Raw genomic sequence first — 1,153,433 nt, forward strand, 5'->3', positions numbered from 1 at the left:
CCAACACAGGGTTTCAAGTTTCCATTATTCCTAATTACTTCTTATGATGGTAATTCTTTGAAGATCTGGAACAGTTCCCATTTTATGTTGTCACCTACTTCATTTTCCATGCAGAGAAATGTCTCCAACTGCAGGCCACATTGTTCCCAAATGAGTGTCATCATGGGTGAATGATGGTATCAACACTCCTGTCCACACACCCATTATGGTCTGTTCTCACCATCTCTCTGCTCTTTGTCAGCCTTCATACCCAGGGCTTATTTGGAAGCTTGTGAGCACTAAGATTCTTGCAAGGATAGATTACCAGCCGTCACATAACCCACAGTTAGGAGGACCACATTTTTCTTACAGGTTCACACCCCTAGGAGGACTAGCTTCACTGCGTCTATGGAGGCCCTCCTCCCCACAGAATGTAAGATTAGAGAAAGAAAATGAATGACATCCTCAGGCCTCGCAACCTAATACCATCGGGGTCGAAAAAATCAAGAGTAGGCCAAGAGAGGCCGACAGGAGAGAAAAACAGATGTCTGCAAGTAAGTGGAAGCAGTGTCAGAGCTGTCAGACATGTGATTATCTTTTGAAAGATTGTCTAAGACTATCTGACATACAGAAGAAAGATTCTTGCATTAAGGGTTAGACTCCAACTATTACTTAGATTTTTCTTACATGGATTGTTGAGTAAGATCGTTTTTCCCGTTAGTGCATAAAAGAATCTTAACTTTAAGAGTAACAGTGCTGCTATTCAATAGCAGTAATTTTTACAACATGCAGACACTTTAGAGACTTGTTACATGTTACATCCAATTAACAATGAAAGCTTTATGTTTACCTGCTACAAGCAGGTTACTCCTTAGCTAAAAATAGAAACTACTTCACATGAAAGTATTTTCCTCATTTTAATAATAGTTGAAATAGCTGCACTTTACGTTTTATGTGATCATAATACCAAAGATGATATTCCTCATAACCAAATTGAAATCATTCCATAGAAATGTTACAATCTTTGTCTAAAATACTAAATTACATATTCAATGTGTATCTACAGAAAAGCATCGTACAGCAGTAACACACTGCATGTTTAGTACAACGCTGGGAGACTTTGCAGCTGATTAGTCACCATCAATTGAAATATTTTGTAACAAAATGTTTTGTCATGATTGTAGCTCATGCATTTTAGATAATGACTGAATTCTACCAAGACAAAATGTGTATATTTTTACATAACTAGGTTATAGAACACAGTAAACAACATTTTAGGAGTTCCTCTCACATTTCTATAATACTTACAGAGGCAGTGAAGGTTTCCCTAAATAAAGTTTAAATAATGACATTTAGAAGCACTAACACGGTCTACACCATCTTAGCTAACAATTTTTTCATCTACAGCTTACCAACTTTGAGTAACATTTGTTATATGTGGGACACAGTCTTCAAATATTCCACGAAAGGAAACTTTTTAGCCTTTACATTAATCATATTACTGGCCAGTTTAGACTATCACACTACTGTGGAGCACTTATGAAAAGACATACCACCAGAGCAATATTTAACTTCTACCGTCGAGGGAAGTTAAAACTATATGAACAGTTTGCACTATGTCCCACATGATGTGACATACAAATTATCAGTCTACATATGAAGCCATGTATGCATAATAGCACACTTCTTATGAAATACCTACTCAAGGGCATGAAGTAGCTGACGATCTGTAGGCAACGTAACTTATGAAGATTCTGTCCTTCCACTTCAGAACAACATTGTATTGTGCAAATCCCAACTAAACTACTAGTAACATCAACATACAGAGTCAAGAACTATCTAGCTGTTTTAACTTCTGCCAAAGATACAAAGACAATATACAGGTCTATCGATAATATATGAACCTGTGGCTGATGGTATAATATACATCCTTAATGCAAACAAAGAATGTCTTTTATATAGCTGGGTAAGAGTTTTTAGCAACTGAGGAATATCATTTTAAATATTTTCATATTATGGAACATGCAACCTAAATACTTGATGTTGCATTAAGAGTAGAATACATTTTCTACATCAGTGCTTTACAATTTCCTGTAGTTCATAAATCTCCACATACTGTAATGTCTATGTTGGAAGTACAAAATATGACATTGTGTCATTTAATTGAACTTCATGAAGCTCTGATTGTTGCATATATTTGAACCAGACATTTTACAATGCTTGCAAGAATTGACAGTAATGTAGGAGCTTCAGTAATGTGAATATGAAATACTTATGCTTCCTTTCAAAGGGACCAAATTTAAATGACTAATAGTTACAAATGTGAATTATGATACACTTGTGGAACACAAAATATTTTTAAGTGTGCTTCTGGATAGTAACACTCCAAGCACAGAAATTCTGATTTCTGTAGCTACTTTGACAAATGCAAATTTGTACTACTAATTCAACTTATCAGAATGTACACTTACATGAAATTTATTGTATTTTACACAAAATTTTAAATACATATCATACGACTGTAATAGAGTGTGAACAAGTCATATCAAAACAGTGAAGATGTCAACAGAAATGTTTAACTGAGGAAACTATGGCTTCTTGAGCTAATAATTCTTTCCTCAGCCAGATGAGAGTAGTGTGAGGTTACTTTATTATAACTGGTTTCAGTGATTTACCATCCTCACAGTACCAGTATTGTGTAAAAAACAAAATTGAAGAGAACTGAATAAAGAAGTGCACATATTCTTCACGTATATATGCCATAACGAGAAAAGCAGTGTACCAACCCTAACTTAAGTAAACACACAAAACTGGCATGTCATAAGCAACTCACTCGCTAAAGCTAATCAAGTCCAATATAATTACATCATGTCAAGGAACATAAATGTATTACTATGTCTTATTTATGAAGTCTAATATTATGAACAAATGGCCATCTGTGTATCAAACAATCTTAAACAACTGGCACCCCTAAGCTTATACATAATCACATTAAATTCCCAGACAACAAATATAATTAAGTGCTTTTTGATGTAACCATACATCAACCTTTTTATTAGTCTGCTTAGGACAAGAGGTGGGATGTCAACATTAACAGGCACTCAGTATTTCAGATCATATTATGAGTGCATCTAATATTCTATATGCACAGTTGTTCACTTCAAAGGAAACAATTCGCAACTGAATCACAGTAGTGTACACAAATATATATTTACAGGAAAATGTATCATAAAAAGCCCACAAATTTGTGGTGTAAGCTCTCGTAGAGAGATTAAAAAAGCACAGGAGTAACAATACATTCTTGTGTAGCTGCCCATGAAGATCAGAGCATATTTTCTGCTAAGTATGTCTATGTCTACGAACTACCATGTCATGTACTTAATATAACCTATTTAATAGTATGACAGGAACAAAAGTCATATCACATTACAATTATTTCTATGTTCTTAAAGCTTCAACAGCATGCAATAAAAACCTTGGATAATGGGAAGGCTAAAGGACACAAAGGAGGAGCGTAATACATTTGTTGCTGTAAGTCTTTATTTCAAAAGTATGTGACAGAATTCAAAGGAAAGTGAAGTGTGCTAAACTCTCACATTGGTAATCTAGTTTTCATAGGCCTGGATTTATTGTAGCTCAAGCAAACCTTGAAAATGTTATGGAAGGCCACAAACAAAGGGAAAACATTTGCTATTGGGTTTCTAATTGCTATTATTGCTTCTAATGAACAAACTTCGAATTATTTGGAACTGTTTTAAACACTGCAGTTTCTTTGAACTTCTGTTACTTTGCAAATGATGTTTTAAATGTCTGCTATTAAGAATTTTGAAAAGGTTTGAATTTATAATCAATGTTTGTTAGAAGCAGGTAAGTGCTCTCATTATGAAACACTGGATGAAAATAGTGTGTGTTCTTTGTGCATCTTTATCTGCACTGGCTGAAGACATGCACACCCTTTCTTAATACTTTTCTTCCTATGTTTAACCTCTGATTCAAGATCATACCTCTTATTGACTAAATTCTGACAACAGTTTAATTTCAGTATTTTGTAATTACTGACTACATTTTAAAAAGGAATTTTTCTGTTCACCCAGCAGGACACTGTCAGATAAGCAATATGAAACTGGTACTGCATGTCATGAAGTTAGTATTTTAGTAATATCAACGGAATAGTCTGATTTCTGATAATCATCTGCCTGCTATTGTGAATGGTGTTGAGCATAAATATATCATGTTTGCAGATGGCAGCAGTATTCTAGTGGAGTATCTGTTTTGAGGACGAGTGCCACATCTGAATTATAGCCTCCTTGAGCTGTACTGCTGGCACCCTGGGACTCAAAGGAGAGCAATGTGGAATCAAGTGATGGAGTCCAGTTCAGCAGGACAATGTAAGGTCCCATGTGAAGGTCATGTAACTTAAGGCGATAGAGTTAGACTGGAGTAGTATCCTTAGGAAATGAATGAAGGCCAAAACAGAAGATGTACGAACCCTATACTGGCGATCAGACGATTCAAAGGAGGAGAGACAGGATGGGTGGCCTTGCATGGCAGACAGACAGCATGTGTACCTGCTGAGGAGAAAGTTATGTGGGGACAGTTTTAGTTCAGCAGCTTCGGCATGCAGACATTTCAACAGGCTACCTTTTAAGGTGCCAGTGGCCAAAGGGATGCTACAATGGTGGATAGTAATGAGCTGGTGTAAGAGGGATGGATGTACATATGCATAAACGAAACACCCATAGTCCAGCCTGTTTTGACTTGGATGGAAGCACCTCTCTATGGAAGGTGAGAAAAATAGTGTGTGTGGGCACTAAGAAGTAATCTACCATCTTAATCACCCAATGGATGGCAATGACATGCTGATCAGAAAGGTATGTTTGGACTTTGGCCTTGGTCAGACCATCAAGCAGCGTAGTATAAGGACCACTGCAGAGGAGTTCAGAGTGCTATGGTTGGTTGGTTTAAAAGGTGGAACAGGAGCAAGCTCCAAGGTCATCGGTCCCTTGCTCCCAGTCGACAAATTACCGAAGGGAAAGAAAACAAAGAAGACATACAGCACAATAACAGGAGAAAGGAAGACCCAGAAGAATGACAGGAGAACAACAAACACTACAATGTACAGTACAGGACAAGAAAGCCACAGATACACACAACAGGGAGAAAAGATTAAAAACAAGAAAGCAGACTATCATGGCAGGCTGACCAAGAGAATAAGAGGAGAAGCTAGCCACTCTCCAACACATTAAAACCTCCACCCTACAAGCACTAGGGTGGAGGACACGCATGGACAAAGGACATGCACTAAAACTCAGATCAAATGATAAAACCCGCCCTCATGAATAAAACATAAAACTGAAGCTGCTGTTGAGACACTGTCACAAAACACTGAAGGTAAGGTGCTGGGAAAGTTAAAGGTCCGCCACAGAGCATCTAATGGTGGGCAGTCCAGCAAGAGGTGGACGACTGTCATTTGGGAGCCACAGCAACATTGACTTAGGTCCTTGCAATGGAGGAGGTAACCTTGTGTGAGCCACATATGGCCAATGCGGAGCTGACAAAGAAAAACTGATTCCTATGAGAAGCCTGCAGCAATGCCTTCCACAAATTCACAGTCTCCTTAATGACACGTACCTTGTTATGCATACTTTGATGCCACTCCATCTCCTGAAGCTGAAAAACCTTGTGGCGCAAGACAGAACGCGGGTCAGTTTCAGAAATGCCAATCTCCAGGAGTGGTTTCTGCGTGGCCTGTTTGGCCAGCCTGCCAGCAGGTTTGTTGCCTGGGATTCCGAAGTGTCCTGGGGTCCACACAAACACCACTGAACGACTGGACCATTCCAGGGCAGAGATGGACTCCTGGATGTTTGCTTCCAAAGGATGGCAAGGTTAGCACTGGTCCATAGTTCCTAAGCCGCTCAGGGAATCAAAACAGAGGAATGATTCACCAGAACAGGAACGGATGTATTGAAGTGCACAAGATATATAGCCAGAAGCTCTGCAGAGAACACACTGCAGCCAGCGGGAAAGGAATGCTGTTCGATATGACCTCTGTGGACGTAGGCGAAGCCAACGTTACCATCAGTCATTGAGCCATCAGTGTGAACAACTTGAGAGCCCCAGAACATGTCAAGAATCTAGATGAATTGACAGTGGAGAGGGGCTGGGTAACAGAGTCCTAAGGGCCATGCAAAAGGTCCAGACAAAGCTTCGGCCGAGGTGTACACTAGGGAGGTGTACATGAATGGACCTCAAGTAGAGGTGGTAAAGGGAAAGACTCCAGTTTGGAGAGAAGGGATCGCATGCGAACCACTATCATGAGCCATGACCTGTGCTGCCGGTGTGGGAGATGGACTGCCACGGGCGAGAAAAGGAGACACATTCAGATGCTCAGGTGAACTATGAATGTGTGCAACATAACTGGCAAGCAGCTGCGCATGTTGGATCCACAATGGAGGGACTCTGGCCACCACCAGGACACTGGTCACCAGGCACTTTCTAAAAGCTCCCATCACTAGGCCAACGCCACTGGTGCAATAGATCAAGTACACAATGCTGAGGGCGCACCAAACCATAAACTAGACTCCCTTAGTCAGGGTGGGATTGAACTAGGATTTCAGATGGACTTTAACATTTGTTGATGTGCTTTTAACTTCACGAGCAACAATTTACATACACAGGTATGTCTTTATAATTGTACTATTGTAAAATGTTCATCACAAAAGATGGAAACAAAGTAATACGGGTTACCCCTTCCGAACAGCATGACTTCAGCTCAGTGAGTAAAAAAAGTACACACACACTGACATTGTCAAATTGACATAAGAGAAATATATCTTGCCATAGAACAGATTCATTTGAGTCACTAACCCATGGTCATTATGCATTGTGAAACCTGATTGAAGTTCCCATGAACTAAATAAATTTTTTAAAAGAAATCATTCATACTACAGCTAAATTCCCAGCATACTGAAAGGAAAACTTATCTTTACATTGGAAAACAAATACATAATGTCTGCCTATCTCTCTTACATTATGCCTGGAAAGAAAAACTAACTACTAAATTGCAAAAAGAAAACTATCTTAAGCATGATTCATAGGTTTAATGAAAATTGTCTAATCAATATTATTTGATGACAGTATCTTCAATCTTCAGTTATCATGAAATTCCTTTAACAAATGATGATACATTCCTTTCACCTTTCCATTCTTCACATCCTTCAAAACCAAAGTTCCTGGCTAGGGTATTTTGGTAATCACAAATGGTCCTTGATACAATAATTGCCATTTTGTGTTCTTCATCTGTATAAGTGAAGCCTTAGGATGAGTTTTTACTAAAACTTGGTCTTTCACTTCATATGTTTTTATTTTTCCAAGTCGATTGTCAAAATATATTTTCCTTTTCCTTGCCTTGTCCATTATATTGAGTAAGGATTGTTTTACTTTATTTTGTAGGTCTATTTTGTTAATAGCTACTTTAGGAATTTGTTGAATCCAGTCATTCTGTTCCTGTTTTCCAAAGATCAGTTTGTATGGGGTGTATTCTGTCGTATGTGGCATGTTGTTTACAATTTGCTGAAAATCGTCAAGATAATTGATCCATTTGGGTTGCTGGTTGTGGCAATATGTTCTCATGAACCAGTTTAATTCACGAAAAATTCGTTCCACGGGATTCGCTGAAGGGTGGTACGCTGATGTTAGAATTTGTTTTATACCACAACTGGTTAATGTTTGCCTCCAACGAAATCCAGTTAACACTGACCCACTGTCAGAAAGAATAGCCTCTGGTTTGCCTACTTTGACTATATAATCCTTGACCAGCTTCTTGGCTATGGATGCACCAGTAGCTGATTTTAATGGATAAAGTTTGACATACTTAGTGAATATATCAAGAAAAGCTACAATATATTTGCATCCTCCCCTTGATGGTAGAGGACCACAGATGTCAACCAAAATGACTGGCAGCGGTTTAGTGGGTATAATAGGATGTAGGAAATCTTTCACACAAAAATTTCCTGGTTTGGCTAGCTGACAAATTTTACACTTCCTTCACCTCAAGACACAGAAGATTAACAGTGTTGTGTTTCTTTTGTGAACAGTGTTTAAATTCATTAAAAAATATTGATGTTTTAAATTTTTTTTCCGTTGTAATGCAATTAATTTTCTTTGCAAATGAGAAATACAAGGATGGTAAATCTACCCTGAGGTTTTCCTTGGTTTTCCTTTGTGGGGTTTGGCCGAATGGCTAGATTACCCATTTGAGACATACCAAGGCATGTGACAGAAGCTTTGAGTGAGGATGAAAAAGGTTTCTGATCACATCTCATGCCGTCCTTGACAAATGAATAAAAGCAAGCAAGTAAGCTATGCATATAAGCTGCATCAGGAATTTTCAAGCAGCACAGGCTTTATCAGCAGTATATGCACCCAAATCTATAATTTCCATTTTGATAGTCATTCACTAATACCAAAATATAAGAAATATAGTAGACATTAATACAGCATCATAAACAATCACCGATATAGTGTTGTGTGAAAGCTCGTGTTTGTTTTTGCCAAAAACGTTTGTCCACAAGAGGGGCATATATGGTGTATCATGCACTTGCTGTGACAGAGAGAGAGAGAGAGAGAGAGAGAGAGAGAGAGAGAGAGAGAGAGAGAGAGAGAGAGAGAGAGAGAGAGAGAGAGATATTGTTTATTACTCTGTGGCAGTCAGCACTCACATAATTATTCTTAGGATATAGAGCTTTTGTTCTGGTTAAGAGTAATTTTACAAGAAGAGAGCCATTCTTGTGAAGTAAAAATAGACGCCATTGTGAGATTTTGATTCACATTGTAAAATATATGTGTATATGGAAGGAAATCAGTTAATAGAACAATAAAATATTGTTCATTTCAAGAAGGTACATGTTATTCTACAACCAGCATACACTTCTATTGTGATTTAATAATAAATATCAGCTTGGGAACAGTTCCGACAGAAGTGTTCAGTTCTAGTGAAATAGTTTGATGCTTTCTTCGGAAAAGATCTGATTGCTATGCAACAGAACCCCGAAGAATATTTCTCCGTACTTTGGTTACCACTTTCAGCTCAACACGGTATCTGCAGCACTGGAGCAGATTTCTGCAGTAAACAAATTTTAATTTTTTTTCAAAGGAGCCTTTATAGGCTACTCCAAGAGCATTGGAATTTCCTGAACCATGCTAAAATGTGCACATTCGTATGTCCATATTCCCAGTGAAGTTAGTCAAGACCTTATATTACACTTTACAAAGTGGTTTTCAGGATGTAAATTTTCTTCGAGTACCCGTACTGTGTTATCTCACGTTTGGTTCCTTATTATGGCATAATGCCATATGTGCTAGAAGTTGAAAACGTGCACCTGAAATGCAGCGAACCACGTGTGGAATTAAACACTTAGTTTCAAATATATTGTCTGTCTCAGCAGAAAATATTAATAAAAGAAAATTTCTTTAGCAAACCGACTAAAATAGCTTCATTGTTCTGCAAGGCAATTAATGCTTGACTATCAAAGGTGAAAATAAAATAAAATCTGAAACTGGTAACATATTCAGCCTTCTGTAATTATGTGAATATTTTAATTCACTTGATAGCTCCCAGCCACAGAAATCTTTTGTTTTCATTTGACATGAGAGCAGTAAACGAAGAAGAAACACCAAAATCACTAAATATAAACATGGGTCATGTAGAGACTACCCAATTCCTCACTATAACTCAGCAGTTCAGTTCATGGAAAGCCCAGATCATATCTTCAAAATGTACATGACAGCTGCAGCTGTATGTGTAAAGTTTGATCTGCTCAGAAAGTGTGAGACCACAAGGGACGGGGACTGAATGGATAAGCAGCCCACCGAGGACAAGAAAGCGGATGGTGTCTTGGAATCATAAAAGCAAGCCTTGACGAACATACAGTACATCGGGAGGGTCCTGACAATGATCGTTGCTACCAAGGCCAGTTGGTGGCTGACAAATTACCATACTGGTCAACAAGGAGTCACCACCTATGTGAAGGAAGTATATGAGGCATTGTTTGTCAACCAGCAGGGGGGAGAATACACAATCACAAATGACAAAATCCACTGCATACATACTATAGGCCACTGGGCAAGCACTATACACATATTGACAGTGGTAGGAGTACAGGGACTCAGGAGTACCACTGGTAATGGCAGGGGTGGGGTTGCATCGTTCTGCTTATCTGCCAATGCAAGACAGGTTCAGCTCACTTCCAATGGGGACACACAGGTTAGGGGTTACAAGTGAGGCTTTTGTCAGGTTGGCAAGGTCTCCCCTCCTAGTTGCTTGCCCTGGACCATTTGACTTCTTCCCCTTGCCTGTCCAAAAGCAAGAAATCCTCAAGCACCCTGCCAACTTTCACATTGGGCCACATACCTAACTAGAAACTAGAGATCTGAGTATGAGGACACTAAGTGGAACAATGTTCTGGGAAGGCTAGGCACATTTGTGGGAGTTATGCACCCGAAATCCAAGCTAGCTTTGTCCCCTCACATGTCAGATGGAAGTGTGCAACCCTATGACGACTTTGAGACCCAGTGGGAGACATTCCTCAAGGCCTTCAAGGCCGAGTCGGTTAAGGGTCTTGACCCAGAGCTTGCAAAGCAATTGAGCCAGATAAGCACAATATCCAAGGATGCAGTCACCTCCATCAGGGAATATGCAAGCAACCCCTCAGTAGAAGCTCTGCAGAAATTCAAAGACGAAATCTTCGCAAAGGCTCGTGGTGAGATTGCAATGGCAGAGAAACCAACTCCACCAGTCATACCTCCATTGCCAATTCCTGAGGACGAAGGGATGTCTACAGACAGCCATACCATAATGCCGCACACGCCCAAGAGGAGGGCAGACGACGAAGCCAAGGCTTCAACTTTTAACTTTCAGCTACTGCCCACGGACTGCAGTTACGTGGCCTTTGCGTGGTGGGTATTTAGACAAATTTTCGTCAATGCTGTTTTGATGGTTAGTCCAGTATCTACCATCGCAGAGTAAAGGGGGGAGGAAACCTGAAGCCTATACAGGTAGGTGGACATTTCGTTCAAAGAACGTAAACGCGTCACACCACTCATTCTTTGATTCCTGACGTGCTCCCTACCTCACCTAGGTAAACTTTCCATGCAGAACCCTGCAGACAGCATCGGACACCCAATGGCGCAACGTATTCCACAGCACACTGCGATAAATTTTCGCACCTAGGGAAACGCGACATCACCACCGAACAACAGATGCCGTGCGCCCTGCTTGAACTCAACAGTGGAACCAAAAACTCCAAGGGCTGGACACCACGTGACCTGGCCTGTGGCAACTAGCCCAACACTTCACCAGGGAGAAAATGTACACCCCGACGCTTCAAGTGCCTGGCGGACCTGCATACTCAGTAGAAAAGAAAGCAGAACTAACGGCCCACACACTCGCAGTGTCATTCACACTGAACCTGGTACCATAAGATGCAGTATTCACACTTGCTACTGACCAGGAGGTTACACGCATTTTAGCCCAACCATCGCGCAATGACATTCGACATGCTAGTACAGCCGAAGTCTCCTGGGCTACAATGTATTCCGTTGCTAGGAAAGACCCTGGTCACGATGGCATTCAAAACCGTGTCGTCCAGGAGTTCACGGAAAAATCCACTGAATACCTAACACACATAACGAATGCCATACTAAAACACCAACACTTCTTTGCCTTTTGGAAGGTGGTCAAGGTCCTGATGTTCACGAAGCTGGGGAAAGACCACAGCCTCCCACAAAATTACCGACCCATCAGCCTTATGAGCTCACTCAGCAAGATTGTTGAGAATGTGAGTCTCAAACGCATCACTAGGCACTGCATAACAAATGACATTCTGAGACCGGAGCAATTCGGCTTCAGGAATCAGCACTCAACAACAACAACAACAACAACAACAACAACTCTTACAGGTCGATGAACATATAACATGGCTTCAACACAAACAAAGCAACAGGGGCGGTGTTCCTGGCCATCAAAAAGGCTTTCAACCGTCTATGGCAGAACGGCCTCACCCGCAAACTAAGCAACGCGGTATTCCCTGATGGGCTGGTGTGTGTCACACACTTACCTCACAGACATGGAAAACAACACAGCACGGTATACACGTGGGAATACCACAGGGAAGCATCCTAGGGCCCCTATTTTTTAACCTCTACATAAACCATCTCCCAACCACACACAACACTATGATGGCAATCTACATGGATGACAGACACAGCCATCCTGACAAACAGTTCTACCCTATGCTCAACAGGCATAGCACACTGAACAGAAGGGTGTCGAGGTCCATGTACATGACATGTATTCGACCCCTGATGACTTAAGCAGCTCCTGTTTGGGGATACACTGCGCCCACACACCTGGGCCGTTTGCAGCTCATACAAAATAAAGTACTCAAAGTCATAAGCAATGCTCCAAAATATATAAAAATCGCGGACCTTCACCGGGAATACCGACTTGAGACTCTCGCGGAGGTAATACGGAAACTCACCACAAGACCATACAGTAACTCCAGACATCTGCAAAACCCGTTTATTCTGAATCTGCACACGCACACGCACAGTGAGATGATCTATGGCCGATCTCCCACTACTATATAATGATCTTGATTGTTCCAATCCAGGAATGCAGTGGCTGCAGCAAACTGGGCTACATCGCCATCACTTGCCACAGTAATGATGCATGATACCCATACCAACAAAGCCAACCTTAATGTGAACTACTGCAGCCATTACTGCTCTTACTACCCATCCCACTGTCGCAGAGGTTTTCCCCACAGCAAAAGCATTGGCACTTTTTTCCCTCTGCTCTTCAAATTGCTAACCTCATTCGCAATTCATCCACTATCACCTGATGGACCGTGTTAATGCGTAGTCTTACCCAGATGCACAGATATCCCAGCCCAGTATCCTGTGATCCACCTATTAGATAACTAACATGTTGACGGAGGTGACCGTATAACTTTTGGTCTGGTCACCACGTTGGTGCGGGTCGTGAGGGGTACCATCTCTATAGTGTGCCCTGCGTGCGCCACGACTAAAGCCAGAACTGGCCACCGACGACTGCCAGTCGTGGCACACACTGCGACAGGCAACAGACTACAGCACATACCCACTCCAGCCATAGGAAACCAATTACAATAAATATTACAACTTTCCCACCGAAGACCAGTTCTTTTACCAATTCTGTCATGACATCCTAAACAGATCAGTCAGGACAAAATGCGACAAGAACATTAGACCCTTAAGGTAGTCACTGTAACCGTGGCCCAAAAGATGTTTTTCGTCACAGTTATTACCAGAGGGAGGCGAAGAACGTGATTAGTCAAGTTGGGGATTGTTTTATTTTGTTTTACAGTGCAAAAAACAACTGGGATCATACACACCCAAGTCAAAACTATAGAACACGAACACAGAAAGGAGGGAAATGACTATACGTCAGTCTCAATGGACAGACAGCTAGAAAAAGGCAAGTGGAAAAACGGTTAAAAAATCATTCAAAAATTGAGGTTCAAAACTAAAAATTAAATGGCCTCCACTATATTGTTTCAGTAGATAGAACGTAAAATACGGTCGACAGTCCGCATGTCATTCACTAAAACAGCTGATAAATCAGACGGCCAACACAAGCCGGAATGTAACTTGTTAAGGCAGACCGACATGACCAGGGTCCCACAGAAATTTGACATTGGCTCCACCAAGAATGAGCAAGTGAGCAAGTGAGCATTCCTCGACCCACTGCACTAAGGGATTTTTTTTTTTGTTTTAGGGCGCAAAACTTATGGTCATTAGCTCCCAGCCCGTGACTTAAGATAGTAAAAAACCGAAATTGAAAACCAGCAGCAATGGGAACAAAGTCATAAAATTGGAGAAACTAAAAATAGAAGGAATGCTTAAAAATCCACTACAGAAAGGGGGTGGTTGTCCCCAAAAAAAGCTTCAAATGACTGACGTCGTTTCACTGTCACTAATAAACTGGAGAACGCGGTCGGCTGAGCGCGTGTCATCTGCTAAAATCGACGATAGACCAGGCGATAGCTGTAGACGGGAGTGTAACGGATTAAAATAGGGGCATTCAATTAAAAGGTGTCTTACCGTCCACAGCTGAAAGCAGTGGGGACAGAGAGGGGGAGGATCGCCGCTTAAAAGATGTCGATGGCTAAAAAGACAGTGCCCTATCCGGAGTCTAGCTAAAATTAACTCCTCCCGACGACGCGTTCGAGAGGAAGAGGTCCAACCGCAAGGAAGGGCTTTCACTTCCCGCAATGTATTACGGGGAAGTGTTGAACAATGCGCATGCCATAAATGAGCAACTTTGCGACATAAACCGCTCCGTAGATCGGTGAAGGGAAGCGACTGAATAGCTGGCCGAGGAAGAGAGACTGCAGCCTTGGCCGCTATATCGGCCGCCTCATTCCCACAGATACCAACGTGTCCCGGGAGCCAGAGGAACGCCACCGAGACGCCCCCCAGGTGGAGCAAGCGCAGACAGTCCTGAATCCGGTGGACCAGAGGGTGCACAGGGTAAAGAGCTTGGAGACTGAGGAGAGAGCTGAGAGATTCTGAGCAGATAACGTACTGTATCCACTGATGGCGGCGGATGTAGTGGACAGCCTGGAGAACAGCGTAAAGCTCCGCAGTATAAACCGAACACTGGTCGGGAAGCCGAAAGCGATTTGGGGTGTCGCCAACAATATAGGCACTCCCTACACCTAACGATGTTTTCGAGCCGTCGGTGTAAATAAATGTGGCGTCCGTCATTTGTGCACATAGAGCAACAAATGCCCGACGATAAACAAGTGTAGGGGTACCATCCTTGGGAAATTGACAAAGGTCACGGAGCAGGCAGATCCGGGGACGGAGCCAAGGCGGTGCTGTACCCCAAGTTGTCAAGAAGGTTTTAGGGAAGCGGAAGGAAAGAGAATGGAGCAGTTGACGGAAGCGGACTCCCTGGGGTAGTAGGGAGGAGGAGCGGCCTGCATACCCTACATCAAAGGAGGCGTCGAAAAATATGTCATGGGCTGGATTAGCAGGCATGGAAGACAGATAGCTAGCATAACGACTCATGAGGACTGCTCGCCGATTGGACAGCGGAGGTTCAGCAGTCTCAGCGTAAAGCAGCATAAGGGCTAGTGTAAGAAGCTCCAGACACTAAACGTAATCCACGGTGGTGGATAGAGTCGAGACGCCGAAGAATAGACGGTCTAACAGGAGTAGACTATGCTTCCATAACCCAATTTCGAGCGCACTAAGGCGCGGTAGAGGCGGAGAAGGACCACTCGGTCCGCTCCCCAGGAGGTACCATTCAGGACACGGAGGGTGTTAAGCGATCGCAGACAGCGAGCCGAAAGATAGGAAACGTGGGAGGACCAGCACAGTTTTCTGTCAAACATAAGACCCAAGAATTTAGCGACGTCTGAAAACGGAAGGTTGACAGGACCTAGATGTAAGGAGGGCGGAAGAAACTCCTTACGTCGCCAAAAATTGACACAAACGGTCTTACTGGGTGAGAAACGGAAGCCGGTTTCGATGCTCCACGAGTGGAGGCGATCGAGACATCCTTGAAGACGTCGTTCAAGAAGGCTGGTCCGTTGAGAGATGTTGTAGATCGCCAAATCGTCCACAAAGAGGGAGCCCGAGACATCAGGAAGGAGACAATCCATAATTGGATTTATGGCGATGGCAAACAGTACAACACTCAGGACGGATCCCTGGGGTACCCCGTTTTCTTGGGAGAAGGTACGGGAGAGAGTAGTGTTCTCCCGCACCCTAGAAGTGCGCTCTGCCATAAATTCGCGAAGAAAAGGGGGCAGCCGGCCTCGAAAGCCCCAAGAGAACAGTGTGCGGAGGAAGCCTGTCCTCCAACAGGTATCGTATGCTCTCTCCAGATCGAAAAATATTGCTACCGTTTGGCGTTTCCGGAGAAAATTGTTCATGATATAAGTGGAGAGAGCGACAAGATGGTCAACTACAGAACGATGCTTCCGAAATCCGTATTGGGCTGGTGTTAAAAGACTGCGGGATTCCAGCCACAAAGCGAAACGGTAACTCACCATACGCTCCAAAACCTTACAGACACTACTCGTGAGAGAAATGTAGCGATAGCTAGAGGGGAGATGTTTGTCCTTTCCAGGTTTCGGAACGGGAACGACAACAGCTTCCCGCCACCGTCTGGGAAAGGTACTGTCTGTCCAAATTCGATTATAAAGGCGAAGGAGGTAATGCAGAATATGGGTTGATAAATGCAGCAACATTTGGACGTGGATACCATCCGGTCCTGGGGCGGAGGAGCGAGAAGAAGAGAGGGCATGTTGGAGTTCCCGCATGGAGAAAACAGTATTGTAGCTTTCGTGATTTTGAGAGGAGAAAGCAAGATGTCGGACTTCCGCTGCACGTTTCTTCGGGAGAAACGCTGGCGGGTAATTTGAAGAGCTCGAGATCTCAGCAAAGTGTTGACCCAATGAGTTAGAAATTGCGACGGGGTCCACTAAGGTATCATGCGCGACAGTGAGCCCAGAGACCAGGGAGAAACTAGGCGCGCCTGAGAACCGTCGAAGCCGACTCCAAACTTCCGAGGAGGGAGTGAAGGTGTTAAATGAGCTAATAAAGAATTTCCAGCTTGTCTTCTTGCTATCGCGGATGACAAGACGGCATCGCGCACGGAGCTGCTTATAGCAGATACAGTTGGCCAAAGTAGGATGGTGACGGAAAATGCGAAGAGCACGTCGCCGCTCACGTATTGCGTCACGGCATGCCTCGTTCCACCAAGGAACTGGGGGGCGCCGGGGCAATTCGGAGGTGCGTGGTATTGAACGTTCCGCAGCTGTAAGAATAACGTCGGTAATATGTGTGACCTCATCGTCGACGCTGGGAAAGCGCCGGTCATCGAATGTCGCTAGAGACGAAAAAAGTGTCCAATCGGCTTGGGCAAATTTCCAGCGTCGCGAGCGCATATATGGCAGTGGAGGCTGCAGTCTAAGGACACATGGAAAGTGGTCACTCGAGTGTGTATCATCAAGGGCGAACCATTCGAAGCGCCCAGCTAGCGGAACAGTACCGACCGCAAGGTCCAAATGAGATAAGTTTGTCGTGGAGGCAGACATAAATGTGGGGACCCCAGTGTTGAGGCAAACTAGATCCGCTTGGTGGAAGACGTCTAGCAAAAGAGAGCCACGTGGACAAGGATGTGGAGATCCCCAAAGCGGGTGGTGGGCATTGAAGTCCCCAACCAGCAAATAGGGGGGTGGAAGCTGACCAAGAAGATGAAGGAGATCAGCTCGTGCCATTGGGGTGGATGATGGAATGTATACAGTACAAAGAGAGAACGTGTATCCAGAAAGGGAAAGACGGACGGCGACAGCTTGGAAGGAAGTGTTTAAGGGGATTGGGTGATAATGGACAGTATCATGGAGAAGAATCAGGAGTCCTCCATGGGCTGGAGTGCCTTCAACAGAGGGGAGGTCATATCGGACGGACTGAAAATGGAGAACAAAGCGGTCATGGGGACGCAGCTTTGTTTCCTGAAGACAGAAGATGACCGGCGAGTAGGATCGTAAGACAACCGACAATTCATCCCGATTGGCTCGAATGCCGCGGATATTCCAGTGGATAATGGACATAGGGTGAACAGAAAATGGGGGAATGTGACCAAGGGTGCTGTCAACTCAACGACTGCTCAGAGCTTGCGACCGACAGCATGGAATGGCATTCAGCCGAAGGCAGAAGATCCTGATCCATAGGTTGGTCAGGAGCAGCTCCTGCCAACCAGGGATCGGCCGGTTGACCGGCCACCAGCAGTGCGTCTCGGCGACACAGAAGACGGCCGAGGGCGATTTCCGCCAGGTGGTGCTGTAGATGGGACACGCCTTGGCGGAGAAGGAGAGGAACTGGGTTTCTTTGTAGCCTTCTTGGAAGTATGATGTTTAGATGAAGGAGGAACCGATGGTTGTGAAGTTGCGGTACGTAAAAACTCTTCACGAGTATGCTCTTTTTTCGAAGACTTGGCGTCTAACTTTTGGGCTCGAGATTTAGCAGAACCTGACGAAGGGTGAGCCATAGAGTGGGCAGGCGAAAGTGGTGAGGTTGAACGGGCGATCTTTGCGCTGGCCGATCTGACGACCGTGGTACTAAAGGTGAGGTCGCAAGTCTGCGTGGCCTCCTCCTTTGTTGGCCGAGGAGAAGCAAGGACAGTGCTGTATTTTCCTGTCTGAGGCACGGTGGGCTATCGACTGGCGAATAATTTTCGAGCAGCAAAGGTCGACACCTTTTCCTTCACTCTGATTTTCTGGATGAGCTTTTCGTCCTTAAAAACGGGGCAATCTCGAGAGGAAGCAGGGTGGTCACCCATACAGTTGATGCAGCGATGGGATGGAGGTGAGCAAGCACCCTCATGGGCATCCTTGCCACACGTAACACATTTGGCCGGATTGGAACAGGACTGGGTGGTGTGATTGAACCGCTGACACCGATAGCAACGCATAGGGTTTGGGACGTAAGGGCGAACGGAAATTATCTCATAGCCTGCTTTGATTTTCGATGGGAGTTGAACTTTGTCAAATGTCAAGAAGACAGTGCGGGTTGGAATGATGTTCTTGTCAAGCCGTTTCATAACTCTATGAACAGCCGTTACACCCTGGTCAGACAGGTAGTGCTGAATTTCTTCGTCAGACAATCCATCAAGGGAGCGTGTATAAACGACTCCACGCGAGGAATTTAAGGTACGGTGCGGTTCCACCCGGACAGGGAAGGTGTGGAGCAGAGAAGTACGCAGCAATTTTTGTGCCTGGAGGGCACTGTGTGTTTCTAACAACAGGGTGGCATTCCGTAATCTGGAACAAGACTTTACAGGACCTGCAATTGCGTCGACACCTTTCTGAATAATGAAAGGGTTGACCGTGGGGAAGTCGTGACCTTCGTCAGACCGAGAAACAAGGAACTGTGGCAACGATGGAAGAATCGTCTGTGGCTGAGACTCAGTATACTTAAGTTTGTGAGCAGACATAGTGGAAGGTGAGGAAACCATTGTGGAAGAATCCCCATGATTACCGGCGTCTCCGATGGCGCGCTCCTCCCTTGTGGGGGCCCTCTCTGAGGGCACTCCCGCCTTAGGTGATTGTTCACACCTCAGGTCACACCTCCCGACAAACGGACGGAGGGACCAATCGGCACCTCTCCCTGGGCCTGGCCGTTACCAGGGGGTACGTACGTGTCCTACTTGTCTACCCGGGGCGGGGAATTACGCGTTACCCCGTCACCGGCTACGCACAAAAGGCAATGGTCGGCCTTCAGACACGCACAGGGAGGAAGAAAGAGAAAGGGAAAGGAAAGAAGAGAGGTCTCAAACGCCGCAGCGGAGAAAAGGGTAAAGAGAAGACATAAGGAAAAGAGAAGGACAAAGGAAGGAAGAAGACATAAAAGCAAGGAAGGTTAAGAATGCAGTACATTTACGAGCGTCCGTCTCCGGACGTACGCACAAACCATACTCCCAGATGGGGAGAAAGGGAAGGAAAGAGCCAGAGGTGAGGGGAGGAGGGGCGAAGATAGGGATGGAGAAGGATGCAGAAAGGGAATGTATGCAGCCCGGAAAGGAAGGAAGGCCACATTAGCTCGGGGTCCCGTGCTCGCTACGCACGTATCCACAAAAGAGTTGTGGACCCCCTGGGGGGGGCACTAAGGGATGGTCAGTGCTTCAAATGACTGATCAGTGCACAGAGACTTTGGAGGGCGTTGAGTGAGTCTGGTTGGTTTCAAAGAGGGGGAAGGGGCCAAACTACGAAGTCACCGGTCCCTTGTTCCTAATAAAACATTGTCAAGTGTGAGAATAAAACAGACTAGACAACACAAAACAGAAAGAAAAACCACAAGAATGATAGAAAAGCAACGAACACAAAGGAACAAAAGAGGACAAGAAAATAGATGCAAGAAACAGAAGAGAATAAAAGAAAGAAGCAGATTACAGTGGCTGGCCGACCACGAAAATAAAACGAATAGCTAGCCACCCTGTAACACATTGAAACCTTCACCCTAAAAGCACTATAGTGGAAGACAGGGACAAAGGACATCTGCAAAAACTTAGATGAAATGCTAAAACCCACCTTCATGAATAATACATAGAACTGTCAGCCAATGAGGTGTTGTCAGATAAAATGAGCAGCAACAAGCCTGGTAACCCAAGATTTCGTCGCTGGGCAGTCAAAGTGGGACAGTGAACCAGAATATGGGCCACTGTCAACCGGGCACTGCATTGACAGTGAAGTGGGTCTTCATAGTGCAGGAGATTTTTTTGTGGTTTTAGGGCGCAAAACTGATATGGTCATTAGCACCCTGTCTGTGACATAGGAAAAGGTAAAAAACGAAACTGGAAACCAGCAGAAATGGGAACAAAACTAAAAAAAAATTGGAGAAACTAAAAATATTAGGAAAGCTTAAAAAACCACTATAGAACAGGGTTGGTTCTCCTCAAAAAGAGCTTCAAATGACTAACATCTCATTGTCACTAATAAACTCGAGAACGCGATCGGCTGAGCGCGTGTCATCTGCTAAAATGGAAGATACACTCCTGGAAATGGAAAAAAGAACACATTGACACCGGTGTGTCAGACCCACCATACTTGCTCCGGACACTGCGAGAGGGCTGTACAAGCAATGATCACACGCACGGCACAGCGGACACACCAGGAACCGCGGTGTTGGCCGTCTAATGGCGCTAGCTGCGCAGCATTTGTGCACCGCCGCCGTCAGTGTCAGCCAGTTTGCCGTGGCATACGGAGCTCCATCGCAGTCTTTAACACTGGTAGCATGCCGCGACAGCGTGGACGTGAACCGTATGTGCAGTTGACGGACTTTGAGCGAGGGCGTATAGTGGGCATGTGGGAGGCCGGGTGGACGTACCGCCGAATTGCTCAACACGTGGGGCGTGACGTCTCCACAGTACATCGATGTTGTCGCCAGTGGTCGGCGGAAGGTGCACGTGCCCGTCGACCTGGGACCGGACCGCAGCGACGCACGGATGCACGCCAAGGCCGTAGGATCCTACGCAGTGCCGTAGGGGACCGCACCGCCACTTCCCAGCAAATTAGGGACACTGTTGCTCCTGGGGTATCGGCGAGGACCATTCGCAACCGTCTCCATGAAGCTGGGCTACGGTCCCGCACACCGTTAGGCCGTCTTCCGCTCACGCCCCAACATCGTGCAGCCCGCCTCCAGTGGTGTCGCGACAGGCGTGAATGGAGGGACGAATGGAGACGTGTCGTCTTCAGCGATGAGAGTCGCTTCTGCCTTGGTGCCAATGATGGTCGTATGCGTGTTTGGCGCCGTGCAGGTGAGCGCCACAATCAGGACTGCATACGACCGAGGCACACAGGGCCAACACCCGTCATCATGGTGTGGGGAGCGATCTCCTACACTGGCCGTACACCACTGGTGATCGTCGAGGGGACACTGAATAGTGCACGGTACATCCAAACCGTCATCGAACCCATCGTTCTACCATTCCTAGACCGGCAAGGGAACTTGCTGTTCCAACAGGACAATGCACGTCCGCATGTATCCCGTGCCACCCAACGTGCTCTAGAAGGTGTAAGTCAACTACCCTGGCCAGCAAGATCTCCGGATCTGTCCCCCATTGAGCATGTTTGGGACTGGACGAAGCGTCGTCTCACGCGGTCTGCACGTCCAGCACGAACGCTGGTCCAACTGAGGCGCCAGGTGGAAATGGCATGGCAAGCCATTCCACAGGACTACATCCAGCACCTCTACGATCGTCTCCATGGGAGAATAGCAGCCTGCATTGCTGCGAAAGGTGGATATACACTGTACTAGTGCCGACATTGTGCATGCTCTGTTGCCTGTGTCTATGTGCCTGTGGTTCTGTCAGTGTGATCATGTGATGTATCTGACCCCAGGAATGTGTCAATGAAGTTTCCCTTTCCTGGGACAATGAATTCACGGTGTTCTTATTTCAATTTCCAGGAGTGTATATCAGGCGACAGCTGTAACGGACGCGTAATGGAGTAAAATAGGGGCACTCAAGTAAAAGGTGTCTTACCGTCCACAGCTGAGAGCAGTGGGGTAGGATCACCGCTTAAAAGATGTCGAAGGCTAAAAAAGACAATGCCCTATCCGGAGTCTAGTTAAAATTACCTCCTCCCGACGACGCGTTCGAGAGAAAGGGGTCCAAGCACAGGGAAGAGCTTTCAAGTCCCGCAATTTATTATTGGGAAGTGTCAAGCAATGTGCGTGCCATAAAAGAGTAACACGACGACATAAAACACTCCATAGATCGGCGAAGAGAATCGTGCATACAGCTGGCCGAAGATGAGAGACTGCAGTCTTGGCCGCTATATTGGCCACCTCATTTCCGCAGATCCAGAGGATCCAGAGGAACACCACAGAGACGCCCCCAAGTGGAGCAAGTACAGGCAGTCCTGAATCCAGTGGACCAGAGGGTGGACAGGATACAGAGCTTGGAGACTGAGGAGAGAGGTGAGAGAATCTGAACAGATAACATACTGTATCCGCTGATGGCGACGGATGTATTGGACAGCCTGGAGAACAGTGTAAAGCTCCGCAGTATAAACCGAAGACTGGTCGGGAAGCCAAAATCGATTTGGGGTGTCGCCAACAATATAGGCACACTACACCTAACGATGTTATCGAGTCATCAGTGTAAATAAATGTGGCCTCCATTTGTGCACATAGAGCAGCAAATATCCAACGATGAACAAATGAAGGGGTAACATCCTTGTGAAATTGACAAAGGTCATGGAGCAGGCAGGTCCGGGGACAGACCCAAGGCGGTGCTGTACCCCAAGTTGTCAAGAAGGTTTTAGGAGAGCGGAAAGAAAGATTGTAGCTGTTGACTGAAGCAGACTCCCAGTGGTAGTAGAGAGGAAGGGCAGCCTGCATACCCCAAATCCAGGGAGGCATCGAAAAAAATGTCAAGGGCCGGATTAGCAGGCATGGAAGACAGATGGCTAGCATAACAACGCAGAAGGACAGCTCGCCAATTGGACAACGGAGGTTCAGCAGTCTCAGCATAAAGGCTTCCCACAGGGCTGGTGTAAAAAGCTCCAGACACTAAACAGTGGCGGAGAGAGTCGAGACGCTGAAGAATAGACGGCCGAACAGAGGAATAAACTATACTTCCATATTCCAAATTTCGAATGCACTAAGGCGCGATAGAGGCGGAGAAGGACCACTCGGTCTGCTCCCCAGGAGGTGCCATTCAGGACACCTAGGGTGTTGAGGGATCGCAGACAGCGAGCCGAAAGATAGGAAACGTGGGAGGACCAGCACAGTTTTCTGTCAAACATAAGACCCAAGAATTAAGCAACGTCCACGAATGGAAGGTTGACAGGGCCTAGATGTAAGGAAGGTGGAAGAAATTCCATATGACGCCAAAAATTTACACAAATTGTCTTGCTGGGAGGAAAGCGGAAGCCTGTTGCGATGCTCCAAGTGTGGAGGTGATCGAGACGTCCTTGAAGACGTCATTCAAGAAGGCTGGTCCTTGAGAGCAGTAGTAGATCACAAAATCGTCCACAAAGAGGGAGCCGAAGACATCAAGAAGGCGACAATCCATAATTGGATTTATGCAATGGCAAACAGTACAATACTTAGCAGAGAGCCCTGGGGTACCACGTTTTCTTGGGAGAAGGTACAGGGGAGAGTAGTGTTCACCCACTCTGCCATAAATTCACGAAGAAATAGGGGCAGCCGACCTCGAAAGCCCCAAGATAATGTGCCGAGGATGCCTGTCCTCCAACAGGTATGCTCTCTCCAGATAAAAAAATATCGTTATTGTTTGGCATTTCCGGAGAAAATTGTTCATGATATAAGTGGAGAGAGCAACAAGATGGTCAACTGCAGAACGATGCTTTCGGAAACCGCATTGGACAGGTGTTAAAAGACTGCGGGACTCCAGCCACAAAGCTAAATGGCAATTCTCCACACACTCCAAAACCTTACATACACTACTCGTGAGAGAAATGGGGCAATAGCTAGAGGGGCGATGTTTGTCCTTTCCAGGTTTTGGAACAGGAACGACGATAGCTTCCCGCCATCATCTGGGAAAAGTACTGTCAGTCCAAATTTGATTATAAATGCTAAGGAGGTAACGCAGATTATGGTATGATAAATGCAGCAACATTTGGACGTGAATACCTTCCAGTCCTGGGGTCGAAGAGCGAGAAGAGGAGTGCATTTTGGGCCCTTCCGCATGGAGAAAACAGTATTGTACCTTTCGCGATTTTGAGAGGAGAAAGCTAGAGGTTGCACTTCCGCTGCACGTTTCTTCGGGAGAAATGCTGGCGGGTAATTTGAAGCGCTCGAAATCTCAGCAAAGTGTTGACCCAATGAGTTAGAAATTGCGACAGGGTCCACTAATTTATCATGCGCGAAAGTGAGCCCAGAGACTGGGGAGAAACTAGGCGCGCCAGATATACGTCGAATCCTATTCCCAACTTCCGAGGAGGGAGTGAAGGTGTTAAATGAGCCAGTAAAGAAGCCCCAGCTGGCCTTCTTGCTATCGCGGATGACGCGATGGCATAGCGCACGGAACTGCTTATAGCGGATACAGTTGGCCAAAGTAAGATGGTGTCTGAAAACGCGAAGAGCACGTCGCCGCTCACGTACTGCGTTTCGACATGTCTCGTTCCACCAAGGAACTGGGGGGCGCCAGGGCAATTCGGAGGAGCGAGGTATTGAACGTTCCACAGCTGTAAGAATAACTTCTGTAATTTGTGTGACCTCATCGTCGACACTAGGAATGTGACAGTCATCAAATGTCGTTAGAGACGAAAAAAAGTGTCCAATCGGCTTGGACAAACTTCCAGCGTCTTGTGCATATATGGCAGTTGTGGCTGCAATAGAAGGACACATGGGAAGTGGTCCCTGGAGTGTGTATCAACTAGAGCGAACCATTCAAAGCACCGAGCTAGTGGAACAGTACCGACCGAAAGGTCCAAATGAGATAAATTTGTCGTGGAGGCAGACAAACGTCGGGACCCCTGTGTTGAGGCAAACTAAATCCGCTTGGTGGAAGACGTCTAGCAAGAGTGAGCCACGTGGACAAGGATGTGGAGATCCCCAAAGCAGGTGGTGGGCATTGAAGTCCCCAACCAGCAAATAGGGGGGTGGAAGCTGACCAAGAAGATGAAGGAGATCAGCTCGTGGTGTGGATGATGGAATGTATACAGTACAAAGAGAGAATGTGTATCCAGAAAGGGAAAGACGGACAGCGACAGCTTGGAAGGGTTTAAGGGGATTGGGTGATAATGGAGAGTATCATGAAGAAGAATCATGAGTCCTCCATGTGCTGGAGTGCCTTCAACAGAGGGGAGATCAAATCAGACTGGGGGAAAAAACAAAATGGAAGAATGTGACCAGGGTTGCCCTCGACTGCTCAGTGCTTGCAACCGATATCATGGAACAGCATTCAGCCAAAAGACAGAAGATCCTGATCCATAGGTTGTTCGGGAGCAGCTCCTGCCACCAGCGATCGGCCAGTTGATCAGTCACCAACAGTGCGCCTCGGTGACAGGTCGGCCGAGGGCCGTTACCGCTAGGTGGTGCTGTAGATGAGACATGCTGTGGCGGAGGAGGAGAGGAACTGGGTGGGTTTCTTATTAGCCTTTTTGGAAACAGAACGTTGAGATGAAGGAGGAACCGATGCTTGAGAATTCTGGTATGTAAAAAATCTTCACGAGTAGGCTCTTTTTTGGAACTCCAGCTGTCTGATTTTGGGGCTCAAGATTTAGCAGTACCCGATGAAGGGTGAGCCGTAGAGTGAGCAGGTGAGAGTGGGGAGGTTGTACAGGCGATCTTTGCACTGGCCGATCTGACGACCGTGGCACTAAAGTTGAGGTCGCAAGTCTGCGTGGCAGCCTTCTTTGTTGGCCAAGGAGAGGCAAGAACAGTGCTGTGTTTACCTGCGTGAGGCACAGTGGCCTTTCAACTGGCTAATAACTTTCGAGCAGCAAAGGTTGACACCTTTTCCTTCACTGATTTCCTGAATGAGCCGTTCATCTTTAAAAATGGGGCAATCTCGAGACGAAGCAGCGTGGTCACCCATACAGTTAATGAAACGAGGGGATGGAGGTCGACAAGCACCCTCATGGGCCTCCTTGCCACACAACGCATATGGCCGGATTGGAACAGGACTGGCTGGTATGATTGAACCGATGAACCAATGGGATGTAAGGGCGAATGGAAATTCTCATAGCCCGCTTTTATGTTCAATGAAAATTTAACTCTGTCAAATGTCAAGAAGACAGTTCGGATTGGAACGATGTTCATGTTAACCCTTGTCATGACTAACAGCCATGAGGCCCTGGTCAGACATGTAGTTTTGCATTTCCTCGTCAGACAATCCATTGAGGGAGTGGGTATAAACGACCTCACATGATGAATTTAAAGTGCAGTGTGCTTCCACCCGGACACAGAAGGTGTGTAGCAGTGAAGTAAGCAGCAATTTTTGTGCCTGAAGGGCACTGACTGTTTCTAACAACAAGGTGCATTTCGTAAACGGGAACAAGACTTTACAGGACCTGCAATTGCGTCTACACTTTTCTGAATAATGAAAGGGTTGACTATGGAGAAGTTGTGACCTTAGTCAGACTGAGAAACAGCAAGAAACTGTGGCAACGCTGGAAGAACTATCCATGGCTGAGACTCATTGAACTTACGCTTGTGAGCAGACATAGTGGAAGGTGAGGAAACCATTGCGGAAGAATCCCCATGATTACCGGTGTCTCCGATGGCGCGCTCCTCCCTTGTGGGGGCCCTCACTGAGGGCACTCCCGCCTTAGGTGATTGTTCACACCTCAGGTCACACCTCCCGAAAAACGGATGGAGGGACCAATTGGCACTTTCGGAAGTTATCAGCTCGGGTAGTCACCCCTCCCTGGGCCTGGCCGTTACCAGGGGGTACGTACGTGTCCTACCTGTCTACCTGGGGCATGGAATTATGCGTTACCCTATCACGAGCTACGCATGGGAATGTGTGAGTTGGCCTTCAGACACGCACAGGGAGGAAAAAAGAGAAAGGGAGGAACAAAGAAAAGGAAATGAAAGAAGAGGTCTCAAACACCACAGCAGATAAAAGGATAAAGAGAAGAGGTAAGGAAAAGAGAAGGACAAAGGACAAAGGACAAAGACTTACCAGCATAGAAAGCATAGAAAAGAGACCGATTTACAGTTTCGAGCGTCCATCTCCGGACGTAGGCCCAAAACATACTTCCAGATGGGGAGAAAGGGAAGGGAAGAGGTGGTGGTGAGGAGGTGAGGGGGATACAGGATGGGGAAGGATGCAGAAAAGGAAGGTATGCAGCCCGGAAAGGAAGGAGGGCCACACTAGCTCAGGGTCCCGTGCTCACTATGCACGTATCAACAAAGGAGTTGTGGACCCCCTGGTGGGGGTGCAGGAGGTAACCGTGGGTCGCCCAAGAGTGGCCAATGTGGAGCCGGCAGAGAACCACCGAGTCCCTATGGGAGGCTCCCATTGAGGTCTACCACACATTCGTGGTCCCCTTAACGGCTCACAGTTTGTTGTGCATATTAAGATTTTGCCATTCCGTCTCCAAAAGCCGAAAAACGTTGTGGCATAATAACATTAACAGGTCAGTTGCAGGGATGCCCATCTCCAGAAGCAGTTTGTGTAGCGTGTGTGACCAGCCTGTCAGCAACTTCATTTTCTGTGATTCCGATGTGCCCATGGGTCCATGCCAACACCACTGAATGACTGGACCGTTCCAGGACATAGATGGACTCCTGGATGGACACTACCAAAGGATGACAAGGGTAGCACTGGTCGATAGTTTACAAAGCTGCTCAAGGAGTCAGTACATAAATGAAAAAACTTCTCAGGGCGTGAACGGAGATACTGAAGTGCACGACAAATGGCCACCAGCTCTACAGTGAATACACTACAGCCATCAGGTAAGGAATGCTGTTCAATGTGGCCACTGAACGTAAGCAAAGCCAACGCGACCATCAGCCATCAAACCGTCAGTGTAAACAGCCATCAGAGCCACGGAACATGTCAGGAATCAAAAGGCAGTGACGGTGGAGAGCAACAGGGTTAACGGAGTCCTTAGGGCCACGTGAAAGGTCCAGACAAAGCTGTGGCCGAGGTGTACATGATGGAAGCGTACGTGAAAGGACCGCAAGTAGTTGTGTTAAAGGGAAGGACTCCAGTTCGCAGAGAAGGGATCCATGCGAACTCCCATCATTAGCCCTGAACTGGGCCGCCGATGCCAGAGATGGACTGCTGCAGGCGGGAGAGGGAGACTAATTCAGATGTTCAGGGGAACTACGAATGTTTACTCTGTAACTGGCGAGCAGATGTGCACATCGGCAATGGAGGGACCTCAGCTGTCACCAGTATGCTGGTCACTAGACTCACCCTAAAAGCTGTCACTAGTCTAACCCTGCAGTGGTGCACAGGGTCAAGTAAATGCAACGCTGAGGGTGCTACTGAACCATAAACCACACTCCCATATTCAATTCAGGATTGGACAAGCTGCAGCAGCTTAGAGCTATCTGCACCCCAATTGGTGTTGCTCAGGCAATGGAGGGCTTTGAGGTGCCGCCAGCACTTCTGCTTAAGCTGACGACAAGGGAGCCAAGTCAATAGAGCGTCGAAAACCAGACCTAAGAAGCGATATGTCTCCACTACAGTGAGTGGATCGTCATTAAGGTGCTAGAGCCCATGACTGTGCCTTGTGGATTGCTCCCTGTAGACGACTCTCAATAACACCAGTACTGATGGAGCAGTATGAAATGCACAAGTCTTCCGCATACAGAGAGGGTGAGATGGACGACCCTACAGCTGCTGCTGGACTGTTAATGGCCACTAAAAACAGAGAATACAGAGCCCTGTGGGACTCCACTCTGCTGGATATGGATCGAACTATGGGAGGCACCAACTTGTACACAGACAGTATGGAGTGACAGGAAGTTTTGAATAAGAATCGGGAGCAGGCCCCAGATACCCCACTCATACAATGTGGCTAGGATTTGATGTCACCAGGTAGTGTCGTGCTTTACCCAAGTGAAAAAAGACGGCAACCGGGTGTTGGTATCTGTAAAAGGCTGTTGGGATGGCAAACTCTTTTTTTTTTTTTTTTTTGGGTTTAAGGGCGCTCAACTGCTGAGGTCATTAGCGCCCAGTCACTGTTGTTAAAGCACATGGAATCTGGTAAAACTCAAGGGGATGGAGGGGACACAAGAAGGACCTGACAAAGATGCAGACAAAATAAGTAAAAAGATTAAATGTCTTTGGACAAGCCAGTTAAAGTTATAAAACGCAGAATACGAGCAGCTGCTCGAGCGTCATCAGCTAAAACATCCGGTAAAGTAGATGGCAGGGACAGGACAACACGAAATTGACTAAAACGGGGACACGACAATAAAACATGGCGCACTGTTAATACCTGACCACAAGGGCACTGCGGGGCTGGGTCACCGGAGAGCAGGTAGCGGTGGCTAAACCGGCAATGCCCAATCCGCAACCTGGTCAGAAGGACCTCCTCGCGCCGAGATGGTCGGGAGGATGTTGTCCAAGCAGTTGGTAGCGGTTTCACTGCCCGGAGCTTGTTTCCTTGGAGGGATGACCAAGCATCCCACCACAACGACACAAGCCTCTTACAGACAGCCCCACGAACGTCGGATGACGGGACACAATGGGAGGCTGGCCGAGGCAGGAGGACTGCAGCCTTGGCCGCAGCATCTGCAGCCTCATTCCCAGGCACTCCCACATGTCCGGGAACCCACAGAAAGCTGACAGAACCACCGTTATCAGCGAAATAGTGGAGGGACTGCTGTATCCGTTGAATCAAGGGATGGACCGGATAGGGAGCTCCAAGGCTCTGAAGAGCACTCAGTGAGTCAGAGCAGAGTACATATGATGAATGGTGGTGGCGGCGGGCATACTGAACGGCCTGATGGAGAGCAAAAAGCTCGGCCGTAAAGCTGGAACATTGGTCGAGGAGCCGGTATTTAAATGTGGCGGCCCCGACGACGAAGGCACAGCCGACACCATCGTCAGTTTTGGAGTCATCGGTGTAAATAAAGGTGTGACCGGCAAGTCGAGCACGAAGTTCGGCAAACCGTGAGCAATACATTGCAGCCGGAGTACCATCCTTCGGGAGTGAGCTGAGGTCGAGATAAATATGAACCGGGGCCTGGAGCCAAGGTGGTGTCGGGCTCTCACCCTCTCTGAAGGTGGTAGGGAGGGCAAAATCCAATTGTCGAAGCAGGCGACGGAAGCGGACTCCGGGGGGCAGCAGGGCAGACACATACAACCCGTACTGACGGTCGAGAGAATCGGCGAAGAAGGACTTGTAAGAGGGGTGGTCGGGCATAGACGACAGCCGGCAGGCATACCGACACAGCAGTACGTCGCGCCGGTAGGTCAATGGTAACTCGGCAGCTTCAGCATAATGACTCTCGACAGGACTAGTGTAGAAGGCTCCGGTCGCAAGACGTATCCCCCGATGGTGGATGGAGTTGAGCCGGCGTAAGAGGGACGGCCGAGCGGACGAGTAGACGAAGCTCCCATAATCCAGCTTTGATCGGACTATGGACCGATACAAGCGAAGCAGGACAGTGCGATCCACTCCCCAAGATGAACCGCTAAGAACTCTGAGGACATTAAGGGAACGTGTACAACGGGCCGCCAAATAAGAGACATGTGGAGACCAACACAGTTTCCTGTCCAACGTGAGCCCTAGAAACTTAGTTGTGTCCACGAATGGGAGAACAACGGGACCGAGATGTAAGGATGGCGGCAGGAACGCTTTATATCGCCAAAAGTTGATACAAACCGTCTTTTCTTCAGAGAACCGGAAGCCATTTGCCACACTCCATGAGTAGAGACTGTCTAGACAACGCTGAAGGCAGCGCTCCAGGAGGCATGTTCTCTGGGCACTGCAGTAGATCGCGAAGTCATCGACAAAGAGAGAGCCTGAGACATTAGATGGAATGCAATCCATAATTGGATTGATCGCGATGGCAAAAAGGGCTACGCTCAAGACGGAGCCCTGAGGCACTCCGTTCTCCTGGAGGAAGACGTCGGACAATACGGAGCCCACACGTACCCTAAACTTTCGATCCGTTAAAAAGGAATCAATAAAAAGGAATCAATAAAAAGGGGCAGGCGACCGCGTAGGCCCCACCTGTGCATAGTGCGGAGGATACCTCCTCTCCAACAGGTGTCATAAGCCTTCTCCAAGTCGAAGAACACGGCTACCGTTTGGCGCCTTCGCAAAAAGTTGTTCATGATGAATGTCGACAAGGTCACGAGGTGGTCAACAGCGGAGCGGCGGCGACGAAAGCCGCATTGGACATTAGTAAGTAGCCGTCGAGATTCAAGAATCCAGACTAACCGAGCATTAACCATGCGCTCCATCACCTTACAGACACAGCTTGTAAGAGAAATGGGGCGGTAACTAGAAGGAAGGTGTCTATCCTTCCCGGGTTTGGGTATAGGAACAACAACAACGGCGTCACGCCAACGCATGGGGACTTGACCTTCGGTCCAGACGCGATTGTAGGTACGGAGAAGGAAGCTTTTGCCCGCCGGAGAAAGGTGTGCCAGCATCTGAACGTGAATGTCATCCGGCCCCGGAGCAGAGGACCGGGACAGTGCAAGCGCACGTTCGAGTTCCCGCATAGTAAAGGGGGCATTATAGGTTTCCAGATTCAGCGAGTGGAAGGAAGGTCGCCGAGCCTCTTCTGCCTCTTTCCTGGGAAGGAAGGCAGGATGGTAATGGGCGGAGCTTGAAACCACCTCGAAAAAGCGGCCAAAGGCGTTGGAGACAGCCACCGGATCAACAAGGACCGCATTACCTGAGGTCAGGCCAGGTACCGAGGAGTGGGCCTTAATGCCCGACAGCCGGCGCAGGCTACCCCAAACGACGGAAGAGGGAGTAAAACTGTTAAAGGAGCTGGTGAAAGAGGCCCCAACAACCTTGTTTGCTGTCTTTGATGACTCTACGGCATTGCGCTCGGAGTCGTTTGTATTCAATACAATTCGCCAGCGTAGGATGGCGGCGAAAGGTGCGTAAAGCACGTCGTCGAGCACGGATAGCGTCCCTACAAGCCTCGTTCCACCAGGGGACGGAAACGCGACGTGAAGAAGTAGTACGAGGAATGGAACGTTCAGCAGCATGGATGATAACAGCCGTGAGGTATTCGACCTGACTGTCACAACTGGGAAAATCGTGGTCCGGAAAGGTCGCCAGGGAGGAGTAAAGTCCCCAGTCAGCTTTCAGTATGTTCCAGCTCGAAGGACGTAGGGATGGGGTGTGGTGCAGGAGACGAACGACACAGGGGAAGTGGTCGCTCGAATAGGTGTCAGAAAGGACATACCACTCGAACCGACGGGCAAGAGTGGTAGAACATATCGAGAGGTCCAAGTGGGAGTAGGTATGAGTGGAGTCCGAGAGGAAAGTCGGGGCGCCAGTATTGAGGCAGACAAGATTGAGATGGTTTAAGACATCTGCCAAGAGTGAGCCTCTTGGACAGGATGCAGGAGAGCCCCAAAGGGGATGATGGGCATTGAAGTCGCCAAACAATAAAAACGGCGGGGGAAGCTGAACGATCAGGTGCATCATGTCAGCCCGACTAACAGCAGACGACGGTGGAGTGTAGATGGTACAAACTGAAAAGGTAAAAGCAGAAAGAGTAATGCGGACAGCTATTGCTTTGAGTGGGGTGGTCAATGGGATGGGATGGTAATAGACGTCGTCCCGAATGAGCAACATGACCCCACCATGAGCTGGGACACCGTCCACAGGGGTGAGGTCATACCGCTCCGAGGTATAGTGGTTAAGGGCAATACGGTCAGTCGGGCGCAACTTGGTTTCCTGGAGTCCAAGGACGAGCGGACAGTGCAGGCGGAGGAGCAGTTGTAATTCCTCCCGATGAGATCGAATACCTCTTATGTTCCAATGAAACAACGCCATCGCTAGTCAAAAAGTCGGGGGAACGAGACGGGGGAAGGGCTGGTCACCTCGACGGCCGCGGAGGGCCAGGTTGCGATGGAACAACGCTACAACAGACGGGAGGCGGATCCGGTTCCATCGACTGGTCGCCAGCTGCGGCCGCTGTCCCTGGTGGTATAGGAGGGGCAGCATCATTTGCCGACGAAAGGCCAGCTGAGCGCCTGGCAGCAGAGCGTCCCGGCGAAACTGAGGACGGCCGGGAGCGGCGACTCACGGATGGAGCGTCAGTCGAAACGCGCCGGGGTGGAGAAGGGGATAGAGACTTCTTGGAGGCCTTCTTGGAAGGCCGAGGAGGCACAGGGATGGTGGGCTGGACCCGAAGAAGGTCCTCACACGCGGGGTCCGTTTTGGAATGCCGGACCTCGGAAGCCGGGGTCCGGAGCGTTTCCCCGATGGACGCCTGAGAAGAGGATCGCTTCTCAGGTGGCGTGTGGGGAGAAGGAGGAGGAGGAGGAAGGGTGGCCCCTGGGGCAGAGGGGGTGGGGGCCACGTGGGGGGAGGATTTGGAAGGGAGGGATTTGGGAGGCGGAGGCAGAGCCCCCTGATGGGCGGAGGCGGCGGAGGGGGACAGGAGAGGGGTGAGGATACCGCGGAAGGAGTGGACACAACTGAAGCAAACGAAGTGGTCAATGGCACGGGATGGAGGCGGTCGTACTTCTTCCTGGCCTCAGAATAAGACAGCCGATCCAAAGTTTTGATTTCTTGTATCTTCTTCTCCTTCTGATATGCGGGGCAGTCTGAGGATCTAGGCGAGTGGACGCCAGGACAATTAACGCACCGAGGTGGTGGGGTGCATGTATGTTCCTCACGAAGAGGACGTCCACAATCGCCACAGAGGGGCTCAGCCTCACACCGTGACGACATGTGCCCAAAGCGCAAACACCTAAAACAGCGCATAGGAGGTGGAACGTAGGGTCGCACGTCACACCGGTAGCACATTACCTTTACCTTCTCCGGGAGAACGTCCCCCTCGAAGGCAAGGATAAAGGCCCCAGTGTCGATGCGACGGTCTTTGGGGCCGCGCTGGACTCGCCGGACGAAATGCACGCCTCGGCGCTCCAGGTTGGCCCTGAGCTCATCAGATTGTAGCAGGAGGTCACGATGAAAAATAACCCCCTGCGTCCTATTGAGTGCAAGATGTGGGACAATGGAGACTGGGATGTCCCCTAGGCGGTCGCACGCCTGGAGCGCCGCCGACTGTGTGGCGGACGTGGTCTTGATAAGAACGGACCCTGAACGCATCTTGCTGAGAGCCTCGATTTCCCCGAAGATGTCCTCAATGTGCTGAACAAAAAACATGGGCTTGGAGGTGGCGAATGTCCCCCCATCGGTTCGAGAACAGACCAAATAGCGGTGGAAGTACTTCGCTCCAAGCCGGCGGGCCTGTCCCTCCTCCCATGGAGTGGCCAAGGAGGAAGGGGCAGGAGAACCAGAACTAGAAACGGTACCTTTTCTTTTGAAAGACTCGGCCGCAGAGCGACCCGATACGTGGTGACGTTTCATCTGCGAAACGTCCGCCCCGATACCACCCACTCCGACCAGGGGCTCTCCCCACGGGCGCCACCCAGCCGCAGCAAGGGCCACCTGGCAGGATGACCATTGCCGGGAGTCCTGATGCCCCAAGGAGACGGGCATCTACTCCTTGGCCGACGTGGGGAGGGTGCAGCTCAGGTATCGGCAGTACGATCCCTGTGTTGTCAGGGGGCTACAACCTAGAGGGTACATGACGACCCCACCACAACGGGCTGGCTACCGTGCTGGATTTCTGGTGCCATGGAAAGTCCATCATGATCGCTGGTGCAGATGGAGACGCACTATGGGCGTAACTGGGACAACCCAAAAGGCGTTTAGGCCCAATTTGAGTAATAGTGGGTATGGTTACAACGCCGGTGCAATGCTGAGTGCCAAGGTCTGAGTGCACTTAGGACCAGTGGTACACCACGTAAGGTGTCCTTCCCCAAAAGGCTCGTACTTCTGTAGAAATTTAGAAAAATGGAGGTCAAACCCCAAGGGGGACCATCACATGGAAGGCCGAAACGGTTGAAACTCCTTTTAGTCGCCTCGTACGACAGGCAGGAATACCTCGGGCCTATTCTTACCCCGGACCCGTAGGGGGGATGGCAAACTCGAGGGACACAAGATGATCAGTGGTAGAGTGACCCTGGCAGAAGCTGCGCTGAGATGGAGCCAGTAGCCACGTGACTGTAGGACAACTGCTGACACCATATGTTCCAGCAGCTTACAAAGATCATTGGTGAGGCTGATGGGCCAACAGCTATCCACATAAAGCCGATTTGTACTGGGTTTGAGCACCAGAATGAGGTGCTCTCCAGCCATTCCTATGGAAGGATGCCATTGCACCAGATCCAGTTGAGGAGATGTCACTTATAGATAGATGAGAGATGTTTAATCATCTAACTGTGGATCCAATCTGTTGCAGGAGCTGTCTCTGGGCAATGTGCAAGGGCACTGATGAGCTCCCACTGTTAATGGAGCTATACAGGGTTCACTGCGGCATGTAATGAATGAGAGGACGTTCCCTTCCAGCCACCGTTTGACAGTGCAAAAGGCTAGGGGGTCATTCTCCAACAGAGGCTCAGGCAAAGTACTCAGAATCGCATATGCGTCAGTAGATGATACGCCATGTATGGTAAGACCGGGAACACCGGTTGGGCTCAGTACCTTGCCCAGACTTGGCAAGGTGACATGACACCCACTGGTCGACACTTATTGCTACTAACACTCCTGCTTCCATCGTTCGGTAAGTTTCACCAACTGTGACATAATAGCATATAGAAACAGTGATCCAATACTGTAAACTGTTTTTATTCCAGTCTCTGATCACAAATGAATTCTTTTCTGTGGGAGACATGTCACGATGTATGAAAAGTCCCCTATTGGTCGAGTTCTTACGATCGGTGCGCGCCTACGTAAGATCCTAGTGGCCGACCCAACAGAGGGTGCTGTTCATTGATCTGTGTCTTTCAGCTGTCATATAGACATTTTATCTTTCATAAGCAATTTATAGGTTGCCACAGGCAATTTATTACACTATATTAATTGTTGACCATAAATTCACCATAAAAAAAGTCGGGCCTATACTCTTGATATATATTTCCTTTTGATAATTCTACGTAGGTAACTGCATCCATCTTTTAATGTATCACAATTGGTTTCTATGATAGTCATCAATTTTAATAAGTCTATTGTTCTTCTGTGACATTCCACGTCAATTCAACAAATGAAACCATCGTTTTCAACCTTACCCTTTTTGATTTAAATGAAATTAAGGATGCATATAGTACTCATAAATAGTACCACAAATTATTTTTTCACATTTTTCTCATAAAAAGCTACTGAATAATGGACTTGCAAAAACTGAAAAGGTGACAAATTTTTGACTCGCAAAACAATGTTTTCTTTATAACTCTTGTTCTAATTAAGCTAGAACAATAAAATTTACTTCATTGGAAAGCTCTTTTAAAGAGCTTTTATATGATACCAAACATCATTAGTTTAATATAAAGATACACATTGTTTATAAAAACAACATTGTTGAATTTATCGAATTTTGAAAAACTTTTTTACATCTACATATTCTGAAAGTTTCAACTTGGGAAGAGCATGGGATCACTATCAAAAGCAATTTTATGTTTACTACGATTCTCCAAAATCTCAGCCAGATAGGTGAATTTCTATTATTTTGCCACACATGAAAATATTACAGTGTTACATGGCACACAGATTGTACTTTTGAAACGAATAACTGCTTATTAAACTTTAGTGGTATCTATTAATAGCTGTAAAACCACAGGGAAAAAAAGGAAGCTATCTCATTTTAAAGATTATATATAAAATGATTCTTTGGTGTTACTATCTGCAATCTATTCAGTATTTTATTTTTGGTTAATATTGTCAGCAATTTTCACCTCTTGTTGAAAGTGACCCACACATTCTTTTGTTGTGAGGCAGCTGTAGTGAAATTATGTGATTAACTCTGAAATGTGTTTTGAATCTAGCTTGAAGGTACTTTTGTTCAAACCTCAGAAGAGTCTAAGTTTGTATGCTTACAACCAGTTAATGTTTGCATACTATTAACATAATGATTTTTTTTTACAGGAAGTGAAAGACTAGAGAAGTAATATTGTATAGGATTGAATATAGAAAGCTGGGGCATTCAACTTCAAAAACTTTTTAAATTAGTTTGTTCACTTGAGAAATATAAAATGCCTAAAATTTCAGCTTTGTGCTGTAATCGATTTAATGAAAATGGCCACAATAACTACAAGAAAAACTTACAGCCTGTTTCACAATGGATGAGAGCAAGAAAACCTCTCTTAACTTTAAATCAAAAAGTGTGACAACTGCCGTAAAAAAATTGCACAAGTAGAAATTTGTGATACATCTAGCACAGAAAATAATGATGATCTACTGTATTCTGTGGTGAAACAAGAAAGTGAAAAGGTTTTATGTGATAGTGACGTACAAGACATTGCAGCAAGTGAGGCCTTAGAAAGGTTGAATACTTCTTGGCAGTCTGTTGGTGAATCGCCAATTAAGAAGAAACTACTGTGTGAAGATAAATATTCTAAGGAAAAAACTAATTAAATTAACTTCAACAATTCAAACAAAGGTATTATTGCTTCCTTCCAAAAACGAAGATATACATGATCATGCAGAATCTGAGATGATCAGTCAGCTAAAAGATAAATTTCGTACATGTACATCTCGAAGTAAGCAGATGGAAATTCTTACCATTTTACCTAAAAGCTGGAATGTTAAGAAGCTTCAAGATGAAGCTAACATAACAAATTACATGGCTCGAAGAGTAAAAGATTTGGTGAAGGCCAATGGAATTTTGTCTTCACCAAACCCAAAACCTGGCAAGACTCTTGATCAAACAACTGATTTTGTTAAAAACTTTCGTCATTCTGATGAGATAAGTAGGGCAATGCTGGGGAAAAAAGATTTTGTGCTTGTGAGAGATAACAGAAAAACTGCAAGTACAAAAACGGCTAGTTTTAAATAATTTGAAAGAAATTTACACGAACTTAAATGACCATCCAGAGCTCCACATTGGATTTTCGAAGCATGCAGACCTACACCCCAAAAATTGTGTTTTAGCTGGAAGTAGTGGTACACACAGTATCTGCGTGTGTACTACCCACCAACACTTCAAACTGATGCTGACTGGATGTAACATTCCTCAGCTGACAAAGGATGAAGATAATACAATAAAAACTTACAAAGACTGCATTGCAAGAGTTTTATGTAATCCGTCATTACCTGCTTGTCATTTTGGTGAATGTAAGTTCTGTCCTGGCCCAGAAACATTTAAGACATATTTACAAGATTTGTTGAATACTAATGATATTGATAATATAACTTATCAGCAACGGGTTTCTGTTGATCACACATCTCTAGAAACAATCATAAAATCATCTGACAACTGATTGTTTTTTGATAAATTAAAATCGCTTACACAACATTCATTTTTTGCTAGTCAACAATCAACCTTTCAAAAAGAGACTGAGAAATGAACTTGAAGGCGAGGTCTTGGCAATCTGTGACTTTTCTGAGAATTACTCCTTTGTCATCCAGGATGAAGTTTGAGGCTATCACTGGACAAATATGCAAGCAACGATTCATACCATTGTTGCTTATTACAAGGATGAGAACAAACTTGAGCACACAGGTCTTTTAATCATATCAGAATGCCTAACAGGACGACACTGTTGCTGTGCATTTGTTCCAATCTTACTTGATGGACTTCCTGACTTAAATTCGGTAGAAAACCAAGAAAAATATATTATTTCTCTGGTGGAGCAGCAGCTCATTATAAAAATAGGAACAACTTTATCAACCTGTGCCATCATGAAGATTTCCAAACTGAAGCTGAATGGAATTTTTCAGCCACCTTGCATGGGAAGGGAGCTAGTGATGGTGTTGGTGGAGCAGTTAAATGACTTGCAGCTCGAGCAAGTCTGCAAAGGCCATGCAGTGATCAAATAATGACACCAAAACATCTTTATATGTTTGCCAAGGATAACATTGAAGGAATGAACTTCAAGTATGCTACTAAAGAAGATCACAAAAAATGAAGAAATGAAACTTATGGAGAAATTTGAGAAATGCTGCAAAATTGTAGGGACACAAAAACTTCATACTTTTATTCCTTTTGGCAAGGGCAAAATAATAACAAAAGTGTATTCAAACACTGATGATAGTAAAATTGAACTGGTGACAGTTTCTGACAGTGATACAATACTGTTCAAAGACATAAAAGGATATGTTGCTTGTGATTATAATGGACACTGGTGGTTAACCTGTGTACTTGAAAAGAATCAGGAGAAGGGTTAAATCAGTTAATTTCTTACATCCACATGGACCATCACCACCTTTTACATTTCCGAGTCATCCAGACATTCTTTCCATAAGCAGTAGGGAAGTAGTGGCAATTGTGAACCCTGAAACTGCTACAGGGCGAACATATAAGTTATCCAGTGCAGAAATGTTTATGTGCAGCAGATTGATTAGTTTGACGTGTGAAGAAGTGCACTAATAGGACGCCTATTTGTAAATAATAGCAATTACTAACTGAATTTAGGTCTGATCTCAGGTATTCATTTTTTTTCCTTTTTTTTATAAGTTTTCATTTTGTATTTATTAATTACAGAAGCATAAAACTTATGTTCTTTTGGCAATTATAAGTTATTTTTAATTTCCACATTTTACAACATGCAGCTGGTGAGAAGTAGGCCTAATATCTAAAATAAATTAGTTTTTAGGAATTTTTAAAGCACCACCACTAGTTTGGACAAGAAAAGAATAGAAGCTTTCGAAATGTGGTGCTACAGAAGAATGCTGAAGATAAGGTGGGTAGATCACGTAACTAATGAGGAGGTATTGAATAGGATTGGGGAGAAGAGAAGTTTGTGGCACAACTTGACAGGAAGAAGGGACTGGTTGGTACGACATGTTCTGAGGCATCAAGGGATCACAAATTTAGCATTGGAGGGCAGTGTGGAGGGTAAAAATCGTAGTGGGAGACCAAGAGATGAATACACTAAGCAGATTCAGAAGGATGTAGGTTGCAGTAGATACTGGGAGATGAAGCTTGCACAGGATAGAGTAGCATGGAGAGCTGCATCAAACCAGTCTCAGGACTGAAGACCACAACAACAACAACCAACAACAACAACAACCCTTAACGTGAAATTGCTTTTGATAGTGATCCCAGGCTCATCCCACGCTGAAACTTTCAGAATATGTAGATGTGAAGTGTATCTTTCACATATTTTTAGAGAATTTTAAAAATACAGTTTTTCCAAACTCGATAAATTCGACAATTTTTTAAACAATTTGTGTATATATATATATATATATATTAAACGAATGATGTTTGGTATCATAAATAAAAGCTCTTTAAAAGAGCTTTCCAATGAAGTAAATTTTATTGTTTTAGCCTAATTCGAACATGAGTTCGAAAGAAAACAACATTGTTCCGCGAGTCAAAAATTTGTTATCTTTTCAATTTTTGCCAGAAAAATATGAAAAAATTAATTTGAGTCATGATTTATGAATAACATATGCATACTTAATTTCAAAAAAATCTGAGAGGGTCAGGCTGTAGCACTTGTTGATTTGACATGGAACTGCCCTGTTATCAGATTATGTTTTTGCGTAAGTGATGACTACATATAAGCAAGGCCACAGTAGCGACACATAGGGAGGGTGTAGGCAAACAGGTTTCTGGATGCTACTGTAGTTCAGTAGCTAGTTGGCAATGATCACTATGGGGACGATATGGCCTATTCTACACCATATTTTAAATCTATGCGACGATGCTATGCTGATTATATTTAGATGTTTTGACAATGCCATTATGGTCATATCACTTTAGGACATGGTGTAAAAAAGGTACATTATACCATATTTTTTCTGTAAATGTCCCTGGTTGTATGATACTATATTGTGATACATATTGCTGTTTTATGTTAAAAGACACTGCTCACTAGATGTATATATTTATATATTTTAGATCTGAGGATGGTCTTACAGACAGAAACCGGTCATCATCTCAAGAATTCATTTGTGATCAGAGACTGGAACAAAAAAGCAGTTTGGTAAGTTGGCGAATGAGGGCACAGAGCCGTTTAAAGGCTATGAGGTGCTCCAGTAAAGGGTGCTGCTTATGCCACTGTAGAGCTCGCCAACTCTCTTCAATTGCTTCAGTGACTTCCAACACCCACCAAGGGACTGCCTTACACCTCTGGCACCCTGATCAGCTAGGAATCACGTTTTATGCCGCAGAGACAATTGTTGTAGTCACCTGTTGTACCATCACATCAATGTTACCGTGTGGGGGACATTCAGCTGTAACAGCAGAGGTGAATGTTTCCCAGTCTGCCTTGTCCAAAGCCCATCTGGGCAGGCATCTGTGGGCCTCGTGCTGGGGCAGTGACAGGAAGATGGGGCTGTGGTCACTACCACACAGGTTGTAATGTGCTCTCCAGTGGATAGATGGGGAAGTCCTGGACTGAAAATTGATAAATCAATGGCCGACTCACTACCTCGATCCACGCTGAAATGTGTTGCGGTTCCAGTATTTAAAGAGTTAGAGGTCTAATAGACAGTAATGTTTCAGCATCTCTGCCTCTGTCAGTAAGCACAGTGCCACCCCACAAGGGGTTATGGGCATCAAAATCTCCCGAAAATACGGAAGGTTTAGGGAGTTGATCAGTCAGTACAGCTAACACATTCATTCAGGGGTACTGCACCATGTGGAGGAAGATATACATTTTAGTCAGTTATTTCCTGCATTGTCATTCTGACAGCCACAGCATCAAGAGGGGTTTGAAGGTGCACAGGTTCACTACAGGCTGAGTTTAGAACATAAATGCAAACCCCACCTGACACTATTATAGTCGCTACAGTTCCTGAAATATCCCTTATTGCCACAGAGGGCAGGTGTCTGCATTGCTGGGAACCAGGTTTCCTGGAGGGCAATGCAGATAGCAGGAGTAAAGCTTAACAGTTGTTTTAGGTCAGCCTGTGGTGGAAAAAACTGCCGCAATTCCACTGGAGGATGACATCGTGAGACTGGGGAGGCATGGAACATTCAATGCGACAGTTTACGCCTCTGAGTCACCTGCTGCCACTGACTTATTGCCTGAGCAGTCTATATCCATTGTGTCAGAGTCCGGCGAGATCTAGGTACTCAGCAGATGCCAAAATTTCCACTCCATCCTCAAACACAGATCTTGTAGGTAGCAGTGGTGTGGGTGCCATCACAGTTTCCTTGGTCTTAGGGGGAGGGGGGTTTCTTTTCGGATTTCTCTCGCTGCTCCTTTGGTTTCCCTGATGGAGGACTTCACTGGCTCAGTCTCCGGGACTGGGGATGAGCGTGAAGCCCTAAGACCAGTTGCTTTTGGGTTCTTCAGCCACTGGTTTTTTAAAATGGTTTTAGGGCGCAAAACTGCTACAGTCATTAGCGCCCAGTCTGTGACTTAGGAAAAGGCAGAAATGGGGACGAAACTCAAAAAAAATTGGTGAAACTAAAAATAGAAGGAAAGATTAAAAAACCACTGTAGAACGAGGTTGGTTGTCCCCGAAAAGAGCTTCAAAAACTGACGTCATCTCACTGGCACTAATAAACTCGAGAACACCATCGGCTGAGCGCGTGTCATCTGCTAAAATGGAAGATATATCAGGTGACAGAGTGGGCGAGAATCACCACTTAAAAGATATCGATGGCTAAAAAGACAGTGCTCTATCCGGAGACTAGTTAAAAATACCTCCTCCTGACGACGCGTTCAAGAGGAAGGGAACCAAGCACAGGGAAGAGCTTTCACGTCCCGCAATTTATTATTGGCAACTGTTGACCAATGTGCGTGCCATAAAACAGTAACACGACGACATAAAACACTCCATAGATCAGTGAAGGGAATCATGCAAATAGCTGCCCGAAGAAGAGAGACTGCAGCCTTTGCCGCTATATCGGCCGCCTCATTTCTACAGATACCAACATATCCTGGGATCCAGAGGAACGCCACAGAGACGCCCCCCCCCCCCCCCAAGTGGAGCAAGTACAGGCAGTCCTGAATCCGGTGGACCAGAGGGTGGACAAGGTACAGAGCTTTGAGACTGACGATAGAGGTGAGAGAATCTGAACATATAACATACTGTATCCGCTGATGGCGACGGATGTATTGGACAGCCTGGAGAACAGTGTAAAGCTCCGCAGTATAAACTGAAGACTGGTCGGGAAGCCAAACTCGATTTGGGGTGTCGCCAACAATATAGGCACACTACACCTAACGATGTTATCGAGCCATCAGTGTAAATAAATGTGGCCTCCTTCATATGAGCACATAGCAGCAAATGCCCAACAATAAACAAGTGAAGGGGTACCATTCTTGGGAAATTGACAAAGGTCACGGAGCAGGCAGGTACGGGGACGGACCCAACGTGGTGCTGTACCCTAAGTTGTCAAGAAGGTTTTAGGAGAGTGGAAGGAAAGAGATTGGAGCTGTTGACTGAAGCGGACTCCCGGTGGTAGTAGGGAGGAAGGGCAGCCTGCATACCCTAAATCCAAGAAGGCATCAAAAAAAATGTCATTGGCCAGATTAGCAGGCAGGGAAGACAGACAGCTAGCATAACGACGCAGAAGGACAGCTTCCTGATTGGACAATGGAGGTTCAGCAGTCTCAGCATAAAGGCTTTCCACAGGGCTGGTGTAAAAAGCTATCCTTCCACAGTCCAAATTTCGAGTGCAGTAAAGCGTGATAGCGGCGGAGAAGGACCACTCGGTCTGCTCCCCAGGAGGTGCCATTCAGGACACCTAGGGTGTTGAGGGATCGCAGACAGCGAGCCGAAAGATAGGAAACGTGGGAGGACCAGCACAGTTTTCTGTCAAACATAAGACCCAAGAATTAAGCAACGTCCACGAATGGAAGGTTGACAGGGCCTAGATGTAAGGAAGGTGGAAGAAATTCCATATGACGCCAAAAATTTACACAAATTGTCTTGCTAGGAGGAAAGCGGAAGCCTGTTGCGATGCTCCAAGTGTGGAGGTGATCGAGACGTCCTTGAAGACGTCATTCAAGAGGCTGGTCCTTGAGAGCTGTAGTAGATCACAAAATCGTCCACAAAGAGGGAGCCGAAGACATCAAGAAGGCGACAATCCATAATTGGATTTATGCAATGGCAAACAGTACAATACTTAGCAGAGAGCCCTGGGGTACCACGTTTTCTTGGGAGAAGGTACAGGGGAGAGTAGTGTTCACCCGGTGTGGCATAAATTCATGAAGAAAACGGGGCAGCCGACATCGAAAGCCCCAAGAGAACAGTGTGCGGAGGATGCCTGTCCTCCAACAGGTATCATATGCTTTCTCCAGATCAAAAAATATTGCTACCGTTTGGCATTTCCGGAGAAAATTGTTCATGATATAAGTGGAGAGAGCAACAAGATGGTCAACTGCAGAACGATGCTTTCGGAAACCGCATTGGACAGGTGTTAAAAGACTGCGGGACTCCAGCCACAAAGCTAAATGGCAATTCTCCACACACTCCAAAACCTTACATACACTACTCGTGAGAGAAATGGGGCAATAGCTAGAGGGGCGATGTTTGTCCTTTCCAGGTTTTGGAACAGGAACGATGATAGCTTCCCGCCATCATCTGGGAAAAGTACTGTCAGTCCAAATTTGATTATAAATGCTAAGGAGGTAACGCAGATTATGGTATGATAAATGCAGCAACATTTGGACGTTAATACCTTCCAGTCCTGGGGTGGAAAAGCGAGAAGAGGAGTGCATGTTGGAGCTCCCGCACGGTGAAAACAGTATTGTACGTTTCGCGACTTTGAGAGGAGAAAGCTAGAGGTTGCACTTCCGCTGCACGTTTCTTCGAGAGAAATGCTGGTTGGTAATTTGAAGCGCTCGAAATCTCAGCAAAGTGTTGACCCAATGAGTTAGAAATTGCGACAGGGTCCACTAATTTATCAGGCGTGACAGTGAGCCCAGAGACCGAGGAGAAGCTAGGCGCGCCTGAGAACCGTCAAAGCCGACTCCAAACTTCCGAGGAGGGAGTGAAGGTGTTAAATGAGCTAATAAAGAATTTCCAGCTTGCCTTCTTGCTATCGCGGATGACAAGACGGCATCGCGCTCGGAACTGCTTATAGCGGATACAGTTGGCCAAAGTAGGATGGTGGCGGAAAACGCGGAGAGCACGTCGCCGCTCACGTATTGCGTCACGGCATGCCTCGTTCCACCAAGTAATTGGGGTGCCCCGGGGCAATTCGGAGGAGCGTGGTATTGAACGTTCCGCAGCTGTAAGAATAACGTCGGTAACGTGTGTGACCTCATCGTCGACGCTGGGAAAGTGACGGTCATCGAATGTCGCTAGAGACGAAAAAAGTGCCCAGTCGGCGTGGGCAAACTTCCAGCGTCTCGGGCGCATATATGGCAGTGGAGGCTGCAGTCTAAGGACACATGGAAAGTGGTCACTCGAGTGTGTATCATAAAGGGCGAACCATTCGAAGCGCCGAGCTTGCGGAACAGTACCGACCGCAAGGTCCAAATGAGATAAATTTGTCGTGGAGGCAGACAAACGTCGGGACCCCTGTGTTGAGGCAAACTAAATCCGCTTGGTGGAAGACGTCTAGCAAGAGTGAGCCACGTGGACAAGGATGTGGAGATCCCCAAAGCAGGTGGTGGGCATTGAAGTCCCCAACCAGCAAATAGGGGGGTGGAAGCTGACCAAGAAGATGAAGGAGATCAGCTCGTGGTGTGGATGATGGAATGTATACAGTACAAAGAGAGAATGTGTATCCAGAAAGGGAAAGACGGATGGCGACAGCTTGGAAGGAAGTGTTTAAGGGGATTGGGTGATAATGGAGAGTATCATGGAGAAGAATCATGAGTCCTCCATGGGCTGGAGTGCCTTAAACAGAGGGGAGATCATATCGGACGGACTGAAAATGGGGGAGAACAAAGCGGTCATGGGGACGCAGCTTTGTTTCCTGAAGACAGAAGATGACTGGCGAGTAGGATCGTAAGAGGATCGACAATTCATCCCGATTGGCTCGAATGCCGCGGATATTCCAGTGGATAATGGACATAGGGTGGACAGAAAATGGAGGAATGTGACCAAGGGTGCTGTCAACTCAACGACTGCTCAGAGCTTGCGACCGACACCTTGGAATGGCATTCAGCCGAAGGCAGAAGATCCTGATCCATAGGTTGGTCAGGAGCAGCTCCTGCCACCAGCGATCGGCCGGTTGATCGGCCGCCAGCAGTGCGCCTCGGCGACACAGAAGACGGCCGAGGGCGATTTCCGCCAGGTGGTGCTGTAGATGGGACACGCCTTGGCGGAGAAGGAGAGGAACTGGGTTTCTTTGTAGCCTTCTTGGAAGTATGATGTTTAGATGAAGGAGGAACCGATGGTTGTGAAGTTGCGGTACGTAAAAACTCTTCACGAGTATGCTCTTTTTTCGAAGACTTGGCGTCTGACTTTTGGGCTCGAGATTTAGCAGAACCCGACGAAGGGTGAGCCATAGAGTGGGCAGGCGAAAGTGGTGAGGTTGAACAGGCGATCTTTGCGCTGGCCGATCTGACGACCATGGTAGTAAAGGTGAGGTCGCAAGTCTGCGTGGCCTCCTCCTTTGTTGGCCGAGGAGAAGCAAGGACAGTGCTGTATTTTCCTGTCTGAGGCACGGTGGGCTGTCGACTGGCGAATAATTTTCGAGCAGCAAAGGTCGACACCTTTTCCTTCACTCGTATTTCCTGGATGAGCTTTTCGTCCCTAAAAACCGGGCAATCTCAAGAGGAAGCAGCGTGGTCACCCATACAGTTGATGCAGCGTGGGGATGGAGGTGGACAAGCACCCTCATGGGCATCCTTGCCACACGTGACATATTTGGCCGTATTGGAACAGGACTGGCTGGTGTGATTGAACCGCTGACACCGATAGCAACGCGTAGGGTTTGGGACGCAAGGGCGAACGGAAATTATCTCATAGCCTGCTTTGATTTTCGTTGGAAGTTGAACTGTGTCAAATGTCAAGAAGACAGTGCGGGTTGGAATAATGTTCGTGTCAACCCTTTTCATAACTACGTACAGGCGTTATGCCCTGGTCAGACAGGTAGTGCTCAATTTCTTCGTCAGACAATCCATCGAGGGAGCGTGTATAAACGACTCCACGCGAGGAATTTAAAGTGCGGTGCGCTTCAACCCAGACAGGGAAGGTGTGGAGCAGTGAAGTACGCAGCAATTTTTGTGCCTGGAGGGCACTGTTTCCAACAACAAGGTGCCATTCCGTAATCTAGAACAAGACTTTTCAGGACCTGCAATTGCGTCGACACCTTTCTGAATAATGAAAGGGTCGACCGTGGAGAAGTCGTGACCGTCGTCAGACCGAGAAACAACAAGGAACTGTGGCAACGATGGAAGAATCGTCTGTGGCTGAAACTCAGTAAACTTACGCTTGTGAGCAGATATAGTGGAAGGTGAGGAAACTATTGCGGAAGAATCCCCCATGATTACCGGCGTCTCCGATGGCGCGCTCCTCCCTTGTGGGGGCCCTCTCTGAGGGCACTCCCGCCTTAGGTGATTGTTCACACCTCAGGTCACACCTCCCGACAAACGGACGGAGGGACCAATCGGTACTTTCGAAAGGAATCAGCTCGGGTAATCACCCCTCCCTGGGCCTGGCCGTTACCAGGGGGTACGTACGTGTCCTACCTGTCTACCCAGGGCGGGAAATTACGCGTTACCCCGTCACCGGCTACGCATGGAAGTGCGTGGGTCGGCCTTCAGACACGTACAGTGAGGAAAGAAGAGAAAGGGAAAGGAAAGAAGGGAGGTCTCAAACGCCGCAGCTGAGAAAAGGGCAAGGAAGAGGAAAGGAAAAGAAAAGGACAGAGAAAGGACGAAGACTTGGAGGTGTAGAAAGCAAGGAAGTTGGAACAGTTTCGAGCGTCCGTCTCCGGACGTATGCACAAACCATACTCCCAGAAGGGGAGAAAGGGGAGCAAAGAGCCAGAGGTGAGGGGAGGAGGGGCGAAGATGCGGGATGGTGAAGGATGTGGAAAGGGAATGTATGCAGCCCGGAAAGAAAGGAAGGCCACATTAGCTCGGGGTCCCGTGCTCGCTATGCACGTATCCACAAAAAGAGTTGTGGACCCCCTGGGGGGGTGACGTAAGGGTGTTGTGGTGTGTGACGTCATTACGGCGCGGAGTTTGATTTGTGAGTGTGGCGTGTTTTAGATGTTGTCGTGTTGTGGTTTGTTGTGCCCTCTGGTGGTATGTTCAGGGTTTTCGTTTATTTGGTGTATTAGGCTCAGTTTGCTGTTGCTCAGTGGTGAGTGCTGCTTGCGTATTTTTGAAGCGGAATTTGTATCAGTGAGTAAACGGTTTTGTGGTTTTGTTTGAAGGTTAATGTAGTGTAGAGGCGCTGCTCCGTTGAGTCTTGCCGACTCAACGGAGCCTCTGAGAAAGTCCAGCGCAGTTCTGGACGAAACGTAAGGAGCAGTAAAGTTCTTGGACCACGACCTCACATCCCGGAAAGTATATCAACAGCCATGCGTGAGATTTGTTTTTTTTTTGTTTTAGGGCGCAAAACTTCTATGGTCATTAGCGCCCAGCCCGTGACTTAAGACAGTACAAAACCGAAATTGAAAACCTGCAGCAATGGGAACAAAGTCATAAAATTGGAGAAACTAAAAATAGAAGGAATGCTTAAAAATCCACTAAAGAAAGGGGGTGGTTGTCCCCAAAAAAAGCTTCAAATGACTGACGTCGTTTCACTGTCACTAATAAACTGGAGAACGCGGTCGGCTGAGCGCGTGTCATCTGCTAAAATCGACGATAGATCAGGCGATAGCTGTAGACGGGAGCGTAACGGATTAAAATAGGGGCATTCAATTAAAAGGTGTCTTACCGTCCACAGCTGAAAGCAGTGGGGACAGAGAGGGGGAGGATCGCCGCTTAAAAGATGTCGATGGCTAAAAAGACAGTGCCCTATCCGGAGTCTAGCTAAAATTAACTCCTCCCGACGACGCGTTCGGGAGGAAGAGGTCCAACCGCAAGGAAGGGCTTTCACTTCCCGCAATGTATTACGGGGAAGTGTTGACCAATGCGCATGCCATAAATGAGCAACTTTGCGACATAAACCGCTCCGTAGATCGGTGAAGGGAAGCGACTGAATAGCTGGCCGAGGAAGAGAGACTGCAGCCTTGGCCGCTATATCGGCCGCCTCATTCCCACAGATACCAACGTGTCCCGGGAGCCAGAGGAACGCCACCGAGACGCCCCCCAGGTGGAGCAAGCGCAGACAGTCCTGAATCCGGTGGACCAGAGTGTGCACAGGGTAAAGAGCTTGGAGACTGAGGAGAGAGCTGAGAGATTCTGAGCAGATAACGTATTGTATCCGCTGATGGCGGATGTAGTGGACAGCCTGGAGAACAGCGTAAAGCTCCGCAGTATAAACCGAACACTGGTCGGGAAGCCGAAAGCGATTTGGTTGGTTGGTTGGTTTGGTCGTTTGAGGTGAAAGGGACCAAACAGCAAGGTCATCAGTCCCTTGTTTCAAATAGACTCCATTCTGCTAACGGGACATCTCAGAAAAGGCAGAACAATAAAACGGAAAAAGGGGAAACGTAAAAGGGCAGTCACGTTGTCATTAGTAAAAACAAACGAGGGAAGTTGTCAAGAGAACGAACCCAACACTATGCTGAAGCAGCATAGGCAAGACCACCTGTGACTGAAAAGGGACAACCGCTATAATGCAGAAAGTACGTATGGGAATCGAAAAACTAACCAAGCCTTAAGAAGAAGGGGTGAAAACAGAGTAAAAGGGAAAGAAAAGAGGATTCCAGGCAGGGAGGTGAATCGGGAATCTCTGAACACCGCCTACAGTGGGAGACACCCAAACACTCACCGCCCTGCCCCAACACCAGAGCGAGATTAAAAACTTTAAAACTGAGAATAAAAACCACTCTCCCGGAGGAAACCTAGAACCAGAGAGACCATCCGGGAATCGTCAGCCAACATCAAAGGTAAAGTGTGGGGGAGTCTGTACTTCGCACGCAGAGCCAAAAGAAGGGGGCATTCAACCAAAATGTGGGCCACTGACTGGAAGGCTCCACAACCACATAGCGGGGGTGGCTCATCACACACAAGGAAACCATGGGTCAGCCTGGTATGGCCAATGCGGAGACGACACTGTTTTTTTTTTTTTTTTTTGTGGTTTTAGGGCGCAAAACTTCAATGGTCATTAGCGCCCAGCCCGTGACTTAAGACAGTAAAAAACCGAAATTTAAAACCAGCAGCAATGGGAACAAAGTCAGAAAATTGGAGAAACTAAAAATAGAAGACTGCTTAAAAATCCACTACAGAAAGGGGGTGGTTGTCCCCAAAAAAAGCTTCAAATGACTGACGTCATTGCACTGTCACTAATAAACTGTAGAACGCGGTCGGCGGAGCGCGTGTCATCTGCTAAAATCGACGATAGATCAGGCGATAGCTGTAGACGGGAGCGTAACGGATTAAAATAGGGGCATTCAATTAAAAGGTGTCTTACCGTCCACAGCTGAGAGCAGTGGGGACAGAGTGGGGGAGGATCGCCGCTTAAAAGATGTCGATGGCTAAAACGACAATGCCCTATCCGGAGTCTAGCTAAAATTACCTCCTCCCGACGACGCGTTCGGGAGGAAGAGGTCCAAGCGCAAGGAAGGGCTTTCACTTCCCGCAATTTAATACAGGGAAGTGCCGACCAATGGGCATGCCATAAATGAGCAACATGGCGACATAAATCGTTCCGAAGATCGGCGAAGGGAAGCGACTGAATAGCTGGCCGAGGAAGAGAGACTGCGGCCTTGGCCGCTATATCGGCCGCCTCATTCCCACAGATACCAGCGTGTCCCGGGAGCCAGAGGAACGCCACCGAGACGCCCCTCAGGTGGAGCAAGCGCAGACAGTCCTGAATCCGGTGGACCAGAGGGTGCACAGGGTAAAGAGCTTGGAGACTGAGGAGAGAGCTGAGAGAATCTGAGCAGATAACGTGCTGTATCCGCTGATGGCGGCGGATGTAGTGGACAGCCTGGAGAACAGCGTAAAGCTCCGCAGTATAAACCGAACACTGGTCGGGAAGCCGAAAGCGATTTGGGGTGTCGCCAACAATATAGGCACTCCCTACACCTAACGATGTTTTCGAGCCGTCGGTGTAAATAAATGTGGCGTCCGTCATTTCTGCACATAGAGCAGCAAATGCCCGACGATAAACAAGTGTAGGGGTACCATCCTTGGGAAATTGACAAAGGTCACGGAGCAGGCAGATCCGGGGACGGAGCCAAGGCGGTGCTGTACCCCAAGTTGTCAGGAAGGTTTTAGGAAAGCGGAAGGAAAGAGAATGGAGCAGTTGACGGAAGCGGACTCCCGGGGGTAGTAGGGAGGAGGGGCGGCCTGCATACCCTACATCAAAGGAGGCGTCGAAAAAAAGGTCGTGGGCTGGATTAGCAGGCATGGAAGACAGACGGCTAGCATAACGACTCAGGAGGACTGCTCGCCGATTGGACAGCGGAGGTTCAGCAGTCTCAGCATAAAGGCTTTCCACAGGGCTAGTGTAAAAAGCTCCAGACACTAAACGTAATCCACGGTGGTGGATAGAGTCGAGACGCCGAAGAATAGACGGCCGAGCAGAGGAGTAGACTATGCTTCCATAATCCAATTTCGAGCGCACTAAGGCGCGATAGAGGCGGAGAAGGACCACTCGGTCCGCTCCCCAGGAGGTACCATTCAGGACACGGAGGGTGTTAAGTGATCGCAGACAGCGAGCCGAAAGATAGGAAACGTGGGAGGACCAGCATAGTTTTCTGTCAAACATAAGACCCAAGAATTTAGCGACGTCTGAAAACGGAAGGTTGACAGGACCTAGATGTAAGGAGGGCGGAAGAAACTCCGTACGTCGCCAAAAATTGACACAAACGGTCTTACTGGGTGAAAAACGGAAGCCAGTTTCGATGCTCCACGAGTGGAGGCGATCGAGACATCCTTGAAGACGTCGTTCAAGAAGGCTGGTCCGTTGAGAGCTGTAGTAGATCGCAAAATCGTCCACAAAGAGGGAGCCCGAGACATCAGGAGGGAGACAATCCATAATTGGATTTATGGCGATGGCAAACAGTACAACACTCAGCACGGATCCCTGGGGTACCCCGTTTTCTTGGGAGAAAGTACGGGAGAGAGTAGTGTTCACCCGCACCCGAAAAGTGCGCTCTGCCATAAATTCGCGAAGAAAAAGGGGCAGCCGGCCTCGAAAGCCCCAAGAGAACAGTGTGCGGAGGATGCCTGTCCTCCAACAGGTATCGTATGCTCTCTCCAGATCAAAAAATATTGCTACCGTTTGGCGTTGCCGGAGAAAATTGTTCATGATATAAGTGGAGAGAGCGACATGATGGTCAACTGCAGAACGATGCTTCCGAAATCAGCATTGGGCTGGTGTTAAAAGACTGCGGGATTCTAGCCACCAAGCTAAACGGTAATTCACCATACGCTCCAAAACCTTACAGACACTACTCGTGAGAGAAATGGGGCGATAGCTAGAGGGGAGATGTTTGTCCTTTCCAGGTTTCGGAACAGGAACGACGATAGCTTCCCGCCACCGTCTGGGAAAGGTGCTGCCGGTCCAAATTCGATTATAAAGGCGAAGGAGGTAACGCAGACTATGGGTGGATAAATGCAGCAACATTTGGACATGGATACCATCCGGTCCTGGGGCGGAGGATCGAGAAGATGAGAGGGCATGTTGGAGTTCCCGCATGGAGAAAACAGTATTGTAGCTTTCGTGATTTTGGGAGGAGAAAGCAAGAGGTCGCACTTCCGCTGCACGTTTCTTCGGGAGAAACGCTGGCGGGTAATTTGAAGAGCTCGAAATCTCAGCAAAGTGCTGACCCAACGAGTTAGAAATTGCGACGGGGTCCACTATGGTATCATGCGCGACAGTGAGCCCAGAAACCGGGGAGAAACTAGGCGCGCCTGAGAACCGTCGAAGCCGACTCCAAACTTCCGAGGAGGGAGTGAAGGTGTTAAATGAGCTAATAAAGAATTTCCAGCTTGCCTTCTTGCTATCGCGGATGACGCGACGGCATCGCGCACGGAGCTGCTTATAGCGGATACAGTTGGCCAAAGTAGGATGGTGACGGAAAATGCGAAGAGCACGTCGCCGCTCACGTATTGCGTCACGGCATGCCTCGTTCCACCAAGGAACTGGGGGGCGCCGGGGCAATTCGGAGGTGCGTGGTATTGAACGTTCCGCGGCTGTAAGGATAACGTCGGTAATATGTGTGACCTCATCGTCGACGCTGGGAAAGCGACGGTCATCGAATGTCGCGAGAGACGAAAAAAGTGTCCAATCGGCTTGGGCAAACTTCCAGCGTCGCGGGCGCATATATGGCAGTTGAGGCTGCAGTCTGAGGACACATGGAAAGTGGTCACTCGAGTGTGTATCATCAAGGGCGAACCATTCGAAGCGTCGAGCTAGCGGAACAGTACCGACCGCAAGGTCCAAATGAGATAAGGTTGTCGTGGAGGCAGACAAAAATGTGGGGACCCCAGTGTTGAGGCAAACTAGATCCGCTTGGTGGAAGACGTCTAGCAATACGGAGCCACGTGGACAAGGGTGTGGAGATCCCCAAAGCGGGTGGTGGGCATTGAAGTCCCCAACCAGCAAATAGGGGGATGGAAGCTGACCAAGAAGATGAAGGAGATCAGCTCGTGCCATTGGTGTGGACGATGGAATGTATACAGTACAAAGAGAGAACGTGTATCCGGAAAGTGAAAGACGGACGGCGACAGCTTGGAAGGAAGTGTTTAAGGGGATTGGGTGATAATGGAGAGTATCACGGAGAAGAATCATGAGTCCTCCATGGGCTGGAGAGCCTTCAACAGAGGGGAGATCATATCGGACAGACTGAAAATGAGGGAGAACAAAGCGGTCATGGGGACGCAGCTTTGTTTCCTGAAGACAGAAGATGACCGGCGAGTAGGAGCGTAAGAGGACCGACAATTCATCCCGATTGGCTCGAATGCCGCGGATATTCCAGTGGATAATGGACATGGGGTGAAAAGAGAATGGAGGAATGTGACCAAAGTTGCTGTCAACTCAAAGACTGCTCGGAGCTAGCAACCGACAGCATGGAATGGCATTCAGCCGAAGGCAGAAGATCCTGATCCATAAATTGGTCAGGAGCAGTCCCTGCCACCAGCGATCGGCCGGTTGACCGGCCACCAGCAGTGCGCCTCGGCGACACAGAAGATGGCCGAGGGCGATTTCCGCCAGGTGGTGCTGTAGAGGGGGCACGCCTTGGCGGAGAAGGAGAGGAACTGGGTTTCTTTGTAGCCTTCTTGGAAGAATGTTGTTTAGAGGAAGGAGGAACCGATGGTTGTGAAGCTGCGGTCCGTAAAAACTCTTCACGAGTATGCTCTTTTTTCGAAGACTTGGCGTCCGACTTTTGAGCTCGAGATGTAGCAGAACCCGACGAAGGGTGAGCCATAGAGTGGGCAGGCGAAAGTGGTGAGGTTGAACGAGCGATCTGTGCGCTGGCCGATCTGACGACCGTGGTACTAAAGGTGAGGTCGCAAGTCTGCGTGGCCGCCTCCTTTGTTGGCCGAGGAGAAGCAAGGACAGTGCTGTATTTTCCTGTCTGAGGCACGGTGGGCTTGCGACTGGCGAATAATTTTCGAGCAGCAAAGGTCGACACCTTTTCCTTCACCCTTATTTCCTGGATGAGCTTCTCATCCTTAAAAACGGGGCAATCTCGAGAGGAAGCAGCGTGGTCACCCATACAGTTGATGCAGCGAGGGGATGGAGGTGGACAAGCACCCTCATGGGCATCCGTGCCACACGTAACACATTTGGCTGGATTGGAACAGGACTGGCTGGTGTGATTGAACCGCTGACATCGATAGCAACGCGTAGGGTTTGGGACGTAAGGGCGAACGGAAATTATCTCATAGCCTGCTTTGATTTTCGATGGGAGTTGAACTGTGTCAAATGTCAAGAAGACAGTGCGGGTTGGAATGATGTTCGTGTCAACCCGTTTCATTACTCTATGAACTGCCGTTACGCCCTGGTCAGACAGATAGTGCTGAATTTCTTCGTCAGACAATCCATCGAGGGAGCGTGTATAAACGACTCCACGCGAGGAATTCAAGGTACGGTGCGGTTCCACGCGGACAGGGAAGGTGTGGAGCAGAGAAGTACGCAGCAATTTTTGTGACTGGAGGGCACTGTGTGTTTCTAACAACAGGGTGCCATTCCGTAATCTGGAACAAGACTTTACAGGACCTGCTATTGCGTCGACTCCTTTCTGAATAATGAAAGGGTTGACCGTGGAGAAGTCGTGACCTTCATCAGACCGAGAAACAACAAGGAACTGTGGCAACGATGGAAGAATCGTCTGTGGCTGAGACTCAGTATGCTTACGTTTGTGACTAGACTTAGTGGAAGGTGAGGAAACCATTGCGGAAGAATCCCCCATGATTACCGGCGTCTCCGATGGCGCGCTCCTCCCTTGTGGGGGCCCTCTCTGAGGGCACTCCCGCCTTAGGTGATTGTTCACACCTCAGGTCACACCTCCCGACAAACGGACGGAGGGAGGGACCAATCGGCATTTTCGGAAGGTATCAGCTCGGGTAATCACCCCTCCCTGGGCCTGGCCGTTACCAGGGGGTACGTACGTGTCCTACCTGTCTACCCGGGGCGGGGAATTACGCGTTACCCCGTCACCGGCTACGCACGAAGGGCGTGGGTCGGCCTTCAGACACGCACAGGGAGGAAGAAAGAGAAAGGGAAGGGAAGGAAGAGAGGTCTCAAACGCCGCAGCGGAGAAAAGAGAAAGAGAAGAGGTAAGGAAAAGAGAAGGACAAAGGAAGGAAAAAGACAGAAGGACAAAGGAAGGAAGAAGACATAAAAGCAAGGAAGGCAAGAAATGCAGTACATTTACGAGCGTCCGTCTCCGGACGTAGGCACAAACCATACTCCCAGATGGGGAGAAAGAGAAGGAAAGAGCCACAGGTGAGGGGAGGAGGGGCGAAGATAGGGATGGGGAAGGATGCGGAATGGGAAGGTATGCAGCCCGGAAAGGAAGGAAGGCCACATTAGCTCGGGGTCCCGTGCTCGCTACGCACGTATCCACGAAAGAGTTGTGGACCCCCTGGGGGGACGACACAGTGTGGTCGAGTCCTTGCGGGAGAGGCGAAAGGAAGAACGCCATGGGCCTGGATTCACCTTAATGGCACGAAGTTTATTAGACAGTGGAGTAGCCTCCCAAGAACTGGCCCATGACTGTGCAAAGTGGGATTTGATGTGAAGCCGTAAATCCGCTGCAGGAGGGGTTACAGAAAACGGGGGGTAAGTAACTGCTCCCCCAGCCAAACGATCAGCGAGCTCATTACCCGGGATACCCACATGGCCCGGGACCCATAGGAAGTCAATGGAACAAGAAGCACGGTGAAGATCAGCGAGATGGTCATGGATGGCAGAGACCAAGGGATGGCGCGAAAAACACCGGTCAATAGCAAGAAGGCCACTCATCGAGTCCGTACATCACAAAACGCGGTTGTGTTGGGATTGTTTAATAAAGCTAAGGGCCCGGGAAATGGCCATCAATTCCGCAGTAAACACCCCACATGAGGGTGGCAGCAGATGATTTTCCGTTCCAACAAAGGACGTGAAGGCATACCCAACATGATCAGCAGATTTAGAGCCATCAGTGTAAAAAATAACAGCATCCCGAAACTCCCATAAAATTTGGCGGAAAAAGGAACGGAACACCAGCGGGGAGATGGAATCTTTCGGACCGCGGCGGAGATCCATCCGAATTCGAGGCCGACGAACTAACCAAGGAGGGGTGGAGGGGAGGGAGCGAGGAAGACAGGACAAAGAAGGAAGCCGAAAATCACGGTTAAGAGACGCAAGGCGCAGCCCAACCGGTAAACCCGCCTGAGGGCGGGAGTCAGGCGGACGACGTCCATGGTCTGGGAATAGGATAGAATAGGAAGGATGAGCGGGAGAAGAACGGATAGTAAGGGCATAAGACACCAGAAGCTGGGACCGCCGAACAGAAAGGGGGGGGATCCCAGCTTCAACCAGGAGACTATCAACAGGGCTAGTAGGGAAGGCACCGGTGGCCAAACGGATACCACGATGGTGGACTGGATCCAGCACGTACAGCGTGGAAGGAGCAGCTGAACCATAAACTTGACAACGATAGTCCAAATGTGACAGAACTAGAGCACGATAAAGACGGAGGAGGAGGGAACGGTCCGCACCCCAAGAGGAGTGGGCGCGGAAGCAAGGGACATTGAGTTTACGGAAACATCCTACCTTCCGAAGTCTGATATGCGGCAGCAAAGTGAGCTTCTTGTCGAAAAGAAGACCTAGGAAACGAAACTGTGGAACCACAGGCAATCTTTGTGCAGCGAGATAGAGCTCTGGATCAGGGTGGACCGTAGTACGGCGACAGAAGTGGACCACCCGCGATTTTAAAGGAGAGAATTGGAACCCGTGTGACAGGGTCCATGCAGAGGCACGCCGTATAGCCACCTGGAGCTGCCGTTCTGCAGATGGCATCGAGGAGGAACTAACCCAAATGCAGAAATCATCCACATACAGGGCAGGGGCGACCAAGGGACCAACAAGTCCACAAGTCCATCGATAGCAATGAGGAAAAGAAGGACACTCAAGACAGAACCCTGTGGGATGCCTGTCTCCAGGGTCCGTGGAGAACTAAAAGCAGTACCAACTCTAACTCTGAATGACCGTTGGATCAGGAACTGGCGGATAAAAATCGGGAGTGGGCCCCGAAGACCCCACTGATGAAGGGTTAGTAAGATGTGATGGCGCCAGGCCGTGTCATAGGCCTTGCGAAGGTCAAAAAACACTGCAACCAAATGGCGGCGCTGGGAAAAAGCCTGCCGAACTGCGGATTCCAAGCGAAGTAAATGATCGATTGGAGATCGTCCCTCTCTAAAGCCACACTGGTAAGGGGACAATAGATCCCGAGATTCGAGGACCCAAGTGAGCCGACGGGCTACCAGCCGTTCAAGTAACTTACAACCAACATTGGTCAAACTAATTGGCCGATAGCTGTCAACAGATAGGGGGTTCTTACCAGGCTTAAGGACAGGAACCACAATGCTATCCCTCCACTGAGAAGGGAAGTCACCCTGGAGCCAGATACGGTTAAACACCCGAAGAAGATGGTGCCGTTGTGGAGCACTGAGATGTTGAAGCAGCTGGTTATGAATGGAATCGGGGCCAGGGGCCGTATCATGAGAAGATAGGTTGGTTTGGGGGGGATTAAAGGGACCAGACTGCGACGGTCATCGGTCCCTTTTTCCAAAAAAAGTAAAACCATCCAAAGAGAATAAAAAAAACGAACAACAGGAAAGACGTCAGACGACACACGACAAGAAATACTCCTACAGAGATCAGACGAAACAAATTAAAATCACACAGAGTGTGACAGTGGTTGGCCGACCATAGAGATAAAAAGGAAAAGCCAACCACCGAGAACACATTAAAAACTCAGCGTAAAATCGTAGGCCAATGGCCAGAATCAACACAAAAGAACAGAACAAACACTCAGAGTAAATAATAAAAACCCCCTGCCCGAATAAAACGGAAAACTAAGTCAGCCATACCAGGGTCATCACATAAGAGGGCAGGGAGCGTATCAGGCAGCGCAAATGTCTGCCTGACCACAGCTAAAAGGGGGCAGGCCAACAAAATGTGGGCCACTGTCAAAGCCGCCCCGCAGCGACATGCAGGAGGGTCCTCCCGGCGCAGTAAATAACTGTGTGTCAGGTGGGAGTGGCCAATGCGGAGCCGACAAAGGACGACTGAGTCCCTGCGGTTGGCTCGCAGGGATGACCGCCACAAAGTCGTCGTCTCCTTGATGGCACGGAGTTTATTGGGCATGATCCGATTGCGCCATTCAGCGTCCCAAAGCGCAAAAACTTTTCGGCGGAGGACTGCCCGCAAATCAGTCTCTGGGAGGCCAACGTCCAGAGACTGTTTACTCGTGGCCTCTTTCGCCAGGCGGTCAATATGTTCATTGCCCGGGATACCGACATGACCGGGGGTCCACACAAAGACCACAGAGCGGCCGCAACGCGCAAGAGTATGCAGGGACTCATGGATAGCCATCACCAGACGAGAACGAGGAAAACACTGGTCGAGAGCTCGTAAACCGCTCAGGGAATCGCTACAGATAACGAAGGACTCACCTGAGCAGGAGCGGATATACTCTAGGGCTCGAAAGATGGCGACTAGCTCAGCAGTGTAAACGCTGCAGCCAGCCGCCAAGGACCGTTGTTCGGAATGGTCCCCTAGAGTTAGCGCATACCCAACACGACCAGCAACCATCGAACCGTCGGTGTAAACAATTCCAGAGCCCTGATACGTGGCCAGGATGGAATAAAAGCGGCGGCGGAAGGCCTCTGGAGGGACCGAGTCCTTCGAGCCCTGTGCCAAGTCGAGCCGAAGGCAAGGGCGAGGAACACACCACGGGGGTGTACGCAGAGGCGCCCGGAAAGGAGGTGGAACTGGGAAAAACCCAAGCCCGCAGAGAAGCTCCTTGATGCGTACGGCGATCGGACAACCCGACCGGGGCCGACGGTCTGGCAGATGGACGACCGACTGCGGGAACAGGACATGATAATTTGGATGCCCGGGCAAGCTAAAAACATGGGCAGCATAAGCGGCCAGCAAACGTTGGCGTCGGAACCGCAGTGGAGGTACACCTGCCTCCACTAGGACGCTGTCCACAGGGCTGGTGCGGAAAGCACCAGTGGCAAGGCGTATCCCGCTGTGGAGAATTGGGTCCAGCACCTGCAACGCAGATGGGGATGCTGAGCCATAAGCTAGGCACCCATAGTCCAGGCGAGACTGGATTAACGCCTGGTAAAGCCGCAACAGGGTAGATCGGTCGGCGCCCCAGCGGGTGTGGCTCAAACAACGCAGGGCGTTGAGATGCCGCCAACAAGCTTGTTTAAGCTGCCGGATATGAGGCAGCCAAGTCAACCGGGCATCAAAAAGGACACCCAAAAACCTGTGGGTCTCCACCACAGCAAGAAGTTCGTCGGCAAGATAAAGCCGCGGCTCAGGATGGACCGTTCGGCGCCGGCAGAAATGCATAACGCGGGTCTTGGCAGCCGAAAACTGAAAACCACGCGCTACAGCCCAAGACTGCGCCTTGCGGATTGCGCCCTGTAGCTGACGTTCAGCTGCTGCAATGCTAATAGAACTATAGTAAAGACAGAAGTCGTCAGCATACAGGGAAGCGGAGACAGAATTTCCTACTGCCGCAGCGAGACCGTTTATTGCAATTAAAAACAGGCAGACACTGAGGACAGAGCCCTGGGGTACCCCGTTCTCCTGGACGAGGGAGGAACTATACGAGGCCGCGACTTGCACGCGGAAGGTACGATACGACAGGAAATTGCGGATAAAGATCGGCAGAGGGCCCCGAAGACCCCATCCATGAAGCGTAGAAAGGATGTGATGACGCCATGTCGTATCGTACGCCTTCCGCATGTCGAAAAAGACAGCGACCAGGTGCTGACGGCGGGCAAAGGCTGTACGGATGGCCGACTCAAGGCTCACCAGATTGTCGGTGGCGGAGCGGCCTTTACGGAACCCACCCTGAGACGGAGCCAGAAGGCCCCGAGACTCCAGCACCCAATTTAAGCGCTGGCTCACCATCCGTTCAAGCAACTTGCAAAGAACGTTGGTGAGACTAATGGGACGGTAGCTGTCCACCTCCAGAGGGTTCTTTCCAGGTTTCAAAATGGGGATGACAATACTTTCCCGCCATTGCGACGGAAACTCACCCTCGACCCAGAGACGGTTGTAAAGGTCGAGAAGGCGTCGCTTGCAGTCCACTGAAAGGTGTTTCAGCATCTGACAGTGGATGCGATCTGGCCCGGGAGCGGTATCAGGGCAAGCGGCAAGGGCACTCAAATTCCCACTCACTGAATGGAGCGTTGTAGTGTTCAGAAGCGTTGGTGCGAAAAGAAAGGCTCCGACGTTCCATCCGCTCTTTAATGGAGCGGAAGGCCTGGGGGTAATTCGCAGAAGCGGAACAAATAGCAAAATGCTCTGCTAAGCGGTTTGCAATGACATCGGAGTCAGTACAAACTGCTCCATTCAGTGAGAGCGCAGGGACGCTGGCAGGGGTCCGATAGCCGAAGACCCGTCGAATCTTGGCCCAGACCTGCGATGGAGTGACATGGAGTCCAATGGTGGACACATACCGCTCCCAGCACTCCTTCTTGCCTTGGCGGATAAGGAGGCGGGCCCGCGCACGCAGCCATTTGAAGGCGATAAGGTGGTCCATGGAGGGATGTCGCTTGTGACGCTGGAGCGCCCGCCGGCGATCTTTAATCGCTTCAGCGATCTCAGGCGACCACCAAGGCACAGCCCTCCGCCGAGGGGACCCAGAAGATCGGGGAATGGCAGACTCGGCGGCAGTGACGATGCCGGCGGTGACCGATGTAACCACCGCATCAATGGCATCAGTTGAGAGAGACTCAATAGCGGCAGTGGAGGAGAACAAGTCCCAGTCAGCCTTATTCATAGCCCATCGGCTAGGGCGCCCAGAAGAGTGACGCTGTGGTAGTGACAGAAAAATCGGAAAGTGGTCACTACCACACAGGTCGTCATGCACATTCCAGTGGACAGATGGTAAGAGGCTAGGGCTACAGATTGAAAGGTCAATGGCGGAGTAGGTGCCATGCGCCACACTGAAGTGTGTGGAGGCACCATCATTCAAAATCGAGAGATCGAGCTGCGACAATAAATGCTCAACGGTGGCGCCTCGACCTGTTGCCACTGACCCACCCCACAGAGGGTTATGGGCGTTAAAGTCGCCCAGTAATAAGAAAGGTGGCGGCAATTGGGCTATCAGCGCAGCCAGGACATGCTGCGCGACATCACCCTCCGGTGGAAGGTAAAGACTGCAGACGGTAAGAGCCTGCGGCGTCCACACCCTAACAGCAACAGCCTCTAAAGCTGTTTGTAGAGGGACAGACTCGCTGTGAAGAGAGTTAAGGACATAGATGCAGACGCCACCAGACACCCTTTCATAAGCTGCTCGGTTCTTATAATAACCCCGATAGCCACGGAGGGCGGGGGTGCGCATTGCTGGAAACCAAGTTTCCTGCAGAGCAATGCAGAGGAAAGGGTGAAGGCTGATAAGTTGGCGGAGCTCAGCCAGATGGTGGAAGAAACCGCTGCAGTTCCACTGGAGGATGGTTTTGTCCATGGCTGAGAAAGGCGTGCCGGGACTGGGACGGCAGATTACACCGCTGGGTCACCTGCTGCCTCCGATTGAGCACCCGTGCTAGTGCTATTGCTATTCACGGCGTCTGAGGGACCGGCGAGATCGAGGTCCTCAGCGGACGCCAGAATCTCCACCTTGTCCTCAGACGCAAAGCTAGATGGTAGCGATGGGGTGGCTACCACCGCGCGTTCCTTGGGCTTAGAGCTGCTCTTCTTTGATTTCTCACGCTGCTCCTTGGGTTTAACTGGCTGGGAGGGCTTCACCGATTCAGTCTCCGGGACTGAGAAGGATCGGGAAGCCCTTCGACCTGCAGATTGTGGGCACTTACGCCACTGACGATCGTCAGCCTTCCCGCCGGTGGAAACCTGGGAAGGGAGGGACCCAAGGGACCCCTTGCGAGCGTGAGAAGCCGAAGAAGTTGGACACTTCTCCGGCTTAGAAGCGGGGACCGACGTCCCCGATGGGAGGGGATGGTGTTGCTCCTGAGGTAGGTGGCACAGGAGCAACCCGGTGGGTAGAGCCCCCCACTGGCAAGGGGGCAGGAGGAGTTGTACCACTCGTCGATCCGGCCGGAAGGCGCGAAACTGATGGGGCTAGCACAGGTGTTGTAGCAGCGGCATAGGAAGTTGTCATTCGCACTGGATGTAATCGGTCGTATTTCCGTTTGGCCTCAGTATAAGGCAGTCGGTCCAGGGTCTTATATTCCATGATTTTGCGCTCTTTCTGGAATATTCTGCAGTCTGGCGAGCAAGGTGAATGGTGCTCCCCGCAGTTGACGCAGATGGGAGGCGGGGCACATGGAGTATCGGGATGAGATGGGCGTCCGCAATCTCGACATGTGAGGCTGGAAGTGCAGCGGGAAGACATATGGCCGAACTTCCAGCACTTGAAGCACCGCATCGGGGGAGGGATATAGGGCTTGACGTCACATCGGTAGACCATCATCTTGACCTTTTCCGGTAATGTATCACCCTCGAAGGCCAAGATGAAGGCACCGGTAGCAACCTGATTGTCCCTCGGACCCCGATGAACGCGCCGGACGAAATGAACACCTTTACGTTCTAAGTTGGCGCGCAACTCGTCATCAGACTGCAAAAGGAGGTCCCTATGGAAAATAACACCCTGGACCATATTTAAACTCTTATGTGGAGTAATAGTAACGTTAATATCCCCCAACTTGTCACAAGCAAGTAACCTGCGTGACTGGGCGGAGGATGCCGTTTGTATCAGTACTGAGCCAGAGCGCATTTTAGACAAGCCCTCCACCTCCCCAAACTTGTCCTCTAAATGCTCGACGAAGAACTGAGGCTTTGTGGAGAGAAAAGACTCCCCATCAGCTCTCGTGCAAACTAAGAATCGGGGCGAATAACTGTTACCTCCATCCTGGGACTTACGCTCTTCCCACGGCGTGGCCAGGGAGGGGAACGTTTTCGGATCGTACTTCTGAGCATTAAATTGAGCCCGAGAACGCTTAGAGACTGCTGGCGGCTGGCCGCCAGCGAGAGATGATGTACCACGCTTCATTGCGGGTCATCTGCCCTGATGCCACCTACTCCGACCAAGGGCCCTCCCCACGGGCGCCACCCAGCCACAGCAAAGGCCACCTGGCAGGATGGCCGTTGCCGGGAGTCCTGATACCCCAGGAGGATAGGCATCTACTCCTTGGCATACGTGGGGAGTTAACGGCGCAGGCATCAGTAGAGCGATCCCTGTGTTGTCAGGGGGCTACAACCAAGAGGGTACATGGCGGCCCCACCACAACGGACTGGCTACCGTGCTGGATCTTAGGTGCAAAACTGTCCAAGGTCGTTGTCGCAGTTAAAAGAAACACTGCAGAGGGCAGCGTGGTAATCGCACCCAGGGACGTATCCCCGCCCTAAAGATCGAAAACGAGCGGGACACCATTGCAACGACGTGAAAGCCGGCTAAAGATCTAATTGCACAACGGATACAGTGCACCATGTAAGGCGCCCTTCCCCAATTGGCTCGCTCTTCGGAATAATTTAGAAAGATGGAGGTCAAACCCGAGAGGGGACCATCACATAAGGCCAAAACATGTGAGACTCCTTTTAGTCGCCTCTTACGACAGGCAGGAATACCGCGGGCCTATTCTAACCCCCGAACCCGTAGGGGGCAGAAGAAGATAGAGCAGAAAGAAATTCCCATTCAGTGAAAGGTTCGTTGTAAGATTCTGACTCACAAGTGGTGAAACATAAGGCGACAGCTTCAGCCTGCTGTTTTTGATGAAGGAAAGCAGCTGGATAGGAGGCCGACGCTGATGCCACTGCAAAATGGGTCGCAAGATGTTCTGCAAGAACTAATGGGTCCGTACAAATGCCATCTGGGAGGTGAAGGCCTGGGAGGGTGGACTGCCGATGGCAACCTTGGAGAGAGCGAAGTGTAGCCCATACCCGCGACAGAGGGACAGTGGAACCAAGGGAAGAAACGAATCGTTCCCAACATATCCGCTTGCTCTGTTTGATTAAATAACAGGCTTTAGCGCGAAGGCGCTTAAAGGTAGAAAGGCTGGCTACAGATGGGTGCCTCTTGAAGTGTTGCAAAGCTCGACGGCGATCACGGATGGCAATGGCCGTATTCCACCACGGGACTTGCCGACGACGAAATTGTCCAGATGAGCGCGGGACAGCAAGGGTAGCAGCGCGAACAATCGCGTCAGACACGTCACGTAGGACGTCATCAATACAACCCGACAAAGAGGGAGAAAACTCGACCTGTGCAGTGTATAGAGGCCAATCGGCGCGGTGGGAAGACCAACGAGGTAACCTGTCCATCGGGGAGCGGGAAGGGAGCGTGATAATCAACGGGAAATGGTCACTATCACAAAGGTCGTCGTGTGGCGACCAGTGTAATGAAGGGAGGAGAGAGGGAGAAGAAAGAGAAAGATCAATGGCAGAAAAGGTACGATGACCAGCACTGAAATGAGTAGGGGAGCCATCATTAAGAAGGCACAGGTCGTGGTCTGCAATAAATTGGTCGATAAGAAGACCTCGTCTAGATGGAAAGGCACTGCCCCACAAAGGATGATGAGCATCAAAATCCCCAAGGAGGAGGAAGGGAGGAGGAAGTTGCTGAAGAAGGGTGGTTAAGGCAGCAGGTGTAAAAGTCCTGTCAGGAGGGAGATAAAGATTGCATACTGTGACTGCAGAGTGTAAGTGAACCCTAACAGCAACCGCTTCCAATGTAGTTTGGAGAGGAATCTACGTGCTAGCAATGTCTGTACGGACCAACGTACAAACGCCACCAGAAGCCCGCAAGGGTCCGACCCGATTTCGACAGAAAACACGGAACCCACGGAGGGTCGGTGAGTGAGCATCAGTAAAATGAGATTCCTGGAGAACCACACAAGCTGCTGAGTAGGACGAAAGAAGGGATTTCAATTCCGGAAGGTGACGATAATAGCCATTACAATTCCATTGGAGAACCACAGAACGATGGTTTAAATGAGGGCTGAACACGCTAAATCCAGTCATACCGCCGGGTCCCCACCAGTCACCGACAAGGAGGGGGCGACATCCATAAAAGACAGGTCAGAATCCGGTTGCGAAGTTGGGGAAGGGACCTCCGGTGATACCAGAGGCTCTTTGTCCCGGGACTTAGGTTTCTTCTTTTCAGGCTGAGATCGATGAGGGCTGTGTGGCATAATGGAGCCAGCTGCAGCAAGATCAGGAACAGAAAGAGACCGGGCGACCTGGGGGCCGATAGACCGCGGCTCTCGCGGTCGCCGCGCTGCAGCAGACCTCTGACCTGGGAGGTGCCGGGAAGGGGCATCCCGGGAGAGGCGCCCTTGACCGGCAGACGCCGAAGGAGTGGGACACTTCTCCGGCTGGGGAGGGGGAGCAGCGCCCAGAGGAGAGGGTGTGGGAGCCGCAGGGGAGGGGGGAAGGAGAGGGGTCCGGGATGGGGGTAAGGAAGGGAGAGGAAGGGATGAAGATGTAACCAAGGCGTAACTAGATGTCATGGACACAGGGTGCAATCGTGCATATTTCTTACGGGCATCGGTGTAGCTTAAACGATCAAGGGACCTATACTCCTGTATCTTTTTTTCTTTCTTATAGACTGGGCAATCTGCTGAACGTGGAGAATGACTACCATGACAATTTACACATACAGGAGGGGGAACACAGGGACTCCCCTCATGGAGTGGACGTCCACAGTCACCACAGAGAGGGTCCTGGGAACAGCGAGAAGACATGTGGCCAAAACGCAAGCACTTAAAACACCGCATAGGATGTGGGATGTACGGCTTCACATCACAGCGATAGACCATAATCTTAACTTTCTCAGGAAGGGTATCCCCTTCAAAGGCCAGGATAAAGGCACCAGTATCAATACGATTATCCTTAGGACCCTTCTGAACACGCCGAACAAAGTGAACACCCCGCCGTCCGAGATTGTCCCGAAGTTCCTCATCAGTTTGAAGGATGAGGTCTCTGTGAAAAATCACACCTTGTACCATATTTAGAGACTGGTGAGGGGTAATGGACACGGGAATTGTGCCAAGATGGGTACAGGCACGAAGGGCCGCATATTGGGCAGCCGAAGCAGTTTTTATCAGCAACGAACCCGACCGCATCTTGCTCAGGGAGTCCACTTCGCCGAACTTGTCTTCAATGTGTTCCACAAAGAATAAAGGTTTGACACTAGTGAAAGTATCTCCATCAGTCCTAGTGCAAACTAGATAACGGGGGAAAGGTTTTGCCCCTAGACGACAGGCCCGACCCTCCTCCCAGGGGGTAGCCACGGAAGGGAAGGCCGAAGGAGCAAGAGAAGCAGCACTTGAAGAATCAGTACCACGCAGAGAGACGGCCGCAGAAGAGCGGCCAGAGTTTTGGACCCGTATGCGTTTCATCTGCATAGCGTCCGCCCTGATACCACCCACTCCGATCAGGGGCTCTCCTCACGGGCGCCACCCAGCCACAGCAAGGGCCGTCTGGCACGGCAGCCATTGCCGGGAGTTCCGATGCTCCAGGATGACGAGCAACCACTCCAAGGCATGCATGAGGAGGTCACAGCTCAGGTATCAGAAGTGTGATCCCTGTGTGTTCAGGGGGCTCAACCAAAAGGGTACATAGCGACCCCACCACACGGGCTGGCTACCGTGCTGGCTATGCACCCTAGCATCAGACAACGACGTAAAAGAAAAGGTGGAATGTACTAGGAGGGCGCACGTCGGAGACACTAGGTAAGGTGCTCTTCCCCAAATGGCTCACACTACGGAAGAGAAATTTTGGAATGGAGGTCAAACCCCAGAGGGGGACCAAGGAATGCCAAAAGGAGGAGATGAGTACGCAGCAAAGCCGGAGTGTAAAACCAACAAAACCAGGAGGATAGCGGGGGCCAACATAAGCAAGGACACCAAGAGAGGGAGAGGAGAGGGCGAGGGGAAAGGGGTATGGAGGGGAAGGGAAAGGAAATGCAGCCCGGGAGAGAAAGAAGGCTGCAATGGCTCGGGGCCCCGTGCTCGCCACGCACGTGTCCACAAAAGAGTTGTGGACCCCCTGGGGGGGAAAGCGATTTGGGGTGTCGCCAACAATATAGGCACTCCCTACACCTAACGATGATACGTGAGATTGTGCTTGTTACATATTATTTTTGTTATAGATCCCCACAGAGTTTTTGCGCGCACAAGACTGGTGTGAGTGAGAGGAGCGTTTTAGATTGGTATTCCTTTTGTCGTGAAGTGTGTTCGGAATTTATTAAGTACAGGGCTAAGTTGGGGGGGGGGGGCGGCATGGGGTTGTTGTGGACGTGGACGAGTCACAGTTTGGGAAAAGGAAGTTTGGGAGGGGGAAGTCTGTGGCTGGTCTTTGGGTGTGGGGGCTGTTCTGAGGGGGTGGGGGTTCCGAATGTGTTTTTAGGGTTGTGGAAGGGAGGTCCAAGGCTGAATTAGTGGGGTTAACTGAGGAATATATAGAGCTGGGGTCCACAGTAGTTTGATGCTTTTTCTTCTTATAGGGGGTTGGGTGAGAGGGGATTTAATCATTTAGTAGTGAACCATAGTTTAGAGTTTAAGAATTATGACTCAGGGGCTTGTACTAATACAATAGAGGGGATATGGGGGGCGGTTAAGTCAGTTCTTGGGAGGGGGAAGAGGCGCTCTTTCAACCTTCAGTCTCATTTAGATGAGTACTGTTGGCGGAAGAGTGTCCCAGAGGGCTATTGTATTGTTTGGGTTTTCTTAAAGGCTGTGGGTAAAATGTATAGGCCGAAAGTGGTTGGTTAGTGTGGTCTGGGTAGGTGGGTGGGTGGCTGTGGCTCAGGGTGGGGTGGGTGGTTTATTTTGTTGTATAGTATTTGTTAAGGTTGGGAGGGGGGGAGAAGGGAAGTGTTTTTGTTTGAGTTGTGGAGGATCTATTTTGTTGAAGTTTTTGTTGAGTTGTAGTGTGTGATTGAGATGTTTATGTTGCATTTGGTTTTTGTTTGTGGGTCTTTTATTTTGGGGTCGGGGGGGCGGGGGTTGAGGTGTGGGTGGGTTGGGTTTTTCTTCTTGTTTAGTATTTTTTCGTGTGTGATTGTGGTGGCCAATATAGTTTGTGGGGCTGGTACTTTGTGGTAAGTTCTCATTTTTTTGTTTTTGGCGTACCTGTTGTGTATTGGGGTATAGGGAAGTGTTCATTGAAACTTGTGGCTGTGAAGGTTGGTATTGGTATTTAGAGATGTTTTTGAGTTACATAGGTCAAGGGTAGTTTTTTTTTTGTGGTTTTAGGGCGCACAACTTCAATGGTCATTAGCGCCCTGACAACATTAAGAATGCACCGCGAGGCACAAGTTTAAAACAACAACTAAAAGGGAAAACACGATAAAAGACAGACTGACAGGCATAGGATTAAAAAACAGCATCATCAAACATCCTTAGAGAGGTTGGTCAAATTGATAAAACGAAGAACACGAGCAACTGCTCGTGGGTCATCCGCTAAAATGGCATCGAAAGTACTTGGCAGGTGAAGATCTAGACGCAGTGTGTTAAAATCTGGACAGGACATTAAAATGTGTCGAACCGTCAGCAAGTGCCCACATGGGCAGAACGGCGCCGGCGCAGCCGTCAGCAGATGGCGATGGCTGAACCGGCAGTGTCCAATTCTTAACCGGGCCAAAACTACTTCCTCCCACCGAGAAGGGCGTGAGGAGGACGTCCAAGCCACAGGAAGAGATTTTATGGCCCGAAGCTTATTGTCTGTAAGTGCAGCCCAATCGGCATGCCACAGCGATAAAATGCGCTGACAAATGACCCTGCTAAAATCGGACGAAGGGACACAACAAGAAGCTGTCCGAGGCTGGAGGACCGCAGCCTTGGCCGCGGCATCTGGAGCTTCGTTCCCAGGGTTACCGACATGGCCAGGAACCCACATAAAGCTAACCGGAGAACCGACGTCCACCAGCTGCTGAAGAGAGCGTTGGATCCGGTGTACAAAAGGGTGAACCGGGTACGGATCACTGAGGCTCTGGATGGCGCTCAGGGAGTCGGAGCAGATGACATAAGCAGAATGTCGGTGGCGGCAGATGTAAAGAACAGCCTGGTAGAGGGCAAAGAGCTCAGCTGTGAAGACCGAACAATGGCCATGGAGCCGGTATTTGAAACTTTGTGCCCCGACAATAAAGGAACACCCGACCCCGTCATTGGTCTTAGAGCCATCTGTATAAATGAAAGTCATGTTGATGAACTTCGAACGAAGTTCCAAAAAACGGGAGTGGTAGACCGAACTGGGGGTAACCTCTTTTGGGAGCGAGCTGAGGTCAAGGTGAACGCGGACCTGAGCCTGGAGCCATGGTGGCGTGTGGCTGTCGCCCACTCGAAAGGTTGCAGGGAGTGAAAAATTAAGGTGTTGAAGGAGGCGACGAAAGCGAACTCCAGGGGGTAGCAGGGCAGAGACATACAACCCGTATTGACGGTCGAGAGAGTCGTCAAAAAAGGAACGATAAGACGGATGGTCGGGCATTGACAGTAGCCGACAGGCATACCGACAAAGCAGTATATCGCGCCGGTAGGTGAGTGGCAATTCGCCAGCGTCAGCATGAAGACTCTCTACGGGACTAGTATAAAATGCTCCGATCGCAAACCCCGATGTTGTATGGAGCTGAGGCGGCGTAAGATGGATGGCCGTGCAGAGGAGTATACGAGGCTCCCATAATCCAGCTTGGAGCGGACGATCGACCGATATAGACGAAGTAGGACGGTTCGATCCGCTCCCCACGACATACCACTGAGAACACGGAGGACATTTAAAGAACGGGTACAACGGGCGGCCAAATATGACATGTGGAGACCAGTTAAGTTTCCTGTCAAAGGTAAGGCCTAAAAATTTGGTTGTCTCCACGATTGGGAGAGCAACGGGACCGAGTCGTAAGGACGGTGGGAGAAACTCTTTGTAGCGCCAGAAGTTAATACAGACCGTCTTCTCGGTAGAAAAACGGAAGCCATTGGCGACACTCCAGGAGTAAAGACGGTCAAGATAACGCTGAAGACAGCGCTCCAGGACACGTGTACACTGCGCGCTGCAATAGATGGTAAAATCGTCCACGAAAAGGGAGCCTGATACATCAGCTGGGAGGCAATCCATTATTGGATTGATCGCGATGGCGAAGAGAGCGACGCTCAAAACTGAGCCCTGTGGCACCCCATTCTCCTGGCGAAAGGTGTCTGACAGGACAGAACCCACACGTACCCTGAACTGTCGATCCATTAAAAAGGAACGAATAAAAAGAGGGAGGCGACCGCGAAGGCCCCATGTATGCATGGTGCGGAGAATGCCCGCCCTCCAACAGGTGTCGTAAGCCTTCTCCAAATCAAAGAACACAGCCGCGGTCGGGCGCTTCCGCAAGAAGTTATTCATAATGAAGGTCGACAAGGTAACCAGATGGTCAACAGCATAGCGGCGCCTACGAAATCCACATTGTACATTGGTAAGTAGGCGTCGAGACTCGAGCAGCCAAACCAATCGAGAGTTAACCATTCGCTCCATCACTTTACAGACACAGCTGGTAAGCGAGATAGGTCGATAACTGGAAGGCAAGTGCTTGTCCTTCCCCGGCTTAGGAATCGGGACAACAATAGACTCGCGCCAGCATGCGGGAACATGTCCCTCAATCCAGATGCGATTGTATGTACGAAGAAGAAAACCTTTACCCGCAGGAGAAAGGTTCTTCAGCATCTGAATATGAATAGAATCTGGCCCTGGAGCGGAGGACCGTGATCGGCCAAGTGCGTTTTCGAGTTCCCGCATGGTGAATGGGGCATTATAACTTTCACAATTCGAGGAGCGGAAGTTAGGTGGCCTAGCCTCCTCTGCCTGTTTGCGGGGGAGGAAGGCAGGGTGGTAATGAGCGGAGCTCGAAACCTCTGCGAAAAAGCGGCCGAAGGCATTGGAGACAGCCTCAGGGGCCACAAGGACGTCATTCGCGACCTTCAAGCCAGAAACTGGTGAGTGGACCTTAGTGCCATATAGCCGGCGCTGGCTACCCCAGACAACAGAAGGAGTAAAACTGTTGAAGGTGCTTGTGAAAGCAGCCCAGCTGGCTTTCTTGCTTTCTTTGATAATACGACGACACTGAGCACGTAATCGTTTATAATTGATACAATTCGCCACTGTAGGGTGGCGTTTAAAGGTGCGTAAAGCACGGCGACGAGCACGTAAAGCGTCTCTACATGCTGCGGTCCACCAGGGGACCGGTACGCGACGTGGAGAAGAAGTAGGGTGAGGGATGGAATATTCAGCAGCAGCGAGAATGACTTCCGTGAGGTGTGAGCTTGTGAAGGTTTCATCCTGAAAGGTCGCCCTGGAAGAGAAGAGCCCCCAGTCTGCCTCGGAGATGGTCCAATTAGAGGAGCACGGAGAGGGGGTATGCTGCAGGAGATGGATAACACACGGGAAGTGGTCGCTCGAATATGTATCAGAATGTGCATACCACTCAAACCGGCGTGCAAGTTGGGGAGTACATATAGAGAGGTCTAAATGGGAATAGGTGTGAGATGTGTCCGAAAGAAAGGTAGGGGCGCCAGTATTGAGGCAGACAAGATTGAGCTGGTTGAAAAGGTCTGCTATCAAGGAGCCCCTCGGGCAGGATGCTGGAGAGCCCCAAAGGGGATGGTGGGCATTGAAGTCTCCAGTTAACAAAAAGGGTCCAGGTAGCTGAGCAATAAGTTGCATCATGTCTGCCCTGGTAACGGCAGATGACGATGGAGTGTAAACGGTACAAAAGGAAAACGTAAAAGTGGGGAGAGTAATGCGGATGGCAACTGCCTGCATGCCAGTGTGCAACGTGATGGGATCGTAGTAAATATCATCCCGGACCAGCAACATAACCCCTCCATGAGCTGGGATACCTACCATAGGGGGTAGGTCAAAACGCACAGAGGTGTAGTGTGCCAAGGCAATTTGATCGCATGGGCGTAGCTTCGATTCCTGGAGGGCTACGACGAGGGGACGATGCAAGCGGAGCAGCAACTTCAAGTCCTCTCGGTTGGAGCAAATGCTGCGAATATTCCAGTGAATAAGTGCCATCGTAAGAAAAGGAAGATGAAAAAAGGGGGTCACCTCGAAGGCCGCTGAGGGCCTGGCTTCGAGCGAGCACTGCCGCCGCTATCAGTAGGCGGACAGTCATCGTCCATTGGGTCGATAGGTACATCGGCCATCTCGGGAGGATGGCCGGGAGGGGGAGCTTCCTCCGCCGGTGAACGGCCAGATGTTCGGCTACCAGCGGTGCGGCCAGGCGAAACAGATGACGGCCTGTGGCGGCAACCGCTGGGTGGCGCAGGAGAAGAAATGCGCCGTGGCGGAGAAGGAGAACTGTGCTTCCTATGAGCCTTTTTGGAAGGACGTTTGGTGGAAGTACCGGTCGAAGGCTGGGAGGTCGAGGTACGGAGGAAGTCTGCACGGGATGGTTCCTTCTTGAAGGCCCGTGCATCTGACTTCGGGGTCTTCGTCTTAGCAGAAGCTGATGAAGGGGCTGGCGTCTGTGGGGTGATAGGAGGAAGAGGAGACGTCGACCGCGCGATCTTAGCACTGGCCGAACGGACGACCGTGGTGCTGAAGGTCAGATCGCATGTCTGGGTTGCGACCTCCCTGGTAGTCTGAGGAGAGGCGAGGACAGTACTGTATTTCCCCGTTGGGAGCAGCGTGGGCTTCCTACTAGCCAAAAGCTTGCGAGCAGCCAAGGTGGACACTTTCTCTTTGACCCGAATTTCTTTGATACAGCGTTCTTCCTTATAGACAGGACAGTCGCGGGAGGATGCGGCATGGTCACCCTGACAGTTCACACAACGAGGAGACAGAGGTGGACAGTCACCCTCATGGGCATCCCTGCCACAAGTGACACATTTAGCCGCATTGGAACAAGACTGTCGAGTGTGATTGAAACGCTGGCACTGGTAGCAGCGCGTAGGTGTCGGGACATAGGGGCGAACAGAAATAACCTCGTAGCCCGCCTTGATGCGCGATGGCAGCTTAACACTATCGAAGGTCAAGAAAAGTGTCCGGGTGGGTACAAGGTCATTGTTGACCTTTTTCATGACCCTATGGACAGCCGTCACGCCCTGCTCAGCGAGGAAAGATTGAATCTCCTCGTTAGTCAATCCGTCGAGGGAGCTAGTATAGACTACACCACGAGACGAATTCGAAGTTCTGTGGGCCTCCACCCGGACAGGGAACGTTTTTTTTTTTTTTTTTTTTTTTTGTGGTTTTAGGGCGCAAAACTTCTATGGTCATTAGCGCCCAGCCCGTGACTGAAGACAGTAAAAAACCGAAATTTAAAACCAGCAGCAATGGGAACAAAGTCAGAAAATTGGAGAAACTAAAAATAGAAGACTGCTTAAAAATCCACTACAGAAAGGGGGTGATTGTCCCCAAAAAAAGCTTCAAATGACTGACGTCATTTCACTGTCACTAATAAACTGTAGAACGCGGTCGACGGAGCGCGTGTCATCTGCTAAAATCGACGATAGATCAGGCGATAGCTGTAGACGGGAGCGTAACGGATTAAAATAGGGGCATTCAATTAAAAGGTGTCTTACCGTCCACAGCTGAGAGCAGTGGGGACAGAGTGGGGGAGGATCGCCGCTTAAAAGATGTCGATGGCTAAAACGACAATGCCCTATCCGGAGTCTAGCTAAAATTACCTCCTCCCGACGACGCGTTCGGGAGGAAGAGGTCCAAGCGCAAGGAAGGGCTTTCACTTCCCGCAATTTATTACAGGGAAGTGCCGACCAATGGGCATGCCATAATTGAGCAACATGGCGACATAAATCGTTCCGAAGATCGGTGAAAGGAAGCGACTGAATAGCTGGCCGAGGAAGAGAGACTGCGGCCTTGGCCGCTATATCGGCCGCCTCATTCCCACAGATACCAGCGTGTCCCGGGAGCCAGAGGAACGCCACCGAGACGCCCCCCAGGTGGAGCAAGCGCAGACAGTCCTGAATCCGGTGGACCAGAGGGTGCACAGGGTAAAGAGCTTGGAGACTGAGGAGAGAGCTGAGAGAATCTGAGCAGATAACGTACTGTATCCGCTGATGGCGGCGGATGTAGTGGACAGCCTGGAGAACAGCGTAAAGCTCCGCAGTATAAACCGAACACTGGTCGGGAAGCCGAAAGCGATTTGGGGTGTCGCCAACAATATAGGCACTCCCTACACCTAACGATGTTTTCGAGCCGTCGGTGTAAATAAATGTGGCGTCCGTCATTTCTGCACATAGAGCAGCAAATGCCCGACGATAAACAAGTGTAGGGGTACCATCCTTGGGAAATTGACAAAGGTCACGGAGCAGGCAGATCCGGGGACGGAGCCAAGGCGGTGCTGTACCCCAAGTTGTCAGGAAGGTTTTAGGAAAGCGGAAGGAAAGAGAATGGAGCAGTTGACGGAAGCGGACTCCCGGGGGTAGTAGGGAGGAGGGGCGGCCTGCATACCCTACATCAAAGGAGGCGTCGAAAAAAAGGTCGTGGGCTGGATTAGCAGGCATGGAAGACAGACGGCTAGCATAACGACTCAGGAGGACTGCTCGCCGATTGGACAGCGGAGGTTCAGCAGTCTCAGCATAAAGGCTTTCCACAGGGCTAGTGTAAAAAGCTCCAGACACTAAACGTAATCCACGGTGGTGGATAGAGTCGAGACGCCGAAGAATAGACGGCCGAGCAGAGGAGTAGACTATGCTTCCATAATCCAATTTCGAGCGCACTAAGGCGCGATAGAGGCGGAGAAGGACCACACGGTCCGCTCCCCAGGAGGTACCATTCAGGACACGGAGGGTGTTAAGTGATCGCAGACAGCGAGCCGAAAGATAGGAAACGTGGGAGGACCAGCATAGTTTTCTGTCAAACATAAGACCCAAGAATTTAGCGACGTCTGAAAACGGAAGGTTGGCAGGACCTAGATGTAAGGAGGGCGGAAGAAACTCCGTACGTCGCCAAAAATTGACACAAACGGTCTTACTGGGTGAAAAACGGAAGCCAGTTTCGATGCTCCACGAGTGGAGGCGATCGAGACATCCTTGAAGACGTCGTTCAAGAAGGCTGGTCCGTTGAGAGCTGTAGTAGATCGCAAAATCGTCCACAAAGAGGGAGCCCGAGACATCAGGAGGGAGACAATCCATAATTGGATTTATGGCGATGGCAAACAGTACAACACTCAGCACGGATCCCTGGGGTACCCCGTTTTCTTGGGAGAAAGTACGGGAGAGAGTAGTGTTCACCCGCACCCGAAAAGTGCGCTCTGTCATAAATTCGCGAAGAAAAAGGGGCAGCCGGCCTCGAAAGCCCCAAGGGAACAGTGTGCGGAGGATGCCTGTCCTCCAACAGGTATCGTATGCTCTCTCCAGATCAAAAAATATTGCTACCGTTTGGCGTTGCCGGAGAAAATTGTTCATGATGTAAGTGGAGAGAGCGACAAGATGGTCAACTGCAGAACGATGCTTCCGAAATCCGCATTGGGCTGGTGTTAAAAGGCTGCGGGATTCCAGCCACCAAGCTAAACGGTAATTCACCATACGCTCCAAAACCTTACAGACACTACTCGTGAGAGAAATGGGGCGATAGCTAGAGGGGAGATGTTTGTCCTTTCCAGGTTTCGGAACGGGAACGACGATAGCTTCCCGCCACCGTCTGGGAAAGGTGCTGCCGGTCCAAATTCGATTATAAAGGCGAAGGAGGTAACGCAGACTATGGGTGGATAAATGCAGCAACATTTGGACATGGATACCATCCGGTCCTGGGGCGGAGGATCGAGAAGATGAGAGGGCATGTTGGAGTTCCCGCATGGAGAAAACAGTATTGTAGCTTTCGTGATTTTGGGAGGAGAAAGCAAGAGGTCGCACTTCCGCTGCACGTTTCTTCGGGAGAAACGCTGGCGGGTAATTTGAAGAGCTCGAAATCTCAGCAAAGTGCTGACCCAACGAGTTAGAAATTGCGACGGGGTCCACTAAGGTATCATGCGCGACAGTGAGCCCAGAAACCGGGGAGAAACTAGGCGCGCCTGAGAACCGTCGAAGCCGACTCCAAACTTCCGAGGAGGGAGTGAAGGTGTTAAATGAGCTAATAAAGAATTTCCAGCTTGCCTTCTTGCTATCGCGGATGACGCGACGGCATCGCGCACGGAGCTGCTTATAGCGGATACAGTTGGCCAAAGTAGGATGGTGACGGAAAATGCGAAGAGCACGTCGCCGCTCACGTATTGCGTCACGGCATGCCTCGTTCCACCAAGGAACTGGGGGGCGCCGGGGCAATTCGGAGGTGCGTGGTATTGAACGTTCCGCAGCTGTAAGAATAACGTCGGTAATATGTGTGACCTCATCGTCGACGCTGGGAAAGCGCCGGTCATCGAATGTCGCTAGAGACGAAAAAAGTGTCCAATCGGCTTGGGCAAATTTCCAGCGTCGCGAGCGCATATATGGCAGTGGAGGCTGCAGTCTAAGGACACATGGAAAGTGGTCACTCGAGTGTGTATCATCAAGGGCGAACCATTCGAAGCGCCCAGCTAGCGGAACAGTACCGACCGCAAGGTCCAAATGAGATAAGGTTGTCGTGGAGGCAGACAAAAATGTGGGGACCCCAGTGTTGAGGCAAACTAGATCCGCTTGGTGGAAGACGTCTAGCAATACGGAGCCACGTGGACAAGGGTGTGGAGATCCCCAAAGCGGGTGGTGGGCATTGAAGTCCCCAACCAGCAAATAGGGGGGTGGAAGCTGACCAAGAAGATGAAGGAGATCAGCTCGTGCCATTGGTGTGGACGATGGAATGTATACAGTACAAAGAGAGAACGTGTATCCGGAAAGTGAAAGACGGACGGCGACAGCTTGGAAGGAAGTGTTTAAGGGGATTGGGTGATAATGGAGAGTATCATGGAGAAGAATCATGAGTCCTCCATGGGCTGGAGAGCCTTCAACAGAGGGGAGATCATATCGGACAGACTGAAAATGAGGGAGAACAAAGCGGTCATGGGGACGCAGCTTTGTTTCCTGAAGACAGAAGATGACCGGCGAGTAGGAGCGTAAGAGGACCGACAATTCATCCCGATTGGCTCGAATGCCGCGGATATTCCAGTGGATAATGGACATGGGGTGAAAAGAGAATGGAGGAATGGGACCAAAGTTGCTGTCAACTCAAAGACTGCTCGGAGCTAGCAACCGACAGCATGGAATGGCATTCAGCCGAAGGCAGAAGATCCTGATCCATAAGTTGGTCAGGAGCAGTCCCTGCCACCAGCGATCGGCCGGTTGACCGGCCACCAGCAGTGCGCCTCGGCGACACAGAAGATGGCCGAGGGCGATTTCCGCCAGGTGGTGCTGTAGAGGGGGCACGCCTTGGCGGAGAAGGAGAGGAACTGGGTTTCTTTGTAGCCTTCTTGGAAGAATGTTGTTTAGAGGAAGGAGGAACCGATGGTTGTGAAGCTGCGGTTCGTAAAAACTCTTCACGAGTATGCTCTTTTTTCGAAGACTTTGCGTCCGACTTTTGGGCTCGAGATGTAGCAGAACCCGACGAAGGGTGAGCCATAGAGTGGGCAGGCGAAAGTGGTGAGGTTGAACGAGCGATCTTTGCGCTGGCCGATCTGACGACCGTGGTACTAAAGGTGAGGTCGCAAGTCTGCGTGGCCGCCTCCTTTGTTGGCCGAGGAGAAGCAAGGACAGTGCTGTATTTTCCTGTCTGAGGCACGGTGGGCTTGCGACTGGCGAATAATTTTCGAGCAGCAAAGGTCGACACCTTTTCCTTCACCCTTATTTCCTGGATGAGCTTCTCATCCTTAAAAACGGGGCAGTCTCGAGAGGAAGCAGCGTGGTCACCCATACAGTTGATGCAGCGAGGGGATGGAGCTGGACAAGCACCCTCATGGGCATCCGTGCCACACGTAACACATTTGGCTGGATTGGAACAGGACTGGCTGGTGTGATTGAACCGCTGACATCGATAGCAACGCGTAGGGTTTGGGACGTAAGGGCGAACGGAAATTATCTCATAGCCTGCTTTGATTTTCGATGGGAGTTGAACTGTGTCAAATGTCAAGAAGACAGTGCGGGTTGGAATGATGTTCGTGTCAACCCGTTTCATTACTCTATGAACTGCCGTTACGCCCTGGTCAGACAGATAGTGCTGAATTTCTTCGTCAGACAATCCATCGAGGGAGCGTGTATAAACGACTCCACGCGAGGAATTCAAGGTACGGTGCGGTTCCACCCGGACAGGGAAGGTGTGGAGCAGAGAAGTACGCAGCAATTTTTGTGACTGGAGGGCACTGTGCGTTTCTAACAACAGGGTGCCATTCCGTAATCTGGAACAAGACTTTACAGAACCTGCTATTGCGTCGACTCCTTTCTGAATAATGAAAGGGTTGACCGTGGAGAAGTCGTGACCTTCGTCAGACCGAGAAACAACAAGGAACTGTGGCAACGATGGAAGAATCGTCTGTGGCTGAGACTCAGTATGCTTACGTTTGTGACTAGACTTAGTGGAAGGTGAGGAAACCATTGCGGAAGAATCCCCCATGATTACCGGCGTCTCCGATGGCGCGCTCCTCCCTTGTGGGGGCCCTCTCTGAGGGCACTCCCGCCTTAGGTGATTGTTCACACCTCAGGTCACACCTCCCGACAAACGGACGGAGGGACCAATCGGCATTTTCGGAAGGTATCAGCTCGGGTAATCACCCCTCCCTGGGCCTGGCCGTTACCAGGGGGTACGCACGTGTCCTACCTGTCTACCCGGGGCGGGGAATTACGCGTTACCCCTTTACCGGCTACGCACGAAGGGCGTGGGTCGGCCTTCAGACACGCACAGGGAGGAAGAAAGAGAAAGGGAAGGGAAGGGAAGGAAGAGAGGTCTCAAACGCCGCAGCGGAGAAAAGAGAAAGAGAAGAGGTAAGGAAAAGAGAAGGACAAAGGAAGGAAAAAGACAGAAGGACAAAGGAAGGAAGAAGACAGAAGGACAAAGGAAGGAAGAAGACAGAAGGACAAAGGAAGGAAGAAGACAGAAGGACAAAGGAAGGAAGAAGACAGAGAAGGACAAAGGAAGGAAGAAGACAGAGAAGGACAAAGGAAGGAAGAAGACAGAAGGACAAAGGAAGGAAGAAGACAGAGAAGGACAAAGGAAGGAAGAAGACAGAAGGACAAAGGAAGGAAGAAGACAGAAGGACAAAGGAAGGAAGAAGACAGAGAAGGACAAAGGAAGGAAGAAGACATAAAAGCAAGGAAGGCAAGAAATGCAGTACATTTACGAGCGTCCGTCTCCGGACGTAGGCACAAACCAGACTCCCAGATGGGGAGAAAGAGAAGGAAAGAGCCAGAGGTGAGGGGAGGAGGGGCGAAGATAGGGATGGGGAAGGATGCGGAATGGGAAGGTATGCAGCCCGGAAAGGAAGGAAGGCCACATTAGCTCGGGGTCCCGTGCTCGCTACGCACGTATCCACAAAAGAGTTGTGGACCCCCTGGGGGGGACAGGGAACGTGTACAGGAGGGTGGCCCGAAGCAGTTTTTGTGCCTGAAAGGCGCTCTCAGTTTCTAGTAATAAGGTACCGTTACGCAACCTGGTACAAGATTTGACAGATCCGGCTATGGCATCTACGCCCTTCTGGATAACGAAAGGGTTGACAGAGGAAAAATCCTTTCCGTCCTCAGATCGAGAAACGACGAGGAACTGTGGGGCAGGCGGTAGTACTTTTGTCACTGGTGGCTGGTCACGTTTCCGTTTTTGGGCAGAAGTCGAAAGCGATGGAGTAGAATCCATTGCGGAGGAATCCCCCATGATTGCCAGCGTCTCTGATGGCGCGCTCCTTCCTTGTGGGGACCCTCTCAGAGGGCACTCCCGCCTTAGGTGAATGTTTACACCTCAGGTCACACCTCCCGAGAAACAGACGGAGGGACCAATCGGCATGGTCAGAAGGTATCAGCTCAGGCAATCACCCCTCCCCGGGCCTGGCCTTTACCAGGGGGTACGCGCGTGCCTTACATGTCTACCCAGGGCGGGGACTTACGCGTTACCCCGTCACCGGCTACGCGTGCGAACGCGTGGGTCGGCCTTCAGGCACGCACAGGGAGGAAGGAAGAAGAGGAAAAAGAAGAGAGAGAGGGAGAAAGAGGACAGACTGTCTCAAACGCCGAGGCGGAGACCAGAGAAGGCAAGGAGAAGAAGGCAATGAGGAGGCAAGGAGAAGAAGGCAATGAGGAGGCAAGGAGAAGAAGGCAAGGGAAAGATTAAGGGAGACAGTGAGGTGGAGAAGAGCAAAGAAAGGAACCAACCAAAGGAAGGAAGAAACGAGAAGTGAAAAACCAAAAAGACCACAATTATAGGTCGTGGAACCGTCCGTCTCCGGACGCAGGCGCTAACTACCCCCGTGAGGGGGATGGACTCCTTTTAGTCGCCTCTTACGACAGGCAGGAATACCTCGGGCCTATTCTAATTCCCGGACCCGCAGGGGGAGTCAAGGGTAATGGTCGATCCTAATTTATGCGATTGGGAGCTGCTGTTGAGCTATATAGTTGGAGGGAAGTGTTCAATCTCAATGTTTGGAGGAGTATGTTAGTTTTTGTAATGGGAGATGGGATCGGGAGGTGCTGTTAAGCTATATAGGTCAAGGCAAGTGTTCGATCCCAATTTATGGGATCGGGAGCTGGTGTAGATCTATATAGGTAAAGGGAAGTGTCCGATTCCAGATAATATTGTGTTTTGTTGTATTTGATGAGTGTTGTAATGTCGATTTTTTTCGTCGTTTTGTGTAGCTTTGAATGGGGGTGGGTGGCTAAATTTGTTTATATTTAGTTTCTCCCCACCCAAAAACCCCCTATTTCCCCACGCTTGTCCCGTTAGAGTCATTAGGCTTTTTGTGAATCTTCTGTTTTTTTCGATGTATTTTCGTCTTTATGATACGTATGCAACGATTTTATATCCGCCATATTGGAATTGTCGTTTATGGTCGTTTCCGCCATATTTGTAACGTCATGGGTCAAACCCGACGGGTGGGATCGGACGCTTCCGTATTTCCTTACTGACTGATGACTCACTTTCCTGCAACGCGATTTATAGTTGACTGAGGAGATACAAAACGGTAAAGCAAAGTAAGACATTGAAATAAACTTAATTCCACCGGTGAAGAGTGGCATTTTTCGTAGGGTAGGCTGACAATTATGAATTGCGAAAAAGGGAAATCTTAGAACAAATCTTGTAAAATAAACACCTGAAAAGTAACTTAGTAGAAATACTAGTACATAAATGCATTAAAATACTTAACAGCTACGCATTCATTAAAATGTAAGACCTAATAAAGCACCGTTACACCTTTTTATAAAATTGTTCTAACCACCTGTCCTTTTTCTGGGCATGAACACCGATGACACGAGCTATGAAATCCTGCTATTTGTTTAAGATTTTACAGTTCTCTCCATAGTCAAAATCAAAGTTTGATGGTGTCATTTGTGTTATGAAAGTAGGAAAGTAGGCCTTAACGCTTTTAACGTACTCTTCCTTCTTTTGCAAGAACCAACGACAGTAATTTCACACGTTTAGAGAACACATTTTAATCCGTTGTTTATAATGCATTTAAGGAGGTTCTGAGGATCTAGATGCTTATCCTCACTGCTGTAAATAAATGTAAGTTCTATTTTCAGTTTTTATTGTCAATAAAGGATATATTTTAAGTAGTTTTTCAACGTAACATAGAGAAATTGTTTGGCCTACTGTAACCTGAGAACTTTCTCATTTACAAGTTGTGTAAAATTGTTTCAGGGGAGTCCTGGAATCCTGTTTCCATGTGTACTGCTACTACTACCGTGTCAATTATTTCGAACACTAGCCTTCTCAATTTCTGAACACTTCTGTTTCGTTACAATTCATTTTTGCTACTCCTACTGAATTTGTAAGGCTCTTACCTTCCACAATGCATTTCAGAATAATTTCCTCACATCTTAAGTCTTTCACCAGCCTTAATGCAGTTTTCAATTTCAAGATTACAACGTCTTCTGTCCACAGTTTTACATTGTAAAATGTAATACAAGATACTTGTAATGCAGGGAGATCTAATTGTACAGCGCATGATCCCTCGCTTCTAAACTGATACTGTTATTACTCAGCTTAGCCGCGAGTCCATAGAGGGTGGTATATGTGACGTCCAGTGTAACTGGACAGAATTCCACCCAGAATTTCTTTATTAAAACTGGTAAAAATGTCTTCCTCACGTAAGAGGCACCTTACAACAGCTGCAGTAGAGAAAGATGTCTGGTCACCCAGAATACTATTTAGGCCAATTGCTCGATGTAAGAAATTACCCCACCCTTCATTTTGTATCATCATTAAATGCTGATCATGTCTATAGTGAATAATGGTTTGTATAGCATGTGAATGAAAATACCTTGTTTCACATGAATCTGGTGGTTTAAATCCTCATTCCCTCAGTAGTTAGCTTTTTTACTGGAACTGTTAAAACGCGTGAATCCTAGTTTGCCAGAAAATGTTTATTCGATTAATTTTTACAAGCACAGAGGAGGGTTCAACTGATGGGCGTAGCCGTGGATAGAGAGGGCACGAGGATACGCTTGTTTCACGATAGAATGGACAATTTTTCCGTTCCACTGCACTGCAGCCGCTGTATGTTTGCGATACTCTTGTTTTTATCAGTATTGTAACTGCTTAACACATGCAACGAAACAGTGGCTATGCCTTGTGCATCCCGCTTTTTTGATAAGTCATAAAATCTCGTTATCTCGTGATTCATTATGTGCAAAACGATAATTTACATTTGACTTCCAGTTGAGACATCCGTTGTTTCGTCGGCTTGTACACTTCCACTTAACCACCGTTTTGAATCTTACTCTTGTGTCTGGAATCATCTTACAAATGTTCGTTGATATTTTTTAGTGAAATGAGATGTCCTGTGGCCAGGGTAGCCTGGTTCAAGTGGACGCCACTTGGGGACTGGCGTGTCGAGGAGGATGCAATGAAGAAAATACCCAGTCCCCGAGTGGAGAAGATCACCGACCCAGCCGAGAATCGAACCCGAGCCCCTTTGCGCGGCATGCAGTCGCGCTGACCACTCAGCTATGGGGGCGGACAGATTTTTTAATAGACAAACTTCACGTCAGCTTTCGTTCTTTCACCAGGAGTTTATCTTCCGAAAAAAGACGAAAAAATGCGGGGTTTTCCACTGAAAAATTCTGTGGGTCTTGTGATGAAATAAACGCATGCATGGGAGTTTTAGTCGACAATATTGATTTAAATATTGATTTAAATATTAGACATCTTACCGTTTTCCCTTCGACAATAGTGTCAAGACATTATCGATGACATCTGACGTCACTGGACACACTGGAACATAACATCACTTGTCAGTCACTACCACGACTTACATTTTAACTACTTAATTCATATTAGAGGTTTCACCATAAGCATGCCCATGTTAATCTCCGATTTAATCTGTACTGCTCGAAGTCACTGTGGATTCGCTACAATTCAGGAAAGAGCTTAATTTATTCATCTCTAGTGACGCTCCTCAGATGACGTGTCCCACAAACATCTGCAATTTCTCCAGGAGCACCCACTAAAGACAAACTTGACAGTCGGTTGGCACAATCGCCCAACATCCCGACAAGGAAAGTTGGTCGGTCGAAACGCCTACACGTGTTCAATACGTCGCTTGGTCGGTGCGCGTGCAAACTGATTCACTCACATCTATTACCTTCGCCAACTCATCTTTCAACCTAATCTAGACCTCTAGCTATGCTACAGATCGATCTGAAGCCTTAACCATGATTTCATGGTGGGGGGGAGGGGGGGGGGCAGGGAGAGGGGGTCGCAATATCACAGTCTGCACTTCATACATGGTAACAATTTCGAAGGCAACAGTTGTCACCGAAACCACCAATCCCATCTATACTACAGACGCCAAAAGAGGCAGTTTGTCGCGAGCATAAATGTGAATTTAATGCTTCCAACAAATGAAGTAGGGGTGGCACGAGATAGACCATGGCCTGCACCCACTTCGTGGCGTTGGCTGCCTACACCCGAGTCATTGTCACAGTGAAGTCCGACCCCCTGCGCCGAGTCAAGCCCCCATAAACAATCAATCTTTGACGAATACTCAAACAATGGCAAGTTTGATAAACAAACCCGTACAGGAAAGAAGTTTGTCGGTTTAATTTCACTTTGAAGTATACACTGCTTGTATTTTGACACAGAAGCCACTAATGCAGATAAAGCAGTTCTGGCTTTCACTTCGAAGCCGTTTAGTGATGAGAAAACGGGCACGTATCGAGTTTAGGAGGACAAAACTTTCGAAAATATCTCACTTTTTGATCAGTTAGACTATGTTGATCTCTAAGATATTTATTTTCATCCTCGATAAAAACTTTATAATATATGGAGAAAAAATTTTCATGAAAAATTCTCATTTTTTGACCGGGCCATGAATGTTATTTGCAAACATCATTCGAGCTAAATCGTAGCACATTAAAGCCCTTGGATAAAATCTCATTCAGTTTACACTAAAATCAAATGACAGTGTATTTAAGTGTTAGTTCGGTGTCTCTTCTGTGCGTTTGTTCAAATTCTTAACTAGAATTTTCCCTGATTGGGCCGAATTTCGTATGACAAATTTGTTCGACGTTTGCCGTGATAGTGATTCAGCTATCGAATGGGCTTTCGGTCATGGTTTGCTGAAACGTGAGAGATTCTGTGAAGATGGACAATGCCTTGGCGGTGCGGATAAAATGTTCTTAGAACGCAAGCAATCTGACGACTGTCGTACTTTGCGCTGCTTTGTAAGACGCATTTGCAGGAAGAAGATTTCAATTAGCAAAGATTCTTTTCTTACGGGTAGTCATCTGTCTATCGAATGCATTATCAAAATGGCTTACTTCTGTAGCTTCGAACTCTATAAACAGGAATTTTTGATGCGTGAACTGAAATCTCGGCTAATATGGCTGTGGATTGGAAACAGTTCTGCAGACATTTGCCACGAGTATTTCGTGCGAGAACCGATGGTTTAGGCGGTCAAGGGCGTACAGTTGAGGTCGACGAAAGCTGTTTTGTCCGAAAATACTATCGAGGTGACAAGGTTAAGGAACAGTGGGTATTCGGCGGATACGACACCAAGACCAGAGAAAGCTTCCTCGTTCCTGTAGTTCGAAGAGATGCTGCAACTTCGCTGCCGATTCTACAATATGTGCGGCCTGGGACCACTATTGTTTCCGGTTTGTGGGGAGCGTTTACAGTCCAGAATCTAGGTTATCAGCATTTGACTTTATCATTCCATGCATTTTGTTGATCCAATTACTCACGCAATTACTAATCCTGTTGAAAGCGTACGGCAGAAAGCAAAACAGAAACAAGCGTATGTTTGGTACTCATCGCAATATTCTGTCCAACTATTTGGCCGAGTTTCTACGGCGGCAACGCTTTGGATCAAACCCATTTCACAATCTGATCACATCAGGTGCGTTTATCCGAATGCTGCGATTTAGCTTGCTGCAATTTAAGGAAATACGGAAGCGTCCGACCCATGATGTGCTTTGACCCATGACGTCACAAATATGGCGGAAACAAAAACAAACACACACTTTCCACAAGAAGCCTAATGAGACTAACGGGACAAGCGCGGGAAATGGGGTGTTTTGGGTTAGGGGGGGGGGGGCAAACTAAATATAAGCAAATTTAGACGCCTTGCGTAGCTACAACATGTAAGTGAAGACAGCCATGCATGAATACCCACCCACCTCCCCAGGGGTCGTAACCCCTGCAACCCATAGAAGATAAAGATGCTTCAGTAGCTGATTAGTGTTTTTTGTCTTTTTTTTTAAATCTCACGGGATAGAACGAACAGATCAGAAAGATAAATATAATAAACTAAAACAGAAATTGGAGGAAACAGGTAATTAAAATAAGTAATAAGCGTTTTTAAATTTAAAAAAATCTCACGAGATAGAACGAACAGATCAGAAAAGTAAATAAAATAAGATAAAACAGAACTGGAGACAGCCACACTCAAACCAAACTCCGCGCCGTCATGACGTCACACGACAACACCCTTACGTCACGGGTCAAAGCCGACGCGTGGGATCGGACGCTTCTGTCGACCCCAATTTAATGATCTTTACGCATTGTTGTATTTCGATTACATGAGAATGTTTTATTGTTTCAATCACATTGTTATGTTGTAGTGTTACATTTTGATTAAATGACAATATATTGCTTTACTGTTTCAAAACTGGTGACATATATCCTATTCGTGACCAGCATAGTCTAATTGACGATAATCCATAAAAAAAATCCAAGATTTCATGGGTGTCCCTCGATAAGGGTCGAAAAACGTTCTGGGAATGGCTTAAAATGGGAAAAAGATTTATCCACGAAACTCCCAGTATACATAAATGGTAGAAACGGTGAAAAAATTCTCTTCAGTTCTGCACCTCTAGGGGTACCGCACCACTGTCAAGTAACATGGTGATGAAATACATAGGGTGGAAACTTCAAAATTCTTAAGCGTCCGTATTATTGAGAATTTAAAATGGAAAACAGTTTGGGTCTCTTACAAAAAAACTTCGTTCAGCCACATTTGCACTTAGAATCGTAGCAAATTTTGGGGACAAATCAGTAAGTTGACATTTTGCTTATTTTCATTCAGTAATATAATATAGAAACACGTTCTGGGGTAACTCATCTTTAAGAAAGGTTTTCATTTCCCAAAAACGTGCTGTAAGAATAGTATGTGGCGCTCACCCGCGATCATCTTTTAGACATAGTTTAAGGAGCTGGGCACTAACTACTACAGAGTCTACTAATTCCTCATGAAGTTAATTACAATACCAAAAGAAAAATTGACGTTCAGTAATCAGCATTAAGGTTGTCTTTAGCACAGAAAGGGGGTACACAATGCTGCAACAAATTTTTGACCACTTACCCAGTGATGTAGACTGACAGCAAGGTAAACTTCGAAATAAATTTAAAAAGTTTCTCCTTGACAACTATTTCGTAGAAGAATGTGTGTTTGTGATGTGTAAAAGCTGATGGGTTGGAAATGCTAATTCAATCTTCATTTGGGGAAAGGGGGGGGGGGAGAACTATATGGTGATTCTTGTACAAATTTGCAATATGAATGTAAAATGAGTCATTCCACATGATTTATCGAGCAAAATGAACCATGGACGTTTAAAGTACTAACTCTCCGAAAGTAAATAATTTTCTTAATACCTGATTACACAACTTTCTTCGAATGGTATACGAAACTTAATAACTTCGTTAATGCTGCTTTGTCTTCACAGTGGAAGAGGCACACGGATGCGAAAATTTATCCCCATACTTCGTCCTCTTATGGCAGTTCCTTAAAATACAACATAAGAACATACAGTCCACATTGTCCATAGACGAACCGGAGAATTCTATTATTTCGTTGCGCTTCCACTTTTATGTTGTGGGTGGAATACATTCCCATCTTAATCTCTTCATGAAAGATGCGACAACACTCCCTTTTTGGTAATTAAGAGTGATACTTTCTTTTTACCTTCGTAGTTTCTATAGTTGTGGAAACTGACGACACGGTGGGATAAATTATATTAAAACTATTTTCACTGAACATGAGCGGCGAAAATTCGATAACTGCTGGCATCTTGTTAAACTTTTTGTCGAAAAGCTCTCGCAAACAGGATATATACTTGACAAGTTACACAGCACGGTAAAAATAGTTGCGTTTATTGATTTTAGTGAAATCTGTTTTATATCGTACGGGGGTGGGGGATCTTCACGCTACCCTAGCCCATTACTTCGCCATAAACAAACGTTCTAGCAGCCACGCAATAGCTATTTGTAGAAGCTATGACCGGCTCAACGCATTACGCACCATTATTTACTGGTAATTACGGGACATCCTTTGCGCTCGTCTTCCAACACCATTGCCAACTGTGGTTAATCTTTCCAGTAAGTATTCTATGCAATGAAAATTCTGCGACATATGACTAGAGAGCGCAACAACGAAGTTAAATGTCCCTAAGCAATTATTGCACAAACCGTCAAAAATCCCGAATTAACACTTACTTCAACAAGTTTCACTACTAAGAGAATGCCGAAGCAACTAACTTTTCACCTTTTTAAGTGAAAGTGAAAATTCTCTAAGGAGTTAAAGTAAACTAAAGTTCGCTAAACACAGCAAGCACTGACATCACGCATTAGCTTCTTCGTTGCCCGCCGATAAACAGGGAATACTCTTTAACAGCTGCGCTGTGAGGCGTATCAGCAAAGAATGATCCGTACTTACCGTGAACTACGCAGTCAGACAGCAAACAGCAAAGAGATACAGACCCAGGACACACTGCTCGTGGAATACGGACAACCGCCTTCGTAGCTAAAGTCCTCGTCTCCGTCGCCGAACTGGGGTCAAATAAAAAGATTCGCGGCAGGCGGCCGAACACCCAGAAACGGAACTCCCATCCAGAATACACACATTTTACCATAAACTCTTGGTACAACTGCTCACACTCTCCACGCAAACGAAAGCCTCGCACCGAAAGGTCGAACTGCGGCACTCGACACCGTGAGAGTTAATGGGGTACCGCCGCTTGCACGTCAGACACCACGCGAATCGACCCTAGCGCCTTCCGTACCAGCAATCGACATGGATCACATCTCCAAATCAGACAGATGTAGCAATCTACAAGTTAGTGGAGAACACAGTCTAACATAATATTAGACTGTGGTAGAGAACTCTAAGGGCAGACTTTCCAGTCATGATTGTCGATACCGGATGTATATTTTAATATGAAGAGTCTTGGTTTCGGGCACTGTGCAGCGTATTAAGTTATGGATGAGGGGTTAGCTGTAATAATTCGCTAGGCTATGGAAAATAGTTTCAGTTAACCTATGAAGGAAATTTAATCAACGCGATTTTCGCCTTTTGTAAGGAAGATGGCAGACTAGCGTCTACCGTAACGTTTCTTTCCTTATTGGGAGGTAAAACTGAGAGAAATATTCAGATCAATAAAAAATAATCTGCGCATGGTTATGAGTTTGCCACGGGAAAGATACTTTACAAATGCGATGCCACGATGTGGTTAGTAGCCGTACGCACATCTACGCATATATAATTAAACCTTTTAGCACACTGAACCGTTTCAATTTTTTTTAACCTTTAGGCCATCGCTGTTACTTTCTTTCGGCGTATTAGATCCTGGTTGTTACTGAGCACGATCGACCATCGCTGTTTGAAGCCTCGTTGACCGTAAAACACTACTGTGTATTCGACGTAAAAAGTTAGTATTCGATCGGACTTCGTAAAAATAGATCTTCAGGTCCGACATGTGGAGAAGAACATACTTAAACGGCACAACGCAATAAGCAGTCGTTCGTTTTGCTTTGAAGTAACGCGACCACAATGTCGTGACACATCTACCTGAAAAACATGAAATCATTAAACAAATTCAATATGGTAATACTAAAAGGTTCACTACAATAACTGCAACACCGATATTTATGAATGATACTCTTATTATTCCATAAAATATGTAATATAGGGATTTGGGCAATCGAGGCTTACTACAGCGGATGCCAAAACAGAAGTGAATCATAAGAAGAGAAGGTCTCCGTTTCTTTCGAAAAATTAAGGTAGTTTTTCGTACAGAGGTTTCCTTTTTACGTTTCGTACATATAGTCTTTGAATTTTTCATTGACTCACCCTGTATATATAATTAAACCTTTTAGCACACTGAACCATTACTATTTTTTTAACCTTCAGGCCATCGATGTTACATACTTTCGGTGTATTAGACCTTGGTTGTTACTGAACACCAGCGACCATCGCTGTTTGAAGGCTCGTTGACCGTAAAACACTACTGTGTATTCCACATAAAAACTAAATATTCGATCGGACTTCGTAAAAATAGATCTTCAGGCCCGACCTGTGGAGAATAATATGCTTAAACGGCACGTCGCGATAAGCAATCGTTCGTTTCGCATTCAAATAACGTGACCACAATTACGTGATACATCTATCTGGAAAATATAAAATCATTAAAGAAATTCAATATGATAGTGCTAAAAGGTTCACTGCAGACACAGACAGTTATGATTGATAACCTTATGTTCCACAAAAAATATATAACATACAGATTTCGGCAACCTACCTTTTAGTACATCGAATGTCAAAACAGAGGTGAATCATAGAAAGAGAAAGTCTCCGTTTCTTTCTAAAATCACTTGTTTCTTTCGAAAAATTAACGTAGGTTTTGCTACAGAGATTTCCTTTTTACGTTTCATACATACAGTTTTTGAATTTTTCATTAAAATCTGTTAGTTAATCATTGACATGGAGGTTTAACGATTTGAAAGTTTCTGCGTAAAGAAGGAGGGACTGAAACGTCTTTTTTTTAATTTACGCTTCACTAACCTCCTGAATTCTGCATGTTACCGTATAAGAGCACTTCACATCTAGCATTCGGCTGAAATTATTAAAATGGAGTTTCGGGTGGTTACTTGACTAGAGTACACGCAGATTCCTTCGTTCACACAATCTGAAAAGTTAACAAAACTTACTATTCTGCGCAAAACATTTGAGCGTTTAATGACTCATTCAGGAAGTCTGGAAATATTTTGACCTTAGTCTGGACAGATATTTTGGTTTTTTAACCAGTTTGGGTGCGTATTGAGGAAACCGGACTAAAAACACCAATCTGAATCCTCAGACTTCCTTATTTTCAATATTTTTAATTACACGACTTTCAGTAACTGGTACATTTATTTAACTTGGAAAACGCCACGGAGTAAGCGCTCAGTTTGTGAAAAGGCAAAGAATATTTTTAGTTGCAAGATAAGAAGAATTAATTTTTGAGTAGGTTTCCTTGGCGTTTTGTAATAGTACCTTGAAATTTAGAGTTCATTTGCGTTAAGGTGATGAATTTAAAGGTATTTTCTAGAACGACTTTTCTTTATGTTTCATTGTGATCGTATTATACAGTTTTGATTTCAGTTAGCACATTAGATACGTATGTTTTACGGAAGTGGCTTTAATAGTGAATAAGAAAATAGGAATGCAGGTAAGCTACTGTGAACATCACAGTGGCCGTTTTACCGTAGCCAAAACAGACACGAAGCCCAGACTTACTACCGTAGTACAAGTTTACATGCCAACTAGCTCCGGAGATGATGATGATGATGAGATTGAAGAAATGTATGATGAGATGAAAGAAATTATTCAGGTAGCTAAAGAAGACGAAAATTTAATTGTGACGGGGACTAGTTTTTGACAGTAGGTAAAGGAAGCGAAGAAAGAATAGATGGTGAATACGGACTGGGAGAAAGAGGAAGCTGGCTGGAAGAATTTTGCACAGAGCGTAACTTAATCATCGTTGACACTTGGTTTAAGAATCATAAAAGAAGGGCATATACGTGGAGACACCAGAAGGTTTCATGTTAATTATATAATCGTAAGACAGATATCTAGGGACCAAATATTAAATTGGAAGATTTTTCCAGGGGCAGATGTGGACTCGGGCATTTTATTGGTTATGAAATGTCGATTAAAACTGAAGAAATTTGAAGAAGATAAGAAATTAAGGTGATGGGACTGAATAACGTAAAGAAACAATAATTTTTTTTCTTGCTGATGTACAGATAATTATTCGACACTCATACCAAGATTAATTTGAAAAGGATTTAACACTGACGGACGAAAGAAGATTTACACTCTTCGTTTATTAGTTTTAGTAACAGTTACCATTCGTTGTTCTCATGTCCTGGTAATTAGACATATAAACGAAGTACTCGGTATTGTCAAGCAAAATTATGCCAAATAATGAAAGCAACTTCTGAAACAATATGAGTTTCTCATTTACCATACCATGGATCCCAGCTCCTGTAATTATTATTATTTTAATTTTGGATGGAGAATTTAGGTGCAGGCGACGATCTTCAAGACGGCGCTGCTCAACTATAGAGGTACGTGAATGTGTTTATCTCTTTCCCTTCGTGCCTAATTTCAGTATTTATGTCATATTTGCCACGACATTCAGAACCTGCAATCTTTCTTTTCATTTAATTACGAAGTCCGATCATATTCTTACTCAGGTGCATAAATGCATTTTAATTAAAAATACTTGCAAAACTATAGTTCTGTGTGGCGATTTAAATATTGACCTCTTAACACACAGCCACCAAAGAGAAAAATTCCTTAATATTATTCAAGAATATAACCTGTGCACTAAAGTAAACTCCCCTACACACGTAAGAAAAACTAGTGCTACACTTATAGATCCGATCTTTGTAAACACTGACAGGCACACCTCAGAAAACTTTAATACTGGCTACAGTGACCACAATGCACAGCGACTTGCCGTATGCGGAAGTGTTGATTTGTCTAGGAATGGAAGTGTTATCTACAAGAGAAAATTCAGCATGCAAAATACTGAGCACTTCAAACATATGCTAAGTACCCACTCGTGGAATAAAATCTACAACAGTTACAACACAGATGAAAAGCTGGATAATTTCATGGAAATTTACAGACATTGTTTCGAAATTGCATTTCCAAAAAAGAAAATAATTTGTAAAGGCCCCAGAAAACCCAAAACTTGGATTACATCAGGGATCAAAGAATCATGTAAAAGAAAAAGAGAACTTTTTGCACTATCAAAAACAGGTAGCAGCCCTGAATTTGCTCACTACTTCAAAAAATACAAGTTAACTCTGAGTCGTGTAATAAGGGAAGCAAAATTAAGAGAAAATGACAAACTTATTATGGAATCATCAAACAAAGCTAAGACAATGTGGAATACGGTACAGAGACTTACTGGAAAGGTGGAAACACACAAAAACATTGTATTGTCACAGGCGGGCAGCAAGATCACTGATCCAAAATTAATTGCTAACCACTTCAATTCTTACTACACCAATATTGCTCGTGAGTTAGCGATGGAACAAATGGGAAAAACATCAAATAAAATATTACAGGAAATTTCTGGAAATAGTGTAACAATACATCCATGTTCCTCTGACCAATAAGTAGGGAAGAACTGTTAAACAGCATAAAGTCATTATAAAATAAATATTCAGCCGGAGTCGACGATGTGCCATACTATATTATAAAAGTATCAGCTGAACAGATACTCGCACCACTGCTAGATATATGCAATTCTTCACTATCAAGTGGTATTTTCCCACAACAGTTAAAAACTGCAAAAGTTGTACCCCTTTACAAAAAGGGCGATCGGCAGCAGATGGTCAACTATAGGCCTGTGTCACTCCTATCAGGTTTTTCAAAAATCATTGAAAAACTAGTTCTGGTACAACTAATTGATTTCTTTAACAAAAACATATGATTTCAGGATGTCAGCATGGCTTCAGGCCTCAGTGCAGTACTGAAACAGCCACTTTTAGCCTCATAAATCGTATTTTAAATTCAGTGGATAATCACAAAAATGTTTCGGGGATTTTCCTGGATTTAACAAAAGCATTTGATCTAATAGACCACGAAATTCTCCAAAGAAAGTTAAAGTGGTATGGTGTAAGAGGCCTGCCACACGAGTGGCTGAAATCATACCTAGAAAATCGCTCTCAGATAACAGAGGTAAAACACATGGGAAAAAACGAACTCCAAGCTTATCAATCTAAACCTTCCACATTAACCCATGGTGTACCACAAGGCTCAATTTTAGGCACCCTTTCTCTTCCTAATTTTCATAAACGACTTCCCCCTACATGTTCAACACTCCGAACCAGTGCTATTTGCAGATGACACAAGCATATTAATTGAAGGTGAAAATGAACTGGCTCTAAGTTTAAATGCTAAAGTCACAAGTGAAAATGTCTCAGAGTGGTTTATGAGGAATAAATTACTGATAAACCCTCAAAAAACAGTCGTCTTACACTTCCATACACAACAAAATAAAAACCCATTAAAACCAAACATGTCAATGGAAAACCAAAGAATTAACAGTGTCACTGAAACAAAATTTCTTGGCTTCTACTTACAAGACAATCTTAAATGGAATTCCCACATCACTTCATTAAATTCTAAACTATCCAAAATGACTTATGCGATGAGGATTACATGGAACAACACAAGTCCTGAAACAGTTAGAGCAGTGTATTACGCTTGCATATACTCCCTATTGAGATATGGCATCATATTCTGGGGAAATTCTCCTCATAGCATAACCACATTCTGGAAACAAAAAAAGATTGTGAGGATAATCAAAAATGCCAACAGCGGAAAATCATGCAAACCATTCTTTAAAGAACTGGGGATTCTACCCCTACCATGTATCTATATACTAGAAGTTGTAATGTTCCTAAAAAAAGCATGCTAAAAAATGGAAATGCATTTATTCAAAATAAATCTGTACATGAACACCATACAAGGGCAAATAGTGACATACACAGACATAATTGTTATACCACACTGTGCAAAAAAGGTGTATATCACTCAGGTTCACATTTGTTTAATAATCTGCCAAGTAACCTAAAGGCCATAAACAAAATCCATAGCTTTAAAAAATCTGTAACATCATATCTTTTGGAAAACTGTTTCTACTCAGTAACACAGTATCTTGAAAAATAAGTTAATTTTGGTTGTAACAATATAAAAATGTAATGTAACAATATAGCAATATAAAAATGTAACAATTTATAAATGTAATGTATACAATCAATGTAACAGTATATTAATGTAATGTCATTTTGTCCAACATCTAAGGTATGGTATATGTACCACAAAGATTCAGGACGTAAATAAATGAAATAAAATAAATTAAAACCACAATTCTTTATACTCAGGCCACGGGAAATGATGGTACAGTACTCAGAATGTACGTGCCTCTATCCCGATCTTGCGTTCGCATACAACTGAGTATGTAACAACGTAACTATACTTGTGACCTATTTCCCTTACAGTATTAATTCTTATTTTGAAGCACTCACTCGCGAATGTACGTGCCCTTTTATTTTGTGTAGTCAGTCCGGTGTATTCATTAATAACATTACTTTTAACATTCAGTGGCTTAGTTTCCACAACTGGCCTTTGCCTATGTCGCAACGGCGCTTCGCGTGAAACATTTATTACGCGATATTCGTACTAACCCTTATTTCAAAATTATGACACCGGCTGACTACCTTTCTTACAATTTAACAGGGCGGTTACAATATGTTGTTAGGACCAGAGGTTGCTGAAAGCCTCAGAGGGAGCATCAGGCAACAGTTGACTAGAACAGGAGAAAGAACACAGTAGAAGACGAATGTGTAGCTTTAAGAGATGAAATAGTGAAAACAACAGAGGATCAAATAGTTAAAGACATAATGCCTAGTAGAAATCCTTGGATAACACGAGATTCAGTTTAATTGATGAAAGAGGAAATTTAAAAATGCAGCGAATGAAGCAGGCGAAAGGGAATGCAAACAGGAAGTGCGAAATGGCGAAGTAAGACTGGCTAGAGGACAAATGTAAGTTTCAAGGGAACTAGAACCAATCAGATAGGCCATTCCGGCATGCTGCTACTGGCTAAGGCGATTGACGTCCGCAGGTATACTGTACTACCGCTGCACTGATGCACATTATTAAGCATCGCTTAAATCTAAAATTATAATAAATGAACACCTCCATATCACAATAACAGCCATGTTGAAATATTTAAAATTAAGAGCTAGAGTTCACTGTAACACACTGTAATTCAGGAAGAACACGAAGCAACTCACTCAAGATTTTGCTTCATGGGGAATTTTATAAGTTCCCTGTTTCAGTTTGTGTGCACTTATGCCTTTTTCTAACGAAGGTTCTTGGTCTTACGTAGAGAGAAACCATTTTGCGATGAATTTCGGGAAACTTTGAAGATATTGTAGAAATTATCTTTTGCATCACTCCGTCACATATAGCAATATGTCGCCCATGAAAACTGCAAAATAACACTTGAAACTCCATTAATTTATTGAACCGATCAATTGAAGGAGAAGAGAGCCTATACCAGTCATTAATGGAGATGTAGTCTGAATCCGGAAGAAGTTTCTCTCAGAGTGAACCCAAGAAACCGACAAATGTAAGATCGAATCTGGCCTGGTCTGAAAAACTGTCTAATTTGTTGTTTTATTGCAGAAAAAAACTGATGATGAACTGTAAATAGCGGAAAGTATGAAGTCATCCAGATGAGTACAAAATGAAATCCTTCAAATTCCCGTTACACGATGTTGTTGTTGTCTTCAGTCCTGAGACTGGTTTGATGCAACTCTCCATGCTGCTCTATCCTGTGCAAGCTTCTTCATCTCCCAGTACTTACTGCAACCTACATCCTTCTGAATCTGCTTAGTGTATTCATCTCTTGGTTTCCCTCTACGATTTTTACCCTCCATGCTGCCCTCCAATGCTAAATTTGTGATCCCTTGATGCCTCAGAACATGTCCTACCAACCGGTCCCTTCTTCTTGTCAAGTTGTGCCACAAATTCCTCTTCTCCCAATTATATTCAATACCTCCTCATTAGTTATGTGAACTACCCATATAATCTTCAGCATTCTTCTGTAGCACCACATTTCGAAAGCTTCTACTCTCTTCTTGTCTAAACTATTTATCACCCATGTTTCACTTCCATACATGGCTACACTCCATACAAATACTTTCAGAAACGACTTCCTGACACTTAAATCTATACTCGATGTTAACAAATTTCTCTTCTTAGGGAAACGCTTTCCTTGCCATTGCCAGTCTACATTTTATATCCTCTCTACTTCGACCATCATCAGTTATTTTGCTCCCCAAATAGCAAAACTCCTTTACTACTTTAAGTGTCTCATTTCCTAATCTAATTCCCTCAGCATCACCCGATTTAATTCGACTACATTCCATTATCCTCGTTTTGCTTTTGTTGATGTGCATCTTATATCCTCCTTTCAAGACACTGTCCATTCCGTTCAACTGCTCTTCCAAGTCCTTTGCTGTCTCTGACAGAATTACAATGTCATCGGCGAACCTCAACGTTTTTATTTCTTCTCCATGGACTTTAATACCTACTCCGAATTTTTCTTTTGTTTCCTTTACTGCTTGCTCAATATACAGATTGAATAACATCGGGGACAGGCTACAACCCTGTCTCACTACCTTCCCAACCGCTGCTTCCCTTTCATGCCCCTCGACTCTTATAACTGCCATCTGCTTTCTGTACAAATTGTAAATAGCCTTTCGCTCCTTGTATTTTACCCCTGCCACCTTTAGAATTTGAAAGAGAGTATTCCAGTCAACATTGTCAAAAGCTTTCTCTAGGTCCACAAATGCTAGAAATGTAGGTTTGCCTTTCCTTAACCTATTTTCTAAGATAAGTCGTAGGGTCAGTATTGCCTCACGTGTTCCAAAATTTCTGCGGAATCCAAACTGATCTTCGCCGAGGTCGGCTTCTACCAGTTTTTCCATTCGTCTGTAAAGAATTCGCGTTAGTATTTTGCAGCTGTGGCTTATTAAACTGATAGTTCGGTGATTTTCACATCTGTCAACACCTGCTTTCTTTGGGATTGGAATTATTATATTCTTCTTGAAGTCTGAGGGTATTTCACCTCTCTCATACATTTTGCTCACCAGATGGTAGAGTTTTGTCAGGACTGGCTCTCCCAAGGCCGTCAGTAGTTCCAATGGAATGTTGTCTACTCCCGGGCCCTTGTTTCGACTCAGGTCTTTCAGTGCTCTGTCAAACTCTTCACGCAGTATCGTATCTCCCATTTCATCTTCATCTACATCCTCTTCCATTTCCATAATATTGTCCTCAAGTACATCGCCCTTGTATAGACCCTCTGTATACTCCTTCCACCTTTCTGCTTTCCCTTCTTTGCTTAGAACTGGGTTTCCATCTGAGTTCTTGATATTCATGCAAGTGGTTCTCTTTTCTCCAAAGGTCTCTTTAATTTTCCTGTAGGCAGTATCTCACAATCACTGCATTTTTATATTTTCTCCTTTCATCAATTAAATTCAATATTTCTTCTGTTACCCAAGAATTTCTACTAGCCCTCGTCTTTTTACCTACTTGATCCTCTGCTGCCTTCACTACTTCATCCCTCAGAGCTACCCATTCTTCCTCTACTGTATTTCTTTCCCCCATTCCTGTCAATTGTTCCCTTATGCTCTCCCTGAAACTCTGTACAACCTCTGGTTTAGTCAGTTTATCCAGGCCCCATCTCCTTAAATTCCCACCTTTTTGCAGTTTCTTCAGTTTTAATCTACAGGTCATAACCAATAGATTGTGGTCAGAGTCCACATCTGCCCCTGGAAATGCCTTACAATTTAAAACCTGGTTCCTAAATCTCTATCTTACCATTATACAGGGTTATTACAAATGATTGAAGCGATTTCACAGCTCTACAATAACTTTATTATTTGAGATATTTTCACAATGGTTTGCACACACATACAAAAACTCAAAAAGTTTTTTTAGGCATTCACAGATGTTCGATATGTGCCACTTTAGTGATTCGGCAGACATCAAGCCGATAATCAAGTTCCTCCCACACTCGGCGCAGCATGTCCCCATCAATGAGTTCGAAAGCATTGTTGATGCGAGCTCGCAGTTCTGGCATGTTTCTTGGTAGAGGAGGTTTAAACACTGAATCTTTCACATCACTATGCGTGAAACTTGCCCGCACGAGTTCAACCGTTTCTTCGCTCACTGCAGGCCGACCCGTTGATTTCCACTTACAGAGGCATCCAGAAGCTTCAAACTGCGCATACCATCGCCGAATGGAGTTATCAGTTTGTGGATCTTTGTTGAACTTCGTCCTCAAGTGTCGTTGCACTGTTATGACTGACTGATGTGAGTGCATTTCAAGCACGACATACGCTTTCTCGGCTCCTGTCACCATTTTGTCTCACTGCGCTCTCGAGCGCTCTGGCGGCAGAAACCTGAAGTGCGGCTTCAGCCGAACAAAACTTTATGAGTTTTTCTACGTATCTGTAATGTGTCGTGCCCATATGTCAATGAATGGAGCTACAGTGAATTTATGAAATCGCTTCAATCATTTGTAATAGCCCTGTATAAACTATCTGATACCTTTTAGTATCTCCAGGATTCTTCCATGTATACAACCTTCTTTTATGATTCTTGAACCAAGTGTTAGCTATGATTAAGCTCTGTGCAAAATTCTACCAGACGGCTTCCTCTTTCATTTCTTAGCTCCAGTCCATATTCACCTACTATGTTTCCTTCTCTCCCTTTTCCTACTCTCGAATTGCAGTCACCCATGACTATCAAATTTTCGTCTCCCTTCACTACCTGAATAATTTCTTTTATCTCATCATACATTTCATCAATTTCTTCATCATCTGCAGAGCTAGTTGGCATATAAACTTGTACTACTGTAGTAGGCATGGGCTTCGTGTCTATCTTGGCCACAGTAATGCGTTCACTACGCTGCTGGTAGTAGCTTACCCGCACTCCTATTTTTTTTATTCATTATTAAAACTACTCCTGCATTACCCCTATTTGATTTTGTATTTATAACCCTGTATTCACCTGACCAAAAGTCTTGTTCCTGCTGCCACCGAACTTCACTACTTCCCACTATATCTAACTTCAACCTATCCATCTCCCTTTTTAAATTTTCTAACCTACCTGCCCGATTAAGGGATCTGACATTCCACGCTCCGATCCCTAGAACGCCAGTTTTCTTTCTCCTGATAACGACGATCTCTTGAGAAGTCCCCGCCCGGAGATCCGAATGGGGGACTATTTTACCTCCGGAATATTTTACCCAAGAGGCCCCCATCATCATTTAACTATACAGTAAAGCTACATGCCCTCGGGAAAAATTACGGCTGTAGTTTCCCCTTGCTTTCAGCCGTTCGCGGTACCAGCACAGCAAGGCCGTTTTGGTTAGTGTTGCTAGGCCAGATCAGTCAATCATCCAGACTGTTGCCCCTGCAACTACTGAAAAGGCTGCTGCCCCTCTTCAGGAACCACACGTTTGTCTGGTCACTCAACAGATACCCCTCCGTTGTGGTTGCACCTACGGTACGGCCATCTGTTACGCTGAGGCACGCAAGCCTCCCCACCAACGGCAAGACCCATGGTTCATGGGGGTAGGCGTTACACGATAAATCACGCAAATCTAAAGGCTGTGAATTCAAGTAAATACTTAGGGACTACAATTATGAATAACTTAAATTGGGACGATCACATAGATAATGTTGTTGGGAAAGCAAACCAAAGACTGCAATGTATTGATAGAACTCTTAGAAAACGCAAGAGGTCTATTAAAGAGACTGCTTACACTACGCCTACCCGTCCTCTTCTGGAGTGTTGCTGTGTAGCGTGCGATCCGCATCAGACAGGATTGACGGAGGACTTCGAAAACGTTTGAAGAAAGGCAGTTCGTTTTGTGTTATCGCAAAATAGGGGAGAGAGTGCCATGCATATCATATGTGAACTGGGATGGCTATCACTAAAACAAAGGATTTTTTCATTGCAGTAGAATCTTCTCGTGAAATTTCCAACACTAACTTTTTCCACCGAATTGAAAAATATTTTTCTTGGCGCCCATCTACATAGTGAGAAATGAGAAGCGTAATAAAATAAGAGAAATCAGAGTTCGCACGGAAGTATTTACGCGCTCGTTTCTCCCGTGCTTTGTTTGAGAGTGGAATAATAGAGGAATAGCTTGAAGGTGATTGGATGTACTGTCAGCCACTTAACTGAGAAATCCAGTGTAGTCACGTAGATGTAAAATAAGCACGCCTCTTTACTTCCACAACATACATACTTCGAATACTTTGTTTGCAGGCCCTTCTTACTTCGTTCAAAAAATGGCTCTAAGCACTATGGGACTTAACATCTGAAGTCATCAGTCCCCTAGACTTCGAACTACTTAAACCTAACTAACCTAAGGACATCGCACACATCCATGCCCGAAGCAGGATTCGAACCTGCGACGTAGCAGCATCGCGGTTCCGACTGAAGCACCTAGAACCGTTCGGCGACAACGGCCGGTCCTTAACTCTTGTGTAGAAATGTGTGCAGTATACTGCTGCATCCATTTTCAATAAGCTACCACAAGACTTCAAAAATCTTAGCAGTAAACCACGCGCTTTCAAATCGAAACTGAAGAGTTTCCTCATGGGTCACTCACTCCTCCTATTCTGTCGAGGAGTTCCTTAAAAAATTAAGCTGCTTCTTATGTTATATTGCTCATTGTGTTTACTAAACTTATGGTTTGCTCTTTATTCGATTTAAAAACATTTTATTTTGTCTGTATTATTTTTGTGTTGTAGTTTCATGCACTGACGCGTTCCATTACCTTGGAGATTTGCTCGTCAATTTGGTCCTACGGAACTGGTCGTGTAAATAAAAATAAATAAAATAAGGGTCGAGCGACACGAAGGAGATGCAGTGGTTGGGAAGGGAGTGAGATAGGGCTGCAACCTATCCCCAATGTTATAAAATCTGTACATTGAACAAGCACTAAATGAAATCAAAGAAAAATATGGAGTAGGAATTAAAGGTCAGGGAGAAGCAATAAAAACTTTGAGATTTGCCAATGACATCGTAATTGTATCAGAGACAGCAAAGGACTTGGAAGAGCAGTTGAACGGAAAGAACAGTGTCTTGAAAGGGGGTTATAAAACGAACATCAACAAAAACAAAACATGGATGTGGGATGTAGTCGAATTAAATCAGGTGATGATAAGGGAATTAGATTAGAAAACGAGACATTCGACGTCATAGATAAGTTTTGCTGTTTGGGCGGCAAGAAACTGATGAGGGTGGAAGTAGGGAGGATATACATTGATCAGCCAGGACATTATCACCACCTACCTAACCACCGGTCTGTCCACTTTTGGCATGCATAACAGTGGTGATCCATCATGGCATGGAAGCAGTGAGGCCTAGGTAAGTCGCTGGAGGGAGATGGTACCACATCTGCACACACAGATCACCCAGTTCCCGTAAATATTGGGAAGTGGGGCAATGAGCTCTGACGACACATTCAAAGACATCTCAGATGTTTTCGATCTGGTTTAGATCTGGCGAGTTGGGGGGCCACCACATCAAATGGAACTCGCCGCTGTGTTCCTCGAAGCACTCCATCACACTCCTGGTTTTCTGAGATGGCGCATTACCTTGTTGAAAAGTGCCACTGCCATCAGGAAACATGATCGTCATGAATGGGTGTACGTGGTCTGCAACCAGTGTGTCATACTCCTTGGCCGTGCATGTGCTCCACTGGATCCGTGGATGCCCACGTGAATGATCCTCAGAGCGTAATGGAGCCGCCGACAGCTTGTATCCGTCCTGCTGTACAGGTGTCAAGGAGCCGTGCTCGTGGAAGACGACGAACTCGCGCCTTCCCATTGGCCCGATGAAGAAGGCGTTGGAATCCACGACAGCATGCAACTCTCTCCACTGCGGAAATGTCCGATGCCGATGGTCACGAGCCCATTTCAGTCGTAGTTGCCAACGTCGTGGCATTAATATTGGCACATGCGTGGGTCGTCAGCGTGGAGGGACACTGTTGGGAGTGTTCGATGCTCTGTGTGTTCAGACACACTTGTACTCTGCCCAGCATTAAAGACTTATGTTAGTTTAGCCACAGTTCGTCGCCTGTCCTGGTTTACCAGTCTGCCCAGCCTGCAATGTCCGAAATCTGTAATGAGGGATAGCCGCCCAATCCCAGAACGTCTGGACGAGGTTTCACCTTGGTTTCACCTCGTGCTAAAGACACTCACCACAGCACTCCTCGAACAGCCGACAAGTCGTGCAGTTTCCGAAATGCTCGTGTCAAATCTCTGGGCCATCACAACCTTCCCTCGATCAAACTCAGATAGACCGCGCGCCTTCCCCATTCTACACACGGTCAGGATACTTACTGATACGACATGCACCGTGCGTGTGTCTGACTGGCAGTCATTCCTTTCCAAGTGATGCTGCCGTAGCCTGGAAGGGTTTATACCGATAGTAGGCCGGTATTCATAATGTTGTGGCTGATCAGTGTAAAATGCAGATTGACAATGGGAAGAAAAGCATATCTGAAGAGAAATTTGTTAACATCTAATACAGATTTAAGTTTTAGGTAGTCTTTTTTGAAGGCATTTGTCTGGAGTGTGGCCATGTATGGAAGCGAAACATGGACAATGAACAGTTTACACAAGAAGAGAATAGAAGCTTTTGAAATGTGATTTTACAGAAGAACGTTGAAGATTCAATGGACAGATCACGTAACTAATCAAGAGGTGCCGAATAGAAATGGCAGACAAGAAATTAGAGACACAGCTTGACCAAAAGAGTGGATACGTTGATAGGATACATTCTTAGACATGAAGGGATCGCCAGTATAGTACTGCAGGGATGTGTGGGAGGTAAGTAAGCAGGTTCAGAAGGATGTAGGTTGCAGTTGTTATTAGGAGATGAAGAGGCTCGTACGGGATAGAGTAGCATGGAGGGCTGCATCAAACCAGTCTTCGGACTGAAGACCACAACAACAACAATATTTTACAAAACAAGATTTTGTTCTATTTCTATGCCAGAAGGTTGCAATCGTTATTATGCGATAGATGGCACGTGTGCGTGGAATTCTGTGACATCAGCCAGGCTGGAATCGCAGCGTTTAGGCGATCGCTGTTGCTACTATGCCGCCTCTGTTGCGGGGTCGCCATCTGTTGAAGTCATCATTGCTCAGCTGCTCTTCATTGGTTAGAACAGTCGCTCATCCGGCTTTGTATGCAGTTCACTTGTAGGCCTCTGATCGTGCATCAGTACATTTCAGTTTAGAATGTGTAGTACTAAAGGACTCACTGCCCTCCCCTTATTTCCACTCCCCAGTGATTTCAACAACCTTTACGCGGAAGTACTTTATTTCGTAGTACCTCACAAGTGCATAAATTGAAAAATGGATACATTACAAATTGTGTCTCTTGATGGTCGAGACATACGTCTGCTGGCTGCGATGTCTCCAGGCTACCTGAGGCATTTGCTCTCAATAGTTGTCTGGCAGTACGTGAGGGGAGAAAAGACCTGGAAAGTCCTGTTCCACACACATGATGTTACAATATTTCCTGACTGGGAGAGGATTATACTGGGCAGACTGACTGTCCAGTTCCCAAAATGCGGCTAGATGGCACTTAGGAGTGGCAACTGAGTTATGGAACACACCATATTCCGACTCTAAATTGAGTTTTCTCATTTCAGAAGATAAACTCGAATTTAACACATAACAAAGTGAGAACGTAAATTCCAAACAAGAAAAAAAAATTGACTAGAGACAATATCAAGGCATATAAAAATGAAATACTCTAAATGGCTCAAATGGCTCTGAGCACTTCTGAGGTCATCAGTCCCCTAGAACTTAGAACTAATTAAACCTAGCTAACCTAAGGACATCACATACATCCATGCCCGAGGCAGGATTCGAACCTGCGACCGTAGCAGTCGCGCGGTTCCAGAATGCAGCGCCTAGAACCGCTCGGCCACTGCGGCCGGCGAAATACTCTAAGAATTAGAATACACACACCAGCAAAATATTACTATCACACTTCATATGAAACATGAAGGGTACTAACGTGTAAGACATAAAAAACTATTAATATTAATGTCATATTGCATAAGAGACAGTAAAGGCACTAACATTTAAGACATAAAAGCGACAAAAGTATTACTTTCACACAGCACATGAAACTTAGGAAATCAATATTGACAACAGATTTTGCTATGATCTCCCCGTTAGCAGTTTTCACCACAACTACACGGACATACTTGTCAGGTCCAGGGAACAGCTGCTCGACGATACCCAACCCGGCCTCCATACCAAGGGAGCACATGATCGCCGATCTGGGGCTACCATGCTTCTTCCTATGTCGATCTACTGTGTTGCTGCAGCTGATGCAGGTACTCAGTGGCCCGGCTGATGCAGCTGCTGTACAAGTTGTCACCTGTGCAACCTGTTGACAGAAAACTCAAGGATACGTCATGAGAGAGAGAGAGCCCACAATGGCATTGAATTTAGGCATGCTTCTACCTATCAGTTCTTCAGATGTCTGTACTGTATTGCCAATGACACGCTTGAGATATGACTATACATTTGACTACTGCTTCCCACAATCGACCAACGTGAGGCGCACGAGGTGGAGTAAAATATTAAATGATACTGTCTGAGGTCGAAAAGTTCACTACACTTTCAACTGTAGCATTATCACAGAGAAAGCACCTACAAATGTGGTACCATTATCACTATACATGTGAGGTTTTCCTCTTTTCGCAATGAATCACGTGAGAGCAGCCAGAAATGATCTATTTACCAAGTCGCTAACTCTAGATGTGTGGCTTTGGTTCCCACGTAAATAAATAAAGCAATATAGGCTTTGGTAGTAATGTTACTCCGCCTTCCACCATGCTTCACTGTAACACGGCCTGCATAATCCACTCCACTGGAATGGACGAGACTGGTTTACTCTAGATGCTGGTGGGTGGCCCATAAGTTGAACTGCAGTCTGGGACTTTAAGGGTTTCAAACATTTCCCGATAACTCCTTTCACTGTGTTGCGAACGAGGGAATTCAAAACCTCCTACGCAACATAGAAAGCGAAAACTATGACACAGCATACAACAAATGTTCATATACATACACGATGATAATTTATGATGGTGTGATGTCGCTCATCATACGGTGCGTTGGCACTCATCAGCCTCCCTCCCGCTCATAAAATAGCTTCTGGATCAATTGATGGATGCAAATCTCTTAATTCGCTATTATGAGGAATAGAAGAACTGGCCTTCAACAATTCGATCTCACTATCTTAATCATCATGTTGAACTATGCCAAAGGCTCTTTGGATAGCGTTTTGGCATTATTGTGGGGTGAGTGGTCCAGTTATCCTCTCTGTTTGTTGCAGCCTTATATTGTTAACAAACCTTAGTGCATAAGCCAAAACCCTGTAGGTTTCCTTGAAAGAGGAATATTTACACGACAATTCAGCATCAAGCTTAATAACAGACATCAAAAAGAACTACACACACCTTTCTGTCGCATCTTCTATCACGCGTGAAGGACAAGTGCTGTAGTCCAGGTCACAGCAGAATAGCCATGATGGGACAGACCACCACTGCAAAAGTAAATCCATATGTGCAGCGCTGATGCCACGTGATAATCAATCAGCGGGATTGTCTTCTGATTTGACGTGTCTCCAGTTGGAAATAACTCAGTTCCTGGATTTCAGAGACTCTGGTAACAACGATGGTTTTCAAGTGACTGAGACGACGTTGCAGCCAGCTTCGAACTATTGCGGAGTCCGTCCAATGGATATCGCTACTGTTTACAATGTCTAAGGCACTGGCCAACTTATGAATGAGTCGAGCAAGAAGAGGAGCGTCTCATAATTCCAGTCACGGAAGAGATTGTTGTTTGACAGAGGCTAAACGAGATTCGGCCACAGCCAATGAAACTACAATCTTGTTGTTGGGAAGAACACATATGATGTATACACACGCATCATATGACAACTGTGAAACATCACAGAAACATGAAATTTCTAATTTAACGTATTGAGGACAGTGAATGACCTGCTTCCTAATAAAAATATCAGTTCGAGAAGGCAGTTACATATAAAGGACATTCCATTCATCAGCTAGGTTGGATAGAAGAACTTCATCCAAATCAAGGCTTAGTTGACACAAGCGCTGCAAGACAGCTTCATCTTGTGACTAATGGGCCCAAAAGGCCTTGTGAGTAAAAAATCAATGCTATTGTAGACAGGCGATCTTTGAGCACCGATGATTCTTCAGCTGCACGTGGAACTGACACGGATCAGAGCTGTGGTACCGTAAGATTCCCGATGTTTTTATTGCTTCTCCATCAATGAGATTACAATGCAAAGACGTTTCTGTGTGCTGCACTGGAGTTTGTTCCACAACCTTGTCGCTACTGGAGCTCCATTTACTCAGTGGTAACCATCCAGAAGCAGATAGCTGAGTCATCTGGGTTTGAAGTTCCTGAGTTTCCGCTTCCATTGCTGACTCGCCTAGGAAGTCGTCCACATAGAAACTAGACAACAAAGTTTACGCTGCCATTTTGATTTTCGAAGCCCAACTGTTGGAGACATCTAGTCGCAATAAAGGCAGCAGGAGCGGTTCTGTAAGTGGCTGTGGACAATCCATATTCTTGTATCAGCTCACACAGTGATTCTCACCACAGAATTCTCTGAAAGTTACTACTATCAGGATGGAAATACACTTGGTGATGCATGGCCTCATTAAATCAGCGAAATTTTATAATAATGGAAAATAAATCTGGTTAGATAGTGGGACCAGCCATCAAGATATCATTGAGACATCTCCATTAGAACTGGGAGCAGAGCCATCAAATACTAGCATCGATTTGGTAATGGCGCTGTATTCCTCGAAGACAACATGGCGTGGAAGGTAAAACCTTGAACCAACAATATCCTGATAATTAGAGACCTCCATGTGTCCTAGTCAATATAGTCACGCGTGAATGCAGCATATTCCACATTTAGATTCGGTTGCGTTTTAAATGTCCTCTCAGGATGCTTCAGTCCTCGACAGACCTGTTGCCGTGATTCGCCTAAGGGATCACAATCAGGTTTCTCTGGCTCCGAACCACAAACCTCCCACTTTCATCTTGAGTTGTGTGTCACTGAAAGTGAGCCTCACACATTTTGTCCTGCTCCAAAAACCTTTGCAGTTTGGCGCCTAAACTCTCACTTCTAACAAAGCACGATATCACAGTAGAAACAGGCGTGTTGCATGAAGTTGAAGGCATCCTACCAGACAAAATCCAGCTGTATTTAGTTTCAATCAGTGATGGATGATTTGCTTTCTCCGGGCTTACCCTGCACACAACATCAAAGTAAACTTCAGTACCAAGAATTTGTAACGCCGGAAATGCATATCCTCCTATTTCCTTCTATTGTACTATAAATTTGTTTTCCTTATTTTTGTTACCTGAATATATGACATTTCTGTGTCTTTCCATATTGTAATTGTTTGACTATTTGTATATATATATTTATGCATTTATGTCGATGTATAATTGGTTTGTTTCGTAAATATTATTTGTATTTTTACGCTGGGTCTTGCCTAGGGAAAACTACTATCGAACGATTACATCGATAGGTCGTGTGAAGAATCAAAGTGTGTAGGATCTTTGGTGGTGTTAACTCGGTCGCGTGGAGCTCGGGCAGAGAGGGAGTCTGGCTGGAGTAGGCAGTGGAGCAGGTGTGTTGTGTGAAGCTCCCGCGAGTTGCCGCGCTTTTGGGGTTTGGCAGCATATAATTGCGCTCGACTTGCGATGATAGTTTCTGACATGGTGTCGCGGACGGGAAGCATTAGCTGGCGCACATCAAGAGCCCGTTTCGTCTGGTGACGGTGTCGAGAATGAGGCGCGCCAACATCCAACTTCTGCAACAGCGACGGCCGAGAATGAGTGACTGTCGCCACCTCCTCGACCGACGGCTTCAATCCTTCAATCAACCAACGAGGAAGACTGGAAGCACGTAAAGGTTTAGAACTGTATGGCAGATCTCAGCTTTTCAAACTGTACCATTTTCGTAACTATAATTACAGCAACTTAGCGTGAACATTTGTTGCTCATTGTCCCAATTGCATTACCAAGCAAGATCCCTTCCTTTTCCGAAATGAACCCGAGTGTCGTTGAAATTCAAATATAATTCGATTTCACTGCTTTAATTTCAAAGTTCAGTTAAGGCATTCATAGCTGGCTACAATATTTAGATTACACAAGCACGAATTAAGAGTGCGAGTTTTGTTACCGTATTTTAGCTTACCTGTGACTGCAGCTCAGCGTGGTATGTACTTAATTTTACTATTGTTAATTGTTCAGAATCATTTAATTCAAGTTAAAAGTTAAATCTCTTATTTCTAAATTGCATAGATTCAAGTAGCTTTTGAAATGATTGTTGAGGTACTCCAAGACTAACCGTAGTTTACTGAATTTCGATGCGCTTCAGAAAGAAAGCTCACTATTAACTTCAGTCACTAAATTAACTTTCGATTTTCCGATTTTATTAATTCTTTTGCTAAATTAAGTCAGGGTGTAGCGAAATTTATTACTTCTGACAAACTTTCAGTTTTCACACTACACGTGTCAACCTTCAGTTGCCACGCTTCCAGTGCTAATTATATGTGTAATAATATTTCTTTTTCAGTTACTATAGTAATTGTCCTTAGGACTGGCGACCGTAATTTCCCCCTAATCTCAAATATCTAATTACCGCTAGTTATTTGTTAACGTAACGGCTGCACATTTACTTTCTTTATTAACTTTACCCCTTTTCAAAATTAATTTCCACCAGTTTCATTAGCATTTTTCCTTTCATTTAGATGTAACCCTTTCCTCCCTCTTTACCGACAGATTAACTTCGGTGACGATTGCTTTTCCCAAATTTCCATTAGGTACACGCGGTTTAATTTTTTTACTGTCATTAAGGTCGATAAGTGAGGGGGAGGTTACAAATTAAGTCTAATATGGCAAGTTTTTTGAACTCGATATCGGAAAGTGGTTTATGCAGGGTGGTCCCATGATCGTGACCAGGCGAAATATCTCACGAAATAAGCGTCAAAAGAAAAAACTACAAAGAACGAAACATGTCTAGCTTGAATGGGGAAACCAGATGGCGCTATGATTGGGCCGCTAGATGGCGCTGCCATAGGTCAAACGGGTATCAGTAGCTTTTTTAAAAAATAGGAACCCCCATTTTTTATTACATATTCGTGTAGTACGTCAAGAAATATGAATGTTTTAGTTGGACCACTTTTTTCGCTTTGTGATAGATGACGCTGTAATAGTCACAAATATATGGCTAACAATTTTAGACTTACAGTTGCTAACAGGTAGGTTTTTTAAATTAAAATACAGAACGTAGGTACGTTTGAACATTTTATTTCGGTTGTTCCAATGTGAACTTATCATTTCTGAGACCACATGCTATTACGGCGTGATTATCTGTAAATATCACATTAATGCAATACATTCTCAAAATGATGTCCGTCAACCTCAATGCATTTGGAAATACGTGTAACGACATTCCTCTCAACAGCGAGTATTTCTCCTTCCGTAGTGTTCGCACGTACATTGACAATGCGCTGACGCATGTTGTCATCCGTGATGTGAAAGGGCGAGCAATAGGACGCCTTCGCGCCCTGTATCCGCTGCTAAACCCGCAGTCGTCATTGCCACCGCAACACGGCATCACGCTTTAGGTAACATTGGTTCGCCCACTGTTAGGAACCGCAGGAATGACAAATTTTGTCTAAACTGCACCACCTCGAGCCAAGGATAGGCTCGTCTTTCCAGCGTCAACGTGTAACGACATTTCTCTCAACAGCGAGTAGTTGGCCTTCCGTAATGTTTGCACATGCATTGACAATGCGCTGACGCATGTTGCCAGGCGTTGTCGGTGGATCACTATAGCAAATATCCTTCAACTTTCCCCACAGAAAGAAATCCGGGGACGTGAGATCCAGTGAACGTGCGAGCCATGATATGGTGCTTCGACGACCAACCAACCTGTCATTAAAATACGTTCGTCATTCGGTACCGCTTCAACCGCACGCGAGCTATGTTTCGGACATCCATCATGTTGGAAGTACATCGCCATTCCGTTATGCAATTCAAATGGCTCTGAGCACTATGGGACTTAACTTCTTAGGTCATCAGTCCCCTGGAACTTAGAACTACTTAAACCTAACTAACCTAAGGACATCACACACATCCATGCCCGAGGGAGGATTCGAACCTGCGACCGTAGCGGTCGCGCGGTTCCAGACTGTAGCGCCTAGAACCGCTCGGCCACTCCGGCCGGCTGTTAAGCAGTGAAACATCTTGTAGTAACATCGGTAGAACATTACATAGGAAATCAGCATACATTGCACCACTTAGAATGTCATCGATAAAATTATCCTTCCTCCCATAGTGCCGCACCATTCATTAACCCGCCAGGGTTGCTGATGTTCCACTTGTCGCAGCCATCGTGGATTTTTCGTTGCCCAATAGTGCATATTTACGTTACCGCTGTTGGTGAATGACGCTTCGTCGCTAAATAGAACGCGTGGAAAAAATCTGTCATCGTCCCGTATTTTCTCTTGTGCCCAGTGGCAAAAGTGTACACGACGTTCAAAGTCGTTGCGATGCAGTTCCTGGTGCATAGAAATATGGTACGGGTGCAATCGATGTTGATGTAGCATTCTCAACACCGACGTTTTTGAGATTCCCGATTCTCGCGCAATTTGTCTGCTACTGAACTGATGTGCGGATTAGCCGTGACAGCAGTTAAAACACCTACTTCGGCATCATCATTTGTTGCAGCTCGTGGTTGACGTTTACCATGTGGCTGAACACTTCCTGTTTCCTTAACGTAACTATCCGGCGAACTGTTCGGACACTTGGATGATGTCCCGGATACCGAGTTGCATATACAGCACACGCCCGTTGGGCATTTAGGTCACAATAGCCATACATCAACATGATATCGACCTTTTCCGCAATTGGTAAACGGTCCATATTAACACGGGTACTGTATCACGAAGGAAATACCGTCCGCGCTGGCGGAATGTTACGTGACACCACGTACTTAGACGTTTGTGACTATTACAGCGCCATGTATCACAAAGCGAAAAAAGTGGTCCAACTAAAACATTCGTATTTCTTTACGTACTGTAACGTTCCCTGGCAAACTCACGCTATTAATGAACAAGAGTTTATTTGTACCATATACGCCGCTCTGCGCGAGTTGTATATACCGTAATTATTGAACAAGAAATATTATTGCATTTTGTGTAAAAGACATTTGTTATTATCGTAATATTTTTTGTAGTAGTATTCTCTCTGTATTTAGGATAGTAATTTTTCTATATTTTTTATGTGATTGTGAAATGTGTCAGTATCTGCGATAACAGAGATGTGAAAGTTAGCCAGAGGAGAATAATATTGTCAAATTTCAAAGAAATGTTAATAGTCAGCAGTAGTATAAAAGAAATATGTACAGCGTATTCTTGGGTCTTCTCTGTCTAGAGCTGAATGCGAGAGGAAGCTGTGTCGAAGCGATTTATGAATGGGTAGACTTCTTTTGTCTCTGTCTAGATTTAGCCGCCATTAGAGGAGGCGTTACAAATTAATGTGAATTGAATTATTGTTTGATCTAAATATATCAGAATTTATCAAAAGTGTGTATTATTAATGTAAATTAGCTTGCCCATATCATCTATAAAAATTTCTTTAAAGAATTTTCAGCATTTTTAGCGGTGTTGCTGGGCTGTGCCGCGACCGATCGATTTGCAGCGGCGGCACATTTGAAAAATTGTTCCGCTAAAGGAAAAATCGACCAAACCCGTAAATCGGGAACAGACAGATAAAAATTAACAGTGAATTAAGAAATTGTTCTTCTTTTACAGTGATCCTGAGACTGATGAATTTTTAAACTAATTATACGTTTGTGCATTCGTAGGCGGATAGTTAATGTTAGTTAACCTTGAAATTAAACAATTTTGGTTCTTTCAAATAACTTAAATGTATAGCGAAGTAGGTTTGATCAGTGATAATTAAATGTCGGCTTGGCAATAATTAACCATTTTCTGCTAATAGAGATAATCTTGTGCTCCATAGTTAACGCCGGGATAGAATTCAGTAAATATTTAACAGAAAAACCCACTGCATTTAGAAAATGTGTGCCAAGGCCGAATGATGTAAAGGATTTAAATTTCAACTAAATATTCTTAATCAGTTAATATGAGTTCACGTAATTTTTAAATGTACGTAATTCTTTTGAAAGTGAATTTTTTTATTACCACACGTAAATAAGAGAGAGGTTCTACCACACTGCATTTAGAAAATGTGTGCCAAGGCCGAATGATGTAAAGGATTTAAATTTCAACTAAATATTCTTAATCAGTTAATATGAGTTCACGTAATTTTTAAATGTACGTAATTCTTTTGAAAGTGAATTTTTTTATTACCACACGTAATTAAGAGAGAGGTTCTACAACAAAGTTCGTACGTACAGAAGAAAGTTAAAGAGAGGCAAATGAAGTAACTAAAAGCAATCATAATAAATAATAATTAATAATTATTCTTTAACGAATTTAATAGCAGTGATTTCGTTAAATTGGCGCCCAGCGTGGGGCTCGAATATGCAGTGGCCACTAAATACCCATGAGATAACTAGGGAATTATTATAGTCGAACTTTGTTGGAGAACAATTAATAATTTTTCCATGTATTGTATGTATTGCATAACCAATATTGTGTGGTAATACCTGTATATGATTTTTTGCATGAGAACACTATATACCCAGAGGCAAGCTGAAGAAGAGAGCTCATTATTTCGAAAAATTAATTACCTACCACAATATCAGGGGGCAGCTGCACCCAAGATAGATCACCAAAAGGTAAAGCTACAGTGTAGTTGTCCTGTGGGTAGTAAAGTAGCCTCAGTGCAGTGTTCTCGGATCATTAGTGGTGTGCTTGTTGTTAGTGCTTTGTTTTAAAATAACAGGACATTTGAGTAGTTAGTCACTGTAGTATATAATAAGTGTGTTTTAACAAATGACCATTTCTTGTGTGATTATGTCAGTGAAACCTGAGTGTTAGGATATTTAGTTCAGATTTTGTTTCTTTAGTTGACTATGGTTAGGTTGCGTAGTCAGAAAGATATCAACATGGATAATGAACAACAGTTAGTAAGTAGTGATACCGAGTTAGAAAGTGGGACACAAAGTAATGTTAGTGACGTAGTTCAGGAAGTACAATGTGAGAATCTGGGGGCAGAAGGGCAAGAAATGTTGCCAGTTGATAGCGGAAATACTGTGCCACACGCAAGCACTGGACACGGACCAGAGAGTGGTGAGGTGTCAGAAGTGCAATCATTAAGAGTTATGTTCGAGCGCATGCTCAATTTTCAAGCTGAATTTGTACGTGTGCAAGCAGAGCGTGAAAGAGAACGTGATGCTGAACAAGCAGAGCGTGACCAGAGATTGGTAGCTGAATTTGCACGTATGCAAGCACGCCTGCATGAGACAGACTTGCAGTTAATGCAATCTTTGGAAGCTATGCAAAGTGAGATAGTTAGTTTGAGACAAAACTATGAAACCATACCCAAAACGGTGCAAGAACTAAGCGAAAGAGTAGATAGTATCCAAGTGGCTAACGCCAGTATCGTAGATGAAATCAGTGTACTGACCAACAGGGTGGAACAATTAGAGATTGACACAAATCAAGTAATTGAGCACAAAGTGTCCGAACAAGTGCACAAAATGGAAAGCGAATTTTTAAAGGAAATAGACGAGAAAGTGCACGCCGCGATTGAAGCCAAAGATGTGGGCTCAAATGCGGAAGTGCAGAACCTGAAAAAGGTGGTACACACTGACATTCCGCTGTGGCAGCGGAATGTCAACAGTCGTCTTGCCGAAATAGAAATCAGCTTGCGGCATGACGACACACAGGTGTATGTCACGCCAGCCAGGTCCAACAATGACAGGCATATAAATACAGCAGTGAAAAATTGCGACTGCGAGACAGAATAGGCAACCAATGTAAGTGAAACAAATGAATGTCATTCCAAAATAGTCATTGAAGAAAGCCTGATTAGAAACCGACAGTTTCAGGTCTTTACAACGGAGAAGAAATCTGTTCACCCTGTAGTGTTTATCAAGGGATTTAGAAACATTTTGCCTAGCGTTTGGAGTCTTACACAGAAAATACAGTTCGTTATGTCTTACATACAAGGAGATGCTGCATTATGGGCAACCGAAGCAGCTGACAGTTGCGATACATATAAGCAATTTGAAAAGGCATTCTTGGCCAAATATTGGTCAACATGTATTCAGGAGAGATTACGGAAGGAGGTATATAATCCAGAGCCGTATTCTCCACGATTAGGCAATTTGCGAAAATATTTTGAGAAGTACATTAATAAGACCCGTTACTGGGACGAGAAGATTTCATCCCGGGATTTGATCAGACTTTTGAAATCACACTTGCCGATACACGTAAAGGAAAAACTTATACACGTGCCGGAGAATGACATGGAACATTTCTTGTCTGTTCTGGACTCAATTGACCTGATTCAGGAGGATGTTAAGGTAGCCTCTGAACAGGCTAGAAGTAACGGAAACGGTTACAGAAATGGTCGAAATAACACGCCTCCACCAAATAATGGAAACGGCGGAGGTAACAATAGGAGACAAGATTATGTACAAAACGGGAATAGAGGTAGAGACCGGAACGGCAATAGTCCGCCGGTGAATAATGACCGGAAAAGGAGGTCTGATGACCGATATGAAACAGGCCCACCAAGCAATAGTAGATGGAAAAATGCCAGGGGGCCGTGGAACACTAATACCTATAATGATGCAAACCGAACTTGACCACAGAACCAGAGGCACAGTACGCACCGGCCAAACAGTGATGGATATGACAATAACCGACCGCCACCACAAAATGCGCCAATTGCGCAACCGTGGCGGCCGACACAACACAACTTACACATAGTGGAGGTCAGTGACACAGAGCAGCCACGCCCATCCACCTGTAATAATTCAACAAACTAGATTCAGCCGAGATACGCTCTCCATCATCGGCTGAGGTTTGGAGTGAGAGCAGCCCGACACCGAACAAAACATTGGGAATCTGTATCCTCAGGTATAATGACGGGGTACAGATGGGACATGAATTGATAACTGAACCATCCACGTGCGTAAAGGAGCACAAAGACAAAGTACAAGCGATAATAGAGATCAAAATTAATAATATTGATGTGCAAGCGATCGTAGATACAGGTGCTACTGTCAGTGTCATGAGTATGGTCTTATTCAAAATACTGGGGAAAGAAAGGCGTATGCTGACTTTTCCTGTGAACAATTGTAAAGTCACTGGAGCCATAAGTGCACAGCGACAAATAATTAAACTCCAAGTGCGGGTAGAGTTGTATATAGGGGAAGAAGCCATAGCGTGCTCATTCCTGGTAGTAAAGGGTTTAAGGGTAGCCTGCATTCTGGGGGTAGATTTTTTGAGAGAAAAGGACGCAGTAATCGACCTTTCTCGGCGAAAATTAAGTTTGATGAACGCTGGTAGGAGGATAGAATTGTCCATGCTCAGATCTGAAGAGGTACCTGTGCCTAATTGTAATGCTATTAACATAAAGTGTAGGAATCAGTGGATACTACATTTAGACAATCATTGTCAAGGACAAAATCTCTATTATCCAGACGTACAAAGTGATCAATTATAAGCAAATGTGGACGCACTAGTGAACAAAGTATCACAGTCCGAAAATTTGAACTCAATGCAACAGCAGGATTTGGTACAGTTATTAACTAACTATGCAGATGTATTTTCAGAACGACCAGGAATTGTTAAGGGATATCAGTACAATATCGAGGTGAAGCCTCACAAAACCTACTGTCGAGCCTCATACTCCATTCCTTGGTCCAAGAAGGAAATAGTAGCTAAAGAAATAAGAAAACTGATCGAGTGGGGAATAATAGAACCGTCTTTGTCCCCTTATAGTAGTCCTTTGGTGGCGGTAGCAAAAGCAGACGGACAGGTACGGTTAGTATTAGATGCGAGAGACATAAACGAAATTATTGTACCTGTCAGGACTCATCCGGAAAACGTAGATGAGCAAATTCAAAAATTCCATGGAGTGCAATGTTTGACATCTATTGATATGAAAAGTTCATTCTGGCAAATCCTGCTCACACCCGAGTCGAGGAAATATACTGCATTTATGTTTGGGGGAAGGAGCTACCAATTTAGGGTACTACCTTTCGGCTTAAATGTAAGTGCAGGAGTTTTCATAACAGCCCTCGACGCGGTTTTAGGTCCGGATTTGCTGCAAAGGGTAACAGTGTATGTAGACGATCTGGTGATTGCTACTGCCACCTGGGAGGAGCACGTAGAACTACTGGGTAGAGTCTTAGAAAGGTTTAAGCAAGCGGGGGTAACAGCGAATCTTGAGAAATCCAAATTTGGACGTAATCAGATTAAATTTCTAGGTCACATAATAACACTACAAGGCATCAAACCTGACAGCAAAAAACTTGACGCAATTCGTGGGTTTCCTAGTCCGAGAACTAAGAGACAACTCAAAGCGTTTATAGGTCTTGCATCCTTTTTTAGACGGTTTGTTCCAAACCAATTAATGAATAACGAATCTTTATTGAGCCTGTTGCGTAAAAATGCGCACTGGGTGTGGACAGAAGAATGTCAACGCGCATTTGACGCTATCAAAAACGCCTTGGTGAATGCAAACATACTGCGACACCCAGACATGACAAAAGATTTTTGCATAGCGACAGATTCGTGTTCATACGGTCTGGGCGCTTGTTTATTTCAGTGGGACAGGAGCAACGACCCCACAACAATCAATGTAATCGGATTTGCCAGCCGCACACTAAACAGCTGTGAGAGAGCATATTCCGCTACCGAATTAGAGGCTCTTGCAGTGGTTTGGACGGTAAAGAAATTCAATTATTACATCTGTGGTAAAGAAGTCAAAGTATTCAGTGACCACCAGGCTCTGAGCTATTTAATGTCTTGCAAATTATACCATACCCGCTTGCTAAGATGGAGGTTAGCATTGCAGGAATATAAAATTAAGATTATGTACCTAAAAGGACAAGATAATGTTGTAGCTGACGCCTTGTCGAGGCTCCCACTAGGGCAATCCTCAATGTCAAAGATTTTGGAACAATCGGAGGAATATCGAATACTCTTAGTACAAGATAAGGTACATAGGAGGAACTTTTTACACATGTGTAAGAATATGTCTATATTGCAGGAAACTGATCCGATTTGGCGAGATATCATTAGCAAAATTAAAGAAGGAACCAATGTTAAAAGTGTTCAGAATTTCAAAATAGTAGATAATATTCTGTATTATAAAACAGGTGTGTCAAATGACCATGGAGTCGTGTGTATACCGCAACAGGCTATCCCAGCTGTAGTGTGGCACACGCATTTAGCATGGGGTCACGCTGGGATAGGCAAAACAATAAGGATTTTATCCAGATTCTGTTACTTTAAGGGAATAAGCCAGCAGACTCGCACCATTATCAGGACTTGTCCTCTGTGCCAAAAAGCTAAGTTTCAAAATAAGTCCACAAGGTTTGAACTGCATCCTATAGTGCCTCATCGGCCACTTCAGTTAGTATCTATAGACATAGCAGGACCCTATCCACGAGCCAGGGGTGGATTAAAGTACATTTTAGCGGTGTATGACCTTTTCTCTAAATACTTAAAAATATACTGCCTTAAATCAGCCACTGCTCGTGGAATAGTTAAATGGTTAGGGAAAGAATATTTTACAGAAGTGGGTAAGCCTGAAGCGATAATATCGGATAATGCTTCCTATTTTACAGGCCATACCTGGAAAAACTATTTACATGAACACGATATAAAGCACTTACTAATATCCCGTTTTCACCCACAAGCAAGTTTAGTAGAGAGAACATTTGGAGAGTTAAATAAATTTTTCAGGTTATACATTGCATATAAGCACACAAGATGACCAGATCTGATACCCAAGTTTTTGGAAATTCACAACGCAACCCCGCATGCTTCTACGGGGTATCCACCAAACGAGATTATAATGAATAATAACAGTGTTCTGAATGAGTGGCTGGCACCTTTGCCTAAGGTCCCAGTCATTCCTGAGCCTAAGGAAGAGAAGATAAGAAAAGCAGGGTGCAACCTTACCAGGTGCGCTCAGAAAAGGAAAGAAAAATATAATCGACATGTGACGAACAACCAAAAATTTAGTGTTGGGGACTTAGTACTCTTACGCAATCATCCTAAGTCCTCGGCATCCTTGAAACAGAATAGCAAGTGGCAATTGGTGTACAATGGACCTTTTAGAATAGTAAGTGTGCCACATGAGTGTAGCTATCTCTTAGCAGATCCCCACTCAGGGAGAGTACGGGGACTGTATCCGCGTAAGGATGTAAAAATATTCCTACAGTAAAAGACTAATAGTCCTATGTGGACACCATTCTTTTGTAAATGAATGAACATTAATGATATGTGATCTGTAGAGATAATGTACTAGTGTAGAAGTATTTAGTTATAAGAATATGATTGACTTTCTCTTTTGGTTATGAATATTTGTGTTATGTCTTCTTTTAATTAATGTTAGCTTAAACATGCTCTAAATGTCTGCACAGATAACCTGATTAGTGCAATTATTTATAGTGTTAAACTGTGACAGAGATCAGTCAGGAGGAACATTTTAGTAATGATTAGTTTGTGTACTGCATAATATTCTATATGTGTGTCAAACTTGAAATATTTCTTGTACAATCTTTTCTATTATATGTGTATATATGTATATATGTGTAGCTGTCAGATTGACAGATTCGAACCCAGAATAATATCAATAATATGAGGCCCTGAGAACTTTATTATCTAACCAATGTTATCAGAGAGAATAATGCACCCAGTAGTGACCCGAGGGCACCATGGGAGGCAAACTTATTGCAAATTTAAGTAGCGCAAAGTCACGCACAAAGAAGCTTCAATTGAAGCATGTGCAGATTCAATCAGTAAAAAAGGAGCTAGCCTGATACAGTCCAAGTCAATTTTAGCCTACAGAGACTACACTGTAGTTACGTAGGAACTTGCAAGTGAAGTAAGACATAATTTCAAAGGAGTTATTGAACAATACGCCTGAATCCGGCTGGAATGCACAAATAAAATCTACTCGAACACGAATATAGATGATTCTTGGGCAAACTAATACGAAATTTTAATATTTGTTACCATGTACGCAAATATCACACACCTTGGTAAAGAGTTACGAATGTGCTGTTACAAAAATTGCACAACGGACATTGTAAATAAAAATAAAGGAACTTAAACAAGTGCAGTATTGTGTGGTAGAGACAGACAGTGACTGTTAAACCTGCAGCAATACGTCACGAAGTTGTTGTGTATAAGTAATAAAAAAACTGTATCATCGCCGTGTGTGCAAGTGGACAAGGAACTAGCACGACACGAACAGTGAGCCGATAACGGACGGTGGACCAAGTTAGTGTCAAACTTTAATTCTTTGTGTGTCAAAGGACGCTAGGAAAGCGCATTGACTACAGAGATACATTTTGTCCTAAGGTGAAAACTTGCGTGTGACTAATGACAAGTCATGACATGGTGAAAAATATTGTGTGCCCATAAAACGTGTTACTGTGACAACGAAACATTGTGCAAACCAGACTAGTGAAGGCCTACTGAATAATAACTGCCAATAACTGTGTGCGTTTTTTCCCACAGCAGGAAAAATGCCCATAAGGATAGTACACTGTTTGTGAACTTGTTGCATGTTTGCTGGAGCACTGCAAGAAGACGTCACACGGGCGAGCTGATACACAACGCGCATCCGGCTGCATCAGCCATGCAGCGGCCGCAGCAGCCCGTAGCAGACCAGACAGCCACACGCCTCTCCGCGCCGTAGCTGTCAACACCGGGGGCGGTGACCTACACGGAGCCGACGCGCCGCGCCGAGCGCCGCTCAACAATCACTCCGCACCGCTCACCGACTACAGCATTATTGACTTTTTCCAAAATATTTACATAAACTGCATAACATGTCTATGACTCCATTTTGATAAACATTGAACATTTATTATGTATGTCCGTAAACTGATAAGAGAAAATGAACACTAACAAGTGCAAGAGATGAATTTGTAACACGGAGGTAGTGGAAACATTATGAAAAGTGATCCTGTGCTCAGTGATTTAAAATAAAAAAAAACTAAGTGATATATCCTAGGACAAGTGATCTTGCAGTATATCCCAAAAATTAATAATAACGAATTGTTAATCACACACAAAAAACTTTCGTTGACCTGTATGTTACTGTGATATTATGTAACCGTTGGTGACAAACTGCTAAATTAATTCAAATGAATGACTGTTAAAGAGACAATATTAATCATGAACCAACTGGGATGGCTGGGCTCCGGCACAGTTTTGCCCAGGTTTCCTGTCTGCCTTCGCCCAAATGGGGGAGCCATGAACGTATATAACCCTGGGACTAATTAAGAGAGCCATTCCATAAAAAATACAGAATTGTAAAGAACGTTACTGGCACCATTGTGTCAAAGTATAGAAACTCTTTGCCAAATGCTGCCAGGGGGCAATGTAACGTTCCCTGGCAAACTCACGCTATTAATGAACAAGAGTTTATTTGTACCATATACGCCGCTCTGCGCAAGTTGTATATACCGTAATTATTGAACAAGAAATATTATTGAATTTTGTGTAAAAGACATTTGTTATTATCGTAATATTTTTTGTAGTAGTATTCTCTCTGTATTTAGGATAGTAATTTTTCTATATTTTTTATGTGATTGTGAAATGTGTCAGTATCTGCGATAACAGAGATGTGAAATTTAGCCAGAGGAGAATAATATTGTCAAATTACAAAGAAATGTTAATAGTCAGCAGTAGTATAAAAGAAATATGTACAGCGTATTCTTGGGTCTTCTCTGTCTAGAGCTGAATGCGAGAGGAAGCTGTGTCGAAGCGATTTATGAATGGGTAGACTTCTTTTGTCTCTGTCTAGATTTAGCCGCCATTAGAGGAGGCGTTACAAATTAATGTGAATTGAATTATTGTTTGATCTAAATATATCAGAATTTATCAAAAGTGTGTATTATTAATGTAAATTAGCTTGCCCATATCATCTATAAAAATTTCTTTAAAGAATTTTCAGCATTTTTAGCGGTGTTGCTGGGCTGTGCCGCGACCGATCGATTTGCAGCGGCGGCACATTTGAAAAATTGTTCCGCTAAAGGAAAAATCGACCAAACCCGTAAATCGGGAACAGACAGATAAAAATTAACAGTGAATTAAGAAATTGTTCTTCTTTTACAGTGATCCTGAGACTGATGAATTTTTAAACTAATTATACGTTTGTGCATTCGTAGGCGGATAGTTAATGTTAGTTAACCTTGAAATTAAACAATTTTGGTTCTTTCAAATAACTTAAATGTATAGCGAAGTAGGTTTGATCAGTGATAATTAAATGTCGGCTTGGCAATAATTAACCATTTTCTGCTAATAGAGATAATCTTGTGCTCCATAGTTAACGCCGGGATAGAATTCAGTAAATATTTAACAGAAAAACCCACTGCATTTAGAAAATGTGTGCCAAGGCCGAATGATGTAAAGGATTTAAATTTCAACTAAATATTCTTAATCAGTTAATATGAGTTCACGTAATTTTTAAATGTACGTAATTCTTTTGAAAGTGAATTTTTTTATTACCACACGTAAATAAGAGAGAGGTTCTACCACACTGCATTTAGAAAATGTGTGCCAAGGCCGAATGATGTAAAGGATTTAAATTTCAACTAAATATTCTTAATCAGTTAATATGAGTTCACGTAATTTTTAAATGTACGTAATTCTTTTGAAAGTGAATTTTTTTATTACCACACGTAATTAAGAGAGAGGTTCTACAACAAAGTTCGTACTTACAGAAGAAAGTTAAAGAGAGGCAAATGAAGTAACTAAAAGCAATCATAATAAATAATAATTAATAATTATTCTTTAACGAAATTAATAGCAGTGATTTCGTTAAAGTACTACACGAATATGTAATATAAAAATGGGGGTTCCTATTTTAAAAAATCGCAGTTGATATCCGTTTGACCTATGGCAGCGCCATCTAGCAGGCCAACCATAGCGCCATCTGCTTTCCCTCATCAAGCTAGACGAGTTTCGTTCTTTCTAGTTTTTTCATTTGATGCTTATTTCGTGAGATACTTGGCCCGCTCACTATCAATGGACCACTCGGTATAGCTTGCCAGTAAGTCACTGGTGAATCTGTCCACAATAGCACAAGTAGTTCTAATTTGAAAATCACTAATCCTAGTCGACAGTTCAACGCTGGAAAGGCTCTGTTTACTCCATTTAGAGAAAACGACTGTTTATTTCGTGTTAATTTTAATTTATCTGCCATACCCCTAGATATAAAGGACAGTTGGCTCACACTATCTAGCAGCACCCTAGTGGGCTGCTGGTTACCCATGCTGTCCGTGGTGTTGGCAACAGCGGTTGCCAACGAAGCATTACAATTTATGTTAGATATGATGGACCAAGGAATGGCTTCCATATGCACCATTCTGTCTGTTCTATGAAGCCGCTGACTTTTGGGAAGTATGTTGTGCCTTCCCTTACAGTTCTTACGAGGAAAGATCTTGCACTTACTCGAGAAGTGACCAGTGCTAATTAACAAAAAACAAATCTTATCTCTTGTTACAAATGCCCGACGCTCACCGATATTTCGCGCTTGAAACGCCTTGCACCTGCTGATAGCATGTGATTCATTACAAAACTGACTTGCCCCAACAGCATCAGCACTAGCCAGATGTGCCTTCCTCACGTGCCTCGTTTGATTTGAGTTACCGGCAGTTTCTTGCGGATCTTTGAGATGATGACCCTGAGTCTGATCAAGAATCTGACACTTTGTTTCCATAAAAATTATCGGTTGATTCGATGTGGTGAAACTGGACACAGAAATCTTTGTCTCCCGCTGATGACGAGCTGTATGTCACAAACCGGTCAGAATTGCTTCCCAAAGTATGGCTTCGTGTAGTGGGACATCAGCTTTAAGAGCCTCTAAGGCCTTCAAATGGCTACTCACATGGTTAATTAATTGCTTATAATCGGTTTCTGTGCCATGGTTTACAGTGGGTAATGCGAACAAAGCATTTTCATGTCTGGCTTCAATTATGTTTGGGTAACTAGTTATCTGAATACACTGTAGCTGTTCGTTGCACATTTTTGACATGGTTTTCACATCTTCAGAAATACCATTTTTGACCTTGGTATGATGATCTGAAAATAACTCGCGGCCCGAAACAAGAATAAAAAAAGTAAACTTTGCAACTTTGGACTGGTGTTTCCGTTTTACTGATTAACAGTAGTTGCTGACCCATAACTATTTCAGAATGCCAGAAATTTGTAAATTTTGTCTGTGTTTAGCATGTTTAATTAAGTCCACCTTGAAATTGGACACCTTTTCCACTATGCCTACCAAGTCTGGCAAGCTTTCAGGTAATCTAGTCAGAGCATCAGCTTTAATGTTATCCTCGTCACTTTGAGAGGTGGCATGAGCCCCCTCTCATATTTCTATCTTACGATTCTCCTCTCTAATTGCATGTGGTGGAAAGTTGCTATTCCTTCACATGCGGACTTCCCACGCAGCGTCTCTCATCACCCGGGTGGTCCAGTGACAGGCGGGCTCTGTTTGACTTTGAAAGGGTAAGCCGACAGGTGTGAGGGAGTCGAGTGAATGCTTTCCAGACGCCGACATTGTCAAGAGGCATGCCCGCAGGGCCTGAGGTAGCGCCTGGGCTAGAGGTTCCGTTACTTCGCAGAAACTTAGCGAAAACACTTTCTGGCGGGCTACCAGCGAGGCGTGGGAATGACTTGTGTACCCAGGCAGCTGTGGCGGGAAAATTCCCGCGCTTTCTGCAAAGTAGTAACTGTGATTGGCTTGCTCAGGGCATAGCTCCGTGACGTAGCAAGTCAGCGCAGAAATTGGCGCCAAGAATCTCCATTGGTGGAATGGTAGCGTTCCGGCAATGGAGTGGAATTTTCCGCCGGTTTTCGAGTTGCTGATTGGAACGTTTAACCACGGCCACTGTCGTGGGGGCGGGAATGTTCTGTGTTCGGTTTTGTACGGGTGCTCTTGTGGGTAGTCGGCTCTCGCCTTTCGGTCGAGGACGTCGAAGCAACCAGCCAACGGCTCCGGTACGCCAGATCGTGTCCTGGCAGTCAAGAAGACAGTTTGGTAATGTATGTCCGCAGCACCGGCAGATAGGGATTTTCCTAGGTGATAATCAGAGCTCAGCAGAGCGCGCCTGTTCGTCTTTTTTCTAACTTTGTTCTGTCTTGGGTAGCAGCAATTAATGTTGGGTTGGCTATGTGTTTTCTCTAAGATTTGAGTTGCAAGGAATTGGCTGCACATACCACTTCGTCATAATCCTCACAATCTAGTTTAGGGACAACTTCACATTCACAGCGTTTGTTTGAGTATCCAATTTGAGCCAATTTGATGTATTGTAAATGTTTCATGTGTTTTTGTTTATTATTTTGTGTTTAGTCTTAATAAATCATATTGTTATTTTGGACAGAACTTTCATTCTGTTAATCGGTAGAGCAACCCCATCATTCCTCACTATGTTAATGAAACCTTCGTTTATTTAACTTATTTATCAAATTAAATTATTGCAGGTGCCAAACTCTCTTCTACTCCACTGGCAGGGTTGATTAGAGTCAGTTCGCGTATTTTTTTATCCTTGTGCAACAGCAAAAGTTGGAGTTAGAATAGGGGGGTGGGGGCTTAGAGCATCATGTACATATGTAGATTCTAGAAGAATTGAGTGTTAAATACACTGCTAGCCCCGGCACCTCGCAACTTGTGTGTAATGTTTCGAAGTTGTGTTCTTGCACTGATAATGTTCATTTGACGAAATATGGGTGTAACAATTTACAACCGAGTAGAAAGCGTAAAGCTTTGTGATCACAGTATATCTTTGCGTGTTTTCCATATATGTCATTATGAAATTTTTTGAAAGCCCAGACCATGTCCAGAGGCTCTAATTCTGTTGCTGAATATGACCTTTCACACTCTGTTAACATTCTGCAGGCAAAACCCATTGTATGTACCTCAGATGTTCCATTTTCGTCTATAGTTTGAAGGAAACATGATCGAAGACCCGAACATGCAATGCAAGAGTCTGTTCATGTCTGTATGGTGTAATATTTTTGAATGGACTAATGCGTGTTTACTTTTATTGACTGCTGCTTGACATTCCTATGTCCAATATCATGGCACATTCTTTCTTAAAATCTTTAGTAAATTATCATTGTTCAGCAGTCTTCTAAGGAATTAGGTGAGGCCAAGTAGAGCTTTTAGTTGTTTCTGTGTTCTTGATGGCGGAAAACTCTTAATGGCTTTTTTCTTATTTGGGTCCAGTACATTGTCGCTTGTTGGTATGATACGATCAAAAAATTTTAGCTGGTTTCTTCTGAACTCAGATTTCTTTAGTTTAACTGTGACTCCAAAGTGTACACATTGATGCAGTATCTTTTCTATTGACTGCAACTGCTTCTCATGTATAGATGTAGCTATTAAAAATCATCCACATAGAACATCACTTTGTCGAGCAATTCTGGTCCTAATACTGTGTCCAGTTCTGTAATAAAATCCCCGGCACTGACATTTCGCGCAAAAGAAAGTACACTGAACCGATAACTCCTGCCCCCAAGAAGGAAAACTGTGTAGTTTCTGGAATTCTCTGATAGTAGGATCTGTCAGTATGAAGCCCTCAGATCGATACTAGTTAAGTACCGACACAATTATTTTATTTATTTCTGATATGTCGATTACAAATCCTTGCTATTAGAGGACGACTTTCATTCATCAAAACACTGAGACTGTATATTGTTGATACACAGTAATTATTTCTGTAGTATGTGTACCCAGTGCCGGCCGAAGTGGCCGCGCGGTTCTGGCGCTGCAGTCTGGAACCGCGAGACCGCTACGGTCGCAGGTTCGAATCCTGCCTCGGGCATGGATGTGTGTGGTGTCCTTAGGTTAGTTAGGTTTAACTAGTTCTAAGTTCTAGGAGACTAATGACCTCAGCAGTTGAGTCCCATAGCGCTCAGAGCCATTTGAGCCATTTGTACGCAGTGACTCTGGCAGTATCTGCCATGCTGTGCTCTAGGTTTCAATAGATACACCACATGAAAGGTTATTAATACTGCTCCTATAATGCATTAAATCTAACCAGTTATGCAACTCACAGTTAAGCTTTTAATGATTAGGAATGTGCATTTCAGTACAACATTGCCTATATTCAATTTAAGCTGCGAATGCCACTTAGCACTTCATGATTTCACACAAATAGTTCCGAAAATCTTGCGGTTCTCACTGGCGAAGTGGGTATACGTTGGGTCTCGCTGATCTTATCAAAAAATTTCTTACCATAATGTTTACATGGCACTTGCGTTTAATAGGGAGGCTCCTTCCATTATTGCACTAATAGCCACGTGGACTAAATCCTGCACAGCCAGGTGTCCGGACACTTTCGATCACATATTGTATCAAATTAATTTACTAATTAATTAAATTGATTGAAAAAATGGCGATAGATGGCTCAGTTGTGTCACTTTCGGTATTCACGGGCTGCTTCAGGTTATTCAAATAGCTCCCCGTATCACTGTATCAATTTGATTGTGTAATTAATTTATTAATTACATAGATGTCACTCAGCTTTCCTTACCCAACTTCCCCTTCTGTAAATATTGATTGAGCTATTGTAGTATATGGAATATTGTTTAAACGCTTTAGACAAAATGTGGAATATTGCTTATTTAAAGAAATTAATGGGATACAAGGTGGTGTATGGACTACAGTTTATTTAAAAAAATTGTCAGGAACTCGATCGCAGTGTGAAGATATTTAAACAATTCCGGTGCCTTTTGCATTCCGATAACGAAAGGAAACGCGTAATTACACCGTGACAGATCGCTGAAACATACGTGAAGAACTTTCTGGCGTCTCGCCACCCCCGCAGGCCGCCCCAGCCGCGCACCCCGGGGACCGCGCCACACAGGCGACAGCCTGAGAAGCGGCGGCGGCGGCGGCGGCGGCGGCGGCGGCGGCGCTCGTGCGTGCTGTGGTGCTGAGGGCCGGCCACAGCCACCTCAGGTGGTCTGCACGCGTCACGCCACCTGCCGGTACCTGCGCACACGAGAGACGCCTCCCTTCCAGGGTGAATACCTGACAGGGAACCGATACAGAAATACTGCTCAATAAATATTCAATGCTCGATCACGTGATCGTGATGTAAGGGATACAAGGCAGATGCGGTAGCTGCTTCACACACACAAACTGACGGTGTCACAAAGCTAGTAGCAGGCTGACTCGAAATACGGTGTAAAAAAAGATCGTAGCGAGAAACAGATGTGCAGTTTGCTTCGCGGATGACAAAGGAACTAGCACGTGATATTTCATTCCGCCGTGGGATCTAAGCTGGCCTGCCTTCCTGGCGCAGTTTCGCGAACTGCTTCAGGAGTTATTTAGTGGAGAATATCACATGCTAAAGATTCCGCAAACGTTGCTTCAGAAGACGTACGACAGGAACTATAGGTTACATTGTTAGTATACGTATTTAAACAAGTAGCTTCATACACTTTAAAACCATTTGAAGTAAAAAAAGACCGACACAGCACAGTAGTTTGCGTGCATAAACAACTATGTTATGTTTTTGACGATAAATTTCATTAAATAATCCAAAACTATTATTATTGGCGCCCGGGTTCAAAAATGGTTCAAATGGCTCTGAGCGCTATGGGACTCAACTGCTGTGGTCATAAGTCCCCTACAACTTAGAACTACTTAAACCTAACTAACCTAAGGACATCACACACATCCATGCCCGAGGCAGGATTCGAACCTGCGACCGTAGCGGTCGTACGGTTCCAGACTGTAGCGCCTTTAACCGCTCGGCCACTCCGGCCGGACCGGGTTCCCGGGTTCGATTCCCGGCGGGGTCAGGGATTTTCTCTGCCTAGTGATGACTGGGTGTTGTGTGATTTCCTTAGGTTAGTTAGGATTAAGTAGTTCTAAGTTCTAGGGGACTGATGACCATAGATGTTAAGTCCCATAGTGCTCAGAGCCATTTTTTTTATTATTATCGGACGTCACAATTGGAAGCAATGATGTGTGAAATGATCGTTGGAATGTCAAATGTCGGTGTGAATTTATACCGTCGCCGGTATAGAGTTACGGACTGGGAATACATAAAATTAGAGACAAATACCACGAAAAGTGTACTGAGTAAAATCAATAAAATTGCGTGTTCTGAAGGAGGAGAGTAAACTGATGCTACGTACACACACCTTGATAGTCAAGAGAGGAGGCAGTCTACGTCAAATTGTCTTTGGCGAAAAATGTGCTTAATGATTCCATCGTTGACTAGAACCACTGAAAGAATTAAAGACAATGTGTTCATAAATTTTTACCCAAATTTCATGATTAAGTATTTATTATATTTATGATGGTAACGTTTCCTTTTTTCTTTTTGTTACTAGTCTACTAGGGAACCCATGAAGTTTCTGTAGCACTGTTTCTCATTCAACACTTCTGCGAGAAGGAGCGTCTTGTGAGCTACATTGTAAAAATTGGCTTCCCCCCTCCCCCGCCAGAGAAAAGAAACAGTGTGTTATGTCGCTGGTAGAAACTAAATCATCGAATACAGTGTAGCGAAAGTTTGTGTCCCGTTATAGAAAGAAATCACCTCAAGCAGCGGCAGACCATTTGTTTCGGGGGAGTCTATGCAGGCAGTTCAAACCGCATTCACGAGGTCTCCACAGAAATCGATTAGACAAGCTACGCGGCATCTTCGAGTAGTTCGCAAGCGTCTTAATTTCTATGCATACGAGGGCCAAATTTTTCGCGCGTTACAAGCAGATGATGGCCCAAAACATGAACGATTTGCAATGGATTGTCTGAACCGTTTGGATGACAGTGATTTTTTGAAGCGTGAGTGTTTTACCGATGAAGCTACATTTCATGTTTATGATAGAGCTAACCGACATAATGTCCGGATCTGGGGATCAGAAGATCCTCATATTATACGAGAACACATTCGGGACACCCGAAATGTTAATTTTTGGTATGGGTTAATGTGTGATCGAGTGACTGGCCCATTTTTCTTCCTTGAAATCAACATAAGTGCATATATGTACCTAGACTCGACGGTGAGTTAAGCAGTCCTCCATCTACAGGATATACAAGACACTATCATCTATGGTGATCCCCATCATTGGACTCTGGGTCCGGGGTTTTCTTAATAAAAGTTCCCCAGCAGGTGGACAGGCAGAGACAGCCCAGTTCCGTGGCCGCCGAGATCACCTGACATTACCCCCTTAGATTTCTTTCTTTGGGGATATGTGTACAAAAACAAGCTGTTCCTAAAACTGCTACAATGCAACACCGCATCAGAGAAGCCATTAGCACAATCACACCACACATATTGCAAAATGTGTGGCAAGAGATTGAATACTGGCTTGATATTTTGCTTGTTACCAGTAGTGCACATGGTGAAGTTATTTCAGTGTTTGAAGTCAATTACCTGTATTAAAATGTTTATGTAATGTTCGAAACTGAATGAGCAAAGGTCTAAGTGGTATAACAAATGTTTCATTTGTTGTATTCGATAAATACACTCCTGGAAATTGAAATAAGAACACCGTGAATTCATTGTCCCAGGAAGGGGAAACTTTATTGACACATTCCTGGGGTCAGATACATCACATGATCACACTGACAGAACCACAGGCACATAGACACAGGCAACAGAGCATGCACAATGTCGGCACTAGTACAGTGTATATCCACCTTTCGCAGCAATGCAGGCTGCTATTCTCCCATGGAGACGATCGTAGAGATGCTGGATGTAGTCCTGTGGAACGGCTTGCCATGCCATTTCCACCTGGCGCCTCAGTTGGACCAGCGTTCGTGCTGGACGTGCAGACCGCGTGAGACGACGCTTCATCCAGTCCCAAACATGGTCAATGGGGGACAGATCCGGAGATCTTGCTGGCCAGGGTAGTTGACTTACACCTTCTAGAGCATGTTGGGTGGCACGGGATACACGCGAACGTGCATTGTCCTGTTGGAACAGCAAGTTCCCTTGCCGGTCTAGGAATGGTAGAACGATGGGTTCGATGACGGTTTGGATGTACCGTGCACTATTCAGTGTCCCCTCGACGATCACCAGTGGTGTACGGCCAGTGTAGGAGATCGCTCCCCACACCATGATGCCGGGTGTTGGCCCTGTGTGCCTCGGTCGTATGCAGTCCTGATTGTGGCGCTCACCTGCACGGCGCCAAACACTCATACGACCATCATTGGCACCAAGGCAGAAGCGACTCTCATCGCTGAAGACGACACGTCTCCATTCGTCCCTCCATTCACGCCTGTCGCGACACCACTGGAGGCGGGCTGCACGATGTTGGGGCGTGAGCGGAAGACGGCCTAACGGTGTGCGGGACCGTAGCCCAGCTTCATGGAGACGGTTGCGAATGGTCCTCGCCGATACCCCAGGAGCAACAGTGTCCCTAATTTGCTGGGAAGTGGCGGTGCGGTCCCCTACGGCACTGCGTAGGATCGTACGGTCTTGGCGTGCATCCGTGCGTCGCTGCGGTCCGGTCCCAGGTCGACGGGCACGTGCACCTTCCGCCGACCACTGGCGACATCGATGTACTGTGGAGACCTCACGCCCCACGTGTTGAGCAATTCGGCGGTACGTCCACCCGGCCTCCCGCATGCCCACTATACGCCCTCGCTCAAAGTCCGTCAACTGCACATACGGTTCACGTCCACGCTGTCGCGGCATGCTACCAGTGTTAAAGACTGCGATGGAGCTCCGTATGCCACGGCAAACTGGCTGACACTGACGGCGGCGGTGCACAAATGCTGCGCAGCTAGCGCCATTCGACGGCCAACACCGCGGTTCCTGGTGTGTCCGCTGTGCCGTGCGTGTGATCATTGCTTGTACAGCCCTCTCGCAGTGACCGGAGCAAGTATGGTGGGTCTGACACACCGGTGTCAATGTGTTCTTTTTTCCATTTCCAGGAGTGTATTTACATTGCTTTGTTGTCAGGGCAAACGTTGATGGACATCCTGCATTTATCACAAGATGTCAAAAAAAGAAGTGGCATGATTACAACATTTTGCTGCACTTGAGCCCACTAAACAGAATGTGTGTGCTGAATAAGGAATAAAGTAAGCGTAGAGAGAGACAGCTTTAATTGTAGCTTGCAAGTCAGGGTAAATACTGGGTGGTTATAATTAAAATGCAATTACTTATGGAGTTCCAGTGCGGGCTGTAATTATCCTATGGCTACGAAACTTGGTAGATATGCTAGTGCGTTGATGCGAAACTGATTTACATCGGAAAATAGTTGCAGTTTTGTCCACCAGGTGCAAACCTGGTGCTGTAAACGGTTTGTATGACGGTATGACATCCACGCTGTCATCTGGAAAGCCACAGCGTGAGTGAACAGTGTGGCTATCGAGGGGAGAGAACGTGCACTGTTAGTGCAACTGTTTTATGCGAGCGGCAGCAAATTTCAGTGTTGCATTAAGAGAGCATCGCTAACGGAAAGGTCTGATGTCATTACATGGTATAATGAAGATGGTAATAAAATCCGAAAACACGGCTGTTTTTTATATGGCATCTGGAAGGAGAAGGCCTCCTATCGCAGTGGAAGTTACTGACGAGGCTGCTGTTGATGTAACTGACCACGGAGCATGTGCCCTTGGAAGTGCCAGTGCATGAGCAGCGCCACGAGAATCATCCATCCCATGGGCAACAGCACGGAAAGTTTTGCTATTTATTTTACACTCATACCCATACAGGATTCAGAAGGGGCAGCATCTGAAACCTCACGATGCACAGCAACTTTCTGATTTGTTCTTCTGTTTCTGGCACAGATTGAAGTTGGTGACATGTGGCCAGACAATATTCAATGGAATGACGAAGTATATTTTACATTACAGGGAGCAGTGAATAAACAGAACTGCCCAATTTGGGGTACTGTTAAACCGTCTGGTGTACACGAGGAGCCGCTGCACTCGTATGTGACTGTGTGGTGTGGATTCTTGATGCGTTCTTCTTTGAAGAAAATACAACAACGAGGCCTGTCGGGTCTACTGTGGCGCCTACACGTTATCGAGACCTGCTGGCAGAGCGTGTGATTCCTACTGTGGAAGAGCGCACCTTGTGTGGATACCACTGTTTCCGTGCAAGTTGGAGCAACACGTCATGTCGCTCCCCCACTGAAGGATCTGCTTAATGCAACATTCTACGAACGTGTTGTTTTCACAGGCTTTCCAGATGCATGGCCAGCAAGATCACCTGATTTGAATCCAGACGACTTTCGGCTCTGGGATTATCTAAGAAAACGCGCGCTTACCAGTGAAAAATTGGGTTTGTACCTAATATGAAGGCCTTTACACGGGGACATGTGGCTCGGACTCGACCAGAACTGCTGCAAGCCGGCCGGAGTGGCCGTGCGGTTCTGGGCGCTACAGTCTGGAACCGAGCGACCGCTACGGTCGCAGGTTCGAATCGTGCCTCAGGCATGGATGTGTGTGATGTCCTTAGGTTAGTTAGGTTGAAGTAGTTCTAAGTTCTAGGCGACTGATGACCTCAGCAGTTAAGTCGCATAGTGCTCAGAGCCATTTGAACCATTTTTCTGAACTGCTGCGAGCAGCTGTTGTTCAAGTTATATTGTGGATGCAGCCTCTCTTCGACGCCTCCAGTGCCCATATTGAACAAATTGTGTAAGCAGCACTTCATAATAAAATCAGCGTTATGCCTTCCTTACTTATTTGACCTTGTTTGCCCACATTCCGTTCCTAATCCACTACATTCCTATACGTATTTCTTGCAGATTTGCACCTATGGGCAAAACTCGAATTAATTCCTTTCCGGTGTAAACCGTTTCCGCATTGACGCATTAGATTATCTTCCAAATCCCACTGCCATATGATAATTACAGCCCACGCTGGACTTCTGTGAGCAGCTGCACTTTAATTATACCCATCCTATACCTGTCATGTTTTGTTTGTTGTCCTCTACAGTTCCTTATGTCCAATTCGTGTCTGTCAAGAAAGTGGAGTACCGCATGAGCCAGGTCCTCGCCACCACGTCGTGAATCGGGTGTAAATTCGACACTACGCTCTTCTGCTAATCACAGTTTTTTGCCATGACACCACAGACACCTTAAGTAATCATTGTATGCAGTATCAGGACTGGGGTCAACAATAGCAGTATAATACATATCTGCAAATAATTTCTGTCACTATTTCGTCAACTACCTTCTTCCCAACCATTCTGATTCATTCCTCGTATGTAGCAAAAGTCTAGTACGGCGTTTCCAGAATCCTTCTTTTGTGACAGATGACCGGCAAGAAATGGTCCAAATCCAGCAATAAGGTCCACACACATTAACAAGCTGCCATTATGAACATTTCTATGTTCTTCATCATGACGACAGAAAGACAGAATTCGAGTAGAAAGATTCTTAACAACAGTAGTAACTCCTTGTAACACATAAAGCCAGCACTGCACTTTATTTCCAGGTTGTGGGAACAATTTTCCATCTATCCTGGTCAGAGCAGAGCTTCTGTTCTTAAGACTAAGGACACAGTCTCGGTGTCCTGAACTGCTTTCACGAGTTGCAGTTACCTCCGGATGCTTCCTGTCCTAGCAATCACACAGGCCAGCCAAGTCTCTCGTACATGGTGCACACAACACTGTTCCCTGAATTTCTGAATACCCCTTCACTGTCATTAAGGTCGATAAGTGAGGGGGAGGTTACACCCTAAAGAATCTCCATCAATAATTCTATTGACTGCGAGTGTTCTCTGAATAAATTCACTAGTACAGCGTCTTGTGGTACCATCATTAAACTTACGTTTTTATTTTAACAAATCATTTTATTTATTTTGTTTTATCCCTTTCATTGCAATGCAGTTCCGGATTTTTCGGGTTTTTCCAAAAAGAAAAAGAAAGTTATCAGTGTAGTGAAATGTTCCTCGAGAATGATGGGCGGCCCATTTTCGATTCCTTATGGTGAAAGTGTTTTGTCTTCATCATTGGGGTAAGTGTTTCTTCCTGGTCTTCTACAATTTCAGTTGGAGAGAGCGCTTATTGTCTATCCGAATTCTTTGAGGATTTTATAAAAAAGTCAAGGCGAGAAAGTATCTTCGATGCTTATTTTCTTTTCCTTTTGCCGGAGATCGATACTGAGCCCCACTTAGTCGCTTTCTTCCGGTCATTTCTTCAGTGATTATCAAAATATTGCAAAGCAGCATCCAGTAAAGCTGCCGCACTGGCCAGTTGCCCAGTTTGCCCCACCCACCTCATCCCCTAAACACGAACGTGACTATGCGCACTCGCAAGTCGACGGTTGCCGGGTGGCTTAGAAGAAAGGGAGAGGATAGTAACCTGAACAAGCAGCCTCATTCTGCTGCAGCTGCTCACGAGCGGCGGGTATTCTGTTTCACTGGTAGCCACCCATTTTTCAATGCACGACAAATTCAGCAAGTTTCAAGTTTCGCTATTAGCAGCTGGACTGTCATTCGTCGTCTAAGGAAAGCAGAACTGAGAGCAAAAAACGCTGTCGTCAAAGAGACATTGTTTGCCACAGAGAAGCATGCCTACCTTTTGCTCCTGCTAATGACGACAGAGGTCTCCAGTTTCGGAGACGAGTGGTTGTCACTGGTAAAAAGGTTTCCTTCCAAAAGGTGCTGATAAGTATGATCCTATATATATATATATTGCAAGAGAAAAAAAATACGCATCATGAAGCAGCTATCGGATTGGGAAGGAAGTCGGCAGATGTGACGTACAAGTACAGAAAACTTGGATGATTTAATCAAGAGCTTCACGAACTGAGAAAGTCAGTAATGTGTTGGTCTACATCTGACCCTTATGCAATCAGTTGTTCTGCCTGACATTGATTGACAGAGTTTTTAGATGTCCTCCTGGGGGATATCGTATCAAATTCTGTCAAACTGGCACGTTAGATCGTCAAAATCTCGAGCTGGTTGTAGGGCACATCCTGTAATGCTCCAAACGTTCTCAATCAACGAGACATATGACGGCCTTGCTGGCCAATGCAAGGTTCGGACAGCAGGAAGGCAGGCGGTGGAAACTGTCGTCGTGTGCGGGCGGGCATTATCTTGCTGAAATGTCAACCCAGGGTGGCATCCCATGAAGGGCAACAAAACATGGCGTACAATATTGTCGACGTACCGCGGATGACAACCAAAGGGCTTCTGCTATGAAATGAAATGCCACCCAGACCTTCACTTCTGGTCGTACGGCGGGCGACAGTCAAGTCGGTATCCCACCACTGTCCAGGGCGTCGTCAGGTACGTCTTCGCTGTTCATTCGGGCCTGGAATCTCATTGACTGGAGTAGAATTGTCTTCAGTGAGGAGTCCCACTTCGAACTAAGTCCCGATGACCAGCGAAGACACGTCTGGAGACATCCTGGAGAGTGGTGGGATACCGACCTGTCCGCCAAAGTGGTGGCCTGGGATGACATTCCATTTCGTAGCAGGACCCCTTTCGTTGTCACCTGCGACACCCTTACAGCACAATGGCACATCGACTATATTCTATGACCCGTTCTTGTGCCCTTCGTGGGAAGTTATTCTGACCTTACATTTCAGCAATATGATGACCGCCTGCATGCAGATGGAGTCTCTGTTGCACGTATCGTGCTTGCCAAATCCTATCTGGGCCAGCATGATCGCCAGATCTCTCCCAAGGTCGGAAAGTTTGGAGTATTATGGGCAGGACCTTCCTACCAGCTAGGGATTTTGACGATCTGAAGCGCCAGTGGGAAAGAATTTGGCTCGACATTCCTCAGGAGGAGATCCAACAACTCTGTCGTTCCAACCCGAATAACTATTTGCATAACGGCCAGAGGTATACTAACGCGTTACTTACTTGCTCTTTCTCTCGAATAAATCACCCACTTTTTCTGAATTCGTAATTATTTGTTTGTCTGTACATGTTGTAACTCTATATTCATCACGTGAACTAAAAATGGCAGGGGCTCTCTCTCAGCCAATGGGAGCACAATAAAATGGCGGGAGCCCCAATAGACCAATGTGGATCAAGCACCTTTCCTCCTTATCATCTCTCATATCTAGCTCACCTGCCCATAGGCCTCTTCATTTGAGGTCTGAGCATCACGTGATAGAGGTGCAGGTTTGATATAAGCAACAGCAGATTATCAATAATAATTTTCTCTCTGTATGTACAGCTGAAATGCATGAGCCGAGTCAGTTGTCCTCTGCAGTGAACGGGTTCCTAAATTATAACATTATTCCGCAATTTTTCTTAACTTTCCCTATTTTTGGTATCTTCCCCAATGTTTACTTATTTTTCACACATTTTCGTAATTTTATCGGGTTTCCCATAATTATACACATTGTGTCCAACCACACAACATCCACCCCACTGTTCCGATGTCGCGTCAACGTTTTGATGCCCTCAAGCACTCACAGTGCTGCATGGGTCTAATTTATTTATCATTGCTAAGCAAGTACTCCATCACTAGTGTGTGTGTATACATGTGTGTCAGACGTCATATTGTATGTGTTAGAAACGAATGCATTGCAGAAATTATGTCATAGCAAATTCTATAAGCACTATCGATTTCTAACAAAAGATATATTATAAGAAATACTACACTGCGATAGGTGAAACCCTGCCAAACCACTATTACGTTACTAGATTGTGTGAAGTGATAATAAAATTACGATGCGTCGAATGTGAGATACTGTTTCAGATGCTGTACAGAGGTACAAAATACGCAACTAGAGATACGCCACAGCGAATATCAGTTCGCCTAGGGTAGACTACCCCTCGGACTCCAAACTGTGGATGCATAGCCGCAGAAACTGCTGCTTGGAATATTATCGCGACACGCCGAGCATTTGCTGAGAACGTTGGGGCACAGTCATTTCCAACCTGGTGGCTCACACCGATTTTGTATCAGTTCTGGCCGAGAAATCTCACGCCCGCTGTAGTAACAGTAAACAGATCCCAACATGTCGGTGGAAATTCAAAGAATGCTACAAATACACACCTGGGTTAGGAGGATCTCCTCCGCTGTTCTCACTGGATAATGGCGGTAGGGTATGGAACTCCGACTCGCGAATGAGAGAGCGCTACATGTCTGCCTAACACTACACCAGACCAAGTCCCCAGGTGTGGCGGAGAAAATTGCATTGTTTAAACAATATGTATGAGTATTCACCTCCGACGCAAGCGACCTAGTGGCTGGCACAAATAGCACTCAATCATTTGGGGAGGGGACAGTCCGCCACGGCAAACATGTCGTATTGCGCAGACGCCCTTGGACATAAATGTTGCTAACAAATTTAGCGCCAAGCACTCCCTTTCCCACCCCCTTTTCTCTAGACCAATCAGAATTTCCTCTCTCGTGCCTTTACCTTTCCTAAAGCCAAAATAATCGTCATCTAGCACATCCTCAGTTTTCTTTTCCATTCTTCTGTATATTATTGTTGTAAGCAACTTGGATGCCTGAGCTGTTAAGCTGATTATGTGGTAATTCTCGCACTTTTCAGCTCTTGCTGTATTCGGAATTGTGTGGATAATGCTTTCCGAAAGTCAGATGGTACATTCTACACACCAACGTGAATAGTTGCTTTGTTGCCACTTTGCCAATGATTTTAGAAATTCTGGTGGAAATTAATCTATCCCTTCTGCCTTATTTGATATTAAGTCCTCCAAAGCTCAGTTAAATTCTGATTCCAATACTTGATCCTCTATCTCTTCTAAATCGACTCCTGTTTCTTCTTCTGTCACATCAGACAAATCTTCCCCCTCATAGAGGCTTTCAATGTATTCTTTCCACCTATCCGTTGTCTCCTCTGCATTTAACAGTGGAATTCCCGTTGCACTCTTAATGTTATCACCCTTGCTTTTAATGTCGCCGAAGGTTGTTTTGACTTTCCTGTATGCTGAGTCTGTCATTCCAACTATCTTTTGCCGGCCGGGGTGGCCGAGCGGTTCTAGGCGCTACAGTCTGGAACCGCGCGACCGCTATGGTCGCAGGTTCGAATCCTGCCTCGGGCATGGATGTGGGTGATGTCCTTAGGTTACTTAGGTTTAAGTAGTTCTAAGTTCTAGGGGACTGATGACCTCAGAAGTTATGTCCCATAGTGCTCAGAGCCATTTGAACCACTTTGAACTATCATTTCTTTTTCGAGCTCTTCACATTTTTCCTGCAGCCATTTCGTTTTAGTTTCCCTACAATTCCTATTTGTTTCATTCCTCAGCGACTTGTATTTCCCTATTCCTGAGTTTCGTGGAACATTTTTGCACTGCCTCCTTTCATCGATCAATTGGAATATTTCTTCTGTTACCCATGGTTTCTTCGCGGTTACCTTCTTTGTACCTATGTTTTCCTTCCCAACTTCTGTGATGGCCCTTTTTAGAGATGTCCATTCCTCTTCAACTGTACTGCCTTCTGAGCTGTTCCTTATTGCTGTATCTGTAGCCTTAGAGAACTTCAACCGCATCTCGTCATTCCTTACTGCTTCCGTATCCCACTTCTTTGTGTATTGATTCTTCCTGACTATTGTCTTAAACTTCAGCCTACTCTTCATCACTACTATATTGTGATCTCAGTCTAAGTCTGCTGCTAGGTACGCCTTACAATCCGGTATCTGATTTCGGAATCTCTGTCTGACCAAGATGTATTCTAATGAAATGTTCCTGTATCACCCGACTTCTCCAAGCATGCCTCCTCCTCTAGTGATTCTTGAAGAGAGTACTCGCCATTACCAGCTGAAACTTGTTACAGAACTCAATTAGTCTTTCTCCTCTCTCATTTCTTGTCCCAAGCCCATATTCTCCTGTAACCTTTTCTTCTAGCCCTCCCCTACAACTGCATTCCAGTCTCCCATGACTGTTAGATTTTCATATCCCTTTACATACTGTATTACCCTTTCAATATCCTCATACACTTTCACTTTCTCTTCATTTTCAGCTTGCGACGTCGGCATATATGCCTGACCTGTCGTTTTCGATGGTGGTTTGCTGTCGATTCTGATAAGAACAACCCTATCACTGAACTGTTCACAGTAACACACTCTCTGCCCTACCTTCCTACTCTACTCCTTTAATACCATTCTCTGCTGCTGTAGATATTACCCTATACTCATCCGATCAGAAATCCTTGTCTTCTTTCCACTTCACTTCTCTGAACTCTACAATATCTAGATTGAGCCTTTGCATTTCCATTTTCAGATTTTCAAGTTTCCATACCACGTTCAAGCTTCTGACATCCCCCTTGGCAGTCCCACCACGAAGATCCGAATGGGGGACTATTCCGGAATCTTTTGCCAATGGAGAGATCATCATGACACTTCTTCAATTACAGGCCACATGTCTTGTGGATACATGTGACGTGTCTTTACTGCAGTAGTTTCTATTGCCTTCTGCATCCTCATGCCGTTGATCATTGCTGATTCTTCCGGCTTTAGAGGCAGTTTCCCACCCGTAGGATAAGAGAGTGCCCTGAACTTCTGTCCGCTCCTCCACCCTCTTTGACGAGGCTATTGGCATAATGAGGGGTGACTTCTTATGCCGGAAGTCTTCGGCCGCGAATGCTGATTACTAATCAAAATTTAAGCGGCGGTGGGATTCGAACCCAGGACCGAAGACATTTTGATTATGAATCAAAAACGGTACCCCTTTTTTTGTTCTCATTTTGTTCCATATTGTTCGTTGCATTTGTTCGGTGCTGATGTACCATGACACCCGTTCAAGTTCAGTGTCGAGCCGTTCACTCAGTTTTTAATACGGACGGCAGCTAACCCTCTAACCGAACACGCTGAGCTACCGTGCTGGCCCCTAGACTACGGGGTTTACCATGTAATGTAATTCGCGTAAATAACGGGCCACTGGTTTGCGTACAAGGTGGTGGCGCCCGATAGCTACCCAGATGCGTTCCATAGGAATACATCAGGCGAATTTGGTCACCGAGACATCAACGTAAGTTCATTATAGTCCTCCTCAGACCACTGTAGCGCGGTTCTACCTCCGACACGGACAGCTACAGAAAGATGACATCGCCGACGGGGATGACATTGAGCATGAAGGGATGGAAGTGGTTCGCAGCTGTCAGCGTGCCTTCGGTTACTACCACAGGTCCCATGCAAGCGCAGGAGAATGTCTCCCATAACATACTGCTCCCACCGGCCTGCGTCCGCGGCGCGCCGCACATTTCGCCTTGCCGTTCACCTCGATGACGGTGTTTGTGGAAATAACCATCGATCTAGTGTGGCACAAATACACTCCTGGAAATGGAAAAAAGAACACATTGACACCGGTGTGTCAGACCCACCATACTTGCTCCGGACACTGCGAGAGGGCTGTACAAGCAATGATCACACGCACGGCACAGCGGACACACCAGGAACCGCGGTGTTGGCCGTCGAATGGCGCTAGCTGCGCAGCATTTGTGCACCGCCGCCGTCAGTGTCAGCCAGTTTGCCGTGGCATACGGAGCTCCATCGCAGTCTTTAACACTGGTAGCATGCCGCGACAGCGTGGACGTGAACCGTATGTGCAGTTGACGGACTTTGAGCGAGGGCGTATAGTGGGCATGCGGGAGGCCGGGTGGACGTACCGCCGAATTGCTCAACACGTGGGGCGTGAGGTCTCCACAGTACATCGATGTCGCCAGTGGTCGGCGGAAGGTGCACGTGCCCGTCGACCTGGGACCGGACCGCAGCGACGCACGGATGCACGCCAAGACCGTACGATCCTACGCAGTGCCGTAGGGGACCGCACCGCCACTTCCCAGCAAATTAGGGACACTGTTGCTCCTGGGGTATCGGCGAGGACCATTCGCAACCGTCTCCATGAAGCTGGGCTACGGTCCCGCACACCGTTAGGCCGTCTTCCGCTCACGCCCCAACATCGTGCAGCCCGCCTCCAGTGGTGTCGCGACAGGCGTGAATGGAGGGACGAATGGAGACGTGTCGTCTTCAGCGATGAGAGTCGCTTCTGCCTTGGTGCCAATGATGGTCGTATGCGTGTTTGGCGCCGTGTAGGTGAGCGCCACAATCAGGACTGCATACGACCGAGGCACAGAGGGCCAACACCCGGCATCATGGTGTGGGGAGCGATCTCCTACACTGGCCGTACACCACTGGTGATCGTCGAGGGGACACTGAATAGTGCACGGTACATCCAAACCGTCATCGAACCCATCGTTCTACCATTCCTAGACCGGCAAGGGAACTTGCTGCTCCAACAGGACAATGCACGTCCGCATGTATCCCGTGCCACCCAACGTGCTCTAGAAGGTGTAAGTCAACTACCCTGGCCAACAAAATCTCCGGATCTGTCCCCCATTGAGCATGTTTGGGACTGGATGAAGCGTCGTCTCACGCGGTCTGCACGTCCAGCACGAACGCTGGTCCAACTGAGGCGCCAAGTGGAAATGGCATGGCAAGCCGTTCCACAGGACTACATCCAGCATCTCTACGATCGTCTCCATGGGAGAATAGCAGCCTGCATTGCTGCGAAAGGTGGATATACACTGTACTAGTGCCGACATTGTGCATGCTCTGTTGCCTGTGTCTATGTGCCTGTGGTTCTGTCAGTGTGATCATGTGATGTATCTGACCCCAGGAATGTGTCAATAAAGTTTCCCCTTCCTGGGACAATGAATTCACGGTGTTCTTATTTCAATTTCCAGGAGTATATGATTCACCTGAAGGACCGACACGTTCCATTGCTCGACGGTCGAATCCCGATCTGTCCTACTTTACAAAGCAGACAAGCCTCCGAAACCCACCTTCTGTGAAGCATTGTGCACGTCCTATCATTTTGTGCCTAGCGGTAGTTTCACTATCCTACCTCGTTCCGCAGATGCTCGCTATAGTAGCACCTGGACATTCGACCAGCTTCGCCGTTTTCCAGACACTCGTTCACAGCCTGTGTAAAATGATTGTCTGACCTTTGTCAAAGGCCCTTATTTCGATGGATTTCCCCATTTGCTGCCCATATCTTCGCTAGGGTGTTCTCCCGTCCGTGTCTGCTCCACTTAGGTACTTTTGTTACCATATCACATACCCACAAGGGCATTAGGCTGCATCCAAAGTCGCGGTGGTCATTGGTCGTAATGTTTTGGCTCTTCCTTGTATACTGAGAGGCCAGTGTCAAAATATCTGGAATAACGAACAGGAGCCGAGAAGAAGTTCGAGAAGTTACACCACTTATTGCCAGAACCGCCGGTTTATGAGCCAAAAATACCCTTTGAGAATGGGAAGAGTTACCGCAAAATATAATATACACATCAAAAAAAGTTTTTCATCACCTTGATTCCAAGAGGTCCGGAACCTGCACAGGAAATTGGAATAGATATCAATATAAACGTCATTTCCGCCCTTTTTATTGCTCACGAAGACCACACACTGGACGTTATACCACCACACAGCGAGACCTTCAGAGGTGGTGGTTCAGACTGCTATACACACCGGTAGCTCTAATACCCAGTAGCACGTCCTCTTGCATTGATGCATGCCTGTATTCGTCGTGGCATACTATGCACAAGTTCATCAAGGGACTGATGGTACAGATTGTCCCACTCCTCAATGGCGATTTGGCGTAGATCCCTCAGAGCGGTTGGTGGGTCACGTTGTCCATAAACAGCTCTTTTCAATCTATCCCAGGCATGTTAGATAGTCTTCATATCTGTAGAACATGCTGGCCACTCTAGTCGAGCGGTGTCGTTATCCTGAAGGAAGTCATTCACAAGATGTGCACGATGGGGGCGCGAATTGTCGTCCATGAAGACGAATGCCTCGCCAGTACGCTACCGATATGGTTGCACTGTCGGTCAGAGATTGGCATTCACGTATCATACAGCCATTACGGCGCCTTCCATGACCACCAGTGGCATACGTCGACCCCAAATAATGCCACCCCAAAAGAGCAGGGAACCTCCACTTTGCGGCACTCGCTGGACAGTGTGTCTAAGGCGTTCAGCCTGACCGGATTGCCTCCAAACACGTCTCCGATAATTGTCTGGTTGAAGGCATATGTGACACACATCAGTGAGGAGAACGTGATATCAATCCTGGGCGGTCCATTAAGCATGTTGTTGGGTCCATCTGTACTGCACTGCATGGTGTTGGGATTGCAAAGATGGACCTGGCCATGGACGTCGAGAGTGAAGTTGCGCATCTTGCAACCTATTGTGCACGGTTTGATTCGCAACACGACGTCCTGTGGGTGCATGAAAGGCATCATTCAACATGGTGTCGTTGCTGTCAGGGTTCATCCGAGCTATAATCCGTAGGTAGCGGTCATCCACTGCAGTGGTAGCCATTGGACGGCCTGAGTGAGGTATGTCATCGACAGTTCCTGTCACTCTGTATCTCCTCCATGTCCGAACCACATCGCTTTGGTTCACTCCATGACGTCTGGACACTTCGCTTGTTGAGAGCGCTTCCTGGCACAAAGCAACAATGCGGACCCGATAGAACCACGGTATTGGCCGTCTAGGCATGGTTGAACTACAGGCGACATGAGCCGTGTATCTCCTTCCTGGTGGAATGACTGGAACTGATCGGCTGTCGGACCCCCTCCATCTAATAGGCGCTGCTCATGCATGGTTGTTTACATCTTTGGGCGTGTTTATTGACATCTCTGAACAGTCAAAGGGACTGTGTCTGTGATACAGTACAGGAGTTCTGGGAACGGGGGTGATGCGAAACGATCTTTTTTTTTTAGTGTGTGTGTGTGTGTGTGTGTGTGTGTGTGTGTGTGTGTGTGTGTGAAATCTTATGCGACTTAACTGCTAAGGTCATCAGTCCCTAAGCTTACACACTACTTAACCTAAATTATCCTAAGGACAAACACACACACACCCATGCTCGAGGGAGGACTCGAACCTCCGCCGGAACCAGCCGCACAGTCCATGACTACAGCGCCAGACCGCTCGGCTAATCCCGAGCGGCAAACTTTTTTTGATGTGTCTACGTCATAAGTGAATGAAAGTAATCAAGGTAGGCTACTTTTCGTGTCGAACTAGCACTTACTTCAGATACTGTTCTGATAGTAAAAAGGCCAGCATTAAGTCTTTCAACAAGATCCACAACAGTTTACTATCTGAACATTTCAGTCTCACTGCCCATTCTGTGTAATTAAAACGTCAAGATTTGTTGAATTGTACGTTAAAAACTGTAAGAATCGAGTCTTATTGTGATTTAGTGTTTGTTTATTTTCTACAAGCCATGAACTTATGTCTTTAACTGCGCTATCTGAAACAGAGGCAGTGCTGCACGCATCCTTTATTAGTGTCATCAACAAAGAGAAATATTTTAGTAGGCATATCGTTTGTATAAATGACGAACAGGAGTGGCCCAAGCACTGATCTCTGGGGCACCCCCCTCCCCCCAACCCCAGTTTAACCTGCCCCACTTGGACCCCACATCACAGTCATTCTCAGTACTGTGGAGAATGACCTGTTACTGCCTGTTCTTAAAGTAAGAGGTCAGGCTATTGTGAGCTACTCCATATATTCCGTAATGGCCAAACTTTTGGAGCAATATTTTGTGATCAACACAATCAAATGCTTTAGTTAAATCAAAAAATGCGCGCAGCGTTTGAAACCTTTTGTTTAATCCACCCATTACCTCACAGAGAAAAGAGAAGTGGTTCGACAATTGTGAATGCTATATTCTAACAGCAAAGTGAACATTTAGCAGCAAATTATGTGAAATACTTCGTAATACTTTAGCAAGCGCAGATCGCATAGAAACAGGTCTAAGATTGAAACTTTCTGGCAGATTAAAACTGTGTGCCGGACCGAGACTCGAACTTGGGACCTTTGCCTTTCGTGGGCAAGTTCTCTACCATCTGAGCTACCTAAGCACGAATCACGCTCCGTCCTCACAGCTTCACTTCTGCCAGTACCTCGTCTCCTACCTTCCAAACTTTACAGAAGCTCTCCTGCGAACCTTGCAGAACTAGCACTCCTAAAAGAAAGACAGGACATGAGTCATGCTTGAGTAGCTCAGATGGTAGACCACTTGCCCGCGGAAGGCAAAGGTCCCAAGTTCGAGTCTCGGTCCGGCACACAGTTTTAATCTGCCAGGAAGTTTCATATCAGTGCGCACTCTGCTGCAGAGTGAAAATCTCATTCCAGGTCTAAGATTCTCTACATTATCTCTTTCTCCGTTCCTCCCTTTTTATAAAGCAGCTTTGCTACTTAGTACCTTAATCGCTCAGGAAACTTACCATTCCTCAATGAAAAGTTACAAAAATGGCTAAGTACAAGGTTAACGTGTGCAGCACAGTATTCTGCTAAATACTTTGTCATATCCATGAAAGTCCCAAGTCTTCAGTGATTTAATTATTGACTCAGTCTCCCATCGTCAGTATCATGGAGGAGTATTTCAGATATCAGTGTCGGAAAGCCATTTTCCAAAAGAGTTATATGATTCCCTGTGGAAATTAAGTTTTTATTTAATTCACCAGATATGTCCAGAAACTGATTGTTAAATACTGTATCTATATCTGTCTTATCAATAACAGAAACATTTTTTCTACGTACTGACTTCATATCTTCGACATTATGCTGCTGGCCACACGCTTCCTTCACGATTGACCATTTGGTTTTAATTTTTCCCTGTGAATTAGCAATTCTTTTTGCTTACCACATTCTGTTTGCCTTCCTAACAACATTTTTAAGTACCATTCAGTACTGCTTGTAATGGGATACTTAGCTCGTTTCTGATTACGTACAACATTTTGGTATAATTCCCACTTTATTTTACATGATATTCTTATCCTACTAGTCAGCAATCCAGGCTGCCTTTTACTGCTAGTGGCCTGTTTTCAACGTTCTAATGGAAAGCAACATTCAAAGAGCATGATAAATGTATTAAGGAAAGCATTGTATCTGTCCTGCAACTCTTGTTCCTTAATGATATTTAATATACACTCTACTGCCGTTGGATTAGTTTTTCTGTATGGTTTGGAATTATATACAACATTTGTCTGAGTACAAAAATTTGTGCATGATGGCCTGAAAGGTCATTCACCCTGACAGAATGCCCATCTAGTAACGATGAATGAATAAAAATATTATCTATGATTGTGCTACTGTCCACCCGCACCCTGGTTGGAAGAAATACAGTTTGCATGAGATCATATGAATGTAAGAGATCTTGCAACAACCTTTTTCTTGCACAATTACGTGCAAAATGAATACTGAAGTCACAACATAAACTAATTTTTGGTACCTCCTATAAAGTGGACCATGAAACCTCTCTAGCTTGAGCAGAAATATTACGAAGTCAGAGTTGGGGACCTATAAATAACTATAATTAAAAGTTAAGTTTCATTAAATTCAACTACTCCTCCACAACATTCAAATACCTGTTCAATATAGTGTTTCGATACATCTATGGACTCAAATGTTATACTACTTTTAAGGTACATGACCACTCCCCTACTCAACAAACAAATCCTTGAAAAACAGCCAGCTACTCTGTATCCTGGCAAAGAAAGCCTCTGAGTTGTCACACTATTTCAAAAATGGCTCTGAGCACTATGGGACTTAACATCTGAGGTCATCAGTCTCCTAGAACTTAGAACTACTTAAACCTAACTAACCTAAGGACATCACACACATCCATGCCCAAGGCAGGATTCGAACCTGTGACCGTAGCAGTTGCACGGTTCCGGACTGAAGCGCCTAGAACCGCTCGGCCACCAGCGGCCGGCGTCACACTATTTAAGTGGTGCTCTGATATACAATAATTTCAGAGTCGACATCCATAAGCATTTCACTAACTTTATCTCTAATACCTCATATATTTTCATAAAATATGCTAATTGCTTCACTACTTGGATAACTGACCTCCTTCGAAGGGGTAGTTTCTTTGTTAGAGAGACTTTCCTTATGCAGGGATACCTATCATTTAACTTTAAAACAGGTGCAGCTTTAACACCAACTACTGCAGGAGTTTTCTCACTAGTGATCCCACCACCGCCCACTACACTGTTACCTATAAGCTTTGCCAACCTCCCCTTCAAAATAAATGGTTCAAATGGCTCCAATCAGTATGGGACTTAACATCTGAGATCATCAGTCCCCTAGACTTAAAACTACTTAAACCTAACTAACCTAAGGACATCACACACATACATGCCCGAGGTAGGATTCGAACCTGCGACCGTAGCAGCAGCGCGGTACCGGATTGAAGCGCCTAGAACCGCTCGGCCACAACGGCCGGCAAGCTCCCGTTCCCATACCTATTGACGTGCAGTACACGCCTAGTAAAACCCGATCTATCGATAGGATCTACAGGCACCACTAGAACCTGAACCGTGCTCTCAACCACCAATGCCTTCTCGAGCCTCATGTTAACACGCCTGACAGCAACATTCTTTTCTAGCTCACCACCTGAATCATACTCCCTCTCCATATCAAGACTATCCCCAGCTCCACCCACGATTCACTACCCGATCTTCTTTCACAAAACTCTTCGTAACTCCCCTAAGTTGACAGTCAGTTGAGCCAACCCTGCACTAGGTTTCGCAATGCTGGTGATCTGGTAGTCACTCCCCAACACTTTCTGCTGGTCTACACCTCTGCCATGTGAACTCCCTAGTAGCAGAACCTCCTTCTATTTGAAACTGTGGCTGTCTTAGGGTTTTTAGCTACTGAGGTGTGCTGCATGTTTCCTACACCTATGGCTACAAGAGGTTCCTTCCTATTAAACTCCGACAGTTGGTCAAATCTATTGGTGATACGCAAAATACAGCTGTCTGAATATCTCTTCCTCCTAGCAGTCTTCTTACCGTCTGCGTTCCCACACCCCAGCACCCTTTCCCCTCCTCAACCTACCTCGTTTGCGATTTGTAACTGCACCTCAAGAACACAGACCTTTCGCTACTGCTCCTCTATTAACTTATTTCTGCTAAAAATTCTGCGTTTCCAGGAGAGGGTCTCGCTGGAATGCCCACTGGTTTCCCCAGTGTATCCCCCCCCCCCCACCCAATGAAAATACTTTAATTAGATCTCACACATTTTTTTTTTTTTTGTGGTTTTAGGGTGCACAACTGCAATGGTCATTAGCGCCCTGACTACTCTAAGAATGCACCGCGAGGCACAAGTTGACAACAACAACTAAAAGGGAAAACACGATAAAAGACAGACTGACAGGCATAGGATTAAAAAACAACATCATCAAATGTCCTTAGCGAGGTTTGTCAAATTGATAAAACAAAGAACACGAGCAGCTGCTCGTGGGTCATCCGCTAAAATGGCATCGAAAGTATTAGGCAGGTTAAGATCGAGGCGCAGTGTGTTAAGATCTGGACAGGACATTAAAATGTGTCTAACCGTCAGCAAGTGCCCACATGGGCAGAACGGCGCAGGCGCAGCTGTCAGCAGATGGCGATGGCTGAACCGGCAGTGTCCAATTCTTAACCGGGCCAAAACTACCTCCTCCCGCCGAGAAGGGCGTGAGGAGGACGTCCAAGCCACGGGAAGAGGTTTTAAGGCCCAAAGCTTGTTGTCTGTAAGTGCAGCCCAATCGGCATGCAACAGCGATAAAATGCGCCGACAAATAACCCTGCTACAATCGGATGAAGGGATACAACAAGAAGCTGTCCGAGGCTGGAGGACCGCAGCCTTGGCCGCGGCATCTGCAGCTTCGTTCCCAGGGATACCGACATGGCCAGGGACCCACATAAAGCTAACCGGAGAACCGACGTCCACCAGCTGCCGAAGAGAGCGTTGGATCCGGTGCACGAAAGGGTGAACCGGATACGGATCACTGAGGCTCTGGATGGCGCTCAGGGAATCGGAGCAGATGACATAAGCAGAATGTCGGTGGCGGCAGATGTAAAGAACAGCCTGGTAGAGGGCAAAGAGCTCAGCTGTGAAGACCGAACAATGGCCATGGAGCCGGTATGTGAAACTTTGTGCCCCGACAATAAAAGAACACCCGACCCCGTCATTGGTCTTAGAGCCATCTGTATAAATGAAGGTCATATTGATGAACTTCGAACGAAGTTCCAAAAAACGGGAATGGTAGACCGAACCGGGGGTAACCTCTTTTGGGAGCGAGCTGAGGTCAAGGTGAACACCGACCTGAGCCTGGAGCCAAGGTGGCGTGTGGCTCTCGCCCACTCGAAAGGTTGCAGGGAGTGAAAAATTAAGGTGTTGAAGGAGGCGACGAAAGCGAACTCCAGGGGGTAGCAGGGCAGAGACATACAACCCGTATTGACGGTCGAGAGAGTCGTCAAAAAAGGAACGATAAGACGGGTGGTCGGGCATTGACAGTAGCCGACAGGCATACCGACAAAGCAGTATATCTCACACCGTAACACAATACTTTCAAACCTACGAAAAATCTATATGTCTACGTTACCTAAGTTCAGTTACTAAAGTAGAACGATTTAAACAACAACAGTGATCTCGAATTTTGCTCTGTACTAAGAAAGAAAGTCCTTATATTACTAACACTAAACCACAATTAATACCACAATCAAGAAAACTTGACACAATTTCTTGTGTAAAACAAAAAATTGAAGCCTATACCGGAAATCTCAACGAAACTAAACACAATGAGCGAAAGTTTTTACATGAAGTATTTCACTAGAAAAATCAAGAAACACCACCTGAAAACTACCAAACTAAATTTAATAAATGACTACAACTCACAAACAACTTTATGAAACACAGGGAGCGGAAGATTCCGAAAGTTTATTCATCCGTTGTTTCTCCAGAAACAGCACTAGAAAAAATTGAAAAGTATTAAATTTAGTAACAGAATGTAGTACACAGATAGGTTTGTCAGTACTTTAGAACCACTACAGCTGCAACTGCACATCGCGAAGTGTAAACACTCTTTGCTCTGCAACGCCCTCACAGGGCGATCTCACAGGTCAAAAACACGTCATTAAGGTTGCAGTACCCATGGTCTAGGGGTAGCGTCTTTGATTCATAATCAAAACGTCTTTGGTCCTGGGTTCGATCCCCGCCACTGCCTAAATTTTGATAAATAATCAGCATTGGCGGCCGAAGACTTCCGGCATAAGAAGTCAGCCTCATTCTGCCAACGGCCTTGTCAGAGAGGGAGGAGGAGCGGATAGAGGTTCAGGGCACTCTCTTGTCCTAGGGGTGGGAAATTTCCCCTAAAGGCAGAAGAATCAGCAATGATCAACGACATGAGGATGCAGAAGGCAATGGAGACCACTGCATTAAAGACACGTAACGTGTATCCACAGGACATGTGCCCTGTAATTGAAGAAGTGTCACGTCTCTCCATTGGCAAAAGATTCCGGAATAGTCCCCCATTCAGATCTCTGGGAGGAGACTGCCAAGGGGGAGGTTACCATGAGAAAAAGATTGAATAATCAACGAAAGGATAACGTTCTACGAGTCGGGGCGTGGAATGTCAGAAGCTTGAACGTGATAGGGAAACTAGAAAATCTGAAAAGGGAAATGCAAAGGCTCAATCTAGATATAGTAGGGGTCAGTGAAGTGAAGTGGGAGGAAGACAAGGATTTCTGGTCAGATGAGTATCGGGTAATATCAACAGCAGCAGAAAATAGTATAACAGGTGTAGGATTCATTATGAATAGGAAGGTAGGGCAGAGGGTGTGTTACTGTGAATAGTTCAGTGACCGGGTTGTTCTAATCAGAATCGACAACAGAGCAACACCGACAACGATAGTTCAGGTATACATGCCGACGTCGCAACCTGAAGATGAACAGATAAAGTGTAAGAGGATATTGAAAGGGTAATGCAGTATGTAAAGGGGGATGAAAATCTAATAGTCATGGGCGACTGGAATGCAGTTGTAGGGGAAGAAGAAAAGGTTACAGGAGAATATGAGCTTGGGACAAGGAATGAAAGAGGAGAAAGACTAATTGAGTTCTGTAACAAGTTTCAGCTAGTAATTGCGAATACCCTGTTCAAGAATCACAAGAGGAGGAGGTATACTTGGAAAAGGCCGGGAAATACGGGAAGATTTCAATTAGATTACATCATGGTCAGACAGAGATTCCGAAATCAGATACTGGAATAGGAAGCTAGTTTACATTCAGAAGCAGATATATTAAGACTAAAGATAGAATAAGTAAAAAGTCCTAGTTGTAGCAAGTGCAAGTGTGAAAATTAGTCAAGAGTGAGAGTTATCAGTTGATTGTGAAGTATTAATAACAGTAATTCATAATAATTTCTCAGTAAAAATATTGTTACAACACTTTTAACAATATTTTTATTAATAATGTAAAAATAGTATCCATTACCAAATTCGTAATACCAGTTAGATATGGCAAACTATTGATGTGTATATGTACAGGAATAGTGAGTTTCGAGAAGATTGCAAAAAAATGCACTGTTTCTATATAGGCTCTCTATCGAATGCACTAGAAAGGAATGGAATCGACAACAAAGGTTCCACAGGCATAAATTGCCAGCTGATGTCATCACTGGAACCTCGCCCTTAAAATGTATGTAGTTAGGTACGTATTGGCTTGTCGATTTCACAGTAGGTATTTGTATGTGTGTATAATCAGTTGAAATAAAACTTTCTTATACTTTGCATGTGACTTGATTATTTTTAATTATGGTAAAAGTAAAAGTAGCTCAAGACATCTTTAGTACCCCCTCCATGAGGTTTTTCTGTATCCGGCACTGGTTAGGACTATTGGCATTTTTGAAAGTATCAGGAATCTGATATATTTAAAAAAGTATTGTTGTCGATCTTCAGCACATCTAAAAAGTATCGCCTTATCGACGAAAAGAATACCGACGTACGAGGCTATAAATATATCGACTGCACATTGTCTGCCGGTCTAGAGCTGTATCGGGGATGTCCACAAGCAGAATGACTCTGACAATGTCCTCGAAGCTTATGCAATAGCCAGCACCTGCCTAATGGCGAGACAAATCCTGAGGGTGGCATTCGCCTCTTGGAGGGAAGTAGGAAGGGAGCCTGTAGCAAGCAGTCACAAAGAAATTTCTGTGTCGCATCATCAATGTGAGGGTGCAAGGGTTACAGTAAACGGGCAGCGGTGCATCGGTTACAAACTACTGGACTCCCATACACCATACACCTTTATATTGTAACCCAGGTGATGGACGACTGGAACGGGCTGCAGAAAGCCTCCTTACCAACATACACCGTCTGTAGATACAATTGCTGCACAGCCATATATATTACCTTTATTTTGTAACCTAGATGAAAGACGACTGAAAGGGGCTGCAGAAAGCCTCCTTACCAACATACACCATCTGTAGATGTAATTCCTGCACAGTCGTATATATCACCTTTATTTTTCACCTAGGTGAAGGACGACTGGAAGGGGCTGCAGAAAGCCTCCTTACCAACATACATCATCTATAGATCTAATTCCTGCACAGCCGTATATATCACCTTTATTTTCTGACCTAAGTGAAGGATGACTGGAAGGGGCTGCAGAAAGCCTCCTTACCAACATACACCGTCTGTAGATACAATTGCTGCACAGCCATATATATTACCTTTATTTTGTAACCTAGATGAAAGACGACTGAAAGGGGCTGCAGAAAGCCTCCTTACCAACATACACCATCTGTAGATGTAATTCCTGCACAGTCGTATATATCACCTTTATTTTTCACCTAGGTGAAGGACGACTGGAAGGGGCTGCAGAAAGCCTCCTTACCAACATACATCATCTATAGATCTAATTCCTGCACAGCCGTATATATCACCTTTATTTTCTGACCTAAGTGAAGGATGACAAGAAGGGGCTGCAGAAAGCCTCCTTACCAACATACATCATCTATAGATGTAATTCCTGCACAGCCGTATATATCACCTTTATTTTCTGACCTAGGTGAAGGACGACTGGAAGGGGCTGCAGAAAGCCTCCTTACCAACATACATCATCTATAGATCTAATTCCTGCACAGCCGTATATATCACCTTTATTTTCTGACCTAAGTGAAGGATGACTGGAAGGGGCTGCAGAAAGCCTCCTTACCAACATACACCGTCTGTAGATACAATTGCTGCACAGCCATATATATTACCTTTATTTTGTAACCTAGATGAAAGACGACTGAAAGGGGCTGCAGAAAGCCTCCTTACCAACATACATCATCTATAGATGTAATTCCTGCACAGCCGTATATATCACCTTTATTTTCTGACCTAGGTGAATGACGACTGGAAGGGGCTCCAGAAAGTCTCCTTACCAACATACATCATCTATAGATGTAATTCCTGCACAGCCGTATATATCACCTTTATTTTCTGACCTAAGTGAAGGACGACTGGAAGGGGCTGCAGAAAGCCTCCTTACCAACATACATCATCTATAGATGTAATTCCTGCACAGCCGTATATATCACCTTTATTTTTGACCTAGGTGAAGGACGACTGGAAGGGGCTGCAGAAAGCCTCCTTACCAACATACATCATCTATAGATCTAATTCCTGCACAGCCGTATATATCACCTTTATTTTCTGACCTAAGTGAAGGACGACTGGAAGGGGCTGCAGAAAGCCTCCTTACCAACATACATCATCTATAGATGTAATTCCTGCACAGCCGTATATATCACCTTTATTTTCTGACCTAAGTGAAGGACGACTGGAAGGGGCTGCAGAATGCCTCCTTACCAACATACATCATCTATAGATGTAATTCCTGCACAGCCGTATATATCACCTTTATTTTCTGACCTAGGTGAAGGACGACTGGAAGGGGCTGCAGAAAGCCTCCTTACCAACATACATCATCTATAGATCTAATTCCTGCACAGCCGTATATATCACCTTTATTTTCTGACCTAAGTGAAGGATGACTGGAAGGGGCTGCAGAAAGCCTCCTTACCAACATACACCGTCTGTAGATACAATTGCTGCACAGCCATATATATTACCTTTATTTTGTAACCTAGATGAAAGACGACTGAAAGGGGCTGCAGAAAGCCTCCTTACCAACATACATCATCTATAGATGTAATTCCTGCACAGCCGTATATATCACCTTTATTTTCTGACCTAGGTGAATGACGACTGGAAGGGGCTCCAGAAAGTCTCCTTACCAACATACATCATCTATAGATGTAATTCCTGCACAGCCGTATATATCACCTTTATTTTCTGACCTAAGTGAAGGACGACTGGAAGGGGCTGCAGAAAGCCTCCTTACCAACATACATCATCTATAGATGTAATTCCTGCACAGCCGTATATATCACCTTTATTTTTGACCTAGGTGAAGGACGACTGGAAGGGGCTGCAGAAAGCCTCCTTACCAACATACATCATCTATAGATCTAATTCCTGCACAGCCGTATATATCACCTTTATTTTCTGACCTAAGTGAAGGACGACTGGAAGGGGCTGCAGAAAGCCTCCTTACCAACATACATCATCTATAGATGTAATTCCTGCACAGCCGTATATATCACCTTTATTTTCTGACCTAAGTGAAGGACGACTGGAAGGGGCTGCAGAAAGCCTCCTTACCAACATACATCATCTATAGATGTAATTCCTGCACAGCCGTATATATCACCTTTATTTTCTGACCTAAGTGAAGGACGACTGGAAGGGGCTGCAGAAAGCCTCCTTACCAACATACATCATCTATAGATGTAATTCCTGCACAGCCGTATATATCACCTTTATTTTCTGACCTAAGTGAAGGACGACTGGAAGGGGCTGCAGAATGCCTCCTTACCATCATAACGCCTGGCCAGACAGAATGCGGCCTGGCCGTCAGGCCTGTGGCCTTGAGCCGCAGCCGGCAGGCCGCACTGTTGAATCGCTCGTTACTGTACGGCGCCGGTCACACAGAGTGCGGCTCTGCCGCACCGGCCGCCGCCGGGTTGTCACAGGTTACAGATTCGCCGCAAGCCGGAGCGGCTGCCTGCCTCTGTTGGCGCACTCAACCGCTCTGCGGTCACACTGGAAGCAGCGGCTTGAGGCGGTTCTTGCCTTGCAGCTCGTAGTGCATGCATCATGGACACAGACAGACTTAGGCTAGGCGCGCACTGGCGATCTTCCGTCGCGCGATTTATTTGTCGCAATAATGAAACACAGTGGCTCGAATAGGAGCGCGCACGTGCGACAAAAAAGTAGCGGCGATTTAAAAGACGCAACCGGCCCTATTTCACGCGCGACGCGATTGTCGCAGGTGTGGAACGATTCTCAGGCACTGGCATGGGCCCGCGTGCACTAGCGACGCGATTTCTCAGTCAGTCCCTCTCGCTCTGTGTTACAGACAAGTTCAGTGCGCCAGCAGCATGTCTGATAACGGGAGTTGCGCTACGGATGATATTGTAAGTTGTGTTGTCGATTCCGAAAGACTAATTGCAGAAGTAGAAAAGCGACCAGCTCTCTACAACAGGAAATTAAAAGAATACAGTGACCGCAATTTGAAAGAGAAACTATGGGGAGAAGTATGCTGCAGCCTAATTCGGAACTGACTGAACTGCCTGGACCAGAAAAGACTAAACAAAGGTATTTCATGGTTCACTTATTTTATTCATTCATGTAGTTATCTGCATACCACACGCATCAGCTCTTATTCCTACAGGCTCACAGCCTTGCAGAAGGCATTCGTACGACTCGTCCTCAGTTCGTACACCGTCATTTCGTCTTACGAAATTATGCAGAATACATGCTTTTATGATTATGTTTTTGCAGTTTTCTCATGAAACAAGTTCGCCAGTTTCGACTTGCAGTAGTGATTTTCTTGATGTATCTGATCAGTAATGTAAAATGGCAACAGCAATTGTTGAATGATATGATTCTCTTGATGTATCTAATCAATAATGTAAAAGGGCAATAAAAACTGTTGAATGAAATAATGTGTGCTCACCTCAAAGTCACTGATAAGCGCTCCTCATGTGGTATACACTTCCTCCATGTCGTATCTTGTTTTGTTACATTCGGTCCTACTGTCTGAAGCAGTGTATCAAAACTATTCTTACTCATTCGATAGTATTGAAAGAATTTATTTTGGTGATTTTGTAACCCTTCGTGTAATTTGTAAAACTGCCCTTTAACTAGTCTTTGACTTACAATCGGATGCACCCAGTAACGACATTTGCGCTGTTTTCTCGCTCTTCTTCGTAGTAAAAGCGCCACCAAACAAGCTGTTTCGATGAAATCCATGCTGGTACTGAGAGTAGTTGCGATTTTCCTGCCGCTGTGTGTGCACCACAATGTACTTCCGCGACAGCGATTGTTAAGTCGCGCCGACTGAAAAATCGCCTGTGCGCGCCTAGCCTTACAGAGGAGGTGAGAGAATACAACTTTTTGTCTGATGCACGCGATCCTGATTTGGAGGTAGAATACTTTTGCCCTCGATATACTCTTCATAGAAAGCTGAATTCTCAGAAATAGTGTTGTCACTGTGACGTCCATAACTTCCAATATCAACTACGGTAAACACCGTAGTATGGATCAACGATCGCCAGGAGAACTAACTAAAAGAACTGTTCGTAACAGAAGAACTGGGGGCCACTATCCTTCGGGCATTTTAACCTGGATAAGCTTTCCGTCTATGCTTCCAAGGCAGTCCGGAAACACCCAAAGTTCTAGAAATCATCCTTCAGATTTCTTCCACATCTCTGTTGTAGGAGTATGTAAATACTTGGGCTGTAGAACAGTCCATATTGCCTGGCACACTTATTTCACAATATCTGAGACTGTTGAACGTCCTAACCGAAAAGAGAAAGCTATGGTCTGGTGACTGTCGCCTGTAATCAAGTATCTGGAAAAGATTAAAATCTGTTATGCCGCTAAAACGAATGGATAAGTTAACGACCAAAGATATGTTTGTTTAAATTCAATGACAATGGTATGAATACAATGAAACAAAACAACCTATTAAGTCCTCTCTAGCGGGACATACGGAACTAGATGTTACTATCGTTAGCTGTATTCGTAAACACTGCAAATAAATTTATCACTCGACTCGTAACTACGTTGTGGGATAGCACTTTCTTCCGCCGAACCTTTCATATGATACAGCAAAACTGATATGGAATAATTTATGTGACTTCTGTTTGAAGCACAAAGAGGCCGCAAACGGTAAAACTTACCTCAAACGAAAGGTTAGCCTGTGCCTTGTATCAATTGGCTTTCTCCAGTTCGTTGTGCACTTCTCGGTGCTACCTTTTTATCAGGCGATGCATTTCCTCGAAACATTCTCGCGACATACGAAAATATTTGAATAATCTATCTTCGTCATACTCTTAGATCAGTACATAGACGATTGTATTCTCCTAAGCACTCTCTCTCTCTTGCTATTAATGTCGTGCACCCAACATCTCCACTTCTTAGTGCCATTTCGTATCGCTAGTGCGAGCTACTCATTTCTGCAATAAAAAAAATAAAACTCGCACAAAGATAATGCGTCCCGTGTGAGGATTCCAAATCGTCTAACGCCAAGATAATCGCGCTATACGTGCAAACTTAATAATGGGGTTCGGCCCCTTCCACAGTGTAGCAGCTGACGCATCAAGAGTCGCTGCGGCCGGCCGTTGCCTGTGTGTCGTCCCTGGCCGCCGACGGGTCCGGCCCACCACTGCGCCGTCCGTCGCAGCGGCAGGCCGGATTCTGTCTGGCCAGGCCTATACACCAACTATAGATGTAATTCCTGCACAGCAGTATATATGAACTTTATTTTCGAACCTAGGTGGAGGATGACTGGAAGGGACTGCAGAAAGCCTCCTTACCAACATACATCATCTGTAGATGTAATTCCTGCACAGTCGTATATACCACCCTTACTTTATAACCTCATTGAAGGACGTCTGAAAAGGGATGCAGAAAATCTCCTTACCAACATACACCATCTATAGATGTAATACCTGCTCAGCCGCATATATCACCTTTAATTATTAACTTAGGTGGAAGACGACTATAAGGGGCCGCAAAAAGGCTCCTTACCAACATACACCATCTGTACAAATAATTCCTGCACAGTCGTATATATCACAATTACTTTCTGACCTAGGTGAAGAACGACTGGAAGAGGTTGCAGAAAGCCTCCTTACCAACATACAACATCTGTAGATGTAATTCCTGCACAGCGGTATATATCACCTTTATTTTCTGACCTAGGAGAAGGATGACTGCAAGCGGCTGCAGAAAGCCCCTTACTAACATACACCATTTGTAGATGTAATTCCTGCTCAGCCGCATATATCACCTTTAATTATTAACTTAGGTGGAAGACGGCAATCAGGGGCTGCAAATAGCCTCCTTACCAACATACACCATCTGTAGAAGTAATTCCTGCACAGCCATATATATCACCTTTATTCTCTAACCTAGGTGAAGGACGACTGGAAGGGGCTGCAGAGAGTCTCCTTACCAATATTCACCATCTGTAGATGTAATTCCTGCACAGCAGTATATATCACACTTATTTTCTAATTTAGGTGAAGGGGGACTGAAGGAGGGGTTGAGAGTACCTCCTTACCAACATTCACCATCTGTAAATGTAGTTCCTGCACAGCTGTATATATCACCTTTATTTTCTAACCTAGGGGAAGGATGACTGGAAGGGCTGCAGAAAGCCCCTTACCAACATACACCATCTGTATTGTTAATTCCTGCACAGCCGTATTTATAACCTATATTTTCTATACTAGGTGAAGGACGTCCAGAAGCGGCTGCAAAAAGCCTCCTTACCAACATACACTATTTGTAGATGTAATTCCTGTACAGTCGTATATATCCCCTTTATTTTCGAACCTAGATCAAGGACGACTAGAAGCGGCTCCAGAAAGCCTGCTTACACAACATACACCATCTGTAGATGTAATTCTTGCACAGTCGTATACATCACCTTTATTTTCAAACCTTGGTCAAGGACGACTGGAAGGGGCTACAGAAAGCCACCTTACCTATTTACACCATCTATAGATGTAATTCCTGCACAGCCGTATATATCACCTTTATTTTTTAACCTAGGTGTACGACTACTGGAAGTGTCTACAGAAAGCCTCCTTACCAACATACACCATCTGTATATGTACTTCCTGCACAGCCGTATGCATCACACTCTTTTCTAAAATAACTGAAGAATGACTGGAAAGGGCCGCATAAAGCCTCCTTACCAACAAACAACATCTGTAGTATTGAATGCCACACAGCCGTATATATCACCTTTATTTTCTGTAGTAGGTGAAGCACGACTGGAATGGGCTGCAGAAAGATACTTTACCAACATACACAATCTATAAATGTAATTCCTGCACAGCCTTATATATAACCTTTATTTTCTGACCTAGGTGAAGGACGACTGGAAGGGGCTGCAGAAAGCCCCTTAACTACGTACACCATCTGAAGACGTAATTCGTGCACAGCCGTATATATCATCTTCATTTTCTGACCTAGGTGAAGGATGACTGGAAGGGGCAGCAGAAAGCCACTTTCCTACATATACCATCTGCAGACGTAATCCCTGCACAGCTTTATATATCACTATTACGTTCTAACCTCGGTGAAGGACGACTGGAAGGGGCTGCAGAAAACCTCCTTACCAACACACATCATGTGTCGATGTAATTCCTGCACAGCCGTATATATCATCATCATTTTCTAACCTAGGTTAAAGACGACTAGAAGGTGCTGCAGAAAGACACTTACCAACAAACACCGCCTGTAGTATTGATTGCTGCACAGCCGTACATATCGCCTTTATGTTCTATACTAGGTGAAGGACGTGTGGAAGGAGCTGCAGGAAGCCTCCATACCAACATACACCATTCCTGCACAGTTGTATGTATCACCTTTATTTTCGAAACTAGGTGAAGGACGACTGGAAGGGGCTGCAAAAACGCCCTTCCCAACAAACATCATCTATAGATGTAATTCCTGCACAGCCGTATATATCACATTTAATAATTAACTTAGCAGGAAGACGACTTGAAGGGGCAGCAGAGAGCCGCTTTACCAATATACACCATCTCTAGATGTAATTCCTGCACCGCTGTATATATCAACATTATTCTCAAACCTAGATGAAGAACGACTGGAAGGGGCTGCATAAATCCTCCCTAACAACACACACCATCTGTAGAATTAATTAATGCACAGCCGTATATATCACCTTTATTTTCTAACCAAGGTGAAGTATTACTGGAAGGGGCTACAGAAAGCCTCGTTACCAACATATACCATCTGTAGATGTAATTCCTGCTCAGCCGTATAAATCACCTTTAATTATTATCTTAGGTGGAAGACGACTATAAGGGGCTGCACAAAGTCTCCCTACCAACATACATCATCTGTAGATATAATTCCTGCGCAGCTGTATATATCACCTTTATTTTCTAACCTAGGTAAGGACGACTGGAAGGGGCTTCAGAAACGCTCCTTAAAAACATACACCATCTGTAGATGTAATTCCTGCACAGCCGTATATAAAAACTTTGTTTTCTAACCTACATGAAGGACGACTGGGCGGGACTGGATAAAGCCTCCTTACCAACATACACCATCTGTAGAATTAATTCCTGCACAGCCGTATATATCACCTTTATTTTCTGACCTAGGTGAAGACGACTGGAAGGGGCTGCAGAAAGCCTCCTTACCAACATACACCATCTGTATATGTACTTCCTGCACAGCTATATATATCACCTTTATTTTCTGTAGTAGGTGAAGCACATCTGGAAGGGGCTGCAGAAAGGCTCCTTACTAACATACATCATCGGTAAATTTAATTCCTGCTCAGCCGTATATATCACCTTTATTTTCGAACCTAGGTGAAGGATGACTGGAAGGTGCTGCAGAAAGCCACCTTACCAACATACACCACCGTTAGATGTAATTCCTGCACAGCCGTATATCTCACCTTTATTTTTAAACCAACGTGAAGGACGACTGGAAGGGGCTGCACAAAGCCTCCTTATCAACATATATCATCTGTGGATATAATTCTTGCACAGCTGTATATGTCACCTTTATTTTCCAACCCAGGTAAGGACGACTGGAAGGGGCTTCAGAGAGTCTCCTCAGAAACATACACCATCTGTAGACGTAATGCCTGCACAGCCAAATATATCAACTTTATTTTCTAACCTAGGTGAAGGACGACTCGAAGGGGCTGGAGAAAGCCTCCTTACCAACATACACCATCTGTAGAATTAATTCCTGCACAGCCGTATATATCACCTTTATTTTCTGACCTAGGTGAAGATGACTGGAAGGCGTTACGGAAAGCCTCCATATCATCATACAACATCTGTAGATGGAATACCTGCACAGCTGTATGTATCATCTTTTTTTGTAACCTAGGTGAAGGACGACTGGTAGAGGCTGCCGAAAGCCCCCTTACCAACAAACACCATCTGTAGATGTAATTCCTGCACAGCTGTATATATCCCCTTTTTTTTCTATACTAGCTGAAGAACGACTGGGAGGGGCTGCATGAAGCCTCCTTACCAACATACACCTTCTGTAGATGTGATCCCTGCACAGCCGTATATATCACATTTATTTTCTAACCTAGGTGAAGGAAAACTGGAAGGGTCTGTGCAAAGCCTCTTTATGAACATACACCATCTGAAGATATAATTCTAGCACCACTGTATATATTACCTTTATTTTCTAACCCAGTGGATGGATGACTGAATGGGGCTGCAGAAAGCCTCCTCACCAATGTACAACATCTATAATGTAATTCCTGCACAGCCGTATATATCACCTTTAATTATTAACTTGGGTGGAAGACGACTGGAAGGGGCTGGACAATGCCTCCTTACCAACATACACCTTCTGTAGTTTTAAGTCCTGCACAGCAGTATATATCACCTTTATTTTCTGAGATAGTTGAAGGACGACCGGAAGGGGCTGCAGAAAGCCTCCTTACCAACATACATCATCTATAGATGTAATTCCTGCACAGCCGTATATATCACCTTTATTTTCTGACCTAGGTGAAGGACGACTGGATGGGGTTGCAGAAAGCCTCCTTACCAACATACACCTTCTGTAGATGTGATACCTGCACAGCCGTATATATCACATTTATTTTCTTACCTAGGTGAAGGAAAACTGGAAGGGTCTGTGCAAAGCCTCTTTATGAACATACACCATCTGTAGATATAATTCTAGCACCACTGTATATATTACCTTTATTTTCTAACCCAGTGGATGGATGACTGAATGGGGCTGCAGAAAGCCTCCTTACCAATGTACAACATCTATAATGTAATTCCTGCACAGCCGTATATATCACCTTTAATTATTAACTTGGGTGGAAGACGACTGGAAGGGGCTGGAGAATGCCTCCTTACCAACATACACCATCTGTAGATTTAAGTCCTGCACAGCCGTATATATCACCTTTATTTTCTGAGATAGTTGAAGGACGACTGGAAGGGGCTGCAGAAAGCCTCCTTACCAACATACATCATCTATAGATGTAATTCCTGCACAGCCATATATATCACCTTTATTTTGTAACCTAGGTGAACGACGACTGAAAGATGCTGCAGAAAACCTCCTTACTAACATACACCATCTGTAGATGTTATTCCTGCACAGCCGTATATATCACCTTTATTTTGTAACCCAGGTGATGGACGACTGGAAGGGGCTGCAGAGAGCCTCCTTACCAACATACACCATCTGTTGATGTAATTGCTGCACAGCCGTATATATCACCTTTATTTTGTAACCTAGATGAAAGACAACTGAAAGGGCCTGCAGAAAGCCTCCTTACCAACATACACCATCTGTAGATGTAATTCCTGCACAGTCGTATATATCACCTTTATTTTCTGACCTAGGTGAAGGACGACTGGATAGGGTTGCAGAAAGCCTCCTTACCAACATACACGATCATCTATAGATGTAATTCCTGCACAGCCATATATATCAACTTTATTTTCTGACCTAGGTGAAGGACGACTGGCAGGTGCTGCAGAAAGCCTCCTTACCAACACACATCATCTATAAATGTAATTCCTGCACAGCCATATATATCTCATTTATTTTCTAACGTAGGTGAAGGACGACTGGAAGGGGATGCAGTAAGCCTCCTTAGCAACATATACCATCTGTAGATGTAATTCCTGCACAGTCGTATATATCAACTTTATTTTGTAACCCAGGTGATGGACGACTGGAAGGTGCTGCAGAAAGCCTCCTTACCAACGTACACCATCTGTAGAAGTAATTCCTGCACAGCCGTATATATCACCTTTATTTTCTGACCGAGGTGAAGGACGACTGTATTTGGCTGCAGGAAGCCCTCTTACCTACATACATCATCTATAGGTGTAATTCCAGCACAGCGATATGTATCACCTATAATTATTAACATAGGTGGAAAAGGACTGGTAGTGGCTGCTGAAAGCCTCATTTCCAACATACATCTTATGTAGATGTGATTCCCGCACAGCCGTATATATAACCTTTAATTTCTAACCTAGTTGAAGGTCGACTGGAAGGGGCTGCAGAAAGCCTCCATACCAACATACACCATCTGTCAATGTAATTCCTGCACAGCTGTAAATATCACTTTTACTTTCTAACCTAGTTGACGGATGACTGGAAGGGGCTGCAGAAAGCCTCCTTCACAATATACACCATCTGTATATGTAATTACTGCACAGTTGTATATATCACTTTTACATTCGAACCTAGTTGACGGATGACTGGAAGGGGCTGCAGAAAGCCTCCTTACCTACATACACCATCTGTAGAAGTAATTCATGCACAGCCACATGTATCTCCTTTATTTTCAAAGCTAGCTGAAGGACAACTGTAAGGGGCTGCAGAAAGCCTCCTTGCCAACGTACATCTTCTATAGATGTCAATCCTGCACAGCCGTATATATCACCTTTATTTTCTAACCTTGGTGAAGGAAGACTGGAAGGGTCTGAAGATAGCCTCCTTCCAAACACTCACCATGTGTAGATGTAATTCCTGCACAGCCGTATATATCACCTTTATTTTCTAACCTAGGTGAACGACGACTGGAAGTGGCTACAGAAAGCCTACTTACCAACATACACTATCTGTAGATGTCATTGCTGCACAGCTGTATTTATCACCTTTATTTTCTAACCCAGGTGTAGGACGACTGGAAGGGGCTGCAGAAAGCCTCCTTACTAACGTACACCATCTGTAGATGTAATTCTTGCACAGTCGTATATATCAACTTTATTTTCTAACCTAGGTGAAGGACGACTGTAAGGGGCTCCAGAAAGTCTCCTTACCAACATATTCCATCTGCAGATGTAATTCCTGCACAGCCGTATATATCAAGTACTTTTCTATCCTAGGTGAAGGACGACTGGAAGGGGAAGCAGAATGCCTCCTTACCAACATACACCAACCGTAGATTTAATTCCTGCACAACCCTATATTACCTTTAATTTCTAACCTAGGTGTAGGATGACTGTAAGGGGCTGATGAAAGCCTCCTTTCCAACATACACCATCTGTAGAAGTAATTCCTGCACAGCCGAATATATCACCTTCATATCGAACCTAGGTCAAAGACGACTGGATGGGCTTCATAAAGCCTCCTTACCAACATACACCATATAGAGATGTAATTCCTGCACAGCAATATATATCACCTTTTTTCTTACCTAGGTGAAGGGCGACTGGAAGACGCTGCAGAAAGCCTCCTTACCAACATATATCATCTCTAGATGTAATTCCTGCACAGCTGTATATATCAACTTTTTTTTCTAACCCAGCTGAAGGACAACTGGAAGGGGCTGCAGAAAGCCTCCTTACCAACATACAACATTTATTGATGTAATTCCTGCACAGCCGTATATCTCACATTTATTTTTTAACCTAGGTGAAGGACGATTGGAAGGGGCTGCTGATAGCCACCTTACCAACATACACCATCTGTAAATGTAATACCTGCACAGCCGTATATATCACCTTTAATTATTAACTTAGGTGGAAGACAACTGGAAGGGGCTGCAGAAAGCCTCCTTACCACCATTCACCACCTGTAGATGTAGCTCCTGCACAGCCGTATATGTCACATTCATTTGCTAATGTAGGTGAAGGGGGACTGAAGGTGGAGTTGAGAGTACCTCCTTACCAACATTCACAATCTGTGAACGTAGTTCCTGCACAGCCGTATATATCACCTTTATTTTGTAACGTAGGTGATGTACGACTGGAAGGGGCTGCAGAAAGCCTCCTTAGCAACATACACCAACTGTAGTATTGATAGCCTCACAGCCGTATATATCACTTTTATTTTCTAACCTAGGTGGAGGATGACTGTAAGGGTCTGCAGAATGCCTCATTACCATTATACACTAATTGTAGATGTAATTCCTGCACAGCCGTATACATCACCGGTATTTTCTAAGCTAGGTAAGGGACAACGGGAGGGTGCTGCAGAAAGCCTCCTTACCAACATACACCAACCGTAGATGTAATTCCTGCATAGCCGTATATATCACCTTTATTTTCGAACCTAGTTAGAGGATGATTGGAAGGGACTGAAGAAAGCCTCCTTACCAACATACACCATCTGTAGATGTAATTCCTGCACAGATGTATGTCTGACCTACATTTTTTAACCTAGGTGAAGGACGACTGGAAGGGGTTGCAGAAAGCCCCCTTACCAACATACAACATCCCTAAATGTAATTCCTGCACAGCCGTATATATCACCTTTATATTTTAATGTAGGTTTCAGACAACTGCAAGAGGCTGCAGAAAGCCACCTTACCAACATACACCATCTGTAGATGTAATTCCTGCACAGCCGTATGTATCACCCTTTTTGCTAACCTAACTGAAGGACGACTGGAAGGGGCCGCAGAAAGCCTCCTTACCAACATACATCTTCTGTAGATGTGATTCCTGCACAGCCGTATATATAACTTTATTTTCTAACCTAGGTGAAGGACGACTGGAAGGGGGCTGCAGAAATCCTCCTTAACAACATACACCATCTGTAAAATTAATTCCTGCACAGCCATATATATCACCTTTATTTTCTGACCTAGTTAAAGGACAACTGGAAGAGGCTGCAGAAAGCCTCCTTAACAACATACATCATCTGTGGACATAAATCCTGCACAGCCATATATATCACCTATATTTTCTAACCTAGGTGATGGTCGACTGGTAGGGACTGCAGAAAGCCTCCTTACCAACATACAACATCTGTAGATGTAATTCCTGCACTGCCGTATATATCACCTCTATTTTCTCACGTAGGTGTAGGACGACTAGAATGGGCTGCAGAAAACCTCTTTTCCAACATACACCATCTGTAAATGTAATTCCTGCACAGCCGTATGTATCACCTTTTTTGCTAACCTAACTCAAGGACGACTGGAAGGGGCTGCAGAAAGTCTCCTTACCAACATACATCTTCTGTAGATGTGATTCCTGCACAGCCATATGTATCACCTTTGTTTTCTAACTTTGGTGAAAGACGACTGTAAGGGGCTGCAGAAAGCCCCTTGCCAACATATACCATCTGTAGATGTAATTCGTGCACAGCCGAATATATCACCTTTGTTTTCTAGCCTATGTAAAGGGCGAGTGAAGGGGCTGCAGAAAGCCTCCTTACCAACATACACCATCTGTAGATGTAATTCCTGCACAGCCGTATATATCACCTTTATTTTCTAACCTAGGTGAAGGACAACTGGAAAGGGCAGCAGAAAGCCTCCTTACCAACATACACCATCCGTAGATGTAATACCTGCACAGCCGTATATAGCACCTTTAATTATTAACTTAGGTGGAAGACGTCTGGAAGGGGCTGCAGAAAGCCTCCTTACCAACATTCACCATCGTTTTTTTTTTTTTTTTGTGGTTTAATTTCACAACTTCAATGGTTATTAACACCCTGACGACGTTAAGAATGCACCGCGAGGCACAAGTTTAAAACAACAACTGAAAGGGAAAACACGATAAAAGACAGACTGACAGGCATAGGATTAAAAAACAGCATCATCAAATGTCCTTAGTGAGGTTTGTCAAATTGATAAAACGAAGAACACGAGCAGCTGCTCGTGGGTCATCCGCTAAAACGGCATCTAAAGTACATGGCAAGTTAAGATCGAGACGCAGTGCGTTAAAATCCGGGCAGGACATTAAAATATGGCGGATCGTCAGCAATTGCCCACATGGACAGAACGGTGCCGGCGCAGCCGTCAGCAGATGGCGATGGCTGAACCGGCAGTGTCCAATTCTTAACCGGGCCAAAACTACCTCCTCCCGCCGAGAAGGGCGTGAGGAGGACGTCCAAGCCACGGGAAGAGGTTTCAAGGCCTGAAGCTTGTTGGCTGTAAGGGCAGCCCAATCGGCATGCCACAGCGATAAAATGCGCCAACAAATAACCCTGTTAAAATCTGACGAAGGGACACAACAAGAAGCTGTCCGAGGCTGGAGGACCGCAGCCTTGGCTGCGGCATCTGCAGCTTCGTTCCCAGGGATACCGACATGGCCAGGAACCCACATAAAGCTAACCAGAGAACCGACGTCCACCAGCTGCCAAAGAGAGTATTGGATCCGGTGCACGAAAGGGTGAACCGGATACGGATCACTGAGGCTCTGGATGGCGCTTAGGGAATCGGTGCAGATGACATAAGCAGAATGTCGGTGGCGGCAGATGTAAAGAACATACTGGTAGAGGGCAAAGAGCTCAGCTGTGAAGACCGAACAATGGCCATGGAGCCGGTATTTGAAACTTTGTGCCCCGACAATAAAAGAACACCCGACCCCGTCATTGGTCTTAGAGCCATCTGTATAAATGAAAGTCATATTGATGAACTTCGAACGAAGTTCCACAAAACGGGAGTGGTAGACCGAACCGGGGGTAACCTCTTTTGGGAGCGAGCTGAGGTCAAGGTGAACGCGGACCGGAGCCTGGAGCCAAGGTGGCGTGTGGCTCTCGCCCACTCGAAAGGTTGCAGGGAGTGAAAAATTAAGGTGTTGAAGGAGGCGACGAAAGCGAACTCCAGGGGGTAGCAGGGCAGAGACATACAACCCGTATTGACGGTCGAGAGAGTCGTCAAAAAATTAACGATAAGACGGATGGTCGGGCATTGACAGTAGCCGACAGGCATACCGACAAAGCAGTATATCGCGCCGGTAGGTGAGCGGCAATTCGCCAGCGTCAGCATGAAGACTCTCTATGAGACTAGTATAAAATGCTCCGATCGCAAGTCGTAAACCCCAATGTTGTATGGAGTTGAGGCGGCGTAAAATGGATGGCCGTGCAGAGGAGTATACGAAGCTCCCATAATCCAGCTTGGAGCGGACGATCGACCGATATAGACGAAGTAGGACGGTTCGATCCGCTCCCCACGACATACCACTGAGAACACGGAGGACATTTAAAGAACGGGTACAACGGGCGGCCAAATATGACACATGTGGAGACCAGCTAAGTTTCCTGTCAAATGTAAGGCCTAAAAATTTGGTTGTCTCCACGATTGGGAGAGCAACGGGACCGAGTCGTAAGGACGGTGGGAGAAACTCGTTGTAGCGCCAGCAGTTAATACAGACCGTCTTCTCGGCAGAAAAACGGAAGCCATTGGCGACACCCCAGGAGTAAGACGGTCAAGAGAACGCTGAAGACAGCGCTCCAGGACACGTGTACACTGCGCGCTGCAATAGATGGTAAAATCGTCCACGAAAAGGGAGCCTGATACATCAGCTGGGAGGCAATCCATTATTGGAATGATCGCGATGGCGAAGAGAGCGACGCTCAAAATTGAGCCCTGTGGCACCCCATTCTCCTGGCGAAAGGTGTCTGACAGGACAGAACCCACACGTACCCTGAACTGTCGATCCATTAAAAAAGAACGAATAAAAAGAGGGAGGCGACCGCGAAGGCCCCATGTATACGTGGTGCGGAGAATGCCCGCCCTCCAACAGGTGTCGTAAGCCTTTTCCAAATCAAAGAACACAGCCGCGGTCGGGCGCTTCCGCAAGAAGTTATTCATAATGAAGGTCGACAAGGTAACCAGATGGTCAACAGCAGAGCGGCGTCTACGAAATCCACATTGTACATTGGTAAGTACGCGTCGAGACTCGAGCAGCCAAACCAATCGAGAGTTAACCATTCGCTCCATCACTTTACAGACACAGCTGGTAAGCGAGATAGGTCGATAACTGGAAGGCAAGTGCTTGTCCTTTCCCGGCTTAGGAATCGGGACAACAATAGACTCGCGCCAGCATGCGGGAACAAGTCCCTCAATCCAGATGCGATTGTATGTACGAAGAAGAAAACCTTTACCCGCAGGAGAAAGGTTCTTCAGCATCTGAATATGAATAGAATCAGGCCCTGGAGCAGAGGACCGTGATCGGCCAAGTGCGTTTTCGAGTTCCCGCATGGTGAATGGGGCATTATAACTTTCACGATTCGAGAAGCGGAAGTTAGGTGGCCTAGCCTCCTCTGCCTGTTTGCGGGGGAGGAAGGCAGGGTGGTAATGAGCGGAGCTCGAAACCTCTGCGAAAAAGCGGCCGAAGCCATTGGAGACATCCTCAGGGGCCACAAGGACGTCATTCGCGACCGTCAAGCCAGAAACTGGTGAGTGGACCTTACTGCCAGATAGCCGGCGCAGGCTACCCCAGACAACAGAAGAAGGAGTAAAACTGTTGAAGGTGCTTGTGAAAGCAGCCCAGCTGACTTTCTTGCTTTCTTTAATAATACGACGACACTGAGCACGTAATCGTTTATAATTGATACATTTCGCCACTATAGGGTGGCGTTTAAAGGTGCGTAAAGCACGTCGACGAGCACGTAAAGCGTCTCTACATGCTGCGGTCCACCAGGGGACCGGTACGCGACGTGGAGAAGAAGTAGGGTGAGGGATGGAATATTCAGCAGCAGCGAGAATGACTTCCGTGAGGTGTGCGACCTGACGATCGCAGCTTGTGAAGGTTTGATCCTGAAAGGTCGCCCTGGAAGAGAAGAGCCCCCAGTCTGCCTTGGAGATGGTCCAACTAGAGGAGCACGGAGAGGGGGTATGCTGCAGGAGATGGATAACACACGGGAAGTGGTCGCTCGAATACGTATCAAAAGGGCATACCACTCAAACCGGCGTGCAAGTTGGGGAGTACATATAGAGAGGTCTAAATGGGAATAGGTGTGAGATGTGTCCGAAAGAAAAGTAGGGGCGCCAGTATTGAGGCAGACAAGATTGAGCTGGTTGAAAAGGTCTGCTAACAGGGAGCCCCTCGGGCAGGATGCTGGAGAGCCCCAAAGGGGATGGTGGGCATTGAAGTCTCCAGTTAACAAAAATGGTGCAGGTAGCTGAGCAATAAGTTGCATCATGTCTGCCCTGGTAACGGCAGATGACGATGGAGTGTAAACGGTACAAATGGAAAATGTAAAAGTGGGGAGAGTAATGCGGATGGCAACTGCCTGCAGGACGGTGTGCAACGTGATGGGATCGTAGTAAATATCATCCGGACCAGCAACATAACCCCTCCATAAGCTGGGATACCTACCACAGGGGTAGGTCAAAACGCACAGAGGTGTAGTGCGTGAAGGCAATTTGATCGCATGGGCGTAGCTTCGTTTCCTGGAGGGCTACGACAAGCGGACGGTGCAAGCGGAGCAGCAACTTCAAGTCCTCTCGGTTGGAGCGAATGCTGCGAATATTCCAGTGAATAAGTGCCATCGTAAGAAAAGGAAGATGAAAGAAGGGGTCACCTCGAAGGCCGCTGAGGGCCTGGCTTCGAGCGAGCACTGCCGCCGCTATCAGTAGGCGGACAGTCATCGTCCATTGGGTGTATAGGTTCATCGGCCATCTTGGGAGGATGGCCGGGATGGGGAGCTTCCTCCGCCGGTGAACGGCCAGATGTTCGGCTACCAGCGGTGCGGCCAGGCGAAACGGATGACGGCCTGGGACGGCAACCGCTGGGTGGCGCAGGAGAAGAAATGCGCCGTGGCGGAGAAGGAGAACTGTGCTTCCTATGAGCCTTCTTGGAAGGACGTTTGGTGGAAGTACCGGTCGAAGGCTGGGAGGTCGAGGTACGTAGGAAGTCTGCACGGGACGGTTCCTTCTTGAAGGCCCGTGCATCGGACTTCTGGGTCTTCGTCTTAGCAGAAGCTGATGAAGGGGCTGGTGTCTGTGGGGTGATGGGAGGAAGAGGAGACGTCGACCGCGCGATCTTAGCACTGGCCGAACGGACGACCGTGGTGCTGAAGGTCAGATCGCATGTCTGGGTTGCCACCTCCCGGGTAGTCTGAGGAGAGGCGAGGACAGTACTGTATTTCCCCGCTGGGAGCAGCGTGGGCTTCCTACTAGCCAATAGCTTGCGAGCAGCCGAGGTGGACACTTTCTCTTTGACCCGAATTTCTTGGATACAGCGTTCTTCCTTATAGACAGGACAGTCGCGGGAGGACGCGGCAAGGTCACCCTGACAGTTCACACAACGAGGAGACGGAGGTGGACAGTCACCCTCATGGGCATCCCTGCCACAAGTGACACATTTAACCGCATTGGAACAAGACTGTCGAGTGTGATTGAAACGCTGACACTGGTAGCAGCGCGTAGGTGTCGGGACATAGGGGCGAACAGAAATAACCTCGTAGCATTGGTGGCGCGCGTTGCGCACATTGTCGGAGAATCTATACAGCAGCAGCCAGCCGGAAGGATCCAATGCTGGGTCGTGAACAACTGTTAGCATGTGAACCATTCGATGACACATCATCGATACAGGCTTTCCGAGCTGAAAGCCCACTCGTGTACTCTCGACGACTCTACGACGCAAAGCTTTACGCCTCGCCTGGGCCAGTCAACACCGACCCTGGACTGTTGATGACTGGAAACGTGGTCCTGGTCGGACGAGTCTCGTTTCAAATTGCATTGAGCAGATGGACGAGTATTGGTATGGAGACAATCTCATGAATCGATGGACCCTCGACGTCAGCACGGGACTGTTCAATCTGGCGGACGTTCGGTAATGGTGTGGGGCGTGTGCAGTTGGAGTGATGTTGCCTGTCACAGTCGTGTCTACACATATCAGGGGTCTCACAAGTACATACGCATCCTGTCTCATCACCTGCATCCATTCGTGTCCATTGTGCATCCCGACCGACTTGGGCAATTCTAACAGGACAATGCGACACCCCACACGTCCAGAATTGCTACAGAGTGTCTCCAGGAACACTCTTCTGTGTTTAAATACTTATGCTGGCCAACAGATTCCCCAGACGTGAACATTATTGAGAATATCTGGGATGCCTTGCAACGTGCTGTTCAGAAGAGATCTGCACCCCGTGTAGTCTTACGGATTTATAGACAGCCCCGCAGCATTCATGATGTCTGTTCCCTACAGCACTACTTCAGATGTTAATCTAGTCCTTAACACGTCGTGTTGCGGCACTTCTGCATGTTCGCGGGGGCCCTACACGATATTGGACAGGTGTACCAGTTTCTTTGGCTCTTCAGTGTACGCCATACATGCTTAAATATCTCAGGAAAATACCTTCTCTCAGTCGCGAGTAGTTCCCACAATTACCCAGGAATTGTTTAATTATCCACTTCACAATAAATAAACGAACTAACTGGCAGTACAATACAACAGTAAATATGTAATGACTGCTCTATTGTTGTAGTACTGAAACAGTGGTACTATTATTATTATTTCTATTTTTCTCAGATCTTCGGTCTGGTTAAAAATGGAAAGTGACGCGGACCTTCATCAAGCGTGACTTCCTTGTAACTGTATGGTATATGTTACATTTCGGGTTATTGAACACGTATCAATAATTACGGATTTCTGTAGTTGTATATATACGTTTGGATGTAGCTGTATTGCGTTGATGTACTGGTGGATATTGTGTGGTATGACTCCTGCAGTTGATAGTATAATCGGTATAATGTCAACTTTATCCTGATGACACATGTCCTTGACTTCCTCAGCCAGTTGGATGTACACTCCTGGAAATTGAAATAAGAACACCGTGAATTCATTGTCCCAGGAAGGGGAAACTTTATTGACACATTCCTGGGGTCAGATACATCACATGATCACACTGACAGAACCACAGGCACATAGACACAGGCAACAGAGCATGCACAATGTCGGCACTAGTACAGTGTACAGTGTATATCCACCTTTCGCAGCAATGCAGGCTGCTATTCTCCCATGGAGACGATTGTAGAGCTGCTGGATGTAGTCCTGTGGAACGGCTTGCCATGCCATTTCCACCTGGCGCCTAAGTTGGACCAGCGTTCGTGCTGGACGTGCAGACCGCGTGAGACGACGCTTCATCCAGTCCCAAACATGCTCAATGGGGGACAGATCCGGAGATCTTGCTGGGCAGGGTAGTTGACTTACACCTTCTAGAGCACGTTGGGTGGCACGGGATACATGCGGACGTGCATTGTCCTGTTGGAACAGCAAGTTCCCTTGCCGGTCTAGGAATGGTAGAACGATGGGTTCGATGACGGTTTGGATGTACCGTGCACTATTCAGTGTCCCCTCGACGATCACCAGTGGTGTACGGCCAGTGTAGGAGATCGCTCCCCACACCATGATGCCGGGTGTTGGCCCTGTATGCCTCGGTCGTATGCAGTCCTGATTGTGGCGCTCACCTGCACGGCGCCAAACACGCATACGACCATCATTGGCACCAAGGCAGAAGCGACTCTCATCGCTGAAGACGACACGTCTCCATTCGTCCCTCCATTCACGCCTGTCGCGACACCACTGGAGGCGGGCTGCACGATGTTGGGGCGTGAGCGGAAGACGGCCTAACGGTGTGCGGGACCGTAGCCCAGCTTCATGGAGACGGTTGCGAATGGTCCTCGCCGATACCCCAGGAGCAACAGTGTCCCTAATTTGCTGGGAAGTGGCGGTGCGGTCCCCTACGGCACTGCGTAGGATCCTACGGTCTTGGCGTGCATCCGTGCGTCGCTGCGGTCCGGTCCCAGGTCGACGCCGCACGTGCACCTTCCGCCGACCACTGGCGACAACATCGATGTACTGTGGAGACCTCACGCCCCACGTGTTGAGCAATTCGGCGGTACGTCCACCCGGCCTCCCGCATGCCCACTATACGCCCTCGCTCAAAGTCCGTCAACTGCACATACGGTTCACGTCCACGCTGTCGTGGCATGCTACCAGTGTTAAAGACTGCGATGGAGCTCCGTATGCCACGGCAAACTGGCTGACACTGACGGCGGCGGTGCACAAATGCTGCGCAGCTAGCGCCATTCGACGGCCAACACCGCGGTTCCTGGTGTGTCAGCTGTGCCGTGCGTGTGATCATTGCTTGTACAGCCCTCTCGCAGTGTCCGGAGCAAGTATGGTGGGTCTGACACACCGGTGTCAATGTGTTCTTTTTTCCATTTCCAGGAGTGTATATATATGGTTAATTAAATTCCCTTCATAGTCCTTGGGGGCAGGTGGGGTGACGATGGCAACTGGGGGACCCCGTGTGGCAGAGTGCATCAGGCTTGCAGTGTCAAGGTAATGGTCCACATTCTGTACCTTGTGAGCCAATCGGGCCTGACCGACCGCCATGTCACCCTGTGCCAGTGGCGTCATCAGTAAGGAGGGGCATGTGGTCAGCATGGCACTCCCCCGGTCGTTGTCGGGTTTCTTGACTTTGGTAATCGGAAGAGCAGTTCCTCTGTTGGCCTCACGAGGTTGGTTCCACCCCGTAGCAATCCTCCCACTGAGGGAAAATCCCTGGCACTACCGGGAATCGAAGCCAGGTCCTCCAAGTGGGAGTCAGCCACGCTGGAAACTCAGCTAAAGTGCGGACGTCTCCCCTGTAATTCTTGATAAATTTCTTTCTTTTGACGCCAAACATTGTCAGTCTCAGATACATTAAGGATAGCAGTTTAGGAATGTTGCGCCCTGTGGGATAAATTTCTGCACACACCTGCGGGGAGTGCACGAATTCGCTTTGCTCGACATTAGTCCGTTGGTTGTGGCTCTCCCTTGTGGGAGCCTCGAGGAAACTCACGGGGTCTGAATAACACTCGTAGCGATCAGATTACCCAAGAGAGCAATCGGTCACAGAGCCAAAAGTATGAGTGAACTAAATGTGGAATCTGCACTGTGTGATGTCTTCTGTGCAGACATCAGTTCCTCAGGCGCTGCTGCAGGACTCACTGTTTGTTAGGCACTTGGCGCGCCTCCACGAAGCAGAAACCACACAGCAGGTTACCGGTACGTTTCACACTATTTACGAAAATTCATACACGGTTGCAATAAATGTAAGCCACTTGTTATCACTGGAGGCGAGTTCACTACAAGCGGGATGAACGGTTTTCTTAACTCATGTTTACTCAATGTGTGCCGAGCTGCCTTCAAGCTTTAAATCAGGGCTTCAAATTGTCGTTCACGAATACCAATTGTTTGAAACATTTACATCTGGTCATTCGAAATTCGTTCCCAAGAAGCAAAAATTACAGAGAAACTATTAAACGGCTTCTGGAAATGACAAGTCACTAACTTGCAATTCTGAGACATGTACTTGTGGGAAGCACTTGAACGAAATTACACTACTGGCCATTAAAATTGCTACGCCACGAAGATGACGTGCTACAGACGCGAAATTTAACCGACAGGAAGAAGATGGTGTGATATGCTTTTCAGAGCATTCAGACAACGCTGGCGCCGGTGGCGACACCTACAACGTGCTCACATGAGCTACGTTTCCAACTCACACACAAACAGCAGTTGACCGACGTTGTCTCGTGAAATGTTGTTGTGATGCCTCGTGTAAGGAGGAGAAATGCGTACCATCACGTTTCCAAATTTGATAAAGGTCGGATTGTAGCCTATCACGATTGCGGTTTATCGCATCGCGACCTTGCTGCTGGCTTTGGTCGAGGATCCAATGACTGTTAGCAGAATATGGAATAGGTGGGGTCAGGAGGGTAATGCGGAACGCCGTGCTGGCTCACAATGGCCTCGTATCACTAGCAGTCGACATGTCAGGCATCTTATCCGCACGGCTGTAACGGATCGTGCAGCCACGTCTCGATCGCTGAGTCAACAGATGGGGACGTTTGCAAGACAACAACCATCTGCACGAACAGTTCGACGACGTTTGCAGCAGCACGAACTATCAGCTCGGAGACCATGGCTCCAGTTACCCTTGACGCTGCATCACAGACAGGAGCGCCGCGATGCTGTATTCAACGATGAACCTGGGTGCACGAATGGAAAAATTTCATTTTTTCGGATGAATCCAAGTTCTGTTTACAGCATCATGATGGTCGCATCCGTGTTTGGCGACATCACGGTGAACGCACTTTGGAAGTGTGTATTCCTCATCGCCATACTGGTGTAACACCTGGCGTGATGGTATGGGGTGCCATTGGTAACACCTCTCGGTCACCTCTTGTTCGCATTGACGGGACTTTGAACAGTGAACGTTACATTTCAGATGTGTAACGACCCGTGGCTCTACCCTTCATTCGATCCCTGCGAAACCCTACATTTCAGCAGGATAATGCACGACCCCATGCAGCAGGTCCTGTACGGGCCTTTCTGGATACAGGAAATGTTCGACTGCTGCCCTGGCCAGCACAGCATCCGAATCTCTCACTAACTGAAAACGTGTGGTCAATGGTGGCCAAGCAACTGGCTCGTCACAATACGCCAGTCACTACTCTTGATGAACTTTGGTATCATGTTGAAGCTGCATGGGCAGCTGTACCTGTACACGCCATCCAAGCTCTGTTTGACTTAATGCCCAGGCGTATCGAGGCCGTTATTACGGCCAGAGGTGGTTGTTCTGGTTACTGTTTTCTCAGGATCTATGCACCCAAATTTCGTGAAAATGCAATCAAGTGTCAGTTCTAGTATAATATATTTGTCCAATGAATAACCGTTTATCATCTTTATTTCTTCTTGATGTAGCAGTTTTAATGGCCAGTAGTGTACTTCAAAGATATGTCAAGTTTTGGGAAATGTTTTCATAAACATGTATTTTAAAATAAGGAACAACTTCCTTGTAAACTACATTGGACAAAAGAAAATTTCAGTTTCAAAATAAATACAAGTTTCTGTGTAGTGGTGTGACTTTGCCTCACAAATTCCCCTCCTCCCTTTTCTGAGGTGGCTTTATTTTTTATTTTTTTATACCTCTTGCAACTGATCCCCTGGATGGTAGCACTGTTTTTGCTGAACAGAGTTTATAGGCTTTACACCGTCCAGGAACTGACAAGGAGAATAAAGTTGCCTGCACGAGATGTTCTGTATCTGACAGTATACGTATCCTCGCCACAATTTCCTACTGGAAGCGACGCCAGACCGGCTAGCGCCAGTGTCCGTGCGCAGCACTCAGTCTGTGACGTCATTATGCGGAGTCCGTGTCAGGCGGGTCTCCTGCGACCCTCCACTTGCCAGGCAGTTCCCCTGCGGAACACAGCTCTTACGGAGCGCTCCGCAAATTGCATCCCCCCCCCTCCCCCAGTCATTCCGTCACTGCTCTGCGTGCCGCCGGCACCGCCCCCCCCCCCCCCCCCTGCCGCTCACGGGGGTGCGTGCCCGTGTCCCGTTTCACACGAGCGACTTCCCGCTCAACATCGACTACTACTTGTCCGTTGGCGTCACGTATTCGAGAATACGTACAGTGGAAAAAATCGTACAGAAGACGTGGTAAGACTTTTAGGTTCGGCTGCTTTTGCCGTAAGAGTATTTTACAACTAAATGGGGTGTATTAAAAAAGCAGGTTACAGGTATTTTTCTTGCCCAGATATTAGGTTGTGTGTAAGTTTGTAGCGTTTTTGTTTCGCATTTTGGTATTCGGGTTGCTCCAAAGGAAGCAAGTGTTGACACATGTAAAAATTACCGAACTATCAGTTTAATAAGTCACAGCTGCAAAATACTAATGCGAATTCTTTACAGACGAATGGAAAAACTGGTAGAAGCCGACCTCGGGGAAGATCAGTTTGGATTCCGTAGAAATATTGGAACACGTGAGGCAATACTGACCTTACGACTTATCTTAGAAGAGAGATTAAGTAAAGGCAAACCTACGTTTCTAGCATTTGTAGACTTAGAGGAAGCTTTTGACGATGTTGACTGGAATAATGTCTTTCAAATTCTACAGGTGGCAGGGGTAAAATACAGGGAACGAAAGGCTGTTTACAATTTTTACACAAAGCAGATGGCAGTTATAAGAGTTGAGGGACATGAAAGGGAAGCAGTGGTTCGGAAGGGAGTGAGATAGGGTTGTAGCCTCTCCCCGATGCTATTCAATCTGTATATTGAGCAAGCAGTAAAGGAAACGAAAGAAAAGTTCGGAGTAGCTATTAAAATCCATGGAGAAGAAATAAAAACTTTCAGGTTCGCCGATACCATTGTAATTCTCTGAGAGACAGCAAAGGACTTGGAAGATCAGTCGAACGGAATGGACAGTGTCTTGAAAGGAGGATATAAGATGAACATCAACAAAAGCAAAACGAGGATAATGGAATGTAGTCGAATTAAGTCGGGTGATGCTGAGGGAATTAGATTAGGAAATTAGATACTTAAAGTAGTAAAGGAGTATTGCTATTTGGGGAGCAAAATAATTGATGATGGTCGAAGTAGAGAGGATATAAAATGTAGACTGGCAATGGCAACAAAAGCGTTTCTGAAGAAGTGAAATTTGTTAACATCGAGTATAGATTTAAGTGTCAGGGAGTCGTTTCTGAAAGTATTCGTATGGAATGTAGCCATGTATGGAAGTGAAACATGGACGATAAATAGTTTGGACAGGAAGAGAATAGAAGCTTTCGAAATGTGGTGGTACAGAAGAATGCTGAACATTAGATGGATAGATCACATAACTAATGAGGAGGCATTGAATAGAATTGGGGAGAAGACGAGTTTCTGGCACAATTTGACCAGAAGAAGGGAACGGTTGGTAGGACATGTTCTGAGGCATCAAGGGATCACCACTTTAGTACTGGAGGGCAGCGTGGAGGGTAAAAATGGTAGAGGGAGACCAAGAGATGAATACACTAAGCAGATTCAGAAGGATGTAGGCTGCAGTAGGTACTGGGAGACGAAGAAGCTTGCACAGAATAGAGTAGCATGGAAAGCTGCATCAAACCAGTCTCTGGGCTGAAGACCACAACAACAACAACAGGTTTATTTATCGTTTGTCATTTTTTATTTGTAGTCAGTTTGCGAGGAGATGGTAAGTGGAGCTGTGGGCACTAGAAAATGGAGTGCCTGCTGGAGAAATCGGAACATTTACGACGTATTCGCTTGTTTTTCAATAGCGGGGTGTCAGCAGCGGAGTCAGCCAGAAACATCTGCGCAGTGTAGGGGGGCAGAGCGCACAAAATGGTTTCCTCGTTTTAATATCGGTCAATCTCCACGTTCGGGAAAGCCTTGAGGACCTGATGAACATCGCTTAAACGCATTGTAATATTATTGGATTTCAGATACTTTGCATATGAGATATTTGCCATAAAAGAAATGGGACGCCAACGAGCTGTAGTTCGTAAAGATGCTAAGCATCACAGCGCGAGAGTGGAGAGACATAGTACTGTATAATGTGCGGCTACACCAAGACGCGCGTTGTAACATTGTGTGATGGCCTTATCATTTTAAATCATTCACTAAACGAACAGTCGCTCGGCAACAGCTACAGTTATCAAATAATGTTGCGAGAATGTAAAAGGTGAACGTCCTGTGACGTAACGTGTTTATTGTCGAAGCGCCGCCAGAGATGCAGTGAGTTAATGACTTTGTTCTTCTGTCCGTTTTTCGCGCCGCGGTTTTCACTTTTACACATTTTTTTGATGTACGAGATATTCTCGATGAACAGTTACACATTTTTCTCTTGTCTCGTAACTTGTGTCGGACGCGCATGTCATGGCGCCGTATTATTATTGTTAAAAATATATTATTTTAGTGTAAAGTAAAAGTGCAATACTGAAAGTGCAATACTGCATAGCAGTAGATTTATTGTGCGACGTGTGTGTGAAAATGTCAAAGGAATTATTTTCATTACGAGAAGAGAAGTGCCAGTCAAAACGGCATCCATGTTAAATCCTTCATTGGAGTGTAAGTTCATCTATTAATTGCCATAAATTCAGCGTTGAATGGAACTGGTGTATGGACTATTTATTTATTATAGAATCTATGTCTCACTCTTTCATGAATTTATTTAATTTTCTTTATGTTTCTGCCAAGTAGAGAGTTCACAGTCACGAATTCTTTCGTCGAAATCGGACGGAAGTTGCATGCGGCGAAATATTTTCTCCGCGCCATATTCTACTGGTAAATGCATGATAAACTACGGTCCCTTAGGAAATTCATGTTGAGCTATCCAAAAATATTTATATTTTGAACAGGCATTTACTCTCCTCTGCAATGCAACTTCCGACTGATCAGACGATCCGACAAAAAACAGCCGCACTCGGTCGGCGTTCGCACACCGCTGATTATAGCTATATGTTACAGCACAAAAGTGAACATATTGTTATAATTAGCGACTTCGAACGGGGACATTTATAACTGTATGTTTATGTATACACATTACGTAAACATATCGTTGTAGCGTCCAGCGTTAAAATATTTCAAATAAACGCTGTAACCCGCTGGGCGCAGATATTTAAATCATTGCACACCGCGCTCGGTAGCAATAAGCTGCGAAACATTTGAAAGAACAATCTATCTTTTGTTAAGAAATATTCTAGAGACTTCATTATCACTTGTACTTTTGGTCGCCGACATGTTACGACGTACTACATAGCATTGCTACAAGTTGTATTTTTATTTTGTGTATAAACATAAACGACGGTAACTCGGGTGAGGATACAATGTACTTACGCACACGCAAGGACATTTAATTTTAAGAAGGAACGGACTGACAGAGCAGCGATTATTCGACTGCACCATCCACAAAAGAAATATCAGATGTAAGTCAGGCATTTATTGTATATTTGTCAATGTCTAGTAGTTTAAAGCCAATTTGTTCAAAATATATTAATATTATACGATGCAGTAATTTTCTTCTTATTCTTTTCTTTCAAATGATGTTCAAATGATGTTCAAATTGTATATGAGCTTTGTTACAGGTTCGTTCTTTATCGCGGTGTCTCGATTGTATTCGGGAGACCACCAATGTGTTCAACTTCCGAACTGTTAATCTTTCTATTACGAAATTCCACTAATTTGCCTTCATTTCCATTTTTATATTCAAATAGGTCCCTTAGGTATTTTCATCGAAGATTCTGATTGCGCGAAGGCAATTCGGGTCAAAAGGTCAATTAAGAAAACCCCTTCGCGTAATCAATCCGTACGTCACCTGAACACAATCCAGAACCGACACATCGGTGATCAATTAATAATCTCTCTCTCTTTTTAAGTCGTACTAAAAAACGGCCACACAGGATAGCCGTAAGTACGCAATCTGGTGTTAGGTTGCATTTTGCCAGTAAATATTACCAACCGACAGTTACAGCATCACTATTATTATCTACTACTATTTCTTATACAGAATAAGCAAGTTCCTAACGCCAGAGCATTCAGTGATGAACTGTCATCATTCCATCATCGTGGAACATTTGCATGCAATGGGAAGGGTTTACAACTTGTGTGTACGGGTACGGCATGCTCTAAGCTGAAAAAACAAGAATCATCAGGTGGCCACATGTGCACCTCTGCTTTCTCGTGAATGGCACCGATCATTCCTATACTCTATCGTAACTGGTGACGAGGAATGGCGTCTCTTGCTAACATAAGGGAAAGAGAGGAGAGGCTGGGGCCAAATAAAGCAAGTCCCTCGTACAAAGACCTGCGTGCATCCACAAGAGGTAATGTTATGCATCTGGTGGAACAGCAGCTGTGTGCTGTACTAAGCACTGCTTCCCCGGAAAGTGGCCATCGCAGCTGACATTTACTGTCAACAACCGAGAGATCGGAGAACGAGACCGGAAAGATTGCGTTCAGCGATGCTGCTCCACAATAACGCCCGCCCGACAATAAACACTCTACAGGAGTTGCGCTGGGAAGTCACCTTATTCGCCTGATTTTGCGTCCTCAGCTTTTCACCATTTTCGATCTCTATCGAACAACTTACAAGGAACTTTCTTTCCGGATGAAATTGCGCTCCGATCGTGGCTTCGCCTTAAAACCACGCGATTTCTACAGTTCGGAATCGAGAAGCTTCCCCGGCGTTGACATTACATACATACATTCCTTGACAATTATTGATGCTTCTCGAGGGAACCAATTTTTTGCATAAGTTTAGGCTTACTTAACAGATAATTGTAAGATGACACACACAAAAATTCTTTGAAATTACACTGGACCACCAACAGGCCTTTCACTAATTCAAGGTTTAATCTATTCCACTCATCAGTCCACAATGTGGTAATTAGAGAAAATATTCCTTCGGAATTATGCCCTGAAATACTGAAAAAGTATTCAGCAAGTCTGAGTGACAGTCAACTGACTTACTTTCACAAAAAAATCTTTGCCCGTTTTTTTACTACAAGATAAAGTCCTAAATTATGGATGAAATAAAACCGTGACAGTTAATCTGTCGAGTTATTTCTTACCTTTATTGGCCACTGAGTCGTACGTTCCAGCTCCACATATCTTACATTCCGCTTCAAATTCATTTCTCCCATTTTGGAAAGCAGGATATTTGCAGGAAAGGACATCAGAAAATGTACACTTTCGTTTAGGCGTAGCCAAATATTATACGTAACTCAGTCAGTTAAAAATTACACTCACAAATCACACGTGCACTACAGGAAGCCAAGCGAAGATACGAAACGAAAATTTTAAATAATCGATATTTGCATTCGCTTGTAGGTCGATCAACGATAACATCGACGATCCTGGTGCCACCTACTAACACCGCCTTCGTGCGTGTTTATCACGAAGGCTGTGCCAAGAGTTAAAGTATTTAAGAAAAGAACAATAGAACGGGACGAGTTGTAAATTTAACTGTATTACGCTCAACTTTGCGAAAAAGCCGGACACTGTAAAAATCCGCCCGGACCCCGGACAAAGATCTAAAAAGGAGGACATGTCCGGATTAATCCGGACGTCTGGTCACCCGATGTGCGAACGTCGTCACTGACAGAAAATCTGCGATTGCTGCAAATCGGCCGCCGATTGTTCGCACATTGTCGTCTGCAGCCGAATCGCTGGCACAGTTCCACCACGGCTGGAATCCGCGTGCTCTCCAGACGTTTTGCCCACCAGAATCGTACTGCCCCGGAGTACTTTTCCAGCTGTCGTGCGACTACGCTCGCCCACCGGGGAGCACCTGTTACTTGTACCGCGGCAGAACTGCGTGTGCAGGAAACCTGTAACCTGAACCCTTCTCCTCACAACGTGCCGCCACTCTCGTTGCACAGCGCTCTTACAATGGGACCGCGCCAACTCGTCATCACCGATTTCGTCCGAATTTGTGGTATATGCAGAAATCGAGAGAAATGTCAGCTCCAGATGGCCAATTGCTGAGGGAAAGACAGCATTTTTGGCGTGGGTCGGGCGAAACGCGAGCCGTTACGTTAGTGCGGGCCCAGGCGGTGGCGGAACAGTGATCCCGAGATCGTGGGGACCGGTCCTTCTGCAGAATACCTGTTTATTTTTAATTTTTACGTTACTTACACTGCGAATGAACCGAAAAAAGAGCGTGCAAGCGGACGAGCCCCGTAGCCGTAACTAGTCACGTGCCTCCCCAACGGCCGATTTTATCTCCTTGGAGAAACTATTGCTCGCATACGGCAGCCGGGGGCTGCTCGCCGGTCAAAATGAAACAAACGGATTAGGAAGTCCTGTATGCTTTAACTACAGTCCCTTCTTAAAGAGTTATTTCCAGAGTCCTCGCCGACACTGCACGCGCAGCTCATCCGTGGAACTTGTTTCCAGTTCCAAATTTCCTTCTTTGTTTCTTCATGTGTTTTGTGAATATACACTACTGGCCATTAAAATTGCTACACCACGAAGATGAAGTGCTAAAGACGCGAAATTTAACCGACAGGAAGAAGATGCTGTGATATGAAAAAGATTAGCTTTTCAGAGCATTCACACAAGGCTGGCGCCGGTGGCGACACCTACAACGTGCTGACAAGAGCAAAGTTTCCAACCGATTTCTCATACACAAACAGCAGTTGACCGTCGTTGCCTGGTGAAACGTTGTTGTGATGCCTCGTGTAAGGAGGAGAAATACGTACCATCACGTTTCCGACATTGATAAAGGTCGGATTGTAGCCTATCGCTATTGCGGTTTATCGTATCGCAACATTCCTGCTCGCGTTGGCCGAGATCCAATGACTGTTAGCAGAATATGGAATCGGTGGGTTCAGGAAGGGTTGTGCGGAACGCCATGCTGGATACCAACGGGCTCGTATAACTAGCAGTCGAGAAGACAGACATCTTATCCGCACAGCTGTAACGGATCGTGCAGCCACGTCTCGATCCCTGAGTCAACAGATGGGGACGTTTGCAAGACAACAACCATCTGCACGAACAGTTTGACGACGTTTGCAGCAGGATGGACTATCAGCTCGGAGACCACGGCTGCGGTTACCCTTGGCGCTGCATCACGGACAGTAGCGCCTGCAATGGTGCACTCAACGACGAACCTGGGTCCATGAATGGCAAAACGTCATTTTTTCGGATGAATCGAGGTTCTGTTTAGAGCATCATGATGGTCGCATCCGTGTTTGGCGACATCGCGGTGAACGCACATTGGAAGCGTGTATTCGTCACCGCGATACTGGCGTATCATCCGGCGTGATGGTATGGGGTGCCACTGGTAACACATTTCGGTCACCTCTTGTTCGCATTGACGGCACTTTGAACAGGGGACGTTAAATTTCAGATGTTTCGACCCGTGGCTCTACCCTTCATTCGATCCCTGCGAAACCCTACGTTTCAGTAGGATAATGCACGACCGCATGTTGCAGGTCCTGTACAGGCCTTTCTGGATACAGAAAATGTTCGGCTGCTGCCCTGGCCAGCACATTCTCCAGATCTCTCACCAACTGAAAACGTCTGGTCAATGGTGGCCGAGCAACTGGCTCGTCACAATACGCCAGTCACTACTCTTGATGAACTGTGGTATCGTGTTGAAACTGCATGGGCAGCTGTACCTGTACACGCCATCGAAGCTCTAATTGACTCAATGCCCAGGCGTATCAAGGCCGTTATTACGGCTAGAGGTTGTTGTTCTGGGTACTGATTTCTCAGGATCTATGCACCCAAAATGTGTTATAAATGTAATCACATGTCAGTTTTAGTGTAGTACATTTGTCCAATGAATACCCGTTTATCATCTGCAGTTCTTCTTGGTGTAGCAATTTTAATGGCCAGTAGTGTAGTAATAAATAAAGTAAATGAACAATCATTTTGGTTTATTTGCAACGTAGGTAACGAAAAAATTAAAATTCAGAAGTGTCCACACAGGCACGTGATTCCGTGACCCTTCCGGCTGCACCAGCTGCTCCCTGCCACCTAAAGTGGCTGAGTCGCGCACAACTTCCCCCCCCCCCCCCTAAATTGTTGATCATCTGTGGCCCTCAGTTCTGCCACTCTCATATCTCGCCAAGCCCTGCATACACCTCAAGTCTGGACCAAATAAGTGATGACGAGCAGGCGCAATCCACTTGTTAACATTCAACAACATGTTTAACTTACTGTTTCACTGATTGATTTCGGTCCCGTCAGATTACGGAATGAAATCGGCTGTGCCCTTTCAAAGGAACCGTCCCGGCATTTGCCTGAAGCGATTTAGGGAAATCTCGAAAACCTAAATCAAAATGGCCGAAGGCAGGTTTAAACCGTTCTCCTCCCGAATGCGAATCCAGTGTGCTGACCAGTGCGCCATCTCGCTCGGTAACTTACTGTTTCGAGTTTCCTCGTGAAAGTCGGTAAGTTAACTTTGCATATTTTTGTTCACTGGTACGTTACGGTACATTACAGGGTCAGTGAAAAAGGACTTTACAATTCGTGGAGGTATGGTCCGTCTGTGCAACTAATTGAAGGCTATTTGTTTATTACCATGCGCGTTTCCCTTCTTTTATTTGCGAAGCATCTTCAATCTTCAGTGGCCTGTAATACATGTTTCTTTTTATACATACAATAAACGTATTATTATAATCTACCACATAATAAGTTTATTGTATGTATAAAAACAACCATGCATTACAGGCCACTGAAGATGATTCCCAAATAAAAGAAGAGAAATGAGTATGGCAATAAACAAACAGCCTTCAGTTTGTTTGCGTGGCCCTCCTCCGCTGCAAGTACAGAAATATTTCTTTTGTGTATAAAATCGCCTTTTCCTGCTGCCACTTAATTTATTTTTCCCAGACGCGTTTCGCCTTTTTCGTGTTCCAAAGCATCATCAGTGTGCTCATTTGCTCTGATCTGTGTTTTCTGTCAACTGGTCTGGGGGTCGCACTACCACTTTTTACCGACATATAAGCACAATTTTGAGTTTCGACATTTTTCACACTGTTCGCCATGTTTCAACCACTCGCTAACCGCGGTTAGCAAGTAAATCGGAAATAAAATGGTAGTGCGACCTCCAGACCTGTTGAGAGGAAACACAAACCATCCGACTGAGGATGCTTTAGAATAAGAAAAAGCCGAAACGTGTCTGAGAAAAATACACTCCTGGAAATTGAAATAAGAACACCGTGAATTCATTGTCCCAGGAAGGGGAAACTGACAGAACCACAGGCACATAGACACAGGCAACAGAGCATGCACAATGTCGGCACTAGTACAGTGTATATCCACCTTTCGCAGCAATGCAGGCTGCTATTCTCCCATGGAGACGATCGTAGAGATGCTGGATGTAGTCCTGTGGAACGGCTTGCCATGCCATTTCCACCTGGCGCCTCAGTTGGACCAGCGTTCGTGCTGGACGTGCAGACCGCGTGAGACGACGCTTCATCCAGTCCCAAACATGCTGAATGGGGGACAGATCCGGAGATCTTGCTGGGCAGGGTAGTTGACTTACACCTTCTAGAGCACGTTGGGTGGCACGGGATACATGCGGACGTGCATTGTCCTGTTGGAACAGCAAGTTCCCTTGCCGGTCTAGGAATGGTAGAACGATGGGTTCGATGACGGTTTGGATGTACCGTGCACTATTCAGTGTCCCCTCGACGATCACCAGTGGTGTACGGCCAGTGTAGGAGATCGCTCCCCACACCACGATGCCGGGTGTTGGCCCTATGTGCCTCGGTCGTATGCAGTCCTGATTGTGGCGCTCACCTGCACGGCGCCAAACACGCATACGACCATCATTGGCACCAAGGCAGAAGCGACTCTCATCGCTGAAGACGACACGTCTCCATTCGTCCCTCCATTCACGCCTGTCGCGACACCACTGGAGGCGGGCTGCACGATGTTGGGGCGTGAGCGGAAGACGGTCTAACGGTGTGCGGGACCGTAGCCCAGCTTCATGGAGACGGTTGCGAATGGTCCTCGCCGATACCCCAGGAGCAACAGTGTCCCTAATTTGCTGGGAAGTGGCGGTGCGGTCCCCTACGGCACTGCGTAGGATCCTACGGTCTTGGCGTGCATCCGTGCGTCGCTGCGGTCCGGTCCCAGGTCGACGGGCACGTGCACCTTCCGCCGACCACTGGCGACAACATCGATGTACTGTGGAGACCTCACGCCCCACGTGTTGAGCAATTCGGCGGTACGTCCACCCGGCCTCCCGCATGCCCACTATACGCCCTCGCTCAAAGTCCGTCAACTGCACATACGGTTCACGTCCACGCTGTCGCGGTATGCTACCAGTGTTAAAGACTGCGATGGAGCTCCGTATGCCACGGCAAACTGGCTGACACTGACGGCGGCGGTGCACAAATGCTGCGCAGCCAACACCGCGGTTCCTGGTGTGTCCGCTGTGCCGTGCGTGTGATCATTGCTTGTACAGCCCTCTCGCAGTGTCCGGAGCAAGTATGGTGGGTCTGACACACCGGTGTCAATGTGTTCTTTTTTCCATTTCCAGGAGAGTGGCAGCAGGAAAATGCAGTTCAATTTACAAAACAAGTATTTATGCCTTCAATTAGTGTATTTATAGCAATGAAGGGAAAGACGGAAAACAGAAAAAAATGAAGACTTTACAAATTTTGAATGGTATAGAATTTTACTGTGGTAACTTTCACAATGGGCAGACGTGTCGTTTTGTAGCAAACAACCTCAAGTTTGTTTGACGTAGTGCAGCAGTACCCCCTTCCGTCACCAGGAGCGCCAACGCATTGCACAATTAAAATGGCCACTTTCACTGGTGTGGAGCATGCTCTCTGAGTGTTTTGGTTTCGTGAAACAAAGTGTGCTACAACTGACAGCCGTCAATTTCGCACTGAATACGGTAAACAACCTCTAAGCAGACTTGGGCATACAATTTCGCCGAATCCACGTTGCCGTTGCTCGCACACTAGGCTCTCGCTAATCCGGCCTCTCAGGAACCCGGCGCACATCCAGAAACACATGCACAATGAATTATCGTGCGCAACAATGCTTAGTTAAACAATGCTTTATATACTGTATTTGAAATTGTAGCTTTCCTTACAGTTCGAAATAATGTCTTCTAAAAGGAAACATGTTATGCTAGAACTCAAGCAAAAACTAGAAATTTTAGACAAGTTAAATCGAGGTTCTTCGCAGAAAGCCACTGCTGCTGAGTTCAGTGTTGGACGAGCAACTATTCGTGACATCAAAAAGAAAGATGTCGTTCGACAGTACTCGACACAAGTGGATAGTGAGTTGGGAAATCGGAAGGTTATGCAAAAGAGTGAGACTGGATGTTGCTAGCTGTTTATAGACTGTTCGTACAACAACGCAGTAAAGGAATTCCAATCAGTGGCCTGATTATACAGGAAAAAACAGCTGCATTTAACAAACGACTCGGAGGTAGTAGCCGGCCGGTGTGGCCGAGCGGTTCTAGGCGTTTCAGTCTGGAACCGCGCGACCGCTACGGTCGCAGATTCGAATCCTGCCTCGGGTGTGGATGTGTGTGATGTCCTTAGGTTAGTTAGGTTTAAGTAGTTCTACGTTCTGGGAGACTGATGACCTCCGATGTTAAGTCTCATTGTGCTCACAGCCATTTCAACCATTTGGAGGTAGTAGCTCGTTTCCGGCGAGCGAAGGTTGGTTGTCAAACTGGAAAAAACGACACAGCATTCGGCAGCTAACTAACCTAAGGACATCACACACGTCCATGCCCGAGGCAGGATTCGAACCTGCGACCGTAGCGGTCGCGCGGTACCAGACTGTAGCGCCTAGAACCGCTCGGCCTCTCCGGCCGGCCTGCGCTCAGAAGAAAGCGTGGATGGACAGACAAATATTCTCTTGGTGGTTCCATGAAACGTTTGTACCAGCAGTGAGAAAAGAGGTAATTCCAAAATTCCCTTGTCTCTGGTCCGTGGGCTGAATTAGGCCTGTCACATCGGGTGGGAGAAAGAGTGCTTGTACATGTGTACCATCGGACACGGTTCTGAGCCACCCAGTCTGTGATCACAGCTGCTTTCTCCTAGGTGAATTGCCTACCCTTGGTGTCCTTTGTCGTTGCCCATCTTTGGATCTTCCGCCTTTAGGGATAATTTCTCAACCCAAGAACATAGGATGTCTTAATGTCCTAATCTCTAACCGCTCATCCGCCCTGCGAGGAGGACGTTGGCATGGAAGAAGGCGACTCCTTATCCAGTGAGTCACTCGGTTGCCAGAGCCTCGTCAATTTACAGCAGGCAAGGATGGCATTTCTCACCCCTTACACGCCATACCATCGGACTTTAGAGAAACATCTGAACGACGACTGGGAGCATTGTCAATTATAAGGATACCTTTCAGTGGAAGCTTTTTCTTCTTTACCTCTTTTCTCACTGCTGGTACAAACGTTTCGTGGAACCACCTAGAGAATATTTGTCTGTCCATCCACGCTTTCTTCTGAGCGCAGGCCGGCCGGAGTGGCCGAGCGGTTCTAGGCGCTACAGTCTGGTACCGCGCGACCGCTACGGTCGCAGGTTCGAATCCTGCATCGGGCACGGATGTGTGTGATGTCCTTAGGTTAGTTAGGTTTAAGTAGTTCTAAGTTTTAGGGGGCTGATGACCATAGTGCGGGCCCGATTCCCGGTAATACCTGGGCGGTTTCCCCCGGTGGGGGGACTGGAACAGAGGGTGTTACACCTCGAAATTCCGACTGAGGAGGTACTCGAGTCTGTAGCAGCGGCTCCAGACACAGGAAAGGCGACGAGGGCCGGGGAAGCGGTGTGCTCACCAGACGCCCTGCAGGCCGCATCTGATGACACGGCGCACGGTTGGGTCAGAGTGACCAGTCCAGGGCCAGAAGGCGGAACTTGGGCTTTACATTAATATTACGCATAGCCACTGAGGAGACAGTCATCAGACCAGTCTTTGGACTTAAGGGGAGTAGGGCGTCAAACGGGCCGACTTGGAGCAGGAGAGGTACCACAGGACATTTTAATTTCCACTGTCTACAGGGTGTTACAAAAAGGTACGGCCAAACTTTCAGGAAACATTCCTCACACACAAATAAAGAAACGCTTAATTTCCATGTTAGAGCTCATTTAGTTTGGGCCCCATGTTCTTCCACCTACGCTCAATGCAGCACGTTATCATGATTTCATACGGGATACTCTACCTGTGCTGCTAGAACATGTGCCTTTACAAGTACGACACAACGTGTGGTTCGTGCACGATGGAGCTCCTGCACATTTCAGTCGAAGTGTTCGTACGCTTCTCAGCAACAGATTCCGTGACCGATGGATTGGTAGAGGCGGACCAATTCCGTGGCCTCCACGCTCTACTGACCTCAACCCTCTTGACTTTCATTTATGGGGGCATTTGAAAGCTCTTGTCTACCCGGCCCCGGTACCAAATGTAGAGACTCTTCGTGCTCGTATTGTGGACGGCTGTGATACGATATGCCATTTCCCAGGGCTTCATCAGCGCATCAGGGATTTCTTGCGACGGAGGGTGGATGCATGTATCGTCGCTAACGGAGGACATTTAGAACATTTCCTGTAACAAAGTGTTTGAAGTCACGCTGGTAAGTTCCGTTGCTGTGTGTTTCCATTCCATGATTAATTTGATTTGAAGAGAAGTAATAAAATGAGCTCTAACATGGAAAGTAAGCGTTTCCGGACACATGTCCACATAACATATTTTCTTTCTTTGTGTGTGAGGAATGTTTCCTGAAAGTTTGGCCGTACCTTTTTGCAACACCCTGTATACTTTTACAAATAAATTAGTAAAAATTTATCAGCATGACCAGGAAGCAGTCGGGATTCATACTCATAGCACTGGAAGCTCAAAAACGTAACAAAACAAATTTTTATATGTGAAATTTCATCGCTTTTTCACTTACTATTGGCTACATTTGTTTGTTATAGGTACACTTTCCTTCATAAGTAAGAGAGATTCTTCAACGAATTTTGCACAGCATACAAACCATACAGATGTATGAAACTCTAGAATTTATTCAATTTACGAAAAAATGAATGAGCTGTTACATTTTAAACTTCGTGTTTAGAAAAAAAACTTAAATTTTATGGTTAGTTTTTAATAGATTTGGAAAATTCTAGTGTTTTGAATTAAGTATTTTGTCTTTAATAAGCATACCAAGTTTGAAAGCGCTAGGATATTTATTTTGGATGTTACATGTACCTAAGTACAGAAATTTGTGTATTGCGGAAAATGGCCGTTAAAGTTTCTGCTTGTATTTGGCATTCTTTTAGAACTGTCCAGCATCATAAGCAGATTCTTTTCCATTTTCTAAATCAGTTTTCTTCCTTTTCACACTCTTATGATGCACTCTTCCTGATTTTATTACCTCCAAAAATGATTTATCTGCTTTCACTACACGCTCTCTGTCTATGGCATACAAAGCTTTGGTCCGGTTCACTCCGGCCTTCATTCCCATTTTCTTCAAATGTTTAAATATGTGTGAAGTCTTATGGGGCTTAACTGCTAAGGTCATCAGTCCCTAAGCTAACACACTGCTTAACCTAAATTATCCTAAGGACAAACACACACACCCATGCTCGAGGGAGGACTCGAACCTCCCATTTTCTCTAAAACATATTTCCTGCTTTGCGCACCATCATTAAAACATGAAACTGCATTATAAACACAAATGGCAAGCGCATTTCTTCCCACAAAAATAGTTTTTGGCAATCTTTTCCCATAGACATTTGTTAGAACTTTCATTTGCGTTTTGGGTACCGCCACAAAGACATTTCTCCAGAGAAAGTATCGATATCAATAGTCCTTTCTTTCACGTATGACAATCTCTGGCGCAAATATAAACAATCGAATTCTACAGAGCGAAATACACTCACGTATGACATAAGAATGGTGTGGCGCTGCATCTTGGTACCAAATAATCTGCCTTATAATCTCGCAAATATACAGGGTGATTATAATTAAAGTTAAACTTTCAAAACGCTTTAGAAATAACACCACTTCTCAGAATGACGTCAAATTGCAACGGAATATTATCGGAGAAGGCGGAAAAGGTATGGCATAAGAAAAAGAGCAGTGATAAAGTTGGTGTAAACACGCCGGGTTCACGGCTTTTCCTCCTTTCGCGTCTGCGACGTTCGCCATAAATAAATCAAAGCAGGATCGCGCTCTGCTTGTACAGCTGCATTACAAGAATCATGATCAATTTGCTGCCCACGTCGCTCTGCATAACTTCAAGGCACTGAAGGGTTTGAAAGAAGGCGTTGATCGGATGACTGCCGTGGGTCTGGAGAAAAAGATTCGGAAATTCGAAAACACGGGTTCTTTTGGTGTGCAACCTGGTAGAGGGAGAAAACGAATTGATTCGGCGTCAGTGGAAGCAGTGGCCACAGCAATGTAAGAGAAGGCGAGTGGTGGTGTGCAAACGTGTGGGGCACGGAGAATTGCCCGAACATTGTACATACCCTTGAACACGCTGTGTAAAATCCTACGAAACATCCTCCTTTGCTATCCATTCAAAATTACCCATGAGCACGAGCAGCTTCCTGTTGACTTGCCAATAAGGGAGACATTTGCTTTAGAATTTCCTGCTCGCATGGAAGTGGACAACGATTGGCGTCGAAGATTTTGTGGATAGACGAAGCCCTCTCCCTTCTGACAGGATGTGTCAATACACAGAATTGTCCAATATGGGCAACGAAAAATACAACACGCAAATCAATCATCCTGAAAAGGTCACTGTGTGAAGCGGGTTTACGGCATCATTTAACATACGGCGATATTTTGTCGAAGAGACAGGTGCTTCCGGTCCTGTTACCTGTGCCGTCACTGGTAAGCACTACGACTGTCTTGTGCGCAACCACGTCATTCCAGCTCTCCAACAACGTGGATGTGATCATTTTTATGCAAGATGGCGCACTTCCGCAGATTGCAAATCTAGCTAAGCGGCGTCTGAATCGACATTTCTGAAATGCTAGAATTATCGGCCGCCATTTCCCTACAGCCTGACCGCCCCGATCACCTGGTCTTACTTAATCCGTGTGACTTCTGGCTGCGGGGCTGTCTGACAGGTGTTGTGCTCAGTGCTCCGACTGCAAACTTACCAGCTGTACTGAAGGCACGCGCAACACATTCTGAACGTGACCCAGGAAACATGCTGTTTCTCGACTTCAACTTGTTGCAGAAAACTGTGGGCAGCAAATTGAACATGTTTTGCGCCAGTCACACGGTAACTAATAATCCGATTTGATTTTGATTGATGTTTTTTATGCGGTTTTTGGCCTCAGGACAGCTAAAAACCGATTTTTCTCATCCGATGTGATTTGGTCCCATAGGAACTTACCACAAATTTCCAAATTTCTGTAAATACGAAAGGAAATCCCCCGACTGAATGGTGACTCATCATCACCCAGCCCAAACCGCCAATATTTGGAGAAGAAGTTGATCTTATACCGAAGACATCGTTGAAGAAGGGATTTTTCGGAATTCCACACATGAGGGGGCGAAATAGGGGATGGAAGCCTTCCTGACAACATATCGCTATTACGGCAATTTTGATGCTAGAACTACGCAAATTGGTATTTGGTTTCTCGTCCAGAAATAAAAAGACAGATGTTTCAACATTTTTCGAAATTCAACTCCCAAAAGAGTGAAACAGTGGGTGAATTTAAAAAAAATTAATAATTAAAGGACTAGTAAAACATTTTAAAGCTATGTCTATGCAACTTTGTATTTATCTTCTTGGTTGGAAATTAAAAAAAAAAATACTTGTTTCAGCAATTTTAAAGATTCAACTCATAAGTTTGGAAATAGGGGAAGAAAGTTTCCATGAAAATATTTGTTACATCAAAATATTTTTAAAGCCAAAGCTAGGAAAATTGGTATTTCATTTAGCTATTAGAAATTTGTGTTAGGAGATATTTTCCATGGGAATGTTACAACAAGGCAGGATTAATAAAAACCTCCCACTCCAGCTATCCGAATCGCTTTTTGTAGTGCTTAAATGGCAAAAGAAAGCCATAAGGTGCATAGCAGGACTTAACTCCTACAAATCACGAAGTGATTATTTTAAGAAACTAAATATAATGACAGTGTCCGGTCTGTATATTCACAACTCCCTTGTCTTCGTTAAAGAGAATCTGAGTAAATTTGACTTAAGGAAGGCATTTCATGACCGTAATATAAGAAGTGGACATACAATTAATATGCCATGTTAGGTTTGCAAAGACACACAACAGATACAAAAATCTTGGTCCTGTCTGCTTCAACAAATTACCTGAAAATGCCTACACAGCGCCAGTAAATAAATTTAAAACTAGTCTTTCAAGGTGGATCAAAAGTAAATTAATTTACTCAGCTCAAGAGTTCCTCGAGTATGTGACAAATTACCCACTTTCCTTATGAGAAAGAAGAATAAATTTAACTGCAAACTGTACATATGTCAAAATTTTTGCATGTGAGATCTGCCAGTTGTGCAAAACACCGTTTTTCTCAGTACCCAAACATGTTTCGGCACCATCAGTGGATTTTCGTTTTTATTTATTCCGCAATGTGAATATTTTTGGTAGGCCTAAATGATTATAAAATTATGTGCATTTCTAGTTCAAACAACACATCGTTTCTTTTTGTAAATACGTTTACATTTGGTGTGCATGAATTTTCTGGCCCACTTTTGTGTTAATTACTACTGGTTGCCTGTCATCTGCAAGCAAACAATGTTAATGAGAAAGTTTTTTGCTGGGAGTTAATCTATCTTTTAGAATGTAATTTAGTTTTTTCGCGCTTATTTTCGTATTTACTTACGTTTTCGTGTGGCAAGCACTTGCATTTTCCGCATCATGCTGAGATGTTGTCATGCATACGTAACTATTACAAGTATTTTCCACAAATAACGTAGTAAAACACTTTTTCACTACACAGTACTCCAGAACACAGTGTGATTGTGGTTTGTTGTGTGTCCCAGTCCAGTCCGTGTGCATTTGTTCACCAGAGAGTTCGGCGCCAAAATTGAATTTTGTTTGCATTTTATGTGTGTGTGTGTAGACTTTATCTGTTTTTATTTGTAAAGTTCCTTTAATGTGTTAAACGAATACACTACACTCTCCAATGGCACACTATTTAAGACCTGTTTTCCTTCTGCTATTGCCTTCTGTGCATTTAAGTTTTCCTCAATGGTCAGTTTGCTGTATTGGCTGTGGCTGGGTTTTTAGTATTCATAAGTCTGTTTCTATTTTGGTTGGGTGGTGCGATTGTTGACTATAAGGCGGTCAGCAAATGTGCTATGGGAGCTGTTGCTTTTATAAGCTCTCAGATGTTCCAAATATCTTGTTTTGAAGTTTCTGCATGTTTGTCCTACTTATACTGACTGGCAAGTGTTGCATGTGAGTTCATATATTCCTAATCTGTTAAATTTATCCATGGGCGTTTCTTGTGTTCTTATCTTGTTCTGTGTTGTGTTCTCTGTCCTGTATCCTATTTAGAGTCCCTGTTTCTTTAATATGTTACCTATTCTGTGAACGATCTTGTTATTGTAGGTGAGTATGTGCCGTTTCGTTTCGTATGTGTGTTGTTGCTCTGTTGTGTTTTGTGTGTGGTCATTGTTTGTGTTGTTCTGTGCTGGGTGAGGATTTGTGTGTGTGTGTGTGTGTTCATTTTTGTACTATTTGGGTATCTTTTGATTTAACTTGTCTACCATATTACGGTACAACCATTTTCTGCTATATTTGCTTTATTTTGTTTAGTTCTTGTGTGTAGTTCCGTTTCTTCATGGGTGTTCTGTTTAATCTGTGGAGCATGAATCTGAAGTTTGCATGCTTATGTGTCAATGGGTGGTTTGATAGGTTGTGAATGGTGGTATTTGTGGTTGTCAGTTTCCTGAATATTGTGAAGTTGTGTGTGTTGTTTGCTTTTTGTATGGTGTTGTTAGTTTCTGTTTCTATATAAAGTTAATTTTTTGTGTAAGTTGCTTATTTCATTGTGTAGCTGTTCTATGTGTGTATGTGGTTCATCAATCCGGCATATTATGTCCTTGACATAACGGTACCAGTATATAACCTGTAGTTCTTTGGTTTTATTATGTGTCTGAAGATCATGTTCTCCAGGTTGTTCATGAATATGTTAGCTAGGAGGCCCCTGATTGGTGATCCCATAGGCAGTTCTTCGTGTTGAGAGTAAAATTCTTTGTTGAATACAAAATAATTTTGTGATGCTATGGTCTTGAGTATGTTTGTTATTTCATTGATTTGTGTGTCTGGTATGTTTCCTTGTTGTTTTAATCTTTGTGTGATGATGTGATTGTTTCATTTCTTGGAATGCAAGTGTACATTGATGTGACGTCGAATGGTATGAGCGTTGCTGTGTCCAGTATGTGTGTGTTCTTGATTCTGTCTATTAACTCCTTTGAGTTTTGCAGATTCCTGTTGTTATCAAATGTGTACAGTTTTTTAAGTAGTGTGTGTGTGTGTTTGTGTGTGTGTGTTGGACTAGGTGGTAGGATGGAGCGTTTCGGAAGTTGATGGGATATTATCCTTGTGCACCTTTGGTATGGCATTTAGGGTTCTGTGTCATCCTCTTTACCTGGCGTTTTGAGAATGTATTATTGATGTTTTTCAGTGTCTGTTGAATGTTTTTCTGGTATCTTGCTGTTGGGGTCACTGATCAGTTTTATGATATTGTTGTCATTGAGAAAATCTAGTGTTTTCTCTATGTATTCCTTTTCATCCATGATTACAGTAATATTCCCTTTGTCTGCTCTTATTACTATGGCATTGTTCTGTTTTAATTTTTGTTTAAGTTTGCTGGCTGTGATTTCTGCTGATGTTTTATGATTAGAAATCATTGTGGATTTGTGTGTTCTGATTATCTGTGTTATTTCTGCAGCTACTAATTCTCTTGTCAAGTTTGCATTAAAATCTGGTGTCCTCAGTCTTTCTTGTTCCTGTAAAATGTCTTCTGATTCCGTTATGAGGTTTTCTATTGTTTTGTGTGATATGTTTGCATTAATGTTGTGTTTTGGCCCTTTTTCTAGTAGGCTCTTTTCTTGTATGGTAAGATTTATGTCAGTTAGGTTAACAATTCCGTCATGGAACTTATATTGTTGGTTGAGATTGTTTTTAGTGGGTGTGTTTGTGCTGTTGATTATTCTGTCGAGTTTTCTGTTTTTTTTTTCCTTGCATTACTTTCTGAATATATGCCTTTTCTCTCTCTGTTATTTCCTCAAAGTGGGCTGGTATTGTAAATTTGTTGGCCAAATCTAAATGTGTTTGGTAAAGTTCAGTGTTGAGCGACTGCTTTTTAGCATTTAATTCCCTAATTTCATGCGTTAGCCACAAAATCTCCACTTTTTTATACATTTTCTTTGGTGCAGATGACATGCTATTCACAGAGTTTTTGATATAATATGGAATTACATTATTAGCTAGGCAATTTTTATTAAACTGTATATTGAGTATTTGTTGTAGAGATTGCTGAGGAATGCCTGGCTGGACGATGAAATATCCATCATTTTGATTTGCAGCTCCTTGTATTGGCTGTGTTAGCAGTTAAAATTTTTGGATGTGAGGTCCGCCAGTTATGCGAAACACCACTTTTCTCAGTACCCAAACATGTTTCGGCACCACTATGCCATCATCAGTAGGTTTTTGTTTTTATTTATTCTGCAATGTGAACATTTTTGTTAAATGATTATAAAATTATGTGCATTTGTAGTTCAAACAACATATCGTTTCTTTTTGTAAATACCTTTACATTTGGTGTGCATGAATTTTCTGGATCACTTTTGGGTTAATTACTACAGGTAGCTTGTCATCTGCAACCAAACGATGTTGATGATAAAGTTTTTTGCTGGGAGTTAACCTATCTTTTAGAATGTAATTTAGTTTTTCGCGGACCTCGCATCCAAAAATTTTAACTGCAAGCACGGCCAATACAAGGAGCTGCAAATCAAAAAGATGGATATACATATGTCACACTGCGTAACTATTTTATTACTGTATCATGTAGTTATTGTTTATTATCTGTTTGATTTTGTATTTGTCATTCAATGAACAATGTACTAGGGTCACTCCAAAAGAAATGCACACTATTTTTTTTTATCCATCTTTTATTCTACATGTTTGAAAGTTTTACAGTGTGTAGATACATCCTTTAGGAACAATATTTTCATTTCTCCAAATAATTTCCATCCCTCTCAACTACCTTATGCCATCTTGGAACCAGCGCCTGTACACCCGCACAGTAAAATTCTGGACCAACCTGTTGGAGCCACTGTTTGGCAGCATGCACAAGGGAGTCATCATCTTCAAACGTTGTTCAACGAAGAGAGTTTTTCAGTTCTCCAGAGAGATGATAGTCACATGGAGCTATGTCAGGACTGTAAGGGGGTTGTTTCAGTGTTGTCCATCCGAGTTTTGTGATCGCTTCCATGGTTTTTTGACTGGCATGTGGCCTTGCATTGTCGTGCAACAGCAAAACATCCTCCTTTTGCCGATGTGGTCGAACACGACTCAGTCGAGCTTGAAGTTTCTTCAGTGTCGTCACATATGCATCAGAATTTATGGTGGTTCCACTTGGCATGATGTCCACAAGCAAAAGTCCTTCAGAATCGAAAAACACCGTAGCCATAGCTTTTCCAGCAGAAAGTGTGGTTTTGAATTTTTTTTCTTAGATGAATTTGCATGATGCCACTCCACTGATTGCCTCTTTGTCTCTGGTGAAAAATAATGGAGCCATGTTTCATCACCTGTCACAATTCTTCCAAGTAGTTCATCTCCACAATGTTCCAAAAGTTCGCTGCATACAGTTTTTCTTGTTTCTTTGTGAGCCACTGTCAACATCCTGGGAACCCACCTGGCACAAACCTTTTTTAACGCCAACAATTTCAGTATTCTGCAAACACTTCCTTCCCCTATCCCAACGTAGTGTGACAATTTGTTCACTGTGGTGTGTCTGTCAGCAGTCACCAATTCATTAACTCTCTGCACGTTGTCCAGAGTGTGTGCAGTACGAGGCCTGCCGCTGCGAGGACAATATTGCCGTGCCCGCTTTCATCACGTAACCTGCTTGCCCACTGACTAACTGTACTGCAATCGACAGCAGCATCTCCGTACACCTATTTCAACCTCTTGTGGATGTTTCCCATTGTTTCGTTTTCACAGCACAGGAATTCTATGACAGCACGTTGCTTCTGACGAACGTCAAGTGTAGCAGCCATCTTGAAGACATGCTGTGACAGCGCCACTCACGGGAACAGATTGAACTAAGTTTGAAAACAAGTGGGAAGGTTTGTATCTACACACTGTAAAACTTTCACACATGCAGAATGAAAACTGTTTTTTTTACAGAAATAGTGTGCATTTCTTTTGGAGTGACCCTTGTAGTTAATTTATCTTGTAACTGATCTGTTAGGAAAAACTTTTTGTTGTTATTGACATTTGCATAAATATGTATTGTATCCATCTTGGATTATTATATTGTAGTTGATGACATTTGTCCAAGTTTATATTATTATTATTACTATTATTATGTTAACACTGAAGGCACCAATTGCACGTAAATATTTTCAGAGGTGGAATAAAACACTTGTATTTTGTATTTGTATCTGGTGCCCTTACAACATAATGCGTGCAGGTTTCCATTATGGCAGTTACAGAGGTTATTAATGTACCGTGCTTCACATTTTCAATGGATTATCTCAGGCTTACATTAACCTGTGATCTACCAGTGTTAATCACTTAAATATGTTACCTAGATAAATGTAGTCCCAAAATTATATTACTCTGCATCAATTACTTTTTGGTGCTGCAATTTTTTTCCATCAGTGTACATCACAAAAAATATTTTCTTTCTGCCATTACAAACTTACATTTAAGTCATAATCTGTAAAAAATCTCAGGGAAGTACTGTAGGGATTTCTATCTTGTTTCCAGCAATAGGTAAAATGACTGACAAGAAAAGTTTGCGTGTATCACTCACAAATAGTTTGTGTAATTGCCTGAGCTAAGACGAAACGAATTCCCTCGCTGCTGTGAAATTAATACCATCCCCACAACAGGCGTAAGGCCACCCGACTACTGTGCTGACAGTCTACACCTACGACACGTACAGTATCCGTAACGTTTGAGAGTAAAGTAGTACTGGTAATTGACGCGGGAATGCACTTCAGTTCTTTCAGACGAGTTCCAGTACCTCATAAAATATTCACAGAACAATTCAATGTTTGTGTAAAAAATATAGTCCTATAGCCAGCTGTACCATTTTCTTCTCCAGGGACTTCCATCAGATCTTGCCACTAATCACAATAGGGACAAGAGCAGATGAAGTCAGTGCACGTGCAATTGCTCGTTGGCACGGCATGTTAAAATAACTCTAAAATTAATAAAATAAATGAGAAATTAAAATAGCAAATGCAAAATTACAAAAAATTTAAAATGTAACACGAAACCATTCTTAAAAGTGTTGGAATTCTCAGGAACGGTATATGTCAGTATCAGTATTGATAACGGGCAAAAACTATCAATTTTTTTACAGAGCTTTCAGTGGCCGAGTCCTACTGACACTAAATCTAGCCATCCAGACATTTTTCCCTAAATGGTTGGCCACCTGGAGCTCCTACTTGTGTCACTCTCATTTTTGGCAAAACCCAGGAGCACGTGCCATAAATCTGGATGAAGTCAGTGGTGACAAGTAGGCGCGGTCGCTCGTGAGCTCGGATGACTGGATGACAGCTGCTGGTACATCATTCCCTGCTGTTGCAACTCTGTGCCAAAGGTCATCGGTCACTATGTGTGGCAAGTTGTGGCTCGACAACCCGTAACTGGGTGTTTCCAGTGGGTGATGGATAAGGAGAACATCCTCTGTACAGAGGTGAGTCAGTTTGACCTGTGGGACAGTGTTGCAGAGAAGTCGAAAGAACTGAACTGGCAGGTGCGTGTAGATAGACATAAAGTTCCCCGAGAAAGCTGACTAACAAAGTTTCAAAAATGAGCTTTAAGTGACAGCTCTAGGAATACACTACAACCCCCTATGTCGCGCTGTGTCATTGGACTTGTAGGTACGAGAGACTAATTACAGTGCGTGCACACAGGCGTTTAAACAATTGTTCTTCCAGTGCACCAAATGGTACTGGAATGGACAGAAGCACATGCAGTATAAAATCAAAGTAAGGAGAAAATCAATATTACAAATATATCACTGCACATAAAAAAGAAAAACCACTGTGGCAACCAAATACATGGGGCTCACTATAGTGGCTTTTCTCTTTTCTTTTAACTGACAGGACGGTAACAGTAAAACTGGTGCCATATTTCCAAAAACGTGTTGTATATTCACTGAGCAAAATACCAACCAAAATACAAAATAGTCACGAGCAATGGCTGTACGAGTTTGGATATCCAGAAAAATTCAGTGTAATTCTGGGTTACCATCTTCAGTTTACAGTCTTAGTATGATGCACTCTTATTTGAAGACACCAAATCATCATCAAATATTGAACAATAGTGACGAGAATTTGCTCAGGTCATACGTGTTGCAGTGTGACGCGGTCTACAGCATAACAGTGTGCACTATTCTAAACGCATTTTCACGAATGCAATTACATCACCACTAGAACTGTGACTGAACTGTTCAGGTGTGAGTGGGAAATACGTGTAACTGTCTCACCTCTCATGTGTGCTGGTACTTCCAAAATAATACTGACCAATTCTGCATTCGTGTGTGCACAATATCTGTATCTGTTGTGTATGTTATTACTTAAATGCATTTTTTCCATTACAATAGAAGTTTTCATTTCATTCACTTAAAACATTGCCAATGATAGGGTTCTATCCTCTGTTTTGTGCTTACGTGGGGTACGACATGTATACTTACGGTTGACTAGAATTTTCCGCTTTGGCACCGGTACAGTACAAAAAAAAGTAAAAAATTAGGAGACCGTACAAAGAAACCCGACAAGGAAGACAACGATGTCCGGACAACCGGGCTTAATAACCCGGAGCTTGTTGCCGTGAAGGGAGGACCGGTGGTGATGCCGTAGTGAAACCACCTGCGCAGAGACGGCAATGCGGAGACGAGGGGAACGGAAGAACTGGCGGGCCGAGGTAAGAGGACTGCAGCCTCGGCAGCAGCGTCAGCGGCCTCGTTTCCCGTCAGCCCGACGTGACCGGGAACCCACGTATACGTGACGGTGGCTCCGTCAGGAGTGAGCGAGTGACAGCTTTCGTGGACCCGTTGCACTAAAGGATGGACAGTCTGCAGCACACAGAGGCTATGAAGGGCACTGAGAGACTCTGAGAAGATGACGCAGTCGGAAAGCCTCTGTCGCCAGATGTACTACGTTGTCTCATACGAGGCGGAGAGCTGTGCTGTAAATACTGAGCTGTGTTCCAGAAGCTGAAACCGAAAAATGTTGGTGCTAATGGGGAAGGCACACCTGACACCACGGTCACTCTAAGAGCAATCAGTGTACACTGAGGTACTAATCCGAAGTTCCGTGCAAAGGTCACGATACCGAATGCGATAGGGCGAGGCCGAAGTAGTGTCCTTACGAGGCAAACGAAGGTCGAGGTGAACATCGACTGCCACACGAAACCAAAGTGGTGATGGGTATGCATAAATGAGACACCCACAGTCTAGTTTCTAATGGACGAGGGACCGGTACACACGGAGGTGTTCCGATCTGCTCCCCGGGAAGTACCACAGAGGACACGTAGGACATTGAGAGACTGCAGTGGGCAGCCAGGAAAGACACGTGAAACGAACAAGAAAGTTTCCTATTGAGCACGAGTGCCAGGAATTTTGTAGTTTCGACAAACTGAAGAGAAACAGGTCTGAGGTGTGAAGACGATAGAAGAAACCAATTGCACCGGCAGAAATTCATACAAACTGTTGTGTCAGTGAAAAACGAAAGCCACTGTTGATGCTCCACGAGTAAAAACAATCGAGATATCACTGAAGGTGCCGCTCGAGGAGGCGAGCCCGTGGAGAACTGCAATAGATGGCAAAATCGTCAACAAGTAGGGAGCCAGAGGTGCAGGGCAGTAGACAGGCCATTGTAGGGTATATGGTGATAGCAAAGAGGATGACGCTCAGCACGGAACACTGAGGCACACCGTTTTCCTCGATAAAGTCGTCCGACGAGGCAGAACCCACACTTACTTTGAAAACTCAAACTTTTAAAAATTCCTGAAGCAAGTGGGGCATGCAATTACGGAAACCCCACATGTAGAGAGTGTGGAGAACATCGGTCCTCCAACAGGTGTGGTAGGCTTTCCCCAAATCGAAAAACATGGCCACAGTCTGGGATTTCCACAGAAAACTATTCACGACACAGGTGGACAAAGTGACGAGATGGTCAACTGCAGAATGGTGCACTCGAAAGCCACACAGTGCAGTGGTTAGTAAATTGCGAGACTGGAGCCACCGTACCAGCCGGACAGGAATCTTACACTCTGTCACCTTGCAAACCCTTGGTCCCAGAGAGCCATTGGAGGTTGGCCCACTCAACCGAAGAGGGAGTAGGACTGTTAAAAGAACTACCAAAGAAAATCCAGGCATGTTCCCTAAGGGAGGGGAAAACGCACAGCAAGAGGGTAGACATCCAGCATGGAAGGGAGAAGATGTTGCAAAGGCTGGGGCCACATGGTAGCCAAGCATGAACTCACCCAAGAGCAGCAAGCCCCATGCACGCACATGAGCATGTTCGTGTGTGTGTGTGTGTGTGTGTGTATGTGTGTGTGTGCGTGGAGGGGGGGGGTCATGTATAAATCACATTTGTATTCGTTGATGCAATGGCACAGGCTCCAGCAAGGTAGGTGATGTAATGAGAAAGTCCAGATAATACGCTCCAGTTAACCTTTGTGGTAGCACTTATGACCCTATTAATCTATCGCCAAGCACACCTGCCCATAACTTGATTGAGAATTGGTGCTGATGCCCTCTTTCCTGAATTGCTTGAGGATTCAAAAAATGGTTCAAATGGCTTTGAGCACTATGGGACTTAGCTTCTGAGGTCATCAGTCCCCTAGAACTACTTAAACCTAACTAACTGAAGGACATCACACATCCATGCCCGAGGCAGGATTCGAACCTGCAACCGTAGCAGTCGCGCGGCTCCAGACTGTAGCGGCTAGAGCCGCTCGGCCACTCCGGCTGGCGCTTGAGGATTCACGCCTGCCTATACATGCTGGTTATGGGAATTCACAACACCATCTCAAGTGAACCATGCCTCATCGGTAAATAAAATCTCTGATGTGAACAGTAGATCTGCGGCGCACTTCTGCAACAGCCACTGACAGAACCACCATCTGTCATGATGATCCTGTGGCCTTAGGGCCTGAATGTGCTGTACACGATATGGGTAAAGGAACTGTTCATGAAGTACTCCCCAGATAAGAGAATGAGACATGGCTTCTGCTGCAGCTAATCATGGCAACTAGGCCCAGGGGTTTCTTCCACCAAACATAGCACGAGCTCCTTCTTGTCAGGTATTCAGACTCTGTGGGGCCTTCCACCATCAGTCTTCTGAGGCGCAAGGATACCTGTGTCCCTCAGGCGCCGGAAAAGTCTGTCTAACAGCTTATTAGAAGCCATTTTGCACTTTAGATGCATTTCAGCATAGAGAGCAGGAGCTCACAGGCTATCTCCATTTGCTGCACAGTAGCAGAATATCGTATCGGCCACTTGACTCGTCGAGTAACAGGCTACCGTTGCTAACAAGTGGTGGAAGTGAGAAAATGTAAATGTACTATACCATTTGCACATACAAACAGTGCAATAACAGTAAATACATAAGTGAATCCGCATTCGGAAGAAGATAAAACACCGTGATACATACCCAGGGTTGACTGTAATGACAATAAGCACTCGAACATTATGAAAACTAATGCAGCCTACAATACAACTCTAACCACACAACTGGCTGCGGATCACTTAACGGTAAGACAACATAATACCATGCTGACACATTTGACAGGGCACCAATGCGATGACAGTGCTAATATCCACAACCGAGCATCGCGCAGCCATTCCTATAAACACGTCTATCTCAGAAAATATCATTTGCAGACCGGTGTTTATTGGACCTATTTTTCTTTTTTTGATGAGTACTACCACGTCTCAAAGTATCTGAAACTTTTTTGAACACGCTATATATATTTTGTAACAAACTTTTATCTGTGCAGCTTAGTAGTCCGGGTGTTAATCATTACAGTGTAGTACGCCAGAGTTTTTGTTAATTCCACTACAGATGTGCGAGAGGAAGTTTACCTCAGTGACAGAATTAAGCACAGCAATCTCATCTTTAGGAATACAGACTAACTGCGAAATTGCTTGGCTAGAATATCCAGATTTACAGATTTTGCTTTGTGTATTGTAAAACAACATTGGTGCACTTCATTGCATAGGTTTTATTTATTTTCTTTGCTAGGAAAAAACGAGTTTGTTAAATCTGCATTTTTATTTGGATTCCTACTCACTACATTTCAATTTCATTTTGTTTACAAATGAAAATGCCTAGGAAACAGTCAAGTCTTTCTGATTACACCAGAATGGCTAATAGACTGAAGTCTATGCCATCTGAAGAACCCAATAAAGATCACGACGCGAGACTCACTTCGGGTCGAGAACATCAGGCTTTGACTCGCTCTTTGGAAGCTCCTTTCAAGAAACATAACTCCGATCGGGAGTGTTGTGCATTATCTCGCACCTCTGACCTCTTCACTCACACAGGCTTTAAGTTACTCGTCCCCAACGTAACATCGTACAAACAGAAAATTTGACGGGAATCGGCACAAACGAGGGACTTCTTACACCAAAAATCCCACTTATTCTTATCAGTTTATCACTTCCCTTTAAATGGGTGCAATTCACGGTTATGCCAGACCACAAACAAAACACAACACCAGATGCTGCGTGATGCGGGTGTGGACCTTGGCGTCAGTCGCTTTTTGCATGGGCAGCTTTATATGGCTCTCTCCTGTGTTAGTGAAGCAAATAGTCTCTTTGTGCATGTCCCCAATCACACTGCTTCAAACACTGTATACAAAAAAGTCTTATAAGTAAAAAATATGTATGTGGGAAACACCAAGCTTGTCACCTATTCAAATAATGAAAACAAACAAAAAATATATATGTAATCAGTAAATAAGATACTTTGATTTCCACAGAGCAGTTATCAGTTTACAAGAGGGGACCCAGAAGAAACCAGATTGTTGTCACAAAAAATTTATTGATGAACCTTTTTACAAAATTACTTCAGTCACCTTCAAAATACTCTCCATTACATGCGATGCACTTGTCAAGTCTCTTTTCCCACTGTTGGAAGCATGTTTGGAACTCTTCAACTGTGAAATTGTCCAGTGCCCTTTGCGAAGTTGTTTTTACTTCATGGAAATAGGGAAAAGTCGCATGGGGCTAGGTCCGGCGAATACGGAGTGTGAGGAATGACAGACCACCTCTGAGATGCCAAATAGTGGGTCACTCGTAAGGCCGTGTGTGCTGGAGCATTGTCGTGATGCAGAAACCAGTCACCTGATCGCCAAAGTTCTGGGCATTTCCTCTGCACATCCTCTTGCAGACGCCTTAAAACATCCAAGTAAAAGTGCTGGTTAACACTCTGGCCAGGGGTTAAGAATTCCCGATGCACAATTCCACAAACACCAAAAAAGACAATGATCATCGTCTTCGCATTTGACCTCACTCGCCTTGCTTTTTTTGGTCTGGGGGAGTTGGGAGTCCTCCACTGGCTTGACGCTTGCTCGGTTTCTGGGTCATACCCGTAACACCAACTCTCATCCCCTGTAATGACTTTGTTCAATAAGTCCGGACCACATGCAATCTCCGCTTTCAAGTCCTGACACACATTCATGCGGATGGTTTTTTGCTCCTGTGTGATAAGGCACGGAATAAATTTAGCAGCAATGCGTCTCATGTGCAAATCCTCACTCAAAATTCGCTGACACAAGCTCCAACTGATTCCTGTCTCAGCTGAAATTTGGTCGATCGTTTGGTGACGATCGTCGTCGATCTTTTGGCGGACCTTTTCAATGTTCTCCTCATTTCGCGATGTTGAAGGGCGTCCAGAACAAGCTCGGTCTTCAACACACATCTCACCACGTTTAAAGCGCCCAAAGCACTCAAAAACCTGTGTGTGGCTCATAGCGTCGTCCTGGAAAGCTTCCTGAAGCATTTGGTGTGTCTCCGTTGCAGCTCTTTTAAGCAGGAAACAAAATTTCACACACACTCTTTGTTCTTTTAAAGTTGCCATAACGACTTCGCAGAGTTAACCCGCCAACAGTCAGAGAAACACAATACCACACTTGCACGTTCAGCTCTACACTGACACCGTCCACACAGCTGTTTCATGGAGGTCTGTACTAACGCCATCTAGTGTGAGAACCTTTACGTCTACGAGTGACAGCGAACTCTGAGTCCGGTTTCTTTTGGGTCCCCCCTCGTACATCAAGTATAATACTAACAAGTAATATCTTGGACCTCTTCCTAGATAAACTTCCCAGTACATTGACAACATTATGACTTTCCATCTAACATGAAACTGTCTTATGTCTTTCCATCTAACATTAAACTATCTTACTGGCAGATTTCAAGAGATCAATCAATAAAGAGAATCCAGAATGGAATGTATCAATATTATGACAATGACAGTCGCTACTCACCACATAGCAAAGATGCTGAGGAGCAGATAGGCACAGCAATAAGAATATTAGAAAGTGAGCTATGGGCCAACAAGGCCTTTGTCAGAGATAGAAAACACACAACTAATAAACACATGAACGTGACCGCAGTCTCTGGCTGTGGCCTCAGGTGCAAGTGAGCTGCATTTGTGTGTGTGTGTGTGTGTGTGTGTGTGTGTGTGTGTTCTACCTCCAACAAAGTCCTTGTTAACTGAAAGCTCATTTTCTGATAGCCTTTTGGCTGTGCCCACCTGCAGCTCAGTATCTCTGCTACATGGTGAAGAGTGACTATCTTCTTCATAATATTGCTACAATCAATGAAGAGGGTGTCAGCTGATTTCTGCACATCTCAGAACCAGTTTCAGAACACAAACTAAATTCAATTACTAACAAATTCACCTTCATTAACAGTTTTTCCATCATCAAATCTGTTGTAAATTGAACTATAGTAAGACACCACCTCTAAATCGTATGCTGCATCTCGACCTGAAATACGCTGCCCGACGACTGAAGTGAAGTGTCCAGAAGACGTGGCCAGATGACAGTGCAACACTAACACACACGCACCACTGGCCGTCACGTAAATAATTAGAGTCGCGATTCTTTGTGACACGCAGAATGGCCACCAGAGAGCGTTAATCTCGTTCGTGCTTCATGTTGTTATCGGCCCGGAAGGATGTATAAGGGGCACAAACAGTGTCAGAAGTCGAGTAATCTCTGCGGAGGACACAGATCCTGTGAGACAGCAATATCAGCACGTGACAAAGTTCGAAAGAAATTGCTGGCTGGCTAGTCGAGTCGTGCAGTACAGAGACTTGCCGGTCAGTCACGTGTGACAGTGGCCCGATGTCCAAGTGCGTGGGAACGTGAGGGCAGACGTACTAGACTAGTTTCTGGCCAACCACAACCAGGGTTGCCACAAGTTTCCCCAAGTGAAATTCCCCGATTTCCACACCAGTTTTAGCATTTTTCCCTGACAAATTATGAGATCTCAAGGGTAAGTTAAAACTTAAGTCGACAACCAGTCATTGCCACAGTGGTACAAGAAATAATAGTGTAAACGAGGAAATATCTAAAAAAGCTCGCAAGCAGATGGCGTTTCCCGATGTGAGCAAAAATCTTAATTACTGACATTAATATATTTTGTAATGAACTGATTTTAGATGGAGAAAGCAAGCCACATGGTATGTGTGTCTCATTAAGACCACAATATTAATTCATTTCAATGAAATGAAACACATTTGGTGACAAAAGTACGCATTTCCTCAGAGTCGCAAGACAGATTTAAAACAGGTTCACTGACTTAGGAAATAACCTCAGAAAAAAGTAGGCCTCTCAAAAGAAGTGTATAAGAAGGGAAGAATTGTGTAAATCAGCGCTGTAGGTGACAACCGATACAATGTCGGTTCTACTACGTTCGTTATTGTCAATTATTACCCACTGCATTATATCTATTATTTTACAGGTATTTCGAGAAATATACGAGTACGTGGCATACAAACCGACAGTGAGTGACAGTTTTCTTCTTCTCATTGTCCGTACTTTCTAATATATTACCTACTTTCGAAGTGCCAAAATGTACTAGAGTAAATAAAATGTCTATAAAACGTGACACTGTACAACGTGCTTACGGTGAGACAGCTGCAATTCCCGAAATCCGTGCCCAGTGGCCTCTGGCCTGCCGAGGAGCACCGCAGGCCCAGTCCACGGATAAGCCGTGAAAATTCGCCACGTTAAACCACACTCAAGCTGACCGGCCTGCGGGCAGATCGGTGAGAGTAGATCTGTGACGAGCAGGGCTCGCACACCAATGGGAGCCAGATCGGCGAGCCTCATCCGTTACAGGCACCTGCAGAAATCCACTCGTGTGGCCAGCTATTCACGAGCCGCAGACAGCGTGTCAACGAAATGAGACTGCGGCGATCGGTCCGCGCGACAGATAATTTGTTCAAATTACTCTGAGAATCGATAATGATGAGGATAGGTATCAACTCACCGTAACGACGATTGCCGAGCCACCGATAGGATGTATAAAAGACAATTGTCCTCTAACAACTAAATTTTCAACCGTAGCTTTTGTCAGAAAACTAGAGCACACACACACATGCATTCAAACGATCACACAGACACAAGTGCACACATGTTGTTGTTGTGGTCTTCAGTCGTGAGACTGGTTTGATGCAGCTCTCCGTGCTACTCTATCCTGTGCAAGCTTCTTCATCTTCCAGTACCTACTGCAACCTACATCCTCTATGATTTTTACCCTCCACGCTGCCCTCCAATGCTAAATTTGTGAACCCCTGATGTCTCAGAGCATGTCCTACCAACCGGTCCCTTCTTCTTGTCAAGTTGTGCCACAAACTCCTCTTCTCTCCAATCCTATTCAATACCTTCTCATAGGTTATGTGATCTACCCATCTAATCTTCAGCATTCTTCTGTAGCACCACATTTCGAAAGCTTCTATTCTCTTATTGTCCAAACTATTTATCGCCAATGGTTTCACTTCCACACATGGCTACACTACATACAAATACTTTCAGAAACGACTTCCTGACACTTAAATCTATACTCGATATTAACGAACTTCTCTTCTTCAGAAACGCTTTCCTTGCCATTGCCAGTCTACATTTTATATCCTATCTGCTTCGACCATCATCAGTTATTTTGCTCCCAAAAAAGCAAAACTCCTTACTACTTTAAGTGTCTCATTTTATAATCTAATTCCCTCAGCATCACCTGACTTAATTTGACTACATTCCATTATCCTTGTTTTGCTTTTGTTGATGTTCATCTTCTACCCTCCTTTCAAGACACTGTCCATTCCGTTCAATTGCTCTTCCAAGTCTTTTGCTGTTTCTGACAGAATTACAATGTCATCGACGAACCTCAAAGTTTTTATTTCTTCTCCATGGATTTTAATACCTAATCCGAACTTTTCTTTTGTTTCCTTTACTGCTTGCTCAATATACAGATTGAATAGCATCGGGGAGTGGCTACAACCCTGTCTCACTCCCTTCCCAACCACTGCTTCCCTTTCATGTCCCTTGGCTCTTATAACTGCCATCTGGTTTCTGTACAAATTGTAAATAGCCTTTCGCTCCCTGTATTTTACCCCTGCCACCTTCAGAATTTGAAAGGGAGTATTCCAGTCAACATTGTCAAAAGCTTTCTCTAAGTCTACAAATGCTAGAAACGTAGGTTTGCCTTACCTTAATATTTCTTCCAAGATAAGTCGTAGGGTCAGTATTGCTTCATGTGTTCCAACATTTCTACGGAATCCAAACTGATCTTCCCCGAGGTCCGCTTCTACCAGTTTTTCCATTCGTCTCTAAAGAATTCACGTTAGTATTTTGCAGCCGTGACTTATTAACGTGATAGTTCGGTAATTTCCACATCTGTCAACACCTGCTTTCTTTGGGATTGGAATTATTATATTCTTCTTGAAGTCTGAGGGTATTTCGCCTGTCTCATACATCTTGCTCACCAGATGGTAGAGTTTTGTCAGGACTGGCTCTCCCAAGGCTGTCAGTAGTTCTAATGGAATGTTGTCTACTGCGGGGGCCTCGTTTCGACACATGACCGCTGTCTAAGGCCACTGCATCTACAGTCTCTGAGAATCAGATCCGAACAAAGCACTCCTCACGCCTCCCGTCGGGAGCTGCTAGGCTGGTGACAAAAAGTAGTGGCAGCACTGGCTGCGAGCTGAGGGGAGTGGTAGGAAGGGGAGGCGAGGGAGTAGGGAAGAAGTGCACATACTCGGCCGCATCCAGCCATCGACGATGCGTGACACCTCAGCAAACAAACCATTTCATCTACTGAGACGAAAACGAGATTTTTCCAGTGTTTTTTTGTTCAGATTCCCCTGATGTGTTTGGAATTTCCCTGTTTTCCAGAACGTGTGGCAAATCTGACATCTGACTGCCACAAGTTAGGATCGTCCCATGCACCGAGCACACGCGGCCCCTCCTCAGCTGCGTCTGCCACCTGGGTCACTGGGGAACTGCTCTCCCGTGCACAGAATGCCGTTACACAAATTACAACAGTTGTACATAGAAGAAAATAATTTAACATAAACTTTGGTGACATATTCCAAACATGTAGCTGAAGAAAATAATCTTGTCTTTAATCCATCCTAAATTATAAACAGACAAGATATAATAGTCATATTAAGCAGCTGTGGTTATTCAAAGTAAATTTTACTTTAATGGTCTATAGTTCATCAGATAATGCTTCACATATTTTATTTAAGTTAAATAATCTTACACCACATTTACACTGAAATAATCCTTTATTTGTTCCTACTTCTAACATTAATATTTTTCACCTCTGGAAACGGAAATACTCTTTAGATGCACTACTTTAAAATCTTTGATCCAACCAATTTCACTTTACCACTTACTTATCTTCATACCCGACAGTGACTTAACAGCCAAAAACTGGTTTGTGTAACAAATAATAAATGCTGTACAGTATTACACTAGTGATGTGTGGTTCATTTGTAAAAGAGTCTGTCATGTATTTTAATCACAAAGTGGTTCCTCCAAATGAAATTTAATATTTAAAAATGGTATCTAGCAGTATCCTGATAAATATAATTAACACTTAAAATAACAAGGTAACAGTCCTCATTTATTATTGTTTCACAGGTTTATAAAAACAAAGAAGTTTTTAAATTCGACTTACTGCAAAAAAACATTGTCAGTGCTATTTACGAATTGCTACCTGATCTGTGTAGCCGTTTTATCGTTTAAAAAATTTGTTTCATTGTGAATCCATTATTGTTACAACAATAATCAAACATTATTGTAGATTATTACAGCAGGTATTCAAACAACATTACTGTTTCTTCTACACATTACCAAAATTATTTGTTATATTCCTTCAAAACAGTTTCCGCTTATGTTGACAAGTACTGAGATTTGTACTTTCCTGTAAATTTCACATCATTTTTATACATACAGATATATTGCTCTCAACGTCTCTCACTGTCACTGACGCTACTATCGCTGTCGCCTTCTTCGTCACTCTCCGAACGGTCGTCCACCGCTTCGTCTGCTTCGCCGGGCCCTACGTCCTCGAGTGGCTCGAAGTAGAAAGGCTGTGGCTCAGCGTGGATCGTGCCGCGGATTATGAGATTGGGCATCTGCTCGGTCAGCCCGTCTGTGGCTCTGGGGTCACCTCGGCACCCTTCGACACTCAGCTCCCTGTGACAGGAACAAGAGCACTGCTGTTACTGGGACAATGTGACCGACAAACTGAGATCCTTCTGTACTGTGAACGTTTGTACAACAGTATTAAGTATATCTCCACTTCTTAAAACCTCATCAAGTTTCGACACTGCCTTTTTACCAAGCAGCAAGCGTCTCCACAATATCGAGAAATGCTTGCTACTTGATAAAAAGTAAGACCTTGACAAGGTTTTAAGGTGTAGAGATATAATTTTAGGAACAAAGATCCATATTGTAAGGGCTACAGTCTTTCCAGTCGTTATATACATATGTGAGACCTGGACCATTACAAATGTGGAACGAACGGCGAAGAATAAACTCCTTTGAGTTGTGGTGTTGGAGGAAACTCCTTAGAGCCCCTTGGACTTCAAAGAGAATGAATAGGTTAATATTAGAGCAAATAAAACCAGAGCACTCCCTTGGAAGGTCTGATGCTACAAAAAAACCTGACCTACTTTGGAGACATCATGAGAAGATATGTTTCACTGCAAAAAACTCTAACAGTGAGGAAAGGCACTAGAAGAAGAGGACGTCAGAAGATGAAATGAATCAATCGCATCACAGAAGTAATCTGCTCCAACCTGGAAAGCCTACAGGAGAAAGTGCAGGACAAAAGAAATTGGCATACTTTGCTTCATGTGATCACAGAGAATTGGAACAGACTAGACAAATAGAAATAGAAAGAGAGAGGGAGAGAGAGATATTGTTACAAAATTCTAATAACGTACATGAAAATTCATATTTACTCAGAGAAAAAAAAATCTTTAGGAAAGTGAAAAAGGAGGTGTGGCAGGAGTGACCATGTACGGAGTGGGGGAGGGGGGGGGGGGGTGCCGGCATGGCGGGATGGGTAGGGACTGTGGTGGCGTAGGAGGGAAATTGATGGCATGGGGGAGCGGGGGGGGGGGGGGGGGGGTGGTATAGAGGTGCGGCGGCAATGATTTGCAAAGATATAAAGCTACTGGAATGTGTTGTTCTTATTTCACAATCCTTGGATTGTATAAATAACATGGGGAAAGTACTCAATTCTAGGAATTTTGGAGAACGTTCTCAAGTTCACACAAATAAACAAAGTGAGTATGTATTTCACCTGAGTGTGTTCTCAGCTTGAGTAAATGAGTGGGTAACCTTGCTCAACATGAAGAACATTCTCCGATTTCATACGAATAAACACAGTGAAGTTTCTCACGAGCAGAGAAAATTCTCCCCTTTTGATATGAGCTCTGTAACATACTTGAGGCAGATTAAATTCTGCAGACGTTAAGTCTTACCAAGTTTTTTTAGTAAATTTAATAAATTTATGTTGCTCGGAAGGGAAAAGAAAGATATACGTAGCCCGAAGACATGCTGAATAGAGTAACTGTGTAAGTTTATATGGGTTTAACAGTAAAAACATTATTAGGGTGGTGAACTTATTTCCCAAATATCATAAAGAAAAAATGAAAACATTTTTGTGCTATTTACGAGACCCAAGTTTTCCCGACTGGTGTATGGGAAGACCAGGTACAGACCAGACAAATATGTCACTGACCTTTTCAGATGTTCATCATATTTTCGCACAGCACAGACGTTCCAGTTTGCTATGCTAGAAGTAAGTAGGCAAATCATAAAAATTAAAAACAGGTTTATTACAAACCTAGTGAACTGTTTCTCATAACAAAACCACAAGATGACCACTTAAGTACTCGACGTGCCAACAGAATATTACGTGCCATTTAATCGAGATTGCCACGTGTCAGAAGACACTCGTATTGTTAAAATTTCATTCACATAATGCGTTCACCTAACATCAATAAAAAAAAGTTCCCTGCATGGCGAAAATTTGTCAAGATTATCAGAAAATGTATTTTCATAAACTGTCCGTAATCTTCTCAATAATCTGTTGCCGCACAAAAAAGTGAAAACAAAATGAAATTTTATGCAACTCTTCCCAAACATAGTGATGCTACAGTTCCACATTTGTACACCGAATAGTTTGCATATTTCAGCAAGCTGAACGAAATGCAAGATGAAGAGTACGTTCTGTGCCCGGTGCAGACGACACAATACAGAGAACAGATTCGAGCAGGTGGTGAGATAGTGAGAATGAACTCCCTCGTCAGAAAATATGCTCTGAACATTTTGTTCATACGATATAAAGAACTTCCTCAGAGCACGTTCTTTCACTCAGCAAATCTTCTCCAAAGAATATTCTCTTTTTTTATCCGTACGACCTCTTCAGTGTTTGCACCCTTATTCACTTCCTACAAAGCCGACAACTTATCCTCTCCACTCCAGAATCACCTCGAGACTTTCTTCCTTTCACTCCATTACAGGTAACTGAGTAGGCTTCCGCCCACACTGTCATCGACAGCCCGATTGCACCACATGGGCCACACCTCCAAAAGACTGTCGGAGTTGGTCCTTCACACTGTGTACGGCAAGAAGATTGGTGATGGGGAATGTGGAACAGGTAAAAAGAAGCAGATGCCATCCCCAGAGCCCAATGCTGACTTCTCGGTGGTTTTGTCCGGGCCAGGCAAGTCGCAGGAGGGACCGTCAGAGGAAGAAATACTTGAAGGAACTGCGAAAGAAATCAGCAGAACTACAGCATCAGCACACTTCAGGGAAGCAATGACACAAGAGTTTTAAGACTGTAGGTATAACACTGTATCAGTGTAAGATGGCGTCAGCTACTAATTCAGATGTTAAAAGCATCAGTGTGAAGGATGTTCTTGTATTAGTAAAGTCATTTAGTGGAGCTCCAAATTTAGGGATTTCACAGACAATGTGAATGCAGGATTTCAAGTAGTCCAATCAGATGACAAACCATTGCTACTTCACAATATAAGTCTAAAATTATGGCAAAAGCTACAGCAAAATTAACTGTCCGGGATAATTATAACTAGAATCGAGTGAATATAATCGGGGAAGAAAATTATACAGATAAGCGCAGCATAGGCTATTATGCTTGTAGGCCTGTCAGGCCAGACAACACACAGGGAAAGCAATTGCATCATCGGATAATTGGATAGATGAAGTTTAAAAATCATTCGGAGAGGCCGTCACCGGTGACACGGGCAGCACAACTGTGAGGTGCATCGAAACTGGTATGGATACTGGGACAGGATCGCTCCGTGCGGGGCCTAGCGAGTGATAGGATTTGGACAGCTGTATGAAGACACGCCGATTAAATTAGGTTAGGCGCCGCAGCAGAAGAGGCGTTGTGAGAGGAAAAAGCCCTACTCTCCGTGAAAGAAAAAGGATCTATTCCTGAGAGTGAAGGAAGTCTAAACCCTAAGTAACAGAAGGAAGATGATGACACTGAGTGCAGATGGGTCACATGGCTATTGACTGTGGAAAGTCAAAGAGGAACACGAGGGTAGACGGTGAAGGCAGAAGAAGCAAAAGGCTCTCAGAAATATTGTTACCACTGTGACAAACCAGGTGACACAAATGCAGACTTAAAAAGATAACTATTTGTGAAAAATGTAAAAGACTAGACCCCAATTCAATGAGAAATTAGGGGCTGTGCCCGCAAGTAAAATGGAAAACTAAGAGTGTGTTACACGAGGAATACACATCTTACTGTGACAAAATGCCCAAATGTTAAGAGTCACAGATTTTGAAGCAAGAAATGAAATTGCAGTGGAATATTGCTACAAATTAGGAACTCAGTTACAGTTATCAATAGATATCAGGGCACATATGAAGTCGGTTTGATAAGTCATGTAAAATAAGCGAGAAAAATGTTTGTTTCGTAAATAACTCAACTTATTTCTCAACATATTCTGCTTGGAAGGATATAAACTTGGTCCAGGGATCCACCAACTTTTTCATCCCACTGCAAAATACTTGTTGATTGCAACTATCACTTCCTCATTTGATGAAAATTTCTTCCCAGCAAGCCAAAGTGTCAAGTAAGGGAACAAGGTGAAGTCACTTGCGACTAAGTATGGTGAATAGGCTGGATGAGGAACCAATTCAAAGTCCAATTCATGCATTTTCACCATTGTTATCGCTGATGGGTGGGATGGTGCATTATCCTGGTGAAAGGACCCTTTTTTGTGGTTAAACTTGGGTCTTTTCTCCACCAACACAAGTTTCAGATGATGCAACAATGAAGCATAAACAGGTCCAGCTACGGCTGTGCCTTTTTCCAAGTAATCCTTGGGAATCCCAAGAAACAGTGACCATCACCTCACCATCTGACAAAATGGTCTTTGCATTCTTCAGTGGACTGTTACCACCCTTTTATCAACTGTTTTGTCTGCCATTTCGACTCTGGTGTGTAATGATGGATCCAGCTTTCATCAATAATCGCAAATCAGGAAAAGGTCTTTAAGATTGTGATTAAACATAGCCAGACACTGATTGTAATAATGTGCCAGACGTGCCTTCGGTCGACAGAGCAATTGCGGCACCAACCTCGCACGCAGCTTCTTCGTAGCAAATTCTCTGTACGGGATATTAGGCACTCACTCAGGTGAGATGCTTACAGTCTCAGCAATTTCCCAAATTTTTATTTGGCCATCTCACATTACTGTATCGTCAATGGTTTCCCCTTTGTGGTTAACTAAATCGGATGTCTGGTCGGGCAAGCACCAAAGACAAAGTGTGCTCCACGTTTAAATTCATTAAAGTGGTCTTTAATTATCGTGTGAACTTCATCCAATTCTGCTTTGATCTGTGCAGCTGTCCAACTCTTCAAATGAAAATGTTTAATAAAAGCACAAAACTCTGCGATTGAAAATGGAGAAAACAGTCAAGACACTGACCAATTGAGACAGCTGGCAAAACTAAACTGTAGACAGAACATTGCTAAAATTCTTTATTTGATCCTTGGAATAATCAACATGAAGCCGCAACAAAAATGTTCCATCCTGAATATTTACCAGACTTATCAAACAACCTTTGTATCGGTGTTATACAATGAGAGAGGCTCACAAAGGAAGCAGTAATTAGCAGGGAAGATTTCCTTATCCTGAAGCGTGTGATGCCAGGTACAATAGGTTAATTGGGAACCATCAATTTGTAATTACTAATAACAGGGAAATTGACAGTGAAGCACAAGTTCCATATCATAGGAACAGGAATGGATATTCCTTATGAAGCTCTAGTAAGGAGTGACTACCTGAAAAATCAAACAAAAAGTTATTATTAACTGTGGTGAGAGCACCATTAAAATACAGTTTGAAATATTCCACTACTGACAATAACCGAGGCTGAAGCAATGCCGCAAGTCATGCTGTAAAGAACGTGGAAATGAACAGGAAAAGTAGATGGCAAAAAGGATCTATGAATACGAGGGTAAGCTCCACATGACAGACATAAGATGAAAAAGTGTAAATCACAGAATGGTGAAGGAAAAAGTACAAAATGCAAATCAAAGGCAAGTTGTGAGACGACATGTTATGAGTTACCTATAAGGCAAACTAGTGGGGCATCAGAAAGTGATGTGAAAGTAGCTCATAGCAAAGAAAAACATAAGAACGTGTGTAGAAACAGGGTTGAATTCCAGTAATGAAAAAGAAAAGATTATTCCCAAACAAGAAGAAATGCCAAGTGTGCATATAGCCAAATTTATAGTAATAAAGAGCAAGGTAAATATATTTTCAGTGTACTAATTACAAGTGAGGCCAAGTGGAATCTGAGTACAGTGAAAGTTTTAGGTGAACTGATACACCAACATGAGCCACACAGGGAGCAATTAACGACACAAGCACAAAAGGAAATCTCACTGCACAAGTTAGAGAAATGATCTGAATGGTCAGTTGGATAAAGAAGACTGATATGAATTGTATGGCATATGGTGAGGTATTTTATCTAAAAGGTGACAATTTGGCATTCACAGAAATGGTAAGGCATGCATTCCCTATATTGCCAAAAAAAAAAAAAAAAAAAAAAAAAAAAAACAACAACAACAAAGGAAAGGTACATCCCTACAGAATACTGGAAGCACAAAAGGTGATATTAACGGAGCAAATTGAGAAAATGGTTAATGGGGATATAATCGTTCAGAGAACCAGAAAAGTACCCACGGACACCTGTGGGATAGGGAAATATAGAATGAAATCTCAGTGGGGGGAAGCCTTCCCCATCCCCAACATAAGTGAGATACTGGACAAACTGGGGAAAGCCAAGTATTTCTCCACTTTAAATTTGGCCATCATATATTATTAGATTTTAATAGATTCAGCAGATAGAGGAAAACACAGCATTTACTGCAAATTATCAGCACTATGAGTCCAAAAGGATGCCAATGGGGTAAAGAATGCATCAAGTATATTTCAAAGACTAGTGAATGTTGCTTTGGCAAGATTGTATGGGACAAAGTGTTTCAATGTACTCGGATGACGTAACTTGCTAAGGTAGTTCAGTAAAGGAATGTGATGAGAAGTTGCAGGAAAATATTGGATGGTTTAAGGGCACCTAGGTTAAAGTTACACCAGATTGTGTGAATTTCTGAGAAAGAGGTAATATTCTTAGGACACAAAATAACAAAGAAAGATGTGGAGCCAGGTGAGCATAATGTGAAGAGGTGGAGAACAGTTCTGAAATCCATGACAGGATTTAAAGGATATTTAGGGATGGCTGAATATTAAAACTGTGAATCCATCGTATAAATCGCTGAACTGGGAGATCTGCCACAAGCAGCATTTGAGGAACTGAGAGATTAGTAAATCCTCCCATACTGAGCTACCCTGATTTCAAGAAACCATAACACTGGTGCTACAGATACCAGTGCAGAACTGTTCGGAGCAGTTCTGTCACGAAGGGAGATAGATGCAGATTTGCCAGTCAACTGTGCTCCACAGTTGTTGGATAAGGCTGAAACTAAGGTAGAGTGCTTAGCAATTGTATGGCCACAAAACAGTGCAGACCACACATTTCGGAAGATTTTACCATAGTAACAGATCATGAGCCACTGACACGGACTTTTGGTGTCGAAGGTCTGTTGCCGAGATTACTGAAATGGTGGTTGGAACTAGAGGAATATTTTTATTACACTGTGTATAAACCCAGAAATCTTAATGCAAATGCTGATACATCAGTTGTGGCCAGTGGTATCTGAAGCTGGGTGTTGCACCAAAGTTTCAATGTTACATTTTTATACAAGATGGTTACAAGGAAGAAAATTCTTTTATCGGTGCCTCGCTTCTCAACATTTGTTACGATTTAAACATCCTGACAATTCCTGCTGTATGAATGCCAGAGAATTCAATTTTTTAAATCCAAGTTATGATCCTGAAAAAAGTGAGAAATATATCTGACAGAAAAATATCTGTAGCAAAGAGCATGCTATGATTTATCAACTATCTAGAAAAACTATTGAATGAGCTACAGTCCTAGTAGAACTGAAACACACTCATCATTTAATGGACTTGTCTTACTTGTATTGAATCTTTGCCATTCCATTTTCCACTGACAAACTCTTCAGTCACACACCAATTGCAGTCTGTAATCTGCATCGTGAGACCTCTTTCAGCGGAAAGCATCGCTGAGGCCGTCAACCGTTCCGAGTTATGTAAGAACAATTTTATTATTTTCAAAGTTGAAAAGCAGCCTTTCGGTTCGACCGATGTCAAGGGAATTGTGAGAATTACCTTCAACAGTTTGGACTACTTAGTGAACATCTTCCCTGGGTTGTTAGTTGTCAGACTCAACTAGACTAACTGCGCCAGATAATGATCTACATTCTTGTGCTAGGTAGATAAAAGATAGTTAACGATACAGTTTCAGCTTATCCAAAAATGATGACAATGAACACATTTCCTTTAAGGTATCTTTAGGATATCTTAAAAAGATACAAGGGGAACTTAACACGAAAAAACAATGAAGCAGCTACAAGATGATGTGAAAAAATACAATGATCTATAACATCAATCACGTTGCACACCACCTTTGCCTTTCTTTTCTACTCACATCAGGCTATTCCAACTTCCTTCTGTTCACTGATAAATCAGTAGATTCATTAGTAATCAATAGATTCATTGCCACTGGTGATACCAATTACTTCTCAAATCTCGATAACATTTATTTTAAATGTCAAAATGATCTTATGGGCCAGCACGCATTGATTCTCCGTACCGTAACTGACCAAACAGAACTCTGGTGAATGGCATAACTTAACTAGAAAATTCCAACCAATAACTGAAACGGGTACCGTGTGGCCTCCGCTACATAAGTTCTGAGAGTGCTCGCATTGGACAAATGAAACATGTAAAATAAATAAAAAATTACATGCAACTTGTGCCGGCTCTACAATTTTAATTCATAACAGTTTCTGTTCCCCTGCAGGCAAATGTCTGTGCTCACTGATAATTTAAGATATGATTGAAATGAACATTTTTATGACGAATAACCTGGCAAATTGTAGTTTCACTTCTTATAGAATCACCTTCGAGTATGTGATTTATACATTGTTGGAGTAATGAACAGTGTTTACGAATTGAGATCGAAAAATCCACTGGACAAGATCGAGGGAAATGCTTTCTCACTAAGTCACCGAGGATAGTGGTCCACTGCGCACTCTATGAAAAGAATGGACATATTCTCTGAAAACTCTAAATAAATAAATAAATCATACTGCAACTGACTGATGCTGCCTTGCTCATTATAAGATTAACTTCATCAGCATAGCAGTGTACACATTCTGCATTAGGACAATTTTTACACAACAGTTTGTACCCCACCCGAGGAAACAGCCATAACAGATGCCTCATCACAGGTCTGTGCAAGTAATTTTTGGTGAGTCTGATTTACTTTTTGCCTATTCAATTCTTCTAGCAAAGTCGCAGCGAACATCTGTGCACCGTGTTCACAAGGAGATAGGAAACTCTAGAACCTCTGGGTCTCAATACGTAATAGTATACAACAGCCATCTGAAATATGTTTGATCTGTTTGTTTCATCTGCTATAACAGCTAAAAATTATGATTCCTTATTTGCTTTGAAATTTCTTCTTGGTATACATCCAAAATAATTTGGAAAAGTTCACTTTGAATAGTTTTGAAGGTTCCTTTGAAAACAGCTGCCTTACCCAAATTATCTTTTAGTGCTGCATTCAATCCAGAAGTAAAATTCGTCAGGGTTTGATAACAATTCAGTTTCATCATGATCCCTTAAGGCCAATTCGAAGGAACCACAGAAATATATTTAGCCCAGACCTATTACACCCAACTTCTTCTACTACGCAAAATGACGGTGGAGGGAGGAGAAATAAACATACGGGGATGGTACTAAGATATCAGTCGTATCAGGACTTTGTGCAAAATAAGTTGTGACGAGGGATAATGTGCACGCAACTGGGACTCAAACCTGGGATCTCCCGCTTACTAGGTAGTCGCATTAACCACTGTGTGACCCGGACAGACCGTTTATCACAAATGCACAGACTATCTCAGCTGACCTGCACTCCTATCCACAGCCCCCACACGTGTCGTCCACACTAACTACGTTTAGATTCCTGCTGGAGATTGAATGTAAATGTGCACCTGCACTGAAGGTTGTGATTTCAGTGTGCATCACGGCAGATCGGTTATACAAATGTGTGACGTCTGTTCTTTCGGACACGTCATTCTAGGCAATTTTCCTTCTCGATGCACTACTCGGTTGTTCAGCTATTTTGTATTTGAGCAACTGAAGATTCGTGCTTTTACACTTTGTACTCAGATGGTTTACGTCTGTAACCCTCACTTTTGTCCACAAGTGTTCAACATCATACAGGCATGGGAAGCAAAATAATGCATTTTTAAATTCACAGCCACACAACCAATCACTATTTTTACAAATATTAATTTTCAACGCTGTCCTAAACTGTCAATGTCCAGTATCAATATTTTGCACGGTGTTTAAAACTGGTCACACTTTGCAAACTAGGAACTGTGTGACGAGCTAGTTCTCACTGTACAGAACGTATTATATGCAACAGCGCACAGAAAAATGCAGTATCGAGAACCGATACACTTGACCACCTCGAAACGCCGCAACGTATACACACGAGGTTCTCGGAGATAATATTTCTAAATGCGATAAATAAAAACATTAGGACTTCAGTAACAGCTACAACTGCAATATTCCAGCCATTTTTCCAAATGCCACTACATTAAATCTGCGCTCAATTTACAACTGAAAAACTATAAACTCCATATATGCTGATGAGAAAAAAATTTCTCCGAATTTCTACTTCAAAACTAATTTGTCAAAAAACAAAACCATCACAACCAATGTTAAAAGATCGGTACTCTTAACTTTGTGGATGGTGGAATGGCACACTCTAGTGGCCTCGATGACAAATGAATGAGAGAAAGCTGGCAGACACGTCATCCATAGAGTGGAGCCTTTTGATGGGACATTCGGAACTGTCTCAAGTAAGGGAATTTGTGTGCCGACTGCGTTACTCTCTGACGTCACTGGCACATGAACCACCTGTTGCCATGGATGGCCATCGACTCTACTCGTACCCACTCCGAGTACGGTGGTGTGCACTGTCTGCACAGAGTTGGAGTAAGAGAGAAAACTCCGAGTTTGCTTCGAGCCTTGCAGCATTTTCACGTCTGTTATCGAGGTGACAAGATGTCAGGTAATCGAAGACTGTATATTGTAACATGTATTACAGCACATATTAGGTTCCTAAACCAAATGATTACAAGAAAAGTGGACATATGAAGTGTAAAATTACTGGGAGTTGGGCAACATTGCAACAATAACATGCGTCCCCATTGTGATGCATTGAGCCGAATGTGGTCAGACGATGTAGAGGGCACGAAAGTACGAGACACAGAGTGGTTAGGGAAAATTAAGAACGTGTGAAGAAAATGAAATAGACACAGAGGAAAAGGTCGAACTAGTGTTAGGCAGCCATCAGAGGATGCACAGAAACTTAGGCCAAATAGAAAACTATAATTAGTGGAAAGGCATGAAAAGAGGAACACATTAGGAATTATTACAAATGTCAAAGAAATAAGTTCACACAGAGAAGAGGGTACATAAGTTATTAAGGATCCAGAAAACTGTGACGACAGCATTTCACTGACAAACAGTGTGCTCTAGAGAACTCTTAGGACACTGGTGGAATATTTATGACACTTCGTTAGAGAGGATCACTGTACTTGGAATATATGGGAACAGTATACTGTTTCTGTATTTAATATGCCTCACAGTAGCAAAGTATCAACGAAAATAATCAGTTTTTGAAACAAACAAGTAACTGGATAGAAAAAAAATTTATTCATCATGTGGTGGCAGGAGAAAACACGTGAAAAAGGTAATCAAGTTTGCAAGCTTTTGGAGCCATTTGCTCCTTCTCCTAGCAGAAGGGTCGAAGGGGAAGGGAGAGCAGTGAAGGAGGAGGACTGGTAAGGTTTAGGAAAAGGAGTAGAGTTTGGAGGAGTCACGCAGAACCTCTGGTCGGAGGAAGACTTACCGGACAGGACGAGACGGAAAGACTGACCGTTATAGACTGCAGTGGACAAGATTCAAAAATCTGAGAGCTTAAACACAGTAATACGAGAAACAGAGAATACTGCTGTAACATCGTGCACAAGCTAATAAATGCGGAAAGCTAAGTGCACTGTATGTGGCACAGGAGCGATGGGGATGGCAAAAAATAGAAGGTTAGAAAATGAAAGATGTGGAAAACTAATCTATCCAATTACTTATATTTTCACAGTAGCAATGGGTATACATTGTTGGCATAAATTTATGGGAGACAAGTACACATTCCAGGAGTCCTAAAGGCAGAGGAATGAACTGTTATGTTTATCAACCAACTAGAATGCTGCAAGCAGCACATCCAGTAGCACGAGAAACGATAAAAGTAATGAAGGAAACCAGTAAGGCTCACATGAAGAGTTGAAGAATCGAAGAATATTTAGGATGCTTCTTTTGTTTGACGAAACCGTAAGAAGGCGTCATTCTGAGAAGCTAGCTGCACAATTTCGTGGACCGTACAAAGTGATTGCAGATGACCTATCCGATGTGACAATTAAGATGTACAGAACTACGCAGATGGAAGTACGTGCGAAATCCCAAAATTAAACTTTTTCTGTGCTGTGTCTCAATGTCAAGTGTTCAGACTATTTTGTTCTGCTGAAGCTACCATAGCAGGGGTAGCTTATCTGGATATGTTACCAGAACGGCTCTTTCATCAGTTAAAAGGTGACCCCGAAAACTGTACTCGGCAACAACATCGGGCCCCTATCCGTCGGCACATTTTTGTACGAGCACAGTCGAACATCGAAGCCCTTGACTGCTGGACTGGTGCTAATAATCAATATGACGAGGACACTGTTCTGCTGGCCTCGACCCGTGTGATTTTTTTCCTTTGGGCTTTGTAAAAGATCTTGTCTGCTTTGCGCCACTATCTAATGATCTGCCAGAGTTGAGACACAGAACTGAAGGTGCTGTTGTTGCTTCCATTACTCTGGACTTATTACCCAAAGTGTGGGAAGAATTGTATTTTAGGTCGAACTGAGTATTTGTATAAAAAACTGTTATAATATACCACTGAAACGGGACATTCCTTTACAGACAGACTGTACTTTAACACGGACTTTATTATCTACATTGAGGACAGGAACTGATTAACATCAGCTACGTTGTGGGCGACACGTGCAGAGCAGTTGTGTAATGTTATTCGATACTATAACTGCAGTGACAGGATGCAGCGCACACACACTGAACATCACTTGCTTCATGACTCAAAGGACTATGGAGATGCATCAGGACCATTATTTCAATGACCTTCTGGATTTAAATTCTTTATGACAGGGTGTACATGTGGACAATTTAGGGGGAGGGGGGGGGGGGAATAAATAAATAAATGAATAAATAAATAAAAAGAAAAAACCATGTAGATTTTCTCCCGTTAAAAATACACTTTTCCTGGGCGAAAATTACCCAGAGAGAACATTACTCTGAGAGAAAGTACATTTTTCCTTGTTAAGTGCCAGTATATTTTTCTTCAGAGCTGTAAAACTTTTCAATTCTTTGACTGGTAAACGTTTTATACACCAGCACAGAACTTCTAGCACTTTAGGAAACAAAATCCAGCAAGAAAACAATGCGTTGTGGAAAGCTCTTTGCCGTGGGGCAACATAAACATTGTATATATTGGTATTACAAAAGTATAAATACGAATTCCAGCACATACAGCACAGTAGCTTTTGGAGCAGTGAAATTTAGACTGTGCTGCACAATGCACTTCTGTTAACCAATCATAGCTCATGTCACACAATCTAGACAGCCGACGACAGCAGATATTCGGAGCACGGTACGGAGAAGACGAGACAATTTACTGGTAAAATGAGCAGGAAAGAAGCAAACAAGTATTGCTACGATTGCGACATATCCCCCTACGTGTGATAAAACTTTGACCCTTTCATTGGAAATCCAATTATGTGTGAAATTGCCGAACTCATCCTTCAATTTTTTTTTTGTTTTTGTTTTTTTTTTTTTTTCGTTTTCTAAGGATCATCATACTTCTGCCATTGTTTTTGCATAATCTTTAATCTACAAAAGAACTGAAATAAATATGAAAAACTAACCTTGAAGCTTGGTCTCTTTTTAGCATGTGTTAAACACAAATGCACCATTAAAATTTTAAATAAAGTAAAGGCATAAATGGCTGGTCTTTTTTAAAGTGGCTGGCTCTCAAAATGTTTAAGTTTCGAATGACAGTGAAACACTTCACAATTTAATTAATTCATCGCATATTCTCACATGTAACATAATTCGTCTTGTGTAAAATGAAATTTACTTTGAAAGCAGTGCTTCTCAAATCACCATTCACAATATTTTCCCACAGCTTGTTAGAAATGTAAACACCTGTGATGTCACTCTCATCGAAAGCAATTTGTTCTTACAAAGTTTTCACAGTCTTAACTTTTGCTTTGGTGTTATTCTCTGGTTTATGTTTTACTGCTGCAGTATTATTCTGCAGGAGTGGGCATAAATAAAATTATTTGTTAGAATATGAGTTCTTATCAGTCAAAACTACAAAAACTGATCTGAAAATTAAAACAATGAAAAATTCCCAAAATTCTAACAAATTGCTGGACTTTTCCCAGATGAAAAAGTACCCCCATTTTTTCTAGATTTCCTGGCTGTGAGAACGAGCACATAACTCCACAGAATACAGACTGCCACGAAACTGTGATACCAAATAGGAGAACAGCAGCTGTTGTAATTCAGAGAAGTAGCACTGATTCTGACTGACATTTCTTCAAATGATCACTCTGTGTGCACGGACTGGAGGAGTACGTCATCAACACTTGCCACACTTTGGGACGGTACCGTATCTACAAACATCTACAGTGACATAAATGGTTGCACTAGTGCGTCATGTGCAATTTCCTATTCAGACATAAATCACAGCACCCTTTCAACAAATCTAAGCTTTCTGTGCACCTTTCCTACTAATGTTTTGCCTGATCACCATATTTCATATCACTTCTTACTATTACCCATTAATGCATATACAATGTGATACACTCAAGACGTTTGCTACTAATCTTATAAGCAGATACTACACAGCTCTCTCTCTCTCTCTCTCTCTCTCTCTCTCTCTCTCTCTCTCTCTCTCTCTCACACACACACACACACACACACACACACACACACACACACACACACACACAGTCATTATCTTACATTTATCATTATTTAACACAGATACAAAACTGCAAGAGAAGTTATTTATTTTTCCCACATGCTATCTGAGACAGAACACTGAGAAAGCCCGAGTGCTTCTATATTTTTGAACCCTTTGCCAAACAAATGTAAACTGCAGGAAAAGGATAGATTACTATTCACCATAAATATGACATGTTAACATCTCAATCTATCCCTATGCCACTCCCTGTCCCGGGCCATAGCTACAGGGATCGTATCACTGTGGAGACCCTGATGCAGGACCAGCCCAATCCACCTCCCAGCACTTCCAATACCAGTTCCGTCACAGCCTTGTCCTAGCCCATCAGAGGCCAGGCCATCCGAGAAAACAGCGACGTCATCTACCAGCTCTGCAATCACTGCACAGCTTTCTAAATCGGTAAGAGATGAACGGGCACCGCCAACCTGGGGGGGGGGGGGGGGGGGGTGAGGGGGGGGGGGGGGTGAGAGCAAGGTAGCACCACGTGGTACAACTTGCAGCTGAACATAACGTGCCGGATTTTGACGGCTGCTTCACTACTCGAGCCGTGTGGATCCTACCCTCCACCACCAGCTTTCCTGAACTGCAAAAATGAGCATTATACTTACAAGACATTCTCCACTCCCTCCCAAAATTATAGCTGCCTGAACATACAGTAACCTACTGTCGCTACACCCTCCATTTTACTGTTTCCATCCCCTCTGTCCTATCACCTCCTCCCTTTTCGTGTCCTCTCACCCTCACTGTGTGCCTCCCTCTGCCAATGCACCTGACCATCCTTTCCCCTCCCCTTTTCCTCTTTTTCACTCTTCCCCTTCCCTCCACTACCCAATACTGCACCTGGCAGTATTGCTGTACCTCCATCTAGTCCCTGCATGCCCCGCCCGTCTTCTTCTCTCCCCCCACCTGTTGTTGTGGTCTTCAGTCCTGAGACTGGTTTGATGCAGCTCTCCCTGCTACTCTATCCCGTGCAAGCTTCTTCATCTCCCAGTACCTACTGCAACCTACATCCTTCTGAATCTGCTTAGTGTATTCATCTCTTGGTCTCCCTCTACGATTTTTACCCTCCGCGCTGCCCTCCAACGCTAAATTTGTGATCCCTTGATGCCTCAGAACATGTCCTACCAACCGGTCCCTTCTTCTTGTCAAGTTGTGCCACAAACTCCTCTTCTCCCCAATTCTATTCAATATCTCCTCACTAGTTATGTGATCTATCCATATCATCTTCAGCATTCTTCTGTAGCACCACATTTCGAAAGTTTCTATTCTCTTCTTGTCCAAACTATTTATCGTCCATTTTTCACTTCCATACATGGCCACACTCCATACAAACAACTTCCTGACAAATATATACTCGATTTTAACAAATTTCTCTTCTTCAGAAACACTTTCCTTGCCATTGCCAGTCTACATTTTATATCCTCTCTACTTTGACCATCATCAGTTATTTTGCTCCCCAAATAGCAAAACTCATTTACTACTATAAATGTCTCATTTCCAAATCTAATTCCCTCAGCATCACCCGACTTAATTTGACTACATTCCATTACCTTCGTTTTGCTTTTGTTGATGTTCATCTTATATCCTCCTTTCAAGACACTGTCCATTCCGTTCAGCTGCTCTCCCAAGTCCTTTGCTGTCTCTGACAGAATTACAATGTCATTGGTGAACCTCAAAGTTTTTATTTCTTTTCCATGGATTCTAATACCTACTCCGAACGATTCTTTTGTTTCCTTTACTGCTTGCTCAATATACAGATTGAATAACATCGTGGAGAGGCCACAACCCTGTCTCACTCCCTTCCCAACCACTGCTTCCCTTTCATGCCCCTCGACTCTTATAACTGCCATCTGGTTCCTGTACAAATTGTAAATAGCCTTTCGCTCCCTGTATTTTACCCCTGCCACCTTCAGAATTTGAAAGAGACTATTCCAGTCAACATTGTCAAAAGCTTTCTCTAAGTCTACAAATGCTAGAAAGATAGGTTTCCCTTTCCTTAATCTTTCTTCTAAGATAAGTCGTAGGGTCAGTATTGCATCACGTGTTCCAACATTTCTACGGAATCCAAACTGATCTTCCCCGAGGTCGGCTTCTACCAGTTTTTCCATTCGTCTGTAAAGAATTCGTGTTAGTAGTTTGCAGCTGTGGCATATTAAATGGATAGGTCGGTAGTTCAAACAAATTTCGGGCTTGCAGCCGGTCGTCGTTCAATACTTCGCACGATATGTCAACTGGGTACCTGCCAGTGACCTTCAGCTGAGCTGTCGCAGACTGGCGAAAACGTCCTCCATTCCGCAATATATAGCGTACTATAACTATTCTGTGCATGCGTCGAAAACTTGATAGTTGAACCACACTGCCCGCCGGCAGCGCCCTCGCTGGTGGAATAGCGGAACTCAGTCGCCCTATGCGTTGCTGTTTGCCACGGCCGTCGACGCACTCAGTCGTCTTCGATTTGAGCAAATCATGGAGATTATGGGATTCCGTGCACTGTCCAGCTGGTAGCCACTGTCACAGTTTAACAGATTTTCCGCCAGTCGTATTTCTACGGATTCTTTAATAATGGAGTCCCAGAAAGACATTGCTGTGGACAAAATCATTGTTTTCTCATACTCCATTGAATGTCCAGTAGAAATACAATGTTCAGCAGAGGATTCTTGCTATTTTAAACGAAGTGTTGCCAACGAAAGGAAGAAAAGATAAAGATTGTTCTGGCATGTTCTCCTCTTTATTCTCTTCCTGCTTCTTAGTTTTAATTGTTAGTGACCTGTTAATCTGCCGGATAGAATACCCATTTTCGCTGAGTACAGTCTTTAGATGGGCGAGTTCTTGAGGTAAGCTATCTGGATCTGAGACAGTATGAGCTCTATGAACAAGTGTTTTAAGCAAATTCATGGTTTGTGATGGGTGACGGCAACTCGATGCTTGCAGGTACAAATCAGTATGAGTGGGTTTCCGGTAAACCGAATGCCCTAGCGAACCATCATTCTTCCTTCGACCAGGACATCCAAGAAAGGCAAACAACCATCTTTCTCTATTTCCATGGTGAACAGGATGTTGCTATGAATGGAGTTGAGGTGATGCAGAAACTCCATTAATTTATCTTCTCCATGAGGCCACACTATGAAAGTGTCATCTACATACCGCCAAAAAACTGTTGGCTTCAGGGCAGGTGATTCAAGCGCTCTCTCTTCAAAATCCTCCATAAAAAGGTTGGCCACCAAAGGAGACAGAAGGCTATCCATGGCGACACCGTCAGTCTGTTCAAAATATTCTTGATTAGACATAAAATAAGTTAAAATTCACATGATAGATCGGTAATTTTTACATCTGGCAACACCTGCTTTCTTTGGGATTGGAATTATTATATTCTTCTTGAAGCCTGAGGGTATTATGCCTGTCTCATACACTTTGCTCACCAGATGGTAGAGTTTTGTCAGGACTGGCTCTGCCAAGGCCATCAGCAGTTCTAATGGAATGCTGTCTACTCCCAGGGCCCTGTTTCGACTCAGGTCTTTCAGTGCTCTGTCAAACTCTTCACGCAGTATCGTATCTCCCATTTCATCTTCATCTACATCCTCTTCTATTTCCATAATATTGTCCTCAAGTACATCACCCTTGTATAGACTCTCTATATACTCCTTCCACCTTTCTGCTTTCCCTTCGTTGCTTAGAACTGGGTTTCCATCTGAGCTCTTGATATTCATACAAGTGGTTCTCTTTCCTCCAACGGTCTCTTTAATTTTCCTGTAGGCAGTATCTATCTTACCACTAGCAAGATAAGCCTCTACATCCTTACATTTGTCCTGTAGCCATCCCTACTTAGCCATTTTGCACTTCCTGTCGATCTCATTTTTGAGACGTTTATATTCCTTTTTGCCTGCTTCATTTACTGCATTTTTATCTTTTCTCCTTTCATCAATTAAATTCAATATTTCTTCTGTTACCCAAGGATTTCTACTAGCTGTTGTCTTTTTACCTACTTGGTCCTCTGCTGCCTTCACTACTTCATCCCTCAGAGCTACCCATTCTTCTTCTACTGTATTTCTTTCCCCCATTCCTGTCAATTGTTCCCTTACGCTCTCCCTGAAACTCCATACAACCTCTGGTTTAGTCAGTTTATCCAGGTCCCATTTCCTTAAATTCCCACCTTTTTGCTGTTTCTTCAGTTTTAATCTACAGTTCATAACCAACAGATTGTGGTCAGGGTCCACATTTGCCCCTGGTTCCTAAATCTCTGTCTTACCATTATATAATCTATCTGATACTTTTTAGTATCTTCAGGATTCTTCCATGTATACAACCTTCTTTCATGATTCTTGAACCAAGTGTTAGCTATGATTTAAGTTATGCTCTGTGCAAAATTCTACCAGACGGCTTCCTCTTTCATTCCTTACCCCCAATCCATATTCACCTACTATGTTTCCTTCTCTCCCTTTTCCTACTCTTGAATTCCAGTCACCCATGACTATTAAATTTTCGTCTCCCTTCACTACCTGAATAATTTCTTTTATCTCATCATACATTTCATCAATTTCTTCACCATATACAGATCTAGTTGGCATATAAACTTGTACTACTGTAGTAGGCGTGGGCTTCGTGTCTATCTTGGCCACAATAATGGGTTCACTATGCTGTTTGTAGTAGCTTACCCATACTCCTATTTTTTTATTCATTATTAAACTTACTCCTGCATTACCCCTATTTGATTTTGTATTTATAACCCTGTATTCACTTGACCAAAACTCTTGTCCCTCTTGCCACCGAACTTCACTAATTCCCACTATATCTAACTTTAACCTATCCATTTTCCTTTTTAAATTTTCTAACCTATCTGCCCGATTAAGGGATCTGACATTCCACGCTCCGATCCATAGAATGCCAGTTTTCTTTCTCCTGATAATGACATCCTCTTGAGTAGTTCCCGCCCGGAGATCCGAATGGGGGACTATTTTACCTCCGGAATATTTTACCCAAGAGGACGCCATCATCATTTAACCATACAGTAAAGCTGCATGCCCTCGGGAAAAATTACGGCTGTAGTTTCCCCTTGCTTTCAGCCGTTCGCAGTACCAGCACAGCAAGGCCGTTTTGGTTAGTGTTACAAGGCCAGATCAGTCAACCATCCAGACTGTTGCCCCTGCAACAACTGAAATGGCTGCTGCCCCTCTTCAGGAACCACACATTTGTCTGGCCTCTCAACAGATACCCCTCTGTTGTGGTTGCACCTACAGTATGACTATCTGTATCGCTGAGGCATTCAAGCCTCCCCACCAACGGCAAGGTCCATGGTTCAGATTGCTATTAATGTGACAGTTGTGTTCCAGTCAGACCTGCTGGTGGAAGCGGACATGTGTGCATGAGGTGTGCTGGCTTGTCTCAATGTGCTTCTCTCTCTCTCTCTCTCTCTCTCTCTCTCTCTCTCTCTCTCTCTCTCTCTCTGCAGAAGAAGGCTTTTGTCGAAAGCTATACTGTGTTACAGTGTTTCTGTCATGCGTTTCTGCTTCTCGATAGGTCACCTTTGTCGTGAGTAAGAATCTATCCTTTTCCTTATATTATTCGTATTCCAACCTGCAGTTTCCAAAGCTTGAGCCTGCAAAGTAATCATGCAGACACAGATCTTTCCTTACCTGAGACTGACGAGATTCTCCGGAAACTTATCAAAAGGCACTCCAGTAACATCCGAATAATCGAATGTCAGACAGCGCAAACCTGACAATTTGAGGATGCTGCTCACACCTGGCTGCAACTCTGTAAAATACGTGGTACCAAAATCCATGGTACCCATTCGCAACGTGTGAAGTCGCAGTAGCCCGACGAGGCAGGGGAATAGGCCTCCGCCGAGTCTGCTACAACCTGTCACATCTAGTCTGGAACAAACCACAAGTGCACTATCCTTTACACAGGAACAAGTTGGCAGAAATAAATATGATGAATTGTACTCCTAGCTGTCACCTTTGAGACAGAGCATTTTTCATGTAAATCAAAATTATTGTACATCGTCAAGTAAAATTGTTCCAAAATTAAACTTAAGTCTAAGGTGAGGGTGATAACAAATACACCTACAAAGTGGCATGACTGTCATAAAGGAAAAGTCACAAAAACAACACCTTACACAAGTTATGAAGCAAAGATTTGCTACACTGATGACGATACCCTACTCCTTGAGATAGTCTGAACATCAGGTTTATAATCAGTAATCCATTTTTAACACAATGGAAAAGAGCAAAATGCTACATTAGCCACTATCTCACAATGAGAAACTTCAGGGTTATGCACTGAGAAGAAAAAATTTCCTTGATTTCTTTAACAAAAACACACTTTTTGCCTAGAGAAAATACACTATTCCTTGGGTGAAAGTACATTTTTTCCATGTTAAGTGACAATATACTTTTCCACTGAGCTATAAAATTTATCAGTCCTGGGAACTGTAAAGGCTTTTACGCTCCAGTGTAGAGAAACCAACATTGTAATATTTCCTTACGTAACGAATGTAGGTAGAGGTTTCGCTAAGAATTTTGCACTGAAATGCCGATTCTCTGCATATACAAATGTTTACCGCATTTACCCGATTATAAGATGAGGCTTTTCCCAAACTCATCATTCCTAAACTGCAGGATCATTTCATCTCGTATTAACAGTCAACATTTTCACATTGTTTTGTAGAGCATATAGAGGTCATAATACATTTAGAGATGAAGTTTTGGCTCTGAGGTCACATGCAGGTCAGTTCTGAAGAATTTGGAAGGGCAGGGAAAGGGTGGAGGGAGGGATGACAGATGCCTTCTCAGGTCCCACCAAAACCTTTGAAATTGCAATGTATTCTGAATAAACAGGCAAATAATTGTGACAGCAAAGATATAAATTTCACAGCTGTACTGTCAGGATAATGATTAAAAACAGTGGTACCACAGAAAACTGGGTTATAAGCAAAATAGGTAGAAAAGAAAACAGTCCAAATATTAATGAAAACCATATCTTTTCCTTTATTTTAACTCCTTATCATAAAAACCTGAGTTACCTCGGTTTTATTATTCTGACAGATACTAAAAATCCACCGTGTACTTGGGCAGCTTATAAGTAGACCTGTGAAAAAGTGAAACTCCATTTATACCTGTTTCAGCACTGATAGTTAAGCGTCCAGCCACTATAGAGCATCTGGTACCACGTTTGCACCTGGCTGTCGTGGTATGTTTGAGGTGGTTGCCACTCGGTACCATCTTTACTGTGTGCAGCTTTAGATGCACGACAATTAAAGACGTGCTTTCCAGCCTTTTTCCTGTATTGTTGTTTAGGTTTACTACAGAGATCCTAAATTTGACATTGAATTTAGGCATGTTGTTGTTGTTGTTGTGGTATTGAGCCCGGAGACTGGTTTGATGCAGCTCTTCATGCTACTCTATCCTGTGCAAGCTTCTTCATCTCCCAGTACCTACTGCAGCCTACATCCTTCTGAATCTGCATAGTGTATTCATCTCTTGGTCTCCCTCTACGATTTTTACCCTCCACGCTGCCCTCCAATACTAAATTGGTGATCCTTTGATGCCTCCGAACATGTCCTACCAACGGATCCCTTCTTCTGGTCAAGTTGTGCCACAAATTCCTCTTCTCCCCAATTCTATTCAATACCTCCACATTAGTTATGTTATCTACCCATCTAATCCTCAGCATTCTTCTGTAGCACCACATTTCGAAAGCTTCTATTCCCTTCTTGTCCAAACAATGTATTGTCCATCTTGTACTTCCATACATGGCTACACTCCATACAAATACTTTCAGGAAATACTTCCTGATACTTAAACCTATACTTGATGTTAACAAATTTCTCTTCTTCAGAAACGGTTTTCTTGCCATTGCCAGTCTACATTTTATATCGTATCTGCTTCGACCATCATCAGTTATTTTGCTCCCAAAAAAGCAAAACTCCTTACTACTTTAAGTGTCTCATTTTATAATCTAATTCCCTCAGCATCACCTGACTTAATTTGACTACATTCCATTACCCTTGTTTTGCTTTTGTTGATGTTCATCTTCTACCCTCCTTTCAAGACACTGTCCATTCCGTTCAATTGCTCTTCCAAGTCCTTTGCTGTTTCTGACAGAATTACAATGTCATCGACGAACCTCAAAGTTTTTATTTCTTCTCCATGGATTTTAATACCTAATCCGAACTTTTCTTTTGTTTCCTTTACTGCTTGCTCAATATACAGATTGAATAGCATCGGGGAGTGGCTACAACCCTGTCTCACTCCCTTCCCAACCACTGCTTCCCTTTCATGTCCCTTGGCTCTTATAACTGCCATCTGGTTTCTGTACAAATTGTAAATAGCCTTTCGCTCCCTGTATTTTACCCCTGCCACCTTCAGAATTTGAAAGGGAGTATTCCAGTCAACATTGTCAAAAGCTTTCTCTAAGTCTACAAATGCTAGAAACGTAGGTTTGCCTTACCTTAATATTTCTTCTAAGATAAGTCGTAGGGTCAGTATTGCTTCATGTGTTCCAACATTTCTACGGAATCCAAACTGATCTTCCCCGAGGCCCGCTTCTACCAGTTTTTCCATTCGTCTCTAAAGAATTCACATTAGTATTTTGCAGCCGTGACTTATTAACATGATAGTTCGGTAATTTCCACATCTGTCAACACCTGCTTTCTTTGGGATTGGAATTATTATATTCTTCTTGAAGTCTGAGGGTATTTTGCCTGTCTCATACATCTTGCTCACCAGATGGTAGAGTTTTGTCAGGAATGGCTCTCCCAAGGCTGTCAGTAGTTCTAATGGAATGTTGTCTACTCCCGGTGCCTTGTTTCGACTCAGAACTTTCATTGCTCTGTCAAACTCTTCATGCGGTATCATATCTCCTATTTCATCTTCATCTACATTCTCTTCTATTTCTATAATATTGTCCTCAAGAACATCGCCCCTGTATAAACCCTCTACATACTCCTTCCACCTTTCTGCTTTCCCTTCTTTGCTTAGAACTGAGTTTTCATCTGAGCTCTTGATTTTCATACAAGTGGTTCTCTTTTCTCCAAAGATTTTCCTGTAGGCAGTATCTATCTTACTCCCCTTGAGATAAGCCTGTACATTCTTACATTTTTCCTCTAGCCATCCCTGCTTAGCCATTTTGCACTTCCTGTCAGTCTCATTTTTGAGATGTTTGTATTCCTTTTTGCCTGCTTCATTTACTGCAGCTTAGAAAGTGAAGAAGAATGTGGTGTTATTTCATTCGAGACCGAAAGTGACGACAGTTTGTCAGTCGAGTGCCAAGTACTTGCCGGTGGTACGAGATAAATACGTCCAATGTGCTCTGGCCAGCTTCTACGAGATTTCTGTTCACAGGAAACCGTTGTGAAATCCACACTTAGAATTGACAGCTGCACAGAAACCTAAACATGACTCCAAGTTTCAGATACATCAATCAAAGTCTAGTGCACGAGCATGCTCGGGATTTTACTATTGGTGATTTAAAAAATTTGTAACTTATAATTTTGAGCTCGTGGTTCATGGTGTGGGTTCCTGTAGTCATGTCCTAGTTCATGAACCACGGGCAATGTATGAGTGGCCAAGTAAGTGGTCCCGACAGTCGGGATACCAGTTACTTTGGAATAAGGCTGGGCATCTCGGACATATTCTGAGTCGTGGTCACCTTTGTGCTCATACGGCAAAGACTGCCAAATCCACCGGTTAGTCCCTCAGCCATTAGGGGTAAAACCCAATGGGACTCGGGGCAAGTAAGGCTAGCAACCTGCTTCCCTGGCACTTTAAATATGATGCTGGCAACAATCAGAGCAAAATGCCTCGGACCTTTGGAGGTGTCGGATTCCCACCTCTAACTGACAAACCAGGGACTCCTAAGATACGACTTGGCAAACAAATGGTAATGAGATGGGGTGCTATTAATATCAATGGGGGCTACTCTGGGAAGAAGGTAGAGCTGGCAGAGGCTGCAAGTAAGATGGGGCTGGACGTTTTAGCTGTTAGTGACATTCGGGTAAGGGGTGAGAAAGAAGAGGAAGTGGGAGAATACAAGGTCTACCTGTCAGGAGTCAAAGCAGGAATAGCACAATGGGGTGTAGGGCTTTACATCAGGAAAGAAATGGAACCCAGCGTAGTTGCAATAAGGTATGTAAACGAACGACTGATGTGGATAGATTTGACAGTGTCTAGCAAGAAAATTAGGATTGTGTCAGTATATTCGCATTGTGAAGGGACAGATCAAGATAAGATGGATAGTTTTTATGAGGCACTCAGTGATGTAGTTGTTAGAGTAAAGGACAAGGACAGTGTTCTGCTCATGGGTGATTTTAACGCCAGGATTGGAAATCGAACATAAGGGTATGAAAAGGTTATGGGTAAATTTGGAGAGGATATGGAGGCCAACAGGAACGGGAAACAACTCTTGGATTTCTGTGGCAGTATGGGCTTAGTAATCACAAACTCATTTTTTAAACATAAGAACATTCACCGGCATACTTGGGAAGGCAGGGGAACCAGATCTGTCATTGACTATATAATAACAGATCAGGAATTCAGGAAGGCTGTGAGGGACACACGTGTATTCAGGGGATGCTTTGATGACACTGATCATTACTTAATCTGCAGTGAAATTGGGATTGTGAGGCCAAAAGTGCAGGAGGTCAGGTCCATATGTAGGAGAATAAGAGTGGAGAAACTTCAGGATAAGGAAATCAGGCACAAGTACATAACAGCGATCTCAGAAAGGTACCAGTTAGTTGAATGTAGTCAATTACAGTCATTGGAAAAGGAATGGACAAGGTGCAGGGACACAGTACTAGAAGTGGCTAAAGAATGTCTTGGAACAGTAGTGTGTAAAAGTAGGATGAAGCAAACAGCTTGGTGGAATGATACAGTCAAGGCAGCCTGTAAAAGGAAAAAGAAGGCGTATCAAAAATGGCTACATACCAGAACCCAGGTAGACAGAGAAAGTTATGTTGAAGAAAGAAACAAAGCCAAACAGATAATTGCAGCATCCAAGAAGAAATCGTGGGAAGACTTTGGAAACAGGTTGGAGACTATGGGTCAAGCTGCTGGAAAACCATTCTGGAGTGTAATTAGCAGTCTTCGAAAGGGAGGTAAGAAGCAAATGACAAGTATTTTGGACAGGTCAGGAAAACTGCTGGTGAATCCTGTGGATGCCTTGGGCAGATGGAGGGAATATTTTGAAGAGTTGCTCAATGTAGGTGAAAATGCGATCAGTAATGTTTCAGATTTCGAGGTAGAATGGGATAGGAATGATGATGGAAATAGGATCACATTTGAGGAAGTGGAAAAAATGGTCAATAGATTGCAGTGCAATAAAGCGGCTGGGGTGGATGAAATTAAGTCAGAACTCATCAAATACAGTGGAATGTCAGGTCTTAAATGGCTACATAGGATAATTGAAATGGCCTGGAAGTCGGGACAGGTTCCATCAGACTGGACAAAAGCAGTAATCACACCAATCTTTAAACATGGAAACAGAAAAGATTGTAACAACTACAGAGTTATCTCTTTAATCAGCGTTGTGGGTAAAATCTTCTCAGGTATTGTTGAAAGGAAAGTGCGAGTATTAGTTGAGGACCAATTGGATGAAAATCAGTGTGGGTTTAGGCCTCTTAGAGGTTGTCAGGACCAGATCTTTAGCTTACAGCAAATAATGGAGAAGTGTTATGAGTGGAACAGGGAATTGTATCTATGCTTTATAGATCTAGAAAAGGCATATGACCGGGTTCCTAGGAGAAAGTTATTGTCTGTTCTACAAGATTATGGAATAGGAGGCAAACTTTTGCAAGCAATTAAAGGTCTTTACATGGATACTCAGGCAGCAGTTAGAGTTGATGGTAAATTGAGTTCATGGTTCAGAGTAGTTTCAGGGGTAAGACAAGGCTGCAACCTGTCTCCACTGTTGTTCATATTATTTATGGATCATATGTTGAAAACAATAGACTGGCTGGGTGAGATTAAGATATGTGAACACAAAATAAGCAGTCTTGCATATGCGGATGACTTAGTTGTGATGGCAGATTCGATTGAAAGTTTGCAAAGTAATATTTCAGAGCTAGATCAGAAATGTAAGGACTATGGTATGAAGATTACCATCTCCAAAACGAAAGTAATGTCAGTGGGAAAGAAATATAAACAGATTGAGTGCCAAATAGGAGGAACAAAGTTAGAACAGGTGGACGGTTTCAAGTACTGAGGATGCATATTCTCACAGGATGGCAACATAGTGAAAGAACTGGAAGCGAGGTGTAGCAATGCTAATGCAGTGAGCGCTCAGCTACGATCTACTCTCTTCTGCAAGAAGGAAGTCAGTACCAAGACTAAGTTATCTGTGCACCGTTCAATCTTTCGACCAACTTTGTTGTATGGGAGCGAAAGCTGGGTGGATTCAGGTTACCTTATCAACAAGGTTGAGGTTACGGATATGAAAGTAGCTAGGATGATTGCAGGTACTAGTAGATGGAAACAATGGCAGGAGGGTGTCGACAATGAGGAAATCAAAGAAAAACTGGGAATGAACTCTATAGATGTAGCAGTCAGGGCGAACAGGCTTAGATGGTGGGGTCATGTTACACGCATGGGAGAAGCAAGGTTACCCAAGAGACTCATGGATTCAGCAGTAGAGGGTAGGAGGAGTTGGGGCAGACCGAGGAGAAGGTACCTGGATTCGGTTAAGAATGATTTTGAAGTAATAGGTTTAACATCAGAAGAGGCACCAATGTTAGCACTGAATAGGGGATCATGGAGGAACTGTATAAGGGGGGCTATGCTCCAGACTGAACACTGAAAGGCATAATCAGTCTTAAATGATGATGATGATGATGATGGATTTTGAGCTCTAAAACCCATCTTTATATTTCAGTATGTAATGCCTTTCAGTATATAATGTTTTTCATTAATAAAAAATATCATTTTTGGAACATAATTTGGGGAAAAAAATTAAGGGGTTAATTCTCCTTGTATTATCAAAATGTAGACAGTCAAAACTGGAATTTTAGGCAGATACATAATGTCAATAAAACAGTTTGTTACTCTGATTAGTCAGGGTATGTTAAAATAAATGTATCTAAAGAAGCCTTTCGAATCGTCTTATACTTGGGTAAAAACGGTAGTAAACTTCATGCGTGTTTGACAATTGTTGCACTCTACCTCTGTGATATTGCAGTTTTAATGGCCAGCTGCATATTTTATTTAATGTCTCGACTTACAATTCTTTTTCAACACAATTTCACTCACAACATTTACGAGTAACTCACACGATTCTGTACTACTTCACCAGTTACGTTTTAATTATTCAGCAAAATACTCTGTCTGCACTACACTGCAAAGCCAGCAACATCACTTACATTTCAAGATGTTCCAGACGGTCGATCTCTGAGAAGGCGGCGGGCGACAGCTTCGTAGCGTGAGTGACGGAGAGCTGCCGCAAACTGGGACATCCGTGGCTGATGGCAATTACTGTGTTATCTTCCACACCGTATCCGTGTGGTAGATCCAGCACTTTCAGTTGTGGCAGTCCTCCATTCCTTAAAAATACAATCGAGTACATAGTTTATGTTGTGTCACATTATTTTGTCTTTATAATGGGGGGAAAAAAATAAGAAACAGCAACCTGACACATTCTGCTTACAATGACAGAACACACCCTGCTCACCAATTTTGATAACTTCAGGATGCTGATCAGTTGCCACAGCAAAGTAACTCTCATGAAAGGATAGGGTCACAACACTACATTTTTTGAAAACATCCACGTCAAATGACCCGAGGCTCTATCTGATTTGCACCAATTACAATTTTAGAACACTAAAAAATAGGGAAATTGTAACTATATTAATTTTCCAGGTATAAAAATTCTAATTTAAATTTGTTTCAGATATGTTCGACTGATCACAGACAGTGGGGACACGTGGATATCGAGGTGATCATTATATAGTATGGGAAAATAAAACTGGCCATAACACGAGATTAGAGCAACATAGGCAACGTCGATTTGAGCAATATTTCCTAGAGAACCACGGGTCAGAAATGCACCGTCGGGAAGCTCCCGCTGTAGAACAGCAGCCGGTCAGCTGCGAGGATGTGTCTAGTTGTGTAATTTTGTCAGAATCGGTGCCACTGAAGTTGTTAGAATAAAAGTTAATTCAGGTTATCTCTACATGTCAAAAAAACAAACATGTAGCCTATACCAGAATGAGATTTTCACTCTGCAGCGGAGTGTGCGCTGATATGAAACTTCCTGGCAGATTAAAACTGTGTGCCCGACCGAGACTCGAACTCGGGACCTTTGCCTTTCGTGGGCAAGTGCTCTTGTCATGTTTCATGTAGCCTATACATTTCAGTATTAACAACACTGAATCTTACAGTACCTCATGTCAACTATCTACATGCAGTCCTGTTTCTTCAGTACCAATTAGTATCTTATTATTGACATTACAGTACTATTAGCATAATTGGATTTAACAGTCTACCATTAAACAGTAAACATAACAGAAAATTCGTGTGTCAGGTAACTAGCCGTGGATATGTATTTAAAGTTTTACCAAGTTTGACAGACCAGCTGGTACTATCATCTGCAGCTAATTTAAGTAGTAACTGTGCTCTTTAGTGTAACAGGCAATTACGCTGCAGAAAGTTAGTTCAAGAGCACACACTTTTCAGTGCTCTCGTTACTGATCAGCTGTAGTTCCACAACGGTGCAGTTATGACCTACAGTTATTCAGAAAATGTTTGTCAATTCTGTGTCCTCTTCTGTGGTCTGAATCGATTAGTCAGGTTGTTTTTCTCTGTCTTACATATGACCAAACAACTCAGTCATTTACGTCATACAACTGAGTCTGTGAAAATAAAAGTTTCTTAAAATGTATACAGCTGTGGTATGTGTCACGCCAAAGTTTCACCCGTTACCACAGATGTGCCTTGAGATAAAGGCCTCACTGACTGTGGCCAACTGGTACGAGACCTGTGTTCATATTCTTAGGTTACTTTGATCCTCAGTCCAGATTTTGCTTTCTGTACGCTTTCTGTTTTTCAATGGCAACAAAGTGTTTTACAATTCCTATTGCAGTCTTCTAGGACTTGGAGAGGGGACTTAGTATACAAGTTTTTAATAATGAACCCACACCTCTTGAGATGTAAAATAAGTTTGAAGATTAGAAAACTTTCGAATTTTCCACTTCCCAGTATGCGCACCTATCGAGAAGAGTGTGCCGTTCTCACACGCTGTTGTAATTATGACATCACGTACTATTTTCCTCTGACTCCAACAATGGCTGCAAGAAACTGGTCAGTACGTTCACAACTACAGCGATCTGCGGTGCTTCACAGACCGGACAAACTCTCTACTTTGAAGAGAATGTCTTTCACCACATAGAATGGAACACTAAGATGAACATTCTAAACACTGACTGTATCGTGTGCTCCTACAGCACGCGAGTCGGAGCTCATTACCTCCACTGTGTGCGTGTCTGCACACAGTGAAGTGGTTGATATGAAAGTGATCCAACCTTCAAACTTATTTTACATCCAAATGGTAAATTTGCAGACATGGGTTCCTTATCAGATTTGTTCTGCCAAGTCACCTTCACAACCCTTAGGAACCTGTAACAGGAATTGTGAAAATCTTTCTTTAAGCGTTTTTTGGAAACATGAATATGAAAAACAAAAATTGTTACACACACACTCACTCACTCTCTCTCTCTCTCTCTCTCTCTCTCTCTCTCTCTCTCTCTCTCTCTCTCTCTCTCACTCTGTTGTGGTCTTTAGTCCAGAGACTGGTTCGATGCAGCTCTCCAGGCTACTCTATCCTGTGCAAGCTTCTTCATCTCCCAGTATCTCCTGCAACCTACACCCTTCTGAATCTGCTTATTGCATTCATCTCTTGGTCTTCCTCTACGATTTTTACCCTCCACACTGCCCTCCAATACTAAATTGGTGAACCCTTGATGCCTCAGTATATGCCCTACCAACAGATCCTTTCTTCTAGTCAAGTTGTGCCACAAATTTCTCTTCTCTCCAAATCTATTCAATACCTCCACATTTTCTACCCATCTAATCTTCAGCATTCTTCTGTAGCACCACATTTCGAAAGCTTCTATTCTCTTCTTGTCTAAACTATTTATCGTCCACGTTTCACTTACATACATGGCTACACTCCATACAAATACTTTCAGAAACGATTTCCTGACACTCAAATCTATACTTGATGTTAACAAATTTTTCTTCTTCAGAAACACTTTCCTTGCCATTGCCAGTCTACATTTTATATCCTCTCTACTTTGCCCATCATCTGTTAATTTGCTCCTAAAATAGCAAGACTCATTTACTACTTTAAGCATCTCATTTCCTAATCTAATTCCCCCAGCATCACTCAATTTAATTCGACTACATTCCATTATCCTTGTTTTGCTTTTGTTGATGTTCATCTTATATCCTCCTTTCAAGACACTGTCCATTCCGTTCAGCTGCTCTTCCAGGTCCTTTCCTGTCTCTGACAGAATTACAATGTCATCGGCAAACCTTAAAGTTTTTATTTCTTCTCCATGGATTTTAATTCCTACTCCAAATTTTTCTTTTGTTTCCTTTACTGCTTGCTCAATATACAGATTGAATAACATCGGGTAGAGGCTACAACCCTGTCTCACTCTCTTCCCAACCACTGCTTCCCTTTCATGTCCCTCGACTCTTATAACTGCCATCTGGTTTCTGTACAAATTACAAATAGTCTTTCGCTCCTTGTATTTTACCACTGCCACCTTCAGAATTTGAAAGAGAGTATTCCACTCAACATTGTCAAAAGCTTTCTCTAAGTCCACAAATGCTAGAAACGTAGGTTTGTCTTTCCTTAATCTAGCTTCTAAGATAAATCGTTGGGTCAGTATTGCCTCACATGCTCCAACATTTCTACGGAATCCAAACTGATCTTCACTGAGGCCAGCTTCTACCAGTTTTTCCATTTGTCTGTAAAGAGTTCACATTAGTATTTTGCAGCTGTGGCTTATTAAACTGATAGTTCGGTAATTTCCGACACACACACACACACACACACACACACACACACACACACTTTATTCCTTGACAACTGACTTATTTGTAATTTATGAAGACAGTAGTCTTGGTGATTGATTTTGTCATGTACCCTACTTACACAGATGGTGCGAGATGGATTCACGATGTGTGTCCAGCCTACACCATGTAGGCATATAGAGGGAAACATTCCACGTGGGAAAAATATATCTAAAAACAAAGATGATGAGACTTACCAAACAAAAGCGCTGGCAGGTCGATAGACACACAAACAAACACAAACTCACACAGAAAATTCGAGCTTTTGCAACCCCTGGCTGTTTCATCAGGAGAGAGGGAAGGAGAGGGAAATACGAAAGGATGTGGGTTTTAAGGGAGAGGGTAAGGAGTCATTCCAATCCCGGGAGCGGAAAGACTTACCTTAGGGGGGAAAAAGGACGGGTATACACTCGCACACACACACATATCCATCCACACATATACAGACACAAGCAGACAAATACAGAGGCAAAGAGTTTGGGCAGGAAGTGCAGAGGCAAAGATGATGTTGAATGACAGCTGAGGTATGAGTGGCGGCAACTTGAAATTAGTGGAGATTGAGTATAAGGAAGTGGCATCAATGGTTACAAGGATTGTGTCCGGGGGTAACGGATTGGGTAAGGATTCCAGGCGTTCGAGAAAGTAGTTGGTGTATTTGATGAAGGATGGGAGACTGCATGTAATGGGTTGAAGGTGTTGATCTACATAGGCAGAGATACGTTCTGTGGGGGCTTGGTAACCAGCTATAATGGGGCAGCCGGGATGATTGGGTTTGTGAATTTTAGGAAGAAGGTAGAAGGTAAGGGTGTGGGGTGTCGGTGGGGTCAGGAGGTTGATGGAGTCAGGTGAAAGGTTTTGTAGGGGGCCTAAGGTTCTGAGGATTCCTTGAAGCTCAGCCTGGACATCACGAATGGGATTACCTTGGCAAATTTTGTATGTGGTGTTGTCCGAAAGCTGACGCAGTCCCTCAGCCACATACTCCCGATGCTCAAGTAACACAGTCGTGGAACCCTTGTCCGCCGGATGAATGACGATGGATTGGTCAGCCTTCAGATCACGGATAGCCTGGGCTTCAGCAGTGGTGATGTTGGGAGTAGGATTGAGGTTTTCTAAGAAGGATTGAGAGGCAAGGCTGGAAGTCAGAAATTCCTGGAAGGTTAGGAGAGGGTGATTTTGAGGAAGAGGAGGTGGGTCCCGCTGTGACGGAGGACGGAACTGTTCCAGGCAGGGTTCAATTTGGATAGTGTCTTGGGGAGTTGGATCATTAGGAGTAGGATTAGGATCATTTTTCTTCATGGCAAAGTGATATTTCCAGCAGAGAGTACGGGTGTAGGACAGTAAATCTTTGACAAGGGCTGTTTGGTTAAATCTGGGAGTGGGGCTGAAGGTGAGGCCTTTGGATAGGACAGAGGTTTCGGATTGGGAGAGAGGTTTGGAGGAAAGGTTAACTACTGAATTGGGGTGTTGTGGTTCAGATTGTGTTGATTGGAATTTTGAGGTTTTGGAGGGAGTGGAGCTGGAAGTGGGAGATTGAGTAGATGGGAGAGACTGGGTTTGTGTGCAATGAGAGGAGGTTGAGGTTTGCTGGAAAGGTTGTGAAGGGTGAGTGAGTTGCCTTTCCGGAGGTGGGATACCAGGAGATTGGATAATTTTTTGAGGTGAAGGGTGGCATGCTGTTCTAATTTTCGGTTGGCGTGTAGGAGGATGCTCTGAGTAGCTGGTGTGGATGTGGGAGAGGAAAGATTGAGGACTTTTATTAAGGATAGGAGTTGACGAGCGTGTTCATTGGCTGAGTTGATGTGTAGGTGAAGGATTAGGTGGGTGAGAGCAATGGATTGTTCAGTTTGGAACTGGTATAGGCACTGATGGAAAGAAGCGTTGCAGCCAGAGATGGGAACTATAAGTTTGAGGCCTTTGGGGGTGATGCCAAATGTCAGACAAGCCTGAGAAAATAAAATATGGGAGTGTATCTGGCTAGGGCGAAGGCATGTTTGCGGAGGGAATGTAAATAAAACTTAATGGGGTCGTTGTGGAGGTGTTGTGAGGGTGACATGGTATTAGAAGGTGGAATGCATAACATGAGGCTGAAATAAAAATGAAAATAAATATAAAAATATATGGGGGGAGATAAAGGTGATCTCCATTTGCTTTCTAGCTCACCTTTATCCCCCCCTCCCCCCCATATATTTTCTAATTTCTTTTCATTTTCATTTCAGCCTCATGTTACACATTCCACCTTCTAGTACCATGTCACCCTCACAACACCTCCACAATGACGCCATTAAGTTTTATTTCCATTCCCTAGCCAGATTACACTCCCATATTTTATTTTCTCAGGCTTGTCTGACATTTGGCATCACCCCCAAAGGCCTCAAACTTAAAGTTCCCATCTCTGGCTGCAACCCTTCTTTCCATCAGTCCCTATAACAGTTCCAAACTGAACAATCCATTGCCCTCACTCACCTAATCCTTCACCTACACATCAACTCAGCCAATGAACACACCTGTCAACTCCTATCCTTAATAAAAGTCCTCAATCTTTCCTCTCCCACATCCACACCGGCTACTCAGAGCATCATCGTACAGGCCAACCGCAAATTAGAACAGCATGCCACCCTGCACCTAAAAAACTATCCAATCTCCTGGTTTCCCACCTCCGGAAAGGCAACTCACTCACCCTTCACAACCTTTCCAGCAAACCTCAACCTCCTCTCATTGCACACAAACCCAGTCTCTCCCATCTATTCAGTCTCCCACTTCCAGCTCCATTCCCTCCAAAACCTCAAAATTCCAATCAACACAATCTGAACCACAACACCCCAATTCAGTAGTTAACCTTTCCTCCAAACCTCTCTCCCAATCCGAAACCTCTGTCCTATCCAAAGGCCTCACCTTCAGCCCCACTCCCAGATTTAACCAAACAGCCCTCGTCAAAGATTTACTGTCCTACATTCGTACTCTCTGCTGGAAATATCACTTTGCCACGAAGAAAAATGATGCTAATCCTACTCCTAATGATCCAACTCCCCAAGAAACTATCCAAATTGAACCCTGCCTGGAACAGTTCCGTCCTCCGTCACAGTGGGACCCACCTCCTCTTCCTCAAAATCACCCTCTCCTAACCTTCCAGGAATTTCTGACTTCCAGCCTTGCCTCTCAATCCTTAGAAAACCTTAATCCTACTCCCAACATCACCACTGCTGAAGCCCAGGCTATCCATGATCTGAAGGTTGACCAATCCATCGTCATTCTTCCGGCGGACAAGGGTTCCACGACTGTGGTAATTGATCGTCAGGAGTATGTGGCTGAGGGACTGCATCAGCTTTCAGACAACACTACTTACAAAATTTGCCAAGGTAATCCCATTCCTGATGTCCAGGCGGAGCTTCAAGGAATCCTCAGAACCTTAGGCCCCCTACAAAACCTTTCACCTGATTCCATCAACCTCCTGACCCCACCAACACCCCGCACCCCAACCTTCTACCTTCTTCCAAAAATTCACAAACCCAATCATCCTGGCCGTCCCATTGTAGCTGGTTACCAAGCCCCCACAGGACGCATCTCTGCCTATGTAGATCAACACCTTCAACCCATTACATGCAGTCTCCCATTCTTCATCAAAGACACCAACCACTTTCTCGAACGCCTGGAATCCCTACCCAGTTTGTTACCCCCAGAAACCATCCTTGTAACCATTGATGCCACTTCCTTATACACAAATATTCTGCACGTCCAGGACCTCACTGCGATGGAGCACTTCCTTTCATGCTGATCACCTGCCACCCTACCTAAAACCTCTTTCCTCATTACCACGCCAGCTTCATCCTGACCCACAACTTCTTCACTTTCGAAGGCCAGACATACCAACAATTAAAGGGAACAGCCATGGGTACCAGGATGGCCCCCTCGTACGCCAACCTATTCATGGGTTGCTTAGAGGAAGCCTTCTTGGTTACCCAGGCCTGCCAACCCAAAGTTTGGTACAGATTTATTGATGACATCTTCATGATCTGCACTCACAGTGAAGAAGAACTCCAGAATTTCCTCTCCAACCTCAACTCCTTTGGCTCCATCAGATTCACTTGGTCCTACTCTAAATCCCATGCCACTTTCCTTGACGTTGACCTCCACCTGTCCAATGGCCAGCTTCACACGTCCGTCCACATCAAACCCACCAACAAGCAACATCTTAGCGCAGTGTTACACCGTCCGGGTTATCTGGATACTTCCTACTAACACCAACCTATCCGAACTCCGGAGATGGGAACTTGCTCTTCAATATATCCTCTCTTCCCGTTATCCTCCAGGCCTCAATCTCCGCTAATTTCAAGTTGCCGCCACTCATACCTCACCTGTCATTCAACAACGTCTTTGCCTCTGCACTTCTGCAAGTGTCTTTAAATATGTCTGCTTGTGTGGATGGATATGTGTGTGTGTGCGAGTGTATACCCGTCCTTTTTTCCCCCTAAGGTAAGTCTTTCTGCTCCCGGGACTGGAATGACTCCTTACCCTCTCCCTTAAAACCCACATCCTTTCGTCTTTCCCTCTCCTTCCCTCTTTCCTGATGAGGCAACAGTTTGTTGCGAAAGCTTGAATTTTGTGTGTATGTTTGTGTTCGTTTGTGTGTCTGTCGACCTGCCAGCACTTTCATTTGGTAAGTCACATCATCTTTGTTTTTAGGTATATTTTTCCTTCGTGGAATGTTTCCTTCTATTATAAAATATATACCTAAAAACAAAGATGATGTGACTTGCCAAATGAAAGTGCTGCAGGTCGACAGACACACAAACGAGCACAAACATACACACAAAATTCAAGCTTTCGCAACAAACTGCTGCCTCATCAGGAAAGAGGGAAGGAGAGGGAAAGACGAAAGGATGTGTGTTTTAAGGGAGAGGGTAAGGAGTCATTCCAGTCCCGGAAGCGGAAAGACTTACCTTAGGGGGGAAAAAGGACGGGAATACACTCGCGCACACACACATTTCCATCCACACATATACAGACACAAGGAGACATATTTAAAGACAAAGAGTTTGGGCAGAGATGTCAGTCGAGGCAGAAGTGCAGAGGCAAAGATGTTGTTGAATGACAGGTGAGGTATGAGTGGTGGCAACTTGAAATTAGCGGAGATTGAGGCCTGGTGGATAACGGGAAGAGCGGATATATTGAAGAGAAAGTTCCCATCTCCGGAGTTCTGATAGGTTGGTGTTAGTGGGAAGTATCCAGATAACCCGCACAGTGTAACACTGTGCCAAGATGTGCTGGCCGTGCACCAAGGCATGTTTAGCCACAGGGTGATCCTCATTACCAACAAACACTGTCTGCCTGTGTCCATTCATGCGAATGGACAGTTTGTTGCTGGTCATTCCCACATAGAATGCATCACAGTGTAGGCAGGTCAGTTGGTAAATCACGTGGGTGCTTTCACACATGGCTCTGCCTTTGATTGTGTACACCTTCCGGGTTACAGGACTGGAGTAGGTGGTGGTGGGAGGGTGCACAGGATAGGTTTTACACCGGGGGCGGTTACGAGGGTAGGAGCCAGAGGGTAGGGAAGGTGGTTTGGGGATCTCATAGGGATGAACTAAGAGGTTACGAAGGTTGGGTGGACGGCGGAAAGACACTCTTGGTGGCGTGGGGAGGATTTCATGAAGGATGGATCTCATTTCAGGGCAGGATTTGAGGAAGTCGTATCCCTGCTGGAGAGCAACATTCAGAATCTGATCCAGTCCCGGAAAGTATCCCATCACAAGTGGGGCACTTTTGTGGTTGTTCTGTGAGAGGTTCTGGGTTTGAGAGGATGAGGAAGTGGCTCTGGTTATTTGCTTCTGTACCAGGTCGGGAGGGTAGTTGCGGGATGCGAAAGTTGTTGTCAGGTTGTTGGTGTAATGCTTCAGGGATTCCAGACTGGAGCAGATTCGTTTGCCACGAAGACCCGGACGTGTGAAGCTGGCCATTGGACAGGTGAACGTCAACATCAAGGAAAGTGGCATGGAATTTGGAGTAGGACCAGGTGAATCTGATGGAACCAAAGGAGATGAGGTTGGAGAGGAAATTCTGGAGTTCTTCTTCACTGTGAGTCCAGATCATGAAGATGTCATCAATAAATCTGTACCAAACTTTGGGTTGGCAGGCCTGGGTAACCAAGAAGGCTTCCTCTAAGCGACCCATGAATAGGTTGGCGTACGAAGGGGCCATCCTGGTACCCATGGCTGTTCCTTTTAATTGTTGGTATGTCTGGCCTTCAAAAGTGAAGAAGTTGTGGGTCAGGATGAAGCTGGCTAAGGTAATGAGGAAAGAGGTTTTAGGTAGGGTGGCAGGTGATCGGCGTGAAAGGAAGTGCTCCATCGCAGCGAGGCCCTGGACGTGCGGGATATTTGTGTATAAGGAAGTGGCATCAATGGTTACAAGGATGGTTTCTGGGGGTAACAGATTGGGTAAGGATTCCAGGCGTTCGAGAAAGTGGTTGGTTTCTTTGATGAAGGATGGGAGACTGCATGTAATGGGTTGAAGGTGTTGATCTACGTAGGCAGAGATACGTTCTGTGGGGGCTTGGTAAGCAGCTACAATGGGGCGGCCGGGATGATTGGGTTTGTGAATTTTAGGAAGAAGGTAGAAGGTAGGGGTGGGGGGTGTCGGTGGGGTCAGGAGGTTGATGGAGTCAGGTGAAAGGTTTTGTAGGGGGCCTAAGGTTCTGAGAATTCCTTGAAGCTCTGCCTGGACATCAGGAATGGGATTACCTTGGCAAACTTTGTATGTGGTGTTGTCTGAAAGCTGACGCAGTCCCTCAGCCACATACTCCCGATGATCAAGTACCACAGTCGTGGAACCCTTGTCTGCCGGAAGAATGACGATGGACCGGTCAGCCTTCAGATCACGGATAGCCTGGGCTTCAGCAGTGGTAATGTTGGAAGTAGGATTAAGGTTTTTAAAGAAGGATTGAGAGGCAAGGCTGGAAGTCAGAAATTCCTGGAAGGTTTGGAGAGGGTGATTTTGAGGAAGAGGAGGTGGGTCCCACTGTGACGGAGGACGGAACTGTTCCAGGCAGGGTTCAATTTGGATAGTGTCTTGGGGAGCTGGATCATTAGGGGTAGGATTAGGATCATTTTACTTCGTGGCAAAGTGATACTTCCAGCAGAGAGTACGAGTGTAGGACAGTAAATCTTTGATGAGGGCTGTTTGGTTGAATCTGGGAGTGGGGCTGAAGGTGAGGCCTTTGGATAGGACAGAGGTTTCGGATTGGGAGAGAGGTTTGGAGGAAAGGTTAACTACTGAATTGGGGTGTTGTGGTACCAGATTGTGTTGATTGGAATTCTGAGGTTTTGGAGGGAGTAGAGCTGGAAGTGTGAGATTGAGTAGATGGAAGAGACTGGGTTTGTGTGCAATGAGAGGTGGTTGAGGTTTGCTGGAAAGGTTGTGAAGGGTGAGTGAGTTGCCTTTCTGGAGGTGGGAAACCAGGAGATTGGATAATTTTTTGAGGTGAAGGGTGGCATGCTGTTCTAATTTGCGGTTGGCCTGTACGATGATGCTCTGAGTAGCTGGTGTGGATGTGGGAGAGGAAAGATTGAGGACTTTTATTAAGGATAGGAGTTGACAGGTGTGTTCATTGGCTGAGTTGATGTGTAGGTGAAGGATTAGGTGGGTGAGAGCAATGGATTGTTCAGTTTGGAACTGATATAGGGACTGATGGAAAGAAGGGGTGCAGCCAGAGATGGGAACTTTAAGTTTGAGGTCTTTGGGGGTTATGCCAAATATATATATATATATATATATATAAAAACAAAAACAAAGATGATGTGACTTACCAAATGAAAGTGCTGGCAGGTCGACTGACACACAAACGAACACAAACATACACACAAAATTCAAGCTTTCGCAACAAACTGTTGCCTCATCAGGAAAGAGGGAAGGAGAGGGAAAGACGAGAGGATGTGGGTTTTAAGGGAGAGGGTAAGGAGTCATTCCAGTCCCGGGAGTGGAAAGACTTACCTTAGGGGGAAAAAAGGACGGGTATACACTCGCACACACACACATATCCATCCACACATATACAGACACAAACAGACATGTGTGTCTGTCGACCTGCCAGCACTTTCATTTGGTAAGTCACATCATCTTTGTTTTTAGGTATATTTTTCCTTCGTGTAATGTTTTATTCTATTATAACCATATCATATATATATATTATATATATATAGAGGGAAACATTCCACGTGGGAAAAATATATTTAAAAAGAAAGATGATGAGACTTACCCAACAAAAGCGCTGGCAGGTCGATAGACACACAAATAAACACAAACATACACACAAAACTCTAGCTTTCGCAACCAACGGTTGCCTCATCAGGAAACAGGGAAGGAGAGGGAAAGACGAAAGGATGTGGGTTTTAAGGGAGAGGGTAAGGAGTCATTCCAGTCCCGGGAGCGGAAAGACTTACCTTAGGGGGAAAAAAGGACGGGTACACACTCGCACACACACACACACACACACATATCCATCCACACATATACAGACACAATGTTTCCTTCCATTATAACTATATATATATATATATATATATGAATATAATAGAGGGAAACATTCCACGTGGGAAAAATATATTTAAAAAGAAAGATGATGAGACTTACCAAACAAAAGCGCTGGCAGGTCGATAGACACACAGACAAACACAAACATACACACAAAATCTAGCTTTCGCAACCAATGGTTGCCTCGTCAGGAAAGAGGGAAGGAGAGGGAAAGACACAAGGATTTGGGTTTTAAGGGAGAGGGTAAGGAGTCATTCCAATCCCGGGAGCGGAAAGACTTACCTTAGGGGGAAAAAAGGAGGGAAAAAAGGACAGGTATACACTCGCACACACACACATATCCATCCTCATATACACAGACACAAGCAGACATTTTGTCTGTGTCTGTGTATATGAGGATGGATATGTGTGTGTGTGCGAGTGTATACCTGTCCTTTTTTCCCTCCTTTTTTCCCCCTAAGGTAAGTCTTTCCGCTCCCGGGATTGGAATGACTCCTTACCCTCTCCCTTAAAACCCAAATCCTTGTGTCTTTCCCTCTCCTTCCCTCTTTCCTGACGAGGCAACCATTGGTTGCGAAAGCTAGATTTTGTGTGTATGTTTGTGTTTGTCTGTGTGTCTATCGACCTGCCAGCGCTTTTGTTTGGTAAGTCTCATCATCTTTCTTTTTAAATATATATATATATATATATATATATATATATATATATATATATATATATATATATATATATATATATATATATCTCTGATGATGTGACTTACCAAGAGAGGGTGCTGGCGGGTCGATGGTCATACAAACATACACGTGAGGTTCAGGCTTTCGCAACCATTGGTTGCTTCGTCGGGGGGGAGGGTGGGGAGTCGTTCCGGTCCCGGGAGCGGGGGGACTCTCCTTGGGGGGAGGAAGGGACGGTTGTGCACTCGCACACACACGCATGTCCATCCACACATATACAGACACAAATGTCTGGCTGTGTCTGTATATGTGTGGATGGAGGCAAGATAACTCTTTGCCTCTGTATATGTCTGCTTGTGTCTGTATATGTGTGGATGGATATGTGTGTGTGTGCGCGCGAGTGTATACCCTTCCTTTTTTCCCCCTAAGGTAAGTCTTTCCGCTCCTGTGATTGGAATGACTCCTTACCCTCTCCCTTAAAACCCAAATCCTTTCGTCTTTCCCTCTCCTTCCCTCTTTCCTGACGAGGCAACCGTTGGTTGCGAAATCTAGAATTTTGTGTGCAGTGTTTGTTTGTGTGTCTATCGACCCGCCAGCGCTTTTGTTTGGTAAGTCTCATCATCTTTCTTTATATATATATCTGGTGCAGTGAGTGGCTTCCTTTACTTCATAGTATTTACATTAGAATTGCCAGATCTGTGGCTGGTTGATTTGAAGCCACCGAATTTGTGAGTAACCCTGACAATTGAGAGACCTAACCCCTGCTGGCTCAGTACATGTTTTCAGTAACAAACTGCACACCATACTGTAGTTATGCAAGGGTAAGATGACCCCAATTTTAAGACGAACCCCCTTTTATTTGACTGGCTTCTTAAGAAAAATTAATTTTTAACATATTCTTGACCAATCAAAATTACAAACTGTTTTATTGACAAAGTATTTGCCTAAAGAGCTGTTATACCTGTTCTAAATTTATGCCTAATATTATACCTGTTCTAAATTTATGGCATTTTAATTGAATTAAATGTGAGTTCTTTGTGAAACATTGTAAATTAACTAAACAAACACTGTTTTTAGCGTTGTTTCACAATTTATTATTAATGTAATTGCACAATCTAGGTTTCAGGGGTTGTAAGTCCATTTTCAAGTACATTTATGATTCCCAATTCGATAAACACAATGACGAGGCAAAGATATCCTGGGGTTGTGATCTCATCTAAAAGAGGTGAATAATTGAGATCACAACCCCAGAACAGAAGCAAAACTTTGGGCCCCAGTTAATTGTAGTTAAAGATGTCTTAGGTGATGCATAACTTCAGTCTGGTCATTGTAGTATAATTGGGGAATGTGTAATAATGGATGTAATTTGTTAAAAAAATGGTCACCAATGTAAGTGTACATTAAGCTACAGATTGATACCTGAGAAGTTGAGATTATCTTTGCCTCGTCATCACATTTATCGATGCATTATCATCTCTGGGAATCAGCAATGTACTTGAAAATGGGCTTATAACTCGAAACCTAGGTTGTGCAATAACATTAGTAATAAATAGTGAAACAAGGCTAAAACAGTGTTTGCTTAGTTAATTTATGCCATTTATTGATTGTTTATTTTTCCTTGCATTATCAAGATGCAGTCAAACTAAAAGAAATGGTTTCCTTTAACTTGTGGTCTGTTTCCTTTTCTACATTTTTTGCTTACTAATCTGTCATCTGTGGTATCAGTACCTTTAATGATCATCGTGATAATCACTTGAGCACAACATTTATATCTTCATTGTCACAAATATTTCACTATTTCCTCCAAACATGTTGCAATTACTGATGTGATGACCTCAGGATACGGCTGTTTTCATCCAAATACGTGTAGGATTTTGCTTTTGTACAGGTGTGACAATTTTGCGGTGTCTCTCACTTCCAAACACATCGTCTGCTCACTGCTCTCTCATTAGCTACATAGAACCGACAGCTGACACATATCCTTTCACGTCCGTCATACATCACAGTGAACATCGATAACACTACAGTGGGAAACACACAACTACGCCACTGGCCCCTATGTAGACTAACTGTCTGCTGCAGAAATTAATACTACTGTTGTGTTTTTGTCCAGTTTTAAAGTCAATTCAGTTCTGAATACATATGCATTCAGGCAAACTGCAGTTTAAACATGGAAGATGTACAAAAAGAGACAGAGTATGTGGTGCAGGTTACCATGGTTGGCATATCCGGTATCTTATGTGACCTCAGTAAGGCATTTGTTATGGTAAACCATACACAGCTGCCCCTCAAATTAGCTTCTTATGGTGTCCGTGAAAAATCTTTAAATTAGTTCAAGTCATATCTCAAAAATAGGAAACAGAGGGTAGTTACACAACATACGGGCAAGAAAGCTTGCTCTAGTTGGAAGGAAATACATGCAGGTGTACCCCAGAGGTCCATACAAGGCCCATTACTATATAAATGACACACCAGGTAAGGTAACTTCAGATACGATTCTGTATGCAGATGACTCAACAGCAGTAGTCTGCTGTAAAAACACTGAAGAATTAGCACAGAAAACAAAACAGACTGATCATGTGGATTGCTTACTGAAGCAGTTAAATAGTTTTGTTTATGCAATGAGAGTTCTGAATAAAGTAACTGACTTAGCTGTTAGAAAAATTGTGTATCATGCATATTTTATATCAGTTGTAAGGTATGGCATAATTGTTTGGGGAGTTGAAAAGGAAGCCACCTAAGAGTGTTCAAGCTACAGAAAAAAAATTATCAGAGCTATGACTGGAACAAACCTTTATTTGCAAGCCTTGACTTTCTGACAATTCCTTCCATGTTTATATATGAAACACTTCTCTGAGTTAAAAAACCCACATCTTTTTGAGGGAAATTCATTTACACATACTTATCAAACAAGATTACATGTTACATTGCCACAGACTAACATTATTTGAAAATACTGCATATTACATGGCTTTGAAGCTTAGCAAATAAAATCCATTCAATGATGAAGGACTGTAAGCTAGAATCTACCTGTGCAAACATTGAAAATATTTAAAAAGCCAACCGCTACTACAGTGTGGATGATTTTATAAACAGGGACAAGTAGGAGATAATACATCTGTTTTGTTTTCCTGTTTTTTCTACATTATGTTCTATGTGTATGCTTATGTTCCCTTTTACTTGAGGTATATGTTCTTTTTAAATGTGTCGATACTTGTAAACTATCATATGAACTATGTATCTAAATATGCAGATGTAAACACATACACTACATTTATGGAAGTATGTGGTCTTTGAGGTATGTCCACATTTATAAACTACAGAAACAAACATGAAAAATACTTTAAAAGAATGATTTCAAACCACTGTGAAAATTTTAAGAAAAAGGAAGAAATCTAACATGTAATTAACTTTTTGTGCTGTAATGTGCTTCTGGGAGCATCCATATGCGTTATTTTAATGTATCTTGTTTTAGGTATCCTTAGGTAGGCACAGAATTATTCATTGATGAGTGACCAATATTTCAATCAAATGCCTGTATATAACATCATGTGACAATAAAGATGTTGTGTAGGCTGAAGAGTCAACACCATGTTACGAGAGGAGGCCAAAAGGCACGCATTTTAGCTCATGCAGGCTGGCGTAAGGAGGGAAGAACTATATTGGCGTGAGGTCTGGAACATGACAAGGAATTAGATTTCAGAAAGCAGACATAATTGGTTTGATACTTAACTTTAATCCATTAATGATGAACATCACTCTTGACGGTACACGATTCACAATATCATCAGTTCAGATTATAGTAACTGAAAATGGCACCTTGCTAGGTCATAGCAGGTCCGACGTATACTAACGGACTGCAGCCAATTTAAAGGCTACCACCTAGCAGGTGTGGTGTCTGGCGGTGACACCACAAAAGATTCTCTTCTGTTCTGTTCCCCTCCCCACACTCATCCTAGTTCCCTGCCAAGCTGTTCCCCCACTGAGCCTCGTATAGTGCTGCTCAAGACTGTGAAACGTGCACTACAATACCTTCAGAGTGCAAGTCAGATGTAACAACAATGACAACCACAACCGATACATAAATAAAGTTCACAGTCACGATTCGGTCCAATTCTTTAACTATTGCTCACCCCACGATCTACTGACGTCTGTCAGTACTATCTCCTGATGAGTCTCGCCACTGTAATTTACAGTCAACCTAATACGATTTATTTTGTTAATTAGAAATCTAATTCTGGATTAATTTTCCTGTCTTCTCATCTGAATGTCACCATGTTCTAAAGCTGACTGAAAGTTGGTAATGTTTTATCCATTGTTCTAATACACAAACAGCAACTGAATTTCTCACTTGCAATGCACTTGATAAATCCTTACAGTCTCTCATAATCAAATAAAATATTGATCTGGGGTCAGAATCGAGTAATGTTTTTTGAAGGACTACATTTCCGCTTTTGAATGTTACGTTTACTTAAAAATTAGTATTAATGTTTCTATCGGGAAACCTCGAGACTCTTTCGATGCAAATATCGTTTGCCCGGCCCTGCCCTTCTGAATTCTTCAAAATAAACCTGCATGTGACCTCAGCTAGCAAAGCTTCATCTGTAAATGTAGGATACCCTCTATATACTCTATTAAACAATGTTAAAATGTTAATCTCAGCAGCAATAGTTTAATCTGCCAATATAACTCGATCTCATATTTTCTGAATGGCAAATTTGGAAAAAAAAACCTCATCTTATAATCAGGTAAATACAGCAGTTACCTATTTGATGCGTCACTTACGTAAAAGCCAGAGCAGCTGTTCCGGGCGGTATTCGATCAGGGACGGACATCCTGAGTTCCTGCAAGTTCTTCAAGCTTCCGACGGTGGTGAACGCCTCTCTGGCCGAGTCGCGGACTATGTCATACTCGTAAAGTTCCAGACGTTCCAAGCTGTCGGCATATACCGGCAGCAATGGTACGACGCGCCTGTGTAACAACAGAAATGGGGCTCGTGAAAATTATTGGTCTTCTGTCACATTTGAGGAGACCACACAAACGGCATACACTATATTCCAATTCCAAATTAATGGTTCTTATTCTGCATTTGTAACATTTCTGTGTTTGACTGTCACCTTTACGTCACTTGCCACTGAAATATGACATCATTACTATTACCACCACATTAATTTGCATCGAAAGTATACCTGTGAGGGACAGATTGTGTTGCTATACGTTAGACATCGTGGTGAGCGTCAGGGCACTGGGTACTAGGCCTTCTGTTGGGTACAAAATAGTCTTTTCATTGGACAGCTTTTAATGCTACTAAGGCTTCAACATAAATAATAAAGCCTTTAAAAAGCGAGCATTCAATATTTATTATGTATATGCAACACCTGACAACTTTGTGCTGCCATCTGTCGACTGTTGCTGCAACTCGGTAATTTATTCTTGAGATTATATATATATAAAAACAAAGATGATGTGACTTACCAAAAGAAAGCGCTGGCAGGTCGATAGACACACAAACATACACACAAAATTCTACCCATCGCAACCAATGGCTGCGTCATCAGGAAAGAGGGAAGGAGAGGGAAAGACGAAAGGATGTGGGTTTTAAGGGAGAAGGTAAGGAGTCATTCCAATCCCGGGAGCAGAAAGACTTACCTTAGGGGGAAAAAAAGGACGGGCACACACACACACACACACACACACACACACACACACACATCCATCCACACATATACAGACACAAGCAGACATATTAAAAGGCAAAGAGTTTGGGCAGAGATGTTACCTACATGCGTGTGCGCGAGTGTATACCTGTCCTTTTTTCCCCCTAAGGTAAGTCTTTCTGCTCTCGGGATTGGAATGACTTCTTACCCTCTACCTTAAAACCCACATCCTTTCGCCTTTCCCTCTTTCCTGATGAAGCAACTGTTTGTTGCGAAAGCTTGAATTTTATGTGTATGTTTGTGTGTCTATCGACCTGCCAGCACTTTTGTTTGGTAAGTCTCATCATCTTTGTATATATATATATATATATATATATATATATATATTCCCACGTGGAATGTTTCCCTCTATTATATATATATATATATATATATATATATATAATAGAGGGAAACATTCCACTTGGGAAAAATATATCTAAAAAAAGATGATGAGACTTACCAAACAAAAGCCCTGACAGGTCGATAGACACACAAACAAACACAAACATACACACAAAATTGAAGCTTTCGCAACCAACAGTTGCCTCTGTCCTACACCCGTACTCTCTGCTGGAAATATCACTTTGCCACGAAGAAAAATTATCCTAATCCTACTCCTAATGATCCAACTCCCCAAGACACCATCCAAATAGAAACATGCCTGGAACAGTTCTGTCCTCCGTCACAGCGGGACCCACCTCCTCTTCCTCAAAATCACCCTCTCCAAACCTTCCAGGAATTTCTGACTTCCAGCCTTGCCTCTCAATCCTTCTTAAGAAACCTTAATCCTACTCCCAACATCACCACTGCTGAAGCCCAGGCTATCCGTGATCTGAAGGCTGACCAATCCATCGTCATTCTTCCGGTGGACAAGGGTTCCCCGACTGTGGTACTTGATCGTTGGGAGTATGTGGCTGAGGGACTGCGTCAGCTTCCAGACAACACTACTTACAAAGTTTGCCAAGGTAATCCCATTCCTGATGTCCAGGCAGAGCTTCAAGGAATCCTCAGAACCTTAGGCCCCCTACAAAACCTTTCACCTGACTCCATCAACCTCCTGACCCCACCAACACCCCGCACCCCTACCTTCTACCTTCTTCTTAAAATTCACAAACCCAATCATCCCGGCCGTCCCATTGTAGCTGGTTACCAAGCCCCCACAGAACGCATCTCTGCCTACGTAGATCAACACCTTCAACCCATTACATGCAGTCTCCCATCCTTCATCAAAGACACCAACCACTTTCTCGAATGCCTGGAATACCTACCCAGTTTGTTATCCCTGGAAACCATCCTTGTAACCATTGATGCCACTTCCTTATACACAAATATTCTGCATGTCCAGGGCCTCGCTGCGATGGAGCACTTCCTTTCACGCCAATCACCTGCCACCCTACCTAAAACCTCTTTCCTCATTACCTTAGCCAGCTTAATCCTGACCCACAACTTCTTCACTTTCGAAGGCCAGACATACCAACAATTAAAGGGAACAGCCATGGGTACCAGGATGGCCCCCTCATACGCCAACCTATTCATGGGTCGCTTAGAGGAAGCCTTCTTGGTTACCCAGGCCTGCCAACCCAAAGTTTGTTACAGATGTATTGATGACATTTTCATGATCTGGACTCACAGTGAAGAAGAACTCCAGAATTTCCTCTCCAACCTCAACTCCTTTGGCTCCATCAGATTCACTTGGTCCTACTCTAAATCCCATGCCACTTTCCTTGACGTTGACCTCCACCTGTCCAATGGCCAGCTTCACACGTCCGTCCACATCAAACCCACCAACAAGCAACAGTACCTCCATTATGACAGCTGCCACCCATTCCACATCAAACGGGCCCTTCCCTACAGCCTAGCTCTTCGTGGCAAACGAATCTGCTCCAGTCCGGAATCCTTGAACCATTACACCAACAACCTGAAAACAGCTTTCGCATCCCGTAACTACCCTCCCGACCTGGTACAGAAGCAAATAACCAGAGCCACTTCCTCATCTCCTCAAACTCGGAACCTTCCACAGAAGAACCCCAAAAGTGCCCCACTTGTGACAGGATACTTTCCGGGACTGGATCAGATTCTGAATGTGGCTCTCCAGCACGGATACGACTTCCTCACATCCCGCCCTGAAATGAGATCCATCCTTCATGAAATCCTCCCCACTCCACCAAAAGTGTTTTTCCGCCGTCCACCTAACCTTCGTAACCTCTTAGTTCATCCCTATGAAATCCCCAAACCACCTTCCCTACCCTCTGGCTCCTACCCTTGTAACCGCCCCCGGTGTAAAACCTGTCCCATGCACCCTCCCACCACCACCTATTCCAGTCCTGTAACCCGGAAGGTGTACACGATCAAAGGCAGAGCCACGTGTGAAAGCACCCACGTGATTTACCAACTGACCTGCCTACACTGTGAAGCGTTCTATGTGGGAATGACCAGCAACAAACTGTCCATTCGCATGAATGGACACAGGCAGACAGTGTTTGTTGGTAATGAGGATCACTGTGTGGCTAAACATGCCTTGGTGCACGGCCAGCACATCTTGGCACAGTGTTACACCGTCCGGGTTATCTGGATTCTTCCCACTAACACCAACCCGTCAGTACTCCGGAGATGGGAACTTGCCCTTCACCATATCCTCTCTTCTCGCTATCCGCCAGGCCTCAATCTCCATTGATTTCTAATTTCAATTTGCCGCCGCTCATACCTCACCTGTCTTTCAACATCATCTTTGCCTCTGTACTTCCGCCCCGACTGACATCCCTGCCCAAACTCTTTGCCTTTACATATGTCTGCTTGTGTCTGTGTATGTGCGAATGGATGTGTGTGTGTGTGTGTGTGTGTGTGTGTGTGCGCGCGCGAGTGTATGCCTGTCCTTTTTTCCCCCTAAGGTGGGTCTTTCCGCTCCCGGGATTGGAGTGGCTCCTTGCCCTCTCCCTTGGGACCCGAATCCTTTTGTCTTTCCCTCTCCTTCCCTCTTTCCTGACGGGGCGGCCGTTGGTTGCAAAGGCTGGAATTTTGTGTGTATGTTTGTGTGTCTGTCGACCTGCCGGCGCTTTTGTTTGGTAAGTCTCATCATCTTTCGTTTTGGATATATTTTTCCCACGTGGAATGTTTCTCTCTATTATATTCATATATATATATATATATATATATATATATATATATATATATATATATATATATATATATATATATATATATATATGAATATAATAGAGGGAAACATTCCACGAAGGAAAAATATACCTAAAAACAAAGATGATGTGACTTACCAAATGAAAGTGGTGGCAGGTCGACAGACACACAAACGAACACAAACATACACACAAAATTCAAGCTTTCGCAACAAACTGTTGCCTCATCAGGAAAGAGGGAAGGAGAGGGAAAGATGAAAGGATGTGGGTTTTAAGGGAGAGGGTAAGGAGTCATTCCAGTCTCGGGTCGGAAAGACTTACCTTAGGGGGAAAAAAGGACAGGTATACACTCGCACACACACACATACATGGATATGGACTCCTTACCCTCTCCCTTAAAACCCACATCCTTTCATCTTTCCCTCTCCTTCCCTCTTTCCTGATGAGGCAACAGTTTGTTGCGAAAGCTTGAACTTTGTGTGTATGTTTGTGTTCGTTTGTGTGTCTGTCGACCTGCCACCACTTTCATTTGGTAAGTCACATCATCTTTGTTTATATATATATATATATATATAAACAAAGATGATGTGACTTACCAAATGAAAGTGGTGGCAGGTCGACAGACACACAAACGAACACAAACATACACACAAAGTTCAAGCTTTCGCAACAAACTGTTGCCTCATCAGGAAAGAGGGAGCATTCCACGTAGGAAAAAATCTACTTAGAAGCAAGGATGATGTGACTTGCCAGATGAAAGTGCTGGCGGGTCGACGGACACACGAGCGAACACAAACATACACACGGGGTTTTCAAGCTTTCGCAACAGACTGTTGCCTCGTCGGGGGGGAGGCAGGGAGAGGGAGGGATGAAGGGATGTGGGTTTTTTGGGGGGGGGGGGTGTGAGGAGTCATTCTGGTCCCGGGAGCGGAAGGACTTACCTTGGGGGGAGGGAGGGACGGGTATACACTCGCACACGCGCGCATGCAGACGCGTATGCGGACGCAGGCAGACATATTTAAATATGTCTGCTTGTGTCTGTGTGTGTGTGGATGGATGTGTGTGTGTGTGTGGATGGATGTGTGTGTGTGTGTGTGTGTGCGAGTGTATACCTGTCCCTTTTTCCCCCTAAGGTAAGTCTTTCCGCTCCCGGGACTGGAATGACTCCTTACCCTCTTCCTTAAAACCCACATCATTTCGTCTTTCCCTCTCCTTCCCTCTTTCCTGATGAGGCAACAGTTTGTTGCGAAAGCTTGAAATTTGTGTGCATGTTTGTGTGTCTGTCGACCTGCCAGCTTTTTCATTTGGTAAGTCACATGATCTTTATAAATACACTCCTGGAAATGGAAAAAAGAACACATTGACACCGGTGTGTCAGACCCACCATACTTGCTCCGGACACTGCGAGAGGGCTGTACAAGCAATGATCACACGCACGGCACAGCGGACACACCAGGAACCGCGGTGTTGGCCGTCGAATGGCGCTAGCTGCGCAGCATTTGTGCACCGCCGCCGTCAGTGTCAGCCAGTTTGCCGTGGCATACGGAGCTCCATCGCAGTCTTTAACACTGGTAGCATGCCGCGACAGCGTGGACGTGAACCGTATGTGCAGTTGACGGACTTTGAGCGAGGGCGTATAGTGGGCATGCGGGAGGCCGGGTGGACATACCGCCGAATTGCTCAACACGTGGGGCGTGAGGTCTCCACAGTACATCGATGTTGTCACCAGTGGTCGGCGGAAGGTGCATGTGCCCGTCGACCTGGGACCGGACCGCAGCGACGCACGGATGCACGCCAAGACCGTAGGATCCTACGCAGTGCCGTAGGGGACCGCACCGCCACTTCCCAGCAAATTAGGGACACTGTTGCTCCTGGGGTATCGGCGAGGACCATTCGCAACCGTCTCCATGAAGCTGGGCTACGGTCCCGCACACCGTTAGGCCATCTTCCACTCACGCCCCAACATCGTGCAGCCCGCCTCCAGTGTTGTCGCGACAGGCGTGAATGGAGGGACGAATGGAGACGTGTCGTCTTCAGCGATGAGAGTCGCTTCTGCCTTGGTGCCAATGATGGCCGTATGCGTGTTTGGCGCCGTGCAGATGAGCGCCACAATCAGGACTGCATACGACCGAGCCACACAGGCCAACACCCGGCATCATGGTGTGGGGAGCGATCTCCTACACTGGCCGTACACCACTGGTGATCGTCGAGGGGACACTGAATAGTGCACGGTACATCCAAACCGTCATCGAACCCATCGTTCTACCATTCCTAGACCGGCAAGGGAACTTGCTGTTCCAACAGGACAATGCACGTCCGCATGTATCCCGTGCCACCCAATGTGCTCTAGAAGGTGTAAGTCAACTACCCTGGCCAGCAAGATCTCCGGATCTGTCCCCAATTAAGCATGTTTGGGACTGGATGAAGCGTCGTCTCACGCGGTCTGCACGTCCAGCACGAACGCTGGTCCAACTGAGGCGCCAGGTGGAAATGGCATGGCAAGCCGTTCCACAGGACTACATCCAGCATCTCTACGATCGTCTCCATGGGAGAATAGCAGCCTGCATTGCTGCGAAAGGTGGATATACACTGTACTAGTGCCGACATTGTGCATGCTCTGTTGCCTGTGTCTATGTGCCTGTGGTTCTGTCAGTGTGATCATGTGATGTATCTGACCCCAGGAATGTGTCAATAAAGTTTCCCCTTCCTGGGACAATGAATTCACGGTGTTCTTATTTCAATTTCCAGGAGTGTATATATATGAGAATATACTGCCAAAATAAAAATCTTCGTATAAAATATCTTTGTTAACAATACATACAGATCGGTCTAACATAGGTTTCCACAGCCGGTGTTAACCTCAGTTGAAACTTCGACACCGAGAGGCTCTGCTCGACAAGTAAACCTATTGTGTGACATTTCATTTTCAACTGTGGGAGGTATCTTTGGAGGTAAATCTATGATCAATAGCATGTCTTTCACCTAAAAAGTTTTAACTGAAGATTCATATACTTAGATATTCAAAAAGAAGGAGCAGATTTCAAAAATTAATTTCTGTACAAAAGTACAAGCACAATTCCAATGTTTCTGAACAGGAAAAGGTTTAGATTTCAATGTTCCAACAGTTATGCAATCATTCAATGGGAGCACAATTTCTTATATCAAAATGAAAATTCATTTCTGCCCATACACCATCGAACAGGTCACTATCGAATTCACACCTTCAACAATTTGACATCTTAGAGAGTAGTAGGCATATGTAGGATGAAAAAACTGTCTCGTGTAGACCGACAGACAAAAATTGCAGGGACATAATGTCTGGTGAACCGAGGAGGCTGCTGATAATGAAACCGATCATCCACTCCTCGTCCTCCAACCCGCATCCTAGAGTGGCGTTACTCAGTGACGTCGAACACGGTCAGAGAAGACGCACGTGCCACCTTACGGAAGGATGAGTTTATGTGAATCACTTTCAGGATGAGGAAACGGCCAGTTTTCTATCATATCTGGATACAAGATACCTGCAACAGTGTCCTCAATTACAAAGAGAAAGAGAGAAGACTTTCACTTTTGGTGAGTCTCATTTGTGCTGAGCTACTACCATAGGAGTTTTGCTCTCCCAAAATCTAAATGTAGCTTTCTGCCAATTAACTGTACCAGAAAGATGAAAAGTGGATTCATACAAAAAATATAATAGTTCAGAAAAAATGTGCACCTCCATTTCTTCTAGAATTCCTGTGCAAAATTCTTACCTTTTGGTGTGGTCATCAGATGCAATGCTTGCAACAACTCCAGTGTGTATGATTTCTGATGCAGTCAGTTTCCTAACTCACCATATCTCGAGTTGAAGGGTTTTAAGTTTATTGATCACTCGTGTCACGGATTTCCTAGGGCGCCTTTTGTAAGTTGCACAGATACCTTTGACATCTTCACTCTACGTGCGAGGATGACCCACACTTTTCCATTTGCAGATGCACCAATTTTCTGTGATTTTCAGTGGCACTCGTACATTTGTTTACTGGCAGGCAGCTCTCTGTCAAATTGTTATCAAAATACACATTTCACACTAACGGTGGACTCCGATTTTGTTAATTGCAGCACGCGAAACAAATGCCCCCGTGGTGTCTCCATTTTCCTACAAACGAGCAACAGCAGTACTGCACCTTTAATTGAACTTCTATGTCAACTGCTCAAAAGTTTCCACTTTTCTCTGTCTGGAGTTGCATTTCTATCCTTTATAGTATGTAAAAGATTAATCCCAGAAATATGCCACTCCTCTTTGAATAACCCTGTCTTTTGGCAAGTGTAGTCCTGTAAAATGACTGTCGTGTATGAGGCACGGACTGACAAGCCGCAGTGGAAGAGATGCTCCGCACTAGCTTCGAATACGAGTAGGTGCGCGGTCGAATGCCGGGCACTCGTCGACAGGCGGTACCGAGAGAATAACCTAGGCACGTAAAGCGCCAACCCAACTGATTTTTGTAGTTCAGTTAGGCCCTGATCAGTTTGTGAGTTCACCACTATCCAACTTTACAAATGTTAATCCGAGAATGCAGCATTTGCAGTGAACTTTGTGTTTCAGTGTGAAGTTCGTATCTCTGCCTCAAATCTGTTCCTCACTACAGGATAATAACCAATACCATGCTCCATTGCTGCTGCTGCTGCTGCTGCTGCTGCTGCTGCTCCTCCTCCTCCTCCTACTACTACCACTATTATTATACAGTTATATCACAACCATCGTCGTGTACCGGTATTTATCTAAATAATTTAATTACATTTTTGTGAGTTCAATGTGTCATTACAAGATATGAAATATGCATTTGTGCTGACATGAATTCATGAACAAAAGGTGTTTATGGTTTTCTCCCCCCCCCCCCCCCCCCCCCCGCTCTCTCTCTCTCTCTCTCTCTCTCTCTCTCTCTCTCTCTCGCCTAGGTGTGAGGTTTATTTTGTTCAGATACTGTTGCCCCATGTGTCAGCGTTATCAACCATCACTGCAAATACATGTGTTCACTGAACACTATCTACAGAAAATTCTATACTGTATTTTTTTTTAAATGTTGAGTGTGTATTCCACAGGGAGTTATTCTTGTGTGTGCATAACAATGAAACAATGACAGTCCAGGCCACAGTGGTTCCTGATAAGGGTTAATTGTGGACAACAGTTAATGTATCACAGGCAAAGGGACTCTGAAGTGTGTAACTGAACTGTAGTATACTGAATTTTTACATCCGAGTGCTGGGACCAGCTCTTGACATACAGTTAAATCCCTGCTTACACTTTTCAGTGGAATGACCCACACACACACACACACACACACACACACACACACACACACACACGCAAAGTGTAAGTTGCAGGAAAGTGCAAAATACAGGAAAGCATTGGAAACAAACCAAGTAAAAAATGAATAAATTTATCTTACTGTCATTCTCTTTATATTGTTCAAAATCAGAAATTATAACAATCTAAATTTTGCCTATTTAAAAAAAACTGAAATAATTGTTTTTGTTTCTTTCTAACAGCAATTTGTTGTACTCTTTTGTGAAACCGCATTAAAAGAGCATTTTAATTCTACTGTCAGACTTATTACTGGTAATCATTATAAACCTATGCTAAATAAAACTTGTAACACAATATTGATTGAAACACTAATGTTGGGAATCTTTAATAAATGGAGAACAACAGACGCAAAATCATACAGCTTGTTGTCGACAAGGAGATCACACGGTTCAGGAATATCCTGGGCGAGGAAGAGGACAGAAACTGCAACATTATGGAGCATCTCGAGGAGGAATATTTACATCTGACACTAAGTCGTACCGACATAAGACTGCATGCCTAGTACGGATTCATGTATTTTACACTGAAGTAACAATAATTCGTGAAAGCTTGTTATAGAGTGATGACTTGTTTGTATAAATGACTGAAATTAAATCAAAGCTGTAGTAATACAAGACAATGAGCAGAAGGAAGGCTGCTACTACAGTCACTACTGTCAGATCATGATCATCATTCGGGAAGTGCCTCAGCATACTTTCCCACCCTTCCAAACACTGCGTACCTATAAACAGGTGGCTGTGGCCAAACATGATGACAATGAAAATCTCACTTACTATGCTAACACTGTCTGACACGATTATTAACTTTGTGTATAGTCTCCATTTTCTGCTTTGTTCCGAGGTTGACTTTGAGTACGAATACAATGCACTTTTTGCAGATATCTGCATGAAAAACAAAGTCAAATGTTGTGATAATGTCAAAGAAAACTTAAAGGTGTGGGAAATGTCGTAACACGGAATCAGTGACGACAGGAAAGTACTGAATTGAGAGAATGTGACTCCTGATTGTAATGACAAAAATGAATATAAGGAGCAGGAAAACGTAAAACGTGAGAATGTAAAAACAGTGTTTTACTGTATTTATTTTCGGGAGTTTAGCATGACATTCACACGGTCACACTTTCATATGCGAGCTGCAGCAGAAAACCATTTTTGCCAAACGTTTCACAATAAATTTACATAGTACCAAAACATATGTTCCACTACAAGCTTGCACAGTAGCATGCACAGTCCCCTCACGTATGAGTTGCCAAGTTTCTCATACTGTTGCTACTGCACAGCAAAAAGTAGAAGAGAAGTAAATGATGACAGAATATTGCTGATGTAAATGGGAAAGTAATGGGCCCAGAATTGTACCCTGAGGGATAAACATTTCAAAAACTTCCTCTTCCACAGGCTGCGCATACGCAATCAATCGACAGTGGCATATGTTAAATTGTAAGTCCCCATTCTGAAATGACACATTCTACCCATTAATTTCACTACGAAGTCCCATCTACAGACTGTTGTTGTTGTTGTGGTCTTCAGTCCTGAGACTGGTTTGATGCAACTCTCCATGCTACTCTATCCTGTGCAAGCTTCTTCATCTCCCAGTACCTACTGCAACCTACATCCTTCTGAATCTGCTTAGTGTATTGATCTCTTGGTCTCCCTCTACGATTTTTACCCTCCACGCTGCCCTCCAATGCTAAATTTGTGATCCCTCGATGCCTCAGAACATGTCCTACCAACCGATCCCTTCTTCTAGTCAAGTTGTGCCACAAACTTCTCTTCTCCCCAATCCTATTCAATACCTCCTCATTAGTTACGTGATCTACCCACCTTATCTTCAGCATTCTTCTGTAGCACCACATTTCGAAAGCTTCTATTCTCTTCTTGTCCAAACTAGTTATCGTCCATGTCTCACTTCCATACATGGCTACACTCCATACAAATACTTTCAGAAACGACTTCCTGACACCTAAATCTATATTTGATGCTAACAAATTTCTCTTCTTGAGAAACGCTTTCCTTGCCATTGCCAGTCTACATTTTATATCCTCTCTACTTCGACCATCATCGGTTATTTTACTCCCTAAATAGCAAAACTCCTTTACTACTTTAAGTGTCTCATTTCCTAATCTAATTCCCTCAGCATCACCCGACTTAAATTGACTACATTCCATTATCCTCGTTTTGCTTTTGTTGATGTTCATCTTATATCCTCCTTTCAAGACACTGTCCATTCCGTTCAACTGCTCTTCCAAGTCCTTTGCTGTCTCTGACAGAATTACAATGTCATCGGCGAACCTCAAAGTTTTTACTTCTTCTCCATGAATTTTAATACCTACTCTGAATTTTTCTTTTGTTTCCTTTACTGCTTGCTCAATATACAGATTGAATTAACATCAGGGAGAGGCTACAACCCTGTCTCACTCCTTTCCCAACCACTGCTTCCCTTTCATGCCCCTCGACTCTTATAACTGCCATCTGGTTTCTGTACAAATTGTAAATAGCCTTTCGCTCCCTGTATTTTACCCCTGCCACCTTCAGAATTTGAAAGAGAGTATTCCAGTCAACATTGTCAAAAGCTTTCTCTAAGTCTACAAATGCTAGAAATGTAGGTTTGCCTTTTCTTAATCTTTCTTCCAAGATAAGTCGTAAGGTCAGTATTGCCTCACGTGTTCCAACATTTCTACGGAATCCAAACTGATCTTCCCCGAGGTCGGCTTCTATTAGTTTTTCCATTCATCTGTAAAGAATTCGCGTTAGTATTTTGCAGCTGTGACTTATTAAACTGATAGTTTGGTAACTTTCACATCTGTCAACACCTGCTTTCTTTGGGATTGGAATTATTATATTCTTCTTAAAGTCTGAGGGTATTTCGCCTGTCTCATACATCGTGCTCACCAGATGGTAGAGTTTTGTCATGACTGGCTCTCCTGAGGCCATCAGTAGTTCTAATGGAATGTTGTCTACTCCCGGGGCCTTGTTTTGACTCAGGTCTTTCAGTGCTCTGTCAAACTCTTCACGCAGTTTCTTATCTCCCATTTCATCTTCATCTACATCCTCTTCCATTTCCATAATATTGTCCTCAAGAACATCACCCTTGTATAAACCCTCTATATACTCCTTCCACCTTTCTGCTTTCCCTTCTTTGCTTAGAACTGGGTTGCCATCTGAGCTCTTGATATTCATACAAGTGGTTCTCTTCTCTCCAAAGGTCTCTTTAATTTTCCTGTATGCAGTATCTATCTTACCCCTAGTGAGACAAGCCTCTACATCCTTACATTTGTCCTCTAGCCATCCCTGCTTAGCCATTTTGCACTTCCTGTCAATTTCATTTTTGAGACGTTTATATTCCTTTTTGCCTGCTTCATTTACTGCATTTTTATATTTTCTCCTTTCATCAATTAAATTCAATATTTCTTCTGTTACCCAAGGATTTCTATTAGCCCGCGTCTTTTTACCTACAGACTAATGTGAAAAAAACTGAGAAACCCAAAATGTGCGAGTGAGACAGGTCTGCCGGGTACTACTGAATCACACAGAACTGAACTGGGCACAACTGTTAAATACAGCAGCACTATTAGCTACGAGTGAAAGTAATTACGTAATAAACGTGACAGAAGATGTTTGAAGACATAGATATGTTTACTGAACTAGACCTAGCTTAAAAGCACTGTAACAATAATTAGATGTCTTCTTAACATTTTGTATCTCGTGTCCCTATGCATATGTAAGGGTGAAATATGCCAAATGTCTTTTACGTAGTGTGAAAAATACTGAACATACGAGAACAGTATTTGTCAAGCAAAAGTTGGCTCGAGTAAAAGTTAGACATTCGTACGAGTACTCACCTCGTTCCACCCACCGACCACTTTATTCGTAAGCACTTTAGGGTGTTCTTCTTGGCATTCAGAAAGTACTTCAGATCGTCCGTATCGACAGACATACGTCCGAAGTCAATCTCGACCAGTCGGGGGCACCCGTCACCCAAAGGTCTCAGCACACAAGGGCGCAGGACGCAAGTCGTTCCCACGTATCTCTCTTGCAGACACAGCACACGGAGGTGCTGCAGACGCGACACTGCCTCTGAAAATTTCTCGGTCTTCAGCAGTTCGTCAGGTGCCATCAGCACGCGTATCCCGGAGCACTGCTCGACCAAGTTCTTCACCGTCTGCAACCGCACACTTCCTGTAGTACAGTAACACTTCAGAGCTAAGGAGTGGGATGCACTGAAACAAAAGAAGCACTATTAATGGTTGTTCAAACAGATGCTTTCTGCCTCTTCTGAAGCACCTGACCAATTTCCAGCAACAGAAGTTGCACGGCAGCTAAACAGATGGCCACAGAGGAAGTCAGTAACTGTGGTGAACGAGAGGAAAGCACCCGCATTGTCCACGCTCAACGAACTGTCAGCTAACAGAAGGCTGCTATTCACTACAAACAGGTGTCCTCCCTTCCGATGACTCCTGAGTCAGTTCGTACTGTCGATGCCACAGCTGCTCGCACCACCGTGTGCAGTTTTTGATCCCAGAAAACACTCTGACTGGCCTACATTTCAGAACAACTGAACTCTACTCTTCTTCCTTGTTGTTAATTGACTATGTGCCACCCCAGTAATCATACATACATTGAGACAAAGTAGTTACTGGGCAAAAGCTCAATGTATTAGAATGGAAATATATTAGTGGAATTTCCTCAGTTCAGAAGGAGTTTTCAGTAAAAAATGCTTACTACCCAAAAGGTTCATTTAGGTCCATTATAGTTTATTTAATGTTTTTTTTTTTTAGTTGTTTTAAGCTGTAATACGATACCAATGCAACATTTGACCAACATTATTTTAAGAAACAAACTATCACATACAAAAATGGCATTAAATGTGTGATTACATATGAGTTAATGTGTTAATGTTCAGCATGTGAAGAAGAAAATGTTTAGTAAAGGTTAGAAATTATGTTTGAAGTGTGCTGAAAGTCAATGACCATCCTATTTCTCAAACACTGGAGGAGTATTATTCGGATAACTTTTTTCCGTTTTAAGCAAAATGCAGTCTTTCATACGTCTCAGTGCTCACGATTAAATATCTCCCTGGATATCACAAGATATGTTTAATTCAGTTGACGAAAGGAGAAAATATAAAAATCCAGCAAATGAAGCAGTTGAAGGGGAGTACACACATATAAAAAATGAGATTAACAGAAAATCCAAAATGGTTAAGCAGGAATGGTTTGAAGACATAGGATACAGAAATATATATAACCCAGTGAAAGATAGATACCACCTGAAGGAAAGTTAGAGAGACATTTTCAGAAAAGGAAAGCATCTGTACAAATAACAAGAGGCCAGATGGAAAACCAGTCCTAAGCAAGAAGGGAAAGGTGACTGGTGGAGGGAGTATGCAAAAGGTGTACACAAGGGAAATGAACTTGAAGACAATATTATGGTAAAGCAAGAGGATACAGATGAAGACTAGAGATACGATACGATATGATACTGCGAGAGTCGAAACATGGCCCCTAGAATAGACAACATTCCCTCTGAACTAATGATATCCTGGTATGTAAGATATATGAGACAGGTAAAGTACCCTCAGACTTGAAGACGAATATCATAATTCCTATTCCAAAGAAATCAAATGCTGACAAGTCTGAATATTACCAAACTATCAGTTTCATAAGTTCTGGTTCCAAAATAATAGCACGAATTCTTTTCAGGTGAATCGAAAAACTGGTAGCACTCAATCTCGGGAACATATTTTTGGATTCCAGAGAAATGTAGGGACACCCGAGGCAACACTGACCCTATGACTTACCTTAGAAGATAGATTAAGGAAAGGCAAGCTTACACTTATAGATTTTGTAGGGTTGCAGACAGCTTTTGTTAATGTTAAGCGGGATACATTCTTTAGTTCTGAAGGTAGCATGTGCAATGTGTCAGGACCAAAAGGTTATATACAACTTGTACAGACACCAGGTGGCAGTTACGAGTTGAGGGGCATGAAAAGGAAGGGAGTGAGACAGGGTTTTAGCCTATCACCGTGTTATTCAGTCTCTACACTGAACAATCAGTAAACAAAACTACAGAAAAAATTGGAGTAGGAATTAAAATTCAGAGAGAAGAAATAAAAACTTTGAGGCTTGCCGACGACATTGTAATTCTGTCAGGCAACAAAGAACTTGGAAGAGCAGTTGAACCGAGTGGATAGTGTCTTATAAAGAGAAAATAGGATACAAAGTAAAACAAAGGTAATGGAATGTAGTCAAATTAAATCAGGGGATGCCGAGGGAATTAGATTCAGAAACGAGACACTAAAAGTAATAGATGAGTTTTGCTGATGAGGGCTTAACTAGAGAGGATATAAAATGTAGATTGGTAATAGCAGGAACAGAGTTTTTTAAGAAGAGAAATTTGTTGACATGAAACATGGATATAAGTGTCAGGAAGTTGAAATGTGGTGCTACAGAAGATTGCCGAAGATTAGATGGATAGATCATATAATTAATGAAAAGGTACTGAACAGAACTGGGGAAAAAAGAAATCTGTGGTGTAACTTGACTAAAAGAGCTCAATGGTTGACAGAACACATTCTGAAAAATCAAGCAATTACCTGTTTAGTACTGGAGGGAATTACTGGGGGTAAAATCATAATAAAATAAGAGAAAGCAGAGCTCATACAGAAAGATTTAGGTTTGTTATTCCTGCACGCTCTTCAAGACTGGAACGGTAGAGTGGTAGCTTAAGTCTAGTTCTATGAACTCTCTGCCAGGCACTTAATTGTGAATTGCAGAGCAATCATGTAGACGTCAAAGGAACATACAGGGTGTACATAAAGCCCAGGAATACTTTCAATGATTTATTGCGCAAGAACTAAACATTGCACAGATGTCATACATATTGCATTTTGAAGAGAAACTATGAACGTTTTTTGTACAAAAATTCGATGTGCAAACCATGAGTGGTAATCAAATTCTTGCAGTACCCGTTCCAGCACGGCACAGTCGACTGTGGCAGTCGCTTCCCGTATTCTCTCCCGGAGCTCTGCTACATCACGTGATAAAGGAGGTACATACACCAGGTCTTTAATGGTCCCCACAGAAAAAAAAAAAGTCATACGGAGTGCAATCTGGCGATCAGGGAGGCCATTTCGTGAGACAGCTGTTCTCCTCTGTAGCACGGCCGATCCGTCGATGCGACAGCTCCGTGTTCAGGTACCCATGAACTTCACGATGAAAATGGGTGGAGCCCCGTCCTGCTGAAAGATGAACGGAAAGTCCAACTGCATTCGAGGCATCAGCCATCGCTGCAACATGCCCAAGTAGGAATATCCAGTGACAGTGCTCTCGGCCGAGAAGAATCACCCGTACAGTTTTCGACACGACGAGGCACAAAAAACATTTACCTTTGGGGAATCACACTCAAATTCAATGCATTTGTGTGGATGCTTTGTAGCCCAGATTCGACAGTTACGCCTATTCACTTTCCCACCAGTGTGAAAAGTAGCTTCACCGCTACAAATTTTGTGATCAACAGTGCCATCCCCATTCTCATTCAGTTGTTGCAACTGTGAACAAAACTCAAAATGCTCGTCTCTGTTGTCGTCATTGAGCTTCTGCACTAACTCCAATTTGAACGGTTTCACAGACAGCTTCTGTCGCAGGACTTTCCACACTGTCATCGGAGCCATTTCGAGTTCACGGGATGCACGACGTACCAATTTCTTTGGACTGCTTACGAATGTCCCTCGTATGCACTCCACATTTACTTCACCCACACTGGGAAGTCCGCTCGTCTTGCCGGGCACAAGAAATCCATCGTAACGAATTTGTTGTGCCAGCGGTAAATAGCCTTCCTTGTCAGTGGCTTCTTACCGTACTCGGTTCTAAGCATCCGCCGCACCTGAAATCGACACATTTGCGACTAGTGCCAACTATCGGCAAATTACCCAACTATGCTGTGGCGGTATATGTGAAAAAAACTTTCATGTTTTCTCTTCAAAATTACATATGTATGATACCTGTACAATGTTTAGTTCTTGTGCAATAAATTATTTGAAGTGTTTTTGGGCTTTATGTACACCCTGTATATTGCAGTTATTTGGAAATGACGGAGCCTGCACAGGACAGAATACGTGTAGTGTGAAGAGCTGCGTCAAACCAGTCTTCAGACTGAAGACATATACAGCCATATCTCCTAATCTATCTGTGGTAGAATGATATTCAATGCTATATGTGGATACTGTCTGCAAAACATGTTGAAAATAGAGATAGTAGTGAAGAAGTAGTAAAGTAATGCCTGATGTGGATGTTTCACTGCATGAACAGTGAAAATGTGATAAGTGATGAAATTCTATTTGTGTGTGTGTTTGTGTGTGTGTGTGTGTGTGTGTGTGTGTGTGTGTGTGTGTGTAAGTATACAGTCTGGGTAATTTGTGTGCTGTGTGTTATGCAGCCTCAAGATGTGCACAATTTTGAACTGTAATACTTGTTTTATTACGTTAAATCTTTGACTTAGGATTATACCTCTCAATGAGTATATTATGACAGCATTTTCTTTTAAGGTCAGACAGTAATTATATGAAGTACCGAAAATCAATTGTTTGTTGCCCCTGTAGGCTGTTACGCAGCCAATCTGCAATGGGGACCAGTATCGTGTCAGCCATTTAGTGGTATGGATTTCAGCAGTTTGAATTGAAGCAAGCAAAAAACAATGCCACAGATATCTGTAATAAGCCAACCAGAAACTATGTTTCGTCCACAAAACAACACTGCAACCTATTTATACAGAAGCAATGCCAAGCTGGTTATTTCGGCTCCTAATACCCAACATGAGTATTTGCAAGCACAGGAAAAGTGATGGAAAGGTGAAGAGAAAGCTAACAGTCTGTGCAAACAAGACTTAGTAGCTGCCAGTTCACTGACCACCCCCCCCCCCCCTCCCCCCACCTGTTTTACTACTTTCCAACATGATAATGCCCAGGCACATGTAAGCAGTATTCACTTTCCATTGAGAGAAAGTCCTTCAATTTGCTAAAGAGCTGATTTGTTGACCCACAATTTCTTCACACATCCCTGTTCACGTTTTTCTGGACCGTGTTTCGATGAAGACGTGAAGTAAATCATTACTAACTGATTTTGATCACAGGTGGCAAATTTGTATGACTGTTTGCAAAATTGTCCCCTACAACATGGGCCTCCAAAGTGGGTCACAAATGTATGAAACTAGCAGAAGCTACTTATTAAGGTGATTTGAAAAATTTTCGGCCTAATCCTTATATCGCAGGTCTAGGTGCGCAATTTCTGCCCTCTCGAGATTGGTAAACTTAAGAAGTTCTGTGTGAAACTGCAAAGCAACTTAGTCCAGTAATTGGCTTTGTCTGAACTAGGTGCGGTAAGTGAATTCTCAGCAACACAGAAAGTAGGGTCTCGTGCAGCACTACAGTTATTTTGTTAAAGAAGGCTCGAAGCCCACAAAATTCATTCGAGTTTCACCAAAGTGTACAGTGACTCTCCTGCTGAATTTAAATGAGCCTGGGAGAGTCTCCGAGATAATCCAGTAGACGGACATCCGAAAACTGCAAATACACCAGAAACTGTTTAAGAATGGCACGATACGATCTCAGTAGACCGGCATATCGAGATGCATAAAATTGCAAAGTTGCAAGGATTTCAGAAGAACGTATCAGCTACATTTAGTCAGATGAATTCTGCATGAGAAAACTTTGCTGCAAGACTGTTGCTAAACCTGTTCACTGTGTATCAGAAATGAATTCACATGACAATTTCCGAACATTGTCAGCATGTCTTCATAAAATAATAATTAAGTGATTTTCTGTATTAGTGTGTGAAATGGATGAAACGTACCTTCACCACTGTTCAGCAGAATCAAAACAGCAAACAGAAACAACAGAAGGCAGTTCTTCAGCTCCAAAGAAGGGGAAGACGACGTCATCAACAGGACAGGGCACACAGCATCAGTTAATAAACTATTGTTGTAATGGAGTAATATTCTAACATTCTAACAGATCTGGAAACAAACATCTGAGAAAAGAGAGCCGATTTTCCTCAAGACATTGACACGTGCAATAAAGTATCTCAGCACTCGAAAATTGAGTGATCTGCACTATGGACTCTTGCAGTGTTCCCCAGAGTTGGCTCCCTCTGAACTCCATGTCTTCTCATAACATCAAGTTCTCTCTGCTCCTTAGTATCTTTTGCCCAACCGAGAAGCGAATGCAGCTGTGGATTAGTATTTTACATTAGTTCAAGAGGAACACTGTCATTCCACAGATGCCATACTGTCACTGAAACACTACTGGATAAAGTGTGTTTATCTCAAAGGAGATCACGTCGAAATACAAAAAGTTTTTGAAGATTAAATTCTCATTTTCACTAGCAGGCTGAGCACTTCTTTTGTTTTTTCGCAGAGGTGGTGGTGGTGGTGGTGGTGGTGGTGGATGTGGTGGTTGTGGTGCTGGTGGTGTGGGAGAATTTAGGCACAGTTCATGGCGTAATGTTTTGTACCCAGCTGTGTCGTACAGAGCAACTACTGACTCAGGAACTTAAATTCTCTGCCAATTGCCAATTTCAAAAGTGAATTGGTTTAAATCTCCACCAGCAGAAATTCTGAAGTATCCCATACTGAAACCATAACCATTGGAGAGAACTGTGTCCACTGCTCGTCTCTCTCTCTCCAGCTGACCAAATTATAAGCAGAAGATTATTGCTCTAATAAAGGCCTGGGCAAAGTTTTATATCCCCTAAGAAGTGAACGATTCCACCGTGTGACCATTGGTCAGCTTACTTGCTTGCACATATTTACAAGATGAAAGGGTAACTAGAGAGATAACCACCAATATAAGGTGAAGACTTTAATACAAAGAATGACAATATTTTGAAAAGGACGGATTGCTACTAACCGTACAGTGGAGATGGGTCGCAGGCAGGCACAACAGAAAGAATGCGAAACAAATAAGAAGCTGTCGATCAAGAGGCCTCCTCCTGTAGTACACCCACCCTCCCACACTCATCCGTCCCATGCACCCGCATGCAACTCACTCGCACGCGACCGCCGTCTCGAGCTGCTCGGGCCAGGGTGCGAGCTACTGCTGTGCGAGGTGGGGGAAAATGTGGGTGGTGGGAGTAAGGAGGAAGCTGGGGGCGGGAATGGGAAGGGATGGCAGGATAGGAGTGGGGGATAGTAGAGTGCTGCTTGTGGGAGCATAAGGGACAGAGTGGGTGTAGTAACCAAAACCAACTGCGGGAACACCTTCAGCTGCAGACTGGAGCCGCCAGGCGGGGAAGCCGCCGGCGGAGGAGCACGCGACACCAGGTAAATACGAGGATGAGTTGGACGACAGACCAACGACAACCGACCACGACCGACTGTGACCGACACGACAAGGAAGAGATAAACAATGGAGGCTTGTAGAAACCATGACACCAAACACCAACAGTAAATCCACTCAGAACCAGAGCCAGGCAAATGTCAACAACGAGCAACAACCAGAACGCAGTACCGCCGAGAGAGAAATGAAATCCAGAGTGAGTACCAGACTGGCTGGACTAGGGCAGAGCGGGTCCCTGTGTACGAAACCGGAGGGAGTGGCTATTGGCCGCTGTCTGCGGTGGTACCCTCGCTGCGCGAGAACCGCTGCGCGGAATAGCCGCCGCGGACACGGAGCCCTCTACGGGCTGACCACATCCATTTGTTCAGGCGCATGTTCGACTTCCGCAGCGGGAGGTACTAGAGTGGGGAGAGGGGAGGGCAACTAGGTGCAGTCGGCAGATTAGAGAAGGGGCAGGGGGTGGGAAAGGAGAGTGGAAAAGGAAGAAGTGCAGTGCTGAGGGGTAATGAGGAAGGGGACAGGCGGGTGAAGGACAATGGGCAATAACTAATGAAGCTTCAGCCTGGGAGGGTTGTTGGTACTCGGGATGTATTACAGGGAGAGTTACTACCTGCAAAATTCAGAGAAACTGGTACTGTTAGGAAGGACACGTTAGGAAAGATCCAGATGGCACAAGCAGTGAAGCAGTAATTAAAATGGAGAATGTCCTGAAGAGCAGCCTGCTCAGCAACTGTGGGGTCCAGCTGTTTCTCGGCCACAGTTTGCACACAGACAGCCTGACAGTTGTCGTGCCCACTTAGAAAGCAGCACAGTCGTTGCGGCTTAGCTTGTAAATCACACGATCGGTTTCACAGGTAGCCCTGCCTTCGATGGGATTAAGTATTGCTTGTGACCGGAATTTCATTTTCATTTCATTTATTATCATCCTTTGCATCATTTACATGATATGGGAAATGTCATAATACTGTCCAGGATATGCACGGCAGAATATTACAAATTTCTATCAAACACATAAAATTAACATTGTATAATATGTTGAAAATTAAAACATGCTCTTTTAACGTGTACCGTATGTGATGAATTTATATATATTTAGTACATTTTCGAAAACATATTACACATAATTTAGAGTTAAAAGAGTATAAAGGAGACATGGAATTGACAATGAGAACAACATGATATTGACAATACAACTATCAGTTAGTGACTTAAGGATTCAAAATATTCCTCTATGCTATAAAAACATTTATTTAGCAGATACTTTTTTAATTCTGACTTATATTTTCCTTCATCTTCTGTTCCCCTGATGCAGAGTGGCAGAGCATTATAGAGCACCCCCTGTTAACTTCCCAGAATTTCTTAAGCTCGAACCTTGCCTCACCGTAATTTATTCCACAGTGGCTCACATGTTTTTGAGTTTTTATTTCCCTTGTTCTTTCTACATGCAGATTCTTACAGATACGTGTATTATAGTCATGAAGATCTGAATTTACACGTAAACTACTTGAGTGTGTTCTTGTATGTAGTATGCTTTTTAATATGTGCAAAGATGGTACTGTAAGTATGTTTAGCTGCATGAACAAGGGATTGCAGTGTGTTTATGGAGAGCTGTGTGTAGTAATGCTAATGGCCCTTTTCTGTAATTTAAAAACCGCTCTCAAGCGATATTTAGTTGCACCCACAATGTTATTCCATAGCATATAACAGAATCGAAATACGCCGTGTACACTAATCTTGTAAACTCTGCACTGCAAACTCTGGAAATTATTCTCAGTGCAAAACATGCTGAACTGAGTTTGTTTCGATATGTATGTGACACGGGCTTTCCAGCTCAAGTGTTGATCAATGTACATGCCCAAAAATTTTGTACAGCAGACTTTCTCTCTTTCATGGTCACTCAATGATAAATGGAGATCATCCTTCTCATTTAATACAGTACTATATGTAATTTGTTTTATTTAAATTGAGTGTAAACTTATTACATAAAACCACTGTTGCACTCTCTTCACAACTTTTTCAGCTGTACTGAATAAGGATTTGCTGTCATCACTTATAATTATGCTTGTATCATCTGCAAATAACATAATTTTTTATCATCTGTTCGGCCTTTCAATGTCATTTATATAGATTAGGAATAATAGGGGGTCACTATCTTATGCGTATCCCCATTTTTGAATAATGGTTTAACCTTAGAAATTTTCAGCCTTTGGGGGAACTCACCTTCACTGAATGATAAATTGACAATATATATCAGTGGTTCCAAGATTTGTGAGCCGACTTTTTCATTATTGTCACTGACACTTCATCCAGTCCTGCAGACATTTTAGATTTCATACTGTTAATTACTTTCAATATTTCATATGTACAGGGTTATTACAAATGATTGAAGCAATTTCACAGCTCTACAATAACTTTATTATTTGAGATATTTTCAAAATGCTTTGCACACACATACAAAAACTCAAAACGTTTTCTTAGGCATTCACAAATGTTCGATATGTGCCCCTTTAGTGATTCGGCAGACATCAAGCCGATAATCAAGTTCCTCCCACACTCGGCTCAGCATGCCCCCATCAATGAGTTCGGAAGCATCGTTGATGCAAGCTCGCAGTTCTGGCACGTTTATTGGTAGAGGAGGTTTAAACACTGAATCTTTCACATAACCCCACATAAAGAAATCGCATGGGGTTAAGTCGGGAGAGCGTGGAGGCCATGACATGAAATGCTGATCATGATCTCCACCACGACCGATCCATTGGTTTTCCAATCTCCTGTTTAAGAAATGCCGAACATCATGATGGAAGTGCGGTGGAGCACCATCCTGTTGAAAGATGAAGTCGGCGCTGTCGGTCTCCAGTTGTGGCACGAGCCAATTTTCCGCGGGCTACGCGTGAAACTTGCCCGCACACGTTTCAAGTGCAAGTTTCACGCGTTCAACCGTTTCTTCACTCACTGCAGGCCGACCCGTTGATTTCCCCTTACAGAGGCATCCAGAATCTTTAAACTGCGCATACCATCGCCGGATGGAGTTAGCAGTTGGTGGATCTTTGTTGAACTTCGTCCTGAAGTGTCGTTGCACTGTTATGACTGACTGATGTGAGTGCATTTCAAACACGACACATGCTTTCTCGGCTCCTGTCGCCATTTTGTCTCACTGTGCTCTCGAGCGCTCTGACGGCAGAAACCTGAAGTGCGGCTTCAGCCGAACAAAACTTTATGAGTTTTTCTATGTATCTGCAGTGTGTCGTGACCATATGTCAATGAATGGAGCTACAGTGAATATATGAAACCGCTTCAATCATTTGTAATAGCCCTGTATTAGTGGGACTTATTATCATGCTACTGACTACTTTTGGTGCTGTTGTTTGGTAAGGCTCTTGCTTAATTTGTCAGGTACACTTAGAAAGTAGTTGTTAACGTAACTGGGCAGGACTTCCTTCTTTATTTCAATGTTATCACTAGATTTAAGTACAATATCCTGGTCTTTAGAGCTTTTTCCGATTTCTCTTTTAACAATTTCCCATGTGGTCCTTGATTTATTGTCTGACTTCCTTATTAGTCTATCATTACTTAATACTTTTGCTAGATTAATTATCCTTCTATATGCCTTTTTGTAGTTACTAACATATTTTTTTAAAAGTAGTGTCAGTATTGGTTTTCATTTCAGAGTTTAGTCTTTTCATAGTCTTGGAAGAGTTTTTAATGTCAGATGTGAACCAAGAATTTGTGTGTGTATGGCTAGATGAGTTGATTTTAACTAATCTTTTTGAAAAGCACATTTCAAATTTTGTCATGAAAAGAGAGTAGAATACACTGATGCAGCATCTGTATCAGTTTGTGACAGTACTTCTGCCCTAGATTGGTTAGTCAATGTGATACCAAACTGGTTGCAGTTTTCGGGAGAGAAAATTCTCTTATACATGTGATGTACTGTTTTTGTATGTATTGGAACTGTGAGCACTTTAATAATAATTGCATTATGATCAGATATTCCTAGGTCAATATTCAAAACTTCTGTATCTGGGCTTTTTATATTTGAAATTATATTATCTATGAAACTTTTTTGAAGTGTTTGTTACCCTCGTAGGACTGTTTATGTTAGAATATAGGTTGAAACTATGTAAAATATTGAGGAATTTAATTTTAAATGAACTACCTACCAACATATTGACATTAAAGTCCCCACATAGAATTACTGATGTCTTCTCATCATGTAAGACGCTCAGCAGTTCTTCAGTCTTATTTTTAAAAAATTCTGGGTCACCACATGGTGATCTATACACTGACATGACTGTTATTTTCCTATTTTTTACACTCATTTGCACTGCTGTTGCCTCAAAATGTTTTTCTATGCTCAAGAGTTCAGCTTCGGGCCTGTTTTTCACTTTAATATTTGATTTTACATAAATGCAGACACCCCCATTCTTGGCTTCCTTCCAAAAAAACTGATCAACCAAGGTATATGGGGAAATATTAATGTATTCTAATTCATCATTTTTGCACCAGTGCTCTTGATTACAAATACAATCAACACAATATTCACTGGCCTCAATCTAGAATTTTATTTTTGAGACACTGTATATTAAGGCTAAGTAATTTTAAGCTGCTGCAACTTGGTTGAGAGGACCTCTTCCTTGTATTGTCCAGTGGCAACAGTTTCTTCATATTGAGGCTGGGTACCAAAAATCCTTTAGGGACACAGGTTTCCTGCATCTTGTCTTTCTTTCTTCTGTATGTGTCGCAACTTTGATACGCTGGCCGTAAGCACATTTCTTGCTAGTGATGCTGCTGTATAGTCTGTAGCAGTTTCTGATACTGTTGGAGCTGTTGTGGAGGCTTTATTTGCCTCAGCTACTTTTGTGGCAAGTGAAGATTCTAGTGCTGGATATACTGCCAGTGAATTAGTTTCATTTTTATGTTAGAGAATTTCAGTTGCTGTGATGGGTGGTGGCAGTGGTATGGTATGGATATTCTTGTCTTCAACTGCTAACACTGCATTAAGTATTTCTCGACTAATGAATGCTTTTCCAAGTTTATTTCTGTGTAGCCCATGCCTGGTAAAATGACTTTTTTCTGAAGTGTGGCATTCGGGAAGCTTCGGCATATTTTTTCAAATTTTCTATTAGTGCTCTTGTGGGAAGTTTACCCTCATTCCTATAAACGTCATTAGCACCCCCAATTATTAAACAGTTTCTTCTGGGCTCCAAAAAATGCTCACAGTGTTTTAGAATTTCACTCAAGGGAGCGCCCGGTTTTGTCATTCCACTAACTTTAAACACAGTTTGCGTGTTACACATGATACCAGCTAAGCCCTCTCCACGACTGTCTGAGAGCATGTAAATATCTTCTTTGTTCTTCTTACTTGTGTTCGTCATGTTCTCACAATATGTATGTTCACTGCAAATTATAGTACCGGTACTTCCTCGCTCGTTATAACAAGACTTCGTACTCGACTGGTTTTTGAACTCTGCATTTGGTGAAAGTACTTTGTTTCTTTCGCTATTTTCACATCTTTTAGACTGATCACACGTTTTTTGCCACTGGTAGACTGAAGTTGATCTCGTTAAGGTTAACACGAGGGAACTTTTTAGGCCATGTGAAGTTATCATTTTGCCCATTTACAACAGTGTGACTGCACTCTGAATTGATTTCTATCACTTTTTCAAGCTTCTGTACGTACAGTTCGGCTAACATAAGATCGTATTTTAATGAAGCAGTCACACAGTCTTCTCGATATTCCTTTTGCAAACACAATACATCACGATAACTACAGTGCACATTTCCACAGTCGCAAGTCGCATTTCTTTCTTCTAAAGTATTTAAACATTGTCGACGGATCCATTTTTGGGACCGTGGGCATAATTTAACACCATTTCTCACCTTCTTACTACATTTTACACACACAGGATTTAAAAACTCTAATTTTCCGCAGATCTGTCGAGTAGTACGTCTATACGCGGCACCACCATCGTAGGTGGTGACGGAAGAATATACAGAACAGGTCTCGCATCTCGGTTTTTTTACACAGATACGAGCTAGAGGCGTAGGGTAGGGAGCAGAGGCCATCTAGGGTGGACAGCGGAATACCAGTGTGGGAGGGATAGTGGGCAAGACATTCCTCAGCTCAGGGCACAGCGAGAGGTAGCCGAAACCCTGGCAGAGAATGTGATTTAGTTGCTCCAGTAGTGGCCGGTACTAGAGATGGGGGATCCGCTCTTGAACTAATTCATAGAGTTGAATCTTTCAAAGGAGTGAACAATCAGTGATTCAGAAAAAAAGAACGGTAGCTCCAAACGTTTCCCATGGCAGAGAGAGAGAGAGAGAGAGAGAGAGAGAGAGACACGGAGCATATCAGCAGCGCCTCTGCTGGTCAGAGCACAGTGCACGCCACACAACACAGCCAGCGCCGGCCTCTGCCCTGCTTCTACCTTGGCTGCCTGCATTGTGCAGTGCCCCATTGGATTTTGTGTTTCACATATGCCGTGCCATCTCCGTGCGTCGTCTGCCGCATGCAGTGTCTGGCGCAGCTTAACTTCGCATCGCACTCTGTCGGCGATCGTTTCAGTCGCACGTCCTGCCCTCTGGGCAGTTGATGCGAGCAACAGGACAGAGAGCCACCTAGCGGATAACATAGGAACTACTTGCAACAACCTGCTCGCAAGGGAACGGACGATTTGTTTCGGAGCGGGTGAGTTCACCGCTCCCCCCACCCTCGGAACTCGCCCGCTCAACGCTCACCCCACTATCTCGACACTAGCCAGAGCGTTGAGCAAAGCAACTCAGGTGTCACTGTGGTCTCTGCGGTCTCAGCTCACGCAGTAATACAGCTCGCGGCTCGACCTGCTCGACTCAGCACCTCTGAATCGGAGTTCGTCCCTACTGGATATTGTTCTTCGTAGTAATACCGCTATGTATATTACATTATTATGTTATGTATACATCAATTGTTTTTATTTTATTTTTATTTGTTTAAACTGATTAGATTAGGTTCCTGATGACTCCTCTTACTATAGGATTTTTATTATGGACACTCGAATTTACGCTTTAATTACGAGCGAACCGATAAACGTATCGCAGAATGTGATACACCAATATTTTCCTTGTTTTATTCTGCGTAAGGCTATATGCAGCACTTTCGTTTTACAGTCAAATTTATATGTTTTTTTCTTATTCTGGTACGGATTTTGCGATTTTAGGCGTCTTCGGAAGGAAACGTTCACTTTAAAAATATATGGCTTGCGATGTATTTGTATGAGGTTAATGAAATTTTAATACATTATAGCCAAATATATTGTTAATGTAAATCTCAAGTTACAACATTTTCCGATCACCCAAAAAACCACGATAGCGCAAAATAAATCAATAATCAAAAACTTTGTCATATCGTGGAAATTTCAATAAACAATACAAAATTCTTACTCATTATCTGTGTTACTTCAAAATAGGATCAAATAAGATCAAAATACAGGTATAGTACTGGAATAAACCAAGTTTAAAGGGCAATGTGCCTTCCATTTATTTTCTATTGTAAATGAGTGGTGAGTCATGAAAAAGAGCTAATTCATTTCAGGGAGTGAACAGTTCTGATCCGATCTCTGAAAAGAACAGTTTTGCCCATCTCTAGCCGGTACCGAGTCATGAGAAGAACGGTCCTCTGCGGTCGGACAGTGGGACTCTGGAAGGTGGCGGGTGACCGGAGAAATAAGGTGCAGGATACCTGTTTCTGCACGAGGTCGGTCCGTGAAGGTGTCAGCAGGAGGCACTGCTCGTCACTACAGATGCGACGGCCGGGAGTGGCTAGGCTGTTCGAAGGGGCTTCTCAGTACGGAACGGGTGTCAGCTGTGCCTAAGTGGAGGTATCGCTCGTGGTCGGTAATTTCCGTGTGGACAGAGGTGCCGAAGTAGCAGCGCTCGAGGTGGAGGACAGTATCGAGGAAGGTGGCTTGTCGGGTTGAGGAGTACCAGATGAAAGTTGGTCAGGGTGACAGAAATGAGGTTGTAGATCTGGAATCTTTCAGGAGCAGCATTCAGTATTGGCTACGCTGTGGGCATCAGGATGGGAGGGGGCACCAATAGTGACGAGCAGGCACCGTGCAGTAAAGGAACTGTGGAGAGTCTGAGGAGAAAATGGTGGGTGTCTTTAAGATACGAGTGTAGGTTGCAAGTAATAGGCTGAGGGTGTCGGTCTACGACAGCAGAGATTCTCTCAGTGGGGGCACAGTAACAGAGAGAGAGAGAGAGAGAGAGAGAAAGAGAGAGAGAGAGAGAGAGAGACTCTGGGGAGAGGTTGTGCAAGATTTTAGGAGAGTCTGGAGACCCTGCTGGATTTCTAGAACAGGGTCAATGTGGCACCGTTTGTCGGTGGACAAATCAGGCAGCTGGTGGAGCCCTTCTGCCAGGTAATCCTTGCAGTTCAAAGCCACTGTCGTGGAGCCTTTGTCAGCAGGTAGGCTTGCAAGTTCAGGATCAGTTTTTACATGGTGGATTGAGGTCTTTCTCCAGATGGAAAGTTAGTTTACACATTGAGGGATTTGGGGAATGACGGTGAGGCGAGGTCCGAGCTTAAGGAATTCTGGAAAGTTAACAGCGGGTGAGTTGGGGGCAATGGGAGGGAACTGAGTCAGCCAGGTCCGACATTAGTCTTCGGTCGAGTCTGGTGGGTAGGGTCGGTAGCAAACAATTTTTTCCACTGCAGAGACCAGGAGAAGGAGAGAAGTTCCTTAAAAAGTCCAGCAGGACTGAACTTTGGAATCAGGCAAGAGGTAAGTCCTTTAGAAAGGACTGATACTTTCTGGGGCTAAGTCTTTCGGAGGAAAGATCACGACTGTGTTTCGGGTCTTTTTAGGTTCTGAATTCCGGACGGTGGTGGAAGGGAGTTTTTGAGGGTGGGGTAAAAGTAGAACATTAGCAAGGCAGGGTTTATCAGCTATGAGGCGATGTGTGGGAGGTTCGGAGGCTTTTGTAGAGGTGGTACAGAGTTGCCGAGCGTGCTGTCCGACATGACATTCTTCATTTTAATGACTGCTTCACAGCCTGTGCCACTTGGTTCCTTCCTACCACCACCAGCTTTTTCTGAACTGCACAGCTGGGAACTCTAGCAATATATCCTATGTTCTCGTAACTCTCCTCGCCACAACCTCTGTCGATAATTGTCTTTAACCCACCTATCCTATTCTCTGTCCCCACTCCAGCGCTACACAGCCTTCTATTCCACCAATGCACCCACAGTCTTTTTACTTCTCTCCTTTCCCGCACCCCCCTCTCCCCAACTCCACGCTCTCTGTCTAACCCCCCGGCTGCACCTAGCTGCCCTATCATCTCCCTTCCTCATTCCTATATGTTCCCACAAGCAGCACTTTAGTGTCCCCCACCTCTACGTGCTACCCCCCCCCCCCCCAGTCTTGCTACCCCCCCCCCCCCCCAGTCTCATCCTCACCCACTCTTCCCAGATTGTCTCTCCCATTACATGCAGTTGCTCACAATCTGGCCTCAGCAGCCTGAGACAGTGGGCATGTATGTGAGTTCCATTTGCGTGCGTGCGTGTGCGGTGTGTGTATGTGTGTGTTTGTGTGTGTGTGTGTGTGTGTGTGTGTGTGTGTGTGTGTAATCCAGGAGGAGGCCTTTCAGCCGTAAGTTTACTTGTTCAGCACTCTTTTTGTTTTATCTGAGACTCAGCATCTCCGTTATATGGTGAGTAGCAATCTATCCTTTGCATAATATTGTCATTACTCAATCCCAGATTTCCCATCGTTCAATATAAAGAATGTAACACTTACCGAATAGCCGAGCTTCTGGGCGGAGTGCAGGCGGAGATCTGCGAGTCTCCGGCATTTGTCGCAGAGCACGTCAATGACATGGGGGCTGACGGCGCACCACATGTGTACTTTACGCAGGTTTCGGGCACTGCGGAAGATACGTACTGCCTCCCGCTCGGTCCTGCCGCTCTTACAGTTCTCCGAGTTGCAGTGCCTCGAGACCCTGCGGAATAGCAATATGTCGACAGTTCACTCCTGAATAGTATCTCCGACTGGCAGGACAGAGAATTTGTCAACACACTGTGGCAGTCTATTTTAGCACCCACAATTGAAGTACTGTCCCGTGCGAAACCAAACAATAACAAACACAGGCACAAAAAGGGGGGGTGGGGTACATATCAGCACAAATGTTAACTTTCAGAACCAGTGGTTCTGATGTTGATGGGAAGGAAGGATCATTAAAAGTAGTAATTACACCTTTATAAGGCATCCATGGAGAAGAAATAAAAACTTTGAGGTTCCTGATGACATTGTAATTCTGTCAGAGACAGCAAAGGACTTGGAAGAGCAGTTGAACGGAATGGACAGTGTCTTGAAAGGATGGTACAAGATGAACATCAACAAAAGCAAAACGAGGATAATGGAATGTAGTCGAATTAAGTCGGGTGATGCTGAGGGAATTAGATTAGGAAATAAGACACTTAAAGTAGTAAAGGAGTTTTACTATTTGGGGAGCAAAATAACTGATGATGGTGGAAGTAGAGAGGATATAAAATGTAGACTGGCAATGGCAACGAAAGCGTTTCTGAAGAAGAAAAATTTGTTAACATCGAGTGTAGATTTAAGTGTCAGGAAGTCGTTTCTGAAAGTATTTGTATGGAGTGTAGCCATGTATAGAAGTGAAACATGGACAATAAATAGTTTGGACAAGAAGAGAATAGAAGCTTTCGAAATGTGGTGCTACAGAAGAATGCTGAAGATTAGATGGGTAGATCACATAAGTAATGAGGAGGTATTGAATAGAATTGGGGAGAAGAGGACCTTATGGCACAACTTGACTAGAAGAAGGGATCGGTTGGTAGGACATGTTCTGAGACATTGAGGGATCACCAATTTAGTATTGGAGGGCAGCATGGAGGGTAAAAATCGTAGAGGGAGACCATGAGATGAATACACTAAGCAGATTCAGAAGGATGTAGGCTGCAGTAGGTACTGGGAGATGAAGAAGCTTGCACAGGATAGAGTAGCATGGAGAGCTGCATGAAACCAGTCTCAGGACTGAAGACCACAACAACAACAAGGCATTTTATGAGGTCTGTATCTTGGCTGAGGGTCTCCCTGTGTATTTGTGAGGATTATTGTGGGCATCGGGTCCACGAAGTACAGAAACATGCGAACTACAAGTTATTAGCCATCACCACTTTATTTCTATGAAAACATTTATAATAACGTGCTTGCTACACTGACCTGTCATAACATGTGACCTCCTATCATGAACAAATATAGATTTGTCAATACTTCATTGTGAGTTCAGAAAGACACGATTCTGCATCAGAACCACGTGCATCGGAAACTGTTTTGCCTGTGGAGGCAGCAAGTGATGCGACACAACTCCTGTGCATGTGTGTGTGTGTGTGTGTGTGTGTGTGGGGGGGGGGGGGGGGGGGGAGGGGGGGGCTCCGATGTGAGAATAAAAGTGCTGAAAACCAAAGTGTAGGTTGAAACGACTGAAGGTTGTTACACAAGGAGACATTATAATCTCCATCATTCTTTCCGAGCCATTTTGGACACGGCATATTGAACTGAGTAGGTTTGACTTAACAAGTCTACGCAAGTTTTGTGAAGAAAATACACATTAATGCAATTGGTATCTCACAGGTTATCTGGTACAGATTAAAAATGTGGTGTAACAGTTGTTAATAGCAATGCTAAAACAGATGGATCAGAAGTCCAACAAGCACATAAAGGCACAACTGTCAAGAATAAAAGGTAAAGGAACGCTAAACCATATTAAATGTTGATACCACTTGAGATACTAAGACTTCCAAAATTACACTGTATAATGATAAGCATTTTAATGAATAGGAACACTAGTAGTAGTAGTAGTAGTAGTAGTAGTAGTAGTCGTCGTCGTCGTCATCTTAGTCAAACAAAAGAAGCAAGGGAGATTAGCATTTAACCTACTGTCGACAATGAGGTCACTAGAGATGGAGCTGAAATTCAAATACAGTTTTTATTTTCCTTTGTGCATAGCACAAATTTTTGGAGACTGTCGACTAAAGTTTTTACTTTCATTTTTGTACTTATTTTACAAGAACCTTCTACAAAGTCAATTATACGTAACAAGCATGAACAACATCATCAGCTACAAATTTTAGACTTTTATTTTTAAACAAAATTCTGACTTTATCTTATTTGTTTTTATTGACAATCACCTGTGATTATGCACGTCATGGGTATATCAGATGCAGAATCTGCCATTTGTCCACTGTGAACTAATTCCAGTGGTGATACAGTTGTCATGACAAGACAAAGATCATGTGTAGCAATAATTGTTTCTGTATATGTGTACTAAGAATAGACTAATTTCACTGTCAATTTAGCCATATTGTATCTGCTTTTTCTTATGTTGAAAAATTACATATATGAGACAGGTCAAATAAACTATAATAAAACACGATCTCTCTTTCGCATTATTGCTCTTAGAGTTAATGTGTATCACTGTTTCTTACTAACAATACATAAATGAATTTTATTTTAAAAAGTAAGTAGAGATGAGCCTTTCTACATAATTAATTATTCTGAGACTGTTTAATGAAAACGTGTTGGACTGTTATTGCAGTTTTATGTAATTTGGTATTTAAGTACTGTTGCTGCCGAGAAAGTTTCAGCAAGACCAAAATAAGCTTTTAATTTATTGTCATTTGTTATGTTTTCTTTTTTTCAGTTTGTGTGGTTTTGTTGCTCTGAATGAATTTTCAACCTCAAGCACAGTGTGTACCAATTCGAAATTCAATGGCAGATTAAAAGTGTGTGGCTGACCAAGACTCGAACCTGCCAGGAAGTTGCTTATCAGTGTACACTCCACAGTAGAGTCAAAATTCATTGCAGAAACTACGTTTTAGGCAACAGCTGAGCCATTTCTGGGTACGATCATTTCTTTAGGGAGTGTCGAGACTGCGAGGAATGTGACAGAACTTGTGTAAAGTTTGGAAGGTAGGAGATGAGGAACTGGTAGAAGTAAAGCTGTGAGCACAGGTCGTGAGTCGTGCTCGGATTGCTCAGTAGGCAGGACACTTGCCCGTGAAAGGTATTGTCCCACTCCGGCACACAGCTGTAACTTAACAGGGAGTTGCAGTAGTGTTATAGTTACATTATGTACACTACAACTGCAAACTACAGACTGATTCGAGTTGATTTGTATTTCATTTTGAGAGTGAACAATATACATAGTAACTTAAATGCTTTGAGTTACAATAGTAAATATGAGAATTGAGGAGGTTATCTGTATAAAAAACTGAATTCTCAACTACATTACAAGCATTTTAGACACGATGCATACAAGTGGCTAAGAGGTCTGTCAAGATCACAGTACAGGACTGTCGTCATTACCGGCCGATTGCAACACAAACTGTTAATGTTCTTTACTTTTGTTGTTGCAGTAAAAGTAGTACTATTTGGGTGCAACTGACACTTTGCAAAGTGGTCATACACTTTTTTGATTTCACCAAATGCTGTTTTTCAGGTACTACTGCTGCCGAGCGGGTGCTGTTCGACGTGCAACTGATTGGAAACAGATTTGCGCAGAAAAACGGAGTTACACTAATTCTGCTACACGGAAAGAGCAACTCGCACGAATATTCGAACTTAGGCTCGAGAGTTTACATCCTGAATTGACAATTAATGCTACACGGTGTCACTGTCCACTGCGCAAAGTGGTACCGAAATTTATAGATTCTAAGACTACATATTTTTTCTTGGATGTTAGGTTTTATACCTAATATCCTGGCAACTGTCACCTTTTTTGCAATCTCCTTTGCTCGGATTCACACAGTTGAAAATGTGAAGAGGTTACAATTACAGAAGCAGGACAACACAAAGAAATGTGTCGGTCGGTCGGTAAGGATCGAGGGACTCATGGCGATGTATCGGACTGGGGTTGCCACAAGTTTCCCTGAGTGAAATTCCCTGATATTTCCCTGATTTCCAGACAAGTTTTAGCATTTTCCCTGACAAATTTTGAGATTTCAAGGATGAAAATTAAGACGTAAGTTGAAAATCTGTCTTTGTAGCTACGGTACAAGAAACAATAGTGTAAACTAGGAAATATCTTTTAAAAAACCTTGCAAGCAGATGGCATTTCCTGATGTGAGCAAAAATCTTTAGTACTAACCTCAACATCTTTTGTAATGAACTGTTTTTAGATGGAGAAAGCAAGCCAAACGGTATGTGTGTTTCATTAAGACCACTGATATTAATTTATTTCAACAAAATGAAACATTTTTGGTGACAAAAATATGCATTTCCTTGGAGTTAGAAGAGATTTAAAATACCTTCACCAATTTCATAAATAACCTCAGAGAAAAGTAGGCCTCTTGAAAGAAGTGTGTAAGATGGGGATGAACTGTGTAAACCAGCACTGTCGGTGGCTGCCAATAAAAGGTTGGTTCTACTATGTTTGATATCGTGTTACATCTATTATTTTACGAGTATTATGTGACTTTTCTTTTGACAAATACATGAGTACATAGTGCACAAGCTGCCAGCAACCAACACAATTTTTCTGATATATAAACTACTTTTGAAGTGCCAAAATGTACTAGAACAAATAAAATGTCTATAAAATGCCGCACTGTGCAACGTACTTGTGGTGAGACAGTCACAATTCCTGAAATCCATTGCCCACAGCCTCTGGTCTGCTGAGGAGCACCGCAGACCTGGGTCCGAGGATAAACCGTGAAAATCTGCTGCATCGCACCACACACAAACAGATCCGGCCTGCAGGCAGATCAGTGGGACTAGATCAGACAGGCAGGGCCTGCACATTAGTGGAAACTGAGCACCAGGCCCGACACATTAGAGATACCCGCAGAAACAACCTGCAGTTTTAGGTCGTCGTGGAAATCCACTTGTGTGGCCAGCTATTCAGAGTCACAGACAGCACGTCGACGAAACGAGGCCACGGTGACCCATCTGTGCGAATACTCCGAGAATCGATAATAATGAGGATGGGTAGCGACTCACCGTAAAGATGATCGCGGAACCACAGACGGGCACGTAAAAAAGACAGTCACACTCTCACAACTAAATTTTTAGTCACAACCAAACAGGAGCACACAAGCATACACACAATCACTAACGCGCAACTCACGTACTCAGGGCTGCCGTCTCCGGCCACTGCATCTACAGTCTCTGAGAATCAGATCCGAACAAACCACTCCCCACGCCTCCACACCTCTCGTCAGCTCGGCAACTGCCAGGCTAGCGGCAAGAAGTGTCGGCAGCACCGACTGCGAACTGATGGGAACGCTAGGAAGGGGAGAAGAGAAGCAGCAGTAATGAGGGAGTAGGGAAGAGGCACACGTGCTCAGCTGCACCCAGCCAGCGACAATGCACGACATGTCAGTAAACAAACCATTTTGCATACTGAGACAAAAATGAGTATTACTAGTGTTTTTTCAAATTTCCCCAATTTCCCTGACGTGTTTAAAATTCCCCGATATTCCCCAATTTCCAGAGCCTGTGGCGACCTTGCAGACATTCTGTCACTTAGCTGAGAAATAATTTAAAGAGAGGTAAATGTCTACGGGTTGGGCAGCTACAAAATTCTAAGAGCATACGAGGACTCTCCCCACACCCATTTGTGGAGGCAGAAACTTCACTCCTATCCGATCCCCACCGACCACATAAAGGGCTGACCAAGTTACAGGGGAAGAAGACGACCTAGCCAGGACATTCAAAATAGCAAAAGTCATAAATCTATAAACGTAATGAACATCAGATGGGCTGCCGACAAGAAAATAAGGTGAGAGTAACAGTGACGTCGAGAGGTGGGTGGGCGCAGGCGAGTGTCGCTCGGGGCTCCGCGTGTGATGGGAGTCTCCCCTCCCACAGCTGCCCCTCTCCAGAGAGTCGAAGTCTTAAAGAGGGGAACAGCACCCACTATCTTGGGGGAAGCGTGAAAACCTATTAAGCAGATATTCTGTCAACAGCTAGCGTGAAGGGTAAGAAATACTGAAGGTCTTGGCTACAATGGAGTGTTACCCCTAAAACACAAAATAGGGTATAGCAGAAAAAAGGGCAAACCACACCTGAAATTGATTAAAACAGAGTAGGAGAGGAATGACCATGGCAGCTGATAGAGATCGTGGTGTTGACAATCCCACAGAACCAGCCAAACCATCCTGCACCATCCCAAAAGAAGTTCTAAACCACCGTACGCTGTCCACCAACATTAGAGGTGAACAATCCGGAAGACTGTGCTACGTAGGATAGGAGATTCATTACAGCAGTACAGCAGCAGTCTCCTCGATAGTGTAGAGTTTGTTAGAGGGGACAGTAGCTCACCAGAGGTTCTGTTTCTGAGTGAACAGAGGTCTGCAAATCTCCACACGCTACTGTCTACATGAATGTCGGGTGGGTAATCGCTTCTCCAGCCAAACAGGCAGCCAGTTCATTCCCTGGACTCGGGACCCAGAGACAGACAACTGAGCAGGCACTGCAACCGAGGTCACGGAGAAGATTGTAAACAGTAGGTGACAAAAGTAACATCGGTCAATAGTCCGGAGACTGCTCACTGGGTCACTACAAATTAAGATCTCATCAACAGAAGTCTGTTTTATAAAACTTAAAGCTCTGTTAATGACTATCAGCTCTGCAGATGTTGCTGGTAGCAATTCTCTTTTTTTTAAAAAAAAGGGTTAGCAGGAGGCGTAAAGCATATCCTGCCTTACTTGTGGTTTCAGAGCTACTAACATCCTGATACTCCTGATGAACTGACAAAAACAGACTCTGAAAGATAACAGGGATGATGCAGGTCGGTCTCAATTCGTGGTCTGGGTGCTAACGGAGTGGGCAGAACACGGTGTGCACATTCTAAGCAGGTTATGTGGGGGACCTCCAGGTGCATTTTGACTGTTAATCACCCCCGAGGGTGGGTGGATTGGTGCCCCTTATCCGAGAAGAATCCGATAAGTTGGACAATTAGGAAAACATTTGAGTGTGATTGCGTAAGTGAGCTGGAGTTGGTACTGTGAGAAACAGAGAGGTAAGTTCTCTGCTTCAGCAAAGACTTTAAGCAGAACTGACCTACTTATTGTAGTTCTTTCCTCAGTAGCATCATCACTCTTTTATCACTGAAGTTGAAAGTCCAAATGAGTGAGGGATGGTGTTTACTCAAAACTGTACATATAATCTAGATTGCATTAACACACATACATGCATTCTTCACTAAGTTCAACTGTTACGAACAGTGACCAGTTTATCAATTACAAAAACTTACTAGCCCACAGAACCAGATCGACATCTACAATAACAGTGGTGAAGTTAATTGTTTGACTGTGGTACAAAATACAGTCAGTATTTACACAAAAAAGTCACAGTTCCTTTTTAACACTACCCTGTAGTAATTTATTACAGAAATGATTACACTTCGGTAGTTCAATCCAGTCCATAACGAGCTTCAGTATGCAAAAATTGGTAGTTTTGATGACCATAACATTTCCTACCATTTTTCAATCACAACACAGTTTAGTAAAGATGTTCATTAATTTAGGCTACAGAAATCACTCAAAAATTATTAAGCATTCAAGTCTCGAGCTTTGCTGTTGACAGTGGACATATTTTTGCTTGCCGAACACACGTAGTAGTGGCACAAATTGACACTGTGAGTGCTCCCGACATAGGTCTTACTCGTGAGCTTTCAAATGACTGACTGCCAATTCTGGGTGATGTCTGACTCTTTGTAGACTGGCACAAGACCAAACTCCTATTTTGGAGGCTACATTGTGGTTTAAAAATGGCTAGGTTGGATTTTTCTGATTTTCTTATATTACAAGAACTAATATGATTTTGGCTCACAGAAAATGTTGTTGGTCAGAAATTCAGAAAAATACTTGGGTGCTATTACTTTCACACAATGTAGATCCCTTATTTACATGCATCAGTGCCCTACTGCAAATTAGGGTAAATTATATGAAATTATTAATTATTAAATCAATTAATCAATACTGCATATCATTTTATACACAAAAATAAGTATTCAAAAGTCATAATCTAACAGTAGCTATGATGAAATTTGCAATGGAAGATGGGGCTGCTGATGTATTTGAATGTCAACTGTCTTGTCACTCAGTTTCTGGTAATTTACAGTACTTTCCATAAAATTCAGAATGCTCAGCATTCTGTTGGTATGGGTCATTAAATTAAATTGTGCCGATTAGCTCACCAAGTTTCACACGTATCGAACTATGGTGTTAACCCCAATCGATTGTAATACTTAATCAACACCTTCCACAGGCAAACTGATGCCACCAATGCAATCAGCGTAGTGAGAAGAATAAACTAAACGACAAAGCTAAATGGAGAAAGCCCAGTTACACCTCTGGAAAAGCAATACATGTGCCATATATGACTTACAAAACAGTACTGGAAACATGGTAGAAAATTATAGGAAAGAAACAAGAAATTGCTATCAGCAGATATTCATAACTTAGCAGATGGGAGAGGAGAACCATGCTATATCACAGAGTGTCAAAGGAAGTAGTCTCAATGAAGTGGTCTCAATGAAGTAGTCTGATGATGATGATGATGATGATGATGATGATTGGTTTGTGGGGCAGTGCGTGGTCATCAGCAACCACACGAAGTCCCAATTTTTACACAACCCAATCTAGCCACAATCACAAATGATGATGATGATGATGATGAAGAAATTATGAGGACAACACAAACACCCAGACCCCGGGCTGAGAAAATCCCCAACCGGTCCGGGTGTCGAACCCGGGACACTGGAGCCCAGAGGCAGCATCGCCAGCCACTGTACGACGAGCTGTGGACTGGTGCCAGTGACTCGACTTATTCCACGATGACAGACTGGGTGCAGTCATTTCAAATTTGAAGGTACCCCTGAAGCATAAACCTGGTGACCACCATCCAGTTAGGTTGAAACTGTGGCCCAGTACGTACGGAGTTAGGCTGAATAGGACGATTCCCTCCCCCAGAGGTGTGGGCAAGGAAGTGGAGAGGTTTAAGCTTACGCGTGCGGGCTACTCTTTAGTTAACAAATATGGGACAGCTGTGTCAGCTTTTTATCAAAGAGGAGTCCCAAAAATTGAGACTGTGCAACAACGTCCCGGCACTGAGTACACAAGTCGAGTTCTGGGTCCAGACGGACTGCGGTATGACGACACAAATGCGTTTCTCACATTTTTGTCGAAGAGAATTGGAGGTCGCGGGAAAGGGTCCAAGTGGAGGCTCCGTGGATACACCTTGAAATTGGTGTTTGGTGAAGGCTACAGACTGGGAGCTGTTACAAATGCAAAAGTTGAAACAATGTAAGTGTGACGAGAGGTACGACAGGTTGTGAAATGCACGGAGCCCTGCCATTTTTTTGGACCTGTGCGCTCTGAGTGGTGTACCGACTGCAACACGAAAAAATCAGTGGAGTAAAAGCCGACAAATAAAAATCAGTAGGGCGTCTTGAAAGCCCCTGTCATTTAGGTTAAGTAAAATGTGATCATGCCGGGCAGTGTTGTATGCCTCGTGGAGATAAAAAAGGCTTCAATGAGATTTCACCGTTTAGAAACACCCCATCAGATTGCCGTTTCCAACCTAACCACACGGTTAATTGAGGATTGTTCCTCCTGGAAACTGGGGGACAAAAGGCCCAGTGATTCGAGAAACTAGAACAACCGTTGGGCTACCATCTTTTCGAGCAGTTTTCAGAGCACATTGATGAGGCTAATCGGTCAGTAGCTGTCAATGGATGTCTGGATTTTGCCTGGTTTAAGGATAGGGATACTATCTCGACCCTGTAAAGCAAAAATACTTACTGGCCAGGTTTGAGTAACATTCACATGTTGGATGATGAACTGAACCAGGGCCTGAGGCCACACTGTTTGATGCGTCAAGAGCCTGAAAGAGTTCCTGATCAGAGAAAAGTTCATTATATAATCAATCATGACTGGGGGGGGTGGGGAGTGGATAGGGAGGTGTCTTCAACATGTCTTATGTATTTTTTTAAAAAGAAAGAAAGAGAGTGAGATGGCGGGGGGGGGGGGGGGGGGGGGGGGGGGGGAGAGCTATATTGCTATGTTGTGGGATTCATATGAATGGTTCAAATCTTATCTTTGTAACAGGCACCAAATGGTAAAGATACAGGGAAAGTTTACTCATCAGAATACCAAAGAGTCGCATACAGTGTGCCACAAGACTCCCTGCTGGCACCACTGCTGTTCTTAATATTTATAAATGGCATGCCAAGCCATGTATCAGCAGCAGGTACAATATTGTTTGCTGATGACACCAATCTGTCTGTTAAAGCTACGAATGATGCTGGCCTTCGAGCAGACAGTCAGTAGCGCAGAAATATGAAACGTATTGTTTATGGATAACATTTTAATTGTGAATGACAAAGAAAGAGTTTCGGTAGACTTCAGACATAAAACAAACTAGGAGCCACATAACAACAGAACTTGGGCAGTGTAAGATAAAGAAAACCCGTGTCACTAAATTTTTAGGAGTACGGATAGATGAAAATGTAATGTGGGAAAACATACAGAAATGTTTCTCGCATTAAACATGTAACTACACCACTGGCCCTATCGCAGACTTTTATGCCGGAGCACAATAGGAACTGGTGTTGGGCAGAAACATTTAATCGGCAGAGACAGTCACCGATCTTCGGAATGTTCTGAAACTCCGTCAGGGAAAAATGAGGGCAAGAAAAAAATGAATGGGTACATTCTCACAAAGAGAAGTAAAGGGGTAGAAAAGAAAGGTAAAAATATGGCGTGTACCCTGGTTCACAAACAGAACAGGGTACAAGACTAACGAAGAAGTAAAAGCAGACAGTTTATTACTAGCACCTGTGCACCAAATTACACTATCCAACTTAGCTAACACACTCAATCTAACAAATATACCAAAATCAAATAGGTCTTAGCTCCTTTACAGGATTCTAAAAGTGGAACTCATTTTGAATACAAAAGCAGAATGATCTAAGTTGCGCCGACAGTGTGCTCACATCCAAAGTTCCCACGTCAGTTTTACAATGTTACAGCCAGCAGGTTACTTACCCGACATGGTATTCCTTGTCAGCCCACAACCTCAAATCTCGCGACAGCTTTCTCCAACGACGGCACACTTTCCGTACCACGTCCACTAGCTCAGTGAAAGACAAGTGAGAGAAGATCTTTATCAGTATCTCCTCGGGCAAGTCGTCAATGCTCGTACGCCACACTGCAGCGCCTTCTCCCGCGTGGCGCAGTCCACTGTGCTCAGACTCTGAAGCCATTTCACTGTCGAGCCTGCAGTCGGACCGCGGTGAGGTGGAAGGCGCCGGGGGAGGTGACGAGCTGTCGAGTGGACGTCTGTCAGATATGCTTGCAGACACTGCAAAAAAACATAAACAGCATTACAAACCCGCACTCACACTGATTTCAGCTACTTCCCACGGTGTTAATGGAACAAATACCAGCAACGACATGCCAACATTATTTGACAACTGTCTCTGAAATCATTTCTTATGGCTGAAACTATTTCAGGACAAGTTAACAGTGTGATATTGAGCCAACAGACTGCTCACGTCATTGATGTGATAGAGATACGTGCCTTAAGGAATAACTGACAGCTGACATAATAAAAAACAGAAACACTGCAATATAAATTCCGATGATGTCACAGGATCTCCATTGGCACTGACAGTCAGGAATGCTGTTCTTTTTAATGCCATCTGACGTAGGTGTACCGTAGGTCTGTAGAAAAGCGTAGCATTCCAAAATATTGGAAAAGGGCACAGGTCATCCCCGTTTTGAAGAAGGGACGTCGAACAGATGTGCAGAACTATAGACATATATCTCTAACATCCATCAGTTGTAGAATTTTGGAACATGTATTATGTTCGAGTATAATGACTTTTCTGGAGACTAGAAATCTACTCTGTAGGAATCAGCATGGGTTTCGAAAAAGACGATCGTGTCAAACCCAGCTCATGCTATTCGTCCACGAGGCTCGGAGGGCCACAGACACGGGTCCCCAGGTAGATGCCATGTTTCTTGACTTCCGCAAGGCGTTCGATACAGTTCCACACAGTCGGTTAATGAACAAAGTAAGGGCATATGGACTATCAGACCAATTGTCTGATTGGATTGAAGAGTTCCTAGATGGCAGAGCGCAGCATGTCATTCTCAATGGAGAGAAGTCTTCCGAAGTAAGAGTGATTTCAGGTGTGCCGCAATGGAGTGTCGTAGGACCGTTGCTATTCACAATATATATAAATGATCTTGTGGATAACATCGGAAGTTCACCGAGACTTTTTGCGGATGATGCTGTGGTACATCAAGAGGTTGTAACAATGGAAAATTGTACTGAAATGCAGGAGGATCTGCAACGAATTGACGCATGGTTCAGGGAATGGCGGCTGAATCTCAATTTAGACAAGTGTAATGTGCTGCGAATACATAGGAAGAAATATTCTTTATCATTTAGATACAATATAGCAGGTTGGCAACTGGAAGCAGTTAATTCCATAAATTTTCTGGGAAAAGGCATTAGCAGTGATCTAAAATGGAATGATCATATAAAATTAATCGTCGGTAAAGCAGATGCCAGACTGACATTCACAGGAAGAATTCTAAGGAAATGCAGTCCGAAAACAAAGGAAGTAGGTTATAGTACACTTGTTTGTCCACTGCTTGAATGCTGCTCAACGGTGTGGGATCCGAACCAGATAGGGTTGATAGAAGAGAGAGAGAAGATCCAACAGAAAGCAGCGCACTTCGTTACAGGATCATTTAGTGATTGCGGAAGCGTTACGGAGATGATAGATAAACTCCAGTGGAAGACTCTGCAAGAGAGACGCTCAGTAGCTCGATACGGGCTTTTGTTGAAGTTTTGAGAACATACCTTCATTGAGGAGTCAGCAGTATATTGCTCCCCCCCTATGTATATCTCGCGAAGAGACCGCGAGGAGAAAATCAGAGAGATTAGAGCCCACACAGAGGCATACCGACAATCTTTCTTTCCGCGAATACGAGACTGGAATAGAAGGGAGAACCGATAGAGGTGCTCAAGGTACCCTCCGCCACACACCATCAGGTGGCTTGCGGAGTATGGGTGTAGATGTAGATGTACTGAAAATCTGAAAATATAGCCACTGTAAGAAAATAGTGTCTTCACCAGTGACATAAATTTAACTCTGGAATGCACAATACAGTATACAAAAAGAAAGCCATCACATTCATTGGCTTTGTCAGTGCACAATCAGACTATATTATCTTCCAATCTAACTTAGGGCTCAGGTTACACTACTGGTCAGTCTGTTACTACAAATTTCATACCTAGACCTGGAAAAAGCCTTTGATTGTGTGAATGTTGACATCCTATTAGACAAGCTATGGAACATGGGCATTAGAGGCGTTGCCTATGACCTAATAAAGTGTTATATGAGCAATAGAAAACAGTTTGTTCTACTTAAAATGGAAAGTGGTGTCTACAAATCAGAGATCACGTGCATAAAATATGGCGTGCCCCAGGGCTCGGTGTTGGGCCCCTTTCTGTTCTTTATCTATGTAAATGATATTAAATACTGTACTATAAATTCAAAAATTGTTTTGTATGCCGATGACACATGCATTGTGTGTAAAAAGGTATCATGTAATGAACTAGAGGCCAAGTGTAATAATGTGACAAAAGAAATTGTTCAGTTTTTTAATGAAAGCCACTTAAATGTAAGCACCAGTAAAACATGTTTGATGGAGTTTAACAAAAGTAGTTTGAATAATGAAATTAAATTATACATTGTCAACGAATTCGTAAAGAAAGAGTCTAGTGCAAAATTCCTTGGCGTAACAATCCAAAGCAACCTGAAATGGGACACACATATTGACTCCCTAACAACTAAGTTGTCAAAAAATATATTTGCAATCAGTACTATTAGCAAGTTCTGTAGAGACACTATAGTCCTAAAGACTGCATACTGTGCTCTTTTCTCCTCTCGCTTGAACTACAGTATTGAAATTTGGGGGGGGGGGGGGGGCAACAACCAAACTCATTCTTCAAAAAAGGGGTGTGAGAATAATCTGTGGAGCAAAATATAGGGAATCTTGTCGCAACTTGTTTCCAAAAACAGAGGTGTTAAGTGTTGTAAACACATACATTCTAAAAGCCATATTGCTTCTGAAAAGACTGCACCCGAACACTTATTCAGATTTCCACCAGTACAATACTAGAAATAAAGAAAGTTTTTACATTGGCACCCACAGAACAGCACTTTACGAAAAGGGGCCTCAGTATGCAAGGTATAAAATTAGCTAATGCACTGCCTAGTGCAGTCATGGCTCTTCCTACAGTTAAATTGAAACACCAGCTTAAGAAATTTTTAGTAAAACACCCTTTCTACACATTAGAAGAGTACCATACTAACTTATATGAAGAACAACAAATGCTTTGTGAAATTATGTGAATAGAAATCAGTAAACATCTTACTGTAACTTTGTTGTAAATTAATGACGTATTCAGAAGAATGTGTCTTGTGTATTGTACAAATAACTTTAATCATTACTGTTTCTTTGTACATGTGCAGTGTACCATTCGAATAAAGCTATTATTATTTCTTTCCTTTCTCAGATGTTACGTCTGGTTAAAAATGGAAAGTGACATGGACCTCGATCAAGTGTGACTTCCTTTTAACTGTACGGTATATGTTACATTGCATTTAGGAACGTTCGGGTAATTGAACATGTATCAATAATTACAGATTTCTGTAGTTGTATATATAAGTTTGGATGTAGCTGTATTGTGTTGATGTACTGGTGGATATTGTGTTGTATGACTCCTGTAGTTGATAGTATAATTGGTATAATGTCAACTTTATCCTGATGCCACATGTCCTTGACTTCCTCAGCCAGTTGGATCTAATTTTCAATTTTTTCTCCTGTTTTCTTCTGTATATTTGTTGTATTGGGTATGGATATTTCGATTAGTTGTGTTAATTTCTTCTTTGTATTGGTGAGTATGATGTCAGGTTTGTTATGTGGTGTTGTTTTATCTGTTATAATCGTTCTGTTCCAGTATAATTTGTATTCATCATTCACCAGTACATTTTGTGGTGGATACTTGTATGTGGGAACGTGTTGTTTTATTAGTTTATGTTGTATGGCAAGTTGTTGATGTATTATTTTTGCTACATTGTCATGTCTTCTGGGGTATTTTGTATTTGCTAGTATTGTACATCCGCTTGTGATGTGATCTATTGTTTCTATTTGTTGTTTGCAAAGTCTGCATTTATCTGTTGTGGTATTGGGATCTTTAATAATATGCTTGCTGTAATATCTGGTGTTTATTGTTTGATCCTGTATTGCAATCATGAAGCCTTCCGTCTCACTGTATATATTGCCTTTTCTTAGTCATGTGTCGGATGCGTCTTGATCGATGTGTGGCTGTGTTAGATGATACGGGTGCTTGCCATGTAGTGTTTTCTTTTTCCAATTTACTTTCTTCATATCTGTTGATGTCATGTGATCTAAAGGGTTGTGGAAGTGGTTATGAAATTGAAATGGTGTAGCCGATGTATTTCTATGAGTGATTGCTTTGTATGTTTTGCTAGTTTCTGCTCGTTCTATAAATAATTTTCTTAAATTGTCTACCTATCCATAATGTAGGTTTTTTATGTCGATAAATCCCCTTCCTCCTTTCTTTCTGCTGAATGTGAATCTTTCTGTTGCTGAATGTATGTGATGTATTCTATATTTGTGGCATTGTGATCGTGTAAGTGTATTGAGTGCTTCTAGGTCTGTGTTACTCCATTTCACTACTCCAAATGAGTAGGTCAATATTGGTATAGCATAAGTATTTATAGCTTTTGTCTTGTTTCTTGCTGTCAATTCTGTTTTCAGTATTTTTGTTAGTCTTTTTCTATATTTTTCTTTTAGTTCTTCTTTAATATTTGTATTATCTATTCCTATTTTTTGCCTGTATCTTAGATATTTATAGGCATCTGTTTTTTCCATCGCTTCTATGCAGTCACTGTGGTTATCCAATAAGCAATCTTCTTGTTTAGTGTGTTTTCCCTTGACTATGCTATTTTTCTTACATTTATCTGTTCCGAAAGCCATATTTATATCATTGCTGAATACTTCTGTTATCTTTGGTTGAGTTGTTGATTTGTTGCTGCCAGTAGTTTTAGATCATCCATGTATAGCAAATGTGTGATTTTGTGTTGGTATGTTCTAGTAATATTATATCCATAATTTGTATTATTTACCATGTTGGATAGTGCGTTCAGAGCAAGGCAGAACCAGAAAGGACTTAATGCATCTCATGGTATATTCCACGCTTAACCTGTATTGGCTGTGATATGATATTATTATTATTGACTTTTTTTCCTCAGACTTAAGTCTGGTTAAAAATGGAACGTGACGCGGACCTCGGTCAAGCGTGACTTCCTTGTAACTGTATGGTATATGTTATATTGCATTTAGGAACTTTCGGGTAATTGAACAAGTATCAATAATTACAGATTCTTGTAATTGTATATATATGTTTGGATGTAGCTGTATTGCATTGATGTACTGGTGAATATTGTGAGGTATGACTCCTGTAGTTGATAGTATAATTGGGATAATGTCGACTTTATCCTGATGCCACATGTCCTTGACTTCCTCAGCCAGTTGGATGTATTTTTCAATTTTTTCCCCTGTTTTCTTCTGTATATTTGTTGTGTTGGGTATGGATATTTCAATTAGTTGTGTTAATTTCTTCTTTTTATTGGTGAGTATGATGTCAGGTTTGTTATGTGGTGTTGTTTTATCTGTTATAATCGTTCTGTTCCAGTATAATTTGTATTCATCATTCTCCAGTACATTTTGTGGTGTGTACTTGTATGTGGGAACGTGTTGTTTTATTAGTTTCTGTTTTATGGCAAGTTGTTGATGTATTATTTTTGCTACATTGTCATGTCTTCTGGGGTATTCTGTATTTGCTAGTATTGTACATCCGCTTGTGATGTGATCTACTGTTTCTATTTGTTGTTTGCAAAGTCTGCATTTATCTGTTGTGGTGTTGGGATCTTTAATAATATGCTTGCTGTAATATCTGGTGTTTATTGTTTGATCCTGTATTGCGATCATGAATCCTTCCGTCTCACTGTATATATTGCCTTTCCTTAGCCATGTGTTGGATGCGTCTTGATCGATGTGTGGCTGTGTCAGATGATACGGGTGCTTGCCGTGTAGTGTTTTCTTTTTCCAATTTACTTTCTTTGTATCTGTTGATATTATGTGATCTAAAGGGTTGTAGAAGTGGTTATGAAATTGCAATGGTGTAGCTGATGTATTTATATGAGTGATTGCTTTGTGTATTTTGCTAGTTTCTGCTCGTTCTAGAAAGAATTTTCTTAAATTGTCTACCTGTCCATAATGTAGGTTTTTTATATCTATAAATCCCCTTCCACCTTCCTTTCTGCTTAATGTGAATCTTTCTGTTGCTGAATGTATGTGATGTATTCTATATTTGTGGCATTGTGATCGTGTAAGTGTATTGAGTGCTTCTAGGTCTGTGTCACTCCATTTCACTACTCCAAATGAGTAGGTCAATACTGGTATAGCATAAGTATTTATAGCTTTTGTCTTGTTTCTTGCTGTCAATTCTGTTTTCAGTATTTTTGTTAGTCTTTGTCTATATTTTTCTTTTAGTTCTTCTTTAATATTTGTATTATCTATTCCTATTTTTTGTCTGTATCCTAGGTATTTATAGGCATCTGTTTTTTCCATCGCTTCTATGCAGTCGCTGTGGTTATCCAATATGTAATCTTCTTGTTTAGTGTGTTTGCCCTTGACTATGCTATTTTTCTTACATTTGTCTGTTCCAAAAGCCATATTTATATCATTGCTGAATACTTCTGTTATCTTTAGTAATTGGTTGAGTTGTTGATTTGTTGCTGCCAGTAGTTTTAGATCATCCATGTATAGCAAATGTGTGATTTTGTGTGGATATGTTCCAGTAATATTGTATCCATAATTTGTATTATTTAGCATGTTGGATAGTGGGTTCAGAGCAAGACAGAACCAGAAAGGACTTAATGAGTCTCCTTGGTATATTCCACGCTTAATCTGTATTGGCTGTGATGTGATGCTATCTGAATTTGTTTGGATATTAAGTGTGGTTTTCCAGTTTTTCATTACTGTGTTTAGAAAGTGTATCAATTTAGGATCTACTTTGTATATTTCCAAAATCTATAGTAACCATGAGTGGGGTACACTATCAAAGGCTTTTTGGTAATCAATGTATGCGTAGTGTAGGGACCTTTGTTTAGTTTTAGCTTGATATGTCACCTCCGTATCAATTATCAGTTGCTCTTTACATCCTCGTGCTCCTTTGCAGCAGCCTTTTTGTTCTTCATTTATAATTTTGTTCTGTGTTGTATGTGTCATTAATTTCTGTGTGATGACTGAAGTTAATATTTTGTATATTGTTGGTAGGCATGTTATGGGGCGATATTTAGCTGGGTTTGCTGTGTCTGCTTGATCTTTAGGTTTCAGATAGGTTATTCCATGTGCAAGTGTATCAGGGAATGTGTATGGGTCTGCAATGTAACTGTTAAATAACTTAGTTAGATGTGAATGTGTTGAGGTGAACTTCTTTAGCCAGTAATTTGCTATTTTATCATTTCCAGGGGCTTTCCAATTGTGTGTAGAATTAATTGCTCGGGTGACTTCATGTTGCAAAATTATCACTTCAGGCATTTGTGGTATCATCTTGTATGTGTCTGTTTCTGCTTGTATCCACTGTGCATGCCTGTTATGTTGTACCGGGTTTGACCATATGCTGCTCCAGAAGTGTTCCATGTCTGTTATGTTTGGTGGATTGTCTATTTTAATGTGTGTGTTATCCATTGTTTGGTAAAATCTCTTTTGGTTTGTGTTGAATGTTTGGTTTTGTTTCCTTCTATTTTCACTTTTTTTGTATCTTCTAAGTCGTTTGGCCAATGCTTGCAATTTCTGCTTTTTTTCATCTAATTGCTCTATTGCTTCTTGTTGTGAGATTTTACCTAACCTTTTTCGTTTTTTGTCTGATATTTCATTTCTTATAAATTGTGTTAGCTGTCCGATGTCTTTTCTCAGTTTTTCTATTCTGATCTGTAACCTGTGTTGCCATGCTGGTTTTGTGCGTTTCTTCTGTGTGTTGGTTTGTTCTGATCTCTGCCTAGTGTGTATATTTAGTGTAGTGAGTGCTCCTATATAAACCAGTAGTTGTAACTCTTCCATAGTTGTGTTTTCATTTATTTTGTTGTGTATGATTGTGTTGATAGTTTTTATTGTTGTTTCGACTTGGGGGTTATTTGGCGGTCTATGCAAGAATGGTCTAATGTCTGTATTTGTGTCTTTGTATTCTATATATGTCAGCTGAAATTTCTCTTCTATATCTAACACCTGTGTCTCTTCGTGTTCTATTTGTGCTTGTTCTGGTGGCTGTCTTAAGATTTCGTTTTCCTCTGATTGTTTAATTGATGCGTGTTGGGCTTTGTTTGTTTGCTCTGGGATGTTTGAGTCCATTACTGTGTTTTCTTCTTCTTCTGATTGCACATTATTTTGTTCCAGTATTTGTTGTACTTGTTGTTTGATGTTTTCTAATTCTGACTGGGGTATCCTGTTATTTTTGATTATTACACGGATCTGATCAGCTAGTCGTTGTTCTGTTAAAAATTTTAATTCCGGGTATCTGGTAATAAATGTTGTGTATACTTGTGATCTGTATCCAGTTGTGTTGGTTCCTAGGTTTGTTGCTTGGTAATAACAGAACATGAGGTGTCGATTTACTTCATCTGACCATCTCATCCTCTGTCTTTGTTTTCCTTCTAGGGTGGTTGCAGGAAGCATATCCTGCAAAACACCTCTATTCGGATTTAAATCATTTTCCATGTGGCTAGCAGTGTCGTTACCATTGTGGGCGGGCATAGGGTTCAAGCGTCGTCCCCGACCATGACGGCGCTTGTCCGAGGCTTCTTTAGTTCTGTCCTGAACCAAGTAATCACACTAAAAGGGGGGTTAGCCCTATTAGTGGTTTGTTCTTTTCGTCGCCTTTTACGACTGGCAGAACATACCGGAGGCCTATTCTTTTCCCGGGCCTCCACGGGGTTTATTATTATTATTATTATTATTATTATTATTATATTATACAGAATTTTCTGGCGAGACATTCGACAGGTTCGCTAACTCGGCTGAACAATCGGCTTCCGACATAACCCAGACCTCCGCTACATTACAGCACAGTTCGTCACGGCAACTTCGTCCATGAGATCATTGCTGCCAACGGATTGTCAACTCCACTGTTCCTACAATGCTTACGTGTCAAACGATTACGACCACTGACCACCGCGACATCAGATGCTGCCTGGTGGCGTTGTGGGCATACGATGTGGTAACAAAAGTATGTACGTGGGGCAGACATGTAGAGAAGATACGGGTTGCAAATGGTGAAAGCCAATGAGATAAGTGACTCTGACAAAGGGTAGATTACTACTACGCAGTGCCTGTGAAAGAGTATCTCGAAAATGGATAAGGCGACCAAATGTTTACACGCCACTGTCTCGAGCATCTAGAGAAAGAGGTAGAAGGGCAGTGAAACTAGCACTAGGCACTAAACGGTTGGACGTCCACGACTCTTCAGAGAACGTGGGCAAGATAGGTGGTGAGCTGTGGTGTCTCGGCCAAATGAGCACAATGTCGGTGCACACACAAGTGTTTCATCGTACATTATCGATCACGATGTTACACAGCAGACCACCCCTACGTGTTCGAACGTTAACCCGACAACATTGTCAATTACACTACTGGCCATTAAAATTGCTACACCAAGAAGAAATACATATGATAAACTGGTATTCATTGGACAAATATATTATACTAGAACTGAGATGTGATTACATTTTCACGCAATTTGGGTGCATAGATCCTGAGAAATCAATACCCAGAACAACCACTTCTGGCCGTAATAACGGCCTTGATACGCCTGGGCATTGAGTCAGAGCTTGGATGGGGTGTATAGGTACAGCTGCCCATGCAGCTTCAACACGATACAGTTCATCAAGAGTAGTGACTGGCATATTGTGATGAGCCACTTGCTCGGCCACCATTGACCTTAAAAATTGGCTCTGAGCACTATGGGACTTAACAGCTATGGTCATCAGTCCCCTCACCATTGACCAGACGTTTTCAATAGGTGAGAGATCTGGAGAATGTGCTGGCCAGGGCAGCAGTCGAACATTTTTTGTATCCAGAAAGGCCCGTACAGGACCTGCTACATGCGGTCGTGCATTATCCTGCTGAAATGTAGGGTTTCGCAGGGATCGAATGGACGGTAGAGGCACGGGTCGTAACACATCTAAAATATAACGTCCACTGTTCAAAGTGACAAGAGGTAACTGAGACGTGTAACCAAGAGCACCCCATACCATCACGCCGGGTGATACGCCAGTATGGCGATGACGAATACACGCTTCCAATGTGCGTTCACCGCAATGTCGCCAAACACGGATGCGACCATCATGATGCTGTAAACAGAACCTGGATCCATCCGAAAAAATGACGTTTTGCCATTCGTGCACCCAGGTTCTTCGTCGAGTACACCATCGCAGGCGCTCCTGTCTGTGATGCAACGTCAAGGGTAACCGCAGCCTTGGTCTCCGAGCTGATAGTCCATGCTGCTGCAAACGTCGTCAAACTGTTCGTGATACGGTTGTTGTCTTCCAAACTTCCCCAACTGTTGACTCAGGGATCGATACGTGACTGCACGATCCGTTACAGCCATGCGGATAAGATGCCTGTCATCTCGACTGCTAGTGATATGAGACCATTGGGATCCATCACGGCGTTCCGTATTACCCTCCTGAACCCACCGATCCCTTATTCTGCTAACAGTCATTGGATCTCGACCAATGCGAGCAGTAATGTCGCGATACGATAAACCGCAATCACGATGGGTTGCAATCCGACCTTTATCAACGTCGGAAACGTGATGGTACGCATTTCTCCTCCTTACACGAGGCATCACAACAACGTTTCACCAGGCGACGTCAGTCAACTGCTGTTTGTGTATGAGAAATTGGTTGGAAACTTTCATCATACCAGCTCGTTGTAGGTGTCGCCACCGGCGCCAACTTTGTGTGAATGCTCTGCAAAGCTAATCATTTGCATATGACAGCATCTACTTCCTGTCGATTAAATTTCGCGTCTGTAGCACGTCACCTTCGTGGTGTAGCAATTTTAATGGCCAGTAGTGCACATGTGCAGTGGCCGCGGGACCGTCGGGGTTCGACTGACGATCGATGAAACGTGTCAGCTCTTCGGGTGAATCACATTTTTGGTAAACAACGGTCATGTCCACAAATGCCGCCATCGAGGTGAACGGCGGCTCAGAATGTGCAGCGCACCACGGACGCGGGCTGGTAGGACCAGCGTTATGCTCTGGGAGACATTCTCCCGCATTTGCTCAGCACCTGTGGCAGTAATCAAAGGCACTCTGACAAATGCAAACCACCTGCATCCCTTCACGCTCCACGTCTTCCCCAATGGCGGTGTTATCTTTCTGCAGTATAGTTGTCCGCATCTCGGAGCCAGAACCGTGCAACAGTAATTTGAGGAGCATTATAGCTCACATTAATGTCTCGTTGACCAAATTCGCGTGATGGAAACGCTGTGTGTTTTGCCACTATGAGGCACCACCACCGCGCACACAAATCGGCAGCCCATTATTTGAGCGAATCACGTGACCTGTGCATAAACATCTAGAGCCACAAACCTACCAGTAAGCTGTCGGACCCTGACACGCAGAATCAGTGACGTATTGCATTCCACAGACAGACAAACACGCTATTAAGCAGGTGGTCACAATGTTCTGGCTCTACAGCTGCTAAGAGCTCGGTTCAGCTGCTTCGCGCATCTACCGGGTGATCAAAAAGTCAGTATAAATTTGAAAACTGAATAAATCATGGAATAATGTAGATAGAGAGGCACAAATTGACACACATGCTTGCAATGACATGGGGTTTTATTAGAACCAAAAAAATACAAAAGTTCAGAAAATGTCCGACAGACGGCGCAGGACAGAAAACGTCAGTGACTGCGTGTGACAATCGTGTATAAAAGGAGCTGGTATCAGAGAGAGAATCAGGTGCGCCAGCAGTCGCAGCATGTTGACGTTACCTGAAGAGGCGGTTTTAGTGAAGCTGTATTATCAGAATGGGGAATGTGCTAGTTCAGCGTTACTATCCTATCGCCATAGGAAGGGCATTCGAACGGGTACATGTTACCTGGCGATTTAGTGAAACGGAGGGCATTTGCGGTGTGGTCGTTTCAAAAGATAGCGGAAGATGACGATTGGTTGAGTAACGTGTTGTGGACCGACGAAGCTCATTTCACGCTCCGAGGGTCTGTCAATGCCCACAACGGCAGAATTTGGGCTACCGAAAATACTAGAACTGTCGTGGAAACTCCATTGCACGACGAGAAAGTCACGGTATGGGTTGGATTTACCACATCTGCCGTTGTCGGGCCTTTTTTCTTCGAGTAAATGCGTTGATTCTGGTTTTGTAACTGCTACCGTGTCGGGAGGTTCGCCGATATGTTACAGAATCGCATCATCCCCAGCCTGGCTGATACACACCTGCTGGAACGTACGGTGTTTATGCAGGATGGCGCTCCACCCCATATTGCTAGACGCTTGAAAGATATCTTGCGCTCGTTGTTTGGTGACGATCGTATGCTCAGCTGACACTTTTGTCATGCTTGGCCTCCCAGGTCCCCAGACCTCAGTCCGTGCGATTATTGGCTTTGGGGTTACCTGAAGTCGCAAGTGTATCGTGATCGACCGACATCTCTGGGGATGCTGAAAGACAGCATCCGACGCCAATGCCTCACCATAACTCCGGACATGCTCTACAGTGCTGTTCATAACATTATTCCTCGACTACAGCTATTGTTGAGGAATGATGGTGGACGTATTGAGCATTTCCTGTAAAGAACATCATCTTTGCTTTGTCTTACTTTGTTATGCTAATTATTGCTATTCTGATCAGATGAAGCGCCGTCTCTCGGACATTTTCTGAACTTAGCAGCTGTAGAGCCAGAACATTGTGACCACCTGCTTAATAGCGTGTTTGTCTGTCTGTGGAATGCAATACGTCACTGAGTCCGACAGCTTATGGGTAGGTTTGTGGCTCTAGATGTTTATGCACAGGTCACGTGATTCGCTCAAATAACGGGCTGCCGCTTTGTGTGCGCGGTGGTGGTGCCTCATAGTGGCAAAACACACAGCATTTCCATCACGCGAATTTGGTCAACGAGACATTAATGTGAGCTATAATGCTCCTCAAATTACTGTTGCACGGTTCTGGCTCCGAGATGCGGACAACTATACTGCAGAAAGATAACACCGCCATTGGGGAAGACGTGGAGCGTGAAGGGATGCAGGTGGTTTGCATTTGTCAGAGTGCCTTTGATTACTGCCACAGGTGCTGAGCAAATGCGGGAGAATGTCTCCCAGAGCATAACGCTGGTCCTACCAGCCCGCGTCCGTGGTGCGCTGCACATTCTGAGCCGCCGTTCACCTCGATGGCGGCATTTGTGGACATCACCGTTGTTTACCAAAAATGTGATTCACCCGAAGAGCTGACACGTTTCATCGATCGTCAGTCGAACTCCGACGGTCCCGCGGCCACTGCACATGTGCACTACTGGCCATTACAATTGCTACACCACGCAGATGACGTGCTACAGACGCGAAATTTAACCGACAGGAAGTAGATGCTGTCATATGCAAATGATTAGCTTTGCAGAGCATTCACACAAGGTTGGCGCCGGTGGCGACACCTACAACGAGCTGGTATGATGAAAGTTTCCAACCAATTCCTCATACACAAACAGCAGTTGACTGGCGTCGCCTGGTGAAACGTTGTTGTGATGCCTCGTGTAAGGAGGAGAAATGCGTACCATCACGTTTCCGACTTCGATAAAGGTCGGATTGCAACCCATCGTGATTGCGGTTTATCGTATCGCGACATTGCTGCTCGCATTGGTCGAGATCCAATGACTGTCACTCACAAAACAACTCATTTCAATACTTGAAAAATCTACTATGCTTGAAAACAGTTGAAGATGGGAGACTTCAGATCTACACTTAAAAAACTCTTATCCACTTGTTTATTGTGTTGGGTCCTGCAAAGAAAGTAATATGAAAAGTAATTCCAATGGAATTCACAAAGTGTCTGGTAGAACACACAACATAACTGATAAACTATGCAATGAAATATCATGTTTCTTTAACTCCCTAATGAAAATTCCAGCTGGCAAGTAGTTACAACTGAAGTTTTAAATCTGTGTACATGGGGAAACATTATTATGTGTATACTGTATGCAAGTGTAGTACAACAAATGTACTGTTAATTTTAAGATTAGAGCTCTTAGCTATTGTTATCTCTGCCCATTGTTATTTAAAAGTATAAATATTTGATCATTTATTGTATGTAATGATTTAAACATCATTTGACCAATGTCGTCTGTAATAATTTCAAGCCCTTGTTTGCTAACTTGGCACTGCACGAGCATGTAGAGGGGTAGCGTTTTTACTGAAATTTGCTCCTCTATTACTCTCAATGCAGTTGAGTCTCAGTGATAATTTTTTTGTGAGATATTCCCATGAGAATAAAAAATATTCTGTAAAATTTTCACTTGTTTTCATTCAGCCCCTTTTTAGATATTGACCTGCGAAAATTGACGTTAGAAGGGTTTTGGCCATTTTTGAAAAGCTCTAGAAAAAACTGGAGTGCATTCTCAGAACTGCAACTTTTACTGCAGGTAGTTATGTAAGTACACAACACAGAGATAACATATTATTAGTGAGTCTCTCTTCCTTCATGAAAATTGAAGGCCTTAAAAAGTGAAGATTGATAAATTTTTTCAGAGTCTTTACAGAAAGAGTTTGAGTGACTCTCTTGCATAATAGAAAAATTTAAAAAAAAAAATATGCCTGAAGTTCATTTCATGCTGAGCACACTGGTTCTTGAATTATTCTAATATCTTTTAAAATAACATGGCAATTAAACTTTCCGCAAACGTCGATTTCCACTAAAATTTGCCCAACTGCCAGAAAAAAAACTATGACCTATAAAAAATTTTATAACAGTGTATTGTGAATGTCTGTCTATAGGGAACTCATGATAAAAAAATCAAGAAAATCAAAAATGTTGAGCTACAAATTTTATTCACATTGGGTGATTTTAAATGGATTGACCCAGAAACGTACCTAATAATGCTTGCTGACTCCGTGTTCCCTGCCATTCGTGCATTATACGGTAATGATGAGTTTTATTTCCAACAATATGGCGCCCTGCCGCACTATCGTAGGGACGTACGAGCATACCTGGATCACAATGTGCCAGGCCAGTGGATAGGAGGCAGGGCACCAATCGAGTTTCCTGCACGCTCTCCAGACCTCACGCCGCTGGATTTCTTCTTAGGGGGCTCAGTAAAAGATGAGGTGTACAAACGTACACCACGTAACCCGGACACACTTTGGAATGAGACACAGGCGGTGTGCGCAGGAATCTCATTGGACACTTTGGTACGATGTACGGAATCAGTGGTGACTCGTACTCAGAAATGAATTGATGCTGAAGGCCACTAGTTTGAAAATTAATCACATTTGCACAGTACATTTATTTTTCCAATTGGACTTTAAGTTTTCCATTTCCAGAAATTTAACATTGTAGGACGGGAAACAAATTTTATATGACGCTTCAAAGTGTGTATACAGTTTTTTGACGCACCCTGTATAATGATTTCGATTTCACGATTCCCGAGGGTGCGTCACAGCTTGGACATAATAACAGAACTTAATCCTAGAACATTAAAGGGGGACGGTGACGAGGGGGGGGGGGGGGGGGGGGCACGACACTGACATTACTAAAACGTTCAAATGTGTGTGAAATCTTATGGGACTTAACTGCTAAGGTCATCAGTCCCTAAGCTTACACACTACTTAATCTAAATTATCCTAAGGACAAACACACACACGTCCATGCCCGAGGGAGGACTCGAACCTCCGCCGGGACCAGCCGCACAGTCCATGACTGTAGCGCCTAAGACCGCTCGACTGACATTACTACTAACTATCTTAAGTTTTACTATCCTTATTTTATTCGAAGGAACTCATAATTTATAGTTTACGCACTAATTAATTACAATTATAAGGTCTCCAACGGTTTGTTACATACAAGATAAGTACATAATGTCCTGTTTTACACCATATACTGACGATCGTACGGCTAATAGTGTTGACGGGAACCATGTTGGTGCCAACTACAATCGTAAATTCTAGAAGGGTTTAGTGATCTTGGGTTACATTACTGGGAGTGAAGCTGTGACTTTTGTATTTTTTGTTGTTACACGTACTTGACTGTTCTACGAATAGGTCGCGATTTGCAGGAGCGCGATTAAGCTCTTTTTGACTGTATTTTCCGAATTTCTCGCGATTTCCTGTACTGCTGTTAAGCTGGGGCATATGATCACAGCTTGAATCGACAGCAAAAATCTGGCTTTGGTGACAGACTGATCTGTAGCGTGAAGCCAGAGGCCTACGTACGGTTGGAATACAACAGTGTGGTTGTGACTTGGCGAAGCGAAATTTCGAAAAAGGAAACTCAACAATGGCCGTGAAATCTTACAAAACTGTCGGTGGAATTCAGGGAGGGCCGAACTAGAAAACGCTTCCTTGAGCCCACTGAATTTCGGATGAAGGAAATGTCGTTCAGAATAATAAAAGGAAAGATCCTCTCTGGAAGGATGATCGTAAGTGACTGCTTCAGTTAATACAACACACTAGTAGGCACTGTAGGTTTTCAGCAGGTCAGAGTGAACCATAGTCTGAACTTTACAGATACGAAAGAGCTTTCCGTCCACACACAGAACGTGGAGAGAATGAAGTGGGACTCCAGAGGTGCCATTCCACAAAACGGCAGAAAGACCAAATATTTCCAGGGTTACCTAGCTGAATGTATGTTCTGTCGAGTACATAACCAAAAATAAATATTACATCCATTTTTCGTTGAAGCGGGTAAAGTTTACCCTTCCAGCGGAATTAAGTTATAGTAAGTCTTTTGAAGAATGTTGTAAGCACAAGTCGCGACTACAATTCAGGTCCTTTTTGGGGTAACCGACGCCTTCAATTTTCTCGACATTACAGGTATGTTACGGCTGCATTTTGCTAGGTACTGTACGTTTTGTACAGTACATTGGAATATCCACTTTATTTGTGTTTCAGTCTTAACAATTTTTCCGTCGATTGTGAGTACGCGCGTCGAAAATGCGATGATATGACTGGCTGATTATATAACGTGTAATGTACTCTCATTCTGTGTTCTGATTGGCTGAAGCTATCACGTTCCTCTGCCCAGACTGTAGAACAAAGGCACACCGTGCAGCGCAATCTCGCTTTCACATTTTCCGAAGTTATTGCCCCACATAGACCAGATATGTAGTGCTGTATTTGGTGGACTTCGTATTTATACATGCTTATCACGCAAATACGCAGTTCCGGTGCTACAGTGCGTTATAGTTCTATCCAAGATAGTCCTGTTTTTCTATGTTTGTTGAGCTACAGTGCCTGAAAGTACGATACCGACAGACGAGATGTGTTCAAAAAGTAAGGCGACTTTATATTTTTATGAAAAAACATTTATTTATCCATCAATATTCATGCTGTCCCCTTCAGAGTAATCCCCTCAGATACAATACACTTGTGCCAACGCTTCTTCCAATCCTCGAAGCACTTCTCACAAGCACTTTTTGGTACAACCTTGAGTACTTCCAGCAATGCAGTTTTTATTTACTCTATCGTTGAAAATCTGTGTCCTTTTATAGGTCTCTTCAGTTTTGGGAACAGGAAAAATGTCGCAGGGAAACGTATCCGGTGAATATTGTGGCTGAGGAATGACTGTCGTGTTGTTTTTGGCCAAAAAATCTCCCACAAGCAACGGTCAGTGAGCAGGTGCATTACCGTGATGCAAAAGCGGTGAGTCGATTTTCTTCAATTCCGGACGTCTTCTGCCTATCGCTTCTCGCAAACCTCACATAACGTCAAGGTAATACTCATTGACCGTACGACCTTGAGGCCAAAATTCACGATGCACTACGCCACTGTGATTGAAAAAAAAAAAAAGTGAGCAGCAGAACTTTGACATTTGATCGGACTTGCCATGCTTTTTTCGGTCTTGGCTCTCCGGGATGCTTCCATTGGGACGACTGGGCTTTGGTTTCGACGTCACAACCGTAAACCCATGTTTCGTCACCAGGTATGGCCCATTTCAGCAAAGCAGGATCATCACTGTCGTAAGTCAAGAGCTCCTGAACGATGCCACAGTTCTACTGATCAAAATTGAGAAGTTTCGAAACAAACTTCGCTAAAACTTTTCTCATGCCAAAAAACAACTGCATGACACGAGCCGACCGATATGCCAACATACTCAGCAACTTCTCTTACGGTAATTCGACTATCTTCCAAACCAATTTTCTTTACAGCTTCGACGTTGTCAGCTGTTGTTGATGTGCTGAGGCGTCCAGAGCGAGGTTCGTCAGTGGCATCTCGGCTATCTTGGAAAAGCTTATACCACTTATAAACTTTTTTTTCACTTAGAGCAGACTCACCGTATGCCACTGTCAACATCCGAAGTTTTTTAGAGCACTTGATTCCATTTTTCATAAAAAATTGATGATGCAAATTCTTTGCTCAATTGTTTATAATAATCGAAAATCGTCGAGCACACTAAAACACGTCTAACCTTTCTATCTGTCAAAAACAAACTTGAAACTAAACATATGTTCGGAACATGTGTACCAACATAACAAAACAAAAAGATCGATAACCGGATGTACGTTGTCCGCGCAATTTTAAAAGTCACCTTACTTTTTGAACAGCCCTCGTATAAAATTCTACCATTTTGACAGTAATGAGAATAGCGACAAATGCAGACAAAGCCGTCATGGTATTGAAGTTGGTGCTATGTTTGAAGAAGAAGGAGAAGAAGAAGAAGAAGAAGAAAGAAAGAACAAAAAGGTCACTGGTCCAGGAAATGGCTTAAAATGAGAGATTTACACATCAAAATCTGCTAAACGGGCCTATTATTATCAGAACCCGATGATAAAATCAACTTTCTTCGAATGGGCAACAAAACTCTCAAAAACTCGTTACGGGCCGCGTAAAAGAGGAAATTCGTGTGTCACATTCGCTCTTATCTAGCCACACACATGCCAAACAAGCCCATACACGTGCCAAGAAAGATTGTCAATTTAACCTTACTTTAGAAGCAGACGCTTTTTGTGTATTCTGCATTTGGCACTTGCGGGAATGGCTAGAAGTGCAGATACAGTAATTGCAACAGGAATCTGGAACAATGTTAAAAGAACAAGACGCTGGTACAGGGAATGGTTAAAAATGAGAGAGGAATACACACACGAAAACCCGTAAACGACAGTGACCCATTAGTAACTTCGTCTTCACACTGAAAAAAAAAGAAAAAAAGAAAGCGCCAATTACTGTACGCGCAAAAATATTCCCTTCTACTTGGTCCTCTGACGCGGAAGAACCGAAGGACTTCGATTTACACTCCTGGAAATTGAAATAAGAACACCGTGAATTCATTGTCCCAGGAAGGGGAAACTTTATTGACACATTCCTGGGGTCAGATACATCACATGATCACACTGACAGAACCACAGGCACATAGACACAGGCAACAGAGCATGCACAATGTCGGCACTAGTACAGTGTATATCCACCTTTCGCAGCAATGCAGGCTGCTATTCTCCCATGGAGACGATCGTAGAGATGCTGGATGTAGTCCTGTGGAACGGCTTGCCATGCCATTTCCACCTGGCGCCTCAGTTGGACCAGCGTTCGTGCTGGACGTGCAGACTGCGTGAGACGACGCTTCATCCAGTCCCAAACATGCTCAATGGGGGACAGATCCGGAGATCTTGCTGGCCAGGGTAGTTGACTTACACCTTCTAGAGCACGTTGGGTGGCACGGGATACATGCGGACGTGCATTGTCCTGTTGGAACAGCAAGTTCCCTTGCCGGTCTAGGAATGGTAGAACGATGGGTTCGATGACGGTTTGGATGTACCGTGCACTATTCAGTGTCCCCTCGACGATCACCAGTGGTGTACGGCCAGTGTAGGAGATCGCTCCCCACACCATGATGCCGGGTGTTGGCCCTGTGTGCCTCGGTCGTATGCAGTCCTGATTGTGGCGCTCACCTGCACGGCGCCAAACACGCATACGACCATCATTGGCACCAAGGCAGAAGCGACTCTCATCGCTGAAGACGACACGTCTCCATTCGTCCCTCCATTCACGCCTGTCGCGACACCACTGGAGGCGGGCTGCACGATGTTGGGGCGTGAGCGGAAGACGGCCTAACGGTGTGCGGGACCGTAGCCCAGCTTCATGGAGACGGTTGCGAATGGTCCTCGCCGATACCCCAGGAGCAACAGTGTCCCTAATTTGCTGGGAAGTGGCGGTGCGGTCCCCTACGGCACTGCGTAGGATCCTACGGTCTTGGCGTGCATCCGTGCGTAGCTGCGGTCCGGTCCCAGGTCGACGGGCACGTGCACCTTCCGCCGACCACTGGCGACAACATCGATGTACTGTGGAGACCTCACTCCCCGCGTGTTGAGCAATTCGGCGGTACGTCCACCCGGCCTCCCGCATGCCCACTATACGCCCTCGCTCAAAGTCCGCCAACTGCACATACGGTTCACGTCCACGCTGTCGCGGCATGCTACCAGTGTTAAAGACTGCGATGGAGCTCCGTATGCCACGGCAAACCGGCTGACACTGACGGCGGCGGTGCACAAATGCTGCGCAGCTAGCGCCATTCGACGGCCAACACCGCGGTTCCTGGTGTGTCCGCTGTGCCGTGCGTGTGATCATTGCTTGTACAGCCCTCTCGCAGTGTCCGGAGCAAGTATGGTGGGTCTGACACACCGGTGTCAATGTGTTCTTTTTTCCATTTCCAGGAGTGTATTTTATGTCATTGCACTCACTCTCGTATGTTATACGTAAAACATCGATTTTGTTCATAAACCCTTCCTACCTAGTATAAGGCTGGGAAAGATGTGATACCTCTACCATTTTGATCATTGTCAGTGCTATTTTGTTTTTGTCTTTGATCGTATATTCCACAGTTGTGGAAACTCACAATACAGTGAGATAAATTGTAATAAAACAATTTTCAATAAACATGCGCTGCGTATCATCGACACAACCAAAGTCCGCCAACTTGTCAAGTTTTCCGCCAATCAGAATTTCTCGCACACACGTTAAGCACGATCTAAACTTGACAAACATGCCAAACATCACGGAACACGGCGAAATACACGCATCAAAAACAGTTTTGCATCACCTCGGTACCGAGCGTTCCGGACCTGTACAGAAAATTGGAACAGAGATCGACATAATCATCATTTCCGCCATTTTATTGCTCATGAAAGCCACACATTGCATGTTGTACCACCATACAGCGAGACCTTGCAGAGGTGGTAGTCCACATTGCTGTACACACCGGTATCTCTAATACCCAGTAGCACGTCCTCTTGCACTGATACATGCCTGTATTATACGTGGCATACAACGCACAAGTTCTCAAGGCACTGTTGATCCAGATTGTCCCAATCCTCAACGGCGATTCGGCGTAGATCCCTCAGAGTGGCTGGCGTGTCACGTCGTCCATTAACTGCCCTTTTCAATCTATCCCAGGCATGTTCGATATTGATGTCTGGAGAACATGCTGGCCACTCTAGTCAAGCGATGTCGTTATCCTAAAGGAAGTCATTCAGATGGGGGCGCGAATTGTCCTCCATGAAGACAAATGCATCGCGAATATGCTACCTATACGGTTGCACTATCGGTCGGAGGATGGCGTTCACGTATCGTACAGCCGTTATGGCGCCTTCCATGACCACCAGCGGCGTACGTCGGCCCCACATAATGACACCTAAAAACAGCAGGGAACCTCCACCTTGCTGCACTCGCTGGACAGTGTGTCCAAGGCGTTCAGCCTGACGGGGTTGCATCCAAACAAGTCTCCGACGATGGTCTGGTTGAAGGCGTATGCGACACTCACCGGTGGAGAGAACGTGATGCCAATCCTGTGCGGTCCATTCGGCATGTTGTTCGGCCCATCTGTACCGCGCTGCACGATGTCATGGTTGCAAAGATGTCGGGATGTCGGGAGTGAAGTTGCGCATCGTGCAGCCTATTGCGCGCAGTTTGAGTCATAAGACAACGTCCTGTGGCTGCACGAAAAGCATTACTCAACATGATGGCGTTGATGTCAGGGTTCCTCCGAGTCATAATCGGTAGGTAGCGGTCATCCACTGCAGTAGTAGCCCTCGGGCGGCCTGAGCGAGGCATGTCATCGACAGATCCTGTCTCTCTGTATTTCCTGCATGTCCGAACAACGTCGCTTTGGTTCACTCCGATACGCGTGGACACTTCCCTTGTTGAGAGCCCTTGCTGGGACATAGTAACAATGCGGGAGCAATCGAACCGCGGTATTGACCGTCTAGGCACGGTTGAACTACAGACAACACGAGCCGCGTACCTACTTCCTGGTGGAATGACTGGAACTAATTGGCTGTCGGACTCCCTCCGTCTAATAGGCGCTGCTCATGCAGTGCTGTTTACATCTTTAGGCGGGTTTAGTGACATCTCTTGGCTCGGAGCACTATGGGACTCAACATCTGAGGTCATAAGTCCCCTAGAACTTAGAACTAGTTAAACCTAACTAACCTAAGGACATCACAAACATCCATGCCCGAGGCAGGATTCGAACCTGCGACCGTAGCGGTCTTGCGGTTCCAGACTGCAGCGCCTTTAACCGCACGGCCACTGCGGCCGGCGTGACATCTCTGTTCAGTCAAAAATGGTTCAAACGGCTCTGAGCACTATGAGACTTAACATCTCAGGTCATCAGTCCCCTTGAACTACTTGAGCCTAACCAACCTAAGGACGTCACACACATCCACACCCGAGGCAGGATTCGAACCTGCGACTGTAGCGGTCGCGCGGTTTCAGACTGAAGCGCCTAGAACCATTCGGCCACAGTGGCCGGCTTATGTTCAGTCAAAGGGACTGTGTCTGTGATACAATATCCACAGTCAACTTCTATCTTCAGTAGTTTTGGGAACACAGTTACGTTTAACACAATGGTCGCTTCCGCGGGCCCTTACGTCAGCTTTCCGGCTTCCTCGCTCACTCTCAGGGCCTGCGTGGCTTCACTTACGCCGTGGTCACAGTGGCCCCGATGTCGGTGCATTCCGCCGACGACCGACATCAGCCGGAAACGGCCGATCTTTTCTAGTCAGTACGCCAACACGTGTGCGGCCACGGTGTCAGCGCCCGAGCGCACACACTTCGGATGACGTCGGTGAAATTCACGTGTTTTTTTTTCGGTCGTAATGGCCGCCACGACACGAAACGTGGACTGTAGGTAACTGGTGTTTAGTCAAAGGCTGAGTTTTGTTACATCCTGGGCATAAAAAATATCATCGGGATATAGCCGACCGTAACCCATGGAGTGAAATCACTGGTTTATTGGAAACCAAAAGTAGGCTAAATATAATTCGTTCCAGTGACAAGGGTGGTGTGCCTCATGCTTTAAGTTATTGTGGTGGATCTGTTTTGTTTATGGTAGGTGGATATTAGCTGTTTACAAATTATTATTACTGCTTTTTGGGCTATGGTAGGTGGATATTAGCTGTGTACAAATTATTATCACTGCTAAATAACGTGCTTTGCAAATGTGTGTACCTGTGTATTTCCACTTTTAGGATGTGTACACAGATAAGAAAAAAATTTCCCGATTTTTCCCTGGATTTCCCAGTTAAAGCACATTTTCCCACGTGAAAATTACGCTTGTTCCACGATAAGTGAAAGTATACTTTACCTCGGTGCTGTAAAAATATCAGTCCTTTGAATGGTAAAGGTTTTACCTCGGAGCTGAAAACTATCAGTCCTTTGAATGGTAAAGGTTTTATACACCAGCGTTGAACTCCCCGGGCCTACAGAGAAGGAAAATACTCGGCAAAATAAATTTTGGAAAGCTCTCTGATGTGCATCAACATTTACGCTCCATATTTTCTTATTCGAATTACGAAAGTATAGATTCGAATTCCACCAAATACAGTACGTTAGTTTTCGAAGTATTGAAATCGAGTTTGAAATGCGCGTTTGTTAGCCAATCGTAGCTCATGTCACGTGATCTCGCCAGCCAACGACAGTAGACATTCAGAGCATAGGACACGTGATGTAGACATCCAATAGCAACATCACTGTTAACTGGCGCGATCGCACAAATAGGAAAAGTTAATGTTTTAATTAATGTACAATCTGTAGCTACAAGAAAAGCTAAGCTTTCACATACGATACTGGTCTTTTTGCGTGTGTTACACTTTAAGATACATCACACAAATGTACCAGTAAAATTTTAAATAATGACAATGTCTGGTCTTCTGGACTCGAAGTTCTTCTAAGTGGCTGGTTCTCAATGCGTTAAGTTTTAAATAAGAGTTAAACGCTCGCTGATTTAAGCATTTCATTGCACATTTTCACGCGCAACATAATTCATCTTGCGTAAAAGCAAATTTACTTTTGAAATAAGGCGTTTCGAAGCACCATTCACAATATTCATTCACAATATTTTCGCCGGCCTGTGTGGCCGAGCGGTTCTAAGCGCTTCAGTCTGGAACTGTGCGACAGCTACGGTCGCAGGTTCGAATCCTGCCTCGGGCATGGAGGTGTGTGATGTCCTTAGGTTAGTTAGATTTAAGCAGTTCTAAGTTCTAGGGGACTGATGACCTCAGATGTTAAGTCCCATAGTGCTCAGAGCCATTTGAACCACAATATTTTCCCAGAGAGCGCCGGAGAACAGGCGTTACTGCTCGGGGGTAGCTATGAGGACGCAAGAAGCCCGTATGTTCGTGTATTTAAGAGATATTACACGACGACATAAAAGAAATAGAACATCGGAGGTTACTGGAGCATCGGAATTTCGTAAACCATTCTAAAATGCACAATTCAGCTTAAAGTGCACATTCGTATGTCCAGATTCACAATGAAGTAGAACGAACCTGATATTCAGGTTTTCGGGATGCAAATTTTCTTAGCGTACCAGTATCATGTTTGGTTCTTTATTATGGCATAATGCAATTTGCTTGAAGTACCAGTACTGTATTATCTTATGTTTGGTTCTTTGTTATGGCTTAATGTCATACGTGCCAGATGATGAAAATGTGCAGTGAACAGTTGATAAAAGCCAATAGTGTGGAATGAAACACTTCGTTTCCAATAAATTGACTGCTTCTGCGAAAAAGATTAATAAAAGCAGCATTTATTTAGCAAACCGACAAAAATAACTTCACTGTTCTGCAAGGCAATCAATGCCGGACTTCCAAAAACGTGGAAATACAGTAAAATCAGAAAACTGAAACAAACAACATATTTTAGCCTTCCGTGATTATGTGAGTGTATTTTAATTCACTTATCAGCTCCCAGCCACAGAAAACCGTTTTGTTTTCATTTGACGTTAGAACTGTAAAAGTCCGCCGCTCGTGGTCTCGCGGTAGCGTTCTCGCTTCCCGAGCACGGGGTCCCGGGTTCGATTCCCGGCGGGGTCAGGGATTTTCACCTGCCTCGAGATGACTGGGTGTTTGTGTTGTTCTCATCATTTCATCATCATCCAGGAAAGTGGCGAAATTGGACTGAGCAAAGACTGGGTAATTGTACGGGCGCTGATAACCACGCAGTTGAGCGCCCCACAAACCAAACATCATCATCATCAGAACTGTAAACGAGAAGAAAATAGCAAAATCGGTAACTGTAAACACGGCTCACGTGGAGACTAACCCAGTCCCCACGCGCGAATGTGGCAACTTGGGCGCGCCAGAAAAAAATTTCCGGGTAATATGTGGCTGCTTGTTACTGTTGCTGGCCGTTGTGACCGAGCGGTTCTAGGCGCTTCAGTCTGGAACCGCGCTGCTGCTACGGTCGCAGGTTCGAATCCTGCCTCGGGCATCGATGGGTGTGATGTCCTAAGGTTCGTTAGGTTTAAGTAGTTCTAAGTCTAGGGGACTGATGATCTCAGATGTTAAGTTCCACAGTGCTTAGAGCCCTTTGAACCATTTTGTTACTGTTGCTGATACAGCCAACAGCCACGCTTCAAGCAGGAAAAGGTACTGCTCATAGGCAACTCAACCGCGCATGCGCAGGTGCCCGCTGCCAACTGCTCAAACGAACTTAAACGTATACAATTGTGACGTCACGCTCATCGGCAGCAATTTATTGGTACGAAGTATTCCACAGTCTTCGTCCTAAACCCTCTGACCAATTTGCTGTTTATCAGTTCTTACCAGTTAAAATTACAAAAATTTAAAACTGAAGACTAAAATAATGAAAATTTCCCGGAATTCTAAAAATTTCCTCGGTTTTTGTCGGTTTTCGCCCGGATGAATAAATTCCAGAGTTTCTCCCGGATTTCTCGGAGCATATACACCCTGACTCCTCTGTGATTTAGGTGTTCAGAGTATTTTATATTCTAAGCTTTATGCGTGTCTTCCAAACGTATACTGAATGACTGTCATTTACGGTTAAGTGAAGTATGTCTGTACAACTTCAAATTAATTTAACAGAACAGATGACTGTCATTTACGGTTAAGTGAAGTATGTCTGTACAACTTCAAATTAATTTAACAGAACAGATTTCGAATAGGCCCCTTCCCGGAGAGGTGTGATTCGAGGTCTATTTAAAAAAAAAAAAAAAAAACGATAATCACATTAAAATGCAGTCGTGGCTCTAGTAAAACTAGACGTGACACATTGATGTTTGATATCTGGCGATTACATCTTTCCACTCATCAGGCTTATACTGCGTTTTGAAAAGTACAGTTTCAAAGTTTGTGTGTGATATGTTGGAGGCTATTTACGATGCCCTAAACACTAATTTAAAATCTAATATTTTCACTCTTACACCACACATTCCGCTACTACGAAATTTTTAATTTATTCTACGACGAATTTTGGAGTTGTGCTTCGTACAAATGCATCAAAAGATGCTGTAATATTGTTGATTTTCTTTATTAAAAGACATACTCAATCTATATAATACTCTCACCAGATATTTTGGTACTTCTTCCTCATATTCACTGGGCAAGTGTTAAAAGAGCATTGAAGGTAACTAGATTCTTATCTGAATATACTGACAGTACTGCATTTATTTTCACCATAAAGTGAGCTGCTGTGAAACCGCTAATCTACCTTTCATTAATTATTAATTCTTGTTGATTCACACTCAAATTTTGATCCATGCGCCATATAACAGAAACATCTACTTTCACCACGTAAATTATCCATATGTGCTCATAACCTCACTGGTAAACTTTTACACACCAAAGTCGCACATCCTGTCACTGTAGAATAATAAACTATACTCTGAACGTGTTTTGGAGAGATCCTGAGTGCGGTGTATCATTGAAACTACAATTAGCTTATCGATCAACCAAGAACATTTATAATAATAAATGCCTATCTCGCAAATCCAAAGTAAAACACTACCAAACAGTTATCCACCCTGACGGCGTATACGCCTCAGAAGGCTAGAATCTGAACAGGAAAGGCTTTGCAGATAAACTAGAGATTCAGGAGAGGAGGATACAGAGAAAAATTCTGGGACCGATCAGAACAGATGGTGAGTATAGAAGACAATCAAACCTGGAGCTGTAAAATCATACCTACCGAGAAAATCACAGATGTAGCCAGGAAGAGGCGCCTCACTTCCTACGGACATATCACAAGGATGGACCGAACGAGAGTGACCAGCTGACTTCTCAGCTACTGGGAGAGCCGAAACATCGTGGCACTGTGGCAGGAACAGTGACATTAGAAACCGAGCGCTTCTCAGAAGAACACTAAACAAAAGGTTTCAGGGCAGATCACCCCGTAAAAAGACCGGCGCCCTTTGGACAAAGGAGAGAAAGGAGAAACATAGCCACAGAATGCGGGATATGGCTACGAAGTCTTTCGCAACGTATTTCTTGAATAAAAGTCTCTCGGTATACACGCCGCGTCAGTTCAGGATAAAACTCCAAGCTTTCGACCACTACCTCCATGGTCGTCGTCAGGGCTAAAAATTACTGTCGTGAACTGTCTTTTTTTCTTTATTTTTTTTTATTGAATTTCGATTCCTCCCGAAGGGGGCGGGCTGGCAGCAGCGTGGTATGCCGCTCTTCAGCCTGCAGACTTTGTTAAAAGGATGAAGAGAATAAAAATCGTGGAACTTAAAACATAGAACAAAGGGATGATGATGCGTATAAAATACATACGAAGTAGACAGGTAAAATAATACACAGACAATTTAAAAAGACGGCAACAGTCTGGTTTCTGTTCGCTAAAGACATAAAACTCACACTCAGCGACAGCATGGATTCTGTTCGCAACACTAGAAAGATGAACAACACTGAACATTCACTGGAACACTGCACCAAGAAGTTGGCAAATGTGACATACCACAGCCGAGAGCAGGTGGGGGGAAACTGGACAGATGATGGGAAAATAAAAAATGGGCAGAAGGAAAGGAAAAGAGAAGGGGGGGAGGGGGGAAAGGAGCCAATGGAGGATGAGGACCCATATAAGGGTTGGGGGGTGCTGAGCAGACGCGACAGGGAGTGGGGAAAGTAGAGGATGGGAATACAAAAGTACTCAAGGGGGGGGGGGGAGAAGGGAGGTAGGGAGAGGTTTGGTGGGGAGAAAACGGGATGGAAGGGGGGGAAGAGGGATCCCAGGGAAAGGACGGAGGAAAGGAAGGGGGGGGGTGAGGACCAGAGTTGATAGGAGGGATAAATGGGGGGAGAGAGGGCATCATGCGGGAGGGGGAGTTGATGGAAGCCACCTTGGGAAAGGAGATGTAGGGTGTAGAGATGCAGGGTAGGGGGGACACAACAGTGAAGGCGTGGCAGGGGGTGGAGAGGGGAGACGAGAGGAGAGGAGCAACCAGGGGGTGAGGGGGAGCAAGGCGGCGGGAGGTGTAGAGTGTGCGGATATGTTCGAGGAACAGGAGCAGATGGGGGAAAGGAATGAGATCGTAGAGGATCCATGTGGGGGATGGGAGGCAGATACGGAAGGCGAGGCAGAGTGCATGATGCTCGAGGATCTGGAGGAACTCATCGAGTTTGGGGAGGGGGCGGGGAGCAGATATCCAGGCGGGACTGTCATAATAGAGGATGGGACGGCCAGAGAGGAGTTTGAGGAGTGGGAGGCGGTTGTGGGCTTTGGATTGGATGGAGCGGAGATGAGGGATCGAGGTGAGGTGACGGTCAATGGTGAGGCCGAGGTAGGTGACGGTGGGAGAGAGGTGGATGGGATGGGCACAGATGGTAAGGGAGAAGTCGAGGAGCCGGAAGAAGCGAGTGGTACGACCTACGAAACGTGAACTGTTTTTTTTTTTTTTTTTTCCTTTACTGTGTTTCAATTCCCCATCGGGGCGGGCTGGCAGCAGCATAGGCGCTGCTCTTCAGCCGAAAGACAGAACAAAATAGAAGACATTGAAAAACAGCAAAGGAGAGAATAAGGTGAACATAGATATAAAAAAGGGGGAACAGCATGGAAGACAAAACAAAACAAAACGGGGTGACTGTAAAATGGAGATAACAAAAAAACAGTTTAAAAGTAGCACATATAAAAAGCCACACACGGCGACGGTTAAAAGAACACAAGGCACAGTATGACTGGAGCATAAAAGTAGCGATGGATGGCATAGCACATAACGTAACACTGACGGCGAACGTCAAGGCAGGACACAATTAAAATCACATCTCTTGACGCACACGAGTAACAGCACTAAACACAACACTGATGTGGCACACTGATGATGAGCAATACAGAGGATCTGCCAGGCGCTAGGAGATGAGGGAGACCTGAAGAAGGGAGGGAGTGGAAGAGATGGGGGAGGTGATCAGGGGGCGCACGGGAGAGGGCCAGGTAGGGTGGGAAGGAGAGAGGCAGGTATGGGGTGCAGGGTCTCAGGGGAGGGGCGACGGAGGGAAATCCGCTCTGGGAGAAGAAGGAAAGAGGAAAGGGGGCCCTGGGGAGGGGGGGGGGAACAAGGCCAGGTTATAGTTGGAAGGAAGGGTAGATGTCACGGCGAAGTTCGTCATCCGGGAGGGGGAGGCGTTGGAAATTGCCCTGATGAAGGAGATGGAGGGTGTGGAGGTGGAGAGAGGGAGGGATACAGCGATAGAGGCGCGGCAACGGGCGGGGGGTGGAGAGGAAGGAGGAAACCAGAGGGTGGGGGGGATCAAGTCTGCGAACAATGTAAAGGATGCGGAGATGTTGGAGGAACAGGAGGAGGTGGGGGAAGGGGATCAGTTCATACAGGAGCCGTGTGGGGGAAGGAAGGCGGATACGGAAGGCAAGGCGGAGCGCATGGCGTTCAAGGATTTGGAGGGCCTTGTAAAAGCGGGTGGGGGCGGAAATCCAGGCAACGCTGGCATAACAGAGGATAGGACGGATGAGGGATTTGTAGGTATGGAGGATGGTAGAAGGATGCAATCCCCAGGTCCGGCCAGACAGGAGTTTCAGAAGGCGGAGGCGGGAATGGGCTTTCTGCTGGATGGTCAGGAGATGAGGGGTCCAGGTGAGGTGTCGGTCAAGGGTGAGGCCAAGGTATTTCAGGGTGGGGGTGAGTTGGATAGGACGACCATAAAGGGTGAGGTAGAAATCATGGAGGCGAAAGGAGCGAGTGGTGCGGCCTATGATGATTGCCTGGGTTTTGGAGGGGTTGAGACGGAGGAACCACTGGTTACACCAAGGGGTGAACTGGTTAAGGTGGGTTTGGAGGGTACGTTGAGACCGTTGAAGGGTAGGATAGAGAGCAAGGAAGGCGGTGTCATCAGCATACTGGAGAAGGTGGACTGGTGGGGGTGGCTTGGGCATATCAGCTGTATACAAGAGATAAAGGAGAGGGGAGAGGACTGAACCCTGGGGGACGCCAGCCGTGGGATAAAAGATACGGGAATTGGTGTTGTGGAGGGTGACATAGGAACGTGAACTGGCGAGGCTCCCACTTTTATATGCAAAGGATGGCTTCTGATTGGCTGGAATACGTCATAGCAACAGCGATATGGCGCGTAGTGGTGCCCTCTACTTCCATAGCTGTAGTTTCTGTCCCGCATCGCTTGCAGCGCCATCCCTTGAATCAGGAGGTAAAGTGCGGGAAGATTTCCTCTGCGATTTTTCTTTATCCAGTGCACTCTTCCAGCTGTTGCCGAGTGCGTAACCGTTGTCTCTGTTAAAGTTGTTATCGCTAAGTCTAATTTTGACTGCTTCCCGGATCACAGAGTCCCAGTAATTCGATGCGTGGGCTATTACTCTCGTTTCTTCAAATAAAATCTTATGCTTGTTAAGCAGGCTATGCTGAGCCACCGCAGATTTTTCCAAATACCTGTATTTCAGGTGGAGCTGGTGCTCGATGCAGCGTTCGGCAACGGCTCTTACCGACTCGCCCACGTAATTCTTGCCGCATTCGCAAGGAATACTATAAATTCCCGGCACCCTTAAGCCGAGACTATCTTTGACTAGTCTCAACATTTCCTTAATTTTCGTGGTCGGAAAACTGGTTTTATTCCTTGCCTCTTTAGGACTTTGCCTATCCTGCTTGTTGTAGCACCGCAAAATGGAAGCCGTGCTGTGTGTTGGTCCACTTCTTGTATATGGCCGGCATCATGTCTTACTTTCTTGGGCAATACTGATTTAACTTCACCGGCAGAATAACCATTCCTCTTAGTCGTCAAATGGTTAATCTCGGGACCGAGGCGGTCCTCGTCGGAAATAGTCCTGGCTGTGTGTGCTAAAGTATTCAGCGTAGCTCTCCTCTGAAACGGATGATGGAAGCTGTGGCTATGCAGGCACAAGTGTGTGTGCGTTGGCTTCCTGTACACAGAATGGCCCAGTCGTCCATCCGCTTTTCGCTCCACCAACACATCTAAAAAAGGTGACTTCCCTTCCTTCTCTAACTCCATTGTAAATTTTATGTTTGGATGTACACCATTCAAATGTTCGACGAACTGCTGCCGCGTGTCACTGCCAGATTACTGGGAAAACATCAAGTCCCTCTCCAGGCTGAAAAATTGAATGTCGCGGTCCTTGGCTGGCCCATTCGGAAGAAGAAGAAGAAACTACAGGGTGTCTCACGAAAGAAGTTCGGATTCGTAGTTCTCTGACACCAATACTTTGCGCATACTCCCTTACACTATGCGCCTGAGTGTAATTGTGTTCTGTTTACAGTTCTCCTGTACAGTTTCCATTTCGTACGGTATACACGAAGGATCAAAGAGTGTTTCTTGTGTTGAACTACGCAAAACAGAAACGTATGTGCAATATCGGCTCGAATTCATACGAAAATTTCCCAGTGTGCACGTTCCCAATGATGCGACGACACGCAGATTAGTGAAGAAATTTCAGGGCACTGGATCCGAATTACACAAACGAAGGCCTAGACAATCTGGTGTTTTAAGCGATGTCCGAGAAAATCTCGGCGCCGTTTGGCACTGCCGACTGGTTGTCAAGAACATCTGCTCACAGAGCTCAGCACAAGCCGAAATTGAAACCGTAGAAAACAACGGTAGTGGATCAACTCAGATACTGTTGCTCGGCGTCGTTACTGCAACTGGCTGCTACAGTCTGTGCACGATGGGGAACTTGATCCTGAGATGCTTTTTTTTCTGATTAAGCCTGGCTGCATTTATTGGTACATAAATTCTCAGAGCACTCGACATTGGAGCTCCCAAAATCCTCGTGAATTACATCAATAATCTCTGCATGATGTAAAAAGTGGAGTGCGGTGTGCAGTTAGTGCAATATTTTTCCACGAGGCAATACGTTCTGAAAGGCATGTAAACAATATATTACATCTTTTTTTTTCGAGAAGCAACACCTAATAAAAAGGTGTACGGTTACTTCACACAGGACAATGCGAGAACACACGTCGCTAAAGGTTCGACGACAGCAATACGAGATTTTAATTTCCACTGTCTATACTTTTACAAATAAATTCGTAAAACTTTGTCAGCATGAGAAGGAAGCATTCAGGATTCACACTCATAGCAGTGGATGTTCAAAAACATAACAAAATACGTTTTTTTACATCTGAAATTTCATCGTTTTTCCACTTACTATTGGCTGCATTTGTGCTACGGGTACACTTTTCTTCACGAGTAAGAGATATTCTTCGATGAATTTTGTACTGCTTATTAAACACAAAGTCCTTAATGCAAAACACTAGAATTTTCCAAATCTATTAAAAAACTGATAAAAACTGAAACAATTAACTACAAATTTTGAGTTTTTACTAAAGACGAAGTTTAAAATGTAACAGCCCATTCATTTTTTCATAAATTAGATGAATTACAGACTTTCAGATTAGATTAGATTAGAACAGTACTTGTTCCATAGGTCATGAATACGACACTTCGTAATGATGTGGAACGTGTCAGGTTAATAACAGGTGTCTATACAAGATATTACATTACACAAAATATTACATGACACTCAATATTTTTATTTTTTTGTGGGTGTTGGGGAAATTACCCACTTACTATATCCAAAAATTCATCTAATGAGTAGAAGGAGTTGCCATTAAGAAATTCTTTTAATTTGCTTTTAAATGCTATATATTGCTATCTGTCAGACTTTTGATGCTATTTTTACCCCCTTCTGAGCCAAAGTTAGATTTAACCTTGAGTAGTGATGATCATCCTTTCTCCTAGTGTAATAGCCATGTACACTGCTATTACTTTTTAATTCGTTCGGATTGTTAATACCAAATTTCATAAGTGTATATATATATATATATATATATATATATATATATATTTATTTATTTATTTATTTATTTATTGTGAGGCTACAGTGAAGATCTGTAGCTCTTTAAATAAGTGTCTGCAGGATGATCTTGGATGAGCTCCCGCAATTATTCTGATTGCACGCTTTTGTGCAATGAATACTCTTTTATTCAATGATGAGTTACCCCAAAATATGATGCCATACGAAAGCAGAGAATGAAAATAGGCGTGGTAAGCTAATTTAGTCAGATGTATATCTCCAAAATTTGCTGAACTCAAACGTTTCAGCAGATCCTCAGTGTATTTTTCCCAGTTCAACCCCTCATCAATGCATACACCTAGAAATTTTGAATATTCTACCTTAGCCACCGATTTCTTATCGAAGTCTATATTAATGGTGTCATTGCATGTAGTGTGTGGAACTGTATATACTGTGTTTTGTCAAAGTTTAAATGAGAGCCCATTTGCAGAGAACCATTTAATGATTTTCTGAAAAACATCGTTTACAATTTCACCAGTTAATTCTTGTCTGTTGGGTGTGATAGATATACTTGTATCATCGGCGAAAAGTATCATCTTTGCATCTTCGTGAATATAGAATGGCAAGTCATTAATATATATTAAGAACCTGTAAGAATGATTTGTATGCTGCGCAAAATTCATCGAAGAATCTCTCTTACTTTTGAAGAAAAGTGAACCTGCAAGAACAAATGCAGTAAGTGAAATAAATATGAAATTTTACATGCAAAAAGAAATTATTTTTTTATGTTTTTGAACTTGCACTGCTACGAGTGTGAATCGTGATTCCTTCCTGTTCATGCTGACAAAGTATTACGAATTTCTTTGTAAAAGTATAGACAGTGGTAACTGAAATGTGCTGCGATGCCTCTCCTGCTCCGGGTCGGTTGATCAGATGGCCACGTTGTCCGCGCAACTTAACTCGGGAGGTGACCGTGGTGGAGGGAAGGGGGGGGGGGGGGCCGTACGGCGGCTGCGTCCCTCCCGGGAGTCACTCGTGACACATCCCGTGCACACTTTCGTAATACATGCGTATAACGTGCTGGTTCCTTCTGACGCTAATTGATAGCGAGAGAAGTAAAATGGTGTCACAAAGTTACAGCGTTTTTAACTTTTCTGGCACGACGTGTTTCCCTTCATCTCATATTCGCAAATTTTGATTGGCAATTTCAATAACTGAAGAGAGAGTTACATTACTCGCCACATTCCTTTTCGTGGCGTGCGTTCGGCGTCTTTTTAATGGCAAACAGCGCTGCACTGGCCGTCTGCGAGCACGGAGGCGTCGCGGTGCCCATCCCATGCTACGGGCCCGACACACGCTGAGGCGGCAGAGACACTGGTGCAGGCGTGCGCATTCAAGTAGCCGCATATGTAAGCAGGCAGAATACGGCGCTGCGGCCGGCAACGCCTATGGAAGACGACAAGTGTCTGGCACAGTTGTTAGGTCGTTTACTGCTGCTACAGTGGCAGGCAGTCAAGATTTAAGTCAGTTTGAACGCGGTGTCACAGTCCCCGCACGAGAGATGGGACACAGCATCTTCGAGGTAGCGATGAGGTGGGGATCTTCCCTTACGATCATTTCACGAGAATACCGTGAATATCAGGTATCCGGTAAAACATCGCTGTGGCCAGAAGAAGGTCCTGCAAGAACGGGACCGACGACGGCTGAAGAGAATCGGCCAACGTGACAGAAGTGCGACCCTTCCACAGATTGCTGCAGGTTTCAGTGCTGGGCCATCAACAAGTGTCAGCGTGCGAACAATTCGTTCAACGAAACATCATCGATATGCGCTTCCGGAGCCCAAGTCCCACGCTCAGATCCTCGATGACTGCACGACACAAAGCTTCAGACCCGCCTGGGCCCATCGACATTCGACTGTTGATGACTGGAAACGTGTTGCCTGGTCAGAAGAGTCTCGTTTCAAATTGTATCCAGCAGATGGACGTGTACGGGTCTGGAGACAACCTCACGAATCCGTGGACCCTGCAGCAGGGGACTGTTCAAGCTGGTGGAGCCTCTGTTACTAGTGTGGGGCGCGTGCAGTTGGAGTGGCACGGGACCCCTGATACGTCTAGATACGACTCTGACAGGTGGCACGTACGTAAGCATCCTGTCTGATCAAATGGTTCAAATGGCTCTGAGCACTATGCGACCTAACTTCTGAGGTCATCAGTCGCCTAGAACTTAGAACTAATTAAACCTAACTAACCTAAGGACATCACATACAGCCATGCCCGAGGCAGGGTTCGAACCTGCGACCGTAGCGGTCGCTCGGCTCCAGACTGCAGCGCCTAGAACCGCACGGCCACTCCGGCCGGCCCTGTCTGATCACCTGCATCCGTTCGCGTCCATTGTGCATTCCGAAAAGGGCAATTACAGCAGAAGAATGGGACACCCCACACGCCCAGAATTGCTACAGAGCGACTCTAAGAACACGCTTCTTAGTTTAAAACACTTCTATTCTCTTCTTGTCGAAGTTAACCAAAGCGATGTTGTTCGGACATGCAGGAAATACAGAGAGACAGGAACTGTCGATGACATGCCTCGCTCAGGCCGCCCGAGGGCTACTACTGCAGTGGATGACCGCTACCTACCGATTATGACTCGGAGGAACCCTGACAGCAACGCCACCATGTTGAATAATGCTTTTCGTGCAGCCACAGGACGTTGTCTTATGACTCAAACTGCGCGCAATAGGCTGCACGATGCGCAACTTCACTCCCGACGTCCACGGTGAGATACATCTTTGCAACCACGACACGGTGCAGCGCGGTACAGATGGGCCCAACAACATGCCGAATGGACCGCTCAGGATTGGCATCACGTTCTCTCCACCGGTGAGTGTCGCATACGCCTTCAACCAGACCATCGTCGGAGACTTGTTTGGATGCAACCCCGTCAGGCTGAACGCCTTGGACACACTGTCCAGCGAGTGCAGCAAGGTGGAGGTTCCCTGCTGTTTTTAGGTGCCATTATGTGGGGCCAACGTACGCCGCTGGTGGTCATGGAAGGCGCCATAACGGCTGTACGATACGTGAACGCCATCCTCCGACCGATAGTGCAACCGTATAGGTAGCATATTCGCGATGCATTTGTCTTCATGGAGGACAATTCGCGCCCCCATCTGAATGACTTCCTTTAGGATAACGACATCGCTTGACTAGAGTGGCCTGCATGTTCTCCAGACATGAATATCGAACATGCCTGGGATAGATTGAAAAGGGCAGTTAATGGACGACATGACCCACCAACCACTGAGGAATCTACGCCGAATCGCCGTTGAGGAGTGGGACAATCTGGATCAACAGTGCCTTGGTGAACTTGTGGGTTGTATGCCACGTATAATACAGGCACGTATCAGTGCAAGAGGACGTGCTACTGGGTATTAGAGATACCGGTGTGTACAGCAATCTGCACCACCACCTCTGAAGGTCTCGCTGTATCGTGGTACAACGTGCAATGTGTATTCTTCATGAGCAGTAAAAATGGCGGAAATGATGTTTATGTTGATCTCTATTGTAATTTTCTGTACAGGTTCAGGATTTTCTGTACAGGTTCCGGAACTCTCGGAACCGAGGTGATGCAAGACTTTTTTTGATGTATGCATTATGTTAAAGTTATCGTGGTATTCTGCCAGTTAGATAATTTCATTGTTGTGTCTATGAAGTTTCGTTTACTTATTCCGGTTAGATCGAAGGCGGGTTTCATCTCTAGGCATAGTTGTTTATGACATGATCAAAATTGGTAAATGCGCAAACATGGTACCGGTACAAGAAACTACTAACGAAAATGTTGCCGATGTTAGCGATGTTGCAGTTGACTTGGTAGCAATTGAAACTGAGGCAAATACAGCAGTTGGCAATCTGCAGGGGGCGCCGAACAAAGCCCTGCGACCGCTGCAGAGCCTTTTGCAGCTTTGTTACACAGAATGGAGCACTTAATGAACGAACGCGATAAAGCGCTCATTGAGCTAATCGCAGAACGAAACAGGGAACGCGACGAGATGCAACAGACGAAAGAAAGATAACGCGATGAAGCACTGGCAGCGAAATTGGATGCTGGCTTCATAAGTATTACAAAACATGTCTCAGCAATGCAGAACGTCACTAAAGACCTGGTGCTCTGCCAAGTGCATAGAAAACCATTGAAGCGACGATAGAATCAGTCGAACCAGATCCACCTAAGAGCTAAAATAGCTGAGCGAAGCGAGACTACAAATAAAGAATTCCACGACTGGCTGAGAGGAAAAGCAAAATGACAGGTGACCGTATTAAATACGAAGTAAAGAGCGCGGTAGCCAGCGCTAGAGGCGAAGAATCCGCAGAATTAAATAAGACGATGAAAATAACAGCCACCGAGACAGAGCAGATGAAGCAGGTTGCGACGGACGAAATACCAAAATGGCGCGAAGAAATCGCGACACAAATCCAGAACGTTCGTCGCAAAAATCACGTAGTGTGCCGCAGCGTGATCGGGAAAATATACAGGGTGTTTCAAAAATGACTGGTATATTTGAAACGGCAATAAAAACTAAACGAGCAGCGATAGAAATACACCGTTTGTTGCAATATGCTTGGGACAACAGTACATTTTCAGGCTGACAAACTTTCGAAATTAGAGTAGTTACAATTTTCAACAACAGATAGCGTTGCAAGTGATGTGAAAGATATAGAAGACAACGCAGTCTGTGGGTGCGCCATTCTGTACGTCGTCTTTCTGCTGTAAGCGTGTGCTGTGCACAACGTGCAAGTGTGCTGTAGACAACATGGTTTATTCCTTAGAACAGAGGATTTTTCTGGTGTTGGAATTCCACCGCCTAGAACACAGTGTTGTTGCAACAAGACGAAGTTTTCAACGGAGGTTTAATGTAACCAAAGGACCGAAAAGCGATACAATGAAGGATCTGTTTGAAAAATTTCAACGGACTGGGAACGTAACGGATCAACGTGCTGGAAAGGTAGGGCGACCGCGTACGGCCACCACAGAGGGCAATGCGCAGCTAGTGCAGCAGGTGATCCGACAGCGGCCTCGGGTTTCCGTTCGCCGTGTTGCAGCTGCGGTCCAAATGACGCCAACGTCCACATATCGTCTCGTGCACCAGAGTTTACACCTCTATCCGTACAAAATTCAAATGCGGCAACCCCTCAGCGCCGCTACCATTGCTGCACGAGAGACATTCGCTAACGATATAGTGCACAGGATTGATGATGGCGATATGCACGTGGGCAGCATTTGGTTTACTGACGAAGCTTATTTTTACCTGCACGGCTTCGTCAATAAACAGAACTGGCGCATATGGGGAACCAAAAAGCCCCATGTTGCAGTCCCATCGTCCCTGCATCCTCAAAAGGTACTGGTCTGGGCCGCCATTTCTTCCAAAGGAATCATTGGCCCATTTTTCAGATCCGAAACGATTACTGCATCACGCTATCTGGACATTCTTCGTGAATTTGTGCCGGTACAGACTGCCTTAGACGACACTGCGAACACCTCGTGGTTTATGCAAGATGGTGCCCGGCCACATCGCACGGCCGACGTCTTTAATTTCCTGAATGAATATTTCGATGATCGTGTGATTGCTTTGGGCTATCTGTAACATACAGGAGGCGGCGTGGATTGGCCTCCCTATTCGCCAGACATGAACCCCTGTGACTTCTTTCTGTGGGGACACTTGAAAGACCAGGTGTACCGCCAGAATCCAGAAACAATAGAACAGCTGAGGCAGTACATCTCATCTGCATGTGAAGCCATTCCGCCAGACACGTTGTCAAAGGTTTCGGGTAATTTCATTCAGAGACTACGCCATATTATTGCTACGCATGGTGGATATGTGGAAAATATCGTACTATAGAGTTTCCCAGACCGCAGCGCCATCTGTTGTTGACAATTGTAACTACTGTAATTTCGAAAGTTTGTCTGCCTGAAAATGTACTGTTGTCCCAAGCATATTGCAACAAACGGTGTATTTCTATCGCTGCTCGTTTAGTTTGTATTGCCGTTTCAAATAAACCGGTCATTTTTGAAACACCCTGTAGGATCAGTTTATGAAGAGTATCAGACAGAGGAGCTCCACATAATACAATCGCCTACAGCGATTGGGAGACACAATGATGTGATGGGTATTTTAATGGAAGAGTTGTTGTGGTCTTCAGTCTTGAGACTGGTCTGATGCAGCTCTCCATGCTACTCTATCCTGTGCAAGCTTCTTCATCTCCCAGTACCTTCTACAACCTACATCCTTCTGAATCTGCGTAGTTTATTCATCTCTTGGTCTCCCTCTACGATTTTTTCCCTCCACGCTGCCCTCCAATGCTAAATTTGTGATCCCTTTATGCCTCAGAACATGTCCTCCCAACCGATCCCTTCTTCTCAAGTTGTGCCAAAAACTCCTCTTATCCCCAATTCTATTCAGTACCTCCTCATTACTTATGTGATCTACCCATCAATCTTCAGCATTCTTCTGTAGCACCACATTTCGAAAGCTTCTATTCTCTTCTTGTCCAAACTATTTTTCGTCCATGTTTCACTTCCATACATGGCTACACTCCATACAAATACTTTCAGAAACGACTTCCTGACACTTAAATCTATACTCGATGTAAACAAATTTCTCTTGTTCAGAAACGTTTTCCTTGCCATTGTCAGTCTACATTTTATATCCTCTCTACTTCGACCATCATCAGTTATTTTGCTCCCTAAACAGCAAAACTCCTTTACTTCTTTAAGTGTCTCATTTCCTAATCTAATTCCCTCAGCATCACCCGACTTAATTCGACTACATTCAATTAGCCTCGTTTTGCTTTTGTTGATGTTCATCTTATACCCTCTTTTCAAGAGACTGTCCATTCCGTTCAACTGTTCTTCCAAGTCCTTTGCTGTCTCTGACAGAATTACAATGTCATCGGCGAACCTTAAAGTTTTTATCTCTTCTCCATGGATTAAAATACCGGCAGTTCCAAGAAGCCAGTACACCCGGTTATATTTATCCCGTCGTTTAGGAACGTGCTACGTAAAACATGGAACGAACGCCAACGTATACAGTTCGTATCGTCGGGCAGAATACTAGAAAGTATACTGCTTTCAACTTGGCTGACATGTGTCACCAATTTACGGCTTTTCCCTTCGGCCTTAAGGTAAGCGCCGGAGTGTGTATCTCCGCCACGAACACGGGTCCCGGGGCCGGAATTGCTGGACTCTGTACGTGGACGACTTTCTAGTCGCGACGTCCACGTACGAAGGGCACCTCGATGTACTAGATATGGTGCTCCAGAAGTTCTCCGAGTTTGGTGTAACAGCAGACTTAGAGAAATCGAAGTTTGCTACAGATAAATTACAATTTCTTGGACGCATAGATTCTCCCACGGGCATATTACCTGCTCCAGAAAAGATCGATGCAATTCACAACTTTCCAGCACCTGCCACTAAAAAGCATCTGAAATCTTTCCATGAACTTGTATTCGTTTTATATCCTATCAATCGATGAATGATCCTGATCTTTTAAATCTACTGAAAAATGCCATTTCTTGGAATAGTATATGACAAATTAGCGACACTATTCAAAAACACAGAAGTAAAAAAATCAGCTTCAGCACCAACAACAACCTAAGTAGGAAGCTTATTCAAAATATAAAACCACCAGGTACAAGCCGGCCGGAGTGGCCGAGCGGTTCTAGGCGCTACTTTCTAGTATTCTGCGCGACGATACGAACTGTATACGTTGCCGTAAGTGACGTCCTTAGGTTAGTTAGGTTTAAGTAGTTCTAAGTTCTAGGGGACTGATGACCTCACAAGTTAGGTCCCATAGTACTCAGAGCCATTTGAACCATTTTTTGAACCAGATACAAGTCTTGATGCATCTGGCATTTACAAAATTACCTGCAGCCAATGTAACAGATATTATATCGGCCAAACAGGCAGAAACTTCAGAACCCGATTCAAAGGACATTTACATTGCTACAGACTTGATAAAAGTAACAAATCAGCAGTACCAACTCACATTAAAGACACAAGGGCCACCCTTTGAAAATCGAAGACACCCTCGAAATTGGATGGATATCATGGAAGAAATGGAAATTTTCATACAGAACACAAAGCAGGGAGATAACAGTCTTAATGAAATAACCGAATTCAAAAACTCCAAATTCTTCAACAGTCTTAAGCCAGTTTTAACTCAATAGATTCAAGATATGTCAATGTAAATAATTGACTACAAATCTATCAGTACCAAGAATATCTATGCAAAACCTAGATAGTCGTTACAGACTCACACAGTCCGGCATCTTGTGTTGTGTGTATAATATCGAAGCAATTTGTGCAGTGGCAATCTGCGACAAAATATAATGTGCAATAGTGTAATGTCAATCAACAGCTCCGCCATTACACCAGTGATGCAAGTGAAGCGGCATGATAATGAAATCGTAAGTGATCAACTGTCATATAAAAGCCTTTCACACTATTTTCGTAACACATAACTTATGCAAATATATCTGCATCCTTTACCGGCTGTGATATACATAATCAACCACAAGGAAGAAAACCAGCAGACGACATCAACGATTTCGATTTCTAGCCATACACTGCCCCCGTCCTTCCCCCCAAGTGCCACACCAGTAGCTACAGTAAAAAACAATGGACAAAGAGTTCTAGATTAATCTAGATTAAGACTATTTTTAAGTAACATTTCTCTATATGTATGTTTAAACGCCTGAAGATCAACAGAACATGTTCGAAACGCGTTGCATTATGTTAGATTAAGCATAAAATAAAAAGTGACTGGTAGCAGAAACTTGAAATAAATACACTACTGGCCATTAAAATTCCTACACCACGAAGATGACGTGCTACAGACGCGAAATTTAACCGACAGGAAGAAGATGCTGTGATATGCAAATGATTAGCTTTTCAGAGCATTCACACAAGGTTGGCGCTGGTGGAGACACCTACAACGTGCTGACATGAGGAAAGTTTCCAACCAATTTCTCATACACAAACAACAGCTGACCGGCGTTGCCTGGTGAAATGTTGTTGTGATGCCTCGTGTAAGGAGGAGAAATGCATACCATCACGTTTCGAACTTTGATAAAGGTCGGATTGTAGCCTATCGCGATTGCGGTTTATCGTATCACGACATTGCTGCTCGCGTTGGTCGAGATCCAATGACTGTTAGCAGAATATGGAATAGGTGGGTTCAGGAGGGTAATACGGAACGCCGTGCTGGATCCCAACGGCCTCGTATCACTAGCAGTCGAGATGACAGGCATCTTATCCACATGGCTGTAACGGATCGTGCAGCCACGTCTCGATCCCTGAGCCAACAGATGGAGACGTTTGCAAGACAACAACCATCTGCACGAACAGTTCGACGACATTTGCAGCAGCATGGACTATCAGCTCGGAGACCAAGGCTGCGGTTACCCTTGACGTTGCATCACAGACAGGAGCGCCTGCGATGGTGTACTCGACCACGAACCTGGGTGCACGAATGGCAAAACGTCATTTTTTCGGATGGATCCAGTTCTGTTTACAGCATCATGATGGTCGCATCCGTGTTTGGCAACATCGCGGTGAACGCACATTCGAAGCATGTATTCGTCATCGCCATACTGGTGTATCAGCCGACGTGATGGTATGGGGTGCCATTTGTTACACGTCTCGGTCACCTCTTGTTCGCATTGACGGCACTTTGAACAGTGGCCGTTACATTTGAGATGTGTTACGACCCGTGGCTGTACCCTTCATTCGATCTTTCCGAAACCCTACATTTCAGCAGGATAATGCACGACCGCATGTTGCAGGTCCTGTACGGGTCTTTCTGGATACAAAAAATATTCGACTGCTGCCCTGGCCAGCACATTCTGCAGATCTCTCACCAACTGGAAAGGTCTGGCCAATGGTGGCCGAGCAACTGGCTCGTCACAATATGCCAGTCACTACTCTTGATGAACTGTGGTATCGTGTTGAAGCTGCATGGGCAGCTCAACCTGTACGCGCCATCCAAGCTCTGTTTGACTCAATGCCCAGGCGTATCGAGGCCGTTATTACGGCCAGAGGTGGTTGTTCTGGGTACTGATTTCCCAGGATCAATGCACCCAAATTGTATAATATATCTGTCCAATGAATACCCGTTTATCATCTGCGTTTCTTCTTGGTGTAGCAATTTTAATGCCCAGTAGTGTAATTACTGAAAAAGAATGTAGTTTGGCATTCGTCGAGGAAATGCCAGCAGGCATTCGATAATATCAAACAGAGTTTGATATCAGCGAACATACTGCATAAGCCCGACATGACCAAGATTTATGCTTAGCAACTGACGCCTCCTGCTCCGGTGTAGGAGCGTGCCCCTTTCAGGAGGGCAACACAGAAGGCAAGATAACGTACACAGTTATCAGTTTTGCAAGTCGAGTCCTGACTGAATGAGAAAGACCTTACACCACTACAGAGTTAAGAGGCGTTGGCCGTTGTGTGGCCTTTCAGGAAATTTGGTTATTACATCTCTGGTAAACATACCAAAGCTTATTGTGACTCCCAGGCCCTTGGTTTTCTCCGAACGTGCAAACTGTTGCATCAGAAGATAGCGTGGTGGACGCTGCTACTCCAGACATTGCGCATGTTAAGTGGTAGGGAGAACGGCGTAGCAGACGCGCTCTCTCGTTTACCACAAGGTTCACCGGAGTACTCAGACTTAGTGGAACAAATGTCCAATTTCAAAATTATGTCGATAAAAGGCCCTTTACACCGCCAGTACTATTTAGAAATGTATAGGAACATGGCTAATTTACGGGATGCAGTGTGTACATAAATTAATTCGCACATGTCAGCGAAGTAAGGCTTCTACTCTTTCCAACAAATAGCACTGCATCCAATTATCACCAATAAACCGGGGACAGGTGGTGGCCATTGACGTCTCCGGCCCCAACCCCAGGCGAGGGGGAGGTGTCAGATACATTGTCGCCTTGTAAGACCTCTTCTTGAAATGTGTACTTTCTATGCCACTAAGTCAGCAACAGCAGCGCCAATCATTAAACGAATGCGAGGAGGGTTCTTTTACCGGTTCGGGAAGCCGGATCCTATTCTTACCGATAATGCACCAAATTTCACTGGCAAGAGTTGGAGAAAATTCTTACAGGAAAATGATATCTGCCAGATATTCATAACCAGTTTCCATCCAGAACCAAATCCCACGGAAAGGATATTCCGCAAATTCAATAGGTTAATTCGAACATACCGGGTGATCAAAAAGTCAGTATAAATTTGAAAACTTAATAAACTACGGAATAATGTAGATAGAGGGATAAAAATTGGCACACACGCTTGGAATGACATGGGGTTTTATTAAAACAAAAAAAAACAAAAAACAAAGTTCACAAAATGTTCGACAGATGGCGCTGGACAGCAAAACGTCAGTGACTGCGCATGACAATCGTGTGTAAAAGGAGCTGTAATGAGAGAGAGAATCAGATGCGCCAGCAGTCGCAGCATGTAGACGTTACCTGAAAAGGCGCTTTTAGTGAAGCTGTATTATCAGAATGGGGAATGTGCTAGTTCAGCGTTACGATCCTATCGCTACAGGAAGGGGATTCGAACGGGTAAAGGTGCGTTGACAAATGCAGCTGTGGCGAGAATGATTTCGAAGTTCGAAGCCACGGCTTGTTTAGTCGACAGACCCCGTAGTGGCCGACCGAGCACAAGGCGTAATGCTGCTGAGACAGTTCAGGAAGAAATGGAGACCGTAGCGGGTTCGTCTATGCACGGGGAAGTCAGCGCTCGTGTAGTCGCACGTCGCACCGGCATTCCATACACTGCTGTTTGGTTGGCACTGAGGCGTACTCTCCGATGCTATCCGTACAAAATCCATCGGCATCATGAACTGTTACCTTGCGATTTAGTGAAGCGGAGGGCATTTGCGGTATGTGAGTTCCAAAAGATGGCGGAAGATGGCGATTGGTTGAGTAACGTGTTGTGGACCGACGAAGCTCATTTCACGCTCCGAGGGTCTGTCAACGCCCACAACAGCAGAATTTGGGCTACCGAAAATACTAGAACTGTCGTGGAAACTCCATTGCACGACGAGAAAGTCACGGTATGGGTTGGATTTACCACATCTGCCGTTGTCGGGCCTTTTTTCTTCGAGGAAATGCGTGATTCTGGTTTTGTAACTGCTACCGTGACGGGTGAGAGGTACGCCGATATGTTACAGAATCGCATCATCCCCAGCCTGGCTGATAAACACCTGCTGGAACGTACGATGTTTATGCAGGATGGCGCTCCACCCCATATTGCTAGACGCGTGAAAGATCTCTTGCGCGCGTCGTTTGGTGATTGTCGTGTGCTCAGTCGCCACTTTCGTCATGCTTGGCCTCCCAGGTCCCCAGACCTCAGTGCGTGCGATTATTGGTTTTTGGGGTTACCTGAAGTCGCAAGTGTATCGTGATCGACCGACATCTCTAGGGATGCTGAAAGACAGCATCCGACGCCAATGCCTCACCATAACTCCGATATGCTTTACAGTGCTGTTCACAACATTATTCCTCGACTACAGGTCATAGGTGGACATATTGAGCATTTCCTGTAAAGATCATCTTTGCTTTGTCTTACTTTGCTATGCTAATTATTGCTATTCTGATCAGATGAAGCGCCATCTGTCGGACATTTTTTGAACTTTTGTATTTTTTTGGTTCTAATTTGTCATTCCAAGCATGTTTGTCAATTTGTACCTCTCTATCTACGTTATTCCGTGATTTATTCAGTTTCCATTTATACTGACTTTTTGATCACCCGGTATATACCGAATACACATACCAAATGGGTGGAATTTGTTTCATCATTCGAGCAGGTGGTTAACAATCTTCCCCACACAACGACGCAACTTACGGCAGCGTCTGTTATGTTCGATACCAAAGAGAGGAATGAATCGGTCAGTCCTCTGCCGAGATATTCTGGTGACGAATTATCCAGAGAGGAACGAATCGGACGAGAGCTTACTACTGTTAGAGCAGGTGCACTGGCTAGCAACCGTGCTTATGATGAGAAGCTCAGAAAAGTGCAAAAGTATAATTTCGGAGATCGTGTCCTCCAGAGATCGCATCCAAGATCTTTTAAGGCAGAAGAAGAAGTGACAAACTCTGTACACCGGCCCTTACGAAAGTGTAAGTATTCCTCGTTAAGGCTGTTACCTGCTTGCCTACCCAGAGTATCGGAAGATCAAAGGCTTATACCATCAAAATGATCTAAAGAACTATGTACAATGATGAACAGAAGTCATATTTATCCATGTAAACAAGGGCATGCAGCATTTTGTCTAATTTTCCGTATTATTATTATCATCATCTATGTTATGGATTATGTAATCATATATTTGTTAAAATAGACTGAATATGGACTATAAAAGGAACAAACAGAGACTGTCAAGTCGTACATACAGAAATGAACCGATTTTGACTAATTAATGAGAAAGCACGGTAGTGCATACAATGTGCATACTATTCTAATGCAGTGATTATTACTAGTTTTTGTATTCATTTCCTGTGTTTAGCTGTAAAGTATTTCTCATGTTTCCTCTTTGTTTGTATATTTTATATTTATTCGCAGATTAATAAGTGTCATTCAGACACTGCAAGTAATGGACTGAACAAAGTGCTTACAGAAAATAAACATGAACTGAAATGAACTGAGAAATGTTGCCACTAAGGAAACTGTCAGTATCTGGCATACTCTGTAAACAGTTACATTAAAATATTTTGCTATTTCTATCTTTTATATAAACAATTCTATGACTATGCAGTCATGTTATTGACTCCTATTTGCCTAAGGCAAATACAAAGGTAAAGAAACGTTTTTATTCGTGATTGTGCTGGTTCCAAAACATTTCCAACAAAAACTGTACATTAGGAAAAAGAAACTAGGAAGTGTAAAAATTCTATAAAGAAAGTTATTCTTGAAACCTTAGGAAAAAACAGCACTTTTTTAATGCACTTGAACATAAATGGCATGGTTACAACCCATGAAAATGAAAAAATGAATAAAATTATGAACTACAATTTTTACTCTCAGAATGTAAAAATTATTAAATTTGTTTGTTTAAACGAGCATTGGCTTACAAAAGGCAGTATCATAATTTTAAATAAGTTAAAAACTTCAATGTAGCCTCAAGTTTTTGTGGAACAAACAGTACTTATGGGGGCTCATGCTTACTTGTAAATAACTCTGTACAGTATAAAGTGAAAGACGATTTCAATTTTCTAAATGAAGGAGTATTTGAAAGCTGTTCAGCTGAATAAGAAACACAAAATATTATTATTGTTTCTATATAATGAATCCCAGGTGTACAGATAACAAAATTATTTTTACTAAAATTACAAAATATTCTTCAGAAAATCATGTACGAGAAAAAGAAAAAGGTATTAATAGCAACTGATTTCAATATAAATTTATTAAATCAAACAAATGACTCAATAAAGTTTATAGACTTAATCCACAAATTTGGCTTCAAAGTAAACTTCATGGAAATCACAAGAGAAAACGAAAACACAAGAAGCTGTATTGGTAACATTTTAACAAAATATAAATTTGATGATTCAAAGAAGTTATGTATGGAATTAGGACTCTCAGACCAATAGCAAATGCAAATGAACCAAGCACTAAAAATACTTCTAGCAAAAGACATTTTACTGTTGAAAATTTAAAACAGTTCTGTTCTAACTTAGAGGAGGTGGAACGGCAAGTTGAAGATGATACTCCAATCTCTGTAAAATTTAACAGGTTTCTAGAAAGTTTCTTGGATGTATTTAATGGAATATTTCCACTTAGATTATTCCACACAAAGGTGTCAAATAAGCTAAATTGGATCACTGCTGGAATAAAAATGTCCAGTTGGAAGAAAAGACAACTCCACAAGGAGTTGAAATACAACAAAGACCCTGTTTTCATAAAACATGTCAAACAGTATAAAGGCTTATTTAAAAGGGTAGTGAAAGATGCAAAAGGAATGGTAAATAATAAATACATCTTGGCTCATGAAAACAAATCAAAGGCAGTCTGGTCTCTCATAAAATCAGAACTGGCGATGAGAACTAACAGCAAAGTTATCTCCAAAATTAAAGTGGGAAAAAAATCATAACAAATCCTGCTCTTGGAAGGAGAGACAGCATCGGTCGAATTTTTTTGTTTTATTAACCGCAAAATCGATTTTCGGTCACTTAGTGACCATCCTCAGTGCTGTAATATACAATTTAAATTGGTAGGCACTGGTGCCAACAAGCTTAGAGCGATCACGAGTTTGTGATGCAGAGAACACTATATTACAACTCAAAAACAAAAATTCCGCAGGATGGGATGGATATCTACTAAAGTAGCTAAATCAGCTTCCAGGATAATAGCTCACCCCCGTTGCTTAATAATCAATACATCACTCGAAGAAGGCCACTTTCCAGATGCCCTGAAGCATGAAGAGGTAAAACTTCAAAAAAGGCTCAAGAGAAAACATGGGGAACTACCACCCAGCCTCTATTCACCCAATTTTCTCAAAAATATTTGAACAAGTGGTAGGAATGCAAATCAAAAAAATTATAGGAAAATAAAACATACTGTCTGATAATTGATTCGGCTTTCAGAAAGGCAAAAACACAATAGACGCCAAAAATTAGTTTATGAAAAAAAATTGTTCTGCCTTAGACAAATCTAGCAAAGTTGCAGGATTGTTCTGTGACCTCATGTAAGCATTTGATTGTGTAAACCAGGGGCGGGCAAACGCTGCACGCGGCTCGTGAGCGCACAGCGCTGCACGTGTGCTGCTCGCGTGCAGGCGTCGACAGGGGCAGTGGCGACAGCCGGCAGGCTGCGGCAGTGTAGTGCCAGGCTAAGCTGCGGACGTTGATGCGTAGCGACCACTACGTAGTCAACGTTGTATTTCAAGAACCGGAAAATGCAGAGTGAAACAAGGAAACGGAGAAGTGTAGATTTGCTATCTTTTAAAAAGTAATGGGAGAATCATTTTTTCTTTGTGCAAAAACGTGAAAATTCAAAATGTTTAATGTGTGGCAGTATTCTCGCTGGTCAGCGGAAGTTTAGTATTGAAGGCCATTGTAACAAATTTCACAAGGACGAGTACAATTTATTGTCGTATTCTGAGCGGATGGGGAAAATGACTGAGCTTAAGAAGAGCGATCTGACGATACTAGATGAATCTGTCGTAGTTGCTGTGGTCACGAGAGATCTGCGACTTCCTTTCGTCATGTCTCTCTTGTAACTGATTTAACATTTTATGGAGCACCGTTTTCAGTTTTTCAGGACGACAACAATAATAGCCCAGCGGTACGAGCTTAATATAGCGAGAGCTGTAAAACCATTTGCTGTAACCTTATTTTGTTCCACTCCACCTGTGATAATTAAATAAAACGTATCGTAGGTAATAGGTACTCTTTCAAACCACGATATCTTTCAAGCACTACTACTACTAAACTTATTCCTACATTCAATAAAGCAAGCCAGGAAACAAAATGCATTGCAGAGGAAGGAGCGGACAGAAGGTATGGTGGGGAGGGGAGGTAAGCGGGTGACCAGCTTGCCCCTGTGTGCACGCAGAACACCTGTTAACTGCACGCGTGCAAGTGCACCGCACACGTGCAGGATTCCTGCCCGCCCCTGGTGTAAACCATCAGTTGCTCCTGTATAAAAGGGAAAAATACGGGATTGGAGGTCATGTTTTAGAGTGGTTCAGGTTATACCCCCACAGAGAGAAAACAAAGAGTAGTTATATCAAGCAATGGAAATTTCTTCTCTGAATGGATGATTATTTCACAAGGCGTTGCACAAGGCTCAAGTTTGGGTCCAATTTTATTCTTACTTTACGTAAATGACTTGCCACTAAACATAAATTCACACTCAGTTTTTTTCGGTGATGATACGTCTGCCCTCATCAAAAGCAATCACTCAGAACAAATTCCCTCAACTGTCACAAATCTACTAGACAGTTTAGAAAACTGGCTCCAACTAAATGGGTTAAAATTGCATAGGCTATTGGAAAAAAAACTTTTACTACAGTTTAAAACTAAAAACTCTAAGATAAATGAAATTCATATTACCTGCAGAAACCAAGTACTGAAAGAAACAGATTGTGTTAAATATTTAGGAACCAAAATATATAGAATATAGAATACTTAGCAAATAAGTTAAACAGCCTGACCTTTGCTATGAAGATTTTGTCATATTCAACAAGTGTGGAGATAAGAAAAATAGTTTATCACAGCTATTTTCAAGCTGTTATAAGGTATGGCATTATCTTTTGTGGTAATACAAGTAAAATCATTAGAATATTAAAATTAGAAAAATCAATTGTTAGGAATATGTGTAACGCAAGACCAAAAAAATCTTGTCGGCCACTGTTAAGAAATCTGAAGATATTAAGTGCCCTCTGTACATCTCTGAACTGATTATTTTTGTATACAGTAACCCTACGTTATTCACAGACAACAATCATTTAGGCGCCTTGCTGTAAGCACAGTTTTATAAGACCACGAATGAACCGATTATGCTAGGCGAGACACAGGCTTGACACACATGGTTTCTGAGGCAGGTTTAATTTCGCGACCACGAATTTCAGGTTTTGGCTTCCTCTTTTTTTTTTTTGGGGGGGGGGGGGGGGGGGATCTCTCGTGCTTTGTTCTCTGCGGTCGTTTTCCCTTTGGTGTGAATAGGAATTTCACCTGTACTGTGCAACATGGAACGGTTGTGGTCTCATAAGTGTTGACAATGAGCCACTCATTAGGAATGTTAAACCAGACTGCTAGAGTAAATTTTATAGCAGCATCATATTTCTATGCACGCATGGTTTCAATATAAACAATTTTAATACTTATACATTATGTAAATAGTTAGGTATTTAGTACATCGATTTCTGGTATTCAGGTAGCAGGGACTCACTTGTAAATAAGATGTAAATTTGCGAAAGTGACTGTTTACATGTGTCGCAAATAGTGCCGCAAGGATAAGTGGGACTATGAACGGAACATGGGACACTCAAGAGAGTGCGAAATGTGGACTTCGAAGTGTTTCCTTATAATTACGTTACGCGAAAGGGACGATAAACAAGGCTAGGTTCCACTTACCGTTTGTGGACGATGTGTAGCAGCCGACGGGAGAGGAACCAACGTCTTCAGCCTCTTCTTGTGGCCTAATCCAATGAGTGATAAAACATTTTCACACGCACACAGAGCAATATAGTGAAGTGCACCATAGTGACATGCTACTTTTAAGGCACAAACTGTCACTAATTTCGCTAAAGACACAGTGCTGGGATGATGTGTTATCGACAATACATAAACAAACAGTGCAATCACACACGATGAGACTTCACGGTGCGATGAATAAAAAGTGTTAGCAGAGACGTTTAATAAATGCACGCTTAAAAACATGCGTATAAACTGTTAAGACACTTTTTTGTGGTTATTCAAACCGGGAACGATTTTAAAACAGTATGACAAGCTTCAGTCGTGTGAACTGTTAACCCTCTAGTGAATAAACAGTGACAACTTACATTCATGCTAGAGGGATACTTATCACGCAACACAACACGTGCTTATCCGAACCTTTTTCACAGGACGCTACAGTGTGTAGTAATATGTAAAGGACTGATTCTGCCGCGTTTTATGCATTTCATGAACGCAAGAAGCTTCGCGTGGATTGGCACTAGGTGCATCCGCGCAGCAATGCAACTCGAATCACGTGCGCGGAACGTGCCTGCCCGCATAGTTCCACCGGCCGGCAGCAGGGCGCGCGGCATGCGGCGAGTGATCGGGTGACGTCACCGCTACGAGATGGCGCTAGCTGCCACCTGTTGCTAGAGAGCCTGTACAGGGAGAGAGTGGAGGTTGCTAAGTTCACCGGACTTGCATACGATGTGACGTCATTATGACGTGTACACGCTACATCGAAAACGATAGAAACCGTATATCGACTATTCGACTTTAGTGAACTTTCGAGAGGTTGTGACAGGGTAGCGCTGTGCTCTGCGCCATTCGTTTAGATGTGTTTTGCGTTCCTTGCGTTTAAATCGTGTATTGTACTGTGTTTGTGTCGTGTGCGTTGTTTTTCGTTTGCTCGTCTCTAATTATGTGTTCAGCATTCGAGAGACTAATGAGAGAAAAGCTGAAAGAGTTCAGCATCGATGACGACGGGCAATTGCGTGGTTATTGTGAATCTCAAGCAGAAACTGATGTACTTCTGACCCAGCTGAAGTGCGTCGGTTATTCGTACTCGGTGAGAAGAAGCACTCAGCAGCCAAAATCTTTAGATGCGTCAAGACACTAACCTTTGGTTAAGATTACTTTGAGAAGTCCACTTCCCCTCGTATTTCATCTCCGGTCGACGATTTTTCTTCAACAATCCCTCATATTTTTATTTTTAAGTTCGAAATCCAATCATTCTACACGCCAGTCAATACTGGACACTAAGGTACCTGTCTCTGCGGTCCGAGTGTAAAATTACTTGGAATTATGGTTGATAAAAGACTATCTTGGGATGGACATATAAATTACTTAGCTAACAGACTTGCATGAGTTCTCTTTCAGCTATATAAATTAAGAAAAAAAAGTCAGCAAGAGTATGCTGCTACAATCTAATATGTACTGAAAAGACCAATTGTATGAAACCTTACTAAAATATTGATAATAAATAAATATTATTTTCGGCGTAAGCGTTCAATACAACAATCACACTATCTAATCTGGTCGGGACATAAGAAGACTTCACTTTTTTACGACACGTGTTGTCTGTGGTGTTTTCAAGGCCACGGTCAGGAATATTTCTATTAATATCCAGCTCTTTTATTTTGGCGAAATACTTATACGCTGCCACACTGAGCTGTTATCAGAATCGCACGTGTCAAAACAAACCACTAGCTGACGACAGTTTAGAATCTCGAACGTTCGTAAAAGTCGATAGCTGTGTTAATCGACTAAAGTGTATATGAGTCATAATGACGTCATATCATATCCAGGTTGGGTGAACTTAGCATCCTCCGGAGAGAGTGGCCAACCGGGCGATACGGCGGCCATTTTTCTGCCAAACTCCGGGCGGAACTTTTGTATGGCCAGTAGTGGAGTACAAACTCACCGAATCAAAAGCACAAGACAATATGGCGAAATCATGCGTTAAATGCCTTTCTTTACAGCTATAATATACTCATAGTAGCCTACTACGTACAGCACAGGAAAATTTGATACAGTGGCTGTAAAAATTATTCGTTACTTGCATTTATCTCATTTAAAGTTCGTTTACTAGACATATTGCAATAAAAGTAACGTAAACAAAAAAAATAGTGTATAGCATTTGTTTTGTATCGGAAGTGCATAACGCTAAAGATTTGACGTACCTGTATTACGTCCGATGAATGAAAGTCGTAAGCAGTTGAAACTTCCTGGCAGATTAAAACTGTGTGCCGGACCGAGACTCGAACTCGGGACCTTTGCCTTTCGCGGGCAAGTGCTCTACCAACTGAGCTACCCAAGCCCTTGCCCGCGAAAGGCAAAGGTCCTGAGTTCGAGTCTCGGTCCGGCACACAGTTTTAATCTGCCAGGAAGTTTCATATCAGCGCACACTCCGCTGCAGAGTGAAAATCTCATTCTCGTAAGCAGTTGTTTACTTGTGACATGCAAAAAGTGTGAGACGTATTAGTACTTCTTGTCACGTCTTCAAACATCTTGCATGTCACAAGTAAACAACTGCTTACTGAATACCTCTCGTAGATATCAAACGAAAAAGATAACAAAAATCAGGTAATATTAAATGTAGGCTGCTGAAATAACGACCAAATATAACAAGAAAACTACCGTATCGCTTCTACCACACAGTAAGTAGGCCTATTAAAAACTGTCTTCAAGAATACCTACAATTATTTAGTACGGATAATGTTTCAGCAACCACGACAACTGCGCGAAACGTGCTTACAACTTGCCTGCGTCAACAGTCAGGCAAAAATAATACTGAAACCAAAATAATGCCTTGTGTTCTGATTCCGAACGAAATAAAGTTTGACGCTATAAAGTCGAATTAGCATGGCACAACAATTACAGGAACTTTCCGTTTCCAGCAAGGACTGTCAGATATTGGCTCCAGAAAAGCTCGTGATGCTACCAGTATGCACGAACTGTTAAAGAAATAAGAGCTTAAAAATGCAGTAAACTGTAATAGGCCTACCTGTTTTGCGTGGCTAAAAGTACTTAAAAAAACTGACCACTGCTTTCGTCTTTCTTCATTGCGTGGAAATGCTAACATGCGAAATCCACCTTCGCCTCTATTAGTACAACCAAATGCAGCACAACCAGGCATCGTTTACGAACGTCTGCAGAACGAATTACAGATGTCAAAAACAATACTGTGCAATTGCTAACGTGTTTACTTCAAACATGTAGGCCTACCGACTTCATCACAACACGCTTCATTATTTCAACTCGTATTTTAGATCCCAAACGCTAATTACGTACTAAAAACGATATACAACTAAATCGAACATGCGTGCACACCGCATAACAAGTCTCTCAATAATTCAGATACCTTTTAATCGTTTCCAAAAGTCCTCTGAACTTTAATTCAGCTCAAAAGCACGGCGAACATAAGTAGCGCAAGAGACGTTTGGCAGAAAAACGGCGCCAAAGTTAATCAACCAATCACGGGCAACTTCCCCTGTGGCCACTCTCTCTGTATACGGGCTCTCCACCTGTTGTCGACGCTCTTCGCTTGTCTGCCCAGTTGATTGAGCGCCGGGAGCAATGACCACGCCCACCGCGCCGCTACTGCGCGCTCAGCCAATACGTTCGCTCGGCGGACTTTTAACTAAATAAATATGCAAAGCAGACACTTTTTTTTGACGAGACATGAACAAATACGTGCCAACAGCACAGTAAAGAATACATTATGTGTGTTTTCTCATTCGTAAAAGGCGTTTACACATGAAGTAACATTTATAGGACTTGTATGATTACTACGATAATTTGCGGAACTTTTAATGAAATGATTGATCAGTTGAACTTTAAAGATGAAAGACAATTTCCGTAAACATGAACATTAACAAAACTATAATTAAAAAGTAAAACTATGTAAAAGTTTGCCTGCTACCTGACTTTTACATTCAACTGAATTCTACTTTATATTTTCTAACATGTAATGAAACTAAGAAGTATCATTCAAGGGAGCAGTGAAATGTTTCTTTTTACGCGTAAATAAATTTAAATCTCAAAAAACTAAAATAATTTATGTAAACCTACGTAAGAAACGCAGTAGTTGTTGCTGTGGTCTTCAGTCCTGGGACTGGTTTGATGCAGCTCTCCATGCTACTGTATCCTGTGCAAGCTTCTTCATCTCCCAGTACTTACTGCAACCCACATCCTTCGGAATCTGCTTAGTGTATTAATCTCTTGGTCTCCCTCTACGATTTTTACCCTCCACGCTGCCCTCCAATACTAAATTGGTAATCCTTCGATGTCTCAGAACGTGTCCTACCAACCGATCCCTTCTTCTAGTCAAGTTGTGCCACAAGCTCCTCTTCTCCCCAATTCTACTCTCCTGGAAATTGAAATAAGAACACCGTGAATTCATTGTCCCAGGAAGGGGAAACTTTATTGACACATTCCTGGGGTCAGATACATCACATGATCACACTGACAGAACCACAGGCACATAGATACAGGCAACAGAGCATGCACAATGTCGGCACTAGTACAGTGTATATCCACCTTTCGCAGCAATGCAGGCTGCTATTCTCCCATGGAGACGATCGTAGAGATGCTGGATGTAGTCCTGTGGAACGGCTTGCCATGCCATTTCCACCTGGCGCCTCAGTTGGACCAGCGTTCGTGCTGGACGTGCAGACCGCGTGAGACGACGCTTCATCCAGTCCCAAACATGCTCAATGGGGGACAGATCCGGAGATCTTGCTGGCCAGGGTAGTTGACTTACACCTTCTAGAGCACGTTGGGTGGCACGGGATACATGCGGACGTGCATTGTCCTGTTGGAACAGCAAGTTCCCTTGCCGGTCTAGGAATGGTAGAACGATGGGTTCGATGACGGTTTGGATGTACCGTGCACTATTCAGTGTCCCCTCGACGATCACCAGTGGTGTACGGCCAGTGTAGGAGATCGCTCCCCACACCATGATGCCGGGTGATGGCCCTGTGTGCCTCGGTCGTATGCAGTCCTGATTGTGGCGCTCACCTGCACGGCGCCAAACACGCATACGACCATCATTGGCACCAAGGCAGAAGCGACTCTCATCGCTGAAGACGACACGTCTCCATTCGTCCCTCCATTCACGCCTGTCGCGACACCACTGGAGGCGGGCTGCACGATGTTGGGGCGTGAGCGGAAGACGGCCTAACGGTGTGCGGCACCGTAGCCCAGCTTCATGGAGACGGTTGCGAATGGTCCTCGCCGATACCCCAGGAGCAACAGTGTCCCTAATTTGCTGGGAAGTGGCGGTGCGGTCCCCTACGGCACTGCGTAGGATCCTACGGTCTTGGCGTGCATCCGTGCGCCGCTGCGGTCCGGTCCCAGGTCGAAGGGCACGTGCACCTTCTGCCGACCACTGGCGACAACATCGATGTACTGTGGAGACCTCACGCCCCACGTGTTGAGCAATTCGGCGGTACGTCCACCCGGCCTCCCGCATGCCCACTATACGCCCTCGCTCAAAGTCCGTCAACTGCACATACGGTTCACGTCCAAGCTCTCGCGGCATGCTACCAGTGTTAAAGACTGCGATGGAGCTCCGTATGCCACGGCAAACTGGCTGACACTGACGGCGGCGGTGCACAAATGCTGCGCAGCTAGCGCCATTCGACGGCCAACACCGCGGTTCCTGGTGTGTCCGCTGTGCCGTGCGTGTGTTCATTGCTTGTACAGCCCTCTCGCAGTGTCCGGAGCAAGTATGGTGGGTCTGACACACCGGTGTCAATGTGTTCTTTTTTCCATTTCCAGGAGTGTATTCAATACCTCGTCATTAGTTATGTGATCTACCCATCTTCCAAAGCTTCTATTCTCTTCTTGTCCAAACTATTTATCGTCCATGTTTCACTTCCATACCTGGCTACACTCCATACAAATACTTTCAGAAACGACTTCCTGACACTCAAATCTATACTCGATGTTAACCGATTCCTCTTCTTCAGAAACGCTTTCCTTGCCATTGCCAGTCTACATTTTATATCCTCTCTACTTCGACCATCATCAGTTATTTTGGTCCCCAAATAGAAAAACTCCTCTACTACTTTAAGCCTCTCATTTCATAATCAAATTCCCGCAGCATCACCCGATTAGATTTGACTACATTCCATTATCCTCGTTTTGCTTCTGTTAATGTTAATCTTATATCCTCCTTTGAAGACACTGTCCATTCCGTTCAACTGCTCTTCCAGGTCCTTTGCTGTCACTGACAGAATTACAATGTCATCAGCGAAACTCAAGGTTTTTATTTCTTCTCCATGGATTTTAATACGTACTCCGAATTTTTCTTTTGTTTCCTTCACTGCTTGCTCAATATACAGATTGAATAATATTGGGGAGAGGCTACAAGCCTGTCCCACTCCCTTCCCAACCACTGCTTCCCTTTATGAATTGTAAATAGCCTTTTGCTCCCTGTATTTTACCCCTGCCACCTTCAGAATTTGAAAGGGAGTATTCCAGTCAACATTGTCAAAAGCTTTCTCTAAGTCTACAAATGATAGAAAGGTAGGTTTGCCTTTCCTTAATTTAAGATAAGTCGTAGAGTCAGTATTGCCTCACGTGTTCCAAAATTTCTACGGAATCCAAACTGATCTTCCCCAAGGTCGGCTTCTACCAGTTTTTCCATTCGTCTGTAAAGAATTCGCGTTATTATTTTGCAGCCGTGACTTATTAAACTGATAGTTCGGTAATTTTCATATCTGTCAACACCTGCTTTCTTTGGGATTGGAATTATTATATTCTTCTTGAAGCCTGAGGGTATTTCGCCTGTCTCATATATCTTGCTCACTAGGTGGTAGAGTTTTGTCAAGACTGGCTCTCCCAAGGCTGTCATTAGTTCTAATGGGATGTTGTCTACTCCCGGGGCCTTGTTTCGACTTAGGTCTTTCAGTGGTCTGTCAAACTCTTCACGCAATATCGTATCTTCCATTTCATCTTCATCTACATTCTCTTCCATTTCTATAACATTATCCTCAAGAACTTCGAACCTGTATAGACCCTTTATATACTCCTTCCATCTTTCTGCTTTCCCTTCTTTGTTTAGAACTGGATTTCCATCTGAGCTCTTCATATTCATGCAAGTGGTTCTCTTTTCTCCAAAGATACCTTTAATTTTCCTGTAGGCAGTATCTATCTTACCCCTACTGATATGCGCCTCTACATCCTTACATTTGTCCTCTAGCCACCCCTGGTTAGCCATTTTGCACTTTCTGTCGTTCTCATTTTTTAGACGCTGGAGAACCGCAACGGAAATGACCTTGGAGAAGCCCTCGGACGTTGGCGCGCCAGGTACATATAGTCTGCGGCCGCGAGCTCGGCTCCAGTTCACCACCGGCAATGGGGGGTGAAGCTTTGACAATGCCAGCCAGTCGTGCTGGCGAAACGTCAGAAAAATCATCAGAGAACGTCGGTCGAAGAACCCGAGACAGAAGCCAATAGGCAGTTTGTCAACAAGTGGCCACGAAAGCCTTAACAATTTTGTATAAATTCAATTGCTTCTTATTTGGGGCGCAGCTGTTTAAACTGTGCAGGTATCTGCAAAACAGGGACAGCGTCGCAACCCAGGATATCCTCGAGAAAGCAGTGAAATATTTCTATACTCTGTGTTGCTACGCAGTCGATCCGCACCTACGCACTGAGTAAACGCATCAACGTTTCTTATTATATTGAAATATTGAACATGTGACTGTCATTAGTAGCCGTGCGGTTCTAGGCGCTTCAGTCTGGAACCGCGAGACCGCTACGGTCGCAGGTTCGAATCCTGCCTCGGGCACGGATGTGTGTGATGTCCTTAGGTTAGTTAGATTTAAGTAGTTCTAAGTTCTAGGGGACTTATGACCTCAGAAGTTGAGTCCCATAGTGCTCAGAGCCATTTGAACCATTTGAACTGTCATTAATAAACTCTGACACACCTACCTTTTCGCAAGACAGAATTTGGAAAAAAAAAAAGATCCACTTCCTGATGATTCCATTCACACAAACCTGTCACTCTTTCACTCTTTTCAACACTCATTTCAACACCATATATCTGCAACTATCCCACGAGACATGCACCAACGAACGGCGTCGCTGTGCACAACTTATTTACTTAGATCAGTCCACTTTACAGCGATCCCTGCCACACACACACACCGAAAAACAGCAAACAAGACAACGGTGTCAATGTCGGCGCTGGGAATACAGTGGCTCAGTTGTCGCCTCTCATAGGTTATGTCAAAGCATCAGCGCATTGGCTGCGGGAAACTGACGTGCCGCCAACCCACGAGCAGTAGACTGGAAACGCCGTTACTGCCAATGGCCCTGATCCAGTGGTCGTCGAAATTTTTTTGCTCAAGGGCCAAAACTAACAACACGATGGTGGCACCTCTTGCCGCAGAGTTCCACGACTTTTTATTAACTGCCAAACCACGTAAATGGTGTATTGTGAACCTCCAATAGACCAGCTATAGTAAAGAAGCGAGAGGTTTACCACTAACTTTCTAGCACTTATCGTTAAAGTCGATACTATTCGGACCACTACGTGTAGAATGTTCTCTGTTTCAGATTGTCGCCACCCATAAAGTGTAACATTGTAATCGCCCGACGAAATGTTGCTGCGCTGTCTTTGTAAACAGATGGTTAATAACAGTAAATAGACTTATACTTAAATGTTGGAAGTGAAACATGGACGATAAATAGTTTGGACAAGAAGAGAATAGAAACTTTCGAAATGTGGTGGTACAGAATAGTGCTGAAGATTAGATGGATAGATCACGTAACTAATGAGGAGGTATTGAATAGAAAAGGGGAGAAGAGGAGTTTGGGCAAAACTTGACAAGAAGAAGGGACCGGTTGGTAGGGGATATTCTGAGGCATAAAAAAAATCATAGAGGGAGGCGAAGAGATAGATACAATAAGCAGATTCAGAAGGATGTAGGGTGCAGTAAGTACTGGGAGATGAAGAAGCTTGCACTGGATAGAGTAGCATGGAGAGCTGCCTCAAACCAGTCTCAGGACTGAAGACCACGACAACAACAACTAGTATAAAGCCTTGAATAATCTACTCAGGTCAAACTTCAAAATCACAGAAAAAAACTGAGAAGCAATTCAGTTATTCGATTGTGTAAGCAAACACGCTACCTTTCTTTTACAGCCAATCAGCTTCTAAAGAAAGAAACAAAACACAAGACCAATAAAATTTTTGCATTCGTAGCGCAGTACAGTGTGATGCACATCTAAGTATGTAGTCGAACATTACATTCACTGGCGTTGATTTCCTGATGTACCTGAAGGAGAATCCTTCGTAACAGCACAATCTGTGAAAATAATACCTTAAGCAGTTCATCTCCAAAAATTTGAGAATTACTACAAGTTTTAAACGTCGTGTAATCTTAGTCGTCATGTAACACTTCATTTTCATCGTATGTAGACTCGTCAAGGGCTCTCTAAATCATTTTTTTCCAAACGTTTCTTCTCTTTACAACACATTCTGAACACACAGTCGTACTAATCCGCGAAACAGATGACTCTATAACGTCACCTAGTGCCTACGAATCAACAAAGGTTTCAAAAACGATGAATGGTTAAACTGATACCGCTACGATGTCTGCAGATCTCACAGATCATTCCGGGAGCAAAAAAAGAATGTTAGAAACGACTGAAAATCATCGGAAGTGGCGCGACGTAATATTGCATCCGCCGCGTGTTGCCATTTCCTGCAAACGACGAAGTATTACGTCAGCCGCATGCCAGGTGTTGTTTACAGTTTTGCAGTTATTGCCTCGACAGCAACAGCCGCACGTCGTGACAAATGTCAAATGCAGATGTTCACCGAGGAACAGCATCTCGGCACCAAAAACCGAGCATCACTAGGCGGAAAGTAAACACGTTGCCCTCGTTTTTCTAATAACTTCTCGAAACGACGTACTTTCCTTGACAGAAAAAACTTGTCGTCTAGCTGTATATACTGTACGGCACAGTGTCGTAGTAACACGATAGTTCGTGAATTCGAAGCAAAAACTGTAGAAAAAGAAAGCGCAGCACTTACCACGCACAGTTTCCGAGTGCAACACAAACAAACAGCGCGGTGCGTCCCACGAGTCCACACACGGGCACAACCTGCCGCTCAGAGCATTCTTCCACTCGGCTGGCTTGTCTTACGCCACTCCTGCACTGCTCATGCGCGAACAAGCTGGGAACTTTTTACAACAGTAGCACGCGGTCGACTTCGTCGCGCAACTCTTTCGTCCGTCCCATAGGTAACTTGTCAAAAGTTACACTCGTGTCGAATGTTGAGGACACAGGCCACTTCAAAACGACGTGTACTTGTCGACTGCAACGTAAAAAGCAATAGCAAAGAGTCTGGTTTCAGGTAACAGTTGCCCACCGCGCACGCTCTCTCTCACAGGCCGAAGCAACGACAGAGCAACAGAGACGAACTTCTCCGACAGGAAGATGGGCCCGCCCTAATTCGAGTGTGGCGCCATTACTTTTTGTGACTTTCAGTCAGAGCACTGAATAAAATGACCAGTCATATCTACATCCATACTCCGCAAGCCACCTGACGGTGTGTGGCGGAGGGTACCCTGAGTATCGGTTCTCCCTTCTATTCCAGTCTCGTATTGTTCGTGGAAAGGAGGATTGTCAGTATCTCTTCGCGAGATATACGTGGGAGGAAGCAACATACTGCTTGACTCTTCGGTGAAGGTACGTTCTCGAAACTACAACAAAAGCCTGTACCGAGCTACTGAGCGTCTCTCCTGCAGAGTCTTCCACTGCAGTTTATCTATCATCTCCGTAATGCTTTCGCGATTACTAAATGATCCTGTAACGAAGCGCGCTGCTCTCCGTTGGATCTTCTCTATCTCTTCTGTCAACCCTATCTGGTACGGATCCCACACTGCTGAGTAGTATTCGAGCAATGGGCGAACGAGTGTACTGTAACCTACTTCCTTTGTTTTCGGATTGCATTTCCTTAGGATTCTTCCAACGAATCTCAGTCTGGCATCTGCTTTACCGACGATCAACTTTATATGACCATTCCATTTTAAATCACTCCTAATGCGTACTCCCAGATAATTTATGGAATTAACTGCTTCCAGTTGCTGACCTGCTATATTGTAGCTAAATGATAAGGGATCTATGTATTCGCAGCACATTACACTTGTCTACATTGAGATTCAATTGCCATTCCCTGCACCGTGCGTCAATTCGCTGCAGGTCCTCCTAAATTTCAGTACAATTTTCCATCGTTACAACCTCTCGATATACCACAGCATCATCCGCAAAAAGCCTCAGTGAACTTCCGATCTCATCCACAAGGTCATTTATGTATATTGTGAATTGCAACTGTTCTACGACACTCCCCTGCGGCACACCTGAAATCACTCTTACTTCGGAAGACTTCTCTCCATTGAGAATGACATGCTGCTGTTTACAGGCTAAAATATTCATTTTACGTTGTCAAAACTTATATGATAAAAATACATATTGAAATACAGGGTGATTCAAAAAGAATACCACAACTTTAGGAATTTAAAACACTGCAACGACAAAAGGCAGAGCTAAGCACTATCTGTCGGCGAATTAAGGGAGCTATAAAGTTTAATTTAGTTGTACATTTGTTCGCTTGAGGCGCTGTTGAGTAGGCGTCAGCGTCAGTTGATGCTAAGATGGCGACCACTCAACAGAAAGCTTTTTGTGTTATTGAGTACGGCAGAAGTGAATCGACGACAGTTGTTCAACGTGCATTTCGAACGAAGTATGGTGTTAAACCTCCTGATAGGTGGTGTATTAAACGTTGGTATAAACAGTTTACAGAGAATGGGTGTTTGTGCAAAGGGAAAAGTTCTGGACGGCCGAGAACGAGTGATGAAAATATAGCACGCATCCAGCAAGCATTTGTTCGCAGCCCAGGAAAATCGACTCGCAGAGCTAGCAGAGAGCTGCAAATTCCACAATCAACTGTATGGAGAGTCCTACGAAAAAGGTTAGTTATGAAACCTTATCGTCTGAAATTGGTTCAAGCACTGTCTGCAGCTGATAAGATTAAAAGAATCGATTTCCGTGATTTTAACCTTGCTCAAATGGAAACAGATGAATCTTTCGTTTCAAAGATTGTGTTTAGTGATGAAGCAACTTTCCACACTAACGGGAAAGTCAACCGTCACAATGTCTGTATATGGGGCACTGAGAATCCACGGGAAACAACTCAGTATGAATGTGACTCGCCTAAGGTGAACGTTTTCTGTGCCATTTCAGCCAATAAAGTTTTTGGTCCCCTTTTTTTTCGAAGGTGCTACTGTAACTGGACTACAGTATCTGGAGATGTTAGAGAATTGGCTGTTCCCTCAGCTCGAACAAGAAGCACAACAGTTCATATTTCAGCAGGATGGAACGCCACTACATTGGCACTTATCTGTCCGTAACTACCTGAACGTCAACTACCCGAGGCGATGGATCGGCCGCCAGGCAGCCCGTGACAGAGCACTTCATCACTGGCCTCCAAGAAGCCCTGATCTTACCCCCTGCGATTTTTTCTTATGGGGGTATGTTAAGGATATTGTGTTTCGGCCACCTCTCCCAGCCACCATTGATGATTTGAAACGAGAAATAACAGCAGCTATCCAAACTGTTACGCCTGATATGCTACAGAGAGTGTGGAACGAGTTGGAGTATCGGGTTGATATTGCTCGAATGTCTGGAGGGGGCCATATTGAACATCTCTGAACTTGTTTTTGAGTGAAAAAAACCTTTTTAAATACCCTTTGTAATGGTGTATAACAGAAGGTTATATTATGTTTCTTTCATTAAATACACATTTTTCAAGTTGTGGTATTCTTTTTGAATCACCCTGTATATCTTATTGTTCTGATTTACAGCGGGCAAAGCGGGATTTCCTTCTTACTTGTGTTCACAAAAAGCATCGCACATTCCACATGTTTTCACAAAAAGAATCCCCAAGCTCAAACTCTGCATACTGCCACTATACGTAATCACGTAGAGGATTCAAACACTCGATTCAATTTCGCTGGACGCCATTGTAATATTAGTATTTTTAGCCTCACAAACATTAATATACGCTCAATAGTAAACGCCTGATGCCCTAAAGTTATCGAACAATTGTAAAGTAAATCAAATGAACTATCGCATAGCAGCGACAGAGTCTATCATTCTTTATATTTGCCGTTCTTGCGCGGTGCCTGTAAATCTCTATGTTCTTGTGTCGATTAATGGTATAAAAAAGAATTCTGTTGTTTCAAGACAAATGAGGCATTGGCTGCCTCACCTTTTGCTGTTTGTATTCCATGAAAGGCGGGCGCGGACTTGCTGCGTTCCGCATCGGTATTTTATATTTTATGTGAAAATATTCACTAAATATGTTAATTGTTATTTTTTCCAATCAGAAAACATGTAGTTTCTTGTAACTGATTACGAACACACAACAGCAAGAGGACATTTTGACTTGTGTATAAACTATTTAACCACAATGGTCATCTATTGTAATTTAATATGAAAAGGTACGTAGCATTAAAAAAAACTTGTTTGCTTATTTTAGTAAATTAAACTTGATGATTTCCATCTCCTTATTTACCTGAATTATAATTATTTTGTGTTACTTCATCACCAGAAATTACGATCACGCTGATGGGCCGAACGCAGCACCAGGCGGAAGGAACATCATGGTTTTCCTATTATTTCTGAATCAGCTTTTTTTCTTTTTTTTTAATTGTGTAGTGTTGCATTTCTTTTAAAGTCTATAAATGTTCTGGTCCCTTAGTGTTGATCCGGGTATGACTACATCGCGACTATAAAAATTCGCAGAAATGATAATGTTTCTTCCGAACGATCTCAATTATATCAATATGCTGCTCTTATTCAGGTATAGATTTAAGTGTCAGGAAGTCGTTTCTGAAAGTATTTGTATGGAGTGTAGCCATGTATCGAAGTGAAACATGGACGATAAATAGTTTGGACAGGAAGAGAATAGAAGCTTTCGAAATGTGGTGCTACAGAAGAAGAATGCTGAAGATTAGATGGGTAGATCACGTAACTAATGAGGAAGTATTGAATAGAACTGGGGAGAAGAGGAGTTTGTGGCACAACTTGACAAGAAGAAGGGATCGGTTGATAGGACATGTTCTGAGGCATCAAGGGATCACCAATTTAGTACTGGAGGGCAGCGTGGAGGGTAAAAATCGTAGAAGGACAAGAGATGAATACACTAAGCAGATTTAGGAGGTTGTAGGTTGCAGTAGGTACTGGGAGATGAAGAAGCTTGCACAGGATAGAGTAGCATGGAGAGCTGCATCAAACCAGTCTCCGGACAGAAGACTGAAAGGTGGCTACACTGAGCCACAGCGCCAGAAATCGCACCAGAGAGTATTGTTCCGCCGCCTCCACTGGCAGTGCTTATTGAGACGTAGCGGCAGGCAGTTCTTACCGAGAAGTTGTGGTGGACACTGCTTGTCGTGAAGTCAGAGTGAGATGTGGTAGTGGAGAGTGTTGTTCCATGTTTTATGCAGTGGTTTGATGGGAGAGATAGCAGATGTTATTCCAATGGAGATATTGTAATGATCCGAGTGCTTTTCGTCAATATATATGAAGGTAATAAATATTATGTTGTTTATTTATTTGTGTGTCCTGAATAATGTGTTATGACAGGTTCAGTCAACAAAGCATCTGGCTTGTGTTCTTGTATTAGAGTGTAATTTTGGTTTTCTTGCACAATTATAGTATTTGTAATTTCCTTTTATCACGTCAGTATAATTGCTATTTAAAATTTCTTGTCTTGTTGAAAAAGAACCGTGCCAGATGTGTACGTTGAGTCATACTTCCACATACAGAACAGCTACACTTGTGCTTTGTTGGCTTCGTAGATTTTATAGTTGCTGGGGACTTAATTAATTAATTGTGCTAACAGAAATTTTCTTACATTCTTGTTGTCATTCTAAGCAGTCAGATTGCGTAATAATACTAGTCAGGGCCAGCCGTTTACGAGACTTGCGTAATCGGACAGACAGTAAAAAAAAAATTATTTGCATAATTGTAAAAATTATTTAATAAAGCCCCCATGCAAGACCACAACAACATCATGGTCAACCAGCTTTATCAGTGATGTATCCGTACACTGTGTATATGAACATCTTCGAAAAGTCATCTCACCGATTTCTCTGACGTTAACTTCCGTGTGGGCTCGTAGCACAAATCTTCATTCGTGTTGTGACATTCGCTGGCTAAAGTGGTGGCAATTTCTTCGTAAAAACTGGAAGCTCTCGAAGGAATGCCCCACCATAACCTCGTGTTCCACGGTTTCATCATTCCGACGTGTAAAGTGGACGCTGAGGATTTCAGAACATTTTTAAGAGCACTAGCGACCTCACTACCAAACGAAAGCTGGTGTTCGTGCTAACAATGCACATTTCAGAAATTTTACGATGACGAAATTTTCAACAGGTTGCCGTACACTGTTGTTTAAAGTAACACATTCTTCGTCGGACTCCTGGGAGGCGACAATTTTCTTCGAGTCTGACACACTGAATGCTTTGGATTGAGGCAGTCGGGTAGAGGGAGTATATCCCGATTTCCGAAAAGTAGCCGCCTCAGGAAACCTACAGATGTTGTGAAAAGTACGAGCATAAGGGGTGCAGAGTGAAATCTGTGACTGGCTTGAAGACTTTTTGGTGGTCAGGGCGCAGCACGTCATCTCGGATGGAGGACGGGTTGTGGGTCGTGCCTGGGGGATCACGTGGTACCGAGATGGTGCAGGAACGGCGCAGTGTAAGCAGCGCTACGGACTGACACTGCTCTGCACCCTCGGCAAGAGATTTCGTCCTCAGACGGTCTAGCACTCAGCGAGTGGCTAGGGAAGTCTAAGAACACCATTTTTATTAGTGGAGACTGTCCGTTGCTCGGACACGCAATGTAAAGTGAGATGAAATGATGCGTTTACAAGAAAATATTCGAGGAAATGGATGGTGACGAATTTTGTTGGCAGTGAAGCTTACTGGCAGATTAAAAGCGTGTGCCGGACCGAGACTCGAACTCGGGACCTTTTGCCTTTCTTCTCAGGAGTGCTAGTTACGTTTCGCAGGAGAGCTTCTGTGAAGTGTGGAAGGTAGGAGACGAGGTACTGGCGGAACTGAAGCTGTGAGGACCGGTCGTGAGTCGTGCTTGGGTAGCTCAGACGGTAGAGCACTTCCCCGCGACAGCCAAAGGTCCCGAGTTCGAGTCGCGGTCTGGCACACAGTTTTAATCTACCAGGAAGTTTCACATCAGCGCACACTACGCTGCAGAGTGAAAATTTCATTCTGTTGTTGAATGTTTGGGTAGTGGAACTATTGACAACTAGAGCACTGGCCATTAAAATTGCTACACCAAGAAGAAATGCAGATGATAAACGAGTATTCATTGGACAAATCTATTATACTAGAACAGACATGTGATTACATTTTCATGCAATTTGGGTGCATTGATCCTGGGAAATCAGTACCCAGAACAACCACCTCTGGCTGTAATAACGGCCTTGATGCGCCTGGGTATTGAGTCGAACAGAGCTGAGCTTGGATGGCGTGTATAGGTACAGCTGCCCATGCAGCTTCAACACGATACCACATGTTCATCAAGAGTAGTGACTGGCGTATTGTGGCGAGCCAGTTGCTCGGCCACCATTGACCAGAGGTTTTCAATTGGTGAGGGATCTAGAGAATGTGCTGGGCAGGACAGCAGTCGAACATTTTCTGTATCCAGAAAGCCCCGCATAGGACCTGCAACATACGGTCGTGCACTATCCTGCTGAAATGTAGGGTTGCGCAAGGATCGAATGAAGGGTAGAGCCACGTGTCGTTACACATCTGAAATGTAACGCCCACTGTTCAAAGTGCCGTCAATGCGAACAAGATGTGACCGAGACGTGTAACCAATAGCACCCCATACCATCACGCCGGGTGATACGCCAGTATGGCGATGACGAATACACGCTTCCAATGTGCCTTCGCCGCGTTAAGTCTTGCCCTTGTTGCAGTTCGTACCTCTCTTGATAGGACACTTCGAGAAGTTACTAATAGTGTGCAGCGATGACCCAACCTTCTCGAAGAGATACATTGAAATTTACTTTTGATACTCGATATGCTCGATCCAAGTCGTTCGAAGTAGAGAATTGGTTAGAAGTAGATGAGAAATTCTGCTTTACTGATATAATAGGGATTCACCTGCCAATCGTAGCTTGTGTTGTCTTTGTAAAATTGAGTAGTGCCGAGTTCCGCGAGAAAATAGTTGAGTCTTGCGGAGGTGTCATGAAATTTAAACATTCTGATGGAAATGTTGGTGAAGACACCGTTGCACATGCTGGTTTCGACATTCGTACAGTTCCAATCTTCGAACTGCCGTTTGAGGTTACAGCATAACAAATTAATACCGTAATATCACCCTTTGGGAAAGTGCTTAGCAACTCTGCCGAGAAATGGTCAAGCGCGGTCAAATTTCCAGTACTAAACGGAGTACGGCTGCTTCGAGTAGAGTTACAAAAGTACATACCATCGTACACTGTGTGATCAAAAGTATCCGGTCACCACCAAAACATACGTTTTTAAGATTAGGTGCATTGTGCTGCCACCAACTGCCAAGTACTCCACATCAGCGACCTCAGCAGTCATCAGACATCGTGAGAGAGCAGAATGGGGTGCTCCGCAGAACTCGTGCACTTCCAACGTGGTCAGGCGACTGGGTGTCACGTGTGTCATACGTCTGTACGCGAAATTTCCACATTCCTAAACATCCCTAGGTCCACTTTTTCCGACGTGATAGTCGTGGAAACGTGAAGGGACACGTACAGCACAACTGTGTACAGGCAGACCTCGTCTGTTGACTGACAGAGACCGCCGACAATTGAAGAGGGTCGTAGTGTGTAATAGGCAGTCATCTATCCAGACCGTCACACAGGAATTCGAAACTGCATCAAGATCCGCTGCAGGTACTATGGCAGTTAGGCGGGAGGTGAGAAAACTTGGATTTCATGGTCGAGCGGCTGCTCATAAACCACACATCTCGCCAGTAAATCCCAAACGACGCCTCGCTCGCTGTAAGGAGCGTAAACATTGGACGATTGAACAGTGGAAAATCGTTGTGTGGAGTGGCGAATATCGATACACAATGTGGCGATCCTATGGCAGGGTGTGGGTATGGCGAATGCCCGGTGAACGTCATCTGCCAGCGTGATTACTGGCGACAGTAAAATTCGGAGGCGGTGGTGTTATGGTGTAGTCGTGTTTTTGATGGAGGGGGCTTGCACCCCTTGTTTTGCGTTGCACTATGACAGCGCAGGCCTACTTTGATGTTTTAAGTACTTTCTTGCTTCCCTTTGTTGAAGAGCAATTCGAGGACGGCTACTACATCTTTCAACACGATCGAGCACCTGTTCATAAAGCACGGCCTGAGGCGGAGTGGTTACACGACAATAAGATCAGGCGAAATTCCCTCAGACTTCTAGAAGGATATAATAATTCCAATCCCAAAGAAAGCAGGTGTTGACAGATGTGAAATTACCGAACTATCAGTTTAATAAGTCACAGCTGCAAAATACTAACGCGAATTCTTTACAGAGGAATGGAAAAACTGGTAAAAGCCGACCTCGGGGAAGATCAGTTTGGATTCCATAGAAATGTTGGCAAACGTGAGGCAATACTGACCCTACGAATTATCTTAGAAGAAAGATTAAGGAAAGGCAAACCTACGTTTCTAGCATTTTTAGACTTAGAGAACGCTTTTGACAATGTTGACTGCAATACTCTCTTTCAAATTCTGAAGGTGGGAGACGTAAAATACAGTTATAAGAGTCGAGGGGCATGAAAGGGAAGCAGTGGTTGGGATGGGAGTGAAACAGGGTTGTAGCCTCTCCCCGATGCTATTCAATCTGTATATTGAGCACGCAGTAAAGGAAACAAAATAAAAATTCGGAGTAGGTATTAAAATGGATGGAGAAGAAATAAAAACTTTGAGGTTCGCTGATGACATTGTAATTCTGTCAGAGACAGCAAAGCACTTGGAAGAGCAGGTGAACGGAATGGACAGTGTCTTGAAAGGAGGGTATAAGATGAACATCAACAAAAGCAAAACGAGGGTAATGGGATGTAGTATAATTAATTCGGGTGATGCTGAGGGAATTAGATGAAGAAATGAGACACTTAAAGTAGTTAAGGAGTTTTGCTATTTGGGGAGCAAAATAACTGATGATGGTCGAAGTAGGGAGGATATAAAATGTAGACTGGCAATGGCAAGGAAAGCGTTTCTGAAGACGAGAAACTTGTTAACATCGAGTATAGATTTAAGTGTCAGGAAGTCGTTTCTGAAAGTATTTGTCTGGAAGTGAAACATGGACGATAAATAGTTTGGACAAGAAGAGAATAGAAGCTCTCGACATGTGGTGCTAAAGAAGAAGAATGCTGAAGATTAGATGGGTAGATCACATAACTAATGAGGAGGTATTGAATAGAATTGGAGAGAAGAGAAATTTGGGCACAATTTGACAAGAAGAAGGGATCGGTTTGTGGGGCATATTCTGAGCCATCAAGGGATCACCAATTTAGTACTGGAGGGCAGCGTGGAGGGTAAAAATCGTAGAGGGAGACCAAGAGATGAATGCACTAAGCAGATTCAGAAGGATGTAGGCTGAAGTAGGTACTGGGAGATGAAGAAGCTTGCACAGGATAGAATGGAGAGCTGCATCAGACCAGTCTCAGGACTGAAGACCACAACAACAACAAGATCCGAGTAATGGATTGGCCTGCACAGAGTCCTGGTCTGAATCCTATAGAAGGTCTTTGCGATGTTTTGGAATGCCGACTTCGTGCCAGGCCTCACCGACCGACATCGATACCTCTCCTCAGTGCAGCACTCCGTGAAGAATGGGCTGCCATTCCCCAAGTAACCTTCCAGCACGTGACTGAACGTATGTCTGCGAGAGTGAAGCTGTCATCAAGACCCCAAGGGTGGGCCAACACCATATTGAGTTCTAGCATTACCGATGGACGGCGCCACGAATTTGTAAGTCATTTTCGGCCAGGTGTCCGGATACTTTTGATTGCGCAGTGTATATCATTATCTGTGAGTAACAAGGTCGGGCAGCTTCGGCAGGCGCAGACGGCACTTCCCGGGACTTAGGCCTCCGTGTGACGCGCACGGCCGACTACTCCCTCAGCCCCTGAAGCTTGCACAAATACAAGTACTCCAGACACCGAAATTCCGATGGACGCCAGTGCAGTCATAGCTGACGACCTACCAGAGTCCCGCCAATCTACAAAATCTGTCCAAGTTCCACCCATACAGGTCCCTGCAACTGTAAAGGATGCAGATCCGCCGGCGGTTGAAGACCGAACCTCCTCGCAGGAAAACGAAACTAACTCGGACACTGAAGGAAGTCCGTCGAGAGGCAAGCGTCCGAGGACAAATATGAGATGCAGGCTGGTGCGCAGATGTGCATAGGAGACAGCTCCCATTCTGCGACAAAAAGCGAAGGAGATATGTAGTAGCTGGAGCCGGCAGAGGGACAGCGACACCAAAGTGACGCCAGTTTCCGAGGAGGTTTCCCCGAGGAAATCCCGCAAAGAAAGCATCCGCAACACCCTCGAGAAAGAACCCACTCTCCTGAGGATTCGATCGTCCCACTGTGGCGGTAGGCCACATAGCGTGATAAAAAGGATATCGAATAACTTCGCAAATGTACCAAAACTGACGTCGTAACGAAACGTAAACATTGTCTCAGAAAAATAACATAGACTCTGTAATCAATTAATATGATCTGCGAATGTAATTGCAATTTTTTTTCCCCATAACGATCCCTGGCTCATCCCTTTTGTTTGTTCGTAGTGTAAGAAGCCATTTGTGACGAGGCAAGTTATCTGTACCAGCTCCTATATTTATGATGTGGTAGATTTAAATTCTTTATGCAAATTTTATAGGGGAACTTTGGTGCAGAGGTCAGCGCCATTGTTCTAAATGATTACGGCCCAGAGTCGTAATAAATATCTTATTATTCTCTAATTTTGACAAGTAAACGTAAATGGGAATGTATGAGATTGCTCTTGATTAGCAGTTCTCCCTTTGAAACAATAAAAGTAATCAATATTTCCAATATTGAATAATATTTGAGTAAACAGAGTTCAGTAAATTTTTTCGATCCCCCTCTTAACGAAATCGCGAGAATCTCCTCAGCCTTGCATTTTCACCAAAGTAAAAATAATTTACAAAAATAAATTTTAACAACTATTACAGTCTGTAAGAGGTCCATGACTAAGGAATTTGTTTCTAGCGCACTCGAGCAGATGTAGTTTCGATGGGTTGCTCATGCGCTGCCTGCGATATGTAAGCTGTAAGAGAGTCTCAGACCCAAGAGCAGTGTTGTATGCAGTAGGAACTGTGTGGCAGTAGGAGTAAGTGGTAGGTAGCCAGCAGTCTGGTGTATCGTGTTGGCTGGGCCGGTCGTGTGGAGCGATGGCGGTGCCTGAGCAATGTAGTATAAGATAAAAGCAGCCTCGCGCATATGTACTATTGTTATGTCAAGTCCCATGTAAATGTTTTTAAAAAATCTCTTAATAATAATCTTTCTTATAAAAATTAACTTTTGACGATAATTCATCTCAGTTTAAAGAACTTACTAATTTCTCCAATCCGTGGTCATCCCGATTATTGTAAAGAAAAATCAGTTGTTTCTTTTTATACCTGACAAATCTATCGGCCAGCATTGCACTGGGCTGTGCCAGAAAAATTTCTTATAGGAGCAGATATATACGCGTTATCCGGCGACCTTATTGAGGTAAGAATTTTCAATTTATTCAGTATGATCTTTCAGGGCTATGACGCAGCACTGCTGAAGTCCAAATTTACCTGTTTAAATTCACAAACAGTTAATTTTTGAAAGGTTACATATGACTCACATTTTTTATTACGAGGTTAGTCACATTTTATTATTGGTAGGTTACGGAATTTAAATGTTGGTAGGTTATGCTCAGTGTAAATGAATTATATAATTACATTTTTTTTCTGTTGGGAGGCTATTATAAATATATTTTTTTTGTTGGGAGATTATATTTTTTGCTGTTGGGAGGTTACAAGTCACACGCAGCTCTCCAGCTTATCGAAAAGCACAGTGAGAAGAAAAAAAAAAAATCTACACTTCGCCTTTCTCGATCTCGAACAGGCCTTTGACCGAGTGCGACACGAGTTAATTTGGTTTGCCCTGCGAGAGCACGGAGTGCGTCAGGAGCTCGTTAGGTGCGTCGGACTGCGTTGCGTGGGGCTGAACGCTGGCCTTCGACAAAGGAAGCAGGGCAAAGACTTGCTGTTATGGAGGCGAAAATGCTTAGGTGGACATAGGGATTAACACTGCATGACCACGTTACAAATAACGGAGTTCGCAGGCTAGACGGTGTTGCACCAATAATTGACAAAACGAGGGAAGCCGCCTACGTTGGTACGGACGTGTCCTCAGAGCAGACGAGACAACAGTGGCAAAGACTATTTTCAACCTAATTCTAAATGGCAAACGGCTAGCAGGACGACCAAAGAGCGATGGCTCGACACCCTGCACGAAGAGCTCGAGGTCTCAGGCCTTCACGCTGCATCCTTTATTGTATGATTATATGATAGCGGAACAAACACTGGTAGCAGTTACTTCTGTAAAATGTCTGGGAGTATGCGTGAGGAACGATGTGAAGTGGAATGATCATATAACCCGGCTGCCGGGTTGAGATTCACTGGGAGAGTCCTTAGAAAATGTAGTCCATCAACAAAGGAGGTGGCTTACAAAACACTCGTTCGACCTATACTTGAGTATTGCTCAGCAGTGTGGGGTCCGTACCAGGTCGGGCTGACGGAGGAGATAGAGAAGATCAAACGAAGAGCGGCGCGTTTCGTCACAGGTTTATTTGGTAAGCGTGATAGCGTTACGGAGATGTTTAGCAAACTCGAGTGGCAGACTCTGCAAGAGAGGCGCTCTGCATCGCGGTGTAGCTTGCTGTCCAGGTTTCGAGAGGGTGCGTTTCTGGATGAGGTATGGAATATATTGCTTCCCCTACTTGTACCTCCCGAGGAGATCACTGATGTAAAATTAGAGAGATTCGAGCGTTCACGGAGGCTTTCCGGCAGTCGTTCTTCCCCCCAACCATACGCGACTGGAACAGGAAAGGGAGGTAATGACAGTGGCACGTAAAGTGCACTCCGCCACACACCGTTGGGGGGCTTGCGGAGTATAAATGTAGATGTAGATCAGGCACAAGATCGCAAGCTGTGGCGACAACGAGCCAAAACAGCGGACCCCGCCAGCACGCTGGACAAACGGTAAGGAAGAAGAAGAAGAAGAAGAAGAGAGAAGAGAAGAATTACAGTCACATACCTGGTAATTTGTTTGTTGGTTTCTTCGTGGTTACAATACAGCATCACCGGTCTTTTGCGGTCTAACTGTGTTAGTGAGGCAGTAAATTTATCCACAGGGCAGTGACACTGCGTCACTGCAGTACACTTTGGAGGTGTGGCGGTGGGACTCGCAGTCCCGTAGTGACAGTACTACATCAGTCAGGCAGAAAAATTCATCCCAACGTCGGCAGGTGGGATGGGAAAGTATTGGACCTAGAATGGGGGCTAGTCCCGCCAAAGGATGGTTAGTTGGTTGGTTTTGGGGTTTGATGTGGGTTAAACATCGTGGTCATCAGTCCCCAGTTCCAAACAGACATACTTGTAAAAGGCCTGTACAGTAAAAGCGTAACCTCTGCACCCAGAGGGAGTGAACACCAAGGGGTACAGAACTAAAATGAACACCGCAGTAACACAAAATAGAGGACACTTAAAAGGAGCAGAGCAAATAGTTGACTAGAGTAAAACAGACTACAGTGGTTGATGGATCAGGTAGAAGGTCAACCACTCCACTACAAACGAAGATCCTCCAGCTGGAAAGCGTTGATAGAGGTACCAACACAACTTGTTACCATAAAAGACACTATTTTGGTATCCACGTCACAATTAAAAGTCGCTGGAGTGGGTGTTGTCTGAGAAATCGTGCGAGAGCGTCCACACTAGAGCGAGTGATAAAACCCAGCTGCACGGATAAAACGTAAAACTGAGTCAGCTATAGAGACATCGTCACCTAGAATTAAAGGAAGTGCAGCTGGTAAATTAAAGGACTGCCGCAAGGGGGCTAGACAGGGGTAGTCCGTCAGAAGATGGACCACTGTCAGCACTGCATCACAGCGACACTTGGGCGGGTTCTCACGACGAAGGAGATAGCTGTGGTTCAACCGCGTGTGTCCAATTCGGAGACGGCAGAGAGCAACTGAGTCCTATGCGTGCCCCTCAAGGACGAGTTCCGTACGGCCGTGCACGACTTGACCGTGCGGAGCTTATTTGCCGTTTTCGGGACAGACCATTCAGAGCTCCACACATCGCGGACCTTGCGATGTAGGGCTGACTGGAGGTCTCTTTCCACGAGACCGAGCTCCAGGGGTAGCGTTGTGGTGGCCTGCTTAGCCAACAGATCGACACGTTCGTTTCCTGGAATGGCGATGTGGCCCGCGGTCCACACAAACGTCGCTGAACGACCACACTCGGCGAGAGCAAAAACAGCATCTCGAATACCGCGCACCAAAGGGTCCCGCGAAAAACACTGGTCGAGTGCTTGCCTAAGGATGCATCCGTGGTGGGCGTGCCAAGCCTATCGTTAGCCACGGTCGGAATTCGACTCCTCTAGGATGGTTGGGGGAACCGGATGTCGATGCCAGCGATGTGGAAGTGTGGTCCCAACGTGGCGGAAACCACTGTGTGTCCCGCAGGGCATCCACTTTCTCATAGGGCGTCCGCGAGTTGTTGCGTACAGTCGTCTTGAAGGGGACGATATCTGCTTCTTCACAGAGAGTGACAATTCTCGGGAGTGGTGGGAGGGTGCAGGCTCCACCTGAGCACCTAGTTCGCATCCTGGTCACACTAATCGTGCCCCGTGCAGCATACGGTGGATGCGGAGCTCGGTATGCACGTTTAGTTGCCTACTGCGGAAAAGTGGCTACAAAGGCCTGGTCAGCTTTTGCCCGTTGTTGGCGACGTACTCCGCATCACAGTGGAGGAGCAACTTGTGGTCCATCTGGACCCCGAGATGGGCTATTGTCAGGGACCAGGGCACCTGCACGCCTGCAATCGAGATATTGCGGTGAAGGACTGGGCGCCGTTTGGTGATACAGAATGCCGTACTTTTGGCGGCATTGAGAGCTATCTGGCATCAGGTGAGGGTGGCGTCCACCTGTCGCTGGAGGCGAGCGACGATGGCGCCAGTAATGCGGCCAGGGTTGTATAGTGCTGTGTCGTCAACATATTGTGCTAGGTGGCACTCGGGGATAACTGGCATGTCATCACATTAAATAGGATGGAAAAAATAACACCCATCCTTGAGCAGTGCCTGCCTAGAATAGGCGAATGGTGGTGTCTTTTAATGCAAAATCGTTCAAATGGCTCTGAGCACTATGGGACTTAACTTCTGAGGTCATCAGTCCCCTAGAACTTAGAACTACCTCAACCTAACCCAAGGACAGCAGACACATCCATGCCCGAGGCAGGATTCGAACCTGCGACCGTAGCGGTCATGCGGTTCCAAACTGAAGCGCGTAGAACCGCACGGTCACACCGGCCGGCTACGAACAGTTCGACGACGTTTGCAGCAGCATGGACTATCAGTTCGGAGACCATGGCTGCGGTTACCCTTGACGCTGCATCACAGACAGGAGCGCGTGCGATGGTGTACTCGACGACGAACCTGGCTGCACGAATGGCAAAACGTAATTTTTTCGGATGAATCCAGGTTCTGTTTGCAGCATCATGATGGTCGCATCCGTGTTTGGCAACATCGCGGTGAACGCACATTCGAAGCATGTATTCGTCATCGCCATATTGGTGTATCAGCCGACGTGATGGTATGGGGTGCCATTTGTTACACGTCTCGGTCACCTCTTGTTCGCATTGACGGCACTTTGAACAGTGGACGTTACATTTCAGATGTTTTACGACCCGTGGCTCTACCTTGATTCTATCCCTGCGAAACCCTACATTTCAGCAGGATAATGCACGACCGCATGTTGCAGGTCCTGTACGGGCCTTTCTGTATACAGAAAATGTTCGACTGCTGCCCTGGCCAGCACATTCTCCAGATCTCTCACCAACTGAATACGTCTGGCCAATGGTGGCCGAGCAACTGGCTCGTCACAATACACCAGTCACTACTCTTGATGAACTGTGGTATCGTGTTGATGCTGCATGGGCAGCTGTACCTGTACACGCCATCCAAGCTCTGTTTGACTCAATGCACAAGCGTATGAAGGCCGTTATTTCGGCCAGAGGTGGTTGTTATGGGTACTGATTTCTCAGGATCTGTGTACCCAAATTGCGCGAAAATGTAACCACATGTCAATTGTAGTATAATATATTTGTCCAATGAATGCCCCTTTATCATCTGCATTTGTCCTTCCCTACAACTGACTCACTGACGTAAACAATTTTCCAGTTGTGAAGGAGGCACAATAACGTTAACTCCACCTTTTCATAATATATAAATACCAGTGCATAAACAACCACCACACCACCCAAGGCGACAAGGTCATCCGACTGGGCCGACGAAAGCGACCACAACAGCGCGGATGAAGAAATGAACGAAGTTTCCGAAACTAAGACAAACTGCACGCCAGCCCCAAACGACGATGATTCTTCGACAATAACGTCTCCGTGAACGAAATTTCTAAAAAACAAGGACACGCCCCTGAACAGTTTGCTACTGGTGAATATTATTAAAATTTATTTTAAATCTGACGCTTGCGAGATGAAACTGAAGAATGTTTCTTAAAGTTTGATCAAGTAGAACGAACTATGTCTGACGTGCAAGCATACAAGATCGCTGCAGTGCACCTCAACAAGATTCACAGTTCCTTTAAATTACAAAACTTAAAAGATTTTATACAGGGTGGCGCACGAAATGTGTTACCATTTTGTTTTTGAATATAAACTTTATTGTCAATACAATCTGAAATGACATATACTACAATGAAGAGCCGTCAGTGGAGATTTGTTCTAACTCAGCACATGCTCAATATGTCCACCATTTCGTTTGCTAACTTCCTTCAAACGAACACTGAAGTTAGTATTTACCCTACGGCACATGTCTTCCGTAATTTCACTGCAAGCTTCAAGAATAAGTCTTCTGAGCTCCATTAAATCACGTGGACGTTTCGGGAAAATTTTTTCCTTTAGGTACCTCCAAAGAAAAAAGTCACACGGATTGAGGTCTGGACTATTAGGGGGCCAATTTTGTCCGTCATTGAAGCGACCTGGAAACCTGAGTGGAATGATTCGCATGTCGAAATGCTCGCGTAAAAACTCCAACACAGTCTTTGCAGTCTGTGGCCTTGCTCCATCTTGCATGAACCACTGCGTGTTGAAGGGCAAGGCAGTAGCAAGAAGGTGTGGAATGCTATTGCGAAGCATGCTCAAATAACGTTCGCTATTCACAGTTTCTTCAAAGAAAAAGGGTCCAATAAGTCCGTGACTGGGAATTGCTGCCCACGCTCTAATCCTCGGAGCATAATGTTGTCGTTCATGAAGCACTTGTGGGTTTTCAGTGGCCCAAAAGCGTGCATTTTGTTTGTTAACCACACCATCTAAATGAAAATGCGCCTCGTCTGAAAACCAAACGTTGCTGAGAGTTTATTCCCTATCCTCCGCCCACTGAGCAAACAGCAGTCTCTGCTGCTCGTGTTGTTCAGTGAACTTCTGTGCACAGGTCATCTTGTATGGGTACACATTGAGGTCACTTTTAAGAATGCGTTGAACGGAGCGTCTGGATATTCCCAGTTGCACTGCTGCCTTTCTACACGTTTTCCCGGGACTTCTCTGTACAGCAACTCGTACCGCTTCAATATTCTCCGGCGAACAAACAGACTTAGGCCGAGGTCGCTTCGCTTCCAATACTGTTCCTTCCTGTACAAGTTTATCGTACAACCTGTGGATGGTCTTCTTCCAAGGGACCCATCGTGAGTTGAACTGTTGTCGAAAACGCCTCTGAGTCACAACAAGGCTTTTCGTTTCACGAAAAAGTAACACAATTGCCGATCGTTGCTGTGTCGTCAGTCTTTACTGTTAGCCTTTGCTGCTTACTAGTCTCCTAGCGGCAGTATCGTGAATTACTCGTCATTTCGTAACTCATTTGTTTTTCCAAGCTCTGCTGTTACTGCTGTAGAGATCCCAGCGGGATATCTAACGTGCGTCGTAAACTGTGAGAGAAGCAACTGGTAACACATTTCGTGCGCCATGCTTCTGACAGTGACATTGTGCTTTTAACAGGAAGTGAGAGACATCCAGCTTGATAACGTACCTGGCTTCAACGCCATAACAAACCCAGGGCGTGGAACTGAAATGTGCACAGCTCTGCTCACAAACGAGGGCAGAGTAGTCCAAGATGTGGTAAAACTACCAAACAGTAAAGGCATAGCGGGCACAACAAACAAATGCGACTCATTACCGTATAAGCCCCTTCAGGGTCCAGCAAGAGGCACCGCAGAACGGAGTTCTTTAAAGAAGAAGTAGTCCCTCTGTTTGGAACCCGATATGAACATTTTATCCTGAGAGATTTTAAGTGTGTGCTGCATGTCAAAGACCAAACTCGCAATTTCAGCAATGTACTGAACTGGAACGCGTAGTTGATGCATTAAGGCTACTAGACTCACGGGAGCATATGGACGGCGCAGCCCCTGCCTTCACCCACACCACAAGCCACTCGGCGAGTCGTGGAGACAGGATATACAAAACGTACAATATGAAACACCTCATTTTGGAGTCCGAAGTACGGCCTACCGCTTTTTTTCGGATCGTGCTGCGTACATATGCACAATCGATCTGATAAAACAAGGTAGGTACCGAGGTAAAAGCACATGGAAGCTCAACGTGTCACAACTGGAAGAGCATGCTGGTCAGGAGGCATTTCATAAAGTATGAAGAGAGTGTGAAAGCAAATTTAGCTCGTACAACTCTGGCATTGACTGGTGGCTTAAAACATGCCAAACCTAAGATTCGGAGGATTTTCACAAATCATTCGAAAGACGAAAGCTTTTGGTACAAATCAACTATAGAGTTCTACTTCCAGTGTCTAAGGATTTGTACAAGTCAGATGCAACATTTGTGCACAGCTGCCAAAGAATTATAAAAATTAAGGCAAAAATTTTGGTACTTCGGTGTAAACAACTGGAAGGCTACCAAATAAGATCGCGTGCCCAGAATATGGCACAGTGCGAGGTCATGTCATTCGTGAAAGCAAAAGGGCGTCTCGCAAGATATTATCTGAAATAAAAGCTGGTGATTGGAGGGAGCTGGCGATGCACAGTGAGATTAAAGAGGCAATCGCACAGCATTTTGCCTCCTTAATGTCTAGTCGATCCGTTGACGAACAGCTTCAAGATGAGTTAATGATCAACCTACGAGGCAAAGTATGCCACGCGCAAGCACAAACTCTCATCTCGGAAGTGACTAAGGAAGATGTCGAAGTAGCATGAAGCATGGAAGAATGAAAAATAAGGCTCCAGGGGCAGACAGAATTCCGGCAGATTTTATTGCAAATTCAGTGGCCTCATAAGAGCCAAGTTTACTCTCATCTGCAATGGAGTGCTAAACCCTGACAATGACATCCCGAAAGAATTTCGAAATGGACTCGTAGTGTTAGTGGCGAAAAATACCGACACGAAAGCAGTGAGCGCTCTGAGGCCAATACACTTCTACATCTACATCTGCATACATACTCCGCAATCCACCAGCATCTTCTCTCCCTGTTCCACTCCCAAACAGAACGAGGGAAAAATGACTTCCTATATGCCTCTGTACGAGCCCTAATCTCTCTTATCTTGTCTTTATGGTCTTTCCGTGAAATGTAAGTTGGCGGCAGTAAAACTGTACTGCAGTCAGCCTCAAATGCTGATTCTCTAAATTTCCTCACTAGCGATTCACGAAAAGAACAGCTCCTTTCCTCCACAGACTCCCACCCGAGTTCCTGAAGCATTTCCGTAACACTCGCGTGATGATCAAACCTACCAGTAACAAATCTAGCAGCCCGCCTCTGAATTGCGTCTATGCTCTCCCTCAATCCGACCTGATAGGGATCCCAAACGCTCGAGCAGTACTCAAGAATAGGTCGTATTAGTGTTTTATAAGCGGTCTCCTTTACAGATGAACCACATCTCCCCAAAATTCTACCAATGAACCGAAGACGACCATCAGCCTTCCCCACAACTGCCATTACATGCTTGCCCCACTTCACATCGCTCTGCAATGTTACGCCACAATATTTAATCGACGTGGCTGTGTCGAGCGCTACACTACTAATGGAGTATTCAAACATTACGGGATTCTTTTTCCTATTCATCTGCATTAATTTACATTTATCTATATTTAGGGTTAGCTACCATTCTTTACACCAATCACAAATCCTGTCCAAGTCATCTTGTATCCTCCTACAGTCACTCAACGACGACACCTTCCCGTACACCACAGCATCATCAGCAAACAGCCGCACATTGCTATACACCCTATCCAAAAGATCATTTATGTAGGTAGAAAACAACAGCGGACCTACCACACTACACTGGTGCACTCCAGATGATACCCTCACCTCCGATGAATACTCACCATCGAGGACAACGTACTGGGTTCTATTACTTAAGAACTCTTCGAGCCACTCACATATTTAGGAACCAGTCCCATATGCTCGTCCTTTAGTTAGGAATCTGCAGTGGCGCACCGAGTCAAACGCTTTCCGAAAGTCAAGGAGTATGGCATCCGTCTGACACCCTTCATCCATGGTTCGCAAGATGTCATGTGAAAAAAGGGCGAGTTGAGTTTCGCAGGAGCGATGCTTTCTAAAGCCGTGCTGGTGCATGGACAGCAACTTCTCTGTCTCAAGGAAATTCATTATACTCGAACTGAGAATATGCTCGAGAATCCTGCAAGAGACCGATGTTAAGTATCGGTCTGCAATTTGAGGATCCGTTCTTCTACCCTTCTTATATACAGGCGTCACCTGCGCTTTTTACCAGACGAGTGTGGGCAAAGGCAGGAAAATTCTGCAGACCCTCTGTCATTACAGGGAGCTAATTTCAACGGCCGACGTCTGCAAAATAAAATGTGCACTCATCTCTCTAGACTCTGATAAAGCCTTCGACAGGGTTAATCGTCGTTTCCTACTTCGGACCACGGGCGCAATGAGCTTCCCACGCAGATTCATTGCAGTAGTACGCAATACATTAACGAACAACCATTTTTGAACCAAAGACAAGTTACGATCTTTCCTTACACTGAAACCCAAGACAAGAAACATAATCAGTAAAGGAAGACATCTACCTCCTTAAAGTGTCAGAAACTGTTTGCATATAGCAAACGGTAAACGGACACGGGTCCCTGAAAAATGTTAGAGGAACTTTACAGGAAGATGTCAGGAACTAGTCCCTTCAAATATTAAACTAATTTCAATTAAAGGAGATAAAACTGGCGCTATCCCCTTTTAATGACTAAAAACAATTAATACAGAAAAATCAACAAATAGATGCCGGGATCTAGCCCCTTCAAATATTAATGTAATTTCAATATGCGGAATGTAAAGTGGCAACTAGACTTTTCAGTGACAAAAAGAGTATAATCAAGAAAAACCGGCATGCTTGTGTCGGGAGCTAGACCTGTCAAATATTAAACAGATTACACTGTAGGAGAGATAAATTGGTCGCTAGCCGTCATTTGATCTGACGTGATTTTAAAACAATTAACGGGTCTAAAAGTATCACTCGTAATAAAACAGCCAGACAGCCATCAGCTCACCTCACCAACACAGTGCCACAAGTGCCGGAATTACTCAGCGAGTTAACAGCCGTCCAAAACTCGAGGCACTGGAACGTCGTTACTGCCCACAGCAAAATGACACAGAGGTGAACAGCCCACAGGAAAACAGGCCAAGCCACGCTAGGATAATTTTTTCAGGATACCAATTTTAAACTTTCAAGATTAGTAAAAATACACAACTAAAATGTCAAATATAATAATGGTAGAGGATGTAAAGTCGTGCTCAAAAGTATCCGAACGACCTGAATTGCATATCGCCTGATTAGCATGCAACCCGCATAACGCAGCTGTCTAGCAGGTCCTCTAATCACTCCTCGGTATAGTCGTTGGGCTATTGAAAATGGTTCCAACAAGTCATCACTAGAAAACACTGCTATGTATCGCAATAGCTCAAGATGTAAAGTAATACCACGATACTGCAAATATCAGGGAACACCTTATCACATATAAGACTGTCCTTAAGACTTGTAGGCTCACATTTATTACAATAAATGACATACCTGAAATGTTACCACTCTCATTATTACGTCAGATAGGTAACGCACGTAGTAAGTTCGTCGTAGTCATGAATTCTTCTTCAGAGTAACATACCGTTCTTATTATTTAACAGAAAATGATATTAAAAATTTAAGTCATTCACGAGTAGCTATTTGGGAATATGTTTGAACTTCAAATGACACGACGAGCCATCACGTTCTGGATATGGATTCAAACTCAGTCACGAAATCTTTGCTTAGTCTGCATGACCTGACGGAAACTAACAGTCATTCCTGACTGGGCACACAGAGAGTGATATAACACGATTTTAGATAGTATCAGTTAGGAAATATCAACTTTAAGTTACAAAAGGAAATCATTTTTGACGTACTCGAATTCCACCCAGCAACTGTTGTTCGTGTTAACGAATTACAAGACATGTTAAATATTGCTTCTTCACAAGTGACTTACTTGAAATGCCGTGAGGTAAAGCTTTGTGTTGGACAGGAATTCGAACCCAGAACCTGTTCTGATTGTTATCGAAACATAATCAACTGTGACATATCGGATTTTCAGGGCAGTAGCTAGATGTTTTAACTGAAATGACGAGATCAAACATTAATTTTTATCTTCCCAGTACTCCAAACCGGCACCTATCGCTGTTATATTATAGAGAAAACGAACGTTAAATGAGGGTTTGTTACACCAGCAGCGACATGTGAGCATGTTTGAACTAGAAATAATATGACGAAGAGATCAGTGCTGACTGGTAATCGATCCCCACACATAGCGTTGTTGACTACACACAAAGATACGTAGCTACCCAATTTTTCTCCACCAGCAGCTCAGAATCACATCCTTGAACTTACAGTCATCTCGCAAATACGTAGTTCTGTGTCTTACTGGGAGTCAAAAACGTCAGATATCGTTAGTGTTGACAACGAATGAAAATATATCAAAAATCAAAATTATTGTCCACCAGCAGATAGGTGTTCTCATTTTAGAACTTGATAATATATAATGAAAACTTTAGTGCCGGGCCAGGATTCAAACCCATTCACGCGCAACATTTGGAGATGTTGAGGAATCTGCAGTTTTGAACAAACAACAAATTGTAGTCGAGCTGTATTGTCACGAAGGGATCAAATTCCATATTAAGGGCGGTATGAGTTGCATTACCAGTTCAGAACCAATTTTATCAACATACAGAAACTCAAATAAAAGATGGAATAAGTGTCCTGTGATACTACATAGCGTTTGTATCGTCACTAGAAAAAAATAACTAGTATAAGAAAGGTTACTGGTGATAGAGTATCTACATGTCGCCACTCCTGGCTCTATTGTGGTTCAACCTAACGTCTACTTGGTAGAGAAGGAATATCACGTTTAATAGGAATTTCAGACGACAATGCCATTACACCTTCTTCACTTGGCGTTGCCAGAAGAGAAAAGAATCTCTCTCTCTCCCTGTCAAAAATCATCGGCAGAAGTTGGAATTAAACCCAGACCATAAATATATGAACCTCTCATCAATCCAACAGACCACCAAATCCTCTTCTCGGTGACTCATTTTTCTATCGTAACGCCGTTGCGCCACACTGGATTAGAATTCTGACACACAGGCTCCCTGTAGTGGTTTGCAGCATGTTCAGTACATTCATTTACTCGGTTGACCAAATCGCCATGAACCAGCTGCCTCGGCTACCCAGTGCATACATTCAATTCTATCTTGTAATCGCCGAAATAAAATCATGTAACTGACACCTAAACAGAACTGCCAACACTGTAGGATGCAGAAATTTAAATGGGAAGTGTTCCTTTCCACTTGAGCTACTCTATTACGTTATCTGTTTGTCGAAAACGTCGTGCAGTGCAAGAGAAAAGGTGTAACTGTCTGTCTCTCAGGAGTCTAGAACCGTCCATATGCATTATCTCACAGCACTGAGGAATGCAAGAGTTCTGGAGGAATTGTTGTCGACTTCTGCAACTGCTGTAGCTGTGTGTCAGCTGGTAGCGTCATGATTAAGTGTCGCGAGTTCGAATACATTCACTGCTGCGTTTCTTAAAACGCAATTCTGCTGTCTGCTGAAGTGATCAATCTAATGGAACTTTGAACATAATTCCCTTCACTTCTAAACCCAAAATAGTCGCATGTGGATAAAGGGCTAACTTCTGCGACATTTTGTTCTTTCCAGGTTTAATAGACGGCCAGGCAGCAGATGCAACTCCAAACTTTTGTAATAAGTACGGGGCGAGCGCATCGTGCCAAAATACGTCAGAAAAGTATTTCCTGCATTAGCTGTCGTGTGGTAGTAGCATTTTATTGTTTTTCAAACCTTGTTTGACAGCCTTAACTCAGAACAAGTTTTCTACATCCATGTAATCAATAAACTGCATGTGTATTGTCACACGGTTATAGATAACATCAGAGAATTCGCATATATCGTTGATGATTAATTTGTCTCTCAGATTTACTATTGTTTTAACAAGACTAAAAAAAACCTTACGAAATTTGCGCACTGTGACATTTCATAAACAAAGTTATGTAATCCTGGAAACCCAAAATTTCCTTCTCAGTAGCGGAATGAGGCGTTACATGTATGTTTTTCACCATTGCACTATGAGGGGAAAGTATTTTCTTACGATTTCCTTATCGATGTTTGATCTGACTGCTTGTAGATCTTTCACAGGAGGGATAAAAACTACACAGTCAGTGTGACTAGAACCGGGAAGCATAACAGATTGTTTTTCACAGGTCAGTACATTACCACAGAGCTAGCGAAGAAATATGCGCCTTCAATCCCTCTTACGAGGCCAATAGTGGCTAGAACTCGTAAACCGCTATTTAAAGGACGAGATTAGTTGCGATTTCAGAGTACTATGACTTTCGCGGACTGAAAACCGTAAATTTACAATGTTTTGTTACACCTCAAGCAATAATAACTCAGATTATTCAATGGAAATGCCTGGAAATCTCAAGTGAACTTTGAGGCTTAATTCTGTGCACACCAGGAAGTAACTCGTCGATCACAGAGTTGCCAAACATACCTTGCCTTGTTGCCAAATCTCAGTTACAGTACCAGCAGGAAGAGGACGTACAGATGTGTGCCTACAACGGGCTGGGAAGTGACCATAGCTGGCGTCTCAAAGATGCGGCTGCCATGGGCTGGAATACGCAATGCATCTGATTCGCAAATCTGTAACTAGTTTTAGGGACTGGAGTAGAGTTACTAATAATACTCAGAACTGACTGCAAACTAAGCATCATAATCAGTAACTCTCTTAGTTGTTTTTATATTCCATTCATAAGTGTACTCAGAACTAAGAAATTCATTCATGGTCATTTTCGTGCCTGGCCGATAGTCGAGCACAACAAACAAATAAAATTAAAAAAAGAATTTGTGTGTGTGGTTGTGTGTGAGACATAAATATAAAAAAGAATGAGAGAGAGAGTAAAAAGTAGTTGTAAAGAAAATTAAACATGGTATGTAAAGAAACCTTTCATTATAATGACACGTTCCACATCATTACGAAATGTCGTATTCATGATCTACGGAACAAGTATTAATCTAATCAGACCTAATCTAATTTAATCATATCATATTGCTGACTAGCCATGAAGAGTCAGGAATTACCAAAATTTCCGCCAACATCAGTAACCAAATCTAAGCTTGAAAATAAAAGACGACAGTTTTTGTAATAAACCGGGACTCCAATCAAGACTCTTTCGTCCCTGTTAACTAACCACGAAAGATATCTAATATACTTCCATTCAGAAGTAACAAAATGTGTATGGTTTTTAAGTTGAAGTGCATGATGAGAAGTTCTGTGATGGAGATACGAACCCAACTCATAATCGGATTGTTAATTAAGTAAATTGAAACGTTACGTATCGGTTTTTCTTACCAGCTGCTAGGTGTTTGAATATAAAATAAGGATACAAATTTCTGTGCCTGAGCGATAATCGAACCGCACACCTACCGTCCTTCTTTATCATCCATGAATTTAGCATAAGTATTAATTGCTTAGTCATCAACAGTAAGATGTGTGCGTGTTTGACCAGAAATAACGACGCCTATTGCGATTGTTGACAACATATGAACAGACATTAAAAAAGCACATTAATTTTCACTAGCAGGGTGGTTTGCACGTGAAAATGAAATTATGAATATTTTTGTTCAGGATCAGGATTCGGACCCACATACTTACCCTTGGAGGAGACCTAGGGAAGAGTGCAGTCTTGGGAAAAGGAACGAAATTATTAAACTATACTGTTCCGAGAGATTCATATCCTCAAAAGAGGAGATACGAATTCGAATCACAGAACAGCACCAAATTTTTCAACGTCTCTAGTTCAATAAAGTACAAATAAAAGAAGAGCCCTGTTCCTTTAAATGGCTATCGGTTCATGAAACAAAATAAAATTTTCTAATGTAAATAAGTTTAGTGGCGACAGTATTTCTGTTTATCATGACATCCGCCTATGTCATTTCCCAACATAAACCGGCTCTGCCCAATTGGTAATGAAGGAACGTGATGTTTAATGCGGATTCTGGATTATAACAGCTTTCTCTTGAGGTTACCAGAGGTAAAGTAAATGTGTTTGTGCGTCTCAAAAGTAAAAGCCTGAACCCATGCGTTGCACCTGTGATAGTTCGTTCCACCAGACCATTGTGGCTACATTTCCCAGCCCAAGGAGTGTGCTGTAACGGAATATGTGCTTAGCTTACAAATGCGAGTCTATTAAATCGTTAAGTAGAAGCAAGCTTCTGACGCGGAGATTATGCTATTCTCATGTCAGCAGGATGTAAAGACTCTGTTGGGCATTGTAGCCTCAATGTGGAGCCATTTTGAAATTTTCACTAATTTAGGAAATGTCTTAGTTCGAGAAAATCCACTGTGAAGTGTGAAGTTACCGGATTATTCCATTATTACCGTCATTATTACTATCATTTTCTTCATACCGCTGTTGGAACACATTTGCTTGAAGATCATTTAATGCCTTTTGGTGATTATAGAAGCAGATGCCCAAGAACAGGTTCTTTCCCTGTCTACGGAATCCTTTTCATGTTAATATCAAACACAGCAATTACTCGTAGATTGCATTAAAACTAAAATAATAGATGAGGACGTTACTTGATAGCAAAACGCGCTGCCTTTCTTCATTTACTTGCGCCTATAAATGGCTGTCGAATACTGCCAAGCCGAAAGCGAAGGGATCTTACTGCCTTCCGATATGCGTCGCTGTCAGTTCTTCCATATGATTTGGTCGACGTGACCTGTTTCAAGTTGTGTATGACAGAGAATGTTTTAGATACTCAATTGTTTTCCTTTGCAATAAACAGGAAGATTTACATTCTAAGCTATGCAAGTTCAAACTTTTCGCAATATTAGTTCAAATTTAATATTCGCTTCTATAATGTAGGAAAGTATTCCACAGTTGCAAAACCCGCATCCGACTCACTGACCTCACACTTAGTCGCTGACCATAAATTCTAGCTCAGAGTGACGCCAGTTCAAGTAACCTAAGGTAGCGAAGACTGTCTGCCATTGCTCTTTCTCACCGGAAAATAGGCAGTTCACCCCTTGGGCTCCATAAGTACACTGTAACAGTATTCGTTTTGCCTGATTTTGTAATCATTTGAATAAAACAACATGACCTTCCAATGGGAGACGTTTCGTTCCCCTTTTCCTTCTGTGAAATTTGTCAGTAAGCTTTTTGCCTTCCAAACAGCGAAATGCGGCAGAGTACGGCCGGTAAACGATTCACAAACCACGATTTCTTTAAACATTGTAATAGCTGAAGGAATTTAGTTTCTTCTTAAATCGCCTTATGCAGCAACGTTCACAGATATCTCAAATAGGAAAAGCTCTTTATCCAGGTACTAAGGTTGTAAAACAAACTTCTCACAGTTTGTGTCAGGTTGATCTCTTCGTCTGATAGCACTGCGTAAGTATTTTGTCCAAGAGGTATCACAAGTAGTGTTCCTATAGCTGTGGGAATCATTGGTTGAAAACGATTTTAACACGAATGCTGAATATTCAGTGTTGTGTTGGCAGAAGAGCCAACACTGTGTTGCAATAGGAGGCCGAAATGCACGCGATTAATTCACGCCGGTGGCGCTGGGTCTGAAACAGGATACGTAATGAATGCTATAAAGAAAAGTACGTAGCTGCTGGAATACTTAACTTTAATCCATCATTTGTATACAGCACTCTGGATGATACAAGTGAGACTCTCTCCAGATATGGTTAATGGCGCCTTGCTAGGTCGTAGCCATGGACTTAGCTGAAGGCTATTCTAACTGTCTCTCGGCAAATGAGAGAAAGGCTTCGTCAGTGTAGTCGCTAGCAAAGTCGTCGTACAACTGGGACGAGTCCTAGTACGTCTCTCTAGACCTGCCGTGTGGTGGCGCTCGGTCTGCAATTACTGACAGTGGCGACACGCGGGTCCGACATGTACTAATGGACGGCGGCCGATTTAAAGCTACCACCTAGCAAGTGTGGTGTCTGGCGGTGACACCACATTTAGAATGATAATCAACCTAAGTCTGAATATTCAAAATGATAATCAACCTAAGTCTGAGTTCATCCACAAACTGAGGCGTATTTATAATATTGAAGCTAGACTGTGTATCCTTGTCTTCCTTGAGTGGGCATTGGAAGGCGTTTACACGCACGTATACAATACTATGAATACTTCGAACGCTATAATTAATATTGCTCTCATAAAGTGATTTTTTGTAAATTCTTCTGGGTCTTGAGCGTGCAATATGTGTTGTAGATACAGTCTTAGACAAAAACATTGACCGCCGAGTCGTTCATGTAAGGTGGACAATACTGTCGTGCTCCCCTCAGAATTCTATGACCGGCAATATTGTAGACTGAGGCACTTCCCGGAGGAATTCTTGACAGCAGTCTGAGTACATCACCCTTGACTACGACCGTAGTCTTGAGGTAAAACGCGGGACTAGCTAATACGATGTCTGGCAACCGAAAGCACACGTCGACGAAGTTTTTATCGCATCTTTCCTCTCGGTGCTGAAGCTATGAGTGTAATTCAAGCGAATGTACAATATGTTTCGCTTTTTGTCACATCGGTAATAACAGTTATGTTCAACAATATTTTAGCGAGAGATTTCTTGGCTGACCACCTGCCTCTGTACACTGCACGTGTCTCAGTTCTCTGGGATCCGTTTGCTGCCTACCGGCTGGAGCTGAGGCACTGCGCTGTCTCGCCTTCTCCGACAACGCCTGCTCCACTCCTCACTCTCGACGGTGTAACATGCACTGATGTTGTTGAGTGGTGACCCATAAAATCTGTCTACGGTTTGTGTGTCACACTCGATAGCAACGGAAGCACAAAGCCGTTTTCATTTGATGAGTATTTTATTACACTAGTATGCAATACATCAATGTGGCACAGAATTAATTTCATTGTTTGTGATCCAGTGTGCTATAATTAAAGCGTCACATCCTGTTCTTTTTCCTTTCACAGGAGATTCTTCAAATAATTTATTTTTGTCTTGGATTCATATGTGTTATTCAATGCACAGAGAGTAAATGCAGTGTAACGTGTTTGGTTTCTTTCTTTGATTCCCTGTGGTAAATGGATGCGAAACATTGTGTCAATACCTTTCAGAGCCTGTTCTACAGCTACTCAGGCAAACTGCTTGTTTTCAGGTTCATACATTAATTAATGGAGAAGTGAACGTTGTTCAAAAGTGTTATTTAAAATATTGAATTGGATTTAAGGCGACAAAATTGCACGTATTTGAAGCTACCCAGAGAAAAAGTAAGTTACTAGAGCCTCTGTTAGCAAATGTCTGCGGAGAGTTCCTAATTGCTATTGTGGAAATTTAGTATACAGGCCCTATAGTAATCAAGACGTTCATTTCCTTCATACTTATCATCCTGGCATGTGAGTCCTAAGTGAAGAACAACAATGAAATTCGTATCGTTGATGGTCGATTCGAATTTCTTCAGAGACACTTGTGTTGTGAAGCAGCTTGGCAGTCATAAAGCCGAGATCTATGACCATTAATACAACTTACTGAGTCGAGCTACCAAGAGGACTTGATGTGTAAAGGTTTTCTTCAGATTTCGTTAAGGAATTTTTTTCTGTAAATTAGCAGCTCCATTAAATAAATCAGAAAGAGAGCTTGCACATGCTGCCCCCTACCACAGTTATAACTGACGACTAAGTGAGCCGTTGCGACACGAGAAACGGGTGGTACCATGGGGCTACGGACACACAGCTGCCAGCAGCCTTGTCTCATCATGGTATTGGTCGCTCAGCCTCATAACGCATAATGAAAGATAATAAAATTTGGCACTTACGTAAATAATAGCATTTCTTTAGCCAAAAAATTGAATTTTCATTCTCAGCGTCTTAGTTTACGTGAGGATTATATAGACGAATCATTCAAATGGAAAGGGAATATCAAGTGAATTTAGAAAGTCAGTTCAGTACCATACAAGGAAGTGATTGCACTGTCACAGTGTTGCCAAATGTTTGTGACGATGTTGCCAATTTTCAGCTGTACTAGGACCAGCACATAGAGGTATTCGACTGAAACATAGCCATGACCAAGATTGTAACTGGGGTCGACAGCATCGTCGTCTACCACCTTGAAAACTCGAACGGTGACGGTGCTCGGACAGTTACTTACGTTTACTGGTATGAAAGCTACAGCATGAAAACACAGAAATGTTAATAACCCAGAGATCATTAACTTTGGAACCCGTAGTAAAGTAAAGCAGTCATCAGTCGGAAGACTGGTTTGAACACCACAGTGCTTTAACAGGCACGGTCTTGTTGGAGGCCGTATGCCATTGCTTTCCTCCGACGTTTGAGTTGTCTTACCTGGCCAGTGAATAGGGGAACCTACTGTTTAACGAGGCTTTCAGACCACAGTGCAGCTCGGAATTTTTCGCGTCAACAAACACTGCCCGAGGGGAAGTATGTGGAAAATGGCACATAAAAATTGTGGTGTTGACCAGGGATCGAACCTGAGAACTTCGTATTCCTAGTCTTGCTCTTTACCACTTTTTTTAGTTTTTTCTTTTTTTATTTTTTTTTTCAATGCCTACTTTATTTATCTATTTATTAAAAAAAAGGAAAAAGGATTTTGGAAGGTTTGTTTTTCTGCTTTATTTTTATTTTTATTTTATTTTATTTTTATAGAAATGGATAAAAGGAAAGCCGTTCCTCTTCGGCTACATAAACAGAATAATAGGAAGTCGCCCCGTTACGATAAAGGATGCTCCATACTTTAGCCCACTGCGAATTTTTCGATGACTGTCGTCTCGTTGCTGTGTTGTTTCCGTTGTTTGTTCAATCTCATAAAAAAAAGGAACTGGGAAGAGGTACTATGGTTCTCATTTCATCAATAATCCAGCTGTGAGGCGGATTATGGAATGCGCTCCAAAGAAAATTAGAAAAATATTGCCTATATTTAGGGTTTTTGACGTTCGCAAAATGTCGTTCGTTGAGGTAATACCAAAAATCGGGTACTGTCCTTTCGCCATTACCGAACAGGTGGTGAACAGCGTGGCCGCTAATCCACGTCACAGAGTTCGTTTTTGCTCTTGGGAAATACATCTCATCGGGCAAAAGAAGTGACCGGGTAGTTATCCTGTCGGGAGTATTGCGTGTGAGAAAAGCCAATATCTGAGTCTCCAAATACCAAACGTCCTTTGCCGACCCGCATTCGAAACGATGTTCATACGTGTCAATCACTTGGCATGTGGCGCACAAGGGTGAATCGGTGAGGTGGATGTGATGTAGGCGGGTCTGGCACAACTGTTTCCCATTAACAGTTACGTACCATGCAGACTGCACGTCACTATCAAGGGTGGTGGCATTCACTGCGTGCCACACAGTGGCACAGTCAATCACATTCGGCGTCCTGTTCATCTGCATGTGCAGCACATATCGCCCTCGTCATCATCAAGCGTGTGGGTAGTAGTGCGGTGCGGATGTAGCTTATTTCAAGGAAGAATTGGCTAATGTAGAAGAAAGGTGCTGGGATGTCCGGTATCATCACAGGGGGTGCGAGTGAGATTGGTCGTAAGGCCTCCAGTAAGAGACTTGTGAGGCACGTCGGACTTCGTCGCCACAGTTGCAGGTGGCACATGACGATCAGGGCCTTCGCTGTGTTCTGAACATGACAAAGGCCTAAACCCCCTCTGCTCCTCGGGAAGGTTAGGGACTCGTAACGAATCTTAAATAACATGCCCGTATTAACAAAGGATCCCAAAACCGCCAACATGCGGTGAGCCAGGGTAGGTGGTACGGGGAGTATCTGTGCAAAATGGGGTATACGTGACGCCAAATAGACGTTAGCATGTCGTGTCCGTTGCAGGAGGTCTAGATGTCTCAGACGGTGGTCACTTATTCCTGCTCTCATCTGATTCAATAAACGCCTCTAGTTAAGAGCTGTTGAACGCTTCATGTCAGATATGAATTCAATGCAAAGACAGCGGATCGAGTCACTGATTCGTAGCGGTGCGTCGCTCTCGTCGGGTAGACCTCTGCCTATAGACAGGGTGTGCGATTTGTGGAGATTGAGATGGCTCTCCGATGCCGCGCCTAGGTCGCCACCCACGCCAGTGCTGCACAAACATCGTCATTACTGCGAAGAAGGAGTACCACATCATCCGCATAGGCAGTGCAGCAAAAAGTGTGTCCACGTAGGGACATCCCAGTCAGGCGTTGCCGGAGGCCGCAGAGGAGTGGTTCCAAGACGAGGGCGTACAATATCCCCGAAAGAGGGCAGCCTTGTCGCACCGATCGCTGAATCTGTATCGGCGGCGTGAGACGGCCACTATGTAACACCTAGGACGTCGCGCCGCGTAGGAGACGCATCAGTACCTTAACTATTATGTCCGGATACCCAATGTGTCGCATTGCCTCCATCAGAAATGTGTGGTCGACTCTGTCAGAGGCCTGGCTAAAGTCGAGTGAGGCCAAAACTCCCGGCAGTTGGCGAGCTTTGGCTAGCGCGATCATATCTAGACATCGGCACAGTGCAGTGCGAATATTATGGTCACCACCTAACGATGCCTGGTCCTGCGACACAACACCAGAAGCCGGGTGAAAATCTTCAAGTCACTGTTGAGTAAAGTCAAGGGGCGATAATTACTGATCCTGGATCCGCCTCGTGGTTTGTGTACAGGCACAATCAGTCCTCCTAGGAAAGCCCCAAGGATCTGCGTCGTGGGAGACATACGATCGCGGCAAATATCAGTCAATACTGGTGCCAGCAATTGTTGATATGTCCGGTAAAATTCCAGAGGAAGGCCATCAGGTCCCGGGGACTTGTGAGCAGCCCCGCCTGTATTGCTTCCATGATTTCCTCCTCCGTTACATCTGTAGTTAAATCTGCTGCCGCTGTCGGAGAGATCGTGCCATAAGTGAGATGAGAGACTTCGGCGACCACCTCTGGGGGATGTCGATGTTCCGAGTACAGCCTAGTGTAGTGAGCATGAAGGGCGTTTCCTATATCGCGCTGGGTATCAAGGCGTCGTCCGTCTTCCGTCGTGATAGCTTGGATCAGTGTCCTGCGTCGGCGCCGTCGTTCTGCAATGGCGTGATACATGGACTGTTCCTCTTGGGCCACTCTGTCTTGAGTGCAGGCACTGACGTTCGCACCCTCAAGGTGGCAACGCGTTAATCTGATGATCTGTGCCTTGGCACGGTTCACTGTCACCTGCCGTGCACGTGAGTACGGCAATGTTGTACATTCCATTAAGATGCTGTAGTAAATGTCCATGGTGTGTCTCTTCCACGCTGCAACATCTCGGCCGTAGCCTATCAAGGTCTTCCGGAGAGGGCTGGTTTGATGCAGAGTAACCACCACGACAGTGTAGACCGGCGGCTACAAGACTCCCACATGTTCTCTGTAAGGCGGCGGCATTCCTGAGAGGCTAGGTGAGTGACGTTGAACTTCCAAGGACCACAGCTGTGCCATACCTTCTGACGGCCGAGGGTAATGGCGCAGATGTAGGCCAAACTTCGCCAGCTCTCGTCCCCACAGCTATGGAGCGTGAGGTGTAAATCCGGTCGATACGGCTGGAGGAATGGCTGGTGTAGTGAGTAAATCCGGACCGATCGCCACAAACATGTTCCCACGAGTCCACTAACTGAAGATTATTTATAATTGTCGCAAGTTCTGTGCAGGGATAATGATGCGGTAACTGATCCTTAGGTGCTTGGCAACAGTTGAAGTCCCCTCCGAATATCAAGGCGTCCTGACGGCCCATAAAGAGGGGCGTGATGATATGAGCGGAAAAGGTGGATCGTTCGCGACGCCGACCAGATCCCGACGGCTCATAGATGTTAGTAAGTTTGACTCCTTGGATAGTAAGAGGCATGCCTCTGGCGTCAGGGAGATACTCGACGTCTGCTGCGGATGCAGCTTCGCGGAGGAGGATCGCCACACCACTGCCATTGTCCGACGCATGTGAGACCCAAGTCTTGTAGCCACAGGGTTCCTTGAAGTCTGCGGCATACACCTAAACACCTCTAGAAGGAGCGCAATGTCGATGTCTGCTGCGTTGAGCAGAACCTGTAGCATCGCTAGTTTATGTCGGGCACGTATGTTGTTGATGTTAATCGTCGCTAGACGGTATGTTTGGTCAGCCAGGTCGGCAACTGGGTTGTTTAGGAGGCCGGATGTGGGCGGCAGGGGCGGCCCCACACAGGCTGACGATACAGCCGTGGTCACTGTGGTTGGTCGGTGCTGGGTACAGCCGAGGGAGCACCTCTGCCCTCGGCATCCCCCGGGTGCTGTGGCTCATCCTCGACATCATCCGCCCAAGAATCAGATGCACCAATTGGTAACTGTTGAGTAGTGCTGTCAGTGGAGCGCTCACGCGCATGTTCAGTAGCAGAAGTGGTGTTGTCAGACCGAGGCTCAGAAACTGTATTCGCCGTAAAATCGTGACGGGAAGGGTGAGTTGTGGTGGTAGAGTCCTGAGTGTCGTCCGACGCCGGATGTTCGTCCGGGTCACACATCCGAAGCAGGCAATCATCGGATGGCGTATGGCGCCGTTTCTTGCGTTTTCGAGAGGAGCATTGTTTCCGGACATGTTGTTCTGTGTCAGAGTGCGGGCGGCAATCATCTGATGCGGTCTCCATTGGTAGGAATGCAGAAGTCGAGACAATTTCAGTCTCTACTTCCATCTTCTCTTTAGGCTCGTCTCGGTGGCACAATCGATCACCGTCTTGAGGCAGGTCTGCCGATGACGTCGTAGAGGGGGATATGCTGTCCCCCACACTGTCATCGACCACTGACTGCAATACGGTGTTACGATCCTGGGCAGAAACAGCTGTTGCGGTTGCAGCCGCTGCATACGTGATGGGGAGTGAAGTAGGCGTCGCCGGGGATGGAACTTCACCAACCGGTGTCTGGGTCAGTCGGCGTTGAATGCAGGCCGATCGGACATGTCCTTCCTGGCCACAGCCGGCGCAAGTACGCGGTTGTCCGTCGTACATGAAAATGGCTCTGCAGCCGCCATTTACTAAATAGGATGGCACTTGCTTCGTCAGTTCAATCTTAATTTGTCGCACTCCGTTTAAGACGGGGTACGTCTCTAACGTATGCCATTTTTCGGCCAGGAGGCTTAGCACGTTGCTGTACGGTCTGAAAGCTGTCATCACAACATCTGGCGGGACTTCGAATGGCAGCTCGAAGACCCTCAGAGTTCGAAGGCCTAATCCAGCGCGTTCGATCGTGACAGTTCTATGTGGCCAACACTGTGGCTTTTGCTTGGCCTTAACATTAAGAATCTCTCGTTTGTGCCTGCGTTGACACTTGCGTCTCCCTGCACCAAAGTAAATAGAACTGAATTGAATGTAGTGCCTCCAAGTTGGCATAAACAGAAATGGAGAAAAATTAAACAACATAAATGGTCTCTCTTTGATGCCTTAATCTTCATTGCCATTATGCGTCTTATGAGAAAAAACGTACTCTTCATCAAAATAAACATCTTCGTCTCGTTATGCAAGTATTTGCGATTTATTTTACATTAAATTTTTACTAACAAAATTAAAATTGGAGACGTTTTCCTTTTGCTCACAGCATCTTAATCGCTGAAGAGAAGTTAAGCTGAAATTAAACAATATGTGCTTTAAACAAAGTCTTCTTCCTATTAACACAGCAGGGTCAGTACCGCGTCCAGTTCTCGTCCTCTTCTACAACTGCATTTAATCGCCAGGGAACAGAGGCAACAAGCTTTTCTGATGAATCTGTCACTCTGTGACATCTCTCCCCACGCAGCGTGAACTGCTTCCGACAGCGCTGCCTTGGATGCTGGTGCAGGTTTTTTCCTCCTAATAATTTTTTCCATCTCTGCCCACACGTGCTCTATGGGATTGAGGTCAGCAGCTTTTGGAGACCAGTCTAACAGCTCAACGTCTCCTTTCATCTGAAACCAGTGTCATACACGACTGGCTGTATAAATTGGGGAATGGTCATGTTGGAAAATGATTCTACCTACAGGAAATCGCTGGCGAACAGAAGGAAGTATGATTTCTTCCAGTATTAAAGCGGACGCTCAAGTTCCCACAGCATGCCGCAACCATTTGCTGATATCCAGCCCCAAACTGTGACAGACGTCCGGCCACACCTTTGCCTCTGTTGGACATATTTACTGTCGTATCTCGTTCCACTTGGTTGATACACATGGACAGAGCTATTTGGAGCAGTTGAAAATACCTTCTCGTCGGTAAGCATAACTCGGTCGCAATAAGAAAGCGGCGTCCTTCTATAGGCCAGTGCGAAATTTAATCTGGCAGTCCTATGTTGCTCGTTCAGCATTTCCTTAACAGTCGATTTCCGTCCATACCTTCCTTCCTCGTTGAGCCGACGACGTATGGTCGACCTGCTCACTGTTAGCTGCAGGATGTTTTTAATTTCTCTGCTACTCCTGAAAGGGTCCTCAACACTGCAGCGGAGTATACTCTTGTCTTCATTCTCTGTGGTAGTCTGTGGGCGTCCTGAGCGACGACGAAGGTTTACGTGGCCTTCATCTTCCATCCTCTTCACCCAGAGACGAATTGTGGATCTGCTGTATCCCAGAACACGGGAAATGGCACTGATACAGTACCCGTCTTGCCGGCTGGAGTGGCCGAGCGGTTCTAGGCGCTTCAGTCTGGAACCGCGCGACTGCTACGGTTGCAGGTTTGAATCCTGCCTCGGGCACGGATGTGTGTGATGTCCTTAAGTTAGTTAGGTTTAAGTAGTTCTAAGTTCTAGGGGACTGATGACGTCAGAAGTTAAGTCTCATAGTGCTCAGAGCCATTTGAACCAGTACCCGTCTTCATAAAGCACAAGAATACGACCTTTATTAAACTCACTGAGCTGTGACATGTCGCCTTGACAAAAGTAAGAACCGACTCACAATAAAACAGGAAACGAAGTGCCACACAGGAAGCAGAGCACTCGCAAGAGCACCGACGTCAAATTCATTCCCGATTTCAAGCTTTCAGTACTGTGACACGCGGATTATATTCACGATTTCACTGGTACGTTTAGAGCAATCTCACAAAATAAATGCTGTTGCAGACGATCCAGTTACAACAGATAAGTGTGTTCAGTTTATGGATATATCAGCCAAAATCACTAGTTTGAAATTTTTATGAACTGTGTTAGATGACAATTTATATCTGTTCAACAAAATCCAGGTTAAACAGAAATATCTTTTAGTCGTAACTATTATTTCGAAGGAACGTGTTTTAGTACGGAAGACTTAAGTAAACTGAGGCGTTCAGTTTATATGAGGTATTGCATACATTGCTGTATGTCACTTAGAACGCTCGTTGTGGGGAGCAGGGGGAAACAGTCTCCACAAACTTACGATTTGCAAATAAGTTTCACAAGGAGAGGGTCTGACAAGTGCGCTACAGATTTTTGTCAAATATTGCATGGATGTTCTAGCTTTGTGCTATACACTCCCTAGCATCTGAAAAAATCGATGACAAAGTTGAGGACGGACAATCGTATTTTCAAACCTGTACACCGAAAGAGCGTCTACAAATAAAACATTTCATTAGTACGTTAGAGCTTCCAGCCGTTACATGGTGGCGAAGTGGAAAAGAGCAAGACTAGGACTACAATGGTCTCTGGTTCAACCTTGATCAGTACCACGAATTTTTATGTGCCACTATACACTTATTTCACCCCAGGTAGTGTTTGTTGATGTGAAAAATGCCAAGTTGCACTGTGGTCCGAAAGCCTCGTTAAACTGTACGTTCCCCTATTAACTGCTTAGGTAAGTCAACTCAAAGGTCGGAGGATAGCAACGGCATACCACCTCCAACAAGACCGCGACTATTAAAGCACTGTGGTGTCCAAACCAATCTTCCGACTGATGACTGCTTTACTTTACTATGGGTTCCATAGTTAATGATCTCTGGATTATTAACATTTTTGTGTTTTCATGCTGTAGCTTTGATACCACTAAACGTAATTAACCGGCCGAGCACTGTCACCGTTCGAGTTGTCAAGGTGGTACACGACGATGCTGTCGACCCCAGTTACATTCTTGGTCATGGCTATGTTTCAGTCGAATGCCTCTATGTGTTGTTCCTAGCACAGCTGAGAATTGGCAACGTCGCCACAAACATTTGGCAACACTGTGACAGTGCAATCACTTCCGTGTATGATACTGAACTGACTCGCTAAATTCACTTGATATTCCCTTTCCATTTGAATGATTCGCGCTCTATAATCCTCAAGTAAACGAGGACGCTGGGAATGAAAATTCAATTTTTTGGCTAAAGAAATGCTATTCTTTACATAACTGACAAATTTTATTATCTTTTACGATGCGTTATGAGCCTGAGCGACCAATACCATGATGAGAGAAGGGTGCTGGCAGCTGTGTGTCAATAGCACCATGGTACCGCCCGTTTCTCGTGTCACAACGTTTCAATTAATCGTCAGTTCTAACCGTGGTAGGGGCCAGCATGTGCTTTCTTTCTGATTTATTTAATGGAGCTGCGAATTTACAGAAAAAATTGTGTTAGGTTGATAATTATTTTGAATATTTAGCAGTACTGTACGCATTGTTGTTAAACTCGTTTGCAACCCATGATTCCCACAGCCACAGGAACACTATTTGTGATACCTCTTAGACTAAATACTTACACGGTGCTATCAGACGAAAAGATCAACCTGACTCAAACTGAGGGAAGTTTGTTTTACAACCTTCGTACCTGGATAAAGAGCTTTTCATATTTGAGACATCTGTGAACGTTGCTGCAGAAGGCAATTTAAGAAGAAACTAAATTCTTTCAGCTACGCCAATGTTAAAAGAAATCGTCTTAACGGCACTAAATCATCGTTTGTGAATCGTTTACCGGCCGTACTCTGCCGCATTTCGCTGGTTGGAAGGCAAAAAGCTTAGTGACAAATTTCACAGAAGGAAATGGGGAACGAAACGTCTCCCACTGAAAGGTCATGTTGTTTTATTGAAATGATTACAAAATCGGGTAAAACGAACAGTGAGGTTGTCTGTATAAGCACATTACTGTTGTCAATATGATGATGCACTGCCCAGGCCCTGTAATGAGAAACGGCCCATTTAGCTCAGGCATATTGTATACAGAAGTAGAAGAGAGAGCACCACTGAATTCTACAATCCGTATGCATTACATACACACAGAAATTACAGTTACAGTGTACTTATGGAGCCCCATGAGTGAACTGCCTACTTTCCAGTGAGAAAAAGCACTGGCAAACAGTCTTCGCTACATTAGGTTACTTAAACTGGTCTCACTCTGAGCTGGAATTTATGGTCAACGACAAAGTGTAAGGTCAATGAGTCGGATGCGGGTTTTGAAACTGTGAAATACTTTCCTACATTACAGAAGCCAATGTTAAGTTTGAACTAATATTGCGAAAAGTTTGAAATTGCATAGCTTAGAATGAAAATCTTTCTGTTTATTGCAAAGAAAAACAATTGATTTTCTAAAACACCCTGTGTCATACACAACTTAAAAGAGGTCACGGCGACCAAATCATATGGAAGAACTGACAGCGACGCATATCGGAAGGCAGTAAGATCCCTTGGCTTTTTGTTTGTCAGTATTCGACAGCCATTTCTAGGCGCAAGTAAATGAAGAAGGGCAGCGCGTTTTTGTTATCGAGCAACGTCTTCGTCAATTACTTTAGTTTTAATGTAATCTACGAGTAATTGCTGATGTTTGATATTAACATGAAAAGGATTCCGTAGACAGGGAAAGAACCTGTTCTTGTTCAACTGCTTCTATAATCAGCAAAAGGCTTTAAATGATCTTAAAGCACATGTCTTCCATCAGCGGTATGAAGAAAATGATAGTAATAATGACGGTAATAATCGAATTTTCCGGTAATTCCACACTTCACAGTGGATTTTCTGGAACTAAGAAATTTGCTGAATTAGTGAAAATTTCAAAATGGCTTTATATCGAGGCTATGATGCCTAGAAGAGTCTTTACATCCTGCTGACATGACAATAGCATAATCTCCGCGTCAGAATCTTGCTTCTTGTTAACCATTTAATAGACTCGCATTTTTTCCACCGTGACTAATCATGTAAGCTAAGCACATCATCCGTTACAGCACACTCCTGGGGCTGGGAAATGTGGCCACACTGGTCTGGTGGAACGAACTATCATATGTGTAACGCGTGGGTTCAGGCTTTTACTTTTGAGACGCACAAACACATTTACTTTACCTCTGGTAACCTCAAGAGAAAGACGTTATAATGCAGAATCTGCATTAAACATCACGTTCCTTCATTACCAATTGGGCCGGTTTATGTTGGGAAATGACATAGGCGGAAGTAATGGTAAACAGAAATACTGTCGCCACTAAACTTACTTACATTAGAAAATTTTATTTTATTTGATGAACCCATAGCCATTTAAAGGAACAGGGCTCTTATTTTATTTGTACTTGATTGAACTAGAGGCGTTGAAAAATTTAGTGTTGGACTGTGATTCGAATTCGCATCTCCCCTTTTGAGGATCTGAATCTCTCGGAACAGTATAGTTATATAATTTCGTTCCTTTTCCCAAGACTGCAGTCTTCTCTAGGTCTCCTCCAAAGGTAAGTATGTCGGTCCGAATCCTGATCCAGTACAAAAATATTCATAATTTCATTTCCACGTGCAAACCAGCATGCCAGTGAAATTTAAAGAGCATTTTTAATGTCTGTTCATGTGTTGTCAACAATCGCAATAGGCGTCGTTATTTCTGATCAAACACGCACACATCTTAGTGTTGATGACTGAGCAACTGATACTTAAGCTATATTCGTGGATGATAAAGAAGGACGGTGGGTGTGTGGTTCGATTGTCGCTCAGGCACAAAAATTTGTATTCTTATTTTCGATTCAAACACCTAGCAGATGGTAAAAAAAAGAAACATACGTAACATTTCATTTTAATTAACAATCCGATTATAAGTTGGGTTCGTATCTCCGTCACAGAACTTCTCATCAAGCGCTTCATCTTAATAAGCATGCACACTTTGTTACTTCTGAATGGAAGTATATCAGACATCTTTCGTGGTTAGTTAACAGGGACGAAAGAGTCTTGATAGGAGTCTCATTTTATTACAAAAACTGTCGTGTTTTATTTTCAAGAAAAGAATTGGTTATTGATATTGGCGAAAGTTTCGGTAATTCCTGACTCTTCATGGCTAGTCAGCAAAATGATATGATTAAATTAGATCGACTGTGAATGAGTTTCTTAGTTTTGAGTACATTTACGAAAGAAATATAAAAACAACTATGAGGGTTACTGATTTATGCTTAGTTTGCAGTCAGTTCTGAGTATTATTAGTAACTACGCTCCAGTCCCTAAACCTAGTTACAGAAATGCGAATCAGACGCATTACGTATTCCAGCCCATGGCAGCCGCATCTTTGAGACGCCAGCTATGGTCACTCCCCAGCCTGCTGTAGGAACACATCTGTTCGTCCTCTTCCTACTGGTACTGTAACTGAGATTTGGCAACAAGGCAAGGTATTTTTGGCAACTCTGTGATCGACGTGGTACTTCCTGGTGTACACGGAATTAAGCCTCAAAGTCCACATGATTTTTCCTGTCATTTCCGGTGAATAGTTATTATTGCTTGAAGTGTTACAAAAGATTGTAAATTTACGGTTTTCAGTCCACGAAAGTCATAGCACTCTGAAATCGCAACTAATCTCGTTCTTTAAACAGCGGTTTACGAGTTCTAGCCACTATTCGCCTCGTAGGAGGAAGCTAAGAGACATACCTCTTCGCTAGCTCTGTGGTAACATGTTGACCCGTGAGAAACCGCCTGTTTATGGATCGCGGTTCCAGTCACACTGACTGTAACGATTTTATCCATTCTGTGAAAGATCTACAAGCAAGCAGATCAAACATCGATAAGGAAATCGTAAGAAAATACTTTCGCCTCATAGTGCAATGGTGAAAAACATACAATGCTGCACAACAGGTAACACCTCTTTCCGCTGCTGACAAGCCTATTTTGAGTTTCTAGTAATACATAACATTGTTTATGAAATGCCACATTTTCATACCTCTTCAGTTTGACACAGCATACCAATTAAACATAGACCCAGTCGAAATCTAAGTGAGTAGTATTTTACTAATTCGTGCCAATAGAGGCACGCTTGTGTACAGATACTCATATTTATTAAAACAGACTTTCGTTGTAAGGTTATCGTTGGTAGTTTTATTTTATTTCTTATAATACAGTGCACAATTTTCCTAAGGTTTCTTTTAGTGTTGTTAAAACAATAGTTAACATGAGAGAGAAATTAATCATCAACGATATATGCGAATTCTGTGATGTAATCTATAACAGTCTGACAATGCAAATGCAGTTTATTGATTACATGCATGTATAAAACTTGTTCTGAGTTATGGCTGTCAAACAAGGATTGAAGAAGAATACAATGCAACTACCACAATACAGCTAATGTAGGGAGTACATTCCTGGCGTATTTTGGCACGATGCGCTCTCCCCATACATAATACAAAAGTTTGGAGATGCATCTGCTGCCTGGATATTTTGGGTTTAGAAGTGAAGGGAATTATGTTCAAAGTTCCATTAGATTGATAACTTTAGCAGAAAGCAGAACTGAGTTTTAAAAAATGCAGCAGTGAATGTATTCGAACTCGCAACAGTTGCCACGACGCTACCAGCTGACACATAGCTACAGCAGCTCAAGAAGTCAACAAAAATTCCTCCAGAACTTCTGCATTCCCCAGTGCTGTGAGATAATGCATATGGACGGATCTAGACTCCTGAGAGACAGAGAGTTACGCCTTTTCTCCTGCACGGTACGACGTTTTCAACAAACAGATAGCGTAATAGACTAGCTCAAGTGGTAAGGAACACTTGCCATTTAAATGTCTGCAACCTACAGTGTTGGCAGTGCTCTGTAGGTGGCAGTTACATGATTTTGTTATGGCGAGTACAAGATAGAGTCGAATGTATGCACTGGGTAGCCGAGGCAGCTAGTTCATGGCTATTCAGTCAAGCAAGTAAATGAATTTACTGAACATGCTGCAAACCACTACAGGGAGCCTGTGTGTCAGAATTCTAATCCAGTGTGGCGCAACGGCGTTACGATAGAAAAATGAGTCACCGAGGAGAGCATTTGGTGGTGTGTTGGATTGATGATATGTTCATGTACTTATGGTCTGGGTTGATTCCAATTTCTGCCGATGATTTCTGATAGGGAGAGACAGATTCTATTCTCCTCTGGCTACGCCAAGTGAAGGAGGTATAATGGCATTGTGGTCTGAAATTCACATTAAACATGATATTCCTTCTCTACTAAGTAGATGTTAGGTTGAACCACTATAAGGTCAGGAGTGGCGACTTGAAGAATCTCTCATCACCAGTAACCTTTCTTAGACTAGTTATATATTTCTAGTGAAGATACAGACGCTATGTAGGATCACAGGACACTTATTCCATCTTTTATTTGAGCTTCTGTACGTCGATAAAATTGGTTCTGAACTGGGAATGCAACTCAGACCGCCCTTAATGCGGAATTTCACCTCTTCTTGACAATACAGCTCGACTACAATTTGTTGTTTGTTCAAAACTGCAGATTCCTCAACATCTCCACATATTGCGCGTGAATGGGTTCGAATCCTGGCCCGGCACTAAAGTTTTCATTATGTATTATCAAGCTCTAAAATGAGAGCACCTATCTGCTGGTGGATAATAATTTTGATTTTTAATATATTTTCATTCGTTGTCAACACTAACGATATCTGACGTTTTTGACTCCCAGTGAGACACAGAACTTTTTGCGAGATCACTGTAAGTTCAAGGATGTTATTCTGAGCTGCTGGTGGAGAAAAATTCGGTAGCTACGTCTCTTTGTGTGTAGTCAACAACGGTATGTGTGGGGTTCGTTTACCAGTAAGCACTGGACTCTTCGTCATATTATTTCTAGTTCAAACATGCTCACATGTCACTGCTGGTGTAACAAACCCGTAGGTAACGTTCCTTTTCTCTAGAATATAACAGAGATAAGTGCCGTTTTAGTGGCCTGGGAAGGAAAAAATTAATGTTTGATCTCGTCATTTCAGATAAAACATCTAGCTACTGCCGAGAAAATCTGATATGTCACAGTTGATTGTGCTTCGATAACAATCCGAATAGGTTCTGGGTTCGAATCCCTGTCCAACACAAAGCTTTACCTCACGGCATTTCAAGTAAGTCACATGTGAAAAAGCAATATTTAACATCTGTTGTAATTCGTTAGCGGGGACAACAGTTGCTGGGTGGAATTCGCGTACGTTACAAATGTTTACGTTTTTTAATTTAAAGTTGATATTTACTAACTGATATTATCTATAATCGGGGTATATCACTCTCTGTGTGCCCATTCCGGAATGAGTGTTGGTTTCCGTCAGACACGAAATCTTTGCTTAGTCTGCATGACCTGGGTTTGAATCCATATGCAGAACGAGACGGTTCGTCGTGTCATTTGCAGTTCATAGCTATTCTCAATTAGCTGCTCGTGAATAACTTAAATTTTTAATGTCATTTTGTGTTAAATAATAAGTACGGTTTGTTACTTTGAAGAGGAAATTATGAATACGACGAACTTACAACGTGAATTACGTATCTGACGTAATAATGAGAGTGGTAACATTTCAGGTATGTCATTTATTGTAATAAATGTGAGCTTACAAGCCTTAAGGACAGTCTTATCTGTGATAAGGTGTTCCCTGATATTTGTAGTATCGTGGTATTACTTTACGTCTTGAGTTACTGCGATACAGTGCAGTGTTTTCTAGTGGTGACTTGTTGGAACCATTTTCAATAGTCCAACGACTATACAGAAGAGCGATTAGAGGACCTGCTAGACAGCTGCGTTATGCGGGTTGCATGCGAATCAGGCAAAATGCAATTCAGGTCGTTCGGATACTTTTGAGCACGACTGTACCTCGTTCGTTGCAGTCGGAAATCCCCCTATTGCTTCACGCCGGTCATTGGGGTATAGTGTGGACGAAACAATTAGCGCGTGGTCACTGCGCTTGGGTCGACATCGATAAACAAATTGAGAACTTGCTTGCTAGCTGTCGCTCTTGCGCGGAGCATCAATCTGCTCCCCGCCAGCGCTTCTTTTCGCGGCCGACTACTACTGTGCCTTGGCAGCGCGTTCATATTGATTTTGTGGGTCCTTTCTGGGACGCCCGCTAGTTGATAGCTATTGATGCGTACAGCGTCTTTCCTTTTGTTGTGCCTATGTCTTCTACTACATCTGCCAGCACTATTCGGATGTTGACGTCTTTTTTTTTTGCATCGAGGCACCCAGTTTGTGTCCTCAGAGTTTGAAGCGTTCTGTGCTGCTAACGGCATTCGTCTTCTGACCTCAGTCCAGTTCCACCCCCAGTAGAACGGTGAGGCTGAACACTTTGTGCGTACGTTTAAGTCGCAGATGAGCAAGCTGCTACGGACTTTCCTTGCTTCCTATCGCTCCCAGCTGCACGGCACCTGTTGCCCAGTGGAACTGCTACACGGCCGCGGCCACGGGTCGCTCACGCAGCCATTGCACCCGCCGCTGCGCGCTCCCGCTGCTTCTACTCGTTCTGGCTTTGCGCCACGTGCATTGGTGTTTCATCGCGTTTTCTCTGGCAGCCAGCGGTGGGAGCAGGGGAGGATTCTTCGCCAGTTCGGCGGCGCCTTGTTTGTCATTTCTGGTCCCTTCGGCACTGTTAAGCGACACCGGAACCAGATCCGGTTGTGCCGTCCCCGGTCTTCTGCCACTGGCTCTTTTTCGGCGGAACTGGAGGCTTCGCGGCTTCCGCCGCCTCAGCCCACGTCTCCACCGACACCGCCTCCGCCGCGGGCACTGCTGTTGCCGAGAGGGAGGTGAGGTTGCCAGGAGCGCCTCCGCGACGGCCCCTGCCTGCGCTGTCAGTCCGGTCTGCAGCGGGGGCGGCAGCCCCTCCTCACCGCCACCACGGCCCCACCTACGGCAGCCGCCGCCGCCGCCGTGTTCCTCTGCGGTGCCGGAGCCGATGGACGCTGAGGCTGCCGTCACGCCACCACCGCCGCCGCCACCGCCGCCCGTGAAGGTGTTGCTCCACCTCCTCATCGGAGAATGCCGAGTGGCGGAGCGCGTCCTGGGCAGGTTTTCCGCGGGCGTTTTCCTCGCTGCCTCGCGAGAAACTCGGGGACGTGAGTGGGCAGTACACCCCAGCAGTTCCGCTGTCCACTCCCTCAGTTGCTCCGCCCCTGAGTCCGTCCACCGGCCGTCGGAAGCCCTGTCCCACGACGGTGTGTCGTTTCAGTGGGGAGGGGTGCGGTACCGGTAGCTCCGATGCCACGGCTTGGGTGCACGCTCGCGGGTGGCCACTGCGACAGTGGGCGAACTGCGCCGACCACAGCGTCCTCTAGCCGACACTGCGGAGCTCAACCAGCGCCGCTCTGCTTTCTGCCCCAGTCGATCGAGAGCAGACGACCGAGCAGCTTAGCTTCCACTTCATAAGGGACTAGCCATCACAGAGTTTGCCTTTGTTACTTCAGTGACAGTTTGCCCACTAATAGTAACTGTTAGCTTTGATACACGAACAGCTTCACACCTACGTGCTCATCAAGCCCAAGTTAAGTAGATATCATTCACTAATATTCTGTATTAAATGTGTCTTTGCTTTACATGCAGTACCGAAGTGCTTTACCTCTTCTGCTCCTACTCGCTTCCTTCATTCGGCCTATTTTGCATATCACAAGAACAGACCCACGTGCAGCCTTCCAGGCAGGATACAAAAGGTTGTGTTACTGGACTCTTCACACAACTACTGGAGCTCTGTTGTTTCGCCCCTGTAAACTATGTTTACTATTGAGAATGCAGTAACCAGTACTGAGTTACCAATGTTAGGTTGTTAATTATACAGCACACTTACAGTCAGAGTAAATATAGTAACAATGCCACAAGATTTATATACTCCAAGGAAATGACGATCACAGGAAGGTCATCACTATTCATCGTCAGTTGCATCATCACTTCAACTTGAAACTATGTGGTTGTAGGACCACAAAGAATCATGGTGAAACATATTTCGAAGCTATATACTTAACATCATTTGCTTGATTCGCACTGACGTTTAAGACAATGGGATGCAGAACACTCGATACAACTGTTAAGAGCGGAACAGCTCCCACTTTCTTCAAAACAAAGACATCCCTTATGATGGTCCATTGCTCTTGTAAGCGACGTATCTGTATTTTGACATTGTCAAGGTTGCACCTTCACAAGGACTGACCATTGTTTTGAGGAAGGTTTCGAAGTGAGTTGTTTAGTCTCCAAAAAACATTGTTCGTGTTATCTCATTGAGAGATGGTATGCAACTCTCTCACTTGAACGACACTGTCAGATTAAATTCTCGTTTTACGTCATTATCTCGGTGTACCCCAGCACTACATTTGGTACGTGTGGATTATGACTTTTACATGACGGAATTGTGGGTGGACTGCTCATACAACTGCATGTGTAGCCCGTAGAGAACTTGTACCAGAGTGGCCGTAGTGGGCGCGGCGGAGAACAGGGAGAAAGACGGATTGTTGGCCATAAGTGCTGTGTTCAGCGACCTGGCTGTGCGAATGATTCTGTGGATTATAACTGGAGGGACTTCGGACTGTCGCACTCCCCCTTCCCACTTAGGGTCAGAGCAGGAGGTGTGGCTTCGCAAAACATTTTGCCTGGGCCGGGCAACAGACCATTGCTAAGGTAACCAGTTGGTGGAAAGTGGGAGGAGAAAGCCACTTAAGAGAGACTGCCGCAATCTGAGCTTCCTTCCAAATGGTGGGAACGTCAAAAAACTCCGAGCATTCTCATGGTAGAATCTGCGTAACGTATTGCTATCTTCACGACGTTTCTCATCGAGCCATATACGTTATCTTGCATTTCTAGCTGCTTCCCTCACACAAATAATGACAAAAATTCAGAAATTCAGGGTCGCCACCAGCCCAAGCCTTTCCTGACCATTTAAAAGAAAAGGGAGCTGGAAAATTATTAGTTTAATGATATTAATAATTTAATTACAAGCATGCAAATTTCTTTAAGTAGCCAGATAAATAGCACTCCATGTCGCGCGTGAAGCAACTTGATTAATTCAGGATTGGAAATCGGAGAAAGTCGGTAAGGTCAACAGCACAGAATTTATCTGTCACGTGGATTATTTATTGTATCTAAGTATTTGGTTGCACATCCTAACTACACATAACTGGTGCCTGACTAGAAATATTTAAGTAAGAATTACGTGAGAATGTAACAGAGCACAATTTAACTACAGCAAGAAGAAACACAGAAAACGGGGGTTGGAGACAATGATACTATCATCTCCTTTGCATTCATACCACAAAAATATTTCATTGAGATTCGCATTGCCATTCTACGCATGCTGTATTCTGGACAGAGATTTAACCAGTGCACGAGGTTGTGCGATAATTGTTCAACATACTAACTGCGTCTGCTGTTTGCAAACGACCGAACCAGGGCACGTCGTGCATTTCGAATCAAACTGTCGTGCTGCTTGATAGAAAGCGCATGAAAGAACAGATATTTTTGCAGAAATTATACGTCAGTTAAACAAGCAAACTGTTAAAATAAAGCCAATTGCGGTGCCGTGTTGGACCAGAAGGGTCATTGATTACCAAACATGTGGCACAAAATAGACACACAAAGACTAAAGCAACTTCCACAAAATATAAGATTAAAAATCATTAAAAAATCATACTCGCTTCGACACAGTTTTACACCTCGCTGTTACACGTCCCTACCTTACACCTCGCTGTTACACGTCCCTACCTTTCACCTCGCTGTTACACGTCCCTACCTTACACCTCGCTGTTACACGTCCCTACTTACACCTCGCTGCTACACGTCCCTACCTTACACCTCGCTGTTACACGTCCCTACCTTACACCTCGCTGTTACACATCCCTACCTTACACCTCGCTGACCGAGCGAGGTGGCGCAGTGGTTAGACACTGGACTCGCATTCGGGAGGACGACGGTTGAATCCCGCGTCCGGCCATCCTGATTTAGGTTTTCCATGATTTCCCTAAATCGCTCCAGGCAAATGCTGGGATGGTTCCTTTCAAAGGGCACGGCCGACTTCTTTCCCCGTCCTTCCCTAATCCGATGAGACCGATGACCTCGCTGTCTGGTCTTCCTTCCCCAAACCAACCAACCAACCACCTTTTTTTTGTGGTTATACTTGGGTACCACAGACATAGGCAACAAAAGTGCCATGAGTAAATTTACTAATTTCATAAATAAAAAAATTAAGGATGTAGCTTACGATATTGGAAAGACAACATTTTTCTTTATGTAAAGATAATAACATTTAGCATCACTCAGAGATATGTTTAAGAGTCAATGGTCGAACCAGCCAGTTTTGTCACAAACCCTAGATATTTTCGCACATTGGCACATTCCTATCCATAAAACAAATTTCTATCAGTGAAACATGAGAGAATACCTGTACGCCATAAATTTGCCGTAAATCATCAAAGTGAAAATACTGGACAGAAAACTACGAACGTCAAACTCGTTGATCAGATGTCACAGCACAAGATCTTATCCGTCAATTGTAATAATAAATCGTCAAAAATGTGTAAGTGCAATCCAATAAAGAACGATACACTAAGCGAGTATATAAATGAATTGGAATATAATGATCGTAACACTACCTTAATGATACAAGTTTTATTCTTTCTTTAGGGTGTGGGCGCAGTGACTGGCTGTCAATTCCTACAGATATTTCTGCTGCGGTCTCTGATGGGTTAGATGGTTTGATTTCCACTACGTCATTCTCGTGATCACGTTGCAGACTTCGCCTACAAATCTTTCCATTATTCCTTGTTTGCGCTGAGTTCCAGACTGGCTGCAAGAATCGGTTAGAATTTACATTTCCCTGCTGCTGCTGTTTCCGTTACCGCCATACGTCCCCGACTGCTTCCGTCATGCTACTGAGGCTCATTATTAAATCTTTTGCCTTGATACTCATTTCTTGTTTATATTTTCCATTCATTACATGCTCCAGATGCACCTTGCGAATTCCGTTCTTTATGTTTCATTCGGTCCCTCACGTTTTGTCTTCCTTGACCAAGTCTAACTCTTATAGAGCGCTCTTGAATGACTCTGTTGTGTCGTTACATTTGCCAATGAGCAGTTCCTCGTACATCAATGGCAGTTCCATGTGACAGTGTCGCATTGTCTCCTTATTACTGCGTGGTTGGTCCAGGTAACGCCTCTTGTTGACAAGTGTCTCGAAAACATTTACTGGACTGCGACGCCTCGATGTTTCGTAATCCTTCCCTAGCATAATCTCCTGTTCAATCCTTTCCTCGGTGTCCTGTGACCAGTAGGTATTTAGGAAAGCCTCTCTGAATTCACCGTAACTGCGGCAGTTTGCAGCAACGCTACGCATGTGCTCTGCTATTGAGGCTTTCAGGTATCCACAGAAAAATTTCACTTTCCACGAAGCCTCAGTATGGGACCCGAATTAGCAAATTAGATTTACAAATTCTGGGAGGAGCCAATCAGCGACTCCACGTCTCTTTTTTCTGAAAAAAAAAGAAGATTTTAGACTACGGAGGCGCCGTTCTCAAGGTAAGCATGGCCATGTTTCGGCAAAAAACTTCTACCTAGATGGGACGACAGTCCCTAATTTACGGAGAGATCTAATGTTTCTAGCCCAACCATTTCCAGTTTCTGAAAGAAGGCTTTTAAGTTGCCCAGATAGTCATGCCCGTGAAATATATGTTTTTGCTGCTCGGTAAAAGAACCCTGTCACTTCCTGGCGTCAGGAGAGCTACAGTTCTGACTCCACTACACACGTGCACCAACCGCTCTAACATGAGAATGCTTGGAGTTTTCTGACCATCCCACCATTTGGAGGAAAGCTCACGCTGCGGCAGTCGCTCTTAAATGGCTTCCTCCTCCCACTTTCCACCAACTGGCTAGCTTAGCAATGGTCTGTTGCCCGGCCCAGGCAAAATGTTTTGCGGAGCCACATCCTCCTGCTCTGACCCTAAAGGGAAAGGGGGAGTGCGACGGTCCGAAGTCTCTCTGCAGATATAATCCACAGATTGATTCGCACAGCCAGGTCGCTGGACACAGCACTTATGGTTAGCAATCCGTCTTTCTCCATGTTCTCCGTCGCCTCCAATATGGCCCCTCGTGTACCAGTTCTGTACAGGCTACATATACAATTACATGGACAGTCCACATTTTAAACTAGTGGCCACGACTCGTGTAGTACCCTATCATACCTAGTAATCTATGACTTGCGATGTTAGGAATTGGGTTTCTCTTTGTAAAACTGAAAAATTTTGTATCGAGAGAAAATGTTTTAAGTAGAAATATTCATAGTTTTGCGCCCCTTGACTTTCTATATATTCCGAGATTTCATGGCCGACCGATCCCTGAATGCTGTTTAACGCTCGTCTCGTGTCATCAGAGTCGTGTAGAAATGTTTTCATACGTCTAAGTCGCGCGGAACTGTGGTCCGGCTCCGTACTTTGTGTACCACGCGCTATCGGCCGAGCGTCGTATCGTGTTAAGCGAGCGCTCCCGTCGTATATGGGGCTGAGCCGTGTATGTGGCTCCAGACACTCTTTCGTTATTTTGTCTTTGACATTCCTGGCGAGCAACGAGCCCACGGGGACGTGCTGTGGCCTCTGACTGAACTTCTGCGTGAGCGGCCCGTCCGCATATTTGTCTCATCTCACCCGCCAGTTCGTTCTGCTGGTAGTGAGGAGCAGTGTTCAAAGATGAGGCAACTGATATACGTGTATTGAGAAAGACTGTAACAAAAAATGGTTCAAATGGCTCTGAGCACTATGGGACTCAACTGCTGAGGTCATTAGTCCCCTAGAACTTAGAACTAGTTAAACCTAACTAACCTAAGGACATCACAAACATCCATGCCCGAGGCAGGATTCGAACCTGCGATCGTAGCGGTCTTGCGGTTCCAGACTGCAGCGCCTTTAACCACACGGCCACTTCGGCTGGCAAGACTGTAACATTCTACAAGTAAATAATAATATTTAATCTGAAATAGTGTAATGATACTGTGATCATGAACACTATGACCATGATAACCAATGAAATAGACTCGTATATGCATTACAAACTTGCAAGATAGCTGACAAAAGTTATTCACTGTGTAGTGTTGAGGCTGTAATGTTGAAAGCAACTTGGACAGTCAGTTTCTTTTGTTCGAATAACAGAAGTCATCACAGTAACTGTATTTATTTACGTTACAAGTTTTGTTTGTACTTTCAGTCAAACACCACCTATAACAAGGAAGTATTCGAAGTAGCAGCAAAGCAACATCTGATCCTAGATGGGGGATAGTTTATTAGCAAAGCGTTCTACGATGGTCACTGATAAGAAGCAGAAAAGTTATGACTAAGCAATCCGTTCGAATTGTTCAAATGGTTCAAATGGCTCTCAGCACTATGGGACTTAACATCTGTGGTCATCAGTCCCCTAGACCTTAGAACTACTTAAACCTAACTAACCTAAGGACATCACACACATCCATGCCCGAGGCAGGATCCGAACCTGCGACCGTAGCGGTCACGCGGTTCCAGACTGAAGCGCCTAGAACCACACGGCCACACCGGCCGGTTCGAATTGTACACTGAATGCTAGACTCTAGATTGTACCATTAAGTTCTACAACAGTTCATAACTTATATGAAACGAGATTTTTCTCTATATATTACCCATCTTTGTTTACAGGATACTTTGAATTTTGCTTACTCATGTGTGAGAATCATAATCACAATCTCCTGCTTTCTCATATGTCTTACCAATCCCGGCTACTAACACTGCTTCGTACAGAGAAATATTTTCTGTTTAATTTTAGCAACTTAGTGTAAAAGATAAATATTAGTCTCTTTTAGATGTTGTATGGATTTATGACATGACATGTAATTAGTTATTTCTGCTGATTATGACTATTTACGTGAAGGCTGTGCATGTTGCACATAAACAACAGACATTTATTGCCTCCTGTCTGCAACATATTGTCTTTCTTCTACTTGAGCCTTATTTTACCTTTTTTGTAACTGATTATGATTTGTTGCTATTTCAGTGTAACATGTTCTTTTTTTCAAAGAAAATTCCGCACTGGCCGTATGAATGATTTTCTGCGACCGGTTTTGCACCACTTATCGCTGTATCCTCAGGCAATCTGTACAAAAGATAATATAATAAGAGCTCATATAAACTATTCGACCCCCAATTCTGAGGTGTAAAGAAACTTTTAAATAGCTAGTTTTTTGAATGAAACAAGAAAGTATTCACATACGCTATTTATAACATAGTAACGTTGAACATTGCCCTGTAGCCACTGCCCACCATTCACGTCCAATATGCCGTCATCTGGTGAAAGCGGTAGTTCAAATTTAAAAATCTTTTTTAAAAAATCTTTTAAATGATGGTAGCAGCAATGACCTAGAAAATAAAAATAAAATTCGTTGCTGATAAAACTCTTCTAAACACGAATGACGAAGACCGGAACATAGCATGAACAAACAGCGGAATTAGGGCCATGTGAACATATCATAATATATCGTGCAAGTTGAAAGGAGCCAAGCGGCAGCAGACACGGCCTGACTGACCGGCCGAAACCCAGAAAGCGCTCACACAGTGCCACCGTATTGTTTTTTTTTCTAGGTCATTGCCGCTCCAATCAATTAAAAACATTTTTAAAATAGATTTTTAAATTTTAACTACCGCTTTCACCAGATGACGGTATATAGGACATGAATGGTGGGGAGTGGCTACAGGGCAATGTTCAACGTTACTATGTTATAAATAGGGTGTGTGAGTACTTTCTTGTTTCATTAAAAAACTGGCTATTTAAAAGTTTAATTTACACCTCCGAATTAGGGGATCGAATAGTTTATATGAGCTCCTATTATATTATTTTTTGTACAGATTGCCTGAGGATGCATCGATAAGTGGTGCGAAACTGGTCACAGATTTAATAAAAATCATTCATACAGCCAGTGCGGAATTTTCTTTGAAAGAAAGTCGAAGTCTGGCTGTGTTTCTTTTGAGGAGGTCTGACAGATTCAAATGGGCAGCCCAGGGACTGATACGAGATGGCAGACACACTTGCTCCTGCAATACTGAAGACACCAAATAGACAGGTATGACAGACCTGATGTTTATTGTTTTGAAAAAAAGAAGAAAAAAGTTCCCACTGAATAGGAAGACTAAAGTAATGTTATACATCACATATTCCGAATGATAAATTTCGTAAAAATGTAATGCAGAGAGCTTTTACAGAAAAGAAATGGCACATTGGAATACTTACATTTTCAGCTTTAATAATTGTGAAAGATTGCACGAATGGAGTGAGTAATGAGTACAGTCTTAAATTTGTGTTTCTACAAACTATCTTGTGTTTATTATCATAGATTTCTTCATAGGTCAATACTTAAAATGTAAAGTATGATTAGAATATTGCTGAACTGGTTTCTATGAAGTTAATTTTTTGATGCCTCAGATGTAAATGCTATACATTTGTTGTACAAATACTTTCCTTAAATTGTTATGATGTTTGCCAACAATTTTCAATTTTTGCTAGTATACACTGAGGTGACAAAACTTATGGGATACTTCGTGACATCTTGTCGGACGTCCTTCTGCCCATTATAGTACAGCAGCTTGACATGCCATGGACTAAACAAGTGGTTGGAAGTCCCTAGCACAAATACTGAGCTTCTATAGCCATCCATAATTACGAAAATGTTGTGTGTGTAGGACTTTGTACGTGATTTTACCTATCAGTTACGTTCCATACATGTTTGATGGGATTCATGTCAGGTGATCCGGGTGTCCAAATCATTCACTCGAACTGTCCAGAATATTCTTATAACTATGCAAGTAGAGTTGTGGCACAGTGACATGGAGCACCGTTATCCACAAACATTCCGTCGTTGCGTGACGTCCACAAATAGCTGCAGATGGTACCAGAACATCCAGAGAACACACACAGTCCGTTCCACGTAAACACAGACCACACCATTGTGGAGCCACCGCCAGCTTGCACAGTGCCTTGTTGACAACTTGGGTCCGTGGCTTCGTGAGGTCTGCACCACACTCGAACACTACCATCAGCCCTTACCAACTGAAATTAGGATTCATCTCACCAGAACACGGTTTTATAGTCGCCTAGGCTCAAACACATATACGTCACGAGCCCAGGAAAGACTGCAGGCGATGTCGGCAGTTAACAAAGGATCTCGCATCGGTTGTCCAGTGCCACAGTCCATTAACGCCAAATTTCGCCACACTGTCCTAACGAAAACGTTTGTCGAACATTCATCACTGATTTCATGCAGTGTTGCTTGCCTGTTAGCTCTGACAACTCCACACAAACGCCGCTGCTCTCAGTCATTAAGTGAAGGTCGTCGGCCACTGTATTCTTGGCACGCTCTTGACACTATGAATCTCGGAATATTAAGTTTCCAAATGATTTCCGAACTCAAATGTCCCATGTATCTAGCTCAAACTACTATACTGAATTCAAAGTCTGTTAATTCCCGTCATCCGACCATGCGCATGTCGGAAACCTTTTCACATTAATCACCTGAGTGCAAGTGACAGCTTGGCCAATGCATTGCACTTTTACACCTTGTGTACACCGTACTACTGCCACCTGTATATGTGCTTATCGCTGTCCCACGACTTTCGTCACCCTGTGTGTTATTTAATAAAGTTAATGGAAGTTTAAAATTTTTCATATCCATTAGACAAAGTCTGTTAGATATAATGAGATGTAAGCAAAAAAATATATTCTTACAAAATGTATTCTGACAATTATTCTGTTTATTACTTTTCTGCACACGTATATTTTCATATTTTATAGGCACAGATGTCCTACAGAATGTATTGTAACAATCATTTTCTTGTTGCTTTATTACACACATAAATTTTCATATGGCACCTTGTTTTATCCCTTGTACACTTGCAGTATGTCTTACATAAATATGGCAGACCAGGTTGGATGTAATAAACTGTGCGACAAAACTTTGTAGTAGATGAATTTGTATAGTTTTGAAACATCAATCACATGTTTGCCAACAGTAAGAATTCCAGTAGAATGTGCAGTTCGTAAGCATGAGCTCGGAAGATGGATCATAAACAAAGTCTAAACATAGCTGTTTTCATTGCTAATGAACTATTTATTTAAAAACCAGATACAAATTTTTGTATGTAGCTTATTGCTGGAAGTCGTGTCATTGATAGGAATAAAGTATATGAATTAAATAAAAAATTAATAAAATCTTTATAATCAATATGTTCATCATGAACTAAAAGCCGATTTTATGTATGCAAAGCTTTATTAAACAGGAAACAGAACCTATGTATAAAATTGCAGATATGTTTGCGACAAGTTGATGAATATTTATTTAAGAACTGTAAAATCAACATTTAACGAAATACAGTGGTTGTTGTCATGTATTTATAGATGGTGGCACTGCCAACGAGTGGATCCGTTAGATAGTCTACTGGTTGTCATATGTGGGTCAGAATCTGGTTGTGCTCCACATCAGAATAACTTGTGTTTTTGTAATGTATTTTAAAAATTGTGAAAACAGAAGTGACTGCAGTGAACAACAGAATAAGGTGATTCAAGAATCTAGTATCGTCCACAGTATTTTGACAACCAATCTTACACCAAGATTATTCCAGGCAGCGAACAACAGATTAGACACCCCAAATTTTAATGGAGGAAAAAAGAGATGAGTCCTTATAGTTACAACTTATAAGTTTGTTCTGCCTTGTTAAAATTTACAACTTCGTAATGTGCTTCTGTAAAAGTGATTTGTCCCTTGAGTTTCATAATTCTACTTTAAATTTTAATTCGATTCTTAGTCACATAACAAGCAGAGTATCACATAGGGTCAGTGTGTTATTATGGAGTGAGTAATATTAGTCGGAGAGGGTGGCCAGAAGCCCTTCCTTTGGTACTATGCTAAGTATGTTGTTGAGAAATGAAATCTGTTTGTTGTATGAAATTTAGTTTTTGAATTTAACAAACTGACATTCTTGATGATAAATTCATCTGCCCTATTATGAATATCATTATTATGTTGGCAGTCTGTTTTTGTAGTAGCCATGTCCATTGATAGTCACTCAAAGAGTGCTGTGTGCAATATAGACATCGGGAGGGAAAGATAAATTAACGAGAAAAGAATAACTTCCTTATAATTTTTATTTTACTGAAATAATCGTACAATATAATTGAATAATTATTTAACTCTTATTTGAACTCGCATATTAAAGATGCTTAGAGATTCTATTGTTACAGCTATATAGTCACTGCACAAGTAAGTATTTGTGTTATAAAACTGATGCCAAATTCGTCAACCTGTTTCCTCTGTTATAAAAACGTCCATGCTTTGGTTTCCCATGTAGTCCTGAATCAAGATAAGTGCATATTTCTGGGACTCAATCTCTGTTGATACAAATCCCATTTCCTTGAAATGGAATGTGACAACAGATTGGTTCTCCACCTCCTCCTGAAATTCATATAAGATTATTTCACTTTATTTCAGAGTTGAAATAGTCTGTAGACACTTACCATTCTTGTCTGTAGAGCACCAAAAGATGTATCAATGGTGCAAAAATGCAAGAAGAGAAACAAGCGTTTAAATTAATAATTTGAAATAATCCAGAATCCCTTATTTCATTGTCCTATGGTTTGTAACATATGAAGGGCTTATTTCGATAGTGGTACAAGTCCGATTTTGTTCATTTTGAGAAACAGAGTTCTAAAGTTAAATGAACGCTAAAAATCTGCAGTTGGGATACCAGAAATATTCAAGCATATGGCTTCTTGCTAGAGATGAACCTTTCTTTCTGTTTGTTTGGATCATTAATGTCGGAAGCAGTATAGGCAGAAAGTGGAGGTAATGGACTTGTACCACTATTGAAATAAGCCGTTCATATATAATGTCTACCTCTCATGACATTATTGAGGGGCAAAACAGGTTAACCTAAGATTAACAGGGTTCTCCTTGATTGTATGATACATTGAAGAAGCAAAAGTTTAAACTATAAAATATCCACTTTGGACTCATTTAATTTTCAGATTTTTTCAAATGTAATTTATTCTTTACTGTGTTTAATTTATAGAGCACTTCCTTCACAGCGCATTTGTCTGTCTTTGGAACACATTACTGCAGCATTTTGCATGCCATGGATTCGACAAGTTACTGGTAAGTTTTCAGAGGTATGTGGTATCACGTATGTCTCACCATATGTCAACTGTTATTGTAATTATCCGCCCATGGATAAAATAGTCTCAGGTTTCAAACTGCATCAAGTGGTTAACGGCCCAAGGGCTTTCAGTAGAGATCTCGTCTGCCATTGTCAAGTAGTTGACTGTTGTCTGGTTGTTGCTGCCATGCTTATATAGACGCACAGTGACGTCACTGGCTTCATTGCAGCTGTATAGGCATGACAGCGACATCCAAAGGAACCCCCTTCTCGCTCACATTGGACGCATTCACATCGCCTATACCATCTGTAAACTAGATTGCAATAACCCCTTGTTCACCATCTGATCACCAACTGTGGTATGCTGCCACGTCTTCACAAACACATCCCTCCATCCCTACAACTAATACAGGCCAGGCCCTAACTCAACGCAGCTTCAACCAACACCTTCTCCCAGATAATGAGCTGTCCCCCGATATTTGTCCCTCCTACCAACTTTAGCACTTCTCCACCTATCCGAATCCACGTCACGGCACCTCTCTCCTTTTTTTTCTCCATCCAGCCCTGTCCCTTTCCTCTTGTAATCACTACCCTCCTCACACACTACATTACTCCTCACCCTCTGTCTTCCCACTTGTATGTATTCCCCCTGTCTATCTCGTGTCCTACCTACCCTCTCCATAGTTTCCCCTCCCTAACAGCCCCTACTTCTTTACCTATACCCCTCAACCCTATGGATCATATTCTCTCCTCTGACAATAGTTCTTACCCAGTGCAGGTCCCTTGTATTTTACGTGAAAATTCAGTGCTTCAGTGTTTTTTATCAGATAAATTTCACCTTTCTGTGATATGTTTTAAAATGTATATAATTTCGTTTTTTCGCTGTCTGTCTTTGATTTTTAGTTTAAAATACAACAACAACTATAAATTTTGATTCCTCTTTGTATACGTTTTTTAATTTGCTTGGTTGGAGAGTGGAATTTTGTACCACTGACAGCCCATCCCCACCCATATGGGGCTGGGGGGATAAAATAACAATACATAAAAAAATACCCTCGTGACAGTCAATCACTTGACATTGGTAGAAGAGGCCTCTCCCGAAAGCTGAGGAGGATGTCATTGAATCACTGTGGCAACACGTGAAGATCATGTGCTTTGGAGCCCCATATTTAACATGTGCGCTGAATGGTGTGCTCCAAAACACTTGTGCTTGCATCAACATTATCTGAGTCATCAGATATGCCATAGGTTGCTGCTTATCCTGATTCGTTGAGTGGGCAATTTCCATGTTATATGATCAGGCGTGGACACACAATGTCCTGACTCTCACTAATGGTTTCACTGCCCTCTCACTACTGTAGCATGCGAGCTGCCAATGAGACTAATCATTACCGAGGTACAGGTGCTGGGCCCTATCTGTCGATTGTTAAAGTCGTTTATGTCAGTGGATTACGTGGTCTGCGGCCTGTATAGTCGCTAGAACGAGTCGCTATTCGGCTCCGATTCACTTATATACGCTTCCCTAATGGAATCATCTGCCAGCAACGCAAACAGGCAACATTCGATCTCAAAACGTTCTAGCTCATCAGTGTACATTATGCAGAAACATGTAAGTTGAGCAGGTTACCAGACATTTTTAAAATGTGTGCTTCTATTGTTCAAAAACTTTTGTGCTTTAGGGATGCTAACTTAATATAAAGAAAAGATGACATTAAATTATACAGGTCACGTGGGGTCACCAACTAATTAGGGTTCTCCTATTTTGTTGGAAGATGCTACAAAATAACTGTGTATATAGGTCAAGGAGATAATTTTTACATAACAAGAGAAGATGCAGTCTACATGATACTTGAACCCTAACATTAATGGCAATTTTGATAAGTAGCTGCGCTATATAAATGAACAAGTGTATTTTGTCAACACAGTTTTCAATAAACAAAAGTCAAGATTATTTCATTTCGCTATATTTTTGTCACATGAAATTCTGTACGTAAGAACAGAACAACTGTCACTAGTATTCAAATCCAAGAAGTTCTCCTACCATATCTACAACCTACCAGTCTTCTTATGGTGTATTATGAACGAAACTTTGGGTTTTACTATCCTAATTCCCCTCTCCTGATCCGTTACTGAATGGTATGCCACCACATTAGTTCAGATTTCGCTGATTGCTCATCATGGTCATTTTGGGAGGCATGTGTACGAGGAAGCAATATGTTGCCAGACTCTTCTTGAAGGGGAAGCTGGCACCTGTCTCATTGCGTCTGCTAGTGTATCCTGATGAGCATTTACATGATCTTCTCGCGCTTATTAACCGCACTGGAGAGGAAATGCATTAGTTTTCTTTCGATTGTCTCTCTTTTTCAGATAATCCTCTACGGAAAGCATTCAACACTGACGAGATTTTTGTAAACTACCTTTTCCGCAGATGATATAATGTGGAAAGTAGTGCTGTTGGGCGGTGGGATCTGGAACGAAGTCGACTTATCCCGAAGGTGTTGTGTTGATGTCGCTACTCTGAACAGGCTGCTCCACTTCAGCAATGTTATTGTCCAGACATCAGCGCCATACAACTGACACCTTATAACGGAGTGCGCTTCTGTGCTGATACAGCCATCGTCTCTGAACTGATCCTCTGCTGTACACAGTACACAGAGGTGTTTAATGTGTTTGTAACCTTCCGGAATAGGCATTTTGCTAACTGCAGTAAGGGCACTACTTCCTAACCACAAAAGGCATCCCCACAGAGCAACCCACGTCCGCCGTGGACACCGCGCATTATGGCAGGTGATGATCTCCAGGCGGTCACCGAAACGGTAACCTTTTCATTGGGTAGCCACAGGATTCACTCCAGTTGAATCATTCCCAGTCGTCGACTGTCCAGTGGCTTTACTGTTAACACCACGCCGAGCTTTATTCACGACTGACTAAAGCTACGTGTGCACACGAGGAGCCACTCTGACATATCCCATACTCCTCAGCTCCCTGCGGACACTCATTGTGGTAGCCAGCCTGCTGGTAGAAGTTTCGAATTGACGAGTGATTCCTTCAACTAATTTCAAGCAATTTTTTACAACCACCCTCCACATTTGTCACCAGTCTCTTTCTGTCACTGTACGGGATGTCCCTAGCTTTGGCTTGGATGTGGTCCTTCCTTCGAGTTTCCACTTCATAATTATATTACCTACAGTAGACGTGGGCCACTTCAGAAGGGTCGAAGTGTCTGTGATGGGTGGCACACTCGATGTCCGCGAGCCCTCCTGACCCAACTATTTTGCCGTTGCTGCCTCTCTGCTGGTAGTTCAATATTTCCAGCCTCTGTACTTCCTGATGGATCCTCCTCTAGTAACATCTAGTGCTCAGTTCTTCACTATAAAGGTGTCTACATCACCCACGCGAATCTTCAAACATTACTTATTGGGAACAGTAATGGAGCTATAACAGACGAAATCAGTTAACGTGTATCGAAGGAATGAGAATAACAAACAGTAGACTAAAAGTTAACTGATAATTGCTCTGAGAACTGATAATTGCTCTGAAATTACTAGTCATAAAAATCATCATATATTAAGAAATTATGTGCTTTACCGCCGGATTGTCATCTCCTAAGCGAACTGAATGTTGAACTCTATTAAAAAAAATCCAACTCAGGTGTCTGTATAGAGTTTGATATTACAATTTCAATGATTTTCCTGGGAAAATAATGTTACTGTAAGCAAATGTAATTTTAACAACAATGATATGGGGCTACAATATTAGAGTTCCTTAGCTAATACTTGGAGATCAACACCATTATATCTCAGATCGTGATGTACAAAAACTAATAGAGCAAAAACGAGATGCCAAACAAAAGGATTTTCAATGAATCGTGTGCAGTTGCTACACATACATTTATAAATTATTACTGTGGATATGTAGCAAGAAGTCTATATTTCAGATAGCTTCAATTTTGAACGTATTGCTTTTCCACAAGTCTTATTCAGTCCTTAATTAAATTATACCAAGCAGAAATAGTACTGATACTCTCAGACGGTCTTCTTATATGGTCTGTGAAGTAAGATGCATAGGTATAGAAATGTAGAGCATATGGCGACTCATCTCAATGGAAACGTGAAAATGTTATGCAGGTTCGAAAGAATTAACCAAATTTTGCTGGAAGGCTGTAAGGAAAATTTTATTGCTACTGCTGGAGAAAGTGGAAATCAATTATGTCACTTGTTATGAGAAAGGAAGAATGCACAGGGACTCCAGCATGAAATCGTTGAAAAATCATGTAGAATTATTGAAATACCGATTAAGCTAACGAATATTACTCCAAAACACGTTAGCGTTCTTGTTTCTTATGGTTATTGTGTTTAAAGTGCGGTAATTTACCTGACAGACAAAAATATTACATAGCTCCCAGTAAGGCAAAGACTGATAGCTTCGAACAGCACTTTTTCTTAGTGACACCATTCTCTTCTTGCTATGGAAAGCACTTGTCCCATTATATTTTATGGTGCCATAGTGCTCCAGTAGACGTACAAGGCTGTTAAAATTTACATAGTAAAATGCCTTACACCAATTACAGAAATACTGTAAACTGTATAATTAATGGCATACATTTTCACCATACATGTGAATAGCCTTAGCACTGAAACCATTTAGAAGGCCATACTGTGACGAAATATATTATTTTTGGCTGGAAGTTGGTTATCTATTATATTTCCTAAATTTTTGTATATTGCTGCCAAGGATGAAGGTGGGTGGAGTTTGATGGTACTTCTTTAACTCCTGTCCTATAAATAAGTTGAATTTCAGCACTATTCACCAAATCAGGAATTTTTTCTGTGTATGAGATAAGTTATAACCAATTTAAAAAATTAAATTATTAGTAGATATTCTTAGTCTGATGAATTTCAATTCTGTTATGTAGTGTAATGACAGGAAAACTCCAAATGGTTACACTGACATATATTTTGGAAATGGATGGAAAATATTTTAAAATGTGCTGATAGGTTTTAGAGAGATAATTGCCAAGGAAATATCAGCTTTGTTATACCAAAAGCAATGACATTTATATTTATGGTATGAAGAACCATAATTATTATAATTATTACTTATGCCATGGCAAAAGTGATATGTAACCTATGATATAATTTATAACAAAAGATTTTAAAATTGTGATTTTTAATATATTCTCCTGCAGTTCATAAATTATGTAAAAATATGCATAATTGTTATGGAATATAACGAAATTACTAAATGTAAAACATATGTGAGAGAGTTTTAGACCAAATATCCAAGTCATAATGAAATTGAAAGGAAATATTTACAATAATTCAAATATTGTAAAACCGTGTAAGGTTGTAAATAAGGAAAAAAGTGTGTAAGATGCTCAACAGAGGAACTTTCTCTTCATTGCCAACATTGTCCAGGCACTCAGATACTGTAGTACAGATTTCTTGTCTCAGTCTGAATGTTGGAAGAGTAGGAGCATTTGAACTGCCTAAACAGTATTCATAATTGTACTTATTTTCCTTATTTTATCTGTGTGATGTTGAATGATGCTGGCACTGAAAATTATTCTGTGTGATATTTTTTTGGTATTGTGAACTCTGATCAATCTCAATGTGAAATTAAGTAAGATGTGGACTAGACTTGGGAAAATTAGGTGTTGGAGATAATTTCAACTTAGTTCTATATGTAGGAATCTCATATTCAGGAATAAATTTTGCGCTAGTTGAAACCATAATGAAATATAAGCAAAATGTTAAAATACGAATCATGAGAATCAAACAAAGTGTTCAGAGACGAATTGAGTGACAAATATGGTCTAGGGGGCAAGGGAAATAATCAGACTGCTGAAATAAACAGACAAAAGACAATGTTAGATGAAAAATAGACAAATTACCAAATAAAATAATTGATGTAAGAGACAGAGTAGCCAGTTTTGAAACTAAGTGGCAGTATTTTGAGGAATGAGAGGTGGAGATGAAATCATGATTGAAACGGAGTAGAGAAATCTAACGTGTATTGGAACAGATATGTCAAACAATAAAACAGTACAGCATGGTGAGGTAAATGATGTTGTACCTCATACTGGAGATCACAATGTATATGATGTGGATCAAATGAAAGATGAGGTAAATAGTTCTCCTAATGATTATGTAGGAGTTAAAGAGGAAGGATTGATTAAATTGGACTATGCAGACTAGATTGAGAAATTGTTTGTTGATTGTTACAGAAGAGAGGCAGAATGTATAAAATCTACATAATAACTTTCTAATCTGGACTTAAGTGTTTGGATGGGAATTCATAGAATCCTTTTACAAATTATGTCTACCATACCAATTTCGGATTGCACATGGAAAAAATTAACATGCAAATCTTTCTGCCTGAAGTCTGAATTCTCTTGTTTTATTATGGAGGTCATTTTTGCCTATGCATGTGAAAATCAACAAAAGAGTGAAGGAGAATTTTGATTATTGATACATTATGAAAAGATTTTACAGTAACGAGAAGCGCCTTTGTTTTTGTGATTGCACCCCAACTTGCATATCATATCTGTGACATGGTTTCTTCTATTTTGCAATAATATTACGATACTAGGTGGAAAATCACAGCATCATTTGCAAGCAATCATAGAGGGTTCCTCAAGTTGTTTGCTAAACCAGTTTTACAGACTGGAAATAACAAAGCTTACATAACTCATTCATGGGGAATTCTGACATAATTTTTGTTTCACTAGATTACTTTCCATCAGTTAATTTGAATTGCAATCTTTCTGATACGAAATTACGAATCCAGTGGCAAAGCAGAGCTGACATTCCGTAGTTACACAGTTTGATTGGACACCTCTAAGAAACAATGTAAAAAGCCTGCTAGGTATCTAGAAATATCGAATCAATTTGAGATCCTCTTTCGATACTTCTCACAACCCCTGTGAATAAAGAGTCAGTTGTGTTTCACAAGAACAATGTTTTCTGAACCCGTGATGACTTTCCGTCAATAGATCGTTTTCTTTGATGTAATGCATGAAGTTTGAAGACAGAATACGTTACGAAAGGTATCCAGTTTTCATGCACGGATTTTACAACAGGTGGATGGTTGCGTATGATTACTAAAAATAGAGCTATTTCATCAGTATGCTCCGAAAGTAGTTTCTTTTGAACACAGTCTGAACCAGGACACCATCCTTCACTAGTCGACTGAGGTTACTTTGCTACAGTGAGGGCGTCTACTTGAAAATTACTCTTGTTGGTGGTTACTCTTGATTCGAAGTCTGTAATACTGACTGCATCTTCTTTGGCGAAACAATTTCGGAAAGCGGTATTAGTGTCACTATCATCACCAACATTACCACTGCTGTCACTGTAGTGTTGGCAGAAGAGCCAACACCATGTTACGAAGGGAGGCAGAAATGCACGCGCTTTAGCTCACGCAGGCTGGCGTGAGGAGGGAAGAACTGTACTGACGTGAGGTCTGGAACATGACAAGGAATGAGAATTCAGAAAGTGGGCGTAATTAGTTGGATACTTAACTTTAATCCATTTATGATGAACATCGCTCTTGACGGTACATGATTCACAATATTATCTGTTCAGAATAGTAACTGAATATGGCGCCTTGCTAGGTCGTAGCAAATGACGTAGCTGAAGGCTATGCTAAACTGTCGTCTCGGCAAATGAGAGCGTATGTATACAGTGAACCATCGCTAGCAAAGTCGGATGTACAACTGGGGCAAGTGCTAGGGAGTCTCTCTAGACTATACCTGCCGTGTGCTCGGTCTGCAATCATTGATAGTGGCGACACGCGGGTCCGATGTATACTAACGGACCGGGCCAATTTAAAGGCTACCACCTAGAAAGTGTGGTGTCTTGCGGTGACACCACAGTCACAAAGTGGATGCATTTTTGCATTGAAATCTGTAAAGAGTTTCGAGAACCAGTAAACTGTCACCAGTCTTAGAGATTCTGCCATCTCAGAGTATGGCATGGCTTCCTTGTTGCTTCTGCAATTGTGTCCTGACCTGTTTTCTGTAACATAGGAAATCTGTTCTCTTTACTAACAGTTAACTGGGTATAAAACTCTCAGTTGCTATCAACGCTACTGTACTTCTTCAATTGTGAGCTAAATTTGGTGTAATCTTATATTTAGTGTGGAAGGATTATTGTGAAGTAGCCTGAAGCAGAAGGGTTTTCAACAACAAGAGCTAATATTTATTTTTATGTAGTCTAGTGGGGGGAGGATTGAGTACTTTTCATAACAGTTTAGGAAAAGTGTAAGAAATTTGTTCAGTATATAGCGAATTTTGTTCGTTTCTGCGAGATGTTTGCTTTTCTTTAGCATGAATCATACTCAGTATTCACTTATATATTAAGTGCATGAAAAGAGTAGCTGAAGTGTAGAAGAATGTTATTGTAGAGTAGACACGTTAATATTTATAGAGACTCTTGTATTTCATTAGGTAGAAAATCGTTCCTCCGTTAAAATTCTTAGAAGGACGTTTTTTTTTTAATTTCCTGCAGTTAGATTATTTTAACAGATATGATAATGAACCATTTTATTATCTATTTTTATTTATAGCAATAATCTTTTCAGGTCTTTGCCCATCTTCGGTTGGCAAAATACACATTTCAATCTTCAGATGTAGGTCGTTAAAATATCGACAGCAGTTTGAATGCTGCAGCTTGTCTGTGTGAAACAATAATTTTATTTAACTACTATGCGAGTTGTGTATTTAGGATATATTGTTGTTTAGGTGTATTTACTTTCTACTGTGCTTGTTTGGTGAAGTTTCACATTTATGTTCATGAAACAAACACTTTTTTACACGTATCCTGCAAAGAAACTGAACAGCTTACACCTTGTTACCAATTGACATCTTTATTTACAATGCAAAATTAAATATAAGTTCAAAATTAAAGTTTATTTAAAGACACAGAAAGTACTAATTCTAATTTAAGCTTCTGCCTGACTAGAAATTGAACTGGATTGCATGAATGTTCTGAGAGCTAGTATGTTTATTTGATAGGTATATTATTGGCTGGTTAATGGAAAGATATTGATTATTTTAAAAATGATGCGGTTTGTTATATGTAAATAAATTATTGTCACATATTTTACTCCCAGCTGGAGTGACATTTACAAACAATAAACACAGGACAACTTAATTGCTTGATGTATTATTGCTCTATGCGTTGGATTATGTTTTCTTCTTTTCTGTGCTTAGTGTGCCATTGTGTAAATAAATTACAGAACTTCATTAGAAAAACAATTTGTTGAAGATTCCTTTTTTTTCATTTAGGATGTCATTTGGGGATGCATGTTTGTGATAATGTATTTCAGTTTTATCTAATAAGTTGATTCTTTCTTCTTTGTTATCCAGGTGAATTATTTGAAAGCTGTGAACTCTCTGTGACTTGATGTTCATCTTCAGGTACGTATAGGACAAATATGATTTGTGAAAGTTTTGCAAATGAAGAAACACATAATGAAATTTCTTCCAGTTTGGTCAATGTATATAATTGAATATGGCTTTATTTAAGTTTGAACATTCCTGATCAATTGTATGGCTTGTTGCTATTTTTTACAATATTGATGGTTTGTCCTTCATCTTAGTATTTGCATTAAGTCTGATTCTGGCATTTGTTCCTCAGAAAAGAATTGCTACTTTGTATGGTAGTTGTCCTAAAAGTGGCATGCTTATATATTGTTCTATCAGCTGTGATGTGGTATCATTTAGTGTTTGTTCGATTTTATGGGTGGTTAAATGGTTCAAATGGCTCTGAGCACTATGGCACTTAACTTCTAAGGTCATCAGTCCCCTAGAACTTAGAACTACTTAAACCTAACTAACCTAAGGACATCACACACATCCATGCCCGAGGCAGGATTCGAACCTGCGACCGTAGCGGTCGCGCGGTTCCAGACTCTAGCGCCTTTAACCGCTTGGCCGGCTCTGGGTGGTTAGATGGGGATGCATTTTACTATTTATTTCATTTGTAGCCATTATCATAAATGACTGAATGATGTGAAGTTCATAAGTTTACTCGCTTTTTTTAAATGAATATTTTGCACTTTCATGAGCACTGTTTCTGTAGAGTGCCATGCTGTGCTTATCGACATGGCCCTGGGTTTTATTGATTGTTGCATGTGTTTATGTTGCTTTCCTTTGTACTTCATATTTGTATCTGTTGTTGAAGCTACTTATGGAGATTTCAAGAACATTTAAATCTTTCAGTGTCTATTATTCAATAGTGATGATGACATTCATCTGATTTTTGTTCACTTTCTCCCAAAGTTTATCAATTTTGTATGTAGCATCTTCTAATAATATTGTATGTCAACAACACTTCTCTTATAATAAACTTCTCTTTGTTAACTATCAAGGTGATTTCATTCAATAATTTACATCCTGTGTTGTTAATGAAAGTATCAACAAGTAAACTGGAGAGGCAGTGGGCCATGGATAGGTCACCTTACTGCTGATTTCACTTTTAAAAGAGACGTGCGTACATGAAAATACTAGTGTCAACCAATCAAAGAACTCATATTTCTGGTTAAGTCAGATTTTTATACTTAAGCATGTTGTTGTTCATTAGTTCTATTGTTTCCTTGACAGGTATTTTTGTGTAGAGGTTCATGTCAGCAAAGGATGAGTTTAGATGTACCAAGAATCTAAATGTTCTTTATAACTATATGGTACTGAGTACAATATAGCCAGGTATTAAGAGATTTAAATACTGTTCGAAACTTCAAACATCAAGCATCACCATCAACATCAACAAAAAGTGTTTAAGTGAAAATGCGACTCCTAAATGAATCAAAGTGGAGGTCCATACTCAAAATGAAGCACCAAAAATCATTAAAGAAATGTAATTATATGGCTCCAATCTGAAATCAGAAAGAAGCACAGGAAAAATAATTTCTATACCATATTTTAGTTGCATACTTTACGTTTCTAACTAAGTAGTCAGTTTATAAATACACAGCTCAAGTGTGCTTTACATTATGTGAGTATGGTAGTTGAGAAAATAACATCATAAAATTAAATGTAGACATAACCAAAAAATTAAAACCTTAAATCACATGTTCCAAAGGTAAATGAAAGTATGCATTTCACTTACCATAAATGCATGGTAAATTCAACTAACTTTATTTCCAGCGAGAGAGAAATAAACTTGCTAAATAAAGGACTTCAAGAATATCAGCCCAAACTAGAGTAAAAATAACGCTGCAGATATCATTTTAAGCACTAAAATAGCCTGTCACACAGCTACAATAATCCAGAATGATCACATTGCTATATGCCACAAACAATCTTATCACCAAACAAGCAGAGAACGACACAATAATTATTTCACAGTAAAGAAATAAAGGTAACACTAATGCTGCAATGTATAATATTGAATGTGTCATTAAGACCATTGAATTCTTCGACAACAATAACATAACAGAATTTCATTCAGATCCCACTTGTAAATTGCGGAATAAATTTTAAAATCTGATGAATAAGAGTGACTTCATTTAACTGCAAAATATGTAGATCATTGCGCTATTATGGGCCTTATGCACCATGGTTATGAACACAACTTAAAATCCACAAACAGAACATCACTGTATACTCTAACATATGTCCATTAGCAACACATTCAACTTTGAAGATACATACTCAGTACTCAATAGTTATGAAGTAATTAATCATATAAAGAACATTCAGATTCCTGAGACAAAGAAGTTCGCATCATTTACTATCACAAACCTCTACACAAAAATACGTGCTAAGGAAACAATGTAAAGAATTAAAAATACCTTACTTAAGTATAAAATCTAGACTTAAGCTACAATAAATGAGTTCACTGATATACTGACACTCATACTACCGTATAATTGCTTTCCTTTTGATAACAAAAAGTACCAGTAGAAAGATGGCCTAGACGTGGACAGCTGCCTTGACAGTTTACTTGCTGATATTTTCATCAACAACTTAGAAAGTAAATTGTTTAAGGAAAATGGCCAAATAGTTAACAAATTTATATATTATAACAGATATATTGCTGGATATACTAATCTTACTTGATGCTACAACAAAATTTGTTGAGGTCCTTGTATAATAAATGAACAAAATGCGTCAGAATTTCATCTTCACTATTGAACACAAGGCAGTGGAAGCTCTATATTTCCACCATTTCCTTGGTTACCTGGAGCTCCTACAATATACATAAATATCAAGTCCACAGGAAACCAACCCAGAGATGCAAAAATAGAAAACACATCATGTTACCAACATCAACACATATCAGTTTCATACACAGCAATGTTCAGCAGAATGCCCAAAATCCCTTTAGAAAGAGCTGAAAGAACTGATGAGCCAAACGCCATTACAATAGCTGGTTACGATAATGACCATTGCCAAAAATTAATACTGAAGATAAATAGTAAAACACATTCTCACATAACCAGCAACAAAGACGAACCAACATTAAGTAACAGTATATCATAACTGACAGAAAAAAAGGTGAGCAGCACGTTTTTAGAAAACCAGTCATTTAAAGTAGCAAATCTTTTCTGAGGAGCGAATGTTAGAACCAGTCTTTACATAAATAACAATATAAAAGACAAGCCATCCAGAGTAGCAAAAATAATAGTAAGTCACACTATCGATCAGGAATTCTGAACTTCACTGCAACTGATGATTACATATGTACAATGGCCAATGTTGTTGTGTGTTCAGTCCGATGTATGATTTGTTGTGGCTCTCCATGCTGCTCTATCCTGAGCAAGTCTCTCCATCTTCTAATAACTACTGCAACCTACATCCTTCAGAATCTGCTTACAGTATGCATCTCTTGGTCTGCCGATACAATTTTTATCCCCCTGTCCTCCCACACATCCTTCCAGTACTAAAGGGGTGATCTCTTGAAGTCTCGGAATATGTCCTATCTATCGATCCTTTCTTCGAGTTAGGCTGTGGCACAACTTCCTTTTGTCTCCAGTTGTATTCAGTATCTCATTAGTTGTGCAACCTACCCATCTAATCTTCAGCACTCCCCTTTTGCACCCTATTTTAAAAGTTTCTATAATCTTCTGGTCTCAGCTGTTTAGTGTTTACTCTACACAAATAGTTTCAGAAAGTCTTAGTTGCGCTTACATCTATATTCGATGCTAACAAATTTGCCTTCTTCAGAAATGCTTTTTTTGCCATTGCTATCTACATTTTATATCCTGTCTGTTTCGGCCATCATTACTAATTTTGCTGCTCAAATGATGAAACTGATCTACTGCTTTATCACATTTCCAAATCTGATTCCCTCAGCATCACCTGATTTAACTCTGCTACATTTCATTATCCTTGTTTTGCTTTGGTTGATATTCATCTGATATCCCCCTTTGAAGACACTGTCCATTCCATTCAATTGCACTTCCAAGTCGTTTGCTGTCTCTGACGGAATTACAATGTCAAGTTTTTTTATTGCTTCTCACAATATTTTAATTTCCTACCAAAATTTTTCTTTGGATTCCTTTAATGCTTGTTCAATGTATAGATTGAATAACATTGGGGACGGTCTGCAACCCTGCCTAACTCTCTTCTGAAACTCTGCTTTCCTCTCATGCTCTTCAACTCTTATAACTGTAGTCGGGCTTCTGCACAGGTTGTAAATAGCTTCTAATTCCCTATATTTTGTTCCTGTTCCATCAGAATGTCAAAGAGAGTGTACAAGTTAACACTGTCAAAACCTCAAAACCTTTCTCTAAGTCTACAATGCGACAAACGTAAGTTTGGTTTTTCTTAACCTGTCTTCTAAGAGAAACTGTAGGGTTAGGATTGCCTCAGGAATTCTTACATTTATTTGGAATGGAAACTGATCTTATCTGAGGTCGGTTTAGACCATTTTTGCCGTTCTTCTGTAAAGAATTCCTGTTAATATTTTGCAACCATGACTTATTAAACTGAAATTTCGGTGATGTTTACATCTGTCGGCACCTGGTTTCTTTGGAATTTGTATTACTGTACGCTTCTTGAAGTATGGGGGTATTTTGACTGCCTCATACATTTTGCTCAAGTTGTAAGAGATTTGTGATGGCAGCTGTGAGTAGTCAGACTGTCGTCTACTTCTGTGGCCTTGTTTCGATTAAGTCTTCCAGTTCTCTGTCAAATTGTTCTCAAAGTATTATGTCTCCATTTCATCTTCATCTGTGTCCTCTTCTGTTTCTATAACATTGCCTGCAAAATTTTATCTCCTTTGTTTACACCCTGAATATATGTCTTCTGCCTTTCAGCTTTCCCATTTTTGCTTGGGAGTAGATTTTGATCTGAGCTCTTTAATTTTGCTGTAGGCCGTATCTATCTTTCCCCTAGTGATATATGACTGTAAATCGTTACACTGGTCTTCTGGCCATTCGTGCTTAGAAAATTTTACACTTCCTGTTAGTTATATTTTTTGGACAGTTGTATATCCTTTCACTTGCTTCATTTACTGAATTTTTATATTTTCTCCTTTCATGAATTAATTCAGTAACTCCTGTGTTAACAAAAGATTTCTACTTGAATTGTATTTTTAATAATATGACCATTTGCTGCCTTCACTATTTTGTTTCTCAGAGCTATCCATTCTTGTCACAATGTCGCTATTTGAATCACTTTCTGAAATGTTTTGTTGTTTGTGTTGCAGTGAGCTGCAGAATCAACATCAGATCAATTCCTGTTGACAAATACTATTTCCTTCTTCTCATACAAGATTTTTTTATTTACGTGGTAACCACTCTCCCTTGTTTTTTAGTCTAATCTCAGCTAGCTTTGAGAGAAAATAGTTTCTATGTAAGGTGGTGACTGTACTACTAAAACATAGCTTTTTATTTAGTTCATCAGAATTATTTCACCAGTTTCTTAAAACATTGGCCTGTCTACAAAGAAATTATAAATGGCTACTTTTGAGATTTACTCATCTTATATCAAAACTTTACTCTATGAGATAATAATAATGACTGATAATATTAAAGAGTCCAATGAAGCTGTACTACAGGAGTTCGTTTTAAGAACCATATATTAAAATTATCAGTAACCACTTCTTTTTACTTTCAAGGTGTTTTAGGACGATTACAATTTTCTACATGAGATGGGGATACAGTTTTTGTTGCAAAAGATTTATCATTAATTTATTTTCACATATTTCCAGCAACATATGTTATAATGTTCTAACATATAAGATAGTTTTCACAGATGTTGCAATAACTCTTTTCTGCATTTCTACACTACAGAGGTTACCAAGATCCATTATAACTTCACATATCTGTGTCCAAACAAGCAGACAACATCAACAGGATTTCATTACTCTAATTCCTCAAAGCTGGTAATAGTTCCTTAATTATACTACGCATTGATCAGATTTTCAGATGCAATAATGATAGCTCATATTTTATATTATTTGAATTATACCTGCTCGACAAATTTTAATTACTACCAAAAATTTTTAACTATCAATATTCTGTGTAGATGCTATATAAAAGTATTATACATGCATCAAAAAAAGTTTAGCATCACCTCAGTTCCAAGAGTTCTGGAACCTGTACGGATAACTGGAATAGAGATCAACATAAACATCATCTCTGCCCTTTTTATTGCTCATGAAAATCACACATTGCATGTTGTACCGCCATACAGCGAGATCTTCAAAGATGGTGGCCCAGATTGCTGTACACACCGGTACTTCTAATACCCAGTAGCATGTCCTCTTGCACTGATGCTTGCTTGTATTCATCATGGCATACTATCCACAAGTTCATCAAGGCACTGTTGGTTCAGATTGTCCCACTCCTCAATGGCGATTCGCTGAAGGTCCCTCAGAGTGGTTGGTTGGTCGTATCGTCCTTAAACAGCCATTTTCAGCCTATCCCAGGCATGTCGATAGGGTTCATGTGTGCAGAACATGCTGGCCACTCTAGTAGAGCGATGTCGTTATCCTGAAGGAAGTCATTCACGAGATGTGCACGATGGGGCGCGAGTTGTCGTCCATGAAAACGAATGAATCGCCAATATGCTGCCAATATAGTTGCACTATCGGTCCATGGCATTCACGTGTAGTGCAGCCGTTATGGTGTCTTCCATCACCACCAGAGGCGTATGTCGGCCCCACATAATGCCACCCAAAACAGCAGCGAAACTGCTGCACTCGCTGGAAAGTATGTCTAAGGTGTTCAGCCTGACCGGGTTGCCTCCAAACACATCTCCGATGACTGTCTGCTTGAAGGCATATGCGACACTCATTGGTGAAGAGAATTTGATGCCAATCCTGAGTGGCCCACTTGGCATATTGTTGGGCCCATCTGTACTGCGCTGCATGGTATCATGGTAGTAAAGCTGGACCTCGCCATGGACATCAGGATTGAAGTTGCGCATCATGCAGCCTATTGCGCCCAGTTTGAGTCGTCACACGAGGTCCTGTGGCCAAATGAAAAGCATTATTCAACATGGTGGCATTGCTGTACAGGTTCCTCAGAGCCACAATCCGTAGGTAGGTCATCGACAGTTCCTGTCCCTTTGTATCTCCTCTGTGTCTGAACAACAGCACTTTGGTTCACTCTGAGATGCCTGGACACTTCTCTTGCTGAGAGCCCTTCCTGGCACAAAGTAACACTGCGAACGAGATCGAACGTATTGACTGTCTAGGCATGGTTGTTCTACAGACAACACGAGCTGTGTGCCTCCTTCCTGATGGAATGACTGGAACAGATCAGCTGTCGGGCTCCCTCCATCTAATAGGTGCTGCTAATGCATGGTTGTTTACATCTTTTGGTGGGTTTAATGACATCTCTGATCAGTCAAAGGGACTGTGTCTGTGATACTATATCCACAGTCAACATCTGTCTTCAGGAGTTCTGGGAACTGAGAGTTGCAAAACTTTTTTTTTGATTTGTGTACATTTGAATCACTGCCTGAGATTGAATCTTTGTTTCATTTCCAGTCCCACATAAAATAATTTCTTTCTATCCTAACAGTATTATGAAAATGATAGTTGCTACGTACCATATAGTGAAGATGCTTATTCACAACTCTGTCTCTGCTATGTGGTAAGTAGCAACTATCATTTCCATTATACTGTTACATTCCATGCTCGATTTTCCATTGTTGAATTTTTTCTGTCCTGCATATCCTCAGATAGGAGTGCTCTGAAATCTGTAGGCACTAGTACTTTTCCATGTAAGACAGTGTTGATGTGATGTTTAACATGTACTTCTTTTAGCATTGTCATGGAGAGGCAAGAAAAGGATATAAGTTCAGGTACACTGTATACTCCTATCAGATGACATCAATCAATGTCCTGAGGTAAACATTCCCATGTGACAAGTGAATCACTGCATTCATTGTTACATGCCTCTCCACAGGAAACAATGTGGAGATGTTTAGGACTAGACTGGGATGTGGATCCACAGGAACTGCTTGTAACATTTACAACTACTTTTGGTACACAAATTTCTGTCTAGAAACTATGAGGATTTGAATTAACTCATCCTCATCAAAATATCACAACAGTTCCACGTACAAGTGTCATTATCTGTGGAGGATGGTTCATGAATCTTAAATTGCAAGAGCTACATGTTGACATAAGTAATTTTTAAAACTAGCATATTAATACTAAACAATAAAAAATAAAAATATCATCAGCTATTTCTTTGTCCTCCTTTTCACATATTCCAGAACGATATGAGGAATAAGCATTTATGGGAAATATTTGTAGAAAATCCAAATTAATGCATGTACATAAAAGATGGGCTTACGTCCCTATAACTGATAACAGCAAACTTGTGGAACGTCACCTACCTGTGTATACTCTGATATGAGATGATAATTTTCAGTCAGTCTTGACTTAAGTAATGTAGTTAACTCGCTGTCATAAAATGGCTGTTGGGTACTTGAGTCATTGATCAGATGCAGGAGGATGTATGTCCTGTAGGGAATTAGGGAAAACAGAAGATTCATATTTCATATAGCATCAGTAATACTGCAGTTCCAAACTTTTTGCATAACGTACACTACAATTTTAGTATTATGTTGAAACTACAGTCTAACCGATGTTTTATAACTTGTTATATTTAATTGAGAGTTGTTGTATGAAAATGTCTAAGTAGCTCTAAGACTCATTTTGAATATGATTTGGTTGTGCAACAAGCATTGCATAAATCATTGCATATTCATTACCTGTTGACACCACTGATTCTCTCAGCAGGATGCATCTGTAAGGTTACTACATCAGGATTATGGCTGCTACTCTCTGTTTTAACAACCATTAGTGCATTCTGTGGCAAAATTGCTTTTGGAGGAAATGTGTGACCTATCGCCCTTGATTCTTCACCAAGAGTCACTGTCTTTGCAGAAACGGTTACAGAGTATGTGCTGGCAGCTGACAAGCCTGTAATCTGAGAATGAATACATTTGCATAAGAGGAAAACCTATAAACCATCGAAACAAATAGTTATGACTTGTGTTATGAATTCACAGAAAGTCAGAAAATATTAATAGCTAAAATAGTAACACTGCATAGAAAAAGTAAATTTGAACACAGAACAAGTTGCCGGCATCGCTGTCATGTTTTTCATGCCAAATATGAGTATACTATGGTCTGAGAGAGAAACAGAAGGAAAGTGAGCGAATATGGAGGAAAGTAAATTAGTGGACAAGTCATATATTATGAATAGATTGCATTGAACATAAACACAGGACTAATAAACTGAACATCCAAACAAAGACATATATAAATAATTTATCAATTTAAGGAACTAGGTCTAAAAATTAATGTTAATAAACGTTTAAAAGCAACAAAATATATTTATTGTTTTAAGCCTACATAGCATTTATATCATTAATCAGTATTGCCATACTGTAAGTGTGAACTGGCTTAAGGTACAGTTTCCCTCAGATTTCAATACATTGTTACCATAACCCAAATAATAAAATGGTTAGAAAATTTACAGCTTTGTTATTAAGATAAATGTCTATCATAGTTACTAACCATTCATGTTTAATTTGATTTGTGTATGTATAGCTGGAGCAACATCGAAATAAGAACAGAACTATTTACTTTTAGGTGAAAAAGCAATGATGGGATACACGTAGGAAATTGAACTGCATCTAGCTCTCGTAACAACAGCTGGCTATACTCGTATCATGGGTGTGAAAACGACTGAAGATAAAAAGTAATGATCAGAGATATAAGACTAGCTCTAGGCACATTCCGCCTCGAAATATAATCATTTTCCTTTACATTTCCGACCAATTTGTCATTTTATATTAAAAAGAAACAGCGTTTCCATAAAATACAAACGACTTTACAAATTTACTAGTTCACTCACTTTATGCAGTTATTGATATCTACTAGGAATTTTTCTTCTTGGCTAGGTATTTCATGCGTACATTTCCCCCTAAGCTAATACTGACTCTGAAGTGCTCCTTTTGCTGATTTCATGTAATGTGTCAAACAGGCAGGCTGAAACACGAAAACCTTTCCTTATTCAACGTTGTGACATTGCGATTAGTTGGTTCGTTTAGCGTGAGCTGGTGGAGAGAGCGTTAACTATCAGAGGTCAGTGTGGTGGACGGGAACGGCTCGTCCGTCGTAAACAGAATGACCAGAAGACGCGGCGTATTCCCTGGTGGGTCTACACATTCATGGTGTGGTGGTTGAAGAAGACAAAACGGTGATTACAGTGACTATTGAGTTTTCATTTGAACTTCATCACAAACCCCATAAACACGATACAATAAAATCAAATACATCATAACGAGCTTGTGAAAGGCTGAAGCACAATACTGTGATAAGTATTAAGAACTTTAAAGGTGTTTTTAATGATAAGTATTATGCTGTGGTATCGGGTTCCACTTGATACGTCACAAGCCAATTACACGCAGGAGGCAGCTGCGGGAGTAGCGGCAGCTGTTTGGAGGGGACTGTGCGATTTTCTAGGTTTGTGGGTCTCAGAAGAGAGCAAGCAGGGCTTCAGTCTCAAAGGTTGCATGTGAAGCATAGGATGTGCGTAGACCTAGGACAATATGGGCCTCATTTCGAATAGGTATACTGCGGTGACTTCCATCTATCCATGATATATTGGCGCAAATACATGTTCAGAGCCAATGGTATGTATAAAACATCGTCATGAATTGTGATACATGGATTCCTCAAAATTTATTTTGAATAATTACTTCAGGAGTCCATTCCGAAAACATACTTTGCTGTTAGCAATAAATAACCCTGAGCAAATAGGGACCAGCATGATGGATACAGGGATTAGTGAGCACAAGGTTAGTGCAGCGAGTCTGGCTAGCGTAACATCCAAATCAATCACAAATAAACGCAAAAAAAGCAAATAATAAGTCACTAGACGCTTTTTTAAGAGACAATCCCCACTGACTGTATAAGGATACGCCAGATACGTCTAATTTCAAAGAAATAGTATCGACGACAATTGACCGATTTACATCAAATGCGTTAATAAGACACGGAGCTGATCCGCATGATACACAAAACTGGCCAGATCACTGTTGCAGATTCAAAGTAAAAGCGATGCCAAATTAAGAAATGAAGAAAAAAGCACATCATGGCAAAGACTCGCGAGTTCGACAAAACCTCGAAACTTAACAATGACTTGAATGCCAGGTACTTTTAGTAGTTGCGACTATGGAATTCTGTCTCGAAATCTGGCAGAAAATCAGATGACATTCTCATTGTATTTTAAGTACACTAGCGGAAAGGCACAAAGAATACCTTCCTTGGATGATAGGAATGGTAATGTTACTGATAGCTGTGAAACTGAAGCGGAGTTACTAAATACGGTTTTCCGAAATTCTTTCACCAAAGAAGATAAAGTAAATAATCATGAATTCGAATACAGAACACCTGCAACACGGTATTCTTAGAAATAGTTATGCTCGATGTAGTGAACCACATCAGATCACTCTGTAATGGCAATGCCTCCTGTCCAGATTGCATAGCAATTACGTTCCATTCACAGTACACTGACACTGATAAAGTTATTACACTTCTCCTCCATTACCCCTATTTGATTTTGTATTGACAAACACTGTACTCACCTGACCATAAGTCCTTTACCTCTTGCCACTGAACTTCAATTATTCCCATTGCAAGTTGCAGTAGGAGTAAATGACATTCGGTGGCAGGAGGAGCAGGACTTCTGGTCAGGTGAGTACAGGGTTATAAATAGAAAGTCAAAGAGGAGTAACACAAGAGTAGCTCCAATAACGAATAAAAATATAATAATGAGGCTAAGCTACTAAGAAAAACATGATGAACACACGATCGTAGCCGAGATAGATACGAAGCCAACACTCATCACAATAGTACAAGTTTATATGTTAACTAACACCACCTATAACGATGTGATCAATCTATGCATTGTTGCATTGTAACAATAGTAGTAGAACAAAGCGAGGATCAGCACAGTTTGTTAGTGCACCTGGCAACCTGGCATTCATTCAGGGCCAAGCAAACATTAAGGGACAAACTTGATTGATTTATGACATCAATCTATTGCTCTGCTAAGTGGTTCATCACCCCCCCCCCCCCCCAGGGGTTGACATGTCACCCTCTGGGGATAATCTGTCCTCCTGAGAAACCCACACTCCTCCCACTCCCCCTCTGGGAAAACCCTCCATTCTCCCTTGGCCGATAGAAGCACACTTTTGATATCAAATTAATTGAGTAATTAATTAAATCGATCAATTAATCAACTCTTTGCCCTTTTTAAAATCCCCCAGCCCTCCCCTGCCACCCCCACATCGATATGTTCGAGAAAAGGACTCAGTCTGTACTGGAGGGGAAGGATCTCAAGACACAAAGTTTAATCACATAGTAAAGGCTATACTCCGTCTTTATAAAATTCGATTCACAGGGTTGGACCTCTCTCTTATTTGGTGAGAAAGGCTCATCATTCTCTGCTGTGTTGGAAGTTGCAGGTCTTGTAAAATACATCGAAAAGCAGTAATTGAATAGATCGCCTTCTTTCCAGTTGTGAAAGGAATAACATCGCGAAATTGCTGTCAACATAGCTTACCACATGTAATTACACTGTAAAAAATCCTCTGGTTGCACCTTTGCACCGAGTGCAGGGCAGCCGTGCTGGCCAGGACGCTGTGAGCTCATGTGCCAGTCGCTTCGCCGGTGCCTCGGAGGCCACACTAATTGTGCTCCGCAACAGCTGTTGGCTACTGCACTGCCACCCGACACACAGTATTAGCACACCTCAAGTGGCTACTTCCTGTTGTATGCCATTCCTTGGGAGAATTCCGACCAACCTTTCCAAACCAACAGACAATATTGTCTCAGAATACTGCACCCATTTTTTCGTGACTGTGCAGCAGCCAGGACAACCCCAGGAACTGTAGTCCTCTTTGTCCGTGGCGGTGTCCTTTGCCTCCTCAAGTGCCTACTTCTGGTTACAGCACCAGTACAATCTGTTCCCAAACAAACACTTTTGGTGCCGTGTCAATGCAAGCAGCTGCTCTATGTGCTCGTCCAGTACAAATAGTGACAGTTATTTCACAATAGAACCAGCAGAGGACACTGGGATAAGAGATCCCTACCCCTCCTCCCTCCAATTCCCTCCCTTCCTCCCCCTCATCCTTCTGGTTAATTCCAGTTTGACAAAGCATCAGGTGGCGGCACATCTTAGTTACAGGTGGCCACAACTCTTCGGTACTGATACCTGGGAAATTTCTCTCAAGACATGATCTCTCTCTTTCTCTCTCTCTCTCTCTCTCTCTCTCTCTCTCTCTCTCTCTGATGGCTACTTTCTGCCCAGCAAGTATATGTCTGTGTCACACTAACCACTCCTTTATCCTTAACAAAGTAGTGTATACCTGGTGAATCCACAGCTGGAGATGTCTTGGAAATATTTCCTCACTCTATCAGACTGATAAACTATTAATTATTTATTAATTAATTAATAATTAATTAAATCAATACCCTCTGCATGCAGGCAGTTTTCCTTACATACTATTGGTGGACAGTAGGAGTGGTATATATGGCAGGATTTGATCTCACGACTGCCAGGTTTCCACTGTTCCGATTTTTTCTCCCATTGCCTCCTGTTGGCGGCTAATGTCACAGATATGGTATTTGGCAGGAGGTCCATTACACTGGAGGTATCTGAGAACTACACATTTCAGCTCAACTGCAAGCTATGTCCTTAAACAATCTGCAGAGGAGTTCGATCGCTGTGTGTGCTCTCAGTACCATTACTGCAAATAATATACTGAACAATCAGGGATTTGACATCTCACTTCGAAGTGGTACTATCTAAAATGATAGTCGGAATTTCAAATTTCGGCGTCAGTTTATACTGTCACGATTGTGGAACTCTTAACCACTACAGGTCCGCTAAGTGTATTTTATAAAGCACTATAGAATTCCTACGTTTCTTCTCTCAGCTACACCAGGACAAAGAAGAATGAGGAAAGGGTCTACCACATAATAGGATAGTAAGAACAACAAATACTAGTACAAGACAGAGTGCACTGCAATTCATTGAGAAGCACTAAACCACAATCCTAGTAGTTGCCATGCCTTAGTGCCTGAGATCACTCGTACATACAGCTCACTCACACCCCAGATGTCCAAAAGCAGTGCGCCTGTCTCTTCATACATAGCCAGTGCGAACGCTCAGAGGTCAGAGAAAACAGCTGACATGACGACATCCGCAGCTGTGGATGCACGCGTATGCCAGAGTGCACCACCCCGGCCATACGGAGTATCAGGGAATGATTGGAGTGGTAGGAATTCAGATGTTATCAACATGTCCAGTCCCCACACTTGGCAGTGATGAATACTGAATTGTTTCATTTTTAATGGAGAATAAATGAAACACACATGATCACAGTGACAAGCCAATGCATACTGAGTATCAGTTCACTATTCAGCTATCCACAGAGCACTGCGAGGGCACCACTGGGACCTGTCCACGCTGATAAGGGCAGGAACCGACTAGCTGGCGAGCCAGAACTTTTATTTTTACCCGCTGCTCACTAGAGCCTTAAGCTGGAAATGTCAATTCGTTCTGATCACAACCACAGCCCCAATCTGGTGACATTCAGAAATCAGCGAACTATCGAAAATACCTCTTCCTAATGGCTGTGGATCTGGAAATATCAACTGCCCACGTAAATTTAAATTCTTCTTATGATTGGACATAACTTTCCACGTAAAATCTTTCATCCCATTAAGGCTATCGATGCATTGAAATCGCAGATTTCCCTGTCAAACACATACCTCCCTTGTTGTTGTTGTTGTTGTTGTGGTCTTCAGTCCTGAGACTGGTTTGATGCAGCTCTCCATGCTACTCTATCCTGTGCAAGCTTCTTCATCTCCCAGTATCTACTGCAACCTACATCCTTCTGAATCTGCTTAGTGTATTCATCTCGTGGTCTCCCTCTACGATTTTTACCCTCCACACTGCCCTCCAATGCTAAATTTGTGATTCCTTGATGCCTCAAAACATGTCCTACCAACCGATCCCTTCTTCTAGTCAAGTTGTGCCACAAACTTCTCTTCTCCCCAATCCTATTCAATACCTCCTCATTAGTTACGTGATCTACTCACCTTATCTTCAGCATTCTTCTGTAGCACCACATTTCGAAAGCTTCTATTCTCTTCTTGTCCAAACTAGTTATCGCCCATGTTTCACTTCCATACATGGCTACACTCCATACAAATACTTTCAGAAACGACTTCCTGACACTTAAATCTATACTCGATGTTAACAAATTCCTCTTCTTCAGAAACGCTTTCCTTGCCATTGCCAGTCTACATTTTATATCCTCTCTACTTCGACCATCATCGGTTATTTTACTCCCTAAATAGCAAAACTCCTTTACTACTTTAAGTGTCTCATTTCCTAATCTAATTCCCTCAGCATCACCCGACTTAATTTGACTACATTCCATTATCCTCGTTTTGCTTTTGTTGATGTTCATCTTATATCCTCCTTTCAAGACACTGTCCATTCCGTTCAACTGCTCTTCCAAGTCCTTTGCTGTCTCTGACAGAATTACAATGTCATCGGCGAACCTCAAAGTTTTTACTTCTTCTCCATGAATTTTAATACCTACTCCGAATTTTTCTTTTGTTTCCTTTACTGCTTGCTCAATATACAGATTGAATAACATCGGGGAGAGGCTACAACCCTGTCTTACTCCTTTCCCAACCACTGCTTCTCTTTCATGCCCCTCGACTCTTATAACTGCCATCTGGTTTCTGTACAAACTGTAAATAGCCTTTCGTTCCCTGTATTTTACCCCTGCCACCTTCAGAATTTGAAAGAGAGTATTCCAGTTAACATTGTCAAAAGCTTTCTCTAAGTCTACAAATGCTAGAAACGTAGGTTTGCCTTTTCTTAATCTATTTTCTAAGATAAGTCGTAAGGTCAGTATTGCCTCACGTGTTCCAACATTTCTACGGAATCCAAACTGATCTTCCCCGAGGTCGGCTTCTACCAGTTTTTCCATTCGTCTGTAAAGAATTCGCGTTAGTATTTTGCAGCTGTGACTTATTAAACTGATAGTTCGGTAATTTTCACATCTGTCAACACCTGCTTTCTTTGGGATTGGAATTATTATATTCTTCTTGAAGTCTGAGGGTATTTCGCCTGTCTCATACATCGTGCTCACCAGATGGTAGAGTTTTGTCATGACTGGCTCTCCCGAGGCCATCAGTAGTTCAAATGGAATGTTGTCTACTCCCGGGGCCTTGTTTCGACTCAGGTCTTTCAGTGCTCTGTCAAACTCTTCACGCAGTATCTTATCTCCCATTTCGTCTTCATCTACATCCTCTTCCATTTCCATAATATTGTCCTCAAGTACATCGCCCTTGTATAAACCCTCTATATACTCCTTCCACCTTTCTGCCTTCCCTTCTTTGCTTAGAACTGGGTTGCCATCTGAGCTCTTGATATTCATACAAGTGGTTCTCTTCTCTCCAAAGGTCTCTTTAATTTTCCTGTAGGCAGTATCTATCTTACCCCTAGTGAGACAAGCCTCTACAACCTTACATTTGTCCTCTAGCCATCCCTGCTTAGCCATTTTGCACTTCCTGTCGATATCATTTTTGAGACGTCTGTATTCCTTTTTGCCTGCTTCATTTACTGCATTTTTGTATTTTCTCCTTTCATCAATTAAATTCAATATTTCTTCTGTTACCCAAGGATTTCTATTAGCCCTCGTCTTTTTACCTACTTGATCCTCTGCTGCCTTCACTACTTCATCCCTCAGAGCTACCCATTCTTCTTCTACTGTATTTCTTTCCCCCATTCCTGTCAATTGTTCCCTTATGCTCTCCCTGAAACTCTCTACAACCTCTGGGTCTTTCAGTTTATCCAGGTCCCATCTCCTTAAATTCCCACCTTTTTGCAGTTTCTTCAGTTTCAATCTGCAGTTCATAACCAATAGATTGTGGTCAGAATCCACATCTGCCCCAGGAAATGTCTTACAATTTAAAACCTGGTTCCTAAATCTCTGTCTTACCATTATATAATCTATCTGATATCTACTAGTATCTCCAGGATTCTTCCAGGTATACAACCTTCTTTTATGATTCTTGAACCAAGTGTTGGCTATGATTAAGTTATGCTCTGTGCAAAATTCTACAAGGCGGCTTCCTCTTTCATTCCTTCCCCCCAATCCATATTCACCTACTATGTTTCCTTCTCTCCCTTTTCCTACTGACGAATTCCAGTCACCCATGACTATTAAATTTTCGTCTCCTTTCACTACCTGAATAATTTCTTTTATCTCGTCATACATTTCATCTATTTCTTCATCATCTGCAGAGGTAGTTGGCATATAAACTTGTACTACTGTAGTAGGCATGGGCTTTGTGTCTATCTTGGCCACAATAATGCGTTCACTATGCTGTTTGTAGTAGCTAACCCGCACTCCTATTTTTTTATTCATTATTAAACCTACTCCTGCATTACCCCTATTTGATTTTGTATTTATAACCCTGTAATCACCCGACCAAAAGTCTTGTTCCTCCTGCCACCGAACTTCACTAATTCCCACTATATCTAACTTTAACCTATCCATTTCCCTTTTTAAATTTTCTAACCTACCTGCCCGATTAAGGGATCTGACATTCCACGCTCCGATCCGTAGAACGCCAGTTTTCTTTCTCCTGATAACTCCCTTATGACCAGACATAGTCATATTCTTTGCACTTGTCAGAACACTGACGACAGTAACTGTACACCCTAACACTTTCTTCAAAGATTAGTAATCTATTGGACATCCCATACTTCTCCAATACCTGAATGTTCGTGGCAGCAAAAATATTGAGCGTAAAATATGGGATAGAAGGACGTGCTCCAATTTGTTTTTCTTGCAAGTGGTACCAGCGTGAATTAGGAAGAGAGACGGAATCGTCTTAAAAGTGACTGGCTATTAAAAGCACAGTCGCAACAACTATGCTGCTGTCACCCTGCATAAAAGGCGATCTCTGCTCTACAGGTGCACACAAGTGTCGCTGACAATATCCATCGTAATAACTATACATGCTTTGTAAACCGAAGCGTATATTGCTTCCGAATGAAGTGGTCTTCGACACAAATACTGTGACATTGAATATAGACTGTGATCACTGGGGTGTTTATTAACAGACCGAAAGTGATGTTGCCGGTCGCCAGTGGTGTGCGCTCGTAATAAAATCACCCTTTTCACCGAGTTTAGAAAGTAACTTGGCCAAGGAACGTGATATTAGACGATATTTGCAACTTCCTCATGCCACTGCTAGATATTTCCCGCGCTAACCATGCACACAGTGTAACAGAGGTTCTGTGATATATTCATTGTGTTATAGGATAGGGAGGATGTTGGTTGATGTAGAATGATTGAGAATGATCACCATACAGTAGATGGTGTGCTGTGTAAGGAATCGCTTAAAAATGGAATGCTAGATTGAAGTCTTAAAAAATTTACAAGTCCTATGAGCAGTACATTAACTTTTCTGATCTATAGCGTTAGGATTTCTAGTAGAAATTCTGTCTGCGATTTGGAATCAAGTCTCTCCATTCAACCACACACTTGCGTTAATGATTACAGCCACTGGTGAACCATACTTAAGGCACTCTAATCCCTCCAAACGAGTCATCTTTTTCCAACCTATCTGCTCATAATCCCATACGGCAAAACTCCAGTGTGGTTCTGACCAGTCTCTCTGCATCTTGGAACTGTTTCTCAGTCCCTCCCCTGCCCTCCCTGCAGTTTTGTGCATGTGATGGCTCCATTTCAGTCAGAACTGAGTGGAAGTCAGAGAGCGCTCTATCTGCCACTTTCTGCATTCAGTGGAGAAATAGGTGAGCTGGGTTAATGTGATACTTCCGTGTTTTGACCACTGGGTGCAAATGGGAACATGTTATTGTAGCATCACCAAATATCTACACTGTGTAAGGGCAGCGCCAAACGAAGCTTTTTCCTGCAACACGAGGTAGCTGAGTATGAGTAGTTATGATTGTGTTTCTTAACAGATAAATTAGGAAGACTTCACATCACATGAGGATTTTGCTACTGCATTGCAGTGCATTGTCAAAGTATATACAGGTACTGTAGTCTAAAGGAGATCTGTGTCTCTCATAGTGCATTCATGTCTGTCATCCAAACACTCTTTCCCTGTCGTTATTTTGTACCATCAAACACAGAAAAACTACGGACAATATAAACTTCGTTAACATCACTCACTCGAGAACTTGATAAGGTATCACCGTGTCCCTCTCTTCTGATATACAGAAAACAAATACTGCCTGCATGCTGACGTTGAGCACATGTGGCGATCCTGTTAGATATACAGGTACTGGTCCGCTGGAACGGGTGGCCAGTGATCGAAGTCACTTGCACAGACCAGTATAAATTTTCGTCACCCGTGCTGTAGGAGGACCATATCCCACAGACTGTCAGTCTTTCATAAGCAGTTTGATACAATGTTTTTCCGCTGTATCACATCCAACCAGTGTATGACTATAGCTTTGTACACAGCCGTACATTTTGTTTTCCACCACGCCTTTGAGGCCTGTGTCAGGTGCTAAACCGACATTAACACGTTTCGACCCATTGGCTGTGACAGAAAGCTGAATATGCCATAGTGTGAACTATGCTGCACCCACAACACACAGGGTGGTTGAAATGAAAGACAGAGGCTGTATTTATTATAGAAAAAAATGGGGAGGCCATTGCAAAATATGGAACTGGAAGAGTTTGTGGCATTGCAATGCATTCCCAAACAGCTGTCCAAAGATGTTGATTTCTACACTTAATATCACTTTCCACGTAGACAGGGTAGCAGATGTCTCAGTGTTACATTTTCCAAAGAGACCCTGGGTACTCGGACACTGCGTCTTTCACTTTCATGACTTATAGAGCACAACTACACGTGGAACAAGGGGGTATTTTGCAGGACCTAAACCCATAGAGCACAGAGAGTATGCATCATCAGTTGTCAACCCCCCTGGTGAAGTAATAGAATGATTTTCATACACCCAGATGGGCATGTAAGTACCCTCATCTCTCCACATGATTTTTTGTCGTATTTTCATCCGTTTTACGTATTTCCCATAAATTTTCACGATTTTACCTGGTTTTTCGTAATTTCAATACATTTAGCTCACCTCAATTACTTGAGGTCCAAACCACCACTCTCAATGAGTTGTCATGTCAAAAAAACGTCTCATTGCCTCGATCTCGTGATGCTATCAGCCAATGACATTTGCAGCATGGCTCTCTATTTCGGTATCATAGCTAAACCATCCCTCCATTACAATGCAAGGCACACACGCATGTGGACGAATTGTGAACTCAGCCTACATCACGTAACAAAGATACTGTTCCTTCGTGTGAGGAATAGCAATCAGCTTAGAGGAGGTGCAGAAACTACGTTCCTTAGCCGAAACACTTTATAAATTCTGTAAGATTTTATTACGATTTGCCATCTCCCACTATGGAGGTCGGGACACAAAGTATTCTCGCATACGTGAAATAAAGTCAGTGATTCAAAGTTCTACACTCAGCCCTCTATTTCGAAACGAGCTGGACCCCGAGCAAAACTATATGGCCTCTCTGTACGCATCTCGTAACTTTTCCTCTCTCTTTAACCAGACCTCTCTGCAACACTGATCTGAAACTGACCAGCAGTAGAAGGGTGCTGCACCCGCTACATTTGACATCTCACAGTTCCACGTTCACAAATACCATAACACCTGTTCCAAACTTGTACTCTGTAATATTACTGGATTTCAGCTACTGTGCATGTGAGATATTTGTCATTAAAGAAAAGGAACACTACGACCCGCTGGGCGCAGATATGTAAAATCACAGCCGCAGCGCTCGATAGCAAGAAGCTGCGAAACAGAAGAAAGAACAATCTATCTTTCGTTAAGAAGTATTCTAGAGACTTCATTATCCCTTGTACTTTTGGTCGCCGACATTTTAAGACGTACTACACAGCATTGCTACAAGTTATATTTTTATTTTGTGTAAAAACTATGTGAAACGACGAACAAACATTTCGGTAACTCGGGTGTAGATACAACGTACATACGCACACGCAAGGACATTTAGTTTTAAGAAGGAACGGACTGACAGAGCAGCGATTATTGGACTGCGCCATCTACAAAATAAATATCAGATGTAAGTCATGTATTTATTGTGTATTTGTCAATGTTTAGAAGTTTAATGCCAATTTGTTCAAAATATATTAATATTTTACGATGAATTATTTTTCTTCTTTTTCTTTTCTTTCACTGACCAAAAATGTTCAAATTGTATATTAGTTTGTTACAGGTTCGCTCTTTATCGCGGTGCCTCGATTGTATTTGGGAGACTACTAATGCGTTTAGCTTCCGATCTGTTAATCTTTATCTTACGAAATTCCACTAATTTGCTTTCATTTCCATTTTTACATTCATATAGGTTCCTTAGGTATTTTCATCGAAGATTCTGATTGCGTGAAGGTAATCCGAGTCAAAAGGTCAATTATTCGCGTAATCAATCCGTACGTATCCTGAACACAATCGAGAACCGACGCATCGGTGATCAGTTAATAATCTCTCTCTCTTTTAAAGTCATACTAAAAAACGGCCACACAGGATAGCCGTAAGTACGCAATCTAGCGTTAGGTTACATCTTGTCAGTAAATATTACCAACCAACAGTTACAGCATCACTATTATGAATAAGCAAGTTTCTAACGCCAGAACTGACTGGCGCTAGTGCTATAGAATCAGCGGAAATACACCACTCTCCTGTATGTGTGTGTTGACAACTGTACTACATTTACAAGCAATTTTAGAATACGTGGTGAAGAGTGATGACGTGATTGCATGGGCAGGAGTGACATAAAATACATAAAATTACGAAAATTGGCAGAAAACACGTATAAATGTAGCAAAAATACGCCAAAATGCGTGGGAATTGAGCGGGAATGAGAGGACACTTGCATGTCTTCTGCTTGGTACAGGAAAATTCTTGTACATGGGAATGAGAATGTGACAGCAAGTGGAATATGAGGAAAAAGTTGACATGCAAGCACTGGGAACCATAGAAACAGTCATTTTTCATGGAGAGCGATAAGACAGCTGGAACAAATTATTTAACGTCTATATCTGTCAACGTATATAAATGTGTCGAAGTTTATAAGCAAACTTTCAGAACCTTACTGACCCATAGAATTCGTTTCATATAAGCATCACACCAAGCTGTGGCAGGAAAAGAAGGGAACAATCAGAAAAAATGCTCCTGTCAGAACACAAAAAGGCGAATAAGTTACTTTTGAAAATGCTCTGACAGGCAAGTAGAGAAGCAGCTGTCTTATTGCTCTTTCCACCTTCCTCACCAGAAATTGTTGGATGCGAACATGTTCGCTCTTTTTTTACAGAAAGAGAATAGCAGAGAGACAGAGGAGGCAGTGCCAGTGGGAGAGAGAGAAAGACGAAGAGAAAAAGCGCCACTAAAATACACTCCTGGAAATTGAAATAAGAACACCGTGAATTCATTGTCCCAGGAAGGGGAAACTTTATTGACACATTCCTGGGGTCAGATACATCACATGATCACACTGACAGAACCACAGGCACATAGACACAGGCCACAGAGCATGCACAATGTCGGCACTAGTACAGTGTATATCCACCTTTCGCAGCAATGCAGGCTGCTATTCTCCCATGGAGACGATCGTAGAGATGCTGGATGTAGTCCTGTGGAACGGCTTACCATGCCATTTCCACCTGGCGCCTCACGCGGTCTGCACGTCCAGCACGAACGCTGGTCCAACTGAGGACCAGCGTTCGTGCTGGACGTGCAGACCGCGTGAGACGACGCTTCATCCAGTCCCAAACATGCTCAATAGGGGACAGATCCGGAGATCTTGCTGGCCAGGGTAGTTGACTTACACCTTCTAGAGCACGTTGGGTGGCACGGGATACATGCGGACGTGCGTTGTCCTGTTGGAACAGCAAGTTCCCTTGCCGGTCTAGGAATGGTAGAACGATGGGTTCGATGACGGTTTGGATGTACCGTGCACTATTCAGTGTCCCCTCGACGATCACCAGTGGTGTACGGCCAGTGTAGGAGATCGCTCCCCACACCATGATGCCGGGTGTTGGCCCTGTGTGCCTCGGTCGTATGCAGTCCTGATTGTGGCGCTCACCTGCACGGCGCCAAACACGCATACGACCATCATTGGCACCAAGGCAGAAGCGACTCTCATCGCTGAAGACGACACGTCTCCATTCGTCCCTCCATTCACGCCTGTCGCGACACCACTGGAGGCGGGCTGCACGATGTTGGGGCGTGAGCGGAAGACGGCCTAACGGTGTGCGGGACCGTAGCCCAGCTTCATGGAGACGGTTGCGAATGGTCCTCGCCGATACCCCAGGAGCAACGGTGTCCCTAATTTGCTGGGAAGTGGCGGTGCGGTCCCCTACGGCACTGCGTAGGATCCTACGGTCTTGGCGTGCATCCGTGCGTCGCTGCGGTCCGGTCCCAGGTCGACGAGCACGTGCATCTTCCGCCGACCACTGGCGACAACATCGATGTACTGTGGAGACCTCACGCCCCACGTGTTGAGCAATTCGGCGGTACGTCCACCCGGCCTCCCGCATGCCCACTATACGCCCTCGCTCAAAGTCCGTCAACTGCACATACGGTTCACGTCCACGCTGTCGCGGCATGCTACCAGTGTTAAAGACTGCGATGGAGCTCCGTATGCCACGGCAAACTGGCTGTCACTGACGGCGGCGGTGCACAAATGCTGCGCAGCTAGCGCCTTTCGACGGCCAACACCGCGGTTCCTGGTGTGTCCGCTGTGCCGTGCGTGTGATCATTGCTTGTACAGCCCTCTCGCAGTGTCCAGAGCAAGTATGGTGTGTCTGACACACCGGTGTCAATGTGTTCTTTTTTCCATTTCCAGGAGTGTAGAAAGAGGTGGATAAAGACAGTAGCAATGGGAGTCAAATAGGGAAGAGATTTTAATGGTCAGTAGAGACAATGGCAGCAAAAGAGAGAGATAGATGGAGACAGAAGGAGCGGGAGCAAAAGAGAATGGACAGAGTGGAAATGCAAAATACAAATGAGTAGAGACCTTACATAGGCCCAGGTGGCCGAGCTTTAACATGTGGGTATAGGCGAGGACGCATTTTACACCGTAATTTTAAACTCGTTGATATACGAAAAAAAGAAATTACAGCCCCCAGAATATTTGAGCTTGCGAGATATGGTGGAGATAGTGGCAGTGGCAAAGAAAAAGAAAATGAGACAGCGTAAGTGAGAGAGGACACAGTGGCAGTGGAATGTATTGGGAGAGGAAGTAGAGAGAGAGAGAGAGAGAGAGAGAGAGAGAGAGAGAGAGAGCGACACAGAATGTGGCAGTGAGAGGGAGGTGCTGAGTACGAAGGATTAAATACAAAGAGAGACTGGGTAAAAGAATTTATCATGTTTTGCGTTAAAAGAGTGCGAATGTAATCGCGTGAGAAAATTTTTGGCGAGGAATGGCTCTGAGCACTATGGGACTTAACTACTGAGGTCATCAGTGCCCTAGAACTTAGAACTACTTAAACCTAACTAACCTAAGGACAGCACCCAACACCCAGTCATCATGAGGCAGAGAAAATCCCTGACCCCGCCGGGAATCGAACCCGGGAACCCGGGCATGGGAAGCGAGAACGCTACCGCACGACCAAGAGCTGCGGACTTGGCGAGGAATGTGGAGTGAGAACTGGGGCAGCTGGTTTCCCAGTGTCCTGGCAGAGTGTTTTATGGAGGAGCACATTCGCCTTTTTTGTGCTCGAAAGGAGCGTTTGTCCGCTTCTTGAAAGTATATATGAGGAGATAAAAGAAATTATTCACATAGCAAAAAGAGAAGAAAATTTAATTTTCAAGCAAGGGCTGGAATTCGATAGCAGGAAAAGAAAGAGAAGGAAAAGTAGTTGGAGAACATAGACTAGGGGAACGGAATGAAAGAGGAAACTCCCTCGTAGGGAGTGGGACAGAGGATTATTTAATTATTGCCAACATTTGGTTTAAGAAACATGAAAGAATGTTGTGTACGTGGAAGAGTCTTGTAGACACCGGATCGTTTAAGATTAATTATATAACAGTAAGACAGATTCCGACAGTAGAGCTTTCCATGAAATATCGATGGCAGACTTTCTCCTCCGACTGGAAACATTTTGTTCACGCTTCCTACATTCGAAGAAACAGTCATCGTCATAAAATCGGGTATGTTAAAGTTTCCCTTCTTCCCGTGTGCTGTTCCAGAGTGAAGCGATAGAGAACTAGTGTGAAAGATACTCGATGAACCGTCTTACAGACACTTAAGTGCGCATTTCAGAGCACTCACGCAGTTGTAGACTAAAAATTATTAAAAACTATACCACTGAAGCTATAATGTCATATGAAGTATAAAATGAAAGCCGCCTATGTCAACGAACACCACAATAGGCCATATTTCATACGCTACATGTGTTTTAAAAGTTGCAAACTATTTAATAAAGCTGTAATATACAAGTGTGCAACAATTTTAAATCGTCAACAAGCCACAGGTGTTGCGAAAGCAGGACGAGTTAGCTAGTTCGTCACCCACTCATTCCAGGTGATGGCCAGTAGCGGTACGGCTACACCGCTTTTTGTTTAAATTTGTGACATTGTGTGCACCAATCAGTGTCCTACCCATAACATCACAAGCAACGCACCGCCCTCCCACTTAACTACGACATATTAATCATGACATCAGAAACCATGCCCTCGTTAAATATGATGTAATTCACAATCCCAGATGCCACAGAGCTTTCTTTGGAATTGTGATTCTCATTAAAACGAAACCGTGAATCATTTCCCAGTACTTTACCGGCCATTAAAGCGAAACTGCCAAACACAGCGTAACGCCTGAGCTAAAGTCTTCGCTATGTTCAGAAATACTCGTGCGATCTGACTTTTGTGCCATGTTCAAAAGTGATCGATTATTCACCACACATTGGGTAATGGATGTAATTTACGATATTTCTGTGGCAAAAATATGTAGGTACACACAAGAACTCAATCACAGATGCCGCGGTGGCCGAGCGGTTCTAGGCACTTCAGCCCGGAACCGCGTGGCTGCTACGGTCGCAGGTTCGAATCCTGCCTCGGGCATGGATGTAGTGATGCCCTTGGGTTAGTTAGGTTTAAGTAGTTCTAAGTTCTAGGGGACTGTTGACGTCAGATGTTAAGTCCCATAGAGCTCAGAGCCATTTGAACTATTTTTCTCATTCACAGATACACACACACACACACACACACACACACACACAGAGAGAGAGAGAGAGAGAGAGAGAGAGAGAGAGAGACATACACACGCGCGCACACACACACACATCCATACGTACTTAAACATCGCTCGTGGTCGGAAGTATCCAACTGAATTGTATTATTTGTCACAACACATGAATGAGTTAATTTAAAGGACATGTTGACCGTAGAAATTGTTTATTTTAAAACTGCAATGTCAGCCTATGGTACATTTTCAAGTAGTACTGCAAAAGCTAAAATAATAAAAGAATGAAGTACGGAGCGTATATATACAACTGCACAAATGTATCTCGCAGGCAGCATTACATTACAAAAACGGTGAAACTAATCCATCTTCAGCACATGTCAGACTATACAATTTTCTGACGTATATACTTGCCATCGTCAAAACTAAGCCTTTTTCACTGCAGAAATACAATAACATCTAACGATTGCGAAGCTCTGTACGTGGCGAAATGATGTAAATGCCGTGAAGTGTTAGCAGTGGTAACATCCTTCTCATAAACCGCTACAAATCAATGTTCTGACGCTCTGTTTACATGTGAACTACGGCCGTCGGTGCCAAAAATACATTCGCAAGTCAAACAATTTGTGCACTTATCAGGGATAGTACCTTCCAGTGATAACATCTTGTTACATCTTTTGACAACATACAGTTTTCCATGCGATGATATGTATAATCGTAAAGTGATAGAGGATAAGATAGGTTTATAACAGAGAAGCGTAAATATACATATGTTATCTATTCAAAAAGTCTCACACAGACTTCGGTACTCATACAGAACATATCAACAGGAACATTACATTTTACTTTGTTTGTGTGTATATTGCAGCAAACCTAAACGCCACATTGCCCATAAACTCTTCCGGGTACTGGAAGGCATTTCACCGTCTTACTGGTAACAACCCTTCTACCTCCTCTTGCACGACAATCACTCACTCTGCAACAACGTAAGCAAAGTCAACCACTCCGCACTCTCTGACACTTTCACCATCCCAGATGACCCCCACTTCGATTACTCCTTATTCCCGACAGTCTATAAGCGTACCAACACCTCCGTGTCGCCCCTCGTGCGTAGCTTCCAGTACCACACAGACAGAGCTCAAAACTCCAATAACCATACAAGAGATTCGACACATACTCCGTAACAACCGCAACGCTGCAGTCATGATTGCATAACCTGCAGATACTTGAAATAATGCTCCCTTTCCTTCCTAGAAATCCGAGCCACCCTTTGTAATCCTACACGCAGGTTTCTGTACTGAACCTCTCGAATCCTTCTCTCCCTCAATCCTTATAAACTTCCCTCTGGCACCTCCTCCTACCGTCCCTTCAGCCTCACCTCAGTGTTCAGCATATCCGTACACCAATCTGCAACAACACCCACCCATTCCTATCAACGTGTCTTCCCATCCCAATTTCTCCTACACTGACCAGTTCCTGTATTTTACTCATTTCTTATCTCACCAAATCAACAATCGTAAATTAGTTATTTTTGTCTCCCTCGATCTCGGAAAAGCATATGACCTGGAGTCCTCCTAAGCGCTCCCAAGCAATTACGTCCACCTTACCCCATTCTTTCTCCCTAACTGCCTGTCTCATGTCACCATCAACAACACCAACTCTCCTATCTTCCATCCCACTGCAGGTGTGTCCCAAGGGTCCATACTCTCTCCTCTCTGCACATTCCCTATGCCATCTCCTCCCATACATCTCCTCCAGTATACCGATGACATTGCCTTCCTCGCCTCCTACCCTGCTCTCCAGAAATCACAACAATCTCTCCAGCTCCATCTCAATCAGTTCACTTCCTAGTGCAACCAGCGGCTCTTCGAAGTCAACCCTCCCAAAACCGGGTCATTAATTACAGGCTGAACCACTGACAGCTTCTGCCTCCATAACTTTTATCGAACCATCTAAAAACGTCCTATCCAGCTAACTAACACGCTAAAATATCTTGGACTAACACGAGATCACCAACTAAAATGGAAGCTCCATCCATTAACCATTCAACAGATAGCCCACAATAGACTAAAATTACTAGAACTACTGACTGGCTGAACATGGATACTACTCCCACTCACAGTCCTCCACACCTGTAATTCAAAATGTCCAAATGTGTGTGAAATCTTATGGGACTCAACAGCTAAGGTCATCAGTCCCTAAGCTTACACACTACTTAACCTAAATGATCCTAAGGACAAACACACACACCCATGCTCGAGGGAGGACTCGAACCTATAATTCCTTGATCTGATCCATCCTCTGTTGTGGCTTGGACCGATGCTCCCACCTTCTTTCATCACACCGTCCACATCATTGAATGCCATGCACTCCGCAGATCTGCTAACTCTCCCCCACCTGAATCCTCTACCAGCTTATAAAATTAGCAATCCTACTCTTCCATGTATGTTCTACATCATTCGTAAACTCGACACTACCCACCACCTAATTTCTTCCCTACTCACTGGTCCTGGTACTCTGCCACATCTCCACACTCAACACATCCTCTCCCAACAAAATTTTAATTGCCTTCCCTTACAAGAATACTCATAGTTCGCATAATAGCACCACTGATGGAACATGCAGCGTTTATGGACGTACTTAGTTCGCTCTATGTACCATGCATTAAAGAAACCAAAATATGTAAAAATTTGTTCTACAATATTACGAAACACACACTGGCACTGATCTAACGTACAGCTTAAAGAGCGATCCTTGAAAAGAATCTTTGATCTTTATACCAAACAAAACAATGTTATTCTTACATCTAAATTTGTCAGAAACTAGTCTTTAGCTACTTCTGGCAGTATTCGCGTACCACGTTTTCAAGTGCACTGACTGTGATCTTGACATACTTGAAATTCGTGGTGGCAGAAAAGTTAGGTCCCCTCTCCAAAACTGAAATCTCACGCCACCCAGCTGCATGCTGGTCAAATTGCAAGGAGGCTCTACTGCGACTAGCACCTACAGCAACTGAAGAATAACGTCACAAAACTTGTCACCCTCTGACAAGTACTACAACTAAGAGGTTAAACGTCACCAGCAGGTAGAGGACAGCTATTCCTGATGTCGGCACACGTGATAATTGCTGTCTTATCTGCTGAGAAAGGCAACACTATGGATGTCCTTACTCACAAGCATTACACTCAAAAGATGCAGGACATGCTAGAGGAAGATTCATAAAAGTGGATCGATAGTGCCCCACCAAAAGGTAGAGAATAAAGTCTAGGCATTTCTCAAGAACTCCAACACAATCACCTCTTTGGCCACTGATGTGCACACTCAGGTGCAATCCGTGTATGGTGTGGCCCATGGAGGGAAGGGATATAGGACAGCCTTGCACCCCCGTGAAGTCCGTTTGTGGGCACACGTGATAAAGGCGACATGTGTGATCGCCGGAATATTATGTCCACTAGGCACTATGATCCAGCAGTATATCCTTGGACTGTTTTATGGGTAAATATTAACACGTGCATCGCCTAAACGGCTGTGAATTTGATGACTTTCACTAGCCTGTGAGCAAGACAATATTATTTGTTTTGACATCCACAAAAACGTTTTCCTCCATAGTCTGCAAACCAGAGGAATGAGACACTTAATACTGACCATGTTTTAAGATACCTCTGAATTCCTGTTACACATGGAGCACAGTAAGTATGCCTGCTTAAATGATTCTGGAATCGCGGTAATTTGCCCAATACTGTCTTGGCGATAAGTGGAATACCATTCGCAAACTCACCATGCCTAGTATTGATTCTCGAAAGTAGTTTCCTTTCAGTCATCACTCTTCTCATACATATGACGCAACCCATCATGAATTTCTCTCCTGTGTCAATCTTTTCATCTCAGAGTGGCACTTGCAAGCTACAACCACAATTATTTGCCGGATGTAATCCAATTTCTATCTTCCTCTACAGTTTTTACCCTCTACAGCTTCCTCTAGTACTACAAAAGTTATTCCCTGTTGTCTTAAGAGACATCCTATCATCTTATCCGTTCTTCTTGTCAGTATTTTCCACATATTCCTTTCCTCGGCAATCCTACAGAAAACCTCCTCATTCGTTATCATATTAGCCGACCCTATTTTCAACATTCTTCTGTAGCACCACATCTCAAATGCTTAGATTCTCTTCCGTTCTGGCATCCCACAGAAGGTTTACACAGGGTAGTTAACCAGCATCTACCAGTTTAGGTATTTCAGCGTTTTTCTCAAACACAGTTGTGATCATTCGTGCCGCCCTCAGTTACTTACGCTAGACAAAAATTATAGGGCTCCCACAAAGCTGAGCACAATATTTGGATGGACCAGACAACTATAATAAGTCTCACTTGAAAATTGACTGCGTTGTCTAGCATCCTACTTGTAAACCGAAGACAAATAATTGTTCTACGTACTACTGAGCTTATGTGATCATTCCATCTTACACTGCCACAAACTGTTACACCCATATCACTGTATCAAGAGACCCATTCCAACTGTGACCCATTAATATCAGATGGTGCAAATGGCTCTGAGCACTATGGGACTTAACATCTGAGGTCATCAGTGCCCTAGAACTTATAACTACTTAAACCTAACTAACCTAAGGAGATCACACACATCCACGCTCGAGGCAGGATTCGAACCTGCGACCGTAGCAGTCACGCGGTTCCGGACTGAAGCGCCTAGAACAGCTCGGCCACCGCGGCCGGCTCCCATTAATATCGTAAGCATAGAGATACTAAGCCTTCAGGTCTTGTAAAGTGCACAGTTTTACACTCCTGAACATTTACAGCAAGTTTCCAATATTTGCGCTGCTTTAAAATATTATAAAGCCCTGACTGAGTATTTGACAAACCTTTTTTTCCGATAGTACATTGTTAGAGATAGCAGCATCATCTGCAGGAAGTCTGAGGTTATTATCAACATTACCTGCCAAGTCATTAAAACAATACCAACGATCCAACGCACTTCCATGGAATGTATGGAAAACACTTTCACATCTGTTGATAAATCTCCATTGAGGTTGTCCCTGTCAACAAATGATCAAATCAGTCCCAAATTTCGTTATATGTGGTCGTTCCTGTGGCACTGAGTGGATCGCTTTTGGGAAGTCTGAATATACTGTATCCACTTGATTCCATTGATCCGTGGCTTTCCGAAGGTTGTGTGAGAAAAGCGCGAGATGACTTTCTCGTGACGAGTGTTTTCCAAATCGGTGTTGGTTGTCGTGGAGGAGGCCATTGGGCTCAGAATTTGCTTTAAGGTTCTACAACAAATGTATCTCAGTGATACTGAATGACAGTTTTGTGGACCACTTCCACTGTTGCTCTTGTAGACAACGGTGAATTGTCCTTTATTCCAGCGGGTATGTTATGCGATGAGCCAGTCACAAATTCTCTAAGAACTCTAATAGGGTTTCCATCGGACTCCGATACCTTGTTCAGTTTTAGTGATTTCACGTATTCTGGTGAGAGTATCATCTACATCAATATTTCTCTTCCTTCCATTGGTGAGAAAATTAAAATGTAACCGTACCATGGCTTGCCGGCCGCGGTGGTCTAGGGGTTCTAGGCGCTCAGTCCGGAACCGCGCGACTGCTACGGTCGCAGGTTCGAATCCTGCCTCGGGCATGGATGTGTGTGATGTCCTTAGGTTAGTTAGGTTTAAGTAGTTCTAAGTTCTAGGGGACTGATGACCACAGATGTTAAGTCCCATAATGCTCAGAGCCATTTTTGGACGTACCATGGCTTCTCCATTGTTACAGGAACTTTTTGCTTTGTTACCTTCACTTTCAGTTCCTGTATCACTCACAAGTATCTGAACACTAACTTTTGTGCCACTGATAGCCTTTACATGCAACCTAATGCATTTCATTTAACTAATCTCTTTCTAAAATCCTATGCTTCTTATTATACCTACTGTGCGGTAGTCGCTGTTTGGTTAGAAGTATGTTTACAGAGGCTACATGCCATGGGTGGTCGCTCCCATTATTAACTTTTCTAACAGGTACACACACCAATGAGCCAGAACCTTGTGACCATGTACCTAACAGTAGCCAGTATGCCCATCTTTGGCATGAATAGCAGAGGTGACCCATCGTGACGTGGAAGCAGTGAGGCCTTCGTAGGTCGCTGGCGGGAGTTGGCGCCACACCTGCACACACACACACAGGTCACCCCATTCCCGTAAACTCCGAGGAGGGGGTAGATGAGCTCTGACGCCACGTTCAGTCACACCCCAGACGTGTTCGGTGGGTTTCCACTCTAACTAGTTCTGGGAGTCACTGTGATCCTTGAACCATTCAGTCACACACCTGCCCTTGAGACATGACGCATTATCTTGTTGAAAAATACCACTGCCACTGGGAAACGTGGTCGTCACGAAGGGGTGTACATGGTCCGCAACCAGTATACGGTTTTTCTTGGCCATCATGGTGTCTTGAACGAGCTCAACTGGACCCATGGATGCCCACTTGAACGTTTTTCAGAGCATAACAGAGCCACTCCGTTTAAAGAGCTGTTCTCCTGGAAGACTACTTCGCACCCTCTCATGAAGAAGGTATCAGAATTGATCAGACAGGTCAACGTTCAGTGCTGATGGTCACATACCCATTTCGGTTGTAGCTGCTGATATTGTGGTGCTCTGACACATGAATGGGTCGTCGGCTGCGGAGACCCAACATTAGGAATGTTCGGTGCACTCTGTGTTCAGACACTCTTGTACTCTGTCCGGCACTGAAGTTTAGTGTTTGTGCTGCCACAGTTCTCCCCCTGTCCTGTTTTACCAGTGTGCCTAGCCTACAAAGTCCAATATCTGTAATGAGTGGCCGCCCGCTGTGGTCGAGCGGTTCTAGGCGCTTCAGTCCGGAACCGCGCTGCTGCTGCGGTCGGAGGTTCGAATCCTGCCTCGGGCATGGATTGTTAAGTCCCATAGTGCTTAGAGCCTTTTTTTTTTTTTTTTTTTTTTTTTGTAATGAGGGGTGGCCGCCCAACCCCACAAAGGCTGGACGAGGTTTCACCTTGGCTTTGCCACGTGTTGAAGACACTCACCAGAGCACTCTTCAAACAGCCAACAAGTCGTGCAGTGTCTGAAGTGCTCGTGCTGAGCCTCTGGGACATCAAAATCTGCTCCCAGTCAAACTCAGATAGATTGTGTGCCTTCTCAATTCTACATGCAGACAACAAGCTTACTTATACCACATGCACCATGTGTGTGTCTGACTGGCTGTCATTGCTTGCCAGGTGAAGCTGCTATCACCTGAACAGGTCATAGCGATGTTACGTCGGTGGTCATAATGTTCTGTCGAGCCACTGAATCTATCTAGTACCTAATCAACAATTTTTTCGAAATTCAGCCACATTTTTTCCATATGCTACTGTCCATACCTAAGTTTTTCGAGATCTTTTAGTTGCACTATCCTGTTTGGAATAATCGTCTCTACAACTGCTTCATACTCAGTGATACCTGATTCATCGTGGACATACAGGAAGTGACCAGATCTGTTTGTTACCATCAGATGTAATGTATACTTCCACAATGAGTGGGTGTTTAAATTATCTACTCTAAGTAATTTTGAGATTAACCATAACAATACCGAGGGAGAGGGGGTGTACCTAATGCATCCCTTTACATGTATTGTAAGCCAATCACATAGCTTATATTTCAAAATTTTTGGCAGAAATATTTATTGCTTTCGATGTGGTCTTCTTCCTGATTCCATAAATATTTTAAATTTTTCAGAGAAACGTATCCAAAAATTTATTCTTAGTAGTAGAGTGAATTTACACAATTAATGTCATATTCTCTATTTTCAGGTTCAGCACCATACTTACACATCACTATCTCTTTAAAAAGTTGTTAATATAACAACAATAAAAATTGTTAATATAAGTGCACAACAATTAACAAATATCGTTTTCAGATTGAGTATAAATAAACCGACTCCCCTCGTTGGTAATACAGCTTACTCAAAACCCTTTGGTAATGACAGGGTTAATTGTTTAATAATCTTGGATCCACTGTCACACTGTCCACTTACTGCGCTGTAATCATCCTGATCACATCTGAGATGGCTGAAGTATCCTTCAGTGATGACAGAATGATTGGGGAACACACATTCGTGACCTGAAATTTATTTTAAACTCACTGACTACACATTGGGATGTCTGGTGGTCAGTACTGGGTACCAAATATATGTTAATGCCGATTCATAAGACTGAATTTTGTCCAAACAGTCTCACATGCAGCTTCAATCTCTGTTTCAAAGGATTAGCACCTCTTGTCTGCTTCAAACAATACACAATGTCCGTTGGTCACTATTCGATCCTTTGGATAAAACATTAGATTTACTCTAGAAGTCGCATTGATTTAGTTTTAGACTTTGGCCGGATAGTTTTCGACAGAATTCCTAACTTTATGACTTTGTAGAAAATATAACTCAGATACACATAAAAAACGGAACTGGTCCAATATTAATGATCTGAGGCTTTGCGGAACTCTGCCCTCTCTATACTGTCATTTTTTATTATTTAACGATTCACAGATTCATTAAGTGTCAGTGCCCTTTTCATCACAGTTTTCTATATTCTTACTTGGACAATTTAACTTCAATTACTGAGACGGAATTCCTTTTGCACCTTATAAAATACTATTTTTCGAATATGTTTTAAGTGGTTGTGAGTAAAACACTTATATTAATGATGTAAATGGTGTATAATATACTTTTACATACCTCATATAAGTAGAAAGGTTCCTCTGAAGTCACGCGATAATCTTGCAATGGGATATCATCACAACATTCACCAGAATTAACTTGCATATCAATTTGTTCAACAATTATTATAAAAGACCTGAGCTGCCCATTGATATAATCAGGCATGCCCCACTCCACCAACATGCTGCTGTCAGTCGCATTAATTATTCTCAGGTTTACTGGTGGGGTGGAAGCTGAAAAATAGAAAGAATTAAAAACAAAAATTTGATTTAGTGGATATATTTGACAGAAATTCAATAACAGAGAATGGCAAACTGAATATATCTGTTCTAAAGAATTTAAATGTAGTAGAAAATTAAGAAACAGATTGTACAAAATGAAGTCAGAGTGTTACAAAAGAGGAAATTCTGTTGAAGATTACCAACTGCAGGTTGCAGAAAACCATTCTAACTTTAAATATAGTTACCAAAAAGGTTAATGATTGCAGCACCGAAATTTTCTTTAAATAGGATACGCAACGCTCATGAAGGCTGGCAAGAGACAATTAAATTTGAGACAACTGTGTGCAATGCTCGGACATGTAGGGCTGTTGCATTACGATCTCATTTCAAGGTATTTAATGACGATCGTACAGTTCAAATCAGTATGTATCACTGAACTGGTTAAACAGCCAAAGGAACATTAAAACCTTGAAAGCCTACAAGAATTTAGTGGACTATAACAGAGTATTCAAGAGTAATTACCAAGAGTCCAAAAATTCTAGGCTGTAATTCATACCGTCAGAGTTAAACAGAAGGCAAATTTTGATTGACACAAGTATCCTAAAGAACCAGTCATTGAGTTTTGCAATTTATATGTTATATTAACAACAACTACTATCAAACGAAGAGAGTGGATGGACAGTCCGCAGTACAAGCGGTTCGTGCCCAGTAGATCGTCTGTGTGTTTATTTTATGAGTCCCTAACAAGGGAACCTCCCCATCGCACCCCCCTCAGATTTAGTTATGAGTTGGCACAGTGGATATGCCTTGAAAAACTGAACACAGATCAATCGAGAAAACAGGAAGAAGTTGTGTGGAACTATGAAAAAATAAGCAAAATATACAAACTGAGTAGTCCATGTGCAAGACAGGCAACATCAAGGAGACCGTGAGCCCAGCAGTGCCGTGGTCCCGTGGTTAGCGTGAGCAGCTGCCGAACGAGAGGTCCAAATCAGTGATAAAAAGTGCTTCTCACCAAACATCTGTCATGCTCGCAGCCAAAACAGTGTGAAAACTATGCACGGTAGTACTACCAGTTTTTTTTAATTAACTTTTCTTCCATTATTTGTACTGTACTGACTAGGAAACAAGCATTACTTAGTGGAAAGTGCCAACTAATCATTATTATTATTCTATATTTTTTAAATGATTTCCTTTACTTTGTGCCTATAAAATTCTATTGATTACTCACACTCTCCTTTCTGCTTCTTTTATGTAATATGACAAAATTTTCTCTCTTCTTCAATTTAGGTATATTCTGTAGCATATGTAAAACAGTTTCTTCCACTTCTGCTCCACCTATCATGGTGACGTTTCCCTCATACTGTCCCACTTAACAGTGTAACTAGAGGAAGAGATCAAACCAGAATACACAATGTGCCTGTGGCATCACAAGTGCATCACATACAGAAACATAAACTCAGAATCAATGCATCGATGCCAAATATAAAATGTTATGTCTGTCCTGCAATGTCTACCCCCTCAGAAAAAAAAGATGACAAATGGCCATGTAAAAGGGTTTAAGGAACAACAATAAGAGAAAAACGAAAAAGGAAAATATAAAAACGAAAACATATAAAATGACAGTAATATTAACCAACACTAGGAATATAATAAGTTAATAGAATAAAATGTCTTTTTTTAAATGTATCTTTGTTAATATATTAAATAAATATATATGGTTACAAAAAAAAAGGTTCAAGTCTTCCCCCGAGTATAATTTTTTAATATTCAGTTTATGTGACAAACTCTTATGTTTTCATCACTTTTTTGGGAGTGATTATCACATCCACAAGAAAACCTAAATCGGGCAAGGCAGAAGAATCTTTTTACCCATTCGCCAAGTGTACAAGTTAGGTGGGTCGACAACATATTCCTGTCATGTGAAGCACATGCCGTCACCAGTGTCGCATAGAATATATCAGACGTGTTTTCCTGTGGAGGAATCGGTTGACCTATGATCTTGCAATCAAATGTTTTAGGTTCCCATTGGAGAGGCACGTCCTTTCGTCTACTAATCACACGGTTTTGCGGTGCGGTCGCAAAACACAGACACTAAACTTATTACAGTGATCAGAGACAACTGCGAAAATAAACTTTTCACTCTAGGGAAGAGTTGAACCAAGGACCTCTCGTTCGGCAGCTGCTCACGCTAACCACGGGACCACGGCACTACTGGGCTCACATACTCCTTGATGTTGCCTATCTTGCGCATGGACTACTCAGTTTGTATATTTTGCTTATTTTTTCATAGTTCCACACAACTTCTTCCTGTTTTCTAGATTGATCTGTGTTCAGTTTTTCAAGGCCTATCCACTGTGCCAACTCATAACTAAATCTGAGGGGGGTGCGATGGGGAGGTTCCCTTGTAAGTAGAAGCGAGCTACTTATATAATAATTTTGTAGTTAGATAGTAAATTTGCCTCATGTTTGCATCGTGTAGTTTCACAGTGTGTTTAGGATGTATAGGAACTGCGAATGCTGTGTTCGGATGCGAGCAGAGTTCGTGATTGTTCACTCACGGCTCGGGGCAGTGTTGATGTCGGCCACATAGGTTGTTACTGCTGGAAATGGGCACCACTGGGAGGGATTCAAGTAACGGCCGTTATATCTGACGTGTCACCAAATTGGTCCACTGCTGTGGTCGACCTCGTTACTGCTCACCTGTGATTGAATGGGTGGTCGTTTGAAGGTGTAGCAGGTATGTAAAGATTTTCTGGAGGATCGGTCGAAAGGCCCCCCCCCACTTTGTCTGCCAAAAAGGTTTACGGTGCTTTCTGCGGCTGCTAAAGACTTTGAGACAGCTACAGTTCTTTCCCTAGTTTCAATTGAAGCCTCTGAGCATGCAAGATCTGGACGCTTTCAGATGGTGGCGTTACTGGGAGCTCGAAATCCAGTCTTAGATGTGTGACTGAACCACGTAAGGGACATGGCTGTGAAGGAAGAGAAGAAATCTAGTGAGCACCTGTGCTCATATCGGCAGAGTCATCCCAGATGTAAAATGCGGCCTTCTGGGTCCCATGAAGAGCGCAGGGTGCAGCCAAAGTCAGGCGGTAGATCATGGCGATATTAATGATGTTTGTCGCTGTGGATGAGAAGAGATTCTCTTCAGGTTTCTGGTGGCTGTCTCATGCGGTAAAGTCAGCCAGTCTTGCTTACGAAAAGGAATCGGAGCTCAGCATCGGTAACATCATTGACAGGACCGTTTGTCGACCTATGGTAGAGAGCCGAGAGGAGAGTCTGAAATAAAGGTTCAGGCGGTTTGGTGACCGTATAGGCTGTTGATTCCTTGACTTACGCCATTGCGTCGAGGGGTGTCCAGATCAGTTTAATAGGACAGGGGTGCATTAGCACAGAAATGAACTACGCGGACAGTGGAGGCTGTGTAGAGTAGATAGGATGGATTTTGAAGTTAGAGAGTATCGGGAAAGTACAAAGGCGGCTTCAGTCTCAGTTGGTGCAGGTAAGACACAGGATGACGGTAGATATATGAACGAATGGTGTGATAGTTGTAAACTGTCGTGGCTTTGTCGCAGAAAGAACTGGAGCTTCAAGCTCCTAATAGAAAGCTCTGGAGCTCAGATCGTTAGGAGTTCTGGAAGCTGGCACAGCTAGAAATAATTTCAGCTGAAGTTCTCACAAAGGACGTATTGGTGTTCAGAAAGGACATTAAATTCAGCAGGTAGTGGTGTGTTTCTTGCCGTTAGAAATAGTTTCCTTTTAACGAAAATGAAGTCGATAGTTGTTGTGAGTTAGTATGAGAAGAGGTTATACATAACAGTTCGAATAAATTAATAATTGGTTCCCATTACTCTGACGATCTTGTTGCTGAAATGTTGAAATTAGCATCATTTCCCACACGTACCCTACGGATATAATTATAGCTGGTGCTTACTTAAGTCTTCCCATGGAAATGTTTGCAAGAATACGTGTGTAACGTCCGTAATAGTCACAATACAAAGGCCAAACTTGTGCTAAACGCTTTAAAATAGTTTTGAGCAATTACTTCGGGTGAACTGTTAATGGTTGCGATGATACTCTTGACGTCTTAGCCACAGATAATCCTGACCAAATAGGGAATATGATGAGGCACTCAGGGATTAGTAACCACAGGGTCGTTGTACTGAGACTGAATACCATAACATCCAAACCCACCAAAAATGAACGTATAATATATCTGTATAAAAAATGAGATAAGAATTTGCTTGACACCTTCTTAAGAAATACTATTCATCCTTTCCAAACATTGTACACCAAAAATATATGTGATTTTGATTCAGAGAAGTAGTATTAGCAGCAGGTGAGGGGCTCGTACGAAAAAAATTTATAAGAAACGGAAGAAGACCCCCCCCCCTCGCTACACGAAACATGTCAGAACACTTGCAGAATCAATGGGAAAGGATGCGAAACTCTAAAGAATGCGATGTATGACAGAATCTCTAAATGCAGCACTGACTTCATTGCGAGATGCTTGAAGTAGTGCTCTCGACCAAATCATATCTCGAACCCCAACAGAAAATCAAAAGAGAGTGCGGCAGAATGTACAGCAAGGCAGCGGCAAGACACAGTGCAGATCTTCACTGTGCGATAACGCAGATGACAGTTCCCTCGAAACAGAATTACTAAACACATTTTTTTCGAAATTCCTTCACCAACGAAGCCGATGTATACATTCCAGAATTCGAATCGAGACTAGCTCTCAACACGACTAACTTGGAAGTATATATATCCTCGATGTAGCGAAGTAACTAAAATTGCTTATTAAAGACAAGCAGTAGAGGTTCTATACCAGTTAGGATCCTTTCAGATTGTACTGATGTTATAACTCCATAGGTATCAGCCATACACCGCAGATCACTCGAGATTCGTTATTCACAAGAAGTAATGAGTTCTATCGACAGGGGATTTCAAACTGATTGCATGTTTCTAGATTTCTAGAAAACTTTTGACACAATTTCTTACAAGCAGCTTCTAATCAAATTACGTGCCTATGGAGTATCTCCTTCGTTGTAGCACTGGGTTAGTGATTTCCTGTGAGAGAAGAAACTGTTCATAGTAATTTATGGAAAGTTATCGAGTAAAAGATGTCTGTACCCAAAATCGTGTTGTAGCCCTTCTGCTGTTCCTGAGTTTATACGAACGGGCTTAGGAGGCAATTTCAGTACCTCTCACAGACTGTTTGCGGTCTACTAAACTCACCAAATTGTTAAAGCCAATTGCAAAGTTATATAGAAAAAGAGATCTGAAGGTTGCGAGAAGCAGCTTTTTACTCTAAACAATAGTGCGGTCCTCTTCATTAGTACGAACAGTTATCCGTTAAATTTCGACCACTCAATAAATCACACAATTTAAAGGCTGTCATTTCAGCTAAATTACTAGGAATTACAATTAAGAATAACTTAAATTTGTAACCGAACCGACATGTTGTTGAGATATGCGAACCGAAAACAGCGTTTTACTGACAAAACACGTAAATGATGTAAAAAAAAAAACTGCCTTGTGCTTCCTGTGCTGGAGTACAGCTATGCGGTATGGAGTGCTTATCGGATTTGTCTGACTGGGGACGTCGATGCAGTCGAGGGAAGGTCAGAGCCTTCTTTATTACCGTGAGAAAGGGGAGGTAGTGACACGGATATTATACGTGCCTTCCGCTGACAATCATAAAAAAAAGGGGCTCTACTCGTGCCAGCAGGATCTTTTGACGAAATTTCTATCACCAACATTATCCCGAGAACGCGAAAGTTTTTTTTAAATTTTTTTTAATTCCACCTACACGGCGAGTTTAATCAGAAGTTGCGTTAAGTGTTCATATTTCTAAAATACTGTTCGCAATTGGAACAGTCCAGAAGTAGTCTGTCATGATGATTGGTTTGTGGGGCGCTCAACTGCGCGGTCATCAGCGCCCGAAATAGTCTGTAAATGGTTTGATGGACACTCTGCCGTGTACTGAAGTGTGAATTACAGAGGAGTCGTGTAGACGTGGCTGTGGAGCACACGCAGGCTCCGTCGGCCGTGTCGCTCTACGAGAGGCCAACCCAGGTGACGAACTGTGACCGACCGACGTGGGGCCGATGAAGCTTCGGGAACCCCACTACGGCAGGCTGCTGTCGACAAGACAACAGACCCTCCTGTCACTGTACAGAACACGCCCCCCCCCCCCCCCCCCCCAACGGATGACTGAAGAAAAATTTGTATATATCAGATGTGTCATAATTTGCAGCGGAAACGACCCACTTCCAGGCTCACTAGTTTGAGAGCTGATTTCTAGGTTTTTCCAAGAGCCCGTACTTTTGTATATTCCAGAAATAATTGGAGGACCCGGCTGCGCTGAAAGGGTTGATATGAGAGTATGTGGTAGTTGGAATAATAGGATAAACTTTAAAGTATAACAGGTAAAAGAATTTATTGAAAACATATTCTATTTACGATACTTGTTTATATACAACAGCCGCGCGCAGTGGCCACGCGGTTTGAGGCGCCATGTCACGGACTGCGTAGCCCCTCCCGTCGGAGTTTCGAGTCCTCCCTCGGGCATGGGTGTGTGTGTGTTGTTAAGTTTAAGTAGTGTGTAAGTCTAGATACCGATGACCTCAGCAGTTTGGTCCCTTAGGAATTCACACACACATTTTGTATACAACATTTTTCATTTTGATATTCAGGATGTATAAGTACAAATTTTTTCAATTTCCTACTCGAGAGCAAGCTACACTCCTGGAAATGGAAAAAAGAACACATTGACACCGGTGTGTCAGACCCACCATACTTGCTCCGGACACTGCGAGAGGGCTGTACAAGCAATGATCACACGCACGGCACAGCGGACACACCAGGAACCGCGGTGTTGGCCGTCGAATGGCGCTAGCTGCCCAGCATTTGTGCACCGCCGCCGTCAGTGTCAGCCAGTTTGCCGTGGCATACGGAGCTCCATCGCAGTCTTTAACACTGGTAGCATGCCGCGACAGCGTGGACGTGAACCGTATGTGCAGTTGACGGACTTTGAGCGAGGGCGTATAGTGGGCATGCGGGAGGCCGGGTGGACGTACCGCCGAATTGCTCAACACGTGGGGCGTGAGGTCTCCACAGTACATCGATGTTGTCGCCAGTGGTCGGCGGAAGGTGCACGTGCCCGTCGACCTGGGACCGGACCGCAGCGACGCTCGGATGCACGCCAAGACCGTAGGATCCTACGCAGTGCCGTAGGGGACCGCACCGCCACTTCCCAGCAAATTAGGGACACTGTTGCTCCTGGGGTATCGGCGAGGACCATTCAAAACCGTCTCCATGAAGCTGGGCTACGGTCCCGCACACCGTTAGGCCGTCTTCCGCTCACGCCCCAACATCGTGCAGCCCGCCTCCAGTGGTGTCGCGACAGGCGTGAATGGAGGGACGAATGGAGACGTGTCGTCTTCAGCGATGAGAGTCGCTTCTGCCTTGGTGCCAATGATGGTCGTATGCGTGTTTGGCGCCGTGCAGGTGAGCGCCACAATCAGGACTGCATACGACCGAGGCAAACAGGGCCAACACCCGGCATCATGGTGTGGGGAGCGATCTGCTACACTGGCCGTACACCACTGGTGATCGTCGAGGGGACACTGAATAGTGCACGGTACATCCAAACCGTCATCGAACCCATCGTTCTACCATTCCTAGACCGGCAAGGGAACTTGCTGTTCCAACAGGACAATGCACGTCCGCATGTATCCCGTGCCACCCAACGTGCTCTAGAAGGTGTAAGTCAACTACCCTGGCCAGCAAGATCTCCGGATCTGTCCCCCATTGAGCATGTTTGGGACTGGATGAAGCGTCGTCTCACGCGGTCTGCACGTCCAGCACGAATGCTGGTCCAACTGAGGCGCCAGGTGGAAATGGCATGGCACGCCGTTCCACAGGACTACATCCAGCATCTGTACGATCGTCTCCATGGGAGAATAGCAGCCTGCATTGCTGCGAAAGGTGGATATACACTGTACTAGTGCCGACATTGTGCATGCTCTGTTGCGTGTGTCTATGTGCCTGTGGTTCTGTCAGTGTGATCATGAGATGTATCTGACACCAGGAATGTGTCAATAAAGTTTCCCCTTCCTGGGACAATGAATTCACGGTGTTCTTATTTCAATTTCCAGGAGTGTATTTATAGTTTTGACCGTGAGAGAAGCAGCACTCTTTGAGTTTGATGCTGCAATATTTTTAAGTTTGTCTTTGCGCGCTGTTAATTATAAAACTGTAGGCTAAATTGCTTGGAAATAACAGTCTTTTAAATTGGAATGGAAATTCAGTAGAGATCAGTGGTATTCTAGGCATAAATGGTGTGTGTCTTTTGTACTTTCCAAACACAATTTCGGTTTCGGTTATGTTATTCGATAGCTGTTTGACGATCATCCTTGTTCCGTTACAGAGTTTCTGTGAGTTTAGATTTCTGACTAGTATGATCGGAGGTCCAATTTTAAGTCGAAGTTAGTGTAATAGCATTTCTTGCACCTGCGAAGCGTTTCTTCGACGTTTACCATCATTTCGATCGATTTGTATATTTTCATTTCACCGACAATTTTCTTATGAACGTTCTGCATCTACATCTACATTTATACTCCGCAAGCCACCCAACGGTGTGTGGCGGAGGGCACTTTACGTGCCACTGTCATTACCTCCCTTTCCTGTTCCAGTCCCGTATGGTTCGCGGGAAGAACGACTGTCTGAAAGCCTCCGTGCGCGCTCTAATCTCTCTAATTTTACATTCGTGATCTCCTCGGGAGGTATAAGTAGGGGGAAGCAATATATTCGATACCTCATCCAGAAACGCACCCTCTCGAAACCTGACGAGCAAGCTATACCGCGATGCAGAGCGCCTCTCTTGCAGAGTCTGCCACTTGAGTTTGTTAAACATCTCCGTAACGCTATCACGGTTACCAAATAACCCTGTGACGAAACGCGCCGCTCTTCTTTGGATCTTCTCTATCTCCTCCGTCAAACCGATCTGGTACGGATCCCACACTGATGAGCAATACTCAAATATAGGTCGAACCAGTGTTTTGTAAGCCACCTCCTTTGTTGATGGACTACATTTTCTGAGGACTCTCCCAATGAATCTCAACCTGGTACCCGCCTTACCAACAATTAATTTTACATGATCATTCCACTTCAAATCGTTCCGCACGCATACTCTCAGATATTTTACAGAAGTAACTGCTACCAGTGTTTGTTCCGCTATCATATAATCATACAATAAAGGATCCTTCTTTCTATGTATTCGCAATACATTACATTTGTCTATGTTAAGGGTCAGTTGCCACTCCCTGCACCAAGTGCCTATCCGCTGCAGATCTTCCTACATTTCGCTACAATTTTCTAATGCTGCAACTTCTCTGTATACTACAGCATCATCCGCGAAAAGCCGCATGGAACTCCCGACACTATCTACTAGGTCATTTATATATATTGTGAAAAGCAATGGTCCCATAACACTCCCCTGTGGCACACCAGAGGTTACTTTAACGTCTGTAGACGTCTCTCCATTGATAACAACATGCTGTGTTCTGTTTGCTAAAAACTCTTCAACCCAGCCACACAGCTGATCTGATATTCCGTAGGCTCTTACTTTGTTTATCAGGCGACAGGGCGGAACTGTATCGAACGCCTTCCGGAAGTCAAGAAAAATAGCATCTACCTGGGAGCCTGTACCTTATATTTTCTGGGTCTCATGAACAAATAAAGCGAGTTGGGTCTCACACGATCGCTGTTTCCGGAATCCATGTTGATTCCTACATAGTAGAGTCTGGGTTTCCAAAAACGATATGGTACACGAGCAAAAAACATGTTCTAAAATTCTACAACAGATCGACGTCAGAGATATTGGTCTATAGTTTTGCGCATCTGCTCGACGACCCTTCTTGAAGACTGGGACTACCTGTGCTCTTTTCCAATCATTTGGAACCTTTCGTTCCTCCAGAGACTTGCGGTACACGGCTGTCAGAAGGGGGGCAAGTTCTTTCGCGTACTCTGTGTAGAATCGAATTGGTATCCCGTCAGGTCCAGTGGACTTTCCTCTGTTGAGTGATTCCAGTTGCTTTTCTATTCCTTGGACACTTATTTCGATGGCAGCCACTTTTTCGTTTGTGCGAGGATTTAGAGAAGGAACTGCAGTGCAGTCTTCCTCTGTGTTTTTGGAAAAAGGTGTTTAGTATTTCAGCTTTACGCGTATCATCCTCTGTTTCAATGCCTTCATCATCCCGGAGAGTCTGGATATGCTGTTTCGAGCCACTTATTGATTTAACGCAAGACCAGAACTTCCTAGGATTTTCTGTCAAGTCGGTACTTAGAATTTTACTTTCGAATTCAGTGAACGCTTCACGCATAGCCCTCCTTACGCTAACTTTGACATCGTTTAGCTTCTGTTTGTCTGAGAGGTTTTGGCTGCGTTTAAACTTGGAGTGAAGCTCTCTTTGCTTTCGCAGTAGTTTCCTAACTTTGTTGTTGTACCACAGTGGGTTTTTCCCGTCCCTCACAGTTTTACTCGGCACGTACATGTCTAAAACGCATTTTACGATTGCCAGTGTCGGAACAGAAATTTTCGCTTTGATCTGTTAGATAATCTGAAATCTGCCTTCTATTACTCTTGCTAAACAGATAAACCTTCCTCCCTTTTTTTATATTCCTATTAACTTCCATATTCAGGGATGCTGCAACGGCCTTATGATCAGTGATTCCCTGTTCTGCACATACAGAGTCGAAAAGTTCGGGTCTGTTTGTTATCAGTAGGTCCAAATGTTATCTCCACGAGTCGGTTCTCTGTTTAATTGCTCGAGGCAATTTTCGGATAGTGCACTCAGTATAATGTCACTCGACGCTCTGTCCCTACCACCCGTCGTAAACATTAAAGTCGATATAATCGAAAATATAATTTTTATTTGTTAAAACTGCCCGTTGACATAACCAATCAGACAGGTATAGCTGTCAACAATGTTTGGATAAATTTGGTCGATGAGTCCTTTTTCCGCAATGGCTGTGTTGCAGAAACCCCGGTTGAGTTTAATGAGGCCGGTCGTCTCGTCAGTAGGGTACGTGCCTTCGCCTACTTTGTAAAAGCTGTTAAGCAGAATGCGCTGTTGTCTCGCCTTTCGATAGTTCAACTCTACGTCTGTTCAATTTTTTCGCTCTTCTTTTTGTTTTCGGCGTTTGGCTTCAGGACTTGCAATATCTTCTACTCTTTGACGTTTCAGCATTGTGTAAAACATAAACCAGATCAACTTTTTACTAAAAAAATACACTGAGTACGCTTTACACACTTTATTTGCGGTTTACATTCAGTCACTGTATCACTCTGACTACTCACACCTCAGTGTTTGTTTGCATTCACTCACTGGACTACTTTTCCGGTTCGTCCCTTTGTCACTGATAAGAAACTGGCGTTCGAACCCCCGACGGGTCTTTACCAGTGGGTTTCCCCACCAGTGGCGAATTCCAGAAAGCACCAAAGAAGCATCGAATGGTCCACAATGTTCCAGAACATTCCAAAACACTGGAGAGTGTGAATAAAAACAAAAAGAGACTTGTGAGTCGTCATACACTGACTGAATATCAATAGAAAATAGAGTGTGTGTATTTAATGTATTTGTTCGTTAAAAGTTGATCTGGTACTTTATTTATATTTTAGACAATGTCCAAACGTAAAATGGGAGGAGATCTTATCAGTTCCGAAGCCGAATGGCGAAAAAGACAGCGAAAAAACGAAACAGACGAAGAGCGCGAAGCACGTTTAATTTAACGCCGAACAAGAATGAGCACCGTGAGAAGCAGAGAAGCCAAGGAGCGACGAAATGAACGGATCGAAGAATAAAGAATTGCGACACGTCTTATAATAAAAGACTGCGAACTCAAACCATCCATGAAATATCACCCTACGAGAAGCGCGAACGAGGACCAGTAAACAATACAAACTGACAAATGAATCATTCCACTACAATCCGACAAAAGAATGTAACAAACACATACACGTCATAACCAGAAAAATGGACAACATCTGCCAATTCTGAAGCGCGAAAAAATTCAATAGAGAAATACCAAAATGCTCTTGCATGTATGGAATAATTCGATCACCACCATCGGAAGCACCTCCGTGTGAATTTTTGCACTACGTGACCGGGGATACTCTAGAACCAAAACACTTTACCAAAACATAAAAGCGTACAATGCCTGCTTCCAGATGACCTTTTTGTCGTGACATAGATCAACACTAACAAAGGTGAAAACGATTATGTTTTTTTTTTCCATCCAAGACAAATCTATCGTAACATGAGATCATTACTGACACTTCGCAACGTAGACCATAAATTTCTGCAAGTATATTTCATCTGAAGTGAAGAAACACAAACTGATCAATGATGCTCATATGTCAGTGGACTAAATCTAGAAGTATTCCAAGATGTACAGAGGATCTTACACAAATTCAGTCAACTGATCCACATATTTAAAACAGTACTAGATGGAATGATTTCTGATGACTGTAAAGTTATAATTCGAGCCGAGAAAAGACCGCATGAACACTGAAAACACAAGCCGTGACGTAATTGTACAACGAAGAAGCGAAGGACTACAACGCACTGCAGTGACACACCGTTCATACGATGCCCTTCAACAGCCATTAATATTTCTGCACGGAGAGGAGGGATATCATTTTAATGTGAAACAAATCCAACCTGAAACAGGTGTCTAAACAAACAAAGAAGTCACTTCCAAAGAGTTCTATGCTTACCGCTTAGTGATCAGTAACGATGAAACATTCAACCACATTCTCAATCACTCGCCGTTTATTCCAACAATTCCTGGTAGATATGTATGCAAAAGTAGAAGCGGAACGCATGCTTTACATAAGACTGAATCAGAAGAAACTACCTACGGAAGAATACATCGACCTTCGAGACACAATCATAAATGATGGAAACATTGATGAAATTTGAAGAATGGTTAAGTTACCCTCATCATATATAGGAAGTCCGTGACACATGCACGAAACCACTCAGGACGCCATGATCTACATAAAAAGATATGGACGACCTAACCTCTTCATAACATTCACATGCAACTCGTTGCGTCTAGAAAAACATTTAGGATACGGACAAGCCAGCATGTATCGACACGACATAGTAGCCCTAGTTTTCCGACAACAGCAAATAAGATTTATTGAAGTCATCAGAAGACACCACGTCTTTGGAACCGTCAGATGCCGGATGTACACTATCGAATGGCAAAAACTGGGACTGTGTCGCTCACACAATCTTGTACGGATACACGACAGAATTCATCCAACGGATGTCGAGAAAATCATCCAAGTTGAGTATCCCAATCTTCAAGAAGAACCGGAACTGTACGACATAGTAGTGAAAAACATGATCCACAGACCATGTAGGACATTAAACCCAAATTCACCATGTGTAACTGATGGAAAATGTAAAAAAAAAGTATATCTGGGCGACACACAAACTGGAGTTGATGGTTGTCGCAATACAGAAGATGGAAATCCAAAAATGGTGACTTCACAGCAAAATTGCGTATACGAGGCAGGACGAACTGGAAACAGATACTCAATGGGCAGTACCAGGTAGCGCAGTACTTTCCACAATGTTCCAAGCACATGTGATCGTAGAATACTGCAATTCAGTGAACACCTTCAACTATGTCTGTAAGTATGTGACCAAAGGCAGTATTTGAAATAGCCAAAGACAGCGAACAACGAAACAGATCCTCATGTACCAAATGAGAAGATATGTCAACAGTAACGAAGCAATGTGGTGAATTTTCGGTTTCCCATACAGGGACGCGAGCCAGCTATGCAACATCTCACAAAAGATACCGCGAGAAAAACTGCAAGCGAGCCATCTCAGAACACAACATTAACACCTTTTTATCCAACTGTGCCAAAAGGACTGATTCGTGAAAACATTACTATTCGTCGATGTCCCTAACTATGATACGTGGAACACGACAAGAAAAACCTTTCAACGATTAAAACAATGCTTCCAGTAGAAGATCATCTAGGAATCATGAAACTGGCACACTAGACCGAGTATACACCGTACGACGGCGAACGCTTCAATCTCCGGATGTTGCTACACGAAATAGAGGGACCAACAAGTTTTACAGATCTCAAGACTATTGACGGTTACCTATGCCTCACGTACAGAGAAGCAAGGCAATCTTAGGACTGCCGGTAAACGACAACCATTGGGCATTAACATTACCAGAAGCCTCACTCACAGCCTCAGCTCATCAAATGGGAGACTTATTCGCCATAATTCTGACAACACGTAACCCACTGAATCCACAACAGCTATGGGACTCCTTCAAGGAGAGTATGAGTAGTGACGTACTGTACCAAATCCGACAAGCTCACAGTGAGCTGAGCGTCGAATTCAACGATGTCATCATCAGTGAAACACTGATTCAGCTACAGGATAGATGTTTAGCAATAAACAGCCAGATCGTGGAAGAACTTGGGATGCAAGCAGTACGAAAAGATGCTATCAATATGCTAAACTTCGAAATTAAAAAGGAGAAAAGCTACATCTACGAACCACTTCAGTACATTGCCCGGGACGAACGTCTGCCGGCCGGGGTGGCCGAGCGGTTCTAGGCGCTACAGTCTGGAGCCGCGAGACCGCTACGGTCGCAGGTTTGAATCCTGCCTCAGACATGGATGTGTGTGATGTCCTTAGGTTAGTTAGGTTCAAGTAGTTCTAATTTATAGGGGACTGATGACCTTAGAAGTTAAGCCCCATAGTGCTCAGAGCCATTTGAACCATTTGAGAAACGTCTCCTCAATGAGACTCAAAAGGAGCGTTGCAACGTTGTCATGGGCCGGATGGACAACAACACTGGCGGAATTGTGTACTGGACGCACCAGGCGGCACCGGGAAAGTGTCTCTAATAAGTCTGTTGCTGGCGGAGATACGTACATCGCACTTACACTGTCATCGGCCGACATTGCAGCCCTACAACTAACGCTGAATACAGCCGAGGGGCAATTCCCGGTATGTAAAATCCAGGGTGTATACATGGACAAGGAAAAAGAGTCCCGGATTTTTCCCGGATGTCCCGGTTAAAAATACAGTTTCTCCCCGGGTGAAAATACACTTTTTTCGTGTTAAGTGACAGTATACTTTCCCTCTGTACTGCAAAACTTGTGACGTATTTGAATGGCTATGGTTTTATACAGCGGCTTAGGATATCCCGGCGCTTTATAAAACGAAACTTAGGGGAAAAAACACGCTTTGGAAAGTTCTTTGATGTGTGGCAACATGTACGATGCATATTTTCATATTACGAAAGTATAAATTCGCATTCCATAAAACACCGCATGTTACTCTCCAAAGAAATGAAATCGAAATTGCGATGCGCTTTTGTCAGCCAGTCATAGCTCATATCACCTGATCTCGCCAGCCGATGACAGCGGATATTCAGAGAGTAGGACGCGTGATGCAGTCAGCCAATAGCAACACCATTGTTAAGTAGCGTGAACACACAAATAGTAAAAGTTAATATACATAGCGCTGCTACAAGAAAAGAAAAGCTTTCATATATAGTATTGGTCTCTAAGATTAGTAAGCTGCAAGAGAAGGTAAGGTTTCACATGCAATATTGATCTTTTTCGCACGTTTTACACTTTAAGATACATCACACAAATGTGCCAGTAAAATTTTTAATACCGTCATAAATCTCTGATCTTCTGAGCTCGAAATTCTTCCAAATGGATTGTCATCAAAGAGTTGATTTTTAAATGAAAGTCAAACGCTCTGTGATTTAAGAAATTCATCGTACAATCTCGCACATGGTTCATCTTTAGAAAATGGAAATTTAATTTGAAAATAACCCTTTTCCAACCACAAGTAGCAATATTTGCCCGCGATCTGCCAGAAACAGATTTATTCCTGCAGTCTCTAGGGAGCGGCAGGTAGGAGGCGTCGCCGCGCTTGCGCAGCTGCGATGACGCAGGAGGCCCGTATGTGTAAAACATTAAAAGATCTTACATTATGGCATAAAAGAAACAAGACGTCAGAGGATTCTCCAAGAGCGTCGGAATTCGTGAACCATACTGAAATGAATAATTCGCCTTGAAGTGCACATTCGTATGTTCCGAAGTAGGCCTCGACTTGATATTAAGCTCTTTAGTATGATTCTCGGGATGTAGATATTCTTGGAGCACTAGTACTGTATTATCTCATGTTGAGTTCTTTATCATGGCATAATGCCATATGGGCTAGAAGATGAAAACGAGCACCTGAAATGCAGCGAACAGTTGAAACTAGCCAATAGTGTGGTAAACACTTCGTTTCAAATAAATTGGCTGTCTCAGCGGAAAAGATAGATAAAATCCGAATTTCTTTAGCAAAGCGACAAAAGTAACTTCATTATTGTGCAAAGCGATTAATAATACTGGATGGGATTATTTGTAACTGGAAGAACAAGAACTCTTTAAAAAATTTAGACTCTTTATTGCCTATTAGCTAATAACTTGCTGTTCTATGTGACATAAAATTAAATATAGGATACGTAAACCCAGGAGACTAGAGAGAAGCAAGACAGTACACATTTCTTCAATCCTTAGGTCCTAGCGTCTTTTTCTCTCTATCGTGCTACAGCTTTCCATGGCGTGTTTTCATTTCTGCGTAAGAATCTGTTACTTCATCAAAATTTGTCAAACGTTTTGTTACATGAAAAATCGAAATATCGTTGTCTAATACTGAAAATGCATTTAATAGAAATAGTAGCAACGACTGGTGTTGTTTCTCGATCTGATTACGTCTGTTTTGTCACTGTCTGCTACAAAAAGAAAATAGGCCTTTCTAATATTGCAGGAATTGTAACACATACCAAATAAGCGACACTGTTTTGGTAGTAATGGTCATTTTTATAATACGGCAGAATATAATTCGCGAAGTACCAATATCTAATGCCTATCTGGCCTACTACAAGCAGAAAGCTTTATGTTAGGTAATAGTTTCACATTTTATTCACATGCTCCAGTTTCTCTAGCATGAGATCGAAAAGCAATAGTACGAAATTTTTGGATAAATGTGGAATTGTCATATTCTTCCACAATTTGTGTTACGTCCCCGTTTCTTTTCCTTCCTCGTTCTAACAAACAATATTCTCATCACTAATTCTGTAACTACTCCTACCATTGTCAAAACTCATTCTCCGGTTAACTCTACTAACCCTGCCAGAATCACCTGTTCAGTTATCCAGCGATTATTCTCCGGTTAGATGTTACTACACGTTCGTACAACACGTTTTCCGCGCTACTCCCACAATATAACTTAAGCGGCTGCTACCTGGGGACTGTACATCTTGCCCTTTCTAGTTTAGTGATCTGACCAAAAATTTACTGTCAAAATTTCAATTTTCTTGGATACACCGACACGTAACCTTTCTTACGTGTTATTCCTGTTAGTCGCTTATTTCCTCTCTGGTAGTATGAATCTATGGACTTCCCTAGAATTATAACAACGCTGATCATTCGCATACTCAATCAATCATAATTGATAGACCAACTTGCGCTAGATGCTAGGCGCTTTGTGGCACAAGATATTCTTCCTCAAGAATATGAATTTGCCCTCCCACCCCTCTTCCCCCACCGCCGAACTTTCCAGCCTGGTTCAGATAACACGGTTTTCCGCTTACACAGCCGACAGCGACATTTCTGTAGCCAGAAGCGGGAGAAGGTACCACTCATACGCAACTCAACTGCGCACGCGCATGAGCCCGCTCGTAACTGCTTAAATGAATTAAGGTAAACAGTTGTGACGTCACGCACATCAGAGATAATTTGTTGTTACGAAGCATTACATAGTCTTCCTAAGGCCTTTCACACATTTTGCTGTTGGCAGAAGCTTGTGTGAGCTCTATTTTTTTTTTTTTTTTATACGGCGCATTTCCTTTGCAATTTAAGTTTTATTCTCTCGTTCATGTTTTGTAGCTGCAGTATTTTTCTGCAGTAGCAGGATACAGTAATATCCTTTGTTAGAGTATCGGTTCTTACCAGTCAAAATTACAAAAAAATAACTGATAATTAAAACAATAAAAAATTACCGGAATTCTAAATGGTTCCCGAGTTTTTCCCGGTTTTCTCCCGGATGAAAAAATTCCCGGGTCTTTCCCGGATCTCCCGGTTGTCCCGGGTCGTATACACCGTGAAAATCTAAAAATGGTTCAAATGGCTCTGAGCACTATGGGACTTAACTACTGAGGTCATCAGTCCCCTAGAACTTAGAACTACTTAAACCTAACTAACCTAAGGACATCACACACATCCACGCCCGAGGCAGGATTCGAACCTGCGACCGTAGCGCAGAGGTGGCGTGTGGTACAGTTGTTACATTCCATTTGCACACACTGTATTCAGTAGAGCGATGGGCATCACACGACTGAGCGGATCGCGGAACGCCGGCCGCGGTGGCCGTGCGGTTCTGGCGCTGCAGTCCGGAACCGCAGGACTGCTGCGGTCGCAGGTTCGAATCCTGACTCGGGCATGGGTGTGTGTGGTGTCCTTAGGTTAGTTAGGTTTAAGTAGTTCTAAGTTCTAGGGGACTGATGACCTAAGATGTTGAGTCCCATAGTGCTCAGAGCCATTTGAACCATTTGGATCGCGGCACAACACCGACATGGCGAGAACCACGGAAGCAGACCGTAGAGGAAAACAATTTCACACCAGCACCGTAGATATATAAATCGCCCTATAGTACAGATTTTAACCTTGACATCTACATATTTTAACTAAGTATTTTTTAATAATAATAAAAAAAATCTACTGAATACAGTATGTGCAAATGGAATGTAACAAATGTACCAGACGCCACCTGTCGGTAATAGTGCACTCTGCCAACCAATTTTATGTGCCGCAGCATGTGAAAGTTGCTGGATTTGGACGGGTTACACCTGTAACTGAAATTTCAGGTACGTTCTGGTACATTTGATGTTGATTAGACAGGATGAAAAAGATTTGCTTCCGTGAAATAGTAAATTAGTATCATTATTGTTACAGATCTGAAGATGGTTCTGAATGAACCGAAACCGGTCATATGAATAAACAATTTGCAATCAAGACGGATTTTAAGTAAGATTATAAAATCACTGATTGCTATTATGTCTGTTTTTGCAAAATGTCCTCTTTCTGCATACCAGCTGGACCACAACAGGAAAAGACCACTCTTGTATCGAGGAACAGACAGGTGGAGAACACACATGGGTGCGACATTAGGAACCTACACAGATTTTGAGGCGATATTCAGAAAAGATATTACTCTGATGGCTGATGTTAGTAAATGGTCAAAAAAACTGCAAAGGGAATGTGAACAAGAGATAATGGATGGTTACCTCAACGAAGAGTTAAACAAGAACGAGATGGGAACGAAGAACAAGACAAGAGATTATCAGCCGTCTTCAAAACATCAGATGCGCTAGGTCAGAATGGATTATATGTGGGGAAACTAAAGCGGTGGCATCGAAATCGAATATCAGTCTGTCCCAAGCCACAGTGGGGGTCAGACGTCAACAGTCTGCCGACACGGGTCGAGTGGGCTCCCTCTCTACCGTTGCGATAAATACAGCCAGCAGAGCTGTTCTCCAAATCCCGCTCGTGTCGAGTCAGCTGGCAATGTCGATCAACAAACACCACGCTCCAGGAGCACAGACACATTTGCGCACCCAGCCGACCCCAGTGGACGAAGAAATATACCATGGAGGAAATGTGCAAAGAGATTCTACATATGCGATGGTGGGGTGTGAAGCGTTTTTCATTTTTCGTTTTCTTGATTTTTTTCAAGAGATTGTAAGGTAACACTTTTAACACAAAGCCTGTAGGAACATGAATATAAAAACACGAGAAACTGCGGTACTGCCACGAAAGAAACATTAGCACAGAACTTGATGATCACTTAGCCTGAATACGATCGATTGCTGAATATACAGAGTGATTCAGAAATAACTGTACACACTTCGTGGGTGTTATGTGCGCACCAAAATAAGGGTAAAATATTAAATAAAGTTTTATCTGAAATTGCACTTTTATGTAGTAGAGAAGATACCACAAGGGCAACACAAACAACACGAAATTAATTCTTCTCAGGAAGCAACGAGAAGAAGGGACCAGAAATTCAACACAGCTAGGTATTGTACGTTTACCCCAGAGTATGTTCAAAATTTTTTACATGTTGGTGAAGGCAGTGACGTGCTTGACGTCTCACCGCTTTCGAAATATTGCAGGCTCCGTTCATCTCATTCTGCACGGTTCTACAGCCATTACCATTTCGCTGTTCTACTTGTGCCACATTCTCAGTTGCAACACCGTACAAGAACTTCTTGAGACAGCCCCATAGACTTCCACAGGGCTAAGGGCCGGAGATGTGGTGGGCCAAGTAACTCGTCCTGCACGAACTACCCAGTTATCAGGACAAGCAACCTCTCTTGCCTTCCAGCTGCAATGTGCACGGGCACTGTCGTGCATGAACCATGACTTGGTTCGTGTAATGAGCGGCACATCGTGAAGCAGGCCAAACAATTTGTGTTCCAAAAAACTGCCGATATACTATGCCATTCACACGCAGCGGAAGAATATGAGGTACGAGTAGCTGATTGTCGACTATACCACACCAAACTTCCAGCGCAAAACGATGTTCATAGCCTCTTACCGTAATTACGCGAAGATTCTTATATGCCCACTCGTGCATGGTATGAGCGTTCACACTCCCCTCGCAGATAATGAAGCTCTTGTCCACAAACAGTACGTGACCACCGAACAGACGGTCAGTGGCACGGCGCTCGAGTAGCCACTGACAGAAATACCGACATCTATATGGTCTTCAAATGTCAGCTACTGTACCTCCAGCAGGTGAAACGAGTGGAATTGCTGTCTCCGAAGCAGGTGTCAAACAATTCATCGAGGAACCCGTACAGTGGCACTTATACGGCAGGTGTCTATGGTGTAATCTTCATCTAACATTTCCAGGATATTCTCAGCACCCACTGCATCCGTGCCGACCACGAACTCCATATTCCCTTAAACGCCTGTCCACAGCCGTGAAACATTTCCATGCACCATCGTACTGCTGCTCACGCCTTGCCTTCTGCTGGCCCGTAAAGCAGGTGCATATGTACAGGTGCATATGTATATTGGCCGTTCGAGTGCGCCATAGTGGGCAACGATTGCGTTCTATAAACTGCCGACAGAATGAATGTGCATAACATGTCTGGTGCTGCAATAGTAAAATAGTGTCATAGAGTACAACGGACCAAACCAAAGTCACATAAATAAATGCTTTACGTGCCAGAATTAACTGAGCTGTGTATAAGGGCGTACAAAGCAATATCACTCAATATGCAGGTGAACACGATATGCCAAAACCCTGTACTCAGCCATGATGTGCCGCCTACTACAAATGAAATTATAACTCGGAAACAAAGCAATTTCAGACAAAATTTTGTTTAACATTTTACTATTATTTCGATGCATACATTACGCCCACGAAGTGTGCACAGTTAGTTTTCAATCACCCTGTATAGTGTAGTATCTTCAGCAATAAGAGGAAGATGACTGTGCAATTTGTTTATTAATCAAATTAATAATCATACCGTGCTCTCATATTCTTTGCTTATTAATACATAATGTTTTCATTAGCTACTACTCCTTCTTCATGATAGGATAAAAAATGGAGATAAAACTGTTATTAAGGTTATACCTGCTAAACGGAAACTGGTGAGAAATGGATATTGTGCACGAGTGTTCGTAAGTCATCAGCTTTGTGTCCAGTACTAATTCGTGGCATTTATATTTGTTTGACATGAAGGGCTTTTTTCCTGTATGTACATCTTAGAAGAAGTACAGGTGCATAAAAAATTATTGCTCCTGCAACCGATACACAAATGAAACACGAAGACGCTCTCTTATGTGGTACAACAGTAGTACCCTCCATCATGCATATAACTTTGGTCTGTAGAATATGTATGTAGATGTAGATGTAGATGCTTAACAGTGTTTAAATGAGTGACAGATTACCTCAAATTGGGTTTCGGAACAATTCATCTGTGTTCAAAAAGTAATTTGTTGGCATATCATAAAGGCGTCTGTGATGTACAGGAACAGAAGCGAAAACTGATGCTGGTTTACAAAACAGCACTAGACAAATTATGGACAGAAAATTATGCTGGTTTGAATAACTTATGCAGGTATTGTCTGTGTTAACCAGGTTATTCTCGGCGCTTTCATATAATAGAAGAAACATAATACAAATAATAGCAGAATGTTTCACCACTTTTCAAATATGTGTTCTACAGTAGAGGGTCCTAGGATATTTCTACGATTAGTAAGATTATCATAATTAGTAGTAAAGGTATTGCAGTACTGCAGTAATAAACAGTCATACCCCCTTCTAATGTGATGGCTTCCACTCCAGCAGGTTCTCCATCGATGTTTACTTCTTTGTTACGAGCCTGGACCTAAATATAATAAAAGCTTCAACTTCATGTTGTGTAGGAAAATTTTATCATCGTAAATATTACCTCTAAAATTTGAAATTTGTTAGTTGTGGGGGAGGCACACACACACTCACTATCTTCCTTTCTCACTCTCTCTCTGTCTGTCTGTCTCTCTCTCTCTCTCTCTCTCTCTCTCTCTCGATTTTTCTCTCTCTCACTCTCTCATCCCCCCCCCCCCCCCACACACACACACATTCAAACTCAGCACTATGAAGGAGGTTTTTCTACACTAATTCCAACAGAAACTAGAGACATACAGAATAGAGTTTGTAAGACTCATCTGAAAACGATTTCTAAGTGTTCTATGTATTACTACAAAATAATTAGAGGGTGAAAAGAATTACACACAGTAATAAGTTGATTAGACTGTGTATTTAAGTACGAAATCGCTTTAATATGAGTTTCATTCTCTACCATAGAACACAAACGTACTGAAATAAAATGAAATGAGGCCCGTATTGCTGGGAGGCCCCTTCCGGGGTAGTTCGGCCGCCATGTCCACGTTTTATTTCAGTCAATGCCACATCGGGCGACTTGCGCGGGGAAAATCTCCAACCCGGCCAGGAATCGAACCAGGGCCCTTTGCATGGGGGGAAACCAGATGGCGCTATGGTTGGCCCGCTAGATGGCGCTGCCATAGGTCACACGGATATCAACTGCGTTTTTTTAAAAATAGGAACCCCCGTTTTTATTACATATTCGTGTAGTACGTAAAGAAATATGAATGTTTTAGTTGGACGACTTTTTTCGCTTTGTGAAAGATGGCGCTGTAATAGTCACAAACATATGACTCACAATTTTAGACGAACAGTTGGTAACAGGGAGGTTTTTTAAATTAAAATACAGAACGTAGGTACGTTTGAACATTTTCTTTCGGTTGTTCCAGTGTGATACATTTACCTTTGTGAACTTATCACTTCTGAGAACGCATGCTGTTACAGCGTGATTACCTGTAAATACCACATTAATGCAATAAATGCTCAAAATGATGCCCGTCAACTTCAATGCATATGGCAATACGTGTAACGACATTCCTCTCAACAGCGAGTAGTTCGCCTTCCATAATGTTACACACGCATTGGCAATGCGCTGACGCATGTGGTCAGTCGTTGTCGGTGGATCACGATAGCAAATAACCTTCAACTTTCCCCACAGAAAGAAATCCGTTGACGTCAGATCCGGTGAACGTGCGGGCCATGGTGTGGTGCTTCGACGACCAATCCACCTGTCATGAAACATGCTATTCAATACCACTTCAACCGCACGCGAGCTATATGCTGGACATCCATCAAGTTGGAAGTACATCGCCATTCTGTCATGCAGTGAAACATCTTGTAATAACATCGGTAGAACATTACGTAGAAAATCAGCGTAGATTGCACCATTTAGATTGCCATCGATAAAATGGGGGCCAATTATCCTTCCTCCCACAATGTCGCACCATACATTAACCCGCCAAGGTCGCTGATGTTCCACTTGTCGCGGCCATGGTGGATTTTCCGTTGCCAAATAGTGCATATTATGCCGGTTTACGTTACCGCTGTTGGTGAATGACTTCGTCGCTAAATAGAACGCGTGCAAAAAATCTGTCATCGTCCCGTAATTTCTTTTGTGCCCAGTGGCAGAACTGTACACGACGTTCAAAGTCGTCGCCATGCAATTCCTGGTGCATAGAAATATGGTACGGGCGCAATCGATGTCGATGTAGCATTCTCAACACCGACGTTTTTGAGATTCCCGATTCTCACGCAAATTGTCTGCTACTGATGTTCGGATTAGCCGCGACAGCAGCTAAAACAACTACTTGAGCATAATCATTTGTTGCAGGTCGTGGTTGACGTTTCACATGTGGCTGAACACTTCCTGTTTCCTTAAATAACGTAACTATCCGGCGAATGGTCCGTACACTCGGATGATGTCGTCCAGGATACCGAGCAGCATACATAGCACATGCCCGTTGGGCATTTTGATCACAATAGCCATACATCAACACGACTTAGACCTTTTCGGCAATTGGTAAACGGTCCATTTTAACACGGGTAGTGTATCACGAAGCAAATATCTTCCACACTGCCGGAATGTTACGTGATACCAAGTACTTATACGTTTGTGACTATTGCAGCGCCATCTGTCTCAAAGCGAAAAAAGTGGTCCACCTAAAACATTCATATTTCTTTACGTACTACACGAATATGTAATAAAAAATGGGGATTCCTATTTTTTAAAAAACGCAGTTAATATCCGTGTGACCCATGGCAGCGCCATCTAGCGGGCCAACCATAGCGCCATTTGGTTCCCCCCTTCAAGCTAGACGAGTTTCGTTCGTTGTAGTTTTTTCGTTTGATGCTTTTTCGTGAGGTATTTGGCCCAGTCGCTATCAATGGACCACCCTGTATAAACGTCAAGGCTTCCACACATGTGAGCTCAGCATATCAGTACTTCATCTCTAATGAATTTTACTGTATGACAGACAAACAAACTATTACAACTGGTGTGATAATCCAGATTTGAAATGCAACTGGCTAACAGAAAACAGTGACATGAGTTGTATGAAATCTTCAATGAATAACGTGAGTGACATCGTGTCATCATCAAGTGATATGAATTGCCTATTTCTCTCTTAAGAACAAAATATTCGATATTTGTTTCTGTTCATTTAATGAAGCATATACATTATGTGAACTCACGATGGCTTCATACACATACAAACACAGTCATCTTTCCTACAGAAGTCTATTTCTACTGGAGCTGTAATTTTTCAACCATTTTATTATAGCTATGCAGAAATATGATTCGGACAACAGTCTTTTTTGTTGGGAGATGAATCCAAGTCAGCATGTTTGAAGATGTGGTATATTGTAAAGTCAGAAAATCTCAACCGTCTTCATAATATCTGTGGCCCAGTGGCACAACTGTGTTTTGTTTTGAGGTGAATGTAACGTAATATGTTGCAAATTCTCCGTTATCATTTGACTTGATGGAGTGTACAGCGTTATGTTTACAGGAACTAAGACAGCATTTAGCAAAGTCTTGCAAATTGAAAGACATTAGTGTTTAGAACAGTACACATATTGGATGACTGAGAATTTGTATTTCAGTAAATCAATAGAGCTGGGTTGTGAGTGTCAAAATGTACGTATAAAACTACTTGCTAGAACCTCCAAGTGATTTGCTGCAGCAAAGTGATAGCGATCTCCCCCTCTAAGGTCACTTCACAGCCCACAATGTAATAAAAGTATAAAAACGTGATGACGCAGTTACTCATTGTACTGTCGGACTGTTGATTATGAAAGAATTGTAATCTCTTCCAGTATGGAAACCTTTATACTGTATTACATTTTGACAAATATGTATCAGTTGTGTGCTGTTAATATGTCTATTTCTTGTTTTTTAATGTGTAGGTATTCAAAAATTGTGGTAAACATATGTAATCAATATAGGAATACTAACTTGTAGATAATATTCAATCAGCTCAAATGCATCGTTTGCTAATACAGGGCGTGGTCCAGAGAACAGAGTTCCAGAGCACAAAGAAACACATCAGAGGAAAGGAAATGCAGTAGCAACCTGAGTGTAGCAGATGTTGAAAGCGAGCATCTTCCTACAAGTTGGAGCAACTGCCCATACAGCCGACTGGACCTCGAATCACGTTTACACAATCCTCACGCCTGACAGAGTTGTCAGCAGAGGTCAGCCTGGTAGCGGCCCCAGCTGGCCACCCAGGTCACCTGATGTGTCAGTCAGCGGTTACTTTGTGTGGGGGGGCCCTCAGGTCTAAGGTGAATCGCCACGACCCCCACAGTCTTCAAGAACTCCAGCAGAACGTTTGGGATGAGACTGCAGCAATTCCAGCAGTGCAGCTTCCATCCGCCTTCAGAAACTTGCTTCCCAGGGCCCAAAAGTGCCAAGAGATGAATGGTTGTCATTTTCAACACCTGCTATAGTCGGGTTAGCACTGTATTTCCTTTCTCCTACAGTGTTTCCTTGTAACCCACCTTAACAAATTATTAATTTCTGCAAACAGGATCCTTTATATTGAAATGCATACTGGTGAAACGAGAAACATAGACCATTAAACACCTAGAAAATTATGATACTCTCTTAAACGTCTGTCCTTTAGATCAGACCTTTCCAGACTACTCCACATGGTGACATCCTTCTCATTCACACAGTATCACGGGAAACCTTTTCACTAACATTAATAGAAGATATTCTGTTTTAGTAAGTGATATTTTAAAGAAATATTTCATTTCTAAGTACAGTTTAATTATACATTAAACAGCTCTTCATAGATATAAAATTTTTCTATACTTTTACAAATTTATTGACTTGCGTGAGCTTGACGAGAATTACGAATCTCTTTTATATTATCACGGTAGTGGGGAAAATTCACATGAATAACTTTCCCAGACTTCCACATTTCATTGTTTTTATATTTCTCATGACAAAAAATATACTTTCACACGAACGTACTGTATAAAGGAGCAGCAAAATGACCAATGATCCTTTACTTAGGTGAGGGTAATCTTGCTGAAGGGAAATCCAGAAGTTGTATAAATCAGGTTCCTGGAATTCAAATTTTAAAGTGCGGTTGTTCTTCAAATCTGTCAACTCCTTCTTTTTCCAATAAGTTAAAGTTCTAAAGTACTGGGGTACGTGAAAGGATTTTTTTTTCAGCCAACCATACCTCGACTTTATCTTGTAAGGCTGCAATTTTGTCTGTGGTGGCCTTGTGGACTAGCATTTGTCTTGTTTATTATTTCAAATAAATCAGAAATGGAAGCTAGGTTTGTGCTACGAAGCTCGCCTTTTAATGGATCCACAAACTCCGTTTTGTTTTCTTCCTTAAATAAATGAAGTGTTGCACCCTTAATTTAGTAGACACGAGTAAGTATTCTCCCTCTGGAGTCACAGAGGACTTCTGTTTGAAGAAGGGGGTAATAATATTCTGTTCCTAGCTCGTCACGTATCTGAACGAAAAGTCTTGACTTGAGATCCCCGTTCTTAATGTAATTTACAATTTAAAACTTTTGCCCCGATCTGATTTCAGATACTTTACAATGATCGTGACACCGTTGATGCTGCTACCCGGCATACAGCTTGTAAAGCTCTTATTATAAATTTCACATACGCTGATCTCAACCTACAGACTAATTTCAGAAGTGTATTACAGGGTCAAGATCAATATGCTATAGATTTCCAACCATAAATTTTGTATTATCAGCGGCACAATTTATTTCACTATTTGTACCTAGAGCGACAGGTATAATTCATAGACGAAAGAAGGAAACATGTGTTAAAATAGTTTTGAGAAATTTAATAAAGATGTTTTGGCAAAATATCTTAAAGACAAACGTGCTCTTGGGTGAATTATACGGCAATGGTACACATTCTTCTTACCTCAAAGTGGTATTTCCTTCCTGGTGAGAGACCAGAAACAGTATAACAATAGAGATCGGGCCAAGCACCACAACGCTTCGGTTCCGTGATAAGTTTCGTGTTACGGCCACTGTCTTCTATACTGTACGTGATAGTGAAGTATTCAATATCCCCGTACGTGTTGAGTGGTGGAGACCACCTCAAGCCAACCATTCTGCGACCCCTCTTGTACACACTGAGTGACTGCACTCGTTCAGGAGCTGGAAGAGGAGAATAAAATAAAAGAAGAACGCGAATGTGTGAAAATAATATAATCCTGCTAAATGTTTCGAATCTAACAAGTTTCTTTCTATTTCTGAGCACTCTACACCACGATCACTACAAGTTACGGCCATACACCCCAATTGTAAGGGCTCTGTCATGTCACAGTACAGACAACCTGTACATATACATTGCAGATTTCTAGACTGTAATAAATTATCAGACATAGGGGCCACATCTACAGCTACGTGACTACTCTGCAATTCACAGCTAAGTTTCTGGCAGAGGGTTCATCGAACCAACTTGAGGCTATCTCTGTACAGATCCACTCTCGAACAGCACACCCGAAAGTGAACACATAAATATTTCTGTAAGAGCTCTGATTTCTATTATTTTATTGCCATGATCGTTTCTCCCTAAGTAGGTTGGCGTCAGTAAAATATTATTGCATTCAGAGGAGAAATTTGGTTATTTAAATGTCGTGATATGTCCTCGTGCCAACGAAAATCACCTTTGTGATAAATCATTGGCACCCAACTCTCATATCATATGCGTGACACTCTTTCGCATTTTTCTCGAGAGCTGCCCTGATTTGGACTTTTTCGATGTCCTCTGTCGATCCTATTTGGTAAGAATCGCATTCTGCACAGCAGTATTGTAGCATATGCCGGACGTATGTAGTGTGGACAATATGTTTAGTAGACGTATTGCATCTTGTAACTATTCTGCCAATAAAATGCACTCTTGCCCACAGCTTTATCTATGTAATCGATCCCATTGAAGTTGATTATGATTGTAGTTCCTCGGTATTTAGTTGAATTGACATTTATAATATTTGTGTGATCTATCATGTACAGAAATTTAACGGGTTGATATCAGTATTCATGTGAATGACCTCTCACTTTTAACATATTCTCCCATATCATTAGGAAGAGCAGAGGGGCTATCATATTTTCTAGGGAAACGCTAGATATTTCATTTGTTTCCATTGATTACTACGAAGTGTGACCTTTCTGACAGGAAATCAGAAATCAGGAGCTGAATCGCATAACAGAGACCATACTCCATGGGCATGTAATTTGATTAGTGGTCTCTTGTGAGGAATGGTGTCAAAAACATTCTGGAAATGTAGAAATATGGAATCAGTTTGAGATCCCTTGTCGATAGCACGCATTACTTCGTGTGAATAAAGTGCTAGCTGTGTTTCATAAGAACGATATTTTATGAATCCGTGCTGACAATGTGTCGATAGACCGGTGTCTCTGAGGTAATTCATAATGTTCAAAAACAGCAGATTTTTCAAAGTTCTACTTGCAGATCGACGTCAGCGATATGGATTTGTAATTGGCGAATTACGCCTATCTCCTTTCTGGAATATCAGTGCAAACTGTGCAACTTCCCGGTCTTTAGGTACGGATCTTCCGTCTAGCGAGTTACTGTATATTATCGCCATGTATGGAGTTATTTTATCAGCATAATCTTAATGGAACCTAGTAGGTATGCTATCCGAACGGAATGGTTTTAATTCATCCCTTCTTCTAACAAAAAGTTTCGGAAAGATAATTGAAAAATATTTCCATAAAAAGTTTTTAAAAAGAGAGGGATAGTAAGTGAGAGAAAAGGTAGTGTAAGAAATTAAAGCTCAACGCCTTAGCTTGTTTCATGTTACATAAACCAGAAACATCCATTGTGCACACTCTGTGTGCTCAGATCTGGTTATGTACGAACCTTGTCCATTAGCACCAGCCGCTCGTATGTGATGTGTAATTGTGACTTGGAAGTCGAAACAATATACCAGTATTATTAACGACTACATCGACATCATGTATGTCATACTCCGCAAGCCACCTAATGGTGTGTGACGGAGGCTACTTTTATGTTTTAGGCGATTTATTCCAAAAAGTGACCTGCCGGTACTGATTCCGAAGATGAGCATTTTTTCCCATATCTGATAAATTAGTTAAGAAAACAGAAAGAATTATTTTCGGAGACATTTGAAGAGACTGAAATTATTAACAGGTAAAGAATGTGCACAGTGAACGGCACCGCAGTGACAACACTGGACGTTTGTTCGCTCTCTGAACTTTTAACGCAGTGAACGGTGCAGCCGCAGTTGACGCTGGCCGGTGGTCAGTTGTTTGAGCGACTCTCGAAGGGAATTTCAATCAGAATCTCTAGCTTCTTCCCCAACGAAGCCAGCTGGGACAAGCATAATTACATTTCATATAATCATTAATTTGCCTATTGGCAGGTACACGAGAGAGATAATTCAATTCCGAACCTTATTAATCCAACTGGAGATAAAGTGATCCACTAAAAACGTAGGCTTCGCAGATAATCATCGTTGCAGCTTGTTGTGTAGCGCTGTGCACTGTGACTTTTTGTACGATTCGCACGCATTTTAAAGCATCTTTTTTACCTTTCACCCAAAGTGAAAAGTGACGACAAAGCAGGCTGCGTCTACTTGTGTCGAGGTTTCCTACCAACTATGCGGATACCAGAGTGCCCAAAAATATGATAGCTGACTCGTCATCTTCAACGAGAAAGCAAGAAATTCGTAGGCAAAATTTCACCACCGTACTAGGGCGAGGAGAAGGAGGTCGGGTACACTGGCTTGTCGTGTCCAGCAGCATCCAGCAGCATCCAGGTCTGCGGGGCCTTCAGGTGCGAATCTGAAGTGAGCGGCGATGTGAAGGCAGGCGCCCTCGCTGTCAGGATCCCAGTCGGCCGGCTGTGACCACCACATCCGAGGGTCGCCGTGTTGTGTACCAGACGCATCTTAACCTCTTCACATCTGCACCTGACGTCCAACTTTGTGTGTGTCGCCCTACACCATTGGACAGAGACTAGCAGCGGACCGACTAGAAAATTAGGCTACCATTAACACCACATCTGCGTTTGAAATGATTCCACGACAGGAACCACGGACTGCAGATGAATGGCGTCACATGGGGTTCTGCAATACCACAGATGACCACAGCAGACGAATGAGGTAACGACGCGCAGAAAGCGACCATCCTTGCAGTGTGTTGGAGAGGCACACTGACCGTACTCCTGGCGTTAAGGTGCAGCAACCATCAGGTGTGACTTATCGTCTTGGCTCGTAGCGACCGAGGCACAACAATACGTCACAAACAACCTGTGCCCTCACATGTTACCTCTCGTGTGAGTGCGACGTTGTTCCATTTTTCTAGAGGACAGTGTTCGTCCACATGTGGCACATTTCTCTGTAAACATCCTGCATGATGTCAAGGTACTCCCATTGCCAGCAAGATTCCTAGACGAGTCCCCCATAAAACGTATGTGGGACAAGCTCAGTCTTCGACTCCATCCCAGTCCCAGCGTGCAGTATGGCAAGGAGCGTCTAGGATGGGAATGGGCCAGATTACCACACTAGAGGACAGAATGGCTTTGTAACACCCTTCCTAACTGAATCAGTCTCAGCATCCAAGCTGGAGGTGAGGCAACGTCATACTCGTAAATTGGCTCATACTGCCAGGTTACATGCAAATCTAATTGGTATTGTAATGTAAAAAAAAAAAATCACATACACTGTCAACCTGTGAAGGTCCAATTCGTTTTCTCCACTTTTTTTGGCAAAAGCATATATTTCTTCAGAGTTTTATCATTTTTATCAAGATTTTTCTCATGAGAAATATACAGGTGCGTAAGCAGTGCTAAAACGCAATCGATTTGGATAATTAATGAAATTAAAATATTATGTAGGAGGAAACAGGAGCTGTGTTATAATATGATGGATAGTCAAGGCCCTATAACAAACTCTTCCTACAGACAATTCTGTGAGATGCTGAAGAAAGGTATCAGACGTTAGACCAAGTGAATAAAAAGCTCTCAGAGAAAAATTAAAGGTAATTGATCAACTGTAATTCTTCAGCTGTTTCAGAAATGACGAAGAAAGACATCAGACGTTAGACCAAGAGAATAAAAAGCTCCCAGAGAAAAATTAAAGCTATGTCATCAATTGTAATAGAGGTATGAGGGTTGAATGTGTGCTCAGTGTATTAAACTTCTCTTTTGTGAGAATGAAACTGTTAACGACTTTCTAGAGTTTTGTAAAATCTTTAATAACAGACGGCATGTTAAATTAAAAATTTTATGCTACAGGTAACTATGTAGACTTACTGTACCTGGTAGTCCAAGACCACTATATCACATGCAACCAAAGAAGAAATAGAATCAGTTGTTACAACATTAAAGACTAAGAGTCTTCAAGGGTATAACGAAATTTCAAGTAAGACTATGAAGATCAATGTATCATACATTGCTTCTGTAAACGCAGAAACCTGTCCAATGGGTCTTTCAGATGTCGTCAGTTTCCTGGCATATTGAAATATTCCTTACTGAAACCACTTTATAAAAAGGGTGAAAGAGATAACGTGCATACAGTAACATATGTTATTGTGAAAGACGTGGAATATAATACAAATGATGTAGCCAATAGGGTAGCCAATAACAACAGAATGTGCATTCAGCAAAGAGATTAATGTTTGACTATAATAAATTGCAAAGTGTACAGTTTATGACACGGAACTCTCGAAGTAGCAAAATTTACCGAACAGTTCGTAAACTCAAGTATTTTAAATCCTTAAAACTGAGAAAAGCTGGAAGAATATCTTTCGAGTTCCACGTACAAGAACTCACGCAGAAGCTGAACGATGGAAATTTCACCATGAGATTGACCTCCACTGTCTCCAACAGTTAGTTTCACTCTGTTTTCAAAGAATTGGGTGATAAGACATATTGGCAATATCAGTTCGCAAACGTCGTGTAGGTCGTCCTTTAGGTGTTTCGGAATTCTAAATCTGCAGTTCCTGTACACAAATTCCTATCATGAGATATCTTATTGGCAATATAGACTCATTCAAAAGAAAGTGGAACTTCATTCAGTGAACACTAAAACGATATAGACTTGGATAACGCATCCTGAACTGTACAGATATTTGAGCTCTATTTAGCAGGTTCTGTTCTCAACAATCATCTTGTAGCGCAAAAAGCAATTGAGAGATAAACCCCAAATATTCAAATCGAAGTTGAGACATTTCCTATTGGGATATTCCTTCTACCGTGTACAGGAATTCCTCACAGCAATTGATAACGTTTTTCTGACATGTGTTGTATATTCTTACAATATTTTTAACATGCTGCGAAGCTCAAGAATTCTTAATTTAATGAACTGTAGGAGAAGTGCGTAAGAAAATTTATAGAGGAAAATATATAATTAACAGACCATTTGAAAGAAGAGAGGGTGAAGATAATCTGTCAGAAGGCTTGCAGAAAAAAGCGAGAAAAATTGAAGTGCTTATAATGAAAGAATAGTTATAACTTTGAGTTACTGGGCTATTCCATGTACTACAGAGAAAAGAGATCTGGATCAGTTTTGTATAATTCTGTGGGTAAATTAGCGCTTTCAGCAAAGTTAAATGGAATAATCATATGTACATTCTGTCATGATAAGATTAAATTTTATGCTGTACATTAGTCAATAATATTCATAGAAATAAATTGCTACTGCTACCGAGTGTCTGTGACTAAAGGTACCTACAGAGGTACGCCAGAAATAAGTAAGTGAAACTCTCAAAGAAAATTATAGCCTGTAAAACTTTAGTAATTAGTATTATAGCATTGTGTTAAAAACTTGTTCCAATGTTAGGCCTCAACTGACTGACATTGAGGAGCAACGGGATTAAAATCCACATCTGGCCATCCAGATATAGGTTCGCCTTGGTTTACAAAAATCAATAACGGAAATGCTGCTATGACGAATACATTGGATTTCCTTCAGCCATCCAGTTTGAGCTTCATCCTTTATCTTCATGTCATTGATAGGAAATTGAAAGTAAATTTGACTTCATCCTGACAGAAATCACTTTAATATTTCCCCTTTTTTACTTTTATTTGCTTATTTTGAAGATTATATACTATGTATTTTATGCCTCTGAGATACACGAAAAACTGAAAAGATACTCGTTACTTCAGTGGAGTACGTTACATATCGTTCTGACAACACTTTTCAAGGGAATAAGAAGAATCAGAGGAATTGAACAACTAAAAGTAATTAAACTCCCTTTTACTCTCTCCTACATTTCCCTCTGGGAACAGAATAGTAAGTGACAAGTTGAGGAACACGTCTGTATCCATGTATGTATCTTTATTCAGTAACAGTGCTAACCATTTAATCCTTCAAATCTTTACAGAGATTGTTTCTATCATTAACAAATTCAGTAACAGTGCTAACCATTTAATCCTTCAAATCTTTACAGAGATTGTTTCTATCATTAACAACACAATCATGCCTTGTGCTTTATTTTAAGAAAAGTGAAGTGTTTGTAATGAGAAAGAAGGAACTCATTAGGTAAATGTAATGGAAGGAGGAATGAAGGTAAAACTATATAAAGCATATTTGTAATCTTCATTCCGTATAAGAAATGTCTAAGCGCCAATTACTCTCGCCATAATAGTCAGTGACTCTAAGTCAGACAAACTCATATACTGAAAATAGGCACGCAGATGCAGCAAACCAGATCTGACAGAATCAATGACTCCAGTTAGATAAAACTTTTTTAACTGAGTTACGTAAAACCAGAAATTTAAAAGATAAGCACACTTTGTCATAGTATCCACTTGTTTATGATGCACTTTCCATCCCATCAATACAATCAGTTCCCTGGAGAATATACCATACACGAACGTCTCAGATAGTAGCCTAATTTTTCACTGATCAAAATGTAATTTATGATTTTCGCCATAACAATTAATTTTTATAGCTCTTACCACAGAAGCTTAAGTTATGAAACCATTGGATCATGTGATTTTACACTATAACTCTTTGTAATTAAGAGTAGCTACAGAATGATTACTGACAAGCATGTATTACGCTATAATGGCAAGTAAATTGCATTTTCATGATACCTCATGTTACTTACAACTACTTAAAGCAAAAGTACACTTACCTGTGCTACTGGTACAGAATGGAATGTTCAGTTGATGTGAGTCACTGGTTCCACCTGAGGTGACAACTGTAATGTAAGCATCATAGCAGTTGCTGGGTGTGAGGTTTGTGAAGTTGACATTCAGAATGTTTTCGGCAACTGTTCCCTGTTGAATAATCTCATCTGTGTTATTCTCAACCAGTGAATAATAGTAGCCATAAATGTAGCCATTAAGACCAGTGCAGTCTTCAGGAGGCATCCAACTTAGGGAAACACTTGTATTGGACACAGCAAGTATTGGATTTTCAGCAGCAGAGGGTGCCACGTGTGGTGCTGAAACATATGAAGATTAAAAGTATCCACTCAGTAGCAGTAAATGTCTTTAAATTACTACTGAATTACACAATGGTACATTTAACTTAAAATGAAGCGCTGCTTAAGCACAACTCGTTTCAACGGAATTCATTTTGAACGAAATGTATCTGAGGCAAATTTTAACAGATGGAAAACATTTCTACGCCTGAAATCTGAAATAAGTTGGAGGAATAAATTTAAAGACACATACTGTAGTGGAAGCAACGTTCAGTGTTAATATTGTTTAATAGGATTCACAAAACTAATTATTTTTATTGGCGAAAAATTTTTCAGTACGTTCTGACCATCCAGTCGTGTCTTTACATAATCTTTTGCGATGGTGAGTGGAAAACTGATTAGGAAAGAACTGACAGGAAAGAAAATAGGTGGGCTTCTTAATGGAACAGTGAGGAAAAGTTACTGTCTTAAGTCTACACATGTGTCTGCTATTTTAACACACAAATTTACATCCTGCAGAATACATCCAGTTACTTGTAACAAATATTTAAAATGTTTTCCACTTCTTTCAAGCACAGCCATGCAAATCTTTCAGTACCTCTACCAAACCAATGTAAACGAAAGGATTAAGTCTGTAGACCACTATAGCCAAATTGCTGCTTGCGTCTTGCTGACATAAATAATAAAGCTTTTGTTCCGAACAGTAATGAACATTTCGGATATATAACTTGACGTTGTACTTGAAAGTACTTTCAACAGTTCCCAGTACGAAGAACATTAAGTCCAAATTTTTATTTAAAAACAAGTTTTCTTGTCAGAAAATCATATTTTCTTGATTCCTGATGACAAACAAGGGTTTTAATGGATGTAAACCACGGCCAAGTAGAGCTGTAGGCATGGTACCTCTGCTACTCGTTGTGTAGAAAGGTGCAGATCAAGATTAACTGCTGTAACAATACTTACTCTTTTCAGTAGTTGTTGTAATAATGCTCTTCAGTCCAGAGACTGGTTTGATGCGGCACTCCATGCTACTCTGTCCTGTGGAAGCCTCTTCATCCCACAATAACTACTGCAACCTACATCCTTTTAAACATCCTTATTGTATTCATCTCCTGGTCCCTCTTCAAAACTTTTCCATGCTACGCTTGCCTCCAGTACATTCTTGAGCCCTTGACATCCGAGAATGTGTCCTAACAACAAATCATAGCTTTTAATTAGGTTATGCCAGAAACTTCTTTTCTCGGCAGTTCCATTCAGAACCGCCTCATTGGTTACATGATCAATCCATTTGACTTCTGGATTTCGAATGCCTTGTCTCAACTTTTTATCGCCCGCGTTTCTCTTCTGCACAAGGCTTCATTACAGAGAAGTACGTCCAGGAAAAGATTTCTAGCACATAGTATTTATATTCAATATTAACCAATTCCACTTCTTCAGAAACGATTTTTTTCGCCAGTCCACGTTTCATATCATTCCTGCTTCGGTTATCATCAGTTATTTTACTGCCCAAATAACAAAATGTATCTCCTACTTTGTGTCTCTCATGTCCTCATCTAATTCCCTCAGTCTCACCTGTTTCAGTTGATCTACATTCCATTATCCTTGATTTGCTTTTGTTAATGATCATCTTATATCATCCCTTCAAGACACTGTCCATTCCTTCAGCTGCTCGTCCAAGTCATTTGCTGTCTCTGACAGAATTACAGTGTCATCGGCAAACCTTAGAGTTTTTATTTCTTCACTCTGGACTTTAATTTCTTCTCAGAGTTTTCTTCGATTTCCTTTACTGCTTGCTCAATGCGCAGACTGAATAACATCCTGCTCTCACTCCCTTCCCTTTCACATCCCTCGACTCTTTTGACTGTCGTCTGGTTTCTGTCCAAGTTGTACAAAAACTTTCGCTCCCTGTATTTCACTCTTGCTATCTTAGGAATTTCAAAGACTGTATTCCAGTCAGCATTGTCAAAATATATCTCAAAATCTACGAAAGGTATAAACGAAAGTTTGCCTTTCCTTAACCTATATTCTATGAGAAGTCGTAGGGTCAGTACTACCTCGCGTGTTCCTACATTTCTCAGGAACCCAAACTGATCTTCCTAGAGGTCGGTTTCTACTAATTTTCCCATTCTCCCTTAAATAACTCGTGACAGTATTTTGCCACGTGCTTATTAAACTTGTAGTTTGATAATATACATAACTGTCACCACCAGTTTTCTTTAGAATTGGAATTATTAAAATCTTCTTAAAGTCTGAGGGTATTTCCCCTGTCTGACACATGTTGAGCACCAGATGGAAAAGTTTTACCATGTATGGTTCTCCCAAGTATATGAGTATTTCAAACGAATGTTTTCTATTCCAGCAGCCTTGTTTGGAATTATGTCTTTCAGAGCTCTGTCAGATTCTTCTCGCAGTATCACATCTCCTATCTGATTTACATCTATGTCATCTTGTCTTCCTATAATAATGCCATCACGTTCGTTTCACTTCCATAGCATTTCCTTACACTCCTTCCACCTTTCAGCTTTCCATTCATTGCTTAGTACTGATTTTCCAACTGAGCTCTTGACGTTTATATAGCCGTTTCTCTTTGCTACAAAGGCCTCTTTAACTTTCGTCTGGCCAGTATCTATCTTTCCCCTAGTTATGTACGCTGCTGTATCCTTACAGTTGTGCTCGAGCCATTGCTGCTTAGCCATTTTGAACTCTCTGTCAGTTGAATTCCTTACTCGTTTGTATTTCACCCGCTTCATTTGCTGTATTTTTATATTTCCTCCTTTCATAAATTAAATTCAGTATCTCCTGTGAATTCACGGATTCCTGCTAGTGCTCTTCGTTTTACGCATTTGCTCCTCTGCTTCTTTCGCTGCTTCACCTCTCAAAGTAGCCCATTCCGTTTTACTGTTTTCCTTTCTCCAGTTTCAGTCAATAGTTACCTGATGCTCCCTCTTTCAACGACCTCTGGCTCTTTATCCAGCTCCCGTCTCCTCAATTTCCTACCTTTTTGCAATTTCTTCAGTTTTAATCTACAGTTCATAACCAATAAATTGTGGCCAGTGTCCTCATCTGCCTCTGGAAATGGCTTATGGTTTAAAATTTGATTCCGAAGTATCTGTTGCACCATTATATAATAAATCTGAAATCCAGCGACGACTACAAGCCTCTTCCACGTATATAACCTCCATTCATGATTCTTAAACCAATCATTAGAGATGATTACATTATGCTTCACGCAAAATGCAACCGAGTGGTTTCGTCTTAATCCTTCCCGCAGTCCACAGTCTCCTACAATTTTTCCTTCTGTTCCTACGACCGAATTCCAGTCGCCCATCAAAATTAAGTTTTCTAGTACATTAACCATCCAAATAAACTGTTTTATGTTATCATTCATTCTTTTAACCTCTTCATCACTTACGGAGCTAGGTGGCATGTAAACCTGTGTTACTCTGATGGATACTGAGTTTGTGTCTGTCTTAGCTACTACGCTGGTCGTAGTAGTGTACTCGCATTCCTGTTTAAATATTCATAATTAGGCCTACTTGTGCGTTGCCTCTATTCCATTTTGTATTTATAATCCTGTACACGCTTGACCGGAAGTCCTGTTCAACCTGCCAACGAACTTCGCTAATCATCACTATACCTAAACTGAAACTATTTTTTGTTTTTGTTTTAAATGTTCCAACCTACCTACCTGATTAAGCGATCTAATATTTTACGATCTGATCCGTAAATTGGCGGTTTTTTTCCGGATGACGATATCCTTCTGAACAGACCCTGCGCAAAGATAAAAAAGGTGGTCTATCTTGCACTACTGGCCATTAAAATTGCTGCACCAAGAAGAAATGCAGATGATAAACGGCTATTCATTGAACAAATATCTTATACTACAAATGATATGCGATTCCATTTTCACGCAATTTGGGTGCATAGATCCTGAGAAATCAGTACCCAGAACAACCACCTCTGGCCGTAATAACGGCCTTGATACGTCAGGGCATTGAGTCAAACAGAGCTTCGATGGCGTGTACAGGTATAGCTGCCCATGCAGCTTCAACACGATACACAATTCACCAAGAGTAGTGACTGGCGTATCGTGACGAGCCAGTTGCTCGGCCACCATTGACCAGACGTTTCCAATTGGTGAGAGATCTGGAGAATGTGCTCGCCAGGGCAGCAGTCGAACATTATCTGTATCCAGAAAGGCCCGTATAGAACCTGCAACATGCGGTCGCGCATTATCCTGCTGAAAGTAGGGTTTCGCAGGGATCGAATTAAGCGTAGAGCCACAGAAATATAACGTCCAGTGTTCAAAGTGCCGTCAATGCGAACAAGAGGTGACCGAGACGTGTAACCAATGGCACCCCATACCATCACGCCAAGTGTTACGCCAGCATGGCGATGACGAATACACGCTTCCAATCCGTGTTCACTGCGATGTCGCCAAACACGGATGCGGCCCTCATGATGTTGTAAACAGAACCTGGATTCGTCCGAAAAAATGACGTTTTGCCATTCGTGCACCCAGGTTCGTCGTTGAGTACACCATCGCAGGCGCTCCTGTCTGTAATGCAGCGTCAAGGGTAACTGCAGCCTTGGTCTCCGAGCTGATAGTCCATGCTGCTGCAAACGTTGTCGAACTGTTCGTGCAGTTCTGGCGCTGCAGTCCGGAACCGCGGGACTGCTACGGTCGCAGGTTCGAATCCTGCCTCGGGCATGGGTGTGTGTGATGTCCTTAGGTTAGTTAGGTTTAAGTAGTTCTAAGTTCTAGGGGACTTATGACCTAAGATGTTGAGTCCCATAGTGCTCAGAGCCATTTGAACCATTTTGAACTGTTCGTGCAGATAGTTGTCTTGCAAACGTCGTCATCTGATGACTGAGGGATCGAGACGTGGCTGCACGATCCGTTACAGCCATACGGATAAGATACCTGTCATCTCGACTGCTAGCGATACGAGGCCGTTGGGATCCACCACGGCGTTCCGTATTACCCTCCTGAACCCACCGATTTCATATTATGCTAACAGTCATTGGATCTCGACGAACGCGAGCAACAATGTAGCGATACGATAATCCTCAATCGCGATAGGATACAATCCGACCTTTATCAAAGTCGGAAACGAGATGGTACGCATTTCTCCTCCTTACACGAGGCATCACAACAACGTTTCACCAGGCAACGCCGGTCAACTGCTGTTTGTGTACGATAAATCGGTTGGAAACTTTCCTCATGTCAGCACGTTGTAGGTGTCGCCACCGGCGCCAACCTTGTGTGAATGCTCTGAAAAGCTAATGATTTGCATATCACAGCATCTTCTTCGTGTCGGTTAAATTTCGCGTCTGTAGCACGTCATCTTCGTGGTGCAGCAATTTTAATGGCCAGTAGTGTATCTCCGGAATTTTTCACCCAAGAAGATGCCATCATCATTTAACCGTACAGTATATCGCCCTTCCCTCCGGAAACTAACGGCTGTAGTTTCCTCTTGCTGTCAGCTGTTCGCTGTACGAGCGTAGGGAGGACATGTTGGTTGTGTTACAAGGCCTTATAAGTCAGTGATCCAGACTACTGAAAAGGCGACTGCTCGCCTGCAAAATTTTTCTGGCCTCTCAACAGACATTCTTGCGTTGTAGTTGTACCTACGATGCGGCTGTTGGAATTGTTGCCCTCCACAGAAAAGACGATGTTTTCGTTAGGACAGTTCCTGTAGCTTGAGTGACGAGGCTAGTGGTCCATACCACAGTGCGACGGTCGCGAAATTATGTCTTTACTTGTCGATTACCTTCTTGCGACCATCTTAGATTATTCCGTTAATTCACTGTGTAAATGTTCCATGTTTATAAATAAAATTTGCGAGATTCTCTAAGCATATTCAACACATCTTTATTGTAATATTCTCCTTACTGCATGACTAACAAAGAATTCCTCACAGTCAAAGTACAATAACACGACAGTGTACCGCACTTCATTCAGTAAGTGGCGCCGTCAGAGAAGAAATGCAATTCACGTTCTCCAGCAGCAACAGTGAGGGCGCTTGTTCCTGTTGCCAGCTGATGGGTCAGGACGGCACCGTGCCGGAAGGTTTCTGATAGCATTAACAAAACTGTGCTGCTGATTAGAACACTTACCGAAGACAAATATTCAGTTCTAAAAGCCCGGTTCAATGGTAGTAACTTAATTCATCCCTTCTGTACTAAAGTTCCAACACAGACATGCTTTTTTTTACAATTTTCAAAGTTTCCAGGCAGTGATCGATGAGTCTGTGCGCAACGGTTTGCCTAAATCTCCGTATGGCCAAAAGAGCTTGGAAGCATAAGACTAGTTCAGCAATTCAGAGGCACACAAAGAGCAACTTAAGAGTTGAATGTACACTTTAACTGGTAAGAAATGCGTGAAAATGGATCAAACCAGTTTTCCTGCAGGCCATTTTTTTTTAAACTCTACGAGTAATAATCTAATGCATCTTCGAATCTGAGCTACTAAAAGATGCGAACAAGAAACAAAAATGCCTGGAATTTAGGCAGAACATTTTTTACGTTTTATCTTTTGCTTTTAATATGAATAACGCCTCAGTAACCCGGACTTGGCTAATTTGGAATCCGAGAACCTGAGAGAGACTGGACAACCAGCCGCGTCAGGCTCGTTCACCGCGGCGTGTTGGACGCACTTCCGCCCTCCCCATTCGCTTCACCTTGATCGACAATGTGTAACAACCTTCTGTGTCACTGATACACATGAAAGCAATCAAGCCAAAGTTCACGTGGCGGGTTGTATTAAATTCAATGTCTGTGATTACTTTAAAAGTGTATGGTAGTGCTCATAATACTATAAATCAGCGAAAATGACTCATCAATCGATAAGTGTAGAAGTTAAATCAAAGTGCTTGATAATATCCGAGTGGGTGCTGCTGCCCAGAGTGTTGTGATGGAGTTTGACACTGCTGAGTCGACTTATGACGACGTCAAGAAGTAGTGCACTCAAACAACGGACTTTGTGATAAACGAAACAAATCAGCAGGAAAATGAAAACGGACACCTGGATCAAAACTGATCAGCATTTATGATGATGAGAATAATGATGATGATACCGATGACGATCATAAGCTGGTGGAAACTATGACGCTTCTTCCTGTAAGAATATTCTAACTGCAGGCTGCAGCGGAAAGATTTCTCTAGTACCTTCCGCCGCAAAAGTCGAACACGCGCCAGAACAAATGGACGTGGTCAGCCCACAGAGGGCTCCGCCTCCGCGGCGGCTATTCCGCGCAGCGAGGGCGCCACCGCTAAGCCACGTGCAGACAGCGGCCAATAGCCGCTCCCTCCGGTTTCGTATATAGGGACGCGCTCTGCCCTAGTCCAGTAAGCCACATCTCCGGCGGTACTCCGCAAGGTTAACGGCCTTCGATTGTGCCATTCCAGCACCAATCGATGTGCTAGGTTTTTCAGGTGCCGGCCGGCCAGCCAGCCAGCAGCAGCAGCAGCGGCCCCGTCCACGGCAGCGGCAGCAGCGGCATTCCTGCCACCCGTCGTCGCCGTCAGCGCCAGCAGCGTGGGACTCTGATCTTCGTCCGTCTTCGTCTTCCACCGTCTCCGTCTCCATCTTCGTCTTCGTCTGTCCCCAGTGTTTGTCCTTCCTTTTTCGTCCTGTGCGTTTTTGTTTCTCCCTGTCATGTCAGCCCCCACCACCACTACCACCACAGCCATAGTTTATACTTCCCCCTCCGCCGCCACCACCACCATAACATGGTGTGCCCAGTCGCACCCCCCTCTTTCCATCCCGCCTCTTCTCACTCTCCCTTCGCCCTCGCTCTTTGTCGCCCCCTCTCCAGCTTCTTCCTCCCGCTCCTCTCCCTCAGATACTTTCCCCCCGCTCCCCCAGCCTGTCACTGCAGCTCCAGCTAGGGTGATGGACCGTCGGACCACTGCCCATGCCCAACTCTCCCCATCGCCTTCGCCATCACCGCCACCACCATCCCCATCGCCGTCGCCGTCGCCTTCACCGTCACCATCTCCGGCGCCGCCTGCTGCATCCACGCCGGGACCTGCCTCTTCCCGCCACCTCCCTATAGCTCCCGTCCCTCATGTCACCACCCACCCTTCTGCCGCCGTTAAACGCCCTAGTGGCACCACCACCTCCTCCACTCCCAAAAAGGCACCGCCCCGTCCTCCTTCCCCCCCCCCCCCCAGGATGCCATGCATGTCTCCCTGCTTGGCCCTGCTCCCTCCACCTCCTCCTCCTCCTCCTCCTCCACCCAACCCACTTTATACAAATACCTCCTCTCCCGTTCCGATCCTTCCCTTCTCGAGGCCTGGAATCTCTCCCTCCACTTCCCTGGTGCCCCCATCTCTCTCCTCACTCCCAGACGGGATTCCGTTCTCATCTCCTCCCCCAGCCCAACCCTCCATACTGACATCCTCTCCCGCCTCCCCATCACCCGTTTTGGCCCCAATGCCTCCCTCACCCCTGCTCCTTCTCCGTCTCCTCCCCGCCAACCCCAACCCCCGCGTCGCCCGCCAACCCTCACCGCCGTGATCACTCGACTTAGTCCGACTATCACGGAGGAGGAGGTGTTGGCGGAGATCATCGCCATCAGTGTCTCGTGTGTGTGACGTCGTTTTGTGTTTTTAGTGTCCGCCGTCACGCTTCTACGTTCACTTGTGCCGTCGGATTCATCAGTGTTATGTGCGCCGTGTCAACGTGTTTTCAGTGTCGTTATCGTCGAGTGTGAACGGCTCTGTGTTTTTTCGTGTATCTGTGACCACTACTTTTTGCCCGTCACTTTTTCTCTTCTAATTCTCCGTTCTGCGTACTGCTATTGTCAACACTATGGCTGAAGAGCGGCGTAGCATGCCGCTGACAGCCTGCCTGATTGTTCAGGTATTAACATAACAATACAGGGAAAAATACCCTAGTCCAGTCAGTCTGGTACTCGCTCTGGACTACGCTTCTATCTCGGCAGTACTACGTTCTGGTTGTTGCTCGTTGTTGACATTTGCCTGGCTCTTGTTCTGAGTGGATTTACTGTTAGTGTTTGGTGTTGTGGTTTCCACAAGCCTCCGTTGTTTATCTCTTCCTTGTTGTGTCGGTCACAGTCGGTCGTGGTCGGTCGTTGTCGGTTGTCGTTGGTCTGTCGCCCGACTCGTCCTGTGTTCAGCCGGTGGGGCGTGCTCCACCGCCTGCGGCTTCCCCGCCTGGCGGCTCCGATCCGCAGCCCCAGGCGTTCCCGCTGTTGGTTTTGGTTACTACAATTTCTACATAATTTACGTTTCGGATTTCAATGCTACCACTGGTAGATTTTCAGACTCCGTAATGAGGATGCTATCCACGATGAAAATGTGTATGGAGAAAGGTCAAGTTTTTCAAGCCTTGAACTATTAATTAATGAATTAAAAACTGTTTCAGAAGAGCTGAATTTACCTTTGCGACATATTTACAGCGCACATGAAACTTCCTTGTGTTGGCGCGCTGCGCCTGACAAAACACTGGCCAACACAACAGGCAGTAGGGCTCTAAAATGCATTGCGACGTACCCCATACACATGTACTTTATGGGGTGCGTCATCCAAAACTTACACCGCAAATATTGCGGACATCGAAAGTGCTATTGATGTACGGTTTTCGTAAAATGGGTTGGTAGCCAATCAACAGATCATAATAATACTTACAAATGGTTCAAATGGCTCTGAGCACTATGCGACTTAACTTCTGAGGTCATCAGTCGCCTATAACTTAGAACTAATTAAACCTAACTAACCTAAGGACATCACACACATCCATGCCCGAGGCAGGATTCTAACCTGCGACCGGAGCGGTCGCGCTGCTCCAGACTGAAGCGCCTAGAACCGCACGGCCACTCCGGCCGGCCTTAATAATACTTACAAACTGTACTTACTGTGCAAACGTGCACTTTTTTAAATGAAACTGTGGCTATTGACATTTAAAAACTACAAATAACGTAAAGCGGGAGGTCAGTGGTATTTGTTGCAGGATTCTAGAGCGAGTCATTTACAAGATCTCGTCTTTTGAAAAGTTCCTACACCAACACTCGTTCGTGCCATTCAGCCTGCTTAGTTGCAAGGCATGATCTTGTTATGTTTATTTACAGTGGGCTCGTGTATTCCGTGAGTGCCTTGCAACTTGCTATGCAATTCGTGTTTGACAATCCAAGAAGTAGGTCGTGAGTGGATGATGCGATTTACCAGTGCAGGAGAGGGGGAAATTTATGTTCTTGCTGGTGTTGCAGTTGGTGTGCTCGTTAGCTCCCGTGCAATCGCACGAGGAAGCGACATGAGTCGGGCAAGTGCCTACGCATTCTCCGGGGACATATGTTCCATCCTGACCACACCTATCTCCATCAAGAGTTGCACGGAAACGATTGTGAGGAAACTGCTAACATCTGAGCGTGGGCGTTAAGACAGCGTACTCCAGATGTACCATGCATCGTATTTAGTGCTTAAGCCAGATTTATCCATCATTGTCAGGTAAACCGCCGAAACATGCACTATTGGTCTGTTGAAAATTCCCACTGCCTTCGTCAGGTGGAATGTGAGCGTACATCGAGTGTAAACGCGTGGTGTGGGATAGTGGACCATCAGCTCACAGGCGGAACACTGAAGGTGCTCAAGTATCGCAGCCTCCTATCAGAACATCTTCCACGGACGTTAGAAGACGTTCCTGTGCAGACTAGGACGAACCTGGAGTACGAACTTGATGGCTGTCCAGCCTATAGTGCACGTCGTACAACACCATACTATCACGAATTAACTTTTTCTGTGCGGAAAGCTGAAATATGCCGTCTACAAAGACATACCAAGTACACCTGATGATGTGCAACGACGTATTGCGTCAGCCTGCTCGGACATCTCCACTGAAATGCTGGCAGCACGTGTGCAGCAGACTGAAAGCGTGTACTGCCGCTGCCGGTGGGCATTATGAGCACAAACTGTGATGGCCAACTGTCTCGTTATTGGTCTGAATCCACATAGCTAGTGAATGCACTTTTGTAGTTCTTCAGTGTGTGCTAGCACAGGTATTGTACAATTGTCAGTGTCGGACCGTTTCAAATGTGATATCTCGTAAACGACTCGCTCCAAAATCCTGCAACAAACATCACTGACATTCAAATTTACCCTTATTTCAGTTTGTTAATATCACTCAGCATTGTTAGATTTAGAAAAATATGGAAATCTCTAGAACTTAAGACAGATATAAAACCATTTTCCCCGTTAGTCACGTGACGTTGACAGGCAGGAGGAAAGCGGGAGTCAGAAGTGAGGAGTAGCTCCAATTAGCGATCGTGCTACATTACGCCACCTTTTCTCTCTGTCTCTGTTTCTCGATTGTTATTCCCCATTCGGTCATTCATAGTTATTAAATCTATTTAATCGGATGAGGATGCAAAAGTTTGTTGAGAAGCGAACCAATTACAGAATAGGAAATATTTGGTTTATTCTTGGAATTGTTCAGTCTCCGCAAGAATTCGGACGAAACCAGGATTCAGAAAACTTTAGCAGGTGACACACATAGCAAATCGCTTCACATCCATAATTCAGCTATACAGTGAATGCAACTTGAATGACTGAACTGAACATCATGTCGATAATACTGCAGTTTTATCCCTGACATTGTGAAACGTATAACACCCGCCAGGTAGCCGAGAGCGGCGGATTAACTACGAGGGACGGTACGTCGGCCAGCCTGGATGTGGTTTTTAGGCGCTTTTCCACATCCCACTTGGTGAATACTGGGCTGCTCCCCACGTTCTGCCTCAGTTACATTGTTCGCAGACATTTCAAAACGTTCGCACTATTTCATGGCTTACACTAAATGCAGACAGCTGGGGTACACAAATTCTGTCCCAGGGGGTTTGGGGCGGCAACAGGAAAGGCATTCACCCACCCTCTGCAACTAACACTGCCAAATCCATAGTAGAACAGCCGACCCCACGTTGAAGTGGGATGAAGTTCACAAGAAATGATGATGATTCTGAAACGTGTACCTTGACTGGCTCCTGTTTCCTGAAGATTTTCCTCGTTGAGGGGATTTACAGACTATGAGGAATGAGTGAATGAATAGCGAGATGGATGAATGATCCAGATATTACACCCAGCATGAATTCGATAGAGTCTAATTATTAATAGCTGCATAACCATAAACAGTTCAAGTCTAGAAAGAATAAACTTAAGAAAAGTGCCAAAAATAGTAGGTAACTGCTATATATGAAGATATACACTGAAGAGCCAAAGAAAATGGTACACCTGGCTAATATCGCATAGGGCCAATACAAGCATGCAGAAGTGCCACAACACGACATGGCATGTACTCGACTAATGTCTGAAGTCGTGCTGCAGAAAACTGACAGCATGAATCCTGCACTGCTGAATATAAATCCGTAAGAGTACCAGGTGGTGCAGATTTCTTCTGAACAGCACGTTGCAAAGCATCCCAGATACGCTCAATAATGTTGATGTCTGCGGAGTTTGGTGGCCAGCAAAAGTATTTAAAATCAGAAAAGTGTTCCTGGAGCAACGCTGTAGCAATTCTGGACGTTTTGGCGCCGCATTGTCCTGCTGGAATTGACCAAGTCCATCCGAATGCACAATGGACATGAGTTGATGCAGGTGACCAGACAGGACCCTGATGTATGTGTCACCTGCCAGAGTTGTATTCCGACTTATCAGAGATCCCATATTACTCCAACTGCACATGCCCCACACTGTTACAGACCCTCCACCAGCTTGAACAGTCCCCTACTGACATGCAGGTCCCAAGGATTCATGAGGTTTTCTCCGTAGCTGCACACATCGATCCACTCGATACAAATTTAAATGGCACTCGTCCGACCAGGCAAAATGTTTCCAGTCAACAGTCCAATGTCGGTGTCGAAAGGCCCAGGCGAGGCGTAAAGCTTTGTGTCATGCAGTCATCAAGAGTACATGAGTGGGTCTTCGGCTCCGAAAGCCCATATCGATGATGGTTCGTTGAATGGTTCGCACGCTGACACTTATTGACGGTCCAGTATTGAAATCTACAGCTATTTGAGGAAGGTTGCACTTCTGTCACACTGAACGATTCTCTTCAGTCGTTGTTGGTCTTGTTCTTGCAGGATCTTTTTCCGGCTGCGGCGATGTGGGTAAGTTGACGTTTTTAGCAGATACCTGATATTCATGGTATGACCGTGAAATGGTCGTAAGGGAAAATCTGAACTTCATCGCTACGTCGGAGATGCTGTGCCCCATCACTCGTGCGCCGACTACAACACCACATTCAGTTAAATCTTGATAACTTGCCACTTTAGTAGCAGTAAGCGATCTAACAAATACGCCAGACTGCAGCGCTGTATCCTGTGTGTTTACATATCTGTGTATTTGGATGTGCATGCCTGTACCAGTTTCTTTGGTGCTTCGTGTATGATCATCATACCTAGATGTTGTGCTGAAGAATTTTGTAATTTTATCTCTGGGGTGCTGCGAGATTTTGCGAAACTGTCGATTAAAAAAAAAAAAAGGTGATGTGAATGTCTACAGATGATATTTTTTTCGAAAGTGATTAAATTTCATGCTGTTTCGTCTCTCTTCTAACGCAGGGAACTCCACGTTACACTTCTGACCGCTGCAATGGTGTATGTACTAGAAGACAAGCTGATCTGCTGCATAAATCTACTGTGCTTTTAGTGTCTGCTGCAATTGTTCATAGAAGCAGTCTTTGTATGGATAACAGGTGTAATATATAGCTTATTCAGTTTTGCAGGTATGGGTGGAGGAGGCGTATTCTTATTGTCTCCTTGCAACAGATGTCGATCAACTACCTCAGTGACCTGTTCGTCTTGTGCTGGCAATTGAACGTGCACTGTGGAATTCCATGGGTCCTTTTCTACAGTTGTATGGAGTTGTGTTTGAGGAAGCGGGAGAAATGGTATTATCAACTCTGTTCTGGCTGTGTAGTTTTAGATTGTCTTCCTGCCTCCATTGTAGGATGGTATCAAAACCACTACCAGGCGAAACAATCGCAAAAACTTACCACAAATATCGTGACAAATAAAGTTCATAAATTATATAGCGATTGCCATGACCACGGTTTTTCAGTTCACACTGGGCAATGTATCGCCAGAACAGCCTAATCTTGTAGCTCATTAGAATCACAATAATTTCTACAAAGGCGTGAGACTTCTCAGTATGTTCCTGCTTTGAGTAATGGCTTATACCTCCTCACCAGTAGGAGGGGAACAGGGGTGCTGGTGCAATTTGTTACTGCAGGTTGCCTATATCAGGGGTAGGTATGCAGCCAGGGGCAAACTTACTGTTCTCCTTTGATTGACAGGAACTTAAACTATTGTGCTGCTAGAAAGATCCTTCCTTTTGATTGACAGGCACTTAACCTATTGTCCCCCACCCCCTCCCACTCCCCTCAAACTCAGGAAACCTCCAACCCACCCCCTCTTCTCAGGTCTGATTTATTGGAATAACCCCTCTCACTCTTATCAGTATGACCCCTCTGGTAAACAACCCTCTCCTTCCACGCTCCCCCCCCCCCCCAGCATTTGGCGGGAAAAAAGACTCAGTTCATCGGTCATTTGGAGGGAAAGCGATTGCTGTGTATGGAATATTGTTTGAACAACTTAGACAATGTGTCGAATATTGTTCATTTAAACATTTTAACAGATTCAAGGCAGTGTATGGAATATATGGAAATTGATGGACAGGAAATTCAAGGGTATATAGTTTATTTATAAGAAATTCAGTTTGTTGGGCTGGATTGCTCTTGCTCATCATTCTCTGCTGTTTGGAAACATGTAGCTCTTGTAAGAAGAAATTACATGGGGCAAACATGTTGCATATTCTAATGTTTGGCACTGTACTGTGGGTGTCTTAACCTAATACTGTAGAACAAAAGGAAACTGGTGCCTTTCATTTATAATTTTAATGTTTAGCCCTTTGTCAGTACTTAACCTATTGTTCTGTTAAGAGGTTTTCCACGTCACCCCCTGTTCCTTAAACTATTGTACCGCCTTTGATACCAAATTAAGTAATTAGTTATGTCCTCCCACCATTTCCTGGTAGACTTTACGAAATTCACATGCTTTTGAACGCCATTTCTGTAGCATTCTTCTTTGTCTCCCACCCCCTTAAACTAATGTACTGTGTTTTACATAAAAATTATGCAAATTAACTTATTGATCTGGAACGACCTGTGCCTCGTGATGACTGGGTGTTGTGTGGTGTCCTTAGGTTAGTTAGGTTTAAGTAGTTCTAAGTTCTAGGGGCCTGATGACCACAGCAGTTACGTCCCATAGTGCTCAGACCCATTTTTTTGGAACGACCTGTTTTTTGCACCCTGTCACCCACTCACATACACTATCCCCTTAACAACTGTAGCACTAACACCACGTTGATATGAATTAAAGCGATATTCTTCACATGTGTGGGGTAGTTTATCTTAATTTGCAGCATCCTGTTTGTCAGTGAAATCACTGGAATAAAGTTTAATCAAAAGATTGCTAATAAAAAGCACATTCCGCCACCTGATGCCCAACACCACCGTGTGCACTGGCAGCCCCCACAAAGTGACGATGCGGCTGTCAGCTGCCGAGCGATGCACAGGTGTCCGTCCGGGTCCTGGACGCACGAGGCGGCAGCATCGCATTCATACTTGGCACATGAGAAATTCATGAGACTGCTCATGATGTCATTCAATTCGAATATAATTAGTTGTAATTCGTTGAAAATGTTTAAAATTGTCGAAATTTGTTGAAATGTAGTATATACCTACAGCATTAGTGGTTTAGTGTGGTGTTACCACCACAAGAGGCTGAGACATGGTGTGCTTGTTGAGGAGTCGGTAGTCGGTGTTCAATTAGCGAGATGTTGGTGAGTGAACATAAGAAGAGGAAGAATACGGTTCTGCAAATAAATGCATTAAAGATGCATGGATACATCTGTCTCTGATGGAATGGTCTGTCATTTCTGAAACCTACATATAAGTTCCCACCACACAAGAGCCAACTACCTCCCATCCACCAGAGCAAAGAACTGACCTAGTTCGCACGTTCACTGCTAGAGGGCATCGCAATAGGTCACGTGATCATGCAGTTCAGTCCATAGAACTTTATTTATTTCTTGAACAGTTTATTTACAGACGGATTTCACCTAGTTTATTTATTACGCTGAAGCAAAAACACTGACCCTGATGTGCTTGGGGGTCACAATTAACAATTTACAGACCTGGAAACTACTCGTAAATATTGCATTACGCTGATGTGCAGAGTCGCTAACAACTCGTAAATTACCGAAATAATCCAGTACACAGCATACAGACTTCCATCTACTTGAAGATCACTGAAATAATGCGTGCAAACATGTTCACAACGCTTAAACACCCGAAAATGATTCAGTGCACAAACATTCAGTGCACATAAAAAACGCAACTTGTCAGCAACTCGAATCCTGATTCTACAGGATGGAAAGCCTAAATGGACCCCCTAAGAAATGGAAACTGTCAACATGTGGGAGAGGAAGTTTAGATTAGTGTTCTTTATTTATTTTGCTCGCGAAACTGACACAAATATCCATCCTAATTACATAATTAATTACAAAGGTCGGTCCTAATTACACAACTATATGCAGAGCGCTACACAAGAACAGCCTAAAATCACAATATAGCGCTAAAACTGACTATACCATATTATCTACATCTACATCTACATCCATACTCCGCAAGCCACCTGACGGTGTGTGGCGGAGGGTACCTACAGTACCTCTATCGGTTCTCCCTTCTATTCCAGTCTCGTATTGTTCGTGGAAAGAAGGATTGTCGGTATGCCTCTGTGTGGGCTCTAATCTCTCTGATTTTATCCTCATGGTCTCTTCGCGAGATATACGTAGGAGGGAGCAATATACTGCTTGACTCTTCGGTGAAGGTACGTTCTCGAAACTTTGACAAAAGCCCGTACCGAGCTACTGAGCGTCTCTCTTGCAGAGTCTTCCACTGGAGTTTATCTATCATCTCCGTAACGCTTTCGCGATTACTAAATGATCCTGTAACGAAGCGCGCTGCTCTCCGTTGGATCTTCTCTATGTCTTGTATCAACCCTATCTGGTACGGATCCCACACTGCTGAGCAGTATTCAAGCAGTGGGCAAACAAGCGTACTGTAACCTACTTCCTTTGTTTTCGGATTGCATTTCCTTAGGATTCTTCCAATGAATCTCAGTCTGGCATCTGCTTTACCGACGATCAACATTATATGATCATTCCATTTTAAATCACTCCTAATGCGTACTCCCAGATAATTTATGGTATTAACTGCTTCCAGTTGCTGACCTGCTATTTTGTAGCTAAATGATAAAGGATCTATCTTTCTGTGTATTCGGAGCACATTACACTTGTCTACATTGAGATTCAGTTGCCATTCCCGGCACCATGCGTCAATTCGCTGCAGATCCTCCTGCATTTCGGTACAATTTTCCATTGATACAACCTCTCGATACACCACAGCATAATCTGCAAAAAGCCTCAGTGAACTTCCGATGTCATCCACAAGGTCATTTATGTATATTGTGAATAGCAACGGTCCTATGACACTCCCCTGCGGCACACCTGAAATTACTCTTACTTCGGAAGACTTCTCTCCATTGAGAATAATATGCTGCGTCCTGTTATCTAGGAACTCCTCAATCCAATCACACAATTGGTCTGATAGTCCATATGCTCTTACTTTGTTCAATAAACGACTGTGGGGAACTGTATCGAACGCCTTGCGGAAGTCAAGAAACACGGCATCTACCTGTGAACCCGTGTCTATGGCCCTCTGAGTCTCGTGGACGAATAGCGCGAGCTGGGTTTCACATGACCGTCTTTTTCGAAACCCATGCTGATTCCTACAGAGTAGATTTCTAGTCTCCAGAAAAGTCATTATACTCGAACACAATACGAGTTCCAAAATTCTACAACTGATCGACGTTAGAGATATAGGTCTATAGTTCTGCACATCTGTTCGACGTCCCTTCTTGAAAACGGGGATGACCTGTGCCCTTTTCCAATCCTTTGGAACGCTACGCTCTTCTAGAGACCTACGGTACACCGCTGCAAGAAGGGGGGCAAGTTCCTTCGTGTACTCTGTGTAAAATTGAACTGGTATCCCATCAGGTCCAGAGGCCTTTCCTCTTTTGAGCGATTTTAAATGTTTCTCTATTCATCTGTCGTCTATTTCGATTTCTACCATTTTGTCATCTGTGCGACAATCTAGAGAAGGAACTACAGTGCAATCTTCCTCTGTGAAACAACTTTGGAAAAAGACATTTAGTATCTCGGCCTTTAGTCTGTCATCCTCTGTTTCAGTACCATTTTGGTCACAGAGTGTCTGCTGGGAAAAAAACCGCAATACCACTAAAAACTTACGCAAATATCAATCCTAATTACGTAATTAAGGACGGCAATACTCCGCAAAAACAGACAATACTTTACAACTAGTATTATCCTGCTGGAAAGAAAACCTCCCAATACCACGCGAAACCAGTGACAGAAACACTCAAACTCCACCTTACAGCCGGCCGGGGGGGGGGGGGGGGGGGGGGAGGGGGGGCGAGCGGTTCTAGGCACTACAGTCTGGAACCACGCGACCGCTACAGTCGCAGGTTCGAATCCTGCCTCGGGCATGGATGTCCTTACGTTAGTTAGGTTTAAGTAGTTCTAAGTTCTAGGGGCCTGATGACCTCAGAAGTTAAGTCCCATAGTGCTCAGACCCATTTGAACCATATCCACCCTCCAAGCTAGGGGCAAAAACGCTGGGGTCTAAGGTAAAACCTTTATTCTTCTTTGTGGGAAATACGTTCAACTGGCTAGATGCTGGTGTTGGACAGAAAAGAGTTTAAAGAAAGTGTATTACCTGCAAGCATATACCATCTTTCGCTGTTTGGCGTCAGAGTTCACTACACACGCCTACAAAAAACCACCTTACTGCCCAGCTAACCGAAGCCAATACACGCTATCACAGATGATGAAAAAAATGCGTCACAGTTACAATTTAACTTCGAAATTGTCACGTGGAAAACCAGCACTCGTATTGAATGGGTCACCATGCATCACATGTACTGGGGACAATTGTCGTCCTAAAAGACTGCAGTTGACCGTGCGTTCTCATCCATGTACAATCACAAAGTACGGGATGGATCTACTCCGCCAATAGCCACATGGTCTGTGCTGGCCACTGCCCGCACTCATACAATCGCACTTCGGCAACACAAAAGCAGGTGTAGTAACTAGGAGATAAAAGGGCGGCTCGCCCCAAATGCATCTTGGTTGTCTAAAGTACAGTGCCGCAGCCGCCCCTAATGGCTAGGAGGCGCCGCTGTCACACACTAGACAGGTCCGCTCCAGCAGGGACCAGACGAGAGCCACAGTATTGTAGAGAACTCACCCGCCGTTCTGCGAGGGAATATTCAACATCAACTCGACTCCTATAATAAAGATACTATTAACAATAGGGGAAAAAAACCTGCCACGACGATAATCAATTTTCTCTTTCCATGAAAAGAGACAGTGTCCAGGTTCATTTCATTTTATGAGCAAAATCGGTATGCTTTTTACTTTCGACTGAGAAACTTATCATGCCTGCCAAGACATTTACGAGTGAACCCGAAAAAGAAATTTGAGGAAACCCATATTTCCACTCATGAATACCGATGTCGGTGATGTAACAGATTCCAAATCACCCCTACGATTTACAAAGTCAAATAAGGTGTTCCTCGTATCTAGAGAGTCAAATGCACACACCACAATCGAACTTCTCTCAACTAAATAAAGACGTGAAATGCGAAGAACCAATCAACAGAACAATTTACATGGGCGGGAATAATGGCCCAGCGCAAACACACTTCCATATTGAATCTTCTCAAATTTCCACTTGATCACGAAAGCTATCCAACACATTCTAAGTATTAGTTCGCTATTCTGCCATCTAGAGGACTACACAGTTAAGTGAACTACATTCCTGCATTGCAACAGTCTTGTTCATTCAGACGGTCCCTGCCATTAGCCGGAATCGTGAATCATTCCTGCCACACGTCATGCATAGACAGAATCATCCTACAAAATCGGCCACATATATATTTGATCCCTATACTTACACTTAAATGTTACGATTGCGGTTTCAGTTGAATGACATTCGACAATGAGCGAAGTATCGGAAACACACCCTGCCGATGACTCTGGAAATACAGGGTGATCAAAGAGTCAGTATAAATTTGAAAACTTAATAAACCACGGAATAATGTAGATAGAGAGGTAAAAATTGACACACATGCTTGCAATGACATGGGGTTTTATTGGAACAAAAAAAAAAAAACAAAGTTCAGAAAATGTCAGACAGATGGCGTGTGAAAGATCTCTTGCGCGCGTCGTTTGGTGATGATCGTGTGCTCAGCCGCCACTTTCGTCATGCTTGGCCTCCCAGGTCCCCAGACCTCAGTCCGTGCGATTATTGGCTTTGGGGTTACCTGAAGTCGCAAGTGTATCGTGATCGACCGACATCTCTAGGGATGCTGAAAGACAACATCCGACGCCAATGTCTCACCATAACTCCGGACATGCTTTACAGTGCTGTTCACAACGTTATTCCTCGACTACAGCTATTGTTGAGGAATGATGGTGGACACATTGAGTATTTCCTGTAAAGATCATCATCTTTGCTTTGTCTTACTTTGTTATGCTAATTATTGCTATTCTGATCAGATGAAGCGCCATCTGTCGGACATTTTTTGAACTTTTGTATTTTTCTTTTTTTTTTGTTCTAATAATACCCCATGTCATTCCAAGCAAGTGTGTCAATTTGTACCTCTCTATCTACATTATTCCGTGATTTATTCTGTTTTCAAATTTGTACTGACTTTTTGAAGACCCGGTATAAATATCTCTACCACTGTTTTGACTTGACATACTCTTCCCTTTGCTATCGCAGTATTCCATGTCAAATTCATACCTTCCTTATGACTGGACATAGTCATCTCCTTTGCACATGTCGGAACACAAACACATACTTTATAAGCCTGATGCTAATGGCAAACCTATCACACATCCCATACTACTAAGTATAATACGTTGTCGATAAGTGATTGCTGGCGATACGAAATAATACTGACTGAACATCAACGGTTGGTGGTCATGTTGTCTCATAAGTTTTTCATGCGAGTGGTACCACTGTCTCTTAGAAAGAGAGGCGTGATCGTCTTACAAACCGTCAGATGTTAAAAAACACAACCATATTAAGTGTCTTAACAGTTTATATGAAGAAATAAACTTTTTACATAAAGTGTCAGGAACGTGTACATAATGTGTCGTAAAACTTCTAGAGGCAATTTTATACAACGAAGTATCATCGCTATGGTATGTAAATTTATTTTACATCTACATCTACATGGATACTCTGAAAATCACATTTAAGTGCTTGGCAGAGGGTTCATCGCACCCCCTTCACAATTCTCTATTATTCCAATCTCGTATAGCGCGCGAAAAGAACGAACATCTGTATCTTCCCGTACCAGCTCTGATTTCCCTTATTTTGTCGTGGTGATCGTTCCTCCCTATGTAAGTCGGTCTCAACAAAATATTTTCGCATTCGGAGGAGAACGTTGGTGATTGGAATTTCGTGGAAAGATTGCGTTTCAACGAAAAACGCCTTTCTTTTAATGACGTCCAGCTCAATTCCTGTATCATTTCTATGACACTCTCTCCCATATTTCGCGATAATACAAAACGTGCTGCCCTTCTTTGAACTTTTTCGATGTACTCCATCAGTCCTATCTGGTAAGGATCCCACACCGCGCAGCAGTATTCTAAAAGAAGAAGGACAAGCGTAGTGTAGGAAGCCTCCTTAGTAGATCTGTTACATTTTCTAAGTGTCCTGTAAATAAAACGCAGTCTTTGGTTAGCCTTCCCCACAATATTTTCTATGTGCTCCTTCCAATTTAAGTTGTTCGTAACTGCAATACCTAGATATTTTGTTGAATTTACGGCATTTAGCTTAGACTGATTTATCGTAAAGCCGAAGTTAAACGAATTCGTTTTAGCACTCGTGTGGATGACCTTACACTTTTCGTTATTTAGGGTCAACTGCCAATTTTCGCACCATTCAGGTATCATTTCTAAACCGTTTTGCAATTTTTTTGATCTTATGATGACTTTATTAGTCGATAAGACGGCTGCTCAGATTGTCTCCCAAATCGTTTATATAGATAAGGAACAGCAAAGGGCCTATAACACTACCTTGGGGAACGCCAGAAATCACTTCTGTATTACTCGATGACTTTCCGTCCATTAGTACGAACTTTGACCTCTATGACAGGAAATCACAAATCCAGTCACACAACTGAGACGATATTCTATAAGCACGCAATTTCACTACAAGCCGCTTGTGTGGTACAGTGTCATAAGCCTTCTGGGAATACGGAATGGATCTGAAATCCTTTGTCAATAGCATTCAACACTTCATGTGAGTAATGAGCTAGTTGTGTTTCACAGGAACGATGTTTTCTAAACCCATGTTGACAGTATGCCAATAAACAGTTTTCTTCGAGGTAATTCATTATGTTTGAACACAATATATGTTCCAGAACCCTGCTGCATATCGACGTTAACGATATGGGCGTATAATTTAGTGGATTACTCCTACTACCTTTCTTGAATATTGATGTGACCTGTGCAACATTCCAGTCTTTGGGTATAGATCTTTCGTCGAGCAAACGATCGTATATGACTGTTAAGTATAGAGCTAATGCATCAGCATACTCCGACAGGAACCTAATTGGTATAGGGTCTGGACCAGAAGACTTGCTTTTATTAAGTGATTTAAGTTGCTTCACCACTCCGAATATATTTACTTCTACGTTACTCATGTTGGTAGCTGTTCTCGATTCGAATTCTGGAACATTTACTTCGTCTTCGTTTGTAAAGGCATTTCGGACGGCTGTATTTAGTAACTCTGCTTTGGTAGCAATGTCTTCGATAGTATCTCCATTGCTATCGCGCAGAGAAGGCATCGATTGTTTCTTGCCGCTAACATACTCCACATACGACCAGAACCTCTTTGGATTTTCTGCCAGGTTTCAAGACAACGTTTCGTTGTGGAAACCGTTATAACCATCTTGCATGGAAGCCCGCGCTAAATTTCGAGCTTCTGTAAAAGATCACCAATCTTGGGGATTTTGCGTCTGTTTAAAATCGGCATGTTTGTTTCGTTGTTTCTGCAACAGTGTTCTAACCCGTTTCGTTTACCAAGAAGGATCAGCTCCACCGTTTGTTAATTTATTTGGTATAAATCTCTCTCAATTGCTGCCGATACTATTTCTTTTAATTCAAGCCGCATCTGGTCTACACTTATATTATTAATTTGGAATGAGTGGAGATGGTCCCTCAGGAAGGCGTCAAGTAAATTTTTATCTTTTTTTTTTTTTTTTTGCAGGTATATTTTTCGCTTATTTTTGGAGGATTTGGGGATTACAGTACTCATTCTCGCTACGACAACCCTGTGTTCACTAATCCCTGTAGCGGTTTTGATAGGTTCTGATGTTCGTTATTGACTCAGGATTATTTGTCGCTAAGAGGTCATCAAGTGCGTTTTCATAACGTTTACTGTTCGCGTGAGCTCATGAAATGATTGCTTGAAATAATTTTCAGAGAATGCGTTTAGCACAATTCCGGATGATATTTTATGCGTACCTACGGAATAAAACATGTATTTTCGCCAACATGTCGAGGGTAAATTAAAAGTCACCAGCAACTATTACCGCATGGGTCGGGTACGTGTTTGAAATCAAACTCAAGTTTTCTTTGAACCTTTCAGCAACTGTATCATCTGAATTCGGAGGTCGGTAAAAGGGTCCTATTATTATTTTATTCCGGTTGCCACCAATGACCTCTGCCCATACTAACCCACAGAAAGTATCTACTTCAATTTCGCGACATGTTAAACTACTTCTAACAGCAACAAATACGCCATAGCCAGCCGTGTTTAGCCTATCCTTTCGGAACACCGTTAGATTCTTCTCAAAAATTTCCGCTGAGCTTTAACGAGCTTTCAGTGCCTATAATGATTCGAGCATCAATGCTTTCTATTAGCGCTTGGAGCTCTGGTACTTTCCCAACACGGCTACGAAAATTTACAACCGTTATACCGATGGTATCTACGTTCTTCCTGCGTTCGGCCTGCACCCTTTGTGACTGAAGCCCATCTGGTATTTTCCCGAGACCCTCTAACCTAAAAAACCGCCCAGTCCACGCCACACAGACCCTGCTACACGTGTAGCCGCCTCCTGCGTGTTGTGGACACCTGACCTATTCAGGGGAACCCGAAACCCAACCACCCTTTGGCGCAAGTCGAGGAATCTGCAGTCTGCACGGTCGCAGAACCGTCTGAGCCTCTGATTCAGACCCTCCACTCGGCTCTGTACCAGAGGTCCGCAATCGGTCCTGTCGACTATGCTGCAAATGGTCAGCACTGCTTTCATCTTGCAAACAAGACTGGCAGCCTCTACCACTTCTGTTAGCCGCTGGAAACCAGAGAGAATATCTTTTGATCCAAAGTGACACACATTATTGGTACCAACGTGAGCTACCACCGGCAGTTGGCTGCACCCTGTGCTCTTCATGGCATCTGGGAGGGCCCTTTCCACATCCGGAATGACTCCACCCAGTCTGCACACGGAGTGCACATTGGTTTTCTTACCCTTCTTGTCAGCCAAGTCCCTAAGGGGCCCCATAATGCGCCTAACGTTGGAGCTCCCAACTACCAATAATAATCCCACCCTCTGCAATTGCCCGGATCTTGCAGACTGAGTGATTTCCCCTGAAACAGGACAGGCGACAGCATCTGGCTCAGCGACAGTGTCAGCCACAGACAGCACGTGGAACCTGTTTGTCAGACAGACCGGGGAGGCCCTACGTGCGGCCGCCTGGGAAGTCTTTCGCCGCCTACTTCGCCCCGGGGCGACCTCCCACTCGACCACAGGTGAGGGGTCAGCCTCAGTGCGAGCAGTGGTGAGGATCAATCGGGTGTTAAAAGCTATAAATCGAGGTACGACATTACCTCAGAATGAGGTGGTTTTTTATCTGGACAAATACCGTAACACTGAATTTAGACGGTGATTGCTGGATATATACTACTAGACCAGCAGTGCAGTTACACATAGCCAAAAGTGCAACCTCACAATAAAATTACCCAATTTAGAATGTGATTCGGTTATGGAACGTGGTATGAAACCTGGATTTCCAACTCCCTCACGCCGCCGCCGCTAGATATTTCTCCAATATTTGTAACGCACTCTGTCAGAGGTTCAGTGATATAACAATTGAGCTATAGGGAATGGTTGATTGAGAGGGATCACAAACAGTAGATGGTGTGCTGATTGAGATCATAAGAAATGTACACTAGCTTTTCAGACCTCTAGTGCTACGTTATCCGCTAGAAATCATACCTGGGATTTGGAATCAAGTCTCCCCAGTCAAGCACAAACCTGCGTTGGGTCCTATGGAGAAGTCCTTTAATGATTACAGCCACTAGTGAATTATATTTCTGGCACTCTCATATCTAGAAACGAATCACCTTCCTCGAACCTATCTGCTACAGTAAAATTCCAACCTCGTCTTAGGTAGTCCCTATGCATCCTGCAACTGCTGCCATTTCTGCAGCTTTACGCACGTAGTCGTTCCAGTTTAAGTCAGAACTGAGTAGGAGTCGGAGGAAACTATATCTTCCACCTTCTTCAACCCGTGTAGAAAGAGGCTAAGCTGCGTTACTGCTACAGGACAGTGTTTTGACCATTCGGTGGAAATGGGAACTGAGAGAAGGAGGAGTATTTTTTTCTACTGCACTAGGGTGCGTCCCAAAACTCCATATAAGTACTACAGATTCACCTCCCTCAGGGCCTATTCACATCTATCGCCCCAACATGCTATATTCGTTATTATCTACCATCCAACAGAGAAAAATTACGAACTATAAAAGCTCCACTAACTTCATCCGACAGAGGACTCGATAAGAATTTTACCACACCTCTCTTCTCCCATACACCGAAAACGAATACTGCATGCGCGCCGGCATCGATCACATCTGACGATGCTATTAAACATGCAGGTATTGATCAACTTAATAGACCAGTTTAAAGTTTCAACACCAGTACTGTAGGAGGATGATCGAATTCCCTAGACTATATTGTAAGTCGCAAGAGACGCTTCCTGTGACCCTGTCTCGTTGTTTGAAACATTCTTTTTTCTGCTGCAGTACACCTTGTACATCGCCATATATTTTGTTTTTCCACCATGACTTCGAGGTCTGTGCAAGGTTCCAAACTTCCATTAACACGTTCTGATCCATAGCCTCTCGCACAAAACTAGACGTCACGTGGTGTAAATCACTTTGTTATCGCTGCTACCATAACACACCACACACACTGGATGATTTTAAATAAAAATCAGTTACAACATAAGGAAACTGGAAGAGTTTTGCCGCACTGTGGAGAATTACCAAACTACAGTCCGAAAGTGATTGACGAGCTCTATATTGAAACTCATCTGTCACAGTAACAGAATAGCTGACGGCTCCCATTTCGACTCATTCCTCATACTGCAGTCATGCATGCGATCACTGTTTCCGTGGTAGCCATTACCAGAAGGTGTTATCCCTCCACCATAACTCTTTCTCCAACTCAAACAAGCGTTGTCAGTCAATCATTATGTGGTAACCAACAGCGTACTAGTGGACGGGTGGGACAGAAAAGACACTATGTACTGAAATAATAAGCATCACAGTTGATAGTGCGAACAGTTTTAGCAATTTCACAGTAATTTCAACACCGACGAATGATGCGACAGCACGTTTCCCAGTTTCAATATCACAGCTAAACAACCCCTTCCCAACTTTTCGAGTACCATTGTGAATGTAGATAGATGACTGTGCAGTAAGTCCATTCATTGTTAATTCTCGAACACATACAACATCGAAGTATTCCAGACAGCACTCTACATATTTCTGACACCTCGAGCATAGTGCTTAATTTACGATCCATCACTATGCTAATGGGAGTCACAGAGCATTCTCAAGGTCGTAGGGTAAAATTAGAGACCGAAAGACCCCCTCACACTGTTTTTGACCAACCCACCCAGCAGCACCACTATTAATTTCATCTGCAACCTCCCAGAAGTAGACCGCTACATTCCACATCACGTAAATGCATGGAGGTTGCCGTGTCCTTCTCCATCCAAGTGCACAAGATTTCTCAAGATGCTCTCATCTCGAGGAGGTTAGCACTCTTTGTCGATGTGTAGTAACAGATTTGAAAGTGTTGTACTGTTATAGCAGACAGTTAAGAAGACCTACAAACGGGTGATTTTTATGTGTGATGGAGCTACAGACGGACGCAGTTAGAAGCATTTTTTACGTAAATCAACGTACCTACCTAAAACAAGGTTGAAATTTTACTGTAGCAGATAGTTTCGAGTAAGGTGACTCGTTCCGAGATATGAGAGTGCCAGAAATATGATTCACTAATGGCTGTAATCATTAAAGGACTTCTTCATAGGACCCCACGCAGATATGTGCTTGAATAGGCAGACTTAATTCCAAATCCCAGGCAGCATTTCTAGCAGATGGCGTAGCACTAGAGATCTGTAAACCTACGAACATTTCTTACGACCTCAATGAGCACGCCATCTACTGTTTGTGATCCTTCTCAGTCAACCATCGCCTATAGCCTAGTGGATATATCACTGAACATAATGCGTTACAAATACTGCAGAAATATCTAGCGGCTTCGGCGTGAGAAATTTGGAAATACCGGTTTCGTACCATGTTCCTTAGCTGAATCACTTTCTAAATTGGGTAGTTTTATTATTGCACCGTCCGCAACGTGTAACCGCACTGCTGGTCTGATACTATATACTCCAACGATCACCATCTGTATCCAGTGTCACGGTATTTGACTGGACATAAATCCACCTTGTTCAGAGGTAATGTCGTACCTCGATTTATAAAGAGTACAGCTTTTAACATGGATAAATGTAAGCACCTGTAGAACCAAGACCGCTTGTGATGGTAATATGGTTGTGTTTTCCAACATCTGATGGTTTGTAACACGATTACGCCTCTCTTTCTAAGACACAGTGGTACCACTCGCAAGAAAAACTTATGAGACAGGACCACCAATCGTTGATTTTCGGTCAGTATTATTTCGTATCGCCAGTAATAATTTATTGACAATGTATTAGTAGTAGGGGATGTGTTATAGGTTCTCCATTAGCATCAGGTTTATACAGTATGTGTTTGTGTTCTGACATGTGCAAAGCACTGGACTAGGTCCAGTCGTAAGGAGGGTATGAATTTGACATGAAATACTGCGATAGTAAAGGGGAGAGTATGTCAAGTCATAAGAATGGTGGAGATATTTCTATTTCCAGAGCCGTCAGCAGGGCCTCTTTCCGAAACTTCACTCATTGTCGAACGTCATTCAACTGAAACCGCAATCGTAACATTTAATTCTAAGCACAGCGATCAAATATATATTTGGCCGATTTTGTAGGATGATTCGTTCTATACGTGGCCTGTGGCAGGAATGATTCACACTTCTGGCTAACGGCAGGGGCGTTTGAATGGAGAGGGCTGTTGCAATGCAGGAATGTAGTTCACTTAACTGTGTAGTCCTCTAGATGGCAGAATAGCGAACTAATACTTAGAATGTGTTGGACAGCTTTCGTGATCAAGTGGAAATTTGAGAAGATTCAATATGGAAGTGTGTTTGCGCTGGGCCATTATTCCCGCCCGTGTAAATTGTTCTGTTGATTGGTTCTTCGCATTTCACGTCTTTATTTAGTTGAGAGAAGTTCGATTGTGGTCTGTGCATTTGGCTCTCTATATACGAGAAACACCTTATTTGACTTTGTAAATCGTAGGGGTGATTTGGAATCTGTTACATCACCGACATCGGTATTCTTGAGTGGAAATATGGGTTTCCTCAAATTTCTTTTTCGGGTTTACACGTAAATGTCTTGGCAGGCATGATAAGTTTCTCAGTCGAAAGTAAAAAGCATACCGATTTTGCTCATAAAATGAAATGAACCTGGACACTGTCTCTTTTCATGGAGAGAGAAAATTTATTATCGTCGTGGCAGGTTTTTTTCCCCTATTGTTAATAGTATCTTTATTATAGGAGTCGAGTTGATGTTAACTATTCCCTCGCAGAACTGCGGGTGAGTCCTCTACAATACTGTGGCTCTCGTCTGGTCCCTGCTGGAGCGGACCTGTCTAGTGTGTGAAGGCGGCGCCTCCTAGCCATTAGGGGCGGCTGCGGCACTGTACTTTAGACAACCAAGATGCATTTGGGGCGAGCCACCCCTTTATCTCCTAGTTAACTACACCTGCTTTTGTGTTGCCGAAGTGCGATTGTATGAGTGCGGGCAGTGGCCAGCACAGACCATGTGGCTATTGGCGGAGTAGATCCATCCCGTAGCTTGTGATTGTACATGGAGAATGTGTGTGTGTACGCTTTGAGGTTTTCGGGCGCTAAACAGCGTGGTCATCAGCGCCCAAACGCATAGGTACAGGAACACATGCGGTGAAGGGACGAAGACGGACAGTGAACAAGGAGAACGGCTAAAAGACACAGACTTGACGCAGTTCCAAATCCTCATATACAGAGGCAAAACAAGAGGAGAAGAAACGCACTAAAAAAGGAAAGGAAACACAAGGAAAAGGGAACAGAAATAGAAGTGAAACAAGTAGGTAATCGTGACTGGCGGACCTCTTACCTAAAAGCTGGGTGAGCCAGTCACCCAGCAGCACATTAAAATCCTCTCCCTAAAATCCGAGGCAACAAACTGGTCAGGACACAAAACCGTAAGACCTTAACCACAGTCGTTACGTCGTCTTGCAAAATAGATGGCAAATCCGGTGGCAAGGAAACCAGCGCCCTCTGGTCAGAGAATAAAGGACAGTCAAATAAAATGTGGCGGACAGTAATCTGGACGCCACAAGCACTACAGATTGGGGGATCCTCCCGCCGGAGTAAAAAACGGTGCGTTAAGGGACTGTGCCCGATGCAGAGGCGAGTGAGGAGAACCTCATCCTGCCTGCAGGACTGGTAGGACGTACGCCATGGCCGTGTGGTGGCCTTTACCAGACGCAGCTTATTTTCACCGACTGCCAGCCACTCCTCTTCCCACTGACGCATAACACGGAAACGCAGGAGGGAGGTAACAGCATGGAGGGGGACGGCACATTCAACAACGTGAGGTAGGGAACATGCATCTTTGGCAGCCAGTTCGATTCCCCTAATACCCACGTGCCCCGGCACCCAGCAGAAAGAAACCTCCTTCCCTTGCTGTTGCAGGTGGAATAGGGCATCGTGGATGTTCTGGACGACCGTATCCGCTGGGTACAAGTGTTGCATGGTCTGAAGGGCACTCAGGGAGTCAGAACAGATGAGAAACTTAAGACTGGGAACACATCTCACCTGCTCCAATGCTCACAAGATCGCAAACAACTCGGCATCAAAGATGGTAAACGCCGCAGGAAGCCGTAACTTGACGACTCGATCAGGAAAACAACAGCACAACCAACAGAGTCCACCTGTTTAGAGTAATCCGTAAATACTGGTACATGGTCGGGATGCTGGTTTAAAATATCGTAAAATAAGGAGGTAAAAACAAACGCAGGAGTGCAGCTCCTCCGGTACTCTGACAAGTCTAAAAGGACACTGTGCCTCTGGAGCAACCAGGGAGGCAGGCGGGTAAAACCCTGGAGTTGGGGTGTCACACGCTCCACACCAAGGGACTCAAGCAAATGCTTGGCACGAATCCCAAATGGTCTCGTTGCCCTGGGACGACTGGAAAAGAGACGTTCCATAGGCGGTCGGGCAACGGTAGGGTACACAGGGGAGGTAGGACAGGCAAGGAACTGACACACCCGTGATTGTACATGGATGAGAAAGCACAGTCAACTGCACTCTTTGAGGACGACAATTATCCCCAGTACATGTGATGCATGGTGACCCGTTTAATACGAGTGCTGGTTTTCGTTGAGACAATTTGGAAGTGAAATTATAACTGTGAAGCATCTTTTCCATCAGCTGCGATAGCGTGTATTGGCTTCGGTTAGCTGGGCAGTAAGGTGGTTTTTTTGTAGGCGTGTGTAGTGAACTCTGACGCCAAACAGCGAAAGATGCTATATGCTTGCAGGCAATACACTTTTTTTTTTAAACTCCTTTCTGACCAACACCAGCATCTAGTCAGTTGAACGTATTTCCCACCAAAGAGAATAAATATTGTACCTTAGCCCCCAGCCTTTTTCCCCCTAGCTTGTAGCTGTAGGGTGGACTTTGAGTGTTTCTTTCGCTAGTTTCGGGAGGTATTGGAAGACTTTTTTTCCAGCAGGATAACACCAATTGTACAGTATCGTCAGTTTTGCGGAGTATTGCCGTCCTTGTGTAGCACTATGCATATAGTTGTGTAATTAAGTGCAATCTTTGTGATTAATTACGTAGTTAGGATCGATATTTGCGTGAGTTTGGAGTGGTATTGCGTTGTTTTATTCCGATAGGATAACACCAGATGTATTGTATAGTCAGTTGTTGCTCTATATAGCGATTTTAGGACGTTATTGTGTAGCGTTATGCTATGTAATTAGGGCCGAACTTTGTGAATAATTATGTAATTAGGATGGATATTAGGATCAGTTTCCCGAGCAACATAAGTAAAGTACACTAATCTAAATTTCCTCTCCCACATGTTGACAGTTCCCATGTGTTAGGGGGGTGCTTTTAGGCTTTCCATCTTGTGGAATCAGGATTCGAGTTGCTGACAAGTTGTGTTTTTTATGTGTACTGAATGATTGTGCACTGAATCATTTTCGGGTGTTTAAGCGTTGTGAACATGTTTGCATGCATTATTTCAGTGATCTACAAGTAGATGGCAGTCTGTATGCTGTGTACTGGATTATTTCGGTAATTTACGAGTTGTTAGCGACTCTGCACATCAGCGTAATGCAATATTTACGAGTAGTTTCCAGGTCTGTAAATTGTTAATTGTGACTCCCAAGCACATCAGGGTCAGTGTTTTTGCACCAGCTTAGTAAATAAACTATGTGAAATTCATTGCTAAATAAATTGTTCCAAAAATGAATAAAGTACAGTCCTTCCTCTCTCCAGCAGCCCAGAATAGGCTGATTCCATTTCCTAGCAGTTTTCCCCTCCACACCACCGGGGGGGAGGGGGGATGAGGAAGCTGGGGCAGACGCACAGCTGAGAAAAACACGTGACGTCACCATGTTGTTGTGCTCCTATGGACTAAACTGCATGATAACGTGACGTATTGCGACGACCTCTAGCGGTGATTCCACGAACTAGGTCAGTTCTTTGCTCTGGTAGATCGGAGGCAGTTGGCTCTTGTGTGGTGGGAACTTATATGTAGGTTTCAGAAATGACAGACCATTCCATCAGAGACAGATGTATCCATGCATCTTTAATGCATTTATTTGCAGAACCGTATTCTTCCTCTTCTTATCTTCACTCATTAACGCTCGGTTTCATCTTCATGCAGTCAGTTGTGCATGCACCCCTTGTGTGAATGTCTGAATGAGTCCAACATCTCGCTAACTGAACACAGACTACCGACTGCTCAACAAGCACACCACACACCATGTCTCAGCCTCTTGTGGTGCTAACACCGCGCTAAACCACTAATGCTGTAGGTAGATACTAAATTTCAACAAATTTCAGCAAGTTTCAACATTTTCAACGAATTACAACTAATTATATTCTAATTGAATGACATAATGAGCAGTCTCATGAATTTCTCATGTGCCAAGTATGAAAGCGATGCTGCCGCCTCGTGCTTCCATGACCCGTACGGACACCTGTGCATCGCTTGGCAGCTGACAGCCGCATCGTCACTTTGTGGGGGCTGCCAGTGCACACGGTGGTGTTGGGCATCAGGTGGCGGAATGTGCTTTTTATTAGCAGTCTTTTGATTAAACTTTATTCCAGCGATTTCACTGACAAACAGGATGCTGCAAATTAAGATAAACTACCCCACACATGTGAAGAATTTCGCTTTAATTAATTTGGATACATTTTTTATATCAACGTGGTGTTAGGGTAGTTAAGGGGATGGTGTGTGTGAGTGGGTGACATGGAGCAGAAAACAGGTTCATTCCAGAACAATAGGTTAATTTGCATAATTTTTATGTAAAACACAGTACATTAGTTTAAGGGGGTGGGAGACAAAGAAGAATGTCCCAGAAATGGAGTTCAAAAGCAAATGAATTTCGTAAAATGTACCAGAAAATGGTGGGAGGACATAACTAATTACTTAATTTGGTACCAAAGGCGGTACAATAGGTTAAGCAACTGGGGAAAACCACTTAGCAGAACAATAGGTTAAGTGCTGACAAAGGGCTAAACATTAAAATTATAAATGAAAAATACCAGTTTTCTTTTGTTCTACAGTATTAGGTTAAGACACCCACAGTACAGTGCTGAACATTAAGTTATGCAACATGTTTGCCCCTAAGTAATTTCTTCTTACAAGAGTTACATGTTTCCAAACAGCAGAGAATGATGAGCAAGAGCAATCCAGCCCAACAAACTGAATTTTTTATAAATTAACTTTATACCCTTGAATTTCCTGTTATGAGATCCTTCCTCTCCACCAATTTCCATATATTCCGTACACTGCCTTGAATCTGTTAAATTGTTTACATAAACAATATTCGACACATTGTCTAAGTTGTTCAAACAATATTCCATACACAGCAATCTCTTTCCCTCCAAATGACCGATCAACTGAGTCTTTTTTCCCGCCAAATGCCTGGAGGGAGGGTGGGAGGGGAGGGGTGTTTACCAGAGGGGGAGAGGTTAATTAATTGATCAGTTTAATTAAATAATCAGTCAAACTGATCAGAGTGAGAGGGGCTATTTCAATAAATCAGACCGGAGATTGTACCTGTAGCAGTGAGGCAGAGGGGGAGGGTTGGAGGTTTTCTGAGGTTGAGAGGAGTGGGAAGGGGTGGGAGGACAATAGGTTAAGTGCCTGTCAATCAAAAGGAAGGATCCTGTTAACAGAACAATAGGTTAAGTACCTGTCTATCAAACGGGAATAACAGGTTTGCCCCGTGAGTGCTGCACCAGCACCCCAGTTCCCCTCCTACTTTCGCCGCTCCCCCCACCCTTGCACACAAGTCCCCTCATAGCCCTGGCTCTGCAAACATCTATGAGTTGTGTTTACTCCGATTTTTTATATATCCATTTCTGTTTCCCTGATTATTCAAAAAGTTTGTAGTTGTTACAGTGTAACAATGAAAAGTTACCTCTGTTATGCTTTTTATACTATGAATGTAAATATTTGCACGCAGTTCTCTAATATTATAAGATGTGAACACCAAAGCTGTAATGCATGACACATGTCAAGTAATAAATATAAAATTTAAATTTTTTTTGTTAAAGGCATATGAATCACGCAACTCTAATTGTATTTAACCCACATTTAACAATATTTAAAAGGCAAATATATTTATACCTGTATGTGCTGTTACAGCATTGATAACACGACTTTCTGATGTGAGGCCAGTAACAGACACTGATGTTATTTCTATCTGGTACAGGGCATGTGAGTGTAGGTGATCAAGTACCACTGCAGTTGTTGATACTTCAGTATCACCAGTTGATGTGTCACAGTTGACATCTTCACATGCCAGGAAATAAACACACTGAAAAAAGTTAAAAGAAAACTTGTTACACTTGAAATTGTACAATGGAAGGCTATTAATGCAGATTAAACAAATGTTTTACTCCCTGATGCTAAGTTAACTTTAAAAATTAACAATGTTTATATTATATTTCAACAGAAAATCAATGTTTTCCATCTGGTTTCAAACCACAGTTCATGTAAAAATGCGGAATTTGGTCAGGAGTAAGTGTTGTAGTGTATTCTGAACCTGCAGATGATAGTGATGCCTCGTAAAGGGACCACACCCTGCCTATCTAACCCATGTTAATTTAGGCAAGTATTTGACCCATTTCCGATAAAAAACTATTTGATGCAGGACCTTAATACTTTTTCTGTATGTTACATGATGCTAATAGAATCAACTGTACTCAAATCTACTGTTTCCATTTTATAGTTTTTAAGAAATACTTTTTTAATATGTAATAAGTTTTTTCTGCAGAAAATATTTTTTGTGAACTCCCAAATGGGGGAATTAATGAGTGTAGTACCAGAGGTGGCTTTTTATGTTGCGCAGAGTGCCTGAAAATTTCATTCATTTATCTATAATAGTTTCTGATATAATGGGGCATATGTACTGAAAATTTTAGTTTGCAGGAAATTGACTTAAAAGAAAAAACTTTTGAAATTTGTTACTTACAGTTAATTAAAATTGTCCTTCTGCATATGATGGCCCTTCTTTGGCCTCTAGCATGTCTTCCAGCTTCTTTTTCACCTTCCTGGATGTTTGTCTTGGTTTCTTGGCCATATTAGATGCAGAACTGTCTGCATTGGCTATCCTCATTTTATCACAATGTTGCAGCCCATTGATCATATTTTCACCAGGATTAATTACCAGCTTTTTCAGTACCCAACACTTTCCAATATTACCACAGTTAAGTGTAATAACAGCATCATAAACTCCTAGTTACATTGTATGCATGACTACAAATACAGTTTTAGGAAAGCAGTTCCAAATTATGCTGTTGAAACATTCATTTGGGTTCTGTGTCTGCCCATGCAGACATTTCCTTTGAAGGTCAGGATGAGCCAAGTCTCTGGAAATATGTTTAATTGCTGCAATAACAGCAGCAGGAAAAGAATGCTGGTGGGAATAAGATTCTCCAGTTGCCAGTGCCCTATTGTATTTGCACCATGAATTTTCTCCTGATGGTCACAATCCAGGACATGTCTTATCATCAGTAGAGGAACTATGGAAGGATATGGCCCAAACATCTCTCTTCATTGCCTCCATATTTTCTTTGTTTCTCCTAATTGCCTGCCCATAGTATACCTGCAAGTTTTCTGTAACAACTACTCGCAATCACACTAGAACAAAACTAACTGCATGTTTGAAAGCGTGTTGTTTGCAAACAGCATAAACAAAAGAATACCGACCGTTGCATTCCAAGGATAGCCAGCACACTCAGGAGTAAAAAAAAATCCATAACGTGCAATGTAGGGGATATAAAGATCTAAAACACATGCAGAAAAGTGGGCGATAGAAAAGTGGGCGTGGCACAAAAACACATGTGGTAGGAAAATACTCTTTAAACACCACATAAACACATGTGGTAGGAAAATACTCTTTGAAACCTTGAAAAAAATTTTTTCAGCAAAATCCTTTTCAGAGTACTTCAATAAAACCTTAATCTATCGAAATATGGTGAAAACCGAAAATCGATTTTTTTCGACCTGAACCACGGTGTGGTCCCCTTAACGCAATCAGAGTTAAGAAACGCATATGCAGTTGATACAAACATTAAATCGAAATATGAATTGTTACAGCCATATGAAGTTATCTAGGTGAGACGGGTAATACTCGTATAATCTATCAGAACTATTTTTTTCTTTCATTCATCATGTTCTATAGTTTCTATCATAAAGGACCACTTTCAGAGAATGATTCAACGTATGCATTAACAAAAAGAGGCATATGTTAAAAACTATGTCCATACACTTTAATTGCACTAATCTTGTGGTGTAGTGCTTTATAGTATATATGTTTACAAAGAATAAAATCTACAGAAAAACTGCTAATTTGAGAAAAAATGGATACTATTTATTCAGTTTTCTTAAAAAGAAGGTTTTAGTCTACCACTGTTAGTGTAATATTTTCATCATCACATTGATACATACCAAAGAACAAAATTGAGGAATTACATGAACAATTTTGTGCTATAAAGTATGTCACCGTTGAAATAACTGTATGTACATTCGGTGGATTTAGCAGAAAATAACATCACGTCATAATAGTATTTTCGTTAAATATTCATTTACACAATACGATCTTCTCGAATCTTGCAGGAGAGAGATTTCGATTAACCATTTATCCACAGCTTTGTTAACGAAACTAGGTAACACAGAAGAAATTTTTATTAAAATTTATAGAAGCTGATAATGTTTTGATGGAAGAAAATATTGGGAGGAATGCAACACACAAAGAAGAGCCTAGAGGAATTCTGAACACATTATTTTAATTAAGCAATCTTTGGTGATTATTACAAGAAACAAGATGTTTTAAATTATTGTATTTAAAAATTTGTTCAACATATTGTAAAGAATCTTAAAGGTAAGTAGAATGTCTTCAGACATGGTATGACTCCCAGTGAAATACATGTTCAACATTAGCGATTTTCTTGATAATATTCCTCTTCTGCCAAAACTACCACATTTATTCCAACTGAACAGATAAAAGTCTCCCCGTCACATCAGTAATGAAGATCATGTATCATGGTTAAAAATGTAAGTTCAGGAAGAAGATTTACGTACTGATTGTCAGGCTAATTCTATGCAACTCCAATGTATTCTCATTTCTGGCCTCTTGAAGCTCATGATTTTGATTTCTGCAATGGAGGATACTTGTACCATCTGCCACACTGTACTGGAAGTGTGACATGTTAATGTTAAATCTTTTTTGTGTATAAGAAGGAAGGTTGGTCATAGTATTGACCTGGTGAAATATCGCAATAATATGTGTAGAAACTTCTGAAATTCTCTTGTTCAAGGTGTTCTGGTGCTACTTTTTGTTTGCTGTCTGTCAGTTGTAGCCTGAACATATTTTGGATGAGGTAAGACTTGTATCTAATGCTGTTAATTTTCTTTCTATTTATAACGATCCTTTTACTTTCTTCCACCAACACTTCTCTGAAAATTACTTCAGAGAATGTGTTAAAAAGGAGAGAGAGGATATTACAGAAGCGTGACAAACGCCATTACTAACTGTAGCTGCTTCTGATGTGCCTTGGTTAGTTTTTGTAATGGCAGCTTGATTCTAGTACAGCAACGTGATGTGTAAATCGTTTTGACCATTACCAACTGACCTCAAAATCTCGACCTTCTTCTTATGTCTCATACAGTAAAACCCTTTTTGTAGTCGACGAAACAAACTGGGAAAAATTTTATATTACTTTAAGTATTGCGTCGCGTTTATTGATGCTTCGTAGTAACTTCTTGCCCATATTTCATGTACAGTAACCACTGATTACTTTTGCAACATGTTGTGGGTAAGTGACTCTGGAGTTGTTGGGTATGAGAGTTGAGTTCTCATATTTAAGAGACAGTTGATTTATTTCATGTCTTTTGACATGCCACTCTGCGTGCTCTTTATTTATTAATGTTACTTCTTCATTGTCACTGGCCATTCAGTTGCATTATGTGATAATTGCTCTGTGGTTTGACATATTTCCTTATGTCCCTCTCTTGCAAAGAGGTAAGGTGAATACCTGTATAGTACTTCATCAGCAATCATTTCCTTTCACATGCAACGTTGATACCTGTTCTTGCCTGTAATTTGCTTTTAGATTCTTTTGTTTAGTATGTTTCAGTTTTAGAAGAAAAGTAATATAGAAGTAGTAGCAGGATGTATTTAAAAATATCTCATGTTCCGCCATTATCATCTGTTTCATATGCTTCCCATTTTTTGTGCTGATAGTAAACAGGAGCAGGTATTTGTATTGTTGCTGTAATCCCTTACAGCAATTGTATATTTCTTGTTGTAGTTTAAATGGAAAAAAATTCTGAGGTACAGGGCTTTGGATTAGTTGTCAAACTTTGCTTTTTGTTTTAATACCGACATTAAAGTTCCCCAAAGATCTAGAACATTCTAGTTTCAATGAAATTCATTTAAGAAGATTTTAAGATTATTCAGAAATACTTTGATGTTACCACTTAGGGATTGATAAAGGCAACTAATAATTATTTCGATGTTTAGAATTTCGATAGCAGCTCTTTCGAAATCCATGTCTTTGTTTAAATAACTTAACTGGTTCATTCTTCTATACCATAAATATTTGTTTAACAAATGCAGTGCACTTTATGTACATTATGATCTTTTCACAATAATTTGTAGCTATCATGTATCGTGGTAGACACAAGTAATCAATATGTTCATGTAATCAGTATGGTCTGGCTTTACTTTGCAATAATACATACGATACTTCTGTTACTCAAGTCAGTTGTATGTAGCAGTTCAATATCTGCAAACTTCGTAGTGACTGACTACACCTTCTGATGATATACCAAATGGTTTTCTCTCTATTTCTTGCGGTAGTTATCGATTGTATTACTGCATAATGTATGTTGTGCGCTGGTTGCCTGCGAAGACTCCATTATTTCCATTTCTTATGTCATGGATCAGCCAACAAATAAAATCAGCATGAAAGCTTGTATTTTCTTCATTACTCTGAATTCAGGAGTCTTCTCTGGTATTTGTCTACGTGTTTTGTCTAATATTTCTTGTAAAATGTGTTCTGGAGGTAAATACAGGTTTTCTTCACATGTCTCTTCTACACTGTGAGTTGGTTGTACATGCAGACATCCTTCTGACATTTTTACCAGCAGCTAATGTAGATATTGTTCCAGGGTTTCCTCTACACTGTGTACTGGTTGTAAATGCAGACATTCGTTTCATATTCCTTGTGTATTGTGTGCCGATTTCAAATTCAGAAAGTTTTCCTATTTTTGGTATTAATTTGTGACATTCCCAAAAAGATAACTTGCCGAATTTAAAAAGATTGACTGAAATATGAAGGGTCCATAACCTAGTGAAAATTATGTTCCTACGAAAGATTACTTGCAGGTTTTAACTGGATTTGATTCTTTAATGATGTGGAACTATTCACACTATTTTAACAGAAAACACGACTTGAGTACTTTTTCATGCAGCATATTTAATCGGACTGAAAATGTAGTGAACCAAAAATTAGTTACTACAGTGTTGTGAGACAACTAGAATAACCATATGAACATTATGCATGCTACATATTAATAAACTTATTTCTTCAAAAATTTGTGGGTAACTGTTTTCAATTGTTTATCAGTAAGTTGACTTGAACCACCACCATGTTTTAATCTGAAAGTCTTTCCAATTTGTTGCTGATCTAGCTTCCTTACAACTTGATTATGTTTCTTGCCTCTCACTATTTTTATTTCGCAGTTATTCTCCAATCTTTGTTTGACAACTTGGATGTCAATGCAGAATTTTTGTTGTTAGGTCGAACCTGAAATTTGGATCTCTTCTCCAAGGCGTCGGCTACAACAGATATCATCACTCAAAGAAGTCGCAGCGCAGTACCGTGCTTCACTTATCGAAGTCGCCAAGAGGTGATGCTTTCACATGTACCAGGCAGTGAGTCGTGGACCGCATTGCCTGTTGATAACTGCGTTGAACCATATCATTTACTTATTATCCTTATCATAATATTGTCTCTAGGCCCTATTCTACATCGGAATAAGGTTTCTGCTTAGATATTGAATCGGCTTAGGCAAGCTGTTTTGAGTCTTCATCAAGGAATATACCAGAATTTTTAGTGCATTTAATTCGAATCAGATTAGGCAAGCTGTGTGAAGCCTCTGTCAAAGAGTACATCAAATATTTTAGTTCATTTTAGATAGCGAAAAATATGTTTCCAAATTTCCCGGTGACTCGCCACTGCTTTATTCCAAAACCTTCATAAGTAATTAACAGAAAACTGATAATCAGACGAAATGTTAGTGCAAGACATAGGCCGCCTCTATCTTTTTGACAAGATTCAGTTGTTTCCGATGCTCGTCGTCCATTTAATTCGATTACAAAAATGTTCTATGAACTTATTTAAGTTTCCATTCTGAAATATGACATCTGATTCATAAGCATGCTATTAAATGCTATGCTTAAGTTTTTGTTCAGCTTCTTCGAAACATCGATAATAACGTCTGACCGGCTCTCACTAGTCGATCATCATCAAACAATTCTATAGTAAACTTCTCTCTCATTGTAATAGATACAAGGGTAATGATCATAGTGATTTACATATGGCAAGGCCATGAGAAAATATAAGCAATTCTCATTTCACGTTTTGGAGCTCTCTTTACGCTACATAAACTCTTCTTTAAACTACAAACTCTCTTTGTACTGTAGTTGAATCCACCACGTAGATTCACGTAAATTTCTTCCTGCAGGTCAATGTATAAAAATCTTGTTTTAACATCAAAAGTTATAATTTTGGTTTTATTTGGACCTGAGATACAGGGAAAGTGTCCAGCTGATTCGTTTCTCAACAGCCTACACCTTTGTCCTGGCCCACTCAGTTTTCGAGGCAACATCCAGAGACATGTTAAAAGTCTTACATTCTTTAGAAGACGCACAGGTCTTCAACTTTTCAACTTTATTATGGAATGGTATTCATCAGGCATTGCTTTACAACAGTTTTCGTGTTGCAGGCTACTGAAACAGATGTGGCTTCAGCTTTTCTTATTACTCTGAAGATTGCATTATTATCGCATTGCACAAGATACAGTTCATAGCCTGCATATCTCATAGGCGCCCAAAGTTTCGATTATGATATAGTTTCGGTCATGAGATTGTATTTTGAGTGGCGTAAACGGATTATAGAGTTCAGTCTTGATAAACATCTTGAGACAAAACATATTCTTCTGCAAACATGATTTCGTTATCTTTTTCTTTTTCAAAGTTTTAACTTTAGTGGGTTCTCCTCTGCATTCAATTCTTTCATGAGTAAAAAGCATCTCTGACAAATAGACTCTGTAGCTGGATGAATCCTATTCATATCCAACAAAGATCCTCCTTGGACTTTTGCACAGCCTTCCATCGTTGGTAATGTTCGATCAGAACATGGAAGCCACATACAAAACTTTTAAAACTACTAAGACCTATATTAAGTCCAAACAACAATTCCGTGTGAGCTTTTCCTTTCATTGAATTCATTCTGGTCCGATTTTGCGTGGAAACTTTATAATTTATCGACATAGCGCACTGATTCTCATTCACACTAAGCATCGTTTTAATGCGAAAAACGTTCGTGGTATCTAGAAGCCTTGCAGTATAGGCACTCTTGATTTCGACCATTTTGTCTCCAGCACATACATAACCACTCCAGCCATTAATGTAATCAATACCCTTACATCTTTGTCTCTGATTAGGGAGACATTTTGATGCGCTAACATATCGTGCCAAGATATAATTGTGATTTCTGTCGTATATTTGTTGGACTTCCCACATTTCATTTGCATCTACGCACTGCTGAAGCATACAGTTTCTCAGCAGTTTTGAGAATGGATGTGTTTGCGTTTGTATCCTTAACAAAGCCTTCATGTAAGATTGTGTGATACAAAACAAAAGTTGTATTCGATATATGAAAACCATTTTTCAGAACTACGTCAAACTGCGGTGCTCCATCAAAAGCCTGTAATGCGACATTCCCGACTCCAATTCCTTATAATTCAGCAGTATTTCAAATCTACACTTTATTATATTGATTCAATTTTACGCAATTTATCGACCAATCCTTCTAAATGTTATGCGTTGCATGGAGGCACATCCTTGGTGCCACAGATTTTCTTGATCGAACAGTAAATGTAGATGATTTTTACAAAAAGTACATAATCCAGCATCAATGAGCGCTTTATTCTGAAACATTTCGAATCCTCACAGTGGAGTGCATGGCTCATCTCTCTTCTGTGAAATGATTCGTTAGGAGATTCCGTAGCAAAATGACCCTTTTTATTACAGTTGTAACTCGTTTAATTGCACATACGTTTCGGTATTTGGCACATGGTTTGTTGTCATATCGTTTCTACACATATCCTTTTTTTCGCTGCATCCACAACTTTCAGCAGCAGAGTTATTACGCTACGTTGCTTAGATGAAATATTTGAGATGAAAGCATGTTGTGACGTTGTTGACCGTTCTGTTCCATTTCACCATCTTTTTCCAGGCCCACACACAGAAAATAACGTACAGATTTCTGAGTCGGCTACTGATACACTATCCCACACAGAACAAAAATGATGAATTTTCAACTCTAACATTGCAAAAAATCGTGACCTAACTGAGCTTTTCCGAAACTTCCATGTTCCATGTATCCCTGAATCTGCATACTGTTTTGAATACACGATTTTCTAGTATATCTCTACCGTAATTATAACTAAAGCCTTTCTCTGACAAACCTTCATTTGCTAAACCAACCTCGTCATACAGAGATTCTAATTTCTGTAGCACTTGACTGCCCAATTTGGAATCTGCTGTTTCCCTGGCTGTGATGCTGCTGACATTCCACCCTACTAAGGTTTGTGTTTCATTACCCCTCTTGACCGATCACTTTACATGTTGCTCACTTTTTTCTCCTGCCTGCTTAATTTCCTGCCCAGTTTGCCAGCGAATACAAATCGCTTCACTTCAGTGTTAACTCCGATTTAAATCGCCACGAGACACAGTTAACTGACTCTTGGTTTGAGTCCTCTGACAAAACTACCTATTATGATTTAATGACAACCATACATAACATACGAATCTTCATTATGAATGTACATAAAACACAAATTATTGGATATTAAGTCTGTCTTTTATCTAAAACACTGTTTCTTCCTGTGACGCAAACAGGTTTCAGCACCTCTCTGCTAACTTTCTCCATTCAAATCTCTGAAATGTGGAAATATTTCAAGTGATAATTATTCCACGAAAATTAGTCCTACTGGCAATTTTAGCTTGTTTTCGTCCTTACGCACCCTTTACATTATATGTTTATGCATGACCATTTGTTCATTACCCTTACTCGTAATTTGTCATCTGCAACCATTCGCTGTTGATGTGATTTTGTTGGTGAGTTAGCACTTTATGTTTAGAGCCGCGCGGGGTAGTCGCGTGGTCTTCCCCCGTCGGAGGTTCGAGTCCTCCCTCGAGCATGGGGGTGTGTGTTGTCCTTAGGGTAAGTTAGATTAAGTTGTGTGTAAGCCTACGGGGCCGGTGACCTCTGCAGTTTGGTCCCACAGGAACTTACCACAAACTTCCAAATTTTATTTTCAAACGTTATTTGCTGTGTCAAGTTATTTAGTGCATATACAAGGTGTTTGAGAAAGAATATACGTATTGTTGTTGTCTTCGGTCCTGAGACTGGTTTGATGCAGCTCTCCATGCTACTCTATCCTGTGCAAGCTTCTTCATCTCCCAGTACTTACTACAACCTACATCCTTCTGAATCTGCTTAGTGCTTCATCTCTTGGTCTCCCTCTATGATTTTTACCCTCCACGCTGCCCTCCAATGCTAAATTGGTGATCCCTTGATGCCTCAGAACATGTCCTACCAACCGGTCCCTTCTTCTTGTCAAGTTGTGCCACAAACTCCTCTTCTCCCCAATTATATTCAAAACCTCCTTATTAGTTATGTGATCTACCCATTTAATCTTCAACATTCTTCTGTAGCATCACATTTCGAAAGGTTCTATTCTCTTCTTGTCCAAACTATTTATCGTCCATACGTATTACAAAGTATTATTTTGTCCAAACTATCGATCGCTGCGCCTCGGCTACAGGAGAAACGATTACGTAGTCTATTTTGTATTAATAGCGACTAGATATCAGTTGTCTTGTGTTTTGCTTGGTAACAGGCATGTGTTTAAAATGGCTACTCCGCAGCAGAAATCATTTTGTGTTCTAGAGTGCAATTCCGTGATTACAGTGCAAAGATGTTTCAGGTTGAGATGCCAAATTGATTCTCCGAATGGGTGGAACGTTCGCAGATGGTATCGACAGTTTCTAGATGCAGGATGTGTATGTAAAGGAAAGAGTCCTGGCCTCCCTCGTGTTCCTGTACAAAATGGTACAAAATGTTGCATGAATTCAAACTGCTTTCCGACGTAGTCCTTCAAAATCAACTCGTCGTGCCAGTCGGGAGTTACAACTGCCCACAACAACAATTTGGCGTGTTTTGAGAGGTCTGTTAGTTATGAAGGCGTTACAGCTGTTACAAGCCCTGCGTCCTGACGACAAACGCAAACGCGTGGCACTTTGTAACGGGATTCTTGATGCTGCTGACAATGATAGCACTTTCGCACAACACATTGTGTTCGGTGATGAAGCGACTTTCCATGTTAGTGGTCAGGTAAACAAACACAATGTTCGAATTTGGCGCCTATCAGCCATTTAACATGTACGAGATTCGCCCAAAGTCAGTGGGTTTTGTGCGATATCTCGATAATCTGTTTATGGCCCATTCTTCTTTGATGGAAACACGGTTAACGCTCAGCAGTACTCGCTATGTTACAAACCTGGTTGTTTCCGATTCTGCACGAAGACATCTCCATTTTTCAACAAGAGGGGGCACCCTCTAACTGGAGTTGCCAAGTGCGTGAGTATCTGAATGAAACTCTACCGATCCGGTGGATTGGTCGCCAAGGAGCTGGCAACTTCGCAGGTCTCAGCTGGGTCCCACTTTCACCGGATTTGACAACCTCTGACTTCTTCCTGTGGGGTTTCGTTAAAAGACAACGTTTATGTACCGCTTCGCTGATGGAGGACATATTGAACATCTGTAATTTGAACTTGACAGGTTCTAAATATTTGTGTAAGGTTTCATATTCATATGTCTTAAAGTTTAATAAATATATGCATTCGAAATACGAATATTCTTTTTGAAACACCCTGTATTTCCCATTACTTATATTTTGCGATCGCAGATACTTTTCCTTTTTCGTTCGCGTGAGTTGTTGAGAATCAAATACAAATACTGCACATATTCTGTAGAATTTTATGTGCAATGAACACTTTTCCCTTCACCAAAACACAGCGTAAATGTTGGTATTCTGTGCCCCATCCCAGTCGGCGTTCCTTCTGAACTAAGTTGACGAAGCATTTAAATTCTGTTTACTTTCTATCTCTCTTTTCCTGCGTATGTGTGTGTGTGTGTGTGTGTGTGTGTGTGTGTGTGTGTGTGCGCGCGCGCGCTTGTTTAAGCTGTTTGTGTTGTCTTTTCTGTAAATTTCACTCAATGTGATAAACAGTGTGTCTGCAGACTGTAGTGTATACATTTACAGTCTGTTTTCCTTCGCCTATTGCCCTCTGTATCTGGAGGTTTCCTTGTCTCAGTTTATGGTATAAAATGTGGATGGATTTTAGTATTTTCTAATCTTTCTAGTGTAGTTAGGTAGTGGTTTTGAGCTAATAGATGTTCAACGAATGTGCTACAGGAACTCTTACATTTTAGATCTTTGAGGTGCTCTAAATATGTCGTTATAAAGTTGCTGTCTGTTTGTCCTATGTACACTGACTGACAAGTGTTGCATGTGAGTTTTTATGTGCCTGACATGCTGAATTTATCTGTGGCTGTTTCCTTTGTTCTGAGCTTTTTCTTTGTTCTATTGTCTCTCCTGTATCCCATCTGCGATTTTTAGTTTTTTAATATATTGCCTGTTCTCTGAATAATATTGTTACTGTAGCTGAGTATGTATCATTTAATTTTGTGTTTGTGTTGTTGCTCTGTTGTGCCTTGCACGTGGTAATTGTTTGTGTGTTGTGTTCATCTGTGTTGTCTATGTTCTTGTATGTATGTGGCCTCGCCATTCCTTTTCCATTTACATATTTGTTGGTTGTTTTTGTCTGTCAGATGGGCATCAAAACTGTTTTCCACTGCTATTTGTTTTATAGTGTTTAGCTTCTGTGCGTAGGTCAGCTTGCTTATTGGTGTTTTGTTTAACCTGTAGAGCATGGATCCGAAGCTTGCTTGCAGTGAGTGGTTCGACAGATTGTGAATGGTGGTGCTTGTGGCAGTCAGTTTCCTGAATACTGGAAAGGCATGGGTGCTGTTTTTTATGGCGAAATCTCTAAAACTTTAGTATACTGTGCATTTCTGTATCTAATGTTGAGCTATTTGATGATTGTGTGTGGATCTTCAGTGACACATGTCATGCTGTTAATAATGAATACGTTGTTAGGAGGCCACTAAATAATCGGTGATCCCATTGGTAGTCGTTGGGGTTGGAATAAAATTCTTTGTACAACACAAAGTTTCGTGCTGTGATTGTCCTCAGTATGGATGCTATTTCATCAACGTGTATTTCTTGTGTGTTTCTATGTTGATTTAGTCCCTGTGTTATTATGTTGGTTGTTCTGTCTACTGGAATGCAGTTGTACATTGATATGCTATCAAATGATATAAGGCTCACTATGCCTAGTAGTCTATATTCTTGATTCTGACTATTAATTCCATTGAGTTTTCCAGGTTCCTGTTGTTTTCAAAAGTGTTTCTCTGGGCCATTGCTGTTGGATTACTGGTCAATTGTTGTAATTCATTGCACAATCAATATATTCCATTAAAAACTGTCATCAGTTTCAGAAATGCTCCATCACATCACCTAGCCTAAAATACACACACATCGCTAAACAAAACATACACGTTTAAAAACAACAGGGACCCGAAAAACTCACAGGAATTAATAGGCAGAATCAAGGACATTTACATACAAGACCTGCATTCCAACAGATGAAACAACCATCATCACACAGTGACTAAATCTCCGTGGAAACACACCAGACACACACATTGATGAAATAGCAACTATACTTCGGACCGACCATAACAGCACAAAATTACTTTGGATACTACAATGAATTTTATTCCAACATGAATGACTGCCAATGGGACCCCCGGTTAGTGGCTTCTTAACTAACGTATTCATGACCAAATAGGAGGACAAGTTCTTCAGACACATTGCGAAAAAAGCAAATACAAATTTATATACCAGCATCTTTTTGTTGAATCATAATACGCCTTACTGATGAACTGCACTCACACACAAACCAGCTAAACAGTGAAATAAGTGATGTACAGCCAAAAATCCACATCACATCAGAAACAAAAATAGGCAACATGTATAATTTTATGGATCTCAGCATGCAAAAATGAACAACATCCGTGACTTCACAATATTTATGAAACTAATGACCACGAGCACCACCAGTCACAATCTATGAAACCACCCAATGGTCACAAGACACCTCTAGATACTGAGGGCAACAGGAGAAGGAAAACAGATTATAAATGAATACACTGTATTCTGCATACACACTATTTATCACATTAAAGGAACTCTACAGGAAAGACAGCAGCTTAAACACACACACAGACACACACATACACACACACACACACACACACACACACACACACACACCCACACACACAGACAGACACAAAGGAGTGATAGTAAGTAACCAAACTTCAAATCCGGTGCCAAACACATTTCACAGACTTGATTATAGAAGCACATGATGATGGCACACATGTGCTGAAAGACGTTTGGGTCACATGAAAAACCAGCGGTTTCTATAACAGGCGGACGTTGTATAAAATCATTTTATCTGCAAAAACGGCTAATTCAAGAGCAACAAGTCCACAATCTTGAGATGCTGTTACTGCTTTCTATAATGTATTCCTAACCTGGATCGATGACGCTGTCCCTTCCTTTGGCTGCAGTGGCTACAGGATTTCATTACCATCTCGCTATTTCTACCTTATATTTTGTGTTTACTTTTAACACACTCGAGTATACAGTGCATCCCAATAGTCCATATTAATGAATTGTACATTTCTAAAAGCCTTCTACACCAGATTCCTGTTTCTTGGTATGATTTCCGTAAGATCATACGTATTTGAAATGCTGGGGACATGGAAGTTGGCATTTTATTTCATTATTAAGATTTACCTCAAGTTTACTGTTTTGCTTTGGACTTCATAGTCGCAGACATTATACATTCACTGGCTTCCAATACATTAAAATCACTTAAAACACCGCGAAGAAGGGCAATTGCTGTGGTAACTACACTAACAAAAAAAAAAAAAAATGTTTATTTGTGATGATACTTAAAAACTCTCTCCAATAATTATGAAATAAAGGAAATAATAATAAATTAACCACCTCCGCAACCGTATGTAGGACTACATCAATGTATTCACAGTTGGGAGTATGGATAAAGATCAGCCGTATAATGGAATGACGGCAAGGAAAAGTTTTGCTGGAGCGAGATTCGAACCAGGATTTCCCACTTGTCGCGAGCGGTTGCCTCACCATGAGGCTTATTACACTGTGTGAGGACATCTCGTGGCCAGACCCAAACTTCCATATGGCATCAAACACGTGTCTAATACTTGCATTCGTACGTCTATTATGTATATTCCTGTAAGGGGGAGATATTTCAATAGAAAGCCGCTTGTCCGGCGCCGACGGACATATTCGAAATTTCACTGCCTGTGCTGCTCAGAAATACGATGCAAAGTTCCTTCGGACATACGTGCACCTAACTGTATAGGAATATACACTATGTGATCAAAAGTATCTGACGGCCCCAAAACATACGTTTTTCATGGTGTGCCAGCTACTGCCATGTACTTCATATTAGCGACTTCAGTAGTCACTAGAGCAGAATGGAGCGCTCTGCGGGACTCACAGACTTCGTGCGTGGTCAGGTGATTGGGTGTCTCTGGTGTCATACGTCTGTACGCGAGATTTCCACACTCCTAAACACCCCTCGGTCCACTGTTTCCGATGTGAAGGGACACGTACAGCACACAAAAGCGTACAGGCCGACCTCATCTGTTGACTGACAGAGACTGCCGACAGTTGAAGAGGCTCGCAATTTGTAATAGGCGGACATCTATCCAGACCATTACACAGGAATTTCAAATTGCATCACGATCCACTGTAAGTACTATGATAGGCGGGAAGTGAGGAAAATGGTTCATGGTCGGGCGGCTACTCATATGCCACACATGACGCTGGTAAATGCCAAACGACGCCTTGCTTGGTGTAAGAGGGTAAACATTGGACGATTGAACAGTGGAAAGCCGGCCGCTGTGGCCAAGAGGTTCTAGGAGCTTCAGTCCGGAAACGCGCTGCTGCTACGGTCGCAGATTCGAATCCTGCTTCGGGCATGGATGTGTGTGATGGCCTTACGTTAGTTAGGTTTAAGTAGTTCTAAGTCTAGAGGACTGATGACCTCAGATGTTAAGTCCCATAGTTCTTAGAACCATTTGAACCATTTGAACAGTGGAAAAATGCTGTGTGGAGTGACGAATCACGGTAGACAATGTGGCGATCTGGTGGCAGGGTGTGGGTATGGCGAATGCCCGGTGAACCTCATCCGCCAGCGTGTGTAGTGCCAACAGTAAATTTCGGAGGCGGTGGTGTTATTGTGTGGTCGTGTTTTTTATGGTGGGGGCTTGTACCCCTTGTTGTTTTGCGTGGTACTATCACAGCACATGTTTTAAGCACCTTTTTGCTTCCCACTATTCAAAAGCAATTCGGCAATGGCGGTTGCATCTTTCAACACGACCGAGCACCTGTTCATAATGCACTGCCTGTGGCGAAAGGCTTACACGACAGTAACATCCCTGTTATGGACTGGCCTGCACAGAGTCCTGAATCCTATAGAACACCTTTGGGATGTTTTGGAACGCCGACTTCGTGCCAGGCCTCACCGACTGACATCGATACCGCTCCTCAATGCAGCACTCTGTGAAGGATGGGCTGCCATTCCCGAAGATACCTTCCAGCACCAGATTGACCGTACGCCTCCGAGAGCGGAAGCTGCCATCAAGGCTAAGAGTCGGCCAACACCATACTGAACTCCAGCACTACCGATCGAGGGCGCCACGAACTTGTAAGTCATCTTCAGCTAGGTGTCCGTATACTTTTGATCACATAGTGTACGTAATGGATGTACGAGTGCAGGTAGTAGATTCATGACTGACGACTTACAGAAGTCTGGTTCTGGCCGTGAGTCGCGCTCGGGTAGCCTAATGGTGAGGCGACCGCTCGCGATAACCGGGAAATCCGGGTTCGAGTCCAGCCCGGCACAAATTTTCAGTGTAGCCATTCCAGTCTACAGCTAACTGTTCTCCATGTTCGTAACTGCCAATACATTTCATCTGTTTTATAACGACTGTAGTCGCCGCAGTGCCAGCTCTTTTGGACATGCAAGCGCGTCCCAAGGAACTTCGCACTGTATTTCTGAACAATACAGGCACTGCACTACCGTGACTACAGGAGCTGTAGTTCCGGTTTTGATATCCCCTTACACAATTATATCTTGCCTACCTTCCTTTCATTGCCTGTTTATATGAAATACGACAAGATCCAAGCGGTCCGTGTTACTCTGAATTTCTTCTCGAATTATACTTAACCAAATTTATGTTAAAGATTTTAGCAGAAACGAGCCTCAGGATAACGAGTCAAAGAAAAGGGGGCACAAAACACTGTGAAACGTATTATATTTTTATGTTTAAGGACAAAAGTAGAAAGAAAAGCAACTTCACATACGGTACAATGAGATAGGGTGTATGCGCGAATAGATATATATTCAGAAGTTGGAGAGATTGCTGATTAGTTGACGAGCATGCAGAATAGCTTCGGAACAGTTTATCATCCTCTTCTATGGGACAGCGTGCTGGCTATTTAGTGAACGGTAATTTGAATTCTTAGACATAGTTACTGTTTACTCGTGTCTGTTTTTTCTTTCACATTATAGGTATTACGTTACTGATAGTCTATTCAGGTACCTGATATCTGACTTTATACCGCAGTGATTGGCCTTGTGAATTCCATGGAGGAAGCCATGTAACACGCAACTGCCTGCCTGATGGCAAAGGCGCTGCCTTCGCTGCTCTCACCCTCTCTGGCCCTGAAACAGAACAATTCTTTCAAGTCAGTCCATCAGTAAGAAAGACAAGGATCACGAAACAATAAAAGGAAAAGGGGAAAGACTGAAAAATAACGACTCAGTGGTGGTGAAGGTTTACGTGAGGAGAAAATGCAGCCTGTGAGGTCCTAAGATATAACGAAGACAGTTTGCAAAAGATTCATTATGAACACGTCACAGATTATAATGACAATATATACAATTATACGTTACCCAAAAGTGCCAGAGATGTAAAAACTATAAAATTAGATGAATCAATAAAGTTTCGCAAGTATTTTTCGTTTGTTATACTGCTTGATATCTGTCACAGCTGTACATTTACCCTTCAGTTTTTGTACGTCCATCCCTTCGACAGGAGGTCTCTGAAGCGAGGTCGTTTCCTATCGTGAGAAAATAAAACGCCTACAGCCGTCCCTATGATTTTATTTACTTTGTTGCAACCAGTTTCGGCGTCTCAATGCGCCATCTTCAAGTTGTAGTTGGTGCGGAAGGGGTTGACACGATCCCTACATATACCTCAACGGTGGCCAGCATAACTGGTTATGCAGACTATCTGAAAACTTGGATGTCAGCACTCTAACCATCAACAGCCTGGAGATAGCGCACTGAGGCGCCGAAACTGGTTGCAAAAAATAAATAAATAAAATCATAAGGACGGCTTTACGCGTTTTATTTTCTCACAATTCATCGTTCATGCTATGTATTGTCTACGGGGTTTTTGCTGTGATTACGACTACGGTAGATTCAATAAGTGCAGGAAAAGGAATAAGACTTCAATCAGAAACACACACACACACACACACACACACACACACACACACACACACACAAGTACACTTACATACACATGTTCTACGTAAGACGTTAAATACAAATATTTTTCCATGTAGATGATAAAATTAAAGATTGTAACACCAATTTCAAGCCACAACCTAAATTACTCTGCTCGCTCACCTTGATAAATATACATAAGTAGCAATTATAAATAAAAGAGTCTTGGCTGCAATGATGATTTAGAATATCGTTGATGCACTATGGTGGATAGTCAAGATATGGAGAAATGAGTAATTTACACAAGTTTATACATGATGTGTGAAAAAGTGGAAGTAGTTTTGGAACAAGCGTAAAGCACACACCGTTTAAGAACAATTAATTTGGAAACAAGTGTGTAGATTTAAGTATTGTATTGTGTAGTACTGTATTGAACCGGGAACCTAGAAACGACGGGGAGGCTTCGCCCCCGCCGTAGCCCTCAGTGGTTCACAAACCCACAACAGGCTACAGCAGTCCACTCACCCCACCGCTGCCGCACACCGAACCCAGGGTTACTGACCGGTTCGGACCCCAGTGGACCGCCCCGGGAAAGTCTCAAACCAGACGAGTGTAACCCCAAATGTTTGCGTGGTAGAGTAATTACGGTGCACGCGTACATGGGGACAGGGTTTGCGCAGCAATCGCCGACATAGTGTAAATGAGGCGGAAAAAGGGGAACCAGCCCGCATTTGCCAAGGCAGATGGAAAACCGCCTTAAAAACCATCCACAGACTGGCCGGCGCACCGGACCTCGACACTATCTTTCTGAATGGGTTTGCTCCATCACGAGAGATACTTTTCCGTATGAGGTGACAGCAGGCAACAGTTTACTATTTACCTGTCAGCTGTAATAGTGCATACTTTTACTGTCAGAGCAGTTATTTCTTTATTCGATGTACTTTTGGTTCATTACATAGCTGTGGAGGGGTGGAGATTCTGAGCCGTTTAAAGGACGTTTGCACCAGCCACTAGAGCGTGCGCTTTTCAGTATTCCAGTAGTTCTTGTTTGTTTCTAGAATGTTGTTACGCCCAGACCAACATTCTCCTGTGAATGATGCCACACCACAGTAGAGAATGCACGTTGCTCTTCAAATACTTACAATTACCAAACCACTCTGACACCTGTAGACTGACAACGTTTGCTACGTCAGAAAGGTCCTCTTCATTACTTTGTTCAATCCATATTCTGTGCTAGACAGAAATAGTTTTGGCTTTGTATTCCCCATGTGTGAAGGTAGGTACTTATTTATGTATGTATGAAAAAGTGGAATTAAAAATGATCCCTGTCGAATATTATGAATTAGTATACATGGTTACGGCAAATAAGGCTGTACTTCATGTGTGATTTTACGTTTTCGCGTCATAGGGAAAACCTGAATAGCTCTCGAGTATGCAGCCGGCTGGCGTAATCTAAAAGCCGCGACATTTCGGCATCCCGACCTCTTGCCATCTTCAGGCGTCTCTGATGATTGAGTGACATCTGCTGCGTGCCGCCCTTATACTGCAGAGTCGGAGAAGAGTACGCACTTAAGCACTTAACCGCTGATATCTAGTAGATGACAAGGTTAAAACAAACTTTTCTTATACAAATTATAGCTGCTTTATGCTTATCCATTACGGATATTTTAGAACCGCGACTGTTTATTGAATGTAAATAAGTTATATAAAACTGCAATCAGTGACTTTTTTGAATAACTATGTTTTATTCCATGAACCGGTTTTAGAAGCTTTTCACGTTCATCTTCAGATGGTTTCTGGACGTTAGATCATTATTTATAGCACAATGCTGGGTGCCGGCTCTATGACAAAAAGATCGAACACGCTTTAATGTATCGTCATTACTTCTGATTATCTGTCGATATGGATGGAAATTTAGTTTATTTATTTACTATGACAGTTAACTTAGCAAGAGAAATAAGTCAACAGTTCATTTGAAGGTTTGTTATTAATTTAAAAATTTAAATTTAAATATAGATGTCCTAGTCGTACAAGCAGCTGTATCTCATTTGCAAATACAATAACTCTGTATTATTTATTCCTGGGCACTCATGTTAATGCCAATCATGATTAAAATATTTGCTATAACTGCATGTATTATACGTTAATATACAAATAGAAATAAGGCGTCAGATCACTTGAAGTTAGTTCTTGTAGCAATTTATTTATTTATTTTATTTTGTGCTCTCCCGTTATCGCCGGTCTGATTGAAATATTTGCCCTTATATCGACTTTAATACAGATAAAAAAAAAACAAATTACATCTCTGTGCACAGAAGGGCTCTGCCATATCTTTTTATCAAGGTCTTTGTTACTAGCAACAGTTGAATGGTCAGCGTGACAGATTGTCAATCCTCTGGACCCGGGTTCGATTCCCGGCTGGGTCGGGGAATTTTCTCCGCCCGTGTTGTGCTGTCCTCATGGGCATCATCCTTTAATCCTCATCGACAGCAGGTCGCCGAAGTGGCGTGAAATTGAAAGACCGGCACCCGGCGAACGGCCTGCCCGACGGGGGGACCCGAGCCATACGATTCAATAAAAACAAGCAACAGTTGTAAAGCGCATGCTGGATGCTGGCAAAGTCTCGCTGTCAGACTGTAGATTAATATAGTTTGTGTGAAAGTGTGTGTAGTGATATAACAACTGGACATCAAAATTGAGGCAGACAGATGGACACTAACGGAAAAAGCCGCCCATACTGTCGCAGTAGGTAAAAAACTTCATTTACATCCATTTCGACAGAAAAGTAATAGTCATGGCGATACATTAAAGCGTGTTCTATCTTCCTGTCATAGAACCAGCACCCTGCATTATGCTAGAAATAATGACGTAACTTCCATAAACCACCTGAAAATAACCTGCAAAGGTTCGAAAACCGGTTCATGGAATAAAACATTATTATTCGAAAAAGTGACTGGTTGCAGTTTTATATAACCTATCTCATTATATTGCTGGTTTATTTGAGGACAATCAGTAACAGCTTCCTAAATTTTCACACAAACCGTAAACGTCACAGCTCCTTCGTGCTCTCAGCGGCATTTTCTGGTAAGTGTACGCGACATGTCAGAGAGTGTACACTAACATAAATCAGAAGAAAATTCACCATGTCCTTCCTTCATAACCTGTGCATTCTTCATGTCACCATTGGGAGAAATCATCACATTTAATCCAGTCTCCCTTAACGGGCTCCTTGTAGATTTCAAAGTACCCTGGACACTTCAAAACATTAGATCCCTCCATGGATTTGGACCTGGTGGTTCCCGAAATGTGTGGCGCGGTTAAGTCGAGATCAGCCGTACAGATCCTGGTATTTTGACTCTTCTTGGTTTTGTCTGGTTTAACTTGTTTGTCCAAGAATGCATATATATATATTTTTTTTTACATTTTCTTCTTTGTTGATGGTCGATCATATTTTGGCAGTGGATAAATACTGGATAGGCCTACAGCTCTCTGAACTTCATTTCTGTCTTGTTCGCGGTTTTTTCCTGGTGACTGCACAGACAAAAAAACATCTGTCACTGAGGAGCAGCATTTGTCCATGGGCTTCTGTTGAACTCCTTTTCATTCTTCAGTTGTTGGAAATTCGGCTCTCTCAGTGACTTCTGCGGGACCAAAGTCTTCTGCTGTGACGATATCGGGACTGAACGGGACTACTCCAGTTCACTCGGGGGATTTCTCAGCTGTTCGGACTGCGGCTACTCGAGAAAGTGCAGCTCGAAACAAAACACTCGTATCCGTCTGCCTAATGGGTCTTCCTGGATTAGTAACGAACAGGGAGGGAGGAGCAGTTGAGGGTACGCCCGTCGCCTTCCCCGCTGTCTCGCGGCGTGCTCTTACCTGTTGAGCCGCACAGTTCAAAAAAATGTCACAAATGGCGGTCACTGCTTGGTCCCGCTGTTTGTCGTGCTGTGGTTTGTTCCCTCACAGGACGGCGATTCTTTTGGCAGATAATTATGTTCTCTCGTGTGTGCTTATGCAGGGTGATTCACGAAGATATGCAAATATTTTAATATGTTATTCTACAAGTGAAACTTAAAAAAAAGTTCATGTAAACGTAGATCCGCAAATGTTTAGTTACGGAGTTACGGCTAGTAAAAGATTTTGTCTGAAATTCAGCAGCTTCGTTAATATGAAGCCATCACAAAACTGCACGAGGTTAAAGTAAAGCACGAGTTCCATTTATTTTGTTGTTGTCTGATGATTCTAATAAAACATGTCCGAACGTATATCTGCAGTAGTTTTACATAACATCCAGAGAAGCAAAGATTATTATACAAGTAAATTTGTTTAATTTCGATTAAGAATGTAGAAACGTTTATGCCATTGTTGGCAATCGTTAGTGAGTTGTGTCAGTCGTTTCCTAACCTTGAAACGTGTTAGTTTTCTGTATTGTTCAGTGAAAGAACATAATAACAATATTATGCAACTGTTGTAGTTTGTTGATTATTTATGAAATAGGGATGCCTTTCCAATTTACGACACAGGAATACGCGGATAAAATGTTTATTTATTGTAAATGTGATGGTAATAGTACGGCTGCAGTTAACAAATATCGTGTACGTTATCCAACTCGGAGGATTCCGAATGCACGAACCATTAGTGGAGTATTTCGAATGTTACGGGAGACAGGTTCTTTACCTAGCTTTCATAATCAGTACCAGTGCTCGATACGAGAAGCCGATGATGAGGGCATTATGGATGCTGTTCAACATAGCCCGGGTACCAGTACACGATGTATCTCTCAACGATCGGCATTTCACAATCTGAGGTATGGCGTTCACTGAAGTACAATAAACTAACCGGCAGTAACATAAACATATTTTAGTTACTGTTGAGGCACAGTTTACTCTAGATGGTATAACCAGTTTACATAACGAGCACGTATGTTCTGAAGCAAACCCACATGCAACTGTGCAACGCAATTACCAGCAGCGATTTGCCTCTCTGGATCTTCCGGAAAACTACTGCAAATATGCGTCTCGCACATGTTTTGTTAGATTCACCAGATCAATAACAACAAAATAAATGGAAATCGTTCCTTACATTAACCTCTCATTGAGACGTGAGTGGCTCCTGCTCCCGCCACCATGTATTTAACACCCTGTTTTTAACGTACTTCCACCTCACTACGTTAATTTCAATTACAGGTGTCACTGAGCTGCTGCTTTGGCTGACCGTGACCGGCATTACCACCGCGTATCGATATGTCCCCTCTGGTAGTATCTTTGCTCGACTGCTATTGCTTCCCAGTCGTTGTCTGTCGTAAGGGAGTTCGGGTCGCGAGTTCTGGCGGCCAGTAAGTTGGGACGCGTCTGGAGCGCAGTCCGGACCTGCCAGTCGGGGAGTTGCAGTGCGGCACTGGTGCAGTTGGGTTGGAGCAGCAGTGCGGTCTGCGTCGACACGGCTCGCCCGACCACTGCCGCCACGCATCACTTGAGCCGGGCCACGGTCTCGGTGGATCGTCGGTCGGTCGCCCTACCGGACGACGCGTTATGGCTCGCCGATCGTTCTTGAGTCGGCTGTGTGTATGCGCGCATCAACTCCCGATTTGTCTTCGTGCGTGCTTAGTTACTGTGGGGTATCGTTCAGGTCTTCGTGTAAGTGTTTGTCAGGTTGTGTGTGTGGTTGGCGTTATTTCCACTGATGACTATTTTAGATGTTGTCGGCATTCTGATGGAGTCCGTCGGTTACTGGGGACCAGGGAAGTTATCTCCGCGCGGTGCTGTCGGCTGGGTCCGCTGGCGTTCCCTGCGCAGAGTCGGAGCCTGTGTGGAGCTGTCCGTCCGCTACGAGCTTCGTGGCTCACCGACCCAGGACGTCAAAGTTGAGTAGTGGTTTCAGCTACCCAAGCCACGTCCATTCGTGTTGTGTGGTTCCTATCGGTGGTTCACTGTTGGGGAGATTTTCCTGTGAGCAACACTGAGTGTTTCTATTGCTGAAATTTAGCCGCCATGCAGTGCAATTAACTATATTGGTTGACTACAATTCAAGTGCAACAGAGGAATTTTCTGCCTTGTGGCCATTAGTGTTTTGGTTACCTGCCCTGGCCACTGCTGTAAATTCAGACAGTGTTCTTTTCGGGTGAAGTTACCTATATTACCGTATTTCAAATTCAAGTGTACCAGTGGAATTTTCTGCCTTGTGGCCGTTAGTGTTCCAGTTACCTGCCCTGGCCACTAACCTAATTTCAGGCAGCGTCCTTTCCTCATCTGTTGTCGCTGTCCAATATGGTGTGTAGTTTTGACAGCTAATACACATTTCATTGTGGATAATCACCTTTGTAACTTTTGATGTTTGCGTTCTCATGTACCGGTTGGTGGCAAGCAAGTCATTTTGTCGGTCGGTCCGTGGCTGTCCTCTGGTTGGGTTCTGACGGATCAAGTGTAGTTTGGCTCACGACCTCCTGTCTCACCTAAGTGAACGAGGGCTGACAGACCTTCGTGGAGGCTTCTGAGTGCCGTTTTCTTTATTGTCCTTCTCACCGGTGTTTGTCTGTTTATAACCTATCATAGCCAATGATTTAAAGAAATTCTTGTTTTTACTCGATTTTATGTATTTTTGAATTTTAGAAAATCAATTGTTGGCCTTCAGCCACTTAAATCCTTATTCTAAATTAAAAAAAAAAAACATTGCAGCCGTCTGCCTTTGAAAGGTTATGGTAATTTATTTTACATCTTGAAAATTTTATTGTGGACCTTCGGCTGTTTGTATTGCATCTTGTTTATGTTTGTGTATTCACCCTTTCCTTGAGGCTCTCAACCTTGCTGCGTATATGTATATGTTAATTATATTATTTGCAATTTCAACTGCATGTTTTTTTTACCACTTGAGATTTATCTTGTTGCTTTAAGATTTTTTGTCTGGAGGCCTTCAGCCGTGAAATAATTGCCTTTTTGAAACTCGTAGTTCTAAAGTTTTTGGTTTGAAAAATTACAATAAATTAGAATTTTGAGTGAACCTGACCGACGCCTTAGTCGGCCCTTCCCACAGTCCTGATCACGTGTTGTGCCCTGCAGGTTTAGCGGGCGTTTCACGTACAGTCTTGCGATGGCTTCATGTAAGCCGAGTTGCTAAATTTCAGGCAAAATCTTTTATTAGCTGCAACTCCATACCTAAACATTTGCAAACCTATGTTTATATGAGCTTTTTTATTTAGTTTTACTTGTAGAATAACATATTAAAATATCTGCGTATCTTAGTGAATCACCACGTGTAGCGCTTTCTGCTTAGGATATGCAACTTAAAGATTACATAATCTGAAACAACTTATATTTACCTGCTACAACCAATAAATCTGGTGTATTACATGTGATGGCGTGAATATAGAACCAACAACGCAATGTAGTTTTCCGCTGTCGGTCAGTATTGCCAATAGAGACAAAATGTCACTGCGAACCCTTAGCAGACGCGTACTTTTATCCGAACTTGCCCTGTCTTCTTCTCTCTCTCTCTCTCTCTCTCTCTCTCTCTCCACCCCCGTCCCCAGTGCCCGTGCAGGGCCTTCAGCAGCGGGGCGGCAGTGCCTGCGCCCCCTCCTCCAGTGTCGCGACACGAGCGGACCCCCACGTAGGCCGCCGCTGTGCTCTGGCCGTGCTCGAGGCCGGCTCCAGAAACACGCTTCCTTTCTTACTAGTCCGTCATGTCTGTGTTGAAACGCGGACAGGACCGAATCACACCATCTTTTTCGAGGGTCGTTCAACACACCAGGACTGCGGCCGCCTAGTGCATCGCCAGCAGAGCTGGTCAGGGGTGGGGGGGGGGGGGGGGGGATCTGGCACACTCGACGCAGCCTCGAGTGATCCGAGAAGGTTCTGAAACAGTCGTCCTCCGTGCAGACAGAGGGAACCGTACAGACCTGCCACCGAAGCAAAAGCTGTGCGACCCACGATAGGACGACATACACGCGAGGACGGAAGGCGGACCTACCGGCCGACTAAAGAGGAGGACCGTCCATCTTCTCCAGCACACATTCCCAGGCAAAAAGACGCTGAAGAAACCACGCCCACTAGCAGCTACGCCACCTAGAGCAAGAAATGTCTCCTCGTACAGTTGTTAGCAACACTGGAGCACCGACACACGAATTAGCAAAACACCCGACTGCGATCCTCAGCCCCACAGCACCACAGATGAAATTCGGGCCATTTCAGCGTCTCTCGACTGGGCCAAGAATACTTCACTGTGAGTATCGATGTATCTCTTTTCACAAGGGTGTACACAAATAATCCTATTTATACTTTATTTAACGTGTTTTACTGCCACTGGCTGACAGTGATGCGGTGCTGGAGACGGTGGGTGGAGCTCCTTCTATTTCGGCGCTGTAAATCAAACGTCGCGCAACAGAGGTTACACGCGGCCCCTAGAGTGGCGAGCGCTCACCGCCAGCTTCACCAGACTCCCGCCCGTGCAGCTGTCTTCCTCTTGCGTAACTCTTAACGTGATATCCTTATTTTTGTGTTTGTAGTTAACGTCCCTCTGTGTACATTCTCGTGACGCCCTTCACATAGTAGGCCGTCTGATGATGAGCAGAACAGTCGTCGAAACCGGTCACCACTAAATAAGTACACACCTTTATGCAGTTGGGACTGCCCTGTTTTACACACATCAAAAAAGTTTTGCATCACCTCGGCTCTGAGAGTTCCGGAACCTGTACAGAAAATTGGAATAGAGATCAACATAAACATCATTTCCACCCTTTTCATTGCTCATGAAAACCGCACATTGCATGTTGTACCACCATACAGCGAGACCTTCAGAGGTGGTGGTCCAGATTGCTGTAAACACCGGTACCTCTAATACACAACAGCACGTCCTCTTCCATTGATGCATGCCTGTATTCGTCGTGGCACGCTATCCACAAGGTCCAGATTGTTCCACTCCTTAACGGCAATTCGGTGTACATCCCTGAGAATGGTTGGTGGGCTACGTCGTCCATAAACAGCCTTTTCAATCCATCTCAGGCATGTTTGATAGGGTTCATGTCTGGACAAAATGCTTGCCACTCTAGTCGAGCGATGTCGTTATCCTGAAGGACGTCATTCACAAGATGTGGATGATGGGGGCGGGAATTGTCGTCCATGAACACGAATGCCTCGTCAGTATGCTGCTGATACGGTTGCACTATTGGTCGGAGGATGGCATTCACGTATCCTACAGCCGTTACGCCGTCTTCCACGACCATCGGCGGCGTACGTCGGCCCCACATAATGCCACAACAAAAAAGCAGGTAACCTCCAACTTCTTCCACTTGCTGGGCACTGTGTCTAAGGCGTTCAGCCTGAGCGAGTTGCCTCCAAACACGTCTCCAACGATTGTCTGGTTGTAGGCATATGCGACACTCATCGGTGAAGAGAACGTGATGCCAAACCTGAGCGGTCAATTTGGCAAGTTGTTGGGCCCATCCATACCGCGCTGCATGGTGTCGTGGTTGCAAGGATGGATCTCGTCATGGACGTCGAGAGTGAAATTGCGCATCATACAGCCTGTTGTGCACAGTTTGAGTCGTAACAGGACGTCCTGTGGCTGCACGAAAAACATTATTCAACATGGTGGCGTTGCTGTCAGGGTTCCTCCGAGCTACAATCCGTAGGTAGCCGTCATCCACTGCAGTAATAGCCCTTGGGCGGCATGAGCGAGGCATGTCACCGACAGTTCCTGTCTCTCTGTATCCCCTCCATGTCCTAACAACATCGCTTTGGTTCACTCGGAGACACCTGGACACTTCCCTGTTGGCACAAAGTAGCAATGCGGACGCGATCAAACCGCGGTATTGACTGTCTAGGCATGGTTGAATTTTAGACAACATTAACCGTGCACCTTCTTCCTGGTGGAATGACTGGAACTGATCGGCTGTCGGACCCCCTCCGTCTAATAGGCGCTGCTCACGCATGGTTGTTTATATCTTTGGGCGGGTTTAGTGACATGTCTGAACAGTCAAAGAGACTGCGTCTGTGATACAATAACCACAGCCAACGTCTAGCTTCAGGAGTTCTGGGAAACGGTGTGATGAAAAACCCCAGGTGAGTGTTAGAAGAGATAATGCTACAGGACTCCAGAATACAGGACAATAATGTAACTTAATGAGATAATGGAATCCAAAAGTAATTTAAGATGTGACACAACAGAGATAAGCATGTATGCTTTATCGTGACTTGGGGGAGTATATAAATATAAAAAATTAAATAATTATTGTAATGTACTAATTGTAGTACAAGGGGCATGCGAATGAAGAAAAAGTGAGATGAAGACGATAGTATATACAGTGAAACAGGTGAAGTGTTTATGAGGAAAACAGGTAGAGCATAAATAGTTTAAGATTGGAGATCTTGGAGGTGAGGATCTAAAGGAAGTACTGAAGGGGCCGGCCAGAGTGGCCGAGCGGTTCTAGGCGCTACAGTCTGGAGCCGCGCGATCACTACGGTCACAGGTTCGAATCCTGCCTCGGGCATGGATGTTTGTGATGTCATTAGGTTAGTTAGGTTTAAGTAGTTCTAAGTTCTAGGGGACTGATGACCACAGATGTTAAGTCTCATAGTGCTCAGAGCCAAGTACTGAAGGAAACTCAAGACTGATTATTTGTTTCTAAGAGAGGTGAGAAAGAGGATGCAGATGATGGGTGTCAGTTGGTACGCGAAGACAGTAAAGAGGGTAATGTGAAGGGAAAAGTGGAAGAATTAGATATGGGGTTCAGAAGTACAGGGAGTAGTCAGATTTAGTGAATTATTTTAGTTGCCAGTAGTTGACAGATTAACTAAATAGCACGCGAAAAATTGTGAAAAATAATCCCATAAATATGTGTAATCTCCAGGGATATAGGAGGTTTCCAAAGGTGTAACAATGTTTATGGCTTGTTAGAAGATGCTGGATTAAAAATCGAAGATGGAAAAGTAGAATATTACATAACAAATATGTTTGTGCAAAGTGGGGAAAAACAGCAGTTAATGGATAGCAGAAGCAATCTGAGTGTGGTAGCAGAAAAATTTTTAAATGGTATCTCTGACACTAAATCTATTGTCATTATGCCTGTATCTGATATAAATAATAGTAACCATAGAAATTGTGAAGAAATCTGTGTGATACGAACAATGTTACCAATCAGACTAAATGGTCCCAGAATGACATTTTTATTCTGCATCGGAATGTGCGCTGATACGAAAATTCCTGGCAGATTAAAACTGTATGCCGGACCGAGACTTGAACTCGGGACCTTTGCCTTTCGCGGGAAGGCACTCTGCCGACTTAGCTACCAAAGTACCCCTTCCCAAAGCTTTAATTCCGTCAGTACCTCGTCTCCTACCATCCAAACTTCACAGAAGCTATCCTGCATATCTTGCAGAACTAGCACTCAGTCGGTAGAGCACTTGCCCGCTAAAGGCCAAGGTTCCGAGTTCGGGTCTCGGTTCGAGACACAGTTTCAATCTGCCAGAAAGTTTCGTATCAGTGCACTCCGCTGCAGAGTGAAAATTTCATTCTGGGAACATCCCCCAGGCTGTGGCTAAGCCAAATCTTTTATGAAAATACATGTGAATTAAGTGGACATATACAAGAAGCAGCAAGTAAGTAGCATATGTTTCTTGAAAATGATTTCAGCAATATGTCGGAAGTTGACATGTGTACTGTTTTCACAGTAGATAGTGAAGCTATTCGATGCAACAGATAACGTTGTGAGTAAAGGAAATAGCAGGCTAGGAAGGAAATATGTTGTTGCAGTAATAGCGGAAAAATATTACTCTTGTATTAGAAGATGTTGACTTAGGGGATTCCAGGAGAAAGTAGATAGTCAATTAAAGCTTTTAATCTACTGACATGAGCTCTATGGGTCAGAGTGAGAAAGGGAAAGAAAACTGAAAAGTTTAGCAAATGATATTTATGTAATGTATGTATAATTCATCTCTACCTTAACTGAAAAATTACGAACTTGAAGATGCCTGAGAGGCAACGCTTTTTATCCAAAATTTTTGTGATTGTGCTTAAAGTTAAGGAAAGAAACAGGTAACGAATGGTAACTATGTTCTGCTTTTTTTATATGAACGTACGATTTTCTTGGATTCAGTTTTTCTGCAAATATGTATGAAAAGTCAATGTAAATATTAGGAAGAAGTAAATAAGGCTAAAACTGCATTCATTAGCAACCTGATATCTGTAACAACTGTTTGTATTCTCACTTTGAGAATAACTATTTTTTGAGAGCCTATTGGGGAGCTACAGTAAATAATATTCTCTGTTGAATCACTTTCCTTGAAGATAAACAAAGTCATAATTTTCAATTGTAAAATTTTGAGAATGAAATTTTAGGGGAAAATATGTACTCATATTTGCTTTATAGGTTGTATCATTGGATTATGCCTACTCTGCAGGAGCACACATTACATCCAAGTTTCTGACAGGGATTCCACGCTCCCTACGAGCCGTCAGGTGTCGCTGGTCATATGGACGTTTTTCTTATGCCGGCCACGTGACTGGAAGTAGCACAAGCTGTATACTGGCGGTTGCGGCTGTACTCGTTTGTGTCCTGAAGAGTCAGTGGGATTCCTGGGCCAGGCATGAACGCCCTCCAGAGCCACTGCTACGCTGCCATTGCTGCCTGTGCCAGTCTTCGCACCTTGGAACCTCTGACGTGGCCTTTCCAGACGCCAAATTTAGTAATATTTCATCCAGAATCGAAACTCACGCTCTCCCTTATGGTCACAGCAAGTCTAGCCTTTTGGACTATTTTGTTTTTCATGTAAATGTATTGGTGGCTCGCCCTAAATTCTTTTGCTGTCACAAGCTGCCACAATAACCTGCCTTCAGTGCCTGTCACGTGAGTGACATTTTCGGTGTTGCAACCAACAGTGTAAACCATCTTACTGTAGACACCTTGATCACTGGCATAATTCATGTTCATGTCTCCAGTGAAGTCCTCTGCGTGGACCTCCACGAGCTATAGGACCTGTAGTTGGAAACTTGCCTCCCTATTATCAGTGCGTTCGATCAGTGTCTTAGCTACACAAGCTGTTCTGCAGGACTTTTGCAATGTTTGCGTAACCCATGGGCTGCGCCAACCATTGTATGCGCCACCCTCTGTCCAAGGCAAGCACCTGTCCCTGGACGAACGCACAGGATGGAGGCGTACCCTTTGTGATCCAGTGCTGCCCACAGCAACTTTCTTCCTTTAGCCAATGTTTCTTAGCCACCAAGGGCACCAGTGTCCTTCCTGTCACTTAACTGCTCCCCCAGCAGGGAGTCCGCCCAGTATGACAACGTTTAGCAGGTATCACTAAGGATGTCAGTGGAATTTGCTCATCAGACAGAGAGGGACATGAGGACGCAAACAGCTTTCCAGGTGTCGTAAGCACACAGAACGTCGCTTCACAGGAGATTTGCTGTCCATCACGGCGAACATCAACAACTTCCCTATCTGGCTGCAGATCGCAACTGGGGCCTTGGCAACATAACTGATTGTAACTCGTACTGCCAGTAGAGTCAAATACCCCCTGTAGCTCTTTTTCAACTCCTCTGTTGATTTGCAGTAACGATCTCATCAGGGTTAGCGGCTGTTTTATGGCAAAGGCGCGATACTGTTTTATCTTTCTTTGCGCAAAGATTCTGGGGTATGGATGCACCAGGCGCTCTCATCCTCTTAGGCAAGGGTCTCTCTCACGTGCTGAACCTTCACTTCTGTTATTCCATCGCCCATCTGAAAACTATCTTATCGAACTTCAAGTTGCTCTCCTCTGACAATGACTTAGGAGTCAGTTACTTTGAGACACATGTTGCCCTTCTGTTTGCCAACCCAAAACTGCCTAAGGGTGGGATTGTTCCATTAACATGCTGTAACAGTCTTGAACATGAGTTACAGAGGCTCCAGGATAAAGGCATTCTCTCCAAAGTACTCAACACCCGGTAGGCCTCTCCCAATCCGTCACTGCCAATCCCACGAGGGCCTTGCATATCTGTGGCTATTTCAAGTCCACTATCTATGTCCTGTTGGTTATCGATGCTTATCTTATTCTCAGGCTGGGGGAGCTCCCAATCCATCCCTGGTGGCAGAATGTTTGCTAATATCGACTTCAGTGATGCTTAGCTCCAGCTTCTTCTGGATGCAGAATCCCGCCATTTTTCGATTATCAACATCCCTTTCAGTCCCTACCATTGCAATAGCCAATCTTTTGGCTATGCCAGTGTAAATGCAATTTTTCATTGTTCGTGGAGCACCTGACCCAGCTGCTCCTGCACATGGTGAATTGAGTGGACGCCATCTTGGTGACCAGCAAAGATTCTGGGGCATGGATGCACCAGGCGCTCTCATCCTCTTAGGCATGGGGCTCTCTCACGTGATGAACCTTCAACCCTCACTTTCGTTGTTCCATCACCCATCTGAAAACTTTCTTATCAAACTTCAGTTTGCTCTCCTCTGATAATGGCTTAGGAGTCAGTTACTTTGAGACACATGTTCCACTTCTGTTTGCAAACCCAAAATTGCCTAAGGGCGGGATTGTTCCATTAACAACTCTCAGAACCTGGCAGACTTCGTCTGAGCACTTTTCACAGTTCTTCATCGAGCTAACCTCAAGTGCAATAAGGGTAAGGGTTGTTTCTCCTTTTCCCAGGGTGGATATTTAGGCAATGTTTTCAGCGCTTAGGGGTTTTGGCCTACCCCACAGTAAGTGGAGGCAACGTAACATCTTCCTACCCCCACCAACGCCACCCAGCTAAATCGGTGTTGGAGCAACTCAACTACTATCATAAGTTTATTCTGCACAGTCCGACCATAACCAAACCTTTGCATCACCTCCTACACAAAACTGTTCACTGAAACTGAACCCCAGAGTGTGAAATGGTGTTTCTTGACCTGAAATAGGCCTTCCTCCACCTTACCTGTTTGACAGGATGTGACCTTGCCAAACCTCTCGACCTGACAGTGAATGCCACAGTTATTATCGTAAAATTATTCTGCACACTGTGGTTATAGCCAAACCCTTGTTATCTCCTCCTCCAATAAAATATCTGCTGGAATTGAACCCTGGAATATGAGGCTACATTTTGGGATCTGAAATGGACCCTCTTCTGGCCCTCATCTCTTACGGAGTTTTACCCCGCCAAAGCAGGTGGAGAGGTTGGCCAGTGTCACATGCTGTCAAATAGGTAAGGCGGAAAAGGCCCATTTCAGGACGAGAATCGCCAGGCACTGGATGCCTCTGACTATGGAATGGGGGTTGTTTCATTCTATGTCCTCAACAGGATGAAACATCCCATTGGCTTTGTATCAAAGACTGTGTCTGTGACATAATGCATTGATAGTAAAGTTGAATAAGAATCTTTGGCGATTATACCTGGTCTCAGAAAATCCATGACTACGTATAAGGTCACCACGTCATCCTTTTGACCAACCAGAAGGCCTTTTCAGGAATCTGCTTCTATTCCAATATGGGTGGCTTGCCGCTTTCAGCACTGGGTCCCATTTTTGTCTAGTTATGACTATGACATTCAGTTCTGTTCTACATCTCATCATGCTATGCAGATGTTCTCTCACGTTTGCCGCTAGGACAGGACGCATCCTCTGACTTTGATCCAGAGATCTGCTCCCATCTGGACACTGCTGCCAAATACGTGACAGCTAGCCTACTCTCTGAAACCAAGTTCAAGCATACCACACAGCCAAGGACCAATTGCTCGCAAAAATTCACCACATGGAATGACATTGTTGGCCTCAGGACCTTCAGTGCCTTTAACATCAGGGTGTCTATGGTGCTGGCATCACTCTCCTGAGCTTTCAACACTCAACATGGTACCCTTGACACAGAGGGACAGCAGCTGCTCCAAGGACATCATGCCATCTGGTCTTGAACTATGCATGTTGGCCGAACTACATATTGGACACTGGAGCTTTTCCTAACGAAGAGCTTAGCCTGCTGAAAATTGGTTTGGAGTGAAATGCCATCACCCACATGGTTGACGCTTGCCCAAACTGTCAGCGCAAGCAAACCGTTGGCCATGTTTGTTCTTTGCATTGCCAGATAGGACCACACAACAGTCCGAGCTACATTTGAACTTCAATATTCCCATCTTGCGACACTTCTGGCCGGTCGTCATTAACACAAACAGTGTTCTGAATGACCTACACATCCACTGGGCAAACTATCTTCACCTATCCGGTGTTTTCGTCATTGAGGGGTTCCAGAGACCATAGCCACTGATAGTAGCTCCCAATTTGCTTCTGCTACACTTAAAACCTTCTGTGAATTCAGAGGTATCAAGCTCATTCACACAGCCCCGTTCTTCCCCATGTCTAATGGGTTGGCTGAACGTTTTATTGGTATGATGCTAATCCAAGTGTCCTAACTTCATCAAAATGGTCTCTGAGAGCTAGTTTGACCCTGTTCTCGCACCTACTGTTTCACGCCTTAGGACTGGTCAAATCAGGCTAAAAATCTTCACAGAAACTCTCATGGGTCGCTACCCTCTGTACGTCATTCTACTCCTGTTTGTCATCCTCATGGTGGTCCACACAAGATAGGTTTTTCTTCCTTGATCCTGTATGGGCCTTAGTTTTATCCAAAGGCCATCAGCATTAGCTCCCAACTGTCTCATTTCCCGACTTCTGGACGCTGTAGGGTGGAAGTAAAGCTTCCAGTTGGTACCACTTGCAGTAAACATATTAATGAAACGTGACATTGCCGTGGTCTCCTCTTCATGTCCACGAGTTTACCGCCCTCTTTAGTTCCAGTGATGCGACCTTCTCAGCTTCCACTTGTGGATGACGAATGCACCAGTCAGCCCCAGTGGCTGGTGGACCTCTGAAGGAGCTACCCAGTGACACACCAGCTTAGCCAGCACTCGTGCCTGTTTCTTACACCACCCATATGACAGAAAGTAAGACATGTTTTATGATGGATCCTGCAACTGTACTTAGGCCAACCCTAGGGCTCTGAGGCGTCAGTCCACTCCTAGTCATTTTTCTAACCCAGACGCCAAATGCAGTACTTTTTCAGTACCTCACTCTGGAACCATCACTATGTCGTCACAGCAGCCGATGCCAGTCTTTGCATCTCAGAATCTGTGAAACAGCTTTTACGTAAGAAGACATGGAACAGACATGATTACTGAGCAGCGGACTTGTAATAATTCTGTGTTCGTCCTTACACGTGGCTTCGCTGAAATTGTTCATTTATTGTTGGAAGCTCTGACTCTGACAGGTCCCTTCAGGACCCAGTTGTGGCACCTAGCGTATAAAGACTTCAGTTCAGAATGTTTGTTGATTCACCACTGATAGGCATTCTGTCTCAAGTCCAGTCTGTGTTAAAACAAGAATATTTATTTTGTTTGTGAGTGTTTCAAGCTGACTTCAAAGAAGGAAGATGTGGTATCTTGACTAAAATAAACTTGGAATTCGCTGTACAGCTGGGTCGTCATTTCTTGACTATCTGTTGTGGATATAGTAGCACAGTAACAGATTTTAGTCTTAGATGGTATGTGTACGCGGGAGGAGTATGTAAAGAAACAAAAACCGGGATTGTCAATAAAACAAGAGATAACGTGTTATGGCTGTCACACAAACAAAAGGCGCCATGAAAAATGTACAAGTAATTTCAGATAGAAGCCTGACCACAATGAAAAGTAAAGAAACGTTATAGATGTCACTTGCGCTGTCATAGCGAAGGAGGGCATGCAGCCTGTATCGAGTGTATGAATCTTGCAAGTTGTTATGATTTGAGATGAATGAGCATGTAAATCATGCTGTGTAATCGAACAGTGTGTTGCAGTCGTGGTATGATGTGCTTAATATAAAACAGCCAATGCAGGGGTCGTTGAAGCAAAATCATTATTTCTTTCCTTGCGGAGAGTAAAAGAAAATGATTTTTAGTTCAGTTGCTTTTCAGGAAATACAGAAACTGGGTACAGATTTAAGTAAATTCAGAATTGGGAATGGTCAGGTAGGGAAGTTACGACATTAAGTACGAAAAATTATGTAGCTGTTTGGCTATTTCAGCCCTTCAGAAAGGAGAACATTCGAGCATTCACAGAGAGAGAGAAATTTTCGGATGTTCTTCTTGGTGCTTAGTCAAAGAAGCAGAGAAGCTGAGAAAACGATTGCCATCTGGCGTAAACAACTGTTCAAGGTGTTTCGACGAACTAGAGAATTTTGTGATTTTCTTTCTATTCCGAGTGGAGTGCTACGCAACCTTATTTCTAACTTAGGTTATTGAATATTTTTCAGCTGTGTTGTATTGAGAGAACGTATTAAAACTAATAACTGTCGCCCAACCCTTTAAACGTATGTTGACTTAGAAATTTCCGTTCTTTACATAGCAACTTTATGTTAGGGCGGACTTCATAACACATTATTCACTGTTAAAATGAGAATACTGCAAAAACATTTAGTCAAAATCTCGTTTCATTTTAGTAACTTCAGTCAAACCTTTGTTAAACAACTATTTTCACAATAGGAAACAAAATGTTTTATACACCCTGCTGACACGTTAGTGTGATATGTCTTTTAAGCAACTTTCCCACGTTGAGCGGCATTATGCATCGCTTCAGAACTGGTTTCAAGAAAACTGACTGAGGTAAATGTTACAAATGATGATCAAAGGCCGTGTCGTTCCAAAGTGCCCAGTCGAATTTTCTGCCTTACGACTATTCACCCTCGTACATCAATTTCTGTTTCCATCAGTTTTTCTCTTTATTTTGTCTTGTTTCTTGTTTTTATTGCTTCAATTTTAGCTTTACTGTGAGCTTTGTAGGGTCCCATAATGTGTTTAGTTAATCTGGTTGGTTATCCCTTTAATATTCATATAGAATTTTCACATCTAAGTAAATTATGGTTTTTATTTACTTATACATAATGTTGACTTCATGTTTACAAAAAAATTCCCTGATTACGTTTCTTTCTCTCATTTTGATTTCTTAAATGTGCCCTTTATGTTTAAGATCATGGTTTCAGTCCTTACTCTGTTGTAATATCTCAAGTTTCCAGTATTTACATGTGCAGTCTTTGTAATGCACATCTTTTGTAACCTTGAAAGCTGTCTGCATTTACGGAAAACGTGTTTCGTAACAGTCTTCCCAGGGCAGTTCTGTAAATGATTTCACCTAAATATCTGATCTGAGGAACGCTTTCGATTTTCCCGTAAGTAGTTTTAAGAGTTTTGTGCCAGACTATTGCTAAGTATGTAATTTCTTTTTTGCTGTGATACTTTCTGCTATTCCTCTCAAAATACCTATTTGTCTCTGTACTGTTTGAACGCTCTGGCATAGAGTTGCTGAATCGTCTCAAAAAACTAAGCAGTCCATACCGAATTTTGTTCTTCCAAATTTCATTAGTTCATCTACACTCCTGGAAATTGAAATAAGAACACCGTGAATTCATTGTCCCAGGAAGGGGAAACTTTATTGACACATTCCTGGGGTCAGATACATCACATGATCACACTGACAGAACCACAGGCACATAGACACAGGCAACAGAGCATGCACAATGTCGGCACTAGTACAGTGTATATCCACCTTTCGCAGCAATGCAGGCTGCTATTCTCCCATGGAGACGATCGTAGAGATGCTGGATGTAGTCCTGTGGAACGGCTTGCCATGCCATTTCCACCTGGCGCCTCAGTTGGACCAGCGTTCGTGCTGGACGTGCAGACCGCGTGAGACGACGCTTCATCCAGTCCCAAACATGCTCAATGGGGGACAGATCCGGAGATCTTGCTGGCCAGGGTAGTTGACTTACACCTTCTAGAGCACGTTGGGTGGCACGGGATACATGCGGACGTGCATTGTCCTGTTGGAACAGCAAGTTCCCTTGCCGGTCTAGGAATGGTAGAACGATGGGTTCGATGACGGTTTGGATGTACCGTGCACTATTCAGTGTCGCCTCGACGATCACCAGTGGTGTACGGCCAGTGTAGGAGATCGCTCCCCACACCATGATGCCGGGTGTTGGCCCTGTGTGCCTCGGTCGTATGCAGTCCTGATTGTGGCGCTCACCTGCACGGCGCCAATGACGCATACGACCATCATTGGCACCAAGGCAGAAGCGACTCTCATCGCTGAAGACGACACGTCTCCATTCGTCCCTCCATTCACGCCTGTCGCGACACCACTGGAGGCGGGCTGCACGATGTTGGGGCGTGAGCGGAAGACGGCCTAACGGTGTGCGGGACCGTAGCCCAGCTTCATGGAGACGGTTGCGAATGGTCCTCGCCGATACCCCAGGAAAATAGTTTACTGGGAAATGACGGTGAGGTCCCCTACGGCACTGCGTAGGATCCTACGGTCTTGGCGTGCATCCGTGCGTCGCTGCGGTCCGGTCCCAGGTCGACGGGCACGTGCACCTTCCGCCGACCACTGGCGACAACATCGATGTACTGTGGAGACCTCACGCCCCACGTGTTGAGCAATTCGGCGGTACGTCCACCCGGCCTCCCGCATGCCCACTATACGCCCTCGCTCAAAGTCCGTCAACTGCACATACGGTTTACGTCCACGCTGTCGCGGCATGCTACCAATGTTAAAGACTGCGATGGAGCTCCGTATGCCACGGCAAACTGGCTGACACTGACGGCGGCGGTGCACAAATGCTGCGCAGCTAGCGCCATTCGACGGCCAACACCGCGGTTCCTGGTGTGTCCGCTGTGCCGTGCGTGTGATCATTGCTTGTACAGCCCTCTCGCAGTGTCCGGAGCAAGTATGGTGGGTCTGACACACCGGTGTCAATGTGATCTTTTTTCCATTTCCAGGAGTGTATATTACAGTCCAGAGTTAGTGTTCACTACACTAGGAGTTCGTTATTTGAGAAATAGTTGAAATGTTGTGGAGATACTTCGTCATCTTCTCTCACCACTGTTTTAATTTCAAAATATTATAAAATATCTCCCTATAATTCGGCCCTATATTTTATACCCTTCAGTGCTTCAGTAATAATTACAATGAGTCTGAGGCCTGGAGCTTCTTCCTTCAGAGTTTCAAAGGGAGGCTTACAGTTCTCGAACAAAATGCTTTTCTAAATCCAAAAACGTACTAAGCTCTTTCTCATTAAAAATTTTCTTGATGTTTGAGAGTTGGATTTCGGACGAAAATTTGTTCTATGCAAGATCACTTTGGTCTCAAAATTGTTTGAATTAAAACTTTTGTTCTGCTCTGTCTAGGGAACATTGAAATATAATTCCATATGGAGCAGGAAGAAGTCAGTCCCTGCAAAACTTAATATCAGTTCTGTCTCTTGTCCTATGCAGTAGATGTATCAATTCAGTTTTCCAGTAATCCAGAAAAACTTCGGTTTGCCACATGTTTTGCTTATCAATGTGATTTATTTTAAGGTTTCAGATCAGGTTATTTCAACAGTTCTGCAACAATTCATCTTCAGCAATTTTTTTTATCTTTTAATTTGTCTAGCAGTTTCCTCTCCGTTTCGTGCTTGTCAATCTGGATTACTGTTCACAGAAAATTCTGGTGGAAATCGTATGGTTTGGCAGTTTAGGAAATATTTTTAAATATATTTGCAGTGTTCTCTGAGATTTCGTAGTTGTTTACTGGCAATTATCAACATTCATTCATGAAGCAGAGATTTAGGATCTGGTACTCATTTAGTTATGTTTTAAACTTTTTATAAGATAACTGGGTGTTCTGGTTTTGGAAGTATTCTTCAGTATAACGGAGTTCAGTTTTCTCCTATTGTCTACCATAATCTAATTAACTTTGGTGGTTATTTTCTAGTAGCCAGATCGTGTCGAATGCTTGTCCTCATTCGCCTTTATTCCATATTTTAAATGCCTTCTGTCTGTTTACAATCTACATTCCACCAAAGGCCTTTTCGACCCTCATAAGGGAATTTGGTTTTGGGCAGTTTTCATAAGCTTGTGTTGGATCCGATCGTCAGTTTAGCTAGTTTCTTATGAATTTCGTTTGCTAATAACAGTGGTTTGATTTTACTAGCATAAAATCAAGAAATTAGTGACATCTATTTTTCTGAACCTTTGGGGCTTTAACTTTAGCTTCGCTTGCATCAGGTAGCAGTCCGTGTCAATAACTGCTCCTTTCCACTCTTGAAGGTTGAAATTTCCTTGTATTACGCTTATGAGATTATGATATAACAAGTTAGCAATTCACATACTTTATTGCTGGCTGAACGCCATGGCTTTTGCGCTGTTTAGTTTTTTTCTTCATGATATAGTTTGATATTCTTTTGAGACTGAAATTTCTGCGTAGTTTTACCTTTCTCTTTCTATTTTGATTGTTCCAGTTGTGCACAAGGATGCCATGCTATTTCACTTTTTTAGAAATATTGTACCATTTCCTGACTGTGTGCTATAATCGCTCACAACAATTTTCTCTTGATTTTGCAGCATTGTGATAATTGTATTGTCTATCTTATTTAATGGTTTACTCACTTTTTGTTGATTTATTTCAATTTCTTGGTTGAATCAAGTATGTGTGTTCATTTCTGTATTCACGTTATTTATCATATCAAGGATACTCTGTTGTTCACAGGCTGAACTTCAATTATGGAACTAAGATTGTCTGTCCTGTAAGACTGAGTATGCAACTCACCCAGACGGAATATTGCTTTGAGGATTTATTTTTGTGTGTTTTCCATTTCTTCATTTGTTCCATGGTGTTTACAGTGATCTCGTTTACTTCCACTTATAAAATTTTAATCTTTTGTTCTGTAAGTAGATGTACCTCTCGTGAACAGACGCCGACTGCATTACCACGCGATCCCAGTCAGCCGCAAAGATGTTTCTATTGAATGAGGTACTAATTCCACTAGTTCGACGCCATATTGAGACCCATTCTCTCAATATTCACTGTCACTGAGATCTTCGTTGTCATAATAGCAAGAGCCCTCACAAATGTTTGTTACCTGGGGCAGGTGAGCGCTGCTTATGGTAATGAATTTATTACTCCTCCATCTCGTCCTTCTTCATCACTAGCAAGACAAGGGCCAACACTCAAGACCAGTAAAGTGGAGAGTTGTTTCATATATGGACTGTCTGAGAAGAGAAGTGGCGCACCCAGAAGACTCTGTCGTATGTCACTCTACCTCTCCACACGTACACAACGTCGGGGGATGGGAAGATGATTGGAGCCGCAGTGCTCTGAGGCAGGTAGAACGCTTATCTGACTGCAATAGCGCTGTTTATGCTTATTGAAGTTGTGATGTCTAGCAGCGTGTATACGCCGCCTGAACAGCGTCAGATGTTGAGACCACTGTGAAGGACACGTAAATACTGTACACTTGTGTGAGAGAGCGTTATCAGAACCTGCCAGATTTTCAAAGGAGTCTCTTTGTGGATCTCCTTTCGGCCAGATGTTCGAGTCATGCAATACACAGATTTTTTGGGCATCCAGATGTGACAGTGGACTGCATTGGAACATTATCAAGGTTCTGGTCCATCATGTCAGACCACATCGAGCGATGATGGAGGTAAAGGGCACCATGCTCATTGTAACCACTTCACAGCAGAGCCTGCAATACGAGACCGAGAAATGGACTCCCTGGAGTTGTCTGTCATTTGGCACCATTGGTGAAACACTTGCAGCAGCCATTTTATGGAACTATCATCAGGTACATAGGTCTCCGTTACCACAAATGGCTGCATCTGGAGTGGTGGGTGCCACAGCTAGGAACCACAGACTGCCGACGACTGGTGCCGCCTGTCGTCCAGTGGTGAATCACGGTCAGCACTGCCACAGGAGACCATCGCTGAAGAGCAGGGTGGAAGCACAGGAGGCGGTGGGGTCACAGTCCCCAAGTGTTCCTCAGAGGACAGCGGCGACACTCATGGCTCCACAGTGGGCTGGGCAGCCATTGGGCGTGCCTTCGGGTGATGGCAGGTAGTGAGTCAGGAAAGTCTGACACCACAACGGGTCGCCACAGGCACCCCACATCCTCCGGTCACGTTTCATGTGACAGTGTTCAGACTTCATTCTCTAGCAGCGCAATGGTCGACCGCACCTGATACGTGCCTCAGTGAACTGTCTGCGTGAAGCTGAGACAGCCCCCAGCCAGCGAGTTTCCCCGGTATGTCCCAAATTGCACTCGAGTTGCACCAGCTCGATGCCAGTATCCGGGATACCGAGCACCAGGTACAATATTTGATGGCCAGCTTGCCTCAGAAAAGGATACAACAGCAGTAAGACACCCAACTGAATCAGTTCATTCATCCACGTCACTGAGGGAACAAGGTAAGTGGGCTCATACTAACAATTTCAATGTAAGTTTTGCTCGCACTTATAATCACTGAAATAACATCACATATCCTCTCAGTCTCTCAAGTTTCAATTTGTTTTCTCCTTATATATTTATATAAAATAAAAAGTATATATTTTTTAAAATATCAATCCCCACGGCAAAAGTTGTTTTCAGAATTACTAACGGTGATATCAATTGTATCTAAATGAATAAATATGGGTAAATAAATAAATAAAATAAAAAAGCCACTAAATTTTTACACTCCAGTAGTCCAGTGGTTCAAGTCCGTGACAGTACAGTCCGAGTGCACGAATTGTTCAATTGTAGTTGAGCTGAGTCAATTTACACATTAATATTGAATAAGATAGTATTTTACTATACTTCAGTTGGAAAAGAAAACGTTTTCCTAAAGTAAGCATTTGTATCAGTCACAAAAACTGACAGAAGAGCTGAAGTTGTAATAATGCTTCACAACGACTTCATCTATAAAAGAACAATATAGTCACTATCTTAAATTTGATATTAATTTATTTATATAAAGTTCACTATCTTGAAAAATATATAAGTATTCTAAATATGTACTGTGAGTGAGAACATCCACTTATGTACACAGAATGTACTAGTCTTAATACCATATCAAGAGGTGGGAAGTTACAACACTTAACACACTGTTCTTTTTACCTTGCACTTAGGTTTTTTTGTTTACGTTTTATTTAAGGTATTGTATGAACATAGTGATTTCATTTAAGTTTTGGTGTTATTAATTTCTATTTAAAATCTGTATGAATACATTTTCGCTATTATGCAGTTTGTACACCGTTTTGAAATCCCCACAGGATTAACTAAGCATGATGGACTGGAAGTTAGACCTGGAACTGTGAGTTTCATAAGTAGTTCTCTTTCTCATGGGGCCCTCAAATAGGAGCTTTACACCTCCCTTCTCTTATTCCCTCTCACATACGTATGTTAGCTAACCATACACCAGTTCTTACTGTTTGACATAACAAAGCCTTACAGTTTTCCAAAACACACAGATGAAACAAAGTGGCATTATACTTACCAGCAGTTAGTGTGTGAACTTCAATCTCTCTAGGTAGAGTCCTATTACCGGTCATAGTTTTACCAGTCAGTTGGAAATTGTAGGTCATGTCAGGCATAATACCTGACAGTCTGAAGAGATCGTTTTTCTCTGTTATGAGAAATTTAAGATTCTCGCTTCCACAGAGAACAGACAGCTCGAAGTCCAATATTTCACAAGTTATTGAAGTCTTATCATGTTCATACTGTTCAAAGAAATAACATTTCTCAGTAAGATGTAATACCAGGCATTCATAACGTTTCTCACATCTCATAACATGCACAAAAACACGATACTGTAAAGGACAACAGAATTTGAAGACCTAACGATGTTAGACCAAGAAGAAGTACACTTCAATTATGAGAATAGAAAATGGCGTCTGATCTTCTGAATGCACGATAAAACCATTAAATACAGAAAATGGATGAAGCTGTTCGCTGTGAAAGCTACATTGGGAGGAAAAGTATGATAAATCGCAAACTCAAGAAATACTTGAATTAATTACAGAGTTGGTGTTTGCAAAAAACTGTAATGGAAGTAAACGATGATAAAACACTACTGTCATACCACAACACGCTTTATACTGTAATGTTTTAATGTTTCATGAAAATGTAATACCAAAAATTGGCAATATGTAATACAATCATTCACTCCTTTTTCTAAGCTTAAGACTTGATTCACTACTGAAGTTCTTACAGCGAGCAAATGGGAAGTTGTGGTACAGAAAATGTGAACCAAACATTATGGTCATCATGTTGATGTGATTGACGTTGTGGAACGGATGGACAGTACTGTAATAATAACTTTTTTACATGTCAAATAATTTCTTTGGAAGAATGTGCAAGCAAGCACCATACCCTAGTTACAAAGAGCTTCATATTGTTCCACCTTTAACGGACTGATGTTGTGTCCAGGAGAGTGGAAGCATTAACTCTCATCAGTCCGGTCTGACTGTGGTTCCTGTGTTTACCTAACATTACTTCAGGTAAATGATGAGATGAATCATACTATAAAATCGTAGGCAGCTACCAGCGCCATACTTGTCAACATAGACATGTAAATATCTAAATGCATTATTTAATTAATTGTGTATTCTTTTTTGTTAAACTGTAATGCTATGATGGTCGACTATGCTTGTGAAACTGATCCACAGATGGATCGAGTCATTGTTATAACTTTTATTACTACACAGAAATAGGGAAAACCTGGATTTCACTCAACTACATTCATTTAATTTTGTTTGTTTGTGTGTGTGTGTGTGTGTGTGTGTGTGTGTGTGTGTGTGTATGTGTGTGTGTGTGTGCACCTATCCATCTGTCAATGCATAATATCCCAAGCAGTTTTGTATTTGTTTATGAAATGAAAGTTACCAGTATTAAGGAGAATATAAAACTATAAATCTTCCAAGTAGCTAAATATGTTTGCAAGATAAAACTCCCTGCCTACATATTGCTTTTAAGGAGACGAAAAGAAATAAAACAAAGAAAAATATTATCACTTGTTTCGTAAATTCTAATAGACAAATCTGTCAGAAGTTTCCAGATACATTTAACTTCGAATTGCAACAGTTATTTATTCAAATATAAATCTTACAACCTACTAAACAAGTTATTGCTTATTCAGTAGCTTTTAGCTGCATACTCACAGACCACTCCAGGAGAACACTAGTGTCATCTACATCGCTTACTGCAAATTTGTAGTCTCCTTGAACTGGATCTATGAAAGGAGTAAAAATACATAATAAAATAAAAACACGTGAACTTTCTTTTAGTCTTTATCATGAAAATTACTGACGTTGAATGAAACATCAAATTTGCTGTTACTAGTCACTTTTAGCACGATTGATAACAAACATGAAACTGGTTTATTTCGAAAAATAAACATGACTAAAATGTTAAAATTCTAATACTGGTAATTGTTCATTAGTACACCACTACAGCGAAACAGATCACAGAAACACCTACTGTCAAATAGCGAACTGAGGAAACTTACAGAAACATATGTTTCACTAAATTAAATGGTGCGAACCAATAGGACATTGCTCCTATAGCGAAGGATTAAATATGAGATTTATTGTGGAAATGTAGCAAAGAGTAAATTATTTCAGTTCCGAAAGGCTCATTAAAGTTCCGGATAGAGAAGGACTTGCGGTACTAGAGGACTAATTTGGCTAGTTCCTTAGTGAGCATGCTACATACGATAGACGGAACATTGTGACTAGAGCGTTACGTTATTTTGCATATTTTGAAACACTAGGCACAGACTGTTTTAACTTCGGGAAATTACGACATTAGGGAAAGTACAGTTGGAATTAAATCTATTATAATGCACCACATATAAATAAGTGAACATCTGTTGGAAGCAAAAGAATAGGGTATCGCAAAAACTGCTGTAAAGGGCATTACGACACCGTACGAATTTGATGCGTCTGTCCATGATTCTCTATCTTGCGCAAGTCTCTTCATCTCCCAATAACTGCTAGGCCCTACATCCTTGTGAATGTGTTTACTGTATTCATCTCTTGATCTTCCTGTAAGATTTTTAAACCCTCACCATCCTCCAACATTAAACTGGTGACACCTTAACACTTATCAACCGATCCTTTCTTTTGGTCAAGTTGTGCCACAAATTTCTTTTCTCCGCAATCCTGCTCATTACCTTCTCATTACTTAAACGATCTGCCCACCTAGTATACAATGTTCTTCTGTAGCACTACATTTCAAAAAACCTCTATTCTCTTCTTGTCTAAACTGTTTATCGTTCATGTTTCACTTCCATATATGGCGACACTCCAGGCAAGTACCTACCTGAAAGACTTTCAAACATTTTAATTTACAGTCGACGTTAACAAACAGAGGCTCTACTCTTGTCACTGCCAATCTACATTTAATATTCTCTGTACTTCTGCCATCATGTTATTTTGCTATCGATAAAGCAAAAACCGAGCGAGGTGGCGCAGTGGTTAGCACACTGGACTCGCATTCGGGAGGACGACGGTTCAATCCCGCGTCCGGCCATCCAGATTTAGGTTTTCCGTGATTTCCCTAAATCGCTCCAGGCAAAATGCCGGGATGGTTCCTTTGAAAGGGCACGGCCGACTTCCTTCCCCATCCTTCCCTAATCCGATGAGGCCGATGACCTCGCTGTCTGGTCTCCTTCCCCCAAACAACGCAACCCCTAAATTATCTCCTAAGAGACGTCGTAGGGTCAGTGCTACCTTGTGTGCTTCCAAATTTCTCCGGAATCCAACCTGATCTTCCGCGAGGTCGGCTTCTACCAGTTTTTTCCATTCTTCCGTGAAGTATTCGGGCTATAATTTTCAACCATGACTAATACGTCTAGTTCACTATCATTCAAACTTGTCAAAATCTGCGCTCTTAGGAACAAACAATTTATCATAAATGCATTTTGGCTATCAGTGTAAAATACTCTGATGTACCAAAATATTATGACCACCTGCTTAATATCTTGTTCGTCCGTATTTTGAACGAAATATATCGCTGATTCTGCATACCAGGGTTCCGAAATTTTGTGAGCAGGTTTGGGGAAGTATGTGGCATTGAATGTAATTCTCATAAATAACGGGCCACTGATTTGCGTACACCGTGATGGCGCCCGATAGTGACCCCTCTGCGTTCCATAGGATTTACATCAGATCAATTTGGTCGCCCAGACATCAACTTGAGTTCACTATAATGCTCCTCTGGTTCCGAGACACCGACAGTTATATAGCCGAAATATGACGTCGCCGTCGGGAGGATGGCATCAAGCGTGAAGTGATGCGGGGTGGTTGGCAGCTGCCGGCGTGTCCTCCATCACCACCACAGTTCCCATGCAGGCGCCGCAGAATGTCACCCACAGTATAATCCCGCTCCCACCAGCGTGCGCCAGTGGCGCGCTGCGTTTCTCGAGCCGCCGTTCACCTCGATGACGGGGTTTGGGGAGAGACGATCGGCGAACTAGTGTAGTAAAAACATCATTCACCGGAACGGCCGACACGTTTCCACTGATCGACGGTCGAATCCCGATGGTCCCGTAATCACTGCAGTAGTAATTGACGATGCCGTTGGGTCAACATGTGAACACGTACGGATGATCTGCTGTGCAGCTGCATGCTCAACGACGTTCGATTAACAACAATGTGCTCCGGAACACTTGTGCGTGCAGCAGCATTGTGCAGAGATGCCGCAGACCGCCGTGCATCACACTGTACAGAGCAGACAAGCCTCCGAACCCCACATTCTGTGAAGAGTCGTGGACGTCCAACCATTTAGCGCCTTGTGGTATTCTCACTGTCGTCCTACCTCTATCAGTAGATGCTCACGGGAGTAGCGCGTGGACACTCGACCAGCTTCGCCGTTTTCGGGATACTTATTCTCAGGCGCTGCTTAATAATCATCTGCACTTTTTCAAAGTCACTTATGTCAATGGATCTCGCCATTTGCCACCAGGCGGCATCCAAAGTCGCAGTGGGCAGTGGTCATAATGTTTTATCGTATCACCTGTAATATCTCATGTGGAGATCGTGATACGCAGTTGCGAATATATATGAAACTGAGTAGTCGTTGATAAGAAGAAATTTAACTACTTGAATTTATGCATATGAAGATGGTATCTGTTCTTTCGGACATGTCCAAAAGAACAGATAGCATTTTCATATATACAGGATGTTACAAAAAGGTACGGCCAAACTTTCAGGAAACAGTCCTCACACACAAATAAAGAAAATATGTTATGTGGACATGTGTCCGGAAACGCTTAATTTCCATGTTAGAGCTAATTTTAGTTTCGTCAGTATGTACTGTACTTCCTCGATTCACCGCCAGTTGGCCCAATTCAAGTAAGGTAATGTTGACCGGTGCTCGTGTTGACATGCGACTCATTGCTCTACAGTACTAGCATCAAGCACATCAGTACGTAGCAGCAACAGGTTAGTGTTCATCACGAACGTGGTTTTGCATTCAGTGCAATGTTTACAAATGCGGAGTTGGCAGATGCCCATTTGATGTATGGATTAGCACGGGGCAATAGCCGTGGCGCGGTACGTTTGTATCGAGACAGATTTCCAGAACGAAGGTGTCCCGATAGGAAGACGTTCGAAGCAATTGATCGGCGTCTTAGGGAGCACAGAACATTCCAGCCTATGACTCGCGACTGGGAAAGACCTAGAACGACGAGGACACCTGCAATGGACGAGGCCATTCTTCGTGCAGTTGAAGATAACCTTAATGTCAGCGTCAGAGAAGTTGCTGCTGTACTAGGTAACCTTGACCACGTCACTGTATGGAGAGTGCTACGGGAGAAGCAGTTGGTTGGTTGGTTGGTTGTGGGGAAGGAGACCAGACAGCGAGGTCATCGGTCTCATCGGATTAGGGAAGGACGGGGAAGGAAGTCGGCCGTGCCCTTTGAAAGGAACCATCCCGGCATTTGCCTGGAGCGATTTAGGGAAATCACGGAAAACCTAAATCAGGATGGCCGGACGCGGGATTGAACCGTCGTCCTCCCGAATGCGAGTCCAGTGTGTAACCACTGCGCCACCTCGCTCGGTAGAAGCAGTTGTTTCCGTACCATGTACAGCGTGTGCAGGCACTATCAGCAGCTGATTGGCCGCCACAGGTACACTTCTGCGAATGGTTCATCCAACAATGTGTCAATCCCCATTTCAGTGCAAATGTTCTCTTTACGGATGAGGCTTCATTCCAACGTGATCAAATTGTAAATTTTCACAATCAACATGTGTGGGCTGACGAGAATCCGCACGCAACTGTGCAATCATGTCATCAACACAGATTTTCTGTGAACGTTTGGGTAGGTATTTTTGGTGATGTCTTGATTGGGCCCCATGTTCTTCCACCTACTCTCAATGGAGCACGTTATCATGATTTCATACGGGATACTCTACCTGTGCTGCTAAAACATGTGCCTTTACAAGTACGACACAACATGTGGTTCATGCACGATGGAGCTCCTGCGCATTTTAGTCGAAGTGTTCGTACGCTTCTCAACAACAGATTCGGTGACCGATGGATTGGTAGAGGCAGACCAATTCCATGGCCTCCACGCTCTCCTGACCTCAACCCTCTTGACTTTCATTTATGGGGGCATTTGAAAGGTCTTGTCTTCGCAACCCCGGTACCAAATGTAGAGACTCTTCGTGCTCGTATTGTGGACGGCTGTGATACAATGCGCCATTCTCCAGTGCTGCATCAGCGCATCAGGGATGCCATGCGACGGAGGGTGGATGCATGTATCCTCGCTAACGGAGGACATTTTGAACATTTCCTGTAACAAAGTGTTTGAAGTCACGCTGGTACGTGCTGTTGCTGTGTGTTTCCATTCCATGATTAATGTGATTTGAAGAGAAGTAATAAAATGTGCTCTAACATGGAAAGTAAGCGTTTCCGGACACATGTCCACATAACATATTTTCTTTCTTTGTGTGTGAGGAATGTTTCCCGAAAGTTTGGCGATTCCTTTTTGTAACACCCTGTCTGCTATGTAAGCAGGAGATCCCGGGTTCAAGTTCCGGTCGGAGCACACGTTTTCAACTGTCCCCGTTGGCTTATATCAACGCCTGTATGCAGCTAGGGGTATTCATTTCACTTGAATTTATTGTGAAATGATCTGTGACTGTTCAATCAAGTAAACTGATAAAGTCTGAAAGTCCTGGTCACAGTTTTTCTCAGGTTTCTTGTTGACAATGGCGGGAGTGGGAATGGGCCGGAGACACGAGTAAGCCATAACACAATCTTTTACTCCAACAGTGTTCATACGTTGAACTGCTTTCAAGAAACCGTTATTATTCTGTAATAAGAACTCCTTTAGCAAAACTACACCATATTACAGTTCCAGTGGCTACTGAGTTGTATACTTGTACGTTGACCGGTCACAGTGAAGTGGGTTAAGTCACACGTGTACTATGATTCGTTGCACTATGACTTCGTTTCCGCCATTTGAGTGCGCTGTCTAGCAAAACATTTAGTTTCAGCGATATTAGAGATAAAATTACATCTAAGTATATTAGCTTCATCCCTGTTTCTTAATTATCTATGTAACTGCCGATGTTTATTTTGTTAAAATGATAGAAATGAATCTCCTTATCCCTTCTATTCTTCGAATATCAGTAAGTTAAGGTTGTACTATTCCTGTAACTTGGGTTTTGTGTCGAATAATAATATTATTGGAACCATTTCGTCAAAATTATTTTGTTTATCTCTTGGCTTCTAAATAGGTCAGAAGTTGTAAGTTCGCTGACACAACGGTCGTGCGTCATCACACACTGTCGCGCTACCATTTCAACTCTTGTAAGTCGAACCTGCAGTCTATGTCTTTCAGCAAGTCCAACAATGGAAAATCCAGGATGGAATAATGACAGTGTTGTGAAAAGAATAATTTCTACTCACCGTATAGTGGAGATGCTGAGTGACAGATAGGCACAACAAAAAGACTGTCGAACAAAGCTTTCGGCCAAACAGGCCTTCATCAGAATAGTCAACACACTCACACACACACACACACACACACACACACACACACACACACATGACGAAAGCCTCTGGCTGCCAAGGCCAGCTGAAGGCGTGTTTGGCTGAAAATTTTGTTTGACAGTCGTAATGTTGTGCCATCTTGCGACTCAGCATCTCCGCTATTCGGTGAGTAGGAACAATCCTTTTCATAATAAGTCCGATTATTATTATTATTACTATTATTATTACCATAATTTTTTTACATTTAACAGTAACACGGTTTTCCGTCATGAGACTCGCCGCTTTCCGACGACGACACTTAAAGTGGCTGTTATGTTCGTACGGCATCGTCATGTACTGGCCACTATACCGAAATGGTGTCACAAATCTTTCACTAAGTATTTTGTGACTGTCTGTCACTGTTTTATGGTTTTTTCCGAGGAACACACCCCCAATTGACTGTTCACTGTTTATTTGAGTACAATCCAAGTTTCGGCCTTTTATGCCATTTTCAAATATATGATTTTATGTCTTTAACGTATATTGCAGGACTTGCAATGTAAAATACTTGAAAATGGCATAAAAGCGTCGAAACCCGGGATGTACTTTAATAAACAATAAAACAGTCAAATGCCGGTGTTTTCCTTTAATAAATATTGTACGACTTTTGTTCAGATGTTTTGTTTTCATTTCAAAATTATTGGTTTCGAGCAATGTCGTGAAGCTAAAGAACGACAAGGGACATGTTGGATATTTCGAGATATTGCGCAGTAAGGTTTGAATAAAATCGCATAAATAAGACATTTCAAGTACAAGGAATGTGAGTTATTATTCAGATTAGGCATTGTTTTAAAACATATATACAGTAACGACATGTGTTTAAAATGATAAATCTGCCCACAATTCTATTCTTAAAAATTCATCAGTCGGTACTTAGCATTGTTTACTTGGAAACTGAGTGCACTTGAGATGAGCTACCACTAACTTTCCACTGTTTAGTTGCTGGACGAATTAATGCAACGTTACTGTGATATCTCTCAAAAACAGAAATTTAAAAGTTTCGAACTGTTGCAGTGTTTGACACTATCATTTGCGTTAGCAATTTTAGCAATAACAAGCTATAATAACCTCAAAACTTACTCCATCATTCAGCATAACAGAAAACTAATTTTAGTAACCTCATCACAGCAGCACATGAACAATGTTAAGCGTGGCCCTTAACGTGTCTAGGTCCACATCCTGACACGCAAACTTACGTAAACAATGATGAGCGACACTATTTAATACCGTTTGTTTGCCTAAATAGATGTTCTCATTTACCTCATTAGCAACAACTTTTTAAGCACATTTGTGTTCAGGAGTATATTGTGGATCTTTATCAACGTTGTCCTCACATCCGTGCAAATCGTTCCTGAAAACCAATTTCCTGCCGCGAATATTGCACGCGTTACTGCTACTGGCCGCTTTATTTTTGGCACTTACTACTGTTTACACTTACATATCCCGACAGAATTGTCATTAGCGAGAATTTTAAATTAGAAGTAACGCGCCATTTATCGGTTTACAGTGTAATTTTCAACTGCTTGTAGCTGAGGACTTGAAATCATACATCGTAGTTACAGAGTCACCTGCGTAACGGAACTATCAGTTGACTGTCATATACTATACGAAAGTAAACTTGGCATGTAGATTGGCGACATTGTCCGAAACCGATCATTTTGAAATAAAAGCAGCGTCATTTTTATATCTTCCGCTGGTGGTCAGTTGCTTCTACAGGGAAAAAAGTCACAACACCAAGAAATAATTATGTACAGTAACGAAATTCCCGGTATACGTACGTCTAGATGACATAACTTGAGTGATTAACATCGCAAGACCACAGATTAACGTAAGCTCGAGATATGACATTGCAGATCTGAAGTGGCGGTACATTAATAACGGGCGTAACGGGCAGAATGCCGAATGCAAGCATGCAAACGTGGAAGGGTTTCGTTGTACAGGTGCTGGATGTCAGTTTGTGAAATGGAGTTGCACGCGTGTGGCACTTGGCCGGCCAATACAGGGACGGTTAATGCCGGTTGTGGATGACGCTGGAGTTCCAGTTCAGTGATATCCAGTATGTGGTCGATTGCAGGCAGATCCGGTGATCAAGGAGGCCAGGGCATGTTGGGTTACAACAGCAGTATGTGGACGAGCGTTAGCCTGTTGGAAGACACCCCCTGGAATTCTGTTCATGAACGGCAGCAGAACACGTAGAATAACCAGATCGGCGTGAGATTTGCAGGGTGCGTGGGATAGTCACGAGAACGCTTCTACTGTCACACGAAGTCGCGCCCCAGGCCGTGACTCCAGGTGTAGGTCCAGTGTGCCTGTCACGCAGACAGCTTGGCTGCAGGAGCTCAACTGGACTCCGAAACACACAGCCATCACTGACAGCGAGGGAGAACCCGCCTCCGTCAGAAAACACAACGGAACTCCTCTCTGCCCTCCAATGAGCTCTCGCTCAACGCCAGTCGAGTAGCAAATGGCGGGTCAGTGGTATGCAAGCTTTAGAACAATTCGCTTGCAGCTGTCCTCGGAGTAACCGATTCGTGACAGTTCATTGCGTCACCGTGGTGCCCACTGCTGCTCAAATTGCTGCTGAAGATGCAGTACGATGTGCCAGATCCGTAAGCTGGAGACGGTGGTCTTTCCTCTCGGTAGTGGGGCCCTATCTTCTTGTGACCGTACATTCTCTCGACCACCTCTGCGAGCAATAACGTACAGCGGCTAGGCCTACATTGCTGCCAAGTCTTTCTGCAGTATCCCAAAAGGACATTCAAAGTCTTCTAGCCCCATTACGCGACCTCGTTCAAACTCAGGGAGGTGCTGAGAATGGCGTTTTTGTCGCCCTAAACGCATTCTTGACCTATATCAACTCACTACATCTAATATCAAAGGTAACTAACGCTTACGACCGTTACAATGTGTATTTAAAGCAAACCTGATTTACGTCCTCATAGTGGCGATACTAGTGGCATTCTTATGCGACTGCCTTGAAATCTGAATAGTCGCCATCTTTCAGATGTAGAAACACGCCTACCGACTTTCGTTTATAGCGCATTTATGATTTCCCAATCTGAAGTTATGACTCGGATTGATAAATCTAGTAGCATTAGTCGAACCACAATCCAACAAAAAACAGCTGACAGGCAGAAAATAATGCTCTTTTGCACAAGGAAGGATCGTGGAAATCTCGATATGACACGTATGTCCAGCTTAGACATTGTTTCATTAACAGAAAACTAAATGTCGATATTGCTAAATGATCTTTGGTCACAATGTAGGTTCACTATATCCCACATACTCTCTTGTTGATATAACCCTGCATTCTGTGCCTCTCGCTCTGTTACTGAGCTCGAAAGACTTGAACGAATCTGGGAGTGAGATTGGTATCCTATTGTGGTCACTTGGACGGGCACTGATGACCTCCCGTTTCGCGCCTTAAAACACCACTCACATCATCTATGCGTTACATTACTTTTACAACGAGCTTGCCTGCAGGCTCCACGTAACCTGCCTCTAGAAAAAATGGAAATACATTGAAAATGACAGAAAATTATATTTAGCATGGGTAAAAGAGGAAATATACAATGCCCCTCCCAATCTTTTTGGGTGGACAGCACATGACTTGCTCATGAACGCATTACGAAAGCAGCCTCAACAATAGTGTTGAAAATTGTTCTCCACCCATGATACAGGCAGTCCGTGACAAGGAATTGCCTGCATTACTCTCTAGGTATTACTTTAAAGAGAATTTAGACAGTAATGCCACGGGCATACGGCAGAGAATTATGAAGTTTAGAAACAAAAAGGAAAATTGCTCACAGTGTACGAGTCACTCACACATTGGATAAGAGACTGCGGACACAATCATGCTTCCATCTGATAAGCCGCAAGCAATACCATTTTATGTCACTGTGGAGGGTCACTTCTTGTGCACTTCCATTAACATAAGAGAACTTGCTCTGGAATTTAAGTAAACGTATAGTACCATGACTTGGACAGGCGACATTTGTTACCTGGTTATTTAATATTTGCCATCAGAGGCATGACAATATATGCTGCTCGTCTTCAATGAAACCAAGCCTACAGAGACTCTCTGAGAAAGGTCACCAGAATTTTTGTGCCCACAATAAAGTAAGGAAAAGAGGCTGGTCACTAGTTGCTGCCAGCAAAGTGGTCTAAGCACATGCATCTGCAGTAATTTGCAGTTAATTGATAAAAGAAACTAGAAAGATGGAATAACGTTTTTCCAGAGACGTATGAGTCTCAGCTCTACCTTCAATAAGGACAGAAGCTTAAACAACGAATAAAATCTGTGCCACAGCCAGGACTTCAACTCAGGTCTCCCGCACACAAGGCAGGTGTGCTAACCATTATACCAGCATAGCGTTCTGACTGTCGCAGTTGCACGGACTACCTAACTCCAATACCCTCCTTAACACAAATTCAAACCTGCAGCCCTTTTTTCCTTTCAACGTTGTCACTATTGCCGAGGCCCTTCGACATTTGAATAGAACCCCAGCTTTGCACAAAATGGGGAAAACTAGAATGCAAATTATTTTTGCCATGCATTCACAGAACCGTCAGAAAAGGATGACAGGATTTGAAAACCTTGCATGGCGCTCCTGAAACCTCCTTTCTTATCTGAGCTGCACTCGTGCTTTCATTACAGATATCTTCAGACTGTTGCCTCACACTTGTTGTGTACACATTTGGTCCACTTCTGGGATAGTCATCCTGTGTAGAATCCTGCAACGGCTTGGCACACTTCAACCCAATACCATATACAAGGTCACTGCTGGAAGTGAAACCTGTGTAGCTCCAACGTTTCAACCATCACGAAATTCATAGCACATACGCTCCAACAGCCACATCTCTCCACTGCATCTGGTCTGAGCTCTTATCTGGATGGTGGAAGAAGACCCCAGGGAGTTAACGTGGGCTTGACGTGAATTTGTACACGTCTCTATGGCAACGTGTGAGTGTTGGCGCAGTTCAAAAGACGACAACTGCATTCAGTCACGTAGCTTCGGTACTGCCAGCAGCGTTCTCCACTTCGCAGCCGGAAGGTGGCAACAGCGTGCCCAACCGCCAGCGTTCTTCCTCCAACGTATGACGTGTACATCACGCCCACACTCTACTTCACTGTTGACTGATAAAAAAATGCGCTGATCATACAACCGTCCAGAACCCAGACTGTAGTATTAGCTTTCCAGTACGTGGAGAACAGTGCTGCTACGTTGCCCTAAAACATGGAACGATATCAGTAATGGCAACCGTCAGATTCCTCGGCTTCATCTTATGTTAACAGCAGGCATAGAGTACTTACGTCATACACCTTCTTAGGAGTCAAAATCAAGCGATAAATTTCGCTGTTGATTGACCCATTTTTGCTGGGAGACACATCCTGCCCTATTGTACCTATTGCTAGTATGGGCAAACTTGAAGGATAGTGAGATCTTTAACCACAGACATATCAAGCTAACATTTGCGAAATTAGATTAAATGCAAAGTTTGTCCTGCCCGCATCTCGTGGTCGTGCGGTAGCGTTCTCGCTTCCCACGCCCGGGTTCCCGGGTTCGATTCCCGGCGGGGTCAGGGATTTTCTCTGCCTCGTGATGGCTGGGTGTTATGTGCTGTCCTTAGGTTAGTTAGGTTTAAGTAGTTCTAAGTTCTAGGGGACTGATGACCATAGGTGTTAAGTCCCATAGTGCTCAGAGCCATTTGAACCATTTTTTGCAAAGTTTGTGCCTTAAATAGCGACCACAGCTCTGCTATTGACAGTAGGATATATATTTCTATATTTCCGGCTCAGTTAAAACGGACCTCACGTTGTAAGGAGACGTGTGGATTATAAACATATATATGGTTTACCATTTCTGTGCTCTTTCTCATTGTAACACAAATACCGAAGATCATTTCCAGCAGTTTCTGTTTAATAGCTTAAGCAAAATTTTTTTTGCTATTTTTCAGAATATCCATATTACGCAGATGACTTGTTGACCCTGATGATCGTTTTCTCTGCATTTCCATCACTTCAACCTGAGATTTTCTGAGATACAACAAAAAAATGTATGGAGGCAGGGCGATTTGTTATCTTCAAACTTACCTATGCATTTAGTTCTTGCTTCACTTTCTGGCACATCTGTTTGGTAACTACCACCATCCTTATCAATGAGAATTACTCGGATTTCATAGTTTTTCCCAGCAACTAACCCCATAATTTCTAATTCTGCCGTGATTCCCAGTTCTGTTTCATTGGGAATTACTCTTGGAGATAATTTTGACCAAACATTTTGTTTCTCTTCCTGTAAAAAAGAAACGAATAAGATTTCTAACTAAATAATTATAAAAAGTTATCTGATTTTCACATAATTCAAAGTCAGAGGCTCAGAAGGCTAATACACATACTCCATGCCATCGTTGTGTAGTTTATCAACAAGTATTAAATACTTTGACCATGGTGACTGTGAAGGGTAACAAGTTTGCTTACTTGACGACTTACCGAAACTCATGCTCAAAATAGAATCATTCAACAAAGGGGCAACACAACGAGAACGTATAGGAAACATGAAAAATTATCATCAATGGCTGAGCATATGTACGAAGAGTTAACGATGGGTAACTTAATGCACCCCCAAAAATAATGTATTCCAGAAAGAACAGAACATAATCGTGTAATGGTTATCGCTTCTTTGGCAATACCCCTAATGGTATGTATAATGATGCTGCTCAGTAATCAGGCTCATTTCTGTGGAGATAATAGAAGAAAAAACTAGTACATTAACAAAATTGTTACTGATTACTATTTTGTGTAAATTTATAGGGAAACCTGTGGGTAGCATTTGTCAAGAAATCAGTACAGATGAACAATTTAACTTCTTATATAATATATTCTTGAAAACAGGAAGACATAGTAGCTACCACAAAGTGAAGTGAAGTGTACGTAGAAGAACAAGCTTAATAAAACTGAGAGGAATAGTAATAATGACAATTTAAGTTGCTCCAAATCGTTTCGCTCTTTTAGCATCCGACAGAGGTTAATGCAACGAGCAACCAGAGGAGACATCAGTGATTCTCATGGGGTAGGGATCTTTTAAGGACTCAGATGACTATTGATGATATGAGCGCACTGACAGAGATACTAACACATCTATACAAGAGACCGCTTTGTGCTAAGTACCTGAAGAGACAAAGAAACTGGTACACCTGCCTAATATCGTGCAGGGCCCCCGCGAGTACGCAAAATGCCACAACACGACGTGGCATGGACTCGACTAATGTCTGAAGTAGTGCTGGAGGGAACTAACACCATGACTCCTGCAGGGCTGTCCGTAAGAGAATGAGGGAGTGCAAATCTCTTGTGAACAGCACATTGCAAGACATTTCAGATATGCCCAATAATGTTCATGTCTGGGGAGTTTGATGGCCGGCAGAAGTGTATAAATTCAGAAGAGTGTTCTGGAGCCTCTTTGTAGCAACGCTGAATGTGTGCGATCTCGCATTGTCCTTTTGGAATTGCCCAAGTCCGTCGGAATGCACAACGGAAATCAATAGATGCAGGTGATCAGACAAGATGCTTACTCTCCGTGTCACCTGTCAGAGTCGTACGTTGACATATCAGGAGTTCCATGTCACTTCAACTGCACACTCCCCACACCCTTACAGAGCCTCCACCAGCATGAACAGTCCCCTGCTGACATGAAGGGTCCATGGATTCACGAAATTGTCTCCATACCCGTACACGTCCATCTGCTAGATAAGATTTGGAACGAGACTCGACCAGGCAACATGTGTCCAGTCATCAACAGTCCAATGTCCGTGTTGACGGGTCCAGGCGAGGCGTGAAGCTTTGTGTCGCGCAGTCATCAAGGGAACACGAGTGGACTTTCGCCTTCGGAAGCCCATACCGATGATGTTTCGTTGAATGGTCTGCACGCTGACACTTGTTGATGGCCCAGCATTGAAATCTGCAGCAATTTACGGAAGGGTTGCATTTCTGTCACGCTGAACGATTCTCTTCAGTGGCCTCTGCTCCGGGTCTTGCAGGATCTTTCTCCAACCGCAGCGATGTCGGAGATTTTATGTTTTACCATATTCCTGATGTGGATAGTGCACTTGTGAAATGGTCGTACTGGAAAACCCCACTTCATCGCTACCTCGGAGATGCTGTGTCCCATGGCTCGTGCGTCGACAATAATACCACGTTCAGACTCGCTTAAATCTAAACAACTTGCCATTCTTGCAGCACTAACCGACAACTGTGCCAGACACGTTTTGTCTGATATAGGCATTGCCGACCGCAACGTCGTATTCTGCATGTTTACATATCTCTATATTTGAAAACTAATGCCTATAGCGGAGTCTTTGGTGCTTCAGTGTATATACCACCGTCTTAAGACACCAGTCGAAAAACATAAAATCCTTAAGTCGCAAATGAGCTCTAAATCATTCGTTTTCTGAAATTCTTTAGAGATGTTCACTTTTTTCAGTACTATATGTCTCTTTCTTTTATTTTTTCTTGTCAGTAGCATGCTTGAGAAAGTTCTTAGTCTATCTTGCATACGGGTAAATAAATTTAGATTGGGAATTTTAATAACAGACTCCAAACGAATTCTCTGTTAATGTTGTTGCAGGCCCTCTGACTTCCATAACTGGTTGTATTTTTACTTTTTAACTTTAACAAATGAAAATCATTCAACGTTTGATTTGATGCAATTTTTTATGAACCTCCTAGGACTTGAAAAGTGCTTAGAATTCGTTTTCATCCTTATTGAAGAGAGGCCACTTGGTAGCTTCTGTGGTGTCACCGCCAGGCACCACACTTGCTAGGTGATAGCCTTTAAATAGGCCGCGGTCCGTTAGTATACGTCGGACCCGCGTGTCGCCACTATCAGTGATTGCAGACCGAGCGCCGCCACACGGCAGGTCTAGAGACACTTCCTAGCACTTGCCCCAGTTGTACAGCCGACTTTGCTAGCGATGGTTCACTGCCTACATACGCTCTCATTTGCAGAGACGACAGTTTAGCCTAGCCTTCAGCTACGTCATTTGCTACGACCTAGCAAGGCGCCACATTCAGTTACTATAGTTACTTCAAGAATGTATTCTGAACAGACAGTATTGTGAATCATGTACCGTCAAGAGCGACGTTCATCATTAATGGATTACAGCTAAGTATGAAACTAATGACGTCCGCTTTCTGAAATCTCATTCCTTGTCATGTTCCATACCTCACGACTGTATGGTTCTTCCCTCCTCACGCCAGCCAGCGTGAGCTAAGACGCGTGCATTTCGGCCTCCACTCGTAACACGGTGTTGGCTCTTCTGCTAACACAAAATCCATCATCCACCACGTTTCAGCTAAGGAAATACCAGAAACTTCCTGCTACATTGAAATTGTAGATCGGACTGAGAGTCGAACTAGGGCCCTTTGCCTTTCGCATGCAAGTTCTCTACTTACTGAGCAACCCTATCTGACTGACAGCTCACAGCTCTACTGCCGCAGCACCTCGTCTCCTACCTTTCAAACTTCACAGAAGCTCTCCTGCGAAACTTGCTCAGTACGAAGAGCTCGGTCCGACACTCACTTTTTATCTGCGAGGAAGTTTCACATCAGCCCACATTCCGCTGCAGAGAGAAAACTCATTCAAATAAGTATCTGACTGTGCAGAGACTAACGTGCCCTCTCTCTCTCTCTAACGCTTATACCCATAACTTACAAAAATCAAAATGACATGCTTACTTTACTGCATCATGCAAAAATATATTGTTGGTAATGATTTTAGCAACTGAGGAGCAGTGGGTTGATCAAATGCTCTGGTTCTGAAAGGAAACCAGAAGAGAATATAACATAGTTCCAAATTGAACTAACATTATCTGTTGAACTGAATATGATTTACGAAGCGAAAAACATAGTCATTTACTAAGTGAAGTGTTTGAAGCATTAACGTGAGGAGCTGTTACACTAGACCTAGGACAACTTGCTGAGAGAAAATCTCAAATTTCGGAGGCACTATTCTACACGCGAAAACACGTAACTGCAAGATTGAAGCTGTTGTGTTGGCAGAAGAGCCCACACCGTGTTACTAGAGGAGGCCGAAATGCACGCGTTTTAGCTCACGCAGGCTGGCGTGAGGAGGGAAGAACTATACTGACGTGAGGTCTGGAACATAAGGAATTAGAATTCAGAAAGCGGATATAATTAGTTTGATACTTTAATCCATTAATGATGAACGTCGCTCTTGACGGTACATGATTCACAATATTATCTGTTCAGAATACATTCTTGAAGTAACTATAGTAACTGAATGTGGCGCCTTGCTAGGTCGTAGCAAATGACGTAGCTGAAGGCTATGCTAAACGGTCGTCTCTGCAAATGAGAGCGTATGTAGGCAGTGAACCATCGCTAGCAAAGTCGGCTGTACAACTGGGGCGAGTGCTAGGAAGTGTCTCTAGACCTGCCGTGTGGCGGCGCTCGGTCTGCAATCACTGATAGTGGCGACACGCGGGTCCGACGTACACTAACGGACCGCGGCCGATTTAAAGGCTACCACCTAACAAGTGTGGTGCCTGGCGGTGACACCACAATGGATGTAATCAGTAGTGCTCTGATGACTTGTCTTTGTATCTGTTAGATGAAGAAAGAATTATTGTAAAGGACAGCATGGATGAATATGATGTATGTATTGAAAAGCGAAAAGAATATAAATTTTGAACAACGCTTTTTTTTTTAAGTGAGAGTGAGCGTTGCGCAGCTAGTTTGTTTGAATGATTATCTTCAGCTAGTTAACTTTGTCCACTTGCTCAGAGCTGAGAGAAGGATCACCCACTTCATTGAGTGATGCATTAACATATCAACTGATTGAGCTGTTTGCTTTTTGTAGAAATTTTCTGTTAACATTGTACCTTTTAAATCACTGTCCACTTTGTTAACCATAGTATTATCTGGAGCAATATTATGTGTGAAGATCACGCGAAGTTTTACTCTGTCTTTTTGAATATGTACTTTATTCTAAAATAATTGTCTTGGAACATCGTTTCATAGGAATTGAGCAACCCGCAGTTTAAAGGAGGTTTCTCGTTACGCATTACCAAATTGCACTGTACGGTATGCAACAGTTTGAAGGTTGATTGGAAATTTTATTTAAAAACAGAAATCTAGCTTAGCCGCTGCCTGCTTGTGCTTTCGAGAAATCTGCAACAATGTTGCCGAGAGGCGAGGTAAGTGGAAATGTTAATTAGGGGCAGATAATTGTTTTACATCAGTTGTGCATTTAATATAAAGACAAGCTGTATTCAGACCAGTTACAGTTGAACAGTTCAGTTTAGTCAAAGGTTCGAATGTGAGTTTAACTTGGACAACTGTTTGTTGGTGTATAATTTTGGTATTATGATGACTTTTTATAGAGTGGGAGGTAAATTAGGGTTAAATCTCACACAAAAACACATAGTGGGGATCTTAGGAAAACTTATTTAAGTGATCCATTCATAAAGTAATGTTGAAGTCTGTTCTCTCCCTATATTTACTGAGTATTCATTATCACGAATATTTGACTCTCGATTAACTTGAAACTCCGTGGCGGGTTAAACTGTGTGCCGGACTGAGACTCGAATTGGGGACCCTTGCCTTTCGTTGGAAAGTGCTCTACAGACTGAAATACCCACGCAAGACTCATATATATAGGGTGGTCAGAAACTGTCTGAAACGCTTGTCGTGATGTAGGGCAGATGCTACTGAGACATAAATGTTAAGAATAAAATGCGATACGTTGCGCCATTTCCCAGTTACTTAGCACTGACGTCAGCCAATCGGGGCGTCGCGCGCTCACATACAAGCGGCGTGCCAGGGGCGGTGTTACCTGACGAGTGCTTTGTTTGGTCAGCAGAAACTTGAATTCGCGCGCGCAGCGACCTTATTGGCTAACTTCAATGCTAAATAACTCGGAAACGGCGCAACGTATCGCATTTTTTTCTTAACATTCATGTCTCAGTCCAATCTGCCCTATAACACCACGACAAGCGTTTCAGACATTTTCTGACCACGAAATTATCTTTCGATTTCCTCAATAACGCTTGAGAAGTACGCGCTACTGCTTACACATTTTGTTGTCCTCGTGGAGTACTACGATTGTACGAAGTTTGCAGTAAATCAGCGTTCCAAACGTCCTGGCCTCCCCTTGTAAGTGTCAAGAGCTAGAACATCTTACAAGTAAGGTGGCCAGAAAGTGGAGACTGAGGATCGCCTATAACAAGACAAAGACACTGCCGGCCGGCGTGGCCGAGCGGTTCTAGGCGCTTCACTCTGGAACCGCGCGACCGCTACGGTCGCAGATTCGAATCCTGCCTCGGGCATGGATCTGTGTGATGTCCTTAGGTTAGTTATGTTTAAGTAGTTCTAAGTTCTAGGCGACTGATGACCTCAGAAGTTAAGTCGCATAGTGCTCAGAGCCATTTGAAAAAAGACATTAAATACCACTGCAGACTGGGAAACACCGGAAGGCACTGTGCAAATGGTGGACAAATTTAAATACCCGGGAGAATTTATAACAGGAAGGAACAGGAGCAAGGAGGGAATAACAGAGAGGATAAAGAAGATGGGGTCAGCCTTCTGCAAAATAATATATCCACAGAGGCAAAGATAAGCCGCTACAAGGCAACGGTGAGGAATGGAGTATTATATGCTGCTGAGACGACGACACTAGGAAGAAATGGGGCAGAACAACTAGAGAAAGAAGAAAAATACTGAGAAAAATACTAGGTCCCAAAAGAGGTGGAGAGAAGTGGATGAGAAGACCTAGGGAAGAATTGTACCGGAACACGAGAACAATATCCGGGGAAATCAGACTCAAAAGGGCAAGGTTTGCTGGGCATGAAGTTAGGATGAGTACGGGCAGAATGACGAAGAGAGTGTGGGGAACAACAGGGAGGACAAGGGGAAAGACAGGAACCAAGTGGGTTGTTGAACTGCGGAAGGACTGGTTGGAATTAGGGATCGAGGTCGAAGGAAAAGAAAATTGGAGGAACAAATATACACCGACAAATATGCCGGAGATCCATGACAGAGAAGAATACAGGAAAATATTAGAGTGTCACCAGTGGAGCCGACAGGAGAAATGGACACTGAAGATCTCGGAAGAAGAGCGGGAGAGAAGAAGAGATAGAATGAAGAGGTTCTGGGAGAAGAAGAGGAAAATGCAGTCCAATAAGACAGTCGATCCAATAAGACAGTCGAAGCCTGCCCTGGAGTTTTTTACACGGGAAGAACACAACGAAAGAAATTCACTGCCAAAATTTTAGCTGCTAAGAGGCACTGCAAGTATTTTGCAGGGAATGTTAAAGTTACACATTTTTGCCGCACGAACAACAGCTTATAACAGCGGTTTGTTCAGCCCTGCTCGCCTAGAGCGCGATTCGGCGAATCACTCACGGAGCGACGAGTAGCGGAATTATCCGGGGTCCACAGACAGCAATGTTAAGCACCTAAAGCCTCGTTTACAATGGAGCGAATGGAAGCGAACATGTGCGAATGAGCATCTGCAGAAAATTCACCACCATTCGCCTGTATACTGGTAGAATCGTTCGTACTAAACGGAACCGGAGGTAGCGAACATAGCCTATGAACGCTGTGTTCTTAGTTTTTAATTTTTGTAGCTAATATTCAGCATACTGGATACAACTGTACCTTGTTAGAGCCACAATGCAAAACTTTGCTATTCAGTGAGGATTGTTTTGCATGGCAAGCGCACTGTTCTTGACATAGTATGCAAAATGACGCAGGGAAGGAGGAACTCAAGTGTCTCAGTTTCTATGGAATCGTGACATCCGTGGAAATCGTGCACTTCACACGGAATTGCTTCTCCATCTCTCCTTTGCACTGGTCCAAAATTTTTCTTGTATGTCGGCTGCCTTTTTCCCCTCGCTTCTCATTACCATTGAGGAGATATTTCTAAACAGAACACCAATTACCGACGACGAGCATCATCGAGCATCATCACACGCGGTGACACAGCTAGCGTTTCCACCAAGCGCGTAAGATCTAATGCTCATATATTTTTTTAATTTAATTTTTTTTTTTCAAAACAGAAATGGTCTAGTGGCAAAAGGCGCCGTCGTGATACAGAGAGAGTAGGATCACATCCTGTTCACACCAAAACTTTTTCGCTATGATTTGTAACTGAGCATTCACTTCTCACAATGTTGTTGTGTCCACGAAAGACATGTGAATCGGATTCCACGTTAAACTGCAGGTCTCTATTTTCTGATAGGTAACTGGGGAAGCTTAGGGACACGTAAGTAGATGCAGTAGCGACCAGCAGAAAGGCCTGCAAGAGGCACACCAGACAGAATTCTGTTTTGCTCGAGCTTATTACCTTCTTTGTTCTGGTAAAAACCTGGCTTAAACTATACAAATACTTTTTTGAATAACTTCATACCGTGTAAATTCTGATAAACATGGCTGTTGTTGTCGTCTTTAGTCCTGAGACTGGTTTGATGCAGCTCTCCATGCTACTCTATCCTGTGCAAGCTTCTTCATCTGCCAGTACCTACTGCAACCTACATCCTTCTGAATCTGCTTAGTGTATTCATCTCTCGGCCTCCCTCTACGATTTTTACCCTCCACACTGCCCTCCAATACTAAATTGGTGATCCCTTTCAGAAAAGACTTCCTGACAACTGAATCTATACTCGATGTTAACAAATTTCTTCTCTTCAGAAACGCTTTCCTTGCCATTGCCAGTCTACATTTTATATCCTTCCTACTTCGACCATAATCAGTTATTTTGCTCCCCAAATAGCAAATCTCCTTTACTACTTTAAGTGTCACATTTCCTAATCTAATTTTACTACATTCCATTATCCTCGTTTTGCTTTTGTTGATGTTCATTTTATATCCTCCTTTCAAGACACCGTCCATTCCGTTCAGCTGCTCTTCCAGGTTCTTTGCTGCCTCTGACAGAATTACAGTGTCATCGGCGAACCTCAAAGTTTTTATTTCTTCTCCATGGATTTTAATTCCTACTCCGAAATTTTCTTTTGTTTCCTTTACTGCTTACTCAATATACAGATTAAATAACATCCGGGATAGGCTACAACCCTGTCTCACTCCCTTCCCAACCTCTGCTTCCCTTTCATGCCCCTCGACTCTTATAACTGCCATCTGGTTTCTGTACAAATTGTTAATAGCCTTTCTATCCCTGTATTTTACCGCTGCCACCTTCAGAAAATGAAAGAGAGTATTACAATCAACATTGTCAAAAGCTTTCTCTAAGTCTACAAATGATAGAAACGTGGACTTACCGTTCCTTAATCTACACTCCTGGAAATTGAAATAAGAACACCGTGAATTCATTGTCCCAGGAAGGGGTAACTTTATTGACACATTCCTGGGGTCAGATACATCACATGATCACACTGACAGAACCACAGGCACATAGACACAGGCAACAGAGCATGCACAATGTCGGCACTAGTACAGTGTATATCCACCTTTCGCAGCAATGCAGGCTGCTATTCTCCCATGGAGACGATCGTAGAGATGCTGGATGTAGTCCTGTGGAACGGCTTGCCATGCCATTTCCACCTGGCGCCTCAGTTGGACCAGCGTTCGTGCTGGACGTGCAGACCGCGTGAGACGACGCTTCATCCAGTCCCAAACATGCTCAATGCGGGACAGATCCGGAGATCTTGCTGGCCAGGGTAGTTGACTTACACCTTCTAGAGCACGTTGGGTGGCACGGGATACATGCGGACGTGCATTGTCCTGTTGGAACAGCATGTTCCCTTGCCGGTCTAGGAATGGTAGAACGATGGGTTCGATGACGGTTTGGATGTACCGTGCACTATTCAGTGTCCCCTCGACGATCACCAGTGGTGTACGGCCAGTGTAGGAGATCGCTCCCCACACCATGATGCCGGGTGTTGGCCCTGTGTGCCTCGGTCGTATGCAGTCCTGATTGTGGCGCTCACCTGCACGGCGCCAAACACGCATACGACCATCATTGGCACCAAGGCAGAAGCGACTCTCATCGCTGAAGACGACACGTCTCCATTCGTCCCTCCATTCACGCCTGTCGCGACACCACTGGAGGCGGGCTGCACGATGTTGGGGCGTGAGCGGAAGACGGCCTAACGGTGTGCGGGACCGTAGCCCAGCTTCATGGAGACGGTTGCGAATGGTCCTCGCCGATACCCCAGGAGCAACAGTGTCCCTAGTTTACTGGGAAATGACGGTGCGGTCCCCTACGGCACTGCGTAGGATCCTACGGTCTTGGCGTGCATCCGTGCGTCGCTGCGGTCAGGTCCCAGGTCGACGGGCACGTGCACCTTCCGCCGACCACTGGCGACAACATCGATGTACTGTGGAGACCTCACGCCCCACGTGTTGAGCAATTCGGCGGTACGTCCAGCCGGCCTCCCGCATGCCCACTATACGCCCTCGCTCAAAGTCCGTCAACTGCACATACGGTTGACGTCCACGCTGTCGCGGCATGCTACCAGTGTTAAAGACTGCGATGGAGCTCCGTATGCCACGGCAAACTGGCTGACACTGACGGCGGCGGTGCACAAATGCTGCGCAGCTAGCGCCATTCGACGGCCAACACCGCAGTTCCTGGTGTGTCCGCTGTGCCGTGCGTGTGATCATTGCTTGTACAGCCCTCTCGCAGTGTCCGGAGCAAGTATGGTGGGTCTGACACACCGGTGTCAATGTGTTCTTTTTTCCATTTCCAGGAGTGTATTTTCTTTCTTCTAAGATAAGTCGTAGGGTCAGTATTGCCTCACGTGTTCCAACATTTCTACAGAATCCAAACTGATCTTCCCCGAGGTCGGCTTCTACCAGTTGTTCCATTCGTCTGTAAAGAAGTCGTGTTAGTATTTTGCTGCTGTCGCTTATTAAACTGATAGTTCGGTAATTTTCACATCTGTCAACACCTGTTTTCTTTGGGATTGGAATTATTAAATTCTTCTTGAAGTTTGTGGGTATTTCGCCTGTCTCATACATCTTGCTCTCCAGATGGTAGAGTTTTGTCAGGACTGGCTCTCCCAAGGCTGTCAGTAGTTCTAATGGAATGTTGTCTACTCCCGGGGCCTTGTTTCGACTCAGGTCTTTCAGTGCTCTGTCAAACTCTTCACGCAGTATCGTATCTCTCATTTCATCTTCCTCTACATTCTCTTCCATTTCTATAATATTGGCCTCAAGTACATTACCCTTCTATAGATCCTCTGTATTCTCCTTCCACCTTTCTGCTTTCCCTTCTTTGCTTAGAACTGGGTTTCCATCTGAGCTCTTGATGTTCATACAAGTGGCTCTTTTTTCTCCAAAGGTCTCTTTAATTTTCCTGTAGGCAGTATCTATCTTACCCCTAGTGAGATAAGCCTCTACATCCTTACATTTGTCCTCTAGCCATCCCTGCTTAGCCATTCTCATTTTTGAGACATTTGTATTCCTTTTTGTCTGCTTCATTTACTGCATTTTTATTTTTTCTTCTTTCATCAATTAAATTCAATATTTCTTCTGTTACCCAAGGATTTCTACTAGCCCTCGTCTTTTTACCTACTTGATCCTCTGCTGCCTTCACTAGTTCATCCCTCAGAGCTACCCATTCTTCTTCTACTGTATTTCTTTTCCCCATTCCTGTCAATTGTTCCCTTATGCTCTCCCTGAAACTCTGTACAACCTCTGGTTCTTTCAGTTTATCCAGGTCCCATCTCCTTAAATTCCCACCTTTTTGCATTTTCTTCAGTTTTAATCTATAGTTCATAACCAATAGATTGTGGTCAGAGTCCACATCTGCCCCTGGAAATGTCTTACAATTTAATACCTGGTTCCTAAATCTCTGTCTTACCATTATATAACCTATCTGATACCTTCTAGTATCTCCAGGATTCTTTCATGTATAGAACCTTCTTTTATGATTCTTGAACCAAGTGTTAGCTATGATTAAGTTATGCTCTGTCCAAAATTCTACCAGACGGCTTCCTCTTTCATTTCTTACGCCCAATCCATATTCACCTACTGTGTTTCCTTGTCTCCCTTTTCGTACTCTCGCATTCCAGTCACCCACGACTATTAAATTTTCGTCTCTCTTCACTATCTGAATAATTTCTTTTATTTCATCATACATTTCATCAATTTCTTCATCATCTTCACCACGTGGCTAGTAGAGAGAATAAAGTCATGGCAGTGTTTGAAGTCACAGACGGCTTCCATCAGTGGGGACTGCTAATTTATTGAAATGAAATGAGTCTGACAGTTCTACATTTTATAACAATTCCTGTAGGCCATTCCTTATAATACTGTTTGAATATTGTACATTTGGTCATATTTTTGTTGCACGAGTCACACCGGACAAACGAGAAACTCAAGCATTCAGGCACTTCGTAGCAACCATTAGTTTTCTTTAGATAGAACTGAGATGGAGTCAGAAACGGTCCCGGCCATTGTTCAGCATGTTGCACTGCATACCAGGCATACTTGATCAAATTCGTAAAGTGTGGCGTAGAAAACTGGTAAGGCACAAATGACTAGGGCTTAAGAATACTGTTCCGCTGATAAGCCTGAAATGAGAGAAAGATATATCGGAAATTATGTTATCTGATAATTTCTTGAAAAATGCTTTCCACTGTCGAAAAGTTCTTTATCGAGAGATTGAATTGATAGTTCCAGGCGGAATCCAGACTACATCTACAGATTTTTCGCTGTCCTCCACAAAACAGAGGTGTCGTTATGTCCAGACCATGAGACCAACAAAAACAATGAACTAGGTTCTGTAGCTGGAAGGAATACGGTTCGAACGAAGTGTTGAATTATTCTTTGCCATTGTTTCAGGTTTTGATAGACGATTTTTGTAACTAAACAGTCTATTTTTTTATTTTTGGTCCTAGTGTGCCTTGCGATTCTTGAAGACAGATGTACAGCTGCGGAAGCAGTGAACCACTGAATGCGTGGCATTATCGTGTATGAATGTGCCACTGCACTCATTGATTGTGCAACCGACTCCTCCTTTTTTTCGCCCCCAAATGATAAAGTGCGGTGTGCACGCAGTTCTTTCACGAAACCTGACTGATCAGCGTTATAAACAGCAGTTGCGGAGATAACAGCACGTTTCGTATTTACGTCAGCTATGAATACCTCTATAGCACTGTCTATCACTGGCAGTTGCTCAACACGTTTACGTGCCGTGAACATGGTACTTTTGCGACTACCTATTCTGTACGATTTCTTGGAACTGCGAATCCAGGTCGACGAAGCCTGGAAATTAGCAATGTTCATGTCAGATGCAATTCGGAGGGGCAGTCTTGTAGATCTCCATCGGTAACGGTGCATAACCTCTCAAGAGCAGTTCTAAATCTTTCGAACAGTTTTTTATTCCCTTTGGCGCATATTTCTTACTTCATGCAGTTTGTTCCACCATTTGTGCCGTTCACGATCCGACTTCACCAAACGAAAACGCCTTTGCACACTGCGTTAACTTGAAGCGTTTTTACCCTCCTTCGTTTAACCAACATTTCATTGTCTTTTCATTGTCTCCGAAAGCTGTTGCAGTACGTTTTTTTCTTTTTAGGCTTGGAAGGAATTCTTCCTGAAAACTATTACTTGCACAACTGACGTCGTCCAAACCACAATTCATGGAATCGTCACACTTATTTCCTACTTATTTTAACGTATCCACATTTTCAGACGAAATGTCGATATCATTTGAATGAATGTCGAGGACGTCAACTAACAAGTGACACATATGTACGTCCCCAGGAGAAGTAGATGATTCCGACTGGAAAGCCCGTTCCTGTACCCTTGATGACTGCACGACACAAAGCTTTACGCCTCGCCTGGACCCGTCAACACGGACATTACGCCTCGTATGGGCCCGTCACTGGACTGCTGATGAAACATGTTCCCTGGTCACACGAGTCTCGTTTAAAATTGTATCGAGTGGAAGGAGGTATGGAGACAACCCTATGATTCCATGGGCCCTTCGTATCAGCGGGGAACTGTTCAAGCTGGTGCAGGCTCTGTATTGGTGTGGGCCGTGTGCAGTTGGAGTGATATCGGACCCATAATACGTCTAGGTACGAATCTGACCCGTGACACGTACGTAAGCATCCTGTCTGATCACCTGCATCGACTCATGTGCATTGTCCATTCGAACGGACGTGGGCAATTCCAGCAGGACAATGCGACACCCCACACGTCCAGAATTGTTACAGACTGGCACCAGGTATACTCTTCTGAGTTTACACACTTCTGGTGGCCACCACACTCTCCACACATGAACGTTATTGAGCACGTCTGGGATGCCTCGCAACGTGCTGTTCAGAAGAGATCTCCACCCCTTCATACTGTTACGGATTTATGGACATGATGTCAGTTCTCTCCAGCACTACTTCAGACATTAGTCGAGTCTATGCCACGTCGTGTTGCGGCACTTCTGCGTGCCGCTTGGGCCCTACATGATATTAGGCAAGTGTACCAGTTTCCTTGGCTCATCAGTGTATAAACATGCTTCGTAAGTATTATAGACTGGTGGGAATAGACGACGCTTAAAATATTGTCAGTCAGATTACTAACTTGAACCATGAGCCATACATTCCGATCTCTAGTTAGATTTCGATTTCTGAGATATTTCTGTTACCTGTTGGGGAGTGTGTGTGTGGGGGGGGGGGGCAATTGTGTCATTTTCATTTCATACCACTGCCAAAATTCCTTAATTCCACTTCCAAAACTTCTTAATTCATGCATATTCTGGAAACATTTAGTGACGCGATGTGTACCATTACACACATGGATCCTTTCCCAGACAGACCGGTTCCATCCTTAGACATCTTTGCTCTAGAGCGCTAGCATCGCTGACGGGGAAGCCCCATTGTATGAGAAGTGTGTGGTCTGGCTCCTGCCGGTTTTCGCTGATGCAGTTAGTGAGTTCAGCCTCAGCAAGCCTGCAAGGCAGTTCTCGTTTCTCGGGTGCTCGCACACCACGCGGTCGTGTGTAAATATGAAACAGTTTTGGGGAAAGATTAATATCTTGCAAATAATATAATTTTCTTATTTACTGATACATGGCGAGATATTTGGAGCCCTGTCGGAGCCCTCATAAAGAGACGATTGTGAGTGAGGGTATCTTGTGAGATCGGGTACAGAAGTTATAAATCAATGGAACTGCGGATTTTCAAATTCAGAAAGGACTGTTAAATTAAATCCCACCGTAAAGAACCTACCAGCAATGGCAAACTCGATTCGGACGATGTTAAGTAAATGAATGTGGATGCAGAGTGTGTGGTTAGGCTTGTAGGTACAGTCTTGCTGGTGTTTGAAATAATACTTTTCACCTCATCGTATTAACGATAGCATTTTAATGCGAATTATGAACAGAATTATTGGAGTTTCAGATAGGCCGCGTGTCAGCAGGCACATCACAGGCAACTTTCCCGTAGCGCCATGTGTTACCTTGACTGTGAGTTCGCCTTCCAAGCTGTCGTATCTATTTCAGACAGACAGAAATACGTGTTGTGTCTTATTGAAGGAGGAGCGACTTATAGGTGTGTGTTGCCAGTTTTGACTTATGGTGGTGAGGCACGAGTTTTTAATGTGGAAGCTACTCGAGGAACAGTGGTGAAATGCTTACTGGGGATTTTCAGTACGGAGAAATAGGAAAACATATAAATGGTCGTGGGAAGAGACTGAGCATCGAGTACAGAATTACGATGGCAATGAAAATGTAATAGTGGTCGGCTAGACATACGGATGGGAAATGGAACAAGAAAGTCCTCTGGACCGCAGTAAGCTTTAACAACATATGGTGCCCAAGTAGGAGGCGTATAGTCAGCTACAGGAAACATGTAGGACTACCTAAATCTATGTGAGCAGTTGAGTATCATAATTTAATGTAAAATTATATACAAGACCTAAATCCAGCAGTGGACATGAGAGTGCTACTATTGATGATGATAATGATGTCGAAGCTGCCTAAACTGATCAATGTAGAGATGATACTGTCCTGCAGCTGCTCATGAACAGTAAGTAATCCAAGTACTTCAAGTTATTTGAATAGTTCAGTCCTATAATCACAAAGCCTCTTATGTCTACTTAGTTCACAGCAAACTTACTTTGTATTGCACTTCATAGAAAACTGGCTCTCCTTCTCCTGTTACGTTTTCGAACGATATTCTGATCTTTAGAGAATTGTAATTAACTTCAGTTACATCTGGCGCATTCCCTAATACCTTGTAGGCTGAAAAGTAAACAAATAATGGCCCATTAATCACAAACATAGAAACTGATGGTGAAATATAATGAGTGACTAAAGATACCCCTTTGGAAAGCTTAGAAAGCAGATATATTTTGCAAGAAATGCGATATATTTTCAATATCATCCATTTTTTACTAATTTATCGTCATTAAAAGGAGCATTGAAATCTAAACATATGCCGGAGTGGCCGTGCGGTTCTGGGCGCTACAGTCTGGAGCTGCGTGACCGCTACGGTCGCAGGTTCGAATCCTGCCTCGGGCATGGATGTGTGTGATGTCCTTAGGTTAGTTAGGTTTAAGTAGTTCTAAGTTCTAGAGGACTGATGACCACAGCAGTTAAGTCCCATGGTGCTCAGAGCCATTTGAACCATTTTATTGGTCAAAACAGAGAGATATACAGGGTGTTACAAAAAGGTACGGCCAAACTTTCAGGAAACATTCCTCACACACAAAGAAAGAAAATATGTTATGTGGACATATGTCCGGAAACGCTTACTTACCATGTTATTACTTCTCTTCAAATCACATTAATCATGGAATGGAAACACACAGCAACAGAACGTACCAGCGTGACTTCAAACACTTTGTTACAGGAAATGTTCAAAATGTCCTCCGTTAGCGAGGATACATGCATCCACCCTCCGTCGCATAGAATCCCTGATGCGCTGGTGCAGCCCTGGAGAATGGCGTATTGTATCACAGCCGTCCACAATACGAGCACGAAGAGTCTCTACATTTGGTACCGGGGTTGCGTAGACAAGACCTTTCAAATGCCCCCATAAATGAAAGTCAAGAGGGTTGAGGTCAGGAGAGCGTGGAGGCCATTGAGTTGGTCCGCCTCTACCAATCCATCAGTCACCGAATCTGTTGTTGAGAAGCGTACGAACACTTGGACTGAAATGCGCAGGAGCTCCACCGCGCATGAACCACATGTTGTGTCGTACTTGTAAAGGCACATGTTCTAGCAGCACAGGAAGAGTATCCCGTATGAAATCATGATAACGTGCTCCATTGAGCGTAGGTGGACGAAACTAAAATGAGCTCTAACATGGAAATTAAGCGTTTCCGGACACATGTCCACATAACATCTTTTCGTTATTTGTGTGTGAGGAATGTTTCCTGAAAGTTTGGCCGTACCTTTTTGTAACACTCTGTATAGTGGCAGGTGGAAACATTAAAAGCAGTGCATCTGAAGTGAAAACTAAAGGTACAAGCCGTGACCAGGACCTGTTTCTGCCTGGCTGTCTCGCTTTTCACGAGTCGTCTCCTCAAAAGTAGCGTATCTAGCCAGGTGTCCCTTCTAGACTGAGGCCAATCCTCAGCGACACTCAGTGTTCCCTCTTTTGTATCAAACTTTTATATGAAAAGACTGTCACACCAATCATAAAAGTAGACAGCAAACGATTTGAGGTGGGATGTCATCACTAATTTACTGAACTAGGGCAATTGTTGTATATTTATTTGATACATGCAATCAAAAGATTATATGGAAACCATTGCTGGTTACATTAATGTGACTCTGAAATGTAATTAATACATCTACATATATGTATATAATTTTCAAACAATTGTGTGGTGTTTGACAGAAAAAAATTGCTTAAATGCCTTTGTGCACGCTGTAATTAGTATAATTGAGTAGTATGGATATGCCAGGGCCGGAATACTTTGCACTTAAATAGTCTTGAAAACTGCAGGTGTGCTACAAATTTCACATCTTTAGTACTCATGAGATAAAAGCCATGTCCACCTCCATCTATGATCATATAACATGTAATATGATCATGTAACCATGATATCAATAAGTTACATCTCTCTCTTCCAGTCACTGTGCAGAATTTTAACATGAAATGGCCATTCACTGTACAATAACTTAAAATGTACACTTTAAAGGTTATTAAAAAGAAACAGCCGTTCTCACTGCAGCCCCAAAGCAGTTGTCTTGGCAATGTTTAAAAGTATCCAAACAATATAAATTTTTGCACCTTATTAAAAAATATTAGTCGAAAAATATACATTAAAAGAGTAACTTATAGTATAGCTTTATCTACAATACGTCTACAAAATATACACACAGTCTCATAAATACAAACATACACACACACATACAATCTTAAGCGCACAAGTCTGTATGCCATGAACTTACAGGTTTAGCAACACAGACCTGTGTTTAATGTTTGAAGTCTGCACCATACATGCTGTAAGGAGTAATGGTCCGACAAATCAAGTATTTCCTACGTCTAAATTGCTCTCAAGTAACACACAGAGTACTCAACATCTAACATTTCTGGAACAATAGGTCACAAAACAAAACAAAAAAATGTAATGTTTACATCAAATGTCGAAATGTTAAATACAACATGCACACATATCCAACAAAATTGGTCCCATCCTCAAATTAAGTGTAGCGATGCTATTTCCATGCATATCTAGTTACAAAATACATATGGCTGGAACATAAAATGGTAAACTGGCAGTTGACACTTAAATTTAGGTGTCAGTGATGTAATGTAGGAAACGTACCCTGAATATGCTTACAACCGCAGGAAACGCAAGTTGGCTAAGCAGACAACCGCACAAACAAACAGGCAACTGAGTTACTGCCAGGTACTGGAAGCCTGCAATTAACTCCAATTTTTTCGACCTACACTTGATTTAAGGCACAATAGATTCCAAAATTAAATATTTCCATACCAAAATTATTGTATGGCGCTCTTCAAGTGTTGCAATGGTATGTGTACATCTAACATACGAAAAGGGTGTTGGCATTTAATTAGATGTATGTTATTTCTGGTTTGTAGAACAAACTGTCATCATCAAATGTTTTTAGAAGTTTTTCAGTATTTTTTCACCTTAGCAAGACAATATTAAAGGGGAAGAAGATAATGTATCACATTCTACACAAGAAAAATATAAACTATGATACAAATTGACAATTATTGTTTTTAATTGCAAATAGTGCACGCCTACTCAAGGTTATGTACAAAACCAACTTTCTAGAAACACTGCACTATTTAGCAAACAAAACTAAGGTGCCAAGGCCCTTCAAAACGTTTACAGTCTGTATTTACCACAAACAACTACTAAATGATACCAACAATATAATTCTACTCATGTCATAAACTCCTAAGTAGTGGACTTATTAGGAGCTGTGGATTCCTCAGTAGAATCGTTTACCGTGAACTGGAAGTTGTCACCAGAACGAGTGACAGAAACATTATAAATTCTCCTTTAGGGTGAATGCTTCGTTATATTTATAGTTAAGTGCTATTATCAGGCTTGATGGGTCTTCCGGTCTGGGGAGATGAACTGCGTGTCTACAGTCAGCCGATACATTCTGGACTAATATGATTTGACAACTGAAACCTACTTGCCCACATGCTTGTTGACATTTAGGTTACGATGACGTATTTCGCTAAGATACGCCGTGTGCACGCTGCCCGTAACTGGCAGTTCATTACTCTCGTCGTTATGTGAGTGACCATTATTCGATTACTTTGATATAGTGTGATGTCGACCTCTGCCGAGGTTGTTCTTTTGAAATGACAATAAAATGAAGACCCTAGGCTGTCGACAGGCATTGATATACATCAACGGGGACAGTTGAAAATGTGTGCCCTGATGAGGACTCGAACCCTGGATCTCCTGCTTACAGACGCTCTATCCATCTGAGCCACCGAGGACACAGATGATAGTGCGAAGGTAGGCCTTGCCAAAGAGAGACGTTATATCATAGGGTCCAACAGGTTTGCTTTCATGGAGCATCCATTGACGAATAGTCTCGCTGCAGTGAGTCTAAAAGTGCACCCATAAAAGTACGATCCAGTTTGTGTGTTGTGTGAAGGCAGTGACAAAATGGTGATGAAGGTTTTTCTTGTCACATCAATATTCCTTACTTGGGAGGAGTGACCATCACGGATGAGTAGAATATGCGAATTCTCTATTGGCTTTGGTTTTTCAACAAAATGTTTCAACCATTCCACGAATAGGTTTGCTTGAAACCAACCAGATGGGTGGGCTCTCGAGGAGGAGCATCTTTCATAAGAACGTCTGCCATATTAGTTCTCCGGAATATGAACATCGGGGGAACATAAGAACCTCCCGCACTCATCGAACAGATGACCGTTACCAGAGACCCACGCTCTGCAGCAGTCAGAGAACAAATTTGGCGTTTACCTCTGCTTGCAGTTACTTGCGGTATCTTAGTATGAACTACACTAAGGCCTGTTTCGTCGACGTTCCATACACGATCTTCTGGATATTTATGTTTCTGGTATTCAGCTTGTAGCAAGTCATAGCATGAGTTAACTCTCTCACGGGTAAATCCTTTTGCTCGAACATACGATGTTCCAGTTGGCTTTCTTATTGAAAGCCTATCTTGATGACGTCGAAGAAAACTGAAGTTTGTTGCAATTGCATTCCTAACTGCAAGTTGGTAGGCCATTTTTCGAACATCCATACCAGTGAAACCATAGAATTTGGCCTCCATGTACTGTAAGTAATCCACTACTTCACTTTCTAGGGCTGGTGGTAGAGCTGGTTTTCTTCCAAGCTCTTTAGTTTCAACATCTGCCACCTGTGAGGTATTAGGCTCACACACATACAGCCGCAGAGTTGTTTTTGTGGCAGCAAATAGTTTCGATGCTTTTTTAACTCCCATCGTTTTGCCTACGACAGCAGACATTGCCTCTCCCATTTTGTTTTTATCCCACACCTGCCTTTTGGGGGTTGGTTTAGGTGCCAGATTAGTCCTAGGCATCTGAAAACAAAAATAAAAACATTTTAGGGACTGCTTATAATATGGACCCCGGAGTCCACATTACAAGCACCAATGGGGGCCATATTACAGTCACCTACACCTTGTAAACTCGTGTAAACAACTTAAAAACGAAATAATACCACACCTTTTAATATATTTGAAACTGTTGCCAATACTTTCTGGGTTGTATGCATGGTGCTTACATCTAAGTATTAAACAATAATGGTACGTTAATATAGTGAAATTCACAAACCTCTCAAAGTTTTGAACAGGAGCACGGAAAATATAACCTCGCTGTCGCTCAGCCACTGTACTGACCTGCTTCCAGCGCTTCTACAGGCCAGTGAGGACACTGGTAGACTAGTTCTGCTGTCACCACTAGAGTCCAACTAAATGTTAGTAAGATATTAAGGGGGGCCATATTTGTTGCACGGGCCACATTACCACCACTTACTCTATATGTACTGAACTGTTAACCTGGTCTTCAATGAGATTCAGGTCAATACTAAGGAAGTTGCATTTTACTTGGGAGGCTAGAAGTAAGGGCATTTCGTGTGAGTGAAACCGTGTTGAGATGTTAAACCAAATTCAGGTAGTGAGACTACCAAAAGTCAGAATGACATATGAAGCTGATGCCTTGTAAGATCACTGAAATCACACCCTGCATGTTAAAACATACGCATATTTGAATATTAGCGTATTGTTAGTTGTTTCCGGCACTCAGTAGAAAACTGGGAAATTTTGTACATGGCAGTATGTGAAAGACCCACTTTTTTCTTTTTACTGTATTCTGCATTTGTCCATGTGAGTGTAACAAACAAAAAACCTGATGATCACTTGCTATCACGATCTGTACATCCACATGATTAGCGCTTAATAAAAAAAAGGTATTCCTCAGAATCTGTACAGCAATAACTTCCTAGCACGTTTCATATGGAAGCCTTCGATCAAAAATAAGATAAAGGCAGTTTAAATGAAGGCTGGAAATACCTTTACTGTGAGCGATGTACTGAACGTAAAAATGTTACAGAAATGCATACCACGCTCTACTCGCCTAAGTCAAATTATTTTTTGTGTTTGACTCTCATTGTTGGGTTCCGAGTCACGAATAATTTCTTTAAATGACGTCATAGTCGCCATTGACTGTAGAAATCATTTATTTCGCAACTGTAATTTTAGCCTTAAGGCTGTTTTAAATGTTAGTGCAAAAGCGGAAAAATGCATAAAAATGAAGCACACAGTGCATACACAGAACTGCTCGAACAAGCCTTGTATACAGTGGTAGGTAGTGCAGCACGGCGCTGGACTTTGAGATAGTGGGAAGTGAGCTGCGAGGTCGTGCTGAAGAGTCACGGCTTCGCTTTTTTATTCCGTTCCCAGGTATTACATGACCGTGTAACGAGGTCTGTTACCCACTTCGCTGACTCAGGTTGCAACGTTCTGCCGCTAGGGGCTTCCGAATTGTAGCGTGCATCATGGCGGTGTGGGGGAAAAACCGTGCTGTAATCCAGTTTCTAACCGCAGGAAACTTCATCTACACGTGAAGCACCCTCTCATCTACATCTACATCTACATACATACTCCGCAATCCATCATACGGTGCGTGGCGGAGGGTACCTCGTACCACAACTAGCATCTTCTCTCCTTGTTCCACTCCCAAACAGAACGAGGGAAAAATGACTGCCTACATGCCTCTGTATGAGGCCTAATCTCTCTTACCTTATCTTTGTCGTCTTTCCGCGAAATGTAAGCTGGCGGCAGTAAATTTGTACTGCAGTCAGCCTCAGATTCTGGTTCTCTAAATTTCCCCAGTAGCGATTCACGAAAAGAACGCCTCCTTTCCTCTAGAGACTCCCACCCGAGTTCCTGAAGCATATCCGTAACACTCGCGTGATGATCAAACTTACCAGTAACAAATCTAGCAGCCCGCCTCTGAATTGCTTCTGTGTCCTCCCTCAATCCGACCTGATAGGGATCCCAAACGCTCGAGCAGTACTCAAGAATAGGTCGCACCAGCGTTCTATAAGCGGTCTCCTTTACAGATGAACCACATCTTCCCAAAATTCTACCAATGAACCGAAGACCACCATCCGCCTTCCCCACAACTGCCATTACATGCTTGCCCCACTTCATATCGCTCTGCAATGTTACGCCCAAATATTTAATCGACGTAACTGTGTCAAGCGCTACACTGCTAATGGAGTATTCAAACATTACATGATTTTTTTCCTATTCATCTGCATTAATTTACATTTATCTATATTTAGAGTTAGTTGCCATTCTTTACACCAATCACAAATCCTGTCCAAGTCATCTTGTATCCTTCTACAGTCACTCAACGACGACACCTTCCCGTACATCACCGCATCATCAGCAAAAACCCGCACATTGCTATCCACCCTATCCAAAAGATCATTTATGTAGATAGAAAACAACAGCGGACCTACCACACTTCCCTGGGGCACTCCAGATGATACCCTTACCTCCGATGAACACTCACCATCGAGGACAAGGTACTGGATTCTATTACCTAAGAAGTCTTCGAGCCACTCACATACTTGGGAACATGTATGCCGCTAGAACTCAGCAATCAGTCAAGTCAAAACAAGCTCCGGTGACAAAAAAAGTAAAGGTAGTAACATTAAGAGTGCAACGAGAACTCCACTGTTAAATGTAGTTAGTGAAGTTTATTTCGTTTAAAACGCTTTCTCTTTCAGCATGCCAGTACCTGTCCTCACACGAGCAACAATCCACTCTTGTATTAGCTGTCATCGATCATCCTCCACAAAGTACCGACTTGGCATCATCCGATTTTCATCTGTTTCCAAAACTTAGAGACCACCTTCGACGACTTCACTCTGATAGTGATGAAATGGCGGCAGCAGAGCTGAGGTTGTGGCTCCGTCACAGAAGCCAAACATCCCACAGCGACGGAATCAACAAAGTGGTCTCTCGTTGAGAGAAATGTGTTCCCGCCAGGGTGACTATTTTGAGAAACAAATATGTAGACTTAAAGGATAAAGAGGTAGAATGTTAGTGAAGTTTATTTCATTTAAAACGCGTTAATAGTTTCCACATTACTTTTTAGCGCCACTTCATAATATAAAACTGACATGCTATAAAATGAGTAATTAGTAATCAAACCGTCCTCGGTCTCGGGTTCCAAACGTGCCACCAGTTAAATTTCAGTGAATAATCTACATTGGCGACTGAAAGCTTCCAGCATTAGAAGTCACCCTTAAGCTGCCAACAGCCTTGTCAAAGATGGCGGACGAGCAGTTCAGTGCACACGGTCTCTGCCGTGCGGGATTAGCCGAGCGGTCTCAGGGGCTTCAGTCGTGGACTGTGCGGCTGGTCCCGGCGGAGGTTCGAGTCCTCCCTCGGGCATGGGTGTGTGTCTGTCCTTAGGATAATTTAGGTTAAGTAGTGTGTAAGCTTAGGGACTCATGACCTTAGCAGTTAAGTCCCATAAGATTTCACACACATTCGAATTCGAACACTCAGTCTCTTCCCCATGAGGTGGAAAACCGCCTCAAAAGGCGGAAGAATCAGCAATGATCAACGGCATGAGGATACAGAAAGCAATGGAAACCACTGCATTAAAGACAATTCACGTGGCCGGCCGGAGTGGCAGAACGGTTCTAGGCGCTACAGTCTGGAACTGCGCGACCGCTACGGTCGCAGGTTCGAATCCTGCCTCGGGCATGGATGTGTGTGATGTCCTTAGGTTACTTAGGTTTAAGTACTTCTAAGTTCTAAGGGACTGATGACCTCAGAAGTCCCACAGTTCTCACAGCCATCTGAACCATTTTTGAACAATTCACGTGTATCCACAGGACATGTGGCATGTAATTCAAGAAGTATCATCATGATGATCTGTCCATTGGCAAAAGATTCCGGAATAGTGCCCCACTCGTATCTCCATAGGAGGGGGGGGGGGGGTACACGAGGAAAAGATTCAGTAGCCAACGGAAGGATAACGTTCTACGAGTCGGATCGTGGAATGTTAGAAGCTTCAACGTGGTAGGGAAGTTAGAAAATCTGAAAGGGAAATGCAAAGGCGCAGTCTAAATATAGTAGGGGTCAGTCAAGTGAAATGGAAAGATGACAAGGATTTTTGGCCAGATGTGTATATCAACAGCTGCACAAAATGGTATAATGAGAGTAGGATTCGTTATGAATATGAAGGTAGGGCAGAGAGTGAATTACCTTGAACAGTCCAGTGATAGGCTTGTTCGTATCACAATCGACGGCAAACCAACGCCGGCAACGATTGTTCAGGTACACATGCCGATGTCGCAAGTCGAATATGAAAAGATAGGGAAAGTACGAGTGCAGTTCAATAAGTAATGCAACACATTTTTTTTCTGAAACAGCATTGAAATACACCAGGTTATTCCCCAATCTTTTAGCTACACAACACTATTTTTCAACGTAATCTCCATTCAATGCTACGGCCTTACGCCACCTTGAAATGAGGGCCTGTATGCCTGGACGGTACCATTCCACTGGTCGATGTCGGAGCCAACGGCGTACTGCATCAATAACTTCTTCATCATCCGCGTAGTGCCTCCCACGGATTGCGTCCTTCATTGGGCCAAACATATGGAAATCCGACGGTGCGAGATCGGGGCTGTAGGGTGCATGAGGAAGAACAGTGCACTGAAGTTTTGTGAGCTCCTCTCGGGTGCGAAGACTTGTGAGAGGTCTTGCGTTGTCATGAAGAAGGGGAAGTTCGTTCAGATTTTTGTGCCTACGAACACGCTGAAGTCGTTTCTTCAATTTCTGAAGAGTAGCACAATACACTTCAGAGTTGATCTTTTGACCATGGGGAAGGACATCGAACAGAATAACCCCTTCAGCGTCCCAGAAGACTGTAACCATGACTTTACCGGCTGAGGGTATGGCTTTAAACTTTTTCTTGGTAGGGGAGTGGGTGTGGCGCCACTCCATTGATTGCCGTTTTGTTTCAGGTTCGAAGTGATGAACCCATGTTTCATCGCCTGTAACAATCTTTGACAAGAAATTGTCACCCTCAGCCACATGACGAGCAAGCAATTCCGCACAGATGGTTCTCCTTTGCTCTTTATGGTGTTCGGTTAGACAACGAGGGACCCAGCGGGAACAAACCTTTGAATATCCCAACTGGTGAACAATTGTGACAGCACTACCAACAGAGATGTCAAGTTGAGCACTGAGTTGTTTGATGGTGATCCGTCGATCATCTCGAACGAGTGTGTTCGCACGCTCCGCCATTGCAGGAGTCACAGCTGAGCACGGCCGGCCAGCACGCGGGAGATCAGACAGTCTCGCTTGACCTTGCAGCGATGATGACACACGCTTTGCCCAACGACTCACCGTGCTTTTGTCCAATGCCAGATTACCGTAGACATTCTGCAAGCGCCTATGAATATCTGAGATGCCCCGGTTTTCCGCCAAAAGAAACTCGATCACTGCCCGTTGTTTGCAACGCACATCCGTTACAGACGCCATTTTAACAGCTCTGTACAGCGCTGCCACCTGTCGGAAGTCAATGAAACTATACGAGACGAAGCGGGAATGTTTGAAAATATTCCACAAGAAATTTGCGGTTCTTTCAACCTAAATTGGCCGAGAAAAAAAAATGTGTTTCATTACTTATTGAACTGCCCTCGTATATGAGGGTACTGCTAGGGCTATGAGTACGTAAGGGAGGATAAAACCTAATAGTCATGGAGGACTGGAATTCTGTTGTATAAAAGCAGCAGAAGAAAAGCTTACAGGAGAATATGTGCTTAGGACAACGAATGAGAGAGGAGAAAGATTAATTGCGTAGTAGCGAATTCTCTGTTCAAGAATCACAAGAAGAGAACGTATACTTGGAAAAGGCTTGCTGATAAGGGAAGACTTCAGTTGATTACATCATGGTCAGGCAGAGATTCCGAAATCAGATAATGGGTTGTAAGCCTTACACAGGAGCAGGTATAACTAAGATCACAATATAGTTGTGATGAAGAGGATGAGGTTAAAGAGGTTAGTCAGGAAGAATCAATACGCAAAGAAGTGGGATACAGAAGTAGTGAGGAATGACGAGATGTGCTTGAAGTTCTCTAAGGTTATAGAAACAACAATAAGGAACAGCTCAATACCCAGTACAGTTGAAAAGGAATGGAGATCTCCAAAAACGAAAACCACATAAGATGGAGAGAAAAACACCGTTACACAGAAGGTAACTGCGAAAAAACCATGGTTGGTTCAAATGGCTCTGAGCACTACGGGACTCAACTGCTGTGGTCATCAGTCCCCTAGCACTTAGAACTAATTAAACCTAACTAACCTAAGGACATCACACACATCCATGCCCGAGGCAGGATTCGAACCTGCGACCGTAGCAGCAGCACGGCTCCGGACTGGAGCGCCTAGAACCGCACGATCACCGCGGCCGGCGAAGAAACCATGGGTAACAGAAGAAATGCTTCAGTTGATTGATGAAAGAAGGAAGTACAAAAATGTTCACGGAAGTTCAGGAATACAGAAGTACGTACAAGTCACCGCGGAACGAAATATATAAGAAGTGCAGGGAAGCTAAGACGAAACGGCTGCATAAAAAAGGGGAAAAATTGGAAAAGAAATTATTGTCGGAGGCATTCAGCATACAGTAAAGTCAAAACAAGCTCCGGTAACAAAAAAAGTAAAGGTAGTAACATTAAGAGTGCAACGAGAATTCCACTGTTAAATGCAGAAGACAGAGCGAATGCGTAGAAGAGTACTTTCAAGGCCTCTATGAGGGGGAAGATCTGTCTGATGTGATAGAAGAAGCACAGGATTCGATTTAGAACAGATAGGGCATCCAGTATTAGAATCAGAATTTGAAAGAGCTTTGGAGGACTTAAGATCGAAGAAGGTAGAAGTGATGGGTAAGATTCCATCAGAAATGAGTGTGTAGAGTGTATGACACACCATGTGGCATTCGGAAAAATGTCATCCACACAATTCCAAAGACTGCAAGAGTTGACATGTGCGAGAATTATGGCACGACTAGCTTAACAGCTCAGGCATCCAAGTTTCAGACAAGAATAATATACAGAAGATTGGAAAAGAAAATTGAGGATGTGTTAGAAGACGACCAATTCGGCTTTCGAAAAGGTAAAGGCACCAGAGAGGCAATTCTGAACTTGCGGTTGATGAAATGAAATGTCGTGTGGCTAGGGCCTCCCGTCGGGTAGACCGTTGGCCGGGTGCAGGTATTTCGAGTTGACGCCACTTCGGCGATCTGCGGGTCGATGGGGATGAAATGATGATGATTAGGACAACACAACACCCAGTCCCTGAGTGGAGAAAATCTCCGACCCAGCCAGGAATCGAACCCGGGCCCTTAGGACTGACAGTCTGTCACGCTAACGACTCAGCTACCGGGGGCGGACTGCGGTTGATAATGGAAGCAAGACTAAAGATGAAATCAATACACGTTCATAGAATTTCTCGACGTACAAAAGGCGTTCAACAATGTAAAATGGTGCAAGATGTTCGAAATTCCGAGAAAAATAGGGGTAAGCTATAGGGAGAGACGGGTAATATACAATACATGAAACCAGTCTGAAGACTGATGACTCAAAAAAAAGTACACGTCTTACACAACGTGTGTTAAAGGCTTGCCGATAGCTGTCATAGAGATTCCTAAGGCTGTTCAATTTTCCGATGATCCGAAGGTAATTATAATGCGTCACGGTATACTTGGCACCAATTCTGTACATGCACTCTGTGCTTCATTGTTGTTGTTGCATTTTTTACCTTTTGCAATATCACTTGATAATGAGCTTAAGGCCAAAATCACAGCTGTTAAATAAATAATTTTTACAGTCAACAGCGAATATCACGTCCTTTAAAAATATTTTCTGTGGAATCACAGATTATCTGAGTTCTTCGCAAGTAAATATCGTAAATTTAGCCTGATATTTCCACAAATATTAAGGATAGCTTGTGTGAGGAAAGTAACGTATTCACTAAGGATTCTACTAAATGTATGTCGTACGTAAAATACTCTCCAAGTAATCACAAAAACACGCTAAGCAGCTAGTACTCGTGTGCACAGTACAAAATATCAGAAACTTGTGACTCTTCAGTTTCTCCCGGCGTATTTGTTGGTCGAAGAGTCCACGCATGTACTGCCACTTCATAGTGTCGAACGGGCACATGTTTCGGCGCTCGTACACGTCGCCTTCGTCAGGTGCGCTGACGAACGCAGCTCCTGAGGGCGGGCGGCCGCCTTGTACCCCCTCCCCTCCCCCTCCCCCTCCCCCGACAGGCCGTCCTCGCCGCGGTCGGCGCCCGCGGGCGCGCGTCGGCAGTCGCGGAGACGCAGGCGTCGGCGTCGGCGTCGGCGTCGGCGTCTGTGGCTGCGTCGCTGCAGCTGCTACATCCGCCCTGCTCGCCACATCGTGTCTCCTTAATTATATTCAGTGCCGGTTCCCATGCCTTGCTAAGATTATAACCGCAGTCTCGGTTGATGAGTTCCTCTCTGCTGCTCATTTCGATGGCTTCTCTGACAACGCTGTCTCAGCATTTAGCAGTGTGGGCCAAGATCTTGGTACGCTCGTGATCCATCTCGTGTTCTTCGGACAAACAGTGCTCTGCGACCACCAACTTGTTAGGATACTTCAGTCGTGTGTGGCTTTGACGTTCTCAGCAGCGATCTTCGATAGTTCTCACTGTCTGTCCAATATAACTCTTACCACACTGAGAGAGAATCTGGTATATTCCAGCCTTCCACAATCCGAGATTATCTTTCACACTTCCCAATAATGCTCGTGTTTTATTGGGCGGGCAAAAGACAGTTTTAACTCGGTGTTTATTTAAGAAAGAATAATACATAAACAGTGAGAGTCAGGAGCAGAAAGTGTCTGAGGCTTCTTTCGGACCCTTGTTGACCAGTGACGTGTGCCAGTTGAAGATCGCAAAACGAAAGCTGATGTTTTAAATCTCATGTTCAAGAAATCTTTCAGACAGGAGAATCGTACAAACATACCGTCATTTGATCATAGTACAGACTCCCTTATGGAAGGCATAGCGATATGCGTCCCTGACCTAGAGAAAGAACTTAAAAATCTGAAAGCAAATAAACGACCGGGTCCGGGTCGAAACCCAGTTCGTTTTTACTAAGAGTATTCTACGGCATTGGTCCCTTGCCTACCCTGCATTTATTGCGAATCTCCCGCCCAACACAAAGTCCCAAGCGACTGGAAAAAGCTCAGGTAACTCCAGCATATAGGAAGGAGAAAAGAACGGAACGGTAAAATTACAAATTCGTAACTTCGGTCTGTGCAGAAATCAATTCGAATACGACAAAATTTCTTGAGATTGAGGAGCGTATGTCCACGGATCAGCATGGTTTTAGAAAGTATCACTCGTGCGAAACCCAGCTTGCTCTTTTCTCATATGGTATATTGGGAACAATGGATGAAGGGCAACAGGCAGATTCCATATCTCTGGATTTCTGGAAAGCATTTGACACGGTGTCTCATTACAGGCTGTTAACAAAGGTACGAGTAAACGGAAAAATTTCGCAGATATAACTGAATAGCTCGAACACTCGTTAAGCAGTAATTGTCCTCGATGGCAAGTGTTCATCAGAGACGAGAGTATCGCCAGGGGTGCCCCAGGGAAGTGTGATAGCACTGCTGTTGTCCTCTACACACACAAGTGATTCGGCTGACAGGGCGGGCATCAAACTGTGGTTGTTAGCTGATGATGCTGTGCTGTACGGTTAGGTGTCGTCGTTGCGCGACTGTAGAAAGATACAAGAAGACTTAGGCAAAATTTCTGGTTGATGCAATTAATGGTATCTAGCACTAAATGTGGTAAAACGTTAAGTTAATGCGGATGAGTAGGAAGAAGGAACCGGTAATGTTCGGGCAAAAGTGTTACCGGTATCCTACACGATACAATCGAGTCGTTTAAATCTCTGGGCGTAACGCTGCTAAGCGATATCAACTGTGGTGCAGAAGGCGAATGGTCGACTTCGATTTATTGGGAGAATTTTAGGAACGCGTGGTTCACCTGTAAAGGAGACCGCATACAGGACGCAGGTGCCACCTATTGCTCAAGTGTTTGGGATCCATACGAGGTCGGATGGAAGGAAGATAGCGAAGCAGTTTGTTAGCGGTCTGTAAGAGTTGCTAGCGCAAAGTGCGAACAATACGTGTTACGGAAATCTCAACTGAGAGTCCCCGGAGGAAGGTGACGTTCTTTTTGAGTAACATTATTGAGAAAATGTAGAGAACCGGCATTTGAAGGTACTGCCACCAACATACATTACGCGTAAGGACCACGAAGATAAGACACGAAAAATTAGGGCTCATACGGAGGCATATAGACAGTCGCTTTCCCCCTCGCTCTGTTTGCGAGTGAAATAAGAAATGAAATGCCTGGTAGTGGTATAGGGTACCCTTCGCCACGCACCGTACGGTTACTTGCGGAATATCTATATGTGTGTAGATGTGGGATGATGTCAGAGAGATGCAAGCACACCGTTTATAGCCAAACACGAATGTAAAGTTAATAATTATACTATTCAGTTTAATGCAATACAAGTTCTGATATAAACTGACCACTGCTACACTCACTTAGTGGTTACTAAATTCATCAATGTGGCAGTTTAAAAGAAAGCACGATCGCCAATACAGTGTTTGAGGCAGCAGGAAGTAATTTAAATTTGTGGAGCACACGTAATGGCAATGTAAATGGGGCAATAACTAACCATTCAGTTATCAGTAAATGCAACCCCTGTTCATGTAAAATATGTGAAGTTCTTACTAATTTTTAAAAATGCTATCATACTGTAACAGCAAACATTTAAGTAGATTGAAGTTCAGACATCACAATAAAAAGAAACACAAAAATATCCTGTACGGAATAGCTCAATTGATAGCTGCAAATAAATTTGGGTTTTTGATATTTGTACTTACTCTGTTGACAAAATGGTGGGTAAAATCCGTCATAGCATCCAGTGTAACATATCCCTGTGTACTGGTCACAGGGTTTATTGTCTTTGCATTTCCCACAACGTTGGCGACAAGATGCTCCGTAATTTCTTGAGTCACATGCTGGAACATTTATTTTACTTTAGACACAATGAATGTAATGACTCAAAAGACAGAAAATGAAACTTCTTATCGTTTGAATTGACGACTGTGGTTACAAAACTGTTTTTACCAACAACCAATATTAGGAAATCATTATGGCAGCATGTTATAATACTGTAGATTAATTATATTAAATTGCCTACAGTCCATCATTTTCAGTTATAGTTAACAGAAATCGAGAAAATGTAGTATCTATGTGACAAATGGAACACTACAGGGTATCAAATTACATCCACATTGGCACATAATTTATGGATAGATGAATTCATTTGGTGTTTAAGGTGCCAGAAGGTAAGTACATTAGAATATTTTCAGTTATTCTATAGTCTGACATGATTGTCATAAGGAGTGTGACTAAAATAAAATTTAAAACTTATTTGACACTACAATAGTGAAGCCATAGTCACAGTACATAAATTTTTTTAAAAGGAAAGGGATACATTACCGGTTTCAACGAACTACGTCGTCATTTTCAAATGTAAAAACATCAATTGGAGAATATATAATGAGAATTATGACCATACACCTGACAAGAAATAATGACACCAGCCAACTGAGGCAATGGTGGCACAACCCAGTCACTGAAAGTTGTGCCTATGCTTGGCCAAATGTTCATTCCATGTCCTAAAGTAAAATAGATAAAAACTACACCAAGGTGAAATTTGCCAAGAATTCCTGCAATGTGGCCTGCTGTGACACAACAGTCGTATGGCTGATATATATTCACAATTCGTTGGCGTATCAAGCAGAGCAAGCTTCCGTGTGGAATGCAGCACATGATTTTACTATGTTCCGAAAAAAGAATCTCAAAACACAATGTACTTTCACAAAATGAAATGCCCTGCGCCTAGGGCCTCCCGTCTGGTAGATCGGTTGCCTTGTGCAAGTCTTTTGAGTTGACGCCACTTTGCCGACTTACACGTCGATGGGGATGAGATGATGATGACGAAGGCAACACAACACCCAGTCCCTGAGTGGAGAGAAATCTCCGACCCAACCGGGAAATGAACCCGGGCCCGTTAGCATGGCATTCCGTCTCGCTGACCACTTTTTTTTTGTTGATCTCATTTTGTTCTATATTGTTCGTGGGATTTGTTCGGGGCGGACGTCCGATGACACCCGGTTAGGTTCTTTGTTGACCCGTTCACTCAGTTTTTTTATCACAGAGAGTGGCTAACAACCCTCTGACCGAACACACTGGGCTACCGTGCCTTCGTCACTCAGCTGCCGAGGCAGGCAATGTATGTTCATGTAGAAACTGACACACTTCTCCCATTATACATTCTCCAACTGAGGGTTTTAAATCTGAAAATGACGACGTAATTTGTTGAAACCGGTAATGTAACCCTTTCTTTTTAAAGAAAAAAATATATACTGTGACTGCGGCTTCATTATTGTAGTGTCAAATAAACTTTTCAGTTATACTTAAATATCAACAAACAAGCTAAAGAGGCACGAAAAATTTAATATGAAACATGTGTAACTAGAACGAAATGGAGAATAACGTAAATTAAATTTACATACCTTAGCGATGATACTTAGTTGTATAAAATTGCCTCTAGAAGTTTTACAAAACATTATGTACACCTTCCTGACACTTTATGTAAAAGGTTTATTTCTTCACATAAACTGTTAAGAGACTTAATACTTACGGTCTCGATGCCGTAAATACATGGCAAGCTCACAGCAAACCACATGAAGCTTTCTACTTGAACAAAAACTTCAGTTCTTCAAGTTACTACATCCTGCTATGGTGGTAGCACCATTATTAGTGGCTAATATTAATGGCTGAGGAATCCCTGCATTGAAAATATCCACCATTTACTAAAAATTGATCAATTAGTACTCCCTGTACTGCCCATGATTCAGCACTGGTACACTACAACGTATCTCATTATGGGGAACATTCCCAATCCGATTGCCACCGTCTAAAATACGCACGTGTTCCACTTTCAGAAAGACAAGTAAAATAAATCTTCTTTCAAAGACGTAAAACCAGTGCTCAGCTTAATTTCACTTATTTAATTAGTACATGATCTACAGGCTCCCTCCAGTGAGGACAAGAGGACCAGTACCAACTCTCTGTTTGCCTACACAGGACTTAAGTTTCCTCTTTGAGAATGTTTTTCCTCAAGTTTCAAGCTCTCCTATCCAAATTTTATCGAACTCGGTTTGGCGGATTAGTCATAAAAATCTAACAGACAAAGTTACTTTCGCATTTAATAAAAATTGTAAGGAAGTAGGGATTTTAACACGATGAGGAGAAAATATATACTTAAGGACATCTTATTCAAAGATTTTTTTTTTGGTTCATGGTTTACATTTAGAACTGGAAGTTATTTAGATCTTTCATTACATATTAGTTAATGAGCACTGATTTAATTAATGAAACGACGATATCAGGAAGTAGCTTCACTAATAGTTCAAAGTGCCGTAAGTCGTTGAACTCTTTTCAGTAAAGCCTCGTGGTTCCTCAGCGACGATGCTGGAAAAACTTTGTGCAGCTGTAATCTAAAAATTCCGCTTTATCTGTCCCCATAGAATGAGCAGAGTCTATACCAGTGCAAGTACCCCTGTTTGATGACATTTTGACGATAGCTTCCGGCGGATGCAAGATATTATGTACCAGAAGCAGGTCAACAACGATTCCCAAAGATTTAATGTTCATGCGTGTAGATTCGACCGTTCAATGCATCCATTTACCTATCGATTCAAACAGTCTATGGGTGTAGTCAACATCCATAGGATGAATCTGCATCTGGTTGAAGAATACTAAATCGTACCTTTTCATGTTGAAAAATTGAATGTCTTTGGCTGCTTATGGCAATATTTGCAGCCTTTTCTGTAGTTAATAGCTCATAGAGGGAAATAAAATATTTAACACCATTTGTGTGGTTGAAACTTATCTGATTTTCGATAACGGAAACATATCATTTGCTGCAGCCAACAATGAGTTTCTTACACTCTTCGCTCCTTGCTCAAGACAAACAATGATAATCTGCCCAGAGTAGCGCTACAGACCAGAAAGCCTCTACCTCTCTCGCCATCAATTTAATACTCTTATGTCACAATGGATGAACTTTCACACATTACAGAACCAGTAGTAGTCGTTGTGGGTACGTAGCAACAAGCGTGCCTTCATTTGCCAATAAATAAAATACAGATAAGCATGCTTTAATTTGCCAATGACTAATAGTGCGTAACATAATTTTGATTATTGAACATTTTGCCACCACCAAGGACTGTACCGTGTTCCAAATTCGTGCTTTGACCTTATAGTTATTACTGAATGTTGCTGATTGGCTGCTTAGGACAATTTTTGCAGCCTGTGAAGTAGCTACCAATATCGTACTACATTTCGGTCATGATTGAAAATTACATTTACATTTTAAGCAATAAGTACGGTCATGGCTTTTTAACCCTTTATTTGCAGTTTTGCTCTCAAGCAACACCAAATTTTCGTTGGCCTTATGGGACAACAAACACTCCCCAATGCCTTTCACTGGCATTTTTGCCTCCAGGCAAAGTTCCTTTACACACTGCGAATGCCAGTTATTGTAATAGTTCAAGGTTTTCCACACGAGATGGCAGTTAGTGCAGTGGTGTTACAGAGATCTACTCATGTGAGCAACAGGAGTGTCTTATTATGGTTCTGAAAGAGTGGATTTCAATAAATTGGCAGTAATCTTAGCAGACTTTCTTCAAGAAATACCCAGAGGTGAGTTTACAGCAGAAATATTTCAATCTAATATTGTTTTGAATTACGTAAATAGTATAAAACTTTTATGTTGCCTGTGAGCAACATTGTCCATTACTATATTGTGCCATTAGTATATTACATATGCTTACGGCGGATATTCAGAACAATAAAATCGTTAGACTTGCAAGCTCATTTTGTGGTGTCCAACCACTCTCAACAGTAAAATGATGGGACAAGAATGAAAAAAGAAGAATTGATGTGCCCTGTCCCAGTGTTGTACATCAGTAGAAGAAACATATGGGAGGAGTTGATCTTACTGGTATGCTGATAGAGCTCTACAGAGCTATACAGAGTACCAATGGTACATAAGATTGTTTGGATTTATGCTAGATCTGCGTGTTGTAAATGCCTGGTTGGTATTTCTAAGAGAATCTCTGGACAAGAAGACCTCACTGAAGTCATTCAGGGCAGATATTGCCAATGGTTTGATGTTTTCAGGGAAAAGTAAAATACGAAGTCCCTCAATAGACATAACACCACCACAAAAGAAGAGGAGGAAGCCAACAGCTCCGACTGTTGCATGAGATGTCCAATTTAATAATATGGAGCATTGGCCTGTATACGGTCCCAAAGGTCGTTGTCGTTATTGCCCATCTGTTTCCAAAAATTCCAGTGCAAGAAGAACTAGAAGGGAAAATGAAACAGTTCTATTACACAGCAGGAATGCATAAATGTGATTATAAACTAAATTATTCACGTACAGGGAACTTTTTGCTTGAGGTTATTTGCAAACATTTTTTTTCTATAATATGTATAAATGTGGTCTACTGCTGGCAATGTAAGCAACATTTCATAATTTTCATAATTTTTGTCAAAAATTTCTAAAACTGACTGAGTTGTATTTCTTTAAGCATAATAAATAAATATAAGCACTGAAAAATGTTTTTGTTTTTATTTTCACCATTTTCCAAATAAAGGGTTAATAACAAAGAAGCTTTCCCATTCTTGTGAAGGTTCGAAGGAAAACGTGAAACATAGCCATTTGCACCTTTTTCCCATTCAGTAATTTACAAATGAGGATGTTCTGAGCTAGGCAGTGATAGTCACGTAAATTTTGCTACTGCAATATGTTGGTTTGGATACTTTGTAGTAACGAAATAATCGCTATGTCGTTATGTGGTGTTAGCAAATCATTTTGTACACATTGCAATACTAAAGAGCTCTAATTAATTAGTATATACTGTTTGTTAATATCATTAGTGGAGTCAGAATGATCGACTCCGGCGCGCAAAATTAAGACATCTGTTGTAATGGTATGTGTGGTCTCGGTGTGGAGACGGTGTCCAGGCGGGCAGTTGAGAGGAGGGAGACCTTGTCGGCAGCAGAGCACGTGTGGCTGGCTGGCGGGGCCGTGCAGGACACACGACTGTCTCCGGGCGTGGGGGAGCCGGCGCCACACCCTGGGAGCGCGGCGCAGCCGGCAGTGGCGTGTTGTCATCGTGAAACTGGTCGTACACACGTCAGTACTCTTTGACGGCTAGTTCCTGGGAGAGAACGAGGTTACCACAAACGTTTTCTCATCTCGTGTCCGCTCTGAATTGTGAGATTCGGGATAAGTATATTACAAAAATAGCCAAGTCTGGATCTAACTCGGGTAACTCCTAAAAGAACAATGACATTTTATCATTTGTCATTTGAGACCCGCAGATGACTTTCGCAACTGTCACTGTGTAATGGGACATCCTCCTCTAGCATTACTTTTCCTGAACAGTAGTTGTCGACATTAGTATAATTTTTTAGAAATTTGGACAGATCAGTGTTATCACAGTTGGTTTTCTGAAACATTTCATGTAATTTTATACATAGTATGTTACATTTCAAATGTACTTAATTCATTAAATAACTAATTACAAGCAGCAGGTATTTTCTGTGATTTGTCAAAGGCATTCGATTGTGTGAACCACGACATCCTTTTAAATAAATTAGAATTCTATGGTGTCACAATCAGTGCTGCAAAATGGTTCAAGTCACACCTCGCTAACAGGAAAAAAGGGTGTCAGTGCAAGGGACTAGTTAATTAAGTCATTGGTCATCATCAGAATGGGAAGAAATTACATGTGGTCTCCCACAAGGATCCATCTTAGGGCCATTGCTTTTTCTTGTGTACATTAATGATCTCTCATCAGTTACACTGCCAGAAGCAGAGTTCGTTTTGTTTGCAGATGACACAAGTATTTCAATAAATAGTATGTCATGAGTAGTTCTAGAAAGATCTGCTAATGATATTTTCATGGATATTAATAAATGATTTAAAGCCAACTCACTGACATTAAACTTCGAAAAGACTCACTATATGCAATTCAGAACCTGTAAGAGGTTTCCACCCAGCATATGCATAAAGTATGAAGAAGAGCAGATAGAAGAGGTTGACAGTCTTAAATTCCTGGGATTACAACTTGATAATAAATTCAGTTGGGAAGAGCACACCACAGAACTGCAGAAACGCCTTAACAAATCTGTATTTGCAATTCGAGTGTTAGCAGACATAGGCGACATAAAAATGAAAAAGCTTGCATACTTCTCCTGCTTTCATTCCATAATGGCATATGGTATAATATTTTGGGTTAAGTCTTCAAGTAAAACAAAAGTCCTCAGAGTTCAAAAGCGTGTAATACGTATTATTTGTGGAGTAAACTCACTGACATCCTGTAAAAACCTCTTCAACGACTGGGTATACTAACTACTGCCTCTCAGTATATTTACTCCTTAATGGAATTTGTCCTAAATAATATATCTCTTTTTCCAACAAACAGCTCAGTTCATACATACAATACCAGGAACAAAAATGATTTGCACATAGACTTGAAAGCACTTACTTTAGTTCAAAAAGGAACACTCATCTTCAATAATTTGCCAGCAAACATAAAAAATTTAGTTACAAATAAGGACCAGTTTAAAATGAGCCTGAAAGACTTACTATCGGCCAACTCCTTCTACTCCATTGACGAATTTTTTAATAGAAACAAATGATGTATTGTATATATTCATACCATTAGTATTGTTATTTCAGCTTAAAAAAATACAAAAAAATTGACATGTTCCACATCCAGAAGGATCTCCTCAGCACGGATCTATGGAACGAAAAAATAATCTAATCTAATCTAATCTAAAGCAAAAATTCATGAAAATAAATCACTTTATAAAATGCTTCAGTATCGACGTTATAATCGATAAGTGCTAGTTCTGAATGTACAGTTAAAATTATTTTTTTAGAAATACTTGAAATTACAAACTACTGGCACCCTTAAAACTTCTATTATTATTTACGCAATACTGTACTGTTACTAGATTTACTTCTTGATTCATTTATGACATAATAATCGAAAGTAACAACGTAAGAGGAACTAGTAGAAATTCATTTCTTAAGAAACATTGTAAACCCTTTGGAATATGGTCATGCCCGCAGAGTGTGAGGGTCATAAGCATGTGTCTGAGGGCAGCAGACGTATTTTTATGCGAACAATGTAATTTCGGCTTTGTTAATGCGAAAAATCAAAATTATGTGTGATATTCTAAAATTTGAGAAAATATATTAATGTAAAAACAAAAATTCTGCAACAACAATCTTCAAATTTATTTAGGTCAATCCAACCATGAGTACATGAAACGTGATAGTTTCAGCTTCAAGAATCAGACCCCTAGACAAGGAGAACTGGAGCCCACTGTACATGAAAAGCTAAGTAAACTAGAAAATTTAATGTAATATTCGCTCCACTCAAAAGTTTCATAACAGACTTTGCTTATTGTGGACAATAGCTGGAATGAGGAAGAAGAGGGGAGATTACAACTGGTTGCCCTTGGTTCACTGACAGTACTAAATCTTTGCCACTACAATAAATGTACTCGTGTACTTCTCAGTGACAATGTTAATTACTGTGTAGTCTGAAGGGTAAATGAAGTTCCACTATTCAACAGTAAATTTCCGCTGTTCATGTGTACATATTAATGGATTCACTCATGACATTGCAAACGTATATTTTCATTATGTGAGTATAGTTTACACAACAGTTTACAACATTTCATCAGACGTTTGTTGTCGTTGGTTATAAATTGTCATGTCTCCTCAGTTGGATGTTCGACATCTCATGTATTATGTGCAAAGCGATATGACTACTGCATCAAAATCTGACTTAGGTCAGAGACTGGTTTAATTCATTAACTCCCGCAACTTATCACCTGCATCAGCTTGACACAACTGTTAATGAAGTAGGTTAATTCAAAGCTACTTCAACAAATATTTCAAGCAGAAGCAAGCTACTCTTTGTCAACAGCTCTATAGGTTGACAGTCATCATTAGGTACGAAAAGTATCCTTTAGAAATGTCTCTATTTCACAATTATTCCGTTAAATGAATTCAAAATAATATCTTCCACGCAGGAAATTACTAATAGTGGGCAATCTCTTGACTGAATTAAACTAGATAACCTGAGTTCTATTTTATCATCTCTATTAACATTATTCACTGATAATGTCATCAAACATTGAAAATCATTGAAACATATGGTCACATGTTACTTACTAAACTGCAAATTATCTCTACAAAAATATCATTAATACAGATTCCTGTATAAAACTACAAATAAGATTCACGAATTGTACATCTTCCTAGATAAAAACACACATAACGATGGCTGAAAAAATTAAATATGATTGAACTATACTACAACTGATACACATATCTGTATTTTATTACAGCTAAGAAAAATCTGTAATCTTACTGACAGACAATTCATTTCTACTCTTTCAGCACGCATAACACTCTTTGGCTTAAAGTCAGTAGAATCCCTTCACCGGTGTCTCAGGATGTCCTAACAAATATGACCATCGATGTGGTATTCTCAGTACCTCAAACAGACCAGCACACAACAGTTGCCACTTTTTATTTCGTTTATGTAACAACGAGGCATGCGAGTGTGTACATAGCAATATGTTTTCTCTTATCTGAAAGCTTTGAAATCTCTTTATGTCCTGTTCATATTCTATCTTCCTTCTCCCTGCTTTCTCGGTTTGTTTGGGAAGTACAGTTCTGACTTCATCTTCCCATTGTACTTCTTCATTAGGTACCTTTGTGATCGTTTCGACCACTCGTTTATTTCTTTCCTTCTGAACATCAGTTCCGCTGGCATACAATTTGTTGCGTTTGAGGTAAGCTATTATCTACTTCCTCGAATTTGCTCAGATATTCTATCCTTAATATCTGTCAATTATGACACTAAGTCCTCATAAGACGAATCAGCCCATGGAAACTCGTTCAACCAGATTCAGTTTTGGGTGATAAAGCAAAGTGAATATCTTCACGATGTCGCCTCAAGTCAAGGTTTTGCTCCTACAAGGCTGAGTTCGCTGCATTACCTGATAGACTAACGTACAGTTTGCCCACTCGCGGAATGTGATCACTTAGCAGCAGACGTTTGATAATTCGTGTACCTGTGGCAGTTTTCATGGGGTGTAATTTAATATATGTAGTGAAGATATCCAGAGCAGCTAGTATGTGCTTGAAATAACATCTTCCACGAGGTAACGGAGCGAAAATGTCCATAGATACGATGGCAAGAGGTTTATCCGGTGTGATCGAATGCTAAAGCTCTCTGCTACCTCGACTGTTGGGTTTCATTTCTATGAAATATTGCATGGTTTCATTATTTTCTGAACTTTCCGATGAAGGCTAGAGAAGTAACAGTATGTGATCATAGAGTTCTTTTTTGGGGAGAGGGTCCTTATTTCTTTCATTCCACACACATACTGCATTTCATTGATGTCTCAGCATCATCAGTAGGTTTTATGCTACCTTCTTGTTACTACATGCTGTGGGTTGCCTGTTTTTTTATGTAATTTACTACAATTGTTTTGTTTCACAGTTCATCATTTTTGCTAGTTTCCCCACTATGTTCACTGTGAAGGCCTGCACTATGTATCTTTTCATGTCGCTATTAGTAAACAGCGACACACCCAGTGCAACCTCGATAATGAGGAAACCAGCAAAAATGATGAACTGTGAAACAATGCATGCATTAAATCACATAAAATCCAGGCTGTCCACAGCATGTGGTAACAAGAATATATCATAAAACCCATTGATGACGCTCAAACTTCAAAGAAACATGTCTGTAGACTAACAAGAAAAATAAGAAATGGTGTTTTGCTCAAAGCAGACCTCCTTCAAAACAAATCTATTTGTAAGCAACTATGCACAGAAGAGCATCAACTTCAAGATGAATATGTCCTCATCTTATTAGTACACTTGATTACTCCAAAGTGACACCAAGAATAATGTGTGTACCATACTAAGTTAGGCTTACCTCCCTCAGGAACACACATGCACTAATTATCAATTCATTGGTGGAATAAAACATTATTAACTATTCTGTAATACTGTTGTATCTTCTAGTTATTCAATTTTATCAGTTGGAGATGTATTGAAGACCACCTCTGAGCTAATAATTACAGTCTTGATATACTCTTGCAGAATTTGAAGTTGTATATGATCCAGGATTAACATAACGGGGAATTCATATGCTGGATCTTTCGAAATTAGGTCTTGTTCTAGTCCTTCCAGGAGATATGATAAAACATCTGGTATTTGATTATCTTTTCCCTTTATGCAGATGATTTTATTTGTGCAATGGCTCATACTGATAGCCTAGCATGCAATTGTTTACAGGTTGGCACAAAACTGAGTGCTTGTTGGTTCCAGTACATAGTTGTTTGTTGATCATTCAGATAATAGTGGAGCTTTCGAAATGCACGAAGGACCACAAAGTATTCTTGCAGTCGTATAGGGTCTTTCACAATTGGAAAGAACTAGACTTGGAATGGCTGTGGGACACAATGTTGATTTCACTTAGATAATTACAGTCTGAGATAGGCAAGCACCCAGCCCACATTTGAAGCATCCATTATTAGGCCGAAATCTAATGTTATGTCAGGATGATATAAAATCTTTGCATTTAGAATAGCTAGCTTAGTGTCATTGAATGCCCATTGACTTTCAACTGTCCATTTCCAGGCTGAATTCTTATGCAAAATGCTTTAGAGTGAATCAGCGTATGTAAATTGGTCCACAATAAATCGACTAAAAGCTAAGGCTTGATCCAGACTTCCTTTGCGTTGCATTTAGTTTTAGGGACTGAGAAGTTGGTACTGACAATTCTCTTTGTAGAATCTGGCAAAATACACTTGACACTTATCAAATATGTCTGATAAATCTTAACTTCTCAACTAAAAAATGCGATTTCCGCAAATTAGCAACTGTTGTTGCTGTTGTAGTCTTCAGTCCTGAGACTGGTTTGATGCAGCTCTCCATGCTACTCTGTCCCGTGCAAGCTTCTTCATCTCCCAGTACGTACTGCAACCTACATCCTTCTGAATCTGCTTAGTGTATTCATCTCTTGGTGTCCATCTACGATTTTTACGCTCCACGCTGCCTTCCAATGCTAAATGTGTGATCCCTTGATGCCTCAGAACATGTCCCACCAACCGGTCTCTTCTTCTTGTTAAGTTGTACCACGAACTCCTCTTCTTCCCAATTCTATTCAATACCTCCTCATTAGTTATATGATCCACCCATCTAATCTTCAGCGTTCTTCTGTAGCACCACAATTCGAAAGCTTCTATTCTCTTCTGGTCCAAAATATTTATCGTCTATGTTTCACTTCCATACATGGCTACACTCCATACAAACACTTTCAGAAACGACCTCCTGATACTTAAATCTATACTCGATGTCAACAAATTTCTCTTCTTCAGAAACGCTTTCCTTTCCATTGCCAGTCTACATTTTATATCCTCTCTACTTCGACCATCATCAGTTATTTTGCTCCACAACTAGCAAAACTCCTATACTACTTTAAGTGTCTCATTTCCTAATCTAATTCCCTCACCATCACCCGACTTAATTCGACTGCATTCCATTATCCTCAGTTTTCTTTTGTTGATGTCCATCTTATATCCTCCTTTCAAGACACTGCCCATTCCGTTCAACTGTTCTTCCAAGTCCTTTGGTGTCTCTGATAGAATTACAATGTCATCGGCGAAACTCAAAGTTTTTATTTCTTCTACATGGATTTTAATATCTACTCCAAATTTTTCTTTTGTTTCCTTTCCTGCTTGCTCAGTATACAGATTGAATAACATCAGGGAGAGGCTACAACCCTGTTTCACTCCCTTCCCAACTACTCCTTCCCTTTCATGCCCCTCGACTTTCATTACTGCCATCTGGTTTCTGTACAAATTGTAAATAGCCTATCGCTCCCTGCATTTTACCCCTGCCACCTTCAGAATTTGAAAGAGAATACTCCAGTAAATATTGTCAAAAGCTTTCTCCAAGTCTACAAATGTTAGAAGCGTAGGTTTGCCTTTCCTTAATCTTTCTTCTAAGATAAGTCGTAAGGTCACTATTTGCCTCACGTGTTTCAACATTTCTACGGAATCCAAACTGATCTTCCCCCAGGTCGGCTTCTAGCAGTTTTTCCATTCTACTGTAAAGAATTCGCGTTAGTATTTTGCAGTTGCGAATTATAAAACTGATAATCAAAATATCCACGGGTATGCTGCCGGTCTATAGTGTCCAACGGGCACAATATTTCGGCGATCAAACATGTCGCCATCATCAGGTGAACTGACGGACTGAGCTCCTGTGAACGTGCCGGCACGGAGATCCGTACGCTATGGCTGCTCAGAGGGAACTGGGTTTGGTCGCGGCGGCGGCCGATTTAAATACCCTTCGCCCGCGGCGCGCTCCCTCCGCCGTCCGCGCCCAGCGCCACGGTCGCGCGGTGGAACAGATTGCGACGGCGTCTGAGATGACGTCGGTGTGATGGCTCTGTCCGCCGTGGTCGTCACAACTATACGTCTGCTCGATTTACTCTTGATTAACCCGATCGCTGGTTCCCAAGCCTTGCTAAGATTATAGCCACAGTCCCGGTTTATGAGGTCGTCATTGGTGCGAATTTCGATGGCCTCTCTAACAACGCTGTCCCAGTATCTCGACGTCTGTACCAGAATCCTCGTGCGGTCATACTCCATGGCGTGATTTTCCGCCATGGAGTATGACCGCACGAGGATTCTGGTACAGACGTCGAGATACTGGGACAGCGTTGTTAGAGAGGCCATCGAAATTCGCACCAATGACGACCTCATAAACCGGGACTGTGGCTATAATCTTAGCAAGGCTTGGGAACCAGCGATCGGGTTAATCAAGAGTAAATCGAGCAGACGTATAGTTGTGACGACCACGGCGGACAGAGCCATCACACCGACGTCATCTCAGACGCCGTCGCAATCTGTTCCACCGCGCGACCGTGGCGCTGGGCGCGGACGGCGGAGGGAGCGCGCCGCGGGCGGAGGGTATTTAAATCGGCCGCCGCCGCGACCAAACCCAGTTCCCTCTGAGCAGCCATAGCGTACGGATCTCCGTGCCGGCACGTTCACAGGAGCTCAGTCCGTCAGTTCACCTGATGATGGCGACATGTTTGATCGCCGAAATATTGTGCCCGTTGGACACTATAGACCGGCAGCATACCCGTGGATATTTTGATTATTAAATACGCCGGGAGAAACTCAAGAATCACATAAAACTGATAGTTCGGTAATTTTCACACCTGTCAACACCTGCTTTCTTTAGGATTGGAATTATTATATTCTTCTTGAAGTCTGAGGGTATTTCGCCTGATGGTAGAGTTTTGTCAGGACTGGCTCTCCCAAGGCCGTCAGTAGTTCTAATGGAATGTTGTCTGCTCCCGGGGCCTTGTTTCGACTCAGGACTTTCAGTGATCTGTCAAACTCTTCACGCAGTATCGTATCTCACATTTCATCTTCATCTACATCCTCTTCCATTTCCATAATATTGTCATTAAATACATCGCCCTTGTATAAACCCTCTATATACTCCTTCCACCTTCCTGTTTTCCCTTCTTTGCTTAGAACAGGGTTTCCATCTGAGCTCTTTATATTCATACAAGTGGCTCTCTTTCCTCCAAAGGTCTCTTTAATTTTCCTGTAGGCAGTATCGATCTTACCCCTGATGAGATAAGCCTCTACATCCTTACATTTGTCCTCTAGCCATCCCTGCTTAGCCATTTTGCACTTCCTGTCGATCTCATTTTTGAGAAGTCTGTATCCTTTTTGCCTGCTTCATTTACTGCATTTTTATATTTTCTCCTTTCGTCAATTAAGTTCAATATTTCTTCTGTTACCCAAGGAGTTCTACTAGCCCTCGTTCTTTTACCTACTTGATCCTCTGCTGTCTTCACTACTTCATTCCTCAGAGCTACCCATTCTTCTTCTACTGTATTTCTTTCCCCCATTCCTATTAATTGTTCCCTTATGCTCTCCCTGAAACTCTGTACAACCTCTGGTTTAGTCAGTTTATCCAGGTTTCATCTCCTTAAATTCCTACCTTTTTGTAGTTTCTTCAGTTTTAATCTACAGTTCATAACCAATAGATTGTAGTCAGAGTCCACATCTGCCCCTGGACAATTTAAAACCTGGTTCCTAAATCTCTGTCTTACCATTATATAATCTATCTGGTACCTTCTAGTATCTCCAGGATTCTTCCATGTATACAACCTTCTTTTATGATTCTTGAACCAAGTGTTAGCTGTGATTAAGTTATGCTCTGTGCAAAAGTCTACCAGACGGCTTCGTCTTTCATTTCTTACCCCAAATCCATATTCACCTCACCCATGACTATTAAATTTTCGTCTCCCTTCACTACCTGAATAATTTCTTTTATCTCATCATACATTCCATCAATTTCTTCATCATCTGTAGAGGTAGTTGTCATATAAACTTGTACTACTGTAGTAGGCGTGGGCTTCGTGTCTATCTTGGCCACAATAATGCATTCACTATGCTGTTTGTAGTAGCTTACCCGCATTCCTATTTTTTATTCGTTATTAAACCTACTCCTGCATTATCCCTATTTGATTTTGTATTTATAACCCTGCATTCACCTGACCAGAAGTCTTGTTCCTCCTGCCACCGAACTTCACTAATTCCCACTATATCTAACTTTAACCTATCCATTTCCCTTTTTAAATTTTCTAACCTATCTGGCCGATTAAGGGATCTGACATTCCACGCTCCGATCCGTACAACTCCAGTTTTCTGATAACGACGTCCTCTTGAGTAGTCCCCACCCGGAGATCCGAATGGGGGACTATTTTAGCTTCGGAATATTTTACCCAAGAGGACGCCATCATCATTTAATCATACAGTACAGGTGCATGCCCTCTCGAAAAATTACGGCTGTAGTTTCCTCTTGCCTTCAGCCGTTCGCAGTACCAGCACAGCAAGGCCGTTTTGGTTAGTCTTACAAGGCCATGCCAGTCAGTCATCCAGACTGTTGGCCCTGCAACTACTGAAAAGCCTGCTGCCCCTCTTCAGGAACACACGTTTGTTTGAACTCTGAACAGATACCCCTCCGTTGTGGTTGCACCTACGGTACGGCTATCTGTATCGTTCAGGCATGCATTCCTGCCCACCAACAGCAAGGTCCATGGTTCATGGGGCGGGGGGAGTCAGCAATTATGCATGCAGTTTTAAACGCTTCTAATATTCAAGGAGTGTCTCCATACATTCATCCCACAGAGCTGTTGCAATTAACAGATCCCAAGAATCATATTAAATGCAGATATAAACAAATGCAAACTAGCACTTAGGCCAAAAGGAAGAACCCTAAAATGATGACTCCAGCTAGCGTAAATGTAGACAGTATACTTACTTGATTCTTCTCCAAGTCCAACCAGGCAGTGGACAGCAATCTATGATTGTAAGGTACTTAACTGTGTGAAATTTTCAGAATTTGTTCATCTATATTCTCCAGATTATATCTGATCAGCACAATTATTGTATTAACTATCCAGCCATCCAGCACATGACATATCTTCCCTCCAGGCTTTGGTACCGCTATCAGTGGAGACAGTAAGGGCTGGTAGAAAGTTCTATGAGATCCAGTTTCAGCATCCCCTGTATCTCTTTATCAGTGGCTTCACCTTCTTCTTTCCAAGGGATTGGATACAAACTGTTGCACTATGTGCAATGAGGGAAAACATTTAAATTACAGGCAATTCCTGGCTTCTGCTCGAATACTTAATAGTATTCGTTCAAGAGTTCAGACAGTTCTCCTCTTCGCTCATTTGTAAGGTATTGGTTCAGTCGGCTTCCGCTGTACCTGGTCTAACAATCCAAGTAAACCTATTTCATTTATCTAAGACTTGCGAGTAAGTCTGATCTTCTTCACAATCAATTCTCTTTCTGCCCCTCTGCCACATCTACCACGGTTACTCTCTTCCCTAATAAAATATACTTGGGCAACACCACCATCAATCTGCAAATCGACGTAGCCCTAAGGATAAATCAATTTTATGTCCTTCTCCCACATACATTCAACGCCTGGAACACATTCGACCAGCAGTTTCTTTACAGTACGCAATGTGCATTTAATCACTGCATTTCCTACTGTAATTTGCGACATTATTTTCTTATGCTCTGCGACTACATGCACATAGCTCCAATAAATCTACAACTATGAACTGGAAAAGTGGATAACTGAATACTTTGTGATACCTCAGGAAGTAGTTGCATCATGTACCAATCACCAACGCTCCAGGACATAGTATCACTATGACTGGAATATCTTTCTCAGTAGTATGTATTGCTAAGATTGGCACTAACTGATATTGTTCCTTACATTCATTGACATCTACACAGAATTCTCCAATCACGTTCCTTTCATCATTATATCGAAACAACTGAACTGCATGCTCATAACCTCTATGCAAATTTACGACCGTTCTTCTGGAACATGTTTCAGTCGAGTCTAGTTTAACTGACATTGCTACTAGAATGAAAATGTCGTCCACGACTTCCGTAATCACTGGTTTTTGTTCTCTTCAGTTATTACTAACTGTAGATGTGTCAGACTGTGATTCAAGTGTTTATTGTTAACTTTGGAATTGTATCCCAGTCATGATCATCGTACTGTGCGATTCTGCTTGTATTGCTTTTGTCGGAAACTTTTGCCGTCTTGTTCTGACTTTGTTTATTTTATTGGTCATTAATGCAATTATTTGAAGTCGGTTGATTAGCAGTTGTTTCATGTGCATGTAGACTATGTGCACAACAATTTGGCTGGATAATTATGTACATACAAAAGTTCCCTGTATTCATCCTCGGTCTTATAACCTCCTATTTAAGACCAACAGGATAATGAATGGAAATAGACTCCTCGGATTGATCTTCTGGTGCATGTATTAGTTTCTCATGGACTTCCGTGGGTAATTTCTGCATAATCGGTTCATTCCAGTATCTAGCCTTATACGAGTACCTCTCGAAGGAACTTCTACAGCTGCCAGTTTTGCAGGAGAAAGACTGCAGGTTGAACACCTCTTTCCTAAGACATTCTTGAGTTCCTTTTGACCAATATTTGGCACGGAATGCCCTTTGACACTCTTCGTAGGTTCCATATAGATCCGTCATGTCAGGCACCCACAATGCTGTATCCCCTTGTATCTTCCCGATAAGTGGCTAATTTTTTGTTGTTCAGCTAAGGGCTTAAGTAGAACACCCCTAAATCCTCGAATAAAGACAACATGATTAACAGCTCTTTTATCCGACTAGAACGTCTGTATTTGTTGTCGTTTCAGAAGTTCGTCTTCCATTAACATATTTCTATGTAGTTAAGATGGCGAGATACCAGAGTGTGCAAAATCTAATCTGTTACTGCATCTAGTACAAGCACAGGCATTCCACACTCTGATGTGGGGCTCGAGGTCTGTTGCCTGTGCTCCTTTTAAAATTATTTTCGAAATACCTTTATAGCCCCCAACCTCTTCTATAGCTCTTGAAAATGCTTCGATCTATTGGATAATACATTGTTCCATTGTAGGAAATATGATACAGCCTAATCACTCAGTCTAAGCAATTATTGCTTCAGTTGATTTGTAGAAGGTAAATTTTCAGCTGAAAGAGTCTCTGCAGCTTTTTTAATACTTCTATTTACACAGTGGATAACATGCTGCCCTTTACATTTTGCCTAGTGGTCTAATTGGCATGAAAATTCTTGTTGGAGTTCATGAAATTATGTTCAATGAGTTTATCACAACCAGAGAACGAGCCCTCTATTGTTATCAGCTAATTGGCCTGTTGTTGTTCTCACCTTCTCTCATCTAGTTCGCAAATCCTGAACTTCCTTATGAACTTCGTGTACTTCGCATGGGCACTGGTCTTGAGCTTTCCAAAGTTGGGCTAACGAATTAGTGATTACAGACTCCTTTTGTGATATAAATCTAAATTCCATTCGAATAGTAATCTGGATAAATGAATGTGGCTATGTCTGTTCATATCTCCATACCCGTGTGTGTGTGTGTGTGTGTGTGTGTGTGTGTGTGTGTGCAAAAGCGAGTGCATGCCTGCTTTTATGTGTGCAAGCTAAATTGAAAACGCCTTGAAAACAGTGCTTATTTTACAATGAAGGTAGTTTTGGGATTTATGCCATCACTAATTTTACACATTTTGGATGTGTGAATTGGATCATACATTCTGGTGCCTCTCTCTCTCTGAAGTACACGCAGTGTTACTACTGACACAGATTCAGCAGTAATGCATTGCAGTAACTGCAACTGCTTATATGTGCTTGTGGAATGGAAATATCGCTATAATATCGCTATACAGGGTGGTCCATTGATCGTGACCGGGCCAAATATCTCACGAAATAAGCATCAAACGAAAAAACTACAAAGAACGAAACTTGTCTAGCTTGAAGGTGGAAACCAGATGGCGCTACCATAGGTCACTCGGATATCAACTGCGTTTTTTTAAAAAATAGGAACCCCTATTTTTTATTACATATTTCAGTTGGACAACTTTTTTCACTTTGTGATAGACGGCGCTGTAATAGTCACAAACTTCGGCTCACAATTTTAGACGAACAGTTGGTAACAGGTAGGTTTTCTAAGTTAAAATACAGAACGTAGGTACGTTTGAACATTTTATTTCGGTTGTTCCAATGTGATACATGTACCTTTGTGAACTTATCATTTCTGAGAACGCATGCTGTTACAGCATGATTACCTGTAAATTCCACATTAATGCATAAATGCTCAAAATGATGTTCGTCAACCTCAATGCATTTGGCAATACGTGTAACGACATTCCTCTCAACAGCGAGTAGTTCGCCTTCCGTAATGTTCGCACATGCATTGACAATGCGCTGACGCATGTTGTCAGGCGTTGTCGGTGGATCACTATATCAAATATCCTTCAACTTTCCCCACAGAAGAAATCCGGGGACGTCAGATCCGTTGAACGTGTGGGCCATGGTATGGTGCTTTGACGACTAATCCACCTGTCATAAAATATGCTATTCAATACCGCTTCAACGGCACGCGAGCTATATGCTGGACATCCATCATGGAAGTACATCGCTATTCTGTCATGCAGTGAAACATCTTGTAGTAACATCGGTAGAACATTACGTAGGAAATCAACATAGATTGCACCATTTAGATTGCCATCGATAAAATGGGGGCCAATTATCCTTCTTCCCACAATGCCGCACCATACATTAACTCGCCAAGGTCGCTGATGTTCCACTTGTCGCAGCCAACGTGGATTTTCCGTTGCCCAATAGTGCACATTATGCCGGTTTACGCTACCGCTGTTGGTGGATGACGCTTCGTCTCTAAATAGAACGAGTGCAAAAAATCTGTCATCGTCCCGTAATTTTTCTTGTGCCCAGTGGCAGAACTGTACACGACGTTCAAAGTCGTCGCCATGCAATTCCTGGTGCATAGAAATATGGTACGGGTGCAATCGATGTTGATGTAGTATTCTCAACACCGACGTTTTTGAGATTCCCGATTATTGCGCAATCTGCCTGCTACTGATGTGCGAATTAGCCGCGACAGTAGCTAAAACACCTACTTGGGCATCATCATTTGTGCAGGTCGTGGTTGACGTTTCACATGTGGCTGAACACTTCCTGTTTCCTTAAATAACGTAACTATCCAGCGAACGGTCCGGACACTTGGATGATGTCGTCTAGGATACCGACCAGCATACATTGCACACGCCCGTTGGGCATTTTGTTCACAATAGCCATACATCAACACGATATCGACCTTTTCCGCAATTGGTAAACAGTCCATTTTAACACGGGTAATGTATCACTGGCGGAATGTTACGTGATACCACGTACTTACACGTTTGTGACTATTACAGCGTCATCTATGACAAAGCGAAAAGAGTGGTGCAACTAAAACATTCATATTTTTTTACGTTCTGCACGAATATGTAATAAAAATGGGGGTTCCTATTTAAAAAATACGCAGTTGATATCCGTTTGACCTACTGCAACGCCATCTAGCGGGCCAACCATGGAGCCATCTGGTTTCCCCATTCAAGCTCGACAAGTTTCGTTCTTTGTAGTTTTTTCGTTTGACGCTTATTTCGTGAGATATTTGGCCCCCGGTCACCATCAGGGGACCACCCTGTATATGTATCACCAAATTTGTGTCAACAGAATGTGTAGGCGTAGACAGAATCAAAGATATAATTCACGAAGATGTTTAGACTGATTTATTTATAAATAAAAATAAAACGACAGCTAATATGTGAAATATCACTTGAAAACATGGTACTCACGTGAACCACAGTAGGCTCCTTGCAGGCCCGGAGCACACGAGCAAAACTCTTTAGTGCAAAAAATAAGTCCTTCGCATGCACTAGACAGAAATGAACAGGGTTTTGAGCAGTTCTCTCCATATCTGTTTGGTCCACAACCTAGGACAAATTACATAAACTAATACATATCCAGACATAAGTGAGATATCATTAAAGTGTAGTCCACAGACACTGTTGTTTGCAGAAAGAAAAAAAAATGTTTGCTTAATACAAACTGGTTGTCTCTCACAGTACGCGGTAAATTAGTTATTGAATCAATTAACTTGCAAATAAATTTGAAAGTTATATTCCCCGGCCTTGTTGAACTCTCGATGACAGCAACCAAATTATTTTAGCTCAGTAATGCAACTCATTAATGATACATGTGGCACGGAAATATTAAAAATGCTGACGTAGCCGGGTACAGCTCATAGTTAAAGTGGAGCCACCTCATTAAATATGTTGTGCCTTGAAATGTGGTAAGTCATTGTAGTAGAGGGTTGTGGGCGTGGTTGTACAATATAAAGCGCTTATAGGTTTGTAGAAGTGCTGTGTAGCTTCGCCTAACGTAGCAGTCCCAATCCAAATGATCTTCACGTTTCGCTGCTCACAACGAAGAGTGTTAGATAGAAACATAAAGGGTAGAGACTACAGCGAAAACATAGATTGGAATGCATACAGAACAAGTAATTCAGGACATAGGATGCATGTTCTACCCTGAAATGATGACGTTGGCACGGGAGTGGAATTCCAGATGGGCCACAAGTAACCAGTCAGAGGACTAATGATGGAACATGTATACAGCTGAATAGGCAGACTGTACATTCCTGAACTTACAGAAAATGTGCCACACTCTACATTGATCAGCTAGAACATAATGACCAGCTACCTAATCGCTGGTACGTCCACGTTTGGCACGGATAACAGCGGCATGGAAGCAGTGAGGTCCTTGTAGGTCGCTGGAGGGAGTTGGCACCACATCTTCACACAGAAGTCCCTAATTTCTACAAACCGCGTGGTAGGGGGAGGCAATGAGCTCTGGCGCCAGTTCAGTCACATCCCAGACGTATTCGATCGGGTTCAGATATGGCAAGATGGGGGCAGCACAGCAATTGGAACTCGCCACGGTGTTCCTCGAACCACTCCATCACATTATTCGCCACTGCTGTCGCGAAACATGATCGTCATGAAAGGCGGTACGTGGTCTGCAACCAGTGAACGATGCTCCTTGGCCGTGACAGTGCCTCGCAAGAGCTCCAGTCGAACCCCGGATGCTCACATTATCGTTCCCCATAGCATAATGGGACAGTCACTGGCTTACCTCTGCCCCCCGCAGTACAGGTGTTGAGTAGCCGTTCCCCTAGAGGAGGACGGACTCGCGTCCTCCCCTCTGTATTATGAAGAAGATATCGGGATTCATCAGACCGTGAACGCTGTACACTGCAGCAACGTTCCAGTCGTAGCTGCCGATGTCGCGGTGTTTAACATTTCGCCTCTGCCAGTCGTTATCTGTGGAGGTCCATCGTTAGGGGTGTTTACAGCACTGCGTGTTGAGACACACTTGTACCCTACCAACCATTAGAGTCTGACGTCAGTTCCGCCACAGTTAGCCGCCTGTCCTGTTTCACCAGTCTGCCCAGCCTAACACTTCTGGTGCCTGTAGTGAGGGGTGGCCGCCCAAGCCCTCTACGTCTGGACGCGGTTTTTTCACCTCGGTTCCGCCGCTGTTGAAGACACTCACCAGATCACTCCTTGAACACCCGACGAGTCGTGCAGTTTCCGAAATGCTCGTGCCGATCCTCTGCCCTCCGTCAGCTCAGACAGATCACACGCCTTCCGCATTCCACACAGGGGACTACACGCTCACCGATACTACGCCTTCCGTGCGTGTCTCCGACTAGCAGTCATTCCTTGCCACGTGACGCTGCTATCGCCTGGACGGATTCACATCAAATGGTTCAAATGGCTCTGAGCACTATGGGACTCAACTGCTGAGGTCATTAGTCCCCTAGAACTTAGAACTAGTTAAACCTAACTAACCTAAGGACATCACAAACATCCATTCCCGAGGTAGGATTCGAACCTGCGACCGTAGCAGTCTTGCGGTTCCAGACTGCAGCGCCTTTAACCGCACGGCCACTTCGGCCGGCGGATTTACATCGATAGCAGGTCGGTGGTCATAAAGTTCTGGCTGATCAGTGTATATTGTTGCACAGTTTCAAATATATGGAGCAGCTACTCAAATGTGAAACTCGCTGGAAGACATTGTTAGCGATAGAATTCGGTAAATTTTTCCTGAACTGTGAATATTGGTCAAAGACAGTGGCAACAACAGCGTGGCGGCCGGCAGTCTGAGGCTGTCCGCTGGTGAGGATGTTGTGTGTGTGGGGGGGGGGGGGTGGCCGAGGGCAGGACGACTCGGACAGCATCTCACTTTTGTGCGACGAACAGAAGCTCGTTTGAGACGCGGAAAGATGATAGCTAACGCGAATGGTCAGGAGAAGCAAACCTACAGCGCTCGAGAATTGTCGCTGTCCTGCTCGACTCAGTCACGTCGAGTAAATACTCAGGCTCAGCACTGGAAAACGACGGAACAAGAGGTCGGGGGTGAGGAAGGCGAACGACCGACTGCTGTGCACTGGAAGAAAACAGAAAAGCTTAGCACACCTATAAGGAAGATTTGGTAAGCAACGCCCTCGAAACACATTTTGAGTACTGTTCAATTAATTAGGATCCCCACAGGGTCGTATTAAAGGAAGACACTGCAGAAAATCACTGACGATTTGCTAGATTTATAACCATTTGGTTCGAAGAGTACCAGAGTGCTACACAAATGCCTCGTGAGCTTAAAAGCGAGAGAATACGACGACCATGGAGTACGACTACAGAACTGGCATTTGAGGCAGATTTTGGAGATTTTTACTATCAAAAACAGTCTTGATCACAATTTATTATTTATTTATTTATTATCACTAGTGATTTACCACCAGGAGGAGGTTCTTACTCAATGGTCTGAAGATGACCACACTGGTGGTCGAAACCGGTCACCATAATAAATAAATTGTGATCAAGACTGTTTTTGATAGTAAATATTTGTAACACATTGATCACTGTTCACTCCCACAACGTATTCAAAAGCAATTAGACTGTGGAGAGCTCTACCGCCTACACCGTTCCTCGCGTGTCAGGAAGGTGAGGGCGAAATACACGACGTCAGGATTGGTACTGTCGGGACTGGTACAGTTGCATATAGGCATGTGGTTTTTCCCCTCTCAATTTGCTAGTGTTACAGGAAAGCCAATGTCTGGGAACGGTACAAAGTATTCCCCGCCGAAACGCTCAACAATTGCTTGTTGAGTATATCTACGGAGATAGGAAGTTTCTGCAGAATCGCCGATGAGAGAAACATGTGGACAACATTAAAAAGATGAAGGAGCTTGCAGATGGTAAACGAATGTGTGTTAAGATATCGGGAAGTAAGTTCGATCGTACCAGAGGGAAAATTTGTAAGTCAACAAGTAATGGAGGACATTCTCTTTAAGAGCTACTCTCGATTGAAGAGATAGGCACAGAAGAGGAAATGTGGGGTGCCACACTAAATCGCTCAGAAGAGTGATGAAAAAAGTATGTGAAAAGAAACGAATAGGTGCGGCTGTGAGAAAGCTGATAGTAAGCGTACGTTAAGAACACCCGACACTGTGGTCTGTCCTGGGTGGAGGCACACCCTGTCCCTGTATCGCCTCCCCTCAACAAGCTCGTACGTACCTCCTCATCTGAAATGAAAGTAATACATGAGAGTAGAAACCGTACCAACAATGACGAAGCTGCATTCAGCAACGAGCTTGTCAACAACAGTCAGAACGTCGAAAATACTGCAAAATGCAATTATTCACTCACAGGTCAAAGTAAACGTAAATGTATGACAGGTGCAGTACTGATGAAGTGTTATACTAGCAACTATTGTACAAAGTAAAAATAATTTTCTTACCTTCCTCGCAGTACAAGCCAACAAATCCTTGTGGGCAGGTGCACGATTGGGTTGTACTGCTCCACACACCACCATTGCGACACACTGTGTCTGGATCTGCAGAAAGAATACAAGTTCTACTTCCATACGACTAAGTACTTTTAAATGACTACAGAGACTACAGTTCCGAGTCGTTTAATATAACTTCAAAATTGGACTCGAACAGCATCGTCCGCAGAAACATTTTACTTTGGCTTTAAACAGTTTTGTTCAGGTTTTGACCATCTTCAAACCCTTATACCATGTTAGTAGGCGATGGCGGTGAATGTGACTGGTGCGGTCAGAGAACTGTGTCCATTTTTAAAGTACGTTCTGCCTCACCGTTGTTCTCCACGAGAAATGTTCTGAAAAGTTACGTTTGATATAACATTAGACATATCCTGCATATGGCCACACTGGTAGCAAAAAGGAGGTGAGGCATTTTGGAAATATGGCACTCACAAGAAAGCTTATGAGGATGAGCTCCTTCAATGTAGAAGTACTGGTACAATAATTTATTAAGTGGGAATTAAGCTGAAGTGGAGGTAATATGTTGGAGGATTAATTGATATTCAGCCTCAGTGAAAAGCAACTTTTTGTTGCGTTTATCTTCACTCCAAAGTAATTTCTTTGCCGCTAACTTGACATTGATGGTGATGATAATAATTTTGTCCATGTACAAAGCCCACACATGCTACCATAGTACAGGACCATATGCTCCGCAGAAGGTGAATTTGAAGAATGTACAATGACACAGAATAATTTACTGTGATAAGCAACAGAAATTATTCAGATAATTAAGGGAAAAGAAAATTTAATTGTGCTGAGGAACTGGAATTAGGTAGTAGGAAAAGGACGGAAAGGAAATATAGAAAGACGACATAGGCTGGGGTAGTGGAATCAAATGAGAAGCCACTTGGTAGAATTTTTCACGGAGCCCAATTTAGTCATTTTACATACGTGGTACAAGATTCACGAAAGAAGGCAGTACACGTGCAACTGACCTGGAGACACCAGAAGGTTTTCAGATAGACTAGATAATTATTAGGCAGAGAATTCGAATCCAGATTTTAAACAGCAAAACTTTTCCGAGGAGAGGTGTTAACTCTGGTCATGATGTATTGGTTACTAACTATCGACTGAAACTGAAGAAATTGCACAAAGTTTAAAGATTATGGAGACCGAATCTGGATAAACAGAAAGAACTAGAGGGAGTTGAAGTTTCAAAGGGAGCAATAGGTAACGACTAGCTGAAACATAGGGCACGAATGCAACAGAAGACGAATGGGTAGCTTTGAGATATTAAATAGTGAAGGCCCAGTAGGAAATTTGGATAACATGCGAGATATTGAACCTAACTGAGAGAAGAAGAATACATAAACATGCAAGTAAAACAGAATAACGACGTCTAAAAAATTACATTGGTAAGAACTGCAAAATGGCAAGGTAGCAATGACACGACGAAAAATGCAAGGCTATGGGAAATTGAATGATTTTGCGAAAGACAGATGCCAATTATACGAACATTAAAAAGACCTTTGGAGTAAGGAGAAGCGCCTACATAGACATTAAAAACTCACTTAGCAAACGATTGCTATGAAAAGAGATGCGGATAAGTGCGAATGGGATGGCGCACCGTGGCTCCCGTATGAACAGTTCGTACGCCACGCAGATCGAGAATTTCGACGATTCTTGTCCGTTATCAATATCGATATTGGCAAAACATCAAAATATGAGACAAACAGCCGTATCGTTTGATTGCATTGACAGAGAAACTTAAATTTTTTACACCGCAAAGGGAACTTAGACTTTAGTATGTTACAGATACTTAAACAACTTAATTCGTCTATCCGCTCCTGAGAAAAAGGAAAGGGGGTCTCAACAGTCGCACAGACAAACGGTCGGATAACATGAAAAAAATTATTTTCATCTGATATAATTATTAATAATTACCAGTTTTCATTTTCTTTCCTTTACTGCTGTTGTAAAACCTTATTTCTTGCTAAATTTCATGGCTCTATTTCAACGAGAAATACGCTACAGGTTTTCGTGTGAATGTATGCGAGTACCAAAGTATGACATAAATGGCTGTATGTTTAGATTGCACAGACTCTGGAGATTAATATTTTCAGTCCACCAAGGGACCACACGCCTTTGTATATGAATAAATTTCAATTTGAAACGTCTTCCCGTTCCTGAGAAAAAGGGGTCTCAACTGACACACATGCGGTCGTACAACAAACAACGGTGCGTCTGATGTGTTCAAATGGCTCTGAGCACCATGGGACTTAACATATGAGGTCATCAGTCCCCTAGACCTTAGAACTACTTAAATCTAACTAACCTAATGACATCACACACATGCATGCCCGAGGCAGGATTCGAACCTGCGACCGTAGCGGTCGCGCGGTTCCAGACTGAAGCACCTAGAAGCGCTCGGCCACACCGGCCGGCCGTCTCTGTGTGTATGTGTATGTGTGTGCGTGCGTGTGTGTGTGTGTGTGTGTGTTTGGTTTATAATTACAGATTAACAATTTTCAGATTTTCGCCTTCACCCCAACTGTGAAACTTTGCTTCTTGCCAAATTTGATGGCTCTAATGAATATCAAAATACGTGGCATAAATGGTCTTATCTTTTGATTTCACTGAAGTATAAGCATAAAGTTTTGACACCACCAAGGGAGCATAGACCTGCGCGCGGTCCTTTATGGAGACAGTCAGGACTAGCTCTTCCGACGCCTACTCCGACGCTTACAACCACATCCATTGGTCAAATTTTCATTACCTTTTTTTTTCCATATCGTTCCCCCCTTTGTCAGTAATATGCTATTACAAGCTGCTGTCGTTCTGAGCTTTCTACAGCTTATGTACATCAGAAAGGCCACGCATCCTCAGACTTCAAGGAGAATGTGTATATCCTCAGACTACAAGAATAATGTAATAAGTCATTTTCCAAAGAAAATTGTTTGCGACAGCTGTGAATATTAGTGGCCTGTCAGATTCAAAAGTCAAGGCTGAAAGATACTGACAAGAATTATTTACAAAAGAATGGAAAACTGGTAGAAGCTGGCCTCGGTGAAGATAAGTTTGCGGTCCAGAAAAATGTAGGTAATAATAACATTTGTCCATTTAAGGAAACTTTTGACAACGTCAATTCGAGTACATACTTTCTTCAAATTCTTCTGTTTTGAAGGTATCAGGGATAAAGTTATAGTGAGCGAAAGATTTTTCTAGAGTTTGTACAGATACCAGACTGCAGTTGCAATGGTAAAAAGACATGAAAGGGGAACAGTGGTCTCTATTAGATACAGTAGTAGCCAGTTTGTAAATTGAGCAAGTCAAGTGAAGAAGTCTGGAAGGTAATTAAACTTCACGGACAAGCATTAAAAATCTAGAGGTTAAATGACGACACTGGAGTTGTCTCTGACAGCAATGAACTTGGAAGAAATGTTGAATAAAGAGGATAGTGTCTTGGAAAGAAGTTATAAAATCAGCATCAAGTATAGTGAAACAAGGGCAATGGAGTATCCTAGTATTATATCAGGTGATATTAACTGCATTAGATTAGGATATGAGGCATCAAAATCAGTCAATGAGTTTTGCTATTTGGGTAGCAAAATAATTGACAATGACAAAAATGGCAAGTGCAGATGACTTTCTTAACTTAAAATAGAAATTTAAGTGTTACGTAAGTTTTATTTGTATCGAATGTAGTCTTACACCCAAAAGTGCAACAGTTCCGATAAGAAGAAAATGTTCAAATGTGTGTGAAATCTTATGGGACTTAACTGCTAAGGTCATCAGTCCCTAAGCTTACGCACTACTTAACCTAAATTATCCTAAGGACAAACACACACACCCATGCCCCTTGGGAGGACTCGAACCTCCGCCGGGACCAGCCGCCGGTAAGAAAGACGTTTATGTAAAGTGTTGCTACAGAAAAATACTAAATAGGAGTTATCCAGATTGAATAAATAATGAGAAGGCACTGCCTCGAACTGAGGAAGTAGGACAACTGTGCCACAACTTGACTAAAAGAAGCGTTCGATATGCATGACTCGTCTTCAGGCATCAAAGAATCGTCAGGCAGGTAATGTGAGGAAGTAGGAGGAAATCAAAGTGAGTGCAGTTTCAAATGTGGCAACAATTACACTACTGGCCATTAAAATTGCTACACCAAGAAAAATGCAGATGATAAACGGGTATTCATCGGACAAATATATTGTCCTAGAACTGACATGTGATTACATTTTCACGCAATTTGGGTGCATAGATCCTGAAAAATCAATACCCAGAACAACCACCTCTGGCCGTAATAACGGCCTTGATACGCCTGGGCATTGAGTCAAACAGAGCTTGGATGGCGTGTACAGGTACAGCCGCCCATGCAGTTTCAACACGATACCACAGTTCATCAAGAGTAGTGATTGGCGTATTGTGACGAGCCAGTTGCTCGGCCACCATTGACCAGACGTTTTCAGCTGGTGAGAGATCTAGAGAATGTGCTGGCCAGGGCAGCAGTCTAACATTTTCTGTATCCAGAAAGACCCGTACAGGATCTGCAACATGCGGTAACCGCAGCCATGGTCTCCGAGCTGACAGTCCATGCTGCTGCAAACGTCGTCGAACTGTTCGTGCAGATGGTTGTTGTCTTGCAAACGTCCCCATCTGTTGACTCAGAGATCGAGACGTGGCTGCACGATCCGTTACAGTCATGCGGATAAGATGCCTGTCATCTCGACTGCTAGTGATACGAGGCCGTTGGGATCCAGCACGGCGTTCCGTATTACTCTCCTGAACCCACAGATTTCATATTCTGCTAACAGTCATTGAATCTCGAATAACGCGAGCAGCAATGTCGTGATACGATAAACCGCAATCGCGATAGGCTACAATCCGACCTTTATCGAAGTCGGAAACGTGATGGTACGCATTTCTCCTCCTTACATGAGGCATCACAACAACGTTTCACCAGGCAACGCCGGTCAATCGGTTGGAAACTTTCCTCATGTCAGCACATTGTAGGTGTCGCCACCGGCGCCAACCTTGTGTGCATGTTCTTGAAAGCTAATCATTTGCATATCACGGCATCTTCTTCCTGTCGGTTAAATTTCGCGTCTGTATCACCTCATCTTCGTGGTGTAGCAATTTTAATGGCCAGTAGTGTATCTCCGGAGTTTTTTACCCAAGAGGATGCCATCATTTAACCGTAAAGTATATCGTCATCCCCTCCGGAAACTAACGGCTGTAGTTTCCTTTTGCAGTCAGCTGTACGCGGTACGAGCGTAGGGAGGACATGTTGGTTGTGTTACCAGGCCTTGTCAGTCAGTGGTCCAGACTATTGGCCTTGCAGCTACTGAAAAGGCGACTGCCCGTCTGCAAAATTTTTCTGGCCTCTCAACAGATATTCTTCCGTTGTAGTAGCAGCTACGGTGTTGACGTAAAATTAAATATGTGTAATAATGAACCTAAAGCAGACATGCGACTGAGGTACTATGTACATCACAGTCAACGGATGATCGCAGCAAAGAAACACCCAAAGTCAAAGCATGCCATAAAAGTACAAGTAACTTTGAATAACTTCTCTACCGCTTGTCGAGATATACACTCCTGGAAATGGAAAAAAGAACACATTGACACCGGTGTGTCAGACCCACCATACTTGCTCCGGACACTGCGAGAGGGCTGTACAAGCAATGATCACACGCACGGCACAGCGGACACACCAGGAACCGCGGTGTTGGCCTTCGAATGGCGCTAGATGCGCAGCATTTGTGCACCGCCGCCGTCAGTGTCAGCCAGTTTGCCGTGGCATACGGAGCTCCATCGCAGTCTTTAACACTGGTAGCATGCCGCGACAGCGTGGACGTGAACCGTATGTGCAGTTGACGGACTTTGAGCGAGGGCGTATAGTGGGCATGCGGGAGGCCGGCTGGACGTACCGCCGAATTGCTCAACACGTGGGGCGTGAGGTCTCCACAGTACATCGATGTTGTCGCCAGTGGTCGGCGGAAGGTGCACGTGCCCATCGACCTGGGACCGGACCGCAGCGACGCACGGATGCACGCCAAGACCGTAGGATCCTACGCAGTGCCGTAGGGGACCGCACCGCCACTTCCCAGCAAATTAGGGACACTGTTGCTCCTGGGGTATCGGCGAGGACCATTCGCAACCGTCTCCATGAAGCTGGGCTACGGTCCCGCACACCGTTAGGCCGTCTTCCGCTCACGCCCCAACATCGTGCAGCCCGCCTCCAGTGGTGTCGCGACAGGCGTGAATGGAGGGACGATGAGAGTCGCTTCTGCCTTGGTGCCAATGATGGTCGTATGCGTGTTTGGCGCCGCGCAGGTGAGCGCCACAATCAGGACTGCATACGACCGAGGCACACAGGGCCAACACCCGGCATCATGGTGTGGGGAGCGATCTCCTACACTGGCCGTACACCACTGGTGATCGTCGAGGGGACACTGAATAGTGCACGGTACATCCAAACCGTCATCGAACCCATCGTTCTACCATTCCTAGACCGGCAAGGGAACTTGCTGTTCCAACAGGACAATGCACGTCCGCATGTATCCCGTGCCACCCAACGTGCTCTAGAAGGTGTAAGTCAACTACCCTGGCCAGCAAGATCTCCGGATCTGTCCCCCATTGAGCATGTTTGGGACTGGATGAAGCGTCGTCTCACGCGGTCTGCACGTCCAGCACGAACGCTGGTCCAACTGAGGCGCCAGGTGGAAATGGCATGGCAAGCCGTTCCACAGGACTACATCCAGCATCTCTACGATCGTCTCCATGGGAGAATAGCAGCCTGCATTGCTGCGAAAGGTGGATATACACTGTACTAGTGCCGACATTGTGCATGCTCTGTTGCCTGTGTCTATGTGCCTGTGGTTCTGTCAGTGTGATCATGTGATGTATCTGACCCCAGGAATGTGTCAATAAAGTTACCCCTTCCTGGGACAATGAATTCACGGTGTTCTTATTTCAATTTCCAGGAGTGTATTTGGTACATTAAAAGAGATGCAGATATATTTTTAATAAGGGAATAGAGATTCGTAAGAATAAAAGGAACAGAAAGAAACATAGTTTAAGGAAGCAGACTAGCGAAAAAAAAAGAAAAGGAAACAGACAGGCAGAATCACGCACAGGTCATAATTTCTTCTGGAGGAATAATCTTAATCCATGGCAGTGCATTCCGTCTTTGTAACTAAAGCAAAGAAAGTTTGTTTTTTTGCCGTGCGAGTTTCGCTTCTTTTACTTATGAAGCTCATTCTGTAGCTGATTCTGATGTTACTCCATGTGTGTCGTCCTGGAGATGCATTTATTCGATCTGCACACTCCAGACGGCCGATTTTCGGCCTTCTTCGACAGTATTTCATTTCCGACTTTCACAGTGTATTGAATGTATCTGGTACAGGGACGGGGGTAGATACCATGAGAAATTCCACAACGATCAGTACTGGCCCCGCTAGTGTTCTTAAACTACATATTCTCAAGTAAATTCGAAAACTGGTTCGAAGTTTGTTATGTTCGCTGGTAGGTAAGGCATACTCATCAAAATTCCAAACTACTCTGTCTTACGAAGATAGCTCAGGTAATAGCTGAACATAATGTCAGTATGAATTATAACCCCGCAATATTTCTCATTTTACAATTTCGAACAAGCCAAAATAATCTGCTAGACCCGCAGTAGTCATACAATAAATGAACCACGCTGAGTAAATTTCTTTGATGTTCAACTGGATAACAAGTTAAAACCGAGTCAACACATGGATAAAGTGATGGTGAAGCTCAGTCCAGAGGCAGAATACTACGAGTACTAACTCAGCCGCCCTGTGTGGGTCTCAGTGTGGACCTGCGTACTATGATGTACACTCATGTTCAGAAAAAAACAGGACATCTTGAACGACTAAAGATAGGACGTTAATATTCAAAGGACATGTGCATTAGTATGTTCTGCAGAAATGATTGACTTCTGAACCGTGTCGGTTGGCGGGTTCAAGATCAACGTAGATATCGCGGCGCAACACCACCGACCGGTAAACTGTGCCTGCGGCTCTCGTTGTCGCTATAAAGCGGAGGTAGTGGATCAGTGTAACTGGAGCAGACGTGCAGGATGCCCCGCAGACATATGGGAGAACCGTACCGTCAAGTCAGTGAGTTTGAAAGAGGTCGAAATATTGGTATAAGAGAATGTGATGCACCCATCCGTGAAATTGCTGCTCATGTAGGACCAAGTGTTTTGGCAGGGCAACGGGTGTGTGCAGAATGGTTCACGGAAGGCCGTAGAACACGACGAGATGGGTCAGGATGCACCCCCCAGACCACCTCACGAGAAGATCGACACCTCATCAGAATGGCATTGCAGGACACATCTGCGTCCTCCTCGTCTCTGGCGCAGAAGTGGAGCGGTAGAACACAATCTTACACTATTAGGGGTGGCAGTCGGCCGCCGTTTATTACGGGTTACGTGCGCGTCGTTCACTTCTCTGCCTACCTTTGACGAATGTGCAGAAACGTGCTACACGGCAGCGGTGTATGGAACGACGTCACTGGGGACAGTAATGGCATCAGATAGTGTTTTCGAATGAATGTATATTCTGTTTGTTTGGAAACAGTTCGCCGCAGACAGGGGGAGTGACATCACAGTGACAGCATAACACATACCGCTCCGACTCGAGGCCTTATTGTGTAGGATGCTACTGCATACAGCCACAAATCACAGTTGGTGCGTGTCCAGGGCACTGTGACCTAAGTGAATGACACACTGCGACTCGTCGCCATACCTTTCTGCACAACACCGCAGGCGCCATTTTTCAGCAAGCCAATGCACGACCACATGTCGATGTACCAACATGTGCCTCCTTGGTGTCACAGGCTGTCAGACGCTTGCCCTGGCCCGCCAGGTTACCAGACTTGTCGCCAATCGCAAATGTGAGAGAGGTACGGTGAAACGTCGGGGGCAGCGCTGTGACCCAGTGCCGACCACCACGGATGAACTCTGGGACGAAGTGAATGCAGCAAGGGTGGCTGTACCACAGTACAGCAAAAAGTAAGAAACAGGGAATGCCTAAGTAAAGAAAATTAATATCATTCCTCCTTAGACAGAGTTGCTCCCCTTAATGTGTAATCCGACTGGTTTCACATTCGTGAAGTGTCTTTCCTTGTGGAGGTATCTATAAAACACAGTGAATGAACAAATGCATACTACGTGTACATGCAAGTATGTATGTACACGTAGAAGAGATCTAGAGATAGTGGAATGCTAGAAATATGTTACATTATACCTCAACAGAGATTTCAGACTAGATATGTAACTACAAAAAATTTTCAGTGGCATATGAAGACTCCGATTATATTTTATTAATTATGAAATCCTGATTAAGACCAAGTAATTTACAAGAGAACAGGTGCTTAGGCACAAGTATACTGTGCAATGTTAAGCAAATCGAGACTGTTCAGGGCTACAAAGGAGCATTTGACTACAACTAACTGAAACAGTAGTAACCAGTAAAAGAGAAGATAGCTCTTAGTGATGAAATAATTAATCCCACGGAAGACTAAATACACAAACGGAGAAGTATCTACAGAAGACCAAGGATAGGAGATAAGATACAAAAGTTTAACTAATAAGAAGGCATAATAAAGTAATAGATAGTAATAGAAAATACCAAAGGCGCTAAAAATGAGACTGACATATAATAAAATGTGTTAAAGACAAAATGACTTCTGGAGAAACTGAACCACTCGATGAATACAAGACAATACGAAAAGTAGGCAGCTCTTGTAATAAAGTAACAGAAACATTTGAACAATGATACTTGTAAAATGAACGCAAAGAGTGCAGGTGGGATACCCATACTGAAGAATGAAAGGAAAGTTGAATGATGAGTTAATACTTAGAGGATTCTACATAGTTCAAGAAACTCGAAGACAATGTTACAGAAAGTAAAGGAGAGGAAATTTAGTATGGACTGGGGGCTATGGTAAAGTGAGAGGAATTTTACAGGACACTACAAGACCTAAGCTGCACAAGGCTCTCCCTGAGAAGATTTAGGTCAACCGAAGGCAGCTGAAGTTCAGTGATTTCCAACAGTATTATAGAGATCTTTAGGGGAATCAACCGTGACAAAACTGTTCCACGTGGGATACAGGATACCTGAGGCAGGCGAAATAACCCCAGACTTATGGTAGCCTCAATTTAAAAGAATTTAGAAGATTTTGTCATGGGTACATATTGCCAATAAATCAGTTTAATAAGAAATCGTTGCAAAGTACTAACTTGAGTGGTCTACAGAAGAAAGGAACCACTAATAGGGGCAAACCTGGGAGAATAACAGTTTTGATTCCAGAGAAATGTACGCTAGTATGAAGCAATACCGCCCCTCCCACCTACCTTAGAGGAAAGTTTGACGAAAAACAAACGCACATTTCTAGTGTGTTCAACTCTATAAGTCGGTTTCAGAATGTTATTTGGGACCCACTATTTAAAATTCTGGAATCATCATGTAAAAAACACAGGGAGCTTAGGATATGTATGGTAACCAGACAACAGTTATAAAGCCTGAGGAAAATGGAATGTGAGCAGTAACTGTGGAATCAATGAGACAAATTTGTAGCACATGTTAATCAGCCTACATATCTAGCAAAAAGGACTCAGAACCAAAGGAAAATTGCGAAAAGGGTTGAAAGATGACAGAGAGGAAGTAACTGCCTTACGGTTTGACAGTAAGTTAGTAACTCTATAGGCGGTGATTAAAGACTTGGAAGATCAGTTCCATCTTAATTTCAAAAAACGTAAAGCTGAGGAAGTGCAGTATGGGAGAAGTGAGTAGAATGTACGAGATAGGCGAAATGCCTTCGGATTTCAAGAAGAATATAATAATTCCAAATCCAACGAAAGCAGATGCTGAAAGGTGTATAATTGAATAGTGAAGAGATGTACGTTTTTTTTGGGGGGGTGGGGGGGGGGGGGTGGGAGGGTTCGTCGGTCTTCTGACTGGTTTGATGCGGCCAGCCACGAATTCCTCTTCTGCGTCAACCTCATCATCTCAGAGTCGCAGAGCAACCTACGTCCTCTGTTATTTGCTGGATGTATTCCAGTATCTGTCTTCTTCTACATTTTTTGCCCTCTACAGCTCACTCCAGTACCATGGAAGTCATTCCTGATGTCTTAACAGATGCCCTATCGTCTCGTCTCTTCTCCTTGTCAGTGTTTTTGACATATTCCTTTCCTCTCCGATTCTGCAGAGAACCTCCTCTTTCCTCGTGTTACCAGTCCATCTAATTTTCAAAATTCGTCTGCAGCACCACATCGCAAATGCTTCGATTCTCTTCTGCTCCGGTTTTCCCATAGTCCACGTTCCACTACCATACAATGCTGTACACTAAACGTATATTCTCAGAAATTTCTTCGTCGAATTAAGGCCTATATGATGTCATTGTTATCCAGAATGAAAGTGAAGAAGAATTACATGATGTGCTGAATGGAATGAACAATCAAATGGGTACAGAATATGGACTGACAGTAAATCGAAGGAAGACGGCCGGCCGGGGTGGCCGAGCGGTTGTAGGCGCTACAGTCTGGAACCACGCGACCACTACGGCGGCAGGTTAGAATCCTGCCTCGGGCATGGATGTGTGTGATGTCCTTAGGTTAGTTAGGTTTAAGTAGTTCTAAGTTCTAGGGGACTGATGACCTCAGATGTTAAGTCCCATAGAGCTCAGAGCCATTTGAACCATTTCGAAGGAAGACGAAAGTAATGAGATGTAGCGGAAAGGGAAACATCGAGAAACTTTTCATCGGGATTGATAGTTACGGAGTAGATGAAGTTAAACAATTCTGCTACCTAGGCAGCAAAATAACCAATGACGGACGGAACAAGGACATCAAAAGCGGGTTATCACTGGCAAAAAGGCTGGAAGGTGTCTTCGCTGTATCCGTAACTGCTCACGGAATATTTTTACCTAACTAGTTTCACACGTCCGGTAAACGATAATTCTTTTATGCATATTTATTTAGGAACCGAAACTCCATCGTGAGGGTTTTTGTCGTTGCACAGCAGCTCCGCCATTTCAGCAAGAACTAGATCTAAAATGATTATAAGGCATAAAAACCGAGACACAGTCCCTCGACGAACTTGTATTTTATAACCATTCTGAGATTAAAGTGACCAAATGGAAAAATAACTTCAAATTTATCATATCCTTTGTTTCTCATATTCCTTTCGTGGTTATTAAGTACATCGCTGGAAAAAAAATTAGTACATCCGTTCCAAGATTTCTAATTCACTCAAGATTTCTTGTTACATCAATGCATATGGAGTATAGCTCAAGCGTTTCAGAGGTACTACATATCGACCCATCCAGCAACACCCGTACATTGTGTAGCCTCCACGGGAGTCGATGCAGGCGATGACTCAGACATGCAGTCGATCGTACAGGTGGCGAAGTCCTACGATGCGTTATGTCACGCCTGCTCGACCAGTACAAGTAGTTCTCTAAGAGTTGTTGGTTGATGAGTAGTACGAGCCACTTCTCGTTTCATCATATGCCACACGTGCTCGTATGCAGACTTTGCTGGCCAGGGAAGATGCTACACGTCTCGCAGAGCACGTTGAGTTTCACAGGCAGTGTATAGGCGAGTCAGTCTATAGAAACAACGCGTTACCTTCCTGTTTCAAGAATTGCAAAAGAACTGGTCTAACCACATTCTGCATGTAGTATGCGCTAGTTAGCGTTCCCTCCAGAAACACCAAAGGTTTACGGGAGTTGTGGCTTAACGCACCCCAGCCCACAAGACATGGGTATGCCTCAGAAGAATGCACCGCATGAGACAGCGCTTAACAGGTGTATGTTGTACTCGCATAGTCCCACTGCTTATAACCAGTTGGCGACAGTTAGTGCTGACACGTCTGTGCTCATAAGACCTCTTACCTGTGCTTTGGTAGCTGTACGATCTGCCACTGCTGCGCTTACAATGCGACGACCCTGGCAGGTGTCTTTGCTGTGTGGACGTCCAGAACCTCGTCTACGGGTGTGAGAATGTTCACGTGATACCAGCATTGTTGCACAATGACGCAGTACGTCCAACTAGTGAGTCAATTGTCCGAAAGGGCGATTCCGCCACTCGGACGCTCACAACTTGACCCCTTTTGAACTCGTTCGGTTGGCTGTAGGAAGCACGAGTTCGCCCGTGACACGGTTGCCCACTTGCTTACACATTTGCACCACACTGAGTCCTAAGACTATGAGCATTCCCTATTATAGGGTAATCAATCACATATGGTGCTCTGGTAGCAAAGCCACCACACTGTCTTTTGCTGGACGTCGTTGAAACTATTATCAGTTCTTATCTACTATCCCCCAGCTGACATATGCTGTCATCGGATCACAACCGATGTCATCTTTCCCGGGGTACAATTTGTTGTGGTAGTGTATACCCAGCCTACAGAATCGTGTCATACAACTTATTCAAAAACCAGATTACTGAATGTAAACCTTTGACAGTATGACGTTATCACTGAAGCATTATATTCATCAGATTTTGGATTTACAACATACAGGAGGATTTCTGCATCTTATTTGGGACATCTGAGACAAATTTCGGTCTGGTGTGGTGCTGGCTGTGTGTTACCAGTGTGACCAGTCACGAGCTCCTTAAAAAGCCAAGTCATTTCATAACCTAGTGAGTAACACTCGTATTATTAATTTTTCGGAGAAAAACTACTCACCAACATACAGCTGGGCGCCAACAGCGTGGTATTCTGGAAAGAAGGAAAATTGAAATGTATTAACATATGTGTAACACAACCTACTTCAAGTTACAGAACTTATTTCCTGAGGAATTAAGGCGTATATCTCTAATAGCACATCTGCTTACGAGAAGTGTTGTGGGAGTTTTTTACTTTCATTCACTGATCACATGCCCAATATTTAGAGATAGTTTTCAGGCGAAGAAAGCAAAAGTTAATGAGGTGAAATTTGACTTCAGAAAATAGAATTGGAAGCATAATAACACCCTATGTTTTTCGTTTTATAGTGCAGCTAGGAAACTGTTATTGTTTATGACATAACAGATACATTAAAACAATTACCTGTGTCGCTATTATTTTCTCCCGCAGCATGTTTTGACAGCTTGCACCCTTTTTTCAGGTACATTATTGACTATATTGTTTCTTTGTTTGCTGCAAGTTGCCAGGTGTCTAATTTTAATTTCATTTTGAAGATTTTCCAGCAGAATGAACCATGTGGGTCATTATAAATATACATTTTCTTCAGTAAATAGCACACACACGAAACAGCACAAGTATGCTAAGTATGATGAAAATACATATTTATAATCAACCTCAAAATTCTGTCTGTTGGAGCAATGTAATGAAGCACATCCAGCAAACAAAATTGTGGCGTAGTTACGGTGAGGCAATGAGCCCTCAAAATACCTTGTGGGGAAAATAGAACAGAGAGACACAGATAATTGTTTTATTTATTCTTTGTAAATGTGACTAGATGATGAGTTCAAACACTGAATCATTAAAGTTCCAAGTGCCCCAAAGTGACATATATAATTATTATATCATTGATCATCTGTTCCAGTTCTGCTACAACTTAATAAAGAAATTAAAAAAAATTAATAAAGAAAAATTAATCCTTCTTATTCTAAATCCTGTTTACAATATCAATAATAACAATAACGAATTGAATAAAAAACCTTTAAAAGAACTTCATCAAGTCTTTAAAACAAGAAAGTTAAAAAATTATTCCAAACTTAATAAACAACAATTAATAGCTCCTATTGAGAGATCTGACAACAATATTAAAAATAATGTTAACAATTTAAAAACAAACCATTAAAAGAACTTTGTCAACTCTGTAAAACTAAAAATTTAAAAAATTATAGTAAACTTAATAAACAACAATTATTCGATCTTATAAACAGATCTGAAGGTAATATTTTTAATATTGATACTGAGAATTTCAAAAGCTTCTAGTGGACATATATCAAGAAACTAAAAAAAACTACCTAAGAAATTTTTCAGGTTACAGTTTTCTAGATGATGACAATTTTTTTAAATCACCTAAACAAAGTAATAGAAAAACTTCTGCTCCTACATTGAGAATAATAACATTAGAAATTAATAATAATGATACTATTGTTGAACCACAAGATTTTTTTAATCAAATTAAAAAAGAAGTAATCACTAAATTTAAGAATGTTTTAATAGAAAAAAAGGCGGTTAAGGGTAACATAAAATATTTTTGTAATTTTAAAAGACAAGGCCAGATACAAGAATTTGACTTTAAAACAAGTATTAAGTTTTATTAGGACGAATGATTTTGAATAGCATTATCACAAATCAAGATATAAACTATTAACTTAAATGGAAGGAAGGCAAAGAAACAAATTTGGTTTATCATTATTTTGTATAAATATTTCAGAATTAAGTATTAAGAGACACAATACAATTTATTGCTCTACTATATCGATTTACCAAAAAAGTGAAGACAAAAATCTGCAATTAATGTAAAAAATACAAATCAAAAATATTTCCTTTATAATGTATAATCAACTTTATATGAAGTTAATAAACATCTAAAATATTTTCCATTTTCATTTAGTCATTGTTACATATTCTAATGGTAATTATAACAATCGTGTTATGAATACTGGCAAAGGTGCAGCAAAAAAATTCGTTGAATTGTCAAAATAAATATCTAGAGAAACTGATGAAATATATGAACAAAAAATTCTAATGATAATATCAAATAAAGATAAATTGAATTTTAGAAAAAACTTGTTTTATTTGTGAATGGAATTTACTAAAGGAGAAAAAAGATAAGTGATCATAGTCATTTAACAGGAAAACAACGAGAAAGTGCTCATCAAAATCTTAAGTTTCTTCCAGTTTATGTTCGTAATAAAGCAAATTATGATGTACATAGTTCAACAAAGAATTAGCAATAGATAAAAAGATATGAATCAAGATATGAACACTATTCCAAATAATGAACAAAAATATATCTCTTTTAGTAAAAAGGTTGAGGAAGGATAAACATTAAGATTTTTTGACACATTTAAGTTTATAGTGTCAAGTTTTGATAGATTACCTTCTAATCTCACACTAGAACAATTTAGAGTAACAGCAAAATATTTTAAATGTAAACAATTAGATTTAATGATTAAGAAAGAAGTTTATCCTAATGAATATATGAATTGTGAAGAAAAATTAATAGAAATTAAATTACCTAAAAAGAATATTTTTATTCCAGATTCAATTAACGTGATCTACTGTCAACATGCAAATGCAGATTGAAAAAAATTCTGCACTAAAAATGTAGATGAATATACAAACTTATACAATGAAACTGAGGTTTTAAAACTTACAAATATTTCTAAAAATTATAGGCTTATTAAATTACAGTATTAATGAATTAAATCTTACAAACTCTATCCATCTTTGTATTTTACAGCACCTGGTTTATCTAGTGATTCTATGTTAAAAAATGACAAAAGTTGAATTAGATATGTAAAACAATTATGATTTATTTCTTGGAAGAGGAGGTGGTATTCCTCAAAGTATTAAAAGATATGCTAAATCAAATAATAGCTATAAGAAAATCATTGAGCAAGAAAAACGATCATATTATATTGGAATTTAGATGCAAATAATTCGTACAATTATGCAATGTCTCAATTTTTATCATTTACCAATTTCAGATGGTTAGAAACAAAATATTTTAATTTCGAAAAAAATACTCACAATATCAAATGATATTAAATATGGTTATATTTAAGAAGCCAATTTAGAGTGTCCAAAAAATTACATGATTTACACAAAGGTTTATCGATAGCACCAGATAGAGGATATAAATCATTAACAACATTAAATAAAAAAAATGTATTACATTATATAAATCCTAAACAATGTTTAAAACTTGGATTAAAATTAATGGAAATTCATTGTGGCTTATCATTTGAACAATCAGACTGGTCGAAGAATACATTGATTTTAATACAGAAATGAGGTAAAATGCACACAAAGAATTTGAAATAAATTTTGTAAGTTGAAAAATAATTCAATATATGGAAAAAATATTAAAATAAACAAAAAATCATATACTAACAGATTCAAAAGAATATACAAAGTGTATTTCAAACCAAATTATGAATATACTATTGTTTTTTCAGAAAATCTAGTTGCACCCCATATCAAAAAACAATAACAAAATTCAATAAACCAAGTTAAATTGAAATGAATATTCTAGGTATTCCAAAAATAAAAGTGTATGATAACAGAATTTGAGAAAAGTGATTATTCAACAGATAATATTTATTGAATCCAGATATAAATAAGAAAATTTTAGAACCAATTAAATAAAAAAATTGTGGAAAAAAGATGTTAAAGCATGTTGGTCTCAGAGCAAAAATGTAAGCTTACACAGTTGAAGGCAAAGATTATGAAAAATCTAAAGGAGTTTAATAATCTGTTGTAAGAAAGTAACTTAGTTTTAGACATTCAAACATGAACTGAACACAGTTAAAAGTAGTAAAATTGTGTTAAGTTCTAAGGATGATACACTACTATATTACTAGATGAAAATATATGGTCATTATAAATTAAAAACAAATAAAACAATAGATGATAGCAATGAGTTTCTACAAGAATTAAGCAGTTGCGTTAATGGTAACCCAAAAAACGAGACAAAAGATAATGATTTCTTAAGTGAACTACACAATTGCATACAACATTAACTAAAACAAATAATGAAATAAAAAATTACTAAGTTTTTAATATTCATCCATGATGTGGTAATTTGTGATCTGTTTTCAGATATATTTTATGAACAATTTTCCACAAAAGCAGTGAAATATTTGATCATACCTTTCATTAGGTTTTTGATAATTTAAAGCAATTTCTCTTTCTTTTACTATATTAGTAGTTACAGTTATGAATATATTTAGAAGACTTTTTAACTTCTTTTTTAAATTTTCACAAGTAAATGGTTTTTATTCCAGTTATGAATAAGCTCTTTTATATGTTCTCAATTATTTTCTCTATATTTTATTTGTTTCTTTTCTATACAGTAAATACAATCCATTCTTCAAAGTCTGTTTTCACTTGTAATTTTGATTTCTTTATGAAGTTCTTTTCATTGTTTACAATATGGAGTATCACCTTATTTTTTACTACTCATTTCTAAAGAAAAAAGTTAATACCATTTGAAAAATAAAAATCTAAATTTTACTATATATAAAAGGAGTTGTTTTCAGATCTAAAAAATTACAATCTCATTTAAAATTATAAACAAGTGTTAAAATATTGATGAAAAAATCCACAGTTTAAAGCATAAGATATTTGTGATATTTTGAAATATGTTAATTAGAGAGGCTTTGAAAGACATTATTTAAAGTAAATATATAAAATATATAAAGAAATAAGTGGTAGTTCTCATTTACACTTACATTCAGATACAATTTTTATAAATACAGACGGTTCATATTCTTTAATTATAAAATCAAAAATGTCTTTTGCAGAAATTTTTCTAGACTGGATTTATGAATAAGTGTTACCTTCAGTTCGAAAACATGGCGAATATAAAATAAAGATTAATGTAAATCAAGTCTATGAACGTCAAATAAATTATTTAACTGAGCTAAATAAAATGAAGATTAATTATATTAAAAAATAAGATGAAATATTTGACAGAACTGTACAAATTTTATGTGATAAAAATGCACAAATAAATAGTTTATAACCACATGTTTTCCTCAAATAACTGATGAATAATTAAGAGCTATTACTATTATTTTATATTACATAATTATTATTACTTTTAATATGATATTCTAACACAATTCAAAACTGTTAAAAACAAATCAATATTATCAGAAATAGACTTCCAAATTGAGAAGAATATTTTGCAGTTAATTATGTACCAGATTCAGGAAATTCATTTCAACGAATAAAAGAAACGTTAAGAATTACTAGTTTTCGAAATTATTGCAATACTTCCATTAATTATTCATGTGAATATGATGATATAACTAATCTAGCAAACGTTTCTTAAAATATAGAACTAAATTTCTAAGTATTTTTTTCATAATTGAATTTGAAATAAGTCTTATAACAGTTTTTATATACAGCTGATAAACAAAATTAATTAACACCAGTTGACTCACAAAATTCAAATTACAAAGTTTCAAATCATTTTGAAACTGAATCACTTTTGTTACCTTTATTTGAATATCAAAATATACTTGATCTTCTACAATAAAACAATAAGCATAATGAATATTATATTCAATACCAGACATGCTTCAATTTCCAGCAACTATCTCCATTTATATATAAAACTTTTTATTAACATTTTAAAAAAGTACTTTACTTTTATTTATTCAACTATTGTTTGAATTATCAAAACATAACCATTTAACATATTCTATAGTACCTTTCTTATTAAAAACTTTTACAAGACAAACATCTGGATAATTCGTTTTTAATAGTTCTTGTTCATAAAAATTTCCTCTTCTTTCTTCACCACTTAATTATTTCAGTGTATATATGATGGATTGCAATGAATAAGATGTCGAATTTCAAAATTTCTGTCGACAATGTTGCTGGATACGGTTTGTTCACATTGTCGTAATTTAAGTTAACCGAGTATTTGTGTTATGCACTGGGTTGTGTTGTTCCGATATGTTACGAAAGTAGCAGCTTGGATCTGGATTCATTTGAGTTTGTTGTCAAACCGACTTATAGAGAAATCATATTACTAAAAAAGCTATATTTGAATCGGTATTTTTGTGAAAATATTGCTGTACCTAAAATAATGGAATCATTAGGAAATTTATTTGCTCTCATAAATAACGATCATGATGGTGGTAGTGGAGAAAATTATCTTCAGCATTATTGGGATATGAATGTGTTTTTGGATGACCTTATGAATGGCTAGTATTTTATTTTAATATTACCTAACGAAGCATTTACCATGGAACGCTTAGGAGTAGCTTCTGTCGTGAGAGTTTCAGGATTTTGATGGATTACTACATGTTGACTATGGGGAAGAATTAGAAGAAAAAAGTTCCTGTAATTTAGACAGCGAACATCGTCATCAGGGTCATTATTATACACGTCGCGAGGTTTCCCAAACAATTTATACGGATCGACCTTTGTGACGTCATGACGCGACGGAATATCAACAAGACAATATTATGTAAATTGAAAGTGGAGGGGGAGAAAGGAAAGGAAAGAGCAGGAGCTAATGCCATCAGGTGCAGCAACAATTAGTGCGTAATCAGCGGTGACGAGTGGAAACGTGTGCCAGAGCAGGACTCGAACCCGAGAGCTCCTGCTTACTAGGCAGTCTGTTAACCACTGCGCAGCTCGGACGCACTGTTCACTGCAGGTCCCCAGACTACCTCGGCTCGCTCCTCGGCCGAGTCGCACTCCCACCCGTAGGCACCTACCTGCAGTCCGGGACCACGTCTTCCACAACCGGAAGTACACACACCACGCATTCGTGTAACTGATCTTCCGTGCTGGGCAATGAATCCTACACGTGCAACGTGCACACACATTAGTTTCGACCCTAAAATCAGCGATGACGGAGAACACGGGCGGGAACTGCGGTTAGGTGGCGGTAAGTGGGGGTTAGCTGGGGAGCATGCAGAGATATTCCGCGCATGTGTGGCAAACACCGTGTTCAGATGACGCAACTGTTAACGCAAGTGGCTTAGTTATGCAGGAGATCCGAGGTTCAAATCCTGATGCAATAGAAATTTTCACTCGGCCCCGCCGATTCCGCATAAAGCGCCAATGCAGTTGAGATAATTAGTTCTTTCCCTTTTCTCTCCTTTCCTTTCTCTACCGTGTTCCTTCAGTTTGCATAACGTGTTTCACAGCTGCAGACTGCGCTTGGTGTCTGTTCTTTTGGACAAAATTGGAAGTAAACAGTTTTGATTTAACCTCATATTATCCTTACTTATTTGTCGTTTATATGGGTGACGGTATATAAATTATGTTGTAATACATAAGTAAGCGGCCTAGAGAATTCCTTTTATATAAGCAAAACACGCTGCTGTAGCAGGGAAAAGAAGGGAAACAACGGAAAAATGCTCCTGTCGGAGCACAAAAAGGTGAATGTGTTCGTCTTTAAAAGACTAACAGAAGAGTGAAGAACCAGCTGCCTCCATCCTCATTCCGCCTACCTCGTCAAACATTTTCACATGCGAACGTATTCGCGCTTTGTTTTCTAGACAGTAGCGGAGAGGCAGTGACGATAAAACAGAGAGGATTCAGTGCTGTTGGGGGTGAAGGACAGAGGAGACAGTGATAGAGAAAGTGGCAGCGAAAGAGCAACGGATGAAATCAGAGGTAGCGGAAGCCCAAGAGGAAAGAGTTATTGATCCTCTGTGAGAGACACTGACAATAAAAGAGAAAGAGAGATGCTTGTAGATAGAAGGAGTGGGAGGAAAATGAGAGAAGACAGTCGAAACGAAAAATACAGATGAATGGAGACTCGTCATTGTGTTTTGTTGGCGGAGGGGGGGGGGGGTGGTCTGGGCCTTCCCAGACCGACATCTTTGAATGCACAGCTATTGGGGAAAATTTTGGACCATGAAAAAAAAATAAGTTGGACCCCCAAGGATTTTTTAGAGCTTCCGAGGTACGGTGTAGACAGTGGCATTAGGAAAAGAAGACGAAAGTCGGCAGCGTAAGTGAGAGAGGGGTAGTGAGTGGCAGTGAGTGGTAGTGAGTGGATGTTCAGTAAATCAGTGAGGGAAAATGGAGAGAGCAGGAGAAGGATACGTGCAGGCAGTGGCAGTTACAGAGATACTGAGTATCGAGGCTTAGCTACACAGGGAGACAGAGAGACTGTGTGAAAGAGAATACGTCTGCGCACGCTGCCTACATTTTGGTGAGGAATACGGAATGAGGGTGTAGCCGGCTGGTTCCCCTCTCTTATGTCAGAATCTTTTTCAGAGGAGCAGGTCACCTTTTTTGCACTTCGAGGCCAGCACTCTTCCGCTGGTTTCATTTTTTTGGAACATTAAAACTCTTGAACAGTTTAATGTTGGAAGCTGTAAATTCTAATGTCATTCTTCAAAGGATTTTACACGCCAATAATTATTTTAATTTATGCAGTATTTACAACGAATTTTGTGTTTAACGAACTAAAACAACGATAAGTAAATTTATTAATTATTCGAAACTGTAGCTGCGGCAGACTAATCAAACATTAGGGCTCATTCGAGTGATGAGGCAGGCACTGACTCTGGTGCGTCGCCAGGCCGCCCCTGTGGTGGGCACCTCTGGCTACTGACGAGCATGTCCCGCGCTTGACTCACAAACACCACCTCAGGTGTTTTCGAGGTGGAAAGCTTTGGAATTGGACCCACACCACGTCGTGGTATCACATCAGATGCCACCTCATCAAACAGGCAGCCACACTGACCACGCAAAGAACCTAAAGGGTGTCAGACAAAAAGGCTTCCACCAACCTGGGAGTCTGACGATATTTATTAGTTTCTGTCCCCCCCCCCCCCCCCCCCATATCAATTTTCCAAACTGAGCCACAAGTACTTACAACTAATATATGTTTTAAGCAAATATTTCTATCATGGAATGACATACCAAGTACCTACCTAGGTTAGTGCATCTCCCAAGATTGTAAACCTTAGTACCTCGTCCTTGGAAATTGAACACTAGTCTTTCAGCTTCCTGATGAAACGGAATTCGGAAAATGTCTCTTTTCCATTTCCCATCATGGCGCTATTAATATAAAACAGGATCTTGTTTAAACATCGATAACACAAAATTTGAAAATGATAACTATAAATGAAAGTACCTAATAAATTTAACATAGATCAAATAATATTCTTGATATAGAAACATAGGATGTTGAAATAAAGAAAAAGAAGCAAGGTAAGTATTGCTAAGATCACGCATTCAGAGTGCTCCTCAAGAACCGCTGTGAAAAAGTTAAACATACAGAGTTTAAAAGTATAAGAAATTACTGAAAGAAAGAGTAAATAAGGAACATCTTAGATACCTCTAGAAAATTTAACTTTGTCACAAAGAAGAGGGAAAACACTCAGCTCTAAAGTTTATTCACAGAAATGCAATCCTGACTAAAAGCAAAAGTGCTATCAAATACATATTTAAGTCGTTTATCGCTATTAATTATTTCTTTACTGCAGGCGGACATTTGCATAGAAGTAACTAGCTACTTAAAAATATTTAAATGGCTTTCAAGTAATACGTTTATTTGCATTACCATCTTTCGCAAAAGCTGTTAAAATCGTTTACTATTGGTTATCCGTCTTGAGCTGACTGCAATTTAATGGAGAAGAACTATAGCAGACGCGTTTCGCTTCTATTTATAAAGCATCTTTGCACTGTCGAGAATGAGAAACAGTTTACAAGAGTGCAGCGCAAGAAATACTGCAGAATGGCAAAAACTGTCAAGTGCTTATGTGAATCGAAGTCTTTCGACGTCAATCGTTGCTAGCAGGGAGGGAAGAAGCACAATACGTGAAGAAACACCAATAACCACGGAAGATGCTTTATAAATAAAAAACGAAACGCGTCTGGTGTAATTCTGCTTAAAGAAATTGCAGTCAGCTCAAAACACATAACCAATAGTATCTCATCTACATCAACATGAATAATCTGCAGTTTACAATTAATTGCCGGCAAAGAGGGTTGGTCGAGACACCTCCAAGCTATTTTTCTACCATTCTACTCTCGAACGGCGCGGGGGATAACGAGCTCTTAAATCTCCCTGTGCTAGCTCTGATTTCTCTTACTTTACCATGATGATCACATATCCCTATGTAGGTGGCTGTCAAAAAAATATTTTCACAGTGGAAGGACAAAGTTTTTGATTCAGATTTCACGAGGAGATCTCGCAACAACGAAAAACGCCTTTTGTTTTAATGATTTCCACCCCAGGTTACGTAATATATCCGAGGCACTCTCTCCGTATTTCTCGATAATACAAAACGAGCTGCCCTTCTTTGAACTTTTCCAATGTCCTCCGTCAGTCCTATCTCATACCGGTCCCAAACCGCACAGCAATACTCCAGAAGAGGGTGGACAGCCGTGGCGTAAGGAGTCCTTTTAGTAAACCTGTTCAACTTCGCAGCCTTTGGTCTGCTTTACCCACAACATTATTCATGTGATCGTCCCACTTTAAGTTCTTCGTAATTGTAATCCCTAAATATTTAATTCAATTTACAGCCGTTCGATTTGTGTGATTTATCGCGTAACGGAAATTTAACGGATTTCTGTTACTAGTAATGCACTTTTCGTTACTTAGTGTCACTTGCCACTTTTCGCGCCATACAGATATCTTGTCTAAATCATTTCAGCAACAGCATAGGGTCTGTGACGCTTTCTTGAGGAACGTCAGATATTGCTTCCATCTTTCTCGATGACTTTCCTTTTATTACTACGGACTGTTTACCTTTGTGACAGGAAATCACGAGGCAAGGGCACACAACTGAGGCGATACTCCACAGGAAAGCAATGTGACTTGAAGACGCTTGTGAAGACCGCTGTCGAAAGCCTTCTGGAAATCTAACAAATATGGAAAAAAATTTGACATCCCCTGTCGTGGAATAAAGAGATAGCTGTGTTTCACGTAATTATTCATATATTTTTATATGGTGTGTGCTGCATTTATTGTTCGAACTCAGTTGAAAAGGATACAGGCAAAGTAAGTGTACGTTCTATTATTCGGTTCCTCCTAAGCACACACGCACTTTTCTTGACTGTCCCTCTCGTGGATATATGATGCATCCGACTGGAAATCCATCTTTTACAGTACATGTGCCATTTCAGTCGTGTCATACATTGCAATCCTACCACTGACAAATTTTCTTCCAGTGACCGTGAAGGTACTTGAACTTCCCATTTCCCACGATTTGCTACTTCCAGATTCTGCTTTTCGTCGTAATGGAGCTGACTTGGAAGACATTTTGTAACGGCCTCCATATACGAATGGTCTGCGTCACTGCCTTCTGTGCGAAACGAGCCGGGTTGGATTCCTGGTACCACCTGGGGTTTTTCTAAGCCAGGGAGGTCTGGAACTGGGTCTACTCAGCCGCTTGAGGCCAAATGCGGAGCTGCCGGAACAAAGAAGCGGCGCCGGCGAAAGCACCAGCATTCGTACGCCAGGGGGACTGGCGGCGTTGTGATCGCACGTCACACCATCCTAGATCGCTCCCCGTACTGCCTCGTAGGCGGCAGTCGTCCACATAGAACAGGCACTAGGGCTAATCGACAAGTGGCCCTGTAACGTGACGCTAGCTGCAGTAAACGATGACATAACGGTACAGCTTGTTATACTGTACTTAGCACAGACAGGCAGATTAAGCAACAGTGTGTCTGCATTAGTTTTTACGTTGTGACGTTTCGGTCTCAGAAGTAAAACTTTTGATTTTCTAATCGTAAGAAATTCCTATCCCTCTGTACTTTAACATCGTAAGGAAACCTCCTGCCCCTTAACCCTTGAAATACCGAGTGGGGAGGAGGGGCGGTACTTAGTGCCCAAATTTTGAAAATGTGGTAATTCAGTTAGTTATTTTATTTTTTTTTATTTTGCATAAAAGAATTTAGTTTTTCATGAATTCTGCTATCAAATTCTATAAATTTTAAATTTTTCAGTGAAATGTAACCCAAAAACTGAATCTTAGTAGTGATGTCACTTTCCACAATGAATGTCGTACCTAATACTTTCACTATCAGACCTCACTTAGACTTCGCTATCTTTTTAAAAAGTATGTTTTGAGTAAAATTCGACAACAAGTAACGAAATCTGCATTATTTTTATTTTTTTATATTTTTTTGCAATGGTCGTAAAGCATAAAGTAACCCAGCCTGGTAGCACACATCACTTAAAACGCGTAGGCACTCTGAGCGTTCCGAAAGACCTTTCCAGGTTCTGGACCCTACTTAGAGACCATAAAATAGAAAGTATGTTATCAACATAAGCCAACAACAATTAACGAACTCTGTTTTTTAACTTTTGTTAGGGCAGGCACGAAATACCATCCCATGTTGCCCCCTCCTACCCCCTTGGTAGCGCACGTTATGGATGATTCGTTGGTACTGCTAGTATTAAGGTCCTGTAACTGTTCGTCTCCACTCAGAGATTACAAAGAATACCACTCCTCCATTGTGGTCTGATGATGATGATGTTTGGTTTGTGGGGCGCTCAACTGCGTGGTTATCAGCGCCCGTACAATGGCCCAACCTTTGCTCAGTCCAATTTCGCCACATTCCTGGATGATGATGAAATGATGAGGACAACACAAACACCCAGTCATCTCGAGGCAGGTGAAAATCCCTGACCCCGCCGGGAATCGAACCCGGGACCCCGTGCTCGGGAAGCGAGAACGCTACCGCGAGACCACGCGCGGCGGACGCCCCATTGTGGTCTGCACACACGTGTCGATTAGAATGGCCATAAGCAAAGCAAGGAATAGATAGCACGAACTCATTACCTCTACAATAAAATTAATGAATTTTGTGGAAGGTGGGCTCATTGTCAGATCTAATAAAACTCACACCATTCTTTCAGCCTCCTTCTTAACATCTATCGATTATTGTGTTCTAAGACTAACGTTGCTACAATAGCGTTTTTAGTAGAGTAGTAGAACCTGACGCTGACTTCTTTGGAATTACCTTGCGCTTTACTGTAATCATCCAACGGTTCAGTGTCTTTCTCAAGTATGGAATACCAATACAGCTACAGCAATAAGCCAGGTTCATTTAATCACTCACCCTTACAGTTTCTCCGATAAGTTTTCAGAAAATATCAAACGAAAGAGTATTAAGCAAATTTTCAGTTACCAATACTTTGAACTTCATTGAATGGACTATTTTACGCAACCATAAGGTTATTTTTTATTATTTATTACTTTTTTAATGAAATCCAAAAATCACAAACATAAATATGTTCTGACAGAGGCTATACAAGAATGTCTGTACCATAGTAAGAAAGGGAGTACGGAGTTTAAGGCCTCGCCTGCGGTGAGACCACTAGGGACGTACCATACGCTTGAATAGGACAAGAACGGATGAATTTATGTAGCCGTGTCCTTTAGTAGGGAATCATACCACCTGAACTCAGGGAAAACGTGAAAAGGTAAATCTTAATTACTAGGAACATATGACGTGTTCCAAACACGAGATCAGTGTCTTCAACAATTATGCCATGTCGCTCTACATAATCAGTGTATGCATTCTGGGGCTAGGTAAGGTCTTACAAAGCATTCTCTAGAATATTCAAGTTGGGATGTTAGAATGTAAGGATATTAACATTAGCAATATCAAAATATTTTCTATAACGTGTATTTGCAAAAGGGAGAAGTGAGTACAGGGGGAAGAGGTGATCTTTATGTTTCCCCCTAAAAGAAATTTGAGAGCAACAATAATTGTTACTTGTTGTTGACGTATGTTAACAACACTTTTTAAGGATGTCCTGATGTGTAAGTAGAATCAATAACTTTAAAATATCTTTTAGGACACCCTTAGAAATACCATCCCAATTAGAATAACGTGTAATACCAAGGGGGATAGTTCGCGACCACCACAAAAATCTAAAACATATAAATTTCATCAGCTGATGTTGAATTTTACTCACAAGAAACTTTTAAAAGAGATACTGGTGTATAAATAGCGTCTTGAACCTGAAAATACTGAACACGGCATTCATTGAGTAAAATTATATCTAGTACTGCGACTTGAGTTTATAGGTTTATTGGTTAGGCCAAATTGAAAACTTTAAAACATTCACGGACTCCAGCAGAAGACCTCAGTAAAAACAAGAATCTTTTTCTCAAAATCTGAGTGGATTACAATATTTTTCAGAACGTGGGCCCAAAGCACTGTTCCTCCCCCAATTCCTTTGGTACTGCGGAATTAGTAGGACCCTCTTCATAACAAAAAATATAGTCGCACGTCAAAAAACTACATCACAGAAATAAAAGTCGGAAACAAAGAGGAAATACCGAAACCAAGGCGTGTCAATAGCCATTAACTGCCCACACTGGGTCAATATGACACATCTTATTCCTCCATTCCTGCGCCGCGCGGGATTAGCCGAGCGGTCTAGGGCGCTGCAGTCATGGACTGTGCGGCTGGTCCTGGCGGAGGTTCGTGTCCTTCCTCGGGCATGGGTGTGTGTGTTTGTCCTTAGGATAATTTCGGTTAAGTAGTGAGTAAGCTTAGGGACTGATGACCTTGGCAGTTAAGTCCAATAAGATTTCACACACATTTGAACATTTTTTTCTATTCCTTTTCACCAACAAAGCAAGTTACAGAAGAAACTAAACTCACGTAAATAACTTTATGATCTGTTTCCCGTGCTGTATTAATCACAAAGCCGGCCGCTGTGGCCGAGCGGCTCTGGGCGGTTCAGTCCGGAATCGCGCTGCTGCTACGGTCGCAGGGCTCGAATCCTGCCTCGGTCATGGATGTGTGTGATGTCGTTAGGTTAGTTAGGTTTAAGTAGTTGTGAGTCTAGGGGACTGATGACCTCAGATGTTAGGTCCCACAGTGGTTAGAGCCATTTGAACCATTTTATTAATCACAAGTATCGTCTATTTATTTGTATAAATCTCCATCCGGACAATCCTCTGAAGGCCGAACGTTATCAACCGACCGTCGTGTCACCTTCAGCCGAAAGGCGACACTGGATGCGGAGACGGAGGGGCACGTGGTCAGCACACCGGTATGCCGGCCGTACGTCAGTTTGCGAGGCCGGAGCAGCCGCTACTTGTCAGACGAGTAGCTCCTCAGTTTGCCTCACAAGGGCTGAGTGCACCCCGCATGCCATCACCGCCCGACAGCCCTTGACTTTGTCGACCTGACGGGAAACACTGTTACCACTGCGGCGAGGCTGTTGGCCTGTTTCATTGTACACTTGCGCAATTTGGAAGCAATATGGCTTCTACTGTTCCTGTACATGTTACACAGATGGCCATATATAAATGCGTGTCGTTGCTGGTACTTCAGTAAAGTGACCCAACATGACAAAATACCTGTGATCTTTGTCAACAAGTTTCATTTGTGTCAACTACGAAAAAAAATTTTCGGAATGTTAGTCGTGTACAAAGAATTTTGCAATAAGTCTATTACATCTTTCCAGAAAGTAATAGAGTGTCTCACAGCAGAGTATAAACTGATGGGAACAAATCAGAACATCAAAAAATAAATAATGTAGAGTAATCAGATTAAGGGAAGATATTTTCCTTGGTAAGATACGTAAGTGACAGAAATTGCGAGGCCACACGTTAATTCAAGCGCCAGGATGTTGACTACAAGCATGCAAATGTGCATGCATTGTGTTGTACATGTGCTGAATGTCCGTTTGTGGGTTGGAGTTCCACGCCTGTTGCAGCTGGTCGGTCAGTAAATGGACGGTTAATGCTGGTTGTGGATGACGCTAGAGCTGTCGTCCCATACGTGCTCGATAAGAGGCAGATCTATGATCGAACAGACCAAGGCAACATGTCGACGCACTGTAGAGCATGTAGGGTTAGAACAGCGATACGTGGGCGAGCGTTATCCTGTTGGAAGAGGCCCCCTGGAATGCTGTCCACGACTGGCAGCACGACGGCTCGAGTCAGCAGTCTGCGGTCAGGGTGCGCGGGATGAGCACGAGAGTGCTCCCGCGGTCACACGAAATCGCGCGCCAGACCACGGCTCCGTGCGCAGGCCCAGTGCGTCAGGCAGCCAGGTAGACTAGCTGCAAGCCCTCATCCGGCGCCCTCGTAACCAACACTCGGCCATCACTGGTACCGAGGCCGACCCAACTTTCATCAGATGTCCACCCTGCCCTCACATGAGCTCTCTCTTCACACTACTGAATTCGCAAACAGCGGGTTACTGGAATGCACGTTACAGGCTCGAAGCTGTCCTCGGAGTAACCAATTTGTAACAGTTTGTTCTGTTGCTGTTTCAGCTGCTGCTCAGATTGCTGCTGCAGATCCAGGACGATGCGCCAGTGCCATGTGCCAGACACATGGTTCGAATGGCTCTGAGCACTATGGAACTTAACTGCTGAGGCCATGAGTCCCCTAGATCTTAAACTTACTTAAACCTAACTAACCTAAGGACGTCACACACATGCATGCCCGAGGCAGGACTCGAACCTGCGCGGTTCCAGACTGTAGCGCCTAGAACCGCTCGGCCACTCCGGCCGGCGCCAAACACGATGGTCTTCCTCTCGGTAGTGCCTCTCGGCCGCCCACAGCCCGGTCTCCTAGCAACCGTACATTCCCGTGATCGCCGCTGCCAGCAATCGTGTACAGTGGCAACATTCTTTTATCGCACTAGGAACGTCCAGCTTCTCCTATCCTTACTACGCGACTGCATTGGAACTTAACGAAGTGCTAGTAATAGCTACTTTGCAGCCTTAAAAGCATTCTTAGCTGACATGAACTCGCCATGTCGAACCTCAAAGGTAACTGACGTTCCTGGGCGTTACAGCGTGTGTTTGAAACGAACTCGATTCTCATGCACACAGTGGCGCTGCTAGCACCACTCTTACGCAAGTGGCGCGAAATTGGGAGAGACATCTTTCAACATGTCTACCAATTTTCATTTATGACGCATAACTTCTTTTCGGTGTTGCGATTTTTTTTCGCCAGTGTACAATAGCGGGACTGACATGAATCAATCATAAACAGGCTGCTTCTCAGTCGAGTTCGGTAGAGGGATGTCAGAAATATTAAATAACTGACCAGGGTTCAAATTCACTTAGGGAAACGTTGAACGAATTTTTTACGAAACGGCGAAAACGGGAAACGCTAGTTTCGTCACGAAAGCAGCTTTTCTAGGTACAGACTGTGAAGCTACAATTTTGTTTCCCACGAGCAAAATATAATGGTAGGTGGAACCTGTTGGGACTCTGAGGCCAGCGCCAGGCGGTGGCTGGCTGTGGCGGGGGCGGTGGCCTGGCTCGCCAGCCGCGGTACCCTGTGTGGCGCCGCCGCCGCTTGACGCAGTACTGCCATCCTGAGACAGAGTCCCGAGAGCGCGTTAAGCCCGTGGCGGCCGGCTTCCAGCCTGAACTCAGCGCTCCGGACAGCTGCCGCCGTCGCTGATCTCAGCACGTATCCCAATTTTTATGCCTTCTTTAATTACATGACCTAAGAAGACTTTTGCTTTCATCATGACAGAGTTATCGTTGACTTTAAATTTAAGTCGATCTTCTGTAGTGTCGCGGAATAGTAAAGAGTTGGAAACGTGGAATATTGTCAAAGTATCGTTGCCTATGCCGAGAGCCAGAGGCAGTAGGTTAGCCAAGAGGTAAGAGGATTGCACACGTAGCGGAATGTGTCGTCACACAGGGGCAGTGGCCTGGTTACACACAGCAGGCGAGAGAGAACTGCTTAGCACGCAGGTTTGTGTTAGACGGAGACTTTCGTAGAGTGCATGATAGAGGTATATCTTCAGCTGTACTGCATTCCACAACTTGGCGTAAGTCTGCCGTAACAACACGTAACTCTGTCGCAAGAACACCCAAGGGGCGAGTACGACAGATGAATGAACAGTGTAAGTGGAACGAATGCGTTCATTACAAACGAGCATGACGTCAGGACGTCGCTCGTGCTTCCTTTAAATACGCCAGCTTTGACAGCAACAAGGCGCTCGCAGCTAGACTTGCAGTTAGATGTGTACTGGGTCGCTGCGTAGCGCTCAGCTCGGTGATCGACATGTTAATCTTTATTAAGGAGATGTTGCAGTAAGGGCGGCCCATCCAGCAGCAGACGTGAGGGGACAGTGCCAGCTCTGGCCCTCTCTGCTGCCGCTATCAATCATCAATCCAGGATTAGCAGACATCACGGCAGACTCGCTCGCCGCCAAAGCTGACCACATCAGTGAGCCGTCGTCGAGATTGTGCGGGGCCTAGGCCCTGTGCATCCGCCGCCACAACCGGGTCAGCCAACGACGCTGGGGACTGCAGCCCGTTCCGCCCGTCCACCGCGGACGAGTCACCAGGAGGAGCAGGGAGGAAGACGGGGTGGGATAGAGTACACTCCGCACGCTTCTCGTGCCGACAGCGCCAGGACTCCAACCCGGGGCCTCCTACGCACAGCGGCGTGCTGTCCACGCGCGGACAAAGTAAGGGCATTCCACCGCTACGTCACAGCACGCGGCGCTGCGCTAGCAAGACTGGTGTGGCCCGGAGCTGGTGTCATCGCTCCCAGTCAGCGAGGACTCGGGGAAGGTCGTTGATATCACCGAGCTCAGAAAGCCTGTGTTATGCGGGCCACATTGTACTAGGCAGGAATAAAGGTGTCATGACGGGTCCACAGTCATTTCCTAGCATCCTGACAACTGGAGAAGCCACCACTCAGCCTCCAGTCCAGCGTAGGCGACCGGGACCACCGGGGCGCCTACATTTCTAATGCACTTTCGGCTACCTCCTATTTACTACAGTCAACTTTTGTTGAACTCGGTATTATTCTTCAGTGTGTCCAGTCTGGCCGGCCGCTGTGGCCGAGCGGATTGAGGCGCTTCAGTCTGGAACCACGCTGCTGCTACGGTCGCAGGTTTGAATCCTGCCTCAGGCATGGATGTGCGTCATGTTCTTAGGTTAGTTAGGTTTAATTAGTTCCAAATCTAGCGGACTGATGACCTCAGATGTGAAGTCCCATAGTGCTCAGAGCCATTTGAACCATTTGTCCAGTCTGTCCAACATACTACACTACTGGCCATTAAAACTGCTACACCACGAAGATGACGCGAAATTTAACCAACTGGAATAAAATGCTGTGATATGCAAATGATTAGCTTTTCAGAGCATTCACACAAGGTTGGCGCCGGTGGCGACACCTACAACGTGCGGGCATGAGCAAAATTTCCAACCGATTTCTCATACACAAACAGCAGTTGACGGGCGTTGCATGGTGAAACGTTGTTGTGATGCCTTGTGTAAGTAGGAGACTTTCCGACTTTGATAAAGGTCGGACTGTAGCCTATCACGATTGCGGTTTATCGTATCGCGACGTTGCTGCTCGCGTTTGTCAAGTTCCAATGACTGTTAGCAGAATATGGAATCGGTGGGTTCAAGAGGGTAATACGGAACGCCGTGCTGGATCCCAACGGCCTCGTATCACTAGCAGTCGAGATGACAGGCATCTCTATCTGCATGGCTGTAACGGATCGTGCAGCCACGTCTCAATCCCTGAGTCAACAGATGAGGACGTTTGCAAGACAAGAACCATCTGCACCAACAGTTCAACGACGTTTGCAGGAGCATGGACTATCAGCACAGAGACCATGGTTGCGGTTACCCTTGACGCTGCATCACAGACAGGGGCGACTGCAATGGTGTACTCGACGACGAACCTCGGTGCACAAATGGCAAAACGTCATTTTTTCGGATGAATCCAGGTTCTGTTTACAGCATCATGATGCTCAGATCCGTGTTTGATCACATCGAGGTGAACGCACATTGGAAGCGTGTATTCGTCATCGTCATACTGGCGTATCACCCGGCATGATGGTATGGAGTGCCATTGGTTACACATCTCGGTCACATCTTGTTCGCATTGACGGCACTTTGAACAGTGGACGTTACATTTCAGATGTGTTACAACCTGTGGCTCTACCCTCCATTCGATTCCTGTGAAACCCTAAATTTCAGCAGGATAATGCACGATTGCATGTTGCAGGTCCTATACGGGCCTTTCTGGATACATAAAATGTTCGACTACTGCCCTGGCCAACACATTCTCGAGATCTCTCACCAATTGAAAACGTCTGGTCAATTTTGGCCGAGCAATTCGCACGTCACAATACGCCAGTCGCTACTCTTGATGAACTGTGGTATCGTGTTGAAGCTGCATGGGCAACTGTACCTGTACACGCCATCCAAGCTCTGTTTGACTCAATGCCCAGGCGTATCAAGGCCGTTATTACGGCCAGAGGTGGTTGTTCTCGGTACTGATTTCTCAGGATCCATGCACCCAAATTGCGTGAAAATGTAATTACATGTCAGTTCTAGTATAATATAGTTGTCCAATGAATAGCCGTTTATCATCTGCATATCTTCTTGGCGTTGCAATTTCAATGGCCGGTAGTGTACTAACCACACCCACAGGATATTTGCTGAACATTGGTAGTCCTGCGATCTACATTTTCTTTCACAGGCCTCACGAGGTGCCATATTTTAGTTTGTTACCTGAAGACTGATTCGCTTTTATGTCCCATCAGGATCTTGCTAATCTTCCATGTCACTGCAACAGAGAACATAAAAAAATTGTGAGTTACCCCACAGTGGGGTTCTGCTTGTGCACACCATATGAAATAGCTCATGATGCTTGCTGGTTGCAGGGTCACGAAAGACTTTTTGTAGACGTTTTATATCTCATGAGACTTATTCGGCAACATTTACGGCTTCCGCTGGATGGACCGAGGTCCTTAGAGCAGTGTGAGTTTGAGACTGTAGTTGGTGCCTGAAGGTCGGTGACGTAACAGCCAGTGTCATGGCTTCCAGCAGCCACACGACGGTCGGACAGTACTTGACAACGGCCGAGGAGCAGCCAGTCCTAAACTACTGGATATGCCACGACCTGATACGGCTGGAGGCCCGCGAATAAGGTATTCAATCAAGGCAATTGTATGACAGAGAAGTATCGTATTCATTGAAAGCCAAACAAACTGGTACATCTGCCTAATATCGTGTAGGGCCACGCGAGCACGCAGAAGTGCCGCAACACGACCTGCCACGGACTCGACTCGTGTCTGAAGTAGTGCTGGAGACAACTGACACCATGAGTCCTGCAGGGCTGTTCATATATCCGTAACAGTGGAAATCTCTTCTCAACAGAACGTTGCAAGGCATCCCGTATATGCTCAATAATGTTCGTGTCTGAGGAGCTTGGTGGCCACTGGAAGTATTTAAACTCAGAAGAGTGTTCCTGGAGCCACGCTGTAGCAATTATAGACGTGTGCGCTGTGGCATTGTCCTGCTGGAATTGCCCAAGGCAGTCGGAATGCACTGTGGACATCAGTGGTGTAGGAGATCACACAGGGTACTTACATACGTGTCACCTGTCAGAGTCGTATCTAGAAGCATCACAACAGTCCTCTACTGACAGGCGTGGTCCATCGATTCATGAGGTTGTCTCCACACCCTGACACGTCCATCCGCCCGATACAATTTGAAACGAGACTCGTCCGCTCAGATAACATGTTTCCATTCATCAACAGTCCGATGTCGGTGTTGACGGGTCCAGGCGAGGCGTAAAGCTTCGTGTCGTGCGGTCATCAAGGATACACCAGTGGGTCTTCGGCTCCGAAAGCCCATATCGATGATGTTTCGTTGAATGGTTTGCACACTGACACTTGTTGATGGCCCAGCTTTGAAATCTGCGCCAATTTGCGGAAGGGTTGTACTTCTGTCACGTTGAACGATTCTCTTCAGTCGTCGTTGGTTCCGTTCTTGCAGGAGGTTTTCGTGGCTTCATCGATGTCGGAGATTTGATGTTTTATCGGATTTCTAACATTGACGGTACACTCGTGAAATGGTCCAACGGCAAAATCCCCACTTCATCGTTACCTAGGAGATCCCAGTATCCAAAATGGAGACACGTGGTCGCTCGAGGAGCGGTGCCAGGATAAACAGGTCAGGCGCAGAGGGAGTTGCCATTAAACAGATAGCCGCGGAGAGAGAGAGGCGCGTGTGAGACAAGCAACGGGAATATGCCCCATTTTAGTCGCGCTGCGGCAATGCTGAACTCAGAAAATGTGCAGGGTATCTGCCCGACTGGTGGCAGGACGAAACCGAGACAATAGGGAGCAGTCAAAGTACGTCGGAAAATACAGACCCGAATAACGTATGGGTGGCCGCATTGGTCAGGGTGATGAAAGAAAGTATGACGAAACAGGAAGAAAATAATACGAAATTTAACTCAAAACTCAAAGGTATCATGGCCCGTGTAGATGTGAGATTTGAAGCGAATAAGGCGCTACTTGAACAGGCTTGAATGGATGTTGTGAACGAGGTCAACGAAAAATTTGAAGTAGTAGGTAATAGATTAAGCGCTTGTAACACCACAGCTCTTATGCTGTATGGATTTTTTTTTTTTGCTTTATTTATTGTTACATTGTCGATCGTCTGTAAATGTGTTTGAATCGATAACATAAAATTGTGTACTCTTTTCTTTATCAAACCTTTGATGTCGTGATTTGATTCTATGCAAAGTAGTGTATCTCCAATTTATAATCTTTGTCCCATTTGGAGGGAACAAAACTTACTGTATATGATTGTAATTTTGTGTGAATAATTTTTTGTAGAAATGTCAATATCTGAAAATGTTCTGTTTTATTTAATGTATTTATTTGCTGTTATGTAAATTGCTGATCCTCACTTAGGGCTCTTAGTTATTCTGTATGTAAAAGGTGTAGTGGTTCCCCTCGGGAACGGAACTGTGTAGCGCGCGCAAATTGTGGTTGGCCTAGGTGGAACTGATAGCACTCGGGGACGAGCCAGCAGTCGGAAACGAGCTACGAGTCCGTGCACTGCTAGTATAAAGGTGCATATTGTGCTGATTCAGAGAGAGGCTTTTCCTGCTTCTTTCCAAGGCCTCGGATGGATGGATAAATAGCTGGAACTATTCTGGAATTTGTATGAATCATCGCCAAGAAGATATAATAGAGTCCGGCAATTCTGTCCACGAATCCACCTACCAACATGCAGTTGCCACCACGTTGCGCAATCATTGCAACGTAATACTATAATGATGTACAGTGAAGGATCAGCTTAATGGATGTGCTAATGTGCTGAAATATAAGGTAATTTGTATCTGAATTTATGTACCTACCTTGATTTTCTCCTCATCATAACACCTCTCAGGTTCCTTTCCGTTTGAACTAAAGTAATTACCGAGTGTCACTACTGAAAGAACATTTGTGACCAGAGTTTTGCTAATTAATGCCTCTTGAACTTAGTAAAAAGAAAGTTAAAATTAATGTGGCAATAGAGTGAGTTAAAGTAAATATTATTTTTCAAAATAATTTTCTGCTAACTTCAATATTAAAAGTTCTTAAGACTGAGGCTTATAAGGCAAATGATCACATTATTGTCGGTAGTAAATTCTAAAAGGTGAGTCAGTTTCTTGCAATTTGATTAGTATTGTGTTTCGCTGTGGTAAAAGTGAGAAAGCTGCAGTTGTGAAACATTAAATATTCATGTTTGCTAAGTGTTTGCGTTTCTTGTGTATTAGAAGTGCATGTTAATAATAATATTATAAAGACCATTCACTTTATGTAAGCCTGAAAGTAATAGGGTGTTTCGGTATCTCTTATAATTTAGCAAATAGTTTGTGCTGCTCCAGTTGTTAGCTTCAATCTTAAAACATACGTGTGTCAGAGTTCATTGCACTCGCGTGTGGCTAAGTCTAGGTTGTGTTTGTCCATTATAGTTACTTATACCTACTTTTATAAACGAGAACTTTAATCTTTCTCTTGCCTAATTAGGCTGGCGACCGTTTCCCTTATTTTATAAACAGAGTAGCTAGGCAAAATTTTGTTTGTTACTATACAAATATTTACGTAATTCTGACTTTCATTTCCGATAAGCCACCTCCGTTAGGAACAACACGGTCAAACTAACAAAATTCCTCTCAGAGGGTAACACTACTCTGTTGCTTTGTGCCATAGTTGCTTTTTCAAAATTGTTTTATGTTACAACCTGCTTCTAGCATTGAGGTTATGGTACAGTAGTAGCAGTTAGGGAGTGTTATACGCTGTCGAGAAAGAACAGAAAAGCGTTCAGGTCGAAATGAGAACACGTGGAGAAAAATTAGAGAAGGGACTCCAAAAATTAGCAGAAAGATGTAATAGCGAAAATAAAAGGGAGATTAAACGTTTAAAAGCCTTCGAAGCAACTCAACAAAAAGTAGATCCAAACAATAGGGAAATCCTTGAGGGAAAAGTAGAAACGGTAAAAGTGCAAAATAGGAAGGAAATAAAGAAGGTGAAAGAAGAGTTAGAGAAACTAGAGGAAAAGATTGCAGATATTACAATGTCGGGGAGAAGCGAGAATGCTGCGATGCTGAATGCAACAGATAATGAAGAAATCAAATTATTAAGGAAATTTTAGGAAGGAAAATGTGAGATCAACAGGTGACAACGCGATGCTACAAACGAGGTATGCGAACGCGTGGCTCACGTGGAGAATATTCTCGCGTGCGGAACCGAAATGGGAAACCAAGTGCGCAAAGGCGCACAAGACAGTAGCGAGGGATGTGAATCCGGACATTAGAGGGCTAGGAAGAAACTAGCAAGCAATATAGAGCAAACGTCGGGAAGGACACAGAAACTCGTGGGTGGGGTCTTACAGGAGGGAAGCGGAAGGGTTTGACTACAAACGCTTTCTCTCTGTGCGAAAATTCTAAGTCTTCCGCAGCTCGGTGAACAGGATACACCCACATGCTTGGCTTAAATAATACCAGTTCCGCCTACCACCCAACTGGCCGGATGAATATAAAATAGAATGAAGACCGGGTAAAGAATAATATAATGCTGCTGCCAAATTTAAACTAATCTGGTTTTGCGATTCCTGCGTGACTGTTCGAACACGTGCTGCAGAACAACCAGTTTCTGAACAACCCTCACAGTCCGGGCGAACTGATAAGGATGTGTGTAACGAAACTTCCAACTCAGCTGCGCCACATCGTGATAGGTGGGCGATTTAGAATCGTTTGAACTACTCTTACAGGAGTTAAGAGTACGACATCGGCGATTGAGAACAGGGAAAGGCGCAGGTTTTCTATTGGTAACGCCACGTAGCGCTCTGTATGAAAATCACTGGCTGTGCAGTGTGCAGTCTGTGGCTGGGTGGCATTGTTGGAATAGTCGTTATTGTAGTGTTGGGCAGTTGGCTGTTAACAGCGCGCTGCGTTGCTCAGTAGAGATGGGCAAACTGAAACACTTAACTGTTTCGAAACAAATGAAACAGTACAATGTAACAGTGAAACAGTTTGTGTTTTGTAATCTAATAAACGTACACATTTAATCATCTTGAATGTCGTCTGTGTAAGTATGTCCATATAAACACAAATGAGGTGCGAGAGCGCTAATCTTTTCGCAGAAAGTATGAAACTATCACCTGGGCGTCTTGGCAGTTTCGTACTTCCTGCAGCAAATGCGCTGCTTTTGTGTCATGTGACTTTCATACTTTTCAATTGGCTGAGGACAGCCATAGCTGAAGACAGAAGAACCACCACGAACGGAACTGGAGGTAGGAGCAAACTGCAGAAACAACGGATATGCTACTGGGATTCCCACATTCCGTTAGTACGGGTAATATACCCATCCTGCTAATTTCCATGCACACAAAGGGAATCATTGTGGATAATAGGCACAGTGACTATAGATTCACAAATAATGCCAAATAATTCGAATAAATAACAAAATATAACAGAAAAAAATTTTGTCTTTCAAGGTGTTTCGAACCTTTACTATAAAGTCACCATGCTTCCCAGCCCTTCCCGTTCACCATTACACTATCAATGATATGTCAAACAGATTGCTTGCAACTATACCTAGATCAAATTTATGTATATGTCTAATAACTGTCACTCTAAGCCTTTTTTTATTCAAAATGTTGTAGGCTTATTTGCGTTTCTTAATACGATTACTGTACATGAAAAGAGAAGCGTATGTTATAAAAAAAGTGTAATTTAATCGAATGATTTTCACATATTTATTATTTTGAATGGGAATAGTATGCGTTGTTTCATTGTTTGGTTAGTGTTTATAAAGCAGATGTTACGCCATTTCGTAATAGGACAGTCAGCTAGAAACGAAGTTTTTTTTGGATATCTTAAGCTTCATTCTATTGTTTGTCAAAAAGAATTCGACATTCTTGAAAGTGTTTCATGAAGTGTTATGTTGTGTTTCAGTATCTGTGCCGAGCCCGAATCTCGTACGACACAGAGCGGAAGGAAACATCACTGTTTCGATACAATTAGTCCGTTCCAAGCGCAGGTGGACTGAAACAGCCTTATTTTGAAACAACGATACAGTTTCTGTGTCTGGCTCGAGATCGAATTTGGTGCGGTTATCCGAAACAGGGGCGGTATGAAACACCACAGTTTCGAAACAGTGAACCACAGCCGCTCCGAAACACTGAAACAGTTCCACGTATCGATACACTGAATCGAAACATAGAAACAGTGGCCGAGTCTATTGCTCAGTTGTAGGTGAGCCGCCAGCAGTGGTGAATGTGGGGAGAGAGATAGCGGAGTTTTGAGAGCGGATGATCTGGACGTGTGTCCATCAGAGACAGTAAACTTGTAAGACTGGATGTCATGAACTGATATATATACTATGAATTTTGAACACTATTTAGGTAAATACACTGTTTGTTCTTTATCAAAATCTTTCATTTGCTAACTATGCCCATCAGTAGTTAGTGACTTCAGTAGTTTGAATCTTTTATTTAGCTGGCAGTAGTGGCGCTCGCTGTATTGCAGTAGTTCGAGTAAAGAAGATTTTTGTGAGGTAAGCGATTCATGAAAGGTATAGGTTATTGTTAGTCTGGACCATTCTTTTGTAGGGATTTTCGAAAGTCAGATTGCGTTGCGCTAAAAATATTGTGTGTCAGTTTAAGCACAGCCGCGTGTACAATTGTTCAAAAGGGACGTTTCGCGCTCACGGGTAGTCGAGTACGGTAAAAATATGGGCAGGTACCGGCGAATAAGAAAAGGCAAACTATTCCCGCTGACGTGAAAATCAGACCCGCTGATACACGAAAAAACCCATCGGGAATGGAGGGAAAATAACAGTTATGTCCAATGCATATTGAGGTAGACGGTATTAGTCCAAACGCGATGACGGAAAGTTGCAGAGTACGTTACATTACTTCAGGGACAAACGGATAACAGGATATGAGCTGTTAGTCTGGTGATTGCCAGGGGTATCACTGGGCTGCGTAAACGATACAGGGAGTCCGACCTCGATTGTTAGTGAGGCTGCATTCCGAAAATGCGGGAAGGCGGAAGCTTGGCCGACTGTGCCGTTGCGAGGGACGAAAGTGAGAGGGGCAATACACGGTAAAATTGTAGAAGCCAAGTGGCAGACTAGGATCATGTTGAAATTCGAGCAGAACTACTTCATTGTGCCCTTAATTAACACTGAAGTAATAGGCGTAGATGTCATGCACGCTCACGAGGCAATTGTAGACTTGGATGCAGGTATCACGTCTCAAAACAGAGAGGGGAATCCCGTTGAATTGAAGTTCGGTAATTGCGTCATAAGGGAAGAGTCTAAAGCCAGGTGCATGCAAATTCTCACTTACCCGGGAGCGCACCAGGAACCGCAGACCCTCGTGAACTGTATTAGCGGAGTAAGCTCACAGCCATCCGTGCACGGATGGGGATGGGGTTTCCAGGAAAACAGTCGAATAAAGTACGAACGGCGAGCGGGTGCGATAAAAGGCTTCGAAAACAAGTTCCAAGTACGGGAACACAAAAAGTTTTTCGTGAGGCCGTACCTCATTCCGTTAGGACAGAAAGAAAAAGTGAAGGCAGAGGTCGCGAAGATGCTCGAGCAGGACGTAGGCGAATTCGCAGTGAGTCCGTACAACTCACCACTTTTAGTGGTACCGAAAAAGGGTGAGTGGGTGAGATTGGTGATGGATTCTCGGCAAATCAACACAATTATTAAAGCAGAAACAGACAGACCGGAGAGCATGGAAGAATTATTACAACGTTTCCACGGAGTGAAAGTATTAACCTCCATTGATATGAGAGCCAGCTACAGAATTTCGGGAATGGATGCTGTAATAGTAAGGAAAAAAGAACTTTTATAACCACTTGTTACGAAAATGTAGCACAATTTGAATACTTTGCTACGAAATTTCGTAACTGTCAAAATTTGAACTCATAATTTTTTTTATAAACACTTACATGGCAATTGACTCAAGTTTGTTCTTTTCCCAACCCCACTGCGGCTGGCATCTCTGCTGCCTGAGCACCTCACGGTGTAGAAATCACACTAAGCACTGGCAAAAGACCGACATGATTGTGGCGGGGGTTGGGCTTTATATAGCTTAAGACTCCACCCTGTACTTTTTAGATGACCAATAGGAAGTCAGAGTGCCATACCAGCAAGTTCTAACTTCCATTTTTTTTTTATTTAAGCAGGCTTGGTGCAGCTGTTTGAGGATTGGGGAGAAAAGAAAGATCTGAGACAAACATCCTGTGTTTGCCTGCAAGTGGATAGAATGTTGGGTGCAGCTTCTAGCCTCAGAAAAACACTATTTGATCATTCTGAGACAGTTTCTGAAAGCAGTTCAAAACATTTCTATAGCATGCATCTGTCCAGACGGAGATTTGGCTGTCAGCTTAACATTAACAACCTTTTAGCTGTGCCATGCATTTGTTCCTCGAAGGCACGTCGCCACAGACGTTAATAACATGTGCTGATCCATGTTTTGAACAGTCCCTTCTGTTAGGGCAGGAATTCCCATGCAGACAAGCGATCTTTAACTATTTCTGCAGCACTTTATGATTTAGGGGAAGGGGTGATATGATATGGACAGGCTGCCTCATTAGGATCGCTATGAAGAATGCGTCCTGTGTTATTCTGGGATATTGGCGTAAACACTTTCTGAAAGCAGTGTGAAAGATTTCTATAGTGTGTCCAGAGGAAGACCTGGCTGTCAGCTTAATATTGACAACCTTTTAGCTATACCTGCAAAGGTAGGTCGCTAGGAAAACATCTCGCTCGGCATTTAGGCCATGTCATAGAGCTGTCACGTACAGAACCTTTCGACAAGTCGTCGTTCACGTCACGGGCGCCAGACAGATGCGTCAGGCATGTGTAGCAATTAGAGGAGCGTGTCTCCTAAGGTTCGTATGAGCAGTTGCCAGCAGGCTCGTGCGCGTGCGCAGAGCTGAATTCGCGTATGAGCAGGGCCTTCCTCCCGCTTCTGGCTACTTGAAGCGTGGCTGTTTGGTGTATGAGCAGTAGCAGCAAGCAGCCAGAAGCTATCCGGAAAAATGTTTCTGGCGCGCCCAAGCTGCCAGACACGCGCATGCGCAGAGCAAGCTGAGTTATAGTCTTCGTTTACAGCTCCCACGTCAAATGAAATCAAAACAGATTTCTGTGGCCGGAAGCCATCAAGTGAATTAATGTACATTCTCGTAACCATGAAAGACCAAAATAAGTTAGTAGTTTCAATTTTCTGATTTTATATTATTTCCACGTTATTAGCAATCAATCATTAATGTCTTAATGAAGCTATTTCTGTCTGTTTTACAGAGAAATTTGCTTCAGTTTTTTTTTTCCGCTGAGGCAGTTAGTTTATTTGAAACGAAGTGTTTCATTCCGCACTATTGGCTACTTTCAACCTCGTTCGATTTAAAGTGCAAATTTTCATTTTCTGGGACGAATGACGTTATACCATAATAAAGAACCAAACCTGAGAATACAGTACTGGACCTCCAATAAAAATTGGTATCACGAAAACCACATGGAAAGGTGAATATCAGATACTTCAGAGTGCATCTGGACATAGAAATGTGCAATTAGAGCGGAATGAAGCATTTTAGTATGGTTTATGAAATTCCGATGCTGCTGGAGTAGTCTCTGATGTCCTGTTCCCTTTATGACACTGTGAGATCTCTTAATGCTATATACGTACGAACATACGTAAACATTGACTTGAAGCTGACTAAATAGGCAAATTTGGTCAGTAGTTTTGAACTTAATATTTTGTTTCAAATATAATGACAGCTGTAGCAGAATTTTACAAATCTGCCTTCTGTCAAAGTGTTTTTCGATCACAAGGCACTCTTATAGTACTTCCTCTAGGCCTGAAGTTATTTCTTAATTTGTGTTTACGTCTTAAATTTATAGAATGCCACTCTATGGTAAATTTTAGACTGGCAGCATACCGTGTTTTATCGTTTTAACTCCCGACATGGCTTCATATTTATTTCTAGAGTAGAATATAAACTGTCAGTTGTACAGTTTCGTTGCCTCACCGACAACCATGTTAATTTTTTCACATTTTGAAATAGTCATGTAATTTATTGTCCTTTATTCCGTTGAATGGTTTGCACACTGACACTTGTTTGTGGCCCATCTTTGAAATCTCCGCCAATTTTCGGAAGGGTTGTACTTCTGTCACGTTGAACGATTCTCTTCAGTCGTCGTTGGTTCCGTTCTTGCAGGAGGTTTTTGTGGCTTCAGCGATGTCGGAGATTTGATGTTTTATCGGATTTCTAACAAGAAACTGTCTCTTTTTTTGTTGCAAGAAATTTGTATTCCATACTACTACCTTTTGCAGAGCTGTGTAGATGTAAACCTGTTGGAAATGCTACATAACAATACTGCAGAGTACGAATTAAAAAAAAATTGTCGAAGTCACCCCTTGACAAAATTTTATGGTACTTCGAGCTGTGGAGCCTAATTTTGAAATAATATTTGGCCAAGAACTGCTCCCTTATTTGCATTCTTTATCCGTGTGGGATATGATAAAACAATTGATCTAAGTACAACTCACTATGCCCTCTCAACAACATGCCGCACGGCTACACATGGTCACGTGATGCCCCACCAGAAATACGACGAAAAGCGTATGAGCAGAGCAAGCACCAAGCACGGGCTGCCTACGTCATCGTAGCTGCGCATGCGCAGTACAGCCTGTTGTCTGGCGCTTTCTGGTAACTGCTCAAACGAGCCTCTAGCGTTGACCCTTATCCGTGCTGGACCCACGGGTACAGAGGCGATGCGTCAGCGTGCCGGCCGTGGTGGCCAGGCAGACACGTCACTAGCCTCTCCAGGCGAGCCTCGCCTGTGGGGCAGACAGGGCTGGCCTGTGTGCCTGACGCGGTCAGTCATCAGTCCACCTCGGACATCTGTAGGAAACAGATCGCTGAGACATCATGCTTGAATTTCTTAGCGGTAATTCGAAAGCATTTCTACGTGCAGTGAGTGCTTGTGCACTGCATTACTTCGGCTCTTTAAGCGTTGTGAGTGTGTTTGCTGAGAGTTATACATGCATTATGTGGATAATTTTATGCGTAGTGAAAGTGCCTGCACGTCAGTGTACTGCATTGTTTTGTGAACATGTCTGCAGGGTGTGCCATGCATTATTTCGGTAATTCAGGAGTTGTTTCCATGTCCTTACATCACTGTACTGCATTATTTCGGTGATTCACGAATAATTTCCAGGTCTGTAAACTGTATATTGTGACCCCAAGCACGTCAGGGTGAGTGTTTTGTATCACTGTAATAAATAAACTGTGAATTCCGTCGCTAAATAAATTGTTCAAAAAAATAAATAAAGTACACCCCTTCCTCTCTCCAGCAGCCCAGAACAGCCTGAGTACTTTTCCTGCCATTGTTAATTCCCATCAATCCCAAGCGCCTCTGGTGATTTAATTTGTTATGGGGGTGGGCTTGGGTTTTCCGCCCAGGAGGACACCGCCATTTTTAATTTCCTGCCAATTCCCGGGTGGGGGATGGTGAATTCGAAATCCCAGCCAAACTTCGAAATTCCCACCAGTAAGGTAGGTTGAGAGGGTGAGGAATCTTGGGGCACACGTGCAGCTGCGAAAACATACACTCCTGGAAATGGAAAAAAGAACACATTGACACCGGTGTGTCAGACCCACCATACTTGCTCCGGACACTGCGAGAGGGCTGTACAACCAAAGATCACACGCACGGCACAGCGGACACACCAGGAACCGCGGTGTTGGCCGTCGAATGGCGCTAGCTGCGCAGCATTTGTGCACCGCCGCCGTCAGTGTCAGCCAGTTTGCCGTGGCATACGGAGCTCCATCGCAGTCTTTAACACTGGTAGCATGCCGCGACAGCGTGGACGTGAACCGTATGTGCAGTTGACGGACTTTGAGCGAGGGCGTATAGTGGGCATGCGGGAGGCCGGGTGGACGTACCGCCGAATTGCTCAACACGTGGGGCGTGAGGTCTCCACAGTACATCGATGTTGTCGCCAGTGGTCGGCGGAAGGTGCACTTGCCCGTCGACCTGGGACCGGACCGCAGCGACGCACGGATGCACGCTAAGACGGTAGGATCCTACGCAGTGCCGTAGGGGACCGCACCGCCACTTCCCAGCAAATTAGGGACACTGTTGCTCCTGGGGTATCGGCGAGGACCATTCGCAACCGTCTCCATGAAGCTGGGCTACGGTCCCGCACACCGTTAGGCCGTCTTCCGCTCACGCCCCAACATCGTGCAGCCCGCCTCCAGTGGTGTCGCGACAGGCGTGAATGGAGGGACGAATGGAGACGTGTCGTCTTCAGCGATGAGAGTCGCTTCTGCCTTGGTGCCAATGATGGTCGTATGCATGTTTGGCGCCGTGCAGGTGAGCGCCACAATCAGGACTGCATACGACCGAGGCACACAGGGCCAACACCCGGCATCATGGTGTGGGGAGCGATCTCCTACACTGGCCGTACACCACTGGTGATCGTCGAGGGGACACTGAATAGTGCACGGTACATCCAAACCGTCATCGAACCCATCGTTCTACCATTCCTAGACCGGCAAGGGAACTTGCTGTTCCAACAGGACAATGCACGTCCGCATGTATCCCGTGCCACCCAACGTGCTCTAGAAGGTGTAAGTCAACTACCCTGGCCAGCAAGATCTCCGGATCTGTCCCCCATTGAGCATGTTTGGGACTGGATGAAGCGTCGTCTCACGCGGTCTGCACGTCCAGCACGAACGCTGGTCCAACTGAGGCGCCAGGTGGAAATGGCATGGCAAGCCGTTCCACAGGACTACATCCAGCATCTCTACGATCGTCTCCATGGGAGAATAGCAGCCTGCATTGCTGCGAAAGGTGGATATACACTGTACTAGTGCCGACATTGTGCATGCTCTGTTGCCTGTGTCTATGTGCCTGTGGTTCTGTCAGTGTGATCATGTGATGTATCTGACCCCAGGGATGTGTCAATAAAGTTTCCCCTTCCTGGGACAATGAATTCACGGTGTTCTTATTTCAATTTCCAGGAGTGTATGATGTCATCTGCGGGGCGTGGTCGGGGGTGAGGGTGATTAATTGATCAATTTAATTAATTTCCAAATCAATTTGATGTCAAAACAGTCGTCCCACCTCCCTACTACTTATTTCGGTAGTAGTGTAGTAGTTCTCACACCTGTCTACGGAACTGGGTAGATGACATTTTTCCAAATGTCAGACAGTATGTCCCCAGTTTCTTGATTATATTCTATGGTTCAAATGGCTCTGAGCACTATGGGACTTAACTTCTGAGGTCACCAGTCCCCAAGAACTTAGAACTACTTGAACCTAACTAACCTAAGGACATCACACACATCCATGCCCGAGGCAGGATTTGAACCTGCGACCGAAGCGGTCGCGCGGTTCCAGACTGAAGCGTCTAGAACCGCTCGGCCACTCCGGCCGGCGATTATATTCTATACACTAGCTTGAACAGTCATTTTGCTGCGACTTCCCCCAATGATTTGAGGTATTCGAACGCATGTTATCTCTCCATTTTGCCTTATTTGAGCTCAAGTCATCCATGGATCTTTTAAATTCTGGCACTAATACTGAGTTCCCATTGCCTTCCATATCGGCTCCCGTTTCTTGTTCTATCACAGCATCTAAGAAGACCCCCACCTTATGGACGTCTTCAGTGTGCTCTTTCCACCCACCTGCTCTCACCTTTGCATTTAAGAGCCGAATTCCCATTGCTTTCTTAATGTCACCGACCTTGTTTGCAATTTCCCTTAAGGTTGTTTTCAAAATCGAAAATGACGGTTCTAGGCGCTTCAGTCTGTAACCGCGCGACCGCTATGGTCGTAGGTTCGAATCCTGCCTCGGGCATGGATGTGTGTGATGTCCTTAGATTACTTAGGTTTAAGTAGTTCTAAGTTCTAGGAGACTGATGACCTCAAATGTTAAGTCCCGTAGTGCTCAGAGCCATTTGAACTATTTTTATCTGATGCTGGGCCGGCCTGGGTAGCCAAGCGGTTCTAGGCGCTACAGTCTGGAATCGCGCGACCACTACGGTAGCAGGTTCGAATCCTGCCTCGGTCATGGATGTGTGTGATATCCTTAGGTTAGTTAGGTTTAAGTAGTTCTAAGTCCTAGAGGACTGATGACCTCAGAAGTTAAGTCCCATAGTGCTCAGAGCCATTTGAAGCTGGAAATCACTGCTCCAGATCTATCTGTAGTAATCTAAATCTGTCTGATCGCATTGCTATAATACTTGCTGATACTGATTTTATGATAAATTTCATCGGTGTATCAGTTATTTAATTTTCATTAGTTCGTAGCTGCAAAGGTTAAAGGTGATAGCCGCTGAGCTACCTCATAGCATCACAGCTAGCAATTACCTGGAATCTAGGCATAACATTAAAATAAGTTGTATTAAAGTAAATTCATTTCAGTACCAGTTAAACAACTTCTGAAAGAGACGTCACTGGGAAGCCGTTCGTGTTCTTTCCGCTTGCTTCATCTGTCCTGCCATAGGGATCTGTGGCGGCTGGCTTCGTCGAACAAGCAAGGGCCTTGCTTGTCCTCTTAACTTGTGGTCGGAATCCACAACTGACTTCTGTGCGGTTGACTATTTTCTTGGGCGGCCGTCGTAACTCCTACTGAGTAAGGCCTTCAGTGTATTGATCTTCATTGGTTTAATGCGTAGTGTTTTAAGGTGTATGTGGGGTGATCATTACGAGTATTCAAAAGTGGTTCAAATGGCTCTGAGCACTATGGGACTTAACATCTGAGGTCATCAGTCCCCTAGAACTTAGAACTACTTATACCTAACTAACCTAAGGACGTCACACACATCCATGCCCGAGGCAGGATTCGAACCTGCGACTGTAGCGCTCGCGCGGTTCCGGACTGGAGGGCCTAGAACCGCTCGGCCACAGCGGCCGGCATTTACGAGGGCCGGGAGTGCTGAGACATTCCGTTGTAGATCCCTACTGTCAATGTTTAACCGCCATTGAAAGCAGTTTGCCGGTCCTTGTTTAAGAACCGCCTGGTTATTGTATTTATATCACACCACAGAGTTAAAATGGCCAGTCTCTATATGGATATATTTATCTCTGAATTTTAATAACATTACTGTTACGTTTCTGTTTGAACTAATAGCGTGACTGAGAGACACGTGTTTAATTTTGAAACCAGTAGTTTCATAAATTCTTACCAATTATTGAGAGGCCAGTTGTTATTGTGTGGAAACGGATTCTGTTAATGGTGGTACTAGAATTCCTTCAATGACAGCAGATCGATATTGTAATTGAGTTCATGTATGAATTTTACTGATAATGTGTTTCTAGTTATTTAAGGCAGATGTCAGTCTGTTGTAGATACCCACTAGTAGTGGGATTTTCTGGTGCCCATTCGTGAACGTTACTGCTCCCGTCTGGGGGTCCATGTCGAGCCCGTACTGGATACAGCTGAACGGGCGGGCGTCTGTTTTCTAAGCGTAGTTGTTGAATCTCACGAGCTTGTTTGCTCACATGAAATTTTATATGCTAAATTATGTGGTGCCTACCATTTAACTAACCTGTTGTATGCCATGGTATCTGATTGTTGCCTGAACTATGATTTATTTTGGTAATGACAATCACTGTCGTAAAGAAAGAGTACATTAGTTAAATTTTAGTGAATTGTTCTTCGGCTTGATTACAATTTAGAGTGTATAAAATTTAACTCATTTCGGTAAATGTGTAATAGGCCATACATGCCGCGTTTTTATGAACGTTTAGAATTGAAGTAATTTATTTTGATCTGAATGTCAATTTTAAAGATGTGTGGTAGTTTTAAACATGTGATGGTTTTATTTGTCAAGTTCTCTTGTTTAAATGTACCAAATAAAATGTTCGGTGCAACTGGCGATGGTGATTGCCTGATGTGTTACTTTGGTCCAGTCCTGCCACCCTACAGCCCATTGTGCTGAGTTTCTGTCATTGCGTAAAAGGTGGAATTACATGGCGTCTCGACATTTCACCGTCATTTTCGCTAGTCCCATCACCACAGCGTTTAACTACACTTGGTCCCCGATATAATGTTCCTGTAACACCTCCATCTCATGAAGAGCTTGCGGTGGCTCGAAAACTAGTGAACAGTAGAATATACCTTACGAAAAATCCAAAAAACCGAGTCATTGCATATTTCTACCCAGATAAATCATCAACTCATTACTTAAATTTCTTCAGTAAAAGGTGACTTAACAAAGGTCAAGAAATAAGTAACAAGTATCAATGAAAGATCTGAAAGGATAGACGAAAGTGTGAAACCGATGGTAGGGAATAAATTACAGGATCTCTGTCAGTTAATAAAGACCGAAATAATGGACGCAACGAAAGTACATTTCGTGTCACTCCAAAGATAGTGTCACGAAAGTACAAACCGGTTTCATGCAAGTTCAAAGCAGTGAAGGTGATGTGCCTACACAAATTCGTAATGAAATAGAGTCAATACGGATAGAACTGCAAAATAAAGCAACTCGTACTACTGCGGTTGAGCGAAAATCAGAGCTGTTGAGCAAAGAGGAGAAATGCAATGCTCAAACCAAACAGGCAGGTTCGCATCCGGCGGATTTCATAAAGACTTCCGAACGAGTGCTAGCAAAGGAAATGAGACACAGAAAAATGAATAATTTAGCAGTTGATGTTATAACAAGTAGCTCAAAAAGATGGCGTTCGAACTTAGACACAACAAATACGACGTTTTCAGAGTTAAGAGAGAATTTTTTGAAGGAGTTTTGGGTTGTAAAAACAAACCAATTGTTGCGAGCGTTTGCCGTCGCAAAAATGTTAGAGAATCATGAACAGACTACCTTATTGCCTACTGTGAAGAAGTTTCAGGAATCAAAATGTACGTGAAAGAGGAGGTCGAAATGGGGCCAAATAAATATGATGAGAAATACTGTGAGAGGAAAGTTTGCCAGCCGTGGTAGAGGTAACTTCAATAATTGTAGAGGGCACAGAGACGAGAAAAACAATCAGCCACGTACATTTCGGGGTTGTCGGGCATGCAAACTAGAAACTGACCCAAGAAAAAACGACAGAAAATACTATAAGCGCGTAGATAAGGGCAGAAAGGCTGAGTATGTTCGAGCTGAATCAAGTTTCACAATAGAGACAATAAAAAGGTAACATTGGGATACAAACACATGGCATTAGATACGAAGAGGTCGTTAGCCTGATAGACGAAACTGAAAATAATCAAATGGAATGAGATGTAGTTAAAGGAAGAGAAATATATATCATAGATCAGAACGAAGGTTTTCCAGAAGTGAAATAGATTTTGATGACATAATCCTATTCTCAGAACACAAACAACGGTTAGAGAAGACTGCCAAAAAGAAGGTAATTTTCGGAAGGAAAAATGAAGATGATCCGAGAATTAAAATGATAGAAACTCAATCGGATTTTTATGTGTATTCACTGGAAGCAGAAGTCCACCATGATGCAAGCTATTCCGAAAATAGTAGTGACATAATAAGATGTTTACCTGATGGAATGATAGTACATGAGAACGACAGTGTTTTGGCTGAAGTAGTTTAAAACTTTAAAGATGCAACGTCAACGCAGGATGAAGAAGGAGGATACAAGTATGATTCAGGCTTCATAAACGAGGATGAAAAACACGATGTCGAGGTGAAGAAAATAAGAGTTACATCTGGAGAATGATGCAGCTGAAACCAGTAGTGATGACTTGTTTATACTTCCTCTGGAAGAAATAAGTAATGGAAACATTACTGACCTGCGTGTAGCCAATAATAAAGCAACAGAGTTGTTAAAAGAAACAATAAATGAAATAACTGAAATGCAGCGTGACTCAGAAGTAATATTAAATGAAGAGAGTGAAGAGGATCAAGAAGATATGCAACATGTAGAAAGTAGTCAAGGATATATACGAGAAGAGGAGGAAAAAATCCTCCAGATAAACGATGGGCGGTAAGAATAGGTCAGATTTATTGGCAAGACGTGGCTCTTGAAAACGATTTGTTATGGAAGAACGAGGAACCCAGACAACAGTAGAGCGAGGAAAACAGACAAGACGACACAAAAACGCAAATACCAGTAGAGATTTACAGTCATGATGTGAGATACAGAGGCGCAGATCAGTGCTATTTCCAATGCAGTCTTTGAGATGATCAACGAACAACCAGGCTTGGAATAGGTGCATGTGCAAGGAGTAAAAGTAATATGATCCACTGGGAAAGTGAGCAAACTGATTAAATATCAAACATTGTTTGCTTTTAAAATACAAAGGCAATCCTTTACACATATATTCATAGTGGTGCAGGACTTGAGTATGGAAATACTTTTGAGCGTTAATTGGCTAATTAAACAGCAACTTTTATTGAATGTGAACAGGAAATGATTACCTTTTGGGTAGAAGGGAAAACTCTGCGGATTCCTTTTGAACCTGCCAACAGATTAGCGCAATGTCACTCAACTCGACTGCAGGTAAATCACTTAGGAGTGAATGATGGGCTAGGAGATGATATCGAAAACTATAATGTTCGAGCTATGGTCGAGAATAACAACAAAGAACAGAATTTTAAGCGGCTATTAGACTTAACTGACAGGATTTCAGCAGAACAGAATGAGGCGTGACTTTCAAATACACCAGGAAGGGTAGTAGGTTATGAACGTCACGTGGACGTGATAGAACATGAACCATTTTTCAGCGACCTTATGTCATTCAGTTGAAATTCGAAAGGAAATAGATGTAGTCATTGTAGACGTTTCGAGCCCATTACTTGGGACCTCAGCTAACTCTGGATACATTTCAATAATTGTAGAGCATTTTTCTAAATTTATAAAGCTATTCGCTTTTAGAAAAGCAATATATAACAAAATTGTCCTGGACCATTTTGTGACCATAGGTAAACCAAATAAAGTGTTATCTGATAATGGCACTCAGTTCCGCTTAATGCTATGGAAAGACTGTGAAGCAGATAACTAAAAACTGTTTGTGCATATATCTACTTGCCCCAATCAAGTAATCCGCCAGAGATATATGTGAAAGATTGGGTCATTATGTAGGACTTCCTGTCCCGAAATTACCAGATTTTGGTTCAAGTATGTGACAGCATTTAAACAAATAGTGAACTCGTTAAACCAACAAAGTACAGGTTTTACACCTGAAGAAATATTAAAGATCGAGAAATCAAAAAGCATAGTGGAAGATTTACTAGATTTTCTGCTTGTAAGGAAATTACTTAGGATGAGAAGGAACAACTACTTCAGATCAAGATAGCAAAACAAGGTATATATGATTTGTCAGCATGATGAGAATAGGAATTTTCCAGAGTTCAAAATAGGTAATTTGATCCTCATGAAGACTCATGAAAAATTAAGTGATATTAATCTTGAAATTAGTATGTTCAAATTAATTTGCAACACAGATTACAAAATCGTAAATATACCTCACGCTAATGCTTACTTTTTAGAATATCCAGTATCAAGGAAGTGTCAAGGTAACTAGGAGTACAGATTAATAATTCAAAGACCTGAAAGACAACCTGAAATAAATGCGTTTTTAAATTGTGTTACATGAATCGGCTAAACAAGGAATCCAGTTACAGGTCCACTGCAAAATAAGTTCCAATGTAGTTTCAAGATCCTTGTTGCTCACAGTGACTATTTGCTGCATACGTTGTAATTTTTGAATTGTGGTTTTTGAGGTATTCTCTGACTTCAAATAAAATTATGTTTCTTGCTGGCTTAATGTGGATATTATTGATGCAGGGCTGGTGTATCAAGTATGACCTCGTAGTACTAGTTGATGAGTTTCCCACTGCAGGCAGCAGAAAACAATGATTCAATGAGAAATAAAATAAATAAATAGAGTAGTGTGACACACATTGTTTTTGGCAAGTTGGGTAGAGTTTTAAGGAGTTTATTAGGGTCAGTATGAAAAGTAAACGCTGGTAGTTATTGTATTTTACCAGTTTTGATTCACGCTATTCAAGTACAGAGCTACGCTCAGTGAGCGGACGACAGAGGCATGCTGGTAATTATAAAACAACAAGACAGCAACAAAGAGGATAAGATTTCAAAGAGTAATAGAAGAGGTAATTACAAAGTAATGAGAATGGAGTTGGGTGTTATGTGTAGCATGGCAAATGGATGGTAGGTGTAGCAAGGAAGTTCTTTGCTGAATTCAAAGAGGTAAGAAACCACTTAGATGTCTATCTAACTGAAACTGCATATAATTTTCATTAGGAAGCAAGCAGAACCTGTGTTGACAGTAATTTAATATGAAATATGTTGAATTTTCATTCATATCTCCTTCTGTACTTGCAGGTTTTATGTTGTTCTCAAAACATTCTATCCAGCTCTCACTGTTTTGCATAGACATGTCTCACATTTTTTTAAATCTACCTTAAAACAGGTACTATATTCTGCAGAGTACCTGAAGTATGATACCGCTTCACTCGGCAGCTGGCACGGTCCTTAATCCCTGGGACTGTTATTATCAGAGGGCTTAGAGGTGACCATCGTTTTCATGATCACTACTCAGTGGAGAGCATGGTATTTTTCATTATTCAGTAGGGTTTCGTAAGTGTGATCTTAATTCTGTAGGAATTCTTAACTGAAAAGTTTCAATACAGATAACTTTTATAAAATCAGCTTTACTCTCAAAGCAGTTAATATTCTAAATAGGAAAATGAATTTTATCAAATAACTTCAGTTAATACAGGATATGTAAATTGACTACTATGATTAATATGAAATATTCTGATTATGAATTTATGTAGCTAATGACAAAAATGCACACTATCTTTTTGTTAAGTATTCAGTAATTTATTAATGTGTTGGTGATGATACGTATGATGTACAACTGTATGTTCTATGTAAAGTGCGGATTATTTCCTGGGATCTGTAAGTGTATTTGGATAATGGTTAAGGTACGTTGTTATAGTGTAGTAGAAGAATAAAAGTCTTACATTACAAAATTTTTACAAAGAACCTAATCGTAAAATTGAGATTTGAGAAATGGGATTATTCTAACTGGTCAGAGTGTTTAAAAGAACATGAGTACATTACATTGATGATAACAATGAAATGGATGGAAGAAGTTTGTGTACCCATGAATATGAAAGGAGTAAATATCTACGCCTGTTGAACCATGAACCTTGTCATTGGTGGGGAGGCTTGCGTGCCTGTGATGCAGATCCCCTACCGTAGGTGCAACCACAACAGGGGGAATCTGTTGAGAGGCCAGACAAACGTCTGGTTCCTGATAAAGGGCAGCAGCCTTTTCAGCAGCTGGAGGGTCAACAGTCTGGATGATTGACTGAACCGGCCTTGTTAAGTCAACCAAACAGCACTGCTGTGCTGGTACTGCGAACTGCTGAAAGCAGGGGGGAACAACAGCTCAAATTTTTCCCGAGGGCATGCAGCTTTACTGTACGATTAAATGATGATGGCCTCCTCTTGGGTAAAATATTCCGGAGGTGAAATAGTGCCCCATTCGGATCTCCAGGCGGGGACTACTCAAGAGGACGTCGTTATCAGGAGAAAGAAAACTGGCGTTCTACGGATCGGAGCGTGGAATGTCAGATCCCTTAATCGAGCAGGTAGGTTAGAAAATTTAAAAAGGGAAATGGATAGGTTAAAGCTAGATATAGTGGGAATTAGTGAAGTTCGGTGGCAGGAGGAGCAGGACTTCTGGTCAGTGGAATACGGGGCGGTAAACACAAGATCAAATAGGGGAAATGCAGGAGTAGGTTTCATAGTGAATAAAATATAGGAACACGGATAAGCTACTAGGAATAGCATAATGAACGCATTATTGTAGCCACAATAGACATCAAGCCCATGCCTATCACAGTAGTACAAGTTTATACGTTAAACAGCTCCGCAGATGATGAAGAGTGTGAGGTAACAGGCGGGTTGTGGCGCCCTGGAAATATTCTATGCTCGGAATTGGGGCGGCCGCACAGGACGCTCGTCAAAGCCGGGGTCCGGCAGCAAACACGTGGCGGCAAACGTTAGCCGGACGAGAGGGGTAGCCCCAGCGCACGGTCCAGCCGTGTGGCTGGGAATTCCGCTGTGACGACGACGGTGCGTTGTGCCGATGAAGGAGATGTCTATGCCGGGAGTGCCAAAGATGGCGGACTTTGTGAAACCTTAATGGCAGACATTTCACAGTTCATATAGAAATAAATAGTAGCCAGATGAATCATGATACCGCAAAAAGAAACATGTACATTACTACCACAGTAGTACAAGTTTATACGTCAACTAGCTACGCAGATAACGAAGAGATTGATGAAATGTATGATCAGACGAAAGAAATTATTCAGATACTGAAGGAAGATGAAACTTTAATAGTCATGGGTGACTGGAATTCCATAGTAGGAAAAGTAAGAGAAGGAAAAATTGTAGATGAATGTGGAATGGGGATGAGGAACGAAAGAGGAAGCCGTCTGCTAGAATTTTGCACAGAGCATAACTTAATCATAGCTAACACTTCGTTCAAGAATCATGAAAGAAGGTTGTATACATGGAAGAAGCCTGGAGATACTAGAAGGTATCAGATAGATTATATAATGGCAAGATAGATTTAGGAACCAGGTTTTAAATTGTCAGACATTTCAGGGGCAGATGTAGACTCTGACCACAATTTGTTGGTTATGATTTGTAGATTAAAACTGAAGAAACTGCAGAAAGGTAGGAATTTAAGGAGATGGGACCTGGATAAACTGAAAGAACCAGAGTTTGTAGAGGGTGCATTAGGGAACGACTAACAACAACAGGGGAAAGGAATATAGGAGGAGATGAATGGGTAGCTTTGAGAGATGAAATAGTGAAGGCAGCAGAGGACCAAGTAGGTAAAAAGACGAGGGCTACTAGAAATCCTTGGGTAACACAACAGATACTGAATTTAATCGATGAAAGGATGAAATATAAAAATGCAGCAAATGAAGCCGCGAAATGGAATACAAACCTCTCAAAAATGAGATCGACAGGAAGTGCTAAACGGCTAAGTAGGAACGGCTAGAGGACAAATGTAAGGATGTTGAATCATGTTTCACTAGGGGTAAGATAGACACTGCCTACAGGAAAATGAAAGAGACGTTCGGAGAAAAGAGAACCACCTGCATGAATATCAAGAGCACAGATGGTAAACCAATCCTAAGCAAAGAAGGGAAAGCTGATGGCCACATTATGGAAACGGAAGAGGACGTAGATGAAGATGAGATGGGAAACTGCATGAAGAATTTGACACAGCAATGGGAGACCGAAGCGATGGTCTATTTACAATTTGTACAGAAACCAGAAGGCAGTTAAGAGATTCGAGAGGCACGAAAGGGAAGCAACGGTTGAGAAGGGAGTGAGACAGGGTTGTAGCCTATCCCCAATGCATTCACCTTTACATTGAAGAAGCAATAAAGGAAACCAAGGAAAAATTTGGAGTAGGAATTAAAATCGAGGGAGATGAAATAAAAACCTTGAGGATTGCCGATGACATTGTAATTCTGTCGGCAAAAGACTTCGAAGAACAGTTGAACTGAATGGAAAGTGTGTTGAAAGGAAAATATTGGATGAAACTCAACAAAATTATAACGAGGGTAATGGAACGCAGTCGGATTAAATCAGATGATTTCCTCAAAGTATTTGTATGGAGTGTAGCCATGTATGGATGTGAAACGTGGGTGATAAACAGTTTAGACAAGAAGAGAATTAAAGATTTTGAAATATGGTGCTACGGAAGGATGTTGAAGATTAGATGGGTAGATCACGTAACTAATGAGGAGATACTGAACAGAACTGGCGAGAAGAGGAATTTGTAGCACAATTTGACTGGAAGAAGGCATCGGTTGGTGGGACACGTTCTGAGGCATCAAGGGATCACCAATTTAGAACCAGAGGGAAGCGTGGAGGGTAAAAATCGTAGAGGGAGACTAAGCAGATTCAGATGGATGTAGGTTATAGTAGTTACACGGAGATGAAGAGGCTTGCACAGGACAGAGTAGCAGGGAGAGCTGCATCAAACCAGTCTTTGGACTGAGGACAACAACAACAACAGGAATATCTAGAAAAGATAATGTAAGTTTCACTATCATTCGTAGACCAAATCTCGTAGTATAAAACATGGATCTCCAATTTAAAACGAAAGATTAATTTATCATTATTCACTTAAATAAAATAAATTGAGTGCATGCAAAACAAGTTGCCATATGCTAAAAATTAATTAACTGACATACCTCAAAAGTAAACTCTGGAGTAAGTTTTAGTATATTTTCATATTTTTCGGCCAGGTTCACCATCAAGGAACCATCTTGTGGTGCACTGTATGTCAGAGAGAAACAATCTTCACCCATAGATGATGAAGGGACAGGAACACTTAAATAGCCAGTAGTGTCAGTAATTTGTAAATATGGGTAACCTGTAATTATAAAGCCCTTGTTCACTAATTTGCTAAATAACTTCCATATGTTTTACAATTTTTCATCACAGAGCAGAAACATAAGACGGGCAGTTTATAACATGTAACGAGCTGTAAGATGTAAGTTACTTGGACAGTAAAAATGAGCTGAAATACTATAAAACTGAAACGACTGGAAATTCAAAATTAATGAAGTATTTAAATTGTAAAACTCAAGTGTAATGGTGACAAAATGAGCTCAGAGAAAAGACATATAAAATATACATGAATAAATGACAGCATTAAATTTGCAGTTTTAAAACAGTATGAGGTATTAAAATGAATTTTGAACTCGAACAGACAGAAACTACTACCTTGATAAGGGCTGATTTGCTGACATCAGCTATAGCTATACAGTATTACCGCTACATAGGAAAGGACAAAAAGGATGATGTGCAGAGAATGTCTATAGTACTGAATGTGTATGAGACAATAAACGTGGGGATCTTAGTTTAACCTTAGAAGGTTTCGTAAGACAGGATTTTTCAGGAAGTAGCTTATTTTACCAAACTGATATGACAGAAGTGAAGTGACATTGCAAGCTGAAAATTAACGACAGGAAGAATGCAACTAAAATTGTATTAAAATGTACTGTTTGAACACTGCAGGCAGGTTAAAACAATGTACAATTCCAATTCATTTGAGTTCATACTCATCTAGGCAAATTTTTTCTTAGTTCCTTTGACTCTTACAATTCTGCCTATCTGATGCTTACTGCAGGTTGTAGTAAAGTTAGCAAATACACACAAACAAGAAACTTGGTTGTTTTATTTGTTGAAGTTTTCTCAAGATGGGGAAATGCTATGATAATATTCAATAATCTGAATGTTAACTGCTGTTAAAGAGCAGATAACAAATAATTACTTTTTCTACAGCTATCACAAAATGAAGTGTCTTTGACATGTAACAACCTGTTTGGTATAACGTAAACCATTTGCAACAAAATAACTACTAAAACATGTTCAGGCAAGCACAGTGGGGAATAAACGTTGTGAATGGTGCAGCATAAAAAGTCAGAACCTGGCGTTTTTCCAAGCAGTGCGAATGTGCCGAAGAAACTATGGAAATGTAATATTCATGAATACCTCATATTAAATTAATTACCTGAATATTAAATTAATTACCTGAATATTGAATTATTATAGTAAATACTTACTATATATAGGTTTTTTGTATGACCAGTCGACTTCACATCAAGTAAGTAAAATATAGGGAAAACTAGTACCAAAATATATAAAGAACACTCAAAATAAGTCACATGATCACAATAATCGTAATAGTGTATTATTGATAATTATGAAGAAGTACTGTGCAATAACACAAAACAATGCCAAAAAAAAGATAATACATTAAACGCAAGTAGAAGATTAAACTACTTTATATTCTTTTTTATGTTACACTGTCATTTTGAACCTTGTCACTAGACACAGTTAAGACCACCACCATTAGCACTATATTGTTTGTATTTCCCGTTACATATATTTTGTTACTTGCAGGCGTTACAACAATTTTGTCATTTTAAAAAGAAGAAAATAATGTCACTTTTCTGTGATTACTGCAGGATCATTACGAGGACATGACTTGTTTAAGCTAAAGTAAACGAAATATTAAGAAAAATTTTATAAAGGCATGTGAAATTGTCTGAGGTTATCTCCGCCGCGCGGATGTGAAAATAAAACTTAAAAACGCTGGACAGCAGCACTGTTTGAAACACAAAGCTCCGAGTTGTGGAGAACTGGGAAGCCTGGAAATGACGGCTGCGTCGAACCTAATGTGCCATGCAGCCTTGGGCTATGGCCACGGCCAGAGAATTAGCTGGTGTGGTGCAACAGCGGGTGGTGTATCCCGGGCACAGTCCTTCCGCACTCACCGGCCAGACGTTTTCGACAGGCGAAAGATCGGGGGACTGCGGAGGTCAAGGCAGCAGCGCATTCCGGCGGGTGACGAGGAAGTCTCGGACATTGCGTGTCACGTGTGGTCGCACATTATCATTCTGCAAGCTCTGAAGGTACGGGAGGCCGACAGGTACCAACACTTCACAGGCGTAGCGCTGGCTGCTTAGTGTGGCGGCAGTGTGTTGCAGGAGTGGAATCGAGCTCGACCGCAAACCATAAAATACCGGGGACAGGACCAGTATGGCGACGCGCGAGGCAACGTTCTCTCACCACGGTGTCTCCAGAGTCTAATCCGACTGTCGGTAGAAGCAGTGTCGTTCCGTTCGATTGGCCATGTCCGCCATTGCGGCACAAACGCCTGTGGCGTTGACTCGGTGGTAGACGCAGCAGTGGACGCCTTGCGGACAGTCCACGCTGCTGCAAACGACGCCGGATAGAACGCGCGGACACTGCTGCTTGTAGCGCGGGAGACTGGATTTCTTCTGGTGCGGTTGGTGACGCGCCAGAGCGATCCTACGCCTGCGACCGCGTGCAGTGGCGCAGCGGGGCGGGTGAAGTCAGTCCCGTCGCTCCACCACTCCCTCCTGAGCCCAGCGACTGCTGATCCGCACCGCAGTTTCTCAGTTCCGTCCGACACGATCACCGATCTCTCTTGGAGGATAGTCCCCAATCTCTATAGGCAACTATTCTTCGTCGGTCGAACTCAGAAACGTGCTAAGAAGACACTCGCTACCTTCTATGAAGCCTACAGTAGCTCCCTACGCACAACCACCGCATGAATGAACAATTTCTGTACGTCCACGTGGCCGTTTCTTCCCCCTTTATACAAAGGCTACTAGGAAAGTTTCGCAATACAGCTTCCTTGATTTAATTTCTTCCAAGTAATTTCCGCCACATTGAATACACCTCTCCAACCTCCCTAAACCAGTTCCCCAGGTTTATGTAGGGAGTGAGGCACACTCGTTGTCCCAAGCCCTCAGGAGGTCCTCATCACTCGAAAACTGCACTCCTTTCAGCTTCATTTTCACATGTGGGAACAGTGCAACGTCACAAAGAGCGGGGTCTGGACTGTAAAGAGGGTGTTCGAGAAGTCTCAGTCCTGTACCCCGCACATATTCAGTGGATACTTCGGCGCGGTGAGCTGCTGCGTTGTCATGATGGAGGAACCGAGTGTCCATTGTTGAACTGGGTCGCAAGTTCTTCGCAGATTGGATGACTCTGGGCAGACACTGCTCAGTGCACCGCTTAGCTGTGACTGTCTTCTGTGTGTGCAGAACAACACGCTCCACAATTCCACTCGAATTGGAAAAAAAAGCCTATCATATTCTTTTTTACTGATCGAGGTTTTCTGACAGCTACGGGTGCGTGTAGTCATCTTCAAAGACCCAAACTTTGTTTGAGTTTTAGTTGGCACATCATAATAGTACAGCCAAGTCTCGTCACCTGTCACGATATTATCGACATACTGGGATTGTCCCTTAGGAAACTTCTTTAACATCTCCCACCACCGAGTCACACGTCGCGCCATTTGCTCTTCCGTCAGTCTATGCTGCACACAGAGACAACAAAGTTTCTTTACTTGCAAGTGATCATGCAGAATCGAACGAACCGCTCGGCGCAGGATTAGCCTATCAGTCTAAGGCGCTGCAGTCATGCATTGTGCGGCTGGTCCCGGCGGAGGTTCGAGTCCTCCCTCGGGCATGGGCGTATATGTTTGTCCTTAGAATAATTTGGGTTAATTAGTGTGTAAGCTTAGAGACTGATGACCTTAGCAGTTAAGTCCCATAAGATTTCACACACATTTGAACGAACGAACCGCTGAAGCATTTAACCATGAGGTATCCTCTATCTGCTCAAGGTCGTGGCCTTCCCGTCCTCTCAGTGTCGTCCAGAGTGAGATTTCCTCTTTGGAATTCTCTGGACACACATCACAGAGTATAAAAGTCATTTCTTCAAGGCACTGGTCTATGATTAAACTAGGCGCGAGGTTCTATCACAAAACTGCCCCAGTCTCGCTTCTTGACGACGATGACGTAGCCAACACTTCAGACTAACTCTGCTAGTGAACGACTGCGCCCACCGACTTGGCACAGCGGCTGCAATGCAAGTATCAGGTGTTCTCAGAACACAGCAACAGTCGGCCTCCTGCGACTTATTGTTGCGTCGTACTGCAAACCTTTCCCAGCGCCCCGCGTACAGCGCGTAGCCGTGACGTGGCGCGCGCTGCACAGTAACGGCCGCCGCCTGCGTCTCTCGTCGCCGCGGGTGTCGCCTGGTCCTGACTTCGTGCTTCCTGCTGGGTAGGACGGGGAATTCCGCCTCATGCAAGACGCTTTTTCAGTTTCTTGCATAAGGCGAAATTTCTCGTCCTGTTTACATAGCAGGTGTGGTCATAACAAGAACTGCAACACCACAACATGACTGATTATTCCTTCTGGGTGTTGCCTTTCGCGTGTCCATCAGCGTAAATGTAATTGATTTTTTACATTACAGTATGTTCAGGACAGAACATTCTATTCCATAACAAAAAAAACGAAACAAATCTTTCAGTCGTTTACACAGAGAAAGACAGTCAGATAACTCTGTCAAGGGTTGCATACCAAGAATTAGCGGTACTACCACCGCTACAGTGGGTCACTGTAACTTTTACTGTTACAGTTATAGAATAATGAAAATAACATAATTCATTTTTACAGCCATTTACAAACTTACGGGTTTAATGTGACAGAATTGGACACACAGTTGATCGCGAACTTAAAATGGGAACCATCCCGTGATTTGGCAAAATCAGGATGACCGTATGACGTCTGGACTCGCCATCTTTCCAGCTGCAAGGCAAGTTATTTCAAAAGAAACCTCATTTTGTCTATCTCTAGCGAATGCCACTGTTTTCAAAGGACGACACTTAATAACGTACAAGGCTACTGTGACACTGTCCATTGATCTCTCACAGCCAGTCACTGCACACGGTTTTCACAAACCTGTATATCTTATAGATAAGTTTTCTTAGAAGAAAAACACAGCGCGAAAGAGTTGTGAGGAACGAAAGTGTTTTGTTTTTATTATTTACGTATGTATATTTTTTTCCAGGCCCTTACTCCGAGCTATCGAAGTAATTGTTTCCTGTGTAGAATGCGTAGGTTGTGTAGGTAGTTCTTCGATGCCTTTCTTAAGTGGGTTATTTTGAATAATCGATTTACTTTTCTTGCGATATTTATTGTATAGTTTCATTCTTCATGGAACACTTCCATCTTCACAGCTACTCTACATTTCATACCTAAGCATTTGGAAAATGATTTATCGAACCACTTTTACGCTGTTTCCCTAGAGCGCTTTGGAGAAATGAGTACTCAAATTTTTGGTGCTGTTTATGATTTATCGTATCTTTTTTACGATGATCGTTTCTCTCCAAGTAGGTCGGAGTCAACAAAGTACTTGCGCATTGGGAGAGGAAAGTTGGTGGTTGAAATTTCGTGAAAAGTTCTCGCCACAACGCAAAACGCCATTGTTTTAATGATTGCCGCATATCCTATCTGTGACACTATCGCTTGTATTTATTGATAATACAAAACGAGCTGTCCTCCTTTGAATATTTCGATGTCCCTGTCTGCTTATCATCCCATTCCGTTCACAAATACTCCAGAACAGGATTGATAAGCATTGTGTAGACAATAAATTTACTAGACCTATTACGTCCTCTAAGTGTTATGCCATTGTAACACATTATTTAGTTCGCCTTTGCCACAAAATTTTGTGCGTGATCGTTCCAGTTTACGTTGTTGGTATGCGTAAGCCCTAGTGTTTAGTTGCACTGACAGCCTTTAGATCTGTGTGATTTATCGTGTCACCGAAATTTAACGGATCCTCTCAGTACGCTGTGAATCATATCACATTTTCTATTGTTTAGAGTCGAATGTTACTTTTCGCACCATGAGTATATCTAAATTATTTTGCAACAGCTTTTGATCTTCTGATGACTTCACTAGACAGTAAATGATAGCGTCAACTGCAAACAATCCAGGCGGGCAGTTCATATTACCTCTTATATTGTTTGTATACACGGTGTTCAAAAAACAGTGGCGAGTAGTTCGGGAGCTGATAGTATGTTTCAAATGGCTCTGAGCACTATGGGACTTAACATCTGAGGTCATCAGTCCCCTAGACTTAGAATTACTTAAACCTAACTAACCTAAGGACATCACACACACCCATGCCCGAGGCAGGATTCGAACCTGCGATCGTAGCAGCAGCGCGGTTCTGGACTGAAGCGTGTAGAACCAGACGGCCACAACGGCCGGCAGCTGGTAGTATGCAGCGAAACAAGAAAAGTAAGTCCAATGAACATGGGTACGGAACCGCATACCTTCCGAGATAAACACGTGTTTGTAGTAAGGGCTGTTACTCAACAGCACTCTGCCTGCCACTAGGGGTCTGCGGTCAGCCGTGTCGTTACAGTCGTGTTGTAGGCCACGTTAGTTTTCGTCGTGTTTGTGTGCCTTATTGTACAGTACTGTCAACCCTGGGTACGTATCGTGGTCTTTTACCTCCTCCCAAACGCGGATTCACTTATGTGTTTACTGTTGTTACGCTGTTTGTACGTACAAATGGTGTAGCACATTTACGTTTTCTGTCTTCCATCACTTGTTACCAATGGAACCCTACTACTCGGTAAGTGAAATGGTGGATAGGATATTCTGCAATGCTCGAGTAAATGGATGTAGCCTTCGAGTCCGTGTCCTCTACGCTGAAAAATATCCACAGCACAGAGTGCCCTCTGATATGCTGTTCGGCAGACTTTTCCAGTATCCGAGGGGCTCGGGTACCCTCGCACCTCTGAAGACTGACGCTGGAAGGCCCTGCACGGCCCGCACGCCTCACACGGAGGAGCGAGCGCCGCGTTCGGTGGGAGGAACCCCTGGGATCGGCGTGCGGCGGTTAGCAGCAGCGGCAGCAGCAGGCGTGCCCCACTGTCTTCGTGAGCGGCTGCTGCACCCGCAACACGCACAGCGCGTTCACGCGACACCCCCGGGATAACAAGGCCGTCCAGCAGTGTTAGTGACGTCACACTAAGCGGCCCATAGCCGACGCAGCAGTCCACGGACACCTCCGTACAGACGCGCCTGATGCTAACGATCTTCTGTCCGTCATACAGAAAGGAGCGAACTATAATTCGAACCAAAGACCAAATTATATATATACTTGTAAACAGCATAAAGGTTCATAACGAAATACCGATTACATATACGGGCAGGAATAGGTTCTAGAATTCCTCTGAAAAGTGTTTAACTTCAGTACCAGAATGAACATCAAATTGTCAGGTTTTCTAAACAGAAAAGCACTTTGTTAGTAACATACAGCAATAATGAGACTTGCAGTTGGTGATTTCTACGTGGAAAAGGAAATAAGCTGTAGAGAGATTGAAAATGGTAAGTAAAGAGAGCCTCAGCCTTTTGCTCACATTCTTACATGTAATGCACTTGGTTGTTTTTCATTTCCTTACCTTTCATAACATTTTCAATATTGTTTCAAGAAGTGTATCTTCAATAGCAGAGTGAACTTGAAATTGTCAGGCTTTTCTTAAAGGAAAGAGCAGTCCCTTAGTATCACAGTGCAAGACAGAATCTTGTGTTCAGTGATGTCTATGTTAAAAGGATAATATTTGATATCTATCTTTTGTTTCCATTCTTTATTACTGGGGATACACTTGTAAAAATTCTTGAAAAGAGCTGTCACCATGAACATATGAGTAAATTCACAATAGTCATGTGTTTTATGAGATAAAGCCAACTCTTGTTACCTTATTGTAAACGAAAGTTGTGAGGGTTCTGCTATGTATGACAGTGTTTAAGATAATTTACTTTCAGTGTAATAGCTTGAAAATGTTAAGTCCTGCTGTCAGTTGGCATTTGTCACCACCTGTATGCGAGTTTTAAAGCTAAATAGTGTTCTGACAGTTATAAAATAGTGGCAAAGTTCCTCAATCGATTAAACTTATTCCTGCCCGTATATGTAATCGGTATTTCGTTATGAACCTTTATGCTGTTTACAAGAATATATATAATTTGGTCTTTGGTTCGAATTATAGTTCGCTCCTTTCTGTGTGACGGACAGAAGATCGTTAACATCAGGCGCGTCTGTACGGAGGTGTCCGTGGACTGCTGCGTCGGCTATGGGCCGCTTAGTGTGACGTCACTAACACTGCTGGACGGCCTTGTCATCCCGGGGGTGTCGGTTCACGACCCGGGGCCACAGCGTCACCGTGGCAGACGGCGGCTGATGCAGAAGTGTGCCGCACATCCACTGCTCACGCCGAAGATTTTATTTGGTGATGAGGCAGGGTTCACGAGAGATAGTGTTGTCAGTGTCCACAGCCAGCACGTATGGGCAGATATAAATCCTCAATCAATCAACACCGATTCTCAATCAATGTATGGGCAGACGTACTTGGCGATAGATTAATAGTGCCATATCTACTACCACAAAGGTTACCTAGTGGACTTTCTCGTTAATGCATGGGTACGTCGCTGGAGACTGTGCCATTGCAGCAACGAATACAAATGTGGTTCATGCATTATAACGCACAAGCACACTTTCGTCACAACGTGCGTGAGCATCTGACGCATACCACTGGCGGATTTAAAAATTTTGCGCCCCTAGTCACACCATATTATATGCCCCCTCCCCCTCACAAACAACATGTTTCAAGTAATAACTATTGCCCGATCACTTCACAAGTGCAGTTTTGGGTGGGGGCGCTGTGAGCTGTTTGTGTGTTGTGCTATGCGTCGTTCTGAAGGTCGCGTCAGCGGTCTAGTCGCGCTCAATCGAAACGTATAATGCCTCCTGGCTGTACTTGATGCACGGCAGCGGACAAAACAAACTTAAAATTACATTGTGTTAATACATTCTTCTGTCGAAAGGCAGCCGGCAGGAGTGGCCGAGCGGTTCTAGACGCTGCAGTCTGGAACCGCGCGACCGCTACGGTCGCAGGTTTGAATCCTGACTCGGGCATGGATATGTGTGACGTCCTTAGGTTAGTTAGGTTTAAGTAATTCTAAGTCCTAGGGGACTTATGATCTCAGAAGTTAAGTCCCATAGTGCTCAGAGCCATTTGAACCATTTCTTTTTCGAAAGACAACAGAAACGAACACAAGTAAAATAACTTTTCTTTTATGGCCTTTTAATTCAGCAGAGCGTGTAGCAGACAACGGATTTTTGTTATACATTCACTTTTAAAATGTTCTTTTACACGAAACCGTTGAAAAAGAAAAAGTTGTGTTACGATCTAGAAATTGAAGTGAACGTGTCATACATTACAAATTAATGCGCACTTTTACAGAGATGTGTTCAAAATTAAAATTAAACTGTCGTTTTACAATTTGACAACTTCAATGTGTAGCAGACTAGAAAACACTTTCGGTACTAATACGTGAATCTGTAGGAAAACGTAAGAAATGAAAATGAAATACAGATTTCGGTGCACGAACTAATAACTACATACAGACGAACAAACACAGAACTGGATTTGCTATTACATAATTTTACACACTACTGTGGAAAAATCAAATTTGTTTTACAGTATAATAGGTAACGCGTAAAGAATTAGACTCTGTGTAGCTAGATGCTGCATAATAAGTGTACACAATATATTTAATCCATATAAGGGCTGAAAAGTTTTGTACTGCAGCTACCGCTCTCACCAAATCTCTTTCTAATGGTATTAGCAAAGCATTTACGTATTTATCGACAGAACTGAACTACGTTATTTATTAACACTTTTTCATCTGAGCGTACTGTCTGATAACGTATATTTTCGCAGTAACTATACATTTCAGCAGACGCCTAGAATACGCATCAGTAGTAATATACTACAATACAGCGCCAGGCATTCGGGTATTGTTTAGTATTGTCGGGCGCCTTCAGTCACGTCTGCGCGTAAACGAGGTTTAGTTCCGCGTTCTGCTGTCGGAAATTGTAAAATAAACAGGTAATACGTTGTTTGTAAATCCAATGAATGTGCTCTAAGTTATAATAAAAATGGCATTATAATCTTAAATTTTGAAAACTAATATGAACAGATAAACAAACTCACCAGTTAGCAAAGTTTGCATCTGGCTTTGGCGACAGAAAACTCATTGATCATATCTTCATAGTTCAGGCGGTTATCAGTTAGGAGATCGGCTTCGCTGTGAAGAATGGACAAACTCTCCTCAGACAACGTGGAACGTAGGCACGATTTCAGTCTTTTAAGAGCCGAAACCGAGCGTTCTGCTGAACAATTTGTAAGTGCCATACATAAAAACATTCTAAGAGAAATGTCAACATTCGGAAACTCTCTTTTCGTAAAAATTTACTCATTTCGACTGTTATATCACTAATCTCAGATGACTTCAAGAGTTCCGCGAAATGAACACATTCACTAGGGAAAGAAGGCTCTAAATCTGTCATATGACGCTTGGAGTTATCCTGCACGTTCAGCAATATTGTCAGGTGAACTGTTCTTAAGGTTACTGAAAACTGTGAAGGAGTCCAACACTGTTATATAGCTTTCCTTCCTCCTCATTAATTCGGGTACACGTTGTCGAGTTCTGGGAGAAATGTTTCGAATCTAAATTTTTCCCTTCCAGTCAGAAAAACATCTTCAGATTCCGGTTCTTCGTCATCATGAAGTTTGCGTTTTCGTGATCTTTTATACGTGCATCCATAGTCTATATCCGTCACAATTTCCATGGATTTACGTATTTTCATAATAGTCGAACATGCCACGAACAGATGCAATAAATCCTACTAGTGATTCATATAATTCATGCACTATTTTAGTATCAACATTTACACTTCGCAATTTCAGATTTACACTACAGGGTGTCCGAAAAGTCTTTCCCTGATTACATAAATTGATAACTCAGGCTAGAAGTAAGATACAAATATGAAACTTGTGTCGAATTGTTTACAACTATCAAAGTTTTATTTTCTGTTTTAGGTTCGCAGCACGTACGTAGTGGACGAGGTGCAGTACCCAAGAAGCCATGTTAACCAATCAGGAGAAGGCACAGTGTGTCCTGTGGCACCATGAGACACGATCACCCTCCACAGTGCAGAGACACTTCCAGACAACATTTGGAAGGAATCCATCTGATGTCAAGAGCATTAAAGCCTGGTATCAGAAGTTCAAGAACACAGGATCGGTTGCTGACCTCCCGAGGTCGACCAAGAACCTCAGCAGACAGGGTGGAAGCTGTAAGGCAGTCTTTTCTGCGAAGTCCGAAGAAATCGGTGCGCAGGGCCTCATGTGAATTACAGATGCCAAAAAGCTCTCCCCATGACATTTTACACAAACGTTTATTGTTTCGTGCATACAAAGTGCAAATCGTTCAGTCCTTGTTGCCCAATGACAGTACACGTCGATATGAGTTTGCGGTCGAAATGCTATCACGTATTGAGGACGATGATGGTTATCTCAGACGAATTGCCTTTTCCGACGAAGCGACCTTTTTTGTCAGTGGAGTAGTGAATCGCCATAATGTGAGCATTTGGGGTTCACAACCCCCTGGCGAGGTCATGGAGTGCACCAGAGGCAGTCCAAAGGTTAATGTTTGGTGCGCGCTATTCCACGATCGAATTATTGGGCTATTCTTCTTCGCTGAGGCTACCATCACATTTGCAGTGTATCTGGACATGTTGCAACTGTATGCTGTTCTTTAGCTGCTTCAGTATCACCCCGATGTCTTGTTTTAGCAAGACGGTGCACCGCCTCATTGGGGTTTGGACGTCCGTGCCTATCTCGATATGACCTTTCCTGGGCGATGGATTGGCCGTGATGGGCCAACGGTTTGTCCTCTACGTTCTCCTGACATAAGTGCTCTACCATCTGAGCTACCGAAGCACGACCCACGCCCGGTACTCACAGCTTTACTTCTGCCACTATCTCGTCTCCTACCTTCCAAACTTTACAGAAGCTCTCCTGAGAACCTTGCAGAACTAGCACTTGTGTAAAGTTTGGAAGGTAGGAGACGAGATACTGGCAGAAGTAAAGCTGTGAGTACCGGGCGTGAGTCGTGCTTCGGTAGCTCAGATGGTAGAGCACTTGCCCGCGAACGGCTGAGGTCCCGAGTTCGAGTCTCGGTCGGGCACACAGTTTTAATCTGCCAGGAATATCAGCGCAATCAAACACCTTGCGACTCCTCGACAAATCCTTGATTTGAGACGCTTTCTCAGAACGTGCTCATACTCCCGCAGATTCATAAAGGAGTTTTGTACAAAGGAACGTCCCTTGCAAGCGCTTTCTCAGAACGTGCTCATACTCCCGCAGATTCATAAAGGAGTTTTGTACAAAGGAACGTCCCTTGCAAGATGTTCTGCAGAGAGAGGTCAAACTTTCTTGGAACGACTTGCACAAAAGAATCGCTAACGTTTTCTCCAGTCTTAGAACTGCATGACGAATAGGCCGAGACCAGACATCACACCGACTCTAGCGGTTATGGGCTAAGTGCAGTTTCTAGTGTCAATATAGGAAAGTTCTTAAAAGGTGCTTCCAGAGCGCTCTCTAAGTTCGAGGTGAACTACAGTCGAACAGAAAAGTGTGATTTGCAGCTGTTTTGGCCATCAACAAGTTGTGGCCGTGTTTAAGGGAAAGAAGGGTAAAGTGGGCAGTTTGCGAAAAGCGGCCACTGCTTGTCTGATATCTTCAACTGTGCTACTTCTTACCGAGAAGTGGCCAAAACCGACACCATTAGTGCTGTCAGTAAAGTTGACAAAGAGAGCTTGCTCCGTTATCTTTCTGTCATAACGTTTAGCTTCAAATGGCACTGAGCACTATGCGACTTACCTTCTGAGGTCATCAGTCGCCTAGAACTTAGAACTAATTAAACCTAACTAACCTAAGGACATCACACACATCCATGCCCGAGGCAGGATTTGGACCTGCGGCCGTAGCGGTCGCTCGGCTCCAGACTGTAGCGCCTAGAACCTCACGGCCACTCCGGCCGGCTAACGTTTAGGTTTTTCCACAGTTTGATGTAAGGTAAGTCACTCATATTACTTTAGTTGTTTCACTTTTATGTGGAGCAAGAGGTTTTTGCGATACCACGGTTCACACAATGCGTTTTGGCTTAAAAATATGACTCATTGTATTCTCCTTCAGTTATACTGCTTCGTGTGTGAATCACTGATACAGACATGCAGTCCGACTGGGAAAAACGGCCCCGCTACACGTTGGGAAAAGTGGTTATGGTGGCCACTTTTCCCGACGGATGGTCACAATTCCAGACATTTTATTTTCAATATGTTTATACCAGTGATAACTAATTCCTTACTTAATGCGTAGCATAACAATTGAAATTTAAAAATTACAAAGCGCTTTATACACAAAATTAATATCCGTTATTCTACTCTTATGCAGGGGTTTGCAAGAGCTTAAAGATGCCAAGAAAATACCTTCGGAAAATAGTGCCACAAACATGAGACGCTGTTGCGATGCAAAAGGCAACTGAAGCAGTAAAAAATGATAACATGCCACTTTCAACTGCACGAAAACAATTCAATATTCCACTTATTACACTAAAAGGAAGAGTTCTAGGAAAAAATAGAGATGCAGTTCGTAGTAAAAAGGTTAAGGGCAGTGAAGAGAGGGGCAACAAATTCTTAATTACGTTTTTGAAATGGAAAAGCGATTTTATAGAATTACAGTGAATGGCCAGCGGCGATTATTATTCCAGTTGTCAGAGCGTAACAAAGTACCACATCCTTTCAACAAAGGGTCTGACTGGGTAGCTTGTTTTAGAGAACGCCATCCTAATATTGGTCTTACGAAGCCAGAATCTAGCTCTATGACTAGAGAACAAGCGTTTAACAAGGTGAGTGTAGACAAGTTCTTTTTTATATCCTTAAAACACTGGAAGGTAAACGATTTCATCCTGCTCAAAGTATTTATAATTCAGATGAAGCCGGTCTTCTGGCACTTCAGTCCAAGGAAACGCCAAACTGCTATGGTTTCGTCAAATAGGCCAACTGGTTCATTTCTGGAACCCACTTATGAACAGCCTTCTAGCGTAGGCTACCTTCAGATTACAGGAGACAAACCTTCTCCAAGAGAAGCTTTCCCTCAACATCTGACCACATGTCTCTCTTAGCATCCAACAAGTGGGTTCCACATAAGCCCAAAGGATGGTAAACCTTTGCGTAATAAAGAAAGTGATGAATCAGAGACAAAGTAGGAGTCAAAAAGAAAACACTGCTATAATCACTTCAAGCTCTTATAAAAATGTATTGGCTGAAACTGAGAGAAAGAAAGATGAAAAATTTTTAATGAAAAAAAGGAAGTTCGAAGAAAACCAAACACTCTACGACGTAAAGCAACAGAAAATAAAGGTAAGAAGCTAAGAAAGTTTCTGCTAAAAAGAAACTTTTTCAGAAAGAAACGGAAGAAGAAAATTCCACTGACGAGGACAGTGACACAAACTGCTTGTACTGCAAGGAAGGGTTTTGTAGATCTAGAGAAAGTGGACGATACATAAGATGTGAATGGTGGGCTCATGAACTTCAAATGCGAATTTTTTACATGACTTAATATAGTTTCTGAGTGGGTAAATTGTAAATTAATTAGGCTGAAATCATTTCCCATAGCTAGTCGTTAATTTCTCTATTCACGCCATAAGGAATAATCAATACTTCATATTTGTTGAGCTTTATGTGCCAACAATATATTGCAACACGTTTCATTCTCGTTCGTATTATTGTCCCCATAATAATAAATAATGCTGAAACTAAGACTATAAGCCTACCAACTTATTTTTAAAAACTAAACAGTCTATTTAGGAATGCTAGCAAAAGACAGGGGAGAGTGGCCACTATGTAAGCACTTAGAAACACTTTTATATATCATATAAAACATAGTTTAACCTTAGCTATAACTATTTGGTGTGATTCCTTACAATATGTAAATCCTATAATGTATGAGCTACAAACTTCTGTTAATAGCCACGGTTTCATGAAAATTCTGTTTCATTCAGAGTGACCACTTTAGCCCCTCTTCCCCTATTTGTCAAACCATTCGTTGCTGTACGCTGATTCACTAGCCATGGGTATCTATAGGATAGGAGCGAGATGGGCACTGAGGCATCAGGAGTACGACATCAAAGTGACGTGCAAGAGCGCTCGAAATTTCAAGGACACCGGCTGCCCCTGGAGGAACACTCATTGGATGTCTCTATAGGCCCCCTGGCTCAGCAGCTGTTGTGGCTGAGCACCTGAAGTATAATTTAGAAAATATTTCGAGTAGATTTCCCCACCATGTTATAGTTCTGGGTGGAGATTTTAATTTGCCGGATATAGACTGGGAGACTCAAACGTTCATAACGGGTGGCAGGGGCAAAGAATCCAGTGAAATTTTTTTAAGTGCTGTATCTGAAACCTATCTTGAGCAGTTAAAAAGAGAACCGACTCGTGGCCATAACATATTAGACCTTCTGGTGACAAACAGCCCTTAACTATTTGAAACAGTTAACGGAGAACAGGGAATCAGCGATCATAAACCGATTACTGCATCGATGATTTTAGCCGTAAATAGAAATATTAAAAAAGGTAGGAAGATTTTTCTGTTTAGCAAAAGTGACAAAAAGCAGATTTCAGTGTACCTGATAGCTCAACACAAAAGTTTTGTCTCAAGTACAGATAGTGTTGATGATCAGTGGACAAAGTTCAAAACCAACGTATAATATGCGTTAGATGAGTATGTGCCAAGCAAGATCGTAAGAGATGGAAAAGAGCCACCGTGGTACAACAACCGAGTTAGAAAATTGCTGCGGAAGCAAAGGGAACTTCACAGCAAACATAAACATAGCCAAAGCCTTGCAGACAAACAAAAATTACGCGAAGCGAAATGTAGTGTGAGGAGGGCTATGCGAGAGGCATTCAATGAATTCGAAAGTAAAGTTCTATGTACTGACTTGGCAGAAAATCGTAAGAAATTTTGGTCTTATGTCAAAACGGTAGGAGGATCAAAACAAAATGTCCAGACACTCTGTGACCAAAATGGTACTGAAACAAAGGATGACAGACTAAAGGCCGAAATACTAAATGTCTTTTTCCAAAGCGGTTTCACAGAGGCAGACTGCACTGTAGTTCCTTCTCTAGAGTGTCGTACAGATGACAAAATGGTAGATATCGAAATAGACGACAGAGGGATAGAGTTACAATTAAAATCGCTCAAAAGAGGTAAGGCCGCGGTACCTGATGGGATACCAGTTCGATTTTACACAGAGTACGCGAAGGAACTTGCCCCCCTTCTTGCAGCGGTGTACCGTAGGTCTCTAGAAGAGCGTAGCATTCCAAAGGATTGGAAAAGGGCACAGGTCATCCCCGTTTTCAAGAAGGGACGTCGAACAGATGTGCAGAACTATAGACCTATATCTCTAACGTCGATCAGTTGTACAATTTTGGAACACGTGTTATGTTCGAATATAATGACTTTTCTGGAGACTAGAAATCTACTCTGTAGGCATCAGCATGGGTTTCGGAAAAGACGGTCGTGTGAAACCTAGCTCGCGCTATTCGTCCACGAGACTCAGAGGGCCATAGACACGGGTTAACAGGTAGATGCCGTGTTTCTTGACTTCCGCAAGGCGTTCGATACAGTTCCCCATAGTCGTTTAATGAACAAGGTAAGAGCATATGGACTATCAGACCAATTGTGTGATTGGATTGAAGAGTTTCTAGATAACAGAACGCAGCATATCATTCTCAATGGAGAGAAGTCATCCGAAGTAAGAGTGATTTCAGGTGTGCCGCAGGGGAGTGTCATAGGACCGTTGCTATTCACAATATACATAAATGACCTTGTGGATGACATCGGAAGTTCACTGAGGCTTTTTTCAGATTATGCTGTGGTGTATCGAGAGGTTGTAACAATGGAAAATTGTACTGAAATGCAGGAGGATCTGCAGTGAATTGACGCATGGTGCAGGGATTGGCAATTGAATCTCAATGTAGACAAGTGTAATGTGCTGCGAATACACAGAAAGATAGATCCCTTATCATTTAGCTACAATATAGCTGGTCAGCAACTGGAAGCAGTTAATTCCATAAATTATCTGGGAGTACGTATTAGGAGTGATTTAAAATGGAATGATCATATAAAGTTGATCGTCGGTAAAGCAGATGCCACACTGAGATTAATTGGAAGAATCCTAAGGAAATGCAATCCGAAAACAAAGGAAGTAGGTTACAGTACGCTTGTTCGCCCACTGCTTGAATACTGCTCAGCAGTGTGGGATCCGTACCAGATACGGTTGATAGAAGATATAGAGAAGATCCAACGGAGAGCAGCGCGCTTCGTTACAGGATCATTTAGTAATCGCGAAAGCGTTACGGAGATGATAGATAAACTCCAGTCGAAGACTCTGCAGGAGAGACGCTCAGTAGCTCGGTACGGGCTTTTGTCAAAGTTTCGAGAACATACCTTCACCGAAGAATCAAGCAGTATATTGCTCCCTCCTACGTATATCTCGCGAAGAGACCATGAGGACAAAATCAGAGAGATTAGAGCCCGCACAGAAGCATACCGACAATCCTTCTTTCCACGAACAATACGAGACTGGAATAGAAGGGATAACCGATAGAGGTACTCAGGGTACTCTGCGCCACACACCGTCAGGAGGCTTGCGGAGTATGGATGTAGATGTAGATGTAGATGTAGCAGCGAGGAAGAAATCTCAGTCATCACTGCGTTAAATTACTCTGACACTGAGAAGAGGGAAGACCGTGCACAGCTGAAAACCTTAAAAGCTCTGAAGAAGGGGGAACCGACCACATAAGAATTCCAGTTAATAAACGGAACATTGTATCAGAAGACCTACAATTCAACAGGACGGAAATCGTTTCTGGTCAGTCCAGCTCCCCTATGCTCAGAGATCCTACAGTATTTAATCCCAGTACAACTCCTGGGCACGTGAGGCTGTAGACAGAATCATATGCAGTCGTCACTGGCCAGGTCACTGCCAGCCCATTAGAAGCTGTGTGGGCCGCTGTAAGGAACACCAATGGTGGAAGCATCTGCCGCAGCTACCTCTGGGACACCTCGCCTCCATCAGCGCTCTTTCGCGAATGGGATCGACATTTGGGAGATGGGTAGTTATGTGCAATGACTATCTCATCAGTAGTGTTGTACCCAAAACTGTGCCGACTGCCAAAGCTCCAGAAACAGCAGAGTTCCTTATAGATGAGATCAATCTGAACCTGTACTGTGATCTCTGATCCTGGAAAGTCCAGAATAATATCAGAGGTAATTTCATGTTCCGTCGACACCCACGGAGGGCTTTGGCCGATTTGCTCTCGATATGCGTTGATGTCTAACGGAGAGTATGGCGTGCCCTACAGACTGTCTTCACATTCGTATGCAGCACAGCGAAGCAAGACACTACAGCCTTCACGCTGTTCTTTCTGCTACACATTCCCGCTTTCCCAACGACAATGGATACACAATCCCAGACAATAGACAGAATGACTAGGTGTAAACGTTATCACCAGGAGGGAAGATGTTCGCATACAATCCATGGATGTTGAGGAGTAGTACCGAGAGCAGCGTAGCGCCAGACACTGGCCAGTGCGATACCACCCCAGACACTCTGTATTGATTTGGGCGCAAAATCTGCATTACTCTGGGCCATTTTTTTTCCTTCATCGCTTTTCAGACGTCATATACACTGATGATCCAAAACACGATTACCACCTGATTAATAACGTGTTTGTCCCGTCTTTGGAACGAAATAAACCACTGAATCTGTGTATCAGGCATCCAACAGTTTGTTGGTAGGTTTGTGGAGGTACGTGCCGTTAGATGTCTATGTACAAGTCATGTAATTCGCGTAAATAGCGGGCGGCTGATTTGCGTACGCAGTGATGGCTCCCAATAGCGACCCAGATGGATTGCATATGATTTACATGAGGCGAATTTGGTCACCGAGATGGCAACGTGAGCTCACTATATTGCTCCTCAAACCACTGTAGCGCGGTTCTGGCTCTGAGAAACGGAGAAATACACCGCCGAGAGATGACACTGCCATTGGGAAGAGCATCAAGCATGAAGGAATGCAGGTGGTTCGCAGCTGTCAGCGTGTCTTCGATTACTACCACAGGCCCCACGCAAGAGCAGGAGAATGTCTCCCATAGTGTAACATTGCTCCCATCAGCCCGCATCCGTGGCGCGCTGCACCGTTCACCTCGATGACAGCGTTTGTGGAGACGAGCAGCGACCTAGTGTAGGAAAAATGTGATTTACCCGAAGAGTCGACACGTTTCCATTGATCGACGCAAGAATGCCGATGGTCCCGTGTCCACTGCTATCGTATTTGTCGATGCGGTTGGGTCGGCATGTGAACACGTAGCGGTGGTCTACTGCCGAGCTACAAGTTCAACAATGTACGATGAACAATCTGTTTCGAAACGCTCGTCCATGCAGCAGCATGGTGCTCTTTCAGCAGATCCATAAACCCTCGTACTCACGAGGGATTGGAGTTCTGAACAGCAAGTTGCAACACATCCCACATATGCTCAATAATGTTCATGTCTGGGGAGTTTGGTGACCAGCGGAAGTGTTTAAACTCAGAAGAGTGCTCCTGGAGCAACTCTGCAGCAATTCTAGACGTGTGAGGTGTCGCATTGTCTCCTGGAATTGTCCAAGGCCGTCGGAATGCACAACGAACATCAATGGATGCAGGTGCTCAGATAGGATGGTTACATACGTCTCACCTGTCAGACTCCTATCTAGATGTATAAGGGGTCCCATATCACTCCAACTGCACACACCTCACACCATTGCAGAGCCTCCATCAGCTTGAACAATCCCCTGATGACATGCAGGGTCCCTGGGTTCATGAGGTTGTCTCCATACCCGTACACGTCCATCCACTCGATACAATTTGAAACGAGACTCGTCCGACCAGGCAACATGTTTCCAGTCGTAAGCAGTCCAATGTCGGTGTTGACGGGCTCAGGCAAGGCGTAAGGCATGATATCGTCCAGTCATCAAGAGTACACGAGTGGGCCTTTGGCTCCGAAAGCCCATATCGATGACGTTTCGTTGAATGGTTCGCACACTGACACTTTGTTGACGGCCCAGCATTGAAGTCTGCGGCAATTTCCGGAAGCGTTGTAATTTTGTCACGTTGAACGATTCTCTTCAGTTCTCGTTGGTTCCGTTCTTGCAGCATTTTTTTCCGGCCGCAGCGATGTCGGAGATTTGATATTTTACCGGATTCCTGATATTCACGGTACACTCGTGTAATTGACATACGGGAAAATCCCCACTTCATCCATGCGTCGCAGATGCTGTCCCATCGCTCGTGCACTGACTATAACACCACGTTCAAACTCACTGAAATGTTGATAAACTGCCGTTGTAGCAGCAGTAACCGATCTGACAACTGCGCCAGACACTTGTTGTTTTACGTATGCTTGTTTACATATCTCTGTATATGAATTTGCATGCCTATACAAGTTTATTTGGCGCTTCAGTGTAATTTCGTTATCTACGTTGTACTTTAATAACTTCGTCAGTACTCACTAATTCAAACATGTATTATGACTAAGAAACCACTATTAAAAATAATTTGGTAAAAACTTTAAAGCAGGAGCGGTGTCAAATTCAGGGAAATTGGTTTTGTACAGAATTCGAAGAATCTGTGTGAACGCTAACAGGACTAACGCTGGCCGCAATTGCAAACGGTGTTACAGACAAAGTTGCAAGTGTTCCATGCGGAGAATGGACGTAAAGTGAAGGAGCTGAAATATCTATTGAAGATTGTTCTGGAAATGGCGTTTTAAGCTCGGCAAGGTATTGTGATTCGGTAAGTGAAAATGCAGTAGCCGACCGTTGTGGCAGAGCGGTTCTAAGCGCTTCAGTCCGGAACCGCGCTGCTGCTACGGTCGCAGGTTCGAATCCTGCCTGGGGCATGGATGTGTGTGATGTCCTTAGGTTAGTTAGGTTTAAGCAGTTCTAAGTCTACGGGGCTGATGACCTCAGAAGTTAAGTCCCACAGTGCTCAGAGCCAAAATACAGTATGTATGCACAGTACAAAGCCTGTAAGAAAGATTGTAGTGGAACACTACTATGTGGCCAAAATTAGTATAAGTTGCAGGTTGCTAAAGAATAGCCGCTTGCCAATAATGGTCGTTACAAAATGCATTACGTCACACGGCCTGCAACTCGTCACAAACTAACATCTAGCCTGCCACCTTTTTAGTCATATACACGGCTTCAGGGTGTAGTAGTTTCAGTATTTTAAACATGATACTATTTTTTAGTTGAACTGTAAATATTGTGATCACTACTGATTATCCCAATTAATTAATCATCGGTAGAGCACTGTCCTTTCATAATTATTACCGAGAGAGTCATAACTGAAAGAGATAAGGTTAATTCTGTGAAGAGAAAGTCAATTACATTTGCAGCTAACATAAATCAAGTAGTTTGTGAAACTAGATGCAGTAGTAATCGAACTTCATTCTGCATTGTTATGCACAATGACATCCAATAAAGCTTACGTTTAAATGGAGTACAAGCTCAAACATTTCCGTAGAAAAGTTGGAACACGTGAGGCAACACTGACCCTACGACTTATCTTAGAAGAAAGATTAAGGAAAGGCAAACCTACGTTTCTAGCATTTGTGGACTTAGAGAAAGCTTTTGACAATGTTGATTGGAATACTCTCTTTCAAATTCTGAAGGTGGCAGGGGTAAAATACAGTGAGCGGAAGGCTTTTTATAATTTGTACAGAAAGCAGATGGCAGTTATAAGAGTCGAGAGGTATGAAAGGGAAGCAGTGGTTGGGAAGGGAGGGAGACAGGGTTGTAGCCTATCCCCGATGTTATTTAATCTGTATATTGAGCAAGCAGTAAAGGAAACAAAAGAAAAGTTCGGAGTAGGTGTTAAAATCCATGGAGAAGAAATAAAAACTTTGAGGTTCGCCGACGACATTGTAATTTTGTCAGAGACAGCAAAGGACTTGGAAGAGCAGTTGAACGGAATGGACAGTCTCCTGAAAGGAAGGTATAAGATGAAAATCAACAAAAGCAAAACGACGATAATGGAATGTGGTCGAATTAAGGCGGGTGATGCTGAGGGAATTAGATTAGGAAATGAGACACTTAAAGTAGTAAACGAGTTTTGCTATTTGGGAAGCAAAATAACTGATGATGGTCGAAGTAGAGAGGATACAAAATGTAGACTGGCAATGACAAGGAAAGCGTTTCTGAAGAAGAGAAATTTGTTAACATCTAGTATAGATTTAAATGTCAGGAAGTCATTTCTGAAAGTATGCAAGTGAAACGTGGACGATAAATAGTTTAGACAAGAAGAGAATAGAAGCTTTCGAAATGTGGTGCTACAGAAGAATGCTGAAGGTTAGATGGTTAGATCACATAACTAATGATGAGGTATTGAATAGGATTGGGGAGAAGAGGAGCTTGTGGCACAATTTGACTAGAAGAAGGGATCGGTTGGTAGGACATGTTGTGAGGCATCAGGGGATCACAAATTTAGCATTGGAAGGCAGCGTGGAGGGTAAAAATCGAAGAAGGAGACGAAGAGATGAATACAAGAAGCAGATTCAGAAGGATGTAGGTTGCAGTAGGTACTGGGAGATGAAGAAGCTTGCACAGGATAGAGTAGCATGGAGAGGTGCATCAAACCAGTCTCAGGACTGAAGACCACAACAACAACAACAGAAGCTAAAAGTAATTTCAAATTATTGACAAAGGAAAGTGCTTATGCCAGTTTCACTAAAGAGACTTTTATCATTTTACTAGTGTGTTTGGAAGTATTTCAATTATCTTTAACTTTCATAATTGTAATACCACAACCACGTTCGCCAAGTCGCCGCTAGCGGCCGTGGAGGAGGAAGGAGCCGAACTCCCTGGGGTGAGCCCCCGAGAACACGGCAACTGCCGCCATTCAGCAAGCACACAGCGGGAAGCCAGGCCGACGTCCTCGCCTAGCTCGAGCAGAGCACGATTTGAAGGGCCTGTCTGACAGTGAGAGGAGTGCCGTGCCGAGGGCTGACGGACACCTGCAGCCATCAGGACTGAGCGCCAAGAACGAACGCGCGAAAGCATCTGAGTTCCTCTGGCCTGGTAGGAGTGATTTTACCTGCCTTAGAAAGCAGGGATGTGCCGTCAATATCCAGCACCCCACAGGCACAGGGAGGAGCGTACAAAAAGCGCGGGAAATTGGCGCAGGGACGATTCTGAAAGAGGCCAGCACTCTTAAGAAGATGTTTTTCTCGGCAGTGAGGAAATTCCGTGTAAATGACGGACGCCAGCAGATATTGAGATGGAGCCCAAACGTAAGTCTGTCCAGGTCTCACGCATAGAGGGCGGTCGTACGGAAGCATTGTGTATTGAAAATCTCGTCCGCCAATGACAACGCCGAAAGGAAGAACATTTCGAAGACGAGTTGAGCTGAGAGATGGAGATAAAAGCGACGAGGGAGTCGTGGAGACACTGCGGAACTGAGAGGACGTGGGCGCTCTTCCACCCACCGCCAACATCCGCCTTGCGACGCCGTCACATCACAGCTTCGGCCACGCAGCAGACAACGGGCAGACCACGCGGAGAGCGCACCTGGGCGCCGCCGCAAAGGCGCGATTGTTGACGGGGGCAGCCGAGCCGTGCAGCACAGCACCGAGGCGACGCAGCGCCTGCCGCCCACAGCAGAATACGACGAACGATAATCAATAACCGTGAGGCGATTCATCCCTTCCTCCTTCCCGTTAATAACTGAGTCGTGACCACGCCCAGTCAAATCAGCGCCGAGATTTATAACTTTGTTTTGTTTTGTCGAAAGAGCACTAAAATAAATACATTTCTTTCACGTTTTGATCATATAAGCAATCTTTCACATTCGTAAATGAACACCCTAATTTTGAACCCTTTGTCATTGATTTCATTTAATTATTGATATAAATTAATTGTTGGCTCCTAACGTGAGACCATCTCATTAGTCATCTGTTCATCATTGCACATTCGACAGCAGTGCGAAGAATTCATAGTTCACTACATTTTTCGCGCCCAACATGGGGTGACCTCATTGATAATTTTCATGGTATCAGATGTCACAAAAGAATCTCTCGAGTTCACTACATTGTATTAGCATCGCACATAGGTCTGTTATTAGTTAATGAACTCATTGCGAGGTTTTCTGAGGTAACATTTATAACGAAACGGTGATGCGTCTTTTACTTCATAAAACCCGTCGACAGATAGCATTACACTGACTGACGTCATTCACTATATCTCGTGTGATGTGTTGCTACTAATTAACAATGACTGGTTTTTCCATAATTGAATGTAATTTCTATGCATTTACAATTTATTTTAAATCATTTTGTCATATGTGGCCTTTACATCCAAACACGTGCTTGTACATATACATTTGTATTAATATATAGTTTCACTTTCAGTTCAGTCACCAACAATCGTTAAGTTTTGCTCTGTAATCATCTGGCTACCGTAATTAACTAATCTGGAATAAAAATCTCATATTATTTTTTGTTGTGTTCTTCAATACAAAGACCGGTTTGATGCAGGTCTCCATGCTACTCTATCCCGTATAAGCCTCTTCATTTGGGAGTAGTTACTGCAACCTACATCCTTCTGAGTCTGCTTAGTGCGTTCATCTCTTCATTTCCCTCTACGATTTTTACCCTCAACGCTTCCTCCAGTACTATACTGGTGATCCCTTGATGCCTCAGAACGTGCCTTACCAACCGATCCTTTCAATCTGTGCCACAAATTCCTCTTCTTCCCAATTCTGTTCAGTACCTCCTCATTAGTTATGTGATCCACCCATCTAATCTTCGCCATTATTCTGTAGCACAACAGTTCCAAACTTCTATTCCCTTCTTCTGCAAACTATTTATCATCCATGTTTCACTTCCATACATGGCAACACTCCATACATATATTTTCCGGAAATACTTCCTGTCACTTAAATCTATACTCGATGTTAACAAATTACTCTTATTCAGAAACACTTTCCTTGCCATAATCAGTCCGCATTTCATATCCTCTCTATTTCGACCATCATCAGTTATTTTGCTCCCCAAATACCAAAACTGATCTACTAGTTTATGTGCGTCGTTTCCTAATCTAATTCACTCAGCATCACCTGATTCAATTCGACTGAATTCCATTATCCTCATTTTGCTTTTGTTGATGTTCATCTATAACTTCCTTTGAAGATACTGTCTATTCCTTTCAACTGCTCTTCCAGGTCCCTTGCTGTGTCTGACAGAATTACAATATGATCGGAAACCTCAAGGTTTTTATTTCTTCTCCATGGATTTTAATTCCTACTTCAAATTTTTCTCTGGTTTCCATTACTGTTTGTTCAATGTACAGATTGAATAACATCGGGGATAAGCTACAGCCCTGTCTCCCTCCCTTCTCAATCATTGCTTCCCTTTTGTGCCCCTCGACTCTAATAACTGCCTTCTGGTTTCTGTACAGATTGTAAATAGCCTTTCATTTGTGTATTTTGTCCCTGCCACCTTCAGAATTTGAAAGAGAATACTCCAGTAAATATTGTCATAAGCTTTCTCTAAGTCTAGAAATGCTAGAAACGTAGATTCGCCTTTCCTTACTCTATCCTGTAAGATAAGTCGTAGGGTCAGTATTGTCTCACGTGTTCCTACATTTCTACAGAATCCAGACTGATATTCCCTGAGGTCGGCTTCTACCAGTTTTTCCATTCGTCTGTAAAGAACTCGTGTTAGTGTTTTGCAGCCATAACTTATTAAACTGATAGTTCGGTAATTCTCACACCTATCACCACTTACTTTCTTTGGAATTGGAATTATTATATTCTTCTTGAAGTTTGAGGGTATTTCGCTTGTCTCATACTTCTTGCCCACCAGATGGGAGAGCTTGATTATGAATGTTGTCTACTCCCAGGGCCTTGTTTCTTCTTAAATCTTTCAGTGCCGTATTAAGTTCTTCACTGCAGTGTCATATCTCCCATCTCATCTTCATCTATTTCCTCTTCCATTTCCATAACAATGCCTTCAAGTACATCACCCGTGTATAGATTCTCTATGTAGTCCTTCCACCTTTCGGCTTTCCCTTCTTTGCTTAGCATTGGTTTACCATCTGTGCTCTTATTATTCATACAAGTAGCTGTCTTCTCTTCAAAGGTCTGTTTAATTTTTCTGTAGGTGGCAACTATCATACCCCTAGTGATATATGCTCCTACATCCTTACATTTGTCCTCTAGCCATTCCCACTTAGCCATTTTGCACTTCCTGTCGATCTCATTATTGAGACATTTGTATTCCTTTTCACCTGCTCCATTTACTGCATTTTTATATTTTCTTCTTTCATCAGTTAAATTCGATTTCTCTTGTGGTAATCAAGGGTTTCTACTAGCACTCGTCGTTTTACCTACTCGATGCTCTGCTGCCTTCACTATTTCATCTCTCAAAGCTGTCCATTCTTCTTCTATTGTACTCCTCTGCACTGTTCTTGTCAATCGTTCCCTAATGTTCTCCCTGAAACTCTCTAGAACCTCTAGTTCTTTCAATTTATCCAGGTCCCATTTACATTAACTCCTACCTTTCCGCAGGTTGTTCGGTTTTAACCTACATTTCATAATCAATAAATTGTGGTCAGAGTATACTTTTCCTCTGAAACATACTTTGCAACTGGGGTTAACAGTGTCTTCTACAGACAGATAACTTTAAAGAGTGGCTACCAATTATTACATAAGCTCTGGTTTAAATGTATGTGGGTTCAAAATTCTAAGTTTTATGTGTGCTGAAAGTTTATTGTGACAACATAAACATCACCCTGGAATCTGAATGTGGGTGGGAAGTGTATGTGAATCACATGTAGTAACTTGTCATGATTATATATTTTACAATTTGTCTGAAATTTAATGTAACTAACAGACACAAACATCACAAGTACTGCCACTTATCCTCAAAGGGCTTTCTCACGATGTTCCAAGTGTCAAAAAAGTGTTGCTTGTTAGTGCCAAACTGAAAGGTTTGTATATTGTAGTACATATTACTATATTTTCAGTTAGTAAAACATTTCGAGAATATCCAATTTTTTAGTAACCCAGATTACATCGAGCACCACCTAGACCATATAAACATAGCCTTGTGTAGCACTTGCACTTCTTCATACCTAATGAGACTACCATGGGGATAAGTATCTGAAAAGCAAATATTTAATTCTTTATAGCAGTATACTTCACGTGCAAGAACACAAACACACCTCATACTTCATGAGTACATGAACAAATTAAAGCTTCCACAACAGTTTAATTTTTTTTTTTTTTTTTTTTGTATGAGTGCACCTTGTGGTATACCAATAATATGAAGCTGACAAACAGAAAGAAACGGCTATGAAATTACTTGTTGCCTAGAAGAACAAGACTTACGAAAATAGCTGTGCCTTCAGCTATTACTGTCTTCCATTAAGAATAGGAAAGGATCCATCCAGTACTTTCAAATGCAGCAGTTTCAAATGCACACATCGTGCACTTCAGCGTTTCTGTTGCTTTTCCCCAGGAATATTTTGTTTGGTGGTGTTGTAAACTACTTTAAATAAAATCCTTTTCGCATAAGTAGCACTGATAGGTAGATGAACGTTCGTTATGTTTAACAGAAGGCATTATTTCGCTCAGCTTCTGTGGGTTCGCTGTGGAAATATGTCGCTTCAGAAGCCTGCGGTAATTGTTGTCGTTTCCTCAAATGTCACATTTAAAAGTTTTGATTTAAAAACTCTGTTGCAACGAAGAAGCACAAGCGGTAAAATAGTGTTACAACGACGAAGCAAACGCTGTGAAACTGACAAAGGAAAGGCGAGAAAAACGCAAATAGTGCTACATTGCACAAGTACACTGCTAAGACGTCCAAGGAAATGCGTTAAAAGACACAAATACTGCAAAACACAAATATTGCAAAGACGCAAATATTGCAAATACTGCAAAGCGGTAATACACTGCTCGGTTCAGTAATGTACGAACAAACGCAGTAAAGCCCATGGGTCAAGTGGAAACATGCGACGAAGACCAAAGACTGTGCACTCTATGGGAAGATCCCAAAGAATACGCATGGTCGCTGCAAAGGGGGCGAGAGTGCGGGACTTGTCCCAGTACTTGTTCCTTACTGTGGAGTGCGGTGAATGGGCGGGATCTGTTTCCGGTCACATCCTGGCGCTAACGACTCCTTAGGGGCAGGCAGCCCGGCAGGCTGCAGGGAAAACTCGTACACCTCTGGTCATTCTTGGCCCGCACACCGCGCGCCACAGCTTTGGCTTCCGCCACTTTAATCTTTTCGTGGAAGTCTAAAATTTGTAAACTAATGAGTTGATCTTCTCTATTAAAGCAGGATTTACTTACAGTCTCTACTTTCTCCATTAGTTTGTGTTTAACACAGTTCTACGTAACTGGAAGGGTTAACGAATTAATAGAACCACTCTGTGAAAATTCGATACATCCCTCAGTAGACGTCTTCCGGGGTTTCCCAAACGACAGAGTGATTCTTAGCGTTTCCCGCGTGAGGGAAGGTCTAAAAATGTTACAGTTCGAGAAAGAAGCGGTTTTGTCGCGCAGTGGATCCGCTGATCACACCCGTGCAAGGGCATTTGCAGTAACTTCGCTGTGATTCAAGTGGCTCACCGCCTTCTCGGCGTAATGCTCCGCACATGCCTGCAGTCCGTGTCCTTTTTGCCATTACTGGTTCTGAAATTTATTAAAACTACATGTCTTCAAATAAATAATAGCATAATGTCACCTGAAGGGTCACGTGGTTCTTTTGGACTAAATTTTGCTAAAGACTTTAGGTTTTATTCAATAATGGTTCTGAGCACTATGGGATTTAACTTCTGAGGTCATCAGTCCCCTAGAACTTAGAACTACTTAAACCTAACTAACCTAAGGACATTACACACATCCATGCCCGAGGCAGGATTCGAACCTGCGACCGTAGCGGTCGCGCGATTGCAGACTGTAGCGCCTAGAACCGCTCGGCCACTCCGGCCGGCACTTAGGCTTTATTATTCTTCCAGAATGAGATTTTCACTCTGCAGCGGAGTGTGCGCTGATATGAAACATCCTGGCAGACTAAAACTGTGTGCCCGACCGAGACTCGAACTCGGGCCCTTTGCCTTTCGCGGGCAAGCACTTGCCTGCGAAAGGCAAAGGTCCCGAGTTCGAGTCTCGGTCGGGCACACAGTTTTAATCTGCCAGGAAGTTTTATTATTCTTATTTATAACAATGCAGTTGACTCTACATTGATGAGCCGGAATGTTACGACCACCGACCTACTATCGATATGAACCTGCCTAAGTGATAGCAGCTTCACCTGGCGAGGGATGACTGCTGGTCAGACACACGCACGGTGCATCAGTGAGCGAGCTGCCCGCATGTAGAATGGGGAAGACGCGCAATTTATCTCAGTTTGATCGAAGGCAGATTGTTATGGCCCGGGGGCCTGGCACGAACACTTGGCGAACTGCACGACTTGTCGGGTTTCGAGGGGTGCTGTGGCGAGAGTCTTAACACGTGGCGAAACCGAGGCGAAACCACGCCCAGGTGTCGTAGGGCTGGCCGGCCACCCCTCATTACGGATGCCGTACGCCGTAGGCCGGGGAGAATGCTGGAACAGGACAGGAGGACAACTGTGACGCAAGTGACACCAAACTTTAATGCTGGGTGAAGTGTGTCTGAACACACAGTACAGCGAATACTTCTAACGGCGGGCCTCCGCAGACGACGACCTGTACCTGTGCCAAGATTAACACCGCACGCCGTCGGTAAATACGACTGAAATGGACACGCGACCGTTGGCACTGGACACTGGCACAGTGGCAAAGCTTTGCACCGTCTGATGAATCCCGATACCTTCGGCATCGTGCCGATGGGAGGGCGTGAATGCGTCGTCTCCTAGGGGAGCATTTCCTCGACACCTGTACTACAGGACGGATACGAGCTGGCGGCGGCTCCAATACGCTCTGGGGAAAAATCACGTGGGCATCCACGGATCCAGCGGAGGTCGTGCTAGGCACCAGGCCAAGGTGCATCGCACACTGGCTGCAGACCAGACGATCGTGTTTCCCGACGGAAGTGGCATTTTTCAACAAGATAATGCGCCGTGTCACAAGGCCAGGAGTGTGACGGAGTGATTCGAGGAACACAGCCGCAAGTTCCCCCAGTTCGCCATATCTGAACCCGATCGAACACGTCTGGGATGTGACTGAACGTGGCGGCAGAGCTCGTCGTCCCACTCCCCGGATTTTACGAGAATGAGGCGACTCCTGTGTGCAGATGTGGTACCAACTCCCTCCAGCGGCCTACGAAGGCCTCATTGCTTCCGTGCTACGACGCGTCGCCGCTGTTATCTGTGTCAAAGGTGGTTATAGCGGCTGTTAGCTAGGCGGACATAATGTTCTGGCTCATCAGTGTAAGTTATTGAGGGTTATTTCTGAAAGGAAAAGGTAGACGGATGAGGAGACATTTTTAAAATGCCACAGCATAGTGCAGTATGGACGAGGCAGTTGACGGAGGGTGTTGGCGCACACAGCGCCTCACTCACTGCTGTGGTCTGCTCGCACTGGGGGGCCAGTGCCCGCCGCAGCCCACCGAGAGCTGCTGGACTCACCAGCTACTGACCAGGGAGTCACTACTGTGATCCCACTGGCCAACTTGTAGTTCCAGTAACTGTAGTGTCCATAACTTGTTGTAACTCTGAACAGTATTAGTATTGACATCTTACGTCAGTCAGTTGGAGCTAGTGTGTAATGGACCAGAGTTGCGATAATCATGTGCAGAACTCGTGAAATTTTAGCAGTTGACGTCTACACAGAGAGCACTTATTAAGCCCCAGCTCGTAACCTGGTCCGCAGATATAAAACGGAAAAGTTCACACATTGATGAAAAATTGGTTGAAAAAATTATCTACGATATTAACTGTGTTTCGGAGATAAATAAATTTTCAATGACAATCAGTTGTCAAAACAGGGAAACGAAGACAGAGGACGTGCCCTCTGATGTAGACAATGGCTTGAGCACGTTGCTTGATCAGATAATGAAGCAAATTAAATTAGTGGCTTCAGTGAATTAACTAGTTCAAGCTGATGCAAAGAATTGCATTAGGAGACATTAACTGCAAAGACAGAAAAGACTGAACCTAACGAAGTGATTCCAAAAATAGATTCAGTGGAGAGTACATAGGATCTGTTTGAAGCTGAATGAAAGTCTGATTGGAGAGTAGTTCAAGAAGGCTTACTGGACTCAGTATTTCTTTTAGAAAAGAAATTTATTTCAGCAACAGTAAGCTGAGGAAAGCCTGGATACCTTGGAGGGCAACCTGAAAAGCGTTGTCTAGGGAGCTGACGAGAGTCTAACTAGTCACCACCAGGAGCAAGAAGAAGAGGAATTTGCAAAATAATAGGATATGCAATTCCAAACCAATAAAAATCGTTACACGTACAAGAGGGCGACATCAGTGGGCATGCACTGGATAAGGATCCGCGTGAGAAGGCCCTGGGTATGCAGTCAGATACTAAACTGTGGGGACACCAGCGTGTGGGTACATTGTAGAATAACTTCAGTTCTGCTGCTGTGCACTCTGAAATCCCCCTCACTGTGTTGGCATGTGGACAAGACAGCTAACACAGTTTGCATACTTTCAATCAATTCTATCCTAAGGCATAACATTCTGGAGCTTTGCAGTTAGGGAGACAATTGATTTTTTGTACAGAAGTGTGCAATAACAACGTTAAGTTCTTGCAAATGCCTCTCCAGAGACCAAGAGATTCTTATTCTCACAAGTTGTTGTTGTGGTCTTCACTCCGAAGACAGGTTTGATGCAGCTCTCCATGTTACTCTATCCTGTGCCAGCCTCTTCACCTCCGAATAACCACCGCACCCGGCATCTTCCTGAACCTGCACACTGTGTTCATCTTTTGGTCTCCCTCTACGATTTAATCCGCACCCCCCCACCCCCACCTACCCCCTCACACACACACTTCTCTCCGGTACCAAATTGCTGATCCTTTCATGTCTCACAAAGTGTCCTATCAACTGATCCCTTCTTTTGGTCATGTTGTGTCACAAATATCTTTTCTGTCCATCTCTATTTAGTACTGTTACCTGATCTACCCATCTTATCTTCAGCATTATTCTGTAGCACCAAATTCTAAAAGCTCCTGTTCTACCACAACGGAGGAATACCTGTTGAAAGGCCAGACGAACGTGTGGTTCCTGAAGAGGGGCAGCAGCCTTTTCAGTAGCTGCAGGGGCAACAGTCTGGATGATTGACTGATCTGGCGCTGTAACATTAACCAAAACGGCCTTGCTGTGCTGGTACTGCGAACGGCTGAAAGCAAGGGGAAACTATAGCCGTAATTTTTCCCGAGGGCATGCAGCTTTACTGTATGGTTAAATGATGATGGCGTCCTCTTGGGTAAAATATTCCGGAGGTAAAATAGTGCCCCATTCGGATCTCCAGGCGGGGACTACTCAAGAGGATGCCGTTATCAGGAGAAAGAAAACTGGCGTTCTACGGGTCGGAGTGTGGAATGTCAGATCCCTTGTCGGGCAGGTAGGCTAGAAAATTTAAAAAAGGAAATGGGTAGATTAAAGTTAGATATAGTGGGAATTAGTGAAGTTCGGTGGCAGGAGGAACAAGACTTTTGGTAAGGTGAATACAGGGTTATAAATACAAAATGAAATAGGAGTAATGCAGGAGTGGGTTTAATAATGAATAAGTTACTACAAACAGCATAGCGAACGCATTACTGTGTCCAAGATAGACACGAAGCCCATGCCCACTACAGTAGTACAAGTTTATATGCCAAGTAGCTCTGCAGACGACGAAGAAATTGAAGAAATGTATGATGAGATAAAAGAAATTATTTAAGTAGTGAAGGGAGACGAAAATTTAATAGTCATGGGTGACTGGAAATCGAGCGTAGGAAAAGGGAGAGAAGGAAACATAGTAGGTGAATATGGATTGGGGGTAAGAAATGAAAGAGGAAGCCGCCTGGTAGAATTTTGCACAGAGCATAACTTAATCATAGCTAACACTTGGTTCAAGAATCATAAAAGAAGGTTGTATACATGAAAGAATCCTGGAGATACTAAAAGGTATCAGATAGGTTATATAATGGTGAGACAGAGATTTAGGAACCAGGTTTTAAATTGTAAGACATTTCCAGCGGCAGGTGTGGACTCTGACCACAATATATTGGTTTTGAACTGTAGATTAAAACTGAAGAAACTGCAAAAAGGTGGTAATTTATGGAGGTGGAACCTGGATAAACTGAAAGAACCAGAGGTTGTAGAGAGTTTCAGGGAGAGCATTAGGGAACGATTGCCAAGAACGGGGAAAGAAATACAGTAGAAGAAAAATGAGTAGCTTTGAGAGTTGAAATAGTGAAGACAGCAGAAGATCAAGTAGGTAAAAACGCGAGGGCTAGTAGAAATCCTTGGGTAACAGAAGAGATATTGAATTTAATTGATGAAAGGAGAAAATATAAAAATGCAGTAAACGAAGCCGCGAAATGGAATACAAACCTCTCAAAAATGAGATCGACAGGAAGCGCTAAACGGCTAAGTAGGAATGGCTAGGGGACAAATGTAAGGATGTAGAATCATGTTTCACTAGGGGTAAGATAGGTACTGCCTACAGGAGAATTAAAGAGACGTTCGGAAAAAAGAGAACCACCTGCATGAATATCAAGAGCTCAGATGGTAAACCAATCCTAAGCAAAGAAGGGAAATCTGAAAGGTGGAAGGAGTATATAGGGGGCCTATACAAGGGCGATGTACTTGAGCACAATATTATGGAAATGGAAGAGAACCTGACTCAGGTCTTTCAGTGCTCTGTCAAACTCTTCACGCAGTATCATATCTCCCAAGTCAGAACAACGCCCCGGGAGTAGACAACATTCCATTAGAACTACTGATAGCCTTGGGAGAGCCAGCCCCGACAAAACTCTACCATCTGGTGAGCAAGTTGTATGAGACAGGTGAAATACCCTCAGACTTCAAGAAGAATATAGTAATTCCAATCCCAAACAAAGCATGTGCTCACAGATGTGAAAATTATCGAACTATTAGTTTAATAAGTCACGGCTGCAAAATACTAACACGAATTCTTTACAGAAGAATGGAAAAACTGGTAGCGACCGACCTCGGGGAAGATCAGTTTGAACTCCGTAGAAATATTGAAACACGTGAGGTAATACTGACCCTACGACTTATCTCAGAAGATAGATTAAGGAGAGGCAAACCTACGTTACTTGCATTTGTAAACTTAGAGAAAGCTTTTGACAGTATTGACTGGAATACTCTCTTTCAAATTGTGATGGTGGCAGGGGTAAAATGCAGGGAGCAAAAGGCTACTTACAATTTGTACAGAAACCAGATGGGACATGAAAGGGAAGCAGTGGTTGGGAAAGGAGTGAGACAGGTTTGTAGCCTATCCTCGATGTTATTCAATCTGTACATTGAAGAAAAACTCGGAGTAGGAATTAAAACCCATTCACAAGAAATAACAACTTTAAGTTTTGCCGATGACATTGTAATTGTGTCAGAGACAGCGAAGGACTTGGAAGAACAGTTGAAAGGAATGGGCAGTGTCTTGAAAGAAGGATATAAAATGAACATCAACAAAAGCAAAACAAGGATGATGCCATGCAGTCGAATTAAATCGGGTGACGCTGAGGGAATTAGATTAGAAAATGAGACACTTAAAGTAGTAAATGAGTTTTGCTATTTAATGAGCAAAATAACTGATGATGGGCGAACTAGAGATGATATAAAATGTAGACCGGCAATGGCAAGGAAAGCGTTTCTAGAGCAGTAACGCCCTCTGTGCTTGTGTTTGCGGGAAACACATATCAAAGCATCTGATGCCCCTACACTGCGGGGCTATACCCTACGTCGCAAGTACGACCTGACTGGGGAAAGAGCCAATGGAGGGGTCGCTGTGTTTGTCAATAATCAGCACCACTCCTCTGCTCTTCCCTGGATACCGACCTGCAAGCAGTTGCAGTTGGAATTTCTGTACGTCAGAAGCTTACAATTTGTTCTGTTTATGTACCTCCTCTGGCTGCAGTAGACTCTGACGCTCTCACAGAACTTATCACACAACTCTCCCAAACATATCTCCTCCTGGGAGACTTCAATGCCAACCATGTCCTGTGGGGCTCAACGTCTACTTTCCATCGACGTCGAGTTTTGGAGAGCCTCCTGACATCTCGAGAGCTGTGCCTCCTAAATGCTGGTACTCCGTCTCGTTTCCATGCTGCTACTGGGTCATTCTCAGCCGTCGACCTCTTTCTCTGCTCTCCTGCCCTCGCCGACTCTGTTCACTGGGAGGTCATTGGCGATCTTCAATTTTAGCGACCACTTCCTAATCCGCCTTCAGCTACTCGATGATGTGTTGCTGGAACAGAAGCCACCAGCGTGGGTGAGTGGCAGGGCTAACTGGATGCTGTTAGGCCAGTTGGTTGTGTCTGAACACAGTAACAGCGTCCAGGAATGGGTGGATCACATCACACATGTGATCCATCACGCTGCTAATCTATCCATACCAACGTCTTTCGGCCCTCTTCAGAGGCGACCTGTCCCTTGGTGGACAGAATAGTTTCATTTAGCCATGCGGGACTCGCGTGCAGCTCTTCGATAGTTTAAACGCCACCCGACAGTGGACAATCTCTCAAACTTTCGAATCGCGAGAGCCAAGGCTCGCCGTGTCATTAAAGAGCAAAAAGCTGTCATAGCCTGAGTTCCTGAATTCCATCAATCGCTCTACTTGTTCCTCAAAGGTATGGGAAGCCATCATGAGGATTTACGGTAAACACAGCCGTTTACTGATAGCTACAGTGTCGAACAAGGGGTGCCTCCAAACAACACGTAGAAACATTGCTCAGACGCTGGCCGAGCATTTTGCACAAGCTACTGCCAATGCAAGCTATTATCCAGCGTTTCGTCGCTACCGTGCGACTTTCGAGAGGGAAAAGCTGGACTTTAAGTCGAACAGTTCTGAGGCCTACAACTCCCCATTCTCCATGTGGGAGCTCGAATAGGCACTGACTCAGACTTCTGTCACTGCACCCAGTCACAACCACATCTGGTACAGCATGCTTCGACATCTGGCAACGGCGTCAAAGGAAATCCTCCTCGAATGTTTTAATCTATATGGCAGACAGGTGTCTTCCCCAACTCGTGGAGGGAGGCAGTTCTAATCCCCCTCCTCAAACCAGGAAAGGACCGCACATGTCCCAGTAGTTATCAGAGTATCGCCTTGACGATATGCGTAGTAAAAACCCTGGGACAGATGGTTAACTGTCGTCTGCTCTGGCTTTTACACGCCAGGCAACTCCTTAGCCGCTCTCAGTGTGGATTCCGAAAATTTCGGTCCACAGTCGACAACCTGACCCTCCTAGAAGCGGTTATTCAGCAGGCTTTCCTCCATCAGCATCACTGTATCGGTATCTTCTTTGATATCAGTAAGGTATGCGATACTACTTGGAGACACTGCATTCTTGCACAACTGCGGCCACCTCCCCATTTTCATTCGGTCTTTCCTCTCTCGGCGGTTTTTTCAGACCCTAGTTGGTAACACACTGTCTGATCGATTTGAGCAGGAGAATGGTGTGCCCCAGGGCAGTGTTTTAAGTGTTACCCTCTTTGCCATAGCCATCAACAATATAACATCTACAGTAAGGAGTCCAGTACAGTGCCCATTATTTGTGCATGACTTCCTCCAGTGTTGCAATGATGAGCAGTCAGTTGCAACTTACAGGGCAGTGGTTAGAGGAGTGGCCTGCACAGATAGGTTTTCAGTTTTATGCCAATAAGTGCGTGTGTTCATTTTAATCGTTCTCGTCATCCTTTTAATTTGCCTGTCTTGCATATATGGGACACTATCCTACATTTTAAATACACAGTGCAGTTTCTGGGCCTCCATCTTTACACCGGATTGTCATGGTTGCCACACCTGCGAGATCTGAAAGCCAGAACCCTGAAGGCACTGAAAATCCTCTAGTGCCTCAGCCACAGGCCTTGGGGAGCGGACAGGGCGCGTCTCCTCCAGTTTTGTCGGGCTTTTGTGCGCTAGCTGCTGGACTACGGGTGCACGGTGTATGGGTCAGCGAGGCCCTCTTATTTTCGGATCCTTGATGCTGTCCACCATGCGGGGATTCGACTGGCCACGGGTGCTTATCAGACCAGTCCCATACCCAGCCTCTGTGCTGAGCCAGGGAACCGCCACTTACCATCCGACGGCAGCTCCTTGTAGCTCCAACTTCACCCACTTACCATACTGTTGCCTGTCAGCCTCTAGATCGTCTTTTTTCCTGCTATCTCTGAGCCACGATGCCGTTTGGGATCCGTGTGCAACGTGTGATGGAGTCCCTCAGTGTGGAGCCCGTACAGCCCCAAATCCAGGGTTTTAACCACTTGCCACCCTGGTTACTGGAGAGGCCCAGAGTGGTTTTAGATTTGGTGCGGTACAAGAGAGATTGCACTCCTGCTTCTGTTTTTAATGCAACATTTTCAGCCATTTTATCTGAGCACCACGTCTATATCTGTTTATACGGATGGGTCGTAACAGGGGGATTCCGTTGGTTGCTCTGTTACTTTTCCGGATCGTGTCCTCAAGGTCCGACTCCCTCAGACTTTTACTGTCTTTGATGCAGAATTGTCGGCGATCTTGAAGGCACTGGAACAGATGAAACGCTCTTCCCCGCCCTAATTTCTTGTCCGTTCTGATTCACAAAGCGCCCTTCACTCATTGCAACGTTTGTATCCAGCAGATCAAATAGTCCAGACCATCCAGGATGCCCTCCTCCAACTACAACGACTGGGGAAGGAGGTGACTTCCTGCTGGGTTCCAGGGCACAACGGCATTGCTGGGAACGAAAGAGCAGATCTCGCAGCCAAGGAGGCGTGCCTCGATCCGCCAGTATTTCAGTGTGCCATCCCCCTGCACGCACTCACCTCTCTGTTGAACTCACGAGTCATGCGTCGGTGGGAGGATGAGTGGCTGGAAATGACTGACAATAACCTCCGTTTAGTCCAGCCCACAACGCGTGTGTGGTGTTCTTCCTTCCAGCCACGTAGACGGGACGAGGTTCTCCTCACTCGGCTTCGGATAGGCCACAGTCCTATGACGCTTGGATTCCCGCCCCGGCGAGAGGACCCTCCAATGTGTGGTACTTGGGGCGTCCCGGTCACTGTGCGCCACGTTTTATTGGATTGCGTTTTATTTTCTGACCAGCGGACCGCGGCTGACTTGCCGGTGGATCTGCCATCTCTTTTAGGGAATACTCAAATGAATGTGGTTAAAGTTTTAAAGTTCTGTGACTTGTCCAATGTTTCTACCAAAACTTTATAGAGAGGGTCTTAAATCTGTTCACAGGGTAACTGATTCGCCCATATTTTACGTAAGTTGCCAGAGAGTGACAATTTTCTGTGGCATTCTTGACGCTCCTTTCTCGTATTCTTACGTTTTATTTTCTTGTACAGCGTTTCTTATCTTTTCCTGTTTTCTTTGCGTATATGCTTCCATTTTACTAAATTCGTCCACATTTGTTTCCTTCAATGTGTGTCAGGGCGCTGATGACGTCGACGTTGAGCACCCCAGCGCGCGCGCGCACACACACACACACACACACACACACACACACACACACACACATTCACACAAAATTCTGTCAGAGACGGCAAAGAACTTGGAAGAGCTGTTGAACGGAAGGTACAGTGTCCTGAAAGGAGGATGTAAGATGAACATCAACAAAAGCAAAACGAGGATAATGGGCCGGCCGAAGTGGCCGCGCGCTTCTGGCGCTGCAGTCTGGAACCGCGAGACCGCTACGGTCGCGGGTTCGAATCCTGCCTCGGGCATGGATGTCTGTGCTGTCCTTAGGTTAGTTAGGTTTAACTAGTTCTAAGTTCTAGGGGACTAATGACCTCAGCAGTTGAGTTCCATAGTGCTCAGAGCCATTTGAACCATTTTTGAGGATAATGGAATGTAGTCGAATTAAATAGGGTGATACTGAGGGAATTAGATTAGGAAATGAGACACTTAAAGTACTTCACGGTAAAAGATAACAACCAAATAGTTATAAGATAAAGATTTATTGAAATCCTTGAGCGCGGCCTCGGTATATCTAAATATAACTTCATGGGAAGCAAAATTTCACCTGAGCAGGAAGACACCGTCATTAGCAAAAGACTTATCAACATAACTGAGATAGAAGAAAAAACAAATGCTTATAGTTTTAAGTACCCATGAAAATTACCAAAGTATTACAACACAAAAACTTTTAGTCACTTACTAAAATCACATCTTGCAGTGGAGATGCATAAAACAAGCATGCCAAAGGCGGCACCAGTAGTTAAAATATCACTTCCATCTGTACAGCATAATTATGAAGATGCGAACACGGCATGATATTAGTACTTGGCCTGTGAACTGGCGTGAAAGGGTGTGGAAGCAGTAAGGCAGACAGTTTCACCGAGAGAGAGAGAGAGGGCACTTGTGGTATTCGCGAGACACTCGCGCACATTGAAACCCGGGGTACATACCCATGGGCATCAAAATTTTAAAGGTTGTGCTAATTCAAACCCTCTGTCTTAATAAATAGAACATACCAGAACCATTTAAAACACCTGCATACAATAGAAAAAGGAACACCAATTTGCCTGTGTCCTAGAGTCAAGCAGATGAAGCCTGCGCTAAGGAACATATCTAACGAGAGAGGGCACTAGTGTTATGCGCTAGAATCTCGCGCAAAATGAAGGCTAGTATACATACTAACAAAAACGAACGAAATGTTGTAGAAAATCGAAACCATCTTTCATGAAGAATGAAAAACATAAAAGAATCATTTAAACCACACATACACATCGAAAACCGCGAACAACAATCATCAAAATCACGTAAAGTCCCAACAAGGTAGGAAAGGAGCATCTCACCAGCATAAACATACAAGAAAATTAGCTTCTAGTCAGCCAGACTATATCACGTTAGAGCAAGAAGGGGTTTGAAACAACCCAAAAAAAATTGTTTCTAAGCTGCACCTGTTCGTTAAGAATAAATCCATCTTTTTGAGATAGATGTTTAAAAATTTCTAATTGCTCGAACACGTCCAGTTTGTAACACTTACTCTTTTCGTGTAGCAATTCTATGTCATTCAGTTTACGTGGCGTATGTTGTAACAGCAATAGATATTCAGCAAACGTGTAATTGTACACATTTTCCCCATTTTTACCTAGCACGTGTTCTTTATGTCTTACTTTAATGGGTCTACCTGTCTGTCCAACGTAATTGTTGGGGAAGTCGTTACAAGTAATTTTGTAAACTCCGGATTTAATGCCAAGTTCTTCCCGTGCCCTAATAGTATGAATCACTCTTTGTTTTAAGCTATTTTTTACGGAAAAGCCAACTCTGTAATCTTATTGCTTCAGTAGAGGTCTCCTTATCTTGTATGATACGTTCCCCAAAAATGGAAGAGAAATAAAGTTATAACGCTCAATCTTTATCGCTCTGTTATCTTCTAAGATTGAACATTTTACAGCTGTTTTTTCCTAACAATTTGCTGAATTAACATAGGGTCATATCCATTGCTAATAGCTATGGATTTGACTAAAGATATTTCTTTCTCTAAAGAATCCTGTTCACGGCACGATGAACTGCAGGGTTAAAGAAGGCAACTTTGTGAGATTGTGGATGACAAGAATCTGCTGGGATAATAATATCAGAAAAAGTATTTTTACGAGAAATTCAAGTGTTTTAAATGGTTCTGGTATGTTTTATTTATTAAGACAGAGGGTCTGAATTAGCACAACCTTTAAAATTTTTATGCGCATGGGTATGTATCCCGGGTTTTCATGTGCGCGAGTTTCTCGCTCATACCACAAGTGCCCTCTCTCGGTGAAACTGTCTGCCTTACTGCTTCCACACCCTCTTCACGCCAGTTCACAGGCTAAGTAGTGATAGTATGCCGCGTTCGCATCGACCATCTCTTCATAATTATGCTGTACAGATGGAAGTGATATTTTAACTACTGGTGCCGCCTTTGGCACGGTTGTTTTATGCATCTCCACTGCAAGATGTGATTTTAGTAAGTGACTAAAAGTTTTTGTGCTTGTAATACTTCGGTAATTTTCATGGGTACTTAAAGCTATAAGTATTTTTTTTCCCGTTCTCTATCTCAGTTATGTTGATACGTTTTTTGCTAATGAAGGTGTCTTCCAGTTCAATTGGATTTTGCTTCTGATGAAGGTATACTTAGATATACCGAAACTGTGGTCAAGGATTTCAATAAACTTTTATCTTGCAACTGTTTGGCTGTTATCATTTACCGTGAAGATTTTCAACAGTTGCTGCTTCAGCCATGTCCAAAAATTTTTACACTTAAAACAGTAAATGAGTTCTGCTATTTGCGGAGCAAAATAACTGATGTTGGACGAAGTAGAGAGGATATAAAATGTAGACTCGCAATGGCAAGGAAAACGTTTCTGAAGAAGAGAAATTTGTTAACATCAAGTATAGATTTAAGCGTCAGGAAGTCGTTTCTGAAAGTATTTGTATCAAGTGTAGCCATGTATGTAAGTGAAACATGGACAATAAATAGTTTGGACAAGAAGAGAATAGGAGCTTTCGAAATGGGGTACTACAGAAGAATGCTGAAGAATAAATGGGTAGATCACATAACTAAGGAGGAGGTATTGAAGAGGAGTTTGTGGCACAACTAGACAAGAAGAAGGGATCGGTTGGTAGGACATGTTCTGAGGCATCAAGGGATCACCAATTTAGTATTGGAGGGCAACGTGGAGGGTAAAAATCGTAGAGGGAGAGCAAGAGATGAAAACACTAAGCAGATTCAGAAGGATGTAGGTTGATGTAGGTACTGGGAGATGAAGAAGCTTGCACAGGATAGAGTAGCATGGAGAGTTGCATCAAACTAGTCTCCGGCCTGAAGATCACAACAACAAAAATTTTAGCATAACACTAACATTCATGCAAATCTCATTTACTAAAATTTTGTGTTAGTTAACTATTACACAAGAAAATTATTGTATACGTGCACATGTGTAGCACAATTTAAGGTACTTGCACGTACATGTGTACTGTACAGGATAACCAAAATGATTACGTAAAGCATACAGCATAGTTTTTGAAGTTGAGTGATAGAAAGCTGTAGTTGGAATACTGTCATCTACCACGATCAGTATATATGTTAATCAGTGGACAACTATCTGTCACTTGCAGCGAAACCTGTACGTCAAATCTGAGAACAGTACAGCACTGTGTCTGAGGAGGAGCGGCACGGCAGCTCCGGAGTACCGTGGCTGCCACGACGCAGGCCGGCCGCCAACTTTGTGTCAAAGCAGCGCCGAAATGTAGCTCAGGCCAGTGAGTTGTGTCGTCACACTTGTCACTTACATACAATTAAGAGCAACATCTGAACAGATTCAGTAGCATTTTCGTGAGGGCAGGAACCTAAATTTTGAGAAGATAAAACAACTAAATGAAATGGACAAGATGCACAGGATATTCGCAACATTTTTTGTTTTCCTAGACACGAAAAGAAATTAAACTACGACATCTGTTACATTTGGGTAATTCTAATTGTCCTGTTTTACTGCTGCTGGAATAGTATTTGATCGTGATTCATGAAGCGTGTTATCTGCAGCAATGTGCGCAACTACACTACTGGCCATTAAAATTGCTACGCCAAGAAGAAATGCAGATGATAAACGGATATTCACTGGACAAATATATTACACTAGACCTGACATGTGACGACATTTTCATGCAATTTGGGTGCATAGATCCCGAGAAATCAGTACCCGGAACAACCACCTCTGGACGCAATAACGGCCTTGATACGCTTGGGCATTGAGTCAAACAGAGCTTGGATGGCGTGTACAGGTACAGCTGCCCATGCAGCTTCAACACGATACCACAGTTCATGAAGAGTAGCGACTGGCGTATTGTGACGAGCCAGTTGCTGGGCCACCATTGACCAGACGTTTTCAATAGATGAGAGATCTGGAGAATGTGCTGGCCAGGGCAGCAGTCGAACATTTTCTGTGTCCACAAACGGCCCCTATAGAACCTGCAACATGTGGTCGTGCATTATCCTGCTGAAATGTAGGGTTTCGCAGGGATCGAATAAAGGGTAGAGCCACGGGCCGTAACACATATCAAATGTAACGTCCACTGTACAAAATGCTGTCAATGTAAACAAGAGGTAACCAATGGCACCACATACCATCACGCCGGGTGATACGCCAGTATGGCGATGACGAATACACGCTTTCAATTTGCGTTCACAGCGATGTCGCCAAACTCGGATGCGACCATCATGATGCTGTAAACAGAACCTGGATTCACCCGAAAAAATGACGTTTTGCCATTCGTGCACACAGGGTCGTCGTTGAGTACACCATCGCAGGCACTCCTGTCTGTGAAGCAGCTTCAAGGGTAACCGCAGCCATGGTATCTGATAGTCCATGCTGCTGCAAACGTCGTCGAACTGTTCGTGCGGATGGTAGTTGTCTTGCATACGTCCCCATCTGATGACTCAGGGATCGAGACGTGGCTGCACGATTCATTACAGCCGCGCGGATAAGATGCCTGTCATCTCGACTGCTAGTGATACGAGGCCGTTGGGATCCAGCACGGCGTTCCGTATTACCCTCCTGAACCCACCGATTGCATATTATGCTAACAGTCATTGGATCTCGACGAACGCGAGCAACAATGTAGCGATACGATAATCCTCAATCGCGATAGGGTACAATCCGACCTTTATCAAAGTCATAAACGTGACGGTACGCATTTCTCCTCCTTACACGAGGCATCACAACAACGTTTCACCAGGCAACGCCGGTCAACTGCTGTTTGTGTATGAGAAATCGGTTGGAAACTTTCCTGATGTCAGCACGTTGTAGGTGTCGCCACAGGCGCCAACCTTGTGTGAATGCTCTGACAAGCTAATCATTTGCATATCACAGCATCTTCTTCCTGTCGGTTAAATTTCACGTCCGTAGCACGTGATCTTCGTGGTGTAGCAATTTTGATGGCCAGTAGTGTATTTTCCCATTGTTGTTGTAACTTTATAGCTCTGACTTACGTTTATTTTCTTGTAAGTGGTGTCTCTTGGCTCCATCTAAAGACGTTCCTTCACTTATTGTGAAAAAATGCTGATCTCTATAATAGAATGTGTTTTTTATAACATTCAGGGTGACAGATAGGTAGAAAACTTACGATTAGAACAGAAATTCATCCTGTTTAATTTATAAAAACATTCCATACCATGAAGACATAATTCCATTTTTCTAATTTTTTTAACTAGTAGATTACTTTCTCTCATTAATAGATATATCCCTACATTTGATTATTAACACTAAATACATTCACATTCCTCGTTCGCAAAAATGCCGACTGTAAGTGAGTGAATATTTCCGTGTGAAGATATTATACCAAAACCTTCTGCAATCGCATTGATGCAGTAGTCGACATACCTGTCACATATGAAACACGTAGTTCGAGGTACCGATAGCTATCCCATTCCTCAAGGCTTTTGATGAGCACATATGGACCAGAGCTTCTGAGAACAGTTTTACTCATACCGCGGCGGATACGAGTAATTACATTTCCTTCAGTAGAATTTCCGTCGTATATTTCCCCAAAAGGTGTGGTGGTGTGAGTGTAATAGTCCTCGTAATCAGTCATTCCATGAAGTGTCTGAAAAAAACAAATACCCGCAAAAACACACAGACATCACCTTAAATGGCACAAAGAGAGGTAAAAGGAAGAAATGTCTCATTTTAAGACGGAAGATGGGAAAAGATGAGGTACTAACAGTGTAATAAAGAAGCTTCCACATTTTTAAGGCTAAGTAAACGTTAATGAAGCGTTTACCTACACAGAGGTTTAGGTCTATAGCCTCGATGTACCTATAAATGATATAGCGTAGCACAAGACATTTATTTTTCGATGCTATTAAGCATTCTTTTCTACCGGCGGGTGACATTAATGCTGACCGTGTCCGTAGCCGAATGGCTGACGTCGCTGCCTTTGGTGTGGAAGGGTCAGGGTTCGATGCCCTCTCCAGCCTGGGACTGGCTTTATAACACCCTGTATACATATAACACCCTGTATACACTGAAGCGCCAAAGAAATTGGTGTAGGCATGGGTATTCAAATACAGACATACATAAACAGGCAGAATGCGCTGGGGTCGGCAACGCCTATGTGAGACACCAAGAGCTTGGCGCAGTTGTCAGATCGGTTACAGCAGCTACAACGGCAGGTTATCAAGATGTAAGTGAGGTTTAAGATTGTGTTATAGGCTGCGCACGAGAGGTGGGACACAGCATCTCCGAGGTAGCGATGAAATGGGATTTTCCCATAACACCATTTCACGAGTGTTCCGTGGATATCAGGAATCCGGTAAAACATCAAATCTCGGACATCGCTGCGGCTGGGAAAAGATCCTGCAGGAACAGGACCAACGGCATCTGAAGAGAATAGTTCAACGTGGCAGAAGTGCAACCTAGAGAAGATTGCTCCTGATTTCAATGTTGGGCCATCGACGAATGTCAGCGTGTCAACCATTCGACGAAACATCATCGATATGGGCTTTAGGAGCCGAAGGCCCGCTCGTGTATTCTTGATGACTGCACGACACAAAGCTATATGCCTCGCCAGTGCCCGTCAACACCGACATTGGGCTGTTAATGACTGGCAACATTATGCTTGGTCTGACGAGCCTCGTTTCAAATTGTATCGAGCGGATTGACGTGTAGGGGTATGGAGACAACCTCATGAATCCACGTACCCTACATGTTATCGGGGGACTGTTCACGCTGATGGAGGCCTTGTAATGGTGTGGGGCGTGGGCAGCTGCGGTGATTTGGGACCCCTTATAGGTCTCGGCATGACTCTGGCAGGTGACAATTACGTAAGCATCCAGTCTGATCACCTGCATCCATTCGTGTCCATTGTGCATTCCGACGGATTTGGGCAATTCCAGCAGAACAGTGCGACACCCGCCACGTCCATAATTGTACAGAGTGGCTCGAGGAACACTCTTCTGACTTTAAACACTTCCGTTGGCCACTAAACTCCCCAAACATGATTATTTATTGGGCATCTCTGGGATGCATTGCAACGTGCTGTTCAGAAGAGAGCTCCACCGCCTCGTACTCTTACATATTTATGTAGAGCCCTTCAGGATTCACGGTGTCAGTTCCCTCCAGCGCTACTTCAGCCGTTAGACGAGTCCATGACACATCGTGTTGCGGCATTTCTGCGTGCCCGCGTGGGCCCTAAACGATATAAATCAGGTGTACCAATTTCTTTGGTTCTTCAGTGTATGTTATCAGTATCACCCAAAATTAAAATACCCACATTACTAATTTTCTTGATGAGAATACATCATCTCGGTATACATTATTGTGACCTTAGCGCTGATACAAAGTCCGTGCATTCATTTGCAGCTGTAGTCGCAGAACGAGAACTTGTTTACTGCAAGGACGCAGGAGATCTGCGGCTCCTCGTGCACATAAACCACTGAGACCGGTGTGCCGACATCAGGCTAACACTCAATCAGGGAGCCAGCTCTCACGCACTGCGGCCCCAGGCCCGGCCCGGCCCCCGCCGCTGGGCAGCGCCCTGTGTGGCGGCGGGCGGCCGCTCCTCCAGGCCAGCCGCCTCCCGAGGCTCCCGAGGTACGGCCAAACTTTCAGGAAACACTCCTCACACACAAAGAAAGAAAGTATGTTATGTGTACATGTGTCCGGAAACGCTTACTTACCATGTTATTACTTATCTTCAAATTACTTTAATCGTGGAATGGAAACACACAGCAACAGAACGTACCAGCGTCACATCAAACACTTTGTTACAGGAAATGTTCAAAATGTCCTCCGTTAGCGAGGATACATGCATCCACCCTTCGTCGCATGGAATCCCTGATGCGCTGATTCAGCCCTGGAGAATGGTGTATTGTATCACAGCCGTCCACAATACGAGCACGAAGAGTCTCTACATTTGGTACCGGGGTTGCGTAGACAAGAGCTTTCAAATGCCCCCATAAATGAAAGTCAAGAGGGTTGAGGTCAGGAGAGCGTGGAGGCCATGGAATTGGTCCGCCTCTACCAATCCATCGGTCACCGAATCTGTTGTTGAGAACCGTACGAACACTTCGACTGAAATGTGCAAGAGCTCCACCGTGCATGAACCACATGTTGTGTCGTACTTGTACAGGCACATGTGCTTCATTGAGCGTAGGTGGAAGAACATGGGGCCCAATCAAGACGTTATCATGATTTCATACGGGATACTCTACGTGTGCTGCTAGAACATCACCAACAATGCCTGCCCAAAAGTTCACAGAAAATCTGTGTTCATGACGTGATTGCACAATTGCGTGCGGATTCTTGTCGGCCCACACATGTTGATTGTGAATATTTACAATTTGATCAAGTTGGAATGAAGCCTCATCCGTAAAGAGAACATTTGCACTGAAATGAGAATTGACACATTGCTGGATGAACCATTCGCAGGAGTGTACCCGTGGAGGCCAATCAGCTGCTGATAGTGCCTGCACACGCTGTACATGGTACGGAAACAACTGGTTCTCCCGTAGCACTCTCCATACAGTGACGTGGTCAAGGTTACCTTGTACAGCAGCAACTTCTCTGACGGTGACATTAGGGTTATCGTCAACTGCACGAACAATTGCCTCGTCCATTGCAGGCGTCCTCGTCGTTCTAGGTCTTCCCCAGTCGCGAGTCATAGGCTGGAATGTTCCGTGCTCCCTAAGACGCCGATCAATTGCTTCGAACGTCTTCCTGTCGGGACACCTTCGTTCTGGAAATCTGTCTCGATACAAACGTACCGCGCCACGGCTATTGCCCATTGCCCCGTGCTAATCCATACATCAAATGGCCATCTGCCAACTCCGCATTTGTAAACATTGCACTGACTGCAAAACCACGTTCGTGATGAACACTAACCTGTTGATGCTACGTACTGATGTGCTTGATGCTAGTACTGTAGAGCAATGAGTCGCATGTCAACACAAGCACCGAAGTCAACATTACCTTCCTTCAATTGGGCCAACTGGCGGTGCATCGAGGAAGTACAGTACATACCGACGAAACTAAAATGAGCTCTAACATGGAAATTACGCGTTTCCGGACACATGTCCACATAACATCTTTTCTTTGTGTGTGAGTAATGTTTCCTGAAAGTTTGGCCGTATCTTTTTGTAACACCCTGTATATTGAACTTCTCTATGCACATCAGTTTCTTATTATTGCGATACGGTAGGGATCCAAAGCTCAGACAGTGACAGAATATATCTCCACATGTCATGGTCAATATTCAGGGGTATGACAGGAATGATCATTCCAAGCAAAAAAGTCAAGCAAACGCGGGCTCTGAAACGCATGCTTCAAGAGCTACGAGCACTTGTTTATCTTTACTACTCTGAAACACAACTCTTCTAATGAACAAGTGCTCGTAACTTTTAAGGTACACATTTCAGAACACATGTTTACTGGATATTTTTTTCTTGTTTTGGTCCATACTACCACTTCCCAAAATACGGAAAGCAAAGCGCTTTCAGTAGAAGAGATTTGTCTCATAGTATCGAAGACCAAAAATTGTAGCTCTTAAGATATGAACGATCATTCCTGTCATAATTTTGAATATTGACCATCACTTCTGAAACACCCTGTATTTGGTAGGTCCCATTACAGTTCATACAGTAAAGCAAGTTACTATTAGTTACTGGTACAATTCATTGCTTCCCACAGTTCCTGAAGTACTGGATAACGATATATACGTAAGAATAATCCATGCATCGGCCTTTCTTCAGCAGTCTTCGTGACATCACAAAGCATGATCTTGACGTGTGGCAAGAAATTCCTCAAGATGACATCTGATGGCTTTATGATTCAATTCCACAGGAGTTTTCGACCCTTTGGGGGTCACACCTCATACTGATATTGATAGTGGACAACCAAACGTAATGAAAGTTCGATCATTGAATACTAATGATGTTAGAACATTTCCACAAATTTTGACGAACACTGGCTGGTTCTTCATTGTACAACACATTCCAGTTAGAGGCACAGTTTCAGACATCGTATATAATATATTTGACAGAGTGGGAGGTCAGACGTCCCCAGACCCAGAGGGCAACATGGACGTTCGAGATTAAAGAAGCCAGATCCATCCTTTGCCAAAACATTGTATAAATCAAAACCACAATTGCATAACATATAAAAGTCCAAAACATACAAGGAAAATGTGCAAAGTTCTCTCGGTTAGAAATCTTAGAAATTAAGAAAAAGATGTCTGTATCCCCACATTTATTACTGGATGAACAAAGTCAATTCAGTTATTCACTCCTGTCAGACAATATTGAAACTATTACAAAGAAGAAGAATGTTTGTGCCTTCATTTACCTAACAGAAAATCCATTCCTATGTATAGCTCTGCCGGCCGCTGTGGCCGAGTTGTTCTAGGCGCTTTCAGTCCGGAACCGCGCTGCTGCTACGGTCGCAAGTTCGAATCTTGCCTTGGATGTATGTGATGTCCTTACGTTATTTAGGTTTAAGTAGTTCTAAGTCTAGGGGACTGATGACCTCAGATGTCAAGTCCCGTAGTGCTTAGAGCCATTTGAACCATTTTTTGCATATCTCTACTCCACGGAATTTTTAGTCATAGTTACTGTAAATGTAGTAATGAATTTTATAAATGCTCTCATACAGAATTTTGTAAATTCGTATGTAATTTGCCAAAATTGTCAGCACAGATAGTTTTTACAGTTTAAGCCAAGAATCGATATATTTAAAAAATTGGCGTTTTATTTTCTCCTTTTTCTCAGTTTTGGGACCGGTTTAGTACTAGAAAATGTGCTTATAATCCGAAACGTAGGTCATACAGCAATAACAAAATTAGTGAAAGGAGGTCAACAAATTGTTTTGTTTACTTAACTCCCATTTCCTGCATTATACTATTTTAGAAGACAGAGTATGGCTGATTCTCGCTTCAGTGGCGTGGTCAAGATATTTGATTTTCTCATTCACTTTCTCCTATTACAAATTAATCTCAGCGATTGCTGAATTACAAATGTGACTCACAGGCGTATCCACGATTCGTCATGACGTACTTATTTTGTACTGAGGATAACATTCTGTATTTATAGAAATGAACGACTTCAAAGTCCATAAGTCATAACACTGTGATCGTCTTTCCAAAGTTCCACCATGATTTTGTACCCGAAAGATGTATTTCAGTTTAGTCTGTGTCTAGAGCTATCAAATGCTATAGCATTAATGACATCTTCAATCATCAATTTCTTTTCTGTACAGAATGAAACAAAAAAATACGGAATGTAAGTATTAAATCGTAGCATGTTTAAGAACGTCAGTCTCTTTATTTCACGTAAGAGTCTTGTTTTCATTAGTTTCATCAAGTATGGAAGTGCTCTTCTGCATTTGTTGGACAGACATTATTTTTGTCTCTACAGTTTCACTTCCAGAAATGACTGCACTAGAGAAATGGTTTCAGAAATCAGTTTCGCGATGTATGGTGAATTAAACAATCATCTAGATATACTCTCTGTGGTGTCACCGCCAGACACCACACTTGCTAGGTGGTAGCTTTAAATCGCCCGCGGTCCATTAGTACATGTCGGTCCCGCGTGTCGCCACTGTCAGTAATTGCAGACCGAGCGCCACCACACGGCAGGTCTAGAGAGACCGTACTAGCACTCGCGCCAGTTGTACGACGACTTTGCTAGCGACTACACTGACGAAGCCTTTCTCTCATTTGCCGAGAGACAGTTAGAATAGCCTTCAGCTAAGTCCATGGCTACGACCTAGCAAGGCGCCATTAGCCTTACAGTGCTTGTATTTAAAGAGTCTCATTTGTATCGTCAAGAGCGATGTACCACAATGATGGATTAAAGTTAAGTATTACATCAGCTACGTACTTTTCTTTATAGCATTCATTACGTATCCTGTTTCAGACTTCACGCCAGCCGGCGTGAGTTAACGTGTGCGTTTCGGCTACTTCCGAGTGGCGTGGCTGTCTCCGCATGTAAAATACAGAGGAGTACAGCAAAACAAGTCTCGCAACACGGGAAATGCAGAAAAGACCGCTCATGGCGAACGCGCTACGAGAATTAGCTCTGACCTGTTAACATCAGACATCGTTCGAGGCTAGATAACAGCGCCAACAACAACAACAACAACAGCAACCCAAACAGCAATGGGAAGTTCTGAACACCCAGCCCAAGCCTCAAGAAGCTTGTCACTAACCATGCTTGTAAAAGTGGACGTGGTATGAAATATCTATGTCGTCGTCTTCATATCGACATCTGTCTTGTAAACGAAACTCACCTGAAGTCTAAATTTCGAGCGAATGAAGCTACCTATGTTTGCCACCGAAACGGCCGACATGCAACTGGACACGTGACAGAGCCGACTCTCAGCCCGCCACTGAGAAGTACTGAGACGGACGCTGCCAACTATCAAACCCACGGCGGTGGTGGTGGTGGAAACCATTCAAGGTGTCGTGGCGTTGCTAGCTGCCTACCGCGCACCTAAAGGGCTCCTAGACATTCAAGACGTAAGAAGCTGGCTTCAATTCAGGGCACGCAATCTTAACGCAAAACATTTTGCACGGGGTTCGCGAATCACCAGATACCTCGATCATTGCCATCACCAAGGGCCCTCAGGACTTTGCAGCGGTAGATGTTATGAACGTCTTAACAGCCCATCACCTGGACGTAGTCTTCCACAAATTACTCAGACAGTTCATGCCACTCATCGGTTCAACACCAAGGAGACAAATTGAGAGATCAGCCACAACACCATGACCACCAAGTTAATAGCCGGTGTGTCCGCCTTTGTCACAGATAACACCAGCGACGCGTCATGGCACGGAAGTAGCCACACAAGGTTGGCGCCGGTGGCGACACCTATAACTTGCTGACATCAGGAACGTTTCCAACCGATTTCTCATACACAAACAGCAGTTGACCGGCGTCGCCTGGTGAAACGTTGTTGCAATGCCTTGTGTAAGGAGGAGGAATGTGTACCATCACGTTTCCGACTTTGATAAACGTCGGATTGCAGCCTATCACGATTGCGGTTTATCGTATGGCGACATTGTTGCTCGCGTTGGTCGAGATCCGATGGCTGTTAGCAGGATATGGAATCGGTGGGTTCAGGAGGGTAATACGGAACTCCGTGCTGGGTCCCAACGGCCTCGTATCACTAGAAGTCGAGATGACAGGCATCTTATCCGCATGGCTGTAACGGATTGTGCAGCCACGTCTCGATCCCTGAGTCAACAGATGCGGACGTTCGCAGGGCAACAATCATCTGCACGAACAGTTCGACGACGTTTGCAGCAGCATGGACTATCAGCTCGGAGACCGTGGCTGCGGTTACCCTTGAAGCTGCATCACAACAGGAGAGCCTGCGATTGTGAACTCAATGAAGAACCTGGGTGCACGAATGGCAAAACGTCATTTTCTCGGATGAATCCAGGTTCTGTTTACAGCATCATGATGGTTGTATCCGTGTTTGGCGACATCGCGGTGAACGCACATTGGAAGCGTGTATTCGTCATCGCCATACTGGCGTATCACCCGACGTGATGGTATGGGGTGCCATTGCTTACACGTCTCGGTCACCTCTTGTTCGCATTGACGGCACTTTGAACAGTGGACATTACATTTCAGATGTGTTACGACCCGTGGCTCTACCCTTCATTCGATCCCTGCGAAACCCTAAATTTCAGCAGGATAATGTGCGACCGCATGTTGCAGGTCCTGTAGGGGCCGTTTGTGGACACAGAAAATGTTCGACAGCTGCCTTGGCCAGCACATTCTCCAGATCTCTCACCAATTGAAAACGTCTGGTCAATCGTGGACGAGCAGCTGGCTCCTCACAATACGCCAGTTACTACTCTTGATGAACTGCGGTATCGTGTTGAAGCTGCATGGGCAGCTATACCTTTACACGCCATCCAAGCTCTGTTTGACTCAATGCCCAGGCGTATCAAGGCCTTTATTACGGCCAGAGGTGGTTGTTCTGGTTACTGATTTCTCAGGATCTATGCACCCAAATTGCGTGAAAATGTAATCACATGTCAGTTCTAGTGTAACATACTTGTCCAATGAATACCCGTTTATCATCTGCATTTCTTCTTGATGTAGCAATTTTAATGGCCAGTAGTGTATATAGTCTGTACAGTCGGTGACAGGTGCCCGACCTTGGCACAGAGGACTCCTATGTGCTTCTCTTGGCGTCTTACCTGCAGAATTGCACCGGCATTGTCACAGCTGACGAAGCAACTACCACAACCGGAAGACTACAAGCAGGGCTCCCACACGATTCTGCCACGGATCGGGTGCTGTACTCTGTGGACACGTCTCACTTCCTGGGAACACAGTGTTTCTCCACAGCAATTTGCGACGACGAATGTGGCTTATACACCATAGCGCCAAAGAAACTGGTATACGCATGCGTATTCAAATACAAAGATATGGAAACGGACAGAATATGGCGCTGCAGTCAGCAACGCCTATATAAGTCAACAAGTGTCTGGCGCGGTTGTTAAATCGTTTACTGCTTCTGCAATGGCAGGCTATCAAGATTTAAGTGAGGTTCAACGTGGTGTTATAGTCACCGCACAAGCGTTGGGACACAGCATCTCCGAGGTAGCGATAAAATGGGGATTTTCCCGTACGACCATTTCACGAGTGTACTGTGAATATCAGGAATCCGGTAAAACATGAAATCTCCGATATTGCTGCGGCGGGAAACAGATCCTGCAAAAACTGGACCAACGACGTCTGAAGAGAATTTCAGTGTTACAGAAGCGCAAATTGCTGGAGATTTCAATGCTGGGCCATCAACAAGTGTCAGCGTGCGAACCATTCAACGAAACATCATCGATGTGGGCTTTCGGAGCCGAAGACGCAGTCGTGTACCCACGATGAGTGCACGAGACAAAGCTTTACGCCTCAGCAAGGCCAGTCAACACCGACAATGGACTGTTGACGACTGGACACATGTTGCCTGGTCCGACGAGTGTCGTTTCAAATTTTATCGAGCGGATGGACGTGTTCGGGTATGGAGACAACCTCAGGAATACCCAGACCGTGCATGTGCATTGTTCAACCTGGTGGAGACTCTGTAATGGTGTGGGGCGTGTGGAGTTGAAGTGATATGGGCCCCTGATAGGTCTAGATACGACTCTGACAGGAGGGACGAACGTAAGCATCCTGTCTGATCACCTTCATTCATTCATGTCGACTGTCTATTCCGACGGACTTGGAGAATTTCAGCAGGACAATGCGACACCCCACACATCCATAGTTGCTACAGAGTGGCTCCAGGAACAGTCTTCTGAGTTTAAACACTTCCGCTGGCCACCAAACTCCCCAGACTTGAACGTTTTGGAGCACATCTGGGATGCCTTAAACGTGCCTCTCTACCCTCTCATTAATCAAAACTCGGAATTGTCCGTTGAAAGTGGCCTTAATACCCAGAGGCACTTCATACGTCCAGTAATAATTACGCGCCGACATGACTTATTAAGAAGCTTCGGACGAAGCAAAGTAACGCGGCAAGAGGATGTTGCACGTCCCAGCCCGATTCCCGGCCAAATATCTGCACGAAGTTGCAGAAGAGCAGGAGGCAATGCAACGGATCGGGACGTCCGCTACGAATATCTATGATATCAGAACATCGAAAAGCCGAAAAGGAATGACGACCGACACTGATAAAAGCGGCCAACAGGTAGTAAATTAGAATCAGGTAAACAAGTGTATGAGAGGCAGACAAATACTGTAGGCCACACGAGTAACGCAACCAGGAGGCACACTTACGCCACGAGGTAAGTACAAGCACGTCCAGAGAACCAAGCAGTCAGTGCACCCGCCATGTGAAGATGGCGACACTGGGTGTTGTGACCAGGGGAAATTACTTCCGTTCGGCCACAACTGCGAGTCCCTCGATTGCTCTGGTAAATGCCTCATCACACTATCACACACGAAACATCAGTCAGCTTTATTACATAAATGAACAAAATATTTATGTAACTCTGACAGAGATCTTTGAGTCAGCGTGATAAGTGCAACTGTTACTGGCTGCTGAAGCACCGCTCGGTGCACAGATTATCGAACTGTTCTCATGCAATACAGTGTTCGACATTCAAATGAACACGTCCATCGGAGACTTTATCTAGCTACGACGTCAGTCCCGTGCTACCGCGTCAACTCCTCCAGGCGAGATCGCAAACTGGGGCAGAGCTCTTGCTAGCCCGACACTATACCGATCTCTGGTGTGAGGGCGCCGCTGCGCTGAGCGAACTAATGTCCGCCGCATCGATTCACATTGCCGACTTTGGTGTAGCAACGCGATCTATGCACAACACCACACAGGATCTCCGTGTGCAAATTTCATTCAAATTTGTGAAACAGTCCTCTTCTTCTTCCTCTGTAGCGCTACAGCCATTGGTGAGCCTCGGTCTCTTCACAGATCTTCGTCCACATTTCCCGGTTGTTTGATGCTCTCTTCCACCCCTGGTGTCCCATACTGATGAGATCCACTATTACGTCGTCAATCCGTCTTCTTCTAGGTCTCCCTTTTCGCCTACCTGAATGGATCACACCTTTCATCATTTTCTTTGAAATTCTATCCTCTGCCATTCTCTCTACTTGTCCTAACCATCGTATTCACTGTGATTTCACAGATTTTACATGTCCCTCCCTTGTATTAACACTTGTAACTCTGCGTTGTAGCGTATTCTCAGGTCTTCTTCCTCCCTTACCGGAACATAGATTTTGCGTAGTATTTTCCGCTCAAAGGTTCTTAGTGCATTTTTCTCATGTTGTGTCAACGTCCGTACCTCCGACCCGTATGTGATAACTGGGCGGACTAGTGAGTTATATATTACCGGTTTTGTTTTCCTTGTAACAAGGCTATTTCTGATAAGTTTCATATTTGCGAAGTAAGCTCTGTTTCCTCCTTGTACTCTTTCCTTCATAGCCTTTCCAATACTGTTATCTTTTGTTATTAGAGCTCTCAAGAATTTACAAGAGAACAGTCGTTTGGAACCTTTCCCATTGCTGTTTAGGTCTTTAGAGGTTCTTCTGGCCTCTTATTGTGACATTACTATATACTTTGTTTCCTTACTATGAGGCCAATTTTTAAGGCTTCTGTTTCCATTGCCCGGTATGTTTCTTAGAGTGTATTGATATTTCTTCCTATTATAGTAATGCCATCAGGTTATGCACATACCTGGCTAGTTTTCATGGACGTGGTACCTCTTTTGTTGACTTTATTTACTACACTGTGCAGCACTATGTTGAATAGGGTAGTGGAGAGACTATCAGTTTGCTTCACTTCTTTATTAAAGTCAATGCTTCCACTTGTTCTGCTTAGGACCTATGCTTTTGCTCTTGTCTCTGTCATTGTCATTCTGATTAGTCTTATTAGTTTAGCTCATATACCAACTTCTTACAGCACTCTGTACAGTTTTTGCCGGTTCATGCTGCCAAAGGCTTGTTTGAAATTGATAAGGAGAATATGCAGTTGTATATTATACTCATAGAACTTTTCCATCATTTGTCCTATCACAAATATTTGATCAGTTGTTCCTTTGTCCGGTCGAAAGCTACACTATTGTTCCCGTACTGTCTTCGGCACACTTCTCTACCCTTTCGTTTCATATAATTGTGATGATCTTATAAGCTGTGCTTAGGTGTATTATACCTTTATAGTTTTCACATGCTCTTCTGTCACCTTTCTTATAAAAATGGATTATTATTCCAGTTTTCCAATTATCTGGCATAGTTTCTCTTTCCCATATATCTGATATTAATGTGTGCAATTCCTTTACTACAGCCTCACCGCCAATTTTTATTATTTCAGGAATTATGCTGTCTTCCCCAGGGGCTCGATTGTTTTTTGACTTGTGCACAAACTGGGAGACCTCTTGTAGTGTTGGCTTTCTTGCCTCATTGGTATCACTGTCTACTTCCAGCTCCACCCTTTCCTCCCGTGCAGCTGTCTCTTCATCTTCTAGGCTGATGCTTAGTGTACCTTTGAAATACTCTGCCCATATTCCCACCATCTTTTCTTCCTCCCTTGTCAGTTTCCCATTTTTACAGGAACATACCATTATCTCTGGCTGGAATCTGTTCTTTATTTTGCCTGCAACATGATAGAACTTTCTTATTTCACTCTGTTCCTTTAACTCCTCTACTTCTTGAAATTTCTTCTTAGTCCACTCTCTTTTTCTTTCTCTTGCACAGTCTGTTAGCTCTTCTCCTTAATTCTCTATACTGTTCAACATTATTTCTGGTTTCACTCTGTAGCGCTTTTCCTCTTGCCCTGTTCTTTTCCTCTACTGCTGACCTACAATTTTCGTGAAACCATTCCTCGGTTCTTCTGTTCCTTCTTATGCCTATTGTTTCTTCTGCAGCATCTTTAATGGCTTTTTCAATCCTGCTCCATCTTTCGTCTACTCCTACTGCAGTCTATGCATTGCTCAACTTTCTGCTTAGTGTTACTTGGTATTTTTTTAGTTCATCAGGGATTTTCAGTTTGTCAGTATTCCATTTCATCATCTTTCCCGTTTGTTAGTGACAGACTGATTTTATCATAAAGCGGTCTGAGTCACAATTTGGTCCTCTGCAGCTCCGTACATCAACAACTGACATGTAGTGGAGCGCAATCACCAAAATATGGTCATTCTTATCGACTACTCCATTGACTGCAGACATCCAAGCACCCAGATGGATCCTTTTGTGTAGGAAGCAGGTACTTTTAATAATCATATTATTTCTTGCTGCGAATTTGCGTAGTAAGTCTCCATTCTCATTGTTTTCTTCGTGTAGTGAATATTTTCCAGAAATTCCATATAGATATTCATTCCCCCCTATCTTTGCATTAAAATCTGCTGTTACAGGTCATATTTAGTTACTGCGCACCCTACTTTTTCCAAGTCTTCGAAGAACTGTTCTTTAATTATATTCACTTTTTCCTCTGTTGGTGCATGTGCATTCGCTATTGATGTATTTTTAAATTTTCCTCTAGTTTGAGTCCGCACATCCTTCCATTTATTGGTTCAAATTGTAACAATCACTCAACAAACAGATTAACATAATCTATATTCCAATTTCTAAATAGGTAATTCTCCTGGATATTCTGCCACAAATACGAACAACTGATTAACTCTCTGTGTCCATTAAATTCTCTCAAGAACAAAGGCTATTGGCGATAAACTTAAAACAAGCTAAGTCACTCATTAACAGGTAGAAGCTGCGATTGCTTCCTAAGTCCGCAAAGAATACTAAAAATTAGTTGCAACTACTGATATTCTACTCACTTTGATAAATATAATAATCATTTTTATATTGGTTTTAATGTGTTATGATTTAGGAACGCATTGTCAGACAGTGGCTGACAGCGTGCTGTCATATGGAAAGCGAAATGTGGACAGCAGACATCATCAGATATAAAAAGAGAACAGACGTTTCACAGTATGGCGATACAGAAGGATGATGAAGGTTAGATGATTACATCAGACAACTAATAAAGACGTGGTGAACTGTGTCAGTGAAAGAAAATCTTTATGGCACTAACTGATAAAAAATGTTAATATCGTGCATTCTGAGGCGCCAGGTCCGATTAATTTAAAAATGGTCCGGAGATTGGAAGGGGGGGGGGGAGGGCTGTACAGTGAGACCAACGCTAGAGCACACATAAATGGTTGTGGTTGTTTGTTGTTCAGAGAAGAAGAGTCTTGCACAGGGGAGGCTGGTGTGCAGAGCTGTAGCAAAACAATTTCCTTCAAAACAGCCATAGCTCAGCTCCTTAGATAAAACACCTGCAGCCCAGGTGATCTCGATGCATTGGGTTTTAAGTTTATCGCCAATAGCAATCTACAGGAGATGTTTCTGCAGTCACTCTGGCTAACACAAGATAGTTTAACATTGTAGCTGGGTTCTCATGCGAAATATATTCTATAAAACGAGTGTACATCGTGCAGTAACAACAATGTAGTAACCCGCGCACATGCAACACACGACATGAGGAATGCTAAGCATGTAATAGACCACTGGAGACAAAATTTACCCGAGAAAAATAGGTTGGTGTGTAAGTCGTGGCGATTACGTCCGGCGCGTTGGTACACAAGTTCCTATAAGTGTATTTGTAAAAGTTTTACTTGAGTTCTTAGTATTGTGCATATGACGACATCTTGAACTATGCAATCTGAAGGTTATGAGCAACGTTGTTTATGAGTTAGAAAACATAGCGTTAAACGAAAAAAAAAACATTTTGTGCTCTTTGGATTTAATGGAGCGGTGGAGGTAGTCGCTGAAGTTCGAACATTTGCACTGACTAAGGCCGTGTTCTACGTGAGCGACAGAAGCGTGCAACAGTGCGCGACAGCTTCAGGCGACAAAACACAACCGCAGGTGTAGTTATGGAAGTGTCCTAAGTGTTGTGTACATAGTTCCGCGTAGTCAGCGCGTACACAACTTTCCCACTGGAGCGCGCCCCGCTATGCACAACAACAGCAGGCGCAGCGCTCGTCCATCTCCGCACTACGAGATGGCGCTGCCGTAGAGACGGACCATATTCTGCTTCCGCCGATCTGCATATTAATATGTAACACAGCCAATGAGATTTCTGCTAATGTAGAACCTTTTCTCCTCGTGGATCACACTCGCGCAGTGGTACATGAACGCGCGAGGTATTATAATGAGTGTACAGACCTCCGATTAGTCAGTCTGAATTTGTCTGCACCAGTCTGTACCAGTCTGCATTTGTCTGCACCAGTCGGTACCAGTCTGCATTAGTCTGCACTAGTCTATAGTCAAGTTTCAGTCCGCGCCTAATAAGATTACCATATTCCTGTACATAGCCATGAAGATAAATGTATAGACACTTTAGTGAAGTATCAGAGATATATGTGAGAATAAGATTAACGTACCAATACCAAAGGAACTTCAGATTGTCAATTGTAAATAGCATCCAGAACCAAGTTAAGTAATTTTTATGCTTGTTATTATTTTAATAAATGTGTGTGAAAATTAATCAAGTTCTGTTTAAAGTTGGTCACTGTCAATCTGCTACTCTAAGCGTGCAAGTGGCATTTCTATTGTCTGACCTAACGTCAGAAGATAAACACGCCACGATCAGACCACGAGACATATTGCTGACACTCGACTACTTCGTTAGGGCGACAAGTCAAATAATCTGATGGTGTGTGTACCGAAGGTCTTACAGTACGCACACCACACTAAGTGAGCGACATCTGTGTCGCTGCCTGTCTCCCGCTGCAACTGGCGACGTTTGAATTCAAACGTGTTTGAATCTTGTCACTGCAGCATGCGCGACACAGAGCGACAGCCACGTGTCTTCTGGACAAAGCAGTGGAGTGGATGCGGCGGCAGGTATGAATTACTTAACATCCGATTTTAAGAAAACTATTTGCTGAAAAAATTTGAATCTTCCACAACGTGTAGCTTGATATCCTTAAATGATAAAGGTAAAATTTATTTTCGTTATTCGTCATAGTTACTCTGCTGCACTAAATTGAGCCATGGCTCCACGAAATTTTAGGAATTTGCAGACGTAAAATCACATTGTGTAGACTTTCCGTATAGTTCATTTAAGACCATACATTATTGCGAATGAAATGTAACCAATATATCTAAATTGTATTTAAAGTTGAGACCGGAATGATGTCTCTTTTCACTCTGGAGATATTGGTTGTTATATCCGCGGACGGGTCGCTCGCGTCGCGTCCTAGCCTTTTCGGCGCTTCGGGAATCAAGTGGTCGTAAAAATCGTCGTATCTCATAAAAGGTTCAAGATATCGAAACGACGATTTTTGGAAATGATAGCACGCAGAAAGGACTATTTTGTCATATGATTAACACTCGACACGTTTTTGTAATTTTCATAGGCAAACAATGGGAGACAAACAGGTAAACGGGGTATCGAAGTGCCCAGCATGAGGTCTAGTTTGGCATGAAAATATTTAACTGCTTGAAAGTAACAGGGTAATGAACGAAAACTTAACTAATAATCTGAGGAAAAATTGAAATATTTCACGAAAAGCTGCTTTAAATGAAGAGTCAAAAATATCATCTGTTCAAGACCTAGCTATTTGACACATAAAAAGATACATTGGTGCGGTATTTAAATGTCAAAAAGGCTTTCTTCGAATGAAGTACGTTAGGAAGGCAAACGAGGAGTCAGTAAGATCATGCTTTCTGAATAAAACTTGAAATTCAAAAATGGAAGAAATTAGTCAAATATTTTATGAAATGATTTGTGTAAAAGAAATTAGTAGATCAGAGAAACGTTCTACCTGTCTTTGAATGATGCTCGAAATCCCGAACAGAAAATGAGGTGCACCAAACGTTTCCCCAATATTTTTTATTTCGTACTTTTAGACAAATCATTACACAAAACGTTTGACTTTCTTTACAAAAATTTTGTAAGCTTTACGTTTACAGACTATTTAGAGTAATTGAAACGCTTGGCCATACCACTGACTGCTGATGAATTACGTTCGCAACATCAAATATCTGTAAAATTTCATGGTCCATTGTATTTTATTAGGAATTAAATGTGGGTGATATAGTGGGATAGGTGTGAAGATCAAGTTCTTTGGCAAGACCTTAAAAATATACTTAGTGATGCAGTGTAAACAGTATGTATGAAACTTAATATACGGTGTCGTAACTGAGTCAATAAAAATATAAGAAGAGAGGGGTATCGAACCCAGGTACTTTAACGCACACGTATTCATGAACTGTATAATCTACCCCTACACCACAGCTAGCTATTGCTCGGTGTTACCAATCTGTGACCTTATGTTTGTATTTAGCGTAGTTAGTCACGTAATAGTCACTCCTCCGCATTTATTGGCTGTTAAAAGTTGTTGATCATCTAAAAAAACAAACATTTGTATTTAATTTATTGATGAGATAGTCGAATGCTCCTCTGCTCATTCACGTTTATTCGAAGAACTTGTCTGGTGATCTTCGTACTTGACGATACTTACGAAATTCTCCATGGGGATTCCTCCCTTTGTAAATTTCATGCCAGCATTCCTTTTCGCTTTATTTTCTTAAGTAAACCTAATTCTGTAGCCTTACTCTCGAGCTACAGTATTCTACAGGTTAAGGACGCCGTTTTATAGAAACATCTGGTTGGCTCAAAGCAGCCACCTTGTAGCACGACATGGTCGCTCGCACGCAGGACACCCAAGGTTGTCGCCCGAAGTTGGTGCTTGTCGCTGGAGTGTCGCGTATCCAGAAGTCGTTCGCTTCTGTCGCTCACGTAGGACACGGCCTAAGGTGTGAGTGCTATTAAAGAAACCACTTTGATGTGAAGAATTCGCCACTTTCAGGAACCCCAAGGGTTGCACCTGTCTCGTGGATCAGATTAAGACGTTGTTCTCCCGCTGGACTGCAGCCTTCGCCGTACGGCGACGCGTCCTTTCCACAGAGTTAGCGGTCGAACAGCGGTTGCGTATTGCTCTCTCATTGTCCTAGGGATGAGTATAACAGATAATTTGCGATAAAAAACGCAAAATTACTCGTCGCTTATGTGTGGAATGATCTTCCTGGACTAAAAACATACATTTGAGATTTACATGACAAAACATGAGTGAAAATTATTCTGAGTATTTAATTCAAAGACCGAGAAAATATCAAGCGAATTTAGCAGGACAATCCTTTGCCACTCCAAGAAGCAACTGCGCTATGGCAGAGCTTCCAGACATGTTCTACAATGTTGCCAAGTCCCTGACATCCTCGCACCGGGAACGAAAACGTTTCCACGGCCGATGTGTTTCTTGTGCCGGGTAGCAAGCCAGGAACGAAAGTTGTGCTTCAAACAAGCAGCGCAAAACAGCTGCGAAATTGAGACCTGCTTGAAATACGACATAAATAACTATATGTGTTTATGTCAACCCAAGAGCCATAAATTAAAAATAGGGGATATTAACTGGATGACCTTCATCATCGTAGCTGTCGTTACTTTATTTAGATTTCAGTCTCGGAAATTTTAAAAAAGGGTTTACACACAGCCACCCATAACAGCGTCTGGGTATACAGGGTGCTACAAAAAGGTACGGCCAAACTTTCAGGAAACATTACCGGTAGGTTCGATCAACAAGCGAGAATCAAAGAAATACTCCACGAACTCAAAATACATATCCCTGGCAGCAAAACGACGTTCTTCGTGCGAAACACTATTGAGGAAGTTTAGAGACGTCGAAGACAATGTAAGCTTAATTAGTGGACGCCTAGACGCGTATCGGCAGTCGCTTTTCCCTCGCTCCACCCGCGAGTGAAACACGAGAGCGAGTGGTACAACGTACCCTCCTGCGTGCACCGCATGGGGCCCAAGTCAGACACTTACTTAGCCATCGAGCCATACTTTCAGCTCGTACAGCGAATAAAACACTTTTTACTTTTCTCTTTAAGTTAAAGTGGTCACAGTTCATGTGGAACTTAATTTTGATCATCAGGCGCAAGCATTGTCAAGGAGAAAACTCACCAGAGTGTGAGTGTAATAAATTAAAAATTTAAAAAATTATGCGATTATGTATTGCGCAGAAGCACAGACTATATTTGTGAATTTAGAATACTTGTAACATAACCTTAATATTGGTTTTACACAAAGAGAATAATAAACTATTGAGTCACTTATAGATTTGACTCCAATAGTGACTCGTTTAATTGGTTTACATCACAATTACTGAGCTGTTATAATTCAACAAAACTTTACAGCATGTAGAAGACAATTTTTATCCAAGTATTGTAATATTTAAAAAAGATACAAGTACATTTTACTACTTACAATTACTATGATATGACGTCTTGGTGCTTTTATGAGCCACTGACAAGGCTTACTACCAATAGTAAACTCTCCTGAAGTACCGGACAGAACAATGTCACATGCTGACACTGCAGTGCAGGCAGTGGCGCTCGTGAGACTGTATCCTTTACGACAGGAACAGACAGTTTCATATCCAACAGTTTCATATCCAACAGTTTCATATCCAACAGTTTCGCATATCTGTGAGCAGTTGCCATTATTTACCACACAACGGTCTTCCTGAGGTATTTCTGAAACAGGAGAGAGTCATTCTGAAACAACACAGACATACTCGGCCACGAAACTCAGATGAATACCGGACACTCAGTTTCCTGGAAGTTGTTGAACTGTAAACATGCTGTATGAGACTAGTGTTGTACCTAATATTTCATGTAAGCTATAAACATTTACCAGTGTTATAAATAATGAGTATTAATAAAATATTTCTTAAAATGTATTAAAATATTTCTAAACCTATATGATAATTATCACCTGCGAAAACGTACATTTTACTAAACAATTATAAATCAAATTGTTAACATTAACTTTGACACACCTAAAACACGGGGTACCTTCCAAACATATTTCAGGTCACTTGTCACAACGTTTCAAATACTTCTTCTGTTCAATTCTTCGTTTCAAATATTTAATAAATAAAATGACACAGGGGTAGTCTTATAACTACTTCAACATCGTAAGAAAATGCTTCATAAAAGGAAATCCAGTACAGAAAAGCTTATCAATTCCAAAACAAGAAAAGTGATAAACTCTCTAAGGTCCACCAGTATAATATGTAAGAGTACAAGACTTCTTTTACGTCAGCATATATATGTAATTTCATTAAGAAAGTCGCTTGCGGATTAGGAAGTATTAACTTTGCTTGAAGTTCATCTGCTCTGCAGTATCTATGAGCAAAACAGGCTGAAATGTTGTATTTCCTTTCACCTGGGGTATGAAATACCAGGGAGCGTGATAAGAAAGGGGACGGAGAGACAGAAAGAGAGAGAGAGAGAGAGAGAGAGAGAGAGAGAGAGAGAAGAGCAAAGAATTTCACACATCGGCTACTGTATTGAGCAGATGACTGTCGAAGACTGCAAGCGAAATGAAGTAGGCAGGATGTTGGTTTAATCAATTCTGCAAGATTAGTGTAATGAGTCAGATAGTCAACAGTAGTGAATCTGTGTATAAGACAGTGTACCGTGTGACTTTATGGGAAACACAAACTAATGGTGGTATGTGCCCATTTAAGTGTGGGCAGTGTAACTGGTTGGGCGATAGTGCTCTGTGAGCTCAATCTTCAGCGGTGATATGTTTTAAATGTAGAAAGGCTGGGCATTAAGCCAGGGAATGTAAATTCTATTACGTTAGAATATATGTATTTTGCTTATTAGATGAAGTCTTACAATATCCCTAAGTAACAAAGGAGAATTTGATTCATTTGGAGGGATGATTGTAATTATAAGATTATAGAAAAGTAAAGAAGAAGCACTGTTGAGTGGGTATACAGTAGGTGAGGTGCATGGCAATCAGTCCAGACATCATAAGGACGTCACATGGCGTCGAAGCCAGAAATTTGAAATCATTATTCTGCAGTCCGAGTCTACGTTAACGGTGGTCCTTCATAGCCACATAATAATAGTTAAGCTACCTTGGCTGTAGATAGCGTTCCAGCAACACACTTCCACGCCCATTTCACAACCTGTGTAGAGTTGGGTAAGTGAGCTTCCTGGCACAGCATTGTGCAACACCACAGTGGTCAGATAAATTTCCTTATGCCACGGCCAAACTCTGCTCTTCCTCCGTCACCTATGTGACCGAATTCAAGGGCCTATCGCAATTAAGACTGCCGTTAGACCTGATGGTAGTGGGGCTCTAGCCAGTGCCAGCAAGAGGGGATCACGCCTAGGGCGACACGATCTAGTCTGTGGACGTCTTCTAGCAGTCCTGCACGCGCCTCGCTGACAACTGGGAGAGACCGGCTTCCCAGCACATCCAGCTGCTGTCCGCTGTACACGTGACGTCAGTCCTGTACCGCTGCCACTTCGCTCGAGCAGCACCCAGCCCCCGTGCATACTCACACTTCCAACTGGCCCGAGCTTTGCCCTGGTAGCAACTGCTGCTCGGAGATCTACGCACACCAGTGAGTCGCTGCCATCAATCTCTGCATCGGCGTCTTTCCAAATAAAGAATGTTACTGCTAACTGAGCCCTCCTGATTTCGTGACCACAAAGGAGCCGGAAGTACACAGTGCCACTCTGAGACAAACATCCTGGCAATTAACAGTAACTGCATCTCTGACTTCCTTACACTTGGTGGCAGAAGAACGCCAGTGACGACATGCACCATTGCTGAACACCAACCAGCATCGTCATTTCAACGTGATCTGTGAGAACCAAGTATTTTTGACTTTTTCCCATGCTATTCTGTGGACATTGTCCAATAACATGGATTGGACCGTTGATTGTGAGGTGTGACTTGTGATGGTGCACCCAGTCAGCGACTTAAGTGACTTTATGGTGAAGCTAAAGAAACTGACGTTGGTTTTTGCCAAATTAGGTGTGGGAAGTGTAACTAGTTGGACTAAATTGCTCCATGAAGCCAATCTTCGGTGGTAATCTGAAGGCCAGGGCATTAAGTCAGGGAATGTAAGGCATGCATGTGGTTAACGCTCGGGAGTAAGGACCAGAAGTTTTATAATGAAGGATGGAACATTGTTATTGCTGTTACGTCCTTTTCCTGTCGTATTTACGATGATCAAACCAGACATATAGAGGGCTACCACCATGGAAGCATTTAAGCCTTTGCTATGGCGTATGACACAAACGCTGTCAGTTAAAAGGGATTGCATGATGAGTTTGATGCATTAAGAGAGGAGACGTCTTCATGGATTATGTCAGCACCGTCCTAGCTGCCCGTACTGTTACTGCAGTTTCTCCTCCAGTGAGCTAAGTGCGCGATAACAGGGGGATTCTTACCGCTGACGTCAGATGTTCTAAATACGGAGAGTCAGGCCTCGTACAGCGTGGTTACCGACAGCTGCAGTGTAGGAAATGTGGAAGACTGGGGCACTGGGGACGAGTTTGTAGTCAGAGTAGGGGGCGTGATACAAAGGCACGGAATGGAATGGTAAACTGCTGTTACATGACAATGGGAACTTCACGACCACCAACCAGCGCCTCCAGTGCATTTCAGCACAACTAAAACGTGTGCATAGCTGGAACGTGCCTTAACTGAATTAGTGGATCAAATAGAACAGAAGTTATTGAACATATGTCTGGAAAGTTTGGAATTCATAGAAAAGAAGCGGTTACGCCCACCATGATGGCCGGCCGCTGTGGCCGAGTGGTTCTAGGCGCTTCAGTCCGGAACCGCGCTGCTGCTACGGTCGCACGTTCGAATCCTGCCTCGGGCATGGATGTGTCTTATGTCCTTAGGTTAGCTAGGTTTAAGTAGTTCTAGGTCTACGGGCCTGATGACCTCAGATGTTAAGTCCCATCGTGCTTAGAGCCATTGGACTCATATACACGATGGTTACTGTGATACTGTAGGGTTTGGTTGCGTAGATGAACATCGTACTGAAATTGACCTTGGACAACGTATAGTGAATCTTGATGGGACAGCACGTCATGTAGGGGAAACAATTTTCAGTGTCATACTGCTGGAAGATTCGTGCATCGCTAAAGGTATGCCAATTACGCAGTATGGAAGGCAACTAAGGATTAGTTTGTGTAGTGAAGTACTGCAAGATACTGCAAAACTATTGTGGGAAAGCATAGGGGCTGATTTGTTGGGTAACACATGTTATAAGTAGTTTTGCCACTGAAAGAGTATGATGAATGGGATACAGCGTGGTGTTATCCACGAAGGAGTGTTGTACATGTAGAGGAGGTAGACAGTGAGCAGCCAGTGCCCACTGGAATAATTAAACTTAAGGAAAGAGACATGGACATGTCGAAAGATTTGATGATCACCAGTCTGGAGATTTGGGAGGAACATGGTATGGGTATGCTAAACTCGGACCCTAACCTTAAGCGAGCCACGAGTTTAACTGTATTACAAGAGAAAGCTAAAAACTTGGAAGGAACGGAAAAATTAGCAATGTAGGAGATATTACAGAATAACACCTTCACTCTTCAGTAGAGTGTGCGCTGATATGAAACTTCCTGGCAGATTAAAACAGTGTATCAGACCGAGACTCGAACTCAGGACCTTTATTTTTTGCGGGAAAGTGCTCTACTGACTTGCCTGCAAAAGGCAAAGGTACGGAATTCCAGTCTTCGTTTGTCACGCAGTACTACTCTGCCAGGAGGTTTCATACGTGTTGTTGCTAGAGTTTCAGTTTCACCTTCGTGGGTCTTCTGATGGATTCTTCTCGGGTTATCAGCCGAGTGGTGGCGTCGTCTTGTCGCAACGTTTGGATGAGTTTCGTACCCATCATCTTCTGGCGAAGTGTCGGGATGCTGCTCTCTCTCTCACGTTTTACTTTCCTCTCCTTGGGGAAGTGTATGGACGAGTTTATAGCCTGTTGGCTATTACACAATGTGTGTAGTGTGCGTTTTGAGTGTGTGATTGTCTTTGACTGTTTTGGCTGTCTGTGTGTTATGTTGGTGTCCTGGTGGTCTCTACTACTTGCCTGAGGTTGGCGAGATGTTTGGTGTTTTAAGGATTAAGGACTGGGGTTAGGATTTGGGGATTTTTGGGATTTTCTCTTCGACTTAGTCGTCGAAGATCGTCAAGGGGTGTTTGTGCTTGTCACAGGACATTTCATACTGACCAAGAGATTGGATAAGGTTATTTCCAGATCTGGAAGAGCTCTCATAGAAAGCCCTTGCCAGATCCTGGAATCATTCATTGAAGAATGGGATTTCAGCAGCTCTGTGCTGATCCTCCGCTGGAATCCCATGGGTAGGTGTAGTGCCCTTCTGAGGGTGCGGTTCTGCAGCCTCTGGAGTTTGTCCAGGTGCTGCTTTGGCGCGTATCCCCAGACAGGGCACGCATGCTCAATTACTGGCCGTATGAGGGCCTGATAGACGTTTAGTCCTACAGGGCAGGGAAGGGAACTGGTTGTGTTGAGGATTGGGTATAGGATGGACATTCTGGAGCAAACCTTCCAGTGGATCTCGTCAGTATGGGGTTTCCATGTTACTCTCGAGTTCAAGGTTACGCCGAGATACTTGGCGGTTCTGCGCCAGGGGAGTTGGTATCCATGTAGGTGCAGGTGACGGGGGGAGGGAGGGGGAGGGGGGGGAGGGGGGGAGGGGGGCGTTGAGGGGTCGTGTCTCCCGAGTCTCCAGGTGATCAACATAGACTGTGTCTTTTCAGGATTGGTGGTGTTGCGCCAGCGGCAGACCCAGGTTTCTGTGTTATCTAAAACCCTTTGTAACCTACGAATGACCTGCTCCTTATTCGCATTACGAGTGTAAAAGGCGGTACCATTAACGTACTGTGCAGTGTGCACTAGGGGGGCCGTTGGAGTGTCTGCAGTGTACAAACTGTACAAAATTGGCCCCAGGACCGATCCCTGTGGCATCCCAGCACGAATACGCCTTTTGGTGGAGGTGGCTGTTTCTACCTTGACAGAGAAGGTTCTATTCGTGAGTTAGCTTCGGATTAACCTGACTATGTTCCTGGAGAACCCTTGTGTGTATAACTTGTATAGTAGCCCTTTATGCCATACTGAGTCGAAGGCATTGGCTACATCAAGTACCACTATCCCACAGTAGTCTCTGTGGTTGAAGCCTTCTGTGGCTGCTTCCACTAGTCTCATAATCTGTTGTGGGGCGGAGTGCTTCTGTAGGAACCCAAATTGGAAATCCGGCAGTAGTCGCTCGTTGGTGATGTGGTCTCGTATGGGAATAAGCAGGAGGCGCTCATAGATCTTGCTGAGAGTTGGAAAGAGGCTAATCGGCCTGTAGTGCAGCGGGAATAAAGAGTCTTTCCCTGGTTTGTATATCGCGACCACTTCCGCTTGATTCCAGTATGCTGGGAACTCGCAGGTACGAGTAATCTCGTTGAAGACGTTCGCAAGATGTTCGATAGCTGAAGGTGAGAGGTTTTTAACTAGCTGACTGGTGACACTGTCGTGTCCTGGCGCCTTTTTTGTGGGGAGGGACCTAATTGTTTTTGCCACGTCTTGGGGGAGGGGGGCGAAAAGAGGTGGTTTGTACTCTGGGTCCTCCTCAGCATTGAGAAAGACTGTCAGTTGACGTCGGACTACCTCTTCGTGTTCTTCATCCTGGGGTTCTGCCGCTTGAAATTGATTCTCAAAGGTGTCGGCGAGGTCGTTGGCATTTTCGGCATGGCTGTAGGTCAGACCCCACTACCGTGCAGTGGCGGCATCCTATCGTGTCTTTTGGTGAATTGTTTGGTTGCTTGCCATAGTGTTTGATCGTCTACTTTGAGGGCTGTGTGACGGTTTTGCCATTGCTGGTTTCTGTGCTCATTGAGCGCTGCCTTCAGCTCTCTCTGTAGACAATTGAGGAGACTCCTGGTGGCCTGATTTCTGGTGATCTTCCACTCTTTTGCCACTTTGTTCTTTTGTCGGATATGAGCTAGCAAATGTTCCAGGAGTTGTACTTCTGGGGGCAGGGCGTCCCTTTGTGGGGGAATGGCATCTTTCGCTACCTGCAAATTGGTACCTGATAGGTCTTGTAGCGCTTGTTCTACAGTTTTGACAGTAGGTAGTGAAGCGCGAGCTAATCAGAGGCGATAGTTTCTCGGTATTGCTCCCAGTCTGTACGTTTGTAATAGGTCTGGTACAGTGGGAGTGCTACCCATTCTCGCACATCGACTTCTAGAATAACCGGGTTGTGGTCGGAGGACATTCATTTGGCTGTCCTTGGCGGCCACAAACCCCACGATCGTCCTAGTGAGGACTATGTCTAACACGTCGGGGCTAGCTCGATTTTTTGGAAACTGTGTGGGCTGGACCAGACCCCATGTTTCGAAGTGGTGGTCGCGCATTAGTCTTTGCAGTTCGGCGCCTGCTCTGAAGGTTAATCCAGAGTTCCAACCTGGGTGTTTGGCATTGAAGTCTCCCCCTATTACGAGTTTGCCTTCAATTTGCCCTAGAGCAGCTATGTCTCCCTCGTCTATCTCGTCTTGTGGGGGTCGGTAAATTTCAACAATTGTTAGGGGTCTGGTGGCAGTGGTTCATTCCACCTCCACTGCTTCGACTTTCTTGGTAGCTGGTAAGAATACATGATGGTGGGTAATCTCTCTTTTGATGTAAATGGCCACTCCTTTACCTTGGGTCGGCCTGTCCTTACGGTAGCTAACGTAGTTGAGAGCTGATGCTTTTATTCCCGGTTTTAGGTGGGTTTCCCCCATCATGCATATGTCGATGGAGAACTCCTTCATGAGTTCTCTGAAATCGACCTCTTGATTAACAATGCCGTCTGCATTAAAGACGCACATTGTCAGGCTTTGGATATTTGGTCGTCTATCCATGATGGGATTTTGAAACTACTGAGAAAGTCGCTGAGGGGAGTGTCTGCTATACCGCTGCCTGAAGGGCAACGAGGATCTGAGTGTTCTGCTTCTGGGCCTCCCAGAATTTCTTCATCATTTGCACGACGTGGTTCATGGTCTGGACCATAATGCCTAACAACTGATCCAAGGGTGTGGACTGAGTGTGGGGTTCCCTAGGGCTTCTTCTTTCTTGGTGGATCTGATCGTTGTTGTTGTGTGTTCCCTGGTGTTGTTTTTGTGACTGTGTTTGGTGTTGTGATGACAGGGCTACGTTTTCAAGACTTCTCGAAGGAGAAACCACTTCTGCGTATGTTGACCATGTTGTGTCTGGTCTTGGTTTTACCCAAGCCTTGTCGGGGTGTGTTGACATGTTTTTTCTTTTTGTGACTGTTTGTGGTGGTGGTGTTTTATTTGCACATGTGTGGGACGGCCTTTGCGCTGTTTGCCTGCTGTGAGTGTCTTTTGTGGACCTCTCAACCTTGGTACCCCACTCTGTGGTTTTTTCCACACAGCGCGCACCTTATTTGCGGGTCCATGCGTTTTAGTGTGCAAGACCTCGTGTCATGGGCTTCAGCGCACTTGCTGCATGTTATCGACATGGTGCAGTGTGCGGAAATATGGTTTAGGCCTTGGCACCTGAGGCACTGCACCTTGTTGTTTTTGCAGCGCAGTGGCTTGGTGGTGACAGGCAGGTTTTGCCTTAAAACTGTCTCCCCCAATTTCTGTTCATAACAGCTCGAAGAGTTCCTCACAATTCCGAGGAAACTCTGTGACAATCGGAGGGATATGGTGGATGACGTGTTTTTGTGTTTGTGTCTCTGTTGTGTTGTTTTGTGTTGTCTCTGGCCTATCAGCCACCGCCTGAATCCTGTTCGGGTTGGGTTCCACTGGCCGGGCCGCCGGAGGCCTCGGCTGGCGAAAGGTTTTCTTCACCAACACGAAACCATCTGAATCCTGCCCAGTTACGTGGTTCCCTGCCAGGGCGATGGTTTCCTGGTTTCCCCCCGCCCCCCCCCCACCCGCCAGGGCGACTACAGGTGCTGTTGGGGGTGCAGGCTCCTGAGAGAGTGAGGGAGTGGGTTGTGGTAGTGGAACGTTTCTTGCTCTTAGGCTGCTTGTCCTTGCGGCCCTTCTTTGCACGCCGCTGTTTGGATGAAGTGGACTTGTGTGTGTGTGGGGGGGGGGGGGAGATTTAAGGTATCTCGATCGGGTTGAGGACTGGGTCGAGGCAGGCAGGGTGTGGGGAGGATTTCTATCGGCAGACGGGACGTCTGCTTGCCGTTATTCAGGGATGCTATGTAGTCTGGCAGGTTGTTGGTGGCGTTGGCAAGCAGGAGCGGACTTACGACAAGGGGAGGAGGGGCGGGATCGCAAGTACTGACTATGTATGTCGATGTCGGCGTTTTGTGTGTTACAGTGTTAGATGATTTTCTCGCAATGTCTGAAGCGGAAAAGGGGGCTGCTGCCACAGGAGTGCCTGTTACAGCCATCACTGTCACCATTAGGTTCCCTGGCTGCATTGCTGGCCCTATTCCGCTGATGGACGCGGAGATCTGGACAGCGGCGGCGGAAACCTTCTCTTTGGTCCGCAGTGGGCTTTCAGGCCCTGGACCCAGTTTCCCTAACCTTGGGGGGGGGAGCAGAGCCTCGCTCTGCGGCAGTTGAGACGCTCGAAACGGCCCGCGACGCGGCCCGCGGCAACAACACCGCGCGGCTTCTGTCAACAGCCGTAGACCGCTTCGACCCCAAGGCACTACTGGAGCTCGACATGCCGACAAAACAACGAGGAACACGACAATTCTGCTGTCGGGGGGCGCCAAACTAAGTATCCTGTCCACCGTAATTGCTGTACTGCAGACCTCGGTGCAAGTGCCCGTCAATGATTCAATAAAAACAAAGCCGGAATACACTCCCGGTTGTACATCCGTGCAAATGAGCGACTATGGCTGACAGTGAGCGAGTTAGTGGAACAGATGTTCAACTCTTTACTGCCATGCAGCGAGTGAGTCGGGATGCTGGCTCTCTCTCTCTGCTTTTAACTTTCTCCTCCTTGGGGAAGTGTTTTGAGGAGTGTGTAGCCTGTTGGCTTTTACTCCACTCTGTGCATTTTGAGTGTGTGATTGTCTTTGACTGTTTTGGCTGTCTGTGTGTTATGTTGGTGTCCTGGTGGTCTCTACTACTTGCCTGAGGTTGGCGAGATGTTTGGTGTTTTAAGGATTAAGGACTGGGGTTAGGAATTGGGGATTTTTGGGATTTTCTCTTCGACTTAGTCGTCGAAGATCGTCAAGGGGTGTTTGTGCTTGTCACAGGACATTTCATACTGACCAAGAGATTGGATAAGGTTATTTCCAGATCTGGAAGAGCTCTCATAGAAAGCCCTTGCCAGATCCTGGAATCATTCATTGAAGAATGGGATTTCAGCAGCTCTGTGCTGATCCTCCGCTGGAATCCCATGGGTAGGTGTAGTGCCCTTCTGAGGGTGCGGTTCTGCAGCCTCTGGAGTTTGTCCAGGTGCTGCTTTGGCGCGTATCCCCAGACAGGGCACGCATGCTCAATTACTGGCCGTATGAGGGCCTGATAGACGTTTAGTCCTACAGGGCAGGGAAGGGAACTGGTTGTGTTGAGGATTGGGTATAGGATGGACATTCTGGAGCAAACCTTCCAGTGGATCTCGTCAGTATGGGGTTTCCATGTTACTCTCGAGTTCAAGGTTACGCCGAGATACTTGGCGGTTCTGCGCCAGGGGAGTTGGTATCCATGTAGGTGCAGGTGACGGGGGGAGGGAGGGGGAGGGGGGGGGAGGGGGGGAGGGGGGCGTTGAGGGGTCGTGTCTCCCGAGTCTCCAGGTGATCAACATAGACTGTGTCTTTTCAGGATTGGTGGTGTTGCGCCAGCGGCAGACCCAGGTTTCTGTGTTATCTAAAACCCTTTGTAACCTACGAATGACCTGCTCCTTATTCGCATTACGAGTGTAAAAGGCGGTACCATTAACGTACTGTGCAGTGTGCACTAGGGGGGCCGTTGGAGTGTCTGCAGTGTACAAACTGTACAAAATTGGCCCCAGGACCGATCCCTGTGGCATCCCAGCACGAATACGCCTTTTGGTGGAGGTGGCTGTTTCTACCTTGACAGAGAAGGTTCTATTCGTGAGTTAGCTTCGGATTAACCTGACTATGTTCCTGGAGAACCCTTGTGTGTATAACTTGTATAGTAGCCCTTTATGCCATACTGAGTCGAAGGCATTGGCTACATCAAGTACCACTATCCCACAGTAGTCTCTGTGGTTGAAGCCTTCTGTGGCTGCTTCCACTAGTCTCATAATCTGTTGTGGGGCGGAGTGCTTCTGTAGGAACCCAAATTGGAAATCCGGCAGTAGTCGCTCGTTGGTGATGTGGTCTCGTATGGGAATAAGCAGGAGGCGCTCATAGATCTTGCTGGGAGTTGGAAAGAGGCTAATCGGCCTGTAGTGCAGCGGGAATAAAGGGTCTTTCCCTGGTTTGTATATCGCGACCACTTCCGCGTGATTCCAGTATGCTGGGAACTCGCAGGTACGAGTAATCTCATTGAAGACGTTCGCAAGGTGTTCGATAGCCGAGGGCGGGAGGTTTTTAACTAGCTGGTTGGTGACATTGTCGTGTCCTGGCGCCTTTTTTGTAGGAAGGGACCTAACTACTGTTGCCACGTCTTCGGGGGCGAAAAGTGGGGGTTCGTCTTCTGGGTCCTCCTCAGCATTATTCTTCATCCTGGGGTTCTGCCGCTTGAAACTGCTTCTCGAAGTTGTCTGCGGGGGCGTTGGCCTATTCAGCATGGCTGTAGGCCAGATCCCTCTCGCAGCCTAGCGCGTCTTTTGGTAAATTGTTTGGTTGCTTGCCATAGTGTGTGATAGTCTACTCTGAGGGCTGTGAGGCGGTTTTGCCATTGCTGGTTTCGGCGCTCATTGAGCGCTACCTTCAGCTCTCTCTGTAGATGGTTGAACAGCCTCTTGGTGGCCTTATATCTGATGATCTTTCACTGTTTTGCCACTCTGTTCTTGTGACGGATTTGGGCTAGTAGATGTTCCAGCAGTTGTACTTGTGGGGGCGGTCATCCGTTTGTGGGGGAGTGATGCCTTACGCTGCCTGCAAGATGGTTAGGTCTTATAGCACCTGTTCTACTGTTTCGGCAGTAGGTGTCGGAGCGCGAGCGATATCAGAGGCGATAGTTTCTCGGTATCGCTCCCAGTCAGTACGTTTGTAGGGTGTCTGATACCGTAGGAGTGCTACTCATTCTCACACATCGACCTCTAGAATCACTGGGTTGTGGTCGGAGGACATTCATTTGGCTGTCCTTGCGGCCACAAACCCCGCGATTCTCCTAGTGAGGGCTATGTCTAACACGTCTGACCTACCTCCATTTTTTGGAAAATGTGTGTGCTCGACCGGATCCCATGTTTCGAAGTGGTGGTCACGCGTTAGTCGTTGCAGTTTGGCTCCTGGTCTGGAGGTTAATCCAGAGTTCCAACCTGGGTGTTTGGCATTGAAGTCACCACCTATCACTAGTTTGCCTTCAATTTGCCCTAGAGCAGCTATGTCTCCCTCGTCTATCTCGTCTTGTGGGGTTCGGTAGATTGCAACGATTGTTAGGGGTCCGGTAGCAGTGGTTACTTCCGCCGCCACTGCTTCGATTTTATTGGTAGCTGGTAAGAATACCTGGTAGTGGTATATGGCTACTCCTCCACCTTGGGTTTTCCTGTCTTTACGGTAGCTAACATAGTTGGAAACTGTCGCTTTTATTCCCGGTTTTAAGTGGGTTTCCCCCATCATGCATATGTCGTTGAAGATCTCCTTCATGAGTTCTCTGAACTCGACCTCATGATTAACAATGCCGTCTGCATTACAGACGCATATTGTCAGGCTTTGGATATTTGGTCGTCTATCCATGATGGGGTACTGTGACTACTGAGGAAGTCGCAGAGGGGGGCGACTGCTGGAATGTTGCTTGAAGGGCAACGAGGATCTGAGTGTTCTGGCTCTGGGCCTCCGAGAATTCCTTCATCATTTCCATGACGAGGTTCATGGTCTGGACGATAATGCCTGACAATTGATCTGAGGGGTTGGAGTGTGTGTGGGGTTCCCTAGAGCTTCCTCTGTCTTGGTGGACCTGGTCGTTGTTGTGTTTTTGCCGGTTCTTGTGTGTGTGTCTGGTGTTGCAGTGACAGGGCTTCCGCCGATTTTTCGACTTTTCTGTGGCTCTTTGGTGGGGAGACCACTTCTGCCTATGTTGCCCTTGGAGTGTCAGGCATTGGTTTTACCCAAGTTTTGTCTGTGTGTGTTCTCGTGTTTTGTCTCTCTGTGTGGTCCGATGGGGCGGCTGTGTCTTGTTTTCGTGTGGGGGGGGGGGGGCGGCGGCCTTCGCATCCTTTGCCTTCTGTGTGGGTTTTGTGGACCTCGCAGCCTCGATACCCTGCCGTGTGGTTTTTCCCACACAGCGCGCACCTTACCTGTGGGTCCATGTGTTTTACTGTGCAAGTCCTAGTGTGGTGGTGTTCGCGCATTTCCTACAGGGCACTTGCAACTGGCAGTGGGCGGCAATGTGGATCCAGTCCCTGACACCTGAAGCACTGCACCACGTTGTTCTTGCGGCGGAGCGGCTCCATGGTGACAGGGACTGCCAGAACAGCTTTCGCCTGTTCTGCGGTATGTCCGGCAGAGTAACCTGTAATAGTGGGCACTTACTCTCTGCCCCATTTTTACCCATCTGCTCTACTGTTTTGACTACAAATCCCTGGGCTACCATGTCTGTCTTGACTGCCTGGGCCAAGAGCTGTCTGGGTAGGTCCCTAATGACATTGCTTTTGTTCCTTGTCTTGGTGGTGGGGAACGTATAATGGGGTATATTTTTGTCTGTGACAGCCACTTTAATGGTGGTGTAGTTCTTTATTTTGCCCTCCCCCACCCCACCCCCCCATTGGTTTTGCTGTAAAGTTGTCCGCTTTGAGATGTGTTTTGATCATGTCGTGGAGTTCCATGTAGTTGCGGGGAAACTCCGTGACGATCGGTGGGAGGCGGTGTGTTGTGTGATTCTGTGCTGTTGTTTCTTGTGTTTCGTCTGACGCATCAGCCATGGCCTGAAACCTGACTGGAGTGTGTTGCACTCCACGAGCAGGTGGAAGTCTCGGCTGGAGAAAGGTTTTTCTCGCCAGCACAAAGCCCTCTGAATCCTCCCCGGTTTCATGGTTCCCTTCCAGGGCAGCGGTTTCCTGGTTCCCTTCCAGGGCGAAGACAGCTGTTGGTGGCTAAGGAACTGCAGGCTCCTCAGGGGCAGGGAGGGGGGAGGATTTGGGTTCGGGAGGGGGGGATTCCTGCTCTTTTTATGTTTCTCTTTCCTATCCTTCTTTGCATGCCGCTGCTTCGTGGACGTGCTCTTGAGTGGGGGGTATTTGAGGAACTGGGATGCTGTGTTCTTCATATCTATATGGCTGCTTGGCCGTTGTCCGCTTCTGCAGGCCGGCCAGTCACGTTCCTCCGGAAGGGGGTACCGCGGCGGTAGTGGTGGGGGACCGCGGCGCGGCCTGGCGTCCAGACCCGGTGGCTGTCCAGTCTGCCTGCGGACGCCGCTGCCTTCAGATCGGAGTGTTTCTGACGTATTTGGTCAATTGCGATATTCCACTATTGCACTGAGCTGAAAACCGCTATCCCTGTTTAGTAAATTGTTGTGCAGACGTATCCCCACTGCCTCTTTGAAGATCGAGTCCCAGAAACCGTTGGTGCTGCACAGCTTCTTCGTTTTTTCGAATTCGAAGGTGTGTCCCTCGATAATGCTATGTTCAGTTACCGCGGACTTGTTTGTATGTCATAGTCGTACGTTCCTGATGTGTTCAGTACAGCGCTGTGAGATACATCGTTGTGTCTGCCCGATATATTCCATCCAGGGCCACGGGGCCACAGTACAGGTGTCGTCTACGTATCTGTAGAACACCTTTGGTTTATGGAGGGCGGTGTTCAGTGCCACATCTTCAAAGGGCCCCATGTACAAGTTGGCAATACCTGAAGCCAGGGGGGAATCCATGGCAACACCATCTGTTTGGGCATAGAATTTCCCTTCACATTTGAAGTAGAAGTACGTTGTGGTTAACAAGACGCGAAAGAGTCTGAGTGTGTCTTCATTGAAGTGATCTTCGAGTAGGGCTAAGGAACCATCCAGCCGCACCCGGGTGAAAAGAGAAGTGACGTCAAAGCTGACTACTAGATCCTTCTCGTCCAGGCATAACCCTTGCAGTACGTTCACAAATTCGGTCGAGTTCTTGACATGGTGAGGGCAGTGACCCACGAGTGGTTTTAAAAGCTCTGCACTATATGTCGGAGAATTTATGGTGTTCAGTATAGATTCTCCTTATGGATCTTCGCGATGCCATACAGTCGCGGTGGAGCCGGTGCCCGAGGGGAAAGCTTCCTGATGGTGATTCTGTCAAGTCCTGAGCTGATGAGAAGACCGATACTCTTGCGCGCAACAGAAGCAGTCGTGTCTTTCCCCACTTCTTTGTATGCTGGATCTTGTAGTAAGGTGTCGATCTTCTGCCAGTAATCTTCTGACTTCAGTGGGACTGTCGCATTCCCTTTGTCTGCTGCTAAGACCAGTATATTCTTTTCATCGCGAAGGCTCAACAGTGCTTGCGCTCTTCTGCCATAATGTTGTTCTTCGGCATTCTTGCTTTCTCGAGTACCCTGCTGGTCTCCCTCCTCACTTCATCGGCAGCTCTCGGCGGGAGTCCACGTATGGCTTGCTCGACGTCGAGCAAGCAGTACTAAACACCTTAGTGCAAAGAGCCAGGTCGATGTGCGACAGCGAGAGTTTGCCGCGTGAGCTACCACATCTGCGGGGGCCTTCTGAAAGAACGGCTACGCCGAGACACAAATAAGACGCGCTTTGCGTGCAGACAAGAGGCTCGAGGAGAAACCAGGGGAAGACGAAACAAAACGTGTGGCGTTTCTGCCGTTTGATGGACCGCCGACAGCCAAGATTGCAAGAATACTAAAGAAGCACGAAATAACTACCATCTTTCGCACACCGCGAAAAGTTAAAGATATAGTTAAAGATGTACTTGGCTCATCCAAGACCAGCCGGGGCTGCAGACGCCGGGCATTTACAGTATTGAGTGCGAATGTGGGATGGAATACGTCGGACAGACACAGCGGTGTATGTCTCAGCGCTGTACTGAAGATATGCAGAACACAGCATCCCGACACTTCGCGTTTTAGACGACACAGAAACCTGGGCCCGTCGCTGGCGCATCACCATCAACTCTGAAAAGACGCAGGCTATGCTGATTACCCGCAGGCTCGGAAGGCGCGAACCTCCTCAACGTCTTCCCTCCCCCCCCCCCCCACCTTCACCTAAACAGAACCCAACTCCCCTGCCGCAGAACCGCCAAGTACCTTGGCGTAACCTAGGACTCTCGTCTTACGTGGAAACCCCACACAGACGAGGTCCACAGGAAGGTCTGCGCCAGAATGTCCACACGATCCTGAACTCAACTAGCTCCCTTACATGCCCACTAGCAGTTAATGTGTACCAGGCCCTGATCCGGCCAGTAATGGAGTATGCGTGCCTTGTCTGGGGATACGCGGCGAAGCAACAGCTGGACAAACTCCAGAGGCTGCAGAACCGCGCCCTCAGGAGGGCTTTGCATTTACCTCTTGGATTCCCCATAGATGATCTGCACGCCACAGCCGAAATCCCACTCCTGAGAGAGCGTTTCCAAGATCTGGCAAGGGCCTTCTATGAGGGTTCTTCCAGATCAGGAAACGCCCTCATCCACTCCCTAGGTCGGTATGACATGTCCCGCGACAAACACAAGCGCCCCATGACGATCTTCGACGATTAAGTCCCAAATCCTGCTCCTTCCCATATAACAGCAAACATCTCGCCAACCTCAGGCAAATACCAGACACAAACAGAACAGTCATCACATACCACAGATACCAAAAAACTACAGAAATAATCACTCACACACGTACACAGGGGAGTAAATGCCGAAAGGCTACAAACTCCCCCTCACACTTCCTCAAAGAGGGGAAAGTGAAAGATGAGAGCAGCAGCAGCATCCCGACACTTCGCCAGAAGATAATGGGAACGAAACTCATCGGAACGTTGCGACAATACGACGCCACCACTCGGCTGATAACCCGAGAAAAATTCATGATTGAAATTCGCCGAGAAAGACTGCAATCGCATATACTCGTGCGTCTTTGCCCTCAACACTGCTGACAAAGTACAGAACTCTAAGTAGGAACGAGCTGCTTGTGTATCATAAGAAACACCACATACCTCATCACCTACAATCAGTGATGGAGGACTCTATTAGTCAATCGTTATGGGACAGTATTAATGAGGAAAATATGAGCCCTTGTGGTGATGATTGTTCCAAAAGAGTAATGGAATCAAATCTTATCTTCCTCGCAGTGGCTAAACATATCTTGGTAGTAGTAACACTACAGACGCTTATCTTATTCAAAATATAATTGAAATTTTGGACAATTTGGGGCGGTACGAATACTTTTGCACCATGTATCTGCTGAGTTGTAATCATCATCTAGAAGCAGCACTGGCGTTTACGGTTCCTTTGTGATATTACCAATATTATTTTATGCTGACGGGGTTAAAGAATGCAACTAGCTACATTTCATTGTTCCTTATACAGACGTCTTACAGGCAGTGTATAACATATTCGGATGACATAATTTTAACGAAGTGGAAGAACATATTCTACAGCTAGAGGGAGTGTATCAGAGGTTATTTGCAGCACACCTACCACTCACTGTCAATATGGAGAAATGTCATTTCACACTGCAGATGGGATGAAATTTATACTATGTCATTGGTCAATATGGATTACGGATAGAGCTTAGATCAGTAAAGACAAAAAAATATTTACAGCACCTAGTATGGAGGAGGAGTTACAGCATTTTTTTCTGTTTAGTAATTTGTTACAGAAAGTTTCCACCAAAACTTGCATATATAGCACAACGACACTCTACGCCTCATTCATATCAGCTAAAAAAAAAAAAGGAGCTATTTTGCAGTGGAGAAGGAAATGCTGAGTTTCACATACGGCATACTACACTTCCAGTGTTACTTAAGTGGTAGCAAACTGAAAGTAATAATGGAGCACACAGCTTTCCAGTGGCTATTTATGTTGACATATCCGTGAAGCACGTTAACACTTTGTGTACAGAACCTTAGCAAGTTCGATTTGAAAGAAATCCATCAACCTAGTAAGATTCATTGGCATCCAGATAACTCCAGTAGAATAGGTGGTGTTTTATGAAGAGAAATTCACACCAATGTAGAGTGCCATAAAGCACAAGCAACTGGCAAGCACTGTAAGCTATTTGCAACTCAGCCACAGTTCATTATGTGTGTCAGTGTTACACAAGATGACAAATCTTGGACCACATGTTGTAGTTCCAGCCATGCTGCGAGAGGAAGTACTGAGACAGACACACGGCCACTTATTAGTGAGCCACATAATGACACGTGGTCGAACAGTAATGGTGGCATACACAGAAACAGGATCTGGAGTTATATGTGAATGACAGCGTACCAAGCACACTGTCACTGACCTAAGTCTTCAGCGCATTCTACTGAAAGTACACACGAGGTTAGTAGGCCATTTCAAATTAATGACTTGGATATTGTAGGCTTTTTGGGCCAAAATCTGGCAAAGTCATTTTGTGCACTGTGTGAGGTCACGGTAGCTATCCCAAATTAGCAAGTGGACAAAGAGTCTCAGACCATGGTAAATAATTGGTTGTTGAAGTTCAGAGTTCCAGAGACATTGATTATGGATGAGTTCATCAATTTCATGTCAGAGTTAGTGAAATAGCTTTGTCTTTTGTTACATTTCTATACTTTAACGGCAAGTGCATTACATCCATATGTGAATAGGAGAACAGAGAGATGTTGTTAAACAATAGGGAAGATGTTAAGTCATTGTGTAAATAGTCATTGTAACGATTTGTATTCATGGTTACCGTATGTAAAGTTCACGGAAGTTTGTGCTCATCACCATATACACAGCATATGGCCATAGACTCCCATCACTATTAGAGGTAATAATGGAGAACAATGGAGAGACTGTACAGAATTCTGCAATAACTTTATGAAAGATATGGTGTCTGGTACAAAAAGCCAATACAAAGCACCTCAAATATCAGGAATGGATAGGACATTGGAATACGAAGTTACCTGAAAGTTATGTAGGACAGTGGGTGATGTTAATGTGAACATACATCCAGAAGGCAAAGATGAAAAATTAGTAGTCACGGGGTACTGGAAAGCAGTGGTAGGGGAAGGAGTACAAGGTTACAGGAGAATATTGGCTTTGAGACCAGGAATGAGAGAGAAGTGAGACTAATTGAGTTCTGTAACAAATTTCAGCTAGTAATAGCGAATACTGTGTTCAAGGATCACAAGAGGAGGAGGTATACTTGGAAGAAAGACCGAGTGATACGGGAAGATTTCAGTTAGATTACATCATGGTCAGACAGAGATTTCGAAATCAAGTGCTGGACTTAAATCGTACCGAGGAGCAGATACACGAGCAGATTCAGATCACAATGTAGTAGTTATGAAGAGTAGGCTGACGTTTAAGACATTAGTCAGGGAGAATCAATCCGCAAAGTAGTGGGATGCGGTAGTACTAAGGAATGACGAGATACGTTAAAGTTCTCTAAGGTTATAGATACAGCAATAAGGAATAGCTCAGTAGGCGGTACAGCTGAAGACGAACGAACATCTCTAAAAAGGGCCACCATTGAAGTTGTAACGAAAAACATTGCTACAAAGAAGGTAACTACGAAGAAACCATGGATAACAAAAGAAATACTTCAGTTGATCGATGAAAGGAGCAAGTATAAAAATGGTCCGGGAAACTCCGGAATACAGAAATAAAAGTCGCTGAGGAATGAAATGAATAGGAAGTACAGGGAAGCTAAGACGAAATGGCAGCATAAGAAATATGAAGACATCGAAAAAGAAATGTTTGTCGGAAGGACAGACTCAGTATACAGGAAAGTCAAGGCAATCTTCGGTGATATTAAAAGCATGCGTGTTAACATTAATAGTGCAATGGGAATTCCACTGCTAAGTGCAAAGGAGAGAGCGAGCAGGTGGAAAGAATACATTGAGGGCATCTATGAGGGGGAAGTTTGGTCTGATGCGGTAGAAGAAGATACAGGAATCGATTTAGAAGAGATAGGCGATTCGGTATTGGTATCATTCAAAAGAGCTTTTGAGGACTTAAGATCAAATAAGGCAGAAGGGATAGATAACATTTCACCTGAGTTTCTAAAATCATTGGAGGAAGTGGCAATAAAACGACTATTCACGCTGGTGTGTAGAATGTATGAATCTGGCGAGATACCATCTGACTTTCGGAAAAATATCATCCACACAATTCCGACGACTGCAAGAGCTGACAAGAGCGAGAATTATCGCACAGCTTAACAGCTCTTGCATCCAAATTGCTGACAAAAATAACATACAGAAGAATGGAAAAGAAAACGAGGATGTGCTAGGTGACGATCAGTTTGGCTTAACAAAAAGTGAAGGCACGAGAGAGGCACTACTGACGTTCCGGTTGATAATGGAAGCAGGACAACAGAAAAATCAAGACACGTTCATACGATTTGTCGACCTGGAAAAAAGTGTTCGACAATGTAAAATGTATAGCCTACATGTCTGTATATAAACGCAGTGTATTTCACGAGTGCACATCGTAATAGTGAAATACGCAGCTAAACTTTATAAGACCGAAATATGGACGTGAAAATGATAACAAAATTGCAACTATGTGGAATAACTGTCTCCACAGCGTAATTATAATAATGATGCTTCATCTTTATTTATCTTCAGCAATGTACATGTACATGAATGTATAAACACCTGAGCATGGGCACAAGCCCGAAACCGGTAGTGTGACGAATAAATAATCTTTTATTGTGACTGGTAGCGGAAATTTTTCTACTCCGTATAAAGGAACAGTCACGGAGCTCAGCAGCATCCACTATGTACACTCCTGGAAATTGAAATAAGAACACCGTGAATTCATTGTCCCAGGAAGGGGAAACTTTATTGACACATTCCTGGGGTCAGAAACATCACATGATCACACTGACAGAACCACAGGCACATACACACAGGCAACAGAGCATGCACAATGTCGGCACTAGTACAGTGTATATCCAGCTTTCGCAGCAATGCAGGCTGCTATTCTCCCATGGAGACGATCGTAGAGATGCTGGATGTAGTCCTGTGGAACGGCTTGCCATGCCATTTCCACCTGGCGCCTCAGTTGGACCAGCGTTCGTGCTGGACGTGCAGACCGCGTGAGACGACGCTTCATCCAGTCCCAAACATGCTCAATGGGGGACAGATCCGGAGATCTTGCTGGCCAGGGTAGTTGACTTACACCTTCTAGAGCACGTTGGGTGGCACGGGATACATGCGGACGTGCATTGTCCTGTTGGAACAGCAAGTTCCCTTGCCGGTCTAGGAATGGTAGAACGATGGGTTCGATGACGGTTTGGATGTACCGTGCACTATTCAGTGTCCCCTCGACGATCACCAGTGGTGTACGGCCAGTGTAGGAGATCGCTCCCCACACCATGATGCCGGGTGTTGGCCCTGTGTGCCTCGGTCGTATGCAGTCCTGATTGTGGCGCTCACCTGCACGGCGCCAAACACGCATACGACCATCATTGGCACCAAGGCAGAAGCGACTCTCATCGCTGAAGACGACACGTCTCCATTCGTCCCTCCATTCACGCCTGTCGCGACAACACTGGAGGCGGGCTGCACGATGTTGGGGCGTGAGCGGAAGACGGCCTAACGGTGTGCGGGACCGTAGCCCAGCTTCATGGAGACGGTTGCGAATGGTCCTCGCCGATACCCCAGGAGCAACAGTGTCCCTAATTTGCTGGGAAGTGGCGGTGCGGTCCCCTACGGCACTGCGTAGGATCCTACGGTCTTGGCGTGCATCCGTGCGTCGCTGCGGTCCGGTCCCAGGTCGACGGGCACGTGCACCTTCCGCCGACCACTGGCGACAACATCGATGTACTGTGGAGACCTCACGCCCCACGTGTTGAGCAATTCGGCGGTACGTCCACCCGGCCTCCCGCATGCCCACTATACGCCCTCGCTCAAAGTCCGTCAACTGCACATACGGTTCACGTCCACGCTGTCGCGGCATGCTACCAATGTTAAAGACTGCGATGGAGCTCCGTATGCCACGGCAAACTGGCTGACACTGACGGCGGCGATGCACAAATGCTGCGCAGCTAGCGCCATTCGACGGCCAACACCGCGGTTCCTGGTGTGTCCGCTGTGCCGTGCGTGTGATCATTGCTTGTACAGCCCTCTCGCAGTGTCCGGAGCAAGTATGGTGGGTCTGACACACCGGTGTCAATGTGTTCTTTTTTCCATTTCCAGGAGTGTATAAAATTCACGAAGTGCTCGGATTAAAAAGGATTAGGACAGGAATGTAGTCTTCGACCCTACTGTTCAATCTATACATCGAAGAAGCAATGATGGAAACACAAGAAAGGTTCAGGAGTGGAATAAAAATTCAAGGTGAAAGGGTATCAACTATGCGATTCGCTGATAACATTGCTATCTGGAGTGAAAGCGAAGAAAAATCACATGATCTGCTGAATGGAATGAACAATCTAATGAGTACAGAATATGGATTGAGAGTATATCGAAGAAAGAAGAAAGTAATGAGAAGCAGCAGAATTGAGAACAGCGAGAAACTTAACATCAGGATCGATGGCCACGAAGTAGATGAAGCTAAGAAATCCTCCTACTTAGGCAGTAAAATAACTAATGACGGACGGAGCAAGGAGAACATCAAAATCATACCAGGAATGGCAAAAGGGGCATTCCTGACCAAGAGAAGACTATTAGTATCAAACATGGTCCTTAAGTTGAGGAAGAAATTTCTGAGAATGTAAATCTGGAGTACAACATTGTATGGTTGTGAAACATGGACGGTGGGAAACAGAATCGAAGATGTGGTGCTACAGGCGAATGGTGAAAATTAGATGGACTGATAAGCTAAGGAATGAGGAGGTTCTCCGCAGAATCGAGAGGAATATGTGGAAAACACTGATAAAGAGAAGGAACATGATGATAAGACATCTGTTAAGATATCAGGAAATGACTTCCGTGGTACTAGAGGCGGCTGTAGAGGGACAAACTGTAGAGGAAGACAGAGATTGGAATACATCAAGCATATAATTGAAGGCGTATGTTGCAAGTGCTACACTGAGATGAAGTTGGCACTGGGAAGGAATTCGTGGCGGGCCGCATCAAAACAATCAGAAGACTGCTGGCACGAAAAAAAGAGGGTGATGAGTATTTTGATGTTTTGGATTCAGATGGAACTTTGGAGGAAGAAGTAATTCACGTGCCAGCTAATTAACAAGGAATGGGCACCACCAGCAGATATGAATGTTACGTGATTTACTTGTATTCTGCATGATGGGGGACCTTGCAAAGAGTTGTATATACTGGGCCAACAAAAGTGTTGCCGGTTACAAAAGATGGGAAGAAGCACACGTTCGTGCCAGCAGACGAGCAGTGGCAGTGCTGAAGAGAACAGACCATGTGGTGCCTCCTCTTGGGTAGTCCGAACTGTCACGGAGACGTCTGAGATAGAACTGTTTCTAGGGGGGACTGGTGCAGGAGGTTGCCCGCGGGACGTTTTCGCAGCCCAACAATGTTTACAGAAGACAGGGCCTCACCAGGTACGCTCAGTATATGACCCAATTGTAGTTTATACGCGATGTTATGAACAGGGATTCTCAAGGGGAACAGAACGCTTTGAACTGCAGGATCTTACTGAAGGTATAACGTGCCACATATTGGGGCCGCCTTTTCGACTACTGGCAACAGTAATAGGGGCTGCTGCTCTAAGCTAATGTATGTACTTATGTTTTTGCACAGTAATCCTCTATGGATACTGCTAGGTAGGCACCAGACATACCTGACTATTATCTTGTAGCCCACCATATTCAGTTCTCTCGACGAGTTTATAACCCCGCAGAAGAGGTGCATTAGCGCGGAAGAGATACCCAAAGTGTTCAGCAGCACCGCACCAAGAACCAGTGGAGGGTATGTTAAACGGATTTCGTTTTCGGGTGCCATGTTAGTCCCAATCCACGCTGGCATATTGTACGTCTATCAACAGCAGAGAACGATCTGCACCCCATACTTCCAGTCCACCCCTTAAGTCCGAGCAGTTGTAAGTGTACCGGTCTACATGAACCATGTGATGGAGTGAAAACGAAGAAAAGACAGTGTGTAAATTGTGCATCGTGTAATGGAGTGAAAATAGTACTATCTTACTTCAAATATTTAACAGGTTTAGCAGCAACCAATGGTGAGCAAACATAAACTCCATCCACTAACACTGGCAGGCCCACAAGTACCGACCAGCCGCCATGTCATCCGATGCCCGTGGTGTCACTGGGTGTGGTATGGATGGCACAGTTCAGCACACCGCTCTCCACGCAGTTGTCTGTTTTCTTGGCCTGAAGCCATTACTTATCAATCATGTTGCCTCTCAACTGGCCTCCCACTGGACTCGCATTCGGGAGGACGACGGTTCAATCCCGCGTCCGGCAATCCTGATTTAGGTTTTCTGTGATTTCCCTAAATACCTCCAGGCAAATGCCGGGATTGTTCCCTTGAAAGGGCACGGCCGACTTCCTTCCCCAGCCTTCCCTAATCCGATGAGACTGGTGACCTCACTGTTTGGTCTCTTCCCCCAGACAATCCAACCCCAACCCCAACTGGCTTCCTGAGGCAGAGTGAACCCCATCTGTGTCTTCTCACCAAGGAAAAATCCCTGGTGGTTCTGGGGATTGAATCTGGGTCCCTGCAATGCAGTCTTCTATGTAGGCCACCCCCTTCACATGCGGGCAGCCTGGGATTTGGTGCAGTAAATATTCTTGATTGGAGAGGAGTATTGTGATAACGTGCCTCCAGCCACACTTCACAACCTGTTGAGAGGCAGACGAGCGAAATGGCTACGAATATTGTTGGCACAGCGTGGAGCAAGACCCCAGTCTGTCACTGTGGCGAACTGAATTTCCTCACGCTGTGGCCCAACAATGTGCAGCCTTGGTCACATACGTGATCAAATGTGGGCCCCTGCCACAACAAAGCTGGCTGCGGAAATTATAGGTACATGATGCTCATGCCCTATTAGTGCCCTGTTTTTGACTACTGCCGATGCCTAAACAAACATACTCTGTGCTAGCCATAGGTTCCAAGTGCATCAGTCAGCTTCCACTACACCTAGCCTGTTGATCCACTAGCCGCTGGTCTACAAGCCAGTGCTAGAACGGATGGTAGTGGAGCTCGAAATACACTACTGGCCATTAAAATTGCTACACCAAGAAGAAATGCAGTATACATTGGCCAAATACATTATATTAGTACTGACATGTGATTACATTTTGACGCAATTTGGGTGCATAGATCCTGAGAAATCAGTACCCAGAACAACCACCTCTGGCCGTAATAACGGCCTTGATACGCCTGGGCATTGAGTCAGACAGAGCTTGGATGGCGTGTACAGGTACAGCTGCCCATGCAGCTTCACCACGATACCACAGTTCATCAAGAGTAGTGACTTGCGTATTGTGACGAGCCAGTTGCTCGGCCACCATTAACCAGGCGTTTCCAGTTGGTGAGAGATCTGGAGAATGTGGTGGCCAGGGCAGCACTCGAACATTTTCTGTATCAAGAAAGGCCCGTACAGGACCTGCAACATGCAATCGTGCATTATCCTGCTGAAATGTAGGGTTTCGCAGGGATCGAGTGAAGGCTAGAGCCACGGGGCGTAACACATCTGAAATGTAACGTCCACTGTTCAAAGTGCCGTCAATGTAAACAAGAGGTGACCAAGACGTGTAACCAATGGCACCCCATACCATCACGCCGGGTGATACGCCAGTATGGCGATGACGAATACACGCTTCCTATATGCGTTCACCGCGATGTCGCCAAACACGGATACGACCATCATGATGCTGTAAACAGAACCTGGATTCATCCGAGAAAATGACGTTTTGCCATTCGTGCACCCAGGTTCGCTGTTGAGTACACCAGCGCAGGCGCTCCTGTCTGTGATCCAGCGTCAAGGGTAACCGCAGCCATGTTCTCCGAGCTGATAGTCCATGCTGCTGCAAACGTCGTCGAACTGTTCGTGCAGATGGTTGTTGTCTTGCAAACGTCCCCATCTGTTGACTGAGGGATCGAGCCGTGGCTGCACGATCCGTTACAGCCATGCGGATAAGATGCCTGTCATCTCGACTGCTAGTGATACGAGGCCGTTGGGATCCAGCACGGCGTTCCGTATTACCCTCCTGAACCCATCGATTCCATATTCTGCTAACAGTCATTGGATCTCGACCAACGCGAGCAGCAATGTCGCGATACGATAAACCGCAATCGCGATAGACTACAATCCGACCTTCATCAAAGTCGGAAACGTGATGGTACGCATTTCTCCTCCTTACACGAGGCATCACAACAACGTTTCACCAGGCAACGCCGGTCAACTGCTGTTTGTGTATGAGAAATCGGTTGGAAACTTTCGTCATGTCAGCACGTTGTAGGTGTTCAAATCAAATGTGTGTTAAACCTTATGGGACTTAACTGCTAAGGTCATCAGTTCTTAAGCTTACACACTACTTAACCTAAATTATCCTACGGACAAAAACACACACACACCCATGCCCGAGGGAGGACTCGAACCTCCGCCGCACAGTTGTAGGTGTCGCTACCGACGCCAACCTTGTGTGAATGCTCTGAAAAGCTAATCATTTGCATATCACAGCATCTTCTTCCTGTCGGTTAAATTTCGCGTCTGTAGCACGTCATCTTTGTGGTGTAGTAGTTTTAATGGCCAGTAGTGTACAAAGAGGTTACCACCTCTAGCGTGACTCTGAGCATTTGACCGAGTGAGATGGTACAGTTATTAGCATTCAGGAGGACGTCGATTGAAATCCATATCAGTCCATCCACATTTAGGTTTCCTGTGTTTCCTTAAGCTGACCAGGCTATTATGGTATGGTTGCCTTTGGAAGGGCATCACTGAGTCCCTTCACTATCGTTGAACCAATCTGAGCTTGTGTTCTGTATCCAGTAACCTCGGTATCGACAGGACACTAAATCCTAATATTTCTTTTTTTCCCCTTCTGTTCATCTGCAATGGGTCCTGGTTTCGGTGCCTGCACACCAGGTCGACACACACCTGACCGACTGCCGGGGATGGCCAGACATCCATCACACGCACCTCTCACCTGGCAGCACATGACGTCAGTCTTCCACCTGGGAGGCCGCACCAAGCGCTAGGACTTCGCTGAAGGAACGCTGACCTCCTTAGCATACTCGCACTGCCGTGAGCCATCATGCCGCCGCCTGCTTTTGTGAGGTAGTAACTGCGGCCTGGAGGACAAACGCACACCATCTGCTCGCCGGCATCGATCTCCGTATGATTGTCTTACTCCATAGAGAATGCTGTTGTTAACTGAGCTCTTCTTATTCCACAACTGCCGGAGAGCTGGGAGTACACAACAGATCCTCCTCCTCATGCCGTCCTAAGTCGACCATCCTAGATTTTCCTACTGTCCACAACCCTCACACTATTAAAAAACCCTTCCTCCTGCTTACGCCATCTTGAGACGACCATCCTGGTATTTACTTGTGTCCACAGCCTTGACACTAACAAAACAGGCATAAGAAGAAGAATCAAATTACATATTAGATATAATAATTGTGGACACTGACACCATTCATGGAAACATACAGTTCTCATAACACACATGCATCCTAAACGGAAGAATTTAGAGTAACACTGAATACCAGTTACTTTTTATTGTATTTAGTACACAGTTCCCTGATATATTCAACAGACATAAGAAGAACACCGCTATATGGTATTTTGATAGTTACAGTTTTATTTGAAATACAGATTGACACAAGTTATGAAGCACATTGCTCTTCTGAATGCTTTATGCTCTTTAATCTAGTTGGAAACAGAAAGCCAAATGAGTGCAGCTGTGTAATCACTACGGAACTAACAACACATATCTGAATTACGTTTAATCCATTTTACTATTTAGTGATTATTTATTAACTGTAAAGAAGTTTCCCATTATTGGGTTGTTGACTTCCGCTTCTTATTCGCCTTTTCTATCGAAGTATTTTGCAATTTCCCTTGAAAGGATGGCAGTATCTTAACTATAGTTCTAAATATGAAATATCACTTCTCTCTATTGTGACAATGTTCTCCACGAACCTCTAGTTGGCTTTTAACTCTGAACCATATAGACAGTTGGAATAGTATAGAACACTACAAAATGTTCCTCGGCTTAGATCCATTTGTACACATTACAGTTAAATCACAATATTGCTTTGTGAGATTATTAAACATGGTCAACCAAGTAGGATTTTTTATTTTTTGTGAGCTAGCGGCCATGCCGGCAGTCACCTTCAGTAATGATCTTTAGCCGTCATGTTGACCTTACGTAATAATATAAGGTAATGTTGTTTGAAAGCCTAGAGATTTTGTAGATGTCATAGATTTAGCAAATCTTGATTCACATAATGGTGCTTCAGTATCGGCGAAACTGCCGGAGTTCAACAAGAAACGTAACTAGAAAATGTTCTACACCTTGAGAAACCGTTGAATAATGTGACTCAACTCACCGTCGCCACTGCACAAGCTGGTGTTAGGCGGCGATTACGTAGCACACGGGGCCAGACATATTGTCTTAACGAGGGCAAAAATGGCAAATGGCCACAGGATTGTTTGATTTACGGCAGAGTATCACGGAAACAACAAACAATTTTAAGAAACTTCCTGGCAGATTAAAACTGTGTGCCCGACCGAGACTCGAACTCGGGACCTTTGCCTTTTGCGGGCAAGTGCTCTACCATCTGAGCTACCGAAGCACGACTCACACCCGGTACTCACAGCTTTACTTCTGCCAGTATCTCGTCTCCTACCTTCCAAACTTTGCAAAAGTTCTCCTGTGAACCTTGCAGAACTAGCACTCCTGAAAGAATGGATAATGCGGAGACATGGCTTAGTCACAGCCTGGGGGATGTTTCCAGACTGAGAAGTTTCATATCAGCGCACACTCTGCTGCAGAGTGAAAATCTCAGTCTGGAAACATCCCCCAGGCTGTGACTAAGCCATGTCTCCGCAGTATTCTTTCTTTCAGGAGTGCTAGTTCTGCAAGGTTCGCAGGAGAGCTTCTGTAAAGTTTGCAAGGTAGGAGACGAGATACTGCAGAAGTAAGCTGTGAGTACCGGACGTGAGTCGTGCTTCGGTAGCTGAGATGGTAGAGCACTTGCCCGCGAAAGGCAAAGGTCCCGAGTTCGAGTCTCGGTCGGGCACACAGTTTTAATCTGCCAGGAAGTTTCATATCAGCGCACACTCTGCTGCAGAGTGAAAATCTCAGTCTGGAAACAATTTTAACTTGCATAGGTCTGAAGAAAGGGTGAAAGATTACACTAATTAAGGCGTACACAGAGGAATTTAATCAGTCATTCTCCCACCGCTCCAAATGCGACTGAAATGGGAAAGAAAGCTAATACGTGGTACAAACGAAAGAACCGTGTGTGACGTCTTTAACCTTGGTTCGCGAGTGATGATGTATACGCAGAATCATGTATCATTTCTTCGAATCAGGTTTTCTTGCTGTTACGTAAATTGTGCACTTGTTGTCAAGACTGGCTGAAATAGATATTTCAATGAACTTTAAACTACAGGATCTAATAGTTTCCCACGTCCTTAAGCTGAAGCGTTTAATTATGATCATTGTATTGGTGTGAAGTGTAAATGCTAGATATGTGTATCTCAAATAGTTTTCAAGGATTTCGAAACTAAATACTATACCTCCATTGTCTGTTGCGGTAACACAAAGCACGATATAAATTATTAACAGAAATATAGTCTAGACGTAACTCTAAGGAAATTTCAAAACTTGTACTTCAAGTCAATTTTTTGATTGTGTTGACTTTCAATGGTAGTAGATAAGGCGTTGTGATAACAAAAATTAGGAATACTAAAGTCATCTCTGTCTACGGTTGTTAACGCAGCATAAGGTATTTAATTGTTCGTCGTTTGATTTTGATACCGTCTCAAAAACTACTTACATCAATTTAGTTTATTAAAAAGGTAATCTAGGTAAGTTTTAAAAGTGTTGCATATTTAAACAGCAACTTTAAAACAGTTTTATTAGTATTTGGTATACGTATTAGCATTTTAAGGACTCTTGTTTTCTCGCATACTTTAATGTTATGGGCAAAAGAAGTTATCTTTCAGCTAGAACTCCTACTGTTGCAAACGTCTTACTACGCGTAAAGCAGTATTCACAGACAGTAAAATAGTTAAAAGTCTATAAATTTCACAAAAATGAGTAAGCCGCAAAGTCAGACATTATTATTCTCTTCGACTAGGAGGATATAGACGAAGAGCAAACTGAGTCGAAGAGATGAATCAGAACTCACTCAAACTGCCGAAGCCGGCAGGAGTTCCAATAGTCGTGATTTTAATGACCTTCAGGAATAATATGAAGTACTCAGTCGTACCTGGAATACAGTCAAAAAATTCGTTGCTGCAGGTGTTGAGTGTCACCAACCAACAAGTAAAGCTGCATGACATCTGCAGCAGGTAAGAAGAGACCTGGTTGTGCTGATGGCCTTAAAGACCAATTTGTGAGTGACTGTATCGAGGTAAAGGAATCCCCACTGGAGCCTCTGTAAATTCCCTAATGTATAGATTTTTCAAAATATACAATTGGCCTTCGCGAATCGCCATTAACAACAGATGTGATTTTCAGCATCCATTCAAGTTACGGTCGAAAATCTGAAATATTTTTGTTCTCATTACCAAACACCTTTTTCTCCTGCCACAGGTTTGCTTTTCATATGAGTGGGTGTTCCTCATAATCGAACAAAATAGCCAACGTTCGAGAGGAGCCAAAGACGAGTTTATATTCTTATTTGTAACTGAAGTCATAAAACATTTTCTTTGTCATTTGTGGCTCAAATCATGAAACACCCACCTTCTGTTATAAAGAAGGACATCGTTTCCATATCCTATATGGATAATTTCTGTATTGTCGACCGTTCACTAAGTGCTGAAGTTCCTGTTTCATAAGGCCGTACTATTGCTCGCTTTATACCATGAAGACATCTACACCGACTCGCCAAAATATTATGAGCACCTGGTTAATAACTTGTTGGTCCGTCTTGGGAACGAATACATTAGCAATTCTGCGTATAATGGAAGCTACAGATTGTTGGTAGGTTTTGCGACGAATGTCACAACAGGTGTCTACACACAAGTCCTTAAGCAGCGGGCCGCTGATTTGTGTACGCGGTGGCAGTGCACGATAGCGACCCACGAGTTTCATTGGATTCACATCAAGCAAATTTCATGGCGAACACATCGACGTGAGTACACTATCATGCTCCTTAAACAGCTGTAGCACCGCCTGGGTTCCAGACACCGACAATTGTCCTGCCGGATGATGCCGTCGCCGGTGAGGACATAACGCACGAAAGGGTGCAGGAGGTCCGCAGCTGTCAGCGTGTTTTCGATTACGGCCACAGGTCCCGTGCGAGCGCAGGAGGACGTCTCACGTAGCACAACACTGCTCCCGCCAGCCTGCCTCCTAGGCGCGCTGCACGTTTTGAGCCTCTGCCGGTCCCGATGACGGCTTATGTGGAGACGATCATCGACCTGGCGTAACAAAAACCTGATACACCCGACGGGGCGACACATTTCCATTGATCCACTGCCCAATCTCGAATATCCCATGACCACCGCAATCCTAACTGACGATGTCGTCGGGCCGACATGTCATCACGTAGGCGTCGCCTGCTGCGGACAACCACGTCCACCAACGTACGACGAACGGTGCGCTGCGAAACATTCGTGCCTGCACCGGCATGGTGCTCCTTCGGTAGAGACGCCAAGGGTCGCTACCTGTCCTGCTTTACGGAGCATTTAGCCTAAAAATACCACGTCCTGCCAACAGTCGTGAACGGCCAAAAACTTAGCGCCCTGTGGTGGTTTCACTCTAGTTCTGTAGATGTTCTATAGTTTCTCACGGCAGTAGCAAGTGAACATTCGACCAGCTATGGCGTTTCCGAGTTACTCGTTCACAGGATCTGCGTAATACCAGTATTACCTTTGTCAAAGTCGCTTGTGTCGGTGGGTTTCCCCACTTGCGGTCCGCGTCGTCGCTAGAATGATACTCCATCCGTCTTCGATCCACTTATATACACTACTGGCCATTAAAATTGGAACACCACGAAGACGACATGCTACAGTCGCGAAATCTAACCGATAGGAAGAAGATGCTGTGATATGCAAATGATTAGCTTTCCATAGCATTCACACAAGGTTGGCGCCGGTGGCGACACCTACTACGTGCTGACATGAGGAAAGTTGCCAACCGATTTCTCATACATAAACAGCAGTTGACCGGCGTTGCCTGGTGAAACGTTGTTGTGATGCCTCGTGCAGGGCGGACAAATGCGTACCATCACGTTTCCGACTTTGATAAAAATCGGATTGTAGCCGAGCGCGATATTGCTGCTCGCGTTGCTTGAGATCCAATGGCTGTTAGCAGCATATGGAATCGGTGGGTTCAGGAGGGTAATACGGAACGCCGTGCTGGAACCCAGCGGCCTCGTATCACTAGCAGTCGAGATGACAGGCATCTTATCCACAAGGCTGTAACGGATCGTGCAGACACGTCTCGATCCCTCAGTCAACAGATGGGGACGTTTGCAAGACAATAACCATCTGCATGAAAAATTCGACGATGTTTGCAGCAGCATGGACTATCAGCTCGGAGACCATGGCTGCGGTTACCTTTGACACTGTATCACAGACAGGAGCGCCTACGATGGTGAACTCAACGACGAACCTGGGTGCACCAATGGCAAAACGTCATTTTTTCGGATGAATCCAGGTTCTGTTTACAGCATCATGATGGTCGCATCCGTATTTGGCGATATCGCGGTGAACGCACATTGGAAGCGTGCATTCGTCATCGCCATACTGCCGTATCACTCGGCGTGGTGGTATGGGGTGCCATTGGTTACACGTCTCGGTCACCTCTTGTTCGCATTGACGGCATTTTGAACAGTGGACGTTACATTTCAGATGTGTTACGACCCGTGGCTCTACCCTTCATTCGATCCCTGCGAAACCCTACATTTCAGCAGGATAATGCACGACCGCATGTTGCAGGTCCTGTACGGGCCTTTCTGGATACAGAAAATGTTCGACTGCTGCCCTGGCCAGCACATGCTCCAGATCTCTCACCAATTGAAAACGTCTGGTCAATGATAGCCGAGCAACTGGCTCGTCACAATGCGCCAGTCACTACTCTTGAAGCTGCATGGGCAGCTGTACCTGTACACGCCATCCAATCTCTGTTTGACTCAATGCCCAGGCGTATCAAGACCGTTATTACGGCTAGAGGTGGTTGTTCTGAATACTGATTTCTCAGGATCTATGCACCCAAATTGTGTGAAAATGTAATCACATGTCAGTTCTAGTATAATATATTTGTACAATGGATACCCGTTTACCATCTGCATTTCTTCTTAGTGTAGCAGTTTTAATGGCCAGTAGTGTACATACTTCCCTTACTGCGTCACGTCCCCGCAAACGTCATCAGCCGACATTCAACCTCGTGGTGGACAGTGGTCGTAATGTTTCGGCTCATCAATGTAAGTAGGATATAGGAATATTTTAGTTATAGTTCCGAGTTATGCAAACAGTAGCCTACATAAATTTGTGAAGGCGTGCAACAGATAATTCTGATCAATTTTTGTGGAATAAGAATTTCTCTGTGAACGTACACTCAACCCTAAAACACTATTCTATATGAAATAGTAGAGACGAAACAGGAGAAGCACCAAACCTCTCACACTTCTGTATAAATAAAAATGTACTTGTAGGGGATTCAGTAGTATTCAGTTCCTGTACAAGATCGTGATAGTTGAGCATTAAAGAAAACTCGTCGATTTCCTCAGTCGTCTTCTTACTCCTTTATGATAAAAATATTTTGCTTATAGAAATCCTCAGAAAGAAGTCTGCCCTCTGTGTGACATCGCTGTTGACAGCGGCTGTTCTTCACAAACTTCAGGACTGTCTTGGTCGATATGCTATTCGGTATATAATTTACATCATACTCCACATCTCTTTCAATGATACCTGTGTTTTCTTCAAATAGTTTCATAGTTTTAATGATGTCCCACATTTAGTGGGAGATCATTGACGGATATCAATAATTACAGTGGACCAGGGACTGCCTGATTTAAACTATACACATTAAAAAAATAGATGTGTGTGTATTTGCGTATTCCGCACCTCCTCATAAACCACTGCACCAATTTCAACCAAACTAGGGAACATATCCTTCACTATCAGGCAATAATCGCTGTGGGGGTAAGGACCGCCGTCCTGACATAGGGCTGGGGATATGGCGTCATAAACACAGAGACACGTGAAAAACGACCACACGGTGCGTGACGTTTAAATTTATTATTACAAATCCGCTGGCACGATTCTGATAAAATTTGGTAACGAAATAGCTCGAGCTCTTAGGAAGATCTCAGAGTACTTTAGAAAGTTTCTACTAGATGTTATTTAGTGATTGGAATACTATTACGTGAATTAGGAAACATTTATTCGTTAAAGATGCCATTTACTCTTTGACTTTTGAACTTTGTCATATTTGTGAAAATGCTTTTTTTAGTCGTTATGTTCTGCGTAGTACAATTCATAGTAATGAATCTTCAGTGTATTTCAGTCGATACTTGCACACTATTTCTGGCATAATGTGCATGTGGCATAGTGTATAGCTACTACTTTGCACACTACCAGGTATCTGACAATGAGAGCACTTAGTAACTTGCAATAAACGTTTTACGTAATTTCAAACCTTCACAAAATTTTCCTCTGTGACAACCCACAGAATGACGAACGGAAAACTGTGTATCACTTACTACATTTTCGCTGTTCATGCAGTAAAACTGGTGCATCAGGCATGAATTCATGATGTTTAAATTTATTACTTCTTTGTTACGTACTCTATTCTCAACACATGCGCCAGACCGCATCCACTTATATCACTGAGTGTGTCTACAACATTATTCATATGGAGAGGAAAGGAGGAGACTGAAAGAGAAAGGGTGGCTAAGGAGACAGAAAGGGTTAGAGGGGAAAAGGTGATGAACATAGAAAGGAAAGAAGAAATGTACAGAGAGAGAGATGAGGCAAACAAAGAGAGGAGGGAGTAGCAGCGGCACAGAGAGAGAGGGGTGGGAGGAGATTGAAGGAGGGAGAGGGAAGTTAGAGGTGGGCATTGACAAGAGGAAGTAGCAGGGCGAGAGAGAGAGAGAGAGAGAGAGAGAGAGCAGAATATGGGAGATGGAAAAAGAGTGAGAGAAGGATGAGATGGACAAATAGAGGAGGGAATAGCACAGGGATAGGGAGACGGGTGCGAGGGGATGGACAGAGAGAGGGGAAGAAAGAGATAGACAGTGATGGGAGGGAACAGCAGAGGGACAGCTAAAAAGGTGAGAGGGGTGGCCAGATAAAGAGGGGGGGGAGGAAAAGATGGAGAAAGAGAGAAGGCGATACCACAGGGAAAGAGTGAGAGGCGGTTGGGTATGGTCAGAGTGAGGGGGAAGTAGGAGATGGACAAAGTGAGAAGGGAATAGCAGAGGGACGAGTGATGGGCAAGAGAGGATGGAGAGAGTGGGAAGGAATAGATTGAGAAAGAGAAGTGAGAGTGTTAGAGTAACAGAGAGAAGAGAGGGAGGGGTTGGACAGAGAGGGATAAGGAAGGGATGAATTGAAATAAATACATAAGCGTGCTATGTTGGGTAGTCGGCTAGTTAATAAAGAAATATTAAGGTAATTATGGAGAAATCATAACATTTCAAACAGCAGAAATGTGCGTGAACTTGAAGAGATGATACACTTCCATAATGAAGTTATTCGTATCAAATCATTCACATGATTTGTTAGGTAACTTTTAGTTGTTCATGACCCTATCTGTAATAATAGTAATAGTAATAATAATAATAAACCCCGCGGAGGCCCGGGAAAAGAATAGGCCTCCGGTATGTTCTGCCAATCGTAAAAGGCGACGAAAAGAACAAACCACTAATAGGGCTAACCTCCCTTTTAGTGTGATTAGTTGGTTCAGGACAGAACTAAAGAAGCCTCGGACAAGCACCGTCATGGTCGGGGACGACGCTTGAACCCTATGCCCGCCCATAATGGTAACGACACTGCTAGCCAACTGGAAAATGATTTAAATCCAAATAGAGGTGTTTTGCGGGATATGCTTCCTGCAACCACCCTAGAAGGAAAACAAAGACAGAGGATGAGATGGTCAGATGAAGTTAATCGACACCTCATATTCTGTTATTACCAAGCAACAAACCTAGGAACCAACACAACTGGATACAGATCACAAGTATGCACAACATTTATTATCAGATACCCAGAATTAAAATTTTTAACAGAACAACGACTAGCTGATCAGATCCGTGTAATAATAAAAAATAACAGTATACCACAGTCAGAATTAGAAAATATCAAACAACAAGTACAACAACTACTGGAACAAAATAATGTGCAATCAAAAGAAGAAGAAAATACAGTAATGGACTCAAACATCCCAGAGCAAAAAAACAAAGAACAACACGCATCAATTAAACAATCAGAGGAAAACGAAATCTTAAGACAGCCACCAAAACAAGCACAAATAGAACTCGAAGTAACACACATGTTAGATATAGAAGAAAAATTTCAGCTGACATATATAGAATACAAAGACACAAATACAGACATTAGACCATTCTTGCATAGACCATCAAATAACCCACAAGTCGAAACAAAACAATAAAAACTATCAACACAATCATACACAACAAAATAAATGAAATCACAACTATGGAAGGGTTACAACTACTAGTTTATATAGGAGCACTCACTACACTAAATATACACACTAGGCAGAGATCAGAACCAACCAACACACAGAAGAAACCCCCAAAACCAGCATGGCAACACAGGCTACAGATCAGAATAGAAAAACTGAGAAAAGACATCGGACAGCTAACACAATTTTTAAGAAATGAAATGTCAGAAAAAAAACGAAAAAGGTTAGGTAAAATCTCACAACAAGAAGCGATAGAGCAATTAGATGAAAAGAAGCAGAAATTACAAGCATTGGCCAAACGACTTAGAAGATACAAAAAAAGTGAAATAGAAGGAAACAAAACCAAACATTCAACACAAACCAAAAGAAATTTTACCAGACAATAAATAACACACACATTAAAATAGACAATCCACCAAACATAACAGACATGGAACACTTCTGGAGCAACATATGGTCAAACCCTGTACAACATAACAGGCATGCACGGTGGATACAAGCAGAAACAGATACATACAAGATGATACCACAAATGCCTGAAGTGATAATTTTGCAACATGAAGTCACCCAAGCAATTAATTCTACTCACAATTGGAAAGCCCCTGGAAAAGATAAAATAGCAAATTTCTGGCTAAAGAAGATCACCTCAACACTTTCACATCTAACTAAATTATTTAAGAGTTACATTGCAGACCCATACGCATTCCCTGATACGCTTACACATGGAATAACGTATCTGAAACCTAAAGATCGAGCAGACACAGCAAACCCAGCTAAATATCGCCCCATAACATGCCTACCAACAATATACAAAATATTAACTTCAGTCATTACACAGAAATTAATGACACATACAACACAGAACAAAATTATAAATGAAGAACAAAAACGCTGTTACAAAGCAGCACAAGGATGTAAAGAGCAACTGATAATAGATGCAGAGGTGACATATCAAGCTAAAACTAAACAAAGGTCGCTACACTACGCATACATTGATTACCAAAAAGCTTTTGATAGTGTACCCCACTCATGGTTACTACAGATATTGGAAATATACACAGTAGATCCTAAATTGATACAGTTCCTAAAAATAGTAACGAAAAATTGGAAAACCACACTTAATATCCAAACAAATTCAATTAATATCACATCACAGCCAATACACATTAAGGGTGGAATATACCAAGGAGACTCATTAAGGTCCTTTCTGGTTCTGCCTTGCTCTGAACCCACTATCCAACATGCTAAATAATACAAATTTTGGATACAATATTACTGGAACATACCCACACAAAATAACACATTTGCTATACATGGATAATCTAAAACTACTGGCAGCAACAAATCAAGAACTCAACCAAATACTAAAGATAACAGAAGTATTCAGCAATGATATAAATATGGCTTTTGGAACAGACAAATGTAAGAAAAATAGCATAGTCAAGGGAAAACACACTAAACAAGAAGATTACATATTGGATAACCACAGCGACTGCATAGAAGCGTTGGAAAAAACAGATGCCTATAAATATCTAGGATACAGACAAAAATAGGAATAGATAATACAAATATTAAAGAAGAACTAAAAGAGAAATATAGACAAAGACTAACAAAAATACTGAAAACAGAATTGACAGCAAGAAACAAGACAAAAGCTATAAATACTTATGCTATACCAATATTGACATACTCATTTGGAGTAGTGAAATGGAGTAACACAGACATAGAAGCACTCAATACACTTACACGTTCACAATGCCACAAATACAGAATACATCACATACATTCAGCAACTGAAAGATTCACATTAAGCAGAAAGGAAGGAGGAAGGGGATTTATCGACATAAAAAACCTACATTATGTACAGGTAGACAATTTAAGAAAATTCTTTCTAGAACGAGCAGAAACTAGCAAAATACACAGAGCCATCACTCATATAAATACATCGGCTACACCACTGCAATTTCATAACCACTTCTACCAACCTTTAGATCACATAACATCAACAGATATGAAGAAAGTAAATTGGAAAAAGAAAACACTACATGGCATGCACCCATATCGTCTAACACAGCCACACATCGATCAAGACGCATCCAACACATGGCTAAGAAAAGGCAATACATACAGTGATACGGAAGGATTCATGATTGCAATACGGGATCAAACAATAAACACCAAATATTACAGCAAGCATATTATTAAAGATCCCAATACCACAACAGATAAATGCAGACTTTGCAAACAACAAATAGAAACAGTAGATCGCATCACAAGCGGATGTACAATACTAGCAAATACAGAATACCCTAGGAGACATGACAATGTAGCAAAAATAACACGACAACAGCTTGCCTTACAACATAAACTTATAAAACAACACGTTCCCACATACAAGTATGCACCACAAAATGTACTGGAGAATGATGAATACAAATTATACTGGAACAGAACCATTATAACAGATAAAACAACACCAAATAACAAACCTGACATCATACTCACCAATAAAAAGATGAAATTAACACAACTAATCGAAATATCCATACCCAATACAACAAATATACAGAAGAAAACAGGAGAAAAAATTGAAAAATACATTCAAATGGCTGAGGAAGTCAAAGACATGTGGCGTCAGGATAAAGTTGACATCATACCAATTATATTATCAACTACAGGAGTCATACCACACAATATCCACCAGTACATCAACGCAATACAGCTACATCCAAACTTATACAGGGTGTTACAAAAAGGTACGGCCAAACTTTCAGTAAACATTCTTCACACACTGTTGTTGTTGTTGTGGTCTTCAGTCCTGAGACTGGCTTGATGCAGCTCTCCATGCTACTCTATCCTGTGCAAGCTTCTTCATCTCCCAGTACCTACTGCAACCTACATCCTTCTGAATCTGCTTAGTGTATTCATCTCTTGGTCTCCCCCTACGATTTTTACCCTCCACGCTGCCCTCCAATACTAAATTGGTGATCCCTTGATGCCTCAGAACATGTCCTACCAACCGATCCCTTCTTCTGGTTAAGTTGTGCCACAAATTTCTCTTCTCCACAATCCTATTCAATACTTCCTCTTTAGTTATGTGATCTACCCATAAAAATCTTCAGCATTCTTCTGTAGCACCACATTTCGAAGGCTTCTATTCTCTTCTTGTCCAAACTATTTATCGTCCATGTTTCACTTCCATACATGGCTACACTCCATACAAATACTTTCAGAAATGACTTCCTGGCACTCTATACTCGATGTTAACAAATTTCTCTTCCTCAGAAACGCTTTCCTTGCCATTGCCAGTCTACATTTTATATCCTCTCTACTTCTACCATCATCAGTTATTTTGCTCCCCAAATAGCAAAACTCCTTTACTACTTTAAGTGTCTCATTTCCTAATCTAATACCCTCAACATCACCCGACTTAATTCGACTATATTCCATTATCCTCGTTTTGCTTTTGTTGATGTTCATCTTATATCCTCCCTTCAAGACACCATCCATTCCGTCAACTGCTCTTCCAAGTACTTTGCTGTCTCTGACAGAATTACGATGTCATCGGCGAACCTCAAAGTTTTTATTTCTTCTCCATGGATTTTAATTCCTACTCCAAATTTTTCTTTTGTTTCCTTCACTGCTTGCTCAATATACAGATTGAATAACATCGGGGATAGGCTACAACCCTGTCTCACTCCCTTCCCAACCACTGCTTCCTTTTCATGCCCCTCGACTCTTATAACTGCCATCTGGTTTCTGTACAAAGAAAGAAAATATGTTATGTGGACATGTGTCCGGAAACGCTTACTTACCACGTTAGAGCTCATTTCATTACTTCTCTTCAAATCACATTAATCATGGAATGTAAACACACAGCAACAGAACGTACCAGCGTGACTTCAAACACTTTGTTACAGGAAATTTTCAAAATGTCTTCCGTTAGCGAGGATACATGCATCCACCCTCCGTCGCATGGAATCCCTGATGTGCTGATGCAGCCCTGGAGAATGGCGTATTGTATTACAGCCGTTCACAACACGAGCACGAAGAGTCTCTACGTTTGGTACCCGGGTTGTGTGGGCGGTTGTTGAGGAGCTCCATCGTGCATAAACCACATGTTGTGTCCTACTTGTAAAGGCACATGTTCTAGCAGCACAAGTAGAGTATCCCGTATGAAATCATGATAACGTGCTCCATTGAGCGTAGGTGGAAGAACATGGGGCCCAATCAAGACATCACCAACAATGCCTGCCCAAACGTTCACAGAAAATCAGTGTTGATGACGTGATTGCACAATTGCGTGCGGATTCTCGTCAGGCCACACATGTTGATTGTGAAAATTTACAATTTGATCACGTTGGAATGAAGCCTCATCCGTAAAGAGAACATTTCCACTGAAATGAGGATTGACACATTGTTGGATGAACCATTCGCAGAAGTGTACCCGTGGAGGCCAATCAGCTGCTGATAGTGCCTGCACACGCTGTACATGGTACGGAAACAACTAGTTCTCCCGTAGCACTCTCCATACAGTGACGTGGTCAACGTTATCTTGTACAGCAGCAACTTCTCTAACGCTGACATTAGGGTTATCGTCAACTGCACGAAGAATTGCCTCGCCCATTGCAGGTGTCCTCGTCGTTCTAGGTCTTCCCCAGTCGCGAGTCATAGGCTGGAATGTTCCGTGCTCCCTAAGACGCCGATTAATTGCTTCGAACGTCTTCCTGTCGGGGCACCTTCGTTCTGGAAATCTGTCTCGATATAAACGTACCGCGCCACGGCTATTGCCCCGTGCCAATCCATACATCAAACGGGCATCTGCCAACTCCGCATTTGGAAACATTGCACTGACTGCAAAACCACCTTCGTGATGAACACTAACCTGTTGATGCTACGTAATGATGTGCTCGATGCTAGTACTGTAGAGCAATGAGTCGCATGTCAACACAAGCACCGAAGTCAACATTACCTTCCTTCAATTGGGCCAAGTGGCAGTGAATAGAGGAAGTACAGTACATACTAACGAAACTAAAATGAGCTCTAACATGGAAATTAAGCGTTTCCGGACACATCTCCACATAACATCTTTTCTTTATTTGTGTGTGAGGAATGTTTTCTGAAAGTTTTGCCGTACCTTTTTGTTACAGTCTGTATATACAACTACAGAAATCTGTAATTATTGATACATGTTCAATTACCCGAAAGTTCCTAAATGCAATGTAACATATATCGTACAGTTACAAGGAAGTCACGCTTGATCAAGGTCCGCGTGAATTTCCATTTTGAACCAGACATAACGTCTGAAAAAGGAAAGAGTAATAATAATAATAATAATAATAATAATAATCACTATTATTATAGATTATTAGATAAGTGCAAAAAGCACATCATCTCTCGATAAAGGAAGGAAAACGTATATACTTACCACCGTAAGGTGCAGTGGCAAGTTTTTCCCGGAAATTATACGTCTCCTTGTTCTTAAGAAATTCCCGCTCTGCAACAACAGAGAAATACTCAGTTACATTGACGTCATCTTTGCTTTTCCTCCATATTTGCGTGAGCAAACCGTAAAACTACTAAACACTGGGGAAAAGCAAGTGAAACAGTGGACCATGAGCTAAACTCGATTGGATGTATCAGATGTAAGGTATGTCTGATTGAAAGTCAGGTACATAAAAGAATGTGTGTGTAGTGTTACAAAACTGTCCTCCATACTTCAGAGTAACCAGAATTCCTCTAACTTTTTCTTGTTTGCTGACACTACACACAAAACCATTTCACCTCTTTCCCTCGAAGAAAGAAACACACACACACACACACACACACACACCACACACACACACACACATGCCCAATTCATTTCTCCATTCATTAATACACCGTGATCTGAAAATGCCATTATAAAGGACAGATGTCGGGAGTGTTGAATGGGTCAAGGTAATCACTAACTGGCAGCGGCAGGAACTGCAGCGTCGTCTGTAAAGTAATATCAGCGACCGGTTACAGCTATAGCTCTCTTACTCACACTGACAATTTTATGAAAGGAGAGAGAGCAGCTTCATTGAAGAGAGAAATTTTGCTTTTACTCTTACACCATCCAGCTTAATAATAATCATTATTATAATAGGTTATTAGATAAGTGCAAAAAGCACATCATCTCTCGATAAAGGAAGGTAAACGTATATACTTACCACCGTAAGGTGCAGTGGCAAGTTTTTCCCGGAAATTAGACGTATCCTTGTTCTTAAGAAATTCCCGCTCTGCAACAACAGAGAAATACTCAATTACATTGATGTCATCTTTGCTTTTCCTCCATATTTGCGTGAGCAAACCGTAAAACTACTAAACACTGGGGAAAAGCAAGTGAAACAGTGGACCATGAGCTAAACTCGATTGGATGTATCAGATGTAAGGTATGTCTGATTGAAAGTCAGGTACATAAAAGAATGTGTGTGTAGTGTTACAAAACTGTCCTCCATACTTCAGAGTAACCAGAATTCCTCTAACTTTTTCTTGTTTGCTGACACTACACACAAAACCATTTCACCTCTTTCCCTCGAAGAAAGAAACACACACACACACACACACACACACACCACACACACACACACACATGCCCAATTCATTTCTCCATTCATTAATACACCGTGATCTGAAAATGCCATTATAAAGGACAGATGTCGGGAGTGTTGAATGGGTCAAGGTAATCACTAACTGGCAGCGGCAGGAACTGCAGCGTCGTCTGTAAAGTAATATCAGCGACCGATTACAGCTATCGCTCTCTTACTCACACTGACAATTTTATGAAAGGAGAGCAGCTTCATTGAAGAAAGAAACCTTTGCTTTTACTCTTACACCATCCAGCTTAATTCCTTTGGTATTGCCTCTGTGTAGAGCTGTATCTATTATGCAGCCAATAGTGTACTTTACAAAGGCTTAGACTGTAATACATCTGTACTACATCAATCACCTTTGGAAGTGAGGAGGTGCTGCACGAAGCACTACGACAGTGGCTCCTTAAATCATAAAAGTAACCAATGGTTGTGCAGTGTAGTACTTAATAGTACTCTGCTACGCAAGCCCCTTTGTCTTTCATTACATATTCATTTAGCATTAACGTGAAATCGAGACTAACGCTAGCTATTTTCTGGTAGGAAATTAATCTGTGTTATTGACATACCGATAACCGGACCTTTCTCACAGCAGACCTTCTGTGTACTTACCCTGCAAAGGAGCTGTTGAATATATTCTCAACTGACAGGGGGAACGTACATACTTGCCGTCACCGATTTTTCATGTTGACAGGGTGTGTACGGCATGGCTAGGAATTCAACTTATGTAAAGAGGAAGGCGCAACTCTCAACCGTTTTCGAGAAAGATCGAGTTTGAAATTTATAACAATGCGTATATGTACTAACGTGTCTGGCCAGCAACCCGCAGCCGAGTGGTCGGTTAAGTGCTGCGTTTCGTGAGCGCAAGGTCTCTGGATCGAATCTCGCTGCTAGTGTTTTTTTTTATTCTCACGTAATTCTAACAATACCTTTGTTAGCACTGTCCAAATTATCAGTATTTAATGAGTAATTGATCATTTGCATAATATTGATCCTAAAAATAAGAACGACAATAGTAGCGCTCGTGGCATAAGCCGACGTACAAACGTTAGTGGGCGCGCGGGATGGCCGTGCGGTGTGAGGCGCCATGTCACGGATTGCGCGGCCCTTCCCGCTGGAGGTTCGAGTCCTCCCTCGGGCAGGGATGTGTGTGTTGTTCTTAGCAAATGTTAGTTTAAGTAGTGTGTAAGTCTAGGGACCGATGACCTCAGCAGTTTGGTCCCCTACGAATTCATACACAACAACAACAACAACAACAAACGTTAGTGACGACGACGGAGAATTGCGGGAACTGCAGGAACGACTGTGCACCTTAGGAAGGATGCGCGCCGACCCGATTCCCGCTCACGGCACAGCGAGCACATCAGAAAACGAGGAAGAATGCGAAAAGCACTTCGTCTCAGTGTCAAAACACTCGACTGTCCCCGACCCCTTTAAATTTGCAACGCGCCAAATCGTAAATTTCACAGTTCGATCATACTTTGCCCGCTTCCTGGGGCGAAGCGCTCCGAATCAGATTCGTGTACAGTCATTTGAGAATCAAGGCAGCCGTCAGAAAGCAACCGTTATCAGAGCACTGTAGGTCGTGTGCCGCATTTATTCGGGAGTTTTGGTCCGTCTCACAACAATAGCGGACAAAGCTTCCGATACTTGTGCTGCCAGATTACAATAACTGCTCACATCCTGACCCCGTCGCGTTTTTTAGAGATCTCGTGCGACGAAACCAGTATGTCGACAATCCTGCTTAGCGGCGGAGTTGATAAGGATTTGTTGGACTAAGTTGCCTCCGAAATTTGGGGCTGCAATATCACACCTCCGTTCAGCACCTCCTGCAAGAACCAGGCAAACCTCGAGTACGACAAAATGGCGCTCCCACCAGGAGGGAGGAACCTACACCGCCACCGAGAATCGGCCGTCGATCGAGGCAGGCTCGAAACGGCCCGCGAGGAAACGGGCGCCGTTGGCCGGAGCAACTGGCGTTAAGGGGTCAAATGGTTCAAATGGCTCTGAGCACTATGGGACTTAACAGCTATGGTCATCAGTCCCCTAGAACTTAGAACTACTTAAACCTAACTAACCTAAGGACAGCACACAACACCCAGCCATCACGAGGCAGAGAAAATCCCTGACCCCGCCGGGAATCGAGCCCGGGAACCCGGGCGTGGGAAGCGAGAACGCTACCGCACGACCACGAGATGCGGGCGTTAAGGGGTCATTGTATGCCCTGTGCCGCCAATGTTACACTATCGAATTTTGTGACCCATTGTCCTGGAAACTTTTTAAGGCACCAACTTACAATTTCCCATAATTATTGAATGCACCTTTCTAGATCCACTGAACTAGAATTATTACTAAAATTGTATTGTGGGGCATTTTATCTTTTTTTTTGTCAAACACTCAATTTTCTACAGAAGTTTTTAAATAAATGAACACAAAAAAAAACAACTGAGGATATTTTAATTATTCTACTTCCATATGTGTTGAATCTCACACTTGGCATGCAGCGAAAATTTCATGTCTCTACCATCAGTACATTTTTAGAAAACGGGTCATTTATTGCAATAAATTGTAGTTCAGAGATATTGAGGTTTAAAACTTTTTTTTTATTACGAGTTGTTATACAGACTTACATTTCTGCGTCTTTTATGCACTACTATTGCCCTGGCCCGTAGCCTGTGTCTTCTTCAGTGCCACAACAGCCCAATGCTTCCGCCTCCCTCCTTTTCTTTCTTGCTTCTTTTGTCATTTGCTGAGCAGCTAACTCTGCTTCACGTACACGAAGCTCATCCAGTTCCCGCAGTCCTTTAGCTGTGTTCTGTCCAAATCTTACCCCTAATCCCCAGAACCGTAAGTCTTCCATACTTCCCACCATTAAAAGTTATTACAGCATCAGATATTGCTATCTTTAGAGTCATCAGGCAAACAAATACATTTTTAGGCACACGGCACCAGACAACGTTATTGAAGGACTCGTTCACATTCTAGGTCTTCCCATGTAAACACTTCTTTTGTAGCTCAGGATTTGCCAAATCTTTGTAAATACGTTTGATTGCCTCCATCAGTGCCAAAAGAAGAGAACGTTTATGTGTAAATTCGTGCAGAGGCGGAGGTGGACAAAAAGCATGACACGGCTTTTCAGCGGTTGATATTCTATGAAAGAAAGTACTTCAGAAAAATATGCAGGTCTCACATATCTGTTACCCGCAAAATTAGCGTTTCTTCGAGTTACTTTTACGCTCAGTCATTTTATTTACGTATAAAAATCAATAGAAGTTGGCTTACTACAAAAATAGCTGATAATCACACGTCAACATTCAAAATATTATTTGAAGGTCTCACAATTGCCTGATTTTAATGTATTACATAATGTTCAGGAAAGTCCGAAGTACATTACGGAGTAGAAAACAGAAAATGTCTGATGTCAACGAACTTCACGTACAGGCTGTACGAACGGGACACACGATACAATTTGGAACGCGGGAGATGCGGTAGAATGGCTCTCGGCTGGACCTTCGCCACAACGAGGAACGGCGTGACGCAAATGCAAACACACGGCAATGACGTGCGGAGGGCACGATAAACGGCGGAACAGAGGTAGGAAACGGGACTGGGATATTTCTTGCTTGAAGAAGGGGACGAAACAGTGGACGTAAAATGCCCGGTCGTAAATATCAAAATGGATAGCTAGAATTACCGTACTCTCTGTGCTTGACTCGGGCAGCCAGGCCTCGGTAACACGCGCAGACGTGTTACACAGATGCTGCGCTGGCCGCGGGTGGCCGACATGGCCGTCACAACGGCCCACAGTACGTGGCGGCGTGCAAGACAAATGCGCCGACGTTAGACACCAACTACAGTTAGACTTTACCTGTCAGTCGCACTCAGTTTCGGCGGTCTGTCTAGTTATCCCGTCGCTGGCAGTTGAGATCGTCGTCAGGGTAGATTTCCTGCACACATATCAGGGGAGTATGCACTTCGAACAGCATGTTTGATGTATTTCTCCTATAGTAAACATGTCATCATTGTAACGTTAGAAATAGGTCCTTTGAAATATGTCTAATTCTTTTTCTGTACCGAAAATATGTGGTGTGATAAATTGTTAATTCTTAATTAAACTGAGACGGCCTTCCGATGTCAAAGCACCTCCACAGATACGTTGTAACCACGCAGGAACGGGAGAGATTGTCCTAGATTTCTCTAATGGATGGGAAACGGAGAATTGACCATATAAAATGTGTGGTGTCACCGCCAGACACCACACTTGCTAGGTGGTAGCCTTTAAATCGGCCGCGGTCCGTTAGTATACGTCGGACCCGCGTGTCGCCACTATCAGTGATTGCAGACCGAGCGCCGCCACACGGCAGGTCTAGTCTAGAGAGACTCCCTAGCACTCGCCCCAGTTGTACAGCCGACTTTGCTAGCGAAGCTACACTGACAAAATGCGCTCTCATTTGCCCAGACGATAGTTAGCATAGCCTTCAGCTACGTCATTTGCTACGACCTAGCAAGGCGCCATTACCAGTTACTATTGATGCTGTGAAACATGTAACGTCAAGAGCGATGTTCACCAATTATGGATTAAAGTTAGGTATTCCAGCAGCTACGTACGTTTTTTGCTAGTATAATTTCATTGACCTGTTCCAGACCTCACGCCAGCCTGCGTGAGCTAAAACGCGTGCCTTTCGGCTTCCTCTCACAGTGGGTTGGCTCTCTTGCCAATCCACAACGAAATGTAGTTAGGTTGTGTAGTAATTCCGCCTTTCGGAGCGCCAGCGCCCGTCGATAAAGATGCTTCTATTTTGTTGTTTATAAACGGCCCGCAGCGGAGACTGTTTTTGCCATAGAAGCGCCATTTTTTGATTATTTTTTTTTACACAATAATGTAAGTTTACAAAAGGTACCCTGACAGAGGGGAGAGCCCTACGATGAGTGTTCGAGGAATTTCGGAAAGCACAACCGGCACGGTGAGGAAGCCTCACACAAACAAGACCGCAACAGGAGAGCCATCGAGGCAGACAGACAGCAACGCCCACAGTGTGGGCCGAGACGTGCAAGAAACAAAAGGAGCAAGTCGAGGAATAGCGGAAAGATGTGCCAAAATACCAGGGAGTTGCCACAGCAAAGACATCTCATTATCAGCAGACCCTCAACCGAGAAGCAGAACCCACACAGCGGCAGCAGAAAGCTGTCACAGCGCTAGCAGAAAACAACTGTGGTGACGTTGGTAAAGTATTGCATCGTCCCATGAACCCATTGCTATGTCCTCTGTAAAATCAGTGTGAATCTGCATATATGTGAGTACGGCAGAAGCGGCTGCTCGACCAGTGACTTTCTAACCCGTTATATGAACAGCACACGTGCTGGATAATAAAAAAAAAAGTTTATTTGGTGTCGTCCGCTCTAGAAGAATAACCTCTAGAACGAACACTGAGTATCTTATGTGCACGTGAGACCTGATCAAAGTTCAGATGTGGCTAACACCAAACAGGATAATTTGATATCCTAAGACTTGCTTGTATTTACCTCCCAATCACGCCTCGAGGCTATGTGGGTTAACTTCCAATGTTAACCGTGCATCAGCAAATAGAATGAAGTACAAACTGTTGCATAATCTCAAGGTCTGAGTTGTTACAAGTAACAACCCTAACTAAAAGTAGAGTAGACAGGTGACTGGGTACGCAAACTAATAACAACGCCTATCCGAACCAGTGTCGGAACACCTCAAAACCTACGAATTGACCCCTTTATATTCCATCACCTGTGTCAGGATATCACATCATACTAGAAAAGATATTAATGATGACTATCTATCAATTAAACATCTTCTTGACGAAGGTAGTTAACCGCGCATAGTAATGTGCCTTTAAGGCACCTTACTGCCCACAAAAAAAAGAAAAAGAAATAATCATACTTTTCTTTTAAATGCAGTCCGTTGCCCACAGTCGTGTATAGTTCTACAGCACCCTAGAGCCCAAAATTAATATTTTGTCTTAGGAACATAATGGCTGGTTCAAATGGCTCTGAGCACTATGGGACTTAACATCTATGGCCATCAGTCCCCTAGAACTTAGAACTACTTAAACCTAACTAACCTAAGGACATCACACACATCCATGCCCGAGGCAGGATTCGAACCTGCGACCGTAGCGGCCCCGCGGTTCCGGACTGCAGCGCCTATAACCGCACGGCCACCGCGGCCGGCAGTAACATAATGGTTGACATTCACATACATTCCTCTTTGTTCAGGATTGTCATGTGACGTTAACGTAAGTTTTATTTTATTTCAATTTTATTTTAATTTTTTTTCTGAATATCATTATCGAGGTACTTAGATTTATACATTCAGCCACGTTAACGTAGACTGACCACAACTGAAATCTTGTCAAAAACTCGGGGACGTGTAAGATCACATTGTTACCAGTTATCTCTGTTTACTTTTTTTGTTTTGTTTTGTTTAGAACCACAGATGCAGAAGTGGTGCTCATTTATAGTACAGGTTTTATTTTATTTTTTGCTTTTGTGTGTATTGTTTGCAGATTTTACGGACTCAAATAAGGATCACAGTGAATCTTTTATATTTTTGAACATTGTATTAATCACACAGACATTTAAACTCTATCAGGAACTCAAGACTGAAAGAGTATGCAACCCAGCAGGTCTCACCAGCTAACTCCCACAAACATTAAATCTGCAGGATGTAAGGCAGTATCCGGCAGATACCTCGCTTTGCCTGTACGGCGTTATTTGCACACGTAATCTGTCGTGCATTTTGAAATCAGTTCAGAGTGTTCCCCAGTGGCGGCCCCACTCAGCCAGCTCCGCTCGAGACATCGAAACGAGGTTTTGGCGAACGATGGCACACAAGAAGGAGAGTACTTGGCCAATTCGTTAACACACTGATCTATGACGATATATGAGAAGTTGTACTATTATGCTTCATTCATTCCAGTGACTGTAATTCTTTAAGAGTTATGGACAACTAGTGAGACAACAGTTTCCTAAGCCGGCCATTGTGGCCGAACGGTACTAGGCGCTTCAGTCCGGAACCACGTGAACGCTATGGTCGTAGGTTCGAATCCTGCCTCGGGCATGGATGTGTGTGATGTCCTTAGGTTAGTTAGGTTTAAGTAGTTCTAACTTCTAGGGAACTGATGACCTCAGATGTTGAGTCCCATAGTGCTCAGAGCCATTTGAACCATTTGAGCGAACAGTTTCCTAGTATGAAAGCAAACATGAAATTTCTTCTCTTATCTTACGACAAACCGACACAATGAGTTTTATTGTAAGCTATTGAGCTTTCTGGTCGCCAATTACGTATATAATGAGACACTCCGTTTCAGAATTCTGTCACAATAGCTGCTGCAAAAATGAGTTTGTGCAAATTACATTGTGTTTTGGCAAAAGAAGGGCTATCAACCCCGTCAACAAGAGAAATGTGGCCGTTACTCGTAAATGCTGATGCTTCTTCGAATGAGAAAAGGTTAACAATTCACACAAAATTAAATCGCCCATTGTGTTGGAATTCTGGATGAATCGCATAACCCATCGTATTTTTAACACTGAGTGACTGGAATGGAAATTTACCAAAGAATTGTATTCCTTTTCTTCATCTGAGCAGTAGCAAAGTAATGACGAGCGTATCCTTCAGCCCAAATGACACGCACATGCCAGATGCTGGTCACTCAGCTACGCCTCGCCAAACTGACAATACCTGATTCGCGATTGAAACAGTTGTTATTGATACAAGTAAACACTTGATACGTGTCACAACACAATGGTCAGCGTATCGTCAGCAGCTGAGAATAATGAGCGCGACAGGAATGCGGAAGCTAGCCGAGTGTGCTTTGTGAGAGGGAGAGTTCACTTCGTTCGAAAAACATCGTCATCAAAGTAGATCTGCGTTTGTCAGCAGTACATTTCAACAAAATAAATACATCAGATCACCACACTCTTTCAGGATACTCATACTTTTGGAATAATACCGACCACTGCTTCATTTGTGTAGCCTGTTGTGTAATTAGTTTACTAATGCAGACAGCGTGCAGGCAACCACTGAGGTGCTTCTTCTCGCCACGACGAGCCGATTAAAACATTGTTACTCGTGAGGGATTCTGGACCATAGATGTGATGTCCACATGTACGTAGTATAATGTCTCTTATTATACCTATATCCACACAATAATAGTAAGCCGACCGCGGGTGTCTAGCGGTTCTGGCGCTGCAGTCCGGAACCGCGGGACTGCTACGGTCGCAGGTTCGAATCCTGCCTCGGGCATGGGTGTCTGTGATGTCCTTAGGTTAGTTAGGTTTAAGTAGTTCTAAGTTCTAGGAGACTGATGGCCTCAGAAGTTAAGTCCCATAGTGCTCCGAGCCATTTGAACCAATAATAGTGAAACTTATTTACTTGATATCTCGGACGATTTTTACCAGGAGCACAAAGGTGTCACACCCTTGGAAATTACGCCTTTTCGGCTTTTTGTAACAGATCGTAGAGATACGTCAGCATAACAGGCGGCAAGTAGATAAGCTTGTTTTACTTTCCTGCTTTGCTTCTAGATCACACGATTTTATAGTATTCCTTACTTCCTTATTCACTACCCTCACCACGAATCGTCTGTCCCTTCCTACGATCTGAAAACACTGTGGAGGCAGAAGATACACTTCGACTGACTAATGGTGCACCAGTTATTCAACTGTGCGTTGTTCTTGGCAAAATAATAAACAAAACAAAAAGTATACAGATATATGTAGCTGAAAACTATCATGAACTAACGAAAAGAGATAGAGTGCTTAAACAACGAAGAACGAAACACTAGTCATTGTACAGTGGGGGCCGTTACTGACTGGATGCAATACTATAAAAATTTAGATTTTTATATTTCAACTGATGTTCGCCAGTGACGTCTGCCTGCCGGCTAGATTCAGCTCACGTTGCGTTATACCGGACAGAACCACTTCGAGACTCACGTGTTGAACCATCAGCTGCTAAATTCACGTGTTGCTGACGATGTAACGCTACCGAACCGCGCGTCTACAATCTGGGAGGTTTGCAGGTGGTCACGTGGGGGTGGAGCCGCGGCCAGCCCCCAGGAGCGGACGCGCCCTCCGTTCTCTTCTGCATCCGACCCGGTTAGACGCTCTCCTCCCCTGCTCTCTTGGGCAGCAGCCCATTCAGTTTCGGCACCTTCTCTAGGCCTGTCTTCAACCACTTTTTACTGAACTAAACCATCACGTCTGTCATAAAATGTTTAACTTCATCACCTCAACGGATGCCTACTGCTTTCCCTTCCTCGCCAATCCTGACACATCAACATCAGTGACAATAAATATCAGTGTACAGTAAGGCCGTATTTTTCGGACGGGCAACACTTTGTAATGGTACTCGAATTACGTGACCATTATGGCACCTCACCTCAACCTCTCGATACCAGCAATATTCTACTGTGTTTCTGTAAAATAGTTAACATATTTCTGTGACAACATTCAGATTTGATTTCATTAATATAGAGATACTTCGATACATCGATATGTATATATTGCAATGATATTATTCGTATGTGTATTCTTTCTTTTGTCACTATGATCACTGACGTACTTGTAACTCTCATTTTTGGGCGCGTAAGCGGTTATTAGAGAGTCAAGCTTTGGTCGTCATGTTAAAAAGACGCAATGTGAACTTTAACAGTGAGGAAGATATTTTCAAGTATGTTTTATATTGTGAAGTGATGTTTTGGAATGAGTTACGTAATATTGCAACAAAAGTAATAAAGAAGAAGTGTAACTTAAATTCGGAGTGCTGATTACTTTTTTACATCACCATTGTCCTACCTTGCAAAAGTTTAATCTTCAAGAATGGTTTATGAAACACATCTATAAAACTTTTGAATATCGCAGAATAACACCTAGGCCTCTTTCCATCCGAGCTTGGAATCATCACTACCTAGATTTTCGACGATTGAGCCACGAGTTCACAACGAGACCAGCGTGGGAAACGCGAAAAGATGAGTGCCTAGTTTATCCATTATTTCAAGAAATGACTTTATTAACTGTCCTCTAATGACACCTGCCACATAATATAACTTTGTTGTTGCCCGAAAATGCAGTATTCAGCAGCGTGAGCAACACTACAATCATAATTAATTTTTGACCTTTGTTGTGGTAGGGTTGTTAGAACTTCCATTGCCCATATGCGCCATGCCGAAGTGACCATATGGCAGGAGTGCCTTCCCGCTCCCCCCCCCCCCCCCCTTCGCTGTTTTCGCGTGTCGCGTTCCAGTAGCGTCGCAACTTGCGCGGTCTCATTTGAACCCTTTGAAGCTACAGAAACGCGAGCTGCGCTACGCCGCGCCACACGCGCTACACGCTCCTCAATTTCCGCCTAGCGTAACATCAGACTGCACAGCAAGAAGGCGGAGGATGCAGGCAGAGAGCGTCGGCTCAACGAGCCGCGGCGCGCGGCGCCAAATGCAAACCCGTACGGCGCAGACACACACCGCTGCGGTGCCCCTGCATCACAGTGACATCGACTGCGAGTTCGGTTACCGATGGGGGCGTGTCGCGCCAAAGACACACCTCCCACATAAAGTACAGACGCCTACTACCAAGCTGGCTTCTGCACCACGAAACGGAGTCCACAAAATGCGAGGTCCTGTCAACCCCCCAACATCAATCCGTTGCTCTGTTATGGACATAGGAAGAGGAGTTGGGCAAAATGAGGGTTGTTACTCGAGAAGACCTGGGTGAGACAATGGACGCTATTCTCGAGCGCCGCCACGTAAATCCCCTATTACATTGTAGTGGTTCTGCAGTACAGTATCCTCCAAGTCGCCTTTAGAAGAGACGTCCACCCAACCACCCGTAGACACCCAGTGCAAATGTCGTGTCACAAACTGAAGGAAAATGAAGAAAAAGAAGAAAAATTGAAAACAAGCAACCCGTCATCGTTTTTTTTTTTACTTTTTTTTTTTTGCAATCTGCGATTTTGTGTTCTACTGTGCATACTTTTTTGTATATTGTCATTGTCAAAACATTGGCCATCTTCCCATATATTTGTCTCTAAACAAATCCTTTGACGAGTGAATTAAACGTCCCAGTGGGGAGCTCAAATGTTTGAATACTTAAATGTCATCAGCTTTGCTTTACTCAGTATGGGCTCTGCAATGAAGCAGTTGAGTTTGCCTGTCAAAGCTTTGCTTAAACTTCAGTACAACCCGATTGGGGAAAAATAAGTGCAGGTTTATCGAAACAAACCTTTCAGCTCCTCCAATCAGGACATAGATAGAGACAGCCGTCACGGCTAATTTGTGGTCGTGAAACAAGTGTTTCCACTGTAATGTGCCACCCATTGAGATTTCTGTTCCATTTCATTTGTCTTCGCCTAATTTTAGTATTCAAGTGTCATGGTCACGCGGACCATTGGGCTGTCAATCAGTACGCATTTGATTTTTGTGCACTGTTAATCTGTTGTAGTAGAATGGCACTGACCATTGACAGAGTATTTTGAAGTTTCTTTTCTTTTAAGTATCAGTGACTTGAGTTCATGGTCGTCATATTTGTCTATAACATTATCAGCTGTAAATAATAGTCAGAGCATTCTTTTATGATGATTGAGTTTTAATCGGTCTCATTTGTTCAATCACTTTTGCCAGCCTCACTGGAAAGTGAGCCTATAAACTTTCATACCATTTGAGGTTTTGATAAGTAACGTTCACACACTTTTATTTTTTTTTTATTTTTTTGTTTGATTGTAGTTCTAGTAGTGCCAATTCTGATTCTTAAATGTTTTGTGTTGGAAATCTCACAAGAGTACTGTCAGTACTCTGGCAGGCCAGATAACCCCAAGGGAGACTTCTATATGACTTTGTGATTTTTTTTATGTTGATTTTTGATAATTGTTGTGAAAATCATTCATCAACGAAATGGACCGAAATCATCCGCCCATGGGAAGAACATTCTGGACCATTCGTTCCGTCCAAGCATGGGGTAATGAAAAGGCGCTACTGTAGCCGTTCCATGATAATAAGCAGTAAAATTCTCTGATCGTTCATTTTCAAACTTTCGTCTCCGGGAGAAAGTTAATCAGGTGGCTCTTACGAGGCGCTTGGCAGGGTCCGTGCGGCGCCGCACGTCGGAGGTTCGAGTACTCCGTCGGGCACAGGTGTGTGTGTGTGTGTGCGTGTGTGTGTGTGTGTTGGCCATAGCGTGAGTTAGATTAAGTAGTGTGTAGGCTTAGGGACTGATGACCTCACAAGTTTGATCCCATAAGACCTTACCACAAATATCCAAATTTTTCTTACGACGCGACCCTGCCAAGGGCACAGCGCAACTCCCATGCAAACGGATGATGCATTTTATAGAGAATATCAGTGTATGTTTTTAATCATTTTCATTTTTTGTGAGAGGTGACTGTGTGTTTGCACGCACGTGAAATGTATCCCAAACGCTCTTCCCACCTGTTCCTAAATCATGGTCATCTGTAGCTCAAACCTAGCAGACGATTCTTGTTAGAGGATCTTTAGTAGTAGTGCCAACTTCATTTCTCTGGGGTAGTGGCAGAGATGGAACACGGGTAGGTCGTGACCAAAGATACTCCGAAAACTTCCCATTTGTGGTGGTGAGGTTGGTCATAGCCAACTGGTTCGGCTGCTCCCTCCACTAGGCACCTCCGGACATCCGCCTTTCTTCGAAGAGAGTAAAAGAAGACGGGTAAGTGAGCGGACGTGCTTTCAGTGCGTCCGTCCCGAGTTTGCTGGAATAAGGTATCAGAATGTGTTATGTGTGATCTAATCAATTTTTCTTTGCAGCATTAGGTCGAGTAGGTAAATCTATTGCAGCAGTTGTGCTCATTTTTCAATTCATTAGGCAGAAATACGTTTACACTGCAGTAAAAGTGCATGTCCATTGTTTCGTGACCTATGGTAGGGAGTTCATGGGTTTGCTGTCCATGGTTATTTCGATATTATATTTAGACTAAACTCACGTGAGATGTTAAATATCAGCGAATGGTTATATTTCAGGTTGAAATATTCGAATTTTAATAGGTGTTTCTTTGTGGTACATCACACTTATTTCCTACGCTTCGCGTGTGCACCGTATTCCGGATAAAGCGAGTGTAGATGATCGTAGGCGATTTGTGCTACGAAATGAACTTAATCAAATCAGTTTCAGCTGCTTCACGGCACATTTTATAAATTATTTAGTCTGTTTTATTTGTGGCAGAAATCAGATGGGGTCCCTTGGTAGACCCACGTGGTCGCAGGCACAATGCCAGAGGTCAGAATATTTCTCAGATACAGCCCAGAATCATTAGAAGTAGCTCAACCCTACAGTTCATTTGCGCACAAAATTACAGAACGAATAGAACCGATTTTTGAAGTGCCATACCGCCTGCTAGGTTATTCGTCGTAATTTCTCTAAGCTCGGCGGGCTACGAATGCGAAATTTGATATGCTTTCCATACTTCGCTTTCCCGTTCTCCAATCTCTGCTTTTTTCTCGGTGCTCTGTTCTATTATACCTATTTATTAGAGCCATTTTATGTTCGATTTTTTGCCACATCTAATGCATGTTGACTGAATCTATGGGTACCTTTCCTCGGGGATTGACCAGGCGCTATCCTGACCGCTCAAATCCTCCTCGTTTCCTTCTGTAGCGTGCGCGTAGCAATTCACAAGAGGCCTCACCTCCGCGCTTTGTACATTTGTCGCAACAAATACCGACTAAGTCGTTATATTTTGCAAAATGAGTATGTTTCCTGAGGATGATGAAATAAGAGTTCAGTGGTAACCAATCTACAACATGCCCTTTATAAATAAATCAGTGGCCAATATAAAAAAAAAAAAGGTGGCTAGAAGGGAGTCCACTGTGTCCACACGTCAGCGTGTGGTGCCCTTCGCCCTTCATTTCTCAGAGATTCTCTGAAGAAGGAACTCAATTAGAAAATAAACGCTCTGTTTCCTGGCTGAAACTTCCTCATTTTCCCTCCCGTAATCGGTCGCGCTAAATTATAAACTCGTCAGTGGCAATTTTGCAGCGACTGCTTCAGTAACCGGTAGACTGTGTCGGTTTTCCCCCTGGTTGCTGACCAGTAGTTAATAAAATTCCACGCTCACTGAGGGCTGACTGGATCAGGAAAGGGAGCGTCCCGAGAAAATTACGGAGCGAGGATGATGAAACGAGTGTTCTCACTAGAGGTGGTGAAGAATGTCTATGAAAGAATAAGATGAAGTAGTTAATTGACGTGCTCACCCCTCTATCTTTTATCACAGCAGATTGATACAGCATTAATTGGCGTCGACCTTTTCTTAACAATTTACGAATGTCTCACCTCGTTGGGAGCGATAGTTAATGCAATACAAATATCCTTTGGGTAAAGCAGAAACTTATTTTCATCCGCCGATATAAATAAAACGCCCAGCAGCGGTAAACGCGCAGGTTACAGCGAAATCTTGGCGTACAACGCGGCGAGGGTGCTGTACTATAAGCGTCTCCACTGACTGACCGCTGAACTGCTGCCGCACTCACAACGTGTTTTGCCGACTCCAGAAAAAGCGAGACCGAGGCTGTTTTTTAATAGGGGCACCATCTGTCTAATTTCCTTGAACGGTTGCAAATTGGACTGTAAACCATTTCTGCCCACGACTCTGCCCATTTTCTCTGTTGTACCTCCGAAGAATGGAAGAACTGCGGTGGGCTGATCGCTTTCTGGTGACTGGACATCTCTGTGTTCTTTTGCTTCTTAGAGATGGCCAATTTAATGTCTCGATCGCTATAGCCGTTCTTCCGGAGTACGTTCTCTAGATGACTCACCTCGGAGTCCCTGTCACAGACCGATTTAGCTCCGTGCAGTAGCGTACTAAAAACTTCTCTCATACGGGCTGGTTGATGAAATCTTTGCGCACTTACATGTAGGTCAGTATGTGTCACACCATCTATGAATGTAATTTCAGAAAGAAACACAACATTAAGAGTAATGAACGTAAATTTTCCTTCTCTACTTATTGCGTGAAACCGCTGTACGGTACTTTTCTAATCTCGTGGTACACATGAGCGCATGAACACTCTGTATTAAAAATATATCAATAGCTTTTAACATATTTGACTTAAACTAAAAAGCAGATTTTAAAAAAGAATTGCAGTGTCGTTTCTCGGCGCTTTAATAAAATAGACTCTTTGCGGGACGGACTGAGACTCAGAGTCGGGACCTTTGCCTTTCGCGCGCAAGTGCTCTGCCGACGGAGCTGCCCAAGCACGACTCGCCACAGCTTTACTTCGGCCAGGACCTCGTCTCCCGCCTCGCCAACTTCGAGCTTCGTAGGAGCACCTCTGTCAAGTGTGGGAGCTGCAAGACGAGGTACTGGCCGAAGTAAAGTGTGAGGAGCGGTTCTCAGTTGCGCTTGGATAAGTCGCCCACGGAAAGTAACGGTCCTGAGTTCGAGTGTAGGCCCGTCACGTAGTTTTAATTTTCCAGAACGTTCATATCAGCGCACAATCCGCTGCAGAATGAAAATTTCAGTCTGAAACCTCCAATAACGTTTTAATTACTCTTACAATTTATTTGAGATTGTATCGCAGCCCTCTCTAGTTTCAGAGGTCCCCCTCACTAACCACTGAACGCGGGCGTCACGAGAGGGTCGTCACCAGCAGGGGGCGTGGGGAGGGCGGCGCAGGGCGGGACGCCTTCTGCCCTCAGCTCTGTCTCTCCTGTGTTCCACCTCTCGCACAGAGCACTTGGCTTGGGCCATCTGCCTCTGATCCTGTTGTTTTAGAATTCCACTGGATAGCTCGAAAGGAACCACTTCCTCTCTCACTTCCTGTTCCCTTATTCTACAATTACTCACACTGGTCTGTACGACTCCTTACGTATTCCATATACAATGACATAGCGTATTTTTTCTCTTCAATCCTCCTGTTCTTACCGGTATGCATCCTACCGCATGCGCTACCTAATACACTACTGGCCATTAAAATTGCTACACCACCAAGATGACGTGCTACAGACGCGAAATTTAACCGACAGGAAGAACACGCTGTGATATGCAAATGATTAGCTTCTCAGAGCATTCACACAAGGTTGGCGCCGGTGGCGACACCTACAATGTGCTGACATGAGGAAAGTTTCCAACCGATTTCTCATACACAAACAGCAGTTGACCGGCGTTGCCTGGTGAAACGTTGTTGTGATGCCTCGTGTAAGGAGGAGAAATGCGTACCATCACGTTTCCGACTTTGATAAAGGTCAGATTGTAGCCTATCGCGATTGCGGTTTATCGAATCGCGACATTGCTGCTCGTGTCGGTCGAGATCCAATGACTGCTAGCAGAATATGGAATCGATGGGTTCAGGAGAGTAATACGGAACGCCGTGCTGGATCCCAACGGCCTCGTATCACTAGCAGTGCAGATGACAGGCATCTTATCCGCATGGCTGTAACGGATCGTGCAGCCACGTCTCGATCCCTGAAGTCAAGAGATGGGGACGTTTTCAAGACAACTACCATCTGCACGAACAGTTAGACAACGTTTGCAGCAGCATGGACTATCAGCTCGGAGACGGTTACCCTTGACGCTGCACAGACAGGAGCGCCTGCGATGGTGTTCTCAACGACGAACCTGGCTGCACGAATTGCAAAACGTCATTTTTTTCGGATGAGTCCAGGTTCTGTTTACAGCATCATGATGGTCGCATCCGTGTTTGGCGACATCGCGGTGAACGCACATTGGAAGCGTGTATTCCTCATCGCCATACTGGCGTATCACCCGGCGTGATGGTATGGGCTGCCATTGGTTACCCGCCTCGGTCACCTCTTGTTCGCACTGACGACACTTTGAACAGTGGACGTTACATTTCAGATGTGTTACTACCCGTGGCTCTACCCTTCATTCGATCCCAGCAAAACCCTACATTTCAGCAGGATAATGCAAGACCGCGTGTTTCACGTCCTGTACGGGCCTTTCTCGATACATAAAATGTTCGACTGCTGCCCTGGCCAGCACATTCTCCAGGTCTCTCACCAATTGAAAACGCCTGGTCAATATTGGCCTAGCAACTGGCTCGTCACAATACGCCAATCACTACTCTTGATGAACTGTGGTGTCGTGTTGAAGCTGCATGGGCAGCTGTACCTGTACACGCCATCCAAGCTCTGTTTGACTCAATGCCCAGGCGTATCAAGGCCGTTATTACGGCCAGAGGTGGTTGTTGTGGGTACTGATTTCTCATGATCTATGCACCCAAATTGCGTGAAAGTGTAATCACATTTCAGATCTAGTATAATATATTTGTCCAATGAATACCCGTTTATCATCTGCATTTCTTCTTGGTGTAGCAATTTTAATGGCCAGTAGTGTATGTTCCAAAACGAGGTACATAGATGTGGCTCTGTTGGTGATATATACGTATGGTAAACTGTTTTAGATAGCCCTTGGCCAAGATACCATTGTCATAAACAACAAGAGGATTGTCTTACTGGCGCTAAGCTACAGCACAAGGTCAAAGTATGAATATTACGCACTTCCTCCTGTGTAGGAAATTGGAGCAGGTGGTTTCGTTCCTTTCGTATTTGTTGTAGTCTGCGGTAGACCTTACGGGGCTTAAAAACCCCAAAAAACTTCTTTTCTCATTTCTTCGCATCAAAACCGAGCCGCAAATTCGAAAACGGCTACGCACAGTAATTGGCAAAATATTTTAGGGTATATTCCTCAGGTGACGATCTAGAACAGCCAGGAAAGTCTTCTTGATACCTTTATCCGTTTGCGCGATGCACGTGAGGGCTCCACGTGAGCCGCTGCATGGCTTGAGACAAGAGTCACATAATCAAAACACACCTGGGTGCCCTTCCCACACTCAGGGAAGATCAATAAAGATTTATCATTCGGAAGTATGTTATACACTCCTGGAAATTGAAATAAGAACACCGTGAATTCATTTTCCCAGGAAGGGGAAACTTCATTGACACATTCCTGGGGTCAGATACATCACATGATCACACTGACAGAACCACAGGCACATAGACACAGGCAACAGAGCATGCACAATGTCGGCACTAGTACAGTGTATATCCACCTTTCGCAGCAATGCAGGCTGCTATTCTCCCATGGAGACGATCGTAGAGATGCTGGATGTAGTCCTGTGGAACGGCTTGCCATGCCATTTCCACCTGGCGCCTCAGTTGGACCAGCGTTCGTGCTGGACGTGCAGACCACGTGAGACGACGCTTCATCCAGTCCCAAACATGCTCAATGGGGGACAGATCCGAAGATCTTGCTGGCCAGGGTAGTTGACTTACACCTTCTAGAGCACGTTGGGTGGCACGGGATACATGCGGACGTGCATTGTCCTGTTGGAACAGCAAGTTCCCTTGCCGGTCTAGGAATGGTAGAACGATGGGTTCGATGACGGTTTGGATGTACCATGCACTATTCAGTGTCCCCTCGACGATCACCAGTGGTGTACGGCCAGTGTAGGAGATCGCTCCCCACACCATGATGCCGGGTGTTGGCCCTGTGTGCCTCGGTCGTATGCAGTCCTGATTGTGGCGCTCACCTGCACGGCGCCAAACACGCATACGACCATCATTGGCACCAAGGCAGAAGCGACTCTCATCGCTGAAGACGACACGTCTCCATTCGTCCCTCCATTCACGCCTGTCGCGACACCACTGGAGGCGGGCTGCACGATGTTGGGGCGTGAGCGGAAGACGGCCTAACAGTGTGCGGGACCGTAGCCCAGCTTCATGGAGACGGATGCGAATGGTCCTCGCCGATACCCCAGGAGCAACAGTGTCCCTAATTTGCTGGGAAGTGGCGGTGCGGTCCCCTACGGCACTGCGTAGGATCCTACGGTCTTGGCGTGCATCCGTGCGTCGCTGCGGTCCGGTCCCAGGTCGACGGGCACGTGCACCTTCCGCCGACCACTGGCGACAACATCGATGTACTGTGGAGACCTCACGCCCCACGTGTTGAGCAATTCGGCGGTACGTCCACCCGGCCTCCCGCATGCCCACTATACGCCCTCGCTCAAAGTCCGTCAACTGCACATACGGTTCACGTCCACGCTGTCGCGGCATGCTACCAGTGTTAAAGACTGCGATGGAGCTCCGTATGCCACGGCAAACTGGCTGACACTGACGGCGGCGGTGCACAAATGCTGCGCAGCTAGCGCCATTCGACGGCCAACACCGCGGTTCCTGGTGCGTCCGCTGTGCCGTGCGTGTGATCATTGCTTGTACAGCCCTCTCGCAGTGTCCGGAGCAAGTATGGTGGGTCTGACACACCGGTGTCAATGTGTTCTTTTTTCCATTTCCAGGAGTGTATTATCACTCTCAGAGACTCTGCAAGTTTGAGTGCGGGTCATTGGCTGACGTATGCGTGGGTTGTCTGCTGGGGGCTCTGTGAATGTGGAGATGAAGTTTAGCCAACCATTGTCTGATGATGGGCCAGAATTCCATAGAGTCGTACTATTAAGTAAATTGAGTGATTAAGAAGTATTTTCATGAATTTTAGGAAATAAATGTTGTTGCTATAGAAAATTTGTAACTTGGTTTCTCACAGCAACGGCATATTTCCGTTATCATTCAAATTAAGTTATTCAAACTTTCAACTTAAAGTTAATCAATAAGCAGAAATTTCGTGTAGTGATGTTTGCTCACGCAAACGGTCGTAGGCGTCTTCCACAAAAGACAGGTGCCATTTTCAAATTGAGGATTCCTGCCAAGGCTTTTCGGAGAGCAAGTGTCATGCAAACAGAGGTTAAAAAATGCCCTACATACGGACGTAAAAATGACGCACGTAAAATCCGGTGAAAGGCGAAATCTAACTAACAAATAACCGCATAAAATCGCCCAAATTTTAACGTTATATTGTCTAGGCATTTATCTCGAAGAACAAGTTCCAGATGTCAAAAATCTTCATCCGTGATTGAGAAAAACTTAAAAATCATGGCTTTTGGATACCAGAAACGAGCCGCATATTCCAAGACGGCTATATACAGCAAACGTGTGTAATTTTTGCAACATCTCTGTAACATCCAAATCTCGAACAACCTTGAAAATATTATCGGTGTCTTCATCCGTTATCGAGATGCAGAGATTCAAAGTTACCCAACATCTACACGTAAAATCCGGTATCAGGCGAAAACATGGTTTATTAAATGAAGAAGCACGGAAAAAATACGCTGTAAAATGTCTCCGTTATCAGCGGAAGGGTTCTGGAAACCCGAAATTGCAGTATTGCAGCACATGCAAAAATTTTGTGCACACAAAATGCGGTCTGACGTGTAAAATTAGTTTTGCGTTATTTCAAAGCCACATAAATAAACTATAAAATTTTTAGTGGCTCACATACTTCTTCTGATACGTTGTGGTAGGGAAAAGAACGGAAGCAGAGGAAAAGCGCTCCTATTAGAGCGAGAACGAGGCGTAAACCGAAAGGTGGGGAACCAGTTGCCTCATTCTACATTACCCAGCACCTTTAAAATGTTCCCAGAGACTTTGACATGTGAACATATTTGCACTTTTTTATCTTGAGCGAGAAGGAGGCAATGGGAATTGGAAACAGACGGAAATGTGTTAAAAGGTGGACAATAGTAGGCAGTGGTTGTGGTATAGAAAGGGTGAGGGAGACAATGGTAGTGTGGGAGAAAGACGGGGACGCAGTGTTACCGGAACGTAGTTGACTGTGAAGCAGACAGTGCCGGTGGGGCACTGAATAAAGAGAAAGAGAAAGCGGAAGTGGGTGAGAGCCAGTGACAGTGAGGAACACAGTCTATGAAAATGACAATGGGGAGGGGAGAGAAGGCACAGCAGCAGTGAGCGGGAATGAACGAGGTAAGGCAGTAGGAGAGACCAATGGGAGATGGGGACACATAGTAGTACGACGGAAGGGAGGATAGTGTGGCTGTGAAACAGAGACAGTGGCACAGCGAGTCAGTGGCAATGAGGTGGCTTGAATGAGTGGGAGGGAATGTACAACTGGAAGTGGGTGGGTACGAGCGACTCACAGCGATGGGCTTCTGTTAGTGAGAAGTGACGTGCTTGTTAAATATGCTCGCATACCAAAATGGGAAATCTTTCAAAGGTGCTGAGAAAGTAGCAAAGGGCTGGACTAAAGATCTTATTAAGAATTTTTATTGTATTGTGGATGGAAACGTCCTTTTAAATGTTTTGATTTCATGCAGACATGAGACAGATCTCGCTTACGCTGTGACGATTTGTTTTTCCCATTTTACTCGATCGACATTATGCTGGGTCCTTTCACTGTCTGCTTGCTTGACAGGGTAGTTGGAAAAGCGTATGAGAGGAACTGTCTGAATACATTGAGAGGTCCCTGCTTATACCCTCTCATAGAAATAAGTTTAAGCAGACAATGTAATGACAATCATAAAAGTAAACTCAGTCAGAACAGAAAATGTAATAGCAAACTCAAGGAAGGCAAAACCAATGGTCATTTATTAATGTTCCAACTTGTAAAGCCAACATTTCCTGTGTAATTCCCTTAATGAATATCCCATGTGGTCTGTGTGGTGTGTGTGTGTGTGTGTGTGTGTGTGTGTGTGTGAAAGAGAGAGAGAGAGAGAAAGAGAGAGAGACAGACAGACAGAAAGATATTTGTACAATTTAAGTATTGCAGCAATGGATAGCGTCTGCTGGACAGACATGGAAGAGTGCCCAAAGAGAGCAACAACTAGTCGAAACTTCAGATCTTGGTCAAGCAGAGATGAGTAACGTTAGCAAAACGTTCAAATGTGTGTGAAATCTTATGGGACTTAACTGCTAAGGTCATCAGTCCCTAAGCTTACACACTACTTAACCTAAATTATCCTAAGGACAAAGACACACACCCATGCCCGAGGGAGGACTCGAACCTCCGCCAGGACCAGCCGCACGTTAGCAGTAAGAGGGGAGCTTCTTTTAAGATGCTTTGGAGGACTTGCGTAGGGGGGGGACAAAGTATGCTGGGTGATGTGCTGTTCTAAAGCACTCTGGCAGCGGACGTCATGGTGAGTGGACGTGTTGGGTAGCTCCGCTAAGAAAGTGTGGCATGGTTGGTGAGTTCACCTTAAGTGAGCGACGACGATACTAACTCTTTTATTTCAGCGTTAGGAAATCAGGACAGGTTTTAAATTAAGATGGGTGTGTGAAACTTTAAAAATGTTTTTAATATTTTAAGATATCGTGTGGAGATTTGTAATGGTAAATCTCTGAGTCGTGTTGCACAAGAGCACGATGAAATGCTAAGACACAGCTGGTAAAGCTTAAGGTCAGGATGTATCTTAAACTAAGATGTGGGTGTGAGATACCATTCGTGTTTTGAAATTGAATAGAGTAGCATGTGTGACTTATAGATTCATTGTGCACGAGGGCCCAGTGGCGAGAACAAGGTGTGTGTAACGTGTTTCCATGTTTTGTGAAATTGCTATACGTTCTGGGAATTGGCGTATCGTGAAAGAAGGGAACAGTAATCACGATCCGAGCTTGAATTTGAATAGTAGGCCAACACGTGTGAGCTGTGCGGGGCTCCTGTTCCCGCCACCATGTATTTAACACCCGGTTTTTAACGAACTTCCACCTCACTTGGTTAATTTAAATTACAGTTGTCACTGAGTTGCTGCTTCGCCTGACCGTGAGCGGCCCTAGCACCGCGCATCGATATACTTACTTGCCGGTCGTTGTCTGCCGTGAGAGAGCCGGGTGGTGAGCTGCGCTGCCAGTCGCAGGGCTGTACTGCCGCACTAGTGCAGCTGGGTTGGACGTGTGACGTCAGCGTCGACACGGGAGGCAGTCAATTTTTTCCGTCGAGACAGCATTATACTGTATGTCTATTGAGCTACCAGTGGTACACCTGAGTTGACTACTGTACCAGGTGCACCGGTATGAAATGAGCGTTTTTTGTGAAAATGAAACACTATTTTTGAGTTGAAAAGTAAAAACATTTTATTCAAAGTACTAACCATTGCTTCCTATACGTATTGACCACCTTTCTGGCAATTTGTGGACACCACGCCAATAGAAATGTTCGTCTTTTGAAGCAAACCAATCAGACACCCAATTTTCGACTTCTTCGTAGGAATCCAAGTGTTACTCAGCCAATGTGTGTCCCATTGATCAAAACAAATGGTAGTCGGAAGGGACCAAGTCTGGTGAATACGGCGGGTGAGGTAGCAGCTCCCAGCCAAGTGTTTTGATTGTATCCTGAACCAGTTTTGCTTTGTGTGCAGGTGCATTGTCGTGTAAAAAAATTACTTTGCCATGTCTTCTGGCCCATTCTGGTATTTTTTCGATCAAAGCATCGTTAAAATAGATAATTTGTTGTCTGTAGCGATTAGTATTCACAGTGTCACCGGGTTTTAGAAGCTCATGATACATCAGACCTTTCTGATCCCACCAAACACAGACAATTGTCTTCTTGCCGAATCGATCTGGTTTTGCAGTCGATGTTGATGGTCGTCCCGGATTAACCCATAATTTTGCCGTTTAGGATTCTTAAAATAAATCAGATTTTCATCGCCAGTAACAATTCGATGTAAAATTAATTTTCTTTCGTGTCTTTGAAGCAAAATCTGATAAATGGTTTTTCGGTTTTCCATCTGTCTTTCATTCAATTCATGTGGCACCCATTTTCCACACTTTTGGATCATTCCCATAGCTTTCAAACGGTCAGAAATTGTTTGTTGTGCAACATTCAGCATTGCTGTCATTTACTTCTGACTCAAAGTATCATCTTCATCCAATATTGCTTGCAATTCGGCGTCTTCGAACATTTTTGGTGCTCTTCCACGTTCTTCATTTCTTACATCAAAATCATTATTTCTGAACCGTTGAAACCATCTTTCGCATGTTGCTTCTGATAGAGCATGATCACCATATGTCTCTCAAGCATTCGATGCGACTCTGCAGCTCTCTTTTTTTCAAATGAAAACAAAAAATTAATGCTTTCCGCAAATCATCACTTTCAGGTACAAAATTCGACATTGTTAACACGATGAAAACATATGATGTTGTTTGTTCCACGACTTGATGTATACTAAATATCGTTGACAGATGTCGTACCAACAAACAAACAAAATTGAGGCTCGTTCACAACAAATGTTCCCTATCGACACATTTGTATCTTAACGCTCATTTCATACCGGTACACCTGGTATTTGGTGCTCTTCAGGAGGACAGAGAACCATTCACCTCTAAACTTACTTGCATCTGTGTTAAGGGATAACAGAGAGAGTGGACGGGGTGATCGATTGAGACAGAGCTGTAACGAGGTACGATTTAATGGTTGACGGATGCATTCTAGAGAAGGAGAAGTTGCTGCAGGTCAATTTTTTTCCAGTGTTCTGTCCGGATGCATCAGTCGCGTAACATAGTCTGCGTTCTACTCGTGTACAGCCACGTGTTCTGTATGCGTTTTAAAGCACTGTCTACTTGCGATCGTTAACGGTATACCTGTCGATCATCAGAGGACTTCCATCTCATGTGTGATGAAACTTGAGGCATTCCTCTGAACGAACTTTGATTTATGCGATCCCCCTGTCGCATCTTGGGTGTAAAATCGAGAATTCAGCGTCATAATTAAGTTAGCGATAGGAGCGATTGAGCAAGCAGTAAAGGAAACAAAAGAAAAATTTGGAGTAGGAATTAAAATCCATGGAGAAGAAGTAAAAACTTTGAGGTTCGCCGATGACATTGTAATTCTGTCAGAGACAGCAAAGGACTTGGAAGAACAGTTGAATGGAATGGACAGTGTCTTGAAAGGAGGATATAAGATGAACATCAACAAAAGCAAAACGAGGATAATGGAATGTAGTCAAATTAAGTCGGGTGATGCTGAGGGAATTAGATTAGGAAATGAGACACTTAAAGTAGTAAAGGAGTTTTGCTATTTAGGGAGTAAAATAACCGATGATGGTCGAAGTAGAGAGGATATAAAATGTAGATTGGCAATGTCAAGGAAAGCGTTTCTCAAGAAGAGGAATTTGTTAACATCGAGTATAGATTTAAGTGTCAGGAAGTCGTTTCTGAAAGTATTTGTATGGAGTGTAGCCATGTATGGAAGTGAAACATGGACGATAAATAGTTTGGACAAGAAGAGAATAGAAGCTTTCGAAATGTGGGCTACAGAAGAATGCTGAAGATTTTTATGGGTAGATCACATAACTAAAGAGGAAGTATTGAATAGGATTGTGGAGAAGAGAAATTTGTGGCACAACTTGACCAGAAGAAGGGATCGGTTGGTAGGACATGTTCTGAGGCATCAATGGATCACCAATTTAGTATTGGAAGGCAACGGGGAGGGTAAAAATCGTAGGGGGAGACCAAGAGATGAATACACTAAGCAGATTCAGAAGGATGTAGGTTGCAGTAGATACTGGGAGATGAAGAAGCTTGCACAGGAAAGAGTAGCATGGAGAGCTGCATCAAACCAGTCTCAGGACTGAAGACCACAACAACAACAGGAGCTTGTGAGGCGTTGCAATCCCTGTATACACATTTGCCTGTCAGATGTGCTGGTTACAGGGTTAGTGACGGAATGACTTATAATTTTCACATGTTGGACGCTGCTATGCGTTTATTTGTTTCCTTGCAGGGTGTATCCCCCGCTACTAACGATCATTTTATGTAGGCCTAATGCAGGCGTCGTATAATTTCTGAACCGTGATCGGATGTGAACAGTGGACACTATGCGTCTCTGCAAAGCTATATTGCGCTCGTATCACGCAGACCAAGTGTTTGACGGTTCGATAGCAGTTTTTCGTAGAGAAACCGGGAAGAAGGATGTATGTCATGCGCTTGAAATATATTTCTCACTATGGAATATTAACAACGCTACATTCCATACCAGTGACAGGTCGGAAACGCACGCGATCTAACATTATAGCCCGTTTTAAGTGCAGAACGTAGTAGCCTTAGGAGTGCGTGTGTTTATGTTCTCTCTCTTACTAATACCTTCCAGGTACCGATCCTAGACTCCAGAACAATACTTTAGTGTTGATAGCTTGCCTGATTTACGTAAAAATGCGTCGAACTCCATACGCCTGGAGCTCCATTGCTCGTAAGAATCATTCTTTTCTTATTCTTCTTAACTGTCTGCTATAACATCACGTCACTTTGAAATCTGTTACTATACGTCAATGAGGAGTGCTAAGCTCCTCGATATGGACGCAGCACGAGAAATCTCATACACTTGGACAGGTGAGGACTCGGTGAGCTCCATTCTGCTCGGATGCAGAGTAAATCGGTAGCGGTGCTGTAGGGTGGGCTGGCCAGTAACAATGCGGGAAAGTATTTTACCCTAAGACAGCGAGAATGCTCTGTGACTCCCATACGCATAGAGATAGATTGTAAATTAATAACTATGCTCGAGGTGTTAGAAATATGTGGAGCGCTGTCTGGTGCATTATCTGAAAACTACATTGAGCAGTTAAACAGAGAACCGACTCGTGGCGAAAATATATTAGATCTTCTGGTGACAAACAGACCCGAACTATTTGAAACAATTAATGGAGAACAGGGAGTCAGCGATCATAAAGCGGTTACAGCATCGGTAATTTCAGCCTTAAATAGAAATATTAAAAAAGGTAGGAAGATTTTTCTCTTTAGCAAAAGTGACAAAAAGCAGATTTCAGAGTACTTGGCAGCTCAACACAAAATTTTTATCTCAAGTACAGATAGTGTTCAGGAACAGTGGACAAAGTTCAAAAACCATCGTACAATCTGCATTACATGAGCATGAGCCAAGCAAGATGGTAAGAGATGGAAAAGAGCCACCGTGGTACAACAACCGAGTTAGAAAACTGCTGCGGAAGCAAAGGGAACTTCACAGCCAACATAAACATAGCCAAAGCCTTGCACTCTGTTTAACACGAAGCGAAATGTAGTGTGAGGAGGGCTATGCGAGAGGCGTTCAACGAATTAAGTAAAGTTCTATGTACTGACTTGGCAGAAAATCGTAAGAAATTTTGGTCTTATGTCAAAACGGTAGGAGGAACAAAACAAAATGTCCAGATACTGTGTGACCAAAATGGTACTGAAACAGATGACAGACTAAAGGCCGAAATACTAAATGTCTTTTTCCAAAGCGGTTTCACAGAGGCAGACTGCACTGTAGTTCCTTCTCTAGAGTGTCGCGCAGATGACAAAATGGTAGATTTTGAAATAGACGACAGAGGGATAGAGAAACAATTAAAATCGCTCAAAAGAGGAAAGACCACTGGACCTGATGGGATACCAGTTCGATTTTACACAGAGTACGCGAAGGAACTTGCCCACCCCTCTTGCAGCGGTGTACCGTAGGTCTCTAGAAGAGCGTAGCGTTCCAAAGGATTGGAAAAGGGCACAGGTCATCCCCGTTTTCAAGAAGGGACGTCGAACAGAAGTGCAGAACTATAGAACTATATCACTAACGTCGATCAGTTGTAGAATTTTGGAACACCTATTATGTTCGAATATAATGACTTTTCTGGAGACTAGAAATCTTCTCTGTAGGAATCAGCATGGGTTTCGAAAAAGACGGTAGTGTGAAACCCAGCTCGCGCTATTCGTCCGCGAGACTCAGAGGGCCATAGATACAGGTTCCCAGGTAGATGCCGTGTTTCTTGACTTCCGCAAGGCGTTCGATACAGTTCCCCACAGTCATTTAACGAACAAAGTAAGAGCATATGGACTATCAGACCAGTTGTGTGATTGGATTGAAGAGTTCCTAGATAACAGAACGCAGCATGTCATTCTCAATGGAGAGAAGTGTTCCGAAGTAAGAGTGATTTCAGGTGTGCCGCAGGGAAGTGTCGTAGACCATTGCTATTCACAATATACATAAATGACCTTGGGGATAACAGCGGAAGTTCATTGAGGCTTTTTGCGGATGATGCTGTAGTATATCGAGAGGTTGTAACAATGAAAAATTGTCCTGAAATGCAGGAGGATCTGCAGCGAATTGACGATGGTACAGGGAATGGCAACTGTATCTCAATGTAATCAAGTGTAATGTGCTGCGAATACATAGAAAGAAAGATCCTTTATCATGACTATGCCCAGTTGTAAGGAGGGTATGGATTTGACTTGGAGTACTGTTATAGCAAGCGGAAGAGTATGTCAAGTCATAAGAAAGGTAGTGATATTTCTATTTCCAGAGCCATTGCCGACAGCAGGGTGTATTTCCGACACTCGGCTCATTGTCGAATGCCCTTCAATTGACACTACGATCGTAACATTTAATTGTAAGTATAATGATAAAATTATATGTGACCAGTTTTCTAGAATGATTCCGTGTATCCATGGCCTGTAGTGGGAATGATTCACATTTCCTCTTAACGGCAGCAGCCATCCAAATCAGAGCCCTGTCGGAGTGTATGAATGTATCTGAGTTAACTTGGCCGTCGTCCAGACGTCCGAATAGCGAACTAATACTTAGTATGTGTAGGACTGCTTTCGTGATCAAGTGGAAATTTGAGAAGATTGTATATTGAGGTGCGGTTGCGCTGGACCATTATTCCCTCCCATGTAAATTGTTTGGTTGGCTGCTTCTGCACAATTCGCGCCTTTATTTAGTTGAGAGAAGATCGATTGTGGAGTGTGCATCTAGCATGTGGAAGACAGGTTTACCAGTTCTCTAGACATGGGAAAGACCTTAGTTGGCTTGTAAATTATAGGGATGATTTGGAACATGTTACATTACCGACATGGAAATATCAGTTTCCTATATTTGTTTCTAGTTACCCAGTGGTTTACAGCACGCTGCATATCGGTAAAATTTGGGGTTTGTAGAGAAATAATTTCCAGTCTATATGTTGGGAATTATGTTGCGCTAGCGATCGGTAGGATGTTGCCTAGTGCTTGATATCGACAAGTACCGCGAAAATGGTCTAATATTATGGCGAAAATACATGTGTTCCTGTAATCTCTGAGCCTGGAGATGTGCATAGAAAAGCGAGCAAGCAAGGAAGCAGGTTCAGAGGAGAAACAGTAACGCATTTGTGCCAAGGGGAAACGATCCCGAATTTGCAGAACAGTTCTGAGAGCGACTTGTGATCATCAGCTGTGGGAAAATATCTAGTACTGTGAGGAGTATATACAGTACTGCCTATCTTCAGAGTATATGTACGAATGATGTAAAAGAGATGATTTTGTTTGGTGCAAGATATGAATTGTATGTTTACTACTTTGACATGGAACGCAGTGATATATTGCTGTGTTGGATATCAGTTTCATGCTCTAATATTCAAGCTTATGTCCTCAGTGGGAGAGCAGTGTAAGTGAGTAAGAGTCTTTCAGTATTTGATGATATGTATGACACATTGCGAGGTTTAGTTGTCAGTCCAATATGGCGATCAGTGTAAAATAGTTTTCTTTGCTGCTGAATGTCACGTCTGTAGAAAGAAAGAAAAGGCAGATGGTGCTTCCCTAGTTTGCAATCAAGACGGATTTTAAGTAACATTATAAAATCACTGATAGCTGTTATCCCATAAGACATTATGTCTGTTTTTGCAAAGTGCTTCCCTAGGACTGAGGAGCATTGTGACATATAGTCGGTGTGAGTGTAGGCATAAGATAATTTTTTCGGGTGTTGTACAGATATAAAAGATAATTGGACTTGTGTAAAATGTGTATATATTGCATTGTAAAGGTACTATGCTTTATGTTGTGGCATGACTAGAGAGGATGACTGTGTGTCCTATCGTGAGGGATGTATAGATTCAGCACATAGATACCAGTAAGAGATTTTGTAAGTGGGAAATTATGTGCGCTATAGATACTGAGATTCGTTCCAGAAGCACAACCATCAAGAGCATAAATTATGTGTACATAGATCAGTATCAGACTGTTACAGAAATAGTAATAATATTTAATTGTAGTTAGACTGATGAATATGTTCTTGGCTTACAATATTCTTGTGAGTCTGGTATGTATTTGATGGTGTGTAGACAAGTTTGAGGGTTTAATGTGAGTGCAATTTAGCGATCTGTGCAAAATGATTATACTGCTGTTAGTCCTGTCTGCAGAAAGAAAGAAAAGATGGATGGTGCTCCGATACCGGCGGCATCAGTAATTCGGCGGGTAAATGCGATAAGAGCCAATCATAATGCTCGATTCATTCATATCCTTTGTGCTGGGATACAGGGATCTCTACATAGCGGAGGGGACGTTTGTCTGAGTTGAAAGCAGGAAGGGTAACACTTTATGGAGAGGGCACCTCGTTAGGTCCTCGAGGAAGACTGCATTCGACGTTATTCTGCGCTGTTTTCGTAAACAGACTCTGTTAGGGCAAGAATTTCCATGCATACAAGCTAAGACACCAAGAAAGCGAGTGTTTACTATTTCAAGGGCAATATACAATTTCCGTGAGGTCGACTCGGTTATTATTTTTACATAGTCATGTGAAATCACTATAAGGTTGAGAATGTTGTTAAATGTGCTTGGGACGATCGCCCTGTCTGTGCTTAGACAGTGATCTATTTCCAAACAAGGAGAATGGCGTTATGATTAAGGGTATTTCTGCAAGCATGCCACCGTGGAGCATCTGCGCTTTGAAAATAGGTCTTCGCTCCCGTATGATCGCATCATCAAAAGCACCTAGATGACCACATATTTGGAGAGGAATTTCTCAGGTGTGTCAAGTATGATGTGAATGCCGCTGCCTCATGCGTGCGGTTCCCAAACAGGCGTGCGTGTGTCGTTTGACAGCTGACGGCCACACCACTTCGCGAGGAGTGCCTAGCTGCAGCCGGGGTGGGGTCAGGACCAGGGGACAGAGGCGCCCACGTGTTCCATTAGAATCGTGGGCAGATTTCTATTGCATGATCTGTAACGTCAGTATGAGGGCGCGGGCTTGACACTGTGATCCCAATAGTGGCCATCGGAAGTGTCCCGTTAGAATGGCAATATAGAGAAAGCGGTCAGACAGATGACATCAGGGTCGACAGGGTCCTCCAGTGCTGCTACTGGAGCCTAGATCTGGTGATGGAGCCACTGCCTGCAAAACAAAAACTCATGTTCATCACAGGCAGAGTCTTTCCCCGCCATTTACCCCCACCATCTTGGGTTACATCGTGCCCTGTGCATGTTAGTTAACGCCGGCCGGTGTAGCCGTGGGGCTCTAGGCGCTTCAGTCTGGAACCGTGTGACCGCTACGGTCACAGGTTCGAATCCTGCCTCGGGCATGGATGTGTGTGATGTCCTTAAGTTAGTTAGGTTTAATTAGTTCTAAGTTCTAGGGGACTGATGACCATAGATGTTAAGTCCCATAGTGCTCAGAGCCATTTGAACCATTTGTTAGTAAACGTTTGTGCATGTTAGTACACTTCAGTACACGTTAGCCTGACAACAAGGGTTAGTAAGGGGACGTGGCGGTCGGTTGAGGATCGTAATGGAGATTTTAACTATTTCCTTCCAAGTCCAGGTCGGCGTGGCATTGCCGAAAATTAATTCCAAGTCCACAGTAGCGCTCTCTGGTGGTGTCAATATGTACTAGGCCTCGTAGTGAACACAATGAACATCGCATCCTTTGCTCAAAGCTCTTACTCGGTTCGGTCTACCTACACTTGTCTGCCTCAAATATCTGCCACTAACGTTATTATTAATGTTGTTAATATTAACTCGGGTAGCAGAGTACTTGTACCGTGCACATGGGTTTTTTTTAGGCTAGGCAGTAGTGCGAGGTGTCCTGATGAACACTCACCAGTCGACGTGCAGGCCGGGAAATCAGGACGCGCTCAGTGTAGAGACACTTCAGCTATCAAGATATTAGCAGTAAATTTTCAGAGTGTTCGGAATAAAGTTCCTGAGTTTACTGCCCTCCAGGAAGCGTGTGGCGCGCCAATTATTCTCGGGACTGAGACCTGGCTGAACCCTGAGATAGGAAGTTCTGAAATATTTAGTGAGGGTTGGAACGTGTATCGGAAAAACAGATTAGACACCGTAGGAGGTGGCGTCTTCATTGCAGTTGACAAAAATATTGTGTCTACTGAGGTCGAAGTAGAGCGTGATTGTGAAGTTATCTTGACACGTTTAACAGGGCCAGGGGAAACAGTTAATTGTGGAGTGTTATTACCGGCCACCAGGTTCCACAGTGACAGTTCTAGAATCATTCAAAGGGAGTCTACATTCTGTATCGCAGAAGTACCCGGATCATGCTATATTAGTCGGAGGCGACTTCAGCCTACCTAGTATAGACTGGGATGTCTATGGATTCATTACAGGTGGTACAGACAATCCGTCGTGTGAATTACTTTTGAACACATTATCCGAAAACTGTCTTGAGCAGCTAAATCGATAGGCAACGCGTAATGGGAATATTTTAGATCTGGCAGCCTCGAACAGACCAGACCTCATCGACGGTGTCAGTGTTGAGACAGGGATTAGTGAACATGATGTCATTACGACTATGGTTACGAAAGTTAAGAAGGCGGTCAAGAAGGCTAGGAGAGTATTCTTACTAGAAAGAGCAGATAAGCAGTTGTTAGCATCCCACTTAGTAAACGAATGGACTTGATTTACTTGCGGTACGATGGTCGTGGAAGAATTATGGGCAAATTTTAAACACATTGTAAGTCACGCGTTGGAGAAGTATGTGCCGAAAAAGTGCGTTATGGACGGATAAGACCCACCGTGTTTTAACAGCGCAGTTCGGAGAATGCTCAGGAAGCAAAGGCAGTTGCACTCGTGATACAAGAAAGATCGGGAGAATGAGGACAGGCAAAAGTTAGTAGAGATTCGTGCTGCTATAAAAAGAGCGATGCGCGAAGCATTCAACCACTACCACCGTCATACCTTAGCAAAAGATCTTGCTGAAAACCCAAGGAAATTGTGGTCTTACGTAAAATAGGTAAGCGGGTCGAAGGCTTCCATCCAGTCACTCACTGACCAGTCTGGCCTGGCAACGGAAGACAGCAAAACGAAAGCTGAAATTTTAAATTTAGCATTTGAGAAATCTTTCACGCAGGAGGATCGTACAATCGTACCGCCGTTTGAGTCTCGTACAGATTCCCGTATGGAGGACATAGTGATAGACATCCCTGGGGTTGTGAAGCAGCTGAATGGGTTGAAAATAAATAAATCGTCAGGTCCTGATGGGATTCCAGATCGGTTTTACAGAGACTACTCTACTGTATTGGCTCCTTACTTAGCTTGCATTTATCGTGAATCTCTTGCCCAACGTAAAGTCCCGAGCGACTGAAAAAAAGCGCAGGTGACGCCTGTATATAAGAAGGGTAGAAGGACGGATCCTCAAAATTACAGACCAATATCCTTAACATCGATTTGTTGCAGGATTCTCGAACATAATGAATTTCCTTGAGACAGAGAAGTTACTGTCCATGCATCAGCACGGCTTTAGAAAGCATCGCTCCTGCGAAACGCAACTCGCCCTTTTTTTCACACGATATCTTGGGAACCATGGATGAAGGTTATCAGACGGATGACATATTCCTTGACTTCCGGACAGCGTTTGACTCGGTGCTCCACTGCAGACTCCTAACTAAGGTACGAGCATATGGGATTGGTTCCCAAGTATGTGAGTGGCTCGAAGACTTCTTAAGTAATAGAACCCAGTACGTTGTCCTCGATGGTGAGTGTTCATCGGAGGTGAGGGTATCATCTGGAGTGCCCCGGGAATTGTGGTAGGTCCACTGTTGTTTTCTATCTACATAAATGATCTTTCGGATAGGGTGGATAGCAATGTGCAGCAGTTTGCTGATGATGCTGTGGTGTACGGGAAGGTGTCGTCGTTGAGTGACTGTAGGATGATACAAGATGAGTTGGACAGGATTTGTGATTGGTGTAAGGAATGGCAGCTAACTCTAAATATAGATAAATGTAAATTAATGCATATGAATAGGAAAAACAATCCTGTAATGTTTTAATACTCCATTAGTAGTGTAGCGCTTGACACAGTCACGTCGATTAAATATTTGGGCGTAACACAGCAGAGCGATATGAAGTGGGACAAGCATGTAATGGCTGTTGTGGAGAAGGCGGATAGTCATCTTCGGTTCATTGGTAGAATTTTGGGAAGATGTGGTTCATCTGTAAAGGAGACCGCTTATAAAACACTAATACGACCTATTCTTGAGTACTGCTCGAGCGTTTGGGATCGCTATCAGGTCGGATTGAGGGAGGACACAGAAGCAATTCAGAGACGGGCTGCTAGATTTGTTACTGGTAGGTTTGATCATCACGCGAGTGTTACGGAAATGCTTCCGGAACTCGGGTGGGAGTCTCTAGAGGAAAGGAGGGGTTCTTTTCGTGAATCGCTACTGAGGAAATTTAGAGAACCAGCATTTGAGGCTGACTGCAGTACAATTTTACTGCCGCCAACTTACATTTCGCGGGAAGACCACAAAGATACGATAAGAGAGACTAGGGCTCGTACAGAGGCGAATAGGCAGTCATTTTTCCCTCGTTCTGTTTGGGAGTGGAACAGGGAGAGAAGATGCTAGTTGTGGTACGAGGTACCCTTCGCCACGCACCGTATGGTGGATTGCGGAGTATGTATGTAGATGTAGAAATTAGGAAGATGTGGTTGGAAAGACCGATACTAAGATATTATAACGTAGCGAGTGTGCACGGGAACAAAAGCAAAAATTATTGTTGCTAGAGCACATGTGTCGTAAACTGTCTTTTGAAGCTGGAGCCATTACACGGTTCCCTGATATAACAAGGGAGGTCATTCCAGAGCCAACTCAAAACTAATGGAAAGGACTCTGAGAAAGCAGCTAAGCGATGCAGTGGGAAACTGTTTACTCCTGATTGTTTTATATATATATATATATATATATATATATATATATATATATATATATATATATATATATATTGCAGGACACCAAAAACAGCAATCGTCTATTGTCATTGCCACCATTATCTTTATTCTTATTTTTTGTTGTTGTATTCATTTCTTTGTGTCTATACGTTGTTACACTGTCTTGTTCATCTATCGTCTTTATTTCTATCACATTACATTTCTTTTTAACTGAGAATGCTCATTTTTTATTTCATTATGGAGCACTCTAAATGTAAAAAACCCGGCTTCTGAAATTAAGCAAAATTCACAGCTCTTGCTCCTTATTCATATAACACTTGATCTGCATACTGTTACTGACATAAAGAGTGAAAGCTACTAGGCTGTAATTCCCTACTATGTACCAAGCTTAGCTGCTGATAACAGTCAATATGTTTAACTTACCATAGTCACGTTCCATTATTATTTCAAGATTAGCTGCTAGTTTTGCTACATGATCATCTCGGAACATTTGTCCTGAAATTAGAGAAATTTCCCCTGAAATTAAACTGCAATATCATACAAGATATTTTATGAGTTAAAAAATATATGGTATTCTCTGAAACTGGATTATTACTCAGTACTTAGTACATAAAAGTTTGAAAACGATGTGCATATTGGTTTTCAAGAAGTTACATAATGTAAATTCTTAATCATCTTTATCTATCTTTAAGCTTTTGTTTTAATTTTTCCTCCCTGTGTGTGTGTGTGTGTGAAACACATGTGGCTTCTATATCTTCATCAGCTGCAAAGAGAAAAAAAGGTTCTTCCGATTTCTTGTCCAGACGCAGTTTTTATCGGTATGTCACATTTTCTGAGTCTTATTTTACTTATGGGAAACAGGGTACAGTTTTGATTTTTTCCTAGGTTTATACTATTGACCTAAATTTATTAATATGTGGATCTAATTTTGTTGTGAGTGCTCACTGTGCGGTGAATTATGTAAATCTAAGATTTAACTAGTTCTGTGGTATGAAAGAATTTCATTTGAAGCGAAGTCAGGAATTTGTGTGGAAACAGCAGCTTTGGGAACAACTCTTCTCGCAGTAGCATATCTGCCATCTTACTTGCATCTGAGTTCTCTCCCAGTCCTGTAATCTCCCTTGTACTGCTCCTCCGTGCACACTGGGGTTACAGGAGTCTTGGGCTGCTCCTAAGTGTCTGAACTCCTTCTGCCTGGCGCACTGCAGTAACTCGGCACGGCGTGGACTCAGCAAGTCGCTGGAGATCCCTGGAGAAGTACTGAGCCACGGGGCCTCCACAGCCGTCCACACTTCCGGAGTTGTTGCCGGTGCAGGATTTTGTGCACAAGCAGACCTCTCGATTATCTCCCATAAATGTTCGATGGGATTCATGTCGGGCGACCTCGGTGGCCAGATAATTCACTGAAACTGTCCATAATGTTCTTCAGACCAATTGCGAACAATTGTAGCGTCATGACGTGGGCACATTGTCATACATAAATATTCCGTTATTGTCTGGAAACATAAAGTCCACGAATGGCTGCAAAAGTTCTCCAAGCAGCCGGACATAACCAGGTCCCAGACATTCCATGTAAACACAGCCGACACCATTATGGAACCACCACCAGCTTGCACAGTGCTTCGTCGACAACTTGGATACATGGCTTCGAGAGGTTTGCACCACATTCTGACCCTACCATCAGGTCCAATCAAATGAAATGGGTACTCATCTCATCAGCCCATGGTTCATCATTCGTCCAGGGCCCAGGCGATATGGTCACCAGCCCAGGAGAGGCGCTGCAGGCGGCGTCGTGCAGTTAGTAAATGCACTAGCATCGATCGACTGCCGGCCGCTGTGACCGACAGGTTCTAGGCGCTTCAGTCCGGAACCGCGCTGCTGCTAAGGTCGCAGGTTTGAATCCAGCCTCGGGCATGGATGTGTGTGACGTCCTTAGGTTAGTTAGGTTTAAGTAGTTCTAAGTCTAGGGGACTGATGACCTCAGATGTTAAGTCCCATAGTGCTTAGAGCCATTTGAGTAATTTTTTTCGGTCAACTGCTGCCGTGGCCCGTAAATATCAAATTTCGCCGTACTATCCTAATGAATGCGTTCGTCGTACGTTCGGCACTGATTTCTGCCGTTACTTCACGTAATGTTGCTTGCCTGTTAACGACAATTCTACGCAAACGCCGCTGCTCTTGGTCGTTACGTGAAGGCCGTCAGGCACTGTGTAATCTATGGTGAGAAGTAATGCCTGAAATGTGGTTTTCTGGGCACACACTTCACACTGTGGATATCGGAACACTGAATTCCCTAACGATTTCCGAAATGGACGTCCTATGCGTCTAGCTCCAACCACCGTTTCCCGCGTTCAAAGTATGTTAATTTCCGTCGTGTGATTATAATGAAGTCGGAAACCTTTTCACATGAAACTCCAGAGTAGTATTAGATCCACTAACGAATTGCCCTTTTGTACCTTGTGCACTCGATACCACCGCCATCTGTATACATGCATATCGCATCCCTCCCCACTTTTGCCACGCCACTGTACTCCTTCCACCTTTCTGCTTCCCCTTCTTTGCTTAGGACTGGTTTCGTACGTGAGCTCTCCTGATATTCATACAGATCCTTCTCTTTTCTCCAAATGCTTCTTTAAGTATCCCGTAGGCAGTATCTATCTTTCCTCTGGTGATATTTGCTTTTAAATCCTTACATTTGTCCTGTAGCCATTCCAACTTAGCCGTTTTGCTCTTCCTATCAGTCTCATTGTTAGACGTTTCTATTCCCTTTCACCTGCTTGATTAGCTGCATTTTTATATTTTCTCCTTCCATAAGTTTAATATTTCTTGTGTTATCGAAGGATTTTAACTAGGCCTTGTCTTTTTACCTATTCGATCCACTGCTGCCTTCACTAATTTGTTTGTTAAAGCTACCTATTCTTCTTCTGTTGTATTATTTTTTGCTGTTCTAGTCAACCATTGCCTAATGCTCCCTCTGAAACCCTCAACAATCTCTAGTTCTTTCAACCTATCCCGGTCCCATTTCCTTAATTTCCTACCTTTTTGCAATTCCTTCATTTTTAATCTGAAGCTCGTAACCAAAAAATTGCAGTCGAAGTTTACATCCACCCTTTGAAATGTCTTACAATTTAAAATCTGGTTCTGAAATCTCTGTCTAACCATTATACAGTCAGCAACAGTACCAGTGGGTGGAGATCTCTCCTGAATAGCACGTTGCAAGGCATCCAAGATATGCTCAATCATCTTCATGTCTGGGGAGTTTGGTGGCCAGCGGAAGTGTTTAAACTCTGAAGAGTGATTCTGGAGCCACTCTGTAGTAATTGTACTGCTGGAATTGCCCAAGTCCGTCGGAATGTACAATGGACATAATAGGATGCAGGTGATCAGACATGATGCTTTGGAACGTGTCACCTGTCAGTGTCGTATTTAGACGTATCAGGTTTCCATATCACTCCAAATGCACACGCCCCACACCATTACGGCGCCTCCACCAGTGGTCCTCATATACGTGCACGTTCATACACTCGATACAATTTGAAACGAGACTCGTCCGACCAGGCAACATGTTTCCACTCATCAAAAGTCCAGTGTCGGTGTTGACGAGCCCAGACGAGGCGCAAAGCTTTGTGTCGCGTAGTAATCAAGGGTAGACGATGGGACCTTCGGCTCCGAAAGCTCATATCGAAGACGTTTAGTTGAATGGTTCGCAGGCTGACATTAGTTGATGGCCCAGCATTGAAATCTGCATCAATTTGCGGAAGGGGCCGCACTTCTGTCACGTTGAACGAATCTCTTCAGTCGCCTTTCTTGCAAGATCTTTTTAACGCCACAGCAATGTCGGAGACTTGATGTTTTACTGGATTACTGACATTGGTGGTACACTCGTGGAAAGGTCGAAAGCGAAAATCCCCACTTCATCGCTACCTCGGAGCTACTGTGTCCTATCGCTCGTGTGCTGACCATAACACCACTTTCAAACTCACTTAAATCTTGATAACCTGCCATTCTCCGTGTTTAGATATCTCTCTATTTGAATACGCATGCCTATACTAGTTTCTTTGGCGCTTCAGTGTAACTTCAAAATAATGTTACTGCTTGTCCTTTAATTTCTGGATGTGTTACGCAAAAGGTGACACTCCTTCTACTGAAGACTGAAGAAATTATTTCGCAAACTGACACTCTTATTTAAACAACTGAAAAATTTCGTTTCAGAGCTACTAATTTCCCGAAACATTTTTGGAGGTTACAGCCTCTAACAAACTCGAAAATAGTGTAAATTTACGATAAATGCAGGTAACATGTACTCCAATTGAAGATAAAATTCACTTATACTACAGCCAGAAAGACACAAACGCCTTTTTACTACGAAATTTGTTACGTACAGTACTTGCAACTTCCGTAAATTTACGGAAGTATGCGTTCATTCACGTTGTTATAGAATAAAACTCGAGGAGAATGATTCTTTGACCGAGGATATCTCAGATAAAAATTAAGAATGCAAAGTCATTGCAACTGATGCTGTGCTACAAAATACGGTTTTTGCGGCGCACAACTTACGAAAATACCCAGTGTTTCTCGACACATTTTATTCGGACACATAGGAAGCAGCGGATGTCGAATGATATACGTAAATGTTAGTAAACATTTTTCAGATATTTGTGTGTAAATGGTACTGACACAGTCAGGTACGAGTATTGCTAATAAGGATCTGTGTAACATGTATGCAACATGTAAGTGATCAACATTCGAACTAGTATACTCTATAATATCAAAAGCGATGATACACTAAAATTCATTAGTCTATAATATCAAATGCAATGATACACTAAAAGTCATTACACTGTGACTCAAAGCACTTATTAAAAGACGAAGTCAGCACCAAATTAATTTCCTGAACCGTGAAACGTTAGTAGAAATGCCGGAAACAAATACTAACCTGTTTTTTCGGTTCTTAGACGATAGATTGTAACTTCAGAATCAGATCCTAAAAAAAAGGGAAGCAAATAGATGAGAAAATTGAACATGTATTTCATTGCTTGCCATGATATTACTATGCCCAGACAAAAACGTAAATTTTTTACCTGTAATGGAATCTGTAGCACTGTGGTCAGTAGTTGCGATTACTGCCACAAAGATACAGATGAGCAAAATAACGCTTCTGCGAAACATTATGCAAAGACAAAGGTGTCGGCCCAAGAAAAGATCTATTCCATCAAAATATCTTCATGATATTTGCACGCTGTCGGAAAAACCTGTAAATTCATATAAAATTCATATTTATTCAAATATAGTTACAAAACTATTTTATGCTCAACAAAGAGTACAAAAAATTGTCTTCAACATAGCTCGGGCTGTGTTATTCGATGAGCTTGATATTACTTCGTTCTGCCCAATACATACTTAATATTTCCGAAATCATTTAAGAATTCGTAATTCTATTTACATCAGATCAGTTTGCAGAAAGTAAGCAGGAAACGAAGTGTAGTCTTTTGTCGTACGTATGTTAATTGCCACAGTATCAACTTCGCTTTTTCAAATGCAACTGTAGTTCGTGGCAGTAGGAGCTGATGTTTCGTGCAAAGGAAAAGGTAGCTGGGGGGTGGGGGTGTCTTGTCAACAGCAGCGGCGGCCAAAGCGAGCAGCGGCGACATCGCCAGGGGCCGGATGGGCCTCGGTGTGGGGGCGGAGGGCCAGCGGGCAGCTCCCGGCAGTCCCAGCGACACAGCAGGGCGCCGCGCGAACGCCAGCTGCTCTGCGTTGTTTATCAAACAGTTTTACGTGAAGTATTCGGTAAAATATTTTCGATTCTGACATGTTAGCTTCATTGTGAGCTGCCCATCTTATCATTAATGGCTATAACTACTATGATAGTTCCTAATTAAGTAACATGCAGCATGAAATTCGCAATGAAAAATAGAAGACACCGTGAGACTGCGTTCGTTGCACATCGGTTCATACATTGCTGAGTATGAAACATGTGTACGTAAACATGGAACGTATATCGCAAAGGCAGGTTAGATGCCACAGCCGGGGTAGTGTTCGTTGGTGTCGACAAAAATATTGTTTCAGTTGAGGTCGTTGTAGAATCATTCAAGAAAAGTCTGTACTCAGTAGCGCGGAAATACCAAAAATGTGCAGTGGTAGTTGGTGTTGACTTAAATCTACCGAGAACGGACTGGGACTTCTATGGATTAACTGCAACTGGTACAGATAGGCAGTCTTGACAAGTACTTTGAACATGTTTTCCTAAAACCAGTAGTTAGGCAACCCACATGCAACTGAAATACTTTAAACCTTGTAGCGACAAATGGGCGTGATCTTATTGATACTGTCGGTACAGAGACAGGGATTCGTGATAATGACGTTATAATAATGATGGTGGTTACTAAAGTTAATAAGTGGCTCAAATGGCTCTAAGCACTACGTGACTTAACATCGGATGTGATCAGTCCCCTAGACTTAGAACTACTTAAACCTAACTTAACAGTAACTACGATATTCCACTAGTTTCCTGAAAGGAGCTTACGGGCGCTCAACACCGAGGTCACCAGCGACAAGTTTCCTCACGTGCCTTGTCCTTAGTTTATTTTGTTCAGTAATAGACTCTGACTAGCACACTATCGCAATTACAACTACATTAGCATATTAAACAAGTTAAGTCATGTAAAACGTACTGTGCTTTGGTAAAATAGCAAAGTTGAGCATGGTACAACAGAAATACAAATGAAATTCGGAAAAAAGGTTGAAACGCCAGACCAGAACGGTTCATCACTTCTGTTGCTGTTTCGCTGGAATCCAGTAACCTAGCGCATTCTTCGAAAAGAACACCTTGAACGAAAACTTATCAAAGCATTTTCACTATACACATCAATGATCTTAGGAATATTAAACAATTCACGCCGAACTGAACACCATGACTCTGGCCATATCCTCATCAGAGTAAAGTCCTGAACGTGTCCGCCTGATATGTATTCTAACACAAAAAAAAACAACGAAGGAGTTACACATATTGGTCACAATTTGATATTCATGTAGGTATCGACGGAAATTGAAAAATGTAAACTTTGACGGCCGATGGATGCACGTGTGACGTTCCAGTAAGTTTCACCACGTGCCTGGCAAGTCCGGTGAATAAGGAACTTGCCGAATCCGTGACTCAGCTGGACAGTAACTACGCCTCGTAGACAAGTATACGAAGACGTCGGCATTTGAGAGAGAACGTGTAGTTGGGCTCACATAATCCGGTTGTAGTAATCAGCGAAGCGCTCGACGTTTGAATAGGAGCGATGCCACCATTCGACGATGGCGGCAGGACTGTGTGGACCGTGGCCGAACACGGCGCATCAAGGAAGCGGTTCATCTGCAGAGGCGGCAGAAAGAGAGGGACGAGCAACCGTTGCATGGCACTCAGAGACCCGGCATCATTGCTATCACGGATCGGTGCTCCAGTGACCGCAAGTACCATTTGTAGGAGGTTCACATGAAGAGGGCTGATCTCACAGTGTCTTTTGCGGTGACTGCCGTCGGCCTATGTACACCACAAGCCCCTGTGCAGTGGTGATGGACAGGTTCGGCCTGGCCTCTCATTGGCTGAAGCAGAATTGTCTTCAGTGATGAGTTCCCTTTCAGACTGAGCCCCGACGCCCCGGACAGTGGTGCGGTGGGATACCAACATGACTGTCGCCTGCATTCGGCCTGACGGTCAGGAGTGATGGTCTGGGATGCCGTAGGAGGACACACTTAGAGCGCAGCGGTACGTCGACGACATTTTACGCCTCGTTTTGGTGTTCTTCGTGCCAAGTCCTCCTGGCCTTACATTTCATCGAGAAAATGTCCGCCCGCCCACGCCGAGCGTTTCTACTGCTTGCTTTGTGCTCGCCAAATCCTACCTAGGCCATCGGATCTCTTTCCAATTGAGAACGTTTGGAACGCTAACGGCAGGGCCCTCCAGTTAGTTCGCGATTTTGACGATCTGACGCGCCAGTTGGATAGAATTTCGCAGGACACCCTCAGGAGGACCTCCACCAATTCTATCAATCAATGACCAGCCGAATAACTACTTCCATAAGGGCAGACGTGGACCAACGCGTTATTGACTTCCCCAATCTCTTGAATAAATCGTCCAATTTTTCTGAAAATTTAATGATTTCTTTGTTTGTACATGTACATCACAGCTACCGATTTTTGTCCCATTCGGATAAACCCTTCGTGGTATGTCGTTTTTTTGTTACGGGAAGATGTCGTCGTTGAGTGACTGTAGGAGGATGCAAGATGACTTGGACAGAATTTGTGATTGGTGTAAAGAATGACAGCTAACTCTAAATATAGATAAATATAAATTAATGCAGATGAATAGGAAAAAGAATCCCGTAATGTTTGAATACTCCATTAGTAGTGTAGCGCTTGACACAGTCACGTCGATTAAATATTTGGGCGTAACACAGCAGAGCGATATGAAGTGGGACAAGCATGTAATGGCAGTTGTGAGGAAGACGGATAGTCGTCTTCGGTTCATTGGTAGAATTTTGGGAAGATGTGGTTCATCTGTAAAGGAGACCGCTTATAAAACAGTAATACGACCTATTCTTGAGTACTGCTCGAGCGTTTGGGATCGTTATCAGGTCGGATTGAGCGAGGACATAGAAGCAATTCAGAGCCGGTCTGCTAGATTTGTTACTAATAGGTTTGATCATCACGTGAGTGTTACGGAAATGCTTCAGGAACTCGGGTGGGAGTCTCTGGAGGAAACGAGGCGTTCTTTTCGTGAATCGTTACTGAGGAACTGTAGAGAACCAGCATTTGAGGCTGACTGCAGTACAATTTTACTGCCGCCATCTTACATTTCGCGGAATGACTACAAAGATAAGATAAGAGAGGTTAGGGGTCGTACAGAGGCGTATAGGCAGTCATTTTCCCCTCGTTCTGTTTGGGAGTGGAACAGGAAGAGAAGGTGCTAGTTGTGGTACGAGGTACACTTAGCCACGCACCGTATGGTGGATTGCGGAATATGTATGTAGATGTAGACTGTCTTTATATATATATATATATATATATATATATATATATATATATATAGAGAGAGAGAGAGAGAGAGAGAGAGAGAGAGAGAGAGAGAGGATGTTTACAGCCTTAGACAGTGATGTAGGTGAAGTCGAGACGAGCAAATTTGTAGTTTTATACGAGACAGTTCTAGTCAAGAAACAGTTATTTTGGCTCAAATTGTCCCTGAATTAAAAAAAAAAAGAAAACCTTGTTCTTGTGCTTAAAAGTTAATGCTTGAGCAAATTTTGTATCAAAATATTTTAAATCATAACAGCATAAAATTAACAATTAAATCGTTTTGTTTGTCTGTCCTATTTGCAAGAACTACTGTCTTATAAGTATAATATAATTAGTTTTCAAAGACACAGAGGAATTAAAGACATTGGCTACCAGTGGACATTGATTTATACCACTGGCGCAAGATGAAAATCTGAGCCAGATCACAATTCAAACTTAGGCCTTCTGCTTACTTTTATTTTGTACTTTTTGTTGTTTTTTTACTTTTTTGATGCCCAAGACCTCTTCCACTTCAGGCGTTGGCACATAACACTCCTGCTACCTCAAAGAACCTATCTGATCTACAAACAAAAACAATATCTAGTGCTACCGCCGCTTTCACCCTAACCTAACTAGGACAGATGTTTGCGTCTGCTTCAAACTCCGCCCACGAACAGCTTTGGTTGTTTTTTTTTTAACAGATAAAACAGAGGGTACGATATTTTTGTTATCTTTTATTTGTTTTATTTTCTATTTTTGTTTAAGCTTCTTCTAGGGCTGTCCACAGCAGCCAGGCGGCGGGATGTCCTAGTCGTCTTCTCGTTCAGCGAGAGTGCAACACCCTATAATTATCGTTGATATCTCTCATCAGTCCATCCTGTGCTATATCTTCAATCTCTTCTCACTCTCGTTACAATCCAGTACTCTGGAGGGTGCGTAAACAACGACCCCAAGTAATTCGCAAAGAGCGAACCATACGACGCGTTGCGTGATAAAACCGTGTAGTTGCTCGTTAAATAGTAGAAAAAAATCTAAGAACTCTGCAAAGCCCTCCCTAAAAGAGTATGACAACGCCACGGCTTTGACGCACACCGCGGCGCCTTGACGAGTGGCAGGACAGCAAGTGACTTCGGGATGGATCAGCTCGGTGGGCTCTACGGAGTGAGGCGTCCGTAGCAGCAACAATGCCAACACGGGCCATGTGAGGAGCCAGCAGTCGGCAGTCGTACCACACACGAAACGATGCATGACCGTGTCGACAGCGGCTCATCTGGGGCAGACACGGCGCCTTGCAAGATGTGTAGTGTATAAACGTCGTCGGGTGGGAAATTTTCCAGTCGTTTGCACGTACCACAGCGCACTCACCGGGGTGGGAAGGAAAGGCGAGTGCATGTGTGTATGTTACCCCATACCCTGCTGCAGCCAATCGCCCGATGTCGATGTTCAATCACGTAAGCAGGCAGTGTCCGCTGAAAGCAGTGACGGGAGCCCCAGGAACTCATGTAGTCCGTAGAACTTCTTAACACATAACTCGTGTCGACTGTGTAAGTGCGGATGTGACACAGCGGTGGCGCGATGTGTCCGAGAAGAACACCTGCCCGGAGGGACGGGGGCGCCACCTCCTGGATCGGTGTACCAGTGCGCGTGTGCTTGTCCAAAGCACGTAGGCGATGCATCGTCCGCAAATGAGAGCGCGTGCCCTATTTTGCACGTTTATCATTCGAGTGCCGTCTGCGTGTGTGGGCAACGTCAGTGTCTCGTAACGGGTCTCGAATAGTCTCGGATACCCTACCGTCGCTGCCGAAATGACCAAAGGCCACCTGTAACTTAGCATCCACCGTAAGACGCGCATTGCGGAGGCGAATGCCCCGCAAACACTGACGTGGACCCTGAAGTGGAGGCTCGAGAGCGACGGCGAGGAGAGGGGCCGACAGCCAGCACCCTGTCACACTGAGCTGCCAACAGTGAACTGCGGGGCACTGGAAGGGGCCACGCGGCCGAGACAGGGAACCGCACCAGCCGGTACTGGGGACAGACACGTCGTCTCTAAGTAAGCCTGCTCAACTCGGTTAAACGCGTGGTCTGGGTCAGCAGCCACGGGGCCGCCTTCTAAGCCACATGCCGACATTAGCGCCACGACATGTGTATAAGAGTTTAACGCCATATGTAGATATATTAGTGCCACCTCCCAGACATGCTTGGTCGACGTGAGTGGTATCTATGACAGTAGCGAGGAGGCGAGCACGAAGTATGCATGCGAGCAGCTTGCAGTCGGAACTGACTGATGTCAACAGGCGGAAGCCTTGCAGTCTACACCCCCCTGTTTGGTTTTATCACGGGGTTTACCACACCCTCCCAAAATTCGCGATGGGGGGGGGGGGGCGCGAAATTTTGGATCCAGGATTTCGGAGTACATCTGTCGCCGAACGTTCCCCATCGGGTCAGAGAAAGTGCCATAATATTCAATTGGAAGACCATCAAGTCCAGGGGCCATGCCCATTTCTTCCATTGTGACGGCCTCCAAGAATGTGTCGTCTGACAGAGAGTGCGGTAATAACCTGTGAGGACACGGGAGGTTGGGGTGTTTGTCTCTTAATGTTGTCCGTCCGCCGCAACAACTGCAGTGATAAGTCGCCTGTTACGATGTCTCCATTCTCTGACGACGTGATGAAGAGAAGCACGAACCTCTGGAATGGAATCTCGCAGTCTCGATCGAACCCGCGTGCCTCCCAATCTGGTAGCCGCGATCTGCAGGAGCTGTGTCTGTGTCCGGAGGTTAGCCGTTCGGCGCTGTGGCGGAGGTTACTGCGACGCTACTTCCTGCAAGACTTTGTAGTAAAACTCAGAGGTCTACCGCTGCCAAAGCGCCCTGCCTGTACATCCACCACGAACGTGCAGCAGATAGCTGGTTTGGTGCAGTGGATCCACCACCTTTCCGCGGAATCGTAGGTACGACGTCCTCGTTCGCATTTGTTACACCTATCAGTAACGGCTAGAGGGCAAGCCTCTTCCTGGAGAATGTCGACATTAAGAGTCCACTGTCCTCTAGTACGGCTCATCTGTTGTAGTGGCAGGGTCAGGGGCAGGCGACGGCCTGACGCTCAGTGAATGCCGTGGCCCACAGCTCGGCACTGACACTCGCTGCCCAAAGACCTATGAAAACGTAAATCCTGCCGAACGTGCTGGCCGAGTGGCTGGCGATGTGTGTATGTCCGCGTGTAACGAGTTCCGTAGTCATAGCACCCACCACTAGGTGCTCTGTAGCGCGTTGAAACATTGGAGATACCTCAGTAGACTAATAGACTGTTTGCTCTCGACTCTCGACACGTCAGTAGTTGTACTGACGTAACGCAGGTATCCGTAGACATCCAGGAGCAGAAGCACCATATCAATGTCCGCCACCCGAATCACGTCCTTCAACAGCCGGGTTTTGATCGTCGAACTAATATCGTTGACATTGACTGTACCTATCCATATACGTGGGAAACTGGATAGTACGATGACGTATCCTGCAATCGTTTGAGCCAGTAAGCGCCACACGGCCCTTCTCTGACCATCCCTGTCACCTGCTCCATACGTATATTACTTACTGATCGCCACAGACAAGACGTGTGCCGACGATCCGCCGGCCGCGGGCGTCAGGTGGTCGCTCGGGTCTGACGTCATTGTTCCCGTCTCCTTGTCGGACGCCCAGTCGCCAGGCTGGACGTGTGGTACGTTAGGAGCCGCAAAATCGCCATGAGGCTCGTCAGTGGGTCGGGCGCCGTCAAGCCGTGTGTGTCCTCTGGCAGACGTTGCCAGCAGCGAAACGTGAACCGTGGGAATGGGGTCCACAGAGGGGTTGTCCCCAAGAGCGTGAAACGTGTCACCGTCTTGTGAAGCGTTTCTTGCGCATACCCTCCTCTCCTTTCGCCGTTTGGGTGACTTGTGTTTGCCGAAACCCGTGTCTGCATCCTGTGGATCACTACGAAAAGAACATCTACATCTACATACATACTCCGCAATCCACCATACGGTGCGTGGCGAAGGGTACCTCGTACCACAACTATCATCTTCTCTCCCTGTTCCACTCCCAAACAGAACGAGGGAAAAATGACTGCCTATATGCCTCCGTACGAGCCCTAATCTCTCTTATCTTATGTTTGTGGTGTTCCCGCGAAATGTAAATTGGCGGCAGTAAAATTGTACTGCAGTCAGCCTCAAATGCTGGTTCTCTAAATTTCCTCAGTAGCGATTCACGAAAAGAACCCCTCCTTTCCTCTAGAGACTCCCACCCGAGTTCCTGAAGCATTTCCGTAACACTCGTGTGATGATCAAACCTACCAGTAACAAATCTAGCAGCCCACCTTTGAATTGCTTCTGTGTCCTCCCTCGATCCGACCTGATAGCGATCCCAAACGCTGGAGCAGTACTCAAGAATAGGTCGTATTAGTGTTTCATAAGCGGTCTCCTTTACAGATGATCATATCTTCCCAAAATTCTACCAATGAACCGAAGACGACTATCCGCCTTCCTCACAACTGCCATTACATGCTTGTCCCGCTTCATATCGCTCTGCAATGTTACGCCCAAATATTTAATCGACGTGACTGCGTCAAGCGCTACATTCCTAATGGAGTATTCAAACATTACAGGATTCTTTTTCCTATTCATCTGCATTAATTTACATTTATCTATATTTAGAGTTAGCTGCCATTCTTTCCACCAATCACAGATCCTGTCCAAGTCATCTCGTATCCTCCTACAGTCACTCAACGACGGCAGCTTCCCGTACAGCAAAGCATCATCAGCAAACAACCGCACATTGCTATCCACCCTATCCAAAAGATCATTTATGTAGATAGAAAACAGCGGACCTACCGCAATTCCCTGGGGCACTCCAGATGATATCTTCACCTCCGATGAACACTCACCATCGAGGACAACGTACTGGGTTCTATTACTTAAGAAGTCTTGGAGCCACTCACATATTTGCGAACCAATCACATATGCTCGTGCCTTAGTTATAAGTCTGCAGTGGGGCACCCAGTCAAACGCTTTCCGGAAGTCAAGGAATATAGCATCCGGCGGATACCCTTCATCCATAGTTCGCAAGAAAGTAGACTCCCCTCGCGTCTCCGTGTCCGAGCTCGAATCGCTCTTCAGGTGCGCTCCTTCCCCACACGGCTGGAGTGCAGTCGTGGTCGCTGCTGGCGAGCACGTCAGCGGCTCCGATGCAGGCCGCGGAAACCGGGCCCGCGGCCGCAGGGGTCGCTAACTCGAGGGGAACAACGTCCGCGTCCGTCGCCGCCCTCGCTGCCTCAGTATAGGTAGCAAACAGGCAGTGTCGTCGGTTGCGACGTAGGCGTCGTACCAGCTCCAATTATGTGGTCGAGGTACCCGTGCAAGGCGCCTCTGCACGCAGTCAGAGCGAACGTGCCCTTCCTGCCCGCACCCCGAACAAGTCCGCTGTTGACAGTCGTAAATGACGATCGCTCGACAGCCTGCAACGGTCACTTACGAGTGGCTGTGTCTGCACAGTTCTATTCGCACCTGATACAGTCCGTTCAGAACAGGATACGTCCCGAGCATGGGCCACTTAGTACTTCCCCGCAAGGCCGCAGCGAGTCCACGAGGAGCGTGGCAGGAACTTCAAAGGGCAGCGTGAAGATCCGTACGTTCCGAACCCCGAGTCCTGCACGGTCGACAGTCACTTCTCTCACGTTGCCGTCCGAGTGGCGGGAACGATGTCGGTCTGTGGAACGGAGAGTATGCCTATGGCACGCTGCTCCGTCGACAAATTTCACGTAAACTGTGTCGCAGAACATCGAAAGCTGTATTTCGAGCAGTTCCTGTCGAGCCATATCGCTGGTCGATCATCAACGATCGGCTTGTTATCTTTCGCGTGTCCCCGGGGATGAAGATCTTTGCGTTTTCGGCTGCGGCGCGCGGGACGGCGAGAGGCAGCCGGTTTGGGGCGGCCGGTGGGACTGGCGGAGTTGTGGCTCGGGCGTAAGCACACGTGTGATGTCTGTTACGCTGGGGCTGTTTGCTAACCGTGAAACTCCTGCGACGGTTACTGGTTGCCTGGAAGGCATTTCGTATAAACTGTGCCAAGCCTCGCAGTGAGAGGGGAGTCCGGAATTGGCGTTGACCTAGATGTTTGTACTCATTGAGGTGCCTGTGTGAGAAGCACGGCGTGGGCCTGTCGGTTGCTTCGTCCTTCTGGCAGCCACCGCAAGCGGATGTTCGGCCGGAATGTCTACAGTTTGTGGTGAGCATAGTGTAGGATGTGCTCCCAGCCTGACTCTTAGCCTGTGTTATTTGTGGTTGCCGACCCCTTGTCTGTTACTGATTCCGGGTGTCCTGTAAGATGTGACAGCAAAACTGTGTTTTTGTGGCATTCTGTGTTTCAGGCTCAACCTCCGCCTAGAAAGGGGAAAGATTTGTATTGGACATCGTTTGGAACTCCTTAATGCTCTAATTTAAACAGATAAAAGTGCCTGTTTTTTTGGGACACTGCAGTTCAAACAGGAGTGGCGTAATGTTAATGAGCATTTGTTATTCGTCAAATGAAGTGTATTTAATGTCTTGCTGTTTTCTGGGACACGCAGCTGTGTTAGTGACCTCATTTTGAAGTGTTCTGTCGGGTGAATGACTGCTCCCCGCTTCAGTGTATTCTTTTGAGTAGTATTGTAAGGTTTATGGATATTTGTCAGTGGGGTGTATTGATTCAATTTTTGTTTTTCTCTTTTTTTTGAATTACGCTGAATTGTTTACTTTATCTGGTTATTGGCTTAACTCGCGCTTCACGCATTAATCAGCTGATATTGCAATTGTTTTTTTTTATTCCTGTTGAATGTCAGACAGATTTAAATATAACTTCATATATGTTATTTGAAATAAATGTTTTGGATTCACCTTAATGAATTATGTGCAATCGAAGTAAGGGACCCAGTCCTTCAGTAGTGCTTAACGGTGGCGCGTGGTTCGGGTTGTGAGCCCCGTGCTCGGATCACCTGTCGACCGACGTGCTTCACGCACGACACGATCTGCTTCGTGCACCTTAGGTCGTGTGCACTGGGCACGGACCGCTGAGCCGGCCGGGGTGGCCGAGCGGTTCTAGGCGCTTCAGTCTGGAACTGCATGACCGCTACGGTCGCATGTTCGAATCCTGCCTCGGGCATGGATGTGTGTGATGTCCTCAGGTTAGTTAGGTTTAAGTAGTCCTAAGTTCTAGGCGACTGATGACCTCAGAAGTTGAGTCGCATAGTGGTCAAAGCTACGGACCGCTAATTTTATCGTCGTCTTTCTACCCGAAAGCGCCATCGCCGTCCGATGTTACTTATTTACACTAGAGTACTCATTACGTTCACGGGATAGTTTAAGTGACTAATGTTAATGAAATATCCAACTAGGCTGTTGGTATGACAGAGTGAGAGGATACTGAATACCTTGCAATGAGCGAGCGATGTTTCTCTGGTGGCTCTCGTAGGCCAGTTTGACGTTATCTCCCGGTACTGCTTATCGCAAGCGTCCCGTAGTTAACTGTTCGTTTCGACTTCCCGTATACCACTGTGGTACAATGTAAACGCTTATCTATTACTCCCTTCACTTAATAATCAACAGCACCATTTCATAGGGATTCAGGTATTAGCGCTTTCTTTCTCCTTTTTTTTCCCCCGGAATGGACTCTACTCGTTTATGGGTCCAGTACAGTTATTCTCATTGGGACAATATAACTATTACATAGAACACACTGATGACTTGTAGAATCCATCCGACTACTCGTCAAGATGAAAGCACATTATCGAGATATATGATGGAATTTAAGACATTCGTATTCGAAATGAAAGGATAGCAACAAAAATATCCCGCGCTTTCAGTTTTTCACATTTCACAGACCATTGAAGTGTAGAAAGAAAGTTCTTCGGTAAAGTTCTGTTGTAGTTGTTAAGACAAGGCCAACAGGTATTTCCCAGTGTGGTGGTAGAAGAAACGAAGGTGTTAGGAATATAATGGCGGCTTTCGGGTGTTGACCTGAATACAGGTCTCCCTGTCTCCTGCACACGCTTCAATGAAACTAGGTGCACTACACAGATCAAAATTATCAGAAGACCTCATAGCAATATCTATCGTTGTTTTACGATAACTATTACAACAGTTATGAATGTTACTGATTTCAAGAATTGCATTGAGCCGTGCAAGGCTCGTGTTCATGCCAATTGAGCCGTGGTAAAAATTGCTGTTTTGAAGAACGCGCTGCAGTGCGCAGTGTGAAGCAGTCGCCCTCCGTTTTTGGCGGTGGCGCCGCTGTGGTAATCGCAGCTTTGGTGTCTCCCTCTGCTGGGAAAGGGGAAAGGTTGCCTGTTCACGTCCATTTAAGGGGCGTTATGAGCCCGCCAGTGAGTCAGTCTGGGCTCAGTTGGTCAGTCTGGAGTCAGTCTGGGTCAGTCTCTCGTCCTCAGCTTGCTAGTCTGTCTCTCGTCCACTTTTGTGAGGCAGTTAGTGTCTGTCTGTCGTCCGGAGTGCTAGTATGTCTGTCCTTTGGATCAACTTTAAAGCCAGAAAATGAGAGTCTTTCCACTCCGCCAGTAAGAGAACTCAGCGAGTGGTCGCTCGGTTGGGGATTAGTTCCTGCATCTGAACCTGCGCGTTAGGCCGCCAGTCTGCTCGAGTTGTTCAGGCAATGGTCATTGGCGGTTGGATCGATCGGTTGTTCGGTCGCGCACTGAGACACAAGATGACTTGTCCGTCTTGAGGGCCGGCGCGTGTGAGGTCGCGACGTCAGTCCAGTGGGCCGCGGCGTATAGCGAGGGGTAGTGGCTTCGCGGTCGACACGAGAGCAACAGGAGTCAACCCACGACATCGTTCTGGCGGTGCGAGCTGCGACGCCGTGAGACGGGAGATCGGCGCGCCTTCCTGCGTCCGTTGAAGCGGCTGGAAGCGGACAGTTCGGGAGAGCGATTTGGGGGTGCTGCGCCAGGTCTTCTGCAGAAATCGCAGTTTATTAGAAGTGATTGGTGATATGTTGATTCATTTACTTGTTAAATTCTACTTGTTTTCCTGGTGAGGTCACCAGCCGCTTTGTTTTGGGGTCGTCCCACCAATCTTCTCCGTTTGCCCACCAGCGGGAAGGTGGTTATTTCTGAATTGGGTGGTCCGTTTTTCCCTTGTGGAATAGGGGCGGGTTAGAGCAACCTGCGGTTCGGGTTGTTCGCTAATCTCCCTCTGCCGTACGTTAGTAGCTGCCTCTGTCATGTTTGTCGGATTCGGTGTGTTAACGAATTCATTGCTTGGAGTGTAACGGCCTAATTCCTGAAATATGTTTTTATCTTGCTTATCGTCTTGAGAGGCGGTATATGTGTACTCTAGAGCATGTTAACTCGTTTGGTCAACCTTGTATAATTTTATGTAAGATTGCATTTCATGGGCCTTTATTTAAATTGTCATTTTAGTATATAAAGTTGCGACCCTTCCACCGTGACTTTTCTTAGAAGTTAAAATCAAGTTGCACCTTCAGTGGCAAAGTTGATATTTTAATTTTAGTGTTTGTACCATTTCCATCCCTCCTACGGGGTGCATAGTTTGTGTGCTTGTGTGGATTGTTAAAACTTTTAGTTTAAAGTAATCTGGTGTGTTGCAGATTTGCACCAGTGTAGTCGTTCAGAGGTTGTTGTAAGCGGTGGTGACTACGGCTGTGTCAAAAGGGAGCGGCAAGGTTCTCAGCCCGAAAGCTCATACACTCAAAATTTTGTTTCTTCTGCCTCTGAATAAATTGTAATTTGATATTTAGAGTGTGCTTTCTGATTATAATTTTAAATCTGTTTCTTTTTAAAAAAACGCTTTTAGGAATAAAATTTCCATTTGTTAAAAGCAGTTTGACTATGATTCCATCAGTTACTCCCTGGCAACTACTTCCATGCTCACATAGTGTGATTATATGTGTTAATGAATAGCTAGTAAATAAAATAAAATTTTAAGAATATTCTTTGAAGATAAATCACGGTTCACCATTTACTGTTTCTCATCTTATATTATGATGCTGCCGCCTCGTTTTCTTATTCAATTTCCTGGCGTCACTGATTTCCTGCCTTACTTGCCCGTGAGCGGCAGCAGCAGCGCGTATCGGTAAGTGCACTGTCGTACCGTCTCTGGAGCGACCGATGGTGTTTCCGGGTCGTCGCGTGTCTGGCAGTGAGTCCGGGACGCAGCAGCGGTGAGGCGCCGACAGCCAGTGCCCGCCGACCGCTGGCGACACACACGAACTGTCCGGCGGAGGGAGACTGGAGCGGGACGACCGTTGGTTGGTCGCTCGGTTGCTCGTCTCATCGGCCGAAGTATACTTGGTCCTTTCACCGTTTCCGAGCCTGGGCAGTTGGTCGGTTGGCTTGGAGCAGCGAGGAAATCTCCGCGGCGCAGAGTTTGGGCGGGCCCGCTGTTGGGCCCTATGTGGTGTCGGAGTGTGTGGTGCTGTCCCCATTGCTACGAGGTCTGTGGCTCACCGATGGTGGACACGAAAGTTGAGTTTTGACTTAATCTACCAGCAAGTCACGACTGTTCACATTGTGTCGTTTGGAGTTCGTTGTCGGCTGTTGAGATATTCCCGCGAGCAACAACGTGTGTTTTCAAGTTGGCAAATTTTAGCCACCCTTCGGTGGAGTTTAACTGTACTCGGTTATTTGAACTGAAGTGCACCAGCGGAATCTTCTGCCTTGTGGCCGTTAACGTTCCGGTTACCTGCCCTGGCCGTTGACGTAAATTCAGGCAGTGTATTTTTCTCATCGTGTTGTCGCTGTCCAGCACGGTGTGTAGTTTGACACTTCCATGTATAAATGGTTTTGGGCGCCAATACCTTCTACGTTGTTCCATTCAACTCCCTCTTGTGTTCTGGTCGGGTGAAGCGGAGGTTGTCTTGTCGGTGGGTCCGTTGACTGTCTGTCGGTTGGGTTGTCGTCGGATCGACAACGTTTCGGCCGACTGCCTGTATCACCGAAGCGAGCGTTAGTGTTTGAATTCCAGGCCGACCCTCCGAACTTCTCAGCGCCCTTGGGTGTACCGCCTTTTCTTGTTTGTTTTTGTTGTTTGTACTTGTATGGCTTCTAGCTGATTTTTAGATTAAGGTTGTTTCGCTCTTAAGCTGTCAGATGGTTTGGGCCTTCAGCCTAATTTAGGAACTGTCTTATGTGAAGCCTTTGGCATTTTTAAAATTAATGTTATCGAGACTTAAGTGTTGGGCCTTCAGCCGATTTTGAATTTAAGTTGTTTGCTCTTCAAGTGTCAGATTCTTTGGGCCTTCAGCTTAATTAAGGAACTGTTTTTAAGAAAAGGCTTTGGCTTTTAAATTTCTGATTTTGGTTGAGCTTCAAGTTATTGGCTTTCAGCCGTTTTTAAATTAAAGTGGTCTTGTCCCTAAGGCCGGTATTACACTATCAAATTTCTTTGTCGCATATCTTTGTCAAAAATCCTTGTCAAAGATATTTGATGGTGTAATAGGAAACTTTGTCAAATGTCATCCAATATTTGATCAAATCTAGGGCCTCGCCGTAGATTTGACCAAAGAAGTCGCTTGTCTTCTCTTCACTGTAATGTGACATGTTACCAGATGGAGCGCTAGCATGGCTGCAGCGTTCTGTCGTCTGTAGTGTTTCTATAAACATTTCCGGTAAATATAAATGGTGTGTGCCGACAACTACAAAATTAATAGAGATGTATGAAGCTTAACAACGTGAGGCACCCTGAATACAAAAATAGATTAAGAAGATTGGAGACCTGACCTGACCTAACCTAACCTAAACTGACCTAACCTAACCCTCTCCTGTAGCAAGGAATAGGAGTGTTATAGTGAACCTGTCCTCTGCAGATGTAGCAGTTCTTAAATGAATATTGTGCTTTGTGATATGAGGACACACTTCAATGAGCACATACAGAAATGTATGCTCATCCATTCTTAAGTAATTGATGTACGACTTCACGTCCTCCACTATAAGCTCACGTAACAAGTCTTGTTGAATGCTTTTATCGTGTCGTCGTAAAATCCACGGCTTCACCCACGTATGTTTCATATCTTTCCCCCGCTTCTCATCCGCATGTGCACACAGTGCAATTGTGGTACATTCAACTGCTGCGATTAATAACAAGTTGTTGTCACCCATCTTGAAATTTGACGAAAAATATGATGACAGTGTAATACCCCTTCTAGCGCTACGCCAAAGATCTTTGTCAAATAATTTGACGGAATATTTGATCACATCTTTGATCAAATTTTTGACAAAGAAATTTGATAGTGTAATACCGGCCTAAGGCATGAGATTGTACGGCTGCTAATTAAGTTCCAGAACTAAAGCTGTGTTTTTTTTAATTTTTGTTGGCTCTTGTAAAGTTTGATCAAATAAAAGGTTGTATGTTCGAGTGTAAACGACAGCCGCTTATTTTGGCCCTTTCCACAACTTGAACTACCTGTCCTGTCCTGCGGGTTTAGCAGGGCGTCTCATGTATATTAGGCAATGTAACATTGATAAAAACTCCGTCCGAAGAGGCCTCGAAGGCCCAACGGTACTGACCGACCGCCGTGTCATCCTCTGCCAACAGGCGTCACTGGATGCGGATATGGAGGGGCATGTGGTCAGCACACCGCTATCCCGGCCGTTGTCAGTTTTCGTGACCGGAGCCGCTACTTCTCGATCAAGTAGCTCCTCAATTTGCCTAACAAGGCACCTCGCTTGCAACAGCACTCAGAAGAGTGGACCATCTCCAATCCCAAGTGCTAGCCAAGCCCGACAGTGCTGAACTATGTGATCTGACGGAAACTGGTGAATATAACATTGACAATTAACAGACAATATGAGATGTCATAGCTGGTGAGCCAAGTTAAAGGTGTCATTATACACCGTAGAAAGTCACGTTTAATTTATTTTGCTTGCTACATTACAGCACTGGTGTGCCACCAACGTCTTGACACACGTAGGCGAGCCAGCCAGTGCAGTGCAGGTGGTGTGTTTGGCAACGACTTCTCTGATGTTGATGTCCCGCTACGTCCAGAGAGCGTTCCCAGTGGAAGGGCGGAGGTTCGTTCGCAGATAATGTTGATAGGTCAGGATTTGTCTCTTTTGATAACCCAACCGGCTGCGTTCTTACTCGTAAATCCGTTACTTCATTCGATAATAAGGAAAAACGAAATGTTCTACTTTGTCTGCAAAAAGTTCACTTATTTGAAAAAACACATTCTTTCGTTAATCGAAAGAAATCACGTATTGTAGTTCTGTAAGAGACGTGTGGATAAAAGAGAATGAGGTGTATGACTCGACGAATTCAACAAATCCAAAAGTAAAATTTATCTTCTGACCTGGCAGAAAGCCTAAGAGGGTTTGGTTTTCATGTTACATCAGTAAGAGATTGAAGTCAACCTTCCAGACCCTCTGTGACCTTAAAGGTTTCGAAACGTAGGATGACAGAGACAAAGCCAAAACGATTTTTTCACTGAGGAAGATCATCGCACGAACGTCTAAATGACAGATAACGACCAGCGGATGGACAAGCAACTGAACTCTCTCAACAGACACCGGACATGATAACGGTACGATAGTTCACAGATCATTCTAATGAACTCTTCTAGTAGCAGTTTACCGTAGATCATCCGCGCAGCTCAGCTTTCCTAGTGATAGGAACACGTTTTTTTTTTAAATTATGATAGTATTAGGGATTGAAAAAAAGCACAGGGTTATGTATAACTGCAGTTATAAGTGTCGAACGCTGTGAAACGGAACTGCTAGTTGAGTCGGAAATGTCACAGGACTGAAGCATATAACAAATGTTATTCAATCCATACGTTAAGTAAGCTATGAAGAAACGAAGTAAAAATTTGGAAACAGAATAAGAGTCCACGAACAAAAATATAAAGTTTGCGGATGGAGGATGATATTTTAATCATGTCAGAGACAGCAAAGGACTTTGAAGATTAATTTAACGGAACTGATACAGTCTTCAAAAGAGGTAATACGCTGAAGAGCCAAAGAAACTGGTACACCTACCTAATATCGTGTAGGGCCCCAGGAGCACGCAGAAGTGCCACAACACGACATGGCACGGACTTGGCTAATGTCTGAATTAGTGCTGCAGGGAACTGAGACCATGAAACATGGAGGGCTGTCCACAAATCCGTAAGAGCACCAGGGGGTGGAGATCTCTTCTAAACAACACGTTGCAAGGCATCTTAGATACCGCCAATACTATTCACGCTTGGGGAGTTTGGTACTCAGCGGAACTGCTTAAAGTCAGAAGAGTGTTCCTGGAGCCACTCTGTAGTAATTCTGGACGTGTGGGCTGTCGCATTGTACTGCTGGAATAACCCAAGTCCGTCGGAAGGCACAATGGACATTAATGGATGCAGCTGATCAGACAGGATGCTTACATACGTGTCACCTCTCAGAGTCGTATCTGAACGTGTCAGGGTTCCCATATCACTCCGACTGCACAGTACCCACACCATACAGAGCCTCCACCAGCTAGAACAGTCCCCTGCTGACATACAGAGTCCATGGATTCATGAAGTTGTCTCTATAGCCATACACGTCCGTCCGCTAGATAAAATTTGAAACGAGACTCGTCGAAAAGGGCAACATGTTTCCAGTCATCAGCAGCCTGTCTCTGCGGTATACATTCCAATCTGAGTTTAGGATTTCATTACTGTATACGTCTGGGTTCAGCCAACTTTCTGTCCCTAGTACTATATGGGCGTTGTGACCGTTTATTAATGAGAGCAGTTCTGGGACCTTTCTATAGACGCTCCTGCAGTTTACTATTAGCACATTAATATTGTTATTCCCTGTTGCATTTTGCCTACTCCTACCTTGCCGCGTCTCAGGAGGCGTCTTGTCGGGCCTAAGGAGGGAATTCTCTAACCTAAAAAACCCCCATGTGCACTCCACACGTACTCCGCTACCCTTGTAGCCGCTTCCGGCGTGTAGTGCACGCCTGACCTATTCACCTATTCAGGGGGACCCTACATGTCTCCACCCGATAGCGGAGGTCGAGAAATTTGCACCCCAGATCTCCGCAGAATCGTCAGAGCCTCTGGTTTAAGCCTTCAACTCGGCTCCAAACCAGAGGACCGCGATCGGTTCTGGGAACGATACTACAAATAGTTAGCTCTGATTCCACCCCGCGAGCGAGGCTTTCCGCCTTCACCAATTCCGCCAACCGCCTGTACGAACTGAGGATGACCTCTGAACCCAGACGGCAGGAGTCATTGGTGCCGACATGAGCAACAATTTGCAGTCGGGTGCACCCTGTGCTCTCTATCGCCGCCGGTAGGGCCTCCACATCTCGGATGAGACCCCACGGCAAGCAGACAGAGTGAACACTGGCCTTCTTTCCCGACCTTCCCGCTATTTCCCTAAGGGGCTCCATCACCCGCCTACCATTGGAGCTCCCAATAACTAATAAACCCCTCCCCCCGTGTGCCTGCTCGGACCTTGCTGAAGGAGCAGCCACATGTCTACTCACAGGCAGAGCGGGCGATGCCACACGGCCAGCCTCCATATTGACCCTCCGCCTCGTGCGCCGCGAACGCCGCTGAACCCGCCACTCCCCTTGGGGAGAGGGTGGCCCAACCGCGCCCGGTACCCGCGAAGATGTCTCGACAGCAGGGACAGTGGGTGAAGCATGTAACACCTGGGGTGTACCTTGCGACGTACCAGACTCCCCACTGCCGCTACACTCCGAGGCAGCAGCCTGAAGACGGCTGACCGCGGCCATCAACACGTTCAGCTGTTCGCGAACAGTTGCCAGCTCCTCCTGCGTTCGTACACAGCAGTCCCACGTCCTATCGATCCTAAGGAATCAATTCACTGAAGAGAGTTAATCAACCTTTAACTAGACTGCTAATTCACTAAAGGCGGCTGTTTATTCACTAAACTGTGGTTGCTAGCCACTTCTTGTAGAAAACAATGAAAATAGCACTACCTGTCTCTGGACTGTATTGAAAACAAACACTAGCACTACTGGCACTATGGTTGACTAAAGGGACTCTCTCTGACAGTATTCAAAACAAATACGAAATCTATGGAACTATTAACAGCACTCGACAATTAAAGCTTCCTAAAAGCAAATACACACGGAAGAAGAAGTGACAAGTAAGAAAAATACAGTTAATACTTAAATTAAGGTAGCTCGCTGCACAGCAGACGTGAAGCAGACGGCAGTTACGACGACTACTGGTAGGAAGCTCAAGGCGACGCAGACTGCAGCAGCAGCAGCAGCAGCAGCTCAGCAGGGATGAGCAGCCTTAGTCGGTGTAGATCACCGTCGTGAGCTGCATCAGACGTCGGAAGAAGAAGATGAAGAGAGAGAGAAAACATAAAGATACTGAACGGGTAATTCATTATACAAAGGGGAATGAGACGGTTGAAGGGGGTGGGGGCGGAGGGAGCAGAAGAAAGGGTTACTGGAGAATGTGGACTTGGTAGTAGGAATGAGACTAATTAGTTCTTCAATAAATGGCAGATGCTTATAGCGAATACGCTTTTGAAGAATCACAAGAGCAGCGGTATGCTTGGAAAAGACCCAGAAAACCAAGAAAATTCCAGCTGGGTTAGATCATCAGACAGAGATTCCGATATCAGATATTGGATTGTGAGGCGTACCTAGGAGCAGATATAGACTCAGATCGCAATTTACTAATGATGAACAGTAGACTGAACTTTAAGAGAATTGTACGCAGGAATAAGTGTCGAAGGAAGTGGGATACAACTGCATACTGAGGAATGATGAGAAGCTTGTGAATTTGGCTAAAAATGTGGATACCGCAGTAAGGAATATCCAAGCAGGCAGTTATACTGAAGAGGAGTGCATATCAGACACCCTCCAGAAAAGAGCAATCACAGATGTTGAACAGTTAGATATAGGTACAACGAAGGTAACTGAAGACGTACTTCAATCGATCGATGAATGAAGGAAGTACAAAAATCGTCAAGGAGAGATAACAATGAGGCAATAGGAATCACTTGGGAATGAAGTAAATAAGAAGTGCAAGACAGCCAAGAAGGAATGCCTGCAGGAAAAATGAGAATAAATCGAAAAGAAGTGATCTTCTTAAGTCCTGAGTCGGACTGTGGAAAAATGAAAACATCTTTCAGTGAAATTAACGGCAAGTGTGATAACATTAAGAGTGTAATGGGAATTCCCCTATAAACCGCAGAGGAAAGAGCGGATAGGTGGAAAGAGCGGATAGATGGAAATGGCGGCTTGGTGGAAAGAGGGGATAGGTGGAAACAGCACACTGAAGGTTTCTACGAGGAGGGGTGTGATGGCTTGATGGCAGAAGAAACTGAAGAAATTTAAAAGAGATGTGGAAGACAGAGATCAAGTAAAGCAAAATCGATGGATAACATTCCACCCGTAATTTCTAAAATCATTGGGGGAAACGGCAACCAAACTACTATTCAACGTAGCATGTAAAATCTGAGACTGGTGACGTACAGTCAGACTTTGGGAACAATATAGGCCACACAATTCCGGAAATAGCAAGGGCAGATAGTTGGGAAAGCTATCGTACTGTCAGCTTCATGTCTAATGCATCCAAGTTGCTGGCAGAGATAATGTACAGCAGAATGGGAAAGGAAACTGAGGATCCGTTAAGTGGCAATCAGTCTGGGAAGGCAAAGGCGCCAGAGAGGCAGTTCTGACTCTGCGCTTTATAATGGAAGCAAGACTACAGAAAAATCAAAATACGCTCATTCAACGTAGAAAAGCTTTCGACGATGCGAAAAGGTGCAAGCTGGCAGAAATTCTGAGAAATGTGAGAGTGAGCTTCAGGGAAAGAAAGGTGATATACAAAATGAACAGTAACCAAGAGGAAACGTTGAGGATTGAAGGCCAAGAACAAAGTGCTCGTATTGAGAAGGGGATGCCACCACTGTCCCATCTGTACAGGCTAAATCTTAACAAAACGTGACTGAAGGTGGAGGAAAACAGGTCCTATGAACAAGTGTTCGGAAACGCATCGTTGCCAGGGTAGATGGCGCTCACGAATGAAGGTTCCTCTGACCACGTGCCGTGTCCGTAGCCCACAGATGACGAGTATGCGCACAGATGAGGCCAGTTATGGTTAAGGTTGCTTCGCATGCTAAGAGGACTGTTGATAAAAATTAAATATTTGTGATGATCTGGTACAAAAACCGTCCGCAACATGCGACCCGTAGAGGCAAATCCGCTGCTGATAATCCTTGCACTCTTTGCACGTTACAGGAATAGTGGCGGTTGTCATACGGGATACACATAGTCGTACTTCGGCTTACGCCATGTTGGAGAGCCACCTGCCTGGAACTTGTTCTAGGGTTCGTGTCGGTATCCTGTAGAGCCCGGTGTACGCACAGTCCGCCGCCTCCCTGCACTTTTCGATGTTGCAAATTATCCAAAATCACTCAAACGCCCAAAAACGGGTCGAAATGTTGCGTGATGTGGTTGGTGTCTGTGAGGGTACTTGTGTTGGAACAGCCGTACCGCCTCTCCACTACTGTTTCCATCTGCTTGGCCGTACACCAGCATCATCTCGGGTTGTTCCCGGACCATTCTGCTGCCTACAGTAGCTGCATCAGTCACACAGCCTGCGACGCACAACAAACACACGGCACGTGGTCAGAGGAACTGTTATTCGACAGTGCCACCTACCGGGGCAACGATTCCTCTCCGGACGCATGTTCATAGGACCATTTGTCCTCCATTTCCAATCAGGAATCCATCTCTGCGATTTGTCAGTTTCATTAATGTTCACCCCATGTACCGAAGGAGCAATGATGGAAATAAAACAAAGGTTCAGGAGTGAGATTAAAATGTAGGGTGAAAGTATATCCATGACACGATTCGTTGATGACATTGCTGTCCCCAGTTACAGTGAAGAAGCATACCGGCATCTGCTGAGCGGTGTAATGAGTACAGAATCTGAAACGTGAGTAAGCCGAAAAGAAATGAGAATCGCCAGAAATGAAAATAGCGAGAAACTTAACAACAAAACTGGCGGTCAAGAAAAAGACAAAGTTAAGAAATTCTGCTTCCTTGGAGGCAAAATATCCCATGACGGACGAAGCAAGGAGGACATAAAGAGAAGTCTGTTGTGTCAAGCAAAGGCCTCGATTTGAGAAATAAATTTGTGAGAATGTGCGTTTGGAGCACAGCATCGCATGGCAATGAATCATACACAATGGGAAAACTGGAACTGAAGAGAATCGAAACATTTGAGATGTGATGCGGCCGAAGAATGTTGGAAATCAGGTAGAATGATAAGCCGAGGAATGAGGAGATTGTCCACAAAGTCACCGAAGGAAGGAACATATGTAAACACTGACGAGAAGAACAGAAAGGATGATAGGACATGTATGAAGGTATCAGCATATGACTTCCACGTACTAGACGGTAAAAACTGTAGAGGAAGACAGGGACGGGAATACATCCAGTAAATAACGGGGGACTCAAGGCGCAAGTAGAGCTCTCAGGTGAAGAGGTTGGCGCAGGAGAGGAATCGGTCGCAGGCTGCATCAAACCGGTCAGATGACAGATGACTCGAGAAGAAAAGAAAACTACAAAATTCATCAGTTCACTAAGAAGCAGTAAATTGATCTTATAGATCTTATAATTAAATTTTCCCCGAGAAATTTAAGAAATGAATCAAAATCTATGTCACGGCGAGGAATCGAACCTGGGTTTCCTTGCTTTTTGAGCGGAAACGCCGACCGTTGCACCACCGCAGCACTAACACAAACTTCGTATCCTCGGCTTATTTTGCCCCTACATTGTCACTAATGCTGGGGCTCTCCGCCATTGGAATAGCACCTCAGCACTGGACGTAATGGGGAAGTCCTGCACCTCAAGTGATCTTAAATTTTCGCCGAGACATTTAACTCTCATCTTTGGAACTGGGTTGCATGTGCAGCAGCTTTATCCACAGTGCTGCAGTAGTGTAATGGACAGCATTTCTGCTCAGAAAGCAAAGAGAGCCTCGTTCGAGTCCTAGCTCTGGTACGGATTTTAATTCATTTCTTTAGCTTCCATCCTTGCCGCCGATAAGCTGTAAATTTGTCGGCTACGAGGATATTCGTAGTAAAATATTTAAATCTTATGCTAGCTTCAAGGATTACCCTTAAGTTACCTACGTAATTAATGTCTTGAGACAATTTCCTGACCGACTTCAACTTCCTTTTGGAACAGCGATGTATGAAACTCGAGACAGGCTAAGCGCCTGTAATTGGAAACCTATTTTACTCCTATCAGTATTTTCGAAAGTCTACGAGAAACTGGTTGTATTAGAGTACGGACTCGTGTAACTGAGGAGAACTTGTTAACTGCCTCACGGTCTTTCGTAGGCTTCTCTACGGAGAAAACAGTACAAGTCGTCGTAAACTAATCGATTCCGGAGCCAAGTGAGATATGTTATCCGACTGGTATACAGCGTTTTGTGACAGAGCTTGTTAATGTCTTTGACGTCGCGGATCACAACATTCAACTCGGAACACCAATGACTGAGGCACTAATTGCATACGTCTTCATAACAGAAATTGAAGTGTGTCACAGGCATGACAGTAACCTCAGAATGGGGGGAGGGGGGGAGAAAATGACGTGTGACGTACATAAGGGACGCTGCTGGGTACACACTTGCACGACCTTGCAGTCACTTTAGAGACTCTAATGCTCAGCCGTGGCGCCAGTGCACGAATACCCTGCCTCTGCCTCACAAGACGAGGTCAGATGACAGCTGGACAGGGCTACAAGCGGTTCACAGCTGGCACTAAGAGTACGGTGTGAAGTAGATATTCTTGTGGGATCTCGGATCTCGCATTCAACTCCCGACAGACTTAGGGGCAGTCAGATCGTCACGACACACGCGGCAGGGCTGTGGACGAACCCAGTTGAGTGGTACTACCTACACCGGGCCGTATAGGGGGGTGGACTGGTAAACCTGTTCCTACGTGTACGGCTTCCGTCTTGGTGCTGTGAACGACAAACGTATAGCTAAGCCTCCAACTTTCTACTCTTTTCCACATATATTCATTCATTAGTATTGCAAGTAATTACATGTTTGAGAAAATTGTAAGTTATATTCTAAACCATAATATTAGCTATGTGTTGAATGGTAATAGATTCTGCTAGAGCACGCAGTAGCCGAACGTTCCTCGAGTGAATCAAAGAAAGCAGTTCAGGCTACGATGACATACCATGCGACACAGTGTGTCATTTTACCCCAATGTGGATTCTCGTTCTATTCTGTGTGATCTTTGATATTAATTAATCTGTTTATTTTACGTATCTGTTTGAATTTAACAACAATAGCAGTAGGTCACTCCACAATAAAATAAATTAAACGAAACGTTAAACATGAATTGATAAATGTCCAATGATACACAAATCCAATAAATTTACGTGAGTCAAGTATATGTGAATTTTTACTTTGGGTCGCAGACAATAAAAGAAGGAAATCGTCAAGACAGTCTTGGGATGCGGTGCAGATGCAGCAGGCTATACATGCTGTTACCAGAGGTGACATGGAATGTCTGCGGGCATCCAAAGCATTCGCTTAGAAGCTGAGCTAGGAATATGAACAGGATCTTCAGTGGTGTTCAGAAAGAAGTGGGTAGATTCCAGCCAACTTTCAGCACAGCATTCCAGGGTGAACTGGCACAACACCTGAAAACTACTGACAGCCCGCATGTTTGGTATGACTACGAAGGAGGTGAAACAAGTTGCATTCCCGATAATCTTAAGAAATTGTATTGAGCACAGGTTCGACAAGGAAAAGAAGATGGCTGGGTGGGACTGGATAGCTGGCTTCTTAACGCGAAATAGAGACATCAGCGTACGTGAGCCTGAGGCAACATACGCGGCTAGGCTACAAACAAACCTCTTGTCTTAAAGTTCTTTTCCAGTTTTGAAGAAGTAAAGGGCAGTGAAGGTATTTCGCCACGTAACATTTATAATATTGATAAATCTGCTCTGCGTAGTATACAGAAACCTTTGAAAGTATTTGACAGAGAGGAGAAAAGCAGATAGGCGCGACGACGAGTGCTGAAAGAAGTGCTATGTTACTATAGTAGCCGGCCGCTGTGGCCGATCGGCTCTAGGCACTTCAGTCCGGAACCGCGCAACTGCTACGGTCGCAGGTTCGAATCCTGTCTCGGGTATGGATGTTTGTGATGTCCTTAGGTTAGTCAGGTTTAAGTAGTAATACGTTCTAGGGGACTGATGACCTCAGATGTTAAGTCCCATAGGGCTTAGAGTTATTTGAACCTTTTTTTTGTTACTGTAGTATGGTGGCTTTGTCCCACCAGTGATTATTTACCATGGAAAAAACTGTAAAAAAGAGTTAATCGACAGATCTCCTCTACGAATTGTTGGAGTTGCCTATAGAACAGGCTGGATCACTGCAGACATTTTTTTTTCTTTTCTTTTCTTTTTTTTGCAGTTGAAAGGTCTCTGTTGGATTCCTTTCATGTTAATTTCTTAAATATGTTGTCATTTACGGCATAAATCCCTCTTCTAAATTTACTGTGGTGTTTCTATCTGGGATGAGACTGAGCAGTGGAACGTGTTACTTTTACACATAAACAAGAACGATCTGTCACACTACTACACTTTAAAACACAGTTTATATGTAATTCATGTCACACAGTCACATACGGAACCTACATCTGCTCGCTTTCTTTTATATACTGTATATGATAAGATACTGTCATCCCCCTTCCCTTCTGTGTGAGAGGATGAATGACCAAATGTATTTCTAGTTGCATGCTTGATGGTAGCAGACAAGCCTGTCTGCTAGAGAACAGTAGGACCAACGTCGGAACAGGTAGCTACGCTTTCTAAAAGCAGAGAGGTTTCTATTCTTAGTATGGTCCTGTCCGTCCCTTGTCATGTTCGTATAGGAAGCTGCCTTTCTGGTCACTTCCGTTTGTATCTGTTAAGCACGCTCGGTAGGGGCCCAGGTCAGTCTGAAGTGGTAAGATCTCCGGCTAAGCGCGTGTCTGCTAAGTCCGTAGGACAATGGATTTCTTAAGTTCAACCTAACTGAAAATTTAATCACCTTTATTTCAGGTTTAGCTCTAAAATATGTAATGTTAGCTTAAATTGCAAGGCAGTGTAATTCGAGTGTGAAGTTCAGAATATCTTCCGGTAGTTGCTTTGTCACTACTTTGTCAGTAAAGTGGAACCACGTGTTGATCAGTAACTGTAAGATCATCAATCTTAAATGCAAATGTGCGTGAGATTATAATGTCTCGTATTGACAATATTTTTCCATACAGCAACTTTTCTTTATGTTCAACACACATGGGGTGTACTTTGTGAGACCAGTACCACGTGCTTATACAATTGTTTGACCCATCAGGTTAATAGTAAGACGATAGCAACCAGTTCAAGGTTTTTCATTTGTAAATTGCGTTTCGATGTAATTTATTTTAATTATCAAAATTATTGTGGAGTTACACTCTTTGTGTAAACCAAGTTGACCACGTGAAGCATGTGGTGTAAGCATCAAAGTAGCCCTCAGCTATTCTTTTCAGAAAGATTTCACAGAGAGTTAGTGTGAATTTAGTATACCAGTGTGTGGTAATTTCATGATGGACAGGATTGCGCTACGAACGTAACTTCTTTGGGTGAAAATTGATTCGGTTGGTTGTGGTTAATTTCCTCTTGCATATGTTTCAACGTTCTTCGTGTGTAATTTTATGAATGCAGTGTTATATGTAGTCTCCCAATCTTGGCTCCCGATTTGATGCGTTCTGTAAGATCACAAACTCACATTTACACAATTCTAAATAAGGCACCAGTTTAGTTATGAATAAAGTTTGATATGCTGAAATTTTAACGGAACAATGATCAATGTTAAAATAAATGTCCAAATATAAACTGATTTATTTCTTTTTATTTAAATTGTCTTTATATATATATATATATATATATATATATATATATATATATATATATCACCGGTTATCGCAAGATGAGTACTAAAAGATTATAATTAATGTTAGTCTGGTTGGGAATTTGGTAAGCTAGACCGGATACCTGGTGAAACAGTTGCGCAGTAATGCAAGGTTAACTTCCTCAGATAGCTCACAGCTTTTAACCCACTTTTATGGTCTTAAACATCACCACTGCTTTCAGAACAAATTAATGCAATAACATTACACATGGCGACCTTGTTCTGTGATTCCGCTAGACTCTGGAATCTCTGAAACGTTAAATTGCGAGCGTTGTATAATCTTAATTTTTTTCCCCCTGCAGCGCTCAAACAACTTCTGCGTTGTTTCTGAGCAGACTTTCAAAAGATTCACGGCGTTGTTGAGCGGCGTTGTGTTGTTTGTCTTGTTTTGTTTTCTATATTTGTGTGTTTTATGTGTTTTTTTTCGCTTGTAAATTGCACTGACTTCGATCAAAGATATAAATTTGTTTTGCGTGTGAAAAAGTGCGTACTAGGTTTGGCACCTTTCGTGTGACTGTCGTAATTTTTGGGGGATACATTTATTCTGATTAGTGAGTTGCGCACCGGGTATAAATTGAACTAATGCAGACACGTAACCAAGCTAAAAGTAGGCGGTCCAACAACTTAGGCAACGTGGACCGAGGGAATAATTTGATTTCGAATATTAACCCGTCGGACGGTTCCGAAAATGCTTTGGGTAATACTTCAGAGGAAATGCAAAACAGGACAAACGGGCTCACATCAGAGCCAGAAATTAATTTGCCTCCAACTAACCAAATTAATTTGGCAGAACTCATGAAAGCCTTATTGCAAAAAAATAAAGAAATCGCAGAGAAATCTGAAAAATCGATCCGAGAGCTAGGCGAACAAATAGACAAAAAACTAATCCAGCAGACAATTAAAGTCGACAAGTGTCCGATGATATCTCGCAAAGAATAAACAATCTGGCAAGTAAAATAAAAAGTGATATTATGAAAGAATTACGCCATACATCTGAACAAATCGATGATAGTCTGCAAGCCTTAGAACAGGGCAAGCGGAGTGGCGATGCGGAATCGAAAGAGAGCGAGGAACAGCTACTTAGGAATTTCCAAGCGCTGAGAGAAGAATGCCAAAGGGAACACCAGCAGGTACTCTTGAGGGTCCAAGAGGTGGAAACGCATTGTCCCACGTCCGTTAGCAACACAATAGCGGACAACAGTCTAGCGATTCACACGCTGGAACAGCAAGTAGAACAATTGAAACAGACTGGGGCGGAGGACAAGAGACAAATACATGATAAGATTGCGGCATTAGCGGACATCGTAGGCACGATGAAGGTGACGGAGAGCGATAACAATACTATACCGGTAGCGGTCGTAGAGACCGAAGAAGTGCGTTCGCTTCTTAGATTTCGGAAGGGTCAGTTCGAAGTGAACAGGCGGCACAAAGCTGTAACAGGCGAATTACAAGAACGCGTGGCGCATCTGGAAAGCCGCACGGGGTGTGATTCCGAACTCGCCAATAGCACTAAAAATAGCTGTACGAACAGTGAAGAGAGGGACTCCGGCCATGAGGGAGATTTTGACGACACGGAAGAATGTATTTCGAGGGGCAGACATGAGAAAAATAGAAACATTCAAGGGCCTCGCTGGGAGGAAATGCGGGGATTTGATTTCAAACATTTCCTTACGGTGAGAAAGTTTGAGATATTTCGAAATTCTCAAAAAGGAATACATCCACGAGCATGGCTGGGGCAATTTGAGTTCTGTCTTCCCCCCGACTGGGCAAGTTCACATAAGATAGAATATATGTGTGGCTATTTGGAAGGCGAACCGGCGATTTCCATGAGGTCGGCAGCGCGTCACTGCAACTCCACTTGGGAGTTTCGACAAGCCTTTCTGTCCGCCTATTGGTCGGAAGTGGCACAAGATAGGGTCAAGCATGGCATAATTATGCTGCCAAATTTGAACCAGTCTGGTTTCGGCAGCCCAGCACGCCTATTCAACCACATGCTGCAGACAAATCAATTTGTATACGACCCATACGGGCCTGCGGAACTAATTAGGATATGCATCACCAAATTGCCGATGCACTTGCGCCACGTCATTCTTGTGGGACGATGCAAAGAGGACGTGGAAACGTTTAAGACACTTCTCCAAGAGTTGGAATATAATACAGCAGAATGCCCGCCTAATCAGGCACAAAGCTATTACGGGGCACAGCAGCACGATCGCAGTCGTGGCCGTAGTACTAATCAACGGCGTGACTGGTCGTCGCGACGCGAACGGAACAAAAATCGGGACCGGCCGTATAGAAACTGGGGTAACAGTCGCGAACACAGGTGGAACAACGGAAATGATTGAGGACGTGGACAGGATCGTGAACGCAACAGTTACAGCAACCAGAATCGATACTACGGTGAACACGGTGGGAATAGGACTATAGGCGGAGCACCTCATGATGTTGAAATTAGCCCGGCTAACCCTAGACATAACCCAGCAAATGGAAATGAACAAAACCGGCAATGACAAACGATCAGCGCAGAAGGCGCCCAATCGGAACAAATGAGCGACATGGCAAATGAGTGCATACGGTATATAGAGAGGGAAGATATTAGAGAGGATTTGTTGCAAGAAACTACGAGTGCTAAAATTTCGGGAATAAATCCAGTCGTGACAGTTGCAGTGAACGAAATATGTTTTAAGTGTGTCATTGACACTGGAAGACCTTTCTCCATAGTGAGCGAGGCAGCATTTCAAAAATGCGAAGGGACTGGGACTTGGCCCGTTTTTCAAGTGCGAGGAATAAAGGTGAAGGGCGCAATCTACGGTAAGAGCGTAGAAATCCGAAGGCAGACTCGGCTTAATTTTACCTGCCAGGGAAGAGAGTTTGAGTACAACTTCTTTGTGCTCCCAATGCTGAATGTGGCAATGATTTTAGGAAATGACTTCATGAATGCCCACCATGCAGTAATTGACATGGGTGGAGGAGTAATGACAGTTCAAGTTGGGGATCAGCCAATTAATTTAGTATTTGACGAATGCATATTACGTGCCGAGTCAGAAATTAGTTGCCTAAAATTTCAAGCTCAAAGCGAGTCGCAACCCAGACTGGAGCTACTCGTGAACTATGTAAGTGAGTCGTGCTCTACGTCTGTTGAGCAGGGGAAAGATGTTTTTGCTGATGCACTGAGAAAGAGCATCGCGGGTGTCAGAACCACCGACAGGGAAAAAGAGAAATTGTATTGCCTACTTAGGAATCATGAACGGGAATTTTCTGAGACTCCGGGGGCGATTAAGGGTTTTACTTACCAATTCAGGGTACGTGACCATCAGAAGTTTTCTGTTAGACCATACCCTATTCCCGTGGCGTATAGAGCCCAGGTGGAGAAGGAAATAAACAAGATGTTAGAACAATGAATAATTGAGCGGGCAGTAAGCTCGTACAACTCACCCTTGCTTGTCGTACCAAAACGCGACAACTCGGTTCGTTTGGTACTAGACTCGAGACAGATAAACACAATTATTATGTCGGAAACGGACAGGCCTGAGAGCCTTGAGGAACTCTTACAACGTTTCCACGGGGTAAAGGTACTATCATCCGTCGACCTCCGTTTGAGTTTTTGGAAAATCGTGCTACACCCATCTTGCAGAATGTATACAGCGTTCCTGTGTTATGGAAATTGTTTCCAATTCCGGTGTCTCCCGTTCGGACTAAATGTCTCATCAGCTGCTTTTATAAGGGGATTAAATAGCATTTTGCCTGATGATTTGAAACAGCGAGTGACAATTTACTTGGATGACATATTAATTGTGGAAAAGTCGTGGCAGGATCATAATGACGTTCTGAACAGACTACTGGATGTTTTTGAGAAGGCAGGTGTAACATTCAACTTAGATAAGTCACAGTTCGGACGAGAGAACATAAAATTCTTAGGCCATATTGTCTCAGCAAATGGAATACAACCTGACCCGGAGAAAATTGCGGCGATAGCGGAGTGTGCAATGCCGACAAATAAAAAACAGTTGCGAGCATTCTTAGGCCTGTGTAATTTTTATAAGTGATTTATAAATTTTAGTGTACTTGGTACACCCTGTCTATGTGGACTACCAGGGATGAACGCTTTGTGGATCTGGGATCAAGAGGCACAGGATGAATTTTATAAATTGAAAAAGGCATTGGTAGAGGCTCCCATCCTCGTGCATCCCGACCTGACACAAGAATTCTGTTTAATGACGGATAGTTCCTTGTCAGGATTAGGTGCGGTACTGTTTCAAACGGAAGGAAATGATGATATTACAACTTGGAAAACAATCTCGTTTGGGAGCAGGGTGCTCTCTCGATGTGAAAAAAAATTATTCCGTGACAGAACTCGAAGCACTCGCGATAGTTTGGGCATTCTCAAAATTTAGGTGTTTCTTATTTGGGAGGACCACCAGGTTGTACACTGACCATCGTGCACTCCAATTTCTTATGAGCACAAAAATCACGCATGGGAGAGTAGGACGCTGGGCACTATACCTACAGGAATATAATTTCACTGTAGAATACATTCCGGGACAGAAAAATGTAATTGCTGACGCTTTATCGCGCATTCCTATAGGTTTGGTTCACACAGAAGGGGAACTCGGTGAAAATAATTTTAGCATCCTATACTTCCAGAATGTAGCGTTCGAGAACTTTGTTACCACCTCTTTAGGGAGTATAGCGGACGAACAGGATAAGGACGCAGTATTGAAAGATATAAAGAAGAAGTGGGAGGACACGGATAATGTAGGAATACGCCAGTACTACTTAGTGCGCAACAGAATACTATTCAAGAAACGAGCCCCGGACGACTCCAGATGGGCGTTGGTGATTCCGGAGGAACTCGTAAACAAAATTATATGGTACATACATTTGAGTTATGGTCACTTCGGAGCACAGAAATGTTGTAAAAAACTGAAGGAGACATGCTATTTTAATAACATGCTACGGCATATTCGTTGTGTACTTAGAGTGTGCGGACCTTGTCAGCGAGCAAAGGCGGCCACAGTGACGTATGCCGCATCATTGCACCCGATAATACCAAGCAAACTTTGTGACCTCGCGGCCGTGGATCTATTTGGGCCACTAATACGATCTAATGCAGGTTTTGCATATGTTTTCGTAGCGGTGGAGCTAACCTCCAAGTCTGTGTGCCTGACTCCGTTGAAGCGAGCCACAGGAAGGGCAGTGGCAACTGCATTTGCAAAGCAGTTTCTGCATGAAGTTGGGAGCGTGAAAAGGGTTATCTCGGATAATGGACCTGGCAGCGGATGCTTCGAAGAAGAAGAATTAAACCTATATATATATATCTCTTTCACCCTAGCTCGAACCCCAGTGAGCGTATTATGCGTGAATTAGGAAAATTATGTAGGTTATACTGCAGTCGTGATCACCGATCGTGGGACATACACCTAAAAGGATTTCAGAACATAGTTAATGAGTTGCCTAATACGTCAAAAAAGCTTCCGCCAATCACTGTGCTAAAAAACAAGGAGCCCCCGAGCAAAATCAAAGAGGTGGTGCCTTGGCCACTACAGCCGAGACTACGCCGGAACGCAATTGTTGACTTAGCTTTACGCAACATCAAGCGTGCAGCAGAAGCCAGAGTCAAGGCGTATAAGAAAATCGTGAGAAAAACAGTGTTTCATGTAGGACAAAAAGTTCTTATCAGATCACACAAGCTGTCTAACAAACGGTCAGGTGTCTGTAAGAAATTTTTTAATCTCTTTAACGGCCCGTATCGGATAAGGAAGATTCCCCATGAAAACGCCATAGAAGTTGAAACTCTTCGATCGAAGAAATCAAAAGGGCTACACCATGTGTCAAACGTAAAACCATACATTGAGTAGAAAGGACAGTGAGGAGTAGAGAGGACGGTGAAGAGAAACAATTGATTAGTTTACATTTGTGATAAATGCATTTTGAATAGCATGTTGGTAAAAATAGTGATAAAGATGTTTCTATGTGATGTTTTTAGCTTTTTTTCTTTCCTTGTGCAATTAGGATTTAGGTTGGTTCAAATGTAAAAATAAAAGGTTTCTTTGTGAACGAGTGAAATGCTGTTTATGGTTTTTTTTTTGTGTAAATTGAAAAGAGTCGCTCCTGAGACAATCAAGATCTGTGTTGAATTAATGCAAAACTCCGGGGAATATCCGATGTGTCGGTATAATGGGTCTGGCAAACCCAGGTCCCCAGCTGTTAGTAGCCTTGTTTCCGATTTTCTGCTTTCAGTGCTACTATCTATCTATTACTATTCTATATCAGTCAGTATAAATGAGGATATCTTACTATAGTATGCGTGCTGTATGAATATTTTAAGATAGGAGAACCTTGAGAAAGGAATGAGTAAGTTTGGAATCTTGAAAACAGGATACGATAATACGACTGTTTAACCAATGGCTTCCCAATATGCGCTAATATGTTAATATTGATGATATATCTTTTTTGTTCTTTATAGCTGAGTACGTAAAGTGCTGTCTGTGGATTTCGTAAGTAGATTGATTCCCTTCAAGGTGAAAGAAGAGCTGTGATTTGTGTAATTTACGTGGCCCTGAAATATTATTGAGGTAGTCAAATACGAGCAGTTTTTCAGCAAATGGAGAATGGAACAGAAATATGGATCCTTTCTGTAGTCTTTATTGATGTTGATCCAGAGCCTAAAAAATTATTCTGCGTTAATGCTTGCCTTAGAAAAGCGATGTTAATGTGTTTTGCTGATGCTGTAAGCATTACAGCTTACTGTTTTCGCTGGTGCGGGATGCACTGCAGCCTATATGGGTTGAACTGAAGAAATTTCCCTCTTGAAGGTAGAGGAAGATCAAATAATTTTGATTATGGGACCCAAGGAAAGCTTGGTTTAATGTAATAAGGATGAAACAAAACATTTGTCATTTAAACTACACGAGGATTCGGATCTTTTGTGTCAGTTGTAAGTTCAATAGGATGTTAAGATGAAACTGTTTTACAGAATAGAGGAGACCACAATTTTGGCATTCATGAGAAATGAATCCAGAATAACCACCACAGGCGAAATAACTGATTTGGAAGCGAAAGGTAACTTAAAGAAGGAACGAAATTGGAGCAAAATGGGTACGAAAATGTAGTATAACCTGTATGATGAAAATATTTTACCCTTCTCAGAGTCATCTGTGTGATTAATTCTTGTGATAACGTAATCTTAGATGAAATTGTCTTACTGTTTTATGTATGAACATATGAGTATGATAAATGTGTAATTGCCAGTCTCTTACCAGGTGTGTCAACTGGTATAAATGTTTTGGCGTGTAAATAACCATTGTTCTTTTTACTGTGTATGTTTAAGGAAAGTTTCTCCATATTTATCATGTGACAAGACATATGCCGCGAGCGTCAGGAAGAGGACGAATTAGAACAATGTTGTAGTGGTATAAACACTGTGTTGAAGCAGCATTGAAGTAGCTTGTTGGATTAACTAGTAGTGTATAGAAGTAGAAGTTTGAATAATGCATGTTTATGGGTAGTTATTTTGTAGAATAGACAACAGGTGTGCATGTGTGTGTGTGTAAATAACATGTGAACCCTATGCTGTCCTGACCTATACTTGCACAAGGCATAATCCTATTCATTTTAGTGAATTAATAAGTAGCATTTGATTTATTAAAACGCAAGTGAACCACATTAGTGATGTGGATTTAGATATTATATTGTCAGTTCATTTAATTTTTATTTTTATACTGTTAAGACATTTCACTTTTATTTTTTATACTGTCAAGTCATTTAACTTTTATTTTTATATTGTCGATTCATCTAACTTTTTTATTTAAAAAAAATTAAGTCTCACTTTTGTTCTTAAAAATTGTGAAAGACATTATTATGTATGACATTTTGTAATCACATAACTATGATGAACAATTTCTGTGAATGCAGTTGAGAATGTGAAAGCGAACCAGCTAAACTCTTATGAGACAGCGGGAGCAGCGAGGAGGAGGACTAGTTGTAAACAGGCGGGTTTCCCAGCAAGACACACTGTCAACTAGGCCACTTCGGGAGCGCGGTCAACAACAAAAGAAGGGTACGGGACAAACACTTTCCCTTGCACCCGGAGCTAATGGCCGGCCGCACCAGTGCGACCCTTCATGGAGGCGATGACCTGAAATGGCCGAGCGGTCCACTGCGAGGAAATCCATCTGCTGGCAACGCACAACACGCACGCGACCGTGACGAGACGGCCGCGGTGAAACGACAGAAGACAGGGGATAAAGGGGCGTGGAGCCTTTTGACACATACTGTCCAGAGAAAATGGCAGACTTCAACGACGCCTATCAACATTTCCTGGCGGATGCCCACTGTCAAGCGACAGCAAATCATAGTTCGATGTTCTCTGGTAGCTACGAGTGGCACAAAGAAGAGCCATTAAATGTCATCCTTGCCCAGGAATATCAACCTGGCGTGTCAAACGAGATAACCGCACGATTTTGACAGCACAAAAATGGAACCAAATCGAGATGTACGTGACATGGGCCACCAAGAGAAACTTCATGAAAGGGCAGAGATGGTGGGATTGCACGCAACAGATGGACAAAAATCCCTACTGACAGCTGCAGCGACGAACACCCCCCCCCCCCCCCTTCTTATATTGTGCCACGGAACAGTGGAACTATCGAGTGTGCCAGTGAACAGTGATTATACGGTTCCTAGTCCAATGCATATATGTGTGTTCTTTCAGAGAAACTTTGATCGTGTATTTTGCAGGGGGTTCGATTTATTGGTGTTTTTTTTATTACCCTGACTCTTGTATTTTGCAGGTATTTTATTTATTGTTTTTTTTTAGACTTTGACTACTGTACTTTCAGAGATGTTTTATTTCTCAATGTTTGTTTTTGTGTGTTGTATTAGATTTGTAATATTTTGTTTTGTAAATTCATTCCTGTGGCATTTCTTCGTTTATCAGTCAGATAGCTATTCATGCTCATTGGACTGTGATCGATTAGCCTTTGCATGGGGCATATTTATAGTGAAGAACCCCATAAGGGTAACAATCACATAATTAATTGTAGTTTCAGTATAATGACACAGTGATCATTGTTTGCTAACTGAAATAGAGTAGAGTGATTAAATTAGTGCCACAAAGTTATTGTAATTCTAAAAATTATTAGTTTTATATGATATAGAAATTTTTTTTTCGCTGATGTTCTGCTTTATAATACTGATGTTATTTTCTCGTTTTTTTTTTTAATTGCTGTGGCACCTTTGCTATTTTCATAAATTTTTCTTGTTAATAAACAGTCATAAATTTTGCAGTTGGCTCTTGCAATGAGCAAATACTGGTGAACTCCATAACGGTAACAACGAGAAATTGTTTTCATATTAATGACACAGGAACCATTGTTTTTACTTGCTGACCAAATTAAGTCTACACTATCTTTTAAATAGGTGTCACAGCTTGTTTTTTTTCTCTTTGAAATTGGTAGATTCTAAAGATGTGTTGAAATTATTGTGTTTTAGCAAGTAGCTGGTGACCTTTTGCCTTTTCTTTACATTTTTGGTTTAAGTTGGGTGTGAGAAGCCTGCTTGGGAATGTCGTAGCATGGCCAGAAAATTCCCTGAACAGTCTATTCCCGGAGCGTTGGGGTTATGAAAGGTCTCTGTTGGATTCCTTTCATGTTAATTTCTTAAATATGTTGTCATTTACGGCGTAAATTCCTCTTCTAAATTTACTGTGGTGTTTCTGGCTATCTGAGAGGACACTGAGCAGTGGAACGTGTTACTTTTACACATAAACAAGAACGATCTGTCACACTACTACACTTTAAAACACAGTTTATATGTAATTCATGTCACACAGTCTCATACGGAACCTACATCCGCTTTCTTTTATACACTGTACATGATAAGATACTGTCATCCCCCTTCCCTTCTGTGTGAGAGGATGAATGACCAAATGTATTTCTAGTTGCATGCTTGATGGTAGCAGACAAGCCTGTCTGCTAGAAAACACTAGGACCAACGTCGGAACAGGTAGCTACGCTTTCTAAAAGCAGAGAGGTTTCTATTCTTAGTATGGTCCTGTCCGTCCCTTGTCATGTTCGTATAGGAATCTGCCTCTCTGGTCACTTCCGTTTGTACCTGTTAAGCACGCTCGGTAGGGGCCCAGGTCACTCTGCCGTGGCGAGCGTCTGAAGTGGTAAGATCTCCGGCTAAGCGCGTGTCTGCTAAGTCCGTAGGACAATGGATTTCTTAAGTTCAACCTAATTGATAATTTAATCACCTTTATTTCGGGTTTAGCTCTAAAATATGTAATGTTATCTTAAATTGCAACGCAGTGTAATTCGAGTGTGAAGTTCAGAATATCTTCCGGTAGTTGCTTTGTCACTACTTTGTCAGTAAAGTGGAACCACGTGTTGATCAGTAACTCTAACTAAGATCATCAATGTTAAATGCAAATGTGCGTGAGATTATAATGTCTCGTCTTGACAATATTTTTCAATATAGCAACTTTTCTTTATGTTCAACACTCACGGGGTGTACTTTGTGAGACCAGTACCACGTGCTTATACAATTGTTTGACCCATCAGGTTAATAGTAAGACGATAGTAACCAGTTCAAGGTTTTTCTTTTGTAAATTGCGTTTCGATGTAATTTATTTTAATTATCAAAATTATTGTGGAGTTACACTCTTTGTGTAAACCAAGTTGACCACGTGAAGCATGTGGTGTAAGCATCAAAGTAGCCCTCAGCTATTCTTTTCAGGAAGATTTCACAGAGAGTTAGTGTGAGTTTAGTATACCAGTGTGCGGTAATTTCATGACGGACAGGATTGCGCTACGAACGTAACTTCTTTGGGTGAAAATTGAATTGGTTGGTTGTGGTAAATTTCCTCTTGCATATGTTTCAACGTTCTTCGTGTGTAATTTTATGAATGCAGTGTTTTATGTAGTCTTCCAATCTTGGCTTCCTATTTGATGTGTTCTGTAAGAAATAAGGCACCAGTTTAGTTATGAATAATGTTTGATATGCTGAAATTTTAACGGAAGAATGATCAATATTAAAATAAATGTCCAAATATAAACATTTATTTATTTTTATTTAAATTGTCTTTGTATATATATATATATATATATATATATATATAATCACCGGTTATCGCAAGATGAGTACTAAAAGATTATAATTAATGTTAGTCTGGTTGGGAATTTGGTAAGCTAGACCGGATACCTGGTGAAACAGTTGCGCAGTAATGCAAGGTTAACCTCCTCAGATAGCTCACAGCTTTTAACCCACTTTTATGGTCTTGAATATCACCTCCGCTTTCAGAACAAATAAATGCAACATCACACAGTGACTCAAGAATTTTTGTTCTTTTGTGAAGCCCTCTGTACATAATAAAGTAATACTTCTGCTGTATAGACATACGTGTCATAGGAATATTGAAAGTGTCTGCTTTACTAAGGACACAATGCTATCATTGTGCTCTGTTTTGCTGCTCACCGCACTAATTGGCTCCAGCCGTTAGGTTCAAAGTGGTTCAAATGGCTCTGAGCACTACGGGACTTAACTGCTGGGGTCATCAGTCCCCTAGAACTTAGAACTACTTAAACCTAACTAATCTAAAGACATCACACAGGTCCATGCCCGAGGCAGGATTCGAACCTGCGACCGTAGCGGTCGCGCGGTTCCAGACTGTAGCGCCTAGAACCGCTCGGCCACCCCGGCCGGCTCAGCCATTAGGTGTCATGTTTCTACATCTACATCTATACTCCGCAAGCCAAATGACGGTGTATGGCGGAGGGTACCCTGTGTACCTCTGTCAGTTCTCCCTTCTATTCCAGTCTCGTATTGTTCGTGGAAAGCAGGATTGTCGGTATGCTTCTGTGTGGGCTCTAATCTCTCTGATTTTATCCTCATGGTCTCTTCGCGAGATATACGTAGGAGGGAGCAATATACTGCTTGACTCTTCGGTGAAGGTATGTTCTCGAAATTTTAACAAAAGCTCGTACCGAGCTACTGAGCGTGTCTCCTGCAGAGGCTTCCACTGGAGTTTATCTATCATCTCCGTAACGCTTTCGCGATTACTAAATGATCCTGTAACGAAGCGCGCTGCTCTCCGTTAGATCTTCTCTATCTCTTTTATCAACCCTATCTGGTACGGATCCCACACTGTTGAGCATTCTTCAAGCAGTGGGCGAACAAGCGTACTGTAACCTACTTCCTTTGTTTTCGGATTGCATTTCCTTTGGATTCTTCCAATGAATCTCAGTCTGGCATCTGCTTTACCGACGATCAACTTTATATGATCATTCCATTTTAAATCACTCCTAATGCGTACTCCCAGATAATTTATGGAATTAACTGCTTCCAGTTGCTGACGTGCTATTTTGTAGCTAAATGATAAGGGAACTATCTTTCTATGTATTCGCAGCACATTACACTTGTCTACATTGAGATTCAATTGCCATTCCCTGCACCATGCGTCAATTCGGTGCAGATCCTCCTTCATTTCAGTACAACTTTCCATTGTTACAACCTCTCGATACACCACAGCAGCATCTGCAAAAAGCCTCAGTGAACTACCAATGTCATCCACAAGGTCATTTATTTGGCCCACTACAAATTTATTTTCATATCGAAGTTACAAAGTGCCTTGAGCGTAATCCAGGAAGAACAGTTTCCAAGTATGAAATGTGTCCTCCATTTGCTAAAACCTATGGAGAAGCAGCACACTGCACCCCGCCCTCGTAACAAGACATGTTTCCAGAACTCCTCTCTGCTCCAGCAGCGACTATAGATATTCTAGTTCGTGAACCTCCAAGGAAACGTGAAACAACTTCAACAGAGACACGAAGAGAAACGCGAGAAAAAAAATGTGCTGCATAGAAAAGAAGCAAAGATGATACTTAGTTTTGGAAAAGAAATATTGTACGAGAAAGACCTTTTTGGCGACAACAATGATGTTTGCGTAGGTTTTCACTGCTTTCACTTCTTGGAACTTTACTCGCATTCAAAACGCGGAGAACATTGGTTAACGTGTCAGCAGCGTAAGTTGTGGGCACACGCTGAATGTGCTGGAGTAAGCCACAGAACAAAAAACTTTATTTGTAAAGTCTTCAGATTGATGCGATTGGTGAAATTAAAAAAAAGACGGAGCTAATATTCTTGTTTCATGAATTAACGTTTGTAATTTTACTTCGAGCCTTCATTTTTCATACGAATGAACTGGGAAACCTTAATTGATACTGTTCAAGAATTGTTTCAGGATTTGCATTGGAGTGTTTGGGGGGAATAGACCAAACAGCGTGGTCATCGGTGTCATCGGATTAGGGAAGGACGGGGAAGGAAATCGGCCGTGCCCTTTCAAAGGAACCATCCCGGCATTTTCCTGAAGCGATTTAGGAAAATCACGGGAAACCTAAATCTCGATGGCCGGACGCGGGATTGAACCGTCGTCCTCCCGAATGCGAGTCCAGTGTGCTAACCACTGCGCCACCTCGCTCGGTAATTGCTTCAGAAATTGTATTTTATTTGTTCTTAAGTACAAATCTATCAAATATAGCCAATATCTAATGCTTATCTCAATTTACTACTTTTTCATATTCCTATGTCGTTTTACCCTGACATCAGTCCAAAATGACATGGACTACTATGCACTTCTTAAAAGAAGTTAATTTAAAAACATTGCACAGAGATAACGAAAGCTAAAAGTGAATCAGGAATGGTCTGGATATGAATGTTATTTAACCTCACGATTTATGAAGCAAAATGATCTAAATACAAAATGATATGTCGTTTCAGCCGGACTTTCCCTACTTCTTAATGGCACTGAAAACCAGCTCAGATGAAGTCTGATTAACGCAATCGCAATACAAAACCCAAAAGCAGTGTTCACCTGGGATTTGCCTCCTTGTGCAGGGTTGATAATGGGATTATGTACACTGGTGATAAAGTACTCAACAAGCTTCCGCCTAACACGAAGCAGAACGTTGGGAACCACTACGAGTTTAAAAACTAAATTAGAAACATTCTTCATTGGACGCCTTTTCTCCATATATCGGTAGTTGTTCTGCCCACACGAATAGGAGTGGCGTGCGTTTTAAAGCTATGTGACAAGTGTGTGTGCCGTACAAAGGATTCAGTATTTTCCATGCTGGCAAGTATTTTCTTCGAGAAAATAGACATTGTAGTGCAGTAAATATGAAGCTACCAACAGCAGATAAACAACGCCTGCCTAGTGTAAACGACGAGGCAGCCGGCTTTTCAAAGTACAGCCTTCTTTCTAATTTAGTAGGTTAGCGTGAGATCATTAAGCAAAAGCGTGACAGTCTGTCGTTAGTACAGTACACACACTAGGTTTCTATGTTTTCCCTGTCTTTCATTACTATATACCGTGAATCGTTCCACATCCCTGAACGTTCCGATTCCTGACGGAATCTACAGATCACGTCCGCTGAATAAATGCGTACAACTAGTCCGACAAGGGAAGGACCGGAACTCACGCGCGCGCAAGCGCGCACACACATACACACACAGCATACCGTCTCCTGGAAAGCCTTTAAGAAACCGTAGGAATGTTTAATATAACCACGAGTGAACTGTGTCATCAACGAATAAAACTCTGCGTGCTAAAATGTGTAAATGTCCTATCAATAATTGAATATCATATTTGAACCAGTAAAACTCTCCACATTTACTTGTTTTGATCATGAAAACGTTAACAATAAATATATTTCTGTGTAACAAAGACTAAGAATAAGAAAGACTATGAGTATATTATGTCATGGAATTTCTACACAATTTTTTGATAAAGAGTTGGACGAATAAAATGATCACTTTGGTGTCGGTTCTCGAACCAACTAGACGCTTTTGTACGATGTTGTCTCTGGACGCACGATTCCGTTAATTGTACATAAGTTTCTTTACCATATATGTATAATTAGTATTTGTCCTTGTGTCCTCATTTCCTCTCCCTCCACGTGAATATAATTAAGCGGAAATAATTAACTGACGCTAGAATTCAACTTTTGTCACTAGCCATTTGCCATTCTTTGTCGTAATGGCCTCCTCAGGGAGTCACACCTAGTGATACGTGGCTGGCGACCACGGGCATTGCTTCCCCTTGCTTATGCCAGGCTCCTCACTTTTATCTTTCCTATCTGGCCACCCTCGGCCAGCTCTTGTTCTTTTCCGACCCTGACGCTATTAGGTTTCGAGGGCTAGGGGTCTTTCATTTTCCAACCCATACTTCTCATGCAGCGTCTGACCGGGAGCGGGCGGCTGAAAAAGGCGTCTGTATCCCATGTTAGGGGCGGCCTCCAGAACTGCGGAAGCAACGGAATACCACCGCAGATTATCTTCCCTGCATAATGCAGTCTCCATTTTATGCACAAAAAATGGCTTCCTCTCACGTTAAATCAGTGTCCGCAGGTAAAATAGTCCCCCATTCGGATCTCCGGGGGGGGGGGGGGGGGGGGGGGGGACAACTTGAAAGGAGGCAAAAAATCAAAACGAGAATTGGTACCTGGAATGTCAGAACTCTGCTACAAGCAGGACAACTAGAAAACCTTAAAAGACAGATGGAAAAGAATCATATGAACCTCGTAGGAGTTGCTGAGGTAAGATGGAATGGACATGGAGAGTTGCAGTCAGATGAATATGTATTCTAATACTCAGGAGGAGAAGTAAAAGGAATTAATGGAGTAGGAATGATTATGACAAAGGAATTGGCTAAATGTGTGGAATATGTAGACTATGCAAATGACCGGGTTATTGGTGTAAGGCTGAAAGGAGCACAAAAAGATTTACTGATTGTCCAGGTGCATATGCCAACTTCAGAACATGATGACCAAATTGTAGAGGAAACGTTCAATGTAATAGAGAGAATAATGGACGAAAATAAAAAATGCTGCAAAATAGTAATGGGAGACTGGAACGCCATTGTGGGAGAAGGGAAAGAGGGAAACATAGTAGGCAGTCATGGTCTTGGAAAGAGAAATGACAGAGGTGAATGGTTAATTGACTTCTGCAGGGAAAGGCAGCTGATAGCGGCAAACACATGGTTCAAGAACCATAAGAGGAGGCTCTACACTTGGAAATCACCAGGGGATAAATACAGAAACCAAATCGATTTTATACTGGTAGAAGAAAGATACAGGAATGGAATCAAGAAGGTGCACACAATACCAGGTGCAGATATTAATAGTGACCACAACTTACTTATGGCAGAAATAGAAATAAGAATGAAAAAACTGAAAAAGGCGACAATGGTGAAGAAGTGGGATCTAGAGAAGATAAGGTCCAACAAAGAACAAATTACAGAAATGCTGTCTCGGGACTTTCTAAACACATTACGAGACAAAGAAGCACCTGATAATGCCAACGAGTACTGGAATATGCCGAAAAAAGGAATCATTAAAGCAGGACAGCAAAATATAGGATATGTAAAAGGGAAAAGGTCAAAAAAACCATGGGTCACACAAGAAATGATTTCCACGATGGAGGAGAGAAGAAAATTGAAAAACAAGAACACTGAAGATGCAAGAAAGATATACCGAAGGTTAAATAACGAACTGCGAAGAGAAACAGAGCAGGCTAGGAAAAATGGCTAAAAGAGGAATGTGATGAAATTGAAGAACTGGACAGGAAGGGAAGATACGACTTACTATACAACAGAGTAAAGACTATGATATGGGAACAAAACAGAGCAGGAAGTGCTACTATGGAAATTTTGAGTAAAGACGAAGAGGTAGTGTACAAAGATCGTGACGATGTCCTCCAGAGATGGGAAGAATATATAAAAGAGCTGTATGACACAAATAGCAAACCAGAAACTCTGTAACTTGAATCACACAACAGTGTAAGTGATGAAGAGAAAGGACCGACCATCATAATGGAAGAAGTAAAGTCTGCCATTGCTGCAATGAAAAATGGCAAAGCAGTAGGTACAGATACAATACCGGGAGAAATACTAAAATGCTTGAACCACAATGGAATAAGAGAAATATTGAGGTTATGTAATAAAATATATGACAGTGGTGAATGGCCTGAGGACGTTTTGACAACAGTAATGATTCCATTACCGAAAAAACAAGGAACCAAGAAATGCAGCGAGCACAGGACAATCAGCCTCATTTCACATGCAGCCGAAGTGCTGTTAAGAATAATTAATAAAAGACTTGAAAAAGTAATAGAGGAGAATCTCGGCGAGGAGCAGTTTGGCTTTAGACGGAATACGGGCACCAGAGATGCAATAGGGCTCCTACGAATCCTCGGAGAAAGGTTTATTGAAAAAGGAAGAGACCTATATATGTGCTTCATCGATTTAGAAAAGGCATTTGACAATGTGGTTTGGGACAAGCTGGCGATTATTATGAGGGAAAAGAGAGTGGACTGGAAAACCAGAAGACTTACAAACTCATTATACCTTAATCAAAAAGTTTCAGTTAAAGTGAGAGGAGAAAGTACAAACTGGATCAGACTAGGGAAAGGACAAGGATGCTGTTTATCACCTACTCTTTTCAACCTGTACTTGGAAAATATGATTCACCAATGCTCGTTAGATGACAAAGGAGTAGAAATTGGAGGAAGAAGAGTAGGGTGCTTGAGATTTGCTGATGACATGGTCCTTCTAGCCACAGGGGAAAAAGAATTACAGGATTTGGTGGACACCATTGCAACTAACGGAAAAAAATATGGAATGAAAATTAACACAAATAAAACAAAAGTATTGGCAATAGGAGGAAATAAGGAAATAAAAATTGTGCTGAATGGAAAAACACTAGAACAGGTGCAAAATTTTAATTATCTTGGAAGCAGGGTAGACACCGACTGGAAGTGCACCACAGAAATTAAAACAAGGATAGCAATGGCAAAAGAGGCGTTTAATAAGAAAAGGAGAATCTTCTGCAGCGGTCTGGACAGAGAACTCAGAAAGAGACTCATAAAATGTCTTGTATGGAGTGTTCTTCTATATGGCGCTGAAACACGGACTATGAGGAAAAAAGACAGAGAAAGGCTGGAGGCTTTTGAGATCTGGACATGGCGGAAGATGTAAAGAATAAGTTGGATGGACAGAGTAAAAAATGAAGAGGTACTGAGAAGAGTGGGAGAGAGAAGACAGTTACTAGATGTAATAAAGAGAACAAAAAGAAATTGGATTGGGCATATATTAAGAAAGAATGACGGACTGATAAAAACAGTTTTAGAAGGTTATGTAGAACGGAAAAGGAAGCGAGGAAGGAAGAGTTTCCAGATACTAGATGACATGATGGACGGTACAAGATACAGCAGCCTTAAGAAGGAAGCAATGGATCGTAGAAAATGGAGAGGCAAAGGCCCTGCTAATATAGCAGATAACTGATGATGATGATGTCGTAATGGCGCAATGGCAGCCATTTCGTGAAATGTAATCAATCACACGATTTTCTGGCTTCACACACAAGATAACAGGGAAAAATACTTTACATATTTTTGCTATCAGGAAAAGAAAGTATTCTTCGCAGAAAAGTTTTCATTAAAAATATAGGCTTCGTCGAACCCAAAGACAATAAATAAAAGTACGAGGCTCAGACTTGCTTATGAGTAAATCGCTGACTGGTAAGAATCTTGTTTCCACTGCCGTAAATGTTATTCGAATCATAATTGACAGCACAAAAGGACACTGTTTAAGAAAGAATTTACGTAACATTGGGAATAATAATCCACCTACTTAGATGATTATATCGTGTCTCTCTCTGGAACAATAGTTATTTATCGGACATTAACTACTACAATTTTAAACAATCGCATGTATTTTTGAGTTATTCGTGTGTGTTGGCTACCTTTACTCAGAATTATTTGCTTACATAGCAACAGTGACGATCGTTAGCGTATATTTTAGTGTGCGAAAAGTACGCGACGTCACGGCTTATAAATATTTTTTTCCACGTTTGCAAACGTAACAGACCGATACCCTTTGTTAAAGAAGAGATAGAGATAGAGATAGAGAGGGAGAGAGACGATGTAACAGTCAACCAGTTCGGTTCATTTTTGACAGATAGCTTGTGTATAAACAAAAATTAAGGACTGCAAGATATTTTCGCTCTCTACCTACCAGATTCTGAGAAAATCGCCCTTAAAGTTCGTGACACTAAATCGACTCAAAATTAAATATATTGATAAATAATTGTGAACTGGGCATTTCTCGTCGTCGTGAATGTTATCTGGAAACGCATATTTTCCGAGAAATCGGGAAAAGAAACTTAGAACATTGTCGTTTATATGAGCATAAAGGTAGAGATGCTTCAGCGAAAGCGGCAGTAGCCGAGTGGCCAAGACACCTGATTTGTGAGCGGAGATTCTGTGTTGCACTCCTACACGGATAATGCAACATTTTTCTTTTTTTTTTATATATGTAACTTTCTCAGTTTCGGAACTGGTTGAAATTGGACGGTTTATAAAGCATATAAATCACTAGGGAATAATAGCAAGGCAGGTGAATCAATTACCTCAAGCAGTTTCAGTAGCGTAGAAGTAACCTTTTAAGCCCTGCTGTATGAAAACAGGTGCAAAATGAAATGCTGTGGAATCTTCAGGAAGAGCATCAGCAGCTGACCACAGGACGTTTTGTTTAAACCGAGGCGTGGCACCGAGTGTGCACAGATAAGAGGCATATTCGGAAAGTAAGGTCCGATTAGGCGCGAAATGGAAACCACTGTGAAAATTCGATGGAACTTTGCACGGATGTGTGCCTGTCGATCGCTTCACGTCGCTCGTTTCAGTTTAGAGAGCAAAGTGATCACATAGAAATTCCTAAAGCAACAGTGTCTCCCGCCAAGTATGTGAATTTTGTAAGAGATTTCGCCTGAAGCTATGCAGCCCACATAGCACAAGTGCCATTCATATCTTTCTTCGAGACATTCTGCAGGGGCAATGATGACTCTCCAGCAGCGTTTTCGATGGGAAGTGTTTGATCACCCACAATAAGCCTTTAACTGGCTCCCTCCATTGTTCATCTCTGCTCACGTTGACTGCTGGCGACGAAGACAACATTTTGCCTCAAACAATGAAAGACAGACCAGCGTAGAAAATTGGCGGACAACACAGGCGGCTGCTTTCTGTGACGAGTGTACTGGAAGGTTTGTACAACGTCATGGCAAATGCCTAAGTCAGAATGGCGTCTATTTAGAGAGGTAGCTGGAAGGTGTGGGTAACTTAGATTATAATTTTTTTTTATTATCACTGTGGTTTTCCTTTCGCGATCCATCAGACCTTACGTTCCAAACAGCTCTTGTAAAAGCCGGCCGCGGTGGTCTCGCGGTTCTAGGCGCTCAGTCCGGAACCGCACGACTGCTGTGGTCGCAGGTTCGAATCCTGCCTCGGGCATGGATGTGTGTGGTGTCCTTAGGTTAGTTCGGTTTAAGTGGTTCTAAGTTCTAGGGGACTGATGACCACAGATGTTAAGTCCCATAGTGCTCAGAGCCATTTGAAGCCAACTCTTGTAAAAGAAAACGCATGTGCTGCCCTTGTTTCCTGTTTGTCACTGATTGTGAGCAGTCAAATTATAAAGAGTGATTATTTCCCCCAGGAAAGATCTGCTTTTTGTGGTAAGTCTGTCGCAAGCCCCAACATACTTGCAGTGAACTGATGTTGCATCCCACGGAATACAATATTTTTTGTGAAACAATACAGTGACCGTTCGTAAATAATATATGTGATGCGCCTTGTACAGTAAGTAATTTGCGGTAAGTCACATGTTGCATTATGTAGTAATGTCATAGTCTCTACCATAATTTACGAGTTGCACCATAATTGTGGTATGGAAATGAGCGTTTGGCGTCATTGGCCGGGAGGCCCCTCGCGGGGCAGGTCCGGCCGCCTTGGCGCAGGTCTTATTACATTCGGCGCCACATTGGGCGACCTGCACGCCGGATGGGGATGAAATGATGATGAACACAACACAACACCCAGTCCCTGAGCGGAGAAAATCTCCGACCCAGCCGGGAATCGAACCCGGGCCCAGAGGACGGCAATCCGTCACGCTGACCACTCAGCTACTGGGGCGGACATAATTGTGGTAATGGATGACGCATTGCCTTCGACCAGCACTGAAACGGAAGGCGTTCGATACAGTTCCGCACTGTCGCCTGATAAACAAAGTAAGACCCTACGGAATATAAGGCCAGCTGTGTGGCTGGATTGAAGAGTTTTTAGCAAACGGAACACAGCATGTTGTTATCAACGGAGAGACGTCTACAGACATTAAAGTAACCTCTGGCGTGCCACAGGGGAGTGTTATGGGACCATTGCTTTTCACAATATATATAAATGAATGACCTAGTAGATAGTGTCGGAAGTTCCATGCGGCTTTTCGCGGATGATGCTGTAGTATACAGAGAAGTTGCAGCATTAGAAAATTGTAGCGAAATGCAGGAAGATCTGCAGCGGATAGGCACTTGGTGCAGGGAGTGGCAACTGACCCTTAACATAGACTAATGTAATGTATTGCGAATACATAGAAAGAAGGATCCTTTATTGTATGATTATATGATAGCGGAACAAACACTGGTAGCAGTTACTTCTGTAAAATATCTGGGAGTATGCGTGCGGAACGATTTGAAGTGGAATGATCATATAAAATTAATTGTTGGTAAGGCGGGTACCAGGTTGAGATTCATTGGGAGAGTCCTCAGAAAATGTAGTCCATCAACAAAGAAGGTGGCTTACAAAACACTCGTTCGACCTATACTTGAGTATTGCTCATCAGTGTGGTATCCGTACCAGATCGGGTTGACGGAGGAGATAGAGAAGATCCAAAGAAGAGCGGCGCGTTTCGTCACAGGGTTATTTGGTAACCGTGATAGCGTTACGGAGATGTTTAACAAACTCAAGTGGCAGACTCTGCATGAGAGGCGCTCTGCATCGCGGTGTAGCTTGCTCGTCAGGTTTCGAGAGGGTGAGTTTCTGGATGAGGTATCGAATATATTGCTTCCCCCTACTTATACTTCCCGAGGAGATCACGAATGTAAAATTAGAGAGATTAGAGCGCGCACAGAGGCTTTCAGACAGTCGTTCTTCCCGCGAACCATACGCGACTGGAACAGGAAAGGGAGATAATGACAGTGGCACGTAAAGTGCCCTCCGCCACACACCGTTGGGTGACTTGCGGAGTATAAATGTAGATGTAGATGTAGATGTAGATTTGTGAGCCTGCCGCTGTGGGAATCACAAGACACATGCATCACAATGCACTACCCACACCAGGCAGTTCCGGTTCTCAGCGTTCCAAATTGGTTCGAGCGGCTATCGTCGAATGGTGTTTGGAGCTGCAGAATGATGTCAGTATTGAAGAATTGTATCACGAAGCTGAAAGTGATGAAATGGAATACGTCGAAACTTGTGGACTAAAGTTGTTAGTGGTAGTTCGGTAACCTTGAAGTCGCAGTGGGTTCTGGAAGAGAACTACGAGCTAGAACTACGGAAAAGTACCCTTTTCAGTTAAAGTCAGGCAGTAATAGCCGACCGCGACAGACGCAGCTACAGATAAGTAAACCGCTATTGTGACATTTACGAGTGCCTAACCAGGTTCAATTTTATTATATCTGTGTGCTTTAATAGTTTAGTTTCTTGAGTATCTGCGTGTAAATTTAAAATCTTATGGCCACAGTTCTCGCGCTTTCGTTTGCGTCAGAAAATAAACCACTTTTGTGACATATTACAAGTTCCTTATCAGGGGCTAATTATTTGGTTTCACCTGAGTGCTTCGGTAGTTAGGTTTTTGAACATCTGCGTACTACTATGACACAGTCCGTGCGTTTTCGTCAAGTTCTACGGTAGATTTCCGTAGCGCTAGTCGATAGTCCGTTTATCTGCATAGTTTAGTTTTCCATGACCTTTAGTATGGACAGGGACTGCGATTGTTGTGTGTGGATGCGAGTCGAGTTGGTGACACTTCGCTCTCAGCTTCAGGCTGTGATGGCTTCGGTTACACTGCTTGAGGCTGCAGTGGATGGGCACCACTGTTGTGGGCCGCCCGTGGGGATCCAACGGACGTCCAGCACGTCAGAGTCCTACGATTGGTCCTCACCGGTGGCCAGCCCAGTTACTGCTGGCACTGAGGCTGACCCCTCACGTGTTTTTGTGTGGGAGGTCGCCCCAGGGCGTAGCAGGCAGCGAAAGACTTCCCAGGCGGCCTCCCGCATGCCCACTATACGCCCTCGCTCAAAGTCCGTCAACTGCACATACGGTTCACGTCCACGCTGTCGCGGCATGCTACCAGTGTTAAAGACTGCGATGGAGCTCCGTATGCCACGGCAAACTGGCTGACACTGACGGCGGCGGTGCACAAATGCTGCGCAGCTAGCGCCATTCGACGGCCAACACCGCGGTTCCTGGTGTGTCCGCTGTGCCGTGCGTGTGATCATTGCTTGTACAGCCCTCTCGCAGTGTCCGGAGCAAGTATGGTGGGTCTGACACACCGGTGTCAATGTGTTCTTTTTTCCATTTCCAGGAGTGTAAATATCCTCGGAGTAGTGAAGCAGCTTAAATCACTTAATGAAAGCAAGTCTTCTGGTCCAGACTGTATACCAATTAGGTTCCTTTGGGAGTATGCTGATGCATTAGCTCCATACTTAACAAGCATATACAACCGTTCGCTCGACGAAAGATCCGTACCCAAAGACTGGAAAGTTGCACAGGTCACACCAATATTCAAGAAAGGTAGTATGAGTGATCTACTAAATTACAGGCCCATATCGTTAATGTCGATATGTAGAAGGATTTTGGAACATATATTGTGTTCGAACATTATGAATTACCTCGAAGAGAACGGTCTATTGACACACAGTCAACATGGGTCTAGAAAGCATCGTTCCTGTGAAACACAACTAGCTCTTTATTCACATGAAGTGTTGAGTGCTGTTGACAAGGGATTTCAGATCGATTCCCTGTTTCTGGATTTCCGGAAGGCTTATGACACTGTGCCACACAAGCGGCTCTTATTGAAATTGCGTACTTGTGGAATATCGTCTCAGTTATGTGACTGGATTTGTGATTTCCTGTCAGAGAGATTACAGTTCGTAGTAGTTACAGTTCGTACTAACTGACGAAAAGTCATCGCGTAAAACAGAAGTGATTTCTGGCGTTCGCCAAGGTAGTGTTATAGGCCCTTTGCTGTTCCTTATCTATATAAACGATTTGGGAGACAATCTGAGCAGCCGTCTTCGGTTGTTTGCATATGACGCTGTTGTTTATCGACTAATAAAGTCATTAGAAGATCAAAACAAACTGCAAAACGATTTAGAAAAATATCTGATTGGTACGAAAAGTAGCAGTTGACCCTGAATAACGAAAAGTGTGGGGTCATCCACATGAGTGCTAAAAGGAAGTCATTAAACTTCGGTTACACGATAAATCAGTCAAAGCCAAAAGCAGTAAATTCAACTAAATACCTAGGTATTACAATTACGAACAACTTAAATTGGAAGGAACACACAGAAAATGTTGTCGGGAAGGCTAACCAAAGCCTGCGTTTTATTGGCAGGACACTTGGAAAATGTAACAGACCTACTAAGGAGACTCCCTACACTACGCTTGTCCGTCCTCTTTTAGAATACTGCTGCGCTGTGTGGGATCCTTACCAGATAGGACTGACGGAGTATATCGAAAAATTTCAAAGAAAGGAAGCACGTTTTGTATTATCGCGAAATATGGGAGTGAGTGTCAAAGAAATTATACAGGATATGGGCTGGAAATCGTTAAAAGAAATGCGTTTTTCGTTGCGACGGAATCTTCTCACGAAATTCCAATCACCCACTTTCTCCTCCGAATGCGAAAATATTTTGTTGACACCGACCTACATAGGGAGGAACGATCACCACGATAAAATAAGGGAAATAAGAGTTCGTACGGAAAGATATAGGTGTTCATTCTTTCCGCGCGCTATACGAGATTGGAATAATAGAGAATTGTGAAGGTGGTTCGACGAACCCTCTGCCAGGCACTTAAATGTGATTTGCATAGTATCCATGTAGATGGAGATGTAGAAAGTAAAAGAGGTAATATTGGCCAAGGAACATACAGATTGAAATCTGCAAATTAAGCGAAAGAAAGTAACGATAACGCCCCTGAAAAGGAAGAAGTATTTGGCACTGTGGGTAACAGACGTAATGAAAGGAGGGACCAGATACGACCAGCAGCAGTCGATAAACAAATCGACATTCGATCGACCTGTCGAATATGGTCTGCGTTACGAGCGTGTGACAAGGAGAATACACCAGCAGTGGGCTGCGAGTGCAGCGCTTCGGATTACGACTAACAGAGATTTTACGTTTGCTGCATCTTTGTCTCGGGCAAAGAATTTCAAATCAGGTTATAAAATTAGTCAAAGGCACATCACGAAATACGTCCCGAACACGGAGGTAGAGAATATCGGAGATGCGGAGAACCTTGCAGCACTTTTCAGCACACACACTTAGTCACTTATTACCAGTCTTAATCGCGATTACGTGATCAACAGCGACCGCATAGGGTGCGAGTATCGACGCGTGTTGGTGAGTAAGGGAGCAAGACGTACACTTGTCGCAGTCAGAACTATACATGAAACCGCGCATTCGTACACGTTGCACTATACCATTATCGCGTCTGGCAAAGTTTTGCCTGATGTTTTAGTGTTTTCACAGGAGAAACTAGTGGCAAACTTGCTTTGCCAGTTATTCAAGAATTCAGTCGTTTAGCCGATTCGTTACAAAATGTTTACGTTACCTGCTCTAAATCGAGTAAGTAACAAGTTCGATTTACGGAACATATCTTTTGAATGGTTTAGAAACTGTACGTTGCTGGTAACAGGTTTTGTCTCACATTAGATTCCTGGTACTGTTATGTGTGACACCATGTCTACAGACGACGAGCGCCAACCGAGATGCATAGGACAAGTAATACTGCCAGACTATATACTTACGTCCCAGCCGTGTGATGTTCATTTTTGTCGTCAAAATGAAATCTTTACTGTAAGGTCTCAAAATTTCCAAACGCTACTCGAAGCCAACGGGGAATTACACAACCGTGGAAATTCAGTTACAATCTACAGTACTGCTCATGTTCAGGTTCAGCACTGCTTTTTCTGGCGATGTTCCGGTATCCATGGTAGGCATCAAAATTGATTCCCGATAAAGAAGTATTTTTAGATGTGAACCAAGTCTGTTTTCCGTCGAATGTTGGCAAGAACCGTTGTAGCTGCTGGGAAATTTCATTCATTAGATGTGCACGGTGCAACGAATATCATTTCGATCGCTTTATTGTTTAACATCGAAAGACGGCTATTGTGGAACTGAGCCACGTAGCTAATATGGACGAAACTCCTCTGACATTTGATGGGCCGTGTAACAGAATTGTTGGTATGAAAGGTGCTAAAACTGTAACTGTAAAAACAAGTTGTAAAAGGAATATATGCACTTCACTGTTGACCTCTCACGTTGCGCTTGCGGTACTGAACTTCACCCAATGATCATTTTCAAACGCAAATCAATACAAAAACCTTCTGCAATAACGCCAGCTGTTGTTCTTCACGGACATGACAAGGGCTGGATGGATGGCTCGGGTAGGAAATTATGGATTAATGGAATATGGGAGAGAAGAAAGCATACTTTATTGAAGGAAAGTTCTCTTCTTACGCTGGATCGGTCAAGTAGCCATTTGAAAAATTCAGTGAAAGAGAAACTGAGACAGGGAAATTAATAGCTTACTGTTATTCCGTGAGGAGGGATGGATGAAACCCGACACGAATTCACGACGTAGGGAGCTTTAAAACGACCTACAATCAAACGATTGTGTCAGTGGATAAAATAGTAGTGGTGTAGAGTGAGACATTATCGCTCAATCTTTCGAGAAGTGCGGCATACGTAACACTTTCGATGGCAGTGAAGATGACATTGTATAGGAAGAGGTCAATGATGACGACGAGGAGAAAGAAGGAGAAGAAGTTAAAAATTCAGCGGACGATTATCATAGATTTAAAAGGTCAGCTCGGTTTTAAAAATTACGAGTTTTTTTACTATGGCTTTGCAATGTAATGATAAAAATGTTAATTTTTAAAAAAATTGTTTGAAAATTAAGATCCGTCTTATAGTCCGTAGCGTCTTATATCAGGTAAAATACAATTTGTTTTATTGTTCTGTGATACGTGTAACTTTTTTTTATTACACTTTGTAATACTTTTCACACTCTCATTCCAGTAGTTTTTGACTTCCATCGTAACACGTGAATCACCCTCCGTACCTAACTAAATTCAACGTCTAACAGGCTTCGACATTCCTGTTCAGTTACGCCACTTAGGAAACGCGGCCGACATACTTTGCCACTCTAAGAGAACTTCCAGCAAGTGTCTACTGTTTCTATTGTAGTTCGAATCCGACACGCTTTTATCAAAAGCGAGATTCGTTCAGGAACCTGCTTCGAGAACTTGGAACATGTGACAATAAGAAGGACTGTTATTAGCACCACTGTTTAAAATAAGCTGTAACGAGCAGTAGTCTGCTAAAATTCACAACTGACGAGAACTGGTTCAGGAATGCACCGAAAAAGTTTTTTGCGCTACAGGTCGTGGAATATGGTTGAAAAACAAAGAAAACAGATACTTGGTGACGAAATAAACACGAGGAGACTCACGAAAGACGTCCGTTTGGTTCCGCTCGGCGCCGCCTTCGCCCGTGCAGTGCCCGCCCGGTCGCGTGTCCCGGCTCCCCGCAGCCTGCCCGCCTCCCCCTACCCCCTCTGTGAGTGCTATCTGCACTGGACCCGAGTTCCCACAGCTCCACACCAGAGGCGTCGAGGACACGCGATAACTCCTGCCGCCTCCCAGCTCGCGACCTCTGCCTACTTGATAGAGACGGGCCGGACGGTTAGTCTGGAGTAACCGTTATCACGGTTCCAGTTGTTTATTTATAACCGTTACTTACAACGGTTATAAATAACTCTCAAGTTGTTTTTCACTACGGAATACCGAATATTCCGACGGGGTTGCAGTTAAATAACGACGTAGGTGGAATCCATCAGTTTCGTTATCAGTATAACAGCGAGTAGTGCGAAATGGCAGGAATGTAGTATGAATCGTGCCATAACCTTAGCTAATTAATCGTGGTACTTTTCAGTTGATGTTTGAACGATTATTAGTGTTCAATGTTATATGTATGTAAGTTATCGGTCGCTATTGCAAATACGCTACTGGCCATTAAAATTGCTACACCAAGAAGAAACGCAGATGAGGAACGGATATTCATTGGAAAAATATATTATACTAGAACTGACATGTGATTACATTTTCACGCAATTTGGGTGCATAGATCCTGAGAAATTAGTACCCACAACAACCACCTCTGGCCGTAATAACGGCCTTGATACGCCTGGGCATTGAGTCAAACAGAGCTTGGATGGAGTGTACAGGTACAGCTGCCCACGCAGCTTCAACACGATACCACAGTTCATCAAGAGTAGTGACTGGCGTATTGTGACGAGCCAATTGCTCGGGCACCATTGACCAGACGTTTTCAATTGGTGAGAGATCTGTAGAATGCGCTGGCCAGGGCAGTAGTCGAACATTTTCTGTATCCAGAAAGGGCCGTACAGTGCGTTATCCTGCTGAAATGTAGGGTATCGCAGGGATGGAATGAAGGGTAGAGCGACGGGTCGTAACACATCTGAAATGTAACGTCCACTGTTCAAAGTGCCGTCAATGCGAACAAGAGGTGACCGAGACGTGTAACCAATGGCAACCAGCAAACTTCGTCGAACTGTTCGTGCAGATGGTTGTTGTCTTGGAAACGTCCCCATTTGATGACTCAGGGATCGAGACGTGGCTGCTCGATCCGTTACAGCCATGCGGATAAGATGCCTGTCTTCTCGACTGCTAGCGATACGAGGCCGTTGGGATCCAGCACGGCGTCCCGTATTACCCTCCTGAACCCACCGATTCCGTATTCTGCTAACAGTCATTGCATCCCGACCAACGCGAGCAGCAATGTCGCGATACGATAAACCGCAATCGCGATAGACTACAATCCGACCTTTATCAAAGTGGGAAACGTGATGGTACGCATTTCTCCTCCTTACACGAGGCATCACAACAACGTTTCACCAGGCAACGCCGGTCAACTGCTGTTTGTGTATGAGAAATCAGTTGGAAACTTTCCTCATGTCAGCACGTTGTTGGTGCCACCACCGCCGGCAACCTTGTTTGAATGCTCTGAAAACTAATCATTTGCATATCATAACGTCTTCTTCCTGCCGGTTAAATTCCACGTCTGTAGAACGTCATCTTCGTGGTGTAGCAATTTTAATGGCCAGTAGTGTATTATCCTCGCAGCTAAAAACAGAAAGTAACCGGAACTTCGCCACAGCCCTGTTTAAGTAAAATGTTAACAACGTGCGTTTTTAAGTATGAAGTAATTTGTAAGCTGTATACTGTAGGTTAAATTCGAAGCTTAATTTCTTGTGCTTCTCACTTCATAGAATAAGTGTGTGTGAAATCTTCTGGGATTTAACTGCCATGGTCATCAGTCCCTAAGCTTACACATAACCTAAATTATCCTAAGGACAAACACACACACCCATGCCCGAGGGAGGACTCGAACTTCCGCCGGGACCAGCCGGACAGTAATAGAAAAGTGTACGGCCTTGTAATACAATACAAATATATACGTAATGTGATACATTCGTTTACTCCTGTACACGATAGTCGTAGTGGGGAAAGTGTGAGTACTCTAATCCAAGTTTTATTTGAGATTTGGAAAACTGCTCGATTCCTCTAGCTACAGCTTGGATGTAACATCTGAAGATAAGTATATCTAAAAGGCTGACAGTGTTAAATTTCTGGGATTACAGCTCGTTAGTAAATTCAGTTGGGAAGGGCCTACCACAGAACTGCTGAAGCGCCTAAACAAGTCTGTATTTGTCGTGAGAATGATGTGAGGTATAGGAGATATAAATATAAAAGAGCTTACATACTTACATTCTATTATGTCATAAGGGATGATATTGGGGGGGTAACTCTGTAATATATTGATTATTTCTTGCTACTGCAGTGTTATCTTGAAGCTGTGAGAACGGAGGACAGGCGTTCCAAGGCGCGGAAGCAGAGACGATGCTGTGGGCAGACGAAACTAGGAGAGATATTGTTACATGAAGGAAACAGCGAGGGGAGAGCCTTGCGAAATTTCAGACGCCCCCAGATGCGGTCCCAGGGCGTTAGTTACTCTTCAAGCAATTAACATGTAACTTCATATGTCGTCTAGACGCTGTAGTAGGTTGTCACCGTAGAACTTTATACACTAGTACGTGCCTGATGGTTACAAAGCCAGCTTGATACCAGGCCTGAGAACAGCAACGTCAGTAGGCTCACAACGGTTAGAAAGAGAGCGAAAACGCCAAAAACTGTTGACCCAGCACTCCACACTCCGGGGAGCCCGAGAGGCGGGGCTAAATGACGTACAACAATAATGTTGCAAGCCTTATTTGGCAGAGCAGTTACGTTTAGCTTTCAGCTGAACAATGTTGATACCAAATGCGGACTTCGTTAATGCAACTGCATTAACATCCCCGCCTTAGGAGCAGTAGAGGGGACCTAACTAAACCATGATTGGCAGGCGCCGGCAAGAGACCTACGGGATTGGCTGGATGGCTTTAAGTGGGGGAAACAGTGCCCCCACGCGACTCTTTAAGACCCCTAGTTTCCGCATTATGGTAGAGTTCTCAGTCAGACGATGTGGGCGCCGAATCCGCGTCCGTCGACTCCAGCCTCGGTCCAGCTCCGTGTAAGTCTGCTCTCTCTCACTTGAGGTACCTCAGTGAACAGTGTCACATTCATTTTGTTTTGCTCTGCAACTAAGTTGTTGCCTTAAGATGCTGCTAGTGTTTGCTACTGTGGCTAGCATCCACTCCAGGGACTATTGCAGTGGCTTCCGTTGTGACAGTGTTATTGATGCTTATTCTAACCCTAGAACTAGCCTCCAGTGTATTAGTTAGTCCCGTCTGGAATAAACAACTTGTAAGTAGGCAGTTTAGGTTTTTATATTGGTAATGCCGCGTGGCGCTCTGTATGAAAATCACTGGCTGTGCTGTGTGCAGTCTGTGGCTGGTTTTCACTGTTGTTTGCTATTGTAGTGTTGGGCAGTTGGCTGTTAACAGCGCGTAGCGTTGCGCAGTTGGAGGTGAGCCGCCAGCAGTGGTGGATGTGGGGAGTGAAATGGCGGAGTTTTGAGAGCGGATGATCTGGACGCGTGTCCATCAGAGACAGTAAATTTGTGAGACTTGATGTCATGAACTACTATATATATTATGACTTTTGAACACTATTATGGTAAATACATTGTTTGTTCTCTATCAAAATCTTTCATTTGCTAATTATGCCTATCAGTAGTTAGTGCCTTCAGTAGTTTGAATCTTTTATTTAGCTGGCAGTAGTGGCGCTCGCTGTATTGCAGTAGTTCGAGTAACGAAGATTTTTGTGAGGTAAGTGATTTGTGAAAGGTATAGGATAATGTTAGTCAGGGTCATTATTTGTAGGGATTATTGAAAGTCAGATTGGGTTGCGCTAAAAATATTGTGTGTCAGTTTAGTGTTGATCAGAATAGGTAAAGAGCGAAATGTATGAGTACATTCAGTTCTGCTCAGCTGTTTGAAAATCAAATAATGTAAGAGGTTTATCTGTATAGTAATTCATTAATTTTTCTAAGGGGAAGTTTCAAACTATTTCAAAACCTTGTTTGTTTGACCGAGAGTCTCCACAACGAATTCCCTACCGAGTCTCACCACCTGCATTTCTAGTAAATGCCTGTACTAGTGTTGGCTCAGATAGAAGAAAACAGTTAAATGCCTTCACTGTGAATTGTCCTTCTGCCTTCTGCTCTACAGAGCGCAGACTGACCAGCAACCCCTTTTTCCCTCTCCCACCTATGTCAGGACACGACAAGTCATCAATACGAGCAAAAGTTTTTAGCATGTAAAAGCGTGTAATAAAAATCATTTGTGGTATATATTCAAGATCATGTAGAAACATGTTCAAAGAACTTCGTATTCTAACCACTGCTTCCTAGTATATTTATTCCTTAATGAAATTTGTTGCCAGTGTTTCCAACCAATACCTCGATACATAATATCAATATTAGGAATAAGAACAACAGTATACGTAAAGATCTAAAATCAATTACCTTGGTCCAAAAAGGGGTCCAATATTCAGTAACACACATTTCCAGTAAATTGCCATCAACCATTAGAAACTTGGTTTCAGATAAAGCTCGGTTAACAGAGTTTGAAAGACTTCTTGATAGGCAACTCCTTCTACTTCTTTGATGAATATCTTGGCAGGGACAGCTAGATCAGCTTAAGTAAAAATTCTGCTATATTTCAGTTTTGACAGCACTTGGACACAACAGTCAAGATGAGGTATTCTGTGTATGATAAATTTATTTAAAGTGCATAGCTATGTTTAATTCTCGCAGTGTATTCATTTTGTAAATATTAGCAGTTCCAGTTTACTATAATATATTCACATATTTTGAGAATCTCCTGACAAATGATGAGGATAATAAGTATTATATTCAAATGTTTTACGTTATACTTTCTGACATGTTATTTGTCGTCGTCGTCGTCACCCCGCCCCCCTTCCCGATAGCCAGCGGCTATTTCCGTAGCAGTACGAAAATATTTGTTCACTCCAGTAACTATCCTCTCTGGAAATATCACCTGAGTCTGCAACCTTGAACTGGACTCATGAACACAGTTACTCACTTACCAACTTCCAGATTACCTGTAGTGACAGCCCATTATCTGCCGGAGTACTTCAACTGTGACCGAAGAACAATAACTGCCACCCTCTGATAGTTATTTCCATAGTCGATCGAATTTCTAATGGTAACTCTATTGGTACGACCCGGCCAAACTAAATTGACAAATAAGGCGGTGGCTCAAGGGAACGACCGTACATGTCAATGCATGTACTGCAGCTCCTATCAGCCACCGCTATGACATTAACTTTATTTAATTGTTTGTGCTGAAAGTAGCGAAGGCGCACAAGTACACAGTTCTATCAACAGATGGCGCGCAGACACACAGTTATTTCCACGACCTATAGAACGCCCTCCAAATGGTATATCCCTCTCCTTCGTAGTCAGATCTCCGATGACGCGAAAGCGTAATACGATCTTCGGTCAACAGTTGGCACGAGGCACTGTTGCTAGTTATTGAAATAAGGGCCAGTATGAGACGAGCGGTTATCACAGTAACCGTTACTTCTCAGTAACTGGTTATTTCTACCAGTTACGTTGTTTTTTTGCCACCTCTACTACTCGATACTACGCTGGCCACGCGCTTGCCCACCGCGAGCTGTTCATTCCGTCGCCTTTCCCATCCCCTCCTCTGAGATACGCACACCGTACGAAAAACTAGGCACCCTCTCGAGACGTCGCACACATACCGCCTCTAGTCTTCACGGTGGTCCCGTTTCTGCAACGAAGGCAGTCCACGGGTTTCTCGAGGTACTCCATATAACTGGTGAGTGTAGAGCGACGAAATTGCGAAGATCTCGATTGCTGCCTTCACACATGGTCTCAAATAGTTCCAGACGCTACTCGTGGGATTCAGGTCGGTCGATTTAGCGGGTCAGTCGAATTGCGACTGTGTGCTCGAGTGCTGGTTGAGCCGCGACGGTGTCCGTGCAGTCCTGTCAACGCGGCTGTCCTCGTCTTGGAAGACGAGAGTGTCCACTGATCACGAAGATGCACAAGGAAGGGAAACACCTGGACAACGGGGATGATTAAATAAACCTCGTGGCTCGTGTTCGAGGTATCCTCGAACGAACAGGCCCAAGTAATGACTCGGAAAACGTGCCGAAAACGTCACAGAACCAGCTCCGGCGTGAACTGTATTCTTCACACGTAATCAGTAGAATGACTGATGGCGCCATCGCCATACTCGACGCCTGGTATCATTTCGTGAGGTGGAGAACCGCGACTCGTTGGACCATGCTACAAGCTTACCGTCCATTTTCTGTCTAGTTTGGCTGTGAAAAATGACATTCTGCGAGGTATCCGACTCCAAGCATCTATTACATGCAGTTCCCTTCCCAGCGTTCGCTCGTAAACTTGTTGGAATGGTTACGTGTCCAGTGACAGCAACAGTTCCTGCTGGGTTTGAAACCTACTGTCGTCGACAAGGTTTACTGCTGGTCCTCGGTACCTGTCGGTTACGACCCTTTTACGACCAGTGTCCACACGTCGCTGCATTCCCTGTAGACACGCGGGACAATCAGTGTTGACATACGTAGATTTCGGGCAACCGGTTTCGAGGCGTGGTCGGCGGCACTTCCAGAGACAATAACAACTTTCTGTCAGTTTATCACGTCTCCGCGTCGACCTATCTTGCTGCCCTGATTCCATGCAAGCTACTTGCGTCTACTCACCACATCACCACCATCACTTACGTCGACGTGGCAGCACGGTAACCGTTCTACACTCTCTACCGCTATCAAACATATCAGCATGGGGAGAACTGAGGACCATAAACACTGTGTCATCCAGGAGGCCATCAGTTTACCGTCCAATCTTTTATTACATCTTAGAAGCCTCACAGAGCTTTCGTTCATTGTCGTCGATGCGGTGTTCAGCCGTAAGCTTGGTTCCTTGCAACTCTCCGTCCTAGTTTACGTTGTGCGAGCCTCTTCACCCCTGAATAACTCCTGCTACCTACATCCATGTGGACCAGCTTACGGTAGTCGGGCTTCGGTCTCTACTACCAGACTGACGCTTATGTGATGCCTCATCGTTCATCCTGTCAGCTGATCTCTTCTTTTACTCTAGTTGTGTCATAACTTTCGCCTCCGCCCGACTTGATTCAGGACGTCTTAATTAGTTATCCGATCTACCCATTTACTCTCCACCGTTCTTTACTAGCACTGCGTTTGAAAACCTTCTGCTCTCTTCTCGCATGAACTTTGTCACTGGGCTTCACTTCCGCACAAGGTTACACTCCACACAAATAACTTCAGACAAAGCTTCCTAAAACTTACATTGATATTGGATGTTAAAAAAAAATCATCTTTTTCAGGAGTGCTTTTCTTGTTACTCCCATTCTGTATTTTATATCTTCTTTATTTGGCAATCATTACTTACTAAGCTGCCCAAATAGCAAAACTTATCTAGAGCCTTTAATGTTTCATTTCCTATTCCAATTACCTTAGCTTCGCCTGACGTAATGCAGCTCCCTTCTGTTGACGATCACCTTAGAATCTTGTTTCAAGGCACTATCCATTTTGCTCAATTGTTCTTCTGAACCCTTTGCCGTTTCTGACACTATTAGAATGTCATCGGCAAACCTCAAAATATTTGCTTCTTCTCCCCGAATTTTAATTCATTCTCCTGTAATTTGTCCTTGATGCCGTCAAAAGTTCAAAAAGTGAAGATCGGTCAACGTTGTCAAAATGTTTTTGATGTGTGCAAATGTTATAATATATGTAGGCTAGACTTTGTACAACCTATCTTCAAGGATAGGTCATAGGAGACATTATTGCCTCGTCCATTGCTACATTCCTCCTGTACCTAAACTGATCGTCCCCCCCCCCCCCCCCCCCCAGATTCAGCTTCTACCCTTTTTCTCGTTCTTCTGTAAGTAATTCGTGTCAGAATGTTAGACAAATGCTTTCTACATCTACATCTACATTTATACTCCGCAAGCCACCCAACGGTGTGTGGCGGAGGGCACTTTACGTGCCACTGTCATTACCTCCCTCTCCTGTTCCAGTCGCGTATGGTTCGCGGGAAGAACGACTGTCTGAAAGCCTCTGTGCGCGCTCTAATCTCTCTAATTTTACATGCGTGATCTCCTCGGGAGGTATAAGTAGGAGGAAGCAATATATTCGATACCTCATCCAGAAACGCACCCTCTCGAAACCTGGCGAGCAAGCTAAACCGCGAAGCAGAGCGCCTCTCTTGCAAAGTCCGCCACTTGAGTTTGTTAAACATCTCCGTAACGCTATCACGGTTACCAAATAACCCTGTGACGAAACGCGCCGCTCTTCTTTGAATCTTCTCTATCTCCTCCGTCGACCCGATCTGGTACGGATCCCACACTGATGAGCAATAGTCAAGTATAGGTCGAACGAGTGTTTTGTAAGCCACCTCCTTTGTTGATGGACTACATTTTCTAAGGACTCTCCCAATGAATCTCAACCTCGTACCCGCCTTACCAACAATTAATTTATTAAAATGACAGTAATAACTTTCTTTGGAACTGAAATTATTTCATCTTCTTGAAATCTGGCGGTATTTCACCTGTCCACATCCCTTGCACATTATGTGGTGTAAGACGTTGTGGTCTCCTGACCTTTATTGCTTACATATTCCAACCTCACAATCATGTTCCGCAAATCGAGACGCTTCATTCGAACCCAAACTCGATAAGATAAAGTCAATGTTGTATGAATTCATGTAAACGATATGCAATTGACAAGTGAGCGCACTGTGGTTGAAATACTCGAGGCTGGCGTGCACACATACATTCCAGACACGTCGGTCACAGAGGCTATTAGTTCGGGAGAGAGGCCGCACAACGGGACGCCAGGCCCTTCAGAGGATGACCCAGCCCATGTCGGCCGGTGACCGCCCGTGTAGAGAACAGCGTGGGCCCGAGTGAAAAGGGGGAACGACCCCGTGTTCGGCTTAAAAGCAAATTCCGCTACATTGTGTGGGAGCGGCCAGCCTACGCATTCTTTACACATAGCACGCAGTTTCAGAGATTTTCACAGGGAGACAGCAAACGCCAAACGCAAAAGCTACAGGTTTCCCGATTTGTCGCCTTAAACGAAACGTCATTCTCCCGTTTTAGAAGAGCAATGCTGATTGGCAGACGATATTTCTGACGCGTTGAGCTGAAGGAATAATGGGAGAGACCGAAAGATATACCCCTTCACGTCTGGCGTGGAGAGTCGCCGTTCTGTGGTCGCACTTGGAGTGAGAACACGTAACGAGAGCGTGCGCGCTCGTACGTGTACTCGAAAGAGCGAGGAACAAGTCTCTCCTCAGTCCTCCGTCAAGAGCGAATCAATGGGCGACTCTATATTGAGTCCTTGCGATTAAGCATTGTTCACTGTGTTGGCCGCCACACTTATTGTGCGGTGTGAACGGACAGAGTTATAGTTAAACGCCTGTGAGCGAATTTTGAGTGGCATCGCGGTGGACTGGTTATCTGACCAGTGTACCAGGCCAATAGTTAGACTAGGGGCGAATAGGAATCCTTGACTTCATCAAGGCGTAGAGAGAGTTTGATTGGCGAAGGTCAATCCAGATAGAACGAGAGTTATCTTATTTGTCAGCAGCGAGCGGCGCAGACAGCGGTCATCGCAGCTTACGGTATTGTGCGCTACAGCTATTGCGAGCCCCATATTTCCTCCACAACAGAACACTTCACTGCATTTCACACGCGACAGCCTCGACCGTACCTAGCAACATTCTAAAGGATAATTATTCAAGTTGAGTAGGCGTGCCTCTCAGCCATTCTGCCAAGGCAACAAGCATCTTAAACTTTGTATAGAAATTTCATTAGCGAATCCTATCCTTGAGAGGTAACTTCATATTCCGAAAAGAACCAGGATACAACTTGTTCAATTCGTAACTAAAAGTGCCATTGTGATTTCTCAGAATTTTGCAAAATAAATAATAACTTTCGTTAGTTTCATGTTTTTCTTACACTAACTAGCACTACTCCAGTACCAAAGTATCCCACTAGTTACGTAAGAAATTTTGTGAATTTTTGTGTCATTTCCTTACAGCGGACGACTCCAGAAGATACTTATTGCTGAAAGTTTTTCAGGCGTTTCTCTTTAGAACGTTAGGAGTGTCTGTCTGACTTCTGTTGTAGTGTGGGGGTGAAATCGCATCTTGCAGGAGCCACAGGGTAAAGGGTACATCTCAGATTAATCCATTGCGCAGAATAACAGCATAGTTTTGTCATGTCTGTCCCTTCCAAATATCGCAATAATTCTGGGGGAGTATAGTCAACTCCACAGACTTTGTGTTCGCTTCGGTCTTCGACTGCTGCATCAAATTCTTCTCGCAATATCATACCTCCCATCTCGTCTTCTCTTACTTCCTCTTGTCTTTCTATATACAGCCCCCTTTCTGTAATATAGTCCTCCTGTATTCCTTTACTTGTATGTCATCTATTCACTTATCTACGTGTTCATTCCACCTCCATCACATCCTCAGTGCAGATGTGGTGCCACCTTCCACTTGCACATGTTTTCAGATACATTTGCCTGGTTTGGCGGCCTCCCGAGTATTTCCCGACCTGCAGCTCTTCGTTGATTCCTGAATAACATTCTTTTTCAAACGGTTTTCAAATGAAAATTCCATCGCTCAGTGGCATAATTCGAAAGTCATTGTAGAAGCTGGTTGTACCGTATCATTTTTCGTTTAGTGTTAAAAACTTTTCGATTTGTTCATTGAACATTATTTATATGCAACTGTTTGGACTCCGTAGAAATGTTGGAAGACGTGAGGCAATACTGACCCTACGACTTATCTTAAAGAATAGATTAAGGAAAGGCAAACCTACGTTTCTAGCATTTGTAGACTTAGAGAAAGCTTTTGACAATGTTGACTGGAATACTCTCTTTCACATTCTGAAGGTGGCAGGGTTAAAACACAGGGAGCGAAAGGCTATTTACAATTTGTACAGAAACCAGATGGCAGTTATAAGAGTCGAGGGACATGAAAGGGAAGCAGTGGTTGGGAAGGGAGTGAGACAGGGTTGTAGCCTCTCCCCAATGCTATTCAATCTGTATATTGAGCAAGCAGTAAAGGAAACAAAAGAAAAGTTCGGAGTAGGTATTAAAATCCATGGAGAAGTAATAAAAACTTTGAGGTTCGACGATGACATTGTAATTCTGTCAGAGACAGCAAAGGACTTGGAAGAGCAGTTGAACGGAATGGACAGTGTCTTGAAAGGAGGATATAAGATGAACATCAACAAAAGCAAAACGAGGATAATGGAATGTAGTCGAATTAAGTCGGGTGATGCTGAGGGAATTAGATTAGGAAATTAGACACTTAAAGTAGTAAAGCAGTTTTGCTATTTGGGAAGCAAAATAACTGATGATGGTCGAAGTAGAGAGGATATAAAATGTAGACTGGCAATGGCAATGAAAGCGTTTCTGAAGAAGAGAAATTTTTTAACACCGAGTATAGATTTAAGTGTCAGGAGGTCGTTTCTGAAAGTATTTGTATGGAGTGTAGCCATGTATGGAAGTGAAACATGGACGATGAATAGTTTGGACAAGAAGAGGATAGGAGCTTTCGAAATGTGGTGCTACAGAAGAATGTTGAAGATTAGGTGGGTAGATCACGTAACTAATGAGGAGGTATTGAATAGGATTGGGGAGAAGAGAAGTTTGTGGCACAACTTGACTAGAAGAAGCGATCGGTTGGTAGGACATGTTCTGAGGCATCAAGGGATCACCAATTTAATACTGTAAGGCAGCGTGGAGGGTAAAAATCGTATAGGGAGACCAAGAGATGAATACACTAAGCAGATTCAGAAGGATGTAGGCTGCAGTAGGTACTGGGAGATGAAGAAGCTTGCACAGGATAGAGTAGCATGGAGAGCTGCATCAAACCGGTCTCAGGACTGAAGACCACAGCAACAACAACATATCCAACTGCAATTAATTTTAAGACCAGCTTTCAAGTTTAAAAGTATTAGCGTTCGTTGCTGAGGTTCAGTGGAGATAAGCAGAATGAAGTTCGTTTAAATGTGTTGCAATTACAGGCATCACTTACTTGTTCGTCTTCGCATTATAGTGGCCTCACAGCTTCCAGCACGGCTGCCGACTACAGTTCTGCCAGAGTGGACCTCTCCTCTCATGTCTACGCTTTCTAGCTCTGCGTTTCTCACCGTCCTGACGAAATGAAATGCAAACTGCGGCACTGATATGTTAGAATACGGGGTACACGGCACAAGCTGAGTCAAGTCCTCCTTCCTCGGCAGTAGTGAGAGCAGGCTTTCTTGAAACCGAGTCTCATTTATGAAAGCAAAGAAAAAACGCGTTAGTTCACAGTCATTCCTTTGCTCCACAATTACCTCGGCGACTTGCTAATGTTCAAATGTGTGTGAAATCTTATGGGACTTAACTGCTAAGGTCATCAGTCCCTAAGCTTACACACTACTTAACCTAAATTATCCTAAGGACAAGCAAACACACCCATGCCCGAGGGAGGACTCGAACCTCCGCCGGGACCAGCCGCACAGTCCATGACTGCAGCGCCTGAGACCGCTCGGCTAATCCCGCCCGCCGACTTGCTAATGCTTCATTGCCCTGTATCCATTTCTACAATCAGCTTATTCCTGGCCTTTTTAAAGTCGAATATTTTTCTCGTCTTCTTTGCAAAGGGGAATGGAACACGGTAGAAGACATGTGGGCAATTTTGAGAGACAGAATAGTGAAGGCAGCGGAAGATCGCTTTCTTAAAAAGACAGGGCCTCGCAGAAATCCTCGCGTACAGCAGGAGGTAGCGAATTTAGGTGAGGAAAGAAAGAAATGTGAAAGTACAGCAAATGAGGCAGGCGAGAGGGATACAAACGTCTAAGAAATTTAACTAACGGAGAGTGCAAAATGGCTAAGGAGTATTCGCTAGAGGACAAATGCATGTCGTCAGCATGCATAACTTGGTGAAAGATAGACAACGCCAATAATAAAATAAAGAGACCTTTGGAGAAAAGAGAAGCAGCTACCTGAATTTCGAGAGTTCAGTTGGAACACCAGGACTGTGCAAACGAGGGGAGCTCAGACCTGAAAGTAACGTATTTATTTATTTCATTTGTTTATTTTACCCGATCTGATTAGGGTCACCGGGCGCTTTCTTACACCGCACCAGGGTTTCACACATACACTACCTTTTTTTACATTACAGTTACCTAAGAAATACTAATACGAAGTTAGTATTAAAGTTATTTGAGGGTGTATAGTCAGAATGTGAGTAAATAATACTGACGATCAACTAATAAAGTTAATACCTTAAGTACTCCTACTACAACTGCTGCTGTCACTAATAACAATAATAATAATAATAATAATGTTGTTGTTGTTGTTGTTGTGGTCTTCAGTCCTGAGACTATTTTGATGCAGCTCTCCATGCTACTCTATCCTGTGAAAGCTTCTTCATCTCCCAGTACCTACTGCAGCCCACATCCTTCTGAATCTGCTTAGTGTATTCATCTCTTGGTCTCCCTCTACGATTTTTACCCTCCACGCTGCCCTCCAATACTAAATTGGTGATCCCTCGATGTCTCATAACATGTCCTTCCAACCGATCCCTTCTTCTAGTCAAGTTGTGCCACAAACTCCTCTTCTCCCCAATTCTGTTCCATACCTCCTCATTACTTATACGATCTACCCATCTGATTTTCAGCATTCTTCTGTAGCACCACATTTCGAAAGCTTTTATTCTCCTCTTATCTAAACTATTTATCGTGCACGCTTCACTTTCATACATGGCTACACTCCATACAAATGCTTTCAGAAACAACTTCCTGACACTTAAATCTATACTCCATGTTAACAAATTTCTCTTCAACTGCTCTTCCAAGTCCTTTGCTGTCTCTGACAGAATTACAATGTCATCGGCGAACCTCAAAGTTTTTATTACTTTTCCATGGATTTTAATACCTACTCCGAACATTTCTTTTGTTTCCTTTATTGTTTGCTCAATATGCAGATTGAATAACATAGGGGAGAGGCTGCAACCCTGTCTCACTCCCTTCCCAACCACTGCTTCCCTTTCATGCCCCTCGACTCTAATAACTGCCATTTGGTTACTGTACAAATTGTAAATAGCCTCTCGCTCCCTGTATTTTACCCCTGCCACCTTCAGAATTTGAAAGAGTGTATTCCAGTCAACATTGTCAAAAGCTTTCTCTAAGTCTACAAATGCTAGGAACGTAGGCTTGCCTTTCCTTAATCTTTCTTCTAAGATAAGTCGTAGGGTCGGTATTGCCTCACGTGTTCCAACATTTCTACGGAATCCAAACTGATCTTCCCCGAGGTCGGCTTATATCAGTTTTTCCACTCGTCTGTAAAGAATTCTCGTTAGTATTTTGCAGGTGTGACTTATGAAACTGATAGTTCGGCAAATTTCACATCTGTAAATACAGTAATAATAGTGGAAAATTAAAAAAAAGAATTTACAGGTGTACAAAATACATGTTTTCCGATGTAGTGAGTTCTGGGGAAAGGAAATTTAAAGAGAGTAAACCAGCTAAAATAGTGGGAAATGAGGAGGAGCTGCTTCAAAAGACTGAGGTACAGGGGTAACGAGTGCGTAATCTTTATTGTTGCTTTAGTAGGTATGTTATTAAGTGTGTTGTGAAGCCGGGGATGTTGTTCATTTCTCTCACATAATGTGCCAGGACTTCGAGAAAGTGGTGAACGTTGGGGCGGCGCAGAAAGGACTCTGCTCTTGCGGGGACGGATGTTGCTGTTGTTCACACAAGAGCGTTGAGGTCGGCGACGGATATGACGGTTGGCGCACGTTGATAAGATAGTAGAAAAGGCAGAGGATATAGACAGCTCTGCACTTGAAAGACCTTGCAGGCTCGCACCACTGTAATCAATAACTGGAAGTACAGGTCAAGAGGGAAGAGATTTTTATGTTGTCGCCGGGCATAAGGAGACACTGATGGCTTCTTGCACACTACAGTTACGTGCTCAGTCCAATTTAGATTTTCATCCATTATTACTTCCAAGATCTTTTCCGAGGGAGCAAAGTTGATATTTCTACCATTAAAGATAGCACTGACTCCCAAAATTTCCGAATAATTAGCCACGAATTATCAACCAGTACCGTTTGAGTTCTGGATGGTATGAGTTTTAAGTCTACATCCTGCGCCCATTTTGATAGCGCACGCAGGTCGGCGTTGAGACTTTAGATAGCTGTCTTCAGGTTTATTGCTTTTACTTAGATACAACTGGAGGTCAACATGTTACATAAGGCTTATAAAAGCGAAATGAAATTGAAGGCAATATTATACAGTGGGAAGAGGACGTATATGAAGATGAGACGGTGGGTACGATACTGCAGGAAGAATTTGACAGGCCACTGAAAGAATAAAATCGAAACAAGGGATCTGGAGTAGAACACATTCCCTCCGTACCGCTAATATCACTGTGAAGGCCACTCGTGACAGAACTATTCCATCTGGCGGGCAAGATGTATGAGACACAGGAATTACACTCAGACTTCCAGAACAATGAAATAATTTCAAGACAAGGAAGTGCCGATAGGTGTGCATGTCACCGAAATGTCAGTTTCATAAGTCATTGCTGCAAAATACTGAGACGAATTATTTACAGAATAATGGAAAAAGTAGACATCAGGGAATATCAGTTTGCGTTCCGGAGGAATGTAGGAACACTCAAGAAAAAACTGATCTTTCAAATTACCTGAGAGAATAGGTTAAAGAAAAGAAAAGCGTTTTAGACTCAGAGAAAGCTTTCGACAGTGTAGACTGAAACACATACTTCGAAATCCTGAAGGTAACAAATGCAGAATTCTGGTAACAGAATGTTATGGTTGAAATGGTTCTAAGCACTATGGGACCTAACATCTGAGGTCATCAACCCCTTAGACTTAGAACTACTTAAACCTAACTAACCTAAGGACATCACACACTTCCATGCCCGAGACAGGATTTGAACCTGCAACCGTAGCAGTCTCGCGGTTCCGGACTGAAGCGCCTAGAACCGCTCGGCCACACCGGACGGCCAGAATGTTATATACAGCACCAGACAGCAGTTGCGAAAGTCGAAGGACATGAAAGAGAAGCAGTGGCTGAGAACAGAGTCAGGAAAGTTTGTAACCTACCGCCATTGTTATTCATTCTGTACCTTCAGGGAGTAATAAAGCATATGGAAGAAAATTTTAAAGAAAGAATTAACCGTCAGGAAGAAGCAATAAAAACTTTTAGGTTTCTCGATGACATTTTAATCCTATCACAGACAGTCAAGGACTAGGAAGAGTGGCTGAACGAAATGGGAGGTGTCTTGAAATGGGATTGTAAGACGAACGTCAGCAAAACAAAAACAAGAATAATGGAATGTAAAAGCGGGCTGCTCAACCAGGCCACAAAGGCCCAAGGGATATCTATCAGCTGGCGTGTCATCGTCTGACTCGAGGCGTCGTGCGGAGGCTGTACGGAGGGGTGTACGGTCGGCACGCAGCTCTCCCAGACGTTATGCAGACTTTCCAGACAGTGGAGCCGTTGCTACTCTGCTGGATTGCCCATCAGTAGTAGAAGTGTAACACGGGTTGTACGCGATTTTCTGTATGCAGGCTGCATACATTTGGAGGCCAAGTTGATTGGTCTATGACCTGTCACTTGTCCCCTAACCTATTGTTAAGCTAATTGATTTATGACACCCTGGATATAGTCCGTCCTTCTGAGAACCTCCGCCACCCCTACCCCTGTACCCCAACCACGGCAACCCCTCTGTGCAATCCCCCAACACTCTCCTCCTCCCTCGCCAATATAAGCACACTTTTAGTATGAAATTAATTGAATAATTAATTAAATCTACGTGTTCATTAACCCCTCCGCCTCTGGGAAATCCCTCGCCCATCACTCCTGCTCTTCCCCTCCCCTACCCCACTTGGGAACTGCCAGGAAGACTCAGTCGGCGCCAGAGAGGAAGGACCTCATGACACGAAATTCACATCCATGTTAAATATGTAGCAAAGGACACACTGTTTATTAATAAATTTAATTGGTTCAAATGGCTCTGAGCACTATGGGGCTTAATTGGGGTAGGACGTCAAACAGGCCGACTTGGAGCAGGAGAGGCACCACAGGACATTTTATTTTCTACTGTCTATAATTTTACAAGTAAATTCATAAAACTTTGTCAGCATGACCAGGAAGGATTCGGGATTCACATTCATAGCAGTGGAAGTTCAAAAACAAAGCAAAATAATTTTGTTACGTGTGAAATTTCATCATTTTTTCGCTTACTATTGGCTGCATTTGTTGCTATAGGTACATTTTTCTTCACAAGTAAGAGAGATTCTTTGATGAATTTTGCACAGCATACAAACCATACTTAAAGGTGTATGAAACTCTAGAATTTTCCAAATCTATTAAAAACTGTGGTAAAAATTGAGATAATTATCTACAAAATTTGATTTTTTTCTAAACACAAAGTTTAAAACGTAACAGCTCATTCATTTTTTCATAAATTAAATAGATTCTAGAGTTTCAGACACCTGTACGTATGGTTTGTATGCTGCATAAAATTCATCGAAGAGTTTTCCTTACTTATGAAGAAAAGTGCACCTATAGCAACAAATGCAGCCAATAGTAAGTGAAAAAATGATGAAATATCACATGTAAAAAAACTTATTTTGCTATGTTTTTGAACTTCCGCTGCTACGAGTGTGAATCCTGAATCCTTCCTGGTAATGCTGACAAAGTTTTATGAATTTACTTGTAAAAGTAGAAGCAGTGGAAATTAAAATGCCCGGTGGTGCCTCTCCTGCTCCAAGTCAGCCCGTTTGACGTCCTACCCCCCTTAACATCTGAGGTCATCAGTGCCCTAGACTTAGAACTACTTAAACCTAAGAACATCACACACAACCATGCACGATTCGAACCTGTGACCGTAGCAATCGTGTGGTTCATAAAATTTAATTGATGGGGGTTGGACCTCTCTGCTGTTTTGGAAGATGAAGATCATGTAAAATACTCCAAAAAGCAGAAATTAAATAGATAACTTTTTTCGGCCATACAGGGATTACCATTACGAAATCTACGTCAACATAAACACCCCTCACTGTTAAAAATGCGAGGAGAGAGGCTGGCACACAGGTCCAGCTCGTGCGGCCCGCAGACTGGAAGCTGCACGAACGAAGCGTCAGGTGATGGCTACCCTCTTCTGACAGGTAAGAGGTGGTAGGAAGCGCTAGCCTTCCGCTGCCGCAAACATCGTACGTCATGTCCTGCTCTGCTTACAGTGCTTGATATTGGCAGCGGGGAATAGCGTATCACAAAAAACATTGCTAATAAAGACGTAAACATTCCACAAACATCGCGAACCCCCCCCCCCCCCCATAACATGTATACTGCAAATAGACTCTATAAAGCATGCACCTGCTAATAGCTCCGTGCAAATGCACAGTGCTAGAAACATTGCTCCCTTACTGCGACATTTGAGAACAAAAGCACACTCCTCCATAAGTAACCTGTAACCCACAGGACCACGAAGGCAACCAAACACATACTGAGCACTACTCACTCACCCAGGGGGAACCTTGAGGGTCGCGACTTGGAAGTCCACACACCCCAGAGCAGAAGTCGGTGTCCTTTTGATGTCTGATATCTGGGAAATCACCTCCACTATCTCTCAAGTGGCTGCTTCCTGATTCTGAGTGAACCAAAAAGTCCAAACACGCAGAGCAAGGTTATCGTCCTTCCTGAGAATACTTCATTCCTATTGGCTACTGATGAATCAATGAAGGTATATATACCATACCGCCTCCACCCCAGGCCTCATTCTGCTGTCGTCTGTAGTGGGTCAGCTCTATTGTCTTGTCCTCAAACGTGAATGCATTAATCGTTAGTTTGCTTGCAACGTGAAGCATTTATTAAACAACAGCAGCGGCAGAGCCTGTGGCGACAAAATCCCAAGATTGTGGCGGGAATGGAAATCACAAGGTAAGCACGTATTTTACTTTATAGCATGTGGTCGGATTTTATAGGGTATATCTTTGTAAAAAATTTTCCTACTATCAGATCACTGTGTGTTCAGATTTCGATGTATATTAACGTTAAAAAGTTTTGTGGCATCAAATCCTTGTGTGTTAAGATTCGAAAGTTGAAGAAATTATTGCAGCATGTCTTCAGGTTTACGCGTTACTTTTTTTTCTTCTTGTTTTTCAGCATTCATCCATCAAGCCACAGATGACTTGGAGACAGAGACATTGCACCGGCAGCAGCAGTAGCGACAGCATTGTAAGTAGTGTATGTATTCCTTTTCATGTACATAATATGCTGCTGTTATTTAGTGGTCGTCGAGTCTTTGCTCTTGTACATGACTTTGAGATTCAAAATCGTTAACTGTAACTTTTTCACTAAGAAATTCATAGTACTGGATACATGTCATCTTATGCTTTAATATATGCCCAGTGGACCATTGATGACCTGGCTGCTGAAAGCCAACAACAGCAGCGTAGCATTTTAAGTAGCACATATTTTCTTCTTCATAGTACTGTGAGTATATGTCATATGTTGCTGTTAGCCAAAAGGTTTATCGTATACATAAAAGATGTTGCATATCTTTTGTTGTTGCTGTAGGTGATCTCGAGGAGCAAGAGCAGGGAAGGAAGAGCTTCTTATGCTGACCACATCACAGCTATCATGTAAGTACATATTCGTTCGTCAAATTATTTTATGTATTTATTTATTTATTTGGTGTTTGTATGTGTTTTTTTATATTAGATAGCTACGTTGTTGCCGTAGGTGATTTAGGAGACCTCAATGAACTGTTCCGTGCTGGTTCAGGTGAGGAGATGCCTGAGTGGGTGGAGGAGATGGAGAGGAACCTGTGTCGCCATGAGGAGATGCCAGATGACACGAGGGTACGTCACAGGCCAGGGCGATATAGGTAATTTGTACATATACTCATCCTGCTTATGAATAACCAGCTTACTTTCTTTCCTTGTCGCAGCAGGTGACGTCTGCAACAATGTATTTATTTCCCTTTATTCTTTCTCTTACACCACTATTTCATTATTTATTTCATTAACAGTGCAGCGTAGCCATCCCCTCAAAATGTAAGGTGGGTCGTATGCTTCTGAATCTAATAGCAAAGTCTTCTCATTGTTACAGTCTTATTGGTATACAGTTGTTAACGCTTTTTTAAAAATAATATAAAGAACATAATATATAAAGATTTCTCTGAGGTGTGGCGTGGCGTGGCGTGCGGACGTGTTCGGCGAACGCTCCGCTTGTTTTCGCGTTTGTGGTGGGAAAAGGTGGTCGGAGTGCAGTGCAAGTTTCAACGTGGATAGCTAAAGGCGTAATCTGTCCCGTTTAGGGTGACCAGACGTCCGGATTAATCCGGACATGTCCTCCTTTTCAGCTCTTTGTCCGGGATGCGGGCGGATTTTTACAGTGTCCGGCTTTATCGCAAAGTTGAGCGTAATACAGTTAAATTCACAATTCGTCCCGTTCTATTGCTCTTCTCTTAAATACTTCAACTACTGGCACAGCCTTCGTGATAAACACGCACGAAGGCGGTGTTAGTAGGTGGCACCAGGATCGTCAATGTTATCGTTCATCGACCTATAAGCGAATGCAAATACCGATTATTTAAAATTTTCGTTTCGTTTCTTCGCTTTGTATTGGCTTCCTGTAGTGCACGTTTGATTTGTGAGTGTAATTTTTAACCGAGTGAGTTACGTAAAATATTTGGCTATGCATAAACGAAAGTGTACATTTTCTAATGTCCTTTCCTGCAAATATCCGGCTTTCAAGAAAGGGAGAAATGAATTTGAAGCGGAACGTAAGATATTTGGAGATGTAATGTACGTGTCAGTGGCCAATAAAGGTAAGAAACAACTCGACAGATTAACTGTCATAGTTTTATTTCATTGTTTCATAGCCACTCAATTTATTTGTATTCGGAAGGTTAAAGTGCAGTTTACATGTCGTCAGCTGCTGCTGAATTGTAGATGTTGGTAGCAGTGGGTCGAATGAAGGGAGGTGAATGGTCTTAGGTTTATCGCTTTGTAAACAATTCCGTGTTGCTGACATAACAAAACAATTGACGCCGCACTGTCACCACACTCAATGTTTTTAATTTTTTTATATTGCTCAGTTAACTACCACACAATTGACAATTAGTTTTAATTGCCGGCAGAAACAAGCAATCTTATTGGCTGCCTGAACGCTATAAAACGAAATACATGTTGGTTTGTCACTGAAATGTTAAATTTCTTGCACAGGTGTCCAAGATCTGGAACATCACATTGCCACTCAGAAGCATAAAGAAAACCTTCAGGCTTTCAGTTCAATGTCTAGCATAGAGACATTATTTCAGCAACAACAATCTACTGCTGTAAGCCACAGAGTTCTTGCTGGAGAAGGAGCATTAGCATTGTATAATGCATCATTTTAGCTACAGATCAGTGGATTGTACGCCAAAGAATGTATGTATGTTATGGCTATAAATAATAAACTGATTTATTAAAGTGCAACGTATGTTTTATGGGGAATACTGCAGATGAGGATACCACCCGTCAGCTTTGGACAAGTCACATGAAAGTAGCGAATCACAAGTGACGTTTAGGCAGCCGTCTTCGTTAAATCTTAAAACTACGCGTAAATATGAAAACAATTGATGCCACTCTGTCCCCACAATCAATGTTTTTAAATTTAAAATAAAAAAAAATATTGGTCTGGGAATCACCAGCTGACCACCACTAACAATCCTTTTGAAGCTGCTTGTCCTCCCTTTTAAACAATTGCATCTGGTCACCCTAGTCACGTTACGTGTTAAAGTCTAGTTTGGAGACGCTAGTTTGACCGTGAGAGGTCTTTCTTTTCCGTGACAGTGAATGTATTCCTGCGTGCCGTGCGGCAAGTGTCGTCGGCGGGACGGGAGACTGTTGTCTTGTCTGTGGGCTGCGACGCGCTGCGCTTTCCGCTGACGCCGGGGAGTTCAGCGGGTTGCAGTGACGTCGGACGCAGGCGGCGCTGACAGCGCGGGTTGCGGCGCGGCGGGCTGACTGCGCGGGCCGCAGCTGCCCGCTGCGTCAGGCGTCCCAGAAGCAGCGGCCGACTCAGCGGACATGCGCAACGGATCCAGAATTTGGGAATCGGCTCCCGTACGGCAAATTTCGTCCGGTGTGCGCTGTCTTTGCCTCACTCCGTGAAGCATTTGGGACGTGTGCATCGGCTTTTAACTAAGGGCCTGGCCAGACAGAATCCGGCCTGCCGCTGCGACGGACGGCGCAGCGGGAGGCCGGGCCCGCCAGCGGCCAGGGACGCCACACAGGCAACGGCCGGCCGCAGCGACTCTTGATGCGTCAGCTGTTGACACTGTGGAAGGGGTCGAACCCCATTATTAAGTTTGCATGTATAGCGCGATTGTCTTGGCGTTGGACGATCTGGATACTTCACACGGGACACGTTATCTTTGTGCGAGTTCATTTTCTTTAAGTGCAGAAATGAGTAGCTCGGACCAGGAAGAACTCCTCGCGCTAGCAATATGAAATGGCACCAAGAAGAGGAGATGTTGGGTGTACGACGTTAACAGCGAAACAAAGTTTAGGAGAATACCATCGTCTGTGTATAGAACTAGGGTCTGACGAAGATAGGTACTTCAAATATTTTTGTATTTCGCGAGTATGTTTCGAGGAACTACATCGCCTGATAAAAAGGTAGCACCGAAAAGTGCACAACGAAATGGAGAAAGCCAATTGATACAAAGCACAGACTAGCCATTTGTTTGAGTTTTACCATTTGTGGCCTCTTTGGCTTCATACAGAAGTCATATAAATTATTCCATTTCAGTTTCGCTGTATCATATCAAAGGTTCGGCGGAAGAAAGTGCTATCCCACAATGTAGTTACGAGTGGAGTGAAATTTATCTGCAGTGTTTACGAATACAGCAAACGATACTAACATCTAGTTCCGTATGTCCCGCTAGAGAGAACTTTCTACTAAATAGATTGTTCTGTTTCATTGTATTCATAACATTGTCATTGATTTAAACAAACATATCTTTGGTCGTTAAGTTATCTATTCGTACTATCGGCATTATTTATTTTAATCTTTTGCAGATACAGGCTACAGGCGACAGTCACCAGACCATAGCTTTATCTTTTCGATTAGGACGTTCAACAGTCTCAGAAATTGTGAAAGACGTGTGCCAGGCAATATGGACTGTTCTACAACCCAAGTATTTACCAAATCCTACAACAGAGATGTGGAAGAAATCTGAAAAAGGATTTCTAGAACTTTGGGGGTTTCCGAACTGTCTTGGAAGCATAGATGGAAAGCATATCAGGTTAAAATGCCCGAAGGATAGTGAATCCCAGTTCTTCTGTTATAAATAATTCTTTTCGCTAGTTCACCTGGCGATCGTTGATCCATACTACAAGTTTACAGTAGTTAATATTGGAAGTTATGGAAGTCACAGGGACAACACTCTTTTTGAGAATTCAGCTTTCTACCAAGAGTATATCGAAGGCAAAAGTATTCTACCTCCAAATCAGGATCGCGTGTATCATACAAAAAGTTCTATTCCCTAACCTCCTCTATAAAGTCTGTGTCCATGATGCATGCACTACGAGCTGCAAGGCAAAAACTGCCTCACGCCGCTGCTTCCAGTGTGACAGCAGAGCGGTTGAGTGCGCCAACAGAGGCAAGCAGCTGCTCCGGCTTGCGGCGAATCTGTAATCTGTGACAACCCGGCGGCGGCCGGTGCGTCAGAGCCGCACTCTGTGTGACCGCCGCCGTACAGTAACGAGCGATTCAACAGTACGGCCTGCCGGCTGCGGTTCAAGGCCACAGGCCGGACGGCCAGGCCGCATTCTGTCTGGCCAGGCCTTACGTTAAGCTCCACGTCCGCGAATATACGCCGACACTGGGGCATATAACCTGATCCACGCTGGCGGCAGCCGCTGCTACTTTGGAAAATGGCGAACGCGCTCCCGGAATCAATGTGAGCTACACATCAGTCGGAGGACGTCGAAACAGTGATGCGACTCGGATGGGCAGCAGCACGGGGGCAATAAGACGAGTGGTATCTAGTGAAGAGTTAATTCCCAAAAGAAAGAAAATGGAAACTAAAATGATAGGCGCTGTAGATGAGGTCTTAGCGGAGTTCCAGAATGAACTAAAACAAAAAATGGCGTCAACCACAATTCTATAGCAGGTTAGAGACAAAATTTGGGCACTCGCACTAGGTCAAGCAAGGCTTTACGGACCAAATGAAGAGCTCAAAACTGAAAACGGCAGGCTCAGGAAAGAACTAGCGGTTGCCAACGCACCAGATTCTCAGGAACACATTCAGCGCATGGAACAAGAAATAGCGGAACTCAAAACCGAAAATCACATTAAGTCAGAAAATAAACCCCTCCCAGTCTCATTTGCAGCGGTTGCAAAACCTAAAAGCAAAGTACAGAACGCATTCAACAAACAAAAGCTAAACAGTCCAGCACACTTTTCTTTAAATCAGAAGCAAACCAAGTTGCGAGAACCTTTAGAGAAACCATCACTAAAACAATTAACCCAAAGCAAGTCAAATTAAAACTAAAATCAATCAGGTCAACAGCAAACACCGTAATAATTGAAACAGACTCACAACTAGACAAGAAAAAGGTAATAGAAAAAGCAGCACAGCTTAAGGACGTTACGTGTGAAGAACCCAAGAAGTTAAGAACCCTGCTGCCAGTGCACAATGTCTCAACATATTGAACTGACCAGGAATTCTTAGAAGAGCTCTACGAAATAATCCTGACTGAACACGAGATTAAAATAAAATGTAAAACAGGACCAAAGGGCAAAAGGACAGTAAACAATATTTTAAAATTGTCGCCAAGAATACCGTTACTGCTGCTTCAAAATGAAAGGGTTTTCGTTCAATTCGAATCTTTGTACATCAACGACTTCGTTGCTGCACAAAAATGTTTTGATTGTTGGGGCTTCGGTCACCCATCGAAGCGTTGCGACAAAGATCCAGTATGTGGAAGATGTGCAAAACCGGGACACAAGAAATCAGAATGCAGGCAGGAGAATCCTGTAGGCTGTATACCATGCAAACAGAGAAACATAACATGCGATAAGGCAGGGGGGCCACACTGCCCTACATATAAACAGCTCTACGAAAGACAAATAGAGCGCACCGAACACGATGTCCTGGACAACGTCCATTAATAAGGAGTGCTACCACAACTGTCAACCCGCCCTCCTAACACACACAGGAACAGTCGTAAATAATAACACACAGAGGCAAAGGTACAAATCGCCGTCGCCTAGGATGAGGAGCTGGCGGCGAGCCGATGCCTGGCGGCAACACATGGGGATATTCCAACCCCCAAATGCAGATACCAGTACTAATGTAATGCCTCAGTGCTGGGAGACAATACAGTGCAGGTACGTCAGCATTACCGAATATATAGACGATCTGTGCATGCAGGGTTGAATACAATATGAGGTTGCCAGGCACCTGAAACATCACATGTTTGATTGGGCCATCTTCCGGGCTGGTCTCCATTTATGAAATGACGAACTGGAAGACGAAATACTGCGAGATAGTACAGAGAAATACAACGACGTCCTTGAACATCTTGAGAATGAAGATGTCACTGAGTTCACAGGCAAACACAAGCAAAGACAATAGCACACTACCCGCGGAACAAGTAGAATATGATACAACCAAATGTAGACCCTTTATTACATCAGTTCGTTTTGTCTATGGGGTAGCGTACCCAGTCAGTACGAAAACCAAAACAGTAATGTAGCTGAACAAATGGTTCAAATGGCTCTGAGCACTATGCGACTTAACTTCTGAGGTCATCAGTCGCCTACAACTTAGAACTAATTAAACCTAACTAACCTAAGGACATCACACACATCCATGCCCGAGGCAGGATTCGAACCTGCGACCGTAGCGGTCGCTCGGTTCCAGACTGTAGCGCCTAGAACCGCACGGCCACTCCGGCCGGCGTAGCTGAACAGAAAGACAAATCCTGCTCCGGCACAACACCAGACACAAACAACACAGGAACGGACATACAACAGTCACATTTTACGAACAAGTTCCCGGCAGAGATCAGAAACAACAAGTCACTATCAGGGGAAATGCTCAGCGAAAACACATCGAACTCCATACTACCAGAAACCATAAAGCAGGAAAGACGTGCTGCATTACAACATTACTCGAAATCGGAGCAACAAAAAACAGTCAAGAACACCAACCAGATACAACCAAAGACCCCAAGCTGAATACCGTTAATTACGTAAACTACGAAAACTTAGAAGTTAACCTACGGCTTAGCAGATTTGAAAACAAGGATATATTTCAAACAGCTGTTCGTTATGTAATGCGAACTAAGCATGAAAACAGGGATAAATTCTGCTTTCCAACTACAGAACAAACTGACAGGATGATTCTAAGAGTTGAAAATCTCCCAATGAACCCCAATGACCTATGTAAGCTTCTAGGGGAGGCATGAGCGCGAAGGGGAGAGGGCCTAAACCTAGAGAAAGTATACAAGGACTTCGTGAGAGCACGTGGACGTGTGTTTCTGGATTTTAAAGAAACCACACCCAAGTGTTTTTCCTTCACTAGATATCCCTTCTGAAGGTAATACAACTAAATTGCCAGGGCAGTACCCTAGTAAACATGGAACTAGGTAGACTCTTAGAAGAAACAAAAGCAGAGATCGCCAGCGCTCAGGAACCTTTTCTGCGAGGCGGGAAATTTTCAGTGCTCCCCTCACATTACATCACGATAGCTGGAACACCAAACGCGAAAGACGCGATAATAGTAGTTAATAAAAACATCATAGTAACACTGATCACCCAATTTTGTTCTGAACACATTGCCACAGCAGAAATAACAGACGGACAGGATGTATGACTCATGTCGTCTATTTACGCTCAGTACTCGTATGATACAGAACCTTTCTTAGATAAAATAAAAGACATTGCACGACACTCAGAAAGAAAAAGGCTGTTCATTCTAACTGATATCAACGCAAAATCCCCCTTGTGGAACTCAGATAGAACTGAGGACAGAGGGCAACTAGTGCTTGACGTGGTAAATGAATGCAACCTGTTCATTCCGAATAGGGAGGGTCAACTACCTACCTATCGCGGAGACGACGTTGGTATAAGTAACATACACCTTTCCCTAGGGAACGCAAAATCTCTTCCACTAGTCAATACATGGAGGGTGTTAGATCCACACACAGCGACCACAACGCAATCGTCATAACCACGGACAGATATATCAATACACATAACATGGGCCACGAACAGCAGCATTTACTCATAGGAAGAACCGACTGGCAAGAAGTTCGAGATATTGTTGAGGCGTCGTCGCTACACACTGTTCAAGGCAGTATAGATTTCAAAACGCATGTACTGACAGAGATCCTACTAAGAGCACAGGAAGCAGCTATACCACGTGCAAAAACTGTGTGGGGACAGAAACAACCGTGGTCGACAGAGCTGCCAAGACTAAGGAAGGATTCACGGGACAAAAGAAAGTAGTACCAACAAGCAAAGACAGCTCCTGAAAGACAGATAAGACTTGATCTGTATCGTGACGCTAAACAGAAATACCAGAAACAACTAATGACAACAAGGCAAGACTACTGGACCAATTTTGTAAAAACCCAGCTACAGAACGACATATGGGGACAACCATTCAAGGTAGAAACAGAACGAGTTAAGACACCGACAGTTCTGTCAACACTAAAACAAGCTGACGGCACAATGACCAGAGGATGGAGAAGCACAGCGGAATATCTTCTGAACAGGCTACTCCCACATATCGACCCCACACAAGTCGAGGGACACCACGCAGACCTAAGAGAAAGCCTGAGGCAACCATACATCAGTGACAGTGTAACCATGCCATTCGCGCAAGAAGTCGCGACGGCAATCAGCAGGCTTAAAAACCGAAAAGCACCCGGTCCAGACAAAATGCTTTCATAAACATTAAAACAAAAACACAAATCACACCTTTTCTTACTAACATGTTCAACGACGCACTACTAACAGCAGAATTCCAAACCTCTGGAAAACTGCTAATGTAATAATAATCAGGAAATCACAAGACAAAGATCCAACAGACCCCAAAACGTACCGACCGATCTGTCTCTTAAACACTCTCGGCAAGGTACAGGAAAGGCTTCTGTGTGACCGTTTACAATCTCACAGCCGCCTCCTCGGCTTAACGCCCCACCAGTTCGGCTTCAGGGAAGGTAGATCAGTAGAAGAGGAGACGCCGTCAACCAAGCACTGAGAGTTACAAATAGCATGAGCGACAAATACGCGGCCACCATTCTAATCGACATAGCCGGCCTTTTGACAACTTGTGGTGGCTGTCCCTCTTCGCCAGGTTAAGGGAAATGAGGCTACCAGCTTCCCTCATCAATAGACGGCGGGTTGTCAAGAGATTAAGAAAGGGATGTCCACAGGGCTCGATCTGCGGACCAATATTCTGGGATATCGGATTCGAGCCCTTGCTGAACACCCTGGACAGTGGCGACAGGGTGAGAGGTGTGGTGGCTCACGCAGATAACCTGCTCATAGTGGTGTCAGCCAACTCGAGAGCAGCACTAGAGACAAAAGGCACGCAACTGCTTCAGAAAATTAACAGTTGGTGCAAAGAAAACAAATTAAAAATAGCTCACAACAAAACTGTAATTTACTTCTCAGAGGGACACTACAGAGGAATCCAATTCTAAAATTAGACAGTACAAGGATACAGAGGAAGCAAGCCACACGTTATCTCGGACTGCATCTAGACGAAAAACAGACTTTCAACCACCATATAAAATTTTCAATTCACAAATCCTCCAAAATTATGCACAAACTAGCAAGACTAAACACAACTCAGTACAAATTACCTATTAAGACGATAAGGGCCTACCACATTCCGATATTTGAATCCATCGCATGTTTCGCCGCAAGTGCTTGGGTTCGCAGACTGAAGATACAGACAAACAAGACAATTGCAAGATGAGGTCAACGCAGTGTACTCCTGAGAATGAGCGGAGCCTTCAACACGACGTCACTAGAGGCACTTTGCGTTCTGATGTGGACCTGCCCTATAGACATAACAGTACGTTACAGAGCTGCACTTTACTGGCTTAAGAGAGACAGGCTCCATAAAGTCACCGAAATTACGGGAACTAACATTATGAACAAAACACAAATGAAACAATAGCAGATTCAAACATGGCAGAGAGAGTGGGATGCAGCCGATAAGGGTCGCCGAGTACACTCTTTCTTTCCTGATGTAGATGAAAGACTACAACTGAAACATGTCGTCCCAAGCCTGGGGACGGTCCGTTTCCTGGCAGGCCACGGGTCGTATCCGATACATTTAAACCGTATGGGACTAACTAAAGATGAAGTATGCGTATGTGGAGAAACTGAGACAACAGAACGTGTCACACTGCTGTGCAACACGCTAGCACAAGCGAGACCTATACAGAATGACAATGACATCGCCAGAATAATACGTACTCCCGATGACTGGAATACAATAAATAGTGTAGCCGATATTGTATCGAACACTCTGCACAAAGAATACAAGCGCCAAAATCCATAAGGAAGGAGGCGTAGACAAGCACAAACAACACAACAAACCACATGGGAGGACACGAACACGACCAAAGAATCCGAAACCGAGGAAAGAACACTAAGTGAACATGACTCAGAAGGGACCAACATGTAAGGGACCAAAACCAACAATGTATGACACTGCATGCCACAACACCGTCACAAACACGACAACAATCATAAAACAAATAAACACCGGCACGACATATTAGGACTTACATAATAAGGTAATGTCGCTTGGGAGGAGAAGGCTCGAAGAACTTTTATTTCGAGGCTCCTCCTCCCCAAGAGCATCGTGTATAGTGTTTAAAGTATACCGCACACAAGCAGTAATGTATTGCTCGCCTTATTGTGTGCAGACAGGAGTATATTCTCTTCTCTGTTCAAAACTACAATCAATGAATTTCATATATCAGAAACGTATTAACTTATTTAAGGAATAATGCATTCCAGTAGCAATGAACTATATTCTATTTCAACTAACAAGTTACAAACTTAAGTGTATTTCTCATGTGAAGCTAAAATTCATGTATTCCATGGTATAAAGTGCTCAGTCAACATTTAAGCTGTATAATCTGTCTAAACATACATTAGCGCAAACCATATCAGATGAGAATAGCTCGAGGTTGTACTGAGACGTTCTCATCTGAAATAGAAATAGGCCATTACTAACCAACATGCTACTTAGACTGTATTACTCATCCAAATACAGCATATCACTTCCGCCTATATATTACAAATTATTCTTAACCTCGCTCATTGTGTTACATTTTCTTTTTATTTTTTTATCTTTATATTTTTCTTTGACATTTGCATTGTATAAATTATATTCTCTTACAGCACTGCTGTCCCGAAAGTATGCAGGGGTGTAGGCACCGGGGGCGGCGAAGAACTAACTGTCTACATGAGATACGGTGCCTCACGGTCCGCTGTGTAAGGTGGAGCTCATCGCTGCACAGGAAGCCGCCGCAGGGCAGGCAGTCGCAGCCCTAGCCGCCACCACCGGCCCCACCCCAGTCCCGCCCCTGCACCGTTCTGGCTTCCACAGGCCACCCTCCCTCTGGCAACTGGTTCACCTATGTGGCAACTACCGTCCCCACAGCCACAAACGCAGCCAGGTTGCTCCCGCCCTCTAGCCCAAAACACAAGGTACGTTCACCTCCTTGCTCCTCCACGCAACAGTCATCACCAGGAGCGTCACCGACAACGACTTGTAGTTACAGTAACAGTAGTAATACCCCTGTGACTAGAGGCAGTTCCGTCTCCCGTAATTCTAATGGCGGACATCAGAACACTAACACCATAACACAATTAGATTAATCGGTGATAGTGGATGCCTTTGAGGAGCAAATATAGTGTTATTTTGATAGGGGATCCAGCGGGAGGGTACCATGACACTATGGGGTTTCTGAAAGCGTGCCTTGGAGCCCCTCAAGGTTGTTAATGTTCCGCGGTATCCCGCCTTTGAATGCAGCACTGTGCTGTCTATCGAACTGTCACACCCCCACAAATACGCCTCCTGCCCTGAAGAGACGAGTCTTACTATCTTTGGGGGGAAAACGGTGTGATAAAGCGGAGCACATCGATCGCCGAGGGGTTTGGTGAGTCCAGAGTGCTATACTGGACCAATTTTCCGAGATGGAAGCTGAGGGTCAGCTAAAGCACTCAGCTGTATACTACACCTCAACATCCATACGCATGCCTATGATCTTGTAAATGGAGGGTCCAGTTGTATCAAGCTTCCTAAAGATATAACTGATAAGAAGGTGTGTATTAATGTCGAAATGAAATCAGCAACGCTTGTTTTGAAAGGTCAGTGCCATCCTGCGAAGGCAATTACAATTATTCGGGTCCTCTGCAGCACACATCTTGATACGGTAGATACTTTGATATTCATGCAGGTAAGAAATGAGTGTTCCCTCTTCTTCAGCTATATAGTTTCAACCACTCCTCAAGATCATCCGACTACCCACACGCAAGGCATGTGGAGCATCGTGAACAGCATTCTTTTCTTTTTGTATTTTTTTGGCAGGGTGGTTCTTTGAAAACACATATTCTTGTATAAAATCCTTAATAGATTCTACATACACACAGAAAACAATTCTTTCTGAATTTTTGCTTGGTCTACTTTTAACAACATCCACCTTAACTTTTATGTTATTATATAAATCTACATGGGACTCTTCTATTTCGTTTCTCAACCACTAATTTGATAGGTACAAAGAAGGAATGTTCTTCCTGTAAGCCAAATCTTTTATGGCTTTAACGATTAGTTCCGTTTCTTCCAGCAGTTCTTCTAGATGAAAGCATTCGGTAATTTTAATCTTGTCTCTTATCTCCTGCATAATACTATTGTTATAACACTCCAAATTTATATATGGAATAGAACTAGCGTATTAGCCGGAATGTACAGTGCAGCGCTGTACTTGGACGCGTTTTTGGTCAGTATAGTACAATGCAATGTCCACACAGCAAATTATGGGTCTGTACCTATACGCAGTTTTGGACAGGATGGTACAGCGCACACTATGCGCACAGCAGACTATAGCACTGTACCAGAAGGTGGTTTCGGGCGTGGCAGTAGGCGCAAAATGGTTTCAAGCGTGGCAGTAAGCGCAATAGCTTAGTGGAATAGTGGAGCGTTGTATCCGAGCGTGATGGCGGAATTGTGGGCACGGGATAGGGTGGTACTGGCGAGGGGCAGTCCCGCACTCTCCCACGGACGCCTTGCACACAGAACAGCGCATCTTGCCCAGGAGTTTATAATTGGACTGCAAGTAGAACCAAATTTAGAATGTGACCGAATCTGCAGCTATCTTGGATCTTTAGGAGGCTTGATAGACGCAACCGATCAGTCTTCTGTAGTTGTTGAAAGTGTCAACATACATTTCTCCAAAATACTTAGCATGCCTCATCTATTAGGTAGGAGGACGAGACCAACCGACGTGTCCTTTGGTTTATGTTTATTAATGGGCAACATGGACAGTCCTGATTCTGAATCTGGCAATATAAATTACACCGAAAATTGTAAACTACACTCCTGGAAATTGAAAAAAGAACACATTGACACTGGTGTGACAGACCCACCATACTTGCTCCGGACACTGCGAGAGGGCTGTACAAGCAATGATCACACGCACGGCACAGCGGACACACCAGGAACCGCGGTGTTGGCCGTCGAATGGCGCTAGCTGCGCAGCATTTGTGCACCGCCGCCGTCAGTGTCAGCCAGTTTGCCGTGGCATACGGAGCTCCATCGCAGTCTTTAACACTGGTAGCATGCCGCGACAGCGTGGACGCGAACCGTATGTGCAGTTGACGGACTTTGAGCGAGGGCGTATAGTGAGCATGCGGGAGGCCGGGTGGACGTACCGCCGAATTGCTCAACACGTGGGGCGTGAGGTCTCCACAGTACATCGATGTTGTCGCCAGTGGTCGGCGGAAGGTGCACGTGCCCGTCGTCCTGCGACCGGACCGCAGCGACGCACGGATGCACGCCAAGACCGTAGGATCCTACGCAGTGCCGTAGGGGACCGCACCGCCACTTCCCAGCAAATTAGGGACACTGTTGCTCCTGGGGTATCGGCGAGGACCATTCGCAACCGTCTCCATGAAGCTGGGCTACGGTCCCGCACACCGTTAGGCCGTCTTCCGCTCACGCCCCAACATCGTGCAGCCCGCCTCCAGTGGTGTCGCGACAGGAGTGAATGGAGGGACGAATGGAGACGTGTCGTCTTCAGCGATGAGAGTCGCTTCTGCCTTGGTGCCAATGATGGTCGTATGCGTGTTTGGCGCCGTGCAGGTGAGCGCCACAATCAGGACTGCATACGACCGAGGCACACAGGGCCAACACCCGGCATCATGGTGTGGGGAGCGATCTCCTACACTGGCCGTACACCACTGGTGATCGTCGAGGGGACACTGAATAGTGCACGGTACATCCAAACCGTCATCGAACCCATCGTTCTACCATTCCTAGACCGGCAAGGGAACTTGCTGTTCCAACAGGACAATGCACGTCCGCATGTATCCCGTGCCACCCAACGTGCTCTAGAAGGTGTAAGTCAACTACCCTGGCCAGCAAGATCTCCGGATCTGTCCCCCATTGAGCATGTTTGGGACTGGATGAAGCGTCGTCTCACGCGGTCTGCACGTCCAGCGCGAACGCTGGTCCAACTGAGGCGCCAGGTGGAAATGGCATGGCAAGCCGTTCCACAGGACTACATCCAGCATCTCTACGATCGTCTCCATGGGAGAATAGCAGCCTGCATTGCTGCGAAAGGTGAATATACACTGTACTAGTGCCGACATTGTGCATGCTCTGTTGCCTGTGTCTATGTGCCTGTGGTTCTGTCAGTGTGATCATGTGATGTATCTGACCCCAGGAATGTGTCAATAAAGTTTCCCCTTCCTGGGACAATGAATTCACGGTGTTCTTATTTCAATTTCCAGGAGTGTATTTAACATGAAGAATTTAAATGTGCCTACTCTTTTTACAGAGCCATTTTGCGATAATGTTATGGTATTTAAAATCTGTGATCAAGTGGACAGCCAGGAAAATTAGGGAAGCGACGGTCTGTAATATTAATGAAGAAGATGTGTTGCTCATTTAATTACTATCTGTGTAGTAAATTCTGCAAGTTCGTCACTGCATGACATGATGTCAAGGCAAAGCTACCATTCCTCCCACATGGAAACGGTAAGGTGACAGCGAGAGGAATATTGGATAAAATCGGCAAGGAAGCATTGGAAACCACTTCGGAGAAATATAAAAATCGTGTAACTATACCATACAAAGTGGAATTAGCTGACGTTAAAGTGGATGTTGTAATGGAAGAGCTGCCTAGAATATTGGAACAGCTGAGTGTAGGCGACTATTCTCTTTTGGATTTGGACCTTTTCGCTGGGATTTTTGATGAAATTGAGATATGGGACTACCTAACGTCAAACCATCACTTGTGCACGGAAAGAGCACGCAGTGTGAGCGTGGAAACGATAAGGTCATCGGAATAGCTTGTTTAAACGGGATCACCTCCAGCTGTAGACTAAAGCTATTTAACAAATTTACTCGTCAAATCACAAGCCGAGGTGTGAAGAAAGTTATCAGTAACCACCTTGTACATTTTACAAAGTGTCTACACATGCGACTATGAGAAACTTTTACATCCTCCTTGGGTAAACGACATGGTATTAGCAGACTGGGGGCTACACCATACAACTGTGTTTGATTCTGTGCAAAGCTGTTTAAGAGTTTTAAACTCTAACAAACACTATTTGCGATGTGCTCAGCGGTACTCTGTGCGTCACATCCATGTGGATTCAGTTAACTAGTAAGTTACGGAAAGATTGCTGTGTGGTGTGTAACAACGTTCTGCAGTTTCTCTTCTGGAGTAATAAGAATACCCGAAAATTGACTGGTATGCAGGTAAGTCCGCCGGACTTTCAAGACCGAGGAAAACTTATAAGTTATGCGCTGTCTGCATACAGTTTATCTGTCTGTAGAGTACTTGGAGATTCTTAGCACTGACTCCAAAAATCAATGAAAGTATTACAGAGAAGTACTATATTAAAGCAGGAGATACATGTTTCTCTCAATCCAGGACATTGTTGTCCACAATACCGTTAGATATAGATATCGCCGAATTACGACTGGTACCCACGAACACTGTTACGCCACATGAGTTAAGAAGAATAAACTATGTGTTGACAGTCTTAAGCCATTTCCCATTAACTAAATTGCGTCTTTAAGTGCAGTTAACGTGCTGTGTCGACCGCTACGGTCGCAGGTTCGAATCCTACCTCGGGCATGGATGTGTGTGATGTCCTTAGGTTAGTTACGTTTAAGTAGTTCTAAGTTCTAGGGGACTGATGACCTCAGATGATAAGTCTCATAGTGCTCAGAGCCATTTGAACCATTTAATGTGCTGTGTGTACGAAAAACAAAAGTGGAAATGGAAGAGATCGAAGCCCAAAAACCAAAACTGGAGTATATAGTGAAGACATCCGTCATAAAGGAAAATAATAAACTGCAATTGCAAAAGTAACAAGGTATTGCAAATGTACAGGCAAGGCTCACATATTGCTTTAAACACAGTGTGCGGCCAAATCTGCCTACCACTGAGGAATTTTAAATTTCTGCATTTACTGTTAACAGCAATCGTAAGTGGCTATATGTTGGAGTCCTAACCGAAAGGGATGGATTGGAGGATTTTTACTAAGTTAAAGGATACACGGAAAAGCAGTGTATAAAGCTCTGTTCCAACCTGCATCTGCATAAAAAGGATGGGTACATTGTATGTAAGTGTGCTGGACTGAATGTTGTGCGTTTAGAAACAGAACAACCGTTTGCAGAGTTTAAAACCGATGGCATGACGATATTTAATGACCACTCATTTGCGAAAGTTGTAGACATAAAGTTCTATACGGAAATTCTACAACGATGTGCGGCAGAAGAGCTGGTAGCGTTCATCTAGGAAGACGTGGAGCATTATAACAATAGTATTACGCAAGAAATAAGAGAGAAGATTAAAATTACCGAATGCTCTCATGTAGAAGAACTGCTGGAAGGAACACAGCTAATTGTTAAAGCCATAAAAGATATAGTTTATAGGAAAACCTTGCCTTCTTTTCACCTGTCAAATTAGTGGCTGGAGAAAGAAATGGAGGAGTCCAATGTAGAAATAAACTATAAGATAAAACTTAAGGTGGATCTTATTAAAATCACATAAAGCAAAATTGAAGAAAATGTTGTTTCCTGTTTATATTTAGAATCTAATAAAAATTTTATACAAGAATAATTGTTTCCACATTCTCTCCAGGCTGCTAAAAATACCAAAAAAAGAGTGCTAGTGATGATGATCTGCGTGTATGGGCGTGTGGGTAGTTCGTTGGTTGGTTGCTTGCTTTGTCAGACGGGACCATACACTGAGGTCATCAGTCCCATCAGATTAGGGGAGGATGGGGAAGTCACCCACGCCGTTTCAAAGGAACCATCCCAGTATTTTCCCGAAACGATTTAGGGAATTCATGGGAAACCTAAACAAGGATGGCCAGACGTGAGTTTGAATCATCGCCCGTCCGAATGCGAGTGCAGTGTGCTAGCCAATGCGCCATCCCACTCGGTGTGTACCTGAATGACCACGAAAAGTAGTTGAAACTAGGTATCTGAACCCGAGCAACTCTCGTTACTTACCTACGTGAATGTCAAGCTATCTACCGTATCGAGATGCACACTGTGAGTGATCCCAATTATTCTAATTGCTTTCGCAAGCTGGAATTACCCTCCCAAAATAATCCTTGCTGATTTCATTTCGACATTAATACACACCTTCTTATCAGTTATATCTTTAGGCAGCTTGATATAACTGGACCCTCCATTTACAAGATCATAGAGATACGTATGGATGTCGAGGTGTGGTATTCAGCTGAGTGCTTTAGCTGACCCTCTAGCTTCCATCTCGGAAAATTGGTCCAGTATAGGACTCTGGACTCACCAAACCCCTCGGCGATCGATGTGCTCCGCTTTATCACACCGTTTTCCGCCCAAAGATAGTAAGACTCGTCTCTTCAAGGCAGGAGGCGTATTTGTGGGGGTGTGACAGTTCGATAGACAGCACAGTGCTGCATTCAAAGGCGGGATACCGCGGAACATTAACAACCTTGAGGGGCTCCAAGGCACGCTTTCAGAAACCCCATAGTGTCATGGTACCCTCCCGCTGGATCCCCTATCAAAATAACACTATATTTGCTTCTCAAAGGCATCCACTATCACCGATTAATCTAATTGTGTTATGGTGTTAGTGTTCTGATATCCTCCATTAGAATGACAGCAGAGGGAACTGGCTCTCGTCACAGGGGTATTACTACTGTTACTGTAACTACAAGTAGTTGTCGGCGACGCCGCTGCTGAGGGCTGTTGCGTGGAGGAGCAAGGAGGTGAACGTACCTTGTGTTTTGGGCTAGAGTGAGGGAGGCCGTGCATTGCCCCTGTGTGAGCAACCTGGCTGCGGTTGTGGCCGTGGGGACGGTAGTTGTTACGTAGCTGAACCAGTTGCCAGAGGGAGGGTGGCCCGTGGAAGCCAGAAAGGTGCAGGGGCGAGGGTGGCGGCTACGGCTGTGGCTGCCTGCGCTGCAGCGGCTTCCTGTGCAGCGATGAGGTCCATCTTACAGGGCGGACCGTGAGGCAGCGGATCTCGTCTAATGGTTATATTCACCGCTCCCGGTACCTGCGCCATTGCAAACTGTGCGGACTGTGGTGCGGTAGAGGAAAAATAATGAGAAATAAGTACATCGTTCCAGACATCACCTGCTGCAGCAAGAAAAGAAAGTACACTGGTTATTCAAAAATGTTCAAATGTGTTTGAATTCCTATGGGACCAAACTGTTGGGGTCATCGGTCCATAGACCTACACTCTACTTAAACTAACGTATGCTAAGAACAACACACACCCATGCCCGAGGAAGGACTCGAACCTCCGGCGGGAGAGGCATCGCAGTCAGTGAGATGCCGCCTCTAACCGCGCGGCCACTCCGCGTGGCCACTGGTTATTCATAAATGGAATGAATGTATGTATAAATTACCTACACTCCTGGAAATTGAAATAAGAACACCGTGAATTCATTGTCCCAGGAAGGGGAAACTTTATTGACACATTCCTGGGGTCAGATACATCACATGATCACACTGACAGAACCACAGGCACATAGACACAGGCAACAGAGCATGCACAATGTCGGCACTAGTACAGTGTATATCCACCTTTCGCAGCAATGCAGGCTGCTATTCTCCCATGGAGACGATCGTAGAGATGCTGGATGTAGTCCTATGGAACGGCTTGCCATGCCATTTCCACCTGGCGCCTCAGTTGGACCAGCGTTCGTGCTGAACGTGCAGACCGCGTGAGACGATGCTTCATCCAGTCCCAAACATGCTCAATGGGGGGACAGATCCGGAGATCTTGCTGGCCAGGGTAGTTGACTTACACCTTCTAGAGCACGTTGGGTGGCACGGGATACATGCGGACGTGCATTGTCCTGTTGGAACAGCAAGTTCCCTTGCCGGTCTAGGAATGGTAGAACGATGGATGCGATGACGGTTTGGATGTACCGTGCACTATTCAGTGTCCCCTCGACGATCACCAGTGGTGTACGGCCAGTGTAGGAGATCGCTCCCCACACCATGATGCCGGGTGTTGGCCCTGTGTGCCTCGGTCGTATGCAGTCCTGATTGTGGCGTTCACCTGCACGGCGCCAAACACGCATGCGACCATCATTGGCACCAAGGCAGAAGCGACTCTCATCGCTGAAGACGACACGTCTCCATTCGTCCCTCCATTCACGCCTGTCGCGACACCACTGGAGGCGGGCTGCACGATGTTGGGGCGTGAGCGGAAGACGGCCTAACGGTGTGCGGGACCGTAGCCCAGCTTCATGGAGACGGTTGCGAATGGTCCTCGCCGATACCCCAGGAGCAACAGTGTCCCTAATTTGCTGGGAAGTGGCGGTGCGGTCCCCTGCGGCACTGCGTAGGATCCTACGGTCTTGGCGTGCATCCGTGCGTCGCTGCGGTCCGGTCCCAGGTCGACGGGCACGTGCACCTTCCGCCGACCACTGGCGACAACATCGATGTACTGTGGAGACCTCACGTCCCACGTGTTGAGCAATTCGGCGCCCACTGGGTGAGTAGTGTACTACTGCTGAGGATACATTTGGCTACCTTCGTGACTGCACAGGTTATGGGCAACTTGTGGAGGAGTGTGGTGTGTTCCAAACGTAGCAGTAAAACAAAAGAGAGATCGAACCCCCACAAATTGAATTCTATAAATAAACAGAATATCCTTTGTTATGTAATTGTCATTGATTTGATATTCATGTTGTGAGATCCTTCCTCTCTAGCACACTGACCCAAAAATTGGACCACCAATTATTAATTGAACCAATTATTAATTGAACGATTTAATTAATTAGTCAATTAACTGGGTATCAAAAGACTGCTTGTATTGGCGAGGGACAGGGGAGAACGTTTGTGCGATTTCACAGAGGGGTTGGGGAATTGGAAAGGGATGGGTGGTTGGTGCTGGGCTGTCAAAAGGACGAATTATCCCCAGGAGGTCATAAATCAATTAGCATAATAATACGTCACAAATCAATCAAGTTTGTCCCTGAATATATGCAAACTTCACAAACAAAGTGCTTTTCTGTGGTCATTATCGCTGTGGTTCTCCTCTTGCTACCTACAACTGTGGTTCTCTAAGGCACAGGAATCCAGGAATAGTTCAATCTGAAACTTTCTTCTTTGTTTTTGAAAATGTCGCTATGTCTGTTTATTTCTATAGCTCCCCTGAACACGCGGAAGTAATAGCTCTTCTCTCCGCAGGAAATTGGGTGTTGGTGGATTTCACTACACGGCCGGCCTCATGCCACGGTCGATCACTGCGCCTGGCCCAGCCTGCAGTGCCGCTTATGTTCGGCGCTCCTGGTGATGACTGACCATCCAGTCATTCCAACAAACACTTTTCCACATGTGAATGGCTTCGATATATTCACGACACTGTAAGTGTCTGTTTATAAATAACCTCTACGCAGTGTTTGAACAATACACGATCGTAGTCGACATTTGTTTTTCTGATGTGTCTCTTCACTGAGGTTTGACTGGAATACCCACTGCTTCTCAGAATGCTTTCCAGCTGCTGCATCTCGCGTCTGAGGTTCTGCTGCTCACATATTCGTCACGCTCGCGTTGCGAGCGTGTTACTCGTGCCTCTTTCCTGGCTCAGGTGATGATTTGATTCCTTGTGTGGGTATCGGCACGTGTCTGTCTGTTTTTGATGCGTTCTGTGACCCAGGTTTTTACTATCCCTCGCTCCCAGAACATCTAGGAAGAGTAGCTGTTGGTCCTTTGCTACATCTACAGTAAATTTTATGTTGGCATGAGGACTCTATAGATGTCTTAGAAGAGCTCTTCCTCATCACGGCTCCACAGAACGAAGATATCACCGACATGTCTGTATCACACCTTATGTTTAAAAGGTGCCAAAATCAGTGCATGGGCTTCAGAGTATTTCACTAAGAAGTTGGCCACCAGCGAGTAGGTGGAATACCTGTGACAACGCGCCTTCCAGCTATTCGGAGAAGTTGGTAGAAGTTGCTATTCCACGTAAAATAGCTCCTGGTGAGACATTCGTGAAGGAGCTTGAGCTAAAAGCAGAAGCGCTAACAGTCACTCTTAATGGGATATTGTTCTCATGGATCGTCGGTAATATATACATCGGAGGTGGTAGGGCTTCTGTGTTGGGCAGATTCCTCTGTATGATGGCCAAAGGAAAAGTCACCTTGAGTAACTGACTCGTACTCGGTGTCATCCTCTGCGTCGGGACTGCGCTAACTTTTCGCTACGCATTCGGATCTAACAGGTCCCAAATCTTCTGCTCGTGATCTTTGGTCTTCACTACGACAGTCTCGTATGACTTAACGGCAGGCAACACCAACATACACTTGCCAGACACTTAACAAGGAAAATAGCCGAACAGAAGTGTAATTCGAGACGTTATTTTGTTATATTTTAGCTTCACAACAAATTTCCGCAATTCAATATGCCATCTTCAAGCCCCATATGCACCTCATGTATAGATATAAAACGTGTCGTCATTAGTATGCCAGAGCCGTCAGTATCTGGATGTAGCGCCATCGTATTCCAAGTACTTGACAACAACTGAGAACGATTGCAGATGTGCTCAGGTGTTGTCAAGTCTACAGAGCAAGTACTTGGAATACAAATTCATGACATCAGATGCTGATGGCTCCAGTGTGCTAACATAGATACGTTTCAATGTCTATAACGAAGTTGGACCTGAAAATGGCATACTAAATTGGCGAAACTGGTTGGGAAGGTAAAGTAAAATGACGTCTAGAATTACACTGCTGTCTGGCGGTTTTCTTTCTTAACTGTTCGACTGGCCGCTGTCCTGCTTCCTCGATGGATCAATAGAGATTAGTTTTGTCAGAGTTAATACTCTTGATATCTTGTAACTCTTCTTACTTCACGCTGGTTTTGCTCGACGCAGTATCCTGACGATTTTAGTGCACATTTCGTCAGCTCTTTCATCTACATCTAAATCTACATCGACATGGATACGCTGGAAAATCACACTTAAGTGCCTGGTAGAGGGTTCATCGAACCACCTTCACAATAATTCCCTATTATTCCAGTCTCGAAAAAAGCGCGGAAGAAACGAACACCTATTTCTTTCCATTCGATTTCTGATGTCCCTTACTTTAGTATGATGATAGTTTCTCCCTATGTACGAAGGCATCAACAAAATATTTTCGCATCAAGAGTAGAACGTTGGTGACTGAAATTTCGTGAAAAGGTTCCTCCGGAACAGAAAACGCCTTTGTTTTAATGGTGCCCACACCAAACCCTGTATCATGTCCGTGACACACCGACCCCTATTTCGGGATAATACAAAACGTGCTGTTCTTCTTTGCACTTTTCCGATGTTCTCTGTTTATCCTATCTGGTAAGGATCTCAGGCCGCGAAGCAGTACTCCAAAAGAGGATGGGCAAGCGTAGTGTGGGCAGTCTCTTTAGATGATATGTTTCATTTTCTAAGTGTTCTGCCAATAGAACGCAGTCTTTGGTTTGCCTTCCCCACAGCATTTTCTACGTGCTCTTTCTAGTGTAAGTTGTTAGTAATTCTAATTCCTAGGTATCTAGTTGAAGTTACGACATTTACATTTGATTGAGTTACAGTCTATCTAAAGTTTAACTCATTCCTTTTAACACTCCCGGGGATGACCTGACACTTTTCATTAGTTAGGGTCGATTATCAATTTTCGCGCCATTTATATATTTTTCGAAATCGATTTGCAGAATGTTTTCATCTTCTGATGACTTTACTAGGCGATAAATGACAGCTTCATCTGCAAACAACTTGAGACAGTTGCTCAGATTGTCTCCTAAATCGTTTATATAGATTAGGAACAGCAAAGGCCTAGAACATTACCTTGGGGGCCAGAAATCACTTCTGTTTTACTCAATGACTTTCCGTCAATTACTACGAACTGTGACCTCTGTGACAGGAAATCACAAATCCAGTCACATAACTGAGACGATATTCCACAAGCACGCAATTTCACTACAGCCGCTTGTGTGGTACAGTGTCAAAAGCCTTCCAGGAATACGGAATGGATCTCAAATCCCTTGTCAATAGCATTCAACACTTCATGTGAATAACGAGCTAGTTGTGTTTCACAGGAACGATGTTTTCTAAACTCATGTTGACTGTATGCCAATAAACAGTTTTCTTCGAGGTAATTCATTATGTTTGAACACAATATATGTTCCAAAACCCTGCTGCAGGAAAATAGTTGGGATAGTTTAGATACACTGTAACTCAATCAAATGTAAATGTCGTAACTTCAACTAGATACCTAGGAATTAGAATTACTAACAATATGGGCCTGTAATTTACAGGATTACTCCTACTACCTTTCTTGAATATTGGTGTGACCTGTGCAACTTTCCAGTTTTTGAGTATAGATATTTCGTCGAGCAAACGATTGTATATGACTGTTAAGTATCGAGCTCATGTATCAGCATACTCCGAAAGTAACCTAATTGGTATACAGTCTGGACCAGAAGACTTGCTTTTATTCAGTGATTTAAGTTGCTCCACTACTCCAAATATATTTACTTCTACGTTACTCGTGTTGGCAGCTATTCTTGAGTCTAATTCTGGAATATTTACTTCGTCTTCTTTCACGAAGGAATTTCGGAAGGCTCTGCTTAGTAACTCTGCTTTAGCAGCACTGTCGTCGATAGCATTTCCATTGCCAGAGAAGGCATCGATTGTGTCTTACCGCTAGCATACTTTACATACGACGAGAATCGCTCTGCCAGGTTTGGAGACAAAGTTTCGTAGTGGAAACTACTGTAAGAATCTCACGTTGAAGTCCGCGCTAAATTTCCAGCTTCTGTAAAAGATCGTCTATCTTGGATATTTTGCGTTCGTTTAAATTTGGCATGTTTTTTTAGTTGTTCTGACCCGTACCAAGGAGGATCAACTCGGCCGTTTGTTAATTTACTTGGTATAAATCTCTCAATTGCTGCCGATACTATTTCTTTGAATTTAAGCCACATCTGGTGTACACTTACATTGTTAATTTGGAAGCAGTTGAGCTTGTCTCTCAGGAAGGCGTCAAGTGAATTTTTGTCTGTTTTGAGGAATAGTTATATTTTCCATTTATTTTTGGAAGATTTGGGAGTTACCATATTCAGCCTCGCTACGACAACCCTGTGTTCACTAATCCCAGTATCCGTTATGATGCTCGTTATTAGCTCAGCATTACTTGTTGCTAAGAGGTCAAGTGTGTTTTCACAACCGTTTACTATTCTCATGGGCTCGTGAACTAAGTGCTCGAAATAATTTTCAGAGGATGCGTTTAGCACAATTTCGGAATTAAACATGTATTTTCGCCAACACATCGACGGTGAGTTAGTCACCACCAACTGTAATTGTATGTGTCAGGTACGTGTTTGAAATCAAAAACAAGTTTTCTTCAACTTCTTCAGCAATTGCATCATCTGCATTGAGAGGTGGGTGAAAGGATCCAATTATTATTATATTCCGGTTTCCAAGAATAACCGGTGCCCATACTACCTCACAGGAACTATCTACTTCCATTTCGTGACAAGCTAAACTACTTCTAACAACAACAAACATGCCAGCGCCAACTGTGTTTGGCCCATGCTTTCGGAACACCATTAGGTTCTTTGCAAAAATTTCGGCTGAACTTATTTCCGGCTTCAGCCAGCTTTCAGTGCCTATAACGATTTGAGCAGCAGCGCTTCTATTAGCGCTTGGAGCTCTGGTGCTTTCCCAACACAGCTATCACAATTTACAATTGTTTTACTGATGGTTCCTGAATCTACGTTCTTCCTGTGTTCGACCTGCACCCTTTGTGACTGAAACCCTTTTTGTGTTTTCCCGAGACCTTCTAACCTAAAAAAAACTGACCAGTCCACGCCACAGAACCTCTGCTACCCGTGTAGCTGCGTATAGTGGAGTCCTATTCAACGGAACCCGAAACTCAACCGCGCTGTGGCGTATGTCGAGAAATCTGCAGCCTACACGATCGCAGAACCGTCTGAACCTCTGATTCTCACCCTCCAGTCGGCTGTGTACCAGAGGTCCGCAATCGGTCCTGTCGACTATACTGCAAATGGTGAGCTCTGCTTTCATCTGGCAAGCGAGACTCACAGCCTTTACAATTTCTGATGCCAACTAGAAACTAGAGACAATTTCTTCCAATCTAAAGCGACACACATCACTGATACCAGCATGAGCCACAGTCTCTGGTTGGCAGCAGCCTTCGCTCTTGATGCCTTCCAGAACGATCCATTCCACGTCTGGATTGACTCCATCCAGTATGCACACAGAGGGCACATTGACTTTCTTCCCCTCCTTAGCAGCCATGTTCCTAAGGGAACCTATAATGCGTTTAACACTGAAGCTCCCAACTACCAATAATCCCACCCTCTGTGATTGCCTGGATCTTGCAGGCTGAGAGCTTTCCTCTGAAACAGGACAAGCAACTGCATCTGCATAAGGGACAGTGTCAGCCACAGAGAACACCTGGATTCTGTTTGTGAGACTACGTGCGGCCCTCTGGGAAGCCTTCCGCCGCCTGCCACGACTCAAGGTGACCTCCCACTTGACCACGACAGGTGATGGGTCAACCTCAGTGTGAGCAGTAACTGGGCTGGCCACCGGTGAGGACCGATCGGCCGACTCAGACGTGCTGCACGTACATTCAATCCCCATGGCCGGCCCACAACAGTGATGCTCATCTGCTGCAGCTTGAAGCTGTGTAACTGAAGCCATCACAGCCTGGAGCTGGGAGCGAAGTGTCACCACATCCGCACACAGAAATCACAGTCTCTATCCATACTAAAGAGAGTGGAAAACTGCACTATACGGAAAAATAAATCGACAATTGACACGTGCTACGGAACTCTACTGTAGACACGGAGGAAAACGCAAGAACTTTGTCTCATAAATTAAATTAATACGCAGAGATTTAAAAGCTGAACTACTAAATCACTCAGGTGAAACTAAATAATTCCTTCCTGTTTGGAAACTTTTAATATGTCTCAAAATCGGTTTACTTTCCGACACAAATGGAAACAAGGAAGAGTCTGAATGGCTGCTTTGGTATTAGTAATGATCTAGTGCATAAGTATATCTCTCGGGATGATAGTAAAATTCTCCCCTTATTGATGGACAGACCGTTCCTCTTTGGTCATTTGTCGTTCACGAGGCTGACCACTGTTCGTGACATGTCGGGAATCGTATTGTCAATCCGCTTCCCGCGTCTTGCATGTTCAAAAATTCCTCATTCATTCTTGCCAATTATTTCCCTGTGCATGAATTCGCTGACGAAGAAAATCTACGACAGAATGGAGGTACTTGACAAGAACGGATGAGGAACTTTTGGATATTTTTTATAGAGTAAGCAGAAGCAGTGTCGTCGTAACTGCCGCCTGCTTCACATCTGCTGTGCAACGAGCTACGTTAATTTAAATATTAACTGTGTTTTTCTTACTTGTCACTTCTTTTTCCGTGTCTTTTTGCTTTTAGGAAGCTTTAATTTTCGAGTCCTTGTAATAGTGTTCCATAGCTTTCGTGTTTGTTTTGAATAAAGTCCAGAGACCGGAAGTGCTTATTTTCGTTGTTTTCAACAAGAAGTGTCTAGTAACCACAGTTAAGTCACCTATCAGATGCCTTTAATGAATTAGAAGTCTAGTTAAAAGTTTATTAACTCTCTACAGTAAACTGTTGATTTCCTAGGATGATTAGGATGTATGACTGCTGTGTACGGACGCAGGAGGAGCTGGCCACTGTTCGCAAACAGCTGAACGTGTTGCTGGCGGTGGTCAGCCGTCTTCAGGCTGCTGCCTCGGAGTGTAGCGGCAGTGGGGAGTCTGGTACGTCGCAAGGTACACCCCAGGTGTTACATGCTTCACCCACTGTCCCTGCTGTCGAGACATCTTCGCGGGTACCGGGCGCGGTTGGGCCACCCTCTCCCCAAGGGGAGTGGCGGGTTCAGCGGCGTTCGCGTCGCACGAGGCGGAGGGTCAATGTGGAGGCTGGCCGTGTGGCATCGCCCGCTCTGACTGTGAGTGGACATGTGGCTGCTCCTTCAGCAAGGTCCGAGCAGGCACACGGGGGGAGGGATTTATTAGTTATTGGGAGCTCCAACGGTAGGCGGGTGATGGAGCCCCTTAGGGAAATAGCGGAAAGGTCGGGGAAGAAGGCCAGTGTTCACTCTGTCTGCTTGTCGGGGGGTCTCATCCGAGATGTGGAGGAGGCCCTGCCGGCGGCGATAGAGAGCACTGGCTGCACCCGACTGCAAAATTGTTGCTCATGTCAGCACCAATGACTCCTGCCGTCTGAGTTCAGAGGTCATCCTCAGTTCATACAGGCGGTTGGCGGAGTTCGTGAAGGCGGAAAGCCTCGCTCGCGGGGTGGAATCAGAGCTAACTATTTGTAGTATCGTTCCCAGAACCGATCGCGGTCCTCTGGTTTGGAGCCGAATGGAAGGCTTAAACCAGAGGCTGAGACGATTCTGCGGAGATCTGGGGTGCAAATTACTCGATCTCCGCTATCGGGTGGAGAAATGTAGGGTCCCCCTGAATTGGTCAGGCGTGCACTACACGCAGGAAGCGGCTACAAGGGTAGCGGAGTACGTGTGGAGTGGACATGTAGGTTTTTTAGGTTAGAGAATTCCCTCCCTAGGCCCGACAAGACGCCTCCTGAGACGCGACAAGGTAGTAGTAGAGGTCGAAGAACTGCTCTCATTAATGAACGTTCACAATGCCCACATAGTACTAGGGACAGAAAGTTGGCTGAAACAGTAATGAAATTCTAAACTCAGATTGGAATGTATATCGCAAAGACAGGCTGGACAGTGAAGGGGGAGGCATGTTTATAGCGATAAAAAGTGCAATAGTATCGAAGGAAATTGACGGAGATCCGAAATGTGAAATAATTTGGGTGAAGGTCACGGTTAAAGCAGGCTCAAACATGGTAATTTTATGTATCTATAGGCCCCCTGGCTCAGCAGCTGTTGTGGCAGAGCACCTGAAGGAAAATTTGGAAAATATTTCTAGTAGATTTCCCGACCACGTTATAGTTCTGGGTGGAGATATTAACTTGCCGGATATAGACTAGGAGACTCAAACGTTTATAACGGGTGCCAGGGACAAAGAATCTAATGAAATTTTGAAAGTGCATTATCTGAAAACTGCCTTGAGCAGTTAAGCAGAGTACCGACTCTTGGCGACAACATATTAGACCTTCTCGCGACAAACAGACCCGAACTATTTGAAACAATTAACGCAGAACAAGGAATCAGCGATCATAAAGCGGTTACTGCATCGACGATTTCAGCCGTAAATAGAAACATTAAAAACGGTAGGAAGATTTTTTGTTTAGCAAATGTGACAAAAAACAGATTTCAGAGTACTTGACGGCTCAACACAAATGTTTTTCCCCAAGTATAGATAACGTTGAGGATCAGGGGACAAAGTTCAAAACCATCGTACAATATGCGTTAGATGAGTATGTGCCAAGCAAGATCGTAAGAGATGGAAAAGAGCCACCGTGGTACAAAAACCGAGTTAGAAAACTGCTGCGGAAGCAAAGGGAACTTCACAGCAAGCATAAACATAGCCAAAGCCTTGCGCACAAACAAAAATTACACGAAGCGAAATATAGTGTGAGGAGGGCTATGCGAAAAATGAATTCGAAAATAAAGTTCTATGTACTGACTTGGCAGAAAATCCTAAGAAATTTTGGTCTTATGTCAAAGCGGTAGGTGGATCAAAACAAAATGTCCAGACACTCTTGTGACTAAAATGGTACTGAAACAGAGGATGACAGACTAAAGGCCAAAATACTAAATGCCTTTTTCCAAAGCTGTTTCACAGAGGAAGACTGCACTGCAGATCCTTCTCTAGACAGTCGCACAGATGACAAAATGGTAGATATCGAAATAGATGACAGAGGGATAGAAACACAATTAAAATCGCTCAAAAGAGGAAAGTCCGCTGGACCTGATCGGATACCAGTTCCATTTTACACAGAGTACGCGAAGGAACTTTCCCCCCTTCTTGCAGCGGTATACCGTAGGTCTCTAGAAAAGCGTAGCGTTCCAAAGGATTGGAAAAGGGCACAGGTCATCCCCGTTTTCAAGAATGGACGTCACACAGATCTGCAAAACTATAGACCTATATCTCTAACGTCGATCAGTTGAAGAATTTTGAAAAACATATTATGTTCGAGTATAAAAACTTTTCTGGAGACTAGAAATCTACTCTGTAGGAATCAGCATGGGTTTCGAAAAAGACGATCGTGTGAAACCCAGCTCGCGCTATTCGTCCACGAGACTCAGACGGCCATAGACACGGGTTACCAGGTAGATGCCGTGTTTCTTGACTTCCGCAAGGCGTTCGATACAGTTCCCCACAGTCGTTTAATGAACAAAGTAAGAGCATATGAACTATCAGACCAATTGTGTGATTGTATTAAAGAGTTCCTAGATAACAGAACGCAGCATGTCATTCTCAATGTAGACAAGTCTTCCGAAGTAAGAGTGATTTCAGGTGTGCCTAAGGGGAGTGTCGTAGACCGTTGCTATTCACAATATACATAGACTGCTTATAGCGGCTCCAACGCCGTGGCAAAGAGGTGATCTTCTGCTGGGTACCTGGCCACATTGGGATACAGGGCAATGACATGGCTGATAAAGCTGCCAGGGAAGCATGTTGGGATGGTGCTTTCCATCAATGTCCCATCCTGTGCATGCCATTATCTCATTTTCTGACAGATGCATCATGCGTCAGTGGGAGACTGAATGGTTGCAGCTGTCAGACAATAAACTGCGGTTGCTCAAACCAACCACTAAAGCTTGGTGGATTTCATGTCAGCCTCGCCGCTGCAAGGAGGTTTTGCTTACCAGACTGCACATTGCGCGTAGTCCTTTCACACATGGCTTCCTCCTCTGGGGGCGGATCCACCTTTCTGTGAAGTTTGTGGCGTGCCACTTTCAGTTCAGCATACGGTGGCTACATGTATCCTGTATACTGATACTAGGGCAGCCCTTGGTCTCACGGGAGGTCTGCCCACCGTCCTCGCAGATACCGATACCAGTGTTAACAGGGGTGAAATTTTGTGAACTATCAGGGCTCAGCCCTAAACTGGTGGGGAAGGGTGGCAGACTTCAGTACGTTATAAACTGCTCTGCATGTGGGGACAGCTTTTGTCTCCACACATAAGATTTCATGCTGACTTTTCGTCAGGGTGCTGATGACCATGATGTCGAGCTGCCCCCTCAACCCAACTCATCATCATCATCGTCATCTGATCTATCTTCCCATTTAGCAGATGACATCTGCTCAGCCAATCACGTCCTTGAGTTTTATCAGTGTCAGTCATTTGAAGCTCTTTTTTGGGGAAAACAACCCCCCTTCAATTGCAGTTCTCTTGGATTTCCTTTCATTTTTAGTTTCCCTCCTTCGAGAGTTTTGGTTCGATTGCTGCCGATTTAAAATTCGGTTTTTTACCCTTCACTAAGACACTGAATGGGCACTTATGACCATAGCAGTTTTGCGCCCTAAAACCATAATTATAAATAAAATAAATTATCGAAACTCTCTCTTTGCCATTCACAGTTGAAATGTTACCCCTAAACAATATGTTTGCTTCTTCTGCAGCTACTGTGACTGTCTCCTGAAGATCAGCTTCATTCATAGCTTTAACAGACAGACTGGTGTCACTGGCAAACAATACTGTATCTGCTGCTGATATACAGGTGGCATGCCATTTATAAATTTTAAGAGCACCAGTGTTCCCTGTAGGGCGTCCTGTGACACTCCTTATCCGACTTTTTGGTATGCTGATGAGTAAATTTTTCATGTATCTCTATCATTTGGTACCTGTTAGAGAGATAAGATTTGAACCATTCATATACTACGCCATGAATTCCCTAGCACATAGCAATATAGTTCTCTCTCTCTCTCTCTCTCTCACTCTCTTTCTCTTAAAAAAAAAAATACATAAGACAAGTTGAAGACATCTCCCTCTCCTCCTCCTCCGCCTCCTCCTCCTCCTGCTTGTCATGATGAATTATACAATGAACTTTTCTCTGATGGTTAACTCCTTCAGGCTCTGGACTAATCACACAGTGTGGCCCCAGGTCCTGGTTCAGTTGATCATCATCTACTCAGGGGCTGCAACCTTATTTGGCCAGAAAGTACTTTCCCTTTACAGTGTCGAGATAGTATTCCAATCTTTAAGCCAGACAAAATCCAGACATCCATTGACAGCTACTGACCAATTAGCTTCATCAATGTGCTCTGAAAACTGCTCGAAAAGATGGTAGCCCAACGTTGTTGTGGTTTCTCGAATCGCTGGACCTTTTGTTCCCCTGTTTCCAGGAGGAACAATCCTCAATTGACGATGTGGTTACGTTGGAAACAACAATCTGACAGGGTGTTTGTAAATGGTGAAGTCTCATTGAAGCCTTTTTTATCTCCATGAGGCGTACAACACTGCTCGGCGTGAGCACATTTTACTTATCCTAAATGACGGGGGCTTTAGAGATGATCTGCAGCTTTTTATTTGTCAGCTTTTCCTGCACTGATTTTTTTTTTTTTTTTTTGTTACAGTTATTACACCGCTCAGCCCTGCATGGGTACAACAGAACAGCAGGGCTCCATGGATTTCACTCTTCATCACCACCATAAGCGGGCTAGTTACCTGTCGTACCTTACGTCACACTCACGCTGTGTCAGCTTTTGCTTCTGTAACAGCTTCCAGTCAGTAGACTCGACTAAACACCACTTTCGAGGTGCTATCCGAAAGGCCTCTGCTGGGACCCTTTCCTACAACTTCCAATTCTCTTTGACAAAAACTGGAGACATGCATTTGTGTTGTCATGCTGCAGCCCTTCTGGACGCAGAACTCGACTTACGTTCTCAGTGCAGGATGTTGTTGCACAGTCCCAATTTGTGGGACTCCTCTGTGATAAAAAGCTGACACAGCTGTCCCATATTTGTCAACTGAAGACCAGTTGCATGCCTAAGCTTAACACTCTTCACTTCCTCGTCCACACCTCTCAGGGAGCAGATCGCGCTATTTAACTCCGTACATACTGGCCCCAGTTTCGACCAAACTAGACTGTGATTACCTGGTTTATGATTCAGTGACACCTTGAAATGACTGCACCCAATCCATCATCATGGAATAAGTCGATCACTGGTGCCATTCGAACTACTTCCTTTGACAGTCTGTGATATAGCGTGGTTCTCCTCTCCCATCTGCTAAGTTTTTGACATCTACTGATGGTTAATTTTTTTTCTTTCCTATAATTTTTTGCCATATTTCTGTTTTGTAAGTGATATATGGCAAATGTATTGCTTTCTCAAAGATGTAATTGTGCTTTCTGCATTTAGATTTGTTGTTCAGTTTATTCTTCTCATTATGGTGATTGCAATGATGGCATTGCTTTGGCTATAGAAAGTGTTAGGTATTACAGTCGATTGGGCTTAATGCCATTGTTCGATATGTGTAAAATTTGGTGAGCTAATTAACATAATTCCATTTAGTGACCCACACTGATAGAATGCTCAGCATTCTGACTTTCCTCTAAAGTACTCTAAATTACCAAAAACTGATTAACTGAAGAGAGAGTTCACTTTCAAATTGTGATATTATTGGATTTCAGACAATTTGCATATGAGAAAAGGACAGCCACCAAGCTGTAGTTTGTAATGATACTAAGCATGACAACGCGAGAGTAAAGAAACAAAATCTGTTTATAATGTGCGCCTATACCAAGACGCGCGGCCAGCGTTTAAAAGATACTTTTAAACACTATGACTCGCTGGGCGCAGATATTTAAAATCATTGCCGCAGCGCTTGATAGCAAGAAGCTGCGAAACAGAAGAAAGAACAATTTATCATTTGTTAGGAAAATTCTAGAGTCTTTATAGTTGGTTGTACTTCTGGTCGCCGATATGTTAACATGTACTTCATTACCTTTGATGTTTGGTTGCCGACTTGTTAAGACGTGTTGTGTAGCACCGCTACAAGTTATATTTCATTTAGTGTGAAAAACCACGTTATCATCAAGAAAGAAAACGCTTTTGTAAACCTAGTGACGATAAAAAATACTTACGCGCACGCCAGGACATTTAATTTTTACAAAATATCACACATACAAAAGCAGCGATTGTTGGACTGCTCCATGTATGAGAAAAACATAAAAATGTAAGTTTTGTATTCATTGTAAATTTGTTAATGTTTATAGTTTAACGCCTTTCTTCTTTGAGAATATATTGATGCTTCACTGTACAGAAAATCTATGCTTATTCTTTTCTTTAAATTAACCACAAATAATGTTTATGTTTAAATGAACTTTGTTACAGGTTCGCTCTTTATCGCGGTGTCTCGATTGTATTTGGGAGACCATTAACGTGTTCAATTTCCGATCTGACAACTTTTTTTACAAAATTTCACTGTTTTGCATTCATTTCCAATTTTTTTTTTATTATTCAAATAGGTCCCTTAGGTAATTTCATTGAAGAGTCTGAATGCGTGAAAGCAATCCGGGTTAAGAGGTCATTTGAGAAACTATTTTCACGCAATCAATCCGTACGTCTCCTAAACACAATCGAGAACCGACGCATCGTCGATCATTCATTAATTTTTCTCTCTTTCCAAGTCGTACCAAGAAACGGCCAAGGAGAACTGCCGTGAGTACGCAATCTAGTGTTAAAAGGTTGCATTCTTTATCTTGTCGGCAAACATTGCCATGAATTATCATCATCAATGTTATATTTGGTTAAATGTGAAAAGCCAAAAAACCTTTTATCGCTAGATGTGGCGCCCGAACAGGGACCTAACTAAAAAACTAATTTGTTCTTTTTATTTTCATGCTACCATCTGGAGAAAATTGGAAGCCAAAACCAGTGATAAAAAAAGGACGCATATGCAGAAAATCGCAGCAAGAATCCACAACAGCAATAAATAGCAGCGCGCAAGACAACTAATGTGAGTACGATTTTTCATTACGTTTGAAGCTTTGCGTACCGAGCATTCAGTCGGCTCGTGACATTCGCTCTCTACGCTTTTTTCCTTTTCCTCAAGCAATTTAATTTCCAAATTTCTGTTTTCTTTTTTCTATTAGACCCGCCTCTATCACATCATTTCGCTTACAATAGTTAGAAATAGTTAGCAAGAATTTCCATTGTTGTGCATTTTAGTGAATCACAATGGCCGCTGTCTGTACCAGTTTCAGTGCTCTATAAGTGTTTTTCATTTATTTTATCACTCCAGTTGCCATATTGGCATTTTCGTGTGTCAGAGTTTCAGTTGTTTATAAAGCGCAAGCAATATCTGAGAAATCAGGACGCGAAATCCTTGGCGCACCTGACAAGTGAAAATCATAATTTTAAAAAAAATTATCTTTTCTAACTCGTGCAGTGTAACTACTTTAAATTTACGATGGCTGATGAGCAACCAAGGCAACTTAGACCGCGCGCGGGTGTAAACAAACCTGAATCTCGTAGTGAGGGAACAACACAGGACGAAGCGACACGTGAGCTGTCGGCGCCATAGACCGCGTCGCAGTCACGTGAATGCTCGCTGTCAGATATACTAAAATTGTTTGCTGATATGAAAACCAGTTTTGAAGCAAACATGGGTAATCTTGGAACGCAAATCAGTCAGTTAACAAACCAAAGTGACAATCTTGGAACGCAAATCAGTCAGTTAACAAACCAAAGTGACAATCTTGGAACGCAAATCAGTCAGTTAGCAAATCAAAGTGACAGCAGGTTCAGCAGTTTAGAATCAAGGATAGAGGACATCCAAGCACAAATCAAAAATTCGAATGACACCATGGAGGAAAAAATTAAAGCCATTACCACTGCTTACGCAAGCGAGCTAAACGCAAGCGTACACGCAAAAATTGATAGTGTTCTTTCGATGGTGGAATCCGCCGAGACCAATATTGGTAGCAAGTTCATAGATATGCAGGTCCAATTAGATGTGTGTAAATCAACTGCGAGTGACTCTTTGAAACATTACAGTGATGTTTCAAAGAGAGTAAGCCAATTGACAGAAAGTGTCAACCACGTTGGCGAGCGAGTCGAAGACCTTGCTCAGCAAATATCCGATGTCAATATTGACAAAAAGATCGCAGATGTCAACACCGGTATAAGCAATACACTTAATAGGGAATTTGAAGAGTGGATGCAATCCAAAGAACAGTACATTGTCAGCAAGGTACACGCTGAACTAAAGGGTACGGATAAATCTGCTACAGCAGAAATCTTAACCGCTCCCGGTACTTCTGGTGACACTTTAACCAGTGAATTAGGTGAAATCAGACGAGCATTTAGCCACGATCTTCCGGAATGGAAACGTCAGCTAAGCAATGATATAGATCAACTAAAACGACAAGTTACGGAATTGCAAGGTGACAATCAAAGTGAGTATTCGCTACCGCCAGAACACGATAATCGTCAATATCCCGAGTGTCAGGTACAATTCTCACCAACAGTAAATAAAACGCGTGGCGAAACTTCTACGTCACGTAGTCATGCCGATCAACTAACATTCGTTGAACTAATGCGAGACGAGAGTGTGCTAAAACACAGAGCTTTTCAGCCTTTTATACCTGAAAAACGAAATATACATCCAATGGTATTTCTAAAATCATTCACAGGCGCTTTTCCAGAATCATGGAACGACAGGCAGCGGATACAGTTCATCTTAGGCTATGTACACGGTGAAGGATCAATTTGGGGTACAGAAATAATAAACAAATGTCACACCTATGCAAATTTTGAAAAGCATTTTTTTGAATAAATTCTGGAGTTCAGGTATACAACAAAGACTCCGAAAAGAGGTTTACAACGCCGAACCTTTCAACACCAAAGGAGGAGGTTTGAGACGTTATTTTGAAAAATATCTACGTAAAATTCAGTATTGGGACACGCCCATTTCAACCAAAGATGTAATCATGATCTTAAAGTCAAAACTTCCTGTGTCAATAAGAGAAAAACTAGTTAATGTGAGTGAAGAAGACCTAGAAGCCTTTCTTTCTGTTCTTGACAATTTGGATATGATCTATGAGGATGTGCGTGCGAGTGCGCGGAATAATTATAATAATGGACCGCCCGCTCCGCAACAGCACATAACAAATTGCGTCAATGGAATGTCGTACCAACATAACACGGGACAACCAAACGCTCAGCCTTACGGCAATCATAACAGTTTCAACCGCCGTAATGGTAAACAATATAACAAACATCCACACCAGAATAGATACAATCCGATTTATCAAAACACACAGCAACAATACGGTAATTCACCGATAAATCACAACGGTAATTACCAGTACCAGAACAACAAGACGAATAATGGAAATCGTCACAAGGGAAAGAAATGGAACAATTATAACAGACCACAACAGTACAGTCAGCCGAGTCACTTCACTCCCTCTCAGCAAATAAATTTTTCACAGCCGAAAAATGCGACATTTTCTCACCAACCCAACCAACAGTTCAGGAACAATAGTCAGGACAATTCGTCGGATGCTTTTCCTGACACCGCCGGTTATAATAGCCAAGGAAATCCGACTATTTTTTACACACAGGCGAACCAAGCACCAAACGCGATGTCAAATAACACGCAATCAACAGATGCACAAGTCGTATGGGATACGAACGCAAATTTTCGACCTGGTAGGTCGCAAAATACTAGTCAAGTAAAAAATAACTGACATTTCAGCTCCACCCCAGTCGGAAAACCATTAGCAGCTTCTTTGGGCCTCCACGGGGAAGCTGCGGAACCAATAAGCTCTCATATCTTTAACAACTCATGCCAACCTTAGAAAAAAGGCGCATGACAAACACCTTAGCAAAGTCTTCTCGTATCGTATAAATGAACGAGTGCTATTAAAGACCCGCTTCAAACCATCTTCGATTCATCATAAGAATCGCAAGTGGCAGCACTTGTATGAAGGACCATATATTATCTTAAGAAAGCCGCACATTGGTTGCTATCTATTAGCTGACCCTGTATCTGGACGAATAAAAGGGTTGTTTCATCACGCAGACTTGAAGAAATACCGAGTCAACCATTGAAAATATCTGTTAAGTTAAGCTGCTAAAATAAAATATACACACACTATAAGTTGTCATACTATGTGTGAAGTACCAACGTATGTAAGAGTAGTGCACAAGACTAACACCCTGTCGACCTGCCACAACAAGATAAGTAATTTATATGAGCACCTTAAGTAAAACACATTTATTGTAGGAGAGCAAGATTTGCCTTAGATGTAAGTTAGTTTTAAGTTAATTGAGCCATGAACGGCCACAGCTGAAAGAGCTGACAAATAAATATTATAGTAGGGACGTGCTAAGTGCCACCTGCTACCACTAGTTTTAAGTATAGCAAAGCTCTCTCCTCTTGAATGAAATAAATTAAAATGATCATTCAGACCAGAATGATTGCTCGTAGGTAAAAAAAAAAATAAATAAATAAATAAAAATTATCAAGGTTGCTTACTCTAATGAGGTAAATGTTATGTTATGCATAAGGAGTGTGTGACAACAAATTTTATGAGACCACCTATGAAACGCAGCAGGCAAAAAGCAGCAGCTTAGCATATAAGAATCAAGTAAGTCAATAACGATCCAGGTAGCAGGAAAGAAGTGCGCAACTCAATTATTTTATTATAATACGGAGAAAACCGTATACGCTCATAACAATTTTACGGCACAGTGCAGCTGAAATACAAAGATCATTTATAAATAAATTAGTTTAGTACTAGAAATATCTATTTCAGGTCCTCGAGATACGACGATTTTTTTTAGAAAACAATTTTACGATACATGGAACAGAAGATAGTTAACAGACACAGTTCACTGCTAATGCATGGTTTAAGTAATTTTAGATATGCATAGAAAATTGTTTAGAGAGCTGGATCAGACGACACTGAAACAACTGTATCGATTTAATTATACTATTTGTCATAAAAAACTAAGGTGATAATAATTTATGTTAAGCTCATCATATCATACGTCATTAACACTGTGTCTTCAAATCTCTTCACTCCATAAAAGTCTTCTGTGTTTTCCTCTAACCAGTATCCTTACCATCCTACCTTATCCAGTAGAGAAGTGAATTTTACGAGCTGGTTGCATGATTGATACATACAGGCTATACGAATGGATAGTCGTGACTCATTGGTTGTCGACGGGCTATGCTTATTCTCCGCAAATTGCGAGTTCAATTAAGATTTGTTATGTGCAATCGCACGACAGGGAACACCAAGCTTCCCAATTTCCCTAATGGTAGTTTGAACACGAACTGTTCATCACGTAAACGAAGCCACATTGACTATGTCTTCAAACTAACGACGTAATAGAGAGAAAATAAAAAGAGCTGAACTTGAGAAAAAAGTAACCATTGTAAAAAGAAAAGAATAACAAGATTTCGAACAAAGTGTCTAAAGTGCCTTGGAAGCACAAACTACGAACAAGAGACACGCTTTTCGTCACAGAGACTAAATATTTCTTTGTAAATAATTTTTAGACATGATATGTGTACTAAATGTTAACTGTACTTTGTAGTAATAATGCAGTCAGTAATAAATGGACACGTATATGCTGCTGCGTGTGAACCGACTATAGACAAGTAATTAATGGACACGTATAAAAGTGGTGCGTGTGAACCTTAACATGACGACCAAATAAATGTGAACACGAATTAATAATAAAGTGTGAACTGAAAAGGTGATAACTCCAAGGGCACGTGTGAAATACCGCGTGTGAAGTAATGTTATAAGTACTTGTACCACGAAACCACGATGTAGAAAGCCGAAGATTGAAAGTGAATAAGTGTTGTACTAACCACAAACGGTACTGTACGCCTTTCCACGGACACATTCTTCGAAACAGCTGCGGGAGTCGCCGCATCTGGCTGCTTCCGTAATCCAGAGTCGATGAAAAACTGTGTAAAAACTCACACCACAGCTAGTAGACACCTAACGCTCTGCTTCTCGCAGAATACTGCTGCTAGCGTTGTGGAACTGTCAAGTTATTATCACGTGATTGTGACCAACGGACGTAGCACTGTGTACGCTGAGCGCTCAACAATCAATTTTTCTTTGCACAACGAGCGCGGATGCCAAATGTGTTTGAAATGCACTCAAAATAAAATATGATAAAGCAATGAATTAAGCACTCATGTACCTTGTGAAATTATAAAGACACTAATCGGAAGAGTCTTAAGCTCGATTTTCACAATTGCTACCGAATTCACTGACCAGGCCGAGTAATGACGAAAACGTGTCGAACCAAATAAAACCAGGAAAATAGATAAATATGAGAACTAAGCATTCCTAAGAGAATGAGACCTTATGTACATAAACAATTGTTATCCTTACCTAACCCAATTTTCTTTTAGACTAAGTTATTAGTAAGTAAGCACATTCTAATACAGATTTTTTTCTGTATTTTTCATGTACGAAAACATAAATGGAAGCACGGACAAGTGTCAAGTGAAATAGAGACCACCACCATACGGCTCAACATGTTGCAGAACCAGTCTTCCAGTTCCTGACCCACGACGTATTTCCAACGCAACATCACACCCCGACAACTACTCCAACTTCCACAGTGAAAGTGATGCCCTACTTTTCCTCCACTGTGAAAGTGTAATCAGTTTCCCCACTCAAGTGCAGTGGTATCATTTATACCCGAAGTTCTACCACTCCCAGTGCAACTCATACCTACCCAAGTGTAGTGAAACATTTTTTTTTTTTTTTTTTTTTTTTTTGCAGGTCATAAAAGCCACAAATAAGTAAAGTGCTACGTATTTACTGCAAGAAATCTTCGACGAAACAACGACAAAAATATTCCTGTAGTATGTCACTGTAAAACAAGAATGTCAATTTTTTGTAACATTTTTTTTCCACGAGTGCACACAGCACCCAGACTTCCTGCGAAGTCAAGTAATTTATTTCTTTGTTTTTTTTTTATATTTATTATGCCATGTATAATGTATCTATGTATGTGTCTCTTTATCTTAATTTCATTATCTTTTACCGAGAAATGAACATTTGTTATCCTTGTACAATACATTAGAAAGGGCACAATTCAATTGTCATGTAGTTACCCTATGGACAAATTACTATCAATTTCAGTCGTACGAATATACTTACCTGATACTCTGTATGTTAACCACTTTGCTTGATGTAATGTGTAAAATCGATTGTAAAGAATTTTTGCAAGTAATACTAACTTGTTTCACGAAAGCAATAATATCACGACTACGCGTGAGTCTCGATGATCCTGACGGAGTCATCGCTCCTCACGCGGGAAGCAATGTGATATTATTGGATTTCAGACAATTTGCATATGAGAAAAGGACAGCCACCAAGCTGTAGTTTGTAATGATACTAAGCATGACAACGCGAGAGTAAAGAAACAAAATCTGTTTATAATGTGCGCCTATACCAAGACGCGCGGCCAGCGTTTAAAAGGTACTTTTAAACACTATGACTCGCTGGGCGCAGATATTTAAAATCATTGCCGCAGCGCTTGATAGCAAGAAGCTGCGAAACAGAAGAAAGAACAATTTATCATTTGTTAGGAAAATTCTAGAGTCTTTATAGTTGGTTGTACTTCTGGTCGCCGATATGTTAACATGTACTTCATTACCTTTGATGTTTGGTTGCCGACTTGTTAAGACGTGTTGTGTAGCACCGCTACAAGTTATATTTCATTTAGTGTGAAAAACCACGTTATCATCAAGAAAGAAAACGCTTTTGTAAACCTAGTGACGATAAAAAATACTTACGCGCACGCCAGGACATTTAATTTTTACAAAATATCACACATACAAAAGCAGCGATTGTTGGACTGCTCCATGTATGAGAAAAACATAAAAATGTAAGTTTTGTATTCATTGTAAATTTGTTAATGTTTATAGTTTAACGCCTTTCTTCTTTGAGAATATATTGATGCTTCACTGTACAGAAAATCTATGCTTATTCTTTTCTTTAAATTAACCACAAATAATGTTTATGTTTAAATGAACTTTGTTACAGGTTCGCTCTTTATCGCGGTGTCTCGATTGTATTTGGGAGACCATTAACGTGTTCAATTTCCGATCTGACAACTTTTTTTACAAAATTTCACTGTTTTGCATTCATTTCCAATTTTTTTTTATTATTCAAATAGGTCCCTTAGGTAATTTCATTGAAGAGTCTGAATGCGTGAAAGCAATCCGGGTTAAGAGGTCATTTGAGAAACTATTTTCACGCAATCAATCCGTACGTCTCCTAAACACAATCGAGAACCGACGCATCGTCGATCATTCATTAATTTTTCTCTCTTTCCAAGTCGTACCAAGAAACGGCCAAGGAGAACTGCCGTGAGTACGCAATCTAGTGTTAAAAGGTTGCATTCTTTATCTTGTCGGCAAACATTGCCATGAATTATCATCATCAATGTTATATTTGGTTAAATGTGAAAAGCCAAAAAACCTTTTAACGCTAGAAAGTACATAAGCAGCCCCATCTTCCATTGCAAAATTCTATGTAGCTTCTGTTAGATTCTGACTTTTGACTACTTATTTCTGTTGCTTTAAGGTTTGTGTGTTAAATAAAATGCAGTATTGATTAATCATCTTAATAACTAATAATTTCATATTATTTGCCCTGAAACATGTAAATAGAGGATTTATAGTGTGTAAGCATAATAGCACTCATGTATTTTTCTAAACGTAGCATTTAGCCAGGATGTTGGGCTCGGCAGCCACAATGTGGTGGTGGCTCATTACATCAGACAAAACTGCGGATTAATTGCCACGACCGATGCACATGCTATGTGGGATAAGGGATTCATTACAGCAGCAGTCTCCTCAATAGTGCAGAGTTAGTTTGAGGGGACAGTAGCTCACCAGATGTTCCATTTCTGAGTGAGTAGAGGTCTTATTTGTGCATCTGCTATTGTCAGTGTGAATGTTGGGTGGGTAACCGCTTCTATAGCCAAACAGGCAGCCAGTTCATTCCCTGGGATACCCCCAGGACTTGGGACCCAGAGAGAGACAACTGGGCAGGCAGTGCGACTGAGGTCACAGAGAAGATTTTAAATAGTACATACCACATGGTGACGAAACTAACAACAGTCAGTAGCCTGGAGACTGCTCACTGGGTCACTACAAATTAAGACATGGCCAACAAAAGTCTGTTTGACAAAACTTAGAGCTCTTTTAATGAGTATCAGCTCTGCAGATGTTCCTGGCAGCATTTTTTTTTATTTTTTATTTTTTAAGGTTAGCAGGAGGCATAAAGCCTATCCTGCCCTACTCACAGTTTTAGAACTGCTAACATCCTGATCCTCCTGACAAATTGAGAAAAATGGACACTGAAAGTCAACAGGGGTGACAAACTTTGGGTCTTTGAAGCAGGCCAGTCCTAATTCACAGTATGCGTGCGTGCCAACAAAGGGGGAAAAACATGATGTGCAGATTCTATGGAGGTTAGGTGGGGAATCTTGAGGAGCATTCTGACTGGTAATCACTCCCAAGGGTGGGTGGAATGATGCCATGTTTACATGAGTTGTGTCTGAGTGATTGTGTGAATGTGTGTGTGCTCTTGTATGGCTGTGGCTGAAAATTTAGTTGTGATTGTCCTTTCTACGTGCCTGTCTGCGGCTCAGTGATAATCTTTATGGTGAGTTGCTACCTGTCCTCATTATTATTGATTCTCAGAGTATTCGCACAAGTTATCTCTTGCAAAGATTGATCACCAAGGTCTCATTTCATTGACATGCTGTCAGAACTGGAGAAGAGGAATGTTGAGCAAGGGAATACACATTCTCCATGACAATGCTCGCCCACACACCACTCAGCAAACCATTGCTCTCTTGCATCAGTTTCAGTGGCGCCCAGTGACTATCACCTGTTCCCTAAGTTAAAAGAACACAATTCCGCTCCTCCGCTCCAATTATGAGGTGAAAGAAGAGGTTCATAACTTTCTGAACAGCATGGCGGCAAGCTGGTATAACATGGGCATACAAGAACTGCCAAAGTGTCTACAAAAATGCATCGACAGAAATGGTGATCATGTCAAAAAATAGCGAAATGTTCAAGCTGTAAACTGATGTAAACCATTGTAGAAATAAACAGGTCTGTGTACTGAGACCTTACTTTTGGGATTACCCTTGTAGTACATTGTTTCAGTTGCTGGCAGTTTGTGTGCTATGTACTCACATATTTCTCGAAAGAAAAGCCGCACAATACCTGTAAAATAATAGATATAACACAGCATGTAATAACGGACAATAATGAACATAGTAGAACCAACCTTTTATTGACAGTCACCTGCAGTGGCGGTTTACACAATTTGTCCACGTCTTATACACTTCTTTCAAGAGGCCTACTTTCTTCTGAGGTTATTTCTGAAATCGGTGAAGGTATTTTAAATGTGTCTTGCAACTCCAAGGAATTGCATATTTTTGTCACCAAAAATGTTTTATTTTAATAGAATAATATCAGTGATTTTAATGAAACACACATACGATTTGGCTTGCTTTCTCCATCTATAAACAGTTCATTACAAAAGATGTTGATATTAATGCCTAAGATTTTTGCTTACATCAGAAAACGTCTTGTGCTTGCAAGTTTTTTTTAGGTATTTCCTTGTTTACACTATTGTTTCTTGTGCTGAAGCTGGAAAGAGATATTGTCAACTTACATCTTAACTTACACCCTTGAAATCTCAAAATTTGCCAGGGAAAAATGCTAAAACTTGTCTGAAAATCGGAGAATTTCGCTTGGGGAGACTTGTGGCAACCCCGGTCTGATACCTCGCCATTAGTCCCTCAATCATCACTGACTGACCGACATGTTTCTTTGTGGTGTCCTGCTTCTGTAATTGTAACTTCTCCACATTTTCAACTGTGCAAATGCAAGCAATGAAGATCGCAAAAAAGCTGATAGTTGCCAGGATATCAGATATAAAACCTAACATCTGAGAACAAATATGTAGTCCTGAATTCCATAAATTTGGTTCTACTATGTGCAGTGGACAGTGACATTGTGGAGCATTAATTGTCAGTGCACGATGTAAACTCTCGAGCATAAATTTGAATATTCATGCAAGCTACTCTTTCCCTGTAGCAGAATTAGTATCACTCTATTTTTCTGTGCTAATGTGTTTCCAGTTAGTTGCACGTCGAACGACATTCACTCGGCAGCAATAGTACCCAGAAAACAGCATTCGGTGAAATCATAAAAGCATATGAGCACTTTTCAAAAATGTCAGTTGCACCCAAATAGTACTGCCTTTACTGCAACAACAAAAGTAAAGAAGATTAACAGTTTGTGTTATAATCACCCAATAATGACGACAGTCCTGTGCTGTGATCTCGACAGACCTCTTAGCTACTTGTATGCATTGTGACTAAAATGCTTGTAATGTACTTGAAAATTCAGTTTCTTATACAAATAACTTCCTCAATTCTCATGTTTACTGTTGTAACTCAAAGCATTAAACTTACTAAATATATTGTTCACTCTCAAAATTAAATACAAACAGCCTAAAACACAGTTTCCCGAATGAATTTTGACTCTACTGTGGAATGTACACTGATAAGTAGCGTCCTGGCAGGTTTGAGTCTTGGTCAGCCATGTGCTTTTAATCTGTCATGATATTTCAAATTGGTGCACACTGTGCTTGAGGGTGAAAATTCATTCAGAGTAACAGAACCACATGAACTGAAAAAAGAAAAAAATAACAAATGACATTAAATTAAAAGCACATTTTTGGTCTCACTGAAACTTTCTCAGCAGCAACAGTACTTAAATACCAAATTACATAAAACGACAATAACAGACCAACACGTTTTCATTAAACAGTCACAGAATAATTAATTATGTAGAAAGGCTCATTTCTACTTACTTTTTAAAATAAAATTCGTTTATGTATTTTTAATAAGAGATAGCGATACATGTTAACTCTAAGAGCAATAATGAGAAGGGGAGATCATGTTTTATTCAAGTTTATTTGCCCTGTCTCCTATGTAAAATTTCTCAACATTAAAAAAAGCAGATACATATGGCTAAATTGACAGTGAAATTGGTCTATTCTTAGTATGCAGATACATAAAAAATTATTGCTGCAGGTGATCTTTGTCTTGTCATGAGAACCGTATCACCACTGGAATTAGTTCAAAGTGGACAAGTGGCAGATGCCACATCTGACATACCCATGAATCACAGGAGATTGTCAATAACAAACCCATTGAATTTTGCTTAAAACTAAAAGTATAAAATTTATAGCTGATTTTGTTGTTCGTGCCTGTTACACATAATTGACTTCATAGAAGGGTCTTGTAAAAGAAGTACAAAAATGAAAGAAAAAACTTTAGTGGACAGTCTCCAAACATTTGAGCTATGCACAAAGGAAAATAAAAACTGTGCCAACATGTATTTGAATTTCAGCTCCATCTCTAGTGACCTCATTGTCGACAGGAGAAACAGTAATCTCCCTTGCTTCTTTTGTTTGACTACGATTATTACTACTACTACTACTACTACTACTACTACTACTAGTGTTCCAGCAGTTGTTACTATTCATTATAATGCTTGTCATTATATAGTGTAATTTTGGAAGGCTTAGTATCTTAAGTGGTATCAACATTTAATATGATTTAGCTTTTCCTCACCTTTTATACTTGACAGTTGTGCCTTTTTGTGCTTGTTGGACTTCCAATCCATCTGTTTTAGCATTGCTATTAAGAATTGTTACACCAAATTTGTAATCTGTACCAGATAACTTGTGAGATATCAGTTGCATTAATGTATATTTTCTTCACAAAACTTTCGTAAACTTGTTAAGTCAAACCTACTCGCTTCAATATTTCATATCCAAAATGACTCTCTAAAAAAGACAGAAATTATAATAATGTCTACTTTTGCAACAACCTTCAGTTGTTTCCACCTACACTTTGGATTTCAGCACATTGCTAAGGAACTTTTATTCCCCCATCTGAGCAGATATTTCCTCTTGTGAAGCTGCTGCGATCGCCATTTGGTGTCAAAGATGCGTGTCTCCCTTTAATAGTGTTCACTGTGTGCAAATAAAAATAACAACCTCACACAGTATCTGTTCTCTCATCTATGATATAATTTTCAGTTGCAAGTATCATTTGTCTGCAAAATGATGTGGGGATACACATCAGTCCTCTGCAGTGGTATCCATCACCACCTTCAAAACATCAGACCCATAGCACTAATGTAACAAGGTGTAAGGGTCACAGGACTGGAGGCAGATGCCATGTGTGCGTACGAGTGCAAACTGGTATTATCATGGAATGCAATATCAGTATAATGATGGGTTGGTGTATCAAGCATGTTATTATAAATGTCTTCATATAAATAAAGTGGTGATGGCTAATAATTTGTAGTTCACATATTTCTGTACTTCATGGACCCAATGCCCACAATAATCCTGACAAATACCGAGGGAGATCCTCAGTCAAGGATACAGACCTCATAAATGCCTTATAAAGTTGAAATTACTACTTTTAATGATCCTTCCTTCTGATCAACATCAGAACCAATGGTTCCGAAAGTTAACATTGGTGCTGATCTGCCCCGCCCCCCCTTCCTCTTTTTGTGCCTATGTTTGTCATTGTTTGGTTTTCCTATCTGTTCACTTCTGGTTTCACCTGGGACAGTACTTCAATTGTGGGTGCTAAAATAGGCTTCTACAGTGTTGACAAATTCTCTGTCCTGCCTGTTGGATATACTATTCAGGAGTGAACTGTCAACATATTGCTATTTCACAGGGTCTCGAGACACAGCAACTCAAAGAACTGTAAGAGTGGCAGGACTTAGTGGGAGGCAATACGGATCTATCACAGGGCCCGAAACCTGTGTAAAGTACACATTTGGTGCACTGTCGACCCCCGTGTCATCTATGTGCTCTGCAACAAATGCCGGAAACTCACAGGTCTCCGCCTGCACGCCGCCCAGAAGCTCAGCTACTCAGTAAGTGTTACATTCTTTTATTAAACAATGGGTACTTCATGATGGGGTAGTGACAATATTCTGCAAGGCATAGATCACTACTCACCGTATAATGGAGATGATGCTGAGTGTCAGATAGGACAGGAAGAGTGCTAAACAAGTAAAGTTATGTCTGACATGCCTCCTTCAGGATTAAACACACTCACACACACACACACACACACACACACACACAGATATATATATATATATATATATATATATATATATATATATATATATATATATATGAATATAATAGAGGGAAACATTCCACGTGGGAAAAATATATCTAAAAACAAAGATGATGTGACTTACCGAACGAAAGCGCTGGCAGGTCGATAGACACACAAACAAACACAAACATACACACAAAATTCAAGCTTTCGCAACCAACAGTTGCTACATCAGAAAAGAGGAAAAGACGAAAAGATGTGGGTTTTAAGGGAGAGGGTAAGGAGTCATTCAGATCCCGGGAGCGGAAAGACTTATGTTAGGGGGAAAAAAGGACAGGTATACACTCACACACACACACATATCCATCCGCACATACACAGACACAAGAAGACATTTGTAAAGGCTAATATATAAAAACAAAGAGGATGTAACTTACCAAACGAAAGCGTTGGTATGTTGATAGAGACACAAACACACACACAAAATTCAACCTTTCGCAACCCACGGTTGCTTCATCAGGAAAGAGGGAATGAGAGGGAAAGACAAAAGGATGTGGGTTTTAAGGGAGAGGGTAAGGAGTCATTCCAGTCCCGGGAGCAGAAAGAGTTACGCACACACACACATACACACACACACACACACACACACACACACACACACACACAGACACTGCATTTACATATGTCTGCCTGCGTCTGGATATGTGTGTGTGTGTGTGCGTGAGTGTTTACCTGTCTTTCAACAACATCTTTGCCTCTGTACTTCCGCCTCGACTGACATCTCTGCCCAAACTCTTTGCCTTTACAAATGTCTGCTTGTGTCTGTGTATATGCGGATGGATATGTGTGTGTGTGCGAGTGTATACCTGTCCTTTTTTCCCCCTAAGGTAAGTCTTTCTGCTCCCGGGATTGGAATGACTCATTCTTACCCTCTCCCTTAAAACCCACATCCTTTTGTCTTTCCCTCTCCTTCCCTCTTTCCTGATGAAGCAACCTTGGGTTACGAAAGCTTGAAATTTGTGTGTGTTTGTGTGTTTTTTATTGTCACTATCAACATACCAACGCTTTCTCATTTGGGAAGTTACAGCATCTTTGTGTGTGTATATATATATATATATATATATATATATATATATATATATATAATAGAAGGAAACTCCTTTGGTTCCATCAGATTCACCTGGTCCTACTCCAAATCCCATGCCACTTTCCTTGATGTTGACCTTCACCTGTCCAATGGCCAGCTTCACACGTCCGTCCACATCAAACCCACCAACAAGCAACACTACCTCCATTACGACAGCTGCCACCCATTCCACATCAAACGGTCCCTTCCCTACAGACTAGGTCTTCGTGGCAAACGAATCTGCTCCAGTCCGGAATCCCTGAAGCATTACACCAACAACCTGACAACAGCTTTCGCATCCCGCAACTACCCTCCCGACCTGGTACAGAAGTAAATAACCAGAGCCACTTCCTCATCCTCTCAAACCCAGAACCTCCCACAGAAGAACCACAAAAGTGCCCCACTTGTGACAGGATACTTTCCGGGACTGGATCAGATTCTGAATGTGGCTCTCCAGCAGGGATACGACTTCCTCAAATCCTGCCCTGAAATGAGATCCATCCTTCATGAAATCCTCCCCACTCCACCAAGAGTGTCTTTCCGCCGTCCACCTAACCTTCGTAACCTCTTAGTTCATCCCTATGAAATCCCCAAACCACCTTCCCTACCCTCTGGCTCCTACCCTTGTAACCGCCCCCGGTGTAAAACCTGTCCCATGCACCCTCCCACCACCACCTACTCCAGTCCTGTAACCCGGAAGGTGTACACAATCAAAGGCAGAGCCACGTGTGAAAGCACCCACGTGATCTACCAACTGACCTGCCTACACTGTGATGCATTCTATGTGGGAATGACCAGCAACAAACTGTCCATTCGCATGAATGGACACAGGCAGACAGTGTTTGTTGGTAATGAGGATCACCCTGTGGCTAAACATGCCTTGGTGCACGACCAGCACATCTTGGCGCAGTGTTACAACGTCCGGGTTATCTGGATACTTCCTACTAATACCAACCTATCCGAACTCCGGAGATGGGAACTTGCTCTTCAATATATCCTCTCTTCCCGTTATCCACCAGGCCTCAATCTCCGCTAATTTCAAGTTGCCGCCACTCATACCTCACCTGTCATTCAACAACATCTTTGCCTCTGCACTTCTACCTCGACTGACATCTCTGCCCAAACTCTTTGTCTTTAAATATGTCTGCTTGTGTCTGTATATGTGTGGATGGATATGTGTGTGTGTGCGAGTGTGTACCCGTCCTTTTTTCCCCCTAAGGTAAGTCTTTCCGCTCCCGGGACTGGAATGACTCCTTACCCTCTCCCTTAAAACCCACATCCTTTCGTCTTTCCCTCTCCTTCCCTCTTTCCTGATGAGGCAACAGTTTGTTGCGAAAGCTTGAATTTTGTGTGTATGTTTGTGTTCGTTTGTGTGTCTGTCGACCTGCCAGCACTTTCATTTGGTAAGTCACATCATCTTTGTTTTTAGATATATATATATATATATATATATATATATATATATATATATATATATATATATCTTCATGAAATCCTCCCCACTCCACCTAGAGTGTCTTTCCGCCATCCATCTAACCTTCGTAACCTCTTATATATATATATATATATATATAAACAAAGATGATGTGACTTACCAAATGAAAGTGCTGGCAGGTCAACAGACACACAAACGAACACAAACATACACACAAAATTCAAGCTTTCGCAACAAACTGTTGCCTCATCAGGAAAGAGGGAATGAGAGGGAAAGACGAAAGGATGTGGGTTTTAAGGGAGAGGGTAAGGAGTCATTCCAGTCCCGGGAGCGGAAAGACTTACCTTAGGGACTGGAATGACTCCTTACCCTCTCCCTTAAAACCCACATCCTTTCATCTTTCCCTCTCCTTCCCTCTTTCCTGATGAGGCAACAGTTTGTTGCGAAAGCTTGAATTTTGTGTGTATGTTTGTGTTCGTTTGTGTGTCTGTCGACCTGCCAGCACTTTCATTTGGTAAGTCACATCATCTTTGTTTTTAGGTATATTTTTCCTTCGTGGAATGTTTCCTTCTATTATAACCATATCATTATGTGTGTATATATATATATATATATATATATATATATATATATATATATATATATATAAAGAAAGATAATGAGACTTACCAAACAAAAGCGCTGGCAGGTCGATAGACACACAAACAAACACAAACATACACACAAAATTCTAGCTTTCGCAACCAACGCTTGCCTCGGCAAGAAAGAGGGAAGGAGAGGGAAAGACAAAAGGATGTGGGTTCTAAGGGAGAGAGTAAGAAGGAGTCATTCCAATCCCGGGAGCAGGAAGACTTACCTTAGGGGTAAAAAGGACAGGTATACAGTCGCACACACACACATATCCATCCGCATATACAAAGACACAAGCAGAGATTTGTAAAGGCAAAGAGTTTGGGCAGAGATGTCAGTCGAGGCGGAAGTACAGAGGCAAAGATGTTGTTGAAAGACAGGTGAGGTATGAGCGGCGGCAAATTGAAATTAGAAATTAGCGGAGATTGAGGCCTGGCGGATAGCGTGAAGAGAGGATATGCTGAAGGGCAAGTTCCCATCTCCGGAGTTCTGACAGGTTGGTGTTAGTGGGAAGTATCCAGATAACCCGGACGGTGTAACACTGTGCCAAGATGTGCTGGTCGTGCACCAAGGCATGTTTAGCCACAGGGTGATCCTCATTACCAACAAACACTGTCTGCCTGTGTCCATTCATGCGAATGGACAGTTTGTTGCTGGTCATTCCCACATAGAAGGCTTCACAGTGTAGGCAGGTCAGTTGGGAAATCACGTGGGTGCTTTCACACGTGGCTCTGCCTTTGATCGTGTACACCTTCCGGGTTACAGGACTGGAGTAGGTGGTGGTGGGAGGGTGCATGGGACAGGTTTTACACTGGGGGTGGTTACAAGGGTAGGAGCCAGAGGGTAGGGAAGGTGGTTTGGGGATTTCATAGGGATGAACTAAGAGGTTACGAAGGTTAGATGGATGGCGGAAAGACACTCTAGGTGGAGTGGGGAGGATTTCATGAAGATATATATAGATATATAGATATAAATATAATAGAGGGAAACATTCCACGTGGGAAAAATATATTTAAAAAGAAAGATGATGAGACTTACCAAACAAAAGCGCTGGCAGATCGATAGACACACTAACAACATACACACAAAATTCTAGTGTTTCTGAATAAGTATTAATACCTACAAAGAAGTTGTTTTGATCCATTTCGGATTCATAAGAAGACAGTGAAGTGTATCCTCATAGAAATTGATATAAAATCAGTATTGAAAGTGAATCAGTGCATGGGACTTAACGTGAAACCAGGACAAAAATTATGTTCCAGGTGTGTTACACTGCTTAAAAATTAAGAATATTCTGATAATTTACATGACAGTGACGAAGAGTATCAGCCACCTACAACCACAGTGGACGAGCAATTAAATACTTCAGTGACTGCTCTTGGTTTGTCTCCCATGAAGACACACGAAGTTGGAAAAAGAGACACGCCAAGCTATGGTAGAAGAAAACTACAAGAAGCTCAAATGGAACTAAAGCACAAAACAGCTGACACAGTAATGGTGGAAGAGGAAGAACTATCTGCTCCAAAGGAACAGAAATCATGCCAGAAATGCTCTGATTTGGACAAAATTGTGCACAATTTGAAAGAAAAATCTGCCATATCCACACGCCAGAAAAAAGTAGCTATTCTTACTCTTGCACCTTCCAGCTGGTCTATTGACTACACTGCAAAGGAATTCAATGTTTCTACATATATGGTAAAGCACGCTAGGAAAATAAAAGCAACCCAAGGAGTGCTTACACAACTTCAGCAGGCTCAGGGTAAGCAATTGAGTTCAGAAATAAAGGTGCTAGTGTTGGAGTTTTATGAAAATAATGACTACAGCCGAATAATGCATGGAAAAAGAAGAAAAAAAACTATGTAATGGTGAAAATGGGAAATGTATGTGTACAGATGCAAAAAAGACTGTTGCTATGCAACATATCAGAACCATACGTAGAATTCAAGGAAAAGTATCCCAATACCAAAGTAGGTTTATCATCTTTTTTCAATCTTCGGCCAAAATGGGTTGCGCCTGTAAGTGCAAGGGGCACACACAATGTTTGTGTATGTGAGACCCATCAAAATGCTAAGCTGATGTTTGCTGCTATAAAGGATTCTGGTTTGGATTACAAATGTGCAATGAAGCTACTAGTGTATGACATCAGTTCCTACCAGCGCATGATACACAGGCGTGAAAAGTGTCCTGCTAAGGCAAATCTTGCAGAACACATGAATAACAAACTGTATAGTGAACTTCTTATGGATGATGATGAACTTGTTTATAAGAAAGAATGGACACACATGGATCAAACAGGTCTTGAAACAAAACAAAGTACAGTGGAAGATTTTGTTGAAATGTGTTGTCAAAAAATGGACAAACTGACCACACACAGCTTCACAGCAACAGCACAATTGGCTTATCTCCAGTTTTGTAAGGATAATTTGAAACAAAATTATAGTAATACTAGACTTTTCTGAAAATTATGCATTCATAGTTCAAGATTCCATCCAAGGATATCATTGGGACAACAGTCAAGCACCTCTCTAGCCATTTGCGATTTACTATGGAGGTGAATCAGGTGAACTGTCTGTCATGAACCTGTGTGTTTTCAGTGACTGTTTAATTCATGATGCCATTGCAGTTCATGCCCACATTCACACTCTCATGGCATATGTGAAAAACAAGCTGCCTCACATACATTTTGTGAAATACTTCAGTGATGGGGCAGCTAATCAGTACAAAAACTGTAAACATCTCAAAAATTTATGCATGCATTACCATGATTTTCAGATTCACGCAGAATGGAATTTTTTTGCAACAAGTCATGGTAAAAATGTATGTGATGGTATTGGTGCTACCATTAAGCGCATGGCATCACGAGCTAGTCTGCAGCACCCTACAGGAGGTCACATTCTAACACCTCTTCAATTATTTACCTGGGTACAGAAAAATATCTCTGGCATACAATCATTCTATGTTTCGAAAGATGAGGTGAAATCAGTCAAAGAGTTGCTAAAAAGCAGACTCGAACACGTTAAAACTGTTGCAGGCACAACGAGCCTCATCACTTCTCTCCATCGGACTCTGACAATGTGCAGATGAATAGACTGTCCAGTTATAACTATAGGTTCATGCACAACATATGTCTTCACAGTGTGTCTGACTCAGGATTCAGAAGCAAAAGCAGCAACATACAACCAGGTTGCTATGTTATTACTGTTTATGATGACAAATGGTGCTTAGGATGTGTTGCAGAGTGCTGTGAAGCAAAAGGTGATGTATTTGTGATCTTCATGGCACCAGCAAGATCATAGATCTACAGCAGCTCCTGATCCCATAAATTGGTATCGAACTGACCTATATAGCTCAACAGCAGCTCCCGATCCCATCTCCCAATACCAAAATCAAAATGCACCGCCAAACATTACGAACAAACACTTCCCTTGACCTACACAGATCTACAGCAGCTCCCGATCCCATAAATTGGGATCGAACACTTCTCTTGACCTATATAGCTCAACAGCAGCTCCCGATCCCATCTCCCAATACAAAAACCAAAATACACCGCCAAACATTACAAACGAACACTTCCCTTGACCTACACAGATCTACAGCAGCACCCAATTCCATAAATTCGGATCAAACACTTCCCTTGACTTATATAGCTCAACAGCAGCTCCCGATCCCATCTCCCATTACAAAAACCAACATACTCCACCAAACATTGAGATTGAACACTTCCCTCCAACTATATAGCTCAACAGCAGCTCCCAATTCCATAAATTAGGATCGACCACTACCCTTGACCTATGTAACTCAAAAACAACTCCCAATACCAATACACACACACACACACACACACACACACACACACACACACACAAACCAACGAAAAAATACTAAACGAAAAGAAAAACCCAACCCACCCACACCTCAACTCTCCCCCCAACCCCCGCCCTCCCACCTGACCCCAAAATAAAAAACCCACAAACAAAAACCAAATGCAACATAAAAAAATCTCAATCACACACTACAACTCAACAAAAACTTCAACAAAATAGATCCTCCACAACTAAAACAAAAAACAAACACACTCCCCCCCCACCTTAACAAATACTATACAACAAAATAAACCACCCACCCCACCCTGAGCCACAGCCACCCACCCACCTACCCAGACCACCCTAACTAACCACTTTCGGCCTATACATTTTACCCACAGCCCTTAAGAAAACCCGAACAGTACAATAGCCCTCTGGGACACTCTTCCGCCATCAGTACTCATCTAAATGAGGATGAAGGTTGGAAGAGCGCCTCTTCCCCCTCCCAAGAACTGACTTAACCGCCCCCCACATCCCCTCTATTGTATTAGTTCAAGCCCCTGTCTCATAATTCTTAAACTCTAAACTATGGTTCACTACTAAATGATTAAATCCCCTCTCACCCAACCCCCTATAAGAAGAAAAATCATCAGAAACTATTGTAGACACCGGCTCTATATATTCCTCAATTAACCCCACTAATTCAGCCATGGACCTCCCTTCCACAACCCTAAAAACACATTCGGAACCCCCACCCCCCGGAACAACAGCACCCCACACCCAAAGACCAGCGACAGACTTCCCCCTCCCATACTTCCTTTTCCCAAACTGTGACTCGTCCACCTCCACAACAACCCCATGCCCCCCCCCCCCAACTTACCCCTGTACTTAATAAATTCCGAACACGCTTCACGACAAAAGGAATACCAATCTAAAACACTCCTCTCACTCACACCAGTCTCATGCGCGCAAAAACTCTGTGGGGATCTATAACAAAAATAATATGTAACAAGCACAATCTCGCGCATGCCCAATCTAGACTTCTCGAACCAGGTACCGCGCCATATGGAACGCCAAATGTCGTCTTTGCGACAGCGCCACATATAACCGTCCCTGTTCCGAGAGGCCGGAACTTTAACCAATTTCATTGATTCACGGCACACACCGCACTTCACCACCTTGGCAATTAAGCCAAAAACCTGTAGGAACTTAATCAGCTCTAAAGCTGTGTCCCCCATCATAGCCCTCAACCGAGAACTATTGATCTTGTCTTTCATATCCATTCCTGAACAAAAAACCACAACCAATTAAACTTAGTAACAAAACCACCCGACGTACAGCAATCACCACTACATTAACCTTCACACAAAACCGTTAACTCACTGATACAAATTCCACTTCAAAAATACGCAAGGAGCACTCGCCACAGAGCAACATCAAACTGAGCCCAATACACCAAACAAATGAAAACCCTGAACATACCACCAGAGGGCACAACAAACCACAACACGACGACATCTACAAACACGCCACACTCACAAACCAAACTGCGCGCTGTAATGACGTCACACACCACAACACCCTTACGTCACGGGTCAAAGCCGACGTGTGAGATCGGATGCTTCTGTCGACCCCCACAGGGTGTATCCCTTTGTGCCCACAGGGTGTATCCCGGATCTCCATAGCAACAAATCTTGGTTTGATTCATCCAGATCATACAGTACAAAGCGAATGCTACATTTTGTTCCATATGTTGTTTTATGACATTCAGATGCTTGTGCTCTACCAATACTGCAACTTGCTTGAACAAAAGCACCACTAGTACACTCTTCTGCCTCCATATTGACTTTCCACAACAGTACTGACCAGTCTGAACTAGAATCTTAAAAACATGAGTAACTTGTAATTGTTTGTTGTTTCCTTTGTTGTTCCTGCCTACCAATGACTCATTCTGTCCCTGAAAACTACCATTGTTTAACTTTGTTGCCTAATGGTTCCCAACAATTGCTGCAGCTTTATCCGAAACAAGCTGTCTGCTTCATCACTATTACTTGCTAAATCGTGTTAAAAAAAACATAACCAAATACATCTCTGTCAACTTTTATTGCACACGAATGCCTTGCAATAACAAGTTGAAATTTTGCCACATATTATATTACAGTCTACTTATGCAGTGTTTGAAATTTGGCTTGGATATCAATTGTCCCTTTTATGCTACCACACTTAGAAAATCCATGTTTTTCAGGGAATTTTTCAAATTTTTGTATTTTCGTGTGCATGTAACTCTGTTTGTGTGACTGATATGGGCAAGATGAGTTCTGTGTGTGTTTAGGCCACATTAAGCTTACCACAAAAAAAAAAAAATATGCCCTTTTTGAGTGAATTATATTTGGCATAGAGGGCACGTACAATATGTACCTTTTAACGTGTTACATTTTTTAAATCACATTTTGGAATTTTTTATTTTCCCTCAGAAATATGTTGTTGGTGTTATGATTCAGTGTGTGTTCTCTAAATGGATGTTACTGGGTTGTAAAAATTTCACTGGACTGTGTGGAATTAAGACCTGAAGCTGGGTCTGAAGATAGACTGCCAGATGTGGGTTGCAATTTCAGGGTCATGCCACCTTCTTCCACAAGCCATAATTCTGGAACTAATTGGCAGGGGAACTTAAAATTTTGTACATGAGTGTTCCACACTTGGTAGCATTGGTGTGCTAAATTTCAGCCAAATCTGAGACTATCAGCTGGAACATTTTCTCAAATTGTTTGAATTGACATGGAATGACCCTAATGCATCTGGTGTCCTGTAAATAATAAGATAGGATACACGACAGTCTGACAAGATGACCAGGTTTAAAGAGACTACAGTAACAGCTATGTTACATTGACTGTGATTAGGAAGACAGGCTCTGTTTGCCTTACAGATAACAGTGAAAGAAAATCATTTATGCTGTCATCTGTAAAGTAAGTAGCAGTCTGACTTCCTATTGAGATGAAGCCATGTGTTATTTAAACATGTTGTTGATGCTGTGATACATACAGGTTCTGAATTTTGAAAATTCCAGTAACTTCAAATTAAAGTAAATGAGACATTGGTAACAAATGCATGTAGTGTTGCAAACTTCTTAAATAGGTACGGTACTTTGTATCTGTTACTGTCAGCTTGAAGTTATCAGGTTCAGTTAACAGTGCAATTGAATATCTGAGACCACTCCCTACAAATAACTTGAGTAAAATGGAAATGACACTCACTTCTTCCTAAGAAGTAGCATCCATCATAAAATCCTTAAAGTATTCTAGTGAAGTTTTTCAAAGTGTGTTCATGTGAGTTGAGTTGTACCTCAAATTATTTGTTTAATCAATCTCTTTATCAATGGAACATTTCCAGACTGGCTGAAATATTCTTACGTGTTAAGCCTCTGTACAAGATGAGGGTTAAAGAGATACTATCAAATATTGATCATTTTCACTTTTGCTGGCGTCTTAAAAAATATTTGAAAAGGTTGTGTCTAATCATCTTCTTAAGCATCTGACTGCAAACAATATATCATCCAAGTCACAGTTTCACAGCTTTCTCTCAAGAGAATAAGAATATTGTGATGTCACTGGCAGTGCTGCAAAATGGTTACAGTCTGACCTAACTAACAGGAAACAAAGGGTTTCATTGCAAATACATGCAGAGTAAGCAAATAGTCTTCATTTGATTTGGAAGTAATTACATATGGTGCTCCTCAAGGTTCCATCTTGAATCTGTTGTTTATTCCTGTCTACAGTAGTGACCTCTCGTCTGTTAAATTGCCAGATGCCAGGGCCTTTACAAATGTCTGCTTGTGTCTGTGTATATGTGGATGGATATGTGTGTGTGTGTGAGTGTATACCTGCCTTTTTTTCCCCCTGAGGTAAGTCTTTCCGCTCCCGGGATTGGAATGACTCCTTACCCTCTCCCTTAAAACCCAAATTCTTTCGTCTTTCCCTCTCCTTCCCTCTTTCCTGATGAGGCAACCGTTGGTTGCGAAAGCTTGAATTTTGTGTGTATGTTTGTGTTTATTTGTGTGTCTATCGACCTGCCAGCGCTTTTGTTTGGTAAGTATCATTATCTTTCTTTTTAGATATACCACATGGAATTGTTTGACTTGACTCTCTGTCTGAAGAATTTCCACAAATGTGTGGAAATGTCTACTCTAGGTGCCTTGTTTGGGTGCAGGTCTTTCATCACCATGTGAAATTATTCTCTTAGTCTGTCTCCCACCTAGTCTTCATCTGTCTCCTATAATATTCTACTCTAATTTCTCTTGTTATAGTGAACAGTTGAAGAGCCCATATTCCAACTTTACTCTCTTGATGAATTTTATACACGATCTAATGTACCTTAGGTTAAAGGTAAGTTAAAACAATCCCCATTCTTCCTGCTACAATAAAAATATTCAGAAAGAATATGTACAATCTGAATGCCTTGACACAAAGTGTATTTTTTGGAAAGTGGTCCATACATGAAGGTAGTTACCAGTCCTTTGTGCATTAATAAAGTTTTTTCTGCTCTGGTCATATAATACTAAGGTTTTTGGCTAGTCTATTACACTTTGATGATACACAAACTGGATTCAAGACCAAGGCACTTACAACTATGTATTTGTCATATCTCTACAGTAGGATGCAGCTGGCTGAAAATTCCAGAATGGATATGGAAAGAACTTAATCCAATGAAAGTGACTGCTTATGGCACCCTTTATACTTTTGGGGAACCCTGCCTCCGTTTCATTAGTTCGTAAATGACTTTTTTCTTAATCTTCTTTGTGTGGCACAAATCTACTCTTCCATCATAACAGTTACCAGTAACAACAGAGTGAAGCTGAAATAAGGTTGTGATACATAAAGAATATCAGTCACATATGATACGTATGTGGATTGCTAGTGTTTGTAACAGAAGCCTCTTTAGGAAATTTAATAAATCTGAAAGGAAAACTTAGCGGCAGAGTGCAAAATCACGTGACATTCAAGGCTGAGAGGTTTCTTAGTTGCATGTGAAAAATACCTTGAAGAATATACTTTGCTCCTGCTAAACTAAACCAGTTGAAGGGTTCAAAGTTTTACTTAAGCATCACCATTATGTAGTACTACTAATGAATGCAGCCCATTTTGTCAGCTTTGGCGAATAATCGTCAGTAGAAACCTTAATTTGTATGAAGCTGGTATTTGTATCGATACCACTGGTGATCTTGCAGCTCTCGAAGAATGAAATTATAATGAAATCCAGACCTTTAGCTGCTTACAGGCCTTGATAATTAGGTATCTTCTGCACACAATTTCTGATCTGTTATTGTCTCATTTCCCATGAAATGATAATATCTTACACACACAACTCAGGTCACCAAGCTACACGATTATTATACAGAAACAAAAAATATAAATATCAATCTATTTTATTGGGTATTTACATATGATTACACCTTACCACAATCAACGTTAAAAATATTACATGAACATAAATCCATCTTCCACACAGCAGATAATAAGCTTAATGGATAATTCAAAATTTAGCTTATTTAACACAGAATAGCCTTCAAAAATTGAAATTGTATCAAGTGTCATCAGGGAAGAACTAAACATTTTTAATTGTTGACACATGAACTGCGATCCAATGTAATGGGTTACAAATACTCAGTTTAAGAATATAAAACATTTCTCCAACTACAGTTTTACTTGACTTCGCTCATACTGCAAGGAAATCCTAGGTTTACCACTTGACAGTGGATCAATACTGTGGCTAAGGCAATCTCTTCCACAATCATCAATTGAGGAACTGTTTACAGTTTGTACATAAAATTTGAAAACTGTTTTTCATATCAATCAGGACACTCATTTCTAAAGCACCTCCTTTAACTGTCTCAAAGATAGCTGAAAGACTATCTCTTTGCTTCTCCAGCAAATCAGCACACACATTCTAACAAAAGCTTGTTAAGGAAATACAAATTCAGGTGCACCATGGAATGACATCACATAGCCAATAATTTGGCTCTAGATATATTTATTGATAATTATTTCACTGGGACACACATTCCAGGCCTAATGAATACTACATTTTACCCCACTGAAAAAAAAAATTATAGTCACACATATTGGACCTTGTAATGTACAAATAAAGAATTGTTTGACGAGACTAGATTGCAGAATCATGTTGACGAGTGGCACAAGGAATAAAGCAATCACAAGATTTATTACAGACATGGTATAGGTGCCAATGGAGGAGTGAAATCATCACTTTTTTCTACCAGAGCTGTTAGCTAAGAGATCTTCTGAAGTAGTACAGGGATAGTTGTTATATGAAATGAAATGTCGTGTGACGAGGGCCTCCCGTCAGATAGACCATTCGCCTGGTGCAAGTCTTTCGATTTGACGCCACTTCGGCGACTTGCGCGTCTATGGGGATGAAATGATGATGATTAGGACAACACAACACCCAGTCCCTGAGCGGAGAAAATCTCCGACCCAGCCCGGAATTGAACCCGGGCCCTTTGGATTGACAGTCTGTCGTGCTGACCACTCAGCTATCGGGGGCGGACAGTTGTTATATGCAACATACAAAACACCACCACATGATATGTCTTAATTTTTTTATAGCTGTAAAGAATAATGTGGGTTATTTGGTTTTCTTTTTCATTCAGGTTGAAAATGCGAGATTCCTTCATGAAGCGCTAGCCATTTTCAAGGATTGGAATCCCATCTACTGGGTTACTGATTTCTTATAGTCGGAGATAAGCGCAACTGATCAAGCATTTCCTCAGACAAAAATTTACTTGTGCCTTTTCAGCCAGAAACAGGCTTGAGGAAGATGGCTGAATATATACCAAATGACATGAAGAGATTTCTGGGCATGTGGCAAGAAATTTCAGAATTACCAACAGAGAATTTACAGATCATACAGATGAGATAATGAGGTTTCTCAGATAAATAAAAATGCATCACCGTACATTTAACAGCAGTGGCTATCGGTACATGAAAAGAGAGTGGAAGCTTATGAGGACAAGGGCAATTTTAATACCATTGACATTACAATTGGAGTTGAAGCCATGAACAAGATTGTACACATTTTTTTTCCTAAAATGGAATACAGATGGAACTTTGAATGGGGCTACTAAGGATATAAGAAATCAATTTCTTCCAAGCCTAATTAGAAAGTACTGTTGGCAGAATCCTGCCATCAAATCATAACAGAGATGTGCCACTGTTTTTGCATAAAAAGAAGCAAGTTTGTGAAACATGTCATGCAGTGATATGCACCAGGGAAAGTTAACTGCAAGATTAGTGAATGTGAAGTTGGACAGCGTTTTGTATGGAGAATACAATGTTCAAAGACTGTAATTATGTTGTAAGCTTTGCTCTACCAAACTGCACGTGTGAAGATTTTGAGATATATAAATACCCTTTCAAGCATTTTTGTGCAATCTTTATTTTCTATCCAGAGTGGGGTTTTGATAAAATACCAGAAAGCTGCAGGAATAGCCCATAAATCTGTCTTCACGAGATGTACAGGTTTGGTTCCAGAAGTGTGTCTGCAGTAATTTCACATGAAGACAGTAGCAATGAGGATGCAGTTGAGGAAACAAATATAGGGCATCACATTGATACCTTACCCATTTCTTTGCAGCAATATGAAGTGAAGGAGTTGTTCAAACAGGTTTATAATCTCACATACTACTTTATCAACAGTGAAACATTATGAAAAGTACTTGAATCACTCAACAACTGTGTGCAAGATTTGCAATTAGCAAACCTTGAAATTTGTGGTCTCCCCACAGCTGTGCCATCAATTCCAAACAATAAGATGCCATTAATTTTACAGGGCCTGGCATAAAGACCCCTCTCATTGTAATGTTCATATATTTGTGCCTTAATGGATAATTAACTACTAAGGAATAGATCACATGGAGGTCGTAGCATTCCATTTGAAGAGTCAGACGATAAGAGCTATCTAAAAAATACAAATAAGGGAGATCTTTATGCCAAGTTCTGTAAGTAAACTTTGTCACACATTTGAATTTTTAAGTAGCAGTAGTGAAAAATATTTCTCCGTGGAAAGTCAATAAGGTAGTTGTGTTGACCATGATTTGTATTTCCTTTACCCAAGCAATGATGTCTACTTCTCATTACAAGAAATTCTTGGATTGCTGAGAAACTGTTCAAAAATTACCATCAAGTTGCAAACATTTATGTGCCACTACAAATGGCAGTTTGATACACATGTGAAACACTATATGGGTTGTTTTCGTCCAGGAATACTATCAATCTTCCAAGCTATCCTTGGAATGGAAAAGTGTTGATGCAATGTGGTGTGAATTTTCCCATGGACTGAAGGCCAGAAATCAAACATAACTGAACCTAACAAATAAATTAACAACATTAAGACCAAGTAATTGAGTTATGCAACATGAAGATAACTGATACACATGTTTTCAAGGCACAATTCCGAAATTTAATACTCACTTATTTTGGTGCCCGATGACATTGCTCACCAGCTGCAATGCCCAGAACTACTTTATAACTGAATTTAATAAACATTACTGGTATTCCAGTAACAGTAATTGCTTCTGTGTGGTATCTGCAGTAACTCTGCAAAGTTATTAAGAACATTAGAATCAAGGTGGTAGATATCCAATACGTAGGTAACTGATACACATTAAGCTTCCAAAGCAATTAAAAAACCCAATACTTCCTTCATTTGGACCCAATGACATTGCTGACCAGATACAATATCAAGGAAACACTATACTCTTCTGTCAGAGTGATATTTGGCAATCTCACATGTTCATTAACAGGGCAGTCTTTATCTTTCTCTCTGTTTCATGTGAATCACAAAACATGTATTGAAGCAAGTGAGAACAAGTGCATTCATACTTGGAAAAAGAAATGCAAAATCTTTCTTACATCAGTCATACGACATCTCAATGCCACTAAGATATATCTAATTTCTTTTTTCCATCTTTTCAACTACAAAATTGTCCCATATTTGAATTAACCTAACTTTAAAGCTAAAATCTTTTACTTCATATTTTAAAAATTCACAAGTTCTACACTAACATCTTGTTTAATTCCTCAGAAAAATGTTTTCTCTGATGAACAATGAAAAATCCAGGATGGAATGTAACAATATTGTGAAAAGGATAGTTGTTGCTGCTCACCAAATAGTGAAGGTGCTGAGTCACAGCAAGGCACAACAAAAAGACTGTCGGAATGTTATCTTTCAGGAAACAAGGGCATTTTCAAAAGCGCGCGCACACTCACTCATTCACACACACACACACACACACACACACACACACACACACACACACACAAATGTAGCAACTATCCTTTTTATAATATTTTATCTATCGCTACTTCGAAATTCAAATGTGCAACAAAGTTTAAAATCAGAGACCAATATGAAGACCTCATAGCATTCCATCTCGAGGATCAGAAATGATGGAGCTTATTTGTATTTTACATAGACAAAGAGCTACCTAAAATTCAAATAAACGGTCATTTCTTACCCTTCAAATGGAAAGTTATAATGTGTTTAAGACAGATCTTGTAAGGCTTTTGGTATCTTGCTTCTCTATTGTTTGAAAGTTGATGGCACTGCTAATGGGAGACCACCAACTTCAGGGTTTGCTAATTGCAAATCTTGCACACAGTTGCTGAGTGATTAAAGTACTTTTTGTAATGTTTGACTGTTGCTGTTGCTGAGTGATTAAAGTACTTTTTGTAATGTTTGACTGTTGCTGCAGTTGTATGTGAGATTATAAATTTGTTTACACAGTTTCCTTGCTACAAACTGCTGCACGGGAATATTCTGGGTTTGAACGAGACCATCTGTATTTGCTGCCTCGACAGCCTCCTCAACCTCGACAGCCTCCTCAGCTGCTTCAAGTGCCTCCTCAATAGCTTCGTCAATGCTACTGCCTTCATATGAAATTACTGAAGAGCCACTTCTGAAGCCAACCCCATACATTTCATTAAGACAGATTAATGGGCTAGTCATAACTTTCTGGCATTTTATCAAAACCCCACTGTGGGTAAAAAATAGAGATTGCACAAAAATGCTTCCATGGGTATTTATATATCCGAAAATCTTCACATGTGCAATCTGGTATATCAAAGTTTACAACATAATTACAGTTTTTGGACTTTGCACTCTCAACACAAAATGAACCATCCGATCTCCTACTCACTGATCTTGCAGTGAACTCAACTTTTGCTGATGCAAAGTGAAGGTTGTATGTACCCACTTGCTTCGACACTTTCAGTAGCGTGTGTGTGTGTGTGTGTGTGTGTGTGTGTGTGTGTGTGTGTGTGTGTGTGTGTGTGTGCATGTGTGCACTTGCTGGGAAGCAGTCAAGTAGTAACGTAGGTAACTATTAGGCGGGCATGGCAATGCCAAATCCTTCTGTAGACTTGCAAGAAACTGTCAGACAAAAATGTATCAATTATTTTATTAAGAGCATTAAAAAATAGATTTTAAAGTATACTGTCAACTGATCATGTAAAATTTTCTCCAAGCAGAATCCAAACTGGATACTCACTTTTGCCTTGGTATCCCTGTGTTCAGTTGCTGAGTGCATATTTAGTCAGGATACACCCTTATACACTTCATATTTAAAGTAGCTGGGCAGTTGCATTTTCTTGTATCCATGATCCTCAAGCTCTTACAAGGAGTCACATGGTCTTCCTAAAGAGGGTAAAGAACTACTATAAAATTTATGTTGTAAACTTTCCGTGTAACGAACATGTTTAATGGAAAGTAAGTCTATCTTAACACAGCATGATATTACCAAGTGCTCAGGCACACCAGACTCTTTACTTTTATAATATTTTGGCCCCAAAACACAGTGCCTCGACCACACACTCTCAACTGCAAATGCACAACCAAAAAAGGGGATAGGGACATGTCCCTGCATTTGCTTGAAAATGCTTCGTTTTACCTGGAACAGTTAATATATTTCTCACAGACAAAAACACAAATATTATTATTGTTAAATAATTGACATATGTTATTGTTAATTAACTTAATACAATGTGAGAAAAAATTTCATTCATTTCACACATATTGTCAAAGTTCTGAACTGATGGAAGCAGATTGTCTATATACTTTACATAGTGCTGGAGCAAAATTTTACTGAATGTCACACCTATTGTATCTAGCAAAGAAATGGAACTGTCTGCCATGTGCAATGAGGATACCATACTGCTTTTGGGCAAATGAAGTGGTGTATTGTGATTCCAATAAATGTGGAATTAATATTCTTTGTAAACAAAGGAGATGTGAAGAACACTTATGTAGAAAAATCTAATTACTGTAAGTGTGGATTTACAAAAAGTAAACTTACCTAGGAAGACAATTAAGCTAAACGTGCCTGTCAATAGGTTCAATGAGCTGACTACTGTTTTACACATCAACACCACAATTATCGAAAACCATAGAAACCATTTCAATATGAACACAGCGGTAAAGCTTCATTAAAATTATTTGTTAGTTGGCATCTGTCACTTGTTGCTACAGTGTTAGCACACCAGCTGCTGTTTATTATAAGCAACAAACAGAACAGGTCACTCAGTAAGTGCTGTTCAATTTAATTTTCATGTTAAAGAAAAGTAGGTTTAGCTCAGTAGAGGCAGAGCACCAGTTGGGATTACAAATGGATGGGAGACATATACATGTAACTCTGTGCAGTGTTGGAAGTGGCCATTATGAAATGACAAGAATATGACACGCTGTGCTGACAACTGGTTTTGAAGCGACTAATGGCATAACTGTGGCAGATACGACATTTTATAGCCCAGAATTTAAACTCATTTGATAACCTAACCATAACATGATGTGCAATATATCCTAGAAAATGGCTGTCAGCATTCTACAGAAGAACTGTTAATCGTACTTTGTTCACAACAATTAATACATTTAATGCCATGTGACAACGGGCAGTCGCAGCACTCTCTCACACCTAATACCGTTGCCTGGCCTGGCTTGGCGGTGAAACATCCAACACTAAGCATGCGGTAGGAAACTAGCTGAAGCTATTCTCTATAAGCAAACTAAAGACAAAAAAAATTCTGTTTTAGTGCTAAAAGCAAACTAATTTCTTCCATTCATTAATTATGGCACCTGAAACTGTACTCACACAAGCTGCATGAACTGCCAAGTTACCAACTGATGAGCAGTCTTGGTTTGCATTCGGTTACAGGTGTCAAGCTGATTCCAAATGAAATAAGAATGATATGAAGAAGAAATATAAGGAATTAAAAAGTAAATACAATGTCAAAAATAACACAGCAGTGTGTTAGAAATAAAACTGCATCCAAACCTATTAACTGAATGAAAATATTTTGTTATAAAAATATCAAAGAATCTGACAAGACTCAAATCCACAACTTTATATGCGTCAGGAATGTTTCTTATCTGTTACACTATGCCACCACTTTACATTACACTCATGTAAGATTATTTGGTCCCAATGATCATGTGCTGCCTTCAACCAGATCGGCCTTCCACAATATGTTACAATGCTAAAGCTAGCTCTAGCACCACAAAGATATTGTAAGGCTACGTAGCTATGCCTACTGTCTTAAAATGTTGTGTATGGCTGATCTGGTTGAAGGCAGCAAATGACTGCATGGCGTTCAAACACATCAAGAAAGAAAGTCAGACAAGAAAATGGAAGCAGATTGTTGTGGCAGTCTGGAAATGGTGAACAGTGATAGTTTGGACATGACACATTGAGCACTCTGATTGGAGGAAACCAGCTCCAACAGGAATTGTCAACCAACAAATAATTTTAATCAGATTATTATCAAATGTACGTGTGTAAAAATTACTGAGTGTATGGCCGTGAAAATGGATAAATGACAAACAAGTCAACAACACATAGGAACACAATTAATACAGTTCTGCTTTGCATATCACAACAGCTATTAACATTAACAAAAGAGTCAATTCCATCAATTGTTAGTGCAGCTTAGAAAGAAATGTCCATTTAACGTATATATACTATCCCTAATTCCAGCAAACTAAGTTCTACCTTCATGTATACATATATGAACTAAAATGGTAAACCACAGCAAGTAATTAGTGCAGCAGTTCACTTACTTTTCATAACATCTGAAGATGGCTCTTTAAAATGACTACTTCTCACGCAGTATGAAAACCCCACAATTTTCAGCTGATTGAGAAGTGTTTCCACCTGACAATAAAGTAAGCAGTAGCATAAACTGAGGGTAACTACACTGAAGGTTAACTGGTAAAAATGAATGAAGAGGGAAATTTTAGACTTTACAAAATTCAATTATTGAAGGCACACAGCCTTTCATCACATCTGATGTTTCTGAGAGCTACAGTAAATAAGTGTTATGTTATTAACCATTGATGAACTAACAAAACTGGGAGTTCAATTGTTTGCTCTTTCGCTTTTATTCCATTGTTATTCAGGGACCACAAGTTGTGTTACTGCTGACTTCAGTTAAAATTATGATCATCTTTCAGTTGTGATTATGACGACGAAAAATATTTTCCAAGTGCACATGAAGTTTAGTGACCTAGTTTTGGGGTTAACTGATCAATGCTTCAGTTAACCTGATTACAAGCATGCCTTGTCTTATGTCAACAAAAGTTTTATTAAGCATAATAATTACACATACTATGAATTGCAGGTTTTTTATAGTAAGAATAAGACAATCACTGATCAAAATTATCCAGTACAACTGATGAAAGTTGAAACTGGTTAATACATCCATGAAAAAGTTTTTGTAAAAACCACAAAAAGATTTTTCTCCTACAATTGAAAAATATCAGTTTTCGGCTGTCAAACTCTTAACAAAAGTGGAAGAAAGACCTCTGACTACATTGCTTCAATACAACATCCATTAAGCTTAATCACAAAACCTGCAAGCATCTTGGCACATTAATTTGCAAAGGGATGGGAATCTGTAGCAAAGACCTGGGAAGGAGAGCATGATAGGATGAATTGCTCACAGAATTCGTGAAACTTCCATTACATACATGAGACACTCCCCTGAAGGACCACAACTTATTATTCTGCATAATCATATAAAAAAACAAAAAAACAATAGCATAATTTTGCATACTGTGCCACATCATACAAGCCATAAGCTACGACTTCTTGTCTTGAAGTCTTACTTAAGTTATTGTATGATACAGGAAATTATCTAACGACAATTAGAGCAAAATCAATCGCAATCTGAGCTGGTTAGCCAGAATTCCTCCTTATCACAAACAGAAATAATACAGCACTTTTAAGGCTTATTTGACTGACAGACTTCAAACTTAAAGATAATTTGCCATCTATTTCTAGGCCTACTATTGGTGTTCCTGACAAGGTTACAAATGCAGACCTCAACATTTCTCCTCCTCGAGAAGTCAACACCATCCAGTAGAAGAACTGAGATAATATCTCCAGAAGACATTTTGCCTCATCTCCTACCAACATGATCCAGCAATCCCAATACAGTTCCAACATTATCCACACATATTTAAGCAGCCTCCTACGCAGTGGTGATAATTGAAACATCGTAACATGTATTAATTAACCGGACAGTTATTACTGAGCAATGGTATCCTGAACAAAAAGCTCTCTCAGCATCCATTAACCATCTTTCCTCAGAATTCAGTAGGGAGGCCAAACGTGGTCATGTTACAACATTTGCATTAAAGTGGCATTCATTACAATGCTATTGATGTAAGTTGTTTCATAGTTGATGTCACTGACCTTGCTGAAACTATAGATGAGAAACTAAGGATCATGCAGTCATTAGAATTATAGAGCTCCATATCCCTGCATAGATAGTTTTCTAGACAATCTCTGAATTCAGTACCCCAATTAAAGTTAGCACAAAGAAAACAGCAGTAATGGATTTGTGCAATTATGCACTGGAGCTGATACTGCAATTAGTAAGAACTACGCAAAATTCCTGGAAAAATGCAGGATACATTTATGTTGAATACAGAGCCCACGCTCTGGCAATGACATTAGATGCAAATATACTGCTTTTTAATTTTCCTTTTGCACGACGGTTCCCGGGCTCTGAGTCCCACTTTCATGTGTGTGTGTCTTCTAAATTATGCCATTTACTCGAGACAACGTTTGCGCGTGAGCTGCTGCAATGTTCAGTTTCTTTTACTGTAATACATAGATGACGAACTCACAAATGGCGAATTTTTGAAACAAAGTTGCCATTAACCTCCTAAACAGCGATCATTAATTACAATATTCCACGTGTATGTATTACAGTAAAGGTAACTTAACAATGGAACAATGCAGCACCTCACATCGAAAACAAAGAAAAAACTCCATAATACATTAAAAAAACCTCACTTAAAAATTGGAATCAGATCGCGGAAAGCGACATATAAAACTTATGAAAATGAAATCTGAACTGGCAGCAGAAAAAAGTTATTTTCTAGAGTTCCTCATGTGTCTACAGGCGCATATTTTTGCCAGCCAATTCTAACATAAAATTTTTATTACTTCCTCCAACGAATTACAATAGCCTGAAATCAGGCCATCCTCCGAAACTCTGAAACCTCTCAGAGCGTCGCGAAAGATGTTTTCATACATCTGACACATTTTGTTCGATAGCTAAAACGCAACCACCCAAGATACACGGTCGGTCAGTATAGCAGTGAAGAACAAAGCAGACGCTTTTCCCGCTCACTCGATTCGACCACAGATCTCGATCAGTCGACAAGTGTGCAGCGCGCTGCTTGCGTGTACGTCATTTAGACGCCACTTCCGAGTGGTTCTGGACCACAATGATGTATGTGTTAGGCTTCCCACCTCGCTCTGGACGCCTCAGCACATCAACAACAGATGGTAATGTCGAAGCTGTGAAGAAAATTGCTTTGGAAAATAATCGAATTATCGTACAAGAAGTTGCTGAGGATGTTGGCATATCGCTCGGCTCTTGTCATGAATTTTTTTTTTTATGTTTTAGGCATGAGACATGTGTCAGCGAAGTTGTTTCAAAACTTCTCAGTTTTGATCATAAGAACCGTCGCATGAGCATCGCTCAGGAGCTCTTGAATTACGTCAGTGGTGATCCTGATTTGCTCAAATGGGTCATAACTGGTGACGAAACATAGGTTTATGGTTATGTCGTCGAAACCAAAGCCCAATCGTCCCAATGGAAGCATCCCGGAGAGCCAAGACCAAAGAAAGCACGCCAAGTTCGATCAAATGTCAAAAATTTTGCTCACTGTTTTTTTCTTCAATTACAGTTGCGTAGTGCATCGTCAATTTTTGCCTCAAGATTTTCAACGATTGAGGAAATAAAAACTGCATCGCTGGAAGTACTGGAGACTATACCAAAAAGTGCTTATGAGAAATGCTTCGAGGATTGGAATAAGTGTTGGCACAAGTGTATTGTATCTGAGGGGGATTACTTTGAAGGGGACACCATGAATATTGATGAATAAATAAATGTTTTTTCATAAAAATATAAAGCCACCTTACTTTTTGAACATACCTCGTGTATCAGTATCGCACGTTCAGGCACTGTAGCTCAACAAACCGAGAAAAGCAGGACTATCTAGGATATATCTATAACGCGCCGTAGTACTGAAACTGCATATTTACGTGATAAGCATGTATGAATACGAAATCAACCAAATACAGCACGATATATCTGGTGTATGCGGCACGATAACTTCGGAAAATGTGAAAGCGAGATTGAGCTGTAAGGTGTGCTTTTGTTCTACAGTCTGGGCACAGGACACGTGATATCTTTAGCCAATCAGAACATAGAATGAGAGTACATTACACGTTATGTAATCAGCCATACATATCATCACATTTCCAATGCGCGAACACACAATCCACGAAAAGATTGTTAAAACACAAATTAAGTGGATATTCCAATGTACTGTACAAAACGGACAGTACCAAACAAAATGCTGCTGTACCATACCTATAATCTCGAGAAAGTTGAAGGCATCAGTTTCCCAAAAAAGGCACAGAATAGTAGCCGGGACTCGTGCCTGAAGCATTCTTCAAAAGACTTGCTGTATCTTAATTCCACTGGTAGGACAAACTTACCCGCCTAAGCGAGAAAGTGATTTAATATTTATTTCTGGTTATGTACTCGACAGAACACACACTCAGCTAGGTAGCCCTCGAAATGTTTGGCCTTTCTGCCATATTGCGGGATGACGCCTCTGACGTCCCATTTCATTCTCTCCACCTTTTGTGTGTGGACGGAACGTTCTTTCGTATTTATAAAGTTCAGACTATGTTTCACTCTAACCTACTGAAAACTTACAGTACCTACTAGTGTGTTGTATTAACTCAAGCAGTCACTAACAATCATCGTTCCAGAGGGGCTCTTTGCTTTTACTATTCTGAACAACACTTCCTTCATTCGAAATTCAGTGGGCTCAAGGAAGCGTTTTTTAGTTCGGCCCTCCCTGAATTCCACCGAACACCCAGTTTCGTAAGATTTCACGGCCATTGTTGACTTTCTTTTTCCGAAATTTCCCTTCGCCAACTCACAACCAAACTGTTGTATTCCAACCGTACCTACACCTCTGGCTATACGTCACAGATCAGTCTGTCACCGCAACTAGATTTTTGCTGCCAATTCAGGCTGTTCCAGCCTAACAGCAGCACAGCAAATCGCGAGAAATTCGGAACAATACAGCCAAAACGAGCTTAGTCACGCTCCTGGAAATCGCGACCTATTCGTAGAACAGCCAAGTACTTGTAACAACAAAAAATATAAAACTCACAGCTTCACTCCCAGTAATTTAACCCAAGATCACTTAACTCTCCTAGAATTTGTGATTGCAGTTGGCATCACTTTGAGCAGTACGATCGTCAGTGTACGGTGGTAAACCGGACATTTTGTACTTATTTTGTATGTGACATACCGTTGGAGACCTTGTAGTTGTAATTAATTAGTGCATAATCTATGAATTATGAGTTCCTTTGAATAAAATAAGGATAAGATGGTTAGTAGTAATGACAGCATCGTCGCCCACCCCCCCACCCCCTTTAATGTTCTGGGATTAAGTTCTGTTATTACGTCCAAGCTGTAACACACCCTCGGAAATTGCGAAATCGAAATCACGATATATTCGGGATGAAAAAGCCTTATATTTCTCCAAACAAGAGTAGCATTGTGATTGCTTTATTGGTATGAGTTAAACATGACGTCTTACGTCTCAGCCTAACCACGTATCTGACGAGAAAAAAATCAGAACCAAAATTAGATATGAAGCCATAGCTTTAGTTAATTCTTTTGCTACTGTATGTATATTAATTTGTGTGTACGTGTGAGACGAAACAGTCACTTTGCCATTGGCTGATCGCATCACGTCTTCTATGCTCGCTGTGATTGGGCAACTGGATCACATGTCCTGTGCTCAGATTGCGTTAACAAAGCCACAACGTACAGCGCAATCTATATGTCACGGTTTGCAAAGATATTGTGCCATATTTGACGGATTTCGTATTTACACTTGCTCATCGCGCAGATATGCAGTTTCAGTGTCGCAGCGCTTTGAAGATCTATCCAAGAGACATCGTTGCCTTTTCGGCTTATTGTGCGTCAATGCTTCAAAATCCGATAACGACATATAAAAATTTAACCGTCAAAATATTCACGAACAGCGCCTGCTTCTAAAGTGAGGTTAAAATGACAGACCTTGTTTGTATATATACGGGCTTGCTTGGCGGATCTGTGATGAGATAACGATTTTGTCAAACACGTTTGATCGTTTGCGGCGGCCTTAGCCACTGAGACTAGTTTCATTCTGTTCTTGCACTCGACTGACAAAACCGACTGAACGAAAAAAATCGACTGGCAAAGTGGTGGTAAAACCAGTAGATTGTCTAGGGTGTTTTTGTGTGTATGTTTCAGTTCTAGTTGTTAGTTGCATGTTTTGTTTATAATGTGTTGTCACCGATACTCCCTGGCAGATTTAAACTGTGGGCCAAACCGTGACTGCAACCTGGGACCTCCGCTTTTTGCAAGCTGGCTGAGCTATGTGAGCGTGACTCACGGCTTGCCTCCGGAGCTTTAGTTCCTTCTCCCGCTTACCTTGTGTTGTTCATTTCTTGTGCGTGGTGGCCCAGATTGGTATGGTAGAGTCACCAAAAGATCCCCAACAGCTGGCAGTGCTGTCGGCAGCTTTCAGCTGTGGAGTGTGTGGAGTGCGAACGGGTGCAGATGAGACAATAATCCACTAAAGAGCTGTGGCGTCATTGCTGTGGAGAGCTATGCAAAACGCATTAAGTGACTACTCGAAGTAGATGCGCGAAGCAGCTGAGCCGAGCACTTAGCAGCTGTAGACCTAGACTGATGAGGCCGGCCGCGGTGGTCTAGCGGTTCTAGGCGCTCAGTCCGTAGCCGCGCGACTGCTACGGTCGCAGGTTCGAATCCTGCCTCGGGCATGGATGTGTGTGATGTCCTTAGGTTAGTTAGGTTTAAGTAGTTCTAAGTTCTAGGGGACTGATGACCATAGATGTTAAGTACCATAGTGCTCAGAGCCATTTGAACCATTTGTATACTGATGAGCCGAAACATTGTGACCACCTGCTTAATAGCTTGGTCGTCTGTCTTTTGAATGAAATATATCACTGATTATGCGTACCAGGGTTCGACAGTTTATTGGTAGGTTTGTGGAAGTAAGTGGCTCTAGATGTTTATGCACAGGTCACGTGATTCGCGGAAATAATGGGCTGCCGATTTGTGTGCGAGGTGGTGGTGCTTAATAGTGACCCGTATGGGTTTCATAAGATTTACACGAGGCGAATTTGGTCACCAGACATTAACGTGAGCTATAATGCTCCTTAAATTTCTGTCGCACAGTTCTGGCTCCGAGACACGGACAGTTATGCTGTAGAAAGATAACAGCGTCAGTGGGGAAGACGTGGAGCGTGAAGGGATGCGGGTGGTTTGCATTTGTCAGTGTATCTTTGATTACTGCCACAGGTCCTAAGCAAATGCAGGAGAATGTGTCCGAGAGCATAACACTGTTCCTGCCGGCCCGCTTATGTCATGCGCTGCACATTTTGAGCCACCGTTCACCTCGATGACGGCATTTGTGGAGATGACCGTTGACATAGTTCACCAAAAATGTAATCGTGATTTCGATTTCGCGATTTCCGAGTGTGTATTACAGCTTGGACGTAATAACAGAACTTAATCATATGACATTAAAGGAGGGGGGAAGGGGCGAGCGGACAACGGCGACGGCACTGACATTACTACTAACCATCTTAAATTTTACTACCCTTATTTTATTCAAACGAACTCATAATTTATAGTTTATGCACTAATTAATTACAATTACAAGGTCTCCAACGGTACGTCACATACAAAATAAGTACAAAATGTCCCGTTTACCACCGTACACTGACGATCGTACTGCTCAAAGTGATGACAACTGCAATCTCAAATTCTAGGGGAGTTAAGTGATCTTGGGTTAAATTACTGCCCGCATCTCGTGGTCGTGCGGTAGCGTTCTCGCTTCCCACGCCCGGGTTCGCGGGTTCGATTCCCGGCGGGGTCAGGGATTTTCTCTGCCTCGTGATGGCTGGGTGTTGTGTGATGTCCTTAGGTTAGTTAGGTTTAAGTAGTTCTAAGTTCTAGGGGACTGATGACCATAGATGTTAAGTGCCATAGTGCTCAGAGCCATTTGAACCATTTTGGTTAAATTACTGGGAGTGAAGCTGTGAGTTTTATATTTTTTGTTGTTACAAGTACTTGGCTGTTCTACGAGTATGTCACGATTTCCAGGAGCATGACTAAGCTCTTTTTGGCTGTATTGTTGCGAATTTCCTGCGATTTCCTGTGCTGCTGTTAGGCTGGCACATATGAACACAGCCTGAATTGGCAGTAAAAATCTGGTTGCGGTGACAGAGTGAAGAGCTGACACATTTCATCGATCGACAGTCGAGTCCCGACGGTTCTGTGCCCACTGCAAATGTAATTGATGATGTTGTCGGGTTAACGTGTGAACACGTAGGGCTGGTCTGCTGTGTAACTTCGTGTTCGATAATGTACGATGAAAGGTGTGCTCTGAAACGCTTGTGTGTGCACCGGCATTGTGCTCTTTTGGTGCACGACTCACCGCCTGTCCTACTTTATAGAGCAGACCAGCCCCAGAACCCCATGTTCCGTGAAGAGTCGTGGACGTCCACCCGTTTAGTGCCTAGTGCTAATTTGACTGTCTTCCTACCGCTTTCTGATGATGCTCAAGACAGTGGCACGAACATTTGACCAGCTCCGCCGTTTTTGAGACACTCTTTCACAGTACAGTACTCTACCCTTTGACAGAGTCACTTATCTCAATGGTTTTCCCCACTTGCAGCCCATATCTTCACTACGGTGATCCCCCGTACGTGTCTGCTCCGCTTACATGCTTTTGTTACTACACTGTGTGACGACAACGCCGCCAGGCAGCGTCCAGTGTCGTGGTGGGCAGTGGTCGTCATGTAAGTGTCGTAGGAATAGTGGAGGCGACAATCCGTTGGGAGGAATGATCTCGTGGACGAGGTTGCCGTGATGAACTGTGCTGTAATGTGGCAGAGGTCTGCGTTTGGTTGGAAGCCAAGTGTTCGGCTGAGTTAGCGAACCCATTGAATGTCCCGCAAGAAAATTCTGTTTCTGTTAAATGAAATTCGTGGTGACAGACTGGCCAGTAGTGTAACCGGAGGCCTAGGTTGGACTGGAAGATGTTAGTCTGATTGGCAGTTGGCAAAGCCAATAAATGTAAAGGCTTTCTTTTTATATACTGTACTGTTCATTCCAGAGTTAAATTTATGTCGCTGATGAAGAGCACTGTTTTCTTACAGCGGTGACATTTTAAAATTTTTAGTATGTCGGATGGCGTTAAAAATGACAGCATTCCTGACTCTCAGTGCCAGTGGAGATCCTGTGACTTCATCTGAATTTATTTTGCAATGTTTTCGTTTTTTGTTATGTCTGCTGTCGATTATTTCTTAAGGCATGTATCTCTACCACATTAATGACAGCAGTGGTCTGTTGGCTCGGTATCACACTGTTAACTAGTTCTGAAATATTTTCATTCATAATAAATTATTTCAAAGACAGCTGTCAAATAATGTTGGCATGCTGTTGCTGTTATTCATTACATTAGCACAGTGGGCATTAGCTGAAATATAAATATCCATGTAACTGTGTAACTGCAGGCTTATAATGCTGTTTTTTTATTCTTTTTTCTACTTTTCAGTGCTTGCAAGCATATCTGACAGACGTACACTTGACAACTCCTTTCCCAGCACCTTTCGCCTCACAGTGGTCAGTCTGCAGGCTCGACGGTGTAATGGCTTCAGAATCTGAGCACAGTGGTGTATGCCACGCAGCTGGTGAAGACACTGCAGTGCAGCGTACGAGCATTGACGACTTTCATGACGAGATGCTGATAAACATCTTCTCTCACTTGTCTTTCAGTGAGCTAGTGGACGTGGTACGGAAAGTGTGCCGTCGTTGGAGAAAGCTGTCACGAGATTCGAAGTTGTGGGCTTATAAGGAATACCATGTCGGGTAAGAAACCTGCTGATACATAACATTGTAACATTGATGTGGGAAACATTGGATGCGAGCACACTGTCGGGTCAACTTAGCTTATTGGAGTATTCTGGTTTTGTATTCAAAATGTGTTCCACTTCTAGAATCCTGTAAAGGAGCTAAGACCTATTTTGAAATTTGTGTATCTGTTAGGTAAATTTGATAGTGGCATTTGGTGCATAGACGCTGTTAATAAAAAGTCTTTTACTTCTTCGTTAGTCTTGCACCTGTTTGTGAACCAGGGTATATGCCGTATTTTTACCTTTCTTTTATACCCCTTCATTTCTGTATGTGAGAATGTACCCTCATTTTCACCCTCATGGAGTTTACAAAAGTTCCAATGATCAGTGACTGTCTCTGCTGGTTAAATTTGTTTCTGCCCGCCTACAGTTCCTGCTGTGCCCCAGGGTAAGAGTTTAGAATATGGCCATTGGTGTACTTACATGTTTCGTGCAGGGCAGTTGTTAGCACTTGCCGTGAGGTGTGATGAGAGCAAAAGAACGTGTGTCAGCTGGTTGTGTTACACAGCCAGAGAGAAAGCAGCAGGCAGACGACGTGTTTCGAAGTAACACATTGGAAGAGAGGGTGAAGCATTGCTATAAATGAGGATTATAAATTTAATTGCTCCATTTTTGAGTCCCAGCTCTTTAAACTTCAGCAAACCGAGGGCAGTGCCGCAACATGTGATATTTTCCAAAAAGCAGTGAAATATTTCTCTGCTCTGTGTTGCTATGCGATCAATCTGCATGAGCACACTGAGTAAGTCAAATAATAATAATAAAAATAATAATAACAATGATAATGATAATCGTCATCGTCGTTATCATTTTCCAACTTCAGTTTCCTGGGTGTGGTGTACAAGCACTCGCAATCTCCTTCTGTCTTCATACTTCTTCTGTTCCAGGACAGCTTCCCATTTGTGTCCTTTCTCCTCCTCATCTGATGTTACAGTCTCTATTCAGGGTTTTCCTGGTCTTTCCCGTGGTCTTCTTCCTATGAGGCTCAGGTTGACATACCTTTTGGCAGATCTTTTGCTATTCATTCTCATTATATGCCCATACCACTGAAGTCTGCGTTACTTTATGACGCCGGTAACAGAAACCTCAATACCAGCTACTTTTCTGTTCCTCAATCCTGAGCTTGTCCTTTCTAGTAAGTTGTTTGATTGATAGTTCTAATGAGTCTCATTTCTGTTGCCTGAATTCTACTGAGGTCCCTGTTTAACAGGGTACATGTTTCTAAATCACATATTAGGACTGGTACAAAATAGGTGTAATACATGGTCGCTTTTGATTTTCGTGACATTTTCTCATCCTAGAGGTGACTACCCAGTCGAGGCTGAATTGCATAACACCCTCAACTATAGTAAGGGTTCAAATGGTTCAAATGGCTCTGAGCACTATGGGACTCAACATCTTAGGTCATAAGTCCCCTAGAACTTAGAACTGCTTAAACCTAACTAACCTAAGGACATCACACACACCCATGCCCGAGGCATGATTCGAACCCGCGACCGTAGCATATAGTAAGGGCATGGTTACCTGCTCCGATATAATGGAGATGGACCCCGCAGAGTTGCGTGAAGAGTGGAAGGATGTGGGCCTCACAGAGGTGCAGAATTATATGAGGAGAGTCAATGGCAAATTGGAAAATCGACAACGTTTATTCTTACAATTAGTACTCACGAATTACCGGAACATATCCTTGCCGGCTATATCTGCCTTAAGGTTCGCCCGTTTGTTCCTAACCCCATGCGATACTGTAAATGTCAAAGATTTGGCCACACCACTATGGGATGTAACAGGAAGGCTACATGTGGCAGTTGTGGAGGCTCTGCTCAACAGTCAGGGACTTCTTGTACACTTCCTCCGACATGTGTTAACTGCTCTGGGGATCACCCAGTGTGGAGCTGAAAGTGTGGGGTTTACAACGAGGAAAAGAAAATTCGAGAGCTGAAAGTACAGAGACACATACCCTATGGTGAAGCTAAACAGGCTTACAAAGCCATGCAACCACCGGTTTTTGCAACTTCTTTTGCATCAGCCCTTAAAACACCAATAGCTAAGTGTGATGCCTTCACACAAACTCAGACCACAAATTCAAGTACGAGCACATGCACTTGTCGCTGTACCTGTGGGGGAAATGCCCCACTTGCAACTGATGTCGCTCGGAAGCCGTCACCTGTGGACTTACCACCTAGTCCACATACCAGTCCCCAACTTCAGAAGCCACCCAAGCGATCCCAGCAACCCAGGCAGCCTCCTCCTCCTGTCAGTAAAGAAAAACGTCCTTCTAAAAGTAGTTCTGAGTCCACGAAAGCGGTAGGTAAGCCTTCGGATTGACGAGCGCTCTCCCCTTCTGATGGTGACTATACTCTCGAAGATACGGACTTCCAATTGGAGGAACCAGAGAACGCAAAACCGGCTGACCTCCCCGGTAAATCACTGCCTCCAAGGAAGAAAGGAAAGAACCACCATCGCTAACCGATGGCTTCCATAGGAACTTCTGTGTTGCAGTGGAATTTGAATGGATGCCACTCACATTTGGAAGAATTGCAGCTGCTGGTCCAGGATAAACCTTTCTGCATCTGCTTACAAGAAAAGCATCTTAAAGTCACTGACACACCTACATTACGGGGCTACCACATATACAGGATAGACGATACTACTGTAGGCAGGACTAAAGGTGCCGTGGCTATTTTTCTTGATGACAGATACCAATCATCTCCTGTCCCTCTTACCATGACCATCCAACCAATTGCTGTGAAAGTTCTCTCACCGTTTACTATCACAGTGTGTTCTTTGTACCTGCCCCCCCCCCCCCATAACGCTTTGGATGCGGACACACTGGCAGACCTCTTCCAGGCACTCCCATGCCCATTCCTTCTTGTGGTGGACTTCAATACCCACAGTGTGCTGTGGGGCTCGGTTACTACTTGCTCCAGGGGTCAACTGATCGAGCGACTCGTCCATTCTGAGGATAACTGCCTTCTGAATGCGGGTCAGAAGGCTCAATTTTCCACAGCTACAGGGTCTTTTTCAGCTGTTGATCCTTGCTTCTGTTCCCCAGCTATTGCAGATTCAGTTCAGTGGGAAGTGGCTCCAGATTTACATTCTAGTGACCACTTCCCAGTGTGGATTCGTCTGCCGCCTAGGACAGTGACCAGCAGGAGACCACGAAGGTGGATGATACAAAGGGCACACTGGTTACAGTACAGTCGACGGGCTATTTTTGAACAAAAGGATTGTGCACAGGAGGCGGTGGCCCATATCATCATGAGATCCAAAGGGCTGCCACAGAGTCCATCCCCAGGTCTAGTAACCATCTCGGACGACGGCCTGTACCTTGGCAACCAGAGCCAGACGGACAGCTCTGCAGAACTTCAAACGGTGTCCAACTACAGACAGTCTTCACGTCTTCAGATCTGCGAGAGCACATGCAAGGCGAGTGATCAAAGAATGGAAGACGGCTTCCTGTAGGGAATTCGTGACTTCCATTAATAAGTCTACTTCCGCTGCACACGTTTGGGAATTAATAAGACGGATTTCAGGCAAGGGTAGTCCACATCCCCTTACAGCCTTGTCAGATAATGGGGTCTTAGTGGACACGCCAGAAGAGATGGCTCACATTTTAGCTGAACACTTCTTTACTGTTACTAAATCATCCAGACAAGCTCCTGCTGTTCAGGTATTCCGTCGGACTGCAGAGATGAGAAGCTCAGTTTTTTCTTGCGTAATGAAGAAGTCTACAACCTTCCATTCTCCATGTGAGAGCTGGAATTAGCTTTATCTGCAGCCAGAGACACTGCCCCAGGACCTGATGAGATCCATTATACCATGCTTCATCATCTGTGCCCTGAAGCGAAAGGTCAGCTCCTCTCTTGTTTCAATCAGATTTGGTTTGATGGACAGTACCCCACGACTTGGAAGGAGGCAATCTTAATTCCATTCTGGAAACCAGGTAAGGACCGTAGCACCCCTAACAGTTATCGGAGTGTCGCCCTTACTAGTTGTATACTCTTGAACGCATGGTCAACTGCCGCCTCATCTGGCTGCTCGAGTCCCGAGGTTACCTGAGCTGCTCCCAGTGTGGATTCAGGCGCTACTGTTCCACTCTTGACAACTTATTTCTACTGGAGGCGGCGATACAGGAGTCCTTCTTACGCCAAAACCATTTAGTTTATGTGTTTTTTAACCTCGAAAAAGCATATGACACTACTTGGAGGTAAAACATCCTTCGCCAACTTCACGAATGGGAACTACGTGGACGCCTGCCGCTTCTGATCAAATCCTTTCTCGAGGACTGGTGTTTCCGTTATCGCATTGGCGATGCCATGTCTGATTGCAATGTTAAGGAGAATGGTGTGCCCCAGGGCAGTGTCCTCAGTGTCACATTGTCTGCCATCGCTATCAATGGCATTTCCTCCGCAGTCAGAAGCCCTGTCAGATGCTCTTTCTCTGTGGATGACTTTTCAATCTTCTACTCTTCCTCTGATCTTACGACGACGATGAGACAGCTACAACTGACCATTAGGAGGCTGTAAACCTGGGCCCAGACAACTGGTTTTCGGTTCTCACCTGCAAAGACTGTTTGTGTCAATTTTAATCGTGCTCCTTGGAGTTTTAACCAACCAGAGCTTACAATGGGGGACCGTATTTTACTTTTTCAAGACACAGTACGCTTTTTGGGTTTATTATTTGGCTCAAAATTAACATGGCTCCCACACCTGAAAGACCTACAAACAAAGGGCTTCCGGTTGTTGAACATTTTGAAATTCCTTGGTAGAAAAACATGGGGAGCTGACAGGTCCCGCCTCCTACAGTTTTATAGGGCATTTGTTCGATCACGCTTAGACTATGGCAGCGTGGTCTATGGATTGGCCCGTCCTTCCTACCTCCAGATGTTAGATGCAGTCCATGATGCAGGCATTCGGACATTGACTGGAGCCTTTCGGACCAGCCCAGTTCACAGTCTGTGTGGAGAGGCTGGTGCACCACCATTCTGGATTCGGTGACGTATCCTTTTGGCTCGACAGGTGCTGAAAATCGCAGTGTCACCCCAGTCATTGGCATTTAGTTCAGTGATCCAACCCACCTTGGAACGACTGTTCAGTTATTGGCCCCAAGCGACCCAGCCATTTGGTATATGTGCTACAGACTGACTCAAGGATTTGGATCTCTCGGGCATGAAAATACACACCCAGGGATGGAACGCACTGCCACCTAGATGTCTTTGGAGGCCCAAAGTGATTTTAAGCTTGATGCAGTGCCCGAAAATTTGTACTCCAGATATGGTTTTTACAACTTTGTTTTCATCTATTTTAAGTATGTGTCATAGTTTTATCATTATTTATACAGATGGATCCCAGCAGGGGAATTGCTCTCGGTTGTTCTGTGGTTTTCCCTGATAGGGATTTTAAAGCACATCTTCCAGAACAATTTACAAATTATGATACGGTGTTATATGGCATTCTAATGGCACGGGAGAGCGTTCAGACATCACCGTACAAGTTTTCTTGTCTGTTCCGACTCTCTTAGTGCACTGCAAGTGCTTCACCAAATGTATCCGGTAGACCCGCTGATTCAGCTCATCAATGACTGCTTATAGCGGCTCCAACGCCGTGGCAAAGAGGTGATCTTCTGCTGGGTACCTGGCCACATTGGGATACAGGGCAATGACATGGCTGATGAAGCTGCCAAGGAAGCATGTTGGGATGGTGCTTTCCATCAATTTCCCATCCTGTGCATGCCATTATCTCATTTTCTGACAGATGCATCATGCGTCAGTGGGAGACTGAATGGTTGCAGGTGTCGGACAACAAACTGCGGTTGCTCAAACCAACCTCTAAAACTTGGCGGACTTCATGTCAGCCTCACCGCTGGAAGGAGGTTTTGCTTACCAGACTGCACATCGGGCATAGTCCTTTCACACATGGCTTCCTCCTCTGGGGGGGATCCACCTTTCTGTGAAGTTTGTGGGGTGCCGCTTTCAATTCAGCATACTGTGGCTACATGTATCCTGTATACTGATACTAGGGAAGCCCTTGGTCTCACGGGAGATCTGCCCACCATCCTCGCAGATACCGATACCAGTGTTCAGAGTGGTGAAATTTTGTGAACCATCAGGCCTCATCCCTAAACTGGTGCGGAAGGGCGGCAGACTTTAGTACGTTATAAACTGCTCTGCATGTGGGGACAGCTTTTGTCCCCACCCATGAGATTTCATGCTGACTTTTCGTCAGGGTGCTGATGACCATGATGTCGAGCTGCCCCCTCAACCCAACTCATCATCATCATCGTCATCCGATCTATCTTCCCATTTAGCAGATGACATCTGTTCAGCCAATCACGTCCTTGAGTTTTATCAGTGTCAGTCATTTGAAGCTCTTTTTTGGGGAAAACAACCCCCCTTCAATTGCAGTTCTCTTGGACTTCCTTTCATTTTTAGTTTCCCTACTTCGAGAGTTTTGGTTTGATTGCTGCCGATTTAAAATTCGGTTTTTTACCCTTCACTAAGACACTGAATGGGCGCTTATGATCATGGAAGTTTTGCGCCCTAAAACCATAATTATAAATAAAATAAATTATGGAAACTCTCTCTTTGTCATTCACAGTTGAAATGTTACCCCTAAACAATATGTTTGCTTCTTCTGCAGCTACTGTGACTGTCTCCTGAAGATCAGCTTCATTCATAGCTTTAACAGACAGACTGGTGTCACTGGCAAACAATACTCTATCTGCTGCTGACATACAGGTGGCATGCCATTTATAAATTTTAAGAGCACCAGTGGTCCCTGTAGGGTGTCCTGTGACACTCCATATCCGACTTTTTGGTATGCTGATGAGTAAATTTTTCATGTATCTCTATCATTTGGTACCTGTTAGAGAGATAAGATTTGAACCATTCATATACTACGCCATGAATTCCCTAGCACATAGCAATATACACTCCTGGAAATGGAAAAAAGAACACATTGACACCGGCGTGTCAGACCCACCATACTTGCTCCGGACACTGCGAGAGGGCTGTACAAGCAATGAACACACGCACGGCACAGCGGACACCAGGAACCGCGGCGTTGGCCGTCGAATGGCGTTAGCTGCGCAGCATTTGTGCACCGCCGCCGTCAGTGTCAGCCAGTTTGCCGTGGCATACGGAGCTCCATCGCAGTCTTTAACACTGGTAGCATGCCGCGACAGCGTGGACGTGAACCGTATGTGCAGTTGGCGGACTTTGAGCGAGGGCGTATAGTGGGCATGCGGGAGGCCGGGTGGACGTACCGCCGAATTGCTCAACACGTGGGGCGTGAGGTCTCCACAGTACATCGATGTTGTCGCCAGTGGTCGGCGGAAGGTGCACGTGCCCGTCGACCTGGGACCGGACCGCAGCGACGCACGGATGCACGCCAAGACCGTAGGATCCTACGCAGTGCCGTAGGGGACCGCACCGCCACTTCCCAGCAAATTAGGGACACTGTTGCTCCTGGGGTATCGGCGAGGACCATTCGCAACCGTCTCCATGAAGCTGGGCTACGGTCCCGCACACCGTTAGGCCGTCTTCCGCTCACACCCCAACATCGTGCAGCCCGCCTCCAGTGGTGTCGCGACAGGCGTGAATGGAGGGACGAATGGAGACGTGTCGTCTTCAGCGATGAGAGTCGCTTCTGCCTTGGTGCCAATGATGGTCGTATGCGTGTTTGGCGCCGTGCAGGTGAGCGCCACAATCAGGACTGCATACGACCGAGGCACACAGGGCCAACACCCGGCATCATGGTGTGGGGAGCGATCTCCTACATTGGCCGTACACCACTGGTGATCGTCGAGGGGACACTGAATAGTACACGGTACATCCAAACCGTCATCGAACCCATCGTTCTACCATTCCTACACCGGCAAGGGAACTTGCTGTTCCAACAGGACAATGCACGTCCGCATGTATTCCGTGCCACCCAACGTGCTCTAGAAGGTGTAAGTCAACTACCCTGGCCAGCAAGATCTCCGGATCTGTCCCCCATTGAGCATGTTTGGGACTGGATGAAGCGTCGTCTCACGCGGTCTGCACGTCCAGCACGAACGCTGGTCCAACTGAGGCGCCAGGTGGAAATGGCATGGCAAGCTGTTCCACAGGACTACATCCAGCATCTCTACGATTGTCTCCATGGGAGAATAGCAGCCTGCATTGCTGCGAAAGGTGGATATACACTGTACTAGTGCCGACATTGTGCATGCTCTGTTGCCTGTGTCTATGTGCCTGTGGTTCTGTCAGTGTGATCATGTGATGTATCTGACCCCAGGAATGTGTCAATAAAGTTTCCCCTTCCTGGGACAATGAATTCACGGTGTTCTTATTTCAATTTCCAGGAGTGTAGTTCTCTCTCTCTCTCTCTCTCTCTCTCTCACTCTCTCTCTCTCTCTCACTCTCTTTCTCTTTACAAAATACGTAAGACAAGTTGAAGACATCTCTCTCTCCTCCTCCTCCTCCTCCTCCTGCTTGTCATGATGAATTATACAATGAACTTTTCTCTGATGGTTAACTCCTTCAGGCTCTGGACTAATCACACAGTGTGGCCCCAGGTCCTGGTTCAGTTCATCATCAGATGATCCAACATTTGAATGTTACTCAAACACTCTCATCTACTCCGGGGCTGTAACCTTATTTGGCCAGAAAGTACTTTCCCTTTACAGTGTCGAGATAGTATTCCAATCTTTAAGCCAGACAAAATCCAGACATCCATTCACAGCTACTGACCAATTAGCTTCATCGATGTGCTCTGAAAACTGCTCGAAAAGATGGTAGCCCAACGTTGTTGTGGTTTCTCGAATTGCTGGACCTTTTGTTCCCCTGTTTCCAGGAGGAACAATCCTCAATTGACGATGTGGTTACGTTGGAAACAGCAATCTGACAGGGTGTTTGTAAATGGTGAAGTCTCATTGAAGCCTTTTTTATCTCCGTGAGGCGTACAACACTGCTCGGCGTAAGCACATTTTACTTACCCTAAATGACTGTGGCTTTAGAGATGCTCTGCAGGTTTTTATTTGTCAGCTTTTCCTGCACTGATTGTTTTTTGTTACAGCTGGTACACCGCTCAGCCCTGCATGGGTCCAACATAACAGCAGGGCTCCATGGATTTCACACTTCATCACTACCATAAGCGGGCTAGTTACCTGTCGTACCTTACGTCACACTCACGCTGTGTCAGCTTTTGCTTCTGTAACAGCTCCCAGTCAGTAGGCTCGACTAAACACCACTTTTGAGGTGCTATCCGAAAGGCCTCTGCTGGGACCCTTTCCTACAACTTCCAATTCTCTTTGACAAAAACTGGAGACATGCATTTGTGTTGTCATGCCGCAGCCCTTCTGGACGCAGAACTCAACTTTACGTTCTCAGTGATGGATGTTGTTGCACAGTCCCAATTTGTGGGACTCCTCTGTGATAAAAAGCTGACACAGTTGTCCCATATTTGTCAACTGAAGACCAGTTGCATGCCTAAGCTTAACACTCTTCACTTCCTCGTCCACACCTCTCAGGGAGCAGAGCGTGCTATTTGACTCCGTACATACTGGACTGTGATTACCAGGTTTATGATTCAGTGGCCACCTTGAAATGACTGCACCCAATCCATTATCATGGAATAAGTCGATCACTTGGTGCCATTCGAACTACTTCCTTTGACAGTCTGTGATATAGCGTGGTTCGCCTCCCCCATCTGCTAAGTTTTTGACATCTGCTGATGGTTAATTTTTTTTCTTTCCTATAATTTTTTGCCATATTTCTGTTTTGTAAGTGATATATGGCAAATGTATTGCTTTCTCAAAGATGTAATTGTGATATCTGCATTTAGATTTGGTTGTTCAGTTTATTTCTTCTCATTATGGTGATTGCAATGATGGCATTGCTTTTGGCTATAGAAAGTGTTAGGTATTACAGTCGATTGGCCTTAATGCCATTGTTCAAGATGTGTAAAATTTGGTGAGCTAATTAACATAATTCCATTTAGTGACCCACACTGATAGAATGCTAAGCATTCTGACTTTCCTCTAAAGTACTCCTAAATTACCAGAAACTGATTAACTGAAGAGAGAGTTCACTTTCAAGTACATAAGCAGCCCCATCTTCCACTGCAAAATTCTATGTAGCTACTGTTAGATTCTGACTTTTGACTACTTATTTTCTGTTGCTTTAAGGTTTATGTGTTAAATGAAATGCAGTATTGATTAATCAACTTAATAACTAATAATTTCATATTATTTACCCTGAACATGTAAAATAGAGGATTTATAGTGTGTAAGCATAATAGCACTCATGTATTTTTCTAAATGTAGCATTTAGCCAGGATGTTGGGCTCGGCAGCCACAATGTGGTGGTGGCTCATTACATCAGACAAAACTGCGGAATAATTGCCGCGACCGATGCACATGCTATGTGGGATAAGGGATTCATTACAGCAGCAGTCTCCTCGATAGTGCAGAGTTAGTTTGAGGGGGACAGTAGCTCACCAGATGTTCCATTTCTGAGTGAGTAGAGGTCTTATTTGTGCAGTCTGCTATTGTCAGTGTGAATGTTGGGTGGGTAACCGCTTCTATAGCCAAACAGGCAGCCAGTTCATTCCCTGGGATACCCCCAGGACTTGGGACCCAGAGAGAGACAAACTGGGCAGGCAGTGCGACTGAGGTCACGGAGAAGATTTTAAATAGTACATACCACATGGTGATGAAAGTAACATCGGTCAGTAGCCTGGAGACTGCTCACTGGGTCACTACAAATTAAGACATGGTCAACAAAAGTCTGTTTGACAAAACTTAGAGCTCTGTTAATGACTATCAGCTCTGCAGATGTCCTGGCAGCATTTTTTTTTATTTTTTATTTTTTACGGTTAGCAGGAGGTGTAAAGCCTATCTTGCCCTACTCACAGTTTTAGAACTGCTAACATCCTGATTCCTCCTGACAAATTGAGAAAAATGGACACTGATAAGTCGACAGGGGTGACAAACTTTGGGTCTTTGAAGCAGGCCAGTCCTAATTCACAGTATGCGTGCGTGCCAACAAAGGGGGAAAAACATGATGTGCAAATTCTATGGAGGTTAGGTGGGAATCTTGAGGAGCATTCTGACTGGTAATCACTCCCAAGGGTGGGTGGAATGATGCCATGTTTACATGAGTTTGTGTCTGAGTGATTGTGTGAATGTGTGTGTGCTCTTGTTTGGCTGTGGCTGAAAATTTAGTTGTGATTGTCCTTTCTACGTGCCTGTCTGCGGCTCAGTGATAATCTTTATGGTGAGTTGCTACCTGTCCCTCATTATTATTGATTCTCAGAGTATTCGCACAAGTTATCTCTTGCATAGATTGATCACCAAGGTCTCATTTCATTGACATGACTGTCAGAACTGGAGAAGAGGGAATGTTGAGCAAGGGAATACACATTCTCCATGACAATGCTCGCCCACCACACCACTCAGCAAACCGTTGCTCTCTTGCATCAGTTTCAGTGGCGCCCAGTGACTATCACCTGTTCCCTAAGTTAAAAGAACACAATTCCGCTCCTCCGCTCTCCAATTATGAGGTGAAAGAAGAGGTTCATAACTTTTCTGAACAGCATGGCGGGCAAGCTGGTATAACATGGGCATACAAGAACTGCCAAAGTGTCTACAAAAATGCATCGACAGAAATGGTGATCATGTCAAAAAATAGCTAAATGTTCAAGCTATAAACTGATGTAAACCATTGTAGAAATAAACAGGTCTGTGTACTGAGACCTTACTTTTGGGATTACCCTTGTAGTACATTTATACATCAGACAGTATAGGATGATAAGAAGAAGAAAATTGTTTCAGTTGCTGGCAGTTTGTGTGCTATGTACTCACATATTTCTCGAAAGAAAAGCTGCACAATACCTGTAAAATAATTAGATATAACACAGCATGTAATAACGGACAATAATGAACATAGTAGAACCAACCTTTTATTGACAGTCACCTGCCAGTGGTGGTTTACACAATTTGTCCACGTCTTATACACTTCTTTCAAGAGGCCTACTTTCTTCTGAGGTTATTTCTGATATTGGTGAAGGTATTTTAAATGTGTCTTGCAACTCCAAGGAAATGCATATTTTTGTCACCAAAAATGTATTATTTTAATAAAATAATATCAGTGATTTAATGAAACACACATACGATTTGGCTTGCTTTCTCCATCTATAACCAGTTCATTACAAAAGATGTTGTTGTCAGTGCCTAAGATTTTTGCTTACATCAGAAAATGCCATGTGCTTGCAAGTTTTTTTAAGGTATTTCCTTGTTTACACTATTGTTTCTTGTACTGAAGCTGGAGAGAGAGATTGTCAACTTACATCTTAACTTACACCCTTGAAATCTCAAAATTTGTCAGGGAAAAATGATAAAACTTGTCTGAAAATCGAAGAATTTCACTTGGGGAGACTTGTGGCAACCCCGGTCTGATACCTCGCCATTAGTCCCTCAATCATCACTGACTGACCGACATGTTTCTTTGTGGTGTCCTGCTTCTGTAATTGTAACTTCTCCACATTTTCAATTGTGCAAATGCAAGCAATGAAGATCGCAAAAAAGCTGATAGTTGCCAGGATATTATATATAAAACCTAACATCTGAGAACAAATATGTAGTCCTGAATTCTATAAATTTGGTTCTACTATGTGCAGTGGACAGTGACATTGTGGAGCATTAATTGTCAGTGCACGATGTAAACTCTCGAGCATAAATTTGAATATTCATGCAAGCTACTCTTTCCCTGTAGCAGAATTAGTATCACTCTGTTTTTCTGTGCTAATGTGTTTCCAGTTAGTTGCACGTCGAACGACACTCACTCAGCAGCAATAGTACCCAGAAAACAGCATTCAGTGAAATCAGAAAAGCGTATGAGCACTTTTCAAAAATGTCAGTTGCACCCAAATAGTACTGCCTTTACTGCAACAACAAAACTAAAGAAGATTAACAGTTTGTGTTATAATCACCCAATAATGACGACAGTCCTGTGCTGTGATCTCGACAGACCTCTTAGCTACTTGTATGCATTGTGACTAAAATGCTTGTAATGTACTTGAGAATTCAGTTTCTTACACAAATAACTTCCTCAATTCTCATGTTTACTGTTGTAACTCAAATCATTAAACTTACTAAATATATTGTTCACTCTCAAAATTAAATACAAACAGCCTAAAACATAGTTTCCGGAATGAATTTTGACTCTACTGTGGAATGTACACTGATAAGTAGCTTCCTGGCAGGTTTGAGTCTTGGTCAGCCATGTGCTTTTAATCAACCATGATATTTCAAATTGGTGCACACTGTGCTTGAGGGTGAAAATTCATTCAGAGTAACAGAACCACATGAACTGAAAAAAGAAAAAAATAACAAATGACATTAAATTAAAAGCACATTTTTGGTCTCACTGAAACTTTCTCAGCAGCAACAGTACTTAAATACCAAATTACATAAAACGACAATAACAGACCAACACGTTTTCATTAAATAGTCACAGAATAATTAATTATGTACAAAGGCTCATTTCTACTTACTTTTTAAAATAAAATTCGTTTATGTATTTTTAATAAGAGATAGCGATACATGTTAACTCTAAGAGCAATAATGAGAAGGGGAGATCATGTTTTATTCAAGTTTATTTGCCCTGTCTCCGATGTAAAATTTCTCAACATTAAAAAAAACAGATACATATGGCTAAATTGACAGTGAAATTGGGCTATTCTTAGTATGCAGGTACATAAAAAAATTATTGCTGCAGGTGATCTTTGTCTTGTCATGACAACCGTATCACCACTGGAATTAGTTCAAAGTGGACAAGTGGCAGATGCCGCATCTGACATACCCATGAATCACAGGAGATTGTCAATAACAAACCCATTGAATTTTGCTTAAAACTAAAAGTATAAAATTTATAGCTGATGTTGTTGTTCATGCCTGTTACACATAATTGACTTCATAGAAGGGTCTTGTAAAAGAAGTACAAAAATGAAAGAAAAAACTTTAGTGGACAGTCTCCAAACATTTGAGCTATGCACAAAGGAAAATAAAAACTGTGCCCACATGTATTTGAATTTCAGCTCCAACTCTAGTGACCTCATTGTCGACAGGAGAAACAGTAATCTCCCTTGCTTCTTTTGTTTGACTACGATTACTACTACTACTACTACTACTACTAGTGTTCCAGCAGTTGTTACTATTAATTATAATGCTTGTCATTATATAGTGTAATTTTGGAAGGCTTAGTATCTTAAGTGGTATCAGCATTTAATATTATTTATCTTTTCCTCACCTTTTATACTTGACAGTTGTGCCTTTTTGTGCTTGTTGGACTTCCAATCCATCTGTTTTAGCATTGCTATTAAGAATTGTTACACCAAATTTGTAATCTGTACCAGATAACTTGTGAGATATCAGTTGCATTACTGTATATTTTCTTCACAAAACTTTCGTAAACTTGTTAAGTCAAACCTACTCGCTTCAATATTTCATATCCAAAATGACTCTCTAAAAAAGACAGAAATTATAATAATGTCTACTTTTGCAACAACCTTCAGTTGTTTCCAACTACACTTTGGATTTCAGCGCATTGCTAAGGAACTTTTATTCCCACATCCGAGCAGATATTTCCTCTTGTGAAGCTGCTGCGATTGCCATTTGGTGTCAAAGATGCGTGTCTCCCTTTAATAGTGTTCACTGTGTGCAAATAAAAATAACAACCTCACACAGTATCTGTTCTCTCATCTATGATATAATTTTCAGTTGCAAGTATCATTTGTCTGCAAAATGATGTGGGGATACACTTCAGTCCTCTGCAGTGGTATCCATCACCACCTTCAAAACATCAGACCCATAGCACTAATGTAACAAGGTGTAAGGGTCACAGGACTGGACGCAGATGCCATGTGTGCGTACGAGTGCAAACTGGTATTATCATGGAATGCAATATCAGTATAATGATGGGTTGGTGTATCAAGCATGTTATTATAAATGTCTTCATATAAATAAAGTGGTGATGGCTAATAATTTGTAGTTCACATATTTCTGTACTTCATGGACCCAATGCCCACAATAATCCTGACAAATACCGAGGGAGATCCTCAGTCAAGGATACAGACCTCATAAATGCCTTATAAAGTTGAAATTACTACTTTTAATGATCCTTCCTTCTGATCAACATCAGAACCAATGGTTCCGAAAGTTAACATTGGTGCTGAGCTGCCCCCCCCCCCCCCGCCTTTCCTCTTTTTGTGCCTATGTTTGTCATTGTTTGGTTTTCCTATCTGTTCACTTCTGGTTTCACCTGGGACAGTACTTCAATTGTGGGTGTGAAAATAGGCTTCTACAGTGTTGACAAATTCTCTCTCCTGCCTGTTGGATATGCTATTCAGGAGTGAACTGTCAACATATTGCTATTTCACAGGGTCTCGAGACACTGCAAGTCAAAGAACTGTAAGAGTGGTAGGACTGAGTGGGAGGTAATACGGATCTTTCACAGGGCCCAAAACCTGCGTAAAGTACACATTTGGTGCACTGTCGACCCCCGTGTCATCTATGTGCTCTGCAACAAATGTCAGAAACTCACAGATCTCCGCCTGCACACCGCCCAGAAGCTCAGCTACTCAGTAAGTGTTACGTTCCTTATATTAAACAATGGGTACTTCAGGATGGGGTAATGACAATATTATGCAAGGGATAGATCACTACTCACCGTGTAATAGAGAGAGAAACATTCCACGTGGGAAAAATATATTTAAAAAGAAAGATGACGAGACTTACCAAACAAAAGCGCTGGCAGGTCGATAGACACACAAACAAACACAAACATACACAAAAAATTCAAGCTTTCGCAACCAACAGTTGCTACATCAGGAAAGAGGAAAAGACGAAAGGATGTGGCTTTTAAGGGAGAGGGTAAGGAGTCATTCCAATCCCGGGAGCGGAAAGACTTATGTTAGGGGGAAAAAAGGACAGGTATACACTCGCACACACACACATATCCATCCGCACATACACAGACACAAGCAGACATTTGTAAAGGCTAATATATAAAAACAAAGATGATGTAACTTACCAAACGAAAACATTGGTATGTTGATAGAGACACAAACACACACACAAAATTCAAGCTTTCGCAACCCACGGTTGCTTCATCAGGAAAGAGGGAATGAGAGGGAAAGACAAAAGGATGTGGGTTTTAAGGGAGAGGGTAAGGAGTCATTCCAGTCCCGGAAGCAGAAAGACTTACCTTAGGGGGAAAGGACAGTTAAACACTCGTGCGCGCGCACACACACACACACACACACACACACACACACACACACATATACATCCAGACACTGCATTTACATATGTCTGCCTGCGTCTGGATATGTGTGTGTGTGCGCGCGTGAGTGTCTTTCCGCTCCTGGGATTGGAATGACTCCTTACCCTCTCCCTTAAAACCCACATCCTTTTGTCTTTCCCTCTCCTTCCCTCTTTCTTGATGAAGCAACCTTGGGTTACGAAAGCTTGAAATTTGTGTGTGTTTGTGTGTTTTTTATTGTCACTATCAACATACCAACGCTTTCTCATTTGGTAAGTTACAGCATCTTTGTTTTTATATATATATATATATATATATATATATATATAGAAAGATGATGAGACTTACCAAACAAAAGCGCTGGCAGGTCCATAGACACACAAACAAACATATACACAAAATTCTAGCTTTTGCAACCAACGGTTGCCTCGGCAGGAAAGAGGGAAGGAGAGGGAAAGACAAAAGGGTGTGGGTTCTAAGGGAGAGTGTAAGAAGGAGTCATTCCAATCCCGGGAGCAGAAAGACTTACGTTAGGGGGAAAAAAGGACAGGTATACACTCGCACACACACACACACTTATCCATCCGCATATACACAGACACAAGCAGACATTTGTAAAGGCAAAGAGTTTGGGCAGAGATGTCAGTCGAGGCGGAAGTACAGAGGCAAAGATGATGTTGAAAGACAGGTGAGGTATGAGCGGCGGCAAATTGAAATTAGAAATTAGCGGAGATTGAGGCCTGGCGGATAGCGAGAAGAGAGGATATGCTGAAGGGCAAGTTCCCATCTCCGGAGTTCTGACAGGTTGGTGTTAGTGGGAAGTATCCAGACAACCCGGACGGTGTAACACTGTGCCAGATGTGCTGGCCGTGCACCAAGGCATGTTTAGCTGCAGGGTGATCCTCATTACCAACAAACACTGTCTGCCTGTGTCCATTCATGCAAATGGACAGTTTGTTGCTGGTCATTCCCACACAGAACGCTTCACAGTGCAGGCAGGTCAGTTGGTAAATCACGTGGGTGCTTTCACACGTGGCTCTGCCTTTGATCGTGTACACCTTCCAGGTTACAGGACTGGAGTAGGTGGTGGTGGGAGGGTGCATGGGACAGGTTTTACACCGGGGGCAGTTACAAGGGTAGGAGCCAGAGGGTAGGGAAGGTGGTTTGGGGATTTCATAGGGATGAACTAAGAGGTTACGAAGGTTAGGTGGATGGCGGAAAGACACTCTAGGTGGAGTGGGGAGGATTTTCTGAAGGATGGATCTCATTTCAGGACAAGATTTGAGGAAGTCGTATCCCTGCTGGAGAGCCACATTCAGAATCTGATCCAGTCCCGGAAAGTATCCTGTCACAAGTGGGGCACTTTTGGGGTTCTTCTGTGGAAGGTTCCGGGTTTGAGGAGATGAGGAAGTGGCTCTGGTTATTTGCTTCTGTACCAGGTCGGGAGGGTAGTTACGGGATGCAAAAGCTGTTTTCAGGTTGTTGGTGTAATGGTTCAAGGTTATATATATATATATATAATAGAAGGAAACATTCCACGAAGGAAAAATATATTTAAAAACAAAGATGATGTGACTTACCAAATGAAAGTGCTGGCAGGTCGACAGACACACAAACAAACACAAACATACACACAAAATCCAAGCTTTCGCAACCAACGGTTGCCTCGTCAGGAAAGAGGGAAGGAGAAGGAAAGACAAAAGGATATGGGTTTTAAGGGAGAGGGTAAGGAGTCATTCCAATCCCGGGAGCGGAAAGACTTGGGAGCGGAAAGACTTACCTTAGGGGGGGGGGGGGGGGGGGGGAAAGGACAGGTATACACTCGCACACACACACATATCCATCCACACATACACAGACACAAGCAGACATTTGTAAAGGCAAAGAGTTTGGGCAGAGATGTCAGTAGGGACGGAAGTACAGAGGCAAAGATGATGTTGAAAGACAGGTGAGGTATGAGCGGCGGCAGATTGAAATTAGAAATTAGCGGAGATTGAGGCCTGGCGGATAGCGAGAAGAGAGGATATGCTGAAGGGCAAGTTCCCATCTCCGGAGTTCTGACAGGTTGGTGTTAGTGGGAAGTATCCAGATAACCCGGACGGTGTAACACTGTGCCAAGATGTGCTGGCCGTGCACCAAGGCATGTTTAGCCACAGGGTGATCCTCATTACCAACAAACACTGTCTGCCTGTGTCCATTCATGCGAATGGACAGTTTGTTGCTGGTCATTCCCACATAGAATGCATCACAGTGTAGGCAGGTCAGTTGGTAGATCACGTGGGTGCTTTCACATGTGGCTCTGCCTTTGATTGTGTACACCTTCCGGGTTACAGGACTGGAGTAGGTGGTGGTGGGAGGGTGCATGGGACAGGTTTTACACCGGGGGCGGTTACAAGGGTAGGAGCCAGAGGGTAGGGAAGGTGGTTTGGGGATTTCATAGTGATGAACCAAGAGGTTACGAAGGTTAGGTGGACGGCGGAAAGACACTCTTGGTGGAGTGGGGAGGATTTTCTGAAGGATGGATCTCATTTCAGGGCAGGATTTGAGCAAGTTGTATCCCTGCTGGAGAGCCACATTCAGAATCTGATCCAGTCCCGGAAAGTATCCTGTCACAAGTGGGGCACTTTTGTGGTTCTTCTGTGGGAGGTTCTGGGTTTGAGAGGATGAGGAAGTGGCTCTGGTTATTTGCTTCTGTACCAGGTCGGGAGGGTAGTTGCGGGATGCGAAAGCTGTTGTCAGGTTGTTGGTGTAATGCCTCAGGGATTCCGGACTGGAGCAGATTCGTTTGCCACGAAGACCTAGGCTGTAGGGAAGGGACCCATCTACTCAATCTCCCACTTCCAGCTCCACTCCCTCCAAAACCTCAAAATTCCGATCAACACAATCTGGCACCACAACACCCTAATTCAGTAGTTAACCTTTCCTCCAAACCTCTCTCCCAATTCGAAACCTCTGTCCTATCCAAAGGCCTCACCTTCAGCCCCACTCCCAGATTCAACCAAACAGCCCTCGTCAAAGATTTACTGTCCTACACTCGTACTCTCTGCTGGAAGTATCACTTTGCCACGAAGAAAAATGATCCTAATCCTACCCCTAATGATCCAACTCCCCGAGACACTATCCAAATTGAACCCTGCCTGGAACAGTTCCGTCCTCCGTCACAGCGGGACCCACCTCCTCTTCCTCAAAATCACCCTCTCCAAACCTTCCAGGAATTTCTGACTTCCAGCCTTGCCTCTCAATCCTTCTTAAAAAACCTTAATCCTACTCCCAACATCACCACTGCTGAAGCCCAGGCTATCCATGATCTGAAGGCTGACCGGTCCATCGTCATTCTTCCGGCGGACAAGGGTTCCACGACCGTGGTACTTGATCGTCGGGAGTACGTGGCTGAGGGACTGCGTCAGCTTTCAGACAACACCACATACAAAGTTTGCCAAGGTAATCCCATTCCTGATGTCCAGGCAGAGCTTCAAGGAATCCTCAGAACCTTAGGCCCCCTACAAAACCTTTCACCTGACTCCATCAACCTCCTGACCCCACCGACACCCCGCACCCCTACCTTCTACCTTCTCCCTAAAATTCACAAACCCAATCATCCCGGCCGCCCCATTGTAGCTGGTTACCAAGCCCCCACAGAACGTATCTCTGCCTACGTGGATCAACACCTTCAACCCATTACATGCAGTCTCCCATCCTTCATCAAAGACACCAACCACTTTCTCGAACGCCTGGAATCCTTACCCAGTCCGTTACCCCCAGAAACCATCCTTGTAACCATTGATGCCACTTCCTTATACACAAATATCCCGCACGTCCAGGGCCTCGCTGCGATGGAGCACTTCCTTTCACGCCGATCACCTGCCACCCTACCTAAAACCTCATTCATCATTACCTTAGCCAGCTTCATCCTGACCCACAACTTCTTCACTTTTGAAAACCAGACATACCAACAATTAAAGGGAACAGCCATGGGTACCAGGATGGCCCCCTCGTACGCCAACCTATTCATGGGTCGCTTAGAGGAAGCCTTCTTGGTTACCCAGGCCTGCCAACCCAAAGTTTGGTACAGATTTATTGATGACATCTTCATGATCTGGACTCACAGTGAAGAAGAACTCCAGAATTTCCTCTCCAACCTCAACTCCTTTGGTTCCATCAGATTCACCTGGTCCTACTCCAAATCCCATGCCACTTTCCTTGATGTTGACCTTCACCTGTCCAATGGGCAGCTTCACACGTCCGTCCACATCAAACCCACCAACAAGCAACAGTACCTCCATTACGACAGCTGCCACCAATTCCACATCAAACGGTCCCTTCCCTACAGCCTAGGTCTTCGTGGCAAACGAATCTGCTCCAGTCCGGAATCCCTGAGGCATTACACCAACAACCTGACAACAGCTTTCGCATCCCGCAACTACCCTCCCGACCTGGTACAGAAGCAAATAACCAGAGCCACTTCCTCATCCTCTCAAACCCAGAACCTCCCACAGAAGAACCACAAAAGTGCCCCACTTGTGACAGGATACTTTCCGGGACTGGATCAGATTCTGAATGTGGCTCTCCAGCAGGGATACAACTTCCTCAAATCCTGCCCTGAAATGAGATCCATCCTTCATGAAATCCTCCCCATTCCACCAAGAGTGTCTTTCCGCCGTCCACCTAACCTTCGTAACCTCTTGGTTCATCCCTATGAAATCCCCAAACCACCTTCCCTACCCTCTGGCTCCTACCCTTGTAACCGCCCCCGGTGTAAAACCTGTCCCATGCACCCTCCCACCACCACCTACTCCAGTCCTGTAACCCGGAAGGTGTACACAATCAAAGGCAGAGCCACATGTGAAAGCACCCACGTGATCTACTAACTGACCTGCCTACACTGTGATGCATTCTATGTGGGAATGACCAGCAACAAACTGTCCATTCGCATGAATGGACACAGGCAGACAGTGTTTGTTGGTAATGAGGATCACCCTGTGGCTAAACATGCCTTGGTGCACGGCCAGCACATCTTGGCACAGTGTTACACCGTCCGGGTTATCTGGATACTTCCCACTAACACCAACCTGTCAGAACTCCGGAGATGGGAACTTGCCCTTCAGCATATCCTCTCTTCTCGCTATCCGCCAGGCCTCAATCTCCGCTAATTTCTAATTTCAATCTGCCGCCGCTCATACCTCACCTGTCTTTCAACATCATCTTTGCCTCTGTACTTCCGTCCCTACTGACATCTCTGCCCAAACTCTTTGCCTTTACAAATGTCTGCTTGTGTCTGTGTATGTGTGGATGGATATGTGTGTGTGTGCGAGTGTATACCTGTCCCCCTAAGGTAAGTCTTTCCGCTCCCGGGATTGGAATGACTCCTTACCCTCTCCCTTAAAACCCATATCCTTTTGTCTTTCCTTCTCCTTCCCTCTTTCCTGACGAGGCAACCGTTGGTTGCGAAAGCTTGGATTTTGTGTGTATGTTTGTGTTTGTTTGTGTGTCTGTCGACCTGACAGCACTTTCATTTGGTAAGTCACATCATCTTTGTTTTTAAATATATATATATATATATATATATATATATATATATATATATATATATATATATATATATATATATATATATAATAGAGGGAAACATTCCACGTGGGAAAAATATATCTAAAAAGAAAGATGATGAGACTTACCAAACAATAGCGCTGGCAGGTTGATAGACACACAAACAAACACAAACATACACACAAAATTCAAGCTTTCGGAACCAACGGTTGCCTCATCAGGAAAGAGGGAAGGAGAGGGAGAGACGAAACGATTTGGGTTTTAGGGAGAGTGTAAGGAGTCATTCCAAACCCTGGAGCAGAAAGACTTACCTTAGGGGGAAAAAAGGACAGGTATACACTCGCGCACACACACACACACATATCCATCCGAATATACACAGACATAAGCAGACATTTGTAGAGGCAAAGTGTTTGGGCAGAGGTGTCAGTCAAGGCGGAAATACAGAGGCAAAGATGATGTTGAAAGACAGGTGAGGTATGAGCGGCGGCAAATTGAAATTAGAAATTAGCGGAGATTGAGGCCTGGCGGATAGCGAGAAGAGTGGATATGCTGAAGGGCAAGTTCCCATCTCCAGAGTTCTGATAGGTTGGTGTTAGTGGGAAGTATCCAGATAACCCGGACGGTGTAACACTGTGCCAAGATGTGCTGGCCGTGCACCAAGGCATGTTTAGCCACAGGGTGATCCTCATTACCAACAAACACTGTCTGCTTGTGTCCATTCATGTGAATGGACAGTTTGTTGCTGGTCATTTCCACATAGAACACTTCACAGTGCAGGGAGGTCAGTTGGTAAATCACGTGGGTGCTTTCACACGTGGCTCTGCCTTTGATCGTGTACACCTTCCGGGTTACAGGACTGGAGTAGGTGGTGGTGGGAGGGTGCATGGGACAGGTTTTACACCGGGGGCGGTTACAAGGGTAGGAGCCAGAGGGTAGGGAAGGTGGTTTGGGGATTTCATAGGGATGAAGTATGAGGTTACGAAGGTTAGGTGGACGGCGGAAAGACACTTTAGGTGGAGTGGGGAGGATTTCATGATTCGCATGAATGGACACAGGCAGACAGTGTTTGTTGGTAATGAGGATCACCCTGTGGCTAAACACGCCTTGGTGCACGGCCAGCACATCTTGGCACAGTGTTACACCGTCCGGGTTATCTGGATACTTCCCACTAACACCAACCTGTCAGAACTCCGGAGATGGTAACTTGCCCTTCAGCATATCCTCTCTTCTCGCTATCTGCCAGGCCTCAATCTCCACTAATTTCTAATTTCAATCTGCCGACGCTCATACCTCACCTGTCTTTCAACATCATCTTTGCCTCTGTACTTCCATCCCGACTGACATCTCTGCCCAAACACTCTGCCTTTACAAATGTCTGCTTGTGTCTGTGTATGTGTGGATGGATATGTGTGTGTGTGCAAGTGTATACCTGTCCTTTTTTCCCCCTAAGGTAAGTCTTTCCGCTCCCGGGATTGGAATGACTCCTTACCCTCTCCCTTAAAACCCATATTCTTTTGTCTTTCCTTCTCCTTCCCGCTTTCCTGACGAGGCAACCGTTGGTTGCGAAAGTTAGAATTTTGTGTGTATGTTTGTGTTTGTTTGTGTGTCTATCGACCTGCCAGCGCTTTTGTTTGGTAAGTCTCATCATCTTTCTTTATATATATATATATATATATATAGTTATAATAGAAGGAAACATTCCACGAAGGAAAAATATACCTAAAAACAAAGATGATGTGACTTACCAAATGAAAGTGCTGGCAGGTCGACAGACACACAAACGAACACAAACATACACACAAAATTCAAGCTTTCGCAACAAACTGTTGCCTCATCAGGAAAGAGGGAAGGAGAGGGAAACACGAAAGGATGTGGGTTTTAAGGGAGAGGGTAAGGAGTCATTCTAGTCCCGGGAGCGGAAAGACTTACCTTAGGGGGAAAAAAGAATGGGTATACACTCGCACACACACACATATCCATCCACACATATACAGGCACAAGCAGACATATTTAAAGACAAAGAGTTTGGGCAGAGATGTCAGTCGAGGCAGAAGTGCAGAGGCAAAGATGTTGATGAATGACAGGTGAGGTATGAGTGGCGGAAATTTGAGATTAGCGGAGATTGAGGCCTGGTGGATAACTTGAAGAGAGGATATATTGAAGAGCAAGTTCCCATCTCCGGAGTTCGGATAGGTTGGTGTTAGTAGGAAGTATCCAGATAACCCGGACGGTGTACACTGCGCCAAGATGTGCTGGTCGTGCACCAAGGCATGTTTAGCCACAGGGTGATCCTCATTACCAACAAATACTGTCTGCCTGTGTCCATTCATGCGAATGGACAGTTTGTTGCTGGTCATTCGCACATAGAATGCATCACAGTGTAGGCAGGTCAGTTGGTAGATCACGTGGGTGCTTTCACACGTGGCTCTGCCTTTGATTGTGTACACCTTCCGGGTTACAGGACTGGAGTAGGTGGTGGTGGGAGGGTGCATGGGACAGGTTTTACACCGGGGGCGGTTACAAGGGTAGGAGCCAGAGGGTAGGGAAGGTGGTTTGGGGATTTGGGGATTTCATATATATATATATATATATATATATATATATATATATATATATATATATATATATATATATCTACACTCCTGGAAATGGAAAAAAGAACACGTTGACACCGGTGTGTCAGACCCACCATACTTGCTCCGGACACTGCGAGAGGGCTGTACAAGCAATGATCACACGCACGGCACAGCGGACACACCAGGAACCGCGGTGTTGGCCGTCGAGTGGCGCTAGCTGCGCAGCATTTGTGCACCGCCGCCGTCAGTGTCAGCCAGTTTGCCGTGGCATACGGAGCTCCAGCGCAGTCTTTAACACTGGTAGCATGCCGCGACAACGTGGACGTGAACCGTATGTGCAGTTGACGGACTTTGAGCGAGGGCGTATAGTGGGCATGCGGGAGGCCGGGTGGACGTACCGCCGAATTGCTCAACACGTGGGGCATGAGGTCTCCACAGTACATCGATGTTGTCGCCAGTGATCGGCGTAAGGTGCACGTGCCTGTCGACCTGGGACCGGACCACAGCGACGCACGGATGCACGCCAAGACCGTAGGATCCTACGCAGTGCCGTAGGGGACCGCACCGCCACTTCCCAGCAAATTAGGGACACTGTTGCTCCTGGGGTATCGGCGAGGACCATTCGCAACCGTCTCCATGAAGCTGGGCTACGGTCCCGCACACCGTTAGGCCGTCTTCCGCTCACGCCCCAACATCGTGCAGCCCGCCTCCAGTGGTGTCGCGACAGGAGTGAATGGAGGGACGAATGGAGACGTGTCGTCTTCAGCGATGAGAGTCGCTTCTGCCTTGGTGCCAATGATGGTCGTATGCGTGTTTGGCGCCGTGCAGGTGAGCGCCACAATCAGGACTGCATACGACCGAGGCACACAGGGCCAACACCCGGCATCATGGTGTGGGGAGCGATCTCCTACACTGGCCGTACACCACTGGTGATCGTCGAGGGGACACTGAATAGTGCATGGTACATCCAAACCATCATCGAACCCATCGTTCTACCATTCCTAGACTGGCAAGGGAACTTGCTATTCCAACAGGAAAATGTACGTCCGCATCTATCCCGTGCCACCCAACGTGCTCTAGAAGGTGTAAGTCAACTACCCTGGCCAGCAAGATCTCCGGATCTGCCCCCCATTGAGCATGTTTGGGACTGGATGAAGCGTCGTCTGACGCGGTCTGCACGTCCAGCACGAAAGCTGGTCCAACTGAGGCGCCAGGTGGAAATGGCATGGCAAGCCGTTCCACAGGACTACATCCAGCATCTCTACGATCGTCTCCATGGGAGAATAGCAGCTTGCATTGCTGCGAAAGGTGGATATACACTGTACTAGTGCCGACATTGTGCATGCTCTGTTGCCTGTGTCTATGTGCCTGTGGTTCTGTCAGTGTGATCATGTGATGTATCTGACCCCAGGAATGTGTCAATAAAGTTTCCCCTTCCTGGGACAATGAATTCACGGTGTTTTTATTTCAATTTCCAGGAGTATATATATATATATATATATATATATATATATATATATATATATATATATATATATATATATATATATATATATATATACACTCTCACATACATGCCCACTGCCTCGGGATTCCGAGGCCAGGCTGCGAGCAACTGCACGTAATGGGAGAAACAATCTCGGATAGCAGGTAGGGGTGGGGGACAGTAAAGTGCTGCTTGTGGGAACATATAGGGATGAGGAGGGGAGTGGTTAAGGCAGCTAGATGCAGCTGGCAGGTTAGACGGAGAGCGGGGAGTTGGGGAGAGGGGGGTGCGGAAAAGGAGAGACTGTTGGTGTATTGGTGGAATAGAAGGCTGTGTAGTGCTGGAGTTAATGACAATTATTAACAAGGGTTGTGGCGAGGAGACGAGAACGTAGGATATATTGCAAGAGTTCCCAGCTGTGCAGTTCAGGAAAAGCTGGTGATGGTGGGAAGAAACCAGGTGACTCAGGCTGTGAAGCAGCCATTAAAGTCGAGAGTGGACGTGTTGGGCAACGATTCTACAAAAGCCTCCAAACCTCCCACGCATCCCCTCATAGCTGATAAACCCTACCGTAGTGACCTGCTTCTTTTACTCCACCCTCAAAAACTCACTTCCACCACCATCCAGAATTGAACCTAAATAGACCCAAAACACAGTCGTGATCTTCCTCTGAAAGCCTTAGCCGCAGAAAGTACCAGCCCTTTCTAAAGACCTTGCCTCTTGCCTGACTACCAAATTCAGTCTTGCTGGACTTTTTAAAGAACTTCTCTCCTCCTGGTCCCTACAGTGGCAAATTCGTTTGCCACTGACCCTACTGACTGGATTTAACCGAAGATCGATGTCAGACCTGGCTGACTTGGTTCACTCCTTCATTCGACCGTGATCCACCTCCATTGCCCCCAAATCACCCTCTGTTAACTTTCCAGAATTTCTTAAGCTCAAACCTTGCCTCACCACCATTCCCCAAATACCTCAATGTGTGAACTAACTCATCATCCAGAGAAAGAACACAATCCGCCATGTAAAAACTGATCCTGACCTTGTAAGCCTACCTGCTGATAAAGGCTCCACCACTGTGGCTTTGAAGCAGGCAGAAGGACTCCACCAGCTGTCTGATTTGTCAACCTACAAACTATGCCACATTGACCCCATTCTAGAAGTCCAGCAGGATCTCCAGACACTCCTGAAATCTTCAGGACCATTGCAGACCCTCTGTCTCTCACCCTCCCTCCCTCCCACCCCCGTCCACAGCTCGTGGTCTCATGGTCGCGTTCTTGCTTTCCGAGCATGGGATCCCGGGTTCGATTTCTGGCGGGATCAGGGATTTTCACCTGCCTCAAGATGACTGGGTGTTTGTGTTGTCCTCCTCATTTCATCATCATTCATGAAAGTGGTGAGCTTGAGTAGGGAAGCAGCCTACTCACGCCTTATAAAATTCACATCAGTCTTTCCATTGTGTGCCAGCCTAGTCCGCTGTAACTAGCTCTGACGTCATAAATGTTGCGCAATACTTTAAAAATCAAGTAAATAACCTGAAACGTTACTAGCATGTCAGGAGTAATACTAAATCAATATGTGTTGAATATAAGTTCAATAACTTTAACCATTTTCGAAATTTGCACGTTTTTCTGTAAAAATCATTGACGCAACAGAAATGAGCTAGAAACTTAAAAATTTATATTTAGATTCCTATTGCATAATAATTTAGTAGAAACAGTATTCTGGATCTCACAAATAAACATTTTTAGTTGAAATTCATGATTTTCTGGTTTTTGTCTTAAAAATTAAGGAAGCAAGATAGATTAAGTCAGCGAATAAATAAAGCTAGGATGTTTAAATTTAAGTAGAAGGGAGATCCACTATAATCATAAAGATGTGAGAAATTTCAACTGAATAACTATAAAACTAAAGTGAAAGTGTATCTCCAAAGGGCAAGTTCAGAGCTCGTTTACTGCATGTAGTGTAATTAAATTAATTCTCTCGCCCAAAATATTTGACTTAGCCACGTCAGACTTTTATTATAATTACTTACCTGTGTGCTGATTGCACATTTAAATTGAGAGCTTCATCAGCTGTCAGCAAAGGAAGCAATGATTTATTCAATAACTTAAAGTGGTGCATTACTAGCCTAGCGGCTAGTCGGGAGAGCGGATTTGACCAGGTGTTCCCTTAGCCGTCCACACCGGGGCTTTATATATAAGAACGCTGTGTGAGAAAGAAAGGCCCCAGTTCTCTCCAGATGCTGATTAGCACACCACCTGTGCCGGAAGTCACGTCGCGTCGGTATCATTGCTATAAACAGCCTCGGATGCCGTAATAAGTTACTCGGGTTACGCGTAACCATGAAATCGTTTTCGAGTGAAGTGTTAATTCTGGGATGACTTTTATGATCTATCTTAAGTTTGTGTATGTCGTATTTTCTCATGCCACCGCAGGACAGACATTCTACCATTATTTAGCGTGGCGTTTGATGAACATTATCATCAAATTATGGCAAGCATTCACTTAAACATTTAATTTGAACAGTTATAGTTGCATCAGTGCATTAGACTCTGAACTGCTCTGGTAGTTGGATTGTGTGGATTCTTTTTGGTCTGTGACTTTCAGAATATAGTGAACATTTTAGAGAAAATGGTTTTTGATTATGAATCCCAGACAATCTCCTAATTCCTCAGAGCTATAAGCTGTAACTATAAATGTATTTCTCAGATGAAGTGGGCACTAGGAATTCTAATTACAGGCTTCACGTTTTGCTAATCACTTTCTGGTTGCCAATATTGTAGTTAGAGAGCCAGTGTTGAGAACGGCAAACAACAGAATGAAATAAATAATAGGAACATTTAATAACAATTAATTCCACCCGCCGCCCCACATATGGTGCATCGGCCGGGAAAAACAAAACGTCAATAACAATTATATATTCCACCCGCCGCCCCACACTTGGACCGAGCAAAGGTTTGGAATTTGTATGGGCGCTGATAACTGCACTGTTGAGCGCCCCACAAACCTATCATTATCATCATCATCATCATCATCATCATCTCTCCCTCCTTCCTCCTTCCTCCTCACCCCTCCACCCCCACCCCCACCCCCTCGCCACCACTCTCCAGTCACTGCACTCCTACCTTCTACACACTTCCTAAAGTACGTAAACCTAACCACACAGGACACTCCGTTGTGGTCGGTTACTATGCCCCCACTGAGAGAATCTCTGCTCTCATAGACCAAGACCTTCAGCCTATTACTCACAACCTACACTCCTATATTAAAGACACCAACCATTTCCTCCTCTGACTCTCCACAGTGTACTGCATGGTGCCTGCTCGTCACTATTGGTGCCGCCTCCCGTTACAATAACATTCCTGATGACCACAGTGTAGCCAATAGTGAACCCTGATATTCCCAACACTTGACAGATTCCAGACCTACAACCTCTTTAACCTCCTTCCTGGTCACCCTGACCAACTTTCATCTGGTACTCCTCAACCCAACAAGCCACCTTCCTCTATGTTGTCCTCCACCTCAAACACAGCTGCATCAGCACCTCTGTCCACACGAAACTTACCTCCACATAGGCAGCTGCCACCCAGTCCATACTGAGGAGTCCCTTTCGTACAGCCTAGCCACTCCTGGGCATCACATCTGTTGTGACGATCAGTGCCTCTCAAAATATTCTGAGAGTCTCGCTGATGCCTTCACGGACTGACCTTGTGCAGAAACAGATATCCTGTGCCTTACTTCTCCAGTCACCCACCATCTTCCAAACTCCCACTCTCCAAACACAGAGGAGCAGTCCTCTTGTAACTCAGTACCACCCAGGACTGGAGCAACTGAATCACATTCTCCGCCAGGGTTTCGGCTATGTCTCGCCTTGCCCTGAAATGAGGAATGTCCTGCCCACTACCCTTTCCACCCCTCCCACAGTCCACTGAACCTACACGTTATCCTAGTCTGTCCCTAGACGTCCTCTGCTCCCTACCCTATGCCTCTAGCCCATATCTGTGTAAAAAAAAACCAAGATGTGAGACCTGTTCCATACATTCTCCCATCACCACCTACATTCTGGTTCCAAGCATCACCTCTCGTATCACAGGCAGGGCTACCTGTGAAACTGATCTTGTGATTTACAAGCCAAGCTGCAACCACTGTGCTGTTTTCTAAGTGGGCACGACAACTGTCAAGCTGTTTGTCTGCACGAACGATTACCGACAAACTGTGACCGAGAAAAAGTTGGACCCCCCCAGTTGCTGAGCAGGCTGCTCATGAGGACATTCTTCATTTTAATTACTGCTTCACTGCTTGTGCCATCTGGATACTCCCTAACATGGGTCCTTCCTAACAACACCAACTTTTCTGAATTTTGCAGGTGGTAACTCTACCTGCAATAATCCTATGTACCAATAACAATCCCAGCCTCAAGCTTCGTTAGCCATTGTCCATTGTCCTTCACCCACCTATCTCCTTGCTCGTTATCTCTCAGCGCTACACAGCCATCTATTCCACTGACACACCCACAGTCTTTTTACTTCTTCCTTTTCCACTCTCCTTCCCCATCCTCTCCCCCACCCCCTGTCCCCTCTCTACTCTCCTGACTGCACCTATCTGCCTTACCCTCTCCTCACCTCGTCCCTGTATGCTCCCACAAGCAGCACTTTACGTCCCCCACTCCTGTCCTGCCATCCCTCCCATTCCTGCCCCCAGCTTCCTCCTCACTTCCACCACTCAGATTTTCTCCCATCTTGTTCAGCAGTAGCTTGCAGCCTGGCCCGAGCAGCTCAAGACGGCGGTCGTGTGCGAGTGAGTTGCGTGTGGGTGGGTGGGATGGATGAGTGTGGAAGGGTGGATGTCTACTTCAGAAGGAGGCCTTTTGACTGACAGCTTCTTACTTGTTTAGCAGCCTTTTTGTTGTGCCCATCTGCAACTCATCTCCACTATATGCTGAGTAGAAGTCTATCCTTTTCAAAATATTGTCATTCTTTATATTAAAGTCTTCACTTTGTACTGGTGATTATCTCTCTAGTTACCCTTATGTTTTATAAATATCTGCAAGCAAGTAAGCCAACCAATTGTTACACAGTGGAACCATTCACTTCTAAGGAGATATAAAACTTTTTTCCTGAACTTATTAGAGCAATAGTCTTCTGCTTATAAATGTGTCAGCTGCAGAAAGAGACAAGCAGTGGACACAGTTGTCTCCAATGGTTATGGTTTCAATATGGGATACTTCAGAATTTCTGCTGGTGAAGCTTTAAACGTATTCACTTTTGAAATTGGTAATTGGTGGAGAATTTAAGTTCCTGAGTCACTATACAACATAGCTGGATACAAATCAGTATGCCAAGAATTGTGTCTAAATTCTCCCACATTACACCATTGCCTCCACAAAAAAAAAAGAAAAGAAGTTCTAAGCCTGTTAGTGAAAATGAGAATTTATATCCTCAAAAACTTTTGCATTTCAACATAATCTCCTTTGACATTAATACACTTTAACCAGTAGTGTTTCAGTGACAGTATGGCATCTGTGGGTGTTCCTCTCGAACTAATGTAAAATACTAATTACAGCTGCATTTGCTTCTCAGTTGGACAAAATATACTAAGCAGTGGAGAGAACTTGATGTTATGGGAAGAGATGGAGTTCTGAGGGAGCCAAGTGTGGGGACAGGGTGGGCATTGCAGGAGTCCATGGTGCAGATCACTCAGTTTTCTGCTACAGAGATACTTTACTGCACACATGAATGTCTAAAGGAAAACCAGCTCTCTTTTCTCAGATGTTTGCATCCAGATCCATTAGAAAGTTAGAATATTACTGCACAGTTATTGTTTTATGTTTTTAACAATAGTTGATTAACTGATGCTATGCCCTTTCCTGTTGATGACACCATCTTCCCCTTCTTTAGAACTGAAGAACTGCCTTCTGTTGTTTCTGTTTACTATTGTGATTCTGGTGTACAGTGGTGAAGGTATGTTTCATCCATTTCACACACTATCACACAAAGTCACTTTATTATTATTTTATGAATGTTCAGAAATTGTCATGTGAATTCATTTCTGAATCACTGTTAACAGGTTGAGCAACAGTCTTACACAAAGTATTCTCATGCAGAATTCATCCGACAAAATGTAGCTGACACTTTCTTCTGAAATCCTCACAACTTAGCAATTTTACACCTCTCGGTATACTGATCTACCGAGATCGTATCATGTCGTTCTTAAACAGTTTCTGGTGTATTTGCAGATTTTGGGTGTCCGTCTACTGGATTCTCTTGGAGACTCTCCTGGCCTCATTTAAATTTGGCAGGCGAGTCACTGTACACTTTGGTGAAATGAATTTTGTTGGTTTTGAGCCTTCTTTAGCAAAATAACTGTAGCACTTCACGATACCTGACTTTCTGTATTACTGAGAATTCACTCACCACAACTAGTTCAGACAGCTGTCTACAGCCAATTACTGGACTGAATTGCTTTATAGTTTCACACAGAACTTCTTAAGTTCTGCAGATCTCCAGAGGGCAAGAATTGTGCACCTAGTGCTGTGATATAAGGATTAGGGCCGAAAATTTTTCAGATCACCTTAATAAGTAGCTTCTGCTAGTTTTGTACATTTGTGATTCACTTTGGAGGCCAATGTTGGGGGGGACAGTTTTGCAAACAGTCATACAAATTTGTCACCTGTGATCAAAACCAGTTAGTAATGACTTACTTCAAATCTTCATCAAAACACAGTCCAGAAAAACATGAATGGGAATGCGTGAAGAAATTGTGGGTCAACAAATCAGCTCTTTAGGAAATTGGGCTTTCTCTCAACAGAAAGCGACTGCTGTACACATGTGCCTGGGAATTATCATGTTGGAAAGAAGTAAAACAGACTGCTGTTTAAAACATACAGTGTTTACCGATGCTTTTTTTTTTTAATTTTTTTTGTTGGTGGGGGTGGGGCGAGGGGGCGAGGGGGGGGGGGGTGTCAGTGAACTGGCTGCCCCTAAGTCTTGTTACCTTTCTCTTCACCTTTCTGCCACTTTTTGTCTACTTGCAAATACCGATGTTGGATATTAGGAGCCAAAGTAGCCAGTTTTGCCTTTCTTATGCATAAATAGGTTGCTGTTTTGTTTTGTGGATGAAACATAATTTATGGTTAGCTTAGTACAGATATCTGTGGCATTGTTTTTTGCTTGCTTTAATTCAAAAATGTTAGTGCATTATATGGCCACAAAGCTCATAGTAATGTATGCCAAAGTTGGGCCTCTGCTGTCAGATCTCACATGGCAGTGGTCCCCATTGCAGATTGGCTGCCTAACAGCTTACAGGGGCAAAGGACATTTGATTTTCAGTACTACATGTAATTACTGACCAAACTTAAAACAAAATGCTGTCATAATATACTCATTGAGAGGTATAATCCTAAGTCAAAGATAATGAAACAAGTATTACAGTTCAAAAGTATGCACTTCTTGAGGCTGCATAACACACAGCACACAAATTATCCAGACTGTATACACACACACACACACACACACACACACACACACACACACACACGGGTACCAGACCCCAACAGGTGTTGCCGGTGTTAACATTAATGGCGTGTTATCTGCTGATGCAATCACAATTGCCGAGCACTTTGCTGAGCACTATGCTCGAGCCTCTCCATCAGAGAATTACCCCCCAGCCTTTCGGACTCTCAAGTGGTGGCTGGAATGGAAAGTCCTCTCATTTGCTACACGCCACAGTGAATCGTGTAATGCCCCATGCACAGAGTGGGAGCTCCTCATTGCCCTTGCACATGGCCCCAACACTGCTCCTTGGCCAGATCAGATCCACAGTCAGATGATTAAACATCTCTCATCTGACTACAAGTGACATCTCCTTGTCATCTTGTACCAGATCTGGTGCGAAGGCATCTTTCCATCTCAGTGGCAGGAGAGCACCATCATTCCGATGCTCAAACCTGGTGAAAACCTGCTTGATGTGGATAGTTATTGGCCCATCAGCCTCGCCAACGTTCTTTGTAAGCTGCTGGAATGTAAGGTATGTCAGCGGTTGGGTTGGGTCCTGCAGTCACGTGGTCTACTGGCACTGTGTCAGGACAGCTTCCACCAGGGTCACTCTACCACTGATAATCTTGTGTCCCTCGAGTCTGCCATCCGAACAGCCTTTTCCCAATGCCAACACCTGGTTGCTGTCTTTTTTGATTTACAAAAAACGTACGACATGACCTGGTGACATCATATCCTTGACACATTATATGAGTGGGATCTCCGCGCCCTGCTCTCGAGTTTTATCCAAAATTTCCTGTCATTTTGTACTTTCCATGTCCAAGTTAGTGCCTCTCATAGTTCCCCCTATGTACAGGAGAATGGGGGTCCCACAGGGCTCTGTATTGAGTGTATCTCTATTTTTAGTGGCCGTTAATGGTCTAGCAGCAGCTGTAGGGCAGTCCGTCTCACCTCCACTGCATGCAGAAGACTTCTGCATATTGTACCGCTCCACCAGTACTGGTGTTGTGGAGCGGCACCTACAGGGAGCCATCCAAAAGGTGCAGTGATGGGCTCTTGCCCACGGTTTCTAGTTTTCACTCGCAAACTCGTGTGTTATGCACTTCTGTTGGTGTCCAGAACTTTACCTTCATGACAATCCACTCACTGTAGTGGAGACATATCGATTCTTAGGACTGGTTTTCGATGCTCGATTGACTTGGCTCCCTCATCTTCGTCAACTTAAGCAGAAGTGCTGGCAGCACCTCAATGCCTTCCACTGCCTGAACAACACCAACTGGGGTGCATATCTCTCTAGACTGCTGCAGCTCTACAGAGCCCTTGTTCAATCCCGCCTTGACAATGGGAATCTGGTTTATGGTTCGGCGGTGCCATCAGCATTGTGTTTACTTGACCCAGTTCACCACTGTGGCATTTGCCTAGTGACAGGAGGTTTCAGGACGAGTCCGGTGACCAGCCAGTTACGTTGCACACATTCGTAGTTCTCCTACATGTCCAAATTACCATCTCCTTTTCCCACCCATGGCGGTTCATCTGCCGCATATGCAGCTCAGGTCAGGGCTTACAATTGCAGTTTGAGTCCGAGCCCTTCATTCCAAACTGGATTCCTTGCCTTCACCACCTATACGTGAGATCCATTCACACACACCTCCATGGTGTAAACCTAAGCTGTGGCTTTGTCTGGACCTTTCACAAGCCCCTAAGATCTCAGTTAATCCTGTGGCTCTCTGCTGCCACTTCCTCTCGATTCTTGACACGTACCGAGGCCACGAAGTGGTTTACACCGACTGCTCAATGGCTGAGGATCATGTCGACTTTGCGTATGTCCGTGGAGGACATATTGAACATCATTCCTTGCCCGATGGCTGCAGTGTTTTCACTGGTGAGCTGGCGACTTTATCTCATGCTCTTGTGCATGTCTGTTCATGCCCTGGGGAGTTGTTTCTTCTGTGTACTTACTTCTTGAGGAGCCTACAAGCTATCGACCAGTGCTACCCTTGTCCAGTCATTCAGTGGTGTTTGTCTGGACTCCTGGTCAAGTCAGAATCCCAGGCAACAAACTTGCCAACAGGCTGGCCAAACAGGCTACACGGAAACTGCTTACGGAGATCGGCTTCTCTGCAACTGACCTGCGTTTAGTGCTACGCCGCAAGGTATTGTGGCTTTGGGAGACAGAATGGCATAACCTCAGTACGCACAACAAACTGTGTGCCACTAAGGAGACTAAGAATGTGTGGCAGTCCTCCACACAGGCCTCTCACAGGGACTCTGTGGTTATCTGCCTGCTCTGCATTGACCACGCTTGGGTGACACACGGCCACCTCCTGCGCTGTGATGACCCACCTCAGTGTCGGTGTGGTGCCCGGCTGACAGTGGAGTATATCTTGGTGAGCTGTCCTTCTTTGGGTGCCCTGCAATGGACTCTTCAGTTAACGGACTCGTTGCCATTTATTTTAGCTGACAACACCGCATCAGCTAATTTCATTTAATGTTTTATCATTCCGTATATGTTTTTGTGCTTGTACTTTGTCCCTTTGTGTTCTCCACTCTAATGCTTTTAGGGTGGATGTTTGAATGTGTCGCAGAGTGATTGGCTTTTCTTTTTTATTCTCATGATTGGCCAGCTTTGGTCACCTGCTCTCTTGTTTTTACGCCTTCTACCTGCTTCCTGCTTCTGTTTGTAGTTTTATTTTCATGTTTTGTCCATAGTAGTGTTGGTTGTCCTTCGGGAACAAGCGACCAATGACCTCGCAGTTTGGTCCCCCTTGCCTCGCCAACCGACCCCCCCCCCCCCTCCGTTTGTTTAACAAAATAACCAATACACACACACACACACACACACAAAATAACAAAAGGAAAAAAGTTCATCACTTATCGCATTTTCACTGTTCTGCAGTAAAACATCCACATAAGGCATGGCTTTTTAATTTAATACTTCTTCACTACAAACTTTATTTTCAACACGTTTTGCAGACAGTATCCACATATAACGCTGAATTTACCTGCAAAATTATATCATTCTACCACAGATATATTAGGAGATATTGTTGTTGATATCTTCAGTCTGAAGACTGGTTTGATGCAGCTCTTCATACTACAGATATTCTATCCTGTGCAGGCCTGGTCATCTCCAAATAACTGCAATATTCAGGGTGTACATAAAGTCTGGGAACAGTTTCAATTATTTATTGCCCAAGAATCAAACATTGTACAGATATCATACATATGTCATTTTGAAGAGAAACCCCAAAAGTTTCTTTTCATGTATACTGCCACAGCATAGTTTGGTAATTTGCCGATAGTCAGCACTAGTCGCAAACATGGAGAATTCAGGTGCAGAGCAAGCTTTCTGTGTGTGGAATTTTGACAAAAACAAGTGTGCTACAGCTGTTCATAGAACCAAGTATGGTAAGAAACCACCAACAAAGAAGGCCATTTACCACTGGCAAAACCAATTCGTTAAGACGGGTTGCTTGGCCCAGCAAAGAGAAGTGGACATCCCAGTGTGAGTGAAGTGAATGTGTGCGAAAGGAGTACAAGAGACATTTTTAAGGAGTCCAAAGAAATCGGTATGTTGTGCATCCTGTGAACTCGAAATGGCTCCAATGACAGTGTGGAAAGTCCTACAACAGAAGCTGTTTATGAAACCATTCAAATTGGAACTAGTGCAGAAGCTCAATGATGATGACAAAAACAAGTGTTTTGAGTTAAGTTTGCAATTGCAGACAATTGAATGAGGATGGGGATGGCATTGTTGATTGCTTAATTTTTAGTGACGAAGCCACTTTTCACACTAATGGGAAAATGAACAGGCTTGATTGTCAAATCTGGGATCCAAAGCATACACGTGAATGCATTGAATTTGAGCATGATTCCCCAAAGGTAAATGTTTTTTGTGCCTTGTCACATCAAAACTGTACTGGGCATTCCTCTTGGGCGTGAGCACTGTCATTGGATATTCCTACTTGGACATGTTGCAGAAATGGCTGATGCCTCAAATGCAATCGGACTCTCCATTCATCTTTCAGCAGGATGGGGCTCAATCCCATTTTCATTGTGAAATTTGTGGGTACCTGAACACGGAGCTGTCGCATGAATGGATCGGCCATGCTATAGAAGGGGACAGCTGTTGCATGAAATGGCCTCCCGGATCGCCAGATCTCACTCTGTGTGACTTCTTTTGTGTGGGGACACATTAAAGATCTGGTGTATGTACCGCCTCTACCACATGATGTAGCAGAGCTCCGGGAGAGAATATGGGAAGCGATTGCCGCAGTAAACGGTGCTGTGCTGGGACGAGTATGGCAAGAATTTGATTACCGTATTGATGTTTGCCGGACCACTCATGGTTCGCACATTGAATGTTTTTTTAACTTGCATAGTTTCTCTTCAAAATGCAATATGTATGACATCTGCACAATGTTTAGTTCTGATGCAATAAATAATTGAAAGTGTTCCTGGACTTTATGTACATCCTGCACATCAGTTTGACATCTACATTTACACCTACACGATTACTCTAAAATTCACCATTAAGTGCCTGGCAGAGGGTTCATAGAACCACACTTAAGCTACTTCTCTACCATTCCACTCTCAAACAGTGTGCAGGAATAACAAGTACATAAATCTTTCTGTGTGAGATCTGCTTTCTCTTATTTTATTATGATTTTACCCCCTATAGTTCCCTCCAGTACTAAACTGGTGATTGCTTGGTTTTTCAGAATGTGTCTGGTCAACCAGTGAGCTCTTTTAGTCAAGTTATGCCACAGATTTCTTTTTTTCCCTAGTTCTGTTGCAATTACCAGTCTACAGTTTATATCCTCTACTTAAGCCCTCATCAGCAAAATTCATCTTCTACTTTCAGTGTCTCATTTCCTAATCTAATTCCCTCGGCATCCCCTGATTTAATTTGACTACATTCCATTACCTTTGTTTTACTTTTTATCCTATCTTCTCTTTATAAGACACTATCCACTCAGTTCAACTACTCTTCCAAGTTCTTTGTTGCCTGAAAGAATTACAGTGTCACCGACAAGCCTCAAAGTTTTTATTTCTTCTCCCTGAACTTTAATTCCTACTCCAATTTTTTTCTGTAGTTTTCTTTACTGATTGTTCAGTGTAGAGACTGAACAACATCGGGGATAGGCTAAAACCCTGTCTCACTCTCTTCTCAACCACTGCTTCCTTTTCATGCCTCTCAATTCAAAACTGCCACCTGGTGTCTGTGAAAGTTGTATACAACCTTTTGCTCCTGATATGTTACACCTGCTACCTTCAGAACTCCTTAATCTATCTTCTAAGGTAAGTCGTAGGGTCAGTATTGTATTGGGCATCCCTACATTTCTCTGGAATCCAAAAATATGTTCCCTGAGGTTGAGTTCTACCAGTTTTTCCATTCATCTGAAAAGAATTTGTGCTAGTATTTTGGAACCACAACTTATGAAACTGATAGCTTGGTAATATTCAGACTTGTCAGCATTTGATTTCTTTGGAATTGAATTTATTATATTTGTCTTGGAGTCTGAGGGTACTTTATCTGTGACATATATCTTACATACTAGGTGGAATAGTTTTGTTATAGCTGGCTCTCCCTAGGATATCACTAGTTCAGAGGGAATGTTGTCTATTCTAGGGGCCTTGTTTCCACTTAAGTCTTTCAGCACTCTGTCAAATTCTTCTGACAGTATCGCATGTTATCTCCCATCTCATCTTCATCTGTATCCTCTGCTTTACCATAATATCGCCTTCAAGTTCATTTCCCTTGTGTAGATCTTTTGCATACTCCTTCCACCATTCACCTTTCCCTTTTTGCTTAGGACTGGTTTTTCATCTGACCTTTTGTTATTTGTACAGATGCTTTCTTTTTCTGAAAATGTCTTTCTAACTTTCCTTCAGGTGGTATCTGTCTTTCGCTGGGTTTTATATACTTCTGTATCCTTGCATTTGTCTTCAAACAATTCCTGCTTAGCCGTTTTGGATTTTCTGTTAATCTCATTTTTTAGATGTTTGTACTCCCTCTTCAGCTGCTTCATTTGCTGGATTTTTATATTTTCTCCTTTTGTCAACTGAATTAAACATATCTTGTGATATCCAGAGAGATATTTAATCATAAGTACTGAGATATGTGAAAAACTGCCTTTTGCTTAAAATGGAAAAAAGTTATCCAAACAGCACTCCTCCAGTGTTTAATAATTAGAACAGTCAGTGACTTTCAGCATACTTCAAACATAATTTCAAACCTTTTCTAAACTTTTTCTTTTTTACCTGCTGAACATTACATATTCAACACATTAACTCATATATAATCAGACATTTGATGCTGTTTTTATACATGATACTTTGTTTCTCAAAATAGTGGAGGTCAGGTGTTGCATTGGTGTAATATTACAGCTTAAAGCAACTCAATAAAAACCATTAAATAAACCAAAATGGACCTAAATGAACCTTTTTGATAGTAAGCATTTATTCCAGTTATCACTGTCGATACAAAAGACTCCTTCTAAACGGAGGAAATTCCACTAATATATTTCCATTCTAATCCATTGAGCTTTTTCCCAGTAACTACTTTGTCTCAATGTATATATGATTACTGGGGTGGCACATAGTCAATTAACAATGAGGAAAAAAGAGAAGAGTTCAGTTGTTCTGAAATGTAGGCCATTCAGAGTGTTTTCTGGGATCCAAAAAGACACACGGTGGTGCAAGCAGCTGTGACATTGACAATACGAACCAACTTGGGAGTCATCAGAAGGGAGGAAACCTGTTTGTAGTGAATAGCAGCCTTCTGTTAGCTGACAAGAAGTCAGTTTGGTGAATGTGGATGATGGGAGTGCTTTCCTTTTATTCATCATGATTACTGACTTCCTTTGTGGCTGTCTATTTTGTTGCTGTGCAACTTCTGTTGCTGGAAATTGGTTAGGTGCTTCAGAAGAGACAAGAAGCATCTGTTTAAACAACCATTAACAGTGCTTCTTTTGTTTCAGTGTATCCCACTCTTTAGCTCATAAGTAGTTACTATACTACAGGAACTGTGCGGTTGCAGATGGTGAAGAATTTGGTCGAGCAGTGCTCCAGAATACAGACACTGATGGCATCTGACAGACTGCTGAAGACCAAGAGATTTTCAGTGGCAGTGTCTCATCTACAGCACCTCCACGTGCTGCGTCTGCAAGAGAGAGACGTGTTAAATACTCATGTCGTGCGCCCCTATGTGTTGCAGTCTATGGGTGACGGGTGCCCCCGACTAGTAGAGATTGACTTCGGGCATATGTCTGTCAATATGGATGATCTGAAGTACTTTCTGAATGCCAAGAAGAACACCTTCAAGTCCTTACAAATAAAGTGGACAATGGATGGAACGAGGTGAGTGCTATTGCTTCTCCTCATACGATTGTATGTTCAATATTTTCACACTTCATAATAGACATTTGGCTTATTTAACCCTTACATATGGATTGGGACACAAGATACAAAAGGTTAAGAAGACATATAATTATTGCTACAGTGCTTTTAAGATAGGTGTAGTTCAGTAAACATATCTATGTCTTCAAACATCTTCTGTCATGTTTTTTATGGAATTACTTCCACTCATAGCTAATAGTGCCATTGTATTTAAAGGTTGTGCCCAATTCAGTTCTGTGCAATTCAGCAGTACCCAGCAGAACTGTCTCACTCACACATTTTAGGTTTCTCTCTCTCTTTCTTTTTTCCCACATTAGTCTGCAGATGGGGTTTTGTAGTGAAATTAATGGGCAGAATGATTCATTTCAGAATGGTCACTTATAATTTAACATTTAACAAAAGCCATTGTCGATCGATTGCATACACACAGCCTGTAGATGAGGAAGTTTTTGGTACATGCATCCTTTGGGGCACAATTCTGGGCCCATTACTTTTCCATTTACAGCAGCAATATTCTCTCATCGTTTATTTCCCTTCTACTTTTTGCTGCTCATTATTGAAACTTAGCAACTCATATGCGAGGGAACTGTGCGTGCTACAGTGTGAGCTTGTAGTGGAGTGTATACTTAGGTACTACATAATTTTATTGTGAAGCAGGTGCCAAAAATGGCTTTCTACTGCAGCTCGCATATGAAAGTGTCACTGTGTGAATGTTACGCTAAACTCACAAAAATAAATACAGTAAAACCCTGTTTTCACATTCTCACATTTTACATTTTAGTGCTTTTTATATTCATTTTTGTCAGTACCACCAGGAGTCATGTTCTCTCAATTCAGTACTTTCCTGTTGTTAATGATTTTGTGTTACAACATTTCCCACATTTTAAGTTTTCTTTGACATTATCACAACCTTTAACATTGTTTTTCATACAGATATGTGCAAAGAGTGCATTGTATTCCTGCTCAAAGTCAACTTTGGAACAAAGCAGAAAATGCAGACTCTACACAAAGTTAATAATCATGTAACACAGCGTTAGCATTGTAAGCAAGATTTTCATTGTCATCATGTTGGGTCACAGCCAACTGTATTATAGGTTCGCAGTGTTTGGAAGGGTGGAAGAGTATGCTGAGGCACTTCCTGAATGATGATCATGATCTGACAATAATAGCAAGCTTGCTTCTGCACATTGTCTTGTATATCTACAGCTTTGATTTAATTTCAGTCATTTATACAAACAAGACACCACTTTTGAAGATGATATGAAGATGGAATCTGTTCTTTCAGACATGTCTGATAGAACAGATGCCATCTTCATATTGTTTAAGGCTAACTGGCTGATGTTCTCCTTCAGTGCGGATGCACACGATTTGCCTGAACTCTTACGGGACTCGGTGGACTGTCTGCCGCGAGTAGTGGGTATAATGGCAGGGGCACTACGAATGTAGTGTGTGGACTTTTAAGTTGAGACTGTGGGTCTCACAGGAAGCATGCCAGCAATAAATTCCTGCAGTCGCACTACCCTCTGTGCCCTTGATGGCTCAGATGGATAGAGCGTCTGCCATATAAGCAGGAGATCCCGGGTTCGAGTCCCAGTCGGGGCACACATTTTCAACTGTCCCTGTTGATGTGTATCAATGCCTGTAAGCTGCTAATGTTATTTATTTAACTGTAACTTCACTTTTGAAGACTCTGTAATGAGTTTTCACAAATTATTGTTTCTTCAGTGTAAAATACACTAATCCGTACTAGGCACGCAGTCTTATGTCAGTACGACTTCACATCAGACATAAATATTCCTCCTCAATATGTTCCATAACATTACAATTTCCGTCCTTTTCCTCACCCAGGATGTCCCTGAACCGAGTGACCTCCTTGTCAACAACAAGCTGTAGATTTTTTGTCTGTTGTTCTCCATTTATGAAAGACTCCCAACATTAATATGTCAACCAATATTGTGTTACAAGTCTTATTTACCATAGTTTTATAATGATTACCAGTAATAAGTCTCACACTAGAATGTGAATGCTTTTTTTATGTGGTTTCATGAAAGAGTACAGCAAATTGCTGTTAGAAAGTAACAAAAACAATTATTTAAGTTTTTTTTAATACGCAAATTTTAAATTGTTATAATTTCTTATTTTGAACAATATAAATATGAAATGGATAGGTTAAAGTTAGATATAGTGGGAATTAGTGAAGTTCGGTGGCAGGAGGAACAAGATTTCAGGTCAGGTGAATACAGGGTTATAAATACAAAATCAAATAGAGTTAATGCAGGAGTAGGTTTAATAATGAATAGGAAAATAGGAATGCGGGTAAGCTACTACAAACAGCATAGTGAACGCATTATTGTGGCCAAGATAGATACGAAGCCCACACCTACTACAGTAGTACAAGTTTATATGCCAACTAGCTCTGCAGATGACGAAGAAATTGAAGAAATGTATGATGAAAAAAAAGAAATTATTCAGATAGTGAAGGGAGACGAAAATTTAATAGTCATGGGTGACTGGAATTCGAGTGTAGGAAAAGGGAGAGAAGGAAAAGTAGTAGGTGAATATGGATTGGGGCTAAGAAATGAAAGAGGAAGCCGCCTGGTAGAATTTTGCACAGAGCACAACTTAATCATAGCTAACACTTGGTTTAAGAATCATGATAGAAGGTTGTATACATGGAAGAACCCTGGAGATACTAGAAGGTATCAGATAGATTATATAATGGTAAGACAGACATTTAGGAACCAGGTATTAAATTGCAAGACATTTCCAGGGGCAGATGTGGACTCTGACCACAATCTATTGGTTATGAACTGTAGGTTAAAACTGATGAAACTACAAAAAGGTGGTAATTTAAGCAGATGGGACCTGGATAAACTGACTATACCAGAGGTTGTACAGAATTTCAGGGAGATCATAAGGGAAGAATCGACAAGAATGGGGGAAAGAAATACAGTAGAAGAAGAATGGGTAGCTCTGAGGGATGAAGTAGTGAAGGCAGCAAAGGATCAAGTAGGTAAAAAAACGAGGGCTAGTAGAAATCCTTGGGTAGCAGAAGAAATATTGAATTTAATTGATGAAAGGAGAAAATATAAAAATGCAGTAAATGAAGCAGGCAAAAAGGAATACAAACGTCTCAAAAATGAGATTGACAGGAAGTACAAAATGGCTAAGCAGGGATGGCTGGAGGACAAATGTAAGGATGTAGAGGCTTATCTCATGAGGGGTTAGATAGATACTGCCTACAGGAAGATTAAAGAGACTTTTGGAGAAAAGAGAACCACTTGTATGAATATCAAGAGCTGAGATGGATACCCAGTTCTAAGCAAAGAAGGGAAAGCAGAAGGTGGAAGGAGTATATAGAGGATCTATACAAGGGTGATGTACTTGAGAACAATATTATGGAAATGGAAGAGGATGTAGATGAAGATGAAATGGGAGATACGATACTGTGTGAAGAGTTTGACAGAGCACTGAAAGACCTGAGTCGAAACAAGGCCCCGGGAGTAGACAATATTCCGTTAGAACTACTGACGGCCTTGGGAGAGCCAGTCCTGACAAAACTCTACCATCTGGTGAGCAAGATGTATGCGACAGGCAAAATACCCTTAGACTTCAAGAAGAATATAATAATTCCATTCCCAAAGAAAGCAGGTGTTGACAGATGTGAAAATTACAGAACTGTCAGTTTAATAAGTCACGGCTGCAAAATACTAACACGAATTCTTTACAGACGAATGGAAAAACTGATAGAAAGTGACCTTGGGGAAGATCAGTTTGGATTCCGTAGAAATATCGGAACACGTGAGGCAATACTGACCCTATGCCTTATATTAGAAGCTAGATTAAGGAAAGGCAAACCTACGTTTCTAGCATTTGTAGACTTAGAGAAAGCTTTTGACAATGTTGACTGGAATACTCTCTTTCAAGTTCTGAAGGTGGCAAGAGTAAAATACAGGGAGCGAAAAGCTGTTTACAATTTGTACAGAAACCAGATGGCAGTTATAAGAGTCGAGGGACATGAAAGGGAAGCAGTGGTTGGGAAGGGAGTGAGACAGGGCTGTAGCCTCTCTCCGACGTTATTCAATCTCTATATTGAGCAAGCAGTGATGAAAACAAAAGAAAAATTCGGAGTAGGTATTAAAATCCATGGAGAAGAAATAAAAACGTTGAGGTTCGCTGATGACATTGTAATTCTGTCAGAGACAGCAAAGAACTTGGAAGAGCAGTTGAATGGAATGGATAATGTCTTGAAAGGAGGATATAAGATGAACATCAACAAAAGCAAAACGAGGATAATGGAATGTAGTCGAATTAAATTGGGTGATGCTGAGGGAATTATATTAGGAAATGAGACACTGAAAGTAGTAAAGGAGTTTTGCTATTTGGTGAGCAAAATAATGGATGATGGTCGAAGTAGAGAGGATATAAAATGTAGACCGGCAGTGGCAAGGAAAGCGTTTCTGATGAAGAGAAATTTGTTAACATCAAGTATAGATTTAAGTGTCAGGAAGTTGTTTCTAAAAGTATTTGTATGGAGTGTAGCCATGCATGGATGTGAAACATGGACGATAAATAGTTTAGACAAGAAGAGAATAGAAGCTTTCAAAATGTAGTGCTACAAAAGAATGCTGAAGATTAGATGGGTAGATCACATAACTATTGAGGAAGTATTGAGTAGGATTGGGGAAAAGAGAAGTTTGTGGCACAACTTGACTAGAAGAAGGGATCGGTTGGTAGGACATGTTCTGAGGCATCAAGGGATCACCAATTTAGTATTGGAGGGCAGCGTGGAGGGTAAAAATCATAGAGAGATACCAAGAGATGAATACACTAAGCAGATTCAGATGGATGTAGGTTGCAGTAGGTACTGGGAGATGAAGAAGCTTGCACAGGATAGAGTAGCATGCAGAGCTGCATCAAACCAGTCTCAGGACTGAAGACCACAACAACAACAGCAACAACAACAACAACAACAACTTGTTGTGTTTCCAGTGCTTTCCTGTATTTTGCACTTTCCAGCATCTTACACTTTTTTTTGTGTCATTCCACTGAAAAGTGTAAGCAGTGGTTTAACTGTATGTCAAGAGCTGGCCCCACCAGTTGGGTGTAAAAATTCAGTATACTACAGTTCAGTTACACACTTCCGAGTCTCTTTGTCTCTGATACATTAACTATTGTCCACAATTAAGCATTATCAGGATCACTGTGGCCTGGGCTGCCATTGCTTCATTGTTATGCACACACAAAAAGACACAAAACTATATAAAATAACTCCCTGTAGAATATGCACACAAAATAAAAAAATAAATTTAGTAAAGAATTTTCCATAGATAGTGTCCAGTGAGCACATGTATTTGCAGTGATGGTTGATAACACTGACACATGGGGCAACAATACCTGAACAAAATAAACCTTACACTCAGGAGAGAGAGAGAGAGAGAGAGAGAGAGAGAGAGAGAGAGAGAGAGAGAGGGAGAGAAGAAAACCATAAACACCTTTCACCTTTTGTTCATGGATTCAAATCAGCACAAATGCATATTTTATATCTTGCAATGACACATTGAAATCACAAACATGTAATTAAATTATTTAGATAGTAGCAGCAGCAATGACTCGTGGTCTTGGCTATCATCCAGTAGTGAGGAACATATATCAGGCAGAGGTACAAGCTTCACACTCAAACACAAAGTTATTGCAAACACTGCATTCTCAGGTTAAGATTTGTAAAGATGCATAGTGGTGAACTCTCAAACTGATCAGGCCCTAACAGAACTACAGAAATCAGTTAAACGTTAGCACAGTTGCCGTGTCACAGGAGAAGCTGCCTGTGCTTCCAGTTTTGTCTTACAAATTCTCCAGTATTAACGTGGGCATTTTAAGTGCCCAGGTTATCATCTTGGTACCACCTGTCGACTAGTGCCCGGTGCTCGATCGCACACCCACTCGTAGTCAAAGCTAGTGCAGAGCATCTCTTCCACTGTGGCTCATCAGTCCTCGCCTCGTACAGGACAGTCATTTTCGAGGACTACAGTGGGCAGCTGCCACTTGCAAAAATACAGGGTTATTCAAAAAGGAATAGCATATTTCTGGGATTAATCTTTTACAAACTATAAAGGATAGAAATGCAACTCCAGTGTTCCTAGACAGAGAAAAGTGGAAACTTTTGATCAGTTCACACAGAAGATCAAGTGAAGGTGCAGTGCTGCTGTTGCCCGTTTGTAGGAAAATGGAGGCACCACGGGGGCATTCATTTTGTGTGCTGCAGTTAGCAATATTAGAGTCCATTTCTAATGTTTTTGATGACTAAGAGTGTGTGAAGTGTATGTGAAAACACCCCACTTCGCTTACACAAGTCGACTTACTTGGGAATGCACAGCCGATCTTCTTCTCTAGACAACTGGCTTCTGGAATCTCTATAAACTTCTTCTCCAAAGAGTGATGCTGGTTACAGGAACCTTAAAGACTCTCTCTCTCTACTTGCGAAATAATTAGGTAATCGAAGAATGCTTTTAACTCGCTGTCGGTGTATTTCAACTTTCATAAAGAACAAATTGTCATTTCTCACATAAATATTTGACTTCTTGTAAGTCACCTGAGATGCCTCACATTAGACACAATTAAGACATATTTACTACAGAGTTGGTTTAACAACCACAGAAATCATAAACATATCTTGCCTATAGCAAGTCTGTGTTAAAAGATACTAAAAATCTTTTTCCACTCAATTGTTCTTTCATAACTAACAATAGTCACAGCTACAAAATAGCACAGAATAACACAGAAGTTCTTTGGTGGTGCTGTGTGCTTTCATTACGACTTCCGTGTACCGACCGACAAGTACTTGCCGGTGTCGTTCGACCACCGTGTCTACAGTCCTCTCACGATAAACTTCAGATCTGCACACACACACACAGGTGATGCACAGTTGATAGGTTTCCTTTCTCCCCACCCACATCTAAAATATCTTGTGTTCCAGTCGGTGGAAGGAGTAGAGGTTCTAGAATTCTCGAAGTACTACATATCGCCCCTCTCAGATCGAACGAACATGTGATATTTTATTCAGTGATTATGTACATTAATGTCACACATAATAACAATTCACATTTCAACAGTATCCATTTTTTTTCTTTTAATAATCGTGAGGACTATAACTCTTTTTCCTTTTTTTTCTACTGTATTTCCAATCGTAAACTCCAGGTGTTCATGACACATGAGTAACCTACTTTCTGTTATCACCTTTTGTACTACCTTTCCTAAGTATGTACTAATTGTCGTACTTTTGTGTCATTTGGAGGAACTCTGGGCAAAATAAAAGTGTTCTTTTAACACTCATATACTTCCATAAAATGTAATTGTTGTGTCTAGACAAGACAGCCTAGACACAATGAGAGGAAGCCGAAAGGCACGCGCTTAAACTCACGCAGGCTGGCGTGAGGTCTCAAACAGGATACGTACTGAATGCTATAAAGAAAAGTACGTAGCTTCTGGAATACTTAACTTTAATCCACATTTGTAGAACATCGCTCTTGAATAGAATCACAATATCTATACTGGTAATGGCGCCTTGCTAGGTCGTAGCAAATGTAGCTGAAGGCTATGCTAACTATTGCCTCGGCAAATGAGAGCGTAATTCTCAGTGAACCATGGCTAGCAACATCGGCTGTACAACTGGGGCGAGTGCTAGTACGTCTCTCTAGACCTGTCGTGTGGTGGCGCTCGGTCTGCAATTACTGACAGTGGCGACACGCGGGTCTGTCGTATACTAGCGGACCGCGGCCGATTTAAAAGCTACCACCTAGCAAGTGTGGTGTCTGGCGGTGACACCACAGTAATAATGCTAGTTGTGCACAGAATCCAAACTTACCAGAATAATCCCTATAAAGTGTGTAACTTCTGTCACGATACTGTCCCCTTCTCCTAGGATCAGTACCTATACATTGCATGTGGGTTGACCTTCGAGAGCACTTCCTCTTTTCGTTCTGGTAGGTATGCCCCTTTATAAAACATTCCTATTTTTCAGGCCACAGGTCGTCCTATCTCCATATAGGTACACCTGCCCTGTATACTTAGTAAATGCCGGGTACGCCCCCCTTATCCTTTCTGAGTAGGCCTCATGGTTCATTACCCTAGTATACATTTCTATGTATACTATAATTAAGTATTTTCTGGTAAAGCTATAAATCTATTTTACACTTCACATTCACTTTTATAATACATCATTTAATCCCTGGAGTCCCCCTCTACTTCTCAACTGCTATATCCTTATTATATACTATGCATACCTATAATTCAAGTCTCACTATCCTACTATTCATCAATTTAACAGAATATTTGATACACTGACTTTTCTTAAATAAGCATCACGATTAACTCCAATCTTGCTTGTGTTCTCTTTAATTACTCATGCCTCCTTCTTATGTACACTCGATGTAGAATCACCATAGTTAATTGCACGATATGGAATCATAGTATTGTTTATATACCTATATGTGTATGTTTCCCTATGTACACACATTCTTTCCTCTACAACACATGGTGGTTCTCATATCGCGACAGGCTTCTAGTCTGTAATTTTAATGTTTGTGTATAAATGTAATTTTGCATGTATGTAGATGTGTGTCCATGTAGTCTGATTCTTCGGCCTTCTTATCTGAAGGTAAGGTTATTGGAAATCATGGGAACCAGGAAGGACTTCTATGATAGACGTAGATGAATAAGGAAACAAGGAAAAATTACATAGGTCCTCAAATCAGTAGTAAGAAAGGAAATAAACAGAAATGGTTGCTAAGATTGGAGAAGAGAAAGAAGAAAGCCCCAGAGACAGGAAACCCTTACCACCTCCCCTCCCCAGGATCCCTACCCCTCAGGTACTTGAGTGAGACATCGGAGGAGGTTTGGTGTTTAATCGTCTCCTACAGAACGGATATTCCCACCTTCATTTCATGTCTAGAGATCACTTTCTTTTGTATCCCGTGATTCTCCTAAGTTGTACTCATATCCAGTTTTCTAGGTAATATGATTGTAGGATAGTTTTAAATTTTAAGGATATATTACAATAGTTTTAAGATTTGGAGGGAATTCAGTGTGGGAAAACTATTTTGGAAGAAACACCGAAAAAACTCGTGATCCGACGGTCGTCACTCCGCCCGTCAACTCAGAATGTTAACATCCCTAGGGGACATATGACACAGCCCTGGTCCCATCAATTTGACATTAACTTTTCTTGTGCACTGGCAGACCAGTATTTCTCTTTAAACTTATTTTGAAAGTCTCCCCACTGCAAATCAGTCACCACTTCACTAGTCAACACAACATTGGGTGAAGTTCCTCATTTTTCTACTTCTCCCTGGAATATTTTGTCTTCTCTCCAGAGTTCGTCTATGCCCTTCCCGGTGAAAGTTCAGAAGAAGCCATAGGCAATGCATTCCCAAATGTAAATCTCTCAGTGAGTTTCCAATCTATAATTTCTTCTACCTGTTCCTCCAGACTACTTACATTTATGATATCAGAGCTTGCTATCTTCTCTTTGAAGCTTCCTTCTACACTGTCTACTCATGTACCTACACCTGAAATTTGTGATTGAATGACAAGCATTAATTCGCTATGCTTATCAATTCTCTCTTTCAAAGTATGCCATCCCTGCTTTACAGCATTAAACTTAGCATTGCATACATTTTAAATTATCCTAACTTTTCATTGATTTCTGATTCTACAGTATTACATTTTTCAGCAATATCAAATTCTAACGTTTTTGCTAAATCTTGTAATTGATCATTCTCTTTCTGACTAAAGTCAGTGAACAGTTGATTTACATGAATGTCCAAGGAATTGGTTAATTCTTTCTTTAGGTCTAATTTCAAATCCTCTACTTTACTATTCAAGGTGTCAAATTCAGTCTTTAAAACATCCATGCCTTCGCATAGATTACTAAATTCTTTGCTCTGTGCATTGACTTTGGCATTCAACAAATTTATTTGAGTGTCTCCTGAGACCAGTTCTTTACTTAAAACTTCACTCTAGGCATCTGTTTTTTCACTTAAAGTCACACTTAGTTCCTTTCCTAAAGTAGCATTTTGAGCTTTGATTAGATTTACTAACTCAGACCAGTGTGGCCCTTCTTTACTAATTTTCATAGCCATGACTGGTTCTGAAGTTTCCCCAACTTGCTGTTCCTGATTCATAATTTAACAAGTTTTACAGCTTGTTAGCATCTAAAAATTAACTTTCATTATAATAATACTAATAAAGTTCATTCAACAGTTCATACTACATTGTATTAAAACAATAAAGTTCTGTTTTACACTCACCCGGTGTAGAATTTGGGCTGCGTCGATGAGCGGATGTGTAATCAGCCCCGGTGAACAGCAACTGATGCCAGTGGTGTCGGTTGTTGGTTTCCACATCTGCGTGCCCTTGATGTGTGTGAGAGCTATCCACTCCCTGCACCAGGTCTTCTTAGTCAAAGCGATCTCAGTGTATTTCTTCTTAGAGAAACACACTGGAACTTCACTATTTCTCAATTCAATTTTTTTCTCTTTTGAATACTCAAGCATGTCCTAAAGTCTCGGAGCAAATCCTTTATCGGGTTTGGTTTATTGCTATGGCAACATACAACATCCACTTTTCTAGTTTTTTGGTCTTAAAATTCCTGTTTTTTTTGTGTCCTTTTTCACTGGTCGCCATGATCTAACATTTTGTGACAACTTTTTTAATAGGCCTTCTCTTCTAAGACTGTGCTCTTTCAGCAACACCATCGGTATATTTGGACTCCACGTGCAAGAACAAATTCACATTTTCAATATAAACATTAGACTTCTTGTAAGTCGCCCCTGTCATCTTAAATTAGACACAATTAAGACACATGTACTACAGAGTTGGTTTAACAACCACAGAAATCATAAACTTGTCTTGCCTCTAGCAAGTCTGTGTTAAAAGTTACTAAAAATCTTTTTCCACTCAATTGCTCTTTCATCACTAACAATAGTCACAGTTAAAAAACAGCACAGAATAACACAGAAGTTCCTTGGGGCTGCCGTGTGCTTTCATTATGACTTCCATGTACCGACCGACAAGTACTTTCCGGTGCCGTTCGACCGCCGTGTCTACAGTCCTCTCACAATAAACTTCAGACCTGCTCACACAGACAGGTGACGCACAATATATGGGGTTCCTTTCTCCCTACTCACATCTAAAATATCTTGTGTTCGAGTTGGTGGAAGGCCGAGTGGTTCTAGAATTTACACTAAAATTCTTTAAGCACTAAACATTGTTTGTGTGAAACGTATTTTGATAACAATTTCCAGAGAGCTGCCTGCTGGTAAACAAATGTATGAGTGCCGTTGAAAATCACAAAAAATGGGTGCATCTGCAAATGGAAAAGTGTGGGTCATCCTTGCACACAGAGTGAAGATGTCAAAGGTATCTGTGCAACTTACAAAAGGCACCCTAGTAAATCCGTGAGACAAGCAAGCAATAAACTTAAAACCCTTCAACTAGAGATATGATGAGCTTGGAAACTGTCTGCATCAGAAATTGTATCCACTGGAATTGTTGCAAACATTCCATTCTGATGACCACACCAAAAGATACGAATTTTGCACAGGAATTCTAGAGGCAATGGAAGATTACATTTTTTTCTGAAAATTATATTTTTAGTATGAATCCACTTTTCATCTTTCTGGTACAGTTATTTGGCATAATGCTAGATTTAGGTTTTGGGAGTGTGAAAATCCTGTGGTAGTTGTTCAGCACAAATGACTCACCAAAAGTGAAAGTATTTTTTTTAATAAAATTGAACACCATTGTAGGAATCTTGTATCCAGATATGATAGGAAACTGGCTGTTTCCTCAACTTGAAAGTGATTCATGTAAAGTTGTCCTCCCATAAGGTGGCACATGCTTCTTCTCCAACCGTGTTCAATGTCACTGAATAGCACCACTCTAGGATGCTGGTTGTAGGACGAGGAGTGGATGATCAGTTTATCAGCAGCCTTCTTGGGTCACCAGACCTTATGGCCCTGCAATTTTTATACATTGGTCTACACAAGAAAGTGTTTACGTCCTACATATGCCTACTACTCTCTAAGATGTGAAATTGTTGACGGTTAGAATTCGATAGAGACCAGCTCATTGGTCTGTGAGCAGAAATGAGCCTTCATTTTGATGTAACAAATGGTGCTCGCATTGAATGAGTGCATAACTGTTGGAACATTGAAATCTAAACCTTTTCCTGTCTCAGGAACATTGAAATTGTGCTTGTACTGTTTGTAGTTTGTGAGAAATACACTCCTGGAAATTGAAATAAGAACACCGTGAATTCATTGTCCCAGGAAGGGGAAACTTTATTGACACATTCCTGGGGTCAGATACATCACATGATCACACTGACAGAACCACAGGCACATAGACACAGGCAACAGAGCATGCACAATGTCGGCACTAGTACAGTGTATATCCACCTTTCGCAGCAATGCAGGTTGCTATTCTCCCATGGAGACGATCGTAGAGATGCTGAATGTAGTCCTGTGGAACGGCTTGCCATGCCATTTCCACCTGGCGCCTCAGTTGGACCAGCGTTCGTGCTGGATGTGCAGACCGCGTGAGACGACGCTTCATCCAGTCCCAAACATGCTCAATGGGGGACAGATCCGGAGATCTTGCTGGCCAGGGTAGTTGACTTATACCTTCTAGAGCACATTGGGTGGCACGGGATACATGCGGACGTGCATTGTCCTGTTGGAACAGCAAGTTCCCTTGCTGGTCTAGGAATGGTAGAACGATGGGTTCGATGACGGTTTGGATGTACTGTGTACTATTCAGTGTCCCCTCGACAATCACCAGTGGTGTACGGCCAGTGTAGGAGATCGCTCCCCACACCATGATGCCGGGTGTTGGCCCTGTGTGCCTCGGTCGTATGCAGTCCTGATTGTGGCGCTCACCTGCACGGCGCCAAACATGCATACAACCATCATTGGCACCAAGGCAGAAGCGACTCTCATTGCTGAAGACGACACGTCTCCATTCGTCCCTCCATTCACACCTGTCGCGACACCACTGGAGGCGGGCTGCACGATGTTGGGGCGTGAGCGGAAGATGGCCTAACGGTGTGCGGGACCGTAGCCCAGCTTCATGGAGACGGTTGCGAATGGTCCTCGCCGATACCCCAGGAGCAACAGTGTCCCTAATTTGCTGGGAAGTGGCGGTGCGGTCCCCTACGGCACTGTGTAGGATCCTACGGTCTTGGCGTGCATCCGTGCGTTGCTGCGGTCCGGTCCCAGGTCAACGGGCACGTGCACCTTCGGCCGACCACTGGCGACAACATCGATGTACTGTGGAGACCTCACGCCCCACGTGTTGAGCAATTCGGCGGTACGTCCACCCGGCCTCCCGCATGCCCACTATACGCCCTCGCTCAAAGTCCGTCAACTGCACATACGGTTCACGTCCATGCTGTCGCAGCATGCTACCAGTGTTAAAGACTGCGATGGAGCTCCGAATGCCACGGCAAACTGGCTGACACTGAAGGCGGCGGTGCACAAATGCTGCGCAGCTAGCGCCATTCGACGGCCAACACTGCGGTTCCTGGTGTGTCCGCTGTGCCGTGCATGTGATCATTGCTTGTACAGCCCTCTCGCAGTGTCCGGAGCAAGTATGGTGGGTCTGACACACTGGTGTCAATGTGTTCTTTTTTCCATTTCCAGGAGTGTAGGTATTCAAAAAGAAGGAGCAGATTTTAAAAAATTAAGTATGTGTTTCTTCAGTTAAAACTTTTGAGGTGAAAGACAGCCTACCAATCATAGATTTACCTCTGAAGATACCTCCCACAGTTGGAAACAAAATGTCAAACAATAGTTTTACATGTCGAGCACAGCCCATCCATACTCCACAAGCCACCCGACGGTGTGTGGTGGAGGATACTTTGACTACCTCTATCGGTTCTCTCTTCTAAACATTGGCTGTGAAAACCTATGTTGTGTGGTCTGTATGTATTGTTAACAAAGATATTTTATACAAAGATTTTCATTTTGGCAGTATATTCTCATGACCGTTTGCCTATATACTTTGAGAATAATTTAAGTTGGTACTGAGTTGCAGGAGCAGTCAACAGATGGCAGCACAAACTTGTCAGGTGTTGCATATACGTCATAAATATTGAATGCTCACTTTGTAAAGTCAAAAAAGTACTATTTTTGTTGAAGCCTTAGGAGCATTAAAAGCTGTCCACTGTAAACACTATTTTGTACCCAACAGAATTGCTAATACCTAGTACCCTGACACTCATCATTGTGTCTGATGTATAGCAATACAATTTGTCACTCATGGGTATAATTTTGATGCACATTAATGTGGTGATAATATTAATGATGTCATATTTCAGTGGCAAGTGATGTAAATATGAAAGTTGAACATGGAAGTGTTACAAATACAGGATAAGAACCATTAATTTGGAGATGGAATATAGGGTAGACGGTTTGTTTGGTCTTCTGAAATGTGTCAGAGGATGAACAATTCTCACAAGCCCCATTTCTGTTGTTACACAGGTGCCTCTTATTGTTACTGCCAGGATATGCTGACAGCTTGGAACATCTGGAACTTTAAGAGTACAACATAGTGCGGGACATAGCCAGAGAGGCGTTCACTACTGTCGGAAGCTCAAGGAACTTGCAGGAACTCTGGATGTCCGTCCGTCCCCGATCGAGTACCTCCCGGAACAGCTGCTCTGGATTTTACGTAAGTCGTGTGTTGAACATGTTGAGTTCTTATGAATGCATGCAGTATTGTGTTGAGATGCAGTTTAAAGAGGAGGTGAGAGAAGCAGAGAGGGAAAATGGCTATGCAGGTGCTCTGTAGGGATAAGAAGCATGTAAGCATGTGCCAGGCTGGAGCGAGAGCATTGGTGGGAATAGAGTTTCTTTTTTTTTTTTTTTTTTTTTTTTTCACAGTGTGACCCATGGAGTAGGTAACTACTGTATTTACCTGATTATAAGATGAGGTTTCTTCCCAAATTTGCCATTCAAAACATACATGATCGTCTTATATTCACAAATTAAACTGTTTCTGCTGAGATTAACATTTTAGCATTGTTTAACAGAGTACATAGGGGGCATCTTATATTTAGAGATGAAACTTTGCCAGCTGAGGTCACGTGCAGTTTTATTTTGAAGAATTTGGAAGAGCAGGGCCGGGCGAATGATATTTGCATCAAAAGAGTCTCAAGATTAATACTAATTTATAAGTAAGCAGAAATGTTGTCGTTCAAAAAACATTGCTCAATTCTGACCCCAGACCAATATTTTATTTGATTGTGAGAGACTGAAATGATTTATTAAGTGCATTGAAAGTGAGAAATTTGGTTGCTGTTCATGTATTAGAAGAATGGGTAAAAACATTACCAGCTTTTAATCAGCTTTAGAACATGGTGACATTCAGATGAAAAAAGAGGAAAATTAATTGAGAATTAGATTTCTAATTAACAAAATAAATCATATTAGATTCACTGTAATTGTTATCATAAGAATAAATTACAGTGGCAAGACTCATCAGGAGATACTGCTGACAGACATCAATAGGTCGTGGGATGGGCGATAGTTTAAGAATAGGACGGAATCATGATTGAAAACTATGTTTATGTATCGGTTGTGGTTGTTGTTGTTGTTACATCTGACTTGCACTCTGGGAGATACTGTTGTTAGCCTTGTCTCACAATTTATTATTAATGTTATTTCACAACTTAGTTTTCGGGTTATAAACCCATTTTCCAGTACATTACTAGTTCCCAAAGATGATAATACATCGATAAACGTGATAACGAGGCAAAGATAAACTCAATTTCCTGGGTATTGATCCATAGCTTAATGTACACCTACATCAATGACCATTTTTTAAAACAAATTACATCTATTATTACACATTCACTACATACTACAATGACCAGACTAAAGTTATGCATCAGCTAAGACGTTTTTAACAATGATGGACTGAGGCCCAAAGTTTTACTTCCATCCTGGCTTTGTGATCTCATCTAAAAGAGGTGAATAGTTGAGATCACAACCCCAGGATGGAAGCAAAACTTTGGGCCCCAGTCCATAGTAGTTAAAAATGTCTTAGCTGATCATAACTTTAGTTCGGTCATTGTAGTATAATTGGTGAATGTGTAATAGTGGATGTAATGCATAAAAAAAAAGGTCATTGATGTAAGTGTACATTAAGCTATGGATTGATACTCAGGAGGTTGAGATTATCTTTGCCTCATCATCACGTTTATCTTTGAGAATCAGTAATGTACTTGAAAATGGGCTTATAACCCGAAACCTAGGTTGTGCAATAACATTAATAATAAATTGTGAAACAAGGCTAAAAACAGTGTTTGTTTAGTTAATTTACAATGTTTCAATAAGAACCCACAGTTAATTCAATTAAAATGGCATAAATTTAGAACAGGTATAATGTTAACATTTTAGGCAGATACTTTGTCAATAAAATAGTTTGTAATTTTGATTGGTCAAGAATACATTAAAAATTTTTTTTCTTAAGAAGCCACTTGAATAAAAGGGGCTCATCGTAAAATCAGGATCATCTTACCCTCACATAAATATAATATGGTGGGCTGTTTGTTACTAGAAACATGTACTGAGCCAGCAGGAGTTAGGTCTCTCAGCTGTCATCGCTACTCAAGTTTGGTGGCTTCAAATGGACCAACCAACCAAAGATCAGGCAGTTCTAATGTAAATGTTATAAAGGAAAGGAGGCCTCTCACTGCACCAGATAGCGGAAGTGTAGAATTTCCAGAAGAAACCCTTTAGCAAGCTAGATAAAACACACACACACACACACACACACACACACACACACACACACACACACACACAGAGAGAGAGAGAGAGAGAGAGAGAGAGAGAGAAAGAGAGAGAGAGACCTGTGCCTATATTGTGTAGGCTGGACACACATCATCTATCCAGCTGGCACTGTGTGTTTAAGTTGGGTACATGACAAAATTAATCACCTGGACTACTGTCTTCATAAGTCTTTGAGGAATATAGTGTATTCATGTCTCCAAAAAATGCTTAAATAAAGATTTTCACAATTCCTGTTACGGGCTCCTAAGGGTTGTGACAGTGACTTGGCAGATAAAATCTGATAAGGAACCCACATCTGCAAATTTACCATTTGGACGCAACAGAAGTTTGAAGGTCGGATCACTTTCACGTCTTCCACTTCACTATATGCAGACATGCACATAGTGGAGGTAATGAGCTCTGATCTGTATGCTGTAGGAGTACGCATTACAGTCAGTATTTAGAGTACTCATCCTAAGGTTCTATTCTATGTGGTGAAGGACATTCTCTTCAAAGTCGAGAGTTTGGCCAGTCTGTGAAACACCACAGAAGATTGCTATAGTTGTGAATGTACCAGTTTCTTGCAACCATTATTGTAGTCAGAGGAAAATGTTATGCGATGTCATTATTACAACAGCATGTGACAACAGCACACTCTCATCAGTAGCTGTGTGGGCTGTGAAGTGGAGGATTCGAAAGTTTTCTGACCTTCAGACTTATTTTACATTCAAAGAGCCATGGGGACTTAGTATACAAGTTTTTCACAAACTAGTATACTAAGTCCCCTCTACAAGTCCTACAAGACTGCAATAGGAATTGTAAAACACTCTGTTGCCATTAAAAAAACAGAAAAAGTACCAAAAGCAGACTCTGGACCAAGGATCAAAGATGAATTGTCGAAGTTTGTAATCTCTACATCAATAAATTTTTATCCTTGTTAACAGTAATTTTTTAAAAGTTTAAAACAACAATTCTGTGATAACTTTTCTCTTTCTGAACAGTACAAAGCACTGCAAGAATATAAATTATAAACTGTGCACATATAATTTGACCAGTAACCTAATAATGTGAACACATGTCTTTTGCCAGTTGGCCACAGTCAGCAAGGCTATCATCACAAAGCATATCAGTGGTAATAGGTGATACTTCAGCTTGACACATACCACAGATGTATACATTTTAAGAAACTTTTATTTTCACAATCTCAGTTGTATGACATAAATAACTGAGCAGTTTTGGTCATATGTAAGACAGAGAAAAACAACCTGACTGATCAATTCGGAGCACAGAAGAGGACATAGACCTGACAAAAATTTTCTGAATAACTGTAGGTTGCAACTGCATCATTGTGGAACTACAGCTGATTGGTGATGAGAGCACAGAAAAGTGTGTGCATTTGAACTAACTTTCTGCAGCATAATTACCTTTTACATTAAAGAGCACAGTTACTGTTTAAATTAGCTGCAGATGGTAGTTTCAGCTGATCTGTCAAACTTGGTAAAACTTGAAATCCATATTCATGGCTAGTTACCAGACACGTGAATTTTCTGTTATGTTTACTGGGTAATGGTAGACTATTAAATCCAGTTATGCTAATAGTACTGTAATGTCATTAAGATACTAAGTGGTACTGGAGAAACAGCACTGCACTACGATAGTTGACGTGAAGTACTGTAAAATTCAGTGTTGTTAATACTAAAATGTAAATGCTATATGTTTATTTTTTTTCTTATGTAGAGATAGCCTGAATTAACTTTTATTCTAACAAGTTCAGTAGCACTGCATTCTGACAAAATTACACTACTAGACACATCCTCGTATCGGACACACTTCTGTGTGCTCATAGCTGATTGGCTGCTGTTCTACAGTGGGAGCTTCCTGACAGTGCATTTCTGACCTGTGGTTCTCTAGGAAATTTTGTTCAAATCGAGGTTGCCTATGTTGCTCTGATCTTGTGTTCTGGCCAGTTTTAATTTCCCACCCTATATAATGATCACCTCGATATCTGAATGTCCCCACAGTTCATGATCAGTCGACCATATCTGAAACAAATGGAAATCAGGATTTTGATATCTGGAAAATTAATATAGTTACAATTTCCTCATTTTTTAGTGTTCTAAAATTGTACTTGCTCCAAATCACATAGCGTCTTGGGTCATTTGACTTGGATATTTCCAAAAAATGTAGTGTTGTGACCTATATCCTTTCACAAGAGTTACTTTCTTGTGGCACCTGATTAGCATCCTAAAGTTATCAAAATTGGTAAGCAGGGTGTGTCCCGTCATTGTAAGCAGAATGTGTCAGATTTATGTCTCTTATTATTATTATTATTTTTCATTATATATTGAAGGACATTACATACTGAAATATAAAGATGGCTTTTAGAGCTGAAAACTATAAGTAACAAAATTTTGAAAATCACCAATAATACAATCCCGAGCATACTCGTGCACTAAACTTTGACTAAAATATGTGAAACTTGAAGTCATTTTTTAGTTTCTGTGTAGCTGTCAATTCTAAGCATGTACTTCACAAGGGTTTCCTGTGAGCAGAAATCTCGTAGGAGCTGGCCAGAGCACATTTGACGTATTTATCTCATACCACCAGCAAGTACTTGGCACTCGACTGATGAACTGTCATAGCTTTCAGTCTCTAATGAAGTAACGTCACATTCTTCTTCACTTTCTAAGCTGCTTAAATTCATTGTCAAACTCAGGATCACTGTAGTAATCCTTTTTCAAAGTATTGCCTAAACAACAATACAGGAGAAAGGCTGAGAAACACATGTTTCATTGTTGAGCATCTAAAGCTGCACACAGTAAAGACAATACCTAGTGGCAACCACTTCATACAAAATGTGATGGTCAAGTACAAACGCAATACCACGTGCCCTGTAGTGGCTGAACACTTAATTATCAGTGCTGAAACAGATATAAATGGAGTTTCATTCTTTCAGAGGTCTAGTTTGAAGTTGTCCAAGTACACTAGCGATTTTAAGTATGTGTCAAAATAATAAAACTGAGGTAACTAAGAGTTTTATGATAAGGAGTTAAAATAAAGGAAAAGATATGGTTTTCATTAACATGTGGACTGTTTTCTTTTCTACCTCTTCTGCCTGTAACCCTGTTTTCTGTGGTACCACCATTTTTAATCATCATCCTAATAGTACAACTGTGAAATTTATATATTTGCCATCGCAATTATTTGTCTGTTTATTCAGAATACATTGCAATTTCGAAGGTTTTGGTGCGACATGAGAACACATCTGTCATCCCCCCTCCCCCTTTCCCCTGCCCTTCCAGATTCTTCAAAACTGATCTGCATGTGACTTCAGAGCCAAAGCTTTATGACCTTTATATGCTCTACTAAACAATGTGAAAATGTTGACTGCAGCAGCAATAGCTTCATGTGCGAATATGAGATGAGATGATTCTGCAGTTTAGGAATGATGAGTTTAGGAAAAGCCTTATCTTATAATCAAGTAAATACAGTAAATGTTTGTATATGCAGATAATCAGTATTTCAGTGCGATCGTGCAGAATTCTTAGCAATAACTCTAGCTACATTCTTTATATAAGGAAATATTACACTGTGGGTTTCTCGTTGAGAAATCACATTAAATGTCAATTGCAAAAAGACCACATTATGCCTCTAGTAAGATGGAGAAATGTCAACTGGGATGTGTCACAATACAACCGCAGCAGGCTCATGGCTTGTACAGACTGTACTGTGTCATTCAGCAGTATTACAGCTCACATCAGTTGGGATCCCACAACTGTAGTGTGAATACAAAATAGTTTTGGAGATCTGTACTTGAGCCGATGCAGGATCTCGACAGAGACTGTCACCTGAGTGGACAGACATGTTGTTCCCTCAGCCGTGCAGGATTGTACAGCCATGTTACGTTCATAGTCAGTAAACAGGTTGTTTGCAGCAAGACAAGTATACGACATGGACCGTCTGATGACATCGGGAGCATTGAGGGCTGTCGGCACAGCGACAACTGTTGCAGCTTCCCTTCACACGGCACCAGAGAGAGCTTTTGCCACCCACCTGGCCTTAATTTTATGTCTTCCATCTCAGCATTTCTTCACAGTAACTGTTCTTTTCTTCAGTCCGTTTTAGTTTTCTACGTGTTTCATTTTCTTACCCGTCTACTTTTCACTGCCCCATCCCACCTCTGTTACATACAATGCACTTATCTTTTCACTCTTATTAACTCATGCACAATGTTCTCTGTCTTGCATATTACCCCATCTTCCATCTTTAAGCTCTCGGTTTTCAAATCTTACCCAGTACAGTCCCCAACAGACTGTCTTTCCATCTCATCCTGTGCGGTAAGTCTTCCCTGAACCAAAGTTCCGGGTGACTTTCCCAAAATGTATCTCCCTTCAACCATTATGCCTAAAGGAGGAGCTGTTGGTTGCTAAAGCGTGCCTAAATAAAACCCTCTTTTATGTGTGTGTTCCGCCACCACTCAGTGAGTAGATTTTTTATATATCCAAAAATATATTGATATACAAAAGTTATTTCAGGAGGTATCGAGTCAAATACTGAGATGAGTGCTGCATTGTGCATGACATTTTAATTTACTGCTTCTTTACTACTAATTGTATTCACAACACACTTCAGTTGTGTGATTGGATTCATGATTTCCTCTCAGAGAGATCACAGTTCGTAGTGATAGATGGTAAATCATTGAGTAGAACAGAAGTGATATCGGGCATTCCACAAGGTAGTGTCATAGGCCCTCTGCTGTTCCTGATTTACATAAATGATCTAGGTGATAATCTGAGCAGCACCATTAGATTGTCTTCAGATGGCGCTGTAATTTACCGTCTAATAAAGTCATCAGACGATCAATTCCAATAACAAAATGATCTAGATAGAATTTCTATATGGTGCGAAAAAGTGGCAATTGGCATGAAACAAAGAAAAGTGTGAGGTCATCCACATGAGTACTAAGAGAAATCCGATAAATTTTGGGTATACAATAAATTGCACAAATCTTAGGGCTGTCCATTCGAACTAAATACCTAGGAATTATAGTTATGAGCAACTTAAATTGGAAATACCACGTAGATAATATTGTGGGGAAGGTGAAACAAAGACTGCGCTTTGTTGGCAGAACACTTAGAAGATGCGACAAATCCACTAAAGAGACAGGCTACATTACACTTGTCCGTCCTCTGCTGGAATACTGCTGTGCGATGTGGGATCCTTACTTGGTAGGATTGATGGAAAGTGCAAAGAAGGGCAGTTCATTTTGTGTTATTGCCCAATAGGGGTGAGAGTGTCACTGATATGATACGCGAGTTGGGGTGGCAGTCATGGAAACAAAGGCAGTGTTCTTTGCGGTAAGATCGATTTACGAAATTTCAGTCACCAACTTTCTCTTCCAAATATGAAAATATTTTGTTGAAACCCACCTAAGTAGGAAGAAATGATCATCATAATACAATAAGAGAAATCAGAGCTTGAACAGAATGATTTAGGTGTTGCTTTTTCCCACACGCCATTCGAGAGTGGAATGGTAGAAAAGTAGTTTGAAAATGGTTTGATGAACCCTCTGCCAAGCACTTACATGTGAATTGTGGAGTAACCATGTAGACATTAGATGTAGATGTAGATGCAGATGCAGACAGTAGCCATATGTACTACTAGACATACCTGCAAAATTATACTATTGTACGACAAATAGTTTAGAAGACACATTGTCATAAACATAGACCTGAGTGAAATTCACCAGAGATACAGGTATCTGTGAAATATGTTATGAGTAAATATATGTAAAATATATTCGAATGTGTGTACACGGGCATGGCCATAGGTAAAAAGTTCATCCTAAATGCTTGGAACGATTTCAACCAAATTTGGTACTCATATTAGTTGTGTTCTGGAAAGAAATACTGCGAGGGTGAGAACCACCAGCCTCCTATTGGTGTGAGTGATAATGTGGTGAGAGAAGGTGGGAGGAGGGGATGAACAGAGGGGGCAGAGGAGGAGATGGACAGGCAGGGGGAGGAGAAAATTGACATACTGACAACGGAGCAGGAGGACTGAGAGGGGGAAAGGAGAACATGGATGGATTGGGAGGGGGGGGGGGGGGAGATGGACTAATGTTATGTTTTTCAGAATGTGTATACACAAATGGTTGCCTGTAATACATTTCATCCCAAGCACTTCACTTATGAAAAAGAAAAATGAATAATTTCTGCTTGCACTCCATTGCTAACAATTTAAACAACTGTCAGTATGTTAGACACAGAATAACTGATTTCAGAAACAATTTATGAGAACCCCATTTCATGTACATATGGCTTAAGTATTACTTTCTTTTGCCCACACTCAGCTACAGGTTGGCATAAAAATAATGTTGAGATGAGAATTTGAGATCTCGACTGTAAACAGTGGTTAGGAAAAAGTTGGTTCTGTTGAGAAATTGCACAGAAAAATTTCAACAAAATCTCATAAATAAGATATTTCAAATACATTGTTGTTATTTCTTTATCAGATAAGTCATTGTCTCCAAATATTTTTGGAGTAATGACATATTTGCAAAATTGTTAATTCTGTCCAAAATGTATTCTTAAAAATTTGTCAGTGGGTATTTCACATTGTCTGCTTTCAAACAGAGGGCACTTAATAAGGATTAGTGTTGACTTACCACTGTTTACTTGCTGGGAGAGTTAACAAAACATTACTGTGGAACCTCTCAAAAATGCATATTTAGGAGGTCTGAATTGTTTGTTTGTTCTACTAAGATTTGCATTACCAGTTTTTGAAATAATGAAGTATAACAACCTTAAAAAGTAGTCTGTGATATTAAGCGTTTCTCTTAACATTTGTGTCATCAGTAGGGTTGCCAGATGTCTTAGTTTTCTAGGACAGTCCTGGTTACAGATTGAAGAAATCAGTGTCCCAAAAAATACTTTTGGAATGGCAATTTGTTATGGATTTCCAGTTTCAGTGAAACAGTCTTATACCCTCTATTTTTTCCAAATTCTGGCACGGATCTATATTTTAACTCCAGCTGTTAAGCTAAATAATGAATGTGTTTGCTACTGCAAGTGACTGAGATCCAAAGGGAGCATTATTGCATGATAGTACTGTTGATTCTCCATTATTGTCCCTTATCTTGGTTCAGTTTAAGCTTTGCAGCAATGTGGTTCTCTGTTTTTCTGTCTAAGTCATATTGTGGTTAATTTGTTATGGAAGTGTTTGTTTCAGGTGAAATTAAAACACCAAAGAGGAAGTGTTCATTCCAAGAAAAACATTCGGTAGAATGATTCTTCATAAAAATAAGAGAAAAGAATATGAAGTAGAATCAGTAATTTGTAACTCTTATGTTTGCGTTGCAGATGGGAGAAGAGTAGATATTAAGCATTATTTAGCTAGTGGACTGTACTTCTAGGCTGATCACAAGTTGTAGTGTCGACAATCTATTGTGTGAGACAACTATCTGCATAACGTCGAGACAGCCATGTAGGAATCTGTAAACTTTTGTTTGTCTGATTAATTAGGTGTCTTCTGTTTTTTTGGGGAAAAAATTCGAAATATATGATTAACCTACTAGTTCACCAAAAAATTTTAAATTTGTGCTTCGTGAATTCGAATACTTCGGAGTGCCGTTGACTGGCAAAACACTAAATGTGCAGATGTATCATTGTATTAAATCTTTTATTCCTCTACATCCTATACAGTCTAGTGACAATATCATGGTGACCACACAACTTTATTCTCCTCCTCTGCTGCTTTTTTTAAAATATGGCCACAGGTGCAACAGTGGCTACTTCTTACCTTTGAACACAGTGTGACTGAGTGAAGGGCAGCTGTTGTCTGAGGTGGCTGGACAGGGCACTCGCTTGGGTGAGTGGCTCGCTGCAATGATTCGCAATCTCCCAACTATAAGGGGCAATTTACCCACATCTCTCACTTTTTAAAGCTTAAATGAAGTGCCCCTATTTGTACTTCCAAATTATGTCCATTTTTAGCCAGTTTGAGAGAAATATTAGTGTTTGTCAGATAGAAGTTATGACAGCCCCAGCCATCAGTGTCTCATAAATTCACAGTAACAACAGCAAGGCAAACAACATTGTTTACTTGCGTAAAGAATTATTCCATTTGCCTGTTTAGCAACAACTTCTCAAGCACATTTGCATTCGGGAACACATTCGAGATGTTTATCCGAGTCGTAGTTATCTTCATCGTCCTCGGATTGGAGATGCTGGTAATAATGGGGGATACTTTTGGAATGGTTTCCTCTCTGTCTACAACTTCTGCTCACAAGCTAAGGTTCGACGAATCTCAACCACAGACAATTCTTACATCAGTGCCACAGTTCCTAGTTGTTTATCGGTCTGACGAAGGTTGAGACTGCTCCACAGTCAGTCCTTTCATTATTCAGAAAGATGTTGATGCAATTGCAGGTCTGGTAAAGTCTTGTTCCTGATTACGAAATGGCACCACATTGTTAGAAACAGTCAGTGCTCTCCACGCACAAAACTTATGCACTCTCCACTGCTACACATCTTCTCTGTCTGGGTTGAAGTGCACCACACTTTAAATTCATTGTGTGGGTTGGTTTATACATGCTCACGCGATAGATTGTCCAACGAGGACATTCAAAACTACCTGTCTGACCAGAGCGTAACAGCTGTACATAGTCGTGAAAAGGGTTAAAAAGGACTTGGTACCAACCTGCACTCTTCTTGATGTTTGACAGACTTCAGATTCCATCAAACATTAAAGTGGGATACGAGATAATTTCAATTCGCCCTTACATCCCCAACCCTATGCATTGCTATCGGTGCCATCAGTTTAATCATACCAGCCAGTCGTGTTCCAATCCGGCCAAATGCGTTACATGTGGCAGGGATGCCCACGAGGGTGATTGTCCACCTCCATCCCCTCGTTGCATCAACTGCATGGGCGGGCATGCTGCTTCCTCTAGAGATTGCCCTGTTTTCAAAGATGAACGAATTATTCAGGAAATCTGAGTGAAGGAAAAGGTGTCTACTTTTGCTGCTAGTAAGTTATTCACCAGTCGAAAGCCCACTGTGCCCCCAGCAGGTAAATATAGCACTGCCCTTGCCTCCCCTTGGCTTACTAAGGAGGTAGCCACGCAGACTTGCAATCTCACCTTAAATGCCTTGGTCGTCAGATCGGCCAGCTCAAAGATCGCCACCGAGCGAGGTGGCGCAGTGGTTAGACAATGGACTCGCATTTGGGAGGACGACGGTTCAATCCCGCGTCCGGCCATCCTGATTTAGGTTTTCCGTGATTTCCCTAAATCATTCCAGGCAAATGCCGGGATGATTCCTCTGAAAGGGCACGGCCGACTTCCTTCCCTAATCCGATGAGACCGATGACCACGCTGTCTGATCTCCTTCCCCAAACAACCAACCAACCAAAGATCGCCCATTCAACCTTCCCACTATCACCTGCTCACTTTCCCACTATCACCTACTCACTCTCCGGCTCACCCTTCTTCAGCTCCTGTTAAATCACGAGCCCCAAAATTGGTCACCCCGCAGCGTGTCTAATCTACAGCGCCACCCAGCCGTAATCACCCTCAGCCATCTTCCGTGTCACCTATGCGCACCACTGGTGGTCGATCGCTGGTGGCAGGAACTGCCCCCGAACAACCTATGGATCAGGATCTTCTGCCTTTGGCTGAATGCTGTTACATGCTGTTGGCCGCTGGCTCTCAGCGGTAGTTGAGTTGACAGCAACCATGGTAAAATTCTTCCCTTTTCTGTCCGGCCTATGTCAATTATCCATTGGAATATTTCCGGCATTCAAGCCAATTGGGATGAATTGTCGACCCTCCTACGATCCTACTCCCTGGTTGTTTTCTGTCTTCAGGAAACAAAGCTGCATCCCCACGATCGCTTTGTTTTCCCTCATTTTCAGTCAGTCTGGTTTGATCTCCCCTCTGTTCATGGCACTCTGGCACATGGAGGCTTATGATTCTACTCCATGATACCGTCCATTATCACCCAGTCTCCTTAAACAGTTCCTTCCAAGCTGTCGCTGTCTATCTTTCCCTTTCTGGATACACTTTCTCAATACACTTTGTCTCTTTGTAATATATATATATATATATATATATATATATATATATATATATATATATATATATGAATATAATAGAATATAATAAAGAGTTCCCACGTGGAATGTTTCCCTCTATTATATATATATATATATATATATATGAATATAATAAAGGGAAACATTCCACGTGGGAACTCTTTGCCTTTACAAATGTCTGCTTGTGTCTGTGTATGTGTATGTGTGGATGGATATGTGTGTGTGTGCGAGTGTATACCTGTCCTTTTTTCCCCCTAAGGTAAGTCTTTCCGCTCCCAGGATTGGAATGACTCCTTACCCTCTCCCTTAAAACCCATATCCTTTTGTCTTTCCTCCTCCTTCCCTCTTTCCTGACGCGGCAACCGTTGGTTGCGAAAGCTAGAATTTTGTGTGTATGTTTGTGTTTGTTTGTGTGTCTATCGACCTGCCAGTGCTTTTGTTTGGTAAGTCTCATCATCTTTTTTAAATATATATATATATATATATATATATATATATATATATATATATATATATATATATATATATAGTTATAATAGAAGGAAACATTCCACGAAGGAAAAATATACCTAAAAACAAAGATGATGTGACTTACCAAATGAAAATGCTGGCAGGTCGACAGACACACAAACGAACACAAACATACACACAAAATTCAAGCTTTCACAACAAACTGTTGCCTCATCAGGAAAGATGAGGCAACAGTTTGTTGCAAAAGCTTGAATTTTGTGTGTATGTTTGTGTTCGTTTGTGTGTCTGTCGACCTGCCAGCATTGTCATTTGGTAAGTCACATCATCTTTGTTTTTAGGTGTATATATATATATATATATATATATATATATATATATATATATATATATATATATATATATATATATATATATGTGTGTGTGTGTGTGCCCACCACCCGCCTTGGGGATCTCCGCATCCTTGTCCGCGAGGCTCTCTATTGATTGACCTGTTCCACCAAGTGGATCTCGTTTGCCTCAACAATGGAGAATCTACATTTTTGTCTGCCTCCACAACAAATTTCTCTCATGTGGACCTTTCAGTCGGTACTGTTCAGCTAGCTCGGCACTTTGAATGGTTTGTTCTTGCTGATACACACTCGAGTGACCATTTTCCATGTGTCCTTCGATTACAGCCACAACTGCCATCTATGCGCCAAAGATGCTGGAAGTTTTCCCAAGCCAATTGGACATTTTTCTCCTCTCTAGTGACATTTGATGACCGTCAAAGTGTTGTACTGTTTGCCATCGCCATGAATCCAGTTATGGACTGTCTCCTCTCCGATGTCTCAGGCTCCCTCTTTGTCAACGATTTTGTGATCTAGTACAGCTGGCAACGGGCCAGCCTTCTTGAACAACGTCTTCAAGGATGTCTTGATCGCACTCCACTCATGGAGCTTTCAAACTGGCTTCCGCTTTTCTCCCTGTAAGACCGTCTGTGTAAATTTTTTGCATCATATGCAGTTTCCTCTGCTTTCCCTACATCTAGGCCCTGTCAACCTTCTGTTCGCGGATGTCGCTAAATTCTTGGGACTTATCAAACAATAGAAAATCCAGGATGGAATGCTACATCCCTTTTTGGGACTTATGTTTAACAGAAAATTTTGCTGGTCCTCCCACATTTCATGTCTTTTTGGCTCGCTGTCTGCGATTCATCAACACACTCTATGTTCTGAATGGTACCTCCTGGGGAGTGGACCGACGGGTCCTTCTTGACTTATATAGCACCTTAGTGTGCTCGAAATTGGACTATGGCAGAATAGTTTACTCCTCTGCATGACCGTCTATTCTTTGGCATCTCACTGTCCACCACTGTGAATTGCGTTTAGTGTCTGGAGCTTTTTACACCAGCACACCAGCCTTGTGGAGAGCCTTTATGCAGAAACTGCTGAACCTCCACTGTCCAATCGGCGAGCTGTCCTTCTGAGTCATTATGCTAGTCGTCTGTCTTCCATGCCTGCTCATCCTGCCCATGACCTTTCTTTCGATGCCTCCTTGGATTTATGGTAGACCGCCCTTCCTCTCTGCTACCTCCAGGAGTTTGCTCCTGTCAACTGCTACGTTCTCTTTCCTTCCACTTTCCTAAAACTTAAGAAAGTCAAGAGACAACTGGGGGTATGGAGCCATCTCAGCTTCACCCCCAGACCTGCTTGGTCTGTGACCTTTGCCCCCTTCCCAAGGATAGCACCCCCTCCTCTCATTTATCATCGGGCATTTGCTGCTCTATGTGCACAAATGGAGGATGCCACATTTATTTACACTGATGACTCAAAAACAACATTTGTTGTCGGGAGTGCCTATATTGTTAGCGACACCTTTATTAGATTTCGGCTTCCCGACCAGTGTTCGGTTTTTATCGCGGAGCTGTGTGCTGTTCTCCAGGCTGTCCAATACATCCGCTGCCATCAGCGGATACAGTATGTTATCTGCTCAGACTCTCTCAGCTCTCTCCTCAGTCTCCAAGCTCTCTACCCTGTCCACCCTCTGGTCCACCAGATTCAGGACTGCCTCCACTCGCTCCACTTGAGGGGCGTCTCTGTGGCGTTCCTCTGGATCCCAGGACATGTCGGTATCTATGGAAATGAGGCGGCCGATATAGTGGCCAAGGCTGCAGTCTCTCTTCTTTGGCCAGCTATTTAATTGATTCCCTTCGCCGATCTACGGAGTGTTTTATGTCGTCGTGTTGTTCTTTTATGGCACGCACATTGGTCGACACTTCCCGATAAGAAATTGTGGGACATGAAAGCTCTTCCCTGTGCTTGGACCTCTTCCTCCCGAACGCGTCGTCGGGAGGAGGTAATTTTAACTAGACTCCGGATAGGGCACTGTCTTTTTAGCTATCAACATCTTTTAAGCAGCGATCCTCCCCCACTCTGTCCCCACTGCTCTCAGCTGTGGACGATGAGACACCCTTTACTTGAGAGCCCCTATTTTACTCCGTTACGCGCCCGTCTACAGCTGTCACCTGATATATCTTCCATTTTACATTTTATCAGATTACACATGTTCAGCCGATCGTGTCCTCGAGTTTATCAGTGTCAGTGAGATGACATTGGTCATTTAAAGCCGCATTTTTGCAACCCCCCCCCCATTCTATGGTAGATTTCTAAGATTTCCTTCTGTTTTTAGTTTTCCCCCTTTTTAGTTTCGGTCCCATTGCTGCTGATTTCCCATTTGGTCTTTTACCCTTCCCTAAGTCACAGAATGGGCACTTATGATTGAAAATACATATAAATTGAAACCATTAATTTTTCCTGTTTGTGTATTCATGCTTCTTAGCAGTGATGTTGCTATTGGCTGATGACATCACATGTCCTATGCTCTGAATACCAGCTGCCATTGGGGGCAAGATCTTGTGACACGTGCTATCATTGGCTGACAAAAGTGCATCATGCTGCGAAAGCAGGATTTTGGTGGTTTGGAAGCTATCATGCTGTATTTGGTGGAATTCATACTTTGACTTCCATGGTATGAAAATATACAGTGTACATATTGCCACGCATCAAATATCTTCCCAAAATGCATTTTTTTTTTTTTCCGGATTGTTTCTTAAAGTGCCGGGAAGTTCTACACTGGAGCATAAAACCTGTGTAGTTCCCAGGACTGATAAATTTTATAGCTCAGTGGGAAAGTATATTGTCAACATGGAAAAAATGTACTTTTACCCAGGGTATAGTGTATTTTCTCTTGGGAAAAAGTGTGTTTTTGTTAAAGAAATCCAGAAAATTTTTTCTTGTCCATACATAACCCTACAATTTCTCATTGTGAGATAGTGGTGAATGTATAATTTTGCTATTTTCCACTGTGGTAACAATGGCTTACATATTATAAACCTGATATTTAGGCTTTCTCAAGGAGTAGGATATTATCTTCGATGCTGCAATTCTTTGCTTCAGAACTTGTGTAAGGTATTGTTTTCAAGACTATTACTTTGTGACAGTCAAACCACTTTGTAGGTATCACCTTAGATTTAAGTTTAATTCTGTGACAATTTTACTTGAAGATATTCATTATTTTATTTTTATTTATTTATTTATACTTTGACGAAGTACATTGTATGGATCAAGATATATTTTCATTTCATGCACTGACAGGTACATAGTTTTTACTGTCTACTGTTTAACAAAAATATAATTTATTACAAAATTATTCTAAGACTATTTCATATTAATGAGATTTTTTACAATTTTTCTTTTGATACAATAATGGTATTGCAATTGTTTTGAACTGTAGTGCACATAAATTCATTAACACTGTAATAACAGTTTTCTATTAGAACATTTTTGAAACATTTTTTGAAAATATTTTAATTGTTTATTTCTCTCAAGAATGAATGGAGTTTTTCAAGGGCTTTTGGTCCAGCATATGATGTGTTGTGTGTAAGGTCATGAAAGAGGTTCTGTTTTCTTGTGTCATGGTTGTGTTGTGTGTTGTTATCTCTAGTATCGGCAGAAGAGTTGAATTTTGTCCAACAGAGGAGTTTGTATAGGTATATACTGGGTAATGTTAGTATTTTAAGAGCTCTAAATGCTGGTTTACAGGGGTCTTTCCATTTAAGGTTGGCTATCATTCTTGCAGCTCTTTTTTGTAATTTAAATACTTTATTAATGTATGTTTTTGAGGTACCTCCCCACAAAATTATGCCGTAACTTAATGTCGTATGAATTAGTGCTTAGTATATTGTTTTCATAATGCCTGTATCTTTTAGGTAGCTGAGTTTGTGCAGCACATATAGGCTTGTGCAGAGTTTCCCCCTTATATATTCTACATGGCTATCCCAGTTTACATTTTCATCAATAATTAGCCCAAGGAATTTTGTATATTTGGCGTTCTCTGCTATGAACTCATCTATGCATACATTGATATCTTCACTGTGAAAATTTTGGAGTCTGAAGTTTACACAAAGTGTTTTAGTAATATTGTTGTGCAGGTTTAATTCAGTAAATCTTTGGGTGGCATTATTTACTTCTACATTGGCTTTTATTTCTAGCTTTTCTATGTCTTAATCCACGAACAGAAGAGTTGTGTCATCTGCATAGGTAACTATACTACCATACCTAATCATATTTGGGATGTGATTTGTGTATAGAATGAAGAGTACTGGGCCAAGAATGGAGCCTTGTGGCACAGAGAAGTGTAAAATTCTTGCTTTAGATTTTATTTTTTCTCCAGTAGTTTTTGTAATTTCAGTATATTGGCTCCTATTTGTCAGGTATGAGAGAATCCAGTCTCCTGCATTTCCTCTTATGCCAGATACTCCTAATATTTCTACTAAAGTTTTGTGGTCTACACAGTCAAATGCCTTTGTTAGATCCATAAATACACCTACACATTTATTTTTAGAGTCCAAGTTTGTTATGACATTTTCAATGAGATCTATTACTGCATCTATGGTAAATTTATCTTTCTGGAAGCCAAACTGATTCTTGTTGATTATTTCATATTTCACCAGAAAAGCAATGAGTCTCTGTGCATAAGCTCATTCAAATATTTTTGATATGACTGGTAAAAGAGCTATAGGCCCATAATTTTCTGGTTGTATTCATGCTCCTTTTTATGTATTGGTTTTATCAGTCTTGTCTTTAAGCACTTTGGAAAAGTTCCTTCCAGGAATGATGAATTGATCAGTTGTGTAAGAGGTTTCTTGAGTTCCTGCTTACAGTGTTTAATTTCTGTACTTGATATTCCATCAGTTCTACATGACTTTGTTTGTTTTAGGTTTTTTATTATCTTTAATGTTTTTTCCTCTGTCACTGGGAAAAGTACCATTGTTTTTCCCTGGGGATTAATAAATGTTTTTCAGGTGTTATTGTGTTTTTTTGTTATTTGTTTCTTCTTTTAGTTTTTGGCCTACTGTAGCAAAATAGTCATTGAAGACATTTATGATTTTATTCTGTTCAGTTACAATTTTTTTAATGATCATGAACTGTAGTATGCAGTTTTCCTGTGAGTTGGAGGGTTTGCGATTTGTATTTATAGCAAACCAACAAGCCTTGCCTTTATTAGCAGCACTATTTATATACTTTTTTGTTTCTAGTTGTTTGGCTGCTTGCATTACTTTAGCATACATTCTTTTATATTTTCTGTAGTGCTCTTTAAAGTTTTCATCAATGCTAGTTTTATATTTTCTGTACATCAATTTTATCTTGTAACATTTGATTTACATGAAAAATGCTCTGTCTAAAAGGTGACAGCTAGGAGTAAAATTCATCACATTTATTTCTGCCAACTTGTTCCTGAGTAAATGGTAGCATACTCATGTTTTGTTCCAGACTAGATGTGACAGGTTGCAGCAAACTCGGCGGAGCCCTATTCCCCCACCTCGGGGCTACTGCGACTTCACACATTGCGAGTGGGTGACATGTATTTTGGTACCACGTATTTTGGTACCACAGTTTTTACAGCGTTACATCCAGGTGTGAGCAGCATCCTCAAATTGTCAGGTTTGCACTGTCTGGCATTCGATTGTTCGAATGTTACTGGAGTGCCTTTTGATAAGTTTCCAGAGAATCTCGTCAGTCTCAGGTAAGGAAAGATCTGTGTCTACATGTTTACTTTGCAGAATCAAGCATTGGAAACTGCAGGTTGGATTATGAATAGTGTGAGGAAAAGGATAGATTCTTACTCATGACAAAGATGACCTGTCGAGTTGCAGACAGGCACGACAGAATGACTATAGCTTTGGACCAAAGCCTTCTTCAGCAAAATCAGCAAACACACACACACGCACACACACACACACACACACACACACACACACACACATATATATATATATATATATATATATATATATATATATGGAGACAAGCCAGCACACCTCATGCATACATGCACACATGGCCACTACCACTGCCAGGTCTGACTGGAATGCAACTGTCACATTAATAGCAATCTGATACAGGTGGGAGGAGAGAAGAAGACTGTCTGGTGGGGCATACAGGGCATAGATGGAGGTACGGCAATACTGCCAGCGTCGGGAGGTGGAGGGGAGGGGGAAGGGGGGGAAGAGTGAAAAAGAGAAGGCAAGGGGAAAGGATGGTCAGGTGCATTGGCAGAGTGCAGCACACAATGAGGGTGAGAGGACATGAAAAGGGAGGGGATGGTAGGACAGAGGGGATGGAAACTGCGCAGGGTGGAGGGTGTAGGGACAATTGGTTACGGTATGTTCAGGCCGGGATAATTTTGGGAGTGGAGAATGTCTTGTAAGGATAATTCTCATTTTTGCAGTTCAGAAAAGCTGTGGTGGAGGGTAGGATCCAGATGGCTTGAGTAGTGAAGCACCCGTCAAAACCCAGCACATTATGTTCAGCTGCATGTTGCATCACATGGTGCTCTACTTTTCTCTCGGCCGCAGTTTGGCGGTGCCCGTTCGTCCTGGTGGATAGCTGGTTTGTACTCGTACCAGTATAGAAAGCTGTGCAGTGATTGCAGCAGAGCTGGTAGATGACATGGCTGCTTTCTCAGATGCCCTGGCCTCTGATGGGCTAGGACAAGGCTGTGACAGAACTGGAATTGGCAGTGCTGGGTGGTGGATAGGACTGATCTTGCACCAGGGTCCTCCACAGTGATACGATCCCAGTAGCTAGGGCCTGGGATGGGGAGTTGCATAAGGACAGACTAAGATGTTGTGGAGGTTGGGGGGGGGGGGGGACCAAACACCACTTTAAGAGGAGTGTGAAGGATCTCGGGTAGGATGTCCCACATTTCAAGGTGTGAGCTGCCAGTGATAGTAGTCATGTGTGCACGAGGTGTGCTAGCCTGTGTATGTGTGCGTGTGTGTGTGTGTGTGTGTGTGTGTGTGTGTGTGTGTGTGTTTACTTTGCCAAAGAAGGATTTGGCCGAAGGCTAAGACATTTAACAGTCTTCTAGTTGTGCCTGTCTGCCGACCAGCACGTCATATTTATGGTGAATAGTAATCTATCCTTTTCCTGCAGTTCACATTTGCTTAGTGCAGGGTTCAGAAATGTAGAAGCAGTCATGCTTTCTCTATGTGCCGTTCTCATATAGCATGTGGGGAAAATGGATAACTTCTCTTGCAGATCTGTACCCATGTTAAATATGGATAAATGTAAGATAATGACTATGTGTGTGTGTGTGTGTGTGTGTGTGTGTGTGTGTGTGTGTGTGTGTGTGTGTGTGAGAGAGAGAGAGAGAGAGAGAGAGAACTGTGTACTATCTGCTTACAAGATTAGTAGCAAATGTCTTTAGTGTATCACATTGTATATGCATTAATGGGTAATAGTAATAAGTGATATGAAATATGGTGATCAGGCAAAAACATTATTGAGAAAGGTACACGGGAGGCTTACATTTGTTGAAAGGGTGTTGAGAAAGTCATTTGTGTCTGCACAGGAAATTGCACATGACGCACTAGTGCAACCATTTATGTTGCTGTAGATGTTCATAGATACGGTACCATCCCAAAGTGTGGCAAGTGTTGATGACATACTCCTCCAGTTCCTGCACACAGAGTGACCATTCTATGGAATATCAGTCAGAATTACTGCTACTTCTCTGAATTGCAACTGCTGCTGTTCTCTTATTTGGTATCTCCAAGGGGTATCCCAGTTCTGTGGCAGTCTGTATTCTGTGGAGTTACGTGCTCGTTCCCAAGACACTATTCTTGTACTTGGTATATGAGCCCCAGGAAATCTAGAAAAAAATGGGGGAACTTTTTCATCTGGGAAATGTCCAGCAATTTTTTAGAATTTTGGAAATTTTTCAGTTCAATTTTTGTAGTTTTGACTGATAAGAACTGATACTCTAACAAATAATTTTACTTTAGCCCATTCCTGCAGAATAAAACTGCAGCAATAAAACATAAACCAGACAATAACACCAAAACAAAACTTAAGCAGCAAATAAAATGCACCATTTACAACAAAACGCAATGCACTCACAAACGTCTGTTGACAGCAAAATGTGTAAAAGGCTTGAGGACAAAGACTTTCCTCTGAAAGAGCCCTCATGATGCAGATTACAGACTCCAATTGGTGTGTGACTGACAAGTTTGTCAGTGAAAAACAGAAGGGTGAAGTTTCAATACAGGTAGGACAAGTCCTTTAAATGATGAATGTGTTTCAGTTCTACTAGGAATGTAGCTCATTCAATAGTTTTTCTAGATATTTGATAAATCGTAGCACACTCTTTGCTACAGATTTTGTCAGATATATTTCTCACTTTTTTCAGAGTCATAACTTGGATTTAAAAAATTGAATTTTCTGGCCTTCATATGGCATGAATTGTCAGTGTTTAAATCATAATGAATGTCAGGAGGCGAGGCACCAATAAAAGAATTTTCTTCCTTGTAACCATCTCATATAAAAACGCAACATTGAAACTTTGGTGCAACAGTCAGATTCAGATACAACCAGCCACCACTGATGCATCGGCATGTGCATTGAGATTTCTGGTTTATACACAATGTCTTAAGAATATTCCTCTAGTTCCAGCCACCATTTCAGTAATCTCGGGACAGGTCTTCAACACCGAAAGTCCGTGTCTGTGTCAGTGGCTTGTGCTCTGTTACTATGGTAAAATCTTACTAGATGTATGGTCTGCACTGCTTTGTGGCCGTACAATTGCTAATCACTCTAGTTTCAGTCTTATTCAACAACTGTGGAGTACAGTTGGCTGGCAAATCTGCACCTATCTTCCCTTGTGACTGAACTGCTCCAAACAGTTCTGCACTGGTATCCATAGCACCAGTGTTATGGCTTCTTGAAATCTGGGTAGCTCAGTATGGGAGGATTTACTAATCTCTCAGTTCCTCAAATGCTGCTTGTGGCAGATCTCTCAGTTTGTGTGGAACTTTGGTCTTCAGCGATTTATATAATGGATTCACAGTTTTAATATCCAGCCACCCCTAAATATCATTAAAACCCTGTCATGGATTTCAGAACTGTTCTCCACCTCTTCACATTATGCTCATCTGGTTCCACATCTTTCTTTGTTATTTTGTGTCCTAAGAATATTACCTCTCTCTCTCTCAGAAATTCACACTTATCTGATGTAACTTTAACCTAGATGCCCTTAACCCATCCAATATTTTCCTGCAGCTTCTCATTACATCGTTTACTGAACTACCTTAGCAAATTATGTCATCCAAGTACATTCAAACACTTTGTCCCTTCAAATTTTGCTAAAGCAATGTTCATTAGTCTCTGAAATATATTTGATGCATTCTTTATCCCCATTGGTATCCTTTCGGACTCATAGTGCTGATAATTTGTAGTAAATGCTGTGTTTTCACTGTCTGTTGAATTTATTAAAATCTAATAATATCTGCTGGCCAAATTTAAAGTGGAGAAATACTTGGCTTTCCCCAGTTTATCCAGTATCTCACTTATGTTGGGGATGGGGAAGGCTTCCCCCACTGAGATTTTGTTCTATGCCTATCCCACAGGTGTCCATGGGAACTTTTCAGCGACTATGAAGATTATATTCCCATTAACCATTTTCTCAATTTGCTACTGTAATACCACCTTCTGTGCTTGCAGTATTCTGTATGGAGGTACCTTTCCCTTTTTTTTTTTTGCTATATTGCTTGTGCATGCTGTACTGTTTCTGTGTATGCCAAATTGTCACCTTTTAGATAAAATACCTCACCATATACTGTACAATTCGTATCAGTCTTCTTTATCCAAAGACCACTATGATCATTTTTCTAACTTATTTGCTTATGTGCTCATGCCATTCGTTGCTTCCTGTGTGGCTGATATTGGTGTCACTTTCTCTATCAGTTCGCCTAAGATTTTCATTGTACTCAGATTCCACTTGGTGTCACTTGTAGTCAGTACACTGAGAATGTATTTCCCTTAATCTATTAGTACCATAAATTTGGCTATATGCACACTTGACATTTCTTCTTGTTTGTGAATAATCTTTTCTTTTTCATTACTTGGGTTCAACCCTGTTTTCTTAAGTTTTTATTTCCTATGAGCTATTTTCACATCACTTTCTGATGCCCCACTAGTTTCTGTTATAGGTAACTCATAACATTTCATCTCACAGCTTGCCTTTGATTTGCATATTGTACTTTTTCCTTCACCATCATGTGATGTACACTTTTTCATCTTATCTCTGTCATGTGGAGCTTACCCTCCTATTCATAGATCCTTTTTGCCATTTACTGTTCCTGTTCATTTCCACATTCTTTACAGTCTGACTTGTGGCATTGCTTCAGTCTTGGTTATTGTCAGTACTGGAATATTTCAAACTGTATTTCAATGTTGATCTCACCACACTTAATAATAACTTTTTGTTTGATTTCTCAGGTAGTCTCTCCCTACTAGACCTTCATAAGGAATATCCATTCCTGCTCCTAAGATATGGAACTTGTGCTACACTGTCATTTTTCCTGTTAGTAATTGCAGATCGATGGTTTCCAATTTACTTATTGTACCTTGCATTACTCCCTTCAGTATATGGACGTCTTCCCTGCTAATTACTGCTTTCCTTGTGAGCTTCTCTTGTTGTGTAAGGCTGTTACAAATGTGGTTTGATAATTCTGGTAAATATCCAGGATGGAAACATTTTTGTTGCCCCTTCATGTTGATTATTCCAAGGATCAAATAAAGAATTTCAGCAATGGTCAAATGTTCAAATGTGTGTGAATTCCTAAGGGACCAAACTGCTGAGGTCATCGGTCCCTAGTCTTACACACTACTTAAACTAACTTATGCTAACAACACCACACACACACACACACACACACACACACACACACACACACACACACACAAAAAAAAAAAAAAAAAAAAAACCCGAAGCTACTTGAAGCTCTGGCGGGAGATGCCGCGCAATCAGTGACATTACACCTCTAACCGCGTAGCCATTCTGCATGGCTTCAGCAAATGTACAGTGTACAGTTCAATGTTGGCAGCTGTCTCAATTGGTCAGTGTCTTGAGTGCAATTGAAAATGGAGAAAACAGAGTTTCGTGCTGTCATTAAACATTTTCATTTGAAGAGTTGGACTGCTGCACAGATCAAAACAGAATTGGATGAAGTTCACATGACTCTGCACCATCATTAAGGACCACTTACTTTTGGATTAATGAATTTTAATGTGGTCAGGCAAGTACTGAAGACAAAGAGTGCTCCAGTCATCTGATTGTGGTAACCACAAAGGAAACCATTGACAAAATCCATGATACAGTAATGCAAGATGGCCAACTAAAAATTTGTGAGATTGTAAGTATCTCAACTGAGTGAATGCCTAATATCCTGTACAGAGAATTTGCTACAAAGAAGCTGTGTGCGAGGTGGGTGCCGCGATTGCTCTGTCAACCAAAGGCACATCTGGCACATTATTACGATACAGTGTCTGGCTATGTTTAGTTACAATCTGCAAGAGTTTTTCCCAGATTTGCGATTATTGATGAAAGCTGGATCCACCATTACACACCAGAGTCAAAATGGCAGACAAAACAGTTGACAAAAGGCTGGTAACAGTGCACTGAAGAATGTAAAGACCATTTTGTCAGATGGTGAGGTGATGGTCATTTTTTTTTTTTTGGGGGGGGGGGGGGGGGGGGGAATCCCAAGGATTAACTGGATTACTTGGAAAAAGGCAGAACCATAGCTGGACCTGTCAATGCTTCATTGGTGCATCATCTGAAACTTGTGTTGACTGAGAAAAGACCAAAGTTTGCACACAAAGAAGGGTCCTTTCATCACACCCATCAGCAATAACAATGGTGAAAATGCATGAATTGGACTTTGAATTGGTTCCTCATCCACCCTATTCACCAGACTTAGTCCCAAGTGACTTCACCTTGTTCCCTTACGTGACCCTTTGGCTTGCTGGGAAGAAATTTTCATAAAATGAGGAAGTGATAGTTGCAATCGACAAGTATTTTGCAGTGAGATGAAAAAGTTGGTGGATCACTGGACCAAGTGTATATCCCTCAAAGCAGAATATGTTGAGAAGAAAGTTGAGTTGTTTATGAAAAAAAATTTTTTTCTTGCTTTTTTACCTGACTTATCAAACCAACTTTGAATGTGCCCTGATAACTGTAACTGCCTTCCTAATTCATAGCAATATTCCACTGCAATTTCGTTTCTTGCTTCAAAATCTGTGACTCTTAACATTTGGGCATTTTGTCACACTAAGATGTGTAGTCTTCATCTAGCACACTCTTAGTTTTCCATTTTACTTGTGGGAACAGCCCCTAATTTCTCATTGAATTGTGGTAACAAAATGTCTGAGGGCCTTTTGCTTCTTCTGCCTTCATGTGTGTCCCTACCCGTCTACCCTCATGTTCCTCTTTGGCATTCGACAGTCTCCAGCCGTGTGACCCATCTGCACACAATATCATCATCTTCCCTCTGTATTACTTAGAGTTTAGACTTCCTTCACTCTTGGGAATACATCCTTTTTTTTTTTTCATGGAGAGTAGGGCACTTTCCTCTCACACTGCCTCTTCTGCTGTGGCACCTAACATAATTTATTCACCCTGGCTTTGTATAGTTGTCCGAATCCTATCACTTGCTAGGCCCCACTCAGTGCAATCCTGTCCCAGTATCCGTATCAGTTCTGATGCACCTCACAGTTGTGCTCCCCCTTGTGTTGTTGTTTCCCTGAACTGTGCTGTTGCTGTAGTTCTGCTGGTTTCCTTTTCAGTTCCTTCAAGTATTTCTTCCTCTCACAGTCCCTCCTGCAACTTGTCTGGCCTGGACAAGAACACCAAATTAGTGTTGGGCTCTTTGGATGGCTTCTGCTTCTTTTTACCTGTTCCACATTCCCCATCACTAATCTTCTTGCTGTACGCAGTGCAAAGGACCAATTCCAATAGCCTTTCGGCCTGTGTGATGCAATCGGCCTGTTGATGACAGTGTGGACTGAAGCCTACAGAGTCAACTTTAATGGAGAGAGAGAAAGAGAGTCTCAAGGATGCTTAGCACACGTGATTCCGGAGTGGAGAGAAGAAGTTGTTGGCTTTGTAGAAAGTGAATAAGGATGCACACAAAAGAGGTCGTACAGATTAAAAAAGAGAAGATTTGCGGAGTGAAAGAACATGCTCTGAGAAAGTAATTTATATCATGTGAACAAATAGTTCAGAACATATTTTCTGATGAGGGTGTTCATTCTCGCCATCTCACATCCTGCTTGAGACTGTTCTCAGCATGTGTTGTCTGCCGCACCATGCACAGAACGTACTCTTCATCTTGCATTTCATTCAGCTTGCTCAAATATGCAAACTATTCAATGTACAAATATGGAACTACTGTAGTATCACTGTGTTTTGGAAGAGTTGCATAACATTTCATTTTGTTTTCACTTTTCTGTGCGGCAACAGATCATTAAGAAGATTATGAACCATTTATGAAAATACATTTTCTGACAATCTTAAAAAAATTTTAACATGAAAGGAACTTTTTTGTTATTGATGTTAGGTGAACACATTATGCGAATGAAATTTTAAGAATACGTCACATTATCATCTACTCTAGACTGTAACTTGAGAGTTTTCTAACATGTGATAATCTCGAATAAATGGCACATAATATTCTGTTGGTATGTCAAGTACTTAAGTGGTCATCTTGTGGTTCTGCTATGAGGAACAGTTCACTAGGTTTGTAATAAACCAGTTGTTAATTTTTCTGAGTCACCTACTTATTTCTAGCATAGCAAAATGGAATGTCTGTGCTGTGTGAAAATATGATAAACATCTGTAAAGGTCAATGACACATTTCTCTGGTGTGAACCTAGTCTTCCCACACACCAGTCGGAAAACTTGGGTCTGGTAAATAGTACAAAAATGTTTTCATTTTTGCTTTATGATTTTTGGGAAGAAAGTTCACCAGCTTAATAATGTTTTTACTGTTAAACCTGTATAAACTGCCGGCCGAAGTGGCCGTGCGGTTAAAGGCGCTGCAGTCTGGAACCGCAAGACCGCTACGGTCGCAGGTTCGAATCCTGCCTCGGGCATGGATGTTTGTGATGTCCTTAGGTTCGTTAGGTTTAACTAGTTCTAAGTTCTAGGGGACTAATGACCTCAGCAGTTGAGTCCCATAGTGCTCAGAGCCATTTGAACCAACCTGTATAAACTTATACAGTTTCACTCTTCAGTATTCCTTTGGCCTATGTATATCTTTTTTTTTCCTTCTGAGAAACATAAATTTATTAAATTTACTAAAAAAACGTGGTAAGACTTAACGTCTACAGAATTTACTCAACTTTAAGTATGTTACAGAGCTCATGTCAAAAAGGAGAGAATTTTCTCTGCTCGTTAGAAACTTCGCTGTGTTTATTCATATGAAATCGGAGAATGTTCATCATGTTGAGCAAGGTTCCCCACCCTTTTACTCAACTCAGAACACTCTCTGGTGAAATATGTACTTATTTTCTTTATTTGTGTGAACTTGAGAACATTCTCCAAAATTCCTAGAATTAAGTACTTTCTCCGCGTTATTTATACAATCCAAGGATTGAAATTAAGAACAACTTATTCCAGAGGCTTTATATCTTTGCAAATCATTGCCACTGCCCCTCTCTACCCCCCCTCCCCCATCAATTTCCCTCCCATGCCACCACTCTCCCTACCCACCACACCATGCTGGCACCCCCCACCCCTCCCCCTCCCCCTCTCCGTGCACTGCTGCTCCTGCCACACCTCGTTTTTCACTTTCCTCAAGATTTTTTTTTTCTCTGATTAAATATGAATTTTCATGTACGTTACTAGAATTTTGTAGCAATCTCTCTCTCTCTCTCTCTCTCTCTCCCCCCACCCCTTCTCTCTCTTCTCTCTCTCTCTCTCTCTCTCTCTCTCTCTCTCTCTCTCTCTCTCTCTCTCTCTATTTGTGTAGTCAGTTCCAACTCTCTGTGATCCCATGAACCAAAGCATGCCAATTTCTTTTGTCCTGCACTTACTCGTGTAGGCTTCCCAGGTGGGAGCACATTATAGCACATTATTTCTGTGATGCCATTGCTTCAGTTCATGCTCTGACATCCTCTTTTTCTAGTGCCTTCGATCTTCCCCAGCATTAGAGTTTTTTTCCAGTGAAACATATCTTCTCATGATGTCTCCAAAGTAGGTCGCTTTTGTTTTAGCATCAGACCCTCCAGGGAGCGCTCAGGTTTTATTTGCTCTAATATTAACCTATTCATTCTCTTTGAAGTCCACGGGGCTCTAAGAAGTTTCCTCCAACACCACAGTTCAAAGGAGACTGTTCTTCGCTGTTTGTTCCACATTTCTAATGTTCCAGGTCTCACATCCGTACAGCACAACTGGAAAGACTGTAGCCCCTACAGTACATATCTTTGTTGCTAAAGTTACAACTCTACACCTTAAAATCTCATCAAGGTCTGACTTTGCCTTTTTATCAAACAGCAAGCATCTCCCAATTTCATGGAGAGACTTGCTGCTCGATAAAAAGACAGTGTCAAAACTTGATGAGGTTTCAAGGAATGGAGATATAACTTAAAGCCTTCAATACTGTTGTACAAACATTTGCAGCATAGAGGAATCTCAGTTTGTTGGTCACAGTGCCACAGTAACAGCAATGCTCCTGTTCCTGTCACGGGGAGCTGAGTGTCCGAGGGTGCCGAGGTGACCCCAGATCCAGAGACAGGCTGACCCAGCAGATGGCCAGTCTCATAATTCGTGGCACCATGCATGCTGAGCTACAGCATTTCCAATTTGAGGCACCTAAAGACAACATAGGCAATGCAGACGAACGTTCGGAGAGTGACGAAGACAGCGACAGTGATAGTAGCATCAGCGGCAACGACAGTGAGAGAGGGTGAGAGCAGTGTATCTGTATGTATAGAAGTGATGCGGAATTGTCAGCACTGATTACATGCCTTGTCAACATAAGCAGAAACTGTTTTGAAGGTATATAACAAATAATTTTGGAAATGTATAGAAGAAACTGTAATGTTGTTTGAATACCTGCTGTAATAATCTACAGTAATGTTTGATTCTTGTTGTAACAACAATGGATTTGCAATGACTCAATTTCTTTAAATGATAAAATGGCAACAGATCAGGTAGCAATTTGTAAACAGCATTGACTTTTTTTTTTTCAGTCGAATTTAAAAACTTCTGTGTCATTATGAACCTGTGAAACAATAATAAATGAGGACTAATACCCTGTTATTTTAAATTTTAATTATATTTATCAGGATACTACTAGTTACCATTTTTAAATATTAAATTTCACTCGGAGGAGCCCACCTTGTGATTAAAAATACATGACAGACTGTACTTTATGAATGAACCACACAGCACTGGATTAATATTGTACAGTATTTGAATATAGTATTTGAACTGAATGTCTCCAGTCTGAAAAGATGACAGATATTATGATCATACCCAAGATATTGTCTATTTTGCCAGAAGAATACAAACACTTTTCTCCAGTATGGGATATGTCACCCAGTGGTGAGAAGACTATGGAAAATTTAATTGCAAGGCTTATAAGAGAAGAGGAAAAACTGAAAAACAATAATCAAGAAGAGAGTATTGCCTTTGATGTTGGGTTTAACAAAAATAAAATAAAAGATATAATTTGTAAAAATTGTGGTGGTCGTGGACATTTTGCAAGAGAATGCAAGAATCCTAAGCAGAAAGAATGCTATTCTATATGCAAGAGGAATAATCACAAAGAAAAGGAGTGTTACTTTAAAAATAAAAATAAAATTCAAGAACCAAAATTGAGATCTTTCAAGCCCTGTACGCATTGCAAAAAGACTAACCACAAAGAAGATGGTTGTTATTTTAAGAACAAAGACAGCAAAAGAATGTCATTTTGTACTTTTGAAAACATAGAAGAAGATCTAGTCACTCAAGAAAATAAGAAACAAGACATTGAGGAAGAAAAGAAGATGGAAGACACTGCACATATTGCATATGAATGTAACAAAGGAAAGATTTCACAAGAAGTCAATGAGAAAGAAGATATGGTCATGGTTGCTGATAGTGCATGTACAGGACATTTGCGTAATGAAGTGGATAAGTTAACAAATGTGAGACATTATGATAGTATTGTAAAAGTTGCCAAACAAGGTGGATCAATGAAAATAGTTTGCAACAGGAAACTTTGTAGGAGATAACTGTGTTCTAAAAGATGTTATGTATGTTCCTGAACTGAGCAGAAATCTGATGTCTGTAAATGCAATCACTGAAAAAGATTGTACAGTTGTATTTACTAAACATTCTGTTCAAATCTATAGAGGTGAAATACCTGTTTTGAAGTACAAAGAACAAGAGTGTTGCTAATAGTTTATGCTTAGCAGAACAATTGTGTGAAGCATGTGTGAGAGCTAAATTAACAAAAAAACCATTTTCTACTGTGAGAGAAAGAGCAACAAGACCTCTTGAAATCATACATACTGATATCTGTGGAGAGATAGAACCCCAAATATTTAATGGATATAGGCACTACATGACAGTGTTAGATGATTTCACTCATTCTGTGTAACCTACTTGTTAATATGTAAGTCAGAAGCTGAAAGATTCATAAGAAAATATGTGTTAGAAAGTGAAAATAAGTTCAATACAAAAGTGTCAAAAATATGATGTGATAAAGGTGGTGAATACACCAGTGGTGGGTTTAAGAATTAGTGTGAAGGAAAAGTAATTGTGCTAGACTGTAGTATTCCTTATAGCCCTCAGCTCAGTGGGAAAGCAGAGAGACTAAATCTGCCAATAATGAACAAGGCAAGAGCTATGATATTCAATAGCAAACTAAAGAAAGAGCTATGGGGAGAGGCAGTGCTCACAGCTACATACTTAATCAGTAGAAGCCCAACTATCAATCAAAATGCCACACCTGCAGAGAAGTGATTTGGAAAAAGGCCAGATCTGTCAAGACTTCAAATTTTTGGATCAAGAGTTTTTGCCAAAAATTTAGGCTATTTGAAGAAACTAGATGTAAGAAGTAATGCATACATTTTTGTTGGTTATGCACCAAATGGCTACAGACTGTTTGTTGCAGAAAGAAGAAATATTGTTGTGTCAAGAGATGCTGAATTTGATCAGAAAGTGACAAAAGAAACTGTACAGAAAAATCTTGTTATTGGTGAACTATCAAATGATACTAGGAATCAAGAAAATGAAATAGAAGACCATGAAAATCAAGGAGAAGAAAATCAAGAAGTAATAACATGCAATGAAGGCACAAGAAACTACAACCTTAGGAAAAGAACTACTTTGAAAAAACCTGTAAAATATAATGATTATGAAACAGCTTCACTTACCTATGAAGAATGTATAAGTGGTCCAGACAAAGAAAATTGGTTAAAAGCAAGTGAAGAAGAAAAGAGATATCTTCAACAGAATGAAACATGGAAGTTGGTTAGTCCAGAGGAAGCAAAAGGGAAAGAAATCTTAACAAGCAAATGAATCTTTAAAGTCAAAGATGATGGACGATATAAGGCCAGACTAGTTATCAGGGGTTATCAACAAGAAAAGGATATAGATTTCAAGGAATTATTCAGCCTAGTAGTAGACATATGTTCATTGAGACTGTTGTTTGTGCTGACAGCAGAGAAAAATTTCCATATGAGAGTGTTTGATGTCAAAACAGCATTATTCTATGGGAAACTGGATGAAGAAATTTTTATGAAGATACTCAAAGGATACAAATAAGCTGGAAAAATCTGTGTTTAAATAATGAAGACAGAGGATGAAATATTTTTACACCAAGAACAGTATGCAAAGAAAATACTAGAAAAAATTCAGTATGACTGACTGTAAGGCCATGAAGACTCCATTAGTTCCAGAGGGAAAGACAAATGAAGAAAATCAAGAAAACAAACACATTGAATTTGCATATCATGAAGCCATAGGAAGCCTTCTTTATTTGTCATGTTAAACCAGACCAGATCTTGGTTTATCAGTAAATTATGAGAACCACTTTACAGAAGACCCAAAGGAAAGGGTTTACAAAAAATGTAAAAAGAACTCTTAGATATCTACAAGGTTCCAAGACTTATGGTTTTTTCTATAAGAAAAAAGAAAGTGAAGAAGATGACAGTATTCATCTAAATGTTTATTGTGATGCCAATTATGCACACGATTTGAGACAGGAAAAGTAAAAGTGAATACATAGTTCTTTATAATGGTGCTCACATTAGTCGGTGCATGGCAGTGATCATTTCCTGATCTGGATTCACCTGCCAGATGGCGTGGTCCCTGAAAGGAGACCACCAAGATGGTTGCTCAGTGGAGCCGACTGGACACTTTATAGCCAGTTGGCCCAGTTCGAACACAGTGCAAATGTTGAGGTGTGGGTGGATCATATTACCAAAACGGTCCACCACGCCACTTCAGCATCGATTCCACAGTCCACAGGCCACTGGAAGAGGCAACCTGTCCCTCGGTGGAGTGCCAAATGCCGCTCTGCAATCAGGACCAGGCGTGCAGCTCTGCGTCGGTTCAAGTGTCGGCTGACTGCTGAGAATCTTGCAGCCTTTCGGGTGGCGAGGGCAAGATGTCGCTGCATTATTCGAGAGAGCAAGAAGAGGTCATGGCAACAGTTTCTGAACACCTATAATCGTTCCTCCAAAAGTTCCATTGTGTGGGACACCATCAGGAGAATTTCTGGCAGAGGAGGGAGGTGCCCCACGGCTTCTGTAATGGCTAACGGCACTCTCCACACGGATCCGCGAGACACGGCTCAGACTATGGCAGCGTATTTTGCCAGGGTTACTGCAACAACCAGTCAGGATCCGGGTTTCCAGCGCCATAGAGCAGTTGCTGAGAGGTGTAGTCTGGACTTCCAGTCTACCTCGCCTGCCCATTATCTATGTGGGAGCTGGATTCTGCATTGTCTGCAGCTCGTGACACATCCCCTCGTCGCGACAGGATCCATTACAGCATGCTGCAGCACCTCATGTGGCACAACAAAGAAATCCTCCTTGCGCTTTTTAATGCCAGTTGGACATCAGGTCACTTTCCTGACTCGTGGCGTGAGGCAGTTTTAATTCCCTTTTTAAAACTTGGGAAAGACCGCACGACCCTGAGTAGCTACCGTAGTGTTGCCCTCACTAGTTGCATGGGAAAGACCTTGGAGTGGATGGTCCACCACCCCCTTGTCTGGATGTTAGAATCCCGGCTACTCCTTAGTCGCTTTCAGTGTGGGTTCAGGAGGTTTCGTTCCACCTTCGATAACCTAGCCCTCCTGGAGGCGGCTGTAAAACAAACTTTCCTATGCCATCATCACCTTCTAGGTGTATTTTTTGACATCGAGAAGGCCTATGATACCACTTGGAGGCATCTCAACCTGGAGCAGCTTCACAAATGGGGGTTTTCGTGGTTGTCTTCCTCTTTTTATTCAGTCTTTCCTCTCGCCACGATATTTTAAATACCGAATTGGTGACATCCTGTCTGATTGCTTTGAGCTGGAGAATGGTGTCCCTCAGGGTAGTGTTTTAAGTGTGACTCTCTTTGCCATTGCTATTAATAGCATTATCTCCATAGTGAAAAGTCCTGTCCAGTGTTCCTTGTTTGTGGATGATTTCTCTTTGTTTTGCTCTTCTTCAAGCCTTGCAACGACAACGCGTCAGTTGCAACTTACTCTTAGACATTTGGATGACTGGGCAAGGAAGAGTGGTTTTAAGTTTTCCACCGAGAAGTCTGTATGTGTTCTTTTTCACCATTCTCATTCGATTTTAACCTTTCCTGAGTTGCAGATGAGGGACACTATCCTTACTTTTAAAGACACGGTGAGATTTCTGGGGCTCATTTTTGACTTGAAACTTACGTGGTTAACTCATCTTAAAGACTTGAAATGACGGTCATTTAAGGCTTTAAGTATTTTAAAATGTCTTAGCCACAGTACATGGGGAGCTAAGACATCTCTGCTCCAGTTTTACAGGGGATTTTTGTGATCTCAGCTCGATTATGGGTCACGGTGTATGGGTCTGCGAGGCCTTCTTACTTAATGTTTGACGATGTGCACCATGAAGGGCTTTGGTTGGCCACTGTGGCATTCAGAACTAGCCCCATACCAAGCCTCTGTGTAGAGGCTGGTGAACCGCCACTTCATATGTGGTGACGGCTACTTACTATGTGCTAGGCCTATAAAACTTTGTCCACGCCATACACACCTGCATAATATACCATTGCTCAGCCTCCTCTGGCACGGCTATTTCATAACCAGCAACGTGCAATGCAGCCCTATGGGATTCGCACACAGGATTGCCTCTCTGTGATGTCTATGCCTGGTCTTCATGTTTTACGTCACAGTTGGAGCAGATTTCCACCTTTGCTCCTCCAGAGACCCAGACTTATTTTAGATTTGACTAATTTTAAGAAAGATAGCATACCAGATTTTTCATTCCAATCTCTGTTTTTTAACATTTTAAATGTGCATCACGGTTTCACCGTCGTTTATAATGATGGCTCCAAACAGGAGACTTTCCTTGGTTGTTCTGTAGTGTTCCCTGATCATGTTACCCGGATTCACCTCCATGATGAATATACCATTTTTGCAGCAGAGCTCCACATGATCCTGAAGGCGCTGGAGCAGATGCATCATGTTTGGGGCAATCGATTTCTTCTCTTCTCCGATTCTCTTAGTGCCTTACAATCACTGCAGAATTTGTACCCAACTGAAGAGATGGTCCACCTGATATATGACCAGCTGTACTTGCTCCAACAGTCGGGTAAGGAGGTGTCCTTCTGCTGGGTGCCTGGTCATGTAGGATTATGGGGCAATGAACAGGTCGATCGGGCTGCCAAGGAGGCCTGCAGAGAACAGGATGTAGTTCAGTGTCCTATTCCCTTGAAGTCTGTCATCTCTGCACTCCACAGGAAGTGCATGGAGTTGTGGGAGGAAGAATGGCTGGTGGTGATGGCCAATAAACTGTGGTTGGTGAAGTCAACAACTCGGCCGTGGCGTTCCTCCTGCCAGTCACTCAGGCGGGAAGAAGTGGCCCTCACACGTCTTCGGATCGGGCACTGTCCTCTCACACATAGCTTTTTTACTATTGCGGGAGGATCCCCCGTTTTGTGATGCTTGTGGTGTGCACATCTCTGTCCACCACATTTTAACAGACTGCATTTTATACCGTGATGCAAGGGCAGAAGCACAAGTTGATGGGGATCTGCCTTGGGTTTTAGTGAACGATGAGATGTGCGTGTTTAGCGTTTGAAGTTTTGTGATCTGTCTGCACTCTGGCCTAAACTTTTAGGCTGGAGGTTTTAGTGTATTGCAGAGTGGCTGACTCCTCCCTTCTTATCTTGGTGTCAGCCAGCCACTTCCATCTGCTATATTGTTTTAGCTCCCTCTCCCACTTTCTTCCTGTGTTGTTCATGTTTTACTGCTGACGACGTACTTCGTCCCATGCTTCAGTGGGGGTAGGCAAGTGTTTTTCAAACCTTGTTATCTGTGTTTTATGTTCTGTTTTATCTTACTGTTATGAGTCTTTTCTTGACACTCGTCTCACTAAGTTACTGAGCGGGCGCTGAAGACTTTGCTGTCGTGTGCCCAAAAAACCCTCTACTACTACTACTACTACTACTGCTACTACATTAGTTGGTGTTCAAAGAAGCAAAGTGTGACAGCTACTTCATCAACTGAAGCAGAATACATTTCAGCAGCAGAATGCACCAAAGAAATAAAACACATCAGTACCCTAATACAAGAATTAACCAGAAGAAAAGTGAAAATCATTCTTCATGTAGACAATCAAAGTGCTATCCAAATAACTAAATCAGGACAGTTGGTTAGACGAAGCAAACATATAGATGTAAAATTTCACTATGTTAACAAACAATACAGAGAAGGATTCCAGAATGAGATTTTTCACTCTGCAGTGGAGTGTGCACTGATATGAAACTTCCTGGCAGATTAAAACTGTGTGCCCGACCAAGGCTCGAACTCGGGACCTTTGCCTTTCGTGGGCAAGTGCTCTACCATCTGAGCTACTGAAGCACGACTCACGCCCAGTACTCACAGCTTTACTTCTGCCAGTATCTCGTCTCCTACGTTCTGAACTTTACAGAAGCTCTCCTGCGAACCTTGCAGAAAGGCAAAGGTCCCGAGTTAGAGTCTCAGTCGGGCACACAGTTTTAATCTGTCAGGAAGTTTCATATCAGCGCACACTCCACTGCAGACTGAAAATCTCATTCTGGAAACATCCCCCAGGCTGTGGCTATGCCACAGTATCCTTTCTTTCAGGAGTGCTAGTTCTGCAAGGTTTGCAGGAGAGCTTCTGTAAAGTTCCGATGGTAGGAGACGAGATACTGGCAGAAGTAAAGCTGTGAGGACCAGGCGTGAGTCATGCTTCTGTAGCTCAGATGGTAGAGCACTTGCCCACGAAAGGCAAAGGTCCCGAGTTCGAGTCTCAGTCAGGGACATAGTTTTAATCTGCCAGGAAGTTTCATATCAGCGCACACTCCACTGCAGAGTGAAAATCTCATTCTGGAAACATCCCCCAGCCTGTGGCTAAGCCATGTCTCCACAGTATCCTTTCTTTCAGGAGTGCTAGTTCTGCAAGGTTCGCAGGAGAGCTGCTGTAGAGTTCGGAAAGTAGGAGACGAGATACTGGCAGAAGTAAAGCTGTGAGGACCGGGCGTGAGTTGTGCTTCGGTAGCTGAGATGGTAGAGCATTGCCCATGAAAGGCAAAGGACCCGAGTTCGAGTCTCAGTCGGGCACACAGTTTTAATCTGCCAGGAAGTTTCAATACAGAGAAGGTTTGTTCGAGATAAAATATTGTAATACAGAAGAACAATTAGCAGACATACTGACCACAGCTCTAAAAAGATCGAAGTTTGAGAAATTTAGAAATATTATGAAACAATTACCATGACTGTGTTATAACTAAGTTTGTGAAGCTTGTGATTTAGAGTAACTAAAAACAAATATTGTATTTTAATGAGGGGATTTTGAAAGAAAGTGTGGAGCAAGTAAAATACAATCTTTACTGTGTGTGCTTTTTTTTTTTTTTTGGGTTAAAAATAGTGCTTAACATCTAAGAGTTTATATAAAAATAAAGTACATCTGTAAGGTAGGTTGACATAGCAACATATCAAGTGCGTATAGTGGTTGTTTTCTTACTTTGTGTCTATGTATGTGTGTTATTACATTCATATAAAGTTACAATAAAATTAAGATAAAAATCACAGCATTCCTAATTTCTGTTGAGCAATACATATCATCCATTATTACACTTCCGAAATAATTGAAGTTATTCACTTGCTCAATTTCCTCTTCCCCTATTTTCATACAGAATTTTGCTTTTTGTTTTCTTCTTGTTAATCTGCATTCCATATTCTTCTAAATTTGTGTTAAGATCATCTAACATTTGTTCCATCCTCTTGAGATCTCTGCCATCACCACCATGCTGTCTGCAGATCTTATACGCTCCACTGTCTGACCCCCTATACAAACTCCAAACAGACAATGAGAAGAAGAAAATTGTGTCTGTCACTGGTGGTTTGTATGCCACGTACTTGTATATTTCTTGAAATACCTGTAAAATAATAGATGTAATGCGGTGGGTAATAATAGACAATAACAAACTTAGTAGAACTGACATTATACTGGTGGTCACCTACAGTGCTGATTTACAAAATTCTTCCTCTTCTTATACATTTCTTTCAAGAGGCCTACTTTTTTCTGGGGTTATTTCCAAAGTCAGTGAAGGTATTTTAAATCTGACTTGCAACTCCAAGGAAATGCATATTTTTGTCACCAAATGTGTTTCATTTCATTGAAATGAAATAATATTAGTGGTCTTAATAAAACACACATACCATGTGGCTTGCTTTCTCCATCTGAAAACAGTTCATGTAAAAGATGTTAATTTTAGTACTTAAGATTTTTGCAAAGAGTAAGGAATGTAGAGACTAGAAAGGACCTTAAACAAGAAAGTATGAGAGAAGAAATTGAAAGAAAGAGATTAAGATGGTATGGGCATGTTAAGAGGATGCATGGGCAGAGACTCCCCAAAATTATGGAAGAACTAAAGATGGATGGGAAAAGACCTAGAGGGCACCCAAGAACACGGTGGAAAATGGGAGTGAGAATATCTGTAGAAGGGAGAGGTGTGACCCGGCAGCAAGTGGAGGAAGAAAAGTGGTGGGAGGACCGAGCCAAATGGAGAGGACTCATCAGCACCGGGACCCGGCAGTAGCTGGAGCGGGATTCGAATACAGATAGAAGATTTTTGCTGATATCATGAAATGCCATCTGCTTGCAAGCTTTTTTTTAGATATTTCTTCGTTTACACTATTGTTTCTTGTACCATTGCGGCAAATACAGGTTGTCAACTTACATTTTAACTTACCCTTGAGATCTCAAAATTTGTCAGGGACAAATGCTAAAATTTGTCTGGAAATCAGGAAAAGATCAGGGAATTTCACTTGGGGAAACTTGTGGCAACCTTGGATGTGGTTGGCCAGGAACTTGTCTAGTATGTCTGCCCCCACATTCCCACACACTGGCACATCGGGCCACTATCGCGCATGACTGACCAGCAAATCTCGATATTGCACGACTCGACTGGCCAGCTAGACGTGGTTTCATTGTCAGGCTTGTCAGGTGCTGACATCGTTGCCTCACAGGATCTGTGTCCTCCTCAGAGATTACTCAACACCTCACACAGTTCACGCCCCTCACATATCCATCCAGGCTGATAACAACACAAAATACAAAGAAGACTGATGCTCTCTGGTGGCCATTCTGTCTGTCACAGAGAACCGCGACTAATTATTTACAAAACTGCCAGTGGTGTGTAAGTGTCCCTGTTACACTGTCATCCAGCCAAGTCTTCTGGATACTTCAGTTGTCGGGCAGCCTATTTGAGGTCAAGATGCAGTGTACGATTTAGAGGAGGTGTGTTACTGTAGTTCCATTTACAGCAGATTTTTTGATGGAAAAACTGTTAATGAAGGTGAATTTGATAGTAATTTAATTTAGTTTATGTTGTGAAATTGGTTCTGAGATATGCAGAAATCATCTGTCACCCTCTTTATTGATCGCAACAATGTTATGAAAAGGGTAGTTGCTACTCACCGTATAGTGGAGATTCTGAGGTTTGGTAGACACAACAAAAAGACTATCGGAAAGTGAGATTTCGGCCAACAAGGCCTTCATCAGAGATAAAATACACACACACACACACACACACACACACACACACACACACACACACACAAAGACACACACACACACAAACACACACACACGTGCGCGTGTGCGCTTGCAAATGCAGCTTGCTCACACAAGGCCACAGGCAGAGACTACGGTCATGTGGGTCATGTGTGTATGAGTTGCGTGCGTGCTTGCTTTCTTTCATTGTGTGTGTGTGTGAGTGTGTGTGTGTGTGTGTGTGTGTGTGTGCATGTGTCTTGTTGGCCCATAGCTCACTTTTCACTTTCTGGTAGTCTTTTTGTTGTTCCTACCTGCGCCTCAGCATCTCTGCTATATGGTGAGTCACAACTATCCTTGGAATAATATTTGCTACATTCCATTCTGGATTCTACCTTTTTTTTTTGTTCCTTTTCTTCCTCTGTTGTCGTTCCCTGTTTTTCCAGTATTCCCTCATTTTCTCCACATGAAGTCTCTTCCTTTCTTCTGTCCATATTGTTCCCGATTTATTATTTCTTAGGATTCTATTTATTGATTGTTCTCTCCCCCCCCCATGAACCATGGACCTTGCCGTTGGTGGGGAGGCTTGCGCGCCTCAGTGATACAGATAGCTGTACCGTAGGTGCAACCACAACGGAGGGGTATCTGCTGAGAGGCCAGACAAACGTGTGGTTCCTGAAGAGGGGCAGCAGCCTTTTCAGTAGTTTCAAGGGCAACAGTTTGGTTGATTGACTGATCTGGCCTTGTAACAATAACCAAAACGGCCTTGCTGTGCTGGTACTGCGAACGGCTGAAAGCAAGGGGAAACTACGGCCGTAATTTTTCCCGAGGGCATGCAGCTTTACTGTATGATTAAATGATGATGGCGTCCTCTTGGGTAAAATATTCCGGAGGTAAAATAGTCCCCCATTCGGATCTCCGGGCGGGGACTACTCAAGAGGATGTCATTATCAGGAGAAAGAAAACTGGCATTCTACGGATCGGAGCGTGGAATGTCAGATCCCTTAATCGGGCAGGTAGGTTAGAAAATTTAAAAAGGGAAATGGATAAGTTAAAGTTAGATATAGTGGGAATTAGTGAAGTTCGGTGGCAGGAGGAACAAGACTTTTGGTCAGGTGAATACAGGGTTATAAATACAAAATCAAATAGGGGTAATGCAGGAGTGGGTTTAATAATGAATAGGAAAATAGGAATGCGGGTAAGCTACTACAAACAGCATAGTGAACGCATTATTGTGGCCAAGATAGATACGAAGCCCACACCTACTACAGTAGTACAAGTTTATATGCCAACTAGCTCTGCAGATGACGAAGAAATTGAAGAAATGTATGATGAAAAAAAAGAAATTATTCAGATAGTGAAGGGAGACGAAAATTTAATAGTCATGGGTGACTGGAATTCGAGTGTAGGAAAAGGGAGAGAAGGAAAAGTAGTAGGTGAATATGGATTGGGGCTAAGAAATGAAAGAGGAAGCCGCCTGGTAGAATTTTGCACAGAGCACAACTTAATCATAGCTAACACTTGGTTTAAGAATCATGATAGAAGGTTGTATACATGGAAGAACCCTGGAGATACTAGAAGGTATCAGATAGATTATATAATGGTAAGACAGAGATTTAGGAACCAGGTTTTAAATTGTAAGACATTTCCAGGGGCAGATGTGGACTCTGACCATAATCTATTGGTTATGACCTGTAGATTAAAAGTGAAGAAACTGCAAAAAGGTGGAAATTTAAGCAGATGGGACCGGGATAAACTGAAAGAACCAGAGGTTGTACAGAGTTTCAGGAAGAGCATAAGGGAACAATTGACAGGAATGGGGGAAAGAAATACAGTAGAAGAAGAATGGGTAGCTTTGAGGGATGAAGTAGTGAAGGCAGCAGAGGATCGAGTAGGTAGAAAGACGAGGGCTAGTAGAAATCCTTGGGTAACAGAAGAAATATTGAATTTAATTGATGAAAGGAGAAAATATAAAAATGCAGTAAATGAAGCAGGCAAAAAGGAATACAAACGTCTCAAAAATGAGATCGACAGGAAGTGCAAAATGGCTAAGCAGGGATGGCTAGAGGACAAATGTAAGGATGTAGAGGCTTATCTCACTAGGGGTAAGATCGATACTGCCTACAGGAAAATTAAAGAGACCTTTGGAGATAAGAGAACCACTTGTATGAACATCAAGAGCTCAGATGGAAACCCAGTTCTAAGCAAAGAAGGGAAAGCAGAAAGGTGGAAGGAGTATATAGAGGGTCTATACAAGGGCGATGTACTTGAGGACAATATTATGGAAATGGAAGAGGATGTAGATGAAGATGAAATGGGAGATACGATACTGCGTGAAGAGTTTGACAGACCACTGAAAGACCTGAGTCGAAACAAGGCCCCCGGAGTAGACAACATTCCATTGGAACTACTGACGGCCTTGGGAGAGCCAGTCCTGACAAAACTCTACCATCTGGTGAGCAAGATGTACGAGACAGGCGAAATACCCTCAGACTTCAAGAAGAATATAATAATTCCAATCCCAAAGAAAGCAGGTGTTGACAGATGTGAAAACTACTGAACTATCAGTTTAATAAGTCACAGCTGCAAAATACTAACACGAATTCTTTACAGACGAATAGAAAATCTAGTAGAAGCCGACCTCGGGGAAGATCAGTTTGGATTCCGTAGAAATACTGGAACACGTGAGGCAATACTGACCTTACGACTTATCTTAGAAGAAAGATTAAGGAAAGGCAAACCTACATTTCTAGCATTTGTAGACTTAGAGAAAGCTTTTGACAATGTTGATTGGAATACTCTCTTTGAAATTCTAAAGGTGTCAGGGGTAAAATACCGGGAACGAAAGGATATTTACAATTTGTACAGAAACCAGATGGCAGTTATAAGAGTCGAGGGACATGAAAGGGAAGCAGTGGTTGGGAAGGGAGTAAGACAGGGTTGTAGCCTCTCCCCGATGTTATTCAATCTGTATATTGAGCAAGCAGTAAAGGAAACAAAAGAAAAATTCAGAGTAGGTATTAAAATCCATGGAGAAGAAATAAAAACTTTGAGGTTCGCCGATGACATTGTAATTCTGTCAGAGACAGCAAAGGACTTGGAAGAGCAGTTGAATGGAATGGATGGTGTCTTGAAGGGAGGATATAAGATGAACATCAACAAAAGCAAAACGAGGATAATGGAATGTAGTCGAATTAAGTCGGGTGATGTTGAGGGTGTTAGATTAGGAAATGAGACACTTAAAGCAGTAAAGGAGTTTTGCTATTTGGGGAGCAAAATAACTGATGATGGTCGAAGTATAGAGGATATAAAATGTAGACTGGCAATGGGAAGGAAAGCGTTTCTGAAGAAGAGAAATTTGTTAACATCGAGTATAGATTTAAGAGTCAGGAAGTCATTTCTGAAAGTATTTGTATGGAGTGTAGCCTTGTATGGAAGTGAAACATGGACGGTAAATAGTTTGGACAAGAAGAGAATAGAATCTTTCGAAATGTGGTGCTACAGAAGAATGCTGAAGATTAGATGGGTAGATCACATAACTAATGAGGAAGTATTGAATAGGATTGGGGAGAAGAGAAGTTTGTGGCACAACTTGACCAGAAGAAGGGATCGGTTGGTAGGACATGTTCTGAGGCATCAAGGGATCACCAGTTTAGTATTGGAGGGCAGCGTGGAGGGTAAAAATCGTAGGGGGAGACCAAGAGATGAATACACTAAGCAGATTCAGAAGGATGTAGGTTGCAGTAGGTACTGGGAGATGAAGCAGCTTGCACAGGATAGAGTAGCATGGAGAGCTGCATCAAACCAGTCTCAGGACTGAAGACCACAACAACAACAACTCTTAAAATCTGCAGTAAAATAGTTTCATATTACATGAAAAATCATAATGTTGTGAATGTAATGGGAAGTTTATCTAGGAAGAGGTTCAGCATATTACTTGTAAGTATTGTACTTGATTTACACTGATAACTGCTCTGTGGAAATCAAGGTATCTTATTTACTGATTATATATGTGATGTTTTCTTTGTTTGTTTTCATTATTTTACTAGATGAAAAGCTTGTTGTTGCCCACATGTTATTTTTTACTTATAAAACTTTTTTGTATACAATGTCTGAAGCAGTGTGATTGGTGACATGCACAAAGAGACTGTTTGCTTCACTAACACAGGAGAGAGCCATATATAGCTGCCCATGCAAAAAGCGACTGACTCTAAGATCCACACCTGCAACACAAAGCATCTGGTATTGTGTTGCATAACTGTCAATTGTACTCGTTAAAAGGGAAGAGATAAACTGATAAGAATAAATGGGATTTTTGGTGTAAGGAGTCCCTCATTTGTGCTGATTCCCACCAAATTTTCTGTTTGTATGATGTTATGGTGGAGAGAAGTAACTTAAAGCCTGTGTGAGTGAAGAGGTCTGAGGAGTGAGATGATGCGCGACATTCTCGATCGGAGCTGTGTTGCGCCTCACTCTTGAAAGAAGCTTCGAAAGAGCGAGTCGAAACCTGATGTTCTCGATCCGTAGCAAGTCCTGCTTCATGATCTTTATTGGATTCCTTGCACGGCATAGACATCAGTCTATTAGCCATTCTGGTGTAATCAGAAAGATTTGACTGTTTTCTAGGCAGTTTTATTTGCAAACAAAATGGAATTGGAATCTAGTGAGTAGGCATCCAAATGAAAATGCAGATTTAACAACTCATATTTTCCTAGCAAAGAATATAAATAAAACCTATTCAAAGAAGTGCACCACTGTTGTTTTACAATACACAAAGCATAATCAGTAAATCTGGATATCCTAGACAAGCAATTTCGCAATTAGTTTGTATACCTAAAAATGAGATTGCGGTGCTTAATTCTGTCACTGAGGTAAACTTCCTCTCGTGTACCAGTCATGTAGTTAACAAAAAGTAACTCTGTTCTCTGGTGTACTACGCTGTAATGATTAACACCAGGACTACTAAGCTGCGCAGACAATTAAAGATAAAAGTTTGTTACAAAATATATATAGCGTGTTTAAAAATGTTTCAAATACTTTGAGCGGTGGTAGTACTCACCAATACAAGAAAAATAAGTCCAGTAAACACAAGTCCACTAACGCATATTTTTTGAGATACATGTGTTTATAGGAATGGCTGCGTGATGCATGGTTGTGGATATTAGCACTGTCATTGCTTTGGTGCCCTGTCAAATGTGTCAGCAGGGTATTGTGATGTCTTACCATTAGGTGATCCAAAGTCAGTTGTGTGGTTAGAGTTGTGTTATAGGCTGCATTAGTTTTCATTATGTTTGTGTGCCTTATTGTCAATACAATCAACCCTGGGAATGTATCATGGTGTTTTATCTTCTTCAAATGCAGATTCACTTATGTATTTACTGTTATTGCACTGTTTGTATGTACAAATGGTGTAGTACATTTACATTTTCTCACTTCCACCACTTGTTAGCAACGGAAGCCTACTACTCAACAAGTGAAATGGCCAACATGATATTCTGCTACAATTTAGCAAACGGACGTAGCCTCTGAGCTCCTGCTCTCAATGCTGAAATGCATTCACAGTGCAGAATGGCTTCTGATAAGCTGTTTGACAGACTTTTCCAGTGCCTGAGGGACACAGGTACCCTTGTGCCTTGGAAGACTGACAGTGGGAGGCCCCACACAGTGTGAATACCTGACAAGAAGGAGCTTGTGCTATGTTTGGTGGAAGAAATGCTGGGACTAGTTGCGATGATTAGCTGCAGCAGAAGGCGTGTCTCACTCTCTTATCTGGGGAGTACTTCATGAACAATTGCCTTACCCATATCGTCTACAGCACATTTGGGCCCCATGGCCACAGGATCATCATGACAGATGGCGGTTCTGTCATTGGCTGTTGCAGAAGTGCGCCGCAGATCTACTGTTCGTATCATAAGTTTTATTTACAGATGAGGCATGGTTCACCAGAGATGGTGTAGTGAATTTCCATAACCAGCATCTATGGGCAGGTGTGAATCCTCAAGGAATTCAGGAAAGAGGGCATCAGCACCAATTCTCAATCGAGTTGTGGGCAGATGTGCTTATCAATAGATTAATGGGGTCATAAGTGCTACCACCACAAAGGTTAACTGGAGCGCATTATCTGGACTTTCTCATTAATGTATTGCCTGCCTTGCTGGAGGCTGTGCCATCACAGCAACAAATACAAATGTGGTTCATGCACAATGGTCCTCGCTCCCCCCTCCTCACAGGGGGCTCACTGCTCTTTGGCGAGTTCGTGCTTGGCTACCACGTGGCCCCCAGCCTTTGCAACATCTTCTCCCTTCTGTGCTGGATGTCTACCCTCTTGCTGTTCCTTTTCCTCTCCCTTAGGGGTCATGTCTGGGGTGTTATTTGGAACGTAATCTGCATTTTGAGGAGCTGACACATGAACTGTCTCACCACTGTTTTTTGTCCCTTTTTTCCTTTCTTTGTTGACCTTCTCCTCTCCGTTCTCTGCTTCAGCGTTTTGAGGTTCCTCTTTCTCTTCTTCCTCCCTGTGCACTCCTAAAGGCCAACCCACATGTCTGACGCGTAACGTGTGACTGGGTAACACATAATTCCCAGCCCCAGGGTGACAGGTAGGGTTTGCACGTACGCCCAGGCCCAGGGAGGGGTGACAGCCAGAGCAACCGGTAGGACAAGGAGGACAGAAGATATACTCCCGGAAAGACTTCCTATGTCCCTCCGGCCGACACACTTCCGAGTCTTCCTCTGCTGATCAGAAACGCTCCCTGAAGTCAAAACAGAGGCAAACGGTCTTCTCCTTTGCCAACTCGTAGATCCTCTTAGACAATGTCGACCTCCTTGTTGCCTGTGTGCACCACCGATCATTTTTCTGCCTTGGACTGCATAGAATGCCAGAAGGAGAATGCGGACACCTCTGTAGATCTCGTGGAGCAGGATCCTCCAGTGTCTGCCCTCATCGGAAGATGTCACTCGGAAGTTGCTGAGGAGACACCCAACTTCGTTTTCTCCTTCCTCCCCTTTCCCCATCGTGACTCCTCCAATGGAACATTCGCAGCCTTCGATCCGACAAAGAGGACCTACGGCTGCTCATAGAATTGCAGTGTCAGCTTGTTCTCTGTCTCCAGGAACAAAAGTGAATCTTCACAACCACTTTGAGCTTTCACATTTCTTCCCGATCCACTTTTCCCTCCAAGGAGGGCATTCCATCTCATGGGGGAATAGTGCTGCTCATCCACGAAGACATTGGTAGTCAACCCATCTCTCTGCTACCTGTCTTCAAGCTGTTACAGTCCATATTTTTCTCCCTCACCTGATCTTTTCCCTTTGTACTGTTTACATCCCTCCATCATTCGATGTCACCAGGACAGACTTCCTCCAGGTTATTGGGCAGTTGCCTCACCCCTTTCTGCTGCTCGGTGACTTTAATGCACATCGTCCCCATTGGGTTCTCCTAGAACCTTTTCAAGAGGAGCCCTCTTGGTTAACCTTCTCAATCAACTTAACATAATCTCCTTTAACATGGGAGCACCCACGTTTTTTTCAGACTCCACACACACCAATTCCCATTTGTGCCTCTCCTTCTGCACTGCCCAGCTTGCCCATTGTCTAGAGTGGTCCATTCTATCTGACACATCCTCAAGCAACCATTTTCTGTTTGCTGACTCCTACTCCACCTACATGCACACCCAAATGGCATCGTACTAAGGTCGATTGGAGGCTCTACTCCACCATGGCTACCTTTGATGAACAACATTTCCTCAGTTGTGATGACCAGGTAGAATATCTTACAGATGTTATCATTACTGCCACAAAACATTCCATTCCTCACACTTCCTCTTTACCATGCCATGTCCCAGTCCTGTGGTGGATTGAGGCATGCAGCGACACTATTTGTGCACGGAGACATGCTCTCCGCATTTTAACATCATCCTACGATGACAAACTGCATTCCTTATAAACAGTTGTGTGCAGTGTGTAGTTGCATTCTTCAAGATAGCAAAAAAGCTAGCTGGTTTTTCTTTGGTAGTTCTTTTAACAGTTCTACTGCCTCTTCCATTGTGTGGGCCAACCTCCAATCACTCTCTGGGACCAAGGGTTTGCAAGGTGATGGTATAGTGGCTCGAGTCTCGCAATTTATTAACCACTGCACTCTGTGGCTTTCGAGTGCGCCATTCCACACTTGACCATGTCATGTCCCTATCCACCTGTGTCATGTATATTTTCCTGCAGGAATCCCAGACTGTGACTGTTTTCTTTCATTTGGATAAAGTCTGCTACACCTGCTGAAGGACTGGTATCCTCCATACTCTCTACACATGGGTTTTCCATAGTTGCATGCCCCATTTGCTTCAGGAATTTTTAAAAGACTTAGTTTTCAAGGTACATGTGGGTTCTGCCTTGTCCAACAACTTTATCCAGGAAAAACGGTGTGCCTCAGGGTTCTGTCCTGAGCGTCATCCTCTTTGCTATCGCCATTAACCGGCTCCCTATTTGTTGATAAGCTTGCCATTTATTGCAGTTCTCCACAGACTTGTCTCCACAAGTGGCACCTTCAGCGATAACTCCAATGTCTTTACTCGTGGAACATCAACAATGGCTTTCGTTTTTCCACTGACAAAACAGTTTGCATGAATTTCTGCCATTGCAATTGGTTTCTTCTATTGTCTTTACATCTTGGACCTGTTGCTCTTTGGTTTTTCAAAACTATGAAATTTCTGGCACATGTGCTCAATAGAAAAATTTCTTGGTCCTTTCACATGTCATACCTGGCTGCCCACTGTATGCAATCCCTCAATATCCTACATGTCCTCTGTGGTACTTCCTGGGGAGCTTATCGGAACACCTCCTCCATTTGTACCAGTCCCTTCTCCATTAGAAACTAGACTATGGATGTTTTGTTTATGCATCTGCACGTTTCCCTCTTACACCATCTCAATACTATCCACCATCGTGGCATCCATTTGGCCACTGGCATCTTTTACACTAGCCCGTCTGAGAGTCTGTAAGCAGAAGCTGGTGAAGTACCGTTGTCCTACTGCCGTGTCTTTCTCCTCAGTACACACATATGCCGCTTGTCTGCCATGCCTGACCACCCTCCCTCGATCGCCGGTATGGGGCGTGTCCCTCTCTTCTGTTACCTGCTGGAGTTTGCTTTTGGCTCTTGCTCCTGCAACTTAACTTCATGCTACCTGCCACTTTCTGGATGACTGTGAACCATTCACCACTTTGGTTTTGTGCGGCAGTCGATGTTCACCTCGGCCTCCATTTGCCTCGTACGGACACTACTCCAGTCTCGCTCTATCGCCTTCAGTTTCACAACCTTTGCATGGAACATCGCGATAGTACCTCTGTGTACACTGATCGCTTTCAGAATGACCATGGTGTCAGGTGTGCCTTCGTCATTTGCACCAACTTTTTTCGGTATCAGCTTCTGGAACACAGCTCAGTATCTACAGCATAGCTCTTCGCCCTGTATCAGAACTCAAAGTACATCCAGCGACACAGGCTTTCCAATTGCATCATCTGCTCAGATTCTCTCAGTGCCCTTCATAGCCTCTGTGTGGTGCAGACTGTCCATCCTTTAGTGCAGCGGGTCCACGAAAGCTGTCACTTGCTCACTCCTGATGGAGCCACCATCACGTATATGTGGGTTTCCGGTCACGTCGGTCTGCCAGGAAATGAGGCTGCTGGCGTGGCTGCAGTCCTCGTACCTCAGCCCACTAGTTCTCCCATTCCCTGTGATCTCCGCATTGGCACCTCTTGCCAGGTTGCATCACTTTGGCATCACCACTGGCCCTCCATTCATGGGAACAAGCTCTGGATTATTAGGTGTATTTGTCCAAACATCATTGTCTTCCTTGTTATGTTTCTTTGTATGGTCTCATAATTTTTTACTTGTTTTTTACATACTAGTGCAAAAGGGGGAAAATTCTAGTCAGCCATACACATACACATCATTCCCCAATGTAAGCACGAAACAGTGGAGAAAAGCCTATCGTTGGCAATGTTTTAACTGAATGACATGAAAGTCTGTATTGTAATGAAAAAATTCATTTAAGTAATAGCATACGTAACAGATACAGATATCGTGCACACACAAATGCAGAATTGACCAGTATTATTTTGGAAGTACCAGCACACAGAAGTGGTGAGACAGTTAAATATATTTCCCTCTCACACCTCAACAGTTCAGTCACAGTTCTATCAGTGATGTAATTGCACTCGGTTATGCTGTAGACCGTGTCACACTCCAGCACATGTGATGTGTGCAAATTATTGTCAGCAATGTTCAATACTTGATGATGATTTGGTGTCTTCAATTAAGAGTGACTGAAGATGGAACCCAATAATTACACTGAATTTTTCTGGATATCCAAACTCCTAAAGCCACTGCTCATGACTTTTGTGCATTTTGGTTGGTATTTTGCTCAGGGAATATATAATACTTTTTTGGAAATATGGTGCCAGTTTTACTGTCACAGTCCTGTCAGTTAAAAGAAAAGAAAAATGGCTCAATAGTGGGCCCCATGTATTTTGTTACCACAGTGGTTTTGTTTCTTTTGTGCAATGATTTATTCATAATATTGATTTTCTCCTTACTTTGATTTTATGCTGCACGTGCTTCTTTCCATTCGATTAGCGTTTGGTGTGCTGGAAGAATGATTGTTCAAATGCCTGTGTGCATGTGCTGTAATTAGTCTGACCTCATACCTATAATCCCAATGAGAGCTGTACACAGGGGATTCTAGTGTATTCCTAGAGTTGTCACTAAAGCTCATTTTTGAAACTTCATCAGTTTGCTTTCTCGGACCACTTTACATTTGTATTCGTGCATATGCCAGTTCAGTTCTTTTAATTTCTCTGTGACACTCTCCCACAGGTCAGACCAACACACCTCTGTACAGAGGGTGCTGGACTGTTACTCTGGCCAGCAAGTTCTCCTTATCCATCACCCACTAGAAACACTCGGTCATGGGTTGTCGTGCCACAGATTTCCAGACGTAGTGACTGATAACCTCTGGCCCAGAGTTGAAGCAACAGAGAATGATGTACCGGCAGCTGTCATCCAGTCACCTGAGTTCACGAGGGTCCGTGCCTACCCGTCACTACTGATTTTGCCCATGTTTGCTGCTGGGTTTTGCTAAAAATGAGAGTGACACAAGTGGGAGCTCCAGATGGCCAGCTGTTTAGGGAAAAATATCTGGATGGATGGATGGATTTAGAAGAGAATTTGAAGACTTGTAAGAATGCTTTCGTGTTAAATTTTAAATTTTTTTTATAATTTTGCATTTGCTATTGTAATTTCTAATTTATTTTATTAATTTTTTTGAGTTATTTTAACATGCCATGCCAACTAGCAATTGCACATGCAATGACTTCATCTGCTCTTGTCCCTATTGCTATTACTGGTAAGATCTGATGGGAGTCCCTGGGTAAGAAAATGGTACAGCTGTTTGTCATACAACCATTGAATTGTTCTGTGAATATTCTAAGATACAGGAACTTGTATCAAACAACTGAAGTGCATTCTTGCATCAATTACCAGTACTACTTTGCTCAGAAACATTACAGATACTGTACGTGTCGTAGGCGTAGACTGTCATCGCAGTATTAGGCCTTACACCTATTGTCACTAGATGGCAAAGGTATCAATTTCACAGCGGTGAGGGGATTTGTTTCATCTTAGCTCAGGCAATTACACAAAATATTTGTAAGTGATACACACAAACTTTCCTTGTCAATCATTTTACCTACTGCTGGAAATGAGATCCAAATCACTACAGTAGTTCCCTGAGATTTTTTACAGATTATGAATTATATGTAAGTTTGTAATGGCAGGGAGAAAATATTTACGGTGATATATACTGATGGGAAAAAAAATCACAACACCAAAAAGTAATCGATGTAGAGTAATAAAATTTTGGGAATACATTTGTCTAGGTCTATTTAAGTGATTAAGGTTGGTAGATCACAGATTAATGTAAGTGTGAGATAAGCCATTGAAAATTTGAAACACCGGTACATTAATAACTGCTGTAACCGCCATAATGCAAACTCCCATTCATTGTATTGTACGGGTGGCAGATACAAATACAAATGTTTTATTCCACCTCTGAGAATGTTTACATGCAGTTGGTGTCATCAGTGTTAACACAATAATAATAATAATATAAACTTGGACAAATGTCATTAACTACAATATAATAATCCAAGATGGATATGATACATATTTATGCAAATGGCAATAACAACAAAAAATTTCCTAACAGATAAATTACAAGATAAATGAACTACATTGTTCAGCGAATGACAAATACAAAATCAGACAGATAATTAACGATAACTACATGATACCATAATAAGATAGTTGCACAGTGTGACATGTATAGTTTGCAGTTAATTTATTCTTCATTCCCATAAGGAAAGTATGTGATTTGTCACATACTCAAGGAACTCTTGAGCAAAGTAAATTACTTCACTTTCCATCCTTCTCAAAAGACTAGTTTTAAATTTATTTACTTGCGCTGTGCAGGCATTTTCAGATAATTTGTTGAAGCAGACAGGACCAAGATATTTCTAACTGTTATGTGTCTTTGCAAGCCCAACATATGGCATATTAATTGTATGTCCACTTCTTATGTTACGGTCATGAAATGTCCTCCTTAAGTCAAATTTACTCAGATTCTCTTTAACGGAGACAAGGCAGTTGTAAATATACAGGCCAGGCACTGTCATTATATTTCGTTTCTTAACATAATCTGTACGTGATTAATATGGGTGGAGTCCTGCTATGCACCTTAGGGCTTTCTTTTGCCATTTAAACACTAATTGTGAGCCTACAGAATTGTCCCATAATAGTATTCCGTAAGTCAAGTGGGAATGGAAGAATGCAAAATATGCATAGAACAGGTGTTCTTTACTGACACTTCTCCTCAACTTGTACAGCAGATAGATGAAACGTGTCAATTTGCTATGTAACTTCCCCTGTGGGTATCCCAGCTGACCTTTTGTCTATATGCAATCCTGAGAATTTTACTATTTTGTTATCACGACTGGGAGCATTCAGACTGAATACAATAGCTTCAGTTTTACTATCATTCTTCTGCAGTACATTTGCTCAAAGCAATGTCAGTTTGTGGATCGGATTTTCACGCTCGTCGCATTTGGTCGATCGATACGAGGACGGTTAATGCTGTATACGGATAACACCTCCAGTGACGGCCCATATGTGCTCAATCAGAGATGGATCTAGTGACTGAGCAGGCCTAGGCTACGTGTCGACACACTGTAGGATGTGGAGCGATGCGCGGGTGAGCGTTAAACCTCTCAGTAAACACCCCCCGGAATGCTGTGCGTCAATGGCAGCACGACAGTTCGAATCACTAGTGTGACGTACAAATTTCTAGGCAGGACACACAGGATAACCACAAAAGTGTCCGCCCCCAGTAGCTGAGTGGTCAGCACGACAGAATGTCAGTCCTAAGGGCCCGGGTTCGATTCCCGGCTGGGTTGGAGATTTTCTCCGCTCAGGGACTGGGTGTCGTGTTGTTCTAATCGTCGTCATTTCATCCCCAGTAACGTGCACGTCACCGAAATGGCATCAAATCGAAAGACTCGCACCCAGCGAATGGTCTACCCGACGACGGGAGGCCCTAGTCACACGACATTTACATTTTTACCACAAAAGTGCTCCTGCTGTCATATGAAATCGCACTCCAGGGAATAACTGCAGGTGCACGCCCAGTGTGTCCAGCACGCAGACAGGTTGGTTGCAGACCTTCAGCTGGCCTCCTCCTAACCAACACACGGCCATCTTTGGCACCGAGGGAGAATCATCTTCCAACAGAAAACATAACGGACCTCATCCCTGGCCTCCAGTGAGCTCTCACTTGACACCACTCAAGTCGCAAACGGCGACGGTTTGGAGTCAGTGGAATGCACGGTACAGGGCATCTGGCATAGAGCTGTACTCGAAGTAACCGTTTTGTAACAGTTCGTCGTATCATTGTATTGACAACTACTGCTCAAATTGCTGCAGAAGATGCTGCTGTACAATACGCCAGAGTCGTTCGCCGAACACCGTGGTCTTCCCGACCTTCTTGCGACTGTACATTGTTTTGAGCACCGTTCCGAGCAGTCGTGTACGGTGGCTACATTGGTGCCGAGTCGTCCGCAGAAGGAACATCCGACTTCTCGTTGCCCAACTACACGACCTCGTTCACTCGGTAAGGTGTTGACGACGGTGTCCTCATTGCCTTAAAGGCGTCCTTAAATAATTTTGTGTTGGCAGAAGAGCCAACACCGTGTTACTAGTGGAGACAGAAATGCACGCGTTTTAGCTCACGCAGGCTGGCATGAGGAGGGAAGAACTATACTGATGTGAGGTTTGTAGTATCTGAATATGGCGCTCTGCTAGGTCGTAGCAAATGACATAGCCGAAGGCTATGCTAAACTGTCGTTGCTTGCAAATGAGAGTCGGCTGTACAACTGGGGCGATTGCTAGGGAGTCTCTCTACACCTGCCGTGTGGCGGCACTCGGTCTGCAATCACTGATAGTGGCGACACGCAGGCCCGACGTATACTAACGGACCGCCACCGATTTAAAGGCTACCACCTAGCAAGTGTGGTGTCTGGCGGTGACACCACATTCTTCCCCCGCAAATCGGAGGATGGTTGTGGTATAAGGCCTCCGCCCACCGTGGGGAGGACCCCATGTTGACGTATGCGACGAGGTGGGGAGCCTAACAACAGGTGAGGCTGTGCCACCTGCAAACCGCCATTCAGACCGCACGGAGCTAGGGAATGCCTGAAAACCTGCTCCAGGGCACACGCCAACATGCGGTGTATGCGCCCGTAGAGAGACAGGAGGGGCCGAAGGGTCGACCTCCATTGGACTGGGGCACCCGACGGGTGAAGACGACATATGGTCCGGAGCGGGCAAGAGTTCCATGGCGGAGGACAACTGGTCACGGGAAGCGATCGGTGACCCGTGACCCAGAGGGCGACGCGTCCACTGCGGGCGTTGCCGGAAGGAGAACAGGTGGCGGCGGCGCGTCACCATGGGGCAAAATGGAAGGCAGCGTCGGTGACACCTGGGGCTAAGGCGAGCCAGTAGATGGGTCACGAGGGCGCTGACCAGTCGGCACCGTCGCTGAAAGCAGACGGGGAACGGCACATCGCATGCGATGACAGAGGTGCAGCTGATTGAGACGCCGGTGCACCTCACCAGCGGCCCCCAAAACCTGATACATAGCGCATCCGAGGCAGCGAAGAATTCGCCCCTTCGAGCCAATGCCGTGAACCTCGATAGTGACGGTAGTATACAACGTCGCCTGGGGCAAAAGCAGGTGTCTGCCGCTGCACAGGAACCTGAGGTTGCGGATGTAGCAAAGACATCAAGGTTCGATGATGGCGACCGTGGAGCAACTCAGCTGGCGAGCGACCATCTCGGGGCTGAGAGCGATACGAGGACAAAAAGAGCAATAACACGTCCTCCCAAGAATGCGACTCTTTCAACTTCAACATCTGTGACTTGAAAGTCCTGACCAGTCGTGCAGCGGAACCGTTTGACTGTGGCGAAAACGGCGCAGACATCAGATGTTGAATACCATTGTCCTTGCAGAATGACTGAAATTCTGCGGACATGAATTGTGGGCCACTGTCGGAAGCAATTGATTGTGGAAGACCTTCAATGCAAACGATAGCAGATAACGCTTGGATGGTGGCAGATAGTGTTGTGGAAGACATCCAGACAACAAAAGGAAAATTACTGAATGAATCTATCACAACTAACAATCGAGCATTCCAGAATGGACCAACAAAATCGATGTGTAAGCGTTGCCAAGGGAAAGTGGCTTTTGGTCATGCAAAGAATTTCCGCGGTGGTGCTGATTGTTGTTCGGCACACACCATGCAAGAAGAGCACATAGTCGTAATCGCGGTGTCGATTCCGAACCAAGTACAGTGCTGATGAGCAAGTTGTTTCGTTCTCACTATACCCCAATGTCCTTGGTCGAGAAGCTTTAAATCAGAGGACTGTAACGAACATGGTACCACGACCCTGGACTGATCATTATCAGAACGCAACAGCAAAACACCACGTCGAACAAAAAGTCTCTCCTTGTCAGCAAAAAATCGTCGAACCAACGGGTCCCCGATCCGTGACTTTGACAATGGCCATTGCGTAGCAACAAAACGCAGAACGTTAGCAAGGACAGGGTCGGCAGTTGTGGCTGGAGCAACACGACGAAAATCAATCGGAAACGATTCGACCACGTCATCGGTTTCCGAATCAATGAACATGCAAGCAAGTTCGGAGGAATCGAATGCCCTATCCTCGGCAACAGGCAAACGGGACAACGCATCGGCGTTTCCGTGCTTAGCAGTGGACCGGTACACGATATCGTAGCGGTACTGCGAGAGGAAAATAGACCAGCGAATGGATTTCTGCGCTGTACGTGGAGGTACAGGCTTGTTCGGATGAAAAAGCGACGTCAAAGGTTTGTGGTCTGTGATTATGGTAAAGTGACGACCATACAAGAAGTCATGAAACTTTGTAACACCAAATACGAGAGCCAATGCTTCTTTCTCGATCTGTGAATAATTTCTTTGCGCGGACGAGAGCAATTTGGACGCAAAGGCAATAGGGCGATCCTGCGAGCCATCTTTGTGCGCAAGCACAGCACCGATCCCGAAATCCAATGCATCCAACATCAACAAAAGGGGCTTCTGGGGATCGAATGGCGTAAGGCAAGTATTGGAAAGCAACGCCGATTTCAACTGGCGGAAAGCGCATTCGCATTCCGTCGTCCAGACGAACGGAACACCTTTACGGCGTAAGTGATGAAGCGGAGCTGAAATGGAAGAGGCGTGGCGCACATATCTGTGATAATAGTTGATTTTTCCCAGCACACTCTGTAGCTGCTTCAAATTCTGCGACCGAGGCAAGTCTTGTGTGGATCGGAGGTGCGTGGGACTGGGATGAATGCCTTGGGCATTGAGTACATGGTCCAAGTATGGCAAGTCACGAGCAAAAAGCACACATTTGTCCTTCCTTAAGCGAAGACCATAATGTCGCAAGACCTGAAATAATGTTCTGAGATTGGCTAAATGTTCTTCTTCCGTCTTTCCGGGGATCACAGTATCGTCCAGATAGTTTGCTGTAATAGGGACCAACGCACAAACAGTTTGTAGATATTGCTGAAACAATGCAGGGGCGGATGCACACCCGAATGGCAGTCATTTGAATTGATACAAACCAAGATGCGTGTTAACCACCAAAACACGCTGGGATTCTTCGTCCACCGGTATTTGCAAGTACGCATCTGCTAGGTCCAAATTCGAAAAATATTTGCCTGGGCACAGTTTGTCAAAAAGATCTTCCGGGCAGGGTAAAGGAAAAATTGTAATCTCTAGTTGTGGATTCACTGTTGCCTTGAAGTCCACACAAAGTCTCAATTTTCCCGAAGGGTGATGCCCAGAGAGAAGCCTGCACACGTTCAATTACACCTTGTGATTCCAAATCGTGTAATTTTTTTGCAACCTCATCACACAATGTGTGGGAAACATTGCGTGCTCTGAAAAATGTCGGTTGCGCGTTTACTTTCAGTTCCAAATGTGCTTTTTAGTTCTTAGCGCAACCGTGGTCCAAGGCAAAAATGTCTGCAAATTCTTCACATAGACGAGAAACACTGTCTGAAGGCACAGTCTGGTTCACTTATAGGACCTGATTTACTATAGACAAGTTAAACAACTGAAATAAATCTAAACCAAACAAGTTCACTGCAGAAGAAGAACGAAGGACATAAAATGACACATGTTTTGTATGTTGCAAGAAGGCTGCACTGTCCTAACACAGGGATCTCTTTACCTGAACAGCTAGTTAACATTTGCAGCACGCAATGGAGGTGTGCCCAGCAGTTTGTACGTGTCTTGATTCATCAGTGAAACTGCAGCTCCGATATCGAGCTGGAATGGTATCACCTTGCCGTTAATGTCCAAGTCTACAAAAAGGTTATTGTCCCGCTGACTACAAGAGCAACTGCCTCGTGCAACGTGAACTGACACTGGTACAAAATCACTTGCGACTTGACGGGAGTTCCGTCGATGTCGATGCACAATATTTGTGGGACGAACACAGTCACTGTTAGACAGAGTGGCACTGGGCAGAGTGGAATGAACGACATGAATTTTCATGGGCGAAGTGTCGCGAGCCTGAGTATCTTTGGTTTGATTCCGATTCCGGTGTGAAGCAAAGTGCCTGGAATGGTGTCGAGTGTCCGATCTGAGCTTTTCTGGCAAACACTCTGAACATGTCCTTTTTTATTGCAGTAAAAGCAAATAGCTCGGCGTGATGGGCAATTCTCACGCGATTGTTTAGTAGCGCACTGCGGGAATGATTTAAGCACTGCATTTGCATGCAGGCGCGGCACACATGGCTGCAAGCCTGGCGACAGCGGTGCGGCCGGGCGTGAGGGCTGTTTACTGCTCCGTACAGCTCGCCCGGCGGGCCAGTTAACCTGACACACGGCCTGCAAAGTTTCAAATCATTCCTGAGCAAAGTCAAGTGTGTCCTGCCGATCCAATATGTCCATCACTTGTTGAAGGGAGGGATTGACTAGTTTCAAAATCTGTTCCCTTATATGAACATCAGAAACGTTCTGTGCAATTGCATTTTGTACCATAGTATCTGAATATGGGAGTCCACATTGACACTCAAAAGCACAATTCCTAGTAAGACCTTGCAAGGTTGCAACCCACTCCCGATTAGTCTGACCTGCCGTACGTTTTGTACGAAAGAAGGTATACTGTTTTGCAACAACATTGACTGATTCTTTGAAATATGCATCTAACGCAGACAAAATTTCTTCGTAGGACAGAGTTGCTATGTCATGTCGTGGATATAATTTGACTATCACACGGTAAGTTTGCACACCAACGGAGGACAAAAGAAAAGGCTGCCGCTCGTTACCTTGAATACTGTAGGCAGCGAGATGGAATCCAAATTGGCGTGACCACTCTGTCCAGCTTTCCAGTGCAGCATCAAAAGGTCTGAACGTCGGTGCAACTGCGTGTAGTGGCTGCGTTAGCGGTGGAGTGGCGGCTGCCGAATCATTTTGCATTGCATGTTGACCCTGGATGAGCTGTCCAAGGGCATCCAGTAATGCCTGCGTCTGCTGATTCTGTAAGCGATAAAATTCAGACAGTACATCTGGAGATTGTGGCGAAGCCATTACACAACGAAATCAGGGCAATCTCAACAACATATGTCAGTATAGTGAAGAACACCGTTTTTACTCCTTGTCGCTTTTTGTGTTGGCAGAAGAGCCAACACCTTGTTACTAGTGGAGGCTGAAATGTACGCATTTTAGCTCACGCAGGCTGGCATGAGGAGGGAAGAACTATACTGACATGAAGTTTGTAGTAACTGAATATGGCGCCTTGCTAGGTCGTAGCAAATGACTTAGCTGAAGGCAATGCTAAACTGTCGTCTCTGCAAATGAGAGCGTATGTGGACAGTGAACCATCGCTAGCAGAGTCGGCTGTACAACTGGGGCGATTGCTAGGGAGTCTCTAGACTAGACCTGCAGTGTGGCTTCGCTCGGTCTGCAATCACTGATAGTGGCGACACGCGGGTCCGACGCATATTAACGGACTGCGGCCAATTTAAAAGCTACCACCTAGCAAGTGTGGTGTCTGGCAGTGACACCCCAATTAACATACACTCACCTTGCCCAGTCTCAAAGGTAACTCAAACGAACCACTGTTACAGTGTGTATTTATAGCAAACCTCATCTGAATCTCCATAGTGATGCTACTAGCTCCACTTTTATGCAACTCGCATGAAATCTGAATAGACTCAGCTTTCAGGTGTAGAAACACGCCTACCGACTTGTGTTTGTCACACAACTGCATCTTAGTGTTGTGATTTTTTTCCAGGCAGTGTAATTACAATTTATCAATTTTCGGATGTTTCCCTTTTCTTGTACTGTTAAACCTTGCAGCCTGCCATCTTTCATGATTCTAGCTCAATGGGAAGTACACCATAGGTTTTGGTGAATGAGTTTGCGAGAATCAAAATATGTGATACGAATATCGAACTGTTTGATTGCATTGACTTGGAAGCAGAAGGGTTTTACGTGGCCGAGGGACCATATATCGTAATATGTGACATATATTTCAACTCCGTACGTCTACCCGTCCCAAAAAAAAGGGTTTTTAACAGACAGACAGACAGACGACAACAAAGCGATCCTGTTTGTGTTTCGTTTCGAGGTACGGAATCGAAAAAATAACATTTTTGGTGAGGGATGAGCCGTTTATTTTAGTGTACTTGCAAGGCAGCGGTTGGCGCAGCGGAAGGAGTGCAGAACGTAATCCTAGAGTGGCCAGGTCGAGTCCCTGGTATGCATAAATGTTTATTTTTGCTTACACACATTGTAAATAAATCGAAACAGTGTTCAATACATTGTATTTATTAATATTTTCGTAAAAGGAATGAAGAGCAAAGGCAAATGAAAATTTCCAGGGAGGGATTATTAGGCGCACACGGGAACTTTTATTACTTTACATTTGTTGACTTATATGTGCTAGAATGCTATTCACAGTAGAAATAGGGACAGCAGTAATTGTCTTGGCATCTTGTAAATGTCACAATGACAGCATTTATACATCTGTATGATTGTTTGTTAAGTTTCTATGGAAAAAATGAAAGTCGTTTTCATTCATAAAAGATTCTCTCTCATCGCATAGTTCAGCAGACAACTATGTGTAACACACCATTTCGCCAAATATTGGCGACGATGTGTGGTGATGTCCAATGGAATGTATTTAAACACAATCTTCTCGGGATGTGATTTATTTTTCTCTCTCGATGGGGCTATTTTACATGCACTGGGAACGTGTTTTCTATGTGCAGCTGCCGAGGCCAACTCAAATGTGAAAATGATACTAATGGATTGTAAAGTTCTGTATGCTTCAATTACAATTGTGGGAAAATTAATTAGAGCCCTAGTGGACGGCGTAATTAAAAGCCTGTCTTGGAAATTTAGTTAGAATTGAATATTTTCCTATGCTTTTCCTTTTCACGCGTTTTGTGAAAACATCAGTAAACTAGTTCAGCGTTAGCTGCTTCTCTCGCACTTGCCTAGTAACTGCAACAAAAATGATTTCATAAACATACATTAGGCCTACTGAAAAACTGGTGTATTGAAGATCCGTGTCCTTCTCTATGCATTTCTGACAGATTCAATTTGCCACAGTGTCTGTTCCCTCTAAACTTTTCACGCTAATTAAGGCTACACAAGTGTGGTCCTTTGCAAATGAACTTTTGACCAAAAAGCGATTCGCACAGCTGGAGTCAGAATTTTTTGTTAATCCTGCCTTGTGGTGATATTCCCACGGAAAGTAACATCCCATAACACAAATTTCTAATAGCTACATGAAATACCAATTGTCATGGATTTAGCTTTAAAAATGTTTTAATGTAATGAAATATTTTCATAAAAACTTTGTTCCCCTATTTCCAAACTGATGGATTGAAATTATAAAACCACTGAAACAAGTATTTTTTGTTGTTGCCAACTAAGAAGCTAAATACGAAGTTTCATAGAGGTAAATGATGACTAATTGAAACCCTCAGCTGCCGACAGGTGTTGTTGATATACTTCGATGGGGACAGCTGAAAATGTGTGCCCCGACCGGGACTCGAACCCGGGATCTCCTGCTGGGCAAATACATCTTAGGTACATTATGTATGTAGATTGTGGACAGTTGGGAATGTGGGTCTAACGGGAAGCATGCAAGGGATAAGCCCCTGCAGTCGCACTATTCATCTGTGTCCTTGGTGGCTCAGATGGATAGAGTGCCCGCCATGTAAGCAGGAGATCCCACGTTCAAGTCCCAGTCAGGGCACACATTTTCAGGCGTCCCCATCGAGGTATATCAACAACACCTGTCGGCAGATAAGGGTTTCAATTAATTATCATTTGTTCTAGAGAAGCTGCACAGTCATCAATGGTATCTGCTCTTTCAAGAGCAGTTACTATCTTCATCTATATTTCATAGATGTAGCTTTACAATGTTTTACTAGTTCTTTAATGATTTAGTATTTTTAAAAAAAGCACCCGTTACTTCATCCTTTTGGGAGTTGAACTTCGAAAAAATGTTGAAACAATTGTTACTTTATTTCTGGCCGAGAAATCAAACACTAGTTTTCGTAGTTCTAGTTTCAATATTGCCTTAGTAGCGACATGTTATAAGAAAACCTTTCATCCCTTATTTTGCCCTCTCATGGGTGGAATTCCGAAAAATCCCTTCTAAACGATGTTTACAGTAGGAAATAAACACCCTCTCCAAATTTCTATCCTTGGCGGTTTGGCCTGGGTCGTGATGAGTATTCAGACGGGGCATTTCTCTCTCTCTCTCTCTCTCTCTCTCTCTCTCTCTCTCTCTCTCTCTCACTCTCTCTCTCACACACACACACACACACACACACACACACACACACACACACACACACACAAACAAACACAAGTAGTGGTGCAAGCTGTGCGTCACCCCACTCTCCATTGTTGCCAGATGTATCCAAGATGGCAGCCTGTAGCTTGGCAACAGCACATGACATCATCCAAGATGGCGGATTTTGGCGGGAAGATAGGTCAATTGGGCTACTTCCACCAACCTAAGTCACCCAACCGCCACCTTTTCCTAGGGATTGGAGGGAAATTGACTCAGCCTGCACTGGGCTGCTGGAGAGAGGAAGGAGTGTACTTTATTTATTTTCGAACAATTAATGGATTTTGAAAGATAGTATATTTATCACACTGATACAAAACACACTCTCTGACATGACTGGGGTCATGCCACACAGCCCACAGACCTGTAAACTACCCCTAAATAACGCTCTGCACACACGCAAACAACTCCTAAATTACCGAAATAATTTCAGTGCAGACATGCAAACCCCTCCTAAATAATGCAGTACACTGATGTACATGCACGAAATCAACCCATAAACTGTCCAAATAATACATACCACAGCCTACAGACCTGCTCACAAAATAATGCAACAGACACGCAAACAATGTACGCAGGCACCGCAGGCACCACTGGTTTGCACAGGAGGTTACCGCACACGCTCCCAGAAGTCGGGATGCACTGGCACCCCCTGCGAAGTGACGCGCAGGTGCCCATTTGGGTCCCACAAGCATGAGGTAGTGATATCCCTTTCATACTTGGTACCTGAGAAATTCCTCTAAAAATACATGTTCACCTAGGCACAATTGCTGACGCGACCAGACATCAGCGAAGACATATTTGGAGAGTGCAGATGCTCCAAGGACACGCACGTGTTGACGCTGCCGCTAACCATCGCCAGACTCAAGCCAGCATGAGCCATCTCACTCATTCCACTGCCGACGGCATGTGAAACTTCTTCAAGTGTTACAGTGATGTTACATGTCAATCTAAATAAGCACCAAGCCAACCTCTGGAATGCCTGCGTGTTTACCGTTGCTAGTGCAATGACGCATAGCTGTGGTGCGGGTCAAGTGGGAGCATCGTTCGCCATTGTTTTCTGCAGATGAGATTTTCAGCGGTAAAATTAATTTGCACAGATCGCTAAATTGCACTGACAGTTGAACCCTCAAAAGTTGTCTACAGATCATCAAATAAATACAAGACTCACAAGAATATTGGAAGCCAGGAATATATTTACCAGTGTAACTACAATTAAATATAACAATTGCTGCTACAGTCTGACACTGATGTACAGGTAATGTTCTCTTGACGACTGTGGTTCTGGAACAAATCTCAGTATCTGTATCGCACGTAATTTTCCACATATAAGATCTCTCTCAGACCCTCACGGTTATCGATGTGCTGAATCTATACGACCCTCACGATAGGACACACACTCATCTTCTCTAGTCATGCCACAGTAAGTTTACACTGCAATATATACACATTTTACACAAACAGTGCAGTTATATTTTATATCTGTGCGGTGCCTGAAAAAATTATGGTATGCCTACACTCACACCAGCTATATGTCCCGATTCTCCTCAGTCCTAGGAAATTATCTGACAAAGTCTTACAATCAGCACTTCTGGAAGGTGCTGCATCCTGCCAAGATTCTCTCAAACAAGTGTTATGAAGGACAGGCATCAGGCATTACATGTGATAATGAATACCGCACCCACGGATGTAATGCTTGGAAAGACATCAATGACGCAGGTTGGTGTACTGTAATCATCATCACTATAAATAGAACAACCAGGAAAATGTGAATTCGTACTTCCTAGCAGTCCTAACGTGGCATCCCGTCCATTGTGTGTTATCCTTCCTGCTTTCAACATACGCAAACGTTCTCACTGCTATGTAGAGACTACTACATCCCATTACAAAGGATGTCTTGTGAATGAATGGGGGTGGAAGCACTGTCTGCCTTTTTTTTCTTTCTGCACACAAGACTTTCAGTGGCAAAAAACTATTTTACACTGATCCCCATATTGCACCAATGACTAAACCATGCAAAGTGCCCTACATATCGTCAAACATGGAAAGACTGTCACTCAATTACATTATTCTCCCACTGAGGACAGGAACCTGAATATTAGAGTGTGAAACCGATCTCCAACCCAGCAATATATCACCATGTACCATGTCGATGTAGTAAACATACAATTCGTATCCTGTGCCATACAAAATCAGTCCTCTTAAATCATTCATACATATACCACAAAAATGTATGGCAGTGTACAGGGTGTGTTACAGCAGGAAAAAAAGTTTTAAACAATGACACGGGGTCACAGGGAGCGTCTCTTGCGACTTACAGTATAGTCTGTGGGATACGGTCATCCTCCTACAGTGCACATGATGAAACTAAACTGGTCTGTGGAGTGGATTCAGTACATGTATATTTAATAGGATCACAGATGTGGTGGATGCCGGCACGCATGTGGTAGTTGTTTTCGATATATGGGAGGATAGAGATGTGGTAATAATCTTATCAAGTTCTCTGTCGGATGAAGTTAGTGGAGCTTTTATAGTTCGTAATTTGTCTCTGGTGGATGGAACAGCATAATGATGATAGAATGTTGGGGTGATAGGTGTGAATGGACCCTGAGGGACGTGGATCTGTAGTACCTGCTTGTAGTTTGGAGAAACACCACAATGCAGTAGCAAAATCCATGTCCTTCCCCCAGTTGCCGTACTATCTTTTATACTACCTCATGTTGCATGAGCAGGCTTCAATTCCGTTGAATGGTCAAAACACACATCTGTCACAGTAACTCAGCTTTGCCTGTTTCTACACAGGTTGCAGGAGGTGGTAGATATGCCTTTCTCTGACTTATCGGTTCCAACTTACATTGGAATGATCACATGAGCAAAGTTGCAGGGATGGTAGCGCAAAGTCTGAGGGGTAGTTGCAAGATGCATAGGGCCTACCTAAAACGATGTTGGAATTTTACCGTTGCAGATAGGTTCGAGAAAGGTGGCTCATTTCGAGATATGAGAGTGCCAAAAATATGATACGACATCGAGAAAGAATGTGTTACAAATACTGGAGAAATATCTAGTGGCAGCAACATGTGGGGGTTCCAGATGTCTGTTTCATACCACGCTCCTTAGCTGAATCACTTTCAAAATTTTATTACGAGGGTGCACCATCGGCGGCGTGTAACCACACTGCTGGTGTGATAATGTACACTCCGCCAATCACCGTCTACATTCAGTGTCATGGTAGTTGTCTGGAAAAACCAAGTCATTCATAGGTAATTCCATACATGGATTTATAAAGCCGGTATAGCTTTTAACATGGATACTTGTGTGCACCTGAAGAAACAAGACGGCTTGTAATGGTAATATGGGTTTTTTATTTTTTATTTATTTTAACATATAGCGGTATGTAAGACGATTACACCTCTCTTTCTAAGACACGGTGGTAGCACTCGCAAGAAAAACTTATGAGACATGCCCACCCATTGTTGATTTTCGGTCAGTATTATTTTGTATCGTCTGCAGTCATTTATTGGTGAAGTATTATACTTAGTAGTAGGTGTTGTTTGATAGGTTCACCTTGAGCATCAGGCTTATAAAGTATGTGTTGTGTTCTGACATGTGCAAAGGAAATGACTGCTGTCACAGTACTCCACGCCGAATCCATACCTTCCTTACAACTGGACATAAAGTGAAAAGTACATCAAGACATAAGAATGGTACACATATTTCTATTTCCAGAGCCACAGCCATCAGTAGGGTTTACTTCTGATACTTCGCTCATTGTCGAATGTCATTCAACTGAGACCACAATTGTAACATTAGGTTGTAAATACAATGATAAAACATATATGTGACCGGTTTCCTACGATGATTCTACCTGTGCGTGCTTGGCATGCAGCGCCGATGACGGGAATGATTCATGTTTCCTGTTAATGGTAGAAACCGTCCAAATGGAGAGGCCTGTTGGAGTGTAGGAATGTAGCTGACTTAACCGTATTGTCCTCTAGACAGTTGAATAGTGAACTAATATTTAGTATGTGTTGGGCAGCTTTCATGATCAAGTGGAAATTTGACAAGATTCAATAAGGACGTGTTTGTGCTGGGCCATTATTCCCTCCCATGTAAATTGTTTGGTTGACTGCTTCTTCCCATTTTACTACTTTATTTGGGTGATAAAAGGTCGATTGTGATGTGTGTGTCTAGCATGTGGAAGACACATTTGCCAGTTCTCTAGAAATGAGAAACACCTTAGTTGACTTTGTAAATTATAGGGATGATTTGGAATCTGTTACATCACAGACATCGGTATTTGTGAGTGGAAATATCATTTTCCTCTGTTTCCACCAACTTACAGAAGAAGAGCAGGAGTTGCATCTCACAGATGTAACTCTGACCACAGAGAACATAGGCAATAGAGTGGTGAATTGCCATGTACTAGATGAATTGATCACAAGTGATCATAACCTAATTGAATTCTCAATTGTGCAAGGTGGTCAACAAGTGACTGATGACTGGATTTTACTGTTAGATTACGGGAGAGCCAATTGGGCCTGCTAGAGGGACCACTCATCCAAGTACTATTCGTGTCATAATAAACAACTAAAAGTTAATCAGCTGAGGAAGAATTATTACATATCCATTTGTAAGTGGTTAGAGACCTGATAACCTCCACTATACCAGAGAAAAACATGAACAATAGACTTAAGTAGTTGTATATTTTCATTCCCACAGCAGTAGTCTCTATCCTGCAATTACAGTTGAGTACATACACATGAGTGACTGCTTTCCACTGAAAAATAGCTGGGATTACAAGGTATGTGTACAACTAATTATCTTACAACACAATATATGTTCTTGTCTTATTGCCATTTTCTGTTCACCCCAGTAGCTGAGTGGTGAGCGTGACGGATTGTCGTTCTACGGGTGCGGGGTCGATTCCCGGCTGGGATGGGGATTTTCTCCACTCAGGGACTGGGTGCTGGTTGACAGCATTAAAAATAAATAGAAGTTTAGTGATTTAAATAAGTGAAACACTTTATTTTAAGATAAATGGGACCCAGACATAAAAAATTGAAAACATTGTGCAACATAATCTTCAGCTTCTAAATCATGGCCTCAGCCTTGAAAATTCAAGTATTTACAACTCTTATTGTGGCAATTGCCCCAGCTTCTATCTTGGGCAGACTGGAAGAAGCTTTACAATAAGATACTCTGAACACACTGATGCATTTAAACTAAAAAACTTGGAGCACCAGTAAATCTGCAGTAGCCACCCACTCACAAGGATTAATATAGACACACTAACATTGAAGATAACTTGGGATATCACATACCACAAATACGTGCAAGATAATAGATCACTGGGAGGAACTAGAACTATATCGTCACATCCTCATTTTGTATTTCCCTCAATTAACCTGTAAGGTTTAAGGATCATTTTAAGTTCTATATATGTAAATGTGTGTACATATGTGTAATTTATATTATGCAATCTGGTGGCTTTACAATTTTTCATGAAAATTTCCATTCAATAATATGTTTACTCTTTGACTACATGCATTTTTCTGTTATTAATATTTTGCATGTTTAACAGCCCACAAATCATCATTGCTTCATTACATCTTTGCTCAGTTGGAGTAAATGACATCTTTATATCTTTATTTAATCGATACTTTTTACATTGTAAACAAAAATGTCTAATGTGAAGCAAATATGTGACACTTTATGCGGCATTAAGAGTATTATTAAGTATGCTATGATGATTTATTTGCAACATATGAGTTGTTAGCAATGCAGCAGTGTATACACTGCCTCTGATAACTGTAAGGACTACAACAAAACCAATCATCATCCACTGGTACACATGTGAATGCATAAAACTATTTCAACATTTATCTAAATAAGTGCAGGCACATAAGCTTGTTTCTATTAATAGAATTACGTATAAAGTACCTCTAAATATTGATATATTCTTATGCAGCCCAGAGGCTGACAGCATGCTGCTGACCAGAATGAAACTGAAAACGTTAGCCATCTGAAGATGGGCGTGGTACCCCAAAACTGGTTAAGGTACTCAAATAAAGCATTTTAAAAGTATTTGTGGATAGTTCCATTATTCAGGAGCAATTAAAAAACTAAAAATTTTGATATATCAAAGACTTAAAAATGTTATTAAATTTGAACTTGTGCCACACAGTCTTAGTTTCCAATATTATTGGGGTTCAGTAAATTGCACATTTTTCTTATGGAACCTATTGAAGTCAAGCACTTTATAAACAAATACATTAGTGGAGAAAACTGGCTGCCACATATTGTAAAAAGCCTCTTCCATTCAGTAGAAACTACTTTTCTTTTAGTCTTCATTTACTGCCCAAGATATATAAAAAAATGCAGTATGTTTGCACATTATGCACAAGGTTTCCCACAAAGTGGAACATTCACGTTTATATTAGGAACACTGAAAAAAGAGCATGAAGAAAGATCAGAATTTACCATCCCGTTCAACAGGTTTCCAGAGATGGAGCACCAACATAGATTGAAGAAGGGAAGAAAGGAAATGGGCTCTGCCAGCAATTGAGTGATTTATGGAAACCCTTAATCACAATGTCCAGCGGATGTCACAAATCTTACAATGAAAACTCTGAAAAATCAATAAAACAATGTTGTTTGTAACATTAGAACTATCAACAATTATGATCATTCTAAAACTTATTTACTTATGAACATACTAATGTTCACTACACTGTCTTCAAATTTTACTTAATACTAACCTCCAATTGTGGAAAGAGATGGATACACCCTTAAAAAAATGTATGAAATAATGAAACCAGAAGGAGCAAAAACTGGAATGAACAGTTAATGAAAACAAGACCAAATACATGGTGATGGCTAATTCTAAGTCAAGAAGAACACCGCATGACCTGGAAGCATCTAATAAATATTTTGATGCTGTCTGCTGCTTCCATGATTTAGGTGCCCTCTTAACTAGCAATAATAATATGAGACAACATATTAGAGAAAGTATTGAAGCAGGAAGCAGAGCCTATTAAGCAAACTTAAGGGTATTCAAGAATCTCTAATTACAAGATTAACCAACTCGAGAGTACACAATTCATTCATCTGACCAGTGGTTACATACAGGTCAGAAACAGATGTGAACAATCCAAGGGCTTTTGAAAGGAAAGTCCTGCAAAAACTGTTTGGGTCTGTGAGAGAGTCTGAGGGTTGAAGAATACGGTACAACCATGAAATTCAAGACCTTATAAAAGTGAAAGATATAGTGAAATTTGTTAAATATCAAATAGTGCACTGGTTACGACATACGAAGAGGGCGCTCATTATGCCGCCCTGGCACAGTGAATTATCCTAGTGTGCCTCCATCCTCAATCCAAATTCACAGTTGTAGAGCCTCTGCAATGTTGTTCAAGTTTAGAGGGAATACCATGCGGGCTGAGGTGTCAGTGGGAGGTAAGCTAAGGTTGTCTGTGCAGTTCTGCAAAGCCGGGGTGGTGCAATGGTTAGTGAGCAGGGGGCTCAGGTTTGAAACCTGGTCTTGGTACAAGTTTTCATTTGTCAGTTCAGTCTGCATATATGCATCTTATATTAAGAGATTGGTCAAGAAAAGAGGGCGGCAGGGGTGGGGGTGGGGGTGGGGGGGGTGTTTCAAACAGCATGGTGACTTGCCTGCTTCAGAAACTAGCATTGTCCATCTTTTAACAAATTCATAACTCATGACTGACAATAACCCCAGAAACGTTCCAACATACAACAGATTACAACACTATTGCGCTCTCTCTCTCTCTTTTCTTTTTACATTTAGCAGATTCATAACAACAAATCTCAAGTGATGAAATGTACTAACTTAAAACCAACATTCTTGGCAATCATAATGCAGGAAGGCCTATCAGCACACACAGATGAGTACTGAGCATGGATGCAGAGCTTAGATGTGACCCAGGTTCTCTAAGATACACCACACTGATGGGCTTGATTCACATAAAAAATATACAGAGTGCGGGTTTGCACACAACAGATGCATAAAAATGGTGATATGTGACTGCATCAACATAATACCAGATATCCTGGCTAAGGAATAGTCCACTAAAAGCATACTTCTAGATCTATCAGTCAAAGGCATCAATAGATCATAAAGTAGCAGTCATAAAAACTGGACAGTGGAAACAGCAAACGAATGGACTCCACCATTTCTAAGCCATTGCTTACAGCAGGTCAGTATGATATACATAGACAAGCAACTCAATTCAGCTGCTGAAATTCTGTCTGAAAGTAAAACAGTCAAGCAGAGTGTGGCTCAGAACTCAGTACTGGGACCTCTGTTATTCTTTCCAATATCGATGGCTCGAGTGTGAATGTACTGCTCACAAAATATTTGTATTCACAGATGACACACCTCAACTCTTTGCAGGGGACAACGCCAGAATAGTAGGCCAGGAGAAATCAGCAGCCTCAGCTACTCCACAACTCAGCAACTGGGCTATAAACAAGACTAACCATAAACAGCGAAAAGGCTATCTGCTAAATTCCACACCACACAAAACACAAATCCATTTCATTTCAACTACTTTTATCAGTCAACAATCAATCAATTAAAACCAACACAGTGTTATATTTCTGGGTCTATGGCCATAAGACAATTCGGAATTGAATAAACAGGATGACCAGATAAATGTTAAAATAAGTACTGGCTGTCTCGGTCTGAAAGGGCTATGAGTGAGTACTAGTGGGAAACAGTCAAAACTGCATATTATTCATACAGTCTGAACAGATAGAGGAACAAAAAATTCCTAATTTTGAGTTGGCAAAAGTCTACTGACATCTGCCCACTTATGTTCTGTGTCCGGCTGCTGTCAACTGTGGCAATCTAATACAGAACCTTGCGTGTGCAGTGATTGGGAAGTAATTGTTGTGCCGTGTTGTGTGTGACACAATAAAGATAAAAAAAATCTACTGATGCGTGACAAAGCCCATCATGGGGAGCACCAGGTATACTTTCCACCCTTGGAGAAGGGCAAGCAGCAGTACCTGACAGAGTGGAGCAAGGAAAACATGAGAGAGAATCTGAAAGTAAAGCACTTTAATTTTTTTCTCCCCTGGTATTGCAGCTGGAATCTTTAAATTTCATAATGACATAGTTTGAAGTTTGAGCTTCATCGGGTATTTTGTTTTTATGTGCAGCTCTACCGAGAGAAGCCTGACCTGGGGAAAAAAGAAAAAAAAAGGCGTGCATGCTACTGTTGTCAACTTGTGAAGAAGAGCAAAGTGTAGTTCGATATTTGTGGGCCACAGGGTATAAACTGAGTGAAATTCACAGGGACATGTGTGGCGTGTTTGGGCACAACTGCACTAACTGCAGCTATGTCTCCAGGTGGTGTGCATTCTTCCAAGAAGGCCACGTCAACTTCTTTTCAAGACACCATCTACTGCATCCAACTGCTCTTCTAAGTACTTTGCTGTCTCTGGCAGGATCACAATGTCATCACCAATGCTCAAAGTTTTTATTTCTTCTCTCTCAAATTTAATTCCGTCTCCAAAATTTTCTTTCATTTCCTTTACTGCTTGCTCAATGTACAGGTTGAATTGGGATAGGTCACAATCCTGTCTCTCAAACTTCTCAATCACTGCTTCCCTTTCATACCCCTCGACTCATATAACTGTCATTTGGTTTCTGAACAAGTTATATCGGTAAGTAACCTTTCGTTTCTAGTATATTATCCCTGCTACCTTCACAATTCTAGACAGCATATCCCAGTCAACACCGTAAAAATCTTTCTCAAAAGCAAGAATTGCTGTATGTGTAACTTTGTCTTTCTTTAACCTATCTTGCAAAATAAATGTTAGAGCTGGCTCACATATTTCTACACGTTTCTAGAACCCAAACTGATCTTCCCTGAGGTCAGCTTCTGCCAGTTTTTCCATTCTTCTATAAATAATTTGTGTCAGTATTTTGAAACCGTGATCCGTTAAACTGATGGTTCTGTAGTATTTACACTTGTCAGACGATGCGTGCTTTGGCACTGGCATTGAGAATATTACTTTCTTATTGAAGTCTGGGGATGTTTCCTGTGTCTCATATATCTTGGACACCAAGTAGAATAGTTTTGTCACAGCTGACTCTCCCAAGGATATCAGTAGTTCTGAGGGAATGTTGTCTACTCCAATTTCCTTGTTTTGGCATAGGTCTTTCAGTGCTCTGTCAGTTTATTCTCGCAGTATCGTATCTCCCATCCTATCTTCATTTAATGTCTCTTCTGTTTCTGCAATACTACCCGCACGTCCATTCCCTTGTATAGTCCCTCTACCGTATTCCTTCCACCTTGCACATTTCCCTTCTTTGCTTGGTAAACGTTTTCCACTTGGGCTCTCGATATTAGCACAGCTGCCTCTCTTTCCTCAAAAGGCTGCAAAGCTTTGTGGTGTAGCATTTCCATTAACACTCTGAGCGCAGCTCGTGTGACAGGCACGCTGTGAGCGTCCCGTGCCCGAGCTCCACTCGTCTCCCTCCGTTCGCTTTGTTTTCGTTGCGCTCGCGTCTAATATACGGGCTCGGCGTGCTGTGATCTGGCCACTGCATGGTCCTGCCGTCGTGTGTGAAACTATTTCGGCCTTGTCAATGACAATCCTCGGTTGTTCAAAACCACTGCACTGTCGCGAGGCGCCGTGGTTTTCGTGTATTTCTTGTTACACTTGCATCGCGTTTCGCAATAAATATGTCGAGGTTTTTGACTAATACTGAGATTTAGAAGCTTTTGAACGAGACGTTTGAAGATTCCGGTTCCGAAGGGGACGTTTCTGAAAGTGAATACAGTGATTCTGCTACTGAAGCAGACTCAGGTACAAAAGCAACATTATTTTTCCTTTCCATTGTTATTCATTGTTCTGTGTAATAAGTCTACTATTTAGGTTACGTGTCCACTGCGTTTTCAGACGAAATTTCACCTCCGTCGGTATATAATGTACTGCCTAATACTGAAGACAGTACTTCTAATGTAGTGCCATCTACAGAGTCACCACGCAAGAGAAGGCGTTCTAGTGTTCCAAAATCTTCTGATGCGGAATTAGTTGGATTAGTTGGATTAGATGTGCAACCTTCATTGGCTGAATTCAAAGAGGAAAGTGGATGTGTGGCAGAAGTGGATGACAGCAGCAGTCCTTTCGATATTTTTCAATTTTTATCCCTGAATCAATGGTAAAAAACATGAAGTCAGAAACTAACAGGCATGCGAAATCTATTGTAGATAAAAGGAGATCAGGCAAAATGAAACCCAATAGCATGTGGAGCTCATGGAATGGGGTACAGCTTCATGAAATGTATTTGTTCTTCGCTGTCATAATTCACATGTGCCTGGTGAAGAAAAATAGGCTGCGTGATTACTGGTCTACAAACAGCTTTGTTTCCACGCTTTTTCCAGGTTCAGTTCTAGCTAGAAATAGATTTGTTGCTACTCTCTCTTGCCTGCATGTAAACGACAATGCCTCATACATTCCAAGAAACGAACCTGGCCATGATCCCATGCACAAAATCAGACCATTCCTGAATCATTTATTCACACAGTTTCCAGCATCGCTTTCACCTGAGGAAAACCTCACTATAGATGAAGGTGTCTGTGGATTCAGCGGAAGAGTCATTTTTTGTGTCTATGTAAAAAACAAACCTGACAAATATGGTGTAAACTGTTTACCTTGTGTGATGCAAAGACGGGATATGTTTTAAGCACTGAAGTTTACTCAGGTAAAGGACAGGAAGACAATTCAGTCACTGCCCTTTTTCAGAGACTTCTGTCTGGCTACCTCAGAAAGGGACATACTGTTTATATGGACTGATATTACACTTCACCTGCTGTTTTTGTTTTCCTGTTGGAGAATAAGACGATGTTCTGTGTTTGTCAAGTCTCCACGAGATGACCAAAACAGAAGTAGAACTACGTAGCAAAATAGGGCTGACAAAGAAACTGAAGCCTGATGCCATTCTAGACTACAGCTTCAACAAGACGGGTGTAGACGGAAATGACCAACTTATATCTTGCTACCCTTTCAAGAGAAGGGAAATGAAATGGTGGAAGAAACTGTTTTTCCATCTTTTTATGATGGTAGCAGTGAATGCTTTCATCTTGTACCGTAAAACAAGAAACAATCAGAAAAAAGGCTGTCATTTGGCAAATTTTTTTCTGCAATTAAGTGAAGAATTTTCAAAGAAATGTGCTGTACATCAACATATTGCTACTCCCCAAAATGTGCGTAGCAGGAGCCTTCTAGGAAGGCATTTTGCAGACAGGACTGCTTCCGCTGAAAAGAAGGCGTATCCCACAAGTGTGTGCAAAGTTTGTGCAGAAAAAACAAAATTGTCCAATGGAAAGTCTTCAAGAAAAGATACAGCATGGTGGTGCCCTAACTGTAAAATTCCACTGTGAATGCCAGAGTGTTTCAGATTGTACCATACAAGGGGGAATTATTGTTAAATGTACCGATAAGAATCTGCGCAGAATTTTTTTTTCACTAAACATGTACTGAAATGTAAATAAAATTTGTGTCCTCAATTTGTATTTAAGTGAGCTTTATTTTACAAATGGATCAAATAGGAACCTTTCCCTCTAAAAAAAATGTTTCCATAGATTTAAATAAGGTTATAAGAATGAAATGGTAGTTAATTGAAGAGATGCCAAAAATGCCCGGGATCCTGTTACATGCATGCTCCAAAGGGTTTGGGACTCAAAGTGTTAACCCTCCAAAACTAGGTGTCGGCAGGTCACCTATTGAGAAACTAACCTCTAAATGTTTGCGTACGAAGTTAAATGCTCAATGCGAAAATTATGGCGCTAGGCACAGCTCTTTAAAGTGGAGAATTTGCACAAAATTTCACTCTAATACTATCTAACTGGAGCAGTATGCTGGTTACGATGTTGACCTAGTTGCTAATATCTTCTCGGATATACTATAAAAGCCTACAATTTAATGTACGTTAAGGGGCTGAACAGAAACAATGATTAATTCAATACTCATGTTTGTTCATAAACACATTTATGGGTTCAAAATTTAAATGAATAATCAAAACCTGAGATGCATATGTTTTTGGATGGGGTCCACCTTTAGCAAAACTCTATTTTGTTTTTTATCCCAATCATGTTTGACCGCAGTTGAAGCATCATCAGTGGGCTTTTACTTTATGACTGTTAAACATAAATAAAGTTCTTTACTGTTTGTGCACACGTAAATATTACTTTTTAGAATCGTAATTACAATTTTTTTCAAGAACCCACACAATTATGTATTCGTATCTTTTTATCACACGGTGTGGTTTACCTGAGGTATCATGTTTTTATACTACCTGTTTTCCTTCACAGTTTGTCATCTGCAACTGTATACAACTTAATGTAGACAAACTAATTACGGAAAAGTTACGATTTGGTTATTTGGAAACTGTTATGGCTATGCCTGAAATGAATTAATTCCATTTGGAAGGTTGTGTGTGTGTGTGTGTGTGTGTGTGTGTGTGTGTGTGTATGCGTGTGTGCGCGCGCGCGCTCGCTCGTGAAGGGTAATGTAAGGGGCGGGGGGTGGTTCTATAGGTTGGTGATATCTAATAATTCTTTGAAAGCAGAGAACAGAGTTCTGTTGGAGAGAGCTGTGTTTTCATTTATCACTTGTTTTCCTTCAACTATGGCAGTTTGTATTTGATAGGTTTCTTCAATTTTCAGTTTTTGTGGAGGGCTGTTGCTGCATTTGAGATTTTTCAAGTCAGTATTGATGTCTGTTGGGCTATGTTTCTTGTCCACAAGGTGTTCAGCAAATGTGGAATGATAGCTGTTACTTTTAATGCTCTTCTGTGTTCTGTGTATCTGGTCCTAAAGTATCTGCTTGTCTGTCCTATATAAAGTGATTTTCAGTCCTGATATGTTAGTTGGTAGGTATTAGAAGTGCTGTGATAAGATTAAAGTAAACATGGACAAAGGAGCTTCAATCTCAAGATGATTAAAACCTGAGATAATTATCCAAGTTTGCGTGAAGATTACATGGAAAGCAGTGTCGCGCCGCTGTTAGTTAAATTAGTTCTTGTCCTCTTAAGAATTTGCGCTCTCCCAGAGTTGAACGGTAACTGACAACTGTTTAATCCTGTAACTCGCTATCGGAACACTGACCGAAGTTAGTGACTAAATCGCAGAAGTCCACACGTTCATTTCCAGTGCAAAAGGAGACGAGGCAGGGGACGGTTCTGGATCCGACCAGTGTGAAATCAAATTCAGCTGTGCTATGCCCACCGTGAGTGTGGCCGGGCTGTGCCGAGCTGTGCGTTGCAGAGGAGGACTCCGAGATGTGGCGACCCCTACCACGGCGCTGTTGCTACAGACACTTTGGCCCCCTGCCAGCGAGCGCTCCTCCAGGGACGCTCTCTTACGCGCCGCATATTCCTGCCGCCAAAAGGCGCCAGTCACCGAACGCTGAATTGCTAACAATTGCGGCCCAATCGCGAGGATTCTCTCCAACAGAGAATCCCACCAGAAACAGTGCGTCTTCGTCAGCTTCCGATGAGAACACGAAACTCTCCTCTACTATAAAACAGCATTCATTTCGGCGCTGCGATCCGCCGTCACACATCTGTACGGCTGCTGCCCGTTCTCCCAGCAGTCTCAGTAGCCTCGTAACTGGGTTCGAGAAATTCAGAGAGGACCGCAACGAAACTAGAGTTTTTTGTTTCCTGTGGCCTGCGCTTTCTGTAAGCGGCAGACGCTAATCTTCAAAACAAGTCTCGCGCCGTCCCGCACTTTGGGTTCCTGGCCGAATCACTTCCAAGAGGTGAGGTCCACTTCCAAGAATCTTAAGCGAGCCACGCCACGGACCAGTCCACTGGTCGCCGACCTGCCCGGCCGAAGCGTCTACTGTGTCAAGTTCCAACGCGCTGCACGTGTTCACATGTCCCAGAGACATTCATGAGCCATTAAGAACGGGGTTAACAGAGAGAGAGAGAGAGAGAAAGAGGGAGGGGGGGGGGGGGGTAAATTACAGAGGGCACCCTACTGCCAGTCACCGAGTTTTATAATATCAGTAACATTTTTATACCGATCTTCCTTGTTGTCACCCTCAGAATAATACGAGTAAATACGAGCGCTGTTCAAAAAGTAAGTTGACTTTTCAAATTGCGCGGGTAACATACTTCCGATTGTCGATCCTTTTTTTGTTATCCAGAATGAGATTTTCACTCTGCAGCGGAGTGTGCGCTGATGTGAAACTTCCTGGCAGATTAAAACTGTGTACCGGTCCGAAACTCGAACTCGGTACCTTTGCCTTACGCGGGCAAGTGCTCTACCAACTGAGCTACCAAGCATGACTCACGCCCCGTCATCACAGTTTTACTTCTGCCAGGACCTCGTCTCCTACCTTCCAAACTTTACAAAAGCTCTCCTGGTTTGCAGAAGTAAAGCTGTGCAAAGGTCCTGAGTTCGAGTCTCGGTCCGGCACAGTTTTAATCTGCCAGGAAGTTTTTTTTGTTATGTTGGTACACATGTCCCGTACATATGTTCACAGTTTTAAGTTTGTTTTTGACAGATAGAAAGTTTAGACGTCTTTTAGTGCGCTGAGCGATTTTCGATTATTATAAAAATGGAGCAAAGAATTTGCATCAAATTTTGTTTAATCAAGTGCTCTAAAACACTTGAAATGTTGACAGTGGCATATAGTGAGTCTGCTCCGAATAAAAAAAATGTTTATAATTGGTACAAGGTCTTCAAGTTGGCCGAAAAGATGGCAATGACGAATCTCGCTCTGGACGCCCGAACACATCGACAACAGATGATAACGTCGAAGCTGTGAAGAAAACTGTTGTGGAAACATGGCGAGTGTTTGTAACAAATGCAACAATACGATATTGCAGTGCCCGTATTGTTCAGAATTACGATGCAGTGTTCCTTCGGATAGCACGCGTGTCATCCGCATACAAGCCTTCCGCCTGAATTCTCGCTGACTGGAGCGTAACTGTCTCCAGTGACGAGCCCTGCTGGTCGCGTGCCTGGGAGCGGTCAGATACCAAAATGACTCCGCCCGACGACCAAGAGCGACGGTCTGGGGTGACATTTAAGTTCATAGCAGGACCCCTTTGGTTGTCGTCCGCGGCAGCCTTACAGTACGACGGTACACCGACAATATCCTACGCCGCGTTTTGTTTCCCTTCGAGGCAAGCCATCCTGGGATTACATTTCAGCAAGATATTACACGCCCGCACACGGCGAGAGTTTTCACTGCCTCTCTTCTTGCTGCCAAACCCTACCTCGCCCAGCGAGGTCACTGCATACCTGTCTAGTTCAGAACGTGTGCAGCGTTACGGACAGCGCCCTCCAACAAGTTCGTGATTTCGACGATCTAACGCACAAATCAGAATTTGGCACGGCACCTCTCAGGGAGACATCCAATAACTCTTGTCAGTCAATGCCTGGCTGAATAACTGCCTGCATATAGGTCAGAAGAGGACCACAGCATTATTGACTTGCTCAGTTTGTAAAGCCTCTTCGCTTGCGTAAATTTTCCAATATTTCCGAAGTTGTAATCGTTTGTTGGCTGCATATGTACATCACGTCTACCGATTTCCGTTGCATTCCGATAATTCATTTGCGGTGAGTCCATTTTTTTGTCTTGAAGTGTGTGTTCCTTTTGTTGCCTTTACTATATTATCTGTCAAACATGCCGATTCGTTTCCTATTGTATTTACTCTGCCTCCGTATATTGTTGCCGTACGCTCCCTTACAAAACTCACAACCAGTCGTCGGTTCTCTCGCTTTACGCAGGTCCCATCTCGTTAATTTTCTACCATGTTGCAATTTGTTCGATTTTAATCTGCAGGTCACAACTAATAGAGTATGATCAGAGTTCACATGTGCCTAGGACAAGTTTCGCAACTAATAATCTGGTTTCGAAATCTGTGCCTTACTATTATGCAATCTGAAAGCTTCCGGTGCCACCAGATCTGTTACTTACAGGTAACTTTTTCACGATTCTTAATCAAATTGTGCTCTGAGCAAGATTCTACCACGTCGGTACCCTTACAATTCCTTTCTCTCCGTCAATGTTCTACTACTTTTTTTCCGTCTCTTCTTTCTGATATTACCGAATTCCAGTCCCCAAATACAATTAATTTTTCACCTGCCTTAGCTATCTCAATAACTTTATCTCGTAATATATTCTTGAAGAGGAGTAGGACGTCAAACGGGCAGACTTGGAGCAGGACAGACACCACAGGACATATTAATTTCCACTGTCGGCACTTTTACAAATAAAACTTTGTCAGCATGACCAGGAAGGATTCAGGATTCACACTCATAGCAGTACAAGTTCAAAAACATAATAAAATCTCCCCCTGCCAAATAAAGAAATATTTAACTTCGCATTCAGGAATTTCTCTCCTTTGTATAGCAAATGCTTTCACCTGAAAACAAGTAATGCACATAAAATAACATCCCCCTGAAGGCCTGGGGGTTAGAATAGGCCCGAGGTATTCCTGTCTATTGTAAGAGACGACTGACAGGAGTCTCACACGTTTCGGCCTTTACGTGATGGTCCCCTGTAGGGTTTGACCTCCATTTCTCAAAAATTTCCCAAAGAGCGAGCCAATTGAGGAAGGGTGCCTTACACGGTGTACAGTGTCCATCGTGCGCTGAGACCTCTCGCATCCTTCGTCGACGTGGATCTGCACTTCTGCTCATTCTCCAGCTTTCCGGCGAGGTCACCCTCCCAGGTGCGTTTTCCACCGTCCTCTGTGCGGTATCGCTTTCTGCGCTGTCGATGATAATGGGCTTCTTAGCTCGTTGCGCCTGATATCCAGCACGGTAGCCAGTCCGTTGTGGTCGGGCCGCCGTGTACCCTGTTGGTTGTAGCCCCCTGACAACACAGGGATCGCTCTGCTGATGGCTGCGCCAACTCGCCACGTATGCCTATCTCCCTGGGGCTTCAGGACTCCCAAAAACGGCCATCCTGCCAGGTGGCCTGTGCTGAGGCTGCGTGGCGCTCGTGGGGAGGGCGCCTGGTCAGAGTGGGTGGCATCAGGGCAGATGACCCGCAGTGAAGCGTGGTACGTCATCTCTTGCTGGTGGTCAAACACCAGCAGTCTCTACGTGGTCAAGGTCTAACATCAATCCTAAGAAATACGACCCCAAATCGTTCCCTCTCCCCCCTCCCCCCAGCTACACCATGGGAGGAACGCCAGGCTAAGGATGGCAGGGAAGCTTATTCATCCTGGTACCTCGAATGTACGAGAGTGATGCGGAATGTTTCTTGTCAATGAAACCTCAGGTTTTTGTGGAGCATTTAGGGGACAAGTTTGGGGACGTGGAGGGCTTGTCCAAACTGAGATCTGGGTCAGTCTTGATCAAAACAGCATCCTCTGGCCAGTCACGGGCACTACTCACCTGTGACAAGCTGGGCGATGTTTCTGTTTCCATCATGCCTCATAAGAGCTTAACTATGGTCCAGGTTATCATATTTCACAGAGACCTTCTTTTGCAGTCTGACGATGAGCTGCGCGCCAATTTAGAGCGGCGAGGTACCCATTCCGTCTGGCGAGTCCGGGATCCGAGGGATAATCAGGTTGCCACCGGTGCCTTCATCTTGGCCTTCGAGGGTGTCACATTACCTGAGAAGGTCAAGGTGATGGTCTACATCCCTCCACCGTTCCAAGAAGTTTGGCCATATGTTTTCCTGCTATACTTCCAGCATCACCTGTCTGGATTGTGGGCGTCCTTCCCATGCCAATACTCACTGTGCCCCACCTCCCATCTGTGTCAACTGCGGAGAGCACCATTTGCCTTGCTCTCCAGACTGCAGCATGCTCCAGAAAGAAAGAAAAATCATGGAACACAAGATCCTGGACCGACTGACCTACACTGAGGCAAAGAGAAAATATGAGAGGCTACATCCTGTGCATATGACATTAACCTACACCTCCGCTACGACAGCGGTTCTGCCATCATCCGTTACGCCATCTACAGTTGGCTCTGAAAGCCGTCAGACTCCACTTGACCCCTTGATGGTGGCGGGCACTTCCCTCCCTGTTGCTCCTGCACAACCTACTTCAGAAGTAACACCCCCTCAACCATCGGGAACATCAGGCCCCACTTCTCAGTCAGAGAAGCATAAGTCTTCTTCAGCTCCTCTCGCAGGAAGGGATCTCTTGGGTCCCTCCGTTCCCAGGTTTCTGCTAATGGCAAAGCTGACACTCACCAGTGGGTGAAGCAACCACAGGTAGCTGGTCATAGGGCTTCACAGTCCTCTTCAGCCCCTGAGACTGAGTCAGTGAAGCCCTCCCAGCTGGACAAACCCAAGGGGCAGTGAGAGAAACCTAAAAAGAAAAAGACCCCCAAGAACCAAGGCACTGCATTGGCACCAACACCACCACTACCTACAAGCTCTGTGTCTGAGGACCTAGATCTCGCTGGGCCCTCAGGCACAATGGATGTCGATTGCACAGGTACTCATCTGGTTGCAGCAGGTGACCCTGAGGGGTAGACAGCCTCATTGAGTGTCTCATGCCTTTCCAGGCTCACGATCACGTAAGCCTCCAGTGGAATTGCAGCAGTTTTTTCCACCACCTGGCTGAGCTATGGCAACTGTTAAACTTTACACGTGCTTTCTGCATTGCCCTCCAGGAAACTTGGTTCCCAGCAATGCGGACCCCTGCCCTCTGCAGCTATAAGGGATATTACAGGAACCGTAGTGACTATGATAGCGTGTCAGGTAGAGTTGGCATCTATGTCCCAAACTCAGTTTTTAGTGAACCTGTGCCCCTTCAAACCCCTCTTGAAGCTCTGGCTGTCAGGATGACGACGCAGGAAATAACTGTCTGCAATTTATATCTTCCTCCTGATGGTGCAGCACCGCTGAACATATGATTGCACTGATAGAGCAACTCCTTAAACCTTTCCTACTTTTTGGAGATTTTAACACGCATAAACCCTTGCGGAGTGGTGGCATGCTTACTGGCCGAGGTACGGAGGTCGAAAATTTACTGTCACAACTCGACCTCTGCCTCTTAAACACTGGAGCCGTCACACATTTCAGTGTGGCTCATGGCAGTTACTCGGCCACTGATTTATCAATTTGCAGCCCGAGACTTCTCCCATCTATCCACTGGAGAGTACATGACGACCTGTGTGGTAGTGACCAATTCCCCATCTTCCTGTCACTGCCCCAGCGTCTGGCCCATGGTCGCCTACCCAGATGGGCTTCAAACAAGGCAGACTGGGAAGCCTACGCCTCTGCTGTCACCACTGAATCTCCCCCACATAGTGCCATCGATGTTGCCGCTGAGCAGGTCACTACAACGATCGTTTCTGCATCGGAAAACGCGATCCTGCATGATTTCGGGTGGCCAGTCCCTTGGTGGTCGCCGGAAGTCACTGAGGCAATTAAAGAGCGTCGGCGAGCTCTACAGCGACATAAGCGGCACCCTTCCCTAGAGCACCTAATAGCCTTTAAGCGGCTCCCTGCACGCGTTCGCCAGCTAATAAAACGACGGAAACAGGGGGTTCGGGAGAGGTACGTGTCGTCCGTTTGGTGCCATACGTCACCTTTCCAAGTCTGGTCGAAGATCAGACGTCTTGTTGGGTACCAGAGCCCCAAAAGGTGTCCCTGGCATTAACATCAATGGCGTGCTATCTGCTGACGCAAACGCGATTGCCGAGCACTTTGCAGAGCACTGTGCTCGAGCCTCTGCGTGGTCTGCTCCCCAACACCTCAAACAGCAGATGGAAAGGAAAGTCATTTCGTTCACCACACGCCACAGTGAGCCCTATAACGCCCCATTTACAGAGTGGGAGCTCCTGAGTGTCCTTGCACATTGGCCTGGGCTGGATCGGATCCACAGTCAGATGATTAAACATCTCTCGTCTGACTACAGGAGACATCTCCTCGTCATCTTCAACTGGATCTGGTGCGATGGCGTCCATCATTCCGGTGCTCAAATCTGGTCAAAACCAGGTTGATGTGGATAGCTACTGGCCCATCAGCCTCACCACCTTTCTATGTAAGCTGCTGGAACACACAGAGGCGTCCAAAAAAATGTATCCACATTTTAAAAGTCCATAACTTGCAAACTAATTGACTGAGTTATCTCATTTTTGGTAAAAGTGTAGCTTAAAGTCCAACTTAAAGATATCAGTGTAGGTGCTCGAAATGGTCACCATTAACATCGACACACAAACGATGCTGCCGAACTGAAGTACGAACTGCTGATGCAATGTGTTCAGTTGGATATTTGCACATGAATGTACGATGGATTCTCGAAGTTCATCCAATGTGCGTGGCTTTTGTCGATAAACGACGTCCTTTAGTGTTTCCCACAGGTGAAAGTCCAGAGGAGTTAGGTCTGGCGAACGTGGTGGATATTCCACAGCACCTCTTCCTGGTAGATTTTCGTCGAGATACGCCCTAACACGAGTTTGGTAGTGGGCTGGGGTACCATCTTATTGAAAGTAAACTCTTCCGTCTCCATACAAGTCTCGGATGTCAGGTAAAATGGATGTCAGAAGCTTCTGAAGGTACACCTCACCAGTAACTGTGCCGTCAAAGGAGAATGGCCCAATCAAGCCCCTGTAAGACAATCCACGCCACACATTTACTCCTGGCAAATTCACGGCTTTGTCTACATTGACGTTCGGATTTTCGGCGGTCCAGTAGATGCAATTGTGGCGATTTACTGTACCACTGAGTTTGAACTGTGCCTCACCAGACCACACAATCATCTCCGCAAACTCTTCATTGTTGCGCACCATGTTAGTAAACCACTTGCAGTACTCCATTCTACGATTTGGGTCGTCCTCGTTCATTGCGTGTAACAATCGTGGGATGTAGCACTTCCACTTCGCTGTCTTCAAACTTCGCCGAACACTTGAACGACACTCCAGTTTCATGGGCACACGGTCACAGACTTCTGTGGTGAGCGAGTGGATTGTTGTAACACACGACGGGAGTTAGGTGGACTTGTTACTGTTACAGTTCGTCCGGATCGTTGTTTGTGTACATCTTTAATACAGCCTTTGGCTTCAAATTTGTCTCGAATGCGACGAATCGTTAAACGTGTCGGTGGCTCTGTTTGGTACTCATTTCACCATTGCCATTGAACCTCATTAATGTTTTCGTACTTAAAATACCACTTCAAAACTGACTTCCTTTCATCGAATGTAAGCCTTGGGCCAGCCATGTTTACTCGAGTAACTAGGTGCAACTAAGAACAAAACACTGACTATCTGGCGACTGCCATCTGACAAAACAAAACAACGCAATAAAACGCATGTGTGGCGATTGCTGGAACTACGAACTATTACACTACCAAAGATAAGACAACTAGTTTGCCAGTTATGGACTTTTAAACAGTGGATACATTTTTTGGACCCTCGAAGGTTGGGTTGGGTCCTGGCGTCATGTGGCCTACTGGCTCCATGTCAGGGTGGCTGGTTGCCGTCTTTTTTGGCTTACGTAAAGCATACGACATGACCTGATGACATATCCTTGCCACATTGTATTAGTGGGGTCTCTGGGGCCCGCTCCCGATTTTTGTCCAAAACTTCCTGTCGCTCCATACTTTCCGTGTCCAAGTTGGTGCCTCCAATAGTTCCCCCTGCATTCAGGAGAATGGCGGTCCACAGGGCTCCGTTTTGAGTGTCAATCTATTTTTAGTGGCTATTAACAGTCTAACAGCTGTAGGGCCGTCGGTCTCACCCTCTCTGTATGCAGACGACTTCTGCATTTCGTACTGCTGCCTCAGTACTGGTGTTGCTGAGCGTCGCCTACAGAGAGCTACCCGCAAGGCGCAGTCATGGTCTCTAGCCCACGGCTTCCAGTTTTCGGCCACTAAGCCGTGTGTCATGCACTTCTGTCGGCGTCGTACCAGAACTTTACCTCAATGACGATACACTCACTGTAATGGAGTCATATGAATTTTTAGGACTGGTTTTCGACGCCCGATTGACTCGGCTACCTCACCTTCGTCAGCTTGAGTGGAAGTGCTGTCACCACCTCAATGCTCTCCGCTGCCTGATCAACACCAACTGGGGTGCAGATCGCTCTATGCTGCTGCAGCTCTACAGAGCCCTTGTTCAGTCCCACCTTGAGTGTGGCAGTCTCGTTAATGGTTCGGTGGCGTCCTCAGTGTTGCGTTTACTCGACCCAGTGCTCGACTGTGGCGTTCGCCGAGCGACAGGAACTTTTAGGGCGAGTCCGGTGACCAGTGTCCTGGTGGAGGCCGGAGTCTCTCCACTGAAGGTTAGGCATGCACAACTGCTCGCCAGTTAGGTTGCACACGTTCATAGCTCTCCTGCGCATCCGAATGGCCGTCTCTTTTTCCCAACCATGGCAGTTCATCTCCCACATCGGTGGCCAATGTCAGGGCTTACGATTGTGGTTAGTGTGTGGTCCTTTCTATCTGAACTGGAGTCCATTTCGTTACCATCTCTCCTTGAGGTCCATTCACGTACACCTCCATGGTGTACACCTAGGCCACAGATTCTTCTGGACTTTTTGCTTGGCCCTAAGGACTCCATTAACCCTGCAGCTCTCCACTATCACTTCCTCTCGATTCTCGACGTGTACCGGGGCCATGAAGTGGTTTACATCGATGGCTCGATGGTTTATGGTCATGTAGGCTTTGCGTGTATTCATGGAGGACATATTGAACAGCATTCCTTGCCAGACGTCTGCTGTGTTTTCACTTCAGAGCTGGCGCCCATATCTTGTGCTCTTGAGCAAATCCGCTCATGCCCTGGTGAGTCATTTCTCCTGTGTACTGACTCCTTGAGCAGCCTACAAGCTTTCGACCAGTGCTACCATCGCCATCCTTTGGTAGCGTCCATCCAGGAGTCCATCTATGCTCTGGAATGGTTCCGTGGTTCAGTGGTGTTTGTGTGGACCCCAGGACACGTCGGAATCCGAGGCAACGAACTTGCCGACAGGCTGGCCAAACAGGTTGTGCGGAAACCGTTTCTGGAGATGGGCATCTGTGAAACTGACCTGCGTTCTGTCTTACACCACAGGGTTTTTCCGGCTTTGGGAGACGGAATGGCGTAACAGTACGCACAACAAACTGCCTGTCATTAAGGAGGCTACGAATATATGGAATTCTTCCATGCGGTCTTCTCGCAGGGAATCAGTTGTCCTCTGCCAGCTCCATATTGGCCATACGTGGTTAACGCATGGTCACCTACTCCGTCGTGAGGACCCATCTCGGTGTCGCTGCGGCTGACAAATGACAGTCGTCCACGTCTTGCTGGACTGCCCACTTTTAGCCGCGCTGCAGAGGACTTTTAACTTTCCCAGCACCCTGCCTTCAGTGTTGGGCGACAATGCCTCAACAGCAGCTTTAGTTTTGTGTTCTATTTGTGAGGGTGGGTTTTATCATTTGATTTAAATTTCAGCGCATTCCTTTGTCCCTCTATGTCCTCTACCCTAGTGCTTTTAGAGTGGAGGTTTTAATGTGTTGCAGAGTGGCTGGCTTCTTTTTATTCTCATGGTCAACCATCCATGGTAATCTGCTCTCTTGTTTTGATCTCTTCTACATGTTTCTTGCGTCTCTCTGTGGTTTTCTTGTCCGATTTTGTCCATTTTAGTGTTTGTTGGCCATCTGTCATTGGCTGCATTTGTTGCTTTAGGTACATTTTTATTCATAAGTAAGAGAGATTGTTCGACTAATTTTGCAAAGCATACAAAGCATACTTACGTGTTCATGAAACTCTTGAATTTCCCAAATTATTAAAAAATGTGATAAAAATTCAGATAATTAACTATAAAATTTGTGTTTTTTCTAAACATTAAGTTTAAAATGTAACAGCTCATTCATTTTGTTCATAAATTAAATAAATTCTAAAGTTTCATACACCTGTAAGTATGGTTTGTACGCCGTGCAAAATTCATCGAAGAATCTCCCTTACTTAAGAAGAAAAGTGTACCTATAGCAACAAGGGCAGCCAATAGTAAGTGAAAAAATGATGAAATTTCACATGTAAAAAGAAATTATTCTGTTACGTTTTTGAACTTCCACTGCCTTGAATGTGAATCCTCAATCCTCACTTGTCATGATGACGAAGTTTTACGAATGTATTTGTAAAAGTATAGACAGTGAACATGAAAATGTCCTGTGGTGCCTCTCCTGCTCCAAGTTTGCACCCCTTTTAAGTCTCGCCGTCATCTGCACAGCTTGTTGCGGTATAAACCTGTACTACTGTGGTGGATGTCGGCCTCGTGTATGGCTCGGCTACTGTTGCGCAATCACTATCCCGTTCATAGTAGCTTACCCACATTCCTGTTGTATCCTTATCCATTATTGCACCTGCTTTTGGATTATCGCCATTTGCAGTTATCATACGAAAGTCAGCAGGAAGAGATCCTTCAGACCCAAAATCATGCAGAACCGTATGTTTAATAAACACCATGGCAAAAGTCCAAGAGAGGCTACTGTGTGACCGCTAGCAGGCCCATAGAGCCCTACTTGGACTCAGCCCACACCAATTTGGAGTCAGAGAAGGCAAAAGCACTGATGACGCAATTAAGAGAGCTCTCGAAATTACGCAAAATACAGACGACACACACTCCTTGGAAATTGTGATTGACGTCGCAGGGGCATTTGACAACCTGTGGTGGCCAGCACTGTTTCTGAGGTTTCGCCAGATGGAAGTACCCGCAGCCCTATACAACAGTCTACTAGATTACTGCAGGGATAGAATAGTGGAATGACGTGCGGGCAACCGGAATGTAATAAGGAAAATTACCGAGGGTTGTCCCCAAGGTTCGATCTGTGGGCCCGTCTTCTGGGACATAACTATTCAACCGCTCCTGCAAATGGTTCAAATGGCTCTGAGCACTATGGGACTTAACTGCCGTGGTCATCAGTCCCCTAGAACTTAGAACTACTTAAACCTAACTAACCTAAGGACATCACACACATCCACGCCCGAGGCAGAATTCGAACCTGCTACCGTAGCGGTCACGCGGTTCCAGACTGCAGCGCCTAGAACCGCACGGCCACTGCGGCCGGCCAAGCGCTCCTGCAGCTGTTGGATGGGGACGTTAGGGCAGAAGGAGGTGTTGCATATGCAGATGACCTGCTTGTGGTCATTACAGCAAATGCATGAGCCCAGCTAGAGGAGGAGGGGAGTGGTACACCGCGCACTCTTCGGATCAGTACCAAGTGTTGCCGCCGGTACATGGCCACACTGACCCAACCTCGTCACAAACAGAACAGCGGTTAGGCGTGGACAGAGAAGCGTCCTATTGTGACTATCTGGAGCTTCTAACAACCCTACCACAACAAAGGTCAAAAATTAATTATGATTGTAGTGTTGCTCACGCTGCTAAATATTGCATTCTCCGGCAACAACAAAGTTATATTATGTGGCAGGTGTCATTAGAGCACAGTTAATAAAGTCATTTCTTGAAATAATGGATAAACTAGGCACTCATCTTTTCGTGTTTCCCACGCTGGTCTCGTTGTGAACTCATGGCTCAATCGTCGAAAATCTAGGTAGTGATGATTCCAAGCTCGGATTCAAAGAGGCCTAGGTGTTATTCTGCGATACTCAAAAGCTTTATAGGTGTGTTTCACAAACCATTCTTGAAGATTAAACTTTTGCAAGTTAGGACAATGGTCATGTAAAAAAGTAACCAGCACTCCGAATTTAAGTGACACTTCTTTCTTATTACCTTTGTTGCAATATCACGTAACTCGTTCCAAAACATCACTTCACAATATAAAACATACTTGAAAATATCCTCCTCACTGTTAAAGTTCACATTTCATAAACTGACTACAATTTTCGTCTTTTTAACATGACGACCAAAGCTTGACTCTAATAACCGCTTACGCGCCCAAAAATCAGGGTTACAAGTACGTCAAAGATCATAGTGACGAAAGAAAGAATACACATAAGAATAATATCACTGCAATATATACATATCGATGTATCGAAGTACCTCTACATTAATGAAATCAAATCTGAATGTTATCACACAAATATGTTAACTGTTTTACAGAAACACAGTAGAATATTGCTGGTATCGAGAGGTTGAGGTGAGGTGCCGTAATGGTTACGTAATTCAAGTACCATTACAAGCTTTTGGCACAACATCAGTCGAAGCACTGTGTGTTGTGCTCCGAGTCTGCCCGATGGATATTACAATCAGGTATCGGGCCGCTCTGTACTGGTTAAAGATGGGTAGACTAGACCAGGTTAATATAATAACTGGATCACCACTGGGTAAC

The 1,153,433-nt window shown here is 43.3% G+C and overlaps 2 protein-coding genes and 1 non-coding gene across 7 annotated transcripts; 1 reads left to right on the plus strand and 2 right to left on the minus strand.

Moving 5' to 3' along the window:
* Window positions 1–213,765: 213,765 nt before the first annotated feature.
* On the minus strand, window positions 213,766–354,811 carry LOC126092226 (F-box/LRR-repeat protein 17-like). Of its 4 annotated transcripts, XM_049907721.1 has the most exons (8): window positions 354,217–354,811; window positions 302,233–302,548; window positions 290,957–291,158; window positions 273,691–274,010; window positions 260,461–260,646; window positions 242,755–242,934; window positions 235,034–235,273; window positions 213,766–214,745 (listed from the first exon to the last, which is right to left on the minus strand). In XM_049907721.1, the coding sequence occupies exons 2-8, from the start codon at window positions 302,448–302,450 to the stop codon at window positions 214,514–214,516; spliced, it is 1,578 nt and encodes a 525-aa protein (XP_049763678.1). In that variant the 5' UTR covers window positions 302,451–302,548; window positions 354,217–354,811; the 3' UTR covers window positions 213,766–214,513. The 4 variants fall into 4 exon arrangements, with proteins under 4 accessions (XP_049763678.1, XP_049763680.1, XP_049763679.1 ...); XM_049907723.1 differs by lacking the exon at window positions 235,034–235,273; XM_049907722.1 differs by lacking the exon at window positions 354,217–354,811 and having other exon boundaries at window positions 273,691–274,068; window positions 302,233–302,369.
* Window positions 354,812–422,425: 67,614 nt separating this feature from the next.
* LOC126092026 (uncharacterized) lies at window positions 422,426–912,325 on the minus strand. Of its 2 annotated transcripts, XM_049907420.1 has the most exons (28): window positions 912,244–912,325; window positions 876,817–876,969; window positions 856,721–856,891; window positions 856,576–856,623; window positions 852,063–852,134; window positions 816,476–816,544; window positions 815,710–815,778; window positions 773,752–774,020; window positions 754,342–754,564; window positions 709,678–709,859; window positions 674,102–674,228; window positions 665,190–665,222; window positions 651,436–651,531; window positions 647,430–647,567; window positions 626,849–626,986; window positions 611,008–611,132; window positions 595,013–595,211; window positions 583,038–583,108; window positions 581,375–581,597; window positions 555,193–555,314; window positions 538,178–538,367; window positions 503,345–503,656; window positions 496,134–496,372; window positions 490,622–490,694; window positions 467,974–468,188; window positions 441,626–441,843; window positions 441,248–441,374; window positions 422,426–422,744 (listed from the first exon to the last, which is right to left on the minus strand). In XM_049907420.1, the coding sequence occupies exons 3-28, from the start codon at window positions 856,806–856,808 to the stop codon at window positions 422,589–422,591; spliced, it is 3,822 nt and encodes a 1,273-aa protein (XP_049763377.1). In that variant the 5' UTR covers window positions 856,809–856,891; window positions 876,817–876,969; window positions 912,244–912,325; the 3' UTR covers window positions 422,426–422,588. The 2 variants fall into 2 exon arrangements, with proteins under 2 accessions (XP_049763377.1, XP_049763378.1); XM_049907421.1 differs by lacking the exon at window positions 876,817–876,969 and having other exon boundaries at window positions 912,244–912,318.
* A 138,911-nt stretch (window positions 912,326–1,051,236) lies between these two features.
* On the plus strand, window positions 1,051,237–1,051,311 carry Trnai-uau (transfer RNA isoleucine (anticodon UAU)). The gene has a single exon. It is a non-coding gene; the product is annotated as a tRNA-Ile (tRNA).
* The last annotated feature ends 102,122 nt before the right edge of the window (window positions 1,051,312–1,153,433 follow it).

Source organism: Schistocerca cancellata, chromosome 7 (assembly GCF_023864275.1).
Source record: "Schistocerca cancellata isolate TAMUIC-IGC-003103 chromosome 7, iqSchCanc2.1, whole genome shotgun sequence".
NCBI lineage: Eukaryota > Metazoa > Arthropoda > Insecta > Orthoptera > Acrididae > Schistocerca > Schistocerca cancellata.

Coding starts and splice junctions, on each gene's coding strand:
- LOC126092226 (XM_049907721.1), bottom strand. CDS start 302,450: ATGGCTTCAGAGTCTGAGCACAGTGGACTGCGCCACGCGGGAGAAGGC. Junction 291,159..302,232: donor GACAAGGAATACCATGTCGG/GTAAGTAACCTG, acceptor GCTATTCCGCAG/GGTCTCGAGGCACTGCAACT. Junction 274,011..290,956: donor CCCAGAAGCTCGGCTATTCG/GTAAGTGTTACA, acceptor GTGCGGTTGCAG/ACGGTGAAGAACTTGGTCGA.
- LOC126092026 (XM_049907420.1), bottom strand. CDS start 856,808: ATGTTTCGCAGAAGCGTTATTTTGCTCATCTGTATCTTTGTGGCAGTA. Junction 709,860..754,341: donor ACGTGTTTCATATGTGACAG/GTATGTCGACTA, acceptor TTATAATTACAG/GTTACCCATATTTACAAATT. Junction 583,109..595,012: donor AGCAAGAACTAAATGCATAG/GTAAGTTTGAAG, acceptor CTCCTTTCATAG/ATCCAGTTCAAGGAGACTAC.